This window comes from Hippopotamus amphibius, chromosome 13 (genome assembly GCF_030028045.1).
Source record: "Hippopotamus amphibius kiboko isolate mHipAmp2 chromosome 13, mHipAmp2.hap2, whole genome shotgun sequence".
Lineage (NCBI taxonomy): Eukaryota > Metazoa > Chordata > Mammalia > Artiodactyla > Hippopotamidae > Hippopotamus > Hippopotamus amphibius.
The window spans coordinates 23,280,407-24,433,839 of record NC_080198.1 but is presented as its reverse complement, the minus strand read 5'-3'; the positions used below and the strand labels follow the sequence as shown (position 1 = coordinate 24,433,839).

At 40.5% G+C, this 1,153,433-nt stretch overlaps 3 protein-coding genes and 3 pseudogenes across 19 annotated transcripts; 3 read left to right on the top strand and 3 right to left on the bottom strand.

The window, feature by feature from the left end:
* The first annotated feature begins 53,646 nt into the window (after positions 1-53,646).
* LOC130834410 (thymosin beta-4-like) lies at positions 53,647-55,076 on the top strand (annotated as a pseudogene).
* A 179,958-nt stretch (positions 55,077-235,034) lies between these two features.
* On the bottom strand, positions 235,035-236,434 carry LOC130835320 (histone-binding protein RBBP4-like). The gene has a single exon (XM_057706815.1). The coding sequence runs from the start codon at positions 236,411-236,413 to the stop codon at positions 235,136-235,138; it is 1,278 nt and encodes a 425-aa protein (XP_057562798.1). The 5' UTR covers positions 236,414-236,434; the 3' UTR covers positions 235,035-235,135.
* Positions 236,435-331,726: 95,292 nt separating this feature from the next.
* On the bottom strand, positions 331,727-332,438 carry LOC130835321 (V-type proton ATPase subunit E 1-like; annotated as a pseudogene).
* Positions 332,439-381,211: 48,773 nt separating this feature from the next.
* On the bottom strand, positions 381,212-1,003,359 carry MAGI1 (membrane associated guanylate kinase, WW and PDZ domain containing 1). 17 transcript variants are annotated; one of them, XM_057704360.1, is made up of 25 exons: positions 1,002,494-1,003,359; positions 632,764-632,880; positions 518,802-518,921; positions 504,773-504,979; positions 495,896-496,097; positions 487,076-487,158; positions 482,845-482,880; positions 476,815-476,872; positions 473,284-473,387; positions 471,111-471,203; positions 465,363-465,545; positions 464,224-464,844; positions 426,674-426,705; positions 416,875-417,091; positions 413,198-413,281; positions 410,299-410,390; positions 407,856-408,048; positions 404,808-405,083; positions 401,546-401,749; positions 392,545-392,638; positions 392,349-392,409; positions 391,235-391,378; positions 388,857-388,995; positions 386,695-386,783; positions 384,589-384,787 (listed from the first exon to the last, which is right to left on the bottom strand). In XM_057704360.1, the coding sequence occupies exons 1-25, from the start codon at positions 1,002,804-1,002,806 to the stop codon at positions 384,731-384,733; spliced, it is 3,819 nt and encodes a 1,272-aa protein (XP_057560343.1). In that variant the 5' UTR covers positions 1,002,807-1,003,359; the 3' UTR covers positions 384,589-384,730. The 17 variants fall into 17 exon arrangements, with proteins under 17 accessions (XP_057560325.1, XP_057560327.1, XP_057560328.1 ...); XM_057704342.1 differs by lacking the exon at positions 386,695-386,783 and having other exon boundaries at positions 381,212-384,787; positions 482,845-482,883; positions 1,002,494-1,003,355; XM_057704344.1 differs by lacking the exon at positions 386,695-386,783 and having other exon boundaries at positions 381,212-384,787; positions 401,546-401,746; positions 482,845-482,883; positions 1,002,494-1,003,355.
* LOC130834329 (39S ribosomal protein L9, mitochondrial-like) lies at positions 496,685-497,541 on the top strand (annotated as a pseudogene).
* LOC130834328 (developmental pluripotency-associated protein 2-like) lies at positions 678,724-679,662 on the top strand. The gene is given in 1 exon segment (XM_057704362.1): positions 678,724-679,662. A coding segment is annotated over 1 exon segment (939 nt).
* Positions 1,003,360-1,153,433: the final 150,074 nt, after the last annotated feature.

The following is a 1,153,433-nucleotide window of genomic DNA, read 5'->3' as shown; positions in this document are numbered from 1 at the left end:
TAAAAACACAAGGTGGAGCGTCACATTCTGGTCCCTAGGGTATGAGAGTCATCTTACTGCACGTAAGGTTGTATAATGAAGAACACAGGTGGAAGTCTGGAGTCTGGCCCCAATTTATACCAATGGCAGGACACATCTGAAAACTCAAGGTGCAGTCACCTAGAGCAGTAAAACCAGTCAGCAGCAAAAGAAAAGACAGAAGGAGAAAGCATCTGCAAAATCACTATTAAATGTAGCAATAGGATCATCACTCATACTTGCTTTTGCCCTGGTCCCAATAATACCTCTTCGGCACCACAACCCTCAGTGATAAATCTGGATAATTTCCACTTATTGAGAAGTTTTAAAGTTCCAGATGCCTTGATAAAAACTTCACCATTCCAAAAAGTAACCAAGAGGTAAAATTCCCATTGCACATATGGGAAAATTGAGGCTCTGGGAATTAAGTCAATTGCCCTAGAATCAGCTTCCAGTTAGAAAGTGGCAGAGCTGAGCCTACACTTCAATCTTAGATTTCTCTGCAATTTATTCTTAGGACGAATACATGATACACGTGCTACCATGCTCTTTGCGGACATTACTAGTTGATCATGGAGCGCTTTCCCTTTAAGCCTGGAAAGGACCAGAGAATCCTTCTACAACACAAATTACTTTGGGCAGCCACTACTGGTCAATAGCTGCTGGCATTCAATGTCCTAATTGCTACTCCTCTATCACCTGTTCCTGCTGAAGACCTTTATTTTAATGGCTACAGTGAAAAAAGAGTCAGCTCTGCATGCTGTGTGGTCCGTGCTACTTTGCAAAGACTGTTTGATAACTCCTAGAAATGAAATTCATCTGAGACGTGATGGTTCAGAGGCTGCAGCCCAGCTGCCACTTATAAAGAGAGGATGCCGTGTAAAGAGCCCGGGGCCCTCTGCCACCAAGCCAGTTGCAAAGCCACCATTTCCAAAGTCTTGATGCTGCCGTGATGGTCTGTTGCTTACCACAGGAGGAAAATGGCACTCTACTCCGTGCCAACAGGGAGGCCTGGAATCCCGCCTCCTCTTCAAGGGGCTAGGTTTCATTCCCAGACAGCAAGCTCCCACAGGCGTAATGACTGGTTGGAGGCTGGGAGTGTCCTCGGATCATGACATGGTACAGATTTACGAGAGCAACTGGTCATTACCCTGGCTTCCCAGTCCTTAAACCAAGCCCAGATGGTTCACCTCTTTGTGCCCCAGTTCCCCTATCATCTCCCCTCTCGAGCTGACATATAATGATGCTTTTCTTCTTTCTCTTTCTTGGGAGAAGGATTTCAGGGCTGCCTGGACACACCCAAAGCATTGTTAGTGAGAGTTCAGGAAGAGAACATGGACCCAGTTACGAATGAGCAGAATCAAAATTAGAGTAGGAAGTGGAAAGAAAAGGGAACGTTATTCTTGAAGTGTGCCAATTTCTAAGGTAATAGAACTTGCAGACCTCACGAATATGACCCCCCAAGTAGATTAAGCCCCCAAACTCTACCCATCATTGCCCAAATCAGCATAGAACCAGCTCATCAGGGTCAAAACACACCATGAGAGAAGGGAAGTGCTATTCAGATCCCACAAATAAAGCAGGGCTGTATCTAGCATGGGAAGGTGGTCAAGGGGGATCGTCACTGGAGGGAAGACACAGGAGAAGAAGGGGAAATAAGACAAGTTCTAGAGCAGACAGACAGTGTAGCAAGGCAGCAAGGTCGAAGGGGATGAGTACTGTGTACATCATAAAGAATGAGAGTTGGATTTAAATACATGGACGGGGTAGCAGCTAAGAGTTTAGACTCTGAAGTCTGACTGTGGAGACTGAATCTGAGCTCATCTCTTGTTAGCTGTGTGGCCTCAGGCAAGTCACTTACACTCACTAAGTCACAGTTTCCCCATCATAAAATGGGCACATTAATAGCACTTGTCTCACAGTGCTGTTCTGAGAATTCTGTGAGATAATTCATGTAAAGGGCTTAGCACAGAGTCTGGTACCTAAATAACTCCATACATAAAAGTCATTGCTATCATCTAAATATGTCCACAATATGTTACTCAGATTTTTTTTAAAGTTACATGGTACTATTTATAAAATGACCTCATTTGTATAAAACATTTTCTTTATACACATATACTTACTCAAAAAAAGGAAAAAATAAACATAAAAGCTTTGAAAAATAGGGACCAAAACCTCTTAACCATAAAAGACAGAATGATTTTTTTTCTGCTTTATTTATTTCTGTATCATTTGGTATTTATATGTACAGTAAGCATGCATTGCTTTTATAAGAAAATAAAGATAAAACCATTAAAAAGTCAAATGACTTCTGGCCCTAAAGCTTGGGGTATAATGTGGGTCTCAAAGGGACGAGGGTGGCCATAACATCCTTGACAAAGAAGCAGATGTTCCCTGCCAAGGCAAGCCTTAACAGCAAGAAAGAAAGATCATTTGGTAAAAAGAATGACAATGAAAATGAAAAAGAGGATGGAAGTGCTCAGTGATACAAAATGGGATAAAATGTGCAGGGTGTAAGGCAGTGATATGACACCTAGTATTTTTCATGCCAAGAGTAGATGTGACCCGCCTTCTATCATGTCTAGTGGAATAAGGTGATTTGTGTTGTATTCCATGAAGGTAAAGTTTATTTCTCTGTCCATGTCTCTCTGTGGACTACATGTCAGGTGGTTGAAGTTTGGTAAAATAGAAATGTATCTTGAAGGAAAACTTTAGAGTTGATGTGCCAAGTGAAGAAGGATGTACATGGCCTCCTTTAGCAGAAGTGTTCTGAGCATTAGAAAATAATTGTGAAAAATATAAAGATGGGCCTTGTTACTTGAATTGAGGTTTTTGAACCTGTCAATTAATCCAAAAGCTGGTTTTAATTGACTAGAGAGGGAATAAGAGATGTATTTCATTACTCCACTTGCAATGAGTATTCAAAGTATGAATTTTTCCACCAACATTTGAGGAGTAAAAATAACCTTCTTGGTTTTCTATCTTTTGAAGAGGATGCTGACAAGGTAGGAAACATTTGTGAAAGCACCTCTATCATATTCAGCTTCTGCTTGTGTCAATGAAGCCATGAGCTTAGTGTTCTCAAGTAACTCTGGGGATGTGGGATCTGCTTCCCAGGTAGCTTATCCACGTGGCTGCGAAGGATGCTAGAAGAGGCCTCCATCCCTTTCCACAGTCCCTCCCCACCCCGCACCATGGGCCTTTCCACAGGGCTGCTTGTGCACCCTCTATCATAATGGCTGGATTCGGCCAAAGCAAGCTGTCCAAAGACTAAGGCAGGAGCTATCATGCCTTTTGTGAACTAGCCTCAGACTCACACACTAGCCAAGAAGTGAGCATAGGGAAGCCCTGATTCCATGTGGGAGGCAAATACACAAAAGAGTGAAGAAGAGGAGGTGAGGATTGTTGGGGGCCATCTTGAAGGCCAGCTGCCACTGGCACCAATATATACTGAGAGTGTTTAGAACCAATTTTAGAACCCACTGGAAGCAATGTTTGACAGAGATGACACTCTTGGCAGAGTTTATCAAAGCCTGGGTTATACACTGGACGCTTTGTAATCACGAGCCCAGCTACAACCCTGTCTTGATGCAGGGATGGACAGTTGGACCTCTAACATGTGTATGGGCTCTATTTTGGATCTACTCCTCAGTTATTTCTAAGCTTGGGCCCCTCTGCCCCAGATTTAAGTGCAATATCAGTAAATGGATTGATTCCTTTAACAAAATATTTATAGAGTAGCTGCTATGGGTCAGACACAGTGCTAGGTCCTGTACTTACACTTACCTAACAGTGCCTGTCCTAATGAAGATTTACCTGATTAATAAATTATAATTTTTTCACAAGAAAAATCACAGGATGCCACAGGGATTATATCAGCCAGGAAGTGTCAGGGAAGTTATATTAAACTGGGAAATGATGAGTAGGAGAGGTCCAGAGAAAGAAGAGTGAAGAGGAGGGAGGTGGAGGTAGAGGAAACAGCATGTGCAAAGGCCATGAGGTGGGTACATGATGGAGTCCTCTGAATCCTGACCTGCCTAGCCTATACTTAGGAAGTTACTGATAACTCTGATTCACTTGTCTCAGGGCTTGATTGTTGGAAGAAAAGCCTTCACCATTTAATACCAAATTATTTCCTCTTTCTGTTCTGGAAAAAGACACTCAAGTTGTTTTCCAGACACTCAAAGCATCAAGGCAAAGTTTGGGGCATGTCTTAGGAGAAGAAAACATCTCTATATCTCATAGAGTAGGAAAAACATCTGAGTTAGAACAGAAAATATAATGGAATTTTATTGCCAAAAGCTCTGGTTCCTTTCAATGCCTAAGATTAAACTGAGCAGTTCAAGAAATATTATGATGTGGTATTGAACTCTCACAACCAGTGACATCAAAGCCATCATATTACACAGGCAAATCACTACAAAGGGACACAGCTATTCGTATGGCTGATCAACTTCATTCCTTTCCTACGCTCGGAAATAACCTCAGATATAAACATCAGAAATGAACAAAACAAAACCATGTAATGGTCCCCTTAAGATAAAACTAGCAGTGTTCAACTAGAAATTACTGACTGTTCCAGAAACGGCATTCTGTGTTCCGCAGTAAGGAGGAGAGCCTTTTGGTGTGTGTTTTCTTCCCTCCCATTTGGTTACAACAATGAGTCACCATTACCTGCAAAGCTAGACATGTAGATTTCTCTCTTGTGCCAGAAAGGCAAGACACCGGTTGGCTGGGATTTAAAATGAGAAGGGGAAAAATATTTAATTTACAGATTTAATTAAACATGAAAGCTTCCAGGGAGGAAAATGTTTCCCCCAACCACCATTCCCCACTTTTAAAAAATGTCTCCACTGAGCTTCATTCCAAAGAGGCTACATACATTAGAGAACTAATTTTTCATGATTTGTGTAAAGCATCAATTTGCTCCAAATCAGAAAAACTATGTAATGAGGACTGGTCCAGACAAAACTCTCCAAGTTCTGCCTAACCAAACCACACCTCTAAAGGGAACTTATTTAAACATTTATATAAAGGCTGTATCTTGTGCCCACCTATCTCTGGCCTCCATGGTATGGTGAAGGTGAGGTAGTGGAAACATAAGCTCAGAGGTTTCCTAAGAATATGATGATGACATAGAATATACACCAGGCCTGAGTTACCTCCTAAGACAACCCCTCTCCCCAACCTTTTTCCCTCAAACACGGTTTTCCCAGCCAAGAAACCTGACTCTTATTTTCATAATGCTTCAGGCATGCATAGCAAAGAGCAGCTCTTTCTGCCTCTATAGTTTAGACAAGACCCCTCCATCCAAGCTGAAAAGTTAGAATTTCACCTCTTTGTCTTTGTGAAACTGAGCAGTCAAAAAGCAAGCAAGAGGAGAAACTCCTACTACATCTTTGCAAAAATAAAGGAAAGAGTGAAAAATGAATGTGAGCATATACTTTTAAAAAATCTCTCTCTGAAGCTAATAGAGATGTTGATATGTATGTATTTCAGGCAATACATGGGGTTCTCCAGGCATGGATGGATTGCCTTATAACTTACTCCAAGATCTCTTTAGTATCTGCATATTCAACTCTACTTAAGTTTCCAGTCCTGGAGCCCAAATTTCTCAATTTTAATGAAATGTGTCCAAACGTGACTTCCATGACTAAGTGACAAAGGAAGGCTATGCTCGCAGATGTTGGAGGTGGTGGTATAAGATGACAATAAGCTGACAGCTTTATAGCATAAAGCTGAAAAGGAGGAGGAGGGGCTGAACCCCTCATGAAGGGGAAGAACTCTGTGTGTGTGTGTGTGTGTGTGTGTGTGTGTGTGTGTGTGTGTGTGTGTGTGTGCGCGCGCACGCGCAGTAACCAAGTCTCTTCCCTAAGAAAAATGAAGATGTTTTCAACACAAGTGCATTTTTTCAGGGACATGTCTTTCAACAGAAAATATTCCCTAAATGAGACTGTTTGTCTAGTAGACCAGAACTGTTTTTAATTCTACGTTCTGCACTGTTAGTACTCAACAAATGAGTAGTAATATTCCGACAGTGATGAGAGGTGGAGTTCATTCATTAGTCCAGTTATCGCTGCTCTCAGGGCTCCGTCTGGAATATAGATGGTCATAACAGACAATGGCAGGTACTTTTAAAGGGACATCCGTGTTTGAATCAGCTTATATATCCCTCTTAAACCACCCACAAGAGACTTTTATTCCCCTTTTAATCTTCTGTAAAACTTCTCTAATATCTCAGACCTTCAGTACTCGTTTTTTTATCTTCACTTTTACAAAGATTTTTTTTTTTTATCATTTCTCAAATTTATTTCCACGGAGAGGACAATGGCACCCAGAAAGGCCCTATGGATTTGTCTGTCTGCTCAGCATACCTCCCTTCATCAAAAAAGAATCGCCCTTTAATTTGGGAAACATTCCTTCTTTGGCTTTTGGTTCTAATAGGGGTTGCCAATCAGTTTAACTCACCCACTTGTTTACGTGGAGGAGCATGTGACCCAGCTGGGCCAGTCATCATGCACCATCTGTGACTGGCTGGAGAGATACACACGTGATCAATTTAAGCCAATGAGAGTCCTGTTTAGAGTTGAAACCGAGGCAGCCCTTTGACTCTGGTGATGAAACTAGGAAGAAGTGAGCTTGGAAGCTGCCATCAAATCTGCCTCTAGACACCAGAGGAAGCTGATGAGGAAAAGGAGCCAACACTCAGAAAGAGGTTGAAGCAAGAAAGGGAAAGAGCAGATTGTGAGTCCCATTCCTGACACTGTTCATTCAGCTCTTTCTTCATATCTGTGAGCTACCCAGGATTCTTTGAGCTAATCACCTTCTCTTATTCCTTTGGCAGTTCAGGCTGGGTTTCTGTCACTTCCTGATTAATGCAAGCTCTGATTGCATCAAGAAGCACCTTGCACAGTGGTCTGCATAGAATAGGCCCCTAATGTATGTGGGTAAATTAAAGGGCAACTTTTTTGTTTAACACATGAACTTTAGAAAACAGAAGAGGGAATTCTAAATTGGATGACTGAATTTTATTGTTATTAGTAGTGCTAATAGTGACATTATATTATGTCTACCAATATTTCAGGTCTTACTATGTGAGGTGATTAAAAGTATAGACCTAAGCTAATACAATATTGTAAGTCAACTATACTTCAATACAAAAAGTATAGACTAAGGCAGGCCAGTGGAAAAACAACTTGAGCCCCATAAATAATTTAAATCTTCTAGTAGTCACATTTTAAGAAATAAAAAGAAACAGGTGCTGGAGAGGGTGTGAAAGGGAACCCTCTTACACTGTTGGTGGGAAGGTAAACTGATACAGCCACTATGGAGAACAGTATGGAGGTTCCTTAAAAAACTAAAAATAGAACTACCATATGACCCAGCAATCCCGCTCCTGGTCATATACCTGGGGAAAACCATAATTCTAAAAGATACATGCACCCCCAACGTTCACTGCAACACTATTTACAATAGCTAGGATATGGAAGCAACCTAAATGTCCGTCAACAGATGAATGGATAAAGAAGATATGGTACATATATACAGTGGAATATTACTCAGCCATAAGAAGGAACAAAATTGGCTCATTTGCAGATACGTGGATGGACCTAGAGAGTCACACAGAGTGAAGTAAGTCAAAAAGAGAAAAATAAATATCGTATCTTAACGCATATATGTGAAATCCATAAAAATGATACAGATGAACCTGTTTTTAAGCAGAAATAGAGACACGGACGTAGAAAACAAACATATGGACGCCAAGGGAGGGAAGGGGGGTGGCATGAATTGGAAGATTGGGATTGACATATATACACTACTATGTATAAAATAGATAACTAATGAGAACCTCACTATATAGCACAGGGAACTGTACTCAGTACTCTGTGGTGACCTAAGTGGGGAGGAAATCCAAAAAGGAGGGGATATATGTATATGTATAGTTGATTCACTTTGCTATACAGCAGAAACTAACACATTGTAAAGCAACTGTACACCACTAAAAATTAAAAAAAAAAAGAAATGGGTGAAAGTAATCTTAATATTCTAATATTTGACACATTAACCCAATGTATCAAAAACTACCATTTCATCATATAATCAATATAAAACTTGTTAATGATATTTTAATATGCTTTTACTTTTTTGTACTCACTCTTCAAAATCTAGTGTGCACTTTATACCCAGGGTACGCGTCAGTTCAGACAAGCCACAATTCAAGAGCTCAATAGCCACATATGGCTTGTGGCTACTACATTGACCAGCACACTCATATATACCCTGATTTCAATTCTCATTCCACCACTAACTAGTTCTGTGCCCTCGGGAAACCCTTCTGATTTCTTCAAGCCTCAGTTTCCTCATCTGTAGGATGGAGATGAAAATAATCACCCCTGCAACATAGGTCAGATAAAGATACACAGATGAAGGGGTTGCATGAAGTTCCTGCCCACACTGAACTGGACTTCAGTGGGGAGCACGGACAGCTTACTGAGGTAAATATAGGCAAAGAGCACAATGTCAGATAGGTCTAGAAAGCAATTTAACAGGTTATTGAGTTAGCAAGTAACTTTGCAGGGGATGGAGGGAAGGGTGCTGCTTAGAGCCGGTTATCAGGGTGGGTCTCTCCAAGAAGGTGATCAGTTATCTGGGAGCTGAACAGTGAAATGAAGCCAGGCACATCAACATCCAAAGTAAGAGGCCAGGATCTGTGTGCCAAAAACCCAGAAACTGTCTTCTGGAAAGAAAACACGGTAATGAGTATCATGGCGAAGACTTCTGTATTGTAACCCACATGCCAGCAGCCAGCACGAAGCTTTTTCGAAGTTTTGGAGTGATTAAATGCTGCACCAGCTGGCTAGTGTCCTGCATACTTTTCTCAGGCAGCCCCTGCATCTGTTCCACCCCCCTCGAGAGAGAGTGAAAGAGAGAAAACCAACTGTACTGCCAGAAGGAGGAGCGGGCCTCACTGGCATGAAAAAATCAGAGCAAGGTAATTTCAGGCAACTCTGGATTTGGAATAAGCAGCTGCAGGTGCCAAGGGGCAGCCCCTCCAGATCTTTCTGATCAACATGGAGTTTCAGGACAGTCCTGAGCTTGTGAGCTCCTGCAGAGACGCACTCTCTGGGCGGTGCACCTCTAGCTGTTGAGGCTGCCAATTGCCAAATTGTCCTGGCTCGGGGCTGGGCCCGCCGCCGGCTGTCTTGTTTTTATTCCCTCTGCCTATTTCTCTTTGAAAGCAAACTGCCTCCCGAGGCTGTTTCTGACACATCTCAGGCAGCTGGCCTGGCAGCCTCTTAGAGTGGTTTTGGGTTTGCCATGCAGGTGAGAAAGCTTGAGAAGGTTAGCAGCTCCTCACATCAGCAAGGGTTTATGCAGAGACTGCCTGGTGCCCTAATTCACATCAACTCCTTTCATCCTCCTTAAAACAACCCCAAGAGGAAGGTACTCCTACTCCTATTTTGCAGTAGAGGAAACTGAGGCTCAGAAAGGTTAAGTCACCTCCTCAAAGCCACACGGCAATAAAATGGGGACTCCAAACTCTTAGAGTATTTCTCCTGCTCTGTACTGAAGGGTAACAGTTTAAGCTGGAGAGAGGGCAAGGACCTGGAGTGTCACGTGGCAGTCTATGAGTCTTTTATAGGTAAGAAACTCCAGCAAGGGAAGAACCTGAACTTGACTTTACTCAGACTCTGACTTCACACGCCCAGGTCATGTGTGTACATTTTTTCATTTTGTTCCCAAGTCTGCTCCAAAGACAACAGGCAGCACATAGAGAAGATGCACTTTAAGGGCACAGGGAGTGCATCAGTGGGAGCAGAATCCAGAGAAAGAGAAGGAAGAATTTGGATCAGCACTGGAAAGCCAGATGCTGAATTCATTAACAGATGCCTTTAGGAAAGTTTTTAGAAGCACAGGATTAAAAGATTGGGACCCAAATTTGAATGAGAAATAGAAAGCAAAAACAGACTGCATTATTCATCCTCAAAAGGTCATACTCCCTGCCTGCAGCAGTAACTGGAGTTTAAATTTGGTCACATCATATAGGATCTATACAGATGCCATGGAAGTCTTGATACCTACCCTTTCTACCCCACTCCACCCCAGCTTCCATGCATTGCTTCCTTGTCAGAGTCAAGGTTTTCTTTTTCCTTATCATCCTTGTTTATCTTTGACCTCCCTGCCACATTTGACAATGCTTATCACTCCCTCCTCTAAATACCATGTCCTCTCTTGCCTTCTGTGACATCGTGTAAGAGTGTCTCAGCTCTATGTTGCTGTGTAACAAATCAGCCCCAAACTGAGTGGCTTTAACAACACACGTTTCTCATGCTCACGGTTTCTGAGGGTCAGGAAACCAAGCACAGCTCCACAGGGTCCTCTGTTTTAGATTCTCTCACAGGCTATGGTCAAGGTGCTGGTGGGAGCCACAGTGCTTCCAGCTGGGGCTGGATCTGCTTGCAAGGTCACTCACTGGTTGTTGGCAGGCTGCAGGTCCCATGGGTGGTGGAAGAGAGGCTTCCAGGCATCACTGGCTGAGCACTGCAGACAGCCCCCAGTTCCTCTGCTATAGACGGGCTCACAAAGGAAGCCACCTCAGAGCATGCAAGGGGGAGCGCCACAGCAAGACGAAGTCACAGCCTTTTGTCACCCAGGCACGGCAGTGACATCCCATTATTTCTGGTGCATTGTATTATATTTGTTTGAAGGAAGTCACCAGGTCCAGACCATACTTCAGGGGTGGGGACTGCACAGGCGTGTGAAGACCAGGAGGCAGGGACCATTTGCGGCCATTTCAGAACCCTGTCAACCACAGAAATCATGTGCACCATCTCTTTTTAGCATCGCACCTGATACATTGAGATGCCCGGTGAAGGATGGCCATGTTTGACGTCACATCCCCCTGCTCTCCTACCTCTCCCACTGCCCTTGGGTTCACCCCAAGAAGATGGAGCAGTTACTGCAGCATTAGGCATAAAACAAAATTAGGCATCCCTCCTACACCCTACTCCACACACACACACTTTTTTCACCCATGAGGAAACCAGAGTAACTTTTCTAAAACCCAAATCTGATCATGTCACCTCCTGCTCAAAACCTTTCAATGAATTCCCAGTTTCCTTAACATGTCCTTATCATGGCTTGGAGGCCCTGCGTGGCAGATCCAGATTTACTAACTCATGTCTCTCCACATCCCCTCTTTCCTTTTATGTTTCAGCCATACTTCCTTTGTTTTAGTTCTTTAAACATGCCATCTTCTCTCTCTCCGCTGTGGGCCTTTGCCAAATATTTTCCTTTACTTCAAGTCTTTGCACCCCAAGAAAAGGGGGAGTCCCTTCTCTTATCCATTCCCTCCATGATCATGCCTATAAGTTTATCACCCCATCCTTACTACCCAGCACAGTGTATGGTGGCAGACAACAGTCACCAGGGAGAGACTGTGCCCTATGGAAGATGATAGCAAAGGTTTAGTTTGCCCTGACATCACCCATAAGCAGACGGACTGTGGGCCTTGCTGGGTACCATAACTGCTTCCCAACACTTACCTCCTACTCTTCAGAACAGAAAGATGCTCTGCTTTTATTTCCTATTGTCTTGAAGACAATTACTAAAATGTAATACAGGATGCTATTTCTCCAGCCTGGCTTCTCACTTATGTCATGAAGGTGATGGCACAGACATGAATATTCAGAATATCATGATCTTCTGCTTGTAATTTTCTACTGTCATATGTGTCACTCCTCCCCAGTACTGGGATTTGAACAAAGGCCTGCCTGATGCCCAAGCTTAGGCTATAATCACTACAGAAACCACCTACCCAGGCCACTGTACCAACCACAAAGCACAAGGAAAATTTGTCCGTCCGATGCCAAGATATTTGAAAGCTGTTGGGTGCTCATGCAAGAAAAGGCCACAAACTTTCTGGATTCCAGAAATAATTACCAGGCTCCTCTGGGTCCCTGCTGGATAACTCATTGGCAAAGTTTTCCAAGCTTTCATGGAGGCCAGCAGTTTTAAAAGCAGACTGATCATCAGCGTCAGCTGAAAGGTCTATAAGACACATACTCCCAGGGGCATCACAGACCTGCAGACTCAGAATCTCCAGGCCCAGGCCCAGGAATCTGACTCCAGAAGCTCCTCCAGAAATCTGATGACTGGCCAGAGGGGATCCAGCGCCAGTCTGCTTTCTAGAAGAACCATACCCCACATGGCCCACAAACTTGCCACCTCCCCCTTTATAAACTCTGCAGGAAGATGCTCTGTAGCCAGCTAGTGATGAAGAATAAGCAAGTTCAGCCTGAAGAATAGTGGGAGGATTTTCCATTTCTTTGGAGAGGTTTATCATTTATCCATCCTGTCACATTTTGGGTCCGGCTGCCTATTTCTCTTGATTCAACCAGAATGCACTTTTTTTCCCAGACACCATTTATAAACTCCCTTTTTAAAAAAAAATTGAAGTATACTTGATTTATCAATACGATGTTGTATCAATTTCTGCTGTATAACAAAGTGATTCAGTTATACACATAACTATATTCTTTTTCATATTCTTTTCCATTATGGTTTATCACAGGGTATTGAGTATAGTGCCGTGTGCTATATAGTAGGACCTTGTTTACCTATTTTATATATAGTAATTTGTATCTGCTAGCCCCAAACTTTTAATTTATCTCTCCCCCAGCCCCTTTGCCCTTTGGTAATAAGTTTGTTTCCTATGTTGGTAAGTTTGTTTCTGTTTTGTAAATAAGTTTATTTGTATCATAGTTTAGATTCCACATATAAGTGATATTAAATGGTATTTCTCTTTGTCTGACTTACTTCACTCAGTATGATAATCTCTAGGTCTATCCATGTTGCTGCAAATGGCATTATCTCATTCTTTATTATGGCTGAGTAGTATCCATTTTGTGTGTGTGTGTGTGTATACACACACACACACACAAACACATATATACCACATCTTCTTTATCCATTCATCTATTGTTGGACATTTAGGTTGCTTTCATGTTTGGCCTATTGTAAATAGTGCTTCTATGAACATTAGGGTGCACGAATCTTCTCAAATTACACTTCTCTCTAGATATATTCCCAGGAGTAGGATTTCAAGATTATGTGGTAACTCTATGTTTAGTTTATCAAGGAACCTCCATACTGTTTTGCATAATGGCTGCACCAATTTACATTCCCACTAACAGTGTAGGAGGGTTTCCTTTTCTCCACACCCTCTTTGGCCTTTATTATTTGTAGACTTTTTAGTGATGGCCATTCTGACAGGTGTGAGGTGATACTTCATGGTAGATAAACTCCCTTTTTGAACATTAAATATAAGATGATGATGATGGTGATATCATGGCCATTTATGGGACACTTACTGTGTGTTTTATACATGTTATCTCCAATCTCAGTAACCCTACAAGGTAAATTTTATTCTCCCCAATTTGCACATAAGGAAACTGAGGTTCACAGAGGTTAACTTGTCCAAAGATGTCCATCCAGCAAGGGGCAGAACAAGGATTTGAATCCAGATCATTTTAACTCCAGAACCCAAGTTCCTGTCATTCCCCGCCTAGCTGGGTCACCTCAGGCAAGAACTTCTCAATGCCTTAATTTTTCCACCTGTGCAAAGAAGGAAACGAAAGTACCCAACCCAGTGTTGTTGCTTAGATTAAAATAAATAATTCATGTAAAACGCTTAGCACAGTAATACTAGCTATGACAATAGTTGTTTTTTTATACCAGGGCTTCTCAAACACGTCTTAGAAAACACTCATCCCCTCTAAATAAAAAGTGGCAAATAATTTCCGCGTGGGTTGTAAGTGACGTCTACCTCTCAGTGGTTTTCAGCACTTATTTGCAGGTTGAAGAGTCTGAGAAATTCCGCAGTAAAGAACCCAGTTTCACTCTTACCTAAGCTAGAAGATATAGATATTTAAATCACTTAATTTTCACCTAATATTTTGGTCCTACCAAGAAAGAAAGGGGCCTTTTACGCCTGATTGGGAATGGAATTGCTTTGATAATCTCTCCCTCCGCCAGCGTTGGGAAAAGGCCCTACTGGAGAAACATACCATTAAGAAGGACTTGCTTTGATACTGGCTGTTAATCCCATGGCCCAGCTTGACATTGTCTCTTAGCAACGTTCTGTCCTTTTCCCCTTTTCATTCTTGTGCCTCTAATGACACTTCCTCTCCTCTGGTTTCTCTTCAGGCTTCCACGGCCCCTTTAAGCCTCGTTTACACACAGAGAAGCAGGAGCTGAAGGCCCTGCACATATTTATGTTAATAATACTGAAGGGGAGGAACAGCCTGTTCTGGGGGCTGCTTTCCAACTGTCACATACATCAGTCAGGGAAAAAAAAGGTACTATTTTCACAAAGACACTGCCAGAGTGGAGGAGCAGGTCTTGGCAAGGCATCATCCAACCCCGCTCTTTACGTGCACCCTACGTAATGTTCCCCTCAGCCGTCAGGAAGGTCCGGTGGGGGGGGGAGGGGCGGGAGGGGGGAGGATTTCATAGACGCAGAGGATTTCCAAGTCAGAAGGGACCTCTGAGATCATCTAGTGCTAAATCACATGGAAACGTCTAGTAAATACCTCTGCCTGGGTCCTTTCCCCAGAGATTCTGGTGCTGTCGTTTGGAGGTGGGGCACAGGAGAGATTCTGAAAGCTTTCCGGGGGACTCTTATGCGCATTGAGGGCTGGAGTACTGATGTCATCACAGGTCGTACAGGGACTGAGTGACACGGCAGAGCCTTGACACCCAGCCGTGTTTTCTTCCATGATGTCACGCTGTCACTGAGTTCTGAAGAACAGCAGCAGAAATACTAGACAGTGGTATGATTCAAGATGTGCGTCCAAATCACCTGGGGAGCTCTTTCAAACTAACCCTCCCTCCCCGCTCCCTTGCTCTACCTGGACCAACGGAATCAGAGTCTCTTAGTGGAACCCTAGCACACAGATTTTGAAAAAGCCCTTGGTGACAATTTTGATGTGTATCCCAGTCTAAAAAAAAACACTAGCTTGACAGACCACTGATTTTGGAGTTAGAAAAACTAGGGTTCAAATTCAGGGTCCATCAAATATTAACACGTTCTATGGACAAGTTATATGACCTCTCTGAGCCTCAATTTCTTCATCTGTAAAATGGGACTACACAGCTAACTCTCACTCATTCTTGTTGTTTGAAAGCCATCTCTCTTTGGAAGTCAGGACTGAGCTTTCCGACCAGTCCAGTCACCCACCCTCCTAGGATATGTCCTCATAAAGAGCATCAGAAACTTCTCCTTTGTAAACTGACCACAATTCACCGATGCAGTAGCGTGAGACTGAACACATGGTTTTTGAATAGATGAATAAATCACTAATAATGATTAAACACACGTGTAATGGATTATTCACTCTCAGTCTCCACCACCAGTATTTAAGTTCAGTGAGATAAGGAGTCGAACTGTCTTGTTCACGGCTGCATCCACAGCGCCTAGAGTGAGGCTAGCACTCAACACACTGAATAAAGGAATGAAAGGCTGAGTACAGGCCTGGGCAAGTGACTGATATATATGGAGCCGCTGGCTCGCAGTGAACGTGAACATGCAACAAATACCAGCATGTCCTAATGATTATCTTCAGAGAGGCCCAGTGCCTTGCCCAAAGACACACAGCAGAGCTGAGACTTGAACTCAGTCCTCTGGACTGCCAACTTCATTTTTCATCCATTACGTCAATTTGCCTTACTTCTCACATTGAGGGGAGGGCATCCAGGAAATAATGGCAGGCTGGCTTTGCCCACTAGAATGAGCTGGAAACCCATAGCTTCTTGCACACTCCCAGCCTCCACTGATGCAATCCACGCATGCACACACACACACACATTGGCAGATGATAAAGGCTACTGGCATGAAGTTCCTTGGTCCTCTCTTGAGAAAGTTTCAGATTGTAAGCTCCTTGAGGACAGTAACTGTGGTCTAGCTTCCCTCACACAACAGGTGCATAGGAACTCTACTATTTGCTAATGATGGATTGGTGGCGGAAAAACTGTTTTGATCTCAGCATCGGTCAAATCATATGCATGGTGGGGCCAAATACCTGCGATGATTTCCAGATTTCCCATTGGCCATCATGTTGTCTGGGATTTAGGGGCAGCTGGCACTTTGAGGGTCACAGAGAGGTGGTGGAATTCACATCACTGGCTGCTTAAGCACCACTGGGGAAGGGAGTTTCAGAATAAGACTAGGCGAGAGTGTTTTGGGGAATGACTCTGAATGATCCCCTGTCTGTCTGCATTAGCATGGAAATCACGCTAATGATTTTCAGATTTTCATTTGAGTATATTTCATTTTCTTAAAAGTTGCTATGACCCAGATACTACGCCAAATGCTTTACAGAAATAATTTCACTTAATTCTTTTGATTTTTTAAGCTTTTTTAAAATTAATTTTTATTGGAGTATAGTTGCTGTGCACTGCTGTGTCAGTTTCTGCCCTACAGCAAAGTGAATTAGCCATACGTATACATATATCCCCTTTTTTGGGTTTCCTTCCCATTTAGGTCACCACAGGGCACTGAGCAAAGTTCCCTGAGCTATACAGTAGGTTCTCATTAGTTATCTATTTTATATATAGTAGTGTGTATAGGTCAATCCCAATCTCCTAATTCATCCCACCCTCCCCCCTTTCCCCCTTGATATCCATATATTTGTTCTCTACATCTGTGTCTCTATTTCCGCTTTGCTCTGAGGGGTTGAAATCATCGATGTCATTATCTTACACAGGTGAAAACTGAGGCTGAGAGTAACTTGCTAAAGGTCACAAACACCAGTATAAGTCAAGACTAGCATTGGAGGTAGGCCTAACTAATGATTCCAGGGCCTTAATTCAGTCCACAAATATTTATTGAGCTCTGCTATGTGCCATGTTTTCTAGCTGCAAAGAATACACAGTTGGCATTAAATATCTGTGGGTTTCACATCAGGGGCCATGGAGAGCCAGCTGTGTATTCATTGTACTATAAGGCAGGGATCCCCAACCCCTGGGCCGTGGACCGGTACCGGTACCCTGTCCATGGAGAAATTGTCTACTACGAAATCAGCCCCTGGTGCCAAAAAGGTTGGGGATTGCTGCTAAAAGCAACTTGAGCATCCACCAATTTTGGTATCCAAGGGGACTCCTGGAACCAATCCCCTGGGGATACCGAGGCACGACCGTATTACAGACAAAGGTCTATGTCCTTGTGGGACTTAGTTTCTCTCATGAGGAGACAAACCACAAATAATAAATCTAAACACTAAGGCTATGATATGGTCTGATAGAAAGTGATAGTGCTTTAAATAACAAATGCTGGAGAGGGTATGGAGAAAAGGGAACCCCCCTACACTTTTGGTGGGAATGTAAGTTGGTCCCGCCGCTATGGAAAATAGTATGGAGGTTCCTTAAAAAAACTAAAAACAGAGTTAGCATATGATCCAGCAATCCCCTCCTGAGCATATATCTGGACAAAACTCTAATCCGAAAAGATACATGCTGCCCCTATGTTCTTAGCAGCACTATTCACGATAGCCAAGACATGGAAACAACCTAAACATCTATCGACAGATGAATGGATAAAGAAGATGTGGTCCACATAAAATGGAATATTACTCACCCATAAAAAAGAATGAAATAATGCCATTTGCAACAACATGGTTGTACCTAGAGATTATCATACTAAGTGAAGTAAGAGAGAAAGAGAATGACAAATACCATGTGATATCACTTATATGTGGAACCTAAAATACAACACAAATGAACTTCTCCATGAAACAGAAACAGACACATAGAACAGATTTGTGATTGCCAAGGGGGAAGGAGAGTGGAGGGGGGAAGGATAGGGAGTTTGGGCTTAGCAGATACAGACTATTACATATAGAATGAATATATAACAAGGTCCTACTGTATAACACAGGGAACTATAGTCAATATCCTGTGATAAAACATAATGGAAAAGAATATGAAGAAGAATGTGTATACATATATATATGTATGTATAACTGAATCACTTTGCTATACAGCAGAAACTAACACAACATTGTAAGTCAACTATACTTCAACAGAACTGGAAAAAAAAGTGATACTGCTCTAAAAACTAGGGTACTGGAGAAAGGATGGGGAGTAGGTTGGAGGTGTGTGTTTGTTGGGGGGGAGTCTATAATAGAGATTTGCAATTTGAAATAGGTTGATCAGGATAGCCCCAGTGATAAAGTCACATATTAGGAAAGACAGAAAAGGGTCTAAATTCCACTATGTTCATTCTGCCTCCCTAAAATGAATGGATGGATGAACCAGTGACTGCAACTACGACTGATGAAGCACTTGCTATGTGTCAGGGGCTGTGCTAAGTGTTTTATCCACAAGGTCTCACTGAATCCTCACAATGACGCTATAAGATGAAGATCTCTACTTTTCAGATGAGGACATTGAGGCTCAAGAGAGGATAAAAACATATTGTCCAAAATGATTCAGTTAATAAGTGATGGAGCTGGCATTTCAACTCAGCTCCTCCAGCTCCAAAGGCCCCTGCCCTTTTGACGACCCAGATGCTGATGATGAGTGTGCGGAGGCTGGGGGCTGTGAGGGAGGAGAAGCAGCACTGAGCCCATCCCTGAAACTCTGCCCTCGGGGCCGGGGCTGCTCTGAGGCTGGTTGCTCTCCTGGTGTCACAGCTGGTGTCACAGCTGCCGGTGGTGTGGGTGACCTGTGGCGTTCTCCCCATGTTGCATCTGCCCCATATGTCATGTTGTTTTCCACGTGGTTTTGAAATCCATTTCTTTGTAGTTGGCGCAGATAGATGTAGAGAAGCAGTTCCAGAAGAGCCATTTAGAAATGTCAGAAAATGCATGGTTTCTGGAAACTCCCCAGGAGGGCTGCTCTTTCACGGAGGAAGAGTGGCACCCTGGGTACTAGGGGCCAGAGGTTTAGCATCTTTTTAGGGTGCGTCAGAGGGAACCATTTATAAACTTAATAGATTCTTGTTCTCGACTTGACAAGCGTAGCTCTCCAGTGATCCCCACCCCCACATCTGACGTCATGTCCTCACCCTGCACTTTCTCTTTCCCATCGAGATGAGGAGCTCACTGGTCTAAGAGGACCTGACTTGTGGAACGAAGGTCACTGAGCCCAGAATGTACTCTGTCCCCCTCCAGCCTCACGAGGATAACAATGAAGTCATGTTAAGTGACATTCATTTCAAAATCCGTGACGGAAAGAGGTGGGTTGCTTGAGTGCCTTTGGTCACTCAGTAACAAACCTACTGAGACAGTGAAATGAGTGATGTATGAATGTTCTGAAAAGTTAGGAGTTTCACAGAAACACAGTTGGGAGATAAGGAGGAAGCAGAGATGAATGCTAGAATCCATTCTTTCTGGGAGACCCAGGTTTCCAGTCTCAGTTCACCCTTTGACCCCAAGCCAACTCAAAAGTGTAGATTCTGTCATTTACATCCACTGTACATGCGTGTATTGAGTATGTATATATAACAATGACAACTAGTATTTGTTACTTTCTTTTATGTTTTGAAAGCACTGTTGATAGGTATTGAATTGTTTAATCTCCTTCAAGTGACAAAACAACTAGGTGAATGGGATACGGTGTGATTTAAATCCCTTTGTGCAAATGAGGAAATTGAAGCAACCAAAGTTCAATGACTTGACAAGGTCAGAGCTGGCAAATGATGGGGAGTGTAGCTCAAACCCAGGTGCCCTGAGTCAGACTCTCATGCTTTCTCCCTGATAGGGGAAGGGGGTTTGGAACCAGATTCACTAGGAACAAGCACAGTTGGATCATGCTGTACCTGTCTCTCTCCCTTCTTCCTGTGTCTCTGTTTACTCAGTCTCTATTCTCTCTTCTCCTCCTCCTCTTCCTCCTCCTTCCCCTTCTTCCTTCTCCTTCTCTCCCTCCTTCTTCTTCCCCTTCTCCTCCTTCCTCTCTCTTTCTGTCTCAACTTGGATTTCAGTTTACTCCAGGGTGAAATACACAGAAAAGCATTGTTACAAGATGGTCTCACCTACAATGTGATCCTGTGGCAGAGACCCCAAGAGGGACACTGTAATGAGAGTTTTGTAAATTACCCCGGAGTCCTGAGCTGGCTGTGTGCCCTGGTACCTTACAGGTGGTAAAACTGTTATTGGGAGCAGCATTGAGGGTGGCACCCCATGACCATGCAGGCTTACACAGAGGGAGCGATGATCTTCCAGGTCACACAAGGTCAAGGCCAAACCCCAAACCCCGAGGCCCCTGGGGCCCTTCCTGGTGACTTCCTTACATTCATCACACTTCGAGGTATTTGCCTGTCCAGGGTCTGCCTCCCCACTTGATTGCTGATGTAGGGCATAAGGACCATAAGGACCATGCCTGCCTTGTTAACCACTATCCCCTTGGTCCATAGCACAGTATCAGGCACTGGGTAAATCCTCACAGATATGTGGCGAGTAAGTAAATGAATGACTAAATGAAGGATTGATGCAATAACAATAGCTTCACATTCTCCCCAGCTACACTGGCATTTTGAAAGAAGATTCTAATGAAGGATGCGTCTTAATCTCAGAATTTTCACACAGAAGGAGTTGCACATGGAAGGCCCACTGTGGAGTGAGTGTGGGAAGGAGGGCATACTTCAGCGTTTCTCAAATGGTGCCCAGCAGATGCCCTGGCATTAAACCAGTCTCATCTCCAAGACCAAGAGCGGTTGGACCTCAAAGAACAGTTGAGGAAGCTGAGAAAAAAGGCAGCTGAGGTTTGACTTTATCCCACCCAGATGTCCCCTCTGTAAGCCTCTGGTCATTCTATTCTGAACGTGAGGTCAATGTGTAGAGGTCTGGAGTCATGGCCTAGGAGGCCAAGTTCTTGTGGGACAATAAAAATCTGAACCAACTGCTGGCCCTGCTGGGTCCATCTGTTACTGGAATTAAGTTCCCCATTTCATTTCATTCAAACTGAAGAAAGTTTCTGCAGGGGTGTCACGTTTCAAACAGAAATGTCAGCCAAGGGCTCATGAGGCCAGTGTCTGATCAGAGCAAACTTGAATCAATTTATGCATTAGGTAAAAATTCATAGGGAAGTTAGTGCTCTGGTGGGCATTTCTGTTAAATATTCCTCATTTGCATGTTCTGGACTAAAAACCTGCAAGGAGCTATGTATAAAATCAACAACAGAGGCCAATGTGACTTCTTCTACCCAAAGTGAGGGTACATCTGTAGGATGAATGTGAAGGGCCCACGAGAGTGACTTTCTTCCCCAATATAAGAGCTTGAGTATGTTCCAGCTCCAACTTAAACCTTGATCTCTGACCCAATCAAAACTAGCCCTATTAATAATAATAATAATCTTTATTGAATATTTAGTAGGCTCTATGTTATATACCTCACATTTATTGATCAGTTAATTCTCTTGATGATTCTACAAAATAAGTTTTATTATTTGCTCTATTTGATAGAAAATGAAACAAAGGAGCAGAGGTTCAGAAACATGATCCAGATTACAAACCAGCAAAGACTAGGATTAAAAACTGGACAGTTCACCCCTAGAATCTCTGCCCTTAATGTTGGTCAGGCACTGAACCCAACATGCAGGAATATAAACTGGATGCTCATTGCAGGTTTAGTTGTAATTTCATATCCTGTACAGCATTTTTCAGAACTCAAACCCTATTTTGATGGCAAAGATAAGTAAGCCTACATGGTAGAACTTGGATTTTTCCTTGCAGTTGCTGGTATAAAGAGAAAGCACTAGGATAATTAACTGGAAGATCCAGTCTCCAAATGCTTTTGCTTTATACCAACACCCTAGACAGGTCAAGATTCTGCTTAACCCCTAGGATGTTGAAGAAATGTTTAAAGCACTTCTTTATACTCTTAGCATTTGGTCAGAGATATAACCAGGGATTGTCTGGGATTCCTACAGTCCTGAAGATCAGAATAAAGAACAACACGGCCAAAGAAGGTGCCCTGATGGGAGGTTGGCAGATCTCATCCACCCACTAAATTATTTCCAACCATACACTTGCTCTTCGCAGCAGACTTGAATCAAACCCTAACCTAATCAACAAATATATGGAAAGATGCCCAACTCCAGTAATAGGGATGGGAATACAAATTAAATGACATTTTTCACATATTTTGGCAAAAATGTCAGTTTGATAATATCAATCATAGCAATGTTGAGGGGAAGCAGGTAAAACATCTGCTGATGAAAGTGTAAATTGATGAAAGATTGCTGATGACAGTATGAACTGGAGGGACCATCTTGGAAGTATTCAAAATGTACACCACCTGTGAGCCAGTAAGTCCCTTTCACATACCTGCCATCAAGAAACATTTATACATATTCATAAGAATGCTCATTGCACCATCATTCATGGTAGCAAAAAATTAGTGACAGCTGAAATGTAACAATTCATACCATGGAATGTTATACAGATCATAAAAAGGTAGATTTTCTCTATATGCTGACAATAAAAAATGCTTAAGACATACTCTTAATTTTAAAAATCCACAAAACATGGTATTATCCAAGGATATTATCACACACACACACACACACACACACACACACACACACAAAACCAATGTATTAAAAGAAAAAAGAAAGGAAGGGAAAAACACATATCAAACTCAAAGACAGGATTACATCTGGGGAAGCTCCAGGGTTGGAGAGCAGTGGTCATGGGTACCATCCATCATTCATTCATTCAACAGTCTAGCACCCTCTGCGCCAGGCACTGATGCTGTTTTGTGATCAACAGAACAGACAAAATTTCTTGCAACCATGAGATTTACATTCTAGCAGTATTGTTTTGTGAGGTATATTTATAGAACAAGAACGTATTTATATATTACTTCTGTAAATAAAAATAAGTAAAAATAAAAGCAAACTAAAGAACAGATTTTTATATTAACAAAATGTCAAGTGACTATTTATTTTGGCTTTTGAGAGTCCTTGCAAACAGTCGCAACCATAAATGTTGTATTGGTGACTGCCATGTGGCTACCATATTCCTCAAATGGTCCTCTTTTGAAGACTGGCACAGACAGAGGTGCAGTGACAGTCTCTCATAGCACAAAGACTTGCACAACGTTGGTTCATTCCCCCACTTATTATTTTTTGAGAATATCATTAGGCACAAAGTATGTGTCAACCCCAATTTGATTATATATATATTCACCAAAAGATGTGTACAGAAATGGTCTTAGCAGCACTAGTCATAATAGTCCCAAATTGGAAACTACCTAAATATCTGTAAACAGTTGAGAAGATAAATAATGTACTATACTCACAGGAAAGAATGCTATATAGAAATTATAATCAATGCATTAAAACTATACACAAAATAGTGGACAAATCTCACCAATATAGTGTTGAATGAAGAAAGCCTGGTACAAGAATAACACACTACATAATTCCATTTATATGACCTTCAATAATAGGCAAAAACAAGACATGATACTAGAAGGCAGGATAATGGTTACCCTTGGGATGGAGCAGTGGCTACGATATATTACGGAGGCTTTAGGGAGTACTAGAAATGCTTAGCTTCTTGCTCTAGGTGCTAGTTACATGGGTATCTTAGTGTAAGAAAATCTTTTGAGTTTTACTGTTATGATTTGTGACTTTTTTGTAAGTATATTGTATGTCCATTAACAGTTTACCAAAACAAAACCAAAAAATCCAATCTGTGTTGTGTGTATCTCATCTTCGGCAAGTCGCATGCCTTCTCTGGTCTTCAGTGTCAGCATCTATAACATGGGAGAGGGATTTGCCAGCTGATCTGTAAGGGCCCTTCCAGCTGTATCACCTGTGTATTACCTCTTCCATTCCAACAATCAATTTCTGGAACAAGGGGCAAAAAATAGAGAATGAGCCTTGGGTCATTTGCTCTTCGAATGTGTAGAAGCTTTCAATATCACCTGTGTCCCATTTTCAAGGCATTTGTTGTAAACTGAAGACACAATCAATGAGCAAGGGCAATCCTGTCTTCCAGGAAAATACACGTAGCTGATTCTTCCCCAAGGTACTCGTGGGGTAAGTGTGCATGTGCCAAATGCTGCTCCTGTCAAGCTTCTTTGTGTGATGCCAATTCACAGACCCTGCGATGACACAGTCAGCGGTTGCAGAGGTGGGGCTGTTCCTGGTAGGAAGGAGGCAGCCACCATGCTCACGGCCTGCCGACCGCTCTTTCAATAGGCACTTCCTCTCTGAGGGGAGTTGGTGGCTAATTTTCCTCTTACCGCTACTGGAAGTCCTGAAATGGCCACATCACAGCCTGTACCCATTCACAACAGGAAAGTTTGATATCTGCAGACAATTTTGGCATGAGAGGAGGAAAAGCCCAGTCCTGTGTGTCAGCTTCTATTTTAGAACCAGAACAATCATTTCTCTGGTATAGACCATGTGGTCATCTTCACAGGAGAGGTTGGGCTCCAAGAAGGGAAACTTACCCTGGTGAAATTCAAGCCTGATGTCTGCAAGGCAGGGACCCCAGAGAAGGCAGCACTTTGAGAACGCTGAAGAGACACACTGTGGTAACTCTAAATCCAAGCAAAGGTGCTTTGATAGTGGGAGACAGTTTCTGGGGAGTGAGCTCTTTGTAGGGTTTTATCCTAACTGTCTAGGGGAGCTGGGTCTCATGTGAAGGGTGGGTTCTCACAGACATGCTTAAGTTAGCAGCTGAAAATAACCACGCACAAAATCTGATTGGAAACTTGCGTCGTCTAGATTGGTTTTTCTCAAATAATCAGAGGTAAAGCACCCATTTTGTTGTTTGATTTCATTTTGTTTGGTTATTTATTTCTAATCATTCACTGGTCAATACATTAAAAAAACAATTATAAGGAAGGATTAAAAATGGAATAAAGAGACAGGCAAAATACAAGTCCCAATATTTGCTTATTAATTTCAATAGCCACTATTCTGTCAAGTGGCTAGCAAAGTTCATAAATGCTTCTTCTCGAGCTAGGCGCTGGTCAAATAGATGTGTTTAGTTTATGAAAGTGTGTTGAGTTGTATACAATGCCTGTACAACATTGTGAACTGATGGTGGGCTGTAGATTTTAGGATGGTTGCTCCCTGGAGGCTTTCTCACTCTCCCAAGAGTACACTTCTTTGGGAATAAATAGTTAACACAATGTGCCCAAATAGAGGAAAGGACCAGGGAACAGGAAATTGTGGTCAGGATGGAGACTCAAGATAAGAGAATGGAGGAACAGGTAGCAAAGTAGATTTGCCCTAAAAATCAAGATTTTAGTGATGAAGCAATTTTGGGTGATGATAAGAGGAACCTGCTGTTTTCAGAAAAGTTAGGACCAAGAGACATCAGCAAATAACCAGAGTAGTTATGGAGAAGGAGGCACAGAGATCTCTGCTCACTGTGCTATGCCAATCCAGATGCTAATCAACAAACATGTACCACGTCCGTTATTAAAGTTCTCATTCAGGTCAACCTGGGGACACGGGGCTGGTAAAGCGTCACTTCACTCCACTCATTTCCTACTCACACATGGCAGATGGAAAACCGATTTTTACAAAAACAATTTTCCTGTTTTACCGAATAGCAAATATAAGAGCTCGTGTCGATATCATCGCCATTAATGATTCTTGAAAGCAAATTTGGAATTAGGGGCAATTACCATGAAACATGAAGAGAATAAGCCATAAAACAATGTATATAAAGTCACAGGAATAACGTTTCACTGAAGCCAGACAACCATTCTTGTACTGTTTTGGTTTGTTGGAAAAGAGAGAGATTTAAGTAGGTAAGACAAAAGACCAAAACTCTACACGCATTTTCATTTCCAGTCCAAGACAGCTGCTGGGTGATATCACCCATGGTGAGAACAGCCATGTGTGGAGGGAATGAGCAGATGAAAAGCCAGCAGACTCGATATGGGGCATGTAAACGTGCTTTCTCAGTCTCTTTCAATTCTCCTTACAGAGCTACACACCTAAAAGTGACATGACATGTCTGGATATTTATATGAAACATAAAGGACACAGAAAGGGTCTGAGACATGAAAAACGGTGGAGGAAGATAAACATTTCAAGATTCAGATCACGCTGCTGCTGCCCCAGTTCAGAGCCTCTAAGGGAATAGCTAGAAGGGCTGCTCAACGCTCAGCTTCCTCCCAAGGAATAAAGAGTTTGCTACGAGCAAAGGAAGTGCCAAGAAAATGCCAATGTGTCACACTAACATCTTTCTTAAGGCTGAGCGTGGACTTCAGAAATGTAAACTTTTGGCTCCAGTGAGCACAGCCAGCCTTGAGGGATTGATATTAGGTTCTTCTGAAGGACTGAGGGAAATTTGAGAGGCGACCAAATTAGACACCCCTAATTGGAAAATGTACTGACACCAGAGTTTTATTCGCAAGAGTGGTGGGGTCAACTTTTCCATGGCACCTGAGGTGAACTCAGGAAAATGGCAGCCCCAAAACTGTTTGGAAATGATTTCCCTGGAGACAGACAAAGACAGCAACAGCTGGAAGAAGAGGGAACAAGAGACAAGCGAAAGTAAGATTCTGTAATTGAGAAGACCTGCGGGAACCAGCAGAAAAACTTTCCTGCCTCAGACAAAACAACCTTCAAAGGCTACCTTCCTTCTCGCTGGTGGGGTAAAGTTGCTTGGAATAACCACCAATGCATTATACATATTTAAAACTCTCCTTTCTGGGTTTATAATTTTCACAGAGACAGCTTCCTGCAAACGTCAGTCACGAATGTAAGATGATGCTCCTTTGTGGGGTTGTAAAAACAATCAAAGAACAAGTGATTTCAGAGTCACAAACTTCACAGTCAGAGAGCGTTTCCATTGCCTAATGCACTTACCCTTGAAGCTTTCATTGTTTCACTCTTACCCGGTTGTGTCATTATTTGACTTACCTCATAGGGTGAATTCATTGTTTAAAAGCCGAATGTAAACGGTGAAATAGTTTTCTACTTATCTTTTCCAGGATAATAGCTTCCCTTCCCAACTTCCCGCCACAGAAGGGTTAGGCCCCTGGGGGTGATGAATTGTTCCAAAGAGTTTGACAGTCCCAGAGAGAGAAATGAGAGTCAAAATAACTAGCTGATTACCAATAGGGAGCAAACTGGCCACTTAAGAATTCAGTGGCTAGAAAGACGATGAATGAGAAAACGAAAATCCTCAAGAGACTAGGCTTTCTGATGAGGCCAAGAGCTGACGACTTCTTTCCATGCCGCTGCCTCCCTGCTGTGTGATGCTGTACAACCGATTGGACGTCATTTTGTATTGGGGGCAGTCATTTCCAAAAGGGTGTCTGGAAGACTTTGAAGTACTTAATTATAACCAGGAGGAATTTGGGGGGCTGAGCAAGTAAAATGGAAGATACTCTGTCTTGAGCTGTGGAATGTACATTTATAGAAGGAGCCCATGTCTGGTTGGTTTACTCTGGTTTTTCATTCCATCACCCCATAAGGCAGGCTTCCAAAGTTTTCCGGACTCTGGAAGAAAATAAAAGAGAGAGTATCCTTTGCCAAGGGAATCCACACTCAAGGCAGATTCAAGGATTTCAATATGTGGATGAACTGGGCTTTCTGTTAACAGTCAACTACTAAAAATAGAAATAATTTGGGAATCCCTTGAAGGGAGGCCATTTTTACTACTTCTCGTTTGAACAAATCCATAAAATGAGGGAGGGTATATAATGAACCATAGACATGCTGGCTGTCCTCAAAGAGCTTAAATTTATCACTGGTGCTAAGTCATATACGCATGAAGAGATAAAACAGGACCATCAACCATTAGCCCCTCGGTGGCCATAGCCACATGAGCTCTAGGAATTAAGAAGAGAAAGAGGGGGATTTTAAGTTAGGTAATTAGATTAGGATTCAGGGAGGAAGGGTGATATTATGTAGGCCTTGAAGGATGAATAGAACTATAGTAAATTTCTGGGTTAGAATTGCTTGAATGAATAACAGTACTTTTTTTTTTTTTAATGATTTGGTACAAAGTGAGCAGAATGGTTTATCTTGAGTAAAGGGGTCTGGAAAGATGAGTTTGGACATAGGTTTTCCATGTATGCATGAACCTTCCACACCAGGCACTGAATGGGTTTGGTGTTAGGAGCACTAGTGGTTCTGAGTAGAGTTGGGACTGTTTTAGAGGTCTGTTACCTTCACTGATGAAAAGAAAAGGCAAAAGAATATTCTCTGGAGTTTTACCAATTGGTCAGATCAAAAGATAAGACCTCTGTTTTGATTCTTCTTCAGTTTTGACACCTGTGCTATGGAAGAGAAGAATGCCAGTGCCTGGCACATAGAAGGGCTCAACCAATACTTCTGAATGGAAGAATCAGAATACTATCATTTCCAATAACAGCTGAGGAAGACCTGAGGTTATCTCAGCCCTCTCAAGAGGCAGCAATGAATGATTTGAAGAGGACCAGGTTAGGAGTTATGTGAACCTGAGTATTTCATTTGACTTTCTTCAGTCTGTATTTTCTCACTTAAAAAGACAAAGGGCTCTAATAGCAGAAAGTTTTTTGTGTATATTTTTGGGGAGAGAAATGCTCTGCGTACCTTGACTTGAATACTTGGAGGAGTACATAATCCAACTCAAGGTTAAGAAACCAGGGATTATGTCCCCTTTAAAGTACAAGGGACTGTGATTCTGAGAGTCCAAAGATGATTTTCCTCTCTAGAAGGACAAATGGGACATCTGACACCACAACTCTGCCAATTTTGTCACCTTGGAGGCCTGTGGCTGATTGGTTTGACTGAAATGAGGAAGAAAGGATTTTGTTTCTAACCATCAACCCAGCCTCAGATTCCCCAGCAATTTAAGGAATATTATCGATCTGATCAGCATGTTGGGGTGTAACTGACCATCAAAAAGAGACAAATCATTGAAAGGCGCTTGCTCTCATCAGAATGTGACACTGGCAATGTGTAACCTCTGACACAGCCCTTTTTTGGAGAATTTTTTTTCCATTTCTGCTTCCTTTCTTTAATGGCCTCTGTCATAAGGTTATTGGAAAGAACAACTAGTTAATGATGGGGGAAAAGTACTTGGGAAGATGATGTACTTATGCTCTTGAACAATAAGGCTATTGTTCAAAAACAATATGCAATAATATTTTTGTTGAATGGACATGTTCAGTAGGTGCTCTGATTTGGGGACTTGTCAATAATGATATGATGCTGACTGCCTGAATTATGAGCAGTTAAAGAAAATGTTATCTTTCCCTAGAAGCTATTTTCAGTGTAAAACTCCAGCATGGAAAGCTAGTTCTTACAATTTATAATGAGGCAGGACTCTTAATAATGATTTTTGGCTTAATGCATTAATGAATAGAGATTTGAGGGATAAAGAACTTACAATGTAATAAGGAAACTCAAGAAAAGATTAGGCTCTAATCAAAATAAATTGTTTTTAAATTGATTTTAATAAATTCAACTTTGTTCCCTTCTATTTATACCAAGAAGAAATGCACTGTGGTAAGCTGATTCATATAACTGAAAAAAAAAAAAGAATGGATATTATAACATAATATTAACAAACTGCAAATGCCAACTTACAAGAAGCAACCATACACAGGCAAGAACAGATATTCTTGGTGAGAAAAGTATTACCTATAAATGTTAGTAAATTCATTTTTACATTTTTAATAGTACCCGTTAGGTTTATTTGAAGAGCTGATTAGCTCCACAGAAAAACACATAAAATGGCAATGTTATGAATAATGGCAATAAAATTTTATTATGAGTACCTTTTCTATTGTTTCACCCTCTTAATTTCCTCCTCTTCTTTAAGTAGTAATGATGTTCCGTATTCTTCATTAGGCAACCTAAACTGCGAGGAGGCTATTTCCTCTAAGAAATTTCATTAAGAACTCCAGCTTACTTCACTAATTGTGTTCTATGGAGAATACTGTCAAATGAGTCAAGATCACTGTATTTAGTACCTAACTATTCTAGACTTATCCATATCTGAAAAGGGAACCCTCCTGCGAAGGAAATCCTTACATTCCCTCCCGTTGGTGGGAATGTAAGTTGGTGCTGCCACTATGGAAAATAGTATGGTGGTTCCTCAGAAAACTAAAAATAGAATTATCATATGATCCTGTAATCCCACTCCTGGGCATATATCCAGACAAAACTATAATTCAAAAACATACATGTACCCCTATGTTCATAGCATCACTATTCACGATAGTCAAGACAGGGAAACAACCTAAATGTCCACTGACAGACAACTGGATAAAGAAGATGTGGTACATATATACAATGGAATACTACTCAGCCACAAAAAAGAACAAAATAATGCCATTTGCAGCCACATGGATGCAACTAGAGATTATCATATTAAGTGAAGTAAGTCAGAAAGAGAAAGACAAATACCAGATGATATCACATTTTAGATGTAGAATCTAAAATATGCCACAAATGAAACTATGAAACAGAAACAGACTCACAGACATAGAGAACAGACTTGTGGTTGCCAAGAGACAGCGGGTGGTGGAGGGATGGACTGCAAGTTTGGGGTTAGTAGATGTAAACTATCACATATAGAATGGATAAACAACAAGGTCCTATTGTATAGCACAGGGAACTATATTCAAAAGTCTGGGATAAACCATAATGGGAAAGAATATTAAAAAGAATGTATATATGTGTATAACTGAGTCACTTTGCTGTACAGCAGAAATTAACACATTGTAAAACAACTATACTTTAAAAAGACTTGTTAGTATCTTAAAATCTCTTCAACATGAAGGCAGAAACTTCTACCCATCTGTAATTTTCCTTCTTCCACTTACAACAATTAGAAAAAAGGTACCCAGCACCACCCAAGTCTCTGTCTTCCACTGAACGTAGCAACCTCTTTCCAGTTGCCTGAAAATGAAACTGTGGGTTAACTCTAACTCTGGACTCCAGCACAATGCCATAACCCACTGTAGGTTCTAAGTGATATAATATTTAGCTTAATCTCCCGTGATATCAACAATAGGAAGTGCCCAATAAAAACTTCTTGAATAAAACTGAAAAATGTCTCAAAATGCAGTCACTCTGCATTTGCAAGTTGCATGAGACTCTATGGTATAACCCCAGTGGGGGTCCTGTGGTCTCCCAAACTACCTAATCTTCCCCCCATATCATTGCTCATATTCTGAGAAGAATTGGATCAATGTGTCTTTACTGTGATATTGATCTGTTATTCTAAAAGTGATACTGTATGTAATAGATTTTTTTTTAACATACTAAGCAGATTCTACTGGGGTAACACTGGGACCAGATTCCCATCATAGTGAACACTGAGGGAGACAACGTGGAGACAGTTATGAAGGATATAAATTAAGTTTATCCATATTGAACTTTCATTGACTTCCTAAGGATCTCAGGATATGATTGTAGATGGGTTATCCAAGTAAAAAAAAAACACATAAGGGTATTTATTAAGTGCCTTCAGCTATTTAGGCTATGGCATGTTAAATGCCAACAAGCACTTTAATTTTCTGGGTAGTATGGGATGACTGGTATTTTCATGTCAAGACTGTGGCTGTACCTTAGTTCTTTGGTAAATGTTAATGAATCCTGTATTACAGTTATAATTGCTGCCAGAAACTGGAAATTTTGCGGTAGCTCTTCTTTGGCATCTGAAAAACAGCATGGTGTTTTCACTGGACTCTCCAAATTTGCTGCTTTCTACCTACAGAGGTAGGTTCTCACTGCAGAAGTATTACATCTTGAATGTTTTATGATGCCCTCAAAAAGCTGGAGAGAGACCATGATTCCAAACCAATATGATTGGCTCCTGAAATATAGGCTAAGCTCTAAGGGATTCTGTGCTCCTCATTCATTCCTAATCATTATACCTGCTCGGAGCGTGATTCCCTTCATTTCACAGATGAGGAAACCAAGATTTCAGGAAGTTATCTAGTCATAAACGAAGATATAGTTAATGCCAAGTCAACCCAATTTCACTTCATTGATTTAAAATGTTCCGAACTTTCTATCAGGGTCCTAAGCAGGCTGCACTGCTGCTGTACAAATCCACCTTGGAGGCTCTCTGAACAAGATAAAGACTTAGTGAGTACAAGAGAAGAAGGAAAATTAAGACAATGCCTCTAATGCTGTAATGTAATGTAACTGTAACGTTGCTCTATGGGTGAGTGCACAAACACACACACACATACAGCTTTTAAGTTTCAGCTCTGTTACCATGTTTCTCTGACTTGGGGGACGTCACTGTTCAGTCTTTCATTTCCACATCTGTCAAATTGGGGTGGGTAAAAGAGCGAGAGGATCAGTTCAACTGCATGCTGAAGGATTCCAGTATGTGTGCTTATACCATAGCACGATCTGGAAAAGCCTGGAAAAGCATTGTAGTTTGGGGGGGTCTCCTTTTCATGATCCTTCCCTTCTCTCCTACCTCTAAATTTGAGAAACCCCAAACCCTCTGTTCTTCTCTGGCACTGCTTTCTTTTTAGGTGTGCTCACCTGTTTCCAGCTCTTGTTTTAAAATCTATCTTGTCTGCTATTGGTATAGCCACTTCACATTGCTTATGGTTGCTATTTGCATGGTGGATCTTTTACCATCCTTTTGCTTTCAAGCTATTTGTATCTTTGAACCTAAAGTTTTTCTGTACACAGCATACAGTCAGATCCTATTACATTTTTAATCTAATCTGCTAATCTGCCTTTCAACTGGACTATGTGATCGCCCATATTTTAGCACTGTCCATAACCAGTATTACTAGTATGGTTGGATTTACATCTGCCACTTTGCTTTTGATTTTCCATGTCTCAAATCTCTTTGTTCTTCTGTTCCTCTTTCACTGCCTTCATTTGTATTTAATGGATATTTCCTAGGTAGAGGAACAGACGCCCAGTTCTCTCTGAATAAAGCTCCTGCAACATGGGACTTTCGGAGAAAGATGAAAAATGCTGGGAGCCTGCCCCTTTCATGGTGATTCCAAAGACGTAGCTGGGAGGGAGGTGTCATGGCTCAAGTGTCAAAGACTCTCACTGTTCTTACTGAGATTTACTGAATTTATTTGAATGACTATTGCTCCAACTGCTGTATGCCCTTAGACAATTTTCAGAGAATATATATAATTTTCTTCACTGGGGAGAAGGTTTGCTGTGTTTCTCACGCCATCATTTCAGAAGTTAGTCTCTTATCCAACCTCTTAAATATCATCTACGAGCTAATGATGCCCATGCGCCTATTTCCAGCTCAGCCTTTCATCTGTAAACCAGACTTCCAACTCCAGCAGACTGCTTGTCATCAGGTAGATTTGGTTAGTCTTCCTCAAAAAAGTTCTTTATAGGTCTTCTTTATTTCAGTAAATAAAACTACCACTGACTTAGTCAAGTAAAAGATGAGTATCAGCCTGATGCCTCCCTCTTATCAACCACTTGTAATCCATCAGCAAATCTCATTGGTTCTTTCTGTCAGCTATATCTAGAAACTGCCCATCTCTCTCCACTTTCATGCCTATTGCCTGAATCTATATCACTCCTCCTCTCCAGGTCTATTAAAATAGATTTCTAATGGACTCCACTTTCATTCCTGCTACCCCTCCAATATGTGCCTCCCACAACTCAGGGTGATCATTTTATATGTAACACTAATATATTTCCCCTGGCACATACTCTTCACCAATGGTTTCTGCCCTGTATGGGTTGGGCTGCATTTTCTCTCTTCTTCCAAACTTATCTGGAGCCCCTTTGTTGCCTGCTTAGTTATAGTCACATTGTCCCACATAGCGTACTTTCCTCTGCTTGTACTTCTCTCTCCTTTTCCTTTTGCATGGCTGCCGTTTCTCTTTTTTCTTTTTAGATTAAATGAGAAGCTTTCTATGAAGCTTTTCCATTATTATTCTTTGTTGCTTCATCCCATTCAGTTCTTTTACAACCCTTGACATAGTTTGTAATTATTAACTTATGTAGTAATTTATTATCTGCTGCTCCCACTAGATGGTAAATTCCAGCACAGCAGGAACCATAGTTGTTTTGTTCATCACTCTGTAATAAATACCTACTACTGCTACTAAGGGCTCCCTCTTACCAAGTACTGAACATGTGCCAGAAACTGATTTAAGATACATATGATAATAAATGTGTATGTATATCTACACATACATACATATATTGTTTATGCGTACACATATATACACTCATATATATAGATACACACATGTACATACATTTATATACATAGACACACATGCACACTTATACATACATACACAAACACACACCCATATAATCCTAATAACAACCGTATGAGATGATTTTCTTCATGTTCATTTTACAGCTGGTTAAACTAAAGCACAGGGAGGTTAAGTGACTTGTCCAAAGTCCCACAGTAAGTGAGCAGTTGAACCCACTGTTCCAGGGTCTAGGCTCTTAGCCGTTTCAGCCTTTTCTCAGAGCATTGCCAGGAAAAGTAGGTGCTCAGTTAACATTGTAGGATGAATGAACAAGGAGTGAAACAAAATGAAGATGTTATCAACTCCTAAAGCAGGGCTGTCCAACAGAGCTTTCTGGGATGTGCTCTCCTATACAGCAGTCATAAGTCTCAAGTGGCAGTGTGATCAGGAACTGAATCTTTATTTTTGTTTAATTTCAAGTAATTTAAATTTATATAGCCATATGCGGCTACTGCCTACCACACTGGATAGTATAGTCCAAGACTTTTATGAGGTGGTATCACTTTTGAGGCCTTGAGGTTTGTATAGTCTTGATGAATTTAACTCCAAAGACAGAACACAAAATTCCCTTCTGCATTTCTTTTTTTCCCAGTGCTTTCCACTCCCCAGTTCTACAAACATCCTTCATCCTCCCGCTTTACTTCATTCCAGTCTGTAGAACGAAGACTCCACCCTCATGTGTGGTTCTAGGAAAGCCATTTCCCACCCCCTTACCGGTGCCCTAAACAGTCCTCCAGAAGTATTTAAGTAGTTAACAAACATCTAGAGTCTACTTGGATGGAACATTCGCCCAGGCACTGGGGAGAGGTGGAGGGAGACAGAGACACAAAGAAAATAAACAAGGTCCCTAAGAGTGAAGGGGGGATGTCAGACTGATAAACTGACACGTCATCGTCTTAAGGACTTGTTCAGGGGGATGGAGTGGGGGGAAAGGCTGAGTATCCACCTCGGCTTGTAGCTCCAGGAGCGTGCACTTCACAGAAATTGCTCTAAAAGGGCATTGATTCCATTCACACCTTGACCACAAGAGTCAATGGATGGAGCCAGGTTTGCTTTACAAACCAAGTTCATGATAGTTATAAAGAAAGTCTTACTGATGTCTAAAAAGAGATGACTGGCCCAGATAAAGAGAACTGTTGTTATTTTTCACCCTGACTGCTTGGGCTGATGGAAGTTGGATTCAGTTCTTGGAACATCACCCCAACTTTTACAGAAAGAGAAATAATCAAAGAAAGAGTTGATAAAGATTAGCCTGAGACCAAATATTAAAGAAGAAGAGGGAACTTCCCTGGTGGTCCAGTGGTTAAGAATTTGCCTTCCAATGTAGGGGATGTGGGTTTGATCCTGGTCAGGGAACTAAGACCCCAAATGCCTTGGGACAACTAAACCCTCATGCTGCAACTACTGAGCACGCAGGCCACAACTAGAGAGCCTGCATGCCGCAACTATAGAGCTTATGCACTCTGGAGTCTGCACCACAACTAGAGAGCCCTCATGCCACAGTGGAGAATTCTGCATGCTGCAATAAAGATCCTGTGTGCCACAACTAAGACCCAACGCAGCCAAAATAAAAAATTTAAAAAATAAATATTTTAAAAAAATAAAATAAAGAAGTGTAAGAAGAACAAAAGTGGTGCACATTAATCATCCAAGTCGTGGGCAATTACTACTCATATTCTACACAATATTCAATAATTGGGGTAGTGAACATGCATTTCTTTCCTCCCACCATTTGCATACTTGGAATCTCACATTGTATGTAGGTTAGGGCAAAAAGATGTTGCTTTGTTTGGATTTTGCTTCTTCTGTGGAATCCATTATAAAGCAATGTGCTTTTGCGTGTCAAAGAGCACAAAGGCTTCACTTCCTCTTTTCAAAAGGATTTGGGCAGAAGTCAACTACTGTATTTATTCCATGCAGCTCTCCTTTTGAAGACTAGATGTGTGCCGGTTGTAGATGTCACAGAAAAGCAGTGAATTTTCTCTCCACAAAGGGCTTTCTATCTTAGGATGTGTCTCACAGCATCCTCCTTCTGAAAGTGCAATTTTTAGTCAGTCCTCTAAATGTCACTCCATTGGGAGAAAGCACTTAAACATACAGAAACACCCAGATGATGCCAAAGTGCTTCATTTCTCATCCACAGATCTGTTATGAGAGCACAGGTGAAATGATCTTGTCTTTTGTTTTCCCCAAACTTCCTCCATTTTACTCTTTTTAATAAAAATAGATTATTAAATGCAAAATCAGATTTCATTGTCACGCCTCCCCAACACTTTTCTTATACACAACATCACAGATCAGAAAATCAAAATATAAACAGAAAAGAACTTGATCAACTGTCCCCGTCTATTCTACACTGATGGAAATATCACCTAAGAAATTAACTCTCTGCTTGTAAGTTAACTCCAAACTTTCTCAAAGTGTTTTCCTGAGAACACTAGTTCCATGAACTGTACCACAAAGAATTGCCCTAAGCCCATTTGGCCACACAAAATGGTTGGATTGTTTTCATAAATATTTTCAGCCTTCAGGTGTACCCTCCACCTCACATCCCTGCTGCCAAGTAAGAAGTCCTAATGCAAGCAAGCCTTAGACCAAACTCTGCCAAACACACATACGTGTAATAGCAAATAAGCACAAAAGATGGAAATGCATATTTTTCTTGTACGCTCTGGGAAGTTTCAGTCTGCCTTGAGGTTCTTGCATAAGCCCCTTGCATAAAATGTTCTCTAGCCTAAGACAGCCTGAGACCACAGTCCTCTGGTGGCTGGAGCAGCCACTATACAGCTGTGTCCAATGACAGAGCACTCCATGAAATGAGGGTATAGGACCCCGAGGACCAAAAAAATTAGGTGATTGGCTTCCCCAGTTCATATACTTTATTTGTGGAAGGGTAGTGGAGCCATGCAATTATTCTGGCCCATAACATAGCTGAACACCACTAACTTTTACAATCGAAACAGCATTTCTATTTCACTTTTGCAAATTAACAAATGCTACAGTGTAGATACAAGAGGTGCGTTCAAAAGGTCTGAGTAACTACCTCTGAGGTTAGATTCTTGCTGAGGGTGCTTCAAAATGCTAATTTTTCCTACTGGGTAGGCTGACAGTAGTTTACACATGCCTGTGTTCTCATACAAAACATGATCCTGTTTATGTTAAATGCTTACCAGAGTGAATCCTCACATTGATCCAATCATGCATGCTTGGCTGAGTTTGGAAATCCTCTTGGGAATTCACAGAACTCATAAACACGCTAAAGGTTCTCCCAAGTCCTGCAAAAAGGAAACTCTGGCTACATTTAAAAGATTTCCATGTATTTGGCCTTGGAGATGTCAAGACACATGCATCTGAAGAAAATACTGATTCTGTGTTTAAAAGCAACCTACTAACCTAAGCACCATTTCCAAACTGGATTCTGAATAAGGGCTGGTGTTAGATGTCATTTTAAGTCCAGCCAATACTTTACATGTGAAGAAATGGATACTCTGACTCACAAATCATTCTCCTGAGTCTAATGTACAAAAATCTGCCCCCTAGAGTCTAATATCCCCTGTCCAACATGGTAAAACTGAGTTTTGGGATCAGCAGAATCACAGGTCATGGGAACCCTTCATTGAGGTCACAGTATATAGTATATAGCAGGGATGTGCTATGATAAGGACATAACAGCTACCATTTAATTTACTCCTCTCAATAATATACAAAAGGGCTATTATCATCATCCTTTCATAGAAGAGGACATTGAGTTTTTGAAAGGCTAAGAAAGTTTTTATAATCATTAAGCAATTAAGCAGCAACTAAGCAATTAAGCAGCAGCATTAGGATTAGAATACAGAGCAGGCCTATTCAAAAATGTGGACTCAACCACCTTGCTGCCAGCCTTTGAGGAGCAGATCCCACAACCTCTTGAATTCAGTCTCCTCCAAGTTTAGGTTTCAGCAGCAAACCAGTTGCCCTCAGCTAGAGATAGCTTTGTAGACGTGTAATCTGTACAATTGCACAGGGCCCCATGCTTGGCTAGTACTTTGCTCTGCCATCTTGAAATTCTTAAAATTTCTGAACAAGGAACCCTAAATTTAATTTGCACTGAGCTTCACAAATTACACGGCCAGAGCTGTCCATAGCACATAATCTATAATTCACACAAGCTTTAAAAGCTGCATAGAGTTCAGCTAATTTTGGAAGCTAATTTGGGAATATACTGTCCAGTCCTAGGTTACGAAAACAATATTTTGCCTTATTACAACTCTAGTGGAAACAGATAAGCCAATCATTAGTCTATTAATTTCCCTGGGAAGAGTTTTCAAAACTCATGAGCAACAGAGCAAGAATTTCCCATCCTCCAATAGTGACCCACCCAGTTCTATATGATTAACTCCAACACATTGACCAATTAAATGATTTTAAGGTCACAAATCATTGGTCACAGTACTTGTATGGTTAGGAATGCTCCAAATATGTCACACTCACACTGTGGCAGAAACTATTGGTTAGACAACACAGAGCCATTTCTATCTCCCTTGTTAACCTTGCTCTAAAGAGGCTGGAGAAAACCTGGAGACTTGCTTCTTTCCCATTGTCCTTTGCAGTTAAGTGTCATCATGTGACTCAATTCTAGCCAATGAGACGGAAAGGGAATTTTTCTGGGAGGTTTCTGGAAAAAGTTTTTCCTTTTGTTAACAGAAGGAGAGTTCCATTACAGAAAAAGAGCTTTTTCACTACCAAAACTTTCTTTGTCCAGGGGCTTCCTAGGCGGCACAGTGGTTGGGAATCCGCCTGCCAATGCAGGGGACACGGGTTCAATCCCTGCTCCAGGAAGATCCCACATGCCGCAGAGCAACTAAGCCTATGTGCCACAACGACTGAGCCTGTGCTTTAGAGCCCATGCGCCACAACTACTGAGCCCATGTGCTGCAACTACTGAAGCCCATGCACCTAGAGCCCGTGCTCCGCAACAAGAGAAGCCATGGCAATGAGGAGCCCGCGCACCACAATGAAGAGTAGCCCCCACTCATTGCAACCAAAGAAAGCCTGCACACAGCAAAAAAAAGACCCAACACAGTCAATTTAATTAATTAATTAAAAAACAAAACAAAAACAAACAAAAAAAACTTTGTCCATGTCCTGCCTTGGTTTTGTATGGTTCTACAGCAGCCATCTTGTGACAATGAGGTAAAATCATGAATATGAAATGCCAACAACTAAGATGGTAGAGTAGACAGATGGGACACAGGTGATACCATGGAACAAGTGCGCCAATGTTCTTAATTAACTCACTATTTGTTTAAATTTCTGTCACCATTTTTTTTTCCAACCGAAAGTATTCTTAACTAAGCACACAATTTTTCAAGTCTGATCCCTTTAACTAAAGGACAAGACCTCCATTACCTCCTGGAGAAGACCAGTTCATTGGCTGTCATTGTAGCTCAGACCAAGTCCAAGCACCCTGGCCTTCCCTCTAGTTCTTCAAAACTCAACACATTTCCCTGTACTTATGTGTATACCTATCACCAAACTATGCACATTCTTATGTTGCTGCCTGTGTCTTACCATACATTCCAATGTCTACCACAGAGCCTGCCACTTGCAAACCATCTTGGGAAATTTATTGAATTGATAATAAGCATTCTGTCACTTTATTCAGTGACAAAATCTCATTCTTCAAAAATTTTGTCCTTTTGCAACTGAGTTTAAAAGTGAAATACCTGAATGAACTGGGAGATTGGTATTGCCATATATACATTACTAATAAGAAAAAAAATACCAAATTGTACACTTTAAATATACGCAGCTTATTGTCCGTTAAAAAAAAAAAGTGAAATACCTACCACTTAATGTTTTGATAGGTGATGGCCTTAAAAAATTAAAAAAAAAAAACTATTGTATAATAACTGAGGAACACTAAGTATAAAATTGATTGGGTTCTAATAGGGCATCAGTGGTCTTGGCAGTGACTGACAGGATCTGCATATGGTGCAGTGTAGAGAGGCACAGAGGTCAAAGGCAAAGGCTATGGAGCCAAAATACCTGGACTCAACTTCAGCTCTGTCACTTTCTTACTAGATGCCCTTAAGTAAATGTTTTCCCTCTGACCCTTGGTTTCCTTATTCTAAAATGAGCTGTTATCTAACTCAGGAAGGTTAATGAGAATTAAATGAATAAGAGAATGAAAACATAAAGCACTTAACACAAGGCACGGCTCTTAGTAAGTATGCAATAGGTTTCAACTATTGTTTTTCATCTTAGGTGCTATCCGGGAGTCACTTCTCAAAAATTCTCAGAGCATTGCACACATCTAGTATTAGCACTTAGAAGTCACATAATACATATTTAAAAAAAAAAATTAAAAACGGCAGGTAGCACACCTATTTGAATGGCCAAAATCTGGAACACTGACAACACCAAGTGTTGGCGAGGATGTGGAGCAACAGGAACTCTCATTCATTGTTGGGAATGAGAAAAGGTAAAGCCACTTTGGAAGACAGTTTGGTGTTTTCTTACAAAACTAAACATATCTTTACCATGCAAACCAGCAATGGTGCTACTCTGCTGCACAAGTTGAAACTTTATGGCCACATTAAATCCTACACATGGATGTTTATAGCAGTTTTACGCATAACTGCCAAAACTTGGAAGCAACCAAAATATCCTTTAGTAGGTGAATAGGGATAAATAAACTGTGCTATAACCAGACAGCAGAAATTATTCAGCACTAAAGAGAAATGAGCTATTAAGCCATGAAAAGACATGGAGGAGCCTTAAATGCATGGCACTAAATGAAAGAAGCCAATCTGAGAAGGTTACACACTGTATGGTTCCTACTCTATGACATTCTAGAAAAGGCAAAAGAAACAAAAATTTTAACAGTTGTTGGGGTAGTGAGGAGCAGGGGAGGGATGAATAGGCAGAACACAGAGGATTTCTAGGGCAATGAAAATACTCTGTACAATACCATAGTGACGAATACTTGTCATTATACATTTGTCTAAACCCATGAAATGCACAACACGAAGAGTGAGCCTTAAGGTAAACTATGGACTCTGGGTGATTATGATGTGTCAATGTAGGTTCATCACATGGAAACTTTGGTGGGGGATATTAATAATGGGGGGGGGCGCTGTGCATGTGTGGAGTATATAGGAAATTTCTGTACTTTACTCTCAATTTTGCTGTTAACCCAAAACTGTTCTAAAAAATAGAGTCTTTTAAAAACAAACAAACAGGGACTTCCCTGGCGGTACAGTGGGTAAGACTCTGAGCTCCCAATGCAGGGGGCCCAGGTCCAATACCTAGTCGGGAAACTAGATCCTGTATGCATGCTGCAAATAAGAAGTCTGCATGCAGCAACTAAGAAGTCCACATGCAGCAACTAAGAGACCACATAATGCAATGAAGATCTCATGTGCTGCAACTAAGACCCTGCACAGCCTAAATAAATAAATAAATAAATAAATAAATATTTTGTAAACAAACAAAAAAACAGTCATGGGTAATTTCTGAATAGCCAAACTGATCATGATATCAGACTTATAAACGATGTCAAAGCTTAGGGCCCAGGGTCCAATGGCCTGAAGGTCCCTCATTGTCCAACTATATCACCAAGGGCAAATCAGTTAACCTCAAGTTCCTCAGTTTCCTTAGGTATAAAATGGGACTAATAAATATCCTAATGGGTATTTGGAAGAGTGAATGGGTTCTGCCCAGTGCCTGACACTTACCAGTCAATAAATGTTAATTCTTTTTAATAAACCTATAGGAAGCTCTGATGCATTATACTGAATGAAAATATATATTTGATTTTAATATCTCTTTTTGCTGTCTGAGGTTCTTTCTAAACCTTGTGACATTAAGCTCTCTGTTGAGCACTAGTCAATCTTAGAGCTCTTTCACTGTGTGTGGAACTGTGAACCTTACTATGCTAAGTACACAACACACACTATTGTCACTTCTTGTTTAATAAAGCAAACTGCTCGCTGCCAGGGTAGCAGTCCTCAATTGAAAATTCCTGTCTATTTAGCTCTCTAAAAGCAAATTGCAAAGTGGAGCCACGCGAATCATCCCTGGAGTCCTTGTTCTGGTGAACTAAGAGGAACAAGGAGCCCATTCTACAGTTTACCAGAAATGCTGCATATGGTAGCAAAATTGCATCTACATGTTTCCCAGGAAATTTTAGAAGAAGTTCTTCCTAGCTGCCTGCAGCTACAGGCACTATCCTTCTTCCTGAAGGCAGAAAAATAAAAGGGAGGCCAAATGAAGGGAATTCGTGAGCAAGAGACAGATCCCTTGTGGGTAGATGACAATGGTGTGTAGAAGACTTTTATTCTAGGAAAACTGGGCAGAAAGAATCCTGACACACAAGCAAAGGATGTAAGGCATTTATTGCACTTCCCTGTCTGGTATCCATGCCTTCCTTTTTTGATAGCAATGCCTCAGTTTCCTTTGAAGAGTCTTCCAGTCCTTACAGTTTAAGGGACCGGTGGGTTTGGGAGGGAAAAATTACTCAGGTCCAGCTCTCTCAAACCCACAGAGAATTTTCAGAGCTTTTGCTGAAACCCTCTGGAAAGTCACTTTCTTTCTATTTGGATACCAAGCTGGCAGGATCCAAGCCCAGGGATGCTGAGGTCACTATAAGGGGCAGCCTGCTTGAGAATAAAACCCACACAGAGGAGCAAGAGTGAGAGGTAAGAGACGTGCATTTGCTGGGTCACTGGTTGAGAATCTGTATCTACTCAGCCATGAATCCTCCCGACTTTTCAGTTACAAGAGCCAGGGAATTCCCTTTTTGCCTATGCAAGTTTCAGTTAGTTTCTGTCACTTGCAACTGAAAAAAGTCTGACTCATTACTAAGGTAAAAGGGGAAGTCACACCTACTTATAATATGTCCTACTTCTTCCTCCACCACCAAGTATCTTTGATGTGATCTCTGTATTGCTCTGTGGTGGCCATATTTTCCCAACCACTTCCTCACAAATTCAGCATATCTGCTTAGACAAGTAGAATTTTACTCACAGAACAACAGAGCAGAATGTTTGAAAATCAGAGCTACTCTGAAAACCAGAGACATGTCGAGAAAACATACTTCCTAACAGTAAGAATCACACAGTCTCGTTCCCCTGGTGAACTTTGGAGGCATGCATTTCAAACTCACATTCCATCATTTAGTAATCAGTTTAAAAATATCTTTCCTACACTCTCTGGGTAAAGATTGAAACACATTGCTGAAAACCATTGCAGCCACGTATCTGCAGCAAACTCTGAGCTGGTTAGTCAATATCTGGACCCTGTGGAGAGAATCCCAGTGGGGAATTCAGTCTTCACACCCCTCTTGCCACCTTGTTCATTAGGAGTGACTCAACTCAGTAACTTGGCTCTCAGTATCTCAGTAACCACTGTGCTATGCAAGGGTAACACACCTTATGCTGCAGAAATTTTCTCCTTAGAATCTGTGCAAACTTGAGTTTGTTCACTTCAGACCTATGGTCTATACATGACACGTGATCCTTTCAGAGATGACCTGTTTCTAACTGTTACAATTGGCAGCTGGCAAGGTGTTCCAAATACAGTGACTTCCAGTGTGACTGATGCAATCATTATTTTGCTTTTGAAACCCAAAGGGCTATCAATGGATTTGGCCCTTACTATGTACCAGGCACCATGTTAAACATTTTACATACACTGACCAATTAAATATTTACAGAACTCCATGACATTAGGGTCCAGTGATATCTCCAATTTACAGATGAGGAAACTGAGGGTCAGAAAAGTTGAGCAAAATTCCCAAGATCACATATTTAGTAAATTATGGAAGTGGGGCTAAATTCTAGGGCTATCCCTTCCACTCCCCATAATCCATGTTCTTGAGTGCCCTCTACATTTAGACTCTTATGAGAACTCTGGTATTTTATGTGGGAACATCAGTACTCATTTTCATAACTTGAAAATACTTAAAAAGAGAATGTGAAGATAATTGATTAGGTGTAAGCGTAGCAGGAATATGCAACACTAACTTAGCATTCCTCACGGGCCAGAACTAGGCTTGGATACAGTAGAGGATGAGAGAGACACAGCCTCATGAAGCAGCACAGAGAAGCAATGACAAAGGAAAGCCCATGGTTTTCTGGGGGAAGCTGAGAGTTGGAATCAGATACTTCTGTTCTGGTGTCCACACTGCTCTGCTACCCACTGGCTATGGGCACCTGGCAGGACTATTTGCCCTTTGGGAGCTCAGTTTCCTAATCAATAATGGAGTAAGGCTGGGCTAGATGATCTCCAGAGCCTCTTCTAGCTGTGGCATTTGTTTAGCCTCAGGTTCTTTTCCTGGATCCCTGTAGAGAAAGATAAGTAGGCAGATACATGCTAGAGCACAGTTCTTAAATTTAGCGAACATCAGAAAAACCCGGGGAAACTGTTAAAACAAGACTTTCAGACCCACAACCAGAGGGTTCCTTCCAAAAGCTCCAGGATGGGGCCCCAAGATTGGCTTTTTTAATACGTCTCCTAGGGGATTTTGATGTATGAATTGTGATTTGAAATGCTGGTATTCAAAGCACTGGCAGTACTTGGGAGCTTGTCCCATGTGGATCTTGGATCCTATCCAAGATGCGCTGAATCAGAACCTGCATTTTTAGCAAGGTCTCCATTGTCATGCTCGTGTAAGAGACCAACCTGGTTAATCTCGATACTGTGCTCATTCTTGATACCAAAGAAACCACAGCAACCCCTTACCTATTTGTTATTAGTTTAATTTCCTTTGTGGCTGATGTTTTTAACCAGGAGAGATCTGTAATTACTACTCCTAAAAGCATCATCTGGAAGAGTGTTTTTCAAGTAAGTTCGGCAGAGCTCTCGGCTTCAGTCCTCCAGGGCCACCTGGGGGTAAGGATTGTGTGAGGCAACCTGGACTGAGCTGGCCTCCAGGCTACAAACCTTACTTCAAACAGAGCTGCCTTTGATCAGTTTTAGACATTGGGATTACAGTTTGATTTTTTCTCTGAAAAGAGGGTTTCACTGCTTTAGGTATTTCACTCATGCTCCACAGTGCCCCGCAATACCATCGGTATCTTCCCCATGTTAGCCAAGAGATGGGCTTAGGGGATGAACCTGGTTCTATTTTCCAATATGCTTCCCTTGAGGGCTGAGATGTGACCTTCAAAATGTCAAAACATGCTCCTGTTCCCAGGAGGACTGTTAAGTTACTTTCCTATCCTACTTTAATATACAATGACCACGAAAGACACTAATGTGGAAAATTCTGAAATTGGCTCACATGCCAGCCCTAGTTTGCCTTCTAATGAAAGCTCCAGCCATCTTCTCTTAAAATCCAAAATGTTCCCACCAGTCAATGGGAATTTGATTTTTAAGGTAAACATGAGCAGTCCAGATCTTTCTTTAGACCAAGTATTTAGGGAATATCTTTAGTGATGAGCATCGTTTGGTGGCTCTAGAGTCTCAGAACGCAATTAAAAAGTCACAAGAGGCTCAGGAGAAGATAACTTCAGTTTTATTAACACTTAATGAGTGGTTCTCAATCGGGATGCACATAATAATCACCCGGGGAGCTTTGAAAAATCTCGACGCCTAGGCCGCACCCTAATAAATCAGAATTTCTGGGATTGGGTCTCAGGCTTTAGTGAGGCCCTAGACGATTCTAATGTGCAGCTGAATTTGAGATCCACCAACCAGTGTACTAGGTACGGGAGCCCTGGAGATAGAGTCCTATCAGACACATGCTCACTGGCCCTCCTCCTCCCTCTCTTAGTCCCCCTTTCTCCCATCCAGATTATTCATTCACTTAGCAGTTATTTATTGGAAATCCACTATGTACTCATTTGGAACTGGGAATTAGAAATTCAGAAATTCTATTCTTGTGGAGCTAATAGTTCCACATACAAAATTAAACTTCTAAAAATTTCAGGTAGGAAGAGCTGCTACAAAGAAGATAAAATAGGGTGTTAGCATAGTATGTAGACACAGCCTTTCTGAGGTGACATTTGGGTTCTGGGTTGACATTTAAATTTGGGTAAGGACAGAACTATAAAATGATCTGAAGAAGACGCTCTTAAGCACAAGGAATAATCACCATAACCCACCTCCACCCCCACCTCATAGGAGGGAATGAGCTTGGTAAATGGAAAGGACAGATGAAAAAGTCAGGGAGGCTGAAGCAAAGTGAATGAAATGAAAGTTAAAGGAAATGAGATCAGTGTGGGCCAAGAATGATATGGTGTTGGTCTTTACAGGCCATAAAAAAAAAATAAGAGAGTGAGAGAGAGGAAGAGATAGTTTAATAAACTTAAAGCAGTGGGAAAGTGTCTATTTTGAACAAAGGTCTATACTCTAACATAAGGCCTTTGCATTTTATTTCACTTTAGTTTATGGCAAGGAGGGGGAGCAGAATTGATACCTTTCCTTGGAGACAGACACTAGATTGGCTGGGAGAAGGGTTCCCTCAAGCTGGATGGCACACTTCGTCCCTCTTCACTGTAAATGCAACTCTCTTCCACTCCCACAGGGGTGTGGCCCCTACCCTTAGTGAGCAACTACTATTAGCAAGGATAGGCCATACCCCATGGTTCAAAACACAACAACATGAACACTTGGCATTCAGGTCTATACCTTCAGTCTAGTTGATTCACCCTAAACTTCAGATACCTGTACTCTCTCAATAGCTCTCTCAGGATGTCCCACAGCACCTCAAACACACCATGACCAACACTGAACTTGTCTTTATTCATAAACAGATTGGTATCTCCTCCTATAATCTCTCTGTGGGTTGGTATCAAGAGATGGTGATTGAGGCTGGATCATCTGATGGTTTCTTCATGCAAAGGTCTGCTGCCTGGGCTGGGATGGCAAAAAGAGCTGTGTGGGAACTAACTCAGATCTGTCTGTTCTCTTGTGTCTAACTTGGACTTCCTCACAGCATGGTGGTTTCAGGACTGTTGGACTTATATGGTTGCTGGCTTCTCCCTGAATGAATGTTTCAAGAGGCAGGAAGTAGAAGCTGCTACCCTAGTAAGGCCTGGGCCTGAAAATATTCACAGCATCACTTCCTCCATATCTGCCTGCTCAAAGCAGTTTCTGAGCTCATGCAGATTCAAGGGCAAGAGTCACACACTCACCTCTCAGTGGCAGCAATGTTGATAAATTTGTGGCCACGTTTTATCTACCACAAAATATAAAGCATAATATATGTGTGTATACACACACGTACACACAGAGGCACACACACACAGAGGCCCACACACATAGTATATATACAGTGTCTGGTACATATTAAGTTATAATCTTTCAAATTTGAACCTACTGCAATAGCAACAAAAAGTTATCCTTGTTACCTGACAGTGATGTCCTCCAATCTTTGTAAACTTACTGGACCAGTAAGGGTCGGGTGAAAACAGGGAAAAGTGATCAATATAAGCATTGAAAAGAATCATTTAACTTCCCTGTCAGAGGTGTGAGTCACCCTCCATCTGTTGGGCATTGTAGGAGAGCAGGAAGTTGCTGTCATAATCCTTCCAATGCAAGCATCGTGAGGTCCCGCAGAAGAGGGGGCAGCCAGGGAGACTTATCTCATTGCAAATGCAAGGAAGTTCTGTGTGCTTTTGTGTAAAATGTGGCACCATCAACAAGGAATAGGATATGCCAGTGTGACAGTGAATCATTAAGTGAAACTATGGCTGCTCAGGTTGTGAGGCCTGTCAAAGCTGGGAGCAGAAAAACCGTCCCAGCGTCCTGTTCCCTCCAAGGAAGGATCAAAGAAGTTTCATCTCAGGACATACATGAGGAGAAGAAAGAACATGGTGCCTCAACTTTTCATATAAGAATATTATTGGATTGGATTCTTTTTAAGGTCAAGGATAGATCCACAATTTTTCTTGAAATGTATTATGAGGAAAAAGTGAAAATGAGCCAACCTAAGAAAGTAATATATTAGATTTAAAGATAACTCATCATGACCAAGTTGGGTTTATCCCAAGTATGTAAAGCTACTAGACATCAGGAAATCTAACTGATGTAATTCACCCACGAATATACTGTGGTAGTTGGTCTCTAAAGATGGCCTCTTGGCATCACGTCCTTGTGTAGTCCCTCTGGCACTGAATCTGGGCTGGCCTATGACTTACTTTAACCAACTGAACATGGCAGAAGTGATGCTGTGCTACTTTCAAGAATATGCCTTAAGAAGGCCTGGCAGCTCCTGCTCTGCACTTTGGGCCACCATGTAATACATCAGCTACACAGCTGGAGAGACCTTGTAAAGGCCACATCTAGAGGCCACAGAGAGAGTGAGGCCCTGAGACTACATGGGGAAAGCCAGGACCAGCCTTCCCAGCATCCCATCCACACTGGGACTTTTAGCCACCTGCAAGGAAGTACCAGACATATAATGAGCCACCTGGGACATTTCAACATCCAAGCTGAGCTTTCAGATGAATCCAGAGCCAGATACCATCTCACTGCAACCACACGGGACCACCCAAACAGGAATGGCAGGAGAATCACCTTGCTGAACCCTCTCAGTCCACAGATGGTAAGAGATAATAAATGGCAGTCTTTTAATCCACTAAATACTAGTATAGTTTGTTATAAAACAATAGATAAAAAAGAAAATTCACAATATCATCTCAAAGAATGCAGAAATGCAGAAAAAGCATTTGGAAACAATTCTACTATCATTTGTGATTAAAAAAAAAAAGCCCTATAGCAAATCAGGAATAGAAGAAATCTAACTTTCTCAATGTGATAATGGAAATCTAAAACAAACAAATAAAAACAACAGTCATCATACTTGAAGGCATATTCTCATTTTGAGATTAAAAAAAAAAAAAAAGACAAACTTGCCTACTATTACCTCCTCTAATCAGAATTACATTGAAGGTTTCAGTCAGTGCAGTGAGGCCAGGAAAATAAAAAACAAGAATTAGACAGGAAGCAACAAGTTTGTCACCTAAAGATGATATGATTTTATATATATAAAACCCAAAAGAAATTACAGATACATTATTTACAGATATAAAATGAGAGAATTAAACATGTTTTCTAGACATAATATCAATATGAAAAAATCAACTGTACTACTATATATACTAGCAAACACAAATGAAATTTTTTTAAAATAGCATTCATAATAGCATCAACAGTACATAAGAAAAATTCTAACAAATGAGTTAAGACTTCCACTGAATAAATTATAAAATATTATTAATGGGCATTTAAAAAGACCCAAATAATTGACATAGATTGAAAGCCTCAATATTGTAAATATATAAATTCTCCTCCAATATAATCCCAACCAAATGCCCAACTTTTTAAACAATATAATAAACTAAGTATTAAATATGTGTGGAATAGAAAAGAATGAATAAGATGAACAATAACCAAGAAGAACAATAATGTGGGAGGTGTGCCCCACCAAGGATCAAGAATTACTATGATGTGAGAATTAACTGTGGATCAGTGACAGGCAAACAGACCAGTGGGACAAAATAGCAAGCCCACAAACAGACCCAGGCATGTAATATGGGCATTTGCTGTATGACAGAGGTATCATGGTGGTTTGGTAGGCAAAGGATAAATTTCAATAAATATTGCTGGACAATTGGCTGTCCATACATTTTTTTAAAAAGAAAAAGAATACCTCTACTTTACATCATATACAAAATAATTCCAATTAAGTTATGATCCAAATAGGAGAGGATAAACTATAAAACTTGTAAAATAATACAGAAGAATATTTTCATGAGTGCAAGGTAGATAAGAATGCCTTAAACAAAATAACAAGAACCATAAGGAAAAGCTTGTCTATTTCACTACATTAAAAAAAAAAAAACCCTGCTTATCAAAAGATACCATTAAGAGATTGAAAAGAAAAACTATAGGTTGGGGAAACAAATAACCAACCAAGGGCTTATTTTCAGAACATTAAAAAAATTATCACAAGACAATAAGACAAAAGTAGACAACATATTAGAAAAACATTTGCAGAAGATTCAACTCTTATGGATGGACCTAGAGACTGTCATACAGAGTGAAGTCAGAAAGAGAAAAACAAATATCGTATATTAACGCATATATGCAGAATATGGGAAAATGGTACAGATCAACTGGTTTGCAAGGCAGAATTAGAGACACAGATGCAGAGAACAATATACAGACACCAAGCGGGGAAAGCGGGGGGAGTTGCGGTGGAATGAATTGGGAGATTGGGATTGTCAAATATGCATTAATAAAAAGAAAAAAAATCAAATTGTACACTTTAAATATATGCAGTTTATTGTATGTCAATTATGTCTCAATAAAAGTTCTTAAAAACAAAACAAACAAAAAAACCAAAACAAAAAGAAGATTCAAGTCTTGCTTTACAAAAGACAAAATTCAAATGACCAGTAAATATATGAAAAGGTATTCAATGTCATTAATTATCTGACATATACAAATAAAAACTAAAATGAAATACTACTGTACATCTACTATAAAAATATTATGCTCTGAAAATGCCAAATGCGGGGAGAGTGTAACCTACTGGGAATCCTCACACACAGGTGGTGTGAAAAATATAATCACTTATTTTGGCATTGTCTACTCAAATCAAAGATATATTTATCCCATGACTCAATGATTTCAATCTTGGGTGTAAATCTTAGAGAAAGAAGTGCCCCAGGACTATTGCAGACTGTTCGGAGTAGTGCAAATCCAGGATGAGAAGCAGTGGAGAAATGACAGTATATTCATAGAATAGTATGCCATGCCGCATTGTAAATAAACAAGCTACATGGATAAATCTTACAAACATACAGGGAGCCAAAGAAGTCAGACACAAAAATATGATTCCATTTTTATAAAAGTTCAAAAACACATATTTCAGGGCATTCTTTCATATTTAGTAAAACTAAGTAGAAAAGATGGACATCACAAGGGTCCAGAGAAGCCTCAGGAGTTGTGATGCGGAGGGGCTCATGGGCTGCTGGCCCAATGTGATAATTATATTAGTGTTCTCTTTCTTTTCTTTTTTTATTGTGGTAAAATATACATAACTTAAAATTTACCATTTTAGCCATTGTTAAGAGTATAGTTCTGTGGCCTTAGGTATATTCATATTGGTAAGCAACCACGGCTGTGCATTTTTACATTGATTCAAATGACCGTAAAAATGTTTTATGCACTTTTCTGTATGTTGATTATATCTCACAAGAAATGAAACCAAAATAGTACAAAGTCAAGGGCACATGTATTCCAAGGTTTGGTTACAGAGGTATTAACCTTAATACTGTTTGTAACAGGAAAAAACAGTCTGAAACACTGAAACACAACTTTGGATCACATGAAGGAATGAATCAAATACATCATCACACACAGAGCCACAGAACGGCACTCATGCAGCCTCCAGAGATGATATCATGGAATACATCATGGTACCTAAAGACAACTGAGGGACACTGTAAAGTGGGAAAATATATTTTTAATACATTAAGCACAAGTATTCCAATGTTTTAACATAAACTACAAATATTTATGCAAGGAAAAAGACTGGAAGAAATACATTATAAAGTTAACTATGATTCTATTTGGGTGATGGTTTTATGTGATTTTTGTTTTCTTTGTTTTGCTCATTTGTATAGTTTCAGTTTTGAGCAATGAAGATGGATTACTTTTTACGGTAATAAAAAAGGAGGCAATAAGAACACTTCCTAACACAATACACAAAAATAAACTCAAAATGGATTAAAGACCTACATGTAAGGCCAGACACTATCAAACTCCTAGAGGAAAACATAGGCAGAACACTCTATGACATACATCAAAGCAAGATCCTTTTTGACCCACCTCCTAGAATAATGGAAATAAAATCAAAAATAAACAAATGGGACCTCATGAAACTTAAAAGCTTTTGCACAGCTAAAGAAACCATAAATAAGACAAGAGGCCAACCCTCAGAATGGGAAAAAATAGTTGCCAACGAAGCAACTGACAAAGGATTAATCTCCAAAATATACAAGCAGCTCATGCAGCTTAATACCAAAAAAAAAAAGCAAATAACCCAATCCACAAATGGGCGGAAGACCTAAATAGACAGTTCTCCAAAGAAGACATGCAGATGGCTAACAAACACATGAAAAGATGCTCAACATCACTAATCATTAGAGAAATGCAAGTCAAAGCCACAGTGAGGTATCACCTCACACCAGTCAGAATGGCCATCATCACAAAATCTGGAAACAACAAATGCTGGAGAGGGTGCGGAGAAAAGGGAACCCTCTTGCACTGTTGGTGGGAATGTAAGCTGGTACAGCCACTATGGAAAACAGTTTGGAGGTTCCTTAAAAAACTGAAAACGGAACTACCATATGACCCAGCAAACCCACTACTGGGCATATACCCAGAGAAAACCATAATCCAAAAAGAAACATGTACCACAATGTTCACTGTAGCACTATTTACAATAGCCGGGACATGGAAGCAACCTAAATGCCCACCAATAGATGAATGGATAGAGAAGATGTGGCACATATATACAATGGAATATTACTCAGCCACAAAAAGGAATGAAACTGACTTATTTGTAGTGAGGTGGATGGACCTAGAGACTGTCATACAGACTGAAGCAAGGCAGAAAGAGAAAAACAAATACCGTATGCTAACTCATATATATGGAATCTAAAAAAATGGTACTGATGAACCCAGTGACAGTGCGAGAATAAAGGTGCAGATGTAGAGAAGGGACTTGAGGACATGGGGTGCGGGGGGGGGGGGTTGGCGAAGGGGAAGATGGGACGAAGTGGGAGAGCAGCATTGACATATATACACTACCAAATGTAAAACAGATAGCTAGTGGGAAGTTCCTGCCTAACACAGGGAGATCAACTCGATGATGGGTGATTACTTAGAGGGCTAGGACAGGGAGGCTGGGAGGGAGGCCGGGAGGGAGTTGTGGTAGGGAGGGGATATGGGGATATATGTATAAATACAGCTGATTCAGTTTGGTGTACCTCAAAAACTGGCACAATAGTGTAAAGCAATTATATTCCAAAAAAGAGCTTAAAAAAAAAAAGGAGACAACACATTCTATTGAAAGATAACACAACAACAATAACAGCAAAAGCCTAGAGCTCTCAAAAAGAGAATAAGAAACCTGGTATTAGAGTGAGAGGTGTATTTAGAAAATACTTGTATCCTAGCAGCTCCTATTCATCCATTTGAGTATAACTTTTCCGTGCCAGTTACCTCTTTCCTACCTGGTTACCGTTTTTCCCAGGGTCCTAGCTCTGACAGTTAAATCAACAACTAGCTGTGTGCTTTCAGTCCCCACCCATCTGGTCTGCTACCTCTTATGCCTCTTATGCCTTTTGCAAGAGAGGAAAAATACAGTGTATCTAACACAGGAAATGAGGGGAGTCATTTGGATGATATAGCACCAGCTCCCTGTACAATGTGCGAGGTGGGCTGGGCAGTGAAACAAAGGGCACCAGTTACAGGGTTCACATCTGACTTCACGCTGGGTACGTGGGTACCTGAAGACACCAAACGACGGGTGAGTCTAGAGGACTCCACACTCAGCACACAAATATTCCTGGTAGTCAGGGTCAGTTCACCCTGTGCATCCCTGTTAGCTCATCAGAATGAAATGTCCGGAGTAGTAAGCTGGGATCCCCTCAGTCCTTGGGGTTATGGCCACTCTCCCGTCTGGGCCAGTGCTTCATAAATTTACAGAAGAATTTACAGAGTAGTTTATGGCAGGTAAAGACAGTAAAAAACCGTGAAGTGGACAAAAGATGTTCATGATCCATTATGGATATGTGGGGCATGCAACTACTATAATTTTTATTACACGTGTCTATGGGTGTCATGACATATAAAAGATGGCAAAGTATTGGAGCTACTACAGGTCATCTTTGCATTAAATAAAATCTGAAAAAAGGAAGAGCTTGCGGGGTTGGGGGAGAGGAGGTGCGGATGGGCTTACGGGTTGTGGTACAATTTTTCAATGGAAGTTGAGTTACTGTTAACAGATGTGCTGTAAAATAGGGGTCAAATGAACTTAGGGAAACTTAAGTTTAGTAAGACTATACACGGTTTCAGGAATTCTTAGGGTCTTTGATGAAAACGCATTGTGACTGCCGCGCATTTCTATCTACTATGCAAGTAGAAATAAGATGGCGTTTTTGTGTAAAACCTTTGTGACCAGAGAATAGCATCTAAGGAATACACCTAGGAAATTTCTCAAGTAAAGGAATTCTTCTTGACTCGGCAGTGACCACTGCATGGACCCAACTTTGCTCGCTCGTACCTCGTTCCGCTTCCTCTGCAACCATGTCTGACAAACCCGAATGGCTGAGATTGAGAAATTCGATAAGTCGAAATTGAAGAAAACAGAAACGCAAGAGAAAAATCCACTGCCTTCAAAAGAAACGATTGAACAGGAGAAGCAAGCAGGCGAGTCGTAATGAGGCATGCACCGCCAATATGCACTGTACATTCCACAAGCATTGCCTTCTTATTTTACTTCTTTTAGCTGTTTAACTTTGTAAGACACAAAGAGGTTGGATCAAGTTTAAATGACTGTGCTGCCCCTTTTCACATCAAAGAATGGAGAACTACTGACAAGGAAGGCCGCGCCTGCCTCTCCCCATCCGCCTGTCTGGCTGGCAGGGAAGGAAAAGAACTTGCATGTTGGTGAAGGAGGAAGCTGGGTGGGACGACAGTGAAATCTAGAGTAAGAGCAAGCTGGTCCAAGATGTCCTGTAGGCTGTAAAATGCAGTTTAATCAGAGTGCCATTTTTTTTGTTCAAATGATTTTAATTATTGGAATGCACAATTTTTTTAATATGCAAATAAAAAGTTTTAAAACCTGAAAAAAAAAAAAAAGGAATTCTTCTCTGCTCTTTTATCTGCTCAGGAGAGTCAGTATGCTCTACTTTTGTAGGAACTTCACCCAGTGTGTGATAGAGAAGGGATCTGTCTCCACACAATGTTTCAGTACTTCCCTATCTAACGATATGGCTGTCCCCACACTGGCTTTTCCTTGTATTGATGGCTAGTGATAAACTGATAAAGCTCAAACTACAATACTAACATGTATCAGAAGTTTTCATCAACCGGACTAAGTCCAGAGCCTTTGCAAAATGACCTCCCAGAGCTCAGAGATAATCCATTGCTGGGACTGTTAATACTTTGCCAGAGAGTACACTTTGTCTTTGTTTTCAGTGTATTTTCTTTCCTGGAAGAAAAAACAAATGAGCTCAAAAGAAACAAATAGAGGAGTGTGTAGAAATACCTTAAAAATGGCAGCTTCGTGACTTTGCCAAAAAAAAGGAAGAATGAAGACATCATTTATCTATGTACACTGACATGTGTGACACACATAACCATCACTGTCTATGGCAGTCTTGATTTTCTTTGAAAACAATGGAATATAAATATTCAGTCAGAAGGATTGTCCTACAAATGGAGTTAAGTTGTAATAAGGACTAAATTAAGAACACGGCTAAGAATTATATGGCCTTCTTACTTTGCTTCTTCTAAGCTTCCAGGTACCCTCTTCCCCTTCCCCTCCTTTTTTTGGCAGTAACAAAAACTCTAGTCATAGGAGCAAAATTCAAATGAAGTCTGCACGCCAAAAGAAATAGAACTCAGCATTTATTCTCTGTTCCTGCTTCCACTTGGAAGGTGTCTCTTCCCCATAAGAAACACATTTAAAAGGATATAAAAGTGACTTTCTATTTTTGGCCAGAAGTAGAAAATGAAAGACAATGAAGAAAAATATTAGCTTTTCCAGACTTGAAATAATGTGTGATTTTTGCTGTTTTTCCAACTTCTGAAACCAAGTCTGGTAAAATGCTTAATTCATTCAGCTGGTGAATCACCTTTCCTTTGTGGGAATATTAATGCCAAGCTAAAATTTCTCCATATGAGGAAGGAAAAATATTTAAACGCAGCAAAGCTGGGAGTAGATTGGAAAATAAAAACATTCTGTTTCTACCTCATTAATTCTCCCTTCATTGTTTGGAGGTCCTGTGGGCTATAGCAGTGCATCACTGAAATGGTACCTTCAGGTGTTTCACTGAGACATAATTAAAATTGATGCTGTCATCTGGTGTTTCCTTGTGCAGTTTGTCTAACTCCTTGCAAATGGCAAAACAGAGTTCTTCATTACGACCTTGTTCAAGAAACTGTCCAAGATTTCCTTGAGGTGCTCTGGAAAACTGTTTGGCCAACTGGTAGAGAACTTAAGGGTCACCAAGCTCCCTAAAGGGATTTCCTTAACAATGTATCCAAGTGGTCCATCTGAATGGACCTGCTGTGATAGGCAAGCCTGTATCCAAGATATTCCATTTCAGAGTTGAACAGCACTAAGGAGTGTTTTAAATCTCCCTTATATTTATTTATTCCCTCAAAAGGTCTATCATTGGGCCCATACTATGAACTTCCCATTGGAAAGAGGGCGATGATATACAACAAGATCCCAGCCCATAGTGGAGATCACAGTCTAGCAGGAAGGCAGACATCTAGCTAGTAATTAACAATAACACATGAATACCACATCAAGAGGAAGGAACCAATGCTGTGGATTTAACCTAGGGGTCAGGAAGGCCACCCTCCCTGAGGAAGCAAATTCAAGAAACCTCCTAAAGGATGCTGAGTGAAGATGGAGCTGAGGAGGGTACCGAGCTGAGGGAGAAATATGAGCTGTAGATCACCAGAAATAAAAGAGTTATACACTTGCTTCCTGTCTTTCCTATTTCGGTCCGAGATTCATCTTTAGTTTTACATAGGCTAAGCCCACTTGCTCCTCAGAGGAGACCAGTAATAAGATTCTGTTTTCTACTATCTTCATTTCTTCTGTGTTTCTTTAAAATAGGATAATTTAAAGATAAGAGCTACTATTTGCCAAACCTTCACTTCATGCCAAGCCCACTGACTTCTCATAAAACCCTTTATTTTATCCACTTATTTTGAGGGCAACTGGGGTTCAGAAGGTTACCCAGCCAGGCTATAGCTGAGCTGGATTCAAAGTCAGATCTGAGACTTTCAAGTTCAAGATTTTCACCACTTTACTGGGGTTTCTTCGCATTCAGGTCTATAAAAAACTTCATCAGAACCATGGAGGGTAGTGTGGAGGGGTGCATATTTGTTAAAAAGACAGATTCCCAGGACTTGACCAGCTGTTTTGAGTCTGAATCTCCAAGGATGTGCTCTGGGAATCTGCATTTTCATGAATACCCCAGGTGCTTGCCTTGCATTTGAGAACCATGGAACTTCATCCCAGTTCCATGCATTTGTGAGAGAGAAGGGGCTGTTGGGGAGAGAGAAGGGAGAGGGAGGGAAAGATAGGGAGACATCAGGACAGGGAGAGAAAGGAGACAGACGGATGGCCGCTGATGCAGTTTACTGTATTCTTGCCCACGTTCTTGGAATGCTCTTCTGGTTATTTGATGAAACACTGCAATGCAGAATGGTTATGATTTTCACACTGCAACAAATTTAGCCTCATGTACTCAAGATGTCTAAGCAGGGCTCAGAGAGCTGCTTATTCAGGCTTCAGCCAAGCTGTGAAAAGTGAGGCTTTTTCAGAGGAAGTGAGATAAGACAAAAACTTACAAAAACAAACATCCTGAGGTCGGTGTTCAAAAGGCCACTGGCAAAATCTATAGTCTAATGTGAAGTGAGCTAAACAAACACATTACTGGGCCATCCAGGAAACGTGAAGCAGATGCCTGGAAGCAGGATTGTGTTTTCAACCTGGGTAGAAATATCCTGGGGAGTGATGATATGGAATCAGACACAAAGTTCAGATAAAAACAACAAGGTTGGGGGTGGGTGCTGGGGCGGTGATTCTCAACAAGCAGTGTATGCAGGATGGACAGGAGGTGCTCCAGAGCAAGTTCAGGGTAGGAGGGAGACCAATCTTATTTAAAGGTGTATGCCCTACTTTCCTCCTCATCGTGGAATGACCTGATGGCAACTAGTTCATGAAGAAGAGGTGATACAGGCCCAGTTGCCAGGGCCAAAGCTTTAGAGGTTCGGATACTGAAAAGATTAGGGTGCTGCCTCCTCCCTCCTATTGGGTACTTTAAAATAAAAACAATACCAATTCAAAGTATGAACAAAGGTAGTTTAGCAACAGTTCCAGTTTTCCTCTGAGACCAATTCAACACCTTTTTGAAAATGCAAAATATCTATGTCCAGAAAAAAAAAAAAAAAAAAAGTCCTATGTGCTTCACCGGTGCACTGTACAGAAGCTTAGGAGATAGTGCCCATGAAATGCTCATCAAACTCTCAGCACAGACGAAGTACTGACTCCATGCTAGTTATCATTATTTTTAATAATAGCAATCTATGTACCCGAGTACATTTACTGCAGCTTCCTTCCCTTTAAAGGAATGCTAGGGCTCTCCTTTCGGTGGACTCTTTTTTTTCTAGTATTTTACTATGGGGCATGGTTGGAACTTGGCTCTGCAGAAATGAGGAAGTTGATTCTTGATCCCCTCTCCTTAGAATCAGTCCAATTCTCTGATCTGGTTTCCCACTGAGCCCTTTCTTTCCTAGGCTTTGTCTGTCCCACCATGAAATTTAATTAGTTATCATTTTTTGCTTGAATTTAATTAAAGAAACACTGTTTGCACTAATCTTGGAATCATTCACTGAACGCCATCTCTAACTCTTGGCATTTATTTAGGAAACACCATTTTGCATAGTTTTTACAGCATGAACATTTGATGAATAGAGTAATTCCAGACTCTTTCCAATCACAAGTTTATTCCTCTTCTTCTGTAACAAAATACCAGTCGGGTCAACCTGAAAATTCATTATGACTCCATCACACTGAAATTTCAACTGAATTTTGCATTTATATCATCAGTAATAACTGGGAAAATTATAGTATATTTTAAGGTAACCATACATATTTTTGTTATGCCTTGAAAAATTGCGTGTATTTTCTCAACAAAAAAAAAGTTCCTTGGGAAGTGATTTATTTTGCTACCAGCAATTTTAAATATTGCAGTTGTCATGTAACATCTAGTTATTATTACAAGTAACTTTTTCCAGATCTAGATCTATGGGCAAGATACACTGTATGAAAAGGAAAAAAAAAAAGCAACAACAAAAACTCTTAGCCACTATTTCCTTTGTTAAAAAGTTGCATTCAGTTCATTTAGTTCTGCTCTTAACATCAAGGATGCCTATTTTTATGAAATGCTGGTTTTATAGCAGGAAAAGTGGCCTTTTCATTATGATGCCTAATGATTCATGGTTGTTAGAGAACTCCTTCATAGAACAAAGCAGGTTGGATTTGTTGGTGGAATTTGCATTCCACGCCATCTCTGAGGATCTCTATGGGGGTCAGGGATTTAAGTCCTGGAAATTGTGTTTGGGTTCCAAGTTGTTGGGTTCCATTTATTGCAGTCTCTGAAGGCAATTGTAAAAACTGGTAAAGAGGCAACAGTGTGAGTTGATGCAGGACATCACTGCCAGCAAGAAGACCCAGGGGCCACCAAGGATCTCAGCTCTCAGTAATAAGGCAGAGATGCTCACTAAGAATGGAAAGAAACACAGGCAACACAGAAAGGTAGCCATAATAGGGGGACCTAAATGGGTGTAAAATTGTTTAACTTTTAAAAATTACATTTGGGATTAATAGATACACATTACTATATATAAAACAGATAATGAACAAGGAACTACTGTATGGCACAGAAAACTATATTCAGTATCTTATAATAGCCTCTAACGGGAAAGGATCTGAAAAAATACTACACACACACACACACACACACACACACACACACACACACACACACACACAAAGTCCCCTACATACAAACCTTCAAGTTTCAAACTTTCAAAGATGCAGACATGCGTTTGCATGTCCAATCACATAAGTCAGTTCACATGTCTGGTATAGGTTGTCATGTGCATGCATCCTCTACAAGTGGTTGTGCTTTTGTGTACTGTACTGTACAGTACTATATAGAGTACAGTCGTACAGTGTCTTTATTTCAAGATCTGGATGTCCAGAGGCAAGCATAAAAGCAGTGGTGATGTAGCTGGTACTACTGTACTTTTCAAGGTACTATATTGTAAGATTAAAAATGTTTATTTTCTGTGTTTGTTTGTTTTTTATGCATTATTTGTGTGAAGAGTATTATAAACCTATTACAGTACAGTACTATATAGCCAATTGTGTTAGTTGGGTACCTAGGCTAACTTTGTTGGACTTACGAACAAACTGGACTTATGAATGCGCTCTCAGAGCAGAACTTGTTTGTATGTAGAGGACTTACTTGTATATATATAATTGAATCACTTTGCTGTACACCTGAAACTAATACAACATTGTAAATCAACAGTTTCAAATCAAATTTGTTTGTTTTGAAAAAAATTACATATTCTCTAAGTCTACCTTGGGAGAGCCAAGTTTTCCTAGCCTCTCACTGAGCTGTGGGAGGATTCTTTCCTTATACACACTTGCTCATCTCACCTAAGTTCCTGATTCTTTCATTTATCTCTACCTAAGTGCTAGTTACTGGTAATCTTGGAGCAGATCATTTTTTAATCAAATTTATTCTGAGCACTTACTATATCAAGAGTGATAAACACCTATCCTAAGTTCTACAAAGTCCATCCATCAAGTTAATATTGGGATATCAGGAGAACACTGTACGGATATTTCAAGGTATATCCCCAGTTCATAAACTTTATTTAAACTATGAAAGAATAGAGTTTATTTTAGGACAGTTTAGTTTAGAATAGGGAACTTGTGGAACATTCAAGGACAGAGTTATAATAAGAATATAGCTTTAAATTAGATTGACTTAGATTTAAATGCTGGCTCTGCCATGGGTGAGTGAACCTGAACAAGTTCTTTCAACTCCCTATGTTTCAGATTCTCATCTTTAAATCGGGATGATGGGCGTTATTTCACACATTTTTTTTGAGAGGCTGAAAACAGTGTTAGCAAAGCATCAATACAATTGCCACCATTATCATTCTTCTCAGGTTTGAGCTAGAGATTCAAAACGTGTTGGCTGTCAACATACAAGGATTAGGTGAGGGAGTAAGCATAATGATTAAGAATTTGAACTTGATATGTGGGTTTCTATCTCAGCTTTGCAACTTCCTAATTATTTGACCTTGGGCTTACTCACCCTCTCAGGGCCTCAACTTTCTCATCGGTAAATAAGAATAACAATAGCACTGATCTCCAAGAGTTAATGGAAGGATTAAATTAATGACCATACATAAAATGAGCAGCCCAATGCTTGGTACACAGTAAATATTCAATAAATATTAGCAATTTTTGTTATTATTTTATTATTATACCAAGCTTATTTTAAAATTTTTTCCACTGCAGTAAAATATATGTATAACACAAAATTTTACCATTTTAACCATTTTTAAGCATACAGTTCAGTGGCAATAAGTGCATTCATACTGTCGTGTAACCATCACCGCCAGCCATCTCCAGGCCTTTTCATTTATCCCAAACTGAAACTCCGTACCTACTAGGCAATCACTCCCTATTCCTCCTTTTTCCAGCCCCTGGGAACCACTCTTCTACTTTTTGTCTCTATGAATTTGACTACTCTAGGTATCTGATGTAAGTGGAATCATACAGTATTTGTCCTTTTGGGTGTGTCTTATTGCACTTAGGGTAATGTGTTCAAGGTTCATCTATGTTGTAGCATGTGTCACAATTTCTTTCCTTTTTAGGGCTGAATAATATTCCATTGTAGGTATATGCATTGGTTATTCATTCATGTGTTGATGGGTTTTTGGGAAGCTTCCTTTTGGCTATTGCAAATCATGTGAATGTTGATGTATATAAAACTTAAAAAACACAACATCAGGGAACATGAGAGAGAAAACCCTAGGGAGCCCCAACATTTAAAGGGTGGGCAAAGGAAGACTTACTCCCTTAAGAACGTTAGATTCTTTGAATGATTTCAAGTAGAGGCAGGGTTTGATCTCATTTATGGGTGTGTTGGCAAAACATGTCAAGGGTCTGACTTAGGACAGTGGCATTGAATGCAGTATGTTCAAGAGTGAACATACATGCACACCAGGGAAGTCTCACAACAGAGATCATACCAGCAAGAACAGCCTAATCAGAACTTCATGGCCCCTTCGAGAAGAATCTGCTGTCCTCGGGTGCTTGGAATGTGCCTCCCACTGTGCTAAGTCCACTGCATCACATCTTTAATCCTCTGTGCTGCCCCCAAAGAGTCCCATCCCATCCAGCAGATGAGGAAACCAAGCATCATTGTGTAATGGCTGTCATTTCAGAGACCTAGCTAGCGGTCAAGCCAGCATTTCACTCTGGGCCTGCCTCCTGCTAACATATGGATTCAAAAGCAATGTGCAGTATGTCAGTCCTGAATGAGGCAAGAACTCCTCCCACATTCAGCAAAGAATCCTCTGAGTCCTTGCTCTGGCTTGATTATCTCTTGGAACTGTGTGCCTTTAAGACATTTCCAGAATCAGAGAGGGTCCTCTGAGTGTCTAATGGACTTGACACATTCATACTCATATATTTTTAGCTTGCCAAGCAAACCCAAACAGCAGCTCAGCATCTGATTTCCTCAATCTCTTCTTCACTAAATGTTCAAGTGATGCTCTATGGATCACAGCACAGTAAAGCCATACAAAGATTAAATTTCAGGCCAGGAACTTTCTCTGATCATAACCTCCTTCTATTTCAGGTTTTATAAAAAAGGCAACTCAAGTCAGAGAATCACTTCTAATATCTTTTACTGCCTTCCAAAAAGAAGATTTTTTTATAAATTAAATGTGCAGCACAATTGAGGCATACCATACAATTTAGCACTTCCAAGGCAGTCCCTGAAGCTCTATTTTCCTTTGGGATGAGTTTACTCATGCCCAGTGAGAGAGACATGAGTAGCCCATACCCTGAGTATTTCCTTCTAGAAATACTTGGCATGATTTGTTGGTGGCTCTTCAATACTTAAAGTATTATTACAAGTTGGAAAGCCATTTCAAGAGATTCAAGAGGCAAAAATAACTCCCTTTCTATAAAATGGCGGGATACCAGCTATAACTCTTTAACAGGGTCGAAGTGATGATTGAACCTGGTGATGTATGTAAATCTATTTTGCACACTATAATCTGCCTTACATATGTAAGGGATTACTATTATTTTTATTACAAATGAATCTGTTTTATATTTGATGTTATAAACTTGAAAGCACTTTGCCTCAGAAAGCTATTGATACACCATGTTGAAATCTAAATTAAATATTTAGCTTCTTTTAGCAGGCTTACAAACCTAGGAAATTGGCATATGTGATTATGGGGTTGAAGGAATGACCTAGATCCGGGTTTCTCAAATTTACCACTATCAGTACTGTGGTCCAGATAATTCTCTATTGTGAAGGCTGCCCTGTGTGTTGTTGGGTGTTTAGAAGCATCCCTGGCCTCTGCCTACCTCCATCTCTGAGTCACAATAATCAGAAAGTATCTAGATACTGCAAAATTCCCTGGGGGGCAAAACTGCCACAGACTCAGTACCGCTGCTCTAGACAATGGAGTTGGAAAGGCTGACATATCAGCATGGATGCTCAGTTCCACATTATTTCGTATGTTTCAGTGCTGTTTCTGCTTTGGGGGACAAATTCATTTTCATCCTTCTCCTTGACAAATTTGAGAAGTGAAGTTTCTGTAGAGTGGCACTGAATTCACATGGCTAATGGCTAAGGCTTCTAGGGGATTAGCCATACTTGGCTAAATTAGCATTTGCGATTATGTCAGCATGGAGATCCAGAAATGAGCAAAAGTAAAAGAAAATGAGGCAGGGCTTTGTTTCCTCTGCTCTAAGTGTTTTACATTTCAGTGGAAAAAAAGACAAACTGCCAGCATTGCCCACACACAATTCAACATGTAACACACACACACTCACTCTCTCTCTCAAGCCCCCAAGATCCTGTGCTCTTCTCTTGTAGATGAAACAGCAAATAAACTCAAAACAAATCAGCCTGCTGAGCCATAATTCTTTTTCTTTTGTGAACAGAAAACTTCAGCAAGTTCTCAACCTCTGGGGAGAACTTTATCAAAATTACCTGCTATCACTAACTCTTAAATAAGATACAAAAATCCTTGGAGCTTATCAGTTTCAAAGAAACCTGAAATACAAAATATGTGCCATACTTGGCCCTCGAGTTTCACCTTTCTCTGAAAGCCCACCAAGGACTCTATAGTTTAATTAAGGCTTCAAATTTAGAGAGGGCAACAAAGACATAGATTAAGTGATCAGCCCAAGGTCCTGTGGATGGAAAATGACAGATGAGAACATGAACCCCACAGGAATTTTAAAGTCCATTTCCTAAGTTATTGTCTATCTCTGTCCCCTACCTTCTATCTTTCCTCTCATCCTGCTTCCCTTCGCTTGTTACTGAGGTTTCTGTCAGTACAATGCTTGGCTCATCAGAGATGCCCAAGAAATGTCTATCCCTCAATGAAAGAAAAGAATCAAACCACAGACACCAAGGGAAATAAATTAAAGCAACTTGCCATTGAAGATATTATTTGCCTTAGAAGACTGTGGTATCATGACTGTTTCAAAGCGAAAGTGTTGGTTGATGTCACTTAAAATTCATGGCAGGCCAATGGTTAAGACTCTGCACGTCCAATGCAGGGGGCGTGGGTTTGATCCCTGGTCAGGGAACTAAGATCCCACATGTGGTGCGGCACAGCCAAAACATAAAAGAATGAATGAATGAATGAATACACACATTCATAATAAACTCATGGCCACAGATCTCCATGGATGTTCACCAATGCCTGGCAATCCTGCTGTACTGGACATTCAATTCCCTACTGTCTCCAAAACCATAAATCAAGAACTCTAGAAACCCACAGATATCTTTGGTGCACAATCAAATACTAAAATAAAAACAAAATTACAGGTGGAAGTACGCCCAGCACAGCTTAAAAAGTCTGCTTTTGATGAAGGCTATCCACAAGGAGGGGAACATCTAAAGGCCAGTCAAAAATCTCCACTGGAGCTTGAGAATTCACAGCTCTTGAGCCTCCATGCATAATCATTTGAAACCAGATGTCACGCCCTCCTTTCTTTTCAGATATTCCGTGAGCATAAGCGCAGAAAAATCAGAAACTCATTACACTGGTTATTCTCTGCCTTCTTCATTCAACCTCACGTCAAGAAAACAGAAAAGAGACCAAGGGTTAGTGCATCTCCTCCTGTTCTTGCCAGAGAAGCACAGTACCATGGCAACCACACGCACATGCAGACATGTGCAGAACCTCAGAAGTTCAAGTGTTTTGCACATGACTGTAATCACAGATATAGGCGCTTCGTATACTTTTAATCTCTGGCAAATGAGAAAGTTTAAAGCAGCAGTCGTGGCCTCCCAGCTTCCCTAATTGTTATTTCCCCTGAGAATGCTTAATGGAATTCATGCAATGTAATCAGACTTACACAAACATTTCACATTCACGTCAGCTTTGACTGGGGTCCAAATGAGTACAGCCAGTGACAAGGGAACAGATAAATAAACACATCTCACTTGTGTTCCTCTGCCCTGCTGCACTTGAACTATTGTAATCGCCCACTATCTCAACCCCCTGCTTCCACTCTACTCCTTTTCCAACCCATCTCCTCCTCCAAATTGAGTGTGAACATTGCAGCTGGAGTGATAGTTCTAAAATGTATATCAGACCACGTCACCTCCCCATTTAAAACTCCCCAGTGCCATTTCATTGTCTGGGACTATCTGGCCTCTGCTTGAGTCTCTCCCCCTCCAACTCCTCCAGTATGCTCTCGCCAGAGCCTCCAATTAGCCCGAGCTCTTCCCAGGAGCAGACCTTAGCCCAAGAAACTTCATTGTAGTCTCACTATGCATGTGCCCCCACTCAGGAGGAGGTTCTTCAGACACTACTCCCCTGAGGACTTTATCTACATAGATCTCCCCCTTCATTCTGCATCAGAGGACCCTGATCGCTTTCTTCATGGCAACTGTCTCAGTTTGCAAAACCTGTTTATAAAGAGTCACGTTCACTTATTTCCTTATTTCTTCCCTCAAAGACTGTAAGAGAGTGTGTCTATCTCACTCTCTGCTGTAGAGAAAGTTTCTAACTATGCCGGACACGGAGTCAGCACAATACATGTTGCTTAAATGAACAAACATCTATCATTATACAAAGAGGATGACAGCTGTGGAGGGACACATTTGCCCCTAAGAAGAGACCAAATTTAAGCCTTCTGGCCAATGATTACAAACATCCTTCTAGCCCTCTTTGTCTTTTCTGCTCTGAGCTCTTGCCCTTTGACCAAAATTGGGATTTACAGGAACTCACGGTTTTCCAATGTGGTAAAGCCCGAGGAAGCCCTGAATCAGTCTATTGCTTATTTTTCATCCTGAGATTTTTCCCTATATATATTAAGAGAAATCTAACCTTGATTCATTTATACTTGATGCAAATGATTTCATCTAATTGTCCTCAATTTTTTAAAAAATCAAAATCTTTTTTCGCTGATCCAGGAAGTCATATTTTGTCAAGACTAGATGAACTTGAACCCAGAGAGGTTTGAATTCTACTGCAACCTCAAAAACCACAAAAATGGAAGAAATTCAGAAAGTCAGATATGTCCTTGTGCCTCCTCGATAGGGCCTAACATTTTGTTCATCTTGGGAAAATTTGTGTGTTACCAGTTTCACCCCCACTGAGGTTTCTCGGCACAGACACGTGATGCAATGTGAGGACTCCAGTGTGAGAAGGCAGTTTTCACAGCAGCCCTTTTTAGCCTTTTGAGTTTCTAATGCAACCTTTGAAAACAGCTGGTCCAAATTCCATCTTGCCCCAGACCCACACAGCCCTCCTCTGCATTGTGTTCAGTATGAGCACAAAGGAAGTGCAGGAAGGAGCAAGGAGCAAGATGTGACTTGGCCGAGAGACTACAGCTGCTTTGCAAGCAGCCACCCAGAATGCAGATTTTATTGTTGTTTTTGTTTTGCTTTCTAAACCTTTAAATGACTTATGGATCTGTACACTTTGATACTTTTTTTTCCCCAAAGCTGAGACAGAAAGCTTAACCCTACTGGGTGTTGTTCTACCCATTAAAACCCTGGACTTTCATGAAGAAATCCTCTTCATGACCTGGTTAATTCCCTGATACACAAAGGTCACCCCAGCCCTTAATTTCCTTCAGTGAGGTCCAGCAAAATTTAATTCAATGATGAATGTGACACTTTCTGACTTTGAATAAGAGCTGTTTATGCAGGCAACAGAATGTAAGAGAAAAGAGATCCAGCCTTAAGCTTGGAGTCCGACAGTCTTAGGCTTATGTCTTAGCTCTTTCACCTGTAAATGACATTATCTTGACCTCAGATTTCTCACCTGAAAAGCAAAGCTAATTCATAGACACTTATACATTAGAGGACCACTGTGAGCTTCAAATAAGTTAATGCAGGTAAAAGCCTAGCAAAGGGCCTGGCACATATTATATACTCAGTACATAAAAGCCAGTATCATTATTGTTATTTTTCTTCCTTCGGAATGAGGAATAGGTGTTCCTCAAAGCTGTCTGAAGTGGAAACTGGGCATTTGTTTGGGTCCCTCAGTAGTAAAACACACATGGGCATGCATCAGCATTCGCACATACAAGTCACATTCCTGCTACAGCAAGATGGTGATTCATGGCATGAATTTTAGGGACTGCTTTCAAAGAGACTAAACTCCAATTATCAAGTATCTATTATTTTTTATATTGTATTTACTGGGATTTCAGATATTAAATGAGTTAAAATTTAACTACATATGAAAATATTTTTCATCCAAAAAAGAAGATTTTTCCCTTAAAATCCCACATTAGAAAGATATGTGAAGGAGATATTTCTTTGCACTACTAGTGAAAATAGAACCTGGTATAACCATTTTGGAAAAGGGTACAAAAATACTTATTGAATTTTTTGAAAGCTTATGCATCTTGAGACCTAGCAATTTCACTTCCCTGCATTTAACATTAGAGAAACATCTGCTTGCAGAGACATGTACAAAATATTCAGAATAGTTTGGTTTGCTATAGAGAGAAACTGGAAACAAACATTCTTTCACTTTTAAGTAAGAGAGGCTAATTCTATACGCAATAACCCTAAATATTTCAACAAATTAACAATTTGATGTGGGGTTCACGGGCAGCCTAGGTGATGATGTCAGGACCCAGCCTTATTTCATCTGTGGCTCTGTCATCCCCTAGGACCTTGGCATCTTCTGCTAAATCCTTTGCATCTAGCTGGTACTTAAGATAAGAAAAAAGCATGGGAGACTTCATAAGATTTTAACAGATTGGGACTGTAATTATCATAAATCACTTCTTTCCACAAGCCAATGGACAGAACTAGGCAACCTAGCTATTCCTAATCACTATATGGTCTAGATAGAGGTTTAGGAAGAAAGGGAACCAGAGCTTTGACGAACAACTACTCAGTTTCTGACACAAATACTACAAGAATATTAAAAGAATACGGCAGATCTAAGTTTACTAGTAAATGAGCCTTCCAAGACACACTATTGAGTGAAAAAGTAAGCAACAGGCATGTCGTAGGATGGGCTCCCTGAGAAGCAGATTATGAGTTTACTGTTTGCTGTTAAGTATATTTATTAAGGAATATTCTTGCTATTAACATCTGAGAAGGTAGGTTTGGGCAGAGAGAGAAGTTGAGCTACAATAAGGACCCAACAGTAGCCGCAGTCACCCCATGCAGAGGTCTCAACCTTGAAAGGTCATTCTGAGTTGTCCCAAGTTGGGTCAACGTGGCAAGACATTTACAGCCTTGTAATGAACTTGCACGTTGGAACTAGATGGGTTACTGGATGCTGGCTAACTCTGGAGGAGCTGAGGCTGAGATGCCACTGTGCCACTGAGGCGATCCGTGAAGGGCCTGACAGCTAAAACTGTCTGCTGACAGCATTCCCCACTAAGGCAATGAGTCCTTCATTAAAGACGCATTTGGGCAATGCGTCACAGTGTCTACCACATAGCTAAACAGTATAGCCTATTATTACTGTAAAGCAAAACAAAGGCATGCTTGTGTTCTTTGGTTAAATTTCTATGTAAATACAAAGAAAACAATCTGGGTCGATAAAAAACTGGACAATTTAGCTAATAATAAATAGATGTCAAGATTGTAGTGTTCCTTCTCAGAAAAGGAGGCAGGTCTGAGATTGAGGTTAAAGGTCAAAAAACAAAAAACAAAACTTCAGCCATATCTGTAATGTTTAATATTTTTAAACAAAGAAAATGAATTGATGTTTTACTTATATAATAGAAACTGAATAAAACTGTACTTGAGATGTGCTTCTACAAGTATATCTGATAAGGATATCAATCAAAACAAGTCTACAAGGAGCAGGACCTTCCATTTCAGAAGCATCACATTAAAATTGCTCTTTTTTTACTCAAGGATTGATCGACTTTCCTTCTCTCTTCTTTCTCCCACAGCTTTTTGGCCATTTCATTGCTTACTAATATCTCCATCAAAGAGTGACGGGGACTGGGGGCCCTGGGTGTGGGGAGGAGAGGAAGGAAACTAGAAGCAGCAATTTCCATTACTTGCTAGCAACACTGGTAAAGAAGTTTAGTGGGGGAAATGCTGAAAATCAGGTATTTGGATCATCTGAGCCTGTCAACCGTCCATGTTACACCCTCTTCCCATTAGCACAGACTCATGAGACTTGGTCATAATTGCATTTGCAGTGATGGTGACTTAAACAAGATTGTTTTCCATGATTATGTGGTTCCGATTAAACCTTTTTTTTTTTTCTCTTTCAAGTGGCAAAGCCTAACAAGGCACTCTGAGGAAAGAGATATTTCCTATGGTATTTTCACCTGTAACACATCTACACATCTTTCAGGATGAGACAGTTTATCTAGATAGACCAGGACAGTTTCCTTGAATTTGAAAGGGCATTTTATCTTTTGTTTTGGTCTGGTAATTGAATAGTTTATGTGAGAGGTCCAGTAGTAAAAATGCATAGTGTCATCAATAAAAAGACATGATGAATATTTAAATAAGTATTTGTTGGATGTAACAGAATTAAATTATTATTTATAATGCCAATGTTATAACTCTGTCTTTAAAATCTCTGTTACGACTGTCCATACACTGGGTTTTAAACAGACAACCGAAGTCAATGCAAAAGCAGACAGTTTTCTTTTGGAATTACAATGCTGTGTTGGAAAAACCTTGTAATAAAATTCAAAAAACTAGGGTTCTGATTCAGATCACCACTTATTTAACTTAGTGATTTTGAGGCGAATTCAACAAACCCTGCCTCAATTTGTTCAGCTACAACATTAATATACAAGAACAAATCCTATGTTTAATGTTTTATACATATTTTTGTATCATGATTTCTACCCTGACACTGATATTAATGAGCTATAGAAGGGTTTCACTGGTACTGAATATCGACTTAACCATATATTGGCTGTTTGATGTTAGGGAAGCTAAGTGGCCTCTCCAAGATCCTATGTCTTCGTTTGTAAAATGAGGCTACATATAACTCATTTATCAGGGATTGCTGGGAAGGTCAAAAGGGCAAAAGCATGAAAAGCACACAGCACAATGCCTTGGACATAGCAGTCCATAATAAAAAGGAGTTATCTTCAAGTCTCAGCTATCCCTTGAACAAGACCCACTCTGTTTTTCTGCTTTTCTAAGAAAAAGCACACGTTGTAAAATAAGCATTCCTCAAAGACAACTTGAAGACATCTGGGAATTCCAAAGGCTGAAAATTCCATGAGTTCACAGAAGCTTTCACTAATTCCACTGATCTAAAGACAAAAAGGAGAGACGCAACTGTGTGCCCAAACTCATTTCTGATGATTTCTTCCATCCTACCCTTGCTGCCTCTCTGGGGGTGGTTGCGCCTGTGAAAACCATTGACATTGTCAGGAACAGAGTCAGCTTTCAAGACTGGAATGTCAGAGTAGAGTCTTCTTTTCCTCAGACCAGAAGAGGCTTGGTTGGGTAAGAATTTCCAGGTCTGAAAGGAGACAGAGCTGGGATACAGGAATTGGTACCGATAAATAGCACAAACACCTTGGGAGGGTGATATGTCAAGAGAGAGTAAAACAGGGCAGGAACAAGATCGTGAAGCAAGATGAGATAAGAAACCAAAAGACCCTGTCTACAAGCTCTAATGTGTGTTGCAACCAAAGGCTGACTATTCCCACAAAGTCCCAAATTACGTAACTGTAATGGGTAATGGGCAGTTTCTCATAAAAAGGAGAGATTTGTTTTCCCTTTTACGGCTAAAGAGAAAAGCATGAGAAGCAACCCCATTAGGAAGTACAGAATGCCATCATATGAGCTGGTGTATTTCAGGTAAGTTAGACTAAAAGGATTATGCAATTGAGTTGATTTTACACAAAGCAAAACCTTATTTCTACAGGTGTTGCGAGACAAACTGGGGACAGGTATTAAAATGTTCTGGTGCTCTCTTTTGTTGTGAATAGACCATTAAATAACACACAATTAGACACAGAGCCAAAGAAAGGGGTTCTATTCCTCACTAGAATGTAAGCTCCAAGAGAGATTATTCTGTTTGCTGTTGTATTCCCAGCTTCTAGAACATGCCCAGCCCTTGATAAGTATCAGTTGATTTAATTAACCAGCTGTGAGCCCTTGGGAAGGAATAAGTCCATCTGAGTAATGAAAGGATTGGATTAGATCATTCTAGTTTTAAACTTTTACAGTTCTATCAGAAACTATAAGTGAAAAATTGTCATTACATTTTTTATCTCCATCACATGTGTCACTTCTTCATTCAATGCCTATGTGATCTACTCCAGTATGCCCAGGTATAGAAAAGTGCCTGGTGGGATACAAGATGCTTTCAGTAGTCCAAAGATACATTTTGTTTATTTTTAAAGAGTTATTTGCTTAGATTAGAAAAATACAATTAGTTTTTCAACTCCATTCATGATAATGTTTTAGAGCTTACTTTTCAAATAAATTTAAGTTATAAGCAAATCAACTGAAAGAAAACATTTTAAATAAATTATAATACAACCTCTCCACAGCAAAAATCACAGAGTTGGAACAAAAGCAAATGCAGTTTGGGAAATATTCATCTCCATCACTACTGATGGCATGTATCCTAAAACCTAATTTTAACTAGTGCTGTCAAAGGGAATGAAATGTCTTTAAAGTAACCATAACATTTAGCTGGGTCCCCTTTAGCACTATATCCCTGTTTGTGGTACTGCCTTAATTGTACTTTTATAAAATATATCTGTTCTTCTTCTGGCCATGGTGGATTAATTACTATTGAAATGACCACCCAACATAAGCTATTAGCAAACTAGAAAAAATACATGAACCTGCTGTTTTCAGACAGTAGACAATAGGCAGCACAAGACTATGATCCCTGAGTGAAAGGAAACAAATGAGATAAGGACATAATATCCAAGAGATACTTTTCAGATTGCCACTCAGGAAAGGGAAACCCAGGTAGAACATAGGGACTCACCAAGTAGAGGAGACAGAGATGAAAGACTGAGGAAGCTGAAGTGACTGGAATTTGTAGGAAAGAGAACTAGAAAAGAAGACATACAGAAAAAAATGTTCAAAAAATATGCACAAGGGTGATGTTGAGTTTTTGGCTCATTTTTAAGCTGTATAGGGCAAGATTCCACACGACAAAGAGCAACTACTAGGGAAAGAATAAAAACTGAAGAACTGTGAACTGAATGATTACCATATCTCCCACTGCACTGAGATATACTTAAGTTCCAGTCAGCCAGGCTGCAGAAACACCACTGAATCCATTCAGAATTCAGTAAAGATCCTAGAATGTCCATGCCTCAGTCAATGAACATTATCTCGAGAATAAAGACTGATTTGCACCTTCCTTAACAAATCTTAAAAATGTTAAACTAAACCACACAAAATTTAAATGCTTGCCAGATCAAAGAGCAACACTCTTTAAAGGAACATAATAAAATGCAGACATTGAACAATGAGACATCAATGGTGCCCAGCATCCAAACAAAAATTACTTGACATGCAAATGATTAGGAAAAATTCTTTTGTCCATAACAAGGAGAAAAATTAGTCAACTGAAATAGACCCAGAAGTGACATTGATGATGGAATTAGCAGACACGAATTTTAAAGCAGTTATCATAGTTTTAGAATTTATTTTAAAAAAATGAATGTAATAGGAGGAATGGAAATTAAAAAAAAGAACCAATGAAACTTCTAAAACAGAAAAATACAGTATCTGAAGTAAAAAAAAAAAAAAAAAAAACACTAAATGGTTATAATAGCAGTTTTATGCTGCAGAAGAAAAGGTCAGTGAACTTGAACAGAACAGAGAGGGAATAGGATAGTATTTTCAAAAGTTGGTGCTGTAACAATCAGATGTCTGTATTGAAAAATATCAATATTGAACACTACTTCTTCCTACACACAAAGATAAACTAGAAACATCACAGAACTAAATGTAAAATCTAAAACTATAAAACTTTATGACTGTGTGCAAGCAAAGATTTCTTAAGACAAAAAAATGCTAACCATTAAAAAGACAAATTGATAAACTGGACTTTATCAAAAGTAAAAACTTTTGCTACTGAGAAGACACCATAAAAATAAAAAAGATGACAAGTAAAAGACTGAAAGAAAATACTCACAATACATATTGTTAACATGAAATTGTACCCAGAATATAAAAAGAACTCTTAGAACTCAATAATAAGAAGACAACCCAATTTTTTAAATGAGCAAAAGATTTGAACATATACCCCACAAAACAGAAAAATATGAATGGTTAATAAACATTAAAAGATTTTTCATATCAGAGTCACCACAGAAACAGTTTTAAACCACAATAAGATACCATTCTATACACACTAAAGTGGTTAAAATGAACAAAGGCTGATATCCTAAGTTTGGTAAGGATGTAGATTTGACAGTAATGGGATGGGAAGTTGGTGTCAACAGCTATTTTATATTCTTGGTATTGCAATCCATATTTTCCACTGTTTTAAATACATAATTCAACTTCCACGTGGAAAAACAAAAATAAAAACAAAACAAAAAGGATGTAGAGCTGGAAATGTCACACATTGGCAGTGGGAGTGTAAAATGATATAAATATCTCAGAACACAGTTTGGTAAGTTTCTTATAAAGTTAAAGACAAACTTATCAGAGAACTCATTAATTCACCTCCTAGGTAAGAACATAAGAAAAATAAAAACCTCTGTCTACACAGACTGTACATTTGTATATGAATGTTTGTTGATACATACAATGTGAAAGATTCTCAAAAACTTGAAAGCGGCTGAACATAATAGCGTACATATCACGTTATTCCATTTATATGAAGATTTAAAATAGGTAAATTTAGTCTATGTTGATAAAAATGTAATGGCACCTGAGGTTGGATTGGGAGTTGTCTGGGCCGCGGCAGAAAAGTATTTTACTATGTTGGAGATTTTCTGTTTCTTGATTTGGATGATGGTTGCATGTGTTTATGCATACATCAAAATTCATTGAACTGTAAATTTTAAATGAGTACATTTATTTTGTTATATGTAAATTATACTTCAATAAATTTGATAATATACCTATATGTACACACATCTAGGTCAAAGTTATTCAAGGTTTCTGCCTATACATATTTTGTACCATATATCTTCTTGATATTTTTTTCTGTATCAGATTTATGCTAGCCTATGTCTCTCCTTCCCTGTTCTTGGTAGGTTTTAGCCCTCCCCGCAATATGTTGCATAACCAACACAATAAGTGATAGCTGTTGTCATGTCTACAAATATCTTCAGTTGTACAAAAAGAAAACATCACAGACTATTCCCAATGAAATAGTGGCACACCCATGAAAGTTTTGCAGTATACCAATTGAGACCCAAAGACCTACAATCTTCTAGCTCACATTAATGCCATGATGCTTAAGCTAATTGTTCCTTACATAGAACCTAAACAACTCTGCTTTGTTTTCCTTCTTCTAAACACAAGCTAAGGATGTTTTCCCACATCTATGCTTCTGAACACCAAGTACTGGTGAAGGAAGGCAGAGAGAAACTTGGAGTAAGACTCAATATGCCGGACTTCCTAGGTGGTGCAGTGGTGGAGAATCCACCTGCCAATGCAGGGGACAAGGGTTCGAGTCCTGCCCTGGGAAGATTCCACATGCCACGGAGCAACTAGGCCTGTGCACCACAACTATTGAGCCTGCGCTCTGGAGCCCGTGAGCCACAAATACTGAGCCCATGTGCCGCAACTATTGAAGCCCATGCGCCTAGGGCCTGTGCTCCACAACAAGAGAAGCCACTACAATGAGGGGTCTGCGCACCACAATGAAGAGTAGCCCCTGCTCGCAGCAACTAGAGAAAGCCTGTGTGCAGCAACGAAGACCCAACACAGCCAATAAATAAATAAATAAAATAAATAAGTTTATTTAAAAAAAAAAAAGACTTAGTATGCCTTTTAATGATCTGAAAGCCTCTTTTGACCAAAGATAATACAAACCGTGGGCCTGGTTGCCAAAAACATCAGATTTTTGGTTTCAGCCCATGATTCAAAAACTGAAAGTATGTCAACTGGGTAATGGTATCCAGGAATAATTCAGTCCAATTGTCTTTGTAGAATGATGAACAAAATGAATGTCAACAACCTTAAACAGCCAGAAAACAAAAGTACAGTGTCAGCTAGCAATAATAAGAGAATCTTAACAGATGTAACTTATAGCATTAGTGTTGATTAAGTTAGTAACCTTCAACAAGGAGACAGAAAATCAATAACCGCCTGAGAGTTTGCAGCTATACATAGAAGTTGACCAGGAATTCAGGTGTAAGAGGTGCTAGCAGAATATTTAAACCAGATGGGGGAAAAAAGTTAATTATAAATAAGTGAACTGACAAAAAAATGTGGCATTAGAATAAAATTACTTCCATTTCCTAAAAAACTGGACCAATCTTTATTCAACATATAGCAGTTAAAGAATTCAACATATAGAGTTAAAGAATTGTGCACTGATGGATTTATGGAAAGAACCTTTGGATATTTAAACTGTGGCTTTGAAAGTGCAGAATGGGAATACATATTTTTAGAATCCAATGCATGCACTTCTATTTATCAGTGTACCATGTATTTCTCTACTTAGATTTTATGGTGTTATTGTTGAGATGCTTATCATACAGCCCACTCAATTGGACCATGCTATATCGATGTACAGAGTTAATCATCAGACTAGATAAGTGATGAGGCCTGAAGGAAGAAGCACATTAAAGCTCAGCTCCAACACAATGAGTTGTCAACCCCTTTGGGAAAGCGGAGCTGTTAAACAAAACCAGGAGGCCATATTGCTCAGTGAATTCAGTGAGATCTAGTGGGAATTTCAGAGTAAATTTATTTTTAAGATGTGCAGCAAGCTTAATAATTCAAAGCACTTTTCTATTCCAAAGCAATTCGTCCCACCAAATCTTTTCATTTAACACTAATCAGTTTGCTTAATGGATTAGGAAGGGAAAGGATGCACTCCAAGTAGAGTGATCCTTCTTCAAATTTTGCATTTAAAACTCTGCTCACAGCCTCCTACAAATCTCCATTATCTCTGTTGTCACAACTTAAGTGTATCTTTTGGTTTCAGGCAATTTGGGGGTGTTTAGGATGCTTGTCTTGTACAGTGGTAAAATATCTTTTCAAACAAGCCAAGGGCTCACCAGAAATAGAAGACGCCATCCAACTAACAAAATGATCAGGTAATTTTGGGTAACTTCAACGCTTAGGGCAGCAGAATGAGATATGTTTATATCTTCCAACATTCCATATTCCTGTTTTAAGGTATTTCAAAAGTAATGGTAAATAAGCCTTGACTTTTGACAACTCTTTGCTGTTTATTCCCTTATTTACCCATATATCAGCTTGACATCACAGAGTAAGTAGTATCCTGGGGATTTTAAAATTTAGTGATTATTTCATTTTAGACTCAAGGTCCAAAGAGTGTTGGACCTGCCTCTATGAGTAATTGAGTAACATTCCATTGAAGGCTTTCTCACTTTTCACTGTCTTACTCAGAAACTACCAATAAAACACTGCATTCAAACTAAATAAAATTAAGAATGACTTTTATGAAAGAGGATGAAAATTTTAACACTGCACACTTTGACTTGGGAAGATTTGATCTGTTATGCACACCAGCTCCTTCTATAAGACCAACTCTATTACTGGCTGCCTACTTTTGTCCAGTAATAATACCAATCACAACCACAACTCTTCTCTCGGTTCAAGTCACTATTCTAAGTCCTTTACATGTAACTCACTGAATTCTCTGAATAATCTGAAGCATTAGTTATCATCATCTCCATTATGCGACTGAAGAAACACAACAAACAATTAAGTTGCCCAGGATCACAGACCTTAGGAAGAGATGAAACAGGGGCTTGAGCTTTGGGCAAAATGACATCCTTAAATGCACAAGGAACACAACAGCAGTGGGTCCATGAAGCTCCACCTATAGATGTCCTTCGACTAAAAATACTAGGCCTACATATCTGGAGAAAACTCTGATTCAAAAAGATACATGCACCCCAATGTTCATCGCAGCACTACTCACAACAGCCAAGACATGGAAACAACCTAAATGTCCATACACACTATGTATATATATATGTGGTGTACATATACATATATACACACACACACACACACACACACACACACACACACACACACACACACACGTGTGGTGTGGGGGAGGGGGATGGATTGGGAGGTTGGGATTAGCAGATGAAAACTGTTATATATAGGATGGATAAACAAGGTCCTACAGTATAGCACAGGGAACTATATTCAATATCCTGTGATAAACCAGAGTGAAAAAGAATGTCTGTGTATATACATATGTACCTATGTGTAACTGAATCACTTTGCTGTACAGTAGAAGTTAAATCAACTATACTTCAATAAAATAATGTAAAAAAAAGTATATATATATACCAGCCCTGTTTAAACAGCAAAAACCTAATCAAATGATGGTCAGGTAGTGGCAACATTTTTCTACATTCAGCTAAATGACAATTAAAAAGATCTCTTAAATAGATAGTCTGCATAAATTTGGGTTAAAGAAGGAACAAATTTCAAAAGAGGGCAGGGCACCTTTTGAAATATAAGACAGAAATTTTAGTATCACTTTCCAGTTATTACTGAAAAGTGATCTCCATCAGAAAGCAACTTTAAAAAAATCACCAATAGTTTAATTGTGGCAACTGAATGGTGACCAGGTCAAAGATGATGTACTTTTCTGGTCTATTATTATGCAGTGGGGCAGAGTGAAGGCTTGCTGAGCAGGCACTGAGATTGGCACTTTATATGCGGCATGGCATGTAAGTTTAGGAATTATGTCCTTTTTACAAATTTGGAACCTAAGGCTCAAAATGCATTCAAGGTCACGTGGTTACGAGGTGGTGATGTTGGGATTCATCTCCTGCTCTATCTGATTACAAAAGCTCTCGCTCTTTCCACCATTCTAGGCTTTGACTTCCATCAAGGAAGCCCTAAATACAAAGAAGAACAGATATCATTGTCCAAAGATGAGCTTCAATTGTCAGCTTATCTATTCAGATAGACGTTTTGGCTTTGAAAAAGAAAATTACTGGTTAGTCCTTCACCCTATTTCAACTTCTTGTCTTTCAGCATACACATGAGAGGATTACCTTACAATTTTAGTGTTTGCAAACAAATCACATCTGGTGATATCAGATTAGCTATATTTTCCAAAAAAAGTAAAGGAAGGATGGGAAAGTAACCCGACCTTGTTCTTGAGAATGGAGATGCTTAAAGCCATGTGTGAAAACCCCCAGGGGGATATACTCACTATTTTTCACCAGTCCAGCTCAGTTTCTGTTGCCTCATCATTTTCTTATCGCCAAATATTGCATATTTACACAGGTGCTTCTCTGATTTAATTGTTTGGAAGCAGTCACTGGAAGCAAAGCTATGTGACTCAGCTTTGGTGATGCAGTCCAGCTGGGGTCTGACAGGTAAATAATTACCACTAATCAGAGCCTAAATGAATTCAGGTTCTTCAAAGTCAGATGGGGGAGGGGCAGGGGTTATAAATGAACTGTGAGAAATATCAGAAGAAGTAAGAGCTGGGCAGTCTAGTCTTGGACGGAAACAACAAAGAGAAGAGAGAACAGTAAGGTCTCGGCTGCCACATGTATTGTAGCCCAAAGACCTCTGGCTGGGGCTCTTATTCCCCCTTCAGCATCATCAGCTTGGGATCTTAGGAGCTTCCCTGTAAAACTGAGTCCAGTGATGAACTAAGTCCTTTTCAGGCCTCATGGAGTAAAATCTCATGATTTCATTATGCAGAATTCATATTTCTTGACAGAAAGAGGAAAAAAGTTTCTTTCTCCAGGCTCTGTATCAGTAAATATTGCTTAAGATAAAAATCAAGAATGAACGCACATTTATTCCTTAAGAGCAAACCATCATCTCTAAGTGCTTACTAACTGAACAGATTTAGGTGGAAGGCTATCCATCATCTAGGGGCCAGAGACTTCAGCGGAGATTTCCACAGAGTTTTCAGGAAGGATACCTTCCCCGAGGCCTCAGCCCCTCCATGATGTATTCACGAGCTTTGAGGACATTTGTTTAAGTCAGCCTGTACTGGCTGCAGAGAGCCTTTCAGCCTTCTTTGCTGCCTCCTGGTAATGAACAAAACAGGTCTGATCATTGTCAATAATACATTCAGGAAATGTGTGGTGCAGGACTGCAGTTTCCAAGCAGTTGATACAGAACTCTAATTCCATCAGCGTTGAGAGCCATGCCCAAAGATGCCATCTGTATTTTGGGACCAGCCAGGATGGCTGTATCAGCCACAACAAGGCCATGTTTTGACTGGTTTTCATCAATTTGACTTTGGTGGGTTTTTTTTCTTTTTCTGCCTCTTATAAAAGCATTTGGCTTCGAAGCAGAAAAAAAATAATTTTTCAGTTGTAACTCAAAGTACTTTCTTATGGTCACTCGTAAAATGTGGGCTGGAGGATTTACCTTATGGTTTGTCTCCTGGCTAGAAGTAAGCAAGAGCCTAACATCAGGGGAAGACATTAAATGGCCACTTGAGTTTCTCCTCTTAATTCTCTTCTCCATAATGGTGATACATACCCCTAAGCCCTGAGCAGAAAACCCACCACGGCCTTGAATGGGGGGGGTCTTGGAGAAACACATGCTCTCTTGTATCAGAATGAGCACCTCAAAAATCAAAACCTCAAAGAAAAATACCATCATCTTAAGGAAACGGTTCTGACTAACTAAGGTCTTCCAAGATCCAGGACTATGTGCTGACTCAGGGAAACTCAGGGCCACACACTGAAAACATTTGCAGGCCTGGAAAATAACTGGTTTAATAATTCAAGGTGCTTTTAAGTTACAAAGAAAAAAAATACATAAAAACAAATAAACCTCCCTTTCCAAAAGTAATGGTGTAGGATAAACTACTCTTGAAATGAAAAAAAACAGAGCTTGCCATCAGATGCAATTTCAGCTTTATTCAACTCCTAAACAACTGACAAAAACCTCCCCATCCCACACGCCAAGTGGATATATGGAGATATCTATTTCGTGACTTCAAAATATTTAGACGAAGAGGAAAATATTTAGTCAACACCCCAGATGTATTTTCATCTGAATGACACACACCTTAGTGCTTCCAAAGGGATTTTCCAAGTGTTCCATATTCCTGGATGATTTCAAGATTTTTGTTTTGTTTTGTTTTGTTTTGTATGGCAACACAACAGACAGTAGGATATACACCAACATTTCTTAACCTCAGCACTATTAACATTTTGGCTAGATAATTCTCTGCTAAGGGGGCTGTCTCCTCACTGTAGGATGTTTCAAATCATCCTTAGTCACTGCTCACTAGGTGCCAGTAGCAATCCCCCAGCTGTGACGACCAAAATGTCACTAGACACTGCTAAATATCTCCTGGGGGAGCAAAACTGCCACCAGTTAAGAACACACTTCACTTACTTTTACTAATTCAGTCCCAAACACACCCTATTCTGTAAGTGCTATTACTATCCTGTTTCTTCATTTATAAATAATAAGAATATAGCTTAGTGTGCTTTAAGAGATCTGTCCAATTTCGTAGTCCAGTAAGTGGCAAAGGAAAGACTTCAACCACATCTGCAAAGCTTACACTCTTCATCCTAATACTGTGAACACCCAGAATCTGAGTGCAACAACACTGTGGGTGCTTTGCCCATAGTCTAAGATTTCTAAAAATACAGAAATCAATGAAAACTTTTTTTTTTTAAAAGAGTCACAAGATGACTGTATTGAAATTTCCTCCCAATTCAAAGATGCTCACTGGAAGGCAGGGAAGGACCATACAGTTGGCCATCCTTGGAGGTGGGTAACTGAGTCAGAAGTAATTGCTTCAATGTACTCCTTAACACTTGCTAGTCATTTCAGTTACTTGAACAAATAGGTCGAAAGAGCCTGCCAGATTCACTACGAAGACGGCTGTAACACTGGCTGGCAACAGATCCATGGTGGCAATGGAGAGAGAATGGCATTTGGGAGTTAGGCACACCTATGGTTTTCAGCTCACTAGCTCTGGGAATTTAAGGAAATTGACTAACTCTCTTTAGCTTCTGACTCCTTATCTGAAAAAGGAAGACAATCTTAACTATCTTGCAAGGTGGTTATATGGAGAAGTTAATACATGCAAAGCCCACAACATAGAACTTGGTATGGAATAGGTACTCAATATATGGCAGCCATTGTCATGATTCATTTAATAGTTGTGAGTGACACAGACATAGATAACAGACTTATGGTTGCCAAGGGGGAGACGGGGGAGAGAGAGATGAATTGGGAGTCTGAGATTAGCAGATGCAAACTATTATACATAGAATAGATAAACAACAAGGTCCTACTGTAAAGCACAGGACACTATATTCAATATCCTATGATAAACTGTAATGAAAAAGCATATGAGAAAGAACGTGTATATATACATATATATACACACACATATGTATCACTGAATCACTTGCTGTACAGCAGAAATTCATACATTGTAAATCAACTATACTTCAATAAAATTTAAAAAATAGCAGTGAGTGAGACATAAATGGAAATTTTAAAAATTTTATTAGAGTATGGTGGGGGAAACAGGCTTCATAATACTTATTGGGTTTTTACTATATTCTAAGTGCTGTGCCAAATGCTTTACATGAATTATTTAATTTGATTCATGAAGTTCATTGCCTACTGAACGTTTATACTAGGCACTTCTTCTTTGGTTTGTTTACTTATCTGTTATCCGTCTCCTTCACTTACAGGAGAGCAAGGAGCATATCTATTTTACTTACTGGTATAGTTCCAGTGCCTCATACTGCAATCAATATTTGTTGAATTAATAAATTAACAAATCAGTGAAAGAAGAAAGGTCCCCTTGGGAAGGATCTTTGACTCTCTTCTTCTCTCAAGTACTCTTGATTCTTTGCCGGCAGCATTTCTGGGATTCCTTCATGTCTCATCATCCCCACAGCCACTAGGCTGCTCCTGCCCCTCACTGCCTTGAGTCTGGACTATTGTAGCCACATCATACTTCTCATGTGGTTTCTAGCTTCTTCTCGCTGCCACCCATACGCCTCACTGCTGGTGTGGGCATCTTCCTCACACCCCCTTCCCCCATCAGTTAATCATTATCAGTGACCAGGTCCAGGCTGACATCTTCAACTCAAACCAAAGCCTTTCAGGCTCAAGCTCAGCTTGCCCTAAACCGTCTTACCGTCTACAATGGACTAATATCATCCCCTATTCCAGGCAGACCATGATCTGTTTGAGCATTTTGGTATGTGAACCTCAAGATCATCCTGTCATTTATGTAGCATATAGTTTACTGACTGCTTCCTTCCAACAGGCACTATGTACTATGGTTGCTACAACACCAAACATGATTCCTATCCTTTAGAGCTTAAAATATAGTTAAGGAGAAAAGAATCATAACAATTACAATATCAATTGATTTCAAAAGGGTAGTACAGGGTACCAGGTAGGCACCACCCACACTTGAGAGGTCAGAGAAAGGCTCCCAGGAGAGGGAAGGTATAACTTGACATCTGACAACTGAAAGATGAAGATAGCTTTTCTAGAAAAAAGAGTGAAGAGAGAATACTGGCATGTGCTAACCCTCCAGAAGAAGAAATATGGCTCATGTAGTGAACTGAAAATAGGTGAGAATATCTGGAGAGTAGAATGCAAAGGAGGGAGAAGAGAGTAGAAGGGTGGAAGATATTTGGAGATGTGAGTGGTAATCACAGATATGGGCTTATCTGCCATTTGAACCCAACTCTCAAGACAATGGGGAGTCATAAAGGAATTTTAAGTAAGTTAATTGAAATCTTACTATTTGAGACTCTAAAAGAGGATGGCACTACCAGGGGCAAATAAATTAACCATTTCTTTCTTATAAAATATAGCCTTATAAAGCAATTCCACTTCCTGGCAGAAAAAGGGAATGTCACATAGTGTAGCAAAGTGATTTTTGTCCTGAGAGTCTGGAAGGTCTCTGAAAAGCCTACATTCAGGTCTCCCCTGAGCTCCGTCAATAACTTTGGGGCATCTCTGTGCCTCAATTTCCTCGTCTGTCAAATGATAGGAATTAACTGACTATATGATCTCCCAGAGCTCTCTCAGCTCCTGACTCCTCTGAATCCTGGCCTCTTGCAGATGGTCATTTTAAAGCTAAACATTTTCTGAGAAGAACTATCTGAGGAGCTTGTTAAAATCATAGAAACTCATGTCTTATCCTCTAAAATGTAGGTATTGTAAGTGTGAGGTGAGGACATTTAAAAAAAAAATTCCCCAAGTGAATCTCATGCATTGGTCCTTAGATCAAACTTCTGAGAAACCCTGTCATGGAAGGATGAGTCCCTTCATTTAAATAGAAATGAGTCCTGGGGAGACCCACTCTCTCGGGAATTGGCCCTGGAAAGTTAATCAAAAAGAGTCCCGAGTACCCAATTACACCTTTAGAATGTGGAAGTCAGATTAGGATAGATCACTTCATGGAAGTGAAATGGAGAGAATAAATATCCCTCCTTCTTATTTCGTGCTGTGTAATCTGCCCTGTGCCAGATACCTGACACCCATTAGCTGCTCCACTTGTCACAACCAGACAGCAGCATCACCAGATTCCAACATTAAGGGGCGTAAGTACGGGGAAGGATGCCTGTGGTATTTGCGGGTGAGGAGGAAGCATCACAACTGTTGACAGCTTGGTTATCTTTTCTCATTTCCCCTCATCCCGTCATTGACGTTTCAACCACGTATTCAACACACTTGCCCTTTGCTTTAGTGCTGCTTCCCTAACATTTTTTTCAGTTTAGCCAAAACAACTATCTCATCAATACATATTACCATAATATATGACTGAAAACATGCCACTCTTTGAGGCTGTGCTCAAGGGAATCAATTTCCCATCTCCTCCTTTCCTGCCAGATATGCCATGAAACAGGGAAGATTAAAATAAAATGCATCAAAGAATTCATCTATGGAGATCTTTGCAGGAAATAATCCATCAACCTTTGAGATAGTCAATCTGGCTCTTAAAATCAGGGTAACTCCCTACATACAAAACAAGAAGCTAATGTCGAACTTGAACAAACCTGACACCAGGTACTTTCAGACAATGAAAGAAATGGAACAGGAGGAGGATTTCATCTCAAAGGCAAAACATGGATGCAGAAGTAACCAAGGAAATAGATGTTCTGATACTGAGAACTATTCCTTGTTATCGCTATTAAGATGTTCTTGGCATTGAGGAAGATGACACAGTAGCCAGAATAGGCAAGATGTACAAAGCTTTAAAGAAACACTTGCTTTGATTTTTGGTTTAAGGTCACTAGGTATCTTTCTGCTGCAAAGTTCCAGAGGGAACTTGCTCATCAATGTCCAGTACTGATCACATTGCCAGTGGAGCTCCCATAGCTCCCATCTCGGATGGCAAGGTGGCCTAAGGGAGCAAAATGGTCTTCAGACACAGACAGACCTGAATTTACATCCTTGCCCCACCACTTGCTAGCTGTCTTTCTCTGGCAAGTTGTGAAACTTCTCGGAGCTTGTGCTTCCTCATCTGTAATGGGGATAATACCCAGCACTTCAGAGACATGCCATAAAAATGAGAGGTAACATGTAATATGCCTAGGACACAGCTTGGTAAAAGAAGGCATTTCACAGACAGTAACCATGATAATTGAGTGCCATTCAAGTGAATTGGTTTCCTTGAGCTGAATCATAAACACCACTCTTTGCTCAACACACGGCTGTGTTAAAAAGTGAGTTTCTGAAACTGCTGAACTGGACAATGTTCTACAGATGCCCCCAATACTCATCAAAAGCAGGTTGCCACTTTCAAGAATCTCCACGGTGGTAAAAAGCCTTCCCTTACCGTTTAGTAGCAGGCTTTGTTCTGCACAGGAATTTTCAACATTCTTACTGCCCAAATCTCCATGAAACAGTGTTTTGAGACTCTTTTATATCAAACAGATGGTACTTATTAAATGATAAACTTATTTTCCCTCTCTCATTACTCTAAGGCATAAACCATTTTCGTATATAGGTTTTGAATTCACAGCACTCATTCATCAATACGTATCTATGGAATACACTGTGTTACATGCTGGGGATACAACACTGACCAGGACTCGGCCCCTGCTCACAGTTTGATGGGACACAGACAAATAGAAGGACTGAAGGATGACTGAGAAATAACTAAGGAAGGAGATACAGGAAGAATGCTCTGGGCCAAGGGAACAACCACTGCAAGGCTTCCGGGTAAGAGAACAAGGTGGGTTCCATACAGTAAAGATGCTTGGTAGGGCTGGAGGGTGACCTCCCAACGTACGGTCCTCCAGTGCCTCGTGGTGGCCAAGTATTTGATTTCTATCAGACTTATTGCCAATTTCTTTCACATCACTGGGGCTTTCACAGACCCCTGTAGATTTACAGAATGCCAGCTGACAATAACAAAGGGCTTCAGGCCAAACAAATCCAAGATAAATTCCCAACTCCACAGCAGAGTCTCTATACAACCATGGGCTGGACGTATGCCATCGTCAAGCCTTAACATTGACATTTACAAATGAAAGAATAATACTTATCTTGTTGAATCGCTGTGACCATCAAATACAGCAATGATTCGGTTAAAGTACCTAAAATGCACCCTGACACGTGGTAGGCGCTCAATAAATCACAACCATTAGCTATCACTGACAGCTGAAATCTGTAAATTTCCAACTGGCAAACACTGATAAAGGGCTTATAATTAAAAACCAGATATATCCAATTGAGAATTTTATGCTTTGGAGCCAAAACCCCTCATTAATAACAATCATACAAGAATAATCATACAATACTCACTACTATTGAGTACTTACTCTGGGCCAGGCACCATGGGAAGCATTCATCGTAAGTTCTTATTTAATTCTTACAACAATCCCATGAGGTCATTTGCATTTCATGAAACACTGCTCCTATTTTCTACAAAAGAAAAAAAAGTTCATGAACTCAAAGATATTTTGACATTTTGGATTAAACAAAGTTAAACAGGTTTATTTCCTTCAGAACTTCTCAGGAACTTAAATCTGACAATAAGCATTATCAAATCTAAACTAGAGGAAAAGAGTCTAAAAAGTTTTTCAAATATATTTGACCATTAAATCTCTTTTTAGTTGGATGCATATTAAAATACCTTTTAAACATGTTTTGTAAAAGGCTAAAATAAGAATTACCAGCTCCATTGTACACCTGAGAAAACTGGGCTCAGAGAAGTAAAGTGCCTGATGTCACAATTAGCAGGTAGGATGGGCCGTGACTTGAAACTGCATCTTTCTAACTCCAGAAACCACACTCTTGGCCTGAAGACAATGCTTTTCAACACTGCCCCAATTCTTAGGAACTGTCTAGGCTGCAAAAACATAGGCTGCTTTGCTAAGCTCTGACGATTCTGGGTAGGATGGCTTCTTGAACAAGACCAAAGAAAACCTTAGGGTATCAAGTCAGGAGTTGGAGTCTGAGAGGATGGCCATCACCCCCCGTGCTAGGAAAAGGCAAGAAGGACCCCAGGACCAATTCTCTCCTGCTGTGGAGAGCTGCTAAGCCCTGGACACAGAGCTCAGCCGGACGTCTACTTCATTGCTTCTGACTGTACCCCAGGCTGTTTCCCTCAGGTCTCAGAGCTCAGGCCCCACCTACGTGGCCCAATTCTTCTCCATACCTCTGTACCATTCTAGTGGTACTTGGTGACAGCTCACACATGGCTGTTCCCTCAGCAAAGGCAACTGCAGCTCACCACCTAGCATATTGCTAGAGTAAATAACTCGCTGAGCCCAAACCTAATAACCCTTCCACAAAACTCAGAGACTAGGAAAAAGAATTACCCCATCCAGTTCCCTCAGCGTGATGGGAACAGGCGAGACTTTCATTTATTCCAGCAGTCCATATGTTTGAAGGTCAAACACCACCTGGGTATTTCTTTGAAATAAACTAATTGGGCCCGGATGATTTAGAGTCAGTCTTGCTGAAAGGCTCACTGGATCTCCAATGGTAAAGCAAGGCCTGTGTTGGAAAACGCTGGATCCTCCAACCCCAGCTTTGTCAAATGGCAATGAATAGTTGATGCTGTTCAAAGATTAAGGCCTGGACCAAACTGAGTAAAGAGAAGAAGGAAGGATGGCTTTCAAACTGCTCTGAGAAGGAGCCTTGGCCCCAGGTGTTCAGGAGGTAAGGAAATCAGAGCCAGCCAAAGGAAAATCAGGCAGAGGGCCTAAAAAGGAATAGTTCCCAACCACTAAGTCTGCATATAAAGCACCTGGGAAACGTGTTAACAATGCAGGCTTCCCAGCTGGCCTTTGCCTTTTGTTCCCCTTTTAGCTGGTTTTCATGGAAACCTTGTTTGTAAGAACAACACAGAATGAACACATGCAGAGAGCAGTGTGATTCAGAATGGGAGAGAAACACTGACTTCACCGACTTGGTCTGCATCACAGGCCACCACCTACACCAAATCGTGGGCCTGGTTTGTGCACAGGCAGCTTCCACCTCAGAGTCAAAGGTGGGCCTGGGATGAACATTCCCCTCCTTGTTAAGGCTTAACCTCCCGAGTTCACACACAGCTGGGACCTTGTGCTTCTCCATAGAATCTATGGCCATTGTGGTGAAATATTTCCTTGTTGGACTGTTAATACATTTTTCCCCACTAGACTGTCAGCTCTATAAGGAAAACACCCATCTTGGTCACTATCACATCTCCAGAACCCAGCTCGGTACACGTAGGTGCTCCTTAATTATTTGCCAAGGAAATAAATGAATGACATTAGAAACCAATAGCAAGGCTAATCAGAATTTCCTGGAGCAAATATTTGGGGAGATGAATAGTTTTGGGGGAAAAATAAAAACTGAGACGTTGCACAGGCATTGATTTTCATTTTATAATTAAAAAAAAATATATTCCTGTCAAGAACTATACTGTTTAGTTTTAGCTACATTCCCTCATTATGATTCAGGGAGGTTTTGGAAACTAGAACAATAATAATAACAGTGGAGTCATAATAATAATGGTGGTCAGAGCTCACCTTTATCAAGGACTTGTGTGCCTGGCCTAGTGCTAGGTTTAGTCCATTTAATTGTCTCAACAAACCCATGAGCTAGGTATCTTCATTTTAGAAAATGAGAGCAATGGGAGCTGACCATGAGAATTCCAGGCTGTCTGTGCTCTCAAACAGTATCCAGATACTGAAAGGAAATGTTCATTCATTTGTGTATTCATTCGTTCAACAAATATCTGAGCACAGGCTCTATGTTAGTACCAGACACTGCAGACAACAGCAAGCAAAAACAGATCCTATCCCAGTTCTTTTGGAGCTTACAGTCTAGTGGGGAGACAGATGTTAACCAATAACCATATAAATAAGAAAAAAAAATACAAGTGTTTTCAGCACTATAGAAGGAGTAGTATACAGTATTAGGAGGAATTATTCCTTGTCTGCCTTCTTGAGCTAAGACTTGAAGGAAGAGTAGACATTAACCAGGAAAGGAGGAGAGAAAAGCTTTCAAGAAAGAGGGAAGAGCTCTTCAAAGGTGCTGTGGTAGAAAGAAACATAGTGCAAAAGTGGGGCGTGAGAGAAAGCTGCAGAGGTTAGAATGGTGAGAGGATGAAGTCAAATAGAGTCAAAATGGTACGTAGGCTCCAGAGAAGTGGTTTTCAAACCTGAGTATACACATCAGAATCATCTGTAGGACTTGTTAAAACATAGTCTGCTGGATTCCATCCCCAGAGTTAACAATTCATGAGATTTGGGGTTGGGCCCAAGACTTTGCATTTCAAAACACACTCTGGTGTGATGCTGATGCATTCTGAGACCACAATTTGAGAATGACTACCCTGGATTATACAGCACCTGGTGGGCCAGGAGATGAATTTTTTTGATTCTGTCCTAAGGAGAGTGCAAAATTATTGAAGGATTTTAGCATGAAGGTGATATGACCCAATTCATCTTTTGAAAAATGAAAAGTCAACTAGAGTTGCAGGGTGGACTAGTCACAGGATGGAGAAAAGACTATGCAGGGAGACCAGTGTGGTTGCGAGTGGACCAGTCAGAAAGTAATGCTGCAGTCTTTCAGGAAAGAGATCATTGTGGCTTGGACTAGGTTGATGGCAGTGGAGATGGAGAGAAGTGGATGGTTTTGAGAGTGTGAAATCTATAGGACTTAGTGGTGAATAGGAGGATTATGGGAGAGAATAGCTCCTTGGCTTCTGCTTAAGCAACTAGACAGACACTGGTGCCATTCACTGAGAGACCCTGGATGAGCACCATGCCTGGAGGAGAAGGTGATGACCTCAGTCTTGGGCTTGCTGACTGTGAGGTACCTTTGAGGCATTCAAAAGATGGCAAGTAGACAGCTGATTTACGAGTCTGGAGTTAAGTGGCGAGATCAAGACTGGAGATAAAAATTGTGAGTCATCTGAGCGTACATGTGATATGAAACCATGGGAGTGGATGAAATCACCAGGGAGAGAAATTAGGATAAGAGAAGCAGAGGGCCTAGGACCTCCAACATTTAGTGGCTAGGTAGGAGGTGAGCCAAAAAAGGAGAGAGACATGAAGTAATAGGACCCAAATCAAAGAGGACTGTGCCCTAAAGTCAAGGGAAGGGAGGCAACAGTAGGCAATAATGCAAGTACTTCTCAGCAGTCAGCTAAGGAATGAGGAGTGTCTATTGGGTTTAAGAAGGTGGACCTCACTATAATGACAGCTAACATGGCAAAGGGAGAGAGGAGAGATGGGGCCCAGGCAATAGCAGAAGTTGGGAGGACAGAGTGTTTCATCCCCAGCCTTTACTGGTATTATTTTCAATCTCCTCCCACCCCAATGATGGTCCAAACCCATCACTTCCCCTCCCCATTTACTGCCAAATGAATCAGAGTTCACGTTTTCCTTTTTTACCTCTCATTTACCCTTCCTACCACTCCAATTTGCCTCCTAGTCTCATTACGTTTTTATTAAGTACCATATTTATTTCTTATTTGTTGTACCAACCCATCAAATAGTTGCAAAAATTTAGCTACTCTTTAAGAAGAAAGATCCCATATCTTATTTCTCATTAAAGGTGATCTCAAGAATGCTAGGCCCTAGATTTTGTTTTCATTTCTTTCATTGGCTAATTACTTTTAGAGAATGGACAACCTTGAGAAGATTTGCTGACTCAGCAGTGGAAGGTAAAAGCAATGGAAAGTTAAAGATCACAGAAGTCCTTTGTGTATATGAGGTGTGTATCTGAATGTCTATGGGAGGAAAAAAAAATTTTTCTGGCCCAAATCACTCCCTGTTCAACGGCAAACTTTGAATTTGGGATTCAGAGCCAACTAGATTAGGAAACAAACCTTAGCTCTACAACTTCTCAGTTGTGTAACCTTGGACAAGATGCTCAGTCTCTCTGAGACTCATTTTTTATTCATGGATAAAATAAGCAAAAGGATAGATACCCTAATATATGGTTGTAAAGGATTAACTGTTGCGCATAGTGCCTAACTCATGCTAAGCAATTAACACATTATAGTGACTGCAGTGGGCCGAGCAAACATCAGGAAGATGAAAAGCAACCCTACGAAATGGAACTGTTTGCCAAAAGTTATCCTTAAATCCTGAGTATTTATTTGGTCTTTTCTACACTAGTCCCTTTAAGGAACTTTAAAATCCATTACATTTTTAAATTCATTCACTTTGGATTGTGCCTTTTTCAATCAATATTGTACTCCTCCAAAAAAAGGAGCATGTTGAAGTTTCTTTTTAAAATAAAATACTCCCAAAGGGGGAGGTGGGGTGGAGGAGGGATGGATTGGGAGTTTGGGGTTAGGAGATGTAAACTATTATATATAGAGTGGATAAAAAACAAGGTCCTACTGTATAGCACAGAGAACTATATTCAATATCCTGTGATAAACCAAAATGGAAAAGAATATGAAAGACAATGTTTATATATATACACATATATGTATATATAAACATATATGTGTATATATACACACATATATGTGTATGTATATATATACCTGAATCACTTCGCTCTATAGCAGAAATTAACACATTGTAAATCAACTCTACTTCAATAAAATAAATTTTTAAAAAATAAAATAAAATACTCCCAAGTTTTTAGTCTTTAGCTTCTATTTAAATAAAAACAAGAGGTGTGTTTTAAAACAAGGGGAAAATACACAAATTGAACAGGTTGGTTTTGTTTAGATATGCAGATAAATCAAACATAAGGAAAAACAAAGCAAGGCCTAACACTTTTCCCTAAGGAAAAAACAAAAACAAAAACCCAGAATAGACAATATAAATGTGTATCATTCATTCATTCATTCATTCAAGAAATCATCTTTGAACACCTGCTTAGTAAAAGGCCCTGGACTAGGATCAAAACCAAAAGAATCAGACTTTGTTGTTGTTGTTAAACTCCCACCCTGCCAGGAACAGCCTTGACTCATTGTTTAAAATAGAAGTAGAATCAACAGATCAGATGCCAAAGAGAAGAGAAGAGGTGTGATACACACATGGACTGTCTGCAATTTGGTACAAGGAAACCATGAAAATATTGCATCGAGATTTCTACATCAAGTTCATTTATTCACCTATTGCCAACTTGAAGGCAACAGCACTGTTATTCAGAAAAATTTCTCCATCCAGTAGCATCACTAATCAACTCACGAGAAAAATAACAACATCATAATGATGATGGTACTGATGTAAGTTTTTACGTTTAGTCTTGTAAGGCAGTGTGCATGCATTTACCTATGTTATCTCTTTTACCCTGAAAAAAATCTCATGGAAGGAAAAATATTACCATGCCCATGTTATAGACAAGGAAACTGAAGCTAGGACAGGTTAAGAAATTTGTCCACAGTCACAAAGTTTAAGTGGCAGAACTGAGACCTAACAGTACGTGCTGTATCGTATAATTCCCCTTTTAAAATTAACTTGATGTTGGGTCCAAAATTTTAAAAAACTCTAGTTCTGAATTTTAGAATTCTATTTCTTTATTTACCCTATCCACTGACTCTTTGAAGGTCATAATGGTCCCCACAAATCAAGTATGAAACTATCCTTTCTTATTGTTATCTTTTGAGCTGCTCTGCAGAGCAGCATGGGCACTTAGCTCATTCTTCATCCCTACCACCTCTCCAAGGAGGCCAACCCCATCTAATTGACATTCGAGAGCTTTCTGCAAATTAATTCTTCTGAATCTTGAAGCTCAGCAAACAATTTCTCATTCTAACCAGAGTGCAACAACTATCTCTGGTACCAAAACAATGCTTTCACTGGCTACCATGAAGACTTTTGAGACCAGCCAAAAGGAAATGGCAGGACTGTTCTTACTCCCAGTGCTGGTGGCCCGAGACCTAAGGAAAAGGATATTTTTTCCTTGGGGTAAGATCTAGCTATAAACTTGTTTTATTCTACACATTGTTTTATCAAGGACAGTGTCATCTCCCTGAGGAACTTTTTTTTTTGTCTTTTATGAGTCATTTGGAATGTTCACTGAAACAAATCCAGTTAACTAAGTGTCAGATTCCTGCACTACTTGGGGGTTTACTTTTTAAATACAAGATCTAATCATTTCATACTAAGGGCCTGTATGTTTTGTGAAGTTCCTGAAAGCCAGTAAAAGCACAAAGATCCTACTTTCCATTCAGCATAGGTGGTTGTATATTTAAACCAAGGATATTCTTGGTTTACATTTGAATAAACTTCTGGAACATTTATTACATGCCAGCCTCTGTGCTAAAAGGTCATATATACTATTGCTTTTATAATCTTTACAAGAAGTCTTGAGCATGGGAATTACTGTTGTTCTCATTTTACTGCTGAGAACATGGTTAAATAACTTGCTCAAAAGGTTGATGATTTTGGAAGCGGGGTGATGGGTACATGCGAGTGTATTGTACCATCTTCTTTCATTTTATTTATGCTTGACATTTCTTTGTAATACAATGTCATTGCTATTGCTTTTACATTAACATCCCCAAGGCACCCAGTTCATGAACAGAGCCTGTGGTTTCAAATTCGCCTGCAAAGCCCAAGGTCTTAAACATGACCATGGTGTTGACTATTGTCAATTTGAAAATGTTAGTCAATGTCTACGTGGTGCCAGAAAAGCTTCCAAGAAAACCAAAACCAAAACCCAAACCAGTCGGCCCATTTGATATATTCAGCAGTAGGCAGCCATCCTAAAATGATTCTTGGATTGAAATTCCTGAATAGATCACATTACAAAAAAGCATTTCCTAGATGAAAATGGCTGTTTTTTCAGAACAAAGCTGAATTCTTACCATGAGTAAGCTGTATTTTTTTAAATTAATTAATTTATTTATTTAGCATCCCATTTGTGATGTAAACAGCCCCTTCTTAAAGGGTCCTGCAGACCCAAAAATAGCAAACGTGGCATCTGGCTGCAATCCCAGCATAAAATGAGCACCACATTTGCTGTTTCCTGGTTATTTATCCCTCAAGATAGATAGCCCTCATCTCAAATAATGACCAGGGGATCTTTGAGATGGGATCTAGATGATCCTTTTATTAAACACCTAACAGTAATACACAGCTCACATGTCCATAACCAATCACTATCAATCTTATGGCTTCATTCTTTTGTTTCTTAAATTGATGTACAAAAAGACATTTGTTTCCTAAGTGACAGCGCTAAGTTTATTTTCTCCTGGTAGAGTCTTATAAGCCTCTGTGATACATGCTGCCATCCTCAGACATGGGGAAACCAAGCCTAGTATTTACCCTGACACCAGTTTTCCAACAACATTTGTGAACAACTTCTAGCCCAAACTGCTAGAGACCTATCCCCGTGCTTTGTTGTTGCATTATGTCCTTAAGAAAACATGTGATTTCTCCTTCTTGCCAGAGTTTCGTTTAAGTGGACCTCAGACTTGCCTGGGGGGATAGTTTCTGGAGAAGCAAGTAGTTCTGGGAAGCATCAACCATCTGTCAGGGGATGGGGGAAGCATGGTTTAGTTTGTAAAAAGAAGAAAAAGAAGCTCTGTGGAGCTTAAGAACATAAACCCCCCCCAAAAGAAGGGGGGGGCAGCTGTTGGGTTGCGTGCTTCCCTTATCACTAAAATGGCTTATTCAGATAAATCTTCTCAGTGAAAACCTCTCTGATGCTGTGGTTTCTGAACATGAGGAAAACATTTTGAGCCACTGAAAATGCTGAGAAGGCAGTAATACAACAGCCGCTTTCATGGCCAAATCTATTATTCCATAAAGATGCGTATCAGATATACTTTACTTAAATATTGCAAAAAATAGTAAAAGGCCTATCTACCTCTTTTTAAAATAGGTGACTAAAAATTGATATATCTCGGGAAACATTATTGTGGCACTAGGGAGGTAAGATCAAAAGCTGAACAAAGGTTCACCTCTTTCCCAAACCATTCCCAGTCCCCGACCCCACCCCCACCACTGAATTTAAGCAAACATGTCTTTGTAATTCTCAGGCCTGATGTCTTAATCCAGGAGTTTTTGTGCTTATCAAACCCCATATTCCCTTTCTATTACAAAGAGTTGATAACATAACCAACCAACACACATAATTTGAAAAATATTAACACGATGACCTCACTACATTATAGAGGAGAAAGAAAGAAAATTAATGTATAATAACACATTTTAAAATATAAGTGCTCAGGCAAGATTACACTAAAAGACATACTGATGCTTCATCCCCTTATGTCAAATCACTGTGGATTTAAGAAAAGTTGGAGTACTGACAGGATGTAGCCATTCTTTCCCTTTCCATTTGACATTTTGAAATGAGAACTATATAAGTAAATTCATATATACATGCATAGAATTACCACGAGTGTGACAGCTACGAATTCAAAATGATACTCAAACCCAAATTTTCCTAAGTTGTACTGTCATGAACGATACAATTTTCTGAAATGGTGAACAATGCTTAGTAAATTTCTGAAGGTAATCAACTATAACCTACCTTCTGTAGTTGCATTCCTGGAAAAAATAATAATATTAAACCATTATCTCTCTACCTCTCTATCTACCTCTCTAAATATCATCTATCTATCATCTTTTTTCTCTCGATTCTACATAAGATACTCATAAGCACGTTTTCCAACAAAATTAAATGTCCAACAGAATATGTGTAAGTCATACAGGACTCAGGGAAATTTCCTATTTTCCATCGTACACATTATAGGATGCCTACTACCCACAGACTCGACTCACTTATAATGCTACTGGCATCCCCTCAACTGTGACAACCTAAATAGTCCTCACAAATTCCCCAAAAGCCTGCTAGTGGTCATGCTCTCTTTGAGAACCAGTGTCTAATGGAAACACCAACACTTTCCTCCACAATTTATACTGTGGTTCCTACCAGGGATGCTCTGTCCTCACCTCCTTCCAAGATATCTATTTCATCCCTTTTTGGAGCTCAGTGAACTCATTCTCTCACCTTTGACCTGGATTTCCCCACTCAGCATTCTAGCCGGCCCAGATCTCTCCTACATCTGAATCCCCATTACATGGATTATTCTGGGGGTCACATCAACAAGTAGTTATCTGCTAGCCCATGCTGATATTTGAAAGTTTCATATGAACATATCTTATCCCTTCAGATCAACTGTAAATTTCTTAAAAGCAGTCTTCTCAGTATTTCTAGTTACAAAGTTCTGTAGAGGCACTGTGGACTAAGGTTGAGTTAATAAAGCTAAAAGTCTGGGTGAGTGGATTAATACTTTTTGGACTTGGGAAAATGCAAATTTGGAGGAATCCAGATTATACCTCAAACTTCTAGGTCATTATGTCACCTGAATATTATTCTCACAGTACAAATTCACTCTGATCCCAATTCACAGTCCCTGGCACTTTTACTCATATCCATTTTGAACTTATAACTTATGACTTAGAAACCAATCCACCTACTTTCTCTAAACCAGTACATCTCCAGCTGTGGTCAGTGTATACTACCTATGTCAGAACCAACTCAAGATACTTATTAAAAACAAAACAAAAAACCAGTACTGGGTACTGTCCCCTGGCATCTACACTTTGAGAAAAAATGTTCCATATAATACACCTCCATTCAGTTAAGCTAATTCCTTCATTACGAAACCATTCATCCATGTTTCTTGAATGTGAATAGGACCTCTACGTTAAATAGGGAATCCAGTCAAAATGGTAAGGCAGCCTCTAAATCCAAGCTTAAAATCCTACAGACTGTAAGTCTCATGAAAGCCAAGGTCAAGAAATAGAATTATTTTGGCAGGTGACTTTTAGTGATGCTGTCTAATTCATTACAAGGGCTCATCATTTGGTGTTTGCATGTAATTTCACCAATATGTTGCCTAGGTGATGCATCATTTTGCTAGTCAAAATCTATATTTTATTCCCAGATAAACTCAATTATATTTATTAAAGAGCTAATTCACACCAAAAATCCTCAGGAGACAGTTTCCTAGGGGGAAAAATCAAGAATGGGTAATTTCCTGTAATTCATTTCTTCTGCTACATTTGAGACTCCATGAGGGCAATGACCTTCTATCCTGTTAATTCCTATCCCCCTTTCCTTGCCTGCACATATGGGACAATTTGTAAGAATGAATGAATGAGGGAGATTGGGATTGCCATATATACATTATTAATAAGAAAAAAATATCAAATTGTACACTTTAAATATATGCAGTTTATTGTATGTCAATTACATCTCAATAAACATTCTTAAAGAAAAAAATAAAATAAAGTAAAATAAATGACACGTTCACCTAAAAATATGTGAACTGGAACACTCAACATTAATAAGTGATAATTTTATTCATTTGATAAATATTTATATATTTCCTACTGGGTGGATTTAGCTCTGTGAAGCCACTGCCATTGTTTGAAAGTTAAACCTCCTGATAATCACAACAGCCACATTTATGGAGTTTTTAATCTCTGTTGAATGTTTCAGAGATACTATCTTGTTTAATCCCGATAGCAACACTTAAGAGACAAGTATTACTCCTCCTGTTTTGCAGATAAGAAAACTAAAACTTACAAAAATGATGTATCTTTCCACTTCTAAGCAGAAGCAGCAGAACTCCAGCCCAGATCTGTCTGCCTCTGAAGTCCGTTGGTCTTAATCACGCCACCCTTCTGTTCTGAGTTGGGGTGATAGGAGATGTGGATATAATCACACAATGATCAGAGAGCACAGAGACAAACAAGATGAAGTGTCAGGGAGCTAATAATAACTTTATGAGGGAAGCATTCAGAGCCAGAAGTGATAGAGAAGATGACAATGGAGGTGTAGGGGCTGAGGTCCCTCTAGGAAGGAGAGCAGGATGTGTCAAACAAGAGAGGGCATTCTGGGGATGGAGGCCAAAGAGGAGGCAGCTCTGCAGCCCCTAAACACACAGCTAGGGATGGAAACTGTCAGCATACATGACTCAGGAGATTCTAGGAGATGTACCTAAATGCAAACTACAGGAGAAACGTGCACACAGCAGTCTGCACCCATGCCTCTTCAGTTTCCTGCAGACAACCTGCGTGCATCTCATGCAGGCCTGTGGCCTTTGTTTTCCAGCTCAGCCCACCACACCCTGTGAATCACGGTCCCTAGCCAGCTGTCTGCAACTACCCAAAAGGAGGACAGATGAAAGATGAAATTACCTATCTGGGCTTCAGTGCAGGCTGAGCTAACTGCAATCATTGATAGAGGAACCTCTGGAATTCAGGCTTACTTTGGAGAGTCACCAAGAAGCGGATTACAGCTACAGAGAGCTTAGGTGACTCACCCCAGCACCATGGGCAAGAACAGCTGGAGCTGAGGTGATGGCTAACAGAGGACTCCCCTTAAGGTGGGCTGTGGCTGCCAGTCCCTGGCCCTTCCCTGAGTCTACAGAGCTGGTGATGCCATTTCTTCTCCCTCTTTCTTCCGCATGGAAATGTGGCCTGCAGCCTCCCTCATCAGGCTGCAGGCTTCTTTGAGGAGCAGGAGGGGAAGACTCAATGCATGTGTCACGGAGGTGTAGGAGCATGTGCTTCTCTCAAGCTCCGAGCAACAAGGGCAACCCTCACTCACCAGAAGTGATGCCTGGCCTTTAGTCAAAATCTCCAAATCAAATTTAAGGCAACACGAGATGTCAAATGCTTAGGGAAAAGGCACGGTACCTATATGTCAGGCCCAGTACTGGGCATTCTATACAGCACTATCTGGTGTAGTTAGGATCACAACACTCCTGCGAGGCAGGCAATAGGATCATCCCTGTTTACAGATGGGAGAACTGAGGCAGAGCAAGGATACACACATTCAGTTCTACTACAACACAAGGGTGTTCCAGCCTAACTGATACGTTAGGGGGCAGGTTGAGACCAATGTGAATTTATGATGTTCATGTTTGCTGATGCTCAATTCTCACTGCAAGAAACACTGAGCGAATGCAGAACATACACTTGGCTGAACTGGGCTGTGTGGAAATATGCAAAACGCACACCTGTACATCACTCAAGCATCCACCATCTGTCTCAGTTCACCACAGGTGTTATGAACCACACCATCTACATCTGGTGCTACAACTTTCCATCCCATTTCTGATAACCCTGCTTCCACCACTTTACAAGTGCTCAAAAACTGCAACCCATTCAATGCCCATTTCCACAAGCAAACGCCTGATCTTTTTCAAGGCAAAGTACGGTATTTATTGGATTTATGTATTTCCCAGTTACTTAACACATGTAAACTGTCTACTGTTTATTAGACTCCTATCTTTTTTCAATGTATCACTGAAAAGTTTTTGCCATGTGGCCCTAGCCTCAATTTTCCCCGTAAGCTCTGTGATTTTCTTTTGCCCAATTTTGCAACGTGCAGTGATTTTTAGGAACACATATGCTGTGTTACAGCATAACTATGTGAAACTTGCCCAAGGTCACATGGCTAAGTAGTGGCCCAGCAAAGATTCAAACACAATCTGCTCAGGGACCCAACCTAGCTTCTTAATGCCTATATTTTTCTGCTTTGACATTCATGATCTCTCACAGCAGCCTTTAGAGGATCTCATATGTAATACCCATTTTACAATGGAAGAAACTGAGATTCCGAAAGTAACTCGCCCAAGGAAACCTTGGAACAAGTTAACTGTAAGGTGTAACTCTGAAATTCACACTTGGGTCTCTTTCTCTAAGACTTACCCAGGTCAGGATTCCAGCAGTCTGTATACTTGGTAAGAGCTGGTGGTGAAGGGGTAATGCTACAGGTCTACCCAGGCCTTCGATGACAGTTTACTAATTCAATTCTCCTTGAGTAGGTGAAGAGCAGGTCCTTAAAATTTAGAGCCATATCTGTACTATTTATTTATTAGTTCACTTTTTGGTTATTGTTCTATCATCCCTTCATTCCTTCACCAAGTATTTATTGAGTGGTATGATGTTCCCTCTCTCTGGAATGCTCTAATTGCAATACTTAACCCTTAGGTCTTCCCCTAAACGCCACTCCCAGGGCTGACTTCCATAATTTATGCCCCACCAGACGCATCAAGAGGGTCCTTTATCAATAGCATCTTTCATTGATCCTTCCTACTACTTACTACTAGCGAAGATGGCATGATTATTTGTGAAGAGTTCTTTGTTCATCTTTCCCCATATGACCCTACGCTCAATGACAGCAGACCACATTCATCCTTCTTTTTATGTGTATCCCCAGCATCCAGGGTCATACTTGAAACATAGAAGGTGCTCAATAAATACTTGACTTTTTTACTAATAACCTTGGACCTGGCATTGATATAAAAAGAAGCCCAGAGTACGGAGAACATATTCAACCTAGACAGGCGCCTCTTGCGCAAATAAAGTTTTAAAGGTTATTGAGATTCTTGGGCTGGAAGGATATATTCCTGCGCTGTGTGCACAGAAGGGCTGTAAAGAAAAAGTAGCTGACGGACAGAAAACTGATCCACAACAGCGTCTATAAACGGACCATGAAATCATCAGGTTCCTTGGTCTTTTATTTGTTTCTGGATGGAATCCCAGGCAGGGAAGATAACCTTCACCTCAGAACAATGTGGCGCATCATATGTAAATGTAATGCGATGATGAATTATTCCAGTGTCATTATGCCCATGATTTATAGGGAGACATTATCTGCTAAAAGCCCAGACTGAAAGAATATTGATTTCACTTTTACCGAGACAGCCATTTAAAACTTCTTAAAGACAGCAAATGATTGTTTAAAAGGCCAACTTCAAAAAGGCCAGTTTCAAACTATTTGGTGGGGAGGAGTGGGAGGAAACAGAAACAGTGATGCAGCTACTTTAAGAGCCAGTTGGACCAAGTGGGTCCTCTTGTTCTGTATTCTCCTGGAATACCTTGTTCCTCTCCTTTGCAGCATTTGGCTTCACTCACAGGATTTTATATGAAATTCTGCTTTGGGACCACTTTTAGGTTTGAAGCTGAATATTATTTTTTGTGGACAAATAATTTTCTTTACCCTTCCCACTCAATTTATTTTGAAATCCAGAAGCTGTCAGCTGATGCTATTTGGTAGCAGTAGTGGTGGTGGTAGGGAGTTTTCCTTTCTCCTTTAAATTAAATAACACAATTTTCTCAATCAAATACTATCATGTTAATAGTAAGTTATGTTTCCCCCAGAAAACAGGGAGGGTGTACTGGTGAATTTTTTTAAAAGGAGGAAATGCCAATATGGAACAGGATGATAGGTTTGGGTCTATGCTAGTGAATTTGAAGAAATATTTTCCTGGATTCTGTATCATCTTACACTCTGACTGGGTTTCCTGCTGCACAAAAGAAGAAAATTAATTTGTTGAGTACCTTCAACATGCCAGGCACTTTATAACCATACTTCATTTTAATACTTCCCCCAGAAAGTGGAGAGGGTTGCGGGGGAATGAATTGGGAGATTGGGATACCAAATTGTATGCTCTAAATATATGCAGTTTATTGTATGTTAACTGTATCTCAATAAAAGTTCCTAAAAGAAAAAAAAATACTTCCCCCAAATTTTTCAGGATGGCTGTGTTGTTCTCCTTTATAGATAAGGCAACTGAGGTCTGGGAATGGTAAGTCTAAGGTTGCAGCGACAGTTGACAGAGCATGAATTTGTACCCAGGACTATTTGATTCTTAATCTCTTGCTCTTCCCAGGACCTTCTATGCATCTCAGTTCATAAGATCAGGCGTCTCTGCTAAGGAGACAATTTCAATCTTCAGACTATGTTATTTTAAGGCTGGAATTAGCAACCAACACTTTCTTCTTGTCTACCTAGTCAGTTCAGCATAACTTTTATTCCTCATTTCCTCATAATGTTGGTCAGCTTAGATAGATAGATAGATAGATAGATAGATAGATAGATAGATAGGAGATAGATATCTAATCAATCAACTCCAGTCACATGTTGGTCCTAAACTGAACATTAATTCCTTTTATTCTGGGTCAGATTTCTCTGCAATAAAATGAAAATCCCAAAGTAGAAGAGGATCTTGAAGAGATTTTAGGCACCACAAATTGGTGATGTGTGGGCTAAATATAATCCTAGACAAGTTTTGTTATTGTTGTTGCATTGATAGTTGTTCAACAATCATCCTTCTAGAGTGAGCATATTCTCTTATGTAGATATAATTCACATATAATACAATTCACCCATTTAAGATGTACAATTCAATGGTTTTCAGTATATTCAAAATCGTGTAACCATCACCACAGTCAATTTTAGAACAGTATCATCACTCCCAAAAGAAATCTGTATCAATGAAGAGTCATTCCCCACTCGCCAGAACCAAATCCTCCAACTCTCAGCAATGACTAGTCTAATTTCTGTCTCTATACGTTTGCCTGTGGTGGGCATTTCATATCAATGGAATCATACAATGCTTGGTCATTTGTGACTTGCTTCTTGCACTTAGCACAATGTTTTCAAGGTTTATCCATGCTGTAGCATATTACCATTTCTTTTTATGACTCAAGAATATTTCAGATCATGGATGGATATACGACATTTTACATATGCATTCACCAGCTAATGGACATCTGGGTTGTTTCCATTTTGGGGCTGTTATGAACATGCTGCTATGAACACTGATGTACAAATTTCTGTGTAGACATATGTTTTCATTTCTCTTGGGTATGTATCTAGGAGTGAAATTATAAGATCACATAGCATAGTAATTCTGTTTAATCTTTTGAGGAACTGCCAAACCATTTTTCAAAGTGTCTTCAAAATTTTAATTTCTTATCAAGGATTCTCCCTTCTCCATAACCTCATCAACACTTGTTATTTTCTGGCCTTTTTATTAAAGCAATCTTAATGGGTATTAAATGATACCTCATTATAGTTTTCATTTGCATTTAGCTAATGACTAAAGATCTTTGCATGTGTTCATTGGCTATTTGTGTATTTTCTTTAGAGAAATGTCTTCAGATCCTGTATTCATTATTTAATTGGGTTGTTATTTTATTTTTGAACTGTAAGAATTCTTGTTTCTATAATTCAGAGGTAAGTCCTTATCAGATATGATTTTTCTTCCAGTTTGTGGGTTATTATCTATTCTCTTTCTTGATTGTATTCTTTGAGTACAAAAGTTTTAATTATGATAAAGTCCAAGTTATCTATTTTTCCATTGTTTCTTATACTTTTGGTGTCATGCCTAAAAATCTATTACGTAACAAAGTCACGAAGATTTACTCTGATGTTTTCTTCTAACATTTCTACAGTTTTAGCTATTACATTTAAGCCTGTGATCCATTTTGAGTTAATTTTTGTATATGGTGTGAGGAATGGGTCCAACTTCACTTTTTCACAAGTGTATACCAAGTTGTCTTAGCACCATTTGTTGAAAAAACTCGTTTCACCTCCTTGAATTCTCCTCATCCCACTGTAGAAAATCAATTCACTGTAAATGTGAGGGTTTATTTCCAGATTCTCAATTCTCTCCATTGATCTCTATATTTATCCTTATGCCAGTACCACACTGTTTTGATTTGTAGTAAATTTTTAAATTGGTGTGAAGTCCTTCAACTTTGCTTTCCCTTTTTCAAGATTGCTTTGCCTACTCTAAATCCCTTGAATTTTTATATAAATATTGGGTTCATCTTGTCAATTTCTGCAAAAATAAATGGCTTCGATTTTGAATAGGATTGTACTGAGTCTGTGGATCAATTTGAGGAGTACTGTCATCTTAATAATATTAGGTCTTCCAGCCTATGAATATGGAGTGACTTTTCACTTATTTATGTCTTCTTTAATTTCTTTCAGCTTTGCAGGTTTCAGACTGTAACTTCTGTATTACTTTGATAAATTTATTCCTAAGAGATTTTTTTTGATGCTAATGTAAATGGAACTAATTTCTTAATGTCATTTTCACTTTGTCCCTTGCTACTGTAAAAAAGTACAAATGATTTTGGATATTGATTGTGTCCTTTAAACTTGAACTCAATTATTAGTTTTAATATGTTTTTTTAGTTCTTTAGAATTTTCCGCATACAAGATCATGTCATCTGCAAACAGAGAGAGTTTTACTATTTCCTTTTCAATTTGAATGACTTTTACTTTTCTTGCCTAATTTCCTGACTAAAACTCCTCGAGTATATTTTTTAATTAAAGTGGCATAAATGGATATTCTTGTCTTGTTCCTGATTTTAGGTGGAAAGTTTTCAGTCTTTCTCCTTTAAGTATAATGTTAGCTATGGCCTTAATCAGGTTGAGGAAATTCCCTTCTATTTCTAGTTCATGGAGTGTTTTTGTCATAAAGGGGTTTTGAATTTTGTCAAATGCTTTTTCTGCACGTATTAAGATGATCACATGTTTTATGTCCTTGGTTCTATTGCTATAGTATATACATTAATTAATTTTTGGATATTAAACCAAACTTGTATTACTACCATAAATCCCACTTTATCATAACCTACACTCCTCTTTTTCGTATTGCTGGATTCAATTTACCAGTACTTTGTTGAGAATTTTGTGTCTTATTCATAAGAGATATTGGCTGTGGTTTTCTTTTCTTGTAATGTTTTTGTCAAGATTTGTTATCAGGGTAATCCTGGATTCAGACTGAGCTGGGAAATGTTCTCTTTTCTCCTATTTTTTAGGGACGGTTATGAGGAACTGATATTAATTCTTTAAATTTATGCTAGAAATTATCAATGAAGTCATATGGTCAGGGGCTTTTCTTTGTGTTTTTACTTACTAATTCAATCTCTTGTTATAGGTGTAATCAGATTTCCTATTTCTTCTTGAGGCAGTTTTGGTAGTTTGTATCTTTCTAGGGATTTGTCCATTTCATTGCGTTATCTAATTTGTTGTCATCCAGTTAAGTTATGAGTAATACCCCCAATTGCATTCTTTACTTAGTACTTGGTGTTCTCTATCTCTCTTCTGCCTTTTTTCTTGGTCAGGCTTCCCAAAGTCTTATCAATTTTGTTTGTTTTCTAATAAGCTTGGGCTTGTGGATGGTCACTCTGGGATGATGGTGTTTTTAGTAGTGCGATGATAGTATTTTTAGCAGCGTCTCTTTCCCTGATCTTTCTGTTAAACTGTCTAATGGTATCATATCCAGCTGTTTGACTCTACTAACTGCTGACTAACTGCTCTATTTTTTGTTTGTCCTAGAGCATAAATTACTCCACAGTCTGAAAGAAATAAATTCAGAGCCCTTTGCATATTCCATTGGAGGAATATGGGTCCCTAATGAGTTTTCAGAGCTAGCACAGTAGCTTTGGGCTGCAACAAAACCTAAACCTAACTAATATACCATACTAGCTTCTTGATTTAGTGACTCATGGCCATCCAACCTCACCCTTTGTAGATGAGGAAATTGAGATACAGAGAAAGGAAATAACTTGTCCAAGGTCACTTCTACTATAAAGAGTTAATCCAGAAGCCAGATCTCCTAACTCCATGTCATCTTTCCTCCATTCAAGAAAGGCTCACGCATTTTAATATTTTCCTAAGCTAACCCTGAAATGCCAGTTGACCCATAGACCATTAAGTAATAATAAATGATTATTGTTCTAAGCCTTTGAGTTTTGAGGAGTTTGTTACACTGCAGTAGTTTATTCATAAAGCTGCCCAAAAGAATAGCATCAAATGTATTATACATATAAAATATAAGCATTCTGGGGATTATATGCAAATTTGAATTATCTTTACTTTTGACCTCATCTAAATGTGATATGCATAAACTAGTGGTATGCAAGATATTTAAAAATAAAGTGAATAAATCTTTAAAATTGTAGTAGATATATATGTACATTAGTGTATGTTAGAAAACACTGGTTTTCTATAAACAAAAATCATATAAAGTGTGCTTTAAATAAACTTTTAAAACAAAAAAATTATTGTGGTGATAAATTCATACTATATAAATGTTGAATCACTGTGTTGTACACTTGAAACTAATATGATATTGTGATGTTGTATGTCAACTATACATCAGCTTAAAAAAAAGAATGCCCTAGTGGCTCTTCTAAAATATAAATAAATAAATAAATAAATAAATAAAACAAAAAAAAAACTATCTCAGTTTAAATATATTAAATAAATGATGGTATAGTTGGTAAGCAGAAAGAGTAAAATTGTGAATCTGGGAAATGAATGCCTTAAATTTGGGAAATACTGCAGGAAGGCAGGTGACTGGAAGTTAGCTATAGCATTTAACGCTTCACCTAGGTGTCTTACCTAAGCATTTGGCAATCTTTGGAGAATACTGGCCTGAAGGAATTTATGTTCTAAGTGTGGAACAACAAAGCTGGTGTGAGGCACGTGGATGTGATCAAGAGAACAACTTTGCCAGAGAATTCAGTTTTGTAGAACCAGGCCTATATCTTCATATGGTGAGTACATACAGACATACGTTACTTAGTGTTTACACAGGGTCTTATCTGAGGATCTCATTACCCTTCACAGGCTTTAATTAAACCCCACAATACCCTTGATGAAACAGCTATTATTTTAGATGGATAAATTGAGATACTCTTAATCAAGGCTCCCCAGACTGATGAGGCAATTTGCCTAAGGACAAGCAGGAAATGGTTACCTAAGCTGCAAACAGAAGCTGCTAGCCATTCTCTTAGGTTCTGACTCCAACCACTTGACAGCAGAGCCTGAGGGAGGAGAAAAATACTTCTCTTTAAAGATTTCTTAGAGTAGTGTGAGACTCTCTCACCCTGGGCCTTACTCATATTAACACAGGGAAGAAGAGTTTGCTTATTGTTGTTGTTGTTTTTGTCACAAGTAACTACGTTCCTTATTCCTTCCTAGGGAGGGTATCCCAAATATTTTACAGAAGTATTCTGGAATGATCTACCTGTTGCATGAAGGCAGACATCAAGACTCTGCTTTTAGGGAGGATTTTAATCCCTTATCTTAAAATGCTTTGTCAGGGTAAACAAGCCCCAAGCTCTGCCTGTTCTCTGACAGGAGTAATGATCCATGGCCCAGCATTATCTTTGGCTCATTTAGACTTCCTGGAACCACGAGTTCAAATCCTGCCAGGTCAGCGTGGGCCTTCATCCTCCCAAATTAGATAAATAGAGAAGACAGTTTACCACACTGGATTCCTTGGCTAAGACTTTGGAAAGCAAGGGTCTAATTTAAAGGTCTTGGGATGTTGGTCTTTTAAGAAAACTTGTTGACTTTACCTTGGATCACGAGATCAAAGCTAAATGCTGCAAGTAAGCACCTCTTTACAAGGACTAATATTTTCTTTTGGAAATTTTTGCCAGATTTTTTCCTTAACAGAATCTATTCATGAAACACACACACACACCTGAATTGTTCTTCATACACATCATTAACCTACTTATATCTTTTGTCAGATGCTCCTACTGGCTTGGAACTAGTGACTCACAGAGGCTCATAGGAACCAATGGGAGTGTTAGGAGGAAGATGGGTCTGATTATGACCCTTCATCTCACTTTTGTTGATTTTGGAAAAGTCTCTTAACTAATATGTATCTTAGTTCCCTCACATAAACTGAGGATGATAATCACTGCGCATCTCATACAGCAACAGTGAACAGAATATATGTGAAAGCATTTTACAGCCCATGAAGTACAGAGCTAGAAAGGGTTCATTATTTATGTAATGATTTTTATGTAGTACATTCATTACTTCTATGTTAATGTACGCTATCCATGTTCATCTGAAAAAAAAATTGTATGCTACTCCTAAATAATTCAAACTCTTCCTCTGGTGTTGTATTCAGCATACTACTTTAGTTGAGAGTAACAGAAACTTCAACTTAAAGTTGAAGTCTTTCTATAAGGAGAATAGTCTTAAATAGGAAAGGAAATTGATTGGCTTGTGCAAGGGCCAGATTCAGTGGTCAATAGGATACAACTGAGATAACAGAATTATTCATAATTTTGCTGTGTGTGTTAATATCATTGTAGTTACATTTTTTGAAATTCCTTATCTACTGGAGATACAACTTAGAATACCTGTGGAAAAATGGTGTCTATAGTATACTGATGTGGTCTTGGGCTTGGCCAGAAAGGTAGGTGCCACCTCCAACCCTGAGCCATAACCAAGCAGTGGCCTGTAACTGACCTGGTAAAATAAAACTGTGTTTAGAGGAAGCTCATAAAATAGTTTTGGCCAGGAGGATGAGCTAACCTCATAATAAGTACTTGCAGAGAGAAACCACTCTCCACATGCATGATGTGTACCATGAACAGGACTGACTTAACTAGGGTGAAGGAATCATATAATTTTCTGTGTCTACAGATGTATAAGTAAGCCAAATGTGTGTTTCTTTTTTTGGTATCAAAACATAATTCTAGAATAAAATTCATCATCACATTCGTTTTAAAGTATATCCACACCGCCAAAAATCTAAATAACTACATTTTTCACTCTTCTCTGAAACTGGAAGGCACTAAATCATACAACACTACGTTTCAACTTGAAGATTTTCACACTCAATTCTAATTCAAAAATTTTATCTGCTGACATCCATGCTTTACAAAATAATTCCTGTGTGATAATTATGTACCTTGAGCTGAATTACCAGTGCATTTGTCTTGAATGCTTAATATATTCTATGGGAAGTGCCTTGAGAATTTTCATTTCTGTCGCTGCCAAGAGAAAGAGGCATTAACCATTCAGAATGAGACACTCAACTTAGATTTTGTGTATAAAGAAAATTACAGGGACTTCGTTTGTGGCACAGTGGTTAAGAATCCACCTGCCAATGCAGGGAACATGGGTTTGATCCCTGGTCTTGGAAGATCCCACATGCCAAGGAGCAACTAAGACCGTGTGCCACAACTACTGAGCCTGCACTCTAGAGCCCGAGAGCCACAACCATTGAGCCTGAGCGCCACAACTATTGAAGCTGGCAAGCGTAGAGCCCGTGCTCCATAACAAGAGAAGCCACTGCAATGAGAAGCCCACACACCGCAACAAAGAGTAGCCCCTGCTTGCTGCAACTAGAGAAAGCCTGTGTGCTGCAACAGAAACCCAATACAGCCAATAAATAAATAAATAAATAAATAAATTAGAACAAAAAGAAAATTACAAGTAAGGCTTTAAAACTTAAATAGAATTTTCTCCAGAGCCTACAATAGTAACTACTATGCAAAGACCACAGATTACTTGAGGACAGGGGCTGTGTCCCAGCACCTCTAATAGTGTCCTCCACATATCAGGCACTCAATACATTGCTGGTTCATGAATAAGTAACTCATAGTTAAGAGACTATGTCACTTTGTATCTAAGGGCCCAAGACTATTTATATGTCTCGTTGCTGTACCCACTGGTTATGTGTTAGGAGACCTTAACTAATTCCCTTATTTTTCTGAATTATGATTTCCTAACTGATAAGTTGAGACTAATAATGTCATATTAGATGGAGGTCTAAGTGAGAAAATCTACACAAGCCTTTTAGCATAGTGCTTGACACACAAAATCTGCTTTGTAAATGTTTGTAATTATTTTTAGAACTTATTTCCCCCACAGAGCCAAAAGGATTTTTCATTTTTTAAAGAAAATGATGGTTGTATTTCTAAAAATGATTACTTTTTATCTTTTGGAAGTCAGACTTCTCAAAACTTAGCTTGAGAATTACAACGAATTTGAGGATCTGAGAAACCATCTTTTCTAGGTACGTGTTATTTAGAAACAATTACAGTGGCTATGAGCGTACACATTTTTAGTAACAATCTCCTTGCACCCTTTAAAAAAACGATAAAAAAAGCAACCCACCTGAGAAGGTGTGGGGTATAAGTAATAAGTCTTATTAAGTACAGGAATTTAATAATCCTTTTAGGTCTTGAATTTATATCACATTGAATTTATTGACCAATTTCAGGAGGATTCATACAGGGATGAGACTGAGTCACCATCTAGGAATGTGATTTCTCATTTACTTTTCTCTTTCAGTCATTTTTAAATTACTTTCTCCTTAAAGTTCTTGAGTATTTTTGTTGGGTGTGCTTTTAAGGACCATGTAGTTTTTATGGATCTCTGGTGGAATATTATTATTTTCTAATTGATTAAATCAGGAACAGTACATATGCTTTTATATATTAATCTTGTATCTTGTAAACTTGCTGACCTCTCTGTTGCTGAGTAGTTTGCAGATTCTCTTGTATTTGCAATGTTGACAATCTTACGCAAATAAGCAATCATTTCATGTCTACCATTTTAATTTTTATACATTTTCTTTTTCTTACCTTATTTATTTGGCAAGAATGTCTACTTAACACTAAATGCAAATAACACTCAAGCGCAATATTTACTGATATTTTCCCCTGATTTTAAAAGGAATGCTTCTAATGTTTAACTATAAACTATGATGTTTGCTATAGATTTTTCATTTGCTAGGAATTCATTTTTCTAGTACAAGTGGGCTCCATCACACTGGATGCCTCCCTCAGTAAATAAATAAATGTGTACACTTCTGAGGACTTACACAAAGAACTTTCAAGCAATGAATTAGAGTTCAACTAACAGTACAAACAAAGAGAAAGCAACAGATAAAAGAGAAGAAAAAGTGCAAGAGACAGAAATGGCTCGTCATTGTGGAGTTCCAGCAGAAAGGCAAGAAAGCAATGATGCTAGTGGTGGTAGGCAAAGCACACTCTACCCTTACCTGCAATGTTTTATTTTCCTTTTTACTGAAGAGTTAGTTATATAGAGATTGCAAAATAACCATTGGTTTTTGAAACCTAGAAGAAATCAAGGAAGAAAGATTTGAAATGAAGAAGATATTCCAAAGTCAAAGAGACTTTGGTTACATAAGAGATAAGCATAGCTTCCTGGAGTGTGGCATGGTACATGTTATAGGATGAGGTTTGAGGGCATCCACATGTAACTCTGATGCACCTGAATAGGTTCTGCCCCACTTCTTTCCAGTTTTGAAATCTTAGAGAAGTCTCTGTTTTCCCTAACTCATAGGGTCATTCAAAGTTTTAATGACATTGTACCCAATAGTGCTTTATGGTGTCTGGTACATAGTGATTACTTAGTGACAGCCATTCATGCTGCTAGAACTTTACAAAACTTGCCCAGCTCTGGAGCCTTCTCATTACCATTGTCTAAAGCCCATTGCCTTCCTTTCTCTTTTTTCCCCCTCCCAACATAGAAACACTTGACTCAGTTTTGCCACCAAATTCTAACACTGCCATAGGTTTAAGGATTTAGTTTCTGAAAAAATAAATTACTATATGTGTATATATATATAGTCCTCTCTTATCCATGGCTTTGCTTTTTACAGTTTCTGTTACCTGTGGTTAACTGCAGTCCAAAAATATTATGTGGAAAATTCTGAAAGCAAACAATTCATAACTTTTAAATTGCATGTCATGATGAAATCGCAACCACCTCACTCTGTACCACCAGGCACAGAATCATTCCTTCATCCAGCACATCCCACCAATTAGTTACTTAGGAGTACTCTCAGTTAACAGATCAACTGTCCTGGTAGCAAAGTAACCTTGATTTCACTTAATATTCCAGCAACCCTTATTTTACTTAATAATGGCCCGGAAGCCTAACAGTAGTGATGCTCACAGTCTGGATGTGCCAAAGAGAAGCCTTAAAGTGTTTCCTTTAAGTGAAAAGGTGAAAGTTCTCGACTTAATAAGGAAAGGGAAAAAATTGTATGCTGAGGCTGCTAAGATCTACAGTAAGAACGAATCTCCTATCCATGAAATTATGAAGAAGAACAAAGAAATCTGTGCTAGTTTTACTGTTGCCCCTTAAATTAAAAGTTACGGCTACCTTGCATGATAAGTGCTTAGTTAAGATGCAAAAGGCATTAAATATTTATGGCAAGATATTTTGAGAGAGAAAGAGACCACATTCACACAACTTTTATTACTGTATATTTTTATAATTGTCCTATTTTATTACTGGCTATTGTTGTTAATCTCCTACTGTGCCTAATTTACAAATTAAACTTTATCATAGACATGAATGTAGGAAAGAAAACATAGTATATATAGGTTTTGGTACTATCTGTGGTTGCAGATGTCCACCTCAGATAAGGGGGGACTACTGTACCCTGTTTTATGGAAGCTTAAGGATCAAATTTCTATAAAACAGGCTTACATTTAATGAGAAGTACCTGTGCCATGAACATGTCATTGTTAGTATTTGTTTCTATGGTGAACTGCACTGAACAATAAGGTATTCAGATGAATAACCTGATAGCGTGGGGGGAAAAGCTCTCTTTTCTTATTAATTTTTGACTCCAAGTGCCCTTTGCACCGCTTAGCTCGCCATTAGATCACAGCAGTTATTATTATTACTGAAACATAAGGCTAACATTTCCATCATCACTGGGGTTAAAATTTGCATACTTCTGCATAATTCCTGTGCACAGCTGCTTGTAAGCTTTGTCTTTCATCTTGGTTTGCACAATTCATCTGGAATTTCTTAAAACTGGACTATTCATAATAACAGTCTTGAAAGAACTTGGGGGGAATATTGAGTTCAACGTTTCAGCAGCATCCTTCGCTTAAATAAAAAGCTTCAGAACCTCTCGAAGACATGAACAGTTTTGACTGAAAAGTCTAATATCAACCACATGGGCTAAAGGATTGCAGAACAAATTTTTTATTGCAATATAAATCTGCCGGAAACAACAACAAAAAAGGTCATCAATCTCTTCCTTACTTTTTGTTGGCATTTTGAAATTACCCTCTTTTACTTCCTCTCTGTTACTTCCCAAACAAAACCAGGGTATTCAACATTGTCACAAATTCTATTCGTCACTGATGTTCCTTTGATAAGCTGTTGAAACTTGTAGGCCAGATGAGAAGAAATCACATAAAATCTCAAGCCATTTGTAAAAATCAAGATTGACTAAAAGGACTAAATGACTTACACTTTATAGTGGACGCAAAAGAAATTTATCAATAGCTATTATGTGAAATGAAGGAAAGGCAGCATAATAGAAAAGCCTAAAAGGAAGGACCTCTCCATTTTAGCTTTGACTTTGCCCATAACTTGATGCATTTCCTTCAGCACAATCACTCAGCGTTGCCTTAGCCAGGCCTCCTGGTTTCAAGCGACAGAACCCAATGGAATTAGCAAAACAACAGGTAAAAGCAGGGATAGAGCAGAACCACTCACTAGCTCATATAAAAAGTCCAGGGGTATATTTGTTTCAGGTATGGCTGGATCCAGGTGCTTAAAAGATGTCATCAAGAACATGTTTCTCCCTAGCCCACATTTCCCTTTTCCTATAGGTTGGCTTTACTCTTAGGTGGGCTTTTCACATCCTGTGAAAAGATGATTATCAACAGTTCTAGCTTATGTCTATCAATTCAGCAATCCCAGTGGGAAGAGACCATCACTTTCTCCACTGTTTCCATAAAAGTCCCATGGTCTCTGGAAAGCCCCTTTGGGTCTCAGGCCCAACCTTGAACCAATGAAAAATGTAAATTATCCAGGTCTAGACTATATGTACCACATACTACATGGACTTAAATTTAAGAGGGGGTATTTGCTCAAAGGTGAATCAGGACACTGTTTCCAGAAAAAGTGGGGAATGCATGATAAATAGTGAGGAGGCAAAAACAATACACTTCCACTCCAACCTCTCTTGGATTTCAAAGTACTGAATAAAATACAGAATCTAGATCTGATGATGTAAAGCTTTTTACTCTAAGATTCAAACTATAGTATTTTTAAGAATCCTCTGAGGAAGAGATGGTTGAAACCTAATATCCATTCTCCTCCTCTACTTTTAGTAATTAACGCCCCCCCCCCCCCCCCCAATTTGTGATAGGTGCACAGCAGGCAACAAGAGTATTATTTCCCACACTTCCCTGTAGTTAAATGTGCTCATATGACTGATAGGTAGTTGCAACTACGGCCTCCTCCGAAGATATGTAGAGCCTAATCCCTGAACGTGTGAATTTTCCCTTCCGTGGTAACAGACTCTTTGCTGATGTGATTGAGTTAAGGATCTTGAGATGGAGAGATTATCCTGTATTATCCAAGTGGTTCCTAAAGGCAATCACAAGTGTCCTTTTAAAACAGAGCCAGAAGGAGATTACATACGGAAGACGAGAAGGCAATGTGACCATGTGGGCAGAGATGGGAGCGATGCAGTCACTGCCAAGGAACACCACCATCACCAGGAGCTGGAAGATGCAAGGAAATTCTCCCCTAGAGCTTCCAGAAGGAGCACGGCCATGTGGGAATCTCGATTTCAGCTCAGTGAAGCCGAGAAAGAACTGTGAGAGTATATACTTCTCTTGTTTTAAGCTACTAACATTTGTGGTAATGTGTTATAGCAACTATAGGTAACCAATCTAAGTTCTGGCAAATAAGATATGAGTGGAAAAGGAGGTGTCCAGCTTTCAGCTCATGCTCTTCAAGGGAAAGGTGCTTCTTTCCCTTTTCTCCCTCTTCTCTCCAGTTGGCTGGAATGCGGAAGTGCTGGTGAGCCATCTTGTGCTACCACTCGTGTGAATAACAGTGACATGCTAGGATGGTGGAGCAACAAGATAAAAGGGGCCTGGGTCCCCAATATTTAGCTTGAAATCCCAACTTGAGACATAAGTAAAATTCTATCTCGTTGAAGCCACTATTCTGGGGTCTCTTATTATAGCTTCTCTATATCCTAACAAAACTACCATTTTTGTCTGCCATGAGACTGCACTTCAAAGACTTCCAAGTATAGGCAGTGTAATTAACCAAGACCCAGAGGCTGCAATCTGAAATCCACCACCACACCTGCACCCAGCCCTCACTTCCCACAAGCTACTCCCACAGTGTAGGTGTGGTGGGAATGCACTCTCATTTCTGGGAGACCTGAGACTCCTCTAACAGCCAACTGTGACTCAAGGACTCTTCGGTGGCTCTGCCAAAACTTCTTAGCACAGCAATCCAAAATACTTCTACCCAATCTTCCTTCCCTTTCCCTTCACTTGGGGCAGGTGGTTTCACCATCTGATGGTGCTCCCAACCTTACCAGGTCCTGCCCCGATTTTCTCTCCCAGGTGTTTCCCCTAATTAAGCCCCTGCTCATTTAATCCCATCTTGGCATCTGCTTCTCAGACTAACACACCATGTTCTCTCAAAAGTTCAAGAACAATGAGAAGCTCTGGCAAAGTAAGAGCAAATAGGAATCTTACCAAGTAGCAAAAAATATCTTGTCACAAGCATATTTACCTAAGGTAACTCTCCTGGAAAAGATGCGGACTTGGCTATCTTACCATTTACTTTCCTTAAAGAATCTCTTGCTGACTTCAAAATTCTCTCCTGCTACTTGAAAATAAATTATGAGGGCAATAGACTTTTCTCTCAAGATTTGGCAAACAGCATATTATTGACTGCAAGTAACTGAATGAGAAGTAAAATTTCATGAATTATCTATTGCTTTGTTTAAATAGCAAACATTAGGATGGTTGATGGTAAGCAGATAAAGGATTAAGGATAAAACTAAATATTTCATCCATCTTTGGCCTGACTGAACCTAGTGTAGTTATAGTCTGTAACATGAAATTCTGCATGTTTACATGTTTTTGTCTTGGTGGGTGCTAATCATTTGGCGCAGATGTCCATACGGGGTAGAGTCTTGCCTAACTGCCCCCAGTCACTGGCACTGTTCTATCCCACTTCAGTAGTTATAACTTACTTCTTTCTGCAAGTATATTTGTCTCTGAGATTGCCATACTTTTTATTCATTTTAGTAACCCCCTCACTCTTCCTCACACTTTCCTTGTCTGTCTTCATCACATATTTGCTGAATTGAATGAAATGTGAAAGAGTTGGGAAATAGAGTGCATTAATATTGTTGAAGACCAACATTTCTCCAACAGATTGGGGGCGTCCCCCCAAGTGGCTGGGAACATCCCTCCAGGAGTGGTTACTGGAATGAGATAATATGCCATTGAGAGAACCTCGTGGGTAGAAATATCTGCTCTTCACAAAGGTTTTGAACACAAAACAGAGCAGAGAAAATTGAAAACGGTGAGTTCTAATCCTTCCACATGTGGTATACTTACAACTGTGCCAACTGCAGGAAGACTCTACAAAGCATGCTTTGTTCATTGTTGGGTCGAAAGGGTGTGTGTGTGTATGTGTGTGCATGCACCTGTGCTCTAGGGGAGAGAGGTGTGCACTGCTTTCTTGTCTATTGTCTACTGCACTTCTGAGAACATTTTAGATTTCTCCTTTTAAATGATTACACTGGAGAACTGTTACTGACATAGCTCCTAAGTGAATATTTGTTTAGGCTTCAAAGTTTGTTTGTTTGTTTGTTATATTGAAGGAAAATACAATATCTGATCATGGTAATAAGAAAATATTATTAGAAAATTAGTGAATTCTTAGTATTGTATATCAGTTATATTAAACTGGGGGCGTAGAAAGCATAGATTCCAATTTCCAGATCTGTGTCTGACATAAACTAACAATGCAATCTAGGATTAGTCACCTAAACATTCTGTGACCTGGCAACCTTATCTATACAAATGGAAGAGTTGAAGTATTTCAGAGATTGAAAACTGGTGGTTTGTGAGCCAAGTGCAGCCTAAAGATGTGTTTTCTTTGGCTAGTTGAATTAATTACTTAACTTTAACTCAAGACATTTTGCCAGAAAAAATAATACAATTTCTGGCTTCTTTTGAAAAATCAAAAGATTAAGCAACCTCATCCTGTATTCTCATACGGCAATCATTGTGTAAAGTCAATATTTTTCAGGTATACCTGACCCATTTCATTCATTTATGCCTGACTACACTTAACAGCTATTTGAATGTGTGACTCTTACACTCCATGACCTCAAAGGACCTGTCTAGTTCTAAAGGTCTGTGAGCCTAGAATATAACTGCAAGTCCAGAAGCAAACCCATATTTTCATTGTCAATTGAGTTTCAGTAAGTGTCAAAAAAATTCAGTGGGAAAGTAATATGATTACTATTCAACAAATGATGCTGAGACAACTTGATATCCCCATGCAACTAAATGAAGTCAGACCCCTTCCTCATATCATACATAAAAATTAACTCAGAATGGATCACAGACCTTGATATAAGAGATCAAACTATAGAACTGTTAGAAAAAATACATGAGAAAATCTTCATGATCTTACATTAGGCAAAGTTGTCCGAGATATGACACCAAAAGACCAAGTGATGAAAGAAAAAAAGATAAATTGGACTTCATCAAAATTAAAAAAAAGAAACAACTTTGGTCTTCAAAGGATACCTAACAAAGTAAAAAGACGCTCCAAAGAATGAAAAAATATTTGCAAATCATGTATCTGATAAAGGACCTAGATAGAGTATATAAAGAACTGTTACAATGCAATAATAAAATGATGAATAACCCACTTAGAAAATGAGTAAGGGATCTGAATAGACATTTCTCTAAAGATAAACAAGGCCAAGAAACACATGAAAAGATTCTCCACATTATCAGCCATCAGGGAAATGCAAATAAAAATCACAATGAAATATGACTTCACATCCATTAAAATGACTATAACCAAAAAAGATATTAACAAGTGTGGACAAAGATATGGAGAAATTGGAATCCTCATTCCTGTTGGTAGGAACATAAAATTCTGCACCTACTTTTGAAAACAGTCTGACAGTTCATTAAAAGATTAAGTGTAAAGCTACTATATACCCAGCAATTCCACTACTAGAAACATACCCAAGAGAAGTGACACTCTATGTCCACATGAAAACCTGTATGTGAATGTTTATAGCAGCTTTATTTGCTACAGCCAAAAAGTAGAAACAACCAAATGTCCACCCATTGATTAATAGATAAACAAAATGCAGTATGCAGTAGAATCTTACTAGGCAATAAAAAGGAATGAAATATAGAAATATGCTACAGCATGAATGAACTGTTAGAAAAATATGGTAAGTGAAAAACGCCAGACACAGAAGGCCATTTGATAGGATTCCATTTATATGAAATGTCCAGAATAGGTAAATACACAGAACAGAAAGCAGATTGATGATTGCCAGGGGTTGTCAGCAGGAGGAATAGAGAGTGACTCTTAGTGAACGTGAGGCTTCTTTTGGGGGTGATGAAAATGTGGTGAAATTAGATTGTGCTGGTTGCACAACTTTGTGAATATGCTAAAAAACACTAAATTGTACTTTAAGTGGGTGGATTTTATGGTAAAGTAAACTGTATCTCAGTTTTTAAAGTAAATGACCTTCTAGTAAGATCTAAATCTTCACCTCTATTATTCCTATTAATATGGCCAATATCATGATATTACTTTACCCAGTCATAGCTTAACCAGTATGAGCTATTCATTTTACTTCAGCATAAAACACAGCGAATTATGGCTAATGGGGGAATAAATTTTACTTATGAAAGAATAAGACTTGAGTTTCTTCTTTCACAAAAAGGAAACTTTGGGGAATTTTTTTTAAGATATATGTTTTACTCTCTTTTGAAGTTTAAGATTTTTTTGTATTTTTTCCCTCAAATAAACATGTTAACTCTACAGGACCATACAATGTATCTCTCTCCTTGTTTGCAGACTGTTTCTGGGCAGGGAAGACAAATGCTAATCAATGATAAATTGATTCACTTCAGTTTTAACATCCTTTCGTATAGTTACCCTGAAGACTTGAGCTCATGGTCTCTCCTGAACTTTAGATCAAGCTGAGGCATCTGGAAAATTGGCAGAACCTACTACAGAGGCTCATTTCAATCCAGTCCCCACCTCTCCACTCAACTACTTAACCATTAGAGGAAAATGGCCAGTTGTAACAGTTCTATAAAAGAAATTAATCTCCTAATCAGAAGGGAGGTGTGTAGGCAAATGAATTATGTCACCTCCTTAGTATTTCTCTTCTTGACCAAGCATAAAAGGCAGTAAATTATTTAACAGTATCCAACCAATTTGGGAAAAATTCAGGCATTAAAGGTAAAAACATGTTTGCCCTTAGGAAGAGGTTCCTATGGAAGGTCCATGAATAAAGATATGTGGGTATACATAATGAGAAGTGTCAAAACATACGTTATTTTCTGAGGCAGCTGTTGTTTGAATTGGTTGGACTAAAATAAGTGCAGATTCTCTTCCTTGGCAGAAAGTTTTCCTCTGTTTAGTAAAACACCCTTACAAGTCTCCTTAACTGCCTTGGCCTAAATAACTGCCATCCAGAAAGAGAAGAACAAAGATGATTTACATCATAAAATAAAAACAATTGCTTAAAAAGTAATCTTCCCAATGGTAAGAGATGCCTTGCAATCTATCCCTCCATCCTATTCTGCTCTGCTGTGTTTAACCTGTCCTCTACGGGAGGAATTAAACAGACTCCCTCACCCACTGGCTTCCAACGGAGTTGTGCCAGGAGGTAACTGCCAACGACTGGAGAGTGGAGGAGAGTGAGGTCAGGGTGTTTACTCCCCAGGCTCTCCCTATACTGGCCGGCAGAAGCTAGGCAACCCTTTCCCATAGAGGGCCCCCTCCCTTAAGGTTCCAGAGACTGCTGCTCTGCCCTTGTTCTTCAGGCCTAAGAGTTAGTAACAGCCCCCCACTGTTGTCAGCCACAGAGTTCTTAGACATACAGTCAGAGTTGCTATAAGCAACATATGTAATGCAAAACTACACAACATCTTGAAAATCATCATGTAATGCAAAACTGTACAACAAAAAAACACAGTGCTTACAGCAAAACGGGGTTAGAGGCACTCACACAAAACTATTATCTGACATTTCAAAAAGAGAGGAACCTAATAAAAAAGGTTGCCAGTGTCACACCTGTTACATGATTAAGAAATACATAAACACAGTAAATATTGCATTCCACCTTGAACAAGACCTTGGAATTTGCTTGCAGAAGTAAGCTTCAGAAGAGCTGCAGATTTTGAGCTACCGTGAAGCAACATCAGGAGGCTTCTCTGAAATGGGAACAGAAAATTGTTGCACCGGATGGGGATGGTGTGGTACATAACAACAGGGTTAGTTGAGCTGGACAGAAGGGGGAAACGTGTGGATTTAGCAGTTTCCTACAACTGCATGGTTTAGCTGGTGCAGATGTCGGTGTTCACCTTACCTTTCTCACGGATGAAATCACACAAAAGCAAGTGCAAAACTAGGCTCAAATTGTTCCCAAATACATCAATGGCACTGGCACAAATCTGAATTTTCAAAGCAAATGTTATAACAGAATGGACTGTACACAGTTTATTTTCCTACACCTGGCTTATGACCTTGTAAATAATAGCCCCTTTACTACATTCTTCTTAATGATCTCACCTAATTATGAATTATGTCCTCTGTTTCCTGTCGTAACACCAAGAGAGAGTGTGAGGGGCAGTCTGGGGACAAGGGTTCTGGCAACATGGTAGGAGTTCAGAACCTGATGAGAAATTTCTATTGGAAGTAGTTGCCAAGGAACTTTGAAAGATAGTGATGTGTCTTAATGGAATTCCAGTTGTATCATGTTCTCTAAGTATTTTATAGTCCCTGCCACAGCCTGCCCCACCTCAGCCTCTGTTACATGCAACAGCTCTGTATTGGTGGGGCTTTGGGGAATGAAAAGAGAGAGTGATGTATGGGACATGAAGATGGACAGGAAACACAGGGGTCACAATTGCCAAGAAACAAGAAGAGAAATACAAGCCCCCTTCCCCAGAATCAACCTTTGAAAGACACCAGGCAGTCCCCATTCTGCTGCTATGCATGTACCTCTACTGGGGGCTATTTGGTTGATAGAGAATTGGACTCTACACACAAGAAAAGAGAATATGTTTTTTTACTTCTACATTATCAACCCCAACCCCGCCCCACCAAAAGCTTCTCAACAATATTTTCCATTTCAAAGGCACTTGTCCAGCAAGTAACAAAAACTTAGACATGAAAATGCTCAATAATTCTCCCCTTGACATGTCCTTTTATCTTTTTTTACCTGATTCTGAACATAAGTATAACTTAGTCTTAGTCCAACAATATTACATTAGCCATAGAAGGACACTCCCATGAAGGGATTATTAATCCTCAAAAAAGTCTTGGCAGAATTTGATGAAAGCTGAAATGTATTTTCACAGATGGCTGTGCTATGGTGTATTTGATTTGAAAAATATTCAACAAAGCAATGCCCCATTTCTGTTTTATTCCCTGAAAGCAATTATTACATGAAAAGGTAGATAGGCAGGACACAGTTAACAAACAAAGACTAAAGAGTTGTCATCGGCTTAGAAATGTTCTGGAAAATAAATGAGGGCCACTTGCCAATAATATGACTATAAAATACAGAAATGAAAAATCTATATTGCGAATGTACACACACTTCTACCCCACATCACAGTTTGATGAAGTAAGAGATAAATGGTCCAACATTGATTGTTTTTACAGGAATATGACAACCCCCCCAGAGAAGAGAAACAGAACGTCTCTCCATTCACATAAAAAGCAAATTACAGATGGAGAGGAAAAAAAGTCACTACTCTCAGGGCAAGATTCAATTAAAAAAATGTGTCTGGCTTTGACAGGGCAAATTCCAGGCGTAGGGTATTTTCATAGAAGTTGGTTTTAAAGGAAAGATTTGAGTGCCACAAAAGCCTGTGGAACTTTTCACGGCTTGTCATAATTTCTCTGTAATACTAAACAAGGATTTCCTGCTCCTTAGCTCACATTTCTCCCCTAACTGATCCTGCAAGGTGGCGTTATGCTTTTGACAGTGTATCCCCTCTCTGAAAATCAGAATGAACAACAGCTGCCTGGTAAATATTAAATACTAAGTCATACTGCCTTACTGTGTTGTAAACCATAACGTATAGTGTTTTACCAAGGAGTGCGTGTGTGTATGTGTGTATGAATACACATGTCTGAATAGCAGAGGAAACTGCAGAAGGAAGACCTGTCCCATGCAGAGCTCCAAGGAAGGCACAAATGGCATTATTGAAACAGAAGGCAATTCTAACTCTGGGACGTCCATTTCTATCTTCAGAAACATGAGGCAAGAGCCCTTGTCTTTGTGCTGTTCAAAGGTTGAAGCCAACACAAAGAACCCCTGAAAGTCACAGAGTTTTTGAGCCAAAACTTCTGCACATGTTCCCCTCCGCCTTGTCACCCTTCATCTCCTTTGTACAGAGTATCATGAAGGGTTTCTAGACATCAAGTTCTGGATCTTGTTATAATGCTCAGAATTGCTGCCAGTGGACAGGAAAAGAGCTCCAATCATCAGGCTTGAACTATGCGAATAAATACACCCATTTGGGTGTTATCAAGCTGTTCCATTTGTCTTATCATTTCATTCTTCAATTGACATTGTGACCCTTGGAAAACCAAAGAAGGTGTTTCTTCAGTGCAGCACCTCAGTTTCCTCTGCTTTATTCTCTGTCCCCTTTTGCTCTTTGGAGATAATTGCCTACATTTGGGTGCCTATATTACATATGTTTCAACCTGTTCTCCAAACATTAACTGTTTGGGATTAAAATAGTTTCTAAGAAGCATTTTCAGCCTTTCCTTGAACTCCTGCCAGTCTATGGCTCTGCACAGAAAGGAAAATGCTGAGCATTAAAAACAAAATAGGGATTAGTCAGAAGGAGATAATAAATAGCACATTAGTGCATGTGACAGAACTGGAAAGAAAAAGAAAGAAAAAACAATTTATTTGTATTCTAGTGGTTTAACCATGACGACCGTTTGAGGTCTTAGTAAAGGTAACAGGAACACAGGCCTACGTCAAGAAGAAAAGACTGGAGAGAAGCTTTACCATGGCAATCATATCAGGTCATTGACACTGTTTATGCAACCAGATTAAGAGTCCATTCCAGTATTTCCACGAGGCATTATTTGCAATGCAAATATTAATCGAAGTAATAAATGATGTACTAAATCTTGATGAGGAAGATAACAAAGCTAAGAGCTGAACTGAGATCTGCAGGACCCAGTTCTCTTAATATTATGCTAATAAAAGGGTGGGGCAAACACAATCCAGAACTTTGTCCGTCTCTGCAGGTTGGGGTGGAGAGCGGCCTGGCTCCTACATGGGAATGGAGAAACAGAGTGGTAAACGAAGAAAAAATACCATCACCACCACTAATCATTAAAAAAACCCACCCTCCTATGAGGGTGATGTACTATTCATACCCACATTACAGATGAGAGAATCAAGCGACAGAGAGAGGTGAAGCAATTTGCCAAAGGTTACACGGTTGACAGATGGTGAAGCAAAGCTTCAAACCAGAACAGAGCAGCTCATAAGAATCCCCAGTCAATTCTCCACTGTCATGTCGGCATGAATGGGCTAGGAAAAGCTGTGGCCTTTACACCACGTACTACTACAGAAGGAGGCATTGGTCAAACACTCATGCATTTGCTCATATGTTCAACAAGTACATATTAAGCACCTACCATGTGCCAGGTGTTCCTGCTGGAGACGGGGGACTTAATGACAAACAAAAGGTGAGCTCCCTGTTCTTGTGGAATTTACAATCTGGTTGGGGAGACTGGTGGGAAAATCCAGGCTGCCTACCAAGCTTTGGAGGGAAGCATACTAAAGTGGGTCTGGAAGTTTAACATGATTCAGGATTGCGGAGAGAACTTACTAAAACACACGTTGATGGACCTCATCCCCACAGTTTCTGATTCAGTAGATCTGTGTTTAGGCCCAAGAATTTGCATTCTTAACAATGCTGCTAACTGCTGGGGTAGGAGGCATGCTTTGAGGCCACTGCTGTAAGGGTTATTTGGTTGGGGCAGAAATATTTCTTTATGTTGTCCTGTGCATCTGTTGAAGGTAATTCTGTGCTTAGGAAAAAGAATCATTGACCTATATAGATCTAATTTGTGTCCTGCTGGGAATCTCTCTCACCCTGCCTTAAAAGGTCAACATGTTCCCTAATATGGGTAACACATCCAGCCACCAATAGCCATTCAACATGGGATCTGATAGAATAAGACATAAATTAGGTAAGTCTGGATACCATAGAGTCAAAGTGAAAAGTAAAACATCAGGCCAGAGTGTGATGTCTTAAGTGCATTACTGAGGAATGGGAAAGTAACATTTAAGATATTGATGGGGTGCTAATGGGAAAAAGAGAGCGACTGGAGGGGAATATTCTTACCCATCAATCCAAGAAATACATTGCATTCTTACAGATAATGATACACTATCATTTAATTGACATGATGATTAAAATTGCCTCTAATCTCCTGGATCTGGTTCCAATATACATTAAAAAAAAAAAAAAGCCTGAGTATTCCTTGTCTATAAAAGGGAAATTTTCCAGATTCATGGCCTTCTTGTCTATCGGAAAGATCCATGGCAAGAGTGAAAAGAAATATTGGGAAAAGGCCAACTTCTTTGAAAACCATATGTGGATATAAAAAGCTGCATTATCTGTGAGCCGAACAATTATATATATGTAATTTTTTTTCAAAAGAGAGTGGATAGTTTAATGCTACAGGACAGGAGGGCTTCCAATGCAGAAAGGAGCAACACAAGTGTTGGCATTTGGCTGACCTCCCTTCCAGATCAAGTAGAATGAACTCCTCACATTGGGGATGCCATTTTGTTGTGCTCTGCAAATAGTCTTCTGCAAAATCCACAAAGGAAACTAACTAGTTGGGTAAATAAATATGCAATCTTAAGGACAAATGCAAGTGATCTGGAAAGTCACTTAAAAATTGGTTATCTATAACATCAGCTTTCTGGTTACCCATTCTTTGTCTTGGTCCAGGTAATTAAAAGCTAGCTAGTTTTGCCAGTAACCAAGTGTTTAAGATGACAGCCCCCAGGCCAAAATCTGCCCATTAAACACGATTTATTGACCTGCATATTTTGCTCCTGTTGCTGTGCCTTTAAATGTTGAACTTGAATGGCCGAAATGAGCACGTGATCTTCTCTGTATGAGCTTGCCCCAGCACTCTCCAGTATCTTTTGCCTAGACTGGATGACATCTTTAAGGTATCAGCCAATCCCCAGAAGAGACTTGAGGTTTTGACCCCTGCTATATAATTTACAAAATCACCCTTCAATTCCAGCATTCCTCTCTGATGAATTCTAACTACCTCATATTTTTCCTTCATTTCACTAGTGAAAGGTAGGTTTTTCCATAAGAATTTTAATTGTTCCTGGGTGAGTGATATAATACTCTATGAAACTTTGGGAGGAAATACGTTTCTCAGTAAAAGTATGAAATTACCTTGTTGTATGATTCATGGACAGTCCAGATTGTTGATCTGTTTTGCACTGGCTTGGAAATTTGGGGCTAATTAAATGAAACATCAAGACTGGGAAATGACTTGATTTTAGTGAAATGGACATATCACCACCAGACAGGAATTAGCCTAGAGAATACACTAAGTCTTAGGAGGTTCAGAGTGGGCTTTAAAAAAAAAAAAGATCACATTGAGGAGGATGAGAGAATGTGAAATGCCCCAAGGCAAGTTCATTTTTATTCTGTAATGCATAGGAAACACAGTGCAATAAAAGCCAAATTAATGATTCAAAAACAGCTACAGATACTGAAACAGAATTAATTCTACTTACCTAACTTGTGAAAACTGGTAAAAGGGAAAGCTGGGGTTGGAAGCCGGCACCTAAAGGGAAATGGAACAGTGATGTTAAGAATCTGTGACATGTTTCTTTTTGGATTATGGTTTTCTCTGGGTATGTGCCCAGTAGTGGGATTACAGAGTCATATGGTAGTTACATTTTTAGTTTTTTAAGGAACTTCCAAACTGTTTTCCATAGTGGCTGTACCAGCTTACATTCCCACCAACAGTGCAGGAGAGCTCCCCTTTTCTCCACACCCTCTCCAACGTTTATTGTTTCTAGATTTTTTGATGATGGCTATTCTGACCGGAGTGAGGTGATACCTCACTGTGGCTTTGACTTGCATTTCTCTAATCATCAGTGATGTTGAGCATTTTTTCATCTGTTTGTTAGCCATCTGCATGTCTTCTTTGGAAAAATGTCTATTTAGGTCTCCCGCCCATTTGTGGATTGGGTTATTTGCTTTTTTGGTATTAAGCTGCATGAGCTGCTTATATATTTTGGAGATTAATCCTTTGTCAGTTGCTTCATTGGCAAGTATTTTCTCCCATTCTGAGGGTTGTCTTCTTGTCTTGTTTATGGTTTCTTTCGCTGTACAAAAGCTTAAAAAAAAAAAAATCTGCAACAATCCACACATGACCACAGCAAAGCCCTTAAGTGGCAAATCTCACTAATCAGGAATAACTAGGGTGATGGCCACTTGGAATCACTATGAAATCCAAGTGTGGATACTTTTTAAGGAAATGTAGCAGTGTTGCTTTCAAGGCAAAGACCAACAACAAATGACTTTCCCAGGTTAGCAAGGTCCCAATGGAGCTGCTAAGAGGTAAAATTATTTCTGGTTAGTACACTCATTATAGGGCAGGGGCTGCTGCTCAGGGTGTACCAATCACTGTAAAATAGTTTAATCTTAAAAAGCCAAACCAACTCCTGCTATCTTGTTTGTGCTGTTTATAAGACCATTTCCTTCAAAGATGATAGAAAAGTTTATTTGAGCCCAAGCTCTTTCCTGAGGAACATATTTCACAATACTGGTGTTCAAATGTATTGAAGTTGTCCCAATGATCTTAAATGTTCTTACTGTTTCAAGCGAGGAAAGGCTGAAAATTGAAATATACACTTGTATATATGTTTGTGTGTGCGCGCATGTATGTGTAAAACTTACTTTTGCCATCTACTATATTGCTATAATCTATTTGATTGAATAGAATGGTTTCTAGGGGCAAGTCTAATCTCCAGAAGTTTTTTTTCTGCTTTTTCTCCTTGGGTGTATTGGGAAGCTCTGGCACCATGACCAGGGCCTTCCCTCACTAATGCATTTGCTGCTGACTTTTGAAATAGTAAAGAATTCATCTGGAAGCTCTGTTTTATCATCATACAGTCCCTAAACCTAGGTTGAATAGAACTGTTTTCATGTCCAAACCTATTTCAACAGCAGCTCTTAACCAAAAGGAATCTTAATAGAATTTCCAAGTCCAAAGCGCATGTTTAATTCCATGCCCAGTGACTTTCAAGAGTGAGGTGCCTATGAAAGGACACACCAACTCAGAATGGTTGCAAATGTCTTTGTGTGTTTGACTGGGGTCAATGTACAGATGGCTTGCTCAGAGATTCTGGAGGAAACGATTGCCTGGGACTCTAAGGAAGAAAGACAAGAATGGACCTCAAGCATATTCTCTATACCAGGCCCTGAATGATAGGCTTGATGTTTGTGATTTGTGAAAGGTCACCTTTTCAGTGAAACTTTGCTGACCACCCTATTTAAAATTACACCTCCCCTCTCCTTAATTTCTCTCCTTGGCATTTATCACTTTACACTATAAAATTTACATATTTCATTTATTATCTGTGTTCTTCCACTAGAATGTAAGCTTCACAAGAGTAGGAATTTTGCCTATTTCTCACTCCTCTATCTCAGGTGCCTAGAATTCTGTCTGATAGGTAGTAGATATGCAACAAACCAATGTCAAATGAGTAAATGAATGAGTGAATATAAATACATATGGATACAATCTCATATTTTGTGTGCCAATGAACTCAGCTAGGCTGGAACCCTAGCTCTGCTGTTTATGAGCTGAGCAGCCTTAGATAAGAGACGATCTCTTACAGTCTCAGCTTCTTTATCCCTGAAAGGCAGACAAGGGTAGTTCCTTCCCCATAAGGCTATTGTAATGATGAAAAAGGTACGTGCCAGGACACCCTTTGGCACAGTCTCTGGCATGCTGTAGGCACTCCAAAATCATTGGCTATGACTACTACTATTGTCTTTATTCCTAAACCATAAACTAGTACAGAATAATAATCCAGTGAATATACAGGATTCCACACCTGTATATTCTCCCCTACCCTTTCTAAGAGCAATGACATAGGGCTAGAAAGAAATTGACTGGTGAAGATGCTGCCTTACTCTCCTGTTTTGTAAAGCCCTATCTTGGGGTTGGGAAGCAGGGAGGGCCTCCTAGGTGTGACCCCACGAAGGGCAGTGTGTAGCAGCTGGCCTGTCTGCCTCTGAGTTGTATGCTCTGTAAATCAAAGGGTATTTGGGTCTCAGGCTGTCCACTGTGTTACCTTCCTGAGGTTTTAAATACACTTTAAAAGCAATTATTTTGCTTCTAGCTTTGGGAAGGAGGACATGAGGAGAGGCCTGGCTGAGGCAAAGCTCATATTTCAAGGCATGTCAGGGACAGAGATCGATGACACACAGATAACAGTGGAAATGGATGTAAAACATAACCTCAGGTACACTCACGACCAGGCCCACTCAGAGCCCTCCCCCGCTTCAGAATCGAGAGGAAATGGAGCTGCAACATTCAAAACAGGGACACAGTTTCAGAATGAAGGAAGTCTCAATAACACCTAATATCCAGGGTTCCTGGAAAAAATGGTCGTGTCTTGGCATTGTGCTGCACTGGGGTTCTGTGAGCATAAATGTTTCCAAATAATGTTTATTTTCCTACTTCCTGCTCTCTGTTTCTAATGTTTTGGTTAGAATTAACAGTAAAGACTACTTTTTAAAAGCACTTAATTCTAAGTGCTTGTTGCAACAAACCCCTGAAACAAAAAGTATTTGTGCATGTGCCCATTTCACAGATGGGGGCTTAAAGAGGTTAAATCACTTCTTTGTGGTCATAAAGCTAGTAAGTAGCAGAGTCAGAATTGGCGCCTAGGTCTGTCTGATTCCAGCTCTTCCACAACTAAACACTCTGCTCTGTATCATAATGCCACAAACTAAATTTGGTTCCCAATGGTACTGTCACAGCTCCTTTTACTTTTTCTTCATAGCATTGAACATAATTTGTAAGTTACAAATAAATTTACATAAATATGTGATTACTTGTCTAATACCTGCCTCAGTACTAGACATTTGTTGACTATGTAAATAAATATAAAGTGGATATAAACTGAGATTTCAGGTTAAAAGCAAAATTCATTGAGTTTTTAAAAATAAATTAAAAGCACCCAAACTCTTTTATTTAGTGATCTTCTCCTTCTTAAAATAAAATCACTATGTAAGATTTTCTAATAGTTCTTTGCATAGTTATTGCATAATAATGTGGGAAATTCAAACAACTGTGCACTTTATCGATTATTATTATTTATTGTTTGATTCTTCCACTAAACAGCTGCCAGTATGTATCCATCATGTATCCTCTTACCTCTTTTTATTTTCAGTTCTTGGTAGGCACTCAAGTAATATTTGTGGAACAAACCAAACAAAAATACTGCTGATAGGTTTAATAAATCAGTATCAAAATACCTGACATTTTTCACAGAACTAGAACAAATAATCCTAAAATGTATGTGGAACCACAAAAGACCCCAAATGGCAAAAACAATCTTGAGAAAAAGAACAAAGCTGGAGGTATGATGCGCTCTGACTTCAGACTATACTACAATGCTAAAATAATCAAAACAGCATGGTACTGGCACAAAAACAGACTTAAAGATCAATGAAATAGAATAGAAAGTCCAGAAATAAATCCAAGCACTTTTGTTCAATTAATCTATGACAAAAGAGGCAAGAATATACAATGAAAAAAAAACAGTGTCTTCGATAACTGGTGCTGGAGAAACTGAACAGCTAAATGTAAAAGAATGAAATTAGAACATTTCCTCACACCATATACAAAAATAAACTCAAAATGGATTAAAGACCGAAATGTAAACCTAAAACCATAAAACTCCCAGAAGAGAACACAGGCAGAACACTCTGTAACAAAAATGGTAGCAATATTTTTTTGGGTTCTGTCTCCTAATGCAAAAGAAACAAAAGCAAAAATAAACAAATGGGTCCTAATTAAACTTAAAAGCTTTGTACAGCAAAGGAAACCATCGACAAAGTGAAAAGACAACCTATGGAATGAAGAAAATATTTACAAATGATATGACTGATAATGGGTTAATATTCAAAATATATAAACTGTTCATGTAACTCATTATCAAAAAAACAATCAAATTAAAAAATGGGCAGACAACCTGAATAGACATTTGTCCAAAGAAAACATATAGATGTCCAATGAGAACATGAAAGTATGTTCAACATTGCTAATCATCCGAGAAATGCAGATCAAAATCACAATGAGATAATACCTCACATTTGTCAGAATGGCTATCATCAAAAAGTCTACAAATAAGTAACAAATGTGAGCAAGAATGTGGAGAAGGGGTAACCCTAATATTCTGTTGGTGGGCTTGTAAATTGGTGCAGCCACTATGGAAAGCAGTATGAAGGTTCCTCAAAAAACTAAAAACAGAACTACAATATGATCCAGCAATTCCACTGCTGTGTACATATTCGAAGAAAATAAAAACAGTCATTTGAAAAGATACAGGAACCCCAATGTTCGTAGATGCATTATTTACAATAGCCAAGATATGGAAGCAACCTAAGTGTCCATCCAGAGATGAATGGATAAAGAACATGTGGTATAGATATAAAATGGAGTATCACTTAGCCATAAAAAGAATGAAATACTGCCATTTGCAGCAATGTGGATGGACCTAGAGGATATTATGCTTAGTGAAATAAGTCAGACAGAGAAAGACAAATACTGTTATCACATGTGGAATCAAAAAATTAAAACAAATGAATGTATGTAACAAAACAGAAAGAGACTCACAGATATAGAAAACAAGCTAGTGGTTACCAGTGTAAAGAAGGAAGTGGGAAGGGGCAAGACTGAGGTAGAGGATTAATAAATACAAACTATTATGTATAAAATAAATAAGCAACAAGGATATATTGTACAGCACAGAGAATATAGCCATTCTTTTCTAATAACTTTAAATGGAGTATAATGTATAAAAATATTGAATCACCTTGTTTTACACCTGAAACTAATATAGTAAGTCAACTACATTTCAATTTAAAAAAAAAGAGAGAAAGAAATACTTCTGATGAGCTGTTGATATTTTAATGAAAGTAAAAATGCTGGCACTTTTATACCATATATATCTTTTCTGATCGATACGAATTTAGAGATTTTCAGAACAAGTTACTTTGTGACTTTTTAACATTCAAGACACAACAGAATAATGTCAATTGATTCAAGGAAGAAGCTCTGTGGTCATGAACCCAGGCTAAAGAGAAAAAGCCTAGCTGTTTTAGTTTGGTTTTCCCAAAGTCGGGAGGTAAACCACAGCTTCTGACAGAGTATTTAAACATTTGGAAAACTGGCTGAAGTTGCTTACATGTAAACAGCAAGAGATTAATACTGTGCTTTTGAAACTGATTTTAATGTTGTGTGAGATTTTACCACACAAAAAGCTAAAATGATTGTTCCCAGAAATAAATGAAAGGAAAGTAATATAAGAATTTATCATATCCTTCATTTATCCTTCTCTTAGGAAAAAGGAAAAAAAAAAGACAAACATGAACAAAAGAATCTGGAAGAAAGGAATGGTGATGAAGTATAGGGACGGACAAATGTTCTATGAAGCAGGGAGACAAGCATTCCAGTTGCTGTATAACAAAGGGAGATCAACTCGATGATGGGTGATACCTTAGAGGGCCAGGACAGGGAGAGCGGGAGGGAGTCACGGGAGGGAGGGGATATGGGGATATATGTGTAAGTACAGCTGATTCACTTTGGTGTACCTCAAAAGCTGGTACAAGAGTATAAAACAATTACATTCCAATAAAGAGCGTAAAAAAAAAAAAAGAATGATATCATGGAAGGAAGGGAAACAGTTAAAAAATAAATACAATAAATAAATAAATAAAAATGAAAGGGAAATACTGAATGAAAGATGGGAAGGCAGGGTGAGCATGAAGGAATGGTAAGACAATGGATGCCAAGGTAGAGGAATCAAGCTCCTGACTAGTGAGTCAAATGCTGCAATAATCCAATTTTAATTATATGTGAGTCTCATCTTTGCCATTTGTTTAACTTTCTTCTCCTCTGCAAATACAGAGACAGCTGTTTCCTTTTTGACACAATTATCTTTGTCTAGAAGCTTTTGAAACAACCCTTTGAAAGGTCCGCAGAACTTACAAGAAGCCTGAACATATTAAGTGACAGATCTTTTAGATTTTAGACAAGGAAAGCATTTCACTCAGTCCTTGAATCTAAAGCCAGAGGGGCAGGGATGATGGAACAAAACACTTTGAGACTCAAAGTAGAATGAAAAGCAGCACTTATTTGATGCTAGAAGTCAACAGCCTGACCATGAGCTTAGTTATACAATGAGGGAAAAGTGACTGAAGGTGTCAACCCAGCAACTAATCAGATTGTCATTATGGAGAGTTTGAACTAAGCTATAGTCAACTACTGATGAACACTGGATCAGAAAGTCAAATACATTTAGGACTAATGGTCACGTAGGCCATGACAGTCAAGAGATAGAAAGAGAAAACTGAGGACCTCAGTCAAGAAAAAAAAAAATTTAAAGATGCAAAAGCAGAAAAGATAAAGGAGATTAAAAGACTGAATGTATGGTCTCCATTCTTATCAACTTTCCACCTCCAGTCTCATGAAGACTCAGTATCCAAACTCACAACAAAGAAATAATGGCCAGTTTTATTGAACACATATCTAAGGCATCATACATACAATCTTTCATTTCATTCTCAAACAATCCTAGGAAGTAAGAACTATTATTATTGCCATTTTACAGATGACAAACTGAAGCTGAGAGATCAAGTGATTTGCCCATACAGTCCTCACCATGAGTGAATGGTAGCAGAGCTCAGTTCTGATTCCAAAGCTCACACTCTTAAACCCAACTATACACTGCTTGTTGTATCCTTCAATTACCTTCCTCTTTACTTGAACGAGCTTGAGAGTTTCTTTTTTTTAGAAACCAGCCATCCCTACTTAAGACAGAAATGAAAAAGTTCAAGGTGTTGGGTGAGGAGGGAGCCCTCACTAGATACTGAGGGTGTGACACGGAGTCAATTCTGTGGCTTAAAAGCCCATGACCAAGTATGGAGACAGTAAAAAAGGTCAGTGGTGACCATGGGCTGGGGATGAGAAGAAGAATAGATGGCACACAGAGGATATTTGGGTCAGTGAAACGATCCCGTACAATATGACAATGGTGGATACATATCATTATACATCTGTCTAAACCCCAAACCCATAAAACATACACCACTAAAGGTGGTTCATTTTGCCATGAACTCAAAACTGCTCTAAGAAAATAAAGCTTACTAATTAAAAACAAAAAATCTTTGGGGTTACAGATTCAGCTTTTAGTATTTTTGTCTACTTCACTTTCCTCCTTTAGAGGTTTTTATATTCAGCAAGTTGATTGGTATAAAACACACTTCTTGATAAACTTGGTGTTCTACTATTCTCTCCAAAGAGTGTTCTGACCCATGAAAGAAGATATCAAGTAATTTAATATAATTTTTTAAACCAAGTAGGAGAAAGACAGGGAGAGAGAATACCTTCAGCAATAAAGCAAACAAAGCTGAGGAAGTCAGACGCTTATATTTACTACCAAGTACGTGTCAGAGGACATTTCCACTTGACAAATTCTTTGCATGTGTATCTTTAAAGCTGTCCAGATGCATTAGGTGGACACAGCATGATGATGGTCATACTCTCTGCTCCATCTCTCACTTCTGCATGTTGGATCACCTGAATATAAATGAAGGCCAGGACATTCATTTAAATGCAGTACTGGATGTGCTTTTTGAACAAGCTGTCTAAAGAAATATTCCTTTCCACACACTGGATTTTCCACCTCTTTTCTCTGGATATGTAGGATTTCTGTTGTGAAGGAGTGAAGAGAAACGTGAAGGAAGCTCAGTAGAGGGGAGAGAATATCTGATTTGGGTCCAGAGTGGCCATTGGCTGGTGATGTGACCTTGAGCCAGACACTTGCCTGATGAAACTGAAAATCATATTATTTACATCACAGGATAAGGTAATAATAAGACTGTCACTGGGATAGAGGTATAACAGATTACCATTAGCATCTTGAAATGTTTGTGGAACGTATTGGATGTTAAGAATAGTTTCAAGGAAGAGCCTTAAACTCCACCTTAATTAAAGGAACACATGTAGGGATTTACTGTGAGTGCAGCATTTGCTTTCTCATGTAATAATCACTATCTCACAATTGCTCTTGGGTCTTTAGATTCACCAAATAAAAGAAGGTGCAGGACAAGATCTGAAGGTGACTGCAGAGCAAAGTGTTACCCACTGTCTCCCTGCCTCAGCATCTTCAGCCTCAGGCCCCCGTGCAGACATGAAACAGGTTCACCCAGCAAAGGGGAAGATGATGAGCTGTAGGTGCGTCACGGGGGTCCCAGTGGATATAAGAGCGTGGTGACTGGGACCATTTCTAGCCCCCCTTAACTGGGTCAAAATGATGGGTTCCTTGTGCCAGTCATACATTCTTTTGTTTGTAACATCATAGGCCAGTTTTTCATAACCTATTTAGGAACACATACACATTTATATGAAACACATGTTTTGCAAAAGAATAATTTTTCAACAAATAGCCTTTCAACAAAGAATAAGTAGGTATTCAATGTCCTCCTTCCTCCTAGCAGGTGAATAGCCTATTTCTAACGAGGGACACCCAGCTTGAGAACACTGGCTGTAATTTGTAGTCATCAGCTTCTCACGAAAGGAAACATAGTCATAGAGCCAAACTAGGGTGTCTCAAAACCAAAGTAGAGAATTTTCTGGAATCAGGGGGTTATGGGTACATGGAGCTGAGAAGCAAATGTCAGAAGTCATATCCAAAGGGGAGACTGAGATTACCCGCAAACTAGGAGCACTATGTGGGTGTTGAGGTGTAGCAACAGGGAGTTAAGAGGAAAAAAAGAAGCTTTCAGACTAAGTGGGGAAGAATGAAAAAACCAAAATTATTGTCAAGATTCAGCAAAGGGGGCAAGGAGCTCCATCATGAGCAGTGAGGAGCAGAAACAGCTGATGCTGTATTATCACAGAAGACAAGAGGAACTAAAGAAATTAGAAGAAAATGACGACGACATGTTTAAATTCTTCGTGGGCAGATAATACTGCTTTGAAAAGATATTTTCATGAGGTAAAAGACGTAAAGTGGAGAACAAGATGAAATTCACCAGTTGATGAATCCTTCCAAAATATTAGCTGACTTTTCTTTAGGCAAAATAACATTGCGTTGGCCAAAAAGTTCATCCAGGTTTTTCCGTAACATCTTGTGGAAAAACCTAAGCACTTTTTGGGCAACCTCAAATAAAATAACAACAACAACAACAACAACTAAAAAGGACAGCCACAACCCTCTGTGAAAGTTGTTGAAATTTCTAGTTTTCCTAGTTTTTCTTTGAGATTTTTTTTTTCAATCTTTTGGCTGCACTGGGTCTTCGTTGCTGCCCACAGGCTTTTCTCTACTTGTGGTGAGTGGGGGGCTGCTCTTCATTGCGGTGTGCAGGTTTCTCAGTGCTGTGGCTTCTCTTCTTGTGGAGCACAGGCTCTAGGCACACAGGCTTCAGTCAGTTGTGGCGTGAGGGCTCAGTAGTTGTGGCTCACAGGCTTAGTTGCTCCGCGGTATGTGGGATCTTTCTGGACCAGGGATCAAACCCGTGTCCCCTGCATTGGCAGGTGGATTCTTAACTACTGTGCCACCAGGGAAGTCTTCAGTTTGAATATTTAAAATAAAAGTTATTCAAGGTTATTCAAGTTATTCAAGCAGAGAAACCCAAAGATATCATGATGAAGGATATCACGATAAAGGGTATCACGATGAAGAAGGATGTCCACAGAATCTTCAAGAGCCTATGCAATGCAGCTGACATTTGTAACAACGTGGCGTTAAAAGCTGCCAACGCAGAGAAGTGAAGAAAGCCCAAGGCATCACATGTCACTGGGTCCCTGAGGGAGTGCTTATAAATGGAAATGTGATGCCTAATGAGAGATGAGCATAAAAACTGGCAAAAGGCTGAGCGGACCATAGAATTTATCATCCAAACAAGGCCAGGACAGTTGGGAAGCAAACACGGGCACTGTTAATAATTACACCGGCACATAAGCTGGACTGCCTCAGGCAACTCGGGACAAATGGGTTCTCTACCAAAAGCCAGCAGGGCTTTGGCTTAATGTGGGCCCTGATCAAGCCATGGAGGCTCAGAGTTAGGGCTTTGGGATCAACTGCCCTGGTTCAAACACCAACACTGCTGCTTACTGACTGTGCCCGTGCGTGGGTTGTTTAACCTCTGCTGAGTTTTCCCACTTGAAATGGTGGTACCTGCCTCGCAGAGTTGCTGGAGTGATAAAGGGAGCTCGTTTTAAAAGGCTGAGCACAGTGCCTGGCACCTAGTAGTTAGTCAGGAACAACAGCAGCACTGTCGTCACCATCACCATCATAAGTTTAGGGGCTCTCATGAGCATATACATATTTGCCCAGAATCCTGAGACGTATTTAATTCAAATGGCTGAGGGGAGCACAGTACAGAAGATGAGGAAAAGAAAGGTATTAATTTTCTGAGGAAAAAAAGTGACATGACACTTCATGGAATGTGACAAGCAAAAATCTCAACTTCAATCTCCCTAATTTTTTAAAAAAAGGGTGTGGCTATCTAAAGAAATGTGATGTAAAGTTACCGATGCAAAAGTTATGATAATCTTGTTTATAACTGTAAAAGTACCATAATCCAGATTACAGTGGGGAACATTAAACTCTAGGAGAAAGAAATTTCTCTGCCTTGTAGAATCAGCATTTCAGCTTAAGGGTTCTACCGTTTCATGAAAGCAGGAAACTCTGAATAATACTGTAATCCTTTAACCCATGAAAAACATGAAATCTCCATGTTTCATTTCAAAAGCTCAGTTTTCTCTCCTACCATTTTGATTCTTTAGCTTGTTCATTTTATGAGCATTCACTCTAACACTCGTTAAAATTCAGCCCTGATGAAGGGTTGCATTTATGAAGCAATTCTTGTGTGCCAAATGGAATGCTAAATGCTTTGTGTAAATCATTTCAATTAAGCTTTGAGTGAATCTATGATATTGCGACCATATGATCCCCAATTTACAGGGAGAGCATTGAAGCCCAAGAGAGGTTAAGTCACCCTAAGTCACTGAGCTAGGAATCAAATGTAATTCAGTCTTAAACCAAACTGAGGCTCCCAAGCCCTCCTACAGTAACTCAACTATATATTTAGCTGCAGCTTTTGTGTCTCACCTTACTCAGTATGTACAACACCAGAAAGACCTACCCAACTTTTAGCTATTGCTCTCCTTGAGCAATATTTCTTGAATCACAAACATTTATCTCTCCCCAACTTTGTAACACCCTCAAGCAATGCCTCTCCCCCACCAAATCTAACTGTGGAAGGCTTTACTTAAAATCTGCTGTTCCCTCTACCAATCATTTCCCTGCCTTACAGAATGTTCTCTTCCTGGCTACAGAAAGAAGGTATCTGATTTTAATCACTCTGCTTGCAATCCCAGCTTAAGGGGATACAGGTAAAAACAAGAAATGGAATCAGCTGAAAAGTTCTTGGCTCCAAATTAAAAACAATTCTGGATGCTCCATATCTGAAAAACGTGCGAATGATTCCTGGGAGGGACTTGGAAAAGAGCTTGCTTATTACAGTAATACATCAACTGTCAGCCTCTTAACATCGCAGGTTTAAAGATACATTCTGTTCTTGTTACGGAAGGCATGTTCTTGAGGGTACATCCACAGCAATTTATGACTACTTCAAAATCCGTTGCAAATTTCATCTATGTTTGAAATCTGGCATTTATGTGCATTTTAGGAGACATATAAAACGATCTTAAATGAGATAATATGCGTAAAAGCCAGTGAAAAGTTAAAAGCTGCTTATAAATGCAAACCTTGTTATTACTGGAAGAATATTTGTTATGTAATGCATGTCAATCTCTTATCCAGTATCCTCCTGGAGAAACGGGTTGTGCCTTTCAAACTCTTCCAGTAAATCTGACTTCAAATGAAACACAGATAGACATGATTTTCGTATCTCTTGTCTCCATTCTCTCAGTGTTGACACACTTCGAATCAGTGAGTGAATCCATAAGGCGCTCAAATGAAGCAGTGGGGTTTTCTCAGTCCACAAGACCGTCCCCAGTTTTATGTGATATAGCCGACTAGGACAAGACATGCAGAAAATCACTCTTTATTATTACTAGCAAGACCTGTTCAGTCAGCTCCCACTAATTCAAACATTTCGATTATTCAACCAAATCTGTGCTGAAGTTTTGCTCTCAGCTCTCTGATGAAACCAGTCATTAGGTAAATGAAAGTATCAATAAAATAAGAGTTCAGAGGAGAAAGTTAAAAATATATCTTTAAGTTTTGACTACATCCCCATGCGAAAGAACAAGAAAAATAATGATTACATAGAGGCAATCACATACTGCCTAAACTTTTATACCTCTTGAAAAAAATGTCAAGTGGTTGCCCACAGGTTTACAATATACATGTTTAACTCAACAATCTGCCTTCAGATTATATTATACTATGTCACATGGCAGGCAAGATTTTGCTTTCCTTACATAACAGATGGAAATGAAAACACAATTTGAGCTGGAATGCTCTACATTTCAATCTATTCTCATTCATGACAAGAGATCACTCACTTTTCCTCCCTTTAAATTCTGGGTTCTATATCTTCATTTGGGTGATGGTTCCATGGGTGAATATATATGTAAAAATTCATTGCGTACTTTATCATATGTATGTTATATTTCAATGTTTAAAATGTGTTGCACACTCTAAGTCATCATTGTTCTTCCAGAAGGCAGTACTACATTAAAGAAAATGTGGATGGAGCATATTTTGAGGGCTGTCTGGGCTTCTTGTGTCAACACTCAAAGCTGAAAGGGCTGGAGTCTTTGTTGAGCAGTTATCATCGCCCTGCTCTAATCCTAGAAGGCTTTTCTAACCCAGCCAGCCAGCTTACAGATGCTGTCTGTTGCTCAAAAAGCCAGAATCACATCAAAAAAGAGGTATCGTAACCAATGAAACAGTATCTTACAACTGACATTGCAGCTGGGGGATATTTTGTATTCCAGTCAGGTATGAAGAATACCATCTTAATAATGATGGGAAATCCCAGCAAACTGAGAATCATTCACATTCACTTATTCGTCCCGCATTTACTGCATGCTCATGATCTGTCAGACTCTGTGCAGAAGAGCAGTCATAGCACCTAGGAGCTCACTGTATTTGGGGACATACAATCAATTACAATCGAGTGGTGCAGTGAGTGTATAATAAAGGGAATTGCAGAGTGCCATCGCAGGGTGGAATTAGAGCTCTCCTCCAGTTGGAGAAGAGCAAAAGGAAATGATATAAACGTCATCTTGGAGGATATAAAACATGATCATTGAAAACTACCTATCAATCTAGCGTCAGAATTCTTCATTCCCACCTTTCCCCCTTTTAAATATATTCCTCCCTTACTGGACATAGTTACACCATTATTCCTTCATTGCTAAAGTGAAAAATCTGGGAGTCCTGGGAAGGGATGCAAGAAATTCTTTAGGGTTGGTAGAGATATTCAATATTTCAGTACTGTGGTTGTTTCACAGGTGTATACATCTGTCTACACTCATCCAGCTGAACACTTTAAAAGGGTAAAATTTAATCTATAAAGTTGATTAAAAATCTAGGCATTGTCCTTGATCAATCCTTTTCTCTCAACCCAAACTTATAAGTACATCTTATAAGATCAGCCCGATTCATCCACTCCTCTCCACTGCCACCACTTTTGGCCAAGCCATCATCCCACATGGCCTGGATGACTGCTGACCTGTCTTCTGCCTCTATTCTTGCTTCCTATAGTCTATTCTCTACATCTGTTTGTAATGTAAATCTGGGCATCTTACTCTTTTACTTAAAATTTTCAAAGAGCTTCAAATCACACTTAAAATAAAACCCAAATTTCTTATGAGAGCATTTAAGGTGCTATATCAACTGTAAAACTTTTTGGTCTAAGGATTCTTTTACACTCCTAAAAATCAGCAAAAAATGCAAAAAGCTGGGTTATACCTATCAATACTTGCCATATTAGAAATTAAAGTTGAAATATTGTTATGTCTCTCTTATTTATTTTTTGTAATTACTATGTATTTTATTTATTATTTTATTAAGGAGTTCTGCCTCTTTTAGTATAACTTTTAGTGTTTGCTTTAGAGTTTACAATATATATCTTTGATCAATCTACTTTCAGATAATATTAATACTTCACATGGTGTACAAGAAACTTAAAACAGTGGTCATTCTACTTTCTCTGTCCTCTACTTTTGCAATTATTTTGTAAATTTTGCTTAATATGTGCTATAAATACACAATATAGTACTACTTGCTTTAGACAAATACTTAGAAAAGTAAGTTATCTTTGAGGGCAATTTAAAGTGAAAAAAACAAAAAATATGAATTCTATATCTTCCTTCTTTAATGCCATTTCCAGTGCTCTTTACTTCTTCATATAGATCCAAGTTTTTATTGCATTATATTATTCTTCCTGAAGAAGTTCCTTTAACATATTTAGTAAAACAGATCTGATGGTAATGAATCTCTCAGTTTTTATTGGTCTGAAAAATCTCTCTCTCATTGTTGAAAGATATTTTTGCTGGGTGTAAAATTCTGGGTTGACTTTTTTGCAGTGCTTTAAAAATGTCACTCTATTGTCTTCTTGCTTTCAGAGCTCTAAAAAGCTTCTTATAATTTTCATCTTTGTTCTTATTTACGTAATGAACCTTTTTCTTGTACTGCCTTCAAGGTTTTAACTTTCCCTTTGCTTTTCAGAAGTTTGAGTATGTGGTGCCTAGGTTTTTGGATTTTGTTCTATTTGTTTTTGTTTTTGAATCCCAAGTAGTCTCTGTGCTTCTCAGATCTGTGATTTGGTATCTTTCATTAATTTTAGAAAATCCTCAACCATGTTTTTGAAACACAGCTTCTGTCCTATTCTTTATCTCTCCTTTTTCTAGGATTCAAATCACATGTATGTTAAATCATTTGATACTGTTCCACAACTCTTGAATGCTCAGTTTTTTTTTTTAATTATTTTTTCCATTTGTGTTTCAGACTGGGTAATTTATATTGGCCTATCTTCAATTTCCCTGATTCTTTTCCTCAGCTAGTTTAAGTCTACTTATAAGCTTGTCAATGATATTTTTTTAACTCTGTTTTTCATTTATAGCATTTCCATGTGATTGTTTCCTATAATTTCCATCTCTCTGCTGAAGTTCATCTTCTGGTATTGTGCATTGTCCTCTGTTTTAATGGAACCCTTAACATATTCATGCAGTTTATTTCAAATCCCTTGTCTGACAGTTCCAACTGAAGGACTTGGATGGGGCTTCATGCTTTTCCCACAGAGGTTGTTTTCCTCTCCTCCAGGCCTACACCACCAGTGAGATTTACTCTAGACTCTTATCCTGACTCCAGTCTTTCTCAAAAGTACCCAGCAAAGACCACAAGAAAGAGCCTGTGAGTGAGTGTCAAGCCCCTTTCAGTCTAAGGCTTCTAGGAGATCTAGACTCTCATATTACCATGCTCAGCCTTTAGCTCAGGCATTAAAATTTTTAACTGAAATTTTTCTTATCGGCTAGTATGACTCATATACCATCTCTCCTTGGAGGCATCTGTCTTACCTTAAATTTTGGTTGTCTTGAGATTTCAGAAATTTGAGGGCTGTAAGAAAAGTTGTATGTAGCCTCTGGAAAGCTCTATTATGTGCATATGAGAAAATGAAAGTGAAAAAAGACAAATAACATTTAGTATTTCCATCAAAGTCATTTTAATGTTGCAGACTCTCTGAAAGATTCTGGAGACTTCCAGTTGAGTGTTTGAGGCCTACTGTCCTTCATGATCCAATCTCCACCCACCTTTCTGATATCATCACCAAACATATCCCACTTTCCTCACTGCACTCAAAAGCTGGTCTTTTAATTCTGCCTACACACCAAGCTCTCTGATGACACAGGTTTTGGCCCTATTTCCCTGACACAGAATGCTCTTTTCTGGGTCTTTAAATGACTGACTACTTGTTATTCTCTACATTTCAGCTTAAAAATACCTCTTTGAAGAGGTCTTCCATGATCACCTTGATCTAAAGAACCCAAACACACATACCCACTCTAAGACATTAGAAAATCACATCACACTATTTGATTTCTTTTATCAAAAAGTATTTGAGTTTTCAATATATTTGTTTATTTTCTCATTTTCTTTCTCCAACTTTTAGACTTGTTTGCCGCAATGTCTAGAGTACCTAAGACAGCATCTATTGGGTTGCAGCTTTTCAAAATGTATATGAATAAAATGTCTTAGACTACTTTAATGACTGAATTGTATTAATCATTAACAAGCTAACTGTACCTTTTAAAATCCTAAAAAGTGACTCCCAAAGGGGTTGTTTCACTGGCCATGTATACTTAGTATACACTGAAAATGCTCTTTGAACTAAATTGGGTTTTAATCTAGGCCCAGTTGAACTCACTTCAGAGACAGGCTCAGCCATCAGAAACATGGAAGCATAGCTGAGAATCTAAAATGCGATTTCAACACATGATAAAGCAAGCCTGTTTCAACAGCGTGGGAGGTGCAATTCCCTAAACAGCCAACACTGGCTTTCCATATCACATTACCTGGCAAATCATTGTTTTCTTTTCAATAATCTTTGTCTTACCATCCTTAGACAATGTGAAGAACTAAAGGGGAAAGTTCTAGCCAGGAGGCTGGTGGAAATCCCCTGTTTTTCAATTCTATTCTACTTGGATCCCCAAAATGATATTTCAACAAATAAAGATGTCAGGAGTTAATGTAGACTCCAGAACTAGGTAAAAACCCATGATTAGGTGTCTCAATCTCATGGTACTTTTTCCCATTATGGAAGACTATGGAAAATTGATGGGCCGGAAACCTATGATTCTTTTTTGATTTTTGATTATTGATTTTGGCAACAAGTTAAATGCTGCTAATTTGGGGGTTATTTTTCACAAATTAAATAGGTATTTTAGAAAGAAACTTTTACTCAACTCTCCTCATATAATTCGTCACCTTCTCCTAAGGTGACTGATCTTAAATGTATGTTACCAAGTGGCTGAATCTTTTCTCTAAGGCTTTGATAATGTCACATAGGAGAAAAAAAAACAAGGGCAGTGATGCATGCCAGTTTTCAATGATCTGAAAAGTCCCTAGCTCAGTCCTAGACAAAGAGTATAATATGCTGGAGAATGGAAAATACAAAGCCAAAATCTAAGTCATATTCGTATATATGTATATATTTATTCATGTATATTCATTAATTCAACACGCATTATTGAGCCCCTACCATGTGACAGATGCTATAGTAGGTAAATAATAGTAAGCACATAGATACAGTTTCTTCCTTAATAGGTTTCAGAATCTAGGAAGAAAATGAAGATTAATTAAATATGTAAATTACTACATAATGAAAAATGGAATATGCTATAAGGAAAATGAATAATTGGATATATAAGACTGAAAACTCAGGAGGAAATTAACAATGGAGATGAAATCTGGGGCACAATCAATATATATAGGTATTTTCTTGATGCTGTGATGAAGAGATTGCTAATCTGGGGTGAGAGAATAAATACAAAACACAAGGAACCAAAGAACACTATGATTTGGAGTGTGGCTCAGAGGTTGAGAAGCCAGAAAATAAAGCTAATTAAAAGGCTGGGAGAAAAATCTGGAAAAGGTCATACCATAGAATGCAAGTCAGTGGTTCCAAGGAATGGACATTAGTGTCAAGTGATGTGGTGGGGGTCAATGAAATGAATACCCCAAAAGGATGTTGAATTAGGTAACATGGAAGTCACTAGTGCCCTAAAAACAATCACTTTTATTGGTACAATAGAACCAGAAACCAGACCAAAGCAAGTTGAAGAATACTGGGAACTGTCTGGGCCAACTTGATGGACCGAACACACATCTAATTCACCTCCTCCCGAGAGCCCAGTAAGACCATTTTAAAAAAAAAAGTATGAAGAGATCAGGAGAAAAGACGAAAGCAACAAAATTTTGAAAGCAGATGGATGCGTGGCAAATGGCTTAGCAGACTCAGGAAAGCTGAATTCCAAGCTAGTCATAAGGAAATCTGAGCACAAACCAATTTATACCACAAAATCCTCAACAGACATGGGAATTAGCAGCAGCTGGTAACTCTAGAACTAAGGGACTGGGGGAGTTTACACAAAAATGAAAGGGACTTGGTGAAAGTTGTCTGAAAAACAGATTCCTTGACTCCCTCTCCCATTTCACCTTGTTAGGTAACTGCCTCTCTTCTGCCCCATAGAAGTCTACAGGTTTTTTCTCTACAGAAAATAAAATAGAGACTCTCTGGATTAGTTGAGAAAGTGAATGCCATACTGAAAACAAGGCAGATTAAATGACCATGTGCATATTGAATGCTGAATACAGAGACCCTTTATCTCTCTTTTACTACTTGGCTCCAAGAACACATGGATTTAGAACCTACTCCTTGAGGCAGGAGATGGGAAAACACTTCCCTGGGGAACCTGATCAAATCAATGGAGAATGATCTAAAGATACTTACCTTGAGGGTCCATCCAAAAATAAGTAGAGCTCAAAGTTGGTAAGTCCACCCATGCACTCAGGTCATCCTATCAGTTCACTGCCCCTCCTCCCCCACCCCTGCACTCTTTATAGTAAGCATACGCTCAAGCATCACTAGACATATGGAAGAAAGTCTCTAACGTGAAAGACAGAGACCATTACAATATATATAGAAAAAAAGAAAAACTTGAAGGAAACACACTATACAGATGTAAACTTCAAAAAATTACTATTGTGAATATCTTCCAAACGGTAAAAGAACAATATTGCTTCCAAAGCAAAACAAGATGCTCTTGAAAATCAAGTACATGATAACAATATTGAAAAGTTATGTAGATCAAGAATTGGAAGATAAAATTAAGGAAATCACTCAAAAAGGAAAGCAAAATAACAAACCAACAGAGAGAAAACAAAAGAGGAAAAAATAAGGAGACTAGAAAAAAGTATAGAAAATCCAACTTCCAAAAAATAAAGAAAGAGGAACAGGAATCATCAATAAAATAACTCAGCATTTCCTGAAGGACATCAGTCACCAGATTGAAAAGGCCCATTGAGTGCCCAAAATAAAAGATGAAAATAAACACATCAGTGAGGATAAAGATAAGAGTCCCTCATTTTTCACAGAAAAAAAGAGAAAATAATAGGTCAGAAACAAAGGATCAGAAATCAGAATGGCTTTGAACGTTTCAGCGCAGCACTGGAAGCAAGGAGAATGATTTTCAACCTAAAATTTTGCACTCAACTAAGTTATAAGTCAAGTATGAGGGTGGGAGGATCCTATTTAAATATGCATATCCTCAAAAGTAGTACTGCCTAGTAATCTTTCTTCAAAAGCTACCAAAGGATGAGTTTCATTGAAAATGAGCAACTAAACTAAGAAAGAGGAAGAAATGAATACAGGAGACCCAATCACAGGAGAGAGGCTGTCCTAGAGTGACAGCCATGCACCAGACATAGAAGGCTGTGAGTCCAGACTGGATCAGTGTGACTATGGAAACAGGAATCCTGAGGCAGCCATCACCATGATACCTTTTGCTGGTTATCTTGACCCAAGGATAGAACACCCCAGATTCTTAACTGTCCGTGTGCTGTTGACTTCTTGCTCTTCGCTTCGTCCTTACTCTCTGGATCGTCTGAGGATGTTTTGCAATCTAGAACAATTCTGCTTTGACACACTCTTCAAAGGGAGGTTGTGGTTCACTTAAAAGCAGAATAGACGGAGCAGCCCAGGTCTTTTGACCATATTTCTGCTGATGTCAGAAGCTATTCCAAGTGCCCCAACATGGGGAACCCTATGTTTTCCTGGTCACCTCCCGACCTTGCTCACTTTCTTCTCCAGAAAAGACTGATAAACTTTCAGGAAAGCTGAAGCTAAACTCTGACCCAGAAATGCTGTTAAGCTTCTCTTCTCCTGAGCCCTTTTTCTAATAATAAAAACACTGTCTTTTCCTTGCATAGCCAAGCTTGTGTTTGCTTTTTAGTTTTTTGAAAACAAACAACAATACATATAAAGATGGGTTAGGGGAAGATTAACACAAAAGACATAACATGCTTGCTCTGGGAGTTGAGAAGAGAGGGAGCAGGGACTTGACTGAGGAAAGACACAAAAGAAGATTCAATTCGATAGTATTCTATTAAGTTGGAAGATGGGTTTACGGATGTGTATGTTAATTTTATTTGTTAAAATATAAGTGCATTTTATACACTTTTCTTATATGCAAGACACATCTGACAGTTTCAAAAATATTTTTTATCATGAAAAAGTTAAAAAGGAGAATTGAGAGCTGGAATTATTAGGGTTTGCTTATGAAGGAAAGCAAAGATATGAGGTACTAGCCATAGGAGAGGTGAACTCAAGGGAAGATTTTATTATTTGAGAGTATGGTTTTATGCTGAAGGTTATATGCAACAGAGAATTTGGAAATGTCAGGAACAGCGTGAGCACCAAAGAGCCAAACCCCATTTGTAATCTTATTGCTTTTAGCTCCACAACACAAACCCTCAACTATAGCCTTTTGTATGCAATTTACTTGAAAATATTTTGAATAGGTCATGTAACAATATATAGGTGTGCATGTGTATAAATTAAATCTAATCTAGAATCTGGGGTTGGGTGATTAAATCTGAAGAATCCTAATCAGGTTAGGTAGCATTTAAAAGACTCTAAACAGGAATCCATAATCCAGTAGTTCTATAGTAAGCATTTCAAATACCTCTACCTAAAGGTACAACAGAGGATCCATGAATCAGCAAAACAGATATTGGAAGTAATTTTCCACTGGTGAAATAAAGGTTATTCAAGATAGGTAGCTGCTTTTATTTTATTTTTTTAAAGCTTTGTTACTATTTTTTTAGTAAGAATTTATTTATTAATTTTTTTTTCTTTTTGCCCCACCGAGTGGCATGTGGGATCTTAGTTCCCTGACCAGGGGTCAAACTCGCGTCCCTGCATCGCAAGCTCGGAGTTTTAACCACTGGACTGCTAGGGAATTCCCAGTAGTTGATTTTAAATGCTATCCAGGAGCTCTCAGCCTTACAAAGATGGGGCCTAAGAATCTGGTGAGCCCAGTAGTCTAGCAATTCTACTAGGGAAGTGCCCTTCAGCCATGTGCAGGCCTACAGCATGGCTGTTTCTGCTGCCTGATAAAAGCACATTAATCCCACCATCAGAGCATGGCCACATCTGTCCTAGAGTGATCCTCTCCCTCAAGGTATTTAGAGAATTTAAAACAACAGAGAACAGAGTTAGCTACAGGTTTACAGAAGAGAACTGTTAGTAAATGTTCATACTTGGGGCAGAAATTGTTTTGAGCATTGCTTTCATTAATGACAAACCACTTGATAGAAAAATTTATATGTAGGGTAAGAGAAATCCACTTTCCACCCAGCTTTTCCTGTCAGAGGCTATCAATATTTACTGAAATGATCTTGACAAATGCGAACCAACAAAGTGAGTCCCTTTTTGACACTTGTCCAGCTTACATACTGGATAAACAATGCTCAGATTCAACTTTCTGGTTTCAAGCCTTTCTTTTACTGTCCTTCTCCCCCACCCCCTGCTCAAAATGTCCTGTCCTCTCTTCTACACCAAGCACACTCGTTACACTATCGGAACCATTCAAAAAATTGAATAGTTCATAATGTAAAACACTATTCATAGTAAAACACCTCTTGACAACTCAACTGTGAGTTCCTAAATATCAGGAATTCTGTTGCCCAATTTTCTTATTAGTAATGACAATTATAATAATAAGAATCGATCTCTCTCTCTTCCATGCTTACAACGTGCCAGGCTGCTCCATGTGTTTAATGTGAATTAACGCCTATAATCTTCACAGTTGCTCTAAGTGGCAGGTATCATCAATATCCACATTTTCCAGAAGGGGAAACTGAGTCAGAGAACAGTTAAGTAAGAGAGCCAAAGGTCACACAGCTGTCATTCAAACCAAACCATTTGGGGTCTAGAACCCAAACTCTTAACCACTATTGTGAGACTTCTAATTTGCAGAAGTGTAAGATCATATATTTGAGCTGCTTTAAGCCACTAACTTTGTCATTTGCTTGTTACATCAGCAATATAAAACAAATACAACAATACTACTTCCAATACACATTTAAACTACAAGTGCAATTCTTTGCATATAATAAATTTTTAAAAGTAAAGACAAGAACAAATACATATGTGTTGAACTTGTTACAACTGTGAGTACTAAAAAGGATTTACATATGCAGAAAACACGAAAATACAGTTGTCAAGGAAACGAATCACAGAGCCCAGAAACCTTGATTCTGGATGTGATTTTGTCCAGAAAGGCCTGCATGACTTGAGCAAGTTTCTAATTTCTCCGGATCTCAGCTTCTACACTGAAGAATAGGGAGTTGGACCAAGTCATCTTGGACTTCTTTCTGGTATTAGAATGTCTTTCTAAACATATTTTCTAGGGAAACCTCCTGCATTGTTGGTGGGAATGTATATTGGTACAGCCACTACGGACAACAGTATGGAGGTTCCTTGAAAAACTAAAAATAGAGTTTTTAATATGATCCAGTAATGCCACTCTTGGGCATATATCTGGAGAAAACCATAAATCGAAAATACACGTGCACCCCAATATTCATTGCAGCACTATTTACAATAGCCAGGACAAGAAAGCAACCTAAATGTCCATCGACAGAGGCATGGATAAAGAAAGATGTGGTACATACATACAATGGAATATTAGCCGTGAAAAAGAAAGAAATAATGCCATTTGCAGCAACATGGATGGACACAGATATTGTCATACTGAGTGAAGTAAGTCAGAGAAAGACAAGTATCATATGATATCACTCATGTGGAATCTAAAAAAATGGTACAAACTTATTTGTAAAAAAGAAATAGAGTCACAGATGTAGAAAACAAACCCATGGTTACCAGTGGGGAAAGGGGGAGAGGGATAAATTGGGAGATTGGAATTGACACATACACATTACTACATATGAAATAGACAACTAATAAGGACCTACTGTATAGCACAGGGGATTCTACTCAATACTCTGTAATGGCCTATATGGGGAAAGAATCTAAAAAAAAAGTGAATATATGTATATGTATAACTGATTCACTTTGCTGTATACCTGAAACTAACACAACATTGTAAATCAACTATACTCCAATAAAAAAGCTTTAAAAAAGAATATATATTAAAATATACGTATACACACACATTTTTTTTCTTTCTTTCCATTTATTTGGATCAAATAATAATGCACACCAACATTTCCTCTGAGATAGCCAAAACATATCGTCCTGAGCAGGGTTAATAATCAGATTCACGAGGAAATGCACAAGGAAATACCCACGTCTGAACTTAATGACCACCGTCTAATACAAACCTGAGGTTTCCTCCTTCGACTTTAACCGATCCTGCTTAGTGACTTGCCATTCATCACAGAAACAGATCACACAAACCACAAGAGCGCTGATCACATTTCTTGAGTCTATATATTTGTATAACCTCATTGTCTCTATAGAGTGCACAGATTCAGACTTTCTGACACCATCTCTTTCCTCTGCTGAAAAACAATACATGTTTACATAATATCAACGATACTGTCTTCTGATGGCCAGCTCAGTGGTTTACAGTTTCCAATAGAATATGCTTTTATGTATTGTTTTTCTAACAGTACTGTTACTATAAAATACAATGGGAGTGTGTGCTGGGGAGAAGGGAGGGGATAGAAAGGGGATGAGAGAGAGGAAGTAGAGGCTATAGTTGAGGGGGCTGGAAGATGCTTGAAGCTATTTGGCCTGCTGTCCACAATTGACAAAAACATTTAAATTTTTGTGGGTTGTGCAGCGCCAGCTAGAATACAGTTGAAATAATGAAAAAAATATGAAAACTAGATGCAGAGAACTGAGCAAAACAATCATTATGTGTAGAAGACTGGAGGCCTTAAGACCAACCTCTGTTGCAAATATTTGGGCAGAGAACATAGTTGGGCCCTGTGTATACATCCCTCACAGCTGAATAGAGTAGCCGGTGATGAGTGGGACACCTAGACAAAGGAAACCACTGCAAGTCACAAGAAATTATTTTCTCAGCAAACAATGGGATTACATCCAATATGCGTTGTGGAAAACGCAGTCAAGACAATTTTTCTTTCTTTGAGTATCTTGATATTATGAAAAGATAAGGATATGGGAGGGGGTAAAGAGGAGAAAACTTTGTTAGAGACACAAACACTGTTGGATGACTAGACAGAAGAGAGACACAGGATAATAGAGATTTCTGGAGATGAATGTTGGGTACCAGAGGAAGAAAAAGCATAGGCTAGGAAGACAAAGGAAATAAAAGAGGACAAGGAATTGGGAGAAAATAAAAAGTGATAAAGAAATTTATGGAGAGATAGGATTAAGATGGTGTAGTAGGAGGAAGTGCACTCACTCCCTCTTGCAAGAGCACGGGAATTACAACTAACTGCTGAACAATCATCGACAGAAAGACACTGGAACTCACCAAAAAAAAGACACCCCACATCCACAGGCAAAGGAGAAGCCGCAATGAGACGGTAGGAGGGGCACATAGCGTTAAAATCAAATTCCATAAATGCTGGGTGGGTGACTCACAAGCTGGAGAACAGTTATACTGCAGAAGTCCACCCACTAAAGTGAGGGTTCTGAGCCCCACGTCAGGCTTCCCAACCTGGGAGTCCAGCAACGGGAAGAGGAATCCCCAGAGAATCAGACCCTGAAAGCCAGCAGGATTTGATTGCAGGACCTCCACAGGACTGGGGGAAACAGAGACTCCACTCATAGAGGGCACACAAAAATATGTGCTCACCAGGACCCAGGGGGAAGGAGCAGCGACCCCATAGGACACTGAACCAGACCCACCTGCTGCTGTTGGAGGGTTGCCTACAGAGGTGGGGGGAAGCTGTGGCTCACCGAGGAGACAGGGGCACTGGCAGCAGGGGTTTGGGGAAGTGCTTTTTGGTGTGAGCCCTCCCAGAGTCCACCATTAGCCCCACCAAAGAGCCTGTGGGCTCCAGTGTTAGGTGGCCCCAGGCCAAACAACCAACAGGGTGTGAACACAGCCCTACCCATTAGCAGACAAGCAGATTAAAGCTTTACTGAGCTCCACCTACCCAGCCCTACCCACCATCAGTCCCTCCCATCAGGAAGCACACAGGAGGCTCCCAGATAGCTTCCTCCACAAGAGGGTAGACAGCAGTATCAAGCAGTATCAGCAGTATTTTGTCTTGCAGAACTGAAAACTACAGCCACAGAAAGAGAGAGAAAATGAAAAAGCAGAGGACTTTGTACCAGATGAAGGGACAGGATAAAGCCCCAGAAAAACAATTAAATGAAGAGGAGATAGGCACCCTTACAGAAAAAGAATTCAGAATAATGATAGTGAAGATGACCCAGGACTTTGAAAAAAGACTGGATGCAAAGATAGAAAAGTTCACCAAAGACCTAGAAGAATTAAAGAGCAAACAGACAGAGATATGCAACACAATAACTGAAATGAAAAATACACTAGAAGGAACCAATAGCAGATTAACGGAGGCAGAAGGGTGAATAAGTGACCTGGAAGACAGAATGGTGATAATCACTGATGCAGAAAAGAATAAGAAAAAAGAATGAAAAGAACTGAAGACAGCCTAAGATACCTCTGGGACAATGTTAAATGCACCAACATTCGCATTATAGGGGTCCCAGAAGGAGACGAGAGAGAGAAAGGACCTGAAAAAATACTGGAAGAGATTATAGTTGAAAACTTCCCTAACATGGGGAAGGAAATAGCTCCCCAAGTCCAGGAAGCACAGAGAGTCCCAGGCAGGAGAAACCCAAGGAGAAACACGCCAAGACATATAGTAGTCAAGCTGACAAAAACTAAAGACAGAGAAAATTATTAAAAGCAACAAGGGAAAAATGACAAATAACATACAAGGGAACTCCCATCAAGTTAACAGCTGATTTCTCAGCAGAAACTCTGCAAGCCAGAAGGGAGTGGCATGATATATTTCAAGTGATGAAAGGGAAGAACCTACAACCAAGAATACTCTACCCAGCAAGGATCTCATTCAGATTCGACGGAGAAATCAAAAGCTTTACAGACAAGCAAGAGCTAAGAGAATTCAGCACCACCAAACCAGCCCTACAACAAATGCTAAAGGAACGTCTCTAAGCGGGAAGCATAAAAGAGAAGGACCTACAAAAACAACAACAAAACAATTAAGAAAATGGTAATAGGAACATACATATCGACAATTACCTTGAATGTAAATGGACTAAATGCACCAACCAGAAGACACAGACTGGCTGAATGGATACAAAAACAAGACCCATATATATGCTGTCTTGAAGAGACCCACTTCAGACCTAGGCACACATACAGACTGAAAGTGAGGGAATGGAAAAGATATTCCATGCAAATGAAAATCAAAAGAAAGCTGGAGTAGCAATACTCATATCAGATCAAATAGACTTTAAAATAAAAAATGTTACAAGAGACAATTAAGGATATTACATAAAGATCAAGGAATCAATCCAAGAAGAGGAGATAACAATTATAAATATATATGCACGCAATATAGGAGCACCTCAATACATAAGGCAAATGCTAACAACTATGAAAGAGGAAATGCAAGGAAGAAATAGAGACACAGGTGTAGAGAACAAACACATGGACACCAAGTGGGGAAAGCAGGGAGGGTTGGGGGGGAATGAATTGGGAGATTGGGACACCAAATTGTACACTCTAAATATATGCTGTTTATTGTCTGTTAACTGTATCTCAATAAAAGTTCTTAAAACAAAAAAAAAGAAATTTATGGAGAAAAAAGAATAGAAAATAGAAAAGAAAATAAAAAGAGAAGAAAGGAAGTAGAAAAAGAGCAAGTAGAGGTCGGCTAATATGTACCCCTGTCCTAGGGGTATACATTAGCACAGTAAGCACCTGTCTTTTAATGTCTGACCCATCATTGCCTTCACTTTCTCTCCTTTCTGATTTTTTCTCACACCATAATGGAAAACAAACAAAAAGGAACTAACAGAAGATACTTCCAGGCTCCCCCTCACTTCCATGTTAAGAATGACATACAACTTGATTTTCTTTCCCACCATGACAGCAAAAAATGGGGTTGCACAAAAGGTACTGTTATAAGACAGCATACAACGGGGTCAGCCTAAAGGAAATTAGGGTGCTAATAAGCAGAGACACCAAAAAAAAAAACAATCAAAGGTCTGTAAATGATGATTTAAAAAATTTCCCTGACCTAACCTCATATATCAAGACTGTAAATAAAAGCTCAATATAGCTCTCCTATGATGTGAGTCTGTTTCTACAACAAAATCCCTAGATTTTTTTTTTGTTGTTCTTTATTTATTCTTTTAATTTATTTATTGGAATATAATTGCTTTACACTCTTGTACCAGCTTATGAGGTACACCAAAGTCAATCAGCTGTATTTATACACATATCCCCATATCCCCTCCCTCCCGTGACTCCTCCCCACCCTCCCGGTCCTGGCCCTCTAAGGCATCACCCATCATTGAGTTGATCCCCCTTTGCTATACAGCAACTTCCCACTGGCTATCTATTTTACAGTTGGCAGTATATATATGTCTATGCTATTCTCTCACTTTGTCCCAGTTTCCCTTTTGCCCCCTGCCCCCCCAACCCTGTGTCCTCCAGTCCATTCTCTGCATCTGGATCCTTATTCTTGCCCTGTCACTGGGTTCATCAGTACCTTTTTTTTTTTTTTTAGATTCCGTATATATGAGTTAACATACAATATTTGTTTTTCTCTTTCTGGCTTACTTCACTCTGTATGACAGACTCTAGGTCTATCCACCTCATTACATATAGCTCCATTTCATTCCTTTTTATAGCTGAGTAATATTCCATTGTATATATGTGCCACATCTTCTTTATCCATTCACCTGTTGAGAGGCATTTAGATTGCTTCCATGTCCTGGCTATTGTAAATAGTGCTGCAGTAAACATTATGGTGCATGTTTCTTTTTGGATTATGGTTTTCTCTGGGTATATACCCAGTAGTGGGAAAATCCCCAGATTAACTGAATTCTTACTTCTCAAAATTTCCATTAAAAATCTGAAAACATCATCCCTTGAAAATTAAAACTAGCTATACCTTCAGTCATTTTTGCTGTGTTTATATTTATGCTTCCCTGTGTTTTATAACCCCCCTCCTTTTTTTAAGAATCAGATATTTTTAAGAATCGGGTATGTAGAAATAAACTGATGCTTTTCTACATCATTTCTTAAAAGACAAGGAGTGTTGTTTGATTGTTTTTGCTTTTGGCTCATTATTCATTGCATTCTTAAATTTTTTATCTTAAAAAATTGCTTTCAATATTTTTTCTCTATAAGGATGGTTTTTAGGCCTACCAGATTATTTTTTATATATAAGATTATACATAATTACTCTAAAACACACTGACAAATGACTAAGTGACAAGGCAAACATTTACATTTGCAGACAGGTATATATTCAATATTTATCTCTAATAAATTTTGTCAGACTTTATTGGCTCTATGGTTTCATAATCTTAGGATTATAATGTCAAGGTTTCTGTCTAGAAATAAGTGACCAAAATAAGCTGCAGGTCAATATGCATAGTTTGATCTTATTGAATTGAAAGAAATCACTGTAGATGTATGTAATAGGTTATGATTGGTTTTTTGCATCTTTAAAATAAAAAGCAAGTTTCACATTTGCTATTTAATACATTATTTTAAAAATTGTTTATTATGAGTTATTCTGTTGAAATGAAACTGGTAAATAAGTGGTTAAAAAAGCAATCTACAAGTAGTTTTCATCAATGGCTCTGCGTCAAGAATGGGCATAGTTTTCAGGGATCAACCAGGGCCCTCTATGATTTAGTGGCTGTTGTTTGATCAATGGCTGAAATGATAAAGTGGTGAGCTTGCTGATTAAGTTTACGGATAAAGCTGTATTAACTAAAACTGTGGGAGCCGTGATTAAGATCCAAACCAGCCTGTCAGAAGTGAGCTACGGCCGAGGGTGGGATGTGAGTGTACTTGGGAGTGAAGAATGAATCTCTGAAGACTGCAAGGGTCAGACAAAAGTGCTTCAGCGCCTCTGGCTTCAGTGTGAATCAGACGTCAGATGAACGTCTGGAATAAATGGGGTTGCTTCAAGAAATGTGGGTACTGCTTAGGCCTTTAAAGTGTTAAGATTGAAAAAATAGGAACATTCAGGGCTCGCTGTATTGAAGATCATCAGGGAAAATATATGTATTTACTGAATATGGTAGACTACGTCAGGCCTTGTGCTGCAGTGGCACGAAAAGCATCATTAGTGTCTTCATGGGGTATTTATAGTCCATCTAGTTTACAGTCTAGCTACATTCTTTACATCCAGGCCTTCTCTCTCTTGGTACCTAGACTGACCGTTCTTAAAGGCCTTGCCATTCAGTGTGGTTCAGGAAGCAACAGCAACAGACTCTAGTGAAGCAGATTAGAAGTGCAGACTCTCAGGCCCCACCCCAGACCCACTGAATTAGAATCTGCTTTTCCAAACAGGGTTCTCCAGGTGGTTCATGTGGACATTCAAATATGGTTCTATCTGCCTCCCCTCCATCCCCCACCCCCTAACCCTATTAAGGAGAAAGGCTACTCACTTATTTTGCAGTTTCCTCACCTTTGATTTTGTCTAAAATAGAAGAATCGAAAGAGATAGGAGAAGCTAAGCAGACATTCATAATGAAGAGACAGAGAAGAAAAGCAGAGAAAGGCAAAGAGAAAGATTCAGGCAGGGTGGGTGTGGGGGTGAAGTTTAGGGAAATGTGCAGACAGGAAAGAGACATGGAGGGCAGTCACAAATAGAGAGAGAGAGAGGTGGGAAGAGTCTTGCTGTGCAATGTTAAACGGGTCTCCATCTGCCGTTTTTTAAGAGACCTCATAAAAAACTTACATTTCTTCTTCACTGTCTTTAGGTGTCATTACTGGTGATTCTTTTCCAGGAAACTGGATGAGAGGGGGCCACTAGATGAGTCACGTATTTGTGATCTTTTCTTACCTTTTTCGGCAGGACAGTGGTGAAGGCAAGAATTCAAGACAACTCCTATAAACTATAATTATGCAGTGACTATTCTATACCATTTCCAAAAAGGGAGTGTTAGTTTCTGCTCTACAACAAAGTGAATCAGCAATATGTACACTTATATCCCCACATCCCCTCTCTCTTGAGCCTCCCTCCCACCATCCACGTCCCACCCCTCTAAGTTGTCACAAAGCACCAAGCTTATCCAAAGGGAGGACTTTTTTTTTTCATTATTTCACAACGTTTTTACTGACTTTCATCCATCTTTGCACTGAATTGTTTAATAATGCTAAATTAGAGCTAAATCCCCAAGTAGCTGTAATTTAGCAGTTTATAAGAGAGGAAAAGACAAGACAGATCCTGAAAGCTGGATTTAATCCTGTATTCCTGACTAGTGTGAAGGAGAATAAACTAAAATGATCTCCAACTTGTTGGAACTAAATTATCAATATTTCAGCCTTGGTTTTTAGTTAATTGCTTGAACATCAACAGCCATTATTCTTTCGACGCACATAACAGAGTATTGATTTTGGAGCCTAAATGAGTAAAGGTGATAGTGGAAAAGGGAATTTATAAGCCACTTGGTAAAACACAATAAACCCAGCCCTTGTGACTGCTGTGTAAAATCAGTGCACATCAAAAATATGTATCTACAACTAAGAAAATCTGTCATGAAAAGTTTTTGAAGGTTACTGGAGATGAAGTGTTATTTTCCTTGGAAAACAACTCTTGTAACATTTATGTTTTAAATAATTTTTAGAGCAGGAAAAAAAATCAGAGAGAAAACCTTCCTGGTCCTTTTGCTTTTTTTGGTGCTTGTCTGATTTGAACTCAAGGTTGGGGATTTTTATAACAAAAATAAAGGATTTTGCTTTAATTTATACACAGCCTTCAATGTTCCATTACCTACACATGATGACACACCATCTTGCTTGACTTAGGTATATTACTATGTATGTAATTTTATTTTATTTATTTATTTGGGTGGTAAGAGCACAAGGCTTTCTTTTATTATGTATATAACTTATACATGCATAACAAATACTTTTTTGCATATATCGAGTATATACTAAAATATTTTTTAATGCTGAAAAACCTTTGGCAAGGTCCAGGGATTGACATCTCCATTTGAATATGTAATATATCGCTCAAACTTAGCATGTCCAAAATGTTACTCTTGCTTTCGCCCACAAAACTGTTCTTTATTCAATCTTTTCCTTCTCAGTAAATAGTACCACCTCCTATAGCCTTAGTCACTCAAAACAAAAAAATTAAGAACCGTATTTCATTGCCCTCTCCTTCCCCTTCCACATCTGAATTCTCACATTCTGTCAATTCTACCTCCTAAAATATACCCCCAAACTATCAGCTTTGCTCCATTTCTACCACTACTCTCCTAACCCAACCATCATCATATTTTGTTTTGGCTACTGCAGGAGCCTCTTAACTCGTTTCTTTCTTTCTTTCTTTCTTTCTTTTTAACATTATGTATGTAATTTTAGAATAATTTCAAAAACCATCCTAAAACTAAATGCTCTTTCTCTCCAAGGTGGCACTTAATTAGCCCATGGGAAAAGACCTGTAAAACACATACACACAAATACTAAATGGTGAGAAAAGTGCTGAATTTCATGAAACTATGGTATGAGTACTTAATTTTTATGAGTTATTATCACTAATTGCTGCTGCAGATATCACCAAAGTTCTCCAGATTTAAAAAAGAGAGAGTGAGAAAAAGGGAGGTTGCTGATCTGAATGTGCTTTCTAAAGACTTTATCAGGCTATAATATTTCAAGCGTTTAGCAGGTTATAATACAAACATGGAGAAGGCAAAAAAATTGTGTTGGGTTGACTGCTGCTCTCAAAGATCACTGTTTAAATCTCTGTGACATGGGCAGCGTGTCTCTTAGTAGACTTTTACATCCTCACCATGATGTCAGTGAGGGTTTTCTGGCTTGGGATGTCAGTATATGAACTCTAATTACAGTTAATACGCTAATCCTGGGTACTGATCTCCAATCGTTCTGCTATTAAATCCATTGCAGAAATTGGTCAAAAGTCAAGGCTGGGGAAACAAGGTAAAGTAAAATGCTGAGAAGTACAAGATCCTGTCCCTCTTCTGCTTAAATGGTTTCTATGGCTCTTGGGATTAAGGTCAAAGTCTTTAGGATGACCCGGCAGCTCCCTAGTTCTTGCTGTACCATGCTTCCCTTGGCTTACTGGTCTTCAACTCTACTGGCTTTCTTCCACCATGGGGTCTCCACCCAGATCACTGCCCCTTTCCTCTGACTTTCTAACTCTTTCTCTCCATCCTTCAATCATACTGTGAATGTCCATCCTTCAGGAGAAGTCCACTTCCCATACTCGAACTAGATGGTTTGTTCCCTCTGTTACATGGTCCCACAGGACCTTATACTTTTCCATGATAATGTATACCATAATTGTAGTTATACATGTGATTTTTTTAACTGCCTACTCTTCTAGGCTTTAAGGTCTGTCTAGCTCAATAAATATTTGTTAACTGATGCTGTATAACAAAGGGGGATCAACTTGATGATGGATGATGCCTTAGAGGACTGGGACGGGGAGGGTAGGGGGGAGTCGAGGGAGGGAGGGAATACGGGGATATGTGTATAAATACAGATGATTGACCTTGCTGTACCTCAAAAACTGGTACAAGAGTGTAAAGCAATTATATTCCAATAAAAAAAAAAAGAAATTACGTAAAAAAAAAATTTGTTAACTGAATGAATAAAATGGAGAAGAGATATGAGTCAGATATTCCCTTTAGCCATCTTAATACTTTACCCATACTTTCTCTAAGTGCCCCTTTTTCCAAAATTGCAATTTCTTGTTTCTGAATCTGTCTTACCCACTTAATCTTACGACCTTCAGGCAAAAGGTCTTTGTCTGCCTTTCTGCATAGCTCAGAGCCTGACAAATGTATAGGAGTTTAACAATAAACTGCTAGGAGAAGAAAGGGAGGAAGACATAGAGAGAGAAGATAGATGATAGGAAGGAAGGAGAAAAGGTAGAGATGTGGGAGAAAAATAAAACAATAAAGGGTAGTTTCTAAGGACTCAAAAGTTGGTCGTAATCTAGATAATTTTTAGTGAGTCCTTAAAACAAATTAGGTGAAATATAAACACAAGAGAAAATTCATGATTAAAACCTTCCTTTGGAAGAAAGGCTTATGCAAGCCTTTTGGAGTGCATGCCAAACAAACATGGAATGTGACAACATATTATAAATAATACAGATGAAAAAATTATTTTTATAAAGACAAACAGAAGGCTAAACTTCCTGCTGTTCATAGTCAAGCTATTAATAAGTTTGATTTCAGGTTAAAATGTTCTGGGGGGAAGAATAGAGGACCTCAGAGAGCATTTCACATCATTAGAAACCAATGTATTACTACTCTTATTAATGATTCTTGGGGAATTTTGTAATGCCACTTGCTTTGAACAATATGAAGACTAGCTATAAGTGGTACGGAATGAAGACTGATGACTAACCATTCACATGCAAAACTCAGACTTGTTGAAGAGGACTTCTTAGGCAGCACCAGTCTGTTAGGCTAAAATATTGGCTGATTTTAATTGAAAGTGTGAAAAGACACTACACTTTGCAAGATGGTATAAAGCCAGTCATCTGATACTTAAGTGAAAGAATCTCCCCCGAAGAGTTGCTATGACATCAGAACTTTCAACTTACATGTTGCGGATATTTTACTGTTAATATTTTGTATTTTTATAAGATGTGTTCAAAATACATTTGGCTTTACTCAATAGACGGCCCCATCAGAAAGCCTTCAATTATATAATATTTTACACTTTTTATTCATACTAATTCATCCAAGACAATATATTTATTCACTGTCAGCTTCTTATAAGAGATGTGTATTATTAACAACCCTCAACGACTTGGGTTTTTTTTTTAATCCCAGAACACATACTTTTGTTGACAATCATACACTTTTTGGAGGGAAAAAAGGAAACGATGAAATGTCTTAGTAAGTTCTTCACTCACATTTAAGAAAAGATGTTGGAGTATCTTGGTTTGACAGAATCTCTTAGGTCAAGCCCAGTGGGTTTCTGACATAATTAGTCGTATTTTTGCCAACAGCAAGCAAAATTCAACTAAACTCTGTACATAGCAGGGATGATACTGATGATGTTACCAACCATTGTGAAAGTGGTGACATTCGAGTCCCGGGTTATAGGAATGACTCTCACAGAGAAGCTTGTAACCATCAGTCAAGCAGGATCCTCCCCTTTCCTCACCCCATTCTATGCCCAGTCTAACTCTAACCCCATGAATTTTACTTCCGAAATACATTTTGTATCCACCCACTTCCCATTCCCTAAGCTACTACAATGGTCTTCTAACTAGGCTTCCCCTTATATTCTTGATCTCTTCAATCCATCTTCCGCATGGCAGCCCAAGAGCTCTTTTAAAAACAAAACTCTGATCACATCACCTTGTAGTGATTTTCCCTGCACTTACGATAAATTAAAACTCTTTATCCTTACCCTAAGAGGTCTTGCCATTTTCTGCAAATTCACCTTTTATTACTCTCCATCAATCTCCTTTATATTTATTTTCCTTTTAAAAGTTAAGGTTTATGCACACATTTACCCTGGTATCCTCACCCATCCTGGGTCATTCATCCACAGTAAATGTGGCACTTACTGGGTGAGGTCCACCTCCTGTTGGCTTTAAAGGTCAACAGAAGGAGTTGGGATGCTATTTTAAATGGGGGAGGGGGAGCCATTTGGAGGGTCTTGGTTAAGGTATGATCTCAACTGATTCATGTTTTTGAAGAGTTTACTTTGGCTCTGTGTGGAGAATGGAATGCAAGGGGGCCAAAATGGTAGCAGGGGGGAACCACTCACAGAAAGTGGGGTCTTTAAAACCCAGTGCCAAGCTCAGAACTAAAGGGAAAGTACTACTTCATTGTTTAATGAACAAATAAACAACAAAGAATTAAAACAGCAGAACCAAAGAATAAGTCAAAACCAGGGGTGACTTATAGCCCATAGAAACTTACCCCGGGTCCATTTGTGACCCTTCCCATCAGAAATCAGGACCACTGACCACTCCTGCTCTGGATGTCAGCCAGCCCTGTGCTCTCATTTCAGACAGAGTGTATTTTATGACTTATCTTCATCCTCCTACCTCTATAGAAGTAAATCACCCAAACGTTTTACTTGGGGGAGGAGAGATGGTAAATGATCTCCCCAAACATCCACTTTAAAATTCTCTTGATGAAAGCAAATTTCCAAACTCACACATTTGACTGGGAACTAATGGTGGTAAACAAATACCCTGCTTCTGCCTGTGACACCTCAGAGGTGACCCTTGTGTCTGTCATCACCGAACAAAGGTTGTAATACACAGACAAGATCTCTACCCTCATTCTCACCTCCATTTCCAACTAACTCTAAACCCATAAGACAGAAGTTGCTCAAGTTAAAATATGCGATTGCTGTGGTCTCTTAACTCAAGTCTTCACACACCTTCTTTTTCTTTTCTGAGGCTCACTTTTTCACTCACGACATGAATGCCTCTCCTCGATTTGCAAATCTCCTTCCAGGAGCTGTCTAAATGGCAAGCTTCTTTGATCTATAGCCCAGTCAAAGGTAGGATCTGTATTTCCAACATCCAGCGCAGGCTGTCTCCCTGTTGACATTAATCTTGTGACTTTGCCAGGTCTAGACAATAGGGGTTGGAGAGTGTTAATCTAAAGATTCACCAGACACCAAACCATAAATCTGCCCGGGGGAAGGTAGACTTGTGGCATTTTCTATTTGCTCCCTTAAGAAGACTCTAGACTCTGATCCACCATTGCCTTTACCCTGAAAGATTGAATTACACACAATGTCGAAACAGTACCTTCAGAGCATCTCACAAGGCAGCAAAGCTGAGAAGGAGAACAAAAGCACTTCAGGAAACCCAAGGGGAGACATTGTAGACATATGATATTTATATGTTTTGAGATTTTTTTTTTTCCTAATAGAGAAAAGTCAGGGGGATATTTCTCATCTTACAGTTACATCTCTAATAAACAATGTTGAGGTTTTTCTACGTGCAGTATCCATGGGTACTTTTTAACAAAATTTATGCTAGGGTGAAAGTTCTCAATTAGAATCCAAATTATAAGTTGTTTACAAGAGAATGCTACCAATAAGCTGGATATCTTCAGTACGTTTTCACAAAATCCAATTGTTAAACAGCAAACCTGAAAAGTTTCCTGTATCCAAAATGACAGATTAGGCAATTCTGTCTGCAAAATCAAAGGTATCATTATATCTTGCCTGCAAGCACAACTGATAAATGATTTCACTTGCAAAGTGATTCCATATTTTTGTTTTGACTTTTGTTTCCCCTGAGATTAACTGCACTGTCAATGTGTGTGGCTACAGACTTAAAGATCATTTTTCCTCTCTCTTTTTCCATCAAGGAAATCTTGGACATACTAAATAAGTTACATCTCTTAACCCTTTCTATTTGTTCTCACTTCAGAAAACCTCTATCTTAGGATGCTGGTCCTAGCAACTAGCTAACAACTCAAGATAACTTCCAGTGCTAGAGATGTACAAATAGTAGGCAATGTTCTGCATCAAATAAAGGAATTCCTTCTTGCACCTCTCCAGATGAAGTCTGGGTTCTTTTATACTTTGGAGTTGATCTACATGTTGCCATCACTTAAAAGGAATACCCCAGCTTATACAAAGAGAAATGTTTCATTTCATGTGCCAAGGATGAGCTGGTAGTGTCTTCTGTTTTTAGAAGGATTCTGAGGCTACAACCTTCCTTAACAGGAAAGAGTGCCATGATCATCAGGGCTTACATCCATAAAAATGCAAAGTTTCATAGGGACACAAGTTACCTTACACAATCTGTCCCCTAATGTGTGTTTCCTATCGACAGACATTATCTTGAACTGTCCACTTAGCCCCATCACTTCTAGAGTCTCTTAACCAAAGATGTTGTTCCCATTTTTTTTTTTTTCACTTTACCTCTACATTAGGAAATACACCCTGGACACTCACTTCAACCTCAACTTGCCTACAACACAACGCATTCTTTGTCTTTTACTTTCCAGGCTAATTTTATAAGTAATGCGTATTAGAGTTAGCCAAAGTGAGAATTTCATAATGAATTATGCTGCCCAGATAACACATTTACATTTTAACTCAAATTTGGGGCTTTAAAAAGCCTGAGGAATAGACTTGCCCCCCCTCCCCCACCAACACACCTGCACACACAGAGTTTTGCAGCTCATCACATCATACCAAAATAGCCAGTCCCATGTTATTATGTTAGCCCTGGTGTAACTCCAGTTTTTTCTTTGCTCATGAAAACAGTGCTCAAGAGGGCCTCATAACCTCAGGATTCAAGTCATTTAAGAGGTGAGCTGTAAATCCATGCACAGAACAGGACAGTACTTTGTAACCATACAGAAAAAATTGGGGTTGCAATTTTTACTACTGTGCACTTTGCTGATTAAAACTAGCTCAACATTCCACATTAAATACTCATGCAGATTTCAGCTCTTTTAAGAATTGGTAACCAAGAAACACAACTTAAGCAATAAACCTCCTATACAAAAATAATCTGAGAGGAAAGAAAAACAGTCACATGTAGTAAATACACACTTGTAGTCAGTACTTTAAATCACAAAGCAGATTAGTTAATTACCTGAAACATACAAAATTGTCCTCTAAATTATTCTTCTAACGTCCTGGCTCTCCATTGACTCATTACACTAAATTATTTGCTAATGAATGAATTTTCTTTTTTTCAGACACTTTTTGAGCAGGAAGGAGTTGTCAGTGATGAAATGCTTTCTGCAAGGAGAGAGGTTATATCCACACAACCCTGAAACAACCGGTTATAAAGCTGAAAAATTCTCCTGAACCACAGGGAAGTTTTCTCCTTTGTAAACCTGTGTTTAGCAGCCATTTATTTTGCGACACCCTCCTTCTTCAGAAATAAAATTCACAGATAACACAACAACATATTTAAATAAATAAATATCTCCCACCTGTAACCTAAAGAGGGAAAAGCTACTTATAATATGTTATGCATTTCAGTATTTGCATGTTTGGGCACTAAAAGTCATAAATAAAAGAGTCAGAAGAATCTGTGCAGAGGAGCACAAAAGCTGCAAATATTCCCAATTTCCCAACAACCAAAATTGTACCCATAGTTCCCACACAACCCCTAGAGGAAGGTGCTTTTATTGAAAGCCACCTATTTCTCCAACACTAAATGTTGGTTTGATCATCTCTTTTTGATATTACTGTTTTCTTAAGCTAGTAGCGTCATAGCCATTGAAGAGAACTTAGAACCACAAACCTTAAGCTTTTTTCATTTCTGTCTCTAAATACAATTCTTTAAAAGTACAATGCTAATGAATAAAACGTAGAAACTTGTCCCATTCCATGGCCTGCCACATGATGGTACCAACAGAGGAAAACAGCACAGAGGGAAAACAGAAAAATAGCCCAGTCCCAAGACATTCTGAGGTTTGTCTTGTAAGCAAAAGCTATAAAGTTTTCTCTATTTCCCTTAAGTTGGGTCTCTGAAACTCCAAAAGACATCTCACTTGTGACCTCTGAGTCTGGAAAGTAGCTTGCTAGTGTCAAAAAATGGACGGTATCATTCATAGGTTTCTACGCAAAACTCTATTTTTCACTAGGGGTAATGTATTTGAACTTCCCTGTATCTCACTGTGAAGTGGGGGCTGGAGGTGGAGGAAACGCTCTCACCTTATTCTGAAAGTGGGTGAGGAAGTTCCATTACATCTCACTAGGCTTAATACTGCTGAGAAAAATAAGGATAAATTATTCCCTCTGGGTTGTTCTTAAGTTACCTTGGAATAAAAATCAGTTTGAATTTCTCTTGTGGTAAATCACCAGGATAAAACAAAAAAAGACAAAGGACTCCAATATCAGTAGTATGTTTCCTGCTTAGCTGGACACCTGTGATGAGATGTCATACTTGCTAAAGGTATCAGTGATGTATATATATCATATATATGTTCTGTATCACATTATTCTATACATTATTCTATACATGGTCTAGGTATTCAAGTTACAAATACTTTATTCTTTCTATTCCACCACTAACTTACAAAAAAATACCCTCTGTGCCTTGATAATTTGTCTCCTGAAGAGAACAGATTATCTCCATGATTGCCCTAAAGCTAAGATTAGTAGCGTAACTCAAGTTCTATACTTACAACATTAGAGGAGCAGAACAGGGACATGTGTGTGACATCAGGATCCAAGTTTTATATGAAGCAGATTTCAGGAACATCACTCAGTGTGTGCATTAGAAAAATCTTATCCTCTAGTTTTTAGACTCTACCATCATCAACACAGAAGCTTCACTTCAGGTTAGGTCTCCTCATGGTCACAAAATGGCTGCAACACAGTTCCAGGCTTCATATGTGGATGAAACAAGATCTAGCAGAAAAGATACTGCATCTTCCTCAACTTGAGTGAAATATAACTTTCTTCTGGAAAAGTTTTTTCTGAAAAGTCCCCCAGCCAACCTCTCATTTTCTATTGGCCAGAACTAGGTTTCGTGCCTACAGCTAAAATAATTGATTGGGAAGAGAAATTCTTGATTGACTTAGGACTCACCTTTTAGCTAGAAAGATGGATCTGTTTCTTGGAAGAACATCTGGGGTGGAGGGGGAGTTCTACTGAAAAGGAATAAGTTTGTTTTGTTTTGTTTTTCGGTGGGGGTGGGAAAAAAGACAATACTATTACATAAGGCTTCTAGAAGCTATCGAGACATTTTCACCACTTAACTTTTCTTGCTTTAAGGATTTCTCAAGCATTTCCACACTCCACATATTCTGAATAGTGCCATTTATGCTTCTTGCCTTCACTGCATCCTATCACAGCTTTGTTGCTTGTACAGAATGTTCTCTTTAGTCTCCTCTCACTAAGACTTCCAAGCCAGATCATTCAGGGTGTTTAGAAGTGCTAATTATTATTAATTATTACTACTTATTAATAATTTAAATAAATTTAAAAGCTGCCTTTTACTGAGTATTTACTGTGCTAGGCATGGTGTTAAAAGCTTCCTAGCATGGACTTATTTAATCACCCCTATATTTTGGAAGAAGGTACTGTTTTATCGTTCTTCTGTGACAAAGAAACTGAGCTTCAGAGAGGCTGAGGAGCTTGCTGAAGGTCACACAGATAAAAGTGGCAGAGCTGGTCCTTCATCCTATACTTATCTGACTCCACAGTCCCTGCCTAACTGCTTACCCATTGCTTGATATCTTCTTTCAGATTAGAAGCCATAGTGAATGCATTGATATAATCATTGATCAACTTTCATATTCATAATTACTCAGAGTTCTGGTCTTCCTAACAGCTTTGTGACTATATGCATCGTGATACCCTATCCTCAGAGTTCCTGAGAACTGGGAGTGGGCTGGGGTCACCACCAACATGGCTAAAGGTCACCAGATGAGTCAATCAGAGGAAGAGATCAGAAATAAAACCAGAGTTTTCTGACTCCTAGGCCACTGTCCTTTCTTACAGATTAAGAATCTCCTTATGCAGGAACTTCCTATCATCATTATCCAAGTAACATTCTTATGACTCCCTAGTAAACATCAGATAATGACATTAACCTTGGTAGAAAGAGGCAAAAATGATAAGGGAGTTGAGTGGTGTTTTTTCCCATGGCAATGAGACAAGTCAGAGGTTGCGGACAGGAACCACAGTCGTAGCAGGTATCTAGACGCCCCTTCCAAACTCTGGTTACAGAAGTCCTTCTGATACTTCCTGCTATCTCAGAGAAGACAGAAGTTAAGTATTTGGTTTCACTTTGTCCATAGGACAAGATTGCTTCTGCCACATCAGTTCCGCAGCCCCTCAAAGGAGCATCTTAGTGTATCAGTCCTAGCAAATCAGACAAAGTGATGCTATGGTGCTGGGGAAAGAAGAAAACAAAGCCATGTACAGGTGACGCGTACATGCCAACTTATCTAAATGTGGCCTCTAGTCCAAGAACAAAAGTCTTAATTTCAGAGTGCTGAGGAAAGAGTATCCTCACTGGTAGGTGAAACGTAACTTCTCTGTGGAAGAGGGGACCTCACGAATCATATCTTTCTCTTCTCAAGTATCTATTAGACCCTTTCCAAAAGGTTCATCAGCTTCAACATGGGGTAACACCACTAAGCTCATCTAAAATCTAGGATTTGCAAATGGAGACTGGCAGGGTGGACCGCAAGGTCTGTCATTCAACGTAACACAAATGCACTTATCTTCCATCAATGGTTCAGACCCAGGGCACCCTGACCCTATGGCTGGGAGTGAGAACAACGCTTTGGCAACTGGTATGAGGGCAGGGGGCAGACCTAATGAGCTGATGTTCCTTTGGACTTCTGTTTGAGATATTTGTATCGTTAGAGGATAGTATTTGTGTGCTAGAGGGTATTGTGTACAGTTAAATTCAAAAATATAGGGACTGATTTTAGAAAACTACCATAAAGCATACCATTTTACCCTGTTCAAAGAGGGGGAGAATGTCTCCTCTTACAACCGATATGCCACACTTCCACCAGCAATCTTTCATAAAATCTGTCACTGCCACAGCTTAACTCACACTTCTTCCAATAATCTCAAGTAGCCATTCAATGTTTGTCTTCCCAGTGCCTCTCTCCAAATGACTTTCCCTTCCATTTGTCTCTGACCTATTTCCCTACAACAAAGTGTAAACTTCATGAGAACTGGAACCTTATCTATTGTTCCAATTAAGATGAGTTTGCTCTGCTGTTCATGGAAAATCCAAACTAACAGTGGCTTAAACTAGATAAGAACTAATTTTTCTTTCACATAGAAGTTGTCCAGAAGTAAGCCGTCCAAGGCTGATAAGGTAGCTCCAAGACCCTCAAGGGGCTCAGGCTCTTTCAAACTTTTAAATCTGTTGCTTCCAATAGACTTTCACCTCAAGGTTCAGTCATGGCTTGTTTTGCAACCAACAGGAAGGAAGACTAGGTGAAAAGAAGCAAGGCTCTCCTTCCTTTAAATACACTTCTGTTTACATCTCATTGGCCTACACCAAGTCACATGGTCATATCTCCTTCAAGGGAGGCTGGGAAATGTAGTCTTTACTTCTGAACAGGCCCAGCCAGAAAAACAAGAGATTCTGCTACTAAAGAAGACAAGGAAAACTAATATCAGAGTGCAATTAGCAGTCTCAGGCACATCTGTTTTATCTGCTGCTCCATACCTAGGACCTAGCCCATGCTAAAAAGGCTCAAAAGCTAGCTGTTGAATGAAAATGAGTGAATGAATTGCATTCCTTGGCTTATGCAATCAAAGACTTTCCATTGCTTGCAGAATGAAGACCCAAAACCTCAACAGGGCCTCCAAATACTGGGAAGATGTGAATCCTATACACCCCTCCAGCCTTCCATTCTTCCACTGTTCCCTGTCTCTTTTAGCTTCAGCTATGTTGACTTTCCTCATTCCTGGAATATTCCAGGCTCTCTTCAGGTCACTAACCATGCCATTTCCTTTGCCTGAGATGCTTTTCCCCACTCTGTTCATCTAGATATTCTCTACCCTTATCTTGGTCCTTTCCTAGTCCCAATTCCTAGAAAACTACCCAGGATGCAGGAGATATTCAATAACTATCCCTTGACTGACTGAACTTAAGCAAGCATTTCTTTCAGGGAGAGCTCTCACTCTCCAGACCAAGTTGGGGTCCCTAATATACATTCAATAGCATTCTGAACTTTTCCTTTGTGATACTGTGTACTATTAAAATTATGTACTTAATTATTTAGAAGTATTTATTAAATATCTACCATCCACCTTGGATAAAGATACTGGAGATCAAGGATTATGTCACTCTCATTCTCAGCTATATCACCGGAGCCTAGAAAAGTGTGTGGCACATAGTGTGCTTAATAAACACTTGTTGATTATGGATGAATACCTAATTTTTGTAAGCTACTATATGTATGCATGCTATATTTACATATAAGGCTTTGCTGAATCAATTAAAACAACTATTCCTTATTCTCGTGGAACTAATATTCTAAGAAAGACACGTGAGCATAAATGTACATTCAGAAGACTGTACAATAATGCTTGACTCATACCCAGACCAAATTCATCCACTGCCTGTTGATGAGTGAAGGAACAGGGGCTTCTCCCATTGTGTGTGCCTGAACTCACGTAAGTCACGTGGGCATATGATGGTCCTGCATGGAGTTGGCCTTGAGAACACAGTGCTTAGCTCTGTGTCTATGAAACAGCATGGAAGGCTTCAGAGAAGAACAGCTCAGGATTCCACATAAAAGGAAAAAAAAAATGAATCTTTTCATACCGATAATAAGACACAAGAATCAAGAAGTTTAGCTTAAAGATGGGGATATGTGTATAAAAACAGATGATTGAACCTGATGTACCCCCCCAAAAAAATTTAAAAAAAATTAAAAAAAAAAAAAGAAGAAGTTTAGCTTACTGGATTTGCTAAGGCTCCTGTCTGATCCCACCTTGGATGACTTTGTATATCCCATCACTCATGGGCTCCTCTTCAGAAGTTGTGACACATCTCAGCAACCATGGTCATGGGTGTACCTTCACTGACTAGGTCCACATATTTATGACAAATGTAACATGCTGTGACACAGGCATTGTCAGAAGAAGCAGACAGAAAATATTTCACAGTGTCTTCAATTAGCTACTTGTAAGAAGAACCTGTAAATTCCTGATTTATTAGGCAAGTTGACCTTATTTCATTCTCAGTCTTCTAACAATAATTCTTTAAAACTCTCATGAAATTCAAATTATAATTTAGATGACTATTAGATGATTATTTAGAGGACTAAAATTAATGAGCTATTTGGAAAAGCTCAGCATGACCCTGCCTTTGAAGGAAACAAAATGTCACCTGAGTGGTAGATATTTTAATTTTTTACATTAGGACATCCATTTGGCTTCTAATGAGGATTTAGTGCCAGTGAATTCTTGCCTTGCTCCAAATTTGCACAGGTGTGCATTTCATTTTAAAACAGAATCACAGTGCCTATACCTCATATTACTTTTATCCTAATAACTTGTGAAGTTGTGGTCAGGATAATATGAGCCACCTACCTCAACATCCCAATCACCTCTCCATGGTAGATGATCTGCAAAAATGGCCTCCGACAATTCCACCCACCCTGACACCCATGCCATTCCTCCCACCAGGTGGGATGTATTTCCCTTTTCCTTGAAACTGAGGTTATCTCATGACTCTCTTTGACCATAAAATGCAGTCAAAGTGATGCTGTGTGACTTCTGGGCCTGTACCATAAGGGACTTGGAAGGTACTGTGTTTGCCATCTTTTTCAAGAGGGCACCATGTTAAAAAAGCTTGGGTGAGATTGCTGGATGATGAGAGACCACAGAAAGACATAGAGAGAGGGTCAGTCAGTCCTGGGCTGTTCCATCCACCCCCATGAGGCCCCAAGAGTGTGAATGAGACCATCATGGCTCTTCCAGCTCCAGTCAAACCTCCTTCCCACCAGCCAGCACCACATGAAGCAGAGATGAGCCATCCTTGTTGAATCCTGGCCAACTTGTGAGCAACTAAGTGGTTATGATTATTTTAAGCCACTAAGTTGTGGGGTGGGTTGTTACACAGCCATAGATGATCAGAACCGATGAGGAAACTGGAGCACAAAGGGCCACCATAGCTAGTCAAGTAGCAAAGCTGAGATTTGAACCCAGGCTACCCAGCATCAGAAGCCACACCTTTAACCACTATGCTATGTTGACTGCTTCAATGTAAACAAAAGCAAAGCAGAATGAGAGGGCAGATCAAAGCCACAGTCTAAGAGGTGGGTACAAACAGAGGAAGGGAAAATGGAAATAAACAAAACCAAAAACATCAGGTCAGGGATCTGAGGTAATGGGGTCAAGAAAGTGTATAGGAAACAGCATGGTTTTAAACACGTATTTTTGCATTTTAAACTCTGCCTGAGGCAGGACATGTTTACCTTGATCTTCACGTACGTATACTATCCCTTGTGAGTCCCATAGGAAAGGCAGCAGTTAAGAGCTTCAACTTTGAGTTAACACTCAACCCCCTACCTTTGCGTTAACACTCAACCCCCTGTTCTGGTCACATCACTTAACATCTGTGAACCCTAGTCTATCCATCTGTAAAATGGACACAACAATTTGGTCTAACTCATAATTTGTTGTAAGGATTAATTCAAATAATATACTCACAGTTAAATCTCAATAAATGAGAGTTCTTATTTTGATGGAAATCTACTCTACCAGGTGGCCCGGAGATCTTCCTCCTTGCATTTTTGTCACTACACTTTGGTTTGGTTTCAAATCTTCCACATTCTATCTCCAAGTCCATGTGCAGTATCAGCCACTAGACGTTGGTCCCCCCACACCTCTGTAGGCTTATCTTTCCTTAAATACACTGCTAAACTGCCATACCTGTTTGGCCTATAGATTTGGGAAGCTCTATTTGAAGGCCCCAACTGATGGCCAAATTGGAAATCTCCCCTCTCCAACCCAGGATCTCATTTTGTTGCTCTTGTCATACTAAACAGTAAATAAATTACCACCTGATCAAGAGAAAAGCTCTTTCAAAAGCTCCTTCCCTTTTCTTTCTTCTCTTATCATCAATCTCTGTGGCTAGTCAGGTCATTTTTTTTTTAATGACATCTAAGCTCTCTGCTCTCACGGGCTTCTGATACAGTCTGCTGTCTCTTAGCCTATAATGCTCCAGTCCTCCCCCATTTTTCCCATTATCTCAAATTCTCCAACCACTAGAGTGATGCCAACAAGCTGACAACCCACTTGGCTGCCAGACCTCTTCCAAGCACTGATTAATTCAGCTCATCCAAGAGCAACACGCCTTACTACCAGATGCAATTCCTTTCCCTCCCTTTTCATCTTCCAGGCAAGGTGCCTGCACCTTGGAGTGGCCATGATGGATTAGTTTTTCCCTTAATGTATTCCAGCATGCATAAAGAAAGCATGAGGAGTCCAATTCCCTTGATGAATGTACCAATCCACTCCCCGAGAGCCTTCATTTGTGCTCCTAATCACACTTAGAAAGATGCGCCCATGATGTGCAGTGTTGGCAGCCACCACGTTCACCGGGGGCATTGTTCCCTCTCTGAGTTTCCTCAGACTCCTCATGGAGCTTCACCCTCTGGCTAGCGTGTCTTGCAAACCATCCCTCATCTTAAGTTCCACCATGAGTTTTGCATCTTTGCCTTGTTCTTGTGATATCATGAGAAACTTGACTTTTAGAAGAAACGCAGAACACACTCTCGGAGAACTTGGCCCAATCAAATGACAATGTGTCCGACTTCCAGCAGGAAACAACAATTTGAACGTATAAAGCATCAGGGGCTTCTACCAAAAAATACCGACAGCACTTCCAGAGGGTTTCCATACAGACAAAAAGGACATTTCACTCGTGAAAGAAAATAGAAACAAAGTCCAATGACATTTGCTTACTTTCTGAAAACTTGAAAAACAACAGATGAAAAGACAAATCAAGTCTCCTCACAAACCTATTTACCTTAAATACATGAGAGAAATAGAGGCCCAGATAGAGCTGACGCAACCCTGCCAGCTATCAGAGAGTAACAGGGAGATCTGATGAAAGTATCAAAAAAAATACAAAGATATTTTTGTTTCAAGACCTTTTTTCCATATTTTAATGACAAAGTGTACAAAAATTATAGAGTAGGTCTGGAGGAGTGGAGGAAAAGGCTTTCTTTGTTCATTGTATATCAGATAAACAGATCACAAAAATGTGACTATCTTCCTTTCTTTGGGATCTGGTGCACTGGAAGTGGGAGGAGCAGAGAGGGAGAGCTGGGAAGAAGCTAGGAATCAAGTGATGGAAAAGCTGTAGCATCTGTCTGGTTGAAGACAACTGTATCATCAGCCACTTAGTACTTGAGACACTCCCCTCACGAGAACCCTCGTGCCTGCCTCACCTCTTTCTCCTGGCCTCACCACATACAATTTTCCCTCTGCCACAGGTAACATTTCAATGCCTTGGGAACATCGCTTGTATTTTTGGAATTTCCCACATCCACCATTCTGACTACTTTCTGTACTACTCAAATCCTATTTGTCCTGCGTAGTCAGTTTTAGTGCATTCAGCAACCCCTGGAGACTTCTCTGGTGCATCTAGCTGCCATCTCTTCCACCTTCATAGGAACCTCATCATCATCATCACAGCCATCACTCAGTGAATGCTGGCTTCTGTTTTCTCCCTTTGTGTTGTGTTATTTGGCAACCATATTACTTAGGGTATTTATGGTGTGAATTCCTACCTGTTTGTAGGTGGGGAGGTGGGTGAGAGGGATGAAGGGAAATCAAACTTGTGCTCTTAATGAAACGTCTATCAGGATGTCATCATCATCACCACCATGACCATAAATTATGTAACCGCTGCTGTTATGCCATGCCTGATCCGTTTACTGCCCACTGAAATCCATGTGCTCACACATGTCCCCGTCCTCTAGCTTTAGAGGAGGTGATGGGACTAGTTCTGACAAATGGGCTGTGAGCAGAGGTGGCACGTGTCCCCTCCAATCTGAAGCATTTGAAAGCTGGGGAATGATGATCCCCTTTCCTCCAGCTCTCTCTCCTGTTCCTGGAAGCTGTGCGTTGAAGGGAAAATGTTATGAGACTGAGGTCACCTAGATCACTGCTGAGCCCCTGAATCAACAGTAGTTGCTCTGGGGAGCCACCTGACCCACTGCAGATTTTGTGTAAACGAGAAATCAACCTTTGTCAGATTGAGCACCTGAGTTTTAGGGGGTTTGTTAGTGTGGTACGGCCCATTAAAACCAGTGCATTACTTAAGACATAGATGCTCTTATCAAGCCCATTTCTAAATGAGAATCTGATGTACAAAGTGAAGTCACTCCCACATAATGCAAACAGAACCACAGTCCCTCACTTACAGGATCACATCAAAACAAGAACAAAATATCAAATGGAAACATTGTAAAGCTAACTGACTACTGAGAGAAAACAACCATTTTTACTAATATGGAGACCAGATTTACTATTAAGCTAAGTCTAAATGACAACCAAAAAAATTACAGTAGGTGGAAAAATGGAATCTTTCATAGCTGGATACCTTGATTCACTATGATGCTCTCGCTCAATTTTTTCTTTAATTATTCAGCCATTTGCATGCATTTCATGCACATACTAAGTAAACTCTGTACATTGTATTACCCAAGTAAAACTATTATTTTTTTATCAGAGCGTTTATTCACACATTCATGGGTTCAACATATATTTGTTAACTACCCATCATGTACTGAGCATCCCAATGGCCACAGTGGGTTTGATAAGGGAGGGAGGGAATATGGGGATACGTGTATAAAAACAGATGATTGAACTTGGTGTACCCCCCCAAAAAATAATAGATAAAAAAAAAAGTAAAAAAAAAAAAATAATAAATTCAAAATGCTTTCTACCTTCTCTCAATATAAGAACACTTGTTTTTTTAGCTGTGCACAAGCAACCTGGAACAAAATCTACATTCCCTAGACCCTTTATAACTAGTTATAACCTTGGCACTAATACGCTTACAGGATATAAGCAAAAACGGTGTGTGCAACTTTTAGGAAGTTTCCTTAAAGGAAGAGGGAGTGCCATTTGCTGCTCCTTTCTGTTTACTGTTGCTTAGAACATTGATGTAATGGCTGGAAGTGAGCAGCCATTTTGAACCATGAGATGTACATGGGGGGGAAAGTACACATAACAGAAAAAAAGGATGGAAAAAATCTTGTTCTCTGATGCTATATACCATCATGCTGTCCCTCTACCTTCTTAAGTATGAAAAGAGAAATTCACTTCAACCTTTTATAAGCCATGGCTATTTGGGGATTTTTTCTGATATTCCTACTAAAATGTAATCCAGGGCTGAATATTAAATAAACACTTATTAAATTCCTCTAAAATTTTATTGCACAATTTACAAAATTCGTATAATCATAATTGGAAGATAAATGTTCCTTTAAGAAATCTAAGCAAGGAGCAAGGTTAACATATATTTGGAACAAAATCCTTGAAAGAAAAAAAAAACATATTTTAAGAAGAAATGCTGCATGAGAAGTTAAGCAATCCATTTAAAAGAGAATCACTTTCAAAAACACATTCTTCAAATCACTGGATACTACCAAGCAAGTCAATTTCTTTAAAAACTAACTTAGAAAGGGTGGAAACAAACAGACATCTTTCAACAACTGGAGCAGGTCTGCTCAGACCATAACAGCTAATGACTAGAGCAGTGGACATTTTTAATTTCTCTCTTTTTAATACCTGAGAAATTTTGTTAAAATCAAGATTCTGTCTCTGGGTATAATTTGGGGCATAGCTAATATGGAGACAAGAATGGGTATAGTCCCAAACTTTTCTTTATTTTCCCTCTGCTGCCTGTGTTTTCCCACCTGATAAGCCACACACACGAAAAAGAGCAGTGCAAGACTTGAGTTAATGAACCCAGAAATTCTACACGGAGAAGACTGAGCCACGGAGAGTCAAAAGGAGAAAACACAACACTACTTATTGCCAGGACACTGAGTAAGAGATGTTTACAAAGAGTTACCACTAGATTTTTTAGACATGAGCAGTCCAGAGGATTTAAGGATTCGGCCTCTAAATATGCAGAGGGTGAGCAGAACACACACAACACACCTTCCTTACCTTCAGAGGAGGTACTGATGTTAAGCTGCTGAATGCGGCATGAGCAAAGGCTAAACTTCTCTACCATGCTTCCAAAGAAATATCCAAGTCTGTGAAAGGCAGAAATGACTGCGTTTAAACAAACAAGCTTTTTTAAAGACCTCACTGGTCTTTGGCTTAACTCTGCATCAATCAATACACCTAGGAGCAGAAAAAGGCTCTGTGAACAAAGAATCAAACCCTGCACTCAAGCTGGGGAAATGATTGGGATGCAGAGAGGAAGTCCGTCCCCAGTGGTCACACAGCTGGAGACGGTAGATCCCCAGCGGGCACTCCGCTGCTCAGCCTTCTCTCCACAGCGTCACAGCATGTGGCTGTGCCCCCACCCCCAATCGTTCCTTCTTTTCCACCAGGACCACCAGGACTACCCATTGTGTAATACCAAGGTGTCCTCAGGAGTCCTGACAACCAAAGTGAGTGCAAAGTCATGCTGTCTCCTGCTACCACCTTCCCTTGCCTTCACTTGAACCTGTGGGAAGGGCTATGTCCTGACACCTGGGTGGGGATGAGACAAATGGGACCAAGAGCCATCACCATTAATTGGAAGGCTCTGCTGGGGATGGGAGTGGCTTTGTGCTCTCCACACTTCCTTCACTTAGCAAGCTCTGCCAGAGTAAGAGCAGAGAAATGGAACACCAGACCACTGGTCGTGCTATGCCCATTTTCCTGATGGAAAAGCAAGGAGTGGAGGGACTGAAGCATTCCCAGGATTCAAACCCAGGTCTCCTGATTCCCAGTGTAGCACTCTTGCCATTATTATACTTTGCTCCCAGAAAAATCTCAGTCTAAAATTTATCCAGGTGTAAAGTCCCCATCTTAACAAAATAAAATAGGTTCTTGTTATGGGTTGAATTGTGTCCGCCCAAAAAAGATATGTTGAGGTCCTAACCCCTATGACCTCAGAAGGTGATCTTATTTGGAAACAGGGTCATTGCAGATGTAATTAGTTAAGATGAGGTCGCACTGGGGTAGAGTGGGTCCCTAATCCAGTATGACTGGTGTCCTCATAAGAAGGAAGCCATGTGAACGGAGACACAAAGGGAGCCTGCCATGTGATGAAGAGGGTTGGAGTCACTTATTTACAAGACAAGGTTGTCAAAGATCACCAGCAAACCACTAGACACCAGGAAGAGACAGGGAGGTATTCTCCCCTGCAGCTTTCCAAGGGAGCATGGCACTGTGGGCATTGGCCTCCAGAACTGTGAGAAAATAAATATCTGTCACCCTAAACCACCCAATTTGTGGTATTTCTTTTATCACAGCCCTAGGGAATTAATACCACTCTCATTTAGACCATCTGTAAACAAGGGAAAAGCATAAACAGTTTAGTGTCTGGAAGAGAGAGAGAGAAGCATCCTCCTGGGATCACTGGGTCTCCGGCTACAGCTCCAGTTTCCTGTGTGACCCTGGGCAAGTTACTTCTCCTGGTCTCTCTTTTAACAACAACAGGGAAGGCAGTAATAGCTCCCTTGTAGTTTGAGGCAAAGATTAAATTAGGTAACGCATGTGAAAACACAAAGCAGAGACAACACATAGCAGAGAATAAGGACTCAAAAATATTATTACCACCAATACCATTAATTTTTTGAGGCAGATTTAAACACAAGGAAAGAAAGAGCAAAAGGATAATTCACACACTTAGACGTCTCAATAATCAACATTCAGTTCACATATATTACAACTTGCCCAATAAGGAAGCTATCAGACCCATAATTATTCAAACTTAAATTAATAAAATGAAAGGAAAACTTCAGTTTCTCAGGCACACTAGCCACATTTCAAATGCTCAATGGCCACATGTGGCTTGTGGCTACCATATTGGATGGTGCAGGATAGAACATTTCTAATATTGCAGAAAGATCTGTTGGATATTCCCTCTTTTTTTCCCCCTCTTTTCCCCCCCTTTTAGCTGCACCACGCAGCGTGAAGGACTTTAGTTCCCTGACCAGGGATCAAACCCACACCCCCTGCAGTGGAAGCACAGTGTCTTAACCACTGGAGTGCTAGGAAGTCCCTATCTGTTGGACATCAATGTCACCACCCTTTAAGGAATAAGGTAGAGTCTTTGCAGACAGAGACCAAGATGTCAAGGGTGTGGTGTTTCCCTTGCAACGGCAATGCTGCATTAGTAAATGGATATTTTAAAAAATCCTTTTATCATCAGTAAACATAAAAGTCAGTTCTTATCACAACTTCAAATAGAATGCACTGCTACCAAGAACTTTTCATCTACAGTTGGAGATGTTATAAGCCATGAAATGGGGTATGTATTTACTGTGTAAATACCAGGATATGGATAGCTTCCTCAGCAGTACCCATAAAAATGAAGAGGGCTTTGAATTTTAGAAATAAGAACTGGTACAAACACATGTAAACCAAACCCCAAACTCACTCCAGATTAACAGAGGCTATTCTGGTGTAACATGCTGACCACACAAATACATTTTTAAAGTTCAGCACCTGGGATGGGTTAAAAACCACATGGGAGATTGTTAGCCAAAGCAGAGAAAACACAATACTAAGTGACAGAACAGAAATCAAAGTGACAATATAGTTTACAAGTCTCTGCTTAGATGTCACCCAAAATGCTTTGTTCACTGTAATTGCCTATCAAGAAGACATTATGCAATGAACAGCTCAAGAGACAGCCCATGATGGTTCCAATCCTGATACAATTTCTAGACAGAGAAAGAGTATAACAAGCAAATCATTCCTGTATCAATCAAGACAAGGAAATCTCAGTTCAAGAAAAAGCAAATCAAAATAAGAGAAATAAGGTTCACTTTCCTACTAATCAGAGATGACACTGAAAAGGACAATTGAACTGTTGGATGAAAGACCAAAACTCTGAAGAAATCACTTAATCCCAAGCAGAAAGGGCGATAGGGTCTTGGTGGTGTTGAGCAGAGGTGGAGATAAATCAGGGACTAGATCCTATCGATCCCTTTACACCCAGCAAAAAGTCTGACCAAGGGGAGTAAGAAGGTATAGATGTTCACTGGAAGTAACCCCAGTGGGGTCATCAGGCAAGACCAGTGGCCTCTTATTGTCTAGCCACGCCTTACCCTACAGATATAGCCCACCATCCAATGAGTTCCTGGGACAGAGAGAGGTGACCAGCTGTGGGTACCTGCCACAGCCACCCTGACTCAGGAGATGATTACATCCCTTCAGGCATCCACACCAACTTTTATGGACTCTGGGTTATCTTCTTTCTGTCTCATAAATGTCAGTGTGGGAGGTGGGAGGGTCTGCAGAGCAGCCCAGTAAATATCTTCCTGACACCACTGTCTACTAATCTTAAAAAAAAGATGAGTGAAAGAGATGATGATCCACACAAAGGAAGGGATCAGAGAAAGAACACCTGAACTCCTTTCTTAAGGAGGAGGAGCCCTCTCCATATGAATTCACCATGGCCCCTCTGACAGCTCAAACAGGAACTGCAGTGATCTCCACATCATGGCAGCAACCCACTGGAGTCTCCACATTCCTTTCCTATGACATCTGTCTGCCACCGGGAGAGGTGTGGTCATCTCCTTTTCTGGGAGGGTTTCTACACATAGCAAGGTGGCCTCAAGTGAAAGGCAAGCTATCAGTTGAGAGACACAGAGTACAGCTCTGAGATGTTTATGAGGTCAGATCTTGAACTGGTCCTATCACACTCTTGCTGTTTACACTATTAAGAAACACAAGCAATCTATCACATGATTCCCTTCTGGACACCTGCCTCTACATAAAATGAGCTTGTTCCTCTACCTGAGCAAGAGATTCCAACTTTTTCAACCAGTTAGAAAATATATGCTTTAAGGTGGTCAAAAGATATAGTCCTCCAGTTATAACATAAATACATACCAGGGATGCCAAGTACAACATGAGGCCTATAGCTAACGCTACTGCATGGTATATGCAAAAGTTGTTAACAGAGTAAATCCTAAGAGATCTCACACGAAGAGAATTTTTTCTTTCCTTTCTTCTTTTTTTTTTCTTATACCTGTATGAGAAGATGGATGTTGTTAGTTAAACCATCCATCCATCCATGTTGTGGTCATTATTTCACAATATATGTAAAATCAAATCATCATGCTATACACCTTAAACTTATGTAAGTGATGTACATCAATTATTTATCAATAAAGGTACAAAAATAATAATAAATATTTGATTAATTTTTTAATTGGAGTATAGTTGCTTTACGATGTTGTGTTAGTTTCTGCTGTACAGCAAAGTGAATCAATTATATGCCCCTCTTGTTTAGATTTCCCTGATTAACTTTTTAAAAGATGGCACATTATGTTGCAAGATAATAACCAAGATAATAAATAAATTTGATTATGAAGGTTAAGGGTAATAAAAGAGTGGTATCAGAAAATGTCTGCAAAGATATTAAAATGCCTTAGTAGACATTCTGAGAACACTGAGTAGCCCAATAACCCATCAGAGCAACAGAGGTTGTTATTTTTAATGACGTATTGGTGATAAAATCAAAAACAGGCAACAGACTCGCTTAAAAGAGGTCTCCATTTTAAATCAGCCTGGACCCCTTTCCCAGAACCTCAGAAGCCATTTCTGGTGGGTCTTGAACCCCAGGTGTATTCCTTCTCTTTTGCCAATGCCTACATAGCCTGATGACTTCCTGATCCCCCTGAAAGGATATCCAAATGAGAAGATCTGGGGATTATGTTTTGCTACTCTTAACCCTCATCTGCCTACAGGTTGTAAAGAGCAATGCATACACCCACGCTTTGTTCAGCTGTGATCCATATGAAGGACAAAATTGATGGGTAGTAAATTCAAGGATAAGCATGACTCACCAACAATACTAACAAGATAAGCCTAAAAACAGCAAAAATTACTGCGTGCTTATTAGATGCCTTGGCACTATTCTAAGCAATTTACATACAACTCAGTTAATTCTCACAATAACCCTATGAAGTAGGTACTATTATTATCTCCATTTGACACACAAAGAAACCAAGGCATGGGAAGATTAAATAACTTGCCCAAGGTGACATATCCAAGCAGAAAGCTTCCAGAGACTCTGTTCTTTTTTTTGGCACACGGGCTTAGTTGCTCCGCGGCATGTGGGATCTTCCTGGAGCTGGGATCGAACCCATGACCTCTGCATTGGCAGGCGGATTCTTAACCACTGCGCCACCTAGGAAGCCCCAGAGACTCTGTTCTTGACTACCAACTCTACTCCTACTTAAGAGACAGAAATGTAACTGCATCCTTTTCTCTCCTCTTCATAAAACACAACCAAAGGCAAAGAAACTGAGAGTTAGCATTAGAGAACTTTAAATTCACACAAAAATACTTTTAAGCAGGAAACTGTCTTCAGATATTGATATAGAGAAGCATAGATCAGTACCAAATGACTTGAGACAACACATAATTCTCTATCCTAGAGCTGTGGTCAAGTTCCCTGGAAGGGAACAGAGCAGAAGTCGCCAGTGAGAACATTTGGGCAAGTCTTGAATACCTGTTCTGCTCAGCCCATATGACATTTTTAAGTTTTTAAAAAATGTTCTGTCAAAATGTAAAGGTTGAAATTTTTGACATAAATATTCAGGTTTTAGACTTTTCTAGAAGCAGGTTTGCCAATGCTCCCTTATGCAACACTGGTGAGAGCTAAAATGTAGGCTTGTTCTTTAGATGCAGCATATGGTCTAGTTTGCATACTCACTCCCTATTGTCTTATACCTCGCGACTTCTCTTCTTTACATTTCCTATTAGGACCTCATAAAGCATTCGAGCAAGTGGGCCTTGATTTAGAGGAAAGAAGTTACTGAGGAAAGAATACGGAAACAAGAGGTGAAATTAAGAGATTCTAGTTTTAGCTATGCAACTGGTAATACTACCTTATTCCCCATATGCACATTGTTTAAATGTGAGGCCAGGCTAGATACTAAGGTTGCATGTTTTAAAACGCAGACAGAAGATTGAAGCAATAATTTTTCTATCACAGCAGTAAGAAATGAGCTTGTCACTGTTTCACATGCTGCCTAGGAAAGTTCTTCCTGCGCAAGGCATAACAAAGAAAAGCACTGACCTAAGCCAGTTAGATGAGACATTTACCCATCTGTGAGGCATGAGAGGGAGTTCCCAACAGTACTTCTCATTGATGCATTGAGTGTACTCCTCAGATAAGAGACCATAACTCTTCACTCTGCAATGGTGTTAAGCTTCTCAATTTCACTTTGGAATTCATAACTCATTAACTCATTCAATAAATGTGGATGAAGCTGTGGGCACTGTGCCAGACACTATGATATAAAACTCCAAGGTAAAATAGTGGGTAAATGGGGATCTAAAGCTTACTTCCCCAGATGGCTGCCACTGTGGGAAGGGTCCACATGCAGTGCCTGAAGGTAACAGGTAATCAGCCTTGAATGACTGGTGCAACCACGCCCTGAGGTACATGTCAACTCTTCAGGGAAATTACTAATGCTTCACAAAATACTGAGAGTGACCAACTTTTTTATGGAAAAAGAAGAGCCAGAACTTCCTATCAAGATCAAGCATAATGCTAAATCTGGAAGGCTGAGAAATTCAGGAAGCCAAAAGAGAAAAGCAGAAGCTCTAAAGCTACAAAACCATGGGGAAGGCTTAGAGCTTCCTTGAGTTGTAGAAGATTCAGCTTAAACATGATCTCATCGGAACACAGAGCAGGAGCTCTCTAATGGTTTAATGATGATGCTACATTTGCTACACAGGATGAAAGGCTGTCTGGAGGGTGCAGCTTATATTCTGATTACAATCTCACAACCCAAAACTGCCCAAGGCAAGGTCTTTCATCCAACTGGGCATAAGAGAGACATCTGCTTCATGCTTAGTCTCATTCCACACCCAGGAGGGCGTTTGCCTCCACCCCACTTCAAGTGGTCTCTTTGAACTCACAGTAGCTCTGGGAGAACTGTGGGAAGGTACAGACATGGGGCCTCAGATGGAAGCCTTGCGGCTTGGGCCAAGTGCTGTTCCTGCTGGGTAGTCACTGCTAAGGGTAACCTTTGTGTCAAGATTGGCCTGTCAATAAGCTGGAGCTCTTGGCAGAGGCCATGTGAAGTTACCAATTTTGTGGGAGTGAACTGTATGTTAATATATGTTGTGACCCAATGTGACCTCTTCTCCAGGGCCATTTCACCTGGCACTTCCTAAACAGATCCGAGGTACCACCAAACCCCTTCCTCCCAGAGTCACAGGCTTTAGGCTCCTTTCTCTGTGCTTTTCTTCCCATAGATTATCACTTAACTTCGCACCATCCCCTAAATTCTATTTTCTTTGTGTGGAACACTTGAAAACATCACTGCCCCATTTAAAGCAGAATCTAAATTCAGCAACCAAAAATTTGGTCGCCACTACCTTGAGGACAAGAAGGGCTTGGTCTTTAAAATAGAATTCTTTAATTTCAATTCAAAGAAGTGAGAGGAAATATTTACTTGCCATCCTTCAGGAAGACACCTCATTCTCAGATGGGCTAAATCACCTCTTCCAAAGTAGCAGCAACAACAATAGACTTTCCATTTTAAAACAGGTTGAACTTTTATCTACCATTGCATTTGTACTGTGTATGTAACCTCACCCTGTAGATAAGCTAATTAACAAAAAATTTTTACCTTTTTTCAAGTTCTTTATTTTGTTAGAGCCAACAAAAACTTCTTTACAGACTAACCTGAGTCCACAGGCCAGGGGACAATCATCGGAGCAAAGCAAGACCTTGAATTCTGATACACCTGAATCCCAGTTCAGACCTCAACTTAGACACTTAATTTTTTGGTGTCCTTGGGCAAGTTATTTAACTTTGATAAGCCTCTAGTTTCTAATCTAGAGAATAAGAGTAATAAAGCCTCCCTACTCTGCATGGCTCTAGAATCCTTCAGAGCTAATATATGGACAAGCACTCTGCATAGTACCCGGCACAGAGCAGGGGCAGGGCACATAAATAACAGTAATGTCTTGGCACAGAAAAGATAGCAATTAAAATAAGGAGAGATGGCTCTCACTTACTGTATTAATGTTTAACAGAACACCCAGCGAAAGACTGAAGCTTCAACTGTTGGCATAAATTATATTTAAAAGATAATTTTGAGGCAGAGTGGTCAAGACCAAAGAAATACATCAAAAAATTCACAAAGAACTAAATAAAGAGATATTCCATGTTCATGGATAGGAAGACGAAATAGTCAGGATGTCAGTTCTTCCCATTGATCTGTAGATTCAATCCAACCCCCATTAAAATCCCAGCGAGTTACTTTATGGATATCAACAGACCAACTCTAAAGTTTATGTGGAGAGGACAAAGACACAGGCTAGCTAACACCATATTGAAGGAGAAGAACAAAGTTGAAGAACTAACACTACCTGATTTCAAGGCTTACTATAAAACTACTGTAATCAAAAACAATGTGGTACTGACAAAATAATAAACAGACCAATGGAACAGAATAGAGAACCCAGAAACAGACTTCCATAAATCTAGTCAATTGATCTCTGACAAAAGATAGCAGAAAATACAATGGAGCAAGACAGTCTTTTCAACAAATGGTGCTGGAACAACTGGACAGCCACATGCAAAGAAATAAATCTAGACACTGACATTACACCCTTCAAAAAATTGCCTCAAAATGGGTCACAAACCTAAATGTAAAATACAAAACCATAAAACTCCTAGAAGACAACATAAAAGAAAACCTAGATGGCCATGGGTATGGTGATGAACTTAGATATGACTTTTTAGATACACCACCAATAGCATTATCCATAAAAGAAATACATGATAATTTGGACTTCACTGAAATTAAAAACTTCTGCTCTGCAAAAGACAATGCCAAGAGAATAGAAAACAAGCCACAGAAAGGGAGAAAATATTTTCAAGACACAACTGATAAAGGACTACTATCCAAGATATACAAAGAATTCTTAAGACTCAACAATAAGAAAACAAACAACCCAGGACTTCCCTGGTAGTGCAGTGGTCAAGAGTCTGCCAGCCAATGCAGGGGATAGAGGTTTGATCCCTGAGCTGGGAATATCCCACATGCCTTGGAGCAACTAAGCCATTGCGCCAAAATTACTGAGGCTTCATGCTGCAACTACTGAAGCCTGCATGCCTAGACCCCATGCTCCACAACAAGAGAAGCCACTGCAATGAGAAGCCTGTGAATTGCAACGAAGAGTAGCCCCCACTCACCACAACTAGAGAAAGCCTGAGCGCAACAACAAAGATGCAATACAGCCCAAAAAAAACAAAGAAAGAAAAAACAAAACAAAACAAAACCAACAACCTAATTAAAAAATGGGCCAAAGACTATAACAAACACCTCACCAAAGAAGATATGTAGATGGCGAGTTGGCAAATAGGCATATGAAAAGATGCTCCACATCACATGTCATCAGAGAAAGGCAAATTGAAACAATAATGAGAGATCATTGATTAAAATGGCCAAAATCCACAACACCAATATCACTAAGTGCTGGTGAGGATGTGAAGCAACAAGAACTCTCAATCGCTGCTGTTGAGAAAGAAAAATAGTACAGCCACTTTGGAAGACATTTTGGTAGTTTCTTAGAAAACTAAACATACCCTTAGCATACAATCTAGAAATTGTGCTCCTTGATATTTATCCACAGGAGTTGAAAATTTACATTCTCATGAAAATCTGCACAGAAATATTCAATTCATTCATAATTGTCAAAACTTGAAAGCAACAAATGTGGCCTTTGATACCTAATAGGATAAAGTGTGATATATCCAGACAATGGGATATCACTCAGTGCTATAAAGAAATGAGCTATGAAGCCATGAAAAGACATGGAGGAACCTTCAAATGCATGATACTAAGAGAAAGAATACAATCTGAAAAGCTATATACCATATGATTCCAACTACATGACATTCTGGAAAAGGCAAAACTATGGGGACAGTTATAAACATCAGTGGTTGTTGGGGGCGGGCAGAGTTGGGGGATGAGCAGATAGAACACAGAGATTTTTTTTTTAGGGCAGTGAAAATTCTCTGTATGACACAATAATGATGGTTCCTTGTCATTACACATTTGTCTGAACACCAAAAGTAAACCATAATGTAAACTATGGACTTTGGTGATTACAATGTGTCAATGTAGGTCCATCAGTTGTAACAAACATAGGCTCTGGTTGGGGATGCTGGTAATGCAGGAGGCTAAGCATGGGGCTAAGCATGTAAAAGGGATAGCTGTGTACCTTCCTCTCGATTTGACTGTGAACCTAAACTGTGTGGAAAAAAAATTAACTCAATACAAATTCAGTTGCTAAATAACATTGATTCATTCTGCCGATCTATGTTGAGTAACAACTTTATATCAGATGAGAGCTAAGTACAGTGAGGGGTGAGGGGGTGTATAATGGTGAAAAAGATTTAATTAGTGTCTATTATCATGGAGCTACCAGGAGACAGAGGTAAATAAACAAGTGACAATATTAAATCGTGGTAGTGCTCAGGAAAGTAGAGGACGTTCCAGAAGCATATGCCTAGCAAAGCCCCCGTTGAGAAAAGCAGCTTTCCTGAGAGTAGTGCCATCTCAGCTGAGATCTACAATACAAGGAGAAACTAGCAGTGTGGAGAAGGTGGGTAATAGCAGGTACAAAGGTTTGGAGGTGAAAGCAAATGAGCCCTTTCAAAGAACACAAAGAAGTCGGGGAAGTCATAAAATGCTAGGAGCCACCAGGTGTAGTGGGTGACTCAGCTCACTCTAGGTCAGGTGGAAGCAGTGGGGGAGGGGGCAGGCTGAGAAGAAGGGGTTGGAAAGCTATAGGGAGATTTTCAGAAGAGTGGCTTCTCTTTGGATAGTGGGACTATGGAAGATATTTTACTGCTTAACTTATAGATTGTTAAAAATCTCTAAAACGAGCAAGGATTAGTTATGCAATTTAAAAAACAGTTCTTAACTCACTTTAAAAAAAAAACAAATACAATAAACTGTCCATCAAAGTAGCCCTTTATGGAGAGGAGGTCAGTGATCTAAACACTGTTAACATTACCAAGAAAGCAAACTCACAATTTAGAAACAGGAAAGAGGTAAACACAGTGTCTTTGGCTCAGCGCATCAATCAAAAGATGTAGCTTAGCTGAGATGCAGACCAGGCTCTAGACCCTTCAACATGAAGTCCTCAGAGATTACTATCTTGAAGATGTCAAAGAAACAAGCTGGAAGGAAATTTAGAGAACTCCTAAGAGGTTTTCAAACATTTTTAAGAAAAAGATTTTTTATTCCTTTTTCAAATGAAATTTTCAACATAAAATAAGTAAAAGATTTCCTGCAGGTTGAACAGGATGTGAACTGTAGTAGGGAAACCCAAACTGTGATGACTTTATCTCCTTTATTTCCTAAGGTTAATTTCTCCCCCAAGGGCTCTGTAGAACAATTTGAAATTTACCAGCCTAGGTTTACTAGGGAAGAAACTCAGAGATGTCAGTGGCCATGTTGGTGAAGAGAATCCGTTTTCAATAAGAAGCAATTCAGAGGTAAGCTGAGCCAGGAGATTTCCACAGAGGGGAAATCAAAGCTTTTGGCGTAGAAAAGTAATGGTACAAGGTTATGGGTCAGTGCAGAGCAGGGGCAAGAACACAGGCACATGTTCTGCATTCACTCTGGCTTTCTCCACCCCAAAGATGGGTTTAAAAAATAATTGCCAGAAATTACGGTGTTCATGTCTGAGAAGTGGAGTGCAGCCAGAGCAGAGCATCTCTTTACGGGACCCTCCCTACCTCACTTCCCAGGACCCTGTCTAGTCTGCAGGAAGTCACACGCCACCCTGCAAAGGAGCTCCCAGGGAATGCTATATATGAGTTTGCATTCCAACTCACAGAAGAACAACAACAAAAGGGGATCTTAGTGGCTCACTTAAAAGGGAAAGCTAAGGTCAGTTGTTCCTGGCATGGCTAAATCTCCAAAGGATTCTTTCTCACCATCTGCTGGTTCAGCTTACCTCTGAATTGCTTCTTATTGAAAGTGGATTCTCTTCCCCAACATGGCCACTGGCAACTCTGAGTTTACATTTCTTAACATCTAAGACCCTGAAGACAAGGGCAACTCTTGCACTACAGTTCCAGCAAAAGTCTTCAGAAAGGCTTTGATCTGCCTCAACCAATCATTGTGATCAGGGCAAGTGTAATCTTTTGATTGGTCCAGGCTGAGTTTTGAGCCATCAAAGTAGAATCATCCCTGTATGGGGGTTGGTGAGCGGGGAAAGACTGGAAATTAGAGGTCAGTGGTTCCTCAGTGGAAACTTGGCCTGCTGTTCTCTAGAAGAGGGGCAAGAGTGCTTGGTCAGCAAATACAAGACATAACCTCGACATTGCATGTCTATACCAGGTCATTTCCGGCTTGCTGAAAGTGACTATTTATGTGCAAGGGCACCTCAGAAATATACGTGACACTAATTTTCTATTCAATCATGTAAATAGTCAAACACTGCTTACAATCCTAACTGAATCAGGCCCCACTAGAACTGAAGTGAAATCAGCTGAATTAAAAGATTTCAACGTTTTACTTGCAGTCAGATGGGTCCCAAAATACTTCCAAAAATGAAAACCCTGAACCTAATACTGGCATTTATTCCTTGTCTCTACTACAGGTACCTGTATAAAAAAAGAGTATTTGAATGCAGATTTATTATATTAACCTTTAGGATAAATAAAAGCATTTAAAAATTCTAAACATATGAACTTTTAACACCAAATTTAAAGGATTTTTACAAAGACCACAGTGGAAAAAGTTGAGTGTGTGTATATATAATTCTAATAGAATTAATGAATATATAGTATATAACAGGGACTCCCCTGGTGGTCCAGTGGTGAAGAATCCCTCCTGCAATGCAGGGAACTCGGGTTCCATCCCTGGTCGGGGAACTAAGATCCCACATGCCAGAGAGGCAAATAAGCCTATGCACCTCAACCGGAAAGCCTACATGCCACAAGCTACAGAGCCCACACACTCTGGAGCCCTCGGGCCACAACTACAGAGCCCACGCACCACAACTAGAGTAGAGAAGAGAAAGAAACCTGCATGCCTCAACTAGACAGAAGCCCAAGCGCCATAGCGAAAGATCCCACATGCTGCAATGAAGATTCCTTCTGCCGCAACTAAGACCCAACACACCCAAAAAATAAAAAATAAACAAAATAAATTTTTTAAAAAAGTATATTGTATATATAATTATAATAGACTTAACGGTTATTTTTTTTAAAGGAATATCATCTTTTCAGAGCACAGAAAAATACTTAGCATCTGCCTTATGCCTTCCGTGGACTACAGGCCTTGGGAATAAGGTCAAATGCATATTTCAGAGCTTAGACATTTCAAGTTTTCTACTCCTTGGGTTTCTAAAACAGCTCTCAAATGTCTTCAAAGGTTTACTCGCAAAACAGAACTACAATGTAATGAGAAAAGGCTGAAAGAAAAGCTCTAACCCAGAGACATCAGGTGGTTTTTGAGAAGCACTTGAATGACAAAGCTGAAATCGACATCTGTTAGCACCTTTCATCAAGCCCCCTGGAAAATGCACTAAATCCATTTAACTCTTGGCATCCAACAAGAAGGGAGTCTCCACGTCCAGAAAGTATTAGATGCTCTAAACAAAGCCATGGAGTGGCTCTGATGGGACAAAAGCAAAACAAAATGAGCCAAAATGAAAATAATTTCTCTTCTCTTTGCTTGTCCTGCCCTGAAGGGGAAGATGAGGAAATGCACATGGGCTGAATCACTGCACAAGGGAACCATGGGTAAGGGCCTCAGGTCAATCCAGGACAGGAGAATGACATCTGTTAGTGTTTGGGGATGATAACATTTCCCAGGGACCTTTACAAACAATGCCAGCTTTGAAAGAGTGCCGGTCACTTTCCCCTCCCCCCCACATAAACAGTATCCTTCAAACTCATAATAAGAACCAAACCTCATGCCACACTTCACATGGCAACACAACCATTCATGGCTTTGCTATGGAGAGTCCATTTTTTCGAGTAAAAAAGTTTCTCTACCAAGTCAGTAGAAGACAACAGTTTGAAAAATACATGTGGTATGTAAATTCAGGTATTGGAGGGCCTGAGGCTTAACATTACATTTTACCAAACTCAGCTTGGCAGAATCTTTATTCTCACTTGGATTATTCCTTCAGTACAAAGCAATCCAAGTATTCACAAGCATGTCAATATGTTTCTTTTATCCACAGAAAACACAGGCTTTTGAGCACCTCAGTAGGGAGAATAAAGTCTGGGAGAATGCTGTGCAACATTGAGGAGTTTTGTAACTTCACCTCAAATCCTCTAAGTCTTGCTCATTTAGCTTGCATTCTTGAGGGCCTATATGTCAGACATTGGAATTACAAAGATGGGCAAAAGTTCACTGGCAGGTAAGTCAGGGAAATAAACACATAAAGAAATGATTATAATCCGCGTTCCTATTGAAAGCATAAGACCAATGAAGAAAGGGAGGTTAACTTAGTCAGGCAAAGAGGGTGTTATTAGGGAAGGGTCACTGGGTGGGTAACCTTTGACCCTGAGAGTTAAGTAAGAACTCACCAGGTGGAAAGTAGTGTTGAGTGGAGGAGACAGAACAAAGAGTGGGGAGCATATTCCAGACCAGGGAAAACAAGTGACTTCATCTCAAATCCCAATACTAATTGACTGGGAGTGGCCACTCCAAGCATGGAAATGGAAAAGACGATGAAGCCATGTGGCCGACATTACTGAAGTCCCATTCTATTTCCTTATCCATTCCATCCACCCCTGAGTTCACCTGTGGACAGTTCTGTTACGTGCTGACAGCCTCCCGTTTCAACCACCTGCAGCATCCTGCTTCTCTGAGCATTTTTTCTGACTCTTTGGGAGCCCAAAGGCAAGGCTGCCTGAAAGTACTGAAGATTTCATGCCCTGACAGGTAACCCCTTGTTCAATGAGAAATGGAAGTCAGTGGAAAAATACACAAGCTTTCCTATCCCTTGGTAGCACAATTCTCAGGTATATTATAAATCATCCTCAGTGATACGCAATGGGACTGAGCCCAACTGTCCATATTAAAGCACCCTATATTCTCTCTCCCCTGACTCATTTTTCTCACTCCCTCATTTCAGCTTCCTAGGACCACCATTCAAACTTTATACATTAGTTACCTCTTGCTGCATAACAAACTGTTCCCAAACCCAGCAGCTTAAGACAATAAACACCTATTACCTCTTGTAGTTTCTACAGGTCAGGAAATCAGGGAAAGCTCAGCTGTGTGGTTCTGGCCGAAGGCCTCTCATGGGGTTTCAGTCAAGTGAAGGCATGACTGGAGCTTGAGGGTCCACTTCCAAAGCAGCTCACTCAGATGACTGGCAAGTACTACTGGCTATTAGCATGGAATTCTCCACAGCATTGCTTGAAGGTCCTCACAACATGACAGATGACTTCCCTCCCAGGAAAGGATCCAAAAGAGAGCAAGGGAGTAGTTACAACATCTTTTGTGACAGCCTCAGAAGTCAAACACTGTCACTTACACTCTATTCTATTGGTTCAAACAGCCAGCCTTATGCAATATGGGACGGAATGACACAAGGGCATGGATACAAGAGAGGCTAGGATCACTGGAAGGCACTGGCTATCATAGCCAAGTTTGTCCTGTTCCATTAGTGATGTCTGCCTTGAATGGGAGATTGGAGGGCTGTCACGCATTCATGCATGCATGCTGTGACCCTAAAATTCCTGGATTTAATCTCCAAAACTTTCAGAGAGTCAGTATATTCTGACCAAGGTGTGAAAACACACTCCCATTTTGGATGTAACCGTTCCAAAATTAAGCTAACCTTTAATTTTCCTATTAATGTAATCTTCCTAATGGATTCATGTTGCTGAGCAGATTTGGAACAACAACTTTCCACCTCATTTCGAAACATTTTCAGATCTTTCTGTTGTTTATAACAATGCTAGACCATTTCAGTCACCAATACAGATTCAAAATTCCAGAGACATTGTTCCTTCTAATTTGTAATTTATATGCATTCTTTAGCAAAAACCAGTCACTAGAAAAAAGCAACAGAAAATCTAAATTACCTTTCAAGATTACCATATTCATATCCACATGGGAATTACACAGTATAAATCAGATCTAAACAAACAAGTTCTGCCCCCAGATTCCTTAAAATGTATAAATGATATCAGATAATTCAGCTTGCAGATGACAGTTCAAAGCCTTCCTCTTTGTCCTTTTGTGACAAACCTAAGATAAATGTGTCCAAAGTAGAATAATTGCTAAATGGCTAAAGAGGTTCACCAGGAGGAAGAGGTATGCTTGAGCGATGTTTCAACTTCTCCCTTAAATATTTGTCAATCCATGAAATGAACAGTAGTCTCAGATTGCTCCCATGGAATATTTAAGTTGCAATCCAATTTCATAACTTCATTTCCTCAGGGGTATTGCTTTGGTTATACCCAAGATCATATGAGCATGTAAGACTTATGTTAGTAAACACAGAGCAAAATATAAATGTTTATGTATATGAACACCTAAAAACTAAAATCTTAAAATTCAAACTGTCTAAATTTCTTATATGCCCCTTATTTTGAAGGATGCACTTGGTTATTTCTCATGGCAATTCAAAGCATCCCAGCAGGATATTATCTACTTATGATATATTCTTGTGCATCCAAGGGGCTAGGACTAAAATATTAACATGAGAATGTTAGAATAAAATCTGAGCATTAAATACACAAAGATATTGACCTGGAAAGAAACGGACCACATCAAGAAGAAATACAAAGGAACAGTTCAGGTTTAAAGTCATCTTCATTGCCAAAAGGCTCAGCCTCTAGTTGATGATCATCATTTATCATGACACTAGGTAAAATCTGAGTTTTTTCTTTTTCAAGGAAACACCAGTCTCTTTTTAACCATTCTCCAACCTAAGGAAAAAAAAAAACTTAAATTCTGAGAGGTATAGGATTTATTTAGGATGCCAAGGAGACAGATTTTAATTAATTTAATCACAGTGAAATCTCACCATCTAAAATAATTACCAGTACCTAGCCAACAAACTATTATCTGTTGAAGATAATCAGTACAGAGAGCCAGGCTGGACAGTTAAGGATCTAACAAAAGCCTTTTTACTGTTTTTCATCAAGAGCAGAATCATCAGGCCAATGTTATTCGGCCTTTATTTCTCTTTCTTTTTTTCTCTGCCAACTCAAGCTCAGTGTAAAATGACCAGAACAACTTAGATGTATTGATGGATTAATCCCATCTCCATATGTTGTCTGTGAAGAAATCTGTTTTGTTTATCTAGTTTCTAACAGTGAGATGTGATGATTACACTTTGTTTAATATATGTTTGCTGTGTTGCAAAATAGTTTGGCTCTCTTAAAACTATAAGTTAAAAACTACTGACTTCTGCTGAGTCACTCATCCACAGACGACCTGACAACATTAATTGAGAACAGCTGGGGAATGCCTTTATCGTTTTCTTTTAATAACAGCTTTATTGAGATATATTCCACATCCCATAAAATTGATCCTTTCAAAACATACAACTCAGTGTTCTTAGTATATTCAAGAAGTTGTGCAATCATCACCACTATCTAACTCCAGAACATTTTCATCACCTCCAAAAGAATCCCCATACCCATTAAAAAGTCACTCTTCACCACTCCTCCACTCAGCTGTGCCTGCACTAATCTATTTTATGTTTCCATAAATTTGCCTGCACACAATTCATGTGAATGGAATATGACAATATGTAGCCTTTCACAAAGGACTTCTTTCTTTAGCATAATGTTTCAAGGTTCATCCATGTTGTAGCATATAGCGGTATTCACTTTTTATGGCTGAATAATATTCCACTGTGTACAAGTATATATACATATATATGTCATATACATGTATACATATATGTCAGATTCTGTTTATCCACTCATTGATACACATTTGGCTTGTTTCAAATTTTGGCTACTATGAATAATGCTGTTACAAACATTCATATAAACATTTTTGTGTGGACATGTTTTCAGTTCTCTAGGGTATATACCTAATGTTGGAATTTCTGGGCCATGATAACTCTATTTGAATTTTTGAGGATCCACTAAACTTTCTTCAAAATGGCTGCACCATTTTACATTCCTACCAGTAAGAAACTTCTAATTTCTTGGAAACATTTGTTAATTTTCCCCTATTTGATTATAGACATTCTAGTGGATGTAAAATGAGATCTCATTGTGGTTTTGATTTACATTTCCCTATTGACTAATGATACTGAGCATGTTTTCAAGTGCTTATTGACTATCCGTAGAATTTTTTGAGGAAGGTCTATTCAAATCCTTTGTTCATTTTTTAATTAGGTTGTCCTCTTATTGTTGAGCTGTAAGAATTCTTTATGTATTCTGGATACTAGATTCTTATTAGATATATAACTTGCAAATATATTGTACTATTATCTGGATTGTCTTTTTACTTTACTGACAGCGTCTTCTGAAGCACAAAAGTTTTAAATTCTGATCATGTCAGACTTATCTATACTTTCTATTTTTGCTTTTGTTGTCATTTCCAAGAAACCATGCCCAATCAAATGTCACAAAGATTTAGTTTAAATTCTTACATTTAGAGATATGATACATTTTGAGTTAATTTTTGTATATGATGGTGAGGTAGGGATACAAATTCAGTCTACTGCATGTAGATATCCAGTTGTCCCAGTAGCAATTGTTGAAAAGTCTATGCTTTCCCTATTGAATTCTCTGAGTACTCTCTTGCCAAAAACCAATTAGAATAAATTTCAGGGTTTATTTCTGGACTTTTAATTAGTTTTATTCCATTAATCTATATGTCTATCCTTACACCAGTACCACCCTGTCTTGATTACTATAGACTTTTAAGCAAGATTTGAAATCAGGAAGTGTGAATTTTCCAGCTTTGTGCTTCTTTTTCAAGCTTGCTTTTTCTATTCTGGGTCCCCTGCTTTTCCATATGAATTTCAGGATAATTTGTCCATTTTTGGAAAGAAAGGCAGCATATATTTTGAAAAAGATAGTGTTAAGTCTGTAGATTAATTAAGGAAGTTTTGTCATCTTAACAATATTAATTTCCAATCCATGGACATGAGGTATTGTTCCACTTACTTAGGTATTCTTTAGCTTCGATCAATGACATTTTTTAGTTTTCAGTGTACAGGTTTCACGCTTATTTTGTTAAATTTATTCCTAAGTATTTTATTCTTTTTGATGCTACTGTAAATAGAATTGCTTCCATAATTTCATTTTTAACTTATTCATTGCTAAAACAGGGAAATGCAATTGATTTTGTATGCTGATTTTGTGTCCTGCAACTTGCTGAACTCATTTATTCGCTCTAATCAAATTTTTTGTGGGTTCCTGAGGATTTTCTACATAGAATTTCTGTGGTTTTCCACATTCCCAGGAATACAGCAGAGACTTTCAAAACCCCCTTATGGGTCTCCCAGTCCTCAATTTTTCCTTTCAAGTTTGTTGGTCAACCTCTTGTTAGCCCTAACTGGTAATGGTACCTCAGGCCATTGTAAACAATCGCCACTGATTGTTTCCAACAAATACCCTGGGGAAAATGCTGTTTGTACAGAATAAGTTCTCAATCAGGTTACATAAGAACAAGCTCTGAGAATGGAGTTTTTCAGCAAGCTTCCAGACCAGCTAAATAGTGGAAATTATCTGGGGATTGGGCTTTAGAGGAGCTCCAAACCCATTTTTTCCCCCTCCAGTGGCTGGTAGGCTGTGACGTCTATAGCTTTCACAGTGCAAAGCTGTTGTTCGTCAAGCTTACCAGAGCTGAAGAAAAGGTGGAATTACAGCAAATTTAGAATGCCATAAATCTTGCTATTCTTACTAAGAGTCAGCCATTTTTCTTGAATAAACTATTCCCGAACTGTTACAAGCCGTTAAGTAATTTCTAGAGTTCCCAAAAAGTTGATTTTGACAGTTTTTGACAGTGTTCTCATTTCTTTTATGGTGGAGTGAATTTTTGGAGGTCTTTATTCCACAATTTCAGAAGGTAGCCCAATGCCTTTTTTTCTTGAGATTCCTACTCTGGAATTCTGAAAACAGTGATCAAGGATAAAATTTGAGCCAGTTTCCTTGGAAAATGCATCTAGTAGGAAGTGAGCATGTAGAGCAGTTCTCAATTCCAAAAACTAACAAAGAAAAATGTATGTGCCAGTTAACCAAAAGTTTTGGAAATCTTTTTTTCAGTGATGTAGCACATTCTTTGTATATATAAGCTTCACTTCCCTTTGCTTACTATTAACTCAGAACCAAGCAGAGTTCGAAATCATATTTTCACCATACCAACATTCATGTCCATATTATATATCCTCATGGTACTTGTTAGGGAGAGTGAGGAGGGGAGATTCCCTATTTCTGTTACTTTTGCCATGCCCAAAGGATATCTCAACTATTATGCTACCAAAATGAGGCATGTTGTGGCAGATACTAGAGATGAGGCGAAGTGCTGAGAAAATTAAATTCTTCCAGACTTGCCCTAAAAAGCTTAACCCTTTAGTGTGATAGCAACATCTCAAAAGCTTAACCCTTTAGTGTGATAGCAACATCTCAGGGACTTTCCCCAAATTCATTGAAAGGGAAACAAAAAAAACTCACTGGTAATAACAATACATACATTGTCTGGGATTATGTAGGGGTAAATCTTTAAAAAAAATGTTTTTAGAACAGCATGTAATATCCAACTTTCGAGGTTATAGTGAATCATATAGAATTTAAACATTTGTGGAAAGCAAAATTTCAATACAATTATTTTATTTCATAACATGTTGCAAAGCCACTGACAACCTCAGGGAATCCACCCTTATTACTTCCAAAATTAGTTGGTGATGTTAGCAGAGAGAGGGTAGCAGAAATTGTTTCCCTTCAGATAACTCCGAAGAGTGGCACTTGCTCCTTCTATATTTATAGCCCAGGCACCAACCCAACAGCTGCTTCAGTGTAACAAGAGTAAAGTAAGATTCTCAGCTTAGATATGGACAAGTTTGAGATGGAATATAGGTGTACAATGTTCCTTTTTTGATTCAGTTAATTGCTGAATGACATTTTGATAAGCATCTGAGATAGGACAAACCCCCACTATTTATATTAAAATCGGTCCCAAGCTGCAGACAAGAATTTTGACTATAGAATCCAGAAGGAAAGCCCAGATACTGAAGTTGCACAAAACAAAAACACCCTACTTGCTGCATGTCTTTGAAGTCCCAATACCAAAAGATAGGAAAACCTTCTCTCCTTCCTACAAGAAGAATCAAATTCAAAGGCTAGAGCAAGGAGAATTTTCCTTCATGTTATTAAAATCCTAATTAGAAATTTCAATTTGAAGAGTCTGATAGTTCTTTGCTCTCATTTTTTCTGAACCAACATTTTAGATGATTGGTTTGTGATCTTGCAGAAAACTTTGCTTCAAGATAAGCACTTTCATCTTTCAAATGGCTTTGGGGCATCTCTCTCAGTGCCAGGAACACAGTCATCCATTGCACAAATGAGGCCAAATGATGACATTACTTGGCCTTCCTCTGACAAACATTCTTCCTATCCACGACCAAGCAGTGAGTGTTTCCATAGCATCTGAGACCTACAAATTGTCTCTGTAAATCTCCCCACACAAGTAAATCAATAGATGTTTTCAGAAAGTCAAAGAGTCCCCCTATATAGTAATAAGCTGAACACATTTTGGGCGGGGGGTGGGGGGAGGGGGGAAGAGTGTTGAAGAATTCCACTTCTGTGATGAGTGTCTTACTATGTTTCCTTGGCCTGTTTTCCAACCCTAAATCCTGAGAGAAGACGATCTTCCTCCAAAACAGGCAAGGCAGTCCTTTGCCAATGTGACTTTGAACAAATCATGTAAGCTTTATTGGCTTCAATCTCCTTACACACAAATGGGAATAATAACAGTACCTACCCCCATGAGTTGTACTGAAGCAAAAGGCTATATAAAATGACTATCCCAGTGCCTGGCTCCCAGTAAATGTCCAACAGATTGTAGCTCTGATGATGACAAGGATGAGACTGATGGTGGTGGTGATTAATGACTGGTAAGGAAGGCGATGGTGATGATTAGGTGACGTCAGAATTTAGCTCAGAAACTCCTTATTCTTTTGATCATCTCCTTTCTATCTCCTTTACAATGTTCTTTCCTCAACATTCAAAGAGTCTATATCCCTCAGATAGAAAGAGAATATCAACAGGTTGATAAATTTAAATGTCTGCAATTGAAAGAGGACTACAAAAAATAATAATAATAACTAATAAAGTACTCAACAAGGTGAATTCAGGTGCTGGAGCATCTATCCAGAGCAACTTTTTGCAGGCAGCCAGGAAGGAGGGAATGAATGAGACAAAGGGAAAAGTAGAAGAAGCAGATTTCAATTGAGAATCCGCCTGGATAGATGGTCTTTGTGAAGTTGATTCATAGATATCACTACAATGAGCATCTTTGTTGCAAGAGCTGAGACATGGAGACTTTCCCTAGTGTTGGAAGATTAGACTATTACACAAAGCAGCCCACATGCAGTCCTCCCTTCCTCCCCTTACCCTCCTCCTCTTAATTTCACACATTGATTTGAAGACTCAATTTAACTTTTCAGTTAATTAAGATATTTCTTCCCTGCACTAGGGCTCTCCTTTCTATTAGATGATAATAAAGCTCACTTGAAAAACTGAAGAGAAGCATTAGCTCTAATTCATATAGGAAAGTACATTTATAGATGAAGATAAGTAAGATCTGAAATTTTAAAATTTAAATGCCAAGGTTTTTGTGGTGGGGGTGGTGGGTTTTAGTTCTGTTTGATTTTAAAGATGTGGATATTGATGATTACAACATTTTTTAAGTTAGTTCATATGAGGAGGGCCAATCTGATACAGGAGTAATCATACAGAAGTTGAAGTCCGAAGACCTGGGTTCAAATTCCATCTCTGGGGGCTTCCTAGGTGGTGAAGTGGTTAAGAATCCACCTGCCAATGCAGGGGACACGGGTTCGATCCCTGCTCCAGGAAGATCCCACATGCTGTGAAGCAACTAAGCCTGTGTGCCACAACTATTGAGCCTGTGCTCTAGAGCTTGTGTGCCACAACTACTGAGCCCACATGCTGCAATTACTGAAGCCCACGCACCTAGAGCCCGTGCTCCGCAACAAGAGAAGCCACGGCAATGAGGAGCCCGCACACCACAATGAAGAGTAGCCCCTGCTCACCGCAACTAAAAGAAAGCCCGCGCACAGCAAAAAAGACCCAACACAGCCAATATAATTAATTAATTAATTAATTAAAAAAACAAATTCCATATCTGACTCTAATGAGTTCTGTGAAAAAGTTACTTAATTTCTCCATTCTCAGTTCTCTCACTGGTAAGATGAGAGTGCATGATAACATATTTTCTTTTGTCCATGTGAATTTTTAAATCTTCATATGTTCTTACAAAAAAAAATTGCAGGGGTATGTCGAGGTAACAGCAACACTCCTCCCTAACTTATTACCCCCAATTCTCACTGCTCAGGGGTAACTACAGTTAATAGTTTGTATGCATTTATATATACAAGTTGAAGACATTTATCTTAAAAATGAGTCTAGTATATGGACTATTATGCAATTGCTTTTTTTATTTCCAATAATAGTTCGTGAACTTCATTTCAAGTGAGTCCAGGTAAATCAACTTCATCCTTTTTCAATGTTATCTAACATTATATTGTGGCATGGTTTATTTAACGTTTCACCTACTTGGAAATTTAGGTTGTTTCTATTTTTGTTTTTTAGCTGATACAAATAAGGCAGCAAGGAAAATTCTTGGACACATATATGGGAACACTCCCGCTCATATGCCTGTTTTGACAATAGATAGTACAGAATGTATCTAAGAAATTTATTTTTTCTTCTTTCCTAAGTCATAATTTTGTCTAGGAACATATTTCAGAGAGCCTTAGCAAATAGTTCTGAATGACCGATCTCTCTCTTTCTCAAAGAAATAAAGATACAAATATAATGACATTTTACTAAGAATCTGAGAGAAATCCTGAAGAGGGGTTTTAAGAAGGTGTCATTTAATATCGTCAATAATGGGATATAGTTCAACCTGTCAAGCTCCTCAGACTTTTAAAGAAATATTTAGAACTTGATGAATGAGAATAATAACAAAGTAATGGTGTAGCGGAGGAGGGGGAAGAGATGTTAATTATCTAAAGAAAACTGTGCAGAGCTCAGCTAAGAAGAAAAATCTCCTTTCTGACTGACAGAACTGAAGAAAGAGAATAATTCAACTTCAAAGCCAAAACCAAAAAAAAAAAAAAATCACTACTCACCGTAATTTAGGAGTAAAGATTGACAGTGTGCTACAAAAGTTAATCTCCTGATTCATGTTCAAGGCGTTGACTCAACAGAATACCGTCACTTATGGTACTGCCTAAGAACTAATGGAATTGCTACTGGAGACTTTACAACTTCCTGTATTTGAAAATAAAGGTCCCTTAAAAAAATGAGATGTCATTTTAGTTGTCCATGCCCCCTTTCAACTCAAATACTGCATATTACATTAACTCAATGACACATGGTAATTAGAACCAGTGAAATTTACTACAACGGAAATGGAGATATGATGGATGGCATGTCACCTGTTTCTGAAGGTGGACTATCGAGTTAAAGAATGCAGAGTCAGGCCAGAATGACACGACCATCTTATATTCTTCCAAGAATGAATTTATCCAGCGATACCCATTCACCTCTCCTAGGCTTTATTTTTACGTATCCATCCATCTCCCTCTCAGAAGGAGACACATTTCCTAGGTGTGAGCGAAGGTTTTTAAGTTAATGAATTATTTATGTATCAAATATTCTGAGAGAAAGGAATAATAAAAGTGCAATAAGAAAATTATCAAACCCAACTCTTTGAATAGGCACAATACATACATTTCGTTTTGCAGGAAACTTCTTTCAAGGGGGCCAAATGATTTCAAGAATCATTCTGATTGGGCCAATTAGTCACCCCAACCAATGGATTCTTTTTCTCTACAGATGTATCAATGAGAAAGTTCTGAATGTGTTGTAGTCAAAGAGCCCAAGGCTGATAGTTTCACAAAAATTAGTTTTATGGCTCTGAAATTTATATTAATATACTTTGAAGGAAATCCTGAGTTTATAATAAGGCCATATAACAAGTAACTGAAACTGAAGTCTTTATGATTTCATAATACTCAGGTCTTACTTTCTCAGTGTTATGTTGTAAACCACAAGTACTCTATAGGTTTCTAACATTTTCAGTGTTTCCAGACTATTCCTGTAAATGTGAAAATGCCAACACAGAGAAATAAGTATGTTTACTATAAATCTCATGGAAATGCTTATCTTAGGTAATAATGTTTCGCTGAGAAATATGTCATTAAAGGAGTTTGGATTCGACCCAGTGCCCACTTTAGAGACAACTCTACTATGAATGTTCTATGTTGTTACCCGCCTGACCTCCATTCACTCATCTTTCACATTCTGATTTGCCTTGTACCGCCCTTCCATCATCTCAATAGGGTGGTGTCCATCAACTCCCTAGCTCCAGGTAGACATCTAAGCCTGACCAATCACAGCATCTCATCCCTGGCACCACAGTGATTAGTTCAGGGATGAACAAAGGAGCTCAATCCAGGCTGGTTAAGGCCAATACGTTTCAATGTCAGGACCGTATTTTGGAAGAAAGACTTTCTGTTTCCACGGGGGAGTTACTTAATTAATGTATACCTTCCCAAACAAGCTTTTCCTTACTGTGCTTTTAGCCAACTTCTCAATTTACTAGGAGTGTTTGGCAAATGAAATCAACCTCAAACGTGGATATTTTACTCCTTTTTGTTTGTTTGTTTTTCTTTGTTTTGATCATTTCTACCCCCTTCTGTTTGCTGACTTTTAAAAAAAATTTTACTCCACCAACTCTCTTTGTGTCTTATTCTTTTAGAACCACAGTATCCAGAAACCATCCAGAGAATAGAAAAAAAATATTTCTTTGCTTCAGAAGGATCAGGATCTAGGCACGATGTGGAATTCAGTTGGAGTGTTTCTTACATGTTGTTTACAAAAACAATGAAATGAAAAATAAATAAAATAATGACAATAAAAAAAGCAGCCAACCCAGCACTTCTTTTCTTTTTTCTTAAAGCTTGGCTGGGCATCCTGCAAAACAAAGCAATTTACTGGCAATGTGAAGTTCATGTGTCAGTTACAACTCTCTCTCGCATGGAGCTGAAAACTCAACTTGAACTGACTTAACGTAAAAGAGAGAAGCTATTGGCCTCTTTTTCAGAAACATCCAGCTAGAGGTTGACTTTGGCTCAACTAGATTCCAGATCCAAATGATATTGTCCTGACCCATTTTCATTCCCTGTCTCCACACTGTCTTCCACTGTGTTGGCTTTATGGTCAGACTCCAAATGGTCATAATGAAAAATCATAGTTCAAGTACCCCTTATAGCTAGAAGATAAAGCATATGCAATCCATTCGTTCATTCAGTTATCTCTGTTTCTCTCCACATACTTGTTTTCTGCTTTCAAACACATAACTGAACATAGCATCCCTTGTGGCTTCAGATCACAACTCTATATGACTTTCATCTCTCCAAAGGTAACTAATTCAATCACTATGCCCAACTGCAAAAACCCTGGAGGGGGGTGCTTTCATAGGGGCCATCTGTGTCTACCTCTCGTCTCTTGTCGAATCAGAGGAACCATGAAAGCTCTTCTGAGCTATACGGGTCCCTCAAAGAGCTGAAGGGCATAAAAGGAAACAATAGACTGTGTTCAAGCAGAACACAGTTCCCTGCCCCCGACAACACACACAAACATTTCAAAGTCACTTCGGCTCTTCTTACTAAGCCAACCTACTCTCCCATCTGGTATAGGAATGGAGATGCAGCTAGAAAATTCTCTCCATTCAGGCTAGGCAGAATTCCCATTTCCGGCCTCTTTATGTGCTCCCAAAGTGCAAACTTCCTCACACACCACTGAAGTCAGGTCAGCAAATCTATCAGGATACTCTAAACACAGATGAGTCCAGTAAAACCCTTGGCCAATTCCAGCTTAATTTTTTACTAGTGCCAGATATGCCAGATACAATGAGTTCAAATCTTGGCTCCATCAGTGATTAGCCCTGTTGCCTTCTCTTTGCTACGTTTTCTTTGTAAAACGTAAACTCCATGATCTCTGTGGTGCCTTCATTCTGTGTGTCACCATTTTCCACAGTGGGCCTATTTGGTGTTATTCTTTTAGACTTATATCCCTATTAATGTTCTAAGTTTTCTACTATCAAGTACCACCTAAAGGATGATATGTCAAAAGAGCCTCAGCCTGAAAATACAAATCTGAGTTCTCGACCCAGCCCTGACCTCAGTCACTGTGTTGCTTTAAGAAGGCACTAAACTTGGGCACCCAAATTGTCACCTATAAAATGAGGGAATTGGAGTAATTGTCTCCATGTTTCCTTCCAGCTTTATTCTAATAATACCCCTTAAGTGTAACAACTATTTTAAGACTGGACTTGAGGTAACTTAAATGTTACCGTCATGGAAAAATTAAGATGCCTTTGTTCAATAAAGGAAGTACCAGGATACTGTCAAATATGGAATTCTCTTGTATACATGTGGCGGGAGAAAAACATTTTAAGAAAGCAACCTCTTAGCAAGGCTTCTGAGAGACTCTCTGAGGTAATATCCTCAGAGAACATAGCTCCTCCTTAAGATGCCCGGGGCCCAACACAGCAGAAGAAGAGAGAACACGCAGAACACTTTCCCTTGTAATCTGTCGCCGGTCTTTTGTGGGTTTGTGTTTTTTCCCCTCTCTTGATTCCATTTACTGGTTAACTACCCATAGTTTCCTTGGCCTGGTAGTAAGCCCCGTTTGTGATTTATAAGATGGATTCCAAAGGAATCTTTGTTTTGTTGCAGGCACAGAAATTGGCTTGCTAGACCTCTAGCCTTTTGGGTTGCGAAGGAGGCTTAACCCGAGCAGAGTATTACATCTGAGGAGACATGCAGTCCCTGGGCTGCCACAGCCATATATCCATAGCATGCCAGGAAATATGCTTTTGTTCAAGGATCATTTTCAAGTCACTGCCCAGGCATCTCCACAGAAGCAAATGCCATTCTGTCATTATCTTCTCTCTGACCTGAGCACAAAGATATTTCCCCACAGCATCAAACAGTCTTCTGCCGAGACTCTATCCTCAAGCCATCCTATCAAAGATATGAACGGAGGATGCCTAGCTTCACAGCGGCACTAATTTTGAGTATGTGCCCCGTTTTGTGAACCTAATCACATTTTCCATATTAAAAGCAAAAACGTCAATTAGGTAAAATTCACAGATGGGGATGAATGGGTATGATATCTGACACTCTTAAGAAATAAGAAGGGTAGAAAAATCATTTGTTGAGCACTTACTACAGGTCAAGCTTTAAATGCATTTGTCACATTAAATCCAAATAACAACATGGGTGAGGGGTGCTTTTCCTATTTCCTTTTCACAGGGTTAGGAAACAACTTGCCCTAGGCCACTTAGCTAGTAAGTAGCTGAGCCAGGACCTGAACCCAGCTCTTCAAAGCCTGTGCTTTTTTCCCCCTTACCCACCAAATACCCAAATTCTATTTGGTATAGTTGGGAGAACAGGTGCCTCATTTCCTAATTCAGACTCAACCTTGATACGTATTACGTGAAGTTTCCTATATGATGATCAGGGCTTCTTTCTATAACATTCTCATAATGCCCCAGAAAGTACAATTTCTCTCCAAAAGAAACTCTTAGAGAGAATTCTACTATCTTGCTTATTTGAAAAGGCAGATTATACTCCACATTCAAAACAAAATAGCTCCCCCTACAGCTTTTGCTCCGTGCAAGTCCTCGGCTTTGGCAAAGGAGGGTGAGAACCCTTAAGTCTGATGCAGGAAGGCGGAGCTGGGCGTTTGCCCCTTATGGATGAGAATAATTTTTAATCCTTCGGTTTAGAGAGGATTAGCAGCTGCTACTCGGGACAGTAAGATGTCCCTTTAGCATTTTCCTCACTTTCAGCTAAATCAATCTATTACCAAAAAAAGTCTTGTTCTCATTTTGACTGGCTCCAGGCTGGCGTGAGTGTGTGCTTTGTGGGGTCCAATTCCCTACTGACTTGTAGTAGCTGGCAAAGGCAGGCTCTGTCAGCCTTCCAAGTGCTAAGATTCCTCTGTGACATCACAAGTCCCAGCTTGGCCCGGTGCCCACTGCCTCCCTGGAACTGTTTGGAACACTGAGGGGCTGTGCGTCAACATCACCTTGGGACACGCCACTAATGTGCTCTCCCATGGGTCAGTGAGGAGGGAGGGCCGCTGATGATGTAAGGGCTGATGGGAACTTCTCTATGGTGTCACAGGTGCCCACGGGCATGTGAACATCCCGAGTTTGATGTGGCCCTAATGTCACTTGCTCTCATCCTTATCCCTTCCAACAACAGTGTTCACCCCTCTCCCATTTGATTCCCTATCCTAGAGCATTTCCCAGGGAATATGGAGAAAGCAGAGGAGGGGAGACTCTTCAGACATCCATGCAAAACCTACCTAAGTGAATAAACGGTGTACAATGCATAATAATCGGGCCTCCCCACCACCTTATTGATAATGTTAAGGATGATTAAATGAGAAAAGGCAGCTGAAATGTGCCCTGTAAAATTGAAAGCACATAGAAATAGTAATAGCTACCACGTAATGAGTTCTTCACATGGACTAACCGCTGCGTTAACAACTTTTCATGTAATATTTTACTTAATCCTCAAAACAGGCTTAGGAGGTCAGTTCTACTAATAGACCCATTTTGCAGAGAAGGAAACTGAGATTCAGAGAAATTAAATAATCTCATCAAGGTTATACAGCTATCAAATTGCAGAGTGTAGACTTGAACCTCTATCTATCTGACTCCCAAGTCCATGGTCTAAGTGCTCTTCAGTACTGCTTCCCCAAAACAAATGCTGGTTGATAAGCTGCTATTTGCAACAGAAAATAAAATCAGAGTCTAGAATGATACTTGGATACACAGATAACTGAAATGTTAAAATGTGAGCATCCATAAATCGTCTCTCACCTCAACCACCGGACATAATAGTTCATGTGTATAGAATGATTTGTGGCTTTTTAAGCATTTCCACATATGCCAGCAATCTATGAGAAACAGGAATCATTATTATATATTATAATAATTATCATTATTATTCCCACTTTCTAGACAAAACAACTGAGGCTTAAGGAAAGTAAGTGACACGGCAAAGATTCCATAGTTCAAAAAGAAGAGTCTCCTAGAATGTATATAAAACTGAATCACTTCGCTATAAAGTAGAAATTAACACAATATTGTAAATCAACTATACTTCGATAAAATAAATTTTAAAAATTAAATAAATAAAATAGAGAACAGACTTGCGGTTGCCAAGGAGGAGAGGGAAGTGGGAAAGGGATGGATTGGGGATTTGGGATTTGCAGATGCAAACCATTATATGTAGAATAGATAAACAACAAGGTCCTACTGTATAGCACAGGGAACTATATTCAATATCCTGTGATAAACCATAATGGAAAAGAACATGAAAAACAATGTGTACATATGTATAAGTGAACCACTTTGCTGTACAGCAGAAATTAACACAACATAAATCAACTGTAAATCAACTACACGTCAATAAAATAAATTTTTTAAAAAATAAATAAAAAGTAAGAGTCTCCCGATTCTCAGTTCACAGCTTTTTCTATTTCCCTGAGATGCCTGTCTTAGGAAAAAATAGTAAATTCAATCCTTCCACCTCCCACCAACAGCAAACCCTGTCCTTCAGACACACCTTCATCTTTCACCCAGACACCTCTATCCGAAATGGGATTTAGTCACTTATTTGCACTTATCCTCTTTCACTACCCAGATTTGATGAGTAGCTTCTTCACAAAATTCCCCAAATTTCCTTGTCCAGCTGAAAGTGGTGAGCGATGAAGAGAATTACAAGGCAGGAGGAATGAATGGGAATGTGACAGACTAAACATCTGGGGACTATATTGCCTCAGTTTGTGAATTTATTTTAATCGACTAGCTTAGTTCAAGCCGTGATTAGCTCTCCCATGTCAATGGTATCAATGGAATGACCTCCTAAATGTCCCTGCTGACCCAGTCTAGCCACTTGGATCCATTTTTCAGTGAAGCCAGTGTAATCTTATAAAAATGCAAGTCCTACTCTGGCTTTAAGCCTCTCCAATGCTTTGTAAGGCTTTTAGGATTAAGATACCAACTCCTTATAATAACACATGACCTTGGCTTACCTGTCCAAATTCTGAGGTCACTCCCTTACAAGCTGCCTTCCCCCTCTGAGTCTTCACATTGTCCTTTTACCCAGTGGATGGAAATTCTCTCTACAACAGCCCTGACCATAACCTTCAACCTAGGCTTGGGCATCTCTAGGAACAGCTCGGCAAGAGAGCCATTCCCTCAACAGGCGCATCAAATTACCATTCACTAGTTGAATCCCAATTAGCTCCTTTATAACTTAGCCTCTGGAGTCACAGAGATCTGGGTTCAAATTCTATTCCATCACACACTAGCTCTGTGAGCTGTGTCTCAGAACCTCAGTTTTCTCGTCTGAGAGATGGACAACATCATAAAATCATTGTAGCAATTACACGAAAACATGCGTAGAGTGCTTCCAGCGGTGCATTTCACACCGTAGGTGTTCAAGAAATATTAGTCTCCAGCATTACCATCATCAATTTCCCCACACCCCTTCCATTCACTTGGCTATGCACCCCAAGTTTCTTCAATCAACACATAGTTGTATTAACTATTTAAAAAATCAGGACTTCCTAGGTGGCGCAGTGGTAAAGAATCTGCCTGCCAATGCAGGAGACACAGGTTTGGGCCCTGCCTGGGAAGATTCCACATGCCACGGAGCAACTAAGCTGGTGCGCCACAACTATGGAGCCTGTGCTCTAGAGCCCATGAGCCACAACTACTGAGCCCATGTGCCGCAACTATTGAAGCCCATGTGCCTAGGGCCCGTGCTCCACAAGAGAAGCCACAGCAATGAGGAGCCTGCGCACCACAATGAGGAGTAGCCCTCACTCGCAGCAACTAGAGAAAGCCCGTGTGCAGCAACGAAGACCCAACGCAGCCAATAAATAAATATATTTATAAGAAATAAAATAAAATAAAAAATCAGCTAACATTTATGGAGTCACTATAGGACATAGAGCCCAAGACCTTTTAATCTAACCAGAAAAGGTCCTGGATTATGGTTAGAGGATCCCTAGCCCTGCTGCCAAGTTTTTATGAGGCGTTTACTGATCAGGACCACGGGCATACTGCCCACATCCTTCCACTAAGCCATGCCCACACCTCACGCCCATGCACACAGACCAAAGGGTGAACTAAATTCCCAGTTCAGTTGCATCTGGAAATGGATTTCTAATGCAACCCTAATAGGTATACAGGGAATAGAAGAGAAGGAAGACAACCAGCTAAGACCAGGGACAGCAGCACAAGATGGACAGAGGAATAAAATAAAATAAATACCAAGAAAAAAAAAACCTGATGTAGTACTCTCACTTGTGTTTCAGGTTCACAGTGAAAAATCAATATGGTCTCTGTGTTTTCTTTCAAGAACTCACATACTTCCTACTTCAAAGCATATCATCTCCTTAGTTACTGCCTTCCATGAAGAAACAAAGTGAGACATGAATTTGTGCGGGATGAACTGAATTTCTGAAAGAAATACACAGGGAATGGATGTGAGAAGAATCTATGGATGCCACTGCAGTAAAGCGTGCTGCCCTGCACTGATGATGTGAGTAATCCTGACCAGCCAGATGTGGGCAGATTCTACCACTGTTTCATCCTGCTCACATCCACAGCCTGAATACCACACCAGATGTACCTGAAAAAGCATCATATTTTCTTTGTACCCACAGCCTCTTCAAACTATAAAGATGTGCAACTGATAAAACAAGCAACTGATAAAAAGTGTGAACCTGTATTATTTTATTGTAATATACCATATATTTTTATGGTAAGATGCCATACGTGTGTTTTATGGTAACATAACATATTTTATGGTAATATACCATGACTACAGTGATAAACAGATCAGAGGAAAGAAAGATCAATTTTTAGAATGTAAATTTAGGTAACTCAAAATCAAATCACGACCCAGGGAACCCAGCTCACCTTGCCTTATCATCTCAGAAGGGTAGCCAACTCAGGGTTGAGGAGATGAAATTAGTTTTTCGATTCTCACACACTTCACGATTGCCACTCCACCCTTATACCACCAGGCTCCCATCATGTTCTGCTCTAAGCAAATAGAGCTCATGAGAAAGTTGACAGCACCTTCTCTCTCCATCTTCAAGGCCTTTCTCCTTCTTTGCTGACATCTACACCTTTCTGTCCTCAAGGCACTCAGAACATTGCTGGATAATTTCTTAGGACTCCTTTGGTTACAAGCAACAGCAACTAAAATTAATTGAGCCAGATTGGGATAACTGGCCCAAATAACGGGGGTGTCAGGGGTAAGCCGGCCACAGGGAACCCAGTAATTTAGACACTGTGATTACATTTTACAATCTCCCTCTATCTCCCAACTTAGATTCTGCTGATGTCCTCCTTCTTTTCTATAGACTGGCTTCTTCCTAGGGGCCAGCTTGAGGGATGGGATGGTAATAGGAGTGTGAATGCAGACAACTCCAGGTTTCCATCATCCCTGCTTAATCCCATCACAGCTTCTCTAGTCCACCATCTCGCTATATAAACTTGCAGGGAAGCATTCTGATTGGCCTGGATTGGGCCACATGCTCATCCCTGCAGTCATGGAAATGGGTAACTGATTGGCCAGGCCTCCTCTGTGTGCCCATTCTTGTGGCCACAGGTCTACGTCCTGTAATTGGCAGCTCCTCAGTACCACATGGAGTGGAAGAAGAACAGTTCCTAAGGGAAGGAGAGTGTTTATTGTTATGATAATGTGGGTGGGAAAACAAAAGTAACAGATATTCACCAAATCATTCCATTAAGCCTTTATTTCCAGGATGCTCATATACTCTGACCCTCTTTCACCTTAACCCACAAGCTCTGTTTCCAATTAAATAGTCCCTGTAATAAGCCTTATAAATACAGGCCTTTTGGATCCCACCTTAAAGCCTCACTTCAACCCATTTTTATATTTAAAGAAATTCATCCTAGTAACCAGTAAATAAAAAGCAATTTAAATGTTTACTGCAGTTTGATAAGGAAAAAAGCCAACTTAAGAATTACCCTTGTAACATCTACAGAAATAGTCTCTTACCAAACATTCCCTCTTTTTCAAACTCCAAGATGCATGAAGGCTGACACCAACAACTGCTCTTTAAACCTGTCCCACTTTTCATCTCCCCTTTACTATTTCTATCATTTTCCTCCTACCATTTGCTCTTTGACCTTTTTAGGGTAATAAACTAGTGTCTCCAGACCTCACTATGTACAGTGATGTATAATAAAGACCAAGAAGCTGCTGATCAAGACAGGAACCTATATGAGTGGTGGAACCAAGCTAGCAGAGTCAGGTTTTTCTTTAGCAAGTGAAGAAGAGAGGGGTCAGTCTGTGAATATTCACATGATGATGTACTTTCCCTGCTATACTCCATTCATTGAAAGTCAAGCTGACAACAGCCTCTCATTTCACAAACTCATTGATAACCAAGCAGGGATGAACAAAGCAGGTAGCCTAGATCATGTTCTCATGAGATGTTACACGACTTGCAAAATGTTTCATATTATATCCCTCATTTGAGATGTACGATGTATTTTTTAAAAATTTTTTAAAACTTTTTGGCTGTGTCGGTCTTAGATGCATGATGCAGGATCTTCACTGAGGCATGTGGGATGTTTCATTGCCATGCAGGCTTTTCTCTAGTTGTGGCGTGTGGGTTTTCTCTTATCTAGTTGTGGCATGCAGGCTCCATGGCATGTGGGCTCTGTAGTTGTGGTGCACGGGTTCCAGGGCACGTGGGCTCTGTAGCTTGCAGCACGCAGGCTTTCTATTTGAGGTGCGCAGGCTTAGCTGCCTCACAGTATGTGGGATCTTAGTTCCCTGACCAGGGATCGAACCCGCATGCCCTTCATTGGAAGGCAGGTTCTTTACCACTGGACCACCAGGGAGGTTCCGAGATGCATGATGTATCTTAACAGCTCTGACAAGTTGTGCAGTAAACAAACGTATTTAATTTTTTAACTAGCATTTCAAAAACAAATTTGTTGATTAAACTCTTCAAGGTAACACCTATTAACAATCTTGGAAAACACTTTGAGAATTTTAATACCATGAGATTTGTGGATAATAACATCATCCTCTGGGAGAATTTTCTTTTTTTTTTTTTGGAAGGCTCACCCAAACAATAAAGCTTTAACAGTGGAGATGGTGAGTATGTGGCTGGTCAGTGGGAGGTACTTGGTATGCTCTGAAGGCTACTCTTCCGTTGCCTGTAATCAGCTTGAATTGCTCTCCATATACGAGTCCTGAGTAACTGGGCACCATGAGGAATAGAAGAGTAATTCTGGTCCCACTGGGTAGGCCTCCCTCCCATCGGTTTAGTGTTCTTACAATTCCTGTTATACCTTGGGTATGTTAGCAGACTGCTACAAAAGGGACCAAGTGCTATTTAGCAGTGTTTCAGGAACCTTCTCCAGATTCCTCTCATCTCTGGTCTCAAGTACGCTTCCTCCATCTTGTCATTTCTGGCTGAGCACCCACACCAAGGCTTCAGACTGGGTTTCCGTCTTTCTGCCTGGTCCCACTGATTTGATGTTTTATTTCAGAGATCTAATTCCAATTCCAAGTCTACTCTCATACCCCAAACTGTAGGTCAACCTCACCCTATTAAATTCAGATCCCAGAATAACAGCTCAGGAATGAACTTCTCATTTACCACTGGTCTGCAAAAGGAAAATAAATGTTTCCCTACTTTAAGACATTTCATAAATTTTACCTCTTTCTTTTGTCAAATTTAATGCTTCCTACTTGCATTATAGTTATGCGTATTCATGACCTAAATCCCTACTTCACCTCCTCTAAGATCTCAAGCTTGTTAAGGACAAAAATCTACAACGTGTTTTTTTTTTTCCTGTTATCTTTTACAATGCCTAGGTAGAGTCGACTGCATGCAGTAGGCACTCAATGCATGTTTACTAGCTCAATGAATAAAAGAATGAATTATCTTGTATACAGCATATGGAACTTTGCTTTTGTAGACCAAGAGAAAAGACAATATATTCATAAATGCAAGAGGTAAAAGTAAGATAAAAGTACCTCTTGTTAATTTAGAATGTTAATTATAAAGCTGTGTTAATTCCCATAGTGTGGTGATTCTGCCTCTCTCCCTCAACCCCAGGTACCTCTCAGGATGGCTGGAAATATATTTCATTGTCACAACTGGGATGCAGGGAGCAAAGCTATTGGCGTCTAGTGTGTAGAAGCCAGGAATCCTGTTCAACGTCTTACAATGCACAGGACAGCACCCCCCACCCCACCCCTCCCGCAACAAAGAATTATGTGACTCAAAATGTCAGTAGTGCCGCTACTAAGAAACACTGCCATAGAGGTCAAGTAAAAGGCCTCCTTCTCACTGCCCAATAACAAAGGCTTGCGAAAGAAATTAATAGCCTAAAGAGACTGCAAATAGAATTCGAGCTTTTTCAAGTGCTTCAAGTCACCTGATTGGCTCTCATCAAAGAGTAGTCATTATTGTTATTATTATTCCACTCTGTAATCAACCAGAATGCTTTGCTTATGCTATGTGTTTGACCAATTGGCGAAATGAATTGCTGAAAAGCTTTCACTTAGTGATGCTTTTGTCTATATTACAGGGTAGGAAACAAATTTCATTCCCTGGTCATAGGACAAATATTTACCACAAACAATAGCATTCCAACAGTTTGAATCCCTTGCTGCTAGAATGGCTTCTAGAAAAGAAATGGTAAGCACAAATGCTCACTTAGTATTTAAAGACCCAATTGCTCATAAGCGAGACAGCACAGGCACAAATTACTGCTTTCTTCACTTGACAACTGCTGTTTTTATCTTGACATATCCACTTAAAAATTATTTCTGAGAAGAATCTTAACAGCTTTAAATCAGTCTAATTAAAGGTAATACTTTTTTTGCTAGAAAAGTGTTTGAAATTACATAGTATTGCACAGTTCACTTTTCAAATCAAGTTTCTGAGTGCCTTAATAAACGCCAAAAACACCTCCACTTGACATATGGCCTTCTAGCAAAAGAAGACATTTCTAATGTTCTTCTGGAAATTCCTAACTGCAAAGTAAGAGGTGGCCAAAAATGCTTAGAGAGTTTTTCTGTAGTGTATCAGCACCCTGTCCTCCAATTTTACTTTATATAGATGTGGTAGGCAAATCCTGGCAGGGTTTCCAATGATCCTTGCCTCCTGGGACCCAACCTTTCTGTAATCCCCTTTCCATGAGTACGTACAGGACCTAGTGACTCCCTTCTAACAAACAGAATGTAATACAGGTGCTGGGATGTCATTTCCATGATGAAGTTACAAAGGAGTCTGACTTCCATCTTGCTAGCTTTCTCTCTCTGTTGCTGGCACTCTCTCTTACTGTCTTGCTCCCTTGTTACCATGTTGTCTGTTGCCCTGTGGAGAGGCCCACGTGGCAGCCAATCGAGAATGGTCAAGTGTCATGAGGAACCGAAACTCAGTCCAACAACCCACAAAGAAGTGAATCCTGCCAACAAACACATAAGTGAGCTTGGAAGCAAATCCTTCCCAGTTAAGCCTTGAGATGACTGCAGTCCCAAGAGAAACCCAGTTAAGTTGCCGCTGGATTTCTGACTCACAGAATCTGTGAAGTAAGAATATATTGTCTTTTTCAGCTGATAACTCTTGAGGTAACTTGTTATGCAACAACAGATAATTAACACATGATATGACCTTCAGATCTTTATCCCTCTTTTTAAAATCTCTTCAAATATAAAAGGCCCTTATCTCCTATTCCTTGATGGATTTTTTTTATGGTGCTAACATACTCTTAAACTGAACACTGCATCTCATTACCCCCACACATGGTTTTTTTTCCAAAACCATGCTCCTTTACCCTCTTTTTCCAAAGCTCAAATGAATGGAATGAGAAATGTAATCCCAGACATCTGGATTCAGAGAATGGGTGTCATCAACTTCTCCATTTTTCTGCATTGACAAACGTACACATAGCCTCAATGCCCTCAAGCTGGGCCTCCATCCTTCACAAAGGTTCTCCTTTCCCTCCCTCCCTTCTCATTGTTTCCTTATGTCAGAATTCTTGTAATTGTCTGAAACATTTCTTCTCATTTCACCTGGACATGTAAAGCCAGATGACTCCTCCTACAACACCGCTTTTCTCATTTTACGGGAAGCTTTTGTCTAAAAATCTAGAGAATTCTCATTAGTGTTTGGAAAATTACTTTTGGCCATGACATTCAATCTGACACTGCACCTGGCATGCCAGGTTCTGTCCCTTTTGGGAGCAGGGCCTAATGAAAACTTGACTTCTAAGGTTCAGCATTTCCAAATCTTAGAGCAAAATAAAACAGCACAGCCAATGTGACATAACACATCCCTCAAGGCTGTCGTTGCAGGTAAGGTTTTCAGGAAGTGGACTGTGAGATGGAGATTATTACCATGAGAAAAGATTATTAAGGAGTCCTTCAAAATTGATGGTGGGGTAGAGAGGGAAGGGAGCAGGACTGAGCAGAGGTTGGGCAACGATACAATCACTACAAAGGTCTCAGCCTTATTCAAAATAGCATCTGTATTCATCGAAGCCTAAAACTAGAAACAGTCCAAAATTGTTCATCAGGACTTCCCTGGTGGCGCAGTGGTTAAGAATCTGCCTGCCAATGCAGGGGACACAGGTTCAATCCCTGGCCCGGGAAGATTCCACACGGCTGTGGAGCAACTAAACCTGTGATCCACAACTACTGAGCCTGTGCTCTAGAGCCCACGAGGCACAACTACTGAACCCACATGCCACAACTATTGAAGCCTGTGTGCCTAAAGCCTGTGCTCCTCAACAAGAGAAGCCACAGCAGTGAGAACTTGCGCACCTCAAATAAATAAATAAATTTATAAAAAAAAAATTGTTCATCAACAAAATCAACTGTGGTGTATTCAGACAAGGAATACTATGCAGCTATTTTTTTAAAAAGAACAAACTACTGTGAGGTGGATGGACCTAGAGTCTGTCATGCAGAGTGACGTAAGCCAGAAAGAAAAACAAATATCATATGCTAACTCATATATATTGAATCTAAAAAAATGGTACTGATGAACCCAGTGACAGGGCAAGAATAAAGATGCACATGTAGAGAACGGACTTGAGGACATGGGGTGGGGGGTGAAGGGGAAGCTGGGACAAAGTGAGAGAGTAGCATTGACATATATACACTACCAAATGTAAAACAGATAGCTAGTGGGAAGCTGCTGCATAACACAGAGAGATCAACCTGATGATGGGTGATGACTTAGAGGGGTAGGATAGGGAGAGTGGGAAGGAGTCATAGGAGGGAGGGGATATGGGGATATATATAAATACAGCTGATTCACTTTGTTGTACAGCAGAAACTGGCATAACAGTATAAAGCAATTATACTCCAATAAAGAGCATTAAAAAAAAAGGAACAAACTACTGTTAATGCAATAACATGGATGACTTTCACAGACATAATATTAATCAAAAGAAATCAAACACTGAAGTGAGATTACTGGATGATTCCACTTATATAACGTTCAAGAAGTGACAAAACTAATCTATGGTGAGAGAGGTCAGAATAGTCCTCTTAGGGAAAAGGGGTTATTGACTTGGAAGGGCTACGAGGGAATCCTCTGGGGTGTTGGGTGCTGAAAACATTGTCTTAATCTTGGGAGCTGTTACATGCTATATACATATGTAAGACTTAGACTATACACTGAATATTTGTGCAGTATAATGGATGCATGTTTTTTTAAAGGGGAAAAATAAGAAGTAGCCTAAACAAAACAACAATTATCTCAAACAAATATGTCCATCTTCCTTGACAAACCAGCTGAAGTTGCAGTCAATATTTATAATAAATTTTTATTGCTGTACAGCTTATATGCACACCTCTACCTGTTAAATACAGGACACAGGTAACAATACAAAGGGATGACACTTGTACAATGATAACAGTAATCTCTGGGCACTTTAATTGCACGTAATTTTTATTTTCTCTTTTTCACCTCTTTGTAGAATGAACACTGACTTTTTTTTTGGGGGGGGGGTACACCAGGTTCAATCATCTGTTTTTATACACATATCCCATATTCCCTCCCCTCCTTGACTCCCCCCACCTCGAGTCCCCCCCACCCTCCCCGTCCCAGTCCTCTAAGGCATCTTCCATCCTCGAGTTGGACTCCCTTTGTTATACAACAACTTCCCACTGACTATTTTACAGTTGGTCGTATATATATGTCTGTACTACTCTCTCGCTTCGTCTCATTTTCCCCTTCATCCCCTGCCCCCTCCCGTACCTCGAGTTCTCCAGTCCATTCTCTGCACATGCGTCCTTGTTCTTGTCACTGAGTTCATCAGTACCATTTTTAGATTCCGTATATGTGAGTTAGCATACAATATTTGTCCTTCTCTTTCTGACTTACTTCACTCTGTATGACAGATTGTAGTTCTATCCACCTCATTACATATAGCTCCATCTCATCCCTTTTTAGAGCTGAGTAATATTCCATTGTATATATATGCCACATCTTCTGTATCCATTCATTTGTTGATGGGCATTTAGGTTGCTTCCATGTCCTGGCTATTGTAAAGAGTGCTGCAATAAACATTATGGTACAAGTTTCTTTTGGGATGATGGTTTTCTTTGGGTATATGCCCAGGAGTGGGATTACTGGATCATATGGTAATTCTATTTGTAGTTTTTTAAGGAACCTCCAAATTGTTTTCCATAGTGGCTGTACCAACTTACAGTCCCACCAACAGTGCAGGAGACTTCCCTTTTCTCCACACCCTCTCTAACATTTGTGGTTTCCAGATTTTGTGATGATGGCCATTCTGATTGGTGTGAGGTGATACCTCATTATGGCTTTGACTTGCATTTCTCTGATGATGAGTGATGTTGAGCATCTTTTCATGTGTGTGTTGGCCATCTGTATGTCTTCTTTGGAGAAATGTCTATCTAGGTCTTCTGCCCATTTGTGGATTGGGTTCTTTGCTTTTTTGGTATTAAGCTGCATGAGCTGCTTGTATATTTTGGAGGTTAATTCTTTGTCCGATGTTTCATAGGCAATTATTTTTTCCCATTCTGAGGGTTGCCTTCCAGTCTTGTTTATGGTTTCTTTCACTGTGCAAAAGCTTTTAAGTTTCATGAGGTCCCATTTGTTTATTCTTGATTTTATTTCCATGATTCTAGGAGGTGGGTCAAAAAGGATCTTGCTTTGATGGATGTCACAGAGTGTTCTGCCTATGTTTTCCTCTAGGAGTTTTATAGTGTCTGGCCTTACATTGAGGTCTTTAATCCATTTGGAGTTTATTTTTGTGTATGGTGTTAGGAAGGGTTCTAATTTCATTCTTTTACATGTTGCTGTCCAATTTTCCCAGCACCACTTATTGAAGAGGCTGTCTTTTTTCCATTGTATATTCGTGCCTCCTTTGTCAAAGATAAGGTGCTCATATGTGTTTGGGCTTACTTCTGAGTTCTCTATTCTATTCCATTGATCTTCCTTTCTGTTTTTGTGCCAGTACCATACTGTCTTGATCACTATGGCCTTGTAGTATAGTTTGAAGTCAGGAAGCCTGATTCCACCAACTCCATTTTTCCTTCTCAAGATTGCTTTGGCTATTTGGGGTCTTTTGCGTTTCCATACAAAGCGTAAGATTTCTTGCTCTAGTTCTGTGAAAAATGCCATTGGTAATTTGATTGGGATTGCATTGAATCTGTAAATTGCTTTGGGTAGTACAGTCATTTTCACGATGTTGATTCTTCCAATCCAGGAACATGGTATGTCCCTCCATCTGTTTGTGTCGTCTTTGATTTCTTTCATCAGTGTCTTAAAGTTTTCTGCATACAGATCTTTTGCCTCCTTAGGCAGGTTTATTCCTAGGTATTTGATTCTTTTGGTTGCAATGGTGAATGGGAGAGTTTCCTTAATTTCTCTTTCTGCTCTTCCGTTGTTAGTGTATAGGAATGCAAGAGATTTCTGTGCATTAATTTTGTATCCTGCTACTTTACTAAACTCATCAATTAATGCTAGCAGTTTTGGCTCCCCTGGCTGTAGCTAATGAGTCGTGGGCAAGACGTTGAGGACTGGAAGTGGGGAATGGAGAGTCTGACCTGGTGGCCCCTGGAGCTGAGTTCCCATAATGGCAGCACTCTGACTGAATATTCGTCTAATCCAATACTTGGACATTAGTCTGAGGCTTGGACAGTCTTCTATAAACACCTCTATCACCAGGACAAGCAACCCCAAAAGCTTGGACAACCATGAGGAAACAAAGAAACACCATGCAGGCAAAGGAGCAAGAAAAAAACCCACAAGACCAAATAAATGAGGAGGAAATAGGAAAAATGCCTGAAAAAGAATTTAGAGTAATGATAGTAAAAATGATACAAAATCTCGATAACAAATTAGAGAAAGTACAAGAAACAGTTCATAAGAACTCAGAAAAACAAACAGCAATGGATAACAAAATAACTGAAATTAAAAATACTCTAGATGCTCTAACCAGCAGAATGACTGAGGCAGAAGAACGAATAAGTGAGTTGGAAGATAGAATGGGGGAATAAACGCCACAGAGCAGGAAAAAGATAAAAAAATAAAAAGACTAGAAGACAGCCTCAGAGACCTCAGTGATAACCTTAAACGTACCAACATTCGAATTATAGGCATCCCAGAAGAAGAAGAAAACAAGAAAGGGTCTGTGAAAATATTTGAAGAGGTTATAGTGGAAAACTTCCCCAACATGGGAAAGGAAATAATGAACCAAGTCCAAGAAGCACAGAGAGTCCCATACAGAATAAACCCAAGGAGAAATACACCAAGACACATATTAATCAAACTAACGACAATTCAACACAAAGAAAAAATATTAAAAGCAGCAAGAGAAAAGCAACAAACAACATATAAGGGAAAACCCATCAGGATAACAGCTGACCTTTCTACAGAAACTCTGCAGGCCAGAAGGGAATGGCAGGATATACTGAAAGTCCTGAAAGAGAGAAACCTACAGCCAAGAATACTTTACCCAGCAAGAATCTCATTCAGATTTGAGGGAGAAATCAAAAGCTTTCCAGACAAGCAAAAGTTAAGAGAATTCAGCACCACCAAACCAGCCTTACAACAAGTGCTAAAGGAACTTCTCTAAGTAGGAAACACAAGAAAAGGAAAACACCTACAAATACAAACCCAAAACAATTAAGAAAATGGTAATTGGAACACACATGTCAATAATCACTTTAAATGTAAATGGATTAAATGCTCCAACCAAAAGACACAGACTGGCTGAATGGATACAAAAACAAGACCCTTCTATATGCTGCCTACAAGAAACCCACTTCAGACCAAGGGATACATATAGACTGAAAGTGAAGGGATGGAAAAAGATATTCCATGCAAATGGAAGTCAAAAGAAAGCTGGAGTAGCAATACTCATATCAGACAAATTAGACTTGAAAGTAAAGACTATTAAAAGAGACAAGGAAGGGCACTACATAATGATCAAGGGATCCATTCAAGAAGAACATATCACAATGGTAAATATCTATGCCCCCAATATAGGAGCACCTCAATACATAAGGCAAATGCTAACAGCTATAAAAGGGGACATCGACAGGAACACAATTATAGTGGGAGACTTGAACACCCCACTTACATCAATGGACAGATCATCCAAACAGAAAATAAATAAAGACACACAAGCTTTAAATGACACATTAGACCATCTCGACTTAATTGATATTTATAGGACATTCCATCCAAAAACGACAGACTACACGTTCTTCTCAAGTGCACACGGAACATTTTCCAGGATAGATCACATCTTGGGTCACAAATCAAACCTCAGCAAATTCAAGAAAATTGAAATCATATCAAGCATCTTCTCAGACCACAACGCCATGAGACTAGATATCAATTACAGGAAAAAAACTGCAAAAAATACAAACACATGGAGGCTAAACAATTCACTATTAAACAACCAAGGAATCACTACAGAAATCAAAGAGGAAATCAGAAAGTATCTAGAAACAAATGACAACGAAAACACAACAACCCAAAACCTATGGGATGCAGCAAAAGCAGTTCTAAGAGGGAAGTTTATAGCAATACAGTCCTACCTTAAGAAACAAGAAAATGATCGAATAAACAACCTAACCTTACACCTCAAACAACTAGAGAAAGAAGAACAAAGAAACCCCAAAGTGAGCAGAAGGAAAGAAATCGTAAAGATCAGAGCAGAAATAAATGAAAAAGAAAGGAAAGAAACCATAAGAAAAATAAATAAAACTAAAAGCTGGTTCTTTGAGAAGATTAACAAAATTGATAAACCATTAGCCAGACTCATCAAGAAAAAAAGGGAGAAGATGCAAATCAACAGAATTAGAAATGAAAAAGGAGAAGTCACAACGGACACCTCAGAAATACAAAACATCATGAGAGACTACTACAAGCAACTATATGCCAATCAATTGGATAACCTGGAAGAAATGGATACATTCTTAGAAAAATACAATCTTCCAAGACTGAACCAGGAAGAAATAGAAACCATGAACAGACCAATCACAAGTACAGAAATTGAGGCAGTGATTAAAAATCTCCCAACACACAAAAGCCCAGGACCAGATGGATTCACAGGCGAATTCTATCAAACATTTCGAGAAGAGTTAACACCTATCCTTCTCAAACTCTTCCAAAATATTGCAGAAGGCGGAGCACTCCCAAACTCATTCTATGAGGCTACCATCACCCTGATACCAAAACCAGGCAAAGATGTCACAAAAAAAGAAAACTACAGACCAATATCACTGATGAATATAGATGCAAAAATCCTCAACAAAATACTAGCTAACAGACTGCAACAGCACATTAAAAAAATCATACACCACGATCAAGTGGGGTTTATCCCTGGGATGCAAGGATTCTTCAATATACGCAAATCAATCAACGTGATACATCATATCAACAAATTGAAGGATAAAAACCATATGATCATTTCAATAGATGCAGAAAAAGCTTTTGACAAAGTTCAACATCCATTTATGATAAAAGCTCTCCAGAAAATGGGCATAGAAGGAAATTACCTGAACATCATAAAAGCCATATATGACAAACCAAAAGCCAACATTGTTCTCAATGGAGAAAAACTGGAAGAATTCCCTCTAAGAACAGGAACAAGACAAGGGTGTCCACTCTCACCACTGTTATTCAACATAGTTTTGGAAGTGTTAGCCACAGCAATCAGAGAAGAAAAAGAAATTAAAGGAATCCAAATTGGAAAAGAAGAAGTAAAATTATCACTCTTTGCAGATGACATGATACTATATATAGAAAACCCTAAAGACTCTACCAGAAAACTGCTAGCACTCATTGATGAGTTTAGTAAAGTAGCAGGATACAAAATTAATGCACAGAAATCTCTTGCATTCCTATACACTAACAACGGAAGAGCAGAAAGAGAAATTAAGGAAACTCTCCCATTCACCATTGCAACCAAAAGAATAAAATACCTAGGAATAAACCTGCCTAAGGAGGCAAAAGATCTGTATGCAGAAAACTTTAAGACATTGATGAAAGAAATCAAAGATGACATAAACAGATGGAGGGATATACCATGTTCCTGGATTGGAAGAATCAACATCGTGAAAATGACTGTACTACCCAAAGCAATTTACAGATTTAATGCAATCCCGATCAGATTACCAATGGCATTTTTCACAGAACTAGAGCAAGAAATCTTACGATTTGTATGGAAACGCAAAAGACCCCGAATAGCCAAAGCAATCTTGAGAAGGAAAAATGGAGTTGGTGGAATCAGGCTTCCTGACTTCAAACTATACTACAAGGCCATAGTGATCAAGACAGTATGGTACTGGCACAAAAATAGAAAGGAAGATCAATGGAACAGAATAGAGAACTCAGAAGTAAGCCCAAACACATATGGGCACCTTATCTTTGACAAAGGAGGCACGAGTATACAATGGAAAAAAGACAGCCTCTTCAATAAGTGGTGCTGGGAAAATTGGACAGCAACATGTAAAAGAATGAAATTAGAACACTTCCTAACACCATACACAAAAATAAACTCCAAATGGATTAAAGACCTACATATAAGGCCAGACACTATCAAACTCCTAGAGGAAAACATAGGCAGAACACTCTTTGACATACATCAAAGCAACATCCTTTTTGACCCACCTCCTAGAATCATGGAAATAAAATCAAGAATAAATGAATGGGACCTCATGAAACTTAAAAGCTTTTGCACAGCAAAAGAAACCATAAACAAGACTAAAAGGCAACCCTCAGAATGGGAAAAAATAATTGCCTATGAAACAACGGACAAAGGATTAACCTCCAAAATATACAAGCAGCTCATGCAGCTTCATACCAAAAAAGCAAATAACCCAATCCACAAATGGGCAGAAGACCTAAATAGACATTTCTCCAAAGAAGACATACAGATGGCCAACACACACATGAAAAGATGCTCAACATCACTCATCATCAGAGAAATGCAAGTCAAAGCCACAATGAGGTATCACCTCACACCAATCAGAATGGCCATCATCACAAAGTCTGGAAACAACAAATGTTGGAGAGGGTGTGGAGAAAAGGGAACTCTCCTGCACTGTTGGTGGGACTGTAAGTTGGTACAGCCACTATGGAAAACAATTTGGAGGTTCCTTAAAAAACTACAAATAGAACTACCATATGATCCAGTAATCCCACTCCTGGGCATATACCCAAAGAAAACCATAATCCCAAAAGAAACTTGTACCATCATGTTTATTGCAGCACTATTTACAATAGCCAGGACATGGAAGCAACCGAAATGCCCATCAACAAATGAATGGCTACAGAAGATGTGGCATATATATACAATGGAATATTACTCAGCTATAAAAAGGGATGAGATGGAGCTATATGTAATGAGGTGGATAGAACTACAATCTGTCATACAGAGTGAAGTAAGTCAGAAAGAGAAAGACAAATATTGTATGCTAACTCACATATACGGAATCTAAAAATGGTACTGATGAACTCAGTGACAAGAACAGGGAAGCAGATACAGGGAATGGACTGGAGAACTCGAGGTATGGGAGGGGGCGGGGGGTGAAGGGGAAACTGAGAAGAAGCGGGAGAGTAGTACAGACATATATATACTACCAACTGTAAAATAGTCAGTGGGAAGTTGTTGTATAACAAAGGGAGTCCAACTCGAGGATGGAAGATGCCTTAGAGGACTGGGGCGGGGAGGGTGGGGGGGAATCGAGGGGGGGGCGTCGGGGAGGGGAGGGAATATGGGGATGTGTGTATAAAAACAGTTGATTGAACCTGGTGTACCCCCAAAAAAAAAAAAAAATAAAAATAAAAAAAATAAATGCTAGCAGTTTTCTGGTAGAGTCTTTAGGGTTTTCTATATATGATATCATGTCATCTGCAAAGAGTGACAATTTTACTTCTTCTTTTCCAATTTGGATTCCTTTTATTTCTTTTTCTTCTCTGATTGCTGTGGCTAAAACTTCCAAAACTATGTTGAATAATAATGGTGAGAGTGGACACCCTTGTCTTGTTCCTGTCCTTAGAGGGAATTCTTCCAATTTTTCCCCATTGAGAACGATGTTGGCTTTTGGTTTTTCATATATGGCTTTTATTATGTTGAGGTAATTTCCTTCTATGCCCATTTTCTGGAGAGCTTTTATCATAAATGGATGTTGAACTTTGTCAAAAGCTTTTTCTGCATCTATTGAAATGATCATATGGTTTTTATCCTTCAATTTGTTGATATGATGTATCACGTTGATTGATTTGCATATATTGAAGAATCCTTGCATCCCAGGGATAAACCCCACTTGATCATGGTGAATGATTTTTTTAATGTGCTGTTGGAGTCTGTTAGCTAGTATTTTGTTGAGGATTTTTGCATCTATATTCATCAGTGATATTGGTCTGTAGTTTTCTTTTTTTGTGACATCTTTGCCTGGTTTTGGTATCAGGGTGATGGTAGCCTCGTAGAATGAGTTTGGGAGTGTTCCGCCTTCTGCAATATTTTGGAAGAGTTTGAGAAGGATAGGTGTTAACTCTTCTTGAAATGTTTGATAGAATTCGCCCGTGAACCCATCTGGTCCTGGGCTTTTGTGTGCTGGGAGATTTTTAATCACTGCCTCAATTTCCGTACTTGTGATTGGTCTGTTCATGGTTTCTATTTCTTCCTGGTTCAGTCTTGGAAGATTGTATTTTTCTAAGAATGTATCCATTTCTTCCAGGTTATCCAATTGATTGGCATATAGTTGCTTGTAGTAGTCTCTCATGATCTTTTGTATTTCTGAGGTGTCCGTTGTTACTTCTCCTTTGTCATTTCTAATTCTGTTGATTTGCATCTTCTCCCTTTTTTTCTTGATGAGTCTGGCTAATGGTTTATCAATTTTGTTAATCTTCTCAAAGAACCAGCTTTTAGTTTTATTTATTTTTCTTATGGTTTCTTTCCTTTCTTTTTCATTTATTTCTGCTCTGATCTTTATGATTTCTCTCCTTCTGCTCACTTTGGGGTTTCTTTGTTCTTCTTTCTCTAGTTGTTTGAGGTGTAAGGTTAGGTTGTTTATTCAATCATTTTCTTGTTTCTTAAGGTAGGACTGTATTGCTATAAACTTCCCTCTTAGAACTGCTTTTGCTGCGTCCCATAGGTTTTGGGTTGTTGTGTTTTCATTGTCATTTGTTTCTAGATATTTTTTGATTTCCTCTTTGATTTCTGTAGTGATTCCTTGGTTGTTTAGGAGTGAATTGTTTAGCCTCCATGTGTTTGTATTTTTTGCAGTTTTTTTCCTGTAATTGATATCTAGTCTCATGGCGTTGTGGTCTGAGAAGATGCTTGATATGATTTCGATTTTCCTGAATTTGCCGAGGTTTGATTTGTGACCCAAGATGTGATCTATCCTGGAAAATGTTCCATGTGCACTTGAGAAGAAAGTGTAGTCTGTCGTTTTTGGATGGAATGTCCTATAAATATCAATTAAGTCGAGATGGTCTAATGTGTCATTTAAAGCTTGTGTGTCTTTATTTATTTTCTGTTTGGATGATCTGTCCATTGATGTAAGTGGGTTGTTCAAGTCTCCCACTATTATTGTGTTACTGTCGATGTCCCCTTTTAGGGCTGTTAGCATTTGCCTTATGTATTGAGGTGCTCCTATATTGGGGGCATAGATATTTACCATTGTGATATGTTCTTCTTGAATGGATCCCTTGATCATTAGGTAGTGTCCTTCCTTGTCTCTTTTAATAGTCTTTACTTTCAAGTCTAATTTGTCTGATATGAGTATTGCTACTCCAGCTTTCTTTTGACTTCCATTTGCATGGAATATCTTTTTCCATCCCTTTACTTTCAGTCTATATGTATCCCTTGGTCTGAAGTGGGTTTCTTGTAGGCAGCATATAGAAGGGTCTTGTTTTTGTATCCATTCAGCCAGTCTGTATCTTTTGGTTGGAGCATTTAATCCATTTACATTTAAAGTGATTATTGACATGTGTGTTCCAATGACCATTTTCTTAAGTGTTTGGGGTTTGTATTTGTAGGTGTTTTCCTTTTCTTGTGTTTCCTACTTAGAGAAGTTCCTTTAGCACTTGTTGTAAGGCTGGTTTGGTGGTGCTGAATTCTCTTACCTTTTGCTTGTCTGGAAAGCTTTTGATTTCTCCCTCGAATCTGAATGAGATTCTTGCTGGGTAGAGTATTCTTGGCTGTAGGTTTCTCTCTTTCAGGACTTTCAGGATATCCTGCCAGTCCCTTCTGGCCTGCAGAGTTTCTGTAGAAAGGTCAGCTGTTATCCTGATGGGTTTTCCCTTAGATGTTGTTTGTTGCTTTTCTCTTGCTGCTTTTAATATTTTTTCTTTGTGTTGAATTGTCGTTAGTTTGATTAATATGTGTCTTGGTGTATTTCTCCTTGGGGTTATTCTGTATGGGACTCTCTGTGCTTCTTGGACTTGGTGAATTATTTCCTTTCCCATGTTGGGGAAGTTTTCCACTAGAACCTCTTCAAATATTTTCTCAGACCCTTTCTTGTTTTCTTCTTCTTCTGGGATGCCTATAATTTGAATGTTGGTACACTTAATGTTATCACTGAGGTCTCTGAGACTGTCTTCTAATCTTTTTATTCTTTTTTCTTTTTCCTGCTCTGTGGCGTTTATTCCCCCATTCTATCTTCCAACTCACTTATTCGTTCTTCTGCCTCAGTCATTCTGCTGGTTATAGCATCTAGAGTATTTTTAATTTCAGTTATTTTGTTATCCATTGCTCTTTGTTTTTCTGAGTTCTTATGAACTGTTTCTTGTACTTTCTCTATTTTGTTATTGAGATTTTGTATCATTTTTACTATCATTACTCTGAATTCTTTTTCAGGCATTTTTCCTATTTCCTCCTCATTTATTTGGTCTTGTGGGTTTTTTTCCTGCTCCTTCGCCTGCATGGTGTTTCTTTGTTTCCTCATGGCTGTCCAAACTTTTGGGGTTGCTTGTCCTGGCAATAGAGGTGTTTATAGAAGACTGTCCACACCTCAGACTAATGTCCAAGTATTGGATTAAACGAATATTAAGTCTAGGAAACACATACATGTATAAGACACACAATTACTGAATCCGTTAGGACATAAGGCTCTAGAAAGACCTGACAGAACCCCAGTGTGCTATCAGATATTCAAAGAGAAACCCAGCAGAAATTGACAACTGAAACAGAACAAATCAGAGACAAAAGCAAAAGCAAACAAACAAATAACACCTTACACATACAAACATTAATCCAGGGAGATTTGGTAAGCTAGGGTCAAATATAGAAAAGAGCCAGAGTACCACCAGAGAGAATGGAGATTCTCAGAATGTAATTAGACAACTGTACTAAGAACTAAGATAAAGACAAAAGCCTAATATTAAATACCAAGGCAGTGCGTCATCTGGAGAATAGAGCAAGGAGTCTGAGCAGACCGATAGTGTTGCTTATAAGTATGTTAAGAGAAAATAAACTTAAAAAGGCTGGAAGAAAGGGGAACAGAAGAGCATACTGTGGTTGGAAATATGCAAATAAAAAGAAAGGAATAGAAATGTATAAAAGATAGGGATGAAAGGAAAGTATGAGAGATATATTGTCCGTACTACCAAAAACTTAGCTAGATATAGAAGTATATAAAAAGGCAAAAAAAAAAAAAAAAAAAAGAATAAAAAAAAGAATAAAAAATATCATTAAAAAATTATGTTATAAAACTTGTAGATCCCTTAGGGCTAAGATCGTATTTAATAAAGAAAAAAAAAAAAAAGAGAGAGAGAGAAAAAGAGAAAAAAAAAAAATCCAGAACTGATCCCAGAATGGACCAGTTCAATAGGTATTGATACTACTATTTCTGTTTCCTTAGCGTCTCAGCTGTAAGTGTCCTTCTCCTTGCCTTGGGTTTTTTTGCATTATCCTGTGACCAGCAGAGGTTCCTTTATTGTTCGTCTGTAAGCGTCGGTGTGTGGGGAGGGAGAGGGTACAATAGTGGCTCCTTCTCCTGGGAGTGAGTGAGCAGTGGCGCACTGTTGTTTCAGTCAGGCTTGGAGGTGCCTGTTGCAGAGGGACGCTGGTGGCTCAGGCGTAAACAGAAAGTCTTAGAGTTGGGCCTCTCTCGGGTTTTTTTTGTTGTTGCTGTTGTTGTTGTTTTTTTTTTCTCTGCGGCCTCCCTGCTGCTGGCATTGCAAGGGGTTTTAATCTAGCCCCGCCCGAGCACCTGAGGGTGCTTGTTATCCCTGAGTGCCTTAGGTGGCCTGCAGGGCGTCTCTCCACTGCCTGTTGCAGAGGCTCCGAAAGAGAGGGAGAGGCTACGAGTGCGGCTCCTCCCCCCCGCCCGTGAGCCAGCAGCCTCCAGCCGCCATCATGGCCGGGCAGCTCTCAGGGATCGGCACTCCTCTCCGCGGACCTCCTCCCTCCTGTCCTCTCGGTCCGTCACCCTACCGGCAACAATGTTTCTCACCCTGAACCAGCTCTCCAGTTCCCACACTCCCGCTCCTGGACCCTCCGTTCAGCCGCGGATCGACGTCTCGGTCCGGGAATGCTGAGCCGCGCTGCGGACCCTCCGTATGTTTCTCATTCCCTCCCACCTGCCACAGCTCCGCCGCTTCACCCTCTTTGAGCCCTCGTAGATGCCTCCCTACCGGCTATGTCGGGCTCCCCGCAGCCCTCTCTGGTGTCCGAGGCCGTCTGCTGGTGTTCAGCTGGTTCTCTGTGGGAATGACTGCGTCCTTCCGTGCATTCCCAATGCATCTGTGGAGAGGGATGCACTCCACGTCTCTCTACTTCGCCGCCATCTTTTCTCTCTCTGATTGTTTTTTGTGTTGTGGGGAAGAGTGATTATCCTTTAAAAATGCATTATAATTCATTGAAGAATGGGCTAAAAGAGAAAGGCAATACCAAAACCGAGGTTATAAGCACTGTAACACTTTGTGCTAAACAGTAAGGTGAAAGGAAGTATGTTCTTCAGAACAGGAGAGCGTCAGTACAAAATGCCAATGGGGGAAAGGTGCCACATTTAAAACTACTTGAAAACAAGCCACGCTGGAGTGATGATACATTCAAATGGGAATGTCCAATTTGAAGGACCAGAGCATAAGTGTTGACAACCAGTTAGGGATTTCTGGCGAGCAGCTGGCAGAGACAGGATGGGTAGCCCCGAAACATGGCTCTGATCTCCCAGTTGGCCAAGAGAGAGCCCAGTCCCTTGATAATGACAGGCTCTTCCAGGGGCAGCGTCAGATGCTGTACAGAGGACAGGCTAGACAGATGCAAAGGCAAAAAAGCCTTTCAGTCACATTCAGATGCCAGAGTAACAGGGCTGTCAGCCCTTTTGCCCAGGAAAACCCAGAGTAAGCCACAGTGACAGGTAAATAAAGAACAGTGTGAATTTGTCAGATTCCAAAGGCTTCCAGCCATCCTGACTCAGTGCCTACTGAAATCATTTCACAATGACCAGACCATTCTCAGAGCCCCATATCGTGAAGCATCACGTTCTCTACCGGAGGAACTCAGGATCATGAGTCCCTAGGAACAGCTGAAGGAACACAGACATTTCAAAGAAGAGTCTTTATAATAGGATGGAAAAGATTCTCTCACAAAGAACACTGAAAGCCCACAAAAAGAAAAACTTTCAATTCTTTATCACTTAAAAGTAAAACAATCATAAAAATAATAATTTAAGGATTTCTACTTGAGGAAGGAAGAGAGATGCAGGGTGTTGGCTGTGAAAGATGCCATTTGCTTTTGTGGAAGCAAAAATAGCCTTGTGATGGAAAACACTAGTGCTCACTGCATGGCCTCGGGCAATTTACCTCTCCCAGCATCAGTGGGGAGAATGATGACACCCATCTCATAGACTGTTGTGAGGAGTAATGGGAATTACATGTATTATGTGCACTTAGCAAGCACTTATTAATAATATCTGTTACGTGAAACAGACTCACAGACATAGAAAACAAACTTATTGTTACCAAAGGGGAAAGGCAGGGGTGGGGAACAAATTAGGAATATGGGATTAACAGATACACACTACTACATATAAAATAGATAAACAACAAGGACTTCGTGTATAGCACAGGGAATTATATTCAACACCTCATAATAAACTATAATGGAAAATAACCTGGAAAAGACTATACATATATACATATATATCTGAGTTACAGTGCTGTACACCTGAAACTAACACAATATTGCAAACCAACTATATTTCAATAAATAATAATAATAATGTTACATGATACATGCTATTGGCATGGTTATGGGCATGGTTATTGGAATATAGTTGATTTACAATGCTGTGTTAGTTTCAGGTGTACAGCAAAGTGAATCAGACCACAGCCTCTTTTGACATCTTATTCCAATTTCATTCCTAGTGTAAAGTCTTATTTTTCTCATCTCTTAGTGTGTTCTTCTTATAAAAGGGATACATGACAAGGGCCAGACCAAGCCATCTGACACACAGCCACAGTAAGAGGAAGTGGGGTAGCACACTCCAGCCCCAGTGAGACAGAAGCCTAGTTAAGACAATTACACAAAATCAGCTTACCTGGTTTTTCCTGTTGGAGACACACAAGAATCTCGACTCGTAAAGTCTGGTACGAGCCTCTTGTCTAAGTACCTACATAAGAGAATACGCAGATGTGTTTACTCACAAAACCTGAGAGGATCATAGAAAATGATGGAATTTTTGTTCTATGAAAAAAATCCACATTCTATAAAATTGGTAATTGAAGACATGTAGTCTGGAACCACTCCTCACTGAGGAACTGGTGATAAGCTCTTAGCGATGAAGTTGAGGAAGTAGTTCTCATTCTGTGCCTGGTAACAGACAAACTTTTTACTTGCTGTTTAGGTATTTGTTAGAAGCACAGTACCCTAATTAAAAGGGTGGACTTCGGCATCAGAATGCCTGGGATTCTAAACTCAGTATCAATGTTTGCTAGATGTGTGATTTGGGTATATTGTTAACATCTCTGTGCCTCAATTTTGTCACAGTAAATGGATTACCTGTCTCAAAAAATGATTGTAAGTATTAAATAAACTTATTTATGATAAGGTAAAGCACTTAGTGCCTGGCAAACATCAGGTAAATCTACAGCTATTTTTATTAGTTCTTGATTAATGGACTTCTTTTGTTATTTTTACTTATATTCACTTTAGAAATCTCAGAAAATAAACTAAAAGGAAGAAAAATAAAAGGGAGAACATTTAAAATCTTCTGTTACCCAGTCTCTCAGAGATAACCACTGTTAACATTTTGGAAAAGTTTTATTCCCTTTTTTTTTAATATACAATCTCAGAACTAAGAATAAAGTATACATGGTATTTTGTAACCTTATTTGTTCCCACTTAACAATCGATAATTGGGGACAAGATCAGAGTTTTCACTTGACCATACTTCATGGAAAAAAATTCTTGTCATTAAGTATTCTCCTACAATATTATTATGCCTAATGCAGAATATTACATTGCCTAGGAGTATTTATTTAACCATTCCCCTATTACTGAATATTTAGAAAGTTTCCAAATTTTTACTATTTTTTTAAAATGCTTGAACATACTTGCTGGTAATTGTGCAGATCTGTGATATTTTCCTCATGAGAAACTCCTAGGAATAAAGTTTTCCAATATCCAAAATGAATAAACAGTATTAAAGCTTTTGGTGTGTTCAGTAGACGTCTATTGGAATGCATTATTCCTTCCAAAATGCTCTTTACAATTCTGGCTGAGAATGTGATGCTACAGTTCTTTGTCTCTCTAACCAGTCAAATCTATTTTCAGTTCCATTACGAGATCCACACTCTCTTCTGTGTGACAACGAGAATGACTTTTAAAACGCTTTCTGATAGAAAAGAATCCTTTTCTCTGGCATTTAAGCGAAATTGGATTATGCAAAAATATGAAGCTCACAATACTTATTGTGCAACCTCTGGTAATAGCATCTCTAGATGTTGTCCTTTACCACCTAAAGCTCAGTATTTTGTTAGTTGCATTGTTTACCAGTTTGACACTTAGCTAGAATGAGTTCCAATTCCTCCCAATCATCTCTCCACTTCCCTTTTTCACTTTCTGGACTGGAATGTTACCTTTCCATAGACCAAAACAAGTTTTAAACACAATATCCCTAAACTTCAACAAATTTAGAAACTGGTACACACGTCAAATTTCCTCTAGTGGTTACTCCTTGGAATTAGAATAAATCTCAACTCCTTCCAGGGACATGCAAAACCACAAAAAATCTAGCCCCTGGCTAGTTCTTCAACTGCACTGCTGCCTCCTTCTCTCCTTTGCCCACCAAACTCACCACACAATACATTCTTCAGGTCCTTTAACACTCCAAGGACCTTTTGACACTGCAGCCCACTCATGAGCTTTTCCCTCTGCCTGGATGCTTTTTTGCTCCTTTTTGTCATTCAGATCACAGCTCAAGTCACATCTCCTCATAGACATTCCCTGGCCATTCAATCTTAAGATGTTTCGCACTCACTCTTCTCTTTCTCCCATTACTCAAGTCGTCTCTGCAGTACCCTTGTCATTTTCTGATCCTGAATAATGTCAAAGACCATAACAGTCTTGATCCCTGCTGTATCCCTAAGAACTGATATCTGGCACATAGTAGGTGCTTAATAAGTATTTATTGGGAAATTTTGTTGATTGGATTATTTTTAAAATTGTTTATTATATTCTGCTTGAAACTTCCAGCCAAAGCTGAGTTCTAGAAGGAGGGGGATGTTATAACGAGAATAAGGTGAAACTCTGTACAAGGAATGTCTATTATACAAGTCTCAGGAAGCCAACTGTAAGCAGATCTACAGATATCAAATAGGAGAAGGGAGATTTAGGGGCTTTAAAGTGGCAGAGAAACTTCCTTCTGATCGTCAAAAAGGGATGGAAGGAGAGATGGTACAGGAGCTGGAGCAGAAGAAAGGAAGGAAAGGAAGGAGAGAAGAGAAGAAGTGAGGGAGGGAGAGATAAAGTGAATTCAAAATGGGTCTTGACAACACATTGTCAAAGAGAGGTTCTTATGGGTTTGTTGTCACTTGAGATGCCAACTTGATACGTATCAGAAGACCCAAATGAGTGGGAGACTAATCCCCCTGCATGAAGAACATGCAATGGGCATAAAGGAAAATGTGTTTCTCAACTCCTGTTTTCATAATTTGGAGAGTAATAGGAAAGAGTCTTGAGAGAAGAGAGTGAAAGGATTTATAAAGAGACTTTCTTCTCCAATAGTTGTTATCCTAGAGTGAGTCCCATTCCATCATGCCCCTGATGCCCCCTTCACCTGAGAAGACACAGCCTTGGGCCTGCTGTCACTTTCATCCAGGGGTAGAGAAAAAATACCCCCGCTGAATAAAGTTTAAAGAGATGGTACTTAACAAAAAATAAACTTACCTTTTGATTATGTCACACACACACACACAAAAATAGGTCTTGAAATGCTACATGGCTGAGATCTTATGAGGCACAATCCACATGTAATGAACCCACAGAAAAGAAGGATGATGTATCATGCTAGGTAACCAAGGAGAGTTTCAAGAAGGAATTTGAACTGAGCTTGTAGAATTTGTATATATTTTTTTTCTAAAAGAAAGAGAAGGAAAAGAAAAACACAGCAGAGCCTAAATACAGGTAAGCAGAAACAAAAGTGCAGGGCTGGTTCAGAGAAATGGAGGTTGTTTTGCGGGGCTGGTATATGAATACAGAGGGCGATCACAGGGAATTCTGACAGCTAGTATGTATGTCTCTGGCACATTCACTTCCCAAGTGCACTGGCGCTGTGACCTGTGGCAAGAACAAAGGCCACTCTCACAATCCATGTTCTTACTGGTTTCCTCTCTCATTTTTCTATTTCTTTTTTTTCTTTTCCTTGATATCCTTACTGAGATACAATACACATATTATCCAATTCACCCATGTAAGTGTACAATTCAATGGTTTTCAGTACAGTCACTGAGTTGTGCAAGTATCATCACTATCTAATTCCAGAACATTTTGAACACCCCAAAAAAGAAACCTCATACCCACTAAGTCAGCCTTCATCTGCAGCCTCCACCCCTGGGCCAACACTATTCCACTCCCAGTCTCTATGGATTTGCCAGTTCATCTAAAAGGAATCCTACAATATCTGGTCTTTTCTGACTGACTTCTTTTATGTAGCATGTTTTCTGGGGTCATCCCTGTTGTAGTATGTGTCTGTATTTCACTCATTTTCATGACTGAATAATATTGCACTGTATGGATATAGCACATTTTTTTTTTTATGTAGAAAAGCAATTTATTCCATTATAAGCACTTACACAGTTAGTCAAGGAGAGTAACAGGCCTGCTGGTGAAACAGGTCACCCAAAATAGAGATGGTATCAAACTAGTGGTCAAGGACTAATTCCTTTAAAAAAAAAAAAAAAAAAAAAAAAAAAAAAAAAAAAGCAACTCTTATCCAGGATTAATTTAATTTTAAAAACAAATACAAGCTACCGATTCACTCTTCTCAACTTAAGTGGACAGTCTACCTGTGGTATAACTGTCAGGTAAAAACATACATCTTTACAACTTGGTGGTCCCAAGTTTTTTTTTTTTTTTTTTTTTTTAAACCATTTCACAGAAAGGAAAGAAATAATAATGACAACAGCTCAAGAAATACACTAACAAGCAAAAATATATGGGGAGAGAGGAACATGTTTTGACTTAACTAAAGAAACTGAGAGGAGACTGGTCTATGTAAGAAAATGTGTATCCTGGAAAGTTCGGTGTGAACATTTTAGAGTAGGAATTTATGACTTGAAGCTCCCGTTTCCTGAATAAAAACGACATCTTGTAGTATTTATACTTCATGGCTCAGACACCTACCTCACTTGCCTCTATTTCTTACTCTAGCCTTTACTTTACTTAAATGAGTCTGAAAAACTTGGGGATACAGCATAAGAAGAAAAACAACCACACACAATATTCCCCTTCTTGTGGCTACTTTAGACCTCTGTTACTAGAAAATTCCTGAAGAAAATTTAAATATAAGTCTGTGGCTTTGCTGAATCAAGAAGCCCCCAGTTACTATTTAGAAAACACCTTCTGTTTGGACTAATAACATTGTTGACAGAACTTATTACAAAGGGATAACCAAACAAAGTCTGTGTCTCAAAACCAGTGTTAAATCAATCTGAGGGTTGAAGGGAAGAAAAGGGGCGTCTAAAATCACGAGAAGTGCAGACATTATCTAGGATCCTTGTCCTTCTGGATCCACGCTTCCTTCAGGGTCTTCGTCATTATAAATGTTCTCTGCCATTTGCCAAACCTGCATGATATTGTCTTCTGATACAGAACAAATCACCCAAGGCTCATTGGGGTTCCAGGAGAAATCAGATATCTTGGCAGTGTGACCACCATGAATAAACAACAACTCTGGTGGCCCATCCTCTGCATCTTCTGGGGATTGTTCCTCTCCAATTTTACTTAAATCCCAGACATTCAGTCTGCGATCAGTACCACTGGAAGCCAAAATAGTCTCATTGTGAGGCGACCACTGAACCTGGAATATTTCATCCTTATGTGATTCAAAGGAATGCAACTTAAGTTTCAGATTTCTCAGATCCCACAAGGCAACAGTCTTGTCAGCTGATCCTGTGGCAAGAATGAACTCACTATAAGGATTGAAAGAAAGGCAGTTCACTTCAGCAGTGTGTGCATCAACCGAGTGGCCTGGTTTGGAAGTATTGTTTGAACGAGTATCCCAGATCATAAGTTTCTGATCATCAGCAACTGACCCAAACAGAGACTCATGGAGCAGATGCCAGGAGACGTCTTCTACTACTGCTGTATGCCCTGTAAAGATGGTCTTCGCATCCACGACTTTCCCCTCCTTTGGAACAGCACTGATGTCCCATAGGCAGATGGTGTGGTCATCTGAAGCACTAAGTAAGTGCCCACTGAGATTTGGGTTCCAAGAAAGCCCACAGCCTTCCTTCTGATGTCCACGGAGACGCAAGTCTGGGTTGCACTCTCCAGAAGGGTCTGGTTTAGAAGGATGTTTCGTATAGTCAAAAACAAGAACATCACTGGATGGAGTCTTTGTTGCAATGATGCAAGGGTTCTGGGGCATATAGCGTGCCCTGTTCACTTCTCCTTCATGATTGATCTTGATTTCTATTTCAATTTTTCCACTAACCGAGCCAAAACCTCCAAATTCTCCTTTTTCACTGTCGTAGTGTGAAGCATCAAACTGAGCATCATCGTTAGGGAGCTGCACACTGGCTATCACAAGGTGGTTTTGTTCATCTGATGTGTGTGTCCCCAGGACAAGTCGATGAATACTGAAATCTTTCCCTTCTGGTCTGGTTACATCTGGAAGCCACTGTGCAGTTAGGCTGGGCCACTCCAGAGCATGGGTCATCACCAAATCGTAAAGAAAAGGGGTGTTCTTTTTCCATATTTTATATTCTTCGTTGATTACATGTTCTTCTACTGCGTCATCAAAGGCTGCTTCCTTGTCGGCCATGGCGAGCAGGCAAGCCGGGGGGGGGGGGGGGGGGGGGGCGGGGATCCCGGGGTTGAACGTTGCGGGAGGGGCGGGGAGGCTGCGGGCGCTCGCTCTGCGCGCGCGGCCTCTATTGTTTGATATAGCACATTTTATACATCCATTCATCCATTGATGGACATTTGGATTATTTCCACCTTTTGGCTATGAGGAATAATGCTCTTCTTAACATTCACATACAAGTATTTCTATGAGCATATATTATTTGTCCCGGGTATATACCTGGGAGTAGAATTGTTGGGTCATATGGTTCACGCTGTCTTTAATACTTTGAGAAATGGCCTATTTTTCAAAGTGGCTGTACTACTTATACTCTCACCCACAAAATCTGAGGTGCCAGTCCCTCTACATTCTTGCCAACACTTACTACATCTGTCATTCTGATTATAGTCTTCCCAGTCTTCCTAGTGGATGTAAAGTGATATCTCATTGTAGCATCTCATCATAGTTTGATCTGCCTTTCCCTAATGACTAATTATGTTGAGCATCTTTCGTTATGCATATTGGCTACTCTATTTCTGCTCAATCTACTCTTTACACAGAAGCAAAATTATAGTCTTTAACCTACACCAGGTCTCAATACTCCCTTGCCTAAAATTTTACAAGGCTACCCCACTACACTTAGACTAAAATCCAAATCCCTCCCACAATATACTAGGCCCTGCATAGTATTACAACTTGAAATTACTAATTTGCAATTATTTTACTGATTTTAATTTACTAAAATAATGAACAATTCATTATCCTTATTCAACATAATTATATATTCATTTATTATATTATTCACTGTAATATATTCAATATTATTCAATATTCAATATTTCATTTCAGGTTATGTGTCAATCTTCCCCACTCAGAAGAGCAGAAATAATGTCAGCGTGTCCTCTGGGAATCCCCATGCCTAAAACAATGCCTAGCATGGGGTAAACACATGCTCACCAAATGCATGAATAATTTAAAAATTAAAAAATAAATGGGGACTTCCTTGGTGATCCAGTGGTTAAGACTCCACGCTCCCATTGCACGGGGCCCGGGTTCGATCCCTGGTCAGGCAACTAGATCCTGCACGCTGCAAATAAGAGTCCACATGCCACACTTAAAAAACAAACAAAAAAAAACAACAATTACACAGGCTGCAACTAAGACACGGCACAGTCAAATAAACATATATTTAAAAAAAAAGATTTCCCCTAAATATAACTAGATAATGCACAATATTATGGGAATGAAAAATCATGTAAATGTGTGTCCTTCATTTATTTAGATGGAATAATAATGGTGTGTTCCCATAAAACACGTGCACTAGCCTATCTAGAAGTAGAGAATGCAATGAACATAGACATACTTACTGTAGTTGATTCAATCACAGCCTCTAAAGACTGTTGTCTGCTATTGTGATGTTTTCAACCACAGAACTCCTATCCATGTGCTGTATGTGTGTCACTCAGCAATGTAAAGAGAAGAGAATACGTAAGTCTGGCAACAGGCTGATTACCATTATGCAGATTTGCAGAGCAGGCTTTATTGCACACACTGGCACTGATGTATTCATTCTGATTCTGTGAACAATGACTGTGTAACAGCCAAATAAAAGTGTCAGCAGCTCTGCTGTGAGTCTGTGTCTTAACACATTCCACAGATATTGTGATTCTCCCACAAGTCAGCCTTTGTTCAATAAAACATAAAATTCATTCTGAACCATGCTACAAAGTTTAAGTTTCTTTGGGGTTTTGAGGTTGCTATTGACACACCCTGAGAAATTAGTTTAAAGTAAATTGGAAGTTAAAAAAGAAATTATTCATACCATATGTTATATAAAATGAAAAACCATCAATTTGATGGCTTATGATTTTTTTACATGGAAAGCAACTTTCTTCCTTTTCCTTTCTAAATATATGACTTTGAGGATTAAAAACAAAACAAAACAGCAAATAGTTCCCACCTAAGCCTCACTGACCTCTTCCTTCTCAGGGCACGCTTTTCTACGTATTTGTACCTAAGAACTCATCTTGTACTTCAGTTATTTAAGCTTAAGTTTTATTTCCTCCAAAAAGATTTTGATCAGTGCACTCTATCATAACTTGAATCATCTACTTCTTTCCACCTTCTCAGCCCCCACTGTGTCTGGAACACTTGCATTTTCTTCCTGGATGACTGCAGCCACCCAACTGTTTCCCCACCTCCACTCACACTCCCCTCCAGCCCACCCTCCAGCCAGCAAGTCACATCACATCACTCCCCATCATTACTGAATGGATGAACCAGTGAATGAATGATTAACCACAGGAGAGGCAGCAATTCTAATAATAATGTTCTCATACATAAAAAGCATTTGTCCATATTATCAAGACAGCATTTTGCTGAGGACAGGTGGGAATTATTATTATTTACATTTTCAGATGATAAAACTGAGGTCAGGGGAGTGGGATGATGTGCCCAGGGTTATACAACTTAGTCTGGGAACAGATGGAACCGAGACCCTGATTTGGAATTCCAAATCCCTTGTCCTGTGTTCTTTCTATTGCACTGCGTTTTCTCTTCCTTCCTCCCCCGCCCCCCCCCCCACACTCATATCCATGCAGGTACAGGCACACACACACCAATTCAAGTGAAATCTAGGATGTTTAATCTGTTTTGAAACAAATCTAAAAGCTATTTATGCTTTTCTGTCCTCAGGCAGAGAGAAGCTATTGCTTGAATATCTGTGATAGCAGAAATGTACAAGTGGGAGATGATTTCATTTCCCACACAGAAGTGATCATGCCATCCTCAGGACTGCCCCAGAAGAAACTCCCAATCTCAGAACATGCACACAACTCAAATTATCAGGAAAGCCATGGAGATAAGAAAGCCACGATCTCCTTTCAAAGGAAGTACCTCAAATTAATGTTCAGCTGAGTGTATCTAGAAAGCGGGAAAGATTAAAATGCTCCTTGACACTCTTCTTTCTTTCAACCAAGTTATTAAACAGAGACAGAGCTCCTTGTGAGGCCTGTATTTCTGGTAGCTCACAGAGGAAACTTACAACACAATGAAAGGCAGGGTAAAGGAGACTAAAACTGAGCAAGGAGACTGGGGAAAATTTCAGAAAAAAAACAAGGAGAGAATCGTAGGGTATCTTCATACCAAAATACATGTTAGAACAGAAAGCAGGCAGGAGACACTATGCTACAAGACTACCTCACTGGGGATCTTATTTCTTTATGAACCATGTTAATCTCCTCTCTCATCCTGGACAAAAATGACACCCACATCCTCTGGAGAAGGCTGTTAGGTAAGTACCAAGGAGAAAACACTTCTGTGAGTGACTTGATGACATTGGTTACCAGATGGTACATTTTCCATAACTCTGGGCACAAAGTGAGCTCAGGAACTAATGGGATCTAAAGGGTAATCAAATAAAATTATCCCAGACCAAGAAGTCAAGTGCAAAAAGAAAGAAAAGTGATGAATCCAAGCTTGAGTCTGAAATACACAAAGACTCAAAAAGTCTTCCTCTATCTAGCCCAGCCTCCTTGTTTCTACTGCTATGTAGTCCCTCTTTATCCTCTCCTTTACGATTTCTACTTTGTGAGTACCATACCCTTCTCAGTTGAGTCTTTTCTTTTTTCTCTTGAGTTCTCCAAGTGGGAAGTTGTGAAAAAACAACTTTCAGATGCCTGGGTCAGTGAAAGCAGTGACACACTGATCTGCCAGGACCATGTCTACACCCTATTTCTATTTACATCCTTGTAACCCTGTACCCCCCAATTTCACCATGTAGAAGGATATCTGTCTCTCAGTTCTTTAAATACTCCATACTTTAGATTCCTTGGGAACTTCAAAAATGTTTATTCCCTCGTCTGGAATCATTTCTTTTTCTTTTCATCCTTCCTTGACAGCCTGCCTTGACCTTGCCCCCTCTCTCCCTCCCAACCAGACATGATTAGTTCACTTTGTCTTACACTCATGGTCTTTACCACATAAGCAAAAACAGTTAATGAAGTAATTATACACTGTTTGTCTCCTCTGTTAGACTGGACATTCCAAGAGGGCACAAACATGATTTAGTTTTCCCTACTACTAGAATCTCAAAGATTAACTCATTGCTTGGCACATAGTAAGTGCTCAATAAGAAATTGTTCCTTTTGCTACCCATCACCTTTCAAACTCTCCTCCACTGCATCATCTTTCTCAAGTTGTATCTCAGTGTATACTGACTTGGAGGTAAAACACAGGTGACCAGAGGGAGGCTGTTAAATGCCAATGACCAAGATGCAGTAGGGTTGCCCCTCCTCTATAATAAACTGTCTTTCTGACATAAAATGATATCTCACCATCCCTCCTGTTGCAGAGCCAGAAATCTAGGGGTCATTCTTGATAACTGTCTCTCCCTCACCCTCACATTTAACCCATCACCTGGGACAGTTGATATTATCACCTATCTAATGGCTCTGCCAATCACTCTCCAAGTCCTCTTGACCATACTAGTCCAAGCCACCATTCTCTTTCAGCAACAGCATTCTCCTAGTTGGTCTCACTGCTTCCCTCCCCCTCCTTTCCCTTCCATTCTCCATTTAGCAGCCAGAATGTCCCTGGTGAAACACCTACCATGCTATATCACCGCCTTCAGTGACTTCCCATTGTTCTCAGGATGAGAAACAAAAGTCTATGAGGCCCTTGTAGAGATGACCACTGGGCCCCTCATGCACCTCAACTGGAGCCATTTCCCCACGTGCTCAGCCACTCTGGCCATCTTACTGACGCATGGTCACACCAAGCCCTTGGTGTCACAGGACCTTGTGCAAAGGCTTCCTCAGCCTCTAGTGCTCTCTCCCCCATCAACCCTGCTCATTCTTCAGATTCCTGCTCGACTGTCCTACTGGGGAGAGCCTTTTATGACCACATATCCTCCCCAAGTCTACAGCCAGTTCTTTCCCTTTACAGGGTTCAGATGTATTTATAAACGCTTCTAATTACATGTTCATTCAGTTGGATTGCTTGAGTGATGCTTGTCTTTCGTACCAGACTAAATTCCTGGAGAGCAGAGACTTGGTATTTTAATGTTCACCATTACATTGTCAACATGTAACACAGTACCTAGCACATAGAGGCACTAAATAAACTTGGATGGATGGATGGACGGATGGATGGATGGATGGATGGATGGATGGATTATAGATGGGTGGGTGAATGGGTGAATGGATAGTCTGAGGTGCCATTTGTCTATCATCTAAGCCAGGCATTACAAAATCCCCACAGGAGCCAAGCACATAGCATACATGTGTGAATTATGCTGGGTATTAGTAAAAAGGAGTAGTGGAGAAGGCACTGAAATTTAAAATTTTCTTGAGACCCTAGGTTGACCAAACAAAATGTCCACTTTTAATTTAGGCCTTGGAGGAGACCGTTCCAAGGAGCACCTCCTTCAAGTCTCACCTGCTTAGCCCTCAGAGAGAAGGAGGGCTTCAGAGGCCCGAGGCCACCAGCACAGTCCCTCCCCTAAGACCTCTGCTTTCGGAAGGCAAGTTCCATTCACAGGGAGCAAAGGCTATCCACACAAATCCAAGCCCAATGAAGAAGCCTATCCTATAACCTGAAAGCCAGAGACTAGAATTCCCATATCTACTTATTCTGACTCATTTCATGAAGTGTAAATGACAAAAAGGGGTTAAAACTTAAATATGTGGTAAAACCCCAGTAATTCATTTGTTCAATTAAAAAAAAAAAGAAAAAAAGTTAAACTTTGTAACAATAGTATGAATACAAAAACATTTCCTGGGAGCAAAAGGAGAATTGTGGCTTTGAAATTCTGCCTTTTATCTTCATGAGAAAAGCAAAAGCTGACAAGCTGAAAAACATAAGTTCCCTTTTGGTAAACTCATAGGACCTTGACTGTTGCTTCCCCACAACCTCAAATGTTTTTTACTGATCTATGCCATGATTGTAGAAATGTTCAAATGAAAAATCAAGATCATTTTCACTTATCTTTCTTATGCTTTCCTGCAAAGAGAATACAATATTCTCTAGATTTACATGTGATTTTGCTAAATTTTTGCCATTACAAATCTGTTTTTCTTTAACTGCAAACCACCTGATTCTGATTTTCCTTTGCCATAAATCTGAATTTTTACTACATTTTATCTGAGATTTGCAACAGATGGGCTATGAATCAAGAAAAGTAAAATGGGAGGAAAGAAAAGATAAAATTATTGGGCAAAAACCACAGAGAAGATGAAACAGCTCTCAGAACGGATAGAATAGGGATGGAAGAAGCAGTTCCAACAAAACAAAACAAAAGATCTGACAACTACCTTTAAATGATGAAAAACATTTTCTTAATAAAACTGTAGAAACAGCTGCATTCACCTTACGTGTTACTGCAACCCAGAAAGACAGAAGATACCTTGGCATGATATCAACCATATTTTTATGTCCTGACATCAAGGATTTCTTTCCATAGCTCTCTGTATACTTACTGGTCATAAAAGAGAGCAACCATGTTCAACAATGTTAAATCCACCAACTTCCATATTCCTGACTCAACACTGCATTCTCCCTGAAACAAAACTCACCAGACATTTTTAACCAGCACTGCAGAAAGACATTATGGAAACCACTGCCCACTCAAATTAAAATCTAGCCCATCCAAACACTGGGAGCAGAGTCAATTGACTGAAGAAGTGCCGGCAATCTTAAAAGTTATGTTAAAATTCATGATTATAGGCAGAAGGGCAATTTATACAAAATATTTCAACAGGAAAAATTCAATTCATCACATATATACTATGCGTATCTGATGCCAAAAAGTTTACTTGAAAGTCGTACATTAAAACAGTTGTCTTTACATCTTCGGGACTTGCTATCGAATTTCTATAGGGTCCTTGTCCTGCAAAACTTTTCTGATGTATACTTTTGTCTCTTTTTCTTAAATCTCTCAGTAGAAATTCAGCAACTGCCTTCCTCTGATAAAAGAACTCCATCTCTCATGAGAAAAGATGCAGATGAAACTTACCTTTCAATCCAAAACTTCATTTCTAAAAATTTCTAGAATATGGCTTCCGGCAAACCTAGAAAAACACTCAGATTGTTTGCTGTTGTTGTCAATTTTTAGAAGGATTTATCCCTTTTGTGATAAAAGCTCACTTGGTTACGAGTAACAGAAATTCTTTGAACCCTGCTTTGGGGTAGGAGATGAACAGAATATATGGTGGAACTCAAGGGCAGGTAACAGTTCTTGGCTGGAAACCAAGACCCAGACAGCCAGTCTCTGGATCTCAATCTCTCCACATGATATCCTGTCATCTCTGTCTCCCTGTAGCATCAAGTTCAGTCTTCTCTCTGTAAAACAGCCTTCTCTGCCACTCCAGGCATGCATGACAGAAACTGGCCATTCCTACATCTCACAAGACTGCAGATCCCTGATTTAAATGATTAGACAGACTATCTTTCCAGACTCTGAATTTCCACATGGACTCCAACTGCCAATCAGTTTTCAGCACAGAAGCAAGTTCTCATAGAAGAGCAAACTTCTACTAGAAGAACTACTCAGGCAAATTACGTATTTGCATTTCCTGTGACCTAGAAATTCCATTCCAAGGGAAGTTTCACAGAAGTTCATAAAGGGACATGAATAAGGATGTTCTTTGCACACTGTGTTGGCAAGAAGTTGAGTGTCCATAACTGCGAGAGATTAGGTAAAATTTGGTGGACACACATGGCAAAGTATTATGCAGCAATTAGAAGCAAGGACTACACACAGCCACATGGGAGATCTTTGTTGAGTGTGGGGCTTTGTCACACACTGTGTAAGCCACCTAGAGGCAGACCAGGAGTCCCAGAGAGAAGGGCTACATCAGGAAGCTGGACACACAGTTGCTGTTTACCACAGCATCCCTTGGAGAGAAATTCTTAGGTCAGAGTGTAGCCAGATGTATTGTGGGTTGCGCACGAGGAGGGAGACCCACCCCTTTTCATGAGGTTTGTGAGAGCTGGCCTGCATGCAGCAAAACAGGGCCAAACCAGGCGGTGAGAATATGTTGGCTATTGAGGGCAGTTGCAAGCCCATGCTGATAGTATCTGCAGAAACTTTTCGGAAACTGAGGCTGGCTGCAGCCCTTCCTTCTGGAGAGAGGGGAGGAGCCCCCAACCCCAGCCAACTCATTTCCAATTAATGGGAAGAGAAGCCTGGATTCTGCCATTGACATCCTACTGGTCACCACAAATCTGAAATGCCCAGTGCTTAGTGAAAAACTTAGGAAATAGAAAAATATCCATAAAATAATAAAGAGTACCATTTACATCAATGGGAGTGGGGCATGTGCGAATGAAATGGAGTGAATGACAAATAGAACAAAACAGGATCTTTCACGAAAAAATGATGGTAACATGGCAGCAGCTGATGCATACAACCAACTGAAGCCTTTCTACTGGACGTCCGAAAACACCCACAATGAACAATTTTTCTTTTTTTAATTAAAATATAGGTGATTTACAACACTGTGTTAGCTTCCGGTGTATGACACAGTGATTCAGCGCTTTTTTAAAATTATTACGAGATAGTGGGTGTAATTCCCTGTGCTTACAGTAAATCCTTGTTGATTATCTATTTTATGCATAGTAGTTTGTATCTGTTAATCCCATACTCCTAATTTGTCCCTTTCCCTTTCCCTCTCTTCCCCTTTGGTAACCACAAGTTCGTTTTCTATATCTGTGAGTGTATTTCTGTTTTGCATATACATTCATTTGTATTATTTTCTAGATTCCACATACTAGGGATCTCATATAGTATTTGGCTTTCTTTATCTGACTTATTTCACTGAGCATAATATTCTCTAGGTCCATCCACGTTGCTGCAAATGGTATTATTTCATTCTTTTTTATGGCTGAGTAGTATTCCATTGTATATCACATCTTCTTAAGCCAACAGTCTGTTGATGGGCACTTGGGTTGCTTTCTTGTTTTTTTGTTTGTTTGTTTGGTTTTTGCTTTCATGTTTTGGCTACTGTAAATAGTGCTGCTATGAACACTGGGGTGCATGTATCTTTCTGAATTAGTGTTTTGGGATTTTTTTGGATATATACCCATGAGTGGAATTGCTGGGTCATACGGTAGTTCTATTTTTAGCTTTCTGAGAAACCTCCATACTGTTTTCCACAGTAGTGGCACCCATCTACATTCCCACTAACAGTGTAGGAGGATTCCCTTTTCTCCACATCCTGGCCAATATTTGTTATTTGTGTTCTTTATGACCACAGCCTTTCTAACCAGTGTGAGGTGATACCTCATTGTGATTTTGATTTGCATTTCTCTAATAATTAGCTTCCTTAAGAATCTTTTCATGTGCCTATTAGCCATCCACATGTCTTCCCATTTTTTGATGGGATGGTTTGTTGTTTTGATATTGACTTGTATGAGCTGTTTATACATTTTGCACATCGACCCTTTGTTGGTCACATCATTTGCAAATATTTTCTCCCATTCTGTAGGTTGTCCACAAATTTTTTTAAATAAATAAAACAATTTTATGACTGCAGTTTCAGAAGGGCTGGGGGGTGGGGTCTCAGGCTGAGAAGACAGCCTCTAAGCTGCATATGAAGACCTGTCACTAATCACTTGTACAGACATTAAATACTAATTCTGAACCAGAAATGAAGGTTGTTATACAGTGGAACTGAATTGACCTTTAAATAACAGCCTATCTTTGCCACCGGCATATTTTTCACTTACCAGGAGATGCTAGGAAATGAGATTAACTCTTCTTTTCTTTGAAGGTGGGAGTGATGGAAAGATCAAATATCCTCCTGACAGCAAAAATCACATAAATAACAGCTCAGCAATGCAATGCTTCACTGTTGGCAAGGAAAATCTTGACTATGAACAGTTAAGCATTTGTAGACAAAGAGGAAAAAAAATAGTGTCTGGCAAATGTTTTAATAAGTCACCACAGCTTGGAAATTGTCTGAAAGGCCCATGGCATGATTGATTTTTAGATTTCTGAGCTTAAAGGTTTGAACATGTTTGATATCTGCAAAAACAGATCTACTTTAATGCACGTCATTTTACAAATCAACGTGAACTGAGTCAAAGGTGGGCCAAAGTGATAGAGCATCTCTGACTAATGTGGAAAAGGCAAATTTCCCAGGTCAGAGGACAATTACACACTGGATTTTTAACTATGAACTCTTAATTCTACACCAACTTAAATTTCCAGCTCTTGCCTTGTATCAATAGAACAGGTACTGCCAGAGGGAAGGTTTCAGTGGGGAAAAATGCTGATTTAAAGCCAAGCTGGGGTTGGAGGGGCAGTTGAAAGCAGGACTGCTCTTTTCCCTGGAACTTCTTAGACTCGCAAAGAACACAGATGATTGAACCGGCAGGAGACAGGCCCTTGGCCACCAACAGGCAAGCAGAGGGTCACTAGCTTAATGATGTATACGATGTCACGGTAACCCCTTGCTTGGGTCTCAGGCTCTACATTTTATGTTTTGGGTGTTCTGTGACCTGAGGGAGTTTATTGAGAACCATTAGTTCTCATTAGAAGACTTTTTTTTAAGCTCCAAGTTTTTTATAGTTCATCTCTAGAATTCTTACAAAGGGCATTATGCTCATAAAACATCTCAACACCCAAGAACAAGGCTGAATGAAGGCAACCCTGGGTGGTAGGTAACATCTGTTTCTGTATCTCAAACCTCTCAGCCTTCTGTCCATGCTGCTTTATTATTAAACCCTTCTCTCCCTGACTAGATAGCCAGTCACACACCCTGCATCCTTAGTTCCCCAATATGCTCAACTTCTTCTCCCCTCCCCTGACTTGGATTTTTGCTAGAAGATTGCTGATGATAGGATGAATTCACAATGTGAAAGAGTCAGGAGCTGGCAGTATCCTAATACCAAGATTCTGAAAGTTAGGCTAGGTACATCAACCAGCAGACCTGGTATTAAGGAGAACCTGCGCTGATAGCTCAGGGACATGGCACATTGTTAAATACTTTAATATCACCCTGTACGTGGAATGTGTTCAAGCTATATACGCCACTCCTTCTCTTCCCTCCAGTTTCTCTGCTCCCTTACCCCAACCCAAGATTCTATCTCATGAGTCAATGCCAAAGGGAGTCACTGATCAATGAAGGTGTGTACTCATCTGTAGGTGCATCAATTCAGAAAAAAAAAAATTCCAAGGACCAGAGCTTAAGTTGCTACTGCAATGGTTTTCAAGACTGGTTAGAAAATTATGTGAGAGTTTTAAAAAAAAAAACAAAAAACAAAAAACAGTGCCCAGTTCTACTCTATGCCAATTAAGTTACCTTTTCCTGTAGATACTGAATAGCATCAATAATTCTTAAAAGACTCTCCAGCTGATTCTAATATGCAGCCAAGCTTGATAACTAGTGGGTTGTCATTTCCAAGACAGAATACCCTATCTGAGCTTTAGGGTCTATAAGGCTTTAACTCAAAGGAGAAATTTCAGACACTCTAGCTGAGTAGAGCAAATATTTTGGATCTGTTTGTATATCACATGATATAATCAGTTTCTTCTTCCATCTCGGCACAGGATGCCAGGATTGTGTCTGAAATTCTCATCTTATTTAACCAATGGGGAAATCAGACTGACTGAAGACTCTAGTGAGAAGGGCTCTAGTACCCGCTGGGGTGTGTCTGATGAAAGCCTTCTCCTGACGGCTATATTCATGCATGGAAAGGCAAACTCCATGGTCCTGTGCAGTTGAGCATTGAAATTAAAAAAAAAAAGAAAAGCAAAATCTATACCCTTAAGACACTCTACTTCTTCATGCTTGATTTACTCTACTTAAGTTTAGTCCATGCTGGCATTTCTATATTGTTTTTCTTCCTGCCTTATATTTTAAAGCCCTTTGAGAAGTCCGACATTAAATTGGCCACACAATAGAAAAACTGGGAGAAGCAGACTCCCTCCCACCCTCTTTTGTTGGCATGATTGTTTTTGATTAAGTGAAGTCCAAAATGAAAACCACAGGGGCCTTCCATCACAGACATCCATCATAAGCCATGTTGAAGGAATTCTCCGAATCCTATTAGAACCCCTACTCATGTGAATGCAGAGAAACTTGCTTGGAAATTCTGCTTAACTCAGAAACGTTTCTGGGGAGTCAGGGTTAGGGAGGGAGGTACAGGCAAGAATCATTAAGCTAAGTGGCTCAAGATTAGAGAAATGTTCCCTAAAAATAGCATTTTTTTTCCAAATAGAGTTTTTCCAGAATAATATCACCACAAAATCCAAGTTCTTGTTTAATTTTTTATGGGTTCAATGTTTCTTCTCTCCTCAGTTACTTTTGCTTGTAGTTGTGAATACTTTCTATTTCACTACTGATGCCAGAGATTATACACCATACATAAAGCAGCATTTTTCCAAAAAGGGGATGGTGGTCAGGGAATCTTTATTTGACACAGAAACCGCCATATATTTTCCTAAGCACAGACAATTAAAATAATAAATGCAGCAATCATGCATTCAGCTTAACACATGCTTAGGTGGTGCTTTACAAATTCAACTCATGGAGTCTTGTTCTGTCTTCTTCACAGAACTACCATGTACTAAGTCTCACTACAGACCAGGCCTCGTGTTCTGTGCTTTAATTTTTCTAGTTTAATCCTCACCATGGATATTGTCCCCCTCATTTTAAAAATGAAGAAACTGAGTTCCAAGTAGTTAAGTTGACTTGTTCAAGGCCACACAGAGAGCACATAGCAGACCCAAAGAAGGGAACCCCAGTTTGTCTCACTCCAAAGCCTATTAGCTCTTAATAGCAACTTTGAGGGATATAGATGATTAACTGTAATAGAGACTTTTAAACAACATCTGAAGGCAAAAACAAATGCAGGCCTGTCTTCTGTGCTGAATCCTCCTAAGGGCCACACTGAAGGACACGGGGTGGGGGGGGGAGGGTGGGGAGGGCAGAGATCATTCATGTTGAGCAGGGTTTCTCACAGACTCACAGACATAGAGAACAGACTGGTGGGTGCCAGTGGGGAGGGGCTGTAGCTGGGGGACGGATTGAGAGTTTGGAGTCAGCAGATGCGAACGATCATACATACCATGGATAAACAACAAGGTCCTACTGTATAGCACAGGGAACTATATTCAATATTCTTTGATAAATCATAATTTAAAAGAATATTAAAAAAGAATGTGTGTATATACATGTATAACGGAATCACTTTGCTGTACAGCAGAGATTACCACAACGTTGTAAATCAACTACACTTCAATAAAATTTAAGAAAAGGAATAACACCAAAGAGTTTCTCCACCGTCCACTCTAGACATTTGGGGCCAGATAATTCCTTGTTGAGGTGGTCTGTTCAGTGCACTGGAGGATGTTTAGCATCCCTGTCCTCTACACACTAAATGCCAGAAGCACCCCTCTCCCAGTAGTGACAACCTAAAATGACTCCAGACATTGGAGAATGCCTTCCAGGGGCACAATCATCCCCAGCTGAGAACCAGTGACATAGATGACAATGAGAATGGGGAGCCCTTGAGCGGTGCCAGGGCAGCAGCCCTGCTCCGTCCATCCATGACTAAAAGGCTCCAGATAGAATGAGTCAAATCAAAGGTGAGTGGCTGCCACTAGGAGAACAAAGGGCTTTGAGATGCCCCTGAAGCATTTATGTGCCCATCAGATGGACTACTTTGGAGTCTGCACCACACCCGAAGTCAGTGAATCACTGCTTTACAGAGAGCCCCTGTTCACAATTTTCTAAGAGTGTCCAGTTGACGCCACCTTTCAGTGTCTGGTTTAAGTCACACACTAGCAGATCTATTGTCTGCCTTGTCCTGGGGTCTCCGTTTCCCATCTCTCAAAAGGAGAGCAGAAAACGGAGGCGGTCATAGAGTTGACAAAGATAAAGTCTTGAGGTCAGTGTGTAAAGTCTTGCTGCTAGTCTGGTTTCCTTCACAGCATAAAGATTACTCCTGCTCTACAAAATGTCTTTCTATCATATATTCCAAGGACTTTTGACCTAACATAACACAAATCACTGATGCCCCCTCCGCCAAAGAGACTAAGCAAAATACACCACAAGAGAGAGTTCTTTCAATCTTGGGATGTCTGCGGATGTTAGAATGAAGACGCTGAGGGGCTCCATGTAAGAAGTTTTTACCTGAGCACTAGGTTGTGTTAGCAAAACAGAGTGACCGTGACACTGATTTAACGTATGTGTTGGCCTTGGTGTGCTGATCTTTTCGTTTCCCCAAGTGTTGGTCCTGGTAAAATTGCAAACATTTTCAATTCCAGTTCAAGGTGATAACTAGGATGAATGCAACCCATCTCATTAATAGTTGATAACAGGTAAAAAGGGAGGGGGGACAGGAATGTTCTAAGATTCTTAAGAATGTTCTAAGATTCTAGAACTACTCTCTCACAAGTTCACCTCCAACCCATTTTCTATTTCAAACAGGCTCAAAACAGTGGGCTCTGCAGCATAACACACAATGTTGAAAAGCTTTATAGCTTGGTCTTTTCAGGGTCCTTTTGCCTCCTGCCTCCCATGGATGTCATTGGAAGTGTGATACTTTTGTTGTCATGGCAACAGGATGCTACCAGTTTGCCTGCCAGCCACTGGAGCCTGGAAGTGATATTCACACCACATGGACACTTCTCTCATGGCACTCTGGGGCCTCAAATTGAACCAATAGCATTGTATTCCTGCTAGAAATAATTTTGGGGGTTTCCCTCAAGTGAACTGGATCCTGGACCCAAGCTTGACCTTGAAAGCTTTTCCTGCCACTGAACTGAGCAGACAGAATGAGCTATTTAAGGCAGGAGGCCCTCTTTTGAGCTCAGAACCTCTCTGCCCCTGCCAGATGACTCAGAAGATGAATCTGATTTTTCCTCCTTCTTGCTAATCTTCCTTCTGAAGTTCAGGCCATGTGTGTGTCTCACAAACATTTTTACAAGTAGAAGAGCAAGGGAAAAAAAAGCAACAAAGCAGCTCATTTTCCCACCCCAATCCTTGAAACATTCTTCTGTTAGATAAGAAAAAACGAAAAAGAAAAAAAAAAAGAAAAAGAAAGAAAAACAAAAAACAAACAAATAAAAAACATTAGCTGAAAGAGCCACATCTGAAGATTTTTCCCTACTTAGGATCATGCCATCCTTTGGTTTTATCAATAACTGTGGGTTGGTAAGTTCTTACCCTGGTGCTTGGCATTGAGGCCGGTACATTGGGAGCACTTCACATACATGTAAACCAGATAAATCTCATGGCCCAGGACAGCCAGTCTTATGAGAGTTTAGAGAATGGCAGTCAATGGAACACGGTTCAGAAATCAAAAGGGAATTCAAATACATAGACTCTTTACTTAGTCACCCAAAGAAATGCCAAACCAGGATCGCCTTAACTGGTCTCTCTGTGTCTCCCCTCAATCTACGACAGTCTATTTTCCATAAAGTAACCGAATGACTAAATGGAAATTGGGCTAGGTTACCCCTCTGCTTAGAACCATAAAGTCCAAAGTTTTATCCTAGCCTCTGTGATCTGCTACTTCACGGATCTCACCTCCTACCTCTGCCTTTCAGGGACCCCAGTCCAGACCTTTCTGGCTTGCTTTCTTTTCTTTGAATGTACAGAGCAAGTTCCTTCATTACCTGGCTCAAATGTCCACTCATCAGCAAGGCCTTGGCTGACTAACCAATAAAGCCCCTTCCTCATACCCAGGTTATTCTTTAGCTCCCTTACCCTTTGTTGGTTTTGTATCATATTAAACATAAAACATTAATTGTTTATCTGTCATCCCTGGAAAGGTCAGCTCTATGAAAGCAGAGACTCTGTCAGTAGGGTGAACACGGAAGACTTCTCTGAGGAGGTGACATTTGAGCAGAGACCTCAGGGACCCCTGAATGACAGGAGGGGTCAAGCTGAGGAAAGAGAGCTCCTGTCAGGACACAAAGACTCTGAAATAGGACTCGGCCTGGCAAAACTGAGAAACAAGGGAAATTTTTTTCAATTATTTTATAATAATTTCTTAACGTTGGCATCTTTTCTTTTTGGAAAAAAACTTTCTTCCAAAGCTGTTTATTATATTTGATAGAATTAGATGAAGTCTTTGTGTTCTTATAGAGGGACAAATTCTCTCCTCTGAGCATAAGCATTCTCTGTAATAAGATATGAGGGGCCAATGTGTGTTTTCAGCAAGACGATGTGTCTGGGGAAAAGAAAGCCGGACTGCTAATCCATCCCTCTCCTAGCCCCCAGGGAGGTTCTTATCTGGACTTTTTAAATGCTTTCTCCCAAACTAAGACTATCTCTGACCCTTTTAGAAAATAGGGATTAAGCAATAGGTCTTCTTGACCAACACCAAAAAACACTGATTTACAGAGCAAACAGGCTAAGGCCTAATTCTCTAGAAGAATTTAAAAAGACAGCCCAGTGGCCTTTCCATTCAGAGGCTAAGGGCTAATTCATGGTTACTCCAGGTCTCTGCATTACTGGATGTGTTTTCTTTTATTAGAGAGTGATAATATGTGAGATGTTGTGAATGCTTAAAATGTGTACACAAGATAAACACATGCCAAAGTTTCCTTTAGAGCAAGGAATTACCTGCCAGGTAATACCTTTGGGGTAGATGGGCGAATTGAGGCCGGGCATTTGTAATACCACTCTACCAAAAGCTCTGGGTTGGTCATATTTTTAAGGCACTTTGACCCCTTTATATGCTTCTGAATGAGGAGCCACCAGGGATACCAGGCCCATCCATCACCCAGCAGAGAGCAAAAAGACCTTATAAGCTATTTCACCCCAAGGCGATGGCAACTTAATCTGCTACCTCCCCCACAGATGTTTGCATTATAACTTCATTTTGCTGAAAAACTTATTAAGCGTCTGTATGAACCAAGCTTTCTGGTCCCTGATTAAACCTGTCTTATTTCAGTGGCTCTTCATAGAATGAGGCTATTAGATTTAGGTTAGGGAGGGGGGAGGGAAGAGCGCATAAGTAGTTTGAAAAAAATATGTGTAATAACTCTGTTATTTTCATGATATAAACTATATGCATTAAAGTTCAACTAAAATCTACTTGGCTAGAAGCCTCACGCCAGCTGAGTCTAGACCTTGAGCTTCAGTGATCCTGCCTCTCCTCTTTGTCCCTCACCCCTCGGGGTGATACAAGCTTCGTGTAGTTGCTGTCTGGTTGTCAACTCCCACTGGCTACTCAGCCCATCTTTCATGACCCATGTAACCAATTCTCTGCAATATATCCCCTCAATTTTAAATACAGTTAAAAGAAGTTGACCTGGGGATGAAATTCAAGTTTGTGTGCATCGAACAGCCATAGTTTTCCCACTGCTCCTTGCTGCTTAGATAAATTCATTCATTCAATGAGGATTTATTGAGCTCCCACTGTCTGCTAGGCAATGTACTAGTAGTTGAGGGAATAAGGTTCTGAAAGCAAAGACTTAACGGCTGACAAAGACCTCAGATGTGGCCTGAGCTTGGCCCCCGTGTTTATGGATGAAAGTGTTAAGAGGATTTCCTTTCCCAAGAGTCAGCCTGGCTCACGATTCTCCCTGCACTATGGCCACAGGCTCCAAAGGTCAACTCAGGCAATGAGGGGATGCTTCACAGGCTTCACTAACCAAGAAATGAATCCGAAGAATCTCCTAATTTAAGAAAAGTACAATGTTTATTCACTAGAACTCAGGAAAGGAAACTGTACTCAGAGATGGTCAGAGGAGTCCCTGAACTCCACAACTCCCACCACCCCAATTCACAGATACATCCCGCCTGAGCTCACTGATGTGTTCTCCTTTTTGGTTGAGTTCCCCAAACCATCCCCGCCTCCCCGTGGAGATACACTGACAGGGGGACTGGACTGAATACCACAATGTTGTCACAAAATTCATATTTCATTGTATCCTGCTCCCATACCAAGTAACCCCCAAATGATCTCATGAAATCCATCTTGCTTTTTCTCCTCTTCCTGAATCTTACCAGTAGAGGTACAGGGAAATCATAAAATCCACCTTGCATGTCCCATCTCTTCCTGTACCTAATCAGCAAGAGAAGAGTAGAAGCATGCGGCAGTGACACAGAGGCAGTGGGGAATTACTGAGAGGCTGAACTTGTCCATTTTAAGGTGTGTGGGGTTCAAGCACATCCAGAAGGGCTTGTTAAGATATGTATATAGAAGGGCTTTTGTTTTATGTGTGTGAGGCTGAGAACCTCAGGATTAAAGGTTTACGAGTTTTAGATACGAGCTCCTGAATACAGTATACTTCATTCCCAAGGTAGCCCAACAGAGAAACTGAAGCACAGAAAGATGACACAATCCGTTTGTGTCAGAGAGTTGGTAAGGCCAGCCATTCAAGTGTTTCTCAGACAGAAAAGGATGGCTGCTTCACTTTGGTTTTACTCATAACATTTTTAAACCATTTATTTACACACACAGAAACACAAGCACAACTGTAAACTTAGAAATCCTTGGGAAATACACTACAAATAATGGCATGAAACAGGATTAGCCAATTTTAGAGAGCAAAAAGCAATTCTACCACTCAGAATATCTTTCCTCAATAAAAAATTATGCTGTACACAAGAAAGCAAGCCCCTGAAGATACCCAGGACTCTCTGTACACAGGGGAAACACAATGGTCATAACTGAGCAAGCACAATATCCTCCCTTCACTTGGAGGATTGCTCAAGTCAACAAATAAAAAAGCAAACACACAGCAGTGTGTATAAATTCTCAGTATTAAATCACACATTTTTGGGGATTTGGAGTACTGATTAAGAAAATAAATGTAATTGTTTTTCTAGTCCAAAAATTAGAAACCTCAGTCCTTGAATTTAGTGATTTCATTGCCTTCCTCGGTCAAATACACATGGGTCTCAGTCAAATCTTGGTCTCATCTGGGAATAATTCACAATTAAGTGCTGGCTCAGAGAGACAAAAAAGAATTCTTTTAATCCACCAGTGATGGCTTAAAAATGTATTCTTTGGTGCCCTTCTCATCAAGAGTGGACTTCCATTCTACTCCCATTGAATACGGCTCCCTTCTAAGAAAGAGAAGGCCCCAGATTTCTAGGCGACTTCTCAGGCTAGATCCATAGAAGGCACCTAACTCTCTCACCTCTTGGGATGTAGACGGCACCTAACTCTCTCACCTCTTGGGACGTAGACGGCACCTAACTCTCTCACCTCTTGGGACATAGACCTCTGGTGCCCTGAGCCACCGTGTAGGCCTGGCTATCTTACATCCGCTATACTGGCAAGACAACAAGGAGAGAGATGAGCCAGGAATTCCAGCTGTTTGCATCTTCCCAGCTCAGGTGCCAAATATATGAGTGATGACACCTTTAAGATGACTCCAGGTTTGCCACCATCTGACTGCAACTGTTCTAACGAGTGGGAACCATATAGCTAAGCCTGTCAGCCCACAGGACTGTGGGAGATAATAATGAATGATTATTACTGTTTTATGCCACGAAGTTGGAATGATTTGTCATGTGGCAATAAAGAATCATAACATCCTCAGAAATAAATTGTTACCTTCCTACTTAGTGGACCTCTAGTACTTTTTACCGACCCAGAATTTTTTTTCCTTGTAGCAACTTTTCTCCTCTCCAATTCTACATGATTTTTCTGGACTTGTCCACCAGGTAATTATCGTGGGGCAGATACATGGCCCAACCTGGCCAATCAGATGAGTATTTCACCCTACAGATAGTGATTGGTCCAAAACAGGGGCCACATAATGCAGAGGAGCCAATCAGAGAGCCTTGGGGGGAATCAATGCAAACTCTAGAAAAAGATGTTGCCCTTGTCTCTGGATTCTCCAACTTTGGGGCGGCATCTTTGATGACAGAAGGAAAAGAGTTGGTCTGGAAACAAAGGTAGGACAAGAGAATACAGAGTACAGAGATAGAGGTGTGGAAAGCAGAGAGTGAGGGGAACAGAGAGACAGAAAGTGGTTGAGTCATGGTGACTGTTTTGAACCCATACATCTAGTCATGAAGAAGCCAGGATCCACCTTCTTGGACTTTTCACACACATGAGTTAATAAAGCCTCATTTTTGCTTATGCTAGTTTGAATTTGGTTTCCAACACTTGCAAAACGAGTTGTATCTAATTCAATATTCTTTTAGAAAAAGGGGTCAGGAAAGAGCTAGAGAGATAATACAATTTTAGCCAGAAACAAACTGCAGTGATAATTATTCACACAAATGCTACATGTTCACGATGGAAAACAAAATATGTAATTCAGTTTTTAATACACATAACATACTTAATCCGACTGAAAACAAAGGAATAAAAATACCAAATTAAGGGGTTGGGATAAAGATTAGCATTTGACTTAATAATTATTTTACTTAGGATGCAAATATTACTTTATGACCCAAACTCAGTGATTTAAAACATTTAGCATCTCACAGTTTCTATGGATCAGGTATCCAGGAGAAACTTAGCTGGGTCCTATGTCTTGGGATCTCTCATGGATCCAATCAAAGTACCACCCAGAGCTAGGGTCTCATCTGAAGGTTCAACTGGGGAAGGATCCACTTCCAAGCTCATTATGTAACTATTGGCAGGTTTCACATCCACATGGGCTATGTACTGAGGGTCTCAGTTCCTCACTGGGTGTTGGCAAGAGGATGCCCTCAGTTCCCAACAACACAAACTTCTTTGAAGGCAGCTCACAACATGGTAGCAAGCTACCATCAGGACAAGCAAATAGAACAACTGAGCGAGTGAGAGCAACACAGAAGTCACAGTCTCTCATAACCCTATCCCAGAAGTGACATCCCCCACTCTTGCCCTATTCTAAGCAAGTCACGAGGTCCAGCCCACTCTTACACAAGGACACAAATACTGCAAGGCAGGGGTCAAGGAGCACCATTTTAGATGCTGAGTATTTCTCCAGGGATATTCTTACTTCACCAAAGGCTTCTACAACCTCTGAAGCCAAACTTAAAGCCACAAGTGTCTTGTGATAGACTTCTTGGTACAGAAACTAGTGATGGCAGAAAAATCCTTTTCAGAAATTGAAGGATGGGGTTCCCCAAATTCAGGCTGCTTCAGAATTATTGTTACTGTATACTAGGGGACTACGGTCAACAGTCTTGTTGGAAGGTGAAAATTAGATTTGTCTCATTTCCTTTTAGCTTGTCAGTGAGTGGTTGAGGAGTGAGACTAATGGATGGAGTAGACCTTCTCCAAGCCTCAGGTGTGCCAGCATCAGAAACTCTTGAATCATAACAAAAAAGCCACAACTTTCTTGGTCTAAAGGAAGACTGGTCTTGGACCAAGGCCTCTGCATCCAAGCCACTGAGGTCACTCTCACCTGGCACCACTGCTTAGGGACACAGGTAAATCTGGTTCTGGAGGAACATAGCTGGAGATCAGAGTAAATGACTTTGGTGGAATAGAAAGAACATCACAAGCTATCTGCTTATCAGTAGCACTTGGGCCCCTTTCATTTCAAAAAAATGTTAATTCCTCCTTCTTTCTAACCATTAATTACTCCATAAAATCCTATTTGCTTTTGTAAACATGTTCCTCCAGCAAAATCAATCTGTAAAACCAAACTGACACCATTAAACAGCTCTCTGTTAAGTTTGAAAAAAGAGCTATCATTATTCGGATTTGGCACAAGAAAAAGGATGAAATCATCTGCATAAAAATTATTGAATATATAATTTTAGAAGAAGTTTTAGACTCCAGGGTGCTTTATTCGAAACATAGTTTCACTTCTTTTTTAGAGAAGCATCTATAGAAGGAGTTACTTACAGTTTTTACTTTTTTCTCCACATAGAGTGGTACATTCTAAATTTTGCATGTTTGCTACTTATTCTTGAATAAGTGCCTCCATTTTCCCACCTATGTAAAAGATTGCCCCTGGAGAACAACAGGCACTACCCAAAGCCTGAATATCTCTCTTGTAAGTGTGTTTCCCATGTGGGAAGGCCAAGGTTGAGGCAGAAAGTAAAACAGCAACAGAGAATTTGTTCACCTTGATTCAACTTGTGCATGGGTCAAGTTCATTGAAGAAAACAAAAAATAACCTGCCATCTAGTTTCTAAACCAACATATGTGATCTACAGAAAAATACTGTACGTCAGCAGAGAGCTATGCTACACAACTGCTTCCCATCACCAAAATACCCTTATAATAATTGATACTTTATAGTTGGTTCTGACCTTCAAAATTGTTATCAACCCTCCTTGACGTTCCTTCCCAAACTAGCTACGAACAATCAGGGCACAAACTCTAAGACTCAGAGATTTCTGTGAGAAATGGCTTGGATGTTCCTCTCTCTTCCTATGCCCTTCAATTCAAAACATTAGAAATGAGGTAGGAAAGAACAAGCATCTCCTCTTTGTGGTCTCACTCAGTGTGGTCCATGACAGGCATCTCACATGGGTAGGTTAGAATCGCTCTCAGGACTTGTGGCTAAAGGAGAGATACCATAGGTATACACCTCCAGGAACTCCAAGGTGGAAATGGTCCTTGAAGCTATTTTGAAGTGGTTTGCTTGTGTATATAATTCCACTGGATGCAAGTGTAGCAGGGGACATGATAGCCAAAAACTTGGTTTATTAGTCTACATTCTCAGACCCTCCAACTCAGATGGGAGAGTCCTGTCCTACCCATCTGCCCATGGGAACATCACATTTGTCTTTTCTGTCATCTCAACCCCCTTCTTTGACAGGTGATACACAGTTACGAACTACTGATGACTTCGTATCTGGACATAAGTTATTTTTAGCAATTTTATCTAAAGCCTCAGATTAGACATTGTAGTTGCCTCCAAAGGTTCATTTTATTCATCCCCCCACTGGAAAAAAGACACCCAGTTTGGGAAGATGGACCTCACACCCAGGACCCCCACTCTTGATGAGTTGTGCTGAGGTTTCCCAGTCCTTCACTTTTCCTTGCGGCTAGAAGCACAGATTCAGGTGTTGGAGAGCCTGAGTTCTAATCGTAGTTCTCCTCTTACTCTCTCTGGTCTTTACTTTCTTTACCCTATCACATCGGGGGTAATAACAGTATCCACTTTACAGGCGTGTTACAAAGGTTAAATGAGATGATCTAAGGACAGTGTTTTTAACAGGGCAGATAGTGAATGTTTGAAACATGGCAGAACAGTAGAATATAGCAGGGCTCAATAGAAGGCTGCGAGTGCCATCACTATATTGATGGTGCCAAGGTTGTGGGAAGAGTGAGTCCTTTGTTTCAGAAACCAAAAAAAAAACTCAGTGGGTAACAAGACACAAGGTTTCAAGTTGGCTGGGAAAGAGACACCTTGGATGGGCCAGTAGCAGGGCAATTGGCTTATGTGTCCTGTGGCTACAGTGATAGTGGGACAAGGAAAACACAAGCTTGTGGGCCTTTCCAATTAACTCCCAACCTCTAATGGTCTGATGAGGCCACAAAAAGTCGAAAGGTCACAGAAACTTAGAAGTATCGAGTACAACCCTTTAACTTCACAGATAGAAAAATGAAAGTCCAGCAAAATGAAATGTCTTGCCGAAAGTCATGGTACTTGTTTTGGTAGATGCAGTGATGCAATAAGATCTCATGACTGTTGAGGCAGTATTTTCCACACACCAACCACGAATCTAATTAGCTTTGACTGTGATGCTATCATGAATGTGTTCAAGGTGTCATAACCTGCAGGTAAATTTTACACACAAATGCTAGTTAAAGTTTTTACTATTGAGGAGGCCAATGTGGCCCCACAAATTCCTTTTCAACAGGGAGAAGAACAGAAAGCCAACATTATTATGCTACAATCACCAAACTTGAATCAGCAAATAGCATGTACTTACATTAGGGCATCAACCTATAGATAAAACAGAGCGAAGCATGGAACACAAAATGGTCACAGGTTGGGGAAGTGGGGAAGATGATAAACAAAAATGGTACGAGCTAAACCAGAGGAACTAAAGGTGCTCTCACTGCTCCAAATTTACCATTTCTACCCTTATAATTGTCGCAAGCCCTGGGACAAAAAAGTACATTTCAACTCTCTTCCCGTTATGAGCTATGTGACTGGAACTTAAACTCTCAAGGCTCCAGATTCCGCTTCTATAAACAATAGATAAAAACCTCTGACTCACAGAGTTGTTTTCACGAAGCATTGCAGAGACACTGTTGACGATGTCCAGGAGAGTGGCGGGCCTGTGGCCTTTGGCACTGCCTCTCCCAGTCCAGGTATATCCAAAGATACTCATTTTCTGAAAAAGCAGTAATTATCTGTTATGCAGCAGGTCCTTCCTAATTGGGCTCATTTTGTTTTGTTTTAATGATTTTCCAAATTAAATACAGAGCAAGGAGCTGGTTTAGATTACCGAGTCACCGCAAAATAGCCGAGGCTGTAGATGTGACCTATTTTTAAGCTGCCACAGCATAATTGGGAATATTTTCTTTGTCTTGGGAATGAGCCAGAGCTGGAAGCTTCCTCTCCTCTGCTTTGTGGGTCAGACCAACCAAGGCAGGCTCCTGGACAGTTCGGAGGCCATGGCCCAAGCCTGGGAGCTTCCTCTGACGTTCCTGGACCCCTCCCCAGAAAGCTTGCTTAGCACCCTGGCAGCATCATTGAAATGTCCTCTACTTACAATTAAAGTTCCAACCAAGGTGATCATCAGTGCATGCATAATGCCATTGCTACAACCTCTAATGCCATCTGTTGGTAGTGTATAGAGTTGATATGCTCCTTGTCCAGTGCATGGCTTTGTTGAATTCTACAATTTATGGTAGATTATCTCCTAAAATGGTCACTAATCCACCTTACAAGAAGTACTAAAGGAAGTTCATTAGGCTGAAAAAAAGTATTCCTAGGTGGTAATTCAAATCCACACCAAAAAATAAAGTACACACCAGTAAAGGTAATTATATAATTATAAAATATGGTATGAATTCTTATATCTTTTACTTTCTTTTCTTAACTAATTTAAAAAGCAACTGTACCAAAAATACATGCATAGTTGTATTGTTAGGCCTATAATGTACAGAAGTATACAGGGTTTGAAAGTAAAAGTAAAGAAAATCAGTGAATTCAAAGGCAAGTCACTAGTAAATCCTCCTTTCCTAGATACACACGCCATTCCTCCAATCAGGAGGCAGGGGTCTATTTCTCTTCCCTCTGAATCTGGACTGTCGTACCTTGCACTAAACAAACAAATATGGCAGAAATGGCCATTAAAGAGGCTGTCATGCTACATACGTCCAGGCTGGCCTATTGTGAGAGAGACCTCAAGGAAAGGCACTGGAGGAAGAGAGCACACAAGGTGAAGAACCAGAGCTTCCCAACCATCAGTCAGAGCTGAGACCTCAGACATGTGAGACAGGACGCTGGAGCCTTAGAGCCCAGCCCAGCCACCAGCTGAACGGAACTTCATGAGGTCTCCCAGACAATACCATGTGGAGCAAAAGAAACACTCAGCCCACTGACAGAATTGTAAGAAATAACACAGGGTTGTGTTAAGCCACTAAGTGATATATAACTGAAAACAGTTTTGAGGTTTAAGGCTCCTAAGCAGAGAAACTTCTAGTATAGTAAATGTTAGCTGAACCTCAATCTCATTCCTCTATAACGTTAAAGACAGAAGGCACCTGACCTTCTGGTCCAGAGGTCTTTACCTCCCATACATGAAACTGGATGAAAGTTGTTTCTCTGCTTGAAGTAGAGCTGGTGGTAGTGAGACACCCAGAAACCCACCTGGTTCAGCCTCTCTAATTACCTCTTACAGGTTTCTCACTGCCAGACCTTTGAATAATCAAACATGATTAACACCATTTGAAGACCCATAATATAAGTCAATACTGTGATTTTACAGACAACACACAGAAGAAAGGGGGTTACTCAAATCATATAAAAGTTACTGGCTGACTTGTCATCAGAGTCAGGTCTCCTGAGGCTTACTTAGTACGTCATCCTCAACACCAGGATTTTCCTGAAAACTGCCTCATCATGTGCTTATTTTGGGGACCATTTCTCACTGCGATGGAACAGTTAGAGTTGTAGCAGTTATGACATAGATGCTGGAGCCACATTCCCTTCCTAGCTGTGTGACCTTGACCTCTCCCAGCAGCAGAGACCAACACTGAGTCCCCAATATAGCACCATTCCCTGGGGTGCATGTTGATTACACTGGACCACTTCCATCATGGAAGGGGAAGCATTTTGTTCTTACTGGAACAGACACTTAATCTGGATGTGAATTTGCCTTCCCTGCACTCAAAGCTTCTGCCAACACTACCATCGGCGGACTGAGAGGATGCCTCATCCACATTCATGCTATTCCACACAACGTTGCTTCTGACCAAGGAACTTGCTTCACAGCAAATGAAGCGTGGCTATGGGCCCAGGCTTGTGGAATTTACTTGTCCTGCCACGTTCCTCACCTTCCTGAGGTGGGGAATAGACTGGTGGAACAATCTTTTGAAGATTCAGTCACAGTGGCAGGTAGGCGGCAACTCCTTGCAGGGCTAGGGCAAGGTTTTCCAGGAGGCTAACATATGTTCTGATTCAGCATCCCATAGCCAGGATTCCTCCCACAGCCAAGACTGATGGGTCCAGGAATCAAAAAGGGATTCACTGGCAAATACCCCTAGTGATCCACTGCAAACTTTGCTTCCTGTTCCTGGAACTTTATCTTCTGCAGATCTATAGGTCTTAGTTCCAAAGGAATGCTTCCACCAGAAGACACAACTATTCCACTGAACTGAAAGTTAAGACTGTCACCCAACTGCTTTGGGCTCCCCATGACTCTGAATTAACAGGCAAAGGAGAGAGTTACTGTGCTGGCTGGGATGACTGATCCTGATTACCAAGGGGAAACTGAACTGCTACTCCACACCAGTGGTAAGGAAGAGTACATATGGAACACAGGAGACCCCTTAGGGCATCTCTTAATATGTACTCATTCGTTTTGTAATTTAAGTGAATAGAAAACTACAACAACTCAATTCAGGCAGGACTACTTAGGGCCAAGACTCTTCAGGAATGAAGGTTTGGGTCAACCCACCAGGTATAGAACCACAGCCAGATGAAGTGTTTACTGAGGACACAGGGCATAAAGAACAGGTAGTAGAGGAAAGTAGTTGTAAATACTAGCTATGACCATGAGACCAGTTACAGAAACAGGGACTGGAATTGTCACAAGTATTTTCTCATTTTGTTACAATGGTGGGTTTGCATTAAGCAAATATCCTTTCCCTTCCCTCTCTTATTCACTTATCATATAACATAACAATACTTAAATACTATTATGTAAAGTTTATACATAATAGTATTTAAGTATTGTTAATTTTACCTCATAGTATTTAAGTTACAGGATACTGAAGAGACATCACCCAATGACTTTGTACCTTCTTCTGGGGAGATTGTGTGTTTTTGGTTGTAAGCAAGATACTTGCATCAAGGTAGGCAGAAGTAAGACCTTTTTATTCTCTTTATTTGGAAATTAAGTGTGGTTTAAAGGGACGTGTACAGGTGCCAAGTCGAAAAGGGTGAACAATGATAACTAATTTTATGTGTCAACTTGGCCAGGCCATAGACCCAATTTTGGGTCAAACACCAGCCTAGATGTTGCTGTGAAGTTATTTTTTAGACATGATTAATATCTAAATCAGTAGACTCTGACTAAAGCAGATTACCCTCCGTAATCTGGGTTGGTCACATCCAATGAGTTGAAGGACTTAAGAGAAAAAGACTGAAGTCCTCTGAGGAAGAAGGAATTCTGCCTCCACACCACCTGTGGACTTGAACTGCAACATCACCTCTTCCCTGGGTCTCCAGCCTGCCCTGCAGATTTTGGACTTGCCAGTCTCCAAGTTTTGTGAGCTAATTCAATAAAACAAATCCCTTTCTTTCCCTTTACCTCTTCCTAACAGGAAAAATATTTATTGATTTGTTTATTTCCTATTGGTTCTGTTTCTCTGGAGAACTGTGACTGATAGGAACACGTAATAAGCATGTACTATTATATCATGACAATGTACTTCATTATTTTAGGTATCTTTGTATGCCATCTCAATTTTTCTTTGGACTATGATATCAATTTCTATTCATGTAACACTGCAAATCATTTTATCGGTATCACTCTCCCTTTACCAAAATGTAAGACCTTAAAGACAAAAAACTGTTTTTATTCATCCTTATATTCCCTTAACAAATTGCAGATGACCAATAAATATTTCTGAATGAATATATGAATGGATGAAAAATTTCTGCCTCACAGCAGGCAAAAACGTCCACTTGTTCTTAGCTCATGTCACATTAGTCTGATCAATTCTGTCAATATCACTGACGGCTAACCTGTGGTCATGCTAAAAGAGAGAGTGGAAGTAACCATTTCGGGGATGAGATACTTATCACAGAATTCATAACGGCCTTGTCATTCTTAAGCTAACAATGATCAACTCAAATTTCCCCAAAGTTCTTAATCATAATACAGAAAGAATCTATTCCAGTTTGCAAAAGTCAGTTACTACAGCCTCAATCGTCTTCAGGCTGAAGTTGCTTAAGAACTAGGAGGGCATGCTTGGAAGAAATGTGAACAGCTTTCAAGACTTCATGATTTCTCAACACCAAAGAGCCAGAAAGAAGCCAGAGCCCAATACCCCTCAGTCCATCATCCTTCTTTAACTTGACAGTGTAGAATTCACACGGTGAGCACTTAACTTACTGCAACTGGGGTACCTATTCTTAGTAGCACGTTCTGTCTTCCAATTTTAGCATATTTGCTAAATCGGAACAAACCAGAAGACAAGCAGTATGTCCAGAATGATCAATGCATACTTCCATAGGCTAATGAGAGCAATTGCTGGAATGTCAACAGAAATAGTCTTTAATTGTCATTATAATTAATAATGATAAGTAATTTTCTAACCAGCAAGGATGAAATCACTCAACACTGAAACTGACACATAGTCTCGGCCAGAATTACAGGCTCAACTTTTAGTTGTTTGGGAATCTAACAGTTTTCTTATCACTTTGAGGAAATGAGCTTGAGCATTTGGGAAATTTGGTTCATAATGAGTCATAGAATTCCAGAGTCTCAGAAGGTCAAAGCTAAGAAAATCATCTACATTCAATTTCTTCATAAGAGGTTGATATGCATAAACATGGAAATAAGTTCAAAATATACTGTCAAGATGAAAACAATAAATATGTGTAATATCAATTTTTATAAACATAAGCAGAAAACTAAAAACAAGTAAAAAATACATTTTCTGGAAAAAATATATTCCAAAAAATAAAAATAAACAGAAGATAACTATTCTGGATAAATCCAGAAGAATATTAAAATATTAATAGTGATTATTTTCAAGGGAATAAAGTTATATAGTGATTACAATAAAAGCTCACATTATTTCCCCTTTCTGTACATATGCTTCTTAAAATGTGACCTGGCAATTCCTGCCACCAAAATATGGAGTCAACTTCTCCTCTCCTGAATCCTGGCTGACCATAACACTGCTCTGGCTTATAGAAGCAGCAGGAATAAAGGAGTGCCAGTTACAAACCCAGGCCTCAAAAGGCTACCACTTGCTCTCGAAGGCCCCGCTCAGCCACCATAAGAGCAAGCCCCAGACCAGCTCGCTCTGTGACAACACAGACACAGCCCGGACACCTCCACAGCCCCACCTGACAGCCAGCTCCACCAGATCTGCAAAGGAGGCCACCCTGAACCAGTTGGCCCCAGCCAATATACCAGCTGACCACAGACACATAAGCAAGTTCAAGTGTGATCCACTAAGCTTGGACCACATCAGCAGAGCCACCCAACAAATATTTAGAGTCATGAGTGATAATAAACACTTATTTCAAGCCACTGGGTTCAGGTGTGCTTTGTTATGTAGCAATAGTTAACTGATATCACCTAATAATGGTTATGTGAACACAATCCAATAATCCTTCCCTACAGTGTTATAGTTTTGCAATGGTGAGAACTCTGGCTGCAAGTGACAAAAGTCTAATTCAAAATTTAAGCAAATCAGCTAATTTACTGATTCACAGGGCTCTGAGACCTTAGATGGAGTATTTCCAGTTTCCGGAATAGTCGAATCTTAGGTGATCAAATCATATTTGTCTGGAATATGTTTTTCTCTTTTTTATATTTCATTTCTTCTAGTTTGGCTTCACTCCCAAACAGGTAATTCTAACAGTGAGAAGATGGGAGGTTTAGCAGCCTCCCAGGTAAAAAAGAATTCTCGTTTCCTAGAAATTCTAGCAGTTTCAAGATTCATTTTAATTGGCCCAGTTCAGGTCACATGTCCATCTCTCATTCAATTACTGCTGTTCCGATCAGCCAAGCCTGTTCACATCCCCTCCCTCATTCAGGGGTTTGCATGTAATGGAGAAAGGGCAGTTACTCAAAGGAAAATTGGGGCACTATACCCTAAGAAGAGGAAAGTGGGAGTTTGGCAGGGAAAATCAAAAACAGAGGCTCAAATCACCTAAGGACATATGACGAGTAAGTGACCAAGTTGGGACTAACTCCCAGGTCTTATGACTCCCAGCACAGCATCAGAAAACACTATTGCACATCCTGGCATAATACGGTCTATTCATCTCTACCCTTGTACTCTTCCTCTATCTGATAAGCAGTGTAAAAAAAAATATGAAACGTTCTGCTGTTGTGAAAACTCATGACAAAATACTGTTTTCACAAATTAAAGTGAAGTAGCCATTACCCATTATAGGGAAGCAACAAAACTTGCATTCCTTCCTTCCATAACTATCTTGTGGCCACCACCACAAGCCTTAATTTGTTCTATGACTCAATCAGTATTGAAATGAAAAGCAATACAGACATCCTAAAAGGGGGTTAAGTTTAATTATCATCTTACAACCCATCAGTTTTGCAAACCTTCCCAAGCAGAGTGGATAAGATGCCTTATCACAGCAGAAACGTAGGGAAGCCATTGCTTGCTACATGGGATAAACTGGGTCTGTGAAAATAAAAGCTTGAAAGAGGCTTTTACTATAGTTAAGCAACCTCATGTTTTTCTGCTATAGTTTCAAAACATTGACATATTATCACATTTGCTACAACCTCTGATGGCAAAGCCTCTCAACTCACTGTAAAGAAAAAGAAAATTAAGACCCAGAGGGAGAAACCAACATGTTCAGGTTCACTGTTTGACTAGATACATCTCAGCTCTGATCACCCAGGAGTGGAAAGGATTCTGACCTGCAAAGTGGGAGGCAGACATTTTTCTTCCACATATTCTGACATCACAAAGACATACATAGTGGAAAATATTTCATATTCTCACCATCCCCAAATAAAATGTCCTCCTTCTCCAATTCATTTTGTAATTAATCATGACTGCCTTGCGACACTTCTTTCTCTGGTTATTTTGAACTGGGAATTTAATCTTTATACTTGACTTCTTTTATGTTTGCTTTGTCACTCAATTAGATGCAGTGATTTGGGGACAGGGACTCTATGATAAGCCAGCAAAGACCAGCTCCCTTTGTGTCATTTCCAACCAACTGCTGGTCATTGCTGGGATGTTGGGAAGGCAGGGAAAGAGAGCTGAAGTTGTTGGTCATGCCTGCCATGGGTCTCATAGGGTGGGGAGATGGCCAGGCACTTGCCACTTGTCAGTGATACCTAGTCCTCAGCTCCCTTCTCATTTGACACCGAGAGCTTCATGTTGTTCATGAAACACTAATCTCTTTTCTTTATTCAGGCTTCTAATCTTTGTATGGGTGTAGATCATTAAAAGTTAGATCGGTACTCATGTATATGCAGGTAATCTTTAAAAAATCAATATATTTTGTTTTCTGATCAGAAAGTTATGTGCTTTGTGTAGTAACTCTAGAAAATAAAGGGAAAATCATAATAATTATAATAAGATAAAGAAAAATGACTGTAATTATGTCATCCAAAGATAACCACTGATAGTATTTCTGGAGTGTTCCTTACCAGCCAGTTTATTTTTCTATTTGGGCTCCCCCCAAATTTGGTTTATGCAAGTATATATCTTTTAATTGTATTTATCACTTAACATTGTATTTTAAACATTTTAAAGTCATCATTCTTTCCCCAAAATGTGTTTACTGTAAATAATATTCCTTTACATGGATTTCCATGTTGATCTTCAATTGAGGCTTTATTTGTATTAAATTATATTGGTTTTGATAATTTACACAGAATTTTCTTAGCAATGGAGCTTCTTACTGCATCATTACAGTAAATAAAACTTTCTCAGGGGTTCTGCTTCCAAAGTGGAAAAATATTCTGGATTCAAACCCAGCCAAGCTAAGAGTCTACCTAGCTTATACAGTGTTGGAAACACAAATGATCTTAAAAGGAGAGGAGAATAATAGTTATGTGTATCTATTAGGATATAATCTGAAAGCAAATTATATCTTTTTTGTTTCCTTTCTGAATTAAGAATTTACATTAACGCCATCTGGTTATCCTTCCCCACCCCCCATTGTTTCTAGAGTCTGCACATCCTTCAAGCCAGAGAGGAAAGAGTCATATTATCAGCAGAGAATCTCATTAACCTCACAGCAAGTAACACAGTCTTTGCATCTCATTCAGGGAACATTCTACAGAAGCTCTCCTCAGGGATAAGATCAGGGAGAAGAGTCAGCAAGAGCTAGAACATTCTAGCCATCACCAAAGGTAGGTGACTTATAGGCATCCTTACTGTTTTATAGGCTTAAAAAGAAACTTTAAAACTATTTAGTTTTTATAAGTTACTTAATGTTGATCTACATTAGACGTTCTTAAACTTGAATGTGCATAGTAAGTACACACACTAAAATATGAATTTTTAACACGTGGAGGGTAGTTAAAAATTCAGATTCCCAGGCTTTAGCCCAAACCTACTAAATCAGAATCTTGGAATACAGCAAAGAAGGAAACCAGAGTCTCTGCAGTGTCGAAAGTTCCCCAGGTCATTCTGATGTAACTTGTGGGAAACAGCCTCAAAACAAGCAAGTGAAACTGAAAATCTCAGTCAATAACCTGTTATTTGGTCTGCCTGATTCAATGTCAAATAAATTGAACAACTTATCTTGATCAAATAAAGGCCCCCCCACCCAAGCCAACTAATATATATTTAGCATTAATATTGTGTTCATCTATGTCCCCAGCCAATGGTTTGCAATTCTTTCATAGTCAAACCATAGGACTCTGATAACTAGTCCTCCACACCCATCCCAGAAATTTCTATAATGTCCTCAGCAGCCAACTGGCACATCAAGCAAACAAAAAATAACTAGGATTATCGCCCTGTTGATATAGTTCCAGCAAAGAGAGAAGACAATTGACATTTTAGTTGGCTTAAATGTCTTTAGGGTGGGAAAATATACCATGTCTGGTTGACATTTTGAAATACTAAAAATAGTCAAGGATTCTCACCCACTACTCCCTGCTCATGAATCCCTAGCTGGGTTTCGGTTTGCTGGGAAACTATAAGGCATCTCTTAGGAAACTCACAGTGTGATGAGGAGAACAGAATTTATTCCAGATAACAAGGGAAGAATAAAAGCCACTGCTTAATCAAGGGCTAGATTGTAAAGAAAAGATCCTGAGTACTAGAGGAATTTGATGAAGAGAAAAACTATATGAGATTTGGTCTCTGTAATTACATTAGCCTTGCAGATGGCAACTTGCCTGCTATTGAGTAGTTTCTCATGATCTTTATTTTAAACGTCTCATTATATTACCATCTCTGAAGCCTGGATGGGTTAACCATTTCTGTCAGGTGATATATTTGGGGACCTTTTTTGATAGTCTGATTTTTACCATAAATCAATCAGTTAAAACTCTCACCATAAAATCCATTTAAAGAAGCAATTATAATTCACTCTCTCCTTCTGCCTGTACTAAGATAAGTTTTCACCCCAGCGATCCAACTGTGAATTGCACAAAAGACGTCACTTTCAGAAAGTTTGTCACATATAATAAAAAAGGAAACTCTGATCACTTGTAGCTAGCTTCATTTTACTACGTTACTGTAAAAGAGAATTTTTGTCTTAATGGAAACATTAGCATTTAGAAAACAAACCCTACTGAATACAGCTTTGGATATAAACATATTTTAAAATTAAATATAACTCCAGAATATTTTTGTTACAAAAAAAGAATTTTTATAATTCCACCAACCAGAGAGAAGCACTGTTAACACCTTGGTATATAACCTTCCAAATCTTTTCCTAAGTATATCTCTTACGCACAGAGAGAGACAGAGAAAGATTTGCATAACACATATGAGAAGAATTTTAAAGAAATATTATAAAATTACACATACTTTTATAAATAAGGCATCATGTTATACATACATTTTGTAATCTGCTCCTCATTCTACATGTGAACATTTTTTCTTGTATCAAAAATGTTCATCTACAATGTTAGTTTTAATCAATAACTTGAATTCTATTATACACATTTACAAAAATATATTCAAGCAATTCCACATTGGTAGACATTATGATTTTTTTAATAAACTGCTTTTACATAAAATGCAATCATGAACAACAATAAAATAACTTCACCAGTGATGAGTACATTTTCAGGATGAATTTCTTGATGTGGAATTTGGTGGCCAAGTGTATGCTAGTGATACACATAATACCAAGTGTTCCTGGCCCCAGCCTAGTCCAGAACCACTTGCCCAAGCTCTTGGCATGAGAGCGGAGTAACTTTAAGGCAAACCAACCTTCTCTAAATAATACGGATCTACTGTCCTAACCTACAATGTAGTGCTGAACACATCACTGAGCTGAAAAGTCTCCTCCCCATCACAGGGGAAGGTCAGGTGGGGGAAGGTCAAGAAGGTGAAGAGGGGCAGAGCCCCCATCAGGCACATTCCACTCACTCATTATAGAAGCATGTATTAAACATGCACTTCACGCCAGGTCCTGTGACTTGTGCTGGCAATTCAAAATTTACCAACCAGCATTTTGAAGAGAGAGAGAATCACAGATTCATAGATTATCCTGGAAGGATGTGATACATGCTATGTGAATCATGTGCAGGGTGCCCTGAAAATACAAAGGACAAGGTAACAGGCTCTACCTGAGAGGGCAGAATCACAGATCAACATTTCTGAGCCTAAAAAAACACTGAAGTTTTTCAGGTAAACCAGCCGACAAGAGAAGGACTTCACCATCAGAGGAAACAGTTACGCAAAGGCTCAGAGGCCTATGTGTGAATGCCTTGCTCTGGGAAATAGCGAGAAAATTACAGCTACAGTAAGAAAGCACACATCCCAGCAATACCAGGACGTGAGGATGGGAATGTGGCCTGGGTTGGCCCTCAAAGGCCTCTAAATGCCATGTTACGGATTCAGAAAGATATTTAAGAAATTTAAGAAAATATATTTAGGAAATCTTCAGAGGAAAAAAAGATTTTTCACCTTTAAAGACACGACCTCATTTGAGCAGTGAGTGGTTAAACCTATGGTTTTGGAGTCACCTGGAGCTGAAGATAATATCTATTTCACATTTACCAGGTGCTAGGTACCACACTTTGATGCATTATACCATGTAACAAAGCCCCAAATTAAGTACTATTCCACAGACAGACAAACTGAGGATCAGAGAGGTTCAACAACTTGCCCAAAGCTACAAAACAGTAAGTGGTACAGTCAAACACAAGCCACATCATTCATCATTCTTAAGCCAGTACTTTTATCCTCTGTAAACATTTTGTCCAAGCAATCTACATGGCCCACCTCTTCAACAACAACAACAAATTCTACATCTTGACAGAAGCCATCATCAGCTTTGACACAGGCTTTTTCCAGAGCTGATGCTTCTGTATTGGTCCCAGGGATGACTGGCTTCTTAGGCCACAGAGTGGCCCTGGCATGTTGCCATTCTGTGTCTTGCAGAAGGACAATCTCCCATTTGAAAGGCTGCATTGGGAAAAGGCTCTTCGCTTCTGTAACAGGCTGATAGGAACACCTGCAACTGAATATCACCGCCTGGCAGTGTGTCTGAGGCTGGTGATGGATGAAAGGGGAGAGTGACATTTACTAAATCAGGTTGTATCTTCCATGCAGAGGAACGAGGTGCGCCAGTAAGGGGGAGTGATTCACTGAATCCGCTTCCGCAACCTGCGAAGACTTTATTCCAGGCTCACAGCAGGGAAAAACAGACTTAAATCTTGCCCAAAGAGTTCTCCGGGAATGAAATCCATCATATCACTGGTGGGGGAGAGAGAGAAATCAGCTCTGCAATTGTGGGCTGCGTCCAGCGACGAGTCACTGCTGTCAATATTCGAACTTCCCCTGGATGCTTAATAAGATGCAACCAACAACCTCCACGTATGCACACAGTACTGGTCAACGGGGAGGGGAGACTCCGCTGGGCTGCGAATGGTTTTGATGTAGGAGGAAACAGGCTCAGTGCACAGAATATGAGAGGTGGGCTTGGTTGAAAGGTTAGAAACTGTCAGGAGGAATAAAAGCAGGATTCTAAGAGGCAGAACACACTGCATCCATCTTCCCTCATGGTCAGCCACTGTCTTCCCAAACTGAGTGTGAACTTGCTGGGAGCCCCCTGTGCAGGGGAGATGTAAAATGAGTAGAGGTATCATAGGTAGAGGGAGGCAGGAAAGCTTTAGCAACTAGTTACCATCCCATCCTCCTCTCTAACTAAGGTTAAGACTAAGAGTCTTAATCTTTGCTGAGGCTTCACTATGTGCCAGGCACTGTGACAAGTTCTTTAGGTCTATTAATTAATTTACTTTGTAAAACAACCCTCCAAAGTGGTAACTATTATTATCCCTAAAGAATAGATGAGGCTTTCAGTAACTTCCCTGGGGTCACCCATGTCATGAGTAGCTTTGCCAGGATTTATGTAGCACCTTATGCCCTAACTTCTAGGCTTTACTGCCTCAAGTGTTTACACTGGGTTCTGCTCTCCAAAGTCACTGCTAAATTACTATTTCTCCAGAAGGGGTGACACCAAACCATTCCTGATTTCCCACTTCACTTCCTTCATAAATACTTATCACAGTGTGGACATTTATTTCCTCTTTGTTTACTTATTATTCTGTTCTCCCTGATAGACTATAAGCTCCAACAGAGCAAGGATCTTATGTCATGTAAACCAATGACTCAACATACTAAAACCAGCACACGCAAAGCTTCCACTACATATCAATATTTGTTGAATGAACACTTTGCCATTAATACTCTTGGTTTAAGTAGGTATATAGGGCACGAGCTTCTCAGAGGTAGGGCCCATGTTTCATTCATTTCTGTGCCCCACTGTCTCATTCAGGGCCTTGGCCCAAAGTGAGTATTCAATTAATGCTCATTGCCATGTGGTATAGTTTTAGGAACAGGCATTTACCTGCCTTCGGGAGCAGAAAGACCTGAGCTTAATCACACATTAATTGTGTGACTTTGAGAAAGTTACTTAAAAAATTTGTGTCACCATGGTTGCAACATCTATAAAATGACAGGATTGTGCAGAGGATTAAATGATAAAAATCTTGGCACCTAGTCCTATCCTAAGATTACTTGTTAAGTTCTTTATCCTTTGTGTCTGAGGTAATGCCAAGCATATAGCAGAGGCTCAAAAACGTTTGTTGAACGACTGAAAGGAAAATCAGTGTCCTAGGAGATGGGGGCTCCTGGGAGCTTCCAGTCCATGTAGCCAAAAGCCTGCAGTACAGGGTTGTGGGTAGGCTGAGCCCATTACAGTTGGCTGAATAGTGGTCTCATTTCTCCCAAATCCATGTCCACCCAGAACCTCAGAATGTGACGTATCTGGAAATAGGGTCTGTGCAGATGTCATTAGTTAAGAATCTAAAATAAAGATACAAATCATATGGAATCTAGGGTGGCCCTTCTTCCTTTTAACAAAAGGAGAGGACACAGAGAGCAAGGCCATGTACAGACACAGAGGCAGAGACTGGATTGATTGATTGACTGATTATGTTGGGTCTTTTTTGTTGCACACGGGCTTTCTCTAGTTGTGGTGCGCGGGCTTTCTCTAGTTGTGGCGAGCAGGGGCTACTCTTCTTTGCAGTGTGTGGGCTTCTCATTGCGATGCCTTCTCTTGTGGAGCACAGGCTCTCGGCGCACAGGCTTCAGTAGTTGTGGCTGTGGGCTTTAGAGCATAGGCCCCGTAGTTGTGGTGCATGCGCTTAGCTGCTCCGTGGCATGTGGGATCTTCCCCGCCCACGGTTTGAACTCGTGTCCCCTGCATTTGTAGGCAGATTCTTAACCACTGTGCCACCAAGGAAGCTCTAGAGACTGGATTTATGATGTCGCAAGCCAAGTTATGCCAGGAGCCACCAGAACTTGGAAGAGACAGGGATTCTCTTCCAAAGCCTTGTAAGGCATGTAGCCCTGCTGACACCTCTATTTCAGACTTCCAGCCTCCAGAACTATGAGAGAGCACATTTCTGTTGTTTTAAGCTATCCAATTTGTCATAATTTACTGGCAGCCCTAAGAATCAAATAGAGTAATGTACATGCTATTTCAGAATACATCTTAACTTAAAAAAGAGAACTGCAAATGACCCATATTTGAAGCATTACAGGTGCACCTCTCTGGGGGCAAGCTTAATGAATAAAAGTCTTAATTCGTAGACAAGATGAATTAGAGGGCAAGGACCTTTTCAAAATGATTCAGCACAAGATCTCCTTAAAGAACAAGATTCAATTTAGCAAAATGCGTTTACCCACAAATTTTCATCCCACACTTAGTGAGCAGAATAAGACAATTATAAAAACCATTGTCCTTGAATCAATCACAGTCCTTTTCTTCACCTGATAAAAAGAGCTGGCCTGCTTATTTATTAGACATCTCCCTCTGTGATCTTGTTTTAAAGTAAATTGGTTCATTGAAGTATAATCTACAGACAGAAAAGTCTCCTACATACATAACTGTGTGGCTCAGTGAATTTTTCCAAATTGTTCATATCCATGGAAACAAGATAGTAACGGAATGTGATCAGCATTCTAGAAGTCTCTGTCTCCTGCCTCCCTACCAATCACTACCCCTCCACCATGAGCAACTGCCACCATCTTGACCTACATCTCTGATCAGTTTGGTCTGTATTGAATATTATATAATGGAATCACACAGTATTTATTCCTTGTCAGCTTGTTTTGCCCAGCATCTCTGAGATTTACCCATGTTACTGCATGTACGGTAGCTTGTATTTCATATTTCTGTATAAATATAACACAATTTATTTAATCATTCCATTGCTGATAAATAAAATTTGGGTTGATTCCAATTTTGTGGCCATTAAAGCAACGCCTCTGTGAACATTCTTATATGTGCCTCTTCGTATGCATATGAACCCATTTCCTTTGGGATATTCAACACACATGTGTTGAATTATGAAAGCACTAGATATCCATACATACTTTCGGCTTTCTGACACAGAGTCAATTTTAGCCATTTTGGTGGATTTGTGGTGGTACTTCACAGTGGGTTTACTTTGCATTTCTCTGGTAATTAGTGATGTTGGATGCCTTTCAGATACTTTCAGACACTGACTGTCCGTTTGGTGAGCCTCTTTGGTGACATGCCTGTGCACATCTTCCCATTTAACAACAACAACAACAAAAGATGGACCGTGAACTCTAGAGCATTTTTAGCTTCAAGTTTTCCACGTAAGTACTTTACAAAGATCACATGATACACATTTCAGCTAGCCGAGTACTATAAGCAAGAGGCTGAGAAGAACAGGAATTTCTGTCTTGCCATGTGGTTAGATCACCTCCCTTTTTTGTTGGACAGACGAAAGCCTTGAAAAAAGACATCGGAGCTAGGTCTTGGGGCCACAAAACAGGAGATATGGCTGCAAACATGCTGTGGAATTCCCCCTGGAAGACAGTTGGAGAATATTTTAAATCGTTAATGTCCATGTCAGCAGCCACGTCTCTTTCCCTCTCTATCCCTTCTCATAAGTAATTTGAACGCAGCACAAATGATTCAGGGTCCTTTTTCTCAGCTTGTGGGGAACTCATCCATCAGTGACTGCGTTGTCTTGATACACAGAGGTAGGGTTTTTTCAGCATGAATCCCTGTAATGTTCTTCTATATCCTTTCTTTTCCTAGTGAAAAGAAATTATTTTTGTTTCTAATTTTTACTTTGCTTGTAGAGAAAGTATTTTGTTCTAATAAGTATGACTGGTCGGCTTAGATCTGGTTTCTGTCCATAATGATGCTTTGTTCATCAGTGGAATGACCAATTTATACTAGTTTGTCTTTGTTGATGGTAAAATGATGCAATTTTCCAGAATTCAGGCTGTGTAAAAAGTACCTAAAATAGTAGTTTGAGTTCTCTTGAAGAGTAAAGAAACTTTTATACTCAATGGAGAGATCACTGTTCCTACTGGCATTTCAGACCTTGAGTTTAGAGGCAGCTATGTAGGAAACCCTGGGGGAAAGATTTGCAGAATTGAAAATGCAGTCCTCAGGCATTTTTATTAGGTAAGTTTCCCAAATATTATTTTGAAATGTTATTTCTGAGACACCCCAGAGCAGGCTTGGTCTCAGGGGAAATAACATGTAAATCAGGAAGGGCAAATTTTCACTACTTAGCAAGCCTCTCCCCCAATGACAGACCTAAGTTTCTACCTGGGGCTTATAACCCTGAATCTAGGGCTAGATATTGCAACCAAAGCTGGTAACAAAAAACTTTGTTGATTCTGCTTGCAAAATATATCCTAATTAAATAATACAAGATATGCACAAAGATTTGCAGACAAGGATGATCATATCAGCATTATTTATAATAGTAAGGTATTGCCAATGACCTAAATATTAAACAACAAAAGATTAGAGTTATATGTTTTTCTTATTTTTGCTTATGTGTATTTTATTTCTACTTTTCCACAAAAAAATCAATTTCTTATTTAAGATTTTTTTTTAATTAAGTGATGTTAAAAATCAAGTTAGGTTACTAAAGAAAAGAATACAGGAGAGAAACTGCTAAGAAGTATTTTGTAATCTTTGAAAAAGACCTTTAGGATGGAGCTGCGTGGGGCTGGGATTTCCAGTTGGAAGTAACTTCCTTTAGAAAAGGAGGATAATGAAATAGTAGCTGAGGCAGCTGGGTGCGCAGAGACTTTGGTTTGACAGAAAACAGTAACAACAGATTTGTTCTTAGGCTTAGTAATAGTTACCATTTAAGTGCTAATAGATGTCAGGCCATGTGCCAGATATAATCCTTATGTGTATCACTTCATTTGGGCAAAGATGTGATGCAGGCATATTTTATAATCAACACCTCCATCCCCTCTGCAACTCCATCCTTCCTATCCGCACTGTTGCCCATCCCCCACTCCCAACCCTCTGAGTTAGGGGTTGAGGGCTACCATGCTGCCCTCCTGTTCACCAGAATTATTTCACAGTATTTGGCACAGTATTTGAAAGAAGGACCCTCTGAGATGATCCCTCCTGTTGCTCCTCAACCTTCAATGTGCACACAAATCACCTGGGGTTCAGATTAAATCAAATTAAATCAAATCATCTTTGATAGTCATATGGAGGGTTCTGGACATTCTTCCCTGCCCCACAGTCACCTTATACAGAGAAGTCACTCATTCATTCATTATTTCATTCAACAGTGGGTCAAGACCCAAACCCCAGCAGGCCAACTCCAGAATCAAGCACTTCCCTTCGCTGCCTTCCTAGCCTTGGCACACACACAAGCGCTGATCTACATAGACATGGGTTCAAATCCCTGTGCTAGCAACTTCTAGGTGGATGGGACCTTGGGCAAATCACCAAGCATTCTAAGCCACATTGCCCTTCTTTGTAAAATGGGTTTACTAATGGTAATGGTTTCATAGGCTTAATGTGAGAGTTAAATGGTTACTGGGGGGTAAAGGGGGGAGGGATAAATTGGAAGATTGGGATTGACATAAACACACTACTATATATAAAATAGATAACTAATAAGGACCTATTGTATAGCACGGGGAGCTCTACTCAATTCTCTGTAATGACCTATATGGGATAAGAATCTAAAAAAGAGTGGATAGTTAGGGAGTTTGGCACTGATATGTACACACTGCTATAATTAAAATGGATAACCAACAAGGACCTACTGTATAGCACAGGGAACTCTGCTCAATATTCTGTAACATCTTAATTGAAAAAGAATAGGTACATGTATATGTATAACTGAATCACTTTGTTGTACACCTGAAACTAACACAACATTGTTAATCAACTATACTCCAATATAAAATAAAAAGTTAAAGAAAAAAATTTTTTAAAAAGAGTGGATATATGTATTTGTATAAGAGTTACTTTGCTGTACACCTGAAACTAACACAACCATTGTAAATCAATTATAGCCCAGTAAAAATTTTTAAAAATAAAATAAGACACTTCAGCCAAAGCTCTTACACAAAACCCAGCATACAGACAATTTAGTTCAATTGATTACAATCAAATTGAAATAGTGGCCCATCAAATCAGGTTCCTGAAAGAAAAAATTTGTGTTAACTGCAACATTTGGAAAGTGTCTGAAAATGAACTATGTAATTGGAGCCATTTGGTAAGTATATAAATACTGAGTTTCTGTTGAGGTCAGTTTGTCCCCAGTCATCCCAAATTATCATTTTATAAAGGGCTAATGGAGAGCCTTCTGTTCTGGGAAGTAAGCACCTCCTCTAGCAAATGGTTTCTCTGACCTGCCTTTCTCTCTGAGGTATAAGCTTCTGGTCTCCTTGATTCCTCCCAACAAGATTTAAAATGAGGTATTATGCTACATCATACTCAAAAAATTTGGCACAGTATTTGAAAGAAGGACCCTCTGAGATGATCCCTCCTGTTGCTCCTCAATCTTCAATGTGCACACAAATCACCTGGGGTTCGGATTAAATCAAACGCAGCTTCTGATTCAGCAGATCTGGGTTGGACCTGAGTTGCTTCATTTCTAAGAAACTCCCATGTGATGTGATGCTGCTGGTCTGGGGTCACATCTTGAGGAGCACAGCCTCTTTCTTTAATATCCCCACATATCTGAGTCACTTCAGAGCTATTAAAATGCTGCCTGGTTCTTACCCGTAGAGATTCTAATTTCGCAAATGTAGGATGCACCCTGGGCAGTGGGCATTTTTGTTGTTAGTAGCTCTACACACAGGGAAATGGTAGCACCTTTTTATTGATGTATTCACAGCTCATAAGTGCAGGGAATATTCTATGATCTCCAGAAAGAAGAAAATATTTACATAAACATACAGCCCAGACTGCTTTCCTCTCAGGTAAAATTCTATCCTTGGACAACTGCTGCTTACTGGGTATTTACTAAGTACCAAGTACTTTGCTAGAAGGCACATATATTTCACTTGACTCTAAGACAACCTCCTGGGGTAGGTATCATTATACCCATTTCACCTATGACACTCAAAAAATTAAGCAATTGCCCAAGCTAACACTAATAGCAAGACGCAAAGGTGGGATCAAAACCAAGTCGGTCTAATGGCAAGATTCGGCAGTGTGTGTTTTTTATTTTTTTAACAGCTTTATTGAGGTATAATTGACATACAATAAATTGTGCATAAAGGGGATGACCTGATGAGTTTTGAAATATGTCTACAAGTAGGAAATCATCATCACAATCCAAAACAATGATTCTCTCCATCTCCCCTGAAAGCTTTCTCATACCCCTGTGCCCTCCCTCTCTCCCTGTCACCACCCCACCCCTAGGCAACCATTGGTCTTTCTGTCACTATACCTTGGTTTGCATTTTCTAGAGTTATATTTAAATGAAATTATAGACTAAGTATCTTCTCAGCTGCTTTCTTTTACTCAGCATATAAATTTTGAGATTCATCCACATTTGGGGATACCAATAGTTTCCTCTTTTTTCTTGTGGAGTAATATTCCATTTTATGAATATTCCACAATTTGTTTATCCATTCACCTGTTGATGAACATATGGATTGTTTCCAGTTTGAGACAACTGCAAATAACACTGCTAAGTGCATTCATGTAATATCTTTGTGGGAATATATGTTTTCATATCTCTTGGATAAACACGCAGGAGTGGAATGGCCGAGTAATATATTAACTGCATTTAACTTTTTGAGGAACTGCCAGATTGCTTTCCAAAGTAGCTGCACCATTTTACATTCTTACCAGCAGTGTTACAGGGTTCCTGTGGCTACACATTCTCATCAGTACTTGGTATGTATGGGTTAGTCTTTTTAATTTTAACAATTGTAATGGACACGTGGTAATACCTTGTTGTGGTTTTAACTTGCATTTTCCAAGTGACTAATGATGTTGAGCATCCTTTCATGTGCTTATTTTAAATGTAAGCTTTTATATTCAACATTGCTGTTTCCCAAATACAATATGATTCTTTTTAAATGAAAAAAATAAGATGATACCAATCCATAAACTTTACTTAAATAACTTTTATGGTGTATTTATTTTTACTATGATATTAATAAAATGCCAATATAAAATCAGACAAACATTTCTTTTACTTATAAATTTTATATGCCTATAAAAATTGAAAACTAAATCCAAACAAAACTAAAAATTCACACTAATATAAATAATAATCAGAGAGATATTGCTGTTTGCTGACCCTAAATCCCCCCTTGCAAATTTACTTGAGTTGTTCATATGGTGCACCGTGATATTATGTGGCCTTCCCTTGGCAGGAATTCAGAATTTATCCATAAGGTCTGCCTTTACTCTTTAGCCTGTGACAATCAAAGCAGTTCTTCTTGGCTCCAACAGAGTCGTAAACACCAATGCAAATGTGAGCCCTGGCATTGCGTGGCAATACTTGGTTATAAGGAGAAACAGATGATTCAGAACATGCTTGTATTGTTTTGTTAGATTTTCATCAAAACAAAAAATACAATATTGAAATACCCTCATAGAAAACAAGTCATTCCCTACTACTCAGCCATAAAAAAGAACAAAATAATGCCATTTGCAGCAACACGGATGGACCTAGAGATTATCATACTAAGTGAAGTAAGACAGAGAAAGACAAATATCATATGATATCACATGTGGATTCTAAAATATGACACAAATGAACCTATCTATGAAACAGAATCACAGACATAGAGAATAGACTTGTGGTTGCCAAGGGGGAGGGGCTTGGGGGAGGGATGGAGTGGAAAGTTGGGGTTAGCAGATGTGAGCTTTTATGTATAGAATGGATAAACAACAAGGTCCTACTGTATAGCACGGGGAACTATATTCAATATCCTATGATAAACTATAATGGAAAAGAATTTAAAGAAAAAAAATATATATGTATAAATGAATCACTTTGCTGTACAACAGTAATTAACACAACACTGTAAATCAACTGTACTTCAATTTAAAAAAAAATTTTTTTTAATATGAATTAAAAAACGAAAACAGGTCATTCCCTAAAGACAAGGCTGTGGATTCCAGGCTTCGTAAAACAGCCTACGTAGAAAAGCTCCACACTACGATAGGGAATCCTGAGCTGCCTTGACTTGACCAGACACGTCCTCGAACCCTGAGTCCAATATTCCTTGCACTGCCCCACAGTGCTAATGACTCATAGTTTGTTGTGTCACTTGATTCTCCCCATCACCACCTTGCAAGGAAGGCAGAGCATCACCCTGAATTGCAGGTGGGGAAATGGAGGCGGACAACTCTAAGTGGGCTTGCCATATTCTCATAACAGAACCTGATGGCGTCAACACTAAAACCAGTTCTTCTGAGTCCAATCTACATCTTCTTTCCTACATCACATGACTCCCCTGGCATTACTATTAGAAGAAGCATTCTGGAGCACATATAAACCTGGGACTTTTTAATTAGCTCTTATGATCAAACAACCAAATGTTTTCCACCCATTTCATTGCCACTAATCCAAAACAGACTCAGTTCCCTTTCCCCTAGAATTCATGTCTATTTTTCTTTAGTTGTCTCTTTATCCTCTTCAATAGGAAACACAAAGTCCCAGGCACACAACTGGGTATGACACACAATCTAGCTGCCACCCACCATGAGGCTACTGCCCATTATGTAAAAACACAGACCCCCTTCCTCCTTCATTTCCACAGAACAAACCCTGGTGTTTTTATAATCACAGCTTTCCTTATCCTTAGCACATTCACAAATGTCATGAAGGATGCCACATTTCTTTTTCAGGTGGAACTTTCAAACAAAGCTCTAAAGAAAATTACAATAAAACGATGACATCTGCCACTCATTGAGCTTTTCCTTCCTGCTAGGCGTTACACTAAACACACTCACATGCCTCTTCTCCAGGCCATGTCTCTAGCAAGCAGATACTATTTTACTCCCATCTTGGAGAGAGTGAAGTGAGTTTAGAGAGTCCCAGTGTTACACAGCTGATAACTAGTAGAGCCAAGAATCAAACTGTAGTCTTTTACGTGCCAGTAGCACGTGCATTTCATCATCAAGCTAATATTACTTCTGAAAAGTCATTGCCAATTTCCTCTGGCTGTAGGGCATAGTTCCTTCCTCTGAAAATGTGTAGCCCTTCAACTATCTCTCTCTTACCGCACTTAAGCACTTCTGACCTTGCACTATCCTGATTTGGGAACTGCACTCAACAATCCTTGAGGGTCTCGTACAGGGATTAGGGCACTGCTGTACCTATAATACAGTTTTAGTAAATGTCTATCCTATTTTTTTTTTTTTTTTTTTTTTTTGCTAGCTGGCTGGAGGGATAGGTGGGTAGATGGAGAAGACGCAGGTGCTTTCCTCTGCCCAGTATTCTTATTTCTGGAACCAGCATTCACAACCACCACCACCTACTCTATGAGTGGTCAACCGTGCTGTCCACTCCCTTCTTTGGTCTCATGAACAAAAGTATTTCTGAATTTCCCTGCATTAGCAGTTGATCCAGAAAGGGCAGCTGATCCAAGCAAACTCCTTCCCTATAGACATTTTCATTATAAAAGCTTTGTAGAAAAAAAAGAAGATATGGAGGTCATTAGTGCTATTCACCAAGTATGTTTAGCTCTCTGTCTTCAAGGCACATGGTGAGTTTATACTTCCCAGCTTCCTTGAATTTAGATGTAGACAAGTGACTTGCTTTGGCCTAGAGGTGTAAGCTAGTGTCACTTTTAGAAGAACCTGTGTAGCCCTATTTGTGATTCTCCAGGTTCCCATCCCACTGCTGCAGGGATCAAGCAAGCACACGCTCAGATGAAACCTCCCTCAACTAGGTCTCTGAGAGACTGTATAAGAACAAGTGCCAGACAAAGCACAGTGGACATGTTACTAAGTCCAAGCTCTCTCTGCTCACCGCACAACAGGCCAATGAATTGGAGACGAGGTGTTGAAGCAAGGAATACAACTTTATTCAGAAAGCTGGCAGACCAAGAAGATGGCAGACTAGTGTTTCCGAAAAACCATCTTCTTGGGGTCTGGGTGCCAGTTTCTTTTATAGAATCAGAGAGGGAGAGGTGGTGAGGAAGTAAAGTAAAAAGGCAAAATAGAGAGGGAGAGGCAGTGGGGAAGTAAAGTAAAAAGGGCTATCAGTCTTGCAAAACATCTCCTTAAATGACCAGCTTTAGTGAGGGGATGTGTTAATTTCTTCTTTTCTGCAGCCATATACAGGTGAGCAGGGTCAGACTGTCTGCCTGTGAGCTGAACAGAGGCACTTCAGTTTAATATTCAGGCAGAGGGGCAGGGTTCCCTGAGGCAGGCCATCATGTATGATTATAATAACAAAAGCAACAAAAAGCAAAGGTTAAAGTCAAAGAAACAGATTGAACATGGAGTCCAATTTAGCTCTTGCCTGTTGCAGACATGCAGCTAAGCATGAAGTAAGATTGGGGTGTTTTTTTGTTATAGCAGCAACACCTCGCTCATCCTGAGGGATAGAGAAAACATCCTGCACAGGAAAAACAATGCTTCATCCTCTAAATAACAGGAAGCTTTAACCATAAAATTTAAACTCCTAGACCCTTCCTAAATAGGAGCTTTCAAGCACACAGAGCAGGCTAAAAATACTGATTTTGTTATTGTTTCAAAGGATCAATTCAATTGTGGCCCTATACCAAACACAGTGTGCCCATTCTTTTAAGATATCTGTGCTGTTAAATAATATTAAAGAAATGATTCCAACTGCTCTATTTCCTTCTTTGCTACCTTCCAAGAACATATCCCAGAACCGTGTCAGAGCAGCTGGCAAGAACCTTTGCAAAAAGCTAGAATCTGCCCTATTAGCTGGTTGCTTGTGACTCAGCAAGGGGGATGCAAGCAGCCAGCACATTGGAAGGCAGATCACTGACCATGAAATCTAACAGTGAGACAAAGGAAAGGGGCAAATGTACCCGGCCTTGAGGAAGTTTCCAAGGAAAGTTTGTAATAGGCAACTGGAATTAGAGTGAATTTCCCAGCAATACCGACCAGAGAAGTAAACGGTTTCTCTTCACCATTTAGAGGAAATCTTTCTTAACTACTAAAAAACCATTGCACCAACTCCACTAGCATTACCCGTTGTGGCAAGTGGTACTTGAAAGGTCAGTATTGGATTTTTTTTTAAGTAGTTCAAGTGACCTCTCCAAAGAGGAATCACTTAAAAGTGGAGAAGTCACCTGGAATCCAAACTCACAGAAACAAATATTCTCCGAGAGCAGGAAGAAGAGGTAAAGGGCATGATGGATGGGTCTGTATTAGAAGGGAAGGATCACAGAGTTTTTGGTTAATGATGGCTCCCTGTCCAGCACAGCATGGGAACGGGTCTCATCCACCTTTGAGAGCCCACACCTTGTGCTACCCCTCTGCGATTCCTTCAGCAGCTGTGTCTGAAACCTTTGCCTTTGTCTAAATTGACAGCTGTCATATGATCTCAGGCTAGTTACCTAAAATCTCTTGAGCCTCAGTTTCTCCATCTATGTATAAATCAGGACTAAGCCTGTTGTAAAGATTAAATGAAATCAAAACGTAAAGAGCTTAGCAAGGCCTGGAACCTAGTAAGAGCTCAATAGATGTTTACTTACTATCATTATATTTTTTATGTCTTCTTTGGAAGGATCTTGTGCATCTACCTGTGTTGCATAGCCCTTTCCTTTTTAACTTTTTAAGGGCTCAAGCCTTTATTTTCTTTCCCTCTTTAATTTAAGGACATTGCATTATGTGCCAGGCACTGTCCTCACAGATAGTTGACAATGATGAATGAGACAGATTTCCTTGTTCCCAACAGACAGTACACAGAAAGTAATGCAATCAGAATGTAATGCAAAAAAGCAGGCTGTGGCACCAGGGAAGAGGGTTCCAGTGGTCTTACCCTGAGTAGGTGGTATGTATATGGCACCCTTTTCCCAGGGCCAGCTCCATCCCCAACAGGACCTGCAAACATCACTCTACAGATATTAGGAAACTGAAGCAAAACTCCCCACCCAGCTTTCAGTGCTATGAAAACTGCCCTGAAGAAAAGCACTCCAGGAGGCATGGGTAAATTCAAAGGCATTGGAACTGAGGACTTGAGATAGGCATGGTTTTCTTGGTTGTGTACTGGAGATACTCATACTAAAAACCATAAATTGGGGAAATGATTCCACTAGCTGTATTTCCCTCTTTCTACAATTCCTACAATAGTTTCTCACTGCATGCTCGTGTCATAAAGCTTCATTTGACAGTCTCCCTTAATTTCGAATCTGAATTTAATGCTTCAACAAAACTTGCACATTAATACTAATACAGCGTGACCATACATTCTGATTTGGTTAAGATAGTCCAGCTTTATTCCTATTGTCCTAGTGTAATTATTAATAGCATTACTTTTCACTTGGAAAGGTATCCCAGCTTGAAAAGTAAGTGCAATTATACAGTCAGCCTATATTTTTTAAAATTTTTATTCACATATAGTTGATTTACAATGTTGTGTTAGTTTCAGGTGTACAGTCAACCTAGTTTTAGTAAATCTCTCTAAAATTTGGGGGAAAAAAGCTTAAGGGTATTTTCATGCTGAAGTTACCTTAAAATTATAAGAGGAGTTGGACTCATTTTCAATATCATTCATCACATAGGTAGACAGAAGCATAGTGATAATAAACTTACTATTTATTAAAAAGCAAATATGCTAGTCATTATGGTAAGGACTTTGCTCATTTTATTTCATATATAAGCTTTATGGTTTCATTTTTAACCAGTTTCTACATGGAAATGAGGAACAAGACAGAACAATGGCTTGTTGAGGAATCAGCCACGGGTAGGTGGAACGACATCGTGGAAGGAAGACACAGTCACGGTATCCAGAGGGAATGGAGAAGTTACTATAAGAAAAAGAGGCTGGCAAACAGAGACAACACAGAGACAATGAAGTCTGCTTTGTTCAATGCCAAGCATACTCCCTGGCCAGCACCTTGCAGAAGGTGAAACACTAATGCTTCTTGGCTTTGGAGATTGAGTCAAATATTCAACTACCCAGATGGTTACGTGAAGCCCTGAAGATCACTGAGCCTAGAACACTGGGATACAAGCCTTTGCAGTAATAGCGTTTCTTCTCCTCTCAACTATCCACCTTCCCTGTTCTCACCCCCAGCTTTTCCTTGGCTATACATCACATTTTTAGAGCTCTCTAGAGCAATATCAAATTATAAAGATAAGTATGACTTTTAAAAATCCAAGGGTCATTAAAAATGGATTCAAGGGTTATCATGACCTGCAAAATCCCTGATATGGCTCAGTTGCAGAGGACTAATTTCTCACGTCCTCTCACATTAGTCTACTGGCTAATACCATGAAGCATGGTCAGTGGATCTGAGCACTGGGAGATGGGTTCCGATCTCTCCTCTTGCATCATTCACACTCTCACTGCCACGAGAACCAGAGTCTCATTTCCAACATCATGATTCATCCAATCCCTCCAGGTTTCCACAACTAATCACATCTTCATCAAATTTAATTTAATGTAATTTAACGTAACACTGCCCTCTTGTGCCTCACCACATGAGGGGCCTTTTTGGGCAAAGATTATTTTTAATTAAAAACAAAATTTATAATTTCAGCACCTTACTGAACATTATGCTGGAGAGGGGAGGGTGTATTTTTTTTATCTCCCTTCATCATTTATCCCAGTCTTTTGTTATACTGGTTTCCATCATTGATAACTGCTGGCCAAGGAAATCAACTCTAAAGGCAGATTTTAACATAAATCCACATGTGATTATTTTAAAGTAGCATATGGACGGAAATAACAAACAATGAATCCAGGCTGCCCAGGAATGAGGAGTGCAGGAGAAACTGAGTAAGAAATCAGGAAATGAAAAGAAAGTTATTAAATAGACTCGCCACAGCTGGCTTGGTGATTTCAATAGACTTGGTTAATGGGAAAAACAATCAGAGAGAGTCCTTTAATTGCTTTTCTGCTGAGTTCCTTTCCACATCTCCATGTTTGCAGAGATTAATTAGGAGTTCCAATCACAAACTAAACACAATAAGACAGATCAGAGAATTTTTCTTTTTAATGGTGGTGTGCTCTGGAGACTTCTGAGTAGTGTGCCTCAGTGGTTCCAGTTTGCAAAAGATTATTTGCAAAAAAAAAAAGTAATGTAAGGGCAGAATCTAACATCAAATAACACACAAATTGCCACTTTCTGAGTCATATTCCTAGCTCAGAAATTGAGTCTTAGTATTTTTCTCTTGATTAGTCATCACTCAGCACTCTGGGCAAGAAATGATGGGTAAGAAAATGATCCAGAAAACCTTGGATGCTCTATAAATCACACAAGCAAAAAGGATGCAACCAAGCTGACCTCTAAGATAAGGTGAAACAAAAAAGGACTGCATAAATGCCTCTGGAGGTGAGCTCTTCACTCTTCCAGGGACAGAACTTCTGAGAATTGTTCTACTATTTCCATTTGGTTTTCTAACTTCAGAACCCATCTCTGTGATTATCTTAGAAAATGGACACTGGCTAGGACAGATGTCTGAGGATGTCATATGCAGCAGGGATGCCTAAAAAATCCAGTCTATGTGTTTCTCTTCCACTCCCTTACTTATCCCCTACTGAACTCTTTTTATCAAGTCCAGAAGTTTCAGCTTTGCCCAAGGCTTGGTACATTCCCAATGTCTTAAATGACCAGGAAGCCCCCTTTCTGTTATCTTCTATTCCCACTTTTTAGTTTTTGTATTAAGTATTGCTCCCCCTACTGGTCTCTTTCACACAGAACCAGGAGAGACAAGCAAAAGTATTCTGAGAGGTAAAAACAGGGTCATCTTACCTAGTTAAGCAGTTAGTTTCCCTGAGGGACTTTCACTCTCTCTGAGAAAGGGTACCTGATAGTGGGTAGGGAAGAGGAAGATCATTTTCAAAGAGAGGCACAACAAAGGTGAAAATCATAATAAAAGAAGGGGCTCAATGGGTTAAGATAATTTAAAAACAGAGTTAAAATCAGATAAGCAGAAAGGAAAGAATGTCACAAAATGAGACTAGGAAGGTCAATTTTGGAAGGCCATTTTTCAGGAGGGAATAACTCTTACCATAACTATACTATCAGGCTCCTCTGTCTTGATTCTTAGTACCTCTGTTTTCAGGGCACACAGAATTCTGTACCCAGTAATCCCCTCCACCCATCAAAACCTACAATTCAATCACACAGCTGATAAAACTCAGTCACATGGAGAAGTGATTACAAAAGTCTGGGGAGTCACAGTAGTTTCTGAAGTCTCAGTAGACTACAGAACCCATAGAATCTGTAGGTGGCCTGAGTCTGAATCCAATGCTTCACTCTGGCCTTCAGTTTCCTTATCTGTAAAATGCAAGTATTAATAGTATCTTTCTCACATGGCTTTTGCGAGGATTACCAAGATGCTAAAGTGCTTAATACAGTGCCCAGAGTGTCATAGCAAAATAATCTTAGCCATTATTGCATTTCAATTATGGACAGAGCTGTAGGCAGAAAGAACAAATCCTGGTAGCATTTTAGGTAAGAGCGAGCTAGAAAAAGGATACGTCTTTTGTTCACCTGGGATTCATGTGCAGATCTCCAACTTGGCACACTGAAAGATCAGGTTTATCACCTCATGAAGAAAAATACACTTCATAAACCTGTAGCAGTTGAGGTTCAACCTGGAGCCAGCTGGCCTGGCAGCCAACCCCACCCACCAGTGTCCCTACAGCAATCATGACCAAACCACAATGCAGAGGCAAACACAGGGGATACCCCTGGAGCACCTGGCTCTGGTGATGAAGGGGTATTGTGCCACTGGGCCCCACCGGACACCTTGTATATAAGGCCACTCTTTCAAGACTGGGAAATTGTAGGTAATATACCTAATACATAGAAACAAACACAGAGAGTTAGGCAAAATGAGGAGACAAAGGCAAATCTTGCAAAAGAAAGGACAAGACAAAAACATCAGAAAAAGAATTAAACAAAATGGAGATAAGCAATTTACCAATTAAAGAATGCAAAGTAAGAGTCACAAAGATGCTCACTGAACTCAGTTGAGAACTTTAACAGACAGAAAAATATTTTTTTAAAAATCTGATCTAAAGAATACAAGCGAAAGGAAAAATACTCTATAAGGAATCAACAGAGGATGCAGAAAAACAGATGAGCGATGTGGAAGACTAGACAGTTAAAATCACCCAAATTGGAATAGCAAAAAAGAAAAAAAGAATTTTAAAAAATGAGGATAGTTTAAGGGACCTCTGGGATAACATCAACCATACCAACATTCACATTATAGGAGTCCCAGAAGGAGGAGATAGAGAAAGGGGAAGAAAACCTATTTGAAGAAATAATAGCTGAAACTTTCCTAACCTGAGGAAGAAAACAGACATCCAAGTTCAGGAAACACAGAGAGTCTCAAACAAGATGAACCCAAAGAGACTCACACCAAGACACATTATAATTAAACTGTCAAAATTTAAAGATGGAGAATCATAAAAGCAGTAAGAGAAAAATGACTAGTAAGGCACGAGAGAACCCACACAAGACTGTCAGCTGATAATTCAGCAGAAATTTATAGGCCAGAAGAGAATGGCATGATAGATTCAAAGTGCTTCAAGAAAAAGACTAACAACCAAGAAAACTCTACCCAGCAAGGTTATCATCCAGAATTGAAAAAGAGATAAAGTTTCCCAGACACGCTAAAGGAGTTCATCACCACCAAACCAGCCTTACAAGAAATGCTGAAGGGACTTCTATAAATGAAAAAGGAATGGCAATAATTAGACAGAAGAACATTATGAAAGGAAAAAAAATCTCACTGGTAAAGCAGAGATATAGTAAAGGTCATGGGTCAACCACCTTTAAAGCTAGGATGAAGTTTAAAAGACAAAAGTAATTAAATCATCTATATCTATAATAATTAGTTAAGTAATACACAAAATGAAAAGATGAAAAATATGATGTTACAAACATGAAACATTGAGGGGGGGGGCACTAAAAATGTAGTGCTTTTAGAATAAGCTCAAACTTAAATGAACATCAACTTAAAATAGACTACTATATACATAGGTTGTTATATATGAACCTCATGGTAACCACAAACCAAAAAACCTATGAAAGATATACAAAATATAAAGAGAAAGGGCTACAAATATAACAGTAAAGAAACTCATTGGACTTCCCTGGTGGCACAGTAGTTAAGAATCTGTCTGTCAATTCAGGGAAGACAGATTTGATCCCTGGTCTGGGAAGGTCCCAGATGCAACAAAGCAACTAAGCCCGTGAGCCACAACTACTGAGCCTGCGCTCTAGAGCCTGCAAGCCACAACTACTGAGCCTGTGCACCACAACTACTAAGCCTGCGTGCTGCAACTACTGAAGCCCACATGCCTAGAGCCCATGCTCCTCAACAAGAGAAGCCACCACAATGAAGAGCAGTCCTTGCTCTCTGCAACTAGAGAAAGCCCACACGCAGCAATGAAGACCCAAAGCAGCCAAAAGAAACCCGAAAAACAACAAAAATCAAATCCTCAGGGAAGACATAAGAACAAGAGAAGAGAACAACTACCAAAAAAAGAAAAAGAAAACAATGAACAAAATGGCAATGAGTACATACCTATGCATAATTACTTTCAGTGTAAATGAACTAAAAGCTCTCCAATCAAAAGACATAGGATGACTAAATGGATGAAAAAACAAGACCCATCCATATGCTGCCTATAAGACATTCACTTCAGATCTAAAGACACACACAGACTGAAAGTGAAAGAATGGAAAAAGATATTCCAAACAAAAGGAAATAAAAAGAAAGCTGAGGTAGCAGTACTTGTATCACACAAAATACACTTAAAAAAAAAAAAAAACTGTACCAAGAGACAAAGAAGGCATTACATAATGATAAAGGGATCAATCCAAGAAGACAATACAACCCTTATAAGTATCTACAGGCCCAACATAGAAGCACTTAAATAAATAAAGCAAATATTAACAGACATAAAGGGAAAAATAGACAGAAATACAATAAAAGTAGGGAACTTCAACACCTCAGTTACATCAATGAATAGATCATCCAGACAGAAAATCAGTAAGTAAACATGGGACTTAAATGACATATTAGATCAGATGAACTTACTAGATATATAAAGAACATTCCATCTAAAAGCAGCAGAACGCACATTTTTTTTTAAAGTGCACATGGAACATTCTCCAGAAAAGATCACATGTTAGGCCACAACAAGTCTCAATAAATTTAAAAAGACTGAAATCATATCAAGCATCTTTTCCAACTATAACATATGAAACTAGAAGTCAATTACAAGAAGAAAAGTGGAAAAAAACACGAATACATGGAGGCTAAACAAGATACTTCTAAACAACCAATGGGTCAATGAAGAAATCAAAAAATACCTGGAGATATAAATAGAGCAATCCAAAATCTATAGGCAGATAATCAACAAGGACGTAATTAATGTATAGCGCTGGGAACTCTACTCAAGATTTTGTAATAACCTATATGGGGAAATAATCTGGAAAAGAATGCATATATATGTATGTATAACTGAATCACTTTGCTGTACAGCTGAAACGAACACAACATGAGAAATCAACTATACTCTGATTTAAAATAAAAATCAAATTAAAAAAAATCTATGGGCAGCAAGAAAAGCAGTTCTAAGAGGGAAGTTTATAGTGATACCTCAGGAAACAAGAAAAATCTCAAGTAAACAATCTAAACTTACACATAAATGAACTCCAAAAGGAACAAATAAAGCCCAAGTTAGCAGAGGAAGGAAACAATAAAGATCACACCAGAAATAAATGAAACAGACTGAAAAAATAATAGAAAAGATCAAGAGCTGATTCTTTAAAAAGATAAACAAAAGTTACAACAAACACCACAGAAATACAAAGGATCATAAGAGATCACTACAAAAAATTATATGCCAACAAACTGGACAATCTATAAGAAAAGGATAAATTCTTAGAAACATACAATCTTCCAAGACTGAATGGGGAAGAAATAGAAAATGTGAACAAATCAATCACTAGTAATGAAACTGAATTAGCAATCAAAAAGCTCCCAACAAACAAAAGTGCATGACTAGATGCCTTCACAGTGAATTCTACCAAACATTTAAAGAAGAGTTAATACCTATCCTTCTCAAAATATTCCAAAAAAATGCAGAAAGGAACACTTCCAAATTCATCCTACATGGCCAGAATTACTGTGATACCAAAACCAGATAAAGACACTACAAAAAAGGAAAATTACAGGCCAATATCACTGATGAACACAGATGCAAAAATCCTCAACAAAATATTGACAAACCAAATCCAACAATACATTAAAAGGATCATACACAAGGATCAGTGGGATTTATTCCAGGGGTGCAAAGATGGTTCAATACATGAAAATCAATCAATGTGATACACCACATTAACAAAACAAAAGATAAAAATCACATGATCATCTCAATAAACAGAAAATTTTTTTGACAAAACTTAACATCCATTTATGATAAAAACTCTCAACAAAGTGGGTATAGAGGGAATATACTTCACCATAATAAAGGCCATACATGAGAAAACCACAACTAATATCATACTCAATAGTGAAAAGCTGAAAGATTTTTCTCTAAGGTCAGGAACAAGACAAAGATACGCATTATTGCCACTCCTATTTAACATAGTATTGGTAGTCCTAGCCAAAGCAATCGTACAAGAAAAAGAGATAAAACACATCCAAAATTGGAAAGGAAGAAGTAAAACCATCACTATTTGCAGATGACATAATATATACAGAAAACCCTAAAGATTCCACCAAAAAAAAAGAAAAACTATTAGAATGAATATATAAATTCAGTAAAGTTGCAGGATATGAAATCAATATAGAGAAATGTCTTGCGTATCTACACACTAATGAAAAACTATCATAAAGAGAAATGAAGAAAACAATTCTAATTACAGTTGCATCATAAAGAATAAAATACCTAGAAATAAACTTAATCAAGGAGGTAGAAGAGCTATACTCTGAAAACTGTAAGACACTGATGAAAGAAACTGAAGGCAACACAAATAAATGGAAAGATATACTGTGCCTCATGGATTGGAAGAATTAAAATTGTTAAAAATGTCCGTACTACCCAGAGCTATCTATAGATTCAAGGCAATCCCTATCAAAACACTAACAGTATTTTTAACAGAACTAGAGCAAATAATTCTAAAATTTGTATGGAACCACAACAGACCCTAAATAATCAAAGCAATCTTAAGAAGAACAAAGCTAGAAGTATCATGCTTCCTGATTTCAAACTATACTACAAAGATATAGTAATCAAAACTGTATGGTATTGGCACCAAAACAGACACATATCATTGGAACAGAATAGAAAACCCAGAAATAAACCCACATTTATATGATCAATTAATTTATGACAAAGTGCCAAAAAAAATAGAGTGGGGAAAAGACAGTCTCTTTAATAAACAGTGTTGGGAAAACTGGACAGATGCAAAAGACTGAAACTGGATCTCTTTTTTGCATCATATACAAAAATAAACTCAAAACACATTAAAGACTTAAATGTAAGATGAAACTGTAAAACTCCTAGAAGAAAACATAGGCAGCATGCTCTTTGACGTTGGTCTTAGCAATATTTTTGATATGTCTCCCGATGTAAGGACAACAAAATCAAAACTTAACAAATGGGATCAATTCAAACTAAAAAGTTTTGCACAGTGAAAGAAGCCATTAACAAAACAAAAAGGCAACATATTGAATGGAAGTTACCTGCAAATGATAAATTCAATAATGGACTAATATCCAAAATATATAAAGAATTCATATAACAATATCAAAAAACAAAAAATTTTATTAAAAAGGAGGCAGAGGACCTGAATAGACATTTTTCCAAAGACATACAGATGGTCAACAGACACCTGAAAAGATGTTCAACATCACTAATCATCAGGAAAGTGCACATCAAAACCACAATGAGATACTAATCAATACCTCACATCTATCAGAATGGCTATTATCAAAAGACAACATACAAGTGTTAGCAAGTACATGGAGAAAAGTCACCAACATGTGCACTGTTGGTGGGAATGTAAATATATGTAGAATATAAATACATGCAGCCACTATGCAAAACAGTGTGGAGATTTCTCAAAAAATTAAAAATAGAACTACCATACTAGACAGCAATTTCACTTCTGGGTATTTATCTGAAGAAAAAAAAAAAACACTTATTTGAAAAGAAGAGTCACCTCTGTGTTTACTGCAGCATTATTTACAACTGCCAAGATATGGAAGCAACCTACATGTCCACTGATAAATGAATGGATAAAGGTGTGGTATATACAATGGAATATTTTTCAGCCATATAAAAGAATAAAATCTTGCCATTTGTGACAACATGGATGGACCTAGAGTACACTATGCTAAGAGAAATAAGTCGGACAGAGAAAGACAAATACTATATGGTTTCATTTATATGTAGAATCTAAAAAACAAAACAAAACAAACCAACCAACAAAACAAAACAGACCCACAGATATAAAGAACACAATGGTGGTCACCAGAGGGAGGGCATGAGAGATTGGTGAAAAAGCTGAGGGAGATTAAGAGGTACAAACTTCATGTTCTAAAGTGAGGATGTCACAAGAGTGTAATGTGCAGCATAGGAAGTCAATAATATTGTGATAACTTTGTATGGTGACAGATGGTTACGAGACTTACTGTGATCAATGTGTAATGTATATAAATGTCAAATCACTATGTTGTACACCTGATACTAACGTATGTCAACTATACCTCAATTAAAAAAGAAAGAAAAAGAAATATGTTAAATGCTAACATGTAAAATAAATAATGATAATAAAACAAAGAACAAAGCTGACCACATCACCTCCCTAAACAACATCTTTTCAGTGGCATGCCATTCTCTATTAGATAAAGGGTCTAACCATTGCTGACAGGCCATTTACAGTGTTATCCCTGACCAATAACTCCACAGAAATCCTTTACAAACTTTAACAGGCATCACATTGCTTGAGGGTCTTGTCAAAATACAGATTCTGATTAGGAAGGTCAAGAGTGGGGTTTAAGATTTTGCATTTCTTACAAGCTCCCAGGTGATGCTGAGGCTCTGACTTCAAGGACTTCTCTCATGATCATGCCAAGCCTTCTTGGCACACTGCCAATCTGCAATGAGTACCCTTCTGTGCCACTTTCAAGCATCCCATAAATACTTTAATACTAATGTTTAGTATACTTGCATTTCTCTGTCACAGCTTGTAAGCTACTTTAGAACAGGAAATTCTTTATCATTTTTAAACCATGGACATTACCCAGTGCCAGGAATGGATAAATGGATGGATGGTCAGAGATAGATTAGATAGATAGATAGATAGATAGATAGATAATGAATGAATGAATCAGGGGCATATCAGTCTTTTCATCTAGATATATACTGTTTTACTTGAATGAAATTCTTAGGAGTCTAAAATACATTTATCTAAATGCATTGATGACACAATCGCCATGTGTGCTCATTAAAATCTCACCAAAAAATGTCAAGCATCTTTAAAGCAGAGCTCCTCATCTCAAGAAGGGCACTCTGCCCTCTATTTTGGCTTCCAACCATGCTAGAGAGGTAATGATATAGTCTGTTCTTAAAAAGCGGTTTGAGAGAGTCTTCTTCCACAGTGCTGTGTGTGAACTTTTACTCACCCTTATGTAATCTACAAAGCACATCTCAGTTCCTACCACCATAGCTGCTATGTTATAAACTAAATCATAGTAACAAGATCAGCTAGACTTTATTAAGCACTTTTTTTTTTTTTTTTACCATCCAGGAATTCTATCAAGCACTTTACTTTAAATACCTCTTAGAAACTGCATAATGACCTTAATATATGATACAATTGAAGAACTGAGATTAAAGAAGTTCAATTAGCCACCCAAGGTCAAACAGGTGGAAGTAGAATGGAACTTGGAACCCAGGACTCTCTGACCTCAGAAGCCATACTTTTAACCTCTACATCACAGTACCTCCCAAGGAACATGCTTTGCTCACCCATGGGCGCATCAAAGCCTCTGGGACACTCCTTTGGCTAGAACTTTGGATTTGTTACCACTTCACTGGATGACCACTGGGAATGTTCATCATTGGCAATTCTTTGATAGAAGAAAATCTTTGCATTACTTCCTAGTGGGTAAATCACACTCAACTTAGCCCCAGCTCCCATCCAGACCTCTGGAACCTCACCCTCCTGAAAAGTCTTGCATTTCTTTACTTCCATGTTTTACTTTACTAAAGCAGTGGGGGAGAATCAACATGTATCTGGTAGTTAGTAAATGGCACATGAAACTACCCAAAGAATTCCACAAATCCTGTCACCCCCAGATTAAAGGTGTTTTTCTTGGTGTTACTTAAACAATTTCTGGAATGATGATGCTTTCAGGTAAAAATCCCCAAATCTGCAGCTATCCTCTCGTTACCTGTGTGGCTGCTGCTGAGACCTCTCTTCATCTGACATTTAGACTAACTCGGTTTTAACCCACAATCACATTGCCCTCCCAACCTTTTCTGCCACTTCCCCACCTCTCCTATACTCCTGGCTTCTACATGTGTTCTCTTTTCCTCTGTCAACCCAGATGAGAAATTTGGTCCCTTGCCAGTTTCTGCAAAAGCAGCGCTGAGAGCAAGGAAGAATTTATTAGAGGACAGGAGAGCAAGAGAACAGTCACATCAGAGCTCCTGCCATATCACCAACCTTTCTCCTTACTGTCCTTCTCACTCATCACCCAGAGAAGCTGACCTAGTCCCTCTCGAGTATGCAGAATAAACACACCAGATGCTGATGTTTATATAATCAGCGACATTTCCCTCTTTTGCATTCTAATAGAACCCTGGAATTTTTAGGAATCCAACCTGTACAAGGAACTCTGTGCTTCAGAGGACATTCCCCCCCACCTCCCCGCCAGCTCCAGCAACATGCTTGGCTTGTCAAAGAGAAATTCCATTCCCCTTCCACTGATATGTGCAGGTAGGGGGAGCAATTGATGGCCAATGAGAAGTGAGGGAAGGTTTGCTGGGGGGCTTCCAGGAAAAGTGTCCTCATTCAAAGGAGACAGCCCAAAAAAGACAGTTTATTTTCTTCCCTCAGCCATGGTGATCAGATGTGACACCTGGAACTGCTGCAGCCATATTGCTATCAGAGGAGAAGGAAGGTGACTGAGAATGACAAAGCAGAAAAATGGAAAGAACTCATGAGATAGAGGTAATATAGTAAGCTCACCAAACTCATTCTATTTTCCTCCTGGGCACCCAGCAAACCACAGTTAATAGCCTCCCCTGAAGTTAGGCAGTGCCACAAAATTGAGTCCTGACAAGTGGATTATGCATGGAAATGATATTTACAGCTTCCGGGCCTGGCTTTGAAAACATCCTGCTTGATCCTCTACATCCTTGCTCTTTCTCCATCTGCATGCTGGACTGTGCCAGGGTGATTCTGAAGCCATGTTCAAAATGGTAGGGCTACAGCATAAAAGAGGGCAAGGTCTTTGGATGTAGTAGAAGCCTCCACTTCCATAGAATGATTACATAAATGAGCAGTACTGCTGTATTTTGTGAAGCCACTGAGATCTCAGGACTAGTTTGTTGCAGCATATTATAGACTGAATGTTTGTATCTTCCCCAAATTCATAAGTTGAGGGTGAAGCCCTCATGAATGGGATCAGAGTCCTCATCAAAGGAGGCCAGAGAGCTAGTTCCTTCTCTTTCAGTCTCGTGAAAATATAACAAGAAGTTGGCAGTCTCTTGTCCTCTCAAAAGAGAGCCCTCAACAGGATGTGGCCATGCTGGCACCCTCATCTTGGACTTCTAATCTCCAGATTTCTGTTGATTTTAAGCCACTCATTTTATGGTATTTTATTACAGCAGCGCAAGCTAAGACACAGCACATGGCATTTCTTACACTGATTAATACAGCCAAATTCCTTGAACACTGAATCAACCAACCCTGAAGTCCTTCTGCCACTAGACTTCCTCTTATGAGCCAAACTTTCTTTAATCTTTAAGCCCATTTGGGGCAAGATCTTGTTCTTCCTTTGATGCAAAGCATCTTAACAGAGAAATTCATATCTCTACAGTTCCTACATTCATACTTGTATAAACAAACCCATCTAGATGTTCACAGAACCAAGGCCAGGATCCACTCTGTTAAAGAAGATTATCAGTGTATATAAGAACTTTTTTAACACTCTCCAGGCATAGTTTGCTTTCTAATTCTCACCATGTGATTTTCTGCCCCCATTGGCAAGATCTTTTTCTGTGCTTATTTCTGCTTACAAGTCCTGTAAATTCTAACCAGCATCCTCTTACAGCCAGCCAGGGCACCTATAGCAGTGTGGGTTGTAACAGTAGGCATTCTGGAATATCTCTCAATAAATATATTGATCAGAATTCCTTGAGAAGTTCTGTCAGATCTCACAATAAGTTAGATTTTCTCCTGAGTTTCATCTTCTCAGTTCTTGGTTCAGTGGCCTCCCCTTAAGAGAAGGACCTTGAAGTGATGGTACCCTCCTTCCTTTGTGCACACTTTTATCTGCCCTTAGTCAAAAGGTGCCTTTCTCCCACTGCAGGTGTTCCATCCTTCGCAGCCTGGGGACTCCACTGTCCCACCTGGGACTGATGCATCAATAGATCCACCCACACTCTGCTGGCTAGCAGACTAACTCAGTTGGTCTTCTTGCAGCTCCCATGGGCTATGCAGACATAGGAGACACAGAGAGGAAATAAAATATTCCCAACAAACAGCACTACGGATATGTATGGCAAGTATCTACATATCCTCCCTCCTTATGGTATTTTCCCTTATAAAATGAAATAACTTGTCTGACTCCAAAGCGTTTTCTGACACTCCTGCTCCTTACTCCTCACGTTAGAGTTCATCACTTCCTCCTTTATGAACCTTAGTATGGTAACTACTGTCCTTTGGTAGTACTGGATGTAGCAGGGAACAGAGGCTAGGAGCATGGACTCTGAAGCCTTGGCTATATAACCTTGGACAAAGTAACTTCTCTAGTCCTCAGTTTCCTCATCTGTAGAAGGGGGTAATAATACTACTCACTTCATCAGGTAGTGGTGAACATTAATTGAGGAAACTGACAACATGACTAGAAGAGTACCTGGAACAGAGTACGTGCTCAATAAATATGCAGGTAAATATTTGTATATCTGTCTCAGCTGTTCTTAGATTATAAGCTCCTTGAGTTGAAGAACAAAATCTTATCCATCTTTTTATCTCTAGTAGTAGACCCTAAGTAGTATTCTGTATGTATTGACTGAAAGAATGAATGAATGAATGAGAAGTAAGTAACTGAAAGAACTTCCAGTTGTCTATGGCTAAGAAGCAATTATTTAGAGATTGTAGCACTGAAATCCATAGCTTTATACCAGAGAATTCCAGTCTTTGTTTCACCTGTCATAACCCAAACCAAGCTTGCTTCAGTTTTCCCGACACCGGTGAGCTTGTGATGCTTTTTCTTCTTCCATCCCCACCCTCATTCCCCACCCCTGCTCTGTCCCTTGGCCTAGATGAAAGCATCCTGCCTATCCAACCACAAGAGAATGATTGTTAAGTAGGTTACATCATACCATGAGGTCACTGAAAAGATGGATTAGATAACTCACCCTTCTATGGAAAGATGTTTATAATAAACTGTCAAATGATAAAATCAGGTTATAAAACTATATTACAGAATGCCCATTTTGGTAAAATATATATTTTATATACTAAATGCCCAACCTATGGTTTTTACCTATACATTGGATGTTAAAAAATGATCCCTACCCAGGTCCAGTCTAGACCACTGGAATCACAGTCTCTGGCAGAGAAATACAGGCATCGGTATTCCTTAAAGCTCCCCAAGTGACTCTAAAGATATAAACTGAAATGTTATCAGAGACTGTCTCTGCCTGGTAGGATTGTTGGTGTTATTTTTTTCTCTTTGCTAATCTTTCTTTTTCCTCCTATATACCTGTATTGCTTTTGTGATAAGAAAAAAAAGTGCACGTGATCAAAGTGGCGGTGGGAAGGAGGGTAGAGTGGAGGCAATTCTTTAACATCAGCTAGCTCCTTCCTGGAACAGGAAGACCTTCCTTTCTAGAAACACTTGCACACTGCACTGTTTAAATTGTGATTCCACAGGAACTCTCAAGGAGCCAGTGGCATGAACACATCATTGTGCTATAGATCAACACCAATCCGTGAAGAGATAATTAAACGATAAGCTGGGCAACTCTAATACACTAGATGCATTTTTGAAGTTTATTAACCTTCTTGTTAGTTAAAGCCCAGCTTTGTCAACCACCATCAGACCTTAACCAAAAGAGGACACTGCACATAGGAGTCCCCTGATAGTCCACAAGGCCGTGGGACGATGAAGCAGATGCCGATGGCTGCTATACAGACAAATATACCCAATCCTCGCCAATGCACAGAATTTGAAAATAATCTCTGAGTTGTCTCTGGAGTTCAAGATAACCAAAAATTTAGGGAGTTACATAAGCAGTGGGGTAGATAGGGAGATCTGAGAAAGCCCCACCAGTAACATTTGCAGGGCCTGAGGCAAGAGTACAAATGGAGGTCTACATACTGTACGGACCTGTTTTATAAGTCAAGCTAACAAACTTATTTAGTTAAATAAAAGGAGACTAAAGAGACATGACAACCAAATGTCACATATGATCGAAGGTTAGATCCATTTACTATAAAGGACATAAATGGAACAACTGACAAAACTTGAATGGGGCCTGTGGATTAAATGACAGTCATCTATTAATGTTTCTTGATGTTGGTGGTTGTATTCTAGTTATACAAGAGAATGTCTTCATTTAGGTCAAGTATATTCTAAAGTGTTGGGGGATGAATGGGCATTATGTTTGCAACTTACTCTCAAGTGGTTGTGGGGAAAAAAAGTTCTTTGTGTGGTTTCTTCAACTTCTCCTTAAGATTGAAATTTAAATTTTGTTTTTAAATAAACCCTCACCCTGAAATTTCACTATTGTTGACATTACTAGTTGTCTCCACTAAAAGAAAGTATTATCTTCTCTTGGCTCCTCTTTTTAAACTACTAATATTCCTGAAGGAGAATAACATATTCATTCATTTATTCAACAAAATTTTACCCATCTATTCAATGATTTTTTTAAATTAATTAATTAATTTATTTTATTGGTTGTGTTGGGTCTTTTTTGCTGTGCACCGGCTTTCTTTAGTTGCGGTGAGTGGGGGCTACTCTTCATTTGCGATGCGCGGGCTCCTCATTGCCATGGCTTCTCTTGTTGCGGAGCACGGGCTCTAGGTGCGTGGGCTTCAGTAGTTGCAGCACATGGGCTCAGTAGTTGTGGCTCACGGGCTCTAAAGCGCAGGCTCAATAGTTGTGGCGCACGGGCTTAGTTGCTCCGCGGCATGTGGGAATCTTCCTGGACCAGGGCTCGAACCCGTGTCCCCTGCATTGGCAGGCGGATTCTTAACCACTGTGCCACCTAGGAAGCCCTCAATGATTATTTTTTGGCACCTATTATGTGTCAGGGGCTGTGTTAGGCAGGAGGGATACACTGGTAAGATTAGTCATGATCCTGGCCCTTTTAGGCTTCCGATCTAGTAAAGAAGAAACACATTAATTCAAAAGTCACACAAACAACTATAAAATTCCAATGGTGACAAATATTGTCAAGAAATATGGGATGCCACAACAGAATATAATGGAGGAATTGACCTAGTTAGTTTCTTTGGAGCACTGAAGATAAAAGGGTAAAAGAGATATATACTCATAGCATAATAAAGGGAAAAAACACAAATTAAGTTTATTATGATGTGATAAGTCTAATAAGAGGAATGTTAAAAATTACATTCAGAGCTTAAAGGAAGGGGTTTGATCTTAATATGAACATCAAGTCATGGAATAAGTGCCCCCTGATCCATATGTTGAAAAATGAGTAAGCAAAGAAGTGCATCTATACCCAAGCGATTCGTGTGAGCAAAGGTAACGGTGCTCATAGGGGTGGGGGGCCCAAGGCCTGTTAAGGGTCAGCATCACAGAATGCCTGTCACAGATTCTCTGAGGAACTACGGTGGGAGCTATGGCTTCAAAGGCAGGTTAGAATAGGATTGAGAAGGACCAAATATCCGACTTTTTTCTAGGCAACGTGGAGCATTACAGTTTGTAAACAGTGGTGTTATACAGCCACTCCTTCATTTAAAGTTAACTACTTATCCACAGACTGAGATTCCAAAATGCTGAGTGCATACATGAGTCTTACACCTAAAAAGGTCACTGTTAAAAAGACTCCTGAGAAAAGAACAAGATACAGTCAACATTCATTGCTGATGTGGTCACCACAGTTTTAAATGACACAACCTCATCCACCCAATGTCCACTCCACAAAGGGCTGAAGTGACCAGACTCCCACCTACAAGGAGCTCCAATGTGTGCCTGAAGTGAGCCTCTCAGAACCCCTGCCACAATGAAATGTGGATTTCTGTGAGAGACAAGATGCTACAATCTGATCATTTTCACACACGAAAAGATGGTTTCTAGCTATAAATTCAGGAGGGGGAGCATCAATCACGTTAAGTTACATAATTATGAGCCAGAACTATATACTGCAAGTGACAGAAACCCAACTGAAACTGGTATAAGCAAAAGGAAATCTATAGGACCATGAAACTGAGGAATCAAAAGGTTAACGGATTTATGCATAGTTTGACCCAGAGGTCCAAGCAAAGTCAAAAGAATTCTATGTCTGTCTTCCATTTCTTATATCTCCCTGAATCTATTTGGCTTCATTTTCAGATAGGTCCTCTCTTCATGGTGGCAAACCATCACAAGAGGCGCCCCCATTCATATCCTACATGCTTAGGGTTTCTGGTAGTAAAAACGAGCCTTTTTTCAAAGCTTTGGCAGAAGAGCCTTGGCAGGTGGGGAAAGAAGACTCTTATGGAACTAAAATAGATCAAGGGCACATCTCTAAAGAGGTTCATCTAATCGGCAGATCTGAGTCAGTCCAACTTAGATTATGAAGAGACTCAACTGAAAATTAGAAACCTGTACAGAATGTTCCACTCTTCTAACCTACGTGGTAGAAATTCAGCCTGGGTACACTTAAGGGATGAACCAACCATTCTGAGGAAGTTAACGGCCAAGAACGTTTGTCTTCCCTCCAACAAATCAAAGAGTGACTGCAAACTCTTTTGTCAAGGAGCACTCCTTTTATGCTAACAGGCAGGTCTCACACGGGAGGCAGCTGCTAGAATGACTTCATTACCAACAACTGCCCTGCTTTCCTCTCACTACTAACAAGCTGAGAGGTTCTGGAATAGTTCTCCCATGAAGATTTTTTTGGTCATATGTCTTTTTTAGTTGGCAGTTTAGGAAAGATATGTTGTGGGTAAAAACAATTTCCTCTCAGTGAGTAAAAACAGAAGTAAGGAAGGGGCTTGACTCAAACATGTTTCACAAAGAATTTAAATTTGAAAGATATGAGACTTTATCATCTTTTGTATGTCTTGCTTTGGCATTTGTAAGAAACACTCTTCTAAAGGAATGTATGCCTACCTTAATACTTATCAAAAATCTGAACTGGTCTAAGCCTAGATCACTTAACAGTCACTTGAGAAATTATTTGCATCTGTCCTGATGCAGAAGGATAACCATCACAGAGCTTAAAGCCATTGGAGCGGTGACAAATCATGAAATAGCACCGAGGGAAGCCCCAGATTTTCTGGTTTTATTTTACAGGCAAAATTTTTCATTCCATTCTACAAGAAATAGTGTTCCTCCAGGCTGTTCCTCTGGTAGACAGATTCATTATTGCTGAGAAATCAAAGAGCGGTTCTCACGAAACACGACGGGCTGTGGTGTTGATTGTATTTATTAAGCAACCAAGGATAAAATATTGGTTGCGATGTTTCAGAAATCACACAAAATGATGCATGGAAGGCAATAACTTTTAACATGGCGGGGGGGGGCGGGCGGGGAGGGGAGGAGCGGGTGGCGCTAGAGAGCCTGGTCATCAGAGTTGCCCAGAAAAAAGAGTTATTATTTGTTGTTAATGAGAGGCCTTGTAAATTACTGACTTAGAGGTGATATACAGAGCAATGAGACATCGCTGAAGGACTAAGAAATTAAAAGCCATATAAAATGAATGTCAGAGAGCATAAAATCTAGCCCTTTGAAGGTTACTTTTTCCATATGTCTGTACATAATAGAAAAAAAATGCCTACAAAAGTGTAATAAAAGTGAGCTCAATGACCCAGGTTGGTCACTTACTAGTTGTATGAGTTTGGACACATTTCACAGTCTTCCTACACCTCAGTTTGCTCATCTCTAAAATGGGGTTAATAATGGTTGCCATCCTCACAGGCCAGCTGTATACAAAGAGCTTAGAACAATCTCTGGTGTGCAGTAAGTGATCAATATTGTTATTATTGATGATACCACATTATTATTAAGTTAGTTTGCCATGAAACCAAAAGTACAAATGTCAAAATGAAGTGGTCTCCAGATAAACTTATATTAGCCAAGGAGGAAAAGAATACAGTGTTTGAAGGCATTATGATACAACATCTTTAAATCAAAATCCACTTCTTCAGATCCAGTAGTGTTAAGGAAAATGCCTTACTGGAATTTCCCTCCGAACTGCTGATTTTTAAAAAGTGTTTTTAAAACAAATAAAACAATGGAAAGCAGATTATATGGACTGCATATGACCAACTTCAACAGAAAAAGGAGGTTATGTGCCTGGTCAGCATGCAAAGGTGACTCTGCTCCCAGAATTACTTAAGAGAATAAACTATACTTGCCTTGGCAGACAGAGCTCTTTGAACAAGCAACTGTGTGGGTTCTCCTCCCACTTCTCTGACATTTCCATTTTTACATCCTTGGCAAAGTCCTCTATGTCCACTTGCCTCTTAATTTGTATCAGTCCCAAGAGTCCCAGTGGCTTACTCTGCTGGATAAGATGTACTGGTCAGATCTCTTCACTTACACGTGGCAGGACCTTACCTTGATTAAGTTAAACTGAAAGGGGTATTATTACCAACATAACTAAAAAAGCCAAGAAGGGACTTCCTAGGTGGCGCAGTGGGTAAGAATCCGCCTGCCGACGCAGGGGACGTAGGTTTGATCCCTGTCCCAGGAAGATACCACATGTCGTTGGAGCAACTAAGCCCGTGCGCCACAACTATTGAGCCTGCGCTCTAGAGCCTGTGAGCCACAACTATTGAGCCCATGTGCCACAACTACTGAAGCCCACGTGCCTAGAGCCTGTGCTCTGCAACAAGAGAGGCCACTGCAATGAGAAGCCTGCGCACCACAACGAAGAGTAGCCCCCGCTCACAGCAACTAGAGAAAGCCCATGTGCAGCAACGGAGACCCAACACAGCCAATTAAATAAATAAATAAATAAATAAATAAATTTATAAAAGAAAAAAAAAAGCCAAGGAGCCTATGGGCATCAGCATGGCAGAATCCAGATACTTGGATGGTATCCATTAGGAATTTTTTTTTTTTTCATAGCTCAACTCTGTTTTCCAAGATGATGGCTAGCTCTCCTCACAGAGCAAGTTGTCCATCAAATGCTGATCTACTGAGAAACACCCACAGAAAGAGAGAAACCTCCTTTTTCTAACACATCCATCATATATCTTGGGACTGGCACTTACTGGACTGAACCTGGTCCCACACCTATCACTGACCCAATCACTGTGCCAAGGGGAAAGAACACACATTTAGCCAGACCTCGATTACGTTCCCATTCCACACAAACGATATTCACAATAGTTAATCTGTAAATTCATGACCAACCAGAAAGGACACTGGCTGCAGGACTGGGACAGGGGCCTAGAAGCCTGGGGCCTCCAAGGGCCAAGTTTTGCCACTTCAGACGCTGGATCATGGGGAGACCGGGGGTTATGGGGTTGGCAAGAGGAGCAAATGAAGGCAGCAGCTTACCAAGTGCTATGGAGCTATTTCAGCACTTCATCAGCTAGTATAATTGCACTGGTACATATTCGGTGATTACCAGCTGTATGTGTGTTTGTGTGTGTTTATATGTATAATATAGTTTACATACAGGTGTACATATGAAAAATAAGATTTCCATCAGTTTGCATTTTACACATTCTCTTTTCCAAAAACTTCCAATGGTATCCATGCAGGTATCCGGATTTCTGAGAAATGTACCTTTGCCCGGAAAGATAAAATAACTCTCTTTCCCATTATTCTTTCCATCAAAGAAGCATCTGCTTTGACTTCAGTTCCCAAAGAAACAGTCCCTGAAAGATCCTCTGGAGATGGCTCCAAGGTGACACTAGTCTCAGTGTCTCCTGGTCCTCTCATAAGCAATCTTGTCATACTCACAGCCTGCCCCTGAACTCACATTCATTTCCCAAGAGGTTTCAAAACTCTCCTCTTAAAAGATGGAACAAACACTACGAATCTTACGTGATCTAAAGGCAACCAGGGTTAGAAAAACCTTCAGGGAAGCTAATTTTGCATTCACCAAGGAGGCAGCAGTGGTCAGGTCCTGCCAGTGGGTGAATTTATAACATATAATTCTTTCATAATGAGATATGCAAATTAAATCAATTAAATCCTGGCTATTGCTTAGCCATTCTAATGCGCACACTCATCGCCACATTAATTGAAACAGCGCTGAAGGAGTCTTAAATTCAGGGTAATACGTTGTGTCTGAGAGAAACAACAGGCAATGCATTCATAAGAGGGCTGAGCAGGAAGAGGTGATTCTAAATCATTCAGGAACCCAGCACTGCATGCCAGTCATGTGGGGCTGAGGACCCAAACGCAGCTCCATTTTTCAATTCTATTGGCAAGAGGCACAACTCGCTCAGGAGAGAAGCTGTTTTAGCCTCTGGACACTGAGCAGGCATAAGAGTAAGGAAGAACAATGACGGAGACCTTGACTTAGCAAGAGCTTACGGGAATAAAATGTCAGAATAAAACTGGGCCAATAGCTAGAAATCAAGCCACAAAATGGCTCCACCACATACCATCAGTAAGTAGCTCAAGACAGAAACCTGGGTATTATGCTGTCTTCCTCCCATGAGCCGATCCATCACCAGATCCTCATTTTTTTTGCCACCTAATCATACCCTTAATCCATCAGTCTCTCTCGACCTCTACTGGCACCACCTAGACCAAACCATTACCTTGTCTTCTCCAGACTCTTGTAATTGCTCCCATACTGTAACTGCCTGGTTCCACTTATTTTCCCCCAATCCGTTCTCCCCGTAGAAGCCATAGTGGCTTTTATAAATAGAAATCTGATCCTGTTACACTTTTAAACCCCACCCCCCCGCATAGCTTCCTATTGCACTTTGAGTAAAACTCCAATATTTTTATTGAGGTATATTTGAGGTACAATATTAAATAAATTTCAGGTGTACAACACAGTGACTCGCGGTTTTAAAGGTTATATTCCATTTGTAGTTATCATACAATATTGACTATATTCCCTGTGCTGTACAATATATCCTTGTAGCTTATTTATTTTATACATAGTAGTTTGTACTTCTTAATCCCTACCCTTATCTCGCCCCTGCCCCTTTTCTCTCTCCCGCTAGCTTGTTCTTTGCACCTGTGAGTTTGTTTCTTTTTTGTTATATTCGCTAGTTCATTTTATTTTTTTAGATGCCACAAATATCCAAACTTTGTATCACGGTCCAGCTGGCCGAGCATAGTGCTCCCCTTCCTGCCTCTCTAACCAACCTTCCCCTCCCCATCCACCATCCTCCCGCACTCACTAATTTCAGCCACTGGCCACCTCTCAGTTGCTCAGATATACCAAGCTCTTCCCCCCCAGTGCTGTTCCCTCTGCCCAGAACATTCTTCCCTACCACCCCCAGCCTCATCCCCAACCTTTCCACATGGCTGCTCCTTCTGATCTTACTGGTCTCAATGAACCCTTCTTTGACTAATCTACCAAAGAACATTCTTTCCTACTCCAAGTCCAACACCATCTCCCCAAAAAGAAAGTTTGATATCTTCTTCGAGGGTTTTCACATCATCCCCTTTAGCTTGTCTCAAGAGACTGAGAAACAGAAATCTCAATTTTTATCCTGACTCTTTCAAGGCCGTCAACACTGCTGCAGCAGCACTAAGAAGTTAAACACTTCGAGATCTGCTCCTGCTGGGATCCATTTCCTCTATCAGCAGGCACACTCCAAAAGGGACAGCATCCAGATGGTGGGAGACCCACTTGAGCGTCTTTGCTTTCAATCCAGTCAACAAGGCAAGACAATTCAGCCTCCCATTTAGTACCACTTGCTTTGCTAAGTACATTCTAACAGAGTTTTAATAACCTAACTTAGGGAGCATTCTATCTACATATAAGTTGATTGGTTGAGAACTTTGATTTCCCCACTGGAGACTTCACTATTAATCCATGATTTATTAAGCCATTAGTCGAAGATTTCAACACCCCAAACATGCTGTCATTAATACTTAAGCTACCCTATCTCTTACCTTTCTTTTCTACTTCTTGGAAAGACTTCTGGGGGGGCTGCTGCCTCTGGGTATCTGCCCCAAGAACCAACGGCATCCCCATCTCACTGATTTAGCCAAAGAGGACTTAATAGAATTGCCACCAAAGTCTTAACCAACTTCTGCACTTCTTAATCTGACTTCACCTATCTTAGCCCTTAGAAGTTTTTAATATGTCCAGTGGCAGCTTCCCATTTTTTCTCAACTGATTAACCTAACCCACTTAACCAGATCCATCTTCTGAAAACTCACTCATTTTTGCAAATGTGCTTGAGAACATAATGCAAGAGGGGCATATAAAATGTTGCCACCCCTGACACAGTCCATCAAATTGCTCATTTTATATAGTTGTTTTTAAAGGTATTTTTCAAAAACAGGATCTTATCTCTTTTTTTACCCTTTTCTAGGGTTAAAGAAGTGAAGCAGGGTGAGGGGTAATAATCAACTTATTATTACCACTGTCATATCCTGTTAAAAAGATATTTTCCTCCTACAAATACTAGTATAGATAATAAGCATTAGTCGAGAACTTAGCTTTCCTTCTTTCCTCTTTCTGTTTTGGCATTTATTGCCTTTATTAATCGGAATTCCTACCTCCAAGAAACCAGAGTGAACTCTCAATGTCTGGAGATAAAATGGAATTTACTGGAAGGAAAAGAGAAACGCAGTATCAACCAGAGATTCAAGAGTCAGGACTGGGAAATGTTCAGGAACCCTGAGACACTGGAAAGCTGGGTATCAGGCACATTTTGGCTAATTACTGCCCCCACAAACCTCAGAAGACAACATGCCTACAGCTGCTGCCGCTGCCCTAAGTGAATGCTGATGGACCCTTCTTTGTGTTCTTTGCTCAAGATTTAAAAGTCCTCAGGGGGACTTCCCTGGTGGCGCAGTGGTTAAGACTCTGCCTGCCGATGCAGGGCACACAAGTTCGAGCCCTGGTCTGGAAAGATCCCATGTGCCATGGAGCACACAACTACTGAGCCTGCAGTCTAGAGCCCGAGAGCCACAACTACTGAAGCCCGTGCACTCTAGGGCCTGTGCTCCACAACAAGAGAAGCCACCACAATGAGAAGCCTGTGCACCGCAACAAAGAGTAGCCCCCCACTCGCCTGTGCTCCACAACAAGAGAAGCCACCGCAATGAAAGCCCATGCGCAGCAACAGAGACCCAAAGCAGCCATGAATAAAATTATTTATTTATTTATTTATTTATTTATTTATTTATTTATTTAAATAAAAGTCCTTGGTGGGAGAACATGACGGGCTGAGCTCACACATGTGCATGTGACACAGCAACCAGGCAACATGGAGACAGGGAAACGGGCCCCAGGAGTGGATGCTGTGGTACCTCGCCAGCTCCTCCCATCAAGGCCCAGGCCCTCATCCCCCAGCTGCTGGGGATGTCACCTACTGATGCCTCACAGGTGAGTCCCTCCAACGAATCATCCTCCACCGGTAGGAGTTGTCTTACCCAAGGGCACACCCTCTACTAGGGGCAGCCTGTATCCAATGCTGGTGGATACAGGGACACAAAAGTCTGGCCCCTGTGCCTCAGTTTGGGACATCTCTGAAGGACCATCCCAGACTCAGAGCTCTTTGTGGGGTTGGCTGACATGTCTATGTGAATGACAACACAGTTCAACATCATCCTGTTTTCCTCTCTCCCTTATAGGTGTTGTTCCTAACAGTGCACCTCAGTGAACCACACACAGGCAAATGTCTGTCTCAGGATCTGTCTTCAACCCGTGATGGCCCCCCAGGTTCCCAAAAAGAGCTACCCTGAATAGAAAAGTCTGTTGTAAATATGACAGGCCTTGGAAACTGGGTAACCAAAGAAAATGGCATACATCCACTATGTCCCAATACTTTTCTATGCCATTAGCAAATAGTTCTCAATTTATAGTCCTATTCTTAAAATCCTAGGAAATTCCCATGAAGTCAGGTGAGTTTCCTTTCCTCCACTCATCCCCCCTCTTCTCCATTCTCCCTCCTATATCTCACTCCTTCGTATACCTATATCTATTTATTTCTAAATCTCCATATACAGCTATCTCTATCTCTAGAGATGATAGCAATGGAGATGGAGAGAGACAGCAACAGAGACAGAGATAAGAGAGAGATACAGGGATAAGAGACAGACACAGAGAGAGCATGTGCAGATACAATTTTACTTCCATCTGTCCTCATGATTTTCTCCCTTCCTGGAATTCCTTCTCCTCTTCTCTATCTGCCAGTATAAATCCTACCTATTCTTACTTATAAAACCAATCCCTTAGTTAAGGAGTTTGGGACTGACATGTACACGCTGGTATATTTTAAATGGATAACCAACAGGAACCTACTGCATAGCCCAGAGAATTCTGCTCAGTATTATGTACCAATCTAAATGGAAAAAGAATTTAAAAAGAATAGATACCTGTGTATGTATAACTGAATCATTTTGTTGAACACCAGAAACTAACACAACATTGTTATACTCCAATGTAAAATAAAAAGTTTTAAAGAATCAATTGTATAAGAAAACAATTTTATTTACAATAGTATAACCCCAAATAAATTATTTGTGAATAAATGTTTTAAATAAATAAATAAAACAAATCCCTCTCATTTGAACAGCACTTGGAGAGTTCAAAGTGCTTTAATACAATTTAACTGATTTGATTTCATAAAATCATCATGAAGGAAGCAGAGCATTCTTATTTCCATTTTACCCATGAGGAGACCTGTCTTGGAGATGTGAGATAATCCATCCAGATTCATTCCTCCATCATGTCCTTTGAGAATTTTCCATCCCAGTTTGGCCCTTCACTAAGCTACTGTAGTGATTATAGTTGGTACACCAAACTTGATTCACAGCGTGAGGTATCATTCTCCTGGTAGGTTACTAAATAGTCATTAAAAATGTATTTGGTGTTTACTACGTGCAAACCCAAATGTATATTTCAGTCACATCACCTTTTATAAAACACCAACTAAGCCCTCTGCCTTTCCACCAACCATGCATCCCAAATACAGCAGCCATTTACCCTTGTTATACACCACCACATTTCTATTAACATATACTGCATTACACACAGTACCAAAACACAGTATTTTATAAAGCAGGAGCAATTCTCATTTGGAGATTGTAGTAACTTCAGCCCAGAGAAAAAGAGATTGTCCAAAGTCACACAGTCAAAAAGTAGCAGAATGGGGGATAAAATGGAGTTCAGAACCAATATCCCTTCCTCCAGTCCACAAACAGGGTTATTTCTCATCAGGTGAGCTTACTCTCCGCCTCATGATGAAAACTCTGGGTTGTGCATTGGAAAAGAAGAGATTAACATTAGTTTCATTTTAACAAAGATTCAGAGTTACTTGGTTGCCAGAAATGGAAACATACCCAGACTACTTTAACTACTTTAAGAATCAAGGAGTATCTCTTGGAATTTTAAGGCTGTTGAGAAACTGAAACTAGAAAAGCTTGTTCAGACCAAGGAAGCTATTCTCTGTCTTGCTTTTCTCCACTCTTCACTGCCACGTGGTCTCCCGGTCTCTCGCTTCTGCTCCTCCCCAACGTGTGCACATTCTTCTCAAGCCCAGCTTTCTCTGCTTCTTCTTAACCATGAATGAAACACAGCTGCCTGAATGCCTTATATTGCTTCCCAGTGCCAATGCCACCAACCAGCTCCCTGTCATCTGTGTCCCAATTCCAAACTCCCAGGTGAGAATGTCTGATTAGCTGAGCCCAACCAACGAAAAGATTCATGTTACTCAGGTGTCTATCCTCATCCAAGCTGCTGGAGTTGTGGAGGAGTATACTTACATAATGTAATCATGATTGCAGAGGGTCATTTCCTTGTGTGCACAGAGGGACAATCTCAGAGAAGGAGCAGCCCAAAAGAAGCTACTAGAACAACCTTGGATATTAAAATAACAGCCTTGTGTCAATCATCTGGCTTCTCCCAAACATCTCAGTGATGGGCATCTCCATTAATGCATTATGACAATCCATCCAAAAAGAGATGTGGGACTTCTTAGGTGGCGCAGTGGGTAAGAATCTGCCTGCCAAAGCAGGGGACACAGGTTCGAGCCCTGCCCCAGGAGGATACCACATGCCTTGGAGCAGCTGGGCCCGTGTGCCACAACTATTCAGCCTGTGCTCTAGAGCCCGTGAGTCACAACTATTGAGCCCATGTGCCACAACTGCTGAAGCCCACGTGCCTAGATCCTGTGCTCTGCAGCGAGAGAGGCCACTGCAGTGAGGAGCCCACTCACCACAACGAAGAGTAGCCCCCACTCGCCGCAACTAGAGAAAGCCCGTGTGCAGCAACAAAGACCCAACACAGCCAAAAAAATAAATAAATAAAACAAAAACAAACAAACAAACAAACAAAAAAGAGATGTGAACTCTAACAATGCCAAAGTCAGGGGGGGTATACCACTCAGATCTTCCTTCAAGACAAACGCTGGCATCTCGAAGAGATATTTTCACACCTACATTCATCACAACAGTATTCACAGTAGCCAACAGGTAGAATCAACCTAAGTCACCATGAATAAAAAACATGATATATACCTACAAGGGAATACTATTGCCTGAGAAAAGAATGAAATTCTGACACATGCTACAACATGGATAAACCTTGAGGATAGTATGCTTAGTGAAATGTCAGTCACAGAAAGCCAGATACTGCATGATGCCACTTCTATGTGGTATTTAATACAGTCAAACTCTTAACAACAGAAAATAGAGTGGTGGTTGCCAGGGTACTATGAGAGGCGGGAAAGGGAAGTTACTGAAGGGATATCAAGTTTCTGCTGTGCAAGATGAAAAAGCTCTAGAGATAACTGTATAGCAATGTATACATAGTTAACATTACTGTACACTTACAAGTGGTTAAAATGGTAAGATTTATGTTACGTGTTTTTGACCACAATAGGGGGTGGAGGGAAGGAAGGAGAAAGAAAAAGAAATGGACAGAGACAGAGGGTGCAGTTAGCTGTCCGTCTTCCCTCTATGTGTCTTCAGAATTGGCTTCAATTCTTAGCAGAGGCCACCCAGTTTCCAGGCACAGCCCAGCCAGTGATGAAGCCCCATGATGGCACACGGGTCACCAGCACGGGATGCCTCTACAGGTAACTTCTGTACCAGGGCTCCCTTTGGGCTGGCCAAGACTCTCTCAGATCTGTGCCACATTGTGTGGCTCTTCTTCCTTGCTTTCCCCTTACATTTCATAGGTGTCAGCCCTACTTCATGGTCTGAAGTCTCTCCCTGCTTACTCTTCCTCCCTTCCTCTTACCCTTCAGAGGTATCATCCCCAATAACCCTCTTCCATGCCTACCTCTATCTTGGCATCTGCTTCCCAAGGAAACTATCTGTCATAAATCACTAAAACCACCCACAAACAAGTTCTCCCAGACACCCATGGGAGAAAGGGCATGCATGTGCATGCGTACCCATGGCTAAGGATGCTGCATGAGGAAGCCCCTCTGAGCACAAACCTGACATCCCCAGAAAGCACTAGCTCTTCTCTATTTCCACTGTATCTTTTGTACCTCCATCATCACACTTAGCACCTTGCCACAGTTGTTTACAAGTTCATGATGCCACTAAGAATATGCTCCTTGAAGGCTAAGGGCGTACGCTTACTTATTTCTGTATCCCCAGCACCTGCCAGCACTTGGCAGATAGGACATGCTCAGGAAATGTTTCGGGAAAGAAAGAAGGTCAGGCAGGAGGGAAAGAATGAAGGAAGAAGGGTTAAAGAACAGGAACCCTTTCTGATATATCTCTGCACACATCCAGAAAAGCTCATCCACAGGCTGCATGTATACAGTAGTCTGCCCCTTCCTGTCATCCACCCAAATGTTACCAAATATATATTGAGTGCTCACCATGTACCAGACGGACAGAGAACATCTCCTCACGACTCATGCATGTGGTCTCTGTCCTAAGCATCACAAGGCAGGGGCATTTCATTCTACTGTGGTCACTGTTTCCCAGCATTATTCGGTCAACAAAGTATCCTCTGCACACTGTGAATTTTGTGAGGACGGCTGTCATCACTTAGGAAAATGGACACTGATGTCACTGACAGTGCCCCTAAGATGGTACAGGGTGACATTCCACTCAATGACTCATTAGTCCTTTTCAGGTACAGCCTGAGCTTTCTCTTCACTAATTACATTGACCTTTCTCAAGGCAAAGATTGACACTGTGAATATATTACCTGTTTCAAAAATCATCTGTTTGTAAATGAAATGGTGGCGTGGTGCCTGCAGAGGTTTGCAGACGTGACCAGATGAATATGCTTCCCATTGGGACGATTCTACCACATTTAAGTCATCTTAAATGATTTTTAAGATGACTGCCCCAACCGTTACCAAACCTTGTGACTTTCTTCAAGAACAAATACTACTAAATATAGCCAGATTTTAGCTCCATCTTTAAAAATTTGCTTTGCTGAGTCATCCCAGCTTTGGGTGGATTTCTGAATTCCAGAGTGGAATGACCAGTAAGTGATGGAGATTGCTTCCGTTCAGTGTCCCTTAGCAACCATCATTTCACTTTCCTGTTGCCATAACAACTATAGCATGAACATCAAGGTCATCAAGCCCACTGAGCCTCTCTTAGGAAGCTGAATCTCTCACACTCTCCAGTACTCTCTGTTTGCTCTCACAGAAGATGTTTTCTGGAAAATGACATTTGCTTCTCCCTTCCTCCACTCCATACTACTTTAGAAACAATCTATCTAAAAGGAACAAGATAATGCCTAAGAAAGGGGATGCAAAGACCTGACCTCTTACATTGATAGAGCCACCATAACCTGATATTTAAACTGTGCTATATCTTCAAATGGTTCTGTTTCTCAAAAATGGAGAGATAACATGGCTGGGGGAAGGATTTTGAAATTCTCAGTCTTCAATTCCAGTATGACATCTGTCACCCTCTTAGGACTCACTTAGGTCCCCTAGCTTATAGTTTCTGGAGAAAAAGGGAGTGGGGTGCTGTATGTGATGATCTCCAAGGTCCCTTTCAGCTCCCACATTTTGTGAATCCACATTCCAATGTGTCACCTCTTGCAAAGGCTTGCTTTTAAGTGCTAAACGGAAGCCAGTGCCAGCAGAGGGAGGCTTGTCCACCTCTCACGAAAACAATCAGCTTCATGGAACAAAGGCAAAATGCCCCTCTCAACACGAGACTTTGTGCTCACTCTCATGTGCCACTGGTAGAGTTGGCGCTCGAGAAATATTGAATCACTGTGAATAACTAGGCAGCAGCGTAACTTTCCCTTCTTTGTGTTCTCTAAAGAATTATAAATAATCCACATAAACAATGGTTCTTCATCTCAGCTCTCACCCACAGAATCAGAAGAATGAGCTCGATAGTAGCACTTAGAGAGAGCATAATTTTGTAGCTCTATTAAGGCAGACAAGTAAATCTCCCAGAAAAACTGATTCTACTTTAGGGCAAAGAAGGGTCTACTTAGGTTCCTACAAGAATGAGTGATCCTTAGCCCGTTAAAGATAAACCCCACTTGCCAATCTTTCCAAGTCATCACTGTTAACTGTCACCATCATTTGAAATTCTACCCTGCTGATCACACAATGTAGCTTTCAATGTATAGCAAATAAATTTAATTTCAAGACTTGTGCATTGTACTCATTTATTGAACTGAAGACCTCACCTTTTTTTCTTTACTTTTTGATGATTTTTTGTCGGAAAAAAAAAATGTTTCATTAGTTGAGAATAGTTCTTATGGCACTGTGCCTTTTTCTATTTGCCAAAGTGTTTATGATACTGTTATATTATTTTTCCTTTCTTTTTCTTCCAAAAAGCAGTGCTAGCTGAGGTTGATGTTCTAAATTATCTGCCCCCTTGCTTGTTCTGCCAATCCTTACTGACATCAAAGACTTTTTTTAAGCTTTATTATTTATTTTTTATTTTTGGCTGCATTGGGTCTTCACTGCTGTGCACAGGCTTTCACTAGTTGTGGCGAGTGGGGGCTACTCTTTGTTGTGGTGTGTGGGTTTCTCATTGCGGTGGCTTCTCTTGTGGAGATGGGCTTTAGGCACACAGGCTTCAGCAGTTGTGGCATGTGGGCTCAGTAGTTTTGGCTTAGGGGCTCTAGGGCACAGGCTCAGTAGTTGTGGCACACGGGCTTAGTTGCTCCGTGGCATACAGGTTCTTCCTGGCTCAGGGATTGAACCCATGTCCCCTGAACTGGCAGGTGGATTCTTAACCACTGTGCCACCAGAGAAGCCCTGACATCAAAGTCTTAATGCTTGCTAATAAGGGTCTTATCCCCCTGCCAGCATGGACACTTTGAGAAACTGCTGGGGGTAGGAGGGGATGGGAATATGGCACCAAGACTTACATAGCTGAAATTTTTTTTGTTGGGGAAAGTAAAGACATTGCAGAAAAGAAATGCTGCTTCCTGGCTGCCCTTGTTTCATCAGTGTTTTCTCAGGAGGAAAAAGATGACTTGGCAAAGGAGGCAGAACACCTGGAAACTAGTCAATGATTTCCTCCGGCAGGCATGGAGATCTGAACAGTGTATTTCGTAGAAGTGGAAGACAGACATGCAGCAAATGATAAATTCCTTATAAACATGCTAATTAGAAACTGGTGCTTGGCACATAGTGGGCACTTAATAAAAGTCTCTGGAATGAATACATGAATTCCAATGTCAGTAATTAGCATGTGCTGAGTAGAGATAGAATAAAGTTGCAGCCCTGAAGAATTAAATTCATCCACTCATGGACAATCCACGTAATTCTATCTCACATTTATAGTTTATATGGTAGTTTCCCTTCTCAGTGCTCTGCGACACACTCTCACTGACCCTCACAACATCCCTGTGAGCATAAAATTTTCCTACTCCCATTTTACAGGTGAAAAAGCTGAGATGGACATTAAATGATTCGCTGAAATCCTAAAGCTGAATGGCTATAGCACCAGGGGTTATATTTAGTGCTCCTGACTCCCAGCCCAGTGACTTTACCCTAAGGTAGAATCTTTTCTATAAAGTGGATGAATTTGGAATTAGAATTTCTTACCTATAAAATACAGTCAAAAGCAATTTTTTTTTTTAAGACAAAGGCATCAGTTAGGATCCCTGTCTGCAAGGAAGATAAACCAACTGTGATGACCTTTATCAAGAAGGATTTGTTGGAAGGATGTAAATGGCTCAGTTCCAATGGGCAGCTGGAAAGTGGGGTTCAGGGATGGCAAGGGCTCTGGGAACTGATTTGCTAGAAACAGGAAGCACAGCAACTCTCTTCAGAAATAGTCTAGTCAGAATACTGCAGGAGACACCATTCTTATCTCTGCCATTGCCACCAATGACCATGAAATTCCTCCAAACGCTTTCTTTATGCTTATATCACTACCTTAAGATTTAAGTCTCAGGAGACAGCATCTGATTGGCTGAACTCAAGTCACACGCAGAGCTCCTGGCTCTTTCAGAGAACAGGTAGAGGAGGAATCTGCTTTCCTCTCCTCACCCCTTGGTTTCTGTAGCAGGAGAGAGAGACATGGAAGCCCACATCCAATGGAGGAGGGACAATTCTCCAGAGGAAAAAAAAAAGCCGATGGCATTAAGAAGATAAATGAGGGACTTCCCTGGTGGTTCAATGGTTAAGAATCTATCTGCCAAGGCAGGGGACATGGATTCAATCCCTGGTCCGGGAAGATCCCACATGCTGCAGAGCAACTAAGTGCATGTGCCACAACTACTGAGCCCAAGTGCTACAACTACTAAAGCCTAGATAGAGCCCATGCTCCACAAGAGAAGCCACCGCAATGAGAAGCCTGAGCACCACAACGAAGAGTAGCCCCCACTCACGGCAACTAGAGAGAAAGCCTACACACAGCAATGAAGACCCAATGCAACCCAAAATAAATAAATAAATTTATATTAAAAAAAGAAGATAAATTATTTCTGAGCCAAAAATGGAAGTCAATTTCTTATCATTCCAGGTTATAGACAAATATATTATCCCAGAGAATTTCACTAGGAAGTTAAAGCCTAAATGTAGAGAGTTGGGCCACCTCCCATCACTTGGACCCTTCTTGGGGTCCCAGGAGTAACATAGTAAAAACAGAAGCTAGTAGGATACACAGAATCCTAGAAAACCTGATTGACTTGGTGAAATGCGCGTGGAAGGAGGCATCTTAATTTCCACTTAGGGAAGAATAGGTATACAAATCCTTGTGTTGGTTAAGCCCTGTTCCATCCTGCACTGTCTTTCATAAACACTGTACTCCTTTTGGTTCAATGTACTGCTCTTCACCATAATACATCACAGCTCATAATCACAGTGAGGTTCTTATTAGAAAAGAAGTGAAGAGTAAGCTGGTACAGGTAATTTTTGTCCTTACTTTGGAATTTGCCACTGAGGTCCTCATCTGGTGATCTAGTGAGTTCTTTCAGTCAATGAGCTCTTCTTTCTAAGACCTTTTCTACTTCTTAACTTCAGGGACACTCCTCAGACTTAGAAGTAGGTTGGCACCACAGTGAATAACCTTTAGTTTTGTCTGTCCAGCATCCCATCTTCTTCCTTCCAGAAATAACATCTGGGTCCTAGCAAGGGGGAAAACAACCTCCCCGACTCTCAGAATACAAACTGCTGGTGGGGCTGAGCACATCCTCTCTCAACGCTGGGATGGACATGACCAAAGCCTGGACAACTCACATGATCCTCCCTCCAGGCAACAGTGATTGGTTCAGGATACAAGTATGTTATCCAAGTTGGGCCAATAACATTCAATTCTAGGACTTCTGATGGAAGAATCAAGAAAAAGGAGACTTTTTACATAGAGATGACAAAATAATGAGGATACTCTCCTGCAGCTGGTGGCCGTCTGTCCACCTTAAGGTAATGGACTGTCTAAGCATGAGGATAACACAGAGACAGAGCTGAAAGATGGAGACTTTGATCCTCATTGTTTGCGCATTTGTCTCCTGCCTCCATTCCAGAATCTACACCTGAATTTTCAATCATATGAGCCAATAATTCCTTTTTTGTGATTGGGTCCATTTGAGTTGTATTTTTCTCCATGCTTGTTTTTCACAAATATAAGAATAATAAATCCATCTATTCATTCAGCAAATATTTTTTGAGTGCCAGGCACTCTGATGGGTACTGCGGATATTGTCCTGTGCAAAAGAGACACAGGCACTGCAGTCTGGGGTGGAGACATGAGTCAAGACAGATAAATATGCTTGGAAAAATGGTGAGGAAAATACAGAGCACTACGTGGCTATATGGAAGGCCTATCTGACTACTCCCTGACACAAAAGAGATTATGAAATGTCTGCAGGTAAAGAGGATTCTGACGCGAGACAGCAATAAAGGGTCATCTTCAGAAGAGACCAACGCAAGTGAGAGGCAGACCAAACCAGGCAGGTAAGGCAGTTTCACTCCCATTTTATGTGAGTAGCCCTCTTTTTTTAAATTGTGGTAAGAACATGCAATATGAGATCAACTTTCTTAAATTTTTAAGTGCATACCACAGTATCGGTAACTATAGGCACAAGGTTATACAGCAGATCTCCAGAACGTTATTCACCTTGCATAACTGTAATCTTATACATGTTGAACTGTAACTCCCCATTTTGCTTTCCCTCAGCCCCTGGCAACCACCATTCTACTCTCTGCTTCTATGCATGTGACTAGTTCACATCCCTCATATAAGTAGAATCGCACAGTATTTGCCCTTCTGTGACTGACTTATTTCACTTAGCGCAATGTGCTCCAGGTTCATCTGTCACATGTGGCAGGACTGCCTTCTTTTCAAGGCTGAGTCATAGTCCATTGTATGTATAGACCACATTTTCATCATTTGTTCACCTGTGATAGGCATTTAGGTTGTGTCCACTTTTGGCCATTATGAATAATCCTCCCATGAATATGGGAGTACAGATATCTCTTCAAGGTCTTGATTTCAATTCTTTTGGATCTTTTTAAGGCTCCCCAACATAGACTGTGGATATATAGCTGAAAATAAGAAAACTTAAGTGTTCCAGAGCAGGGAATACAGTCTTAGCCTCCAATGGAGAAATTTCAGAGAGAAAATTCCTAAATGAACCTAAACTTGGTCAGCTTGATTTCACTGAAGGACTCCTTGAGCATCTGCCTACGATATCTTATTTCAACAGCACTGGTCTAGACCCTGAGGCAGGTGAAAGAAGGACCACAAACACCCTCGTTGTCCTTAAGATGCTCACGGTGTTTGTACAGGAGAAACAATAAGACAGTTTATTCAAGAGCATGGTTGTGTGAAGCAGACAAACCATGTGCAAGGACAGTGATTCTCAGCAGAGAGGAAGAAGGTGTTTGATATTTGAAAAAGCATTCAATACCCTAAAAACATAAGGTTTTATCAAACAAGTTTGTGGCTGGTACAACACACAGAAGACAGCAAAAAGTACTGAGGGAACATAGGTTTTTTAAAGTTCTAGAATTTTCTCATCTGAAGGAGAGGTTCATGGCAGGTACAGCGGCAGCAGAAGGTAGCACTTATTAGGTTTGAGGGCTTTGGGGTCAGATGGTCCAGGGTTCAAAGACCAGCACTGCCACTCACTAGCTGTAAGGAATGGGACTCTGGGCACAGGCCCTCACTTTTCTGTGTATCAGATACCTCTTTTAAACAAGAGATATTAATACTGCCTACTTTAGAGAGCAGTTGTGATAACGAGGCTGAATAATTACTGGAAAGATCCTTGTGCTTTCTGGCACACAGTAAATACTCAATAACCCTTAGCTCTTATCATGACTCTCATTGTTCTGGTCTTTGATGCATGGGGCAGGTGTGAATAGATTTGGCTCTGAAGGACTGCCATTGTCCTAATAGCTAATAATAATAGTTAATTTATAGAGAGTATCGATTGCGTGCCAGACATTATGCTGAGTGCTTCCCACACTAATCCTTACTCACGCAGTGGGGAGGTGCTATTATTACCCCCATCCAACAGGTGACAGCACTGAAGTACAAAGAAGCTATCAGCCTAGGCTCACAGTGGAGAAGCAGCGATACAGGGATTAACCCTCTCTAGAATAGGCAATGCTGTATCTCAAAGTCTCCACACTTTGATGCAACATGGCTCAAGTCAGTTCTCAAGTCTCTCCAATCCTCAAAACCTCCTGCAGATTTTTTTTTTCAAAGATTTTGTCTCAGGGCCCACGCTGAAGTCTCCCATTCAGTAAGTTGACGTGGACCTAGGAATCAGTATGCTGAAAGCTCTCTGGGGGATTCTAAAGATCAAAAGAATTTAGAAATGCCAGCTTTAGAGGACCATGACCCTGATGACCCTGATGACCCTGACGGGGTTAACGGTAGCTGCCCCCCCTCCCCTCAACACCATGCTCTCTAGAGTAGGCAATGCTGTATCTTCTACCAACATTAAAGAATTGTTTTCCTGCAGAGCTTAACTCATTTGGGACCAAGGATAACTCAGCAGTCAGGGACTCATTCCAGGTGTCAGTTTCCTGCATCAAAGTCAAGAGCTTTCTTTGCCCAGACTTAAGAGCCACTCAAATATTAATTTCAGTTCCATTATAAATCAGGAGTTGTAGCCCGTGCCCACAGTCCTTTAAAATATTTTGAGCTCTCTAGACTGATGAAGTCTGTGTTCCACTCTTCCTTGACTTATCCTACTCCCTCCCAGAATGTTACACTGTCTGTTAATGACCATCCCAGTCCCCGACATCACAGTCAGGCACCAGCCCCTCAGTCACCACAAAGAGATATCAAACATTCTCCATCTGATTCCAAGCTAAAATGTCCCACCAAGAGTCTCTACGCAGGCTCAGAGCAGAGGACTTAACCACTTAAGTGGTCTTGTTATATACTTGGCACAGACCCACCACAACAAGGAAAAGCTCTATCTGATTTTCTGGGAACATTTAGAATGAATGTTGCTCTCAGCAGGCCACCTAACCAAGACCAGAAGCTGTTCCCTAAAGTCTGTAAAAGCCACTGGAGCTGAGGGCTGTATACCTGTGGCTGTCAGCTCAGTCCAAACTAAGCTATCATTTTCACCATGTGATCCCGGCAAGTCATTAAAGACGTGTGGTACCCATACCCACAGATCAATATCCCAGGCAAATGTATCCAACAGCAGCCAGAGTCAGGGGATCAAGTTCGTGTTTAATCCAGGCCAGGCATTTGCATGTGGTGGAAACATGCAACTGCTAAAGTACTGCCCCACCCCCTTTTCTAGTATGATATCCCAGCAGTCACTGCTGCCACCTGCAGCAGCAATAAACCTTGTTTAGACAAGTGTTTGAAGCACATTGTTCACACACAATGGAAAGAGAGACACTGAGTAAAAGCTCTGTGCTCTGACTGATGTGTGACACAGCCTAAGGTGACATATTATAAAATATTTAGTTGAAACAATGCATATAGCCAGAGCTCTTATGCAAATGTAAACACAAGGACCTTCACAGCAATTTCCTCATTATCTGCTGGTGGTTTTTCTCCACTATTGCTTTTGCTCCATCCTCCTTGACAGCATACTTTGGGGGACTTCTGCTGCTGACTTTCATGTATTTTTAATACAGATTTTCAACTCAAAGATAACTCAATTTTTAACTGTATTCAAAAAGTCTAGGCGCAATGTCTTTTGAAATCCAAAAAATCTTATTTTTTGCACAAGGGAAATTATAAGGGTAAACAATGCTACTTGGTGGCAACTGACTTCAATCTGTGAAATGGATCTCTTCAAGATGTATGTGGACAAGCAGAAAAGTGAACTGCCTTCCAGCTCGCCCCATCCCTGTTCCCCTTCCCTGGAATACACATTGAAAATAAATTCTCAGCATGTTAAATACTAAATCCTCACCCATGAATTTCCAGATGAACAAGAAAACCTTGAAATTAAATGTAAGCAGGTAAACCTGGGGAATGTCTAAGATTTTTCTCTTCCTATTTCTGTTTCCTCTCCATAAGTGTGCTAAACATAACTATTTGCTATTATTCATGTATCCTAAAACTTACTCTTTTGTGCCTTTGGGGAAATTTATTCTCCTTTAGTAAGAAGTATTTCCATATTTTTACAATCTATTTCTTACGCCTATTTTTCTTGGTTAATGGCACATTCAGGATCCACTTTGGAGAGCCTATTTAATTCTCAGTGCTGCAATGATTAAACACATTCAAGTGACAAACAAGTACTGAGCATATCCTTCGTTCTGAAGGCACAGCCTCTACTCACAAAATAATTAAAATCAAAGGAAGGCATGCATCTCAATCTTCCCTCATCCTTCCAAAGGAGTAGCATCTCTTCATGGCAGTCACCAAACCATCATTTGAGTATCACCGTTTTCTAAGATGTGGCAACCTCCTGGTTTTGTTGTTTACTTATCTGTTTGGGCTGCTTAAAGCCAACAACAATCCCTGAGTTGCAAGCAAATTAGTCATGAGAGCTAAAGCCAGAATAAATAGAGATAAAGGAAATTGAAGCTTATTGGACAATTGGTGGTAGTTTCCCATGCTTCCTCCCTCTCCTTTCTGAACAGCCTTCCATTTGCATTTGGAGATACACGTAGTGTATCTGACTGACTCCACCCCAAACTGCAGCAGGAGCATGTGATCTCAGCTGGACCAATCCATGCATTCCACCCTTGGGGTCAGTGATTGATTCAGGAATAAGCAGGTGTTTTTAAAAGGACGCGGCTGTGAATGGGACAGAGACTCAAAGTTAAGTGACTTAAACACGATCAAAGTTTATTTCTCTATCAGGTAAAACACAAGCTGGTGTGATGACTCTGCTCTGTAGAAGCAGCAGGGGCCCAAGCTCCCTCTATCTTGTTGCTCTTCTGTTCCTAAAGTTCTGCTCTTATCTGCATATTTCCAAGACTGCTTACACCTAGAAAGCTCTTATGCTTCCTCTTCTTTACTTTAGGGGAAAAACACCAAAGCTGTACACAATACTTTTGGTTACATCTCATTGGCTAGAACTCAATCACATAGTTACACTAGCAGCAAAAGAAGGTGGAAAACACGGGTATTTTTCATGCATATATATGCCCAGCTAAAGTTATGTTACTAGGAAAGAAGAGGAGAATAGATATTAGAGGTCAACCAGTAGCCTCTTTCTGGAATGTGAACTAAACTATTTCAGATCTTCATGTTGTAGTTTGGAACCCTAGAAAAGGGTGAAGGTGAATATTCTCTTTCTGGATGTATGGTTTGCTGAAGTAAAAACTTGAGTGACAGTAGCAATTTTTACAACCATAAGGAAACCAATAATAGGGTGAAGCTGACACACAGAAGAGGACAGAATCTAGCAAATCCCAGAGAAAAGTATCAAGATATCTAGTAACATAAAATTCTGAATCAAACCACATCAGAAGCTCTATCTTCAGACTTTTCATTTATGTTAGCCCATAAATTCTCCATATTTTCTGAAAGAGCTTGAATTGAGATGTTCTTATTTTCAATCAAAACACTCTAAGATATAGAATGAGAAAGGGACAGAGAAAGAGATGAGGAGAAAGACTGAGATAAATACTGAAAGATGACAGATAGCGATTAACACAAAATCTTGACCAAAGTTACTTTGAGAAATGTGACATGTATAAACTAAAACAGAAGTGCTAAATATTAACAAGAGCAGAGAATGACCCAAATATTCCCAAAACTCCTTAGAACAAAGAATAGATGACAAAGAATAGCTGGTATTGAGCAGCCAATAAGTGCATTCTGAATAATTCTTTCCCAAACTGCTAGGAGGGATTAAACTCTGCTGTCCTATCACACTTTACTCCACCCTCTTCCATAGAAAAGACTTTGTTGGGTGAGATAATGCCTTCAACCTAAAAGCCTCATTAAGTTGGCAATTATTCTAGATCAAAGCCTTGGGTAGATGCCCCTGGCCTTAACTCTTCAACAAATTCCATAATAGTGGTCAGCGGGAGCCCTTGAACGCAGCCTTGTAACTTTCCAAGTACTTTGTCTAAAGTTCCTTTAACTATCAAAGGAGAATGTTTTTTCTCTAAGATAACAAAACTGAATAAGACGACATGTTTGAATAAAAAGGAAATTGAGGAGATGAGAAAAAATAAGTTGGAAGAAACTGTGTTCTTCATAGCCACAAATAAATGAGAGGTAGAGATGGAATTAGAATTTGGATCTACTTGTTCTAATAGACATCCTACCTAAAATTCCTCCCGTTTTATTGGTTTCCAGATTGAGAAGACTTATAGTAGGAATAAGTACTGTCAGAAATATGGCTTAAAATTGGTAGTTTCTTACTACAAAAGGTCATTTCAGTTTGTAAACAAAAACAGAAATTCCAGTAGGTATTTTCACATATTACTTTGCATATGAGACAGGAAGGGGACAAAACAAGACTGCTAAGAGTGGAGACTGTGAAGCAGGACATTGGTTCATTTCACAAATGCTGACTGCCCTTACTATAGGTCATGAACCACTCTGGGTGCTAAGGATATAGCGTTAAGTGAAACAGACAAGAAACCCCTGTTTTCAAAAGCTTTAGGTGGTGATAAGGGCTAAAAAGAAAGAAATGTAAGGAGGCTGGGGAGTTCTGTGATAGTGAGGGAGGGAGTCAGTTTTAAGTAGGAGAGTCAGGGAAAGACTCCCTGAGAAGGTGACTGTATTGGTTGTCCATTGCTCCATAGAAAATTACCCCTTAACTTTGCATCTTAAAACAGTAAACATTTATTATCTCATAGTTTCTGTGGCTCAGGAAATCAACAGCAGCTGAGTTGTATGGTTCTGACTCAGGTCTCCCATAAAGTTCCTGTCAGCTGGGGCTGCAGGCATCTGAGGCTGGGCTGGGGCTGAAGAATCTACAGTTTGGCAAGCCTCAGTTCCTTTCTAGGTTGATGTTTCTATGTGTTTCTGAGAGCACCCACAACCCGGCAGTTAGCTCTCCCCAGGGCAAGTGATGAGAGAGAGAACCTCATCCCAGAAGTGACAAACCACCCCTTCTGCTGTATGCTCTTGGTCACACAGATGAAACCTGGGACATGTGGAGACGACCAGAGTATGACTATTAGGAGGCTAGGGTCACTGGGGGCCTCCTTGGAGGCTGGCTAACACTGACATTGAGTAAATACCTGAAAGAGAGGAGTTCAATGTCACAAAACTTCAGACGAACAACTTAACTTCTATAACTTCTAGTTTTCTTATCAATACACTGGAAAGTTTTTAAATATCCATACCATCATCATGTTGAGAAGCCTTAGATAACATCAAAAATTTACTTGGCTCGATGCCTGGCATTTCACCAATGAGCAACACATGTCAGCTATTATCATGATCGCTGATGTGGTTGTCATCAGCATCCTCATGGTACAGATGAGAAAACTGAGCCTTCAAGATTTAAATCCTCACTGACGGTCATGCCCCTGAGATGGTGATCATATTCAAGCTTTATAAATCCAGTAGCTTCTTTCTTTATCTTACTGTGTTGCCTCATAATACCATGGGAGTGATGGATAAAAGAGTTGAAGATTATTCCAGGCAAAAGACTCAAAACCTATTCCACTTGCAATTACTAAACAGGGCTATCAGGAGTGCTTTCTGGCTTAAAGTAATAGAAAACCCAGCTCTCCATGGCTCACACAAGAAGTATGAAGGTCTATAATTGCTAGCTTTCATTCTGACAGTTACCTTTTGGTCTTCTGTCCTCATGCTTGTTGCTTCATAGTTACAAGATGACTGTTGTAGCTTCTGGCATCACACTGACAATTCCGGAAGAGAGAAGGGTTGTAGGCACAAGCTCTGCTTTCCAAGATGCCTCAGCTGACTTTCATTTACACCTAATTAGCAGGAACTGTATCAATGACTCCCCTAGTACAGGGGTAAGCAGCAAAGGCATGGCTTCAACCAACCACAATTCATCCCTAAGCCTATACGCATTACTGCTCAAGTAAAATCTGGGTTCCGTTTCTGGAAAAAAGGAAAGTCTTTGTCTATATAGGTTCATCCACAGTCAGGCGGACTCCCCAAGAGAAAAGCACCCACCAAAGTCTGTTCCCACTTTTCAGGCGAAATCTACGTACATACTTTCATGTTAACTGAGAAGAGTTACCGTAACTCTGTAGCTTCTATGTCAGAGATATAAAATACTGCAGAAGAGTCGCTGGGCAAATGGCTCCTTGGAAGCACCTAACCTTGTTTATAGCGTCTTTCAGAGGCAGGTGAAACAAATCTGGCTTCAACTTACTGAAGGCTCTTAAAGGGCCCCAAATAATAAAGTCCCTTGGCAATTCAGCTAGACTACACTGTCACTGCTGCACACACTTCTACCCCTCCTTCCTTCAGCACAGTTCTGTGCTGCCCAGTGTTTCCTTCCACGGTAATCCAGGGTACTACTTCTTGCTCCTGGTGGGTAGCAACAAATGTGCTCACAATTCCAAATCACAGACATTATGCAGGTCAACCTTTAGCATTAAACGAATCTTTTTTCATTATTTTTCGTGTTTGATTATTTTTGCCACCCTTCTCCATTCTTTGTGGGGCCAGAGAGCCCACAAAGGTCTAATCTACAATGGAAAAGTTTCCGAAAGCTCACCAAAGTACAAGACAAACTGGAAAAACAATGAAACTTCCTCTCAGATAATCAAATCAAAAGCACAATGCAACAGATTTTTTTAAGTTAATTCCGGGAAAGCAGATGCTTTGTAAAAATCTCCATACCATTGAAATCATGAGTTGGTGCATTGTATCAGAAGGAACAGAAAGCATCAGAATTCCTAAGGTCTAAGCCCTGTGTGTCTAGCTAGAAGTCCTGAGGTATGAAGCAAGTCCTCTATGCTGAGGCTGAAATATTTTCAGCCAACAGCACAGGTTGGGGTGGTGGATCTGGGGTTGACCCCCAAAAATGGCATATTGTGGAAGTGCTTTCTAAACAGCTACATTTTATTATGCAACAAGTTCGTGGCAGATCTTATGCAAACTCTACCCTCATCTCGAGCCCAATCTACATGGCAGATGCTGTTGTTACTACTTTAGAGTTGAGAAAATCGGGGATCAGAAGAGCTAAAGTGACTTAGTCTTGATGACACAGAGAATCATAGAGCATGGATTCAAATTTGGATCTATATGGCTCTTTCCACCACAGGATTATTATGTTTATTTCGAGTTTCATTGCCTATAGTTGTGTTCTCTAGTGTTGTCTGCTTTCTAAAACATCTCAACTGTCTTTCAGATCTGCCCAAGGTTATATTTTAGAATTTTTAAACAAAACAACTTACTCTAGCACTTGTCTTCTCCTGACATATCTGTTAATTTTGGAACACACACACACACACACACACATATATATATAACACAAGCCATTTTAGATCTTACAGTTTGGGGTTAATTATCGGAAGAGGAGTAAAATGACTGATACAGACTAAATCGAAAAAAAATGAAAGGAATAAAACTGCTGAAGCCACAAAACTTTCAGAAGCCAATAATCTTCGAACAGAGAGGCTTATTGACATTTTGGCTAGATATGGAAAATCAAAGAGATGGGAATCATGAGGAGAAAATTATTCTGCCTTTTATAAATGAGAGGAAGGAGGGGGGAAAAGAATAGCATAAGCTAGGGAAGTAATTATAGTAGAATACATTTAGTTTCAGAAAAAGTTCTTTGATAACCAGAAAACACCACATTATAAAGTTAAGGATTTAATACTCCTAAGTCCATTACAGATAGAATCTTTACCATGCTGCAAATAATTGAAAAGCACAGGCATGCAATTGACCACTTTATGGCTTCTTTGATTTCTCTAGGCTGTTTGAAGAGTTGAATTCTGGAAAGGATTTGAAAACTGGGCATACCAACCCTGACCAGCTAATTGCCAATGAAGAAGAATGAATTACTCTGCAATTATATTAAAGGTGAAAGAGGTCCCAGGGAAAAATTCTAACCAAAAAAATGGACTGACTTGGGATAAAAGCTTGATTGGTAACAGCCATGACTATTAAGATGTTGAGGCTGAGTTCAAAGGAAGGACAAGATCAACTTTATGTCTGACAGTCTTAAGACAAGGTCACCACCTTCTACCACGTCTATGCCAACTTATTCAGATATGTCAAAGCTTTTTAAAATGCTATCAGATTTGTTTACCATGACTTATACTTGGATTTGTCTTTAAGGTTTTGCATCCAAGTTATTAGTTTGGCCATTGTCAAGTTACAGACAAATTTATCACAGAGGAGCACAGATAGACTCATTCTTCTGGACTTATAGGTGGTTAGTCACCTTATGGAACTCATTAATCCCAAAAGCTGATAGAGTTTGCAAATAGAGATAGATTACAAGCAGGTTTTGATAATTCTTGGATGACAGATCATAATGGGTCCTAAAGAAAAAAGAGACCCAACAATTATCTTCTGAGCATCTAACTGGGTTACCCTAATAGGGTTACCACATAAAATACAAGACACCCAATTAAACTTATTTTAGAGAAACAATGAACAATATTTTAGTGTAAGTATATCCCATGCAGTATTTGAGACACATTTATACTTTAAAAGGTACTGTTTATCTGAAATTCAAATGTAACCGATCACCCTAGTTTGGTTTGGATTGTTTTTGTTTTTCTTTTGCTTGTTCGCCTGCTTGCTCACTTGTTTGTCTTTGCTAAGTCTGGCAACCTTAGTCTCTATTAGTGTAGGGTCCCATCTCACATGGTGAGTAAGGAAAAATTGCCTGTCTTAAGAATTATCACGAAAAATCATTTAAATCACTCAAAGTTTGTCTATTTGACTTTGTACCACTGTACTATCTCTCAGTGCCTCCAAAGCAGATCATTTTCTCCCAATGTTGAAAAGTTCTCAGCTGAACAGTAAATGAAGTCTTTGGGTTGTGTTTATGGGCCGTGTTGTATAAAATATATATATACTGTCTGACTTTTAAAGTTAATGTTTATTAAAAATATATATATAGGTGCATGGTTGTTGTTTTAATTTTTTTTTCCACGTATGTGTTGTGTTTTAATAAATAAAGCATATTGATGACTTAGACCTTAAATCACATCTACAAACACTTCTAGGTCCAAACAGGTAACAGGGAAGCTGCTGGAAGGAATGAGGCCCCACATGCACTTGAAGTCCAAAGAGCAGAGACCTGGCCCCAGAGCCCACCACCACCCCAGGCTGGATGCTGGACCCCAGGAGAGCAAGAAGTGCGGGGACCCTCATGCACTCACCACCTGACCCCTCACCTTCGTGCTGCAGAACAGCAGGAAGTTGTGTCACTTTGACACAATCTAGAGGAAAGTTTCCTGATCATATTAAATGAGACTCTCCCATCATTACCCATCAGCCAGGGCATTAGCTACAGAAGGGCATCCACTGACAGATACAGGACAGGAGGACAGCCAAGAGGAAGTGACACAGGCCATCTTGTTTCTTCAAATGTCAGGAATGTCCACATCACACAGCAGGTGGACGCCACCTCCTGCAGGCTTAGTCCAAAAACTTCCTGTTGGCATTTGCACCAAACAAGGCTCCGTGCACTTCGGGCATCATCTGCTGGGCTATGAGGTCCAGCCGGCTTTCTAGAGTATTTGAAATCTTGATTTTGCGATCCCCATTATAGATCTCAACCCCGCCAGCTATTTCCTCAGGCAGGTAGGCCTCCTGATCAATCTGGACATCAGCGTCTCTTTTGGTAGCTATTTTGTACATGGGGATTGCTTTTTGCACTGCAGCCTTCACCAGAGGGAAATCCTGTTTCCTGAAATGAACGATCATTCGGGGCTCCAACAACTGGTACAAACCCTGGAGGACCAGTCCATCAGGCAGGACTTGGTACCTGGCCGTATCTTTTGCCACTTTGCTGAGTCTCTGTTTTGCTTCATTTAGTAGGTCTGTGATAAGGTCATCTCTTGCTCTGAGGACTTTGAGCCTCGCCTCTTTCATCAAACTGGGCATCTGAATTTTCTTCTGCTGCTCAATCTGCTTTTCTTTCTTCTCGTAGTATTCTATAATCTTCAGTCTTTGGGTTTGCACAAGATGACCTTTCTCAATGTTGAACTCTTCTTCTGCCTTTACATCTATTTCTCCTGCTTTTTTATTGGCTTCTTGTTCAATAAAAGCCATCATATGCTAAATCTGCTTCTGCACGTCAGCATCGCTGAGGGCCATGGTGCAAGCGACAGGAGGCGACACGCGACTGGCCGGAGCTCAAGCCTGATGCGGGAGATGGGCGAACGGGAGCCGAAAGGTGCATGGTTTTAAATGCCAAATAATACACTTATTTTTAACGACATAATGAAAATTTACATTCCTCTGCCTAACTCTCTGAATACTTCAGACAAACTCCCTATAGGCAACAAACACTCAACTCTTCTAATTGCTTTCCTTAATATTTATTTCCATATTTATAAATAATAGGTCTATACTATTCTTTTTTTAACTTACCCATTTTAGACATTATCTGCACATTCTATGATACTTCTGAGCCAATCTGTATTTTACGACCATGTCTTCTTCTTTGGACAGTGCTTCACAGTTCTTGGAGTCAATCACTGCCTTGGATTCGTTTATCTGTTTCCTTGTTTTTGCCTGATTTTCTAAGTACAATTTGTTAATATTTTTCAAATCCTTCAACATTTCTGCCACACACCTGTGAAGAATATTTTCCATTTACCCAAACCCATCAGTTCTCTTTGCTTTCTTCACCAAAGATCTCCCAGAGCGTTCCACCCACTTTGCTCCATTCTGGACCTTCATTTCTAGGCCTGATACTCAACTGTCATTCTAGGTCTTTCCTATGCAAGTCTCCTTTGTTGGAGTGCCCATTCCTGAATTCCATGTTTGCTTTTCTGCTGTTTTTTACCCAATTGTTTATAAGAGCACACCCTCAAGAATCTTCCTAGAGAAGGCTGCCATGAAAGTAAATATTTTGAGTCCTTGCAAGTAGGACAGTGTCATTTCACCAGAAAATAAATATCCTGTCTCCTGTCAAGGGTGCATAGGGAAAGGTAGCTGGGCAGAGTGGAACAGGGAATCTGGGCGCTAATGGCTCCATATTATTTTCTTTTTTAACCAATCTCTGTTTCTTCAGCCCCATTCATTATCCTGCTGTTGCTAATAGCTTTTTTGAATACCAAGGAAGAAAAAAAGAAGTTACTAATTTTAGGGCCCAGTGTGTACCAGATACTTTAACTAATTTTAACAAGTTCTATTTCTAACATACGAGGTTGCCTTCAAGCGAATCACCTCCTCAAAAATTGCTTTCTTAATAAGAAGAATGACTCCAAAAGGGCCTACCTTACATGTATGAAAAGGAAGAGATGGCATTTGATAATAGTCTATCAAAGCTATATTGGAGAAATTGAGGACAGGTATGAGGTGAGGATACAATAATAAATGGAGTTAAGAAATTCCTAAATGACTAGGGATGCTATACTGGTTGGGAACTAACATTGGTACTGGCCTATAGCTAAAGGCAATAAGGGCTAGTATGTGGGAAGGACAGAGACTACCACACTCAGGACTCCAGGGGTTAAGAACAGGGATCCAAGTTTGAGTCCCAGCTTACATATCTTCTCACCAACTCTGGCTTCACTTTCTATCTCATGCTGAATTCTCCATCGCTGCTCTGAATCTCTCCCTTCTTGTGCTTTTCTGAACAGTATGAGGCCATGCTGAACACCACCCCAGTGCTTTCACTCCACAAAGTACCCCAGACAAAAGATAACATATGAACTCCTCTATAGATGGTTTAGAAAAGATGGGGCAGAGGCAGGGAAGTGGGGATTCATAACACGTTTGCAGCAACTAAGGATTGGATTTTTGCCATCACTTTTTAAATCCCTCTATAACTGCCACTGGCTTTTAGTTTGCCTCTAAGTAATTTGCTGGCTAGCTCTCTTTCCTACAGAGCCGCTCTGCCTCTTTCCACGGTGGCTCCTGAGTGCTCTCACATTCATTTTTTTTTTTTTTTTTTTTATGAACGGAATTCAGTTCTCTTTGTTTTAATTTTCTACCTTCAGGACTTGTACAGAGACCATCATTTTGCTGATAAATAGCCTATTAAAGTATTTTGCTAAGCAAAAGGCTATCTGATCCAGAAAGAAATTTTGCCACCCCTTAAACAGACAGACGTGGCTATACATGTATTATTAGTAAAGAACAGTTTTGTTTTTCTCACACCTTCTTATACCTGTGTAGTGTGGTTGCATTTTTTATAAATACATGTGTTTATGCACATACACACTTCATATACACACATACATGTATATATTATACACAAAAATTTAGATACATGTATAAGAGAGAAAGAGAAATTTGGAATTATATTTACCAAAACTCTTACCAGAGAAATTACCTCTGGAGAGTGCTATTACAGAAGAGCTTTGGGCAGTGTCTCTTGCTTCAGCAGTATTTGGACAGAACAGACCCAAGGACACCCCTTGCTCCAGCCTCTGACCACCCTCCAACCTTTTTCCCAGTCACAACCTTTGGAATCAGCCACTCAGCTGTCCGTGGCCAGTGGGGCCAGCCAACACCATTTTCTGAGCTTGACTCCTTATTACCCATCAACCACGAGCTCCCAGATTCGTCAGAATTATTCCACCAAGGTGAAGGCCACGGACAATCGCCTGGTCAACATGCATCTGCGGGCCTCCTACACCTACCTCTTTCTGGCTTCTATTTCTACCTGAAGCTGTGGCTTCCACCAGGGTGTGCGCCACATTTTCAGTGAATTGGCCAAGGAGAAGCGGGAAGGCACCCCAGCATCTCTTGAAAACGCAAAACCAGCACAGAGGTCTCCTCTTCTTTCAAGATGTGCGGAACCATCTCAAGTTGAGTGTGGTAAATCCCAGGAGGTTGTGGGAGCCTCGGTGCTCATGGAGAAGAACCCGAACCAGGCCCTTGTGGACCTGGATGCCCTGGGTTCTGTCCAAGCAGACCCCCATCTCTGACTTCCAGGGAGCGCCGCTTCTGGGAGGAGCATGTGAAACACATCAAGAAGATGGGTAACCACATGACTAACCTCCACCGGCCCGCTGGTCCGCAGGCTGGGCTGGGCGAGTATCTCTTTGAGAGGCTCACCCTCAAGCACAGCTAGGAGCCTCTGAAGCCCAGAGGCTTTTAAGGGCCTCAGCCTGTCTCTGCAGCCACAAGGCAACTTTTTAACCACCCTGAAGCCCTCTCCCAAGACGTGGACCCAATGAAAACAATAAAGCTTTTTTGCATTTAAAAAAAAAAAAAAAGCTTTGGTTTTCTGCATTTTTACAGAGATGTATTATTCAAATAATGAGAAAGTGAAAGTGAAACTATCTCCATTTAGAAAAGTAAATTGAGCATGTGTCAGATGAGTAATAAACATAAAAAGTCTAAATAGAACCACACAGAGTGTTTTTTAAAAAGAAAGAAAAAAAGACATTTATAATAGAGCGGGAAGGAGGAAGTCATAATCTGAAAAAAACTCATTAAACAGATGATACATCTTACGTCACATTCCCGTAATAACAAAACGGAGGTCCTAAGTGCATTTCATGAAGCATGGGGAAAAAATTAAAATAAAATAAAATAAAAAACCCTAAAGGTCAGTGAAAAGCCAAAGTGAAGGAAGTTAGTTACAAGACCTGCAAAATACATACAATCTGGAATTGCATTCATGTTAAGGAACTGGGTGGTTCATACTTCCCCTCCCAATTTACCTCTTCATGGATAACTCTGGTTTTTCTACCAGATTAATTCAGCTCAGATCACTTTATGGAAACATGTTAAATAAATTAAGGAAATTAGCCAATTTGGTCGATTTTGTAAAGAAACGGTGATTATGGATGCAACCCCACATCCGGTAGAGACGTGAGTAGAGGACCAAATTTCATTGCAGTAGTTACCATATGCTCATTTCATTTCCCTTTAGCACTGTGAAGTTGATGGTACCATTGGAAAAAATAAAGAATCCCAGAAAGTTAGAAATAATTCCAAAATTAAAAAAAAAAAAGGAAAAGAACAGAACATAAGTCACATAAAAGCAAAGAAAAATTCCTGAATTTCTTAGCTTTTTTCCCGATTATAAAAGGAAAAAAGTTATTACAGATGATTCTTTAAAAGGTTGATGAGGTGACAGTGACAGACCAGGTTATTTGGACTAGCTCTCCCACTGAAAACAGCTAAAACTGCTGCATTAAACATTTGTAATCCTTTTAACAGCATCAAAGAGCTGACAAAATAGAAAGGAAATACCAAATAAGTACTAAAATAAGAAAAGTAAATGGAAAACTTACGAGTTGTTTTAGCTCTGAAGGCATTTGCCAGTCTGGAAGAAAACGGAGCTGTGTTTTTGATGGCCTTGTGGGACAAGGAAACTAAAGTTAAAGCAGGGGGCCCACTCAGTGTTGTGTATCTGGTAAACCACCTCGCATTTATGCATAAAGCTGAGATCTCAAAGGGCTACAGCATCAGAGAAAGGATCATCCACCCCACTCCTTCCACCCCAGTAGTTTTTTGGGAGAAGTACCTTGGCAGCACTGAGCAGAGAGCAGAAAAGAAAGGAAGGAGAAAACAAAGAGAATTGTCCTTGAGAGGGTATAAGCTATGAATAAGGTCTCTTGAGAGTTTACCATCTCAATTTTGCAGCACCTTAGTGATCAAAAAATATATACCATGGTTTTAACTTAAAATAATTCTCTGGTCATCAGGAAGTTCCCCCCCCCCCCCACATACACATGCACACACATACACAAAGAGTTGTTTAAGGGCAGATAACTGCACAAAGATAACAACTATATAAGGAAATAATATACCATGAGTGAGAACCAGCAGAAACAGCACACACATAAATACTTCAGATATTGCAATTATCAGACATGGAGTATTAAATAAAAATATGCTTCTTTGTTTAAGGAAATAAGATAAATTTGAAAATGAATGAAGGGTACAGGAAATTCTAAAAAGTGTTACGCAGATTTGAAAAAGAACCAAATTGAACTTTCATAAATTAAAAATGCAATAACTGAAATTTAAAACAATATACAGATTGGCAGGAGATCACATAAAAAGAAAATAAGTGGACTGGAAGAAAAAAGACACTTATCTGGAACACAGCACACAGAACAAATAACTGGAAAAATAGGAGAGGCTTAGGAGAGGCCTGGTTCAGAATAGGTATTCAACAAACAATTGCTGAATGCTCTGTAAACCAATGACACTCTAATTTTACTGATGAGAGTATTTTCTGGCTTCAGATGTGAGCTGGCTCTTCTAGATTGGGACTTAGAGAAGATCCTGTAAAAGGAGTATCAATTTCAATGAATGAAACGGAAAAAACTGATATGATCAACAGACACTTACTGAGAGCTTACTGACTGCAAAACACTGTGCTAAGCATCAGAGTTAAAAACACATGCATTATTATATATAATATATATGTTCTTGCTTATAAGAAAAAGAGTTTCATAAGGGTTTTATACAGGCATGATGGTCCTGATTCTAACCTGATTCTTCAACTTACTCACTGTGCAATTTTAGACAACTTACGTAGACTCTCTGAGGCTCATTTTCTCTATTTTTAAGATGAGGACAATGGAAACAAAAAAGATAACAGAAAAAAAGGCCTTGCTCCTGCCATACAGTAGTTGCTCAGTAAATATAAGTACCTTCCCTTATTAACTAAAAACGTTTTTTGGTGCACTGGGCTTGAAGAAACTTATATATAATATTTAATTTCAAATGGATTGTAAATCCACATAATCTTCAAAGCCAATAAACGACTGAAATCTCCTTTTGATTACATCATGGTTATCTAACGATATGTGGAGACTATTGCTGGTGACCTATCCAATACACATCCCCCTTTCTTCCTAACAGAACCCCAAATTTATTTGTAGCAGTAACACGGTGACCTCACGTTTTATCTCCCAGACACTTGGAAGGCAAGGGTCTCCATGTGACACCTGTAAGTCTGGCCAAGGAGGTATTAGCTGTGCTGTCACATAAGGCTCCCCACGAGCCCCTCTAGCCTTTGTCCCTCCATTTCCTTCCTGCCTGGAAGGCAGGCACAACTCTTAGGTGTGCAACGCTGCCTTGTGAGCATGAGAAAAAAGCCACACAGAAAGACGAAGAGAGAGAGCTTGGGTCCTTGACCAGTGGGCTGCCGTGTTGACTCAGCACTGCCTACTCCCAAACACTTCTCCTGTAAGATAGTTAGACCTCTTTTTCATTTAAGTTTTACAGGCTTTTTCATTACAAGCTGTATTAGTTCTCCAGAGAAACAGAACCAACAGGATAGATATAGACAGATACAGATATAGATTAGATATAGATATAAAGATTTTTTTATAGGGAATTGAATCGTGATTATGGAGGTTGCAAAGTCGCAAGATTGGCAGTTAGCAAGCTGGAGACTCAGCAGTGCCAATGGTATAAGACCAGGCCAAATTCAAAGCCCTGAGAAACAGGAGAGCCCATGGTACAAATTCCAGTCTAAAAGCCAACAGACTTGAGACCTAAGAAGAGCCAATGTTTCCATTCGAGTTCAAAGCCAGGAAAAAAGCAATGTCACAGTTCAGCAGTCAAGCAGGAGGAGTCTGTCCCTGAATCATGGGCAAGTCAGCTCTTTTGTTCTATTCAATTGATTAGAGGAGGGCCACCCGCATTAGACAGAGCAATCTGCTTTTCTCAGTCTACCAATTCAAATATTAATCTCATCCAAAAACACACTCACAGATACACCCAAAAGAATGTTTGACCAAATATCTGAACACCCTGTGACCCAGTCAAGTGGACACACAAATTGAGCCATCACACAAGCAGTCAGATACAATCCTGATACACCAGTCTGGACCACCTCATGGGCACCTGAGGTGAGAAGAAAGAAAACCCAAGCCTTTCTTTAGGCATAAGTTTTTTAATGAGGTATCCCAACTCCCTACAATTTGACATTAGAAAAATCCACAGGAAGGGTAGTAGAACATGAACACAAAGATTAAGGGAGTTGAGGATCGTGAAGAAAATTAGCTATTGTGGCTTAAAATGTTAACTAGCCCTCAAAGAATAGCTTCAGTAAAAATCTCGGGAATATGTGGAGAAAATGGGCCAGCCCCTTCCCCATGGAGTTCTTCATAATTGTTCCCAAAGTAACTTTGAGATCGCCAGTGCTCGACCTGGAAAATGAGACATGAGTTGCCGGTCCCACCTCTGGCCCCACAAGAGAGAACAGAACCATGTACCTCATCAGCATTACAAAAGCTTTCCTGATGTGAAATTCAACATTCTTTTTGATCATTTTCCCTGATACTTTGGAATTTGTGTATAATGAGCATGTAAAGCACAAACTTATTTATACATTAAAAGTGGTTTCATGAGCCCAAAGGAAAGGTCCTAATTTACGTGTGACACTTGCTCACTCATTCATTGACTTGTTGGATAAACTACTGAGTGCATTCTAAGTGTCCGGCTCTGGCAACACAATGCCAAGCACTTTGTGAAGAGGTATAAGGAGCCAGCTCTGTCCTCTAAGAGTTAATAATCTAATATTAACACTGAGAGACAGGCACAGACCTTATGGCACAGAATAAAAGAATTAGTCTGGGACATTCTCAGACAGTGAAGTATTTATGTCACAGACAAAAGAGCTTAGCACTGAAGTTAATGTTTGCAAATAAGAGTAACTGGACATGTAATGAAAGTGTTTTTGCATAAACTCTATTCCCCATCTAGCTGAGCAAACTTGGGCAAATTGTAGCACCTCTGTGAACCTCATTCTCCTTGTGAGGAAACAAAGATAATATGTAACATTGCAGATTCTTTGATGATTAAATAATAGCATATAAAACATATAGCACAATGCCCAGCACAGAGTAAATGGAAAATACTTTTAATAGCTGCTCCTACAATATGACAATTGCCTGAACAATAGTAATCTCACTAGAAAAGTAAAGGGTTTACATACTACATGTATGTGTGAATTTCACAGAATTACCTTTTTTCAACCAAAGAGCCAGCATCTCTGATATGTCCCTAGTGACTCAGTTCACATCAAGGCAAAATATTTTATTCAAACAAAGAGTACGGGAGCTGAAAGTATAGGAAGAAACCAAATTAAGTGATTCTTTAAATGCTTTTGCCAGTCGTAGGATTAGCTATGTCTGTTTTGCATTATCGACCACTGGTCTTCTGAAATTCCTGTCACTCCATCTTCTCTTTAAAATGAACCATTCTATATTGCTAAACAATATTTTCTATGTCCTTCTTTTAACATATTCATATTTCTGATTAACATAACAGCACTTTTATTCACTTTTTTACTTAATTCATTAAAAATATGATTTGAGCACCTACTAAGAGCCAGGCATTGTTCTGAATGTAACATGTTAAATAATATCAAGATAGACACAGTTCCTAATCCCAGCCAGTTTAGTCAAGGCTGCTGTTCCAAAATGCCTTCCTTTCACATCACTCACTTCCCTGGTCACTCACTGTAAAATGTCATCCTTTAAAGACAGTCCATAATATAAGTACCCACTAAACTCCCATCTTTATTTATAGACTATAATTCATCAGGATGATTTTGATTTCCACTTCTATTCTCTCATCCACAGTTTCTCAAGTTAATGGGTCCCAGGATGGACAGAAGTATTGATGCTTAATTTTGGTGGTTGGAAAACTGCTCGTGTCAAGGTTTGATTGAACAATAAGTTATTCCTCTGACACAAATGAGGTCCTAATGCAATGTGATGATGACACATGAAAAGGAGGCATTCTGGTAAATTCTCCAGAGTTTTCATCAACTCAGCAGGTAGGAGAGACTGAATACCTGCTCAAAGCATATGTTTATCAGGGACATATGCACTAAGACATGAGCTATCATTTTTCCAAGCAAGATTTTAAACTCCAAGTACTTTCATGTTACAAGACATTAAAGGCACTGAACAGTCACGGCATGAATTACAGCCGTTTACTGTGTGGGGAACCAGTGGGTAATTCTCTGCACATCAAAAGATGTTGCCACCAAATTTTCCATCTCTCTCTGGACATTAATGCTGGCCCTGACTGATCCCCTTGAAAGACTAGTATAATGTCTTTTTAAATAATTCTTTTTTTGCCTAATGTAACATTCACAGACCAGGTATTCAGGAAAAAACTTAGCAAATTTCTGGGAAGAGTTGAAAGCGTGTTTTGTTTCAGATGTTCACCCTAGCATTCATGGAGAGATAAGATAAACATTTCCAGAAGTTCAGCAAAACTTTTTCAGAAATTCAACAAAAAACTCCTGGAAGGCTAAAGGCATCGATCAGTTCCTTGCAGCCCAACAGCACAGTCCCAGACAAGGGCTTAACAAATGGTAGTACAAGGTCTGTACTGATGTCCTTCCTCAATTGCCTAATTCATACCCAGGAAGTAACTCACCCAGCGGGGCCTTGCCTCTTTGTTTAATCATCACGAGCACCTTCACAGCCCAGTTGTGGTGATAAAGCACATCACTGGTACCCTGCTGCTGGTCAGCAGAGAGGAACACCCCTTGGTGTTCACAGGCTGGGAAATTCTCTGCCTCATATTCAGCCTGTGTCATGCTTGTCTGCTGGTCTCCACAGCAATCTGACTAACTAACTCTCTCCCTGGGTCTATCTCTACCTCTAATTCTTCCTCCCTCCTAACTCCATTTCTGTCTCCATGTGAATCTTTCTATCTCTGCCTCTCTCTGTTTGCTTATCTCTCTCTCTATGTTCCTCTCTACGTGCATCTCTCTCAGTCTCTCTGTCTTTCTCTCTCTCTCTCTTTTCCTCTCTCCCTCATCTCTCCCTTCCTGGCTCTCTCTGTATCTCTGAGTGTCTTTGTTTCTCTAAGTCTCTCTGCCTCTGTATATGTGTATCTATGTGTGCCTTTTTCCATCTCTCTCTTTCTCTGTTTCTCTGTCTCTATCTCTGTCTGTCATACACAAAGAGCCAATGGCATACTGTTTTATATTCGCTATTAACCCCAATAAACCGTTACATGTCTCCCACACTATCACGATGAAAAACAAAGTTTCCCTGCAGAGAAATGTCACACATTATTAGAACACAAATCCCAATACAAACACAAGGCAGGGTCTTAATTATCCTCTGCATCTGAGATTTGACACAAGGACCCAAACATGTACTGAAGGCTCTTTCTTGTCACTTAGATCAGTACATTCCTAGAGAGATCCTCAAATCCATAACTATGTCTATCATTGGCTACAGACTGAGTTATATATTTCATATCTGAATTTAATATTTTTCCAAATATATGCAACTCACAGTTTCCCTTTTTTTTTTTTTTTTGTCCATGCCATGCAACATGTGGGATCTTAGTTCCCCGAGCAGGGGTCAAACCTGTGCCCCCTGCAGTGCAAGCACAGAGTCTTAACCATTGGACCGCCAGGGAAGTCCCAAGGTTTCTTAATGTAGAATCCACAGATGTCCACAATAGGTGGTTTCAGGTTGGGGGGGGGGGGTCCATCAACATTCTGAAACTGTATGTCATTTTCTGCCTAAAGCATTTTCTGCCATAGCTTTCCACAAGATTCCAAAAAAAAGTCCTTATCAAACAGACAAAAAAATTAGTCACCAATGGGGTTGTCATTTTCAAAAAATTATAAATTCATTATAAAAATTTTACTTTTGGTCAATATACATCCTACCAAACAAGGGAAGCTAATAGATTCACACCCACCATCATATGGAAGTTCACAAAACATTCTGACAATTAAAACAGTGCAGATCACTATTTGAGAGCCTTATAAATTCCACCTACTGGGAAATTTTTCATTTGGCACTGCTGTTATTTTTCTATCCTTTCTATAATACTTGAGAACTATTTATGACATAGTCCAAACTCCATCTCCATAAATTTTTACTTTCCTGAACACTTCCAAAGAATCTTTTCTAACAGAGCTCCTTAAACAGAGACTCATAGGAGAGGATAAAGACACGAAGCACTAAGTAAATAGCACATTCTATTCTCTACAATTAGTCCCACAGAGGAGTCAAGGTAGAGAAAAGGTTGAAAAGGTTATCTATTGTCTTCCTTCTCAATGGAGGATGAGTTTGTGTATTTGACTTCAACAACTGCCCAGATAATGAAACCACTGAAAATGGTCAAGGTTAATTCAATGTAGATATTTCATTTCTATAACAGTTCTAAAAAGAAATGATTGCTTGGGAAATGAGTATCTAAGCAGAGAATTGAAATAAAAAATGGGTTGTTTAGCAAGGATGCTGCTTCAGGAAGCACCATGAGGCCAAGAATGGAAAGGTCCTTTAAGAATTCCACAATGCAGAAATGGCAAATCTCTCAAACTGGCCTACAAGGCTCCTTAAGATGTAGTGTGAAACTTCAGATCCATCCTTATCTCCAATAGTCGTCAACAGCCATTTTTCCCTTCTTTCTTTTTTTTTTTTTTTTTAATACATCTTTATCTGAGTATAATTGCTTTACAATTTTGTGTTACTTTCTGTTGTACAACATAGTGGATCAGCTATATTTATACATATATCTCCATATCCCCTCCCTCTTGAGCCTCCCTCCCACCCTCCCCACCCCACCCATCTAGGTCATCACAGAGCATCAAGCTGATCTCCCTGTGCTCTGCAGCAGCTTCCCACTAGCTATCTATTTTACATTTGGTAGTGTATATATGTCAGTGCTACTCTCTCACTACGTCCCAGCCTCCCCTTCCCTCCCTGTGTCCTCAAGTCTGTTCTCTACATCTGCATCTTTATTCCTACCCTGTCCCTAGGCTCATCAGTACCATTTTTCTAGATTCCATATATATGCGTTAGCATAAAGGAAAGAAATCATAAAGATCAGATCAGAAATAAATGAAAAAGAAATGAAGGAAATAATAGCAAAGATTAATAAAACTAAAAGCTGGTTCTTTGAGAAAATAAACAAAATTGATAAACCATTAGCCAGACTCATCAGGAAAAAAAGGGAGAAGACTCATCAACAGAATCAGAAATGAAAAAGAAGTAACAACTGACACCACAGAAATACAAAGGATCATGAGAGACTACTACAAGCAACTATATGCCAATAAAACGGACAACCTGGGAGAAATGCACAAATTCCCTTCTTTCTTGAAGCCATTATTCTAATAACCTTCCATGTCTTTGCTACTGTGGCAGGCAGAACACAAGGGAGCCATCATCGTCGCCAGTGTGTCTGGTGTGTTCACATCTTTGTATCATCCAATCCCCTTGAGTGTGTGCTTCCAACCAACAGAATATGGCAAGGGGGATGGGATTTTACCCCCATGATTATGTTGTATAAGATTCTCTATTGCTAGCAGATTCATTCTGGAATCAATCTCTCTCTTCCTCTCTCTCCCTCTCTCTCTCTTTCTCTGTTGCTCACTTTAAAGAAGCAAGCTGCCCTGAACTCTACAGCTTCAAGAAAATTAATTCTGCCACCAACTGAATAAAACTTGGAGGTGGACACTACCCCAGTTAAGCCTCTGATGAGAACCAGCCCTAGTTAACACCTTGGCTGCAGCCTTGTGACATCCTGCACAGACAACTCAGCCAAGCTTTGCCCAAATGCCTGAACCTCAGAAACTGTGAGGTAATAAATGTGTACTATTTTAAGCTGCTAAGCTTGTTACACAGCACAGAAAACTAATAAGTACTGTGCTGTCTTTCTAGAATGCTCTCCCTTGTCTTTGAAATCCTGTCCATTTGTAAACTATCAGATCCAAAATTTCTCCTCTGTCGTTTTCTCTACCTAAAACCTAACAATTTGTCCCAGGGCCTTCCTAGCAGTTTGGTTTTCGGCCTCTTTCCAATACCTCTTTCCCACAGGCATGACTCTGGGCATGTTTTCTTGCAGGGATTTCTCTGCCTATGTCGACATAGATCATATGGACATACAGACTTCAAACATATCTACACAATCCACTCTGTCTGGTAAGATCTTCATGGTTTTGCGGTTCTGTTTCCCTGGGCCTATCACTTCTTTCCTTGCCACTCAACTCCCTTCTTCTCCCTACAACAAAGGCAACCCTTAGCATCTTCCTGAACTTCAGTGAGACCCCCACCTTTAGACTTGTGGCCTGGTTTCTTCTTGGCTCTGAGCCGAGGCTGATTTCCCCAGCCAACCAAGCTCTCTCATGAGCTTGAGAAGGGCTCAGTTATGAATCATCCCATCAGTGGACAGAGCTCTCTAATCAACTCAATGAGGCCCTCACCACTGGTACACTGGAGTAAAGAGCTGTGGGACCAGCCTCTCATCAGTCACCTGGCCAGTTTTTTAAATACTTAGCACTCAGATTCAGGAAAAGATGAGCCTGTGTTTGAGCCCACATCCAGGTCACAATAGATCTACCTCACTTTACTTCACCTGCACCTACTAAACATCAGGTGAGTGTAGAGTTAGCCTTCAATGTCCATAAAATAGTACCCAGCACAGATTAGCATGGGAGGGAATATAAACTGGGAAAGTGTTTTTGCAGAACAATTTGGAGTAAATATAAATATATAATTTTATAGCATTTTACACATGGCAAATCATAACGCTGTACAGCTGAAACTTACATGATAACAAAAACAACAAAACAGTTTATACCCTTTGATCATGCAATTCTACTCTGGTTACTATTATAGAAAAACATCTTCACAGGAGCACAAAAAGACACGTACAGGGCCATTCTATGGAGCTTGGTTTTTTGAGTAAAAATGTGGGAAAATGTTGAAGATGGATGACATGCTATTATATATCCATATACTTATAGGGTGATACCCACCAGTTAAAAAGAATGCTGGGACATCTGCTTCTGGGAAACGGAAATAGACATAATTTTCCCCAGACGTCCCACTAAGTATAACTAAAAACCCTGGACATTATATATAAAACAAACACAAGGGAACTCTAACAGGAGTGAAGAAGGCAGTTCAGCTAGGGATCTGAAATCGAAGGAATGACGTAGTAGTAAACACCCTGGCTTTTCTTTTTGCCTTATGTATCCCTCAATTGGAGCTGAGGAAGTCAAAATCCAACCCGTAAACAAATGTTTATAACATTCCTAATGGCCCCAGACTGGAAACAACCAAGATGACCATCAATGGGTGAAAAAATTAAACAGGTGTGGTACATCCATACCATGAAATATGATTCAGCAAAAAAAAAAAAAAAGAAAAAAAAAGAAAGAACTGTGAATATACGTGATAACCCGAACAAACCTCCAGAGAAATATACCAGTGAAAAGAGTCGATCCCAAAGGGTTACACACTGTAATATGCCATTTATATAACATTCTTGAAATCACAGAATACTAGAAATGAAGGAGAAATTAGTAGTTGCAGGTTTAAGTAGGGGGTGGGGCAGGAGAGAAGTAGTTATGGCTGTAGAAGGGCAACCTGAGGGGTCTTTGTGATGGAAATGTTCTGTATCTTGACTGTATCAATGTCAACATTTTGGTTGTGATATTTTACTGTAGTTTTGCAAGATATTGCTGCTGAGTGAGACTTGTGAAAGGGTACCCAGGATATCTGTATTTTTTCCGCATGTGAATCTACAATTATCTCACAATAAAAAGTCCAATTTAAAAAAAGAAAATACTGTCTCTAAGCTCTCCAAGATGTATTGTTTTTAAAAAAAAAAAAAAGTATGTTGTACAACATTACCTAAGGTTTGACCCCATTTGTGCTAAAAATAATAACTAAACTTTATACAGACTTACCGGAAGGCAGGCACTGTTTCAAGCCCTTTGCAAATATTCACTCATTCAAGCGTCACTATAAATCTATGAGATAAGTACTGTTATTATCTGCATTCTAGAGAGAAGGAAACTGAGGCTCAGAGGGGTTCGATAGTCCAGCCAAGGTCAACCAACCTAGACTCAGAATAGACTAGGTCACCTAGGATAAACTCAGAATTTGAACTCATGCTGCCTGACTCCAAGGTTTATGCTCTAAACCCACGTACTGCATGTTTCCAGCTATCAGCCTGAAAGGATTTTTTCCATGTAAATAAGCAGAAAAGGGTCTTAATAGATACATACAACTGGTGGTGTCCTTGTAAACAAGCTTTGCAAGGGGGCGGTCTGATCTGTAGTCTTTGCCAGTTTCCATGGCACCGATACGTCCAATTTCAAGCTCCTAATGTGATATTCCTAAACACAAGGGTTATCAGACAGCTCTGGCACATCACTGCTTGTTGTGTCCCTGTGTGTGATAGAACAAGTGAAAACTATGATGCCCTTGGGGAGGGGAAAATGGGGGCTGAAAAATGAAAAGGGTGGTTTTTACTCCGTAATAATGAACTGTTACAATGAGAATATATGTATTTTTCACACATTCTAAAAATGCAAAAGAGAAACAAGTTAGGAGCTGATCTTAAGGAACAAGTTAGTTGAGAAAACTTAAACTCTTGTAGGGCCAAAGCCCCTTCCAACATATTCCAGAGCTCAAATTACTTCATTGCACCCATTCCCCACAAGACACTCACCCAGGTCCCTTCTCAGGACAGACAAGTCCTCTCAAGAGTTTGGCCTAGGCCTGGTTCCAGCCTCACCTCCTGCTTCCACAAATTCTTGTGCTGCAGACTTACGTGCCATACCACGAGCTGTCAAGTTACCACACCTTTGTTCATGGAGTTTCCTACTCTGGGAATGCCTTTCCCATCTCATATCTGTACTCACACCCCACAGCTGACATAAAATCTCCCTGCAGACTGTACTCTCCTTGATAGGAAGGATCATTTCTTACTCAATGTTTTCTCATTTAATCCTCACAGCAATCCTATGCGAAAGGGTCATTGTGATCCACATTTTAAAGGGAAGGAAAACAATGATTAAAAACTCATTCAAAATGTATTAGTTATCTATTGCTGCATAACAAATTACCCTCAAAGGTTAGCAACTTAAAACAATAATATTTATCTTTCATGGTTTCTATGGGTCAGAAATCTGGGTACTAAGGAATCTCTGGCCCACATTCTCTCATAGGCTATAATAAGAGGTTGCATGGGCTGCAGTCTCATCTCAGAGCTTGACTGGAGAAGGGTCCACTTCCAAGCCACTCGTGGTGGTTGGCAGGACTAGGTTCCTTGTGGGCTGTTGGACAGAGGGCCTCAGTTCTTCCCTGACTCTTGGCTGGAAGTTGTGCTTTGCTGCTTGCCACATGGGTTTCTATACAGGGCAGCTCAGAGCATGACATCTTGTTTTATCGGGGGAGCAAGCAAAGGGAGTCAGAGGAAGAACATGCAAGCAAGACGGAGCCACGGTCTTTTAAAACATAATCTCGGGATGCTATCCCATCACTTTTGCCTAATTTGGTTTGTTAATGTGTCACTAGGGCCCACCTTCATTCATCGATCACACAAGGAGATAAACACCAGGAGACGGATCATGGTGAGCCATTTTTGAAGCCGCCTATACACAAAGTTATACAGTGGCCGAGGGGCAGATCATAGATGTGCAGAACACTTCCAGTATCTCCATACTGATACAGCATCTTTTATCTGTCTGTGTTCATGGCTAGTGTTCTCTATCTTGCAATAGGCATCCTTTTAACAAATATGTACTGGACACCTATGACATGCCAGGTACTGTCCTGGGTGCTGAGGGACTACAGGGAACAAATAAATAAACTGAAAAATTATACCAGATGATAAATTGTATCAGATGAAAAATGCTGGAGAGGAGAAAAAGGGACCCTCCGACACTGTTGGTAAGAATGTAAATTGGTGCAGCCACTATGGGGAATGGTATGAAGATTCCTTAAAAAACTAAAAATAGAATTACCATATTACCCAGCAATCCCACTATTGGGTGTATGTCCAGACAAAACACTAATGCAAAAAGATACATGCACCCCATGTTCATAATTTAAAATAGCCAAGACATGGAAACAACCTAAATGTCCATCAACAGATGAATGGATAAAGAAGGTGTTGTATATATAGACAACAATGGAATATTGCTCACCCATAAAAAAGAGTGAAATAATGCCATTTGTAGCAGCACAGATGGACCTAAAGATTATCATACTAAGTGAAGTAAACCAGACAAAGACAAATATCATATGATATTGCTTATATGTGGAATCTAAAAGAAAAAAAAAGATACAAATGAAATTCTTTACATAACAGAAATAGACCCACAGACACAGAAAACAAACTTATGGTTACCAAAGGGGAAAGAGACGGAGGGATAAATTAGCAGTTTGGGATTAACAGATACATGTCACTCTAGGTAAAATAGATAAACAACAAGGACATTCTGTATAGCACAGGGAACTCTACTCAATATTTTGTAATAACCTGTGTGTGTCTGTTTGTATAACTGAATCACTTTGTTGTACACCTGAAACTAAGACAATATAAATCAACTATACTTTGATTTAAAACAATTTTATCAGATGATAAACAAGTTAAGATAATAAAGAGAGATGTCGAGGGAGGTAATGGTCAAAGAAAGCCACTCTGAGTAGAGACATGAAGGAAGCGGGGGAGATGCAGGGGAAGAGAGTTCCAAGTAGAGGGAACAGCAAATGCAAAGGCCCTGAGGTAGGATCATGCCTGGTGTACTAAAGGCACAGAAAGAAAGTCAGTGAGGTACCAGCGAAGTCAACAAGACAGAGAAAAGGTCAGAGAGGTTGGCAAGGCCTTGCAAACCATGGTAAGAACTTTGGTACTTTACTTGAAAGGTGTCAGGAAGCCAGTGGAGGGTTAAAATTTTCTTTTCAAAACCAGGTTATGTAGTAAGAGAACAAAGTTTTTTGGGGCCACTTTCTGACACTTACCATTGTCCTGACTTTGACAGTTTTTCTTTCACCTGTTTCAAATGAAGGAGAGTTTTCAAATCGTCAGCATATGATATATCCACATGCCAGGGATCGCCATCGTGAACCTAGTCTCCTTACATCAGAGCCTTTGCCCCTTTTCTCTTCTTTGCCTCATTGGAAAGATCAACAGCAAGTTGCCAAAAAAAACAGCAGAGATATTTTTTACTCCTGTCTTTTTCTAAGCAATCCTCCTGCTTTTTCTCTGAACAAACACCATCCAATTTGACTGCGAACACACAAACACTAGCCAAAATGAAGTCCAGAGCCCCATCAGATGAAGACAAAGCTGAGCCATCCAGAGCACCTGTGTAAACAAACACTCCCACGCCATCCAGTGCACACACAGGGGGACTTACAGTTTAAAGAGTCTCTGTGCTGTATATATGCTTCTAAAACTATACTTCTTACTTTATCCTCTCCTTCAGATTTGAGGCAAGTAGACCCAAAGCTCTGATGCTCTATAGTGTGGACATAAAGGTTTCTGAGCCTTGGCATTGTTAACATTTTGACCTGTACAACTTTGCTATGGGGCTGTCCTGTGCACTGTTGTATGTTTAACAGCATCCCCGGCCTCTACTCACTGGATGCCAGTAACATCTTCTCAATAAGACAGCCAAAAATCTCTCCAGACATTGCTAAATGTCCTTTAGAAGGCAAAATGCCCTAGTTGAGAACAGCTGAACAGTTTCCATAAAGGCTCTGGTGTGAGCCCTTCAAAAGGCTTCTAATTCTCTCTGTTATTTACGCCAACAATGTGGATGATATTATTCTATGTGCCTCAGGATAGGAAGTTGGATGATATGGTTCTCTGAGATCTCCATGCAAGATCTATGCTTATGTGAATCTGTGATCTTTAATGAATCCATTACATTAGATTGAGAGCATCCTTATGAAACTCTGAGCTACTTGAACGCCAGATGGAATCAAGCCCAGTGTGCGACATGCAGTAGGTTCTCAATAAATATTGGCTGAATTATAATTACATATAATTCACACTGTTCTTCTCATGATTGGCACTATTAGACCACTCGTACCCAGCACAAGGTAGGTACTTAATAAATGCTTAATAGTGTTACATAATATGGTGAGGTCACTTTAAAATCAGGCCCTGTGCTAATTCAAAAATATTCAAGGCAACCAACTTTATTGATCATTTGTAATGATCCAGGTACTAGACAGATGGAAATGAATGGAACATGGCTCCTGCTCTTCAAAGAATCATGCTGTACTGGCATGAATCATCCCCATATCATATGAGATTCCACTCTACAATGAAAGATGTTACAGTCAGGACGGCAGAGGGTTCCAAGGATAATTCTGCATACTTTGGCCAATCTTTTCCTTACATGGATTCCCATGGTAAGGAATTGCAAAGAATTGAAGCATATTAATCAACTAAATTTTATAGAAATTAAGTCATTTCTTGGCTAGAACTCTTCACTAAGTGGGTCACATATTTTCCCACCTTCCTGAGTCATAGGCATAATTGAATCCAGTGATGGTTTCATCTTCAGCGCCAACTTGGGCACATACTGGCTTCCAGGAGAACAAGGTTAAGAATGAGTCTGAAGTCACATTCAAGCCCAGGCTCAATGTCCACCACGGATCCAATGTGAAGAAACAGTGGCTGACCATCTCATCCAGATTACATTGTAAATATGGTCCACCATGTCAGCAGATAGCAACTCCACCATTTGATTTGCTTGGGCCAACATCCTTGGAATCATCCTGGACTCCCCTTTCACTCCTACAGGCCACATCCAAACTGTCAGTAAATGCTCATGGCTCTACCAACAATGTGTAACCACCTCCACTCCTTTCACCCTGTTTCCATCTCTTACTACTCTCCTTTGCACCATACACATCCCACTGTTGTTCCTTGAATCTACCAGGAACCCTCCCAACTCAGGACTTTCGAGTTTCTATTTCTGTCTAGCTGGCATGCTCTGTCACCAGGTAACGACAGCCTGACCCTCCTCCTTTACCTTCTCAATGAGACCTTCTCCCTTTTCCTATTTACACTTGCAGCTCCCACATCCTCTCCTTATATCACCTCTTTTCCCTCACTTGTACATATCACTCATCATCAACTGGCATCCTATATATTTTTGCTACTTATTTATTTAGTGGATATATCCCTCCACTAAAATATACACTGCCTGAGGACAAAGATTTCTCTCCTGTCTGTTCACTGTTTTATCCCAAGCACAGTGAAAGCACATGGTAGCTGCTTAATAAATATTTATCAAGTGAAGAGTAGATTAAAAGAATAGATGACCAGGGCTGTAATTCAATAAACCTCAGCAATTGTTGGTATTTTAGGAGCCTCTTTGTCTTTACACTAAATGGTCTTGTTCTATAATGCTTTGGTTACTTCACTATAGCCAATGAGTCTGTTTAGAGCTGCACTGCCTAATATTGCAGTTACCAGCCACATGTGGCTTTTTAGATTTAAATTTACACTAATGAAAATTAAGTAAAATGGAAACTTCAGCTTTTTACTCACATTAGCCATATTTCACGTCCTCAGCCACCACGTAGGGTTGGCAGCTACCATGCTGAACAGCACAGGTACAGAACATTTCCATAATTGCAGAAAGTTCTATTGGCCAGCACTGGTTCAGAACATCCACTCTGGCTACACCAAAGTAATTACTGTAATTAATCTGCTGATTTGAGAGACCAACTAATCAACCTGTTAAAACTATATCCAATAAGAACAAACTGAATATTGATCCAGGCCTGAAGAATTCTCCTATGGGATTGTGTGCCTAGGCTTTTAGACTTCATCCCACAGGGTCTCTTCTTCTTTCATGCTGGCTTTTCACTGTTGTTCAAAGTGATGAGTTTTCTGGGTAGAGGGCTTATAGATAGATGAGTTGATACAGTAGTACCTCTACTGCATAAAAATTGCCTCCTGAACTCAGAATCCTATTTTGCCAATCTTTGAAGATAAAGGACACATGACAATTGTCAGAAATAAAGATAGAAATGGGATAAGATTCTCTTTGTGGCTTGGGGTCAGAAGAAGAGTAAGCAGATAAGAAAACAGGAAGTGGACCAATTATGAAGATAAATGAACAGACCATTACAAGGTTAACAGTAGCTGACATTCATAATCTGGGATTAAACACACGTGTTTTTAGTAGAGGAACACGGTTTACATTACTTACTTACAGCTTGAGGATTTTGGTAACCCAGGGAGAAATGCCATTACCAGTTGTTTTGTTTGTTTGTGTCTGTGGGTTTTTTTAAATTTATGTATGTATGTATGTATGTATGTATGTATTTAGACTGCACGTGGGCTTTCTCTAGTTGCTGCAATCAGGGACTACTCTTCGTTGCAGTGCACAGGCTTCTCATTGACGTGGCTTCTCTTGTTGCAGAGCACAGGCTCTAGGCTCATGGGCTTCAGCAGCTGTGGTATGCAGGCTCAGTAGTTGTGGCTCACAGGCTCTAGAGCACAGGCTAGTAGTTGTGGCACATGGGCTTAGTTGTTCCGAGGCATGTGGGATCGTTCTGGACCAGGGATCAAACTTGTGTCCCCTGCTTTGGCAGGCAGATTCTTAACCACTGCGCCACCAGGGACGTCCCCATTACCAGGTTTTTTTTTCTTCATTTTTATTTTTATTTTTTTAAGTGTACAATTTGATTTTTTTTTCTTATTAGTAATGTATACATGGCAATCCCAATCTCCCAATTCATCCCACCCTAAGCCCCCCACCCCCCAACCATCACCAGTTTTTGTTTCAGTAGGTCATGGGACCCACGTGCTTCATCGATACCTCCCACAGGCATTACCCTCAATGCTCTTTAAATAATCCAGCAAGCCACCTGCAGAAGTCAGGATGGGCAAACACCCTTCAGAATGAAGTATTTTCCCCTACCTGCCTTCAGCTCTCTCCTCTCCCGAGGACAAACAGATCTGTCACTACTAAGGGAAGTCCACACTTGAGCACCTGTCACTGTCACCTTCAGGAACAACCACAGTCTCTCTCCCTCTTCCTGCTTAATTACAAACTGCTTTCACGTCCACCTAAGGAACAGTGCCTATCCCTGGTGGACAATAAGCCTTCAGAGTCCTCAAGGCTAAGATCGGAAGTTAAGTTCAAATGAGATGCCAGCACAATCTGGCCTAACTTTAACCCTGCTAAATAACTAAAAGAAAGAAAAAATTAAGCAGGCTTCTAAAAAAGTGCTCAACATCTTATAATTTGCAATTTAAATTAATTTATTTTGAAAGCATGCCATGTTTTATCCCCTTCTTTTTTTCCTAGTCTGAGGAATACTTCTGTTATTTCACAGCCAAAATATTCCTATCGTTTTCTGAAGCCCAAATACTTAATGTGGTGATTTTCACTATTTAACATTTGTTTCATGATAGTGTCCTAATTTCATTCCATGATTAATTGCTTCTTCCCTTATCTATGCCTCAATTCCATATTTTAGAGAGCTGGCCAGTGGATTTTTGAGGATTCTGAATGTCTTGTTCACCTGTTGTGTTCCCTAACATGCCTCATAGAGAATCTGACCATGAATTGGTGTGAAATTCTTGAATGAACATACAAATGAATGGAGTCACTAGGTAAAGAAGTCATCACACGTTCAACATTGCTAACATTAGGGAAGTACAAATCAAAACCACAATGAGATACCACCTCACACCTGTCAGAATGGCCATTATCAAAAAAACCACAAATAAATGCAGTCGAGGTTGTGGAGAAAAGGGAACCCTCATACACTGTTGGTGGGAATGTAAATTGGTGCAGCCACTGTGGAAAATAATATGGAAAAACTAAAAACTAAAAATAAAACAATCATATGACCCAGCAATTTCACTCCTGGGTATGTATTCAAAAAAACAAAAACACTAATTCAAAAAGATACATGCAACCCAATATTCATAGCAGCATTATGTACAAAAGCAAAGATATGGAAGCAACCTAAGTGTCCATCAACAGATGAATGGATAAAGAGGATGTGGCATATATATATATATATATATATACATACATACACATATATACACACACACAATAGAATACTACTCAGTCATAAAAAAATTAAATTTGCAGCAACATGGATGGACTTGGAGAGCATTAAGCTAAGTGAAATAAATCAGAGAAAACAGTGCATGATATCACTTATATGGGGAATCTAAAAAATACAACAAATTAGTGAATAAAACAAAAAAGCAGCAGACTCACAGATACAGGGAACAAACTAGTGGTTACCAGGGGAAAGGGAAGAGGGGAGGAAACTACAGGAGTTGGAAGGGGAAAGGTTATTATTTGAAATCATGTTTAGAATTTAAAGAATCTTTCATTCAATAAAAGAAAAAAAAAGTCATGCAAGACTGCATAGCCAGTCTTGGCTTATGTCTCTTCACTTGGAGAATGTTCTCAGATCCTATATCCGGAAGCACTTTTACCAGTGGGACTTGTTTATGCAGAATAACCTTGCTTACTCCAGCTCAAGGGTAACCGGGCGCAGATGGAGAGATACTATGAGAATACTGGAGCGCAACACAGCTTTTAAACAATAACAAGGACCCAGAGAGATGCCACATTTCTAAATAGGGTTTAAAAACAAAAAGTCTCTTTGGACTTTACCCACTTCTTTCAGGCAAGAAGCATTTGCAATACGTAAAATGTACCAGGGGACAAAGACAACATGGAAGTAAGTGTTCCCTTTCCAGCCACATACTGGCACCTGAATCATCTTGGCTGAAATGACTCTCAGTCACTCCTCTGTCGGTGTCTAGGTGGCATCGGGAAATGCAGTCTGAGCTCTAACTTAGCAGGACACCATCAAAATGCAAATGCCAGTGCGGTAAGTACCAGAGACTCTGGAAAGGCAAACTGGTGGTGGAGGAATGAATATGGGCTCTAAGTCAAACTCCTTGCTCTGCCCCTTACTCAGTCATACGTGGCTGTGAAACCCAGCCATGTTACTCAACATCTCTGGGCTTCAGTTTTCCCATATCTGAAACAGGAATAATAATGGTACCTACTTCATAGGATTGTTGTACAGTTTGAGCAAGTTGACAAATGTAAAGCACCAAGAGTACCAGGAAAGTAGCCAGTCATCAAAAAATGACTGACCCTATGATGAGAACGACAATGATAACGATGTTGGGAAAACTGTACTTTCGGTAGAGATTCCTATCCTAGGACACAGCTCATATTATGAATAGATCTAGGTTGCATCCATAATCCATAAGTCCTATAATACTACAGAGGAAGGGATGCCACTGTATTTCCACAGATGCACCCACATGAGAGGATTCTATAGCACAGATGTTCTGGGCCAGCACCACAAAAGTGGGAGGCAGCAGAATATAGCAATTATGGGTCATGAGATCAAACCTCAGCTCTATCACTTATTACCTATGCAGCAAGGATAAATTAGACAACCTTGCTCTGTTTCCTCTTCTACAAAATAGAGGTAAAAGCAGTTCCTGTTTCCTCATACTGCCACGAAGCTGAAATAAAATACTGCATGTAAACGTTCTAGTCTCTCTCTGCAGAGGAAGTGTTCAATAGAGAGTACCTCTCATGATTTAATCTCTGGTTACAGTGCTGATGGGGAACATCAACCTGTTCCTTTGAGTCCATCATGGGACTTTGATCCAAGGAACCACTGACTCTCTAAGCTGCAAGGGGCCTTCAGGATCATTTACCCCACACTCCTTTCTTCACAGGTGAGAAAATCTGAGGCCCAGAGAGGGGAAGTCACTTGCCCAAGCTTACCCATTTAGGTAGAGGCAGAGGATTTGAAACTGGTTCTTATTTCCTGGTTGGAGGCTCCTTTAGCAACACCAAACTGAGCCTCTACAGGAACACGGCCATCCTGGTTCTCAGATGCCGTTTCTTCACCTTCTCCTACTATCTCAGATGCTATTAGTGCCCTAGCCATCATCTCTCAGCATCTATTGCTAGGCTTATGTCCTAGCTTTTGGTGGAACATCTCTGAGGATGCTACACACTGTTTCCCAGGGATTTGCTCCTGGGACTAAGCCCCAGCTGCCCCCAGAGGTGGCCCACTCACTAAGCTACCTTGTGTGGACTAAACTTTTCCACGTCTCACTTCCCCATCACCTTCCCAGAGCTTCCCAGGATCACCATCCAAATCAACTATTTGCATTCAGTGGTTTACCTTGTGGCCAGCTTCTGGGGAAGCACAACCTAAGACACTCACATATGGGATGATTGTTTGAAGAGGGGGAAAAAAAAAAGGAATAACATAGGAAAAAATCAGTATAAAACGAAACACACTGCTTGCCGAGTGCACAGATATAATCTGGGCACTATGGAGAGTTGAATAAGAAAGTACAAACTGGTCACTGGGAGTTACACAGACTAGAAAACCTCAAGTTCAAGTACCCTGGCATGTCTCTGGGTCAGCCTGTCAGCCAATGGCAAAGTCACCAGACTCCTTCTATGCGTGGTCCCACAGCACAACACAGCTTCTCATACCCAAAGCTCTACCAACCCATAAAATACCCTGTTCTCTTTCTCCCCTAAAACCTCCCCTCTCTACATATTCTTTGAATGTACATTCCCAACCTCAGAAAACTCAGTCCTGCAATTGCCTTCCCCCACACGAGACACGAGGGTCATCAGACTGTCTCTCGATGGAAACAAGGATACTGTCTCTCAACGGAAACAAATCTTCCCTAGTTAAGATTTTCAGTAAAAATACAAATAAGCCCCACTACATGTCAGTCACTGGATTAGGCACTATACATACTCTATTCTTAATCTTCTCCCAAACTCTAAAATGGTAGGTATACGAAATCCCATTTTGTGGGGCAATTAAAGCCCAGAGAGGGTCAATGATTTAGCTGGGTCACACAGCTTGTGCACAGTGGAATCAAATGTGAACCTGTACCTCCCCCCAAAGCTTGAATTCCTTCCACCCTGTGACACTCTGCCTCATGTTCAAGATATATTGCCTCCTTGAAACATGAATTGCCTTAGTCACTTTCTCCTGAGCTTCGCTAATTTAAATTTTGCAGCCAACACAACAGCTGCTCAACTGTGATTCAAAGAGCTTCAGGGCCCCCTCTCAAGTTGCAGACCTCAGAGGGATTATGAAGGGGGAACAAATGCATCTTGTCTCCTAAAAAAGAGGTAATTCAGATAAGTGAGACTAGAATCAGGTTAGTCTGCAGGCTACTTTCCCAACCAGAGCCAGGGGAGGTCAAGGTCAACAGGAAATCCCAAATGAGAAAATGAAGTGTTCAGCTGTACACTAAGAGGTCTGCCAAGAAATTAATTCATTAAAGAACAGGCTCCAGTGCCATGAAAAGCACACAGCTTTCGATAAGGGCAGAAAGGCAAGCCCACAGACAAAAGTCTGGGAACCTCCTTGCAAGGAGGAAGTAGCTTCCTCCATTTTGCAGCCCTGGTGGTGTCCAGCTGGGGGCTCCCTTTAACAACAGGTTCTCTGGGTCAAGATCACTTCCATGGTTACAATGGGTATTTATACGTCATTAAAAATGACATGTTGGCGGGTGAGGGAGGCTGGGGAAGCAGAGGTGGGATGGAAGAAAATCTAGAAACATGGGCCAAACCCAAAGTGAAAATGTCCAGCGTTAAAATATAGAAATGCCAAGTCTTTCAGAAGTAAAATGTGAAGCCATTTTAAGGCACAGAAAAGTCAAGAAGGAACAGTAAATGACTTTTCTTTAAAAGCTCCTCACTTTTGCAAGAACAAAGGACACTCACTATTTTATGTTCATAAAAAAGAGCCAGGAATTCACAGTATCTTTATTTTTTTTTTTTTTTGAGTGTAAATAAATCATTTTATTTAAATAAAGATTTAGTGGTAGAACCATTCTTAAGCACTGGATTTCAGCCTGAAGCTCCATGCACTATTTATTACATCATGTACCCTCCTAGCTCTTTTTTTTTTTTTAAGCTCTTTATTGGAATATAATTGCTTTACACTCACACTATCTTTAAGTGAGGATAATCATTTCAAATCTTCCTCTGTTAGTGCCAAGCTGGTGCTGAAGGAGACTGGTCATTTTTGTCTGGGAGGGAAAAGCTACACAGAACTCAAGGTTAATCAAGCAATTAATGCAATATTGACAATGGGGCTTGCTGACAGACTCATCTGGCTCCTGGCTGCCTGGCATTTCCACCTCACTTGCATTAGCCATTTTTGGATTAGGAAGAGAAGGTACAAGAAGTAACCATTTGCCAAGGGGTCAGAGGATCTGAGTTTTAATGGATCTAGAATTTCTACACAGGAGGGACTTGCAATAGGGCAAGGAGAGAGTGCAGAAAATTGGAAGGGGTAGTTGAGAAAACTATCTTAAAGATGCATTTGCATGACCAGCATAAAGCTACTCCTTGGAGTGTATGTGTTTGTGCAGGGCCTTAAAGGGGCTGATAGACACATGGGCGGCTTTGTTTCCTACTAGCCATGTGTGATCTGAGGTAAGTTATTAACCTCTCCAAACCTCAGAGATCTATCAACATGCACTGAAGGCTTACTATGTGCCAGGCATTGCCCCAGACACTGAAGAACCAGTGGTTAAGCACCTCAGGGAGCTGACATTTAAGGGATGAGAGATGCAAAACCTAAATGGGTACTCTGATTCCAGGATGGTGTTAAAACTGAATAAGAGAATAAAAAAGTTAGTGGGGTCAGAAAAAGGGAAAAGCTGTTTTGGAAAGAAGGCATCCAAGAAGTTTTTTGTTTTCCAGAGGAGAAAACAACTGGGCAGAGAACTGAGCAGGGCAGGGTTCCTCATCCTTTGCGGCACTACTGATGTTTGGGACAGGTAACTCCTGGTCATGGGGACCTACCTGTATATGTAGGAAGCCTAGCAGCACCCCTAGCTTCTACCCACTAGATGCCAGTAGCACCCTCCACAGTGTGACCATCAAATATGTCTCCAGACAGCTGCCAGATGCCCTCTGTGGGGCAGAAGTGCCCCAGTTGAGAACCACTGGCGGAGAGTAAGGGAGAGAACGATGTGGTTGTTCAAGGGCAGAATTTCTAGCCTGAAGGAAGGGCAAGTGCAAAGGCACTGACAGGGTGGGAATAAGCCAGTGCTTTGGAAGAACAGGAAAGAGTCTAGATGGTTACATGCTGACATCAGGGAAGAAGAAAGAGGTTGATGGTGAAGCTGGAGCAGCAGTGAGGGGTGAGATCATGCAGGACATTAGAGATGGTGGTAAGAAGTTTGGTATGTGAGTAGCAAGAGAAGCTACTGGAAAGTTTGGACAAAAAAAGGATCTGACTTCATTTTCATCTTGAAGAGATCAGTGGTTGTCGTGGAGAAAACTGACCCTGGAGGGTAGAACAGAACCAATGAGACCACTTATGGAGGCTCGCTCAGGCATCCAAGGAGAGATGCTGGTGCAGAGACTGTGATGATGGCAATGGGCATATGGAGAAGCGGTCAGAAAAGGATTATATTTTGATGGAAGAACTGCCAGAACTGGGTGATGTGTTGGGTGGGGGAAATGAAGGGGACAGAAGCCAAAGCAATGCCTAGTTTGGGGTGTGAACCTCTGGGTGGGGCTGCTGGCTTTCCCCGAGGCTGGGCAAGGCTGGGTGGAGGAACCAGTGGTACCAACTTGGATGTGCTGCCCTCGGCATGCTTCTCCAGCATTCTGGGGGGCCCGTCTGTACAACGCTTCGCACATGGCAAGAGTTCCATCAATGGGGCAGGAAAAAGAAAAGGGAAAGCAGACATGGCTGAATAATCATAGCATAGAATTCTTTACGAAGGCTTACAAACTGTTACATAAATTACAGGTTTCCCTCACGCATTTCCATTAAGACAAATTTGGGAAGAAACTTTTATCCATGTCACTTACCCATACTTTTCATTCCCAATATTTTCTTGCTAAAATAAGATAGTTGATAGGAAGAAATATTTGAGTATCTGGGATCTATCATCTGTGAGAAGCTGGGTTAATCTTCACGACTCTCCCTCCATTTATTTATTAGACAGTAAATCAGTGGCAGAGTTCTTTGGAACTAATCTTAACAATATTTTTCTCTATGGTTTCTTATATTCGACAACAAAAAAAAGTTGCACTCCAGAGAGGATTATAGCCTCAGATGTTGACTACAGAGAAAAGTGATTTTCAAGGAGTCTAAGGGTAACGTTTATATTTAGAACAAGCTGGGCTTTCTGTTGTTGAATAGAGAACTGCTATTGGTCATTAATTAAACAAACCCCTGCTGCTTCTCCCCAGCGAGCGTGCTGCATGCCTGTGTCCGTGTGAAAAGCACCAGTGGGTGGCTGCCATTTGGAGCCTCTATCTCTGCAACTTCAGGGCTCTGCTTCTTAGCTGTCATTGCTGTTTTCTCTGCCCTTGTAGTCTTAACCCATGTGGCACATCCTTCCCATTATTAGGACATGGAACCTCAGTTTTAGATTCTCTAGAGCAAGGATCAGCAAATTTTTTCCTATAAAGGCCAGAAAATATATATTTTAGACTTTGCAGGCCATATAGTGCCTGTCAGAAGTATACAACTCTATCATTGTGGCCCAAAAGCAACCACAGATAACATGTAAAAAGCTGAATATGACTGTATCTCAGTAAAACTTGACAGAAACTGGCCGCAGGTGGGATTTGGCCCATGGGCTGCAGTTTGCCCAGCTCTGCTCTGTAAGATTAATCTCTTTCAGATGACGTCCAAGTCATCTGTAGGGTGACTTTGATGTAGACAATGGAGCCCATATTAAGACAATCATTTAGAATATAGCCTCCCAATCTGTTGAAAAGTTATAATAACACGTGAACAGAATTATCATTTTCTTTCAAGTTTCAAGTTAGGGGCTTAAGCATGTGTAATTCCAATGGAAGAAAGATTTGGTAGCCTACCAGCTATATCTACCTATTACCACCATGAGGCTATATAACAAGTCATCCCAAAACTCATTAACTTAAAACAATACCAATCTATCATTTCTCCAACATCTAGTGATCCCCTGGATGGTTCTGCTGATCTGGGCCTGGTTTGCTGATCCTGGCTGGACTTGCATATGTGTTTGCATTCAGCTGGTGGTTTGGCTAGGGGTGGTTAGTCTTGTTTGGTCTTGACTGGGATGACTTTGTTCTTCTCCACGGGGTCTTCATTCTCCAGAACACTAGCCAGGGCCAGTTCTCATGACATGGCTAGAGTCCAAGTGTGAGCAAGACCAATTATGCAAGAGAATGAGTGAAATATGCAAGCTCTCATAAGATCTAGGCTTCAAAATGTTGTACCATCATTTCCACTATATTCTTTTGACTAAAGCAAGTCACAAAACTGGCCCAGAATCATACTGAAATGGAATTATAAAGTTTCAGGGCAAAAGGAAAAAATCCAGAGAGACCATGTATTGGAGTCATCAACGCAGCTGGTGTACCCCTGTGGCCACTCCAACACCAGCTCCTTACAGGCATGTGTTCTTTGGATTGGAACACCTCATGCTATCACTTAAGCAGGGGAAAAGTAGGAGAAATCAAATGATTATGATTCTTTGAAAATCTATGTTCCAAAGATAGCAAATTTCTAGAATAGTTGAAAGATGGAATTGCTTATTTTACTCTACTTAACCATGCTTAAGAGAAATATTTTATAATTTCAGTGGTGATTACCTTAAGATATACTTTCTCTCCCAAAGTTAAGACTTAACAGAGACAAGAAGTCTTGAGAAGTAAAATAGCACCAAAATACTCTGGTTAGAGGGACAAACTAAAGCAAAAAAAAAAAAAAAAAAATCCAAAAAAAACCAAAAAGCCTGTCAGGAAACAAAAAAACAGAGCACGGTGCTCCCTACCTTCAACCAGACCCTCCTCCTGTGGACACAGGATGCTTTTTGTTCAGCCACCTGAATGATTTGGACAAAAAATCTTCTACCAGGAAAGTACATCAAAGATGTTTCTCTTCTTCTGTAGCAAGCTTCATGGAAACTATATTCATTTGAATCCTTTGGTTGCAAGTAACAGAGACCAACTTGAGCTGGCTAAGGCATTTAAAAAAAAAAAGGCTTATAAGCATACAGGTTGTCTCTCAGAACTGATGATGGACATAGATTCAGCTGAGCTTCAGGAAGAGGTTGGAAAACAGCCAGGAACCCAAACAGTCCTGTCTTCTATCTCTGCTGACTTTATTTTCTTCTCTCTGCAGACTAGCTTTTTCTGTTGCTTAGCCTACATAGTAGAAAATATGGAGTGGAAAATGGCTGTCCCACTGTTGCTATGATTTATTTTTCTCAGCTCAGACTGAACTAGAAAGTCTAAGTCCTAACTTCACATTCCTGAGAAGGTGGATTTTATTGGTCCAGCTTGGGTCAGAGGGCTATGCTTGTCCAATCATGTATGACCAGGGTTACAAGCTATAAACATGGTTCCCACGGCCCCTTGCTTTGTGGGTAGAGGCACTTAAGAGGTTATTGGTTTTCACAGAACTAGAGCAAGAAATCTTACAATTTGTATGGAAACGCAAAAGACCCCGAATAGCCAAAGCAATCTTGAGAAGGAAAAATGGAGCTGGTGGAACCAGGCTTCCTGACTTCAAACTATACTACAAGGCCATAGTGATCAAGACAGTATGGTACTGGCACAAAAAGAGAAAGGAAGATCAATGGAATAGAATAGAGAACTCAGAAGTAAACCCAAACACATATGGGCACCTTATCTTTGACAAAGGGGGCACGAATATACAATGGAAAAAAGACAGCCTCTTCAATAAGTGGTGCTGGGAAAATTGGACAGCAACATGTAAAAGAATGAAATTAGAACACTTCCTAACACCATACACAAAAATAAACTCCAAATGGATTAAAGACCTACATGGAAGGCCAGACACTATCAAACTCCTAGAGCAAAACATAGGCAGAACACTCTATGACATCCATCAAAGCAAGATCCTTTTGCACCCACCTCCTAGAATCATGGAAATAAAATCAAGAATAAACAAATGGGACCTCATGAAACTTAAAAGCTTTTGCACAGCGAAAGAAACCATAAACAAGACTAAAAGGCAACCCTCAGAATGGGAAAAAATAGTTGCCTATGAAACAATGGACAAAGGATTAACCTCCAAATTATACAAGCATCTCATGCAGCTTAATACCAAAATAGCAAATAACCCAATCCACAAATGGGCGGAAGACCTAAATAGACATTTCTCCAAAGAAGACATACAGATGGCCAACACACACATGAAAAGATGCTCAACATCACTACTCATCAGAGAAATGCAAGTCAAAGCCACAATGAGGTATCACCTCACACTGATCAGAATGGCCATCATCACAAAATCTGGAAACAACAAATGTTGGAGAGGGTGTGGAGAAAAGGGAACTCTTTTGCACTGTTGGTGGGAATGTAAGTTGGTACAGCCACTATGGAAAACAGTTTGGAGGGTCCTTAAAAAACTAAAAATAGAACTACCATATGATCCAGTAATCTCACTCCTGGGCATATACCCAAAGAAAACCATAATCCCCAAAGAAACATGTACCATAATGTTTACTGCAGCACTATTTACAATAGCCAGGACATGGAAGCAACTGAAATGCCCATCAACAAATGAATGGATACAGAAGATGTGGCATATATATACAATGGAATATTACTCAGCTATAAAAAGGGATGAGATGGAGCTATATGTCATGAGGTGGATAGACCTAGAGTCTGTCATACAGAGTGAAGTAAGTCAGAAAGAGAAATACAAATATTGTATGCTAACTCACATATACGGAATCTAAAAATGGTACTGATGAACTCAGTGACAAGAACAAGGACGCAGGTGCAGAGAATGGACTGGAGAACTTGAGGTTTGGGAGGTGGCGGGGGGTGAAGGGGAAGCTGAGACAAAGCGAGAGAGTAGCACAGACATATATACTACCAACTGTAAAATAGATAGCCAGTGGGAAGTTGTTGTATAACAAAGGGAGTTCAACTCGAGGATGGAAGATGCCTTAGAGGACTGTGACGGGGAGGGTGGGGGGGACTCGAGGGAGGGCGGGGGGGGGGAGTCAAGGGGGTGGGAGTCAAGGGAGGGAGGGAATATGGTGATATGTGTATAAAAACAGATGATTGAACTTGGTGTACCCCCAAAAAAATAATAAATAAAATTAAAAAAAAAAAAAGAGGTTGTTGGGACTTGCATAAGCACACCCCAGAAGTACTTATGATAGAATTCTCCCAGCTTTAGGAATGAGTTTCAATAAGAAGGAGCAAAAGAAGTCAATCTTGTGATATCATAAAAAGGCATTCATTCACCTGATTCTGAAAATCTGTGTTCTGATATATCAAATTTTCAAAATAGCTGGAAGATGGCATTGCTTATTTTCCTTTATATAACCAAGCTTAAGAGAAGTATTTTAGTCTTAATTTGGGGGCCCCCAGCAGCAGACCCTGAGTCAAAGATTCAAGAGCAATTAGTTTATTTGGGAGGTAATCCCAGGAAAAGTCCATACAGGAGTGAGAAAACCAGACAGAAACCAGAAGGAATGAATGAATGGTGAATTGCCACTGTGGGCAACTGACATTCAATCCTCCTGAGGAACTCTGAGAAACAGTGTTGGCCTGTAACCCGTAAAGCTTCTCAAGGATTGGTTGAGGGCTGATGGAATAGGACTGTTTAATCCCTGGTGCCCTGTCGGCCTTCTGCTTACATGGTAAGAATGGTTCCCTTGGCCAGAGATAGCTCACGGGCTTCAAAATATGGGTTCTGACTATTGGAAGTTCAGCTGGTATGCACTGACCATAACGAGCCAGGGGAGAGGATGTGATGAAGCAGGGAGGGGCCCCCCAGACAGAGAGGGACAAGATCTGGCCTACTTCTAAAAAGGCCCAGATTAGAAGGGGGCAAGTGAGACCTTGTAAATTATTCCATTAGTCCAGGCTCAAGATGCTTGTATCTTGAAAGAGCATGAATGGTGGGTGAGGCTGGGGAGAAGTGGTTGACAGCTGGTAAGAGTTAGAAGGAAGAGTCTACAGGAATTACTCATGGGTTAGAAAGTGACAAGGGTGACTTCAGGGTGAGTTTTTTGTTTGTCTTTATTTTGATAGGAAGGGGAAGGCACTCCAGGCCAAGCAGCAGCCAAAGCGTAGGCAAGTGCCAGGCTATGATGTTTTCTAAGACTGGATGCCTGGGGGGCTTAAGTGAGGGTGGGGCTGGGAGAGCTGCTCCAAAGTTAGAATGCGGTCCGATTCTGTGGGGCACACACTGCCTTGTCTTTGGCGCTGAGTGACCCTGGGAAGATTTTTACAGGGAAGAGGGACATGATTAGATCTGTGTTTTATAAAGTTATTTTGGCAAATCAAGTAGATCGCATTATCTGAGGAAAGAGTAAAGATGCAAAGGGGTCCAGCTACAAAACTGACATAATCCTGAAAGAACAAGGGGAAGAAGGCAGGCTTGAGGCAGAAGCACTGGCAAAGAAGTGAGAAGGAGAGATTTGGGAAGCATTTCAGGACCGCAGAGGAAGAGTCAAAAGAGCTGGAGATTGGATGTGGGATTGGAAGAACTGGGTCAGAGATGGCTCTGAGGTTTACTTCGGGTTAATAGGGAGGATGGGGAAGCTCCTTCCCAGGCTGAGGGAATTCAAATAGAGAAATCATTTTCTCTTAGGTGGGTTGCCAGATAAAATGCAGGAGGCCTAGTTACATATGAATTTCAGATAAACAATAATTAATGTTTTAAGCATAAGTATGTCCCATGCAATACTTGGAACATATTTCTACTAAAAAGTTATTCATTGTTTATCTGAAATATACATGTAATGGAGCCTTCTATATATATATATATATATATTTTTTTTTTTTTTTTGCTAAATTTAGCAACCTTACTCTTTGGCTATGCTGAGTTTGAGGTCACTGTGGGACACAGGGAACAGGTGGAGACATAGTTCTCACTTTGGGGGAGAGGTCACGGCTAGAAGTACATACCTGAGAGTCACTTATGAAGGATGATTCATGCTTCTGTCTCAAACTTGGCTGCATTTGGGAATCACCCAGAGACATTTTTTTAAAACACTGATGATCAGAGACTCTGTTTTAATTGTCTATAGGGCAATCTGGGCACTGGGATGTTTAAAAGCATCCTCAGGTGATTCTAAAATGCAGCAAAATTTAGGAAGCACTGATTATGGACATAGGTGGAATTACCAAAGTAGAAAAGAAGGCCCAAGATGGGGAGCCATTGGCATCTAAAAAGTACATAGGGTCAGGGAGACAACAAAGAGGCGTGGACAGTACAGGTCAGAGGGGGAGGAAGGAAACAGCAAAGCTGGAGAATCAAGGAGGGAGTGGTCAGCTGTGTTCAGGGCTGCAGGAAGGGAAGAGAAGCAAAGCAGGAAAGCGGCACTGAACTTGTCTCTTAGGAGTGTCTATTGGAAGGGAAAGCAGGAAAGCAGCATTGAACTTGTCTCTTAGCCTTTAAGGGCTCTGGGTCACAAGGGGTCAATGTGGAAGCCAAATTGCAGGGACTGAGGAGTGTATGTGAGGTGAGCAGATAAACTCACCAACATTTGGTGGCATTTGTAGGCAAACCCTTTATCTCCTGTCTCTTTATCTAAAGAACAAAGAAAATACCACCTTTCCTACTAGCCACCCAGGGGGACAAAAGCCAGATTGGAAAAGAAAAAGTGTAATGAAAATTCTTCTGTGTTAAGTTCTGGAAAGAACACTGACTTTAAAACCCCCTCAGCACCACTGCTTCCCAGCTGTGACCATGGTCGTGAGAGCAGCCTCTGTAAGCCTCAGTTATGGCGTCTGTAAACTGGGAACAATGGTACCCATCTTAATAGGTGTTGTGAGGATTAGATGGGGTATGCAGCCCCCAGGAGAGGGCCTGGCACATTCTGACTTCAACTTTTTTCCAGACGGCAAAAGGTTATTCACATATTACATAAGATGACGATGACAATGACAGTGGTGATGGTTGTAAAGGAAGAAAGAAGCAAACACCAAAGGGGTTAAAAAAATAGAGTCTGCACAGAACAGAACGATTCCTGAATATAGGTTGTGGTTTACTTGAGAGATTTTTAGCAGAATCTCATAATCATACTTTCCTCTTTATGGGGGGCAGGGGGTAGGGAGGCGGGGACACAGAGTGAATGGATAAATATGAATGAGGGAACACACACCATTTCGCTAATTTACTTATTGGTGTTTCACAAGTACTACCTTTAATTCTCCCATCACTACTAAGGGATTTTAATTTCCCTTGGGGATGTTTTTTCTCCTCATCTTACCACTAAAAGAGAATGTGAAAATAGCCATCACAAATGAGGTTTGCATTTTTCCACTGCGGGTCACTACTGCTTACTCCAATATACCTTCTCACAGCAAACTAACTGCTCAGGCAAGGAACAAGGCAGACAGGATCAAAGCTACTTGTAATGGCTAAAAAGTGCCTAATTTGCCTAATTATAAAAGTGAGAACTCAAAGCGGGTTTTTTTTCATCTTTAAAGTGCCTTACAAAAGTTAACTGATTAATCCCCATAACACCTTCTGACACATGCATTATTATTTAACTCAAGGTGAAGCTTCAGTTGGTGGCTGCAATTTAAATCAAAGCCACTTGATAGCGAGAAATAATCCAACTGAATACGTAACCAAACTTAGGAGGGTGGTAGATATCACAAACTGTCCTCCAAGAAGCCTCTGTGTTACAACTAAGAAATTTAACATGCTGCCAAAGTAGCTATCTGAAAAAATTAAAAGGAAATTGTTCACTGAGATGTCTATCATTTCAAAGAAACATTCAAATCAGCAATTTTGGAGGCTTGTCTAAAAAGTACATCTTCTGCAAAATTAAGATGTCAATATTTTTTACAATTATTTCCCCCATTCTACCAAACATACAAAGAAGAAATTATACATACCCTTCTCAAACTCTTTCAAAAGGTTAAAAAGGAGGGAGTACTCACAAAGTCATTTTATGAAGCCACCATCACTCTGATACCAAAATTAGACAAAGATAATATCAAAAAAGAAAATCATAGGCCAATATCTTCATGAATACAGATGCAAAAAAAAATCCTCAACAAAATATAAGCACGCTGACTCCAACAACACATAAAAAGGATCATACACCATGATCAGGTTGGATTCATTCCAGGGTCATAAAGATGATTCAACATATGCAAATCAATCAGTGTGATACAACACATGAATAAATGACAAAAACCACACAAACATCTCAATAGGCACAGGAAAAGCACTGGACAAAATTCAACATCCATAAGAACCCTCATCAAAGTAGGTATAAAGGGAACATATCTCAACATAATAAAGGCCAGTTATGACAAACCCACAGCAAACATAATACTAAATGGTGAAAAGCTGAAAGTCTTCCCACTCAATTACGGAACAAGACAAGGAGGCCCACTCTCTCCATTTCTATTCAACATAGTAATGGAAGTCCAATCAGAAAAGAAAAAGAAATATAAGTTATCCAAATCAGAAGGGAAGAGGTTCAATTGTCATTATATGCAGATGACATGATACTCTATAGAAAACCCTAAAGACGCCACACAAAAACTATTAGAACTGATAAATGAATTCAGCATGGTAGCAGGATACAAGATTAATATGCAGAAACCTGTTGTGTTTCTTTACACTAATGATGAAATATCAGAAAGTTAAAAACAAAACATTTAAAATTGCATAAAAAAAAAAAACACCTAAGAATAAATCTGACCAACAAGGTGAAAGACTTATATGCTAAGACGTATAAAACACTGATAAAGGAAATTGAAGATGATTCGAGGAAATGCAAAGATATGCAATGTCCTTGGACTGAAAGAATTAACATAGTTAAAATGGCCGGCAATATGACCCAAAGTAATCTACAGATTTAGTGAGCTCTCTATCAAATTACCTATGACATATTTCACAGAACTAGAACAAATAATCCTAAAAGTTATAATGAACCACAAAAGACCCAGAATGGCCAAAGCAATCCTGAGGAAAAAGAATAAAGCTGGAGACATAACCTTTCCTGACTTCAGACAATACTACAAAGCTACAGTAACCAAAACAGTGTGGTATTGGCACAAAAAAGACATATAGACCAGTGGAACAGAATAGAGAGCCCAGAAATAGACCCACACACCTATGGTCAATTAATCATTGACAAAGGAGTCAAGAATACACAATGGAGGAAGGAGAGTCTCTTCAGCAAGTGGTTTGGGGAAAGCTGGACAGCCACATATAAAAAAATTAAAACACTCCTTCACACCATACAAAAAAAAAACTTAAAATGGCTTAAAGACTTAAATATAAGACATGACACCATAAAATTCCTAGAAGAGAACATAAGCAAAACATTCTCTAACATAAATTGTACTAATATTCTCTTAGGTCAGTTTCCCAAAGCAATAGAAATGAGAGCAAAAATGTATAAATGGGACCTAATCAAACTTATAATCTTTTGCACAGCAAAGGAAACCATAAACAAAATGAAAAAAGAACCTATGGACTGGGAGAAAATATTTGCAAATGATGCAGCTGACAAAGGTTTAATTTCCAAAATGCAACTGACAAAGGCTTAATTTCCAAAATGCAACTGAAAAAGGCTTAATTTCCAAAATGCACAAACAGCTCATACAGCTCAATATAAAAAAAAAAAAAACAACAAACCAAAAACCAAACAACCCAATCAAAAAATGGGCAGAAGGCTTAAATAGACATTTCTCCAAAGAAGACATCCAGATGATCAACAGGCACATGAAAAGATGCTCAACGTTGCTAATTATTGCAGAAATGCAAATCAAAACTACAATGAGGGGACTTCCCTAGTGGCACAGTAGTTAAGAATCTGCCTGCCAATGCATGGGACGCATGTTCGAGGCCTGGTCTGGGAAGATCCCATAAGCTGCCTGTGCGCCACAACTACTGAGTGTGCACTCTACAGCCCATGAGCCACAACTACTGATGCTCGTGTGCCTAGAGCCTGTGCCCCACAACAAAAGAAGCCACCATAATGAGAAGCCTGCGCACCACAATGAAGAGTAGCCCCCACTCACTGCAACTAGAGAAAGTCTGCACACAGCAATGAAGACCCAATGCAGCCAAAAAATAAATTAATTAAAAAAAAAACAAAACTACAATGAGGTATCACCTCATACCAGGTCAGACTGGCCATAATCAAAAATTCTACACATAATAAATCTGGAGAGGGTGTGGAGAAAAGGGAACCCTCCTACACTGTTTGTGGGAATGTAAATTGGTGCAGCCACTACGGAAAACAGTATGGAGGTTCCTTAAAAACTAAAAATAGAATTACCATATGATCCTGTAATCCCACTCTTGGGCATATATCCAGAAAAGATGAAAACTCTAATTAGAAAAGATACATGTACCCCAATGTTCACAGCAGGACTTTTCACAATAGCCAAGACATGGAAGCAACCTAAGTGTCCATCAACAGATGAATGGATATAGAAGATATGGTATATATACACAATAGAATATTACTCAGCCATTAAAAAAAAGAATGAAATACTGCCATTTGCAGCAATATGGATGGAATGAGAGACTATCATACTAACTGAAGTTACGTTAGACTAAGACAAATATTATATGACATCACTTATATGTGGAATCTAACAGTTAGTATAAATGAATTTACTTAGAAAATAGAAACAGACTCACAGACATAGAAAACAAACTTATGGTTACCAAAGTGGAAGAGGGAGGAATAAATTAGGAGTATGGAATTAATGGATACACACTTCTATATATAAAATAGATAAACAACAAGGACCTACTGTATAGCACGGGGAACTATATTCAGTATCTTGTAATATCCTATAATGCAACATAATCAAAAAAAAGAACATGTGTGTGTGTGTATATAAAACAGAATCACTTTGCTGTACACCTGAAAATAACACATTGTACATCAACTATACTTCAACATAAATAAATAATTTACCCAGCTGCAAGTCCCTAGCAAATTTATATCATTTGGCTTAGAGTAGTTTTTCTCAACCCTGGCACTATTGACATTTGGGGCTAGATAATTCGTTGTTGCTATCCCGCGAATTGGAGAATGTTCAGCAGTATCCCTGGCCTCTACCCACTAAAGGCATTTGCCCAGCATCCCTCTCCCTCCCCTAGTTATGACAATGAAAGTGTCTCCAGGGGTTGCTAACTGTGCTGTAGGGGACAAAATTGAGAACCACTGGCTTAGTCATGAGGTCAAAGTATTTCTCTCCAGTAGTGCTCACCTCCAGAGGGCCCTGATAGATTTACCAGGAAAAAGAATTTTTCTTTATCTTCCCTGAGCAAAGAATTCCAGATTTTCCCACGGCATCAAGGAACTTGGGTGTGCATGCACACCGAGTTATTGCACGGAATAGTGAATGATGCACAGAAATAGTGAATGCGGCATTTTGTAACTGGATGCAAATCTCCCTGAACAACTGTGTCTGGATAGTGGCTGGAAACTGAGCTGGGGGTGTCAGCCCATGGCCTAGAGCTTTTTTGGTCCTCCCAGGTTTCCCACTGGCAATGCTAATTTTTAAGGAAGGCTTGCAGCCCACACAGGACGTTTCTGGCCTTGACTACCTCCTCCAACTTTGCATCCTCAAATGCCAGATTCTCCCACTTTCTTAGCAGGGAGAGAAGCAGCTGAAAACTCTGTAGGCTAGTGAGAATGAGTAATTGGGTATCAGCCTTTTAGAAATCAATCTCTTGCTTCCCTATCCCTCCCCATCTCCATTCCCTCTCCCTTGACTTCCCACATTTCCAGAGGTGAAGGAAATCTTGGTCTCTTTTAGACCAAGGGGACAAAATCACGCTGTGTTAAACTCAAATAAAAATTGTGAAGGAATTTCTCCCATGGCAGATAAAGAGGTTAAAGAAAGTGTAGTATATCCATACTAAATGCTATGGGCTGAACTGTGTTTCCCCAAAATGTTTATGTTGAAGCCCCAATCCCCAGTGTGACTGTATTTCGAGATAAGGTCTTTAAGGAAGTAATTAAGCTTAAATGAGGTCATAAGGGTGGGCCCTAATCAGAAACGATTAGTGTCCTTACAAGAGGAGGAACAAACCACAGAAGAGCCCATGCACAGAGAAAAGGCCACAAGAGGACACAGTGAGAAGAGAGCCGTCTGCAAGCCAGAAGGAACCCTCACCAGGAACCAATCCTGGGACCTTGATCTTGGACTTCTATCCTCCAAAAAAAACGAGAAAATAAATTGCTATTGTTTAAGCCACTGAATCTATGGTGTTCTGTTACAGCAGTGTGAGCAGGCTAATATGGTACAGAATACTGTTCAGCAGTTTAAAAAAACAAGAAAAAAAAAAAGCATGATAACACTCACTGAACTGGTAAGATCTACAAATATTAAGTGAGAAAAAACAAATAACACTGCCAAGCAATATGTACATTATTGTGCACTTGTCATTTTAGAATCCCACAGACAAAAACTATCTATGTATATGTATTTTTATGCATTTGCACATGTACAGTGATGTGTCTGAATGGAGAGAGCCAATATGACAACAGTGGCTAGCTCTGGGGTAAGACTGGAATTTGGGGCCATGTCATCATGAAGGTCTTTTATTTTACACTATTTGGATTTTTTTAAACAAAGCTAATGTAGTATCTATTACTTGTGTCATAAAACAAATAAAAAGTTAAGGTTTTTGTTCCACCTGTCCTTCCAGTATTTTCAAAGCCTGGGTCATGTTCTCAGTGATGCCCACATCTGGCTTCTTCTAAAAATATTATAAAATAGTAGAGAAAAGGAAATCCTTTTTGGTCTAAATTCTATGCATGGGCCAGATCACTTCCCAACCTTTGGATATCACTGTCCATGATGTCATGGGGGAGGGGCACAAAGAAACAAAACCTTCCTCAAAATCCAAATTAAAGTTCATTAACAAGGGGGACAATTAAGATATTTTTATTCTCTAGGCATGCACCTTTGGGATTTCTCATTCAATTCATTTCAATGGAAGTCAGAAAGAGAGAGAAAACAAATTTTTAGTAAGAATGAAGACTGAACCAAAATCCATCCAAACAAAATACACCCAAGTAATAAAAATAACCCCCCATGAAATAGCTTTCTAAAATAAAAGTGAAACAGGTTGAAGGGAAAATATATCATAAACCAGACTAGGTGATTTCATGGAGTTTGTAACCTTGCTCAATAATTTTGCCCATCTATCTGCAGGAAATGTTTCCCTGTGTTACAAGTTTCCAATAAGACCTGCCCGGTGTGTGTGTGTGTGTGGGGGGGGGGGGGGGGAATGACTGACAGCAAAGGTGTTCCCAACCTAAGTGCACTTTCTATAAGCCAAAGGTTGGCTCTTGCAGGAAGAATAAATAAAAGATTTGCTTCTTTGTAAAAAGGAAACTAACATATGATTTTTCTTTCAAATTTTTATGGTTATTCTAGTAGGTTTCAGGATTATAGGTTTGTCAAATGTGGTCCATTTTCACTGCTTTTTTATTGTGTGGGAGATATTTTAGCCATGGGGGGTGGATCACTTGGTCCCCTGTCAATTGCTCCTTTGGGCTCTCTTTTCTTTCCCAATGGGAACCGGCAGTAGGTCTCTCTCCTGAAGGCTCACAGACACATTCCAAGCCCTGCTTCCCCCTCTTCCTCCCTTGCTGGGCTAGATCTCTGGTCCCATGGGTCTTTGATTCACTCCTGGAACAAGCTGCTTTCCCTGTGCTACGAGGCCTCTGCCAGGTTTCCTTTCTCCTTGGCAAGCCCTTCCTTCTCTTTGCCTCCTTTCTTTGCACTATCCAGAGTAAGTCGCCCTCTTATAGACAGTCATGGGCACCACATCCACAGCTCTTATCATAAGTTAACTCAATCATTTAATGTCCATCCTGCCAGACTCTATATTTTGGGAATGTTGGGATTCTGACTGCCTCTGTTAGACAATAAGCACTGTGCCTGGAAGACAGTCGTTACTACACATTTGCTAACAAACTGCTTTGAACTAAACTCTATTTTCAGGAGATAATGGAAGGAGTTCAAGTCAACTAAGTTATTTCCAAGGATACATGGAGAATCTGCCTCATAAAATTCCTTCCACAAGGGGTGACTATAGGGAGGGCTATCAAATTGATGGGTTGGACAGATGAAAGTTTCACTGGTCTTGCCATATTCAGCAGCCAGTGGAAGGATACTGCCTCATTCTAGACTTCATGACTATTTCAAATATATCTCCCTTTGGTTCAGAGGGCTGGTCATATCAATGGTGGATCCCATACCACTGGCCTGGATCAATGTTAGAGTCTCTTATGTTAATCCAGGAACTTCTAGGTAAATGGCATTTATTCCCAGCACTATTTTCCCAAGAATTTTGTTTCCCTTAAATTTTAAGGCATGTATGTTGTTTCGGTCATGTCACATTCCCCTTATTCAGCCATGGCATAATTACTCTTCAGCCCCAAAGTAGTCTGCTAAAAGTAGCCACCTGGGGGGTGGGGGGAAGCAGAATCATAAATACTTTGGAAGAACTTGCTAGAAAACAATTGTTCATCCTCACGACGGCTAATTGCTAATTATTCAGTATTCTCCCTCTCTCTGTCTCATTAGGTTTTAACATACCACATGTCCCATTTCATTAGACCATTAAAATATTTCTCAAATTAATTTAAGTGAAAGTACTCTGGCTAAATCTTGGTTTAAATGATGGTGCTCAGATCTCTTCTTGTTGAGAAAGCAGCAGTCTCTCCATTATCCTTATTAATGAATAAGTTTAGCAGTGACAGGAATGTTAAGCAGAATTCACAATTGAAACATATAGACTTTTCTTTATAATAACTCCCTGGATTTGAAAGGCTATTTACTTTACTTTGGGAAAATAATCTCTAACCACCTTTCCTTTGAGCTACTGCTGTATTGCAAACCACAAAAGACAACAGTAGATACTCTAAAGTACAACAGACCCATTCAATCCCCCAGTCTATGAGGCTGACTGCAACAGCAGCGAATTAGAATCACCTGGGACCTTTAAAAAAGCCAGGCCACGCCCCAGGCAAATTATGTCAGGATCCCTGTGGGTGGGCCCAGGGATGGGCATTTTTTAAGCTCCTGGGTGATTTCCACGTGTAAGCCAAGGCTATGAACTGTTGGTTTAGGGGCTATATTGTGCTTGGTAACTCTTTCTGATGAGATATTGGTCTGTAGCTGGCAAGCACTTTGCTAAAGACAGCTGTTCCCAATGAAAGCAGGCAACATCTCAACAATACCAGTATCACCAGAAATAGAAAAGAACTAGCAGCACAATGTATTCCTTCAAAAGTATTTAAACCAAACCACTCAAGGGTACCAAGGTTTGGTATAAGGTTGTTCTCTGCAGCATGCTTTTGTAATTCCGAAGGGACTAGTTACGTAAATATTCAACTTCAGAATATGAAACTACTAACAGAATACTGAGCGCATGTTACGCAGCATCTACTATAAATATGATCATGTTCTGGGAACCTGAAATTCATCAGAGTTAAGGACCAAGATTCTTGTTCTTGTGATGCTCGAATTCTAGACAAAGCAAGCTACATCATTTGCGGGGCCCAGTGGAAACTGCAAATGTGCTCCTCCTTCCAGAATTACAAAAATTATGAGATGGTGATGATGGTAGAACATTAAGTCAAGTGCGGCGTCCTTCGAAGTGCAGGGATGCACGTCCAAAAGCCAACCCAGTTTCTAGAGGAGGGAGACAGGTGATAAACAATAAAGACAATAAGTAGGTACATACAGTGTACAGCATGTTAGAAGCTGGTAAGTGCCATGCAGGAGAAAAGAGTAGAACCAAGAAAGGAAATCAGGTTGTAAATTGAAGTAGTGGGCCCCATTGGAAGGGTGAGATTTGAGCAGATTTGAATAAAGCGAGGGAGTCAGCTGTGAATATTTGGGGAATGAGCTTTCCAGGCCAGGGACCAGCTAGAGCAAAGGCCCTAAGTGAGGCTGGGAGCATGCCTGGAGTGCGGATGAAGCAGAACTGGTGAGGGAGGGTCAGAGGAAAAGGAAATGCTGGATTACACGGGGCCATAGAGTCTGCTGTAAGGACTCTGACCTTTCACTTGACATTTTAAAAGATTTGCTTTGGTTGCTGCGTGGAGATGAGTCTGTAGGTGGGCAGAGAGAACAGGAAGCAAGTTATTGCATGACCCAGGAGGAAGGAAAGCTAGAGAATGAGAATATATATATGATATGTGTATACATTATATATGTACATGATATATGTATATATTATATACAAGTGAAAAATTGTCCTCAGTATATAAGGAACACTACATGAAATAGTATGTACTTAATAGCCAATTTTTTTTTGCATAAAAACCCCCATTTGTATATAAATAGAAAAAGATCATAAATGTCATGAACCATGCTGTTAACAATAGTTATTTCTCTGGTTTGGGGTTGACAGGCAGTAAGGAACAATGCCACCTTTTATTCTATACTTTCCTGGCACACTTGAATATTTTATTGTAAGAATTAATTACTTTTGTAAATTAAAAAAAAACAAAAGAAAACACTGATGGGAATTCCCTAGTGGTCCAGGGGTTAGGAGTCTGAGCTTCCACTGCAGGGGGCACGGGTTCAATCCCTGGTCAGGAAACTAACATCCCACATGCCTTGCAGCGTGGCCGGAAAACAAACAAACAAACAAACAAACCACAAAACCACATTGCTTTTCAAAGTATAATATTCTAGAGGTGGTTCCTATCTCAATACAAATATGGGGATGTTTAACAAAGATGGGATAATACTTAACTGGGCTTCCATAGCTTGAGAAAGATGTAGTTAATCTCAAAAAATAAAAAAGAAGGGAAAACAAGATTACAAGGTTTGAAACCAGAATCTGGGGGAAAAAAAGGTAGTGAGTGAAAATTTGTAAACTTGGAGAAAATCACATAGAATAGTAAATGACTGACTTTAACGCAAGAAACCGGGCACAGAGTGTTTTCCACGTATTAACAAAGGTCTAGCGAAGGGGAGGTAGGAAGATTGGGTCGGAAAGAAAATGAATTCTCCTAGCAAGAGGATGATAAAGATGGGCCTGGGGATTTCTCCGTTCTGAGAAATTCTGCCTTATCCAGGATGCCATTACATGATAAGGCATTGGTCTCTGGACTCACACTAGTGCTTTATTGGATTCTCCCCCAGCACACATACAGCTCACCGGGGGCTGTTACACTCTCCAATGGTCTCCTAGTACACTTAAGTCTAAAATTCAGAATAACACCCACCTCTGCCAATGGCCCTTCAAGGCACCATCCCTTCCATTTTGGACCACATTCGCTCCCTCTTTCACCAGTTAACTCCTCTTCCTTCTGGAATTATAACCTGCCTCAGTCTGGCTGAATTCTTGATTATTTTCTCTTGTAACCCCCTGTGCTCCTGCTTGAAATGGGGTTTCTATGTATTTGACTATTCACCTTCCCCCACCAAACTTTAAGCTTTCAAGACCAGGAAGCAGGTGTTTCTAGTCCCACAATGTACCTGGCCCAGTGTGGTCCTCAATGTGTTGAAAGAATAAATGAGTCACAGCCTTGCCTACTACACATGTAGGAATCAATTCAGCAGCCTTTCCGAGCTCTTTTCCCTTCACCTCTAGGATCCTAGGAGATCAAAGAGAATTTCTTCCCTGAGAGATAAATATACTTCAAAGGACAGTGCTTACCGGTGTGGTGTGGCATTTAGAGGGCCAGGCTGTGCTGAGCAAGTTATTTCCTCCACGTGACAATGAAGACTTATCAGACGGAAAGGTGACAGAATACAAGGTAGCAGTCACATGCAAAACTTGAGTATTTACTGTTAATACCACTGAAACTGGAGGGAAGGAGGGCAGGGCACGACATAGCCAGAGAACACGAAGAACTGGTTACAACCAACTAGGTCCAAGAGGGCGGAGGGTTCTACTTCCGGTGGACCTCAGGCCTTATTCTACGCTCATTATAATACGTCAGCTAAACGACACGCCCACCAGCGCCATGACCGGCCTGAGGCTAACCATAAAAGGCTAAAAAGCGGGCAGTGGCACAATTCCTGGAAATCCCCGCCCCCCCAGTGGTGGGTATAATCCTCCCACTCATGAACCTATGAAATGACCCACCCCAGGGAATTCCCTGGAGGTCCAGTAGTTAGGACTCGGCACTTTCACTGCCGTGGCTTGGGTTTAATCCCTGGCCCGGGAACTAAGATCCCACAAGCCACAGGGCATGGCCAAAAAAAAAAAAAAAAAATTACCCAGCCCATAAAAACTAACCACCCCTTATTTCAGGGTCTCTCGCCTTCTGAAACAGCTTACACTCTGCGGAGTGTTTCTCCGTTGGCAGCTCTCACTTTCCGAGATGACCCCACGCCCTGGGGCTGCTCTCGCCTTTTGAGACAGGTCGCCTTCTGTTTATGGAATGTGGATCTCTTTAAATCCACTTCTTGGCTATCACTTTGTCTCTCACTGAATTCCTTCTATGATGAGACATAAAGTTAAGTCCTGAGACCAGTTCTGAGATCTCAGTTAAAAGACAGTGGGTTCAAGTCCCAATCTGGATTTTGACTGGGTTCCAGTCCCAGCCTGTGGGTTCACGTCGCAACAGGAGTTGTGCAGTTTCATCACCTTGCTTAAATCTATGTACTTTCAAAAAGACCTTGAAGCGCTTTGGCTCTAGTAATCACCTAGTGCCTGCGCTAGAGAAGTAAAATCATACCACTCCTGGCCCTGACAATAAGCACAGTGATTAAAGACATCGCTGGGTGGAACTAGTCAAAACATTTTCACAGAAGGCCCACTCCTGCAAAAAGAAAAAGAAAAACAAATAAGTGTGTTGGAAAGGGCCAGCTTTGTCATTTTTCTTCTTAGACATCTGCAATGACACATATTCCAAGAGCACTAGCATCTTACTGTGCTGAACATCCACATGCTGATGATGTTGAGGGATGATAAGAAAAATCACCTGGAGGAACTTGGAAGAGCGCTTCCTTTCATGATTGATGCAGACCACCTGAGGTGGTCTTGCACTGCCCACCAGCAGGAAAAATCCTGAGAGCTCTAATTGAGTCTCAGCATCTTCTTTTTGGTGTGACTATTTATGGCAGGCAAAGAACTTGTGCGATGTAAGGGTTTTACAAATAGTTTCAATTGTCAGTTAAGCCAGGGACCATTTTAGATACCAAAAGAGATATTTGGGAAGCGAGCAGTATCCACAGTCACCATGCTGGTGACAAAATAAAGCCACATACTATCACACACAATGCCCTTTCAAGTGTCCGGGAACTCAGGTTTTGTAGGAAAATCCTAACTACTAAGCCATACAAAGGAACAATCCAAAAACTGCAAGGAAATTGGAAAGGAGTCCAAACTACACAATCAACCAAAATACATGTTGAATCACTCATTGATTAGCCTTTTGAGACTATTTTCACCTCAACTTTCAAAGCAAGGCATTTTGGATTCCTATTTCGAAACATTGATCAGTGTAATTTTTATACTTGTGAAGCAGTATGAACCTCATTGTTAACTTTATAATTAAAACAGAAGTCCTTCCCCATTTTAATAGAGTGAGAAAATATTTCGTTTTGATTGGAAAATAAACCAGGACAATGAAAAGGAGTAGAATATAGACTGCCATAACGAAAATCCTCCTCCTCAAAAAAGTTTAGTCTTATTTACTGAAGTTTTTTCTGATTGTCAGAGGTGTGCTAACTACTCTGCATTTCCTTTTACCACCTCTTGTGAGGTCTGCCCCTTCAAAGGGGAGGAAACTGATTCTTAAGAAAGAGGTTAAGGAACTGGCCCATTATCACACAGGAGGTGATGAAGCTCTTGGCTTGGCAGGTTTTGCTTTATCACCAGGATTCCACGCAATACCATGCAGCTCAAACTTTCACGCACATTCATATTAGCTGGGGATCTTGTTAAAAGCACATTCTGACTCAGCTGGTCAAGAGGGGGACCTGAGACTCCATTTCTAACATGCTCTCCAGTGATGAGGCGGCAGCTGGTCCACGGACCACACTTTGAGTAGCAAGACACTATACTACTGCAAGATCATCATTCCTTCCCTTTCAACAGAATGGTATGACATTTCATCGCATTGGGAGACAGACATTCTCACTTGGTTACGTGACCCTGATATATTTGGGACAACACGGAGACAAGAAAGATATCAATCCAGAAGCAATCGTGGTTATGGAATGCATACATTTCCATGTATTTTTACAGTAAAAATGCATTAAAAAATCTTTCACAAAAGAAACTTAAAAAATACAAGTAGGGTGTTAAGTTCTCCCCACAACATTCTTTCAGGCATCGACTGTGTCATGGGTGGGAGGGGAGTTCCTATAGGGTTTGATTTAATCATACAAAATACTCATCCATATCATCTCTCATCAAGACATTTACATGAAGTGGGGAACTAGGGAAAGTAGGCTCAAAAGAATCAGTCTCCAATTTAAGGTTACAGTAGTTCAGAGAAAACTCTTTCTGCGTAATGCATAGTCCCTGTACAGTACGACATTTCCAAAGCAAATCTGATGTATGGAACTCAGATGACACTGCCACACCAAAAGTCTTCATGGACGGAGCCAAGCCCAGGTGGGCAGCACATAGATTTTAACATGTCAAGTATCATCTTTGACAACAAGAAAGACATTAAGGTGTTAACTTCACAATGTACTCCAAAAATTCACCTCTTGTTTTCATTTATTTAAATCTCTGGACCACAATTAAGAGCACTGATCATTTAACATCATGGATTTGGCTAGAAAGAGTGAGAGAATTCCTAGCAGTGGAGCCCTAGGAATAAAATCCCCAAGTTGGTTCTTAGGAAATTGATGAAAAAAGAACATCATTATTCAGTTGTATTCTCCCTCCGCCTTACTACTGTAGCTCAATGTATGCCGTATGGAAATCTCTGAAGATAAAATTAGCAGTCACAGACTTCTTCCTCTTTTTTAGCTATAGAATGTACATTGTGTCTGTTCCAGGAAAGGAACTTGGTTTGTGCATGTCCACACAACAACAGCTACTCATTCTAACATTACATATAAACCCATAAGTCAAATAAAGCTATGAACAATGTAATATTTATATATGCATAGTATTTTATAAAAAGATTGGCCCACATACTGCTTTTCACCAATACAGAAAGAGCATTAAGTCCATAGCACACGGCAAGAAATGAATGAAGAACAGAAATGCAAACAAGTGCTTAATAATTCACAAGCAGGCTCACCATGGAGGAAATGATGATATTCAAACCAACTAAAGCTTTAGAGAATTACTTATATAGTCTCCCATTTTAAAACAGCTTTACATACCTGATTTAGTTTACAGTAAAATATATCCCAATGAATCAATTTGTTCCATAGTTGGAAATATAAACACATATCACATTCCTCACAGCTAAATTTTTTTGTCATAAATTCTCTTTTATACAAGAAAAAAAGGCAACAGTTGTTTGTTTTAAAACAGGCTCTATTAATTACAATTTTTAACCCTGTACACATGATAGTTGGCTGGTTTTCTCTTTTTTTTCTTTTTCCTTTTTTTTAAAACAGTACCATGAGAACAACAGTGACTGACTTGCAAAGTTTTGTGTCTGTATGGAAAATGCAAAACAGTACTACAGAAATACACAATGCATCATAAGCAGCAGTTTGCTGTAGTGGTCCAACAGGTACAAGCAAAGATTTTGGCTCAGCTAGGCAGTAATCCATTTCAACCACATCTCGGGGCTACAGCCGACCCAACCAAACCTCCTGTGAGATAGCAAAAGAATAGGTCTTTTATCAAAGAAGAATCACTATGTTTTGTTCTGTCCAAAGACTCAAAGGACAGGGTCATAAGGGCAGAGGTTTGCCAACTAGATCTAGAACCACTGATATCGCACCCTTCTATCCCTTTCAATCATCCTGGAGACTTTTATTATGGTTCCAAAGGGAAACTGGCATTTCTGCGAATGAGCATGCCCAAGCCTCACTTCTTTTAAATATCAACAGAGAGATTCCTTCCTCAAGGCTTACTCCATCCTCTCCAATTTGGCAAAGGGCAACTGCGGGCTTACGCTAAAAAGAGGGAACATACTTTCCATACTGGCAATTCTTAGGGCTCCTCACACCGGGCACACTGTTCCCCATTCTACTTAGCCTCAAATCAGGCAAGACAACACAGAAGCTGTTTGCTACCCATTCCTTCTAATAGTTGAGCAAAGGTGTGATGGCACTGCCTTAATGAGATCTTATTAGATATTGGTGATGAAAATGAACCTGACCATCTGCGCTTGGGCTGCATTTGGGTAATGCCGGCCAACCTTCTCCTCTCTGCAGCTTTCTACGGCCAGGGAGAGTACAAACTGTTTTCTGAACCAACTATAGCTTGAGAACTTAACATTCCTTTGTGCTGTGTCATTTAGCTATAAATATCCTTCATTTGCAATAGTAGTCTCTTCATACAGTTTGCTTAATTTTAGGATCATCAGGAATCCTAATCCATTTCAAAGAGTCCTCAGCTTTTACAAATATAACTTTTGCCTGTTTGCGCTTTCTTTTTCCAAGAAAAACTAACTACAATAGCACTATATCACTACATAACAGTCTCTATCAATTTAATTAAACTTGATCAATAATCTTCCTTACTTAGAGAAGATGATCAACAGCCCCATTTAACCAGGAGAGAAAAAGATTGCTCCCCCCAAAAGGGAACAATTCTTGCCAATTCTATAGTGTATGTAGAAACAAAATTTACATCCCTCGGGGGCAGCATTTGGCAAATAATTTCCAAAAAAGTATGCATTTAAAAATACTTTCTTTAATATGATACATCAGGCACAACACTTTTCGTATATATATTTTTTTCTTATAAGATTTCAAATGCATCAAATGTTTGTCGCTAGTCAGAGCATCATCAGGCTGACGTCAGATGCTTCATTAGATAAGAAACTAAATGATTTCAGGTCTGTGAGCTTCCTCTTAGAACCTTTGACACGGTAAAGGTTGGAATGTGACTCAGGGTCTCAGATACTGAGGTCGGTGCTACATTCTTTGTAAGGTCGCCTTTTCTGCTCCGGGGGATGTCTGGAACTTCGGCTGGCATCCTGTTTCAGACTCGTCTCATCCCTCTCTCGGTGGCTGCCTTTGTCCTCTTTATTCCTTTTCTCAAGGGACCGCTCTCTTCTCCGCTCGGGGGACCTGGTCCGCCTCCGGTCGGTGGATTTGGCTCTCCTTTCGGGCGAGCTTCCTCTCTTGCGCTCGGGAGATCTTCTCTGATCCAAGAGTCTCTCGAGAGACCTCCGCCGCCGGCCAGGGGAGCCGTCCCTCCGGCGGGTTGGGGACCGCTCTCGCCTCCTCTCAGGGGAAACCTCCCTCCTCTTCTCCTGCTTCTCCCTCCTCTCCAAAGTGTTGTCGGCGCTCCGCGTGCCTTCCCTCCGCTTCTCCGGAGACCTCCTCTTGGGGCCATTGGTCACCATCCGCTCGGGTTGGGCATCTCTTCGTCCCTCGGGTGCCCGGTCCTTGGGTCGGCAAGCCCCACTGTCGGGTTTTCTAGAAGTTCCGTTCCATGTGTGATGTTCATTGGGTTGTCTGCTATACTCTCTGCTGCCTTTGGGATCTCTCACGTGTGCCCGCTTTTCCCCATGTGGTGATGATTTGTGAAGATCGGGTGGATAACTGGACTCCAATGATGGATGTTGTCGGCGGTCGGCGGGCCCAGCCCTCATTTCCGGAACACCTTGTGGACCGGTGGAGGGGCCGTTGCCGTCGCTGCTGGGGTCTGTGAGGAAGAGAAGCGAAAGCAACAGTTTGGTACCAAAGACCTGGGCTCCTGTCCCCACCCGCACACTTGAGATCCCATTAGTCACAACAAACACACAACTGTTAAAGCAGTCAGAATCAAAGCCAACTGACTCTTGGTTAATTTAAGTATAACTGCAACTAGGCAGGGTTAAAAACTGGTACTTGTGGCTTTCCACAGCTAGCCTACTGTTCTTTATACTCGTCCATCATTAAAGAACTTGTAACATCAGTCATGAGTTTAGTCTTTAAAGGCACAACCCAAATAGTCTGTCTAGAAGTATCAAAATGTCCCCACCTTAACTATCTCCTGCTCTTCCCCCCCCCCACCCCCCTTCCTCCCTGATTCACTCCTCCCAACCCCCATGACAGAAAATATTCCTTTCTTTAAAGATTACTTGTTTCAATTTGCTTAAAAATAACCTGGGCTATTGACCTAGAGGGACAGGAGGGAACTTTCCTGGGTAATGGAAAGAGTCTATGTTTCGATCTGGGTGGGGATTAAATGGGTGCATAGAGAGGTAAAAATTCACTGCACTGGACCCTCAGCCTTTATGCATTTTACAGTAAGCAAAGTATACTTCTATTTAAAAAAATCACCCGGGCTGGCGATTACAGAGGCAACACAGCCCGATGCTGCTGATGGGTAATTGTGACATTATGGGAGGGTCCATTAAACATTCTCTCTACCTTTAGGAATGCTGTTCAACTATTTTCTTTATTTTTGTGTAAGTTTAAGGAACTGTTTTTAAAATGTGGAGTCTTCTGACACATAAAAGGGAGTGGAAGAGAGGTTGTCAGGTACACATCTGACATTAGATGGGGTTCAGATAGAGGCGCTTTTCTTGATGCTATAGAAGCAGCCATAATTACATCTACGAGCCGTGCAGTCACTGGACAGCTTCTTACAACGTCAAGATGTCTATAGATTAAAAAGCAGGGCAACCCATAGGGCTCCTATTTATTGTTAAACTATCTGAAATGACACTGCAAATGTTTTAGGTAGCATCCTGGATTTATGAGAGCTCTTTTCAAAACAGGGATGCTTTGTCACAGCTAAACCCAGTAAGTCATATACACTATTGCATTCTAGGCAAAGCACTGAAATGATGGTGTGGCAGCCTGGAGGGCAAACCAGGGCCACAGTCACAGAGACGAAGGAATCATGGGTGCCCTTTAAGGAAATTTCACAGGCCAACAAGGTCAACATTCAGCAGTTAATCTCTTTCATGAATGATCTCCAAAACCTAGGGTGGGTTTTAACAAAAGCAGGAATACAGCCTAGAGCAGGAGTCAGTGAACTTTTTTGTAAAGGGCCAAAGAGTAAAATATTTCTGGTTCTTCAGGCTGCACAGTTTGTCACAACTGTTCATCTGCCACTATAGCACAAAAGCAGCCATGGACAATGCGTAAAAGAAATGGGCCTGGAGACGTGCCACTAAAACTTTACTTACAAAAACAGGCTGTGGACAAGATTTGGCCCATGGGCTGTCATTTGCCAAGAGATAACTAAGTAGGAAATCTCATCTTCCTGTCTAGCAAAGTCCTATCCCGCTAGGCGAGAGCTTTGTGATGTGAGAACTGTTCTTTCTGAATGCTGGGTAGGCTTCTAGAGTTAACACGCAGAGAAGCTCATGAAGTCATTTTAAGATCTAGGTGAGGGAAGGGGCTTCAATGACTATCATAAATCTAACCTTGGGATTTCTTACACCTACTTTTAAGAGAAGGGAGAGTAAGACTTCCATAGGGTCAGCGGTGTACTTACAATTCAAAGAACGCAGGGTGCTCAGAATGAATTGCCAAACATATCAAAATAGAGCTAAAGCAGAAGCAATGAGGAAATTAGGCCACAGCACAGAAACACCTAGTATTGATTGAGCTACAAACCGTAGTTTGATTATGGCCCATAAGGTAGAAGCAAGCCTCCCCGAGCTTTTCATTTCTCATACATGCAGCGATATTAGGAGGTATCATCGCTGTAGAAGGGAGAGCCCAGCACCAAGAACAGTCAGAGAGAAAGAGAAAGAGAGAAAGAGAAAAAGTTGAACGTTTAGATTCCCTATAATAAAGAGGAAAGAAAAAAAAATCTGCATTTGTTAACATAGGGCAAAGAGAGTTTATTTGTCCAGTCAGACAGTCTAAGGCAACACTCAAATAAGGCTGCAGAGACCAAACTCAGAACAGTGACGTTTGCAGACAGCCAGATAAGGTGACTCGAGAACCCAGACAATGGATGCATCTTTTCTTTCTTTCTTTCTTTCTTTTTTTCAAACAACTGGAACAATGACAGGCTGGCATAGGAGAGCATTAACAATAAACAATAAAAGAACAAGGTTCCCTCCCTCCCTCCCTCCCTCCCCACCCTCCTCCCAAGACCGCGGCAGTTAAATTAAGTACAAAAAACTCATTACAAAAATAGCCTCACAGAGAAGCAGGTTCCAATCAAGTCAGAAAAATATTGGAACTTAACATATTACAACCCATTTGTGACTCTAATCAATAGAATTAGAGAGATTTAGTCCCAGTGACACACAGAGACATTACAGTAGCACAACCCTGGCACGTTCAACCCTTTTTGGAAAAGAACGGTGTATTTCAATTATCTTTATTTTCAGCCCAAAGAACATTTGTTAGTGTTGGATTTTCATCCTCAGTGCAACAGACATAGGTTTTGAGAAGGTACACAGGTTACTGACGATGACTCGCAAATGAAAGATCACATCCAACAGAAGCATAGGGAAGACAGAAAAGGGAGACAATGTTACACAGTTTCAGTGGCATTGATACACCTACGGTCAAGGTTTAGTACAGTGCACAGCTGTGGCATCTTAATGTGGTAAAAATACCTCCCCCGTGGTTGGCCGTGTCTAAAGGGACCTCATCTGATACCCACCCCTCCCCCCACCTTGGGCCCCTCGTATTGTGCACCTGTATGAATGTCCAACACCTGGGAAGGCTGTCCTTCAAAGGAGTTATTGTTCTCCTTGAGCTGCATCTGAATTAAGGATCTCATCAAGTCCAAGATGCAACTGGGAATTGTGCCGAATGACTTTCAGAAAAGAGGGTGATAACAGATAATCCCTAATAAAGGGGACCAACGTATATGGGGACCATTCAATCACAGTTTCTATAGAAACTTTTGTAGACCTTTGGTTGGGAAGAAAAGCCCTACATCTAGGGCATACCTTTTTTTTCTTTCTTTTTTAAAATTTTAAACAAGAATTGCAAATAAATAGGACATAATTATTATAATATACAATATTTTGCCATCAGAACACTAAGCTAGGTAAAGATCATTGCTGTTTAGTCAAATCATGTCTACAGGTATGACAAAGGAACTCTATGTATAAGCTGGCTTTCCTCATAGGAAAGGTATAGTAACGTGTTTCCCTCATGATGGGCACTGGAAATTGGTTTTATCCTTCATCATCTAAAAACATATGGCTAATAATATATCTACAGTTTTGTTAGTTTTGTAGTAGTGGGCTCAGGTGGTCTCATTTGGGGTAGGGACCAGTGGGGGGGATGCAGAAGTGCTGCATACAGAGCATCCAGGAGGTGAGCAAGGCCCCCAAATCATCTCCAAATTTCACGCCTCTTAAATAAAGACATCGAGTAACCAAAAGAGAGAGAGAGAGGGAAAAAAAAAAAGAATTGTGCCTCTACATATCACTCAGGAAACCTGCTTTCCTGCTTCTTAAAAGGAGTAGAGTCATTTTGTGCTAACAATCGGATCTGAGAAACAGTTTGGCACAGTTCAAACAAACATTCCTTCGCTCTTGGTCGGACTAGACAAAATGTTCTCTCTGATTATCAGAAAGGGGGCTATAAAGATCTCGTCTTAGGCCATGCCCCAGTCCACGTAAGCAAGCAAAAAGATGAAATGTGTAGAGATTTCAGAACAAGCGAGGCAAATAATCACATGGTGCGAGAGGCTGGTAAGACACTGGTGAACAGGGGAAACAAAAAGACTTTCCTGCTGCAGTTCTGGAGACAAATTCATGGAGTCATGCCAGGGAAGGAAGGAATGTTTTCATAGTTTGACCCACCATATTCTGGTACCGAGCCGTCTCCCCGCTTCAGAAACAGACGCACTCTGCGGCCACCATTCTTAATCAGTTCTATAGCCCGAGAATGCTTCATGTTTTTGGTGGTCTCGCCATTGATCTCTAAAATTTCATCACCAACCTGCCAAAGCAAGACAGACCCAAGTAAGATCACAAAAGGGTTTCAGCAGCTATCGAGGTGCTGTGTAATTTTCAATTCTTTCATTTGTTGATTCATTATTTATTGAATATGTTCCAGAAAAATCTTCTACTGGTTAGGACACAGCAGTGGAAAAACCTCCAAATCCCTGTCCTTATGAAGATGATATTCTAGTGGAGGAAAGATAATAAGAAAATTATAAAAATACATGTATGGTAGACAGTATAAGTGCTAAGGAAAAAAATTAAGTAGTAAAGGGAATATTAATTGTTGAGGTGGTTGTGGCAGACAGTTTCTAGGATGGCGCTCAATAATCCCCGCCTCCTTGAATTCACATCCTGTGTAATCCCCTTTCCTTTGGATGTGGGCTGGAATTAGTCACTTGCTTCTAACAAACAATATGGCAAATGTGATGGAAGATCAATTCAAAGACACAGTTACAAAATAATTTTGGCTTCTTTTTTTTTTCAATATTTTACTTTATTTATTTATTTAAAAAAATATTTTGGCCACACCATATGGCATCTGAGTTTCCCAAGCAGGGATCGAACCCTCACCCCCCACCCACCAGGGAAGTCCCTTGGCTTCGTCTTACTTGCCCTCTTTTGTTCTCTCACCTGCTCACTCTGATGCATGCTGTGAGATGCCCTACAGAGTCTATGATAGGAAATGAGGGAGGGCTCGGGCCAACAGCCCAAGATGCACTAATGCTGCCAACAGCCCTGTGAATGAGCTTTAGAGGCAGATCCTTCCCCAGCTGAGCCTTCAGATGAGACCACAATCCTGGCTGATACACTGACTGCAGCATTTACTGAGTCAGCTACTATTCCAGGCACTGGGGGTAAAGGAGTGAACAAGACAGGCCAGATCCTTGCTCTCATGGAGCACATATTCTAAGAGGTATTAGAGGAAAAGACTGGCTTTGGAGTCTAAAGCATTGAATTTGAGTCCTATCACTTGTTAGCTAAGTGATCTTGGCTAAGTCCTCTACTTTTCTGGAGTTCACATATAAGGGGAGGATAACGGCCCATGCCTACCATGCTGAGGGGGTTCAGTCGAATATTACAATGTCTTGTGAACTATACAACATTATACAAAATATCATGATGGTTATATTTCTTTCATTCAGAAACCTTTTTAAGTGAGTAAAGACATGGAAAAGCATATCCCATGTATTTGAAATACAAACAAAAGGAATATATACCACTGCATATGCATAAATTATGCATGTGCATGCATAGAGGAAGGATATGCAAGAAACTGGTATACAGTTTGACCCTGGAAACTGTATTTTTTACTATGCACCATTTTCCTCTACTTTTTAAAATCACATTCATGGTCTACTTTCTCAATTAAAAAAAAAGCTCATTAAAAAATTCAGTTGGAAGAAACATAAAATTTAAGGTTCTGTCTTAAGTTACAAGTATTAAGTTCCCCACCTTTGGTCACTTTTTTCCTTCTTTCTGCTCAGGACTAATTTTATTCACTTTTTGGATTTCCTGACCTGACTCTCAATTTCTTTCAATTCGCTGCAAATTGCTCCCTATGTATGTCTCAATCTATATCCCCTATCTCTAATTAGCAGATGATTTTTCTTTTTTTAATCATCAGATCTACCCAGAAGAGCAACATACTCATACATGGTAAGAGATATTAGATATCTAAACAGAACAGAGTGGACTTTTGGCATGTGTGCATTTAAAGTTTGCAGCTTTGGCTACTACTGAGTGACCTTGAATATTCACGCCATGAACTCCTTGGCCCTCTGCTGAGGCAGAGAGTTAACTCATTCCTGAGGCCAGGGGAAGGTGGCAGTAACCAGCGAGGGACTGAATGGAGCTCAGCACCCAGAACCTACAGAACCACACAGCTTCCTGCTCTCAAAGCATGCTGGGATACCCAGGCATTCCAGGGAAGTGATGTGCCTGCCCCATGAGATTAAGTATAAGAACTATGGAAATGGGATTCACACAATATTCATAAGTGATTTTAATCCTTCATCCAACCTCAGAGTTGGAAGAGCTCACCTAACTTTAGCAGCTACAGCTAACTATGCATGAGGGAGAGATTTATGCCAGGGTGGGCGGTTCTGCATTTACAATATCCTGAAAGCTTGAGAAACATGTAATTCTCGTGAACATGCAGGTTCTAACCATAAGATGTCAAGAAGTCACTGCAGATGACTTATTTACATCTACTCCAGACGCCTCTTCCTACTTACCCTCATCTTTCCACACCTTTCTGCAGGACCATCCTCTGCTAAGCGCAGGACGTATAGGTCCATGTTATACTCTCGGCCCCCTCGAAGACTAAAGCCAAATCCCTTGGCTCCTCTTTCCAGTTCCACAGTGTAAAAATCTTGCTCCTATTCAAAGAGGTTAAGTGCAGTCATTCTGGGAGGACTTAAATCCACACACATCTCTCTCTCTCTCTTCTCCAACATTTTCCATTATGCTCATTTGACACAAAGGCACAGTTTCTATCCCCTTATTGGTGGTTCTTGATTGTTTGCTCATATCAATTAACCTCAGGAGTTTGGAGATCCGGAATGGGAAAACATTCATGAGTGTGCATACAGATTGCACGCCAACGCGCACATATTAAAATTCAATCAGTGAGGCTGCGACTTGTATTTGTGGCAGGAACATCCTTCATTAAATAATACCATCCTGCACACTGCTGGGTGTTCAGCCTCCTTGCCCAACACCCCCAAACACCTCATCATTAGGATTCCAACAGCAACCTCCACCCATCTGGACAGTGGTTCCCGCACTGGTTAAGGAGAATCAGAAACGGATTAGGGAAGGCTCTGAGAAGCCCAGTGGCGGGGGGAGGAGAACATCCTGTTTAACTCTGTATCAACCCATGTTTCCCAAATTTGCTTCACCTGCTATCACTTGTGTACCCTCCAATACCACCTTGTGGGATAGGCAGTTAGCCTTAGGGGGAGGTCTCACCTGAAATTCACAAGTCTGAGAAACACCTTAATAAAAAGACGTTTTCTTGACATAAATGCCTTTATGAATACCATGAGCAGATATCAACTGTTTTGCTCTGATCACCAATCCTTGAGATAATTATAGCTTTTTCTATTTTAATTAATTAATTTTTCTCCCTCCTAGAAAAGGATGTCTAGGAATATTTACCAAAGGTAGTAAAACAAAATGTCATTTCCTTGACAACCCAATATGAGTACATACTTAGTACATTCCCCTCACAGAAGGTTATTTATTTTAATTGAGGGTACTTTATAGAAGATACCTGGTAAAAATAGCTTCAGAAAGCTGGAAGGAAATATACAAAGCCAACAAGAGAAAGAGAGAAATGGCCCTCACCTGTGTTGCCTGGGGTGCTCTGAACTCAAACTGAGATTCTGGCTTTGGTTTGGTGGTATTCCTGCCAAAGCGAGAGAAAAAAATATAAGAGCAACCCGTGGGGAGACAGAGAAAGAATCAAGAAGGAGCATCCTCACATCAGGAGTAAACTTTTTTCCCCTTAAAAGTAACAAAAGAAACCAAAGCCATGTCTGACCTGGTCTCCTGGGCCCCCTGCTGTGAAGGGGTGTGTGTGGTGGTGATGGTGGCGATCTTCTCCGCGTTGGTCAGCAAAGTAGCATTCGAAGACTCTGCAGCGTAAGACAGAGCATCATGAAATGAAGGCCCCAGAGAAGACACTGTCAAACCAGGAGGTACGCAGAAGCCCCACCTCTGAATTACGTCTGGCTTCTCTGTCATCACTTCAGTTTTGACTTGCATTTCTCAACAAGAGTTTTAAAGGACCAATCTAAGGTCGGCTATGATGTGAACCACGTACACCCACATTACCCTCCTCCCAATCAGACATCTCCACAAATGAAAGAGAGTTGTGCCCAAGAAAATGTGACTTTAAAACTGTAGCCAAAGTAGGTGCCTCTCACTCTTCTCCCATCACTTATAAAGGGCAGTCCCATCAAAGCACAGCACTGCACCAGAATTATTTCCCAGAATTTTACAGGCTGACAATAAATGTCTCTGCTGATGTTTCCTGCAATTTATCAGCAATCTTTAGTGAGTCTGCTTGGTTTTCTCATGTGAATATTAAAATCAAAATTGTGCTAACATCTTGTTAAATACATACACGCATAACATCTCCTTTCTTCCCCAAAGCTTTTAATGAAGCACAAGGAAAAATGTGGAATTCTTGTGAGATCTTGCCTAGTATCACTCATGAAGAGTTAATTTTAAAACTTGCATTAGTTAGACCCAAAGTTTGCAAATCTAAGTTGTACAAATCAGGAAGCGACACTAAGGTAACGGATATGATTATATTCTTATGTAAATCGCCTTTCTTCTAAACACATTCATAAGCAACTTCATGAATCTCTGAGAGTTTGGAAAGCCAGAATTTGAAAACACTCATGAACATGCCTATGGATTGCAAACCAACATGCCTATATGAAAATATAACCATTCACAGAGTAATAGTTATAAGTTCTTTTACTAATTATTTCTCCATTAAAGATCAAGGCAGATAGTAAGCAACTATGAGGAAGTTACACTATTAATATTTATTTTTAGGTTGACTGTTTGGAACTTGGCACACATTTTCTAATCAAGAAAATGCTAAATGTGGTGGTGAAGTTCTTAGATTAGCCTATAAATGCCCATTTAAATCACAGTGCGCCATGAAGTCTAGATGTTTCTACGAGTCCTGAGGTTCACACTAGGTATTCCAATGTTTGTGGAATATATGTACCCACCCATCATGAATAATCAAGTTTCTATGGACACCTCACTAATCCCAATTATTTGTGCTCTATCTTCCATTTTACTGTCCTAAAACTATTATTCAGCTTAGGTCTGACTTCCTGTTATTTTATTTTCATTACACAGTCGTTAAAAAGCAAGGGCTGGAGATCAGCCCCAGGTTCAAAGCCCTTTGCCCTCCACTTGTTATCTGAGTGCCTTATTTTCCTCCTCTGACAGAAGGCAATGATGACAAAAACTCCCTTTTCTTGGATGAAAGTATATGAAATGTTTAGCACAGCACCTGACATACAGTAAGCACTTGACACACACTGATTGTAGCTGTGGCCCTTGCTACAACTTCGACTTTGTATTTACTACTGTGGAAATGTGTATAAATTATCTAAACTCTCTGCAAAATGAGAAAGTTGAAATATGACTTTAACAGCTTCTATTCCAGCCCTAAAGCTCATGAGCTGGAGAGTGAAGGCGCAAGATTAGTAAGAAAATGTAACTTGATCAGGTGAACTAAAATGTGAATCCGGTTCATGCTTTAAGATGATGTCTCCCACAGAATCTCTTTTACCAAATGTTGTTGCAGTTCTGAGGCAACAGTAATCTGTGGTCAAATAAGGGTGAAAAATAGTGGGTGAAACAGAGAGAAATGATTTTGTGTGTCTGTGTTTTGTTTCTCCTGTGGACCCTTAAGTGTGTCAAAACACCCGGTGACCCTCGAAGGTGGCAACGTGGTGCTTCTTAAGCTTGTTGGGCGTAATGGTTACAAGGTCAGATTCTAGAGACAGACTACCTGGCTTTGCAACCCAAACTCCGCAATTTACTAGCTGGGACTTGAAGCAAAGTTATTTAAACTTTCTATGCCTCAGTTTCCTTATCTACACATACAGCATGACAGAAATATCTAAGAACACTGCTGCAAATATTACCTGGAAAGAAAAGTGTTTGGGCTTGTGCCTGGCACGTAAAAGCTGCTCAAAACATGATGAGCATCTTTTTTATGGGTGGCATGTATTTATTACTGTTATCACAATATTAAAAGCATATTATTAGTCCATTTTTATGACTGCAGTTAACCGGCACAACCAAGGTGATAAATCTAAGTGGTATTTCATAAAGTTCGCCCGCTGTGTCCATACAAAGGACTAGAAGACTGCCAGTCTGTCAATGTGATTTGCCCGAAGTTTCATAAACATGTGTATTTTAAAAAACTTCATATTGCTCCCTGTAATTAATTTCATGGAGACTCTTTGGGAAATCAAAAGATTGCTCAGTCCATGGGGAAAGCATTATCAGGATACCAAAAAGAACGTTTCCTTGTGATTAAAGTGGTTATAATTACTGAATTGTGCAGCGGTTCCCCTTTAGAGTTCTTGGCTAGTTTTTTGGGGTTTTGTAATGCTTAAAATCAGTAAGATTTACTTTTTTATTTGTTTGTTTGGCTGCACTGGGTCTCAGGTGCGGCATGTGGGATCTTCGTTGCAGCATGTGGGATCTAGTTCCCTGACCAGGGATCGAACCCGGGCCCCCTGCACTGGGGGCCCAGAGCCTTAGCCACTGGGCCACCAGGGAAGTCCTTCTTGGGTGTTTTTGGTAGCCAGAGTTTTCTAGGCAGATCAGATCCCATTCTCAAACCATTTTAATACTTACGCCATTGTCAAGGTTTCATGAGATAATAACAGATAATCACTCAACATACGTATAAATAGAATTCTTTTATTAATTTTCCTCCCATCATTCCTTTGCTATTTTTCACATATTTATATGCAAATCTGTTTTGGACTGAAGCTTAACTTTAAGCATTTCAAAAATTAACATTTAATATGCAAATGCCTATTTGAGCCCACTGAATTTTTCTCCTTTCGTTCGTTTTTCTTAATCTATGAACAACCACCATATCTTGATTGTTTCCAATGTGCCAAGCACCGTGTTAGGTGCATTATCACATGTACTATTTCATTTAATCCTCACAACTCAATGAAATAGGTGCAATTAATTACCCCCATTTTATAGATGGAGACACTGAGGCTTAGAAAAAATAGGCAACACGTCCAAGGTCATCCAGAGAGCAGGAGAGCAGGCAGAGGCACTGGGAATCAAACCAAAGGCCTGTCTGACAGATAACTTTCAGTTTCATTCTATTTACAAGGTAATTATGCATTGGTACTACCAAGGAAATTGTATCTTATTGGTACATTCCCTTCAAATAAGCAAGCACTTGTACCTTCCTGTATAAATACCACCAACTTCACTAAGCAGTATCACAGATTAATTAAAATACAAAATACCCTGGTTTTGACTTCTCGATTTCCTAGGCCATCTTCTGAGCACTAACTTTCAGCATACCCTAGATTTCCAGGATGCTTTTTTAATATCTATAAAGTTATATGTTTTTAAATGAGCTTTTAAGTCTTCATTGAGAATTAAACCAAGACAGTATGTGCTGAAATTCTCTCCAGCTTTTTAAAATACAGAGATGAAGCCCATTCTCACAAATTTATATCTTCATCCCAAAGCAAATTTTGCCCCATATAAGAGAACAAATACAAAAGAAGGGCCTGACATAGAGTATACCCTAGCAGCAGTTTTATAAAGCGGTGTCAATGTATTTGACTTTTAAAACTCCAAGGCAGATGGACAGATTGGCTGTTTTCATGATAAATTCCAGAAAGTGCCCTCTATCCTTTCTTAAACAGTGTTTACACCTGCTTTAGCTCTCCCAGAGGAATGAAAATGGATATTATTACACTTTCCACAGCAATCGTGTATAAAGAGGAGCATATCCTACCTCTCAAGGCACTGTCACGGTGCTGTGCTAAATCAGGGCACTAACTTCTGACAGGAGCGTCTATCTTGGGTTTCAGCTTATCTCCATGACGAATGATTACAATTCCAATCTTGCTCCCATGTTAATATCCTTAGCCACCCTTAGGGAATCCACATTACAAGGCCAAGCAAATTGGCAATGGATACAATCATTCCTTTCATAAATATTTTAATGCATAAACACATGCACAATAAATATCTGAAGGAAGCATTTGAAAATTTAAATCCTATAAATATTTGAAAAGTTTTGGGAGACTTTTAAAATGTATATGATGGAAACCCTGTTCTTCTTGCCTGAGTATATGCTAGCTATCATATCTACAGAGCTTTCTATTAAGATAAGTAAACTCTTTTAGGCCTTTGCCAAGGAAACAGCACTATTTGTGTCGCCAAGCCCTACTTCCTATACAAGTAAATACTTTAAATCAGAGAGATGTGAAGTATAAAAATAGATACATGTATATGTATAACTAAATCACTTTGCTGTACACCTACAACCAACACAGCATTGTTAATCAAATACACTCCAATAAAAAATAAAAATTAAAAAATTTTTAAAAGACTTCAGGAAAAAAAAGACTATTTAAATAATATATTTTTATTTTATTTTATTATTTATTATCTTTTTTTGGTCATGTCATGAGGCATGTGGGATCTTAGTTCCCCAACCAGGGATTGAATCTGAGCCCCCTGTAGTGGAAGCACAGAATCCTAACCACTATACCACCAGGGAAGTCCCTAAATAATATATTTTCAAGCTCACAAATATTTTCATTACCTTGGACTTCCCTGGTGGCACAGTGGTTAAGAATCTGCCTGCCAACGCAGGGGACACAGGTTTATCCCACATGCCGGGGAGTAACTAAGCTCATGTGGCACAACTACTGAGCCCATGTACCACAACTACTGAAGCCTGAGTGCCTAGAGCCCGTGTTTTGCAACAAGAGAAGCCATAGCAATGAGAAGCCCACACACAGCAACAAAGAGTAGCTCCTGCTCGCCACAACTAGAGAAAGCCAGTGCACAGCAATGAAAACCCAACGCAGCCAATAAATAAATAAATAAATTTAAAAAATTTTTCATTACCTTGAACTTGATTCAGTCTTATGATTCCATGATAGCCTGGCTCAGTAAAGGTCTGCCATGTCTGATTATAGGCTCCCACCCAGACCTCATAGGGTATTTCTATACAACACAAGCAGTAGGAAGCATGTGCAGTGTGATTTGTCAAAATTCAAGTTCAAATTCATGATGTCCAGCCATTCTGTGGGTCTTTCTGTGTTGCCACGATCAATTGCCTATCCCTTGTCCATCTCTCATAGGAGAAGAGGCTCTGCCCTCACTCTACCTCCCAAAGGCAGTAAAAGTAGAGGTGGTAAGGGATCCCCTGAACCAGGCCTGTCCAAGAACTGTGACAATAGCACCAAATCAAGGGGGTCATGTTTCAAAGCTTTTGTTGGAGGGGGCAGGCAGAGACAGAAAGGTAAGTGGGAAACAGGAGAAGGAGAGTGAGGGAAACTACAGACGGAGAGAAGTGAAGCTGCAGAATCAGGTGACTGATGACAAGAAAAAAGAACACGAGCGTGGGATTTCTCTGGTGGTCCAGTGGTTAGGACTTGTGCTTCCACTGTAGGGAGCATGGGTTCCATCCCTCATTAGGGAACTAAGAAGCCGTACGCCACAGGGCATGGCCAAAAAAGAAAAAAAAAAAAAAAAAAAAAGAGCAGCATGAGCTAGATAAAGCAGTGGATTCTTTATTTAGAAAACTAAAACAATTTGTAGTCAGAAATCAAAAAACTGGTTACAATGCCTTATGTAAAACAGAGGGAAAGTATACATAATAAAGTCACTTGGGGACTAATGCTGGGTATAGTTTAATCCTTTAGACCATATATTAATATTTTGGTTGTGAATTTCATTTGGGAACATTCTCAGTCATTCAGTATATATGATCTCTCCTTAATTCATGACTCTGTTAATGGTAGATGGGATATCTCTTAGAGGCATCTTTGGATACACATTTTGCAAATATTTATTCTGAACCGAAATATGATTCACATGACAGGATGAAGTCAGAGAACACAAATATTCAGTGACAGTCTGAAAATGATGACTTCCATTCAAACCTTGTCACACACCTTGGACTTGAATATCTGGTAAAAATCAACCTCAAGAACTGTTAAAATTGCTCAACAACATGGTGACATTTCAAGACTACCTTGCTTTGTAAGTTTCTCTTTGAGGAACTGCGCAAAGAAAGGATGAGTTAGTCTTCTTCAACTCAGTAATGGACAAGTAACTGTAATGGACAAGTAGCCCAGAAGCTAATATAAAGTGTTTAGCCTGATCTCCTTCGAGTCTGGTCAGCTTATCTCCTTCTCTCTGACTCATAAGAGAGCCTCTTCCTGAAGTGCCTCCTTGGGTTTCTGAGAACAGTACTCTGGACAAGATGGATTTCTAAGGGCTCCAAAGCCACTCTAATGAAGAAATTCAGTCTCTCTGCGGGGATTATGCAACAAAATGTCTCTGGGCTACTTGATCAATTAAATACTAGAGTGAGAGACTGAAGGAGGTCAGAGGTCCCCAACATGGAGAGAACACCTTCCTTTCACCTTACAATCCACCATGTCCAACACACTTGCATGGAGAGAAAGTGGATCCAGCATGATTTTCTCCTCATCAAATTGTAATGGTTACTCTCTGTCCTCTACGTTTTTGCAAAATCCTTCCAACTGCTTCAGCTTCTCTCCAGAAATCTAACTCCACTACCTTCACTCTAATTTCCAAGACGGCAATTTTCGGCCCCCCTTAAGAGATGAGCATTACAAATCTACCCTCTGCCAGACCTGAGTCCCTTTACCTGGACTTTGAAAATTACAAAGTAATTGGTGAAGCGTTTAATTATCGTGGCAACAAATTCCAGAAATATCATGGGATGAAATCACAACCTTAATAAGCACATAATCCTTAACTACACTGTATCTACTTTGTTCACTTTCTTCTAACCAAGATGTCCTGTGATATAGCTGTCTGAATTTCACACTTTTGAAGGATTGCAGTTTTAAGAAATGTCTTTTCATTGACAACTATTATTGGATAATCCCTCTTCCTTTCTATTTTTTGGTGTTCAGGTTCTCCAAAAATATTTTCCCTTGCATGACATTAAATTAAGTCAACAAGTATGCACACAGGAGTATAAGTTGCTTCTGCATATTTATGTCTTTCCTGCTTGTGAACTCTTTTTCTAAGCCCTTCTCTCAATGGGCACTCTCTTTCCTTCCTTCTTTTTTGGAAATTCTCATTCCCACATTAAGACTAACCAACACAGACCCAGCAAGTCAATTCCTATGTCCCTTTCTTTTGGGTTAATTTTTTGAAATCTCTCTGCAGCAAAGAGATAAATAAATCTAAATTTATATACTACATTAGGCTCTCTCAATCATTTGTCACCAAATTTTTCTGGCCTTTCCATTAGGAATCTATGTCCTATCATCTTGTGATCACTTTCCTAAATTGTAATAGCTTTCCAGAGTGGCGAATTGGTAGAATGGACTCCAGACCAGATGGTAAATTACTAACCATACATTTGAGGCAGGCTGAAATAGACCATTATTCAAGGAGCTATTTTTTCCTCCACATTTGGTATGAAGTATTTTTGGTACAGAGAAACTTCTCTGTTCTTAGAACCAAAAATGTTCAAATATTTATTGTTTTGTTTTAGAGCTAACGTCTTCTGAAAGGCACAGTCTACAGCACTCGAGTTCTAAACTAACATGGCTCACTTCCTAACAATTAGTACATAAAAATGTTGATCTGGTGAATTACTTTCAGATAAAAATCTCTGATTTTCTTATTTTACAGATCAGTGGCATAGAGTTTTATCACCCTACCTCCATAAACCACAGTTTCCTCTTGAGAAATACTCACTGACTTTTAGAATATATTTTATTTTATAACATATATAGCAAGAATGAAAAAAAAAAAAAGACACTAAAACATTCTGGGACAAGTATCACCTTTTACCGAAGGGCAAAGTCTGCTTAGAAGGAAGTCAATATACAGGACTTAATCTCTGATGGATCTATGCTTAGTGACATTAGTGTATAAACTTCATTTTTGTTAAATATGAATAATAAAACGAGTATTGCTATTTTTTTGCTGGATAACTTTTGACAGTGGGGGCTGTCCCATGTACCACAGGATATTTAGAAGCATCCCTGGTCTCTACCCACTAGATGCCATTAACGGCCACTCCAGACAATGTCAAATGCCCCCTGAGGGGCAGAATCACCACTGCTATAGAAGAACCAAAGATTTGAATTGAACCAATCAGACAAATAAATAAGAAGAGGCCTACTTTAATGAGGGCCTGTCAAAATATCAAAAATACAGAGATTTTATTCTCTTTTCTTCCACATGCAAAAATCAGGGACAAACCACATAGGCACAAGTCCTAATAACTTTCCATTAAATAAAAAACTTCGATACATTCACTTATTCTGATCAAAAACAAAAAAACAAAAAATCCCCCACACAACAGCACTGGCTCTGCATTGTCCTTACATAGGTTTTGTGATGTCACCATACTACACATTCAGATTTTAGTCATCGTTTAAAAATAATCATTAATAATTTCCAGGTAGACTATCAGGCGAGCTTCACCACCTGTACTCAAACTATTCTGTCATTTCAAAGGTAAGGGCACTGAAGCTGAAATAAAATGGAGAAAGTTAAAGATCTTTCTGACATGTTTATCTCTGCAGCAAGACAGGGTCCCAGAGCTAGAGGATGAAGTCAAGACGGTGAGGTAAGATTTAGTAAGAGTGGCTCACATGTGCTTGATGGGTATGTTCAGTTAGAGATGGATACGGCTGCCTCTAAGTCAACACTATTCAATTACATGAACACTAACTAACGATAGAGGCAGAGCGAGAGAGAGAGACACACACACAATAGGTATACTTTACCATCCCCGGGAATGATACGGAGGGTAACTGTGTTTCCCGCTTCCTTGATGAGGTTGACGATGTCGGAATGGGACTTGTTGGTGATGGAACATCCATTTACTGCCAAGATCCGGTCTCCTACTTTCAGCTTGCCACATCGGTCAGCAGGGCTCCCCTCAATAATCCGACCTATTTTGTGAGGCATGGCCACACATGCATTGCCTGCTTTGATAGTCAGTTTTAATTTTTTTTTTTTTAAGTTACAGGGGAATAGAGTGAAGGGAGGAGAAAAGGGGTTGAGAAGGGAAAGAGAAGGTTAAGTGTTAATTAATTTAAGCATTAAGCAAATGTTATTAAAGGAGAACTCTGTGCCGAGGGTCAAAACATTGGCAAAGTTCCGGGCATTTGTGTAAGAAGTTACAGCCCTGAAACGATAGTTCACCGCTGCAGTCCTATCCCGATTCAAAACGAGGGAGAACCCCAAGCTTCCCTCCTTCTATCAGTGGCAAAATTTGGGATCTTTAGCAACTTCTGATGATTCTCAAGGGCCCCAAAAATAACTTGCCATGGGCTTATTTGGGGACTGCAAACGTGAAACCCAGAGCTGGGAGGGAGGCTTTTGCGCATTCTGTGTTCATGTCACGTCATTTTTGCCAGGTGTTGCTTAAGCGTCTGCCAATGTTTTGTTCTTTCTTCATTTAGAAAAAATAATCACCGGGTGTCTGGTGAGGCCTAAGAGTCTGCTAGCGCCAAAAATGCAATCTGAAAACACCTAATAGACAAACACTTAGACTTTCTGCCTTCCATCCAGAATGATGAAAGGTTTAGCAAAAGGGCATAATTACAAAATGAGCTAAGAAAGCACCCAACCTTGACACGTATTTTTCCTTCTATGACCTTTGCTCAATCAGCCTCTCTCGTGTGCTTTCAGAGAAGGGCCCAAATGGCTCATTAGCTCTGAAATCCTTCTTCTTCCTTATAAAAATCCCCTCAAAGGAATAAAAAAATCTAGTACATACTCAGGCTGAGGACAGTGATTCAAAGCTAGGTTCAAATTATTCCTCAACCCTTTTCCTTTAATCATTTCTTTTGTCTTGATCAGTTACTACACAGCTATGATAGGAAAAAGCCAGGAAAAGTGCATTTGAAGAAGGCTTATTGTGTGCTCTGAGGCATTTCATGTCACAACCAAAAGCGGTGGTAACTTTTAAGAGAGGTAGAAAATTGGCTTTGATGGACGCCTAACAGGGTTTCTGGACAATCGCATACTGAGTTTCTAACTTTCTTGGGCATATTCACTGATTTTGAGAGTTTGTCTTTCTGGGGACTGTAAAGATAGTTATATAGTTGAGCCACTGTGGGAAAAGGTGACAAAATTAACATGAAAGACATTGAAACTAACTGAGAGGGCTCTTCCATCCTAATTTTGAGCTTAAGGATAAAATGTGTGGTGAAATGAGCTACAATTCCTTTGAATTTCAGCATATTTGCCTGAGTCTGTATATAAGGATATATACAGACTGGATATAAGGTCAAGTTTAAAGAATTTTTCAAAAGGAAGTTAGTCTTCTGGAACAAGCAACAAGCAAGTGTGGTGGAAAGCCGCCATACTCAAATTTAAGGTCTTGATTAAATTCAGCCCATCTCCAAGGACAAGTTCCATGGGAAAGGTATCATACAGCAGGTGGGAGGAAAGCTCTGCATAGCTCAGAACAGAAGTCTCATGCAAGGTATTAGGGAAAGTTTAATATGTTCATTGTAAGAGCTGGAGGGAAGCAATCAAAGACCAAACTGTGAGTGAAGACATTCAATTTTTGTTAAATAACACTGGGCCTCCCACCAGACATATCTGTTATTTCACTCTAAAAAGGGAAACTGAGAACTTTGAAATACTGAGAACATCACCGGGTGCATGGGGACAAATTGTAGATCTAAAGAAAATAATTTGAGATTTCTTTTCCCCTCTGCCTTTCTTTTTAGTCTGAAATTAAGCAGGAAAGTCTACAAAAGTAATTGAAAAAAAAACACAGGAACAAAAAACAACTTTGCCTTGAGGTCAAGTCACCCACCACCTGTGACATGCTGTGATAATGTTATTAACGGAGCTCACAGAAGCACTGTTAGTAATGGGTGTTTGTTACCACAGCCACACATGCATGGACCTGGCTTAACTCACTGTCTCCTAATGAACGCACCTTAGGGGGAAATAGCTTTAGCAGGATGCAGTGTACCAAGACTAAACGGAAGCAAATGGAATTGTACCAGAGCAGAAAGCTAACAGCATGAAGTACCTAGCTGATGTCAGCCAACAAACGATCTAGGCCACTGGTCCTCAGACTCCTTGTTGGGTAAGTCGTTTGCAGACAGAGGTGAAGTACATTTCAAAGTCTGCACAGCCCTTCCCTGTCTCCCATCACATTTCAGATTAAGTAACAAATGTGCTTCGGGAAAATAACAAGTGATGTTTTATTTAATGAAGAAGGTGATCATTTTTGGAGTACCTACTTATAATCCATTCTAATAGGAAACAGATTCATAGAGTCCTAGTTCCTGGAATCACCTGGTTTCCTATTTGTTTCAGCTAGTGCACCCAGCAGAGAGTTAACCTTCTGAGAGGGTGACAATTGTATTTCTCCATACTCGGCTGAAACCCCCAACATGTGGATGAGACAGGACGATCACCCCTGCTAGAATTCAAGGGCAGTGAAGACAAATGGCTCTGAACTCAAATTTTAATTAGATTCTTAACCAGGCAACAGTAAACATATTATTTCAAATTAAAATTTAAAAATTTCATATGGGGATAGAGTAGAGAAAGGACAAGATGGAAGGGGCATTTCATGTATATTTCTACTCCTTACACCTCTATTTTTCCCCCAGGCATTTATTTCTACAACCATATGCTTCTTTTAAAAACTCTTAAACCTTCTGAGGCAACTGCTATGATTGATACCCTCCTCAGGACCTTGCAAACGGCTTTCTCTGGGAAGAATTTCTCACACTCTATCCTGTCAAGGGGCTGCTTTGCAAATTTCACCTACGGGTGATGTTATCTCCCTGTGAACACGCCATCGGAATGGAAGCTGACGGGTTAAAAAAAAATTTCCTAACCTTCAGGAGGGGAAAAGCCACCCAATTAACTCCATCCCCGATGAAGACTTTCATTACCTGAAGCGCAAAGCATGAAAAGCATCTCCGTTCATGAGATTCGGGCCGTCTTTCACTTGCCACAGAAGAGCCCCGGGCCTCCCGGGAAACACGGGGGAGGAGGGACGGCACTCACCGAAAGTCGTGCCTGCCTCGGGCCTGCTCACCGACGACACGATGACGAAGCCGAAGCCCTCGCTCTCGCCGCGCCGGATCTCCACGTCGTAGGGCTGGACCACGGTGCTCACCACGCCGCTGCCGATGCCGCTCGTGCTGCCGCTGCCCGAGCTCACCGTGTTCAGGGAGTTCTGGCTGCCCTGCGGGGTGCGCTTCTCCTCCGTCAGCGAGGCCGGCTGGTTGCTACTGTGATGGGAGGAGGCTGGCGAGGGCACCTCGTTCTCTGTTTTGGGGGCTGTGCGGAGAGAGGCACCCCTCGGTTACCCGCCTTGGCGAGAACCGTGCCCGGCCACCCCTTCTTCCTTCCCCCGTTGACACGGCAACGAAATCAAGAGACTGACAGCTATGACAGCACCTGGCCTCACGGATCTGAGATACAGGAATTGAAAACAGTTTCTCTTGATAAGTATTTACCATTCACTATCCGCTGACATCAATCCCATGGAACAACACCAAAAGGACACCCGCATTCTGTTATCATGTACAGCATACTGTTTATTGACATCTGTATACGGACTCAAATCTGCAGCAAGATCGGCCCACTCTGAAATATTTCCTGGTTCACGAATCAGAAAACAACCCCTGGACATTATGCTGAGTGAAATAAGTCAGATAGAGAAATGCAAATACTCTGTGGTATCACTTATAAGTGGAATCCAAAAAATACAACCAGCTAGTGAATGTAACAAAAAAGAAGCAGACTCACAGATATAGAGAACACACTAGTTGTTACCAGTGGGGAGAAGATAGGGGTAGGGGCTTAAGAGGTACAAACTATTAGGTATAAAATAAGCTATAAGGATAAACTGTACAACACTGGAATATAGCCAATATGTTATAATAACTATAAATGGAGTATAACATTTAAAAAATTGTGCATCACTGCATTGTACACCTATAACTTACACAATATTGTACAGCACCCAGACTTCAATGAAACAACCAAACAAAAACAACCCACTGAAGGAAGTGTAGGTGTGGCCCACAGCAAGGATGACTATGCCTCAGGGACGCCTTCAATGCATTCAACTGTCATTACCCTCAAGTCACATTTCTGCTCAGCTTTGCAAACAGTTTTGCGTCTTTTTCCACCAGGGGAGAGACGGTAAGCTGACAGTACCATTAAGACTTCCCTATTGTGGGATTTCTGACAACACCTGTCAGAGGTATACTCAGCGTCTCTTCCTAGCTTGCAGATGTCAATGATTTACTCTGATCACACAACTGGATACATTAGCCTCCCTCAGAATTCATTTTATCAAATTCCAGTTCTATTGCTTTATCAAGTGACAGGGTAAAGCATTCTTAAATAGCCACAGTAGTAGGAGGGACTGACATTTTTCATGCCAAAAGCAAAATATGTGTTCAGGTTTTGGATAGGACTACTAAATTTATTCCCGAAAGCATCTCCTTTCATAGATTTTGTTTTTATTGTAGTAAAATACACAGAACATAAAACTTATTATTTTAACCATTTTAGGTGTATAGTTCAGTGGCATTAAGTACAGAAACACTATCGTGCAACCATCCTCATCACTGATCTCCAGAACTTTTTCCTCTTCCAGAACTGAAATTCTGTACCCATCAAACACTAACTAATCACTTTCCCCTCCCCAGTGCCTGGCAACCACAATTCTACTTCCTGTCTATAAATTTGACTACTCTAGGTACCTCATGGAAGTGACTGGCTTATTTTACTTGGCCTTATGTCTCTTCAGAGATTTAACATGCCTTTGACCTAGAACTTAGAAACCCCAACACTTTAGATTTAAAAAATAAACTTGAAACAAACAAAAAAATCACATTGCTCTACTATTTTTATTTGGACCAGTGAAGTCAAAAAGTTTTGATCTCAGCTAAAAAGCCATTTCTGATGCTAAGTTGCATGAGATACTACATTAAGATCCTGAGACCATAAATGAGCTCTAGAGACATAAGTGATTAACACTGTTTTCCACGGCTGCAGTAGGTAGGGCTCTTCTCACACTGGAACCTGTTTTGTAATTAATTATATACCATTTAAATGAGTTCTACCAGCTTTTTTTTTTTTTTTTTCTAGAGAAAGAAAAAGAAAACAAAGTGCCAGTTGCTTTTATCTGGTAAGTAGTTGTTTCACTAGTATTGGGTTGACCAAAATGTTCATTTGGGTTTTCCTGTAAAAGTGTACAAAAACCCAAACAAACTTTTTGGCCAACCCAATATCATCACTCTGGAGAACTCCTAATATTTCACATCACGCTTCTTCAGTAATTCAACTGATATAACACTGCCGACAAAGATGGTGAATGAATGGGAAGGGCAGACACTTACCCAGGGACCTGTCTCAAAATGGCAGATTCTGATACAGAGGTAAACCCTGATTCCCAAGGATGCCAAGAAGGGAAGGCTAAAATCAGCAGGCAGCTGGAGGAAAGGAGGGAATTTCTGAGGGTTTTACAGAGAAGGTTATATTTGAGTTGGGCCTGGAAGGATGTGTAGGATTTTGAGTTGCAGATAGAAGGAATCAAACATGACCTAGAACTGGCCAGCTCTACAACTTTCTTACAGAGAAAAATTTTTTAATGAAAATAGATTAATACATATGACTGTCAACCCACAGAATAACTTTTTCATGAGCTTATCTGGCAGCACAAACCTAATTCTTGCTTTCTTAATTTGAAGCTACAATTCTCCTGGCGGGCACATTAACCTCTTTTGTTGAGAATTCTCATCAGAAGAGGATGACTAAGTTCTGGTCAGCAAGGGGATGGAGGGAGGTAACATATATATTCAACCAGCCTTCTTCTAAAGGCCTTTGCTCAACATGCACGGCTGGTGCATAAAAGTACTTTTGAGTGACAGTAGTTTTGCAGGGTTTGAGAGAAGCAAACCATCTGGAAATTCTGAGCTTAATCACATCTGCAAACATTTGCTAAAATAGATGCTTGAGGAGGCAGACACAGGAAGGGGGCCTCTTCTGTGCAGAAAGTGACAAGGCACTGTCTAAAGCGATGAATGAAAAACATACCGGCAAACACCACTTTACGCCGCACTGTGAGATTGACGTGGCCTTGCTTGGCGGCTTGTTGCATAAGCTGGACCACAAGCTGGTGTGATTTTCCAATGACTGGTGTCCCATCCACACAGATTAATTCATCCCCAGACCTCAGGCGGCCGTCCGTATCAGCAGCACCCAGTGGTACGATGTGACCGATATAAATCTGTTGAGTAATTGGATGATGGATGAAACATTGACCTTTTGGTTTACTGTTACAGGCACACCTCGGGGATATTGCAGGTTCAGTTCCAGACCACCACAATAAAGTGAATATTGCCAGAAAGCGAATCACGTGAATTTTTTGGTTTCTCAGTTCACATAGAAGTTATGTTCACACTACGCGGTAGTCTGTTAAGCATGCAATAGCATTATGTCTAAAAAAAGTACATAACTCAATTTAAGAAATACTTTATTGTAAAAAAATGCTAACCGTCGTTTGACAATGTAGGGTTGCCCAAACTTCAATCTGTAAAAAAACGAAATATCTGCAAAGCACAATAAAACAAGGTTTGCTTGTATAATGGCAGCCTTCACAATCTCTGAGAACAATTCATTTAATCACGTCTACATCCATGCCACAAACACTGAATGCCCACTGGGTACCAGGTGCTGTGCTAGGTGGTACAATTATTCTTAAATGGTGGAAAAAATAACTTTTCCTTGTTTGGTTCCTTGACATTTATCTGTGGTTTGCTGATGACTCATTCTTTTCTCCCCTTTGCAGAAATAGATTTTACTCCCTTCATTGGTAAAACTTTTTCTCCTTTTCTATACACCTAAGAGGCCTCTGTTGAGAAAACTCTGCTAATTATAATTATTTTTTAAAATTTATGTATTTGTTTACTGGCTGCATTGAGTCTTCGTTGCTGCACACGGGTTTTCTCTAGTTGCAGGGAGCGGGGGCTACTCTTTGTTGTGGTGCACGGGCTTTTCATTGCGGTGGCTTCTCTTGTTGGGGAGCACGGGCTCTAGGTTCTTGGGCTTCAGCAGGTGTGGCACATGGGCTCCTTAGCTGTGGATCACAGGCTCAAGAGCGCAGACTCAGTAGTTGTGGCGCACGGGCTTAGTTGCTCCGTGGCAATGTGGGATCTTCCCAGCCCAGGGATCAAACCTGTGTCCCCTGCATTGGCAGACAGATTCTTTACCACTGCGCCACCAGGGAAGCCCCTCTGCTAATTATAATAGTAATACAATTTTGCTTTAAAGGTCCACATGTGCCTGGCATTAGGGGATGCATGATCAATGCTGTTAAATGAAGGGCTGAGTCCAGGCAAGTCTGGTTGGGCATCTCCATTTCCATAGTCTATAGCACCTGTACGCAGAGCAGCTCTCTATATTTAGTGTCTTTATATTAACTATTGACTAAACTTTAGCCAAAATATGTGTGCTTTCCTTGCCTTCTCACTAGATAATGATGCTACAATGATCTTTACATGGCATTTATCGTTTACCCAGAACTTTGACAAAAGAGTGGTTAAGAATAGGGACTCTGGAATCACACCCTTTCCAGTCCCTCTGTTTACTAACTCTGTGATCCCAGGCAAGTTCATTAACCTTTCTGTATCTTTATTTCATGACGGGAAAAATGGGGATAGATTCACAGATGTGATGGATACACAAGAAGAATGGATGTTAGAAGCCTTCAGCATAGCACCTGGCACATCACAAGCACTCAGGAAATAATAACTATTTTTATTGTGATGAGGAAATGAACAATCCTTATCTTTAGTTCTCTTTTCCCCTTTCCAAAGAATCCTGTGATTTCTCCTCAATTTATTCTAAAGATGAGCCCTGGGGAGGTTAAATGTCTCCTGATCCATGTTCAGAGTTCTTTCTCTAATTTTGCAAAGAGCGTGGTCCTCCTTTCTCTAATCTTTCATAATGCCTTGTCAAGTGCTCTCTATGTCCTAGCTACTCAATATACAAAGCCAACTACCTGCTGGCAGAGTTAACAGAACTGGCCAGAAGGATCAGGCCATTGTATTCTCAGTTGATGTCTATTCCTATTTTGCTTTTGGTTCCTTTTTCTTTGATGAGGAGCTCCAGAGGCTGTAGCTGCCGCTCCCCACAAACACGAAACACACACTTAGAAAGGATCTAGTCCCTTCTTCCTCAAGACAGAAAGAGTTCCACAAAATTCAAAGAATAACCCCCACTGCTTAAGATGAAACAGTGAGAAAAACCGTTTTATATATATATAAAACCGAATCACTTCGCTGTACAGTAGAAATTAACACAACATTGTAAATCAACTATACTCCAATACAATTTTTTTTAAAAAGATGAAACAGGGGTGTACCTAGCAGGACACAAATCTTGGTGATTTGTCACTGCTGCCAATTTGCTTTGAAGTTTTAGAAAACTGCACGGGGTGGGGGGGGGAGGGCGGGGGGCAGGGAGACCAAAGACTCACAGGTTCCCCTGGTTCATTGCCACCGAGAATCCTAAATCCAAATCCAGTCTCTTTTCTCCAGAGGAAGATGTCCTGTTCTTGATAATCTGGAACTGTAGAGAGGGAAGAGGAAGAGAGAGATTATTTCTCTGATAAAAGAAATCAGAGTCCTAAGGCGAACACAGTTACAGGACCAATACTGATAGTGTTTGAGCAGATGACAGCTTTCCAACACACACAAGCAAACAAAATAATCTGGACAGGTGTAATAACAGAGGACGTTGGGTGAAAGGAAACGAAACGGTAGGAATAGTCACTGAGCCTTAAGATTTTTTTCAAAGGACTAATCACTGTTTGATAATTCCTAATCAAGCCATTATCCCTGACAAAGGCTGCAGTCAGCACTCCCCACTCTCCTGGGTATTGTTGCAAGGGGAATTAAGTAAATTAAAATCATCATGCTTTATACCACAAAGAGGGTGCCCATGTCCAAGGAAGGAACTTATGCTAAGTCAGAGTGACCTCTGAAATGGAGGTTGGCTCTGAGGATTTAGAAGACCTGCTAAGTGCCTGATGTTATCAACTAGAAGATGAAAGAAAACAGCCTGAGGCAAAAAGTGTTCTCAATTAAGAAAAAAAAAAAAAAAACACTTCTTTTTTCCCTTAAAGTAATCAAGTCTAGCAATGCCAATAATATGATCTTTCAGATCACTTTTGCCAAAAGAGTTACTCTCAAACATTCTAATATTTCCAAATTTACACAATTTACTATCATTTCACTACTATTACGAAAAAGTAGCCAGCCCTGTATCCTTAAGATTGATGGTGTGATGACAAAATCGTCCTATATCAATGAACCATATCTCATCACTAAAGTAAGTGCTTTATTCTAGCATTTGCCTATAATATTTCAACATTATAAGTACTCATTTACTATCCAACAGCTTGATATTTTACTTTTAAAACCTAGTAACAGTCAAGGCTTTCAAATGAAAATCTCATTTTTTTTAAAAAGAAAAGTAATTTCCATAAGAACATGCTTACTGTACATGAGATTGTCCTATACACTACTGTTATTTAAGTAATAAAAAAGGGTTATTTCTATTTAATTCTTACTTAATATTTTAGTGTTTAAGTAGTGTGTTTTACAGTCTGTAAAAAGAGAAATCCTTTAAAGAGAAAATAACATAATTTAGTGGCCACGAATCCTAAAGGAGATTTTCAAATACCATTCTGCAGAATTTCTACTTTCTTTAATTCCTTGGCTTTGGGGCTGAAGGAGTGTTTAGGTACTGAGAATTTAATTCCCATCCTCTCTGATTTTGTACAATGGGATAGGGAAGAAGGTGGTTGTTTAGACTCCAAGCTGGTGAGAGATGTCCCTTTTTCGGGACTTGCCCATGAGTTTAAAATGTATGCTGAGAGAGAAGAAACTAAATGAACAGGTAAGTACAAGTCAGAGAAGTCTGAACCCAATATTCATGCTTGAGCTACCTTAATGCTGTGCTTTCAAAAGAACTTCTTATCAAATGCTTTTTTATTATAATTTCTGAGGCTAAGCTGTAAGACGTCATGGTACATGGAGTTAAGTACATCACAGGACTTCCAGAAATACAATTCAAGAATGGTATTTTCTTGTGTGCGCTAAGGTAACAATATTTTCTTTCTGTTTGAGTAGCTGGCTAAAGGGTATTTGCTGTAATAGTCTCATTGAAACAACAAATTAAATCAAGTTGAGTCTCCGTCTTCGGTTCACTCAAGCAGGAGGATTATTACCAAAATAGATCACGGGTGCCTTCCAGTCAGCACTAGGTTCTTGGCAGAGTCTGGTTGAAATCTGCTGAGCCTTTCTGTGAACAGAGACCTCCAACCCAGACCAATGTTTTTTGCAGCATCATTTAACACAGGAACACTTGCCTATGTCACAGTGATACCAAATGTAGCAAGTTTCTGCCTTTTATTGCTTATTAAGGGGCAAGCCACCCTGGAGTGGGCAGTTGTGGCCAAGAGACTTAGGCTTATCATACAGTTTAGTCCATTGGAAAAAAATTTGTTCCTCTGAGAATAAACAAATGGCAAATTTATTTAAAGAGCTTCCTATTGAAAATGAAGATGCCCAATGACAGACACCAAGGATGTACAAGATGCCAATGATGAGGCTTTCGGGAAAACACACACAAACACAGATATGTTACAGAGAAAGTCTTTTGGCCCTTGAACTTGGGCATTTTGACAATTACGTTCTTCTATCAACCAAATGCCTTGTACCAAATACTTAACTTTGGTGATCAATCAGTACTGAAACATACCACAGAATTATAGAATTATTTTTCTGTTCTTTGTCCTCCGCTGCCACTTCTTCCCAAGAGCACTGAAGTTTCTCAACTACTCCCCCCAAACATTTTTTGTTCTCTTCTTTATTTCAGTCAGAGTTTATTAGAATTAAGTTTTTAGGAGGCAGCAGGGTAGAACCATCTTTCTGATATTACTATCACTTTTTTTTGAGACTAAACCAAAAGAGAACTAAGAAAATCTCATCCAGCTCTCCTCACTTCAAGGGGACAATCAAAGCAGCTCATTTTCTTTGGTAATTCCACCAACAACCCAATAAAACAGTCAAAAGACTTCCTTTGATAATTAGAAAAAATGGAATCACCAGGTTTGCAGAGAACCCTCCTGGTGTCTCCATTATTACAGACACAATACATTTGCAGACTGGGTTAAAACACGCCCACCATTTTTTATTTCATCTTGGCTTTGCTCTAGGCTTGGTCAATAAGAATGCCCCCAAACACTTCTGTTCATGGCATGCCTCTTTCTTCCCTCCTTTTTCTGAGTTTCTTCCCAGCCCCCAGACCAATGGGAACATCAAACAGGATGAACAATAATGGAGAAATGAAAGTTTTCAGTGGATTCTTACTCTGACATTCTCCAAAATTCGTGGAATTGATTTCTCTCTCTCTTTCACCCTTGCTCAATCCCGATGCAGGCGAAGGTGACATAGCTGGAATATTAATGTCACAATTTTGCAAAGCTTAATGTATGTGCTTTCTCTTAGTTCATTTTAATTTAGTTTTGATTGATAAGGAACATGCAGTCAAGCTTTCACAGTAAAGGTCAAGGCTGCTGTGGATTTTAAAAGACTATGGTTTGATTCTTTTTTTTTTTTTCATGGTACTTTTCTTGTCAAAAAGCTAGAATTTACAACTGTACCGTTGAGAATTTCATAGAACTACCATTACCATAGACTCTTCCTACTTAATTATACCCCGAAGTACCCATTCTCGTATGACCTTGTCTGAATCATGTCATGAACTTCAGATTTGTCTAACCCCTTATTTCCTTTTGAAAAAATTTAAGCATACCTTTGTCACTGCCCCTGATGGGATTAATTCTTGGACTAATACCTGTTCAGACGAATTCTAGGGCAGTTAAACCAAAATCATCTTTTGTTTAGTGATACAAATCATCAGATTTGGCCAAGAGCTGAACAAATACACAAATAAGAGCTGTCATAATAGTCTTAAAATCTAGACCTATACCCAAGCTCCTTAAACTATGATAAAGGAGCTGTATACCAATTCCAGATCAGTAAGCATGTCTCCCTCGAGGGACAGGTGTATGCTGGTTACCATGACAGCTTTGTCATTTTTTTCTTTCCCAACTCTTTTGTGAACAGGCAAAGTTTCAACTGCAAGCTTTAGATTTTGTTTCATAGTAAACACCAGTGCACACTAGCTGCTCTTCCTGAACATTTACAAATAAGATTGCATGGATGCCATTTTTAAAAGACGTGCACAACTAGCACGTTATCCAGAGAAAATACAAAACAGGCAACGTGGCTTTTACAGAACTTCCATGTGTGTTCTTAATTGAACACTTAAGCTCTTCAGAGGGATTTATGAACACATCTGTAACTCCGACTGATTCATTTGCACACTGCTGTTTTGAGAGGTGGCCATGTCAAGAACACGGTATTTTGCACGGCATTCAGACCATGTGAAGGAATTGGATCAGGGATTTTGTTAAGAATCTCCACATTGCCCTTCACAATAAAATGAAATATAAGGACAATACATCCTGCCCGCCCCCCCGCCCCCCAAAAGAAGGGGATCAGTTAAGGTGTTACTGCTGACTTGACTTTTCTTGTTTTTTCCTGGAGTACTTTGCTCACTTTAATATGCCTTGAGGGGAGGGGCTGGGAATCACATCTAATGAGGCCACATGCTGTATTTTTTCTTTTTTTTCAAAAGACAAGATAAATAGCCTAAGGGAATGGCAGAAACTGGGATAAAGCAAAATACTGATTAAGGACAAGCCTGATGTAGGTTCATTCATAGGTACCGTGAAAAAAAAGAAAATCTGTGACAGATACAGAATAATTATCATGGAGGGAAAAGTCTCACCATTATCCTCATTTAGTGGGGAGGAAGAAATCTATGTGAATTTTAACATCCATTAGGTTGCTACAATCACTCAATTATGGGGTCTCTAATCACCAAAAAAACGGATTCTCATTTGTGCTGCTAGATCCTATTCCTTAGGTGTTCAAGAAAGTTAAGGTCCAAAGTGGCACCATTCCAAATATTTCAGTCTGCCTCTCATTCAATGCTTAGAGCAGCTGGCTGTGGCAGAATTACATATTTTTCTTATTTTTTTTCTGGTGAAAATTTTCTTAAAAAATGGATTAAATACCAAATTCTGAAGAAATACTGCTTCCATCAAGGTAGAAATGGCATCTGAGCTAGACCTTCCTATTCACTGGGTGCATTAGAACTGTCTGTCAATCCACGAGGCCCCTGCCAGCACTTCAGGACACGATTTATTTTATTGCATAAAGATTCCTACATGGGAAACTAGGTCATAAATGTGTACTCTACTGAGAAAAGCAGGGGCACAGTCAATAAAGCAATATCTGCACATCAACTGAAGGTGGGCCACTGATTGGAGGACCTGCACGGTTAGAGAGAAATGTGAAGGGAATGCGAAAATATTCCCCTTCGGAAAACATTTCTTCAATGGAATCATTACAGTTAGTGAGAAGACACAGTGAGAACAGACGCCAGCTTCATGCTTAGCAACTACTGCTTTACAAGGGATGTTCCAAATGAAACTTCATTTGCTCTGGCCCGGAGTCAGGCATACTCCAAGGGTTTTTCTAGTCCAGGGACTAAATAAATCCCCTCTCAAATTATCGGGCTTTTGACAGCATCATGAAGCCTTAGCCAAAACAGCCTACTTAATTCCATGCACTATTGTAGTAAGAAGGCAATGATCTCTCTTCCTTGAAGCGGAAAAGGACAGAGGGACCCTTGGGTGACTTCTACAACCTGACCATCAACAAGACTCCAGTCGTGCCTTGTGCCTCCTAGGTACTGACTTTCAGCCAGCAGTGTGGGCCACTTTCCTTCTCAGACAGGGATGCTGGTCTCACTCCCCTGTTGGGTTTGGGTCACAGAGAAGTTGTTGCAGCCAGCAAGGGAAATGCTTCATGGCCAAGTCCAAGGGGGTGGGTGGAGGGCTGAACACCTCCCACAGCCCCCACCACCTCTGTGCCTTGGCTCTCCAAGGGGCTTTGCTGAGAGAACCACAGCTGTGGCTCCAAGTGAAACCTGTACTGAGGGGGGTGGGGACCAAGAAGAGAGGCAGAACGAATCTCCTCTCTCTTCCAGTTTTAATCTGACCTTTCAGTAAACCCAGCCTCCTGCCTCACTAAACATTCTCTCCTATCCTACCACAAAGAGGGAAAATGAAGTGCATGTACTTCATAGTTGCTTCATCCCAACCAATCATACTCATAAGAAAAGGTCAGTAAGAGCAAAAGCCAAAAAAAAAAAAATACAAAAACAAAAACCAACAGCAACAACAACAAAAACCCCCTAAAATGGCCTATTTGTATCCCAAGATAAAAGCATTTTAGGAACTTTGATTGGTAATAGTAAGATAAATGAATACTATTTATGGTGAATAGTTTTTGGAAATCATTTCATAATAAAAAAGTAAAACATTAAATGTGAAGGGACTATTTGGTTTATAAAAGCCCAAAAGGTACTATGTATGACATCACTAGTTCATATTTATCGAAAAGGTGAAGCTAAAGGAACACACTTAACCACAGCATAAATAATTAAAGCACAAACCACTCACTGCTTTCTTTTTTCCTTTTTAAGGGGAATGTTTAGAAAGACCGATAACAGTTAAAAAAAAATTACCAGTATTCTTAAAAACCAAGAGACAAGAAAGCATTTAATTTCTTCTCACTACTCCTGCAATCCAAACCAATCGTATTTATGTTCTACTGTATACCAGAGCTGTTTCACAAGACAGAAGCTCAAAAGAAGCCACCGTCTCCACATAGGGAAGAATTAATGAGGGAGCAGCTCTTATCGGCCACTTCTTTTAATGGAGAGGAAAAATAAATCCATTTTTACCCAGGCCCTTCATCTGATGGCCATCCATGACTACCCCACCCTGCCCCTCTGAGATGCTGTCACCTCTCACCTGGATTTACCTCTCTCCTGTTCACACACTGACAACCTATTCTCAATAAGCCCCGAGGTGGGGTCCAGGGAAGAGAGGAGCCAGGGTGCTACTCACGTCGGTTTTCATACATGCTCCTGGACTGGGCCCAGATTTTAAAAGGATCTGGTTTTTTCTGCCCAGAGCTGTCGGTCTGATCTGGAGCCGGAGCCTCGGCGGGTGGGAACTCGGGCAGCACCTGTGTGCCGTGGCTGGGGGAGGCCGTGTGCAGGCTTCGGTGGCTGGCAACACTGTGCTGGGAGCTATTCTGGCTGTCTTTTCTTTCCAGTGGTTGCTGAAAGAAAGTAAGTGAGAGGGGCAAGAAGAGATTATTATTGGTTCCCTGAGTGGGTGTTTTCTACCCGTTTGTTTTTGTTCAAGCACTTCTGCACACACGTACATAAATTTATCAACAACATTTTGGCTTCCACCTTTGTCCGGCTGATGCTGAATGCAGATAAATCCCCAGGTGACTGGCAGACAGTTAGAGAGGTGGGGCAGATAGAAGGACATCATTGCAAACCATACCGCTTTCAGGGCTGGAGCAGAAAACAAATCCAATTTTCATCACAGGTTCTCAGCTAAGTCACTGGGCTTGTTTATTACGAGATGTATCCATTTTAACATCTTCATTTTTAAACCAAACATGTGACACAAAATATCATGTGTGGTTTAAACAGAAGGCTGTAATATCCAGAAGATACACAATCACAGCTAAAAACGCTCCTTGGGACTCCACATTTTCCACCTTTCAATAATAAAATACCCAACTTCTATGTAAGGATTTACCATCAGTCCCGCTAGCCTGTAAGAAACAGGGATCAGATCTTAAAAAAATCACGCCTAGCATTACGTATGCACTTGTACTTACAAGTATATAAATAACTATTATCTGAAGACCTTTCATAATTCCTAGTGAATCAATTTTGCAGGCATCACATTTCACCTCTTGATCCCCTGATATAACTGTTGGTTGAAAACCAAGATCTAACTTTATATATGAGTTGACCTCCAGAGGTCAGCCTTCTTAGATCTGCAACTTGTCCAAACTCCAAATAGTAGTCAAAGGCAAAGAGTTTCATTTAAATTTCAGTACAATAAGCAGGTTCCTACTCAAAATTTGCTCAGCAAAAGACCCATCCCACTTTACAAGATGCTCTTTGTTGGAAGGGCCACTGAATGGACAGCAAAACCTAGTGGAGGAAAAATACCAGATGGGAAATAAAATAATTTCAGCTTTTATTTTCTCCAGTGAAAGATGTCATAAGCCCAGGTGTTCAGCGCCTCCCATTCAAAAGAAAAATCCTCCAGTCCTGTCTCACACAACAGATGCCATGTCACTATCCTTCTCTGCTTCAGAACATGGTAAAGGGGCATCTCCAGCCTCTCTTACAGATCTTGTATAGCTTATGATTTTTAAGTAGTTTATAACATCTTTTGACCTAGACGTTCCAGTTCCCTAAAGTTCTTCACAGTGTCAACATCTTGCCCTCCGTCTTACAATCAGTCCTACCACACCTGTTCTTCCTTGCTCCTCGCCCCCAGGGAGCCTCCACCTTTCATTCGCATCTCAATGGCCATTTCCGAGGTCCCTTTCATTTAAGTCCCTCTACTCCTTCCCCTTCCAGTTCTTGCTTTGAAATAAAGCATTGAAGTGAGGCCAAGGAGGACAAAAAGTTCATTTTCCCTTGACTGTTCCAAGTTACAGATCTGAAGATAGGTTTTAGTGAGGATTCCAAGTTGAGGAAAATTGGGCATGTATTTAATGAAGTTAAGATAGACCCTTTAAAATAATACTTGTTGTGCCTGTGGGAGAAACGTGAGGACCATATTCTAAACCAGCAAAGAGGTCTTGGTAACCAACTGTATGAGGGGCTCAATTCAATCAGACTCAAGGGGACCACATACTCCAGTGGAGATGGCAGAAAAACACACTGACACTTGGGCAGAGACAAGCATCGCCACCACCACCATCATTCCCTTCTGAGGATCAAGGGCTCAGCTTAGACCTGGATGGATCAGCACTCTGAAGACTTGGGACAGAACCTGGTTCTGCCACCTTCCAACAGGGTCCTCCGCAAAGGGAATTCAGCTCTCAGGGCCGGCTATCCCCTTTCCATTCCCCAAGAAGGTCAATACGTGCCTTCTTGCTTCCCTTGGAGGCATGCTGAAGATTTTCAAAGTCAGAAAAACATCAATGCCTCATTACATACATACATATAATTGCCATTCCCTTCTGCATGTGCATGGAAATTGCTTTTCTCTTCACTGTGGCCTTTACAAGGGTCCCCATTATGAAGAAGCAGGTGCAGTGTCAGCCCATTTTGGGTGTGTACACATTCCAGCATAAATCGAAAAAAGTTGGACTGGAGGTGTTTTCCCTACCGCTTATACTTTCCTGTACTACCTACTTCTTATTTTTTATAATGTACAGAGAATGATTTTTATAATCAAGACCAAATGTAAAACTGTTTTCATTTAGAAATGAACCTCAGTAAGGAGAATTAATAGGACTGTTACTTTCTACTTTTTACATTTTGGTAGTGTTTTGTGTCCGCTCTCCTCTTGGAAGGGAAGGGAAAAGATGTTTTAAAAGTGAAAGCAAATAATTCAGTAGATCAAGGACCTCTGGGTTTACTGTCAGAGTTGTATCCCTCTCTTCAAACGCCCACCCTCTCCTGGTTTTTCAAATGAGTAGCATATGCCAGATGTGGGGTTGGTCCACTGACACTAAGTTCATTTCATGGTTAGAATCACCCTGGAAGCTCCAGTCTCCTCCATGTAGAGGCTCCTCTTCACAAAGCCACACCGGGACTCCGTGAGCTGCACTGCTGGGTTACCTAAGGGAAACCCCCCACTCTTCTTCTTCCTTTCCTGGGGTTACTCGATAACCTCTCGAAATGTAACCTCTTCCAATCACTGCCTTTTCTTGAACAGGAGAAAGTACGGACCTTTCTCCAGCAGAGAATGCACATGTGCTTTTACACACACGCCCACAAATGCAGGCACACAGGTTCTGTACGGCGCCTCAGGGGTTTCCAAGACCCTTCGATGGTTGTCCCAGTGTAACAAATCTGTCACGGAGGACCTGGAAATCTCGAGTTTAACTGAAGAGACAGCTTCACCTTAACCAGAGGGTGCAAATGAAGTTTACCGGAAATGCCTTGGGCCATTCAAAAAGTTTTATCACCTTTTCTCACCTTCCCCATAAAGGATACATTTAGGCCCAATTTATCACAAAATGACAGATACAATCCGGATGGAGTTTGCAAAACTGCCTCTCCCTCAAACTGCACCTCTGCATCTCCTTTGAATGCCATCTAAACTTTGTTCCTACACTTGCAAAATGAAAGTAAAGCAGCATCCTGAGAACATGTTCGAAAAACTATGCCACCACTAACCTATCACTAAAATGGCACATCCTAACCCACCGTCGTGGGCTAAACACATGAGCATCTGGAAGCTTTTCGGATTTTTCCCTAAGATTTAACCTCGCTTTATGCTTCTTCTCAAGTTCAATTATGAAAATGACTTAATTTGAAGATGCATTCTGTATTTAATATCTTGGCACCTAAGCTTTTTGAAGCTATGTTCTGTGCGTGTGGAAAAGTTCAAAATATGCCTTTTTATTTTCTGAGAGCATGTTAATTAGCCATGACATTGTCCTTTATTTGGTTAGGGTCCAGAACTGTCCAGGAGAAAAGCCATGTTTATATAGCTCTCAAATTAAAGTCACCTTGTATGCCTTTTCAGCAGTCTGGATTACCTCCCAGAAGACTAGGGACGTGAGAACAAATCCACTTCCAAACTAGTTATAACACTGGATCTGACTTGCATCAAATGTGACTGTCTTTTCACCACATTTTTCTAGGTGAGAAACTGGCCACCAAATAAGTATTAATAGTTAAAAATATACTTTCAAGCCTGTTAAAGTAATTCTATGCATGCTAAGAACATGGATGGCACAAGCACCTAGAACATCAATGACAGAACATCCGGAATAGCCACTCTTAATTACCTGCAGTACATTTATTCCCTTATCCAATAAATACATACTGATCACCTGCTGTGAGACAGATTCTGAAAGAAACAATGTGTAAATAAGAAAGAGAGGATACCTCAGAATTTATACCTATGTATCTAGGGGTGTGTGTGTGTGTGTGTGTGTGTGTGTGTGTAGATGGGTATTAATCAAAGCAGGCTGAAGCCAACATACTGCAATGTCCTTTAGGTAAGTAGTAAGGAGAGGCCTCTGGAAGAACATTCCATTAATGGAAGCAGCATGTGCTAAGTCTGCAAAACAAAGCTGAGCCTGGACTGTTAGAACAGAGAGGTAGCTAGTGTGGCAAAGCAGCGGGGTGGGGTGGCTTGAGATGAACTTGGAGACTACATAATGCAAGGGCCTTGGGGGCTACTTTAAGGAGTCTGGGTTTCACTCTGAGTTCTGGGGAGGAGGACTCCATTCATGAATTTAAAGCAGGGATGTTCCAGGAGTCAATTTATTTCCAGAAAGTTTGGTCTGACTACTGGCTGGAGAATAGGCTGATGGGGAAGGGAGTAAACCCAGAGCGCCAGTCAGGAGGCTACTGTGCACACCAGGTGAGGGACCCGGGGTGGTTTACGCTAGGGCAAAAGCAGTGACAAAGGGGAGGGACAAGCCAAGTCAAAAGACATTTCAGGGCCAGTTTGACAAGGCACTGCTGAAAGGTTGAGTGGGGGGGCAGGGAGGGGGGAGGGAGGGGGAGGGGGAGGAAGAGATCTTAGAAACATGGATATCCACCCCCCCAGGTCTCCAGCTTGAACAGATGGTTGGAAAGGAGGACCACATATTGAGTTGAATTTCTCCAGCACTAGCTCTTGTCACCACGTGGATATGTCTGAAGCAAGATTTTTATTTCTGAGTATCAAGTCAGGGCCAACTAGGAAGAAAGAAATGGGTTCAATTTTGAAAACTCCATAGGAGTCCTTGGCCACACACTAGCCGTGAATTTGTGTCATAAGACCTTTTAAAATAAAACTGTACCAACCTCGGGAATTCCCTGGCGGTCCAGTGGTTAGGACTCTGCGCTTTCACTGCTGGCGGCCTGGGTTCAATCCCTGGTTGGGGAAGTAAGAGCCCGCAAGCCGTGCGGTACGGCCAAAAAACCCAAACAAACTGTACCAACCTCCCTAAAACAAATGATTTCCTTATTACTGACAGGCCAGGGAAACTGCGAAGATACAATGGACTTTATAAATGGAAATGGGGAAAAAAGTCAGCTCATTAGTATTTCACAGAATGATTTCAAAATGGAGGTACTTATAAAGTGAGCTGAAAATATCTGCTCAGAAGAGCAAATGAATGCAGACAGCACTTAGGAGCTTAAATGATGAAAAGAATTCATGTGGCTTAAAAATGACAAATCGATCCATTTTTAAAGCAAAATTATTTACAGTTCACATATCTGCCAAGACTGAAGGCCACTGCAGCGATTTACGTGGACAACAGGAAAAACTCCAAGTGCTGATGAGGTATTAGGCCAATGTCATTAAAGGTTGCCCGAAAATCAGCTTCAAATACAAGCCAAAGCAAAGGATGGTCCTCCTTTTTGTCTCTTTCTTTTATCCTTTATGGGTCTAAGTCAAACGATTTCTTCCAAAAGGCAAGAAAAAAGAGTTAATGGAGAAGCAAAGGAAAGCATTGATTGGATATGAAAATAAATTTTACTTCATCTGACTGTTTTAATGGAGTCTAATAGGACAGCAAAGTCTGTTTTTTAGGGCTCCAAAGGGCTGAGGGTATGAGCTACTGTAAGTAAGAAGAGGCAAGGAGACTTACTTAAGTAACCCTAGGCCTTCTACTACACTCACTGCTTCTCCTTGGAGCTTGGAGTTCTGGTGGGTTGTGCTATTGTTCTGGATCTGAGACAAGTGGCACTGGGGTGCCAAGGCCACCAGGACAGTCTGAGAAAGAGGCAACATTCAGGATTCAGGCCAGGGTCAGTTACTGTGCACGTTATCCAAGATCTCTCCCTCATACTTCTTCATGTCTAGCTGTCAGCTATGTCCTTAGCATCCCTTCCAGGGGAAAGGGCCAGAGGACCATGGAACAGAAACCTGTCACTGCTGCTACCTTTCAGCTTGCTGCGTTTAGTGAGCACACGTCCTTGCCCATCACGTGGTGTCCCCTATATGAAAACTTTGTGTGAGAGCTTTTTTAGGAACTAGGAAAATATTGTCCCCTTGGTGAACACATTATGCTTTTTTTTTTTTTTAATCTGAAAACTAAAGCTAAGTAAATAAAGTGTTTACCTATGTTGCGTAGACTGCTGGGGAACTTGGAGAATTCCATAGCTCCATCACAGTATCTAACTCCATCTTTTGATGGCTTCTTATGGCTTTGGATGACTACCTCACTCAGGTTATTATCATTAAGAGCTGAATGAGTGTTATTATGTGTGTACTTGTTCTATGTTATATATCCGCTTTGTAACCTTTTGAAAGTATACGCTCATCAGACCTTAGGCCTCATGAGGAGGGTCTGTATACATCTGCCTGTTTATCTCTCCTCAGTTGTATGAGGACATGAATGCTTTCTGTTTTAGTTCCTGTTGTATACTAGCACTGGGTCTGGCATGCAGGAGATACCCAATAAATATCTGTTGATGGAACAAATGCATAAAAAATTTTCGTGATATGTGGCAGTGAATCTTTTTGAAAGGAGCTATCAATAAATCACTTGTAAGCGCCAAGAAGAAAGACACCACCTATTTTATTATATCATTTCCAGTGGCTCAACACCAAACCTGACACTTGGTAGTTTCTCAACACCAACGTGTTGAATGGATGGACGGATGGATGAGTGGGTAAAAGAGAAATGTATGGACAGATGAATGGATATATGATGGATGGACAGATGGAAAAATGGACAGATGGACAGATGAAAGAAGGGAGAAAAGGAAGCAACAGTTGGGAAATGAACTAGTGAAAAAACTAGGTGAATACTGACCTAAAATTCAGGGTTTGGTGTGATATTTACAGTTTTCAATTCTCACACACAAAAATCTTTGTGTGTGATTTCCACCAAGAGTCTTCGTTAAACAAGTTTCCAGTCAGGATGATTAAATTGGGCCACCGAACCAGTTTTCCAGTGAGGCCTAAAACCTGACAGCAAATATGTCTTATTTTTGTCTCTGCCATTTGGCGGAAAAATCCCTGATGCTATAGATGTCCAGGTATTAAATTAGTAAAATTTTATTAGGACACTGCCATTGTCCCCTGTGAGTATATAAACCATAAATTTAACACTTACTCTAAATCTAGTAGGTGAAATTGCTGATTGAGAGTAAGTTATAAAGGCTCTCCAGGAGGGGAAACGAGATCAAAAAGAGAAGTCCTTCTAGTCTAATAAAAACCCAACTACTTAATTATTGAAAACCTTTATAAAAAAAAAAAGGTATGAGGGCAAAGGAAGCTGTCAGTCACATGAGCAAGCCAACAATGTCAGAAGCCTCTAAGAATACAGAACAGACGTGGTCCTGGGTTCAGACACTGTATCTCAGAGCTAATGGCAACTGCCAGCGCATCTCAACCCAGGCACGATCCGTGTGCATTTCATTCTGTAGCCTAACTGACCCTGTCTGTCATTATGGGTACGGCTTTCTGGACCCCCGACATCCAGCTTCCCCACGGATTCCCTCCCACCCTCCCCAAAAAATCCCATCGTCATCTGTCTCTCCGGCAGGACTTCATCAAAATTCAAACTGGGAAAGGGAAACAGCTTTCAACCCACCTGTACAGAACTCCCACCGATCACAGACGTTAGCAAGGCTCCACTGGCAACAGCAGACCTTGGCTGATATCCTCCCAGTTTTGTACAGCAGCTGCCAGCGTGTGCCAGCAGTGCTGTGAAAACCATCATCCCTTCCCTGGCAGAGAAACCAGGGAAGGACAAGCCCCAAGCTGGGGGCTGGTTCTTTTCTAACCCAGCAACACACCAGTCTCTTAGCTTGTGGTAATTAAGAGCCAGCAGACTGTGGGCAAAGCAGTTAAGAGAGCTTTTTTTTCCCCCAGGAATGCAGCCTGAGTAATTGGCTTGCTGCTTGCTAATGACACGGCTTCCACAAAAATAAACGGTCATGGGGAATTCTCTTAACTGACTTGGTGAACGCTGGCTCTACACCTGTTTGATACCCTTTGAGTTCAGCAGGGAATTCCAAAACACTTTGGAGGAGAAGAGATGCAAACGAATCTACACAAATCCTTTTGCACAGCAAGTTTAAATGGAATGCAAAACAAAACAGAACACCTTACTACCTGATGTCATGCTGCCTGTGCCAAACTGCTCTCTGTCCCCCATTACGCTCCTTGTCAAGACTCTGTTCCACATGGACTGTGTAAAATAAGTCTATGCATCACGTAGCATGCTTGGGGGTGGGGGAGAAAAAAGGACGACTCCTGCTAACTCAAGCTCATGTGACATCTCTCAGATATGCTTCTATTTTTCTGAGAGCTGAATAGGTTTCTGACTATTTGTGACCCAGGGAGGGGGAGACACATATGCGTGCATGTACACACATATGCGTGCATGTACACACACACACACACACACACACACACACACACACACACACAGGTTTTGGCATCTCTGTGGTTCCAACGTAGATACCTACCAGCACTTCCCAGCCTGGACATTAACACAAATGACAAGGGAAGCAGCCCCGAAGTCACATGTTCCCATCACCATGGCACCATGCCATTGGAATCACATCAATTATTGCAGATTTTTCTCTTTGGAGAACTTAGGAGTAGGGCTTATGAATGCAGGAAGCTCCCGCTCTCATCTCCTGAATAAACTTCTGCCTCTCACGGCCAGGCTTGGAGACAGGTGGAAAGAATTCAGCTGCAGCACTGTAAGCTGCAAAGTTTTAAAGGTTCTCTGTTCCCGGATGGCAAAAGGTTGTCAATTTCTCCTCCCCCCAAAATTCTAAGCCATAAGGAAGTACACCCCTCTTAATGGTAATGATTTGGGAAGCGTCTTTCACCCAGATCAATTTCACAGACATCGGAGTTCCAGATTTTGAGTTTTTAAGCAGCATTTTAATTTGTCAGTGCCCCGGGAGCAGACGCTCACCACCACCAAGCAAAACACTAGAGCCTCTAAGCTATTAGCTAACATGTCAACTAGGTAATGCATCTTCAGGGAAACCAGATTAGAAAGGACAGCATAACATTGATTTTTTTTTTTTTTAAAGAATCCTATACCTGCAGCATAATGCTGCTAAAGCTGGCAAAACAACAAAGCACGATTCCACAGCAAGGAAATGTCTTATTCTCAGGGCTGGGGCATTTTCCATGTGAGCATGGGCATATACACAGGGCAGAGCAATTCTTCCGTAAACCTACAGGCTTTAAAATTCTTAAATAATTCATCATCCAGTGCATAAGAAAGCTGAGGGAGGGAATCTACCCATGTGAACGGCTGGAAACACCAGTTGAGAGCAACGCTCCTCAGGAAGGAGGTGGAGTTTTTTTTTTTTTTTTCTATTCCTCCTCCCAAAAGAAACAATAGCATTTGTATCAAGTGAAAACATCTAAGAAACTCATCCATTGGCATGAGAGTCCTGATGCATTTATACATAGAAGATTCCAAACATGCATTCTTTATCCAGGCTCCTGCAGCCTGCCTACAAATCACTAGACAGTTTTAAAGACAACCCCCAACACCTTCTATACCAAACGGACATCCAGAACTTAATAAAATGAGCTCTGGTTCTTGTCTCCTCCACCCACTCGACAACACATTTAGTGAAGTCCAGCCAGATAGCGTCCCCTCCCACCACCAGCCCCCCAACCCCCACCTCCCAAAACGGGCACCAAGTAACTGACAAGTCCTTACCGACTTTGGGCTCTTCTTGGGAACTGGCAGCCCTGGAAAAAAATGCAACAAGGAGGGAAGAGGGAAAGAAATCATTAGCATATAAATGTTACCTTTTCCTTAAAGAACAATCCCCAGGTGTTTCATGGCAACCTAGCCATCTGCAGAGTTATGTCAGATTTCTCCCCAGCATCGGAGTTACCAGGCTGTTCATATCAAATCAAAGCAGAGGGAGGAGGAGAGCGAGAGGCAGGAGATCTATCTGCATTAGCTATGCTGACTTGTACTGCAGCAGCCTGGAGGCTGGGAAAAGAAATTCACAGACCTCAGCGGCCTGGGAAATTGAACACTTGGATGGAATCTCAAATGCTCTTCTGGATTAAGAGAGACTTAACTTACAATTAAGTCCAGGATATTTCCTTTCCACTCGATCCACTTGTCAATTGAAGCGGACCAATCAGGACAGAGGAAGGGGGTGTATATTTAGTTTCAGAGGAGTACATGGTTAAAATTAAATTTTTTATTTTTTTGTGTGTCTGTCTTTTTTTTTTTTCCCCTCTGCCTTTTAGGAGAGGAAATGCCTTCTTTATTTGGATGAGCTGAACACCAAAACAAAGACGGATGCTCTTGTGCCAGAACAGAACACAAATCCAAGCTGGTCTAGGACCCCCTCTGGATCCTAGAGGCTCACCTCTCCACACGTCACTCATCCAAGCAAACTCCTATTCAGTTTGCTGGAACTAGCCCCTCAAAAGCAGGTCATTGGGGAGTGAAAAAGAGAAATTTTATAGAGCTGAGAGCAAAAGAGAATACTGCAGAAAGAGAAAGGCAGAGGAGAAAAAGGTGCTCACTGAACCTAGCTGGCTCTTCAAAAACCCTGTCTTTAGTGGGATGGTGAGAGCTGAAAGGGACCACTGATCTCACTTCTGGGAAAGTCAACATCCATCAGGAGCACACTTATGGGAAATCTGTCACCAAGGGATTGTGGCAAAGGAAGGCTGGAAAGGAAAATAAAAGCATTTATCAGTGTTTTGAAAGTAATCATTTCTGTAGGCGATCCTCTTACTTTGCTTGATAATTTTTGGTCTGAGCCAAGGTGAGAATGCAGAATGCAGGTTCCACCCCTGTTAGGCACAATACAGGACCTGATATGTTGGGAGCTGATGATTTTGCACCGGAAATGTCCACCTTTTTTAGAACATGATCCCCAGGTAGCGTGATGATTTCAACTCTCTTGGAAGTGACTTGTCAAACCAGGAGCCGTGCTAAGTTCAGCGCAACTAACATGAGGCAGCGGGGAGTGGGTGAGCAGGAGGAAGCCACCCAGAGGAGCACTGTTAACGGGCCCCCTGCAGGAGAGGCAGGACAGGGACTGCTCATCCCCACGGCAGTGGGGGCACTCTCTGGCAGGGTCATCACATCACCAAAGGGAGGTGACCACAGTCTGGTACGGTGGCTCTGGGACGTCAGAGTGCACGTGGAGGACGTGGCACCTTCTTATCAACGCAGAAGCCCAGGACCCACCCTCAGGGGCCAAGGAATCTGCAGTATGAACAAACATCCAGAAAGCTGGAGGACCCCACTGAAAGAAACTATGATACAGTATAATGAGGATCTTTCAAGTCCGGCAAACTCCGACAGGATACCTTCAGTGAGTTGCCTTCAAGTCCCCTGTGCCTCAGTTTCTCAATATGTGAAATGGAGAGAATAAGACTCAGCGTACTCGTTTGTGATAATTAAATAGACAAGACATTTAAAAGCCTCATACCTGGCACAGAGCGGGCCCTCCAATGTCAACCCCTCTTACCTTCCTTTGCTAATTTACACCATTCAGGAGGGAAAAAAAAGTGGTTATGGTTATGTTACTTTAATTAGGAAAAGCCATTTGTGTAGCATGCTAAAATGCAAAAAATATTGTAGGGGAAATATTTTGCCTATGGATGAGAATAACTGTCTTGAGCAATTTAGATGTCATTTTCTTAAAAATAATTATTAGGTGCTTTAATTCGTTCATTGGATTCCCTTAAGGAATTCTATCAAGTTATATTAGTTTGGGTCACTGTGCACAGTTTGAAATGGTTGAATATCACATCTCTAAATACAGATTTTTCCCTAACTGAAATTGACCTTCTTAAATGGAATAAGCAACACTTCAGTGGGGTGAGCTTTTACTAGACTCGACGTCACCAAGGTTCCCAATGACCCTCTAAAAAACTTTGTAAAGAATCTCCAACTAGTTAGGAGGATTCAGGGAAAATGACTTCGAACCACACTTTGCTCATCATTTCTACAATTCTGATCATCTGAAATTCCCAATCTCTTAAGATTTTCATATATAAAATAAAGGGCACTTTGGATTCTCTATCAGAGAGTAATACTTGCATGCACATTCAAAGGTTACCCAGGTACTAGGATGCTCAGTGCAGCCTTGTTGGTATAAAGGGAACCTGGAAACGACTGGAAGTTCTAGATAAACTCAGGGACAGCCAACCTACGAAGCTGTCTGCAGAGGTTAAAAGGCACAAGCTATCCCTATGGGTAACAGCATGGATGGTCTCCAAACTATAATATTGAATGAGAACAGCACGAGGTAGAAAGGCAGACACAGGGGATGGGTGTTAAACGTACTCAGACACACCCGCCCTCCTTGACTGTCACACCCGAAAATTGGTCACTGAAGTATTTCTGGTAGGGAAAGAAGGGACAGAGATAAGACAGACTAGTTTAAGAAGACTTCAGCCTTAATCTAGAATTCTTTCCACAACACCATATTCACATCAGATTTCAGCCTTAATCTAGAATTCTTTCCACAACACCATATTCACATCTTGGCAGTAAAATACGAATTTAAAAATAAACACTAATTAATTAATGCCCCTTCCATTAATTGTTCAAAATCAACCAGCCTAAAGCATACTGGGGTAATCAGTTAGTCTGTTTGCTCTGAAGAACTAGTCCATGGACCCTTTCAAAAGGTCCCAGGCTCAAGCGACCCAACAAGTTGTATTTTACAACAAATAAGAAAAATTTCTTTTAATTTAAAGAGGAATTTGTTCCTCTTTGCTGGCTGGTTGCCAAAACCCTTCTTTTTAAAAAAGCTACACCATTGACAGGAGCCAAAAGTGGCCACAAATCAGTATTTAAAAAGTCAAAAATCAAGTGACTCCACTTGACCGTTTAAAAAGAAAAGAAATCAAAGATTTGTTTTAGGTCCATATAGTCATTAAATCTTAAAATCTAATGAATATGAATGTTGGAACCAAGCTCCTGATGACAATTTATAATTTATTTCAGCCAAAGCTATTCAGAGGGACTGAAAATAGCTGCGAAGATCTAATGGAAAGCACTAAAAGAGACCACCGTTTGGCAGATTTCTCCAAGACCGAGAAATCCTGGTGTGTGGCTCTTGTCTAGCTGGAGGTGACTGCAGGTCATCCCACACTGGATGGCCGACAGAAAGCAGCACGATCCCACACCTGATGACACGTCAGGAGTTTTCCTTAGGACAAAGGCACACTTTGTGTTCCCACTGGAAGCAGGAAGCTTGTGTTGTAGAAATCGTGTCACATATTACATGGGAGGCATATGGGCAGAAACAGCACCCGTCTTAATGGACTCATCAGCTCCCAGGGAAAGGAAGGGGAATTTTGAGAAGAGGCGGAAGAAAGAATCCACGGATAGCACCATTTGCTCTCAGGGCCTGGAAGGCAGCAAATGCTACTTCAAAGGGATCCCAGAAAATTTCACGGGAGGGTCTACCTTCAAAGTGTGAGTCTAAGTGTGATCTACAGAAGTGAGAAAAGCTTGGGGCCTGAATTTCTCAAGTTTCCAATGAAAAAGGTGTCTCTTTGGAGATAACAAATGGCAAACTCTCTGCTAGCGACTGAGATCTGACCAATCAACATGAAGAGGAGGAATATTCTCTTTCCTTTAAATATCAAGGTCATAAACTATGCTACTGAACATGTTCTCATATAACTAAATGGCAAATGTTATTCTTAGTGGAACTTTAAAATGGTTGTATGCAAAAGTTTATACAAAAAAAGTAAAAAATATAACAGAATACATAAGCATTTGGAAACAAAGAAGAGAAGGTTATATACTGAAACTGTGTGTTCTTGGGCTCATGAGATCATGAATGGCCTTACCCCCCCCCCCCATTTTATTTATTTTTTAATTTTTATTTTTTTAATAAATTTATTTATTTATTTTATTTATTTGTTTGCTGCGTTGGGTCTTCATTGCTGCACACGGGCTTTCTCTAGTTGCTGCGAGCGGGGGCTATCCTTCATTGTGGTGCACAGGCTCCCCATTGTAGTGGCTTCTCTTGCTGTGGAGCTCGGGCCCCAGGCCATGGGCTTCAATAGCTGCGGCACATGGGCTCAATAGCTGTGGCTCACGGGCTCAAGAGCACAGGTTCAATAGTTGTCACACACGGGTTTAGTTGCTCTGTGGCATGCGGAATCTTCCCAGAGCAGGGCTCGAACCTGTGTCCTCTGCCTTGGCAGGCAGATTTTTAACCACTGAGCCACCTAGGAAGTCCTACTGCCCATTTTAGAATCTTCTACAACAAGAAAAGCTTTATTTACTTAAGCACATATACATACCCATGGATACCACAATAAACAAAAGTCTACATTGCCTCTGGAAGTAAGACAAATGCAGCAAATTTCAGAACATTTTACGGCACTTTTAAATCTCTAGAGCCATCACTGACCTCTATATCTTCCAAGAGTTGCTTACTTTTCCCCAAAATGAATATACACATTATTGAGTTTCTTTAGGCAACCTCTTGACATTAAGACTTGTGTTTGTCCTACAGACTAAATGGAAATAGGGAAGACATCGGATAGCTCAGCTGGGCTAACAGAGGAAGCCAAAGAGAAGCCAATCACTGGGAAAGAGACTGGATTTCCCTGGACCTAATTTCCTCAAAGATTAAAGGAAGTGAGAATGTCAACCAACCTATCTGAAAGAATGAAGAAAAATTGTGCAAAGGGCTTGGAAGGGGTGAATCCTAAAGTCATTGTCAAAGGCAAAGGGGATCTTCTTTCATTGTGATCTTCATCCCCTTTGCACTTGGTCTCTAGATTTGAGCATTTTAATGGAAACATTTGGTTTCCTCCTCAGCATCCCGACAAACACTATGTCACTAATCCACGTGTCATCAAACACATGGATTCTTTAGAGGTTTGCATAGCAAAAGGCTACATTAACAACTGTACTGGTGCTGAATACGGTAATGCCGTGTGTAAGGAGCAAGTCCTTATATGTATTTAGAAAGAGAGATAGTTCATGGAGCTCACAGAAAGCCACAGAAAGGAGAACACTGGGAACCTAGCCCAGGGGCTAGTCTTAGATCCCAAGGGGATAAGACTACTTCTGAGCACATTTTCCTTTCAGACCCCACTAGCCTTCTCTCTTATTCTAAAACCTATCAGTGTGTAATCCTAAATGCAGCACTCAAAGATTAGAGCTGACTTTAACTCAGTAAACTTATCGTTAGGAATTTGTATTAAGGGAACAAGCAGAGAGTCTCACACAGATTTACATTAAAAAGATGTTCAACACAGTGTTATTTAAGGAAGATAGAAAATGGAAACAATCTGAACTACCAAGAACAGAGGAATGAGCAAATTGTTTTATCAATGAGATGAAAGTTTATGAATTCATTAAAATGGACAGACTGTAAAAGTGAAGAGTATTTAGTGACATGGGAAAATGGTAATGACATAAGACAAAAAGCAGATTAAAAACTTTCAGAGAATACAAATTCATTGTTAAAAAATAGATATATGTATATATCACACACATACATTGTACACCAAAAGACTAGAGGAAGATGTATTAAATTATTGTTTCAGAATGCTAAGATGAATAGGTGACTCATATTTTTATTTTCAGTATTTTCCAAGATCTTACATACAATACAGCTTTAATCATAAACAGCTAACTGTTACTGAATGTTGCAGCCATACTGAGAGTGCTTGGACAATGGGATATACCTATTGGCTTTAGTGCAGTGCTAGATTAAAAAAATAATTGGAGTTTGTTCTAGCTCTCTCTTGGCTCAATGACTGCCATTTCTACTCAAGTGTCTGTGCTACTAAATTACTGGGCCATGGCCTTGATTGAAAATGGGATAAAAAGCTATTAGAGCCTCTCTGAAGCAAAGCTGCACAGAAGTACACAATTTTGCATACAAATTCAAGGAGCCTCTGAAACCTTGACCAGGGACCCTGAGAAACGCATTCTATTGGGGTCTATGATCCTCAGGTTAAATCATCTCCTCCAAGCACATGGCTATGGTGTTAGAAGCAATTCCTAGGGTGAGGTTCACTTTAGCTGAGTTTGTGCCACTAAGAAGAAAAGCGTATGTAAAATACTTCATCTGCAAATAAAGGGGACAATGAGAAGGATCAAACAGAAAGAGAAAAGTTCCACTGCGTGCTTCTCCTTCTTTCTTGGGAAGATCTAAAGGGCACAGCTAAAAAAATTTTGAGGAGAAATACTGCATTAAAGAACACACCAGAACACTAATATTTATCAGCAAAAATTCTGCTGCATGAAAAATTATGAACCTAGTAGGTAAGGCTTTTATTGAAGAGGAGGAAGGAGCACGATGATGGATCAAAACACTAAGAGATCAGTGAGGTACAGATGGGAAAGGGTGCAGGAAAAACAGAGTGAGAAAATCTGCGATTTTCCTGGCAAGGCAGAATTGATGACTATTTGACTGCAAACCCGTGGCTCTAAACAATTAACATTAATGGCCAGTAACCTTTCTAAAAAAAAAAAGCCATCTGCACTATTCTCCGCCAATTAGTATTTTATTTGTTCTATTTAATGCATAATATATAAACCATGAAATAAATTTAAATTGCCCTTACCTTACTTGTGAAATGCTAATAAGGACAGCTCAGAAACCTGAAAAGGTCTGTATAGTCAGCCCTAGCTTTTTCCACTAAGGGTAGGAAGGAAATTAGGGAAAATGCACTCACTTATTTAAGCAAACTGGGCTAAGGGCCTACTGTGTGCCAAGAGCTGGCATGAGATAAAGCAATGAACTAAACTTATAAGGTCCTGTTTTCACAGTGCTCACATTCTGTGGGGAAACAGAAAAGAAAAAAATTCACCAATAATTTCAGAGTGATAACTTCGATGATGAAAATGAAGCAGGATAATGGAACAGGCAATGCCTGGGATGCACGGCTACTTTATACTCGGTGGCCAAGCATGTCTTCCTTGAAGAGAGAGTATTTGAGCTAAGACCTGAATCATGAGAAGGGACCATCCACATACCTATTCATCCATGCAAGATTTACTGAGCTCTACCATATGCCTAGCGAAGCATGACTCAAGAGATAAAGGTAAATCAGACATGGCCCTGACCTGGATGAGTTGACAGTCTGTCTTAAAAGAAAAAAAAGGAGCAAAGCAACAGTTACGATGCAGGTGGGCAGTGCTAAGTGCTGTGATAAAAAGGAGCACCATTGCTCTTGGAGCTAATCCAAAGTGAAGAAGAGGGGCAGAGAGGACAATGAACACTGAAGGAGGGCCAGCATTTAAACATGGGGTCAAGGGGTTGGGAGCAACATGCAATAATTGATGCTTGATTGAATAATGATGATGACCTTTTTTAAAGGTTTTTTTCTCACCCTTAAACTAAATTAGTGTGCCAGCATAAACTCAAGGCCAAGTTTAAAACTGGAGTACATTTCCACTGAAGGACCTTACCAGCACGATATATCACAAAATTGAATCCATAAAACAAAATGAGAAATGGTTCTAATTTTTTTTTCTCCTTCCTCTAGCCAAATACCATCATCAGCCCTGCAGTGTAATTTTTCAATGCAAATATGATACCAACTGCCAAGAACAAGAGCATCAGACTCAATGTCTTCAAAAAGATGAAGATATTCTTTCCTCTGAGGGCCTCATAATGGTCATTATAAAATATTACGGCCAACATAATTTAAAGAGATGGTCGGACTTCCGATGTATGGACTAAGTAGCTCCCAATGCTGTGTCAGGTGGCATTTTGTTAAGAAGATTAAGAAAACAGTTGCAACAGCTTTTCAGCTACGGAGAAGTCTGCTCCAATTACACAGCACATATAGCCTAGTAAATATCTCCCAAAGAGAAATAAATGGCTTGCAAAGCTGGTGATTGCTAATGGTTTACAGAGCCTTTCACCTCAAAGTCATAAGCCTTGAACTGGCACAGGTAAGGAGAGACCTGGAGTCATTAATACTTTGGGCTGCTCCAAAACCTAGGTAAGATGGATGAATTGTGTTCATGCAATTCCTGGAAGATAAATGGTCACTTCAGAAAAGGTATCATTGAAATAACATGGATAGTCCCTCTGTTGGCTTTTGAAAACCTGAAAAACACCTTGAAGGGTCACCAACTCAGCTGCTCTTCTCATTTGTTAAAATATAAATAAATAAAACGGGGGTCTTCAAAAGCAAGGGCTGAGTGCAAAAATAACAAGAAATCAGAATTTGCCTTTGACACACATTTATTCTTCATAACTGCTGTCTAAGCAGTAATATCATCCCTATTATTACAGATGAGAACATTGAGACACTGATGGTTAAATACCATGACCAAGGTCACACAGTCAGGTGAGCAGCTGACTAGAGACTTGGTCTAATGCCAAGTTTGTGCTTTTAAACACTGAACTGTACAGTCTCACTCAAAGGTGCTTCATCTATTTTGGATCACAGCCCATTATGAAGGGATTAAAATAGGGTTTGTGCATACAAAGTGTGTTCATAACAAATTCTGCATATAGCTCCATGGAATATATGGCTATCAACCTATAGATCAATGAGTCAAGGTATTGTGGACCCACAATTGTATTGTGAATCTAGGAAGAGCGTTTCCTTTCTACAAATAGCATGGGAATCAATCAAGTTCGTAGATGTTTGTGATACTGTACTCCAAGTCACAGTATGGAAATCATCGATCATCTAAAGCTACACAGGCTAAAATATAACAAGATCGATCTCTGATTTGAAGGCAATGAAGCCAGTCTTTAAAGCTACATAATTAACAGCTTGGCTGGACACGAAATCCTATGGAATACTTTTGAGAGCTTCTACTTTTTTCAAGCTTGAAAATGTGTTCTGATACTATCGGATAATAGGATTTTTTAAAAAAATTGGGGATAGGGAAAAGATGGAGAGTTCGAGGGAGAGTGAGTTATGGCATCTTCTCTTCAGGAGGGAAAAGAAAAGAACTAAAACGTCGACTTAAAAAGTCCACTCATTTGTCATGATGTAGTATGAAGCCAGTCTTTCTTCTCCAGGGAATATTCCTATCAAGATCTACTTAAAAGGGTGGAATTAAGTCAGTTTTTCAAATGGTTCCAGGAAAGCTCTCTAACTCTCTGTGGGTTGGAAATGTTTGTAATTTGGGTATTTGGGATAAGATCTTACCTTCAGTCTATAAATGCTTCTACCTCCTAGCATCTTATTCCCCAGCTAGCTTTCCTACCACCTATACTTCAAATTTGAATTGCTTTTTGTGCAAATGCTTAAGGGTTGGCCCTGTTATACCCATTCTCCTTACCAGTAGTTCACTGTGGTCCCCCTGGGAGAGGAGAGACGACTTGTCTCCAGGGCAGTGCCTCCAAAGTTAAAAGTTTGACTTTTAGTTGCATAGGATGTATTGGGGTGGGGGTGGGGGTATGAAACTCTAGCTCAAAATAGCTCATTGAAAGAAAAAACCGATAAGGATTCCTTTCCTGGGGTGAAAAAACAGGATGTTGTGTGAGCCCTTATTTTAAGGCCACTGGCCCCAAAGGGAAACCTATCACTGTAATTGGCCTGAGACATTTCTAGGTTAAAAAAAAATACATGCCAGGATCCTTTTCTTCAGGATTACTGACTTTTACATTGATTCTTATCCTGGCTGCTTATTTTTAGCAATGTAAGTTAGGCACAGGACCAAGTAAGAGGTCCAGGAGGGTGTCCCGAGTTTTATCCTTCCAGGACACCAAACCCCTAAAATCTAAGGCCCTTCTTGAGGTTTCTTTCTCTTTCTTACCAGATTCATCTCCAAATGTCTGTCTATCTCCACTGCCACCACCTTTTCTTGCTTATGTGACTGCAAGGGCCAAAAACCTGGCCTCTCTGTTTTATTCTTCACTCCCTTTAATGCAGTATCCACACAGAGGCCAGAGACATCTTTCCACAGCGTAAATCAGATTATACGCACTCCTGATAACATGTCCCTGTGGCTTCGCAGCAAAGTTTCAACGAAACACAAAATCCATGTCCCAGAAAGCCCTCCTCGCTCCAAGCCTGCCTTCATCTTTAAATCCCACCACTCTTCCCCTTGCCTGTGTGCCCCAGCCAGGCTGGCACTCTCTCCACTTGCGGGCTCATTCCTTTCATTCCTGTGGGCATTTTCACTGGCTGTTCCCTCTGTCTGGAACACTGTTCCTACACATCTATGTGGGGGCAGCTTCTCCTCATCACTCAGGGCTCTCCTCACATGTCACTTCTTCTGGGAAGCCACCCAGGGATCCAGGCCACCAGCAGATCAGAGACGACCCTTCTTGTCCCAATGCACTCACAAAGCTCAATCTGTTTTCACAGACCCTGTGGCTCTCTAAAATTAAGGTACTGGTTTACCTGTTTATCGTTTATGTTGTTTATTGCTATCATTTACTTATTTATGGTCTCCATTTCAGGAACCTTGCATCGCATGCTAGGACGAGTCTCCCAGCCCTTGCATGGTATCTGGTCCCCAGTTCCGTAAAGATCTTTGGAATGAGTGCACGACTGTTGGGAGCTTATGAAGTGAGTTTGTGTCTCGAGGGCTGCAGGAAGAGCTGATGAGGCAAAGGGGAGGGCGGCTTGGCCTTTCTTTTGATCACCACCATCGCTGCTGTGACTGCTGAACAGCTCTTGATCCTTGGGCTGCTCCTTGATTTATTGGTGAGCTGCCAGGCTCAGCTGCACTCACCGCTGCCTCCCTGCACGTGGAGAGCGAGGTTCCACTGTGCCACCTTGTGTTCTAAATTCCTTAGCACAACGGATAGGAATCGCTGAAGTCTCAGAATTAACTGGAGGATCACGAAGCAACCCCAAGCCCGACAGCTATTGGTCCCAGCAATTGAATGTGTTCTCAGGGACTCTTGGAGAATCTAAATACATTTTCAGTTAAGGATACCTTCAGGTCTTTCCTTAGAAAAGCAACTTTTAGGACAACACTGAGTTGAAAAAGCTCCAAATGCCTCACCCTTCCCCACAAAAGGCAAACACACACTGATGAAAACCATTCCAGGTTCTCTTCTTCAGCCAAATCCATGAATCTCTGGAGCAGTTTTAATGGCCTTATTGAGTGTGACAATCACTTTTCTGTCACAACGTACTTTTGCCAAAATAGGAGGGCAATTTTCCCGTCTGCTCCGTAAGGGCGTCTATTATTCAGCCATTTCAATTAACTTCATTACCGAACTGCTTAATTGCGACGGAAGCCACCTCTGGCAGCGAATCAAACTTGACTCCAATCTCTTAAATTTAGAAAATCATATTAGCTTTGGAAAGCACGGGTCATGGTTAACAACGGCAAGGGGATCTGACTCGTAAGTCCAGCAGCACTGCATTATTCAAAGTGTCTGGCAGTCAGACCTAAAGAGCCATTTACAAAGGGTCATGTTTTTCCAAAGAGCAAAGGACATACGATGAGCAGCCCCATTCATCTCCCATGGAGATATTAAATGTCTTCAAAATCCTTTTGCTGAAACAGTGTCTGCCCTGGTCTAAGTGATTATGTGAATCACAGAAGAAAAAAAGCTGTTTCCTTGACTTTGTCAATTTCTAATGATTGCTGCCCCACACAGCTATGGGAAGCAGTAGAAGCTTATGCTTTGTTCAACTATTAGATATCAGGTTTCAGTGAGTCAATACTCATTTCACCAGCTGGATTTGCTTAAAGGCAGACTATGGGAATCAGTTTCACCGGCACATACCCCGCCTTGCACTATCCCACTCAGGATGAATCTCAATTAGAAAGAACTTTTATAGGTCAAGTACATTTAAGATGCAGGGAAAATTCAAGGACTGCAAGGCCATTTAATGAAATATTTTAGCTGGGAACGAGATGTACAACAGGGCACTGCCTTGAAGAAGTACACTGCATTTATGGCAGGGAAGAGTAAGGAACAGAAATTCACATTGCAAACGACACAGATGATCCTCCAGGAAGCATTTATAATGAAGATACTCAACACACTGCTAGCAGAGATCAAATGCCAGAATCCTTTTGCTCCCTCTCCTGTTTGATTTTGGCAGGGTGTTTGTTTGTTTGTTTGTAAGGAAATGAGGCTCTAATCAGGTTTAGAACTTAATGCAAACAAACACACTGGAAATGGATTTTTAAAAGCTGTCATAAAGTTTTTGAGACTGCTTTTTATATGCAAGAAATTAGCCATGGATATTTTGGGGTGCCCCATGCACAGTGAATATGTACAGTTCACCCAGTTTTTCTCTTGCTTTTAGACTGAATATTCTCTGGGTTAACCCCAAAACTTATAAATGACAAAAGAATTTCTGAGTCTAACCAATAAAAATAGTATTTTGTAAGGGCAACACACAGGAAAGTGATGTACCCAGCCCCGGCCTTGAACTCACACTCAGCTTCTCCCTAAATAGAGACTGTGGAAGTACCTGGTAAGACAAAGGTGGAGGTTCCCATTGCTGTTCCCATGATCTGGATTCTAGATCCCCACTCACACATTACTTCCAAGCATCCTCCCTCCTTTCCTCTTCTCTCCCTAACCTCCTGACAGCCTCCTTCCCTACAGCACTGATTCCTGCATTTTATATTTCAGGGACCAGCAAATTTTCACTAAACAGATTTGAGTGACTGGTCACAAGATGCCAGTTCCTTATTTCGCAAACCAGGAACATTAAAAAGGGGGAGGTAAATAACAACCAACTACCATTCTGTAAGTAAGAGAATAATTCAGCAGGAAAAAAAAAACAGGAAGGATGTAGTTTCTGAAAGAGAGTCTTACACCTTAGAAAAGCTTCACTTCATGAATAACCTACTACTCTACCCTGCTTTTTCTCATTTCACTGTTTACTTAAAATTATTGTCATCACAGACCAGAAGAAGGAACATCTTCAGCCATGTTTTTTTCTTGAGGCATCTCCTTTTTGCCTTCTCTTTTCTCTACCTCAGAAAACTATCCTTAAAGTATTGAAAATGGTAGAACCACCTGAGATTCTCATCCACCTCCTATCTGCTAAGCCCATTCAATCCTACAAAGCAATCAACCCTCCATTATGACAGGGCGGCAGTACAGGTAGGACGAGCCCTCGTCTCATTCCATCCTCACTGCAGCACTGGGGAAAGTACAGGTCCACTAATGTTTCAGATGACAATGCAGAGGCTCAGGACGATGCCCGCAGCTGGCCCAGGCTGCACTGCTAGCGAGGGGCACACAGGAGGACTGAAGGGAGATCTGATGTGGCCAAGGGGCTACTTCCATCACTGGGCTGATGCGGGAGCAACGATTAAGGAACAGGGACTTCTCCCATGAAATCTCTTCCATCCAATTCAATGTACAAGAAGCCATAAACGATTTCATTTTCATCTTAAAAAAAAAATCACAGCATTTCCAAGAAGTAAAAACAAAGGGTGTCAAATGGGTTAAAGCCATGGCTCTCAGTCTAGGTTGCTGCTGCCCTTCAGGGGACATTGGCCATGCCTGAAGACACTATTGGGTATCATCGCTGGGGAGGAGGAGAGTGCGGCTGGCATCTAGTGCGTACCGGCCAGGGGTGCTGTGACACATCCCATGATGCACAGGACAGCCCCCCACGAAAGAGAATTATCCAGTCCATGGCCAGTTTGAGAAACTCTGTGATAAAGAAACAATTGTCTCTTCTTCCTTCAATCATCAAAAGTCAAAGTGAAAGTTGCTTTGCAGGGGCAAACTACATAAACAAAGAATCCCATGAATTCATGGGCACTGGTATACTTTTCCAAAGCAAGCATTTCCCACTTTGGTCAATGGTATCTATGGCAAAAGTAACCACGGAGAATGTTTTTTGATTTAGAAACAACATAAACGTCTCAGGAAGCATAGACCTAATTCCAACTATCTTCAAATGATTAAAATAAGCCAGTCAGTGTTTATGCAACTACAAGAAAGCTTTTTAAAATGCAACGTTTTCTATGGGTTCTTCATGCCATGGCCCCTGAATATACCAACTGTCAAAATAAATGTCTAATAAAAACACAGGTTGCTCAATGAGGTGAGCTGATACTCGACACCAGCGACAGACAGGAATTCCCTCTGTTACAGAATCTTAAAATTGCTCCACGTTGCAGTTTCCTAGCTATTATGACTGCTACTCTAAGATACAGTGCAAAAGAATCCTTTGAATAACTCTGCCTCAACTGTTAGAATCACAAGAACAGTAAACGAGAACTTTTCATGGCAAAGGTAAAATATGCCAAATAGAATTTCTAGAAAAAGAATTAAGTATGAGGAAATGGAGAGGATGTGACTAACCATGCTGTATTTTACGTGTTTACTTGTGCATCATTCATCTATAATAAGAGATTAGCACAGTGCTGAAGTTCCACTGATGGAAATAAACAATGAATAGTGTTTGCTGTATGTGGTGAGAAACAAAAAACACTCAGAACATTAGAAACACAAAAAGGAACAGGAGTATAAAATAAACCCAGGTATCAACTTGGCATCAAAAAGGCAAGTTCCATTTTGCCAGTGGAAACAACACTCCTAAGGACCCAGTGCTGTTTTCAAAGACATTAAGGTTCTACCGACAAGATTTCAGAACCAAAAAGGATTATGTTCATAAATAAGGGACATGACTAATCTCTGAGCAGGAATACAAACAGGGAAAATAACAGGCAAGGTACAAGTTGGGGAATGTTTTGAAATTTGCAGGTGGCAATGCAAAGACTCAATAAAAACCCTAGCAGGGGGCTTCCTAGGTGGCGCAGTGGTTGAGAATTTGCCTGCCAATGCAGGGGACACAGGTTCGATCCCTGCTCCAGGAAGATCCCACATGCCGCGGAGCAACTAAGCCTGTGTGCCACAACTATTGAGCCCACGTGCTGCAACTACTGAAGCCTACGCGCCTAGAGCCCGTGCTCCGCAACAAGAGAAGCCACGGCAATGAGGAGCCCGAGCACCGCAACGAAGAGGAGCCCCCGCTCACTGCAACTAAAAAGAAAGCCCGCACACAGCAAAAAAAGACCCAAAGCAGCCAATAAAATAATAAATAAATAAATAAATTACTTAATTAAAAAAAAAAACCAAAAACCCTAGTAGGCACTTCACTCCAGATGGTGGTAAAGAATGTGTGATTTAATTTGAGGAAAATGAAGGAAGGTGGAAAACTATTACCCTGAGTAAACTCTCTGCCTCAGATAACAGTTTTGAAAATGTTCAGAACTGCAAGATGCTTACAGCAGAGGCTAGGAAGATACGTCTTCCCATAAACAGAAGCTCCATGAAGTGAGGTCGCAAAACTAGTATCACAGAAGACAGAATAATATAATAAGGAAGCGAATAATGTTCCTCAAAGCAGATGCTTTCCACATCGGAGCCCCCATCCCAAGGAGGTAATCATTAATTAATTTTTATATGGAACCAAAGTAAAGGTAGAAAATAAACTCCAATGTCAAGGAAAAAAAGGCTGAGGATAAATTTTTTCTTTGTTAAAAAAAAAAAGTATAAACTGAACCAAAAAGAAAGGAAAGTCAGCCAGTTCCTGAAATTTTGAGATGATAATGGTAAAAAGAAACTTCTAGGTAATGGCTTTACAGCAGGTCCACGCCCCCGTCAGTACCTGCACACACATGCTGTCTCTGGGTCTCCAACTCTGCTGTCTGTGAGCGATACGCTGGTAATGCACAAGAGTGTGTGAGGCCAGATGGAAGATAAAAGAAAATGGTAGACCTGTGGCATACTGAAATTGCTGGTGCCAACTAAAGGCATGAAAATTTTAAAATATTTTTTAAAGAGACTACTGAAAAATACATAAATGGCGTCAATGCCAAATCGCGGGAGGGGTGTGGAGGCAGGTACGCTACTGGGCAGAGATCAGGGATGCTGTTACACATCCTACAATGCCCAGGATGAACCCCTGTAACAAAGAATTACCTGGCCTAAGGTGGAGTGGATAAACTGGGAGATTGGGATTGACATAAACACACTACTATATATAAAATAGATAACTAATAAGAACCTACTGTATAGCACAGGTAACTCTACTCAATATTTTGTAATGGCCTACATGGGAAAAGAATCTGAAAGAGAGTGGATGTATGTATAGTACAACTGATTCACTTTGCTGTACACCTGAAACTAACACAACATTGTAAATAAAAAATTAAAAAAAAAAAAAAAGAATGATCTGGCCCCAAATGTCAACAGTACTGAGGTTGAGACACTCTGCTCTGGCCTTATGTCATTCAAAAAGGGTCCGTTGTCACCCCCTTACTCTCTGAAGCACCTCTTACCCAAATCTGTACAGTATAGATTCAGACTACATGTTACTGCTGGTAACATTCACGCGTTAGTCTTGTCTCCATATCTGGGTTATGAGTACCTTGTTTCCTCTCCCCTTATCCTAGAGCTGTGCACAAGGAATGTACTCAATCCAGGACCAGGAATGGGTCAACTGGAAAGAGGCTCATCACCAATTCAGAACTAGGACATGATATGCAGAAGGACAGCTATAAAATAAGCTCAACTGATTCTACCAACAGGAAACCTCAAACACACAGAAATTTCAATAGCTGCACTTTAGGAGAAAATTGCATCATCATACCTAGTCCTGGTTTCTGCAACTTACAAATACTGTTCCAAAGGCCAACTCCTCCTCTCTTACACTGGGTCTTGTTTCCTTCCCTTTCTTAAAGCCCTCCCTCCTACAATCATTCCCCTTTCTCCTCTGCAGCCTCAGTTTCTTTGCCTTCTGGTTGTTTCTGTAGACACAGCAGAATGCCACAGTAGCTGCCATCTTAAAAAACCAAAGCAAATGGCACAGCCTTCTCTAGCTAGTACCTTTTTTTCTCTGTTCCATTTTACAGGAAAAATTCTTTGTTATTTATTTATCATTTTATTTATTTATTTATTTTTGGCTGTGTTGGGTCTTCGTTACTGTACGTGGGCCTTCTCTAGTTGTGGTGAGCGGGGGCTACTCTTTGTTGTGCTGCATGGGCTTCTCAGTGCAGTGGCTTCTCTTGCTGTGGAGCACTGGCTCTAGGCACGCAGGCTTCAGTAGTTGCAGCGCACGGGCTCAGTAGTTGTGGCACACAGGCATAGTTGCTCTGCAGCATGTGGGATCTTCCCAGACCAGGGATTGAACCTGTGTCCCCTGCATTGGCAGGTGGATTCTTAACCACTGCACCACCAGGGAAGTCCCTACAGGGAAAATTCTTGAACAACCTGTTCAAATCCCCATCCCACCCCTGCCTTCCACCCCCACCTCAGGCTCCTGCATTTACACACATCAGGGACTCTGCTCTCAGAGGTGACCAGTGCCAGGTGCAATGTGTCCATCCTCATGTGTCTCTACTTCTTGATGCCATCCATGCAGAGGGAATACCCTTGAGTCACTTTCTTCTCTGGGATTCGTATTACTGTACTGCATTTCTTGTTTGCACTGGCTACCTCATTATAATCTTCTTCACTGGTCCCTATTCCTCAGCTTCACCCCTAAAACATGATATGCCCTAGGGTTCTGTCCTGGCTCCTTCTCTTCTTTCTACTCTTTCCCAAAGTAATTTCATTCACCCTCATGGCTCTATATACTGTCTACATGTGTGTTTTACAAACTGTAGTGAACATGGTCCACAATGTGAAATACACTTTGTAATACCTTCACACACATATACATACATGTGTTCATACGTGTGTATATGTGTATGCACACATCCAAGTCAGTGTTTCATGAATATATACGTGTTTATCTACTGAGGACGACACACTCTCATTGTTTCTAATTCATTTCAATTTTGAAAAAAACTCTGGTTACAGCCCAATACAATGGCTTCAGGACCTGGTAATGGGTCCAGCCCACAGTATGTAGCAAACTCACTGAAAGATAGTGGCTCATAAATGTTTATCTCCTCTGCCTTAACCTTGCCAGCAACGAACCCCAGACCTCAGGCAACTGCCTACATTTCTGCTCCACTTGGATGTCGAATGGGCATTTCACAATTACCACGTCTAAGAAGGAATCCTTGATGCCAGAGATCAAATCTCAACAAATGGCCCCTCTGTCTATCCAACTGCCCTGGTCAGAAACCTGGGGGTCATTTTTGGCTACTCCCTCTTCCTTTCCTTCTGCAGCAGGGTTCGTAAACTGTAGCCCGAGGACCAAATAATGTTTTCTTGGAACACAACTAATCCATTTGCTTCCATATCATCTGCTACAAGGGCAGAGGAGAGTGGAGGTGACGAAGACCGTATGGCCCACAAAGCAAAAATACTGACCATCTGGCCCTTCCCAGAAAGACTTTGCCAACCCTGATTCTGAGTCAACCTGCCAAGTCCTATCAACTTTCCCAACACATCCCCAATGCCCCACGTCCCCCATCTCCACTGCCATCACTCGAGTCTACGCTGCCAACACCCTTCTCTAACCACCACAATAGCCCCAGTGGGTTTCCCACTTCCACACCAGCTCCTCTAAAATCTATTCTTCACACATACACCAGAGGGACTGTCTAAAAAGGTTAACGAGATCTTATCCCTTCACTGCTTAAAACTGAACATCACTCAGAAAATAAAATCCGAATTCCTGACCCTGATTGCTGGTCTCTGAAACTCATCACGATTCCCCTTGCTCACCTTTCTTCAGTCAAATTGTCTTATACTGTAGTTCTTTCCCATGGCCTTTGCACCAACTGTCCCTTGTTCATGGAATGCTGCTTCCTTCCCTGTGGTCACTTAAATCTCACCACCTAATCAAAAGCAGCTCTCTGGACCCTACCCCTACTTCATCCAGTTTTATTTTCTTCACAGCACTTCTCTCCAGATGATATTTTCCTGTTCATCTGATTATTTCTGCCCTTTCTCTCCTTCCTCTAGTATAAGAGATTCATGAAATCAAGAGCACACTTGTTTGTTTTGTTTGTGGATGATCTGTTCCATTCCCAATGCCTAGACAATGCCTGGCCCACAATGTTCATGAATTTGTCCCTGAAAAAGTGAAAACAGAAGAATCTCTTTACATTTAAATGTAGCCCTGTAGGTAGAAACACAGAATGATTATTCTACAGCTTGCCAACCAATGCGATAATTCTTTTTTTTTTAAATAATTTTATTTATTTATTTATTTTATTGGCTATGTTAGGTCTGTTTTGCTGTGCGTGGGCTTTCTTTTAGTTGCGGTGAGTGGGGGCTACTCTTCGTTGTGGTGCGCAGGCTCCTCTTTGCCGTGGCTTCTCTTGTTGCAGAGCACGGGGTCTAGGTGCATGGGCTTCAGTAGTTGCAGCGCATGGGCTCAACAGTTGTGGCTCACGGGCTCTAAAGCGCAGGTTCAATAGTTGTGGTGCATGGGCTTAGTTGCTCCGCGGCATGTGGGATCTTCCTGGAGCAGGGATTGAACCCATGTCCCCTGCATTGGCAGGCGGATTCTTAACCACTGCACCACCTAGGAAGCCCCAATGCAACAATTCTAACTTGAAATTCCTACACTCTTCCAGAAAGAGGAGATGATGTCATCACTCCTTAATGAGAATTATAAATCACACACATTTATAATAAGTAATGCACAAAAGCAAATAACTCAGTGCATTAAGTTTACTTTCAAGGAGGATGAGACATTCACTTACAGGAAAAAAACAAAAACAAAGCCAAAAACAGTAACAGGGGTTTTAGGTGTGCTGACTGCTTCGCATTATGAATATAACAAGATTACAACTCAAACCATCCAACCAAGTCAAAAGCTGTATATAAATGTTAGAACAAACAAGTGCAGTCTGCTTAGGTTTAAAAATTAGGACCAAAATCAACCTAAAAATTGTAAGACCAAAAATCAGAGTTTCCCACTTAGGATGCTAAAAATGATGGGTAATTTTTATCCATTATATAATGAAAGCACTAAAATAGAGACATTTTTATATTTATCTCATCTTTTGCTATAGGTCATCTCAAATGTAAATGTGGGGACTTCCCCAGTGGCACAGTGGTGAAGAATCTGCCTGCCAATGCAGGGGACACAGGTTTGAACCCTGGTCTGGGAAGATCCCACAGGCCATGGAGCAACTAAGCCTGTGAGCCACAACTACTGAGCCCACGTGCCACAGCTACTGAAGCCTGTGTGCCTAAAGCCCATGCTCTGCAACATGAGAAGCCACTGCAAAGAGAAGCCCAAGCACCACAATGAAGAGCAGCCCCCGCAATCTGCAACTAAAGAAAGCCCATGCACAGCAACAAAGACCCAATGCAGCCAATAAATAAATACATAAATACATAAAAATTTGTTTTAAAAAAATGTAAATGTGGCCTGCCCTTCTATAAAGAATTCTCAAGTAAAATCCTTGATAACTTTCAATCATGGCAATAAATCAAAATAACAATTTAAAACTGCATTAGAAATAAAGGCAGCTCCTTAATAGTAAATATGAATGGCAAGAGAAGAAAGATGGAGGCTAAGTAGAAGGACATGGAATGCATCCCTCTCCACAGTTGCATCAGGAATACACCAAAAGGCACAATAATTCCAACAGAGAACCAGCTGCACACCAGCAAACGACCTCGGACACCAGAAAGGACTGCAAAAATCCCGACGTAACTGGGTAGGACAGAGGAAAAAAAAAAAAAGGGAGAAAGAGGAGGAGAAGAAAGGAAAGGAACAGGTCCCACACCCTGGGGTGGGGGGATCTGAAACAGGGGAGATTGCCGAATTTGGGGAAATGTCCCTCATCTGAAAGGGAAACCCCTTCCCCAATGGCGAATTTCCCTGGGTCAGAGGGAAGCCTTTGGGACTGTTCAAAGAGGGTGAAGTGGCTGAGGTGCAGCAGGCGGGAAAGAGTGAGAAACACACGGAGGGTCTGCACCACCGCTCAGTATGTCCGGACTGAGACGTCGGTTCACAGCTGAACAGGGGGTCTGGGAGCTGAAGTGTGGGAACTAGAGAACTGGTTCAGGGTGAGAAACATTGTTGGCAGTGGGAAGACAGACTGAGAGGACAGGAGGGAAGAAATCCACAGCAGAGAGTGCCTACCACGGAAAGCTGGGCGGCCACAGTGGCGGCTGACTCACAAGCAGGAGGGAGGAGCAGTGGGTGTAGCCTCTCTCTTGGTGCCTGCTATAGACAAAGGAAGGACCCCTCTGGGCCTGGCTAACACACTGAGGGATAACAAAGGCCCCCAGGTGGGGCTGGTCTAGAGTGCCTGCAGCCAAGAGCCAAAAGACCACAGAGTAGCCCAGCTCTGGAGACATTCTGTTTACACCTGAACTGCCGGCATGCCTCTGCAACAGGCACCACATGGCTAACTGAGGCGCCATGATACAGGCAGAGTGCCCTGGCAGAGTCACAGCAGGGGGGAGGAGCTGCGGTTGGAGTCACTCTCTTGGCCTGAGGCGCCCAAGCCGCCGTGACCCAGGCAGGGCACCACTGCTCACTCGCTTCCCGGGGAAGGAGCCACTATTGTACCCTCTCTATCCCCACACACCGACCGCTTACAGATGAACAATAAAGGAAGCTCTGCTGGTCGCAGAGTAATACAAAAAACCCAAGGTGGGTAGGAGGACACTTACAGCTGAGACCCCAAGGAAACAGAAATATTAGTATTAATTCTATTGATCTGGTCAATTCTGGGGTCAGTTCTGGTTTTGTTTTGTTTTTTTTAATTTTATTAATTACGATCTTAGTCCTGAGGGATCTACATGTTTTATAACATTTTTTACTCTATTTTTATTTTTAGGCTTTTTATATATTTCTATTTCTAGCTAAGTTTTTTGTACTGCTGACTGTATCTCTCCTACCTTCTTTTCATCTCTATCTTTTATATGTTTCTATTTCTTTTTCTTTTTATATTTCCAGTCACACTACACTCTTCTGTTGCCCTGTCTTCTATCCTTTTTTAGTTTAATTTATCTTAATATACTTATAAGCAGTATTATTGGTCTGCTCTGTTTCCTTGCTTTATTCCCCAGATGACACACTGCTTTGGTTTTTATTATTAGGTTTTGTCTTTATCTTAGTTCTAAGTATAACTGTCCGATTTTGTTCTGAGAATCTTCAGTCTGTCTGGTGGTACTCTTGCTCTTTATTATTTTTGATCCTAGCTTTGAAAATCTCTCTGGATTTGTGTCTGTGTGTTTTTTGTTTTGTTTTGTTTCATTTTGGTTTTGAATTTCTGTTCATTTTCTCTTTGATTGTCTGATGGCATACTGGCGTTCTTCTGTCAGGTCTTTCTACTGCCTTATGTTCTAATGGATTCGGTATTTGCATGTCTTATACGTGTATGTGTTTCCTTGACTTAGTATTTGTTTGACTCAACACTTTGCCATTAGTCTGGGGCTGGGACAGTCTTCTTTAAACCCCTTTATTGCTGGGACAAGCAACCTCTGAAGTCTGGACTACTCCATCAGAAGTCAAGTAGGAGGCTCTGGGGAGGGATCACTAAATGCAGGATGCTAGACTACTAGGGAGTCCTCACACACAGGGAAGATTAACTGCAGAAAAATCTCATGGAGCCCTGTGTCAGAGTCTAAGACTTGGCTTCATCTGACTGTCTGCAACTGCCAAGGCTGGACACCTCATACCAAACTACAAACAAGACAGGAACACAAACCCACCCATCAGCACACAGACAACCTAAAGCCATATTAACCTCACAGATACCCTAAAACACACCTCCTGACACAGCCCTGCTCATCAGAGAGAAAAGACACAGAGCCACACACTGGAAAGCAGACACCAGACCTCCCCCACCAGGAAGCCTACTCAAGACACTGGACAAATCCCACCACAGGGGGCAGAGGGCGGAAACAAGAGGAATTACCACTAGGCAGTATAGGGAAAGGAGACAGCAAATCCTATAAATTAGACAAAATGAGAAAACAAAGAAACACCGTGAAGGCAAAGGCGCAGGAAAAAACCCACAAGACCAAATAAATGAAGAGGAAATAGGAAAATTGCCTGAAAAAGAATTCAGAGCAATGACAGTAAAGATGATCCAAAATCTCGATAACAAAATACACAAAATACAAGAAACAGTTAATAAGTACTCAGAAGCACTAAAGAGCAAACAAACAGTGATGCACAACAAAATAACCAAAATTAAAAATACTCTAGATGGTATAAACAGCAGAATAACTGAGGCAGAGGAACGAATAAGTGAGTTGGAAGATAGATGGTAGAAATAACTGCCACAGAGCAGGAAAAAGACAAAAGAATAAAAAGAATGGAAGACAGTCTCAGAGACCTTGGTGACAACATTAAGCCCACCAACATTCAAATCATAGGCATCCCAGAAGAAGAAAAAAAGAAAGCCTCTGAGAAAATATTTGGAGATAGTGGAAAACTTCCCCAACATGGGAAAGGAAATAATTCATCAAGTCCAAGAAACACAGAGAGTCCCATACAGAATAAGCCCAAGGAGAAATACACTGATGCACATATTAATCAAACTAATTAAAATTAAACACAAAGAAAAAATATTAAAAGCAGCAAGAGAAAAGCAACAAACAACATCTAAGGGAAAACCCTTAAGGATAACAGCTGATCTTTCTACAGAAACTCTGCAGGCCAGAAGGGAATGGCAGGATATACTGAAAGTCCTGAAAGAGAAAAACCTACAGCCAAGAATACTCTACCCAGCAAGAATCTCATTCAGATTTGAGGGAGAAATCAAAAGCTTTACAGACAAGCAAAAGGTAAGAGAATTCAGCACCACCAAACCAGCCTTACAACAATTGCTTAAGGAACTTTTCTAAGTAGGAAACACAAGAGAAGGAAAAGACCTATAAAACAAACCCCAAACAATTAAGAAAATGGTAATAGGAACACACATGTCAATAATCACCTTAAATGTAAATGGATTAAATGCTCCAACCAAAAAACACAGACTGGCTGAATGGATACAAAAACAAGACCCTTCTATATGCTGCCTACAAGAAACCCACTTCAGACCAAGGGATACATATAGACTGAAAGTAAAGGGATGGAAAAAGATATTCCACGCAAATGGAAGTCAAAAGAAAGCTGGAGAAGCAATACTCATATCAGACAAATTAGACTTGAAAGTAAAGACTATTACAAGAGACAAGGAAGGACACTACATGATGATCAAGGGATCCATCCAAGAAGAACATATCACAATGGTAAATATCTATGCACCCAACAAAGGAGCACCTCAATACATAAGGTAAATGCTAACAGCCATAAAAGGGGACATCGACAGTAACACAATAATAGTGGGAGATTTGAACACCCCACTTACATCAATGGACAGATCATCCAAACAGAAAATAAATAAGGACACATAAGCTTTAAATGACACATTAGACCATTTTGACTTAATTGATATTTACAGGACATTCCATCCAAACACTACAGAATAACTTTCTTCTCAACTGCACATGGAACATTTTCCAGGATAGATCACATCTTGGGTGACAAATCAAGCCTCGGTAAATTCAAGAAAATTGAAATCATATCAAGCATCTTCTCTGACCACAATGCCATGAGTCTAGATATCAATTATAGGAAAAAAACTGTAAAAAATACAAACACATGGAGGCTAAACAATACGCTATTAAACAGCCAAGAAATCACTGAAGAAATCAAAGAGGAAATCAAAAAATATCTAGAAACAAATGACAATGAAAACACAGCAACCCAAAACCTATGGGACACAGCAAAAGCAGTTCTAAGAAGGAAGTTTATAGCAATACAGTCCTAACTCAAGAAACAAGAAAAATATCGAATAAACAACCTAACCTTACACCTAAAACAATTAGAGAAAGAAGAACAAAGAAACCCCAAAGGGAGCAGAAGGAAAGAAATCATAAATATCAGAGCAGAAATAAATGAAAAAGAAAGGAAGGAAACAATAGCAAAGATCAATGAAACTAAAAGCTGGTTCTTTGAGAAGATTAACAAAATTGATAAACCATTAGCCAGACTCATCAGGAGAAAAAGGGAGAAGATGCAAATCAACAGAATTAGAAATGAAAAAGAAGTAACAACGGACACCGCAGAAATATGAAAGATCATGAGAGACTACTACAAGCAACTATATGCCAATAAATTGGATAACCTGGAAGAAATGGACAAAGCCTTAGAAAAATACAATCTCCAAGACTGAACCAGGAAGAAACAGAAACTATGAACAGACCAATCACAAGTACGGAAACTGAGGCAGTGATTAAAAATCTCCCAACAAACAAAAGCCCAGGGCCAGATGGATTCACAGGAGCATTCTATCAAACATTTAGAGAAGAGCTAACACCTATCCTTCTCAAACTCTTCCAAAATATAGCAGAAGGAGGAACACTCCCAAACTCACTGTATGAGGCCACCATCACCCTGATACCAAAACCAGGCAAAGATGTCACAAAAAAAGAAAATTACAGACCAATATCACTGATGAATATAGATGCAAAAATCCTCAACAAAATACTAGCTAACAGAATCCAACAGCACATGAAAAAGATCATACACCATGATCAAGTGGGGTTTATCCCTGGGATGCAAGAATTCTTCAATATATGGAAACCAATCAATGTGATACAGCATATCAACAAATTGAAGGATAAAAACCATATGATCATCTCAATAGATGCAGAAAAAGCTTTTGACAAAATTCAACATCCATTTATGATAAAAACTTTTCAGAAAATGGGCATAGGAGGAAATTACCTCAATATAATCAAAGCCATATATGACAAACCAAAAGCCAACATCCTTCTAAATGGTGAAAAACGGAAAGCATTCCCTCTAAGGACAGGAACAAGACAAGGGTGTCCACTCTCACCACTATTATTCAACATAGTTTTGGAATTTTTAGCCACAGCAATCAGAGAAGAAAAAGAAATCAAAGGAATCCAAATTGGAAAAGAAGAAGTAAAACTGTCACTCTTTGCAGATGACATGATATTATACACAGAAAACCCTAAAGACTACCAGAAAACTGCTAGCACTAATCACTGAATTTAGTAAAGTAGCAGGATACAAAATTAACGTGCAGAAACCTCTTGCATTCCTATACACTAACAACAAAAAAGCAGAAAGAGAAGGAAACTCTTCCATTTACCACTGCAACAAAAAGAATCAAATACCTAGGAATAAACCTGCCTAAGGAGGCAAAAGATCTGTATGCAGAAAACCCTAAGACATTGATGAAAGAAATCAAAGATGATACAAACAGATGCAGGGACATACCATGTTCCTGGAATGGAAGAATCAACATAGTGAAAATGACTGTACTACCCAAAGCAATTTACAGATTCAATGCAATCCATATCAAATTACCAATGGCATTTTTCACAGAACTAGAACAAGAAATCTTACGATTTGTATGGAAATGCAAAAGACCCCGAATAGCCAAAGCAATCTTGAGAAGGAAAGATGGAGTTGGTGGAATTAGGTTTCCTGACTTCAAACTATACTACAAGGCCATAGTGATCAAGACAGTATGGTACTGGCACAAAAACAGAAAGGAAGATCAATGGAACAGAATAGAGAACTCAGAGGGAAACCCAAGCACATATGGGCACCTTATCTTTGACAAAGCAAGGAAGAATACACAATGGAAAAAAAGACAGCCTCTTCAATAAGTGGTGCTGGGAAAATTGGACAGCAACATGTAAAAGAATGAAATTAGAACACTTCCTAACACCATACACAAAAATAAACTCCAAATGGATTCAAGACCTACATGTAAGGCCAGACACTATCAAACTCCTAGAGGAAAACATAGGCAGAACACTCTATGACATCCATCAAAGCAAGATCCTTTTTGACCCACCTGCTAGAAAAATGGAAAAAATCAAGAATAAACAAATGGGACCTCATGAAACTTAAAAGCTTTTGTACAGCGTAAGAAACCATAAACAAGACAAGAAGACAACACTCAGAATGGGAGAAAATACTTGCCCATGAAGCAACAGACAAAGGATTAATCTCCAAATTATATAAGCAGCTCATGCAGCTTAATACCAAAATAGCAAATAACCTAATCCACAAATGGGCAGAAGACCTAAATAGACATTTCTCCAAAGAAGACATACAGATGGCCAACAAACACATGAAAGGATGCTCAACATCACTAATCATCAGAGAAATGCAACTCAAAGCCACAATGAGGTATCACCTCATACTGGTCAGACTGGCCATCATCAAAACATCTAGAAACAACAAATGTTGGAGAGCATGTGGAGAAAAGGGAACTCCCTTGCACTGTTGGTGGGAATGTAAGTTGGTGCAGCCACTACGGAAAACAGTTTGGAGGTTCCTTAAAAAACTACAAATAGAACTACCATATGATCCAGTAATCCCACTCCTGGGCATATACCCAGAGAAAACCATAATCCAAAAAGAAACATGTACCATAATGTTCACTGCAGCACTATTTACAGTAGCCAGGACATGGAAGCAACCTAAATGCCCATCAACAGGTGAATGGATAAAGAAGATGTGGCATATATATACAATGGAATATTACTCAGCCATAAAAAGGAATGAAATGGAGCTATATGTAATGAGGTGGATAGACCTAGATTCTGTCATACAGAGTGAAGTAAGCCAGAAAGAGAAAAACAAATACTGTATGCTAACTCACATATACGGAATCTAAAAAGAAAAAAAAAATGGTACTGATGAACCCAGTGACAGGACAAGAATAAGGATGCAGATGAAGAGAATGGACTGGAGGACATGGGGTTAGGGGGGCAGGGGGCAAAGGGGAAGCTGGGACGAAGTGAGAGAGTAGCACAGACATATTTACACTACCAACTGTAAAATAGATAGCTAGTGGGAAGTTGCTGTATAACAAAGGGAGATCAACTCGATGATGGGTGATGCCTTAGAGGGCCAGGACAGGGAGGGTGGGAGGGAGTCGCAGGAGGGAGGGTATGGGGATATATGTATAAATACAGCTGATTCACTTTGGTGTACCTCAAAAGCTGGTACAAGAGTGTAAAGCAATTATATTCCAATAAAGAGCTTAAAAAAATATGAATGGCAACTGTTAAGCACTATTGAAGCGATATGAAGTTTGCTAATTTTAACGTGAAAAGCATTTAATAGCTAGGAAGATGTTAGCTAGCACACTAGATTTGACAAGAGGACTTGACTTCCAAAATTACTAGAAAAACCAAGCACCGCAGGTAAGCAGGGAGGTCAATTAGTCTGAGATATCAAATCAGATAAATACACAAAGAAACCTTCAACATCTTCGTTCTTAAACAGAGGTCTGACAAACTGCAGCAGATTATATATTATTTTATATTTATGAATTTAAGGTGAATTTTTCTAGTGTTGAAGTTTCTTCTTCTTTTTAAGAGTAAAGATACTTTACATAATAAAACAATTTAAATTGAGCTCCTTAAATGACATCAGTCTAGTATAAAAGATGAGACGCTTCCTGGCCAGGTGGAAGCTGTATAATCCCTGTTAAAAGTTTGTGAGCTGTCTCAGTATTAGGACACAGCAGATCGCCCAGGTGCTAACACTTTACAAATGTTTTATATTCTCTCAGTCTCAATTCCTTGTGACCCTCTAACATGCAGTTAACACATGTAAAGAGCTTAGAGCAGTACCCACACATGGAAAGAATTTAATAAATAGGACCTATTATTATTATTATTATCTGTATAAAAAGAAATCCATTAACCACGAAGTTGCCTTCAATTTCTATTTTTCTTCTATCAAAGGCATAAAAATAAGAGAAAGGGTAAAATAAGGACTAGTCAACATATCACTTTAGAGGGCAAAATAATCAAAACCTCTAGAGTAGCACTGTCCCACAGCATTTTCTACAAGGATGGAAAGGTTCTATAACTGCACTGTCCAATATTGTGGCCATTGGCCACATGTGGCTATTTGGTTCTTGAAATGTGGCCAGTTGGACTAAATTTTACATCGTATTTAACTTTAATTGATTAAATAGCCACATGTGGCTAGTGACTACTGCACTGGACTTGGAGAACAGGCTTAACTGCACCAACATGATCCATTGCCATGAAATGCATTTCCTTGTCATTTATGCAGTTATTTTTATTGAAACCGAGTTGATTTACTATGTTGTCTTAGTTTCAGGTGTACAGCACAGTGATTCCGTTATACACGTGTGTGTGAGAGTGTGTGTGTGTGTGTACACATTCTTTTTCAGACTCTTTTCCCTTATAGGTTATAACAAAATATTGAGTATAGTTCCCCATGCTATACAGTAGAACCTTGCTGTTTATCGATTTTATATATAATAGTGTATATCTGTTAATCCCAAACTCCTCATTTATCCCTCCCGCCCTTCCCCTTCGGTAACCATGAGCCTGTGGGTCTACTTCTGTTTTGTATATACGTTCATCCGTATCTTGTTTTCCCTGTCCTTTAGAACAGCCTGTGACAGAGGGCGTGGGCTTCTGCAGCCCAACAAACCTAGGCTGGGAGTCAGGCTGTGCCACGTTCTCACTGTGTGAGTGCGGGGTGGTCCATCTCCTGCTGCCTGCTGCCTCCGCTCTAACGATAAGCACTCACTCCAGAAAGTTCTCTCAAGGATGATGAGCGTTTATGAAAACAAAGGGCCTGGCATTAATTCATAGTTTTCCTTCAATACAGATGATTTTTCTTAAGACTTACAACGTGCCAGGCACGATGTGAGGTGGTGGGGACCAAGTAATGATGGAGACTCAGGCCCTGCTCTCACGGAGGGAGACCTATTGGAAGGGTCCATGGCCCGCAGGAGAAGGACAGAGCAGAGCGTGATGGTGGTGGATGCTGTTTTCTTTTCTGCAGAGCAGTCAGAGCAGGCTTCTCGAAGGAAAGGACCTTTGAGCAGAAGCCTGAAGGACAGGAGTGAGAGAGCCCGGTGGCTCACCGTGACAGGAAATACACAGACAGAAGAAAGAGCAAGCACTAGGCTGTGACACAGGACTTTGGCGTTTACTCTGAATGACGGGACGTCATCCTGACACGAACGGTGACTAGATCCAATTGACTTTAAATCACTCCAGCCGGGGAATGGACTAGAGCAAACGCCAAGACCTGTGGCAAGGCCACAGCAAGGCCAGATGCCACGTGATGAATGGCAGAGGCCGGGGAACAGGTGGAGGATGACATGACAGAGAAGGCGGAGTGGAGGGGATGTGTTCGCGTGAATACACAGGACTCCACCGCTACTAGGATATCACTCTGCCGGCAACCTGAATTCTCCTTTCCGAGGCCCTGCAGCTCAATTGAAGAGATTCGGGCAGTCAAACATGTAAGTGGTGCAATTTACAATTCATTCCCCAGTCCATGACCAGAGGGCAAAGAGAAAAGAGGCTCCTGATCACCCGGGTTTGACTCTCTGGCAGTGCACAGCTCACTGCGGTTCTAATTATGATGGTTTTGCATCATTTCAGACGGCGGGGGGGGGGGGGGGGGGGGGGGGGGGGGGCGAAAAACACACACAAAGAAGAGCTAATGCTAATTATGTGCCTGGATCATGAGATTAGATATTGCTTTGCCTATGTGGATCGATGACAGTTTAATGAACTAAGTATCATCAGTAAATCTGGATGAAAATTAAGTGGCATTAATTTGCCATGGACTTCAGACCTTACTCGTTCCTTTATGTATAATATGTACTCCTCAACAGTTACATTATTGGAGCTTCTCATCTACAAGCCAGGAGGCTGCTTAGCATAGTGGGTAAGAGATCGGTCTCTGGAACTAGAATTCCTGGGTCCAAATCCTAGCTTGTACTAATTAGCTGTGTGATTCTGGGTAAATCACTGAGCTTCTCTGGGCCTCAGCATCTTCTCTAAAGTGGAGGTAAGGTTTTAGTCATCTCAGAGGGCTCCTGAATTATGATATGGAAAAGGTGTAGAACCAACTACACCTGGCACACTGCGGAAGCATTCAGTGTTTTTATTACAAACGCTTTCAGCAAGGAAGAGTCTTATACATGCTTCCCAACTAAACCAGAAATTCCGCTTTTACTTTATACTAAGCAAATTCAGCTGTGGAGTCTCAACACCTACAACAAAAGCAATTCCTTCATTTTTTTTTTCCCCTACTAATCACTGACTTCATTTCCCACAGGGTCGTATTCAGAATCACACTGCAAATGGACAGTTCCGAGATGGTCACAACAATGGGATGTTGTGAGGTTTTATTTCCGCGTGTATGTATGTGTGTATATTGCTTGTACCATGGTCACAATCCTGGCACATAGTAAGTAATCAATGATTACTGTAACATTATCATTACTATCACTACCATGATTTTCATATTTAATTTTTGCCTTTTAACATCTCTTTTTTTATCTTTCTGAAGTTATGAAGAGTGACTATAAAGCTATATAATTAGTTTTCTATTGTGACTTGTAGAGGAAGTTCAATTTATCCAGCTAGTATTTACTAACACATACCACACGCCACGTTCCCCATGACGTGCCAGGGATACAAAAGCACAAGTTGGATATAGTCCTCTCCTCCAGAAATCCTCACATTTCATTACTTTATATGCAGATCCTAAAATTCCTTAGTGCCCTGACAAGAGCACTCAGTATACAAACCATAACTTCTAATTGTTGTGATCAGTAAAAGCCACTGGGAATTGTGCTCAAAAGAAGCATCTCTGAGACCAAGTCCTCCTTTCTATCCTCCTTTTCTATCCTGAAGTACAAAAATGTCAAATTCGGGAGCTGCAATGGATCTTACGGAAGATGGAGAAATCTGTTGCTTAGAAATCGCACTTTAAAAGAAGACATTACTTAGAAATGAAAACTGTTAAGTTTTATAAACTTATTTCACTCCCAAGTTATATGTCACAGAATCAAAACAAGAAGGGACTATGAGGGCAGGAGCCTAAAACTGATTGTAATTCTGATTCTATGTCAGATTGCCAGTGCAGCTTCTGAAAAAAATACAGGTACATGTGTATCATTCACTGAAATTAAAATTCTGCAGGTATAGTCTAGAGCTTTTTTTTTTTTTTAAAGAAAGCCACCACACCCAGTGGCTTCTGATACTAGGGGATATGAGTATAACACCACTGATTTATCATGTGACTGCTTCTAGGTCAGGAATCAGCACAAAAGCTACCTTTTTTTCAGATGACTTGCCTAAGGTCAAAAAGGGAATAAAGGCAGGAGTTGGAGTTTAAACTTGCATCTTCTGACTCTTGAATCTTATGATCTTTCCTCTACACATCAATCAAGTCATTCTTTGCATAAAGTTAGAGTTAGAAGGGGTCACCTTAAAGATGATCTAGTTCACAATATATTTTGGATAAAGGAATGAGTCTCAGTGCAGGAGTCAACCCAGTCAGAGGTAAAGAGGAGCTATGGGCAGAGTTTGAACTAGAGATGGGCTCCTGGAACCCCCGGTTCAGCTTTTTCTTCAATACACATTTTCTCTCAAAAGTAAAACACACATTCTCCACCTTCATAAAGTATCCCAAATCGTCTCTTAGAACAGAGTATTCTGACTCCACCCGAAATGAGATCCTCAAGAGTGCTGTACCTCCTACTAGGTATAAATTACCAAATATACAAAATATTTTACACAGGGAGCACAAGTAGTTATGCTAGACATAATATAATCCCTTTAAATTTTTTTTTTTAATTTTTACTTTTTGGCCATGCCGCAGCATGTGGTATCTTAGTTCCCCATCCAGGGATGGAACCCTCGGCCCCTGCAGTGGAAGCATGGAATCTTAACCACTGACTGCCAGTGAAGTTCCTATAATCCCTTTTTTTTAAAAGCAAAAAACCTTTATGGAACAAATTTTACATCTTTTGTAAATTAAAAAAAATTATTCAAAACAATAATAATCACCTTCTAGCATGATTTTCCAAACACTTAAAAAAGCCTCTAGACTCACACTGGTGCCAGGTGACGGGTTGTCTCAATGCAAATACTACGTAAAAAATTAAGAAAAACAAAAGGCATTCTCCTGACTGGACAGCAGAGGGAGAAGGAGGAACGGACTCACCACGGGAAGATGGGGAGCCAGGCACAGGAAGAAGGCGCTGCCCTTTAAAAACCTGAGTGACATACACAGGCATGGACATGTTTACAGAGAAGACACTTGTAAACAAATGAGTAATGGTCCCAGCTGCCAGGGCTATGAACAGACACCCCTAGCAAGCCCAAGCCTGGCCTAAGAAGCTGTCTCCAGAAATTTATGAATGGTATTTCAACCTCTGCTTACTTTCAGGTTGGTGAGAGGAAGGTGAAGAAAAAAAAATGCTAAAAAACAAAATGCACCTGATCTCGACCAGAACAAAAATCAAAAATGAGTTTGGGAGATTAAGAGTGAAAACCAAAATACAAAATATAGCGAAGTTCTGCCCCAAAGTAGAAAAGACTAATTCTTTAAAGCATCCCACCCTTGATATATGAATTCCTGAGAGTCAACAAAGGTGTAGACTTAACAAGTTTATCAATCTGCTTACCAGGAGTTATGACAGAAATGAGATTCATTAGAGACAATCAGGGAAGTGGCCATTTACTTTCTCATTTAACCTAGCTGCTATCCTTACTGATTATCAAACCTTCTCATTTACACCTCCATCATACAAGAGGAACGATTAAAATGCCAGCCCCGATTCAAATAACTGATATATGGCAGAAAAAATATATTTATATGCTTTCTAGAAAGATTAATAGTAGCTGGTGCTAGCTTGCCAAGTGCAGATGTACAAACTTTCTATCTGATACATAAATCAAACATAAGGCATATGGCATATTTTAAAGACTGCTGATATTACAGTGATTTTAAATCACTCAGGTCCTGGAATAAACTATGTAGATGTTGACTAATGTGGCTATATATTCTGGATCTTCCCTCATTAATTTAATGTTATAAAATATAACGGCATTAACCAAAAGAAGGTCTTAGGAATTAAGAGAGAATGTAAACATCTGAAATCAAGGGGTACATTTTTATAATGAATTGTTTGCTAATTTGGGCAAATTCATTACAATATGGTTCCAGTAACCATTGTAAGTTAGTAAATTACAATGAGACTTTATTTTTTGGTCCCCTAAAAGTGAACTGAGTGGAAAAGAAAAACTGAACAAAATGACAAAAGAAACAAAGAAGCAAATAAATGAGGAAGGAGAGCAGGGTGTTTTGTGATGTCAAATGAGCAGTGACTGAATCAGAGATGCCCTGATGTACCAAGAACTATTTAAAAGTTTCCAAGTTGCTGGTCACTGAAACCAGCAATTATGCGAAAATCAGCGGTATTCAGAGTTAAGGAGGGCAAAGTACTGGACTGGAAACCAAAGAAGTCAGGTGAACTTCTCAATCCTACTGTTGGCTGGTACCTCTCTAGTTTTCAGGGACGTGGTAAAAATGGCATGAGAGGCGTGTGTAGGTTTGAAAAGTGCTTTATAAACTACTCACTTGTTTGCAAGTGCCAGGTACCATCATCCCCCTCCCCCTCACTCCTAACCTCAAGTCACTTCCTACTACATCTTGGTCACTGTTTAAAAGAAAATTAACTGTACAGTCTAGTGATCTAGGTATAAGAAGAGACTTCAAAATTGTATTGGTAAAAATAACTTTTAAAAAATAAAATCTGCTAATGGCTTTTACACCTGTGCAAGAAGCGTGGACTGAGCACTGGGATTCACACAGACGGTTCTGAATTTTGGATCTCCTTCCAACAACCGCAATCATTTTGACCACAGAACACACAGCTGCATGAGAGCATGAGGACGTGGTTGTTGCAACATAAACAAGCTTTTCTGTCTCAATGAAACTGAGAGGAAATAAAAGTCTGGTTCCTGATCTCTTTTCAGAGGCGCAGAAAATTCTGTGCATGAAACATGTCATATTTGCAAGGGTCAGGGGAACGACCAATCTCAGCCCCATTGTGGGAGATGGTCAATCAAGATTAGTCACAAAAACAGACCCAGGAGCAAGACATTTCAACATGAGGAAAATATTTCTCAGTGTGAGGTCCTGGGAGCTCTGGTGGGGCAGGGGTGGGGGGTGCTGGAAGGAGAAAGAAAGCCAACTGTCTCAAGATATAGAATACCGCGCTTCTCTGAGATCTTTAACCACTTCATTAAAATGTGGGTGTGTTGAGATGTTTTTAATATGATTGGTAGAGCTGTGGTTCCTACCAAGTATAAATAATCACATATCCATTCATTCATTCATTCCCTATGTATTCATGAACACCTAGCAGGGGCCAGGTATTGTGTTAAATACTGGGGATACAGCTGTCAACATGCAGACGTGGGCTCTGGCTTTATGGAGCTTATATTCTAATGAAAAAGAGAGACTAAAGGGAACCGTCCTACGTTGTTGGTGGGAATGTAAATTGGTACAGAACAGTATGGAGATTCCTAAAAAAACTAAAAATAGAGCTACCATATGACCCAGCAATCCCACTCCTGGGCATATATCTGGAGAACACCATAATTCAAAAAGATACATGCACCCCAATATTCTTTGCAGCACTAATTACAATAGCCAGGACATGGAAGCAACCTAAATGCCCATCAACAGATGAATGGATAAAGAAGATGTGGTACACGCATACCATGGAATATTACTCAGCTATAAAAAAGAATGAAATAATGTCATTTGCAGCAACATGGATGGACCTAGAGATTGTCACACTGAGTGAAGTCAGAGAAAGACAAATATCATATATCACTTATATGCAGAATCTGAAAAAAAGGATACAAATGAACTTACCTACAAAACAGAAATAGAGTCACAGATGTAGAAAATAAACTTATGGTTACCAGGGGGTAAGGTGGGAGGAGGGATAAATTGGAAGATTGGGATTGACATATACACGCTACTGTATATAAAACAGACAACCAATAAGGACCTCCTGTACAGCACAGGGAACTCTACTCAATACCTGTGATGACCTATATGGGAAAAGAATCTAAAAAAGAGTGGATATATGTATATGTATAACAGATACACTTTGTGGTACACCTGAAATTAACATAACATTGTAAATCAACTACACTCCAATAAAAATTTTTAAAAAAAGAGAGAGAGGAGAACAAAGAAAAATACGTAAATATAGAAAACAATGCCTTGTGATAATAATGACGGTGATAACAGCTATTAAGAAATGGGGTGACGCAGCAGAGATTGCATAGGAGTGCTGGGGGCTACCTTAGATAAGTAATCAGGGAAGCCCTCCCTCAGGAGGAGTCCTGAATGAGACGAAGGCAGCCAACTGAAGAGCAGGGGAAAGCAGGCTTCCAAACAGTGGAAACAAAAAGTGCAAAGGTCCTAAGACAGAAAGGCTTAGAGCACTGAAGGCACTACAGGGAAGAAACCAGGTGGCCAAGCACAGTGAGGAGGGGAGAAGAGTGGGAGATGAGGTTGGAAGCGTGCCTGAGAGCCCTATTTTGCATACACGCTGTGCAGACCAGGTTCAGGAGACTTAAAGGATGAAGGTTTTCAAATTTTAATGGGTTTTAAAAGGCACACTCTGGTTTACGTTTAAAGGTACTGAAACAGAGCAGGACCCTATGGTCCTTTCCCCCCATGTCCTCCTCCTGCCTTCTGTCTGTAGAAAAACTTTAGTCAAAGAATAAGTTTAATCAGAGAAGTGAGAAGATGCAGAAGCAAAGGAAAACAGTCAAACAGAACCAAATAATAACAGTTCAGTCATTAAGGAACGTCAGGGACCTTTAGTTGCTCCTCAAGGGCTATAGATAATATTCACAGCCATGTCCTTTGAGCTGTTTTGCAGATACTGAAACCCCCACCAGGGGGAAGACGCTAACTACATGATGACCAGACGGTAGCCAGAACACAAGGTGCCACAATTCTGAGAACTGGTCTCAAAGAAATGGGAACAAACTGACCCTGGAACTGAAAACTAACTGTACTTGAAACAATCAAGATGACGCTGATCAGACCACCACATGACCAATTTCAAGATGACTGTCAGAGCTGACTGTGCTGTTTCTGCATGCAACCCCCTCCCTCCGCCTCAGAAGCTCTTGCCCACTGATTGTCAGCGGTGGGAAATTGGCCTTTGGACTTGAGTCTGCCCTCCCGCCAGGTTGCCCGCCTCCGAAATAAAGCAAACTTTCCTTTCCACCAACCTTGCCTTTTTATTGGCTTTTGAGCGCCGAGCAGCCAGTCCCCACTTTCATGAACAGTAGGACTCTAGCTGCACATCCCTTTGTACACACACATTATATATAAACACAACCTTTATTCTGAAGAGGCTAGCATTTGGAGAAATCAGAAGGCATTTTGAATGCATTTCCCAATATTTAAATAAAAATGATCTTAAAGGAGTCGACATTCGGAAAGCCCCCAAGAGCTACCTGATAACCAGTAAGTACAACAACGGATTTAGGGTTAAAAAAAAAAATGAAAGAAAATAAATCTACATACCTCCTCGTTGCACCAACAGTGTGACCTCACTTCCCTTTGGACATTCGATCAGCATGTCCACGACTTGGTTGTGAGTCAGAGCCTGAACGTTCTTCTTATTAACCTCCACTATAAGATCCCCTTCTTTCAGGCCTCGGCACCTTGGACTGTCGACAATCTGTTTCACTCTTTGGCCGCCACCCCCAGGACTGTCTGCGATAGTAAAACCAAAGCCCATTGGCCCTTTGACTATGTGAACAGTTATGAGTTCTGGCTGAGTGGCTATGGAGGAAGCCAAAGAGACAGTATCATTGGGGTAACCATGGGAACCGTTTGAAGCCACGTCTGCGGGGCTGCTTGGCCTGGCGTCCTTCATGCCGTTGACTTTGCCTGTTTTACTACTGTGACTAGCTGGCGAGTCGTAGGTCTCTTGCCCATTCACAATAATTGGTTCTTTATCCAAAATGGCCACCGAGGTCACTAAACTTGTATTGGGGTCATCTGGGTCAAAAGGCAATGGATAACCTCGGCAGAGTTCAAGGTCCACGCTGGCACCGATGGGAATGGACTGGAAGATTTTCACAACTTGCGCATGCGTGTGTCCCAAAACACAGGTGTCATTTACACTCACAATTACATCTCCTGCAAGAGAGTTGGGGGTTAAAAAAAGTGCCCAGGAAAAGTTGTATCAATTTTATCCTATCATATCATACCAATATGAAGCTGAACTGAAACTGGATTTGGAGGTGGTACTGTAAAGCACAAAGAGACTGCTTCTATTACTTATTTTATGCTAATCAGGCATACTTGTAGCATCTACTCTCTTCCCTGCTAATGAGAATATAATGGTCACTGAAAGAACATTGGAGCTTTCTTCTAAAAAAAATTCTCACTGCAGAAAACCAAGTTGAGAATTCATTTATTCAAATGGATTTACATTTTTTGTAAATTACCGCTTTACTATGCTCAACAGCACCCTAACAGTTCCCCCAAATGAAGAAATGTTAAAACGCTTCAAAGCTTTTCATTTATACCAGGGAATGCATTTACTTAGTGAAGGAACCTTGTTCATTCACCAAGTTTCTAAAGGACAATTACAAACTCATGAAATCATGGTGTTGTCTGGTCTTGACCACACAGAACCATGTGACATCTCATACCTGTTTCCATCTTGCCATCCAACGCGGCAGGACCATCTAGGACCAAGCTCTTGATCTGCAGAAACTCGTCAGGTTCATCCCCTCCAACGACCGTGAAGCCAAAGCCACGACTGCTTTTCCGCAGCTTCGTGTGAATGAATTTGCCTTTCAACTCTGAAGGGTTTCGTGTAAAAAAGGGTTTGCCTGGATTAAAACAAGAAATGTATAAGGACCATCACCAGGAGTGAAAAGGTGAATTAAACAAGAAATGATACAACTTAGAGATAACCCTCCAAGCTCCTGCACTTGGGCACGTGGGTGCAAAGTCTTCTCTTGATTTCAATACTAAGGGAGTTAATAGGCCCCGTTGTGTAAGGAGGGGCTAGGGTACATGGCGTGTCAGTATAAAGATCCAAAAGAAAATGTAAGAGAAGGATGACACTGGTGTCTATCATCTGACACAGATCCTTGGTTTTGTTTCATGTAGTTTGACAGCACTGAGCTGCCATGAAGTCCTTCAGAGAACATGCAGCAGGTCTTTGCTTTGTGTCTTTTGTTTTGTCATGGTTTACATTTTCCAGTATGCTTCCAGTATGTTGCCTTGGGCTTGGCTTCCACTTGTACAACCAATTAAGCAAAAGCTTTAGTTTTCAGTCAAACAGAAAACTCATTCTGAAATTAAATAGATAATACTAGGAGACACAGACAAAGAATAACTCGATAAAAATGAAGAATCACTATTCTAAAAATTAGTCATAATTTTACTTTGAACTGAATTCTAAATTCACCTGATTTTTCCTGTTCATTTGCAACTCAACTATTTGTGAAATCGCCTAGACATGTCTGCTGCGAAAACTTTCTGTTTAAAAAAAGTTTAGGACATGTGGCTTAGAACATTTAAGGAAAAAGAAAAAAACCTAAACTAAACAAAACAGTGACTAACAAGAGCCATATAGCTCCAAATTCAGTTGTCTCACTTAAAATAAACTAATAGATACACAGCTAAATAGCTTCCAAACATGCTACCTAAGGTTCTACTGAGTTTTCTTGATAACATTCACAAACACTTTGTACACAAATCCAAAGGTTCTGGGCATTTCTCTGTAATTGAGAAGCTCATGCAATTTCCCTGATTATCCCCGTTAGTGAACATCATTCTATGCTCAGACTCCTTTCAACTCTCCTAATTATACTTCCTATCTCCTGCCTTTGCCACAGTTTCCCCATCTGCCCCATTTCTTTTCTATCAAAAATGTTTTACAAAACAAAAACGTAACAGGAGAAAGAGCCTCCACATCTCCATATACCTCTGCACCCAGGAAGCAAAGTTATTTTTGGTTAGCTATATCTAAAAGGTCTTTTTTAAAAGGTCTCTGGGCACATATACAATTTTTAACTGCACATTTTGAAAGTTTCTGGCTCTTCAGAAGGCCCTTTAAAATTGCCTGGAGCCACAGGTCTGTTCACTAACCTCCTCCTCTCTAGAGCAGTCCCAAGGCTGGCTGGAAACGTGACAAACTACAGCTCACCATGGCTAAAGAAAGGCAAGACCTAGCAGGATTCACCATGTGAAGTCGGCTGCCAGAGCACCAGGGAGTTGATGTCAAGTGCAGCCAGGGCTTGTATTGAGACAGTTGCCATGGCAATTACTAGATGGAAAATTGAGGACCGTTGAGATAACCCCCCAATTTTTCTTTTCAGGGTGTGTGAATAGCAGACATTCTTGAGGCAGAGACTACTAGGGAGAGCTCAGATGGAAACATGTATTTCACTTATGCAAAGACATCAATAGCCATCATCGTCTCAGTGAGGCTTTCTCTGTCCACCTTATTAAAAACTGCAATACCTCCTCCAACAGTCACAGTCCACCTTATCTGCTTTATTTTTACCCTTACCATTTATCACCATCCCACACAATATACATCTTACTTATTGGTTGGGGATTTTGTCTCCCTCTCCCACCCCCTTGCAGAAGGGGCACTGCACATGCCCCCACACACAACACTAGAAACCCCATGAGGATTTTAGCTTGTATATCTAGAGTGTAGAACATAGCCTGTTTCACTGTATGTGCTCCAAAAATGTGTAGTGAATGAATCAATGAACAACAGCAAAGAAATGAGATTTAACGTGTCTTTGAGGAGGCGGAAAGAGGTGGATGGGTGTGTCAGTCTTTCACCCTGATTATAGGCAAAGTTAGAAAATGTTAAAATGTTCCTGGCAGTAATTTTTTAAAAGCCATTAGCGTATTTTGAGTGTAGAATGTTTTCACCTTAAAAGACACATGAAGGGATCTTTGAAATTACACCACTGACTTTCTATTTCAACACTTAACTAGGGAGGGATGATTAGAAGGTTTCACATTTATACACGTTTTATTACATTTTATGTATGGGTAGATCACCAGGTAACGTAGCTTTGGAGAGGAAGCTTTTCCACCCACAAGCAGTGGAATGTGGAGCTCTCTGCTGCAGCCCTGTAGCACGTGTAGTTTTCTAAGAGATCCTAGTCTGTTGACTAGTCACCAGTTGTAAGATCCGGTTATGTGTGAGGATTACCTGGGTAGCTTTAAAAAATGTACTTGTCAGTTGTCTATTTTATACATAGTACACTACTGATACTAAGTATAAAATAGACAACTGATGGGAACATACTGTATAGGACAGGGAACTATACTTAATGTGCCGTAGTGTCCTAAATGGGAGGGAAATCCAAACGAGATATATGTGTATGTATGGCTGATTCATTTTGCTGTGCAGTAGAAGCTAACACAACATTGTAAAGCAACTATACTCCAATAAAAATTAATTTTAAAAGATGTACTCATTTCTAGGGCCTACCCTGGACTCACTGAATCAAGACCTTCTACTCTTGAACAACCTGTAGATGCTTGCTTTTCTGCCAAGGTGGCACGATTCTTGGTACTAGCGTTTGAATACCCTAGACCAGTGTTGTCCAAAAGCACTCTCTGTGATACAGGAAATGCTCTATATCTGCCCTGTCCAATACAGCAGCTGCGAGTCACACGCAGCTCTTGAGTCCTTGAAACGTGGCTAGTGGAACCTAGGAACTGAATTTTTGATTTTTCAATTGTAATCAACTTGAATTTAAATGATAACATGTAGCCAGTAGCATCCAAACTGGATCCCACACATAGAGACTATGCAATGAGGTATCCCACAAAAAAACAAAACAACAACAAAAAGCTTTAAGTCAGAAGTTAAACTGTTCTAATAACAACCAGGGTTCAAATCTGTGCTCTACTACCTCCTGCCTGTGAGGCTGTGTGGCTGTGGGCAAGTTACTAAACCTCTCTCTGCCTGAGTGTTGGATATACAAGTGGAGGTAATGACGGTACCAACCTCACCTTTCACATAACAGCTGTAAGGAAGAACTGTGACAGATAACATATGTAAAATGCTTAGGGAGGTGCCTGGTGCATAAGAAGAGCTCAGTAAATGCAGGCTATTATTTTGATGATGGTGGTGGTGAAGTGGGTGGGGTAAACACGTGGCTCCAAAAATCTCTCTCTGAGCATAAGCTGGAAGCTGGAGAGACTTCCTAAGAGCAAATCTCTTTAAAATTATAATTCGCTGGAATGAGAAGTACACTTTTGATCAGAGAAAAGTTTAATTGAGCAGTGAATTGAGCAACATTAATACCAAACAATCTAATCCACTTAGCCATATAGCCTCTTCTCGAGAGTACTATCAAGGAGGTAGACCAGGATGCTTAACCAGCAGGCAGGGAACCTGGAATTGTAACCCATGATGATAAAGTTCAATTCAATGTTTCTTACAATTGCAGCTTGGAGTCAAAGGGTATAGATTTAAACTGGCTTCTTTGGTATTGATTATATTCCAAAGATGATGACCACGTTTAAAAGATAAGAATCAATAACGGAGACTATAGAGTAGAAGGGTTTTAAGAATAATGACTAGTTTCATAGGGAGTTCAGGGAGCCTCTCCCAAACCCCAACCACTACAGGATCCAAGAAGACTAAAGAAAAAATGAAAAAAGAAAAGAAAGAAAGGCCTTAACAAGGAGAAGAATCTGAGATATAGTTCCTAATATGGATCAACACCCTCTGGACTCTCAACTCAGTTGCTGCACTAAGCATTTGGCACCCAGAACCTGAAATTTTAAACCTTTCATTTATTTAATCTCTAAGACAATTCTTTGAAGAAGCTAGGCTGGTTATCACGTATGTACATACATTGTTTCACACAACAATGAATTTGGCAGAGGGGATTGGCCTAGTTCAGGGTATCCCACAGTGGAAAAAACAGTCTCCTGCCTCCTCCATGGGATTTAAAGTCTGAAGAAAGTGCTGGTAAACAACTGAACACAGATGAACGCTAATTATCAACTGTTAAATTCTACAAATGAGAAGTTTAAGATGGGAAGAGGGAACGAGACAGGGAGTCCAGCAAAAACCTTAGGGAAGTGTGAGCAAAGTATAAAGAGGGGGATGAAAAGACTGCTGCAAACAGGAAACAGCATATGCAAAGGCCCTGATGTGGTCCATAGTTTCGTGGATTCAAGGAAGTGAAAAGAGGTTCATGGAACTGAAAAGTTAGCGTAGCTAACTTATCATGAGAAGGGGAAATAAGACAACATGAGGCTGCAGAGGAATTTCATATTTAAAAAACACAGAGGACCCCCACATTCATGTCGATATTAATTTTTATATATATATATATTTTGGCCATGTGGCAGTACGGCATGTGGGATCTAGTTCCCCAACCAGGGGTTGAACTTGCGCCCCCTGCATTGGAAGCGCGGAGGCTTAAGCACTGGAATGCCAGGGAGGTCCTAATTAACATGTTATTGTCTTCCATGTTCCATCTGTTTTAAAATCATCATCATAAAAAAAGCGTCAAGTTACTTTACATAAGTTGATATTAACACCAATCTCATGACAATACCGGCTAAAAGGGAAACAATTTTCTTAGGAAAAATAATGAGGGAATGAAAATTAGGTAAAAGAGTTATTCTACCTATCTTTTAATATCTAACACAATTATTTATTTCTTTTAAAAAGAGAGAAGACAAATTTTACAGTTTTAATGATTCTGTAACACAAACTCCCCAGCTCTATCAAATACGATGCTTGTTCTATTTTTTTAATTTAAAAGAAAAAAAACTTAACAATAAAACCCCAAACCTTTTCTATCCCTTAAGAGTAATGAGGCCTGAAAGTAGCAAGATTCTAAAGCTTACACTTTTCAAAAACGAATCTCGGTAGGTGATGCATACTATTTGTGAATGTAAATAAGTGAGACCCAACGAAATGTTGTAAAACATGCATAAATGCCAAAACTACAGCAAGAAGAGAGGTTACAGTTTAAAACACAATAATATCAAACCATGTTACATTTATAAGAAAATCTTAGTCAAAAGCAAATATGTTGACTAGAATCTTGAAATATCTAGTGCTGAATTTTCAACATATCTTATTTCAGACAATATTAAATGTCTGTGGTCTCTGAAACAGGGGTTCACAATTCTAAGCTGGCTTTGCCCCCCAGCAGGATTTGGCAATATCTGGGGACACTTTTGTTTGCCACACAGGGGAAGGGGTTCTCCTGGCACCTAGTGTGTAGAGGCCCAGAACACTGCTCCATGTCCTACAATCAGCCCTCCAACAAAGAGCTGTCTGGAACAATTCTATGGAATGACTTGGGAGTTACAAGATTCCACTTTCTAAACCTTCAAAAAAATTAAAATTTTGAGCCAATCTAGGGTGCAATTATAAAACACTTTACCCTGAAGTGGAGCTTCTCTGGCCGGCTCCGGGTTGCTTGGGGGGTGGTTTGGAATAACAGGAGGCACGAGCGATGAATGCTCTTCTGTCCATTCTACAGGGAAGACAAGAAACAGTTCACTGCTTTTCCTTCCAATCACTGGTCGAGTTACTGAGGCGTCACCTTCTTCCCCATTATAAAACTTAATTATAAAACTACCCAAACCAATAAAACCAGAAGCAGAGAGCTTCGATTGAAAAGAAATTGGTATCTGATCTCACTCTATGTTAAGGATACCAAGGTCCCTCCGTGCGTGTGTGTGTGTGTGTGTGTGTGTCTGTGTGTCTCTTTCTCCTAAGACCTTTGAGGACAGAAATACAACCAATAAAAACACAACCAATGAAATAGCCACTTCTCTCTGGCTGGAGAGTCCAAAGTGAGACCAAGTAAAAAATATCAGGAAAGATAGAGTCAACTAAAGCTGGCCCAATATGGGAGAAAACCTTCTCTAACGCAACTGAGACCTAGGCTGGGCTGCTAAAGCCTGCTTGGCTGGGGTAGTGAAGGTAGATTTCCGCAGTTTGCTAAGGTGCTCTTCTCTATCATCTCTCAAACCTAAATGGGACCCATTACTAAACTCCCTCAGTTCTAACTGTAGTCTTGTTCACTTTGGAGGCCCAGAAATAACTCACTGTGAGTACCCCTTGAGATTACCCCAAAGTCACTTTTCCAGTTAAGCTAACATAGTCAATGTATGTGTATACTCAATTTTACACTCGTGTTTCAATTGTACACCCCCAATCCCCACACTCATAAAACTATTAAATTTTTTTTAATAGCAAGAGATTAAGGTAGAAAGGAGAAACTTTTTGATAGATGAGTACACTCACACACACACATAGACACATACAAACATACTCTCTCTAAAATAAAGCCTATGGCAGTCGTTGGCAAACTATGGATACAGGTCAAATTGGCCCCCATGCCCATTTTTATAAAACTTGCAAGTTCAGAATGCTTTTCACATTTTTAAATGACTGGAAAAGTTTTAAAAGAAGAATATTTTCTAACACATGAAAATTACATGAGGTTCAGATTTCAGTGTTCACTGAAACACAGCAACATCCATTTGTTTACAAAGTCTGTAGCTGTTTAGCTGTTTTCATATCATAAGGGCGGAGATGAGTAGTTGTAATAGAGATCGTATGAAAGCAAAGCCTAAAGTACTGATTATCTGACCATTTACAGAAAAAGTTTGCCAACTTCCACACTACGGTCTAGATTTATTATATTCAATACTATAGTAAGTGTTATATTTTATATTCTTACACTTAATACTCACATATTATATTGAAGGGGTACTAATGCTACCATTTTTAAAGATTGCCAGGAAATACCTAAGAGTCTATTAATAAACAGATGGCTAAATGAAGTGAAGAGATTCATAAAAGGGAATATTATGCAGTTGTTAAAAATTACAAGGTAAATCTATATTAAGCAGCCTTGAAATATGTGCAAGACATATACTTAAGTGAGAAAAACACATGGGAAAACTAATATATATAAGTGCATATTAATATATATAAATTATGATCTGGTTTGTGTCTAAATGTGCATATTTGTACATCCCCAGAAAATCTCTGCACAGTGTTTACTGCTAAGAACAGGACGGGAGCCAGCAGAGGAGACTTAAGTGTTTTCAACTCCTGAATTGTTCATATTTTTGTGAAGAGCATGGATTAATGTGTAATTTTTAAAAAGCACTGGAAATCAGCTATTTCTGATTCTTACATGTCATGCTCCTAAAATTAAAAGTTACTTTCATACCCAGCACCTCCTCTTAAAATGCTAAAAGTGGTCTGGATTTAGACATCAAGTGCTGTGCAAAAGCTCCTGGGGACAAGGGAATTAATTCTTTAACATCGAAACTGTTCCCCAATCTAACAGCAGCCCCTTTCTAAATCAGAGTGGAGGCTGGGTGCTTTTAAACCGGACTTCCCACGTCAGCTGTCCGGGTTCAGGGTGTGGACTCGAACCGAGGCTCCTCTGCATCACTCCCCATGCTTCCAGGACGGCACGTCCTCAGCACCACAAAGGACGTGATCCTCGCGGCAAGTTCTGACCACACGGGGGTGTCGGTGCCCAGGCTTTGCCTGGAGCTCCTGGCCCACAGATGGAGGGAGAGAGCGCCAACCTTCTGGCGGCGGCGGCTGCTGCTGCTGCTGCTGCTGCTCCAGCTGCTTCTTCCGTTTGGCTTCCAGAACCGGGTTCTCATATTGTGTCTTCCTGTTGATGTGGCTGGAGCAGAAGGCAGATTGCATTCAGTTAGGAAACATTTTGTGCCATAAGCAAAATGCCGATCAGGCCAAGTCCCTTAATTAGACCTGAGCAAAGCAGGTGGTCTGAGATGTTGAGCATCCTGGGTCAAAAAGCACAGTTAGGACGATATAATAAAATAAAAATAAAAATGAATGGTTTCATATCCTGACTGCTTATCAAGTGCTGTGCTACCAGTTTTTTTTTTTTTAATTGGAGTATAATTGCTTTACAATGTTGTGTTAGTTTCTGCTGTACAATGAAGTGAATCAGCTATATATATAGATATACCCTGTCCCTCTTGGACCTTCCTTCTACCACCACCCCATCCCACCTATCTAGGTCATCACAGAGCACCGAGCTAAGCTGCCTGTGCTATATAGCAGGTTCCCACTAGCTATCTATTTTACACATGGTAGTGTATTTGTGTCAAACCTAATCCCCCAGTTCATCTCACCCTCCCCTTTCCCCAATGACCGCATGTCCGTTCCCTACATCTGCGTCTCTGTTCCTGTCATGTGGTACATATGTACGATGGAATATTACTCAGCCATTAAAAAGGAACGAAATTGGATTATTTGTCAGAAATGTGGATGGACCTAGAGTCTGTCATACAGCATGAAATCAGAAAGAGAAAAACAAATATCATATATTAACACATACATGTGGACTCTAGAAGAATGGGACAGATGAACCTATTTGTGCTACCAATTTTACATGCATTTAATTTTATAAATCTTTAGTAAATGCCAGGATGGAAGTCCAATTTTCATTCATATTTTACGGATAAGGAAATTAAGTTTCTGAGCAGTTAAGTACTAGCTCACCTAACAAAACAGAGCTAGTCAACACTACAGAGGCTTCAAGCTCAGATTGGTCTCCTTTCAAGTCCCAGGATTATAACCACCGACTCTCTCAATTGACCAAGGAATCACGTGACGGGTGGGGGTTCTTTAATTTAACAAGAAGTTGATTATAGAATTATTTTAAAATGAAATTAAAGTGGAGATGTGGTGTTGTCTGTAACATGTAATGCCGGAAATTCTGTGTAACTTTCTACAATAGAGTTCATGGAAGCATAAGCATTTCCTCACATGATCAAGTTAAAAGAAGGACTCTACCAACATCTGTCAACTATTTTGATCAATAGGCATGGAGTCAGGATTCAAAGTATAAGCCTTAGGCAAAAAGACTCCAAATGCAGCTAACCTAAGCAAATGTGATGTGTTCAAAGTGACAAAGACCCAGGTATTTTGGATGGTTCCAAAACTAATAAGGCCAAGGCAAGATAAAAATACACACACACACGTACAAACATACGTATGAATCCAAATGCATATTTTTTGCCATCCTTATTTAGTGTATGTATATGTACATACACACATATTACACGAACACATACACACACAAGCATACACATACTCCTATCTTTTTTCCTTCATCAAAATCACACTTCATAAGAAGTTTGGCAATATTCCTCCATTATGTGATTATTTAGAACTCAAAATATTTTTTCAAGCCAGGCTTTATATTTTAAAGGCAGGCTTGTCAAGTAGGGTGGATAAATCAATTACCCTTAATTTCTATTATATGACTACTTCTTTATTTCCTAATTCCGGTAGGCAATTTCATGCCAAGAAATAGTCTAGTATTCACAGGCATGTGGATCTAAAAAGACATAGGGAGGAGAAATGTGTAGTAAAGTAACACCTCGCCCCTAACACCAAGTCTCTTCATCCATCTAAAGCTGTAGTCATCTATTCTTTTCCTCTCTTGATGCAAAAATTAGTTGGGGGAGAACTCAAAATGAGCCCCAAAGAGACAGGAGCCCCACTGTACATCTGTGAAAAAGATGATCTGCAGGGTACATAAAGGAATTTTATTTTATGAGGGTCAGGGAAATAATCAAGTTCGCCTTTTTTTAAAAATCTTTTAAGTTTTTAAATCTTTTTATTGAAGTTGATTTACGTGTTAATTACTGCCATACAGCAAAGTGATTCACTTACACATATATATACATTCTTTTTTAAAAAAATATTCTTTTCCATCATGGTTTATCATAGGATACGGAACATAGCTCTCTGTGCCATACAGTAGGACCTTGCTGCTTATCCATTCCGTATATAAAAGCCTGTATCTGCTAAGCCCAACCCCCCACTCCATCCCTCCCCCAACCCCCTTGGCAACCACAAGTCTACTCTATGTCCATGATTCTGTTTCATAGATAGGTTCATTTGTGTTATATTTTAGATCCACATATAAGTGATATCATATGGTAGTTGCTTTTCTCTTTCTGACTTACTTCACTTAGTATGATAATCTCTAGTTGCATCCATGTTGCTGCAAATGGCATTGGAGCTTGCCTCTCTAATGCCCCCAAGCCCCAGTTTTTCTTGTTAGGTAAAGAGGTGGCAATGTGACTACTGACCAAGAACACTTGGTATATTGAACTTGTCATTTTTTACAATAAGATGCTGAGCATTTTATGGCTGGCATTGTTGCATCACATGTCCTTATCACCAGGGCATTATACAAATAACTTTTCATTGCCAGCAGCATAAGGAATAGAAAGCTTTCTATGTTATCTTCATTGTGGCAGGTAAGATTTTGAGGATAGAACATTTATATAGCATTTGTTTCCTTCAAAGGACCTTTTATCATTTATTACTGATCTTTCTTAGAGGAAATGAAGTAAAACATATTTTTTTCAATGTATACTCACTTAGGTTTCTTTTATTTTCTTCGAGCATCATCCTACCAATATACGGTTTTGATGAAAGGACCAAGGGTGTGCCTCTTGCTAGAATAAGGTAGTCGTGATGAGGGTTTGAGACTCTTAGAAATGGAACACAGGAGCCACAGGTATGGTAAAGGCAAAGAGGCTTACACGGTTTTGCCACTTAGGCTAGTTCTCAATTTCCTTCGTATTTGTGGCAGCATTTCATACATTATTTAGATTTGTCTGACTCTTTTAGAAAGTCTGAATGAATAAATAATTACTGAGAACTTCAGATCTCTCAGCAGGGCAAAAAATAGGCAAAAGTGATCCTCTTCCTGAAGATAAACAACTCATATTCAAACCCTCTACTGATTCCTTGCTATTCTCATTCATTCAAGTAACACTTTATTAAGCACCTGCCACAGACCAGGACTATGTTGGGCTTTGCTAATACAGTGGTAAACAGAAGACATGAATCCTGCCCTCATGAATTTTATAATACAATTTATCATTATCATATTTGCTAAATATTTTCTTATTCATTAATATACATATTTTTCATTACAAAATTAACCTTATGTTACTATTATTATTCTGTTTGTACCTTATCACAATGACAAACTCTATTCAGCATAAGCGTACCTAATTACAGAAGGGTGCAAACTCAAATGTGTTTTAATAGGCACTTACTCTACATAGTAGATACCATAGACAGGGTCTTCAATCTTTTCCCAACCAGCAGGCAGTTCTGAAAAATAAAAGAACATTTAGAGCAAGGAGAGCTTATTCTTGAAGACCCTAGGGGATTTTCAACAACTGGGTTAGGCAAAAAAAAAAAAACAGACATAAAAATAATGCCTTAAATTCAATTAAAACTGTGTACCCTAACCAAAAAAAAAAAGAGTGAGCATTATTTTATCGGTGTATTTTCCTACACGAAGAGCACTTCTTTACTGATATTTTGCACAAGCAAATGAAACGTAATAAAATGCAATCTCAGTCACCTCCATTCTAAAACAACTATTAAATTAGATTTTAATGGAAATATAGTTAAATTTTGCCTTGAACGCCTAGTTCCTATCTTAAATATTTGCAATTTTCTCATTTTACTGCTAGACTACCTCACCACACAAGCAAAAATGGATGAAAACAAATGTCTCTTTTCATTTTCAATACAATAGTGCCGTTTTTGCTCTCCCAGGAATAAATTAAAATTTGTATCTTATTTTCTCCTGTTCCTAATTAAAATGCAACTGAGTAAATAAAAATGCCCACCTGGAGTTGGGTTTTTGAATTGCACACATCTATCACTCAATTGCTATATCTGGACAGGCCCATCTTCACTGGGGCTGTGCCTATGAAAGCAGAAACACAGGTCCTGCTCTCTAAGAACTTAATACCCGAGGGGGTAGACTTCATTCCTTTAAATGTGGTGGTAAAATGGCATTGGGAGATATGCGTGCCTTCCTGAAAACTCAACTGTGCTCTATCGAACTTCATGTCGTAAGGTTTCACATAAAAGGTTGCAGCTTCATTAACGAGGCAATAGTGAGTTCCGTCATAACAAGAATTTATTTTGAAAAAGCCCACTGCACCAGGTAATTTGGTGAAAGAAGCAGCTACGTTGTATTTTGTGTCATTAAACAATTCTTCAGGCAGAGCAGCAATTCTCAACCTAATTTCAAAGCCACCTTGATCTATATGTAGATAAAGCAAGCTTGTATAAAACACCGTCCTACAAAAGCAAATCATTATTCCTTAGAAGGAGCTATTAAGACCGACTTGAATGGAATATTAAAAACACTTGAAATATCACTTTCTTTGAAAAACCAGATTTTTAAAAAAAAAAATCAGTGAATCGTGGTCACCATTGGAAAATAGTGACCATTTCATCAGGGCATAGGGCTTTCATAAGCCATAAACAGTTTCACGCTGAAATGGAGTCATGTGCATGCATGTGCATGTGTGCACACACACGTTCACACACACATTCACACACACTCACTCACACTCACAAACACACTCACACACACTCACATACACACTAACACACACTCACATTCACACACACATATACACACACTCACACCCACATTCACACTCACACATATACACACATACACAAAGCATTCACACTCACACACACTCTCACACACATATACACACACACGCATTCACATTCACACACACACACACAGGCTAATTAGTCAAAGTTTACATTTTGCTCAGATTTCGCTGCACATCAAGAGACATTAATTTCATGGTTTTTGCTCCACATGTTATTTGTTTGCAAACAAAGAAACAGGTTCCCCCCCACCCCCCATCCTCCACTTTTTTAAAAACACTTAGCAGGTTTTAAAGAAGTCTTTGAATTCTGGGAGACATAAGCTACTAAAATGCAAGGCAGGTCCAACCTGCAGATGTTGATACAACTTGGCATTTTTATACGCAGCATCTTGCAGACTGATGCAAATCAAATGCCTGGGAAACAGTTTCCCCTTACAATGCTGGAAATTACCATTTAAATGAAAATGAACCAGGAAAATATTTCCAAAGAGTTGGGAAATCAGATTAGAAAAGTGCAAATTGGTGCCCAGGCATATGCTTGTGCTGGCATGGGGCAGAAGAGTGAGTGGGTGTGAGGGGAACCAAACCTCTTTCTGAAATTTGCAACCTTAATATATGGCCTGATTATCTTTAGATAAAATACGAAAAAAGTTAAGAATTCAACTTGGGACTTCGCTGGTGGCGCAGTGGTTAAGAATCTATGTGCCAATGCAGGGGATATGGGTTCAATCCTTGGTCTGGAAAGATCCCACATGCTGCAGACCAACTAAGCCTGTGCACCATAACTACTGAGTCTGTGCCTGTGAGCCACAACTACTGAAGCCCACGTGCCACAACTACTGAAGCCCACATGCCTAGAGCCTGTGCTCCACAACAAGAGAAGCCACAATGAGAAGCCCATGCACTGCAATGAAGAGTAGCCCCTGCTCGCCACAACTAGAGAAAGTCCACACAGAGCAATGCAGCCAAAAATAAAAATTAAAATAAAAAAATAAATCTTAGAAAAAAAAGAATTCAATTTATTCCATTATTTGTCAAACATTTATTGAGTGCCTACTGTCTGCCTGAGGGTGTACTAGGCGTCAGGGATACAAAGATAATTACAAGTGCACTCTCTGGGCAGACAATTCAAACATCACATGGAAAGTGCTTTGATGGAGGTCCAAGGAGGCTACAAGAAAAGAAGCCACCTCTGACTCTGCCCTGTCACCTACTCAACAACTTACATAAAGATATGAGAGCTGAGACACAAGGTCAGTCAACTGGTATTTCTGGACGTTTGTAAATTTAAACACATCTTTTGGGACAGATTAGCAAACTCCAGAAATGTTCCAGTTTTTCATGCTAAAACTCATTTAAAATTGAAAAGATAGATTTCTCACTTCCAATGTGGTGATTAACTTAATAATAGGTATTAGCCTCCGCAAGCTTAAAATAGAAATGGGTCATCAATTTAAAAATGGAAGATGTTTGTCTTCCAATGTGCCATTTGGTTCTAAAAAGTTGAAAATGGCAGAAAATAATGAAGCCCAGAAAATGATGACGTTACAATTTTTTTTCTTAAATACTCTAAAGATACTCAGAAAGCCACATGCCTCCCCTTCCATGTCTAACAACTGTCAGATATCAGACTAGTCTGGACGAGATGTCGCTGAGATCTCAGGTGTCTCAGACCCTTTTTGGGCTGTCCAGATCTTGGTCTGAACGTTAGCCCTACTGTTTTATCAATCTAGTGTTGGGCTAGTTACTTCGCATCTCGAAACCACATCTTTCTCCTGGGTCAACTGTAGGCTAAATAAGGATACTTGTAAAACCTTTTACACAGCACCTGGCACCTAAGCTCTGCTAATGGCAACTGTTCTAGGAAAGCACAAAAGAAACAGGACAGATCCACATGGCCTGTGTGCTTGCTGTTCCTACCACTAAAAATCTCATGCTGTACTAATCGTCACCATGGAAGTGAATGTGCAGCAGACAAATGTTCCAAGAGTTTTGTCAGCACACAGATTGCAAGTCATGTTCACAATCAGAGATACATTTCTAAACTGTGACTCAGTGTTGGTTGGGAGGGGACCTCATTTCCCTGTCTCTGCCTCTCCTAGTTGGTTGCAGCACATGAATATGCTGTAATGCGAAAAGAAGTTTCTTCAAGTGCTTTTTGATTCTGGGGAGATTACTGCAGAAGATGTGATAAATTCTGCAAACCCAAAGTGCATAATGGAGCTACTGACATAGCCTAAACCACAGAGTTCAGAAATGACAATTCTGTAATCAAATGATCTGTGTCCAACACCCAAGCCTACCGGCCCTGCCTCTCAAAGGCAGATTATAGAGAGGCTTTCCTTGTCACATCTGCAATCAGATTGCTCACCAAAAACCTATAGTTGCTGTTGTTTGAAAGTAGGACTCTCTTATTAAGAAAATGGGCAGTAAGCTTGTCAAAAGAATGTGATGTGAAGGCAGGGAAAACTCTGTGTGTGTGTGTGTGTGTGTGTGTGTGTGTGTGTGTACACCACTCTACACAGAGGACACGTGCAGGCAAAAATCAGGAGTCCTATCTCTACCTACAACTATACATTTGGGCCATTTCTACAGTACATATGTTGCTCTCCTGTCTCATATTAAACACAAGAAGTATCATAAAGAAGTACTGAAAAGTCCAACAAGAGAGAATTAGTTAATAAGTCAGAAAACTGGCAAAAACAACAGTATGTGCTGATCACAGGGACAAATATGAAGACACATTATCATTAAGTCTCCTCTTAAGCCCCATGGGAGCCCCTCTTTCAGAATCTCTTTACAGGTAAGGAACTTATGAAGCTACAAGAAGGTGAATGACTTGCCCAAGGTCACAGAGCCAGTAAGTGGGGAAGCCCGAGTATGAAGCCAGGCCACCTGCTCTGACCCCAGAGGCAGCTTGCACTTCACCAAACCATCTCCCAGAACTGTGGCTCTGACCATGAGCAAGGGATACTATGCAGTCAGCAAAACGTACTTTGTAGAGTCTTTAACAGCACAGGAGAGTTTCCACAGTGTTACACAAGAAAATAGGACAGCTGAGCCTTACCTAAAATTTTCAACATTCAAACTTCCACAGAAGCAAATAAGGCTATGCCCTTAGGCATAGAGGAATCATCTCAGCAACCGCCCACACGTAGCATTGGGCACTCATACCCATTAATCAGGTGCCCAGAGAGGTTTAAATTGGTTCCACAAAGGATTGAGGCACTCATTTTTCATCTGGAAGACCTAGTTCTGCCTTTTCAATGATTTTATCTAATATCATTGGATTGATACTTTTTTTAATTTACAAAATGCGTTTCAAATAGTTCTATTACACAGGCTGAATGTCAAGTCATTCCTACCACAATGACCACAAGGACAACTTATTATACATCTTTAGAAATGGATCTTTCAATAGTTATCGACCACTGCTGGCATATCCACCAATTACAACAGGATATGTTCCAAACATTAAGAAAAACAGAGCCAAATGCTATTATATCCTAACTTGAGTTAACCGTGATAAATCATCTTTATCTAGATAATAAAGACAAATCAAATTGAACTAAAACAATAATCTGTATTAACTACTTGTATTTTCAGTCCTTAAGGCCATCTCAAAAATGTTATTCTGATTCAATAATCTCAGGACAGTTCCATTCATATTGATATTAAACAATCCTCTGTTTTAAAAATATACTATTGTCAATTTTCAATCAGCCAAGGCCTTCATGTGCAACTTAGCCAAAACCTGTGCTTTCCCAACTATCCTTCCGAAGATGCGGCAGATAAAAAGCAAACTAATTTTAATATTGTTCAAAGCTGAACATAAAACATTTAACTTAGCAGGGAACATACTTTAATATATTCTAGTAGCAAAGATAAAAGAGTTTCATTGGCATTACCTACAAATGTAAATTATTTCTAAACGGCAAGAGCTTGGAGTAAGTAAGACTTGATTTCCGCTGACATACACACTCTAAGGAAAGCGACACACAGAAACCCAGCATCTGGTTTTCAAGCCATTCAGTACAGTTACAAAGTCAACATGTAGCCTGTGACTGTGTAACAATATAACATTAGGTTGGAGGAAAAGTTTGTTGGGGTTTTTCTGTAAGATGTTATGGCAAAACCCAAACGAACTTTTTGACTAACCCAATACTAGGATTTAACAACCTTTCAGTTAACCAGTGGAATGGTTGTACTGCTATTACTCCCACTAAGATCTTTCAATTAGTCTGGTAGATTTTTGTCTGTTTTGCTTTTCTGTATTCCCTATGGAGAAAGCCACCCACACCAAATAAATAAAGAAATGAGACCAAGATAGATTATAGAAGAGTTCAAGGGACGTGGCAAGGATCTATCCCTCAGTTTCTTCCTAATCCTCAATTTACGAAAGTACCTAGCACTGATTTGCTAACTCTCATTCTAGTCCCAATTCCCTCAGACTTTTTCTTTGTAGACACAATTTATTACAACTCTGCATGATGCCTGCAGTCAGACACATGGGTTGTATATGATTGACCTTTCGTGGCTAAGCCGGAATGAAAATCATAATTGGAGAAGTGCAAACTAAAGAAACAGAGGGATTAAGCAAGTCACTGGGGGCCAAAGCATCCAGGGTAAGTCATGCAGGCTGGGAGGGTTTACCTAGTTCACTGTCCAGCTCCTCCGTATGGATCCCTTCTTCTCCAAAGGAATAGCAGGAATGAGACAGAAAAGAGAGAAAGAAAAATTCAGACACCAGCACCAAGAAAAGAAACTCCCCTCAAGAAAAACAGCAGCAAACACATCACTTTACTTTGTCCTTACCTGCGTTGTGGCTTATTTCATTGGCTTGGCTACTCAACTCCAGACCTCAGTGTAAATCACAAAACGGGAAGAGCTGATATTGGCAACATAATTACACGGCTCATTTCCTTGCATGTCAAAATACGGTTTGATTGGTTGTAAAAGATGACAAATACCTTTGCGGTTTCAATGTTCTTACGTGGGAAGTCACTTATTACAGACCTTATTTTGAGCAAACAAAGCTGTTAGATGTTTCAATATTAGTCCTTTTAATCCTTCAGTAAATCCTCTAATCAGTGAGGCAATTACACTCACAATTAAAAAATTATTTAACTTATAGGTAATACCGCTGCCTGAAAAACAGAAGGTGAGGTCGAATTGAGAATACAGATTCTCAGATGAGCTACATTTCATCGTCTTTCAAAAGGAGTTAGAAAAATGAACTATGTCACGATGATATACATGGGGGAAGTGAGGCTTGAAGGCTGACGTGCAAGGATTATTAGGAGGCAGAGTTTCCTTTGTATAGGATTTCTAAGTCAAACAGCTCAGAAATATTAGAATGAAAATGTTTTTTGTAATTTCAGTGAGCAAAACAAGCCAAGATCATTTCCATTCTTGACCGTCTCTTGCTGTCAGTAAAACATTTCATTATGACTGCGAAGAGAACACAGGACAGCACACAACAAATCATTTCAGACACAGTCACTCCAGCTACACAGCAGGCGGCTGTACCCTCCACTGTAAGCCCCACAAACACAGGGATCAAGCCTGTGGTCCCTACTCCAATATGCCCAGTGCCCACTGGAGTTTTGGTACATAATAGGTACCGAATATTTCGCAAATGGATGAATGAATGAACAAATGAATCGATTACTGACTTCAGTAACCAACATCGTCCTACACACCTTGTAAACTCCTGATTTAAAAACTATCCAACTGCCAACAATAAGGTTGACCCTGCTATTGTTTCCTAAGCAGAGAATCTTATTTACATAAAACCTTTCATGAAAATGCCCATTTGGATATTATGTAAAGTATCTTTGGGGGCACTCATGCATTTCCTCAAAAATTCTTTAATGAGACCTACTATGTGCCAGTCCCCACGCCAGGTGAGAGACATCGAAATGAGCACAACCAGGCACATGTCTATGCCTTTGGGAAAGGAGACACGGCCAAAGCTCACAAAAATAAAAATTAAGTTAAAACTGCGGTAAGTTCTCTGGAGTTGAGATACATAATAGACTGACCTAATCATATCTGGGGGCAAAGTCAGGAGAAAAGTCCTTGAGCTGTAATCTGAAGGTTATGCAAAATTTAATGGAAAGACTTAGAGTGAAAAATGACTAGAATTTAAGCTCTGCAAGAACAGGGCTCCTTGTTTATTGTGTTCAATGATACATATGAAATTCCCAGAATACGCTTGACACAGAGAAGGCATTCAATAATTATTTGTGGAATACAAGAGTATTCTAAAGAAGGAGATGCTCTGGTTTCTCTTCAGATCGCATAAATCTTTCGCCTTTTTAAAGAAGGGAGAACTGCACATCTGACTAGCACGGAGCAGGAACTCAATGAGGACTAGTGGGGGATGAAGGACAGAGTATAGCATGAAACAAGAGTCAGACAAGCTTAGAGGCTGAACCACAGAGAGCTTGGAAAGACAAGCTATGGACTTGGCAATTACTGAACACATGAGAGAGCCATTAAACAGAGCTTGAGGCGACGGTGATAACACAAACACATTTTAACAAACTGCTCTGAGTATGGTGCAAGAAGAAGTGCGCAAGAGTCTGGGTGGAAGATGAGCACGATCTTGACTAGGATGGTAGAGACGACGAAGAAAACGGATTCCAGAGACATCTGGGAGGCGAGTTGAACTCAGCTGGTGGTACATGGGTTAGAAATGGGCGTTAAGAAAAGTAAAAAGTCAAGGGGCACTCTTACGGATGCATGAATTAACCCTCCACTGAGACAGGGAACACTTACAGAAGACTAGAATTGGAGAGGGGGTGAAAGATCATTAGTTGGGTTTTAATCAGAATGAGTTTAAAGTCTCTTTGAGACAACAATGTTACTAAAGATACTGGCTTGGAGCTCAAAGGCAAGGTAGAAGGCTTCCAATTGAACTACTAAAACATAGAAATGAAAATAGGAGTTATACGCTGAAGATCAAAATCCCAAACTAGTTTCTGACTTTTTAGAGATAGGAAAAAGAAAACAGAATATTTTTGCAATAAGTATGATGCTACACTGTTACATTCTGTGTGCATATAACCTACAGAGAATAGAAAGAAATACAGGAAAAATATGGGCCAACAATGTAATTCTTCTTTGTGTCATTTTATAAACAACTACACAAGACAGCTTTGTGGTAACTGGCAAGAGAAAAGGCAGATATGGGAACTGATACTTGCCACTGCGGTATAATCTGGTTATATACTTATACCATTTGTATATACAGGCACACATACATACATATAGTTTTCACCAGAAAAAGAATATATGAATTTTAATGGTGAAGGGATAATTACTAAGTGAACTGCATTTGGTGTGAATACATACTTGTTCCAAAGGGAATAACATTAACACCAATGACATGAAATTCTAAGGATTAAAAATTACTAAAAGTGTTAACAAAAACATTCAGTAATTCTACTCAATACTTTCACTCCATTTTCCTCAGTAAAAGCGACTGGAGTCTTCTATTATCTATAAAATTATATTAACAGTCATTTTCATACATTCTCAGTATAATTATAATGGATACTGACATTGAAGAGCTGATGGCAATAAGAGGGCCTAAAATGGCTTCAAAATCATCAGGCATCAAATAAAGATTAAATTTTGTTCTGAGAAATTTTATGGTTGGATGTATCTTATGTTCCGATCTTTGAAAACTGGTCACCTCTGTATTATATATTAAACAGAATACGTGAATAGTCAGGATGGCCCATTATCCTTAAGCATGCAAAATAACGCAGCTGCCCACACCTGTTCCGTTTTTCTCAGGACTAAGCAACCAAGATGAAACGAGCCTCTCACTTAGGCCTCCTCAGTCAGACGGATTTGTATTTCCCATTGAAGTCACTCAGATAAACATGAACACGCAATTCTATGTTCATTTCATGTAATCTGCAATCCACATATATCCTGGAGTACAAGGTTCTGACAGGATCATACTTTACTGGCTTACATTTTCAAGCAAACCTCAAATTCATAGACAACAATTCTGCCGAATAGGATACATGAATAAAATTTCACTATCTTACAGTAAAATGTGTATTCAATAATTACACCACTAATTCAAATGCCAGAAATTAATAATGAGTAGCAAAGCAAGCCATTTCCCTTTTAATTCGTCCACGTCAGAAAACAATTTTGGTAGAACTTGGGACAGACTGAAGGGGAGCACATTTGTTCTGTCTTTATTTTTTTTTTCCTTGTGCAAAAGTAATTAGAAATTCCAAAGCCTTGAAATAAACTTTTTTTTTATAATAGTAACTCTTATAGACAACTGATTCTTTTTTCTTTTAATTAACAGGGAGTGGGGGACTCGGTCTCTTTTGTGGAAGAACAGGCTGTCTCATATTTAGGATACACTCTGAGTCCCACACAGATTCCCAAACACAACATCTGCTTTCTTTCTTCATGCTAAACCTGGAGAAATAATCAAATTATGAAGCATGAAGAGTTCAAGAAAAGTTCTTGATTTTTTTTTCTGTAAGACTGTCACAATACATGATTAGGGTAAGTGACCAGAGCACCTTTGGTTTCTAAATTCCTAGAGACTTTCTAGAGTTTTCTCCAAGTTCCTGAAGGCAGAGGTTGCATCTTCATTTGAATAGTTTCTGTGCTGAAATTCTGTTTCTAACAGAGAATTAAGGATGCCTTTATGTTTAAACAAATTGTTCTTTTAGAACAATTTTGCTGATTTTTCTCCTGCTTTTGGAAACCACACTGCACTTACTAGAAACTGGATTACCTTTCAAAAACTCACTGCTAGAAACCTGTCTGACCTTGCTACAACTTATTAAAATTTGCCTGTGTGAACAAGCCCCCTTTCACCCAGACCGTCCTAGCTCCTTACCATCATCTTCACACTCTTCCAGAGGCTTCTGCTGCTTGTTCAGGCACCGAGGGTCTAACCAAGATGTTGTTTTTGTGTTATGGCTGAAATTCAGAAACGAAAACAAGAAATATGTTTGAAAAGAAAAAAAAAGTTAAAAGCTCAATGACAAAAGTCTTGAATATTTATTCTTCAACCAAAGCAAACATACTGTCTAACAACAAACAGGCCAGTAGTGAGCCCCGGTTTAGAATTATGAAATTGCTTGAAAAGAGTCTTGGGGAGGCTGTTTCCTTACCTAAGACATCACCATTCCATTATTGGAAAGCTTAAAATGTAATACCAGCTTTATTTTTGAAAAATGAGCTCCAAATCACACCACTTGTCTATACCGTCTACTCCTGTCTAGGCTTATTTTAGTCTTCACATGTGTCAAAGAGCAAATTCCAATTTATTTTCAATTTGTCTATGACTTAAATGTTGGATGCCGGAATTCACAAAGAAGGCTGCTATTTCACTCGTTATATTACATAAGAATTCCCATGACTGTGTGAAACTACCTCAATTCACGGAAGTGGCTCAAAGTTGTTCAGATATCATTCATCACAGTATCTTAAATTATGCTTCAGATATAGTGAAGGCAACCCCAAATTATCTATTACAAATCAAACCGGGACCAAGGAAAAGCTTGGAAAAGCTGAACATGTTACCCCACTTCCTTCTGGAGGGTCTACCCAGCTGGAGATGAAGTGTTTATCAATAGACACTGTTGCCCTTCAGTCATGTTAGAAATGCTAGGAGAACAACTGGGAGAACTGACCCGAAGCAGATCTGGGGCTAAGTTCTGCTTTGGCAACCAGCTCACTCTATGCAAACTAATTAAGAGGAGCAAAGAACCACAGGTCCAGTAGTTCAAGCTGCAAACCACAAATGAAACACAGAAAATTAAAAAAAAAAATTTTTTTTCCCCGCAAAGTTTAGGTAGTAATCTAAAGCCTGAAGTTTCAGTTGTAAATATGTTGAAAAGATAGTCACAGTTTTTAGTTTTAGATTCAAATCTTATTAATTGTTTGGAAAAAAATTAAGGCTTAAGTGAAAAACAGAATGTGCAAATGTCTACAGACATTATCTCAACTATGCTAGAAGAAAAAAAACAAATGAAAGGTAATACAGTTACAACTAACACCGCCACCAATACTTATTTGTCCACTTAGACATATCATAATCTGTTTTGTCATTTACATATAAATTACAATTTACTTAATCCTTACAAGGACCCTATGAGAGGAGTATTATTAGCATTAAAATGATTACTCCCCATTTTCCACATGAGAAAACTGAGGACAATGATGTGAAGAAATCTGCCCAAGGACACCCTGTTGATACATGGAATCAAACTCAGGGAGTCCCGCACTAGACTCCACGGTTTGCGCTATTCCTTTTACATGGTTAAGAGTGTAAACATGATCACTGGTGGGAGGAAAGATTATACGTGATATTTTAAGAAACACTTTTTTACCTCAAGACAATTGTAGATTCACATGCAGTTATAAGAATGAACAAAGAGAGATCCCACACCGCCCCTTACCCAGATGCCACCAAGCGTAACATCTTGCAAAACTATAGTACAAAGTCACAACCATGATACTGACAACCAAACAGTCAATACAGAGAACATTTCCATCAGCACAGGATCCCTCATGTTGCCCTTTGATAGCCACACCTGGTTCCCTTCCAATCCCTCCTTTCAAAACCCATTTTTAATCCCCGGCAACCACTAATCTGTTCTCCACGTCCATATTTTTGTCATTTCAAAAATGTTATATAAATGAAATCATGTGGTATGTAATCTTCTGGGATTTGCATTTTTCTTTTTTTAAAAAAAATATATATTGATTGATTGATTGCTTGTGCTGCGTCTTCACTGCTGCATGCGGGCTTTTCTCTAGTTACGACGAGTGGGGGCTACTCTTTGTTGCAGTGCGCAGGCTTCTCACTGCGGTGGCTTCTCTTCTTGCGAAGCACAGGCTCTAGGCACATGGGCTTCAATCGCTGCAGCATGTGGGCTCAGTAGTTGTGGCTTGCGGGCTCTAGAGCACAGGCTCAGTGGTTGCAGCGCACAGGCTTAGCTGCTCCACGGCATGTGGGATAGAACCTGTGTCCCCTGCACTGGCAGGCGGATTCTTAACCACTATACCACAGGGAAGTCCGGGATTTGCATTTTTCATTCAGCATAATTCCCCTCGAGATTGTTGCAAACAGCAATAATTAATTCTTTTCATTGCTGAGTAGTATTCCATGGCATGAATGTACTACAGTTTAACCACTAAAGGACATCTGGGTGGCTTGGAGTTTTTGGCTATTTGGAATAAATCTACTACAAACATTTATGCACAAGCTTTTGTGTGAATGTAAGTGTTCACTTTTCTGGACAAATGTGCAATGGCTGGGTCTTATGGTAATTGCAATGTTTAGTTTAAGAAACTGCCAAACTGTTTTCTGGAATACCACACATTTTACCTACCCACCAGCAATGTGTGAGTGATATAGTTTCTCTGCATCTTCACCATCCACTTAGTGTTATTACTATTTTTTTTTTTAATTTTAGCGATCCTAATAGGCTATATACCTATGATATCTTTGTGGTTTTAATTGCATTTCCCTAATGGCTAATGATGTTGAACATCTCTTCAGGTTCTTATTTGCCACCTGTATCTCTTCTTCAGTGAAATGTCTGTTCATGTCTTTAATTCATTTTCCAACTGGATTTTTTGTTTTAACTTGAGTTTTGAGATTTCTTTATATATTCTAGATACCAGTCCATTTTGAGATATGGGGCTTATAAATATTTTCTCCCTGTCTGTAGTTTGTCTTTTCATTTTATCAGTCTTCTGCAATGCAAGTTTTTCATTTTGATGATGGTGAATTGATCAATTATTCCTTTTAGAATCATGTTTTTGATGTCAAGTCTAAGAACCCCTGCCTATTACCAGGTCTCAAAGACTTTCTATCAATGTGTTTTTTTTCCCCTATAAGTTCTATTACTTTACATTTTACAGTTTATGATGATCTATTTTGAGTTGTGTTTTTGTTTGTTTTGTTTTGGTCTAAGATGTGAGGCTTAGGTTGAGGTTAATTTATTTGCCTCTGGCTATGCACTTGCTCCAGCACCATTTTATTGAAAAGGCTATCTTCTTTGCATTGAATTGTTTTTGCATGCTTTGTTGAAAATCAGTTGGACACATTTGTGGGTCTGTTTCTGGGTTCCACTGATCTATGTGTCTATTTCTTCATCAATACCACACAGCCTTTATTACCGTGGCTATATAATAAGCCTCGCTATCGGGTAGATTATTGTGACATATATTGTTCTTTTTCAAAACTGTATTACCTATTCTAGTTCCTTTGCCTTTCCATATACATTTTAGAATAAACTTGTCTATACTAACAAAAAGCCTCACTGAGATTTTGACAGGATTTATATTAAACCTGGACACACGTTTGGGGAAAACTGACATCTTTACTATACCAATTCTGAGTCTTTCAATCCACGAATACAGTAGGTCTCTCCATTTATTTAGACTTTCTTTGATTTCTTTCATCAGCATTTTGTAGTTTACAGCCTACAAAATCCAGTACATGTTTCCTTAGATTTATACCTAAGTGAGGTTTTTTTTTAAGTGAATGTGAATTATATTCTATTTTGAATTTTGTTGTCTGCTTGTTCATTTTTAGTATGTAGATATACAAATGATATTTGTATGCTCATCTTTTTATCTTACTGAACTCATTTATTCTAGAACCATCTTGTACATTTCTAGTGATTTTCTAGATAGATAATCAATCTGTGTGTCTTTTACTTCCTTTTATTGATTTATTATCCTGGCTAGAACTTACAGTACGATGTTGAATAAGAGTGGCAAGAAATAATATCCTTGGCTTATTCTCCATTTTGCAGGGAAAGTTTTTTGTCTTTCACCATTAAGTATAATGTTAGCTGTAGGCTTCTTGTAGATGTTCTTTATGAAGTCAAGAAATTCCCCTATATTCTTACTTTTTCTGAGAAATTTTATCATGAATGAGTGAATTCTGTCAAATACTTTGACTGTACTGATGAATATGATCCTGTGATTTTCTTCCTTTAGTGGGGTCTTAATATGGTAAATGATATTGATTAATTTTTCAAATACTGAACCAGTCTTCTATCCCTGGAATAATTCCCAGTTGGGCATGGTGTATAATTCTTTTCCTGTATTATTGAATACTATTTGCTAATATTTTGTTATAGCTTTTGCATCTATATTCAAGAGGAGATTGCTCTGCAGTTTTCTTATTCTTTTTTTTTTTTCCATGGACTGTCCTTGTTTGATTTTGGTAACAAGGTAACACAATTCTTAATTGGGAAGTGTCCCTCCTCTTCCATTGTCAGAAAAAAGATTGTGCAGAAATTTTATTCTTCTTTGAATGGTTCTCCAGTTAAACCATCTGGTTTCTAGAATTTTCTTCTTCAAGAGTTTTTAAATTATAAATTCATTTCCCTTAATAGTTATAGGGCTATTTAGTATATGTGCTGCCGAAGCGAGCACTATAGGGCTATTTAAATTACCTATTCCATACTGGATGAGTTGTGGTACTTCATGTTTCTCAAAGAATTTGGTCCATTTCATCTAAGTTGTCAAATTTATACGTCCAGACTTTTTGACAGAACTTTCTCATCTTTCTAATGTCTTCAGGGACTGCAAGGATTCTGTGTTTAAATTTTAATACTGGTAATCCACATCTCTAATTTTTTGTCATTCTTGTTAGAGGTTCTTCAATTTTGCTTATCTTTTTGAAGAATCAGCTGGTTGTTTTATTGATTATCTCTGTTGTTTTTGTTTCTGATGTCATTAATTTCTGCTCTTAATTACTTCCTTCCACTTATTTCACATTTAATTTGCTTTTCTAGGCTCTTAAGTTGGAGCTCAGATTATTGATTAGAGAATTCTCCCCTTTTCTAATATATATGTGTAGTGCTATAAATTTACCTCTCATCACTGCTCTAGCTGTATCCCACCTAAGAGGATGAGAAATTCCTTGTTACTCTTGGGTAGGGATGGGCGTTCCAGCTCTACACTAGACCTCTGCTGACACCAGCCTGGCTGGGAGGGGCAGGAGTGCCTCATTACTGCTCCCAACTTGGCTTCCACTAACTTCCTGAGGAGGTGGGGGCCTCTTTACCACTGCATGGATGGTGGTAAAAATCCTGACTCTTCACTCTGTCACTACCCCAGTGCAGAGAGAGGCTGCCTTGTTACTGCCAGGTCAGGATGGGCATCCAGGCTCGCCCCATGTGGTCTCCATTGAACTTAGATGAAGAAAGGGGGGACGCTCATATTGCCCAGCTACAAAGTCCCAGCTCTCCTCTGAGCCTTTTTGGATACCATCCTTACACGGAAGTTTGAGATTCTAGTTACAACCTGTGAAGGCTAGAGGACTAGGCTCCTCACCTGACCTTTGCTGGCAGGGGTAGGAGCACAGGCTTTTCTGTCTTGTTGGCTGGAGCCCAGCAGTTATTGAATAAAAGCCTCCTGCCTTGCAAGATGCCCCTTCCTGGTCCTCTGGCTAGAGAGAGCAGGCTTGTATGGGGGTTTTGTTTTTTGGTCTCCACTTGCTGGTGTTTCTGAGTTACTGGCTTCTTCAGCTCCAAGTCTGGGATATACGAGGTAAAAAGAAAACTCAGGGAACTCACTACCTGTCATTTCTGTGATCCCAAGTTCCTTAGCCAGTCTGCCTTATTTTTATCTCCTTTCAAAGTCTTCTTATGTCTGCTTTCTGTATAATGTATAGAGCTTGTAAGACTATGCTTAATTTTTTAATGTTTTTAAATTCCAGTATTTCTTAGATTTCCAATAAACTGTAAAGCTAACATAGACAAATATACATAAAACAAGGTAGGTCTGATTGTATAGAAATTTAACTTGCTGTTGAATGTAAGATATTCTAAGACAAAGTTTTTCAGAATGAAGGACACCTGAAAACTCATTAACCAGCATATATAATTTAGGCTAAAATATAACTGCTGTGTATTAAATTAAGTATAATTTAATATCTACAGACCAAATCACACAGTTGTTATAATAAGCCATACTTTTGCATAAATTTTCTATTAAACATTAGGCCAATGAAGACTGGCCTAGTACTGATTAAAAGCTAAATTAGGTTACGAGAAGTAAGAGATCACTAAACCGTCTTGTAAGTCATCCATAGTCTTGGGTCTTCACTAACCATTTTTACTAACCACAGTCCTCACTAAACATCAACATAACCAACTTTCTTTTCTCAAATTCATCAAGTCAGTCTTTTTGTAAATTAATTAATTAATTAATTAATTTTATTGGCTGTGTTGGGTCTTTTTTGCTGTGCTGGGCTTTCTTTTCAGTTGCGGTGAGTGGGGGCTACTCTTCATTGTGGTGCGCGCGCTCCTCATTGCCGTGGCTTCTCTTATTGCGGAGCACGGGCTCTAGGCGCGTGGGCTTCAGTAGTTGCAGCACGTGGGCTCAATAGCTGTGAATCACGGGCTCTAAAGCGCAGGCTCAGTAGTTGTGGTGCACGGGCTTAGTTGCTCCACGGCATGTGGGATCTTCCTGGAGCAGGGATTGAACCCGTGTCCCCTGCATTGGCAGGCGGATTCTCAACCACTGCACCACCTAGGAAGCCCCATCAAGTCAGTCTTGAGCAAAACTATCGATATATTCTTTTCCAAAAGTTTCATGTATTACTCTGTATTAGGAATTCCTCTGTTACATTTTCCTTTGCTCAACACAGTTCTTCCTTACTGATGGACATAACTTGAAAGGCAATTTAAAGCAAAAGCAAAGTACAAAATTCTAAGCTTATAATTGACATCCACTTCTCCAACGTTTAAATTCCTCGGTAATAATCAAATGATGATGATAAAATGGTAACAGTGACAATAATGCTCACTAATTAGTACTAGCCCAAGTTTCACATCCATTATCTCATCTAACTCTCATGAAAATCTGACAGGGTAGGCATGATCTACAATATTCATGTCCTCCTACAGACAGAGAAAACTGAGAGGCAGAGAGGCAAACTCAAATTCCCAAGGTCACACAAATACTAAGTGGTAGAAACAACATGAGTTTTTAGGGGAGCTCTTAACCACTATATTTCCCTAACTCCCAGGAAAAGACTTCATCATCCACTCCTGTCTGCAATAAGCATTTGTTATTAACATGAAGACAGAAATGTGGACTGCCCCCTCCTTCTGGATGGAAAATAACCCAGGAGGTATAGTTTACTCACCTCCGATTTCCTAGCTTAGTTCTTAAAGAGGGTGTTCCGAGACCCAAGCCTTTTCCCTCACTCCCATGTCTTTAGGAAAATTATACTTTCTTGCCCTTGCTGATTTTTCTAATTACAAAATATATGCTGAAATATCTATGTGAGTGGAAATATATATTCAAACCCCACAAATATGTATAATGTAGTTAAGAAAATAAGCTCTTTAAATTCCTTACTTAACTCAAACTCAAGTGTTAACAGATATTTCCAGAATTTTTCTACACATAGAACTGTATCTACATATTCACAGAAAACAAATACACACATATAATAACATAGTACATATGTGTATACACCCATATATTTTACAAAGGTGAGATACTTCATATATTGTTCAGAAATGCCCTCCTTTGTTAATGTTCCCTGAACAGCAGACCTTCAACATTAATCTGTTGGGTTAGCCAAAAAGTTTGTTCGGGTTTTTCTGTAACATTGTATGGGAAAACCTGAAGGAACTTTTTGGCCAACCCACAGTATTTGAGAGTATTACCTATGTTTTTAATTATTTTATAGTTCAAATGGCCATTTTGTTTTTCTTTTTTAGTGGTACATAAATTTATGGTGAATCTTAATAGGGAATCTCAACAATAGAGCCAAAGTACAACATTTAAAACATTGACTAGTGTTGGTTAAAAAATTGCATTATCTTAGATTTTCTAGAATGGTTTCAATGTTATGTATTTTTTTGTTCCTTTCCAGCACAGGTTATTTCTCCGATGTTCAACTACATAATATTGAGTTTTTAATTTTGAAAGACTTTTCACATCTTTATATTCTCAAACGTCAATCCATTTGCCTTGCACCATGTAAAAAAAATTAACTTAAAGTTAATTTTTTAGAACATAGACCTAAATGTACAATGTAAACTACAAAACTTCCAAAAGAGATATATAGCAGGAAAAGGCTGCATTTTGACTTTGAGTTAGGCTAAGATTTCTTTGCTTCTACACTAAAAACATAATCCACAAAGGGAAAAAAAAGTGATAAATTAGACTTCACAAAGAACTTCTGGGTCTTGAAAAGACACAGTTAAGACAATGAAAAGAAAAGCCAAACTTGGACAAAATGTTTGCAAACCACAAATATAATACAGGAATTGTATCCAGGATATATGAAGAACTCTTAAAACTCAAAAAAAAAAAAAGGAAACTGCATCCCAATTAAGAAAAAATAAGCAAAGGATTTATATATTCTAAGTGGCTAGATATATTCTTCATATATAATGCCATAACTTATATATACACCATAAGTGAGTTGTCTAACTCTTTAGGGAAATTATCAATCTTATGCTTCCTCTAGCTCTTCAGATTCCATGATTAGGATGTTACGCTAATTGCTTTTTTGTGCAAGGGTTGTTACATTGCAGGAGAGAAGACCATCAGCACATGATCAAACCTTTTAGAATTAATTTACATCTGTAGCTGCTACAGAAAGAGAAAGAAGGAAAATGGGGGAAAAAAGGGAGAGATTCAGATAGAAATAATGATACTTTACTCTATAAAATAGACTTCTCCATTTTCGGTATAGGCCATCTCCCAGTTTTCAGGTAGAGGACCTAAATTATCCTCTGCAGAAAGAGGTAGGTATTGAGGGAACTTCTGAGAAGGGTCCGTGATGGGAGTGGCGATGATGCTACTATTCACAGATGGGAGCGCTGCTTCTTGGAGACTGTGCTCTTCTTGGTCACCAGAATCGGCTGTTTAATCATGGGGAGAGAACGAGAGAGAAAAAAATCATCAATCATACCCCAAACCAGGGTGTTCACTACACTGTGTGCATCTATATTCTTAAAAGCCGTCCTCCTTTCTTAATTTCTGGACATCGACTTTACTCTGTTTTATTTAGATGAAAGTTCTTTTAATAGCAAACATCAAAATGATGAACCAAATTTATTGACCGAAAAAGAAAGAAGGGAAAAACATGCTCAAATAACACATTGCTCACAATCTTGGAAATGTCAAAGAAGACACATACTCATGACTCAAACCTTCGAGTCTCTTAAACTAAGAAGGCCATCAAATCACCGACTGAGCTGCACTCTCATCCCGTAGGTATCATCTGGTTTCATGACTCAAGAGGACTTTTGGGGGCAAGAAAAAAATCAATTCTAAAAAGTTTAGAATATACAGACAGCTCTACCACTGAGTCAGAGTCTAGCCTCTTTTGGAAAAGTGAGGAGAATGTTCCTGTGGAAACCAAGACAGTCACGGCCAGAACAGTCTCCTGCGGGTGGACTGATCTGATTTGGGTCTTGAAGGCTCTAAATACCTGAGTCTCCTTGCCTTCTCATGAACTAGAAACATCAAGAGGTGATGTCTGCGTCCGAGAACACGGCGGCGGCCGCCTGCGCGGCCCCCCCGGGCAGAGCCCTGCTGCGGGCGGGCACTGAGCGGCTGCTGCGCGGAGGGGCTCGGGGGCTCCTCCGGCCGCGACTGGAAGGGGCCACCCCCGGCTCGGGGCGCGACGTCAGCCTGTCTCACAGCCGGGGCACCGTCATTGTGGAGCGCTGGGGGAAGGTGCCGCTAGCGGGAGAGGGCCGGAAGCCGCGCCTGCACCCGCGACACCGCGTCTACAGGCGGGTGGAGGACGCGAAGCACCGGACCAAAGACAACCTGGAGCTCATCCTCACGCAGTCGGTGCAGGAACTTGGAGTCCGAGGTGACCTGGTCTCGGTGAAAAAAATCTGTGGGCCGTAATCGACTACTTCCTCAGGGACTGGCTGTATATGCCTGCCCTGAAAACAAGAAGCTGTTTGAAAAGGAGAAAGTGCTGAGACAAGAAGGAAAATTAGAGAAGACCCAGACCAAGGCTGGCGAGACGACAGTGAAATTTCTAAGAAGTTGTCCCCTGGAGGTAGGGATGAAGAACAATGTCAGATGGGAGCTAAACCCTGAAATAGTCGCTCGCCACGTCCTCAGAAATCTTGGTGTTGTGGTTGCCCCACAGGCATTAAAGTTACCAGAAGAGCCCATCACACAGTGGGCGAGTGCTGGTGTGCGGTGACGGTAAATGGGCTTGACACTGTGAGGGTACCTCTGTCTGTGGTGAACTTTGAGAGGCCCAAGACCAAAAGATGTAAGTACTGGTTAGCCCAGCAAGCTGCCAAGGGAATGGCCCCCACCAGCTCCCAGACCGTCTGAACCTATTCTACCTGGAAAGCAGCAAAGCAGAATCAGAGGAGCAGTGGAGCGAAGATGGGCCGGCACTGTGATATCACTCCCAACTCTGACCGAATGTTGAATTTTAGAGCGCGTGTGGAGACAGCAACAGTGGACCAGACTGCATAGACAGGTTGAATTGTCCATATGTGGCACCTTCAGCAGCACATCTGGCCTTATTGGGGCTGGCCTACTCCAGAAGTACCAGGCTGTAGATTTGATAAGCTAAATGTTAATAGACCAAAAGAGTTTAGATCCTACGTAGTCTCTTCCTACATGGGAATTCATTGGAATAAATGATAGAGCTAGCTCATTCTCATCATCCAAACTGAACATTTGTATCTGAAGAAAAAATAAAGAGGTTATGTTCTTTTTAGATGTCATTCACTGGACTTTCGAATGGGGACAGGACCTCTAAATGGGATGTCCTCTAGGGATTTGCTGCTAAAAAGGAACAAAGAGAATACATTTGCAGGCTGCAGCCCACAGCTGCTATCAACAAATTACTCAACAAGCTGATAGGTCTTATGGTCTTAAAACTTATTCTCATTAGGTATGCCAATAAAGCCCTCAATACAAAAAAAAAAAAAAAAAAAAAGAGAGAGGTGATGTCATCAAAGTCCCCACAAATGGCATTGTTGACATTCTGGTTGAATTTTTATAGAGGCTGATGATATTAAACGTCAGTCTCCTTGGGGCTTTAAAACATATTCATCAGGGGATGTAGTCATTTTCTATCTCCCACAGTAATTCTCCTGCAGACATTTCTGATTTACTCAAAGCAGACTGAGGAATAATATAAGACTGTTTTCAAATCGTTCTCCAATCAGTAGCTTCCAATGACACACACGAGAATAAAGGTAATGCAAAAGTCGGATGCAGGGCATGTCAAGCCTATTAAACAACCACCTCCACCAAAAATCCACTGCCATTGAGGAGGCTGCCTGTGGTCTTTCCCTGCCTTGCATCTATCCCCTCTTCTTTTGGTACCACTGCTCAGATCTCCATTTGGAAATCATCCCCTCCATTCAAGGTCCATGTGGTCCAGGTGGGACTGACTTATACCCACTCCAAGCTCATGCAGTGGGCCCAAGACACACCCATATCACTCTTGCCTTTATGACTGGATCAAGGACATGATCCAAGGCAAAATAATGAATGTTAGGCATGGAAGTGCTGCCTGGAACTATCAAGCAGGAGGTGGCCTCTTCACCCTGAAGTTATTTAAGCTGAGAGATTCTCATGTTGTAGGTGCTGGTGGCCATCTTGACAAAGCTTGGCAAGACTTGTCTGAAAATTAAACCCATAGAAAGGAAAGCAGAGATGAAACACAGAGAAAGGCACCCAATACCCTTGATGAAGCCTCTCTGATTTCATGTACTCCTGGACTCTTCAATTGCTTGATGCCCTAAATTCCCTTTCCTGCTTAAACCAATGTGAGTTGCTTTTATAATCTGTACCCCTGAGTGCAGATTAATAAAACAACTATAAATTTGAAGGAAAAAAGAGGAAATTAGGCCAGCAAGGAAGAAACGTTTTGAAATTACTAATCAATAACAAAAATTCAAAACTTGGCAAGAATTCAAAGATTCACCTTTAATTCTCTAGGAGCCAAAATGTATTCATTTCTGATGCATCATCAGAACGTACATTTCTCACACTTAAGTGTATGTAAAAATCACCTGGAGAGATTGTTAAAATGCAGACATGGGTCCCTACTTCAGAGAACAGATTTGGAATGTATATTTTGGGTTCAAAAATGTATATTTTAAGAGCATCCAGGTGACAGAGATTCAAGTACAAGCATTACACTTTGAAGACAGAGATATAAAAAAGTGCTCAACAACAATAAAAAAATCACTAGAAAAAAAAAAACCCTTTAGCTAGAACTAGAACCTTTAGCTAGAACTAGAACCTTTAGCTTCTAGGAGGGGTTCTGCCCAACTGGCAATGCACCAGCGTATGGTGCAGCCTCTGGGTACAAATTCCTATGACCACTGGTGCCAGGTCAGACACACAAATGAGGTATGTTAGAACACTGGAGAGGGTGCAACCTGTCTGAAGGGAGCAGAGAACTCAGTGCCAGGCAATTAGCATCCTGGGGAAAAGTGGACTCAGGGTTTCCAGATTTCTGATTTTTCAAAGAGAAGGTGGGAATCTCTATTTTTATGCAAAGATTTCTAATTTCCAATCCTAATTCCTTTAAAAAATAAAGCAATGTGGCACAAGCAAAAAAATGAAAGGTAGTGACTATAAGCGCTGACCGTGAAGCCAGACTGCTTGAGTTTGAATCCTGGCTTTACTGTTTACTAACTTGGGAAACACACTCAACCTCTATGTGCCTTAGTTTCCTTAGTAGTAAAGTGGGGATAATAACAGCACCTACCTCATAAGACTGTGGGCAGATTAGTTTATGTAAAGCACTTAATATAGTTTTTAGCACACAGTAAAAATCATCTCCTTCATTAAAGTTATTACTAATTTTTGTTTGCAAGTCAGAGCTGGCCCTCAGGCTACCAATTCATTACAAATAGGCAGAAAAAGGATGGATTCAACATCAGACCACAGATCAAATCATAGTGTACCTGTTTCTAGCTGTGTGGCTTTGGAAGAGACTTTACCTTTCTGAGCATCTGTTTCCTCATCTGTAAAATGGGCATAACACACACACCACAGGAATGGAATGATTCAATACATACAAAGTACCTGAAAAAGTGCCTGGCACTCAGTGAGTGCTCAGCAGAGCTCAGGGCTGGGACCTGCTACTGGAAATACCAGGGGCCAAGGTCAGGGACCATCTCTTAATATGATATTTAACAGTCACAGAAACTCTGGGACAACAGTAGACATTCATTAAGTTTAGCGAAAAATTTTGATTAACCCATTTTAATAGAAACTGGATGTAACAGGAAAAGGGTGGTGGCCAGAGGTGGGCCACTACACATAAAAGAGAAACAACTTGGTTTAATAATGAATGTAAACAATTCATGTTGGGGAGGGTGGAGGAGGGGAGGAAAAAGCCCTGCCAGCATGCTAAAACCTTGACGACAGGAAGAGAATGTTAGCTTACCAGAAAAATATATAAGTAATTTTAACTTTCCAGAGAAAACAGAAATCCCTCCAGCAACTAGACCTTATTTTAAATTATCCAAATATTTATTTTTATTTTATATGTTTTCAGTGTCTTCTTTTTTAAAAAACCACTTTATTTACCTATGACTGATATACAAAAAGCTATAGATATTAATTTTTCAGTTTTATTCAGGTATAACTGACAAATAAAATTGTAAGATACTTAAAATGCGCATTGTGATGATCTGACACACATGTACACTGTCAAAGAACTCCTTCTGTCTGATTAATTTTTTTTAAGGTGATAGATACTTAACGTATACAACTTGATATGTCTGGTTTGCAGTTTCTTCTTTCCAGTTTAATAGAACCTTAAACAATCTCATTCTCTGAAAGAGAATCAGAAGCCCTAAAATGGGGCAGATGTAGGGCAGATTTAAAATATCTGTAGTCCTAATCACGGCTTTGACTTTGACACATGCTCTCATTTCAAAAACTCTTAATTTACCAAACATCTAAAAGCACTGCTATCACTCTCTTACTAAAGATTGCCAATGCACCCAAAGAGGACAGGTAGAATGGATTACTGGAACACAGACTGGGTGAGCAGACAGGAGGCTGGATCCTCACATTTTCTAGTGAGGTTAACACACACTATTCCTCAGTGTTCTTATCTGCAAAATGGGGACAATAATAGTTAGGCTGCCTCTCGAGATTTCTAGGTTTACAGGATACATGTGAAAATGATTCATAACTGTAAATAAACACATAAAACATTTTCATTCATGGTAAATCAGAAGATTCCCAGCATTCACATACATAGACACACTTGGGAGCATTTGAAGGTGACTTTGACAACATAAGCTCATGTCAAACATACACTCTGGAGCTTATTTTAAATTACACATGCATTTAGATTTATGTGCATCCCTGACTGTGTACACAACAGTCAAAACTTTTGAGGCTCCAAAGGGCTAATAAACTTGACTTAAAACACAGTGGATGAGCCACGTAGATTCTGGAGTCAGACTTTTTGGGTTGAAATGACAGCTTTGACCCTCACTGGCTTTGTGATACTGGACAATCGATTAGACCTCCCTGGAATATGCATGACAGCTTAGCAGAGTGCCTGCCACAGAGCACTGGGGAAATATTAGCTCTTTTGGTAATATCATTACTCTTGATATTTCAAAGCAATATTTTATCATTAACCGCTAATGAAAAAGAAGCATCGGCAGTCTAATGTTCAATAATAGGGAGACTGTTGGGAAAACAAGCTTAGGAACACAATTAAATAATATTTTTGGTGTCTCTTAGAGGTGGTTAATGGAAGGATCAGCAACTTTTTAATTGTGGTTGTTTGTTATATATTTTCTAAGTTGTCTATAATGAACAAAATACTTCTACAAATGTTTTCATTTATTTGTATAAATAACACTGTGCTTTGCCCAACAGTGCAAGTCTATCTTCATGAAGCACACATAAACAGTATTCTCTCTCCAGGGCCTCCTTCAGGTCTATAATTTGGGTATAATTTGTGGAAGATTGTCCTACTGCCTTGTGTTCAACAGTCAAGTTCTACAGTGAGAATCTGGGATGACTGCTCATTACTCAGCTCTTGCCTCCATCTCTGGTTGCAGAAAAGGAAGGAAGGAACAAGCGACCTCCCCAGGATGCTCCTGGCCTTGAGTTCCCTGCTCTTTTGCCAGCAGATAGTGCTAATATTTTTTAGGCATGTTATTTAGACATTTTGTGTCCCCTTCAACAGACCCAAGCAGAAGTCAGCTGAGATCACACCAGCAGACTGTTATTAAAAATATCCTGGTAAATATCATTTTAAATAGCTCCACAGTGTTTCTACCTTTGAACCTGATGCTCAAGCCTCTATCACAATTGGCTCAACCAGGAGCCAAGACCTCATTATGCTACTGCCATTCAGTGCTCGAAGTGGCTGGTGGATTGCTGCTTAAAGAGGTTCAGAGTGCAAGATGCTTTGACACAGCTGACTTGATACACATATCACAGACTGGGTAGTGTCAATTATTTGAAAGAATTCACATGAATTAGGGTATTATAGGTTGTCAGCTGTCCTATTTGTAGTTTAGTAAGTGAGGAGGTGTTTAATCAAGATACCCCTTCCATACGGAAGATGCCCCATCACTTGTATATCTCAAGACCAATTCTCTTTCTGTGCACCCCATCAGGTGCCACTTGGCTTTCATCTTTTGTGCAGAAACTAATGATCAGACTGCCGTGAGCAATGATGACCTGAGCCCAGATTTTTTTTTTTTAAACACCAGGATTCCAAGTAGGGATGTTATGAGGTCAGATTTGTCTCAGGCCTGGCTTCTAGAGACAGAGGTTTATAGTGGTTAGAAATTGGAAAAGCATCAAGACCTACAGTCAACTACCCCTACTCTGTTCCTGCCATGTACCAATAAATCTGCTTAGTTAATGGAGGACAAATAAAGGCACTCAAGCTTCTTGGGGACTATCCAGTCGGCTTGGCAGAACTGTTTCAATGCATGTTACCCCCAAGGTCTTTCTATTTCTGTGCCCACATCTATATTTTCAGGTTATATCATGATTTGCTATTCTTATTTGTTGAAAGATCAAGATATTAAAACATTGGCTATTTTTTAAAGGAAATATTGACTTTTCCCCCACAATCTTCTTTTGTTTCAGTGAGGACTACTATAGATGGATAAAATATTTTGAAGTGGATGAAATTAGCTGATTTTAATAAACGAATATGTAAAAATAGGTAAATTTATTCCAGATATTGCAACTATAGGTCAGCCACTAGCCTAATCCATTCTAATCGAGAAAATGGAAATTTTCACCGACTCGAATTCTTAGAGTGATTTAATCCTAACCAGTCATTTTATAGATAAGAGCTATGTTTATGATAAGACAACTACCAAGAACCAAGCTAGGGTAACAGACCAGGACTCCTCCTTTCTCTAGTGCTTCTTGTGGAAGGGTTGTGCTACTGTTACAAGATAAGCCATAATTTTTTTTTTTTTTAATTATCACCTTGAAAAATTTTAGGCTTCTGAGTTCAATGAATGAGAAAGCTTCAGAAAGGTCCATACAGACAGTTTTAGAAAGCATTCAACTAACACAAACTTTTTTGTAAATATTCTGTTAGACTTGGTAGCACAAGGAGGAAAATACAGAGCTATAACTCTAAACTATTAAAGAAAGAAGATGGTCTTCAAAGTCATAACATTATAGACTGGAGTAACTCATGCCTTATGCAGCCATTACATTTTGAGTTACTATGTAAGGTCAAACCCCCACATAGTCAAAAATATTATTAAACAGTTCTGGGTCACTGCATTAACACAAGGAACATATATCATAGCCTCTGTGAATGGTGCCTCCCGGGAATGTGCAAATCCTAATCTGTACAGCCTTATCCAAAGGCCTTGTCCTTGAAGATGTTTTCATCAAATACAGCCTACCTAAGCTTGAGCACAGATAGCCCTGAACATATATATAAAAATATAATGCAGTGAGTAATAAACGCTATATAATACAAAATACATATATGTAATATATAATCAGAGTATTTATTATTTTCCATCTTTTTCTCTCTTAGGGAATACTGTAAAATTTGCATAAGTTAGTTGAACACATGTTTTATTTCCACTGTATCTCTACTTACAAAGGTATGAGATAAAAGGATGCTGCCATCAAATGATATTATACAGCATACAGCATCAAATGATATTAAAGTATTACACAAATTCTCCTATTTGTCTTTATAAGCAATCGGCCATAATTATGGAGCAGTGTCAAGGCCAAGTACTAAGTGAAGAAAATACAGAGATTCTTACACGTATCATTTTGAAGAGAAAGAAAAGATGCTGATCGTTCTTGATTTCCTTCTACAAACATTTCCCTCCTGCCCCTTTAAGATAGATGGATGAAGTTAAAATACTCTTGCCAAGAAGCATGAAAAACAGACCAGGGAAAAGACCATCTCTTCCCCAAGCACTATGTGGTCAGAGTTCGAATTTGGGCGATCCTTCCAAATTTCTCCTGAGAATAGAAAGCTTCTCGTAACTCTTTGCAAAAGCCTGCCCCAGCCGTCTTTCCCCAAGTGCACTGAGGGGGAATATCATCCGGTCCTTACCTGTAAAGCTACTGTTCATTTCAGGAGCGTCATCCCCTTCCTCATTCTCCGCGTGGACTATGCCAGCATTTTGCATATCATTGTAGGACTTGGTTCGCTTTGGGGTCGACTGCTTGGAGCCAGAATGAAAGCTTTGCAAGGCATCCGTCGTGATCACTTTCCCACTGACTGGCTGGCTAGGAGGTTTGGGTGTCCCATAATAGTTTCCTAGGTGATGGAGAGACACATTTGCATGTTTCAGAAAGAATACTTTGTTTTCCTCAAGACCGCAAATCCAAATCTCTTAGCCCATTAAAACAAATTTTTTTTTTAAACTAGAAAACACGAACAAACTGTATTTCATTTCTGGAATGGGTTAGAAAACATGTCAGTCCTACCCAGTTAGACATGGTGGTTTCGGAAGCCAGGAGGAACGCTGCATTGCGGTGGGCAAAGAACCTACTAGGGCTAAAAACAAAGGCGGCTGTGCTGAATGCCAGAGCTTCACCCTCGTCACATTTGAATTTCAATTGGTCACCTTTTTACATATATGCACCAGCATAATGCGGAATCCAATTTAGAGAGAGTGGCACACAAAATAACAAAGTCATGACTGCCAGCACCCTTGCGGGCCAACAAAGTTGAGGTCACCCTCCATGAATAAGGGGACTCCTCAAGAGGGAACCCGGGCAATATTTTTTTAAAAAGGAGAGTGAACACCACGTGGCGCCTCTTTAACTGAATGGCAGGCCTGACTCTCAAGGTCATGTGCGGTTGGAACAAACCCTTGCCCAGTGTTAATAGGAAACTCTGTGTTGACGGTGGCACAGTGGCACCCCTCACAGGTCACTCGTTTAGTAAGTGCCCGTTTTCACTTCTAGCCACTTTCTCCCAGAGTTTGCCTTAGGTCTGCCTGTCGTGTGCTAAGTGAGCCTGAGCGGTACCTGCATGGGTTTTTACATTCTAATTTGTATTTTAATATGTGTATACTTTTAATGTGATGGTAGTAATATATAACGTTTACTTCTCAAATTTAAGTGATAAAGCCATACGTCATAAAATTGACCTTTTTAAATGAAGTTTAAACCTGAAGTTTAAAAAAGCAGCTATATTTAATAAGAAATTGAGTAAATAATAGCAACGGTAGCGATGAGTTTCCTTTTGAATACTTAAGTTAAAAAACTGAGTTCTTTTAAAGAAAACTTCAAGTAAATAATAGACACTATGTCAAGATACAGACAAAATCGTGAAGGTGAGTCATGAATGGGCAAAGTTTGAAAAATACAGCTTAATAATCAATAATATTCAGTGACTACATGATAAAAAACATCAGCATCAGAATGCCACTGATCCATTCACCATCTCACATCTTTCAGAGTAAGGCCAGGAAGATAGATTATATTGAGCCCTTCAAAAAATGCCAAGTAGGGACCTTCCCTGGTGGTCCAGTGGTTAAGAATTCGCCTTCCAATGCAGGGGACGCGGGTTTGATCCCTGGTTGGGGAACTGAGATCCCACATGCCACAGGGCAACTAAACCCATGAGCCACAACTAGAGAGAAGCCCATGCACCAAAACTGCTGAGCCCACGTACTGCACAGCCTGCGTGCTGCAACTAGAGAGAATCCTGCACGTCGCAATGAAGACCCAACGCAGCTGAAATCAAAAAAACACAAAACAAAACAATGAAACAGGACTTCCCTGGTGGCGCAGTGGTTAAGAAGCCACCTGCAATGCAGGGAACTTGGGTTTGATCCCTGGGCCAGGAGGATTCCACATGCTGTGGAGCAACTAGGCCCATGTGCCACAACTACTGAGCCTGCACTCTAGAGCCCACGAGCCACAACTATTGAGCCTGTGCGCCACAGCTGCTGAGGCCCGTTCACCTGGAGACGTGCTCTGCAATAGGAGATGCCACTGCAATGAGAAAACCGCTCATCACAACGAAGAGTAGCCTCTGCCTGCCACAACTGGAGAAAGCCCGTGCACAGCAATGAGGCCCCAACACAGCCAATAAGTAAATAAATAAATAAATAAATAAATAAATTTTTATACATATATAAAATATATATATATATAAAACCGAACCAAAAAAACCCTAAGTAACGTTTGTAATTCTATGCTTAGTAAAGTACTGTTTCTTCCCAAGAATCTTACCCCATTGTCTAACCTCAGCACATAACCATATAAAATACACAAGCACGAACAAAAAGGGAAACAGTAATGCGCTGCTCAGCATGAGACACTCAGGTGATAAAAAATCTATATCCATTAAATTTACCTTCATAATTAAAATTTCTTTTGTAACATTACTTCTCTAAAATCTTTTTGAATCATCAAATTTCTGAATAGACGCGCCCACTTTCTTTGAGAGTGGTGTAAACGGCATGTTTCAGCAGGGCAATCCTGAAAACGCATATTAAAAAGCGCAGCAGACTAACGGGCACCACATTTGAATCTGAAGGAAACCAGACAGAAACCTGAGAAGTGCATTCTGGTGGTTTGCACTGAACCTGATCATTACACTTCTTTCCCAGAAGGTGATGGTTCAACCTCTTCAAAAAACTTCTTTCAGGTTTCCAACTTAAAAGTATAGGGATTGAACACAACCAGCTTGAAGAAAAGGCAACCATGTGTGTTTTTAGGGACCAACACAAGCATAGGGAAGGATGAACACCTGTATGAGCCAAGACTCAACCGCATTTCTAAAGAGGGTACACCAAAGGATGTCCCCTGCCTTGATGAAGTTGGAATGCAGCTGCAGTGTTGACTATTTTCATGAACTGAAGAATGATAATGGGGTTTAGTAAAGTAAAACAGCTAACTATTTACAAAGTAATCTTCACCGTGGACAAAAAAAATAGAGACAAAGCTCTAACTATTCTGATTCTAATTCCTTATGATCACTATCATACCAAAACATCATGTACGTTTTTGAGTTAGAGGTTAAAGTAAGACCCATGTCTACAAATAAGAATCTTCCACTGAAAGACGTGACTAAAAGATAGGGCCCTTTATTCATAATTTTATAATTATAATTCTGCAATCATTACCACTTATTTTCAGTGCCATTAAGCTAAGGCAATGTTCATGAAACTGCTGTCATTTAAAAATCAATTAAAACTCAGGTACCCTCAGCTTATGACAGAAATAAATGTTTGAAAAAGAAAAGTTCTACCTAAATTTCATAAATATGTGTGGATTTTCCTCAGTTGTCAAGTTCAGAGTCTTTTTTAAAATTAATTAATTAATTAATTATTAATTAATTTATTTATTTGCTTCACTGAGTCTTCGTTGCTGCACACAGGCTTTCTCTAGTTGCGGAGCATGGGCTCTAGAAGCATGGGCTTCAGTAGTTGCGGCACACAGCCTCAACAGTTTTGGCTCATGGGCTCTAGAGCACGGGCTCAATAGTTGTGGCACATGGGCTTAGTTTGCTCCGCGGCATGTGGGATCTTCCTGGCCCAGTGATCGAACCCGTGTCCCCTGCATTGGCAGGCGGATTCTTAACCACTGCACCACCTAGGAAGTTCCAGAGTTTTCTTTTTTTTTTTTCTTTTCCTTTAATTTTTTCAATTAATTTTATTTATTTACTTATTTGCTGTGTTGGGTCTTCGCTGCTGCACAGGCTTTCTCTAGTTGCGGTGAGTGGGGGCTACTCTTCATTGTGGTGTGCAGGCTTCTCATTGAGGTGGCCTCTCTTGTTGTGGAGCACGGGCTCTAGGCACACAGGCTTCACTAGGTGTGGCGCACAGGCTTAATTTGCTCCACAGCATGTGGGATCTTCCCAGCCCAGGGATCGAACCCGTGTCCCCTGTATTGGCAGGCAGATTCTTAACCACTGTGCCATCCCAGAGTCTTTCTTAAGTTAATAAATGATTAGCAGATTTCTCAACACAATTACAAACTCCCCCAAACAACCTGCTTATTTATCACTGTTTCCTGTCTCTGGAAATTAGCTTAAGATCGATTGGAGACAGATAAAGTACGTATTATTAAGTTGAACCGTAGACAATTGCTGTTGTAAAAGACAAACTGCCTAATTCAGCAATTTCATTTGGGCTAATCTAATGTATAGGCATTGGCAGTGCTTGGCACGTGGCAGGGACAAAGAACTTGGACGAGGACAGCCTGGGATTCAAATCTCAGCTTCACCACTAACTGGTTATATAATCCTGGACAAGTCATTTCACCATTTTTTAAAAAGTCTTCATCCTCCTCTGTAAAATTGGGAATTTTAAGAATACCGGGATTCTACCTAGAGCACCTATTATGAGGATTCGAGACAGTCCGTTTAATACCTTTAGCACCAAATGCTTCACTACAGGGAGGCTTGATGAATGCTACATAATGTTAATAGTGTATGTTTCTAATCTTTAAAATGAGGTTCCCTGCACCTTGTTAGAAGGATTTATGAGACAATGTGTCTGAAGTGCTTGCCACATGGTAACTGAGTACCAAGCGATGCCAATGACCAAATAACCTTGGGCATGTTATTTACTCTCAGTCTCATCCTTTCTCTGTGAAATGGGAGTGGCAGCACGAGCTCTAACAACATCACAGAATTATCATGAAAATCAAAGGATGTAACTCTCTTGAAGGTATCCTGTCAACTATAAGGTGTTATAAACATGAGACGGTGTAATTATTCAAACTTCTCCAGCATTTCGAATTTCTCATATCGCCTACAACCTTTACAGAAAAGCTTCTCTCTAGTAGTTTTCTAAGGGCAGAGGGTTTAACTTTCCTTTGCAGATATATTTTAAAAAATCATCTGAATAGTGACCCACATTTAAAAATGGAATATTTCTGATCAAAATCTGGATGTAGTGGGAAGTGTTCTTGACAAACTGTAAGGTCTGGTTCCTTGGACTTGTCTTATAGGCAGTGTTGGTGACAAGTATGTGACCAAATTGACCAGGAATACACTGAACTGAATTAAGGATTTCTGCACAGAGTTTTTGGCTCCTACCCTTGGTCTGCCCAGCCCTTGCCAGACAAACACCTGGGCTTCAGTCTAGAAGAGTGCCTTAAGTCTGTTGCAATGCAAAGGTCTGGGCAGATAAAGGGCGTGCACACAGGAGGGATAGAAGAAAACCTTAAACTTCAAAAAATCCTCTATAATTCACAGACTGAGTGAATTAATTTGGGGTGAATCTGGTTTCGGACCCTACGCTTTTGGCTGATGAGGTCATGCCATGATCCCAAATTGTCTTTCCACGCAACCAAGGCAAGATGGCTCATGCAGTCCCCTGTTTGCCATAGTTACCAAAAGCACTGCCTCTACCCGCCCTATATACTCTCTCATTCCACCCCCAGGCATTTAAATTCAACCCCCTCATCTCCAGGAAACTCTCCACCTCATCAATCATTTCCACTCTGATCACCATCAGGCTAAGCCTGGCCATGGCAGAAACACAAACCTTACCGAGAGTGTGCACAAGAGACTCCCTGTGAAGCATATGCAGATCACTTAATGGTATCACTTAATGGTATTACATAAAAATCATTTGAAGAATTACAAATGAATAAAAGATTAATTTGGGTTATCACTTGGCAAGCTGCATGGTTTCTAAGAGACACAAGCCTGACCATCCCACAGTCCCCATGTTAGCCAACATACACTTCCTGAGGTGGCTGGGCTCCCTCCCAAGTGACAAGGCGTGTGTCCCTGCTGCTATTTTCAGAACTGGCTCCACAATACAACTCAGCAGGGATGGTGGCTGGGGAGGGAGGGGAGGGCAGGGAAGACACAAGAGGAAGCCACTGCTGGCCGTAATTAACAGGCACACTCTTTGGTCATGACCAAGCCAAAGAAAACATTTTCTGACACGCATTTAAAAATTAATGGGAACTGCAAATCAATTTTTAGAGCTTGATAAAATATTGAAGAAGGGCCGTAACCCTGAGTTTTAAGCCAGAATGAATCAAATCCGTACAGCCTCTCACTTTGTACAGATTTAGTACTCATTCATTCATTTCCTTACCGTGCACCTCTTGTTATGCCTGGCACTATGCTGGAAAGGTAAAAAAAAATGGGACTAAAACATCATCTTCACAAATGCTCTGCGTGGTATACACTGGTTTTTTAAACTTTGTGCAAGTAATAGTTACATTAAATGGAGATTCTCTTTCAGTAGGTCAAGGTGGGGCCTGAAAATGTGAATGTTGCTGAATTTATCACATTGCTTAATGAATTAATACCTGTCTTTAACTCTAGACTGTAAGCTCCATGAAGGCAGGAACCACATGTGTTCTGTGCACCACTGCATTCCCAAACCAAACATGGTGCCAGGCGCACAGTGTCACTCAGTGATTCTTTGCAGAATGAGTAACCAAAGAAGTGGACACAGAATACAGGAATCCCAACTGAGGATGCTGCTCAGTACCTATATTGCGGATCCAGTTTTTAATCACATGACTCATGGCAGTTTCTCTCCAGTCCATCAATTCGACCTGAATGATCTCAGATCCACATCACTTCACTCTGCCAGTTGCTGGCTCAACACATGATGGTATCATTCATAAAACTCCCATCGCTTTCTTTTTACTCTTCCTTTAGCAACCCGCTCCACCCTACAAATTTATGATTTGCATGCACAGAAGGACAATAAGCCCATGTCCTATAATTAGAGATTTGTTCTTGCCAGTGCTGTTTGGCTTTGAATTTAAGACCAAGAAGGGCAACATGAGTTAATAGCGTTGTGACCCTGAGCAAAGTAAGGGACCTTTCTCTTCCCAGCCTCAGTTCTCATGGTATAAAGACTAGTACCCACCTAGCAGAGTTTTTATGCAGATTAAATTAGATCATATGTATAAAGCACCCAGCATTGTGCTTGGCACAATATTAGCACATAATAAACCTAGTAGTCTCAAATTGTGCCTGATGCTGTGAGCAGATAACAGCTCTAAGATGTAAAAGGAGGTATTGTTATCACAGTATATATTTAAAAAACATTAACAAAAAGTTACATTTACCGTGCTTCTATCATATGTCACTACCTACACGTTCACTTATTCTAATCATTACTAACAATCCTACAGAAAAAAAACCCCATCAATATTCCCATTTTCAGATGAAGAAACTGAGATTCACACAATGCACAAGTGATGACTGCCCTTTAAACACGGATCTGTCTCCATCATTAATGCTCTCAACTCCAGGAGTCGCTGGGGATCTCTGAGCAGAAAATTAAGTAAAAACGTCCCTGGCCTCAGCCTCCTCGTCTTCGCAGGCAGAGGAACAGACAATTGTCGAACAGATTTTCTTTGGTTCTTTCATTATCAACAGAGAACACTCGGTGGCGGAGTTTGCCAACAGAGCTTATCGCAACAGACGGCTGCTGAGGCCTGCCAAAGAACAGGACTCCAGACGGTCTCGTCTTCCTCAATGACAAACAAGAACTCTCTTCACCCCTGCTTTATCTCCATGTCCCCCCAAAGTAGACCCTTGGCAGCTGCCTTTTTGCAGACCTTCTAGGAAGCGGAACAGTACCATTATTGAAGGCTGACACCCCCCTTCCTAATTAACATGCAGAGATATGCAACCCATAACTCCAACTGGAAATGTCACACTGGCACCGCACTTCCATGCTGAGGGAAAACCTTTGCAAGGCTCAAAGTGTATAATCAGCCTCTTCTACCCAGAGGCATTTGTAAAACAGGCATGTTTGGAATCACCCCCACTGAATAGTTCAGCCCTTGTAAACTCTCTCCCAGAGAAGTCCCAAAGGCTGGCTGAGGCAGCAACCTGTCTTGTTGAGCGAAAAGGTCAACAGGAATTAAAAAAAAACAAAACAAAAAACAGGAAAGCAAGGCTAAGAGGAGATGGTGCCACTGATATATTTCAAGAACCCTATCAAATTAAGTTAGCTCAGTGTCACAATTAGAAGTTGGGCAAAGGAAGAAGAAAGACACGTTTACTCTTGTCTTCTTTGCCTTGCCTTGCCTTGCCTTGCCAATTCCACCCAGTGACAGAATGAGGAGTTGGCTCAAACTGCAGAGCCAAGACCAATTATGAGCTCCACTAATAACTTCTATGCCTTATGAGGGGCAATAGTTAGGTTCCTTATACAGTCAGAAAGGGCCTCTACTCTGCTGCAGGATATGCATTATGTACCAGGCATTACAGATGGTGAGGGTGGAAAATTTGATCATGGAGCCCCTGACCTCACTCCCTCCCCAAACCTGGCCCTTTCTAGTGCTGCTGCTTTTTCTTCTTCTTCTTAATATTTATTTATTTATTTATTTATTTATTTATTTATTTATTTAATTTTTGGCTGCATTGGGACTTAGTTGCAGCACATGGGATCTTTGTTGTGGCATGTGGGCTCTTTGTTGCAGGGCACAGGCTTCTCTCTAGTTGTGGCATGTGGGCTCCAGAGTGTGTGGGCTCTGTAGTTCTGGCACGTGGGCTTAGTTGCCCCGTGGCATTTGGGATCTTAGTTCCCTGACCAGGGATCAAACCCACGTCCCCTGCATTGGAAGGTGGATTCTTAACCACTGGACCACGAGGCAAGTCCCTCCAGTGCATCTTACCGCAGCAAATAGTGCCAGCATCTACCCAGTTTTCTAAGACAGAAACTAGGACTCATCCTAGGAGGAACAGCATCACCTGAATCTTCTACTTCCTTCTTATGATAACCAATACATTACAAAGTCCACATAAATATCTCATATGCTGGATAAAATAATGTGGAACTCCTCTAAAAACTGTAATATTTTCTAAGATACCTACACTAATAAAAGAGCATGTCTCCCCCACCCCAATCACATATATAATATATCTCAAGAGTCAGTCAACTTACCACCACTACCAATGTAGTCTAAAGCTAACTCCATGTAGGTCTGCCAGATAAAATGCAAGACTGGTATTCTGTATTTTTACTTGCTAAATCTAGCAACCTAACTCCAGCTCAACCACCAGAGCTCTCCTCAATACTACTTCTACATGGGAAGCATTTCCCAACTCCAGAGACATCAAATCTCCCCATCCTATGGTCTGCTTTACACATCTTGACAACTGTAACACAGCTACCAATGTATATTTATTTCTGAGATTATTTACATAATGTGTCTCACGAACTAGACTGTAAGACCCGTAAGGAAAACAGTCGTGTCTGGTTTTGCTCAGCATTTTACCTTCAATGAATAAATGAATGAATGTACAAACTAGCAAGAGAATCTACAAGAAAAGTATCCATTTCCAGGCAGCAGACTCGGGGAAGACTGGCATCCTAGTCCTGCCTGGGAAATGACCCGAGTGATGGGTATTTGGCCATGTTGGGTCCCCAATTCCCTTTCGTGTCTTAGACCACACTCTCTCTGGATCTCAGTTCTGTCTTCTGAAGAGATGAGCTCTACTGCCTTTCCAGCTTTAAAATTTTACAACCCTGCAATTCTACACCCCAAACAAATATTGGACCTGAAAGAATATTCGGACTGTTATCAGGCCTTGAGGGTTTTATTGGTTCACTCTACTTGCCTGCCCTATCATACATCACAGAATATACATAAAGAAGATCACCTCTCCTCTGTAGTAATATCCTCTTTGGGAGGATTCAAATTATGCTTCCCTAAAGGAGCTTAACTCTTAAAGATGCGCTCAGCTCTCTGAAGTCAGATTAGTAAGAAGGGAAAGATCTTCTTGAACAGGTCTTCACCCATCCTTGTAGGTTCTTTCATTCTAGAACTGCCCTGGAAAATACAGCAGCCATCAGACACACGGGACTATTTAAGGCTAAATTAGTTTAAATTAAATTTAAAATCCAGTTTCTCAGCCACGAAAACCACATGTGGCCAGTGGCTGCCATGTTGTACAGCTCAGAATACTAAACATTTCCATCCCTGAAGAAAGTCCTACTGGATGGCATTGGTTCTACGGGAAGCAAGAAATGGTTCCCTGCTTCTCCATCTCTGGGACCAACGTTCTGACCTTCTCTTGGCTCACTGCATTTGCTCTCTCTGAATTCACGCTTTGTGGCTGGTGATGAAATACATGAACTCATGAGATCCTCTGACAAGCTTCAGGTCAAAGGTACTTCCTTCAGGAGATCGACTCTGATGTGAGATTCGATGTAGCACCCTTGCTAGATGCTTCTGGGGCACCCTTGTAGTTTCCTTCTCAGAATACTCATCATATCTCATGAAATTGTTCAAATTTCATTTGTCTCCTAAGACTGAGGGGCTATAGAGACCCCAGAGCCAGATAAACCTGGGTTAGATTCCCAGCTCTATCTCGGGCTCATCCCATGAACTTAGAAAAGACAGTGGGCGTCTCTGGGCCCTCATACTCTTCTTCTGTGAAATGGTGATAAACTCTACCCAGCTCATAGGATTACTGGGTCATTAAGTGAGTTGGTACACATAATGCGCTTTGAAAAGCACCCAGCACATAGTACACACTGGACAAACACTGGCAGAAATAAATCACTAAAAAGCATAAGCACCTTCAAAGGCACAGCTGCTGTGGTCTTCTGCCCTGTGCATCACACCCTGTGCCTGGGACAACGCTGAAATGAACTGTGTGAGCACAGAAGGGCTGGCTTTAAAACTGTACTGCCAAGAACTTGCTCGATAGATCTATTCAAAACAGTGTAGCGAGACATTTGTACAGGGATGTCCATGGCGGCACAGTTTACAAAACACCAAAAAAAGTGAGGGAGGGGAGAGGCACCCTAAATGTCCATCTGCAGGGGACAAGTTAAGTAAACTACATATATCCATACAAAGGGATATATTGCAGCATTTATAAAGAATGAGGTGGAATTGTGTGGGGTAATGAAAGATCTCCAAGATGCGTTAAGTGCAATGGACAAGAATGCAATGAAATAAACAAGAATGCATATGTTTATGCGTGTATATCTACGTTTTCTGAATTTTTGCACTAGACCCTTTAACAGTGGTTTCCTGTGAGGAGAGGGAGAATCAACTTACACTTAAACGTGGTTAAGTTCTTTACTCTAGAAAGAATTCCATCATGTACATTCATGACTTTTACTGAAAACTGTTTAAAAGTGTTGCTTTGAAGAGTGATTTGTATTGTAGTATTTTCCTCTTTGGAACTAGGAGAGGCCGAGAGGGAAAAAATATGAGCAGGGGAAACAGAGAGTGAGAACCTGGGAAGTAAATAAAGATATTTTACTGGTAAATCCACTGGTTTACTGACTAGGAGGAGGGGGAGGGAATTCATCTACCAGGGTGGCAATTTCAGACCAGTCGTGTGTGTAAAATACAAGAGCTAGTGCTGACGGAGAGCTTACATGTGTCAGACACTGTGCTCAGCCCTTTCCAATTATTGTCTCATTGAATCCTACCTATGAGAAAGCACTATTATTATCCTCATTTTACCGAAGGGAGACATATAGCATTAAGCAACTTGCCGGAGGGCACGCAGCTCAACAGCAGAGGGGCTGAGACTCAAACTCTGGCAGGGACGCAGCCCAGCCTGCAGGCTCCTTAGTGTCCAACAGACAGAGCTGCTCTCAAGGGGCTGGGGCGGGGGGCAAAGACAGAGAAAGCGCTCAAAGATCTATCCTGCCCTATTCCTGTGAAAATATCTAGCATTTCACAAAAATTCCATTTAGCTTTCAGCTTACAAGAGTCAACATAATATATTCCGGTTGCTTCCAAAAACTTATGAGCCGTCTCGTATGGTAGGGAATCATACAGCTAAAAGGTCAAAAGGCTGAAGAACACAGTCAAATGGCTAAAAAATGGAGTGGGTTTATACGGGGTGTAAGAGAATTTCAGCTCCAAAATAACTGAATGACATCCACAGAAAGACGGTTTTATGGAAGGATGATTAGACATTTTCTGAAAAACTTTTTCCTGTTGCTACCCACCAAGGAGTCGGGGGAAAGTACTAATGGGCTATTTTTACAACTTTTTAGTTACATCCAGGATCATCTTCTTGGGGTTTTCAGGAAAGTGGTGCGTGAGATATGAGAGTCCAACAGCTGGGTTTGTTTCCTGGCTCTTGCCTTCTAGAACCTGCTGCACAACCTTGAGAACGTTCCTAAATGCTACCTGGCCTCGGCATTCCCATCTAAAAGGTCAGGGATAATAGCTACCTCTGTCAAAGCGATCACATTAATGGGAAAACAAAGCGACTCCACCCATGTATCACCTGTAACATAAACACCTCAATAAAATGAGTTGATTTTCTCCTGTGTCCCAGACAAGCTGTTGTCTGACCACATGGTTTTCTTTTTCAACCCAATACTCTTTGGCTTTGCACAACCACTCCCACCCTTAACCTCTCCAAAAATGCAAATGGACTTTTTTTTAATATTAGGGACGCAAGCTCCCCTGATGGGTATAATAACTGATTTCAGACAGGACAGTTCAACTTCTTAAAGCAAAGAGGATCCATACGTGCTCTGTTCTCAACCACTTGAATTTTTAACCGGATTCACAGTTAAAAGACATCATGTTGAGAAAGCTCTTGGTACATCCGCTCAGCCCCCATCGCTTCCCTCACCTCCCTCCTAGACCTTAATAAATCACTCTTGCTTCAGGCATTCTCAGATCCCCTCCTAGCCCACCATCCACCAGTCACATCCCAACACCCCAAGGGAACGATGACAACTGATAATCAGCAAATCTTCCTGAGTTCACAATCAGGAATTTGATTAATACCTAAACAATGTTAAACATATACTCACAATTTGAAAATGAACAACAGGTACAAAGATAATGCTCTTCCCTGTCCCCCCTCCAAAAAATATCAAACCAGAATCGACACGCCTAAAATTCATGGTCATTACTCAACTGCTAGCCACTGCCTGGAACAGGGGCGATTATCATATCAAAGTTATAAAACCCCAATAAAATAGTAGTCTATTTCGTATTTAAACTTTGTTTTTAAGTTTCATCTTGAAAACGCCACTGTGATTGTCCAATGAGTCTGAATTTTGAGAGTTTATAAAAAGTACACATAACACAATAACTTGCCCTAGTTATTAGGAATAGCATCATAGTATGCCAGTCTGTCTCAAATAATAACACTCAAAAGAGCAATCAAGCTATAATATTGTTTTCGGAAAATATAAGTTTAATTTTCCCCCTATGTTTGGCTTTGAGCTTGCAATCCCATGTGCAGGATCTCATCCTACAGATTTCCTTTCACCTGTGTGAAATGACATATTCACGTTATTCAACGTAGTTGTGTTTTGAAATATTTAAAACTTTATCCAAAGGGACCTAGTTAAATAAGTTATGGTTCACCTATTTGAAGAGATCACACAGCCTCTTAGAAATGAGAACAAGAAGTGCTTTATTACTGAACTGCAAAGGCCTGTAAGACATACTGTTATGTAAAAGAGCCAAGCGCCAAACAGCATGTAGTGTATACAACCTTCTGTATAAAACAGGGAAGAAATGAGAACACATATATGAAATACATACACGTATGAGTACACTTGCATGTGCTGTGTGTATTTACATTAAAAAAAATTTCAGATGGGTAATCAGAAACGAGTAACACTGGCTGTAATAACTGGGGAAAGGATAAGTGGAAATTAGGCAGGTGGAAGGCAGATCTAGGAAAGAGCTTACTCATTGAATACTTCTGAAATATTCTGCTTTATGAACCATGTAAATGTATCATCTACTCAAAAAATACATTAAATATCAACTGGTGGTTAAAAAAAAAAAAAAAGACATTCCAGTCCTTTGAGATTAAAACAACACTACCTATAAGGTCACATTTTATGACTGACTATGATTCTTCTTCCTCTTCTTTCTAATACCATACATGCCCATATTACACACACACACACACACACACACACACACACACACACACGTTTAAATCAATAAATTAAGGCAGAAAACTCCTGGAGAAAAAAAAAACCCAAATTATTTTAAAAGAGCTCCACAAAGCCTTATTCCATGTATTTTATTATTATAATCCCCTAAACTTCAACTGCAATGTCCTATAGATGTTTAGACTTCCTGAGTCCACAGAACATCTTTGCCTGGATGGCCCTGAATCCTCTGCAGTGCCCAGTAGAGAGGCATCCTCACTGCAGCCACACAGGTCAGCTCACCTTCATAGGTGCCAACTTCTAGAAGAGTCCCACTCTGCTCGAGGTCCAAGAACTCCTTCACAGTCAGAAAGTTATAGTCCACGCCAGGCACCTCTCCTTCTCTGGGAGACCGGGTTGTGCCTGCAACAGACAAGACAAAGGCATAGGAAATCATCAGTCCATTGAAACAGGAAGTGCCCCGTCCAGGTGTAATTAAAATAACCTGTTCAGTAAGCCGGAGTACCTAAGCTGACAGAACCACCTACTGAGACAGGGACCTGGCAAAGGCACCTTTTTTCTAGCAGAAAAGCATCCTCACTTCCATCCGCTGGTGTCTGGGCCCCTCAAATATGAGAAAGAGAAATCCACGCACGGCTAGGCAACCCGGGGAGATTTTTATCATGTAAAAAAATGCACAGAGTGAAAGGGGTGAACTGGATTTCATACAGACAACATTCACAATCAGCAGCTTTTAGGGCTCCAGGAAATTCTAAAAAAGTTATCCACCTTAAGCTCAGAGCCTAAGGGCTTTATATTTTTATCACAGGCCTCAAAATTCTTGCGTTCATCAATATATCCGGCAACTTCCAATGTAATAAGCCCTTTGAAGAAAATGACACCCACTGCATAAACACATCACTAGAGAAACTCAATTGCCCAAGATCTGCGGCTGGATACCTCCCAGGGATTAAAATGTTGCCACTCTCTATGTAATTAATATGTTTGGCAAAAAGAGGCCACCCATAAGTTCTGACAGGAGAAAAAGGACACTGCATTTGCTAGAAAATTCTTCCCCTGAATTAATCTCATCATTCCCTCAAAGACTAATAAATATAACAATTCTTCTTATGAAATAACACAGAGCCTCTAGAATATTTAAACCACCCAGCTCAGGTGCTGGGCGGGAGACCTATCATTTAGGCCAACCTCACCCAAAAGTGTGGAAGGAATGTGGTTCACACACAAAACAAAAAAAGAAAGTAAACCAAGAAGCAATTACAGAGTGTGTACTAGGAACCTATGTTCAATGTTAGGGGAGACCAAAAAAGAGCAAAAGGCATGACTTCTGCTCTTACATTCAAGTTAGGGGATGTGATCAACACGGGTTCATTTTGCAAGTCACCATTACCTATGGTGCTTTCAGGTCAATTTTTTTATATATATATATAAAAGCAGAGATTTTTCCGTTTTCCTAGGAACTTAATAAGCAGGGGTTTTCCCCAAGTCCTAATTCTCCCTAAACCAATTAATTAACCAGCTGTATGTTGGCACCAGTGTTCGTGGCAGAGCAGTCTCTGACTACTTGCCTGTGTGAATGGCCACGCACTTACAGCAGATATCCAGAATTCTCTTAAGTCAAAAAACTCAACACATGTTGCATATTTTACACGGGCTGAATGCATTTTTAAACAAGCCCAATTTTTCTAATAACTGAAATGTGAGTGTTATAAATAGCTGCAAATTGTCCATAGAACAATGATATTACAAACATTTGTGTATGTCCAGCACGCTGGGACTTCCTGGTAAAGAAGCCTGCTTGTGTAGTGTCCAGAAGTCTACTCCTGTACTCTTTCCTAATTTGTTCCCATTTCTGGATCCCTTGGCAGATGATGACAAGTCCCTTGAGGTACGGTCCAGCGTTTAAATTTATATCTCCAGTGTCAGGCGCACAGTGGGTGTTCCAGAAGGAGAGGGAGTGCCATGCACTGGTGTGGTGCAGGCGTGTAGAACGGGGAGGATGAGTTCACAGTCTGTCTGGCTCCCCAGCCTGGGGTCCTGGGCATGATCCTGAGCGTCTGCTGTTTCTCAGCTTCCTCATCTGTGAAATAAGGATACTACCTACACTATAGATTTGCTGTGTGTCTTGAATGAGATAAGGCTTTTAAAAGGCTAAGTTCAATAATTACTACCAGATATATAGTTTATGTTATTTTTAGAATGAAATGAGTTGGTAGACTATTATAGTTCAAATTATAAATATATATATACACACACACACATAATTACATATATTAATACATTACATATATTATTACGTTTCATTTTTTCAAGAATTATATACCTGATGGCAGCAACTTAGGCAATGGAGAAGAAGCCAAAGCTTCTACCCTAATGGAATTTATATTTTACTGTGAAAGACAGACTATAAACATGTATATGAATATAGTATAGAATTTCAAGTGTCTGAAAGTGTCCTGGAGGGAGGAAGCAAGGTGAGGAGTAGAAAAGTGAATTTAGACAGATGATCAGGAAAAACCCGGCTAAGGAGGTGTCATCTAAACTGAGAGCTGCACAAAGGTGATGGGAAAAGCATCCCAGGCTGAGGAAAGGCCAAGGGCTTAGAAGTAGGAATGGGTTTAGCATGTTGAGGGAAGAGCAAAAACTCCAGAGTTAACTGTAGCAGAGCAATGGAAAAGAGGTTAGAAATGAAAGCAAGTGGCCAGATGATGCAGGCCAAGGCAAACATTTCATATTTTATTTGAAGGATGATGGGAAGCCACTAGAGGATTCTGAGCAGGAGAGTACCATGATTTATTTTTAAAAGATCACTGAGCTATGGGCAGAAAACAGGCAGAGAAGAAGGGCGAGGTAGACAAAAATAGACACAAGAAGACAAGTTAGTTGGTTATTACAGTGTCCAGGTGAGAAAAAAATCAGGGCATGGACAAGAGCAGTGGACAGAGGTGACAAGAAGCAGTGAGATTTCCATTATGAATTGTAAACATTTTAAACAGCTATAAGGCAGTCCACAGGATGGATGTATTAAAAGTACATCAACTCATCAGCCCATACTAGGTCTATATTTTAAACACAGAACTTGAGGATGGAATAGATGGCGTGTTTAAGAAAAACAGAAGAATAAGGACTGCCATCTTATTCTCTAACTTGGGCAAATGGGTTCTGTCAGTTACAGAGATCAAGAAGATGGGGAAATGGTTTTTAGGGGGAAAAACTGAGAGTTCACTTCTGAACATGTAAAAAGTCTGAGATGCCTGTCAGACACCTGGGTGTAGACAGCTGTCGACAGCTGACTATGTAACTGAAGATCAGTGTGGTGGTTGGCCCTAAAATTGGGAATCATCAGTAACCCACTGGCATCTGAAGGCAAGAGACAGAGATAATCTGGGGGGAGAGGAAGTATAGAAAAAGTAGCCAAGAAGTTTGACTTAAACACAAAAACCTTATAATTTCTAGAAATTGGGAAGAGGAGAAAGATCCTCAGAGGAGACTGAGAGACAGCAGTCAGCAAGGCAGGAGCAGAAGAGGAGGGTGTGATGTCTCAGAGCCAAGTGCAAAAGCTGTTCAGCCGGCTACTTGGAAAACACAAACAGTCTACATCATATTGGGAAATTCCAGAGCAGGGCAAGAACAGGATCTCTGTGAAAGCTGCTGTGAAAGAATCTGCCCTAAATATGTTCTATATGGCAGCTCTCATACTCGGCCTCCACAGTAAAATTCTATTAACTTAATCTATCCCCCTGCCCCCTCTTCCAAATGAGGATACATAAGACCAAACGAAAGATCTGTTGGCTTTTTAAAGTCTTCTACGCCAAACAATAGTTTTTTTTCCTCCTAGAAGCATCTTATCGTTCCCATTTCTTCCCACGTTTTCTGAACCACTTTGTCAAAGTAACTGTAAAGGCGACAATAACCTCCGGGTCTTAATTTCCTGAAAGAATTCAAGCTCCTCAAGAACTTCAAGAATGGTACATTTTACAGGAAAAAATGAAAACGAGCAGACACCATTTTCCCCTGGAAATAAATACACTTAGAAGGGCCTCTGAGCAGCAGGGAAAGGGGGTGGGGGCGGGTTCCTCTCCACCCACAAAACCTTCAGGGTTTATTACCCAGACAAAACCTTTCCACTCCGCAGGCTAGCAGGAGGTTTACTCCCAGTTCTCCCCTGAGCAACCCGCCCTGGGTCTGGGCCCACATGACCAGGCTCCACTCGGTGACGCTAGGGAGAAAGGGCCTGGGAGGGGACTCCGCCCCCTCTTTTCTTCCAGCAGAATGACAGGCTGCCTGCTGGACACACGCCTGGCAGATGGCATTTCAAAGGTTTTTCAGGAGCCATCTGGGGTGGGTACAATTATTACAAACTACGCTTCTAACAAAGCCAGAAGGGTTACTTCCTGGCAGAAGAGAAGTAAAACAAATTCTATCATGTTTCTCAGGGACAGCATATTTAAGGAAAAACAAACAAACAAACAAAAAAAACAACACCAGTCTGACAGAGGTTGCTACAGCCTACCAACGTTGCCTTTTGCTGCTTTAGCTAGAAATCAGGCCAACAATATCTTGCAGTTATTATGTTTGAATAAGTAAACACAGCGCCCACCTCCTCGCTTTCCAAAAGAAAAAAGAGAGAGAGAGAGGGAGAAGACAAAGATTATCAAACACCAGGAAAAAAATAATAGCTTCCATTTACTAGATGTCTTAGGCAAGGTGTTTAGCACTTAATACTGCTGTGTCTAATCTTTCTAAGAAAACACAGAAGGATTGCTATTATACTCATTTTACTGATGAGGAAGCTGATACGCAGAGAAGTAAAGTAACCTTCTCAAGGTCACATAACAAGTAAGCTGTGCAGAGCTATGATTTGAAAGCAGACAATCTGACTTTAGTGTCCCTCATCCGAAACCACTGTTGTCCAAGAGAATTTTCTGCCATAATGGAAATGAGCCATAGATGTGAGTCTAACGTAGGAGCCACTAGCCACACCTGGTTATTATTATTTTGATTATAAACATTTCAGGTGTACAGCATTATAGTTCAACATCTGTACACATGTGGTTACTGATACATGGCTAACGTGACAGAGGAGCTGAACTGAAATTTTATCTAATTTTAATTACCCTAGATTTAAACAGCCACATGCGGCTAGTGGCGACTGGATTGGCCAGGGCAGTTCTAAACCAGGAGGGCAATTCCAGTACAATGTTCACTACCATGCCCCCAAAGCACTTCCAGCTCTCAAAATAAAAACGAGAAACATATCAAACTGCAGAATCTTGTACTTATACAGGAAATCCAACCTGTTAAAAACTCTTATATGCTCTTAAAAACATTCTAGTCAAACTGTATGTTTTGTACTGAAAATTCCGTTTGTTTCCTGTTGGCTATTGTCTCTTAGGGAAAAAAAAATCTCCTTAGATATTTGTGGCATCATTGTTTATAGCCAAAACAAAACCCAAAAACAAGACCAAAACAAAAGCAGCCCCCCAAAATAAACAAACAAACAAACCTGAGTGCCTAAAGGATATGGGAATGACTGAATGAAGTATGGTAGAGTCACTCTTAGGAAAAAAAATTTTTTTTGCTATGTAATATTCTTTACATAGTTAGATGTACATGCAGTTACTAGAAAGAATATCTATAATGTACAGTTGAGACATAAATTGCAAAAAAAAAAAAAAAAAGCACTGCATTTTATTGAAAAAGAGAAAAGAAAGCCCTATGGGTGCTGCATGTTTTATGAGTTAATAAATAGTTAAATGGATGGAATAAACCTTTCACAGTGGTAACGATAGGAGGGTAAGTTAAGAAATGGGAAGAGAAAAAAATGATTGTTTCTTTAAATCTCTCTGAATTGTACCACCGTGCATGTAGTTGTTTTGGCACTTTTTAAATTGAATAAAATAATTATTTAAGAAATCTTAAAAGTCCTGATTCTTGAGCCTCCTAATCAAACAACTTCAGTATTAGCTTAGTCCTTGCAAAAACGTGCCAAAGAACAGAGGCTTCAAATGAATCAAACACACAAGATGTCCCAAGGTTTCCCACCTCATAGGAAGCCAGCATCAATGTCCCCAACACTTGCCTTTAGCTTTGACTAGGAATACAGGACAAGTAAAGTTGAGGAGAAGGTGGCACTATTTTTCTGTCTGATTTTGGTTTTTAAACCTCAAACCGTTCATCCCTTAGAGTCCTTTTAAAGTGTCAATAGTTAACAAGATTTGCACCAGAATAGTGAATACTATCAGCCTTCTCTGCAACCAGATCATAAGTTAATGTGAGCTATGCCCTCTTGACTGTCTCCGTATGAATCAGCAATGCCCCCAAAAGTTTCCCCCGAAAGCTTGAGTGGCTGCTTGCTTCTCGGGAACATTTTATGGTTCATAAACGTTCGCTGTACCTGGCATGAGTGACCCCTGCTGAGGAAATCAGAAAATGACCTTCCTCAGCATCAAACTCCATAAACTACGGCTACAGAAAGGAAACCAGATTCAGAGCTCATTTGCCCTCTCATTCTTCCAGTAATTCTCTTGAAATACCCAGTTAAGGCAGCAAAAAAATCCTAGAAATGAGACACTAAGACGCTATTTCCTATTGCTATGTGTTCCCAGTACAATTAGGTTTTGAGGAAAGCAGTCACTCAGCACCTATCCAACTGGTCTCAAGGCCAGACTGCTAATAGAGTGATTACTACTCTACTAAGATTAAACTGTTAATACTCAGTGATATCACCTGATGTTAAATTCACCTGGGTCTTGCTTATCGGAACCTAACAATAAGACTTCCAACAATTATAGTCACCCCAACTGCTTCCATGTTAAGGAAAGAGCATCATTTTCTACAAGAAAACAAGTGTTTACATTGCTTGAAATTGGTTATATATCCAGGACAGCCTCATACTATTTATTCTTTAGTTGATGGGGATGAAGCAGAGTAGAACATGTTGTTTCCCCAAATTCACTCGGTTACCTACCACTCACACAATTTTTCCCCTATCTCAGAACCAGCAGTACTACGGACTCAATACTTTCCCTTTACGTCACAGCTGTTTAAAAACTTAAATATATTCATGTGAAAAGGAAGTGCTTAACTGCTATGTACATATTACAATTGATTAAAAAAAAAATCTTCTGATTCCAGATACTGACAAAAACGTGGAGCAACTGAAACTCTCATACGTTGTTGGCCAGGATGCAAAATGGTACAGCTACCGGGAAAAGAGTCTGGCAGCTTGCTAAAAAGTTAAACATAAATCTACCATATGACCCCCCAAATCACACTCCTAAATACTTACCACAGAGAAATGAAAAGTTACATTCACACACAAGCCTATATACAAATGTTTATAGCAGCTCCACCCGTAATCATCCCCAAATAGGAAAACAACCTGAATGTCCTTCAATTGGTGAATGGATACGCTGTGGTAAATCCCTACAAGGAACTCAGCAAAAGTATAGATGTGCACAATAACATGGATTAATCTCAAATACATTCTGGTAAGTGTAAGAAAAGCCAGACTCAAAAGGCTACATAATGTATGATTCCATTTCAATGATACTGTATAAAAGGCAAAACTGTAGTAGGGATGGAGAAGAATCCAGTTGTTGCCAGGTGTGTGGCTGGGGTTGACTACAAGGGCACAGTAGAAGGGGATTGGGGGAGGGGCAGGGGTTGAGGAGGCAGGACTCTTCTGTATCCTGATTGTGGTGGAGGGTGAAGGACGATGCATTTCTCAAAACCTATAGAACTGTACACCACAAAGAGTGAATTTTACTGCTTATAAACTTTAGGAAAGGAAACATTTAGCATTACCTCCAGTGAGCAATCAGTTTCAGCCTGCCATAAACAATAGCTAAAAATAAACACACCCAAAATAAAATCATTTCATTTTATCTAGAGCCTGAGGTTCTGAGCCTGAGGTCTGCATTCTCTTATTACAAGGGGAGATTAACACACACTAGAAAGTTGTTAGAGACCTATTAGCACCAAATTGAGACTTCCTCCTTAACACAATTATAAGGATTTTTTAAAAATTATAAAGAAAATCATCTGCTCAGTATTGGATTACATCTTCCTGGATAAAAAGCACTCACTTTTACTGAAGCTTTTGTATCACTTGCTGACCCTGCCAGTGAACACGAAGTATGCACAGAGGACTGAGGACAAAAGACCAACAGACTTCTCCTCAAAGAAAGTGCTTATGTTTAAAACCAGTCCGCATGCAGATGAATGGATAAAGAAGATGTACATATATACCATGGAATATTAGCCATAAAAAAGAATAAAATACTGCCATTTACAGCAACATGGATGGACCTAGAGATTATCATATCCAGTGAAGTAAGTCAAAAACAAATATCATATGATATCTCTTGTATGTGGAATCTAAAAAAAGTATACAAATGAACTTATTTGCAAAACAGAAATAGACTCACAGACATAGAAACTTATGGTTACCAAAGGGGACAGCGGGGAGCGGGGGGGGGGTGGGGAGATAAATTAGGAGTTTGGGATTAACATATACACACTGCTATATATAAAACAGGTAAACAAGGACCTACTGTATAGCACAGGGAACTCTACTCAATATCTCGTAACAACCTATAACGAAACAGAATCTGAAAAAGAATATATATATATATAATACTGAATCACTTTGCTGTACACCTGAAACGAACACAACATTGTACATCAACCACACTGTACTACAATTAAAAAAAAAGTTGTAAAAAACATAAAACAAGTCCCCCACTTGTGTCCTTTCAAATCCACCCAATAGTTATTACTATCCCCACTTCACAGCTGAGAAAACGTGCACAGAGATTAGGTGACTTGCCAAAAATTACACAGCTGGGAAACGGCAGAGCCAGGTTTTGAACCCAAGATTCTATTGCCACAGAGCAGCCAACACCCCGGTATACAAAGAAGACACTGGGTATAGAAACAAACGAGGAGGGGGAGGGGGAGAGGCACAGCTGAGTCTTCACAGCTCTTCATCACCTGTCCTCATCAAAGAAAGTTTGAGCTGATGGAGTGAAGCCTGGGGGAAGAATGCTTGCCCTCCCCCAGTGACTTCCTTAATCCAAAACCAGAGCTCCCAGGAAATATTTCTTACTACCTTTTAATCAGAATAATGAGGTAATTCAGGCCAGAATCCATTGAATAAGAAAGTCAAGTAATGACTTGAACATGCATATTAACCATTCTTCCTCTTTGATGCGGGGGAGGGAAGCTTGGCACATATAAACTCACGGAAATCCTGCGTTCATTAAAAACAGGAAAGGGAAAATTCTCAAGCTGCCATTGATTCACTGCAAACATGCAGCGTTCAGGCAAGAAAGGCTACGGATCTCCAACATTCGATACATGCTTATCAAAAACCAACTTTGGAGCATTATCTTGAGGCACTTTTGTTCAGAAAGGAATTCTGAAAATCAGTAATGCCACAGTCTAGCACCAAAGACGGCCTATGATAAAAAGGGATTAGATCAGATAGACTTTCTCTGTTATGACAGGTTATACTTTTTACTTTCTCTGAATTAATGACAGTAATTGTTTGTACAAAATGGAATGAACTAACGCCAACAATTTCAACCAGGTAATTTCAGAAGCAAGTGAAAGAAAACGATTATTTTGATGAAAAGCTATAATTAATGAAGAATATCAAGTTCCCACAAATTAGGTGACTTAGCAAGCCCAATGATAAACGTTTCTAATCTTTGGCAGCTTTCTTTCTTCAGTTTAAAAAAAAAAAATTTATCAAGAGTGACTGCCAATGGGTAGATGGTTTCTTCTGGGGGTAAAAAGAATGTCCCAAAATCAGACAGCTGGAATGGTTGCATACTACTAGGACTGTAATAAAAATGCTGAGTTTTGTGGAGTGTATGTCTATGAATAAAGCTCTTAAAAATATTATTACACGACAGAGATGCAGAGATAAACAGCAAGTAGTGTCTGTCTTCAAGGATATTACAATTCAGTAGAGGAGTTGATACATTTCTGCGAATAACACGCGCACAGCATGATTTGTTCTTCAACAGCAACCTGCTTTCATTCGTCCTTCCAACATATGAATCACATGCAAGCGTGAGATCAGACATTACAGACCATGTTATGTTATTTTCCTAAAAACTGGACGGGGTCTGGAGTTCTCCCAGAATGGCCATATAGAGAAACTGTTATGAAATCTCAAGTCAGACTTGGTGAGTTCAAATTCCAGCTCTGATATTGATAAACTGTGCAACCATAGCCAAGGTAAACATTTTGGGCTGTGGTTTCCTCATCTCTAAAGTGAGGATAATAATAATACTGGCCTTGAAGGTTGTGTAAGGATTATGTAAGACAATGTATTCAACCTGCTAGGCTCGATCATAACCTGCATTCAATAAACACTGGCCATAACAACAAAAGCATCATCACCATCACCACCACAACTCCCTCCTCATTTTTTCCAACCATTTCCCTTCCAAAGTAAAGAACCTAACTACTGACCCTTCATTATACTGCTACCATGGAACACAGGTTTTCTGTACTTAATGCCTAATTTAATTCTCCCAAGGGGGCATTTTTTCCTCCACAAAATTTTCACGGTTCACAAAATTTTCTACCCTTAATTATCATTTTTCAAAGCGTCTCACATGAAGGCATATAACTCCCAACCACAACTCTTTGGATTATCTTTTGCTAAGAAATCATAAAGTCAATTTGTTCTGTAAATACCATAATTTTAGTTAATCATTTGTCATTAAGCACTGGCATCTATCTATAAGGATAGATAGATGCCTATTTACTGGAATACAGTGTCTGAATTTGAGGCCCTCAAGTCCTTTAATTTCATGTTAACATGTTATTCTTTACATGATTAACTCTTCATTGAAAGGATGTAATACTTACTTGTTGAAGAAATACTATACACCCGATATAAAGAGAGAAATCAATTAATATCTAGTATCGAGAGAGCAGTTATAAGAGCAAGTCAAGGGACTTCCCTGGTGGCACAGTGGTTAAGAATCCTCCTGCCAATGCAGGGGACACGGGTTTGATCCCTGGTCTGGGAAGATCCCACATGCCGTGGAGGAGCAACTAGCCTGTGCGCCACAACTACTGAGCCCGCCCTCTAGAGCCTGCGAGCCACAACTACTGAAGCCCGTGTGCCTAGAGCCTGTGCTCTGCAACAAGAGAAGACACCACAATGAGAAGCCCTCGCACTGCAACGAACAGCAGCCCCCATCTGCCGCAACTAGAGAAAGCCCATGTGCATCAATGAAGACCCAACGCAGCCAAAAATAAAATAAAAATAAACAAATTAATTTTAAAAAGAGCAAGTCAAGATGGATATAAGAAAAAAAGAGTTTGCACTGATTTAATAAATACACTGGTTCTCAGCTGACCTAGTCATGACAGTTCTTAAAGCCTTCTCAAGTGTACAGAGCAATTGTCATCACTATGTAAATTTTACTTTGGCTCTCATCAAATATATACACTGCTATGTCACAGTAAACAAAAGGAAACAGTGTGACGGAGGATACGAGATGTTAAACAAATAAAGAGGAGTTTGGTACAACATTAAGCATATACCAAGGACATACGGTACTACTTATGTGAAACACACAAGAGTAGTGTATACGACCTTTGCAGTATAAAGGAAATCATAGTGTGAACAGTAAAATGTCTAGGATTATGTTTCAGAAACTGAGCAAAAAGCATAAAAACTGAGTATTTCTATTTTTTAACATGTCCTTCCCCTTCGCCTTTTCAATCTTCCTTAATACCACCATTCACTTTGAAAAGGGTTCATTGGCACCCAAAATTCTAACATTCAAAAAGTGTCTTATGAGTCAAGTCTGAGAAATTTGAGCATGTGGATATCACTTAAGGTTGGGTTCCCAGGCAGCTGAATTCACTCCTGGGACACTGCTATTGTTCATAAGCCACTTATGCTTTCCCCCCATAAATAATGACATCGGCAGATTCCCAGAAAACTGAATTACCGCCTCGACTTCTCCTACCCTAGGACCATCCATTATCGTATCTAATGCTTGCCAATTATCTAACTATAAGTCACATTCCAAAAAAATATGGACTGGGAACAACTGCAAAATGATGTAGACCCAGCTGATGAACCATTATTGCCCTCCTTTTGCTTAGTTCATTTCTCAGTGAGCAATTACAGTCTCACATTAAGTAGTTCTCTTGTCACAACTCTGGGTCGTTTTATGTTACAGACTACACTTCCTAAATGGATGAGTCCTATAAATTATTATTTTTCACTCTGCCTGGTAAGCCAAATGCAGTAGCTTTCAGAGGTGAAATTAAACACAAATTATTAATGCTTCTAAACATCTGCCTGGAAAAATGTAGACAGTGATAAACTGAAGCCTGTGCTCATGCGATATCACCCACACTGATTTTTAAAAAAGAATGATTTCATTAGAATACTACATGAGGTATCAAAGATAATATTAGAAAGTGAGTGGCCAGTTTTGAAAAAGTAAAATCAAGTAGAAACATTTATTACTATAAGTTACTTAGAATAATTACTACATTAAAATTATAAATTATTCTATGCTTTCTAATACAAACTGGCCCTTTCAAACAAGCCTTATTTCAGAGATGTCAGGTGAGTGAAAGTGCTGCCTTCCAAAATGGCCACATCATTTTTAGCCCACAGGATTTTCCTTAACCCAAGAATGCAAATTACGCCCCTGTCATCTACACAAACTGGACCTAATATGAGTCCGGATAAAATCGGGTCAAGGATCAAATCAATGGCTCTTTATTAAAGGCAGAAATTCTAAAATCAATTCATTAAAAGGTAATGCCATCTTAGTTCTGACATGAACAATCCATCCTTAGGAAAAAAAAAAAATCGAGTGGTTTCATTTGTTTTTGTTTTGCTTTATTTCACACCTACTAATGAAACATCATATCACACAAGGCTTACTCGTCCTCACTCTTGAGTTTCATCTAATTCATCATCCCTGTCAACAGCACCTGCTGACCACAGGCAAGGAGAGGAGAGAAGCAATCTTTACTTCCTTGATCTGGCAGCACGGGTACCCCTGCCATTAGCTTCCTGTCAGCAGGTGAAGACCTGGGGATGTGATGGATGATCCTGGAGCTCTCACAAGGAGTTTTCACCAGATCCCTGCCTCTTAACCTATTTACCCAACACTTACACTCTCATCTTCTAGGAAACCCACATCTTTGCCCAGAGGGAGCAGAGAGTCAAGGTCTTCAATAAATCCAGAAGCTACCACCATGGCCTTACACTGGTCTGGCTTCTCAAAACAAAATTAAAAAAACAAAAACCACAAGCACACAAACAAAAAACGGCATAGGTATTTGACTGAGCCAGCAGGGAAATCCAGAAAGCTGCTTCTACTCTCAACATGTAATACATGTTACATCTGAAAAGGGTAATAAGAGATTAAAGCTATTCATTTTTTAAAAGTTTTTTTTAAGATTAATTTATTTGGTTGCACCGGGTCTTAGTTGCGGCAGGTATGCTTCGTAGCTGTGGCCAGTGGGCTCCTTAGTTGCAGCTGTGGGCTCCTTAGTTGCAGCTGGCAGGCTCCTTAGTTGTGGCATGCAAACTCTTAGTTGAAACATGCATGTTGGATCTAGTTCCCTGACCAGGGATCAAACCCGGGCTGCCTGCATTGGGAGCATGGGGTCTTAATCGCTGCGCCACCAGGGAAGTCCATTAAAGCTATTCATTTTTAAAGTTACTGACTTTACAAAAGTGTGTACAAGAAAATTTTTGTTTACATACATAAAACAGGAAACGAGACATTTAAGAGGAAAGAGTGCTTTTCTAAACCTTTAGATGAACACCAACTAATGTCAATGAATGCCATTTACAGCAAAATAAACGGAAAATATGACATTCACAAAATAGGGCTCGATCAAATTTGAGGTAGAAGTGACTAACTTAAAAATTAATAAACTTTACTCTCTTCTCTCTTCAAGATATAAAAAGTACATGCTCTAGAAAATTTAGAACCCACAAAAGAGCACAAAGAAAACAAGCATTGCCACCATCTAAAAAGAAGCACTATCAATATATCAAAAGTTTGAAGTCCCCAATAACCACTCCAGGCCCAGGGATGAAGTTCTCGCATCTTTAGGTAAATTCTCAGCCATGAGAATTGTCCCTAACCACTATGGGCTCCATTACAGTCAACACTCAACACCATGGCCAATACTTAAAGAGAAAGTACTGCTATTTTCCACAACCACATTAGCACACCTGCCACTATAATGCTTAAATTACTCAAAGACTAAAAATGACAGTGAGGACACGTCACAAAGTTTACTGGAGGAAGTAGTACTGACTGATGCACAATTCAGAAATCTTTCCATGGAGTCGAGGGACTGGAATCATAAACATTCCGAATTTCATCAAAAGCAATTTCTTGCCTCAGGCTTCAAGCTCTGGGTCATGAAATAAGTTTAACAGTGATAGTTGTAACAATAAAGAGGAGGAAGAGGATGAGGAGGGGAAGGGGTGGGGGGGGGAGGAGAGGCCGCAGCAGCAGTCATAGCAGGTGTTAAATTCATACTACAGGTCTACCATTATCACCACCACAACCAAGTACTTATTAAGCACTTACTATACGTCAGCCGCTGTGCAAAGTACATTCTTTTTCCCCTGAAACTTTATCAGGTCCCCTGCTTCTCAAATGGGGAAACTAAACATTGGAAAGAATATATTACTTGCCTACGATAGTCACACAGTAGGGCTGAACTGGGATTAAAACTCAGGATTTTCTGACTTTGGAGCCTAAACTCTAAAGTCTGATATCAAATGACTTCATGTCTCCCTTTGGCCAGCCCTGTTGGTCTCCTTGTTCCTAGAATACTCCATGCCTCAGGACCTTTGCACTTGCTATATATAACTCACCCTAACACACTCTTGTTTCAGGTGGCCACTCTTTCTCCAGATAACTGCAGGGCTGCTCCCAAAACTCCTTCAAGTATTTGCTCAAATGTCACTGCTACAGACTGATTTGTGTCCCCCTAAAATTCATAGGTTGAAACCCCAAGCCCCAATGTGATGGTATTTAGAGGTGGAGTCTCTGGGAGGGTTTATATGAGGTCATAAGGGTGGGGCCCTCATGATGGGATTAGTGCCCATATAAAAAGAGCCACCAGAGAGAGCTTTCACCCAAACTTCTCATGCTCTCTATCTGCTAATTGAGGACACAGCGAGAAAGCGGCCATCCGTAAGCCAAGAAGAGGGCTATCACCTGAACCCAATCTCACTGGTACTTCAGCTTGGATTTCCACCCTCTAGATTGCAAAAAAATAATAAATTTCTGTTGTTTAAGCCACTGGTTTACAGTGTTTTGCTATGGCAGCCTGAAGAGACTAGTCATCTTCTCCATAAGGTATTGCTTAACTTTAACTGCCTTATTTAAAATGCAACCTCCTTCTCCACCCCTGCCCCCCTCTCCCACCCTGCACTACTGATGCTGCTTTGTCTTTCTTCAAAGCACACATCACCATCTGCACAGGTTATTAAAGTGGTCTCTCAGCTCCAAACCCACTCCTCCATACTCTGCTCTGTGATGCTGGGGGAGGAGTCTGCAAGCTGTATTTCGCAGGATTCTTGTGTAACAGAGGCTAATTGAGGGAGATTGAGAGGCCAGAGGAGTGGAGAAGGGACTTGCTTCTTCCCATTTGTTTGCTGTTCCTGTCAGTGTCCTCAGCAGAGGCTCTTCACCTGGTAGTAGCACTTGGTACCAGGCCACAAATTCCTTAGAACCAGGGCCATCCCATCTGAGAAGTACCTGCACCTGATGGGTGGTGCTGCCTCCTCAGAGGTCTGAGCTCTCAGCCATGGGGCTCCTCCCCTAACAACCCCATCTTCCATTGGTCCCTTCCTCCCGAAGAGTGTGAGCTGCTTCATGATGTTATTATCTTTACTTTGTGTCACTCAGAGCCCCCCTTCTGCTTTCTCAGACCTCCAGTACCAACAGCCTACATTACTACAGATTCCCCTCTGTTGAAATACCGAGCATTGCTTCTGTTTTCCTGACTTAACCCTGCCCAATATATTATAAAATAGTACAATATATTTTAATTTTAGATTACAAATAACATTTAACATAAATTAAATAAAATATCTTCTCACAGTGGAATGTAAGATTCATGAGAACAGAGGGGTTTCTCTGTCCTATTAAAGCTGAATCCTTAGCACCAGGAAAAGCATCTGGCACGTGGTAGGTGCTGAATACACATTAGGTGAAGGAACGTATCCCTTAGTGAGTAGTTTAAAAGTAACCAGAAGCCACTGCTTAGGTTTCAGCCTAAAGACCCCTTGTACCTGAAGCCTCCCCTGACTCTATCTAAAGCCAATCCTCTCTAATTCTCCTCCAAAGACAACTGTTAACACTGTAAGGACTAGGGTTATGCCTGTCCTACTATAACCTCAGTGACTAGCAGAGACTGGGCATGCAATAGTTGCACAATTATTTGTTGAAAGAAAGGTGTGGGGACTTGCCTGGTGGCACAGTGATTAAAACTCCACGCTCCCAATGCAGGGGTCTGGGTTCATCCCTGGTCAGGGAACTAGATCCCACATGCATGCCGCAACTAAGAGTTTGCATGCCACAATTAAGGAGCCTTTGAGCCACAACTAAGGAGCCTAAGTGCCATAACTAAGGAGGGCACCTGCCACAACTAAGACCTGGTGCAGTCAAATAAATAAATAAATATATATTTTAAAAAGGTGCTTTGGGGCTTAGATACTTCACAAGACAATACTCCCCATGAATGTTTACAAAAAGAAAAGGCAGGAGGAGACAGGAATTAGTAGTGATCTCATACTGGAACTCCTCAATAAGACTTAGAATTCCAAATGGCTGTTGCTAAACTAGACTTAATCCCACACCATTACGAGACATGAAGTGATATTCATAAATTAAAATATTTCATAAACATCAATGCCATGAAACATTTAAATGTGTCTTGAAATCAAGTTCCTCTGTACATTTGACAAATATTTACTAAACACCTACTATGTGCCAGGTATTGTGCAAGGTACTGGAATACAGCAACAAAATAAACCAAAGTCTCTGTCCTTATGGAGTTTATATTGTAATGGATGGAGATACACAATGTAATATGACACTCAGTGTAAGGCAGGAAAAGCAGAATAACAGGGTTAGGAAATCCTGGATGGCGGAAGTGGAATTACAATTATCTCTGGTCAGCGGATGCCTCATTGAGAAAGTAAAATATCTAAAGAGAGAGATCTAAAGGAAGGAAAGATGGGAATGATACAAAAACCCGGAAAAGTATTCTAGGCACACAGCATGTAACACCAAATGCAAATGCCCTGAGGCAGGAAGAGGCTTCATGTTTGAATGAGAACATGGAGCAGAGACAGTCAAACATTAGAGCAGAGAGATGATGGAGATGTGATAACACAGGGAGATGTAGGCCACCACAAGGATTTTGGTTCTTACTCCAAATAAGAAGGGAAGCAATCAGAGGGTTTTTGCCAGAGCAGAGTCAAGAGGCTTTACAGACTGTGATTTTAAATAGGTTACTCTGTCTATTGGGTTGAGAATAAACCCCATGATGGACTTGAATAGGAAGAGGAAAAATAGTTAAGAGGATATTATAGTAACTGAAGTAATAGATTGTGATAAGGAAAAAGAGCTAGTAATCCCTCCCATTAAAACATGGTGTCCAATTCTCCTCCCCCTGAATTTGAATCCGCTTAGCAACTTGCTTGGCCAAGAGAACATGGAGGAAGTGATGCTATGTTATTCCCGAGGCTAAAAAGAAGAATTCTTGCAGCTTCTGATATGGTCTGTTAGACTTGCTGACTGGCTCTTTGAACACAGCCAGCATGCCAGGAGAGAGCTGGAGAGACCCACGTAGAGGAACTGAAGTTCTCACACCACATTCCCAGCTGGGCTCCCAGTCAACAGCCTGCACAACTTCTCATCTATAAGAAGTAAATCCTCTAACTCCACTTGAACCACCCCGCCTACTCTCAGTGGAACAGACACAAAACACCCCATTGAGCCCGAGTCTAACTGCAGATTCATATACAAAGTAAATGCCTGTTATTGCTTTTAAGCCACCAAGTTTTGGAATGAATGATGACACAGCAAAACAGAATTCACTGGGGATTGGATCAGCCATAAGGGAAAAACTAAGTTCCTAAGTACTTATTTGGGAGATATTACATTAACACGATTAAGAACTTGAGCTTTGGAGTCAGAAAGATTCGTATTTAAACCACTTAACAGGTGACCCTAGGCAAATTCATTGATTTTTCTGAACTTCAGCTTCCCCATCTGAAAATGAGATTAATAATACAGGCTAGTTCCTAGAGATGTTGTTAGGTTACATTGAGATAATGTACATAAAATACTTTGCTAGTGCCTGACACATAATGAGTGCTCGTTAGAGAAAGAAAAAAAAAAAAGTAAGCTAACAAAAAGAATTGATTTTTCACCTTTAAAAAAATGGCATTATACCACGGAACATTTTCAAAATGGAAACTTCTGTGGCATGACTCCCTGATTTCCATTACATTAAGAGCTGAAATGCAAAAAGAATTAGTCCCATGGGAATCAGCCACCACAGTCGACTACACATCTTCTAAGCCTGAACAGTGTTTATTAAGACTTCTTATTATTATCGGCCAAACTTCCTTTCAGAAGCCTCTTGTGACTGGTGAAGCATGATGGTAATAGAAGGAGCTAATCACTAAATACCTCAGCATAATACCTTTCCCCAATTTTAAGACCACCAAAGCTATTTTGGCAAAGATTTTAGCCAACTTAGTAGAAAGCAAACCACTATGACAGCAACTTATGAGACTCCATAAATTCATAAAAGAAAGATTTTATCATCCCATCCAGAATCTTGCTGCTGATAATTAGTGCAAACTCCATTATAAAACCCAAGACTTGCGATGTAACATCTACCACGGAGAGTGGAAGACTTCAAACAGAAGGATCACTTTGCCACTTTATTAACCTGGGCTGGATAACAGATCACTGTTTGAGAGACTTACATCCCATTTCCACCTTATTACAGAGATTACACTGAAGAGAGAGCTGATTTTAACAGTAAAAGTCTTTCTGTGGCATTTAGCCAGAAGCAATAAAATTCTGACCTAACAACTAAAGCAAAACAGAAAAATCTACTGCCATATATCTCTATATTAAACAACCAGTCTTCAAGATACATCGCTGGAAGGACATTAGGAAGGAATGTTGCTTAAAAAATATCAATAGCCCACGATTTAGGAGCAAGTACAACAGATGTTTAGAACTGGTTTAATAAATATTTAAATATGTATGCTGACACGCCATTTGTTTGTGAAATATCGATTTCAGAAAATATTGACTTGAGGCCTGTACTACGTACTGAGTAAATACAAAGTACAATGAATATTCATGAATGATGAAAATTCACTGTTTTAATGTAAATATGCATACCTGAGCTCCTGAGTGATTTAGCTTCCTATTTGGTGGTTGTTAGATTATAAGTACTATACCTCTTTACCATATGTTAAAGAATAATTTAAGGCACAAGAGCTTTATGAAGAGTCTATTATCATTTTAAACTACAAAATGCATTAGAAAGTCATTACAGACAAGTAGTTTTAAAACTTCTGGTTTCTACAGAGAAATCACAGTTATCTGCTAAAGCGTAAGCCAAAGTTTTGTTATTTAAAAAAACTTGCAATGGCTATTAACCTCATTGCTGAGTTCAATAGGAGTAAATGTGTCTGAGATGTGTTCCTCTATCATTTCCATTGTTTTTCTTTATAGCTACGTTAGCATAAGGCAGCAACAGGTTCCTGAACCTCTTTATTGCTAGAGAGAGGTACCAATCAAGAGTACATACTATCACAGAGAAAGGAAAAACTAGAGTCTAATGCCTCCTTCAATGTTTTCATTAAGAACGATGCTTTCTCCCACAGCATGGCCTGCAAATGTTAATGGATTTTCAGCAATAAAGAGATCTAAGTCCAATGATTTTGGAAAGCACCAGGTTTAATCCAATTTAATAGAATCCTCTACGGCAAGACTTCTTCAAAGGCTTTAAGATACTCACTGAGAGTTTGCAAAACGGACACATTTCACTCTGTTTACCCAACTCTTTCTTCACTGGGCATTTCACAGGACTAGTATTCCTTGGCACACACTTTGAGAAATACCAATACAGGCTGGCAAAGTTTGAGTATCACTGTCCCTAATCCCCTAGACAGCTTACTCATGGTTTTAGAGGAACTCAGGATGAAGAAATAATCCCTATTCTACCCCCTCTCCCACCACGTAAAGCTAAGTTTAGGATGAAATCTCACAATGATTTCTGAGATAGATCATACCTTCTAGACTCAGAAGACAACCACAGCCAATTCAAATCTAATTACATTATTTGCCTGTTTGAAGTCCTCCAATGGCTTCTCAAAGCCTACAAAATAAAACTCAATTTTTTTAGAGTTCTTGGAAGTTTTTCCATGACCTGCTCGTGCTTTCTTCTCAGGTCCTATCTGTCAGCACTCAGGATCTCAGTTTCGGCACTCCTGGTGCCCCACAATCCCCTCCCAAGCAAATGCTCCAGAGGCAGAGCAGTCTTTGCTAATTTCTGAATGTGGCGCCTACCATGATTATCTACACTTGGCAGCCTTAGGCCTGCTGTTCCTCTCACACACAACACTTACGCCACCAATTCCTATTGGACCCCCATGTGTTCTTTTGGGGTAAGGGTCAGTGCAGACATCACTCGTTCCAGGAAACCTTGCCCGATAAACAAAGACTGGGCTGGGTATCATTACTGTGGATTCTTATAGCAGCCAGTCCTTGCCCACACCACAGGACTTACCATGCTCTAGAGAAAGGACCTGTTTACCTGTTTCCTCAACTAGCATGTCCATGCCCTGGGTGCTAACTATAGGGTCTGATCACACATATCATGTCTACTAAGGAGTCTTTTACACCGCAATCAGTCAATAAAGCATAGGTAGTTGCTCAGAATGTATGGTAGTCCATAAGAGTCACTAAACAAATTGCTGAACCATTGTATGTCCGCCATTTCATCTCAAGAGTAGAAAATTCTGCTTCAGAGGCTAGGAATGTTGAATGAGACAATGCTCTGGTCTACACACTGTGAAGGTCCAAGAGCGCATTTGAGGGCAATCACTATAAATGTCATTCGATGTGGGCAAACTTAATGAGTGACGTCAGAAAAAATGGGAGGGAGGGAGAGAAAAACACAAGAGAGAAAAGCAAGGTAGAGGGCTCTTGCTACTCCATTTACATGAACTGCTGTCTTCAAGTGACCAGGAGATGAAAGGCTGCTCTCCCAATGATCCTCTGCTCCGTGATCATCTCAAAGGAAGCATCTTGCCCCATGACGCGTTAGATACTTCACAAAGTAAGAGAATTTTAAGGGAAATCTTGATTTTAAGCTATCTGTTTGCCTTATGTGCTTGAAAATGAATTCCTTTATAAGTTAAAACTCAACTGCTTAAGCATTCTAAGAAAGAATTCTTCTTTCAGTGCCGGCAAGAACTGGAAATAGTGGCGAGAACTAATACACAAACACAAATTAGCCACAGGGGTGAAAATATCCCTTTCATAATTTTCTGTCATTTGGACAACCATAAGTATTTCCAGAGTGCACATCCTGGGATATCTCACTGCAGAAGAGTCAATGACCCTCTTACTCCTGACACCAGCAGAAATTCAAATTTATAGATCACATAGAACACAGCCTTCAATTTACTCCAATAGCTGTTACAAAGCAAATGCTCAATGAAAGAAGGAGGGCGGGAGGGAGGGAGGGAGGGAGGGAGGGAGGGAAGGGCAAAGAGGTGAGAAGGAAGGATAAGGGGAAGCATGGAAAGAATGAGGAAGAAAAGGAAAGAGGGAGGGAAAGCAGAAAGGAAAGTTGCTTTTGGCCTTTAGGATAGTTCTGTAATTCCACAGCAGTCTGTTACAACTAAAATTGTAATCTATACTCTCAAACCATGAGCCTTGCTATACAGTAAAAATAGATACCACCCAATGGAAAAATTCTGACAGGTTCTATCCAGAAACAATGGAGTCTCTTATACACTCCATAAGAAGATAAACAAAGGGCCACAGTAAGGCAGAAGTGCTCATTTCTCATCCATGGCTCATAGAATGGCTGTGAAAATTCTAAGATAACAGGCAGAACATTTCAAATGCACAGGGATTGGCATTTCACAGGATTTAATGAATATGGGCCTCTAGAGTTCTATCATTCTGTTCTTGCTTATAGAAAAGGAACAGGCATGTAGCTGTTTTTTGTCCAACCTCCAGAGCAAATGTTGAGGTGTTCCAGGGCATCATTCAGTTCCAGACCGACCATGCTAGAATGAGCAGGACCGGGTAAAATGGGAAAACGGAGCAAATGCAGCAGGCTCCACACGGTGTCGACACATCCCACTCCCCTGGCCTGCTGTGCGAGTGTGAAGATGAGCGAGCAACAAGCAGGTGTGCAGTCCTTACTGCAGAACCAAGATGAGCCAGAAACCAGATCACACCAGGTGGATATCTGGGCGGTGAGGCCAGGCAGAATTCCTTACGGTCACTCACATTCTAACTCTCTCAGTTCCATGGGGCCCTCCCTGGAGGTCGGAGGTTGGCTGTGATCCAGAAAAATGTAAAAGGAAAACTGGCAAAGCTCCCAGCCCATTAATAATCTGCAATCAGTGCCCTTCAGATCAAGCACTCAAGACCACAGGGCTTGGAGGTGCAGCCTCGCATATGTCTTCCAGAAACAATCACTTTAAAACAGAGGTTCTTTTGTGTTGTTGGGTAGAAATGATGCTCCGCTCCCTTCTGCTCCACCTGCTTTAGCCAGAATTTTAAACACCTACTTAGAGCTGCATTTCTAGACTCAAATTTTAAACATCCTCATCTCCGTAGAACGAGTCTGTGGTCCCTTTCCAGCTCACAGCTATCAATCAGCATGTTCCCCAGATGTAGCCATCCCTCCACCCTGACGGCAAAGCTGCCTCATTTGTAGACAAGCTTCCTGGGAAAGTTCCAACGTGTGCTGAACACAGCACCTTCTTCAAATTGGTGGCTCCAACTGACAGCCTCACAAACCTCATCAATGCTCAGCACTTTTCTTTCCCTTCTTCTCCTTAGTTTTTTTATTTGTTTCTTCTCCCTTCTCCCTGGGTTTTTATAACCAAGCGTATTATCTGATATACTGATGTAATCTGCAGAGAAATAACTGGCTAATGTTTAGAATGCTTTTAAAATGTAGAGAACTAGGATAACTTCATGATACAAAGATTTCATTTTCACTAAAGGATCAGCAGTAATCTGAGAAATGTAAATACTAAGTTTAAGAATGCTGAGTTTTCAAGCCCACTAGAGTAGCTTGGCGAAAGGTACAATAAAATGGTATCTTTGTTTTCATGTAACTAGAGTTGATTTACAATATTGTGTTGGTTTCAGGTGCACAGCAAAGTGATTAAGTTTAATATATATATACACACATATTCACTCACATATATATTCTTTTTCAGATTCTTTTCCTTTGTAGATTATTATAAGATAGTGAATATAGTTCCCTGTGCTATATAGTAAATCCTTTGTTGTTTATTTTATATATTAAAATGATAAAACATGTACTATTGTCTGGAATAAGCTTATGTGCTCCACGGTATTATCTTTTGACATTAATATCACAGAGTTTTCCAATCACACATACAAAGAACCTATGATTTGTGAAAATTTACAAAAACCAAAATGAGAACCAAAACATTATCTTATCACTAATATAGTAGAATGTGCCGAACTCTTAACATCCTCAGGTTCAATGATGAAAATCCAATTTTTTTTTTTTATTGAAGTATAGTTGGTTGACAATATTAGGTTACTTTCAGGTGTACAGCATAGTTACTCAGTATTTTCGCAGACTATACTCCATAGGTTATTACAAGATAATAGGTATAATTCCCTGTGGTATGCAGTATACCCCTGTTGCTCATCTATTTATCTACTATTACATACAGTAGTTTGTACCTGTTAATCCCATACCCCTAATTTGTCCCTCTCCCTTCCCTTCTCCCGTTTGGTAATCACAAATTTGTTTTCTATACCTGTGAGTCTGTTTCTGTTTCGCATATACATTCATGTTATTTTTTAGATTACACATATGAGTGATATCATTCAGTGTCTGTCTTTGTCTGACATTTCACTAAGCACTACTGCTCTAGGTCCATTCAAATTGCTGCAAATGGCGTATCTCATTCTCTTTTTATGGCTGAGTAATATTCCACTGTATATATATACCACACGTCTTAAGCCAATTACCTGCTGATGAGCACTTCCATGTCTTGGCTACTATAAATAGTGCTGCTGTGAACACTGGGGTATATGTATCTTTTTGAATTGATGTCTTCTTTTTTCCGGATATATATGCAGGAGTAGAACTGCTGTATCTTATGGTGGCTCTATTTTCAGTTTTTTGAGGAATCTCCATTCGGTTTTCCATAGCAGCTGCACCAATTTACATTCCCAATAACAGTGTATGAGGGTACTCATGAGACCTTCAAGTTACTAATAACAGACCTTCAAGTTAGTAATAACTATTGTGCTTTTTCTCTCCAATGACAGGATGGGATATTTGATTTTTTTCCCCCTGCCCTCCTGAGATTCAGTTCACCGTGAAGGCGTTGTTGACACCGCTACCATATTATGCCAAAAAGGCTGTTCAAATTAGGGTAACTTTGGAGGCTATTGCCTGTAAAACAAATGGGGCATCACTGAAACGGCTGCCTCTTGCTCGTCTATCGTTTGAAACTTAACAAAGTCAGGCAGATAGGTCCCAGGAGCATACCTCTGGTAAAAGCCCTAGCTCTTACTAACAACGTATGTTATGCAGTAATTACGCTACCAAGCTGTCCAGAATTCCTTATCTGCATGCAAATTAGGTCATATGTACTACAGCTGCTATTATGACAGTATTCAAGTAAGAATATGATAATGAAACTCTTCTCTTTATAGAAAGACAGTTCAATTAGTCTAATAACTCACTGCATATACCCACAACAGCTCACCAGCTGAAGAGCCTCACTCCCCCCTTGCATGCAGGAGTCTGCAGTTAACCCACCTCAACATCCCTTTAAATAACTAAAACAGCCAAGAGGGGACCGTCCAGGCTACCTTTTGCAGACCCGATTTTTTTCAGCGCTGTGATGGGAGTGCTCCCTCAACTGACAATGTGAGCAATCGGGTGATTAAACAGTCCCACAATCCTCTACAGTTTAACAAATTAAATGGCCATCAAACCCACAGGTGTTCAGCCTTAGCTTTTCCTGGGAAGTATAAAGGCCACCAGCAGGCAGAAGTGAGAAAGGAAAAAAAGAATATCCAGTCCTTAATTCCAGGCCTGAAACACATGCATAAAGGCAAGAATGCAGGCTTAACCCATTGACAGTGGCCATTATAGTTCAGGAAGGCTAACAGTCACACATTCTCTCTTCCTCTGGCATTTTCTTGCTTTCTCAAACAGCCGTCTGAATCATTTTTGCTTTTAGTCTGAACCTACAGAGACAAAATAACCACACCTTGGTCACTGCAGCTGTCACCTTCCAAGGAAGCCAAGTCCCAGCCAGTAGTCCCAGCATCTCCACAGCCGACTGAGTTTGAGATGTTACCATGAAGACACTCAGCAGCATCTCACATCTAGACGTTTGCAACATTGTTTTCAAAGTCAATTATATTTCAGTGAGATTATAAATTCCAACTGGCAAGTTCACAAAAAGTGCAGATTATTGAGCTTTACCTAAAGTTCATTTTATAGACTGCCTTTTTCCATTGACTGAAAAGAATACCCACACTTGAATAGGACAATAAATTAATTCTAAACTGCTAATTAATTCCTTCTTGCTCCACTTCTATCATTTACATCAGGAAGAACTGAAACACCTTCAAAAGGGTGACTTGAAACTCAGACTGTTTTAAACTATCAGAAAAACACCATGTTTTGCACTTCACTTTTATTCCATGTCAGTCAACAGAGATTCATCTAATGGTGCAAAATTCATCTGTTTCCTCAGGACTGATTTTTTCCCAAGTGGTGCAAGTGTCATCAAACACGAACCTGCTTTATATAGCTGAAGTCCTATGTCCATTCACTGACTAGACTCGACACATATGCCCCTGCAGAGTCAGGGACCAGGGCCTGAGGTCACCGTGGATGAATAAGGAGAGAGGGGTGCCTGTCCCCATGGAGTGAACATTCAAGGACCCTGGCACTCACAGAGACTGCACCTCCAGTGAGACACTGGACAGTTTATGGAACACCTGCACCTCAATTTCTCAATCTGTAACATGGAGAAAATGCCCCCCACCACCAAGAGCTATTGAAATTTGATCACCTAGTTAAACATTTCACACAGGGCCTAAAAAGAGAGCATACGCATAGGAAATGTCAACTCACATTTCTTTCCCTTCTTCCCAAGGTAAAAACTCACCACTGTGTCAATACATTACTTTCAGCTATCCAAAATATTGCCATTAATTAATGTCTAATCAGAATGTTTTCTGTTCTAAAAATAAAAAAGAAATCCTGGAATTTCTGTTCCCATTTTAAAAGTGAAAGGTTTTGAATACTTATTTTTAGAGAGGTAAGGCAGAAAAAAACATGCAGTTCACCATTTGAACCATTTTACACTGTATAAATTCAGTGGCATTTAGTACATTCACAATGCTATGCAACCATCATCATTATCTGGTTCCAAAACATTTTCGTCACCTCAATGGAAACCCCATACCCATTGAGCATTCACTCCTATTCCCTCCACGCCAGGTCCCAGTAACTACCACGTCTGTGCCTGTTCTGGACATTTCATATAAGTGGAACCACACAATATGAGGCCTTTTGCGTCTGGTTTCCTGCACTGAGCATGAAGTTTTCAAGGTTCATTTATACTGTAGCATGTGTCAGGACTTCCTTCCTTTTCATGCCTGAGTCATATTCTGCTGTATGGATGTACCACATCGTGTTTATCTACCAGGTGATGGACATCTAGGTTGCTTCCACCTTTTCCTATCGTGAATAGCGTGCTGCCACGAACATTTACCTACATTTTTGTTTGAACATCTATTTTCAACCATTTTGAGTATACACTAAGGAGTAGAATAGGTTTTAAATATTTTAAACATATACACACACATATGAAACATACATACATACATAAAACATATACACATACGTATACACACATATACATAGATACAATTGATAGGTAGTTACACTAAACACGCAGATACACACAGCAGGTAACTTCTGTAGTAATCCTTTGCTATGCTTGTTCAGTTAATAAGGCCTTTCCTGTTCCCTTCTCCACCATTAACTGATTTTGACCAAATCCTATCTTTATGTTTGTAATCTCCTGAATGACTTTATGTCCTCTCCATACCCACCTGTTTACGTATTACCCTTAGATCTAGGAGAGTTCCTAGCTCGTATTAGTTGTTCCATAAATGTGTGCTGAGTGAATGAATGAATGAAGCAGTTCCTTGTATAGACCAAAGATAAAGGGAACACCTGAAGGAAAATTAGCCCCATAATCAACATGCAAGGTTAAAATACAGAAGGACATCCTTCAGTGCTCAGAGTGCTACCTTGAATTTCACTTTCTGAATACCTGTGACCAATTCACCCATGTTGTGGAATTAGGCAAGTGCTAGGACTGACCTTGATTTCTCCCTTCATCATAAAACTCCTCCAAATGGTACAGCACAGAGGTTAAAAGCATAGGTTTGGAGACAGACAGCCCACTGCTGGAATCTCTACTGGCCATGTTACTGCCTGCAGTTCCCATAAGCTTCTACTTGCCCATCTGAAAATCAAGGACAATAATCCCTGTGCCTTTGAGGTGCTGAGAGAGTGAATGACATAATCCATGTGAAGTACTTAACTAAGTGCCTGACACACACACAGTACAAGCCAGGGTACCTCTTACCATTAATTAAGCAGGTTCCAAGTCTAAGCTAAATCTCTACTCTTACACTAAAGTCTTCGGGCACACCAAAACATCTGGGAAAATCAACTCTTAACTGTTCCAATCCAGACCCATGGTTCTCCATCTACATACTGATGAATCTCAAATTTACAGCTAGAACTGCCGTTTGAGCTGCAGACTTGTCTATTATCCAAATGTCTATGTGAAATCTCCACTTAGATCACTGAGATGTCTTAGAATTAATATAGCACATGCCTAAGAAAATACTACTGGAGGAAGCTGGGGAAGGATACACAGAAACTCTCCGTACTATGTTTGCAACTTTATGTGAGTCTTAAACTATTTCCAAAGGTAAAGTTTTTAATGATTATTAAGCTACTAATGTTTACTAAAATTAACATGGCCCGAACTAAACTACTATAGATTTGTTCTCCAGCCCCAAGTCCCCCACTCGTCTCAATAAAGGAACCACAGTGCACCCCACAGATGGGGGAAGCACTCAGGCATCACCCTCAGGTGGTGGAGGGCAACATTGAGAGCAGGTACCCTGGGACCCGACTGCCAGGTTTGAATCCTGGCTGCTCCAGTTTCCAGTCAACTGACCCTGGGCAAGTTACATGACCATCCCATACTCCAGGGTTCTTAGCTATAAAATGAGAATAATAGCATCTATAGCAGAGTGACTATGAGGATTACATGATTGAGTCGATATAATAAAGGGTTTCAAACAGTGAGAGTTTTCAGTAAATAATTAGCTATTACTGTTTTCCTTTTGCTTTACACCCACATCCAACGTGTATTCTAAATCCAACCTCTCCTGGCTCTTTCAACTGCTAACAGCTCTGGTATAACCCACCACCACCACTAATTGCCCCAAATCTGCATATCCTCCTATCATGTCTCTGTTCCCACTCTCACCCTCCTACAGTTCATTTTCCATAGTCAAAGTACACTTTCTAGAACCTAAATCCAAGCATCTCACTTTCTACTCCAATGCTTTTCCCACTAAGAACAAAAAAAAAATTTTAAGATCTTAACAATGGCCTAATAGTCCTATATGATCTCACTCCTGCTTTCCTCTCTAACCTCATCTGCCTCCACTCTCTTCTCACTAATTCCCAGCCACAATGGCTTTGAACACGGCAAAGCTTTTGCACTTGCTGTTTGTGGCAGGGGGATCACTACCGGACCTCAAACATCCATCTTCCATTCTTCCTTAGTAACAGAACTCCCCATTTCTCATGGCCCCATGGGGTCTTAGAATAAAGACTTCATTTCCAGACTGCCTTGTGGCTAGATTCAGATAGGGAACTATATTCTAGCCAATGACATCTAAACAGAAATATTAAATACTAGGTGCAACTCTCAGGAAAGGACCTAAAATCAAGAAGGCACATCTCCCTCTAGTGCTTCCTTGGGCAGACCAGCTGTAGTACAACTATGGCGGGGCTCATGCTGGACAGCCATTTTGGAGGATGAGGCTGAAAAAAATGCAAAGCAACAAGACAGAAGAAGCCAAAAGCTGAGAAGGGCAAATCAAGAACACAGAAGGAATGTGAACCCAGGTATTCACCAAGCTGCATTACCAGCTGTAGGTTACTCACCTCTGCATTGCTAATGTGAGGGAGAAACCCAACGCACTCCTATCCTGTTTAAGTTCCTTGGAGTTCTCTCCCCATCTCCCTGCAGAATGATTTTCCCACCTATCCCTGCATGGCTGCCTCCTTCTCACTGGTCAAGTCTTCCCTCAAATGGCACCTCCTTAGGGAGCCTTCCTTGACCTCCCAGGTTCAGCGAAGACCCTTCTCTCTCTCCCAGCGTCTCCACCACATGCTCCATGCTTTCTTCTTTGTAGTACTTGATAGCACAAAGATTTATTTATTAACTTTTAAAATTTCTGGGCTTCCTAGGTGGCGCAGTGGGTAAGAATCTGCCTGCCAATGCAGGGGACACAGGTTCGATCCCTGCCCCAGGAAGATACCACATGCCGTGGAGCAACGAAGCCCGTGAGCCACAACTATTCAGCCCATGTGCTGCAACTACTGAAGCCCACGCGCCTAGAGCCCATGCTCTGCAACAAGAGAGGCCACCACAATGAGAAGCCCATGCACCACAATGAAGAGTAGCCCCCGCTCGCCACAACTAGAGAGAGCCCATGTGCAGCAACGAAAGACCCAACACAGCCAATAAAAATAAATAAACAAATTTATTAAAAAAATTTTTTTTAAATTTCTGTCTCATTTCGCCAAAAGTAAGCTTTTGGGCGTGGGGGTGGGGTGTCTTCTGTAACACCCACCCCAATCCCGGCATTTAGAACAGCTCCTCATCACAAAAGGAATGACATACTTCTCTTTTGACTGACTGACTTATGGCGTGTGGGAATGGCCTGGTTTTGTAGTTCCTTCAAATACTGGGGGGGGGGTTTCCATCTCAAATGAGTGGATTTAATTCAGTTGAACAGTTATTAAGCACCTATGGGGTGGAGACACTGGAGAAACAAAGATAGATGACGCATGATCACTGTCCCCAGGGACTTCATGGTGTAACAATAATGTTTTCCCCATTTCTTAGCACACCATTAAATATTCCAGGAGTAAATGGTAAGTTGATGGTAACTTTTGCTCTGTGTATACTTAGAAAGAAGCTTAGACTTTAGCCATTATTTTCATTTTTGGATCTAGTTTTGAAAAACACTGCAGTCATTACGCTAAGTTTTGACTTTCACAAAATATGGACACCTTCCAAAACATAGCTTCAAAATGTCACAAAACACCCAACTATTGAAAAATTCTGTCATTGCTCCATCCTCCCTTCAAAATCACTTTCTAGAATTCAAAGACTTTGATTACCCCCGAGAAGAGTAACAAGCAGGATTTTACCAAATCCTTTTAATGAGACCAAATATTCCCACAAGAGGCAACTCCAAATAGATCACCCCCATCAAAACATTTTCTATGCATCTGAACAAGGAATTCTCCTCGTGGTTAAGATGGTTTCTTGATCTAATTCAATGCAAAGTGGAAGCCCTAAAAATTAAGTCTACGAAGTCTTGGGAAATTATCCCACGTATAACATCCATTCAATCTCAGATTTTCCACTATTATCTAAGATTGCTTCTTGTAAATGCTTTTTTTAACTACCTGTGTAAATGCTGACCGGATATTTTTTCAAAAAATCATCACTAATGGTCCTATTTCCAGATAATGCTATAACACGGAATACAGGATAAAAGCACAATTTAATATTAGATAATATTTTAGCCTTAAAGGGGACTGTTGGTTAAGGATATGGGATTTGGAAAGAGAAAGACCAGAGCCTGAAACCGGCCCAAACCATGAGACATGGGCAAGTGTCTCAATAACCATTCCAAGCCTCAGTTCCACAAGAGCTAAAGTGACAAGTAAATGAGATCAGGAAATGAGACCACAGTGCCTGCCATAAATGTTCACTGTGACGTCAGTGAGGACGTTGAAAATGACAGCAAGAGTGAGCCAGAATTGGAACCCAAGTCTGATTGCCTCTCAAACTCAACCTCATTTCACTATTTCTTGTACTGTTTTTTTTCATTGCTGGTCACCAATCCACACCATCGAAATGAGCATTCAGCTCTGATTTTTAAGGTGCAGAAGCTGCAAAGCCTCTGGAGGGTGAGTTTGTTCAACCCCATCACCATGGCAGGTAATTTGTGCAGCAGGAAGGACAGAGATTGAAGGGGAAGTGCCAACTCTCCACATGGGGGACACGGCACCATATGGCCCTTCAATTAGGGAGGAATTAAACTGCCAAGGGCAAAAATAACCCTGGCAAAATCCAATACGGCTGGTAGGAGACGTCAGCCCAGGTCAGCTCCTCCTCAGGGCTGTTCTTGTTCCCCAAGAGATTTTACTGTCATTCCTGACCATGAATTTGAAAAGAATTGAGAGATGAAAAGGAAGACTGATGATAGCAGATATTTCTAAGGCCAGGTCATTAAAACAATTTTCCCTTTTCCTAAAAGCATGGTGCATGAACAACTCCTCAAAGGGAAGATGTGCTTCAAGAGATGATCATTGTTAACTCGGAGGAAGCTTAACAACCTCCCTCTCCTGTCCTGTTTTTTGTTTGTTTGTTTGTTTTTTTAAAAAAAGGGCAGGTGAACTAGATGAGATGCATCCTCTCCTGCAGCTCTGACATAAGCTTCTGGGTGTAGGCAATGCACCAGAGATGGCAAAGGGAAGAGGAGGAAAGAAGCTATAGAAATTGATCCCACCAGTCCCTAGGAGAGAAGTTCATGTTCAAAGGAAAAGGGCAAGGAACACTGAAACACCATCCATAAGAATGTAAGACCTCAAGTGTATTTCTATGAGTATACAGGTATGTTTCACACCAGGAAAATGAACATGGTAATCTTTTAAACCCAGAAAGTAACCCAAATATTCATTTCTTTCTCTTTTAGTGGAATGAAACTATCAATGACATGCAAAGACCATCATTCATTCAGCTGAAAGCTATTTTATGCATTTGATTATGAGGGATGATTCGCAGAAAAATGGCAAAGGGTTGTATTTGGCAAAGTGAAAATTAATATTTCTTAAAATAGAGACCAGTTAGGTAATCTCTTTCTTAATTGTGACATCTCAGCTTTCTTTTTCTTGACAGCTTACAGCCAAAATCACCCTTCACTGCTGCTTCTTTGGTTAAATAGCAGCTGAGGAAGCTAGCTTGGATTCAAGGACCATGTAGAAAGAAAGAAAGAAAGGAAGGAAGGAAGGAAGGAAGGAAGGAAGGAAGGAAGGAAGAGAGAGAGAGAAAGAAAAGGAAAGAAAGAAAGAAAGAAAGAAAGAAAGAAAGAAAGAAAGGAAGGAAGGAAGGAAGGAAGGAAGGAAGGAAGAAAGAAAGAAAAAGAAAGGAAGGAAGGAAGGAGGGAAGAAAGGAAGGAAGAAAGGAAGGAAGGAGGGAAGAAAGAAAGGAAGGAAGAAAGAAAGGAAGGAAGAAAGGAAGGAAGGAAGGAAGGGAGAGAGAGAGAGAAAGAAAGAAAAGGAAAGAAAGAAAGAGAAAGGAAGGAAGGAAGGAAGAAAGAAGAAAGAAAGAAAGGAAGGAAGGAAGGAAGGAAGAAAGAAAGAAAGGAAGGAAGGGAGAGAGAAAGAAAAGGAAAGAAAGAAAGGAAGGAAGAAAGAAAGGAAGGAAGGAAGGAAGGAAGGGAGGGAGAGAGAGAGAGAAAGAAAGAAAAGAAAAGAAAGAAAGAGAGAGGGAGAGAGAGAGAGAAAGAAGGAAGGAGAGGAAAGGAAGAAAGAAAGAAACCTAAAAGCACTAGATTCACACCCACTTGGTGAGATGCTCACACCATAAAGGGCACATGGAAACTGAAAACAAATGAAAAAGGCTGATTCAGGCCTCAATTTCTGCTCACTCTGTGGCTCTTTTACCCACAGTTTTGAAAGGCAGCTGACATGGAATGTGTTATTTATATGTTTTTCCTTATAGATTTTGATTTTGATTTTTATATAGACTCACATTTCACTATTATTATTTTTGTTCTAATCTTATCTTCCCTAACAAGCTATAAGTTTTGTAAAAGTAGAATTCATCTTTGTGTAATAACTCCTAGCACATTGTAGGTTCCTAGCTTCTACTACCTCCCACATAGAAGGTTCTCAGGAACCCTATACTAGGTAATATGAGTGGGGAAAAAGTTATCTGTTAATAAAATATGATTTTTTTAAAGGAGACTGTGAAAATGTTGCTACATCTTATCCTTCCTAGGAATTTTTACAAAAAGGATGATGAGCCTTCTGACTGGCCCCCTTACAACAGTTATGAAGGTAAAACACATCAGAAAGAATTCCGGGGTCTTTCCAAAGGAGACAATCCTTTTAATCAGCAGAGTAGAATTTGTACTGGAAATGTACTGTTTTGGTCTATCCAATCTCCATTCCGCATTTTACTGCGGTCAGGTGTATGACCCTGACCTAGCTATCAGTGTGGTCTATTGTCTAGCCAAAGTATTCAGCAGTGGTCATATGATCTAAGTCAATCCACTGGACTCAGTCTCAAAACTTTGATTGCAACCATTAAGAAAAAGAAACTCGCTTTTCAGGGACGTTGCTAAGTTGCAAGGATAAGGATCTACAGCTGTGAGGAACAATATCATTCCCACCAGAGATGAGCCTGTGAATTCAACCAACACAGCACAGAGCAGAGCTGACATAGAAGGACAGATTCATGACAACTTTTGGCTACCTGGAACCAGCCATGCCTGAAGGTGGATATATCTTTGTATTTTTCATTGGATAAGCCAATAAATTCTCTTTTCCATTTGTCAGCATTAACTTCAGAGTCTGTGTTACTGAGGATTAGCACAGGTTTGCAACACTCAGATCCTTCACAATATATCCCAACCAACTTTCTTTAACCTCACCTGCCATCATCCACCATTCATTCCATGCATTTAAATATTAGATGCCCTCCACTACTGACTGCCCATGAAAAGACCATGCACATTTATGCCAACATGCCTTTGCTCATGATATTACCCTCCCCCTCCCCGTATGAGATCCTTCCTCTTTTCTTTGCCTGGAAAACTCCTATTGATACTACAAAGCCCATTTTTCTGTGGTAACCATCTCCAAGACTCACAAGCAGAAACAATCACTCCCTTCTCTGTGCTCCCTTTGAATTTTCCCTATGATATGGCATCTGACAGCATTTGCCACACTGGACTACTGTTATGTGTTCCTTTGTCTCCCCTCCTGCTCAACAGTCCATATTCAAGAAAGTAAACTTACATACTTTTGTCTCCTCACAGTTTAATGTTCAATAAACGATTGTGAGAAGGAGAAAGGAATGAAAGGAGGGCAGAGGGAAAGGGTGTTTTCTAAAACAAGAGTCTCAAGGACCTGAATATACCTTGTAATAAAAGCAAAAGTCAGGCGGTTAGTATTAGATTCAAATATTTCCAAAATAACCTTCCCAGGGACTTCTCTGGTGGTGCAGCAGTTAAGAATCTGCCTGCCAATGCAGGGGACACAGGTTCTATCCCCGGTCTGGGAAGATCCCACATGCTGCGGATCTACTAGGCTCGTGCACCACTACTAAGCCTGCCCTCTAGAGCCCGTGAGCCACAACTACTGAAGCCTGTGCACCTAGAATGAAGAGTAGCCCCCGCTAGCTGCAACTAGAAAAGCCCGCGTGCAGCAACGAAGACCCAACCCCGCCAAAATTAATTAAATAATTAATTTTTAAAAATAAATTAAAGCTTTAAAAAAATAATAACCATGCCATCTTTCTCTTTACAGTGAAGAATCACTAGAAACGATCACTGTGAGACTAGCAGTCAAATTAGGATTCTACGTTCTCCCCAAAGCTCCTGAAAAGCATACATTTAAAGGGCCAGAGAATGAAGTTAATCATAATCACAATTGTGAATCTGCCTCTGTCATTTTCCATACCGCACAGGTTGGAGCGTAAGAATGAAACCAGAGGGCAGAATTACAGGTTTCAGGAAAGCAATGGCCTCAAGGCGACCAAACTCTCAGTATAGTCAACAAACTGCCTCAACTAAGAATAATCCTTTAACCAGGACAGACTCAATGGGAAATTGCTTGGCCACACTGAAAAGTACACATCACACTTTTAGTGCAGTGCAACACTGATCTCTCTCCCATCCAAAAATATCTGTCTTGTGTTAAGCATTTTCTGAAAGAAATACGCATACCCAGAAACCTCCTACAAGTAGATTCACCCCAAATTAGGCTGAGTTTAACTGTAAAATTACCAAAGCTCTTTGAAATCTGGAAAAGAAAATATCAGGGCTATCAAGAGAAGTATGTAACTGAGCGGAAAAATTAATTACAGTCTCAATGTAATTGTCTTCAGTTGGTGAGATCCACTATACACTGCACTATCATCTAAGTCTCATTGAGCAAGATTCACGTCAGAACCAGATGGATGTGAAGGGCATCAGCCAGACCCAGAGCAGCCACTTTCTCTCCATTTGGTCCTCGGTGTTTTTCTTTTGTGAAACAAGACACACACACCAACCACCATCAAACAGAAAACTCTCTTTCTCTCACTATTGCCAAGGGACCATCTGAAATGGATATCCCCATTCTTCGGGGAACAAGAACAACAACTAAAAAAGACGCCTGCATCCTTTTAACCTGTACCCTCATTTGTGATCTTGGGCCAAAGCATATGTGCTCAATAACGGGGGTGTAAGGAAACATATGTGAAATAACCCACTTACAGCACAACTCGGATCAAAAGCACAGCCAACCTTGCCATGCTATTCCTAGACACAAAGGGAGCTGGCTTCCTTAGTACTTCAGCAGCTTGTGTACGACTAGTTAGCATATGAACAGAGGCCCGTGCCTGTACCCACTTTCTGGAAACAAAAGCAGTCTGTCGTCAATATAAATAGTTTACATACCAATGGTTTCTAATTAACCTTTCACCAGCGGTTTTGACCACAAGGGCCCTTTCCTTCTGAGCCTCAGGAACCAGAGAAGGACTAACCCTAGACTCTTAGCCTTGGACTTTACAGGGCTTTCAAATCTGAATTTGAGTATCGGCTCTGCAACTTAGGAGCTGTGTGACCTTGGACCAGTAACTTAACCTCTCTTGCTCCACCATATAGTTAGAAAAGGCATAATAGCTCTCTCAAGAGCAGTGGGAAATATGAGATTAAATAACACATGGAAAGTGCTTGTCACCAAGATGTGCTCAAAGGGAGAGTCACAAACACACACCAGTGACAACTAGTACTTAGACGTTCCGTAACATCTAAGGTATGACAAATATCCTAGATCAATTATCACAGCCAAAAAATAGGAGAGCCTTCTTAATTTATATTTGCCTTCCTACACCTACCCCCCCAAAAACTACAAAGCCCTTTACAGCAGTCCCTCCTTATCCAAGGAGGATACCTTTCAACACCCTCAATGGATGCCTAAAACTGCAGAGGACGGAACCTTACACACGCTATGTTTTTTTTTATCATACTTACCTATGATAAAGTTTAATTTATAAATTAGACATAGTAAGAGATTAACAATAATAACTAGTTAAAAAGTAGAACTATAATAATAAACTGTAATAAGAGTTATGTGAATGTGATCTCTCTCTCAAAATATCTTACTGTACAAATTTTATGCCTTTTCCATCTTAACTAAGCACTTATAAGCTGTGGCCATAACTTTTACAGTATGAGGTGTGACAGTAAAACTAGCATGAATTTCTTTTTCTTTCTTCACAATTTCACGGATAGAAGATTTGTTCTTCCAATAGATCTTAGCAACCTCAGCATATTATTTTTTCTTTCCTTATTAAAGTCGAGAACTTTCACCTACTCCCTTAAAGGAAGAACTTGTTGGCTTCTCTTGGGCAGATCCAAACTGCCAGCATCACTCTTCTTGTGCTTTGGGGCCATTATTGAGTAAAATATGGGTCACTTGAACACAAGCACTGTGATACCAGGACAGCCAATCTGATAACTGAGATGGCTACTAAGTGACCAATGGGCAGGGTACACTGGACAAAGAGATGATTCATATCCAGGTGGGACAGAGCAGGATGGCCTGAGATTTCATCATGCAACGCACAATGGTGCGCAATTTTAAACTTTTGATATGTTTACTTCTGGAATTTTCCATTTGACATTTCTGGACCACAGTTGACCTCGGGTAACTGAAACCAAGGGAAGTGCAGCTGTGGATAAGGGAAGGACTACTATGTTTGTCTCCTCACCCTACTTTATTATATCACATCAAAACATATATCACTCCCTAGCATTTCTGTATTTACTGGGAGTTTATTTTCTGTATCTACACCCCATAATGTAAGGCTGGTTGAGCTTACTGCTATACCCCAAGTGCCCGTAACATTGCCTGGCAAATAACAGGTCTTAAATAAATATTTGCAGAATGTTAGAATGAATAGAAGGCAAAAAATGTAAGAGTTATAAGTTTTAGGTATTTGTTCTGGGGAGAAGGCTCTATTTGATTAAAAGGATTCTTCACATTGCAGGTTGCTTTAAGTCCGAAACAGGATTATCATCTACTTAGGCAACAAACATTTACTGCACAGCACATTTTACAGGGCTGCCTGCTAGGTACCAGATCCTGACCTTAAAGAGATTTTAGAAGAATACACTGGGGTGCATCAGTGTACAATAATTCCTCCTTCGCTGAGAAGTGCCCCTCTCCCTCCTCCCACGTGGTGAAAGCAAATGCAGCCATGTTGGTAAAATGTAATAACCAGTTTGCAGGGAGAGGGATGGAAGAAGCAGATGCACAGAGCATCAGCGGGGCTGGAAGAGGACTTCACAGCTCCCTACGGTGCCAGCAGCCCTGATTCCCAACTGTTACCAAATCTCTGGGCAGTACCAGAACCAATAATTCTGGGGGGAAAATAATTAAGCAATAGATATGAAGAACTTCTTTAAAGTATATACTTTCCTAGGGAAAACCATCCTAAAGAAATAAACAGAAATCTGAACATACATTAAAACATGAAGATGTCTCTCACAGCTAGTTAAAAAAAGAAAAACTGATGATTTTACCTAGGACAATGAACGCGCAACTGTCTAGTGTCATATGGCAAGATACTATTTAACAATAAAAAATATGTACTTGGTGAAAAGCAGAGTCACACAAGGAAATTTTCATGATATCATGTTAAATGAAAAACAGCAGGATACAAAGCTACATATATAGGATAACCCCAATTATCCAAGTTGTGTGTGTACGTGCACATAAATGTATGTATATACACACATATACGTATATACGTGTGTGTGTATATGTGTAGTGTGTATGTGTATATATATATATAGAGAGAGAGAGAGAGAGAAAGCATACATATGGAGAGAAAGAAGTAGAAGCAGATGTAGAAATACACAGAGGAAATACAGCTGAGTGTTCACAATGATTATTCCTGGCTTATGAAATTAATAAGAATCTTTCCTTTAACCTTGATACCTTTTTGTACTTTTCAGATTCTCTGTAATGGGTAATTACTGTTTTACAGACAAAATGCTGCACCTTACTTCCAAATATTACTCAAACATTTCTGAAATGTTCTTCTGTTCGTGAACAACTCAACGGCAAACGCTTCCAAGATCACTAGGAACACACTTAGAGTTGAACCAGTGGGTTTATTACTCCTTGCAACAAGAGGAATGCACACTATGGGGACTGAATGGAGAGCAGGGTGGGGGAAAGGTGGGGTTCCAGAACAGGGTACAGCAGAGGGCTTTGACTCATGAGTCACCTGGGTCTGAGTCAGGTGACTTCAGAAGATTTGAGGGAAAGTTCAAGGAAGCAAGGCTTCCTTCCAAACTGATGCTACTGAGAAGTGAAGGCAATTCTCTGCTTGTAGATTCCAATGAATACTATCTATCTAGAACGTTACAAGAGTAATGGCACAAATCAAGAAGCAGCAGTGAGTCATATTAACCAGGAGGAGAGGTTGTGTGGTCATTTTTGTGGTCTGGACAATTTTTACGTTTTTGTCTGTGCCAAGACATGATTATGAGTGGTCTCGTCCTGATCCATCATGAAGGCCTCACTTCGTAGTGCCAGCTCCAGAATGTCAAGGAACAGATATGCTGTTAAAAATACCGGGGAAAAGGCAGAGTGATGGGTGTTATCCTGGATAACAAGCACAATGCACACTTGATGGGGTTATTTTGTAAATTAAGTGATACATGTGGTATATTAACACATGTATTAATATACATAGTAATACGCTGCTAACATCGTCACCTTCATTGTCATCTGTATCAATCCCTTCTAAGACATAAGAATCAGTACTCTTTTAGAAGACAGCAACAGAAACTTGCGCATCAGTTACAGTCTACCAAGATGGTTAAGGATGGTAGAAATGAAGACCCAAATCTCTGAAATGGATACATACTAAAAATTCAGACACAACTTTTAAAATATCTATTTCTTCCTAACTCTCATGTCTCTCTTTAAAAATCCATAAGAAAGAAAAAAGTGTTAACACCTATCCCCAAATACAGCAAACAACTTAAGGACTGAAGAAAAAAGTGGGCAAAGGTGAAACAGCATACTGTCGGCAACAAACTTCCAATGGTTCAGCCAGAACAAAACAAAACAGAACAAAACAATGAGAGAAAGCAAGTACCACACACTGTTAATACTTGGGGCTATGAGTGATATTAAAAATAAAGAACTCTTGATAGTTTCTCCCTGTATTCTCACGGGTCATTTCGCACTTTGGAGATCACCTCCCTAAAGAGCTATATAAGTGGTCAGGGACTTCCCTGGTAGCGCAGTGGTTAAGAATCCACCTGCCAATGCAGCGGACATGGGTTCGAGCCTGCACTCTAGAGCCCATGCTCCACAACAAGAGAAGCCACCACAACGAGAAGCTCGCGCACTGCAACAAAGAGCAGCCCCCGCTCTCTGCAACTAGACAAAGCCTGTGCGCACAAGCAAAGACCCCAGGCAGCCAAAATAATAATAATAATAAATAATAATAATAATAAAAATAAGTGGTTACAATCCTGAAAGTATATGTAAGATGCTTCTCAAAGACTAGGAATTACCTGTCTTGAAGCAAAAATTGCTTAATTTGAGACTTGCTCTTATTGCTATGAAATTATAAATTCTTACACGACTCATACTTGAGATACCTATTCATTAGAAAATAATCTATGGAGCTCCTGAGAGGGACCATGCCCTGTATAAGGCATGGAGGTCCACGAAGCCTGCTCTAACGGACAAAAGTAGGGTCTTTCCCATGAGCAACCTCACAGGTGGGACGATGCACCACTTACTATACAGGGATTCCATCCAGGAGACACCCCTCAAAAACAACCCGCGCTTATCATCTCATCAAAGGGTTGCAGGTACTTCAACAAGGTAAAGAAATTAAACTTCTTTAGTAAAGGGTAACGGGAAGGGCGAGTTACACAGAATAAAAATTAACACCAAACTCAGGGAAATTAGCTTCTCTTAGCTTTTTTGTTTTTAACTAGTACATGGATATAATGGGGTAGGGTTAAAAAAACAAAAAAACAACCAACCAGCAAACACGAAAACTCCCTCCTACCCCCCCAGCCCTCCAGTTCCTCCCCAGAGACAACTGTTGTTTTCTATACACATGCACGTGAACCTACACTCACTCATTTAAAAACACACATGGCAATGAACTATAATACTGTTCAATACCTCGCTTTGTCTCACTGAACAATATTCACTCACTCACTCAATGATTTACTGAGCAACCATTATTCAGCAAGCACTGTTCTAGGAGGCGCTAGAGAGTAGATAAAAATTGACAAAATTTTTGAACTCATGGAGTTGATACTGCAGTGGTCCATTCTATATTAGCATATAACCACACTTCATTCTTTCAATGGGGCATATTCACCCACTGTAAGTATATGCTACAATTTCTTTAACCAGTTCCTTATTGATGGGCTTTTAGGTCATTTTCCAGTTAACACATTCTTTTTTATAAATACTGATCTTACAGCATCCTCTTCATTTATAAACAAATATTTGGGCCAAACGCTAAACAGCTGTTTAAAACATGTTAATCCATGTCAACATTGTATTTTAAAAATGTTTCATTCATTGAGTTCTTTTCATTTAACCAACATCTGTAAAATCACACGGGAGAAGATATTCTTCCAGAATTGCTTAACTAAGTTAAGATTTCAGTTGATTATTTGTAACAGTTTAGCAGAATATGTTACAGTTTTCCAGAGTCTAGGAAGAAAGCAAATGTCACCATCCATCCATTTTCCCCCCCCATGTAACTGTTAGGTGTGGTGCTAATTCTTCCAGCTGGTTTTCAGACAGCTTTCAAATTAACTTTGAAGCTTCCCTAACCCTTAAAAGTCAGAGTGACTACTTTGCCAAGAGAAACAGAGCTCTTACTAAACAAGGCAGAATTCACTTAGTTCTTGTAATTTCAAACGTAAATGTTCTAGCCTGTGTTGTGTGTGTGTATATGTGTGTGTGTGCAACATTTGTAGAGGGTCTATGATGCACTGCAGCCCAAGGAGTAATTGCTGAACCACACTAATCTAGGAACGACAAAACAAAAACAAACCCAATACAGGAACCTGTACTGATTTACAAACAACAACCACAACCAAACCAAGAAACAAACCCCAAGAGCAACATTTCTTGAGCACTACGTATGCCAGGCCTGTGCTAACAGTTTTAAGTACTGCTCTCATTCGGCTGCAGAACAACCCATTTTACACATGTGAAAACTGAGGCTTAGAGAGGATTAAGTATTTTGCCTAGTTTATTCACCCCTAAGTGACAGGGCTGAACATAAACACAGACAACCTCAGCTTTAAGATCTGTAACTGGTTATGACACTGCTCTTGCAACTATGAAATACACCTAATAACTGTTTATAAATTATGTGCTAGGCATTTTAAATTGTTGTACAACATACCATGCAGTCTTGATAAACGTTAACTCACAAATTCTGTAAATGTTGAATCTAAGATTCAACCCTAATCTATCTGATTCCACAGTTAGTCTTCTTTTATCCACCTCGTGGTACCTCAGAATGATCATGCCATGGAGAGGTTATACTGCCCACCTTCTGCAAAGAAGCAGAGTGAAGGGCATGCGCTCTGGACTACTCCTGCCTAGATTCAACCCCCAGCATGGCCATGTGGTTGCTGTGGACACAGGACAAATTAATGTCTCCCCGTTTCTGTTTATCTCTTAACTAGAGATTCTTGGTAGCTGTATGTATCAAAGAGGATAATATATGCAAAGAGCTGAGAACAGTGTCTGGCCAATGCTTACACTCTCTAGCCAGCTCACGCTGTGGTTACGCTGCCTATACTCATCCTATAATAGATCTACAATCCATATGTTCTATCCCACATACAAACTACCACAAGACTACCTCAGGATGCAGCCTGGGGTTGAAACACACCACATGCTGCTGAAAAGGCCAGCTTTGAAGCTCCATTATTAGGAGAAAATTAAGGACAGCATTCAGCCAAGATGTCACTGGAGTCACTGAGGAACTCCCAAACTCCCATCCAAGAGCTCCTCAAGCAAAAGTCTCTAATAACCACCCAACCTCGCTGAGAATTCACAGGGCTCGTTGATGTGGATCTGCTTTGGGGCTGGAGGAAGAAACTCTGTCTTTGGCAGACAGGCATGATTGCCAAGAGTTGCATTTCCTGTGAGTGGGCAGCGAAGCCATGGAAACTAGAGCCGGTGGGGTGTCTGGGGGCATCCCAGGTGACATGGAGCCCTCACAGCTTCAGAGCGACCTCTTATCCACAGATGAAGAATCGCAATAGAGGAGGAGAGGGGCAGTTGACAGACAGCAAGCTAAAGAGGTCTGGGGTGCCGCAGCATCCCTCTTTCTGTGTTGGGGACCTCCGGCGGCTCAGGGTGGGGGGAGAAAGACGGCTCCACAATGGGGCTCTGCACAAAAGGACCTCCTCCTTTTCAGTACCTCTCCATTTTCTCCAGCTGAGCCCAGTTTTATGCAAACAACACTCTAAAAGAAGCTCAAAATACAGGCTACTGGAGAGGTTGGGGAAGGAGAACAGGGCGGGGGAGCCAACAGTTCATTAAGTGGCAGCAGGCCAGTGAAGTGGGGACGGCGGGAACGGGAGGCAGCTTGGGGGGCGGGGAACCCCGGCTTTTACCCCATTGGAGGCAAAGTAAAGGATCCTCCAGCGGGCCCCCTGCCCTAAGCAGTCGCTCTCGTCCCCTTCCACCTGCCCCCACGCCGCAGCCAAGGCTGTCCCCGCTTGCGGGCCTTGCCGCTCAGCTGTGCGGGCAGAGATGCTCGCCCAGAAAACATGGCTGAGCATCCACGATGCGCGCGCGACGCGGGAGCTTTTCTGGGAGGGATGCGCCGGCCCGGCCCGGAGGCTGGGAGAGGTCGAAGGTGGGGAACTTGAACGCCTGGGCTGGAGGCAAGTGCGGCGCGTTCCAGCCGCTCCCTGGCGCGGCTCCTTCCTCCCCCCTCCCCTTTCCCTTCCTTCCTTTTCCTCCTCCTTTCCGTCTTCCTGGCTTCCCCTCTTCCTCATCCCTGCCCAGCCTCCTTCCTGCCACCCTGACCCCCGCCCCTCCCTTCCTCCTGCTGTCACTTCCAAGCCCTAGGACAAAATCCGCCCGCCCGCGGTTACCTGCGGGCCCCCGGAGCGGCCCCGAGGTCCACCTCGGTCACTGCCGGAGCCCAGGCGCGCACTCAGCCGCCGCCCGCCTCATCCCCGCGCGTCTGAGCCGCCCCGGCGGCGGCAGCTGCTCCTTTTATGGGGCCCGCAAGCAGAGGCACTGCCCGGGCGTCCCCAACCCGCTCGCTTGGGCGGCAGCGGCGTCAATGCGCGCTATTCACACTCAGGGGCCGCTGCTGGGTCCCCCGGGAGTGGCGGCCTCCCGCCCGCTCCCATCTATAGGGACCGGGTGGGGGTGGGGGTGCGGGATAAACAGGGCTTTCACGGTACCCAGCGTGGGAGGGGAGGTCACGTGGTCCTGTCCCAGGGTGGCCAAGGAAATATGGGCCCACTAAGAGTTGCAACCTTGGAAATGGATGTGGAGATGTGAGCCAAACAGGAGAGTTGGATTTACTTTAAAATATAGCAGGACGATAGCACAGGTGACACTCACAGTCATCATCACCTTCATCATCATTATTTTATTTATAATAACAATTATTAAATAGCACCTGCCCTTTTACTAATGACTATCATGTCAAAATATTCATTACTGGTGCGGACCATTTTTAAAGCGCTGTGCTGGTGGTTCCATTCCATCACTGTGACACTTTGGTTAATACAAATCATCTCTTCACTCTTCTGGAAACCTGGATTGGCCCCAATCCAAAGAACAAAAGCTAATAAACATCTTAGATTAGCATTGGAGGGCCCTTAAAAAACAAAACAAAACAAAAAAAAAACACCTGTCCTAAAAGTGGGCCCTACTCTCCAGCCCCATCTGGTCAGCTGATCCATCTCACCAGCCTACAACCCTAGAAAGGGGCAACTATTTGTCTTCCCTCCGAAAGATGAAAAGGATGAGGCTCAGAGAGGTTAAGTAACAGCCAAAGGTTGCTCAGCTAAGTGCTCAGAGCAATGTCTCAGGTCAGTCCAAGTTCAAAGTCCTGGATCTTGGTCTCCCAATGCTACTGCCTTTTGCAAACTTTTAAGGTCAAGAGGCATGCCTTTTGAACTTTGTAAGATACTTCACCTCTTCTCTGGCAAGGATAAAAACCAAAAAAGGTGAACTCCCTGGGCCAAGGGGAAAAAAAAATCCCAGAGAGCCCCCTTTGAACCTGTCACCCCAGCTCAGCTCTTCCTTTTGATTCATATAGAATTTTATGGTGGAGTGTGGCAGTGGTGAGTGGGGCATTCGTGGGAAATAATCAATTTGACGACATCGGGCTTTGCCCCCAGTGTGTGCACATCACTGCCTGGGACAGCAAATCATCTCCCAAAGAAGAAGCCCAAAAGCAATTATTTGAAACACTTTACATAATGTTAAAATGATGTTTCCCTATGAATTACAGAAGCAGAGGACCATAAAATCCACATCCAGGGTCTGAAGCAGGCCTCCCCTCAAAGGTGTGGAAATGCATTTTTTTTCCAGCAGCCACAGAGAAGGATTTGACATGAGGGGTTTCCCAGAGCATAGCTAGCACAGTTTCTCTAGTGGAGCTCATCAGAAGACTAGATAAGCCTGATTGTGATAAGATGCAGTAAAGGAATGTCTAAGTTAATAACTCCAAAAAGGGGTGGGGGGTGGGGGGAGATGGGGGGGGGAGATGGAGGTGGTTGAGATCCTCCTGTTGAGTGAAAGTGGTTTTCAGTTTCAAATAATTATATTAGGTCATTCAGTGTGTGGAATGGAGTGTCTGTAGTACATGGCGTTCCTGCTGAGAAGGTTCTTGAAGGCTGAGTGTAAGGAGGCAGAAAGCCTTTAATTAGAAACCCTGAAGCACCCACCTCTGCATGAAGAAGGCTGGAGGACAGCCTGCCCAGGTAATAGGGCTCTGAGTAAGTGTGTGTGTGTGTCTGTGTGTGTGTGTCCTCTGTCTGTATTTCCCAGCATCACCATCTAATTACCACATAATGCCAAGGCTTATAAGTTTCCAGGGGGTGGGAAAAGAAGAATTAAAAGCAAAGGGAAACAAAAAAGCCACTTGACAGGATAAAAAAAAAAATGTGATTTAGAGAGAGAGATATTTGAACCCACATCCAAAAGCAGCTCATCTCACACGGGGGTGGGACAGTGGCTTAGCCTCTGAAGCAGCCAGCAAAATTCCTACCCACTCTCAGATTCTCAGCTACACGATTTCTCATTTCATCTGCACTCATGGTGAACCTTCTTAGAAGCCCTCTCAATTCTGCCGGTAAATGCCACTGGGAACAAGAAAATGAGGACTTGGTGGTGATGTCACCATCCTTTTGTCTTTCTCCACTCATATATATGAAAATGGGCTTCTTTAGAGCCAATCTAGCCTGTCTTGGGCCCTGATCCTCTGAATCACTTACTTTAGGAAGGGTCTGTGAAAACAAATTTGCATTTGTCTGTAGAGGGTAGTTTGGCAAACCCAACTTAATTCTGTAGCTACTCCTGAACCTTTCGTATGTCTCAAGGAAATGCCCGTGCTATGCCTTGGTAAGGCGTATGAGATGAATTTTAGGTTTTGTGTGATATACTAATTTATGTTTCCTGTTCACAGATGATAAATGTAAAATTTCTAAGGGGGAGGAAACTACATCCCATAAATGTGGGGTTTTTGTTCATCTGTCCAGGGCTGTAATACATCGCAGGTAGGTTTAGTCCCCACTTCAAACAGAAATAGCTGTGCTCGATACTCAACTGAAAAAGAAAAGATGACACCATATATGTCACTCAGTTGTATTATCAGCATTCTGTCTCAAACGGTAATATTGGTTCGGTTTTTTTTTTTTTTTTTGGAACCCCTCAAAATGGATGGAAAAATTAAGTCTGATTTAATCTTTCTCAGCTTTGTATGGTATAAAAATATTAAGTCATATGTTTGGAGTTTGAGAAGCTGGAGGCAGTTTCTACATCAAACTCAAAGGGCCACCCAGAACTTATTTTCTCTGTGGTAGGTATGCGACGTGTCCTACATTTTGGTGGTTGTATTCATTTTTTTAAGTGCAAACATCACGGCCCTAACATCAAACAGAAGTAATTCAATTTGGCTTTGATTTTTTTTTTTCTTAAAATATAATATCTTTTCCCTTTTATTTATTCAACACATATTTTTTGAGCACTTACTATGTGTTGCATTGTTCTGGGCACTGGAGATGCAGTGGTGAACAGACATAAAGCCCTGCCTTCATGTGATTATATTCCTGTACCTGACTAGACTCCTAACATCAATAATGCAAGTGTATGCAGAGCTGACCCACAATCATTAACCCTCATCACGGGGTAATAATACAACAGGAAATTCTAATTAGTAAGTAAGCCTAGAAAGCTTTTCCTTGGTTTTAGAATATGCTATGTATTTTTCTACCGAATTTCTAACTGGTTTTTAATATGAATAAGGCTACAAATTGATAGGTATGATCACTGTTTAGACCTTGACCTTTGGAGCCTACCCGTCCTGGGTGGATATCCCCAGTCTACAGCTGGCTCTGTGACCTTGAGCAAGGTACTCAATTCTGCTAATTCTCAGTTTCCCCATTTGTATTTTTTAATGGGGATAATAAGGATACATCCCCCAGGGTAATCTTGTGAACTTAAGTGAGATAGTATAGGGAGGTCATTTGGCCTAAATCAACGGTTCTCAACCTATTTTTTAACCCCATTACTGATCCTACCAGTGAGCTTTTTTAGATTTCTTTTCCCCTAATGAACCCCCCTTTCCAATGAAATTTTAATGCCACAGATATCCTGCATGACTATTTAGGTATTGTAGGCATATCTGTACTTACACATAAAAAGAATAAGGTTTTTTCATCCCCCAAAGAACCAGTGTTTTTCTCCCTTAGGGGTGATATTGCTCCCCACCGAGAAGACCTGGCCTAGAGTCTGGCACAGTGCTTCCTAAATCTTAGCCAATATATAGTCATAACAAAAATAAATAAAATAAATATAAAACTCTATGTCCCCAGACTAGAGAAGAGCATAAAGTCTGATAAAAAGCTAACAAGAGGCCTATTGGCTCTGATACCCAGGAAGCCAAAGCCCAAATCCAATAGTACAGCAGACAGCACCTGGAGGTTGGGTTGAGCCCAAATCAAGAAGATCTTCTTGCTGATGGGAAAAAAGGCAAGACGCAAAGCAGCAGGGCCACTGGACAAGGAGTGATTACAACTCTTAACCAATCAGCTCAGGCTACCCATCACTTACGCGTGCAGAGAAGAACCAAGACAACACCAAAGTGCTCCAGGATAGATATATTTGCACAGAGTTTTTTTTCTTGCCTGAAAACTCCTTTCTGTCCATCCAAGTCTCACTCCTCCATCAAGTCCACCAAAAGCCCCACTTCCTTCATGATGTCTTCTCCAGTACAAAGTCTTTTCTAGCCCTCAGTCATCATATACATCTAAGCTGAAGGACACTCTACAGAATAACTGACCACAGCTTTTTTTCAAACATGTCAAGGTCATGAAGGACAAGGAATAGCTGAGGAGCTGCCCCAGGTGGAGAGGACATGACAACTAAATACAATGTGGGATCCTAGATTGGATCCTGAAACAGAAGAAAGGCTTTAGTGGAAAAAAATAGTGAAATCCAAATAGCCCTTAGTTAGCAGTACTGTGCCAATGTTAATTTCCTGGTTTTGATCGTCGTACATGGTTACGTATGATGTTAACATTAGGGAAGCTGGTTAGAGGTACATGGGAACTCTTCATACTATTTCTGCAACTTCTTCCCCAAGTCTAAATGATTGTGAAATAATACGTTTAAAAAATAGGGTGATTTGTTTCATTCATGCTTGCAACAAGTATGTCAAGAGGCTTGGGAATCAGCAACGAACCAAACAAGACAAAAATCCCTAACATCATGGATATTGTAGGGATTTCACTCTTCCTGAGAATAGCAATGGGGCAGTACCTATGGGCCTAATCTTGTCTACTATTGCCATTCATGTGCTCTTGTCATGTCCCCATGGCGGGAGGATAAATCGCACATGGGCAGGGTATGACTCTTACCCTCTGCCTTTCCCCAGGGGAGCAGATAGGAGAGGAGAGCTCTTAAGTCCATTGCATGGCATATAATATGTGCCTAGAACAGTGCTTGATACAGACTAGATCTTTGATAGGCAAGAGATGGTGCCATTTTTAAAAATATGAAAGCTTTGACACAGAGCCTGGCACCAAGTAGGTGTTCAACTAACATATATCTTGCCTAGAACTTAAGAATGATCATCTGTTGGTCTCCTCAGACTTAAATGCTAAGATTTTATGACATGTCATACTTAATTCTTTGACAAGTAAGAATGTATGTGTGTTAGAGAAATTGTGTGAGAGAGCACACAATTAGTTAGTGAATTTGTTTTAGAGATAGTGGGAAAGAGGAACAGAGATCTGAACTAATATGTCCTAATGGACCCTAACACTTCAAAAAATAAATTAAGCTGGGATTTAAAAGATTTCAACAATGTGCTTTAAAAGACAAGGATGATAATCAAAACAGAAACACCAAGAATTCCCCATCATACTTACCAGACTTTAGCTACTTACACATAAATTAAAACAAAAAACAAACCCTGTCAGGTGGTTCTAAAAATGCAGTGTGCTTTTGTGAATCAGAGTGGAATGACATTTTTCTTGGCAAAGACCTCCCTGCTAGTCCCATACCTGAACCACATGACACACTTACTCACTGCATGTAATGATGTCTGTAAGTTCAGGGTCAGGTATATCAGGTAATCCACACACCCAGTCCTCTTCTAGAGTTTACTCTATTAGTGAAGGTCACCTCCATCTACTCCATTCTAGAAGTCAGAACCTCAGTAATCATCCTGGATAACCCCTGCAGGTGCATCTCTAAGTGCTGACAAATTTTCCTCCTAAATATATTTCATGTCCATCCACTACTATCTCTGCTATGAATGTTCTCATCCACCATGATCTTAGCCTGGACAATTATGATAGCTTCCAAACTGGCTTCCCTACCTACAATCCATCCTGCTTACAGCAGGCAGAGAGATCTTAAAAAAAAAAAAATAGAAAAAAAATTTTTGAGTAAATCTGATTATTTCATTCACCAGCTTAAGTCTCCAAAGAACAAAATCCTTCATTTGACCTAAAAGGACATGTTTGGTCTTATCTCTGCCAACGTCTTCAGCGTTACCTCTCAGCACATGATTCCTGGCTCTTTCTGCTCTTTCCTCAGTAGCCTTCATTCATTGTTTCAAAACACACTAAACTGTGACCACCTGGGAAAGGCTCTCCACCAAATCACACCCATTCCACCTACTCAACCTTTGTGTCTCACTTGAACAGCACCTTCTCATAAAAGACCTTCAACAATACCACAGACTCAATGAGTTGGTGACCTCAAAGATACCCTTTAATGATGCCCATTTCTCAGTATTCAGACTTTTGAGGATTCTCCCCTCACAGGGTACCATGGTTGGTCTACATGACCAATAGGATGTAGGAAAAGTGATGATCTGTCACCTCCAAGTTTAGATTATAAGAAACTACCACTTCCAACTCGGTCAAACGTGCACACTCTCTGTCTCCTCTTGGATTATTTGCTCTAGGGGATGGTAGCTGTCATGTTGTAAGTATCTGAGAGCTAAAGCCTCCTGCTGAGGGCCACATAAATGATCTTCCAAGTACATTCTTCAGCCCGGGTCAAGCTTTCAGATGTAGACCCAGCCAACAGCTTGACTGCAATCTCATGAAAATCCTTGAAGTAGGTCCACCCAGCTACACCACTCCTAGATTTCTGACCCTCAGAATCTGAGATTACACATTTGTTGTTTCAAATTGCTAAGTTTTAGGATATCCTAAGTTTTAGGATAATTTGGGGGGGGGGGGTGATTTCTTACATGTCAATGAATACACTTGGTTAGATACCACTGTCATACCCTCTCAGAGAACCTTATTCCTCTCCTTCCTCGTGCACATCCCATTTGGTAATTATGTATTTATGGAAGTTGGTCTCCTCACCAGTTTTGTCTCTCCAGCTCACCATGGTATTTCCAGAACATTGCACCAGGCATGAAGTGGACCCTCAAAAACAATAGGTGATTCGATATTCACAGTCTGATACCTGGAAGCTTTTCCTTCAAGAATGTAATCACCTCGCTAAATCTGCTTTTGGTAGGGAGTCACCATACACAATATGAGCCCTAAATGTAGTCAGTAATTAACGTGAGAGATCCACGTAAACAAGTCCCCCAAACACAGCCTCATCCACCATTAATGCCACTCTGCAGCATGCCTTCAACAGGAGGCACCTGTTGTCAAACCCAAGAGTCTAATAATAACAACAAAATAGCATCTGATCCAGGTCTGGCCAGATTGGACTCTCCCTCCTGTCACTGTCTTGCAGATCTATGGATGTCCAGGGCACTAACAGGCTTTCTCATTCTTGAAAGATAATTATCACCGTTCTCCATGTTAAGTATGTCTTCCTAAGAACTAGAGGTAATTGCTATCAACACCCAACCAGGGGACTAAGTGCCCAGATTTGTTTCTAGTTTTAATTGGTTGATTTTCATTCAGCTACAGAGGACAACCACTTTATTGGTCTCCCCTCAGTAACATTAAGACTGTTGGTTATAAGTGGAATCATCTTAGAAATAAAATATAGCCAGTAGTGCCCCAAAGAGATTTGACAGGCCATCAACGCACAACGTTAACTGAAAGCTGGTGGTAGATTTTATTTTCTTCTTGCACAATTCCCCTTCAGCCACTTCCCCAATTCAGGTCTTGTGGTTAGACAAGGCCCACAATTCACTTCCAAGAAATACAGGGCTTCAGCCATCACTTCCAGTGGGTTGACTGTGGAAGCTAGGATTGTCCAGCCTTGTTTGAATATACATTTTCAACAGGGGTGTTTGCTTAAAAAAAGAAAAGATTTTGGACCCCAGCCTGATACAGTCAGAATTCCCAGAGGAAGAGGCTGGGAATCTGCATTTTAACAAATAACTCAAGAAATGGCCTTTACTGCCAGGCATAAAAGCCCATATGTAATCTAAAATCACTACCACTATAATGGGCTATGATTTCACAAATGCACATATTTGCTCTAATACAAATGACAGAAAACTGAGGAGAACAATGGACCTTCTAACTTTAGAAACTTCGTTCTCAAGGACAACTACTTAGCTAGATTAGGGTTCTCACAAAGGAACCAAAAGGATCAAATTATACACACACTGTGCAACAGACAGCTCAATTCCTTTTCATAATAGGTGGGGGTAAAAAAAAAAGTCATAGAACAATGAAAATAACAGTACTCTTCTTGGAGCTCACTTGCCTTAGTGACTCACAAATAAGAAACCAACTTTAATGTTGACAAAGACTATCTCCTTCAGAAGGTGAGCTTTTGGGGTAAATTAACAGAATATCAGAAGGTATTTTTATGGCACTTATCTCTATAGAAAGCAAAGCCACCAAGAAAACCCATCTCGTACAAAGCCACAGTGAAGAGGTTTGCTTACGTGGCATAGTTTGCTGATACGGTGCCCATCAAAGACAAGAAAAGCCAAGTAGCAAATTTCCAAACACTTGGGAAATCTAGGCTGAAGACTGCTTGGTTATGACTCCAGGTGGGAAATGCTCAAGTCACAGATTTGAGCATCAAAGAAGGTGATCAGTGGAGATAAATTTTTGCAGCAGTACAGATGAAGCCCACTTTTTGAAGACGTTCCAGCCAAAACATCCTTCACTAAGTCTTACCTGTTTGATCTATGGGATACAGCAAAAGCACTTCTTAGAGGGCCGTTCATAGTAATAAAAGGCTTTTCTCACAAAAACAAGAAAAATCCCAAATAAACAACCTAACTCATCATCTAAAAGAATGAGAAAAAGAACAAATAAAACCTAAAGTCAGCAGAAGAAAGGAAAAAATAAAGATCAGAAAGGAAATAAAGAAAAACAAGCTGTTTAAGGCACTTTGGTGTCAAAGCTGGTGCTTTCCCTATTTCTGTAATGGGCTCTATACCTGAGGGTTTTATTGAGTCTTTGTACCTACAGGTAGAAAAAGCTTTCACAGATCTTCAAACATCACTAAGAAAACTCAGAATATATAACAATAATTTCTTTTCTATCAATAACCCTTTCCTACTTGGCAGAGCTTTGAGTTATAAAGAAGAGATCATTTTATTAAAGTATTTTGAGAACTTTTCCCCCCTCCATACATGTATCCACTCCCTCATCCTCAGTACCAGGGTCCCAGTCAGAATATCTATGGCTGGGGCAACGGAAAAGTAAGGACTCTAGCCAGATTAAAGTGGAGGATACCAGCAAAGGATAAACTAAGAATTCAAAAAAGTTCTACTTCACATATTTTTACAAAGGAAAACAGCACCACACAGAAAAATCCAAACTCAAGAAGCAAAATTCAAGGACCTGCTTGGCTTGAGGCCAAAGAACTCTTGAGATGTTCAGGTAAGAGCTCTGAGGCAGAGGTCCAGGAACCCCCTGAGATCATAGACAAACTTTGAGATTATGCCCTCACAAGCACTGTTTTTTGGAGAGGGTTGACGGATTTCATCCTATTATAAAAAACATCTGACTCCCCCTCACCCACCCAGGTTAAGAATTAAGTTCTGCTTTCTTCTAGAAAACACCCAGAATCTTAGGATATTCAAGCTGACAGAGGCTTTAGACATAATTTACAGTCATTCTTATTTTACACATGAAAAAACCGAAACACACAGATGTGATGTTTACTACTTTTATTTAAAGAAGATGAAATATGAGTTTCTCACTTTTTAAATCAAGCCACTGCTTTATAAACGTTATTAATACATTTGAACAGACTCAGCTGAACCACAGCTGGGCAGATATGCCCACCTCAACTATAATGAGCATTTCACAAGTATTTAACATATTTTCTAGAAAATAAAATCATAAAACATGCCGTGTTTCACCAAATCTAAGATAACAATTGTAATTTATGAAGCAATAAGGGAAAAAATAGTGCCAATTAAAAAACAACATGGTAGAATGCATTTCCATTTCTAAAATGCTAAAATACTATGCATCTCAGATTTGATGAAACATGATAATACAAAAAACTAATGCCTTGATTTATATGGCTCTTGGAAGAACAAAATGTGGTAAACTTCCTTTTGTAATAAGTAAAATGTAAGAAAATGCCTGTGGAACATTACATACATTAAAAGTCCTCTCTCCAACATGGTTGAAACCAGCGCATACTGAGTTAATCACAAGAGAGGAAATCATACAAAATTATTCATACATACTTCAAGTATCTTATTTTAACACACAGGACGTTCATTCTTTCATCCATCTTTTAAAGTAGACTGAGAACTTTTTTTGGACCTGTGTTGCCAGTTTAGGATGTTATAGGCTCTTTCTTGATATAAACACTTATAATTTAGAGTCTGTGATTTCCAATTTGGGTTCAATTAAAATGGAGTGATAATGTAAAGACAGTTGCAAAGCAACTTGAGTGTTTTAGATTTTTTTATGACCTCTCTTTACATTCTGCAATCCTTCCTATACCCAATTTAACAACCTGCCTACAACCAGCACAAACTAACCAGGCATGCAAGTGAGACACTTACGAAATGGAACATCCGGCCCCAGCTAAGACTCTGGAAGACTCAACAACCTAGGCTGACATCCACTGAAATGAACCTGGCTCGGAGCCACCCAGCGAAGCCACTCCTAGTTCCCCCTTCTACAGAAACTGTATGAAATCAAGCATCATTTGAAGCCTCTAAGTTTGGGGACAGTTTGTCACATAGAAGTGATAACAAATTCAGCAGCCGTCTAGCCAATGTGGGAGGTCAGGGGGCTGAAGGCACCTTTCAGAATGAAGAGCAAATTGGTTAATGGGACTTCCCTGGTGGTCCAGTGGTTAAGACTCCACTCTCCCAATGCAGGGGGCCCAGGTGCAATCCCTGGTCAGGGAACTAGATCCCGCATGCCACAACCAAGACCCCACATGCCGCAACTAAAGATCCCACATGCTGCAACAAAGATCCCGCATGCCACAACTAAGACCCGCCACAGCCAAAGAGATAAATATTTAAAAAAAAAAAAAAAAAAAAAAGAGCCAGTTGGTTAAGTGAAGCTTCCTTAAGAGAGGTTCCCTGAATTTCTGTACTACTGAAGGCTACCAAATATCCCTTTATATGCAAGGCTCTTGTCTCCTTTTCTAATTCCCCAGTAAGGTACTGACTCAAAGATGAGGGATAAATTAAGAGAAGGTAACAATGGCACCAGTAAGCAACAGGGTTGGAATAAAGACGACTGAGCCCTGCACACAAACGGAAGTTGGGAAGGAAAGAGGATCTGGGAAAACCCAACCCACCTGTGCTTGCTGCTTTCATGATGGCAAGCCAGTGCCCATAGCCAGGTATCCCCCCTTAATACCTACAAGTGGTTTCCAGCCAAGAATCTCAATCCTGTCTGCTTTCCTCTCTTGCACTGCATTGCACTTCCAAAGGTCTACACTGGGAAGTGATCAGCCCTTGGAATTGTCAGGCTTGAAAAAATGTGTTTCTGAAGCCCATATACAAATCTTTTTCATAACAAAACAAAATCAGGTGCAGAAGAAGCAAGGGGAAAAGGATCTGGAAAATAGCTACCTTTCAGTATAGCCAATCCAGTACGTCTTTGTATGCAAAAAAATCAATTAGCAGAAACTACTGACGTTTTATTCAAATCCTCATGGTCAAGGCTTAACTAAATAAATCCGTTTTGTGAAATACAAAAGAGGCTAACACATGAGCATGTGTTAGGTGAAGCAGGCTCTTATGAACCTCACAATTCAGAGAAGGGCAGGGCGGGTTCTGATTGGCAAAAATAGAAATAGATCCATGGTTCTCATGTGTCCTGAATATACTTTATATCTTATAATTACCCTATAAAGGAGATACTGCCATCATAATTTTGCAGACAAGGAAACAGGACATGGAGATTAAGAATTTACCCCAAATCAGACAGTCAGCCTGACTCTGGGGCACCCATTTTCCCTGCTCCACACTGAGAAGGGGAGGTTGATGCACAAATGCTTCTCTCCTGGTCTTTCCTCCCATTGGCACTGGTCAGAGCAGGGGCATTCTAGCTGCTCACTCTCTAGGATGGTGGTGGATTCCCTCTAACTACTGTCAGCTTCATCAGGTATAAGGAGGGTAGAGAGGTTGTAGGAAGAGGTGAAGAGGAAAATCAGAGCTGAACTCCAGCTCAAAAGTAGGAGCATAATTTTAGTAAAAACACAGATAATTCACCCTGTAGCTCCTCAGTCTCAAAGACTGAAATCACTGTGACAGCACAGAAGATAGAGTCAAGAACTGAATTCACCACTCCACCCCACCTCTTGTAAGCTGTGCGATCTTGGGTGAGTCAAGTCAGACCAACAACACCAGGTTTCATAAAGATTACGAGAGAATGGCTACAAAATAGTTGCCAGCAGCAAGCACCCATGACACAAATGGTACTGATCGCTCATAAACATCAGTGCTTAGGAGCATAAGTTTTGTAACCATTCCAACCTGACCTGGAACCCAGAGGCAGTCACTGATGAGCTGGGGAAGTGGAGTAACTCCACTTTCCTAAGACTCAATATTCTCATCAGTAAAATGGGCTTGACAATCACGTGACCTCACTGGGTTGTCATGAGGAGTTGCTATAAATTCAGTACAAATGTTGCTAACAACTGACAGTTACTGAATGCGTACTTATATCAGACCAAGACTTTGTAGTCATTCTCGTGGTTACAAGCCTTCTTCACCCTTCTCTTCTCACCACCTCAGGTAGGTACTGGTGTGTGGCACTGGGAAAGTACTTTATAGGTGCAGCTTCCAGCGAAAGCACAGATGATAAAGAAGCACTCCAGCAACGAGAGGCTGGGCCCCAGGGAAACAAGACACAGGTCCCCACTGGCCAAATGGACCACCCGAGCTCCTGCATTTACTGTTTTCCTTTCCTTCCCTCCTCTTAAAGCAGCCCTCCTCACTAGGTCATTAAAAACCCATCAGAAGGGAGAGCAGGGCTGGCAGGTGACCTCATGAATCCTGGACCAGTGCCCCTGCCTTAGACAAGGTTACAAAAATAGATAACAAATCTTTTAAGGGGGGAAAAAAAAGGCAGAACAAATCTATTTTAAAGATTCTTTCCTTCCTTTTACCCTCACAATGTGCTTCACCAGTGCCCTGATTTTGATATTTCCACTGCCATCTTCTGCCCCTGATTTTGGCCTCCTTCCACCTCTAATTCTGATTTTTCTTATTCGCTGAATAGATCCAGCCAAGGCAAAGAGACAATTAGATGGTGTAAGAATGAATGAGATTTATTTTAAAGCATCCCTTATAAATAACTCCCTGCAGAAATCTTGAAATAACTGTGGACAAGAGCTGTCATCCAATTTACAATACTAACAACAAGAAGACCTCAAAAAAAAAAAAAAAAAAAAAGTGGGCCATGTAATAGCTAATCCCGAATCCCTCAGGAAATTAAAAATAGGCACAGCCTCATCTCACGTTCATATAGCAAACTCAAGATTTATTTGCTTAACATTTTGATGGCTTAACAGTATTCTAACCTGCAGCCAGGGTCTTCAGCAGAGAGACTACTTGTCAAAACTGCTCTTAAATGGCATCACCAACGTTTTAACGTCATTAACTTCCTGTGAGAGAACAAGTTTCTCTGCCAACCAACTCATCCATGGCAGAAACACAACATGCTTCCAAAGGCTTCAGACCAAGTGGAAGAACGACTTAAAAACAGAGATGAGCCAGTAGGGCTATATATTCAGACTACAGGTTCCCCAGAGAAGATACAAGCAGTAGACCTTCAGTCAAGGCCAGCTGAACTGCCGAGATACTATGGACACTAAGTTCTGCCCAAACCTAGATACTCACCAGCAAGTACCAACACAAGCCCACATGTGCACACACAGCCACGCACGTGTGCACCAGCAACTCATGAAAGGGTGAAACACAGCTCTAGTGACCAACGAGCAGGAGGGAAAAAAAGGTGCATGATTTAAGACACCTTTTCCCTTCATTTCTCATTATCAAATGCTGCGGTCTATACCAGATACAGGTTAACTCTAATAGAAAATAGTCTTATCAATGGCCTATCATATTCCTTGCTGCAAATTCACAATATGTAGCCAAATCTAGCATGTCAGTACTAATTAGAAAATACGTAGGCACATTCACAGACAACAAAGATTTCACAAGACTTTAGGAGGAGTTTAAAAAGAACAACAACAAGGGCTTCCTAGGTGGCGCAGTGGTTGAGAATCTGCCTGTCAATGCAGGGGATACGGGTTCGAGCCCTGCTCCAGGAAGATCCCACATGCCATGGGGCAACTAAGCCCGTGTGCCACAACTATTGAGGCTGTGCTCTAGAACCACAACTATTGAGCCTATGTGCTGCAACTACTGAAGCCCATGCACCTAGAGCCCGTGCTCCGCAACAAGAGAAGCCACAGCAATGAGGAGCCCGCGCACCACAACAAAGAGCAGCCCCCACTCACCGCAACTAGAAAGGAAGCCCATGCACAGCAAAAAAAAGACCCAACACAGCCAATTAAATAAATACATAAATAAATTTAAAATAAAAAAATAAATAAAAAAATAAAATAAAAAGAACAACAACAAAAAAACATCCAGGGACCATCTGCATTCATGATTGTTAAGTCAGTGTTTTGAATGATTTAGTATCTTAGATCCTCACCTTCATTGGCTAGACAAGGTGGTTCAGTCTGGGTAAAACTACTCCCATTAAGAAACATTCGGGACTTCCCTGGTGGTACAGCAGTAAAGAATCCATCCTGCAATGCAGGGGATGCGGGTTCAATCCCTGGTTGGGAAACTAAGACCCCCACATGTGTTGGGGCAACTAAGCCTGCGTGCCACAACTACAGAGCCTGCTTGCCTCAACTAAAGAGTCTGTGTGCCACAAACTACAGAATCCACGCACCTTGGAGCCCACACACCACAACTAGAGAAGAGAAAACCCGCACGCCACAACTAGAGAGAAGCCCACACGCTGCAGCAAGGAGCCCGTGCGCCGCAACGAAGATCCAAGGCAGTCAAAAATAAAAATAAAAAAATAAAATAAATAAATAAAATTAAGGGGGGAAAAAAAGAAATATTTATGCAGCAACCTACATGCCCGTAAGCGGGCCATGTAACAGCTGAAGGAAAATGCATCAAATAATGGATTCAGAGCAAGTCCTTACCAGTTATGTGGCAGGTATAGGAACTGAAAGAGAAAAATGGCACAACATTCTAAGTGGGAAAAAAGGATAAAAAGCAATTCTGGTTAACACAGGTATACATCACATATCTACACACTTCATCTATACACTCACAGGAAAAAAAACCAGGAAGGAAATCAACATGAGAACATTAAAACTAAGTAGTGGGATTCGGGTGACTTTTATTCCCCCCTTTTGCTTATCTATGTTTTCTTTCCACAATTAACACAAATGATCTGTTATAGTTACATGAACTGCAAGTGGTAGCAAAGACAGAAATACACACTTCATACTCATAACCTGGGAACATTTGTTTTCAGAGTTTCTTAAGGCTTTGGCTAACACGACATGTTAACGCAAAGGTCAGTTTTCCCAAGTCAGTGTTACTGGGGTTTTGTTTGGTTGCTTGCTTTGGAATGTGGAGCATATGCTTGTGCTCAAGAGTTTAGGCAGTTAGCAAAAAGCAATCCAAGGTACAATACAGTTTTAATTAGCAGTACTTCTCTAAAAGCAGGCAAAATCAACATGGCCTCTGCAGTGTCAGAAGAGGTCTAGGAAGCTTCCAATTTTTGTGGCCTATTAGTACAAAACATCCAGAAATGCTTATAAAAATTGTGATTTATCTTTAGATATATTAGTTAAAATCCTGTGAATCTATCTACGTGGCTCTATGTCAACCTTCATTTGGAGACAACGTCAAAAGTCTAAATTTGGGGCCATTCTTCCTCCCTCTATAACTACTCTGACCCTGTGAAGGATGAAAAGAAATGCCCTGCCCCTCCCCAAAAATGACTCTACAGAAGGACAGCTACTAATACTTTTTTTTAAAAAATCAACGTCCTACTACTAAAAGCATTTGGTGGAAAGCCCTATTAACTGTGTCCATAACCGTTTCGTCAAAACCAACTAATGAGAAAGAAAAGAAAAAAGATGAGAGTAAACAGCAGGTGCTCCTATGCTGCTGTCATGTACCCCACTGGTGTGTGATAGTTACACTTCACTGAGGCAGAACAGGACTCTCGCGAAGCTCTTTTAGCAGCTCAGTGTTTCCTTCAAAGGGATGTTAGAACATAAATCCTCTTATCAGCACCCATGTCAACACCAACACAGAAACCTTTAAATCACGGTCCTAAGGAAACCGATTTACCAGAGAAAGGACCCAACCAGAGGGGCACCTGACTTGGAAGATGGCAAAAGAGCCAAGCCTCCACCTCAAGACTGACTCTTCCTAAATTCTTCACACCTCTGGGAAAGTTGCAGGCAGTGTTTACATTGGTAGTGAGGCAGGAAATGTTTTCCCATCCCATTCCCTCCTCTTCTCCAGTTTAGATCCCAAGCTTTGGGCAATAAAAGCAAAATAAGTTTTGACCGGGAAACATGCATTTTGAGATTTTTTTTGGGGGGGGGGGGGGGGCGGTGGCGGTTGTTCACAGGAGCTTAGAGAGGGCTTGTTACATCCATCCAAGCAATCCAGGTGATGTCTTGTTACGGTCTGTCGTCAGTCCTTCACCATAATCAAATCAGGATGTAGAATGGAGTCATCTCTGTGAACCTCCTGAGTCAGGCAGCCACTGCACATGAGCGGGAAGCTTTGACTTGATTACCTCCCGGGCTCCGCTCAGGTTGGCGGCTTTGGAAACAGATTTAATTTCTCCAGCAGCATGCTGGATAACAGGGGCTGGGTGCAACTCGGGTCTGAAATTTATTCATTCATTCTGCACCTGTTAGTGTCTGCTCTGGGCGAAGCCCTGTGCAAGGTGCTATATGCCGGTTCCCGAAGAAGAACTGCTGCCAAGTTTGCTTTAGGACTTTAAGCACATTAAGTATTAAATATAAGTGCAGGGCATCCTTAAAAGTCTCTGATAATGCGCCACAAATTTCACTTATAGAATGAGTCAAGCCTCTAAGTAGATGGAGGCATGACCCATTAGTGTAATTTCCAGGGTTACTTTATCCTCTGCGCTTCCAAGGTTTCTGTGACTGAGTGCAATGAGTTAATAAAAACGTCCACATGTAATTTTATTAGCCGTGAAGGGCAGCTGACACAAAATGACAGCCCATGTGCTAAATCCAGCCAGCTGAGAAATCTTCTGTCACACACTGCTTCCAATTCTTTTGGAAAATTAGTTGCCTAGCAACCCAAGTATCCACCAGTGGATAAATGGATAAATAAAACATGGTCTATACATACAAAGGAATATTATTCAGCCTTAAAAAGGAAGGAAATTCTGACACATGCTGCAACATGGATGAGCCTTGAGGACATTATGCCAAGTGAAAGAAGTCCATCACAAAAAGACAAACGTATGATTCCATTTGTATGAGGTGCCTCACGTAGTCAAATTCATAGAGATGGAAAGTAGAAGGGTGGTTGCCCAGAGCTGGGGGAGGGGCAATGGGGAGTTGTTTAATGGGCAGAGTTTCAGTTTCACAAGGTAAAGAAAGTTCTGGAGACTGGCTGCATGACAGTGTACATATAATGCGATCGAATTGTGCACTTAAAAATAAGTGAGATGGTAAGTTTTATGCTATATGTATTTTAGCACAATTAAAAGTATTGCTAATATTTAAAAATTGGGAGAAGTCACAGAAAAAAAAAATCCTGATTTCCAGCTTGCCTGAAAAAATGGAGAAGATGTGATAGGACGGGGCCTGCACGCTGCCTGGCATGGAGAGCTGGAGCAGGGTGAATGTGCCCTTTATGTGCCCAGTTCCTCCAAGTCCCTACTCTCCCTGTCGTTACCCTGCACAGCATGTTTCGTTTAGTTATAGCAGGAGTTCCCAACAAGGGCATGCAGAGTGCTTGTGTGTATGAATGGTGATGTTTAGTCCCAGTTCCAGCCACAGCACCCTTAAGATACCCATAAGATTCTGGGTGTATCCAGAGAACGATACCATATCTTATCAAGTCCAGTATATTAGGGTTGCTTGATTTATGAAACTTAAACCAGATGGATGAGAATAAGAGAGTCAGTATGTGCAAGAGCTATAACTAAGACAAATATACTGGTTCTCACTAAGGACGAAAAGCCCTGAGCAGCTCAATGTCATTCGATCTCCCTGCAGGGGTGAATGCAGGCTTTCACTCTCCCACCACTGGAAGGTCCAGCCTCTGAGCAAAGGTTCTGGACCTTGCTCTGTCGAGACCCACAAATCAGAGTCAACTCATAGTGACGTTCTCAGTGGTCACCGGCAACACAAAGATCCTTCTCCTTCTCCACGGTGACGAACAGCCCACTGCAGATGCTCACTTAGACATATGCCCTTCGGCCTGCCACTCTACCCAAAAGAATGCAAGTATGATGTGTATTCAAAGGAAGATCTCATTTAGGCAGATTCACTTGATGTTGGGCAACATTTTGTTGTACTGAATAATTCTATAACAATAGAAATCACTTGAAAAATTTACTTCTGAGTGGTGTCCATATTATTTTATGTCTAATCATGGGGAATGAATGTACAGTGGTTTGCAGGTCTCAGACTATAGATTTGACAAAGGGTAATTCCTACCACCACCACCACCTCCTCACCAGGAAGCTTGCAGAAAATGCATGGAGACAACCCTCAGAATGGGAGAAAACATTTGCAAATGAATCAATAGACAAAGGATTAACCTCCAAAATATATAGACAGTTCATGCAGCTCAATATCAAAAAAACAAACAACCCAATCAAAAAACGGGCAAAAGACCTAAATAGGCATTCCTCCAAAGAAGACATATGGATGGGCAAGAGGCACATGAAAAGCTGCTCAACATCACTAATTATTAGAGAAATGCAAATCAAAACTACGAGATATCACCTCACACTGGTTAGAATGGGCGTCATCAGAAAATCTGCAAACAGTAAATGCTAGAGAGGGTGTGGAGCAAAGGGAACGCTCTTGCACTGTTGGTGGGAATGTAAATTGATACAGCCACTATGGAGAACAGTATAGAGGTTCCTTGAAAAACTAAAAGTAGAGTTACCATATGACCCAGCAATCCCACTACTGGGCATATATCCAGAGAACAACATAATTCAAAAAGACATATACATCCCAATGTTAACTGCAGCACTATTTACAATAGCCAGGACATGAAAGCAACCTAAATGTCCATCGACAGATGAATGGATAAAGAAGATGTGGTACATATATACAATGGAATATTACTCAGCTGTAAAAAAGGAATGAAATTGGGACATTTGTAAAGACATGGATGGACCTAGAGACTGTCATACAGAGTGAAGTGAGTCAGAAAGAGAAAAACAAATATCATATATTAACACATATATGCGGAATATAGAAAAATGGCACAAATCAACCTTTCGCAAGGCAGAAATAGAGACACAGATGTAGAGAACAACCATATGGACACCAAATGGTGAAAGCAGAGGGGATTGGGGGGGAGTAAATTGGGAGATTGGGATTGTCATATATACATTACTAATAAGAAAAAAATATCAAATTGTACACTTTAAATATATGCAGTTTATTGTATGTCAACTGTATCTCAATAAAAGTTCTTTAAAAAGAAAGAGAGAAAGAAAGAAATGAAAGAAAGAAAGAAAGAAAGAAAGAAAGAAAGAAAGAAAGAAAGAAAGAAAGAAAGGAAGAAAGAGAAGGAAGGAAGGAAGGAAGGAAGGAAGGAAGGAAGGAAGGAAGGAAGGAAGGAAGGAAGGAAGGAAGGAAGAAAGAGAAAAAGAAAGAAGGAAGGAAGAAAGGAACAAAGAAAGAAAGAAAGGAAGAAAGGAAGAAAGAAAGAAAGGAAGAAAGGAAGAAAGAAAGAAAGAAAGAAAGAAAGAAAGAAAGAAAGAAAGAAAGAAAGAAAGAAAGAAAGAAAGAGAAAGAAAGAAAGAAAAAGAAAGAAGACGCATGGATATGATTTTGGTTGTCATATGATGAGGGGTAGCTGCTACCAGCAATTAACATGCAGAGATGTGAAATGGTCTCTGATACCTTAGACAATGTGACACAGTGGAACTGTCTCACCCACAGGGCCAATAAAGCCCTTAAAGAAGATGACCACACTGATTTACGTTAACTACTTGGCACCTAAAGGCCTTTCAGTGTGTAAACCAGGATACAGAATGAGTGCACCAGTGTCAGAATACCAGAGGGGCAGTCCCAAGTTCTGGCCGTGAATATGAATACCTTGTGCTCCCTTGCAAGCTTAAAGCCTTTCTGAATCTCAGTTTCTCCATCTGCAGAAAAAGGTCTGTGACCTCTGCTCACCTTCGAAGTTTTCCGGAGGTTCAGCTAAAACATGGATATCAGAGAGGTTTTGCAACAGTAAAACAAAGGGCACAAGTAAAGGGTGACTTAAACAAAAAAAAAGCTGTGGAAACAGCCCAAAAATCAATGGATGAATATTTTTTAATTAAAGAATTTTAAATGTGATATATATATATATATCAAAGGATGAAGCCTGAAGACATGCTGAGTAAAATAAGCCAGATACAAAAGACAAATATTATATACTTTCACTTAAAAGAGATACCTGGAATAGTCAAATTCATAAGACAGAAAGGAGAAACATCATTACCATCATCTGGGGAGAGGAAGGAATACGGAATTATTGTTTAATGAGCACATAGTTTTAGTTTGGGAAGATGAAAAAGTTCTGGAGACGCGTGAAATAAGCGGCTGCATAAGAGTGTAAATATACTTCATAAAAATGAATTGTCCACTTTTAACCAGTTAAAATGATAAATTTTGTTACGTATATTTAAGGACAATCTTAAATGTTTTTTTTATTATTAATTAATTTATTATTTTGGCTGCATTGGGTCTTTGTTGCTGCACACGGGCTTTTTCTAGTTGTAGCGAGTGGGGGCTACTCCTCATTGCAGTGTGTGAGCTTCTCAGTGAGGTGGCTTCTCTTGTTGTGGAACATAGGCTCTAGACACACGAGCTTCAGTAGTTGCAGCACGTGGGCTCAGCAGTTGTGGCTCACATGATCTAGAGTGCAGGCTCTGTAGTTGTGGCACAAGGGCTTAGTTGCTCCGGGGCATGTGGGATCTTCCCGGACCAGACAGGGATGGAACCCGTGTCCCCTGCATTGGCAGGCGGACTCCCAGCTGCTGTGCCACCAGGGACGTCCCTTAAATATTTTAAAATAAAAAATAAAAAATTCCTCACTTATAAAAGTGAATATATGTGCATTGAAGAATCAGAAAATGCTGATAAGTAAGAAATATACATATAACTCCTTACACAATTCAGAAATAACCACACTCAATATTTTGGATTAAATCCTCCCAGGAATTTTTCTTTTAATGATCCTTTAAGATTGAAAAGGTTCAAGAAAACATTTTCTGGTGAATGTTGACTCTTACACTATTTTTACTGAAATATCCATGACACTAAACTACAAACACATGGAGGCTAAACAATATGCTATTAAACAACTAAGAGATCACTGAAGAAACCAAAGAGGAAAATCAAAAAATACCTAGAAACAAATGACAATGAAAATACAACGACCCAAAACCTATGGGATGCAGCAAAAGCAATTCTAAGAGGGAAGTTTATAGCAATACAATCCTACCTCAAGAAACCTGAAATACTCATTTGGGACAAGGCAAGGAAAAATTCACAGCATTAGAAGGAAAGTGAAAGGCAATACTCTCCCTCAACACCTAAGTGAGCTCTTTTCATTTCTACAAAACTTTTAAAGGAATGGATGTTTAACCAGATCAGATTAAAAATGTAACAGTGAAAGAAAAAATTGTAAGTTAATTAGAAATTTTAAATTGTTCTAAAAAATAAAGAACATCAAACATCAAGAAAAGTCCTTTATCCATAAGGCCTATAAACACCGGATCAAACACATTGCAATGTTTATAAACGAAATTATTCCAGGATTGCGTCCAGGATTTGCTCCAAAATAATCCAGTGTCAGGGGGATATGGATGTACAGAGGAAACAAGATTGGTTAAGATTTGATAATTGTTAAAACAAGGTGATGGGTGTATCTAGATTTATTACAACATTCTTTCTACTTTTATAGGGGAAAAAACAAGTTAAAAATAGAAAACAGAATAAATAATTAATAGAGACGAAACTACTATTTTTTCCCTCTACAACACTCGACTTCTAGCTGTCGAGTTGTTTTGGGTCTCTTTTAAACTTAATGGTTCAAAAGAACTACTAAAAAGAAGAAAGAAAGCAAACCAAACTGTCAACTACTGAATAGCAAATGCAGTTTTGTCACTGTATCCGTAGAAAAATGGGTTTAAGTGTTTTTTAAAATCACATACATTTACTAATTTTGTTCCCTTGAAGAGGGCGGACAGAAAGATCATCTCTTTTTCCAGAAACCTATAAACCAGTTTGCTTTTTATTGCTTTTCATTACAATTTTAAACATGAAATATTTTTCAGCAAATGAAAAACCCAAATGCACCTGCCCACATTAGGGATTAATTGCTTGGAAAATTCCATTTTAAAAATAGCAGTGGTTGAATCTAAGGGGTATTTTCCCCCCATCACTCAACTGTATGTGAATTGTTTCGTGTAACTTTCTATCAAGGCAATACAAATATATAATAGGAACTGTTCCTCAAATTTTGTACTTTGGAAAACACAGAAGAAAATAAGTGTTCTTTAAATGGTTCTTAAACATCATGAATATAGTGAGGGTCTATCACACAAAGAAAATGGTATAGTGTTATTCATAAAAGTATCCCAATGATCTTCAAATGAATCCTTGGATAAAATTTTCACAAGACTTTATTTAACAGACCTCTCTACTTCATAAATTTATTAAATGTACCCTTCAAAAGTACGTAATGATTAACAGGATATTCCATGGGATTAGCAAGAAAAAACCATAACCAACCAGCTTCTTTCAATAATTCTTAGGGTTCTTCACTACAGATCATAGGTCACCGAATATAGCAAAGGGTATCTGGCTTTCAAAAGCCTTTTGCTAGGGTTTCCTATGACATCCTTGATAAGGGAGGAGCCAAGAGTAACTGCACAAAGAGTACTGATAGATGGTTCAATTTTGAGAGATGTCAATGATGTCCATATACGACTCTGTCCCATTCAGTGATGTGTGTTTATCTTCAGTGGAAACATGAATGACAGGCTGATCAAAAACAGCTCGAAGACAGTGCTAATAATTTGCTGCATAAAAGATTTAAAATCATATTGTCAGTTAGACAAATATACCCAACCTCTCCTAAATGCCCTGCTCCCACTGGTGTATATGTGCTCATATATATATGTATATATACCAGTGGGGGCAGGGCATTTAGGAAAAATGGACAGGAAGAATTTATCCTTTAACCGAGAAGTCATGTGAAAAACACAGGAGGAAGTAATCCTATTAAATTGCAGCTAACAAGAATGAGGCAGATCAGACTGAGCATTTAGTATGTGTCAAGCACCATTAGTTCACAATACTTTACAAGTAATATCTCATCAATACCACTCAAAAAGGAGAGCACCACTATTATCCCATTTGTAAGGATAATTAAATTAAGACACAAAGAAGTTAAAGGATGATCCAAGGTCACATGACTTTAAGTGAGGTGATCTAGATTTGTAATCCAGACTAAGAGAGCAGGTAATGGAAACATAACAAGCTAAGGACAAACTAAAGGTGTTACAGCAACAGAGAGAAAGCCAGTGTTAGTAGCACATGATGTGTGGCACAAAATGTGGGGATACTGGATAACCAGCCAGGGAGCCACTGCTGACCACTGCAGTGGAAGAGTGAAACGACTACAAGGTCATGAACATCTATCCTTCAAAGTGGTTAAGCAGAGGCAAGAGACCACCTCTCACATGGGAAGACAACTTAGGCATTGAGTGCAAAATTAAACTAGAGACCTTGAGCTTCTTTGATCCTATTAGTAGACCAGCAGCAATAGTGGTCGTAGGGATTACCATTGATTACCATTTACTAAAAATGTTTTCTGTGCTAGTTTCCTTATTGTACCCTTTATCCTTATAACAATATTGTCTAGTAGATCTTATTATGCCCATTTTGAACACAGAAAAATTTAAAGCCGACAGGCAAGTCAGTCAACAGGACCAAGATTCAAGGTCAGATCTGTCTAGTTACAAAAACCCATGCTTATTACACTACTCTCCTTCCAAAAGGAGAAACCAGATCATAGGAACACTTGATTTGTTCAACAGTTTTAGAAAGGATCTCTTACCTAAACCCAGATAATTTCTCTCCAACTTATACAGTCTCCAGAGAATTTCCCAGAAGTTATCATGAATTTCATTTTGGGTTTATACATTTTATTCACAAATAAAAAGAAAAAGCAGGGACTTCCCTGGTGGTGCAGTGGCTAAGAATCCGCCTGCCAATGCAGGGGACACAGTTTCGATCCCTGGCCTGGGAGGATCCCACGTGCCGTGGAGCAACTAAGTCCATGTGCCACAACTATTGAGCCCATGTGCCACAACTACTGAAGACTGTGAGCCTAGAGCCCGTGCTCCAAAACAAAAGAAGCCACTACAATGAGAAGCCCGCGCACTACAACGAAGAGTAGCCCCTGCTCGCTGCAACTAGAGAAAGCCCGTGTGTATCAAGGAAGACCCAATGCAGCCAATAAATAAATTACTTAATTAGTTTAAAAAAAGAAAAAAGAAAAAGCAAACATGTTACAGATACATGAAGACAAAATTAAACTATGCTATCCCTATTCCCCAATCATATGTCCCAAATAAGCAATGTAAATATCCTGGCATTAATATTCACTTTTTTCATACAAAACTAAACACACACACACACACATGTAGTTTGTTACTTTTCGTCAAACTAGTAGCAAACTATACATATTGCAGAGCAATATCTCATATGAACATCGCTATAAAAATTCTAAATAAAATATCAATAAATCAAGTCCAGCAAGAACTAAACAGGATAATAAAGTATGACAAAGTGGGGTTTATCCTAGTACATGCAGGATCAGTTTAACATCAGAAAAATCTATCAATATAATCTGCCATACTTAATAAACTTAAGAAAAACATGATCATCTCAACAGACAGAAAAAGAGCATTTAACAAACTCCAACACTGATTCCCGATAAAAACCCCTGACACATTACAGGTAACAGGAAACTTCCACAACCTGAGAAAGGGAATCTATCAGAAACCTACAGCTAACACCCTACTTAATGATGAAAGAGCAGTCAAGACAAGAATATCTGTTCTTTTCATTTCTAGTCAACATTTTACTAGAAATACTAGCCAATACAATAAAGCAAAGAAAGGAAATAAAAGGCATCCAGATTGGAAAAGGAAGATATAAAACCATTTTTCTTCTCAGATGGCATGATATTTATGTCAGGAGATGGTAAACCACAACAGTTTTTGTAAATAAGTTTTACTGGAACACAATCACACACGTTCATTTACGTATGATTTATGCTGCTTTCCCCATGCAATGGGGAAAAGTTGAGAAGTTGCCACAAAGATTAAAGCCTAAATATGTACTCTCTAGCTTTTTAAGGAAAAGTTTGCTGACTTCTTATCTACATAGAGAATTTTATAAAATATACCATAAAACTATGACTACTGACAAAAGCAAATTTAGCAACTGCAGAATACAAGGTTACTATACAAAAATCAATTACATTTCTATATACAGGCATACTTCATTTCATTGTGCTTTGCTTTACTGCAGTCGGAAAACACGGTATTTTTTACAAACTGAAACTATGCGGCAACCCTACATCAAGTAAGTCTATCAGCATCATTTTTCTAACAGCATTTGATCAGTTCATGTCTCTGAGTCACATTTTGGTATTTCTCACAGTATTTCAAAATTTTTCATTATAATTTTATTTGTTATGGTGATCTATGATCAGATATCTTTGATGATTGTCATTTTTTAATTAAGGTATGTACTTTTTTTTTACACATAATACTATTACACACTTAAAAGACTACAGGATAGTGTAAACATAGCTTTTACATGTAGTGAGAAACCAAAAAATTCATGTGACTCACTTTATTGCAGTATTTGCCTTACTGAAGTAGTCTGGAACTGAACCCACAATATCTCCAAGGTATACCTGTACTTATAATTTGTAATCAGAAATTGAATATTTAAAATAATATATATAATAGCATTAAAACCAAAAAACACTCAGGGATAAATCTGACTAGGAATGTGAATGACCTATATAAACACTATAAAAATTTACTGTGAAAATATTTTAAAAGATGTACTCTGTTCATGTTCAATACTTTCAGTGTCAATTCTCAAAGTGTCAAACTGATCTATATCTCCATATTTAATGCAATCACAATCAAAATCCCACCATACTTTTTTGTAGAAATGGACAAACTCTCCCATCAAGTAACAATGATGAATAACCCATTCAACAATATTTTCTACACATCCTAACACTGGAAATTCAGCTTAGGGCACTAGGACAAGCAACATAGTGATAACAATATCATAATGTGTGTATCATACTAGCATGAAACTAGTGTGATCCATGGCAGTCCCATGCAGACATTACTAATCAATCACTATACTCTTCCTCTCTAAGCCTGGATAAAGGATTCCAGTTCTAACAGCTTGGAGCTGGTATAAAAGGTGAACCCTCATTGCTATTCTAGACGTCTAGTGGTTGCTGATGACTGAAGTAGATAAATACTTTTCTATCTTCATTTTTTTGCCTGGCTTTCTCTGTGCCATTTTATTGCTTTGCCAAAATCAAGGAAAGGGGTTTTGCACTGTTGCCTACATTCAGCCTTGCATTTAAATATGTTTCCATAATATTCTTTAAGAACCAACATAGGACTCATATTCCAGGAAGCTTCCAATTGACTAAGTCCATGTCATAGCAAGTGTGGCTTTCTCTGAGTTCTTTCAACACAAGAGTCTGTGCTAGACAATGCCATACTTAGTTATCTGCGGCTACAGTTATTCTTTGAGCCTCACTTTTCTCACCTATAAAATGGTGAAACTGATACCTATATTGTAGAGTTGTTGTGAAAACTAGAGATAATGTATGGTTACCAATGGGATGTGAGTTCTGTGAATACTGAGATTTTGTCTAATTGGTGCATCACTGTAACCCCAGCACTTAAAATAACGTCAAGCACACAGTAAGTATTGAATAAATAACCATTAAATAAAAGAATATGTAAGCAGTCTTTCCCATATCATGGCATATAAAAAGGAGTTCAGTTCATGAACATAGATGATATTCTATAAGAATTGAGTTTCTTGAAGTCAGTCACCCTGAATGCTCCATTTGTCCCCTGGAATCATTTTTTACTCAGGGCTTCTAAAGTTAAAAATTAAGGCAAACATCACGAACAAAGCCAGACTAGATTGAAACAAACAAGGCACAACTCTTGGGTGCAAATTTTACAAAAGTGCCCCCAAGACTCAGTAACTAAGAGAAATAGTTATTTTCAAGCAATATTTTTTAAAGTAAAAGTTAATGCAAAAAGAAAATCCCTGATGAACCAAATATCAGTTTTAAATAAAGACAAAATCAGTTAACAGTGCCATGCTGAGCCGTGTGGAAGCCTGAGGCAAAGGGAAAAAAAATAGTACCATTGATCCTACCTTTATTGAAAATAATTTTGACTTAAAAAAAATAGTGCATTAAAATATTATTTCCCTTGCATATGAAGTTTTTGAGCACCTCCTTAAATTTTGTGCTGAAGGTGAGCTCCTCATTGGCCTCACCTAACCCCAGCCCGGCACAACAGTCAAAACTGCCCTTGAAAAATCTCTTAGACCACCTATGAAATGTAATATTCTACTCTCAACACATTCAACTCAGCCAGTTTGTCTCCAGTGTTGGAGCACCTCACTGTTTCTCCAGCGGAGCCCAGCATGAAGAAGTCGGTTTACATTTAGAGGAGCCTCACCATAGGCAACATGTGTCTTTAACCAGCACGGCCACACTTAGCTGGAGAGGTGCAGATGCTGTGGACAGCTCCTGGGAACTGAGAGCAACAGAATCACGTCTTCCATGTCACCCCAACTCCAGGCACAGCTTCCCAGGCTACACTATTTTATTGCTATTTGTCTGTGTTTGTTCTTGTTTGTGTTCTTCCGCTTCCTTTGTGCCTCACTCTCTCTCTCTTCTGTCTCTGCCTGTCTCACATGCACGCGCACACACACACTTGTGCAATCTGAATGCATAAACAATGTGGCTCTACTGCCTGCTCCTTGGCTTTACCCGGCTTGCCTGCTTGTCGACTGACTCTATCCTCAAGAGCCTCAGCTCCTACAAATCGTGAGTGATTTCCTCCAGCCACCAAGACAAAGGCGACCAGCAGCCAGGCTCTGTATTCCTTTTGCTTTCCCTAAGTACCCGTACCATATTGCTTCCCACAAATTCACAGTTTTATCCTGAGATGAAATCGCACCATTTCTGCCAGGAATCACACACGGAAACATGGTTCTGTTTTGTTTCTGGACATACTGTATTTGATAAAATTAGAAGAAAGTCACCATATCAACATTTTCACACAAGAAGCGAGAAAAAAAGGAGGAAAGCAAAACTCAACCAGCTACAGATCCAGTACAGAGAAGATACGAGACAATGTTTCTTGCAGGTTGCAAATCTCCAGGTACAAAATAACCCCTCCTATTCCTCTTGGTTCCCATGTGTGGCACCTAGCCAGTCACCAATGAATATAAGAGCTGGATGCCCATCCCATTAAACATATTTCAACCTAAATGGAGCGACAGTCATGGGGGGAAATGAAATCTCCCTGGTCCAGGTCTCTCAGTGAGAACGGCTATTCTTTGCAAGCTCTCTGAAATCAGCTCCATTTTGGGGGTCACTGAAACAAAACATGGACTTGGCACAGGACATATCTTAACAGAAGGGAGGTTGGATAAATGTGTTCATGTAACTACCCATGAGGTGAACATTCTTGAAGTCCAAATCAGGCATTATCCAGCATGACCACTGTGCAAATTCTGGAGTCATAGAGGATCAGATTTGACTAGTTCCAGGTATTTTCAGATGAGGTAGCAGGGGATTGCTTAGCAAGCTTGGGTAACTCATCTTACGTCAGATTGACAGCAGGTGTGACCCTCCCCCAAAGCTTCTGCCAAGGAACCGTGATCTCTTCAGCTGGCTGTTGTAGGATCATTTAAGCCCAAGGCTGGCACACGTCAGGCTTTATGCAGTCCTTATCCTGGTAAGGGGGGAGAGACCCCTTGCCCCACTACTACAAGATATGCCCTCTCATATGAGTGGCTGCAGAAATACAGCCAGGAGTCACAAAGTCACACAGGCTCACTCCTCTGAGACCATCACAGGGAAAAATGTGGATAGAGAGTGATTCATAAAAAAACTCGCTCAGTTCGTGTGCATGAGAAAGCCAATGAAACCAGACAAGTTCACTTGCATTCTTTCTTCGTTAATTAGTGTAGCTTTCTTCTAATTATAAAACTAGAATATCACAAGGCTATTAGCTCCCTGAAGTTGCAAAGCCTTTTCCTGTCTTATTCACTGATCTACCCCCATCCAGGTCTGAATCTAATGTTGAATAAACATTTCCTGAATACATTTTTTAAAAAGAACGAAAAATATATCCATTTATTGAAATTCCCAAAAATGTGGGAAAATATTTTAAATGAAGCATAAATCTCCCATCATTTCACAACATGGTGACAGTGGCTGTTATATTTTTAGGATATTCTGTTCAGAATGTATTCTGTACATGTACATACAAGTTTTCAATCTAATTTGAGGTTAGACCATATATAGAATTTTGCATCCTACTTTTCTTTGCCAACTAACATCATATCTTGTTTTTATTTTTAGCCTTCCCTTTGGTTCTCTCTTCTTCAACTCAGGTGCACTGGCAGCTAAAGGCACCAGAAATGAGTCAATCGATACACAGTGACCCAAAGTCAAACACCAGACGTTCTTCTTGGGGTTAAACATCTTTGGTAGTATAAAGAGTCCTTCGGAACTACCTCCTCCTGATTCCTAACACGGGTCACTTTTTTAATTAACAAGTCAAGCAAAAGAGCAGGACCACTATCGCTGTATTGAACTTTGTGCTATTCTCTGCATAGAAAGGATATATATCTATCTACCAAAGAACCAAAAGAAAGATGTACAGGCAAAAATCCAAGCATCTCTGAATCCTAAAGACTCACAAGTGGTTCCTATAAGTATCGCACATTTTTCCCCCCAACTATATTACGATGTGAAAATTGGTTTCTAAACATCTGTGCATTTCAATTCAGCTGACCTCCCCACTGATACCCCTGTTTGGATATCTAATAGTTAATGAGACCAAAGATGTCCAAGGTTGAACGATATTCTTCCCCTTTGAACCTGCAACCTGTCCCATCTCAGCAAATGATGGCACCAGCTTTTCTTTTAGCTCAGGGCAAAAATCATGACGTCATCATTTTCTCCTCCCTTTTGCTCATACCTCCCATCAAACCTTTACCTTCAGAAAAGAACCAGAAACTGACCACTCCCTACTCACCCTGAGCAAGCCTCCATCACTGCTCACCTTCATAGCTGCCTAAGCCTCCCAACTGGTTTTCTTGCATCCCAGATGCCTCCCGATAGTCTACCATCCACAGAGCATCCAGAATTGTCCTTAAAAGTGTTAAGTCAACAAAGAGGCAGCACGAGGGAGGTTTCTGGAATGATGGAAGGACTGACTCTGTACATTGATAGTAACAGTGGTTACATGACTGTGTGCATTTATTAAATTTCAGAGAACTGTACACCAATAAAAGAAGAATCTTACTGCATGTTAAAAAAAAATTAAACGAAAAATTTAAGTCAGACCACAGAAGTTCTCTGCTAAAAATCCTGTGTTGGAAAAGTGAAGTTCCCCCATGAGCCGATTCCCAATCACCTCTTTGACTTCATCTTCCAATACTCTTTCTCCTCTGCGCACATTGTGGTCCAGCCACATTGGCCCCCCTGACTGCTCCTCAAACAGGTTAGGTAGGCTCCTGCCTTGGTGACTTCGTACTGGTTTGTTCCCTTTACCTGGAACGTATCCCCACTCCACCCACCCCAACTGCCCTCACCCCTCTACCGCAGATATTCACATGCTTAATATCCTCCACTCCAACTCCTGCACAAAAGTCACCTCTCACATTAGGCTCTACTGAAAGTTGCCACCCACCAGCATTCCCAATATCCCCTACCTTGCTCTACTTGTCCTTTTCCTTTCATAGATTTTTTAAAAATCAATTTCAGATGTACCACATAACGTACTCATATTTCATGGCCACTGTCTACCCTAACCCTACTACCCACACCCAGATGGAAATGAAGCTCCTTGAGAACAATACTCTTTCTTCTGTTCACCAATATATTCCCAATGCTTCAAAAAGCACCTAGAATGTAGTAGGTATTTAAATAAATACCTGTTGAATAAATGAACGTACACAATTGGGGCCGGCCATATGTGAAGCACTGCACTAGCCCCTACGATAGATTCAACATGTAACATGACAGTTATTCTGTTAAATAAATGGGTTGGGCTACATAATCCCCAAGCCCCCTTCCCCAGCTCACAAATTTATTCCAAATGAGTGCTTTACTCATACTACAGGCACCAACAGAAAGTAACACCTCTAAAGGTAGAGATTTTAGTCTGCTTTCTGGCTGCTGTATCCTCAGTCCTAGAATAATGCGTGGCATGTGGTAAGCTCCCTTATGGACAAGAAATTCAGCTCCTGGTGGTTCTGAGTGTCTGATTCTACCTAGCACACGGAAGTAACAACAGGCACAGAGGCTCAGCTCTGGGTAAAGTCAATCTCGTCTCCTAATGGCCAGATCAAAAAAATCCCGGGTGGTAGCACTACACACAGAGAACTCCCTCAATATTTTCAGGAATATTAGCAAAAGGGATGATTTTACACATGGCACAGAAGCATGTCACTTCAGGTGGCAGCCCTCCGGAACTGCTATTAGTCTCATCCCATCAGAGAGAGCCTCACCAATGCTGACACGCGTGAGGATGCCGAGCACGAAAACGAGGTCAAGTAAGACGCCAGTGGAAAGCAAGCTTCTCCAGAGAAACTGCTGGGGTTTCCCTTCACATTCTAACCTTGTGACCTCACTTCTATCTTGAACTTCACACCAAGGCTGCCATGAGCCCACCCATCCAGGGAAGAAACCTCAGCCATCACCTACCCCCAGGGCCTCCGATCTACCACACCTCTCACAGGCTTTGCTTCACGAATGTGAACGTTCCAAAGATGGACAGGCCTCTTCAGCATGTGAACGCTGCCATGAGACAGGACTATAACGTCCACAGCCTTTGGAATGAAGGGTACCACTGTCATACTCAGCTGTTCGACACTGTCTAATAAAGACATAATGTGAACCATATATTTTAAATTACATACATAACATTAAAAAGAAGTTTGGGATTAACAGATACACACTACTGTATATAAAACAGGTAAACAACAGGACCTCCTGTATAGCACAGGGAACTATATTCAGTATCTTGTAATAACCTATAATGGAAAAGAATCTGAAATATATATATATATACATTTTATGTGTGTTTGTGTGTATATATATAAATATATAACTTTGCTTTACACCTGAAACTAACACAACATTGTAAATTAACTACAATTAAAAGATAGTTTAAAAAAGTAAAAAGAAACAAGTGAAATGAATCTAACATTGTTTACATTTTTACCCTAACCTGATATATCCAAAATACTGTAATTCCAACATGAAATCAACAAAGAATGATTAATAAGATATTTTACCTTCTTTTTTCATACTAAGGCTTCAAAATCTAGTATATATTTTACAGGGACAGCTTATCTGAATGCAGTCTGGTCACATACAAAATGCTTCCACAGTCACAAATGGCTAGTGGCTCCCACAGTGGACAGCCCAAGTCTGCATGTTAAGTTCTTTCTCTCTCAGGATGCTGCTGTGACTCTCAGACTACCACCATTTAAAGATCTTACAACTGATTTTAAAATGTCTTCTAACTCAAAATGACATCATTTTCACTATTCCCAGGTTCAAAAACATGCTTCTTGTAAGGCAGCTGAAGCAGCATCACAGTGTGAAAGGACAGCTGACTAAGACAGAGTTAACCTGTCTCTGTTATTCAAAAATAATATGTTTCTCTGACCACTAACTGGAACCCATTTCACTGAATTCCATCAGCTTCCTTAAGTTTCTTATAGTGGGGTTTCTTATTGATGGTAAGGGCAACCGTGTACTGACAGCAAGGTTTTCTGAAACAGCTATGCCAACATCAACAACAACAAATGATAAACAAATGAACAGCAACAGAAAAGAGGCTAGGGCAGGACAAAATTCAAGTGCATTTACCTTCTCATTATAATTGCACCCCGTTAGGTCAGCTGTTTGTGGTCTATTAGGTACAACCAAGATGAGGCTTAAGAAGAACAGGACTCTGTAAGAACTCAAAGTAATGTTCTAACCAACTTTTTAATGAAGAACTGAAAACACACTCAGGTTAGGTGGGAATTCACCAGGGAGAGTGTTGCCCTGAAAATCTATGCCAAGAAGAGCTCTGTTATTTTCTCTTTAAATATGACATTACTGCCTCTACTAGCCTCTCAAAGGCAAAATGGATTACCAGAATATAAAAGGCAGTTCAATTTGGAGAACTTTCCACAGCGACAGTGGTGTGAAGTTCATACCTGGATGGAACATAAAATAATTAACACATCACAGAGCATCCAGACTCAGACATTCTCCACCCTTATTTCCATTTCCCACGACCTAGAAAAGCTACTTCTGCAAAAGAGAGCAAACTGGCTTACTTCCTTTGCTTTAGGGCGGAAGGTTGGTTTCCAGTATTGCTCAGCCTACAGAATGAGCTATTCTGGTCCAGTTCTAACAGCTGACTCAGCAGCGACCAGCTGGAACAATGGTTTTTCAGACCAATTCTGGAATTGGTGAAGCTCTGAGAGCACCCTGCCAAAGTCAGCGATTTCTTCAAAATGGGGTCAGGTTATAGGAACTTGGATGCTCTTTCTGCAGGCCCTCTTTCCTGGAGAAGGCAAAGACCAGCCTACACACACCCACGATCCAAAAAACAGCCAAGGCATAACTAGCAGCGACCTCCAGCAGAAGTGAGTGATAAGCAACGCTTAACAAAGAAGGGAAGCCACTGATTTATCTGCAATTACTTGCAAGTATCCCATTCCAGTGGGACAGAAACTTAAGAATGAGTCGTGGGTCACGGTTCTCTAACCTTTGAAAAAGCATATAAAAGCAGAGGGAAGAAGAAGGAAATCATGTGGCATCCCAAATCCTTATACCCTCAACCTCCCTAAAAATAAGTTTGAAGTGTGTGGGTAAAAAGATATAAATAACTACAGCACTAAAATAAATGGAAAATGTAATAGAGCTACAAGTCAACAAATACTTCTAGATTCAGGACACTGAATTGTATGCGTGATATTCTTGGTGAGTTGAGCATAAATAGTAGGCATGCTTCCCTTGACTCATTTATTCATTCAGCCACTTCGTTCACGCCTCTCATGTACTGGGTACCATGCCAGACACTGGCGCTACAATGATTAACAAGGACCTGCCTACGTAAGTTCACCTGAGTCAAGGATACTGATATTTATAAGAACTGTTCTTTGGTGAATGTCTGCTATGTGTTAGGTTCTATGCAAGGTGTTCATTTAATCCTAACAACCACCAGCAATTAGGCATTAAGACCATTTTACAGATGATGTAACTGAATCTTACAGAGGTCAAATAACTTCCCAAGGTCAGGAGATAGACAATGACGGAGCCAAGATGTAACTCCAGACTTGTCCGATTCCTGTCATAAGCTTAATGTTTGAAAATAAGATGTTTATAATGTATAGCACAGGGGGCTATATTTAATATCTTATAATAACCTATAACGGAAAAGAATCTGAAAAAGAACATGTATATTCTTACATATATAGATTCTTTTCCATATACATGCACATACATATCTTAATCACTTTGCTGTATACCTAAAACTAATACAATATTGTAAACCAACTCTACCTTAATTTATAAAAAAGAAAATAACATGTTTATAAATAATGTTTGAAAGTATCATTTTGGTATTTTAAAAAAATTAAGCAAGCCAAACGTGAGCAGGATTGAGTGATAGTTTGTGCACAGCCTTAAAATTTGTGACTGAAAAAACCTCCACTTTAAAAAAAAGGATAAAAGACACTTTACTAAAGACATATGGATGGTAAATACACACATGAAAACATGTTCAACATCTTAATTATTTGGAAAATGTAAGGTAAAATCCCAAAGAAATACCCCCACACTATGTATTAGAAAGTCTAGGGGGAAAAAACATTTTTTAAATTTGACAATACCAAGTGCTGGTGAAGACGCAGAGAAACTGGAACTCTTAAACATTGCTAAGGGAGAATGTAAAATGGTTCAGTTTTTTGGAAAAGACTTTGGCAATTTCTTATAAAGTTGCACATACTTACTACACAACCCACTGATCTCACTCCTAGGTACTTACCCATGTAAAATGAAAACCTATGTTTACATGAAACCTTTCTAGTACACCTTTGATTCTTTCCCTGGGCTCTTAGCCTGTTCTCTTGCTTTCTTTGGAAGCTCGTTTACTGACTTGATTCATAATCCCCCCAAACTGGAAACAATCACTGTCCTTCAACTAGTGAATGGATAAACACACTGTGGTACATCCATACAATGGAATACTACACAGCAAGAAAAAAGGGACAAATGTGATACAAGCAACAATATGGATGAACCTGAAATCCCTTTTGTTAAGTGAAAGAAGCTAAATCTAAAAGCTTCATACTAAATGATTCCATTTATATGACATTAGGAAAAAGGCAAAATTATTAAGAACAGAAAATAGATGTGGTTGCCTAAGGGCAGGGGAAGAGACTGACAACGAAAGGCTAAGAGGAGGGACTAAGAGAAGGGACTTCCCTGGTGGTCCAGAGGTTAACACTCCACTGCAGGGGGTGTGGGTTCGATCCCTGGTCCAGGAACTAAGATCCCACATGCTGTGCAGTACAGCCAAAAAAAGGTGGGGAGATAAGAGGAAAGAATCTGGGGTGGGGGGGGGGGGGGTGACAGAACTATTCTATATCTTAAATGGAGTGGTGGTTACAAGACTATGCATTTGCCAAAACTCAGAGAACTGTATAGCAAAAAGAGCAAATGTTATTGTAAGTAAATTCTAAAAGGTGAATAAAATTCACTTCAAAAAATTGTGATTTTTAACATGAGAAATTAAACACAGATGCATTAAAATACTTAAAACTCATCCAGATTACAGCCATCTCAAACTACAAGTAGTTTTCTTAAAGACAAAATGTTGGAACATACGTATTTTCCAAATGACAAGTAACAGACTTTTTTTCTTTAACACTTTCTCTCTGGCTGGCAAGCAGAACCGTTCCCTCCAGCACCTTCACTCTGGATGCTAGAAAATAGAGAAATGTGGTGCAGAGGAGCTTCTGGGATGGGGGGAGGCAGGTTTCTCCTCAGTCTGTAATGTCACAAAATCTGCTGTAGCTAATGTATGTCTTTATAGGGGAGAAGCTGTCATGAAGCTGTAATTTTCCAAAGGCTTGCTGGTTTCCCATTAGGGAAGATGCACCATAAGAATAACCTGGTCAATTGCCCTGGGAGTTTCCATCCTCATCCACTGCTGGGTAAGTGCTTTGCTATCAAAGTCATGGTTAGTTCCTTTTGACATCTTCTGCCATTCCCCAATAAGATATCTTTGGGCCCCAAAGTGTCTCCTTACCTTGATGCTTTTTTACTGTCGTTGGAATATTAGCTACACCCTCCATCCCACTTCTTTGCATGACATATCATAACACAAAGAAACCAAGCAAAAGTACTCAAGCAGCAAGTACTCTTATGAAGTGTCTGGCAAGCCAGAGCAGCTCACCTTGGCAGTGTTGGGAGAGCAATGCTCTCAGATCTCAATTCCCCAGCACACATATGGTTCCCTCCTTGGGGCTTGAGAGCCTATTCTCTTGCTTTCCTTAGAGGCTCCTTTCGTGAACAGCCCCAGAGCTCTGGCTCATCTGCCTACCAAAGACTCACTAAAAACCTATATTACAAGCAATTCAAAGCATGAAATGAAAATTGATGCTTTCAACTCCTGTAATGATGAAAACGGGAAGCTGCCAGAGACTCCGTGTTCCTTCATTTTCCATGTCAGTTTCCAAGAATACAGATATTAGTATGTTATATGAAAATAAAATGGGAACCGGGGCAAAGCATTCCTCCCTAAATTTGACCCCATTAAGGCAGAGCTTTTGCAGTAAAACACAAGTCTGGTAGGGTTGTATTCATAGCAGGAAGAGAAAAAAACAATCCACTTTACAATGGACACTCACCAGAATAAAGATGACAAGCGACTCCCTATAAACAAAAGTGCATTAAAACAATGAATTACTATGCTCTTGAATGGAAACCACACCACATTGTTCAACCTGAACAACACAGATGACAGCCTCACCACTCTACTGATGAGATGGGCAGTTCAAGTTCTATCTCTATACAGTTTAAACATACACAAAATAAGAGGGCTGAGGAGGAATACAATCTCAGCGTTCTCTTGCAATATTATACTCTACAGTTTTATGAATTAGAAAAACAGATGGTAACATCTTTTCTATCTTCTATTAAAATATAAGTTCCATGAGGGCAATCATTATATATCTGATACCTGGCAGAGTGCCTGCCATATACAATGTGCTCAATTAATTTTTGTTGAATGACTGAATGAATGATAGTAGAGGTAGCATAAGTTTGCTTTGTCCCATCATTTGACTATCAGGTTCTGTAAATAAGAAATAAACATTTACACACCTAATCTGGGACGTCATAGTAGATGTGGTAGACACACGAAAACGCATGAGATGTGGAACTTGAACTTATGATCTAGATAGGGAAACAAGAAATGCTTACTTGAGAAAATAACCATGTGGGCTGTAAAGGATTTCCACCAGTACTATAAAAGGGTTCAGAGCAGGGATAGGTCAGCATGGACAGCTTGTAGTCTGCAGAGAAGGCTTCCTAAAGGGCAAAGACATGAAGTCAAGTCTTAACTGGGCTAGAAAGATTAAAAACGGCAGAGAAGGGACTCATTTCCAGAACAGGATATTAGATGGGACAGCAGGATAAGATGCTTCTGGACTTTTATGTATCAACAAGATACTATGAAAACAGGCCCAAACTTGCCATTTAGAACACCCACTTATACCATACTCAGGCTCATTTATCCCACTCTTTGCTGGACATTTCCACTGAGAGCTCCCTTATGACCTTCCAGTCTGCCTGGTCATTCTTCCCAGGACCCTGAATGCCATCTTGGACTCCTCCCTTTTTCTAAATCTCCTGTTGCATCACTTACTAAGTTCTCTCTCCTGAATACCTCTTGCATTTCCCCTCCTCCTTTGCCTTAACTTTTCATTTGGCCATAGCTTCCCTGTTGCCCCCCCCGCCCCCGCATTAATTTCATCCTCTAAATCAAGGGTTGACAAACTTTTTCTGTAAAGGGTCAGATAGTAAATAGTCCAGGCTTTGGAGGCCATACAGTTTCTAACTCAACCACTCAACATTGCCACTGTAGCACAAAAGCAGCCATAAACAGTACATAAACATAGGACAGTGTTCCAGTAAAATGTCTTTAACAGAAACAGGCAGTGGCCTGAGGATCATAGCTTTGACAAACCCTGTCTTAGATGTCTGCCAGAGTGGTTTTCAAAAGATACAAACATGACCATGTTATTCCCCACCCTAAACTCTTCTAAGACTCCTACTGCTCTCAGGATAAGTTCCAGGCTCCTTGGCAGGACATACAAGGGCCTCTCTGTCTCTCGCCTCGCCGGTCCCTCACAATTCTCATCACTGCACATTCAATGATCAATGACTTGCTGCTTCCCAGAAATACCAGCCTCTCGTGCCATGATTTGCACATGCTTGAGTCCTCTTCCTGGAATGTCTCCTCTTACGCATCTGGCAAACTCATGTCTGTCCTTCAAACCCATAACCAATATTTTTTCCATGAAATCGTCTCTGACCTGAATTCTGGAAAAAATTCAGGCCAGGGTCTTTGTTCACCAAGCACCTTTATGTACTTCTTTTATAGCCCACGGGACATTGGAATTTATTGGCTGTATATGCCTCTCCCACCACCACCAACTCCAATGGACCCTCTATGAGGATAAAGGCTGTGTTTTGTATATTTTTGTACCCTCTGGACCTAATATAATATCTAGAACATAGCTGTGTCATAGCAACTATTTGTTTGATTAATTAGTAAAAAGAAATCACAAAAATTCCAACTTGGTGCTTATTTGACCTGGCACAACTTTAGAGAGATCAGAATTCACTCATTGCTCTAACTACCTTGGTAATGCCAATGATTTGAATTCAACACTCTTTATTAAAAGTTGTCGAAATATCAGAATGAACTACTCGTTCTCAGGAGGATATAATTCAAAATTTCCCCTTGTAAAAGAGACGTACTTTAAAACTGCTACTTAGCTGTCTCCCCATTAGTCTTTAATTAGCTGCTTGAACAATGCTGAGTATGTTACATCCTCTTGCAGAGAGCTAAGTCCTCAAGCAATTAGTCTGTCCTACCAAGTATGACTTGCATCACCATTGTGCAAACCGTCACAAAGCAGGGAAAATTTCTATGTCTTCCAGGAGTTGGATAGAGATTCTAAGACCAGAGGACACACGAGCTTGCAGTAAAAGGCTATAAAAAGTCTTTGACCTATCAAAGTGGCACAACTTTAAAAGCCTGTATCAGGTTTTGGCAAAGAGGAAGGGAAATAAAGACTCTTGTACACATTGATGGGAAAATAAATCATACAATTCTTCTGGTAGGGTAATTTGGAAGTACTTTCGACTCCTAAAATGCACACACTCTTAAACTCAGTGAAGCCAGCTTCAGTTTAGCCTATGTTAAGATTCACAGTTGGGCACCCAGGTATGTGCACAAGGATGCTCCTTTTCAGCACTGTTTCTAGCATCCCATAACTGGGGAATGATGATGGAAACCACGGAACAGTGATGGTCTCCATGAATTCCATACACCACACCCACTGCATTCCTGACAGCCCTCTCCCACATCTAACAAATCTCTCAAACTCGGTAAGTCCAAAATAAAACTCTGGATCTTAAACCAAGAGATGACACAGCCCCAGCTCTTCCCATCCAGCAAACAGCAGCTCTATCCTTTAAGGTGTTCAGTTGAAAAAAAAACAAAGACAAAACCAAAAAACTTTGTTGTTCTTTCTTACACCCCTCATCTAACCCACCAGGCAATTGTTTTGGGTACACTTTCAAAATATATTCAACCACTTCTTACATGACCTCTACTACTATGACGACTCTGGGCTAACCACCACCATCTTGCACCAGGATTTTGATAACAGTTTCCTAGCTGTGCTATCTGCTTCCACTCCTCCATATATACTCAACACATGACCTAAAGCAAGACCTGCCCAATGTTAATTGAGGTGTGTCATTATCCCAATCAAGACCTTGAAATGACTATCATTTCACTCCGAGTAAAGTAATTAAAATTACTGGACATGACCTGTCTGCTCTTCCTTACGCTATGACCTCTCCTTCCATACTTCTAGCCACTGCTCTCTCTATTCCAGCCACGCTTCCCACAATGCAGGCACCACTTCTGCCACAGGGGCTTTGCTCAGGGCTTTGTACTTCTGCCACAGGGCATCTGTACTTCACCCAGATACACACAAGCCTCCTTCCTTCACTCCACTCAAGTTTCTACTGAAACGCTACTTTCCCAGTGAGGTCTACCCTGACAACCCTATTTAAAATTGCAACACGCCCCATCTCTACAGTCTTGACCGTCTTACTCTGCTCTGCTCCCCGCCTCCATACCACTTTCTAATATACAAAATAACTTACTCACTTGAGTACATCTACTGTTTATTGTCTGTCTCCCTGACTAGAACATAAACCCCATCAGGGATCTTTATTTCTTTTGGTCAATAATACTGCAAACACCTTGAAGAGTTCCTAGCGTGTAAAGGTTGCTAAATGAATATTTGCTGAATGAATACCTTAGAGGTTTTGTGAGAACAAAATGAACCAGCCCTAGCAAATAGTCATCTAATAAACGTAGGTTGCAATTATCAGAGAGAATGAAGTAAGCATACATGTACTAATGTGGAAAGTCAGTTACTTGTAATGGCAATAAGAAAAAGCAAGCTCCTGGTGTGCAAAGATAGTTATTACAGCATTGTTAGCAAAACTGAAAACACAGAAACAATCTGAAATTGCTCTGTCTAAGTAAGAGTTAAATAGATTATGTCACCCCTCCAGCTCATGCTTTGGATACCAGGTAGTTGTTACCAAGAATTAGGTATGAATATTTGTTTTATCATATTAAGATGTCGATTTCAGGTAGGGAAAAAATGTTGTTATTGACCGAACAGGATGTAGAGTGTGATACCATTTACTTTGAAAGAAATAAAGAGGAAAAAAAGTTGTGTGTGTAGATACCAATGCAAAAAGGGAGGGAAACCAAATTTGTGTGTGTGTGTGCATAAATTTTATATTTAAAAACATATTTTAGAAATATGTTATTTTTGAGGAGGGAGGGCTGAGGAGAGAATGAAGGCTCGTGTGTAATTTTATACCACATTATTTCATTGTGCAAGCAATCAAGCAAACCTCACTTTTACCAGCCACAGCAATTTTTAGGAACAGACTTCTCACAGCTAAAAGATTTTATTTTAACTAATCATCTCCACCATATTCCCTATTCCCTGATCTTATTAGGACTAAATTAACACAGATTCTAATAGAAGCTCCAGGAGGACAGGGGGATTTTGTCTGTTTTGGTCACTGTGCTATCCCTAATATCTAAAAAGTGCCTGGCACATAGTAGGTGCTCAAATATTTATAAAGTCAGTTAGTTCTAAGATGAGACCACCTCCAGGTAAAAATATAAGTAATGAATAAAAGGGTTCAAAAAGAAATAGCAAAGGCCTCCGTAGAGTATTAAGCCTCAAAATAAGGAGTTAAACGTTTCAGACTTTTCTGCTTCCCTTTCAGGTGTGTATGACAATCACTATGTATTTTTAAAGCAACTCTCTCTGGCATTGCTCCACAATTGATTAAAAAATTATGGCACTTATGGTCTCATAGGCAAGTCAGTTCATATGGTTGTTCTCAAATTTGTCGATTCCCACTGATCTAATCTTCATGTGGCAAAGAAGTATACCCAGAGCGATAATTCAGTACCAAGGTCAACTATAGTGGGATAGGTCGTGGGAAAAGGAGATTCTCTAATCAAGAGAACAGCTCAGCATTTAAGATCAATTAAACAGTGAGTAGAAATCTAAATGCTTTTTAAATTTCCAACAGAGCTACAGGAAAAATGAACTGCGTTGTGGGAGAGAATGTATATTATTAAAAGTGAGGGAAAATGGTGTTTCCATTTTCTATTTTTAGAACAATTTTTCATGGAGTTGTGCTTTTTGCTCTGTTTTGCTAAGAGTAGCTCCACTCCAAGAAATAACTCAAACTTCTTAACAATGACTGGTGTAAGCCCTCGATGCATCCACTCATTCAGCTAATGTTTGTTATACACATGTGACGAGCTGGTCAGTGTTGGGCTTAGAACTGGGATAGAGAAAGAGAAATAAATTGCAAAGCCTCACAAAATAAGCATACGTGAGCTATGCCTTTTCGCTGCCCTTTCAGGTTAGGTAACAACAAACATCAACACGTTCAAAGTTTTCATTCAAGAACTTCCAGCCCAATTCATTTTCAGGACCTCCTCTTTACTCTCGTGTTTACAATTTTCTCAAACATTTTAGTAAAAATTAGGTGATATCTTCCCCCATTCTATTTTTAAATCTGAAACTTTAAGGGATGCCAACCTCATTGAAAGAATAAAAAGAAAGAATAAAAAAATCAGCAACAGCAGCTCTGGACCTGTATCAGGAAAAAACAAAAACAAGTATGCAAATAGTATTCAGTCACCAACTCAATAGACTATTGGGGAATGAATGGGTTTAGTGCCATTTTTATCAATATGGAACCTCATATGAAATAGGTTTAGCAGTGAAAACAGCATATCACACTCTTTCAGAGGCACTGTTTGGGCATAATTTTCCTGGCTGTGGGCATCCTAAATTGATCACGTAGTTGTGCTAGAGATCCCCAAGGGCAGAAACCTGTCATCAAGACCCAGTAAGCCAGCAAGATCTTTGCACTTAGTGTTTATAATACTCCAAAAGCCTAAAAGTCACCCAGAGCCGACCGGCTGTCAGACACTGCCATCAGAAGAGTTACTGAATTAATGGTTGGCATTGCTGTCTTTTCTTCCCACCAGACTTCTCAGAAATGCTCTGACAGTTTCTCTGGTGCCAGACGGTGTCAGTATGACTGCAAGGGATGTGCTTACAGTCAAATATTTGGGGTCTGATTATCAACATAAAAACATTTTTAAAAAGAAGACGCAACAAACATGCTGAGAAAATGGTGATCACCAAACTAACTTGATTTTGCCATGAAAATATAGCTGCGAGGAAAAAAATACTTGGGGTGGATTGATGGGGGTGGGGGAGTCTTGTGATTTAGCTTTTTCTAGTACTATCATCTCTATGTTTACTTTTTCCTTTAGAAATCCTTTTACCTTTAGTTATAGGTGTCTTCCAAATGGTTTTCCCTACAACAACTCTAATAAGCCCACATCACTGATCTATATACTTCTGTGGATCATTAAATCAGCAATCTCTACTGGTATCACATCACCTGCTTTATGTGACACAACAGAGGGTCAAACAGAAATTACAATTTAATTTTTCAAACACTGGTATCACAATCACAGTGATTGGCTCCTTTGTGAATATGGGAGTCTCACTCTCTCTCTCTTCTTCCCACATCCATATGCTAAGAGAGAATAGAAAACAAGAGGGAGAGAAGGAGTGCCTCTGCTACATGTAATACCAGCTATTGTCATGGCTTCTGTGGTGCCTTTAATGCACAGACATAGTTTCTCTTCTTCTTACACGTAAGAATGTCAAAGAGCTACTGCTGTTGATCATAAAAACAGTCCTTAGGTATCGGAAAAAACACACTGGTTCGAGGTGATCCTTTCTGTTAATGAAACTGTAACACCTGAAAGTTTTCAGAGAACCTGGGTTCAATGGTTGGTAGCTCCAGGAGACACACCATGGGCCACATAACCACATCACAAACTGCTTCTTCTGACCACAGTTAACTTAAAAGGCAGTAGGGCTCTGGTCTCCCTGGGGGGAGGTCTCATGATAAACAGAACTGCCCGTGTCTTTGCTCAGCACAGACCAGCAGGTAAGACTCAAGTCTAAAGGTAATAATAGAGCCATTCAGGAGCTATAATTAAGTGAAAAGAACAACAAACTCATCCCACATCTCTTTATTACAAGCACAACAAATCCAAATACCAAAAGCCAAACATGTTTTTTAATGCTGCCACAGGAATACAGCCTAAGAAAGAAACTACATAGGGATGCAAATGAGTAAGCTTCAGTATTTAACTTGGTGGGGCCAGGGTGGGGTGGGGGTGGGGGGGCTCAGGGTTAGAGACCAGTATCCCCAGCAGGGAATCTTTCCCTCTGGCCCATCCCCTTTTCCCAAAATAGAAGAGGCAAGATATTGGGAGGGGAGAGCAGACTGCTTCTGTTTGCTCAGTTGAGAAATGAAGGAATCAAGTCTCTGTTGATACCATTAATCTGCTAAAGCTTTCAACAGCACTAAAATTCATTGGCAAGTGATGAGCTGCGTCTTGTTGACAAGTTCCAGAGCAAGTTAAATCACAAAAAGAACCTAAGAGCATATCCAATTAATGCTTGAGGGCTTCCAAAGTTATCAAAAAAAAAAAAAAAACCCACCAATTTTTAGAAGGTAATAGCCTTACAGGTCATAAAAGACAAGCTTTTCTCAACTAAGAAATGCATTTATAGTCCCAGAACCAGAAAGACAATATGTTATTCTTGAGGTTGCCTAGTGCATATACATGGCTTTATGTGCGTCGTACATAAATCCACACTCAAATATTTTTAATACTAAAAAGTCATAATGACCTCATACAAAAGCTTCCAGTTTTATCGGAACCCCCAACAAACATGTCTGAACCTTTTGAAAGCACTGAATACTTATTCAAGAGGAGTAGTAAAGCAAATAAACAAACAGACAACAAAAACCAGCAAGGCTTTTTTGGTCAGCACACGGTCATGAGTGGTCTCCTAAATGCTTCTCAATTGACAAAGCGCGAGCGTACTAAAGTCTAGGAAAGAGAAAAGGACACTACATACCTCCTAATCCTTATGAATATGCTACACATACCCTCAAATAATTTGGCTCGGACACAAATCCATTCCCTTTGTGTTCGAGGCAAAGTCTGTGTTCCAACACCATGGACATGACAGCTTCCTTGCACACTCCACTGCTGCCTGGTACTCAGGTCAGATAGACTGAGGACTTGGGGAGGGGAAGGCCAGCCTTCCTGCCTCTTTAAGCAACACCCCCCACCCTCTGCCCGCCCTCCCTAGCTTGGTCCACTCACTTACAAGAACCAGAAATGACAGAAGAGCCTTTCAGCTCCCAAGCACTCAGCAAGCCCGAGCCTCTAGATCCTGCTGTCTTCTGGTTGCCCACAGACACGCATATCTTACCTAGATGAGACAGTGCTCTGACACACACGTTAATTTCCAGGAAACTTAAAAAAGCCTTCTGCACGTACTCTCTTTCTTTTAAAAACGGGGAAAACGGGAGGAGGGGATGGCAGCTCTTCACCCCCTTTCATTTCCCCGGGAGCTCGGGAAGCCCTCCGAAGTGCAAAGGCATTTGCCCACCGCGCCCGGGAGAAGGAGCTCACCCTCTCCTCCCGCCTTCCCCAGCCTGGGCGCCGGAACAATGCAGCAACATACATTTCCCAACACCTGCTGGAGCCTATTAATATGCACGGGGACGTATTGATTTTTCCCCCGTCCCTTCCCCTGCCCTCCACACTGAGCAGGCTTTCATCTCCTCCTTTGCCATCCATCAGGAACTCATTTCGGCGGCCCCCTCCCCCTCCCACCGCCGGTCCCCATTCAGCCGAGCCCCTCGCTCGAAAGCCCAGGCTGACGAGCACACTTTGGAATGCACTTCATTAAAATTTAGCTGCCCAATTCCAACCTGCAATGCGGAGGAGGCAATACAAAGCGCGCGCCACACTTCCTCCAGCATCCCCTTCAAAAGCCCCATTGTTCGCCTGGCATCTGCTCCAGAGCCCGGCCTCTCCCTACCCACTGACCCCTGATTTTTCTTTCTCCCCCCGCCTCCCCCGCCCGCTCTGCCCGGCCAAACGGGCCTGCCCGCTGAATTAGAACGCAGCCGCAGCCATCTGGCCCTCCCAAGCTGGCCCGGTTTCTCCCCGCCCCTCCTCCCTGGTCCACACACCACACACGGCATCTTCACCTCCATGGATGTTCCCACAACCTAAGCGCAAACCTCGGGCGGCGGGGCGCCTCTGCCGCCGCCTGCCTGTGCCCAGGCTTCCTCCAATGGCTGAGCGTTCGAATCCAGAGGTGGGCAGGGGGTCGCGGGGTCGGCGAGGGGGAGATCTTGGACCACTTGTACTTGCCTGCAAACCCAAGCCCAATCGCCAAGATTAATCCTTCCCTTTGTGAGCCTGAAAGAGCCTCCCACCACGCTGGTCCTCAGCTCTGCAGCGACTGTAAAGAGAGGCGGGGGGGTTGGGGGGTGGGATCCGAACCCCTTCCTAGGCGAGCTGGGGGCGCCTTGGCCACCTGACCACGGAGAGGTTTTGCGAGGGAAGAAGGCTCTGGCGGCAGGAGCAGCTGACGGTGCGAGAAGGGAGAGAAGATGCCCAAGCTTGCGCCTTTTATATTACTGGCGACATTTCTAACACATGACAACAATTTCCATCTGTATTTAAGCCGGGAGTGTGAAAAAAGAGCATTACATCACAGAGCCCGGGTTCCTAGAGGCTGCCGGATATCTAGGCCAGGGGGATTAGGGCCGCACCTGCGGAGCGGGCGGGAGCCGAGCCAGGCGGGCACTGCCTCTCCCGCCAGGCATGTCAGGTCCCATCGCCTGCGAGGTCCTGGGGGTGTCCCTGGCCAAGGAAAGGCGGGAAATGAGGCTGCTCCATTTGCAAGACGCAGGAGGCTGGGTGGATGGATGGGGGAAGGCGGGAGAAGGTGGTGATTTTCTGGGTTAGGGATGCAACCCTGACTTCCCAAGAGGGAGGGGCAGCAGGCTTCAAAGCGCCTTCTGCTGGGACTCACCTCTGCCTTTCTGCCTCTTCCCCAACTCAGGAGGGAATTTCAAAATAGGAACTGTGATGTTTGAAATAATAATTTTCTTAGGAGTTAAAGGTGGATGGAGAAGCTTAGCACATTAATTTGAGAAATCTACTTTCAAGGAACAGCCACTTCAAGAATTCAGGGTAGAAACTGCTTCAGAATCGAGCTGTTTCTTTACTGCTTATCTCTATGTCATTCAAATCCACTCTTTAAAACAATCTGTTAAGAGCCCAGTGATATTATCTCCTCTCTGTTTCTGATGAAGCATCCCCTCCCGTAGCCACCATCCTCCATAGCTAGAAAACTTTATTGAAAGCCCGCTGGCTCTGAAGAGGTGCGTTTTTTTCTCTGTTGTCAAACGGCCAGTCCTTAGAAACTGCTGAAGCCACTCGTTGTAAGGCAGAGAACGCCCACAGACTGTCAAAAGAGGGAGACAGTCCACTGCCTGTCTTTCCCCAACCCAGGTGTGACAGAGCCACATGCAACCATCCTCCAAGAATTCATGACTCACTTCGGACAGGAGGAGATAAGGGGGCCGGAGGAATGTCCTGGGGGGATGAATGACAAGAAAAGAAGAAAAGGGAGAGAAGAAGCAAGGGACATGTCTCTTCCTGGGGGTTAGGGAGGACAAGGACAATGCAGAACCTAGATTCAACACAGGTAAGAAGACCAGATTTCATGTGACGGTAAAGCGGGATAAGGGAGGAAAAGGTGAGAGGGCAGCAGAGCCTTTCAAATCACAAGGTAACAGAGATCTTTCCCTCAAATGCAGTATCAGCTGGGTTTTCCAGCAGATGAGAAAACAAAATGTGTTCCTTCAACATTTGCTACTCAGTAAACAGTCACTATGTGCACATCTGTCTTCCTGTCTGGTCCCTGAACAAACCAGGATACGGAGGGATGGCATTTCTAAAGCTCCCTGTCCTTCTGGTCACTCATGATGGTCAAAAGACTCGACTCTAGAGTCAGACTCACTGGGTTCTAGCCCATCTCTCCACTTTCCTGCCATGGGACTGGGGGTAACTTACTTGCTAGGTCTGCACCTGTTTCTCCACGTGAAAGGTACCAAAACTACCTACCTTGTGAGGATAATATATACCAAGTGCCTGGCACAGTTCACCATACATGAAAGGTGCTGACTAAATGTCACCTGTCATTGTTATTATGACTTTATCTCTATGTAAAGAGTCCTCACAAAATGAAAGCCCCCATTTTCTACTTCTGTGGACACCTGCAAACAGGAACAGCTCCCATGGCTTAGCAAAATGCACACACCAGCACCCTGGATGTCACTTGGCCTGTCAGAAACAGTGAACGAGACACCAGTTTTGTTTGCTTCATTCTTATCTCACACCTACTTTCAGGAAGATGGAAAAGCCTTAAGAGCTGAACGCAAAGTATTAGCTTACGTTTTTGGTTTGCAAGAAACAATCACTTAAGGGGATGGTTACTTTACCAACCATGTACATAATACATGTGAACATTTACCTCATTTCCCCTCTCGATCATCATCAAAAGAGAAGAAAGAAAAAGGAAAACGGATTCTACATAAAACTTTCAAAAGCCTTTAGCTACAACCTAATGCTGAAAAGTGGAATGTGTGTTATTAGTTTTCCACAAGAAAATGATTGTGCAGAACAAATTAAATTGCTCTTTTGCAAGGAATCTGCTTAGAGACCACCCCACCCCCCACCATGGGAACAAAAATACAAAAGCCATTCTCTTTATGAAAGAAAGAAGGGAACTTTTATTCAATAAGTATTCAAGGATGTAGCTTTCCAATCTTCAATACAGGGAGAAAAATAGCCCTCATTTGGTTTGAAAATATCCCTAACAATAACAAATCATTTTCCATCAGAGCTCCAAAGACCAGGTTTCTCTATGTATAAGTGAGGCGCAAGGAAAAGATTCCATGAACTTGGTTTTTATCAGTGTAGACACTTGATCTCAAAAATTGAGGCTCCCTGAGCTTATATGGTCTCCGGCATAAGCCAGAAGAGATTTTTAATTGCATTTCTTCTGAATTTTCTTTTGTCACACACAAAAAATGAAAACCAATAGGTCCTGAGCTAGCCTTCCTTCCTGGGTGTCTGACTTCTAAACCTCAAGGTTGAGCTATGCAGTGTCTTGAGGGCACAGTTTAGAGTGACAGCAAAATGTAGATACTTTTCACAACACTATTTAACAAACAATTGAAAGGGCCAAGAATTTCCTTCACTGATTGTGTTCAAAGCAATTACAGAAATAATTAGGAATCAGACCAATTAAATGCTGTGGAAAAGTAACCACTTGGGAGGCAACAGAATGTAGTAGTTATCAGAGGGGCATTTGGGGCCAGACTAGCTGCATTCAGAACCCACCCCTCTGGCTCTCTTTTGGTGTGAATCATTGGGTAAGAGACTCCACCTTGCTACACCTCCACTTTCTCACCTGTAAAATGGGAAGAAAGAGTTCTTGCCTCATAGGATTGTTATGAAGGCTAAGTAAGTAAATACTGGGCACAGTACTTACATGAGTGCCTGGCACAGAGAAAAGTACTCAGTAAGTGTTAGTTATTACTGTCACATCAATCATTTCTAATATTTAGGTGTGGGTTTCCTCTAAAAGTTTGCTCTGCATATGTCTTCCCTTAAATATATATTAGCACATACCAAGTCCAGAGCACTGCTGGGTGTAGAAAGAAGTATAATACATCTATAGGGTTGAAAAAAAAAAAAAAGACTTTATTGTTATTTTTTTAACAGAAATGTCCTTTGGATAAAATTATATTGAATTTTATTATAGGACATAATACAGGCCACCTTCATGGAGTAAAATGCAATAAAAACAAATTAACAAAAAAGAAGGAAAAATATCAATAATAATAACAATAAAATCTGTGGGATGTACCTAGATTCCTACACAAAAGGAAATTATAGCCTTAAATGCATTTATTAGAGAACAGGAGAGATAGGAAATTAATGACTTATGCTTTCTACTAATGAAGCTATAAAAATTAAAATGAAATTAATTTTTTAAAAAATGAAAGAAAATTCAACAAATAGTTCTGAGACAATTGGATATGCAAATACAAATGAATCAAGTTAGAAACCTACCTCATGCCATTTTTAAAAAGTAACTCAAAATGGATCATAGACCTAAATGTAAGACCTTAAACTATAGAACTCTTAGAAGAAAACAAAGGAGTAAATTTAGGTTAGACAATGACACCAAAAGCACAAGCAACAAAAGGAAAAATAGGTATACTATACTACCTCAAAATCAAAAAGTTTTGTGCTGAAAACAACACTACCAATAATGTGAAATGACAGTCCACAGAATGGGAGAGAATATTTATTAATCATATACCTGATAAGGAACTTACATCTAGACTATATAAAAAGCCCCTACAACTCAACGATAAAAAGACAAATAACCCAGTTTAAAAAATGGGCAAAGTACTTAGACAGACATTTCTCCAAAAACAATACGCAGGCAGCCAATAAGCAAATGAGAAGTGCAACATCATTAGTCATTAGGGAAATGCCAATCAAAACCAAGATCAGATAGCACTTCATACTCACTAGGACGGCTATCATTAAAAAGTATCAGTGAGGGCCCAGCAACTCTACTCCTAGATCTATAGCCAAGAGAAATGAAAACATACGTTTACACAAAAACTTGCACACAAATGTTGCTAGCAACATTATTCATAATAGCCCAACGTGAAAGCAAATCAAATGTCCATCAACTAACAAATGAATTAATAAATATGGTATATCCATCCAATAGAATATTACTCAGCCATAAAAAGGACTGAAATACTGACACATGCTGCAACTTGGATGAGCCTTGAAAACATTATGCTAAGTTAAAGAAACAGACACAAAATGCTACATACTGTATGATTTCATTGACATGAAATGTCCAGAACAGGCAAATTTATAGACAGAGAATAGATTAGCAGTTACCTAAAGCTATGGGATTTGGGAGAAAACGGGGCATAACTATTAATGAGTCTAAGATTCTTTTGGGGGGAGATAAAAAACGTTCTAAAATTAGATTGTAGTGACAGCTGCACAACCTTGTGAATATACGAGTACTAAAAAAACACTAAATTTTTGAAAAACGGGTAAATTGTATAGTACGTGAATTACATTTCCATAAAGTTGTTTTTTTTTAATACATCTTTATTGGAGTATAATTGCTTTACAACGTTGTGTTAGTTTCTGCTCTACAACAAAGTGAATCAGCTATATGTATACCTATATCCCCATATCCCCTCCCTATCCCACCCCTTTAGGTCATCACAAAGCACAAAGCTGATCTCCCTGTGCTATGCAGCAGCTTCCTATGAGCTATCTATTTTATATTCGGTAGTGTGTGCATGCGTGTGTGTGTATGTGTGCGTGTGTGTATGTATCAGTGCTACTCTCTCACTATGTCCCACAGCCTCCCCTTTCCCCCTGCTCCCATGTCCTCAGGTCCATTCTCTACATCTGTGTCTTTATTCCTGTCTTGTCACTAGGTTCATCAGTACCATTTTTCTAGATTCCATATATATGAGTTGGCATATGGTATTTGTTTTTCTCTTTCTGATTTACTTCACCCTGTATGACAGACTCTAGATGCATTCACCTCACTACAAATAACTCAATTTCATTCCTTTTTATGGCTGAGTAATATTCCATTGTATATATGTGCCACATCTTCTTTATCCATTCATCTGTCAGTGGGCATTTAGGTGGCTTCCATGTCCTGGTTATTATAAACAGTGCTTTAATGAACATTGTGGTACCTGTATCTTTTTGAATTATGGTTTTCTCAGGGTATATGCCCAGTAGTGGGATTGCTGGGTCATATGGTAGCTCTATTTTTAGTTTTAAGGAACCTCCATACTGTTCTCCATCGCGGCTGTATCAATTTACATTCCCACCAACAGTACAGGAGGGTTTCCTTTTTCTCCATACCCTCTCCAGACTTATTACTTACAGAATTTTTGATGATGGCCAATCTGACTCAAAGTTGTTTTTAAAATGTAGAAAAAAGGGAATAATGAGATTAAGGTAGAAATATAGATACATAATTGTAAGCAATAAAGAAAAAGATCAAGAGAAAAGGCTATTTTTATGACAGGACTAATAAAATTGAGGAGCCTTTGGTAAATATGACCATGGGTTGGGTGTGGGGGGAGAGAAATCACACAGACAAAAAATCAATTTTAGAGCAAAAAAGATGGTATTAAAAATATACAAGATTTATAGTCATGTGTAAAAGAATACCATGTATAGGCTTATACCAGTTAATTTCAAAATCTAGTAAGAACAGATTGTTTTTGAGGGCAATAAATTAATGGAACTCCTTGTCCCCTTTTTCTAGCTTTTATATGGAAAAAATCATGCCCCAGGCCAGGATGCTTTACAGACAGATTTTACCAAGACTTTCAAAGAAGAATGTGGTACCCTTTATGTTAATCCAAACACACTCTCTCTACTACATATTACCCATTTTCTGTGGATTATATATATTTATGAGTGATTAGAAAAACATCCCAGAGGAATAGTTTTAAATGGCAATCTATGGTTACCTTTGGGGAAGACAAAAGGAAACAGTATGAAGGTGGGATGATTAAATAGGATATATTTTTTTAATTGTGACACTTGTTTTTAATGAAAAAAATGGGTATACAATGCTTATATAATAGAAAAATTAATTTGGGATGAAAAAAATTAAGGTGTTCATTGGAGGCTTGGACTAAATTTTCTGTGCCATTGACTGAATCATGGAGGGTAGATAAGAGGGAAATGTTATTGCCACCCAAAGCCAATTTATTCTAATTGCAGGCAAAATCCCTAAGGAACTAAAGTCTCCTGAATGCTGGACTTGCAAGCTTGAATATAAAATGAAAGCAGTAGCCTGGTAATTTTTATAATACCAAAATTTTCTTAGTTCTAAGATGTCATTGATTTTAAGATACATCTTTGAATTAACAGCTCTTCAGGAAAAAAGAAAACTGCCACATTAAACATCTACATCTATGTTCAACAACAACCAAATGCAAAAAAAAAAAAAAAAAAAGTATTGATTTCTTAGTTTCTGAGAATCAAGAAATAACGGTGCTCTGTCTGACCATGGAAGATATGGATAAAAATGAAAAACACTCTTCAAATGATAATAATTTAATCTGTGTTGCTTAAATTCTGCAGCCAAATTCTGTCTGGAAAATGATGTTTAGTTAGATATGGACATAAGTTTATAACGATTATAAGAAATAACAAATATTTCGGTTATTAAGGAAAACAGTGTTGGTTAGGAAGGAAAACAGAAGTATCCCATTATATCTGATGCTTTTTAAAGTTATCAAGGGGCCTGAACATAAGATCAACATATAAGAGGAGAGTGATATTGGAGTTCCTATTGTTCATGTTTTTTCATAACTTATGGAAGGCAACAAGTTTAATATGTCAAAGACAAATGATATCTCACCTAGCTTTGGGTATTTATATACCCAAAGAGATGGGTATTTTCCTTATAATAACCTTTGATTTCCACCATTAAAAAATATATATATCAACTTGAGATGGTATTTTACAGCTGCATGTTAACTTGAATTGCCATGGAAGTGTGAGGAAGAGACCCCTTTACGAAGAAACAACTCCCCTGACAATTCTCTGGCTTTTGTTAGTCAACAGGGGAACCAAACAGCAAATGGGAAATAAACAGAATTCCCACGGCTGTAAATTTCAACAAGAAACGGAAATAGGACAGACATGGAACATTTGCTTTGAAGTGCCACAATTCTAGCATTACTTCTCTTCAAGGTAAGAAAGATGACCATCTTCTTGGATGGAACAAAAATGAGCTTTTTTACAGGTCTTCCAAGAAAATGAAGAAGAAAAAGCAAGCTTCCAGCTATTACACCCCAAAATGGCTCATGCAATGCAAATAAGCAATTTAAGGTGGCTAATGGGAGAAGAATGATTCTGCAATGGCACTATCAAAGATCAAAGTTCCAGGAACCTCAGACTTTGATTACAAAAGGGATATTATCAAAATTGACTCTTTACATTTGTATGACCAGATCTTTCTACAAATGACCTGTTTTACAAGACCACATCCCTCCCTCCTTTAAACTGTGCAACTTACATTGAACCTACAGTATCATCTTTGTGTCTTTTGACTCCTGCTGCCTTCAGGACACAAATTAGGACTCCCAACAGTATATTCACCATGTGCGTGTTAGAACTTGTCACTACACTCATATACCAGCCAAATGAACTTCTGAATAAATCTGTCACAATGAATAAGTAAAGGGGGCACGAAATACAGATTTGATACATGCCAGGGAGTGTGATGTGAAAGGCAACTTGTGCTTCTTGGGGGCCAGGCACCACTGCAGGGAGTGCTTAGCTGCTTACAGATATGCAAAGACTCAGGAATAGAGAGCCCAAGAGCTGGCAATGAAAGAAAAACTAGCCCGTGGAGGCCAACTAGTCCTCTCCCGGGTGCCTAGCCTACCTTTAGAGTGTGCTGCAGGGCTTTCAGCAGATCAGAGTTAATGAGGAGGAGAAAATGAGTTAAGTCTACAATATGCACCATTTGAATGTGCCTATCAGTGGGCCTTATGTTAGTAAAGTATAAATTATCCAACTTGGCCTTGATGGTGGGTGAGTTATACAGCACACTTATCTCAACTGTAACTGCTCTAATTAACACTAAACGTTGTAGTGGAAGAATTACAGAGACCAAACTCTGCACGAAAGCCCATTTTTATCCACAACCCAGAGATGATGAGGTCTAGCAAATGCTCCTGTGCAGCAGGGCAGTTACATCGAAAGACCCTTTCCTCCTCCTCTGTATCACTCCACTCTGCTCACTAAACAAGTGTCATGGAAATGGAGTGTGCACAGCTACTCATCAGATACATGGGTATGTTTCTGCAGTTTGAGCACCTGTTACATGCCAAGGCCTCTCCTGGTGCTTCTTATGTATTATGTCACTTAATTCTCACCACAATTCTATTGGGACAATACTACTGTCCTGTTTTATAAATTAGGAAACCTCAGGGAAGTAATTTATCCGAGATCACAGAGCCAGAGAGTGGAGGTGCTATGAGTCAAACCCAATTCTGTCCACATCCAAAGCCTATGTTTACTCAGCAGTCACAACCCTATGCCTCTCAGCATTCTGAAAGTCTGAAGGAGGGTGCTTCTCCAGGAAGTTCCCTTGAAACCAGGTTCTGGTCAATGCTGTTATGGGTGTTCAAGGAGAGTCTCAGTAACTGCCTGTGTCACTTGATGTGTTTCCTATTCTGATTTCTATACATTTTAGGAATAAATAATCCATTACAGTAATGTGGGTGTGGGATGTCATGTTTGGGATACCCGGGTCACCTCCAACATACACGAGTCTGGTGTACAAATAGGCATCCTATGCTGGTTCCTGCCAGAGCAGAGGATTCTTTGCCCCTTTCTGGCCTTCCCACCTCCTGCTGCAAGTCACACTACTCCCTGAAACTGCTATCGCCTCTGTCCCTGAAACAGCTTTTCACTTGCGCTGGCAGCAAGTCTGCTAATGGAAGTGGTCCACTCAGCATCTTCAACACCATCACCACCAACCAATCATGGCTAGCACTATCACCATGACTATGACCCATCCCAGCATCCTCCAGAGGTGAAGTGCTTACAGAAGACCAAGATTGTGCCAGGCCTCCTGACAACCTTTTAAAGGAGGTATTATTATTCCTATTTTGCAAATGAGGAAACCTAAATCTTTAGAAGCTGTCTGACAAAGAAGAAAGAGGAAATAAAAGACATGCCTCCCACCACTACCCAAGGCAGGCAGATTTCTTTAATTGGGTCCTATGTCTGCATTTTATCTTATTCTCTTCTTGTCAGAAACTCTGTTCTGGTTCTCATTTGTCCCAATTGCAAGCATAAAATTCTTAGGAGAACAGATACAACTTAGAGCGATCCTTTGTAAGAGATCAGTCACTTTGGCCCATTGTGTATTATGCATGTGGTCACTGTCTTTCCTTTTGTACTACTAATATAAAAAAGAAAAAAGCACATTGGGAAAGAGAAAGATATTAAAATATCTTAATGTGCTGTTTATCTGATACTAGATTTTTTTTCCCCTCAATTTAGATACTAGTCACCTATGCCTTCTCTGTGCTTGGAACAACAGCTAGTCATTAACATACACTTCTTCAAGTCATCCTCACCACAACCTATAAAACAGGTATTACTGGACCTATCCAATAGATGAAGCTCAAAAAGGTGAGGCAACCTGTCCAAGCACACCTAATAAGCAACAGAGTCAGGATTACAACCCAGTTTTTTCTACAAATCAGCAAGAAAAAGACAAACTACCCAATTAAAAAGAAAAATGGGAAAAGATTTCAATAGGTATTTCACAAAAAAAGATGTCCAAAAAGATAATAAGCATTTGAAAAGATGCTCGATATTCTACATCAGAAAAAATACAAATCCAAATCATAATGAGATACCACCGCACATCCACCAGCATGATGAAAAATCAGAAAGACTGACAATAGCAAATGTTGGTGAGGATGAGGAGCAACTGGAACTCTCACACATGTAGGTACTAGTGCAAATTTGTACAATCACTTCAGAAACTGTTTGGCATTATCTGTTGTAGCTGAGCTGCTTATGCCTACATATGCCTACACTGGGATCCAAAAATCCTATGTGGGAAATAAGTACATACATCCACTTATGTAAGAATGTTCCTAGCAGTAGCTAAAACTGGAGATAGTTTAAATCAACAGAAGAATAGATAAAGATGGAGGTGTATTCACACAATACAAGACTAGACAGCACAACAACAACAACAAAATCAAACTGCTATACATGCAAACAATATTGATGAAAAAGACGTTAGAACAAAATAATACATACTGTATGGTCCCATTTATGAAATTCAAGACGAGGCAAAATAATCTAGGTGGTAAGTCAGAATCATGGTTACCTCTGGGAGAGAGGAGAAGTGTTCAATGGGAGGAGACACAAGGGAACCTGCTGGAATACTCAGTGTTCTATATACTGGTCTGGGTAATGGTTACACAGATGAATATGGGGAGGGGGGTACATGTTGGTGTGCACATGGGTGTGAAAATTCATCAAGCTATGCACTTAAGATTTTTGTAACTTATTATATGTGTTTTATTTATTTTCTACCTTAACGTTTTCTTTTTTTTTTTTTCTGTGTTCATAATTTCCTTGCTTTTCTTCTTTTTTTTTTTTTTTGTTTTCATTTGCTCTTTTTTTCTTTTTCTTTTTCTTTTTTTTTTTTTTACAAAAAACTGCATATATTTAGAGTGTACAATTTGGTATCCCAATCTCCCAATTGGAAAGGGAGGGAGGGAAGGACAGCGGGAGGGAGGAAAGAATAAATGAAAGAAGAAAGAATGCTGATGTGCTATGCCAGGCTAGGCCCTTAAAGCATACAACATGAATTTAGAACAAAACAGCAAGAAGTATATCAACAAGTTATTTTTTTCAGTTGCTCCATGTTCCCTAAAGATACCATAATTCTTAGTTGTATCTGACAGTTTGCTTCTCAGTTTGTAAATCATCCACATCTGCAGTGAGAAGGTACAAAATTCCCCCAAAGGATCCCAGACAGCGGTAGATTTGCATGGGATGTCTGATTCTAGCGTAATGAAGGATGCCGAATGCCCACCTTTTAGCAGGTGGCCTATGGGAGGACTAGATTAAGCAGCAAACCTGAAATTAAACAGAACCTATGTTAGCCACAAACTTCTATCCACTGGAACAAAAACATGTAGATTCTCTGACATTTACAGTCATGCACCAAACCATCAGAACTCAGGCCAAACTTCAGTTCATCTGATGGTTGAATAGGATGTCTCATTTTCGAGTCATATCATATATATCTAGAGAATATTTTATCTACAACTTAGGCAACATTTTTTTCAGAATTTCATTGAAATAGATGTGACTCCCCCCCTGCAAGTCGCTAATTAAATGCTATTGAGCCTTTGCAAAACCATTTAGAGATGGAAATAAGGAACATGCATCCCTCAAACCTGTTAATGATGAAAACTAAGGATACAGAAGTTGTAACTCCTGACAATCCTGTAAGGTCTGTTTGTAATGACCTTATCTTACGAAACAGGAAAGGAGAAAAATGTCAAGTTCATTTATATACAATTACAATTAGAAAGCCAAAGAAATAAATCTTTCAAGCTCGCTGACTTTGAAATGACTTCATTTCTAGAATAACCAAATTCTGTCTTGGTTTTCAAAGCAAAGCACTTAAGAGGATAGTATGGCCTCACTTCTAACAGGAAGGTCAAGAAAGGAGAGAAGTCCCATCTAGAAATGTGGCAACCTCAGAAGCTGTGGTCCAAGGAATAAAGAGTTTTCCTTATGATAACAGGAGTGTGAAAAATACAACAAGAAGGCTGAGCTCTGCTACCACTGGGGTTCTGGTAGGGCCCATCTTGCTGCTTAGAGAGTCCTTCAATCACCGTTACTTACCCTACTTTGGCTTCTTCCATTAGCAAGCAACGGAACCTGCATCTGAAAGAGCCAAGCCTTGGTCCTGAGTCATCTCATAGCATCCCATACCTATTGAGGTTGCCGAGGAGGGGAAGGGGCAAGAAGATCTTTGACCCAGGTCTCCCATTTATGAAGGGTCTTAAATTTAGAATTTTGTTATGATCAAATAAAGTTATGTCTACAGTTACAAAGACACAGTAAAAAGAATGATAAATATTTGAACTTGGGGTCTATTACCAGACTATAATGCCTTTAGTGTGCCTTGAGTTAATGTTTTTTGCTATGTGTATGTTAAAAGTATTAAGTGCAAACATTAAAACTATGTCCTATCTTTTGCTGTAGCACTGGTTTTTGTTGTTGTTATTGTTTTTAAGTACATCAGAAGACTCAAAAACATAATTGGTCTATTCTTGAGGGGTCCTAAGGAGAGAGCACTGTGCAAAGGAACACTATCTTGGGACTGGGCCTGGGATATTAAGATGCTTAACAAGTCTATTATATTGCTAATTAACAGACTCCTTTTTAAAGAGGAATTAAGCCTAGAGATATTAAATAGAGTCATTTGCCCACATGAGTAGATGTTTCCTGATTCTCCCTCGGAAAGAGGTTCTGCTGCTTTTCCTCTTGTCTCTCTTTTGGTATTTATTTCAGTTCCCAGTCACACTGATTCTCAAGAGTGAGCTTGGTGCCTGTCCTTGTATGTCATATAGTCCTGGGCTTACCCTACCACAGGACTTACCTTACTCTCTTATAGCAGCCTCTTGTTTGTTACAGTGCTTGCCCACTATACTATAAACTCCCTGAGAGCAGCAAAGGTAACCAGTTTACCCCTAAACGTTGAACCACTATCACTGTGACCTGCTCATAGAGGTATTCAATACATGTTTGCTGAATGGACAGATGAACGGAATAAATGGAGAATGGCTGGGTAAGTAGATGGATCAACTGACTGAAGAAAGGATAAACGAAAGAAACCACAGTTACTACCCCAAAAGATCCAATACTAGTATTGTCTCAAATCTTTAATTAGCTGAATTAAGAATGGAGAAATCTTGTAATTGCATTGGATTAGGCTTTCTGATGTTCAAGTATCAGGTGGCTATTATCCTCTCTGGAGTAAGGTACTGCTTCATCATGATTGAGACACATACCTCCCAAATGAATGGCAATTTGGTTCTATCTTTCAGGCTAGCTGAGTATCTACTACTGGAACTCAGTCACTGCATAAAGCCAGGCAGTCAGGGTGCTCTCCATCACCAAGGGCACCATTCACATAGATTACAAACTGAATAGTGCTCCCTGGAACTATATAATGTGGTGGCTTTGACGGGATCTAAGACCAGGATGAAATTATCTTCAAAAGAATAACAAAAGGTATCTCCTCCCCTCCCCAGAAAATGAATAAGTTTAATTACTGATTCTTTTTTCTTTTTTTCCCTAATGTTCTCTAGTGCTATAAATAATAGCCAATATGAGCCACTGGCTAAAGGGAAATTTCTAGAACAAGACAACACAGCTCTACCACTTATTCGCTGTGACATCTTGAGCAAGTTATTTAATCTTTTTGTTCCTCAGTTTCCCTGAATGCGTAGAGTAATAGCATATACATACAGGACCACTGTGAGGATTAAATGAGTTATTATACTAATATAGAATACAACTAGCACATGGCAAGTGCTCAATATATGTCAATAATTCTAATGATGATTATTATACTCTTGTATTCATCTAGAATCCCATAAGCAGATATTTAGGATGCATTTAAAATCATTGTTCCTGATTTATTTGCTAAATATATTCAGTATGTGTATACGTATCTATACACACAGATGTACACATACATAGTCTGAGCAAAGAAAATGTGGTAGTTACTAGAGGGAGCTTTAGTATCCATGTAGAGCACCTGAGCTCCAGTCACATTCCACAACTGTAAGACAAGTCATTAACCTCACTAAGCCTCAGTTTCCTCATCTGTAAATGACAATAATAACAGTTACTTTCAGCATAGGATTTCCACAAGGATTAAATGAGAAACTAGAATTAAAACACTTAGCATGTACTTGGTGTTCCATAAATGTTAGATCTTTGTTTTAATATATGCACCATGTCTTTCAGGCTAGTCCCCGCTGTAGTTGAGTAGGCAAGATCTATTTACTAACAAAATCTCAATTCTAGGCTAAAAATATTAATATTAATAAGGAGGAAAAGAAAACCATAACATTCACATACACTACCCCTTTCCAAAAACATCAGTATATTGGTTGCTTTTTTAAGAAAATTTTTGGTATGGGTTTATTTTTAAAACACTTTATTTGGAAATAATTCCAAATTTACAGAAAGTTGCAGGAATAAGAATAGTACAAAATTTTAACCATTTTTAATGTTTTATAGCCATTTGAGAGTAAGCTGCATTTACCATGGCCCTTAATTCCTAAATACATTAGCGTGTATTTGCTCTAGAGATGTACAATTGGTTAATTTTAAATGCAATAGGAGGGCTTCCTAGGTGGCGCAGTGGTTAAGAATCCACCTGACAATGCAGAGGTCACGGGTTTGATCCCAGCTCCAGGAAGATCCCACATGCCATGGAGCAACTAAGCCCGTGTGCCAAAAATAAATAAATAAATAAATGCAATAGGAAAATATGTCATTGAGTGGTTAATAAGTCTACTTTATTCGTATTATGGTTGAGCTAACACAAGTGACATTTTCTTGTTGTTTAAATTTAAGGTAATCATTTTGGGTAGCTCATTTCATATGGACTTTAGGTAAGCCCATTTGAGCATAACTGGTAAAGTGTTCTTACTTGGATCTTAGCATAAATGCACATTATCCATTAGAGAAGCCAGAAATTTTATTTGTACATAGTTTTATTAAATACATGTGATACAAGATTTCTTTAAAAATATATTATATTTCATCCTCTTGACTTGATTCTTGCTAAATCTAAAATTACTAAAATTTGGTCAAATCTTTCCTTAAAATAAATAATAGATGGTAAGGATACTCTGAAACTTCCCTGTCCCTACACAAATTGCTGTGGAAATTGCTTTATAATTGCAACAAATCTTGATGAAAAATGTCAGCTAAAATTATAAAGCAATTAAATAAATTAACATGGCTGCCAAATAGATATATTAGTACCCTACACCCAGCCAAGGACTAATCCATATGTTGTTAAGAGAAGACTCTTTTTTAAATTCACTACATTAATTTAAAAAGTGGTCTTTACGGTGACTGAATACAGAGATATAAACTAAGAGCATGGACTCTTGGGGGAGGTTAGAACTGGGTTTGAATCTGGGTTCCATCATTACAAAACTGCTCATCTTGAACAACCCATTCATAAGCTCTCACACCTCAACTGCCACACTCCTAATATAGGGATGATAACATTATGCCTCTCAGAGTCTGGTGAAGGTTAAAAGAGACAAAACTTGTAAATCACTGAGCACAGTACCTGCTACATATAGTAAGCACTCGATGAACGATAGATGTTATTATTAAGCAATAAGGCTGGTCTAACATGTTTTCATAAGAGGGTTATAAATTATATCAACTCTAATTAAACTTAAATCTAAACTCCTATGGCTTTCCCTTGTTCTACACCCCTGAGAACCTTAGAATAAAGAACACCAGCCAAACCATGTTTATGAGTCTATTAACAGACATATAAATTAAGTCCAGTGTAATAAGCTTTTAAGTCTGTAGTTTTTCTTTCTTTTTTTTTTCCAATATGACTCCATCCACTCAGCAAACAGACAATGGCAATTAGGATTAACAACATATAATAAGAAATACAAAGAAAAAAGAACATTGGGGAATTAGCTGATGCTGGGCATATGCAGAGAATGTGCGTTTTCAAGCATGCCTGTTATTGGCTAAATGAGCCAATTATTAATCTTCACTATGTTCTCACCTAGCATCCAGTGTTGGGCTGTTACTCAACAAATGCTAGAAAATCATTTTTTTAACTTAGCTTGTTCGTCCCCCCTAAAGAATTATATAAATCATAAAAATCATAAAAAGGAGAATCATATACATAAGGCCAACAGTTTAATAAGAACTTGAAAATAAAAAAGGGAGAATGCTGGACCTGAGAAGTCATGTTAGAAAGGGAAGGGAAAGGGGGTATGAAGAAAAAAGATTGATCTACGCAGAGGACCTTTGGGACTTCCGTAGTTGTCTAGTGATTAGAATTCCGGGCTTTCACTGCTGTGGCGTGGGTTCAATCCCTGATCAGGGAACTGAGAGCCCTCAAGCCACACGGCATGGTCAACAACAACACAAACACAAAACATATACACAGAGGACCTCTAAATAGAGGACCTGTGGCGTGCCATGACGACTGCTGGGGGCTTAGGTACCTCAGAAGCATCAACACAGGTAAAGAGAAAACGGATTCCCAGAAAACTCAAGTCAACAACACTGGTAAGGGGTAGAGCCTGCCAGCCGCTTCAGTCCGCCACACCAGAAAGCCCAGCACGTCTGATGCTCCAGCCCCAAGGAGAAGAGAAAATGTTCAAATCAGGACTATCCAAGCCTTTCTCACGAACTCACTGATGGGATAACTCTCTCCTTCCTTGGTGAGAAGAACAGATTCAACACTAATGGCTTCAATGTTCCCTAAGGGGCACTGCAGAAATGAGAAGCCGTGTGCTCCTGGCATTTATCAGATGGGCGTTATCAGAAAAACAAAGGATCGTCCTGTTTCCCTCCTGGTTTTTCCATGCCCCAGCAGACATTCACATGGATGAATATTTGCTTATAGTTTTCTGAGCCCAAACTCTAACTCCAGACTACATGTAAACAAAAAGGTTTTTTCTCCGAATCCCATTAATTTTAAATTTGGCACAAAACTCCTTGCCTAGACCGTTGCATTACTTTCTCAGCTTATACTCGGTGGAACAGAAAACTATGTCTGAGAAGTGAAACACCAAGCAAATGCGAAAATCCCTTTGACACAGAAAATCTTGTGTTTAAAATGTTTTTTATGTATACCATATTGTGCTAAGCACTAGAAGAAGTATAAAAACAAATCAAAACCATAAGAATCCATCCCTACCTATGCATCTGCCTTGTTGCCAGAACATCCCATTTCATAGGGTGTTTCTAGCAGCATCACATCTGTTAAAATATATGAATTATGTAGGACAGAGAACCCTATACCGTAATATGAACCATTCACTTCCTCATTCTAGTTCTTGGCTTCTTAGAGGACAGTCCAATTGGAAACCAATGTAGAACAAGTAAGATCCGATAGAGAAGGAAGGAAAGGTCAGGTGTAGGCATTAACTGTGGATAGGAGGAGTCTCCAGACGGCAGACTCACTAGGGGCACATGGGAAAATACAATACTGATGGGTAAAAGGGATGGGGGGAGAGAGTTGAGAACTGATGGAGAAGGGATGAGGACATACACTGATCTTCTTTATGGGCAACAAACACTTGCGATTGAATAGAAAAGGGGGAGGGGGTTTAAGAGTCCAGTGAGCTTGAGTTCAGATCCTTAATAGTCTGTGTGTTCGCCATGAGGCCAGCGTGAGAGATGACCTATGTGCAAGCATCATGGCAGGGTACGTGGTTCAGCAGGAGTCCAAAACCTGGAGAGCTGTTATTATTGCTACTAATCAGAGTTCTGCAACAAGGCTAGATTCGGTAAAGACTAAAGTGATCCTTTAATATTAGGCAGCACTTACTCTGCTGAGAGGACAAGGGAAATAGCCACAAGAGAAAGTTTCCGGTGACTTTTATCTGATCAGTCCTGGGCATGCTTACAGAACTGTCTGCTTCATGTGTGACAATCTACAGCCCTCCACTCAGGTCAAACACAACCTGAACACAGAGATGCACGTTCTAGGAAAGAAGCAATATTCCAACACCAGTTCTTTATCCTGGCCTCTTGCTGACATACTGGTTTAGCTCCTATCATCAGCTCTAATTGCAGAATGAGTTGGTTCTAGGCAAGCACTACTGGAAACAACTATACTTAAGAAAAACTAACACATTCAAATAATATCAAAGGTTATGTATGGTTCTAACATCACAGTCACATTCAAAATAATAAACAATGCCAACTGTTGGTTAGCAGGTGCTAATATGCACCTCTACAAATAAAAACCAGGATCACCTACATCTATCACATCAGATTTAAATAGTCTTAGAGATCAAACACATTTAATTCATCTGTAAACCCCTTTAAATTAATGATCAATGCCTCTTCCACAGGTTATAATGGTATCAGTATCAGGGAGAGCCTTGATCAACAACGTGTTAAGCTACAGAACAAAACTGACCTATCCTTTCCTCTTTCAGTTGACCTCTGCTTGAAAAGAAAGATGCATTCCATCACTGTTAAGCCCAAGGAAGGGAGAAGGGAGGGGTGTGGTTCAGCATTCCAGAGCCCTGGGACTCCTGGATGAGTTGCATCTCGTTTTGACAGCAGTAGTAGAGTAAATGACAAGGCCTGTCAGGTAATGCATTTATCTTCATGGGCAAAGCAGCCGTTCCAAAGCAAGAATCTCGGATGTTGTCACATCAGCTAGGACAAGAAGTCATAAAGAAGGATGGCTATCAGTGCAGGAGGTACAGCGATATCTAGACTGTAATTAGGAGGAGCTGTGAATGGGCACTCCAAGCTCACCGGGAGCCTTGACTTTATTCCTCTGGGTTTGGATTCCCAAGTAATCAGTGGTGTCCTCATCAGCCGTCTTAGAGCTCAAGATACTGAGCTGCCCTTTGTTCTGAAAGCTTTATGGCAAGAGCAGCTCTGTTGTTTCTCCCAAATGTTAAGTAATCAAGAAAAAAATAATAAAACAAGAAAAACAAAGACTGTCTTTACCCATTTCTCCATTTATTCATTCATTCAACAGATATTTATCATGTAGTCTAGGCAATAAGCGAGGTGTGGGCTGGTCACTGAGGTAGATTGAATCCCTGACCCCACAAGAGTTAGATTCTAACAGGACAGACAGACATGCAGTAGGCACAGTATATGGTCAAAGGGGGTCAAAGAGGGGAGCTGTGGGAGCAGTGAAGAGGGCAATGGGCCCAACTTATGGAGGCCTTCCTGGAGGAAGTGGCCTATAGGTTAAAGCTTACCAGAAGGCTATGAACTAGTTAGATGGAAAGATGGGGAGATAAGAGGTAATAATTTATACCCAGTTACAAGAAGATACCACCTTCGAGAAATGGACGAAGTTTGTATGACTAAAGAATAGAGGGGGGGGGGTTAGGAATGTAAGCAGAATTTGAGGGGTGAGAGATAGGAATAGTATCCAGATGATTCTGAGTAATGAGAGAAGTAAGCAACACCGATGACGTTTACATGCATTTTAAATACTTTTCTCTTAAGGTAGTTTTCCATGCGTATCCTAAAAAGATCTAATGAAAACTAAGATAAACTGAGATATCCCAAGAGAATCCTATAGTGATTTCTTAAAAGCTGAATAATCGTTAGGCAGTTATTAAACTTCTATTGTATACACCAGTGAAATACGTGAAAATCAGAAAGATACTTATTTTTAAGATATGGTGCCTCACTTAGCCCCCAAGACGTCAAACCCCATGACTTTAAACAGCTGAAGTGATAAAATTCAGCAATGAGAATTTCTTTTTCTTTTTTCTTTCACTCTCAATGGTCCATGATGTACTGCTCTAATCACGTTATTGTCCAGTATAGCCAGTATAGGAGCTACAGAGAGAACTGGTTAAACCCGGACCATGCTATTTGCTAGTGTGTGATACTAAGAAAGCCATATACCTCTCTGAGCCTCTGTTTTCTCCAACAGACCCGTCTCTTGCGGCTGCTGTCAGTATGTGGTGAGACAATGCTGGAGGTGGGTGTTTCTAGTTCCATGTTACTGAAGAGGAAAAAAAGACTCAGAGAGGTTACATGACTCGCACCAGGCCGACCAGCTACAGAACAGCCCTCAGATTTCACACCAGGGCTTCTGACTCAGTCTGCATCTAGTTCTCGCTCTCTCTTTTTATTTACTTATTTATTTATTTTTGCCTTAAGTTTTTTTTGGTGGTGATTTTCAATGATAAAACAATTAAATTTTAACTATGATGACCTTTTTCATACTACAGAAATAATAAAAGTTTTTGAACCCAAGCAAAATAAAGGAGAAGTGGAGAATAACAATAACTATAGCAAAAATAGCACTGGATGACCACTTTAAGTGGGTGAATTGTATCATATATGAATTATATCTCAATAAAGCCAATTAAAATAAATAGCACTGGGTGAGAAGTGAGTAGTGTGGCACTTAGAACTGGTACAATTTTGAGGAAGTTACATTTGTTGCTTTACTTTCTTACTTGTAAAAGAGGGATGCTATGACCTGCATTGTCTTTGCCAAAGAATTAGGGTAAAATGGAATCCTGAGTGGCAAAAGCCATCATGGTGCCCAGAAGGCCCTACTACCCTATGATGACACTGAAACGAACTTGAGAACAAACAGGTTTTACTTGTTAATTTCTAATGACATGTGAGCCTCCTAAAACGTACAGGAAAAGAAGTCTACTCCAACTCACAAGCACCTGTTCATGAGATCATCCCTTCTCAAGAGACTGAAGTCCCTGAAATATCGGCAGCAGGAAGTTCTGCAATATATAGATTACAGGAGCTCATTTCCCTGTGGCACAATTAGAACGTTACCAGGAAGATCCATGCTCCAATCAAGGGCTTCCTAATCCATGAGCACAACAGCTTGGTACAGAGTTCTGCTCTACCAGCCACATGGGCCAAAGAATCAAAATAAACACAAATGTGGCCCCCGTTATCCAAGCCCATAACTGAATCCCAAGTCACCCCTGGTCTACTCATGTTCAAAGGCACACACACTGCACCAGACTCAGAAACAGACCTCTTCCAAATATCCTTCCTGTTTTATGCAGGAAATATAAAATGAAATGTTACTTGTTTTCTCTTTAGTAGGACGACCCTTTCCACCTGCCCAATTCCTGATTTACTGGTTTCATAGAAATGAAACATCAATACCGATGGCATTATACAAACAAAGACAAAACATCATTTTCCACTGTTTTTAAAAGGCTGAGGTCATTTTTGCCCCCAATTCCTACATAGTGGTAAGCTTAAAATCAAGCCATTTAGCTCACAGGTCCAATAAATCAGTGGAAAAAATAAATGGAAAAGCTTGCCAAAATGTAACCATAGTAACACCACAGATGCGTCAAGAAATGGTGTGCTCATTTGCTTCATTCCCCATTTCTTAAATTGGAATCTGAGTAGGGGAAAAATTACACAGAGAACAATCATGATTCTGCAATTACTGAATCCTGCAAAATTGCATCCAACCTGCTGTACTAGAACTTCAGAGGCAGCTATGGTCGAGCTACAAAAATAGCCTTGGATGGCTTATGAGTCCCAAAGCCCTGGATCTGCCATTTAACAGTTACTTGATCGCCCTGTGACTCTTGTTTCCTCATCTGTAAAATGGGTGGGTATTAAAAACCACAACCTCAAAGGAATACTCTAAGAATAAAACTAGACAGTATATCAGAGGTAGGGCAATGACCTGAAGCCCTGGTCACCTTTAGCCTTGTTTTTATTGGGTTATCTTCATGTCTTGATTTTTTTCTTTATTTCTATAAAAACAGAAAGGTAATCCCTGCCTCTCCCATGTGACTAACATTAGGAATTATTATTATTAATCCTAGAGTAAGGAATTATTAGGATATTATTAGGATTATCATTTTCAATTCTAATGATGCAAAATTAAAAGAACTGAGGGTCAGAGATTCACAGTAATATATTATCATATTTTCTCTGTCAAATGCAGCTCTGCCACTCAGCAGAAAGAGGCAACTTTGGGGCACTGACCCAAGTTACTTGCAGTCAACCTCTTTTCCTCTTGGAGCTTCAGTTTTATTGATAGGTGAAAAGGAAGGCAGAGGCTGTTCTAAAAGCTGATCTCTGAAGTTTCCCATCTAGGCTTCTGGTCTAAGTCCTTGCAAGCATGGCATGCCTGAAATCAGTTCTGTTCATTATTTTGCAGTAGTATGAGGAAACATTAGCAGTTTAGCACATCATTAGCAAAATATTATTTTTTTAAAGAAAATCATTCGTAGCAAACAAATCATAGCAATAAACAGGGTACCTTGAATTTCAAATTATTCCTCTTTTTTTTTCTTGCTGATTAAAAGAAATATTTCTAAAAAAATGTCAAATTCTGAAGGACTAGCTAATAGAGAGGAGAAAAGAAAACTCCCGAGCAATAAAATCAGAATCATTCTTTCTTCTTATTTTGAATGAAAGTAAATAACTGTATGTCTTCCCAGGATTCCTACCTCATAATGAGTCGTACAGCATCGTAGTTTGGTAGAGCATAGTAATACCTCATGACCGCTAAGCTGCCGATTTATCTACCCCATAGGCTGATTCCCTCTTCCCTTCCTTCCTTCTTTCCTTTCCTCCTTCCTCCCCTTAGCACAAAATCCCTGATTTCATAGTCCCTATGTTTTATGCCTTACTTTCTCAGATTTGGTCTGATCTAATGGGTCTGGTGCTTTGGGTTTTTTAATCTGTGGAAACTTTTTCTTCAAAGAAAATCATCTATGAAATCATGATTTATGAATCTGATAAAAGTGGAGAGGAAGAGAGAGTCACTCCCTTTGCCGAGGGGCTGAGACTCACTAATCTCCTCGGAGGTCAGTGTGAAGACCTCCGGCCTGGTCCACTCCATTAATGACAATGATGGTTAAGGTTCACAAGGCTTTACACCGCACCCACACTGTACATATGGACTGATGAGCACTTGACTTTGACTTTGACTTCCTAACAGTTCTGTGAAGTTGGTAAGAGTGAGATGTCCTTTTCACCGTTGTGAAAACTGCACCTTATAAAAGATAAGTACTTTGCCTGGCATTATCAAGCCAGAACTCGAAAACCATGTAATTCACCTGGTGCAGTGCTGTAGGTCCCATTGTCAACTACGATTCCCTGGACTTAGCGAGTCACTATGTGAGCAAACTGCCAAGTGTCCCAGAACCAGCTATTGAGCTCTTCTTTCTCGCAACTTTTTACACACCCTCCCAGCAGGAAGACGCCCCACAGTAGCTACTTACAAGGCACAGCATGGCGGTAAAGGTTATCCCTTATGGTCTGCTGGAGCTCATGATCAGGAGACCCTTTCTGGAACCGCTGATTGAGAAAATGTCGCAGGTCCTTGTTCAGCTTTCCTCCTGCAGGAAATATATAAAAGAGGATGCGTCAACAATCAGGCTTCCTAGAGACTGAGCAGCCAGAGAGCTGTGTGCGAGAAAGCCACGAGAAGCCATTCTAGTCTGCCACCCTCGGTCACCAGGAAGACTTACTTTAAGTTTTTCTCTGTAAGGGAAAAAGCAAGCAGGAATGTAATAAAGATAAATCAGCTTTGAAACAGCATTAATTTGGAGGTCCCAGTTCACATAATACCAGCAGGCTCAAATAACAAAGAACTTAAATGAGGCTATTACATTTAAAATATGTGTCACAGACACTTGGAGACACTATTAGATGGAGAGTGGATGGCTGAAACCTTACAGAGGACAACCTGGCCACAGCTGACAAATTACAAACTGTTCTTTGACCAGGGATCCAATTGGAATAAATTTACCCTATGGGTATATTGGCAAAAGTCTGCCCAAATCTCCAGTATTGTTTATTGCAGCATTTTTATAACAGCAAATAAATAAAAATAAACACAAAAAACCTGGAAACCACCACCAGGGACCAACTAAGTAAAGCACAGTTCCTTCAAATAATAACTACTCTGTGAAAGCTAGATCTTCATGTGTTGCTACTGCAAGAAAAGTTGTGGAATAATACCTACTGACTACTTCTGTGCGAGAAGAATAAAGAAAAGGTGAGACCATGTATTAATGGCAGGCATCGTCAAAAAGTTTTAACAATGGTTTCCTTTAAGGAGAAGGACTTGAGTTTGGGAAATAAAAGAGCAGACATCACTCTTCATTATATAGACAGAGATATATAGATCTTACTATTCTATGTTGATTTATAAACACTAGACACATAATTTTTAAAAATTCTGTTGTCCTTTAAGCAGAAGTGACCTGGGCTGTTCTATGTGTTTATTTCTTTTTAATTCTCTACAGTTAACAGAACAAAACAAAAGCTAAAAAATATACATATTGTTACAAAAATGTATCATAGAAAGAAGGTAACCAAACTTTAAAAAAAAAATCATAAACACAAATTATAGTCTACAGGATCAGCAGAAGGCTTGTAGATCAACCTAACTAACATTCGTTCTTAATGGAGGAAACTGCTTCGGTGACAGCTAAAAATAACAAGGCTAATATTGTCCTTCCTTTTTTAGACAAGATAAAAATTAGGTAAGAGCTTTTCTAGCACTAGAGAAACAATGCAGCCATGCAGTATCCATGTGAACCACAAAACTCATGTCTTCAGATGATAATTTTCCCATGGTCAAAAAGAGCAAGTTGTGAGGATGACAGTGATGGTTGAGAAGATGCTATGACTTACCTAGAGGAGGAAACTACTGGTCTTTATTTTAATATTAGGTTCAAAACCAGATTCTCTGCTTTACGTGATCATTTTAGAATAGACTAATGACACCCAATTTGACTAGTTTATTTGAGTTGTACTACACGTAAGGCTTCAAGTGGCCAAAAGGAAAATACATAGGTCAATCTCAGGTCATTCAATAAATGTTCAATTATTCATCAAATATTTATTAAATGAAGAAGACACACACACACACACCCCATTTCCCACCCCCACCTTGAAAATGGGCACAAGGTTTGAATAGACAGTTCATAAAAGAATAGATATGGTTGTCTGTTAAGCATTTAGAACGAAAATGAAAAGACATTCAATTTCACTAATTATCAGAAAAAGGCAAATTAAAACCACAATGAGATCCCAGTACATATCTGCCAGAATGGCAAAATCAGTACCAAGTGGTAGCAAGACTGTGGAGCAACAAGAACTCTTATACAAGGCTAGTGGGTGTATAAAACAGTTCATCCCCTTGGGAAAACAATTTGACAACATCTTATGAAGTTAAACCTTCACTAACCAAATGACCCAACAATTCCACTACTGTTTATGCAAGAGAAATAAAAACAAGTACACACACACACACACCTTATAGATGAATCATCACAGCACCTTTATTCATTATATAATAGCCCCAAATTAGAAACAACCAAATGTCCATCAACAGGTGAATGGATAAGCAAAGTACATTATATTTAAATCGGATGCAGCACAAAGAACAAACCACTAGCATACAATAATACTGAGGAATCTCAAATACATAATGCTGAGCAAAAGAAGCTAGATAAAGAGAACATACTATATGAATCCACTTACATATACTGTAATGAGTCCACTTACATATACTTTAAAGATTTCTACTTGCTTATATATACTATATGTAAGTATACTTACATGTACTGTATGATTTCCACTTACTTCAGAACAGACTAAACTAGAGTGATAGAAAGCAGTTCATCAGTTACCTGGGGCTGAGGGTAGGCAGAGACAAATGCACAAGGGAATAAGATCTATGGAGTATACCTATGTCAGTTTCCTGGCTTTGCAACTGTACATAGTTATGGAACAACGTTACCACTGGAAGAAACAAGGTGAAGGGTACATGGGAAGTCTGTACTATATTTTTTACAACTTCCTGAGAATCAACAGTGATTTCAAGACAAAAACTTCTTTAAAAAGTGGAATCACAAGGAAACTTTGGCAGGTGATACCAATACAGTAAATCTCAATTGTGGTAGTGATAACATGGGTTTATACACTTATGAAAACTTATGGAACTGTATATATAAATGGGTGCATTTTATAGTATGTAAATTACACTATCATAATATCAATTTCAAAAGTATAAAATATACATAATTAATTGAGTGACTATGTGGTAGGCACTCTTCTAAATGCTTAGTTTTCAATTTCCCATTAAAGAGATAAACTGAAAGAAGAATGGAGTAAATCTTGGTGGTTAAGACAGACAAGCTTGGATGTAAATCCTGGTTCCACTATTTATTAGCTGGTGAACCCAAGTGCCTTGCTTAATCTCTGAACCTCACTTTTCTCATCTATAAAAATAGAGCACTGATGCAATAGTAGCTCTGTTACAAGGCTGTTATGAGGAGTAAATGAAACTCAGATAGTGCTTGGCAAAGAGAAAGCATTTAATGAAAGATGGAGATTATCACTATAGAGTGGACAACCATTGAAGCTAGTGGAGAAAAAGCTGAGATCAGTCCAAAGATGGACTGTTACTCTTTTTAAAAATGCACATAAACATAAAACCTATTGGATTACATGGCCAGAAACAAAGCAGAGGCACAGAGAAATTTGGATTAAAGGATACTTTCAGACTTGCCAGAAGGGAATAAAACTCTACTTGCATTAAAATTGTCCGGACACGTGTAAACGGGTCAACATTTAGTGTGTATTTAATATATTCCTGGCACTGTGCTGGAATTGTAGTTCAGAAAATAAAACCAACTGGTAGATCGCAGACATGTAATAGTCACACCTGCCAACTCTACTTCCAGGTCTAACACATTCTTGAATTTGACCACAAGGACAAGAATGTTTACCAGCAAAATCTCCATTGCCTAGAACCTAGGATTTATATTTCCTTTAGGAGATCAGAGTTCTAGACAATAAAAACACACTAAAAGTTATCATTTGAACTGTGAGTAGTAAAGATGCAATGGGATCCAAATGTACTGCCACCTAAGTCGAAAGCGATTCCAAAGACTCAGGATTCGGTATCTTCCTATCCCATACAGGTCTTTATGAGTCAGATGCAAAATTCCAAAGAAGACTCATGATACAGTATCTATTTATTCCACATAGATCCTTAAGGATCATATTCAGTACCTATTAAGATGAACCAGGGACACATAGATTGGAAGCATTCTTAAGACATAGACACTCTTTGTTTACACTTGAGCTTTACATTCAAACTAGCCAAGCTAGCTAAAGTTTACGATCATCAAACTAAAACTCCTCTTTACTGCGGATGTGCAAAAGGGCAGGGTTAACTATGCTGCCGGTTAACATTTACTCTGCGTTCCGTGACATTTGTAAGTGAAAAGCCTCAACCTTCGCATTACATTAAAAATACTGTACTTTTTGGCATCTAATCTCAAATTAATTGCCAATTATTCAGGGGACATGTCTATAAATCTTCTCCTAATTGTCAAGGGCAGTGAGCCAATGAAATAATAAATTGCTAGAGAAAGAGCTTGTCATAGCAACTTCACTCTCTATAAAATTCAAGATTTGTTTTGCAAATGCGAAAGAGAACACAGGTCAGTAACACATGGAACTTTCCCTAAGAAAAGGGTTCAGAGCTTCTTTTAAGACAATTTTATCACTGAAATAGGAAAAGGGGGCCTTAAACCCTGCCCTGGATTAGCCATTATTTTATACTGTCATATGTATATATCTGGAATTCTGTGGGTTTTAAATTTACAACAAGATAGCTCTGCTTTTTTGATTCACATTAGTTTACAGAAATTTAACCATGTCAATCAATGTAATTCTGAACTATTTTATTTTTTTTAAGAACTTTTATTGAGATACAGTTAACAGACAATAAACAGCATATATTTAGAGTGTACAATTTGGTATTCCAATCTCCCAATTAATTCCCCTCCAACCCTCCCCGCTTTCCCCACTTGGTGTCCATGTGTTTGTTCTCTACATCTGTGTCTCTTTTTCTGCCTTGCATTTCCTCTTTCATAGTTGTTAGCATTTGCCTTATGTATTGAGGTGCTCCTATATTGGGGGCATGTATATTTATAATTGTTATCTCCTCTTCTTGGATGGATCCCTTGATCTTTAGGTAATGTCTTTTCTTGTCTCTTGTAACATTTTTTATTTTAAAGTCTATTTGATCTGATGTGACTATTGCTACTCCAGCTTTCTTCTGATTTTCATTTGCATGGAATATCTTTTTCCATCCCCTCACTTTCCGTCTGTATGTGTCCCTAGGTCTGAAGTGGGTCTCTTGTAGACAGCATATATATGGGTCTTGTTTTTGTATCCATTCAGCCAGTCTGTGTCTTCTGGTTGGTGCATTTAGTCCATTTACATTCAAGGTAATTATTGATATGTATGTTCCTATTACCATTTTCTTAATTGTTTTGTTGTTGTTTTTGTAGGTCCTTCTCTTCTCTTATGTTTCCCACTTAGAGAAGTTCCTTTAGCATTTGTTGTAGGGCTGGTTTGGTGGTGCTGAATTCTCTTAGCTGTTGCTTGTCTGTAAAGCTTTTGAATTCTCTGTCGAATCTGAATGAGATCCTTGCTGGGAAGAGTATTCTTGGTTGTAGGTTCTTCCCTGTCATCACTTGAAATATATCATGCCACTCCCTTCTGGCTTGCAGAGTTTCTGCTGAGAAATCAGCTATTACCCTTATGGGAGTTCCCTTGTATGTTATTTGTCGTTTTTCCCTTGTTGCTTTTAATAATTTTCTCTGTCTTTAGTTTTTGTCAGCTTGACTACTATATGTCTTGGCGTGTTTCTCCTTGGGTTTATCCTGCCTGGGACTCTCTGTGCTTCCTGGACTTGGGGAGCTATTTCCTTCCCCATGTTAAGGAAGTTTTCAACTATAATCTCTTCCAGTATTTTCTCAGGTCCTTTCTCTCTCTCGTCTCCTTCTGGGACCCCTATAATGCGAATGTTGGCGCGTTTAACATTGTCCCAGAGGTATTCGCCCTTCTGCCTCCGTTAATCTGCTATTGGTTCCTTCTAGTGTATTTTTCATTTCAGTTATTGTGTTGCATATCTCTGTTTGCTCTTTAATTCTTCTAGGTCTCTGGTAAACTTTTCTATCTTTGCATCCAGTCTTTTTTCAAAGTCCTGGATCATCTTCACTATCATTATTCTGAATTCTTTTTCTGTAAGGGTGCCTATCTCCTCTTCACTTAGTTGTTTTTCTGGGGCTTTATCCTGTCCCTTCATCTGGTACAAAGTCCTCTGCTTTTTCATTTTCTCTATCTTTCTGTGGCTGTGGTTTTCAGTTCTGCAAGGCGAAATACTGCTGATACTGCTTGATACTGCTGTCTGCCCTCTTGTGGAGGAGGCTATCTAGGAGGCTGGTACCTGCTTCCTGATGGGGGGGGCTGATGGCGGGTAGGGCTGGGTGGGCGGAGCTCAGTAAAGCTTTAATCCAATTTGGTGGGCAGAGCTCAGTCAAACTTTAATCTGCTTGTCTGCTAATGGGTAGGGCTGTGTTCACACCTTGTTGGTTGTTTGCCCTGAGGCCACCTAGCGCTGGAGCCCACAGGCTCTTTGGTGGGGCTAATGGCGGACTCTGGGAGGGCTCATGCCAATAAGCACTTCCCAAAACCCCCGCTGCCAGTGCCCCTGCCTCCTCGGTGAGCCACAGCTGCTCCCCACCTCAGCAGGCAACCCTCCAACACCAGCAGGTAGGTCTGGTTCAGTCTCCTATGGGGTCACTGCTCCTTCCCCCTGGGTCCTGGTGAGCACACTTTTTTGTGTGCCCTCCAAGAATGGAGTCTCTGCTTCCACCAGTCCTGTGGAGGTCCTGCAATCAAATCCCGCTGGCTTTCAGGGTCTGATTCTCTGGGGATTCCTCCTCCCGTTGCTGGACTCCCAGGTTGGGAAGCCTGACGTGGGGCTCAGAGCACTCACTTTAGTGGGTGGACTTCTGCAGTATAACTGTTCTCCAGTTTGTGAGTCACCCACCCAGCATTTATGGGATTTGATTGTAACGCGATTGCGCCCCTCCTACCATCTCATTGCGGCTTCTCCTTTGTCTCTGGATGTGGGGGTGTCTTTTTTGGTGAGCTCCAGTGTCTTTCTGTCGATGATTGTTCAGCAGTTAGTTGTAATTCTGGTGCTCTTACAAGAGGGAGTCTCTGAACTATTTTAAATGTTGTATAATATTCCATTTTAAAAATACAGCAATTTTATTTCTCCTTCAGAGAGAATTAGGTTATTTCCAATGTTGCTGACAATACAACAATGCTGCAGTCAGGGTCATTATAATGCTTTTTTTTTTAAACAAATGTGTGAATTTTCTTTTCCTCTATCTAAACATGGAAATAGACATAGCCATCTTCAACTTACGTAAGTATGGCTAAATTCTCCAAAATGGTAGTGCCAGCTTATTTTTCTACCAAAAGTCTTGGAGGCCTCATTTCTCCACACTTAGGCCAACATTTGCTACTATTAGTGTACTGGGGTCCTGAGACCATTCCCCGATTAGAAGATTCACTAGGAGGATTCACAGGACTCAGGATATAGTTCTACTCAAAGCTACAGCTCATTACAGTAAAAGGGGAAAGGCTCAAGGGGCAACAAAGTCCAAAGGAAATCAGGTGTAAGCTTCCAAGAGTCCCCTCCCCAGTGGAGTCACTCTAATTCCCAGGGCAATGTGCGAAATGTGCCCATTAGACACTCAAGGCAGCTCATTACACATAAGGGCCCAGAGTTTTTATTAGGAACTGGCCATGTAGGCAGCTTCTGCCTGGCATGAAACCAAGCTCCAGACTCTCAGACGGAAAGCATAAAGCATCTCTTCTGCATGAACAGTTAAAGCACAGTGAGCCACTATTAGTTCTGGGAATGGAAGGAACCCTCCTGAAATCCAAGCTCCCAGATCCCAGCCAAGAGCCAACTTGGTAAGCCTGCCTTCAAACTAACAATAATTAACCCTTTTGTGTATTGTCCATCTTTTAAAAATCTTCCTGGGACTTTCCTGGTGGCCCAGTGGTAAGAATCCACCTGCCAATGCAGGGGACACGAGTCTGATCCCTGGTCTGGGAAGATACCACATGCCACAGAGCAACTAAGCCCATTGCCATAACTGCTGAGCCTGCACTCTAGAGCCTGTGAGCCACAACTACTGAGCCCATGCGCTACAACTACTGAAGCCTGAGAGCATAGAGCCCATGCTCCACAACAAGAGAAACCACTGCACTGAGAAGCTGGCACACCACAACAAAGAGTAGCCACTGCTCTCCACAACCAGAGAAAGCCCATGAGCAGCAACAAAGACCCAATGCAGCCAAAAAATAAACAAATTTATAAAAACAAAAACAAACTAGAAATAGAGTTACTATACGATCTAGCAATCCCACTCCTGGGTGTATATCTGGAAAAGACGAAACCTCTAATTTGAAAGGTACATGGACCCCAATGCTCACAGCAGCATTATTTACAATAGCCAAGACATGGAAGTAACCTAAATGTCCATCAATAGATCAACGGATAAAGAAGACATGGCATATATATATATATATATATATATTACTCTGCTATAAAAAAGAACAAAATAATGCCATTTGCAGCAAAATGGATGGACTAGAGATTATCATACTAAGTCAGTCAGACAGAAAGACAAATATTACATATCACTTATATGTGGAATCTAAAAAAATGATACAAATGAACTTACTTACAAAACAGACATAGGCTCACAGACATAGAAAACAAACTTATGGTTACCAAAGGGAAACAGGGCTGGGGGGGCGGGGGGGTAATAAATTAGGAATAGATACACACTACTATAAAGAAAATAGTAGATAAACAGCAAAGACCTACTGTGCAGCACAAAGAACTATATTCAATATCTTGTAATAAACTATAATAAAGAATCTGAAAAGAATATATATGTATATACATATATGTGTGTGTGTGTATATATCTGAATTACTTTGCTGTACACCTGAAACTAACACAACATTGTACATCAACTATATTTCAATTAAAAAAAAAAAAAGAAATCAGGTTTCCAGAGAGAATATTTTTGAGTTCTCTTCATGCATTCACTTCTGACTGAGAAGACAAACCACAACTCTCCTTTTGTCATATGAGCTCCAAAACATCTAGAAAGTCAGAGAACAGCGTTTCATTACAACAAGAATCTGGACTGTAATACATTTCAAATTTTCAAGGCTAGGGAGAAAAATACGCGTCAGGATGTTAAGCTAATCACATTGCCAGGTGACGCTGCTTTAGCACAATGCTTTTTTAAGGAATGACTATAGTTGTAGTAAAGGTATATTTATTAAGGCAACACAAACGGTTTATACTGCAGTGAAGCTATTACAGCAAAAACAGAAACAAAAAACTGTCAGTTCAACAGTTTGGATTTATAAAGGATAGAGTTTTTTTTAATACAAAATTATAAAGTGAAGTACAAATTTACTAGTTTTATAGTCACTCAGCCTTTACAATCTGACATACATTTAAATAACCTTTGTCTGAAAAATATGTTTGCTATTTGTTTCTAACACATTTTCCCTAACATTTTTCTTATTGTAAAAATAAGATAAATGACTGGGGAAGTAGTGTTTACTGGGTATAGAGCTTCAGCTGGGAAAGATGAAAAAAAATTCCTGGAAATGCATGGTGGTTATGGTTGCACAGCAATGTGAATGCCACAGACCTGTACACTTAAAAATGGTTAAACTGATGCAGTTTATGTTATGCAGATTTTACCACAATAAAGAAGTAATATACATTAATTACAAGATCTGAAAAAATTCAAAAGTACAACAAAGTTAAAAATCACCTGTTAATTTGTGTCACCATTAACATTTAGCACTATATGTCCTATGCATGCATACACATCTATACATACATATACGCTTATAAAAAGTTTAGACACTGGAGGACATTTATTCACTCATTCAACAAATCTTCCTTAAGTGCCTTCAGCCAGATACTCTGGACTCGGAAGACACAGCATGACAACACTGAGTTCCTGAGTCAGGACTGACACACCTGTTTTGGGAAGGATGAACAGTGCTGGCCTCTGGGCAGAGGTAAATACAAAGATGAGAAGGAAGACAAGAAGCTGGTGAGCTCTGCCAAGTGTGTGTGTGGTGGGGGGAACATTCTACGCAGAGGGACAGCACTTGCAAAAGTTTCTGAAGCAGAAAAGAGGTTGGCATGTTATAGAAAAAACAGGAAGCTCAGATTGAGGTTACAAAGAGGAGCAGGGACCAGATAATTTTGTACCTCGCAGACCATGAATAAAAGTCTATATTTTATTCTAAGCTCAGCAGAAATCCACTCAAGGGATTTTAGTCAGGGAGGTAGGAAGGTCTGGTCTAAATTTTGAGATGACTCTTGCATTGGGTCAAGTGCACAGGCAGGTAATGGCATGAAATCAGTGAAGGTGACCCAACAAGACCTGAGGTGACCTGGATTAAGGAAATGGCCCAGAAGAGGGGCAGGAAGGGACAGAGGAGATGTAATTTAAAGCTAAGATTGATAGGGTTTGCCCACGAGATGGAGGAAGATACCAAATGCAAGGGAGGAGTCAAAAATGACTCCAAGGGACTTCTCTGGTGGTCCAGTGGTTAAGACTCTACACTTCCAATGCAGGGGGCGTGGGTTCAATCCCCTGTTGGGGAACTGGAATCCCGCATGCCACAGGGCACGGTGAAAAAAAAGAAAAATTACTTCAGTGTCTGAGCGTAACTGGTGATGAACAGGTTTGAGTGGAATTCAGAGTTCCATGAGGCATCTATTTAACATGAGATGTATAGGATCATGTGATATATCTGATTTATATCCAAACGTTCTAACAAATAACTCATAAGCATTTCCAATATACGATTAGTGCTCAAAAATATACTTTTAATAGTTACATAGTATTTTAGCTTATCAGCGTATCACAACCCGTGTAATCGTTACCAGTTATTAAGCATATGAATTGTTTCCACTGGGCTTATCCTCCTTATACAAAATCTATCTGTATTTCTGATTATTTTCTCATGATCCTTAAAGTGGAAATATGGGGATAAAAAGCATAAAAATGTTTAAGGCTCTTGATTAAAAATTCCCTCCAAAAAGATTGTATCAGCTTCCCTTCATCAGCTTGATTTTAAATGGCTCCAAAATAGCAGTGTGGATTCACCATAACTTTATTAGCTTTATATTAATAGATATTTAGATGTCTTTCCTTTAAAAAAATGATTATAAACAATGCTGTAATGGAAAACCTTGAATATGAATTTTTGCTGAAATTTCCTGAAAGTAGAATGAAGAAAGCAATGAGTATGAACATTACTTTTAAAGATTCTTGATGCATATTGACAAATTACATTCCATACAGCAATTTCTGGAAGAAAAATAATATCACTTATCTGACAATTACAGGGTCCAAATGAGAATGATTTTCTTTTAATTATGTGGTTTTAAAAATGTTTCCACCAATAATTCAAACAGATGTCAGCCTTGAGTTAGAGAGGAAGCACAAATGGTAAAACTATGTTTCTTTTCATTCTGAGAAACTGTTGGTTCCGATGAGAAAATTAATCTGGAGAATGGCTTGTTGAGAAATAATGAATGAATTCCATTATCATATTATTTAAGTAAAAAAATAAAAACAAACAAAAGAACCCTTGTGTCTAAAAAACACACCACTTGGAGACACTCAGTGTGCCAGTTCCTTACAGAATTACTCCCAAGGCCCCCTCCCCCAAATGACACGCAAGCATTGGTCTAGGTCAGGAGTCAGCAAAATTTTTCCGTCAAGGGCCAACAGCCAGATAGCACATATTTTCCGGCTTTGAGAGCATATATGGACTCTGTCCAACTAGTCACCTCTGCCTTTGTAGTATCAAAGTAGCCATAGATTACATGTAAACAAGGTTGTTTTCCAATAAAACTTTATTTACAAACGTGGGCAACAGATTTGGCCCAAGGGCTGTAGCTAACTAATGCCTGGTCCAGATGTTGGTCCTGCATCTCCAGATGAGCAATTCTCCTTGTGTAATTCTTGGGGTAGAAGATATTCATTGTCTCCAAAATAAGCCTAAGCAGTATTACCCAAAAACGTGTTGAAACACAAATTACTTGACTCTAAGACTTACTGAATTAGAATTTCTGAAGGTCAGGTTCAGCAATCTATGACTTAACAAGCCTTCCAGGTGATTCTAAATACATGCTAAAGTTTTCAAACCAATGATCTAAGTGCACTAAAGTCCCTTAACAAAATGTGGGGAGCTAGGCTCTGAGGATGAGCATATTTTCCTATGGCCCTCATCTCTTGCAAACCTCAAGAGATGCTGCCACTCCACTAGTAGGCTACTAACCACATCTTATAATAAGAGGCACAGCACACATGACTCCAGGCAGGTGGTACCTCATCAGACCTGCAGAGATTGAATCCTTTCCCCTAGTGGTATAAAGGCTGTTGTTCTTTCAATCTTGTTTCTGTAGAACTTTAAAAAAGAAAAGAAGAGAAGAGAGAAAAGAAAAGAAAAAAAGAAAAGAAAAATGAGCAGTGAGTCTGTAATGTGAAATAGAGGCTGCAGGACAGATTTATGTATGCTGATGAAGTTCTAGAAACTACCATTTACATTTAACTCCCCACGTGAACAAGCATGAAACATTTTGCCAGCACTTCGGGATATCCGCTTTATTATTATTTCCCGCCTGCCTTCTCTGTTCTTTTTCTCCTGGTCAATCTTTTGATAACAAATTTTATCCCACAGTGAGAAGAAACTTGCATTAAACACAGAAAGAAAAACAAGATTTAAATTCCATCATCTCTATTTTTCTCATTATTTCCAGCCTTTTGTGCTTCTTATATTTATTTCAGTTAAACCAGTGTAGTAGAATAACACCTGCTCAGAAAAAAATAAAAGATTTACTAATAGAGAGAAGACAATGTCCCCCTGCTGGCAACATTACATAGCTGATATGAGCTTAAGCCCAGCCCCAATCAACAAACAGCTTCATGACCTCACCAAAAGCTGAAGTCAGATGTCTCTACACTCAGAATCTTCAATGGAATCTGAAGACATGTGTGTGTCCTTCAAGAAGACACTAAATTCCTTAAAAGACATTAGGATCTAAAAGAACTGTGCTCGGGTGACCTGCTGGACTCAAGTACTGACACTGGACACTGATGGAGCACTTCTGACACGCCCGCCACAGTGTTAAGTAACAACTCCATAATCCTCACTCCAACCCAGTGAGGTTGGTTCTATTTCCAATCCCATTTTACGGAAGAACAAACTGAGGCTCAGAGATTGCCCCATCACCCAAGTAATCTTGCAAAGTGAAAATATGTGTAAATAGAGAGAGCCGGCAAGGGCATGGCAAGATGTTAGCAGATCAATGATACTATGCAGTCTTTTCACTGGCCGAACGGGTTTGAAATGTTTCAAAATAAGAAAGTAAAATAAAACAATTATTTTGCTTGAGCAGTTACACTTACCATGCCATCTAGAAAACATCTATGTGAATCTCAATATAAAAACCAAGACTGACTTCCCATGAAACTGCCAGATTGTGCAGTTGTCCCAATATCCTCTTGAGGCTCAACATATGTAGCAACCAAGAAAGTGGCATCTGAACAGCATGACTTTTCAGAGACCACTCAGCCAAGAAGTGTAAGCAAGATTCCTGCCCAAGAACCCCAGACTGAAGCCCTGTACTCTTGGGTCTTAGGACACTGCTGACAAGTAAGAAGTTTTAAATGTGTTTATGCAAATGCAAGCTGAGATCCCATTGGCATTCCATAGCCTTGAACATCCATAGTAATTAATACAGCTATTCCCTTACCCTCCCAACTTCACTCTAACTTATTCTCAGACAAGAATGGATAATCCAGGTCGCAAACTATACTTTAACATGCTCTGATATCATTCACATGACAGGAGGCTGTGGCCAGAGTTCCAGGTCCTCTGACCTACACTGGGAAATCTCATACAAGCAGGGTTACACTAGCACACGCCACTCCAATTTCTGCTGGATTTTGAGAATATATATCATTTACATATCATTTGATGGGTCTGAAAAAGGTGAGACCATTGTCCCTGAGCAAAGCATCCTTATGAGTCTCTGTTTTGCACAGTGCCCCTCTTTAAAAATCTTTCAGACACTTCACTGGTGGTCCAGTGCGTAAGACTGCGTTCCCAATGTGGGGGGTGGGGCGGTGGGACGGGTTCGATCCCTGGTTGGGGAAATAGATCCCGCATGCCGCAACTAAGAAGTCTGGATGCTGCAACTAAGAGTCCACATGCCACAAGTAATAAGTCCGCATGACACAACTAAAGAATCCTGCGTGCTGCAATGAAGATCCCGCATGCTGCAATGAAGACCCAGCGCACCCAAAATAAATTTTTTTAAAATAATAATAATAAAAATCTTTAAAAGCTGGAAACAAATGAGAGAATCACAAGTATATTGTTCCACACAGGCAAGAATGGAAAGAAAAACATCTTGCATCAGTAACATTCTAGAGCGGAAGCAGGCAAAATTTTTCTGAAAGGTCAGATAGTAAATATTGTAGGCTTTGCAGGCTGTAAGGTCTATGTTCCAACTATTACAAAAACAGGCAGTGGGCCAGGTTTGGCCCACAAGCTGGAGTTTGCCATCACCCCCATTTCATAGGATTCTGTCTCTCTCAAAAACATGCTGTGTTCTCCTAAGCTTGCCAGGGTCTTCATGATTGTGCATCTGTGTGTATGCAGGTAGCTCTGGTGTGTAAACTATTCCCTTAGAAAAAAAGTAGGAGAGTGAGCCATGGGTCTGCACCAAGGGCGCTTTCATAAAAAGACTCAATGGCTTTAAAATATCACATCCCCATGACCTCTAGAAAGTAGAATAATTTCACAGATTTAAAGACTTGGAGAGCTTTCTGAGAAATTTATTAAATGATTCCTGGAATAAAATCTGTTATTGGTGTCAATCTCTAGTTTATACAAATCTGCAGGATAGAAAAACTCATGCATTATAAATTTCCCTTTGATGATCATATGTTTGATGCTTTAATCATAAAGCTCTTTCATGAACATTATCTCATTTAAACCTTATAAAACCCAGTGAGAAAGGTGGCTCTATTCCCACTTTACAACAGATGAAGAAAGTAAAACTCCCAGTGCTGAGGGGATCAGATGCAGGATTAGAACCCAGATGTCCTAACTCCAAAGCTCTACGCTTTCCCCCTTCCCTCTCTGTGACCCCAAATCAGGTGTTTATCCAGCAGTGAGGAGTGACACTTTCTGTTAAAACCATATACTGATATATTTCAAAACTATCAAGGTCATGGAAAAACAAAGATTAAGAACGCGGTACAGACTAGAGGAGTTTAAGAAGACATGACAACCGAATACAACACAGCATCCTGCACTGGATCTTGGGACAGAAGAAGGATGCTAGTGAAAGCAACTTACGACAGAGGTATTGTGGTTACGCAACATATTAGCATTAGGGAAAACCAGGCGAAGGAGATTCCAGGACTCTCTGTACTGTCTTTGCAATTTTTTTTCCATCTACAATATTCCAAAATAGAATTTACTTATTTAAAAAATGTACATAATGCACCTATGTGAATGTGCCTATATGCAGGGTTCTCAGGTTGTTTTACTATTACACATCTAGTAGATAAGAATTCTTACAGAGAGTCATCTCTCTGGATTGACTGAAGTTCTCATTTATAGAGAGTATGGTATGTAGTATGCCCAGCGAAGAAATATTTGGGAGAGAGAGTTCTTAATTCATAGGCTGATCATCAGATATTTCTCATCCCTGTAATTCCATAAGTGATTACCATTTTCACACTCTACTATTTTGACTCCATCTCACTGTCTTTCAGCTGCTATTCAAAAGTGATGATAAATAATGGGGCTATAAAAGCCATTCAATAATTAGGACACTCACTGGCCATATGCCCACCCCGACGACGGAAGGTGATTTATATAAGGCAACCCTGTCACATCTGCCAGCCTGGTTTCCCTGTGACGGGCTCTCCAATTGCAGATGAAAACATGGCTCTTAATAGCCATCTTCTTCTCAACTAGAGCACAGACCTGAGAGCCAAAGTGCTACAGCTTTTAAAAAAAATTTTAAATACAAGGAAAGAAAATCAAACTCAAAAAACCATTTTCTGTCTTGCCATTTCACGTATCCAGATAACAGGAGGGAAAGCACAGGACATCACCAGCTGGATCTGGTCAAAATCCTGGCCTCTGTCACAGAATGGGAATGACCTAAGTGAAATTCAAGGACACAAGAACTCAGACCTAACCGGTCAAATCTCATCCCCTCTATACACAAGACTTCAACAGACATAAGCTTAAGCCCACTGCACCATCACCAAGTGTTTCTTACAGGAGTACCAGTGGCATCTTGGGCAGGAAAATTCTTTGTTGTGGTGGGTTTACCCTCTGGACTTGGTAGCTCCCAATCAAGTACCTGAAGTGCTCCCCAGTCACTGCAACAGCCCTAGTGAGGCAGTCCCAACCTCACTGGAGATGGGTAAACGAATAGCAATCAGGAACAGTTATACCTTAACTGTTGAATTTTCTTTCTTTTTCCATTTAGATCCAAAAGCATATTAGAAAAGAATATTGTCCTCCCCCTCAAAAGAACATATAGGGGATGATTCCAAACACTAAGATCTGCTCTGCACACACGTACATAAACACACCTGTCTTCTAGTATAGGGGTGCTGACGGAGAGGAAGCAGAGCTTAGTGCTGAGACCAGAGGTTTGCGCTAATCTTCACACTGGTCCAGCAGACACCCTTTCTGGCAAGTCTCTCAATAGGAAGCCTCTGCATCACTGTCTAGCCCACTGCTCTGGTTTACTGTGTTCACAGCCTCTATCATTCTTTGAAATGATTTATTTTCCTTTTTCTTGTTTAATACCTGTCCTCCCTCACCATGAGAGTTTCGCATGAGAGCTGAGACTCTCTCAGCTTACAGGAGAAACTGGCACAGACCTAGTGATGACTAAATGAATGGATGAAGGATGAAAACACTAATTAAAATAATATACACAACAGCTAAACCAGGATCAGGTAGATCTACGTTCCCATCCTGACTTTACCATTTGCTACCTCTGTGTTCTTGGACAAGTTCCTTAATCACTCTGGGTCTCTGTTTCCTTATTAGGAAAATGGGGATAATGACAGTACCTACAACAGGGCTGTCGAGAGTAACAAATGAACATGTAATGCAATGCTCAATAAATGTTAGTTACCCTCCCCCTGACTTAAAAGTAACGTATTTCAAAAAAACCTTTCGTGGAATTCTGTTTGTTCTCAAGGAGAGAAATTTTTTAAAGATTCATGCTTATGACTAAATGTATAAAACAACTTAAACAAGCTGGCCTTTCCATATCACTAGGCTGACAACTAATTAAAACACGTGCTATCACCAGATTGTTCCTGCACACTGAACACTCATGAACAGAAGTGTTCGTAGTACACTCTATGGCCAAAGGTGAGTGAGCAAAGAGAAAGGACTTCTAGGTTGTGTGGACTGTGATGACACTGCAGAGGATCAAACAATTGCCTTCCACCCTTCAGTCAAGCATCAGTTATTAGGAAATCTGGCATTCATTTTTTATTTCACTATTTATTTCAGTGTTCTTCATACATGTGTTATATTGTTTCTTCATTGCTTTACTTTGCATTGCCCTGATGACTAATGATATTAAGCATCTTGTCAGGTGCTAATGGAATGTCTATTCATGTGTGAAGCTTCCATTCAAATTGTTTGTTGACTTTTTTTTTTATTAGTTTGTCTTCTTAATATTGACTTTAAGAGTTCCTTATACAAACAACTGGTTCCTGGATACCAGTTCTTTGTCAGAAATATATTTTGTAAATACCTTCTCCTAGTCTGTGGCTTGTCTATTCACTTTCTTGGAGATGTCTTTTGAGTGGAAGTTTTGATGGTTGATGAAGTCTCATTTATCAATTTTCATGGTTATTTTTGTCTTTATTATTCATTTGTTACAGATGAGCCAGACAACAGGAACATGAAGCAGACAGAAGAACTCTAGGTAATGGTCAGGAGACCTGAATTTGAGATCTACATCTGTGTCATTTGTGTTTGGAAAAGTCATTGGTGAGGGTTAATTTTATGTGTCAACCTGACTGGGCCAGAAGGTGTCCAGATATTTGGTTACATATTATTCTGCATATTTCTGTGAGAATGCTTCTGGATGACTTTCACATTTAAACCAACATACTGAATAAAGCAGATTTCCCTCTCCAATTTGGGTGGGCCTTTGCCTAATCAGTTGAAGGCAAGCCGGACCAACAGGGCTTACTCTCCCACGAATAAGAGGAAACTCTTCCTGCCTCAGCCTTTGAGCTAGGACATCGGCTTTTTCCTGCTTTCAGACTCAAACCAAAACTCAACTCTTCTTGTCTCAAGGCTGCCAGCCTTCATACTGGAACTTACACCATCAGCTCCCCCTGTTGTCAGGCCTCCAGACTCTAAAACCACACCATCATCTCTTCTGGGCCTCCAGTGCACCAACTGTAGATCTTAGGGCTTGTCAGCCTTCATAATTCCAGAAGCCAATCTCTTATACTAAATTATCCATAAATAGATAAAATCTCATGTTGGTTCCATTTCTCTGGAGAACCCTAATACATCATCTACCTCTTCTAGCTCCAACGCAGCATGTAGCATTCTAATAGGTGCTTAATGAATGTTGCTGAAATCCTTAATAAATCAGCCTGGTTCACATATCTGTAAATGAATAGGCTGGATTTGACAATCCCAGAGGTCGCTCCCATTCTAAAAATCTGATGTTTATCTTGGTCCCACCTTTCTATTCCAGCAAGGGCTCCTCCCTTGGGTGTCTTCTTGTGAAATTAATTCAGCTGTGCCTCTCAGAAAAAGTGACAAAGCATCCTCCTGGCTCATCAACTCAGCAGTCAACCCTGCTACATATAAACCTGTTCTGGCTTGCTTCATCCCACTTTGTGGAAGCACAGTGCTAAGGAGTTCAGACAGTTCAAAGTTGTTGGAGTGTTTACACACCATAGGAGTTGTAGCACCTAAATTCTTAATAGCACAGCTAACTATATTCAATATCTTGTAAAAACCAATAATGGAAAAGAATCTAAAAGAGAAAAAAATATATACATATAACAATCATAAGAAAAAAACATATCTATGTAACTGAATCATATATATACATAGAACTGAATCACATACACATGTATAACTGAATCACTTTGCTGTATACCTGAAACTAACACAATACTGTAAATCAACTATGTTTCAACAACAACAAAAACCCCCAGGATGCTAAAAACAAACCAAAAAACCATGGATAAATAAATAAATTGCTTATATGCAGACATACCCCATTTCTAAAATGGCATTTTAAAAATTGCAACAAACACCAAATGAAACGGTAAATCTAATTACTGACTGCTGTTATTAGGCAAGCAAGTCACAGCTGACACTGCAGGGTTACCAAGACACAGAAGGGGATCCAACATTTGTCAGAGGAACAAACAGAAGCACCATAACACCTCAGCCTTTGGGAACCTCTAACATCCTCTTTCCCATTGCTTGATTTCAGGCCAGTCCTTAGGAGAGAGAAAATCTTTAGAAATTAAGATGACTTTAAATAAATTTTGCAATGCCTTTTGAGACCAGCCTACACCCTAGGGAGAGGTCAAGCCACATTTGAGAATTCTTGCTGTAGAATAAGCCTATATTAAACAAGAAAATTAGGTGATGTTGATTTAGAGTTGCTGTGAGAACCTGAAGGAACTGAATTCACCTGGCTACCCTCAACATGCCTCTAACAGCAAAAGCAGAGAGCTGCTCTCTCCTTGGGACTTGGAATGTTCTAATAACAGGAAACAAGCCAGGCTTACTCAGAATTTAAGAAGTAACTGGACATTACCTGGAAGGGAGGGCTGTGAACCTTGCTGAACATTAGAATCACCTGGGGCACAGCTAAAATAATACCAGTGCCTAATCCCCCATCTCAGAGCAAGAATCTATGGGGAGGGAGACATCCCTGGTGGAGCAGTGGCTAAGAATCCGCCTGCCAATGCAGGGGACACGGGTTTGATCCCTGGTCTGGGAAGATCCTACATGCCACGGAGCAACTAAGCCTGTGTGCCACAACTACTGAACCTGCACTCTAGAGCCTGAGGGCCACAACTACTGAGTATTACTCAGCTCGTGTGCTGCAACTACTGAAACCCACACGCCAAGAGCCCATGCTCTGCAACGAGAAGCCTGCGCACTGCAACAAAGAGTAGCCTCCCACCGCTCACCGCAACTAGAGAGAAAGCCCACGCAGATCCAATGCAGCCAAAAAACAATAAAGTTCTCTTAAAAAAAAAAAATAAATCTATGAGGAGGGACTGGGCATTGGTGGGTTTTCTGGGGTTTTTTTGTTTTGTTTTGTTTTTCCATCTTCCCTAGTGATTTCAGTGTGCAGCCAGCGTTCTAAACTCAGCCTACTTCTCTGATCCTGAATTCTCCATGGACTCACTAACTTTGAGAACATCTAGGCAGAACCATCGGTGTACAGAGAATCCTGTAGGATCTCCTAAGATGAAGTGCCCTGAGCTTCAACATAGAAATAAGACTCTGAACCAGGAGCAGGGTGGGATGGGTGGCAGTCGAGAACATCAAGGGGAAAGGGGGCTTAAAAAAAAAAAAAAAGTTCTAACATCCTCTTAGAGTCACAGCCCTGGGAATTTAAATTGGGTTTCTGCCTGCCCTAACTAGGGAAGAAAACTCAAATTAACTGGGTAGAAAATTCACCTCAAAGGATCAGGGGATGGCTGGTGACCTGGACTTTGATGTTTCTCACTGTGGCTCAGCCATCCTCTTGGCTTTCACAGCAATTCCTGGGAAAGGTAATAAGTTACATATATTTAGTTTGAAGAACACACATCAAATGTAAAAGGTGGGAAAGGGGCTATAATCAATGACAAAGAACAAGGTGAGAAAGGACAGGCTGGAAGTACAAGTGCAGGGCTTTCCCACATTGAAATAATAATGCTGATCTCGCAAAAGTGGTACAAACTGATTTTTGGAGCTGAATAAAGCACCGGCACATTTAGAAAGAACTAGAGAAGATGAAAGAACACATAGAAGGCTCCCCCAAATTAAACACAACTCAAATGTGACCGCTGTGAATTGGGTAATTATTCTGTTGATGGATTCTACACGCAAGCTAACACTGAACCATGCACTGCCTCATTTCTTCAAGTACCAACACCAAGTGATGCTTTCAGCCACCCCCAGATCCTGATCAAGCTGTTCAGCGCTGGCAGGAATGATCAATTTCCTTTAATGAGATATTATTCTGCCACTAGTCAGAAATATAGGAGCTATCAATCTTGCCTCTCTCCAAGACTCCCGGGGAATAAGCGAAAAGGCTTTAAAATTTTTTTCATGAGAAACTACAAATACTTAACCCCAGCAGAAAACCCCTTCCCATCCAGATACCAAAATTTCCCTTGAAATGTTTCTGTACTGTCTTACCTCGACATCTACCATCCGTATAACCTTGATATGTAGGCTTTCTTTACTTTTATACTAAAATCACACTGGTATCTTAACAGTCCAAGCAAAATCAAATTATGAAAGTAAAGCGGTTACACTTGCATGGCTTTTTCTTGTTAAAAGAAGGCTAGCTTAACATTTGCTTTTCTCCCCATAATTAGAAAGATTATGGAAAGATTATGGAAAACAGACTTGAGCAGAAAAGAGCTAAAACAGAAGTCCCACGTATAAAAGAATAACAATTAAAGAATAAAAGCTCCATCTCTCATTTGATAGATATTATCTGCCTGGAAATTAAAACACACTTCGTGCTATCTCTAGAGAAGAATTCTGTTCCAAAACGAGGGTCTAATGTTTGAATTGTGCAAGCCAAATCAGCTTGAAGAAACAGAAGGCTCTGCTAAGCTTTAGCAGAACAAGCCCTAACATAATATGCCAAGGAACGCGTTTGACAAAACAGAAGTAGAAAAATATTTTCAAAATCAGTTCTTGGCTTAAATCTAGCATTTGGCATCTCAAATAAACACAGAGAAGAACTAACTTGGCTGTGCCACGTGACTTTCTGAACTGCAGCAGGCCAGATGGTGGGGTAGGTTATTCATTTCTCAGCTTCTCATCGACTTTGCCCTTTCATTAGCGCCTCTCTGGTTCAGGGCCCTTTAGAAGGGCTGGAAAGAAAAGAAATGGATAAAGGTATATAACCAGTTTTCTGAGTAATTGTTATCTCCTTTAATACCATGCTGATAGCAAACATCTCATGCCAATTCAACAGCTCTCATTAATAAATGATCTGCATGATAGAGCCAAGTCAGTGTCCCACCTGCTAGTCTATAAAAAGGAAAGGAGTAACACCTCCCCTTCCGGGAAGATGCGGCAGATGCACATATCCCTAATCCTCCCACTAAGTACAACAATAGACCTTGGATGCCATCTATGAAACAAACAAGAAGTCTCTGAAACATAAACAGAAGAAGGCAGACCAGCTAGGAACCTCGGGAAAGATCTCAGCAAGCAGGTGAGTTCCGTGGGTTTTCTTTACACCCCATATAATCCAGCACCTGAGCTGAAGAAGCTGACAACAGGTAAAATATCAATTGGTACAGATGACAAGAGTCCAGCAAAAGCCTACTCTCTCTTCCTAAAGAACCAGGTAATAGGTAGACTAGTAAGACAGAAGTTGTGGGGTTTTTTGTTTTTTGTTTTTTCCCCTGGGAAAGACCTTTAAGACAATGAAAAAACTGGGAGAAAATATTTGCAAAGCACATATCTGACAAAGGCCTAGTATCTAGAACAGAGAAAGAACTCCCACTACTCAACAGAAATAACACATAATTCAAGTAGAAAACAGGCAAAAGATACGAACAAACATCAAATATGAAAATTTTACCAAAGAAGATATACAGGTGGCAAATAAGCATATGAAAAGATATTCAAGGGACTTCCCTGGTGGCGCAGTGGTTAAGAATCCACCTGCCAATGCAGGGGACACAGTTTCGATTCCTCATCTGGAAGCATCCCACACGCCACAGAGCAACAAAGCCCGTGCGCCACAACTACTGAGCCTGCGCTCTAGAGCCCAAGTGACACAACTACTGAGCTGGTGAGCCACAACTACTGAGCCCATGTACCACAACTACTAAAGCCCATGCACCTAGAGCCCGTGCTCCACCAAGAGAAGCCCCTGCTCGCCACAACTAGAGAAAGCCTGTGCGCAGCAACAAAGACCCAATGCAGCCAAAAAATAAAAAAGATACTCAACATTATTAGTGACTAGGGAAATGCAAATTAAAATCATTAGAGATCACTATACACCTATTAGAATGGCTAAAATAATGACAATACCTAATGGTGGCTAGGACACAGAGAAAGTGGATGACATACTCTGCTAGTGGGAACGCAAACTGATACAGCTATCCTAGAAAAGTTCGACAGTTCCTTAAATACCTAAACATGCAACTATCCTGTGACTCAGCCGTATACTCCTGGATGTTTATTCCAGAAAAATGAAAAATCATGCTCACACAAAAACCTGTACCTGAATGTTTATGTACAAAAATTCATGTACATAATACGTACATGTAATATACAGAAAATGGCAACAACCCAGATGTCCCTCAGTCGCTGAATGGTTAAACAAAGGTGGTAAATCCATACCATGGACTACCACTCAGCAATAAAAAGGAAGGAACTACTGATGCATGCAACACTCGGGCTGAATCTCCAGAGAATTACAGTGAATGAAAAATGCCAGTCTCTAATGGCTACTCTCTGTATGATCCCATTTACATAACACTCTCAAAATGACAAAAGGCAGCAAGAGGCAAGGAAGAGATTCTCCCATAGATTCTCTAGAGCAGGGGTCCCAGCCCCCCCGACGGTGGCCTGTTAGCAACCCGGCCACACAGCAGGAGGTGAGCAGCAGGTGAGGCAGCGAAGCTTCACCTGCCGCTCCCCATCGCTCCCCCTCACTCGCACTACCGCCTGAACCACCCCCACCACCGCCAGTCCATCCAAAAATCGTCTTCCACAAAACCGGTCCCTGGTGCCCAAAAGCTTGGGGACCACTGCTCTAGAGGGAACACATCCCTGCTGACATCCTGATTTCCAACTTCCGGCCCCCAGAACTATGAGAGGATATAGTTCTGTAATTTTAAGCCACAGAAAACTAATACACTGGCCATATCAGCCACCCACGGAAACCTGTTGGGAATCTAGAGCCTCAGGTCCTGACCAGAACAAACTGAGTCAGAATCAGCATTTGAACAACACTGCCAGGTGATGAGGATGCAAATAAAGTTTGAGGGGCACTGATATGAACTACTACACGATTCTTTTTTATTAGTCACGCCTCACAGCTTGTGGGATCTTAGCTCCCCCACCAGGGATCGAACCTGGGCCCTCGGCAGTGAAAACACGGAGCCCTAACCACTGGACAACCGGGGTATTCCCTACTAAGCAATTCCTTTTTTTAAAAAATTTATTTATTTATTTATTTATTTTATTGGCTGTGTTGGGTCTTTTTTGTTGTGCATGGGCTTTCTTTAGTTGTGGTGAGTGGGGGCTACTCTTCGTTGTGGTGCGCAGGCTCCTCATTGCCGTGTCTTCTCTTGTTGCGGAGCCTGGGCTCTAGGCGCGTGGGTTTCAGTAGCTGCAGCACATGGGCTCAATAGTTGTGGCCCACAGGCTCTAGAGCGCAGGCTCAATAGTTATAGTAAATGGGCTTAGTTGCTCCACAGCATGTGGGACCTTCCTAGAGCAGGGATCGAACCCGTGTCCCCTGCGGATTGGCAGGCGGATTCTTAACCACTGCACCACCTAGGAAGCCCCCTACTATGCAATTCTTAACTCACCACAGTGGTGACTCTGTATCAACATGGAAAGCATTTATGATAACCCCCTATGTAAAAGAAGCAGGGTAGACATTTGAAATTCCATATTGCTAGTGTGATGTGTGTGTGTGTGTGTGTGTGTGTGTGTGTGTGTGTGTGTGCGTGCGCGTGCATTACAAGTCAAGGCCTGGCAGGAAATAACCAAACATAAAAAGAGCTGTCTGGGGGCAGAAGGATTATGACTCCTTCCCACCCTCCCCCCCACAAGACCACCCCCTCCCTCTTTTTCTTAAGACGTCTTATAATTCTGCTAATATGTTATATGATAATTTTCCAAGGCCAATACATGAGGATCAACATTTGATTTCTTTGCTTACTGCTTTCCTAGGATCATGACGACCTGGTGGAATGAAATCCCACACACTGGGCTCAGCCAGGCTCATGAACAACCAGGTCTACAAGGGGCCTACTAGCTTGGTTTTAGCCAGTTCAACTATCTGCAAAAAGAACAAAACAGAATAGTGCTTCAGACGATTCTCATTTGAAAGAACACCCAAAGCAGCTCAAACATATCTGGAGGTAAGGACCAAGTTGCCAGTAGAGTCATACTCCGTGCATGTCCAAAGTCTTTGGGTCTACACTTGCTCTGGGATACAGATCTGGTAGCAAGAGCTCAGTACTCACTGGAAATGCTCCATGCCCTCACTGTGGTGGTGCGTAGCTGTGTGCCAGGACATTATGGTCTATGTGCTTGCACGTTAAGCCCACTCTTCCAGCCACATGCCATCAGCAACAGCAGACAAAGAAATCAACTGACTGCTCATCAGTGAGTCAACTTTTAAATTCTTTGCTTCCTTCTTTTTCGCACTGCAGGCAGACATCCCAAGCATGTCATCCTTGTAAATGGCACCAAGAAAACACCACCAGATTTTCAGAGGATCCAAGAGATAATCCTTGTCCCATAGTTGAAAGCGACTATATGCTTCACTTAACCCCAAAGTTAATTTTTCAAATGATTTTTTACTACAAGACAACTCCACCCCCATCTTAAAATGACTACATTTCAGATAAACTCTTCGGCTCATCTTTAGAGTATGTAGTGCCCCAGTTCAAACATGTTCTGGGAATATTTATATGTAAACATCTAAAAACCTATCTTCTTTAACTATTACACTGTAGGGAAAAGAAAAAAAAAAACACTTTAATTAAAGGGATAATGCTAAGTTGGCTGAACAAAACAATATCTACTTCCAAACTTCAACAATTATTTATACACATGCCACCCAAAATGAAAACTAAATGAGCTTTATTATTGTTTCTATACTAGCCACACTCATGCTATGAAGTCATTACTTAGATATTTTTAAACTCTGATTATCAAAGGGTAAATAAACACTCTTCTAAGAAAATTCGTTTTCACTTCTAAATATGAAGTCACTTGCCATTACGTAAACATTTCAAGAAAAAAGTGAGATTCATAGTCATTCGAAGCGAGAGAGGGGAAAAATAACACCATAACACTTGGAAAAAATAAGATTTTACTTTAATTGAGGGCTTTCAACCTTATATGGGGCCAGATAATCCTTTGTTGTGGGGGCTGTGCTGTGTGCACTGTGGCAAGTTTAGCAGCATCCCAGGTGTCTACCCACTAGATGCCAGATGCCAATACTCATTTGGTGTCAGTTGTGAAAGCCAAAACCATCTCCAGACATTGCCAAACGTCTCCTCGGCTGAGAACCGCTGCTTTAACTTAAGCAAAGGGCAGCCTAGTTGAATCCTGAGATGTAACCGGAATCTCCCTAGGCCTCTGTGGTTTAATGGTTTGCCAACGCAGTAGAATGACTGTCACCATTCAACCTCCTATGACTGCATTTTAGCAATCATCCGAGTATTAGTAGATTTCATGCACCGCCAATCCATGCATGAAGAGGCCTCAGCTTTACAGGGATTGAAATAGCAGTGGTGTTAACTGGTCACTGGTTTTCTAGAGACTGAACAAATGTATAATTCTGAAGGCTGAAGCCAGTGACCAGAGTTACTATGATGTATACCTAAAAAACTCACTATGCCTAAAACTGTGGGCAAGCAGACTGCAGTCCGAGCCAAAGCTATCATCAAAATATGACCCCCTATTAGCCTAAATTTCTGGAGTCCAGGAACTCTGAGTAGTTACAAGAAGTCCACCAGGTAAGCTAATTCATCCACAGAGGTCACCTGTGGTTACACAATAAAATCAAAGGGGTAAGGCACCCTGTGTGTTATTTTTCTATTTCTTTCCCAGTGAAAATCTGCACTGAACTCACAACTGGGGGAATAGGAAAGAGCACCTTCTAGTACCTGAATGTCACCTTTGACTCCCTGCATTTTGCACGCACCCCATGTCACATCAGTTGCCCAGTTCTCCCAATTCCACCTCCCGTCTCTCTCTTGAACAGGCTCACTTCTTCCCATCACACATATCACTGATGAATTACAACAGAAGCCTCCTAACCAAACACCTAGCTTCTAGTTTCAGCCCCTTCCATGAGACATAGAGCAATTTTTCAAAAGCATAAATTTGATCGCCTTTTTCCAGCTTGTATTTCTTCATGCGCATCCCACTGTTCTTAAACAAAATCCAAATGCCTTCAAGCTTCTGTGTTATCTGGACCATCATTTAATGTAATGTGGGGGGTCGGAAAGGACACAGAAAATAACATCATGTGCCATGGAATCAGATCTTATGCAAAGCTTGGTACTAAAGGTTTAAGAAGCCAGAATCACTGATAATGCAAATTCCACCTAAAAATCCCACGAAACTGGGCTTCTGGAAGCTCTAAGGCCAAGTATCGATCTTAGTTTCTCTTTGAATTTCTGTTGTGCCTTTCCTTTCCTTGAAATACTGAGGGAGCCAGGCCAAGATTAGTTTAAATCTGGCAAGAGTGGAGTTACACTGGTGATCAACATTATTTAGGATGCAATTCCGGCATATAAAACACAATTCCGGCTATGTTCAAAATATACGTACACATACTCAGTATATTTCCATGAGGTAGGAGAAGCAGGGGGCGGGGGGGCGGGGCTCTTACCAAGAGAGTTATATGCAAGGCAAATGAACTAGAAAGAAATACAGCCAAATGTTAACAGCAATATCTCCGGATGGTGAGATTAGAGATGATTAATTTGATTCTCCATACTTTCATGTAGTTTCCACTATCAATAACGGAATAAGAAAAATAAATAAAAACTCTAAAGGTTACTTTAAAAATAAGTCTTTATATATCGGCCTAGATACAGAACAGATGGCAAAGGTAGCATCAAATTGTTCTGGAATGAAAAGATTTATCACTTGCCCTTATTCTGCGAAGCTGTAGCTCTTTGTGCCCAAATAACGCGGCACAGCATAGAAACTGTTGTCGTGTGGTGTGTTCACAAGTTATCCCCCCAAATCAAACATTCCCTAACGTTTTCAACAAACACACAGCAAGATGCACAAAACTGAGGACAGAGAAATTTCCAGTAAAATTGTTAAATGGTGGTAGTACAACACGAGCGTATGCGTTAAAGGTTTAGAGAAAGCTGTGGAATGCTGACCCATCTGGAATATAAACAAAAGGAAAAGTACAGTTTTGAAGTACGAGCTCCTGATAATAATCAGTGATTATTCTGCCACTTTCAAATTAAAGGTTTCACGAATAACCTAGGTCAGGGCATGAAATGCACCTCTGTGGAGGAACCACCAACCACTCTGCCTCCTCCTGCCCACTGCATTTTTTTTTCATAAATTTCTGACTGTTGGGTGTCAACTCTAAGAATATAAGCCACATTGACGTCATTGTCCAATGGTCTGAGAAACGTAAAATTTTAAGCATAAAGTACTCATGGAGTTATATACGTATTTTGTAACTGTCAAGTAACAAATTTCAACATGAAAATGCCTCTATTACCCCATTTCTTTCATATCAATTTCAACAAGTGAAAATTGCCTCCTGCCATAGAACAGCAAGCCCAGTTGCAATCATTACAGGAGCCTTTATAAGCTCCCTTTATTACACACGATGCATTTTCCTACCAGTGTGAAGGCCAGCAGGGGGGTCTCATTCAACTCCCTGGCATTCTAACAGTACGATGACTGGGAATACAGACCCAGAGGAGAGAGGGGAAAAAACAGCATCTCACCACCTGTAGTCCCAGATGGCACTGGAAGACATTTCACTGAAAACCCATAAAGGCTTTAGAAAATGTAAAGCAATACACGGATTCAAAGGAAAAATCTACATCCAGCCCCACAGAGTTATGGTACAGATTATTACATACAGTCAACTGTGACTCTCGAAACAGAATCCAAATGCCAGCAAAACACAAGTGAGAAAATGAAGAGCTTTTCTGTTCTTCTTTCCACTGATGGTACAATGCCTACATTTTTGTTAACTCAAAGAGTTTTTCCATTTGGCTCACTCTGACACGTCCTCATCCATCACCACGATGACTGCAATTTATTGCAGGACTGTGCGAAGTGCTTACATAAATTATTCAATTCAATCCTCACCACTCTTTGAAATGGGAACTATCACTACCTCTGTTTTAGGAAAGAGAAATTGAAGCACAGACATGTTGAGAAAGCTGCCCAAGTTCACACAGCTTAGTAAGAGGTAGAAATCAGATTTGAACTTAAGCAATTCAATTCCAGCGACCAGGCTCTTTCACACTCTTGTGAAAAGTCATGTTATTTAGCAAAGAAATAATCTTCCTAAGTATTTTGGTTTTGCTTTTTTTTCAGTTTCTTCTCAAAGGCTGGCTGAACCTTGAGTTCACTGACAACCTGGAAAGCACTGTGTCAAAGACACTGGAACTGTCTGAGCATAAAGGCGGGGGTCTTCTGGCTAACCATTCCAGATTTCAGTTTTGTAATAAAAACAGAATCTAATGTCATCAAGTCTCCATCAGGGAAAGAGAAATGAAGTTTCAGAGGTGCTAAATTAAAAAAAAAAAGTTTTCTTCACTATCACCACAGAAATTTCAGACCATATATTGAGAAAATTCATTCTTTTTAATCAAAAGTTAGAAAACTTGCATAGATCTCAAAGCCCCTTTGCCTCTGATGCATTTTACTGTCTCTCAAACTACATGTGACGTTTGACACTGATACGACGTTAGCTCTGTTTGTGTTTTCCAGTTGGTCTCCCAGAAGGTTTAATATTGGAAATGAGGTGAAGCCTGGAATCAGTTTTCAAACTAGATCTCAGATTCAAAGGGAGTCAAATTCTATGTGCCAAACCATCATTAAACACAGAACAATGTACACCTTTTAAGCAATGTTCAATTCTAAATCTTATGTGTGTAAAATATTATGGAATATAAAAAAGGCTAATGGAATTACGATAACCATCATAGGTAAAAGGACAAAGGAATCTTTTAGTACAAACCTCTGATTCTGAGGGGAAACAAAGAAGGGCTATCTAACAAAAAATGGGAATAAGTTAAAGAACATCTGTGTTCCACACCAAAGAAAGGCTATATCTGGAGGCATCAAAAAAGAGATACAATAGCAAACATGATGATGAAGAGGCTGAAAATAATGATATCAATAGCTAATATTTACAGAATGCCTACCACCTGCCCAGTATTGGGCTAAGAACCTTATATGCAGCCCTCCCTTCAAAGCCTATAACATCCCTAGGAGGTAAATACTACTGTTAGCCCAAATTTAAAGAGAAGGAAGCAGAAACAGAGGCGGGCTAAGTATCTTGCCCAAGGGGTACAGTAAATGTGGAGCTGGGATTCACCCCCCAGAGCCTGTGCTGACAATGCCTCCCAGGTAAAACAAACAGAAAATATGCCTTTGAATTAAGAGGGGTGGGGGAAAATGATCTTTATTTGGTATGCACGAGAGGCATATGTAGCTAGTTACTGAGGAAGAAAGCTGCATGTATTTCCTAAATGAACCCGCTGTTAAAGGAACACAAAGCAGGATCCCCAAGCAATTGGGAAATGACATTGCAGTGAACTCCCTTTTCCACCCCACCCCCCACCCCCCTGCTTCAACAGCCTGGTAAAACTTTGGTTTCTATAAAAATCTCTACTTGGCTGCATCCTAATTAGCCTGAGCTTTGCACAGCCAAAATCCAGTAGCAATGACTCTTGCTCCCAAGTCTGGAGCAAAGCCCAATAAAAGTCAAACTAACTTGCATAAAAACCTCCAAAAGAAGCAATAGCACTAAGATCTTGGTTTGAATCTTGACTCTGCCATTGAATGCTACATGCTACCGGGAAGATCACCAATACTCTGGGTGAAATTTCCTCATCTATCAAACTAGCACAGCAACACCTTCCTTAGAGGGTCACTGCTGATTGAGACAGTGCATGTAAAACGCATTGTTGATTGAGACAAAGCATGTAAAACGCTTACACCACATCTGATATATTTATCAGTAAATCACTAAGTATGTACACAGAAAATAATTTGGGGTTTAACATTAATTCAGGGGGACTTCCCTGGTGGCACAGTGGTTAAGAATCCGCCTGCCAATGCAGGGGACACGGGTTCGATCTCCGGTCCGGGAAGATCCCACATGTCGTGGAGCAACTAAATCCATGCGCCACTACTGAGCCTGTACTCTAGAGCCCGCAAGCCACAACTACTGAGCCCACGTGCTGCAACTAGTGAAGCCCACGCATCTAGAATACTTAGTGCTCTGCAATAAGAGAAGCCACCGCAATGAGAAGCCCATGCACCGCAACAAAGAAAAAGCCCGTGCACAGTAACGAAAACCCAATGCAGCCAAAAACTTAAAAAGGAAGACAGAAAGAAAGAGAAAGTAAACTAAAAAAAATGCTTAAAAAACCATTAATTTAGTATTTAGGACTTTAAATGATGTGGCAGCCACACCAAGGAAAATTAGTGACAATCCTATGTTCCCTGGGGAAAGAGATTCAATGCTAAAAAGAACAATCTGTATTGCAAAGGCAGAATGAGGTGAGGGTTTCTTAACATTAACCGATTCTGGTTTTTTGGCTCAAAATCAGCTATAAAATCTTTCTTTGGGGCTCCAGAGAACTATATATAGTTCTCTTTATAAATATCACTGTTGACTTTTCATAAGGATACAATGAACCAAGTATCAATATGTCAGTGCAGGAATGAAAGCTCCAGTTTGCTATTCAGTCAAAATCCAGTGGTCAAGTAAAATGTTGCTATTTTAACAATCAAGTTTAATTTAAAAATGATTTTTTACCTTTTCTGTCTTCCAATACCATCTATAAGCACCAAGATTCCCAAATTAAGGTAAAGAGCAAATGAATTCTATAGGATATCTCTTCTCAAATATTAATGTGCCTTTCTTTAAATTACCTAGGAATTTGGTTTAAATGCTGATTCTGGTTCCTTAGGACTGAGGTGAGCCCTGAAATTCTGCATTTCTAACAAGCCCCAGGTGATGCCAATGCTGCTGATCCATGGTCCACACTTTGAGTAGCAAGGATATGGGATACAAGTCATCTATCACGTGTGTTCACTCTCTCTGAAATCCAGCCTGGAATTTTTTTTTATCAATTCATAAGCCACTTTTTATCCTCCTATCTGAGTTTCTGTCCAATGCCAAAACCAAATTAAATAACTTCAAAGCACAAAACTGTGTTGGGTCCAGATTTGAAGGTTTTCTATAACAGTACCTTGATATAACTACATCAGGATGAAGACACAATAAATACTAGAAATGAACCAGAACTTATATCCACAACTCCTTCTTTTAAGGATCAATGATAGTGGCTCCCTCTTTATGTGTTTCATGCCAGTCCTGTATACTTATCTAATCCCAACAACCACCAGGTAGGTCCTATATTTATCTCTGTTTTGTAGGAGAGGAAAGTGAGGTTCAGCCAGATTTTGTAACTTGCCCAATGTCACCCAGACAGGAAGTACAGAGTATGTGTGACTCCCAAGTCCATGCTCACAGCCACTATGTTGTGATGTACAACTCTCTCAGAACTGCCAGTTCTGCTTCTGGAGGAAATCAGCACCAAACTATACTCCCTGTGTCATAGTGATGTCAGCCCCAGGTTCTACTTTTCCCATCGCTCAAATTTCCGAATGAGTAGATGGTGAAGAAAGCAGGTTCCCAGCATCTGGGTGGGTCTCTCCAAGCGATGGATTGAACCCATGGTTTACAGCCTGCCCAGAACAATACTAAAAAGACACAGATTATAAATTGACCACATAGAAAGCACTCCGTTATCCCATTTAACGGCTATTTAGAAAATGACTCCTCTGTACTTTGTTGCGGGGTACATACAAGAAAGAGGAAGCATGGTTTCAGCCTCCAAGGGAACCCAATATTTTTGGTGAGGCAAAAGCTCATTGATTTGATTCATTCACTCCACAAATATTCACTAAGTGACTATCCCATGTCACCCACTGTGCAGGGCCCTAGGGCCATGAGAGTAAAGACATCAGACAAGGGTTTCGCCCTCTCTGAGCTCATAGTCAAGCAGCAGAAATACACATTAAATGCACGATTACACAAATAATCACAATTGTGCTGAGTGCAACAAGGGTCAAGTGCAAAATGCTGGGGGAGATGTGGCCTTGTCTAGGGCCACAGACAATACATCCTAGAAAACTCAGACAAGGTTACGATAGACACTCAAACACCCATACGTCTTCACCTTTTGGGGGAAGGGGGCATCTAGCTATACAAAGTGACTGTCCCTTGACAACGCTAACATCTACACGTTCACTGGGAACGAAGAACATTACCGTCTTTTGAGAAAGTCTCCAGATCTCATTAGGGGAAAAGTGGCCCAGATTTCTGCTCTTATTATATGATTGCTTCAAAATATGCTTAAAATCACAGAAAGCGGGAGTGTCAAAAAGTTTTCTGACATCTGTCTCCTAATTATTCTTTTCACTTTCAGATTAGATAAACATTGCTATAATGAAACAAGATTCACAAGGAACATCATCTCCATGGCAGGCCACCATGTCTAGTCTTCCGTAACAAGCTATTACAACACGATGGAATCATCTATATGATGCCAAAGGACCAATTATTACTAGAATTTAATTCTGGGAATAAGAATGGTAGGGGGAAACGCATCAAGTTCAAACAAACACTCTTATCAAACTGGCACCTCACAGGCACATCAAACAAAACCCTAAACGACACTCCAGGATTCCAGCAGGAATACTCATTTTCTGAAGCAAATTAGGCACCCTTCAGGACACAGAACCATCTTTCCTGACATCATTTTAGAGCTCCAGGAAAATAAGAAACAAATTGAAAAGCCCAAATGTCTATCTTCTACACATTTGCTCACCGGATGGTTTACAACTAGATTAACTGTGGGTATATATCCCCCCAGGGGGCAGAACTAGCCTTTTCCAATCCCCAGTCTCACTCTAGAATGAGTGGGGGGAAAGCAAATGTCAAAGCATACCTCCATTATCCTATGTAAATTACAGAATAAATGATTTCCTTTCCACAAAATGAATTCTGTATGTTGTTTTGGAATTGGCATCTTATTAAACACACAAGTCGTTTTCATAATTAAACACGGACAGATTCAGCGGAAAACAGCCATTTAAAATGACATCTTGGTTTTTCAGAAAAAGAGATGGAAAATTAACACTCTAAAATATACGGGGGAACAGAATCCACAGCAACACATTAATAATCAAAAGGCTCTGCTGCATAAGGGTTACGACTGGACTCAGGTCAGAATGTTTGAGTTGGAATCCCTGCCCTGCTCCTTCCAAGATGGCAGACCTCTGTGCCTCAGTTTCCCCATCTGAAAACAGGGGATGACAGACTTGCTATGATGTGAAGCATATGAAGTATATACCTGGTACTTGGTACTAGTAATCATTACCTGTTATTTCTAGTCTTGTAATCATCTTTGTATTTCTTTATGATTGCCATCAAGAGAGCTGGTCATGGACATACGGAAAAAACAGGAATTACCAAGAACTCCACTAACGAATTCAGGATAGACGCTCAATCAGAACAAACCAAAAGGTGAATCAGAGGAGAAAAAAATAAAAATCATCATTAGATTGGATCCACTCTCCCTCCCCCAACCTCCCCACCTCCACCATAACAAGTAGGACCTATTCAGTCCAAGGAGAAATCGAATTGTTTAGACTGGATATGCAAATGAGCACCCTAGCCTGGTTTCTACATGAAAAAGTACTTGTCTAAATTAGGGATCAACAAACGATTTCTATAAAAGGCCACAGTGATTATTTTAGACTCTGCCGACCATATGGACTCTGTAACAACCACTCAATTCAGCCATTTAGCATGAAAGCAGCCCCAGGCAACGTGTGGATGCACAGGCATGGCTGTGTTCCAACAAACCTTGACTGAAATGGGGGCAGTTTACCAATCTCTGATCTAAACGGAAGGTTGAGAGGTCAGTATGGTAGGTATGTGTGTGTCTGTTGTTCTTCTAGCAGCTGGTTCTGTCAGCTTGCTGTGACTGGGGGTGGGGCGGGGGCAGGGGAGGGAATGGGTAGAGCGGAGATGTGGGGTGCTGGGCAGAGCACCAAAACACCTGCTCCAGAGAAGGGCACCGACCTGTGCCAAGCACAGATCGGGAGTCCAATAAATACATCTGCCATGTTTTACCTCTTTAACAAGTGGTGAAAAGCTGACACAGTGAGACTGCAAGGGAGATACCAATATGGACTCAAAAGAGCAAAATGTCAGGAATTCCCTGGTGGTCCAGTGGTGAGGACTCCATGCTTACACTGCAGGGGGCATGGGTTTGATCAGGTAACTAACATCCCACAAGCTGCAAGCTGCTGCCAATTTAAAAAAAAAAAAAAAAAGATGGCAAACTGTCAACATCTGTGAAATCTACAGCCAATTAAAAAAAAAAAAGATAGCAAAATGTCAATGTCTGTGAAATCTGGAAAGTCAGAATCTGAGCAATGGTTATACTTCTCAAACTACCAGAGGTGAAGGATCAGGGTTTTAAATTTCCATCCTGCTGCAGCCTGAAACTTCTGTATATGCAACAGAAACATCACAGCATTGGCCAATTGCTGTCAAAATGCCTAAACTCTTACTCCCACGTTCTCTACTGGCCTCCTTCTGGACTGATAACAGTTTGCAGACTGGCACCAGTCCACAGACCACACTGTGAGCACTGTTTATACTATTTTCTGTTTTTTTCCTTATGTTTAAAATATGGCAGAATTGAAACTTCTAAAATAATAAAATCAGAAGGGAGGAGAAAAGTCAGATTGACTCTTCAGATTTGGAGATCATGAAGCCAATTTGAGGACATGCCAAACCAAAGGGCTGCAAGTTTGCAGATTCTTAATTATCAGGGTATTTCTTGAAGGCCTACTGAGTGCCAGGATTCAGGAGGGTGAGCAAGTCATAGTGTCTGAGCTCAGGAAGCTTTCAGTTTAGTTCAGGGTTTTTCATCCATGGCACTACTGACATTTTGAACAAACAGTTCTTTGCTGTGGGCAGCTGTCACGTGTGTGTAAGAAGCCTAGCAACATCCCTGGCCTTTACCCACTGCTTCTGGTAGCATCTCCCCCAGTTATGACAACCAACGAAGGTCTCCAGACACTGCCAAATGCCCCCTGATGATCAAAATCACTTCCGTTGTGAACCACTGGTCCAAAGCAAAGGAATGATAATTACAGTTAACAAGAACTAGAATATGCCAGGTGGTGAGGCAAGGGCTTTAACCCCAAGGGATTTAAAACCCAAACCCCAAACTCCTCATGCAAAAATATTACAAATACGGACTAAATGATATTTATGGTTATTAGGAAAACGGCAGACTGCATTCATACTGCTCCGCAGCACTGCAACTCTTCCCAACTGTGCTGACCTTCAGCACTCACCAAATTCTCTCACCTACTGTGTGTCATGGAATGCTTACCGCAGCACTGTTAAACACAGCTGAACCGTGAACAACACAAGTTTGAACTGGGTGGATCCACTTACATGCAGGTTTTTTTAAATAACTACATCACTATACGTTCTGCAGTAATGTAGTAAGTGAACCTGCGGATGTGGAACCACAAATACTATATTGTTATACATGGATTTTCAACTGCAAAGAAGGTTGATCCCCCCAACCTCGGTATTGTACAAGGGTCAACTGTAATTATTATGGTATGCGTTGCAAGGAAGAGAAAACAGATCCAGAGAAATTAAGCCATTTGCATGAAGTAGTTCTATACCCCAGGTTACTCCAAGTCTAATATCACCACCAATAACACAAAAGGTAGCATTTACTGAGTACCCATGTATGTAAACTACTGTTCTAAGACTATCTCACGACAACTCTGTAAGGGAGCATCTCATGTTGCCACATTTTACAGAAGAAAAACTGAGGCTAAGAGAAACTAAACAACGTGTCTAAGGTCACACTACTCTCAGACAAGCTGATGGAAGAGGGATTTGAATTCTGCCACACCAATGGTTCCCCAATCCAGCTTCACATGGAGAAATATAGTTGCTCGTGATTATTCATGGAGTAGGTACTTGCAAATTCACCTATTTGTAACCCCCAAAACCACCACTTGCACCACTTTCCTGGTGATTCACAGACACATAAGGACCATTAAAAAATTTCAGTTGACCAACATGCACATTACAGAAGATCAAATAAGGTGATGCTCTACCTTCTTGTTTCAGCTCTCAATGTATAAACAATTTAATTTTTTTTTAAAAAAGCACAGTAGACAGCATTGCGAGACTGAAAGTCAAAGAAATTTACAGTCACATTATCCAGGGTCAGAAAAATATTAAATCTTTCTTGTTTCCCACTTTATTATAAAGAAAAACCACATACATGACTTTTAGAACTGTATGTTACATAATGTGTCTTTAAACAGAAATACAAATAAAACAAGGACACATACTGAGCAACTAATGAAAATGTGACCAAAAGCTTGCAGGAACCTAACCCTGTTATTTTCCTTAGGAGCAATGGCTCAGTATTTGCAAATTCAGCACTCTGGCTACTCTACAGAATATAACCACTGCAAATAACAAGCATCAATTCCTTTCAGGCTACTCTTAGAAATCACACATTTCTAAGCTTCACCACAGTGCTCTGAATTAAAATTTTCAGCACTGGGGTCCATAAATCTGAATGTTTTAAAAGCTCTTCATCCAGACCTGGGTTAATGAAAAACTGGGATACAAGATGCTCTCTAACACAATTTAACTATTCATCCTAGCTTTTGGTGTCACCCTGAATTCAATTGCATGGCATAGAGAGTTGCCTACAGTCATACAAGCTGATGTTGTGAAACTATTTGGATTATATCTTTGCTTCCAGGCAACAATTTACCTAAACCATTAGGAAAAAAATTCTGTCACCTTCCATATGGTCATTCAAAAAGTTACCCCACCCAAAATCCCAGCCAGAAGTCTACTTGCTAAGGCAAAAGGCTTCCTGTACTAACCATAGTTACACTGACTCGTGTTGATCAATATATAACACGAGTTCATCATCAACTCCTGGAACTCCTGGTCACTATCAGCAAGTTTAAATTTCCCACCTCTTGTAAACTTTCCATTTGTTTATGTGTTTACCATGTACTATTACAATAGTAGTCAGAGAAATACACAAATGATAAGCCTATGAATAATGACTTGGAAATGTATTTTCTTTCTTTCTCTCTTCTTTTTGTTTTTTTTTGGCCAAGCCATGTGGCTTGTGGGATTTTAGCTCCCCAACCAGGGATTGAACCCCGGCCCTCGGCAGTGAGAGCACGAAATCCTAACTACTGGACCACCAGGGAATTCCCAGAAATGTATTTTCTTAAGAGAATGATGACTGATTCTTGTTCAGTGTGGATCTCAGGGTCATCTCCAAATGTCCAACAATTGTTATCTTCAATACAGAATTCCACAGAGGCTGTTATCCTGAACACAAGTCCCATAAAATTCTTTGAGAAGAACGAATTCTATGGCAGGTGAGACTAGGAAAACTGCTAGGTAAAACCTTGCAGACATTCTGTCACATATTAGCGTAATAAAAGCTCAGAGAATCCCTAAAGGGAAGATAGGAATGAAACATGTCTACAATATGGTTCAATAAGCAGTTCCAGACTTAGTTGACGATGGCTTTCTTTTAAATACCTATAAACTCCAGGGAACAATGCTGAGAAATGTTGTTTGAACATCTTGGTGGCAGAGGCTGCAGAGAAAGATAAAACCACCCACCACTTGTGGGTCCTTCGATGCTCTCACGGATCCTCTATGACCCCTCACTCTCCTTTCCTCAATGTAAGTATTCATCACAGATTAATCACTACCCAGCTTTGAATCCCTTCAGAAGGTCCACAGCTGCCCCATTTGCTGCATGACCACAGTTAAGGGTCCTTAGGGGCACATAAGCACTGGCCTTCACTTCTCTTTTCTCCATGACAATATCCACCTGGAACCAGACAAAAACGATCCAGGTTAAGTCTTTTAGAAATACCTACAACTATCCCACTGGGAGAGCCAAGCATGACAAAGGAACGTTCTTACGCAAGAAAAATGGCAGTGTCTTGTTTGTCCACATGGAGTAAAAACGGCCTTCCTTCTGCCTAGAGTCAGAACAGAGGGAGACGTCTTCAAATTAAGATACTGTCATTTTCAAAAGGCCTTTATTTAAATAATCTGGTGACATTAGGAGAGAGTCCATAAAGAAGGAAGCAATGGGCTAGGCCTTGAGGGGACACTTCGAAATGGACAAGTGGAACTAGAGTCCTTCGGGGATGTGGGAGGGGGTGGTTTCAACATGGTTTAAATAGGATGAACAAATGTAACGCAGAGAAAAGTTTGGTTCTTCAGAATTCCACAGTGGCCAGCTCCTGTGAGAAAAGCAGCCAGAAGGTAAAACTTAATTATGCTTTCTGAAGCCATCGGAGACCTGCCTGCATGAGGAGCGTGATGTGCGCCTGGCATCCGCGAGGGAAGGAAGGGCTGCACGTGTGGGAGAAAAGAGAGAGTCAGGAGCAATGTGTGTCTTTCAGAAGGAATTCTGGACTCCTTCGAGCTTTCTGAGAGACAACAGTATAATGCGGAGGTGCAGGGCATGCCCTCTGACCCCAGGCTGCCTGGGTCCCCAACCCGGCTCTGCCATTTACCGGCTGTGTGACCTCAGGCTAGTTGCTTAAATTCTCTGTGCTCGGTTTTCTCACCTGAAAAATGGGGATGATAGTAGTACATCTACCTCAAAAGGGCTGACATGAGGTTTAAATGAGCTAATACACTTATCACACTTAGCACAGTACCTGGCACACACAAGGGCTATTAAACAGCTGTGTACTAGAGCTGACTTGTACTGGCTCCCGGGAGCCAAATCTTTTCCCAGCTCCATATTCAGCAACATCAGTCATCCTCTGACAAAGCTAGAATCAGTGTTAAACATTTACCAGCACATCATATTTACACACGTGCACATATACACACACACACATACATACAGCTTCCTATATGCATGCATGTTTGCCATCACTATAATTATCATTACTGAGATTTTTTTTTTTAATGTGACTCAAGCAGAGACTGGGTCACTTGAATTCCTGTCTTTTATACCGGTTACATGGAAATTTTGAGGTTGCTCCCAATTCATCAACCTAACAACAAATGCTTATGGAAGCACGCACATGTCTGGCACAGGCCTAGTCACTATGGGCTACAGAAGAGGCATCAAAGGTCTTTGCACAAAGGTCTTAGCTAGGAGTTTACAACCTAGCTAAAACTGTCTGCAAAGAAAATGCCAGAAGTAAAACCCAAACTCACCTCACCTTCCCTGCCCCATCACTCCTTATTCTCCTCTCACAGGATTAAAGGAAGAGTAAGCAGGAATCTGGCCCCAGGTAGTCAGGGAGCACTGCCTTCCCTGGGACCACTGTGAGCACCGCTGGAGCTTATCTGTTTTCACTCCTTCCCCCAGGGACCTCAGCTCTCTCCATGGCTGATATGGATCAATACAGCCCGAGACTGTGCATATTTACGATTCATCCTTCCTATTAGATATGTACAGAAAAGCTGCCATGGTACACATAAACACACACACACACACTTATATTTTTCAACTTAATAAAAATCAGCAAGCATGTATTAAGCCTCCAGAATATGCCACAGTGCTTTTCCTAACTTTCAACCTTTGGAGGCTATTCACTCACTGTTTTTAGCGATGTCTTATGATGTTGAATCAAAACTAAAAATCATGCATTGTAATGATAATTAATCATTACACTGAACGTTTATTGAGAATTTACTATCAGGAATGAATTCTTCTAAGCGTTTTACATTATCCTGTGAAGTGTCCTGTTAATATCCCCATTTTACAGATGAGAAAACTGAGCTTCAAGGCATTAAATAACTTGCCTGGAGTCACAGAGCTGGTAAGAACTAAAATTCAATCTGGAGTTTGGCAGACTCTAGATCCTGTGCTATAAATCCCTGTAAATCAGGTGCTTCTCAATTCTAGCACTAATGGCACTTAGGGCTGAATAATTCCTTGCTGTGCATCGCTGTGCATTGTAGGTGTTTAGCAGCATCTCTGGTCTCTACCGACTAGATACCAGGAGCCATTCCCATTTGTGACAATTAAAAGTGTCTCTGGTAAGAACCAAACTCACCCAAATGAGTTTTCTGTATGACCCCTGTGAGTCAAAGTCGCCCCTGGTTGAAAAGCACTGCTGTAAATTTGAAGAAACAGAGTAGAAGAATTCCCAAATCTGGCTATAAATTAGAAATACCTATGAGATACTTTTTAAAATAAGATTAAAATTGTAGGCACCAAGCCATACCATAATTTATAATTTCTAGGGGTCTAGCATAACGGTTCACAAAAAATTACAAGAGGTGATCGGCCCCCCCATTACTTGTGTCACGTTGGGAGATTACTTGCGTCATGTTGGGAGATTACTTGCCTTCTCAAAGCCTCAGATCCCTTATCTATAAATTGAGAGGACACAGCTAGACTGTATGGGAGATCCCTCCATAGCTAACCATCCACGCTGTGAAACCACATGATACAGCCATCGCTTTACTCCTTCCCAGATTTCCATCCCATGTGTACACAGTGGGTCAAATCCCCAAAGGAGAAAAGTTCGTACAACTCCAATCTTTATAGAACTATGAGACAATCTGGCCAAAGCCAGATTCCTTGACAGAATGCAATCTATACACCACAGACACAAAGCCGGGACGAAATCACTGCTGGAAAAAGGCTAGCTTCCACTTCATATCTGAGGCAGGTGAAAATTTAATCCCAAATTAGACATGCAGCTTTCCATTATGCAAAGTATCTGCTGCATCCCTGAGAAAAACAATCCCCCAAACCCGTATTACCGTCAACTGTATTTAATAGAAATCTTTGACTTGAAGAGACACCAGGAAATGTGCTCACGCTTTGGGATTCACGAAATGTGCCCATGTCATTTACGTTAATAAAATGCAAAAGAAAAAAGTGGATGTTATCTACACTATAGACATGTAGGCTTTGGTCTGAAAATCCCAGATCCTACCCCCAACCTGACAAAATTCATTCTGTGACCAAAAAAAGTACTTTAGAGAATCAAATTGTCATTGCTCTATCTGTATATAGTAGTTAGGTACACAAGAAGAAAACTGCTGAGGGATTATACAAATAGCTTTAAAAGAAGCCGTGTTTCTTTGCTTATACCAATTTGTGTATAATCTGCATGTTACATCAGTGTGGGTCACTTTTACCTTCTGTGCCCACCTGTATAAATGGAATAAAAATGGTTACATTTGAAAGTGTCTGGAGTTGTTATAGTAAAAAAGAAAATAACCATTCTTCCATTCTTCAAGTAGGAGGGGAAAAAAGAATCCCTGCAAGAATGTTGAATAGAAGGGAATCTACGGGAAGTAGAGAGGAAGGGGGAGATTTCCTGGATTATAACACCATGATACAGTCTTCTCCCAAGAAATTAATTGCATGTTATCAATTAATTAAGAGATGATCAGATACCGCTAAATCAATGTACGAGAAACTGATCTCACAGGAAACAGACTTGTAGTTGTAATTTCAAATCCCTTCCTTTAAATACATGCTACCAAGGACACTCTACCAAGGCAGGTCTTATTTAGTATTGAAGTGTGAAAGAAACTCTTTCAACTTTCTTGGCGAGTATGGAATTACAGAAGAAGGGAATCAATTGATCTTAAGTGGCATGCCACCAGGCCATAAATGAGTATGAAAAATTGCTTTCTTCTATCCCAGCTTCTCAACTGATGTGTTAGATAGGTTCTAAAGAGCTGAGTGCTAAAAAATACTTGTGCCCAAGCCCAAAAGGGCATCAACCAAACAACCACTACCGCCATCTGTTGGTGGTTGGTAGAGTTGCACTTTTACTCTGGCTCAGTTTCTTTGCTCACATTTGGTCAAGGTTCCTTAATTGAAGTTTTATGTGTGAAGAAGCACCTTTATATTATTCTTAATGGTGTAGTACAGAAGTCCTTAACCATTCTCCTAATGTCTGTACCCCTTAACATCTCTGGACGCTGAATGAATTCCCTTAGTGATGTAGAGGTAAAGCTGCCTCAAATTTCCTGATGTCTCATATTTTATCTTAAAATGTCATACGAATTTTATGTTCAACACCAGATAATCCACTCTCAGTTCTATGTTAAAATACCCAAGATTATTTACAATTCAACTTCTTATGTTTTATCACCACATATTCAGGTCAAATCGATGATTCACTTGGGTGTACCATATTTAGCTCCTGGGTGCATGTAACCCTGAACACTTACAACCTCCAGAAACACTTTTGCCCCCGTTTGGGAAGCAGCAGCATGAACTCAAGCTCAGCTCTCCCACAGTCTGCTGTGTGCCTGCAGCCTGCACTGAGCCTCAGCTTCCTTACCTGTAACCTAAAAGTCTCAAACAGGATCTCCAAGGGTGTTTCCACCTCAGAAACAATGACCACCAGATCCCCGGACATAAGCCTCACTCCTCTCCCTCTGCTGGTGAGACAAAGGTACACACTCTTATAAAATGTGGGCACAGAAAAATGTAATAATACTGTTATTTTATAGAATATATAACTAAGTCAATGAATATCATAGAGACACTTCCCATTTCCATCTATATTAATAAAGCGTTTGTATTCAAGTTGGCAAAATAAAAGCCCCCTGCATTCTTCTCATTACCAAAATGGGCATATGCCTTATATGTGGGGTCTCCTCATACTTATATACACACGAAGTCAGTAAGTCTAGACTTGGAGTTCAAGGCTGAGACAAAAGACGCTAAAGACACAAGGGAAGATCCAAAATATACAAAGAACTCTTAAAGCTAAACAATAAGAAAATAATGCAATTAAAAATGAGCCAAAGGTCTTAAGAGACACCTCACCAAAGAATATATACTGATAGCAAATAAGTACATGGAAAGATGCTCCACATCTTATGTTGTCAGGGACATGCACATCAAAACAACACAAGACTATTATACATCTATCAGTATAGTCAGAATCAGGAACACTGACAACACCCAATGCTACCAAGGATGTAGAGCAACAGGAACTCTCATTCATTGCTGACAAGAATTTAAAAAATGGTACTCTCTCTCTTTGGAAGACAGTTTGGCAGTTTCTTACTCAACCAAACATACCCTTAGCATATGATCCAGCAACTGTGTTCCTTGGCATTTATCCAAAGGAATTTAAAAATTAGGGCCCCACAAAATCCTGCACATGGATGTTTATGGCAGCTTTATTCATAATTGCCAAATCATGACTGCAATTGAGATGTCCTTTAATAAGAAAATGGATAAACTGTGACACAATCGGACAATGGAATATTATTCATCACTAATATAAAATGAGCTATCAAGCCATGAAAAGACATGGAGGAAGCTTAAGTGTGTATTACTAGGAAAGAAGCCAATCTGAAAAGCTATCTACAGTATGATTCCAACTCTATGACATCCTGGAAAAGGCAAAACTAGGGACACAGTAAAAGATCAGTAGTAGCCAGGGGCTAAGGGAGGGGGACAGATGAACAGGCAGAGCACAGAGGATTTTTAGGGCAGTGAAAATACTCTATATGATACTATAGTGACGGGTAGATACATGTAATTATATATTAATTCAAATGCATAGAATGTACAACACCAAAAGTGAACCCTAATGTAAACTGTGGACTTTGGGTAATTACAACTTGTCAATGTAAGTTCATAAATTATAACAGATGTACCACTCTGGTAGGAGATGGTGGTAATACAGGAGGCTATGAATGTGTAAAAGCAGAGGGTATATATAGGAATTCTGTATCCTCCTCTCAATTTTGCTACAGACCTGACACTGTCCTTAAAAAAAAAACTCTTCAAATATACCTAAATAAAAGATGTTAAGTAGCTTAGAATTCCCCACTTGGCGGCCTGTGGATTTTTCACATCCTGACAAGCCCAACAAGATAATGCACCAGCACAGAGAAGCCAGTCACAGCTCGATCAGCGTGAGGTCTTCAGGGCAGATTCTTGCAAACACTAAAGAATGCAAGCCCTCAAATGTATTTCCAAGAACAAAAACCAGGTGTTTTATTTCTTCCCTATGATCACAGACATTTCCAATCCCACAAGGTGCCTGTGAAACTCCACATATGGGAAGTATATTTTCAGGGGAAAGGCCAAAGTGTCACAGACAGCAATCACAAGAATAACCCCTTCTCTCTCTCTTTCTACTGACACAATTCAGCTTTCCCTCGTTTCTACAGCAGCTATTTCCCGGATTTTATGTTCTCACACAAGTTGCAACACTACCTTTTCCCTAGAGTCATCACCAAAAAAAAAAAAAATTCCAGTGTACCCCTTCACCTTGTCACTATGTCCACGCCAGTCCACCTCCAAGTGTTCTGTTGTTTGAGGGCTGCCCACCACACAACCTGCTGTCTAATTCAAAATCTGGTATACTTCCCAGTCACATCAGTAGTCTACATTTGTATGACAGTGAAGGTGTCAAGCGATTAATCAGTTGCAAATCAAATATTAAAAATGAGGATTAATCTCATCAACGCAGCCCGACAGATGCATTTAGTGTTAATAGATAAACTTCAAACTTCCTGCAGACACTGTAAAGTGCATTCCCAATTTGCTTTTGCGCCGGGTGCCTGATAGAGTGGAGGGGAGAATGCCATGGATATTCTAAGGCTGCACCACCCAAGGATGCAAGCACCCGGCTCTGCTGTATCTCACAAGAAAAGATTCAGAAATTAGGGAGGAACATTCTGACCTGATGCTCTCTGATCTTCCTAACCCACCTTCAACCATACTATCAGTCTCAATCACATCATGTGGGCACTGAGATTCATGAAGCCAAATAAAAACAAAATTACGACACTCATTAATGTGTATGATAGAAGGGTAGGTACGGAGGATTAAACTGCAGCTATCCTTAACATTGCCGGCTCTGCCTTTCTCTGAGAATTCCTAGAAATGGCACACCCGAGTTATGAGAAAAATTTCTTTGAAGAGCCTTTAGATGAAGAAGATGTGATTCTTACATTGGTTCCAGTTAATGAGGAAATTGTTGAAGACCATCAAATGGAACCAGGTGTTTCTTCAACTTCATAAGTCAAAGCGGAGCCACTAAGTCCAAATGATCAAGTTCATACTCCTCAAACAAATGGACAATTGAAAGCTTGCCAAAAATCCAGTTGTAGTAAACCAATTTATCCCTTGCCGACCATGCTGCCTCCAATTAACAATGTGAGCCGGAACACTTTGCGGAAATGGTGCCAGCAACTTAATTTGAGTACCGATGGTCAGAAAATAGATGTTTATCTAAGACTCCAGAAACATGCTTATCCTGAAAAAGATCAGTACATTCCTGAATCATCACAGGAGGCCAGATTGCAGTCATGTTCAAGGAAACTCAAGGGAGCAAGCGTTCGGAAAAGGAAGATGAGTGAGAGCAAGGAAAAGACTAACATGGTTGAAGTGATAACTTCAGCTCACGAAGCCATGTTGGCAGCATGGTCAAGAATTGCTGCAAGAGCTGTTCAACCTAAGGCTGTGAATTCACGGCCCCTTCCTACCTCTGTTGAGTCCTTTCTGCCCCAAGCCTCTGGTGTCCGGTGGTGTGTGGTCCATGGCAGACCACTCTTGACAGACACAGAAGGCTGGGTTCGCCTGCACTTCCATGCAGGTCAGACCTGGGTGCCTGACACTCCCAGGAGGATGATCTCTCTCTTCATGTTACCTGCCTGCACTTTCCCATCCCCAGACCTAGAAGATAACATGTTATGCCCTGAATGTGCTAAGAGGAACAAGAAAATTATGAAAAGATTACTTGCAATGGGGAAAAGGAAGAAACCTGGTTTGGACACACCAGCCTCATTGCTTTTAGATGGGCCATGTCTTAATACAAAATAAATGGTTGCCAGAGGTGAAGAGGTGGGGGGTGGGTGAAATCAGTGAAGGAGGGTAATTGTATGGTAATAATAGTAAATAGACTTATCATGGTCTATTAATTTTGCAGTGTACACAAATATGGAATTACTATGTTGTACATCTGTGACATAATATTATATACCAATTTTACCGCAATTAAAAAAAATGTTTGTTAGAATTCACCTGTGAAGCCATCTAGTCCTGGACCTTTTGTTTGCTGGGAAATTTCTGATTATGATTCAACCTCCTTACTAGTAATTAGGAAAAGAAAAATAATAAACGGTGGAGAGCCCACAGCTAAAAATAAAAAAAAAAAAAAAAGAAGAAGGGTAGATGAAAAGCTCCATATGTTTAGAGTTTTTGGTATAATTTAAAACAGCAATATATCGGTCTTAAAAGTGGAACCCCCATGGCCTCCAAACTTCAAGGATAATGGAAGATGCTTGCTTTCAATAAATCACTTTGGAAAGCAGCAGTCATCAGTCTCAAAGTAATTTCTGCCAAAGCATAAATGGCAATTTAAACACAGGAAAAAAACGGTGCCAGAAAAATACTACTTGAAATAGTTTACTAACAGTACATTATAGAGGGCTTCCCTGGTGGCGCAGTGGTTAAGAATCCGCCCCCCAACGCAGGGGACACAGGTTAGAGCCCTGGTCCAGGAAGATCCCACATGCTGTGGAGCTACTAAGCCCATGCGCCACAACTACTGAGCCTATGCTCTAGAGCCTGCGAGCCACAACTATTGAGCCCATGTGCCACAACTACTGAAGCCCATGCGCCTAGAACCTGTGCTCCGCCACAAGAGAAGTCACCGCAACGAAGCGTAGCCCTCGCTCTCTGCAACTGGAGAAAGCCTGCACGCAGCAAGGAAGACCCAATGCAGCCAATAAATTAATTACTTAATTAATCAATTATTTTTTAAAAAGCAGTACATTATAGAACATGTATAAAGGTTACCTATTAGGGAAACTGTGAAAAACAAAAAGAGATAAACGCATACGAACTCATACAAAATGGAGCACGGTGAATTCAAAAGCATATTAAAAACAAAAGCAAACCCATCATGAACCAAGTAGGGCTAGATCCAAAAGTTCAAGAGAAGTACAATACAAAGATCTTTGCGGTAGTTCATGACAGTGGGAGAGCCCCATACCCACATGTGACTTGGAAATTTTGAGCTCAGAACTGTATAACTGAGCCCAAAACAATCATGACAAAAACAAGAACAACTGTCTTTGATAAAAGATGATTCTTTAACAGAAGCCAACCAGTTCATGAGATTCCTTCAAAGAATACAATGATCTAAAGTTTTAAAAAAAAAAAGAAAAGAAAAGAAAAAGAAAACAAAAGAAACTATGATCTATTTCAATACCGGAGGGAAATTCAGCTGAGCTGTTCTCACTGAGAACTACCAGAGCAGAAGTGGGGATGATCTGATGGATTTTCAAAAGCAATTATGGCAGTACAAAACTTCCTTAACTTACAAGGGGATTATGTCCTGATACACCCATTCTAAGTGGACAGTATCATTAAGTCTAAATGAACTCAATATACCTAACCTAACACACACCGTAGCTTAGCCCTGCACACCTTAAATGTGCTCAGAACACTTACACTAGCCTGTGGCTGGGCAAAATCATCTAGCACCAAGCCTGTTTTATAACATAGTGTTGATATCCCATGTAACTTGTCTACTGTACTGAAAGTGAGAACAGAATGACTGTAATTATACTGGTCGTTTACCCCTGTGATCACATGGCTGACCGGGAGCTGCAGTGGCTGTCACTGCCCAGCATTGCGAGAGAGGACCACACTGTATGTCACTAGCCCAGGAAAAGATCAAAATTCAACGTGTGGTTTCTACTGAATACATATCACTTCTGCCAAAACATCATAAGCCAAACCATAAGTCAGGGACCTTCTATACAATTTTCACCTTGTTTGATGACTTTCAACATAATACCCTCTACATATCAATAATTTAGAGGAGAAAAACCATATGGTTACCTGAGCATATAATGTAAAGAAAGCATTTGATAAAATTGAGCACATATTCTTGACACACTTTTAGTAAAGCACAAGGTATTTTCAGCATTACAGTCAATAGTAAATTTTGGAAACAACTCCAATATACATCTATTTGAGAGCAGTTACAAAATTATGGCATATCTATACAAAGACATTCTGCATAATCATTAAAGAGAAGGAAACATACACAAACACAATGAGAGGAAAGACGCAAACTAAAGGACAGAATAAAAACTATAATTGCCTTTTTATAGAAGTCATGACACGTACATACATATGTTTTTATATTTAAAGTAAAAAGCAGGAGAAGACACACATTAAACCATTACAGTGGTTAGCTCTGGGGAAAAGTGGAGCAGAGGCTTTCATTTTTTACTTTATAAGTTTCTGAAACCTAAGATTTTTTTTTAAACAAACATATTTCTCTTGTAATTAAAATATATATAAATCTGGAAAATAAGGGGGAGGAAAGCTTGAATTAAAACCCACAGAACTGGAACCAGCCCAGAGAGGTCATCTGGAAAAACTACGCCCATCATCTCCATCAAAGAAGACACTCCTTTTCATGAAGACTCTAGGGAAGAAGATGGCAGAGTTCCTGGATAATCCAGTCAATGGTTATATAACCTGAACAGTGAAAAAATTCCTTTCTTTTATCTACCCCCTTCTCCTCATTCTCAGCCCAGAGCCCAATGCTTTTGTTCTTTCCTCAGGAGCTACAGAAAACAGATGGTCGCACATCCTTTGAATTTCTCAACGAACCACACAAAACCAACAATGTTTTTCTGGAGGGACAATATTGTGTTCGATAACACAGAATGACATGTCCCAGTTTGCTGCTCACACAGAAACTTACCAGACTTCATTACTAATGAGCTATTCAAAGGGATTTCACCAGATGTATTTAATTCAATTCAACAAATATTAACTCTGTGTCTCCCACGGACTTGGTATTTTATTATGAGCTTTGGAGGGCCCTTTACAAATTTAAAACTTCATGGTAGGGAAGGAGATAAACAATTCCGGACAGTTTAACTAGGAGAATGCATTCCATCATCATCATTAATATTATTATTATTATAGCATAAATAAGATCTTTAGAGTTGAGACTAGGCTAAATAAAGTGAGGGGAGAACTTTTTATCACTTTTTAAAATTTTACTATTTTATTTTGTCTTCCTTAAGTTTTTTGTTTTGTTTTGTTTTGTTTTGTGTTTGATATTTACTATTTGCCAGCAAGATCAGATAAGCTTTGGAAAGAAGAGCACAGGAGTTCTGGTCAGGGCATACAGCAAGGTGGAGGTAGAAAGAGCAAGAAAGAGGCTTCCACAGTCATCAGGCAGCCAGTGGTGACAGCTGGGTTAAGGGTAGTGATCCAGACACATCAAAGAAGACTTGGCCTGGCTTGACGACAGACTAGCAAGGTTTGGTAGTCTCAATAACAGCAACAGAGGATGTTCCAATAAATGACACAAACAGGGAAGAAAAATGTTGGATTCAAGAGGAGTGCTTAAAGTAATGGAGAAGAAACCATGTCCGTACATGGAAACAGGAAGGCAGTTTAAAAAGTCAAAACCGGACCCAGACTTATCCTTTAGGAAAGGGAATCATCACTTGCTGTCTCCGTACTTTCTACACCTTACAGCTTTCTTCAGCTGGCATGAAAGCTCGGTGGCAACTTCCCCCAACTTGATCTTAACCTTTTGTATCCACGTCAAAAGGTAAAACTCTTCATATACCAAGTGACCTACCTTTGCCTAGCCCAAATCCACAAAGGAATGTACTAAAGAATAGACATATGCCACACACGAGGACAAAACTTCAACACGTCTTTGGACTAACAAAGCAATTTTCCCCTAGACTGTGTCATTTTCGCAGGGAAGGTTTTCTGTTTATCTGCCTACATCCTTTAGGTGAAAAACGTGAATGTGCTATATACTCAACCGTCTCAAATATTCTGCGCTTGTGTTTGATACATGAATTACACAAAGTGAGACAGTGATTACTTCATCTTAGGACCATCCCTGTATAGGCATCCATGGTGATAAGAACTGTGATTGACATTTCCCTGGGGATTCTTTGATAAGCCTTAACCATTTTCTTAACAGCATTCCCACAGCCTAATGAAAGCCTTCCCTGGACTAGTCAGAACACCTATCCAAAAGAAGGGAGAACAAATACAAACAACAAGACCATACAGAGGGCGCTCCCTTCAGAGGGCCCCGCATGTCACCTGTACAGATGACTCAAGGTCCACAGCTGGGTGATGTATCCACTTCTGGTCAGCAGTCCCCAAACCCCAGTATCTTCCCACAAGGGTAGAAAGAATGTCACAAGAAACTTAACAATCAAGTGTTCAGGTTTACAAATTTTTTTTTATTTTCCACATAAACTAGAATGAACTAGGGGCATGTTCACACACACAAAAAAAAGGTAGTCCTCTCAGCTCCACATTCTACTATGCCTTCTTGAGTTCAATGAGAAATGTGTGAATTTTATAACTCAAATGTCAAATATTGCATAGTCCTTATTTACACTGGGACCAATAGTAACAAACACTTCTTAATATAATTCTTAAGATCTCAATTTCACAGACTTCCTAGGTGGCGCAATGGTTAAGAATCCACCTGTCAATGCAGGGGACACGGGTTCGAGCCCTACTCCGGGAAGATCCCACATGCCGCAGAGCAACTAAGCCCGTGTGCCACAACTATTGAGCCTGTGCTCTAGAGCCCATGAACCACAACTGTTGAGCCCATGTGCCGCAACTATTGAAGCCCACATGCCTGGAGCCTGTACAAGAGAAGCCACCCCCATGAGGAGCCGGCACACGGCAATGAAGAGTGGCCCCTGTCTGCTGCAACTAGAGAAAGCCCGTGTGCAGCAATGAAGACCCAACACAGCCAATAAATAAAATAAATTAATTTTTAAAAAAATTTTAAAAAAATCTCAATTTCATTTCCACGCTAAAATGAAACTTTTTGAGATATATAAATTACTGATATCAGTACTTATGTGTTTAAAATATACCACGAAAAATGCTATACCTAAAAAGAGTAGAGGCACTGACACAACCCCTAATCTCATGGAAAAGTATCATCATATTACCTATTCCTTAGAGGCAGAAGAATGACCAGACCCCAGGGCTATTCATTAAGAATGGAGATAAGCGTGGCTGTGAAAAAACCCTTCGTATCTCCCACCTTCATTCCACTCTCCAGAAAGAAGAAGACTGCAATGATTGGAGAGGGTAAAGGTCATTTTAGTGGTCTCCGAGACCGGGGAGGGTTGCATTCTGCCTGTCAGAAGTCTGAGTGCATGGGGTTGCAGAATCTTTCCCATCTCCCTAGTTTCCACCAGGCTCTTGGGTAGCAGCAGGGTTCAGGCAGCTATAGGAAAGAGTATGCCCAGACGATGCTCATATTCTGGCATTCTCTCTTCTCTTGATAAAGTGGGATGAAGACAGACAGAGTCTAATTCTCCCTTAATCTCAAAGATTTCTCACTTCAAAATATGGATTAGAAAGCTGGAAAGGCATCCTATAGGAAAAGCCCTTACATTTCATACTTTTTTCTTTGTATGCCTTCTATTCTCTCATGAAAAAAGGTAGAACAGGTCTGCAAGTATCTCCCTTGGATTCCATGCCCTATCCCAAACTCACTTAGACCAAAACACATCAGTGGACAGCAGCCTAGGGTAGCCTCCACCAAGCAGCAAGTCTAGTGCTGTCACTAACACCTTTCTTTAGACTTGCCTATGATTTAAGCGTGCTAAGACAACAGGGACCATGTAATTTATCATGCAAAGAGAAACACTCTTGAGAGTGAAAGGGGGTACTTTCAGTAATTATACTGGGACGACCAGGGATATATACTAGAATTGTCGCAGGAAAACCCGGACAGTATGGTACGAGTTTTTCCCATGAAGGAGTGGAAAAATTGGATATTTGAGTTTGAGCTTTCGGAAGGATGAAGGATTGATTTCGGCCTATGTTAGTTTTTAAGCCGCTCTGGCTCACTGACAGGGCTCAGGAAAGGTGTTCCCCACAAGTTCATGGGTCCAGACGTGCTTAATCAAGATCTGCAGAGGGAGTTGGGGACAAAGCACCTCTGTGCTTGCACTCTGATTCATCTTCTGTGCACAAGCTCTCTTTGCGAAGAGAGCTTAAGTACTCCTTGGTTTACTGGCTAAAGCATGATCATAGACACTTGAGAGCATCTATTCCATTATTTACAAACTAATAATTCTAAATCATATCTCTCCCTGAATGTATCCCTTCTCTTTTCCAAAGATCTGGGTCTTACTCACAGACCACAATCTAAAAACATCTGCCCCAAACAAGCTATTCCCTCCAACTCCCTGCAAAGTAACAAAGGACCTATATGACTCTCAAAGATAAAAGTCATTATTTCATCTTGCCATTATTTTTGAACATGAGTTATATCATTTTCATTCTGAATGAACAACCCAAACATTTTTCAGAAGAAGACTCTTCCTATGTTTATAAATCTAACTGAGACAGACATTACAATTTACACTATCATTTTGCTGTCACATTGTTTGGAAACATTTTCAAAAGAAGGTAACTCCAAAAAACTTTCTGTTTAAATAAACACTGGCAGACCCTGTGCACTTATATTTATGCTCAAGTTCACTGAGATTCCAACGCAAAGCCCTCTTGCTTTTGAACACAACACTGTTAGATGATCGGGGGTAATATCCACTCTTCATCCCCATTCCCAATCATGTAGATAAACCTGAACAAAATCAAAAGAAGTTAAAAATTAGATACTGGAGTGAGCAGATGATGTTTAAAAAAAAAAAAAGGCAGAATAAGTCCATGGCAAGGTGTTAAAGAGGTTTAGGTGGACGTAAATAAAATCATTCACATCCACAATTTTAATTGTGAAAGTTGAAGGGGAAAAAAGACAGGATTCCCAGGGAAGAGGAAATGCTCCCTTTGTAAAACAAAATCATCTCTGGAGGGAAAACTGGAAAATGAGTCCAGGGTTGAAAATGAACATCACGGACAGGCACGCAAAACCAGAAACGAGGACCCACCCACAACACGCAGCCCAGCCCTAGAAAAGCTGCAACAATCCCAACAAAGAATAAAGTGGAAGGAATCACTCTACCCAATATTAAGGTTGGTTACAGAGCTACAATAATCAAGATGGAGGGAGACACACATAAATCAGTGGAACATAATCTAGAACCCAGAAACAGATGTACACAAAAATGGCTACCTGATTGACAAAGGTGCAAAAAGCATTCAATAGAGGAAGGATTCGTCTTTTCAACAAATGGTGCTAGAACTAGTGGATATCCATGGGCAAAAATAAATAAATAAATATTGACCGAAACTTCATACCTCACACAAAAATGTACTCAGGATGAATCATGGGCTTAAATGTAAATTTGTAAAAGAAAAAATCGATCATTTGAATCTTATCAAAATAAAAAACTTTTGCTCTGTGAAAGCCTATGTGAAGTAAAAAAAAAAGACAACCTACTGACTGGGAGAAAATATTTCACATCGCATTTGTGACCAAGGACTAATACCTAGAACATATAAAGAACTCTCAAACCTCAACATTAAAAAAATAGTCCAATTAAACAATGAGCAAAAGACCTGAACAAACATCTGGCTGAAGAAGCTCTGCAGATGGCAAGTGCATGAAAAGATGCTAAACATTATTAGGCATTCGGGAAATGCAAATTTAAACTACAATGAGATCATGTCACACCTATCAGAATGGATAAAATGAAAACAATGACAACACCATAAGCTGGTGAGGATGTGAAAAAAAAAAAACGAATTACACTCATATACTGCTGGTGAGAATGGAAAATGGTACAACCACTCTGGGAAATGGTTTGTCAGCTTCTTATAAAACTAAACGTTTGACCAACAATTGCACTCTTGTGCGTTTATCCCAGGAAAAAAATGAAATTTTTTTTTCAAAAGAAGCAACCAACCAAACAAACAAAAAAACTGTACATGAGTGTTCACAGCAGCTATACTTGTCACAGCTAAAAACTGGACCCAGCCAAAGTGTTTTTCAATAGTTGAGTGGTTAAGCAAATTGTGGTATACACAGAATATATATGTGTATAGTATACATCTAAACATACATATATAATCATATACTGATATACACTGACATACACATATATATGTGGTATCTGTGTGAATCATGATATACCACTCAGCAATTAAAAAAGCAACAGAGGGACTTCCCTGGTGGTGCAGTGCTTAAGAATCCACCTGCCAATGCAGGGGACACGGGTTCAATTCCTGGCCTGGGAAGATCCCACATGCCTTGGAGCTACTAAGCCCGTGAACCACACCTACTGAGCCTGCGCTCTACAGCCTGCGAGCCACAACTACTGAAGCCCATGCACCTAGAGCTTGTGCTCTGCAACAAGAGAAGCCACCACAATGAGAAGCCCATGCACCACAACAAAAAATAGCCCCTGCTCGCCACAACTAGAGAAAGCCCGCGCACAGTAACGAAGCCCCAGTGCAGCCAATCAATCAGTTTTTTTTTTTTTTTTTTTTTTTGAAAAAAAAGGGCAACAGACTATTGATATTTGCAACAATGTGGGTGAATCTCCAGAGAATTAGAATTAGGCTGGGTGAAAAAAGCCCACCCCAAAAAAGGTTAACATGTATTACTGCATTAACATAAAATTTTGAAATGACAACATTTTAGAAATTAAAGCCAGAGGAGTGGTTATTGGGGTTAGAAGTGGAGTCAGGAAGCAGATGGGTGTGGTTGTAAAAGGCAACAGGAGGTACCAGCTGTGATGTTGTAACTGTTCATATCTGACTGTGGAGGTGGACACACAAACTTACACAGGTGATTGCACTTTATAAAACTAAGTACAGCCACAAAAATGAGTATAAGTACGACAGAAGAAACCTGAACAAGACTGGTAGATTGTATCAATGTCAGTATCTGGGATGCAATATTATACTAGAGGTTTTTGGGTTGTTTGTTTGTTTGTTGTTTACTTACTGCTACTGGTTTAATAGAAAGGGATACAATTCAGGAACAGCCAAATGGAAGAGATACAGAGTGTGTGTGTGTGTGTGTGTGTGTAACCTCCATGCCCTCTCCAGAGGGTGACCTAAGTGTCACCCTCTCAGCACTTGGATGTGTTCACTAACTCAGAAGCTCCCCAAATCCTGTGGTTTGAGTTTTCATAGAGCTAATCTCCACCCACTCCTCTCTCCATGAAGGTCAGTGGCAGGGGCTGAAATTTCCAACCCTCTAATCACTTGATCTTCCTTTTTTTTTTAATTAATTAATTTATTTATTTTATTTATTTATTGGCTGTGCTGGGTCTTCGTTGCTGCACACGGGCTTTCTCTAGTTGCTGTGAGCGGGGGCTACTCTTCATTGCAGTGCTCAGGCTCCTCATTGTAGTGGCTTCTCTTGTTGTGGAGCACGGGCCCTAGGTGCATGGGCTTCAATAGTTGCAGCACATGGGCTCAGTAGTTGTGGCTCACGGGTTCTAGAGCACAGGCTCAATAGTTGTGGCGCACGGGCTTAGTTGCTCCGTGGCATGTGGAATCTTCCCAGGGCAGGACTCGAACCCATGTCCCCTGCGGATTGGCAGGTGGATTCTTTACCACTGCGCCACCTAGGAAGTCCTCTTTCTTTTTTTAAATTGAAGTATAGTTGATTTACAATATTGTGTTAATTTGTGCTGTACAGCAAAGTGATTCAATTATACACGTGTGTGTGTGTTTGTGTTTTTATATTCTTTTCCATTTTGGTGTATCACGGGATATTGAATATAGATCCCTGTGCTATATGATAGGACCTTGCTGCTTATCCATTCTATATATAATAGTTTGCATCTGCTAAGCCAAACCTCCCACTCCATCCCTCCCCCCCCACTGCATCCCTCCCCCACATCTCCTCTCCTTGGCAACCTCAGGTCTGTTCTCTATGTCTATGAGTCTCTTCCTGTTTCTATACCAGAGTTTTGCAAAATGTTACCACTGGAGGAAACTGGGCCAACTGTTCAAGGGACCTCATGAAATTGCATGTGAATCTACAATTATCTCAAGATCTTCTATTAATAAAAAATAAGTGCTAAAAAATGAAGCATTATTAACACGTTTACTTTAGAACACTAAATAAAAATCCTAGCCTATAAAATTAGTGGAACTATACTAATTTTGTTAAGATGTGAGCACGTGCCTATGTATTTCTGCATTAAAAAAAAGAAAGATTAGGAGGAAATACCTGTCAGTGGTTATCATTTCTGGGTGGTGAGATTATGCATACTGTTATTTGCTTTTTAATTTTTTCTCAAATTTTTAATTTATTTTTCGAATGGTCTGAAATGAATACATTGTTCTTATACTCCAATAGTATTAAAAATGCTTGACATCCAAAGAAGAAATAAAATCATCCTAATTGTAAGTAGGATTCAGAAGTGGTAGTCCCTTGGATATAAATATCTCTTGAGATACAACTATTAAAACCTATTCTATATATTCCTATTTTCATTCTGTCAATCCCATCTTTGCTATTTGAGAAATAAGGCTTTCACCAGAACTATATGGTGCAAAGGTAGAACTTCAGAGGATTATGTCGCCCTGAATAACTGCACCCTCCTCTCTAGTGTTGGGAGAACACCAATGGTCTCCGACACTGGAAATACAGGGTCCCTGGGAGAGGAGAAAACTAAGCTAGAAAGACAATTCAGTCTGTGGTTACCAGGAAGTAACACTGGCTTATTTTTCCCCCCCAAATTATCTCCATTTGCTTCAGATTCTTCACAGGCCTGCATTTAACACCCTCTTGCAACACAATGCAAAACAAATCTGTCACTGGCAAATATGGCCGTAGCAACTTCCCCCAATTACCAGGGTAACAAAGTGAACAGCAGAGAAAACACCTCCAAAAAGAATGTGCCCCTCAGCTGTCATGTGCTGGGCAAGGACTGTGATCTCTCTGTTTTCTTATGGGCCCCGGCTTACCGGACCATTTGCCTAAATAAACTACAGGCAGTGACATCACACCTGTGAAAGTCCCTGTGGCCTATTCCCATTTATTGGTTTTTGGGTTCAGAAGTCCTCAACAGACAGCACCTCCTCCTAGGGGGCATCGTGGAAATCTGTGGGGTGTTTTCTGAATACAGAGGAAACAGGAGCTATCGCAGCAATTGAGAGGCAAGACTGGGATTTGGTGGGAACGGTGTCTCACAGAATTTTGCAGGACTCAGGACTGCCCCAGTGGGCAGGAAACAAAGCGCCGAGCCTCTGAGCCTAGAAACTTCCGTTGGTTCACATAAATGCAAAGCATGGGGGTGGGGGTGGGGGAAGCGGTGTTGTTTGTTGTTTTATATAGTTTTAATATACACTGCATGCAGAACTGTGTAAAATGACAAGAAACTGCTATTCTGCTTCGTTGGGAACTTTACCAAGGACTGTTTACCATTTCAAAAATGGCATCGCCCACAGCAATGGTAGGCCATTCGGTGCATCTGTAGCGGCGGGTTTTATAGCTGAAACATTTATAGGAATTCTATGTAGAAGCACAAGCATCAAGCATCTTATTATGTCCTTCAGAGCCTTCCTATCCAATGTGGGACTCAAAACCAGGGGAGTGGCATCACCTGGCAGTTTGTTAAAAATGCAGAACCTTGGGCCCCCACCCCAGAGCTGCTGAATCAGAATCTGCATTTTCACAAGATTCTCAAGAGAAGCACTGCTCTAGTAAATCTGTGCCGAAGCATCAACTACTTACTGCAATACGCACCATTTGTTATCAATTACTTTCCTTTTATTTTTATTTTCTATGGTTAGTTAGATCACTACATGGTTTTAAGAATTAGGTATATTAGAGTTAAATTAGGAGTTTGGGATTCACAGATACACACGACTATATCAAAAATAAACAACAAGGACCTACTGTATAGCACAGGGAACTATATTCAATATCTTGTAATAACCTATAACAGAAAATAATCTGAAAAAAATATACACATACACACACACAAATAACTGAATTACTTTTCTGTACACCTGAAACTAACACAACATTGTAAATCAACAATTCAACAACAACAAAAACAATTTAAAAAAAAAGAGAGAAAAAAGAGAATTAGATACATTAAAAATATATCATCTACTAATTTCATTTTTGGATAATAAAGGGAATACTAAAAATATTATAAAACAGGGAGTCTCAGAGTTGAGAACTACTGAGTAAGAAACTATTTACCCGTTGCCAGCTCTGTTTGTAGTTTTATTTTTCTACATTATCCTCAGTGCTGGGAAAACAGTTGAACTTCGGCTGACTACAACAGAAACAAATGTGAATTTTCCTCGACTGTGATTTTTGTGCCCCAAATTGTCCTCATTGAGGCAAAGTGATGTTATGTCACTAAAATGTGGCATGAACACAATTTGCCACTCACAAATGGAAACATTTGGAAACACATAATCCCTCTGAGACCCTGACATCAGTGAGTTTCAGAGAAAACAAATACTCCATAAACACTTCTCCTGAATAGTCTTATTCCTTGATAAAGCATCCCACCTCCTGCTTCCCATGAGGAAATATGCTTACACTTCTACCAGAGCAAGTTTTGTTCTGAACTGAATTACAGCTAACACTGGACTTTCCCCAGGATACAATCAAATGGACCTGAGTTCCATGTCCTCAACTGCCAAACTGGCAGGTCAAACGCATTTCACTTTCAAGTTCACACTTAGCATTTTCTCTCTTAAATCTGCTTTTTCTCCTATGCTCCCTTGTTTCAGTTAATGACCTCCACCAAAAAAAAAAAAAAATCATCCCAATCTCCTAATTTTACAACAGTGAAAAAAGTCACTGAAAATTAACTATGTGCCAGGCTACAGTGACACCAAGATGGAAAAGACACAGCACCCCAGATGGGGAAACCCACAAACAGGAAATCCTCATAATCTGCTCACAACATCTGGAATATGTAACATCATCCTTGAACCCTCCCTCTCACTTGCTTTCCACACAGAATCAATTGTCAGGACGTATTGATTTTATTTCTGTGACATCTCTTCTATCTGTTTATTCCATCAGCACCTAGTTATCTAACAAACTTAATTAGCTGCAACTTAACTAACTAGAAGCTCAATTAACTGAAATCTTTTTCATTGGATTTACAGGAAAAGAGATATTCCTAAGCCTGAAGGCAGGCGAATGGGATACCCGTTATTTTCACCTGCCAGGCACACAGTTCTGCTTCTCTGGGCCACAGTACCTCCACTTTCTCCTAGGGATCCACATCCCATGTCCCTTCCCTGGCTCCATGCACGAAGTTTCAATGGGGTGGCCCCCACACCTCGGTGCAAGAGAGGACACATTATCCAGCTTTGCCTACACAGGGGTAGGAGGTGGTGGGAGGCAGGGAGTCACAGGACCCAAACCAGGCCAATGAGGTTTAAATCTGGGACTTCGTTGGAAGAAAGGCAAAGAAAAATTCAATTTCCACCGCAAATGCTAAGTGAGCAGAGCTACTGGAGTCCATTTCCTTAGACAGGCAAAGATCTTTCTTGAGAATCAAGTGACTATGGAGGGAGAGAAAATCCAGCAGACAGAGCGGAGCTGAATCCCGATGACACACTCTTTTCTCAGTTAACAAATCCCTGTCCAGACTCCACATGATTTTTGCTAAAGCCAGTTGGAGTTGGTTTTCTGACATTTGCAACAAAAAACACAGAAACGTTGAAGGTTATTTTCTTTTAATTGCTGAATTTAGTTTTAACACTTATACTCAGATCTATAAAACTTTAACCACTGTCACAGTCTGCATTAAAAATTGACATTTGGAATGATGCCTGTGAAATACCAACATATAATACTATGATACCTGAATGGTAAAAGACGAAATTCTGATAAATATCCCCAAACAAGCAAAATGTGTGAACTAACTTTAGACTGTCTTGAGACACCACCTAAGCATGTTTGTCAGGACACCAGTCCCTTAGGAAAAAAGAGTGTGTGGGGAGATGTGTGTGCGTCTACACACTGTATTCCCCACTTGGAAAGTCACAATGGACATAAGCAATATGAAGGACGCTGTGAACTTCTGAATGTAAGGAAGTTACTTCCCAGTGCTCTTAGACCACATAACTTTCTTTTATTATGATGACTTTCATTTATCTATTATTAGCAATACTCAGTAACATTTCATTAGGGAAACACTGAACTCAAGAACCCACCAATTCTCTCTGGTGGTACTCCAGCTCATTTCTATATTTGATCCTAGCTTACAAAATCTCCCTGGATTGATGTTTGTATGTGTAGGGAGTTATTTGTTGTTTGTTTGCTTTTGCTTTTGTCTCTGATTTGTTCTGTTTCAGTTGTCAATTTCTGCTGGGTTTCTCTCTGAATATCTGATAGCACACTGGGGTTCTGTCAGGTCTTTCTAGAGCCTTATGTCCTAACGGATTCAATAATTGTGTGTCTTATACATGTATGTGTTTCCTAGACTGAATATTCGTCTAATCCAATACTTGGACATTAGTCTGAGGCTTGGACAGTCTTCTATAAACACCTCTATCACCAGGACAAGCAACCCCAAAAGCTTGGACAACCATGAGGAAACAAAGAAACACCATGCAGGCAAAGGAGCAGGAAAAAAACCCACAAGACCAAATAAATGAGGAGGAAATAGGAAAAATGCCTGAAAAGGAATTTAGAGTAATGATAGTAAAAATGATACAAAATCTCGATAACAAATTAGAGAAAGTACAAGAAACAGTTCATAAGAACTCAGAAAAACAAACAGCAATGGATAACAAAATAACTGAAATTAAAAATACTCTAGATGCTCTAACCAGCAGAATGACTGAGGCAGAAGAACGAATAAGTGAGTTGGAAGATAGAATGGAAGAAATAAACGCCACAGAGCAGGAAAAAGATAAAAAAATAAAAAGACTAGAAGACAGCCTCAGAGACCTCAGTGATAACCTTAAACGTACCAACATTCGAATTATAGGCATCCCAGAAGAAGAAGAAAACAAGAAAGGGTCTGTGAAAATATTTGAAGAGGTTCTAGTGGAAAACTTCCCCAACATGGGAAAGGAAATAATTCACCAAGTCCAAGAAGCACAGAGAGTCCCATACAGAATAAACCCAAGGAGAAATACACCAAGACACATATTAATCAAACTAACGACAATTCAACACAAAGAAAAAATATTAAAAGCAGCAAGAGAAAAGCAACAAACAACATATAAGGGAAAACCCATCAGGATAACAGCTGACCTTTCTACAGAAACTCTGCAGGCCAGAAGGGAATGGCAGGATATACTGAAAGTCCTGAAAGAGAGAGACCTACAGCCAAGAATACTTTACCCAGCAAGAATCTCATTCAGATTTGAGGGAGACATCAAAAGCTTCCCAGACAAGCAAAAGTTAAGAGAATTCAGCACCACCAAACCAGCCTTACAACAAGTGCTAAAGGAACTTCTCTAAGTAGGAAACACAAGAAAAGGAAAACACCTACAAATACAAACCCAAAACAATTAAGAAAATGGTAATTGGAACACACATGTCAATAATCACTTTAAATGTAAATGGATTAAATGCTCCAACCAAAAGACACAGACTGGCTGAATGGATACAAAAACAAGACCCTTCTATATGCTGCCTACAAGAAACCCACTTCAGACCAAGGGATACATATAGACTGAAAGTGAAGGGATGGAAAAAGATATTCCATGCAAATGGAAGTCAAAAGAAAGCTGGAGTAGCAATACTCATATCAGACAAATTAGACTTGAAAGTAAAGACTATTAAAAGAGACAAGGAAGGGCACTACATAATGATCAAGGGATCCATCCAAGAAGAACATATCACAATGGTAAATATCTATGCCCCCAATATAGGAGCACCTCAATACATAAGGCAAATGCTAACAGCTCTAAAAGGGGACATCGACAGTAACACAATTATAGTGGGAGACTTGAACACCCCACTTACATCAATGGACAGATCATCCAAACAGAAAATAAATAAAAACACACAAGCTTTAAATGACACATTAGACCATCTCGACTTAATTGATATTTATAGGACATTCCATCCAAAAACGACAGACTACACTTTCTTCTCAAGTGCACATGGAACATTTTCCAGGATAGATCACATCTTGGGTCACAAATCAAACCTCAGCAAATTCAAGAAAATTGAAATCATATCAAGCATCTTCTCAGATCACAACGCCATGAGACTAGATATCAATTACAGGAAAAAAACTGCAAAAAAGACAAACACATGGAGGCTAAACAATTCACTCTTAAACAACCAAGGAATCACTACAGAAATCAAAGAGGAAATCAAAAAGTATCTAGAAACAAATGACAACGAAAACACAACAACCCAAAACCTATGGGACGCAGCAAAAGCAGTTCTAAGAGGGAAGTTTATAGCAATACAGTCCTACCTTAAGAAACAAGAAAATGATCGAATAAACAACCTAACCTTACACCTCAAACAACTAGAGAAAGAAGAACAAAGAAACCCCAAAGTGAGCAGAAGGAAAGAAATCGTAAAGATCAGAGCAGAAATAAATGAAAAAGAAAGGAAAGAAACCATAAGAAAAATAAATAAAACTAAAAGCTGGTTCTTTGAGAAGATTAACAAAATTGATAAACCATTAGCCAGACTCATCAAGAAAAAAAGGGAGAAGATGCAAATCAACAGAATTAGAAATGAAAAAGGAGAAGTCACAACGGACACCTCAGAAATACAAAACATCATGAGAGACTACTACAAGCAACTATATGCCAATCAATTGGATAACCTGGAAGAAATGGATACATTCTTAGAAAAATACAATCTTCCAAGACTGAACCAGGAAGAAATAGAAACCATGAACAGACCAATCACAAGTACAGAAATTGAGGCAGTGATTAAAAATCTCCCAACACACAAAAGCCCAGGACCAGATGGATTCACAGGCGAATTCTATCAAACATTTCGAGAAGAGTTAACACCTATCCTTCTCAAACTCTTCCAAAATATTGCAGAAGGCGGAGCACTCCCAAACTCATTCTATGAGGCTACCATCACCCTGATACCAAAACCAGGCAAAGATGTCACAAAAAAAGAAAACTACAGACCAATATCACTGCTGAATATAGATGCAAAAATCCTCAACAAAATACTAGCTAACAGACTGCAACAGCACATTAAAAAAATCATACACCATGATCAAGTGGGGTTTATCCCTGGGATGCAAGGATTCTTCAATATACGCAAATCAATCAACGTGATACATCATATCAACAAATTGAAGGATAAAAACCATATGATCATTTCAATAGATGCAGAAAAAGCTTTTGACAAAGTTCAACATCCATTTATGATAAAAGCTCTCCAGAAAATGGGCATAGAAGGAAATTACCTCAACATCATAAAAGCCATATATGCAAAACCAAAAGCCAACATTGTTCTCAATGGAGAAAAACTGGAAGAATTCCCTCTAAGAACAGGAACAAGACAAGGGTGTCCACTCTCACCACTGTTATTCAACATAGTTTTGGAAGTGTTAGCCACAGCAATCAGAGAAGAAAAAGAAATTAAAGGAATCCAAATTGGAAAAGAAGAAGTAAAATTATCACTCTTTGCAGATGACATGATACTATATATAGAAAACCCTAAAGACTCTACCAGAAAACTGCTAGCACTCATTGATGAGTTTAGTAAAGTAGCAGGATACAAAATTAATACACAGAAATCTCTTGCATTCCTATACACTAACAACGGAAGAGCAGAAAGAGAAATTAAGGAAACTCTCCCATTCACCATTGCAACCAAAAGAATAAAATACCTAGGAATAAACCTGCCTAAGGAGGCAAAAGATCTGTATGCAGAAAACTTTAAGACATTGATGAAAGAAATCAAAGATGACATAAACAGATGGAGGGATATACCATGTTCCTGGATTGGAAGAATCAACATCGTGAAAATGACTGTACTACCCAAAGCAATTTACAGATTTAATGCAATCCCGATCAGATTACCAATGGCATTTTTCACAGAACTAGAGCAAGAAATCTTACGATTTGTATGGAAACGCAAAAGACCCCGAATAGCCAAAGCAATCTTGAGAAGGAAAAATGGAGTTGGTGGAATCAGGCTTCCTGACTTCAAACTATACTACAAGGCCATAGTGATCAAGACAGTATGGTACTGGCATAAAAATAGAAAGGAAGATCAATGGAACAGAATAGAGAACTCAGAAGTAAGCCCAAACACATATGGGCACCTTATCTTTGACAAAGGAGGCACGAGTATACAATGGAAAAAAGACAGCCTCTTCAATAAGTGGTGCTGGGAAAATTGGACAGCAACATGTAAAAGAATGAAATTAGAACACTTCCTAACACCATACACAAAAATAAACTCCAAATGGATTAAAGACCTACATATAAGGCCAGACACTATCAAACTCCTAGAGGAAAACATAGGCAGAACACTCTTTGACATACATCAAAGCAACATCCTTTTTGACCCACCTCCTAGAATCATGGAAATCAAATCAAGAATAAACGAATGGGACCTCATGAAACTTAAAAGCTTTTGCACAGCAAAAGAAACCATAAACAAGACTAAAAGGCAACCCTCAGAATGGGAAAAAATAATTGCCTATGAAACAACGGACAAAGGATTAACCTCCAAAATATACAAGCAGCTCATGCAGCTTCATACCAAAAAAGCAAATAACCCAATCCTCAAATGGGCAGAAGACCTAAATAGACATTTCTCCAAAGAAGACATACAGATGGCCAACAAACACATGAAAAGATGCTCAACATCACTCATCACCAGAGAAATGCAAGTCAAAGCCACAATGAGGTATCACCTCACACCAATCAGAATGGCCATCATCACAAAGTCTGGAAACAACAAATGTTGGAGAGGGTGTGGAGAAAAGGGAACTCTCCTGCACTGTTGGTGGGACTGTAAGTTGGTACAGCCACTATGGAAAACAATTTGGAGGTTCCTTAAAAAACTACAAATAGAACTACCATATGATCCAGTCATCCCACTCCTGGGCATATACCCAAAGAAAACCATAATCCCAAAAGAAACTTGTACCATAATGTTTATTGCAGCACTCTTTACAATAGCCAGGACATGGAAGCAACCTAAATGCCCATCAACAAATGAATGGATACAGAAGATGTGGCATATATATACAATGGAATATTACTCAGCTATAAAAAGGGATGAGATGGAGCTATATGTAATGAGGTGGATAGAACTACAATCTGTCATACATAGTGAAGTAAGTCAGAAAGAGAAGGACAAATATTGTATGCTAACTCACATATACGGAATCTAAAAATGGTACTGATGAACTCAGTGACAAGAACAGGGAAGCAGATACAGGGAATGGACTGGAGAACTCGAGGTATGGGAGGGGGCGGGGGGTGAAGGGGAAACTGAGAAGAAGCGGGAGAGTAGTACAGACATATATATACTACCAACTGTAAAATAGTCAGTGGGAAGTTGTTGTATAACAAAGGGAGTCCAACTCGAGGATGGAAGATGCCTTAGAGGACTGGGGCAGGGAGGGTGGGGGGGACTCGAGGGGGGGCGTCAAGGAAGGGAGGGAATATGGGGATATGTGTATAAAAACAGTTGATTGAACCTGGTGTACCCCCCAAAAAAATAAAATAAAATAATAATTAAAAAAAAAAAAAAAAAAAAAAGAACCCACCACCTCCATCTCAAGTACATCCCTCGTCTTGCTCTTCCCAGTTTGCTACTATATTGATAAAAATGGTAAGAACGTTGATTTTTCTAAATCTAACAGAATTTGAATTCCACCATCACAGCCTATCACACAATAATATACTTCCAGAAGTTATACTGTCAGCACTGTGCTACATTTTTCAATTTTGTATTTGAGACTGCTGTGGCCACTTGTGCTTACATGTGAGCAAAAAGAAAAGGTGTGCGTAAAGGAGCTGCAATCATCCCAGAAAATAGCTGCTTCAACCAATTCCAACCTAATTAGTTTCTCACAGAAGCTAAAACCCTGCCTTCTACAACCAAACAGCAATTTGATTTAACAATCAAAGTCAATGTGCTGCATGTCAGAACGGACTAAAATTCAGGTTGTAACTAATCACTCCAGAATTGAAATTTAAATATTCTGAGTCTGTGATTTAATTACATGACTAACACTACTTGAGCTGAATCAAGTAGACACGTATAGGCACACGAGATTTTTCGTTTAATGTGATTTGGACATTCCTAGATCAGATGTACTCAGTTTGGAACCATGAAAAATAGAATTCAAAGAATAAGCTCAATGTCAGAACATGCGATACAAAGGCATGCTTTTGATGTTTCAATGGTCACAAAGTATATTTCATTCATTCACACTAGCATGCATATTCATTCCATAGATATCTACTGACGGTTAACTCTCGGCTAAGTGCTAGATGCTAGATGATGGGCCTTCCTCCCTTCCCTCGTGTGATTGGCCGAATTGTGGCCCCACCTCCAAGCTGGCCAAATTCATTTAAAAGTCCTAACCCCTAGAATCTCAGAATGTGACTGTATTTGGAGACAGGCTCATTAAAGAGGTGATTAAATTAAACTCAGGTCATCACAGTGGCCCTAGTCCAATACAGCAGGTATCCTTATAAGAAGAGGAAATTAGGACACAGACATGCACAGAGCAAGACCATGTGAAAACACAGAAGGAAGGTGGCCATCTACAAGGCAAGGAATGAAGCCTCAGAAGAAACCAACCCTGCTGGAAACCAACGTCTAGCTTTCAGAATTGTGAGAAAATAAAATCTCCATTGCTTAAGCCACCTACTGCGATACTTGGTGATGACAGCCCTAGCAAACCAATACATTCATAAAGCTGAAACTCTATTTAAAGATTCAGACTTTGATCAAATAATCACATGAATAAACCCAGATTGTAGCTCTGACTGGGAGCACGGAGATCCAACAAGAGGTGCTATGAGAGAGTGACCTGGAGAGGAATCTAAGGAGGTCTTCCCTGGAAAAGTGACACTTGAACTGAGGTGGGTAGAAGAGGAGTTAACAGTGAGAAGGCAGGGGATGTACATTCCAGGTAGGGGACCCAGTATGTGCAAAGGTCCTGGGGAGAGGAATATGAGGGACCAAAGGTAAGCAGTGTGGCCAGGGAGCAGAAAGCAAGGGGATGTGGGAGGAGATATGTGGCTAGCAAGGCAATCAGAGGCCAAGCCGTAGGGCACAAGACAAGGAAGGACATTAATAACATTATATTCCAAGGGTCTGAGAACTTGAATGGGTAAAAATTACATTCCTATCTTTACTAACCTTTAACTAAAATTCAGCATTTCCCTCTATTATGAAGATAGCCAAGAAATCATGATGGTATCATAGCAATATCTGCCACTTTTTCACCAACAGAAATTAGAAGTACTTTCCTATCTGGTTAGGGTTTTTGCAGACACCATGAAATCCATACGTGTTCATCACTACTTAAAAATTATGGCATTATTGTGCCTGGCTCTGGATCTTATAACTTAATGCATTTAAAGAAGCTCATATACTCCAAGTTTATTTAAAATAGTTTGCTAACTGTATTTAAAGGTAATTGTTTCCTCTGCAATATTATGTTATTTTATGCTGAGATAGTTTCCATAGGTTTTATCAGGGTGCCAGAAGGGCCCAGGCACAAAAAGTTTAGGAACCCCGAAGATTATTGTTTTGTCTCCTAAGGTTAACTGCTAGCTGCATCACTTGGGCAAGCTTTTTAACATTTCTGAGACTTGGTTCCCTCGTTTGTAAAATGGGGATTTAGAAGACTGTCTTTCTAGTACAAAGGATCCAATGAGTCAATACACAGAAAATGTTCAGAATGGACTTAGTAAGGCTGAATAAACAGTAGATATTGTTTTTATTATTAATGAGAATCCACTGTGGTATTCTGAGGGAATGACACGGTGGTCAGGCTTATACTTTGAAAGATCACTCTGATGTGGAGAATGTCTGAAGGCAGTCAGAGAGTGGCCAAAATAGAACACTGCCAGAGCAGTGCTGCATTTGAAGAATTTTCTAATCTAAAATGAAACTTTTCAGTAGGAGAAACCATTCTTCAAATCAGATCTTAAGTAGAGGCCAGATACATAAATCAGAGAAAGACAGACCCACTCTCACTGAAGTTGGGTGTGGGAACCCAGAGTCACATCAGCTCAGCATTTTTCTCTTCTCCCAGAAAATCAACTGCGACACACTTAAAAGAAACTCCTGGATCTACAGGGGCCATCATTTGCAAACTGTTCACAGTTATCTTCTGCTATAACAATTCTGAAACTGCCAAAACTGTTAAAAAAAAAAAAAACAGGTCCTTATAAAATGCAGGGTCATCCATTTCTCAACTTGCCTGCATGTTAAGTTTCAGTAAGGATTCATTCGTTTATTCAAAAGCATCTGTTGAGCGTTCGCTCTGTGCCAGATACTTTTTTAGACACTGGGGATACAGCTGCACTTGTAGTATTAACTGAAAAATCTAGGGCACAGGGCAGGGGGGATACAAAATAAACACAATAAAATAAGAAAACATATATCTAGATGATCATGGTACAGATTAACATCTACGTGGCCATGACACTGTAACTGGCAACACGTTGTTCACTGCTCCAGGCCTAGGGTGCAAAAGGGCACTTGGTAAAATTGGTACCCGAAGTTGAAGAGGTGGATGGATGGATGGATGGACAGACAGACGGACAGGTGTATGGAAGGAAGAATGGGAGGATGGTTGCGTGGATGGACTGTTACACAGACGGAAAGCTGGAAAGAATGGAAGAAGGAAGAATGGGGAAGGCAGGAAGAAACATTGCAAGGGAAGCTAGATATTGAAGCAAAAATAAACACATACAAAATGAAGCATATTATTTGACAGTGGCCTTAACCTACAAAGTTGTATTTAATTCATATACCCCTACGAGATGGATAGTTTCATTAGCGTCATCATCGTATCATCAACCCCACTGGCCCCGTTCTATAGTCATGGGGGCTGAGACGCTAAAACATTGACGGACTCTCCTAAGATCACGCAACTTTGACAATCAGAGCTAAGACCTGGACCACTGTCTTCCCCGCCCCACACTCTTGGATTCCAACATACCTGGAACATGAAAAATAAAAAATAGCACACAAATTGGTCACGTTTCTAAGAAAGCCAAGTGAGATTCTGAAGACGCTAAAAATTAGAAGTGGAAGGAATGCCCACAATCATAATTTCCTGGAGAATCTTTAGTGACTTACTTGAAATACCTGCTCCTCTATCCCAGAGGGGGAGTCAAGGAGTCTTCCTGGACGGCCCAAAGAAAGCCCGATCTAAGAAGATCAGCAGATATTGTCCTTTGCTAAGATACTCACACTCAGAGCATTTACAGGAGGGGAAAAAAAAGGGTACAAATAAAAAATTTAAACTGACTTTTTTTCATCAGCAGGAAAACAGTAAAGATGGAAATTAGTGCTGTGAAATCGAGCCAGATAACTAAACAAACAGAAAACAACACGCATCCTATATCCTGTAAGAGTCAAGCTATTTTTTTAAGTTATATCTAAACAATGGCAATAGCAGTTATTTCCCTCCCAGAGATACTTTGTGTATGTCAGGCATGGCACTAAGCTGTGCGTCCTTGAGCAGCTCACCTACCTTTCCATGCCATGGTTTCCTCGACAGGAACATGGGACAGCAGTGTTGACCTCAACAGCTATTGTGAGGATTAACTGAAACGGTGAAAGTGAAGTGCTTTGGGATGTGCTTGGTGGGTATTAAGTGCTCCAAATGTGGACTGTTCTCATCACCAGCCCCTGGGTTCATCCTCACAGAAACCCAATAAGGCGGAGTCAATCAACCCCATCTCACAGATGAGTAAACCAAAGCGTGGTGAGCCACCCTCAAGGCTGGAGAGCAAAAACGACTCACTGTAAAGTCCCTTAATCAAGACAGATGCTGACAGCACTGACAGCTGATTATGGCTGGGCCTCTGCTTTTGACCGGCCACACCTGGAAACTCTCATGCAGCAAAGAACAGCTGCCCCAATACTTCTCACTAACTCACACTCCTGTGACTAAGCCCTCAGCTGCACTTCTCAAAGCAAGGCCCTCCAATGGGTAATAAATCAAACGTATGCCAAAAAAGCAGAAATCTATTATTCACAACCAAAGACTTCCATGACAAAATACTGCAATTACGACTCACTACTCTGGCTGGATGCCTCTCTGAACAGATGAAACAATTGGTTTCCTTTTTGTTTGATTTTTCCTGCTGAATGAGTTTTTCCCGTGCGTGTATTTTAGCAAACACTATATCAGGATACAAGATGAAAAACTTCTTTTGTGTATAAGGTCACTTGCGCTCAAGGGAAAATTTAGAAAATGAAATGGGCATTTATTACAAAAAATAATCATGGAGGGAAAGAAGGAAGGAATGAAGTCCCCAAACTAATAATTGCTTATTAACACATACATGCCATGTGAAACCCATCCTGACATAGGTAATGGCGAAATGAAAAAAGAGGATAAGAAACAAACAAATTAGAGAAAGGAAGACAAAATGGAAATGAATGCAGGAGAAGAAAGGTATTTTGGGTGGGAGAGTATTAAGGGAAAGCCCAGAACTGACTCAGGCATCACACCCATCAAAGGATGCAGACACTTGCCAATCATGTCTCAGGGAGAGCACTGCAGGGCTCACAGTCTGCATGGACCAGAAATGTACGTGTGAACTAGGAGAAAACAGGATCTGTGCCCTAGACACCCTCCCCTCCAGTCTGTCTTGTCATGGGACCCTATACCTGCTGCCCCTCTGTTTCCCCTGTTACATAAATGGCCAACCTTCATTTTTCAGGTCTCAATCATGTCATTTTTCTTCAAAGTACTTATGATCTGAAATTATCAAATCCATTTACTCATGGAATTCTTTTTATTGTCTGCCTCACCATGTTCAGTACATGGTGTTGATGCATGAACGCCGCTGGAGCAGATGTCCAGACCTCTTCTAAGGATAGATAAGGCACAGGAAAGCCATTTGATATATGAACTGTTGGGACAGATAAAAAGAGATTTCATTTCATATGCTGACACCAAGAGCTCAGTTCTGGCTGCAAGCTGGGAAGTCATCCCAATCCACATCCAGACCACTGGGAAAGGGCTCTGTGATTGATTTGTAATGTCTGCCACGAGTGTCGCAACAAGTACGCCAGTGTCTTACTCACCTTTTTCTCATCCTACATCACCTAGGATGCTTTCCTTGTCTCTGCTCTCCACAAACAGCCAGACTCTCCTCCTTCTCAAGGTGAGGCAGATTCCATCACTGCACTCCTCGAAACCCTCCAGGGATACCCCTTCTCACTCAGAATACAATCCAGTGGCCATTCACTGTTCACCTCCCCTCTTATCCAATGGGTTTCAACTGCACTGGCCTCCTTGCTGTTCCCCAAATATATCCTGACTCCCTGTCCTGGAAGCATTCTCCTTCATCAGAAACATCCTCCTCCCCCAAACACCCCCAGGCACAGATCTCCTACTCCCTGCAGGTTCAACCCGCACTTACCTGAACAGCCCACCTGCCTCACCCCAGGTAAAATTGCCCTCCCTCACCATCACTTTCTGTAATCCCATCCAGCTTTATTCTTCTTTAGGATTTGTCCTACTTGACATGATTTATGTATTGTCTGTTTCCTCCCATCACCCCTTCTCGGGCCCCACCTAATACCTAAACCCCATTAGAAAAGGAATTTTATCTGCTTTATTCAGGGAATATCCAGAACACTTAGAACAATACTTGGTACATAAGGAGTCCCCAATAAATACGTGTTGAATGAATTAATAAATTCCAACTGATAATTAAAAATGATTAAAGCCTATTTTCATCTAAAGAACAGCTTATCCAGGGATACCAAATTGTATACTCTAAATATATGCAGTTTATTGTAAAAAATAAAAAAATTAAAAGTTAAAAAAAAAAAGTAATCCACTCAAGTCAGGATATCTGATACCCTATGGACTTGTAAAGAATACAGTGATGCTCCCGTGGAGGGATTCATATCATACACTGCACCACCTTCTTGCCATCTGCTTTCTCAGTTGGCTTTTCCTTTTCTCTTCCTCTTCCTCTTTCTCTTTCTATTCTCTATCTCTCACAACCAAGAGTCTTGATATACAGAGTCATTGCCAGAATCAGTTTCTTCTCCCTTAACATTCTAGCTTTCATTCTAATCTGGATACTCAAAGCATGCCTTCTAATCAAATAGGATGATATTTCTGAAATAAAATGTTCCAGAAAAAAAAAAAAAAAAAGAACAGCTTATCCACCCGTTAAAACATGTCTTTATGTTAGGGAACCATTGACTGAATATTGTGCCTTGGCCAGGCACAATAATAACTGCTTGCATGAGTTGTCTCACAACAGAAGGTCCCAACAAGGAACATGGTGCTGCCACCGAAAACTAACTGGGAGAACTGCGAGGGGCCAAAAGGAGGGAGGAGACGCCAGCCTACAATATATCTTACCAACTCCCCAGAATCTTTAGCACTGGAATCCATCTTGGCTGAGAGATGCATGCACCACCAGGTAGGATGTGAGTCAGACCAAATACGGACCAAGCAAGATGACTGGCCAGAGACAATCCGGAAACCAACCTCATTGTTGTGACCGTGAGCCACAAGGCAGAGCAATTCTCCAGGGTTCCCTTACCCTGCTGCTCGCTGCCTAGATGCCCCTACCCAATAAAGTCTTTTGCTTATGTCCGTAGGTATGTCTCCTTGGACAATTCATTTCCAAGTGTCAGACAAGAGCTCAGGCCCTGGAAGGGATCCCCATTCCTGCAACATATATGAGCTTCATATCTAGCTACCCTCCTACCAAATACCATAAGCCGAATTTCCCCATTTGAAATAATTACAGTAAAAAGCCAAAGAGAAATACACATTTGGATTCTCAGCAAAAAGCAATGTACCCCACCACGAAACACATGTAATAAAGAAACAAGATGGGGAAAAGTTCTCCTGTGTAACCCCTCATAGATTTTCCCTAAAGCAGTGGTTCTCAAAATATGGTCCCTGGACTCAGCATCAGATCCCCTCCCTTGAGCAACAAATGCAAAGTCTTGGGCCCTACCCTACATCCCCTGAATCAAAAACTGTAGGTGGAAGCTCAGAAATCTGAGCCCTTTTACAAGCCCTCCTAAAGATTCTGATGTACACTCCCGTTTGAGAACTACTGCCCTGACGGAAGATGGGAGGTTTTCAAAATTTACTTTAGGCAAAATTTTATTCTTTTGGCTTATAAATTAAAAACACTATTCCTTATAAGGTTAGTGAGATACCTCTTAAGCAATAAATAGCAAATTTTATCCTATCACCTTAATGGGGTTCTCATTTTGACTAACAGTTGTACAAAATGGATCTAATGTTTTAAATATTTTATAAAGCAGGCTTCGTATTCCACAGCTGCCCCGGATCTACTTATAAATAAAACAGAACAAGCACATATAATTTCATCCCAATGTTGTGACTGTTTCAGGTAGCAGTTCTGATAATTTGCGGAAATCGGCAAATTAAAAATGACAGTAAAACGTCCTATAAGAAGTCCTGGAAGGACTGAAAATGTGTCTAACAGCCCCACATCCAGAAGAAATTTCACAAAATGTCTTTACCTGAAGCTGTTTCTCTAACTGCTTCTAACGAAGTCAATGCATGTGTTAATTAAATATGAAGTGCAAATGTGAGTACTGATAAGATGCACACAGCTCTTCAGAAAACCAAAGCACTCCAGTCGCTCCCCAACTCTAGAGAACACACAGAGTTGGGGTCCCCAAATCACTTAGTCAATGCACTGCAGCCACCACCATGGCACTCTTTGTCAAATTTCGGAGACAAAAACCATGCCCACCATATGGCTTGAGGACAGGTTATATTAACAAGTTAGCAATATGAATTGCTGGACTTGTGCTAAGTGCTATATTCATAATACATATTGTTTCATTTTTACAATAGCCCTCTGAAGTTTGTATTTATCCTCAGTTACAAATGAAGGAACTGAGGTCCCAACAGACAAAGTAACTTACTTAAAATTGTACAATACAAAGACCAAAGCCTGAACTTGAATCCAAGAAGCTTTCCACACAAGATTCACTTTTTTTTTTTCTTTCTATCACACATATGGCTTCCTTGAGCTTCCAAGACAGACCCTCAAATAAAGGCACTCTTACTATAGGACTGAGAAAGATGTGACTAGGCTTGAAACTCTTGAATACAAACTTCATTTGCCAAGAAATGGTCTCTGGCAGACTCAGATTTTCCCTCTTTTTTCCTTCTTTGATGCTCTGATTCACAGCTGCACATTTCTAACAAAAAGATATATGCATCGCAGGCAGTCAATTTGAGCAAAAGAATAAAATAGAGAGGGACATATTAAGAAATAGCTGCACTGGTAGCCATGATAAAATTTTAATTTGAATATTTTCTGAGACCAGATTTCAGCTTATCAAGCACTATGCAAATCACATGCAAATCCCACACAATGCCTGCATATATTCCCATGCCCGTCATTTTTTTTCTTCCCGCTCTCCCTAGGATGTGGCCCTTGGGAAATCCAAGTAGAAACAACAGAACTCTGATTGCCCTCTTGGCTCAGTGCTCTGGATGGAACATTTGCTGTAGTGGAGATGACAAATCTGAGGGAAGTTTCTGATCGGTATTCGGTACATATGTTCACTGATCTCCTACAATGGCAGCATTAAATCCAAACGTCAAGAAGACTTTGTATACACATATTTTTTAAGTGTCAGTTTCAAAGGCCTCAGCTCAGTTACAGGCAGACTTTTTCACCCTGCTTCCTTAACAATCAATGCACACACACAGCAAACCACCTCTTGGATGGACCCATTAGGCAAAAAAGTTTTCACAGTTGAACCCAATGCCTTTGGAATGAGGATTATAATGGAAACCATGGAAAGCTCAATGCCACCACAGCCCCCTGGGTCACTGCTGTAATTCGTCATAGGGTAACTTGTAGGCTACCCGGGAGACATCTCACACATGGCATACACTGCCCACTTCCTAGATTTACCAAAAGCTCTCTGGCTTGGCTGGTAATTGTTTTACTGGTCTTGATTCTCCTAAATCCTTCCCCTTTGCATCCTTCAGGACTCAGCTTAATTGTCCCTCTTAGGAGAGGCCATCCCTAGCTAAAGAAGACTACCTAATTACCCACACATATACATTACTGATACTATGTATAAAATAGACAACTGATGGGAACATACTATATAGCACAGGGAACTCTACCTAACGCACTGTGGTGTCCTAAATGGGAGGGAAGTCTAAAAGGGAGGGGATGGATATCTGTATGTGCATGGCTGATTCATTTTGTTGTGCAGTGACGGCTAACACAACATTGTAAAGCAACCATACTCCAGTAAGACAATTTTTAAAAAAGGAAGACTACCCAATTATTTTCTATCAGAGTACTTCAACCACCTGTAATTATTTAATTTATTTTATCTATAGTATATCTCCTCCAGAATCTCAGCTTCTTGAAGCAGAGACCTTGTTGGTACTGGCAACAGAATATGTCTAAAGCCTTGGCCTTGACTGCATGCTTGTCAAGGAAATGAATAAATAAGCAGCTCCCTTTTAAAATTTCCACTCCTAAAAGCTTGAGTTCTACATATGGTGGTGAGAAACTTTCTTCCTTAGATCTCTGAGATGCAGGGCTGCCCCCCTGCTAAGGATGCTGGAAGGTACTTGTCTTCATAGAATACTTTCAAGCAGAATCTGGAGCAGAGACACTGAGAGGAGGGGCCGAGGGAGGCAGGCCACCCTCCAAGTTCAGGAGATCGCCGCTGCACTTGCCAACCTGCTTCATTTGGGCTTCAAGGCATGATGTGCTTCTCCCTGCTGTTAGGGCAGAGGGTGGCTGGCTTTTCAGTCTTTGCTGCTGTATGTGCTGTATGGCTCCTGAACCAGAAGATGAGCAAATCTGACGGCTGCTCCAACGCTGAGTGAGCTTACCTAGAGTAATCAACATCAGGAATGCGTACACTGAACCCAGGAGTGGGGTGCCAGTGAGGACCCAAGACTGGTGAGTCAATTATCTATTCAAATGCCGGCAAGACTGCCCTGGACAACTTTTCTCACTGATTAGTATAAAGACCCAATAAACACTTGTCTCCTGGTACCCTTTCCCATCCCACTACACACACTGCCCTCAGGCGATTCTATCTGAGCCCAAGACTTCAATTACTCTCTCTATGCTAATGAGTCTTCCTGGCTGGACCTTTCTCCTGAGCTTCTCCCATACTGCCAACTGTCCCCTGGACACTGCTACCTGGATATCTTGCAGACATCTCAAACTCAGAATGTGCAAAACTTGCCTAAGGTCATGCTGATAAGAGAGTGGCAGGTTCATTTCAGGTTTAGATGACACCAAAGCCTAAACACAGTCTTTCCTTCTGGTGAATGGCGATGCCTGTAGGTAGGTGAGAGTGAGGACACAACTGGACTGATTTGCTTGGGTAAATGAACCTCAAGGAAATGAGTCCTACATCACAAACAGCAGTGAACACTGTCAATAAAATGCTACCACAACCTCCCATTAACCTGGGAATTGTTAACTTCGGTGTTAGCGGCGGATTTCTTAGATGTTGATGGCCTTAAAGTTGCTGCAAGAAATTCGCTTGCCTAGGACTTCCTAGGTGGCACAGTGGTGAAGAATCCGCCTGCCAATGCAGCGGACATGGGTTTGAGCCCTGCTCCGGGAAGATTCCACATGCCACGGAGCAACTAAGCCCGTGCGCCACAACTATTGAGCCTGTGCTTTAGAGCCCGTGAGCCACAACTACTGAGCCCATGTGCTGCAACTACTGAAGCCCACGCACCTAGGGCCCGTGCTCCACAACAAGAGAGGCCACTACAATGAGGAGCCTGAGCACCGCAATGAAGAGTAGCTCCCGCTCGCAGCAACTAGAGAAAGCCCATGTGCAGCAACAAAGACCCAATGCAGCCAAAAATAAATTAAATAAACTAATTTAAAAAAGAAAAAAAAAGAAATTCGCTTGCCTAGAATTTAATGGGTTTACAGCAAAGCCGGTACAACCTAACAGCCCTGTATTGCTTACTTAGCTTTTGAAGTGTCTCAGTTAATGAAGGCTCTCCCAGGGTGGGGGATGAGGAGGAGTGGAAGAAGGGAGGGAGTCACCAATCCACCGTTCTCTCTTAACAATCCTCTTAGGAAAATACCGTTTCTTGAGCAACGTGTCCAGCCGGCCGTGTGTCCTGCCTCGTTCCTTTCATGTTTTCCTTCATCAACATGAACAGTTAGCCCCATCCTTGAATGGAGCTCTGTCATTCTTAGAAGACACAATTCATTTGCAGTTTGTTTCCAAGCTTCAACTCTTTCCAATTTTCTTAGACACAGCTGTTACCAAACATGCACCAGCCCCAGGTATCAACTGAGCCAACTGGTCCAGGGATGACTATCCATCCTTACTAGTGGGAGGCTCAAGTCAGACTGGCTGTACTACACTGCCTCATTTCCACACGCTTCCCTGGGATGGAATTTTTTGGACATTACCACTTGCCAAGTTCCTCTTGCCCTTGATCTTCTCTGTTTCCAATTATCTTCGTCCAGACATTATTATGAATTGGATATGGGTTTTCTTTGTTTTGTTTTTTTTGTTTGTTTGTTTTTTTCTCATCTGACTTGGCACCAAGAACTTGCACACTTGACAAGAGAGTCATTGGGGCTTAAGCAGTTTTTAAATTTAGGGATGCTACTGTAGGTTAGTTTCTTTTTCAACACTTATTTTCATCAATTCCTGAGAACTGAATGAACCTTGTAAAGACTGAGTGAATCTTGTAAAGATTTGTTTTTTTGTTTTTTTAGATTCTTTTTTTTTAATGGCACAGGTAACATCAGCATGTAGAAATGTATCCTGTGTAAAATGCACCTATCTAATGAGCTAAGTATTTCTCCTCCCTTGTAGTCATGCACTAGACCCCATTTCATTCCATTCTGCAGCAGATGTGCCCGGTGAGGTATGTTTCATATTTACCTCCTCTTCCTATTAATCCCTACTTTCCTTCTAGACTCAAAATATGGCTTTCTACTGCTGCACAAACTCCTCAGTGGCTTTCCCAAATCCCCAATCAATTAAAAATAGCTCTGCCTGGCTGAATTTTGGAGAACTTTGCTGATGTGAAGGGTCAGTCACAATCCATCTCATATTGCTTTCATACAAATACTAGGTAGGACACTGATATGGAGAATTTCGGGAGATTTTACACAAACTCTCATTTTCACGGTAAGCCAAGCTATGTTCTTATCAAGGTCCATTTGAAGTAAGAGAAAATAATTTCTAAGCTTACATTTGGATAATAAAGTGTTATTCCAAGTAATTTAAAATGTTTTTGAGTGTGTTAGCTTAACTGAATATTTTTTCTGCCCTATGAAGTTTCACACAGTGGTTAGCATTCAGTGGCAGACCAAGGCCAGCTATGAACTGCTCTTGGAATTTACTGAAATTCTAACTAGAGAGAGTATCCTGGTAAACCCCTAAGAGGAGCAAGACTAATTGTACACACAATCCTTAAAAAGCAATTGTGCGCATATACTACACTGAAAGAAAATGGTTAATTTCACATTACATGACATTTAGCTCAATTTAAAAAAAAAAACACTGTGTCAAGTGCAAAGTCAGTCTAAACAATCTCTTCTGATGATGTTTCATCATACACACTGGGGATCACCCTATGACTACCACAGTCAATCGAAGAACCTCCGATTTACAGCTATCATTCTCCAAATCATAACAGATCTTGGACATCTTCATGCTTTCCTAGACGATTAGACCTTCATTCACCCCACTTCAAAGATTACTTGCATGTGGAAAAGTAATTTTAAAATCAAATGACTACTGGTCTTTGAGCACAAGGACATGGAACCAAAACTTCAAGTTTCTTCTTCAGGTTTGGGACCATCTGTCCTCAAAATACAGAATCGCATGAGGTGTTAGCACTGATATTCTTATTAACAAAGGCAAATTCTTATGGTAGAAAGATTATTTCCTTACCTGCAGTATATTTCTATGGATGAATTGGAGCTTTAGCATAAACTCATCCTAAGCCCACAAGTTAACAAATTCTTCTGTAAAGGTACAAACTCTGTGTTTGTAAAGATACGCCTTTCAGTACTTTCTATTCAATAGTTCAAAAGGCCCAAAGTAAGTTCCCCAATCAATTTTTTTTCTAATAGATAGAATAAAAATATTAACACTTCTGCTACATTTTGTCAGGAAAACCATTAGATGGTACACAGGCAAGTTTAAATTTCACCTTGCTTTGCAAATGAGATATAAAATAATATAATTTTAACTTTCTCAAAATGAGACCTGCATCTGAAAGAACCAAAATCTATGACTTTTTAAAAAATGCTCTGAAATAGCAAACCATGGCAACTCTTGACCTGAATGAGAAAAATCTGAGCAACATTTTTTAAAAGCCTCATTGGCATACTTAGCCAGTGTTCCAGAAGGAACAAGGAGCCACACTAAAGCCTCTGTCTTCCATGAAATTACCCAGGCTCTGTTACCCTAAAACTGGGTTCATCTCTTGTTGGGTATTGAGCCAAAACACATAACCAAGCCAAAGACTGGGAGAAGGAAGGATTTATTATTTGCATCAAGTAAGGAGAACACTGGGGATCTTTCACAAAGCATTGCCTTCCCAAATATCAAAACTGGGAAAGTTCTACGCTAAGGCTACAGGCATATTCATGAAGGGGCTTGGGCAGAAGAGAATTCAACACAGGATTGGGGCAAAGGCTGACAGAGTCCAAGCTTTAATTGACTGAAGTCACGAGGGTCATCATGCTTTATGTTCCAACCAGTGTGGGGTCTTGGTAAAAAGTTACCATCCTGTACTATTGTTTCTTGAGCACTTTTCCCTTGTTCTTGCATTCCCTCACTTCCCTTAAGGTCCGTAATTACTGAAATTTATTTAAGGGTAAGCACCATGGTCAGGCTTAGATCACAAAATGGCGTAGGCCAAAAATGGTTTCTCTAATGTCAAGGAAGCTATGCCTGGTTCTCTTCCTCCAGGAATTCCCTCCCCCACCATCCTATCTGTTTATAACTCCATTCACTGACTCAACAAGTGTGGACTAAGCACCTTTCAGGTGCCAAACACAGTGTGGCACATAGGGAAACTGTCAAAAATGAGCCAAGGTACCCTGTTTCAATGAGCTGGAAAACAGACACATGAGAATAGAATCTGCCAAGTGAAAAGGGCAGAGGGAAGCTTGGGATGTTGGGAGGGAACCTAGGATACCCAGACTGGCGTAAAAGATGAGGAGGACCCAGGCATGGGAGGAGAAGGGAGAGATTCAGGAAGGAATATGTGGAAATGCAAAGATTCTAAGACAAAGTAAGTCTGACAGCACCATGGCCTTTCTGCCATGAATGGAAAGGAGGGTGGGTAGCATGGGATGGAAGTGAAAAAGCACGGAGGGGCCAGACACCAACAGGGCCCTGTTGGCCATGGTAAAAAGCTTCTGCATCTTATCTTCATTTCAACAGGAATACACTGAAGCCATGTATTCAGGACGCTCAGTTTGCTTTAAACCCAGTCCCATAATTCCATCTTCAGGAGGCATAAACAAAAAATTTCCATACCAAAACCACCTGTGGGTTTCATTCATCATTTCCAGTGAACCACTGTCTCAGCATGGCAGCAGGAGAAACGACAGACGCGGCAAAGAATTTAGGGAGATGACAGCTCACTGATCAAACATGAATGTGTATGCCATGGTTATTGTAGATAGTGTAGGAACTTCTAACCCCAAAGTCTGACCGAACCTTAAATGTAGGAAACTTTCCTTCAGTGCTGATTGCCAGGGCTTCTAAAGTATAACTTTCAAGCTAAACCTGACATTTCACACTTCCAAATTAAGTATTTCATGACTCCTATGCTTCAGGGTTGATGTTATGCCACATGGAAGCACTTCATAAATAATAAAAATATGCAATCAAGAGGGCAAAAGCATCCCTGGAGAAGAAAGAGTTATTAAGCCACAAAGACAAAAGATGTCTCACCAGTTACAGGTTTCAAAACGTCCCTCTCAAGCTTCCTTCTCAGTAGAGCCTTTAAACTACATCGACAGCTGAATCAAAGAAAAGCACATCAATAAAATATTGACAATTAGAGGACCTGTAAAAACCCAAAGTTATGGACTCCCCTGGTGGCGCAGTGGTTAAGAATCTGTCTGCCAATTCAGGGGACATGGGTTCGATCCCTGGTCCCTGAAGATCCCACATGCCGCGGAGCAATGAAGCCTGTGCACCACAACTAGTGAACCTGCGCTGTAGAGCCCATGCTCTGCAGCAAGAGAAGCCACCACAATGAGAAGCCCATGCACCTCAATGAAGAATAGCCCCCACTCGCCACAACTAGAGAAAGCCCACAAGCAGCAACAAAGATCCAATGCAGCAAAAAAAAACAAAACAAAACTCCAAAGTTATGACCATACCAATCCAACCTGGGGCTATGACTGTGTGAAGAATATACAACTGAATAGATACAAAGAGTTAAGCATCATTTGATAGAGCATCAATGTATATATATTTAAAAAAAAAAGGCATTTCATCATCAAGGAGCATGGAGTTGGACATAGTTCTACATGTGACCCTATTTACCAAAGTAATCAACCCAACAAATGCAACCCACTTTCTATAAGTTAAAAAATAATCTTCAGAATCAGCCTAACAAAACTGATGCCTCTCCCACAACTAAACCTTCTCCAATTTGAGCTTCAAGATTGTTCCAACCATTTACAGATGAGACTCAACCTGGTTCCCCAACCCCCCTTTTTTTTTCCTTTTTTTCTTTTTCTTGGCCGCACCACACAGCATGTGGGATCTTAGCTCCTCAAGCAGGGATCAAACCTGCATCCCCTGTACTAGAAGCTCAGAGTCTTAACCACTGGACCACCAGGGAAGTCTCACCTTTAAAAAAGAATTAATCCCATTTATATATGGAGACTTTTTTTTTAAGCCAATTAAGAGAAGCCAGAGAGGGCCAGGAGAGGAGGAAGGCCAGCTTTCATTGGGATAAGTATCCTCTGGCCACTTGAAATGAAGACAGGAGCCTGGGCAGAGCTCTCTATCCCCACAGAAACAGAGGGACTTCGGTTAGAAGACAGCCACGGTGTTAGTGATGGGGAATAGAGCCATATCATTGATGGAGGAGAAAAAGAGAATGGCTGAGAGACACCATTTTCTCATTAATCCAGAAAAGCTTCATCTTCTTAAAAATAAATTTGGGAAGAAGGGTTCAATCATTCATTTCTTCTAATGAGGGCTTAACTAAACAGTAAGATGGGCAAGTGTGTTACTGGTAGTGGGGGGGAAGACGGAAAAAAAGGCAGGTACATTGAGAAAAGAGGAAAGAAGGAGAGAAATGTTGGAGGATGGGCAAAGAGGAGAAGGCAAAAGAAGAAAGGAGAGAAAAGACAGAAAGAAACGAAGAGGAAAGAAAGAGAAAGAATAGACAGAAGATAGCATTCCACGTCTTCTGACAGCTTCCAAACAGACCTTGCATTCATCTCAATGAGCACTGCCCTTATTTTCTCTTTTTTTCTCCACCAACTGCCAAGGTACCTAAAAGAAGGGGAAATCCAGCCAAGAAGCAAATAGTAATTTCCCACTCTCTCACCCTCTCTCTCAATTCTCTATTGGTTCTGTGGCTTTAGAGGGGGAAATTTGAGGTTTCATAAGCGTTAACCAATTGTTCTAATTTAACTCTACCCCAGAAGATGGGGTAGAACCCCCACACCCCAGCTTCGGCAGGGAAGAAATTAAGTTTAAAACCAGTCAGTCATTTTCCAATAAAGATGGATGGACACATATATATGTTACATATATAATAGATCTCTGTTCCCTTTTATGTGACAGAAATGTGCTTTGCATTCATATCACTATCTTTCAGTTTTTCCCAAGAATAAAAATGGATGAGGGAGAAAAAAAAAATGCAACCTGACACATTTCTTAAACCAATCTCCAAGACAGAGGCAGCTAGTGATACACCAGAAATGAAAACCCTCTATCTCGCTGTTTCCAGTCCACCACTTAGCACATTGGATTACAGGGTCCTCTAAAGTTTTAAGAATGCTTATCCTTGAAGCTGTGTCTTTTGCCAAGTCTCTGCCTTTAAACATGAGTTGATTCATCCACCTCTATTAATACTTCTGGGGCTTCCCTCCATTTTTATGAGCTACTGAAAGAACCAGATTGGAAGAGAAAATATGTAAATCTTTTTTAGAAACATTACAGTTGAATTTTGGGAAAACGAAGATGTGAAATTACAAAGCAAAAACATCAGCATTTCGTTGCCAACATGAGCTTCTAGCGAGACAAAATGCATTTAGTATCTTCCTTTTCATTTCTTATCCATTAGAGGCGTGTTTAAGCATGCTGATGTCCAATTTCGTCGCCTCAATCAGCACATAAGAGTGCTCACCTTATGTGTCAGGTTAAAAATTCAAGACATACTTTTGTCAAGCAATTTGAAAAGCTCTTGAGTAGCTTTTAATTTATTGACGATGCTAGCCTCTGTATTAACTGACATTCAAACTGGTGTAAGTCAGGCCACGGTTGATATACTCTTGCCTAGAAGTATCTGGTGTGCTTTAAGTTACGAGGAATAAACATCTCCAAAATCAGGGACCTTATGGTCAAAACTCCTCCCAAAGCCTACTTGATGAGAAAGAGTGAACTGTGGAACACTGAAGTTTATTAAGGTCTTGACTTTTGAAAGTTCTCCTTTGGAGATGACCTCCTCATTAAAGAAAGTACATTAACAAGTTATTCTCCAAGATTTCACAAGCCTTTGAACCTTGATTTAGAAAAACAAAATACTACAGGAGGGAGACAGTTCAGGCATAACTGAAAAGACATAGGCTTAAACTGGGTACGTTTAGAAGATCCTTGATTTTGAGTATCATTTTCCCCCTTACATTTCAAGAGCACACAGTAGTTTCTAGATTTGTCTATAAACTCCAGGAGGACAGCAAGAGGATAGAGTTGGCACTTGTGGTAGTTTGAAAGGACAACCTAAAAGTCTTTTCATCCTCCTTCCATTGACAAGTAGGGTCTACCTCCTCTCCCCTTCAATGTGAGCTTTCGGACAACATGACCATTCAGAATATGGTAGAAGCAATGTTGTGCCAGTTTTTGGGCTGAGGGCTTAAGAGACTTCCAGTTCCTCTCTCCTGGACACCCATGCTTGGGCCCCAGTCACCACTGTGTGACAAAACCAGGACAGGTGGAGAAGCCACGAGTATGCGTGCAGGCTGACGGTCCAAGGTGAGCTCCCAACTACAAGCCAGTGTCACATGAGTGAGGAACCCCCAGGTGAAACCAGCTGCAGTCTCCATCTGAACTGTAACCACACAAGAGACCAGAGCAAGAACCAGCCCCTCAATCCAGGAGAGATAATAATAAAGCTGTAACATTAAACCACCTTGTTTCGGAATGGTCATATAGCAAGAGATTACCTGAACAGCACTCCATAAATATGTTCTCAGTGACATTCTTTCTGACATATTTCCACAAATTTTGCCCATAAGTGCTTTGGGATGTGTCTGGGAATCTTAGCAGGTGAGTACCATTCTACCTTTATTCTCTCACAGGTACAATCTCCAACTTAATATGCATTTAGGCAAGTCATAGTTAGAGAAAGAATCCTACGGTTAAGTCTTGACCCCAAATACAGGCAAATTTCTCTTTCACAAACAAAAACAGCTCTTCAGAACCCATTCCTCGCACATTATGAGCCAGTTACTGTCCACTGTCAGGGGTTACAGACCCTACTATTGTGGTCATAAGGATTTTGGTTACCTCATGATGCAATATCACCCTGTCTGCTGCTTCCTCTCCCAGCCGCCCCAGCCCTACGAAAGCTGCAACCATCACCATGGAAACGAGCCTGGGAAGAAGCTCAACCTTCTTGGTCAAACCCTCGATGCGATCACTCACAGGAAGCTCTGGAAAGAGAGGCTGGTATTTAAGTAAAAAATGGTTATTTCTGATTCTGAGAGGCACCCGTTGCTCTCCGCCACTGTTTACGCCCTATCAAGCTGCAAGAGAGATTCCAAAAATTAAAACACATGAAACTCGTTTCTAACTGACTTCCAACATAATACTTACTGCCTACCTTGCGGGAACTACTAAAACAAATGATACAGAACCCTAAGTCCCAAGGATTTTTGTGCACTGGGCTGAATCCACCGCTCACTGAGAAGAAGAGAGATGAATAATAAAGTACAAGGTTTTAAAGCCAGAAAGAACTCACTTCCGGTCCTGACTTCATTACTAGGTAGCTGGGGAAGTCCATTCACCCATTAATATATTCATTCAACAAATATTTTTAAGTGCTTGAGAAAACCCTTGGGATACAAAACAGACATAGTCCAGAAAGATTTATCCCACACCTAACACACTACCAGGCACATAATTTAGCTGCAGGGAAAATAAAGGTGAACAAGATGAAGTCCTTGACTTTAAGAAGCTTTCATTCTAGCAAGTGGAGACAGAGAAAAAAAAAAACCTTAACAAAATGACATACTGTGATAAGAGCCAGGAAACAGACATATAAGGAGCTAAAACAAAATAACAGTCTCACCTTAGAGAGGGTAACCCTGTTTCAACTCTTTCAGTGTAAGTTTGCCTATCTGTAAACAGCTATACTACTGCACCGCATTGTTGCAAGGCTGCAAATTAAACCATACTGAGCACGTGCACTCTGCTTGGAGCACAGTGATGCCCAGTAAATAGCAGCTAGTTTTATGATGAATATGTCAAAGTATCTTACGTGACTCTAGGGAGGGGCAATCTACCACGGGCCCTGATCCCCCAGTGTCCCAGCAAAGAATGCTCTTTGCCCAGGCCACAGCTCAGGGCTGTGTCTGCGGCGGGCGATCTTGAGGGAAAAAGTCTTGTCTCCCTCCAGGGCAAAAAGCAAGTTTGCATAGAAGAGGCAGGTTCCCCAAGCTCAGGGGTCCTTTGCTTTGAAGCAAACCCACTGTGCCCAATATTCACCTAGGCCTTTTCATACCGCCCGCTGGGGATTTGGGGAGCTGACATACACATAATGCTCTTGTTGTTGTGCTGTAACTGTTTAAGCCCTTTACCTGACCCAAGAGTCTCCTGTTTTCTGGAAGCATGCGTGAAATCATAACAGGCGATACTAGCTCATAGGCAGAGTAGAATCTCAGATTCTGATAGCATCCTTCCAGAATCACCAGTGACCCTTAACTTAGTTTTCTACAGACAAGTCAAGTCCTCAGTCACTTCTTCCCTGATATAGCAGGCTCTGTTAATGATGGTTTTTAGGTACCATTATCATGAAATACACACACACTCCCCACACAACACCAGTCTAAATCATCCCCAATTTCTGTTTCCCATCACCACCAAGCTGGGCAGTTTGTTCTCTTCTTCACCACTGCAGAACTATTATAGATATGAATGATGGTGTTTTGTTCTCCCAGCAAGTCAGAAAGAGCAGTGACCCTGTACAGACACAGCTTTAGAATCAGCGTACAGTATGGTGACAAAGTTACAAGATAACAAAAGAGGGGGGGGAGCACCAAAGAATCATTAAAAACAAAGAAGGTGGCAAATTTGCAAATATGGGAAAGCATATAGATTTGCTCTCATAATAGAGACCTATCTAGGAAGAAAAATAAACTCAGACAACTAAGTTTTAATCAGCAACGCTTTGCAAAAAGGCATTTTTGTCAAGGGCATATCTCTTTTATCAGATGGTAAAAATGGTGTGTAGCCATCTCCTGTACCCCAAGTAAAAATAAAAAATGGACAGGCAGCAGTTACAATTTTTGCAGGGTCAGAAAGCTCTCCTTGGTCCTCTTATATTTTCTTTCTTCTCTCCAGGCCAATTTTTTTTTTTTAGGTGCAAAGGTGCAAGTTGAGTTCACTAAGTCTTATTATATATGGCAAAAGCTCAGAACCTGAAATGCATTTTTAATTAAGGATACTGCTGGGAATTTACAAATTGCAATCAGACCAGCCCTTGTCTATTTCATCTTGACTGCCAAAAAAACAAAACAAACAAACAAAAAACCCCCAACTGCTTTCCTTTCTCATTACCACTTACTCCTGGAAGTCACATGCACATTCCAGGGAAGGAAATGGCAGGTACAAAGAGATGTACACACATGAACCACAGTTTCAGACACACATTTTGTTTATTTAAAAAAGAAACCACTTGGGGGGAGGAAGTAGATTGATCACTTCTCCCAGGCACTAGCCAGGCTGTGGAATTATTTCACGTCAAAGATAATTGCATCAATGAAATATTTATGCGCACTCATTACAGGAAAACACTCCCATCTTACAACCAAGATTTTGCGCTGCTGAAGTGAAAAAGCAGGAGGAGTTTAGGTTGTCAAATTCATTCCGTTTGGGATTTGTAAACTGAGTAAAGTAAAGCCAGGGCAGCTCCCGTATCAGCTGTCCTTTGTGCAAACAGAGGTGCTGGTAGCAGTTTGTGAGAATCGCGCTTTCAAAAAGTTCCCTGTTACGAGTCAAGGTATGTGAGATTCAGCTCTCTCTGTTCCCTAAGGCCTTTGAAAACAAAAAATTGGCCTCCAAGAGAGTATCTGCTCAACTAAAGCAGTCAGGCTCCCTTGGATTGCTTTAAGTGAAAGGCATCCCCTGGCCTTCACCTTGGGGGCTGAAGCATCACACACCATGTCTTGTGGAGTGAGGCACTGCAGAGGCGGGATCAACCTGAGAACCTAGGAGAGTCTCTGAGGACACAGAAGGCACTGAAGGGAGCACTGGATGTGCTCCAGACCAGGGAATTGTAATTCCAAAGGGATTTGTGTAATCTCCCCGTCAGAAAACTCACCGACTCCAGAACACACAGGCTGAGAACATAAATATATTTCATCCTGAAAAGTTACTCTGAGAAGGAAAATAAAAGTAATAAATTCCCCTCCACCCAGGGTTGATGTATCAGTCACTTACCTCGATGCGCGAGGCACAAAAAAACAGGCAGGGAAGGAAAAACAGCAATCAGGCCAACACAAAGACTATCTTATTTCACAGAGCCGTAGGAACAGTGGGGAACTGCAATTCGTTCTTTGCTACCTGACTCTGAAACCCCAGCTCCTTAAAATCACTTTAATTGCTTCTCTTTGCAGGGAATGTTTACTTCCTTTCTCTGCATTTTGTCTCCCAGAGTCCTACCTAACAATTCATGTGGTAAAGTTTCTAATAACTCTTCTTCATGGCACCCAAGACAAAAGGAAAGAATAAACCCACATTTACTGGGTCCAAAGGGAGGGCCCGCTGTGTATCAGGCTTTGTGTCAGCTGCTGGGGGTTAAAAAAAAAATCTGATTCTATAAACTACAGCATGATTTAAAAAGAGGTTCCAAATACTGGGTCTCAAACATGTTACTGTTAACTCTTGGCTGCAGTCACTGAAAGTCAAGTCAATCTAGTTCAAGCAAAAAAAAAAGAATTTTATCAGGGCACGGGGTAGGAGGAATAATGCCCCCCTCCAAGATGTCTGTGTCCTACTCCCCGAACCTGTGACTATGTCACCTTACATGGCAAAAGGACTTTGCAGATGTGATTAAGTGAAGGACCAGGATGGGGGAGACTATTCTGGATTATGTGAATGGGCCAGTCTAATCACATGACTCCTTAAAAAGAAGAATCTTTCCTGGCTTTAGTCAAAGACATGCAGGGTCATACAGACAGCAGCAACAGAAAACTAATACAGTATAAATGAGTAAAAAAGTCCAAGAGTTCCCATCAAACCCAGTTAAACCCAGTTGCTTCAACCAGCAGTTTTCAGTTAGAGACAATTCTGTCCCTTAGAGGACATCCGACAAAGCCTGGAAACATGCCCAATTATCACAACTGGGAGTTCGGGAGTTGTGCTATTGGCATTTGGTGGGTAGAGGTCAAGGATGCTGCTAAACATCCTATCATGTATAACACAGCCCTCTATAACAAAGAATCGCCCAGCCCAAAATGTCAATAGTGCTCTGTCTTAAACAACACAATGCGGACACATTTCTCTATAGGTCTTGGCTTCGTTTAGTTTTATTCTCAGGTAAGGTCTCCCAACGTGGTAGCAATGTGGCTGCATACAGCTTCAAGCCCAGGTCTTTCAATCTCAGAGATCCCTTCTTTGATAGGTTTGGCAAAGTCCTTGGCTTGACTCTGATTGGCCCATCTTGGTTCATCCCCTGACTGCTAAACTAATCACAGTAGCTGTGAGGATGGAGCGCCATCCTGATTGGCCAGGCTTAGTCACATGCCATCCCACAGAGCCAAAAGGGCTGAGTCAGCTCCAGCTCTACATAAACCGTTAGGCAACAGCAGAAGATGGCCATCAAAAGAAGTAATGTAAGAAAGATTTTTAGGTGTCTGCTGCTGTAGTAGATTCTGTCTAATCAAGTGGACAAAGAGTGATTCTGGAGGGTTTTATAAACACGGCCTAACAACATCTTCCATGAACAGGTATCTTTTACCTCCACACCTCTCCCTGGGCCTCGGCATTGACTAGTCTATGACTCTAGCTCCCCATCAAGGTGTTTCTCAAAGGGTCACAATGACATACAACTGATAGGCTGTGTTGTCTGAGGTTAACGTGACACAACTTTGGTCAAGAAGACTTTCTTTTTAAGAATGCAGTGACCGGGCACTCTCACAGCAGAAGCAAGCTCTACAGAATTGTCAGAAGCACTGTGGCTGGATTTAAAAGATAACTTCCTAAGATGATGAGAAAAGGATTAGTCTGAGAATTTGATGCAATTCTCTTCACAATGCATGTTTCTAGATCAAGACAAAGAGGAACCAATCTTTGATCAGTCATAGAAATACAGAGGAGAAAGAGAAATGACCTCAGTGGCCCAGCCAAACCCTGTAATGGTCAGTCTTTGCTTTATCTTTTCAAACTGACTCCTCCTCTCACACTTTTCTCTGCAAAAGCATAGGTGACTCACTTTAGTTAAGCATTAGTCATGTGCCCTGCCTTCAAATTTCTTCACCTTTTCATAACTCTCGTATAAACAGTCAAAAGTAGTCCATGATCAAGAATGATGTAGATTTCTGAGCACATACTTAAGTCAAATTATTATAAGATTCACACACAAACAGGAGAGTTGAACCTAGAAGTTGATATAACACTAAGGAAGGCAACATAAAAAGTAAGATGAATGAAATCCTCTCTTTTTCATATGAATCTCCCAGAAACAATATATTTGCCATGTTTGGATTCATGCTTCCCAAGTCAGGCATCACTAGGCATCCTTTACAGATGTGCATCTTTCCTTGCAAACTAGAACACAGTATTTTTCCTTCCTTTGTTTCCCCTCCCTTCCACCCTTCCCCCTTCCTTCCAAAGCCCACTAAGAGACATTGTCAACTCCACCCTGCCCTCTCTCTGCTCCTCACCCCATCCTACGAGCTGCCTTTCAGAATTTCCAACTAGCAGCACACAGCCCTACAAACGAAATGACACAAATGCCCTAAATTGCTAGATACTAAAAATGATTTTTTTTAAATCATTTGAAAAAGAGCATTTAATCCAAAGTATTATATATTCATAGCAAAACACCACAAGACACAAATACAAAGAAATCTACTAGTGGGACTTCCCTGGTGGTGCAGTGGTTAAGAATCCACCTGCCAATGCAGGGGACATGGGTTCGATCTCTGGGCCAGGAAGATCCCACATGCCAAGGAACAACTAAGCCCGTGGGCCACAACTACTGAGCCCACATGGCACAATTACTGAAGCCTGTGCACCTAGAGCCCATGCTCCGCAACAAGAGAAGCCACCTCTCTGAGGAGCCCGGGCACCGCAACAAAGAGTAGCCCCTGCTCACCGCAACTAAAGAAAGCCTGTGTGCAGCAATGAAGACCCAGCGTAGCCAATAAATTAATTTAAAAAAATTTTTTAAGTTCATATTAAAAAAAAGAGAGAGAGAAATCTACTAGCAGCAGTCCATCTACACAAAGATAACCAATATATTAACACACTGCTCTAGGTTTGTTCAAACTGTGCTTGCATGTGTGCGTATACACACACACACATAAAATATATAGAACATGTACGTATGTATACAATACATATATATTACTATATACAATTTCGTTTTTGTAAAACAGAGATATTATACTACATTTACTGTATAGATTACTATATAGATACTGTATAGATTATTTTTAATTAAAAATGGAATATTATGTGCTATTTTGTAACTTTCTACCACCTACACTACACATTGTGAACACTATTCTGCACCAATTCATATTCACCTATGACATCATTTTTAATACATGAGTGAGTGCAGGATGGCCCTGAGAGGAGGGACAGGGTATGGCTAGCAGTGAAATCCCTTGCGACACTGTGGATACACCACACGGAGGAAATGTGTGGGTGTGTGGGAGTAAAAAAGAGCTACCTCACTAAAAGCTTTAATACTGAACTTTTCATGCACAATGTCCAGCATCTGACATCTCCCCGCGCCAAGGTGTCTCCAGAAGGAAGCTGAGAACCTCCAGGTGGTAGACACAAGAGCAGGGAGCCTTATCTTGGCACCTCTGGCTGTGGAAACTCCTGGAGCAGCAGTTCTCAAAGTTTCAAGACCCCTTTACACTTTTCAAAACCACTCTACCAACCCCTTTCCCCTGCTCACAGGGTTCCCCAGGAAAGGGACTGGTTTCTGGAGATGCTACACTTATAACATGCCAGTAACTTCCACCACCATCCAAAACAAGCTGGCATCTATGTCTCTTTAACACACAACTCCTCTCTAAGCAGTGCTCCCTCATTAATGTTAGGAAGTCAGCAACAACAACAACAAAAGAAGACAAAGTAATTCTGACATGCAAAAGGCACATCATAATCACAGTTTTGGTGGAGAACTTATGCTAAAGTGAGAGTAATGAAATCTTAATCACAGAGGAGGGCCTCATTAGAGCCTCAAGTATTTCATCTTCCCTGAGATGCCCCGTGAGCCTCAGAGAGCTGAGTGTGAAAATTAGCGTGTTTTTTGGATTAGAAAAAGTGAGAATCGGCTAGGTGTACCTGTGAACATATATATTTTTAAAAGCCCATCACTTGCAGACACACCATGATTACAAACAAAGCAATCTGATACTCCAAGCGAGGCAGTGACAATTAGAAACCTGCACAGACAGGTTTAATTAGCCTGAACGCTGTGGATCTTTAAAAAGACAACACAGGTATTAGAGCTTTCTTCCACTCCAACCAGGCCTTGTAAATAGCACATGTGTGTGTACATAGACTCACTCACATTGTCCTGTCAAAATTATGATGTAGCAGTGGAGAGGGATGCTAAGAGAAGTAGTTTCCATAGCAACAAAAAATCACCACCACACTGGAGATGTCTCAGTGATTCTGTCTCATCTCTCAATTCTTACCAGAATGACTTGCTCAAGTTATCCTTCAGCCATCCAGAGGGAAGTCCTTTAAGCACAGGACTCTGACTGTTCTGAATCACCTGAGTATGGCCATAACTACAAGGTCTTTAGAAAGGAAATTTTACTGCACACCTGGCTCAAGATTACCAGCACTGCCCACGAGAATGTATGCTACTTGAGAGTAGGGTTTTTCCCCTCTTCTGCTCTTTGCTGAATCCCCATTACCTAGGATAATGCCTGGCACATACTAAGTGCTCAATAAATATCTGTTAAATGAATGATCACAATGAAAAACACAGCACTAATGAGAACCACAGAATACAACTCCATACTTTGTTTTAAAATCACAAGGCCTAGGATTAGGATCAAAAGAACTCAATTTTTCAATCTGCTCAGAACTCCAAATAAAACTCCTAAGTTTTACTCTTTATCCCTTCCATTTATCATGAAGTCATTCAACTGAGACAGGAGTACAATGGTGAAGTGGGTGGACTCTGTACCAAAATGCTGGGGTTTGAATCCTGACTCTTATCACTGTGTGACCTTAAAGGGATCGGTTAACCTATGTGTGTCCCAGTATCTCCGTGTGAGAAAGACAGTGAGTAACAGGACCTACCTCAAATGTTGGCTATGATCACTGAGCACACACTATAGATAAAAAGATGACTAAAACATCCCCAAGTTCTTATGACAGCACCACCACATGATATCCTATATCTTGTTATATGTCTAACTCTCCCCACCAGGAGGCAGAATGACAATCATCAGATAGCCTTCTGTTGTCTCAACTATGCAAAATCTAGTGGACATTTTCCTACAGTTGGGAAGTGGACTTAGAAACTCTACCAAATCTCTGAAGATCACACCACAGAGAACAGATGCACATTTCCATCAGCTGCTCAGAAACTAAGACTAGAAAGCAAGCATGTGGGCTTGCTTTTTGATCCACAGCACACACACAAAAAAAGAAGAATGCAAGGGACTTCAGTGAGACCAAGCCAAGGGGGCTGAAAGACAGGAACTGTGAATTTCCTCCATCAGTCTCTGCCCAGGTCCCATAATAGGTGGCAACACATTTCATTCCAGCCAACTAAAAAAGTGGAAGCAGCCAGCCTTAGCTGATCACACACAAAAAAAATCTGGAGGTTAGGATTCCGAGACGCTCCAAGCTGGATGCTCCAATATTAGAAAAATCTGTGCATAACAAGAAAAATGTGGATACAACCTCTCAAAAAAGTTGATTCCAGATCATTTAATTAGAGGGGGAAAAAAAGCAATGTAAAAGGGAAAAGAAACAATTATTTAAAGGGGTAATAGTCTAGTTGCTTTTCAAATATTTTCTGAAGCCAGTTCAGCAGGGGAAAAGTGATTTATATGAACAAATTCTTGGCAGGGAGAATATAGTAGAGAAATATGAAATTATGCAAAGACTGGTTCAGATTAAATGAATCACTGCTGCATATGAATCAGTCTTTTTTCAAGAAGCTATATAGTATAAAATAGACATGGTCTTATAGTTGATTAGATTTACACTTTCATCTTATTTAAACTATGCCACCTGGAGAATAAAATAATTCAATGCTTTTTATATAAAACACCTTGGCTTAATATTTCACAATGAGGAACCTTGCTTTTGAATTAAATTACGCCAAAATGAGAGTCTAGAAGAAAAGAAAATTCAGTGTGTGGGATGCTAGCCATTCAATCTGGTAAAGACACTGAGTCTCTGACGTTGGATAACTGTTGCAATGTACATTTTCCTACGATTGGGAAGTGGATTTAGAAACTCTACCAAATCTTTGATAATCATAAGGCGGGCATATACTGCCATGTTTTCTTGTTGGGGCACCAAGTTTCTGCAGCACAGAAAACCCCAAAATCTCTGAATGATGCCATTCTTGGTTCACAGATGATACCTAGGAAATAGCCAGAAAGGATGATGGTCTTCTATACACACTGATTTGAAAGAAGGCCATACTCTACATTCTCTAGGCCACCGTCCATAAATGTGCTAAAAAGCACAGCTTGTCAACCAGAGTTCCTAGGAAGAAAGACGTCCTCAGCCCTGGAGGCTTGGGTGGGGATTTGGGGAGCTGAGAGCCTCAGGATGGTCTCACCCTATGTACATTTTATTAGAGCTCTAAATTCCCTCTGAAATCTCATGCAAATATCACCACTGTCTGTTTAATCCATGATATGCCAAAGGTTGGAGGCAGAAGGACAGGATATAGCTCCATACAATGTTAACAGGAGTTTAGAATAAAACAAAATACATGTGGATGGGGATTCTGTGGCCAAATAAGTATAGTAAATAGTGAGACAAAGTAATAAGAGATCTCTTCACTACAGGACCTTGAAAATTCCCTTAATATGCTAATAGAATATGCTAAAGGAATATGATACTGCTGTATCTCACCAACTTATTTGACAGTCGTCGAATTTTAATGGTGTTTCATCAGGATTAAGAATGCACAGGGCACAGTTTGGTAACGGCTGCTCTAAGTATTTAACCTGTGACCTGATGAAGGGCTTCAATAAGCATTTGAGTTACATCTGAATTATTTTTTTCTTAATAAATAGAAAAGAAATTATTCCAGATGGAGTTCCCAGTGACGTGGACATTTTATGATACAATGGACAGAATATGATCTGGGAGAAGAGAGCAAGAATATACCTGTATGGCCTCAATTAATTCTGCCATTTTACTTCTAAAATATTCCAGGTGTATTTGTACATTGTTTGTTTGTTTCCTTTTGCTTCATTCAAGGAATATTTATGAGTGCCTACTATGTGCCCTAGACACTGGGGAATCCCATCATCCTTAGCGATAAACAAAGTGGGCCACATGTAACTTCCATCCTCAGAAAGGGAGACAGATGATAGAAATGTTGATATATAAAATAAATTCAGACACGAAATGATGTTATGCTTTTAAGTGTGACCCATCAACCTGGGTGACGTGACATGGAAGGAAAGACTGGGGTGACACAGGAGTGGAGTCTGTAACTATGAGACTAAGTCAGCCAAGCAAAGATCTGGGTAAAGAGATTTCCCTTACCAGACAAACAACATGTGCAAATGCTTTGAGAGAGAAATTAGTTTGGGAGGAGGAAAAACAGAACAACTACAGTTGGAGCACCTCCTAAGAGGGAGAAGGTGGCAAAAGATGACCCTGGAGACCCAGGGAAGGAACGGATCACGTGGGACCCTTGGTAAGGAATATGAATGTTCACCTAAGGAAAGTGACTCAGCACTTTTTAGCAGGAAAAGGCACTGACATGATTTCTATTGTTAAAAACGGGTGCTGCTAGCACTATTTACAATAGCCAGGACATGGAAGCAACCTAAATGCCCATCAACAAACAAATGGATAAAGAAGATGTGGCATATATATACAATGGAATATTACTCAGCTATAAAAAAAGGATGAGATGGAGCTATATGTCATGAGGTGGATAGACCTAGAGTCTGTCATACAGAGTGAAGTAAGTCAGAAAGAGAAAGACAAATATTGTATGCTAACTCACATGTACGGAATCTAAAAATGGTACTGATGAACTCAGTGACAAGAACAAGGACGCAGATGCAGAGAATGGACTGGAGAACTTGAGGTTGGGGGGGTGCGGGGGGTGAAGGGGAAGCTGAGAGGAAGCTGAGAGGAAGTGAGAGAGTAGCACAGACATATATATACTACCAACTGTAAAATAGATAACCAGTGGGAAGTTGTTATATAACAAAGGGAGTTCAACTCGAGGATAGAAGATGCCTTAGAGGACTGAGATGGGGAGGGTGGGGGGGACTCGAGGGAGGGTGGGGGGAGAGTCGAGGGAGGGAGGGAATACGGGGATATGTGTATAAAAACAGATGATTGAAGTTGGTGTACCCCCCAAAAAATAATAAATAAATAAATAAATAAAATAAAAAAAAGAAAGTATCCATTAATCTGTTTAATAATAATCTAAGAGTAGTAATAATATAATAAAGATAATCGGCATCCTTAAAAAAAAAAAAAACCGAGTGCTGCTATGTGGGAAACAGCAGTAGGAAAAGCTAAGGAAATGAAGCGGAGTAATTCACACCTAAATATGGTAGGTTACCTCCTCAAATCTCAGGGCCTCAAAGTCCAAATCCTGGAGGCATAAGTCAAATGTGATATTCACCCAGCTAAGAAGGACCAAGTGTTCTGTCACACAGGGATACTGCACTATTGTCAGAGGAGATATAGTCATCCCAAAGAAGTGATGCAAAGAAAACAAAAACAAACAAACAAACAAAAACCACCTTTGCTATCACATTATTTTGTCTAGGGCATTGTTTATTCTTAACAACCTTCTTTTGACTCTTAACTGAAAGAAAAAGAAAAAACTTGAGGATAAAACTTTTTTTAACTACGTAAGCATTATTCCTCTAGCAGAACCCAAGTGTGTATTGAAGCCAATTATTTTTTGAAATGGTAAGGCTTTACCTTGATTCTTAATCAATACCCATATGACACTGCCTCACAAAAAGATAACTTACCATGTTTAATAACTCCTGAGATTTAAAAAAGAAAAACACAGCATACAGCAAAACCTGATTAATTCTGACCCTATTAAATGGGATTTTATAAAAATTTAGACCCAGGTAATCTGAATCTGTATTCGGCTTTATCTAATTTTTTCAAATTCCATTCTACAAATTAGTGATTAACAAACAATGGCAGGGAGGGCAGTATTCAATCTGAAGAGAAAAAGCTATACAGAAATACATTTATCCAGACCCAACACACTCATTACAAACTGCTCATCCACTCCTCCGTGCGAGCCACCTAAAGATTTCTATTACACTCCTAGCCTACACTGAGGTTGCTTACATCTATATATTAGAATACAAATGTATTCATTTAAAAATATTTCCTAGTTGAAAATTTTCAGTAATTCTAGCTAGCCTTTGAGGTTGGTTCAAATCACATGCAATCGGTGCGTTTTAACATTCTAGGTCTAACATTATGCACAAGAGATAATAAAAAACAGACATATTCTATCCAGTCACTTGCAGGCTTGCTTTTACCTGAATTTCGAAGTGCAGTAACCTCCAGCTCTTCAGATTTAGAAAGTATGCTAAATCTAACCCAGAGGAGATTCCTTGAGTAGACCTTGGCCTGCCCTCTCTAGGAACCCACCTTTGAGGCTCCCATCACTAACAAAAGTAAACTCCACCTCTTGACCTTTTCAGCAGTTCCAGGAATGCAGCCATAACCAGAGTCTCCTGAGACAACCTCTGAGTCAAGTCTACTGTAAATACAGTACTGCAGTCTAAGCGGCAGACTGAACTAGATTTTAAAACAAGTGGTTCGCGATAAAAGACAGCAACACGAAAATCACCATGTAATGCAATCCTGCTAGTCTGATCTTCAGTTATACAGTAGTACAGGATGACTTAATTAAATAAGAAATGCTGGATTATTTTCTTTCTGTTGCCAAACACTTTAGGACTTCATGTTCAATTAAAAATTAAAACTTGGCCACATAGACTGAGAGTCTAATTACATTTCTCAACATCTGTCTTTCATTCCAGGCCAAAAGAAAACAATATTTACAGAAGAGCTGATTGAGACAAAATATACTGCTGTCTTTTCATCTAGTTGAATGGTGAACATCTCCAATGCATAAGTTGTCATTTAGGTGGTCTATCAGTTAGGAATGCTTTTGGCTGCAAATAAGAGAACCCTTAAATAATAGTGGCTTCAGTAATTAGCAGTCTATTTTTTGGCTAGAAATCTGGAGGGAGGTGGTCCCTGAGGGTGATTCGGCTATTCAAACAATGCTGACAAAGACACAGCTCTCTCCTACTTTACCATCCTCAGCATGTGAGTTGTGTTTTCCAAGCCTGTCCCCCTCACTGTTACAAGATGGCTGCTACATTTCCAAGCAACATAACCTCATTCAAGGCAGGAAGCAAGAGAGACAGAGGCAAAAGGATTTATTTCCAGGGGTGTCTGTCATTTTTATTCAGGAAGGAAATCCCTCCCACTTCCCCTTAATCCTCATTGGCCAGAGTTAGGTCACATGCACATCTCTACACCAATCACTGATGAAGCTGAATGGGATGACCAGACTGGCTTAGACCAATCCTGATTCATCAAGGATGACTGGGTCATGCCTGTTTTGCCTGAGACCAAGTAACTTTGCTGACTAAAGACAAAACCGGGGTTCTCTTAGCAGGAACAAGGGGCAGATAGGTGCTGGGTAGGCAAAGACAGTTGTCTATGCCATGAGTGTTTCATAGAGTGGCAGGATCTATGAAAAACCCCATAAACACATGGCTATTAAAGAAGAAAAATAACAATATATCTTCTGTTTCCTGTAGAGCCTGAATCTTGTGGAAAGCTGAAATGGGTCAGAGCCGTAAAAGAGAATGTTATTATCTAACTCTCTTCCTTGGATTTTCTGGGGTTTGTTCTTAATAAGAGAGATGGTCATCTCTATGCCAAGTTTTACCATATCCTCTGCAAAGAAGCGGGATGAAATCAAATCACCTCTGGAAATATCTTCCTGACCCCAAATGCATTGACTGGATAACTCAAAGGGTAACCAAAGTACAACAGCGTATTTCATCCACTTCCCCAGAAGGTGATTTAAATGTCCTTTTTAAATGTACAACACATACCCCAGTGATATAACAAGTAGTATATAAAGAAAAGGTGAAATTTCTAAATACTCTTGGAGGAAATCTGTCCGCAGAATGTTGGCGCTCCAAAAGAAACAGAAGGATGTTTGTTTGCCAAGTCAGACACACATACAAGTAATTTCCATGTTATAGCTAAAAACACCATCACACAGCCAACCTTAACATTTGGCTGCAGTCTGGCTAAAACTGAATTCTAGCAGCATATAAAGAAATTTACATTATCATGCATAAATTAGCAATTTTTAGTGCTTTAAATAGTAAATGGTACTTCTTAAAACAGCCAATAAGCAAACTGTGCATATTTATCCCCAGGAATCAAGGACTAAGATGAACATTGAATGTTGATAGTCGCCAAAATTGGAACGTTAGGTGCAATCTCTATTCTTGCTAACTTTATAAGCACAGGGCAGAATGAGTCTTCAAATTTTAGAAATTGCCAAATATAATAGTGTTTGCAGTGATTATCTGGTGTTCAGGTACTATATTCAGAGGATAATAAAATGTCACAATTAAACAATTCTATTATAAGTCTTGCGGAAATTTTTCCCCTTTAAATTACTTTGCTTCCTAGTAGAAAATAACCACGTAAATCAATTAAGCAAAATATCTCTTGCCAACCTGTTCAGGAATAAAATGAATTCAGTCTTGGCCTAAAGATAGAGGCCAGAAATCTGAGACAACAGAATCTAGAGAGGAAAAGCTCCTGCCTTTCTTTTCATTGTCTCTATGCTAGGATTACAGTCCAGTTCTTTGGCACTTAGCAGTCAAACAAAACACACACGCAGGCAGTATTTGGCCACTCTGATTTAAAAGACACAAAAACTTGCAAATATTTTGTTCATACACACTTCGTATGTGATTGAGTCCTAGGGATGCTACTAAACAACATCTAGCAGAGAATCTAACTTTCATCCTTCTTCTCACATCTCCAAGAACTCCCCGCATTCCCAGAATTTGCCAAGCAAGAAAGACCGGGAGAAGAAAAGTTTTCTGAATTATTCCAAGCCAGTATCATGCCTGACTCTAACATTAAGCTGCTCTCTACTGCCTTCTAAAGGAGCTCAATATTACAGCAAGAAAAGAAGACCTGACTGCTAAAGCTTTCACATCATCTATCACACACTTATTATTCACTCATTTTTGATGACTTAAAAAACAAGGATGTGGAGTTGATTTAAAATTAGAATTTCTTCAATAACATTCTTTATAACATTCAAAACTCTTCTGAGACTCAGGTTTTTCCATTTTGACTATCATGAGGAAATCATGCAAAAATCTTGCCACAGATTGTACATCACTTTTAAGCATAATTAATCCATTACCCTATTCCCTCAGGTCTGATCCATTTCCTGGAGTTTATGCATCCACTAAATGAAGGTGCTAGACAGTATATGCTCTCTAAGAAGTGTCTCTAAGTTCTAAAAAAAACTAGGACTCAGTGATGTTTTAAATTTAATTTTATTTTATTGAAGTCTAGTTTATTTACAGTACCATGTTAGTTTCAGGTATACAGCACAGTGATTCAGTTGTGTGTGTATGTGTGTGTTTTCTTTTCCCTTATAGGTTATTATAAAATATTTAGTACAGTCCCCTGTGCTATACAGTAGGTCCTTGTTGGTTATCTATTTTATATATAGTAGTGTGTACGCGTTAATCCCAATCTCCAAATTTATACTCCCCCCCTTTCTCCCCTTTGGGAATTATAAGTTTGTTTTCTATGTTTGTGGGTCTATTTCTGTTCTGTAAATAAGTTCATCTGTATCATTTTTTTAGATTCCCCATACAAGCATTACCATATGATATCTGGCATTCTCTGTCGGCTTACTTAGTATGATAATCTCTAGGTCCATCCATGCTGCTGCAAATGACATTATTTCATTCTTTTCTTATGGTGACTCAGTCGTTCTTGAATTCATTGATTAGAAGAAACTCAAATGAGAGAAATAAGCTGGGTATAAACTATGAGGGGAGGGTGAGGACTGTGACAAACGGGAGCATTCGTGGCCCTGAAAGGGGTGAGGATCTACTTGTTCTTGCTGATTATGGGGGCCCAAGGCTGCAAAAGCACCTCATTTTTTTCTTAAAGAAAAGCCCCCAAAACGTATATAAAATCTCCATAATTTTGACGTTTAAGTGACCACAAAACACTATATTGGGGGAAGGAAATCATGACCATGGATGGGATTTAGCCCACCAGAGCAGACATCTCTGCGGTAAGATCATCTGTCGATGGCAACTGCAAACCTAGAGACACACCAGACAAGGAAAACTCATCCATCTCTCCTACAATGAGATTCATCCTATCAAAAAACCATCTGGTTAATAGGGACAGCTGGAGCAGATGTGGTAATTTGAAGACTGCTTACATCTTCAGCCAGTCCCTTCCTTGGGTGTTTCATCTTAATTTGGAAACAAAGTAGCTTTATATGGCATATTAAAGCATAAATAAATCACTCCCATAGTCTGGACTATTTCTACCCCTGATGGCTCAGTCCAAAAGCTCAGAGGACAGATAGTCAGATGGACACCCCCAAGAAAGAAGTGGAGGCAAAGGAACTGCCTCAACATTTGCAGGAGGCCATGTCACCACTGCTGCTAGGAACCCTCTCGCAGGGAAGGGCAGTGCAGGTCTGCTGAAATAGAACAGTTCCAGTCTGAACTCCTAGTGTTACTTTTCCCCATCTTGGGTCTGATTTAAACTCCAGTCTACCCTACCTATCAGCATTACGCCGATTATGGCCCGTCCGCACTTCCATTTATCCTTTTCAAAAATGAGTACAGACTCCCAGTCCATTTTCTCCAGGGCTGACAGACCAAGACATGGAGAATAGATTTAGCAAATGAGGATGAGCTGGCAAGATGCCGACTCGTTTTCCTCTGCAGGTTAAATACACTGCCTTATCTATGTAACCTTAACTATCATTAGTCAAATCTCTATTTCAGCAAGCAGCACTGAAATCTCCTTAGTGACTGTTCCCAACTCAAATACATGACCTTTGAAGATGCCTGAAGGAAGCAGAGTTGCTAAAATTTAATAAAAAGACCCAATCTCTCTGAATATATTTATGCATTTACCAGAAATTCCTAGGGGGCCTAAATCCACTATCATATCTGGATTAACAGCTATGGAAAAAAGAGTAAGCAAGAGAGAAAGAGATAAGACAGAGAATGAGTGAGAGAACAAACCCTAAAATTATCCTACTGACCATTGTATAATCATTCACATGAGAGTTTCTCTCTATATATAAAGAACGTATGAACCTGTACATAGAGTTAAGTTACTTGAAAAGCTAGCCAAATCTTTATCAATCATTTAAAAATAAATAATTCCTGAAGGAGACACAAAGTTAAATTTAAAGACCGATGGATGTCATTTAACCTCCAAAGATTTCTTCAGATCCCTATTAGAATTGTGTAACATTCCTAGCGTTTAATTTTTCCCTTGAAAATGAATGTGAGAGAATGATGCAGACTGCTTCCTTTACAATTTTCCTGTATCGACTGCTGTCTGCAAGTGTTCTAATAACAGGCAAACGAAATCAGAATTTATGTATTGTTTTGGCCTCTCATTTTAGAAGTGGATAAGGCCCATTTTTTTAAGTTTTTTTTTTTTTTAAAGACAGGAGGTCAATACAAAATATAAATGTTGGAAGTGACACCTAAGGTTATGTAAGACAGGAACCCAGGGGCCAATAAGTGGAATCGGTGGGATTCCGTAGACTTGCTGCATCATGTGGAGATTATAAATCAGAATAATCAGTCACGTCGTCCAAGGGTCAGGGGCAACCTGAAGACTCCACTAATGCTCAGACAGCACTGAATTCGGTCTCCATAGCTCTTGCTGCGGAATCATTGCAAGTCATCGGAAACTCTCTAAGCTGGTGTAAAAATACAACCCCCAAGCCCCAGCGCAGCAAATCAATAGTGATTATCATCAACAGCCCACTAAAGACCAGAAGAAAGGCAACACGTGGTGACCAAGGAGTTCCACAATTAAAGATCTCTCCTCTGCTAATTCCCATTTACAACTAAAGAAATTACACATTTCACTACAGTTTAACAATGATAACTGCCACCATCCATTAGATGTATAGACCATGCCAGGCACCACGCCAAGCACTTTACAGGCACTGTGTCAGTAAATCCTGAGGATGTCTTTGTGAGGCTGTCATTTTTATCCACACAGTCAGGGTTCATGGACATCCGTGGAGATTAGACGGTCCAGTCAGGGTCACCCCACCAGTGAGTACCCAAGCTGTAGCCCAAACCCAAGACTCCACCTCCAAAGCCACACATCTTACCTAGTTGCTCCAACAATTAAAACTCCTAGACACAGAGTTTTCAGGAATAACAGATATTTGTTAACATGAATTCAGAGAGGAAATGGTTGGCTATCCACTCCTCATTCTCTGTTCCCATCATTTGACCCTCCAATGGTTTCATATGGGTCTCACTGCAAAAGGACTTTCATTTCTATCACTGGATCTCAAACCCATAAGAAAACTTTCCAGAGACAGCAGCAGACTCAACTATCTGGGATTTGCCAGTGGTCATTTCTAGATGAATAAAGCTCCAAGGGCTAAGAACAGAGCGCCTGTTTAACAGAATACTTTTAATTTCAAAGACAACATCGTTCACCAAATATTACAAATACCTGTATTCCTACCAGCCAGAACTGACTGTTAATATTGTCTACTTCAAGCCTTTAAGATGGATGGATGGATGGATGGATGGATGGATGGATGGATGGGCAAATATCTAGAGAGAAAGACAGACTGGCTTCAAAATTAATGATAAAATCAACTTCTTCAGGTAAAGGACAAGTCAATCTTTAAACTAATTTATTCATTCAACAAGTATGCCTTGGATTAGAACTCAATAATATGGTAGTCACTAAGAATCCAGTGGGGCACAAGACAATGGTATAATATTGCTCCAATTGTGTAAGGGTTCCAATAGGGGTAGGCAGAGAGTATTATGGGAACGCAGCAAGGGGAAGCGAAATCCCTGTGCTACAGACACCAGGGGTGCCTTCCTTCACAGGTGTCAAATGTCTACAGCACCAGGTAAGTGACATCAATGAGCTATGGGGCCTGACAACCTGGTATAAGGGCTTCAGCCACTGCTCACTCACAACCAATCGCCCCCACCTACTGCCAGCCCTTCCAATCCTACTGAAAGCAGGAAATAAAGGCTTTCAATGAGTAGGTGGCCAGGGCCAGGTCACAAAGGCCCAGGTAAGTCATGTCAAATTAGAACCAGTGAAAGGTTGCAAATAAGGAAGTGAGGTCATCAGACTCCACTTCATCAGCATCACCCCAGCTACCTGTGGCAAATGGGGCAGGAGGGGGTGATGGGGAAAGTCTAAAGTTTCACTTCACCAATTACTAAAAACACATTACCTACCCCCATATACCATTAGCCTATGAAACCAGCCTCATTAGGCCTCCTGAAATTAGATTCTGTATTCATTTACAATTTTCTAACTTAAAAAGAAAGACTCTAGGCAGGCAGGAGTGCTTTCAAAAGTTCTCCAGTTTCTTTCCACTTTGTGCCAACGGCTTCAGGCCACATCTTCTCACTACAGTTCCAAAGTGTTTAAATCATAGGTTTGCAATGTAATGAGCACTCATCCTCCTGCACGGCCTCCAAGAAGACTTATAATGGTTTTCTTGTGCTAGTTTATCCAAAGCCTCGGATAGGAAGGTATACTCAGTACACACAGGTACGTACCTCTACGTGTACACACACACACAGACACACACACCAAACCAGCAACCCATATTCACACTTCTGCCAGGAAATACCATGGATCACCTTCCACCAGGGGTGCCTTTTAGGTTTTTATGATGGTGAACTGACAACTACACTAATGACGGATAATAACACTAATAATATTTTCTGAGTGCCCGACACTGTACAAGGTACATTTCATACATGACCCTAATATTTAACACTCACTTGAATCCTAGGATGTTAGGGCACTTACTATCCCCACTGTACAGGGACAGAGAGTAATGCTATTAATGCCGACAGGTTACCCACCCAGTAAATTAAGATGCTGAGATCTGAACCTGGAGAGCCTGACTCCAACCCCTGTGTTTCTCAAAGCCACACCCACCATATCGAGTGCAAGAACAACAGAGGCTGATCTACAAAGGCTTCTGTCGTTATGAATCAATTACAAAAACCATAGCAACAGCAGGCATGACTCAGGGGGCATTGGGACCACGTCAAATATTTTACATCATCTCATTTAATTTGAAGAGATGATTCTCAGAATCCCTATGTTCATGTTTTGAAACAATGCATGCATTTTTTTTTTCCTTTTACAAAAATCCAACACACTCCAGAACACGCTTCTCATTCAATAATTCCTTTTTCATAGACAGCAAGTAAGGGCCTTGGACCCTAACGCATCAGAATGTGACTTGGGATTTGTCCAAACTTTGGCAAATTCTATGGTCTCTGAGCCACTCTGTCCTCATCCATGAAATGAAGCTTCCAGTCTCTTTTCCAGAACTCTTCAGAGGATGACATAAGATACCACACATGAGTGAATGTGTATGTGCACTGCCCAGGGCCTGGCAGGATAAGTGCACAGCAACGGGCCATGTTCTTATTCAAGCCAAGGCCTGCAACCAAACTGCTTCCTGTGCTCTCACCCTTTTAATGAATTACATTCTATATAAATTGTCCTTAGACTCATTACCAGACTTCCCCTGCATTCTGCTGAGTCGCTGAATTTCTCTGTCCCTGCATCTACGAAACCCTATAGCATTTGTCATACAAGCAGAAAACAGACTTAAGAAGCTGCTGTTAACTGAGGAAACCTGCTGATCGACAGTATGTCTGGGAAATGTTTGTAAACAAACTCTGAAACATCTGCCCACATACAAGGCTGAAAACAGACATGAAATTTAGCTTTTGAAGGAGGTAAATAGGAGGTAGGGTAAAATAAGCCCTATCTTATCAATCTCTGGGAAAAACAATGCTATCTGTTTTCTATCTACAAAGGTATCCGCACAGATTCCTGAATGCTAGACGCTCCTAAGAATACAAACAGGAGTCGTATCATCCCATGATTACTGCTCCAATTTTCCTGAGATCACGTATTAAAATAAATATCTTTGTTCTCATGGTGATAATATTCATTGCCTAGTGTAAAAAAGTTCCATCCTTTCAAAATCCATTCATTTATTCAACTGCATGTCAAGTTCCTACTATATGCCTGGTACCATTCATTATACACAATCAGGAGACAGTCAAGAAAGATGTTTCTGAAGCAAACCTAGTTTCTGCCAGTATTTAAAAATGCTAAAAAAAAAAAAACATTTTCATTAGTTTGATTAAGGCTTTTGTGAAAAATGAGTGTTTTTCCCCTGTCCCTAGGGTATATTTAGAATATATTCATTTTCTTGTGTTGGTTCTCTACTCTTGAGTGGGATCATTTTAACAGTAGAAAAGAAAGTCTGGGGAGAATTCATTTACACGTAAGAAAGATACATATTCACCAAGACTCTGTTATTGTGCGCGAGCTTTGTCCTTCTGCTTCTTAAAAAATGACACTTCATCCTCCTTCATTAGAATTCTACTAAGGGGATACACTTGAGTTTTGTGCGTTTCTTTTTTTTAAACAACGCTTTCAAATTGTTCATTATATTACAAATCAGTTTTGAGGAGAGGCCAAAGCGTCTTGAGTATCCACTGACAGAGAAAAGAAGGAGAGCTACTTTGTTGTGTTTTGTTCGTTTGTTTGTTTTTTGGCCACGCCACACAGCTTGTGAGATTTTAGTTCCCGGACCAGGGATTGAACACCAGCCCTGGGCAGTGAGAGCACGAATCCTAACCACTGGACCACCAGGGAAGTCCCAGGAGAGCTAACTTTGGAAAATGCTTACGATAGTTTGTTCACGGCCAGGTTACCTGCACTTAGTTTTCCAGTGTTAGCATTAAACACCCTACATCAGAGAATTTCCAACCAGTGGAAGGGGATAGAATCACAGACCATCCAGCCCAGCACCTCCCAAAACACACCCCTCAGAACTAGTTTGCATGGGTCAGATGATGGGACTCTACTGGTCAAACTTCACTGGCCAAACCCTCTGGACTCAGAGGACCCACAGCAAGTGCTCAAGAACTACATGCTGAATGAATGAAATGGACGGGTCAGTGTAACCAGGAATAGGATGAATGGCACTTGGTCTTGAATGAATGTGAATGATTAGGATGAAATTTCATGTAGTTGACAGTATGAATGCAAAGACTCCAAAGGTATGGAAAAAATACTTATGAAAGAACAATGAAGCGAAGAAAATAGGTGTAGAATGTATTGTACTACAGGAGTTTAACTTCAATAATAAGAAAGACTATCACGAAACATGTTAAAAATATAAAAAGTAAGAAAAATGTGCCCAAGTATTAACAGTGAAATCTCTGAGGGGTAGGATTATGGCTGATTTATTTCTTAACGTCTTATAAATTGGGATGAAAGATACGTGTGTGTGTGTGTGTGTGTGTGTGTATGTGTAAAAACCATTACAATAGCCATTTTAGCCATTCTTAAGTATATAATTGAGTGACATTAATTATACTCAAAATGTTGTGCCACCATCACTACTATCTGTTTCCAAAACTTATTCAATTATATTTCAATAAGACCAGGGGGGAAAAGCCTTCGTCATCACCTCAAACAAAAATTCTGTAATTATTAAGCAATAATTCCACTTCCCTCCCTCCTTCCATCCCTGGTAACCTCTACTCTATTTTCTGTCTCTACGAATTTGTCTATTCTAAAGAATTCATATAAGTGGAATCATATAATGTGGGTCCCTTTGTGTCTGGCTTATTTCAATTAGCATAATGTTTTCAAGGTTCCTCTTCGACTGATATTTTGTAAGCATTTATATTTGTATATTTTAATTTTTTTTTTACAGTGGAAATGTTATACACAGGAAATCATCAGGCTTTGTGTTTTAATAATAAGTGATAAACAGTGAAGCAGAAGAGAAAAAGGAAGTCATCCCAAACAGAAAGTGTAGAGCCAGCAAGGTGCAGAGGGTAGACAGTCTCCATAGCGGTGTGCGGAGTGGTGCTCCTGGTCAGTGGTCAGTAACCAGACTGCCACTCAGAAATCAGCCTAACAGAGAGCACATACAACCCAGAGTGCCTTGCAGAGCTCTTACCTCCAGATCCACTCCACTGACAAAAGCACAGAGCATATTACTTACAAGTGAAGCCCTAATTTTGCAGGCGAGCACATTTCGCATGATTTGGCAGGTTACAAATGAACACAAGAAGACAGCATCTGTCAAGTTCCTTAGGAAACCAGGCAGAACCAAATATAGTTTCTTACCTGAAAAACATAAACACATAACACATATTAAAATTCAATTGGCATAACTTTACGTCCTTCTTAGTCGTTTAAGCCACATGCTTAATCAATTATTTTTTCTTCTCATGGAAGGCTGGCAATGGCAAGTGAATATTGAAATCTTAATTCAAAGCAAATTGTTCCCGCTAATTCAAGACTGTTTTGATGCAAAAGTTCCCATCTAGGTCGCATATTTGATAAGTGCTCCTAACACAAATACATGAAACCACTGCATCAAACAGAACTCAGAATTGGCAGCAATTATTAACAGGGCAATTACTCATTTCCAGGACACGACAATCACATCATCAAATGAACTTCCAATCCCACTTGAAATCCCATCTAACCCCTGAATTCACCCATTCACTAGGTGAACATCCATCCATTCACTCAGAACATTTACTGAACACAAACTATGTCCGCTGATGATCCAGAGAGGAAAAGCATGATTCTAGCCATCAAGGACTTTAGATACTAATATAGAAATAAATGATGTTCAAGCCTCTTTCCTCTTTAGCAGTAAATTCCTAAAAACTGTATTCGTTTCTACTTCTTCTGCCTAGACAATCATTGGTGCAGTAAGTATAATCAGAACAGGTATGCTAGGAACGAATACACAATACAACAGGAATAAAGCCCCAGTCTTCGCCCTCAGGGACCTTACAGTCTAGTAGCAAATACAAATGTTCTAATATAAGTGTGTGATGAGATGGTAGAATGGGCAGATGTAGTATGAGGTGAGAGAGGCATCTTTGATGACACACATCTAAACTGAGACCTAAAGGATTAACAGAACTTAAAGGAAGCAGCATTTAGACAGATGGAAGTGGTTCTCAAAGTGTGATCAGGGAACCCATGAGAATTCCTAAGACCCCCTTCAAAGGGTCTATATGCTCAAACCCATTTCCTAATAATACTAACACATTTATGCCCTTAACACTCTCACTTTTTTCACAAGTATACAGTGGTGTTTTCCAGAGACTATGTGACTAGTGGCATCACGACAGAATGAAGGCAGGAGCAATTATGAGACACCAACTGTCTTCTATTAAATCAGACCAGAAAGAGACTGCCAAAAATATAAAGGAATGCCATTATTATTATTTTTTTTAATTTCTCAGTTTCAACTTCTAAAAAGGTGAATACATAAGAAACAAGGCCTTTTTGCATTCTCAAATCTATTTATGAGTTGAAAAGGGTAAACTATGGACTTAATACATAGATATTGGTTCATCAATGGTAACAAAATATACACTAACACAATAAGTTATTAACAAGAGAAACTACAGGCAAAGGGAGAATGGATATTGGGAACTCTATATATTTTCTGTGAAATTTTTCTGTAAACCCAAAGCTCCTCTAAAAACTAAAGTCTATTGAAAAGAGAGAGATTCTCACACCATATACAAAAATAAACTCAAAATGGATAAAAGACCTAAATGTGATACCGAAAGTCGTAAAATTCCTAGAAGAAAAACACAGGCAGAACAAACACTCTTTGACATAAATTGTAGTAATTTTTTTTGATCTGTCTCCTAAGGCAAAGGAAACAAAAACAAAAATAAACAAATGGGACCTAATTAAACTTAAAAGCTTTGGCACAGCAAAGGATGTCACAGACAAAACAAAAAGACAACCTAATGAACGGGAGAAAACATTTGCAAATGATATGACCAACAAGGAGTTAATATTCAAAATATATAAACAGCTCACATAACTGAATATCAAAAAAGACAAACAACCTGATTAAAAAATGGACAGAAGACCTAAATAGACATTTTTCCAAAGTCAAACAGATGGCCAAAAGGCATATGAAAAGATGCTCAACACCGTTAATCATCAGAAAAATGCAAATCAAAGCTACAGTGAGATATCACCTCACACCTGTCAGAATGACTATCATCAAAAGAACACAAATAACAAATGGTGGTGAGGATGTGGAGAAAAGGGAACCCTTGTAGACTGTTGTAAGAATTGTAAACTGGTGCAACCACTGTGGAAAAAAATGTGGAGGTTCTTCAAAAAATTAAAAATAGAAATACCATATGATCCAGTAATTCCACTGCTGGGTATATATCTGAAGAAAACAAAAACACTAATTTGGAAAGATACAGCACCCTGATGTTCACAGCAGCATTATTTACAACAGCCAAGATATAGAAATAACCTAAGTTTTCATCAACAGACGAATAGATAAAAATGTTACACACACACACACACACATACACACACATACACACATTCTATGGACTATTACTCAGCCATTAAAAAAAAACGAAATGTTGCCATTCGCAACAACATGGATGGACCTAAAGGGTATTATGCTTAGTGAAGTAAGTCTAAGAAAGACAATTACTGTATGTTGTCACTCAAATGGGGAATCTTAAAAATAAACTAGTGGATATAACAAAAAAGAAACAGACTCACAGATACAGAGACCAACCCAGAGGTTACTAGTGGGGAGAGGAAATGCAGAAGGGGCAAGATAGAGGTAGAGGAATAATAGGCAGATAGGCAACAAGGACACATTGTACAGCACAGGGAAGGAAGCCAATATTTTACAATAACTATAAATGGAGTATAATCTATAAACATTTTGAATCACTATGTTGTACCCCTGAAACTAATTAAACTTAAAAGATCAATTATACCTTAAAATTATACCTTAAAAAAGAAAGGGGGGGGGATAAAGAGTGCCGAGATCAAAAGGTTTGAGAACCACTGACCTATAAAAAAGCAGAATTGGAGCTACTGAGAGAGGAGGGCAGAGAAACCTGTGAGCAGAGTGTCAAGCAACCAGGATGAGAGATGATGGTAACTAGAACTAAGGTGTGGCTCTAAAGAAAGCTGTTGACAAGATAAATGCTTCCCAGCATGACTGCCAGAAGCAGGATGCCTCCTCTCTCCTAAAATAATGACAGCTACAGGGACAAGGAAAACGAAAAGTCTCAGAGACAATCAAGCTACAAGCAAGGGCTGTAGGCACCTTAGTAGCAGAACTTAGACATTAAGACTTTTCAGGTCTGCTCTTACAAGATTAGGAGAATTAAGATTTTGTTGTTTTAATATATACCAGGTAACTTGAAAATGTCCTCAAAGAGCCCACTAAAGTTACTTTCTCCTGTGGCAAAGAGAAGGAAACTAGAGCCATGACTGTAGAGACATTCCGATTCTCAAGTTCAAGTCTTCTGGACATGATTAACGCAAAGCCCGGGGCAGGGTATGAGCCTTTAGATCTTTTGGCTCTCTTCTGGGTTAAGGTTTTCAAAAACTGAGCAGTAACCCCCAGAGAGTGCAGGATGCAAAGGAAATGCAATTAGGGAAATGCAATTTTCAGACACAGGATGATGTAAATTTGTAGCTATTGCTTTGTACTGCTACACAGTACAGGGCTGGCCAGGTTCATCTCTCCATTCATTCTTTAAACTGACATTTATTAAACACCAACTTGGCGCCAGACCTGACATCCAGGACCTAGTGATTGAGTTGGAGGAACTGATTTTTTTAAAAAAAAGAGAGACCACAATCACAGAGTTTGATATATGTTATGAGAGAGATAAAGAAAGGATGCTACAGGCGCCCAAAGGAAGGACAATAAGAGGAACACATCTTATTGTCAAAACTGAGGAGATGTCAAAACTGCGGCCTGGTTGACAAGTGTATTTGGCCAGGTTAGGAGTAACGGATGACAGGCACAACAGTGTTGAGACTATGGGGGGAACACATGTGCAAAAGGGCAGAAGCAACACGGGATCCCAAAGCAGCCCTGGGAAAGGGGACTAAACCAGAGGCTGGAGAAGACAGAGGAGTGATGACGGTGGTTGTGATGGCATCCTCAACTAGGCTGGGCAGCAGCAGCTTGAGAGGAGACGGATCCAGAGGTATTTTGGAATAGCATGGATGGGACTCTGGGAATGACAGGATGCATGGAATTAAAGAGTGGAACGCAGCACAAATAGCCAATTCTCTATATTTGAAGAGCTAATGGGCATCTAAGACTTGGTCACACGAGGGTGGAAGGCACTCGGAGGCAGTCAGCAAACTCTAGCAAAGGTGGTGATGAAGATGAAATGAAAGAAAACCCAATGCCTGGAAGCACCTGATAAATGTGATTCGTAACGGCTGCTGTTATTGGAGCTCTCCTTAGAAGTTAGCATCAGGACAAACAAAGACGAATTTGATTCTGTTCTGTGTAAAACATGACCAAAACCAGCTGTTACACTGTGCTGTGGGCTAATCATCTATTATGTGAGTGAGGTTGAAAGTTATATTCACTAAGAGCTGATATTACAGAATCAAATGGTGGCCAAGCAAACAAAGGGAGGCCTCCAGCTATTTTATTTTAAAATACACGTTTTGTTTGAGCCTCCTCGGGCAACGTCCAGGTGATACAGACAGAGCATCCTCTTTCCACCTGCTCCATAACCTTGGGGGGAGGATTTAAAGTCAAAATAATGATGCAATGGAAGACAGGTCAGGAAGGCTGCAGCACAAATGAGGAAAATCCAGCCTCCTGGAGGGCAAGGCTCAGGCAGAGCAGAATGGAGTCCAGTCGTTGCTGAAGCTTAGATACATGCCACAAATTAAAATCAGAAGGGTGAAGCCCGCAGGCAAACACAACAAGATGAGTGGGTAATCAGTAAAATGATGGTCAGGGACCATAAAGCAAGCATCCTGTAATTCTGCAAAGCATGCTGAGGGAGACAAGGACAGAAATCTGGGGAACCTATTGATAAAAAGAGTTCATAAGGGAGGTACACATGTCACAGAGGGGTTGGGAAAATAGGCTTTTATAAAAGTGATGAGGAACTGGGATTTCTAAACAGAGAGGTAAGAAAGGGATCTTTAACACTGTTTCTCATGTAGAGATGCATCTCCCTCTAAGACAAAAATCTCGCATTAACAATCAAATTAACAAATGAGATGAATGAAGAGGATGAACTCATACATTTTATAAAAGATCTCACAGCACAGGTCCTCTAAATTGTGATTTATTTAACAAATACTGCTTTATACACATTTGGGAAACCTATTCAATGTCATTAGTGACTCTGAGAATCAGACTTAAGTTCAAAATTTGCTATGCAGATTAGAATTTCCCCAAATGTGGCCAATGGACAGCCTAGCTCTCTGTCACTTGAGATATTTGTGGAAAAGGCACACCTTAAGGCCCCAATTCAGATCCATTTCACTGGAATCTTTGGGTCACAGGAATGTGAAATTTCCACAAGCTCCCTTAAGGACTTTTACAAACACCGAAATTCAAAAGCCACCAGGGGAAAGCAAGCAGATCTTGAAGGAAGGGCTATTACACACTCAACTATTCTCAATCAACACAAGAAATAAAGTACTACTTGGAATTTCTGTAGCCAAAGAAAGAATTTTACAACAGGAGGTGTCTTTGGATACTGAAACGAGTTATCAAAGAAGAAACAGCTTATAAAAAATCTCTGAACCTTCCATTATATCAGATGCAGTCGGAACAAAATAGAGACTATAGCAAAAAAGAAAAAGACTCACAGATACAGAGATCAACTAGTGGTTACCAGTGGGGAGAGGGAAGGAGGGAGGGACAAGACAGGGGTAGAGGATTAAGAGGTAGAAACTACTATGTATACAATAAGTAGATAAGCTACCAGGATATATTGTACAGCACAGGGAATATAGCCAATATTTTATAATCACTACAAATGCAGTATAACTTTTAAAAATTGTAAATCACTATGTGGTACATCTGAAACACGTAATATCGTAAATCAACTATACCTCCCCAAAACATGACTCATTGCCAGCTTAAAAATAAATAAATAAATAAATAAATAAGATGCAGTGGTCAAATTATTTAACCTCTCAGAGCCTCACTTTCTTCATCTTTAAAACGGGGATGAGGGACTTCCCTGGTGGTCCAGTGGGTAAGACTCCGAGCTCCCAATGTGGGGGTTCCGGGTTCGATCCCTCGTCAGGGAACTAGATCTTGCATGCCACAATGAAGAGTCCACATGCCACAACTAAGAAGCCCACATGCCACAAGGAAGATCCCGTGTGCCGCAACTAAGACCCAGCACATAAATAAATAAATAAATAAATAAATAAATAAATAAATAAATAAACAAATATTAAAAAATAATGTCATAAATCTGTTACGAGGACTGACCCAGCTAACACATGTACTATGCGTACAGTGCCTGGCACAGAGCAAGTGCTTGATAGGTATAAGCTATAATTATTTGGATAAAATATCTGATTAAAATGGTACAACTAGTCCCACATTCAGACGAGGAGAAGAGTGTCAATTACAGTTGTGCCCTTAGCCCTGAGACTCTCTGAAGTCCAAGTAAGGATCCTTCAGCTGGCAGCAGCTACTCCCAAAGAAACAAACTGTCCTGCCCCCTGCTGGGCAACGGGGTATTAACAGAGAGAGAAAGAGAAATGAGAGATGCCTGCAGCATCCGTCAGGCCCGAGCTGTTTCATTGTGTGGCAGGGGCAGCTTCAAAGAGCAAACAGTGTCTCTCTTTGTCTGCTTTGATGTCTCTTTTCAATCTCAGATTATGATGCCATGCTGACCTTCGGAGAAAAGGGCACTGTTCTACACGGTTCTGATAAGCTCCTTTCTAAAAAACACTTCCTAGACACTAGTGGTACTTCTTACCAAGAGGACAAGATGACAATTGTGTCATTTAATAGTGGCCTTAGGAAAGAGACACCGATGACAAAGACGATTTCCAAATGTCACTGAAAAATGGTCTTTGTAAGAAGCATCACCGAGTCAAGTGTGGGCAGTATGTGGGTGCACGTGAATGTGCGTACTACATACATGTTTCTCTCTCACTGAAGTACATACGAATTCTACAATTAAGTTCATGTAACATTTTTATAGCTTAGAAAAAGATATACGATCAAAAGACTTGATCGCTAATTTTTTTAAATTTCCTTTTTTGTTCTACTCAGTCTTTTACAAATATACAATTCCTTATGGAAGAAATTTTAAAGGTATTTATCTTTAAAGCTGCTTTTTTAAAGGAATCTTAAAGATCTGGATTCAAAACTTGGGTTTTGTCGTTAAATATGATGTCATCAGGCAAGTCATTTAAACTCTTTAAGCTTCAATTTTTGTGTCTAAGATGAGGAAATGCCTACTTAGGTTTCTTCTGAGGCATAAATGAAATAATGTACTGGAAACTGCTTTACAAATGGTAACCAATCACATAAACGTAATTTAAAGTTAAAATGAATCACATAACTAATCCAAAATGATTGCTCTCCACCAAATTTTAGAAATGATCTTGCAAAGGTACAACTGCAATCCCAGGTATGATTCTTAAGCACCTAGAACAGCCAAGCTACTAAGGGGATGGTAACATGAAGGCACCTATTTTTGGTTGAGGACAAGGCTTTGATGTGTCCCTGTGTGTTGACAAAGACTCTCTCCCTGCCCAAACTTTAGTTAGACTCCTCTGAGTCTTCTTCTTGGCCTTGGTCTTCACCTTGTCTTTGGCCTGCCTAGCCCCATTGTAGCAAAGAATCATACTAAGTCGTCTTCTCCACCCTCAATATCTGATCACCTCGACCTGCCTTCAGCCACAATCTGGTTGGCTGACCACATAGATGCAGGCAATTTTTGAATGGATACAGTATCTAACAGAGTAAGTTAAGTTAGTTTGCCCCCAACATTAGCTATTATGGCACAAAATCTTTCTCACTATTTTCCAAAAATTCCTCCAAGAGAACTTTCTTCTCTTTCCTAACCCATCTGCTGTTCCTTTGAAATCTAACGTATGATGGCTCCTGCTAGAAAACTAACTTTTTACCAATTATTTAAAGTGTAAAAGCAAAACACACATTTCCTACTTATCAACGAGAGACAGAATTTTGATCATTACCATAAAGAGTAAATCAAGCATATATGCCAGGATCCGATGTAAAAACAATGGTGCATAAAAATTAATTTCTATCCTTAGTGACAGCTGCAAGAAGGAAAAAAATAAAGAGCTAATTAGTGACGAAATGAGAAAAATTAACTATTTAAAACATCTATCAAAGACTTATTAACACTCAGGGCAAATGAAAACATATTCACCCAATTTGATGCTCACTCACTTGTTTTAATCCTCAGATTTTTACCCTCATCATCATTTTTCAAGAATAAGGAAGTTATTTCACAAGCTTCCAAAACAAACATTTTATTAGCTGTATTTCATGACGTACTTTTTTTTATTGTTGAGTCTATCTTTTTAGCAGCGCCATTATGAAAGGAAATACCTTGAGGAAAACAGTTCTATATAAACCAGTTTTTCCCCCTACAGGCAGTGTTAGTTCCAGGCAGCTAAAAGAAATAACAAAACTTTGGAGAAGCCCCACTAGGTTTCAAATTCTTTGCTCTCATTATTTGAAACCAAATATGGCAGGTTTACAGATAAACACATGGCAAATTCCTAGTCAAATAATTTGAACGTTATCTTGGAGGCTAAACCCATTTGGAGTATATATCAGTTGATCGCTATTTACCATGTTTAAAAGAGAGTATCTTTCATGTGAAGGGGGGTACGGGGAAAGACCAGCTAAACATCTAGTATACGTCCCAAAACACAATGTATTTACATTATCCCAATTTTTTCACCCATTTCCTGCACCCCACCCCCAGCCTCTGGCAAACACCAATTGGTACTCTGCTTCTATGAGTTCTCATACATAAGTGAGATCATACAACATTTGTCTTTCTCTGTAGCATCAAGGCCCATCTCTGTTGTCACAAATCACAGAATTTCCTTCCTTTTTATGGCTGAAGAGTATTTCATTGTATATACATACACCACATTTTCTTCTTCCACTCGTCCACTGATTGAAACTTGGGTTGCTTGTGTCTTGGCTATGATACATAACACTGCTATGAACATGGAGGGATGCAGACATCTCTTTGAGATAGTGATTGCATTTCCCTCAGATATGTTCGAATTACTGGATCCTATGGTAGTTCTGGTTTTACTTTTTTGAGGGACCTCTGTGATGTTTTCCATAGTAGCTGTACTGATTAACACATTCTCTCAATGAATGTTTACGACAATTCACCCAGAAGGCAGTTATCTCCTTTTGACAATTAAGTAAAAGACTTAGAAAGGTTAATTGACTTGTCTCGGTTCGTGGTCATTTCTGACCAGATGCAGCCCAAACTCTTTGCCCTATACCTGTGGTCTCTGAGAGTGGCACATTTGCACAAGCACGTGGGAGTTTATTTGAAATAAAAATCACTATTTTGTGCAGAGTTGTAGAGGAGGCAGGGAAGGAGTGGGCGGTATTAGAATTAATTTCTTCCACACAGTCCGTGATGGGATGCAGCATGAGGTAATAGAAATTTACATACGGGCACATAAAATGAATATCTTCTAAAAAATGTAAATGATACCCACGGATATGACTATATACATTGATAGCATACAGGAAGGTTAGCGTAATGCTTTAATATTTTCTCATGTGAATAATGAAATTCACTCACCACAAGCAAGCGAGTCTAGAAGAAAATTTAAGGTAACAGCTATTCTTCAAAGTTACCATAATTATTAAAATAAAATCTCATTAACCTTGTGCCAACTTATTTCTGATAGTGCCAATTCAAGGAAACTGTTACCCCGGAGGCAACTTTATGCACCATTATGTTGTAATACAAACAATGAAAAATCTTTGAACCTGGATAATTCAAAATCTATCATTCCTGATCTCTTACATGTGAGATTCATATAGTGTTACCATTATCCCTTCTCCCCTTGTGAATAAGCTCTCCCCTTAAATCTTGAAAATACTTTCAATTTTCGAAATGAAAGATTCCCAAGATACTCTAAATCTGGTAACAACTACACTATATGCAGGTGATGAGAACATTAATATGAGAGAATTCACAGATTTCTTCCTCTCTCTTCCCCAACTGAGTGTCCTCCCTGACCCCCACTGGTTGAAAAGATAAGGGGCAATCTGATGGAGCTTTCCACATCAGAGTGAGAATGGAGGCTGCCTTGCACTGGGGGAACAGGACCTGTTGGGGAGACACTGTACACATTTCTGTGCAGCACAGCTAAGGAACTGAGTGGTGGTACATCATGGTATAAATGACAGCAAAGTTCTCAAGCACTGAGGAGCTAGAGAAAAGAGAAGCCAGAACATTTCAGTAAGAGCTGTCGTATACTCAGTAATTTTGGACCACCTTCGATAACTCATAAAAGCATGAGCGAAGATCAAAATTCTTGTTGGAACCATGCTTTTTAAATACAACACTGCTCTAGGACTGGACAGCATGAGTACAGTGTTACAAACATGACGTGTGTGTGTCAGCCTCTGGCACCGGCTATCCACAGAGGTCTCTACAGCAACACGCCTTTCATAAGTATCTGGACGTCCTGAGATATGCCCTTTGCCCACTGTGTGTGCTCCAAAGTGAATTATGCTGGCAGTCTCTTCCCGTAAACTACATGTATGAAAAATTATGGTCATATTCCCAAGTGACACATTCTGAGGTCAGCGGCAGACATTCTTTTATCATCAATGCAGAGTACTCAACTCAGAGAACAGAGCTAAAGTGAAAGCTATACAGTATTTACACTTCAGTCTTAACTAAAACAAAATATGCCCACAAATACACCATCATAACAAATACTTAACTACTATATCTACTTAACTGTTACCTACCCTTGATGAAAAACAGAATTCCTTTGGAACTTATACCTGAACCTGTACATAGAAGGCCAAATTTGAAAGCTTTTCAGTGCAAGAAAATAACTCTAAAACCATAAAGAAATAATTCTATTTCAGACACTCAAGAAGATATACTTTCGAATCTCGTAATGTATCATAGCTTTGGGTTGTTAGAGTTTTGAATGCAAAGTTTATAAAATCATTTAAAAGCCCTTCTCAAATTATGTAGATTCGCTATTTTTCACCAGAAACTTGGAGAAAAAAATATATTTGATTGTCTATGTGGACTCTTTTCATCTTCCCTGAGTTTGAGCTCATAATAAGTGTTGATTTATAACCATTTTAGAGGACCAAAGCTGGGGGTGAGGGAGAGGGCGTTTACAGAAAAGAGATTTTTCTAAAACATGAAAACAAAGAGACTCCACTCTGGCTATATAACCAGTTGATTTTTTTTAATATAGTGTAAATTAAATTTCTATAAATAAAACCATACCCTCTTAGTGACATAAACCATCTTCTCAGAAGTGTCTCACATTATGCAGGGGCAAATAACAACATCAGTTTTAGGTTTCTCTGCCAGCTTCTCTGCCATTTGATCCATTAAAATGGAACTCTAAAACGAATTCATTTAAAAATTAAAAAGGAAAGAAAAGAAAAAATATTTATTTCTGCCTTCTCTGGTTTAAAAGTTGAGATTTTCATCTTTTGATATAGAAAGTAAGACACTTGAATTTTAACTAAATGAATCACCTAATTTCCTCTGAAAAATAGAGATACACATTTTGCTCCAGGGAGATACTTAAGAGCATTTTTTTCTTGCCAGAAACTTCTCTCAGGAAGAGCTAACATGAGAGGCCCATTTCTGTGATGTCTCAGCACCTTACGTACATACACACAGCTTGATGGCAGCTGAAATCCTGGAGCCTAATTAAGTGGTTCTAACCCAAAAAAAAGGTCACTTGCTAACTTCAAGAGCATACTGATTCTCCAGGAGATAAATCTCCCAGTCCTAGTTGAGTCTCTCAGAGAGGCACAGAGAGGATCACCAAAAGACAAACAAACAAAGCAACAACAACAACAAACATTGTTAAACTAATCACCTTCCCATGTCAAGGAAAGAAAGAAAGCAGACCAAGGGCGGGGAAAGAAGGGTAGGGGCCTATTAGGGCAGAATAAGACTAACAAAACCAAGGAAAGAGAGGGAAAGAAAGGTTATTCGTCATCTTTAAAGATGCTCCCTGTGACTGATTTTATTATATTCAAAACTTTCCAAATATTGGACAGCCAGTCTGTCTCACTGCTTTTTTTCTTTTATTTGTTTTTTTTTTAATTTTATTTATTTATTTTTTGGGGGGGGTACACCAAGTTCAATCATCTGTTTTTATACACATATCCCCATATTCCCTCCCTCCCTTGACTCCCCCCCTACTCTCCCTCGAGTCCCCCCCACCCTCCCCGTCCCAGTCCTCTAAGGCATCTTCCATCCTCGAGTTGGGCTCCCTTTGTTATACAACAGCTTCCCACTGGCTATCTATTTTACAGTTGGTAGTATATATATGTCTGTGCTACTCTCTCGCTTCGTCTCAGCGTCCCCTTTTTTCTTTTAAACACATGGAGCTCATACCCAAGAAAGGCACTCTTGAAATACCTGGAAAAAAAATCCCCTTTTGTCCACCGTGGGCCAGATTTTGCAAACTGTCCACGGGGACCCACTGTGACACTTTACCCAGCCTGTAGTATATTCATTTTAAGTGAATTTGTTGTCAATATATAATTCCAGAGCAATGGTTCTCATCTGGGGGGTGACATCACCCCCTGCCCCAAGAGATGTTTGGCAATGTCTGAAGACATTTTTTGTTTTCACAACTAGAGGAATGCTATTAGCATGGAAGGGGGAGAGGCAAAGGATATCACTAAATATCCTACAACGCACAGACCTCCCACCACCAGAAGTATCAAGCTTAGAACGTCTATGGTGTCAAGGTCGGGAAACCCTGTCCTAGAGAAAGCGGTAGCACTTTTGTTGCCTTCACTCATCGAGAACATTGTTTCTCAAAACGGTAAACTTTACGACTCAAAACTCTTCCTGAAATCCCAAGTCTCCCTCCAGGAAGTCCAAAAAATAGGTAAATATTTATTGCCCGCTTTTAAAAATAAGGTGTTCAATGAACACATATGCTTGTGAATTAGCAGAACTCATATTTTAAATCCATCTAACACTTGTGAGCTTTCTTATACATTCACTCCCTCGAAGCTATATATGCCTCACTGCAGGCCCAGAAAGGAGACGCATCACGCGGTGGGAAGGGAAGGAAACTGAGCTTGCAGGAAAGAAAGCAATTTGTCTGGATTCTCCCAGTGGGTGCACAGGAGAGCAGAGAACTGAATCCCGTCCCCAACTGTGCTGTTGTTCCTCCTACTACAATGATGCTCTCTTCTGGGATAGTTTTGTAAATACGGAACTGAGCTGCTAACACTGTAACCATCTTCATCAACCTCAAACATTTACAGATATTGTAAACCTATCCAAGTCTCGGCTTCCTTGCCCGCAAAATGGGCTTACGGTGTAAGAAGTAAATGAAATAACTCTCCTTAGTCTGTACTTGGCACAAAACGAGCTCTCAGAAGAACAAGCAGCTGCTGTTGTTGTTTGTGTTAAGTGGGACCCCAGGCCAAGTGCGTAATCATAGCAGAATAACATCTGAGCAAGCAACCCAACCCTGGGAGAAGAAAGCCACCGCAAGCAGAATCTGTTGTAAATATCTCTGTCCAGTAAAAGTGATTGGAGTCAACTCTTCTTGTTGAAAGGGATAGGGAAGAGGTCAAAGAGACTCGAAACAGAGCTCATTTTTACGTGACTGATGTGGTGCTGAAATTAAAACTCAAGCCTGCATTCACATCAGACTGCCTGGATTCAGATCCCGGCCCTACCATTTTCTGGCTCTAACTAGCGAAAAGTTACGTAACACTGGTAACATTCAGTGTTCTTGACAAAACTGGACATTACAACAATACCTCCCTCATAGACTTGTTCTAAGATTCAAATGATGCAGTGCAGGTCCAACTCAACGCAAGGTCTGGCACATTGTACACGCAGAGTAAATGTTTAACCATCACTGCTGATGTTGCTTTTTGTTTTCATCGCCATGACTGTCATCAATACCATGGTCATCCATAACGCCAAGCTCACAGCAGCCTCGCAATCATTAATAATAAGTGCTAACACTTAATGATTATTTACAATGTGCCAGACACTGTAATATAAGATAGTCATATGATTATCTCCTTTGAAAAAGAAAGAAACTGGCCACCAGAGAGGTTAAGAAACTTGCCAAGGTCACAGAGCTGGGAAGTAGCAGAACTGATATTTGAGCCCAGGCTGTCAGGCTTCAAAGCCTAAGTCCTTAGCTACCTGACAACCCTGTCTTATAATAGAGGAACACTGAAAGAGAGGGAGGGTGAGAACTTTCTCATAAACCTAAAAATCTTAACATCTGAACTTCACCTCAAAACTGGGAAAAGAAAATTTATGCCTGAGCTGGTCTGTCAGAGAGCGGCTTCTTGGAAAGACTTCTTTGAAATAAGGGATGGAGGTAGGTGGGAAACTGCCTTTGAGTGCAGTGAGAGTGAGCTTGTTTGTCATTTTAAACATATTTAGTGTATAGCGTATTTAGTATAGACAGATGACCTAAAGACAGAATCGAAGATCCCTGACAAAGGCAGAAATTGAAGAAGGAAAGGATGGAGCCTTACCACATGACAGATGCAGTAAAATAACAAATGTTATTTTAAACCCTCAATCTTGACTCTTACCAGCCAAGTCCAATTTCCAGAGTGGCCCTGAGATGTAGAAGACAAAAGATGAGATGTTTCGGGAAAAACAGCTTTTAGGCATCGTAGAGCTATACAGCTTCATCTGATCACCAACTAAATTCAGAGGAATAATTATTCAATGCAAGATTGTAACTGGAGACAATGACACAGCCAGAGAAGGCAAATGGAGTCAATTTAAGAACACCATTAGACATTTCTATGAAGAATAAATCATTTCCAATAGTCCTAGGAGTAGTCTTGTCAAGTAAGGACTCTATAGAACTACAGCAAAATACCAAATCCCAACATTGTTAAGCCATTTCCTGTAGTAATTACATGAGGTTTCATTCCTAACCTCTCCAAATGCTTTTATGTGTGTCTCTTTTCTATAGGGGCAAAGGCAGAGAGGTTAAAAGGAGAGAACCGTTTGTTTCAAACAAGCCACAAACTGCATGCACAATGCCGCAAAAGAAGTCTTTATTCCGTCGGCCAGCCTGCTCCTCATTAACCAGCCAAGAATGAGCCTGGAATGCACAGTTTCATGGCAATCACGGAAAACAGATGCCTGTGATGGCTGCAGGTAAAACTGATGGCTCTCGCCTCTCAGGACCACTTGGTAGGGAATGTGATCGGTTTTACCTCCCCTCCAAGGAGAGGATTTCTGGGCTTCCAAGTGTTTGTGAAAACAAGTCAGGTGCTGCAAGAAATGAAAAATGGTCTTGACAGGACAAAGAGCTGCATTTTCCATCTTGTTTGTATATGGGACTCGATGGACACAAAGCAAAGACTGTTAACCCTTCAGGACCCAAACCTCACTACAGCAGGTGGTGATATGAACCCAGGAAGTTTCAGGAGGCCAATGGGGCAATGCTGGAAACTGCTTCACTTTTCCGTTCCAGTAACTCACCCTCCTGTATCCAGCACTCATAATACTCCAGAACAATTGCATTTCAACAGGTAAAAACCACTTCAAATGCCCAGGTCCTTTCAGGCAAGCAATCCATGAATAATCACAGCTCAAGTGGCTCTACTTTTTCCCTTCCAACAAAAACCACGAACACGTCCTGGGAAGGGGTGTCCTTCGGCACCTCCTTGAAAATCCATTTCGCATGTCTCCAAATCAGAAATTCTGTACCCTTGTTTGCAGACCTCTGTGCTGATGGAAGAGATCTTTTCTGCAGAGATGACTCGGAGCACCTATTCATTCTCCAAAAACTAGCCTCTCATAGGAATCTCATTACCACACAGCAGATGGACAGTGAGTTACAGACAGCAGGAGGGGAGAGAAAACAAAAAAACAAAAACAAAAAAAACAAGACAGAAAAATGCACAGCTCTCAGAAAGATGCCATCATTATTCTACTTCATAATTATCCCAAGAAAGTAGCGAACCACTCCTTGTTCATTTATTCATCTATTGGAGAATCATGAACAGGGCTCTGGGGAAGCAAGAATGCTATCAGTAACAGTAACCATCCTGTTTCCATTTGTTCCTCTGGTTACATCATGTCTGCTGTGTTTATGGTAAGCCATTCATTTCCCTAAGTGCTTTACATGCTTTTCTCATGTAATCCGTATAACCACCATTGAAGTAGATACTATTGGTTCCACCAGTTTTACAAAGAGGAAACTGAGGTCCTGAGAGGCTAAGTATCTCACCTACAGTCACATGACTAGTAAGTGGCTTTAGACAGGATTTAAAGTCTTGTCTGCACTTAGAAAAAGATATAGAGCAGCATTCTTTATATGGTATTCATGTATGCATCCCTCTACCACCTCCAGGATGGGATCTAAATGCAGGCATAAGTGTACATACAAGGATATTCACTGCAACACAATTTGGAACCAAAAAATGAAAACAACCTCTATTCCCCAGAGTAGGGCTGGTTCAAAAAATTATGGTAAAGCCATACAATGTAACATATGCAGTCATTACAAAGGAAAACACAGAGCTAAGTGAGGGGGATGACTGGCAACATTTATATAGTACTCACTGCCTGTAAGGCACTTTTCATTTATTAGCTCATTTAATCCTCACAACCACCTCAGAAAACTGAGGCACAGAAACACAAAACTCACCCAATCACATGACTACTAAGTGCAAGAGCTACGGGTCCAATTTAAGCTGTGTAACTTCCGAGCCTGTCTTCTTAAGCCATACCCTACACTAATGGTTACGAAACAACACACTCTCCTCGTTGAGAATGTGTGCATTTTCCATATTTTACTATATATACACACACGCTTTTTAAAAAAGAAAAAAAAAACTGATTATTAACAAAGTTTATAGTTGCGTATTAAAATAGTTCTCTCTTTCCTTTTATAATGAACATGAAATACTTAATACAGTTAGTGGAATTTCTAGCCCCCTACCTTGCCCGCACCAAAAAAAAAAAAAATAGACGTAGATGTCAAAATGGTGTAATACTGAATTATCAAGAGGCTGTCAGGTAAACATTCAGTTTTACATGCAAGTATAGCATTACTTCCTGTTGTGACTCATTCTTTTTCTGCTTCTGCCCCTCCCTCAAAATGGAAAGGAAAATGTTGGAAAGGAAAATGTGAATGTCTAGCTCTGCCTTTGCAATAGTTGCTGATATTCTGTTTTACTACCTTTACTAAGTTTTCAACAACAATCATTTTCAAAGAAAGGAAATGTCAGTTTTATTTACTCTAAATCAAAGCTCGATTCCACCCTAAAGTTTTAAAGAAACCCTGACAACTGAGGCCTTGTGGAAAGATCACCTAACCCGAAAAAATGCTTAGAGGAAAAAGTCATCAAAAGCAGATATCTAACATCTAACATCAATCAGTTTCCTTTTTTTAAAAAGCATACTCTTTAAGATCTGGTGAGAAAAAAACAGTATCAATTAACCTGACTTTTTGAATGGAATTTCAGAAATTCATTTGTTTCTAGGATAATCATAGCTGTGCATACACACATTCAGTGCATGCCTGGGGCCTGCTGACTTCTTCCAGACATTTGAAAACAGTACTTTCGGGACCTCCCTGGAGGTACAGTGGTTAAAATGCTGCGCTTCCACTGCAGGGGGCACGGGTTCAATCCCTGATCCAATCCCTGAGAGGGGAACTAAGATCCCACATGCCACATGGTGCGGCCAAATGAAATAAATAATAAATAAGTAAATAATACAAAATAAAAACAGCACCTCCTATTTTGTTCATTTTCACGTCTTTCTCACTTAGCTCAAAGTGCCATGGCAACAGACTATGTACTGTTTCCTTGAGGTTTCAACACTGAGCCAAGGATATGGCAGCAAAATGGACACACAGTCATCAAAGAAACTACAGGAACTAAATTAAGTCAACCAAACGATAAGGTTGGTTTTCATCAGGGGCTGTGTCCCTTGAGTCACACTGCATACCTTCCAACACGGAGGTCAATGAACGGCCCTCATCGTGCTGTCCTCAGTCCTACAGAACTTAAAAATTAACATTATCTGACTAACATCATCTGACTTGTCTTTTCTTTTTTAAAAGCATAATACATGAAATCAACTCTTGCAGAGTGAAAATCTCTGGCAAACACAACGAATCCCATTTACAGCTCTGGTGTTAGGAATGAGCTGGTACCAAAAGGAAAGGCCGCCCAACCTATGACAAGGTTGCCATTAGGGGCCTTGGTTTTTATTTAGTGCCAAGTATTTGGTCCTCTCTCAACAACTGATCGTGGTGGTGACAGCTATACATGTAGTAATATTTGAGTGCCATTAAGCACAACAGTCTCATTAGTGCTCTTAACAACCTTAGAACGTATATATTAGGGACTTTCCTGGTGGCGCAGCAGTTAAGAATCCACCTGCCAATGCAGGGGACACGGGTTCGATCCCTGGTCCGGGAAGATCCCACACGCGGTGGAGCAGCTATGCCTGTGCACCACAACTACTGAGCCTGCACTCTACAGCCCACGAGCCACAACTACTGAGCTCACGTGCTACAACTACTGAAGCCCACATGCCTAGAGTCCATGCTCTGCAACAAGAGAAGCCACTGCTAGGAAGAGTAGCCCCCGCTCGCCACAACTAGAGAAAGCCCGTGCCCAGCACCGAAGACCCAACGCAGCCAATTAATTAATTAAATTTATTTTAAAAAAGAAAGTGTATATTATTAACTCTATTTTACATAATGGATTTTGTAAAAGAAGGAAACTGAATTTTAAAATATTTCAGTAATTTACCCAAAGTCATTCCAGAACTAGAGCGTTGGAAGAGTTAGGAATCAAGCTCAGGACAGCCTAACCCCAAGTCCACTAACTTACAGTACCTTTCCTCCATCTTTACATTGCCTTGAAAAGTTGCCTGGAAAAGCTGTGAGACTGGCCTCTAGAAACACTCAACCAGAGTCTGCACAGCCTTTCAGAATTAATTCTGTAGAGAATTTAATCACTGACTGGGGGAATGCCAGTGGTTCCTTCCCTGTGGAACCAATTTTTTTTCATAAGCAAGTCAATGGACAATCTTCAACATGGGTTGACATTTTCGTATTTTCTGTCCTTCTCGAACTTGTTTCTAAGCAAGGAAATGATGTTTCCTATACAACATTCACATTTCTGCAAAATCTGCCAAACCTCTTAATATATACATGACCCTGCTTAATATAATCAAAATATTTCCTGGCCTTAGCTAAATAATTTGATCTGACCATCCCAACATTCAGTCCCATCTGTGCCTTTATTCTTGCTATTTATTAAACTGAGATAAAGAGGTAGAAATGAACTATGCCTAACATTTCCTTGCTTGTTTAATTAACAACTACGGCTATTTGCATTTGCCTTCCTAACATATTTAGTACTAATTAAACTTCACATATTTAGCACAGCTCTTTCTACAAGGCACAGCACAAGTTAAACTAATCCTCAGAAAATGTCATTTGGGTAAGTGGGAAGTACCTGCTTCTACTCAGAAGTAGAGATTTTCATGAGCTTTGGAGGTATTCAATGTAGTATATGATCTAGAAGAAGAGAGACGTCCTCACTGACATCTGTGGTTGCTGAGGGGTAAGGGGTTGGGGAGGAACGGAGTGGGAGTTTGGCATGAGCAGATGCAAACCAGTATATATACAATGGATGAACAACAAGGTCCTACTGTAGAGCACAGGGAACTATATATACTCAGTATCCTGTGATAAACCATGATGAGAAAGAATATAAAAAAGAATATATGTATATATACAACTGAATCACTTTGCTGTACAGCAGAAATTAACACAACATTGCAAATCAACTATATGTCAACAAAAAATAAAAAAGAAGGGAGAAGTCCTGCTCTAGTGGGCCCGCCAGGGATATGCTCTAAGACCCACCCCAGTGGAAGCCTGAAACTGCAGATAGTACCAAACCCTATATATACTGTTTTTCCCAAGACATACACATACATGATAAAGTTTAATATATAAATTAGGCACAGTAAGAGATTAACAACAGTAACTAATAAGAAAATGGAACAATTATAACAATATACTATAAGGAAGTTATGTGAATATTGACTCTCTCAAAATATCTTATTGCACAAATTTAATGCCTTTTCCATCTTAACTAAGTGCTTATCACGCACTGTGGCCATAACTTTTACAGTTTGAGGTGTGACAACAAAACTAGCAAATTTCTTTTTCCTTCTTTACAATTTCACAGATAGAAGATTTGTTCTTACTGGAGATCTTAGCAACCTCTGCACACAATTTTTTTTTCTTTCCTCATTAAGTCAAGAACTTTCACCTCCTCACTTCAAGGAAGCACTTTACATCTTCTCTTTGGCAAACCTGAACTGCCAGCATCAGTAGTAGTCTTGCACTTTGAGGTCATTATTAAGGAAAATAAAGGTCATTTGAACACAAGCAGTGTGAATACAGTCAATCTGATAATGAGACAGTGACAACAGGGCAGATATGATGGAGAAAGGGATGATGTATGTCAGGGACAGGGCTGCAGATTCCATCATGCTGCTCAGAAGGGCACACAATGTAAAACTTATGAACTCTTTATTTCCGGAATTTCCCGTTTAATATTTTCAGACCATGATCGACGCGGTAAATGAAACCACAGAAAGTAGAACCACAGGTAAGGGGGGACCTACAGTAGTGACAAAACACCCAAGTTACTGCAATCACATCTTAAGAGGGACACAAACTGAACTGTGACCAAAGGAGATGTAAACAAAAGGGATTTGAAACCAAGTTAAAAGGGATTCTACGGTTACATATATGTCTAAAACAATGTTCCCTAAATTAGCTCAAAACATGAACTTAATGGGATACACCAAAAAAAGCGGGGCGGGGGCGGAAGTCTTATAGTCAAAGAGTTGGAAATGGTATGATACACATCATATCTTCCTATTGGAGTTTTAAAAAATACTATATGCAATATACGCAATATATGCAAATTAATCAACGTGATACATCATATCAACAAATTGAAGGATAAAAACCACATGATCATCTCAATAGATGCAGAAAAAGCTTTTGACAAAGTTCAACATCCATTTATGATAAAAGCTCTCCAGAAAATGGGCATAGAAGGAAATTACCTCAACATAATAAAAGCCATATATGAGAAACCAAAAGCCAACATCATTCTAAATGGGGAAAAACTGAAAGATTCCCTCTAAGAATAGGAACAAGACAAGGGTGTCCACTCTCACCATTATTATTCAACAGAGTTTTGGAAGTTTTAGCCACAGCAATCAGAGAAGAAAAAAAAAATAAAAGGAATCCAAATTAGAAAAGAAGAAGTAAAATTGTCAGTCTTTGCAGATGACATGATATTATATATAGAAAACCCTAAAGACTCTACCAGAAAACTGCTAGCACTCATTGATGAGTTTAGTAAAGTAGCAAGATACAAAATTAATGCACAGAAATCTCTTGCATTCCTATACACTTAACAACGGAAGAGCAGAAAGAGAAATTAAGGAAACTCTTCCATTCACCATTGCAACAAAAAGAATCAAATACCTAGGAATAAACCTGCCTAAGGAGGCAAAAGATCTGTATGCAGAAAACTTTAAGACATTGATGAAAGAAATCAAAGACGACACAAACAGATGGAGGGACATATCATGTTCCTGGATTGGAAGAATCAACATCGTGAAAATGACTATACTACCCAAAGCAATTTACAGATTCAATGCAATCCCGATCAAATTACCAATGGCATTTTTCACAGAACTAGAGCAAGAAATCTTATGCTTTGTATGGAAACGCAAAAGACCCTGAATAGCCAAAGCAATCTTGAGAAGGAAAAATGGACTTGGTGGAATCAGGCTTCCTGACTTCAAACTATACTACAAGGCCATAGTGATCAAGACAGTATGGTACTGACACAAAAACAGAAAGGAAGATCAATGGAACAGAATAGAGAACTCAGAGGTAAGACCAAACACATATGGGCACCTTATCTTTGACAAAGGAGGCACGAATATACAATGGAAAAAAGACAGCCTCTTCAATAAGTGGTGCTGGGAAAATTGGACAGCAACATGTAAAAGAATGAAATTAGAACACTTCCTAACACCATACACAAAAATAAACTCCAAATGGATTCAAGACCTACATGTAAGGCCAGACACTATCAAACTCCTAGAGGAAAACATAGGCAGAACACTCTATGACATCCATCAAAGCAAGATCCTTTTGGACCCACCTCCTAGAATCATGGAAATAAAATCAAGAATAAACAAATGGGACCTCATGAAACTTAAAAGCTTTTGCACAGTGAAAGAAACCACAAACAAGACTAAAAGGCAACCCTCAGAATGGGAAAAAATAATTGCCTATGAAACAACGGACAAAGGATTAACCTCCAAAATATACAAGCAGCTCATGCAGCTTAATATCAAAAAAGCAAATAACCCAATCCACAAATGGGCAGAAGACCTAAATAGACACTTCTCCAAAGAAGACATACAGATGGCCAACAAACACATGAAAAGATGCTCAACATCACTCATCATCAGAGAAATGCAAGTCAAAGCCACAATGAGGTATCACCTCACACCGGTCAGAATGGCCATCATCACAAAATCTGGAAACCACAAATGTTGGAGAGGGTGTGGAGAAAAGGGAACTCTCCTGCACTGTTGGTGGGACTGTAAGTTGGTACAGCCACTATGGAAAACAATTTGGAGGTTCCTTAAAAAACTACACATAGAACTACCATATGATCCAGTCATCCCACTCCTGGGCGTGTACCCAAAGAAAACCATCATCCCAAAAGAAACCTGTACCATAATGTTTATTGCAGCACTATTTACAATAGCCAGGACATGGAAGCAACCTAAATGCCCATCAACAAATGAATGGATACAGAAGATGTGGCATATATATACAATGGAATATTACTCAGCTCTAAAAAGGGATGAGATGGAGCTATATGTAATGAGGTGGATAGACCTAGAGTCTGTCATACAGAGTGAAGTAAGTCAAAAAGACAAATATTGTATGCTAACTCATATATAAGGAATCTAAAAATGGTACTGATCAACTCAGCGACAAGACAAGAACAAGGACGCAGATGCAGAGAATGGACTGGAGAACTCGAGGTTTGGGGGGGCGGGGGGTGAAGGAGAAGCTGAGACGAAGTGAGAGAGTAGCATAGACATATATATACTACCAACTGTAAAATAGATAACCAGTGGGAAGTTGCTGTATAACAAAGGGAGTTCAACTCGAGGATGGATGATGCCTTAGAGGACTGGGACGGGGAAGGTGGGGGGGAGTCGAGGGAGGGAGGGAATACGGGGATATGTGTATAAAAACAGATGATTGAAGTTGGTGTACCCCCCAAAAAATAATAAATAAATAGAATAAAATAAAAATACTAATGTTCTAATGAACACATTTAGAGAATAGATGCTAAAGAATTTTTTTTTTAAACGTGGTCTAGACATCTATGGTCTAACCCCAGTGACACCACAGTTGGCAATTACCAACTACCGGCAAAAGCTTCAAGACACCCGAAAAGGGACTTCCCTGGTGGTCCAGTGATTAAGACTCTGTGCTCCAAATGCAGGGGGCCCGGGTTCAATCCCTAGTCAGGGAACTAGACCCCACATGCTGCAACTAAGCACCCTCATATGGCAACAAAGATCCCAAGTGCTGTAACTAAGACCCAGTGCAGCCAAAATTAATTAATTAATTAAATAATTTTGAAAAAGAAGCCCTGCTACTAGCAACTAACTTAAGAAAAAAAAAAAAAAAAAAAAAAAAAAGACAGCTGAAAAGACAAACTGGAGTCCTCCTGATAAAATGGCAAGTGTGGGGAACGTGATCTTCTTCTAAAGTGAAAGGAAAACCTTCACCAAAGCCATTACTGTGATGAAGTGACAGAAAACACAGTAAGCTGGGGTTAAAAAGTGCCTGGGTTCTGGTCTGAAGTCAGATGGTAGCAGACCACCAACTTGGGCAAGTCATACCCTCCTCTATGAATTTCAGTTTCTCTTTTTTCTCTTCTATTTGTTTGGTCCCCATTATCTAGCAGAAATGGCAGAACCATGGCACACAAAATCAACCGGCACACAGGTTCTGTTTAGCCAGCATGAACTCCTCAGATCCCCACACTTGCTTCTCTCCATCTTACCAGTAATCACCTATTCAAACTTTTAACTTTCCTTCCTGATCCCTGTGTGATCCCTAAGTTCTGTAATATTTCTTCCAGATCCAAAAATACATATGCTTTCTCTTTCTGAGTCACCCATAATTTTGTTTGTTTGTTTTCAATTAAGACTTTCCCCAAAGCATTTTCAAAATCCCCATCATCCTAAATTGGAGAATATTTTTATAGCATTTAAAAAGCACAAAGCCATCCACTTCTTCTGCCAAGGCAAGGACATCTCAGAATGAAGCTCTGACAACACAGCTTCCTAATTAGGCAAGCATCCTCTTCCTAATGGAAACCCTCTAAACAAACTGCATAAAAAATTATTTAAGGACATTGGTTCCACCATATCAAATTCAAGACTTGGTAAAACAAAGGTCACTTGCTTCAATTAAGTGTTTAAACCATTTCTGCTTTACTAAAGCACACACACATACTTACAAAAACTATTGAAATCAAAGAGCAGAAAATTAGAATGCTTTCTGAAAAACTAATCGCTCCTGCAGGGTTCACATAATAGAGCCAGCTGTGGGGTAGAATGACTTTATTCACATCTATTAAATACATGACAAAGATGAAGTGCAGTAGTGGAGGCCCATTTTTTCCAGTTAAGGTAGAGCACACATGAGTGTGGGTTTGAACTTTCCCAGAATTTAATTTTTAATATCTCTGCTTTAGACAACTCTATAGTGGCATTACTTTAAAGAAATCATTATCTTTTAGAAAATGTGAGAAACATGTTTTTAAAAGATAAAAACTGCACCGCATAGAGAATAATATTTTCCCCTTTCAAATCCAGGGACAAGGCACATTTGTCCAGTGCCATCTTACTGCAGTCCACTGGGATTCTGAGAAAGCCTGCCTATCCAAACAGTGCTAAGAACTCATGAAATGCAAAAACAGCAAACAGTCTCTTGGTAACTTCAACTGAAGTATTTCAGTTTTAAAGCCAACAGCTTTGAAGCAGAGCCTTGAACAAAAATTTGCAACATCTGAATTTAACATTTGCTTTATCATCAAAGAAAAGAAATAGGAAAATATTCTTTAAAAATCATCACTCTTTTGGACTTCCTAGGTGGCGCAGTGGTTGAGAGTCCGCCTGCCAATGCAGGGGACATGGGTTCGATCCCTGCTCCAGGAAGATCCCACATGCCATGGCGCAACTAAGCCCGTGCACAACTACCGAGCCTTCGCTCTAGAGCCCACGAGCCACAACTATTGAGCCTGTGTGCTGCAACTACTGAAGCCCACACGCCTAGAGCTTGTGCCCTGCAACAAGAGAAGCCACCACAATGAGGAGCCGACAATGAGGAGAATGAAGAGTGGTCCCCACTAGCTGCAACTAGAGAAAGCCCGTGTGCAGCAACCAAGACCCAACACAATAAATAAATAAATAAATAAATAAATAAATTTATTTATTTTAAAAAAAAAGATTTCCAAAAAAAAAATCATCAATCTTTTTTTTCTGATAACAAAAGGAATACAAGTTAGCAAGGTAAAATGATTAATGTATATGATCCTAAGAAATGTGTGTACTTAGAGGTTGTTTCATGATCTTTTTACAACTATGGGCTCACATCGCACTCGCCCTTGGTTTTGCTGCTCAGAGGGTATTAGCATCACAGGGAGCTTATCTGAAATACAGGGTGGCAGGCACCACCCCAGTGACAGCTGCATTTTAAGGATGTTCAAGGGGACTCATATGCAAATGAAAACTGAAGACGCCCTGGGCTGCAAGATGATTATAAAGCACCACTCTCTATTCTTCTGTGGTGAGAAGATACAGATCCAGGTACTGATAACACATACCTCTGGACACCAAGGAAATAAATATGCACCTTGTTTCAAATGTGTAGTTACTACCTCTCTATAACAGTGCCTTTTTAAAAACCACATGGGCTGATTTTTGTAGAGTGGATCCATAGATGTTAATAATGTGTCTTATTTGCCTCTGAATTGTTGTGAAACCAAAAGAACAATTTAAAAAACCATTTCAGACCCGTTACCAGCAATGATCTTATCTCATGATCCATCTCATTTGATCTTGGTGTAATAAATTTCATATCCTTGTTTGACACATACAGAAGTGAAGCAGAAAGATGTTAAAAGGCCCCTTCAAGTTCAGATTTTAGTGGGTGGAGGGCATTTGCCAACAGCTTCCCCAGATTGCATCACTTCTCTAATAAAGTAGCTCGAACACCACAGACTAGACGGCCTCTCTTGTCACGACTTCTAATGAAACTCACTGCATCCAACAGGGTCCTTGGGCAAAGATGTTCACGTCCAAAATTCACCATTGAAAATCTCAACTGGCAGATCTATGTGCCACCTGGGAGACTGCTATCTTGGGCCCTTGACATCATTATAGCTCTCATGCACCTTATTACTGAAGATGCAGGGCAGGTGAGGGACACAGAAGAAAATATATCACAGTGCAAACTGCTCTCGGCTTACCACAGGCTTCTTCGAATTTTCTGCCTACGGAAATGCATCCACTGAGACAAAAGCTTTGAGCCCATTCAACTGTTTCCAGGGATTCTATACCTGCTCCTAGTTCTAAAGAAGATGCCTCCTGGGAAACTGTCATCAGGATTCCCATCCTTATATCAAAATTGGCCAAGCACCTTTAGTAGTGTGTAAAATGCATTCGACTCTGCCCTTTTCATTACATAGGACATCACTTAATAAAGTTCATCTCCAATCCATCTTGCCAGGTATAAAAAGAAACAAAGCTGGGAGAAAGCCTGCTGGTCAGTCCTTGTTCTGACTATGCGCACTAGCCCTTCACAGAGGTAAGTCACTCTACGTGTTTTGGTTCAAACAGGTAAAAGATACCTGTAACAGCTGCCTGGAGTGCTTCTCAAAGTGTGGTTCATTTTGCATGGAGGGTTGGGAAAGGGTTATGAAAGATGCTTTTAATAGGTAGTGAGTATTCAAAAAATATCAATGGTTTGTATGTAGATGTGTTTAATTTTTAAGGAAGTTGATATAAAGAATATTATTAAGCAAATATCAGCACAGATGGTATGTGAACGTGGAAAAATAAATCCTGAAGGTAGTTCTCGGTATTTTCAGGTGGCAGAGCGGAGATTTCATCAGAAATCGCACAGAAATTTTTATAGCTATGTAATATAAAATCACAACTGTCACATTACATAGCTGCAGGTTTTGAAAAAACTGGCTATCAAAATGAGGTATGACCAGCCTTCTTCAAATATGGTGGTTAATAATTATTTGCTGTCAGCTTATTTTATTTTCTGCTAGCGTTCCACAGGAAATAAGGTAGAGTAAGCACCAAAATTTTAAGAAACTCTGATAAAAGGAGAAGCTTAGTGGATTTAACTTTTTGTTCAATAAGACCATCATTATCTTACTATACACTTCAGCCTAAATCATGAATCCTCAGTGCTGCCTGGAGCACACTATGAGAGCCAGGGGCCGGATGGCGTCTGAAGTCCATTTTACGACTCTACATCATGTAAGATCTTAATTTCTGGTTGTAAATATTTTAATGAAAAAAAAAGAAATATGTGCGTTTTTTTAAAAAGTATAAATAAATAAATAAATAAATGTGATCCACTAGGCCTGTCAATTTCTTCTTTCCTTATCAAAATAGAGACTTGGTGATTCTATATGCAAAGGTCTACCCATTAGTACTGTCAGACTTTGGGGAAAACCCATTCCCTCCTTGTCTCTTCTGCCCAGGCTCCAGGGGACTCAGCGCTGTCCGTCACAGGACCCTGCCATTCCTGCCACACGGGTAGATCCAGGGAGGGAAAATCGACCCTGATGTAAGGATGGGACCCAGCTGAGCCAACTGGGTTCCATTCAGAGAATGATAATGGCACTAGAAGAAAGGGGTGCCTCCTTCCTCAAGATCACTGGGTGTGGGAAAGAAGTAAGCCTGGGGCTGTCGTGCACAGAGTCCCTTCCTGGAATTGAAGCAACCATAGAGAACATGACCAGGGAGCAGACAAAAGAATTACGCTGAGTCCAGGATAAAGCCTCACAAACCAGAAAGCTCACAAACTTCAGAGGAACTAGGGGTGGCATTTGTAAATCAGTGAGTGTTTGGGACAAGACATGTTTTCAGGGACTCAATTTTGTGGCCCAACTCCTGATTACTGAACAGGCCAGTGAGGATTTCCCGTCTGCAAGGATGATGAGAAAAGATGCACAGAAAGCAGCAGACAGCATGAGAAACGAGGAAAAGGGAACAAGGTGAGGGGTGGGAATTGGGAGCTTATAAGCACTGGAGAACTGGGTTAAGATGCAGACTGCCTCAGACCAGCGACTTTCTCCTCACTTTAAAAAAGTTATTTTACCTTTCAGGGCTTAGTTTCTTCATCTGTTAAATGGAGAAACTCTACCTGCCTGGCAGGGCTGTTACAAGAAATAAATGAAATCATATGTATGAAGTTTTCTGAAAAGCACGTGGCACAAAACAGTTGTCCATTAATGTTAGCTATTACTTACTTTTACCTCCACAAAATGCAAAGTTAAAGAAAACACATGAACTCTCAAGCTCCCACTGACCCTGAATCACTATGACCACGGACTGATACATGAAAACCGCAGCCAACATGTCCAAAACACAAATGAACTAAAGGGAAGAGGTGGGGGGATCATCGTCAGATAAACTCGGAATATTCCAGCACCAGGTCAAAGCAACACCATTCTAATTGTCCAAAGTCAGCCACTGGTCTTGAACGTTCCAAAGGGTGTCGGTGCTGGTGGACAGGCTTGGTAGGTAATTTTAAGCTACAATCACCTTTGAATTTGCTCTGTGATCAAGAAAGGCAGGAGACTGCCTTCTGGAGGATACAGTTAATTCAGAAGGAAACTGTAACTGTTCTAATTTGCTTCTCTCAGGCCTCAGATCGCCCTGACTAGGCTGGTTATGCCTTAATTATACTTAAGTCCTTAATTTTAATGACATTTTTGTAATTAGATACAAAGATTAGAATTTTTATATCCCATTGTATTTTCCATTTAATACGAATTACTTGTGGTTGCTGAACAAGTTACAAATTAGAATAATGCCTTAGGAAGAACAAAGAGGAAGAAGAATTCACAGGAATAGAGAAAATTCCAAAAGATACATAGCTCCGCTGCAGCAATTACACACTACAGAATCCCACAATGCAACCAACCCAATAATTAAGTGGCATAGGGTACTTGTTTTCAGAGCCTCAGATTCTCTAGCTAATAAACAAAAGTTAAAAACTAATCTATAGTAACATTTTATTCTAACATTGGATGGAACTTTTCATTATTATGAATTTCTGTTTATGATACATAATTCTGGGTAAACTAAAATTCTGTTTTTGTCAAGCACAGAAGTCCTGAGCAGGGGAAATGGAGGTTATCCCTTCCGCTATTGCTCTCAAAGGCACAGAAGATATTTATCCGTGCTGTTACCAAGATAATATTATTATTGCCTCTATGAGCTCCCTGTGGTTTCACCCATAAATTTATCGGAAATGTGTTTGAAATGAGCACAATTTTTGTCCTGCCACTCCTTCTGGAATAATTCGTTTCTGAAGTCCAAATCTGTCCTACGTTTTAAATCTTCTTAGGGCAAAGAGTTCCTTCTTATTTTGAATACACCCAGGTTTTGGTAGAAAAGGCCTTATGGTAAGTCCTCATATACATTCCCTAGAACTCCACTGGCAAGTGTCCCCTAAAAAGTCAGAGTCCATCAAGCTACTGTCACACAGCCTATGGAAGCGCCCTGTACCCATTCTCTCCCCTGACATTCATCTGCTCCACTAAGAGAAATAACACACTCAAAATACTTTCCCCTTCAGCGATGAACAACTATACGGAACTTAAAGATCACAACTGATTTTAAGTAAGAACCAGTCAAGAAATTCAAACAAAGAGCAACTAGAAGTGAGCATGTGTTCTGTGCCTAACAAGGGGTCCCCCGATATGCTCTCGGCCTTGGGCAATGGGGAGACCACATTAAGAGGTTAGAACTAGATAGGCCTGGGTTTGATTTCTGCCTCTGCTGTTGGTTAGCTACAGGAGTCAATTATTCAGCCTTTCTAAGCTTCCGTTTCCTCATCTACAAATTTGGGATAAAAATATTACCATCATCACAGGGTAGTAGTGAAAATGGTATGGAACAATATACATCACTTTCATAGCATCCAGCACTGAGTAAGAGTTCAGTAATATTATCTATAACTTTTATTATCTTCATCATAGATATTATCATACAAAAGACCCACTTCAATATACTTGAGATACATTAATCTCAAATGCATTTTTCTCATTCTAAGTTTTCTGAAATCATGTTACATAATAAAGTTTCACCTTTTCCCCTCTACCCTGCAAAAATACTGCTGCTAACTTTGGGGAACAATAACAGGCATTACAACAGGCAGCATCTTATGATAAAGAAAGCATAGCCTATATGAGAATGGATATGCACAGAACACATCTGCAATAATCTACATCGAAGTGTTAACTGTGGTTACAAGGAATGGTAAGACCATAGGCTCTTTTAAACAGCATTTTCTAATTGTTGTTTGATGAACATATATTACTTCTGAAATAAACAAAATGTGTTTCCATAAAAGAAATAAAACATAAACCACCAACTTACAGTGTGTCTAATATCTAGTTGAATATATTACATGAATGCATTTTTTTTGGTCACCCTTGCTACCCAGTTGGTAATTTTTACCAGCTCCTTGAAATATAATTACTCACTGCCCTGTCTTCTCCATAGGTGGTACCAAAAGAATAAATGAAATCCGTGCAACATTTTTTACTACTTTTTGCATGAAACACTGTTGGCATTAGACAGCTGGGGGTTTTTATGGCTTCTAAATGTTTTACCTTCCAATAATTAAATCCTCCTTTCAATTTTTTTTAAAAGCCACACAAACATTAATGTCAAAAAAAGTGATGAGGTGAAAGGATGGAAGATGTATTTCCAAAAAATTTTTAAGGTCTCCGAGTCCCAGAAAACACAATTTTTGTTAATGGTAATGCTTTTTTAAAACACAGACACACACACACACACACACACACACACACACACACACACACAAAGACCTCCTTGTCAAACACATTAAATTATAAATTGGACATCAGTTTTGTAAAGGCTGATTTTTAAATTACATAGAACACATCTGGGGTGATTTTGACTCTGCGAATATTTGGTTTTCTTGGCAGCTGGAAGAAATCTCTGGGCAGACACACCGCTACAATAATTAATGCCAGCTTTCAGGCATCATAATGAAAAAAAAAAAAAAAATCCTGACAGCAACAAAAAACGGTATGCCCTCTCCCCCCAAATAACCACAGATTTAATGTAAAACATGAATCCACAGGGCTTCTAGCCTAGAGCAGCTGAAAGACATTTGTGTGATTCATGAACAAAGAGTGATCTGATCTCTTCCATCAGACCTTTTCTGCTTTTCAGCTACTCTTGTTGACACCCACCGTGGGCTGCATCATTCATACCCGGGTTTCGTCTGTGCTGAACAGTGCTCCTGGCTTCCACCACTGCTTTCAACAAGGCCTTTACTTTCTCCTTGCTTTTCATCCTCCCACAGTCCCTGAAGGGAATCCAGGGCTAGCACAGTGCCTGGAACAGAGCAGATGCTCAACAAGAGGCTGCGGGTTGAGAGCCTGATTGGTAACCTCAGAAAACTAAAAATAGAGTTGCCATATGATCCAGCAATCCCATTCCTGGGCATATACCCGAACAAAACTATCATTCAAAAAAATACATGCATCACTATGTTCATAACAGCACTATTTACAATAGCCAAGACAAAGAAACAACCTAACTGTCCATCGACAGATGAGTAGATAAGATGTGGTACATGTATATAACAGAATACTACTCAGCCATAAAAAAGAACAAAATAATGCCATTTGCAGCAACATGGATAGACCTAGAGATTATCATACTAATAAGTGAAGTAAGTCACAAAGAGAAAGACAAATACCATAGGATATCACTTATATGTGGAATCTAAAATATGGCACAAATGAACTCATCTACAAAACAGAAACAGACTCACAGACATAGAGAACAGATCTGTGATTGCCAAGGCAGAGGGATGGATTGGGAGTTTGGGATTAGCAGGTGCAAACTATTATATAGAGAATGATAAACAACAAGGTCCTACTGTATCACACAGAGAACTATATTCAGTATGCTGTGATAAACCATAATGCAAAAGAATACGAAAAAGAATGTATATATATATGTATAACAATCACTTTAATGTACAGTAGAAATTAACACAACACACTGTAAATCAACTATACTTCAATAAAATAAATTTAAACAAAGAATGTGCACCTAACGCTATCACTGAAAACTAAGACTTTCTTGATTCTAAAACTATTCATAAATGCAAATTTTTAAATAAAAATATAAAAAGTTTATTATAACTGACAAATTTATAAACACAAGATTCTCTATTGTTTAAAGTTTTTTCCAGTTTTCTTGAGATTATAAAACAAAGATTGTTGCCCGCCCTCCAGTGCTACTCTGATTACGTCATTACCCACTGCAGCTGCTGACCTACTGGCTACCCTGAAAGGAATTCAGGGTAAAGAACACGGCGAGGCACTCTGTGCTCTGCAAAAACAGTCAAAACGGGTCCTTAGACAGTTACACTTCAGGGGAAAATTTTTTTTAATGAATCTGGATTCTTGCGCCTTCCTCAAATTCTCCCTCCTCCCACCTCAACCTCTGGCAACCACAAATGTAATCTCTTTTTCTATGAGTTGGGCGGCGGGGCGGGGAGGGGGTAGTTATTGGTTGGTTGGTTTTTCTAGATTCCGCGTACAACTGAGATCATACAGTATTTGTCTGTCTCTGACATTTCACTTAACACCATGCCCTCAAGCTTCACCCATGTTGTTGCAAATGGTAGGATTTCCTCATTTTTTACAGATGAATAATATTCCATTGTATGTATATATCACAACGTCTTCACCCATCAATCTTTCAGTGGACACTTAGGTTGTTTCCATGTCTAGGCTATTGTGAATAATGTTGCTATGAACCTAGGGGTGCAGATATCTTTTCAAGTTAATGTTTTTGTTTCCTTTGGCTATATTTCCAGAAGTGGAATTGCTGGTTCACATGGCAGTTCTATTTTTAAATTCTTGAGGATCCTTATTCTAACTTTTAGAAGCAAACATACAGATAATGTGCTTGGTAGCTGTGTGACCTTAGGTAAATTCCTTAGCCTCAGTGCTTCAGTCTCCTCATCTATAAAACAAAGAGTAACAGTACCTGCCTTGGAGGAGTGTTTTAAGTGTTAAATCAGTTACTCTTTGTAACCAGAACAGGATGAATGCTACAGAATAAAAGTCAAGGGGGAAAAGTAAGTAAAAGCAAATAAACATCAAGTTCATTATCATTCTTTTGTTAAAACACAGGCACCATCCTTAGCATAAATACCAAATAAATGTGAAAAAATATGTTCAGTCTCCTAAGAAAATGAGGAACAAACACACACAGCTGGCTTCAAATCCTGCCTATTTGATTGGGGTGTTGTAGAATCTCTGGGCCTTTGTGTAAACAATGGAGAAAACGATAATAACAGCTCCCATCTCATAGGGTTTTTGTGCAGATTAAATTAATAATATGTGTAAAGCATTTAGCAAGATGCTTGGCACTAATATGTTTTAGCTAACACCACCAGCGTGCTATTTGAAGATCTGGTAACATCATGATTAGATAGATATTGTATAATAATTTATATGTTGTGCATCACTTACTCACGCATCTCCTACTTATTGAGCACTCACATCATACGAAGCAATTTTAGCTCCATATTCTGCAAAGCCCCGCAACAGCCATGTGAGAGACAGTTTACAGCACTAACTTCATTAAAAACAGAACATTAAATTAAAGAGAAAAACTCTGTACTGATGAACCTAGTGGTAGGGCAAGAATAAAGACGCAGACGTCGAGAATGGACTTGAGGACACAAGGGCGGATGGGGAAGCTGGGACAAAGTGAGAGAGTAGCACTGACACATATATACTACCAAATGTAAAATAGATGGCTAGTGGGAAGCTGCTGCATAGCGCAGGGAGATAAAGTCGATGCTTGGTGATGACCTAGAGGGGTGGCATAGGGAGGGTGAGAGGGAGGCTCAAGAGGGAGGGGATATGGGGCTATATGTATGCATACAGTTGATTCACTTTGCTGTACAGCAGAAACTAACAAAACATTGAAAGCAATTATACTCCATTAAGGATGTATTAAAAAAAAAAAACAGATGGCAACGTATTTCAAAAGGTCCCTACAGGGGGTGATGACGCTCCCAGGGACACTGTCACTGTCCAGCGACATTAATGGCTGTCACAACAAGTAAGGTGCTAATGGTCCCTAGAGGTAGAGGCCAGGGATGTGGATAAATATCCTACAATGCACAGAACAGCCCTGCACAAAACATGGGATTATCCACTCCAAACAACAATAGGGCCGAGGTTAAGAAATCCCGTATTAACCAATTAAGTGAAAATCTTTGACTTTCCAAACAGTTGTTCTGTGCTCGTGCTGGGTCATGCTCCAGGATTCCACAGGAATAACCACTTAACATACTCATTTTTTTTCTCCACCATTAAGTTTATGCTTCAGCAAACATTACTGGCAATATGACCTCTTTCATCACATCCTGGGCTCGACCAGCATTCACGTTCATGGCCCTCTTCTCCGTGTAGAGGGGAACAAATGGACCGAGGCTGGTTTCCAGTTGACACAGAAGTTCCCCAATTAGCTTCTGGGAGGACTCAGCCCAAAGTAAGGAAGGTCGGGGGAGGCTCGTCCAGGTGCCATTCATCACTACACTCAACACTTTTTCCAGATACAATAACACATCTTCACCCCAGCAACGCGGTCCTCTCTGCCTGTGTTTTCTGGCATAAGAAACTGTGAAACTATTTAAAATTAAACTTTGCAAGGGCAATGTTAAATCTGCTTCCTAACAGCAGGAACTGCACGGTCCCTTGAGAGATTTATCCCCTAATTTGATAGCCTCTGCCCCTTGCCAGAAAAATTCAACTTAAGATTTATAGGTCTAGTTGGATGGATAGTTCTCCTGTGGGAACACGAGCCTTTTTTTTAAAGTCACAGTCTAATGAATTTTTCTCACACCATGAAGGAAAAGATCTTGATTCCTTAAGGTCTCCAAAAAAGATCCATCTTTTGAAAATGACAAGAATGTTATTAAGCCAAGGCAGTAGCAAGTAACTCTAATCGTTTTCTTACTAGCTAGTCCTGTTATCCATTACTTGTGAAGGGAGCCTGAATTGTCACGCAAATCGCACCATTTAAGAAAGGGGGAAATGACAACTGTAACACGTTTGACAACCTGAAAAAGAGGTGGCCCCTCTTGAGACGATGCTGTCAACTTAACGTGTCACAAGAAGAGGCAGGAAGAAGGAAAGGAGATTTACTTAAGGCTTTGGCCCCCAAACACACAAGCAGGAAGGCAAAAACACTCTATCAAACTTTTACAGAGTACTTTTTTTATTTTTATTTTTTGTCTATTTTATACATACTAGTGTATGTGTGTCAATCTCAATATCCCAATTCATTCCCCCACCCCACTCTTCCCTCTTGGTGTCCATATGTTTGTTCTCTACATCTGTATCCCTAATTCTGACTTACAGAGTACTTTAAATCAACACTTATAATTACTAACTTGTCCTCAAGACTTTCAGAAACACTGAAGAAGGCTTAAAGTAGAAGTTCTATATCCACACTACTAAGGTGATCCAAAGGCTGAACAACCAGATCTGAAACCATTAAAAGAAGAGACTCGGGGGATTCATTTGCACATTTATTCATGGATAGTTTTAATACTCATATTCAAGATTACACAGGTCAGAAAGTGTTAACAGCTGAACTAAAGTTCCTCTTTGAGGAAAGAATCCATTTTTCTAAAAATAAAGATCCTAACATTAAAGTAAGTCATTACTGTGATCAATTGGATGAATACCCACTGTATATTTTAAGGGCACGTGTGGACTTGTTTATAAAAACTTAGAAAAATTAAGGAAGGATGGGTATCAAATTATCAACAGTGGTTCACAGAGGGAGGCTGATGAGAGAAGAGGAAAAGAATCTAGCCCACCTGGGGCAGAAGGTGGTATTAGCACTGCTTATTTTATATTTTTTAAGGGCTCTGACTACAGATGAATTTTACCTTTTCAGTGCTTTCTAGCTTTTATGTTTCAGTGCTTCTGTATTTATTTTTAAAGGTTTGGAAGGAAAACAGAATAGTGCCTGCCAATAGCATCCTCAAAAACAAATATTGGTACATCATAAGATACTTCATAGCACTCACTGAGCACTTCAATGTGCCAGGCGCTAGGCTAAGGGTTTCCTTTGATCATCTGAGTATTTGATTGTTTCATCTTCCAAACTCCCTTATCTACCATGATCAGGGAATGGAGTCATTTTTTTTTAACTAAATAGTTTCATACAAATAGGTTCATTAAAAGAATTATGATACAAATGATATAGCAATTGCAGCTTTTCAAAGACCAAGGATATAATGAAATTGACTTGACATTACACTCATATTACAGATAATTCAGTTTCATCTCATGACTGAGACGCTGTCACAGGATCGTAACAGCTTCGAGGGCCATACTGGCAATATCCATTAATGAAAACAACCACCCTGAAAGGGACTTGGTAACGGTCTGAGCTCAATTCCGATTCATCTCCATCAGCCTGCCCGTCCTTCTGAGGCCACAAAACCACACTTCAGGTAGCTTTCCTTAAGTCACAGGGTCAGTGGGAGGCTGAATCATCTGACGGGAGAACCCCTCACAGCAAACGGTTCTGTAAAAACAGAGACACATGAGAAGGGCACCCTCCTGGGCAGACTGGCAGATGTCACTGCCTCACAGAGTTTGGGATGGGATGCCTTTCATGTCAGTTTCTCACATGTCCCAAGTCTCGAACCCATGACTGTCAAAGGGAAATACTCTGCATCCCAGCTGGCAGACATTATCATTAGGAAGCATGAAAGGCAGAATAACGGCCCCCAGAGATATCCACGACCCAACATCCGGAACATATAAATACGATACATGGCCAGGGAAAATTAAGATTGCTGATTGTAAAGCACCTTAAAATAGGGAGGTGACCCTAGACTACCCACGTGGCCCAGATCTAATCACAAGGGTCCTTAGTAGTGGACCAGGAAGCACAAAAGAAGCATCAGAGCCAGCTGTGATAACTGTGATAACTGTTTACAGCAGTAAAAAGAAAATTAATACAGGGAGTAACTAATGAGTTTTTTCTAAACCTCTTAAAACAAGGAATAAGATAAACTCTTTTTAAAGTCAAAGAACTTGACTCTTTTTAAAAGAATTACATGGGTTATTTTTTAGCAAAAAAAAAAACACAAGTTAGATGAACAGTTCACATTATTATTATGATTGTTTTCCTCAAAATATCTGCCTTCCAGAGTAATTAAAGTTTGTTTTTATTATAGTTTGAGATACAATCTTAATAGTTTGAAGGACCCTGTTTTAAGTAAAGTAGATCTGTTTTCAGGTTCAATAATGACAAGTCACATCTGCTGCATGTTTACTCTGTTCCAGGTATAAGTATTGTCTCATTAAGTCCTCCCAAACTGTGAGGCAAGTATAATTACTAATGGGCCACGGGCAGAAACTGATTTACTGGATCATAAGCCTAAATGTAAGGGCTAAAACTGTAAAACTCTTAACAGAGGTAAATTTCATGACCTTTAATTAAACAATTTTTTCTTGGATACAACCAAAAGCATAAGCAACTAAAGAGAAACACATATAAAATGGACTACATTAAAATTAAAAATGTGCTATAAATGATGCTGTTAAGAAAGTGAAAAGACAACCCACAGAATGGGGAAGATATTTGCAAATCACATAGTGATTAGGATCCATTATCTGTAAGATGTTAAAAAAAAAATCTTAAACTCAACAGTAAAAAGACAGCCCAATGAAAAAAATGGTTTAAGAATTTAAATATTCATTTCTTCAAAGAAGATACACTGTGGCTAATAAGCACATAAGAAGATGCTCAAAATCGTTACTCACTAAGGAAATGTGAATCAAAGCTACAATTAAATACCACTTCACATCCACTAGAATGGCTTAAATCGAAAAGGCATAATAGCAAGTATTGGTGAGGATGTGGAGAAACTGGAAACCTCATGCGTCAGCCACTCTGAAAAACAATGTGATAGTTCTTCAAAAAGTTAAACGTGGAACTACCCTAAGACCCAGCAATTCCATTCCTAGGTATACACACAAGAGAAATGAAAACATATAGAGTACAGAAGTTAAATCACATTATAAACAGCCTTACTGCAATATATACTTAATACACCATTCTGTACTCCATATGTGTTCATGAACTATTCTGTAGTTTTAAAAAAGGAAGCAGATATTTGAAAAATAATTTAAAACCACAGGCAACCACAAGAGGGCGCTTTCTTCATTGCTACGGAACAAGTAGAGTCTATCAATACAGTACCTGGGTAATGTTTACCAGTTTGATCTCATTCCCCCCCTTTATGTGGGAGTTGGGGGTGGAGTATTAGTATGTTTCACCCAATATATTTAAGCCAAAAGTGTGTCCAGAGTTGGTGACAGGTTTAGAAAATCATGACTTAAACACAGATAAAAAGTAAGTGTTTAAATTCAACCCCAATCACAGGAACTATGGATAACATTGTATTGCATTATCTCTTTCCCTTCTAGTTATATAACACATTATACAAAGTTATTTATTTAGCATAAAATTCACTGAGACAATAAAAATCATTACAAGAAATGAAACGTTATAAATACTTGGTCTCTGGTTCTTTGCTCTCTGTTTCCATTGGAACAATGCCTGGTATAAGTGGCACTCAATAAATATTCATCAAATGAATCAGAGAAATGAGTTGACTGAGTGAAATACACAGCTATTAAATTTAAGGGGAAAAAAAGTTTTATCTACTATGCCTTGGAAGCCAGATCAAAATATTTCCCTTGATCCATACCACAAATGAATAAAACATTAGTGACTTCAGTGAATAAGTATCTCCCAAACAAGTTCAGAGAGACATTCTGTGGTATTAAATACAATTTCTTCGGCCAAGGAATCCTTTAATATTGACTGACACACCTCTCTCAATGTGTTAAACTCTGGTGCTCCTATTTAAAGTTCTTCAATCAAAGCACCTCTCACTAAACCACAAGCACAGAACATTTCATTAGAAGAAGCCACATTCCTTTCCATCCATCTCATATTTCAAATGATCTGACATCAGAATAGTATCTTCAGCAATAATAATACTGGCCCTATTCCCTTCCAAGAAGTCATGTTTAGTTGCAAAAATTCTCTTTCCCTCTAAGCTCAGTCACAATAAAAATCAGACATGATTTTTTTAGACTCATTTTTCATTTAGGATTAGCAAATGGGTGGAGAATGAGCTGTTGCAGACACAAACCCCAGTCATCTTTAAGGTACCTTGAGTTTATCAGGCACTGGTGCACTTTCATAGCAATACACTCTGCAAGAAACTAGATCACCAAATGATAAACTCAACTTGAAAAGTCTTCCTCTGCCATTTTTTAGTGAAGAGTCTACTGTCAAAACAAAGATGCTATGTTTGGCTGGTTCTAGGCAGCCCAGAAACTTTAAATAGGATGCCAAAACACGTTGTACTTGAGCAACAAGGAAAATAACTCTCACACATCACTCATTTATGTACCTAGAAATTATTCCATATAACTAGGGGCTATATTAGGTGCTTGGAGATATGACAACAAAAAGGGCACATTCCCTGCCCTCTGGGAGCACACAGCCTGGTAGACCAGATGCACAAATATCAATGGGTGCTAATAAAAGAGACTGGAATGTCAGGGGTAGGCAGGTGGTATTGTAGGAATCCAGGGGTTAAACACCTAATTTACCCTTGGGTGGTTACTAATAACTATAAGTGGATGTGATAATACAGATGAAATTTAAGAGCAGGATTTAACCACTGACATAAGTAGAAAAAATATCCTAGGCAGAAGGAAAAAAAAAAAGCCTGTACAAAAGCTTGGGAGTGGGATAGCTTAGCAAGCTCAAGAAATAACAGTTTAATATAGTTGAAACCAAGTATGGAACAGAGGCTGACAAAGGTGAAGGAGGTAAAGAGAAGTCAATCACCCCCCCAAAAAAAAAGTTTATTTAGGTTAGATCCTGCGGGAGGCATGCCTACAATGGCCTGCAAGTCTGGAAGCTGCATCTTTCCTTTCCCCCACATTCAAACCAGAAACTTCAGAAAGTAATTAACACACAATGTCACTCAACTGTGCAAGAAAGTCTCCAAAGGCCCATGTGGGCAGGACTCACAGGTATATTAAAAGCACTTTAAAGTTTTACAAAGAGTTTTCACATGCAGTTTGTCCTAGCAATCCCACAACCATCCCACGAGGTAGGGGCTCTCATTCCAATTCTACAAATAGTACTACTGAGGTTCAAAAAGGAGACTGGACTAGCCAAGGTCATGAACTCAGTAATAATACTTGGACCCCAAACCTGGCCTCTCTAATTCCAATCGTCATTTCTTTGCTTCTACAACAGCTGCTTCCCTCTGGAAACAAGCTGCTAGTACATACATAAGTTATGACCACTTTTCCCTAAGCATTTCAGATAATTCATTTCACTGTATTTCAGGAAGCCGCTTTTTCAGTTTGTTCTACCTAAATTCACTCCTCACAGGCCCTACTGCCAGCTGTATCACAGAGGTCTGCGGAATGCTAAGAAAAATTCCCAACTCTGGCTTGCACTCAAGAGACCCTGCTGTAATAAAATCAACTATACAGTAGCTCCCTCCAAATTACTTCCAGTTTGTATTTTTCTCTGTATTGCTACTCACACCAAACTGAAGCGTCTCAGAAAGTAAATCAATATTCAGAGAAATGGGGAATCCTCAAAGGAAAATAACATTAGCATAAGACGCCTTCTCCAATCATGTGTGGGGTTTGCTCAGTGAGACTAAAAGGAAAATTTAGAAAAGTTTATTGACTCTCCAAGCACCAAACTCACAAAACAAACAAAAAAGAAAAAAAAAGGACACAAAGGGGGGGAAAAAAAAAAGACCAAAAACTTCCAGTCATTAGGGAAGGAAGAAAAGCAAACGTATGGGCTAGTAAGGCTGCCCTCGCACAATGAGATTCCTCCCTCCTCAACATTCTCAAAGGATGCTTTATCCTCCTCCATCATGAACTCCTGCAGGCAATAACAAAGGCCTTGGGAAGTCCTATTGGGAGAGACAAGAGATTGATCCAGATGCTGCAATCCTGACTACAGCCTACAGTCACAAGTCACAGAACACTCTGCTTAGCTCTAAGACCCCTAAATTCTGCAAATTATTGAGTATCATTTAATCCTTCAACCAATCCTGAGAGGTTTAATTAAGACCCATTTTACACTTGAGGCAGGTGATTATCAGAAGGGCTGGGAAATTTAAAGTCAACTAGCCAGTCTGAGGAAACTTCAGAAATCAGACTCAAATCTCTGAGCCCTAACTTAGGAAGCCACTTCTGTCATTTTGCATAAAAGGTACCTCCATGCTCAAACCTCTCAGGCCACAATAGAAAACCTTTCTCGTGTATGGTCCAAGAAAGTACCCTCTGGGCTCATTAAACATTACATGATGGGATAGAAACACCTCAAGAGGCTGATCTGGGGAACATCTCACTTCCTCAGGGTCCTAATGCTGTGACTGAGGACCCAAAATTGGCGAGGGTTATGTAAGATTTACAGAGTACTTTCCAAATTGGAGGGGGGGGGGGGGAGTCACAAGGCTCGCTTTTATAAAGTCCTTGAACAGTATACAACCTCAATAATTCCATCAAATGTTCCTGTCTTTGTTCTATTTTTCACAAAAAGGAAGCATCTTGCACACAAACAAAAATCTTCAATTCCTCAAAATGATGTCCTGCCCAGAGCACTCAGAACAAGAAGCATTATTATTAAAAGCATAATCATATATCATCATTATTAATGTAATAAATACACTGCATCCCTTTCATTTCAAAACTTGCAAGACTAATGATGACCAAGAGAAAGATTATTCTTTTTAAAAATCAAACAATTAGGGGGCGGGGGGTGAAGGGGAAGATGAGACGAAGTGAGAGAGTAGCACAGACATATATATACTACCAACTGTAAAATAGATAGCCAGTGGGAAGTTGTATAACAAAGGGAGTTCAACTCGAGGATGGAAGATGCCTTAGAGGACTGGGATGGGGAGGATGGGGGGGACTCGAGGGAGGGTGGGGGGGACTCGAGGGAGGGAGGGAATACGGGGATATGTGTACAAAAACAGATGATTGAACTTGGTGTACCCCCCCCAAAAAAAATCAAAATTATTTAGGGAAAAAACCAGTTCTAACCTTCCTAAGAGCCAAAGCAAGTTCATGCTTACCCTAATTTCGCCAAACAAACCCAACATTTAAAATTCAAGTACAATATTAAAAAATTAGGAATAACTATAAGACCACTGGACCACAATTTTAAAAAAAGAAAAACAAATGATAAAATGCTTTGTTTGACCTTTTGATCTTACTGTCTTCTTAATTATAGCAGTTCACATAACTGGGGAAGAAGAAAGAAAAAGAACAAGGAAGTCTATTGAGGCCTTCTTGCAAAGGATTTGCCCAGTACAGTTCTGCCTAAATCACTCTTATTAGCCCAGACTCAGTGAGTTTTTAATCCCACCCTTTTGAAGTCTAGTAATGGCCCTCCTTTGGACTAACAGCCAAATTGGGTAGCCACATTACTGGTTACATGGAGGACAAAAACACGGCCTATTTTTCCCAAAACACTAAGAATTAGAACTTGATAGGATAACATTTTACTAGTTCTGTTAAATCGACTACGAAATACAAAATGTTAAGCTTAAGCTAATAAAGCAGGGAAATGGTAGCCTCATGACTCTTCAACCTGATAATCTCAGCCTCCTGGGGGAACACGGGGGTGGGGAGCAGGGGAATCTTTCACCCCACAGTAGTCGGAGACTGGTGTCATAAAAGAATGTTCAAATCCGTGTGCTTTATACATGCAGTCCTTTAGCCGGGGACACCCCTCACAGCGCCTGCTGTTCACTCCTCCATTAACTGTCAGCTTCTCACCCCAAGCCCCTGACGATCGACCCACCTTCGTGTAAGGAACACGTGCTCTCCCCCATCAGAGCTGGCTGACGCACGCTGGGTCCATCAGAGACTCTTTCTCAGTATTCAGAACTGTGACACAAATTCTAGGTGTTTGGTTGTGGCCCTGTTACTGAAACACCCCATAAAGTCAGGGCTGCAATGGCCATCTTTCCAGATGTACATGTGAAAACAGAGAAAGCTAGTTGGCAGGGGAAGGAAAATGGAATAGATGCAAAAAAGAGATGGAAGGAAATAAGAAAATCAAGGAAAGACACATTGGGACTCTGCTTACTGAGTTTCTACCAACCAGGTCAAGTTCCCCGAGAGGCCCAGCTCTGTTCCTGGCTCTTGGGTTCTAGGAGCTGTCCTTGTGTCTTTCAATAAATTTCTTTCTGTGCTTCAGTGAAGTAGAATAGGTTTATTTTCTCATCAAAACACCCTTTGGTTTGATATTTCCACTTCAATATAGAATTCCACCTTGATATCTAATTTTCTCAAGACAGTGGCTAGATAGAGAAACTAATACATATATGTATGTATGTGTGTTCCCTGGTGTGTTACAACAACAAAATTGGGGTGGAAACTTAAATGACACGCCATACTGGATTAGTTAAATAAATTATGATTCACAAGTTCAGATACCACTCAACTCATATTTACCACTTCTTATGAGCGCTGTAGCGGCACTGGGCTCAGCTGTGAACAAAATAATATCGCTGCCTCCATAAGCCTACAATCTGGTGACAGACTGATGGGCAGCAATTAATTAAGAAGCACATGGGTGAAAAAATATCAATGTTTGAAAATATTTAAGGGACGTTAGGTGGAAGAGGCTTACAAATGAGAATTTCGAAAAATCATCAGTGGATATATAATTACATTATTTTAAACACAGAAGGGATGGAGGGAGGACACAAAAGGGAGAAGGAAAAGGGCAAGGGAAGGGGAAGAAATGGTTTCACCATCCTTCCCCCTAAATGAAATTCACAATGAGGTAAACGTTTTTATTGATAGGATATGGTCAGTGTTTACTCTCCTTTCATGTGTGTGTGTGTGTGTGTGTGTATATATATATGTATCCCCATCCCTTGATGTTTCTTTAAGAACTTTGTAATAGTGAGGCTTGTAGAATCACAAGCAGCCCAACTGCCTGTGGGTACTTTTTCAAAACAGCATTCTTAGCGCCACTCCATCCTTTTAAGGCAGAACCTCTGAGGTGAGGCCCTAGAATTCGTATTTTAAGTCTGTCTCAGTGATTCATTCTCAAGCACATGAAAGTAGGGGAACTAATGCTTTTGAGTTTAAAAAACTGGTTGATTATAAGGCTAAATTCTGATCCTAATGATTTATTCAGGCAACCAGCTAAGTTGAATGGCTTTCTTTTCTTGATGAGAAACCCTCTGAAGGCTGTCTCTGGGGAAGCCAAGCTTAGGAAAACAGGGACTTTGGAAAGCAGAGCCATGGACTCAAGGTGGCAATTATGGTCAGGGCTTGGTCACATTCAGTTGGATTCGTACCACTTAGGCGCTCTGGGCTCTGCTGAAAGGAAGAAGCCAGTTTAGCTAGGATAGATGGTATATGGGATGAATCTATCTGTGACCACCTTTAACTGCTCAGGCCCTGGCAAAGGATAAAATGATTGATATATAAGTTCGTTGATTATACACAAGGATACTAATGAAAAGAGCTCTCACCAGCAGAGCCTGAGGTAATTAAACCAACTGCCTTCCACTGTGGATCCCACAATGGTAGAGGTGAGATGGAACTGAGGAATTATCCAAACCCCTACCTCTGATCAATCAGAGAAAGAATATTACTGAGGCATGAGCTGTGAGCACCACCGTTCAAAGTATTTATCCAAGAAGAGACTATGGGTAAGTTAGAGAATTAAAATAACCACTGAGCTGACTCCAAGAGGTTAGCTAAGAATCTGGGGTGGTATCTGGAAGAGATAATAACTTAGGAGAAAACAACTGAAGCAAATATCTGACCACCCACCCACCTGGGAGAAGGAGCTAGAGAGCTGTATTGTCCGGGAGAACTGCCTTTCGAGGGCACTCTGTCCCTGGTTCCTGCCCTTGGTTTGTCTTCTCTACACTCTAAAGGAGATTCCAGCTATGGAAACAATAAAGAAAATTGATTACACAGATATATTTCTGCACCTATACCACACAGACAAAAACAAGTCTATTTTCTGCTATGTGATGCTAGTGCCTTGTGGGTACTGAAATCTCCTGCTGGCTGAGAAGTTATCCAACCTTCTCAGACTGCACTCCAGTGAGCCTGCAGACTCCGGGCACACTCATCCCCTTCCTTTCTCCTGGGACAAAATGACCAGGGTTTCTGGGATTTTTTGCACATCCACAGTACAAAACATGGCTTGTGTCCCAAGTTTTTCCCTTCCTGGACCACATCCTAAAGCAATAAGGTACAATAGCAGTACAAGGATGAAAGGAAAGCCATAGCCAGAAGATCTGAAAGGGCCAACAGCACCATCCCCAGAAGGAAAAACTGTGAATGAGACCTAACCAAAATTTAAAACTTTTGCTCTTTGAAAGAACAAGCTACAGACTAGGAGGGAATATCTGCAAATCACCTATCTGACACAGGACTAGGACCTAGACTATGTAAGGAACTCTCAAAACTCAACACTTCCTTTTCCTCAGTTGCCATCACAGTCCTTGTGGGGGAGCTAAGGTCCCCTTGGGGTAAGGTCCCTCACAGCCTCCCCATGACCTCTGTCCCCAGGCTTGCCTGAGTCAACCTGGCCCTCAACCTGCACTTGTCTGTTGGATGTTCAGTCACTAAACAGAGAACATGGAGGGAGCGGGGTACCCTGGCTCCCACAGGCACTGGCTCTGAGTGCCGTGAAATCTAAGTGGGGCAAGCCTGCGATCCGTAAGTTAAGCTTTGCCATGAAATAGGATTAAGGTATATTTATTCACTCAATTTGAATACTTTATAAAACTCAAACCTTATGAATAACAGTTATACTGATTCTGATGCTCTAACCAAGGGGTTGGCGTATCTTATCTATAATAAACTGTCAGACAGTACATATTTTAGGCACTGCAGGCTATACACTCTCTACCCGAACCTCTCGATTCCACTGTCTAGTGGGCGAGCAGCCTGAGACTACACAGAAACAAATGAGAATGACTGTGCACCATTCAAACTTTACTTATAAAACAGATCACCGGCCAGATCTGGCCTGAGAGCTATAGTTTGAGGATCCTTGCCCTAGCTGTTGCCAGAAATTTCAAGGATTTTTCATTCTCCCTTTGTTTTTTATGGGTGTGATCTTGAAGTAAAACATGATCATCCTTCTGGGTTTTTTGTTTTTGTTTTTTCTTTTTAACAGCACTTGCTGCTTATCTAGAAAACTCTGGCTAGGCCTCTGGAGCCATGATTATTTGTTACATACTGAAGTTTAAGTGATTATTTGCCAGGCAGTTTTTAACTTTAGGGAAAAAAATTAAAACCCTCAGTCTCTGAGATAGAAGTGAAGCCTAATTAGTGTGGACAATACAAGCCATTATCCAGCTTCAATGATCTCTCAAGTTTTCAAAAGACTGAGTGGAGACAGATAAACACTGCAGTGCAGTCAACACTGAGGAAGCTTCTAAAGAAGCTTTAATAGGGCTAAGGTGCCTTGAGACAGTCTAGCACTAACTGCATTATTCTAGAAAAGCATTTCAATTACTCTAAGTATGGCAATTGCTGCTTCTGACAAAACAGATTTAAAATGAAAAACAAAGAAAACAGAAACCCAGCTTCTACAAATATTAACATTTTAACCAATATTAACATTCAGGAACTTTGAAGAGTTCCAGAATAGAGACAGGGAAAATAACAGAACTGATTCAGCATGCTGGAAAAGTATGTTATGATTGCAGTGTTATGAGCAAGTACATCCTTGGATTAGATAAACCTGGAATGTTAGTATATGGGCAAGTATATGGGCAGTAAAGCTCTTGAGATACAGCTCTTGACAAGGATATAACATGACTGAACTGATAGAACACACCTTTAATTCTTCCTTTTAAAAACACTGCCACAGGGGACTTCCCTGGTGGTCCAGTGGTAAAGAATGCGCCTTACAATGCAGGAGGTGCAGGTTCAATCCCTGGTCAGGGAACTAAGATCCGACATCCCTCGGGGCAGCTCGCGCACCTCAACTATAGCCCATATACAGCAAGCTACAGAGCCCATGCGCCCTGGAGCCTGTGTACCACAACGAAGGCCCGACTCGGCCAAAAATAAACAAATAATAAATCTTTAAAAAAACAAAAACAAAAACTACCACAGTCACAGATGCTTTGAACCTCCCCACCCTGCCAAGTTCTTCTTCCTCACAGGAAATGTGAAGTCCTCAAAACCCAGAGAGTAGACATCGTTCGGAAACGTATATCAAAGATGCCACCTTAAGTTTCAAAGAAAGTCTTCAGTGGTAGGACTCCCATCAAGATGGATGTAGAGCTGCTACAGTTCTTGCCTCTTTTACAGTGGCTTCGGAAGAATGCCTTAGTTTCATGAAACTACATTCAGGAAGATTTAAGTCAAAAGATCTAAGGCAACTCTCATTGTGAACTGAGTTTGCTTTTAATTAAAACACTTTTCAGAAATGATACAGCTATACTAAAAAGTTGATTCATGAATCTTTCAACTACAGTTTTAAATGCATATTAAAATTCATGTGTAAATCTTTGGAAATGCTGTAGCATATTTGTACATTTTTTCTCCAGATTAATAAGTGGACCCACTGCTTTACATTTCAATGTTCTTCAGTTGAAAAAATATCTAGTAGTTAAAAAAAAAAGTGAATGTATTATTTGAACAAAAAACTAACATACTGCTCAAAAATAATTTTAAAATGTGTTTGCAGATTTTTTTGACACCCTGAATGAAGATGCAGGCTATATAATTTCAGGTTGACCACTTACTAGTTGAACCATCTTTAAGTATGTTACTGCATTTCCCAATACTTCTGTTTTCTTATTTGTAAATGGAGATCCTAATAATGCTGCCCCCATACTGGGTTCTAGGGAAGAGAGATGACTCAATGCATGTAAAGCATATAGAAAAATACCTGGCAGATAGTAAGCCCTAGTAAGTGCTAATCATCACCTTCATCACCTTCACCACCATCATCACCATCATCTTTTTCTTCTTCATCGATTTTTGGTCCTCGCATTTAAAGGTACCATAAAAGTTCAATGTATAAGTAGGTAAAATTTGGGTGGTAAAGCATAAACTGTTAAATACAATCAGCTCTTCATTACTTCAGAGTATTTTATTTAAAACTGAAGAGCGCCCTTTAGTAATTTAGAATTACACTCTTCTCCCCAGGAGGAGATAGAGGGTTCTTCAGAGAAGGCCAGACTTGAGGTGTCAAGTGGACCAATTCAACACTATCACAGTCTCTTGATCGCCGAGCAAACAGTCAAGCAAACAGGAGCTCAGTGGGCAAATCAGCAACTGCTTCAAATGATGCGAAATGCATCCACCGCAACAGGTACTCCGACCATGGGAGATAATTTTAAAACAGGGAGAAAAAAATGCCATACAAGAAACTGGCAAAATTGTCATTTCTGGGAAGGAGAAATAATAAAAACTGAAATAAATAAAAATGTGTCCATTCCTATGGTTTCCAAGCATTTGAATATTCTTATATTCTACCAGAGACTCCTTGGCATATTTACTTCCTTTGTCTTAGAATGAATCTATTTGTTACATAGTTTTTTTTATTTTTCTTGGAGGCAAGAGGGTGGGATGAATCAGGTGAGTCCAGACAAATTTCTCTGCAAGTTCTTATTTAGCTCTCCTTCTCAGTCACCTTACATTTATTTGCAAACCACCAAGCAACACTAGTTTCAATTTAAATGTTTATGAAAATGAGAAATAAAGAACTCTGGGTAACGTTCTTCAGGCCTAACACCACAAAGCTAAAATTTCCAGTGGAATATTCATTTTTGAAATGGCAAGGAACCACCATAGACAGTGGGGGAGAGAAAAATAGATTTTAAAAACAGCAGGTGCTTAGCTTCCGGTTACACAAAAACACTGATGTAGTCAATACCAATGGCTTGAGTGTTTCCAGATCCAATACTACACATTCAACGGACGGGTTTTAAAAAAAAATCTGAATCTTTGAACTGGTAAAAGTAACAAGGTCTTGATATAAGATGCAAACTCATAACATTTGAGAAAAATGACAGGCTGCTTAGATTTTAGATTCCATCAAGATGACTGTAAAATTTGGAGAAAAGTCTTTGCACGTGGATCACTTTGCTGAAGTAGCATCTTAGGCAAACTTGGCTGGAAAAAAGCTCTACATTAGCCTTACATTATCAAGGTCTGAGGAAGAGCTCTACAAATTTGGACAACCATCTCCCTGGCAGCCTGCCTCACTTTCCAGCAAGTTCTCCACCCACCGCTTGTCCAACACTCCAACCCGGTGGCTCCCAACTTTTCCAAATATGCTGATAGGTTTTAAAGTTTAGTGGAATGACAGTACTTATATTTTTAATATTTGTTGGTTAACAAAACACACATAAACAAAAACTATTAAGAAATTCACCAAGGGGGGAGGGATAAATTAGAAGACTGGGATTGACAGATACACACTACTATATATAAAATCTATAACTAATAAGGACCTACTGTATAGCACAGGGAACTCTACTCAATACTCTGCAATGACCTATATGGGAAAAGAATCTAAAAAAGAGTGGATATATGTATACGCATAACAGATTCACTTTGCTGTACACCTGAAACACAACATTGTAAATCAACTATACCCCAATAAAAATTTTTTTAAAAAAGAAATTCACCAAGAGAGTTTCTATTTTATTAATCCCCAAAGTATCTGCATTCATTTTAAAAAGTCATTCCATTAAAATTTATTTGAGCTCCTCCTATGTGCCAGATGCTGTTTGTAGAACTTGAGATACAAATTCTGCGATTCTGCCCCTGAAAACTTTCTCTTCTTCCTTCTCTCCCTCCCTCCCCAACCCCTCTCTCTCAGAAGAGGTATGAACAAGACAGCTATTGCTGATAGGGGAATTCTGAATTATATCTGGTTGAGGGAAGAAGGGAAGGGAAACAAATGGAGGCAATTTTTCCTTTAACCTTGGGGTTTTAATTTTTGACCATATGGATGCATTCATGAATTAAGTCATGAAACTAAACATAAAGGGAGTGGGTAAAAGAACTGTGTAAAAGATGTCTAGAAAAATTTTAAAGTCCTTGGCAGCTACTTTAAGCCCCACTCACCCCCGCCACCCCCAGAATACAAGACACGACCCAACTCCACACTGCATGCTGGGATTAGAAACCAGTGGCTCTACCCAGTTATTCACATCAATGAGAATTAGTAACCTGGTGGCAACACTCAAGCAACAACCATCATTCTTTTGCTCATCCCTGTAAACCTCATCAAGTACACAATGGCTGGCATACAACCAACACTCAATTATGCAATTATCGAATGGCTAGCCGAAAGAATGAATGACTGAAAAAACCTTAATCTCATGCCTCAAGGACTTAATGCTGACCATTTTTCCTTCCTTAGTGACTCCAACACACTGTCCAAGACTCTCCACAAAGGATCACTCCTGTGTGTCTATCTTTTGTTGACATCTAGCTTACCCACAGTGAGGAACACAAATTTTGAGCCTACATCTAGATGTCTTCTACTGATGGGTACATCCATGAAGCCATCATGCAGATGAAGGCAGAGACAGTTTCAGCACTCCCAACAGACTCCCTCAGTATGGCCTCCTTTATCTTTTTAAGAACATCGTCCTCTACTTTATTTCTTTGTTTTCTGCTCCTTGCAAAGTGAAAGAGGTTTTGAATAAGATAATGGCTAAATTAGCTGATTCTTTTTTTAATTAGAGCAAACATCTCTAATGTAGTAGTGACAGAGATTAAAAATAGTATGAGGAATCTAACAGTATGCTGTCAGGAGATGAAATCGTAACACTACTGAGACTAAAATTACCAAAGTGATATTTATTGCAAAGAGCATTCTGCAAATGAAAGTGCATTAAATGTTTCTATTTGTAATACTTTTATTCTCAATAGTGCTTAAATAATTTTTATTTACATGCTTATTGAATATAAATAAAAGATATACTAAGGAAATATTCAGATGTGACACAATGTGCCCCCTCAAAATTCTCATCTTGAATTTGTTCCCTTTGTGAAACCTTGTTCCATCCATCACTTGAAAATTTCAGAAGGTAAAATAATTTGTTAAATCAATTTTGCTAAGGACAAAATACCTCATACCCTCTCTTAAACAGGAATGATAACATCGGGGCCTCAAACATTTTTTAACGAAGGTCCATAAAGACTATTTAAACCTTTAAGATAATAAAGATAACAAGAATCTAGCACAAACCGTTTAAGGAATCTCTAAAATCCACTCTCCATCTCTCCCTGGGACAACTCCAAGGACATTCAAGTCCCATTTGCAACCTTCAAGAAGTTCGAAAAACAAACATTTGTCTTAGCAATGCAGCAACCCAGAGCAGCATCCCATCATTTGCTCCTCGACACAACCTGGCACAGACTCTGCTTGGCACAGAACACAAGAAAGGCAGAACGTTCCGAAGAATTCATCATTCTGCAAAACAGAGCATTTTTCAGATGGCTTAGTTAAAAGGGACACAGTAATTCTAGAACATCAAAACAGAGGAAAGGTTTCCAGATGACGTCACTGACTGCTGCGGACAATTTATTTATATCATGATTTCTTAACCTCAACACTACAAATACTTGGAACCAGATAGTTCTTTTTTTATAGGAGACTGTCCTGTGCATTGCAGGATACTTAACAGCATCCCAGGTCTCTGCCCACTAGATGCGAGTAGTACACCCACAAGCTGTGACAAAATGCATCTCCAGATATTCCCCGTGTCCCCTGGGGGATGAAAGAGCCGTTGGATGAGAACCACTGATTTATAACAATGACGACGATGACAATCACGGTGGTGGTCGTAACAACAGCAGTAATACTAATCAATCAAAACAATTTCCACTTATTCAGTATTCCACATCAGATATTGTACTGAGGACTTTATATACGCTTTATTCTGTAAAAAAACCCTATGAGATACACACTATCATCTTCCACATTTTATAGATAAAGGAATTAAAGTTTAGAAAAGTTAAACGCCTTATTCGAGGTCACACAATTAGTAAGAGGGTGACAAGGGATTCCACTTTTATTTCAGAAGTTTAACCACCATGCTAGATATTGTCATCTGCGCAGGGGGAATTATGAGAGTGCTCTTTGAATGCAACATCAAACAGGCTATTGCAAATAGAGGTGAATGTAGAATGTGGTACCCAAAGGGTACACCAGACGATGTCTAGAGGCAGGTGAAACAGGCCACCACTGGACAGGAAACTCTTGCGTGGCTTTTTTTAATAAAATATGCTTTACATACAATCTCCATCATCCTCAAAGCAACCCCTCAAGATAGACACCAGCATCCCCATGTTACAGGTGAAAAAACCAAACAAAAACAAACTGCATCCAGAGAGATGTGAATAAATCATTCAAGGTCACATAACCGGCTTTCCGGTTGGAGCCAAGACTTAAAATGAGATTGGTCTGACAACTGAGCTTCAATTGCTAGGGATACAATGATTTTATGGGTTGAGGAACAATAATAGCGTACACAGCCAACATCCTATCAGTGGTAACTGATGTGGGTGAAATACCCTTGGGTCCCACTTCATGGTGAGACCTCGGGAAAACCAAGAGAACTCACTCATGCTCCCCTCACAAATTGGGGACTATTCCAGTCTCCTGTCCCTCTGGACTTAGGTGCCATATAGGTCTTGCCTTTTTAGACCTCATTTTAAGTAAAACCAGATATGTTTTTTCTAAATGAATTCTCCCTTTACCGGAATATTAACTTCACAGCTGAAGATAAGCTGGGACCTATGAGGTCCATGAACAATGGGTCTCATGGATAATCCAAACAGGGGAGGAAAGAAACAACAGGAGATTTATGGTGGGAAAATGAGAGCAACCTCCAAGGAAGGAATAAAGTAGAGAGATTTAATCTGAGAAATATTTGGATATTCGGAATTCCACAGGAGAACTGAGGCCATGATTATGGTCCAGAAGGGCCCAGGGGTTGTTATTAAAATGTGTCTACACTGAGAGACTATTCTACACACACACATACATACACACATCAGTGTAAAAACACTGTTTCAGGTTTCAGAGAGCACTCCCATCACAGACAGTGATGAGATGCTCTAATAGCTGGGATAACTGACCACACTGGGACCCTATGCTTATTTCCAGATGCTTCAGCAGCCCACATGTAGAAGATAAATTTAAATTTAAGGCCATTAGGACACAGTAACAATTGTTACCAAATTGTCCAAAGGGAAGTTAAATACATAGGGGAGAGAATTTTCCATAAACCTTTACCAGGATCACAGCAATTCAATTCTCAGATGTCATCCATCTGAAGCTCCTTTGCAATACGGAAACAGTGCAGCTTACACAAGCCAGAGAACCGGAGGCAATAAAGGTGGCAGAGAAGAGACATCACTGGGGTGGGAAAGGAATTTAAATTAGGGGTCTTTGAGGAACACTTTGCACTGGGCTGTTCACTTCGTTCTGCTCAGTCCCACTATCCTGCAGAAATCCTGAACAATCTGGGGCGGGGGATGGGGACCTTTCAGTTACGATGGAAAACCCAACTCATCCTGAAGATGACCTGCTGACCCAGGTCTGGAGCCCAGAAGCCCAGGAAGAGGCTAGCAAACAAGAAGAGGGTGGGATGCCCAGAGGGAGGTGGTACCCAGTTACCAAGGTAAGGGATATGGGTGTGATGCAGGCAAAAACATATACTGCACATTCCGATCTTTTGTCATGTACATACAATGGTGAATACTGCACAGTTCTTCTTTCTAGAAAAACAGTCTTTCAAACTCACCTGTGTTCCTCTCCTCTCTACTGCCCTACGACACATCCCCATTTTGAATGCCCATTCCCTCATCCCCTCCCACTTCTCCTTTGTGCTTATCTGAGTCCCCCTCCTGAACACACACGTGCGCGCACACACACACACACACACACCCCTGCATCATCTGTCATTTTCCTTTCTTTCGGGATCTCCTCTTTTCCCAAGTATCTCATCACTTCATCTATGGCAGGAACATGAGCCAGTACAAGAATACATTCACCAAAAGGTGCTGAATCTTCGTCTTTGCCTGTAATGTCCCATTAAGTAAAGTTATTTTAACTTGAAGGCATGCGTGCTAATGGTGGAATTTCAGATACTGCGGCACTTTGGGGGAGACCAAGCAGACCTTTCTTCCTAATGGGCTTCATATCATGCCACGGAGATAGACTGCCTCCAAAGTCTAGCCCGCAGGAGCCCTCTCTCTTTATCCTATCTCTACCTCATCCACCTAAAAGGCTGATTCTTGTTTCCAGTAATGCCTCTACCCCGAAAAGGAATACTTCCAAAAGGTTATTTCAAGACAGACTGTTAAATGAAACATGAGTAATTCCATTAGAGTGTTGATTAGGAACACAAGTCAGAAACTGCTCCAGACAAGAAACTAGTAACCACAACAACAAATGGAAAATGAACTCCAACTTGACTCCCTGGAGAGAATCGAATCAACGGATGGGTGTTTTCCTTCTCTCATTTCCAAGCATCCAGCAAAAGTTCCCTGTCTGTCAGTGACGTTAAGAGGTCACTGACAGGGAAAGATGATGGCAGCCCTCTGCTGGATAACTGGCGTTCCTCAATCAGTCAAACAAAAGGGGCACAGCCCAGTCTCTACATATGACAAGGGTAGGTTCCTCCATTTCCACAAAATATGGGCAATACAAGCTCAGCTCCTGTTCTTCTGCTACTTACACAACATACACACATATATCCACATGTACAATTACACACAATGATGCAGTTAATCAAACTGCAGAATAACTCACAAATAATACATCCTACCACTGGAAGGACATATTTGCCTTCTTAGTAAGTTCACTAAATAATGGCTAAAGGTATTTAATTTTGGCACACAGATTTCTTTTTCATGTCAACCTTGAGATCTATCTTCCAGTTTCAGTGGTCTCCCTTGTTCCACGACTTCCTCAATGCACACCTCAGAATGAGGGGATAAGACACCCATGTGCCTAGATGCTTTAGATGAAATAAAAATATCTAACATCCAGACCTTACATTGACACACCTCAGCCAGGGCTGGTCAGAAGTTTTCCCTACTTTGTTTCCTCCCTCCTGAGAAACTTTGATGCTGACTGTGACCCCGCAGTCCTCTGTACCTCTCATGCCCAGATGTATTTGCTTCTTGCCACAGCCATCATGCATTCCATAAACAGGACTATGAACCATGCAGACTTGTTAAAAAAAAAACAAAAACTCACCATCTACCAGGTCCTCATGACCCAGGCTCACACACATCCCAACCTGCCTTGCTCAATATGACCCAGCCATGAGACTGCCTTTCCCTCTATCTGGAAAGGTCTTTGCTCAATTCTTCCCGTTCTTGCTGTCTCAATCCGAAGCATCTTTTTCATGACCTGGAAACAGTGGTATGGAAAACAGCCCTATTCCCTCCCCAGGTCCGCAGACTCTCAATTTCAGCAACCTATTTACGTCCTTCATAGCACCTACACACCTTGAAATTGCACTTGTTTTGTGATTTGTGTACATGTTCAGTCTCTCTCCCCTTTCTCCCATACAAGACTATGTTTTCCCAGGAGGGCTCCAGGCAGTATCCTCATTACCATGTAAGTTCCTGGCATAGCATAGGCACTTAACACATATTTCTTGGGATAATTACTCCATTGGTTTTAAACAAAGGACGGATGAATAATTTAATGAATAGCTACATACTGCTTTAGTCAGCTAGAAATGTCATAACAACATACTGGGTGGCTTAAACATCAGAAATTTCGTTCTCACAGTTGCGGAGACTGGGAAGTGGAAGATTCAGGTGCCAACTGAGTTTTGGCTCCTGGGTAGAGCTCTTTTCCCGGCTTCCAGACAGGCCATCTTCTTGCTCTGTCCTCACATGGTCAAGAAAGGGAGAGTTCTGGTCTATTTCTCTTCTTAAAAGGACATTAATCCCATCAAGGGGGCCCCAAGCTCATGATCTCATCGAAACCTAATTACTTCCCAAAGGCCCCACCTCCAAATATCGTGTTAGGGAGTAGGGTGTCAACATATGAATTTGCTGAGGATGCAAACACTCAGTCCATAACACATATGGACAAAGGAAAGAATGATTTTCTTCTCAATGCGTCACAGATTTCTAGCTTCTGTAAGCTAACTGTAGAAAATAGTCTACAATACCAAAGTATGTATACAAGGAAGCAAAAAGTTGCCATACATACTTCATTATTTATCTCCATGCAGTTTCACAAAATACTCTTCCACCTTGGCCCCTCAATATTTATAGACCATCGTGTTGCTATGATAACTTTCTCCTCAGTCCTGTAATCCAGCCCCTACTGACATGAACAAACAATGAAGACAACATTTGCTAACATTTCCTGGTAAGAGTCTAGGAGATTAGTATCTAAATCCTGGGTAGCTTTTTTCTTATTACATTGCACATCTTTTGGACTGTCTGCCAAACCCAGAAGCCAACCCTCTTCTTGGGAAGCTTCCTGCCAGATCTCCAAGGGGAGCCCTAGGCAGCCATGTTTGGACAGGGAATCCAAGCTCCACTCATTGGCCAAGAGCAGTCACATGACCCAGCCCTGGCAAAGCAGAACCTAACTTTCCAGGGAATGTAGAACTGTGAATGAGAGCCAGCCGGCCAGTCTCCGTGGGTGGCTGGAACTGAGAAGCAGCTAGGGGTTATTCATGTTTTCTTCCACACGAAAGCTGCTCTGAAGAAAAATACTGAACGTAGCAAAAACTAAAAAGCAGAGGCAACAGGGAGAGAGAAAGTCCCAGCGGTTTGCCAGGCCCAGATTACAGCCCATTCCCAAGTACCAGTTCACTCCTGACCGTGAACAGCATGAGACATCCCTGTATAACAGACTCGCTCTTTTTCTTCTTTTACTTAAGCTACTTTCATTGCTAGCTAATTCACTGATTGGAACCTAATATGTATGTTCTCATATCCTCAGAGTATTAAAATCTTTTGTATATTTACACACATATGCGTGGGTACATGCCTACACAGGGCTATAAACATGAAACTTTTTCTTTTTGTGCAAACTCCCACAAAAACTCCAAGGGAGAGGGGGTAATCGCGTGATCTCGGAATTAATTCAGCATGAAACTGATTTGTATATCTCTGTAATTCAAAGCCAAGCCATCTAAAGAGTTTTCAGAAAACATATTTTCCTAGACAAATGATAAATATTTTTTTAAGTGTAGGGGGTGAAAAATAATGACCCACCAAACTGGAGACTCTTATGGCATTTCTGACTCAGCGTAGGTGCAATATGAAAGTTGCCACAAAGTAGGTGTTCTATAGATATGTTAATTGCTGTTATTGTTGCTATTATTCTTATCATTTACCTGTTTCTGACTCAGTGCTCCCCAGTAGGGAGTGAGGTGGGGGCACACATTGCTGTGACCCTAAATCCATTAAAAATATCTTCTCTGAGCAAGGATTGCATAAAATTGCAGGATAATTATGAGTTAGCAATGACACTTGGCACATTATGTTTTAAAGGAATTCTAGAGGACCTAAAATGAATGACACAAAGTGACTAGTTAAAATTGGTTTACATTTTTTTAAAAGAAAAAAATGTAAATGTATATTTATTAAAGGGAAACAATACAAAAAAAATACACAGTCACAATGGCATGTAAGGAAATAAAAGCATCTTCACTCTTCTGAAGGAATCCAGAAGGAGTGAGAGGTCAACAGAGCATTTGCTTTTCAAGCTTTCCTCTAGATCTCACCAAGCCTCACACCCTCCATTCCTCCCAGCTGGTCTATGGGATCGAGCACCAGCTGGGTGAGATCTGTAACAGCCTAGAGTCCTTCTATTGTTCACTGTCAACCTGCTCCAAGAAATCCTACAGCGAAACATGACTATTCTCAAACAAAAGCTGATTTGGGGACACAAAAGAAAGTAGGCAGGTGAGAAGACTTCCTGACCACCTTCACTAACAATCAAATGTATCAAATGGAAACAACAAGATTCTATTCTAATTTGGGACCTATCAAATTGGCAGTTAATCAGGAAAAAATATATCCACAAAGTGATAGTGCACATGGGGAAACAAAGCAGACTCAGACTTGACTGGTGGGAGGCTAATGTGTTTCAGTCTTTTGGAGGGAGTCTTGGAAATAAGCATGTCATTAAAATATGCATCCACTTTGACCCAGCAATTTCAACTTCTAGAAATTAATCCTACGGCGATAATCAGAAAGATGACAGGTGCTGAGGGTACATAGGTGTTCAGAACAATGAAGACCCCACAATGGTCTTATAAGAGGGAGCAATGGGCCCCCTAATAGTGGCGTGGTTCCTTGAAGTACAGCACATATACTTATGTTCAGGGTTCTTCAAACTTTGTTCTGAAAAGCTCAAGGAGTTGCTGATGCGATTAGAAGTCCCCTGCAGCAGTGACTGGGTCTCCTTCCCATTCATCCCAGAGTTAACATGCATTACCTATTAGGCAACCTCCTAAAATTATTCATAATGAAATGGTTCTACGGCTTAAGAAACAAAAATTATTGGACTTTAAGACTATTACGTAACTGTTATAAATCATGTTATATGAAGGTATACACAGACTTAAATGGGTGGTTTGCTCCCCACATATCTAGTAGCCTTCGGTGAAGGGTTGACCTTTAGTATCTACTAGTTAAAAACACAGGTCTTCCTGCCATATCCCAGGGTTCTCATCCCTCATATATTCATAATATGCTCTTTAACCTCATTTACATAATGCGATTATGGTAAAATCTCACTCTTAAGATGGTGATGAAACTTAACTGAGATGATGTAAACATTTTTACCTCAATGTCCAGTACGCAAGACTCCAAAATGGAAGCTCTTTTGCTGTACATCAGCCTAAAGCTGAAACATTCACATTTAGACAATACTTCTCCTTCACTTTCCATCGATGCAGCAATTGAAATCATCATCAGCTCAGACACCCTAGAAGCCATCCATGAAACCAAGTCTTTTCCATAGTCAAATATTACTTACCTCGCCCAAAGGACTCCAATCTTTGAACTGTACAGGCGTTGGCGGGGGGGGGTATGGGGGGGGGGGTTCCGGCTAAAGAAGCAAGCACTTCATTTTCTTAAACAACTACATATCCTCACTAACAATCCCAACATGTTCACCTTTTCCCACAGCCAAAGGACGACTCAAAGAACACTCAGAGTATCACAGAACATTACTGAAGCCTTTTATGGAGAAAAGGATGGCTGTCATGCTTTTATGTCTTGGAGAAATGGCGATAATTCAGGTTTCACTTCTATAGTAATTTGATTTGATCATTTTAAAACACAGACATAAAATGGTTCATTTATATAACCGGTTGCTAAGAGTCTTGGCATTTTAATAGGTGGCTTATGAAAACATACCTTTTGAAAGAAAATACTACTGTCTACAGAGAGGAAAAGGATGGATGAAGCTCATAAAATTTAACTGCATTTAGTTTTGACTTGGGAAAGCTGCAAGATCATCCACTTGGGAAACTCAATCCACAAATCCACGGATATATTGCCAAGTCCTACCTGGTACCATTCCCAGCCTGGTGCTGCCATGACAGCCCCTTGTCTAAAGGGTTCCAGAAGCCAACAGTGAACAGCAGAGTTGATATCTGCCCCTCCATCACCACTTCTACGTCAACCGCATGGAAGTCTCAATGACGCAAGGAACTAGAAGGCAGTTTCTTTCCTCCAAGTCTGACAAGTCTGGGCCTGTTGTCTGGGAATAAGATGGTCCAGCCTAATCCAAACCAGGGCCGACAACTGGTTGTTGATGACTCTAAGCATGGAGGCAATACCAAGCCCAGTCAACTCTCAGGAGAGAACACTGCTAAGAGCATTTACATTCAATCCTGCTCAGCAATTTTACATTGTGAACCAAGAAAGCTGAGCAAGCAACTTCTGGTAAGTACAGCAGACTCTACAGAAACCTTCCTGTTCCAAAGTATTTCCCTACTCATTTGACAGGGGTGCCTAAATTTTTACCTTGAGTTGCCATGAGATATACTAAGGAAATACTTAAAATTTCCCTGACAAGGAGGGCAAAATCCATGAAGACAAATCCCGTAGTATTATCATAGCAAGAATTTTATATTCTATTTTAAAATCATGAAATATATTTTATGTTTTAAAATATATTCTATTATAAAGTATATTAATATTTATTAAGGGCTTATGTGCCAGGGACTGTCACAAGTGTTTTATATACCTTATCTTAATTAATCCTCATATGCTTCAAGGCACATTCTGCTATTATCTACATGTTCCTCAGGAAGTAACGAAAGCTTGGCTTGGTTGAGTAACTGGCCAAACATCACTCACAAGCAAGGAAGCAGAGGACCCAGGTTCACTTAATTCCCAATGTTGAACTCTAAGATTATACTTTACATTCCTCTCTAACCAAGTTCCGAAGGAGGCTGGTCAATGACAGACAGAGGCAGCAAGTACAAAGGACACTGATTTGCCCCGTTAAAAGACAGAATGTTATTGTCTAGAATGGTGGTGCCAAATGGTAGCAGCTGACTAGAATGGCTCAGGGGATGTCTGTAAATGCAGGTGCCAGGGCCCCAGTCCCCTGCCCCCATTCTGATTCCAACTGGCTTGTGCATCAGAAGTTTTATACGCTCCCCCAGGTGATTTTCATGGAAAATCAACATTAGAAACCACCATCTGGAAGGATGGGAAGTAGAAATTAAACGTTAAAAGAAGAAGCTACGTGACCAAATGAGGTTTTAGAAAACTCTAGAGCCGTGCTGTCCAATAAAGCTTTCTTCTGTGCTAGAAATGTTCTATAATCTGCCTTGTTCAATATGGTAGCCACTAGCTACAATGGCCAGTGTGACTGAGCAAGTGAATTTTAAATTTAATTTCAATTATTTTTCATTTAAGTAGAGGATGGAGGCTACTATATTGGACAGCACAGCTCCAGACGCCCCTCAATGTGCCTCAGCTTCATTGGTCTGCAATGGCTAAAGAGGGATATGTACCGTAAGCAAAGAGGCAAAGTAGATAAGGTCTTACTGTTCATGTCCATTATTTGACAGGACCAATTTTCCAAAATGGAGCTTTGTTAACGATTCAGATGTTCTGAGTAACTTACAGGGGAAAAAAATGATCAACATCATTGAAAATATATCCAATATGTTCCGCCAAACATGCTTTGAGGACACAACTCTTCAGGACCGTTCTTCATTTGCTCTATATAAAGCAAGTACCAACTGCTAGCCATGGCCATCACATATACCATATCATAATGATAGTGCAAAGAAATGAAGACAATTAAGGATGTGAGAAATTGTGCATCTTCACATCTTTGGCACTTATTGAAGTGTGTGTGTGTGTGTGTGTGTATTTAATGGATGAATTAGTAATTTAATGATAGAGCAATTATAAACACATTTATCCAATATCTTCAATACTGTAGCTAATCATACTTGAGAAATATAAGGGCATGGACACAAGTTACAGTCTTAAAAAACATATACTCTACCAAAAAAGCCTCACTTTTATTTTAATAATAATTTTTAAAATTCTATGGTGTGTAACATGCCTGTGTGTCAAGCTATTGACCATTCCTTACTTTGGGCTACAAGACTACATGTCAGTAGTCACTCCAGAGTTGTGTATATTTCCCTAAATTTTGCCATAAAGTGAGGTGCTTTTTGAAAAGCCTCAGAGTATTTGAATTTTGCATATCAAATGTTGACACATTTTGTATCTGAATTTAATTTAGAATTTAACTTAATGCTTTGCAGTAAATTATGCTTAACTAATTGTATATGTGAATGCCTCCACGATTTAAGATGATTTACTATATTCCGACTGGCACTTTCAAAAAGGAAACATCATCTATGGCTCTGAGTTTACTTTTACACTGCAGTCATCCAAAAGCTGGGCATAACACCAATCTAAAAGAAGACAAGAGCTTCGTCTGATAAAGTAAATTATTGTCTGGAGATAAAAACCAAACACTTGTTGATATACTTCTCATTAACTCAATAATATACTGGAACTTCCTCCCATCTTCCAAAACGAAGACAGATTAACAACTGAGCAGTGGCTAGAAAAGAGAGAGGAAGAGGCATCGAAAACGTCTCGAATATACTCAAGGTCATTAGTTGCTTTGAGGATACAGCTCTTTTGGACCATTCCTATCCAACTCTATATCATCTAAGTAACAACTACTGCTTTGGCCTTAAGAAAAATACTCCTTTTACGACAGCAATGAAGTGGAAGAGTTTGCCTTTGTTTTCAAGATAATGACATAGCAGATGTAATCGAACAAGACACAATGGTCCAATAAAAGGGAAAAGCAAATCCTAAAAGAAATGTGGACTATGATAATGGCCTAAAACAGTCATTTCCAAAAGCAAGAGACCATAATGTCTACTAATTGTTCCTTTCCAGTTACATAGTGAAAGCCAAAGACATAACACATTAACTGCAGCAAAGAACAACAGAGTGAAAATTATGAGTCTCTCTCTCTCTCCGACTTTATTTTTTTTCACAGATTTTTTTTAAGCCTGCAGTCTTTTTTTTTTTTAAAGCACAACGTCCCATATTATTCAAACACTTCCCTGGCCTAAAAAACATGCTGGTTAATTGATCCTCCATGGATTATCTTAAACATTTTTCTACCAAAGCATTCATTTGCACTATTTTTAGTTAGTCTGCAGGTCTATCTCCAATATTTAATTCAACAAATATTTATTGAGGCTCCGTATGCCCAGTGCCGTACCAGATGCTGGTGAGCTAATAACCAGCACACTAAGTTTTGTGGTCTGGTGGAACAATACACAGATTTATGGCTGAATAAGGTCTGATAAGTGCTCTAACAGGAGTACAAACAGTGCCCTCAGAACACTGAGGAGGGTGGATCCAGCCCCAATGTGGGAGTGAGAAAAAGCCTTCCAGGACATGTGATCCAAAGAGTGACTCTAAGTTGGCCAACAGAAGCAGCAAAGGGGCAGGGGATAAGGGAAGTTAAGAGCATCACTGGCCCAAGAAGTAACATGTACAACAGCTCAAAGGTGGGCACGCCACTGAATGAAGGAGAAGGCAATGTTCACTAAGCTCCAGGGGAAGGGAGGGGGTTCAAGATGAAGCCAGAGAATGATCAGAGCCAATTCTTGAAGGACTTGTACATCTTCTTAGGAGTCTCGACTTCTATCCTGATAGCATGGAGGAGCCAGACTTGAGTTTTATAGGACAATTGTTCTGGCAGCCTTGGAGAGAGGAGATTAGAGCGTGGAAGATGCCAGAAAGTAGAAGACTCCTGCAGACTGCCTCCCAGAATGCAGTTTAACGGGGTCTGATGTAAGATCGATGACACCGATTCAACTTAATTCATGCCGGAAAACATATCCATTTACCTATTCACTCCAAAAATACACATTTCTATCATCCTTTACTAACAACGCACATGCCCTCCACCACAGAACATGGGATTTGAGCTGTTTTATAATTACTAAACTAGCTTCCGCTAAATTTTTGCACTCTATCTCCTTCTCACCATCCCTCACATCAGTCATCCTCGTGATCAATGGATACAATTGCATAACAGCAGGGCAGAATTAGAGATAGATCTTCCCCTGAACTGAGGTAACTCTTTTTTTAACAATGTTGATTCCACCAATGTGATAGAGTCCACCCCAGCATTAAAAGAATAAAAAGTAAAGTTGAGGGATAAAGGGATCTATCCAGAAATTGTTGAGCAGAATTATGTACCTATACGAGAAGCAAATACACTGCATTCACACAGGGATATAACTCAAGAAGCATCCCACTGGACCACTCTAGGCATCATCCCAGCAATTTATAACTTAGTTAACTGACCTTTAGGTAGACTTGCTAGAATATCCAAAAATCAGCACCCAAAGAGAAACAAGTCTTTACTGCTGCACAAGTAAGTATTTCAAAGTGAGGAGGAAAAAAAAAAAAAAAAAAAAAATCACCGCACTTGAATAGTGTTATTTATCATAGGAATTTTTTTTTCTGCCTTTCAGCTTGCACTGCATAAAATTACCATTTTCTGGGAGATCCTCGGAGATGAGTCTCTGGTGCTCTTGACACAAATGGGAACAGTTTTACAAGGCTGCTCATTAACATTTGCAATTTCTCTATGATTTTCTTGCTATTTACAGTCAATCTCCAGTTACATCAGTGACATCATCCTCCATTTCAAGGGGCCAATGGGTAGAAGCAATCTCTTTTGTTTAAGTCAAGGAGTACACCTTCCACTTTAATTTAGACACATCTTCATCAGGGGTTCTTAAGCTTTTTGGGCTACACCCAATTGAGCCTATAAGGGCCATGCCTCCCTAGAATCACAAAATCTTAAATGCAATTTCTGAAGCCCATGCATGGACTGGCAAATGCCTCTAGGCTAGTTAGGATTCTTCAGGTTCTAAGAAACAGGAAATCTAAGTCAAGCTAACTCAAGTCACCCCACCCACAGGGACTATCTTGTTTTATACAAATAACGATGAACGTATCATGTAATAACACAGCACAACTTGAGTCTGGAGGCACAGCTTGCACCCTCAAGACTGTCCCTTTTTCATCTCTGTGAGCTTCATTCTCAGGATCCATGTGGTGGTAACATAGATCCAGCTGCTCTAGGTCCATGCCATCCCAGGTTCAAGTCTGAAGGAAAGGTGACAGTACCCTTTTCCTACTGTACACAACTCACAGTATTAGCTCTGATTGTTCCTGCTTGTGTTGCAGGCCCATCTCTGACTCAATCACTGTAGCCAAGGAGGCGTGATTCCCTATCCAGTCTTGTGCCTTATGCCCGCTCCAGGAGCTGCGGGCCAAAGCAGCAGCAGCAGAAGGGGTGGTAGTGCTTCAATGAAAACTGAAGAGTCTTCTGCGGGAAGACAGGAAGTGAGTACTGCTTACAAACTCCCAATCGACACATGGGATTGCAGGAGTCTAAGCGTTTGCATTAGAATACTAAAATCACAGACTCTGAGAACCCAGGGAAACAAACATATTGATCTGGACCAGTGATTCTCAAGGTCTGGACTTGGGCCCCTGGGGGATCCTGAGCCCTTCTGTGGACTCACCAGGATGGAGTCATTCCCCAGCGCTGTTTCAGGCACGGAGGACACCTGTACTTTGGCCACAGTGAAGACATTTATATGATTGGTGCCTTCTACCCCTAGACTGTAACTCCACGGAGGCAACAGCCATGTTGGTCCCACCTCTCACTGTGTACCCCACACCTGGCACACTTCTTGGAAGTCAAGAAGTGTTTCTTGAATGAGACATTCAATAAATCGCAACACAACGATTATACTTAAGTATGTCCTAAATATGTCATCTGCAAATCTTCCTTCTTACCAAGTGAACCACTAAGGATTTTCTCAATCCAACCCCTTCAAAGGTCAAAGATGTTATATAATAAGAGGTCTGATTTTTATCCACCAACTTGGAACTCAAGCAGACATCACAACATATGGAAATCATTCACAACCTACAGTAAATGCCAAAACCAAAAGAAGCAACATAGTCTAATACAATCAGTCACTAATTTATTTGGGCAAAGGGCTTTCTTGGTGCCCCTGTGACTTAACATATTCATACTGAGGCAAAATTTAAGACAAGCAGCGAAGACCTAACAGAGGGGCAAAGAGATAGATGGTACATGATGGTGAGGAAACAAAAACAAACAAACAAGAAACAAATAAACAAAAAACCCTAACAAGGTATGCTCCAGCAGAATAATGGTTTAGATAAGCTAATCCACCATGAGACAAATATTCTTTTCAGAATGTCTTTTCTGCATATCAAGGTGACCATCTTCACGTGACCAAATCACTCCATTTTCCATTCACACAAAGAAGGAAGACATCAAGGGTCCATAGGCACCTCCCAACTTAAAGGAGAGCAGAGGAACATGTAAACTGCTGCCACAGGGAGTTTGGTTCACGTTACTCACTCCACTAGTCCTAAAATCAGTGACAGCAAGGGGAGCCCCATATAAATCTAAATATTGAGTTTGCTGAAAAGCTTGTACCGGCTTTTCCACATGGGAAAACCCGAACAAACTTTTTGGCCAACCCAATAAAAATCTTCCTCAGCCTGCTTCTACGAATGTAGAGACTGCATACACCACTGTTATCAATAGCATCACCTCCTCTCTGCCACTACTGCTATGCTTCTAGGTGGCTTCTCCTTCAGTACTCACAGCTTAGTACATCATTTCCATGATTGTGGGAATGCAACGAAAGTGAGAAAAATCCAACCCAAAGCGATCTTTTTGGTTTTTGGAACAATGGTATTTATTGCACCTTACTATGTGCCAGAACTGATCTAGATCCTAAACATGCTAAGCCTTTCATGGCACTTACATTTTTAAGGATGGACACATGGCTGGCACGCCCCTTCCCCAATGTCACCATGAGAGGCAGCAATGCACAGGGGGCTCTAGAATTTGAGACTGGGTATGAATCCTGGTGTCGCCCCTTACCAGGTGGTGGGACACTGGATGAATTCTTTAACTCTCTCCGCCTCCTTGTCCTCACTGGTAAAACGGAGAACATTTTTTAAAATCGACTTCCCAGAGTTGTTGGAATTAAACACAAAATGCTTATCACAGTTCCCAGTCAAAACAAGCAATTTTTTTCCTAGGAAAAATGTTAAAGATTAATTTGTTTTAATTAAAAGAGGATTAAAGTCTGTTTGGCAAAGTTACCTACATCTACCCACCATCCATACTAACTTGGAATTGGAAGTGATTTTGAGAATCCCCAACCTGCTCTTTCCCTAAGCCCTTGGGAGATCTCAGATGAGAGGTCTAACAACTGCTAGAGCTGCAGATGTGCAAACAGTAGGACTTGTTTGCACATCACATCTGGACTTCTTTCCAACTCCTTGGTGGCCAAGAACCCTTCACAAGTTCCAAAGCATTATGCCTTGCCTGCTGCACAAGGCAAATGAACATACCCCACCGCATGGATGGAAGCAAACAAGAGGTTCAGCAGGTCTTAAAGGCCCAACGTTAATTCCCCAACTTAGGGCTGTTAAAAAAACATACAAATGGTGATGGAGGCCCTTGGAAAGCAGCATGAACAAGCCAAACGGTTTGTTGAAAGGATTTTGCATAAGGTTCATTATCTTCAAAAATAAATTCATCCACTGCTCTCAGACGACTCAACCTCTTTCCATCATTAATGGATTCATGAACAAAGGAAAAAGACACAATAGCCTCCACTTCCTCCTGAAAGTGGCCACCTAAATACCTTTCGAATCTAATGCAGCATGTAGGGCTTGGGTTTTTAGTTAAGAAGGCAATATTGCTAGAAGCCATGGTTTTCTGCTTGCCTATCAATAATTTAACCTCTCAGTGAAGTTACAGGAAGTATCTGCTTGCTGAAAAGAGCCATGTTATTTTCCATCTTAATCTCTTCTGCTCCTACACACCAACGAGTTCATGGGAATACTGTATTCAAAAATATTTTAAGATTACCTGGATACTTAAAATTTACAGATGCTCCCTGAGAGAAGCATACTCTGCAACCCCTACCCCAAACCACCAACCACCCACACACAAGCAGCCTAAGGGAAGCTATCCTTGAGGTAAGGAAGAGAAGAGAGAAACATCTTCAAAAAGCGCAGAGACACAGACAATGCATGAATCATTTGTAAAGAGCATCTCGGTTGAAGACACTTTAATAGATTACCTTTGAAAATCAAAGCCTGAGGTTAGTTTTCGGAAATCTAAAGAAGCAATGAAAAGTGCTTTATAGCTTGTCGATTAAACATTTTGGCCAGTGGCACATTCTCCTCGCCCCCTTGCTGAGAGGATCTCTTATGTTTAGAATCTGTCTAGCATCTAAACAATACTTCTCTTAAAGAACTATCCTTAACATCAATTGTTTAAAACTGGGGTGGCAGCACTGGGGTACTGAAGCTAGCCTGCAGTATTTCTTTTCAACTGCATGTTCAGTGACGTCATATTGGTAGCTTGAAATCAGCCATGGTGGGTATGTTTACACCATGGAAATCAACAAGTGCTACAAATCAGAGCTCTTTTTCCCAGAGAGCCAGTTGTTAGACACTTACCAGCACAATATGCTGGAGCTAAATAGCCATCAAAAAGAGCCTGGTTTATAAATTATGGCACACTTATACCATGGACTTCTAAAACACCCTGAAAAGTAATACAGAAAACTATATACTGATCAAGGAAGAAAGATGTCCTCAGGATTTTTAAGTTACAATTATGTATTATATTTAACTTAAAAACCATAGACACACATGTATTTTTATACGTGATCCCATTTTAGTAAGATACATATGTATATCTACACACACAAACACAGAAAAAAATCTGGAAAAATATACCAAAATAGTAAAAACACATTCTCAATGGCCGGTAGGAGTAGGAGTAAATTCTAGCTTATTCATTTTACTTTTCTGAATTTTCCAAAATTTTTAGAATGAATGGCTATGATTTAAAAATGGGTAGGGGACTACAATGAAACTTAAATGAAAAGAAATTAGTGTTATTACACTGACCCAACTGTATGCATTTCAAACTAGGATGACGAGCCACTTATGATGATTGGGGTAAAAAGCAGAGGAGAGTGTTATTTTTAAAACATACTGAAATGAATTAGGTATCATTTTTAAAAGTTGTTTTGGCCTAAATGAGCCTTCATGTGCTTCTGGACTAATTAAGGATGGGTACTCAGTCTGATGAAACTTTGAAAAAAAATATAATATATTGAGAAAAACATTTTTCTTAGTGACCTTTCCTATCACCTCATATACTGGTCCATAGCATTCAACACTTGGTACATTTTATGCCCAAATCAGAAGACCAGGCCAACATGACATTTATCATATATATATATATGTGATATGTATATATATGTACATATATATACATAGTCTCTCATTACAGCAAAGGCATTGCATTAAGACATCAACAGTTTTGCCATTCAGATGCTCTAAAAATCTCAGATCCTCCAGAAACCCTTCGCAGTAGGTTTTAAAGATGGAAACATGACCCACTTCACATTTCAAATATGAGATTTTCCCCAACACCTTTAAACATTTTATCTAACATAATATGAACAATAACATTAGTGAGAGAAATAAAGGAGTCTTTAAAAATGAATAAGAGGAAATTAATCCATTCTATTAGCATTGTCCTTAGCAACATTCTCCAGCTTCTCCTCACACTACCTGACTTGCTAGAACCTAATATGAATTTGTACCATCACCCCTTACACCCTACTCTGCAATGAGATTCCTACATCTCAAGGAGATTTAGCATCTCCTGTGGGGGTTCACTTTCCATATTCCAGGGTAATGAGATGATGAAAAGGCTTTTAAAATAAGGATTTCCTTATTTTTATTCAAGTTTCTCAGAATTGCCTTGTTTTTTCATGACTTTGACAGCTTTGAAGAATACTGATGGGGTATTTTGTAGAACGACCCTCACTTTCACTTTGATGTATTTCTCATGATTAGAATAGGATTATAAATTTCTGAAAAGCATACCAATGGGTGAGGTGTGCTTTTCATCGCACCACATTAGGGGTACAGGATGTTAACACGACTTATCACTGGTGATGGGTACCATAATCACTCAGGAAAGTTGAGTCTACCAGTTTCCTCCATGGTAAAGTCACTATTCTTCACTCCTATGTTGTATTCTTTGGAAGCGAGTCACCAAGTCCACGCCACACTTCAGAGGAGGCAAATTAAGCTTCCCCGTCTGAAAGTGAAAGTATCAACACTGAGTATTTGAAATTCTTCTGTAAGGAAGATTTATCTTTTCTTCCCCATTTATTTATATATTCCATCATTCACTGTTATCAACGTGGACTCATGAATAATCATTTTATTCTTCGGGCTATAGTCCAATACTATCATTATTTATTTTGTCGCTATTTATATTTTTAGCCTGCACAATTTTTTGAGAAATTGAGATCTGGGATTTTCTCATCAGTTATGTTAGACAGAAATATTTCATTTAACTTACAGTTATATCTTCACAGCTTCAATGGTTCTCCCATAGTCCTAGGAATCTGAGATTTGCTCTACAAATGTACCCCATCTTCAGGGCCATCACACTGCACAGCCCCAGGGGGTATTGATCACAAATATATATATAAATAAAGATTTCCTTTATCCAGTCCCAAGAAACCCGATGCTGGTTATAAACTTAAATCTTCCCCACTAAGTTATTGGGTAGCTCTCCTTGTTTTCCTCTCTATATTCCACTCTTTTCCCTGATACGAAGGCAAAACAGTAGTAACTATGACCAAGAGCCTAAAAGATTTGCAGAACTTTAGAAAGTTAATGCTGAATTGGGAGGTAAGACAGCAAGTGGGGATGAGATGGAAGAAGAAAGCAATTATTTCCACTTATTGATCACTTCACTACATGCCAGGCACAGTACCAATATATTGTTTAAAAAAAAAAAGAAGAAGAAGAGAAGTCTCTCAGTGTTCAAAAATCCCTTCAGGAGACTACCATCTGGGTCATACTCAGCAAAATGAGATAACACCAGTCATACACAGCAAAGTTAGTTAACTATAAAGTCAGATCACCCTTGCTCCAAAGACCTTTGTCTGAAGCACTATAATCTTCCACCTCCAAGCAAGCCAGGGTCTAAACCTTAAAATTTGACCCAGGGTGCCTGAGTCAAGGGGGCCAACCACAGACGTATCAGGTACATCTTCACCTCAAGCCCTACTCACCTACATTCCCTCACCACACACTAAATTTCTAGTTCCCAGGCTATGCACTCCTGACACGGAGGAAGTTGTATAAGATTGCTGAGATAATTATTACAGAGAGGGATAAGCTTTCTCCTATCCCATTTCAGTACTGAGAAGTACAGTTCTCATATTTATGTAACATGTAAGTTATTTTCCCATCAAATCCTTCCAACTGCCTGCAGCACAATTAAAAAAGTTATGTGTAAAAATAAAGTGTCTTTACATCTATCATGACGACGCCAAGACTTACATCCATCCAAAAAATTCCCTGAGCACTTCCTTCCAGTAACCATTCATTCATACAAAGTACATGTTCAACTAGAGTCATTTTCATAATATATTAATTAACATAGCTTCAATCTGCAGTGACAAGAGCCCATCTGCTTTCTTGGCAGCGTAGAGGAGATGGATTTCAAGTTAAGTTTAAGGGAGACCTGAGCGTGGAATGTTTCTACCTGAACTTGAAACTGTAAGTTCTCATCTAGTTCTACTTTTCCCTGTTAACTCAGCACATTCTAACAGATTTCACGGCCAGAGGAGGACCATTTCTTCATAAAGTTTCATCACAAGCTGGGTGAACATCACGTATCAGCATCACAGGCTACCTCTGGAGCTAAACTTCCACAGGAGGCAGGGGAAAAGGGCCATCCCACAAACTTCTCTATGTTTCTACAGCTAAATCTACCTTCTGCATTGTTGTTGTTCTCTGGGATAGTGTCATCTTAAATCTATGGCTGGATTTCTTCGAATGGTTCTTTAAGATGGGGCACTAGAGGAAAGGGAGAAAGGACGACCATGTTACCCCTGTGGTTAATGATTAACGCTCTGGTCTCCACATTGCGAGGGTAGAAACCTAAGCAAATTAGCACGGTTTCAAGTTTTAAAGTCATGTTAGGCTGTGGTTGGCAGGATAATGGCCTCCTGGATGTCCACATCCTAATCCCCAGTGAATATGTTACCTTACATTAAAGGACTTGGCAGATACTATAAAGGGTGTGGTCCTTGAGATGTGGAGGTGATTTTGGATTATCCAATAGGCCCAATCTAAATCACATGAGTCCTTAAGAGCTGAGAACCCTTCCTGGTCAGAGAGATGGGACAGAAGGAGGAGAAGAGAGTTCAAAAGCAAAAGAAACTCAACCCACTGTTGCTAGCTTTAAAGAAAGATAATATGGCCACTAGCTAAGGAAAATGGGGGGCCCCTGAAGCTGAGGACAGCTTTCAGTTGACAGCCTTCAAGGAAATGGGGATCTCATTATTGCAATGACAACGAAATAAATTTAGCCAACAACCCAAACAATTAAGGAAACAGATCTCCCCCTAGAGCCTCCAGAAAGGAATGCAGCCCTGCCAAAACCTTGATATTAGCCCAGTGAGTCCTGTGTCAGAAATAGAAAATAAATGTGTGGTGTCGTAAGACACTAAGTTCATGACAATTTGTTATGGCAGCAACAGAAAACTAACACATGGGCTCATGCAATATGGGCCCATCTTCTTAGGCTCTGTCTTTAAAATCACAAGGAACCAGTTACATAGTATATTGTTTACAAATGGTCTTTAGTAAGTGAGAGCTGCTGTAGAACCACATTTGCAATGCCAAAGACAGCTGCTGGTGTTGGGCAAAGTCTCTGAAAGATTATTACCAAAAATATTAAATCATCCCAGATTATTCTCAAAGGCAAAGATAATTAACTTTGACCAGTAATTCCAAGTTTTTTCAAGTATAATGAGCTTTTGTAACAGCAAAATATGGCAGGGACTTCTACATGAATAGTTTTGCTTTCAGTACGGTGTGGATTGATTGACATAATCCCCCAAATCTAGTCTGGATTCATTAATGCTTATAAATGACTTTGCATGTTGTTAATCACAACATCATCTACATACAGGTGAAACATTGTGCTACATACACAAGGGAGAAAATGATTTATGCAGACAATGCTTGGTACACATACGGATGCAGATTCTTCTGGGTCCTGGCCACCACCACTGCCCAGAGCCATAACACGGAAACCAGTATCATGGACTGAATACCACCATTAGGGTCTTGGCACATACTGTGTCAGAGGGTACCTCTATTTGGGGCATCACACTTTTTCCAATTTCCATCTTAAGGATGAGTCTTAAGATATTTTTAATATCTTAGCACTTTTAATCCTCTTAATATTTTAAGGAATTTTTTAATAATCACAAATCCACCTGAAGCTATTTTGTGTACTGCTACAGCCCCACCTGGAAAAGATACTATACATGGAACTATACAATACAAAAAAAAAAAAAAAGTCACTCCCCCAAAAAATACATGAGCTAGCTGTACTCGGCATGATTCAGTTTATCACCATCCCATAACTGGTTCAACTAGGACTCCGGTGAAAGTTCTCAAGGCAAGTATAAAATAAGTTTTAAAAGAGAAATTTGATTCAAGTAGTTTTCTGAATATTAAATCACACAAAACCAATACTTGGAGCATATGGTGCTATACTCATTTTCTACCAGTAGACATTACTTCCACCAGACTCCCATAGGCAGACTTTATATCAATATGGGATCCTGCAACCAATGCCAAATAATTCAACAAGGCTGACTTACATAAGCAATCAATTTCCCATACGGTTTATAGTTAACAGTACGATATTGCACAATCCATTAAAAATAATCAGATGTGCCTATGTGATTAAATACTGGAACACCTGCCAAAAGTTTATCAACGTTACAATATAATCTTACTTCAATACTATGGGTAAGTAAAACATAAAGAGAAGACAGAACCTCCATGGTTTACCATGAATCCCAAATGTGACATCTTGTGATAACCAACGAAAAGGTTTATAGTATTACATTGAAGCAAATAAGCATGTAAAACCATAGAGAAGGTAGCATTTATTGGTTTTAAGACGGTTATATGGAATTTTTGAAAAGTGACAACAAGGCTGGCATTTAGACTCTGTCAATAATCAGCTGCACATCTTTAGGCAAGTAATTGGACCTCTCTGAGCTTAAGTCATTTTCCCACTCGTGTAAAATGATGAGGCTGGTCTGCATTTGATTCTGCATTGTAAATTCATGAAAACAGCAGGCAAAAGCAGTGTCCCTAACTACTGCCCTCAGGTCCTGACGATGTTCCTCACTTCTAAGACTGAGCTGTCGGTCAGCCCACTACTCTGAGCCCCAATGGACAACCTCAAGCAAGTATGGATAAACCAGCAAGCCTCAGCTTTTCCTTTGCTAAAAGCTTCCTCTTCAACTTGTGAGGAAGAATAGAGCTAATTGGGGAGAAACTCCTATACGATCCAAGTAGCATCCCTGTTTACAAAAACTAAAACATGCTCAGACTAAAACTCCAGCTAGTGAGTTCCACTTCCTTCATACTTTTAAGAATGGGGTATGTGGAGGAGAGAAATAGGAGAAAGCATCTCACTGTACCAAGTACACTGTTGGACTTGGCCATTCTTCCTCCAAAGTACACAAAACAGAACACTTAAGCCATAAAATAGATTTGAAGATTGGCCTCTAACTCTTGACAGTTGGCATGCAACCACAATAAAGTATGCCAGGTTTCTGAACAAAAAAAAAAAGCAAAGAACTAAATGACTCCTGGTCTTAAGATTTGGGCAGGAAAGCAAAAACGAAGAAAACAAAATTCCACAAAGATTTTTGGCAAGCGAGAATTTGAAAAGCACCTACTGGAGAAAACCTACATGCAGGAATGGAACTTTTAGATAAAATGCCCACTTGAACCACAAGGACTTTAAAGAAAGGGAGGGATCGGGGAAGGGGAGGGGAGGGGAGGGGAGGGGAGTGGAAGGAGGGAAGTAGGTAATCAGTCTTTACCGCAAATTTGAAATTGAAAAAGGCAGATCTGAATCCCGCCACCCTCTGTGTGAAACACAAGGTTACAGTGAGGAAAACACCCTCAGTATTCTAATTTACATCGTTTCTCCACTCCTGGACTTACTGAATGTGGCTAATAATTGTGGGGGCCTTGCTTTCAGTAATAGTGCCAATGCTCTCCTGAGAGACTTCATACAGTTATTTATCAAGAGGTCTTTACTGTTTTCTTGTCATCACTCCCGAGTGCCTTTTGGTCTCCGTTGTTCCCAACCATCCCTCTTTTTGAGAGCACCTCTCTCTTGTCTGCCCACAGAGGAATGTTTAATCGTGTCTGGAAAGGGAACAACCACGCACCATCAGTATAAATCACACTGTGGATCCACGAACCGCCACATTTAATTGGCAGAATTGATGTCTCCCAAATCAGTGCCTGCAAATGCAGCTGGTTCTGTGGAGTCCTCGTGCCTTATAATTTGGTTAAGCCCTTAAAAAACTGTGCCAAGGGAGGAGCGGACAGAGATGCTTCAAAACAATGGGGAAAGACTTTCAGGGTGTTTTTACTGCATATAATAAAACTAAACCCATTGAAAATAAAAATTCCTAAGGAATGGGAAATCACAAAACTAAAAAGTTTACGGGCAATTCCTCATAACCGGTCTGCTGGCAAATCTCTGAATGAGTGTTCCTCCGTGCCTCTCTGCTCTGCAAGTATACTCTGCCTGATTCCTCCACCTTTATCAGGCAAAGAGTCATTCATCCTTGGAGACTCCTAGGTGAAGCTGGATGTTCCTCTCTCTACCCACAGCTTCAGTTCCAGCAATTGCCATGTGTTCTGTAGCTGTTCCTTTTTCTGACCACGTATCTCCCAAGACCTGGGTTTCTTGTTCCTTTCTGTACCTCAACAGCCTAGCCCCACCCAAGACATGCAAGTGGTACTTGGTATTTACTGCAATCAAGCAAAGCATCTGCCTCAAATATAACCATCTAGGTATCCACCTACTTTGATGAAAATGGCACACCATCAACGATGTTGAGTTTGCAAGTCTGATTATTTTTACGCAATTGGGGGGATGGGGGCCGCTTGACCCCCTACTCACTACTTTCACCCAGCATGTGATTGTGTCAAGGGAACAGATTAAACATGCGTTATTATTAATTTTTTGTTAAAAGCCTTACAGCAACTCTATAGTGGTGCTTTTGTCGTTCCCCTTCTTATCAATGAGGTAACTAGGGCTTGAAAGAGTAAATGACTTTTCAAATGTCTCCCCACAAGAAAATCAGTGACAGAGCAAGGACTGGGTCCTAAATCTATCAAACTTCCAACACCCATGCCTTATAACCTTTCCAACTTGCCCAACAGCACACATCCAACTCCAATTCAAAACAGAAGGAACAAAAATCTTAACAGTGACCTTTCACTTAATGTGCATGTATATATTCAAATATCTATTTAATAGGGTAACCACTGTTCGGTAATCACTGACCTATTTGCAAGTCTTGGCAATGCTATATAAAATAGAGAATATTCATTTTTAAATTTCAGGTTTATTTCATTATTACAACCATCTTTGGGGAACTACCAGCCTTCTTCCACAAGCTAAGTTCTCAGGCTTCTGAATGCTTTTAAGCATTCATCCTATTTCACTCCAAGCTCCCCTAAGAGTTTCCTTAGTTGGGAAAACAAATATATGAAACCAAAGGTTAGCTAAACAGAGAGAGGCTAATTCTCTTCGTCTCATTTGCAAAATGAGGAAAGAGTTTATTTACTAACTTTCCCTAGTGGCTCTCTGTGGCAGAGAGAATATCTTTAGATAACTAGTACATGTACCTACCTACATGATCGAGATCTACAGTCCATTCAATAAATTCTTACTTAGCACCTACTGCTCTAGGTGCTAGGGATGCTACAGTGAACACAGCACATGTAACTCCTACTTTTCTGAAGCTACTATTCTTGTGTAAGTACTAAGAAGAAAATGACAGTAAAATAAAAGTTGGTGGAGGATGATGAAGTCAGGAAGACAGTAGCCAGACAGCGCTGTGCAAAGCGTTTTTAGATAGGCTAACTACAGAAGGTTCCGAGGTGGTGAATTTAGAGTTCAGATGAGTAAACCAGCAGAAAATCTGAGGACAGATTTGAGACAGAGACCTCAAATGGCGTGAATGGGTTTAGTATGTCCAAGAAACAATGCAGGAAACCCAAGTAGCTGGAGCTATCTGTCCCTTACTGATTTCTACTTTGATTCCACTGTGGTCAAAGGACATATCCTTTATGATCTCAATTCTTTTAAATTCAGTGAGGCTTGTTTTATGGCCCAGGATATGGCCTATCTTGATATATGATCTGCAGGTACCTGGAAAGAATTCTATAAATGCCAACTTGAGGGTTGATGGTGCTGCTGAGTTCTTCAATACATTTGCTGATCTCCCTGGTTGTTCTAACAACTGGTGGGACAGAGGTGTTGAAGTCTCCACCATAATTGTGGATTTGCCTATTTCTCCTTTCATCTCTATCACTTTTTGCTTCACATAGTTGGCAGCTCTGTTGTTTGGTGCATACACATGTAGAATTGCTATATCAACTTGGTAGAATGACCCTTTAATCATTATAAAATGTTCTTCTCTATCTCCAGTTATTTTATTTGCTCTGAAGTCTACTTTATCTGATATTAATTTAGCCACCTTCACTTTCTGTTGATTACTGTTTCCATGATATACTTTTTCCATCCTTTTACATTGAACCTATTTCGTATTATTTGAAGTGACTCTCTCGAAGACAGAATATAATTGGGTCATGTTTTCAATTCACCCTGACAGTCTCTGTTCTTAAATTGATGCAGTTATATCATTTGCATTTAATGAAATTACTGATGTGTTAGGGCTTAGGTCTACCATTTTATTTTTTGCTCTCTGCTTTTTCTGTTTCCTTTTCTCTCTTTTCTTTTTTCTGCCTACCTGTGGGTTGCTTGAACATTTCTTTAGAATTCCATTTTGATTCATCTATAGTATTTTCGAGTATATATCTTGCTGGTACAATATTTATTTTATTTTATCCAGGGACTTACGTGCTAGATACTGTGTAACTATTTTACACACATCAAGGAAACAAGAGACTACAGTTATAAGAATATTTAAAAGTTCACTGGTTCAGATTTGTCTGGCAGGAAGAGAAAAGTGTCAGGAGGGCCTCTTAATAGCAATGACAAATGTACTAGCAAGCTAATTTATATCAAGCAATTGGAGAAAAGGTTCACCTTCAACCCAAAGCCAATGCATTTTCTACTTTCATGAATCTGCATTTCCTGAGTATCTGATTCTAGACACTTTAACAAAAAGGACTCATAAGCATGATAAAGCCTTTCATGGTAAGCCAATATTTGAAAATAGATGACTGTGTATAAGAAGTTAATAACTCTATCTGGTGTATTTACTTCCATTGCCAAACAATATTTGCATTAATATGACATTTTTAAGTGAAATCCAAGATATCTAAACTATTTAAATGTAAATGAGAACATTCTTGTTTTACACGAAGTATTTATAGACCATTATTTGGCATATTTAATGATTTATATTTACAATTTTAGCACCCACTGCACCATATACAGCCTCTCCCACCCTGTGCTTGAAACCAGAATGCAGCCCTTCTGTTCAATGGCCCTGTTTCTTCCCTTGTAGATTCTATTAGGCTTCTTGTTTATTCCTGCTTTAATAATGAAATTGGTATCATGGAGAACAGATGAAAGGCAAACTGAAGTCCACACCCCTGCACACAAACAGGGTGCTCCCTGCACAATGTGAGGACCCAGTATCAGGACACTCCAGTTTGGTGGCTTCTGCCACATCACCCACACAGCCTCAGGTACATACTCTGTGGTCTACCAGCTCTATGCTACCTGAAGCAGGCTGTGTGACCCAGGATCAAAGTGTGGCATACCCAGGTAAAAGGAACTACACACAACATCACAAAGTCAAAGAAGGATGACGTTTTCATTGGAAAATCTTAAAGTTTGTTCCACGAATACATGAGAGATTACAATCTGGAGAGTAAACAGCCCTACTTACCGATAGGCTAGATGGTAACCAAGACACTAACCTAATTCTGCAGGCATAGCTCAATGCTCCTGCAGTTCTTCTGGTTCCTTAAAGGACCTCTGAAGTGCACAGGGGTTAAGGATGTCAACCCAGAAAAAATGAAGATTGCTAAGACAAAGAGCATTACTCACCACCCAGTTCTGCAAGGGTTAGGTGATAACCCACTGCAGTTGATGATCAGAAATGCAGCCTGAATGGAATTCAGGATAAGAAAAACAGGGTGAGGCACTCTGTGCTTTGGACAAGCAGGCCCTTAGTTGGATGCATATCTTAGGAATATTTCATTGACCCCAGATTCTTGCTTCGTCCTATATATAGAAAAGCACTAAAATCATTACCTTGAGATATCTGTTCTTTGTGATTAACAGTAATCCTTTAGCATGATGTATGCTTGACTGCGTGTATTTCCTAGCCAAAAATCATATATAAACTGGCTTCTCCCCTATCTCTTCAGAGCAGTTTCCTTAGAACTACTGAGCGGCTGTGTCCCTGGCTATTGTCCTCAGGAAGACCCTGAATAAAATTTAAAGTCACAACTCATCTGTTGTGTGTTTTTAAGTTGCCAAGAAGCACTGGCTTGGTGACAGGGATGGTGAAGAAAAGACAAAGAGAAGGAAGTTCAAGATGAAGATGGAGTATAAAATAAATAAGCTATAAGAATATATTGTACAGCATGGGAAATATGCTAATATTTTATAACTATAAATGGAATAGAACCATTAAAAATTCTGAATCATTATGTTGTACACTGGAAACTTACATAATATTGTATATCAACTCTACCTCAATAAAATAAAATTTTTTAAAAATCATGTACACACACAAAAATGTAAATGGAATCGGATTGGTTTCTGGAATCAGGCTGTGAAACACCATGACATCTCAGCTCCAAGGACATCTCAGCTCCAAGGAGACACAGATGGGAGATGGGAGCTACCTCCTGCTAGAAATAATCCCAGGCAAAATGTGGTTTCCAAGGCAGATGTGTGCCTCCCTGGCCCTGCCACCTCCATCCTGGGCCCTGTCTGGTGTCTCTGCAGCAGCTGGCTGAACAACCCTTCAGGTCAACACCAGCTGCAGTGCCTGCTAAGGGAAGACAGAGCACAATATTGAAACTGGATCAGGAGGGAAAACGCAACCACCACCCAGGGCTAAGGCCAGGCCCCTGATTTCTCCCAGCCACATTCTCCAACGCCACACACCTGCAAAGTCAGATCCCCATTGTAACGATTCCCCCAGCTCACCACAAGGGAATACCACAACCAGCAGGGATCTTCATCCTTTGCTTGTTTGAAATACGCAGCCTCTGCAACCAGCTGCTCACCCAAGCGCCAGCCAAGCTCCTGCTGCTTGGTAACAATCAGTACTTTACCTGTGGCCTAAAAACCACATATGACTGTAAAGCACAAAGTAGCTCTTTATGCTATACTTTTTTCTCCCTTAGACTCACAAGCGTGGTCTCTGTGAGCCTTCTAGCCTATGTTGGTCTGTGCTAATCTGCGAGGTCCTGTCTGATATTGTTATCTGGTTCCTCAAAGGCATAACCCCAACTCTCACACTTCCTTAGGGTTTCCCAGACTCACACTGTTGACATTTGGGGCTGGATAATTCTCTATTGCGGTGGCCGTGCTGTGTGCTGTAGGATGTTTAGTAGCATCCCTGGCCTCTGCCAGGAACATCCCCTACACCCCCCGGTTTCAACAATCAAAAAATTTCTCCAGACATTACCAAAATATGCCCGGGGCGGGGGGCGGGGTGGGGAGGGGGTTCTCACATTTGGAGAACAAATGATCCGTATTACAACTGGCCCGAAGGGAGGCAACTCAAAACGCCTGAGTGACACCAGGACTCATTTCAAAAACAGGATCCTTATCTAGGGTGATCCTACAGACACAAAGGGAGCCAATGCTGGTAATGAAACATTTAAATAACTAAATATTTAAACATCAGGGGGAGCATTTTTATCATTATTTCTGCCTTTCCAGTGCCTGCTCCAGACCTCCCCCCACAGAAATGTTTTGCCTCAATCAAATTTTTATTGCCATCTTTCTACCATCAAAACAGATGTCACAGCCCTGAGTTATGGAGCTGTTTCCTAGAGAGGAGGAAGCAGTTGATTTTTCCCTCCTGGGTGTCTTAAGAGATAGCAAATAAACAATACCAGCATTTGTAAGGCCACAATTTATACTCTACTAAGGGAGGAAGTACAAAACGTTATTTAATCAAGAAAACAAATTCACACCTGTTTTCTCCTCGTTTTTTTTCCTAGTTCTGTCTCCCTAGAATTTTATAAATGCATACTTTTAACCTAATGTTGTTTCCGGCTGAAAGGAATATTTGGACTACAGCAAAATGCTTCTCTAAAATTCCTTCCTTCCTTCCTTCTAGCAGAATTCAGAGCCCACAGGGTTCTGCCCACCCCATCCCGGGGGGCGGGGTGCAAAATCATGGTGACCAACTGTTCCTGACTTAGTTCCATCTATACCTTACTTTTTCTCTGCTTCCTCTTGGGCCAGAAATATGACATCACAATGGGAGACAGTAGCTTTCTTGTTAAACTCTTCTCTGTCTTCTCACCACAAATGAAAATTGAAACATGTCTTCTCCATCAAGAAAACCCTGTCCCCTCTTTACATGGCTGTGGTAAGTGGCCGTTACAATAGTTCCCGCAATCCTCACCTCCTCCTGGGGTGCAGGTCCTTGAATAATCTGCTCCCCCTGAGTATGGGGTAGACTCATTGACTTACTCCTACCTGAAAGAACTGGGCAGAACTAGTAAGATGTCTTTTCAAGATAAGGTTATAAAAAAATTGTGTCTTCTGTCTTAGATTCTCCCTCTGCCTCTCTGAGAGAAGCCAAGTCCCATATTACGTAGCCACTGTGTGGAGAGGTCCATGTGGTGAGAGACCAAGGCCTGCCAACCACAAGAGTGAACTTGCAAGGAGAGTCCCCCCCGCCCACCCCAGTCAAGCCTTGGATGAGACTGCAGCCCCAGCTGACAATCTGATTGCAACCTCATCAGAAATCTTAAGCCCAAGGTACCACGTGAAGCCATGCTCAGATGACTGACCCATAAAAACTCTTAAATACAAAATGTTGACTATTGTAAGCTGATAAATTAGGGGTAACGTGTTACACAGCAATCAATAGTTAATACACCTTCCCAGCTGGAGCCCTCTACAGCCAAGATAAGACTTAGACATCTATCACTTAACTTGCCCTTTACCAAAGAGCCTCTGATTTCAGAGGACCCTCTCCATATTACGTTCCTGGTGTAGGAAATAAGTCATCATCCTTAGCTTCAACTGTGTGGAATGTTTTTCATACTGAAGTGACCAAAATACAAAAGAAGTAAAAGACAGTAAGTTTCCAATTTTAGCTCAGTTTTCAGCACTAGTCCCAGAGAAGCACTGAGAAAAGAGAATCTGGGGGTTAAAAAAAAATGTGTGGGGAACAGAAGCCATGCCCTCTTGGAGAACTCTAAGGTTCCTTAGTATATTGAAAGCTCTGAGAAATCCTACAAAGGCACTCTGCTTAACTTCAATTTTTATTAAGATCCTACTTAAGCAACAATCTGAATGACAAACTTTGGAGAACAGGGATCCAAGGCAGCAGTTCTCAAAGTGAAGTGAAAACCCAATTCACATAAGTCTTGGATCTTATTTTATGGTATGTTTCCCAGTGCAGATGAGACCCTACTCTAAAAGCAAGAAAATGCAATTTTGAATGAAGTGATACTGATTCTCATTTACCAATCTTCCTCCAAAGGACAGGCCAGTGGGCATGAGTCCAGTCTCACTCCAGATTTAAAGGTTAGGGAGACATCAGCACTCCACATGTTCATTCATAAATTTGCTCAACCCTTTCTTTTTTCTGCCAATTCAAATCCCTGGGAACATATAATCTAATAGTTAAGAAGTTAGGCCCTAAAGTAACTCTGAACTTGACTTCTGGTTCCCATCACTTACTACATGTATCAATTAACCTTGATGAGCTTCACCATTTTTAATTTGTAAAATAAATACAATAATAAGTAGCTTGGGACTTCCTTGGTGGTCCAGTGGTTAAGAATCCACCTTCCAGTGCAGTGGGCACGGGTTCAATCCCTGGCCGGGGAACTAAGATTCCACATGCTGCAGGGCAACTAAGCCCACACGCCACAACTAGGGAACCCACGTGCTCTGGAGCCCACATGCCACAACTACAGAGCCCATGAGCCACAACTACTGAGCCCACGTGCCACAAGTAGAAAGAGAAGCCCACACATCTCAATGAAGAGCCCGTGCACCGCAACAAAAGATCCCGCGTGCTGCAACTAAGACCCAACGCAGCCCAAAATTTAAATAAATAAATAAATATTTTTAAAAAGCAAGCAAGAAAGAATGACTACTATTTAACATAATAATAATAAGTAGCTTGTTGGATTATATTAAATAATTTATGTTTAGTTTTGGCACAGTGCCTGGCACAGAGCACTAAATGCCACCTACTGCTACAGTTATCACCATCCCCTGCATCAAATCTGAAATTAACCCGTGTAAGTTTCTGAGTCCCAACATCTCAAGCTGTTTCAACCACATCATTCACAACTGCACAGGTTTCGGGTCTTTGCTATGCTTTTGCACTGCCACGCTGGAGAATCTGATGTTTTTCACCTGACTCCCATGGGGCAGCTCGTAGCTCTTTACCTCCACGTGTTCCAGCCTCACCTGCCTTCACCTTCTCTAGTTTCAAACTGCAGACAGGGCTATAACCACCACCTCCATTTTAGACGTTTCACAATCTTTTACAAAAGGTAAGCTTTGCTATCTTACTTCCAATATCACTCATGATGCCACCCAACCTTTTACTGACCTTATGGTCTAGCAGAGAGATTAACCTACAAAACCCATCCAATCCTTTTGTCCCCCTTATCGAGCTCAAAAATGAAAAGTAAGTAGACAGTTGTACTAAAAAAAACCATAAATCTTCCTTTCATAAAATCTGAGCATCAGAGCTACAAATCAGTAGTAGCAACGGCACCCTTGGCCCTTCATTTGGCCATTTTGGAACCCATGGAAAGTGACCTGGGGTATGGGCACACACACAGAGCAAGGGAACGGGAGATTCGGCAGCTATAAATGCAGCAACCACCAGCCCCATCCTAACACAAACAGAAGGCAGTGCTTATGTAAAAGTGTTATTTTCAAGATGCTCACAAGAATCTCTACAGTTGAGTAGGGGCTGACAAAAAACTAGTGTCATTCTAGGATGCAAGCCCTGATGTAATGTGGTCTCAAGTGAATAATAGCTGAAAAGAGAAATTTCACCCGACTCTACAACACTGCACATCTATAGCGACATTGAGACGCTGGATGCAGCTTGGCCTAACAAGTTACTTAACCACTCTAAGCAGCATTTCCTCATTTGCAAAATGGGGGTCATAGTCGAGATGTTCTGGGTTGTTAGAGTTAAATGATGCTCTACCACCAATGGCACAGTAGGGCAGTGAATCTGGGATGAGGTCTCCCGCTCCATGAGGGTCCTTGTAATAATCCCAAGTAACAACATTCACGGTCACCAATATGTTTTGAGCACTTACTCTGTAAAAGAAGTATTTCAGAGACCTCCTTGGTGGCACAGTGGTTAAGAATCCGCCTGCCAATGCAGGGGACATGGGTTCGATTCCAGGTCCAGGAAGATCCCACGTGCCGTGAAGCAACTAAGCCCGTGCACCACAACTACTGAGCCTGTGCTCTAGAGCTTGTGTGCCACAACTACTGAGCCCACATGCTGCAACTACTGAAGCCCACGCACCCAGAGCCTGTGCTCCGCAACAAGAGAAGCCACCACGATGAGAAGCCAGCCCACTGCAACTGAGAGTGGCCCCCAGTTGCCACAACTAGAGAAAGCCCACGCACAGCAAAGAAGACCCAACACAGCCCAAAAAATGAATAAATGAATAATTTTTTTTAAAAAAGAAAGAAAAATAAGTATTTCCTATTTTTAGCGCATAACAACCCCAAAGTAGGTTATCTTATCCCCACAACAGATGGAATAACTGTAGGCCTAGAGGTTAAAGAACTTGATCCAAGGCAGCCAGGAAATGCTGGAGCTAAGATTCAAACACAGGCAGTCTAACTGCAGGGTCTAAAGTCCTAGCCGAGGCACCGCACTGCCTCCCCAAGAAAGCATTTAATACATATTTGTGAAAGGATGAATGGGTTGGTAAATATAAAGAGCAAATCTTTTCATCTTCTATGGCTTTTTTTCCCCTCCCAAACAAAAGGGGGAAACGTTGATTTGTTCTCCCTGCAGTCTACAAGAGTAGCATCATCTTACTAAAAACCAAGCATATTTATTTTTACTGATTTTAACACAATTATTTCCTGAACCAAATTTTTACTACCCTGAGGGTAGGTGCTTACACACTGCCACATAATGAAATGATTATGCAAAAAGCAACAGCTGATCACTACAGGCAATCTTTTTTTCTTTATAAATACAAAAATCCAATCAGCTAAAAGAGAGTAGCATGACAGATCACAAATCAGAGACAGACTCTTCCACAGGAGGATTTAAAGCTCAAGAATTTCAAGGTACTTAATAACATTAAATCCGAGGCAGATAGCTGAATGCTTTAAGAGATCCCAAACTGTTAAGGGTTTCATGGATGGAGATTCCTTAGCAGGGTTTATATTTCTTCTCTCTGGATCAGAAAATGGCTGGCACCACCTGGTGGCTCTCTTTTCCTCTAAAATCAAAGTCCCCTTGAACCGTAAACCTAAGACCTGGAAGATGTTCTCGCTGTCAGAGTTATCCATGTAAGAAAGGAGGTAATCTTTAATTTACATTTCACTCACATAATTCTAACTAAAGTGTTGAACAAATTTAGTTTTTAATCCACGTGGAAATACTCCCACCTCTAGAGCATTCTCTTAAATATAGAACTTACATCAAAATACATGTGTTGAAAATCCCCAAGACTCACGCCCAGCTCAGCTGGAGCACTTCTGAACTTACAACAGCATGGGGAACCACCCACATCATTCACTCACTCTTGCTGATAGAGAGATGACTTCCTGTAAGTTAAATGTGCTTTTGATGATACAACGCCACTGGGTACTGGCCTCATCATCGTTCTACAGGTGAGGACAATGAGGCTCAACCTGAATTAGAAACCTGTCCTCGAACCAGTAAGCAGCAGAGCTGGGATTTAAATGCAGTTTTACCTGTTCTTAGAGTCCTCGCTGCTATGCTATGATTTGCTTCGTCACAATGACCACAGTGCTGATTAATCCAAATACATTTGCATGACAGTGGAAGAGTTCCACTTTTAAATCCTACTAACTAACTGCAGTCTAGCTGAAATTCTCCTTGGCTGGCAACCTACCAAGTCAAGGTGCACTTGTACTGCACACACAGGTGCTCAAACATTTGCTGACTAGTTAAAAGTTCAGTTAACCTTGGGTAGCGCTGAAGTCCTAAATGCCTCTCCTCAGTAGAAGCACAAAAGAGATAACCAGAGGATAAGAATTACCCAAACAACAGGAAGGATGTTTGTCAAAGTTATACCAAGCATTAACAAGGAGAAACAAGTCAGAAGAAATCCACTTTGGGCGAAGCAGAGCCAAGTGACCTAGAATGTTTCACCCCCTGTGCTGAGCTCAAACAATCTTAATAAAACGCTCAGACTGACGTCCTATGGAATGGGAATCCACTTCAGCACTTAAGTACATTTACCCCTGGCCCCACGGACCCATTACTGCTCAGCTCACAGAAATACAACACTTACAAAGAGCTGATAGACAATTTTTAATTAAAATGGATTGAAAATAACTTGAGGCACAGTTTGCACAAAGAAAACGACTGTTTTTTTGGTAGAGTTATCCAACTTCTGTTGTATCTAATTTTGTGTGTGTGTGTGCATGTGTATGTGTGTGTGTATGTGTTCTTTCTATGTTGAGAGTTTTCAATGAAGGGAAGAAAATGATCTTATAATTTATAAAGACATCAAAAAAGGAAAAATCTGCAGTGGGGAAGGGAGGAAGGGCAGCACTGTAGCTTAGTGTTGAAATGCTTGGGTGCTGGTCCCTGACGGTCCTGAGTTTGAGCCCTGCCACCTGCAAGCGGCATGCTCTAGGCCAAGTTACTTAAACTCTCTTAGTCTGATGTTCCTCATCTTCAAAAGGAGAAGACTTCTGGATGTGGTGGACATCAGAGCAGCACGCCAACTATTTCTGGCCCTCTCCCAGAATATGTCTGCCAATGGAGACATGAAGGGGTTAACCACTTGGTCTCTTCTTTGGATGGGTGGGTAGGGGGGCATGTGTTTAGTTCTGGCCCATCAGCTGTGTATTGAAACGGAATGTATCGCATCCGTTCCAAACACTCAACTGCAGATTCAAGACCATCCAGAGCCTTCTTTCCCCTTTTGCACAGCAACCAGCAATCATGGGAGGATGGGCTCTCTGCAATCTAGGAGACTACGGTGGACCGGCCCCTCTCCCCACCCACCCACCCACTTGATGCACAAGTATCCTGAGCTAAAAAAAACCAAAACCAAAACCAAAACCCTCCCTTTTTGGCGGGGCAACACTGTTATTTGGGGATGGGCTGTGTCTGTTACTGCAGACAATACTGACTGACAGACCACTTTATAAGTTGGTTATAAGGGGTACATGTTAAGATGTCCATAAGTTTTCAATGAATGACTGCTTGCTTTTTTTTTTTTTTTTGTAAGAAATAAGCATTTCTACCAGATACAAATGGTGCTCCCAGGGTACACTGGAGGTATATTTTATCTTCACACCTAGTAGAGAAGGAATTTAACTTAACTGAAATATAAATCAATAAATATTTTATTCTTTTCTTCTTTCCAGGTTCCACTAAAGATTTGATGTTGGCATTTGGAAAATTACAGAAATTTAATCCCAAAGCAACCAGCTCTTCTCTCCAGAGTCAGCATCTAAAAGAGCTGAAGTAACTCAATCAAGAGTATCCCACTTACAGGTGGCAGAGCTCAAACTCAGGACTGTCAGGGTCCAGCACCCAAGCTTTTCAAGACTAAGCTACACTGCTGCCATTCCTCTCCTCCCTACTACAAACTGCATTTATCTCTTCATAAATTATAAGGTCATTTTCTTCCCTTCACTGAAAATTCTCAGTGTAGAAGGAACACACACACACACACGCAGAATTTCTCTGCAATGCAGATAAATAAGCTACTTGACTAATAGGGTACAAAGCAAGAATATGTACCTAAAATCAATTTATCAATCATGCACTATTATGCTTCAGGGCCATATCACATTTTTCTCCAAAATAACTGATATCAGAAGTGAAATAAAATACCACTAGCCAAACTTACTTGGATACCATGTTTCTTTATAAATAATAATAATAATAATGCCAATTTAAACGTAACTATCTGGGGAATGTTCTAAGAGTTTGTACTGGTATGTTTCTGAAGTGCTCTAAATCGTGGTAAATATAGCCCCCTCCTGCTCCCAGTATGCAATCTAGGACGACCAACTAGTCCCATTTTGCCTGAGACTTACCCAGTTTTAGTGCTGAAAGTCCTACAAACCCAGAAAACCACTCGGTCCCAGGCAAACCAGGAGGACGGTCCAACACTGTCTCTATTTTAAGAAAATCCCACACCCCAGCAGCCCTTCAATCCCAGACAAACCAGGATGGCTGGTTACCCTAATAATGCAAAGATATCCTTAAAGTGTCAAATAAGCAAGAAACATCTTCCTGGAGTATAAAGATAAAGGGAGGGACATTACATCACCTAAAAGGGTTTTACATTAAAACAAAGATACGTAATAGAATACTACATAAACTCTGGATGAACTTTTAGGAAAAAAAAACTCAAGCAAAGCAATGTTGAGTTTTTCATGCTCTGTTTTTACAGAGGTACACGGGTGGAAAAAATGGATAAACATGACAGCAGAAGAAAAGCCACTGACAGAAACACCTAGGCCAGGCACTGAACTCCTCAAAGGCACAATCACACTTCCTTTCTTTTCAAGTACTCCTCACTAGATGGCTGGGACTTTGCTTTGTTCATAATGTACTATGTGCCTGCTACCTAGAACTAGGCCTGGCATGAGGAGGGGCTCACTCTACAATGTTTTACTAAATAAGTGGCTAAATCTCCAGGCAGGGATAATACTACTAGCCATAATCATATTTATGGAAGCGATCTGCATATCAATAAAAGCTGTATGAAAGGGATTTCTATTATTTTTACAAATCTCTTTGTCTTATTTTCTCCCATTCAGTGACTTATGGATATCATGTTATTGCCTGATTTGTATTTTGTTGGTTAGTGGTGATGGGGCGTATATTTGTAAACAAGTTGGGGAAAGTCTGTTAGGCTAAGTTATACATATCTATACTGACATGGCCACATATGTTTGGGACTATTTTCTAAAATACATTATGTTGGCAGAAATCGAGTGTTTATACTCACTAATATAAAACAAAGTTTCATCGAAAAAGTTTGAAGACATAAGCATCAAAAGAAAGAGGAGAGTGCACAGTTTTGATCTGCAAGAGAAAAAGGAAAACGAGAAGAATTTGAGAGCAATGTGGACGAAGGCCAAAAGCTGAGATCATATAGAGAAGGTTTCTATGGTTTTAAAAGAGAATAAGTTAAGCTGGGGTGTGAGGCTTAAGAGCACATGGGCTAAAGCCAAGCAGTCAATTCTTCCACCAGGTGGGGTTACGACTGGCCTAAATACCAAGTATTCATGGACCCACACGACCTACAACTGCCCTCCTTTTGGACCTCAGCACAAGGAAGAGAACCTGACCTTGAGGCCATCTCCTGGTGGCCTCCAGGAGGTGATACAGCACTTAGTCGCAGGAACAGCAGGCTGGCAGGGATGGGCTTCCTGCCCCTGGTCCGCACCAGATTTAAGCCTGCCCAGAAGAGGAAGAGAAGGATAGTGATCAAATACATTGGACTTTTTACCACTCACCCAAGCTTGTGTTTAGGATGGAGGATCAAAATGTGACACTCATACCTAATAGGTAAAAGCAAACAAACACTAAACGTGTGTATGTACACATGGTCCATTACAAAAAAAAAAAAATTAGAAGACACACCTGACAATCATATTTTAAATAACTGGCAAAGTATGAAAAAATATTTGTGGTCTCTACTCTGAAGCACACACCAGATCCTTTGCTGATTCGTAACCCACGATTCAAAAAGAAGTGTCTTGAGATTGATGACAATCTCTAGCTAGCCCAACCCAACACAGATGTAGTGAACAGCTCAATGGAAACTGTGAGCACTACCTTGCTTCTGTGATATGAATCATCCTACAAATACATGTTTAAGATACTGATAAGTGAGTTCCTGGCAGGGTCAAGATCTTAGCTCATTCTTCTATGCATACCCTGTGCTGATAATATTTTTAACACACGTTCCATTCCGTTCCTCAAATGCATCAATATCAAAAGTCTAACACACCACATTTTCTCGGTTGCTGGGAAGTTCTGATACATCTAACCCTTACTCATTTCTCTGCTCTGCCCACACTGTCCTCCCCAACAACTTAATATCAGAGAAATTACACAGTGAATTTCTGGGTCAATAAATAAACCTTAAGATGTCTCCAAAAGGGCAACTGGATGACAAGGAAAGAAAAGCAGTCTCTGCCTACACCATATTTTATTGAATTGCAATACAATGCTTTGGCGTATCTTGTAGATAATGCTAAAAGCGGAAAACTTTGTAGAAGAAAATAGTCTTCTGAACCAAGACCCCTCAGAAATGCCCCTAACAAAAATAAATTAGTTGTATGAAAATTCTAACCTTTTATTTAAGAAAAAAAAAGTTAAGCAGACAGAAAGAAACAAACAAACAATGTGGTATACTTTCCTGCACTCAAGGATTTTCCCAACCCAGTAACTTAGAGCATGCTTTGTACATACAAAATACCTGATTTTTGGCCAGCTGGATGGATGAATGAATGAAGTGAATCATGGGTATCCATCTCTTCACTCTCAAAAAGCTCAGGAATTCCTACACCAACAGGAATCACCATTTCCATATGATTTATACAAAGAGCCCACCAGAAAATTAAAGTGGTTTCAAAGGCCAGGCTTTCCTGCAACATGGGTAGCTTTCAAACATATTCACAGAAAAGCTCAAAGCTAGTCTTACAAATATCACTCCAGGAAGTCCTGTTCGGGGAATTTGCGTCCTACCAGAGGGGGCTGAGCCCAATAGGTTTCACAAATGAAGCACAAACCTACAAACCAAGCTGGTCTCTGCCACTAAACAGGCTGCTATGTCACCTGGTTCTTCTGGTCTTACTACAAAGTGCAATTCCCACACATCTCCTGAGCGACAAGCCCTCAGAGATGGTCACACCCCTGAAGAGAGCTTTTAATTATTAAAAGCCCACACCAAGGGAGAAGTGTGGCACCTGGAAGATGGGAATAGCATCCTCCAATCAGGGGCTGAAGACACAAATGTCTGCAGGGACCAGGAAGGTGGCATAAACAAGCACATGGGCTGGGCAGTATACAAGAGGGGAGAGCGCTGATTGCAGCTGGGGAGGGTATGCCAGACCTCAAGGGTAAAAATTAATAAAGTCTGGGATGAGAAAATAGAACTTGCCCACATTCATGGGGTGTGAGTTCACAATCTCTAACATGGAAATAAAAAGATGAGGTTGGGCCAGGCTGCAGGGTGCCTACCCAACACTCAGTCTTCTCTTAGTGCTTGTGGGTAGAAGGGCCACTGTCACTGAAGGCAGGGTGTCCAGATGAAAGACGGTATGTCCCAGTCTCCCCTGCAGTGAGGGGAAACCAAGGAGGTATGAGCAGAGCCACTGGGTTGAAATTATTAAAAACCTCCTTAAAAGAGGACAGACAATTATCTGTTCTTAGCCCCCTTCTCATCCTTCTTGCATCTTCCTGCCTTGAACTTGATCCAGGAGTCTAATTTGAGGTGAGGAGAAGAGCCTGACCCAGGGACAGCAGAACAGAGAACAAAACTGGTGATACTGTAACGGACCACCTTTGCCTGGGTTTTTCATTTTCTGGGAAAAAAATTACTATTTTAGGGTCTCTGAATTATCATCACAATACAATTAACCCTAAATGGTACAGAGCCCTCGGTACTTCCAAGATCAATCAAAATATTGACAGAAATGAAAGCAATGGGGGTACAGTGAAAGAAGGTCCAGCCTGGTGGCTTTGGATTCTTTGATATGAATGTGACCACTAGCTCTGCCATGTTCTAGGGAGCTGGCTCACCTTGGGCAACCTTTTTATCCTGACTGACCTCAGCTTTCCCACAGGGACCCCAGTAGAACCTACCTACCTCCCAGAAGGATTGCATTAAATTGTTTACCTGAAGCACTTAGCACCCTAGCCAGCATACAGGATGTGTTCGATAAAAGATGCCATTAGGAGCAGGACCCTGTATGAGTCCCAAAGACAGAAAATGGCCTGTGAAATGTTTGCTTGGAGACATGCAGGCAAGAGATCAAATAGCACCAAGAAACTGGGAGGAAATGTAATTAAATAAATGAAGTCAGAAGGGGGCAGATGGCACATGTATACTTATATGAACCACGCCTGGAGAGCATTACCCCCACTGGGGACATCAGCTGGAGTGAGAAAAAGGGCACTGTTAAACCAAGCACACGCAGAACTAAACTCCTTCATTCATTCACTCATATATAACCTCTCACTCATTCTTTCACTCACTCGTGCAGCAGACAGTTCCTGGGAGCTTCTCATGGCTCAGGCACCCCTGGTTTAGCAATAAAGACTTGCTGATAAGTACATGTACACACACACACACACAAACACACACACACACACACACAAAGGACCTCTGCTCTTCTAGAGTTTACTGTCTGATAGTGCTGGCCAACAGAATCTTCTGTAATGATGGAAATACTTGAGATCTGCACTGTCCTACATGGTAGCCACGTGATTAAAGACCACTTGAAACATGGCTGTGTTGGAGGGATTGAGGGTTTTTAAAATATATTTCATTTTCATTAATTTATAGCTCAAGGTAAATAGCCCCTGTGGCTAATGGCAACCACTGGATAGCACAGGTGTAGGGAGAGCATCTAGAGAAGCAGTCCTCAGGTTGGGGAGAAGAAAAGCAAAAGCAAGAAGAACTGAAGACCCCAGAGGAATGGAATGCAGGATCTACCCCAACACCTCTCTATACACTCAAATTTCTGTACCAATTAAATAGCTCATATGTTAAGCTTTTCCATGCCTACTTTCTCCAACTCTGTAACAAGCCATCCCAGGTGACAGAAGTTAAAAACAAATGGCAGATGGTGGCAAACACTCAAGGTCCAATCCAATAAAGTGTCTACGAGAGCACTGAGTCAATGAACTCAGGTGCCCAATCCAATTTAGTCCAAACTGCATGCTGTCTGATGCTCTTTCCTTACCACACATCCTTGCATGCAGAATGACAAGGTCACCTTCACATAGAGTGACAGAAATGCTGCAGTGCTACAGAAAATAAAGAGTCTAAGAGAACACACCAAGCTTTGCTCCTCTCCATTCTAACATGTTTCAGACGAATAAGGGAGAATATCATGTGCTAAACCTTCATGTCAACAGTACTTTTTCAAGAGGTCAGCTTGCCTCCATTATATGATGCCTGGGACATATCAGTGAGGGGCTGATAGTCTCAACCTGCTCTGCAAGCTGGAAATATCTCCCAACTGTGTTAAGGAATCAAACTTGGGTCCCCTCACCCAGTGACTTACACTGGGTTGTGCTGAAGGTAAGTATAGCGTTTATTGCAGGGCGCCAAACAAGGAGAACTGGCAGTTTATGCTCAAAAGAACTAGACTCTCCAGGGAAGGGTTTCTAAAGGCAACATTTCAGGTGAGCATTGCAGTTTGTAGATTTTCTTCTGATTGGTTCGTGGTGAGGTAATAAGGTGATGTTGCAGGAATCATCAACGTTCTGGTTCCAACCAGTCTGGGTTCTATGTGCTGTGATCAGCATGTAGTTGCCATCCTCCACCTGGGTAGGGGTCTTACTTTCTGTAGAACAACTCTGCATGTGACAGATTGTTACGTATATCCATCCCTTCAGGAGAAACTACGGCTCTGTTTTATTGCTGAACTATTGTTTAAGCTATCAGTACTTTTCTTGCCACACTGCTTTTCCTTAGTTTCTGCCTCACTTCCCTAATGAGTAACTGCTTCAGTCTGCTCTTTGGAACTCAGGGAAGGCCTAGGAGAAATGGTGGACACGGGAGGGCCCCACAGGGTCCTAATGGGTTTCAACCCCCGTTTTCTTTAATACGCCTCGATCCCAAGGGGAATAGGGCTGGGACAAGAAAGGGAATGGTTTTGGATAGAGAGAGGTTAATTATCAACCTGGCAGGGCAACTTGGTTTCGACTGCAGCCAGCAGCATGGAACAACAGGACCTCCTCTTCCCTGGGAGGCTTGATGCGTGCTGGAGCCTACAGGACGCCTAATGGAAGGGGACCTCAAACTGCCCCTGGAGCCAGACTTCCTTTTCTCTAATGGAGTGACATATGAAAAATTGTCAACCAGTCTCCCCAAAATGCAGGAACCACATGGAAGCCAATATAACCTGACGGCCCTGTTCACTCAACAGGAATGAGCTAGCCCAAACAGAGGTAATGGGGCTTGGCGGGGTTCACGGCCACCGCACACACACAAGCACACCTGGCAGAAAGGCAGCCCTTATTTCTCCATGGGAGTTGGCCTTTGTTCCTAGGGTCAGTTGCTAGAGTCATGGTCAGCGGTGTTTAGAACAGAAATAGAGCTGGTCTTTATGACGGCTGGCAGGCGGTTTCCTGGAAGGAGGAAACACGAGAGGACTGCCCAAAGTCTGAGACTGTTTTAGATTTCACAAACCATCAAAACACAAAAATGAAGCCAAGTCAACTATGATTTCAGCAATGTCATATTTTTCGCATTTTAACAACTTTAAAAAATGATGAAATTGTGTAATTATCACCCAAGGACCGTTTGCAAAGCAGGATGCTTTCATGGCTATTTTCTGATTTGCACAGGTTAAGCCTCACACTCCAGCCAAAGCAGAGATCTTGGAAGCCAATTCATGGAGGAGAAAACAAGAGTTGAGGGTTCTGCCAGATCACACAGTTCAGAGCCCAGCATCTCTGACTTCCCCACAGGGATGTGCTGCAGGAAGTTGATCAGCAAGGCCATGATTTTTGGCTCTTTTATCCAGCGTTTCCCTGAAGGAAGAACCTGAAGGGGAGCAGAATTTACCACCCCACAATATGCCTCTTAGGCAAAAATATTATTTTAGGCTGATCATTTTTAAGAGGCAGCAGACACGGATGAAGCTCTGAAAAGTGAGTGGGAGTTACCTTTTGTAAGAGACCTTTACACTGATAAGGGAAACCTCCACTGATAAGGGTGTCTTCCCATCTGTACCAGAAAGAGAAAGATGAATGAAACTCAAGAAATTCTTATCAATGGAGAATCAAGGACTTAAATATGCACAACAGGACTTCCCTGGTGGTCCAGTGGTTAAGACTCTGCTCTTCCAATGCAGACAGCCAGGGTTCAATCCCTGGTCAGGGAACTAGATCCTGCATGCTGCAACTAAAAAAAGATCCCACACACTGCAAGAATGATCCCACCCACAGCAAAAAAGATCCTGCATGCCACAAGTAAGAGACCCAGTGCAGCCAAATAAGTAAATAAATAAATATTTTTTTAAAACATCTGCATAACAGCCATACCCTTGTTTACTATGGTTTTCTGGTAATCTCAGAAATCCCATAACTGACTCTCCTCCCTCCCAAACATCTTCTTTTGTCTTTAGCTGGAGATGGTATTCAAAGGATGGTTTGGGTTATTTCAGGAAATTTTATTCCATTTTTCTGAGTATCTCCCATATCTACAGGAGGTATAGATGTTATTAAACTTCTGTTTGTTTTTCTCCTGTTGACCTGTCATTTATTACTGGGGGTAAGGGGAAGTGTCTCAGCTAAAACCTACAAGGGTAGAGGTAACATTATTTTCTCTTTCCAAAAAAGCTAAAAAGGTATACCCCTGAGATGCTGCCTTTCTTGAAATCCTGAAAAGTGCTATGCCCTAGGAAGCTGGTTAGGTGGTGCTATGGTCTGCCAGACTAGAGATGGGACAGCCACAGGTGGGTCCTGCTTTACCTGCATTCCATTCTTTTCTGAAGGAACACACTGAAAACATCCCTTAGGCATTTAAAAGGAGATAAGACAGGAAGGAGGCAGGGAACAAATTGACCAAGCTATACAACATTTCTGCTATTAGGTAAAGATTCATAAAAACCAAGCATTTTCAACTGTGTGAACTGTAAAATGGTGATAGCAAGTATAACACTTTAATAATGGCATACGCTTAAATGCAATCATTGCCACCAGACAAAAATTCATGACAAACTGAAGCTTCCAGATGACTTCAGAAAGAACTCACTGCTCTGTGTGACATAATATGAAGGGATGTTTTGAAAACAGCATGATTACATCCATGACACAAGCCAGTTTGTTATGGAGACAATACATTGGTGGGTCCCTGCCACGCTCAAAGATTTTTTAATCTTGTAGATTTGTGCAGATTTGTGACTCTGCTTGGCAGGGTAATGCTATTAATAAATCTGAAAAGATGAGAAATGGGATTTCACTAAATCATTGCTTCTTCCCAGCGGAAACTGAAAATTCCTTTATCTTTATTCTACTCTTTACCTCTTCATGGGATATAATCGTGATTATCTCTGTCTTTTGGGAAGAAGAAAGGGACAGTGGGTAGCATTTTGACCCTAAAACTTTTCTTTGTTAAAAACACCAAAGGCCTGCTTTTCTTCTCTCTGCGAGAAACTCCTCCTGTGGGATGACAGGAGGAAACAACACTGCAATTTTCAAGGATTATTTTACGCAAATATATAACCTCCAACTGCATGTAAATTGCAATAGTAATAAATCAAATCCTGTTTTCTCATTGACTTTATTACTAACTCAAAGTTAACTCATCTTCACTTCCGAATAAGCTAACACCAAGTTTCTCTGCATCTGCTATAAATACAAGTGGAATCTTCAAGCTTAAAGAGCAAGAAATTCTTACCTTGGGCAGGAAAGGGGAAGAAAAGATATGTTGAATGCATGCTAGGTGCCACCTGTTGTGGTATGGGCTTTAAATGTGTGATTTTAGTTAGTCCTTATACCAGAACTGTAAACAATCCTGCTGACAGAGCCATCTTTACAGATGGACACAAACACTGGATCAGGGATGCGCGAGAAGCCACAGAGCTGGGCAGTGAGAGTGCCGGTCTCTGCAGCCCATATGCTTCCTATGCTTCCCCTCCCTCCCACCACACTAACTCTAAAGAAGTCCTCACGGGAGGCCACAGGGACCTCTGGGTACATTTCTAACGGGAGCTGTGGGGATTCGCCATGGTGATGGCATCCTTAGTCAGGTGCCACAGGGAAGGTCCCTTTGGAACGGTGTTTCGAGCTGCCCTCCACGAAGGCAGCTGGTGCCACTGAAGGGCATCCTCGAGGGAGAAGAGCAGGATGTGTGTACGGTAGACTCACAGAGAGTAATTTTCCCTCTTCTTTCATTTCCGTCAGCTCCTCTGAGAAGGGAGACTGTCCTTCATAGACTTCAACTGGGTTCGACATGACAAATTACGTCTTTGAGCCATTTCGAAGTAACAAACACCACTCATTACTTTTCCCTTGTTTTCTCATTACTTCCAAAGCAATAGACAGAATTCAAATAAGAGGCACATAGCTTATGCCTTAACGAAGGTCCTGATTTCAGCAGCATTTCAGACGAGGTGAGAGGGTCAGCCGACAGCAGGCCCTGTGACCATGGGACCAGGGTCACCCCCAAACTGAAGAGTGACAGAAAGCAAGCTCTCCTCGCTCTAGTTTGCAGCTGAGGGGGCGTGGGGGTGGGGGTGGGGGGGAGGTGGGCAGGCTATATCCTCTTGATGTTGATCTTCGTTTTCCAAGATTTCTTCAAAGAGCTATACTCCAAAAGGAGAAACCAAAGGGCTGAACGTAGAATGCTTTGTTTGCCAAAACAATGGGTTGTTGTTGTTTTTTTTTATTTTAAGCTCTGTTAGCAGGCTTACAGACCAGGTGTGAACTCCCTCATCCAGCTACCACCTCACCAATTCTGACTGTCCCAGACAGGCCAAGGTCACTCTTATGTCACCTCGCTGGCCTCTAAACACTGTGTGGCAACCCCCATTTAATATAGTCAGAGGGGAAAAAGAACAAAACTCACCTGCACAAAAATTATGCCCCTCTCTCAATCCCTCTTGTAAATAAACCCCAGAAACTGAGGGTGTTAATATCCTCACAGAAGAAACAGAGTCCAGAATAGATTATTATAAATATCAATAAATAAGAGAGTAAACTGCACAGCGTGAACAGAGGAGTGAAAACCGCCCCTGCCCATGGAAAGCCGGAGAATGTTTCCCAGGGAGGGGCATTTGACCTTGGTCTTCAAGGTGAGTGGAAGCTTGCAGAGGGGAGGGGCACCCTGAGACTAAGACATTCACACAATGAAGGGTAAGATGACTCAGAGGCTGATTCACAGGGACTGCGCCTTCACTGTCCCATCTCAAAAGTGCATCGAACTTTAACACAGAGCAACCAATAAAATCGCTTAGAAAGCAACTTGTCAACATGCGAACAGGCGTGTGCAGTCCCTGTGCTAAATCAGGGCCAGGCGCTGTGAGGTGGCAGATCTGGAACAACTGGCAAGGCCTCTTGCACAAAGAGTCACACAGAGCACGCCCTGTCTCTCTAATTGGCACCCCTGGGCTCTCAAGCTTGACATCTTGTTCAGCTAGGATTCCTTTCTTTTCCTTCCATCTCATGAGGCACTGGCCACCTCACTGCAGACTCAGGGCTCTTTCTCAGCTTCCCCTCCCTCCCGCATTCCCAGAAGACAGCACTGCCCAGCGAGAGACAGTCAGTCGTGGCTAAAAGCTCAGGTGCTAGACTAAGACCTGTCTGGGTCTGAACCCTGGTTCTTCTCGTTCTCAACACGTCATCCCCAGGCTCTAGCTCTAGATTAAATTTTTCTTCCGTAAAATGGGGAGAAAACAGTACCTACCTCATAGGGTCGATGCTTATGAAATAACTTAGCTCCTGCCACAGCACAAGCACCAAATAAATGTTAGCCTTAATTATTCATGCCTTCATGCTGAGCCCTTTTCCCTCCCTGACTCTGGGCTTCCTCTCCTCTAGACCACCCTCAATCCCACCGCCACAACTAAAACAGCAATGCAGAGGGTCTGCTATCCTACTCCTCTTCATCCTGGGTGGGACACCTAGACTCCACTCCTAGCCCCCTATGCAGCGTGGAGGGGCCTTGAAACTGACTTCTAGCCAATGAAAATGTGCACAGAAGTGACGAGACCATTTCTAAACTTGGCATATAAAAACTTCACGCTCCTCTGTGCTTTTTGCTTCTTCACCAGCTTGTTGCAGGTATGCATCGTGACGTGGAAGTCACAGGCTGAAGATGGCAAAGCCTCAGAAACGGAAAAGCCTCAGACCCTGAATCACCACTTGAAAGAGAGCTTCCTGTCAATTTACATCCACCCCTTTTGGCCGTTACGTGAAGGGGAAATTAATTTCTATGATGTGAAGTCACAGAGGCTCTGGAGTTAATTTATTACATCAGCTAACATTCCCCTAACATAACCTGATGAAAAGACTCTCTCCTCACTACCTACAGAATGAGACCTAGCCTTCCTAGAATGGCATTCAAGGTCTCTCCCAATCCAGCCCGAACTACCCTCCAAGCCCATTTCCCACCATGAAGCCAATAACGTATACCAGATATCACCAGGCCTCTGTAATCCTTGAAATCTTTGCTCTTAAGAGCTCCTTCTATCAGAAGGCCTCAAGTCCCTTAATATTTGACCAAATTCTGATCAGCCCTCAAGGATCCGTTCATTCACTACCTCCTCTGAGAAGCCCCTGTGGAGCTGGTCATCATCTCCTCGGGCTTCCAGAACAGATGGAACAGACTAGGTTCACTCCTTTACTACAGGAGAACAGCTCATGATACTATAGAGCCAAATGCCTCTGAATCTTCACATCTACTGTGTGTAGTTGGAAGGCAGAGGCTAAGAGCTCTTCAACTTCACATTCTCAATCCCTAACATTCTAGCTGGCATGAGTAGGGACTTGGTAAATGTTACATGAGTAAATTTATAAATGCACAAAGGGAGAAGGGCAGATTCCAGCTACCAGGAGGTAGTATGTCTGGTGTGAGTATTTAGCCTCAACATCCCCCAAGCGAGGCCACTTCCTTCGTGCGATTCCTTGGCACGTCCATCACCTTTGTCTACAGCCCAGTCTGAGGTTTGGAAACTTGGGCCATTAAATACCAGGAGCCAGATGAGGATGTGGTAAATGCAGGCGAATACACTCCACCGCCAGACCAAGGGCTCGAAGCTCTAACTCATCCATACAAACAAACAAAACGAATGAAAAATCAGCAATAATCTAAATGCCCCCATATACCCTAAAGCTGAGAAAAAAGTCTACCAGTTTGTTACATAACATGACGTGTCTATAAATGGAATTTTTACACAGCTATAAAGATGGATACGGGCCCCTCTTTTCTCATTCTAAGTTCACACTTTAGTCCTCAGGTGGCAACTGTAGTGACAGTTCCTCAGTGATCAGGTCCCCTCTGCGTAATGTACGCCCACCACTTAACTTTCCTTCAGATTCCTTCACGTTCATCGCTACAATTATTTGACAATTATCTGTCTCTCCCACTGATATTAAATGAATGATGGTGGAAAGAATGTTCTTTTGTTTAACTTTTAAATGTTAGTGAATGAATGAATAAATGAATTGAATGTTCAACAGAATACTGACATGAAAAAAACAATATACTTGTAAATTTAAAAAATTAGGTTACATAAGAGCATATTCAACATAACCCTATTTTGCAAAGGAAAAAATGTTACACCCACCTACCAACACACACACACACACACACACACACACACACACACAATGAGGAACCTCTGGAAGATTCTTTACCAAAATATCAACATTGGGTTTTTCTAGCCAAGATGAAAAGATCTGTGTAGGGTGATCATGACCCCCATTCAGAAGATTCCAGGCTCTTCTTTTTCACTGGTCTCGTCCAGGGGAGTTTTCCCGAGTGATGGATGGAACGGACCACTTCCGTGAGCAGGTGGAGGAGAGGGCCTGCTTCCTTGCTTTGCTCGCCAACTGAGAAAACAGCAGCTGTGATGGGAAAGTATGGACAGTCCAGGCCATCCATCAGCCACGGCACAACAGTGAGGGCCACGGCACACGCCGAGGGGCTAGACCACCGCGCCCGGCGCTGCACAGCCAGCTACACGTCAAACTGGAAAAAAAAAACCCAACACCTTTCGTTCCAGTTACCCAGCTTGACCCAGCTCACTACAGACAAGAGATGAGCAAGGGAAGGGGCGGAAGGGCTGGTGCCCTCTCCCTGCTGCTTGCCTCCAGGCTGTGGGGGAGAACCAGGTGGCTTTTTGAGGCCATTCACTGGAAATACTTTACTAATGGGAAAGCCGTGCCTACTCACCCTGCCGCTGTTCAAATCCAAGCCTCGGTCACAAAATGGAGATTTTACTGAGGCTGCAGAGGAAGGGAAATGCAGACTTTCATAGGGAAGGCGAGCAGGGATAAAGGAATATATGTAAATGTGCACCGTTATCATAATAATACACAAAAGCAGCTGTGCCCTTCAATACTTCAGATGAGAACATCTGTAATTTTGCCACACACACATACACCCATAGATGCACATATATACACACATATATATACCTACATACAATACGTGCAGGCAGACATACACATACATACAAAACCACTTCTTAATAAGGAGAAGCTGAAAATCCAGATATCCGGGAAATCTGATGTTTTCAGTGTCCATTTACCTATGGGTGCGCGCTTGGTTGTGTTACCTGACCCCTCTCCAGTATAGTTTCCTCGTCTGTAAGTTGGAAATTCTCAGAGTATCCATCTCCCAGGGTTGCTGTGATGTACAAATGACTTAATACACACAAAGTGCTTAGAACATTACCTGGCCCAAGATAAACACTCAGTACTTATCGTCATCCAATCACCACCCCTGAAGGTCCACTAAGGCTAGAGGAAGCCCCCTGAGAGCAGGGCCTGTACCTCCACTAGCTTTGGTTACCCAACTCATAACGCTGTAGCTGACACACCGTTGGCAGCAGTGCTTTCTGAATACATGAATCAATCGTGGAATATTTCCTCAAAAACTAAGGTCCACAAATTCCATCACCAGCCCAGAAGCCACCTAATCTCAAAGGGTGTGGGTGAACAGCCACCATGTAAAGCTGCCCTCAGCCTGGTCGTCCCAAGAACCTTGGCCCTTTACTTGTGCTTTTGGAATCCCAGTCTGGGTTGGAGGTGGGCTGTGGCAAGTCTGGGGAGGACGGGAACAGATGGCAGTCCCAGGGGTGACTCCTTGTAACTGCTGATCTATCAGGACTCCACAAGCTACTTCTCTCTACCCTGTCATGTGTTTACGAGTCTACCTGCTGAGAAAAATCCCCATGAGTTCTTTTGGTCCATATGCTGTTCTGGAACGTTGGCCCTGTGTCGGGAAGAAGAAGTGAGAAGTGCCAGGGCCTCCCTACTCTGGGCCTCTCACCTGGCCTAGGCGAGGGGCCTTGGTGAGACTGTTATCTCAGCCACCTTGCCAGTGAGTCCTATCTTGGAACAAAACCTCAGATGATCCTACAGATAAGGATAGATAAAAATAATCATTGTTGTGACTATGTGTCAGACCCTACACTAAACACTGTCAACAAACCTTACATCAGCTTTACAACAACGCTGTAAGTATTAATTTTCCCATTTTACAGAGGAAGCAAGCAAATCTCCAAAGAGGTGAAGGAACACACTAAAAGGAACACACTAATCACCATCAAATGGTGGAGCGCAGATTCAAAAGGTAGTTTGACTTCAAAGACAAGGCTTCACCACTTAAGCTCCCATAGACTCCCAGCGCTCTGGAAAAATGTCTCAGAATCTCTGAGTCGGTCACAGGGCCTCCACATAACGTGTGCTGAGCATTCATCTCTCGGAGGTGCTTACCAACATCCAGTCCTGCCTCCTCTGAACTCCACTGGAAATCCGTGTCCCCTATTCCCTGGCACACCCAGTCATTTCCCGGGGGCTAACGGATGTCCCTAGAGAAACCACAAGCCCTTAGGGGGCATGGGTGACAGGATGAACGATTCCTGCATCACCCAGCTGAACAAAGACTTGTTAAATGAGATCTTCAATCCCTTTAGCACAATGATAGGACAGAGTGGTCTTTTTTTAATATTTTGCATATTTTTTTAACTTCGCTAGGAAGTCTACCTTGACTATTTTGTTTAATACTATAACCTGCTAAATCCTGATCACTTTCAATCCGCTCACCTTGCTCTACTGTTTCTTTTTTCCACAGTCCTTATCAACCTCTACTGTACTCTATTATCTTCTAATTGATTATGTTTATAACATATTATCCATCCAACCCTACCTACCCATCCTCGTTAGAATGTACACTGCCCAAGGGCAAGACTCTTTATTATTTTTTTTAAATAAATAAATTTATTTATTTATTTACTTATTTATTTTATTGGCTGTGTTGGGTCTTCGTTGTTGCACATGGGCTTTCTCTAGTTGCAGCAAGCGGGGGTTACACTTCATTGTAGTACACGGGCTTCTCACTGCGGTGGCCTCTCTTGTTGCGGAGCACGGGCTCTAGGTGCGTGGGCTTCAGTAGTTGTGGCACATGGGCTCAGTAGTTGTGGCTCACGGGCTCTAAAGCGCAGGCTCAATAGCTGTGGCGCACGAGCTTAGTTGCTCCGCAGCATGTGGAATCTTCCCGGACCATGGATCAAACCCGTGTCCCCTGCATTGGCAGGCAGATTCTTATCCACTGCGCCGCCTAGGAAGTCCCAAGACTCTTTGTTTTTTAATAATGTATTCCAAGTGTCTACAACAGAGCCTGGCACACAGTAGACACCCAATGAATACTTCTATGTGAACTAAACTGAAATGAAGATTATTATTGCTTGGCATCTCACGTTCCCTGTCTGCAACTAGACAGTTCTAGTGCTGCCTATTTCGTGCCTGGGTGTGAGAATGAGAGAGCGAGAGACACACGTGGACCGTGCAGTATAAGGCTGGACACAGACTAAGTGTCAATATATCTTCCCTATTCTTCAACCCAGAAAATGAAATCTGCATTGTGTTCTGTACCTGGCTTTATAGATTAAGCCACTGATTGCTACCTTTACAATGCATCAAGTTGCTTCTAAGGTTGGGAAAGACATTCTTCATTAAATGCAGTTCCTCTTAGGAAGAGCAATTTATTCTATCAAGGATGCTGAGAGTTTATTTCTACTGTAGACAGAAGCCTATAATGTTGACAAATGTCTGGAATGACTGGTAAACAAACATGGCAAGGGTAGGAATGGACTTAATTTAATAGGCTGCCTGAACATTTGGATACTTTTTTTTTTAATTCTCAGGACCCACAGTCAACTCAATATCGGAGTAGCAGCACTGGGCCTCCAATGGTTCTTCGATTTCATTCTAAGTAAATGAAAAGGATGGTCCAAATGACAGAGAAAACTTTCATAACAATAAGCTATTCATATTCTGATCTCCTCACAAGACCTTGATCTCCTAGAGGGCAAGGGCCTTGTCTCAACGCATCTTTATATCCCCTGGTCCCTGCATGATGACTGGACTAAGGAAACAACTCACTGAAATTAGGAAAAAGGAGGGGAGAAAGGAGGGAGGAAAGGAGGAATGGTCAGAGGAAGGAGGAAAGCTGAGGAGTGAAGGGGAAAATTGGACTGTGCACATAGCAAGAGCCTACCATTTTAGTAAAGAAATGAGGACAGACTATGGTCTTTACACTTTTATATGTTTCTATAGGTGTGAAAAACTAGTCCATCTGGCAACGCTGGATGCCTGGGGTGGGGCTGAGGGAAGGGTGAGCTCTGATGGGGAAGGAGGATGGGTTAAAGTTTCCTTCCTGCACCTCTGTAACGTGTGACTTGCTCCAGTACTGGGATGTGTGACTACAGCAAAGCCATCCCGCTGAGGGCAGAGCATCCAGAGAAGACAATGTGGGAACAATGTGGGAACTGCCAAGGCGGAAAGCAAAAGAGTAATTATGGAATCTAGATGCTTCCCAGGAGGCAAATGCTGGATCTCAGAGGCAGCAGAAAGGTGGTGTAAGGCCAACGGGGTGCAAAACATGGCAGGCAGAATGAGGAAGAGAGAAAGGAATACGATGGCACTTTTACCTGGGACCAGACTGAGGGATCAAACTTCAGAAAGAGCTAGAGGACTTCAGGAAGAAGCGGGGGGAAGGGGTCATCTGGACCACTTAGCATCACCTCGATGCAAAGTTTCCACTGAATGCTGGGAAAGAAACTCGAAAACTTGCCCTGGAGATGGGGCTAAGCATTATGGAAAGAGATTTGGCAACTTTCCTTTGTCCTTCACCTCACTGTCCCTTCTTGGACTACTCCAGAAAACCCTCGATGTTTTGTCCTGCCTATGTGGATAGTAGCTCTCTACTTGTTGATGTCTACAAGCAAGAGAATTGTCTTTCATGTCTGCCTCCCACAGTCTCTGCAATCCACACATTGGTGTCGCTCTATCAGAGTTCTCACTCTACTAATTTACCAACAATGTGACCTGGGGGCATGTTACTGTACCTCTCAGACTCTCGGCTTCCTAATGGGTAAAATAACAGTACATCACTCACAGGGTTGTTGGAGAGATTATATCAGAGAATTACATCAGCACAGTGACTAGCACATAGGAAGCTGTCAAATATAAGCTGTGCTGTTACTTTTAGGCAGTGCCTCATATACTGCTCACAGTCACTCTATAATACAAGGGTTTATTACTAGTTCCACTTCACATGTGAGAAAAAATGTGCCTCAGAGTGACATACGTTTCCTAACATTAAAGAGGTAGTCAATGGCAGAGCTAGATTTTGATCCGGATTGAAAGCTCGAGCTCCCAACACATGATCATTCTGTCTCCAAGTTCTTCTCTCCATTTTCTTCACGCTTTTCCTTTAATAGACATTTCCCCCTCCCCCTCCCCCTTTCTTCCATCATCACTTTCTCTTCCTCTTTCCTGTCCCCAATCTACCTATACTTGAGGCCACAAACACATACTCTGAGCCACAGAGCTCAGAGAGAGATGTAAACAGGATCAAAAATCAGAATCCATTTGGCAGTGTCTTCTAAAGCCAAATACAAACCTACCATCCGCCCAAGCTCTTCTCACATCTAGTGAAACATCCTGCCAGACAAGAATAAAACCAGTGCTGTTATTGAAAATAGCCCCAAGCTACAAGCTACCCAGACGCCTATGAACAGAAGAATGAATAAATCTACTATGGTATGTTCATATTACAGAAGCAGTAATAAATGAACTATTGATACAACAAAATGAATGTATCTCACAAACATACTGAACAAGTTAAACCAGGCATAAAAAAGCACATACTACAGGTTTTGTTTACTCAAAATTCAAGAGCAGGCAAAACAAATGTATAGTAAGAGAAGCCAGAACAACAGTGACCTCTCTGAGAAAACAACACTGAATGGGCAGAGGCAGGAGGGAACCTTCGGGGATGCTATGAGTGTTCTATATCTTGATCTGGGTGATGGCTACACAACAACACACAGCTTAAAAGGTCATCAAGCTGTATTTAACATTAGTGCACTTCAGGTACTTTATGTATTTTAAACTTCAACAAAAAAGAACAAAGACAATAAAAATATCTAAATCCATTTCACTGCAGAGGTCTCCAGGGTTCTAGGGCAGCGGCCAAGATGGTGGACTTTGGTACTGTCCACAGGCAAAGTGCTGATTTGTCTCTTGGCTGAGACCTGAGAAAACACTTTGTGCAGGACTACGAATGGTGTACATCAGGGCACATCCAATGGAGTCACAGCCAAGTGCATCTGCTGCTCTCTGCATCTTTTGGCCCCAGAGCAAGCTCTCAGGCCTGCAGAGATCTGCAGCAAAAGCTGGAGCACAGCTCATCCACAGCTGGGCTGCTTGTGCTGACTCTGTGTTCTTTTCTAACCCTCAAAAGTAATTCTTATTTCATATTTTCTGGCACATTTGACAGTTTTTAGCTGGTACATTATGATACTCCCTTATCAGACCGGGAATGCATTCCTCCAAAACATTTATTCCCTCTAGTCACAAAGGTTTCAGACAAAGGGGATTATTGAGAATCCATTCATTTTATTATCATGTACATAATCACATTAGTCGCCCACACTTTGTGGGAGAGCAGGATAGCCTGACACTACATCAAAACTCCTGTAGATTTGACTTTTGAAAAGGGTTCCAAAACAACTCAATGAGGACAGTCTTTTCAACAAATGGTACAGGGACAGTTTCATATATCTATGCAAAATAATGAAGTTGGGACCCTTTCCTCACACCATACACGAAAATTAACTCCAAATGGACCAGAAACCTAAATATAAGAACTAAAACTATAAAACTCTTAGAAGAAGATACAGGAGCAAATCTTCACAACCCTGAGGCAGGCAAAAGCCTTTTTAGATATGAACCAAAAACACAAACACAAAAGGAAAAAAATAAATAAGACTTTTGTGCTGAAAATGACACCATCAAGAAAGCCAAAACATGTCCCACAGAATGGGAGAAGATATTTGCAAATCATACAACCAGTAAGGGAATTGTGTCCATAACCTACAAAGAACTGTACAACTCAATAACAGAAATACAGTGTAAAAGGGGAAAAGGCAACTGAATAGATATTTCTCCAAAGAAGATAAACAAAGGGCAGTAAGTGCAGGAAAAGATTCTCAATATCATTAGCCACCAGGGAAATATTCACCAAAACACAATGAGATACCACCTCATACACTCACGGTTGGTGTACTTCACACACTTGAGATAATAACACATACTGGTGATGAGGTGAAGAAATTGGATCCTTCATACACTGCTAGTGGGTATATAAAATAGTGCAGCTGCTTTGGAAAACAGTCTGGCTAGTCCTCAAAAAGTTAAAAATAATTTCCATGTGAACCAGCAATCCCAGTCGTAGGTATGTCCCAAAGAGAATGAAAACACATGTTCACACGAAAACTTGTACATGAATATTCAGGGCAGCAAGACTCATAGTAGCCAAAAATTATAAACAAAATGACCATCAACTGATGAAAGGATAAACAAAATGTCTATCTGTATGATGGAATATTAATTAGCCATAAAAAAGGAATAAAATGCTGATACTTGCTACAACATGGATAAATCTTGCAAACATTGTGTTAATTAAATAAAGCTAGTCACGAAAGACCTCATATTGTAGGCTCTGTTTATATGAAATGTCCAGAACAGGCAAATCTATAGATATAGAAAGTAAACTAGTAGTTACTGAGGGTTGAGAGTGAGAGGAGTAATAGCAAAACGGTACAGAATTTCTTTCTGAGATGCTGAAAAGGTTGTTAATTCAGATTTTGGTGACAATTCCACAATTCTGCGATTATATTAAAACTACTGAATTACAAACTTTAAATGGGTGATTGATACTTGTATCTCAGTAAGCTGCTACATATTTTTTTTAATTAAGAACTCATTCTACGAGGCTACCATCACCCTGATACCAAAACCAGGCAAAGATGTCACAAAAAAAGAAAACTATAGACCAATATCACTGATGAATATAGATGCAAAAATCCTCAACAAAATACTAGCTAACAGACTGCAACAGCGCATTAAAAAAATCATACACCACGATCAAGTGGGGTTTATCCCTGGGATGCAAGGATTCTTCAATATACGCAAATCAATCAATGTGATACATCATATCAACAAATTGAAGGATAAAAACCATATGATCATTTCAATAGATGCAGAAAAAGCTTTTGACAAAGTTCAACATCCATTTATGATAAAAGCTCTCCAGAAAATGGGCATAGAAGGAAATTACCTCAACATAATAAAAGCCATATATGCAAAACCAAGAGCCAACATTGTTCTCAATGGAGAAAAACTGGAAGAATTCCCCCTAAAAACAGGAACAAGACAAGGGTGTCCACTCTCACCACTATTATTCAACATAGTTTTGGAAGTTTTAGCCACAGCAATCAGAGAAGAAAAAGAAATAAAAGGAATCCAAATTGGAAAAGAAGAAGTAAAATTGTCACTCTTTGCAGATGACATGATACTATATATAGAAAACCCTAAAGACTCTACCAGAAAACTGCTAGCACTCATTGATGAGTTTAGTAAAGTAGCAGGATACAAAATTAATGCACAGAAATCTCTTGCATTCCTATACACTAACAACGGAAGAGCAGAAAGAGAAATTAAGGAAACTCTCCCATTCACCATTGCAATCAAAAGAATAAAATACCTAGGAATAAACCTGCCTAAGGAGGCAAAAGATCTGTATGCAGAAAACTTTAAGACATTGATGAAAGAAATCAAAAACGACACAAACAGATGGAGGGACATACCATGTTCCTGGATTGGAAGAATCAACATCGTGAAAATGTCTGTACTACCCAAAGCAATTTACAGAGTCAATGCAATCCCGATCAAATTACCAATGGCATTTTTCACAGAACTAGAGCAAGAAATCTTACGATTTGTATGGAAACGCAAAAGACCCCGAATAGCCAAAGCAATCTTGAGAAGGAAAAATGGAGTTGGTGGAAACAGGCTTCCTGACTTCAAACTATACTACAAGGCCATAGTGATCAAGACAGTATGGTACTGGCACAAAAATAGAAAGGAAGATCAATGGAATAGAATAGAGAACTCAGAAGTAAGCCCAAACACATATGGGCACCTTATCTTTGACAAAGGAGGCACGACTATACAATGGAAAAAAGACAGCCTCTTCCATAAGTGGTGCTGGGAGAACTGGGCAGCAACATGCAAAAGAATGAAATTAGAACACTTCCTAACACCATACACAAAAGTAAACTCCAAATGGATTCAAGACCTACATGTAAGGCCAGACACTATCAAACTCCTAGAGGAAAACATAGGCAGAACACTATATGACATCCATCAAAGCGCCATCCTTTTTGACCCACCTCCTAGAATCATGGAAATAAAATCAAGAATAAATGAATGGGACCTCATGAAACTTAAAAGCTTTTGCACAGTGAAAGAAACCATAAACAAGACTAAAAGGCAACCCTCAGAATGGGAAAAAATAATTGCCTATGAAACAACGGACAAAGGATTAACCTCCAAAATATACAAGCAGCTCATGAAGCTTAATACCAAAAAAGCAAATAACCCAATCCACAAATGGGCAGAAGACCTAAATAGACATTTCTCCAAAGAAGACATACAGATGGCCAACAAACACATGAAAAGATGCTCAACATCACTCATCATCAGAGAAATGTAAGTCAAAGCCACAATGAGGTATCACCTCACACCAGTCAGAATGGCCATCATCACAAAGTCTGGAAACAACAAATGTTGGAGAGGGTGTGGAGAAAAAGGAACTCTCCTGCACTGTTGGTGGGACTGTAAATTGGTACAGCCACTATGGAAAACAATTTGGAGGTTCCTTAAAAAACTACAAATAGAACTACCATATGATCCAGTAATCCCACTACTGGGCATATACCCAAAGAAAACCATAATTCCAAAAGAAACTTGTACCATAATGTTTATTGCAGCGCTATTTGCAATAGCCAGGACATGGAAGCAACCTAAATGCCCATCAACAAATGAATGGATACAGAAGATGTGGCATATATATACCATGGAATATTACTCAGCTATAAAAAGGGATGAGATGGAGCTATATGTAATGAGGTGGATAGAACTACAGTCAGTCATACAGAGTGAAGTAAGTCAGAAAGAGAAGGACAAATATTGTATGCTAACTCACATATACGGAATCTAAAAATGGTACTGTTGGACTCAGTGACCAGAACAAGGATGCAGATACAGAGAATGGACTGGAGAACTCGAGGTATGGGAGGGGGCGGGGGGTGAAGGGGAAACTGAGACGAAGCGAGAGAGTAACACAGACATATATATACTACCAACTGTAAAATAGTCAGTGGGAAGTTGTTGTATAACAAAGGGAGTCCAACTCGAGGATGGAAGATGCCTTTGAGGACTGGGGCGGGGAGGGTGGGGGGGGCTTGGGGGGGGCGTCAAGGAAGGAAGGGAAGATGGGGATATGTGTATAAAAACGGATGATTGAACCTGGTGTACCCCCCCCCCAAAAAAATAAATAAATAAATAAATAAATAAATAAATAAATAAATAAATAAAAAGAAATTAAGCAGGGGACATCCCTGGTGGCGCAGTGGTTAAGAATCTGCCTGTCATTGCATGGGAGATGGGTTTGAGCCCTGGTTGGGGAAGATCCCGCGTGCCGCGGAGCAACTAAGCCCATGAGCCACAACTACTGAGCCCACATGCTGCAACTACTGAAGCCCTCGTGCCTAGAGCCCTTGCTCCACAACAAAGCAAAGCCACTGCAATGAGAAGCCTGCACACCGCAACTAAGAATAGCCCCCACTCACCACAACTAGAGAAAGTCCATGCGCAGAAATGGAGACCCAACACAGCCATTAAATAAATAAATAAATACATACATTTATTTTAAAAAAAAAAGAAGAAGAAATTACACAAATGGAGAAGAAATGGCTAAGACATTACACAATAAAAACAAAACAAAAAAACCCTGCAGGCTACTGAGGCTGCATGAGAAAATGGAAAGAACACATGATTATAATCTAAGTTAGAGGTGCAGTTATCTGCTTTCAGCTCCACCTCTATGTACTGACTAGACTCATGACTTGGTAAAGACACACATCTACTCTGGGTCTCATTGTAAAATGAAGGGTTATGTCTCAGTTCTTTTCCAGCTATAAAAATACACCTGACTGTTAAAGATGCACTGCAGATTAGTGATCATAGTTTAACATGATAAAGAGAAGAAAGATTTTTTTAACAAGAACAACTAACTAGTACTGATTAAGTTCTTATTTCATGTCATGTCTATTAGCTCATTAAATTCTCACAATAACTCCCTGAGATAGATAATATTATTCCCATTCCACAGATGAAGAACCATGGCTGAGAAGGGTTAAAATGCTTTCCGTTTCAAGGACTTTATGAAAGAAAATTCCAGGATGACAACTATGGCATGGACACAGACAGCACGCAGTCCAGATGTGAGCCAGAGGACACTAAGCAACATGAGACAGGACTCTTAAAAAAAATTTTTTTAAGGAACTAGTGAGTTCTTTGATTTGACAATGTTGGCAGGATTTTTCAGTTCTGCTGTAGAGTCTGGAGAAGAATTAGAGATGGGCACAAAGAAATAAGCAACAGAAAAAGCAAAGCACTTAGTGCCATAAAAAGCAATGTAATTATAGTACACTATGTGACTCAGCTATGAATATACAAACAAAAATGCTGATATACTGATACTGATATGTAGGTTTTAGGAGAGTGGAGGAAGGGAAAGGCAAACGTGGTTTTAGGTGAAGTGAGAAAACAATCCTCAAGGTCCTTTCAAGAGATAATAATAGTTAACAATGGATGATACCCGCATTTGACACTGAAAGAAACAGAAACACAAACATATGATTTCTAAATATAAAGGGAAACACCAGAAGAAAAAGCTTAGAGTTAAAAATGGTACCCTCTGGGGGATCCCACTGAACTGTAGGGAGGGACAATGCAGGGGACACTAACATTTTTATAATAAATCTTAAAGTACTTTTTGAACTTCTTAAAATTATCTACGGGTACTGCTTTGATTTTTTTTTCAATAAAAATTAAGTTAAAACAAAACCAAAAACCCTATTCAAGTTTGAGCTGAGATTCAAATGCAGGTCTCAGTCCAAAATCCATGCTGGGATCAACACACTCTGTGGCCCAATCTACAGGGCCTTTTTCCCTCTGAAATTTATATAAAATGATCTTGGAGATGTCATTCTAAGGAAAACACATTAAGACGTTTTGACATAATCACCAATACGAGTTCATTTGTTCCACAGAAGAAATGAAACCCTCCATGGTTCAACTCCCTCTCTTCCAACATTGAACTGAGATGAGGAACACTAGTTATTAGGCAGGGCCATAAACACCAGCAGCCTCCCTATAAGCATGAGCAGCTCTCAAAAGCCCACAGATACCTGAATGTGTTTTTCTCCACTTCCACCCATGGGGACAGGTTCCCTAGAGATGACCTCGGCTTGCATCCAAGGGCAGAGAACAGGCCTCATCCATAGAGAGTGTCTTAGCTCTCAGGAACGGAATCAGTAAGGTAAGAAAAAGACAGAGAGGGCTTCCTAGGTGGCGCAGTGGTTGAGAATCCGCCTGCCAATGCAGGGAACACAGGTTCGATCCCTGCTCCAGGGAGGTCCCACATGCCACGGAGCAGCTGGGCCTGTGCGCCACAACTACTGAGCCCATGCTCTTAAAAAAAAAAGAAAAAAAAAAAAAAAAACACAGAGAAATATGTTCCCACCAACTACAGTTGCCTGAATTTTCAGTCACCTCATGTGCTGAAGCTTTCTGGTCATAAGAAAAGAACCTGATCACCTGCAAGAATAGAACAGCCCATGACAAAACAGGGCCATGGCACATCCCACAACCAGGCAGGCTCTGCATGAAAGCCTCCTGTAACAATATTTGGGCTTCGAATCAAAAGTCTGCATGTGAGAAGGTATGTCCATTCTTTAATTGCCCAAATAAAGAGAACATGAATTATCATTCTCTCCAGTCCTCAAATGAGTGTTTCTTATACCCCAGGATGAGAAGGAAGAAATAAAAGTAAAAGACAAATCACAACAGAGACGGGATAGGTTTCCCACCATAATTGCATGTTACGCGTGTGACAGTTTAAACATTACACTTTGCTGTCAACCTGTTTACAGGTAGCCCAGAACCCTGCTCCTGATCAGAGCCCAAAGGAAAGCGGCCTGGACTGACTTAAGTGACCAGCTCTGACCAGAAGGTGCCTCCAACTGATCTATGCAACAGGTTGGGAGTGGACAGAGGGACTGAGGTGGGAACTGTTTTTTGCACTGGAGAGTCTCTTCCCCCCAGTTCTCATCATTGACCCCATCTGAGCAGCTTTCACCTGCTTCTGGGGCCAGAGCTCCTCCAGGTGGGCACTGGAACAATCAAAGGCAATACAGATCTCGCTTTGGAATGCCTTCCATGCCATCAATCCACCTTAAAAAAAAGAAATGCTCCTCAGTAAACAAGAGTATCCCCACCAGGCAGGTCTGCAGCCTAATTGTGGGTGAGTCAGCTCATGAATGCACCAGAGACTCCAGCAGCAAAGCTCCTTTAACATTTCTCAACGTGTTGTTGCCAAACCAGAAATTAAAGTGGAAGCAGAGAGTGAATAGAAGCAATTTAGGTTCACTGGAAGTTCCAGGATGGACAGTTAAAAACAGTCAGTAAGTAATCATTCTTCCTTTGCATTAAGGAATTTGGAATACCAGATCTACCTCCACCTGCGGCGGCAGAACCCCAAATGGGAGTAAAGGTTTTGGGCAGAGAGCAGTCAGGGCCACCTCCATGAAGGAAGAAGCAGGTCTCTTGAAAGCCCAGTCTGTGATCATGATATTACACTTTGAATAAATGTGACAACGTACTAAGCGACGTGACGCTTGAAGCTTCACATATTACAACACCCTAGGCCAACCAGACCATCTGTTTCCCAATCTCAGCCCCGCTTCACGTTGGCTGTGTGTTCACGGACAAAGCTCTTAACCTCTCTGTGCTGAGAATCATCTGTAAATTGGGAAAAATAATTATTCCTACAACTCAAAGAGGAGTTAAAAGGTTCAAAGCAGACAATTTGGGTAAAATCCCTGGTTCATAATAAGGAATCAACATCATTTTATGGGTATTATTATTATTATTCCTGTTTTCCTTACAGATAAGAAAACCAGCTTAGAAGGAATCACAAACCTGTCTAAAGTTACACAGCTGATAAATGACAGAAGTGGGTCTGATGGGCTCCAGAGCTCACACTGTTATCACAGTCTCTCCTCTCCGCTATACTCTTCTCCTTATCGTCCCTAGTAGATACATGAGATCAGCTACTGGCTTGTCTATATGCTAAAAAAATCTTGGAAGAAAAAATAAAATTCCCTAAAAAGCCCATATAGTAGTAATACTAGTAGTAATGGTGGTAGAGGTAGTGGTGGTTGACATCATCATAGCAGTAGTCAGTGCCCCTTGACGTGCCACTGCGGGCTAAGGTGTGTATATACAACATCACCTGCCCTGTCAGGAGAGACTCCATGGGTCACAAATCAGCTAAAATATCAGGGATTTGGAAGTTATATCACAGAAAGGGAGCCATGCAATTGCAGCACAATTATGGACAAGAAATATTGCTGAATGGTCCCAAAACAAGGATCTTGATGACAGATGGGGTGGGAGGATCAACATATCAAATGCTCGTGCCATAGACGTGAGCATTACACACATCACATACGAGAAGCTGATGAACAGCTGACAACCACAGATCACAGGGAGGCGTCCTTGCTAAACCATCTCAGCAGGGTAGGCAGAGAGGAAATGGCCTTGATTTTTCTCCACTAGAGAAAAATCAAAGACAAGTCACTGCTCTGAGAAACCACTGTAACCTCTTAAATTAACACTTATGATAGTACTCTTGGTCGGGGACACATCTCAACAATGCCACGTCATCACTTTCAATCCTTTTCTACATTTTCTACATTTTCTTCATTTTCACAGACAATGAAACATCCCTGGGTTTGATTTTAATTCCTCTTCTTCACCCTAATCTCTGTAAGGTCAGGGATTGAGTTGTGTTCACTGCTATACAACCAATACCTACAACAGTACCTGGCACATACTAAGTAGATAATAAATATTTGCTGAATGCATAAGTGATGTATTTAAATATCTTAACAGGCAAACACTAAGGATTCAGTAAATAAGTGGTATCTGATTATCATTATTTTCTCTTTTTCTCTACAGCAGGATCAATCTATTTCTTTGGATCCTCACAATTTGCAAGCCTTACATGCAAAGTTCATTAGTGCATCAGGAATAAACGAAGAAAAAAGACGAACATTTGCAACTCACCATTTCACAAAACAGATCCCTGCCACCATAAATGAGGGCTTAAATCAAACCCGAATCATATACACACAGACACACACACAACCCCTGCAATTTACTGTGTATATATTGAACATTTCCTTCCTAGAGAAGACAGAAGAAATCCATGCAGCAGAAAAGGTAATTAACCAGATGGCACTATTATTTTCACAACCTGGAAGCTCATCATTATTGATTCCTCTCTTCTAACCAAAAAGCAAACTCCTTGAGGGCAAAAAGTGAAGAAGAGAGAAATCCAAGATTGCTACTTCCAGCTGACCAAAAAGAACAGATGAATACTAAAAACGAGACTTTAAAGTTTATTACAGACTTCTTTTGAGGGGACAGGTAATACTGTTTGAACAAAGAGGAGATGCTTCCCCTATCCCAATTTTTCTGTTACCTACTCACCCCATGCCTACCTTCATTAAAAAATCCATAACATGTTATAACTAAAAGAAATACCAAAGATATCTAATGACCAAACTTCTCTATTTACCCATGGAGGGAGAGCAGAAATGTGGCAATTTCATGTGAAAACAGAATCACACTCAGGAAGTTTAATGTTCTCAATACATAGCACAATTAACATAAAATCATTTTAGATCTGCAAAGGCCAAAGACACCCTCATAAATATTTGCAGTTTTGACTCAATTCCAGCCTTGCTCCTTTCTTCTTCAGAGTCCCAACTTCCACTTGACTCACAGTCTGACATCTCTCCTAGGAACTCATGTGCAAGAAGGAGTATCAGCAGCTGCTGGTCAAAAGGCCCTGTGATCCACGTGTAGGAAGTGAGAATGACCAAGTCTACATCAACGGGGTTGCTCGCCATCCGTATCCCACCCAAATCAAGTGAGCCCAACGCAGCCTGACAAAGCCCTGCCCTCTGTGCCTAGAGCAATGCAACCAGAAAGAGTCCTTCAAATTCATGTGTAACACCTTTCTGTGAACACATAAACTGAAACCTGGAGCAGTAAGTGAAAGTCCCACGGATAGGCAGTAGCAAACTCAGATCCGCTGATTCCCAACCCTAGGATTTTTTCTCCTACCCTGACTGGGGAGATATCATACAAGAGGTCCAGAGATGCAGAAACACAACCTTAAATTGTCATGCTTTGGTGCCTTCCCTGTCCTCCTAAATCAGTTTATCTTTCAAGGGCAAATTAAATGTCATCTCCTCTGTGAGGTCCACCTTGTCTTTTCCCAGCCCAGTGGGGACCAATCACTCCTTATTCTCTGTCATCAACTCAGCCCTTTCCTTGATCTGCCAATTAACCCTCAGTTCAACTGATCCTGTAAGTGAATTCTATCGTTCACCACTTGTCTTTTCCTCTGGACTGGAAGCTCCTTGATGCCTGGGTTCATCTTTCTACCCTCGCATTCCCCCCCAGCCTCCCACATACCACCCATGTACACGTATTCATTAACGTGTTCACTTATCCAACAAAAATTGACTAAGCTCTGCCTTTGTGCCATACATTGCCTTGGGGAGGCGATAATAACCAAGAAAGGAACTGGAGTTGCCAGTCTTCACTCTTAAAAGGGAAGAATCACATCACAAAGCTAATTATTCAAATAATACAGATGGGTGGTACTGATCAGGAGAAAAGTGTACTGAATTTACATGGGTAGGAATGGTTGGAGTAAGTGATAAGTAACAAAAATGATCCTTGTGAGAGGTTCTCCACGTGAATGAACATGCTCATTTGCAAACACTGTGTATGCTTTGTAGCCAGTAGTAGAATGTGGAGAGTCAATGAAGACTCTGATGACCATGATTATATGTTTGGGGCAGGAGAGTCAATAGGAATGATTCAAAGTCAAGTTTGACATGTTGGCGACCAAAAGAGGGAGGGAGAAATTGGAATGGGATTTGGGGGAAATTTTTAAAGAACAGAACTGAGGTCAAATGAGGAAGAATCAGGGTAATGTATAAAGGACAGGTTCCTGGAGAAAGAGTTTTAAGCTGAGACCTAAACTGTGACTAAGACTAAGATAGGTAAGTTGAGGAGGATGAAAGCCAGAAAAGGTGTGGATCCTCCCAAGTGGAAAAAAACAGCAGATTTATATCAAGCCTGAAGTCGAGATTACAAATAACCAGCACACTACAGACATCCCATCACTGTAAAAGTAACCAGTTTTAGGCACCTTCATCTCTTCTTCCTCCATCACTAAAATCCACACATAGCAGCCCGATGCCGCCTGGCAGATGTGTCAATTCCTCCCAAATACCATTTTGAACAGATTTAGTTTCCCAGGAAGCATCACATATAAATTTTAAATCACTCTCTTGTCTTAAAGGACAAGATGGTCTCAGGGTAGAAACTGCACAGAAGGAACTGGAAAACTTGGATTTTAATGCCAGTTTTGTTGTTAATTTACCAGGTGGCCTTTGGCAAGTCAATAAACAACCTTCTGTCTTCAATTCTCTGTCTATAAAATGATTGTCCAGAATGACCCTCTTTTCTAAAAACAATGAATTTTTATGAGAACTGTCAAGATGTAACACTGAATCTGCTTTAAAAATGATTCAGTAATAGAGTCAACTTAAAAAATTATTTTAAAGTATTTGGGAATTCCCTGGTGGTCCAGTGGTTAGGACTCCACACTCTCACTGCCGAGCACCCGGGTTCAATTCCTGGTTGGGGAACTAAGATCCCGCAAGCCACACGGCCAAAAAAACTCAGATAGATAGATAGATAGATAGATAGATAGATAGATAGATAGATAGATAGATAGATAGATAGATAGATAGATAGTTTAAAAAAATATTTAAAAGTATTTAAAAGTCGTTTGATCTTTTGATGTGGAGGAATTCTATTCCAAGAGATTGTCCTTTTTTTTCTTTCCTAAGTAGCTTAAAAATCTCTGTTAGAGTGTTTACATTGATTAGAAAAACAATGTATGGCTTTGGACTTCCCAGGTGGCACAGTGGTTAAGAATCCATCTGCCAATACAGGTTCGATCTCTGGTCCAGGAAGATTCCACATGCCGCAGAACAACAAAGCCCATGTGCCACAACTACTGAGACTGCATTCTAGAGCCCGAGAGCCACAACTACTGAGCCTGTGTGCCACAGCTACTGAAGCCTGCGCACCTAGAGCCCATGCTCCGCAACAAGAAACCACGGCACTGAGAAGCCTGTGCACCACAACGAAGAGTAGCCCCTGCTCTCCGCAACTAGAGAAAGCTTGTGTGCAGCAATAAAGACCCAACGCAGCCAAAAATAAAATGTAAATAAATAAATCTATTTTTTTAAATCTAAAAAAAAAAGGAAAGATAATGCATGGCCCGATTCTTAAGCCTTGCAGCACTGAAAACTTGACAGTAGACATACAACATGGCCACATGTGTTAGAACTTCATACGATGCAGAGGTATCAAGAGGAACAGAGAGCCACAGCATGGAGATGGCAGATCTTGGTTTCAATTTTTCTTCTACCACCTCACCAGCTGAGTAACCTGACTTCGGGCCTTAACCTTTCCAAGTCTCATTTTCCCACATGAAAAATGGAGCTGAAGACTGCCTTAGCTGACAGCTATGGCAGAAAGTCTACTTCACAACATATTAAAAAAACTCAGCACAGTACATAGCACATACCAGTGCTTAAGAAGTGGTAATCAAACTTGGCCTGAGAAATTAGAACAAAGAAGGGCATTCTGATAACCTATGACTACTGATTAAATACCAAACACATGCATGGTTCTCACTGTGCCAGACACAACAATTAAGACCGAATAATATTCAAAACCCTCAACATGTATTAACTTATTTAATCCTCCCAATAGCCATATAAGTACTATTATTATCCCCCATTTTACAGATGAAGAAATCATGGCATTGAAAGCGGAAATAATTTACCCAAGGGAAGAACTGGTCAATCCAAGCACTTGAACTCCAGAGCCTGTGCTCTAGACCCATGTGCTATACGGCTCCTCTACAGAAAGAGGGAACCACTTTCTACGCTTGAGCATGGGAACAGAATGATCAAAGTAATTTCTTGGGGAAATTATTCTCACCATATCGACAAAATGAAGTGAAAGCATGAGACTAAGGTCAGGGAAACCAAATAAATGTATTATAGTAATCCAGAGGGAAGAGAAGGTAACAGCAAAGAAGAGAAACATCAGTGGTACCAGCTCTCCGAAGACCTGCTAGGCTCGGACACATGATTGGAAACATCTGGGGAACTCAAGCCGGACTATCTTTCTGGCAAGGCCGGGTCCTTTTACCAACCTCTAATCCAGGGTTGTTACCATCAGGTTTCCGCCAAGATCTTGGGAGGAAAATAAGCTAAAGGGAAGGGGGTAGGGGATAAAGCTGTTCCTCTTGGCCAGCAACTGAGAATAGCCATTTTCCAGTGTGAACATGAGGTTTTCTCTAATGTATACTGAAGAATTCAGAAGCATCCAAAGTCCTATCCAGGTGGTCTGGTTGAAGTCCTAGGAAGTCAGGACCATTGTGGGGGTATAATAAGCTCATCTCACATTTGGAATACATTTATCAAATGACTGGACTTAGCCTTAAGAAAGTCTAGGTTTAAAGGAGAATGTGTTCTCAAGTTTATGGTGAAGGGCCTTAGCCTCTAGCATCTTTCTAAATTCGCCCAGGTACTTTTCCTAGCAGGTGAGCTAGGCTAGGAGAGGAAGCTCAAAGCTCTCTTCCTCACCTAAGGAGGAGGCGGTTGAAAAGGCACGGGAGGGACTTCCCTGGTGGTCCAGTAGTTAAGATTCCACGTTCCCAATGCAGGGGGCCCGGGTTCGATCCCCGGTCAGGGAACTAGATCCCACACACTACAACCAACAATGAAGATCCTGCATGCGGCAACAAAAATCCCATGTGCCGCAACTAAAACCTGGGACAGCTAAATAAATAAATATCCAAAACAAAAAAAGAAAAGGCATGGGAGCCTCTGGAAATCTAGCAGAGGAAAGGGCTGTAGGTTGGCAGAGCCCATCCAAGCACTATCAAGAGGAGATCAGGTTTCTATCTTGGATCATACAACTAGCTCACCCTATTCACCAAGCAGCCTTCCATTTGGAAAACTCCTGACTTCCACGTGGCTTGCCAACAGAGAACAAATGCATTAAAATGCTACAATAAGCATTCCATATTGACAGCTGCTTTTCTTTTTATAAATTTATATGTGATCATTCTAATTCATTATTCTGTGAGATGAATTAACGTGAGTTTGCTTCTGGCAGCTGGGTAAATACCCTCCTTGGAAGCCTCCTGGCTGCGTTCCCTTGAACGATTGTGAAACGTATGTTTCAGATAGGCTTCTTTGGTTAGCAACAGAAACCAACTCTGGCTAATGTAAAAGACAAAAGAAAAAGCGGTTTATTATGTGGCCACAAAAATAAAAGAAAAGGCTGAAGAAGCAGCCTTAGGAAGAACAGGAAACAAAATAAAGATCTAGGCAGCTGGAGCTACAGTCTCTTCTCACCTCTGGGTTAATAGTTTTCACATCATTCAGTTTCATATTTAACTTCTGGAAGAGTGTGTCTTATTGGCTTAGCTTAAGTCACATGTTCTTCCATCAGAAGGCAGAGAACCTTGGTTGACCATCCCATTAAGATCAAATGAGGGACTTCCCTGGTGGTCCAGTGGTTAAGAATCTGCCTTCCAATGCAGGGGACACAGGTTCAATCCCTGGTCAGGGAACTAAGATCCCACATGCTGCAGGGCAACTAAGCCCGTGTGCCCAAACTACTGAGCTTGTGCTCTAGAGTCTGTGCGCCACAACTAGAGAGCCCATGTGCCACAATTAGAGAGACGCCCATGCACTGCAACGAAGAGCCCACTCACCGCAACCAAAAATCCCGAGTGCGGCAACTAAGATCTGATGCAACCAATTAAATAAATTAATTTAAAAAAGAAAAGAAAAAAAAAGACTAAATGAGACGTTTCCCCAGGGGGAGAGAGGAGGAAGGAGAAAGGAAGTAAATAAAGAATGAGAAGAAATGATTAGAGAAAATGTGCACCAAACCCCTCCATGAAGAAAATGCACAAGGTCATCTCAAGTGCAGTTAGGAAACCCACAGTAGTAACCTACACAACTGCTTATCTCCCCAGTTTCTTTAAAATCCCAATCATTTTGTGGGTCCAGCTACACTAAAAAAGTGGAAGTCCAGGTCTAAAATTAACAATGGACTCTCATGAGAAGAGCATAGTTAAAACACATATATTAAAAATGAGCCCAAAAGTCAGTGAAATTCATAAAAAAAATTCAGGTATTTCATTACACAATCTTTATTGAAATTGGATTTCGTGTTACCCAAACAAGTTGGAAATAGTGTTTCAAAAACACACGCATAAAAAAAAAAAAAAAAAAACACACGCATGCAGAAGTTGCCTAAAAGAAATACAATCAAATAATTCTGAAATGTGACCCTCAAGAATGAACAAGAGTATCTCTCTCACAAGCCGGATGGGTCACAGCAAAGAGGAACTTAATATTTGTTAGATAAATAATTCTTTGCAACAATTATAACAAAGACTTATTTCTGGAATTCCACAGAAATTGGGAATTTGCTCTAAGATTCTACTACTGGAAGACCACCAAGTTTAGATGGAATGTATCAATTACTGAATTACTAATAGTCATGCTGTTCAAAAGACACTCTTTGACAGCAATTGTTGCTCTAAACACTGGCATCAGAATATCCAGTTGTGAGACAAATGATACATTCCAGGACTGACAGTTCTAACCCTCCCTAGGGTCTTATTTTCCCTGTCTCTCACCCTCAGCCAGGAGAAAGGAAACTGCAAAAATTACAATGGTTTATCTTGGGTTTTATGTATATGTGAATTGCCTATGGGCATTCAATAAAATGTGACTCCCCGCAAATAAACTACTGGGCTAGTACGTTTCCTGTTCATCACTTAGAAATAAGCTTTTCAGTCTTAATTCCCCAGTCTACCAAAAAGAAAGAAGAAAGGAATTCTTTGAGAACCATTCCCCCAATAAGTGAAAAACAACAGTAAGAAAGAAACTGAGATTCTAGTAGAAACGCAAGATAAGGAAAAGAACAAGAATGAAAAAAGAGGGAATTCGCCAAGCAATGGTTACATTAAAAGGATCTAAAGTGAGGGTCAACTAACATGATTTCCGAATTCACAATATGATAAGAAATGCAGGCCCAAACAAAGCCTACCAACCTCCTCTCCCCACGGCCTGCCATTTGCTGCATATCCCTAGATACAACAGGGAGCTAATGACAGAACACACAGAACATGAGGTATCCAAGTGCAGACTCATTACCAATATGAAAGGATAAATTGTACCACATGGAGTGGAAGAATAAAGGGAGAACTTGACTACACCCATCTAGAAACACACAAAATGGGCAAACAATTAACGAACATACTTCCCTCAAATACAAAAGGACATAGTTTCCAAGTGTGGAATAAAATTAAGGAAGAAAAAATGTGAGATACCTGGAATCAGTTTCCCGACTACTAAAATAATGAACTAAACAACTAATTGTTAATCTGATAAGATTAACAAAGATTTAAGTGAAAGAAAAAACTCCAGGGTTGAGCAGAATATAAGGAAACTTGTACTAACATGATGTGTATCAAAAACTTAAAAAAGAAAAGTCTAAATCCCATCACCAAGCAATTCTGTACGTAATACTTGTCTCAAGGAAATATTCAGACAAATACGTAACATTATGTAAACAAAGATTCATCACAGTATTATTTAAGACAGCAGAAGCGCAGAGACAGCCTAAATGTTCAACAATAGAGCTTATTAAATAAACTGTAAAATCCATAAAATGAGTGTCTGGATAATGATGCAAAATGGTTTTTACATGTAGAGAGAACATCATTCCCTATCAAATATAGATCAGGTGGGGAAAATTCTGGCTATGAAATAGTTAAGATCTATGGGTCAAATGTTTATATAATTGTAGGTGGTATATGTATATATCCATACATACACATTCACATATATATATATGATGCAATTTAAAAACCAAGTGTTGTATGGTAGTTATCTCTGAGAAGAGGTATTACAGTTCTGTTAGTCCCTATTTTCTAACTATAGCAAACAAGTTTGATAAATTCCAGCAAAACTAACTCTATAAGGATAACATGGTATATCTTCATAAAAGTTAGAAGTGTATGTATGTAATGAGCCAATCTTTCATTAGACTGAAATATGAATTATTATATTCCAAATCTCTCTGTTTCACATAGTTTCATTACCGAATAAAGTCTAGATTTACACCTACTCTGCAGAGACTATGCATACGTAAAGGTTTCATGAACAGCAAAATTATATGTAGACTTATTTATTTATTTATTTACTTACTTACTTATTTAGGCTGCGCTGGCTCTTAGTTGCAGCATGCATACGGGATCTAGTTCCCCGACCAGGGACTGAATCCAGCTCCCTGCATTGGAAGCGTGGAGTCTTACCCACTGGACCACCAGGGAAGTCCCAATATGTAATATTTTTTGACAGTCAAACCACATAAATGAATAACAACAAGGAAAAAACTTAAACAGAGAACTATTTTTTTAACTTACATTTGGTACATCAAGGGGATTTTTCACTTAATCTCAAATAAATGTTTATATTTCAAGATTCCTTTTAAATGAAATACAAAGTCATACGCTTCAGCAAAGACTGTGTGTTACCTCCTAACATGCCTGTTGCCCCTTCCTCCAAATTCTCAGCTGAGCATAGGGCTGCCCTGATTAAAGTCCTCCATTGCATCTGGTTATGGCCACATGAACAAGGTCTGGCTAATGAGATGTGAGCAGAAGTGGAGCATGTAATTTCCAAGATATGTCTGTGAAGAGAAGAGCTCTGCCCTCCCCTTGTCCCTTGCCCACTAGCAGGAACGCCACGGAGAACAAAATGCTGCGAACGGCAGAGTAATCAATGAGATGGAACCCAAGCTACCATCCCCACAGACCCACCACATTAGCCCTGGACTATTACAGGGCTGGACCGTTACCTAAGACAGAAATGAGCTTCTAAGATTTGGGAGCATCTGCTAATGCAGCTAAACCTAAGTCTTGGCTGATAACACAAAAAACTTGAATCCAGTGGAAGCAGTGAGCTGGCTATTTGATTTCTCCAACCAGATCTTACACATCTCTTCCTCAAAAAACTGAGAATGGGGACATAACACTTGTCACTTCTTAATCATTTAAGAAAATAGAGTACCTCACTAATGCCCAAGGCTTCTGTGCCAATTTATGAAATACTAGGTGTAGTTATAATAAAATATTGATTAAGGACAGTCTATGTTGAAAGCTAGATTTTTGGACAAGAGTAAAATAAGTATATCTGCCATCAAGATTTTTAAAATTCTAAAGATCATTTGCATATTTTATATAAGTAGAAAAAATTGAAAAATATAGAACTCCAACTGGTTTACCTCTGTAGGCCTAGAATTTCGGGTTGGGGAAAGAGGGAGGTAACAGGAAAAATGTACTTTTCTTCTTAATATATGTATGTTTTATTAGAATCTTTGCAATAAACATGTATTGCTTTCATAATATACCAAAGCTTCAAAAATAAAGCATACGTTAAAACTATGTAAGTTACACTGGTTAAAAAGAAAAGCAAAGGCAGGAGAAGGCAATGAAATTTCCATCTACAAATAAAACCACAGCCTTGTGAAGTCAATGAAGTAAATCCGTACACTCGTAACTTCTACTGTACATAAAAAACTATAGCACACTATAAAGCTTAAATCTATTTCTTTAACTTCCTTTCCTTTAATGGATACAAAAATCTCTCAGACTCAGACAGTAAACAGAAAAAAAAAAAAAAAGAATGAAAGAAAACTCATAAAAGTTAAAGGAATAGAAATATACACATTCTATATCTGGTTAAGATGTCAATAAACTCACAATTACGGGACATTCCTGGATCTAAGGCACAGTACTTTCCATTTGGATGTGAAGTCAGTTCATCTTTGAGCCTCAATCAGTGTCTGAAGGCTATCAAGACCTGGTGAGGGTGTGGCAGGCTGCCTGTTATCAAACTTGGGCATTGACACATTATCCATTGCCAAGTACTTATTCTCACATAACAACAGCACAGCTATACTACACTGAATAATAGGGCACATCAAACATACATTAACATCATATACACTGAATATTAGCAAATATTAAAGCCTAAGTAATACGGTATTAATAACTGGCTATCTCATTCAGGCTGCCATTGGTTCAATATAGAATACTTATTTCATGAAGAACATACCATCAATTTAAAAACTCTTCCAATTGGAAACACCCAATCTCTATAAAAGGTGCCTGGTTGATTGGCTAAATCACATTCTCATTACTGTAAAACAATCCCCACTACCCCACTTCATGATAGGAGAGCAGCCACATAACAGTGTATGAAACCATCAACTTTGAGTACTCCTAAAAAAAAAGTGCTCCTAATCTTTATAGGACTTAAAATCTGTGGAGACATACTAAGCATCTAGAATCCATCTCAACAACTTTATAAAAGCCCAACAGTATTCAGAGAAGTGGAGAAAAGAAGGACTTTATCTTCCATCTCCAGGGACAGAACCAAGGAAAAGTGTTGGGTACATACCAAGGACTTAGTATACATCTAATGCAGGTAACCAAAGTTTTAAAGGACTCATTATAACTCTCAAGGTCCAAATGAACTATTATGAGGCTAAGCCGAGAAGAAAAAAACGTTGGTGTTCATTGCAAGTTATTACTGGCAGAGGTTAAGAAAATAAAAGCATTCAAGTAGTAAATGGGATAAAATTTCTAATACCAATGAACGCAGATTTAGAAACTACCAAAACTGGAAAATTAATTCACAATAGTCTTGTACACACACACACACACAGATATTAAATTTTAAAATGCTAAAACAATATTCTTTACAATTAAAAAAACTCAAAAACAAAATACTGATTATAAAAAACTACAGGAAAGAAGCAAAGCATAAAGACTGCTCAGATGATCGAGATATTCCAATCCAATGCTCCCATGAACTTTGGGTCACAAGATCTGATAGATGGAAAACAGTTATTCCAAGGGGCTTCATATTCTATATGTACACCTAGAATTAACTGTATAATAAATAATGTAATTTAAATATAAGTATTTTCCATTACACACCACATGCGCAACAGATGTAACAATATAGAGATGTAATTTCCAATAAATAGGCACTAGTGGTTTTCCAAAACTAACAGATCCTAAAAGTATACCTAATATTGAGTGTGTAAAATTTTTTTTGAAATATAGACTGTAAAAGATTAGAAACTACCACCCTTATCCAGAGTGATCTTTTCAATTGACCTGGATAATATACTATCTGATCGCTCGCGATAGTAACTAAATCAGCCCAGGGTCAGAGTGAAATGGCTGCACTAACTAAGCAAAGAGAACAGTGGAAAACACGTGAAAGGAGAAGAGAAAGATCTATCAGCTGAAAAAGGCAAGAATTCCCTTTTGTTCCCAGGAGTCTTTACAGAGGTCCCATTGCTTCTGTGGATTTTAGATCAGCACAGATCCTTCTTTTCTGGGCTTGGCGATGCACTCAACATTTTCAGTCCAGAGTCATAATTCTCTGTCTTCTCAGCTATACAGCTACATAGTGAGGCATAGTGATGGCTATTCTTGAATATCATTAGTTGAACACCATTAGTGACTTTCAACAAATTCCTCTTTCCCCAAAACACAACAGAAAAGGACAGCAACAAACAATTTCAGGCACAGCAAAGATTTAGTAAGATTCTTTTCTCATTATCTGCCTCAGAGTATCTATGAAAATGACACTGATAAAAGCCTGTAGCACAGCTCCCAGCTGCAATACGAATAAAATAAGATTTCCTTCCTATCCCCTGTTCTTCATCTGTTCTTCTATTGACTTCCTATAAGACAGAGTACTTATGCCTCCTTCTACCAAGTGAAACCAAGCGTTCTTAGATATGTACAATTTTAGCAAAATATGTAAAATAAATGTTTGGCAGATACTAGTAACCGATTTATTTTTAATTTTTCTTTTTTTTTTTTTCATTTCACGAAAATGACATTCAAACTTTGATATCCAAAATCCCCTCTGGTTTCTTACCTACAGAAAGGCACTTAACATTTGCATAGCTCCATTAAAAATCATAATACAGTGAACACAAATCTCTCCACACAAACCCCAACAACATAGTTTAATAGAAAATAACAACCACTAGCATTTATTTGACACCTCATAGGTATCAAACCACTAATTATCATGATACGTCTAGAGGGAGCCCCATTTATAGTGAAGCAAACAAACACAAAGAAGTTAAATATCTTGCCCAAGGTCACACAGCTATTAAGTGGTGGAGACAGTATTCCAACCTAGAAGGAGAAAGACTGTTTCATTTAAATCTCACAATGAACTTGTTCTGATTATTTACTGCTACATAACAAATCACCCCAAAACATCACAGCTTCAGCCAGCAACCAGACGTTTATTCTCTTTTACAATTTTGGTGTGTCAGGCTTTTATACAGAGCACAGTGGAAATGTATTGTCTCTCCTTGATGCCTGGAGCTTCCAATGGGAAGACGGAGGGTGACTCAACAGCGAGGGATAGACTCTTGTAGGATGCACCTAGCTCAGCTGGCGCCATCCACCAGAACACCGAGAGCGTCTTCACCTGGTTGCCTGAGCGTCCTTACAGCCTGCTGGCTGGATTCCAAAGTCAAATGTCCCAAAACACTCAGCTAGGAAGCTCTTCCACTTTTTATGACCCTATCTCGAAATTCTCATAGCAACACTTCCACCATCATGACAAATCCCCCTGATTCAAAGAGAAGTAACACAGACACCACCATCCCCTACCTCCCCACGAAAGCAGGGTCCAACTCACCCTGTAAGAAAAGTACGTGGAACGGGAGCTATCACTGCAGTCAATTGCTGGCATATTCCCTAAAAGACAACGAGTGTCGCGGTTCCTAAGAGTGAAGAACTACGTTTCCGAAAGTCTATGTGACCTGCCCAAGTGGACATAATTAATAAATGATACTAAGACCCTAAAACAGGCCTTGGAGATTTCAAATCCTATGCAATTTACCTTACACCATACTTGTAAAACATGCCATTGAAACAGCAAAAGCTAGTACATGTGTATTTTTTTTTTTTAAATAAAGAAAGGTAAAGCATCCCATAAACATTACACTAAGAGAACATCCAAATATGAATTATCAGATTTTGGAAAGGTGGCAAGTGGAAATTCTATTATATTCTTAAGCCTGGTCAATCATGTTAAATACGAGAGTTTGTTTTTAACTGAGGATTAGCGTAAGAAAAGAGAATTAAAATTCCAAGAGTATTCTGCAAAGACGGTCCTTGAGAAGAACAGAAGCCACCTAGGACAGTGGTGCAACCATCCAATGAAGCCTATTGAGGACAGACCCATGCAACACAGGGAACCCAATGAACTACCATCTCCACCTAATGTCAAGCCCAAAAAGAGAGTTCTCAGTCATCACCACCAACAGCCTTGAAAGTGCCAATCCCAGCGATGGCTGTCTCCTCTGGCATGGGAAATTTCACAAACATCCTTACTGCAGGCCGAGGCTGCTTGCATCATCCACGATTACTGCCCTATGAAAACCTGTAATGTGAATGTCTGCTGTTGTCATGACACCTTCACATGAGGTCAAGATAACACACACCCATCGCAGTGACATTTCTGAAGACATCTAACAATATAATGAGGATCAGAAATGGAGACACTTAATAATGTTATTTATTAAAACAAATCAAGACGTCTCTTTTTTCAGGGATGTGTGATGTTTACAGGAGACTTTGCAATATGCACATGGTCTTGCATAACTTGACAATAAATCCACCAGTCTTACTGCACCACTGTATTGAGGAAAATGCAAGGCATGGAAGTGACTGCACCTCTTGAACAAATGTGTCTTTTCAGTGGGCAACGTCTGCACTTGCTCCCAAGATGGCTTCATATCAAGTACAATAAGCAGAACGCCTTATTTTAAAATTCAGAACCTCTTTTCCAATCCCTTTTCTCTCCACCCAAAACCTTGACCAAGACACTAAAGAACACGTCATGTGAAGTACACACAGCATTTCCTGGTCTGGGTTTAACAACTGACATCTTAAGAGTTCAGAAATCAAACTGACGCCTCAGAGTCAGAGGCCAGAATTCTCAAAATTACTGTCCTTCATTCCAGAAGGCAAGGCACAGCAGACACTACCTTTGTGTTCAAACAATAATCACAATTTTTCTTTCCAAACCCCCACCAAGAATTATGAAATGATTCATGACTATCTACCTATCCTGCAGCCTTCTTTATCAAAGACAGTGACATAAATTATAGTACTGAAGTGCCAACTGCATAGTTAATGGCTAAAATCAAAACAAATGCATCTAGATAGTGAAGGCTCATCCAAAATTATAGAGTCACCCTCCATATTCATGCTGCAAAACAATGCCTATCTACATCATCAATACATTTACTTCTAAATGCTTTTCTCCTGTGAATGAATTCTTTAGTAAGCAAACTATGATTGGCATTCAGCCCTAAAGAATATTCAACCACAGAAATGAAGATCTCCCTGGTAACCAATTAATTATTCAGCATTCCTTAGCCTCCTAGAAGCCCAGAGGTACCCTGATGATTCTGCAGTGGAAACACTTGTCTAGCACTCCAGCAAGGAGAGGACTACAGACACTCCCACTGCATCCCTGCCACATTGGTGAAGGGATGCTCAAAGAGGAGCCTATCAATAACACCCAACAGCCTGGCTGAGAAAGTCCCAGACAGATCACATCTCTACCAGCTACGGTATTTTTCTCCCTTACAGGCAATGGCCAAAAGGCAAATGGTACAAGACCTCAAATTCAGGCACGAGTAAACAGACTTGCACAAGGAAGAAAACTGAAGCCCCGGTAAAAACAGAAACCACCAGGATGTTAAATCTTCATCATCCTGATAATAACGACGGCAGCAGCAGCCACAACAGTAAGAGCACAGCCATGCCCAGTGCTGGTGGGAAGGTGATCAGTAAAGGAGAATCTGGTTACACGTGACTCCAAAAAAAAGAAAAGGCTTTGAAACATCAAACAACAAACATCTTGGACTCAGCCATTCTACATCTGGGAAGCCCTTCCAGGAAAATCATTCACCTGTCGGACAAAGATTGAGGTAAAAGGATGCTCACCACAGAGTTGTTTCAAATGTGAAAAATGGGACACAACCAAGATACCTGACAATAAGGAAACAGTTACATGTATATAATATGTCCATACAGTGGCATACTACACAAACGCTACAAGTGACAGTGTAAAGTCACATGGGATGTTTTTGACAGAACAAAATATTCACAATTTACAAGGAAGTGAAAATTCAAGTAGCAACATGTACACACTTCAGTACAAATTTGAATTTTATTTAAAAATATATATCTAGAGGGGCTTCCTAGGTGGCGCAGTGGTTGAGAGTCTGCCTGCCAATGCAGGGGACGCGGGTTCGATCCCTGCTCCAGGAAGATCCCATATGCCACAGAGCGGCTAAGCCCGTGTGCCATGGCTATTGAGCCTGCGCTTTAGGGCCCGTGAGCCACAACTATTGAGCCCATGTGCTGCAACTGCTGAAGCCCACGTGCCTACAGCCCGTGCTCCGCAACAGGGGAGGCCACGGCAATGAGGAATCCGCGCACTGCAGTGCAGAGTAGCCCCACTCACCGCAACTGAAAAAAAAAAAAAGCCCGTGCAGCAAAAAAGACCCAACATGGCTAATAAAATAAATAAATTCATAAAAAATTTAAAAATAAAAAAAAAATATATATATATATCTCTAGAGTAACATATCCCAAAAGGATAATACTGGTGGAATTAAAGGTGATTTTTTTTGGATCTGTTTTTTCTAATATCTATAATAAACACGTACCACTTTTTTGCATCAGAAAATTAATGGAAAGCATGCAAGTATTTCACCCACATTCTATGCCTTTAAAAGGAGCATTTTAAAAGGCACACTTTTCAGAAAAGACAGATACTTGCTCCCTAAAATTAACTTGTAGCCCAAATACAAACATTTAACTCAAGATAATTCCATAATTAGCTCTTTTTCTCTGTAGAATTCTTAACAATAAATACTTGAGATAACACGGACCACCAGCCAGAGAGCTTGATATGCCAATAAGTTTAATGATTCTTTCAACAGAATCACTGCTCAAAACGACTGTTCTCAACTTATCTATTTTTGCTAGATATTTTCACCCAGAAGTCCATTTCTATGACATAAAGGATCCAATTCTTATTCTCCCCAAATGATAGTCCACTGAAAACTTTAAATACAAAGTGGGGCTGGGGGAAGGGGTGGGAGGAAAATACTATTTTAAAAACACCTTAAGAAAAAACAGTAACACAGAAGAATTTAGTGGGCAACATACAATGCACGAATTTGTTCCTAAAAATAAATACACATCTGTCTGTATTATGTATCCACGTACGTGGGTGTGTATAATTATGTACACATGCACACAAACACACACCAAACAAAAGCAGAAAGATAATCCGAAATTCAAATTTTGTCAAGTACAAAAAATAGGAGCAAGTTAATGGCTCATTCGTTTTTGTGACTCATTTCAGCAAAAGTTCCTACTACTCTCAAAATACACTGACCTAGAGCAACAAATAAAAACAGCAGCAGCCAATGACAAAGCAATACATTGTAAAAGCATGTCTTTCCGAAACAGAAAAGGTATTCACCCTGTGAAATCCACACCCGATAGGAGATTCAGCTCCATGAAAACAGCCATCAGAGGCAGGAAGTTTCCAATTACTTGGGTCTATTTTCTCCCTACAATTCTCACGAATAACATGTACCTTTATGATCATTTATCTGAAAAAAGTCAGGCTTATCATGAAATGAAAACAGATCACAGGAAGGCAGAGGAGGAATGTCAACTTCATAAAAAAATGAGAACCTTTCAGAGGTGCTGACAGATAATGGAAATATCACCCATGCCAAAAACTACCAGCCCTTTTGACATGGCTGGATTACAATCCTTTGTAGACAACAATACCAGAGGAATAAAATGAAGAGGGCTGGAAACAGAACAATTATAAGCTGTCCTCATTTTTTATGCTGGAAAATTAATTTATAGCAAGGACCTTGGCATCAGTGTTAATTTTCCATACATGCATGAAAGACCCACAGAGATTTTTAATACATTTTATAATACACTTCAGGTAACTTGCTTACATTTTGAATTAGACGTGCAAAGGGGGATTAAAGTTAAAACTGGATTAAGGAATGCAAATTAAACTTCCCCTGATGCATTACTTTCCCAGAAACCATACAAGTCTTGGTCAAGTCCAAAGTGGGAGTACTAAAATGGCCTTCAGTCCACGGAAATCCACATCTTGCCTCCAAAGAAAGAGGGAAAGGAATGTTTTCACATACCTGCAGTTAATCACTTGTGTGCTTAGATCAAAGAGAATAATTAAAGTTTCAAAAGAATTTCAGATCAGGTTTCACATGATCATGTGTTCCATGATTACAATTACCTGGACCCAAAATGTAATGAGCTTTCTAGCCTACCGGTAAATTATGCTTCTTTGCGTATCTTTGGGACAAGTGATTGGCAGTAGATACCCAATCGTCATGCCTTTATTCCTTCAAGGACACATGCAGTTTCTTACAGATCTTATCCTTCCTATGTCAGGCCTCTCTGAATTCATTAACTACCTAAAGTCACACCCACCACCCAGGACATAAAAGGAATAAAGCAAACATCACTAACTGAACTTCAAAATAACTTCTGCTCATTATAATGAACATGATGGGTGACAGGTGGGCAGAAAACATAGGGTTAAAATTGGGACTAGGTAGTAAAGGTATGGACAAAAATAAAATGAGTCATGTAACCGATGTCTAGCACGAGACTTGAAACAGGGCTTAGCATACAGTAGGCACTCAATAAATGCTCACTAAGGATAGTATCCTAGACACAATTACTCTGCCACATCTGCCTGTCCAACACCACGCATATAAATACTCACCACTGTCTGACTAGGTTCTGATAAAGCTGAAGTTAGGATGGGGAGGGAATTAGCAAGAGGTCCAACAAACAAGCAGAAAATCCAACTGTGTGAACACTACTGGGTGGCCTGGCAGATACTTGGCTGCACCCACCCTGCTCCAATTTTCCAGCCATTCTCATACCCCTGTCTACTGCTTTCATTAGACACACTTCCAGCTACCACATCTGCATGGAACTCCACTGCACTGGCCACTGTTTACAGATCCAAGCCCTTACAGACCCATTAGGCCCCGTCTCCCTGGAATTCACAACAAGGATTAAGAGTCCAGCCCTCCGTCTGGCTGAGCTGCTGAGAGTCAGAAATGTATGCTGGGAACTGTGGGCAGCCAGCCTCTGGTATGGAAGGCAGACGAGTCTACTTGTAAGAATCAGAAGGATGAAACAAGTGCATACTAAGAAGGAAAGGACAGATACCTATAGGAAAATCAGAGAAGGTTCACAGCCCTGAATCCTGGGTGTTCGGAAGGTTTGACTACATCCCCTTACCTTGAGCATCCCTCAGGCACCTTATACCCTAAAAATAAACACCCTCTTTTTGCTTTTGCACAAGAGCATTATACTACTTGTAACTCTGTAGCCATACATGAAAGATTAACAAAAATAATCAAGAGATAAGAAAGATGAGAAAGGGAAGGGCAAACGATGCAGGGTGGCCCTTGAACAGATGAGGAATCTGCCAGGCGGGGCCGGGACGGAGCCGGGAGAGCTGAGAAACAGTGGCTGAATTGCAGTTCTCTTCCTCATCGGTGGAAGCGTGCGGGGAACACAGTGCCTGCCCTGGCTACAGACATCACAGTGGTTTTCACAATGTTTTAGTATCTATGAATACCACATTCTTTTCCTTTCTTGTACAGTCCTGTTTGAAACTCTGGCAAAATGCTGCACAGGGGAAGCAACTGAAAGTTGGCTGACATGAAGTTCTCTGATTTCAACTAAAAACACTCTCTCACTTGCCACTGCAGTGACAAGGGGGTTTTTTAAATGAAAAATATTTCTCTTAAGCTTCAGAATGGTGAAAATCATTTATCTACATACACAAATAACTTCTGTTCAAGCTATATCAGGGCTCTGGTCTGATCCCCAGATCCTGGGAAAATGGCAAATTTTGTATAGAGTAATTCTACTGTTCTCATTTCCTAAGTGACCGCCACGCATTTGCATTGTTATATCCAAGAACAGCTAAAAAAACTCTCCCAAGTGCCGGCTATCCCACAGAGCTCCAATAATTATCGCTTTTATGAGTACATGCTCACTCTGCTTCAGAAGATACCTGCCAGGTTGAAAAATTCATTACTATTTAAAAACACTCTTTTCACCACACAAACAGAACTACCAAGACTGTTCTCCCCAAATGGACAAACACACCTCTTAATTTTTCCCCATGATACTAAACGTTAAAGAATACAATAAAACCTCTTTGTGAGCGTCCTCTGCTATGAATTAATGATATCTTCTAAAACAGCAAGAGGAGGGAATAAATCTCCTTCTTCTGGATCTGCTTCTGCTTCCTGAACAATTGTACAGGTTGGGATGCTAGCATTACACAAATAGAAGGGAGGCAAACAAGCCAAGTGGAAGGCGAGAGGACTTTCCACATCTCTGAGCTCTGTCTTCCCAAAGAACTGTTCTCAGGAATACTGCCTCTCCCTCCATGAGGGAGGCCACAGATTGGCAGCCCTCTACATAAAGCCCAGCTTCCAAGAGTGGAATGAAAATTAAAAGGGCCAAGATGGCTCCTTCACACTGAAATTCCAGCAATGCAGAAAGACAGCCACCCTCCAACACTCACATCAGAGGCAGGGAGAGCCCCAGCCCCTTGAACATGTAAAAATAACCCCCCATATGGAGTCATTCATTCCTGCAGGAAGCACCCACAGCCCTGCTGGAGTCACAAGCAGAACGGCTGAGTTTTAGCTGTAAAACAACAGACCGAGCTCGGGCTCTCTTACCTGTACCAGCCTGCAGCTCCCTCCCCCTTATTCCAATTTGGGACAGGCCGCCAGGGCTCTTTCTGCAACTCTGCGAAAGGGGCGGGGCCGCTGGAGTTACTGCTTGCACCTGCGTGCAGGAAACTGAGCATGCTCCCTCACTAGGGAGATGCCAGGGCAAGGATGCAGCCCTTGTCTCAAGCTTCATAGAAAAAAAAAAGCAGGCCATCAGCACTGACCTTCCAACATTACTATTAACCTCAGGAAACTACAAGTACCCTAAGGAGTTTTAACAGAATCAGAAATTAAAGATCAAAGGAAGAGAACAAAAGAGGTCATGGCTGCCACTCAAATGGCTGGAATAAGGCACAGGGCCAATGGTTAAAAAGGAGCCATGGAATTAGTCCACATGGAGCCAGGGGTTCTGAGTTTAAAGTCTTAATGTAGAGCAGGAACAGCAGATAAGAGCTCGGGCTGTGGGACCTGGGTTTATGCCCTGACTCTCCAGTTCCTAGTTGGGTGTTACCTTGGACAAGTCACTCCTCTCTGGGGTAAAGTTTCCTCTTCTACAAAACAGGGATAATAGCACTGCCTACACCTCATAGGGTGGGGTGAGAATTAAATTCCCAGCACACAGAAAGCACTCATAAAATGTCATTATCAAGAGTAATACAACCCAGGAGAATCTACACTCACCCACACACCCACATACCCACACCTTCCCCAGAGACTAAGTTTCCTGAAGAGAGAGGAAAGAAGATACTTCCTGAAAGGTTTTTGTTTTTATTCCTTGCCAATTGGTTTGCTTTAATCAAAGTTCCTAAGTGCCTTTTACAAACGGCCTGGTTTTCTGAAGTCTGGCACAGAAAATAATTTAAAATTCCTTGAAACCACAGAAACCTAGCAAATTAGAAAGGAGAATGCATCATCTTTGGGGAAGTCATCTAGATTGTGCAATAACATTTTGATTCAGCTCTCACCTTTCCAACTAATTCCAGACAGTGCAGAAACACCATCACATTGTTGGTTGATAGTTCTACAAACTACCAAGTGAAGAGAGCTGGTGAAGGCCAGAGTGACCTACACTGACCAACCCCAATTTGTTTTCTATCTTCCCTGCTTGACCTGAAATCCGCGTCTCAGGATTAGAAGGGGCAATAAAGCCACCCACTCTCAAGGCCCTTCTCACCTACCACATCTCCAAAGGGTTATTCAGCCTCTGAGATGTCGACCCGGTGACAGGAAGCTCACTGCCTGCTTTAAACCTCCCAAAGGCTGGCCACTGCCTTTAGAACAAAACCTAAACCCCTTACCATGGCCTTCAGGGCCCCGTGACCTGACCTCTGCTCCCCATCACCCCCACCTACTTTCTACCACTCTCCCTGGACCCACGATCGTCCAACGCTCCAAGCTCCACCCACTTCTGAGAGTGGTGCTTCCACCATCCCTCAGTCCAGAATGTTCTTTCTCTGTCTTTCTCATTCTCCAGGTCTTAGACCACCCTACATAATACTGACCCCCTACCATTTCATTCTGTCAAAGAAGAAGAAATTTTTCTCGGCCCTTCTAGGTTCATCTGGCTGGTCTAAGAATGAAATTGACATGAGACAGATTAACAAGAGAAAAACAAAAGTTTAATGACATGTATACATGGGAGAGACTCAGGAAAACTGAGAAACTTGCCAAAAATGACTGCCTTAAATACCATCTGTAGCTACAACCAAAAGATGATGTGGAAGGTACATGTTGGGGACTTCAAAGGGGTGGAAGGCAATTCACATGGAGATGGAAAAGCAGGTGCTTGGGACTTCCCTGGTGGTGCAGCGGTTAAGAATCTGCCTGCCAATGCAGGGGACGTGGGTTGGAGCCCTGGTCCAAGAAGATCCCACGAGCCACGGAGCAACTAAGCCCATGTACCACAATTACTGAGCCTGTGCTCTAGAGCCCATAAGCCAGAACTACTGAGCCCTCGCGCTACAACTACTGAAGCCTGTGCACCTACAGCCCGTGCTCGGCAACAAGAGAAGCCACCACAATGAGAAGCCCACGCTCCGCAACGAAGAGTAGCCCCCGCTCACCACAACTAGAGAAAGCCTGTGCACAGCAATGAAGACCCAACGCAGCCAATAAATAAATTAATTAAATAAATAAATTCTTAAAAAAGGAAGAAAAGCAGATGCTTGGTAAACAAACATTTGTGGGACACAAGAGGCCATAAGACACAGAGCAGACTCTAATCTCTAGGCCTTGCCCAGTTTCCCCCACCACATAGCCCATATTCTTTGTAGATAGGTCTGGTGACAGCTCTATCCCAGGAAGAGGCCCTTTATCTAAATAAATTTAGGCACTTAAAGGGAAAATAACAAGAAAAACTTCTTGAGTCTTCTGTTAAAGATAATCAGCCTAAATTTATTCTCATGCCAAAGAGGCACATTTTGAGGTGGCAGATTCTGTTCCCCTACAGATTCACAGCCTGTTTTACAGCCTGTCTCCCGCCCCTTCCCCCCACTAGACTGGAAGCTCCCCGAGGGCAGGGCCACAAGCTGATTCCCAAGCCTGTCTAGCTCCTCTCTGCACAGCATTTTGAGACAAAGCTTAATCGGGTAACAGGCAAACAAAAGGCCTCAACTTGAAGACTTTCCACCCTTTATGAAGATCAACAAGTATTCACAAACACCTCAGCAGAATTTAGGGTCTCCAACACAGGGGAACTCAACCTTGACCGCACATTACAATAAAGGGAGCTTTAAAAATTACTTTAAAAGGAAAAAAAAAATAACAGTGTCTGGGTTATCTCACCAAGATTTTGATTTAAGTGATATATGGTATAACCCCTGGCATGGGGATTTCATTAAAAGCTCCCCCACATGAGGCTACTGTGCAGCCAGGGTTTTAACCACCGCTTCTGACAACTGCTTCTCAAACATTCTGTGGGGAAGGACCAGTAATTTCTTGTTTCCCAAAGCATCCAAACCCAATAAAAGTGAATTATCAGAAAAATAAAAAGAAAATGCATACAAAATACAAGCCTCAAGTTTTCTTAATTATTAAACTCAAGTGATGTATGGTTGCTCCGTGCCATTATTATTAAATTTCTAAATGCTTACTCTCAATTTCTGTATTTCTACCTTTACACATCAGTAACTAAAACACAGTCTGCACCCTGACATGGGTCTACAAAGCCCATGTTCAGAGGAGCACTATCCAGAGGGAACAGAAAAGGAACAAAATAAAGTCTAACAACTTAGTTGAGAACTGCACATCATTCAACTTACACTAGATAGCACTAAACAGTTGCATATCTAAACGGGACAGCAAAGCCACAAAGGTCAGGACAGACTTGTCCTCTAACAGATTTTTTCTGCTGCTTCTGGGTACAAGGAAGCATTCTCAGGGTGTTTTTAGAAGGCTGAAAAAATGGAATTTCTGGGATGGTTTATACACGATTAAAGTATTCCCTTTTTAAAAAAACAACCTTGCATTTGTTCACTTGGTTTTTTTTTTTTTAAACATCTCTGTATTGGAACATGTGTTTTGCATTACCTACTAACGGTGAGGTGTGTCATCCTTCCCCCTGAAAATATGCTGTTAACATGAAAATACATGTTGAAAATGACAGCATCTAACCATAAAGAGAAGGCATGACTTGAACCAGGACTAAATGAGGAACGGGAGACCCATGGTCTAAAATCAATGAAAGGATGGGAGAGACCAGGGAGGCTCAGAAGAGCAATGAAGGCTACAAGGAGAAAGAAGCACTAGGGGTGGGGCTTAAAGAGGGCTAGGGTCACACAGAAGCAAGGAAGGATTTCAGCCCAGTATGAAGGACAGCAAGATGGCTGCTACTTGTAGCACAAGGGCTGTGCCATGGGGAGGGAGGGAGGGAGGGGTGTGGTGAGTGCACATGTTTTCCTGGAGGGGACCAGTCTCCGAGGCTCCAGGCCCATTCCTGCCCTCCTCGGTATCCACAAAAGTCAATGTGTTTCTCTCAAGGGAAAGACCAAGAAAAGTTTAGATATGATCTAAACCAAAGTCCATGGTCTTCCCAGGAAGTTTTAAAGAGGAGAACTTAAGAATGTACTTCTGCATCAGAGCCGTGGTGAAAAAAAGGAGATTTCCCTATCGTCTCTAGCATTGATCCACAGATTCAGTGAGAAAAATCTTGCTTCTTGCTTGCTTAAAACAAAAACCACCGGAACAAGCTCAGCTTGGTGAAGGTTAAGGATTTTTCTAAAATAAAGAGCTAACTTACAAAAATAACATCAGTTTTAGGTACTCTACTGCCTAATTATATTTTTAAATTTCTAAGAATATTACTGCTTACCTCCCTCTGGTTTCAAATATGATGTGATACATATTATTATTAGAAACACTTTATGTATGTTATTCCCATTGATCCTTCAGAAAACCCTAGTGAGTGAATATCACTTTCTTTTTACAGATTGAGGCCTAGTCAGATGAAGTTACTTGTCCAAAGCTTTATAGATTGTCAGTGACAGAAATAAGACTCAAACTCATGCCTCTGGTGCCAAATCCTTTGAAGGTCACCACCTGCAAAATGCTTTCACTCCCACCCCCATCCTAGATCTTGTAACAGCTCAGCCAGTCAAGCTTTGGCTACTGAAACATAAGCAATTATGAAACAAAAAAGCCATATGAATAGGAAAAACACAAATCATTCTGACATCTGGAATACGCTGCTCCAGAAGTGGCCAACCAAACGCTTGACATTTTTCAGGTTGAAGTCTTCCGTAGACCTGGTTTTTCATGTTGCCCAACCCTGAATCCTCAGTTACAGTCATCACTCATCCTTCTGGGTAACTTCACTGTCATGTCCTTGGAACCTGTTTCAGAGTATTCCTTCTCCACCCCAACTTCCTTCCTCAAACACCCAATGGTTTTTTTCAGAATCGCTCCTGCCTCAGGCCCTTGACACTTGCCATTCTCTCCGCAGGGACTTCTTAGGTGGCGCAGTGGTTAAGAACCTGCCTGCCAATGCAGGGGACACAGGTTCAATCCCTGTCCAGGAAGATCCCACATGCCACAGAGCAGCTAAGCCCATGCGCCACAACTATTGAGCCTGAGCCCTAGAGCCCGTGAGCCACAACTACTGAGCCCATGTGCCGCAACCACTGAAGGCCGCACGCCTAGAGCCCGTGCTCTGCAAGAAGAGAAGCCACCACAATGAGGAGCCCAAGCACCACAAAGAAGAGTAGCTCCCACTCTCTGCAAATAGAGAAAGCCCGCAGGCAGCAACAAAGACCCAATGCAGCCAATAAATTAATTAATTTAAAAAAAAAATCCAACTCAAAAATCACCTCCTCCAAGAGGCCTACACTGTCTCATGCCACCCCCACCCTACCACCAGTTTTATTTTCTCTCTAGCGTTTATCACCATCAGAGATGCTTAATTCATAGGACAAGTAAACTCTGCACAATTTAAAAAGAGAGAGAAAGAATCAAAGTTAACACAGAATAAATGAACCAGATGCCACATTTCATAAACAAAGACACCTAAAGGAAAAGGTCTTGTGAGAAAATTCAAAATAACAGAAGACACCAAATATTGACTATTTTGCTAGCTCATGTAGAGAGACACTCAAAGGTTGTATACACAGAAGATTTCTACCAAACAGCAAAATACCAACCTCTTTTTCCTGCTGTTTAACACTTTTCCCTCTGCCAATATTGTCCTCCACAATCATTAATGTTTCTAAAATAACTTTTTAACTGTGGCTACAAATTATTTGCTGTACTGCTCCCTCTATGAAATAGGTTAGGTTGCAAAAATCAGCTAAGAAAAAAACCTGATAACTAAGCTGTCCAACGTAAAGCATATCAGGATTCTCTGGCCATCTTCCACTCCCAAAAACTTTGATCAGTCTTTCCAACATCTGTCCTCAGGGCAACTTTCCAGTGTGCCTTGTCATTAGAGGCTTCTCTTGATCATTAGCCAGAAAGACCATTCACAGGCCCTTCATTTCCCTCTGCAACACAGTGGAGCTGAAACTCAGAAGTCTGTTCATGCCCTAGCATGTTATGCTAATGTAGATCAATTTTTTAATACAAATAGTAAGTTTATGGTTTGAAAATATAAAAGGATGACTCTCAGCTATGAGAAAATAATCCATTTTATAATGCCAACCCTGTACACAGCTGGGAATCAAGTTAAACTGAAACTGTTTCCAAGGAGAGTATGTGAATTCTTAACAGAGGATGTTTTCTGCTCAAAGTACCTCCCCTCCCCATGGGGCCACCCTCAAACTGTATTCGCATGTATAAAATGCCTCTTCCTGCACTGACACCATCAGTGAAGTGCTAGTGTCAAAATTATATTTTACAGCCCACCTCTTCCCAAAGTAGCCGCTGTCAGCTTTATTTCAGAGAAATGCAGATAATATGAACACAATGCTAGTTCATGACCATATGTCTGTGTTTGGCAAAAATTATACTGAATAACTGAATATAAAACAATAGATAGTTTAAGTAGTTGGGCTATTAATTTAAAGACTTAAGGAGTATCTTTGTTAAGAGCTAGATATAAATGGGAATGTCAAATATGGGAGAAGACTTTTTATCTCCATGAAAAGAATGCACAGTGATCTCTCCGTATCTGCTGGGGAAACTGGTTCCAAGACCCCCTGTGGATATCATAATTCACAGGTGCTTAAGTCTCTTATATAAAATTCTGCACTATTTGCATTTAGCCTGTGCACATCCTCCCATATATTTTAAATCATCTCAAAATGACATATAATACCTAATACAATGTAAGTGCTATGCAAGTAGCTGTAAGCATATTATAAATGCTATGAAGTAGTTGCCAATGTGCTGCAAATTCAAGTTTTGCCTTTTGGAACTTCCTGGAATTTTCAAATATTTTTGACCCATGGTTGATTGAATCCATGGATCTAGAACCCATGGATACAGAGAGCTGACTGTACCAGTTACTTCAAAGCAAATATGACAATAAATACTGTGCTGACAATATACAAGTCTATCAAAAGGCACATTCTGAAAATAAGTCAGTGAAAAACAACCACAAAAGCATGTCACCATTTGTGTCTTTCTCATTTATATGTTAAAGTGGTTGCTGGGCCAGCACCACGCCAAAAACTTATATCATGGGGGACATGGAGGTCTCAGGTAGCTAGGAAAAATAATAAACCAATCTAAGGAAAGAGTCAGTGTTGCTTTTTAAAGAACTATTTATTTATGCTATCTTGCTGTAAAAACAAGACATGACCCTCAACCTCCACCAAAATCCTATAAAGGCTTCCCGATACCCTCAGGACATAATCCCAAACTTGCTCTCCAACTTTCCTTCCCAACATTCGCCTGATGCAAAGGTCTTGGTTTTGTCAAATCTCTGCTCGTCATCTAACCAACATCATGGATGCATTTCCACCTTCAGATCTCCTTCATATATGGTGGATTTTTGCTACCCAGCATCCATTTTCCCTGCTCCTGGTGCAAGCAATCCAATTTTGCTGAAGGACAAAATCCTTTCTCCACTGCATCCGGCTGAGTGGGACCACCAGTCAAGGTGTTCTATATGGGCATTTTACCCGAGCTAGACCATTTGACTCTCCAGCAGAAAAAGACTGAAAATGGTCAGAGATGGTTCATCCTCCAGGTGGCACTTGACAAAGATAGTGTATTACCTCCTCCATCTAGCAGCCCTGGAGGCGCCCAGTTCCGAATCTTTCTGATCCCATTTTTCAGGTGTCACTCAGACTCCACAGGCAACTCCATATCTCTGTTGTTTGTTTTTAATAAATGTATTTTCTGCTTAAAGTGGATTCAGGGCAGATTTTCTGCTTGCTTGCAACCAAAATATACCAACTCACATGCTTGCCAAGATCATTCTTGTACCTTGGTACCAAAACCCAGTCCCTGATAATTCTCAAGTCCCGCAAAACTACCACCCCAACACCATGACCCTTCCTCATCAAAGCTTTTATGAGTTCTATCACGTACTCCTATTTTTTATTTACTCTGTTTTTCCAAATAAAGTAAAAAGGCAAAATATTATAGCCCACTGACTTATTTTCCAGCATTGAATTTGTTACCTAGAAGGTGACAAAGTTTTTTATCCACCATTACTAAGTGCTTACTTCCACCATTCATTATTGCATATAATCCACACAAGATGGGTAGTGTTATTCCATTTAACAGACAGCATACTAAGGCTGAAAAGAGATTACCTTGCTCAAGAACATACCTACCCAGCTACAGAATGAATAAAGCAGGATTTAAACCCAAGTGTACCTTCAGAAACCTAAACTCTGAACCACTGACGATAAAATTTGATGGGGGGGGGGGGGCATGAGGAGACGATGGTTATGAAAATAGTTGTATCTTAGGAGTACACATATCTTCTCTTGAGTCTGATTTAAAAACTCTGCCAATATGAATGTCCACCAGCCCTGCCTTGAAAACTAGAGTTAAATGGAACAATCCATTATTTCAGGTAAACAGAAAAAATAAAATCCTGTCCTCTTAAGAAAGATATCTGCATCCTAAATCACATAAAAGGTCCTCGCACTTTAGGGTTGGTTTATAAGCTGCTCTAACAAAGCCAAGGCAGGGGCAGGGAGGCAGAATAGCAGAGAAGCTGGAAAGAACTCACCAGGTGATTAAAAATTAGCTACAGCCTGCGTGCCTCAATGAAGATCCCACATGCCAAAACTAAGACCCGACACAGGCAAAATAAATAAATAAAAGAAAATAAATAAATAAAATAATAAATATTTTTTAAAAATAAAAAAGTCTCAAAAAAACCTTAAATGTTTAAAAAATTAGCTAAAAGTGGATAATTCACATACAGATCATTAGGATTTGGGCATGGTTAAAAACAGCTCACATCTGGTTTTATTTGGACTCCCTGTTTTGTCTAATAAATAAGCACCAAAAAGTAAGAAATTCTGACTTGGGGCATTAAAAAATTAGGTAACACAAAGGTATTTTTCAACATATATACAAAGTAGGGTTAGTTTTGGGAAAATAGACATACAGCTAGAAAGGCTAGTTCACTGAACTAACTCACTACGAGACCGTGCGCAACTGACAATCTCCTAGGACAAGTTTCTTTAATAAAATTGGGAAATTATGTTTCTTGTAGTTATCTCACAGGATTATTGTAAGAATCAAAGGAAAGCATTTTATGCAGGAAAGATTTACCACCATGACAAGATATTAACAAATATGCCCAGAAGAGGCAAAGTAGGTCCAACTGAGTCGACATTTAGACAAGTTTGTTTAGACAAGTGCTATAAATTGCAAGATCAGATTAGTTGTGAGTCACCAAAACAGAAAGAAACCCAGTCCCCATGCCATCAAGCAATCCACCCACCAGACATCACGAAGAATGACATAGCCTTTATTTAGCAGAATCATTTTAAATACTACCAAGCCATGAAGTTCAATTCTTCATTAATAATTATTCATATTTGACAAACTTGCATGTCACAAAATAAATCCATTGAAATGGAATCGGGATTACAGTTCCTCCCCCACCCCCACCGCCCCCCAAAAAAACATGGTTCCATGCTTTTTTAGGCAATTTCTACTAAGGGGCAATCTCAAAGTATGTTCTGTACAAAGTGGACAGGTACATCTAGTTTTGGAGGACAGGGAGGTGATATACAGAAAGGACAGGTTCCAGAGACGTTTCTCCGGTCAGCTAAGTTTGGGAAATGCTGTGTCAGACAAAACAAAGTATGTTCCTTGAATATGGTACTTACTGCTCAGAGCCTCTAACACGGTATACATTTCAAATCCCTGAGTAGGTGTTGAAATAAAAAAGCATTTCCCAAACTTATTTGTACGGAGCATCCTATGGGGACGTATTTCATGGGAAACACATTGAAAATGTAGCAGAAAATATTTACAGATGGAAATACATGGAACAGACCTTTTATCAAAACACACAGCAATATACATAAATAGCAGCATGGGGGAGGCGAGTTCTATCACTGGCCCAGTATCCCAGGTTCCCTTCGTCCTATTCGAGGAGTGCTAAAGCTCCTGAATGTTACTGATAACTTAGAAGACACTCACATGGGGGCAGAATGCAGTTCATCTAAAACTGGAGAGTCAACTAGGAAGGAAGGAAAGCTGGAAGAAAGGGAGAGGGGAGAAAAGAAAAAAGAACCACAGACTCTCCTTTCTCTCCTAATGCTTATGTACAACCAACTTGCTTTCATTTGTTCTTCAAGAGATTTAGATGTGTGAAAAAAATCACCTCAGGGCATATTATTCTAATCAACCAAATATCAGCCTTCAGGACATGCACCATATGAGGCTATCCACACGTCAGCAGACAAACGAGGAGGGAAATTCTACCAAGGGCCTTCTGTGAAACATGTTAACAGTGAATTGGCAAATAAAGTCGACCCACTGTTTTATAGAGAGTAACGTAAAATACCAGCAACATTTATTTCAGGGCAACAATCAATTTGTTGATGTTAATTAATCTGAACCCACAAACGAACACATCCTAACTGGCTTACTTCCTGGTCTAATGGTTTCTGCAATCACAAATCCGGAGGCCATCCCGACCATGCAGGTAACCTCAATGAGTAAAGCAGGCAGGGCCTAAGGAAACAGGGAGTTATGGGGACTAAGGAGGAACTAGAGAGCACATATAAGCCTCAGGCTTTCACGCTTAATTCAATTACAACACAGCACTGGCTTCCCCTCCCCCTCCCCTCTCCTAAACAAAACAGAACAGGTGCAGTCCACATTCAGCCCGCAGGCTGCTGGCTTGAGACCTCTGGCAGACCCACCATCCTTAAGAGGACTTGAACCTACTCTTCTACACATGCCTGATGAGCACATTAAATTCACAAATTGCCAAGCTGAGAACAGAGTATCAACCCAGATGCATCAAATAAATTGGCTTATGGTGGATGAATTTTTGCAAGGTGCATGTACAAATATAATAGGTTTTCAACACTGGACAACTGAGTTAAACACCTTACAATCACCAGCTGAGTGACCTGGGGCACGGTATGTCATTTCTCTGAGCCTCAGTCTCCCCATCTATAAAATAAAGATGGTAATACCAGCCCCTCTGGATAGTAATGTAGGTTGCACAAGAATACTTTTGTAACACTCTTAGCAGATAGCAGGCATTTGTGAGAAAATTAATAAAGAGAAACCCCGATTAAATACAGTTGGGTCAATGCCCTGCTACAATAGCAGAGCCCAGTGGGAGGAAGAAAGACTCTTCTTTCCTGGCAGGGACCCAACCAATGAAAAGCCACAGACTCTTTGTTTACTATAGCCCTCCCCCAACTTCCTTTTCCGCTCTATGAAAGTGGTCTCCTTCCCTTGCGGCAGGAGGAACTTGCAGGAGGCTTGCCAAGGTTGCAGACTCTCAAACTGCAATTCTCTGCTGATCCCAAATAAACCCATTTTTGCTGGAGAAGTATCTGGCAATTATTTATTTCAGGTCAACACGTTCAATTTAATGATAGTTAATAATTTTTATTACCAATTATATTTCAGTTTCTACTACAAGTGATGTTTAGAACAATTCATGGAGGGATAGAGTAACTCTCATAGGTAAACTGTTAGGTAAATGATTCAGAAGTCATGGAAAGATGCCAGTGCCACGTCATGGAAATGCTCAGATCCCAGAGGAGATTAAAAAATTCTAGTGCCATTCAAATGTGAACAACAGCTTGTACACAGTTAGCATTAATTCTGTTAAATATTTTTAAACACAAATCAGAAGTGCAAATCCAAACACACACAGGATGCTAATATATAGCTCCCTGCCAAACACCCTGCAACATGCACAGTCATTTGCCCTCCATAATTCACGTGCATTAATGTTACTATTCTCACCTTGTCTTCCAGCAGATGATCTGTATACTTGCCCTTTTTTAGAACTGAACACTCTCCCCTACAAAAAATTTAAATTCCAACTTGTTGGGTTTTTTCTTTTTTTAATCCCTGAAGAAACTGGACTGGGAAGAGGAAAAATGATGAAGTAATAACACCCAGGTGCTTCCTACCCAATTAAAAGAAGTTTACAGCTGCACTGGTAGTGAATCATCCCTGTGGGTTATCCATGTGTATCCTTCAAGTGGCACGTAGCTCCATCAAGAGCCATATTCCATATGCTTTCCTGAAAACTGCCTTCTCTTAGCTTTGGTAAAATGATGACTACCAGGTAAGTAATGGTATTTTCTGCTTCCTGGCTTTCCTCCCTATGGACATCCCCAGTTCCTCTGTGTTTCCTTAATTCTAAAAATAATTAACTAACCTTGAGAAAGAGGCTCAGAGCTTATTAGTAAATCAAGCTTTAATTTGTTTTAAATTGAAGTGTCCTGTCGGTGTAAAAAAGGCTAGATGCAAAAAAAAAAAAAAGGCTAGATGCAAAATTAAGTATAAAGTTACCATTTATGTCATATATATATATATTTCACACACACACACACACACACACACACACACACCTTGTTATTACCTCAACGAAAGCCCACTGGCAGAGGTGAGGGGAACCCAGCTGAACAAAGGAGGAATTTACTCTTCATTGTATACCCTTTTTATCTTTTGAAAATGTACACCTGATGAATATATCAATGGTCCCAAAAATTAACCTTTGACTTTTAAAAATTTTATCTGGACTTCTAGGTATTTTCTTACATCTCAAATTACTAATACTAAAATTTTTTACATTAATCTGTTTTTAATTCAAACTTACCCGTGGATATTTCTCTTTTGCATATATAAACAAAATATCTAAAAAGCTATATACATCAGACCACTAACTCTAAGGACAAGGAGTTACCTGGGACTAAAGGTTTTGCTTTTTTCTCTTTCTGCAACAGTATCACCTTTACAATTTGAAAAATTAAATTAAAAGCTACACAGAGCAAAAACAATGAGTTACCACTCCACATCTATTAGAATGGCCACAGTCCAGAACACTGACAACACCAAGTGCTAGCAAGGATGTAGAAGCAGCAGGAACTCTCATTCATTCTGGGGGAATGAAAAACAGTACAGCCGCTCTGGAAGACATTTTGGTGGTTTCTTACAAAACTAAACACATATGTTACCACACAATCAAGCTCCTTGGTATTTGCCCACAAAAGGTGAAAAACTTACATCCACAGAAACGCCTACACACAGATGTTTATAGCTCTTTATGCACAACTGTAAAAGCTTGAAACCAGGATGTCCTTCAGTAGGGGAATGGATGAACAAGCTGTGGTACATCTGGACAATGGAGTATTATTCAGCACTAAAAAGAAATGAGCCATCAAGCCATACAAGGGCATGGAGGATCCTTAAGTGCATATGACTAAGTGAGAAAGCCAATCTGAAAAGGCTACATACCCCAACTATGTAACATTGTGAAAAATGCAAAACTATGGAGAGAGGGAAAAGGTAAGTGGTTGAGGAGGGAGGGATGAATAGGAGGAACATATCATTTTTAGGGCAGTGAAAATACTCTGTATACCATAATGGAGGATACATGTCTTTATACATTTGTCCAAACCCGCAGACTATATAAAACATCAAGAGTGAACCCTAATGTAAGCTGAAGACTTTGAGTGATAAGGATGTATCAGTGTAGGTACATCAATTATAACAAATGTCTCACTCTGGTGTTGATAACACAGGAGGTTAGGCATACCTGGGGACAGAAAACACAGAGGAAAACTCTGTACCTTCCTCTCACTTTTGCTGTGAACTTAAAACTGCTCTAAAAAATAAAATCTACTTAAAAAAAAAAGCCACACAGAAAAATAGCAGAATGAGACTGAATTAATTTTATGGTTACTAAGAGAATGGCTATATAGTGAGGTAAGGTCAGAATCATTACAAATAAATTTTTATTCTTAAGCATTTTTCTTAAATGCCCAGGACAACTATAATTTAAACATGGACTTAAATAATTCTATCAGGTTAATTTCTCCACTCCTTTTTTTTTTTTTAATGTTCCAGATTCAATTTATTGTCCAGGAATGTTCTTATTTCTTGATTACTAATTTTGTGCACTTACAAATAAAAAGTACATAAAATTAAGATGTCTCTGCCCCTCAAACAGTGAATTCATTGTTTGACTACTGACACCAACTAGGCTTCCAATATATTTTGTAATTATTGTGAGTCTAATCACAGTGTGATATTCAATACAAAATTCTAAATCTTTCCTTTTTTATGCATTTCTCTACTGAATGAAAGATTCTTTAAATTCTACAGAGCTTTACCATTTTCAAAAGTTTCACACACATGATTTCACATAACCTCCCCCCCTTTTCCCCTATGCACTCTTTACTTTTGCTTATCCTGATTAAAAATCTGGAGTAGGAAACTTTCACCTGCACAGTGAACTCTTTTGAGAATCTATACAAGTATCTAGCTCCACAACATTCTTCAACTGATTTTTTTGCAACAGTTTTCATCCTATTGCTTGGTAGCTAGACATGTGAACTGAAAATTAATGTTTGCTTAAAATCAGAATATTTCAAATAGTTTTCTTCTCTTCAAATTAGTCCCCCCAATAAATAAACGCCACATAAGGAGAATGCTTATAAAAGGTGCTGAAGAGTTAAACTATATCCCAGAGAGATCTGTTTTTCTGAAGGAAGGATTATAATCCTCATTTTCCAAAAAATAAAAATAAAGAAATCAACCAACACAAAATGAACACTAGCTGAAAGGGCATAAAAGTTGAGTCCCATATTATTCTGGCAGACAGCAATAGCAGGTCTACTGGGGATTCAATGAACATGAAATCAGGTAATATGGTAAATACTGATTTGAAAAGATGAACAGTTTTCATGACCCTTGCTCAACAGAATTTCACCATCATTTATTTCTTCTGGAGAGGAGTGAATTAATATCATTGATGCTGGAGATTTTTTTATTTCCCACCCAGGAGATAAAATGCTGACTTCTCAACCTGAAACTATATATTTAATAACAACATGACTTTCCATTTTCTTTTCTTTTTTTTTAATTGAGGTAAAACCGATATATATCATTATCTTAATTTCAGATGTATAACATAAGAATTCAAAACTTTTATACAAATTTTCCATTTAACCCCCAAAACACTTACACAAGAGAAGGAATATAGAAGGAAACTTGGATATAGTCTCATTCACACTCACTCTCCCTCTCCCTCTCTCTCTCTCTCTCTCTCCATAGTCCACATCCCTCTCATTTTGCCAAGTTAAAAAAAAAAAAAGGCAATTTTCCCCCATTTGAGGCTTTGCTAATGATGACCACTGAATACTACCGGAGTAATTTTCCTCATACATACCCTCAGCCTCCTCCCTAATATCTAGCTACTTGTTTGTATACCAAAACTCTACTTTTGGGACTTCCCTGGTGGCACAGTGGTTAATCCTCCTGCCAATGCAGGGGACACGGGTTCGATCCCTGGCCAGAAAGATCCCACATGTAGCAGAGCAACTAAGCCCATAAGCCACACCAACTGAGCCCATATGCCGCAACTACAGAAGCCTGTGAGCCCAGAGCCCACACTCTGCAACAAGAGAAGCCACCGCAATGAGAAGCCTGAACACCACAATGAAGAGTAGCCTCCACTCGCCACAACTAGAGAAAGCCCGCCTATAGCAATGAAGACCCAACACAGCCAAAAATAAACAAAACTGGGGGAAAAAGAAACAACTCTACTTTTTAGCAAAATATCCTAGACCTTCAACCGTATTGCCCCCTTTAAATTTTTCAACTGTATCCAATGGTCACCTGCTTAAAATTCCTGGAAACTCAGGAATGACTAGGATCTAATGGTCACCTGGTCCAATTTCTCATCTAATGTTTAAGTACATTCACAACTTCTGCTTGGAATGACCCAGGCTGGGCTTGCAGAGCTCAGATGCCAATGAACAACCCACCTTTTTAGGCAGCCATATCTCATTTCAGAGAGCTTCACAAGTCACCAATTACTGCCATAGTCCTGTTCATATCTCTTAGGTCCACAGAAAACAAACTGAAGTTCATTTACAAACATCAGCCATCCACCCATGCAAAGTGTTGATCTCCACCTCCTTTCTACCGCATTATTTTCTTCCAATTAAATAAATACCTCAGGCTCTGCCCTCATTTTCTCTAAGACCTCTGTGATAGTCATTAAAGACCCAGTGCTATTCAAGAACAAGTGGTTCTAAAATTATCTTCCTTTTAGTTTTAAGCCGTGTGGAACAAAACATATTGCATCTTCAGTCGAATTCTGACAGCCACATACAAATACCACATGAATTTCTAATCCTGCACCATCTCTTTTTAAGCTATAATACATGGGGCAGGTGAAAACCTAATCCCTCTTATCTTAGATTCAATCCCCTCAAGGCACTCCATATTTATAAACTTCATTTTCTCCTGGGACTTACATATTTTGTAAACAATACAGTACAATTAAATTCAGTCCATTTTGCCCCATCTTAAAAAAGATTCTTAACATTTATTCAATTTGACATTTCACAAGAAAATGAACATTAATGTTAAATTGAATTATCCCTCATGATTATTTATACATGGGTTTTAATTTATATTACAACATTTACATTCACTAAGTACAAAATGGAATTAGGCTGCAATTTTATACTTATAATCTACCCCACTGCCAAAATAAGTTCAGTTCAAATTATAATTGCACTAAAAATGCAAACATATGATTTTGACTCATTACCACTTCAACCCACTGCAGAAATTATTTAACATGGTTTTGCCAAGCTGGAAGAATCCTACTACATGATATTTGCTCAAGCCAACGTGCAATCAGAAAAACTTGACTTGAAAAGACATTTTTTTAAAATCTGTGTTTGGGCCTTGAGTTACAACTTTCTTAAAAACTTTACCACTAGATTGGAATAATCTCCAATTAATGCACATACTATTACCTTTCTTGTAATACATCCCAACCCCTCCCAAGGAGTAATCATTTTGCCCAATCATAGAAGAATCAATTAAAAAGACTAATAACTGGATGCAACCTACTAATAAAAATTAAAGAAACACTGAAGAAAATCAGAATTCATTTTGAAAAAAAGTAAAAAGAAACTTTTTTTTTAAGAAAATACCTTTAGGTTCACGTTAGATATGAAAGAAAAGAATAACAACAAGAGTGTAGTAGGGCTTCCCTGGTGGTGCAGTGATTAAGAATCCACCTGCCAATGCACAGGTTTGACTCCTGGTCCGGGAAGATCCCACATGCCTTGGAGCAACTAAACCCGTGCGCCACAACTGAGCCTGAACTCTAGAGCCCAAGAGCCACAACTGCTGAGCCCACACACTGCAACTACTGAAGCCTGCGCGCCTATAGCCCATGTTCCACAGCAAGAGAAGCCCCTGCAATAAGAAGTCCAAGAACCGCAATGAAGCGTAGCCCCACCTCTCCGAAACTACAGAAAGCGTGCGTGCAGCAACAGAGACCCAACACAGCCAATAAATAAAAATAAATAAAATTATTTAAAAAAAAAAAGAGTGCAGTAAATGCTTTATCCTGTGCTGGCTTTGTATTATGTTTCTCTGCACCATTTCATTTAATGCTGAAAACTTCCTAAGATACAAGTACTATTACTAGTGCCCTTTCTACAGAACCTGAGCCTCTAAAATATGACATGACACACACAAGGTTACACAAAGAACAGTGGAGCCTAGACTTAAACTCGTAGACTAGCAGCCAAGGAAAGAGTTGAATAGTGGGTTGAATAGTGTCTGCAAGTCCCCCAAATTCATGTCCACCTAGAACCTCAGGTAACTTATTTAGAAATAGAATGTGTGCAGGTATTATTATTTAAGATGAAGTCATACTGGATTAGGGTAGACCCCAAACAACAGGTGTCCTGGTAAGAAGAGAGAGGACACTCAGATACACAGAGGAAAGACAGCCATGTGAAGATGGAGGCAGAAATGGGAATGATACACCCACAAACCAAGAAATGGCCAAGGACAGCCGGCAACCAACAGAGGCTAGGAAGAGGCAAGAAACAATTCTTCCCTAGAGCCTTCAAAGGAAGCGTAGCCCGATCCCAGACTTCTAGCTTCCAGAACTGTGAAAGAATACGTTTCTATTGTTTTAAGCCACCCAGTTTGTGATACTTTGTTATGGTAGCCCTAGGAAACCAGTACATCTGGGAAGAGAATGTGATGATTCAAAACAGCATTGCATCTCAAAGAAAATCTGTGAAAGGTAGAGAGAGCAACAGGAACCAGTCAGAAGATCACCAGGTTAGTGTCAAATATCAACCACTGGTGTATTAATAGCCCCTTCCAACAGTCACTGAAAGCCCCAGCTTGCAACTACATACCTCCACGATGAGCTCTGGTAGCACAACACAATGAGAAAACATAAGATTTTTTCTTGACAGCAGGAACATCTGGTTATGTCGAATATAAGAGATTCACAACAGAAGAGATGTGCAAAATATAGCCTCCCTAAGGGCTGAGGAGTGCCTAGATAAAACTTGATTCTTCTATACCAGCCTGCAGGTTTGATTCTAAGATCCCAGGTTCGAACACCCCAGGCAAAAGACTTCTAATCCTTCCACGTAAGACCTACTACACTTGCTCCATCCATTACATATGTATCCATGTGCCCACCCACGGATGCAACTGTCAAGCCTACTTTCAACAAACATCATAAACAATAAACATCATAAACAGCCTACTGGGTACCTGGCATTTTGCTTGTTCTCAGAGCTACGGTAGTAAAGATGACAAATACAGGGCCAGCTCGTAGGGAGTTTACCCTCTAGCAAGAAGCAGAAACATTCAACCTAGTCATTTTAAGTGCGATGAGAATTACCAAGGAAACATAAAAGATGCTATGGGGGATATGAGACGAGATGGTCAGTCGGGCAGCTATATAGGCTATGCACTGCACAAGGGCACCTGGCCAAGGAACATGTGGGAGCTAAAGTGCAACCCTGTCCATAAGTACAGCATGACCACAAGAGCATTAATAATTTTCTCATTACTGCAAAGAAACAATTCAAACTGGCATCAGCCCTGAAGCTGTAGAGGACAGGGGCCAGATCTTGCAGGCAGCATTAATAAATTTGGATTTTACATTATAAGAGATGGGAAACAATGGAAGAGTTTTTTACATACTACACTCAACTGTTAGGGGAGCAGAGGCAGTAATTTAGCCAACATGATTTCATCACTTGTGTAATACTGAAATAATTCAAGGAAATGTATAAATAATTGAAACAAAGACCATCTGTCAAAATGCCATTCTGGCTCTTTACCAATTGATGTTCATTTAAAACCACAATGAAAAATAGAGGTTTTTCATTCTCTTAACTTCAAGAGGATTTAAACACTTTATTAATCAGATGCCCTTACAGGCCCTATTCAAAACTGTCTTCCATTTCCACATAGCAAGTTCTTGCCTTCAAGAGAAGCTACTAAAATGCTCAAATGAAGAAGGTTCGGTCTGCAGAAATGCAATCTGTTCTCCCCATCCAGGAGACTGTAAAGTTGGAAAACTAAACCAATCACTTTAAGATTTATGAGTCCACACTTTCAGAATTTCTAGCATCAAATCAAGCAAGAATATCAATGGTAAACAAATCTATATAACATGGGGATTCTAAGAGAAGCCATCATTTCCTGGGCAGAAACCAGAAGGCCTAGTAACATGAGGTCAGCGAGAGGCCATCCTACATCCAAAATTATCTACATGCGAGTCAGTGTGCTTAAAGCATTAGACCAGGCTTCCCACGGCTCTCATCACACGAGGTACATCACAAGACCTGTCTCTCTGATCAGATGACATTTAAGAAATCCCACATCCTACACTCCAGGCTTCAGTTTCCTCATATATCAAATGAGCATAAATAGACCTGCTTATTACCTCCTGGAGCCACTGTGAGCATTTACAAGTTAATACATGTAAAGTGCTCAGAACCATGTCTGGCACATATTACGTGCTAAATAAAAGTTAACTGTTATTGTTATTTTCATTTTTAAAGCATCATGATGGATTTCCATACATAAAGCCCTCTGAATGGAAGTGTAAATAGATAAATCTGTTGAGCTTTATGTGTTCCAGTTTCTCCCAAACTTGTCTGGCCACCACATCCTTTTCTCTCCCCATTAAACACTTTCTATCACTAGGGGAGCTCAAGTTCTACAGAGCTCACCGTGCGACACACAGCTTCAAGCTTTGTCTCTCTGCCGTGTTTACTGCCCACTGCTCATCCAGGAATCCAGAAGGAGATTTTATTTATAACGTAAGTCACAAGATGGCAGAAGAAGAAAAAGTGGACCCACATTTAGCCTATCTTTAAATTTCCAGTTCCTCATCTACTGAATTGTCCTTGATATTTCCTTTGAAATTTAATTCCAAAGTAATAAAAGGCCTCAGTCCAGGTGGTGTTTTTACGTGTTATTTATACATAAGAAATTGGCTGAAAGGTCACATGAAATGACAATAAAGGGCATCGTGCCCAGACTTAGTGTAAAAAAGCCCACCTTGACTCAACGAGGACAATTATAAACAACTCAGGGCCAGTGAAAACATAATTCCCCAAAGCAGAGCTAGGAGGAAAATAATAGCAACTTTTGTTCATAATATTAACACAATATGGCTTATTCTTTTTTCTATTTACATAACCTAGAACACTAAGTAACACTCCTTTAAGAACTAGACCATGTTGGTTAGACTGATAAAAATGAATAACCTTCCCCCTCCGATAAAGAACCTCACACCATTAAAAAAATAATTAAAAAATAATAATTCACCCATATAGCCATAACTATCCTTAATGTATAACTCATTTAATCCTCACAACTACCCTTTGATGTAAGGACTTTTATCTCCATTTTTAATATGAGCAAACTGAGGAGGCACCAAGCATTGAGAACCTTACCCAAGGTCATACAACTAGTAAAAGAGGGATTCAAACCAAAAGACTTTCGTTTCACATTCTTGACCACTATTTACACCCACAGTTATGATGAGATATTTTTAGGTTCTAAAATGTTGTTACTTATTTTACAACCTGGGCTCTTAAAGGGATTTGTATTCACTTCTGATCCTGCAGCATTATTCAGACAAACATTAACCAAACTTCAGACCTTGAAGACTTACCTTCATAATGTGTGATGCCTGAAAAACACCTGTTATTCATATCTCTTTAAATAAACACATTTTTAACATGAATAGATTTGACTTGAAAGGAAATTTTATTTCATTACTGTGAGAGGAAAATCAGTATCATCTGCTCTAAGTAAAAGCAGCCCTAAAGATAAATAAACACAACTAAAGGAATATTAATTTCTAGCTAAAAACTGTCATCTGCTGAGACTCCAAGACTGAAGTTCATCTCTCTCTCTCTCTGTCTCTCTCTCTCTGTGCCCTCGACCCTTTCTCTTTTGTGAGAAGGTACATCAGCAACTGCTACAAGATATTAAAGACTCGTTGGCAGCAAAATGACACTGTCTGCTCAACTAAATCACACCCACTGACAGTGAACTTCAAGGGGGAGCGACCCTCTCACTTTAAGATTCAATGTCATTCAATGCCAATCAATCCCCTCATGTTTCGTGGGTGATTCCACACTTTGGAAAACACTGCTTCAATGAGCATTAAGACCTAGAGATGTCACAAATGCAGATTTAGCTGCCAATAAATCAAGTTGTTCCTGTAGGTATTTTACATAATGAGAAACTACAGAGATAAATATAAAGTATTGCCTCTAGGTTCAATCACTCAATGGTAAAATGATCTGATGAGGGACACCTGGCTTGGCTGGTGAGCACTCCCGAGGCAAGGGACCTGTGGTTTGCACTGACCACAGGATCAACAGCAGCCAAGAATGGGACATGGGTCCGTGGAGAGAGAAGGGCCTCTGAGGCTGCATTCCTAACCTGTTAGGGACCAAATCAAGGGAAGGAGGGGAGCCCAGTTTGCACTGTGAGCCTGGTGGACCACACCTGGTGCTCAGGGCACACAACTACTTAACACAGCGTGTCCTTTTCAGAAAAGGCAATCAGAGATGGTGAAAGGACTGAAAATTAAGCCAGGTGAGGAATATTATCACCCTATTTAAAATAGCAACCCAAGTCCCTCCAGTATACATAATCCCCTTTACTCCGTTCTATTTTTGTTTCATAGCATTTTCACCTCCTAACATGCAACATTCCTTGCTTTTACCTGAGTCTGTTGTCTATCTCCCTCCATGAGGACGAGGATACTTACTGTTTTGTTCATGGCTGCACCAGGGGTGCACAGAACAATGTCTGGCACATTGCAGATGCTCGGTAAACTGAATTAACGAATGAACAACTCGATTAGAATTACGGATGCTTCCAACCAGAAAGCAGACAGCTTAGAGAAATGCAATCAGCTTTTAATTTTATGCTTTTTTTACTTTGTACGTTATAGTGAGGATAAGTGCAGATTCTGCAATCTGAAAGACACAAATTTGAATCTGACATCTGCCACTGACAAGCAACTACACTCTAAATATTGGGTAATCTCAAGTTTCACAGAGATAACCATAAAGAGATTGAGAAGCCAAGTATTCGGGGATAGAGGCTGTATTAAAATGGGGAGAGTAATAACAGTTATTTCCCAGTTATCATGGCGCTCGAATGGGATAATGTATGTAAAAGAGCTTTTAAAATGCTTGTTCTCAATGAACACTGTCCATCCTCATTTATGGTTATCACATTATCAGTCATGAGAATTTACTGTGTGTGGAGCTCAGTGGTGGCAGGAGCCACCTGCATTAACACCAAAGAGCCAACTGTATGTAACTACCCAACCCTGTGTTCAGCATCTTTACATTAGTCACTTAACACTGGCCAAGGTGGGAGTATTTACATAATGGAAATTGGCAAACACTACAAATCAGTGTTCCCTGCCCAGAGCAGGATGACAACCATTAACCAGCACAACACTGATTACACTTGAGAAGAGAATTCAGGGCAAGAGCAACATAAGGACAAACTTAAAAGTGAGAGGGTTCTCCAGATTGGCCCCAGCAGCATGTTTAAACAGAAACTGGACATCATTTGTCAGGAGTACATGAAATGCAATCAATGCATCGTTTTCCTACTGACTCAGCGAGCCCAGGAATCTCCACTGTCCACGTATCTGCATCTCCCAACACTGCCACAGGGGCAAGCGTGCTGTGTATTGTAGCTGTACTCAATTGGTTCCTTCTCCCTCAAAATTCTAAAATTCTGTAATACATGTCAAATTACATTAGGTCTAATTTCCATGCTTCTGATCTCTAGAGAAAATCGGCCAGTGCCTTCTTTTAAATATAAAAGGTGCAGTTTCACCTTTTAAAACCTATCTTTCAAATAAGAAAGTAACAATGGGAGCTGTTATATAAGGAAAACCACACCTTGCAGTGCTATCATTCCAGCCTCCAGGCAAAACAATGAAATCACGTCTGTTCTTCAAAAGGACCCTGAAAATGATGCAATTAGCAGGAGTTTTCAGAGATGCGATGATAATGAGTGGCCGGGGCATTCAGTGAAATAACTCTCTGACAATGAACCTGTTTGTAGAGCATCTGTCCTGAAACCTACCTATGCTTCATTCATCCTTTCTCCTCAGTCTGACTCAAAATTCATTTCACACAACATCCTCTCCCAAACTGACAAAAACCCCCGCCATCACACAAGAATGGCATTAAAAGATTTATATCAAGATTTCAATGCAATCTGCATAAGATACTGGACAATTTTACCTCTTTAACTGAGACCATTTCATGCTGTACAAACTATAAAAGTGAAAAACGAAAACAAATCCTCACAAACAAGGTACCGTAAACCACAAACCACAAACCACGGGGACTCAGAGCAAACCAACACGGGAAAAATTCAGGCACAAAGGGCTGTAACATGGGAGGGTGTGTGCTCAGTCAAAAATCCGGGGTTCTAGTTCACTCTCTGACGTACTAACAGCTACGTGGCTTTGGGCAAAGAAATTCAATGAAGTTACAGTTTTCTTCATCAGCGAAAGGAAAAATACTCCCCTGTAGACCTCACACCTTTCCTAGAGGGTAAATCACTTAAAAGTATGTCGATGTAAGTCCATTCAAAGCAAACTTTGAATAACAAAAATGTATATGGTACTGTATCTAAAGTAAGCATCAGGTTCTTCCAATTACGTTTTGGCCTTTAACTAGCTTATTTATCATAAAGCCCACCTGCATTCTTGTGTCTGCTCAACTTCTTTTCAAGTTATAGTTCAGGGTAAATGACAGGTTATGCATTATTCTCCAGAGCACAAAAAACACTACCATTAAGAGCAGATTTGAACCCAGTTATGTGTATGGCACAGCCAAAGTCCCCACCTCTGTTTTCTTACAATTGACTTTTCATGGCCAGGCGCAATGATAACGACTTGCCTGAGTTATGGCATAACAGGAGGTCCTGATAAGGAACACGGCGCTGCCACTGAAAACTAATCAGGAGAATTCGGGAGGAGCCAAAAGAGAGAGGAGACCATAACCTCCTAGAGTCCTTCTTGCTGGAATCCATCTTGGCTGAGAGATGCACGCACCACCCGGAAGGACACTGAGTCAGACTACGGGCCAAGCAAGATGATTGGCCAGAGGACAACTCGGAAACCAACCCTATTACCATAAAACCTGAGACTGTGAGCCATAGGGCAAGGCAGTTCTCCTGGGTTCCTTTACCCTGCTGCTCTCCACCCAGGCGCCCCTTCCCAATAAAGTCTTTTGCTTTGTCAGTACGTGTGTCTCCTCGGACAACTCACTCCCCTGACTATTAGACAAGAGCCCACTCTCAGGCCCTGGAAGAGGTCCCCCTTCCTGCAACAGTACTATAACTAGAGTACATATATACGTATACTTACAGAAAAGCCTTATGACACTAAACTATGTGTTTAAAATACCCCCTCTCATGTGGCTAGACCTAGAGACTGTCATACAGAGTAGTCAGGAAGAGAAAATCAAATACTGTATAACATCACTTATACGCGAAATCTAGAAAAATGGTACAGATAAACTTATTCATGAAGCAGAAACAGAGACACAGATGTAGAGAACAAACTTATGGATACCAAGGGGGAAAGAGGGAGTGGGATGAACTGGGAGACTGGGATATATACACTACTATATATAAAATAGATAACTAAGGGAACTTACTATATAGCACAGGGAACTCTACTCAATGCTCTGTGGTGACCTAAATGGGAAGGAAATCTAAAAAAGAGGGAATATATGTATACGTACAACTGATTCACTTTGCTATTCAGCAGAATACAACACACCAGTGTAAAGCAATGGTACTCCAATAAAAATTAATTAAAAAAATAGAACAAAATAAAATAAAATGCCCCCTCTCCATTGGAATACTATCACATATAAAAATACTTCACCGAAACGGGGAGTTACCAAATATTCCAGAAAGTAAGCCATAGATAAATCAAGAGGTTGAGAATGCAAACATTTTGGAATAGAAAGAAACCTCATTATGTAACCTTGTGTGGACACAAATGATTAGAAGCATTTCAAAAGATCTCAATGAACTATTTTTTTCAGCAAGGAATGCCCCAAACTTGCACTTTTTAATCTGACTGGTACGTCATTTTCTTGTTCATTTTCTCTTCCGTCTGTTTACAAAAATGCAAAGAAAGCCTTGTTGGAGACCAGTGCTCTATCCTAATTACTTTATTATATTGTTCAAGGAGGAAGCATTTCAGACAGCCTGACTCTAACTGTATATGGCAAATAAGAACATCAGAACTGCCACGTGTATTCTGCCCAAATTCCCAGACAATGCTTGAGTTTACACTGACCAGAAGAAGGATATTTCTTCTCACTCCCCCCGCTCTTTCAAATGCATATTTACAAGTGATGATTTGGAAAAGCCAAGAACACTGACTTTCCTCACAGGTGTCATAAAAGTACATTATTAATATAGTCTCCGATTTTGACTTTCGGCATGGGGGACAAGCTATTATCACATTAAAGCTCTTGGTAGTAACATTTATCACCCAGGATCTAAGTGGGAATACGTTGGAGATGGGAAATTACATTTTGGGTTTTATCACTGATTGCCATTTTGAGAACAACAGGCTGAGAATCTGATGCCTCATAAAGCTGAGATAATACATCATGTTCTCTAAAACTGGTTCTCTCCTATTTGGGCAAATACCTTTGAAATCCCCGTCTGTCCCACAGGCTCCTTTAGAACCTAATCCCCCGCTACAGCAACCCCACCCCCCAACCCGCAGCACAGCCCCACATACCTATACCATTAACAGGAAAATGCTCCTGGCAGTCCCATAGTCCCGCCTCCTCCCCCCACCTTCAACTCCTCCCCAGGGCAATGGCTGATTGGCTCAGGAATGGACATCTGACTGAGACGCTACCAATCAAATTCTCTCTTTGGGGGAAACTAGAAGAGAGTCTCTGTGTGACTAAAGCTGTCACATAATAAATTAGGGAGCTGTAGGACTTCCACATTCCACCTTGTAAATGGAAAATCAGAGAAAGACCATCTGGAGAAAAAGATTCAGAGCAAAGAAGAGCTGAAGTAAGAGTCCTTATAATTTTCTATTCCAGATCCAGACCCTTTATGAGACCCTGCTCCATCCTTAACCTGGGGTTCCATGAGACATTCCTCTTTCTATATAATAAATTTCCTTGCTGCTTATGCTGTTACTTGAAACCAAAGCTGATTCATAACTTTAAATAAAGCACTGTGCTATGCTACCCTATACCAGACTTCATTTACCTAACATTTCTATCTTTTCAAAGTTTTAATCTTATGAGGTATGAATGATATGAAAGATGACATGATCCCACTTGCCTCTAAGTAGCATCTAACCCAATGTTCCACTGAAAATTGGGCATCCAGGAAAGGTTACAGTCATGCTTCTCTCAATAACTAGATGTATTGTGTAAATACGTATGGCTGGGGGGATCTTTTCCAGGGCTAAGCTCCGTCAATCCTGTTGCAGACAAAGGCCATGTTCATTTCCTGAAGTCCAGAGAGAATGCAAAATGGCCAATATATTAGTTCTCTATTTCTGTGTAACACACTACTCCAAAGTGTAACAGCCTAAAACAACAATAAACATTTATTATCTTAATACTTATTATTTCTGCAGGTCAGGATTTGGAAGCACTTTCGCTAGGTGGTTCTGGTTCAGTCTGTCATGCAGTTACAGTCAAGGTGTTGGCTAGGGCTACAGTTATCTGACGGCTTGATGGAAACTGGAGGATCTGCTTCTAAGATGCTTACTCATAAGGCTGTTGGCAAGAGCCCTGGGTTCCTCACCATGTGGACAATTCTCAAAGGCTGCTTGCATATCCTAATGTGGCAGCTGGCTTACTTCAGAGCAAGTGATCCAAAAAAAAGCACAGCAGAAGCCACAGTGTCTTTTATGACCTAGCCTTGGGGGTGACACACTGCCACCCCACCATACTGTACTGGCTCAAATGTCGGTCCTATTTGGTGTGGGAAGAGACTACAGACAGGCATGGATACAAGGGCATGAATACAAGAAGGTAAGAATTGTTGAGGTGGGGGAAGGGTATCTTGGAGGCTGGCTACCACAACTGGCTAGATTAGAATATATATTCATTGGGACTTCCCTGGTGGTCTAGTAGTTAACACTCCACACTTCCAATCAAGAGGACGCAGCTTTGATCCCTGATTGGGGAACTAAGATCCCACATGCCATGCAGCACAGCCAAAAAAAAAGAATATATATGCACTGAAACTCTTAACACTAAATCTAATGCTTGGAGTAGAAGAAGAAAGAAGGAAGATGTCTTGGCTGAGCCAGGGTTTATTAATTATTTATGACAGTATGCACTGTGGAAAAAATAAATGGGGTATGAAACACGCTCCTATTCCTTCAAAGAGTTGACTCCAGGTGAGAAGCTGAGGCTTGCATATGGCATAATTAGAGAGCAATTAGGCTGACAAACTGATTCTAAGTGCAATACAAGTTCAGAAAAGGAAGAACTAATAGGGTGGCTGAGCTAGGGGAAAGCCTTCCTCCATCCTTTACAAACAAAAGTTTAGCTTAAGTTCACATTTGCAACCACCTATTTTTTTGGAGTACAGGTAGGACTTCTCCAAACATTCATTTGAGGTTAGCAAGTGATTTAACACTCTAATCACTCAGTAAGTCTAAGAAAAAAGCTTCCACCCTAATTATACAATCAAGTCCCTCTTCTACCAGGCTATTTCCTTGATGCAAGATTGCTGGGCTGAGCAGAGGGAAAACAAAAAAAATTTTTTAGGGGTGTGGGGACAGTATTACAAGGGGAACTTCAAAATCATCTTGAGAGCAAACACCAATAAGGATTCTCCACCAATCTGATCTTGTGATTCCACAAATATGTACCTAACAGCAGCTTTTATAAGCCAGTTACTGTGCTGGATACTAGACACACAGTAAGAACAAGACAGACACCACTCCTGCCCTCTGACAGTTTCCAGTTTCTCAGGAAAGGCCAAAAACAAAAAATTTTTTTTAAATTCTAATAAGGGAATGATGAGTGCTACTATAATAAGGAAAGCCAAGGGCACTAGTAGATCATAGAAGAGGGATTATATTTTCCAAAATCTAGGATACTGTCAAGGAAGGGAATGATGATTAAATGATAAATGAAGTTTAAAAGTATATGTTTGAGTTAACTGGAAGGAAAGAAAGGAATATTCCAGGTGGAGAGAAATACATGTTTTCAGTCTGAAAGCTGGAAAACAAGGTGAGTTTAAGGAACTGAAAAGTGAGAGACTAGAATGTACAGTGAATGGGGGCAAGCGGGAAAGGAGAGAGGAATGGTTTGGCAGAGGGAACTCTCTGCAGCAAATGCCAGCAACAGGTGGAGTCTATTTTCTCACCCTTTAAATTCCAGCCAGCCTGGGATGTGCTCTGACCAATAAATGCGGTGAAAGTGACACTGTGCAACCTCTATAGCGTGGGCCTCAAGGGCCCTTGCCACATCCACCTTTACACTTTTGGAATGCTGTCCCAAAACCACCAGGGAAGGAAGCCAGTCTCGCCTAATGGAGGCAAAGGGACCACGTGGAAGAGAACCAAGGTGCCCCAGTGGACCACCAGAACCAAAGACCAAACACATGATGGAGACCACCTTGGACTTTCTAGAGCTCAGTCACACTTCCAGCTGAGCACATCAGATGAGTGAACCCAGGTGAAACTAGCCCAAGTACTATCTGGCCAACTCGAAATATCATGAGACATAACAAATTATTGTTTTGTTTTGTTTTGAAGTCACTAAGCTTTGGAGATTTTGTTAGCAAACAGAAAGAAGCCTGATCGCACAGGACCAGGTAAAAGACTTTGACCTTCATCCTGAAATCAATGGCAAGCCGTGGAAGGGTTTTAAGAATGGAGCAACATAATCCACCAGTACCGTAGACACAGTGCCTAGGCCAACAAGATTTTCAAGAGCCTAAAAATCTTGTAAAGGTGGTAGGAGAAAGGGGATGGATTATGAAATTCCAAAAAAAAAAAGGCAGGATCAGTACTCATTAGTGTTTCATTAGATGTCTGCAATCCACAGGAGGTTGACTGTGAATCAGTTCTTATGTAGTTATATAAATGTTTCATCTGGGAGATGGGTACATTTTAACTTGGATTAGTCACAGAGAGGAGGTTCTCCAAAATGCCCTGTTCTTTGACTGTCTTTAAATGGCAAATATGGGAACAGAGAGAAGGACTCAGAAGTGAGACTAGTAAGCAGAGACTAAAAGGCTTACTGCACCAAAGTGCAACCCATCAATACAGCAAAGAAGAAATTATATTTTCCTTGCAAGCCAAGAATAAAATAAATTCAGCAAAATTTGAGTCCAGAACTGCTGAAAACAAAACAAAACAAAAAACTCCACCTAATTTTTTCTATAGATGGTATCTTTCATCCCAATCCTGAGCCAGTCTGTACAGATAACAAAAAGCAAACCAACACCCGTGTGCTTATACCAGAGAGAGAATCTCATCAGGAAAGTGAACCAGTAAAAGAGAGGAAGGCCTATTTTTGGAAATCTAAATTCCAATAGCAAGTTATGACTGCTGGAGATAACAAAAAGCTGTGAGAAGAATGGCAGCCAAATACCTTGAAAATGCTTTCAATCCATTTGCAGACCTCGGCCCGCCCCTCCCTCACATTTCCCGGGCTCACCAGCTTTGTCTGTTTTGAATGGCAGTGCACAGTGTTCAGCTAAGGAAATCCCCTCCTTCCCCAGCTGGCTCACCAGGAAATTGTTTGGAAGTCAGCTTTTTCCTGGAGGTGGCCTGACTGCCCACAGGGAGACAGGGAGGTTGTCTCTGGAGTTGAGAGCGTTCCCCTGGTTGGCCAATTTGTGCGTGATGGGCTGACCACCTGGCCTCGGGCAACCTCTGCAGTGAGTTACCTGTCCACCTGTGTGTCTGCTGTATGCACTGCTTTGGACAAGCGCCACCCAGGACTCACCTCGCCTGCTACATAGAATTTTGAAGTCATACTTATTTTATTTTTTTTACTTCCAACTTAACTTCTGACAAACAGGAGAGCTATTGCAAAGAGTGATGTTTCATTCAAAGGAGGGCAAAAGAGAGGGAGAATGAAATTACATCAAAACTAAATAAGATTTTTCCCTAGGATATTTTTTTCTATTTGATGATTAGTCCAAAAGAGTTACAAATAGGTGAAGTAGGGTCTCAGTCAATTTAATGAAAAACAAAATATGACAATTCTTTTATTCTTTTACCTTTAATTTTATTTATGTATTTGGGTTTTTTTAAAAGAGCAGTTGCCAATCAAAAGAATATGAAAATAATAATCTTTTTAAAAAAAATTTATTTTTTTTAAATTTATTTAGCTGCATTGGGTCTTCGCTGCTGCGCACGGGCTTTCTCTAGTTGTGGTAAGCAGGGGCTACTCTTCGCTGCGGTGTGCGGGCTTTTCGGTGAGGTGGCTTCTCTTGTTGAGGAGCACAGGCTCTAGGCGTGTGGGCTTCAGCAGCTGCAGAACTCAGGCTCTAGAGTGCAGACTCAGTAGTTGCAGCGCACAGGCTTAGTTGCTCCGCAGCAGGTGGGATCTTCCCAGACCAGGGCTCAAACCCGTGTCCCTGCATTGGCAGGCAGATTCTCAACACTGTGCCACCAGGGAAGTCCCAATAATAATCTTATAAGGATGAACTATTTAACCACACACCTTGACCTTAAGAGGTATATTCCATATTAAATGTCAATATGATCATCCTTGCTCTCAAGTCCAAACACATACAAGGAAGACAATCTTCAAGCTACTGTGAATTGTTTTTTCAATTATCCAGGTTACAAATAAAAACAGAGTTGCCATGAGAAATAAAGAACTTGATCCAAGCTTTCAATTTAGCTTAGGTAACTAACATGTTACTCAGGGAAAATTGTGCGACATGCTTCTTTAAGGACCTTTAACAAAGGCTCTGCTCTCACTTACCTGCTGAAGGTGATTCAAGTACTACATAGAGGCTGGGAGAGGATGGCCAACCTCTGAATGTCTCCTTCAGTCTTAAGATGACATTGTTCAAAATGAAAACCTCCCCAGGAGCCACATTCACTGAGACGTGATACTGTTCCCCTTTCAGCATTAAGACAAAACAATTTTAAAACCCTGAATAGAATAAATTAAAACAGAGTGTCAAATACACACCCCTTGGAACACAGACTGCTTGTAATGAACGTAGGTGGGACATCCTAATTATCTAAGGCCTCGAGACGTCCTTGTTCTTTGGTGTAACAGTGACATAAGATTTATTTATAGTTTTCCTGAGACTCATTAAACATTTCCTGAAATGAGACCACATCGCTGAAATCATTTTCTTGCGGTAGGCTGGCAGAGCACAGCCTTTGGAGCAGAGGGTGGGGCTTTTTTTTTTCTTTTTTTTTTTTTTTTTTTTACAGAGGATGCAGCCATGGGAGGTAAACAGCAAGAACTCTCTCTGGCTGTTGCATCCTGTTCTGTTTAACTCATTAATTTAGGGGAACCTAAGCTGACAGTGATCGCTGGCATTAGTAATTCCTTTCTGACAGACTACGCAGCTGAAGTGAAAAACATAAACCAGTTTATTTATATTTCAAATTAACACAGATCAGGCAGAGAATGGGACACTCAGATCAATGAAATACACCCTTTGAACGTATTGTGGCCCCAACAGTTGGACATGAAGTCTTTTTGTTTATTGCTGAAAAAGACTTATTTTTGTTGTTGTCATTGAAAAGACTATTTCTTAGAACAGTTTTTTTAGATTTGCAGAAAAATTGTGCAGAGAGTACCAAGCATTATCATATATCCCAAATCCAGTTTCCCCTATTCACATTTTATATTAGTATGGTATATATGTTAGACTTAACCAGTACTGATAAATTATTATTAACTAAAGTCCATAATTTATTGGATTTCCTTAGTTTTTCCTTAATATACTTTTTCTGAGCCAATGTAGTTTTTCTGTACTCCCTTATTTTAATTGCCTTTTTCAAGTCCTGCAGGTTTCCACATTTCTACTACTGTACGCAAAGAAGACCAATATAAGAGCAAAATGTGTAATCTTCATTATTTAAAAACATAAAAAGTACATTGTAGCACCAAGATCATTATTTCATAGTTTTTCATGTTTACACGTGGGGAGTGGGGATCAATAACCACACAGGCCACCAACGCCAATTCTACACAAATTACAAACAGCTACATGTACGCAATTATAGTTGATCTTGAATTACTCACAGACAGACTGAATAATGTAAGAGTATCCCAAGCAACACTGTCAAGTGGTCTTAAAGATGGCTCATTTTCTAACTTCAGAGACAATATTTCAATGGTGGATATGAAATGATGAGCCCATCTGAATTATTAAGTAGGAGTGACCAGGGCCATATAAAATACCAACTCCTACTTCTCCATCACTCAGAGCAGCCCCTCTGATCTTCCCTGGAATGTATCATCTGCATCTAAGCCCCTACAAGAAAGGAAAGGGTGATTGATTGATCTGGGGAGTAAAAACACTTAAGCAGTCACGGTATCAAGTAGTTTGGGGCTAAGGAGGATTTGGAAGCAAAGCTGACATTCCTCATATTCTTTGAACATTAGTAAGTACCCTGTGGCCGTTCAAATATTACTGTGTTTCTGGATCATTTTATACTCTCTAGAGATAAAGGAAGAATAAAATGAGAAAGGAGAATTTTAAGTGAAATAAAAAACAAAGAAGAATTTTGAAATATCAGTGTAGGATAAGCTGTAATTTGCCTGTTGACAATCCTACCCCTTTGTCCCTTAGTAACAGAACTTCCACATCACTGGCAACCAAGTACCAAGAGCCGGGCTAGGAGACCATCAGGGAGGGAAGGTTTCTAAGCACCAGAGTCACACTCAGGAAGGTGCTCTCCAGAACACTTCTCTTTATCCCAAGCAAAGCAGAGCTCACAAGGAAAGCAACAGTTAGCAGTGCCCACTCAAAGACCTTCCTCTTTGCGTTGTGCTCCAACAAAGAATTAAGAGGTCCAGTTATTTTACTACTGACATTCTTTTTTCATCTTTAAAATGGGTAACATTTTGAATTTTACTGGATATTATGCGTAAGCAAAATAATATGTGCAAAGCACTTATCACAGTGCTCAACTCAGGGACAACCCAAAATTTTTAACCATGATTTGATTTGTTCAAAGCATGTGTTTCAGTGAAAGATTCCCACCACCTCACAAATTCCAAACCAAAAACAGCTCCCTCTTATTCCAGAGTTCAACAATGAGAGACGCTCTAAGATGTACCACAATCTTCCCGGCAACTTACACCATCTTTCACTTCTTCTCTCCACTGTAGCATCCCTCCTGCCTCCAAATTCATAATTGGATATGAAACTGTAGCTGAGAAAGAAAAAACTTAATAGAATCAAGGTGCAAAGGAGTTGGAACTCTATGGCTCCTAGTTCAAACCAAAATGGTTCACTGACACAGAATGGCATTGAATTGCTCCAAAGCAGGCTTTCTCAACTGTAGCACTATTTGCTTTTGTGGCTAGAAAACTCTTTGCTCTGAGGAACTGTACCATGCATTGCAGGATATTTAAGCAGCATTCCTGGCCTCTGCCCTCTAGATGCCAACAGCACCCTTCCAGCTGCGACAATCAAAACTGTTTCCACATATTGCCAAATGTCTCCTGGGAGACACCACCAACCCTGTGGAAAACCACTGCTAGTGTAACATCACTGAAATGAGAGCCACAACTCTAGTATAAAGTCAGAAGCTCATGGGTTTATTAGCTTCTCTCATAAGTGCATCAAATAAACTCTTCAGAAATAAAAAGTGTTTCCCAATGGCTCTGCAGCAGTTGAGGAAAAAACATTACCTTTCTTAGAGAATGCCACTTTCCTTTGTAGAAGAGGGAAAAAAATATTTTTCTTCTGTCCTGCTCAGTTTTAGGCTAGGGCACTGTATCAAAAGACAGATTAACAAGAGGAAGGTACAGATTTATTTAATATAAGTTTTACATGACACAAAAGCCTTCATAAGGAAATGAAGACTCAACAAAGCAGTAAAACCTGAGCATTTTTTATATTAGGTTTGATGAAGGGCACAAAGTCACGGAGAAAGGTGACAGGAAGGAAGGATATGAGCAAAGGGTATAGTGCACCGGGGAAACCTAGCAAGACTTGTTAATTCAGATTCCTCTTGGTGTCTTAGGAAACACAGATGCTCCTTTCCTCCAGGTACAGGCAGGGCACATAAGGGTCATAAGCCTGCTTCAGGGGAAGGTCAGAGAGTCCTTGCTGCCAATGCCACATCTCAGATTCCTTCACCTTAAAACAGCCAACATGCCAACAACAGGATCCTACGGTATAGCACAGGGAACGATATTCAATGTCCTGTGATAAACCATAATGGAAAAGAATGTGAAAAAGAATATAGATAGACAGATATCCATATAGATAGATAGATATCCATATATATATATGGATAACAGAGTCACTTCGCTGTACAGCAGAAATTAACACAACATTGTAAATCAACTATATTCCAAAAAGAAAAAAAATATTCAACACGCCATTTTGGGGTAGTGTGTCCTGAACCCTGTCCCCTTCCTCAGCTGTGGCCAACTCAACATGTCCCTATACACACAGTTCAGTTTGTGAGAAGTGTTACTTTTATGAATGCTTTATGCTATCTGCAGGAAAGACAGATACAAAACCAACAAAAGGAGTAATCCTGACACTAGTGAAATACTCCATCATAAAACAAAAATATTCCTCATTGGGGGTGCCTGGCAAGCAATATTTTAAGAAGTTTTATCCATGTTTTGGAGAACTGCCATATTTTAAGTGCCCTCAAACAGACAGTTGATCATTCTAGGGTCTGAGCATAATTTGCTACATGTCCCCCAACCCCATTACTATGGGGCCAGAAAAAACATCTGGTATGATCCCAACTCTAATATAATATGGCTTGCTTCACTCTTTGGTTTTTAATGACCATTATTAAATATGAGGTCAAAGTTATACATACGAGAGTAATTATTACTGCCACTTTCTGATTTTACAGTTAATTGTATCAGCAGAATGCTAGCAAGTTCCTCACTTTTCTCATCCATAAAATGGGGATAATAATTGCACAAGGTTGTTATGAGGAGCAAATTACTTAATATTTGTCCAAGGTTCACAGTAGTGTTGGCACACAGTGACTACTACAAAAGTGCTTGTTAGATAAATAAAGTTGGGGAGGAGGGGAAGGAGAAGCTGGGACAAAGTGAGACAGAAGCATTGACATATATACACTACCAAATGTAAAATAGATGCCTCGTAGGAAGCAACTGGGTAACACAGGAAGATCAACTCGATGACCTATAGGACAGGGAGGGTGGGAGGGAGGCTCGAGAGGGAGGGGATATGGAGATATATGTATAAATAACCTGATTCACTTTATTGTACAGCAGCGGAAACTAGCACAACAGTGTAAAGCAATTACACTCCAATAAAGATCTAGAAAAAAACAAGTAAATACACTAAATAAAGTTAATATGGCCCTGTTATTTGAAGATGAAATTTTAATGTTTACGCTGGCATTCGTCACGTCAAATTGGCTGTATTTTTGTGTTGCTCTGTTCTTCTTTTGGTGGGAGGAGGTGCAGATACACTGTTTTAAAATGTCCCTTTCTGTGTCTGAACTTTCAGGACACACTCACACCTTGGGGAAAAAATTTTTTTTCAGAAAAAAATACCCCACTATATGTGATGCACTAATCTTTTGTGTATGTGATATAAATTCTGGTTGAAACCTGCTACATAGATTTCCCTACCATCATTCATGAATCTTGTCTTACCATTTGAAAAACCAGCACTTCAGACAAGTATTCCCCAGAGTGTTCTAGAGGAAAGTGAGATCAGCAGTATTAAAGAAGGGGTTCTACTGAACTATATGTAATGAGGTAGATAGACCTAGAGACTGTCATACAGAGCAAAGTAAGCCAGAAAGAGAAAAACAAATACCGTATGCTAACCCATATATATGGAACCTAAAAAAATGATACTGATGAACCCAGTGACAGGGCAAGAATAAAGATGCAGATGTAGAGAATGGACTTGAGGACAAGGGGCTGAGGGGTGGGGGGAAAAGGGGAAGCTGGGACGAAGTGAGAGAGTAGCATAGACATAGACACACTACCAACTGTAAAATAGATAGCTAGTGGGAAGTTGCTGTATAACAAAGGGAGATCAACTCAATGACGGGTGATGCTTTACAGCACCAGGACAGGGAGGGTGGGAGAGAGTCTCGGGAGGGAGGAGATATGGGGATATATGTATAAATACAACTGATTCACTTTGGTGTACCTCAAAAACTGGTACAGGAGTGTAAAGCAATCATATTCCAATAAAGAGCTTAAAAAAAAAGAAGAAGAAGAAGGGATTCTGTGGTCAAATAAGTTTGGGAAACAGTTTATTTCGTATACCCCAACCACAGTACAAGTCAAAAAATTCTGCAATTAAAAAATGGATTAATTTTATAGAACTCAAAGGCCTCAAATTTATTTATGGACTGGGAACATTTTTTCTTCCATGGTAACAGGGTAGCATCACAAAGCATGAAGACTGTCGTAGCTAGTTTTTACATTTCTCAAATGGAAGGGGGAAAAAAAAGTCTCAGAGAGAAGCATGCTTCGTGACTCAGCCTACAAGTGCCTTAAACCTGGGCCTAACTCAAGGAAGGTGCTTAGGAATTTTCACTCAAATCCATTAAGCATTTTGCAGTTTCTTAATATCATTTAATGAAAAGTGATCCCAAACTGTTTTTCCCTTAAAAAGGAATATACTAGTTGAGTAAGATAGCTGAGATTAAAAGTGCTATATAAATGCTAATACCGTTCAAAAGTTTTTTTTTTTTGGCTCATTTGTCCATTTATACAGTATTCTATGCAACAAATATATATATATGGGGGGGACTTGGCATTTCTTTTTTTCCCCTATTTTAATTGACATGTAATTGATATATAATGTTGTATTAGTTTATGATATACGACAATAATTTGATATATGTGTATACTGTGAATAATTACCGTAATAAGTTTAGTTAACATCCATCACTTCACAGAGTTAGAAATGTTTTTAATACAGTCTTTTAAATAAATAGAAATGTTAAAACCATGAAGGCAGCCATTTGTTTGTTTGTTTGTTTATAAAGCTAACCATATTCTCTTTTTTAATTATTCCTTATTTTTCTATTTATCTATTTTTGGCTGCACCAGGTCTTCTGTTGGGGCACGCAGGATCTTCGTTGCGGCACGCAGGATCTTCGTTGCGGCATGCAGACTTCTTAGTTGTGGCATGCATGTGGGATCTAATTCCCTGATCAGGGATTCAACATGGACCCCTGCATTAGGAGTGTGTAGTCTCACCCAATGGACCACCAGGAAGTCCCGAAGGGAGCCCTTTGGATGATCTATCTCCCTTCTGCAAGATACTTCTAGAAAGAACCACCAGCTCACAAAATGAAAATGCCTATATGCCTAAATTACTTACTCTGTGTAGCATAGGGAAATGATTAGGTTATACAGAGAGTGCCAGTTTTGTTGGATAACATCAAAATGTGTAACAACTGGGTAAATATTAATTATACAATACTGGTAGTCATTTGTTATACTGGGGATATTCATTATATGATATTGCTGTGGCAAGGCAGGAAGCATAGACTGGAGGAACTAAAATTGTCATGTTACAACAAAACTGAAGATAACTGGTATGTTAGGGCAGCAGTTCTCAAATTTGAGTGCCTACACAAATATGCTGGGGCATATTTAAATGCAGATCTTAAAATGCAGGTTCTCTGGCCTCTCTCCCAGACATTCTGATTCTTAAGGCCTAGCGTTGTGTTCCCAGGAGCTTCTTTCAGTGAAAACTTACTGGGTACCTTGTATGTGCCAATTCCTGCTCTAGGTGCTAAAACAGAGCAGAGAATAAAGTGCACTTGCGAAACAAGCATTAGGGTGGTAATAACTTTTTTTAATTCTTTCAAAGTAAAATAGTATTTCCCAATAAATTTTTTTAAAGAAGAACTCAAGAGCCAAAATTTCCCTGCTGTGATTTATTTTTTTACAATAGAGGAAAAACCCATAAGGCAGCTCTCCGGGACTGACCTTAAGGTTGGTCTGCAGCATGGACACTGGCAGGGAGTAGAATGAGGTGACCACAGGGTCTAGCAGCCACCTGGAGAGGGCTCTACAAAGAAGGCCCCAGCATTTCCTGCCAGTCCCCTGTGCCCTCTCCCAGGGACCTATGTATGATCACTGGAGATCAGAAAGGGTGCTAATAGAGAGGAAACAAAAAATATGTTAGCTCACTTCCCAAGAAGCCCCAGTTAAGGAACTTTCAGAAACTGCAAGTCCTCCTCTGCCTCTTTCTGGTTGCAGACACTGACCTCTGAACTCTGTGCAGGCAGAATTTGCTCCTTCCCTTTTCTGGGTTTTATCATTCATTTCCTGATTTAGAACAGTAAAACTTCACTACGTCCTATTTCTGGTCCTCGCCCCACACACTTTGGGTCCAAATTTCAGCAAGCATCTCCAGGTTAGAAAAAGGCAGAGCCAAGGGTGGGATGAAATTCAGTTTGGGCAGAGCCAGCCACCAATGGGGACAACTCAATCCTATTTGTCTTGGCAAGGCATTCAGTAAGTTGTTGGTTATGTCATTTGCTCACAAGTAGGCAGGCCTGGCTGTTTTGCAGTCATCCATTTCCCAAAAATGGTATCATGCCCCACCCCCCACCGTATACTACCTCCCCCAGGGCCCTCCAAAAGAAGCAGGGCCAGGCAAAAAGGAACAAAAACAAAAAAGATACAATCCACATGGAACAAAACATATAAAAAATTTTAATATTTTCTTTACCTACAGAGAAAGTACAGGATAAAACGTGGATAGCTGGCAATTTTTATCCAGCTAATGATGTGATATACTTCTGAAGTTAAATCTAAAATGACAAAACCATGAAAACCAAGCAGTACCCAAAACTCCACTGCTAAAGTGTTTCATCTCAGGTATTTTATATGAATTAATTTCAATTTACAGCTAAATGTCAAGGAAAACTGGTTCATTTCTATATCGCATTATGCTTGGTGCCCTAAGGCCTTCAGGCCCTGAGTAGCTTATAAATAAATAACATTTTCTCTTGATTGTTACCTAAAATAATTCCCCAGCTTGTGCTTTCTGCAGTCCCTAAAGGAAACAGAATTCAAAAGTTACAAAAGAATGAGGTCTATATAAACCATAGTAAACAGTTCCTGAAAGCAGACCAACAAAAATGCTAAGAGAGGTGGCCTCTGTCCTTTTATATTTACGGTTGTATGCATACCAAGGCTGGGATTAGAATTTGTAAAACCCCCAAACTGAACCACAAGGTAGAACTGTCCCCCACACAGAATGAAGAACCTAGAAAAATCATATTATTAACCTAAGATGGGGGGATGGGCAGAACAAACAACAGCATTTCCCTAAATTCTGGCTTAAGAGAAACTGTAAGGATTTAAAAATCCTGTATTTATATCTTAAAATCATCAAATGAGTACGTGGAGACAAGCTATCATGAAATTATTACGCTCAAATAACACTGATTATAACTTGCACATCGCTGATTAACAACTGAAAGCTTTAATCAGCCGTACCTTTTTAAAAATACTGTGTGCTTTTGAGAGTGTTGAACTTTAAGCCCAAGGAAAGGAGACAAGTTCAACATACACCCCCTCTTTCTGGTGACCCTTTTGTTTCAAAGAGAGAGCTAACAGCAAAAGACCACTCAGCCCTGGAATATTCTGAGATGAGACCCACCTCCAGCCTCCCTCAGGGTGATTGTCTTGTTTCATAAAACCCAGAGTTTTCTCTCTCTACCTTGAGGCCTTCCTCATGAATGAAAGTTTTCCCTACCGTAACAGCCTGAATAAAATGCCTAGTACATTTGCCCTTTTATTATAATAAAATCCAAACTGTTCAAGTAGAGCTATGGTAAACTTTGAAATGGGATTCAAAGTCACCTGGCCAGCCTCATTAAACTACAATTTGTCTTAGACCCAAGAGCCTGAAAATCCTTAGAAAAGTTCAGTTGGACTCACTCAAAAACTCAAACACCATGTCTGAATTTTGGAAGTCTTTCCTTTAAAAGATTCACATTGGCTCAACATATTCAATAGATTTGTAAAACAAATCACTATATGTCACAAGCAAATACACTTCTCTTCGACTCACAGATTTCGAAAGCCATCTATGCCCAGGAATAATGTCTAAGCAACAATTTAAATTACCTAAAATTTAAGCTACTTGAAATTGTTTGAACAATTTAAAATCGGTTTTGATTTTAGCATCATAAAATCTCTTGAGAGATTTATTAACAAACAAATTCTACGAGGCATGAAGATGCTGTGAACCGTACAGCTAAATTTTATGTCCCAAAGCAAAAGGACCGAAGTGACTCACCCACGGTCTCCTTCAACTGCCCAGTAACCAACCTTAGAAGATGACAAGAGCAGAGCGAAGGAAGCACAGGAAAAAAAGGCAAATGTTGCTCTTTCAAGTGTTCTCACCAGACTTACCGCTATATATTCTTCCAAGCATTTGTCACTTCCTGAGCACACTTCCATGGCAGTGGAACATTCAGCTATAAATTTTTACTCACTCAACTCGTTAAAATGCAAGTGTGCCTATGTCACAGTAGATACGTTCCCAACACCTGCACAATAAACCCAAGCAAACTCTGCGTCCACTGTGTGGGTTGCTATATTCTAGACCAGTGCTTGACACGTAAGGAAGCACCCACTAAACATTTGTTGAATGAACCAATAAATGCCCACTGCTTTTTCTGTCCTGATTACTACTGCTTGGGCTGGAAATTGTTACCTTTCTGTTAGGTGCAGGATTAAATAAACAAAACAGAATCCACTGAGAAAGGTACCTTCTGTCTCAATCATCATTTAGACTTGTCCAAATTCACAGCTTCATTTTACCAAGACTAACGACTCCCCAAGAGCAGGAAACATGCCTTTGGTTCACTCTCAGAAGCTCTAGCACAGTATAATATTCAATATACAGGCCCAGCATTCAGCTGAGGTATGAGACATGTTTCCAGGATTCTAAGGTCCCTAAGAGTTCAACATTCTCTCCAAAGGGCAAAATACACCCAGGATTTATTCACGGGTAGAATTCACTTACTGATGACATCCGACTGCCCTCCACATCTACCTAAATCCCAAATGTTTAAACTTTTATATCTAGGAAACACTACACTGGATCAGGACTAGCTACTCTATTGGTTCATAATGTTTTCACAGCTTGTCAATTGTAAGCAAAAGAAATGAAAAAGCCACATCCAGGATCAAAAATTAGACACACACATTAGAATATGAAAGTAGAGTTAGACCGCCCAAGTGGAGAGCTTAGCATTGGCTGAAATTACCTAGCTTAACTTCAGAGATCCATTCCTGGAAGGGAAAAGACATGGAACAACTTTAGTCTGTTGTGGGAAATCTGGAGCCTCACTTAACCTTCCTGGGAAAGGACCTCCATGTGGATTTACATCTCCTCTCAGCCCCCAAAAGACTAAAAACTCTAGGCTTGCGTACTACTCAGCCATAAAAAAGAATGAAATTTTGCCATTTGCAACAACATGGATGGACCTGGAGGATATCATGCTTAGTGAAATGAGTAAGTCACAGACAAATACTGTATGTTATCCTTTATAGGTGGAATCTAAAAAAATAAACTAGTGAATATAACAAAAAAGAAACAGACTCACAGATATGGGGAACTGGTGGTTACCAGTGGGAAAAGGGAAGTGGGGAGGGGCAAGACAGAGGTAGGGGATTAAGAGATACAAACTACTATATATATAATAAATAAGCTACAAAGATATATTATACAGCACAGGGAATATAACCAGTATTTTACAATAACTATAAATGGAGTATAATCTTTCAGAATTGTGAATCACCATGTTGGTCACCTGAAACATATAACAATGTACATCAGCTATACCTCAGTACGGGCACACGCACACACACACAAACAAAACACTAGGCTTGCACCTGCCGTATCTGATGAAGGACAGTCAAAAAAGATAGGCTTTGAATCTAAAAAAGTAAGGACTAAGGGAAAAGTTTAAATTATTAAATTGAGTCCTGCAAGACACAAATACAACTGCTATAAATTCATATGTAAATTAAATTCCCTTATTATGCCAAAGGATTGTGCGAGGAAAATAAGTAGAATCTCTCTTTTCCAAGAATATGTAAATCCTTCTCTACCAGTTGGAATGGAAATTACAAAATGCCACCCCCCACTGATCTGCAAAAGCCACCGCTTAAATGGAAATGCCTGCCTTGCATCACACAAAGCTCCAGCCAGAGTTCTGTTTTCTGTGTGGGACTACTGGGGGACAGGCAGAGTGCTGGGGAGACTTTAATAAGGAGAGGACCAAAACAAGTATTTGGTTAACTAAACAGAGTAACAAAAGAGCATGTGTTGTCTTACTGAAATCTCCCCAATGCACTATTCCTGCTTCTCTGCGCCGAGGGCTTTGTGTCTAGTCAGGTGCCCTGAGCTAGGCTAACAAGATGACCACAGGCCACACACGGGCCTGAGTACTTGCAAGGTGCTGAGTGTGACAGAGAAACTGAATTTTAAATTTTATTTCTTCTTCACTGATTTAAATTAAAATGACAGTGCAGTTAATGGAAAACTTTTCATTATATTGAAAACTACCTGAATCTAATTTTCCAACTAAAGTCTTTTAAATGTGTATACAAATCAAGTATTTCCAATGAAACTGTAGCATCCAAACTGAGATGTACTCTAAATGTTAAAGATACACTTGATTTAAAAGACGTCGTATAAAAAAAATGTTAACTATCTCATTAGTAACTTAACATTGACTACCTGTTGAAATGACAATATCCTGAATCGATTCAGTCAACTTGAATATATCATTAAAATTAACTTAATTATAATTAATTCATCAATTAAAACTAATTTTATTTATACAGTAATAAAATTGTGTTATTAAGATTAATTAAACCTACTTCATTTTTTTATTTTAAAGTAGCTATTAGAAAAAATTTAATTACCTTTGGTTCACATTATATTTATATTGGATAACACCACTCTTCAGATTCAAATCAGCTTAAACTTTCAGCTGTAAAACTTCCTCTTAATCTTTCTTGTGCCTGGACTTTGGCAGTCAGATAAAACCTATGGGCCCTTCTCAGAATGATGTTTATAAATGAATAAAATAAAATACGTGAGAGTAGAAATGAAACCAATTATACTGAAATACAGTTGCCCAAATACTTTAAAAATAATTTTATAATTGTGCTTTTTTTTAATTAAGGCACTGAAAAACCATAAATAAATAGTGATGAATCTAATAACTAGCACAATTTCTAACTAGAAACAAGCATAAATGAAACTGTCACACCATATTAAAATATCTGAGATTTCTGTTGAGGCAAACTCGTGGGTATTGTTTACGCTGCTGTGGTCTGTTGCCTACGTTCATAATTGAAGGAAATGCTCAAGTTCAGTTCGGGGTGAGGGAAAATGCAGATGTAATTTTTATCCCACCCCAATGTATGAATCCCCTAATTTCTACCACAGACCCCCCTGGGGATCCATGGACTCTAGGTTAAGAGGGCTGTTTCAATATCTGGTGAATTCCTGAATCTGTTTGTCAAAGATGACCCCAATCCTTAGGATGTCATTTTACCTTGGCCCATTCCTGTTCATCTGGAGTTCATGACTCACAATTCCTGTTTTTGACCACGACCAAACCAATATTACAAGGAAACGCTTGCACTTGTTTTTTTCCGATACTTTTGCTCTCCAAAGGGAACAGGAAGAGCAGTAAGGAATATATACATTTTGTTTTTTTATTTTAATGAAGTATAGTTGATTTACAATGTTGTGCGAATTTCTGCTGTACAGCAAAGTGACTCAGCTATACGTGTATATATATTCTTCTTCACATTCTTTTCTATTATGATTTATCACAGGATATTGAATATAGTTCCCTGTGCTATACAGTAGGGCCTTGTTGTTCAGGAATGTGTATTTAAAAGGGAAAAAAAAAATCTTAACTACGTAGTACCAAAAAACTATTCTTTTGATTTAATGATTAATTTCTGTGAGTCACAATATTCAGCAACCAGAAAGACCACATAAATTTCAGTGGCATTTAATATAATTGCACAAAGTATCGCCGGGTTTATTTTCCTTTACAAACACACCTACAGTACTATTGTGTGTGAGGTATTGTTCTAAGGACTCCAAGTATTAACACCTTAATCTTTAACCCAATCCTATGACTTGAGTACTATTAGTATTAACCCCTTATGACAAGTGAGAAAATTGAGGCTCAGAGAGAGGTTAAGTAACTTTCTCAAGATCACACAGCTGGGCTTCCAACAGAGACCAGCCACCCATTGTATTTCCAAGGTGAGGATAATACCAAACAACAGAACCTCAAGACTACTCATTACAAGTGAGCTAAGGGTTTTGTTTTGCTTTGTTTTGTTTTGTTTTGCTTTGTTTTGTTTTGTTTTGTTTTGTTTTGTTTTGTTTTGTTTTGTTTTGTTTTACCACCTTCATTCCCTGCTTCTAAATCACTCGCTGAAAAAGTAAAGCTAGATGAGGTAAGAAAGGCCACCTTTATACCTTCTGGCCTATTCACAAACAGGTTTCAGAATTACACCAAATGCCTTTCTTTGTCTGTGACAAAAAATAAGCTCCTGTGTATCTCAGGGCAGAGCGTGCTGGGCCTGGCATTTCTTCCACTCTTATCTAAAATACATTCCAGGAGAACTGAGGCCTGTGATAAGCCAAGTTTCAGCTTCACCACCCCAGTTTAGGAGAGATTACACACACACTGAACCAGCAGGAGAATGACACAGAAACCTCCGTTCTTAGGGGTCCAGTCACTGTTGACACTGTTGCCTGGGCCCAGTAAACTCCGCCTGTGTCAGGCGCTCAGCCATGAGTTTTCGTCAGAGAAACCAGCCCTGCAGGTGTATCCAGGGAGGCAGGTGTACAAGGGCCGCATTCTTCCCTCCTGTGAACAAACGCAGTATTGTCTCCAGGCTGCGCTGGGCTCCCAGGGCCAGATACAGCTCCTTCACAGTAATCTCAGTACAGAAACATTTTAGCAGGCTGCACTCTCACACCCAAAGCAAAAACGCTCTGAGTGCCAACCGCTAAAAGACAGAGGCAGATAATGTTACAGCAACATTTATATAGAAAGACAATGGTCCTTAGGTAAAATTTTAACTCCAGCAAGAATCTTTAGGGCAGATACAATCAATGAATATTCTGTGGCTCTAAAACCAACAAGCTACCTTTTAAAAGATCTCCTGGACTAATTTAAAAGCTTCTTCTTGGCTGTGTGAACTGCCATACCCTTGCTGAAATGACAGCCACAGTGGTAACTCTAATATGAAATAAAATGACTTCATTTCCTCCAGAGAAATATTTTTACCTCGACCCCCACACTCCGGCAACTCAAATACACAGGACTCCAATATCAGGGGGCAAAAAGTCAGGCCTAACAGGCCTGGCTCGTTCGCAGATTAACAACCTTGGGGGAATAATCCTATAAGAAAATATTTTCAAGATTTGGGGTAATAACATTTTGGGGCCAGATGAAATTTGTTAGAGTTTGCACTTTTGTTTCTAAAAACCTCTGAAGTCATTTGTTTCCCACAGTTTTTCTCAGAAGCTACTTTGTGGGAAAGAAAGCCAGTTCCTAGGCAGCGAGCCAGCCAGAACTGGGTTGCTCTGAAAGCCAGCCAGCCCCCGCGAAGGCTGGGCTAAATGGCCAGCTCTTGCCAAGGTGGTTAATTTTTGACCCAGGTAGAGCTGTAAGGTACTGATCTGGAAAAATGTTTGTGACAGTGTGGCAGGGAACAAGCAAGATACACAGAGAGTGAACCAGGCTTCTTGCTTCAAATTACACATGAGTTATGCCAACCTGTGAAATGCTTATCTCTAGATAAGAGTGAAAGATGGAGGGACAGTGGGAAAATGGCAATATTGTGACGAAAAACATAGATTCTAGAACCAAACTGCCTCCCGTGCACATTCCAGCTCTGCTATTTCTTCCCTGAGTAATGCTGAGTCAAGTTAGTTAAACACGCTCTGCCTCAGTATCCTCCTCCGTAGATGAGAACCCACAACCCACAGGGCTGTTGTGAGGATTAATGAATGCATATATACCAAGTACTGTAGGTAAGCGCAGTTCTCACATGTTACTTCATAACATTTGTCACGTTTGCCACAACCATCATAACAAAGGGTAGGACCTCTGTCTCCATGGAGAGATGAAAGCATGGAGGAGGTTTACAGAAATGACAGAACGTGCCCCACATCATGCAGTTAATAAGAGACAGCATGCAGGGATGCACCACTCTGAGTGGTGTCAACTCAGAGCCCAGCAGGGTTAGCCTCTCTTGTCTCTTGCCTGGCTTTTCTTACTTGACTTATTTTCTCTTAAAGAAGAAAGAGATGGGGGAATTTAAAATTTTTAAAAAAAGGCACATTAGGGTATATTATTATATTTTTTTAACTAATAAAAATGTTCTTAATTAATGACAAATGAAAGTCCACCAAGTCAAACTCTCAGAGACTACAAAATGAGGGGTTACTCCTCTCCTGCCCTCCCAGCCTGGCCTGCACCTCAATTCTAGCTGATCCTCCCGAGCCAGGCAAATAGAACAGAGGAAGTCTGCGCTCACAGGGAAGGGACCCAATAAACCACAGCTCAACTAACTGTCTTAGAAAAATCTCTCCTAAGGCTCAAGAGAAGTAGCACACGATAAATCTGGGTGCTCAGAGAAGGGAATGCAGACAACCCACAGAGCTCTCCTCTGCTTCTTCCTCCTTGAGACGTCTCCCAATTTCCCTCAAAAGAAATATTTACCTTGAGGCTTCTATCTTTCTTTACATCACTTTTTCATTGCTGGAATTGCTACCCTTGGTTGTCCTTCGAAGATCAGCATGACAATGACTGATCTTTCAAAATGCCACCGTCGGTCACGGTGTGATGGCAGGAAAGGAAAAAAACAACCACACGGGGCTGCCCGGCACAATATTTACCAGGACTGGAGTGCTTTGTTTGTTTTCAGTGGAGGATGCAGAGAGTTGACAAGGGAAAAACAAAACTCCTCTGTGTCAAAACACAAGCTGAAGATGATTTCCTTCTCCGCTGCCCTTGTGTCAACCGCACACAAATCCAGGGCTGCCCCGGGGCTCAAGGAGTGTTTACAGTCCTGCAGAGCCATAAACACGCCATCCTTCAAAACAACACACAGAGCCACCCAACATCAAACAAACGAGGTCGTTCCAGAAAGGATATATTGGGTTTTGACGTCTAAAGTGCTGGGTGAAATAACTTTGTTTCCCCTAAAAATAGATATACTAAAACAAATATAGGAGTGTTCCAAAGCAGTGTAGCCAGCCACTTCTTCCTGTGACTCACAACGATCTCATAGCTTCTTTTTCATAATGACCATGGGCCGGGAACAACATGCTCTTTGGCGAATTGACTCATATACTCTTCATACTGATGCTGTGATGAATTTGAAATTATTCCCATTTTGCAGATGAGAACACTGAGGCTCACAGAGGTGAAGTCACGGTGTAGGTTCACTTAGTTTGCCACTGGCTTTTGGACCCTGGTCTGTTAGGTTGTGGGGGTTGAACTTTAAGAAGACTGGCTCACAGAGTCACCCAGTGGCCCTTCAACCAGGGTTTAAGTGGAATTCATTCAAGCTTTCTGGGCTCCAAACCTCAGCCTCATCTCTTTTCAACAAAACCCCAGACTCCATAATGATCAATTTAAAAAATTTAAACTAGGCGTACTTTTCAATATCTAAAATGAAAAGACTGGCAATACCAAGTGCTGGTGAGAATGTTAAATGACAAACATATACTGCTGGTGGGAATGTTAACTGCGACCGCCACCTCGGAACACTCTGGAATTATCTACTGGAATTAGATAAACACATACTCTGTGCCCCAATCCTGCAATTCCAATCTCCACCCCAGAGAAATGCAAGTACATTTCATGTGCACCAAAAGACACAGATGGTCATAATAACAGTAACATTTTTCATAACAGCCCCAAACTGCAATCAACACAAATGTCATCCAAAGTAAAGCAACCAAGTAAACATTGCTATCTCTATACTATAATACCAGACAAAAATGAAAATGAATGAACTATAGCTATCCGCAACACGGACAAACCTCAGCGTAACAGTGAGGAAATGAAAGCAAAAAAATACAATACTGAATGCATCCATTTAATACCAATTATATAAAGTTCCAAAACAAGCACAACTCATCAGTGGGGAGAAACATCAGGATAGTGGTTACTTTTGGAGAGGAGGAAGCAAGTTCAAGAGGGAGCTTCTTGGTTATTGTCGAGTTCTAGTTCCAGACTGAGCCAGTGGTATACCCAGGTAGGTTAACTCATCCACTCTCCACTTAAGATTTCTGTGACTCTCTTTTAGATGACTTTTCTGTCCCTCCCCTCCAAAAAAACAAGTAAGGAAATTCATAAAACCTTGAAATCTAAATCAAGTTTTTAAGATTTGTACAGGAGGGGGAAAAAAAGAGGTAAGAGATTCTAAACCGTGTTCAGTAATCTTAACATGCAGGGAAAGCTCTACAGAGAAATCACCTCAGCAGTATTTCAAACTGTTTGCATTCAATAAAGACCTGCTTATTGTGGCATCAAAGAGACACACAAGTAATCCATCTCAAGAAGAGGCAGACTCACACAGTGCCTGGGGTTTAAAAGGATAACTCTTGCTGCAATGATGAAGTCATTTAGTATTTTGGCACAAAATACCCTAAGTGAGGGTAAAAACTGAGCATTCTTAGCATCAGCTACTGAGAGAAACAAGAGCCAGCCTGTCTCAAATGTTGTCTTTAGCGTGGCAAACTCACTTCTAAAAATCCTAGAGATGACAACAGGGCTCTACATAATTATGATATGGCCCATGTATTTGAGGTTAAAAAAAAAATGTCCATGGTTCTAATGAAAAAAAATACTCACTTTGTCCCTTGGCCAGTACAGAAAGAATTCCACTGCTTCTCACACCTGCCAAATAAGGTTTCAAACTCTCCAGAAGCCCCTGAGGGCATAGTAGCTCCAAAAGATAGAGACTCTGAGACTCTGGGACTCTAAACCGGCTTGTTTGTCTGGCGCCTTCATTTGGTTAACTTCCTGAAATATTTCAGTTCCCAAACTCTTCCAGTGTTGGTCCCTTCATCTTCTAGACCCGTAGAATGTTGTTCCTTTCCAATCAGCCCTTTACTCAAATTGTCATTTTATCCTTATCTACACAATTATCTGATTCACTGCAAAGAACATCACTTCTCTGCCCATCTATGATTCCCTAAGGCAAAATATCTGTGCATAGTGGGTGCTTGATAAAGTCTCAACGGACAAATGAAAAAGATCTCTCTTAACATCAATAATAACAACAAAGGCAAATATCTTCCTGTTCTAGTCAAAGCAACAACCACAGCCTGGTAAGTTTCAGGAGTGATCTAAAAGTCAGAAGCATTTTTAGACAGTCAAGTTCATTTTCCTTTCTGCCTAGATTCCCCATGTGGAAAAGCTCCCAGAAAGGCTTGCCGAGATAAGGAGAAAGTGATGTCTAGACGATTCTGCTTTAGCCTTCTGCTGGGAAAACCTCCAGCTAGTTCACTGAATCTCGTATAACCAAGTCATAGTTCACATTTCACAGATTCCTCACGAGGGTTTTGACATCTTTGGAGAAGAGAGCTGGGGGATGGGTGGGCAGACATCTGTCTTTAGAGTGGTTTCTAACAAACCGATAAGTACAAACAATTCTAAGAAGGCTAGGATGTCACTGGTCCCTGTGGCTGTAAAACAAAAAAGGAAGTCTGTCCTACAGAGCGACTCCAAAAGAGTGAAAAAGTGCTTAATCATGATTTAATTATAATATTTTATGCTGAAATCATGGAGGAGAAAATCACAGAGGAGGAAAATCTTCCAGGTTTCAAGCTGGAATTGTGGATCTCATTGTCCATACAAATATATGGAAGATTGCCCTGGAGCAGAATTGTGCAGGGAAGTGGGTTCTTGGTACCCTTCACCCATTTCAATTCTCCCACTTCTCCCCTAAAATTTCCCTACCTCAGTTTACACATAATTTCCCTATCTTTCCTCCTATGTGGCCACAAGGAAAAAAACCCTGAGAAATGAGTGTCAGTGCTCTAGTTACATGCATTCCCTCCTTGTCTATTAATAACCCATAACTGTTACTGACTTTCTGTACCTTGTATCTAAGCTATAAGCTCTTCGTGGGCAGGGATTCATCTGTCTCATCCATGGTCTAGGCAGCACAGAGCCTAGCCTATATGTTGACATGGCAGGCATGCAAATGCTGATAGGCTAGATGGGTGAATTAGGTTCCTTTTCTGCTTTGCAATAACATGAAATGCCAGAATAACCTTTTGAACTTCCATGACACCAAGCTTCTAGGGACAAAGAGGGATAAGATTATTGACGTTTGCTGTCTCGTATACCCCTACATCACGCTATTCCCGTGAGCTGAAATGTATCAGGAGGACAGACAAGAAACTACTTTCGATCAAGTCAAAAAGTTACTCAACACACATGTATAGAAGCAACAGTCACCTTGAGCTTAGTGCTACTTACCCAGCATGCATTTCCCCTTACCTCTTTGAATTCATTCAGTGACTCAGCGTAGCCCTTCCTGGGTGGTAGTTGCTTAAAGCAACACTGAGCGTGTGTAAATGAACTGTACGCTGTCAGCACTGAATAAATTACTAGAGACTTGAAGATTCCTAAGTAAATTAAGATAAAATATAAAACAAAAAAATCCACTGGAAAATAACATGCATATTGCATGGCTGACTTTAACAGCAGAAATACCTTTGTATATGTGTTATGCTGGGTATCTGGGGAAATAATGTTAAAAAGGAGCCCTTTTGGGGACACCAACGAGATAAGGAAGGTCTGGTACCTAGATCGTGCCTTAAAAGGCACTTTATGAAGAACAGGTATCCTCGTTTTCAATACGGTCAGGAGCTGAGCAGATAATCCAGAATGACATCCGTTCATGTCATTTTACATGTTTTAAAAAACAAGCTTTCCAATGAAGACTGACTCCACTCCTCTTCCCCCTGACCTTCCTGTCAGGCTTCCCCTTAATGAAGTTTCTGCCTGATAAAGGTCATGAATGTTCCATTGTGCTGTCAAGTTGCTTGGTTTAAGCTAAGCACTTGGGAGCCACCTGAGCAAAACAGCTAAGTTCTTTGGAAAAGGTTATTTCTCCAATTGGGACAGTTTTCATGATTTGACTTGGCATAACATCCAATACCAGGTTCTTTTTCTTCTACTATCTTTCTCATAATCAGTAGTTTCAAGATAAGAAGGCATCATGTTTGGCTTGTTTTTTCTCATAGACACTACTCAACTATACTATTCAAGTGTATTCAAGTTTTTCTAGGAGTTATACACATGCGTGTGCGTGCACACACACAAAACAAATGTACTTTCCAACTCAGTTGTTTAAGAAGGTGGACTTTGTTACACCAACATAGTGATTAAAAAGTCACGACACAATGGGCAGAGAAATTAGGTTTCCTCTCATAAGCAGGCAAAAAAAGGAAAAAGAACATTAAAAGAATATCCTTTTTTTTTTTCAAATATTGTGTTTAAAATAATGAAGTCATTTGTTCCAAGAGTTATTGAATAATGACATCCCAAGGTAGAATGGGCAGCTCGTAACTTTTCCATAATAGATATTTTCTAATTTCTAGAAGCGTCCTATACCCTTTTACAGACACTAATTTATTTAAATTTCACAATAATCTTAAACGAGAAGGAAAAAAATTTTGTGAGGGCAGAGAGCTTTGCTTGCTTTTCCACTCGTTTATCTTAAGGTCTGGCATGGTGCCAGGCACACAGTAGGTATATAATAAAGCCTCTTGACTGATAGTCATATGTTAGACAATTGTACCTCATAACTCTCAAGCAGCTTTTCTGAAACCACAAAACTAGCAAGTGGCTAAGCAGCCTCCCAGTGAAAGGTGGTGAGATTCCTGAGTCCTGGCAGGACTGTGAGTCTGGTCCCTCTACCACCACTTATAAGATCACGTCACATCTCTGCAAGGCAGCTACGAGACACCATCCTGCAGACTGAGGAACAAACACAATTTTAACCCAGTAACTGCCTTGCCCACGACCTTCACTCTCCTTCCACTGTCTCTTGCACAGTTAGCTTGGTCCCTAAGAACTACCTTAGAGTTATAGCTCCATGGGACTCAGGAGAAGCCAAGCCATGGACCCGTGGATACCACAGCCCCTGTTGGAGGAAGTCACTTCCCTACTGATGTCAAAATCAGTCCCAAGGAGAAGGAAAAAGGAAAGGGTAGAGGGGGCTTATCTGAAATCACCCTGACATTTCAAATGGGCCTCATATCCCTGGGTCAGCAACTGAATCAAAGGGAAAGAACTCTTCACAGAGCAGGGGGCATGTGAATGCTTCACTGGCTCCCCTTTTACCAAGAGATGCAAAGAAAAGGAGTTTCTTTTTATACACCTAAAAGTCTCTCAGTCTCTCCCAATCAATAATCAATCAATCAATCTCTCTTTCTCTTTTTCATTTGCTCCCCTTCTCAAGGATCCATGAACTGGAACAAGCGCTTACCAGTGAGCATCTGCTTCTCCTTCCCGGGTTAAATCTTGCCCTGACCTTCCCTCCTTTCCAAACTTCAGGTGATTCAGCACTAACCCAGCTCAGAGAGATTTTGTGAGCAGCTGCACACCTTTATCTTTCTGAAAAGAATCACTAAGAAGTATACCAATCCTCAGGCTTATCCTGGATTCACTTTCAGGGCACTCTCTGAGGATGCCCCTTTTTGATGTTTCTCTGCCTTATGAAGTCACCCCAAGACTAACTGACATATAGTACCCATTTCCTGGATGTCCAGACACATAAGAAATGCAAAGATTTCAAGGAGAAGTTAAAAACATCAGCATCCAACTCACCTACTCCGGGTGCCAATGATACCCAGGGCTGTCTCATGAGAGTAAGCATGCTTGCCCAAAGTCCCAAGGCATAATTATAATTAGCCTTGCTCTGAAACCTTCCAGAGAGGCTGAAACCTACTGCATATACCTTTTTAGCCAAGAAACAGGTGTAGGGTGTAAAGGATTTTCCACTGAGCATCTTCAAAACAGATGCAACTTTCTGATATGCTCCCGCTGCCCAGAGCATCTACTGCCAAAGGAGACAGGAGAGACAACCTTGAGGATCGGTTACTGTTTTTAAAAAATGCCACCATTTGCATCCCCATCCTCACAACTTTTGCCACAACTAAGTACCATTTTATTATTCCATCTTAGCTTTCTTTAAAAAAAGCTTATTTTTATGTAATTAAATGTATTTTAAGTGGAAACTTTATATTACTTCTATAAGCAGCCATACAGAATCAGTTGCCAATAAAAAAAAAAAGGTAACTTCAAATGCAAATACAAACAAGGCAAAATGACGGCATTAAAAACTATAGCCTCTCAACTAGAAAGGGAGCTTAGCAAATGTTAAACAGTATTAAAGACATATTAGCACCTAGACTTAAGGGGAAAGGGGGAAAGGATTGAATCTGAATGGAGGCAGGAACTCCAGTAAGAAGGCAAAAGCAGAGGGCTTTATTTCAATCTCCTCTTTACTGCCTGAGGTATGCACATAACATAGCTCACTGCAGACTTCCTTTCCATGACAGAGATGCTATCAAGGCCACAACTTTCACCCTCAAATGACCAACTAGGGCAAAGCTTCTTCTCCAAACATCCAGGTCTGTTAGAAAGTCAACAGTCACATTTATTTCTATTTTCTACCCTTCTTTCCACAAAAGGTTTTGGACAGCAAACTGGAGTTATGCCTAGCACGTGAGATATTAAACAAGTGACAAATGATGGCAGGCCAAAACACCCCAAGGTAATTCCTACCCAGCGAGGTCAGCCAGCAGACCAGACAGCAGGAGGACCCAGAATTGGAAATGCTAATGGGAAAGAAAGAATTTTAACAAGACACAAAAAAAATAGCAAGTTCTTTCTTCTGCAAGACTGGCCTTCAACAGCTCAAGGTCACACCAAAGTGGTAAAACCTTGGGTGCTGGTACCTGTTTCCCAGAGTTCAGAGGAAGGTTTTTTTCCACCAAGCAAAGAAATCTCTGCCACTTTATTCAATCCAGCAATTTCTCCATTTTGTGATTACAAGAGAAAGGGCAAAGCCTGGAGATTATGACCATTAAAGAAGGATAGATTTGTGATTAAATCCCATTCCTGCCACTTACTGGCCTCAGCTTGCTCATCCGCAAATGGGATAATCTGTTTAAGGTCATTCTGAGGATCAAATACAATATCTGGCCCAGTACCAGACACATAGGTGCTTCTCCCTAAAATCCAGGAAATCTACTAGTCTGTTTTTCTAATCCAGGAAATTAATATTAATTTAGCACGTACTTTATGGCATGTGCTAAATGACTGATACACTGTATCCTCTCTTTTAAATGCTGGAGGTGTACTGATACATTTTATTTCACGAACCCCCTTAAGAGGGCACTACTATTATTTCCATTTTGCAGATGAGAACACTGAGGCAACAAAGAGGTCTAGTGACCTGCCCAAGGTCACGGGGTTCAAGCAGCTGAGCTGGGACTCAACCCCAGGCTCCACAGCTCACCCTCCAAACCACCCGCATGCCGTGATGCCTCTGATATGCCAGACATATCACTAAAAGAGCCCCAAATGACGAATGGGGAGATAGCAGTGCAATAAAACAAATAGTCAAATGTTTATGGCAGAATCTATTTGCAGACATAGGAGTGATTGTGATAAAATTTTTATAACTTTGCTGTCTATTTAAAATTTTTCATAATAAAATATTTGAAGGAGAGTGAGGGAAGGCCCAGTATGCTGTTTCCTGCTCAAAAAATGGAAGAACACTGCAAGCGGACTTGCCAATAATGTCGTGGTGAAAGGATTCTTTTTTTTAAGTGTCCCCGTTGGGGCACAGAATCAAGTTACAGGTAGCCCCAACTGGGGCAGAAGGCTGGGAAAGAAGGAGGAGCTGGGGGTTGCAAACCTTGGTCCTCTGCCAGTTTAGCTGAGAAACCATCTCCCCACTGCAAGCGTTAATGGAGATGCCAGGCCAAAGCAGTCATCTGGAAATCGTTTCTTGACACTGTACATGCAAACAGACACAGCTTCTTCTGAAATGGCAAAGAATGCACTGGTCCAACCATGCCTATCTTTAAGTACTGGCAAGCATCCAAGACGAGGGAACAGATTTCGACTTTTCGGGCGCTAGAGATGAGTACCAGCTCTTAAAAGCCTCCCAAACGAATGAAGAGTGGGAAGAGTGAGGAAAGGGATTTCACCCAGATGAGACTGAGCCAACAAATAAAGGGGGAGGGGGACGGGTGTCCAGCAGCATTGCCTACCCTGGCCAGGGAGGAGATTCAGGCAGTGCTCACAAAGGGGACAGGTTTGTGTCTTTCAAGAAATTTCCTGTGATTTGTGTCCCACACAGTTCAATGAGATAAACCTTTCAACTGAAGGCTTCCCAACTTCTAGACTGGGTCTGAGGGCAGGAAGGGGGTTTGGAGAGAGACACGGAGTGGAAAAGATCGTAAGGAAATATGAGCATCAAATTTTGGGCATGTCCATAAATAGCAGGTCAAGGTAGAAAATGGTGCGTCTTTTTAAAACAGCAATTGGGCAATATGTCATAGAAACATAAAATGTACCTACCTTTTGAACCAGAAAGTCCACTATTGGGATTTTATTTTACAAATACAATTATATATGCATAAAGATCAAGATACAAGCGTATATTCCTCATTACAGCATTATTTGTAAAAACAAAAGGTTGGAAAGGACTGTAATGCACATCAGGAGCAGGCTGGTTCAATGAATTATGTATGGAACACCGACACGGAGGCCAACTCCAAGTCATCGAAAAGAACGAAGCCAATCTTAGCAGTGATGGTAAAACAGCTCCAAGATAGAGCTGTAAATATTAACTGAAAATAATAAGGAACAGAAACGGATACATACAGACCATCAGGAAAAAAAAAAAATACAGAGTGTGTGTGTGTGTAGCACACATACACATATACATACTCTCGTTCCTATTTTTTTTTCTATGTATTCTTATTAAAGGAGGGAAGGAAAGGGAGAAGGAAAAAGAATATCCTTATATAGTACAAACAGTTTCTAGAATAAGAAACCATTAAGGGTGGTTCCATCTGGGAGAGAACTGGAGAAGATAGGAGGTCAGAGACTTTTCACTCTCTATACCTTTTTGCACTGTTTGAATTTTTTACTCCACATCTACAGTCCTCTTTCACTTTAAATAAAAGTAAATACATATACAGATATTCTAAATCAGACCATTAAAAGGATCTTTTTATATAGGCTCACAATATATTTACTATTTTTTTGTTTGTGACTTTGTACTAAATTATTTTCCCTAGAGGGCTGTGACAATTAGTGGCATACCATAAAATACTTTAAATTTGTATAAGACTTTGGTCACTTTCATATGAATTAACTGCTTTTTTTTTTTTTCTTGGTTTGAAATTTTGTGACTGGTTTTGTGTACTCTTTTTTTTAAATTGAAGTACAGCTGATTTACAATGTTGTATTAATTTATGCTGTATAGCAAAGTGATAAATGGAAAAGAATACAAAAAAGAATGTTTGTATATGTACAACTAACTGTTCTTGATTGAAATCTCCAGCACAAAAATGTGTCACTCTCATTGACATTCTGCCAAGGATTTCTTCAGTGATAAAATCAACGTCGTGGGCTGTTGATTTCGGGAAATCGTGTTAACTCATACAGTTTCCAAGTGATTACAACTCAAGTCTTCTTTAAAAATCAAATACGTCCCCCTTTAAGTATATACAGGTCTTTCAGTCCATACAGGTGATGTAAGACAGAAAATCCTCAGGTGCTGCCTCTGCCTGCTGAGTTGAGAAGCTTCTGAAAAAGCATTTTACTGATACCCTTTGGTCTCCAGCAAAAACAAGTAGGGCTAAGATCATCACCAGCCCAGAGGCCACTAGTAAAGTATGATGAGGCCCCGTTGTTTGTTTATGTAAAATAATACTTGATTCATAGGGAATGAGATAGTCCATCTGGAATGCAGTTAAAATGTCTCCATGAGCTTACTGCACTGAATGCCTACTCTGTGCAGACATTTCATAGGACAGCCTTAAACGAAATACCCGATTTACACAGGGTGCAACTAAAACAAGGAACTGCTAAATAACTTGCCGTATTAGGAACAGGTAGCAGAAGGCTAAGAACTCAACTCAACATAATTCATGTGACAGAGGAAAGTTTTATAATACTGAGGTCCTTCACAGAACCCCAATGAAGGACAAGCCTGGTCTCGGAACAAGGAAACTGGAGGCTGGACCCTGGTCAGGAGTATCCATCTCTGTGACTGCATTCTCTCTCACAGACACCAGCTTCTTCCACATGCCGGGAAACACGGCTCTCAGATCCCAGTTCTTATCTGTAAACAATTCACCAGGAGCAGGAACATATCTCTAGTTCGGAATTATTAGCTACATAGCTTTGTGGTGCAGGGACTGCCCTGTGTGTGGTAGGAGGTTTACCAGCACCCCTGGCCTCCACCCGCTAGAAGAGATGCCAGCAGCACCTCCCTCTCCCCGCAGCTGTGACAATCAGAACTGTTTCCAGACAATGCCAGATGCCTCCTAGGGGTAAAATTATCGCTGACCTAGAGAAGTCTAAATTCCCTGTTCCATTTACCTTCCAAAGTGCTGAGGAAGGGCTCTGATGGGCTAGCTTGTTGCCCAGACTTGGACAAATAAATCATGGCCATCTTGCACTCACGAGGTGACCTTGACAGGCTTGTGCTTTAAGAAGTTTCCAGAAGGAGAGAGTTGTTGCTCCACCATTGCTATATGGCTTCCCCTAAACCCCGTTAAGTCGGTTCTGTCCAGTAGAACTTTCTGCCATGACAGCCACGTTTTATATCTGCACCATGCGACACAGTCGTCACTAGCCACGTGTCTATCAATCATTTGAAACGCAGCTACTGCAAATGAAGAAGTAAATTTTAAAATTTTGTTTCGGGAATTCCCTGGTGGTCCAGTGGTTAAGACTCTGCACTCTCACTACCAAGGACCCAGGTTTGATCCCTGGGCGGGGCACTAAGATCCCACAAGCCACAAGGCATGGCCAAAAAATAAATAAATTTTGTTTCACTTTGATTTATACTTACATAGCCGTGTGTAACTACTGGCTACCAAACAGGAAAGCACAACTCTATGTTTTGAGAAATTTCAGGGTCCTTTAGGAAAGCTGCTAGCACATACTAGGTACTTAATAGGTATTTGCTGAATTAATGAATAAATAAATGGACAAGATTGAACACAAGGTCTGGCGTGAAAAGGATTATTAGGCAAAGTCAGATGGCTCCAGCCATAGGGAAAATGGAAAATCCATGACAAACAATCAGGAAAATGGAAGTAACCCAAATGTCCACTGAAATATGACTGGATAAACAAAATATGGTGTATATCTACTATTCAGCCCTAAAAAGAAAGGAACATTAGACACATGCTACAACGTGGATGACTCCTGAAGACATTATGCTGAGTAAAATAAGCCAGTCACAAAATAATAAATATTATATGATTCTACTTTTATAAGACTCCTAGAATAGTCAAATTCATAAAGACATAATGTGGAAGGGAAGTTGCCACGGGCTGGGAGAAAGAAGAAATGGGGTGTTTGTATTTAATGGCTACAGACTTTCAGTTGGGGAAGATGAAAAGTTCTGAGGATGGATGACGGTGATGGTTGCACAGCAATGTGACTACAGTTAATGCTACAGAAAGAACTGTAGACTTTTGTGTATTTTACCACAAAAGAAAGAAAAGGAGGGAGGATGGGTGGGTGGATGGATGGATGGAGGGATGGATGGAGGGATGGATGGATGGAGGGATGGAGGGATGGAGGGATGGATGGACCTACAAAGCTTAATACAGTATGGTGGACTGAACCATGCCTCATGATATTTCCCTGCACCACTAATGTCAGGTTTGACCATGCAATCTGCTTTAGCCAATGGGGTGTTCGCAGGATGACTTTACACAAACAGAGGCTTCCAACGTGCTTTTGCAGTCTGGCTTGCCTTCTCACACTCTGGTGAGGTACCATAAGAAGAAAATGCCAGGGTGGCTGCTAGTCAGAGAAGAAAGAGAAAATAAACACAACAGACCCAAACTCAAACCCATACTCTGGAGCCAAGACCAGCCAACCCACAGCCTGACATAAAGCCACTCCACCAACCTGTGGCTGAGAGACAGACGTGCTGTTGTTGTGAGCTATGGGGTGTGGGGGCAGCTAGTTACACGGCATGTTTATGGCAAGAGCTATAAACAGTGGGTTTCAACGGTCATGGCTTTCCCACCAAGAGAATCATCAAAGAGTACTGAGTACTTGCCAAAAGGGTGCTTAAGGAGGAACTGCATTACAGAACTATATGTACATCAGTTCTTTTAAATATAATGCCCTGAACTATAAATTTTTATGAATTATTATTCAGGAGGCCCACCAGGCCTCAGAGCCTTGAAGAAGGTGAGTCCAATGTAGAATTGTGCTTCATTCCTTAAGGGCCTGTGGCTTATGGTCTTAAGTGGTGTTAAACCTGAAGAAAACAAATCCTGGCACCTCTCACAATGCATTATCATCCCAGGAGACCATCTGATTCGAAAAGGATCTGATCTGAAATGCTCCCTGAAGCACCAAGCCTCACTCAGCATTCTGCTTTTAAAATTTCTCCTTTCAGCAGTCCCTGGCAGTCACTCCAAGCTGGCAGCCAACAGACTCTACAATCTGAGACCCTTCTTTCAGGGAGGAAATAAAATTCGCATCCAAACAAGCACATGTTTTGACGCAAGTCAAAGAAACCAAACCACGAACAATCGGAGGGCTCACAGGAGCCGTGTCATCATCCACAAAGATGAGTGAAGCCAATTCCAGCGCTCGATCACTTCCACACCACAGATGCCTTCCTGCGTCCTGCTGGGAGGAAGTCTCCTGGTTTCTTCCTGATGTGCTTCCCTGGGCTTTCAAGAGCTCCACACCCTACCCCAGCCTCGCTTCACTTCTGCACCAAGTAAGCAAAGGAGGAGGAATGGCTTGCCTTTTTTTTTTCTGCAAGGAGCAAACTTCTTAGCCTGCTATGCCCCAAGCCCTCTCTTGGGCACACTCAATAATCATGCTACACCGAGCAAGAAGAAGAAAAATCCAAGGGCAAATGGAAAAAGATTCTATCCAGCGGACGAGAGGAGCGGCACCTAGGAAAAGACTGATCCTAGGGCACGAGAGAAGGTAGTAAAATCAAGGTTTTCTCACACCCACCCCTCTCCATCCATGCAGCCTCTAGCAGGTCCCATATTCTGCCACATCACATGGCAGAGCTGTACCCATTTCTCATTCGGAAAACTGATAGGGACATAAGATAGCAGGTAGGAGAAACACACTAGCAGCAGAGAAAGAAGAGGAAAGGAGAAAACGATTAAAAGAGGGTATTGTGACATAAAGCCATTGTTTTAGATTCAAAATGTTAACTAATGTAAAAAGGAGCACAGAATATAAATACTCGAGCAAGATGTTCACCAAAAGATGAGATTTTGCTGGCAATTCTATTTTTTTTTTATTTTTACTTTTGGGGGGTTTGGGGGGTTTTTTGCTGGCAATTTTAAACATTTCCTGATGCAGTAACATTCTACTGCCCTATATGTAATGTCATGTGAATATATGTTTCTTTTATTTAAATTGTAAATTAACTAAGTAGACATTCCTTTTAACTTAGTTTCTATTATGTAACCTCCTGGGTAGTCAGCACCATCTGACCTTCACTTGGCTGGAACCATTTCATAACCTAATCTTTATCTTGAAGTTTCTATCCAGCCTAAAATCTCATGTATTTCTGCTGAAATCATCAGGATGCCTCTGAAGGCTGCTAATAATGAGGATGAGGATGAAGAGGGGGGAGAAAGCGAAAAAAAACTAAGAAAAATAACCCTATAATCAACTATTAACAGTCAACATTTATTAAGCACATATATGCATTTTCTCAATCCTCAGAACAACATAAAAGTATGCTAATATTATTCTAATTTTATATATGGGAAAATATGCTCAAAAATGCTTAGGCATCCTACTGAAGTCATACACCTGGTAAACAGTGCCGCCTGGATTATAGCCAGGGCCAAGTAATTCAAATTCTGATCTCTAAATCACTTCCCTAGTGCACTGCCCTCCAGGTGGGTGACAAACATAGCTTTCTGAAGACAAAAGGTAAAGGGACTTGTTCTCCAGGAGACGAGTCGACTCGTCTCAGCCCCCTCTCTTAACAGTGACCAAAATTTAATGAGATAAAGTAAGTTTTCATGAGACCGCTAATCTGGTATTCTTTCTCTCTTTTCCCAACTTCAGCACCTTTACAAAGGAAGTACCAAAGAGTTCCTTTGGGTTGACAGGATTTGATAAGAAACCTCCATTTAAAGTTCTGACCACTGCAGCCACCATGATATTCTGATACAAATTTGGCCAAATCATGCTTTAAGGGCTCTGTTTACATACAGCAAACAGGACAACTGAGAGTATCCTGCCAAAACTATAAACTCCTGAAACATGTCACATGGCACTGTGCACCAGAACACAAGCATATACATCTATGTAAAGCAGGGTAGCTAAGATCTTGAAACCTGGGTTTGAAAGTCACCCCCCAATCCTTACTGATTTCTGGACTTTATGCTAATTAATTGTTCTCAATCTTAGTTTCCTTATCCATAAAATAGGGATAATAATTATAATACCTTGTGAGGATTAATAGAAGCTATGTATATAAATTGTTTAGCACAGAATCTGGCATAGAGAAAGCCCTCCAGTCAATATTAGTATTGACTATTATCTATTAATTTGGCTAAAATTCGATTTTTTTCCTGAAATTCCTTAGTAACTTTTTATATTTGGTAGAATTCATATAATCAGGGGAAAATTATAAACAACAAATATCAGGAATTCAATTAAAGCATTATATACATTTATAAATACTAATGCCATATAATATATTTTGCATTAACTTCATCTAAAATTCATTTTTAGGGACTTCCCTGGTGGTGCAGTGGATAAGACTCCACGCTCCCAATGCAGGGGGCCTGGGTTCGATCCTTGGTCAGGGAACTAAATTCCACATGCATGTCACAACTAAGGAGCCTGAATGCCACACCACAACTAAGACCCAGTGTGACCAAATAAATAAATAAATATTTTTAAAAAATAAAATAAAATTCATTTTTATAATGTAAACCAAATATAATTTAAATTAATGTTTATTGTTATCTGTTTTGAAGTCACATAACCAACATAAAAAAGGAAAGAGAAAAACAAGAATTTTCTTTAAATATTTATTCACTTTTTAAAGGCAAATTTAATCCTAGTAAAGTGGAAAGGTAGAAATCAAATATGGTTTTAATGGGAAAAAACTAGATATTTTACTCCTTGAGAACATGGATTGTGGCATTCATTTTAGCTTTCTAATCACCAAGCACAGTTCCTAGGACAGAGTATGTCCTCAAATATTTGTTGAAAGCATGGAGAGTGGGACGAATGGATGGATGGATGCAGTGGGTGAGTGGGTAGGTGGATGAATGGATGGGTAGATGGGTGGGTGAATACATTAACCAATCTTATATTTTCAGACTGTATTTGTTATCTATTGCTGTGTAACAAATTACCCCAAATATATTGGCTACAAACAATAAACTTTTACCATCTCACAATTTCTGGGGGTCAGAAAACCAAGCAATGGCTTAGCTGGGTGGTTCTGGGTCAGGATTGTGGTCAAAGCATCAGTGGGACTGCAGTCATCTGCAGCTTGACTAGGTCTGGAGATGCTCTTCCAAGTTCACTCCTATAGCTATCTGCATGGTCTTCACCACATGGGTCTCCCCACAGGGCTGCTCACAACATGGATTTCCCCAAGAGAGAGGGAAATAGAAAGAATGCTCAGGAAAGAAGGCAGACTTTTATAAAGACGTACCATCACTTCTGCTAGTGGTCACACAGACCAGTCCTGCACAAGGGTGTAAAAACCAGGAATCATTGGGGGACATCTTGGAGGCTGTAAAGTTTGAAACCATCAAATCTTTTAAATCCTGAAGCCAAGCTCAGACATTGACAAATTAACACAATATCAGAGGTAGATTTATTTTTGCACAGTTGCAAAAGCTTATACAAATCATTCATGTTATGTTGCAAAGATAAAAAAAGAAATATCTATAAAGAAAAAAAAAGTAACTATGAGAAATGTCAACTTCGATTTTCTTCCTGATCCAAAAAATGACTGAAATATTCCTACTGTCTAACTTCCAACTCATGGCGACACTGGTTTTCACTCTAAAAATTCAGAACTTAACTCAGCAAACACATCAGTGCCGAGAAGGCAAATTTCCAAAATCACATCTCGCTCTTTCTGGAGCACAGGTTAGATCTAAATGAAAAAAACAGTTAAGACCACAAAATGGGCTGTCATTTCTAGCCCTTGTATAAACACATTACATTTTATGTAAGGCATAAAATATAAGGAGACACTTTTCTAGAATGCCTTATTACCCAAGACTGAATTGGAAGATGGTTTTTACGTCACCAAGAGCTTTGCACCCGGTTTCGCACTGTTTCTTTGCCTGTAATCAAATGTCACTCAGACTTGAACTAAAATTAAGTCATAACTGACAGATGCTGACTCTTGTTGAGCTCTTCCGTGACTGGATCAAGCCCCTTGACTATACTTATGTGGCACATTCTTCCTCTTTTTAAATGTTTCCAGAAGATGGTGGCAGCGGCCAGCATATATTAATACAAAGTACTTTAAATCCTTTTTTTTTTTTTAATCTGGAATTAAGAAGAAACAAATGCCAGGCTGAACTCAATTGCTGCTGAATGACGGAGAGGGTCTCCCTCTCTCAAAGGGCAGTCTTTACGGCTGCTTCCTATCCGGGTACCTTCAAAACTGCCCTTTGCAAATGTTTCATCAAAGTTGTACTCCAAGTGCTAAAAAAGCCCGAAGCATCTGGTAACCTCACTCGTGCTTCTTTCTGTGGGTTGTCACCCCTTTCTGCCCCTTCCTAGCCAGCCCATATGTGACACTAGATACTCACAGTTAAAGCAAATCACGCAACTAAGAAGCCTGCCTGCCTCAACTAAAACCCAGTGCAACCAAATAAATATTTTTTTAAAAATTAAAGCAAATCATCACCAACACCTTCAAATGATGGAAATTATGACTATTTTTTAAACAAAGTGAGGTGGGGAAGGTTAAAATATAGGCCATGCAAAATTTATAAGACTTTTCTCAGGCCTCTCAGAGAGAGAAAGACAAATATCATATATCACTTATACATGGAAATGAAAAAAATGATGCAAATGAACTTGTTTACAAAAAGGAAACAGACTCCCAGACATAGAAAACAAACTTATGGTCACCAAAGGGGAAAGGTGGGGGAGGCATACATTAGAAGTATGGGATTAACAGATACACACGACCATATACAAAATAGACAACAAGGACCTACTGCTGTTGTGTAGCACAGGGAACTATAGTCAATATCTTGTAATAACCTATAATGGAAAAGAGTCTGAAAAAGTATATACATACATATACGTACACACACATACATATGTATGTATGTATAACTAAATCACTTTGCTGTACACCTGAAACTAACATAAAAATCATCCATACACTTCAATTCTTTAAAAAAAGATATAAAAGACCTTTCTCATCATTGATTGTATTGATGGTAAAACATTTTTTATCACGTTCTAAGAGTTAATGACTCTTGCATGTGACTCGTTTGTCTATTGAACTAAACTCAATTACATACAAGAATCAATCAAAAGGCACTTAGCTTAAAGGACAGGTAAATCAAGAAAAGGCTTTAGAAGCTGTGACACTAAATGAGTAGAAGCTTTATTACCTTCCCTAATTCAAATCACACACTTTCACACTTGCTTTTATTGAGAAGCAACAACAAGCAGAAGGTATCTTCAAACAACACCTTCATTTTCGGCAGCATCTCTTACAGGTATTTTCAAGCAGAAATCGTTTGAATATTTCAAGTTAATAAGAAAAGGAAACCACTCCAGCAGTCCATCATTCAAATTCTAATTTCAGAAAACCACAATGTCAGTTAAAGCACTTAACACTGGGCTTTTTAGTGATGCTCGATACCTATTTATAAAAGATGGTGGTGTTATGGGGTTTCCCTCCATTTAATTTATGCTTTAACCATCTCAGCGTTGGAAAGGAGACAAGGGATCATCATAGAATCTAACCTTGTGGTCCCCTTCCCCACCCAATGGCATGCTCGGAAGGGTGTCAACATCACTGCCAGTGTTATCATCACCTTCAACCTGTGGGCACTCCACTCGACTTCATCCTGAGCGCACACTCAAGTACGGGTTCCAGGGTAGCTTTTCTTGTCACTGCTCACTTGAACACCCACCTTACAATATCCTTACAATAAAATCCAAGTTCACCTCCAAGGTCTACAAAGCTCTCCGTGAAATGGCCACTACCTCGTCTTTGAGTCATCGTTCGTTTGAATGTCACTGGAGCCACAGTGGTCATTTAGCTCTTCCTCAAGCTCACTAAGTTATTTTCTGTTTCAAGGCCTTTCTTGGTGCTGCTCCCTCTGCCCCCAGATCATCATGAGGCCGACTCCTTAGAATCCAGGTCCTGTCTCAAATATCGACTTCTCAGAGAAGCCTTCCCCAACTAGCCAACCTAGTATTGCTTCTCCCATGAAGTCTTATCTTTAGCTGTTATTTTTGTCTGCATTTCTCATTAACATGCCTATTACCTGTCATATAGGTACACAGAAAGTGGCAAGCTGTATAAGGGCACTTGATCAAAAACTAAGGCTGATGTAAGACTCACTAGGTGCCAGGCATAGTTTTAAGTACCTTAGTTCTCTCAACAAGCAGATAAGGCAGCGAATACTTTTATCCTCATCTCACAAATGGGAACACCAAGCACACAGAGGTTAAATAATTTGCCCAGGACACACAGCGACTCAGTGGTAAAGCTGGGATTCCAATCCAGAAGCATGTGGCTCTAGAACCCATACTCTTGACCATCACATCCTACCCCTTCCTATCAGAGCAGAGACCTTCTCTGTTCTGCTCACTGCAGGATGCTGGGAAGAAAGGATTATATGAAGGGATCTAACACATCTCCTACCCCAGGTCCATTTCCTTTCCTATCACCACAAAACTACCAACCTCCACCACGCCACTCAGCTTCTTAGTTGCCAGGTACAATCTGAAATCATATAACATGGGGACTCAGTTCCACATTTCTTCAGTCACAGGGCAATGATTTTAAGGATCCAGGAAGCAAAGAGCCCAAATAACCACTCTAGTCACTCGTTTTTTGTTTTGTTTTTTTTTTTTCCAGAAAAAGGAGTCAAGTTAGAGAGAACAGTCAGGTTTTTTTGTTTGTTTTGGTTCTGGTTTGTTTTTGCCACAGCCAACTCACACAGATCTCAAGACTTCTGGAACAATACTTAAGAACTGAACATGAAAGCCCAGTCCAATTTTTTTTACAGTAATTTATCAAACACGGCACAACCTCAGCCTATAAGCCCTTGCTGCTCCTCCAGCTTCTATGTGGGCCATAATATTTCTATCTTCAAGAGATCACATTCCCAGGGCTGGGAAGTAGCCTGCTGCTTAATCAAAATACCATCCAACAAAAACCTTCCTAGCAGTTAAGTTCGGTTTCCTTCAGGAGCAGTTGGCTGAAAGCTCACTGGGACGTGTGGTTTCAGCTATTCTCAATCTTCAGGGTTGTGCTATTTTACCTCAAAGCAACATAACCCAGCAACCCCAAGGAACCTTGATTAGCTTCCTTGGGGACATGCTTGTAAAGCTCTTAGCTCTCTTCACTTCGGGGAACTGAATGGCAGCATCTCTGTTTTACTACAGCCATAAAATACCCAGGGAACGATGAGCAAAAACTGATGCCTCTTCTGGAATCTTCTTTCTCCCTCCCTGTTCCTCATTTTGTTTGCAGAACACAGGTCAGCAGTAGGACCTGGGACCTATACCTCATCTCTCTAAAGAACAGCTCCATTGATACACTTGATGATATGGGGTCCAAAGGAACTCATTAAGAGTGAATAGCTTCTGTGATAACAGGACATGCCAATTACTCTAGTGTCTGTGGCAGCATCGCTCAGACGGTTCCAGCACCAGGCTATGAGACCAAGGATACAAAGTGAGTCTCCTTATAAACTATGAGCTCAGGAATATTCCAGGATTCAGCTGCATCCCTGGCTTTAGAGAGTCATCTTGAAAATATGTGCTGATGACTCAAGAAGAACTGGCCTGAAAAGTGGGTCAGTACAATGGATCACTATTTCTGAAAGAGCTGCCGAGCCCTTGGCCCTGGGTGAGAGCACCCCTGAACAACTGTCAGGGCCAGATGCAGGTGAGAAGAGTGAGGCTGGGGCATCCAAGTGCAGGGTCAGATCCTGAATTTATCTTAAATTTTAATAATTTGTCCATTATGAAATTTTTCATTAATTTTGATTTTAGAAGTATTGCATTCACTATTATTTACCTTGCTTATTGAGGTTGTGGCATCCCTTAAATTTTATGGCCAAGGTGAGTACCTCATTCGAGTCCCTGCCCTGGCAGCCCATCTCTACAGAATAATTGCTTACATCTTAAGCTTCACGTGCCAGCTGATTTATTCATCTGTTATATCATTTGATTTAATCCTCCTAACAACTCTATGAGGTAGGTACTGTATTATGTCCCTTTCACTCAAGACAGGTTGCATAACTTGCCCAAGGTTGCAGGGAGTCCAAAGGCTTCCCTTCCACAGCAGTCAGCAGAGAATTTTTCAGCTGTACTGAACTGCACCCTTGACAGGTAAGCTTAAAACCCCTTCCTTAATTGTACTGCCTACCTTCACTTAAAAGAAAGGGTGACCGAGGAATACAACGTAATTCTCAACATATTAGCCCAAAAATAGCTTGAAAGAAGACTGCTGGACTAACACAAGCTAAATACAATCAATGTTAAGACTTATCCTTTAAAGAATATTTAGACAAACAAGCTTCTCAGGTTCCAACTGACGTTTCAAATATGATTAATGAACCACAGGAGAAAACAATCTAAGTTTCCCAGTCAGAGCCAAAACCAAACTTGCAGCAACCCTGGTAAGGCATGCACATGCCTTACGAAACAAGATCATGTGCATCAAGGGTGAAAGGAACAGGGATGTGTGCATTTGCACCTGGGGGACATCAAAGGAAGAGCTAATTTTAGGACTGGCTGGCCTGTTCAAATCCCTTTACCTTAATTACACACTTCTACTAGTAGAGCATAGAGGTTGGCCCTGATTCAGATGCAAGAGACAAATTTAGCTGCACACCTCGATTCATCCACAGATAAAATTAGTATAGGTTGTAAGTGTATTTATAGAACGTATTTCTTCAACTGAACCCAAGGATCTCTGCAAATATTAACTCTTCTAAGATAAGCCAATCTTTTTTTCTTTTTTAAGTTACTTTAATATGGGTAAAATCTGGGACACAAACATCAATAGAAAAAAATCATGTCATATTATTATGATTAACACAGAAGTTTCATTTCATGTGCCAATTCTAATAACTTGAGAATAACTGCAAACACAAGTACGTTTGGTGGGAGAAGGTGCCAAGATCGATCAGCTGTGTCTGCCATGCGCTTGGGGACACAATGACCACACAGACCTAACCTATTTGCTACCCCTAATTCTAAACCCCGGTCCTTGAGTTGATTATCCAAAAGCCAGTGAAGCACAGGGATCTATCAACTAGTCTGTGGCATATAACACATCCTTCTTGACTAATGGTTCTAAATTGAGTCATGTAGGTTCAAAATGGACACTATTTTGTTTTAGTTTTCCACTTCCAGTCCTCTTGGATTTTCTGCAATGCCACTAGCCTTTTCACCTGAACTCGCAGATGCAAAAAACTTGAGCCAAATTGGGTCTATCCCAAATCACTGTCTGAAATCACAGCTCCATTGTTCTGAGACAATATGACATTTCCTCCAAAAAGGTGGTTAGTAAATAAACAATCAAATACTGGAAATGAAGTTTATTTTAGCCTCTCAAAGTACCAGGGGGAAAAAGACAAGGGATTCATCCTTTACCCAGACTGTTAGCCTTGTACGCACTTCCATAACCTTCAATCCCATTGAACTTTTCAGAATGTGATATGTAAAGAATTCTCAATGAGACCGAGGCAGGCATTTCCAACTTTTCCCAATTGTTTATCCCATACGTTTCCAACAAGGAAGAGCTTGGATACCAACTAGCTCCAACTAACCATTGACAATATCCCTGCACATGACCAAGATGATCAGGCTACCAAATAGGCCACTGTGATCATTTTGGCCCTTCTTAGAAGAGACTAAATTCATGAACAGGGTCTCAACTTAAATGCTATCTCCTGCAAGTCCTTGACCTGCCACCCCCTATTCAGACGATGTTAAGAATAACCTCTCTTGTGGGGTGTGGAGAAAAGGGAACGCTCTTGCACTGTTGGTGGGAATGTAAATTGCTACAGCCACTATGGACAACAGTATGGAGGTTCCTTGCAAAACTAAAAATAGAACTACTATATGACCCAGCAGTCCCGCTCCTGGTCATATACCTGGAGAAAACCATAATTCTAAAAGATACATGAACCCCCAATGTTCACTGCAACACTATTTACAATAGCCAGGACATGGAAGCAACCTAAATGTCCATCGACAGATGAATGCATAAAGAAGATGCGGTACATATATACAATGGAATATTACTCAGCTGTAAAAAGCAACAAAACTGGGACATTTGTAGAGACATGGACGGACCCAAAGACTGTCATACAGAGTGAAGTGAGTCAGAAAAAGAAAAACAAATATCGTATATTAACACATATATGTGGACTACAGAAAAATGGTACAAATCAACCGGTTTGCAAGGCAGAAATAGAGACACAGATGTAGAGAACAAACAGATGGACACCAAGTGGGCAAAGCGGGGAGGGTTGGGGGGGAATGAATTGTGAGATTGGGTTACCAAACTGTACGCTCTAAACATAAGCAGTTTATTGTCTGTTAACTGTATCTCAAAAGTTCTTTAAAAAAAAAAAAAAAGAATAACCTCTCTCGTGTTCTTGAAACACTGTGAACTCCATCAATACTCAGCATGCTTCTAGTTACATGCTCGGGGCAAGAGAATGGATAACTTATCACGAAACTCAAGAGGCTAACAGCATTTCAAAAAGCTCACACACATGGTCAATAAGTGAGGAAACGGGGTTGCCATCAGCCCTTGGGATGCAAGGGCTACTACTACAAAGAACTGGGCTTGGGTAGAACTTCAATTTGCTTCATGTGCAAAAACGAAGGTAAACGCTCCCCTCCTCTCCAAAGCACAACGTTACTATTTAAGGGGGGTTAGATATAAACATGCAGATTGGCCATCACAATTCCATTAAGCACTTCGATCCCAGTATAAATGGAATTTTTTTTAATAAATATCAAATTCAAGGATTCATGAATGCAAAACCAGATCTTTACATTAACCACTAGATTCTCAGTTACCTACCACAGTGCATTTGAAGAAGGCATCCAATTAATACTGGATGAACAAAGGAGCAAGTGAATGAAAGTATGGTGGTGGTGGTGGTGGTGGTGGTGGTGGTAATGATAAAAACATCAATGAAATAACCATAATAAAAATGACAAGGTACTGAGTACTTCCTGGGTGCCAGTTACTACTCAAAGTACTTTATATGCATTAACTCATTTAAACCTCCTACCAATTTATAAATTGTACCTATAGTACTTACCTTCTGGGACTAGTAATATCACTATTCCCATTTTACAAATCTGGAAAACTGACACAGAGAGGTTAAGTAATCTGGTAAAGTTAAACAAGAAATTAGCTGCTCCCAACTAATGCTTCCATCCATGCTATGAGTGCTGAGTGCTGGGATGAGTGAGGGTCTGCATGAATGGTGAGAGGACAACTGGGAGGAAGAGGGGGATAAGGAGGGGCAGAGAGCTGATGTATTTAAAAGACTGGCCACACCAAAGCCTTCAATTTGATTTTTTTTTTTCAAGTTTGGTATTTATATTTTTTAATATGTAAGGGTAAGGAACCTCTGATGTTACAATAAGATAGGAAAGAAACAAAAGCATCTCATGAAAGAGGTATAATTATAGCCAAATACAAAAACAAGAAACATAGCCTCTTGATACAGCCAAATTATTCTATTAAAAACATTTAAACTACAGTTCTAGGGGTGGCGCTAGGGAAGGCATTTAAAAGCTTCCTTTAAATTCACCATGAGGATGAATTTTGAAAGGAGAAAAGTGATTTATGAATCTATGGACATATCACTAGGGAAGAAAAACTAGCAATAAATTCTAAAAGTTAAATCTAATTGGAAAAAATCTAACTTGGAAAAAAAAATTCTGGTTTCAACTAAGTTTTTTTTTCTTTTCCTGATTCATTTTATATAATAGCTTATTTAATCTTCTGCCAAATGGGTATTTATTATTTGTACAGATACACAAAATTAATTCCCATTTTTCTTAAAAGATACTAAAAATATACCTTAACCACAAAAAGTACTCACTGTGACTGGAAAGACGATAAGCATGGCTATTTTCAAAACAGCAGTAAACACAAGAAGCCAACATACATAAATTATGACAAATGTACATCTCATTTTTGACAAAAATAAGTTCTATTTGTACATTAATGCTTTATTATCAGCTTCTATATGATATCCTCCAACCTTATTTACATTTACTATGAGATTTCTAATAGCATGTGTAACTCAAAGGTACTCAATTCAGAGGTTATAAAGTCCTGAGCTTAAGTAGGAAATAGGATTCCCAACCAAAAACTGAACATAAATAATTATAAAGATCACAGAATATGAAAACGTTTAAAGTGTAATATTTGGTACATAAATAATCTGTGACCTAATAATAAAGTTGTACAGAACGTCAAAGAAAAGACCATGTAAGGCAAAGGAATATCCTCAGAATCAAACTGATTTTTTTTAAACACAACATTTATTTTAAAAGAAAATGTACTTAGAGAAAAGCATTCAAATTTGGAATCATGCTATCTAAATCTCATTGTCAGTTCCAATTCTCTTAATCCCAATTATGTGAGCAAAGTTTAAAAGAAAAGCCCAGTTGCCATGCTCACCAGTTGTTTTAAAGTCACTTCACAGAGACCTCAGAGAACCACACTGCACTCTGCATTATTTGGATAGAAGAACTTCGTTTAATTTTCACAACTTCAAAGGGGAACACAAGTAAACAATGGTCCATAAATCAGGAACTATTGAAGCAGAAAGCAAGATGAGAGAAATAAATAGTCCACATAATAGAGAAAAGAGAAGCAAATATTTATGTCAGAAAGCAAACAAGTTCTCCTTTATGAGGTAGCCTGGATTTTTCCTCTTCTCTAAGTAACCCCATGCATTAAAATATCCATGTTCCTTACTGTTAAAAAAAATTTTTTTTTTAATTTTTATAGGCTAGACTGTGCCCTCCCAGGGCCATCATGAGGCTTTTGAGAGCTTTTAGTCCCGGAGTCTCAGTCACAGAGGGCTTCAAATTCAGTCTTCCAGCATTGTTTCATAGTGAGCTTAGATATACATGACTATAATCTACTGGTTGGAATGAAATTACACCACTGTCATTACAACTTTACACATGAGCCCCATTACCAGACCACACGTCCTCCAAGACCTCGGTAATTAATATTTTTTATAAAACCATAATCATCTAATAATGGCAGTCACTCCACACAGCATAGTATGTATGCATTAAGAGCAGGAATTTATTAGGCATAAATATTTAAAATATAACGTCATTTTTATAGCTGTGTTTGGCATTTATTCCCTTTATGAAAGCACGGTGGAAAGTACCTGAGCGTCTCTCGACCTCTGCCCAGGATTGGGACTAAAGCATGTCGATGGTGAGGAAAAGGATAACAGAATAGGATCTGCCTTTACTCTGGAAGCTGCACCTTGCGTAGGAAGATCTAGCACAAGAAAGGGAGCACACAGCCTGCCCAAGTGTAGCCCCAGAGCAAAGGAGAGGCTGGGAATTGAACCTCAAGCCGGTCTCAGGCTGAAGTGGTTATGGAAACCCTCTCTCTAAATCAAGAGCTCTTCCCAGAGCCACTAGGAAAGGGCCAGATGCCCAGGGGCCTGGGCCAAGAGGTGCAGGCACTTGTCTTCAGATTAAACCCAGCTGCAGCCAAAAAGGCACTGCAGGGAAAATATCCCTCCACTATTTTAAGTTACATAATTAAGAGGTCCACTCCTACAAAGTCAGAAGGTGCTGCACTGCAGTGGTGTTTAAAGAGCTTGAGCTCTGAAGGCAGCCAGAGGTCCCCACTTACAAGACTGGAGGCAAGTGCTGAGGTACATGTAAAATACGTATATGCCATCTCTTGAGCTCTTAGCATATGCAACATTTCATATGATATTTACAACAAGTCTGTAAGGGAGCTATGATGATCCACGTTACAGATGATCACTCTGAAGCTCTAAGAGGATAAGCTGTTTGTCCACACTGCCAGATAACTGACAAGAAGAAGCCAGGATGAGAGCCAGAAGACAGTACAACTCCAAAGATCTACTCTTGATGGCTACATTTTACCAAATCCCCAAAAAGGCAAAGTGGGGACCATAACGGTTACTACCTGCTGGAGCAACACTGTCCAACAGCACTTACAGTGATGACCAAAATGGTCTACAGCTAAGCTATCCAATTACAGGAGCCACCAGCCACATATGGCTACTGAGCTCTTGAAATGAGGCTAGTGCAACCATAGAATTAAATGTACAATTTTTTTAAATTATTTGTTTATTTATTTACTGGTGTTGGGTCTTCATTGCTGTGCACACGCTTTCTCTAGTTGCTGCGAGTGAGGGCTACTCTTTCATTGCAGTTGGGAGCTTCTCATTGTGGTGGCTTCTCTTGTTGCAGAGCATGGGCTCTAGGCGCACAGCCTTCAGTAGTTGTGGTGCACAGGCTTAGTTGCTCCGCGGCATGTGGGATCTTCCCAGACCAGGGATCAAACCCATGTCCCCTGCACTGGCAGGCAGATTCTTAACTGCTGCACCACCAGGGAAGTCCCTGATTTTATTTATTTGCTGTTCATTTAAGTGTAATTATTTAAATGTAAATAGTACAGTTTTAGGACAGGGTAAGCTCTAGAGCACATGGATGATCAGTGGCCCAGTCGGCACTATAAATAAACTTTCAAACTCTCAGGCCAACGTTCTTTCCACTGTACCGCACATCAGGAGACCTGTGTACAAACTAGTTCGCTGACCTACATCCATCATTTAACCAGTGTGAAACTTAGCTATTAATTAGCAATTCTGTGCTAAGGCACAAGGATTTCCACATGTTATTCTTTAATTCTTCATATATCTACAGTCCATATGTGGCTCAGAGAGGCTAAGTAATTTGCCCAGTGTCACACAGCTAGCATGTGGCAGAAGCCAGAATTCAAAACACTTACCTTTGGACTCCAGCTTATTTAAAGCCAGATTTTAACTGCCACCACCATCTACTTCTGTCAAATGAGGATGATGCCTTTCCTGAATACCTCATGGCTGTTATAAGGCTAAAATGAGGACAGGGATCTGAAAATGCACTGAAAATATAAGACAAGTGTAAGTAATTACCTGAATATTTTTTAAAGTTTGAAAAACAAAAATCCTCTCAACTTTTTTGAGTTTATTAGTGGGGACTTATGACATTCCAATCAAAAAAGAAACCTATAGGGACTTCCCTGGTGGCACAGTGGTTAAGAATCAACCTGCCAATGCAGGGGACATAGGTTCAATCCCTGGTCCGGGAAGATCCCACATGCCGCGGAGCAACTAAGCCTGTGCACCACAACTACTGAGCCTGTGCTCTAGAGCCCACGAGCCACAACTGCTGAGCCCACATGCTGCAACTACTGAAGCCCGTGCACCTAGAGCCCCTGCTTGGCAACAAGAGAAGCCACCGCAATAAGAAGCTCACGCACCACAACTAGAGAAAACCCACACGCAGCAACAAAGACCCAACGCAGCCAAAAATTAATTAAAAAATAAAATTAAAATTAAAAAATAATAAGATTTTTTTTTTTTAAAGAAATAAACCTACATCAGCAAGTAATGGAAATATTCAGGAGCCTCTCCAAAGTCACTCAACTCTCCACTTGTCCTGAAATGCAAGGTATTCATTTGTCTGTGAGATCCAATTTTTTTTCAGCCTGTGGTTCCCAGAAGCCAGGGAGGCCATCTATTTTCAAATGAAAGATTAAACCAGGCATAACTGTGTTCTTGACAATGTTAGGGCCTGTCCATAGTAAAAGGGGGATGCACACAGCACCCCCGAGTCCCCTGGGAGATGGGAAGGGTAGGTGTTTCTCTTAACCCACATCCCTCCATCTGAGCCATGATCTGGAGCAAAGCAAGATTTCTACCACCAATGTGGAAACACGCAACTTCTAAGACTCCACTGCAAATGAGGGCAAATCTAGAGCTAACCCACCGCAGCAAAAACAAAATAAACACAATGAGATACAGGGAAAGGGAGTCTAACTTCGAGACACCATAATCAGACCAGGCTATATATTTTATTCTAGTGGTAATTAGCAGCCACTGTTCATTTCAAGCATTAAGATGAGCCCAGCTGTTCCATTTTGAAGACTATGAGTAATCCAAGAGCAAAAATAAAGGGTAGCTTCTATAATTATAATTAGCAAGAAGTCATTTTTTAAAATCACCACCACTAATGTGAAATATTTTCTCCTCATACTTTTCCTCTCCTATTTTTTATCTTCCCCCAGACTTGTTAATTAATAATAGTTATACACCATGATACCCTTAAGACAGTTGATGGCGCTCTTTAAAAATACATTTTCTCATTTGACCCTTACTGAGCTGGGAGATATACATGGGATGAGTCTCTCCATGTGACCACTGATTTAACCAAAGCTCAGAAAGATGTAGCCATTTGCCTGCAACCCCCAAATTAAAAAGTGGCAGAACTGAGCCTAGAACCCAGGTTTGATCACTTTCACTCCAGTATCACAAAATTATATATCTAAAATGTTCCCTCGGGGACTTCCCTGGTGGTCTAGTGGTTAAGACTTTGCCTTCCAATGCAGAAGGTGTGTGTTCGATCACTGGTTGGGGAGCTAAGATTCCATAGGCCTCGCGGCCAAAAAACCAAAACATAAAACAGAAGAACTATTTTAACAAAGTTCAATATAGACTTTAAAAATGGTTCACATCAAAAAAAATCTTTAAATAAATAAAATAAAATAAAATAAAATATTCCCTCTGCAGATACTATTCAGAGCACTGTAATTATTTCTGTACAACCAGTAAGTCTTGAAAACCACAGTTTTAAGAAGTTTAACATAGAAATAATGTAAAACATGGGTTAAAACAGGTAGATACTAAAGACAGTAAGACTATGTGACCCTATTCTAGGCTCAGTAGTTTTCATTTTCAGCTGGACACTAGACTCACCAGGGAAACTTTTTAGAAACATTCTCTATACCTGTATGCCATTCCCAGATATTCTGACTTAACTGATGAAGCATGGGACATTAGGTTTTTTTGTTGTTGTTTTGTTCTGTTTTGTTTTGGCTGTGTGGCACGGCATATAGGATCTAAGTTCCCTGACCAGGGATCAAACCCATTACCCCTGCAGTGGAAGCATGGTGTCTCAACCACTGGACCGCCAGGGAAGTCCCTCAGGGTTTTGTTTGTTTGTTTGTTTTAATATCTTCCCACATGAATCTAATGAATACTTCAGATGAAAACCACTGCTACAGGTCAGAGCTCGGTATCCGAAGTACATGGGCAAGGATAGTAGGTGAAATGATTTTGTCATACCAGGCACAATTTTTTTTTAATGTTAACAGTTGTGTGTTCATTTTAATGAATATTTGGAAAACATTAGTAGTCATATAAAGCCAATCATTTTACAGATTTTTTCAGACTATCATTTAAAAAGTTTCTGACTGAAAGAAAAATGTAAGTGAAAAATAGTACAGGTGGAAGGCAGATATGAAGAAATTATGGAGGTGGTTCAAGCATGACTGAAGTCTATATCTTTGATGATAAAAGCTGGAGGGGGTAGGGGGCAGTTCTTGAGAGAAAGGAGAGAGGGGAAATCAGACGAAGGAGAAGGAACTCACAGGAGGCAGGGAAGAGGCAGAAGGAATGAACAAGAGTGAACCATGACACGGGACTTCCCTGGCGGTCCAGTGATTAAGACATTGCCTTCCAATGTAGCGGGTGCAGGTTCGATCCGAGGTGGGGGAGCTAAGATCCCACATGCCTCCCAGCCAAAAAATCAAAACACATAACAGAAGCAATGTTGTAACAAATTCAATAAAGACTTAAAAAAAAAAAAGTGAACTATGACAAAGTGCAGGAAGATGAAGTCAAGTTTAGTTCTCTCTCTTGCTCCAAGTACTATAAATAACTGGTAGGGTTTCAGTAAGCATTTCACCACGGGCAGAAATGTAAAAGCTAAAGATTAAGGAGGTTGTTGATGGAAGACCAACATCTAAATCAACTGCTCAGGCTAGTTCCTTTAGATCTTTCTACAAGTCCCTTGAGGAAGGTGCCACCTACTATGGCAGCCTGCCAGAGAACGGCCCCAGGGTAAGGGAGACTCTCCTTATTTAGCTGAAGCTTCTAAAACCATCTGAGCATAGCTGACAAGCCATTCTTGGGCAAATGCATGCTTCAAGTTTCATTCTTCAAATTCAGTTTCTGCCATGGCACTATGTTCCTTTAAGGCAGTCTGCCTCCTCACACAGGATAAATGGTGAACAGGAACTCAGTATAATATAATGTTCCCAAAGTCAACGTGTTATAAACTGAACCACTCGCTCAGGGATGGCTCTAGAAAGAGAATTCCAACCACGGAAACTTATTTATCTTCAGTCATATCTGCAAATGGGCAAGAGAAGAATTTCAATGGTATACAGACACAGAAATAAGTAAGGGTAAACCATATTTTGAGAAAATTATTTCCTATCTAATTCTCTTTCAGTCCTTCAGATTTTGAATCTCAGAAGGCCATAGTCTGGAACTATAGGTGTTTTTCCGACCTAACACTGGCTAATTGCACTCTTAAATGAATGGACAACAGGACTCAGGCTCAGAAGCTTGTATTTATGGTGGGTTATATTCATGGCAAATAGTGCAGGTTTCCACTTACGACTATGATATACAGCTTGCTCCTAAAATACATTTAATTCTTTAAAAGCGAATCCATTACTGGACTTTCTAGGTGGTGTGGTGGTTAAGAATCCGCCTGCCAATGCAGGGGACATGGGTTCAATCCCTGGACTGGGAAGATTCCACATGCCTCAGAGAAGCTAAGCCCGTGAGCCACAACTACTGAGCCTGTGTGCCACAACTACTGAAGCCCACACGCCTAGAGCCCATGCTGCTCAACAAGAGAATCCACCACAATGAGAAGCCTGCATATCGCAATGAAGAGTAGCCCCCACTCTCTGCAACCAGACAAAGCCCATGTGCAGCAACAAAGACCCAACGCAGCCAAAAATAAAAATATATAAATAAAATTTTTTTAAAAAAGAGATCTTTAAAAAAAAATAAAAGTGAATCAGTTACAGAAAAACAGGTCAATAGTACAATAAGACGATGTGAATAGGGGGAAAATCATGAAGGTGGTTTCCAAGTGACTCATTGTTGAGGACTTCTGCTTCAGATCTGTGTTTTACTGTTCCTCTTCAGTGGCATTATAAGAGCTTCTCTACAGTTTCAGTGTATTTATGAAACGTAGGTGTTGGAAATGCAGAACTAGACATCACTTTTTCTTGTTCCCAGGAAACTGAAAAAATAGCTCACATGAGCTCATCCTAGCAGACTGTCTCCTGGCCTGCTTCTGATGCAATGAAATTCAAATATTTACCAACCACTACTACACTGAAGACTTTGCCCTGATCAACAAAATATGTGTTTTGACTTACACTCTTTTCTTGCTTAGATTCTTGCTAAATCTCATGTTGATATTATTTTTAAAAATAAACCCCAATGCCATGAGAAGTGTGCAGTATGATGGCACAGAATGGTTTCTGTGCCAGAGAAGATGTGGAGTTTGATCATGGGCAAGTGAATTAATCTCCTAAAACCTCCACATCCTTCCAAAGTTGTAAGAGGATTAAATGAAATAATGCACAGAAGGTGGCTCATATACTAACTGACGTATAATAGGCACTTCAATAAATATCAGCTGGCTCTCCCTTTCTTGAAAAGACAGCTAGTTACACAGTTAAGGAAACAGTACTTCACCAATGTCCTGACACAGACATTCAGTCCATAAATAATTCTGGACAAGTATCTGCTCTCCTTCCCTAGGTCCTTGAGTGACATCCTTCATTCTCTGTAATAAAATACACAGACTGCATGTAGTTTGTATTGAGCCAAAAACAGTGAACAGTTTTTGATCAAACTTAACTGCATGGTAATAGTGTATCTTATTTGCCTATACGTAGCACTTTTACTTTAATAGTCATCACTTTGCTTTCCCTTCAATGCCAGGCCCATCTAACCAAAATTTTCCAATTCTCCTCCTAGCACAGGTTCAGCAGGCCAAGATATCACCTGAGGATCTTGTTCAAATGCAGAGTATCATCTCACAGGCCTAGGAAGGGGACTGACAGTCCACATTTAATAAGCTCTCCGGAGATGCTGAAGCCACTAGTCAGCCCATGGATCACATTGTAAGTAGCAAAACCCTAGACAACACCATCACCTTCCAGATGCAGCACAAAGAACAAGGGAAGGAAGGGCCCAGGCCTTATCAGTTCCTCACAAATTCCCTTCTCTTTCCAAGAGTCTGACTGTCATTTCAGCTTTATTTTCAGATGTTCCAGGCAGGGAATAAAATGTCTAACAGAACTTCCCATTTAATGAAGAACCATTGCACAGGGCCTTACGGAGTTGGTTATAATGACACAGCACGAATTTGCTTACTTTGCATGATTTTACCAGCAACTCATTTGATGTCAGTTTCCTCACTGACGCTTCAAACTGACAGCTCTGTGGCCTATTATTCCGCAGGGTGTGGCCCTGCATTGGTGGAACAAGAGCCCATGTAGCTAGAGGCTGTTGAGTCGCTGTAGGAATCCACAGGCAACTAGAAGAACCAGCAAGCCCTTACTGAACACCTATTGACCAAGAATAACTTACACCCAAACAGACTTCACACATTAGTCATTCATTCGACAAATCCCGGCGAGGCACTCAATATGTGCCAAGCCTGTTCTAGTTGCATAGACTGAACCCAGAAATCTGTTCAGTACTGTAGCATTCACATCCTTGGTAGACACCCTTTTTTTTTTTAGTAAAATGGAATGAAATTTGATCACAACAAGCCTGTGAGTTGGCAGTTCAAATAGTATCTCATCAGACCGTTTGCTACATCATCTTGCATAGTTTTCAAACTCCATGAGGTTAACATTATCTGTAGTTAAGAGATCACAGGGAATTCCCTGACAGTCCAGTGGTTAGGACTACAAGCTTCCACTGCAGGGGGCAAGGGTTCGATCCCTGGTGGGGCAAGGGTTCAATCCCTGGTGGGGCAAGGGTTCAATCCCTGGTAGGGCAACTAAGATCCTGTATGCTGTGTGGCACAGCCAAAAAAAAAGAGAGAGAGAGAGAGAGTGATCTCCTACACACACCCCTCTCCTGGGGTGGTTAAGTAAACTTTTCCCAAGCAACACAGCTAATATATACCAAGGAACAAACTCCCACCTGATTGCAAGATCTGTGCTCTTAATCTCTAGTCTCAGCTCCCTCCTCAGAAGAGAGAAGCAATTCCCTGCCTGCCCTCAAGAAGTTTACCATCTCATGAAAGAGAGAACAACCCACAGCTTGGAGGCAGTTCAACAAACACAGAAAATGGTAAACAGTAAGCCAAAGTGAACACTTCCAACACAAAATGCTCTCTAGAACTCAGTTCCTATGAGCAACCCACTGCCCTTTTCAAAATACTTTTTAATTTGGAAAACTGTAACAAATCTCTTTCTTCCCACCTATACACTAAGCTCCCAGAGGTAGAAAGACCAGCCCAGTGATGGACCTACACTTAGTGCTGACTAAATATCTCCTGAATGCATGTTTCGATTATCTTTTTCATACCAAACTACTCAAAACTTAGTGGCTTAGAACAAACAAAAAACATTTCATTATTTCGCACCATTCTGGCCACTCAGAATTCAGACAGCAAACAGTGGGATGTCCTGTCTCGGCTCCCAATGGTATCTGCTGGGGCTGGGGCCTCCTAGACACCTTCTATACTCTCAAGTCTGGGGTCCCAGCAAGAACGGCTGAAACAGCCAAGGCTGGTTAGAAATGCTTACAAAGGGTTAAGAAGTCAGGTGCCAAATGTGAGGGGCACGGAGTCTTGGACGGGAAGCTCCTCCACCAACGTACAAGCTTCCAGGGGTGAGAACACTGCAGGCCCCAGACAAACACAGAAGGCACTGTGACCCTCTGATGAGTCACCCAGCTTTGTCTTCTCCCTGGTGCAGACAAGAAACATTTCCATAAAGGCGCTGAGATAAGCAGCAGCATAAATATTACATGCAATCGGGTCTCGGGATGGATTTGCTACCTGACGGTGCCTGTCCAGAGGGTTTGGCAATGGCCAATAACGACAATGAGTCATTAGGAGGTAAGTGGCTTGAGCTGTCCCAAGCCACGGGGGAGCTAAGAAATAATAACAGACAGACAGATTTGGTCCCCCTGAAAGCTCAAGTTAATTAGAAATTGAAAATATTTTTTAAACAGTACAGCTGATCGAAACAAGAAGACATGTTCTTTTCTCCCATTTTCCCTGTAGGGAACGATGGCTTCCTTAAAGGTTTTTTGGAGATAGGGGTCAGATCCAAAGTGTGTCTCCAGGCCCCAAACAATGAATTCAAATCCTACTCCAGCTATAGTCAGGGGAGGAAGGGAAATGAAGGAACCAGCAAGCACATTCCTAAGACACCAATTTAACAACCTCCCATAATCTCTTGCAGCTGAGAGCGCACTGCTCTGCTGGGCCCTTCTAGTCCCATTTGTAATTATTCAGGTGCGTTCGTTTCCATAGTACTCAATGTCTACCAAGTTCATGCTGTGGGAACCCGGGGAATAGACTCTTTGCAACAAAAGTTTGTACACCAGTTCAAAGGGCTCTTTTTCTGCTTTCCAAATAAATAAATAAATATCAATAACCAGAGTTCTAAGAATTTGGGCCCCACACTTACAGGACTGGATCTAAATCTAGGACCCTCCACTCATAAGCTCAGTAACCTTGAGTAACTACTGAACTTCACTGAGCCTCAGTTTCCTTGTCTATAATAAAGGAATAATTTTAACACCCACCTCATAAGGATGTTAGGAGGATTAAAAAAAAAAAATGATCTCATGTCTGTCAAGTGCTTCACCCAAGACATGGCACCCAATAAACTCCCAATAATTGCTAGTTACTATTATAACTTGTCTTTTTATACTGCACCTAACCCTACATTAGCAGTGAGACACTTCATTCTTTTTAAGTCTCCTAATTCCATCCCATTCAAGTCTAACTGAATTTCAAATGTACACCAAAAACTAAAAAAGAGATACAGGCACAGCTGCCAAATGGCAAGTAAAAAGCTGTAATTTTCCATCACTGGAATATATTTAGTGATAACTATAAATGAAAAACTAAGGGAAAAAAAAAAATCCCAACGTCAAGTCACCCTCCCAGTCTGAAGGTCTGAAAACCAAGTTAGACTTCCGCTAGCTTTGCTCCTTTCCACTCCTGTCTGTCAAGGATGGGTGGAGAACTCCCACATTTCCTGTTCTGAGCCAGGAGCTCTCTGCCAGGTAAAGCAAAAGACACTCTAGTTCATGTTGACAGCTGGGACAGTCAGCGGACAGGCTGGGAATTCGGGAAGCTTTCTACCATTCTTTATGGGGTATTCCCGATGGTATCAGCGCTCTGAACTGTGAGATGGCCCTAGCCAGCCAGGGTAAAAGGTTCAATCACCAAAGGACTAGCATGCCTGCCTCTTAAGCAACTCGTGTGTGGCCATACGCAGTATCAAATGACGTCATCTCAGGACACACCATGTTGTGTGTTCAACTTCCAACTTCTCACACCTGGAAAGGAACGAGCTGGCTGGCTCCTCATGTGCTTAGTGGAGGCAATTTAATCGGGATCTAGATTTTATCCTGCAGATGATGTTGCCTCCAGCCCTTGACACTCCCTAGAGAATACTTTCTGCTCCAGGGGGTACTTAAAAACATGTATGAGGTGCACACCTCGGCCTTGATGGACGTGGTCCGGCAGCAGACTCCCTCACTTCCGCTGACCAGCACGTGTGAAACTTCATACAAGATCCAAACCATGAAAACCTCCACCAACTTGTTCACAGACCAAAGTTCAGATTTGCCAAGACCTATAAAACTATAGCAATGTCATACTAGCAAGAAAAGAATATCAGCCCTAAAGAACTCAATACAAATGACCAAGTTTAATATACATACATCACATTTCCAGTATGTTCTGCCTCATCACCCTACCCGCTGTCTACATTATCTTGTTCAAGTATTTGCTATTGTGTTTACCATCTTTTCCCTCCACCCCTGGCTCCCAGCTCCCCACCACCCACCCCCCAGCCCCCAGGCAAAAACAAGAATAAAAGATCCTTGAGAGCAAGGCCTTTATCAATCTTGTTCACCATTTTGACCTCACAAGGTATAACAAATAATAGTTGTGGTGGGTTCGATTATTTTCTGGCAAATATCTCTCCCTCCTTATCCTCTAACAAATGTGGGAGGAATATACTTCATTAACATGCTTTGACTATGTGTCTAAACAGTGTCATTGTCATGTCAGTTTCAAGACCAGACTGACTCGTCTATGCATACTCCTGCTTGTTCCTCTGGGAGCTTGGGTTCTTGCCATAAGGAGAACCTGCCCCAGATTACCAATGCCCCCACCAGCCGAGGCCCCAGAATGAGACACACAGACCAGAGCTCCCCTGCCAACCTGCAGACCTGAGAAGAAATACTTACTATTGAATATCATGGAGTTTGGGGTGATTTGTTACACACCACTTTTGTGCCAATAGATGACTAATACAGCAAGCTCTCAATATTTTTTTTTCATTTTTTTCAATATATATTTGTTTAATTAACTAATGAAAAAACTTCACTCTGCTTAGTACTTCCAAAACTCCATTCATTGTAGCAATTCTGCAACACATCAAGTTTTAAGCCTGGTTTTTGCTTTCAAATATACCTCTTTGTGTAATAAAGAATACATATTCAGAAACTGGGACCAAAGAGACCAACACTGTTCTGTTTGGTCTTCCTTATTTAACCAGAGCCAAAATATAATGACTACTTCTTCCATTTATGGATTATACTCTGAAACCATTGATAGTTGTTTTTTTTTACCCTCTTCCTTCCTAAAATGCTGGTGAAAGCTTAAAGCTCATAAGATATCAATTTTTTATGGGGTAGTATCCCTTTCATCTAGTGCAAAAAGCCTTGAAGCTCATAAAATTGAGGCTGTTAACTTTTAAGGCATCTAGCTTTGTAGGGTTACTGTTGATATATTTCCATTACTTGAAACATTTAATGGAAGTAGTTTTACAGTTCACTTACATACTGTATTTACAATTACTTCATTTCTTAGCAGAGAACAGAATCACATCTAAATGGGGATAAAACCACATTACATTCTCTAAGTACCTTTTCATTCTGACCCTTTATCACTCAAGGCAACGGCTATGAAAGAATCTCTTTTTAATAAAATTACAGTTTCAGGGTGGTGGAGGATAGACAGAGAGACAGAAAGGGGAAAGGACCAATAAAATCTGAGACCAATATGTTTCCCAGCTATGGTACTGATATGTTTAATTTGAATGTGCCAAGCATATGAAACACCAAAATTTCATATGTGCAGATGGTTATAATCCATCAAGGCCTTCTCCAAGTGTGAAAAAATATGGGAGAAGCACCTAACAGAATACTGAGGCCTTATGGTGAATATATGGCGAAATATTCAGTGATTTTGATGACCTAAAATCCAGATTAACTGAAAATGCTTTCCAGGACATCTTGGAAGTCTATCATTTTCCCTACATTGGAGAGCTCAAATCGCTTTTTGAGACATGGTAATAATGTTGGTTTATTCCCTTCTTTATTATCAAGTTTCTAAGTTCCCTTTTACGCCACAAAAGGATATACCTGTGGTCCACAATCTTTTTGCCATCCAGAACTAACTGCATCATGTTTTGTAAATACAGCCTGGTCATGAGAAGTCTGTACTCCCCCACTGCACTTATGAACTAATGAGTAACTTACCTGCTCCCAAGATAGCCAATGAAACCAATAGAGTTGAGATAATTCCAACTAAAAGTAAAGAAACTTGACATTTTAGTTAACCTAGGTAACCGTATCCTTAGAAAACGTATTTTTGTCCAGTAGGTTTTGTTCTTGTTTAATAACAAAAAAAACTTGAGATTCCCTCCCCAAAGGTTTTTTAAGGACTCCAAAGAGACTCAAGAAACCAGGTTGAGAGCCCATGTGCAGTTTTAATCTTTAATTTCCCTTCTCCTTCCTATCCCAATTAAATTTTCTTACTGAAAAAAACAGTATGCTTAAAAGAAAAAAAAAAAACTTCATATGACTAAGGCAAAAATACTCCTTACACATACACTCTGATGCTTCAACCCTGGTGATTTACCAAGAGTGACTAATGGTACATGACGAGTCTGTAGGGAATGAAAACGAAGACCATGCAAAAGCAGCAGGCAAGATGAAAGGTGTTGCAAACTGCAGTCTCTCAAAAAGGAAGCAGGTGGGCTGAGAACTTGGCTTAGCCCCCATGCCTGGGGGGGGGGAGGGGGGAGGGAAGGGATGGAGAGGGGCAGCACTTAGCACAAGGGGCTGGGCCTGCGGTGTGCACTTCACGAATGCTGATTCCCTACTGGCCACCGGGCAATCTCCTGGATCACAGGCTCAATCTTCTCTATCAGGCTTTTCTGAAAGGGCAACAATTATTTATTCTCTCAGTCCACCGACCTCAGTGACAACCCATGGCAGGCTAAGCCCTGTCTAAAGTGTTTCCCATCCACTGTTTAACCCCGATGTTCCAGTGAGGAAAAAGGAAACTGAGAGGGGCTTCCTAGGTGGCGCAGTGGTTGAGAATCCGCCTGCCAATGCAGGGGACACGGGTTCCATCCCTGCTCCGGGAAGATCCCACATGCTGCGGAGCAACTAAGCCCGTGCACCACAACTATTGAGCCTGCGCTTTAGAGCCCGTGAGCCACAACTATTGAGCCCATGTGCTGCAACTACTGAAGCCCACGCGCCTAGAGCCCGTGCTCCACAACAAGAGAAGCCATGGCAATGAGGAGCCCGTGCACCACAACGAAGAGTAGCCCCCACTCACCGCAACTAAAAAGAAAGCCCACGCACAGCAAAAAAGACTCAACACAGCCAATTAAATAAATAAACAAATATTTAAAAAAAAAAAAAAAGAAGAAGAAGAAGGAAACTGAGGCTCCAAGAGGTGCAGTCAGCACGTAGTAAGACATTATGAAGATAACCGTGTCCTGGTGTTGGAGGTGGTGAAACAAACAGGAGACAGAAAGGTTTTCACACAGTCACTGAATATAGTAAGAACTAGAAGCAAACACAAGTGGTCCAGAAGAGGCCCCTACACTGGTATTCGGGCTGGAGGTTCCCAAGGCCCTGGTATTTAAGCTCAGTCTTGAAGGACAATGAGGGGTTGGTTTGACTGGGATGGAGCGGGGGATAAGAGAGTGAAGACTTTCCAGGGAGAAAGAAATCACCTCCATGGGGCTTTCAAAAGGAAAATTTTGAAATAAATGTTGAATATGCAAAAAGAAAAGATGTATAACATCAACAATCAGTGTGATTTATTATGCACGAGGCATAATCTCTCTCTCTCCTCACAACCACTGAAGGAGGTAGGTCCTATAATTAGCCCTATTTTACAGTAGGGAAAACTGAGGCTCAAGGTGGGGATTAAGTGACATAGCAAATAAGTGATTAGACTCCATTCCTATATAATGCAGACATGTACATGATTTCTGCCTTAAAGACTGTTCCTACCTGCCCTTCAGATTTTGCTTCCTGTGTGTCTGCCTAATCAAAAACAAGTAGTCTAATGAACAATGGAAAATTTTGGACATCTGTGCCAATTTTAATGAAATAATTGCTTGCCCATAGGCCAAGCTGCAAAGCCCTTAGAAAAAGATAGACGTTAAAAACTCTCATGTATATAAAACAAAAAGCTACACTCTATGATGACTGTCAAGATCCAAATCTTCCCCCAGCCTCTGTGCTTGTTCCCAACAGAAAGCTCAGGGTCGACAAATCACTTTCTGCCTTAAGACTTCAGACCCTCTTAAGCCAGCTGACATGCTTGCTGCCTCACTCTCATGGAGTGAGTCTCATAAACAAAAACAAATGGTCAGGACTTCCCTGGTGGCACAGTGGCTAAGAATTCGCCTGCCAAAGCGGGAACATGGGTTTGATCCCAAGTCCGGGAAGACCCCACATGCCTCGGAGCAACTAAGCCCGTGCGCCACAACTACTGAGCCTGCACTCTAGAGTCTGCGAACCACAACTACTGAGCCCACATGCCACAACTACTGAAGCCTGTGCATCTAGAGCCCCTGCTCCACAGCAAGAGAAGCCACCGCAATAAGAAGCCAGCACACCACAACACACAGTAGCCCGCACTCGCTGCAACTAGAGAAAGTCCATGCACAGTAATGAAGACCCAACACAGCCAATAAATAAATAAATAAATAAATATGGGGAAAAAAGAAGAAATGTCTATAAAAAAAATGGTCAGCACAGAAATCTCTTGCCAGTAAAGGCACTAGCATTCGTTGTCCTCAGACAAAACTTAAACTTCCATAATCGTGCCTAGAATCACACTTAGAATCAACTTCTAACCAATGCTTAGAAATAAAGCATTTTAATTAGCATTTTTAGAAACAAAGGACAAATTTGCAGAAAAGAAAAAATATGTTTGCACAGGGAAGTGAGATCTCGCTATTTTAAAATGTCTCTATAATAAAGAATTCCCTACCTACCCACTTAAATCACTTGACATTTTGTTTCCTTTTGATGCAAATACAAAGCAGACAACAGGACAGCCCAATTTTATTTGTAAGGATATAGGTCTTAGGCAAGAATCACAGCCTATTTTTAAGACATGTTGGAGGGGGAAAGATGATGTGTGTCTTCACCAAAACAAGTGGGTACTACTTAAGACTTGCTTGTCCCAACATAGACTAATAATAATAACAATAATAAATAAAAATTTAAAAAAACAATAATAAATAATAAATCAATCAAAAGCAGTGCTTCTGATTCACTACATTTCAGAGCTGGCATCTAATATTTTCAGGTACAATTGGCATGAGAAGGACCATTTGCTTAGGCAGGTAAATTAAGGACTGACCCAACAGGAGAATAAGTACAGGGGTGGACTTAACAATAAACACACACACACAGAGGCATCATCCAAGCAATATTAGGTTTGTATTCATATATTAGGCAAAATTCCCCTTGAACTACTCAGACCTGTTTGCCATGAACATATGAAAGAAGTGATAATTTTGATACCTAATAAAATAGCGATGAAGAACAAGACAGGTGGTGCCAAACTATAAAGCCCTTTTCCCTTGAACAGCAGCATCACAGGAGGGCCATAAACTCTCACCCAAACTCTCCCTTCCCTCCCTTCCTCCCTCCCCTCCCCTATCTCACCAATATCCACACTGTGCACTGGCAATCTGGCCACAGTATAATGGAAAGAAAACTGGCTTACTGACTCCTAAGGTTAAAATGGGGTAGACATAGGAGAAAACTACTACACGACAGAAAAGGGAAAAATCTACTGCCATGTTGTTTCTATCACTCATGGACAGATAAAATTTTTTAAATGTATTTACCTTTTTATGTACCAGGAAAGAAAGGAATGTAGTAGTCCCCAGGGCTCTCTTGTTAATGCAAAGAGCTTTTATTGACACTAAAACCACCTTTAGGCAACTTCTGTCTGAAAACAGTGTGGTGTCCCAGGAAAAGTGCTAGCGAGGGCCAGAAGGCCAGAACCCCAGTCTAAGCTGTACCACATCCTGGCTGTGGGACCCCAGCCAAGTCTTCTCTCTCTGGGCACTGACTTCTGTAAGATAAAGATAACAGATGCAGTGACTGCCAAGGTCCCTCCTAGTCCCGAGACACTTTACCAGAAAGTGCTTCTACCAAATATATGTCAAAACTGGTTTAGAAAAATCATCATGGGTAGCGAGCTATAAAGGAAGATCTGTATCAAAACCAAGAATACAGTAGGCCCAATGGTACTGATAAACCCAGTGACAGGGCAAGAATAAAGATGCAGATGTAGAGAACGGACCTGAGGACACGGAGTGGGGGGCAAAGGGGAAGCTGGGACGAAATGAGAGGGTAGCATTGACATATATACACTACCAAATGTAAAAGAGATAGCTAATGGAAAGCTGCTGCATAACACAGGGAGATCAACTTGATGATGGGTGATGACTTAGAGGGCTGGGATAGGGAGGGTAGGAGGTAGTCGTGGGAGGGAGGGGATATGGGGATGTATGTATAAATACAGCTGATTCACTTTGTTGTACAGCAAAAACTGGCACAACAGTGTAAAGCAATTATATTCCAATAAAGAGCTTAAAAAAAAAAAAGAATACAGTAGGCCCTATGGGATGTCAGGAAACCAAAAGCTTTCAAACATTCCAAGTTAAGGAGAAGCTTTAACTGCTTTTAAGGTTAACCTGGTAATTTAAGGCTAACCTGGTAACTGCTTGGAGCAAATTCTCGCCTTTTTGCTTATTTAATAATAGAACAGTACCAAGAAAAGGTGAATACATCACAATCATCTACCTGTATCCTTTTTTAAAGCTGACAATACTACTTCCTTTATACCTGGGAGGCAAGCTATTCATAAGGTGATACTTTATGTTACAAATAAAATATATGTGGGGGAAACAAATCCCACTCAGAATGCACTTGAATGGAATGCCGTTGTTTAGTCTCTCTCTCTAGTTACGAATGCTCCAAAACAAATCACCCCCAAACGCGGTGGTATGAAACATCCATTTTATTATGTTCACTGGTTCTTAGAGTTCAGGAATTCAGATGGAGGAAAATGGAGACAATTGGACTCCATAGTGTCTGGGGCCTAGGCTGGAGATGACTTGACAGCTGGCGGCTGGAATATCTGGAGACATCTTCACTCACCTCTAGGGGCTGACACTGGCCACAGCTGGAACACCTACACATGGCCTCTGCATGTGGTCACTCTACATGGGCTTCCTCACAGCATGGTGGCTGGGTTCCAAGAGTAAGGCAAAAAACATGGCATTTTTATGGTTTTGCCTCAAAAGTCACAGTATGACTTCTATCATACTCTTGGTCAAGACAGTCACAAAGGTCTTCCCAGGTACAAGAGTAGAGGATATAAACACCCTTTCCCTACTCTATGGAAGAAGAGTCACGGTCATGTTATAAGATGAGCATGTGGAATAGGACATAGTTTTGCCTCCATCTTTGGAAAATGCAGTCTGCTGTACCAACAGACTCCTGACAGAAGAATGCCAGGAACAAGATAAGTACAAAAGTCCGGGTCTCAGGCATCTTTGACTATTGTAGATTTAAAGCAAACACTTTGATAGGCAAAGGATCACAGCCAAGAACTGGAGGAATGGCATTTTAGCCACAGAAGCCCACCGAGCTGCCTTTGAAGCCATGATTAAAAAACACTGGTCCTGGTAACAATTAGAGGGGTCCTCGACAGACAATGTATACCTTTGCTGTTTTATTACAGCTTTGTTCCTTCTGTATCCCATTGAAAGATGATTTAAATGTACAAGAGTGATAAAACATCTGCTAAATTACAATTCCAAAGTTCAGATGACACTGAGATGAAATCTATGAAACTATGAATTCACCATGTTGAATAGATTTTTTTTTTTTAATGGAATACAGAGAGCAGCTGTTTATAAAGCAGCCTCATGTGCAAAGACGTGGGTTAGGTTTAATTTGGAGCTGATGTGACCTACAGGTCTTTGGATGTTACTGCAAGGGAGACCTCAGTCTTCAGTAATGCAGCATCTCATAGCAGTCCAGCTCTCCAGGAGGGCAGGGGAGGAGAGGCAGAGCAGATGATCAACACTGAGCATCCCATGATTTTCAGCATTTTTCCCCTTCATAAACCTAAGATCCTTAATCCCTGTCTTCTGTCTTAGGATGTAACAGACATCTTTCAGGAATCTAGTGCCATCACTAACCAGGACCACCATCGCTATCAGATATTAAGCTGAGATCCTTATTTTTGTAAGTAACAGTCCCACCCCACGTGTTCAATAATCAATATTCACCACCTCTTTGCCTCCCCTCACCTGCTAAGGAAATCTTTGGCATCTGCCACTTAGCACTAACCCCATTCCTAAAGCTCCTTGCGTCTTACTCTACGTATTGTCTGACTCTACCTATTGAGGCAATCAGTGTGTGTGGCTGGAGGGGGGGAAAGTAAAGGGAGATAAGAAAATAGCAGCTGAAGGATAAAGAAAAAGAGAGGGAGGAAGAGACCAAGAGGAAAGGCAGCAGATGTCAGGGAGAGACTTGGTAGAGAATAAGGAACGTACAATGAGGAGACAGTCAAGGCATCTACCAGATACCAAGAATGGGACTGAAGACAAATTGTCAGAGAAGGAAACTGTTGCCTGAGTTCCTCTAAGTGTTCTTCAAGAGACAGAAGATGGGAATCACTTCTACTGTTGTCTCCTGGACTTTCTTTGTTTGAATGAGACACTGCTCCACGAGTTGGCCCCTTAGGATCTCTGGATTGCCTTGGGGTCCACACAGCTGATGAAAATGAGGCTTAGAGGGAATTCCCTGGCTGTCCAGTGGTTAGGGCTCAGCGCATCCACTGCAGGGGGCCTAGGTTTGATCCCTGGTTGGGGACTAAGATCCTGCAAGCCACGCAGAGCAGCCAAAAAAAAAAAGAGGCTTAGAAAGGTCAGTAACTGGAAAAGTGACAACTCAGTTCTGCCTGTCACTAAAGTGATTTACCACTGCATTATACTACCAGGCAAATAGAAATCCATAAGGAAAGCAGGCATATGTGTTGTTACTAAGCAAATAACATCAGCAAAGGAGAATTAACTTGTGAGAGACTAAAAAATTACTGCCAGTGGTGGATGTGAAACAAAAGGAATTCCCACCTTCTAAGAGAGAAAACTACCAAGGATTTTATTTGGAGTTTTAAAGTCTTAGAAACTTCTCATAATGTCAAGCAAGTAATCTTTTACTTGCAACACAAATATACACACACATATGTATATAGGGGTTTATATATAGCTACTCTTATGTATATATTTGGGTATATGTGTGAGAGTGTGTGTGTGTGTGTGTGTGCGCGCGCGCGCGCGCGTGTGCGCCTAAGTCAAGCTAAAATGATTTATTTTCAGCAAATGCCAAACCCTAAGCAAATGCCAAATAAAGCTTTTTTATTTGCTTAATGCTAACCATCCTACGGTACCAGGACTTAAGGAAGTTTCCAATGATGTCACATATTATACTGTTTAAAGTATATGACATAAAAACATCTGAACACAACAGATACATAAATATTAGCAGAGAATAGGATTATAAATTTTTAAATTTTGGTTTGGTTTGTTTTTAGCTCAGCAGTTTTCTCTTTAAAAAGCATAAACTTCCTGTAAACTGGATTGAGTTCTACAAAGCTCATGGCACAGTGCAGAGGCCGGATTCCGGGGTCAGGGGAGGACAGTGAGTCAGTCCCTGGTCCCTTCCAGGTAAACCTTTATCACTTCTATCCGATTATCTCCTCTAAGCCCCAGGTCACAGTCGCATTACCACCTTCTCAATGAGTCACTGCCTCTTTTCCCATATTATTACTTCACAGGCAAGAATTAAGTTGCAAACAAGAGGATAAGGACAAGAAGAAGCAGAAAAGCTGGGCCATACACTCAAAACCTAATGGATGCCAGAGACACCAAGAGTTGTCTCCAAGCCCTCTGATGCGGCACATCAGCAACACAGTCCAAACCCAATGGGGAGGAGGACAGAGGACAAAGAAACTTGGCTGCATAAACGTACAAGGATGAGAACAACGGTGCAACGCCGAGGAGAAATCCCTTAATTGCATCCCAAGCATCCCATGGTCGGTAAGGCCCGTTGCTGCCGTGTTGTTTTGGAGGAAACATTTCAGAACTATTCATCATGGGTGTTGGGACATGATGTGGATGAGCTTTACACAAAAGAGAAAATATACTGCAGGCCAGAAGGAAACCAGAGAACAACTAAATGTGACAAGCCACAGAGTAGAGGTAACCACGTCAGTGTATTTGCCACACTTTCCTCGGGAGCAGGAGAGAATGAAAGGTACAAAATGGGGGTGAGGGGTACGCACACCAGCCACACCTATTCTGTGGATCTTGTCTGACTGCACAGACTCCTATTATTCAAAGTGTGGTCCCAGGACCAGCTTTAGCGTCATCTGGGACCTTGTTTGAGCTGCCCGACCTGGGCCCTCTGAGTCAGAATCTGCATCCCCAGGCGAATCACATCCACGTTCAAATCGTGTGTGGATTTACTCTGCTGGGCCCTACACCATGTGGTGAGTGAGCCCAGAGGGTTCCCTTTTCTTGTCACCTCTTCCTTCAGTTAGTCTCCAAAAAGTGAGCACCCACGGCATGTAGGCACCATCCGTGGCAGGGACTGTGGATACAGTGGTGATGTAAGAAACAGAGCATTACCAGCCCTCATGCAGCGTACAGTTGAGTGGGGGGCGGGGACACGACACGACTCATACAACCACAAATATACATAAAAATACAACGTAAAAAGTGTGAGGAGTGCTGTCAGAGGGAAATGCGTGGGCTTTTTTTTTTTTTTTTAAGATTGATTTTTGGCTGTGTTGGGTATTTATTTATTTCTGGCTGTGTTGGGTCTTCATTGCTGGCTGCAGGCTTTCTCTAGCTGTGGCAAGCAGGGGCTTCTCTTCATTGCAGTACGCGGGCTTTGCGCGGGCTTCAGTAGTTGTGGTGCATGGGCTCAGTAGTCGTGGCTTGCGGGCTCTAGAGCACAGGCTCAGTAGTTGTGGTGCAAGGGCTTAGGTGCTCCAAGGCATGTGGGATCTTCCCGGACCAGGGATCGAACCCGTGCCCCCTTGCATTGGCAGGTGGATTCTTAACCACAGCACCACCAGGGAAGTCCCGGAAACACGTGGTCTTACAAGAGCATAAAACAAGATCGGATTCTGACAGGCTTGGCTCCCTGAAGAAACTGATGATAGAACTGAGATCTGCAGGAGGATTTGACATTAAGTAGGTAAGGGGCAGGGGAGGGTACAGTATCCAGGTAGAGAGGAAAAGTATATGCAAAGGCCCTGTGGCCTGAAGGAATACCATACATTAAAGGAACTATAGGGGTACAGAATGTGCAAAATGAGACTGGCAAGAGAGGCAGGGGGCAGACCATGCAGGCTCCTGTAGATCCATGAAGAATTTGATTCCAAGAACAGAGCGAAGCCCTGACAGGTTTTAAGCAGGTTACCCAAGGTGAGGAGAAGAAAAGAGAGTAAAGAAAAGTGGATAGATTCCAGAGATTTTACTCTGGAAGCAAGACTCAGACCCCAGACAATCCTGTTTGTACAATTTACCTTCCCTCCTTTTGACCCTGGGCTCTATACTGCCTGCCACCAACCCCACAAGACAAAGTGAGCCCCTTTTCTGCTGAAGAGTAGGCAAGAAGCGCCCCAATGCTAAAGCAAGAGAAACATACATTTAGGCTACTGAATAAACCTAACCGGCTTCCCAGAATGTTAGAGGGATGCTAAGTAGTACTTAAGACTCTAAGAAATACGGAATATCTGAATTCAGACCTGGTTCTACTGCTGACTACCTGAACATCCCTGAGTCTTCATTTACTCAAAGGGCATAATAATCTCTGCATCACAAGGGTCAGATTGGATTGAACAAGGCAACGGAGTCTGCAAGCCCTGAGCAAGGCACTTGGCACACAGTAGGTGTTCAATGAAAGATGTATTATCTTTATGCATCACTGTGGTTCTCGGCCTACCTCCATAAACACAGTAACTCTTGAAGCTAAAAGTTTCTTTATTAAAAGATAATAAGCATTAGTACAGAGCAAATGCTCACACACAATGCTAAGCCCTCACCTCATGTTCATTATTTCATTAAGTCACCACAATAGCTATACCAAGTGGATGCTGCTATTAACCCCATTCTACAGCAAAGCACAGAGAGGACAAGCAGCTTGCTCACACACCAAGTGTGAGTCCAGGCTCTAAGGAGGCTCAGGGCTCCCAGTGGGCACACCCATCGTGGTAAGGTGGCAATTCCCACAAAGGGCCGTCCCACTCACCCCTGAGCTCCCTGAAGCATAGCACTCTCAATCAACATGAAATTCACCGATGCCCAGCAAGGCCTGGTGCACCCAAAGCCTTGCTGAATGAAAGCTGGGATGGAGGAAGCTGCCCCTAAAAGAATCTGACCCTGTGAGTGTGGTGAACAGCAAGAAAGGCTGAAGACAAGTGTACCTCCTAGGAGCACCTCACTATACCTTTCTGGCTTGGCTGGGCTACAGTGTCCTTAGCAGCCCAGTGACCTGAAAATCCCTCAGGACCGAGTTTTGGTAAAATGTAACTTTCTCTTTGGAATTTCCTGTTTGGAGTATTTAAAGGAATTGCTACATCTCTGTTTTCTTTCAACCATGAACTGAACTACCTTTATTTCCCAATTTTTTGCACACCATGGCCACCACCAACTTGCTCTTTACAAAACACCTTTGCCCTCAGGATTTCCAGGCAGTGATAAAAGCATAGAGGAATTCTTTTACAGCCGGTCCTGTTCTAGTGCTGTCAGGGGTGTGCAGGATGCCAGCCAGCTGTAAGCAAAGGACGAGGACTTGAGAGCTTTCTCAGGGGAAGCCAAGTGTTCCCTGTGGGATTTTAATGGTAAAGGGGCCTGGTGAGTCAAGTGCTTCCCCAGGGAACTGCAGGGACACCAGTTTGTTAGAAGTCACCCCTGGCTGAGGAACATAATAGAGGGCTAGAGTTCAGACTTTTTTTCCAACTGATGATTCGTTTAGGACAAATGATTTACCTTTTCTTTCACCCCCTGTGACAAAAGGTATGTTGGAGAAAGCCAGTTCAGCAAACTTCAAGGGTGTCCCCCTAATGCAACAGATGTAAAGCCACACGGAAAACGAAAGGGGCTGCCCTGGGTATTCTTCCCAGTGGCAACTAACATCACGAGCAGTAAAAGTATAGGTCTGGGGACTAGTGAAATGTGAGTTCAAATCCAGACACATCTACTTTCCAGATGTGTGTTCTCGGTCAAGTTACTCAAGAAAATGACACTTAGTAAATTAATACACACACACAAACACACCCGCATTACGCAATCACATGCAGCGAATACAGTCTACGCCTCCCTCCAGGATCCCACATCAGGACCTGTCTTGACTGTCGGGAGCTGCCATCCCATTGGTCACATCCTCTCCCAAGAATCAGCCCACTTCCCATGGCTAGCTGACAGGGCCACCCTAACCCTCTCATCCCAACTCAGGACAATGCTGAAGAGCCATCTCAAGTTCAGAGCTTCCTGTAGGTCAGCTGGGGCCTTTGCTGAGATTACCCTGCCATGTAACTTCTCCTCCAGCCCCACCCCTCCACAGGGGGTGATCCCTAGAGCATTCCCCAACAAATGTCCCATTTATGGTAATCCCCACCTCTGAGCTTGCTTTCCAGGGAGCCAAACAATATACTCCCAAGAAATTGGAAGGAAAGAGAGTGAACTATGATCCGTTCACAGTACTTTACTATGTACTGTGTCATTTTTCCAAGGTTAAGTAAATGCAAATGGGGGGGGAGGAACTGAGGTAACTTTTTTTTTTTTTAATAACTATTTATTTATTTATTTAGACTGCATTGGGTCTTCACTGCTGTGCGCAGGCTTTAGTTGCAGCAAGCAGGGACTACTCTCCCTCATGGTGTGTGGGCTTCTCAGTGCAGTGGTTTCTCTTGTTGCGGAGCACAGGCTCTAGGCCCACGGGCTTCAGTAGTTGTGGCACCCAGGTTCAGTAGTTGTGGCTCAAGGGCACAGGCTTAGTTGCTCTGCGGCATGGGGGAATCTTCCCAGACCAAGGCTCGAACCCATGTCCCCTGCACTGGCAGGTGGATTCTTAACCACTATGCCACCAGGGAAGTCCTGAGGTAACATTTTTATGGGGCTAATATGGTAACCAACAGACACTCAGCATTTCCCTCTTCCTTAGCTCCAACTCTTCCTATAGCACATAAACTTGTCTATATCAGCTTTGCTTGTGTTTGTTTTAACTGGAATGAACAGAAAAGTGGATATTTGAAAGTTATATCCTTTAAATTAAAAAGAATGACCAGGACTGAAGCTATTTATAGTCAGCTAACCTGAAACACCCAACTTTAAATTTTAAAATGGATACAGGCATTGGTCTGTTAAACACTTAAAACTTTTCTTGGACAAGTAATCAAGTAACATCTTATTTTGTAGCAAAGGATTAAAGAAAAGAAATTATACCATGATCTGCTAAATTTGAATAATACAAATGATACTTTATCTAGCAAACATTCATTCCCAGTTTTTCTTAGGCACAGAAATATAAGATGAGATGTCTTAAAACTTTCCTGTCACCAGCCTTGCCTTGAAACACAAAGCAAAGATATTAACGTTCAGTAATAACCAGCTAATTACAAAAAGCAGAGATGGAAATGGATGAGAGAGAAAAGCAGATGGTGAGACTCTGTTAACTCACTTAGAGGGGATTTTCCAGGAATGAGCCATTAACTGGCTGAGCAACAGACTTGTACAGTCTTTAAGGAGAAAAGCACAGCATAAAGGCCAAATATCACTGAATAATTTCACCAAAGCCTCTGGCTATAGCTCTGAACAGAGGCACACAGAATTCGTAACGTGAACCTTCACGGTTATAGCACATCCCGATGGGCCGGAGGATGAGCGAGATTAATCAGCTAAGAGATGTCTTCTTAGTTCAATATTTTCAACCTTTGCAACATTTTGACCAGAGCGAAGGTTAATTAATACGATTTTCAACTGCTTCTTCCTAGTTCCTAGGTCATAAAAACGACATGCAAAGAACATTAGACCTAGAAGAATACACGAGCCAGCCAAGTGCAATAGTCTCTACCTTTGCTTGCCTGTTCTTAACACTCGATTTGTCTGGATTCTATGATGGTCTTCGGTTTTGGTGTCATCTAGTCATTCTCAGCCAGGGACTATCCTGCACAGCCCATGCCTCACCTGGGGACTGTGAGCAACGTCTAAAGACATTTTTTGGTTAACACTAGGGAGTGAGAGGATTTACTGGCATCTGATGAGTAGAGACCAAGGATGCAAGGATGTAGCCAAACAGCAACACTCACCACAGCCCCCAACACAAAGAATTATCCAGCACAAAATGTCAATACTGCTGAAGTGGAGAAATCATAGTGGAGTGGAGTGAGCACTAAAACACCCAATCAAAGGAGCCCAAATGGAATCCCAAAGACCTAGAGCAGGTACTTAGCTCTTCCGAGCCTCGGTTTCCAAAGGTACGAAACGGGGCTAATAACACTCTTAAAGAGTTATGGTAAAGAACACACGAGATGGCATGTGAGAAATGGCCTAGCACCGCGTCCAGCACATCAAAGGTGCCCATGATGTCTGGGCAATCTGAATCACTGCTATTTTTTCTTAACTGCAGCTACTTCCCACCCAGCCCCATTTCCTCTAGGATTTTACTGGGAAGCAGAGAAAAGAGGACCCTAGCCAACTCTGAAGCCCACTCTAGGTCAAGAGTTTGCATGTAGCTCATTTAATAATTCTGACTCCTATTGTGTCTAAATTTATGCTTGAGGAACCCAGGGGTGGGGAAGGCCACAGTTTTCACATTTTTTTTAAAGGTGTGTTGTTTTTCCAAAGGAGAATTTCAATTCAATGGCCTAGCAGCCAAATGAAAGAAGGAAATGCAAAAATCCCCACTAGGTCAATGAGAAAGCCTATTAGTGGGAAGGCTAACAAGCTCTTTTCTCAGACAAGGAAATATCTTCAATGAGTTGACTGAAGACTTATTTAAGCAGAACAAAGTAGACGCTCAGATATCAGACAAAAACAAAAAAGTAACTTCTCCCTTCGTAATGACCACACGTGGTGGCTCAGCGGAGAACCACTGCATACTGTATTAGGGGCATAGTCCTCGATGTACCTCATAAAAATAACACTTGCCTGCTGTAAACTACACCACGTCACATGTGTGACAGCCAGCTTCCCATTCCTCTTGCCCCAATTCTAATCCTCAGAGGAAGGTAGGGTAACCATACAACTCATCGTCCAAACTAGCCACGAAAGACCAAAAGGGAGCACAAGGAGTAATTACACTGAGATAACAGGTATAGACCAGGTATTTCTCCAACAAACTGGAACAGACGGCCACCCAGCTCAGAGTGAGCCACGGCTAACAGTTCCCCGTCATTTACATTTTTAAGGCACACACAAACACACCCATGAGGTCAACTGTGAGCGACTTACACCAACGGGATGTGCCTACAGATGCTGCTCTGCCTCCTTCACTTTTATTTATTTATTTTTTATTTTTATTTATTTATTTATTTACTTTATTTTCGGCTGTGTTGGGTCTTCGTTGCTGTGCGCGGGCTTTCTCTAGTTGTGGCGAGCGGGAGCTACTCTCTGTTGCGGTGCATGGGCTTCTCATTGCCGTGGCTTCTCTTCTACAGCACGGGCTCTAGGCCCGCGGACTTCAGCAGTTGTGGCTCGTGGGCTCTAGAGCACAGGCTCAGCAGTTGTGGCGCACGGGCTTAGCTGCTCCGAGGCACGTGGGATCTTCCCGGACCAGGGATCGAACCGATGTCCCCCTGCACTGGCAGGATTCTTAACAACTGCGCCACGAGGGAAGCCCCCCTGCTTTTTTAACTTAATATATCATGATGCGTCTACGTGTCAGGGCACAGAGATCCATCTCATTATTTTAGTTAACTGCAGAATATGCTACTGTAGGGAAGGGCCATAATTTTTCAATCACCTACAACACACATAAATCAACTTCAAATTTTTGTCATTACAAGCAATGCTACAGGGAACATAACCTCAAACACATCTTTTAAGGGCTTGAGTATTTCCAGAGACTAGGCTTCTAGTGGTGGAAAGGTTAAATCAAAGGTTACTATTTTTGAAGGGTTCTTCCCAAATGCCCTCCACAAAGGCTTTCTCAGGTCATATCAAGACTAACAGCTACTCAACAGTTTTGAATTTCTGCCAAGCTGATAAAGGAAGCTTGCTATGCACCCCAATGTTCACAGCAGCACTATTTAGAACTGCTGAGGTACAGAAGCAACCTAAAGGCCCAACAACAGACAAATGGATAAAGAAGATGTGGTATACATACACAACGGAATATTACTCAGAAGAATAAAATTTTGTCATTTGCAGCAACATGGATGGACTTGGAGGGCATTGTGCCAAGTGAAATAAGCCAGAGAGAAAAAGATAAATACTGTATGATATCACTTATATGCAGAACATAAAAAATAAAACAGACCAGCAAATAAAGAAGACTCACAGATATAGAGAACAAACTAGTGGTTACCAGTGGGGAGAAAGCTGGGAGGGACATTACAGGGGTAAGGGGGATAAAAAGGGTTATTATGGGATCATATGATATCATGTGTGTGAAACTTTTAAAAATTGTAAAGTAACATGGAATTTAAATAACCTTTTATTCAATTTTTTTTTAAAGTAAATGTATACAAAAGTAGGAAAAAAAAAATAGGCAGTAAAGTGGCCTTTTGTGTAGGGGGTAGAGACCACGCTCCAGATTTGACCAAATGATCTCAGATGAGATGTCAAAGGCATTTCCATCCTCATACCCTGATAAACTGTGCCAAAATGGAAAAAGAAAAAGGATGTTATCTCATCCCATGATTTCCTTACACGTTGCCTCAACTCCAGACAGTCTGGGCCGTAGGTGTGCATGGAATTTTCCTGCCGCTAGGCCTTTGCTCTGCTGTTCCCTCCACTTAGAATAATATTCCACCCATCTCTATAAATAACCTACCAACCACAACTATAACGTCCTCCATAAGGCCTGTCCTGAGCCTGAATGACTACAGGCTGTCTTCACATCACCTCTTCCTCCAGGGAAAGCCCACAGCGCTACTAATTCCCCCACTGTACCCCTTCCCCATAACCTGAATCAGAGTCCACAGTCACCCCTAAATCATGGGGACTCAGAGACAAGTGGCTATGGGCACCCACAGGCACAAAGGCCTGCCCTGCCTCAATTTCCAGGCCTCGGTTTCTACATCTGTAAAATGGGGGTTTTATATAGTATCTACTCTAAGGTTTATTTTGAAAATTAAATGAGCAAATGTATAGAAAATAACTAACATATGAGATAAAGAAATGCTAACAATTTATTACTATTTAATAGTGGAACTGATCCCTTGAGGACATGTTTCCTTCAACTGTGAGTCCTTGGGACTCTTGTACATTCATTTGCACATAGAAACCATACAATATATGTGTCTGTTGAATAAAGACTTTAATCCCATTGCTCATTGGGTCAAATAATAATAATAATAATATTAATGGCATCTCACATGAATTGAGCACTTACAATGTACAAGGCACGCTGATGAGTATTTCTCATCCATTATCGTATTTAATCCTCACCAACAATTCTACGAGGCAGGTACTTTACAGACAAGAAAACTGAGACTTGAAGAGATTATAAATCTCGCCCAGGGCCACAGGTGGATCAGGGATTCAGACCCACAGCTACCTGACCCCAGAGTCTACACCTAACACCCTCCTCAGTCTGTGCCCCTCACACTGCACCCCACGCTGCAGCTAAAATCACGTTAGGGAGTGAAGTCAACAGAATCCCCAGACCTCCTCATCTTACCCACAGATGAGTTCTTCCCTGGAATATAAAATAAATACCTTCATACGCATGGGGCCTGAATTTTCAGAGGGGAGAAAACCTGCTGCTTACTGCAATCACAGCTCAGGTGTCCCTGTCCTTGACTCACCCACCCCTCACCAGCTATCCCCTCCAATGAAACCAAATATTTACTATAAAAATAAAAGGAGCCCAGAGGGCACGGACAGATGAAACAACGCTATGGAGGGAGAGTGCCAGGGCTCTGAAGCCAGGCTCAGCCGAGGCTCCCTGCAGTGCCACGTGTCCTGGAGCTGCCTCACACTGCAGCCTGAGGCCCAAAGACAGAAAACCGGACTGGGCATTGCAGCAGTCTGGGGAACAAATCCAAAGTGGGCCTTGCAAATTCTAGCCCCACGAGGGATGACTGCACAAGCAAAGCCGTTGCTGGCATTTAAGGTGCAGAGAGACCACGTCCTTGTGACAGATGCTCAGCCTTGGTAGACATACAAGTAATAACTTCATTGAATTCCAGTAATTTGCCTTGACGTCTATAAATACGGCACAGTACTCTGTCTACAGAAGAAGAAACTGAGGTACCAGCATTATAAAGTAGCAGAGTCCTGGATCACTTGAAAGTAGGAATAAAATGGAAGAGTTGGGAAGTACAACATTTTTCCTTCAACAGCCTCGCTGATCTGTTATATCATTTGCAGGGCTTATCCAAACTGCCCCTGTCATATATTGATGGTCTTTCTGGATTTGGAAAAATGGAAAACATAACGTACATGTACTAACTGATAAGTAGAGGTTGCTGTGGTAAATCAAAACCAGCTCAGAATACGGCCTCAAAGACCTGGATGGGCGGAATTATACTCGATATCTTGGGATAAACCATGATGGAAAAGAATATGAAAAAGAATGTATATATATGTATATAGCTGAGTCACTTTGCTGTACAGCAGTAATTAACACAACACTGTAAATCAACTATACTTCAATTAAAAGAAAAAAAAAAGAAAAAAGAAAGAAACTGGATGGGTTCTGCTGACCTAAGAGAGGTCCCTCTCCTCATCAATAAGTAAAGATGCCTCCAACTACCTCCCAGTGCTCAGAAGGGCATCCATCATTCATTCCAGGACCTGAGAACCCACTTTGTATCCCAGCTCTGCCATTAACACCAGTGGCAGACAATACTTTAACTTCTCTGAGCCTCAATTTCTTCTTCTGTAAAATGGGAATGATTATACTACCTATACTCCATAGAGTTGTTTGAGGAGTAAATGAAACAATAAACAGCACTGACAGGAAAGCATAACACACAGTCAAGGCTCTATCTAGTACTTTGAAGGATTAAATGAGAAAAACGTATACAAAATTTTTAATAAGCAATAAATGTCTAGTGGTTCGCTTGTGATCCGATTCACAGTTGGAACAATCAATTACAAGGAAAACTGACCAAACCAGGTAACCTTCCTGGCATCAAGTTTATTGGAAAATGCCTGTCTCTATACCAATCATTCTAGAATTCTAAAGACTCAGGAATCATTTAATTGCTCTATAATCATTTGTAGTTTCCCACAGGGTGGTGACTAAATTCAGGCTTCGAGAGAGAGAGAGAGAGATCTAAGAAAAATAACATAAAGACATAAAGATAGTATATTCAGAATGTGTCTCTATCAAATCTGCTCCATACGGTTTGGTCCAACAAATTCAGCTCCATAAAAATCTATGAGGAGGTGTCAGTGCCAGGAAAGAAGATAAAAACCAGAGTGTTAAACAGAAGTGTTTTGAGTCAATTATGCGGTAAATTCAGCGCCTCCACAAACCTAAAATCAAAAGTGATCAGATTCAAGAGGGAAACTGACAAATGTAATGTAATAATAATTATCATTCATTCAACGTTGCCTTTGCTCTGTGTTCCATGCTGAGAGATTCCCTGTAACATTTCCTTTAATCCCTGCAGCAACCGTACAAAGTGTGTGTTCTTATCATCACTACATCACAGAAGTAAAATCACGCACACAAGGTCCTACAGCAAGTAGAGTAGTGGGACTGGATATGAACCCCCACTATCTGAAATGCAAGGCCTGTATCACTACTAAGCACATGGCTTCTAACCCAGAAAGGTGAAATGTTGGCCAAGTCAAAGCTGATGATGGGATTGTAGCCTCCAAGACCAGATGCCCAGGGGCAGCATAAAAAAAAAAAAAAGATCTGGTGACCAATACGCATACTTTTCACAAACTGCTCCAAGTGTCAAAGAGATGACAAGGTCACACTGCCGCCAAAGCTCTACTCGAGCAACAAATTCCCCACCTTGGGAGCCAGAGATATTAGGCAAATGGCAATCCTGACAGACCTGGGAAGGTTAGGCAAAGCTATGAGAAAGCACAAAAAGCAGAAGAGAGAAGGTCAAGACATCAAGAAAATCTAACTGCACCTGCTTCTGAGGGGCGTCGGAAGATGAAAGTCCATTAGAACAAGGTAGGAATCCAAATGCCTATTGGTAGATGAATGGATAAACAAAGGTGGTATATCCATACAATGGAATATTACTCAGCCATTAAAAGGAAGGGAATTCTGACACATGCTGCAACATGGATGAGCCCTGAGGACAGTACACTAAAGTGAAAGGAGCCAGACACAAATGGATAAACAGTGTATAATCCACTCACGTGAGGAACCTGGAGTAGAGACTAGAGACTAGAAGAGTAGCTGCCAGGGACTAGGGGAGTTAGTGTTTAATGGATACAGAGTTTGGGAAGATGAAAGGGTTCTGGGGATGGATGGTGGTGGTGGATGGCTGCACAACAATGTGAATGTACTTAATACCACCCAACTCTACATTTTAAAAAGTTAAAATGATCAAAATTTTATGTTATGTATATTTCACCACCATTTTTCAAAAAGTCAAACAGAACCTTGCTATGGCCATAACGTGCAAGCTCCGATGCCTAGAACCGTGTGTGAGGAGAAAGCTGTGTGTCAGTGCTGGGAGAGGCAGCCACTTGCGTCCGGATCTGCGCAGGGCATGGCTGCAGACTGGCAAACAGAAGCTGTGACGGGCCAAGCAGACTCACCCTAAACCACCCCCAGGGCACTGACGTTTCCTTCCCCGTGGAAGACACAAGGACTGAAGACACAAGCCTCACGGAGCACAAGAAAGGGTGCCTGGCTTCTGGCCTTCCCCAGGCCACATGCCAGAAGCGTCCATACCCTGAATTCGCACACGGTGCCGTCTGAAGTAGATCCCACCACATGGCATGAGGCAATAATACAGCACCCTGGTGGAAGCCTGGAGGAAACCCATCACTGTCATTTAATCCGAGAAGCAACCTGGGATAAGTTATGACCCCTCAAGCCTCAGTGTTCTGACCTCTAAAATGGGAGGATGGTATACACACTTGACAGCTCATGCTGAGGATTAAAGATCAGGCTCAGGCAGCCCTCAGAGCAAAGCCTGACCTGCCCAGCTCTGAACCTCATTCTGCTCTTGTCGGCATCATCAGTACTAACCTTCCCTGCTCGGTTTTCACTCCCATACTTGAAGTCCAATGGACAGACGTTAGGACAAAGTATGAGGAGGTAAGAAGAGCTGGAAGGCTTCCCGAGTCTGACAAGAAAGACAGACTTTTAGGCTCACATGATAAAGCAGGAGAAAGGCATTAGAGTCCAACCATGAGAATGCCACAAACCAACATGATAAAAGGAAAAGCAAACATCCTTACTCTTCTTTGGAAGTTAATATCTGTCAATTGCTTTATTATCTGGGATTCATTTATCTTCCCCCTTTTATCTTGGTCAGAAATAGGGTCCCTAATTACTGCTGGCTGTACTTTTCATACACACATACACACACAAGCAACCCATGCATATTCTCACATTTGTAACTTTCTGCTACCACAACTCAGGAGATGTAAAAGAAGACTATTTTCCTCCAAAGACCATTTGCCTGGGTAACAGCATTTGGCCATGCTCTCTTTCCCTAAAGATGGCGCACACACACCCCTCCACCCACCTACTAGGGTATTCAGAGCCAGGAGTTGAATCCAATCTGCAATTTCAATCTGCAATTAAGCATGGAGCTGTGTAGCCTCCAGCCAGGAACTAGTATTATCATTGCTCTTTACAGATGAGGACACTGAGGCACAGAGAGGCTGAGTCATATGCGGAAGGCCACACAGCTGGTAAGGAGTGGGCTGGAACTGAAATCAGGGCACCCCACTGTAACCACTTAGCTCTCTTGATGCACAGCGATCAAGGTTCCCTATGGCCGGGGTTCTAGATGTACCTGCTACAGCTGCTGGGGCTGGTGACCTTCCGCACTCTGGGTGCTCAGGGTCTTAATCAGCCACCCGAGCTCAGGCTCTTACCTCACTCAGCACAACACGGGCTTGTCCTGCTTACTTATCTCCCATTTTCCTCTTCAAGTCAGTGCTTGTCAAGATCTGCCAGCAGACTGCGACTGGTTGGCTCGTCTCTCACTCTGCCCTTTGGGTATCCGCAGTGTGTCTCCGAGCTCTCCAGCACTGCTCAGAGCTCCTGGTTAATTTTCATCTCCTCCCCAAGTCATGTCCACATCTGAAGGCACCCACCCACCACAAGAAGGCAGCCATCTGGGTTGTTTCATTCACTCATGTAACAAATGTCTGTGCTGCTCAGCTGTCAGGGGCCAGGTACAGCTTGGCCATAAGAATAATAAAGTATATGATTCAGGTTCCTGCCCCTAAGATAATTATACTACAGTAAGACAATAAACAAAGGGGCTGATTTCAGATGGTGATGAGGGTGAGGACAAAAGCAGAGCGATGAAATGGTGAGTGACTGGAGGAGAGGAAGGTTCTATGAGAAGGTAACACTTGAGTCTGGACCAGGGTTTCTAAATCTTGGTTCTGTTGGCCCAGATGACTGACCTCAGCCCCGATGCAAGTGGCCAATAATTTGCTTAAGCCTCAAGGACTGGTTTACAAATTACAGACCTCAGCCACTCAGCACACAGCACGTGGCATTCCTCTCAGTCTCTCTCCTCCTGGCTGTAAATAAGCAGGCATGTCACCCCCTTTGCCATGGCCATCTGCAAACAAGAGAAGCCATCCTAAGGCCAAACAAGCACTGTGATGAGAGCAACACTGAGAGAATCAAGGCTATCCCTTACAGCATCTAGGCTGTATCCTTACAGCTGGTAAGTATAGGCTGAAATCCAGCCCATCCTCTGCTCTCCAGGCCATGCAGAGATGTGTTTGCCCAGAAGAGATATATTTTCAGCTTTGAACAAAGACATCATATGGGCTAGTGGCAGCTCTGAAGCAAATCAGAAAAAAACATGACCCATGCCCCGATCAAACCCTACCTGAAGCTCCCTCCTTGTTCTGAAATTCTTGGTTACATGCATCAGTTACTCTCCCTTGTTTAAGCCATCTGAGTTGACTTTTATAACTTGTAACCAAAAGCATCAAGGTGATAAAATGGTTTATACAACTCCAAGATAACTTAGAGTCTCCCACTCTGTATAAAATACTCAAATTGAAATAATTTATTCAACCATCTGTTATATTAGGTGCTGGAGACAGAGCAGTCCACAGGAAAAACATCATCCCTAGCTTCATGGAACATATCTGTTCCACATAAACCACTCCATTTGTGAGAATCAGCACACTGCCATACACTGAGCTTCTTTAAGAAAACTGTCACCAGTAAACATATTGATAAAATGGTCAAAAGGACACTTAAAAACTACCTATCCCAGGCTTTCACATTTACAAACATCAACACAAAGAGTCACTCCATCCTCTTTTTCTTGGAGCAGCTGGATGTATCACCAAAGAAATATGACTGTCCTCACCATTTGTAATGGCAATGTCTCCCATACTGTTCAATCTGGTAGGCACTAGCCATGTGTAGCTACTTAGAGTTAAGTTTAAATTAATTCTATGTAAATAAAATGAAAAAAATTCATTTTCATAGTATGGATGTTGAAAGGTAGCCACACTGGCCACATGACAAGTACACAATCTCCGTATGTGGCTAGTGGATAAAATATCAGACAGTACAGGTAAAGAACATTTCCATCATTGCAGAAAGTTCTATTAGATTGTACTTTCCTTCCTCCAGAGTTCCTTTTCTATCTTAGAAAGGCAAGTATGGTGATGAAGAAGACGTCTCTTAAATTACCAGGCTAATGCTAGGCTCCTGAAGCAAGAAAATGACCTTCCACACGTACATCTGCACACAGCCAGTACCTGCCACCCTAGAGCAACTAGCACCTCAAATAACTCAATTAGTCCTTCTATTCTTGACTTCCTTCCCCAATCAACGTTCATTCGAGTGTAGAGTGGGGTCCGCTACCATTATTTATTAGGGAACGGGATTTGAAGCAGCCAGCATGCTAGAGCCTGGAATCTCAAGCTTTAAACTTCCCACCAGCAGCCAGAACTTTTTTTAAACAGTGTGGATTCACGGGGCCAACCCCCTAGGATTCTTGATTCCACAGGTCTGAGATAGAGCCTAGTAATCCCCATATTTCATTAACACGCGATGATTCGGAATCAGTGGGCGTTCTGTGGACATTCTTTGGAGTTGGGGTTATCAGGACTCCCCTGGGCAGGGAGACACAAGTCAGCATCACTAACGAACTCGCCCCCAGATGCCCAGAGCATGCAGACTCTCCCAGGTAATTATGATGCACTTCCCATTTACCTAAAACCCAATGTGTGGGCCAGTGGTTCTGAAGTTGATCATTTTTTCCAAACAGCTCTGCCTGCAAGCTACTGGCAGCCATCAGGGGAATACAAGTGCCTGGTAACAGGTGCCCAGGGCTGCAAACTTCTCTCACAGCCTTTTCAGGATGTCTCTCTTCCCTCAGGAATTCAGGCAATACAGTGATTCATCATGTTTTATTAAACCCCAAGGATGGGCTTCTTCCACCAAAACAAAGACTCCAGCAGTGACAACCAGCTATCATCTTCCTATTAGTGCCGTCTTCTCACAACTGTCTTCCTTGGAGATCATTATTTCACGCAGAATAGCCTGAGCTTACATTTTTAGCTAAAATGTCTCCGAAACAGATTCACATTGCTCAAGAAAGGCTGGGCCTTTCTTCCTTATGGCAGTTTTTTCCCGCAGACTTAGAGAGACAGAAATAGGCAAGAGCTACATCAATTTTTCCTTTGCTGGGCATCCTATCTCTCTGACATTTCTCTTACAAATCATGATGTGTGTAAAATATATCAATACTGACACAACACTTTGTGCTTTCTAAAGGGTCTTCCTAGCCCTGGGCAGGTACTAAACTGTGACTTTGCATGTGGCACGATTCACTACAGCTAGACTCTTCTCTTTACCTAAGACCAAAGCTCAGGAACTTCACCAATGACTGTCCAGCCTCAAACACTGCGGAATATAAGCTTTTCCTGCTACATTTTATCCTTGGGCATTTTATTATTTTTTTAATATGTATGTATGTATGTATGTATGTGTGTATGTATGTACTTTTGCCTGCACCAGGTCTTCGTTGCAGCATGCAGGATTTTAGTTGCAGCATGCAGACTTCTTAGTTGCGACATGCATGTGCGATCTAGTTCCCTGACCAGGGATTGATCCGGGGCCCCCTGCATTGGGAGCACGGAGTCTTACCCACTGGACCACCAGGGAAGTCCCCCTTGGGCATTTTAAAGTAGAACAGAAGCCAAATTTCATGCCAACTTGGGGGAATCCTGGGTGCCCCAAAAGTGTAGGTCATAATGAAGGAGGGGTTTCAGGGCATATAGTCGTCTCAACTTGAAAAGGATCCTTAGTTTTGTCTCACATCCAAAGTCCTGGATTACATATAGAATATCCTATCTAAAATCTGAATTCCTAGACAGTCTCTTGGAATGTTCTTACTCTGATACAGATATGGAGAGAGGGAAGGCAACAACAGAAGGAGAGAAGAGAAACAGTCCCAATCCACACCTGGCAAAATCTGAACTCCATGTTGGGCTTTTGCCGCCAATGCCACAGTTTTCATTTTATAGACACCTTTCTTTGCTTGGCTCTTCAACAGAAAAACCGCATGGCCTAAACTTCTAATCTGAATTACCTAAGTCCCCTTCCCCATCCTAGTAGAGCAAACCGGGTGCCCGCCACAAACTGCAATGTAGAACAATCCATTTCGCAGGCAGGAAAGAAGGGCTGCACTGGTTTTCAAAAAGCAGAATTCTACCAGATAACGCTGGCCTGGAGAACAGATGCTCACCAGTCTCAGAGGTTGTGTTCTGAAAGCATCTGCTCTTGAAATAAAAGTCAAGGTGCTGATTTACCTATAGAATGTCCAAACAAGTCATGTAATGAGGGATTTTCCTGCTAGATTTAATATCTCCCTAAGAAGTATACATAAAACTCATGCATCCTTTTATTTGTAAGGCCACACATTTCACAGTAAAATCACCTTAGAGCAGAGAATATATACTATTCCCAGTACATATTCATATAAATGTCATCATCAAGACACTATTTTGCACCCAGTTCTAAGATTCAGCAGACCAGGACCCTGCAATAAAACAGTCAAACAGTCACCATCAGCTGTCAGAATATATCCTCTCCCCAGCTCCTCGCAATCCGAATGGGAGAGTTGTCACCAGCTGAGCCTCCAATAATCTTACATGCGCTACAGGGACAAATTGGACCACTTCTGGAACTTATTTTTCACTTTAACACACATTTGTGGACCCTCACTGAGTTGGTTGCTATCCTGGGCTCTGAGAACACAGACAAGAGCAAGAAATGTGATGACTGCTCTTGAAGAGATGAAGTGTGAGAGACATCAAGAGAGAAAGACAAATACATCAAACAGAGGCTGCAAGCTTGTTGCCTGAGGACCAGATGTGTTTTGTTTGGTTTATCCATGCTTTTGCAAAACTTTGAACCAACACTTTTACATTTTACAAAGTTCATTGTTTTTTAACAATTCAAGCTTCTGCATTCTCTTGAAAGCCTGAAAAATCTGGCAACAGTAGGTGATGTCCCCACATGTCGACAACAGTCTGAAGCTGAGAGGCTCCCTTTTACCCTAGTCCCCACCACTCCCTAATGCCCTTTAAAAGACCCACTCAGTGTTTGCAATTGTGATGACTATTATAGAGGAACAATTCCAGTGCTAGGTAGGATCTGTTCTAACTGAGATAAGTAAAGAAACAACAGGACTCTCACATCCAGGCAGCAAGGATTTAAGTTGATAAGCAGTCTAAAGAACAAGATGATGGCAGGTACTAAGTCTTAAAAAGATAAAATTCATGTAAGCCAAGAAGTTCTAGATATCTAGCCAAAGAAAATAGAGGAAGAAGGTCACTCAAATGTATGTATAAGGATATGCATCAGTGTGTTGTGTAAAACAGGAACTGAAAACAACCTAAATGTTCACTCTGAAAGCACAATTTAACATACTACAGCACAACCAAAAACTGATTTCAGTCATCAGAATGGTAAAGTGGACCTACATGTAGCGTAGAAAAAAAGTCTGTCACATATTGTTAGGCACAAAGAAAAATCTCACCAAAACAGCATGTGTAGGATTATCCAATTTTCATAAGAAAAAGACCCTCCCAAAAAAATCTACCAAAAAACCATGTATGTGTATTTATATATGTTTATATATATAAATGTCTCGATAAAAATAGAGTAACACATGTATTTCTCTTGAGATGGGATTATAGGCAATGTGGATATATTTTCCTTTCATATATTCATATATTTCTCTATCATACACATTGTTTAAATGAGGGAAAAAAATTAATTTCACCTTGAAAAAACAATAAGCTGTGGAAGCACTGACTAGCAATGGAGAGTGACTGACAGTCATCCAAGATTATAACGTTATTTGAGTTTTTTAAAGGTAAGAAATCAAAAAACCTAGATGTCTGTGCTTTCTTAAAAAAAAAAAAAAAAACCAACAATAAACCTACATGCTCCAATACCAAAGAAAGTCCTTTTTTAACAACTTGATCTTGAGTTTTGAATTCTTAACCAAGTCACACAGACTTAAACAGGCTGATAGTTGGAGGAGGAAATGAACAGGCTCTCCCTATCAGATGTAAATTCCAACGCTTCGCCAAGAATCCAGGTGGTAAAATACTGACTCTATTTAAATCAAGCCAAAGTGATGCCTTCCGTGGCTGCATTACATAAGCAACAGGCTCCATTGCTGCACACATCTGGTCAGAATAAAGGCCCTCTAAGACCTTCAACACAATTAATTCAATATTTTCCCGACAGTTCAAAATGCTACAACAACTGGCAGACAACCATCTTAAATCATCACGGAAAAGTCAGACATATGGCTAAGTATATTTAATATGCTTTAAAAATAAGCCACAGATCTTCGAGCCAACAAGATCTTAGGCAAGAATTCTTCTTATTTATTTAAAAGTTATGCCTCCTCATTACCTCAAAAGAATTCAATTCAAAAGTGATTGCTTGAGTACCTGGAGAGGGCAGGGATTACAAAGAGACAGAAAACAGGGATGCTGCCTTCAAGAATTCAAGAAACACATAAGCCAGTGCAGGAGACAGACAAGCAAACCTACGCTGCAAGATACTATTGTGACTCTTGAACTCATGATGTGCGTGGGGAAAAGGAAAGAGAGAGAGAGCACACAAGGAGGAAAGAATCAACACTGCTGTTGAGGGAGATCGGGCAAAACAGAAGGAGAAGGCAACAAGCAGAATTGCTTGAAACTGTGAAGCGGCACCCTCCGTGTTCTGGCCAACAAACACTCTGGGAATCCATTTTTTTTTTTTTCTGGGACCCTCTTTGGTGGGGTCACCAGGCATGGTATGCTGACTCAGGCAGCAAGGGTACAGCCCAATAGAGGTCAACACACCTCTAGTGCAGAAACTAGGATAAGAATTTTGGAACCGGGCAGATCTGAGCTTGAATCTCACCTGTGTCGGCTGCCTGGGGGCCAGCATACATTACTTGATCTCGCCTGCTAATTTTCTCATAGCTAAAATAAAAATGACATCATCTACCCAGGCAAAACCCTAACCAGGGTCTCCGAGACATCTCAGAAGATCAATATATAATACTTAGGATGATTAATTTACCGCTCCTATTTCAGATTCCCAGTCTCAACCATGAAGTTATACCTTCAAGCAGAATTTCTCAACCTCAGCCTTAGTGCCACTTGGGGCTGGATACTCTCTGCTGTGGGGGGCTGTATTGTGCACTGTCGGATGTCTCGCAGCATGCCTGGCTTCTTCTCCCTCAGTGCCACTAGCACTCCCCCTTCCTGAGCTGTAACAACCAAAAAATGTCTCCAGACATTGCCCAATGTCCCTTGGGGATCAAAATCACCCCCAGGTGAAAATCACTGCTTTAGAGGAACTCACTGATGGGTCTTCATTTCTCAACTGAAAATTACCATGGCTGCAGGACTTCCCTAGTGGTGCAGTGGTTAAGAATCCACCTGCCAATGCAGGGGACACAGTTCAAGCCTGTTCCGGGAAGATCCCACATGCTGCAGAACAACTAAGCCCGTGCGCCACAACTGCTGAGTCTGTGCGCCACAACTACTGAAGCCCACGTGCTTAGAGCCTGTGCTTGGCAACAAGAGAAGCCACCACACTGAGAAGGCTGTGCATCGTAACAAAGGGTAGCCCCTGCCCTCTGCAACTAGAGAAAGCCCGCATGCAGCAATGAAGACCCAATGCAGCCATAAATAAATAAATAAATAAATATTCAAAAGAAAAAAAATTACCACAGCTGCTATTAGGTAGGTATTGTGGTAAGCACTACTTACACGCCAAGCAGAGAACAAAGCGTTTCGCAAACGTTTTTCTCATTTACTCCTCACACCCACCCTATGAGGTAGGTATTATTCTCATTTTCAACTGAAACAACGGAGGTTCTGGGAGGTTAACAGGCCCGTAGTTCTTCAGCTAGAGTAAGAACCAACCAGTTGGACTCCAAACCCTTCTAACACCAAGCCCCACTGCCTCTCCAGCCTTTCCTGATTTGGGAGCCCAGATATGCTGCCAGGAAGATCAGAGGACCTCAGCGTCAAGTTCTCAAGGATGACCCTTGCTGGTACTGCCCTTCCCAGGACCCCCAGGAAAAAAGGAGAGAACCTGTCCTCCCTCTTCTCCTTACTGAACCTGGGTCCCAATGACAATCATTAGAATCAATTTGTCCCCAGTGACAACACAGAAGTTCAGGCAGCTCAGACCTCCACCCACGCACCCTGAGATCTAGAGGTTTCCTTCTTACTTGCGGGAATGAATCCCATCTCAGCCTTTTTAAAAAGTGGCACATGAATCAGGCAGAAAAATAAGGGCTTCTTCTAGACTTGAAAAGCTCTCGAGGGAACTGTGTACCACAATCTCTCTCTCTCAAGAGATTCTTCTCTTCCAAGTGCTTTCCAATGGGGAACATTCAAACAATAAAAGAAGCCAATATTTTGTGAGTGCTCACCATGTGCCAGGCCCTGTGCCGTGTGGTTTACCTCCGTCTCCTCATTTTATCCCTCCATCAGCCTCAGGTAGTAGGTATCATTATCCCCATGTGCAAGAAAGAGGTGAAGTATCTTGCCCTGAGTCACCCAGCTAGTAAACTGAAAAGCCTGGCTTCTAACTCAGACCAGCCCGAGTCCAAAACCTGCCAATCTACAACACATCGATAAATGGACACTTGTAGATTATCTTACGAGCAGCCCTGAAGTCCTGTTAGCACTGTATATGGCAATAACTGTGAAGCATGGCTTATAATCAGGGCATAATGGCCTTTTAATTGCACCATCACGCCACTGTCCATAAAGAGAGCTTCAAGTCTCACCTCACAATGGGCTGAAAGATTAACCTTATTGCGGAAAACATAACTGCATCCCATTAAAGGCGTACACTAATGCCTCCGTTGGCAATAAGAATGGGGCTGACACGTTAGCTGCCAGAATGTAATTCTCTTACGTAACTCATTCTCACCATACTGCAGATGGTAACAGGAAAGGTCTATACACACAGCTGACAGTGCCCAGAAGAACATCTCATGGTCCACTGGAGGGTGAGAGAGTGTGCAAAGTTCCCTGACACACTCAGCACGATGCTGCTTTAAATCCCTAAAATAAAGACCATTTGAGCCAGGCCAGCAATGCTCAACGTCTTCAAGAATATTCCTAGATCAATCAGTGGAGCTCTATTTAGCCCAAGTCATGGACTGCAACTGTTAAACCCGTATCAAGTTTAATGCAATCCATCACAAAGTACCCACATTTTCAGCGACTGTCAAATGTCAGAATTTTCAGAGGCAACCGAGCTCAGGAGAGAGTTATTCTAGTTCTAAGTGACAGTGGATGTTCAAGAAATACTTGAGTAATTACTATGTATCAGGCACTATTCTCGGTCCTGGGGATGCAGCAGGGAACAGATCAACAGCAGCCCTGCCCTCTGAGAGCTTATATTTGAGAGACAAAATAAGGAACTTAGTTATTTTGAAATGATCGATATATTATAAAGTAATATAAAGCAGAGGAGGGGAATAGGGAATGACAAGACAAGTGGGAAAGACCTGAAGTTCATGAGTAAGTAAGCCTCCCGGGTGTCCAGGTGGGGACCAGCAGGCCACGGCCGGGAGAGAGAAGACAAGTCATAGGCCAGATCATAGGGGGCCTTGTGAGTCACTGGGAAGACTTCCATTTTCACTCAGAGAGAGGGACTAGAGAAATGATTATAAGTAATGGATTACTCCATTCTTTAATGACTTGGCTATAAAAAGAGAGGATTACAATTTAATTATAAAAGACACTGTTCAGAATTCCCTGGTGGCACAGTGGTTAGGACTCAGCACTCTCACTGCCCACTGCCGGGGGCCTGGGTTCCATCCCTGGTCAGGGAACAAAGATCCCGCAAGCCTCGCAGCACGGCTAAAAATAAAATAAAATAAAAGACATTGTTCATATTACATCTTCTTGTTTGGCTACATGCCTTTAGAAAGGATGACATCCAGAACACACTGGCCCCTCCATGGGCCACTATACTATACAGCAAAAGTCAGCACCACTTGCTCGTCCTTGACATCCATGGGGGTTCAGCTGTGAAAAACACCAAAACAAACTGACCAGACATACTCTATGGATGTCGACATCCATAGGGGTGCAGTAGAGCAAATCTCCAGTGTTTACCAGGGATTTTTCAAGGTTATAGATCTCATATATGAGCTGCATAAAGACAGGCAGGAAGGCAGTAACCTACTTTTTTAGAATACGAATGTCAGCCCTTAACGAATTTGACAGCCTTTATTCTCAGTGTATACAAAATCAGTATATCCTGTTACACATATATACAAACTCAAGGAAGGGACCACTAACATCAGAGACTGGTGTTTTGCATTAAATAACCATCGTTTATAAAGCAACATCCTTCATGGAAACCCTTGTGGTAAGGAGATGTCAGGATGTTTTCTCTTATAAACCACTTAATTCCCCCTGGTGGATATCATCAATTCCGCCATCCGAAACTAGCTGGGTAATGAATGCCAACAAATGCAGTGAGCCAACTGTATGCCACTGCATCATAAGGTCAAGCTAAGCTATTTTTAAATAACACAGCCATTGGCAGAGGGTGGCCACCAGAAACAGTGGACGTACTGGGTTGCCTGTCCTTGCATTATTTTTTGTAAAAGCTGTAGAATGTTCCACAGTGCAACCTAAAAATATCCTTCAGAGAGTGGTCTTTTGGCAGCAAGAATAAAAACTGATTGATTTTTGAAAGTTTAAGGTAAAAAAAAAAAAAACAAAAACAGACAAACACCACGCACAGTTTAAGAGCAAGAGAGGACAAAAATCAGACTATTTTCTGTAGCAAAGATCCGATTTGCTGTTGGCTGGAAAAACTGTACACAGGGACAATGCTACAAGAAAACGGAGGTAAAGTGTCATTCTTCTGGGTGCTGACACAGACCAGGTCCCACAGGAACAGAAAACAAAAAAGCTCCTCATCATCCTGCCTGCTGAATGAACATCTGAAATTTCACGTCTTAAACTCCACCTAGAGTCAACAGGCAGAAATACTTAAATACAATTCATTGTCTTGTCTGTCTTTTATTCATAGCTCCGTATAAATTATTAGACACAGAGAATCAGCTGATCGGGATATCTGGTGACAAGAAAGGGAACATATTAGGACCCTAAACAACAAGACATCGAGGATGAACAGGAAGGAAGAAAAGATGTGGAGGGCCTAGTCTGCACTTACTATCTGAATAAGAAGCAACAAGAGAAAATTCCTTCATGCAGCCAACAAATTTTAGCAAGCACAGATGACTTGCCAGGTACTATTTTAAGTGCTGGGAAATAGAGGGGTGAACAAGTGAGAGAAACGTATTGTTTTCATGGACCCTACATCCCAGAGGCAAGAGAGACAGACAATTAAGGAGCAGCAGAAGAAAATAATGTGAAATTAAGTCAAGGCTATGATGACACAAACCAGGATGAGGAGATGGCACGTGATCCAGGGAGCTATCTTACATAGGGTCAGTGGAATGCTGGGGCCAGCTCATACTGGCTCTGGAGAACTAATTACATGCATCTCTTCCCATCTCCAGTGATGCTACAGATCAGGGTCTCCCCTTCACCGGAGCCAGCTGTTAAGCCTTCAGCAGCACACCACCACATGAGAAGGTCTTTCTGAAGAGACACGAAGGAGAGGAGTCAATCTTGTGACCATCTAGGGGGGACGAAAAAGCACACCCAGAGACCCTGCAGCAGAGTCCACGGGAAACCAAGCAAGACAAGGCGCTGTGTTTTAAAAAGAGAACAGAATTATTTTGTTACAGAGCTGCTGTAATATATTCCAACTGGTCAAAATAAACACGCAAGGTTAAAACAAAACCCAAAAGGGCACAAAGAACTATATTCAATTGTATGTGGTCCTAAGATCCTCATTACGGTAAGGGGAAGGCTCTGGCGGCAGTGTTGTGGTTTTTAAATTGTCTTATTTATTGTCTCCATTCTGTCTATAAAAAAAGTGGAGGGACAGTTTTGGTTCCTGGGTAATTTGCAAAACCACAAAATTCACTTACAAAAATATGTAAGCGTGACCTATAATATTACCAGTTTGGGAAGCTACAATCACACCCTTTTAAACTTCTGGAGTCTGGGTTATTCAGGGAATCTTAGCATTTGGGGAGCGCAAAGGACCTGAAGGGACACATCCACTTATTTTAGGTATGAAGAAAGGCCCAGAGAGGTGACGCGCCAGAGATGACAGCACTAGTGGCCCACCTTGTTCTAGAACCCAGATCACCTGCCCCACGTGATGCCGTACTCTCAATGGCACTCTATACCCTAGGACAGTGGTGCTCAAAATTGAGCATGCATCAGTCACCTGAGGGCTGTTACAAACACGGCAGAAGCTCTACCCTCCTGAGTTTAGGTATTGGTAGGGCTAGGGTGAGGCCTGGGAATCTGCATGTCTAACCAGTTCCCAGGTGATGTCAATGCCACTGGTCTGGGGACCTGACGTTGAGACCCACTCACCCAGGAACCAGGAGCATGGGTTTTGCAACCCAACACTGCTGAGGTGCAGCTCTACTTCAGCCACTTGTACAGCCCTTGTAAGAAATAAAGAACAAAACGCCCATAAAGCACTAGCTCGACCAAGGGCCTGGCACTTCCTGAAGCAAGCACTCAACAAACACTAGCCTCATCCTACAGCAAAGTTTCCTTAATTATCATAGTTCGCCCTTATCTCCTGTTTCACTTTCTGCGAATTCAGTTACACACAGTCAACCACAGTCTGAAAATACTAAATAGAAAATTCTAGAAATACACGATTCATACGTTTTAAATTGTGCACCAAGTGGCATGATGAAATTTCCCACCTTCCCACTCAGTCCTGCCCAGGACATGAATCACCCTTTGTCCAGGGTATCCTGCCTGTTAGTCACTTAGTAACTCGGTTATCAAATCAGCTGTCCAGGTATCACAGTGCTTGTGTTCAAGTGACCTTTATTTTACTCAATAATGGTCCCAAAGCACAAGAATAGTGATGCTGGCAGTTCAGATCTGCCCAAGAGAAGCCATAAAGTGCTTCCTTGAAGTGAAAAGGTGAACGTTTCCGACTTAACAAGGAAAGAAAAAAATCACATGCTGTGGATGCTAAGATCTACAGTAAGAATTTTCTATGCGTGAAATCGTGAAGGAGGAAAAAGAAATCTGTGCTAGTTTTGCTGTTGCACTTAAAACTGCAAAAGTTACAGCCACAGTGCATGATAAGTGATTAAATTAAAAAAATATTTAAAAAAAAGAAAAGGCATTAAATGTGTACAGTAAGATATTCTAAAAGAGAGACCACATTTACATAACTTTAATTATAGTATATAGTTATAATTTGTTCTATTTTCTCATGCTGTTGTTAATCTCTTACTGTGCCTAATTTGGAATGTATCACTTGCAGACAACAGGGAACTACTATACTTTTCCCTTTTTTCCATACACGCTAGAATGGCTAAAGTTCAAAAGACAGACAAGGTCAGAGATTTGGCAAAGATGTGGCAGAACTGAAACATTTATAGCAGTTTTATTCATAATAGCTGAAAAAATAAACAGTCCAAATGTCCACTGACAAGCAAAAATATAAACAATCTGGCATATGTACACAATGGAATACTACTCAACAATACAAAACAAGCATGATACACGTAATATGAAATCTCCAAAATATTTTGTTGCATGAAAAAAACTAGACACAAGAGTACTTATTGCATTATTTCATTTATATGAATTTCAATAATAGACAAGACTAATCCATGGTGAGAGAAATCAAACAGCCAATGCCTCTGGAAGAGGTGGGGGAAACTGACTAGGAAAGGGATAGGAGGGAAATTTCTTGGGTGAGGGAAATGTTCTGTATGTTGATTTGGATGACGCTAACATGAGCATATACATCTATCAAAACCCATCAAACTATATACCTAAGATCTGTGCATATATACTACAGGTAAATATATACCTATAGTATATATAGTAGATATATATGCTTTATTATATGTATATATAAAGTAACAAATATTTTATATAACACATATACATACATGTAAAATTTTTTTAGGCACTTTTGTGACAAAAGACTATCCTCTCCATTTAAAATGAACCAACTCCAACCTGGTAGATCCATTTAGCTTGATTCCTTCACAATCCAGGCCTGCTTCATATAAAACCATTTGCTACAGACTATTTTGGTCTGTGCATCTTTCCAGAGAGTTGCCATGAAATAGAAACAGCAGAATTTTCTCCCACAAGAAGACTGTGACATTTTCATACAGACAGTACCCAGAGTGACCCATGTCCCGGGCACTGGCTAATTCAAGGTGCAGACAACAAAAAAGTAACATTTTCCTGTACCATGTACCAAGCAGGAGCCTATCTAATATGATTAAAACACAGTAATGAAAGCACAGGAAGGGCAATTTCATAGTATAATTTAAATCTTATTCTCAATATGAAAGAGAAGGCTGGTGAAATGCTTTCTAGTGCTGTCTCTCTGTAATGAAGCCATTAGAAGAGCTACCTGTGCCTGTGTAATCATTAGAGGAAACAGTAGCTTTCACATTGTGGTGGATTCCAGGCCATTCAGGTGTCCCCATCCATATCTTTATTCTATCCCATTACAAGAAGAATACACACACACACACACACACACACACACACACACACACACAAACATTCTATGAGCATTCCTATCTAGCACACAAAATAGTTCTGGCCGAAAGGAAATAAGGTGTGAAGACACTACAGCTTCCCTCGAATCCAGAGCTGCCTGAATCCAAACACACTTTGTTACGTGACCGAAGTGCCTCGATGAGGTAGCCCTAGGACAATGCCTCCTGATCTTCGGTAACTAGTGGAGGGAGGCTTAGCCACAAGCAGTATCTTACACACTGAGAACACACCCCCACTGGACCCACTAGATACCAGCAGACCCCCCAGAGGATATGCAGGAACTCCTGTCTGTCCTTCCATCAGCCCCTTCTCCAAAATGCCCCTACAAGGCGACCCACAGCTGATCCCATCAAATGCTACAGTATTTTCTCTACAGTTCTATCAAGTCGTAATAATCCAGGTACTGATATGAACTTCATAATTCAGGTTCCTGACACTAAAAGCTAGACTTAGAAATAAATAACTGCCCCAATTCACTTTAAACATAACAATAACAGCTAATCTTTATTGAGCACTTCCTATGTGCCAGGCACTCTTCTGCACCCTTTGTACTTATTAGTTTATGTGATACAAGAAAGCCACTTTACAGATAAGGGAGGACACGTTCTTAGGTGAGGCAAGGTGCTGCACCTCAAGCAAAGCTGGGGAGATGTGTGATGAACGAGGCACAGTCTCTCCCCTCAATGAGCTTACCACCTTGTATGGAAATGAAAGAAGGGAACTCACTCATAGTTCAGAGTAAGTAAAAAACTACAAGATACACCTTTAGGGGAGTCCAGAGGAAGAAGGATTTGTTCATCCGGGCAAGATGCCTGAGGGCTTCTTGGAGGAGTGTGCAAGAGGAAGATGAGGACATAAATGGAAAGAGCTTTCCATAACTGTCAGTCCCTCAGCTCCCAAAACTACCAAAAGGCCCAACTCTTCTCCCTGTCCCCCTCCTCCATTTCACCTGGAACGGGCCTGTTTCCAAAAGAGGACTAGCTCAGCCCAACCCTTCTTTCCTCTAACACACTCCTCCAGCTGCTGCTTGCCCTTCCAAGCCAGCAGGCATATATGGGAACTGTTCACCAGGGCTCAATCTGGTGCTTTCACAGGGAAGAACCCGTGGCACAGGTGCCTGGCCATACAAGGGATCCCTTTAAGGGAATCCTGTCCTTTTCTATCGGACTATATCTGGGACTGCCCTGTGCCTGCACCAAACTAAGATGTAAGGAAACCCATCCCACCCCCACCCCAACCAGCAGCCATCAAAAAGGTCATCACTCCTCTCCAGGCTTCTGAGAGATGAATTTGCTTCCGCTCCCTCATCTCAACTGTGCCCCTCCCATGATCAATCTGTCTCCCATGGTCTGTCCCCCATGGTCAGTCCCCCACCTCTTCCTCCTCAGTGCTTAAGGCTCTGCAACAAAGGCTCAAACCCTCACTCTTGGCATCTGCGTGACCTTGGGCAAGTAACAGAACCAATGTCAGTCCCAGTTTCCTTATCTGTAACATGGGGTTTATAAGAACAACTCGCTCTCAGAATTGTTGTGAATCAGAACAAAATAGTGCAAGGACAGCATTTTACACAGAGCCTGGCACTAGTAAGAAGAAACAGCAGCTATCATCCTCATCACCGTCATGATGATGGTCCCAGTGATGGTGATGGTGGTGATGTTGGTGGCAGTATAAACTTGAGTTTGAGTGGCGCTGCAATATCGTCTCTATTCTTTCTCTCCCCCCACCGCGACCCACAAGCCTGCGGCCGGGCCACACGATGGAGACACATGCGTCATCCAGCTATGGGGTGAATGCAGAACTTCAGGCGGCGGGCTTTGGAACTGCCAGGCGGTGATGCCCTAACCCACCTGGACGGACGCGGGGTGACGCTGGTTTTCTGATGGAGGAGGTCCAATAACAAAAGACCTTCACCTCCTTCATACCCATTCTCCAGGTCTGGAAACAGACAAGTGACCAAAGAACGCAATAACTGCGCCTGCTGCAACGCTCGCCCAGGGAGTCAGGAGAGCGTCCACTTTGCCCCTGCCTCAGTTCCCCAACTCTCCTCCAGGTGCAGTCAAGCTGCGCTGCACTTGATGGTGGAGATAACAGGTTGGCAAACCAGGCCTGGGAAAATAAATCTCCGCGCTTCCCCGCGCAAACCCAAGCCCCTCTTTCCAAAGCAGGTGAGCAAACAACCCACAACCTCTCAACAACTTTGTGTATCTCACCATCCCAGGACGCACGGCCTCAACTTCCCCTCCAAGCGGTGTTTGCACGAGAAAAGCGGGAAAATCGGGCGGGGGGCGGGGGGAACCTCCGCAGGTCGATCCCCTTTTGTGGGGGCGCCTCCGGGAGGCGCGTCCCGTCTTACCTTGTCTGACGGCTTTGAAGGTGACGGCCTCCTTGCAGCTGTCGATGACTCCCAGTACGTCATAGCGGGGCAAGCCGGACACCCGGATCCCCTGCACCTCCAGAAGCAGCTCCCCCTCGCCCAGCCGAGGGCCCTCGCCGCCACCGGGAAGCCCCGCCGCCTCGGCCGCTGCCACCGCTCCGACATAGGGAAACTCTCCGTTCTCCGCGCCCCCCAGCACCGTCACCCCCAGCTCGCCCTGGGGTCCTCGCTTCACGGTGCACTCGTGAACCCTGCTAGTCCAGTGGTTCTTCTTCTGGATCACTTTCGACATGATGAGTTATACCCCTCCTCCCCCCCAAAAAAAATAATAAGAAGAAACAGGTGCCCCCCCACAGCACAAGCCCCCAAGCCCCCGCTGGTTCATGGGAGAGACATCTCTTCCCAAATAACGCAACGGGAGAGAGAAACTTGGCAGCCTCGCTCCCTGCACACACTCGCGCACTCAAGCCATCATAAAACAAACTTTCTGGGCTTCCCCGCGAGCCCTGCACAGGCGCCCGCGAGCTTTGTTTGCATTCCGGTGCTTCTCGGTCCACGTTCCGGCGCCTGACCGTGCTCTCTGGGACCAGAGTCCACTCTGCGCCGCCTGGGTTATTTTTTTCCTTCCTTCCTTCCTTTCTTGCCTCTCAGAAATGCGGTGTCTCCTCTTTGCCTCCCGCCTGGTTCGCTTTCCCTCGCGGGCGGGCTGTTCCTGAGGGTAAGGGAAGCCCTTCCAGCCAGTTGCTGGGAGCCCTGGAGACGCGGCTGCGTAGCGGGGGTGGGGGGGGACAGGAGGGAAGTGCCTGCGTCCCCTTTAAGCAGATACAAAGGCTCGGCTTGTTTTGTTACAGTTCATTCTATTCCGCGCTGCCGAGCGCTGCGGCCGGCGAGAGGAGACGCGCGCGCATGCGCCCCGCGGCCGCCGGCCGGCCGGCCCGCCCCACCCCGCCTTCCCGCAGGGAGAGATTCCAATGTGCTTCCCGTCGGGTCCTAAAACCGACCTTCCGTGAACAGGCAACTTACGCACCCCCTTCACACACGGCTTTTATTCCTCCTTTTCTATCAGTGCCCTCGACTCAGCAAAACCCTTCGAGCATTTGGGGGATGCGCTCGTATTTAACGCCAACTGCTTGCAACTTTTGAAAACGTGGGAAATCTGGCTTTGGCATTTTAAAACCCTTTCAAACAGGTTGGGGTTGGGGAAGCTCACACACTCACCCTCGCGCTCACACTCACGCACACGCGCACGCACGCCGGCCTAAAGCTTCCTCACCGCCTTTGGTCAGTGGCCGGCCACGCTGTCGGTCACCCAGCCCGCCGTGCCCACCGCCCCCCGCCCCCGGCCGCATTCCTCTCCGATACCCAGAATCCGACCCTGAAGCCTCTGTCCCCCGCCTGCATAGCCCCCGCGGCTTTGGAGCGGGGTCTGCCCGTGTGTCTGCTATCCTGTGGAGGGGGGCCCATGAGGGTCCCCTGGGTCCCCCAACTGGAATCCCTGTGAGCGTCCCACGCACATGCACACACATGCACACACATATCTGCCCCCTTCAACTTTGGGGCCAACTTTTCTGGACACGGGAAAACTGTAGGCGAGGGAAAGAAGCCAAAAGCCAAGAGGGGCTTCGGGTCTTCAACCTAAAAGGGATCTATCTAGCTCTTTAACTCCCTTGCCGGCAGAGACTTCTGGAGCCAAGCATCTGTCCCGAGCTCAAGTTCCTGAGCTGGGCAGCCTTTGGACCCGCCCCGGGGCCGGGAGATAAGGATCTCTCCTGGGTCTGGGATCTGCACCCGCGTCCTGGCGCCCGCGGGGGCGTGGGCGCGGCAGCCACCTCTCGGAATTGGAAGCCCCAGGGTCCGTGCCTCCTCCGGCGCCGCCCTGGGGCGGGAGTAGAGCCGGCTTCTGTCCCTGCTAAGTTTCGGAACGTGCTCGGGGGCTGCGGACAGAAAGAATACCCTGCACCGGCAAGGCTGCCCTCCCCAGATACTCCCCATTTGGCCTGGGCGATAGTCACCCAAGCATTTTCTTTCCGTCAGTGATTTATAACTTGTTTATTCATCTTCGGTCATAGGAGAAATTTCAAGTGCTAAATAAGGGAGGTGAGTGTAAAGAACTCAGAAAGAATGGAACGCTGCAGAGGTCACCTCTGAGAGCTGGGCTCAGGGGGTTAGCTTCCTACTGGTCCAATGTCTGTGTGACCTTGACCGAGCTCCGGGACCCCTCAGAGCCTTCCTTCCTCCCTTGTTAAGTGAGTGTAACAATACCTCACAAGATTCTTGGGAGTATTACAGGGAGAACACTTGTAAAGTGGTGTATAGTAGTAGTAGTGGTGGTGGTGGTGGTGGTGGTGGTGGTGGTGGTGGTGGTGGTGGTGGTGGTGGTGGTGGTAGCGGCAGCAGCAGCAGTAGTAGTAGTAGTAGTAGTTGGAAAAATTAGGAATCATTTGGGGTGTCACATTAGATGATAATTCCTCCTCTCCTTTCTAAAGCTTAATATATATAAGCATATTTAAATATTTTAAAGCACTGTTTGTAGGGTGCTATGCTAAGCTAGTAAAAACAAGAGAAGAATGTTGCTGTTTCTGTCTTGAGAGAGCCAGAACTGAAAAATCCTATTGCCTTGCAGTATTTGTAAAAGAAGGAAGTGGCCAGTTTTCCATGGCTCTTCTTGGTGAGGGAAACTTCATCCTTAGCCTCTTTTCTTGGAAGATATCCATTTGTCTCCAACGTGACTGGATCAAGATGAATGAGAAATTCAAAAGGTTCATTCCCACACCCAAACACAGATCCAGCCAGTTAGAATCTTAGGCATGGGTTCTACTATCTGGACTTTTAAGGCTCCCCTTAAGTGGCGCTGGTACACAACATTGAGGACCACAAGTCTAACATCTTGATTGCTGAGCATTTTTTACATCACAGACCCTTTTAGGAGAAGAAATCTGTGGTCCACATCTTCCTGTAGAACGCAAGCTCCAGGAGAGAAGTGAAGTTTGGTTTACTGATGCATTCCCAGTTGCGAAAACAGTGCCTGGTACCTGGTTAATGCTCAAGTATTTGGTGAGCGAATCCTTCCTCCAAAATGCACATTTTTGCATAACACCTTAGAGTGAAATCATAGATTCCCCTACAAATCGCCTGTAAGCTTGACCTTGTATGTTCACCACCTCCTCAGTCTATGTTCTAAGATTGCTTGCCAAGAATTCCCCCACCTGCCTCAAATCAGTGGTCCCCTACCTCCTACTTCACTCCCACCTGGAGGAATCCAAAAGATCACCACGACCAAGTGGCTTGCTGTTCCTCCCACTGGCATCAGCACCACCTTCCCTCTCCAGGATTCCACGTGTTTTTGAGGCTGAGAAGAGGGGAGGACTTGGAATTTGTCCCACTTCAGATTTTAGATGTGGAATATCCACCTGCCCCACCCCCTGCCCCCCAAAAAAGGGTACCTAAAGGTACAGACAGCAAGGTGGAGAGAGGTATAGAGAGACATATTATAATCCAGGAACATAAAAAGAAGTAATTTGAACCTCCAGTGCAGCTAAGACTGTCAATTTTTCCAGACATTAGGTTTATGATGTTCCCAAGCTCTCAGCTCCTCCTCTGACCCTTTCTGTCTACTGTTTCTCTTGGTCCAGTTCCTGTCCAGTTCCTGTGTCCCACCTTGGAAGCAACTTCAAGGCAGAAATAATCTTACCTATCCTATTTCAACCATTGAATCCTCAGGACCTAAATCCATGCCTTGAAGGGAGTGTGCACCATACACACTTGATGAATGAATACATGAATGCATGGATAAAGTGTGATCTTAAACTGTATAATATATGGCCTTTGACATGAAGCCCATTTAGATTTGGTGGCTAGAACCAATTTATAGATTTTTTTTTTTAAGAGTTTATCGTTATCTTGCCATAGATTTTTCTCAAATGGTTGTAAAGTGGGATCCTAGTCATCACTTACATTATGACTTTGACGATACATTCCAGTGGGCAAAATAATGCCATAAGATAGCTAACTTGGAGATTTACCATGTGTACCAGGATAATTATGTGCATTATTTTATTTAACACTACAACAATCGTGTGAGGTAGGTATGACCTTGATTTTCATGAATGACCTTGATTTTACAATTGAGGGAAGTGAAGCTAGCAAGTAAAGAAACTTACTCAAGAGACTGCAAGTGATAAAGCTCGATGTGAACCCAGAGGCTCTAACCAAAGCCAATTCTCAGAACCACCGCACTGTGAAGGTGTAGGATGTGGCTATCCACCATCTAGCATATTTGGGTACCAGCATTTTTTGGCTCCTGAATCTGCCACATAGTGTGTGCATATCAATTAAGTCACCCTTCTATCTCTTCTCTTTAAACTGAAGGAATATAAGTTTCCACTCCACAATCCAATCTCCAGTTCCCATTCTGTAGGTTCTGAAGATCGAATAATTTACTAGAATGTAAAGAGGATTAATTTGCAAACATTTCTAAAGTGTTTGGAGATCTGTGGGCTCTGGTACAGGTGACGTGCCAAATGTCCTTATACTGTTATTGCAGAAGCATTTCAACAATGAACTCTTTTTTTTTTTTTTTTTTTTTTTTTTTTTGATTGTTTAATATTTTATTGTAGAAAATTTCAAATATACACAAGGGTAGATAGAATATTATAATGAACTCCATACAGCCATCATCTAGCTTCAATATCAACATTTGCCAATACTATTTCAACTGCTTATAGCTCCTTTTTTCTTTTTTCTAGAAAATTTGAGAGCAAATTCCAAATGTTGTGCAAGTATAGTGTTGTGTAAGTTGTGTAAGTACTTGTTGCACGTGCAATGACAAATGATCCTTGAACAACATGGGTTTGAACTGCACAGGTCCACTTATATGCAGGTTTTTTTCAATAGTAAATACTATAGCAGTACAAGATTTGCATTTGATTGAATCCATGGATAGGGAATCTCATATGTACAGAGGAACCATGTATACAGAAGACCAACTTGAAGTATATATATGTCCAGTCCATTCCCTGTATCTGCTTCCCTGTTCTTGTCACTGAGTTCATCAGTACCATTTTTAGATTCCGTATATGTGAGTTAGCATACAATATTTGTCTTTCTCTTTCTGACTTACTTCACTCTGTATGACAGATTGTAGTTCTATCCACCTCATTACATATAGCTCCATCTCATCCCTTTTTATAGCTGAGTAATATTCCATTGTATATATATGCCACACCTTCTGTATCCATTCATTTCAACAATGAACTCTTAATAAACACAGTGGACTGAGATAAGTAAACTGACACGATAAACTCTGCACAAATTATAATCTTATTTTTCGTATAGCTAGTTCCACTAAAAGGAAAAGAATCCACAAATATAAATTGTGCATTGCTTTTCTTTCTCACAAATACATTTCTTTTCGAAGTTTTCTAGTTGTGAGTAAAGAGATCATTATTGCAGTCTAAAGTGGTAGTTTACCTCCTTTTTCTGAAAATGTGAAGATGGGAGATAAGTTGGTTGGCTGTGGGGCAAAAGAGGACATCTTTTAGTTTCTGAAGAATGCCATCAAGAGGCGCATATTATAGATATCAAGGTAAATATTTTGTATTCAGTAAGGTAACTGACTCCAAACTGGTAATTTAGAGCAGAAGATCAACAAGGGAGATTAAAGTCCTTAGTTCAGATAGAAGGAAACTGGCAGTGAGGACCATTTTCCAAGTCATCTCCTGGAGGCACTTTAATGATTCACTTGATAACTTGCTCTTTTCCTCACAGGGAGACAGATGGTTTTTTTCTAACCATGGTACCCCTCCCCTTAGTCATTTCAGTTAGGCAAGAATAAATAAAAAGTTGTGACCTTTCAAGAAATCTCAAGTGAACTATTATTTTAATGCTTCAGAGGAGGAACTCCAGGAAGAGAGTTTAATTCTGGCTGATGTTCTGGTTCACTTCCATGGGAAAAAAATGAATATTGGTAACTGGAAGATTTGAAATTCACTGTTGGGTCTGAGGAAGCAAGAGAAACCCAAGAATTTGTCATGGAATCTGTCCTAAAATTTCCCAAATGTTGAGCTATAAGGTAACGTCTCATCCTGCATAATTCCACTGAAAATGTACCTCATGATGTTGGTAATTTCCTTGAGAACAGGGTATTTGCATTTTCTTCATAATAGATATTTGTATCCCTTTTATTTCATCTCCCACCAACGCTATGAGACTGTAGTAATTGGAACATGGTAGATACTTTTAAATAATACAGGATTTTATTATTGAAGGTGTTCATTCACTATATGTCTTCTTTATTGTATGTTTTTAACAATTTATTGCACTGAAACTGAACTGAATGAGAGAGAGGGAAATTACACACTGAAATCAAAGATGGAATGCCCAGGAAAAATAAAAAATTGTATTACCACAAAGTAAGCACTTTTGGTGTACCTCCTCCTGGACTTTGGCCAATATGAATATACACACACTCACGCAATCTACTTTCTTAAGTTGTCTCTCTCTCTCTCTCCCTCTCTCCCTCTCTCCCCATTTGGGATTTATATAGTTAATTTATGGAATAAAATAATCTTTTATACCTTTTATTACTCATCAATATATATTCAATTTTCTATTTGTTAAATATAAACCTATATTGATCACTTTCATTAGCTCAATTAATATTTCATTCTTTGAATGTTCCAAAATGTATTAAACCAATAACCTATCAATAATAATGATCATTTAGGATTCTGAATGGGGCTAACGTAATTATTTGTATTAGAATGTTTTGGTTGCCAGTGACAGAAACCTAGCTGAACTAGCTTAAGCAAAAAAGGAAATGTATTACTCCATATAACTGACAAAACCAGAGATGAAACTTGTTTTCAGCAAGACTGGATGAAGAGGCTCAAGCGATGCCCTCAGCTTTCTCTTTCCACTTCTCAGTTCTTTTTCCCTGTGTTGCCCTCATCCCTTCCTACTACATACAGATTGGCCTTCTCCTGACAGCCAGGAAAGATAGCCACCTGCAATTTACATCATCCAGGTTTAGCAATCCCAAAATAAAGGAGATTTTCACTAACAGATGGGAAAAGCCATGAGAGAAATTTCAGTCTGTATTAAAGCTTTCAGTTTCAATTGTGGTTAGTAGACAGAGTCTGCCTACTTTTCGGTAGCTTTGAGAATAAACACAAGTGAGTCACAAACATGACTGGCTGCCTGATCAAGCTTGGCAGACTGTGTGTGAACTTGAGACGACTCAGGGAAACCTCATTAAAGTGGGTTCCTCTACAAGTTCCTATCGTGGTTGCCTCTTCCACAGTTAACTAAGAGTTCCAAGAATTCAAATGTAGTGGGAGTTTGATTTCAATCAAAGCTGCAGTGGTTGGCCCACAAGTTGGTAGCTATTTTGAAGATATTCTGAAGTTGGCAACAGTGCAGGAGTGTACCCTTCACAAGGAAGCCAGTAAAGTGTTATACTTGTTTAATACAGATGGTTTGTTAAACAACATAACATCAATTTCAAATATTCTGAAATGAGTCAAGTTTTTCTGAGGATAAACTAGAAAAGAAAATTAAATATTCTAAGATGGCCCATGACAGTTGGTAGATTGTTTTCATTCATTTGTTTATTCAACAGATGTTATTTGTTTGTTTGTTTGTTTTGTTTGTTTTTTCCTTTTAAAAAGAATTTTATTGAGATATAAGTGACATACAATAAACTGAATATATTTAAAGTGTACGATTTGATTTTTTTTCTTATTAGTCATCTATTTTATACATATTAATGTCATTTAACAGATGTCGATAAATACTTTTGTCAATTCCTACTAGGCACTGATGGTATAGAACTAAAAGACACGCTATTTCCATGCATTCCCTGCCCCCGACGCCCCTTGCTTGGAGGAATGTTATCTCCTAATTAGATACTCGTTGGATACTCAGACAAGAAAATATACCAGTTCAACAGTGTTGAGTAAGTTCAATGACAGGGAGCCTGGGGTGATCCTGGAGAACATCTCTTCAGGGAGGATTGTAATTTGCAAATATGGCTTCAGCAGTTAAAGGTGCCATTGTTAGAAGAACTTCTTGTCTCCTCCACCTGTAATTTATTTTAAGTGAAAGACAATGTCCAGTTTTATGATCACATTATGATACTTAAAGGTGTGTTTTATAGAACCATGCACTGAGTTTCCAGATGGTTACAGCTGCCCATGGTGTGACTGTGTGGTTCCATAAAGGACAACTCTGTCTTGCTACAAAGCTGATCTGGCAAACACTAGGTGCAGTTTTGGAAAATGACTCAGCAATCTGGAATCTGAGCAACTTTACTCCTTGAACTGTACCATCTTTGGAAAACTGTTCCCCATAAAATCTTATAGCCAGATGAATGAAGACCCCCAAAGAATGTGTTACTCACTTTCCAGATTTAGCACATTCCTAGAATTTTAAACTCATTGTTATGGACTGTTGCCCAGGTGAGGGGAGGCTTAGCTAAACCAGGAGTGGTTATGAGCAACATCCCCCAGGAAGTCAGTGCCCAAGTTTGGAGTGCTTGTATCCTGAACATTCGTGACACTCCTGGCTGAGAAATTCAGCTTGCCTAAGTTTGAGTACCTCAAGGATTTTACATGCAGCAGAGAACTGCTGAATTAAGCTAAGTGTTGGAAGACATTGCAGTTTTAATTATTAAGTTAACCCCCTGCTTTAGTGAACTGCACAAACTGGCATATGCTTGGGAATGTTTCTGCTTCCAAACTCATAGCATCTGCATTTTTCAGATGTTTGACCTTGATCTTGTGACCTTTCCTCTAGAATCCTGAGAATGCTGGGAACACTCACAGCTGAGTGATGGGAGCAAAACTAGACAGATAACAATTCTTTTTTTCTTCTCTCTCTTTTTTTTTTGTTTGTTTTTTTGTTTGTTTTTTTGTTTTGCCTAATCTTAGGTTATTCTGTTTTAGACTAGACCCAACTTCCCCTTCAGTTATTAATTTCATTTTAACCTATGATCTTGGTATGACTTTCCATTTTGAATTGATACCACTAAAGCCTAAAATTAGTAAAGCTATGTGATCCACCTGCTAAGGCAAGCTGGCATTTATGACACTGCTCTCCAGAGAGCTGAGACCCTTCTCTAGGTTAGTGTTTTCAAATTTTTTGATTGCCGTTCAGAATAAGAAATGCATTTTGTTGTACCAGCACATATACACACATAAACATGTATATATATAATTGTAACAAAAGTTTCAAGAAACCTTATTTATCCTTTCTGCATATGATGCCTCGGGTTATGGCCCACAGCCAAATTTATTTCTTAACCTTTCCATGTATTACCTACAAGCTAAGAATGGTTTTATGTTTCTCAGTCATTAAAAAACAAACGAAATATATTGAGACGTTTACAATATGTCATGTGTTCTTCTAAATCTTTGCATTTATTGACTTGTTAAAACTTTGGTGGTTAACATATTTTTGAGTGAGTGCTCAGTGTGCAGGATGCTTTGGTAAATGATTTCAATGATGCACTTATTTAATCCTCTCTACTCTATGAGGCAGGGAGTATTAGTAGTCCCACTTAATAGATGAGGAAAGAGAGGCGATGTCACTTGCACAGGATTACACACCTAGGAAGTGGCAGTTGGGATTTAATCGTAGGTTTACCTGCTTCCAGACTTTTGATTCTTAATACTATTGATGTTTGCAGCTTTTGACCACAACTTGACACATAATATGGGCCCAATGCATATTTGAGGAATGAATGAATACATGTATGAATGAATGAAGAACGCAGAGATAAAATGGTGATATCCCACAGATCCTGACCAACTATAGGAACACAGATAAATTAGGTGATTGCTTGGTGCTTTAAAAAGCAAACAAGCAAGGAAACAAAGTAAATCCCTCATTTATTGAATGCATGTAAGTGCTTTCAATACATTTTCTCAATTGACTCTCATAATGACACTATGAGGTAGGTGCTATCCCTATTTTGCAGAAAAAGAGACTGAGGTTCAGAGAGGTTAAGTACTTTGCCTAATATGACCCACCCAGTATATTTAGACCTGGTGTGACTAAGACGATATTTTTAATTACTGAGCTATGTACCACCACTTATTAATTTCTAATGAGAACTGTAATAATATCTACCCCCATGATTTTGTAAGCAAAGTAGACACTGTATCAGAACCTTCATTAAAAACTATAACATTTTCCAATGACATATTTCTCTATCAAAAAGTTAAAAACTGAAGGTGGAAGAAGTAGAGGAGTCAGAGAAATGCCCTCCAGTATATTTGATATGGAGATTGTGTTATTAAAATGTCATTATATAATTTTAGCAAATGTTCTGTAAATCTAAAATTATTCTAGAATTTAAAATCTTTTAAAGAATACTATAAAGCACATAAAAAAAGTTTAACTGCATTAGTCATTAGAGAAATGCAAACCAAAACTCCAGTGAGATACTACTATACCTCCACTAGGATGCGCACAATTTTTTTTAATGGAAGATGACAAATGTTGGTGCAGATGCAAAGAAATTAGAACATTTATGCATTGCTGCTGAAACTGTAAAATGATGCAGACACTGTGCAAAACAGTTTGATGGTTGTTCAATAACTTGAACATAGAATTACTATACCAGCCAGCAATTTAATTTCCAGGTATATATATATATTCGAAAGAACTGAACACACATGTACAAACAAAAACTTGTGTGTGAATGTTAATAGTGGCATTTTTCACAATAGCCAAAGATGGAAATAATGCAGAAGTCCATCAAAAAATTAGCATATAAAGGAAATGTGGCTATGCATACAGTGGAATATTATTCAGCTATAAAAAGGAACAAAGGACTGATATATGCTATAAAGTAGAAAAAGCTTGAAAACATGATGCCAAGTGAAAGAAGCCGAATACAAAAAATCACAAAGCGTGTGATTCCATTTATATGAAATGTCCAGAACAGGCAAATCCATAGCGATAAGAGATATACTGGTGGTTATTAGGAATTGTGGGGAGGCAGGAGGAGGAGTGCTGGTTAATGGTTATGAGATTTCCTTTTGGGGTGATGAAAGTGTTCTGAAACTAAATACTGGTGATGCTTGCACAATTCATAAATGCTAATGAATTACTGAATTATATACTTTAAAATGGTTAAAATAGGGAATTCCCTGGCAGTCCAGTGGCTAGGACTTGGTGCTTTAACTGTGGTGGCTTGGGTTCAATCCCTGGTCCTGCAAGCCACAGAGCCAAAAAAAAAAAACGGTTAAAATAACAAACTTTATGTTATGTGAATTTTACCTAAATTTAAAAACTCACCTTGACACCATTAAGAAAAGGTGGTATACTAAAATAATATTGAATGTACTGGGGTAGACATATAAACAAAGGAAAAAATTTAAATATTACACGAAATACCAGTGCTCAGTACAATACCTTGATTTAGAGCATGGACTTTCAAAACTGGCAGCTCTAGAATCAAAGCCCTGTGCTGTTACATAATGACTAGTTATCCTTAGGCAAGTTTTATAACCTGTCTGAGACTCACTGTCCTCATTCATCAACTGTGTGTTATTGCTATTAGTTATAATGTAATACTTTTTGTATAAGTTGTCACTTAGCCTAAAAATGATGATGATGGTTAATATATACTTTGTTCTTTTTTCCCTTTGTATATACATGAATTGAGTGTTGCTAGTCTTCCTAATGACCATTTCATTAAAAGCAAAGTGATCTGGGTTTGGGACGATAACAAGCACGTTTTTATCACCATATGTGGCTTTCTACATCCTAGGAAAATATCCTGTGAACAGATCTTCAAGGTAGCTTCCAGGGACTTCCCTGGCAGTCCAGTGGTTAAGACTCTGTGCTTCCACTGCAGGGGCGTGGGTTCAATCTCTGGTGGGGGAACTAAGATCCCGCATGCTGCGTGGTGCAGCCAAAAAAAACAAAACAAAAACAGAACATAGCTTCCGAAGGAGTCTAGCAATTCACTATAACTATTATGTGAGCTTGTACTGAAATTTAGGCTAAATTGCTTTACTAAAATTTCTAGGCTGCTCCCAAAGAAGAACAGTCGTGGAATCTGGGAGTTGATAGGAAAGACTTTATTAAGAAAAAAGATACCTACTTTTCCTTCTCTTCCCCTTAAGGATAACTAAGCTGTCCCCATGAATATCAAGACTGCTACTTCTTCTTGAATTTGCATATGGCATCCTCCCAGGTAATTTATGGAGCAAATCCTGACACAGCTCCAGAAGAAACCGTATAGCTCCTTTAGTATCATCACTAACCAAAAGGCCAAAACTTTTAGAGAGGCAGAGGAAATCCATCTCCCAAAGGTTCAGACACAGCACTCTCTGCTCTATACCCTATGCAATTCCTCCACCCACACAAGTCAGCCTTTCGAAAGTAAGAGAAAGAAACTTCTAGAACCCTGCCCTCTAACCTCTGTTCCTCATCCTCTGGAGCTCTCCTGGGAGTTGAGGAATGCGGGAAAATAGCTGCAGGGTTTGGCTTCCAGTTGGTCACCCCTGACGCTAATTGCTCTATGGGAGATTTTCAATCTTCCTCCTTGGCAAGAAACTGTGGGACAACAAAAGCTGCCAGCTGAGTGACTGTATGAAGAGCAGGGAGGTGGGTCTGATAGGTATCTGGGGAGGGAAGGGTTTAACAGTTTCCATTCCTGCTCAAACATTCTAGTCTTACCAACGACTGTAACAAAGTTTACCCGACGTTGGACCTACAGGCATACCTCATTTTCTTGCACTTCAAAGATATTGTATTTTTATAAATTGAAGGTTTATGGCAACTGTGCCTTAAGCAAATCTATTGGCACCCTTTTTCCATCAGCATTTGCTCACTCCAGGACTCTGTGTCACATTTGGTAATTCTCACAATATTTCAAACTTTTTCCTGATGGTTTTATTTGTTATGGTGATCTGTGATCAGTGATCTTTGCTGTTACTATTATACATGTTTTGCAGCACCACAAACCATGCCCACGTAAGATGGTTAACTTATCTGATAAATGATGTGCGTGTGTTCCAACTGCTCCACCAACCAGCCGTTCCCCCCCTCTCCCCCTCCCCCTCTCCTCCTGCCTCCCTCTTCCCTGAGACACAGTGATAATGAAATTAGGCCAATTAATAATCCTACAATGGCCTCTAAGTGTTCAAGTGAAAGGAAGAGTCTCATGTCTCTAGTTTTAAGTCAAAAGCTAGAAATGATGAAGCTTAGTGAGGAATGCATGTTGAAAGCCTAGATAGGCCAAAAGTCAGGCCTCTTGTACCAAACAGTTAGCCAAGTTGTGAATACAGAGGAAAAGTTCTTGAAGAAAATTACAAGTGCTGCTCCAGTGAACCCGTAAATGATAAGAAAGTGAAACAGACTTTATTGCTGATATGGGGAAAGTATTAGTGGTCTGGATAGAAGATCAACCCAGCCACAACATTCCCTTTAGCCAAAGCCTAATCCAGAGCCAGGTCCTAACTCTATTCTATTCTATTAAGGCTGAGAGAGGTGAGGAAGCTGCAGAATAAGAGTTTGAAGCCATCAGAGGTTGATTCATGAGACTTAAGAAGCAATCTCTGTAACATAAAAGTGTAGGGTGAAGCAGCAAGTGCTGTTGTAGAAGCTACAGCAAAGTGTCCAGAAAATCTAGCTAAGATAATTCATGTTCTATACTGAACAAGAGATTTTCAATGTAGATAAAACAACTTTCTATTGGAAGAAGATGCCATCTAGGACTTTCATAGCTAGAGAGGAGAAGTCAGTGTCTGGCTTCAAAGCTTCAAAGGACAGGGTGACTCTCTTGTCATGGGCTAAAGCAGCTGGTGATCTGCAGTTGAAACCAATGCTCATTCACCATTCTGAGAACCCTAGGGCTCTTAAGCATTATGCTAAATCTACTCTGCCTGTACTCCATCAATGGAAAAACAAAGCCTGGATGACAGAAAGCACATCTATTTACAACATGGTTAACTGACTATTTTAAGTCCACTGTTCAGATCTACTCCTCAGGAAAAAAAAAAAAAAAGATTCCTTTGAAAATATTACTGCTTATTGACAGTGCACCTGGTCACCCAAGAGCTCTGATGGAGATGTACAATGAGATTAATGTCTTTTTCATGCCTGCTAACACAGCATCCATCCTGTAGCTCATGGATCAAGGAGTCGTTTTTACTTTTCAAGTCTTACTATTTAAGGAATATATTTCATAAGGCTACAGCTGCCATAGACAGTGATTCCTCTGATGGATCTGGGCAAAATAAATCAAAAAATCTTCTGGAAAGTATTCATCATTCTAGAGGCATTAAGAATATTCAATATTCACGGAAAGAGGTCAATATTAATAGAGGTCAAATATCAATATAAAAAGGAGTTTGGAAGAAGTCGATTCCAACCCTCATGTATGACTTTGAGAGGTTCAAGACGTCAGTGAAGGAAGTAACCACAGCTCTGGTAGAAGTAGCAAGAGAACTAGAATTAGAAGTGGAGCCTGAAGATGTGAGTGAATTGCTACAATCTCAGGATAAAACGTGAATGGATGATGAGTTATTTCTATGGATAATCAAAGAAAATGGTTTCTTGAGATGGAATCTACTCCTGGAGGAGATGCTGTGAAGATTATTGAAATGGCAACAAAGGATTTAGAATATGGCATAAACTCAGTTGATAAAGCTACAGCAGGGTTTGAGAAGTTGGCTCCAGTTTGAAAGAAGTTCTCCTGTGGGTAAAACGCTATCAAACAGCATTGCATGCTAAAGAGAAATCATTTGGTAAAGGAAGAGTCAATTGGTGTGGCAAACATCATTGTTGCCTTATTTTACGATATTGCCATAGCCGGGACTTCCCTGGTGGCGCAGTGGTTAAGAATCCACCTGCAGGGGACACGGGTGCAAGCCCTGTTCTGGGAAGATCCCACATGACACAGAGCAACTAAGCCCGTGCACCACAACTACAGAGACTGTGTGCCACAACTACTGAAGCCCAAGTGCCTAGAAGCCCATGCTCCACAACAAGAGAGGCCACCACAATGAGAAGCCCATACACTGCAATGAAGAATAGCCCCTGCTCTCAACTAGAGAAAGCACATGCACAGCAAGAGACCCAAAGCAGCCAATAAATAAATTAATTAATTTTTAAAAAAGACATTGCCACAGCCATCCCAACCTTCAGCAATCATCACCCTGATCAGTCCGCAGCCATCGACATGAAGGCAAGTCCCTCCACCAGCAAAAAAGCTCAGATGATGGTTAGCATTTTTTAGCAATAAAGTATTTTTAAATTAAGTACATTGTTCTTTTAGACATAATGCTATTGGACATTTAATGGACTATGGTATGGTATAAACATAACTTTTATACATGTTGGGAAGCCAAAAATTCTGTGCAACTTGCTTTATCACAATATTCACTTTATTGTGATGGTCTGGAACCAAACTCGCAGTGTCTCTGAGGTATGCCTGTACTGGCTTAACGCAATCAAAATGGCTGCAACCCCCTTTTTATTCTATATACCTTATATGACTCTTACAACAAGGTTAAATGTTCTGCCTTTGTTTTAGCAGCACGTATACTTCTTCATTCAGGTGCTCATTCACTCAAAAATATTTACTGAGTGCCTACTGTGTGAAAACAATTTGCCAAGCACTAGGTACTGATTCAGCCATTCATGCAATAGATTGTTTATTGAGCACCTAATAGCTACCAGGCAGGTGATCTTCTAAGGAAAAGGTAGTCAACTAAATGCACAAAGGCTCTGTTCTCATAGAGCTTCCATTTTAGTGGAGCAATATAAAATTAAAGAAAATAGAGTCTTTGAAAAGTAGAGGTGCTCTGCAGGGCAAGATAAAGGGAATTGCGATGCCTCCAGTTGGAAATGCTATTTTGTATAAAGGGGTCGGGGAAGGTCTCGTGGCTAAGTTCATATCCGAGCAGAAACCTGAAGGAAGTGAGAGAGTGGACCGGGTGGCCACTCGGAAGAGTTCCAGGCAGAGGGAACAGCACAGGCAGAGGCCCTGGGGTGGAGCATGCTTGGTATGGCACGGAAATACAAAGGCGAAAATACTAGACACAGCTTTTACCTTCTTGGAACTTAGAGTCTGGTTGTGGAGACAGATAGTAATCACATATCTCCCAAGTGGATGTCTAATGCTGAAAAGCCCATGTGCCAAGAGGGAAACACAGATGAGACTGGAAGGTCCTATAAAGATACCTGATCGACTCCCAGGGAAGGATTCCCTAAGGAAATGTAGTTTAAACTGGAATCCATGGACTTCCACAGCAGTCCAGTGGTTAAGACTCCACACTTCCAATGCAGGGGGCGCAGGTTTGATCCCTGGTTGGGCAACTAAAATCCCACATGCTGTGTGGCGCAGTAAAAAATAAATAAGTAAATAAATAAACAAACAAGCTGAAATCCAAATTAGAAAGAGTGAAGGGAAAGGAGGTAATGGAGTATTGGGAGGCTATTTCCTGTAAAGGAAACAGTGCGTGTTCAAAGTGTGTGTGTTCAGATGGGTAGATGGGAACAGGGCTGGTTCTAAGACATAAAAGATCCAGGCATCTGCCTTGCAGAGGATGAGGGGGAAAGCATCCTTGATAAGCTGCATGGTGTGAGCAGGAGACAAATCGCATAGGGTCTCTGCAGTCTGTAATTACTTAACTGTTTAAATAGATACTTAACTGTAAACACTTAACTGTTTAAAAAGCTGTTTACTGTCTGCCTCCCCTGCTGGAGCAAGTTCCAGGGGGCTGGGACCCTATCTCCTTCACTACTGTATCCCCAGCTCCTACCTGGTGTGTTGCCCCCAGTATGGGCATGGTTTGTATTTATGGACTGACTGGCTGGCTAACATCTCCAGCAATCTCACAACCGGCTGAAAGCCTCAGTGGTAACAGGCAGCTCAAGTTTTGGGGGTACTTGGCTCTGCCAGATTCTAGGTTTAGAAAAGTCCAGCAAACTCAGCAGTATTCAAAGCTGTGATCGATGTTTCAAAATCATAGATAGGACTTCCCTGGTGGCAAGTGGTTAAGAATCCGCCTGCCAATGCAGAGGACAGGGGTTCGAACCCTGGGCCAGGAATATCCCACATGCCACAGAGGAGCTAAGCCCATGCACCACAACTATTGAGCCCATGTGCCATAACTACTGAAGCCCATGAGCCTAAAGCCTGTGCTCTGCAAGAAGAGAAGCCACCTCCATGAGAAAGCCCATGCGTAGCAACGAAGACCCAACACAGCCAAGAAATAAATTTATTTTTTAAAAAATCATAGATAAAAGCTGACTGTGACCATGGCGATCTCCTCCTACGGAGAAGCAGAGTCCTTTTCTCCCTTCGTCATACTAAGATGACGTGCTCATCTTGACTTGGCAGCAGTGCACTTCTAGGGTGGGTGCTCATCACACAGTATTAAAGAGTCAAACTGTCAGATGAGAAAAGAGTATTGTTCTTTCATTTCAAGAACGTGTGGTGTTATCCAACTCAGACACTGGTTACCCAGACAATAGATCTTTACTGTGAGAAAAGAGAAAGGGGGTAGGGGGTGTAGCGTAACTCTCAGACAACATGCAGAGATTTAGCCAAGTCCTCATTTTTGCAAACCTGAAGATCAACTCTTGGGGGACAATTCCTGATGTTTCCTATCAGCCTCCACTCCCCGGTTCCTCCTTCCCAACAGTGCTCATCTTGCATTTGAGGCCACTTGTGGTGCCAGGGCAGTGAATTCTATCCTCCCCGGGGTAGGAGCCAGAAACCCAGGTGCAGCCCATTCAGTTCAGCTGGCCACAGTCACGGATGCCGGCCTGCACAAGCAAGGCTGGTGCGTGGAGCAAAACTTGGGAGCAGCACTTGGAGCCGTGCCTGAGGTTCGCTCCGCTTGGAATGCTGGGACAGAAGCTCCCTTCGTACCGGGCTGTGTGGTGGTGCTGGCAGCACCGGGAACAGCAGTGGCGATTTTTGCCACCAGTAGGGCGTGCCAGCCTGGAGCCACTGCTAATTCAGAGGAGGCCAGAGTTGAGAGAATTGAATGGAGAGAACAGTGGAGCCCCCAGAGCATGGTGAACCTCAGAATCAAATCGCCCCTGAATCCTGCCCTCTTTCTGGACTCTTCCACGAAGTAAGTCCATATATTCTGTTTATTATCAAAACTGAGACTTCTGGGTTCGGTGGCCAAAACATCCTAGATAGTAAGGGCGATAGAAATTCAGAAACAATTTTCTGTCCTCTGAAAATATAGTAGCATGTACAAGAAATCAGAATGTAGGTGTAATCGCTGCAAGATCCATTTTCTCTTAATTTTTTTAAAGATAATCTTCTAAGAGTAAACGCCTTCAATATGTTAATGACATTTTGAATAAGTAAAAATACACGTTTTCTTAAAAATGGCAAAAATATGAAGACGGGTAGACAGTGAGAAGGGTATCTCCAACCCATTCTTCTCAGTTCTCCTCCCCAAAGGCAACATTTTAATTCCTTTACAGGCTTCTTATGTATACTTCTTAAGATATTCTGTACATAGATCTCCCTTTTAATTTACACGAATGGTGCTATATGCTGTCAGCATCTTGCTTTTTTTGCTCACAAATATATCTCAGAGGTTATTCCATATCAGAAAAGATTTAAGCTGCTTCCTTATTTTTTATTTCAATTGAAATATAGTTGATGGGCAATATTATATTTCAGTTTGTTTTTTAATGAAAAAGTTGCTTCTTAAATACGGCAACGTGGCTAAGAATTTTTCATTCTTCATTCCACTGCTACCTTCAAACAAGGGTGAGTAAAGCAGTTTGTTTAATCAGTGAAATGAAGCAACGATAGCAAACACCGTTCACATATTTCTGAGGAAATTCATTTAAAGTTATGAAACAGCTCCAAACTATTTTGTTTTTTGGTTCTGTAATTTATTTAACCCAGCTCCCATAGAGAGTCATTTAGGCTGTAACCTTTAGCTATTTTACACAAAGCTGCAACAAATGTTGTTGTGTATGCTCCTTTGAAATGTATAAATGTATTTGTATAAAATGTTCTCAACAGTATATAAATATAGGCTGTTGAATCAAAAGTTTTAAATTTGAGACCATACAAGAATTCAAAAATTGTTTCTTGTTGCCTTTGTGTGTGTGTGTGTGTGAACCCTTCCCCCACCCCTCCACAAATAGATGGATTCCTTTTTTTTTCTCATTTAATGTTTATTGGAATATAGTTGCTTTACAATGTTGTATTCGTGTCTACTGTACAACAAAGTGAATCAGCTATACGTATACATATATCCCTCTTTCCTTGAATTCCCTTCCTTCTCAATGTACCATAGAGCACTGAGTAGAGTTCCCTGTGCTATGCAGTAGCTTCTCATGAGTTATCTATTTTATACATAGTATCAATAGTGTATATATGTCAATCCAAATCTCCCAATTCATCCCACCCCCAGCCCTGGATTCCTTTTTTTAAAAAATTGAGGTATAGTTGATTTCCAATATTATGATAATTTCAGGTGTATGGCAAAGTGATTCAGATAAATATGTATATATATATATATTTGATTCTTTTCCATTGTAAGTTATTATAAGATATTGAATATAGTTCCCTGTGCTATACAGTTAATCTTTGTTGTTTATTTTATGTATAGCAATGTGCACCTGCTAATCCCATACTCCCAGTTGCTTTCCCCTTTGGTTGTTTGCTATGTCTGTGACTTTGTTTCTGTTTTGTAAATAAGTTCATTTGTGTTATTTTTTAGATTCCACGTATAAGTGATATATGATATTTGTTTTTCTCTCTCTGGCTTACTTCACTTGGTATGATAATCTCTATGTCCAGAAGGATTCCTTTTTCTCACTCATCCATCCATCCATTTATTCAACAAGTCGTTATTGAGCACTCACTATGTGCCAGGGAATATTTTGGGTGCTGATCCTTACCTCAAGGGCCTAACGTGACATGTTCTTTGGAGAAGAAGGTAATAGGGCCAATGGACATCCAATCATCTATGGTTATTTAGACACATTAATATTTAAGGGACTTTAGTTGTAACAGCTTCGCAGTTATTTCAGTACAAACCAACTCAGTCTTGGACCTGTATCAGAAGAGGTCATGTCTATGCTGGGTCATTCAATATTTCTAGGTGATAAAAGCAAGGGGCCGATAGTCCCTTTCCAGGGAGAGCCTTCCCTACAATGTCTTACTGCAGGAAACAGCTCCAAGCCGTTCATGAAACATCAATGCCCATGCAGCTTCCCTGTAGCCCCAGCTCTCTGGCCTTGGCTGATTGGACCAGGGGTGGGCATGGGACCTCAGGGCAGCGAGTTTACAGGTTGGCTGGTGACCTGACTTTAGAGTCAGTCAAAGTATATGAGCTGGCCTGACTCCAAAGCTTTGTCCAATAGGAATGTTGGTAACAACATTGCACCAATCAGATCCTTTTGATTCAGGATACAGAGAAAATAAAATAAATGTTAGCGAAGGAAGCAAAAACCAAAGGAGAGGAGAGCCCAAGACATGTAACTGTTGAAGTCCTGTAGTCAAGGTTTTCAAACCCAGTGACTATCCAGAGTTAACCAGACCAGGTCTGGTCTAGGGCAGTGGTTCTCAATCTTGAGCAGACAGTCCCTGCTTCTGGACTCTTCCATTAAGTCAGTCCATATGTTTCATTTATTGTTCATATTGAGATGTCTATGTAATTGGTAATTGATGTCCAAATCATCCTAGATGTTTAGGGTGATGGAAATCCAGAAGCCATCTTCTGTCGTTGCCTGGAGGACCTATTAAAATAGAAATGCTTGTTCCACCATCAGAATTTCTGATTCAGTGAGCCTGGGGGGTGGTGCTGAGAATTTGCATTGCTAACAAATTACTAGTTGATGCTCGTGCTGATGATCCAAGGACCATACTTTGAGAACAACTGCTCTAGAGAAAGCATCCATCCATTCAAGTCTCTGTGAAGTAAGATGGGTCCTCTTCTTACTGTTAGGCTAGAGCATTCCATTTTCTGGGCCTCTGTGTGGTCATTCTACCACAGAACTGAAATTCCTGATGGCCTTTTCTTTTCAGGTCCTTTTAACACCTCCACATTATTTGAGCTAATCTGAGTGAGTCCTTACCACAATATGAGCCCCCCAGATAGAACATAGTAACAGGTATCATTTATTGAGCCCTTACTCTGTACAAATAGAAAGCATTCAATAAAGGATAACTAGATGTTCACTAGGGAATTGCAATGACTCATAAGTATTTTTTCCCTAAATTCATTACTGCAATATTGTTTATTTTGTATTTTTCTTTTTAGAAATGTTTAATTTCCTCTTGATTCTTACCATCAATTATATAAGAACCAGTTTTGGCTCAGCATTTGCAATTTTTTCTACAGTTGTAATGTTCCATCATATCCTTGAAAATATTAAAACTCAGAGAAAATCAAAAGCAGTGCTAACAAATGAGACTGAACTCTTCCTTTGACCTAGATACACTTTTCCTGACAAATTAGTGTGTTATTAAAATGTTTTACCTCTGAGGACATCTGTGATCACATTTATTACAAACAGAACTAGGAAGATCTGTTAGAAGTTTATTTATATCAGGCTCCATCCTAATAATCTCAGGTCTCTGGTTATGTCTTTTGTCAAACTTTAAAATGGAATATTTATTTTACAATTATTTCTTGTGTTTCTGCTCCACTGGACTCCGAGCTTCATGAGCTCTGCAAGTGGGTCTGTTTGTCCACCAGTTTTCTCTCAGTGCCTAATACATGACAGGTGTTCAATAAATATTGGGTGGGTGTTTGTGTCCTCCCCTCCCCCCCACCCCCAAATTCTAAATTCCCAATTGATGGAATTCAGAGGTGGAGCTAATTAGGTCATGGGGTGAAGCCCTCATGAATGGAATTAGTGCCCTTATAAGAAGAGGTCAGGGGGGCTTCCCTGGTGACACAGTGGTTAAGAATCCATTTCCCAATGCAGGGGACACAGGTTTGATCCCTGGTCCGGGAAGATCCCACATGCCGCAGAGCAACTAAGCCTGCGAGCCACAACTAAAGAGCCACACTCCACAACTGCTGAAGCCCATGCGCCTAGTGCACATGCTCTGCTAGAAGAGAAGCCCCTGCAATGAGAAGCCCATGCCCCGCAACAAAGAGTAACCCCCATTCTCTGCAACTACAGAAAGCCTGTGCACAGCAATGAAGACCCAAAGTAGCCAAGAAATAAATAAATTTATTTTAAAAAAGAAGAAGAAGTCAGGGAGCTCCCTTGCCCACCTTCCTTCATGTGAAGTTAGAAGAAAAAGGAGACAGTCTACAAGCAGGAAGAGGATCCTCACCAGAATCCAACCATGCCGCCGCCCTCATCTCAGACTTCCAGCCTCCAAGACTGTGAGAAATAAATTTCTGTTGTTTATAAGCCATGTAATCTATGGCACTTTGTTATAGCAGCCCAAATAGACTAAGACAGTGAAATTGAATTTCCCTGGCTGAACACTTACCATCAAAATGTGCTAAGGCAAGCATCATTTGTATAATATTAAACTAAAATAATAACGTGAAAATAGAGTAGAATAATAAATTGAAAATAAAGTAGCTCATTTAGTAAGCAAGTGAAAAAGGGGAAGCAACAAGGCTAGGAATTTCTTTATTCTTCATTCCATTGATAAGAACTCTGCCTGTGGCCAAGGGCAAGTAGATTGTTTCGTTTAACCTGCGAAGGCAACCACCTTCAATTCATTTAAAATGATTTTGCTCCATATTCTGTAAAAGAAATATAAGAGAGCACATAATAAAAATGACAGCCTGATACACAAAAATGACCCCTTTTATCTTAAGACCTTGAGGCATTTTGCAGATGATAATTATCTCTTACATCATCCCCTCTGAGGTAAGAATTATTTTCCCCATTTATAACTGAGCCTTCATAAAATTATTCCCTCGCAAAGTCCCAAGTCATGGCTAGTCTTTGAATCCCTCACCTCCTGAGACATGTCTAAGTTAGTACATAAATCACATTGTTAAAGAAAACTTTAAATCAGGGCAAAAAGTTATGTTTGAACTATCCAGAGAATAAGCTACTTAGGGATTTCAGATTTCAAGTAAAACTTCCCCAGTGATGGGTGGAAATGGGAATGGATGGGAAGAACTTTAACACAAAAATCTGTTCAGTTCTACTTCATATTTTAATGACATTTTCAATATTTGGATGGCCTTAGAGATGAATTGACTTCAAAACACATTCTGAAGTTGTAGGTGATCTGGAGCCAAAATAAAGAATATCTGACCAAGTGTACATTCTCAGAGAAATGATAATAAAATCCTGGACTGGGAGAATGTTCATTTTATTGCCCAAATCCATAGAAATTCACCATGGCAGATCAGACTTTTAATATCTGGTCACAACAGGACATCAGTCTTAATGATCCCCAGCTGCAGAGAGTATGTACTTGGAATTTTCATCTCTACCTTTGTGATATTAAGGATCCTACATTTTAGATTTACAGAATTTTTAAACTTCTATTCACAAAGAATTATAAGCATCAAGAAAAAAATTACCAGGATAGTAAATACAAAAAGCTCCACAATGCCCTTCACCTAGATTCACCAGTTGTTAATGTCTTGCCCCATTTACTTTGTCATTTGTCATATATAAAATATTTTCCCCAAACTATTTCCAGTTATGTTGCATTCATTATCGCACCTTACCCTTAAGTTCTTTAGTGTGTATTCCTAAGAACAAGAACATTCTCTTACACAACCGCACGACGGTTACCCACTTCAGGTAATGAAACATTGATCAATACTTTTATTTAAGCTACTGTCTACATTCCAATTTTGTTGACGGATCCAATAAAGACCTTTATTGTATTCTTCTTCTACAGTATAGGATTCAGACCAAGATTGCATATTACATTTTGTTATTATGGCTCCTTTAATTTTAATCAATTCTTCAGCTCTTTTTTACCCCATGACAGTGACATTTTTGAAGCACACTGGTCCCTCTTTAAATAAATTACGTAGAAAAAACATTTTGGAGAAATGTAGATTTAATGGTGGTGGTTATTGTTTTTTCAGTTAACAAATTTTTTTTAAAAATCTAAGTAAAGTTGATTTACAATGTTGTATTAATTTCAGGTATACAGTACAGTGATTCAGTTTATATATATATTATTATATATATATATATATTCTTTTTCAGATTCTTTTCCCTTATAGGTTATTACAAAATATTGAGTATAGTTCCCTGTGCTATACAGCAGGCCTTTGTTGGTTATCTGTTAGATAGATAGATGGATAGATAGATGATAGATAGATAGATAGATAGATAGATAGATAGATAGATAGTAGTGTGCATATGTTAATCCCAACCTTTAATTTATCCCTCCTCAGTTAACAACTTTTGATGGTAACTGCAAGAAAAGAAGAGATGGGAATTGCATAACTTCTAATTCGGTACTGTCAGTGAAATTCATAACAAATCCATTCATGTGTAACGTGCTAAAGCAGTGCCTGGCACACAATTACTGGAAAATAAATGTCCTCAAGAGCACCTTTCTTCCCCCTTCCAAACATGTATGTTCCATGTGACAAGGGCCATATATAAGTCTTGTTGGTAATTTCATCCTAGTTACCTAACACAATGGGTTGATGTTGAGTAGACTCAGTAAAAAGTTTGCTAAATGAATGACTCCTGCAGAAATGAGGTGTATTCAGATGCATTAACTGGTACCATCTCCTTTTTCTTTAAAATTTCAGTCACCTAATGTAGGAGGAATGAAGTAATTGAGCAGGTATTGGAAGCCTTCACCTTTTCAGGAAAGTGAGTTTCCCAGCAGGTGTCAAGCATACTCCTGCAAAGAACATTTTGTTTACTCCCCAAATGCTAAAATCCGCTGACAATATCGTGTTCTGTTATCTTTAGTGGTCATTATACATAATTTCCTTGTCTTCTTTGTTCATTCCTTTTCTCCATATGTTAGGATACCAAAAACTCATTAACTTAAATTCTGATAAATTGAAACCTGTGGGGTTTTTTAAATATTCTCTGTCTTCTGAACATGCTAAGCAAATTTTAAGAATAAATAAACTGTCAGGGTGCCCATTTAGTTTATTTAAGGCAATCAATAGCGCTTTGCTGAGGCACTATTTATATACAAGTAATGGGTTAATTGCAAAGAGCTCTATCTAATTATTTAGTTAGCAAATTGAGGGGACAGATTTAGGGGACTGTATTCTGTTTACTTGTTCTTATCCCTACACAACCACGTTCCAACCACAGACAAGATGACTGATGCTCAGAGAGAAGGAACTAGCCCAGGGTCACACAGGTAGTAAGTGGCTCAGCTGGGATTTGGATCCAAATCTTCAAGTTTCACCTTTGCTAGACCACTGTGTGCCAAACTAATTTGAGTCGTGTGAGTCCTTACAGTGCTGAGTCCTTGGTAGGCAAATTAAACCAGCCAAGCAACTTCACCAAGAAAAATTTTTTGAGAAAGAATTAAAATGTATGCTGTTTCAAGGAAATCAACAATGTAGTCCTTGTGGGGAAAGTAAAACATTGGCCTTTTTTCCCACTTATTTTAGGGTTGTTTTTATTTTGAAATACAAGGTGGGGTGTGGGAAGTAGCCACTGTAATGTCTTCGGTCCTTAGAGCCTCTTAAAGTATTAACTGCAGCCCTGAGTCCTTTAAAAGGAATAAAATGGCATTTCATTTAAAAATATTCTTTTCATCATTTTAGAGAAAGCTTCCTTCACATTGAGATAATGAGCTTTTCCAGTAAAGTACGGTGGTGAGAAACTTTGCTTTTGAATTACCCAACTCAGAGCACATTTTGAGCAATTAGAACAGCTCCTGAGATGAAAGGATTCACCTGATAGAAAACACATATTTGTGTCTAGAGAGAGTTACAATGAAAATTTCAGAGTAGCATTACTTTCTGATTTTTCATTGTTTATCTCTGGTCAGCTAAGAATTAAATTCTTTCTTCATGTTCTGATAACGTACCCTTCTGAATACTTAATGGCCCACTCTACTTATAGGTGATTTTTTTATTTCTTTAAACATGTTTTTGTTTTTTACTGGGGGCCATAAGGGATAAGTTGTGGGAAGAGTCTGTTAGGAGTGCAAAAGGAATTGTATTAACTTTAAAGGAAGAATTATGAAATGGTCCACCTACTCCTATTTTAAATGTCTCTTTTATATCTGTGACTTAGACCGTTCCTAAGTGTGATTGGTTTAATTTAAGTTATATGCATTTTCTCCTAATTGTACACCTCAAAAATCATGAGAAAGAAAACAAGACGTAAACCTCCTTTTGCACTTGACCTATATAAACCAATAATGAGTGTTGTAGAATACATGTGCTTGTTTGTAATAACTGGGATGAGATTGTTCTAACTGGCTGACTGGTGGACAGGCCAAGTGGTCATTATGGAAACTAATATTTACTGAGCAGTTGTTATTTGCAGGCACCAAGGAAAGCACTTCACTTTCATTTCATTTAGATCATTTCAGGTCATTTAATCCTCACCTGAAGCTTCAGAGGCAGTGACTATCATCAGTCTTGTAGATGAACACGGTGATGCCCAGAAAGGCTATGGATGAGCAAAAGCCCCACAGCTAATGATCCCATGCAGTCTGACTCTAGAGGCTACACTTTATTTTGGATAGATCTCACTGGCACTTGTCAGAAAGGGGAATCAGAAGGGCATTGAGTAGATCCAAAAACTAGAGGAAGAACTCTTGCAGTAGTCCAGGTAGGAGGTGATGGGAGCTGGGACTAGAATTTATTTTTTATTAATTTTTTTTTAACCCATTCCTCTCCTCCTTCACCGCGTACTTCTGGCAACCACCAACCTTCTGTTCTCTGTATCTATGATCTTGGTTTTTTTTTTTTGGGGGGGGGGGTTGTTTTTGTTTTTAGAGTCCCCATATAAGTAAGATCATTTAGTATTAGTCTCTTTGACTTATTTCACTTAGCATAATACCCTTAAGGTCCATTTATGTTGCTGCAAATGGCAAGATTTAGTTCTTTTTTATGGCTGAATAATGTTCCACTGTACATATATATGTGTGTGTATCTGTATGTGTATAAAAGCATGGGGGTGCATATATCTTTTCGAATTAGTGTTTTTGTTTCCTTCTGATGAATACCCAGAAGTAGAATTTCTGGATCATATGGTGGTTGTATTTTTAAATTTTTGAAGAACCACTGTCCTGTTTTCCATAGTGGCTATACCAGTTTACATTCCCACCAACACTGCTCCACATCCTCATCAACACTTGCTATTTATTGTCTTTTTTTAATATAAATTTATTTATTTATTTATTTACTGGCTGTTAGGTCTTTGTTGCTGCTCACAGGCTTTCTCTAGTTGTGGCGAGTGGGGGCTACACTTCACTATGGTACGCGGGCTTCTCATTGCTGTGGCTTCTCTTGTTTCGGAGCACAGGCTCTAGGCGTGTGGGCTTCAGTAGTTGCGGCACATGTGCTCAATAGTTGTGGCTCACAGGCTCTAAAGCACAGGCTCAATAGGTGTGGCACACAGGCTTAGTGACTCCATGGCTTGTGGGATCTTCCTGGGGCAGGGATTGAACCCGTGTCCCCTGCATTGGCAGGCAGATTCTTATCCACTGCACCACCTAGGATGTCCTCATTGTGGTTTTGATTTGATTTCCCTGATGATTAGTGACACTGAGCATCTTTTCATGTACCTGTTGTTCATCTGTATATCTTCTTTGGAAAAATATCTATTCATCATATCTGCCCATGTTTAATTAAATTTTTTTTTAGGTTTTTGCCATTGAGTTTATGAGTTCTTTATATATTTTGGATATTAGCTCCTTTTCAGATATAAGATTTGCAAATATTTTCTCCCATTCAGTAGGTTGTCTTTTCATTTTGGTGATGATTTCCTTTGCTTTACAGAAGCTTTATCATTTAATGTAATCCCACTTATTTATTTTTGCTTTTGTTTCTTTTGCTTCTGGTGTCAGATTAAAAAAATCATCATCAAGACCTAAGCCAAGGAGTTTATCACCTATGTTTTCTTCTAGGAGTTATGTGGTTTCAGGTTTTATCTTCAATTCTTTACCTTTTTGAGTTAATTTTTGTGCCTGGTATAAGACAGTGGTCAATTCCTTTGCATATGGTTGTCCAGTTGTCCCAGCATGATTTATTGAAGAGACTGTCCTTTTCCCACTGGATATTTCTGACTCCTTTGTTGTAAATTAATTGACCATATATTTGTGGGTTTATTTCTGGGCTCTCTGTTCTATTACATTGATGTATATGTCTAGTTTTATGCCAATACCATACTGTTTTGATTACTATAGCTTTGTAATATAGTTTGAAATCAAGACACATGATGTCCCCAGCTTTGTTCTTCTTACTAAATATTACTTTGGCTATTTGTGGTCTTTCATGGTTCCATATGAACTTTAGGATTAGTATGGACATTTTATCAATATTGATTCTTTTATCCCATGAACATGGAATATCTTTCCATTAATTTGTGTCTTTTTCAATTTCTTTCATTAATGTCTCATAGTTTTCCATATATGGGTTTCACCTTCCTGGTTAAATTTATTCCTAGGTATTTTATTCTTTTTGATGCAATTATAAATGGGATTATTTTCTTAATTTCTCTTCCTGATAGTTCATTCTTAGGATAAAGGAACACAACAGAGTTCCTGTGTATTGACTTTATATCCTACAATTTTACTGAATTTATTTGTTCTAACAGTTTTTTGATGGAGTCTTTAGGGTTTTCTACATATGATATACGGTGTATATGATATCATGTTATTTGCAATTATTGATAGTTTTACTTCTTCCTTTCCAATTTGGATGCCTTTTATTTCTCTTTCTTGCCTAATTGCTCTGGCTGGGACTGCCAATACTATGTTGAATAAAAGTGGTGAAGGTGGGCATCCTTGTCTTGTTCCTGATCTTAGAGGAAAGGTTTTCAGCTTCTCACTGTTATGTATGATGTTAGCCTTGGGCTTGTCATATACGGCCTTTATTATGTTGAGCTACATTTCCTCTACACCCCTTTGTTGAGGGGTTTTATCATAAATAGATGTTAGGGACTAGAATTTTGAGGGTAAAAATAAAAGAAAGTGTACAGAGATGGTCAGGTCTTGGTGATGGATTTGATAGAGACATGCAAGAGTACTGAGGATCAGCCCTAGGTTTTTTCCTGACTTGTGAAATATGTATTTGGTCTTCGTCCAATTTCTGGCACAGAGTTCCTAAAACCCTTGGAATTCCCCAAGTTATGAAAGTGACAATTTTTTTTTTTTTGTATTAGTGAGGGATTTTTGGATCACAGTTAAGGGTGGGGGGCTGGTTGCCAGGAGAACCAATCACGTGATTAGAGGGTTGGAACTTTCAGTCCCTCCGTCTTGACCACTGGGGAGGAGAGAAGGGAAAGGAAACAAAGGTTAGATCAATAGCCAACTGCCAATGATTAAATCAATCATTCCTATGTAATAAAAACCTCCATAAAAATTCAGAAGGATGAGGTTTGGAGAGCTTCCAGATCGGTGAATATGTGTGGATGCAGAGAGAGTGTGGAAGCTCTGCACCCTTTCCTCATGCCTTGCCCTATGCATCTCGTCCATCTAGCTATTCCTGAGTTATATCTCTTTATAATGAACTGGTAATCAAGTGAAAAAATGTTTCTCTGAGTTCTGTGAGCTGCTCTAGCAAATTAATGGGACAAGGCTATGGGAACCTCCCATCTGTAGCTATTTGGTCAGAAGCACAGATGACAACCTGGTCTTGTGATTGCATCCTAGGTTGGAGGGAATCATTGGACCCTCCAATCTCTAGGCAGTTGGTCACAAGCACAGGAGACAACTGAAGTCGGGCAGTGGGGAGCAGGAAGCACTCTTGTGGGACTGAACACTGACCTGTGAAACCTGAGCTATCTCTGGGTGGACAGTATCGGAATTGAGTTGAATCATAGGACACCCAGCTGGTGTCCTGAGAATTTCTTAGTGGTATGGGGGAACCGCACCCCTATACACCAACCCATACATTGGAATTGAGTCCAAGAACCCCCAAAATACATGGCTAGGATAGGTGGTGGAGGAGGAACTCTGGAGGAAAAGGCATATGAAACCCTTATTTGTCTGACTCCTTGATAGTCAGAATGAGTGGAAGTTCAGAATGGTGAAATATTTTAAAGGAAACAGTTTCACTATTTCCAGGAAATAGAACCAGGCTATAAAATTATTCCTTGGTCTGCCCCAAGCACTTATTTAATAAAAATTTAAAAGTAGTTTGCCCTTCATAAATTGGTTGGACTGCCAATGGTGCTTCTCAAGTGTTTGAAGGTAATTAAACGCAGTTTGTATTTCTAAGGCGTTTAAATATTCCCTCTGGAAATCTTGTTAAACTCTTCATTTGCTTCCCAAACTCTTTCTCTTTAAAAAGGAGAAAATGTAAACTTTGGTCGAGGCTCTCTGTGTCCCAATTAATGAGGCTTTACTCAATTAAGAAATATTGACCTGGCTGCATTAGCCTGCATCTCCCTCTGGGGTCAATAGAGGCACTTTGCACCAGTCACTTAAACCTTAGCTGGTGTCAATGACTATTTTAATGACTGCTCCAGTTAGCATTTTACATTCTGCCAAATGGACTGATGGAGTGAAAGTGGGGATAAAGGGCAGAGTCTCATAGCCCTCTTTGCTTGGAAATATACTCCAGATCATGGGACCATGTCGTGGTGGAGGTATTTCCTTTGACATCTGTTGACTACCTACACATGCCAGGCTTCCACACACACTGTCTCCTTTAGTCCTCACAACCACCAGACGTGGAATATGTCATCCTTCACTTTTGAAAATGATAGAACCCAAAGCTTACACCTATATATCCAACTGCCTCTGACCATCTTTACCTGTACATCCCCTGAGCGAAAGCCCAAACAGCTTTTTTTTTTTTAACCTCCTCTATTATTTGGGGTGAGCAACCAATTAATCTATCAACAATTAGAAATCTAGACTCATTCTTGATTCTTCTCTCTCTTTTTTTTAAGTGTCGTATTTATATCCTACCAATTGCCAAATCAATGGTTTCACACCTACGTGTTTCTGTACAGCTCACCCTTGAACAACACAGGTTTGAACTGCATGGCTCAGATTATATGTGGATATTTTTCAGTAGTATATACTACAGCACTACATGGTTCAATGTTGGTTGAACCACAGTCACGGAGGCCTGACTGTAACTCATGTGTGGATTAACACCCACGTTGTTCAAGGTCAATGCTATTAGTTTTGTTTTATATTTTTTAATCCTCTGTATTAGTTTCTTATGGCTGCTGTAACAAATAACCATAAACATAGTAGCTTAAAAAGATTCCAATTTATTCTCTTAGGATTCTCGCCAGACATCTGAAATGAGCCTTGCATGTCTGAAATCAAGGTGTCAGTAGGGCTGACTCCCTCTGAAGGCTCTAGGGCAGAATCCATTTCCTCATCTTTTCTCGTTTCTGGAAGCCACCGGCATTTCTTGGCTTATGGCTGCTTCCTTCAAGCATGTCACCTTTTCTCCCTGCATAAGGTCTTCTTCCTCTTCTGCAGCTGAATCTCCCTCTCCTTCCTTCTTATATGGATACTGTGATTACACTAAGAGCTCACCAGATAGTAGATAGATAGATAATTCAGATAATCTTCCTCTCTCAGGATCCCTAATCACATCTGCAAAGTCCTTTATGCCATGGCAGGTAATATTCACAGGTTCAAGGGATGGGGACATGGACATCTTGGAGGGCTAAGCCCACCACATCCTCCTTGCCTGGCTCACACAGTCCTCACCTCTCACCTCCTCACTGCTGTCCCTGTCTTTAGTTTAATCCATCCTCCCTTCCTGCCGTCTGTGACATAGAGCAGTGGTTCCCCAAAGCAGATCCACTAACTGAGCCCCGAGAAGGTTGTTAACAGTACAGATGCCTGGGTTCTGAGCCAGAAATTCTAGTGAATCTGTATTTTGTAAATCCACCAGCATACTGACTTAAATAATAAATGAACAAACAAAGCTTTATACTTTGATGACAGCTCCAAAATTTCAATATAGGGGAAACTCAGGAGTTTGTTTTGGGGAGTGACCTCCTAGCGGACTTACCTGAGACTGTGTTTGCATAGCAAGCATGCTGTGTTTACACGGATTGCTTGTTACAGATCAATGAAAATAGGTTTTCGGCAGATATTACATTTGTTTTCAAAAGATTGTTTTTACTTTGAAATAACTTTACGAGGTGGATGGAGGTGATAGGGTGGGGGAGTGATGCTTAAACCTTCCTTCCGCATGCCAGACCTTATCACCCTCCTGTTTCTTTAGGTCACTGATTCCTAGGGAGTTTGGGAACCTCTGATTCTGATCGCAAACTTCTTGAGGATAAGGATTATATTAATATCTCGTTCTGTGTTTGTTTAGTCCCCACCTCCTAGGACTGGCACTCAGTCAGCTTTCAATTACTGTATGCTAAACACATGATTCAATGAATTAATGGAATTTGCTGGTACAAAACGCGAGTACAAAAGCGTTTGTTGAGTTTTCACTAAAAGATAACCTACTTTTATGAGAAACTGAGGCGAAGGGTTAAAGAATCTGTTGGGAAAAAACAAAACACCCACATTGTTCAGAGAGGTGAGCATTTGCTGTTGAAGAGTGTTACCAATGCTGGTTGGTAGTGATGCATGTCCAGAGTGGACTCAAACACTCCTGGAAAGTAAAAAGCCAAGCTGATGTATGTTATTTGTACCTGTCCAGATCTGGGGTATACAGATCATAGCTAACACATAGCACTTCCTAAGGGCCAGGCACTGTTCTAAGCACTGTATATGTATCAGCATGTATCGGCTCATTTAATTTTCAAAAGAACCTTAATAACTCACAAAAAAAACCAGATGAAACAGTGTGGTTAAATACCTTGGTCATGGTCACACCGCTAGGGAGTGGGTTCAAACCCAACCGCTCTGGTTGCAGAGGTTTTACCCACCAGACTGCACTGCCCAGAGATCTGTGCTGTGTCACAGGGCATGGTACAAGAGATACGGAAGAACAAGCCCTGAGTGCATGGTCCAATTAGGTAGAAAGGACACAAACAAAGACAACATTTTGAGACTATGGCAAATAATTTAATAAAAATGTACCTCTCCCCCAGAGTCGTAACTTAAGGAGGGCAAGTGACTTGTCCAAGTTCATGCCAACAAATGGCACAGCTGAGACTAGAATCCACGTGTGTCTGAGACCAAATCCAAGTATTTTCAAGTGGGATGAGGCTTTCTAAAGTACGGGCCAAGGGGAGGTATAGCAAGGGCATTTTACTTAACCTCAGACTAAGAAAGGCCTGGACTTTATTATTGTTATTTAAAATTTTTTGTTGTATAATTCAATGCTTTTCATTGAATTGACTGTTATATAACTATCATGAAAATCCAATTTTTAGAACTTTCTCATCACCCCTATAAGCTCCCCCATTCCCATGTACAGTTAATTTCTGTTTCCATCTCCAGCCACAGGTCACCACTCACCTACTTTCTCTCTCTCTAGATTTGCTTTTGCTAGACATTTCATACAAGTGGAATCATACAATATGTTATCTTTTGTATTGACTTCTTTCACTTAGCTTAACCTTTTTTAGGTTCATCCGTGTTGTAGCATATATCAGTGCTTCTTTCCTTTTTGCAGCTGAGTAATATTTCCATCTATAGCTATATCACATTTTGTTGATCCATTTGCCAGTTGACACATCTTTGGATGTTTTCCACTTTTGGGCTTTTAAGCATAATGTTGCTATGAACATTCATGCACAAGGTTTTGTGTGGACGTTATGTTTTCATTGCTCTTGGGCACATGCCTAGAAATGGAACTGCTTGGTTGTTGTGGTGATTTGGTTTACTTTTGTATATGCTTAATTTTTAAGAAACTAAGGCCTGACATTTAAGCAAAGATATGAAGGCTGAAAAAAGAAAGAGCCAGGTGAGAGGGAAGGGACAATGCAGGCACTAGGAAAAGTACCAGTTTCTTTGTTCCTGATGTGGTACCTATAAAGTAATAACGATAGTATTTTGCATTTTAAACCCAAGGCAAAATAGTGTTATCAAAGGAAAACTGTCAATTTCTTGAAGGTGATTAATGTGCCTGAATCACAGCAAGGTTAGGTTGCCTTTTCTCAGTTTAGTTTGAACTATTCTATGAGAAATCATTAAAAAAAAAAAAAAAAAAAGGAACAACAAACACCCAAACTAAAGCAAGGAAAAAACACCCAAACCAAGCAAGCAAACAAAAAACCAAAACCCTGGCCCGGATGGTCTGGTATGAGAAGGGCACAAGCCAAAAGAAAGAATCTAGACTATTCCATACAGTCTGCCTTTTTCTATATTTCAGAGAGTTCATCTCCTCACATGCATAGCAGTAATATTTGCAGAGTCTGTAAGCCCCAGCTGTTCGCACTGCTTCCCGGAAGATAAATGGTGTTTAGCAAAATGCAGGGAAATAATCATACCTGAGCCATCTTTCTCCAATATGCTTTCTTCCTTTTTGTCAGATTTAGTCAAAGTTGTTTTGTGTGTCTGTGTGTTTTCCCTCTTCATGTGTTTTTCAGTGCAAGACAGAGCACGTATTCAAGGCCTCAGCAGTTGTGCACACAATACATTCGTTAATCCAAGGTGACCTGCAGGTTTCAACTTTGTTTGCGAAGGCAGATGCAGTACAACATGGAGGCAATTACGACATTACAAACCATGGACATAAAGTTGGAGAGCTGATTTCTAAAAGGCCCAAAGAGAGTTTTTACTTCTTAGCTTATGACCAGAAGTTCATGGCACATTAAGTTTTCCATTTGAAAGCTACAGCTTCTAACTTCTCAAAGTGATTGGAGAGAGAAAATGTCAGGATTTCTCTTGGTGAAAAAAGTACTCTCCAAGTGTAGTGATAGAATGCCAGCTTTGTCTCTGTACTTTAAGACTGAGTAGGAGGCAGGTATTGGTGCTCTATCTGGACAGAGGTTAGTAATAATGGCCTTTTTTTTTTTCACTGTCTACTTAAAATTCATGTTCCTGACTTCTGGATATGGCCCCTTGAATTTCCTTTCCTGAAATTCTCGAGTTCATGTAGCTTGGTTGTTCTGACACCATTACTATACCCCAGGGGTAGGCACGTGGTCCAGATGTGACCATTTAGAACAATGTGTATCCCTGGTTGCAGTGATAGATTCAGGAATGGGCATGTGACCCAGGCTGGGATAATGAGAGGTTTAGAGCTTTTGCTTAAACAGCCAGGAAAGGGGAGCTCTCTCTCTTTTGGGTTGTTAGGCTGGTAGAATTTAAGTCTAGAGGTGCTGATGAATATCTTCTCTGACTTCAAGAAGGGATCCTATCTATAATAGGAGAGAACAAAGCCAATAGGGAGGAAAGTAGAACCCAGAGATGGGGGAAGACAGGTTACCATGGCATCATTTCAGCATCCAAAGCCAGCTGTGCTAAAACCTATACAGCCCCTAGATTAGTCCACTATTTGAGCCAAGGATTTCTTTTGTGTGTGTTCAGATGGAGGGGAGGGTTTTGTTACCAGCAATCAAAAACAAAAACAAAAACAAAAACTGACTGATTTAGGGGTCACCCAAAGCTGTATTTAGTACTAAAGGAAAATGGACTTTGTCCATACCTTAAACCCCAACTCTGAATCAACATTAGAATTTGAAAATAGTCTCAGCACATGAATCTGGGTTTAGCATATTTTGCTCTATCTATACACAAGTGCTTTACAGCTTTACATAAAAATTTCAGCAAGTTAAACCTGGAAGAATCCCAGTAGGTTTGTGACCTAAAAAGGTGAAGTGACTGTCCCAGGGCCATATGTTATGGTATAATTGAAGTGTCCTGGTGTCAGAGTCTTCCACTGTCTTTCACTATTTTTAGTGAGACGAATTTCAAAATGTAAGATCCTAAACATAAGTGGATTGTAGTATCAACTTATAGTCAGCTTTTATAAATAAATGAAATAGGGACTTCCCAGGTAGCACAGTGGTTAAGAATCTGGCTGCCAATGCAGGGGACAGGAGTTCGACCCCTGGTCCGGGGAAGATCCCACATGCCGAGGAGCAACTAAGCCCGTGGGTCACCACAACTACTGAGCCTGTGCTCTAGAGCCCAAGAGCCACAACTACTGAGCCCGTGTACTACAGTTACTGAAGCCCGCGTGCGCCTAGAGCCCATGCTCCACAACAAGAGAAGCCACCGCAACGAGAAGCCTGTGCACCACCCAGAAGAGTAGCCCCCAATGCCGCAACTAGAGAAAGCCCGCACAGTAACGAAGACCAAATGCAGCCAATGAATAAATTAATTAATTAAAAAAATTTTTTTAAAATAAAATAAGTGAAATAGAATAGATAACATCAAGACTACGTCACATATAAGAAGAGCAAGTAGTATTTTATTTTAATTTCAGTTGTGTATAAAAAATATGTATATATCCATGTATACATAGAAATCAATGTAGTGAATCATTGAATCTGACATAAACTGTGTGCTTCTTACTGTGATTCTTGGTCAAAGTTTGGAAGCCTCTTGAGTGCATGCTTGGGTTTCTTTTATGAGCACGTTTATACTGTTTTTCATAACAGGAAAGGGTCCCTGGGCTCCCAAGCTAGGCTATTCTGGAGGGCACGGATTCTAATGGAGGTTCCGAGCCTGAGTTGTGAACACATCAATTTCCCTGTTTGTCTTCCCCATCACTGAGCTACCAGTAACCAGAGCATTCTTTTGGAACGCTCTTGGAATTCTTTGGGGGATGAAAGTGCTGTATAAAATCAAGCTTGGTCTGTTTATGGATGTAATTCCCTGCGCCCAGAGATCAAGACAAGCGCTGCGGTCTGAATTACACTGCATCTGATTCTCATTAAGTGCGGTGATTTCCCCCCCGGATCCGGCCGCTCTGCCCTCCCTCAATTATGCGCACATGGCTGGCTTCCGCAGGTTGCTCGGCCCCGGTCATCTGCCATCCAGTCCGCCGCTCTGTTAGAACCCACAATGCAATTTGAGTGGACTCGTATCAGGAGTGCTTTCGACACGAAAATTCTGTCTAATGATTAAAGAAACTTCTGAGCTCAACGCTGCTGACTTTACAGAGTTTATTACCAAACACCACGGGGAAGAGGTAGATTCGATTTCTTCAGCCTGGAGAAAGAAAACTGGACAATACATGTTTATTACCAAAGCTTGGACGGCAAGCAAGGCCTATCTCAATCACCTTTTTAGTATGAAAAGAATGTTGCATACTTTTTCTTCACTTAATAATTACTTACATAGTGCCTACTATTTACCAGTCATGCTCTCAAAGTTGAACAGCTATTAAGTCATGCATTCTTCATAGCAACTCTCAGCTGGAGTGGACTCGGTGATGTTAAGTAAGGAGCAACTCATATTTCAGTGTCTAAAACTACAGGTGTTTACAAAACTACAATGAGGTACCACCTCACACCGGTCAGAATGACCATCATTAAAAAGTCTATAAGTAACAGATGTGGGGGAGGGTGTGGAGAAAAGGGAACCCTCCTACACTGTTGGTAGGAAGGTAAATTGGTACAACCACTGTGGAGAACAGTATGGAGGTTCCTCAAAAACTAAACATAGACTTTCAAATTGATTCAGCAATCCCACTCCTGGGCATATATCCGGACAAAACTGTAATTCAAAAAGATACATGCCCCGCCATGTTCATAGCAGCACTGTTCACAATAGCCAAGACATAGAAGCAACCAAAACGTCCATCAACAAATGAGTGGATAAAGAAGATATGATATCTCACACACACACACACACACACACACACACATGAATGCTACTCAGCCATAAAAAAGAATGAAATAATGCCATTTGCAGCAACATGGAGGAACCTGGAGATTATCATACCGAGTGAAGTAAGTCAGAGAAAGACAAATACCATATGATATCACTTATATATGGAATCTAAAAAACGACACAAATAAACTTACCTATGAAACAGAAACAGACTCACAGACATAGAGAACAGACTTGTGGTTGCCAAGGGGGAGGAATGGATTGGGAATTTGGGATTAGCAGATTCAAACTAGTATATATAGACTGGATAAACAACATCCTACTATGTAGCACAGGGAACTATATTCAACATCCTGTGATAAAACATAATGGAAAAGGATATGGAAAACAATGTACTAGGGTGAGTCAAAAAGTATCTGCACTCTGGGTATATTAAAACTGCTGTAAATTCTACAGCCAGAGTGCAGATACTTTTTGACTCACCCTTGTACACATGTGTGTAACTGAATCACTTTGCTGTACAGCAGAACAATACAACATTGTAAATAAACTATACTTAAATAACAAAAAAAAAACCCTACAGGTATTTAGTTCTCTCTTACACTTAATTCTTCCTTGTGTTGGTGTGTGTATAGACGGGGGGGCTCCTCCATGTCATCCACTCTCTACCTTGATTGCACCTGGCAAACTGCAAGCCACTGTGACAAAGGAATGGAGGTGGCAAATTGTGCAGGAGAACTTACAGACTTCTACCTGGAAGTGACACCTTCCTTCTGCCCACTTTTAATTGGCCGAAGCAAGAAATAGGCCTCACCTAACTTGAGGAGGACAAGAAAGTGCTGTCCTACCATGTGTCTGGAAGGAAGAGAAGCAGACATATTTATTGAACAAGAAAAATGACTACTGCAACCATTCTATGAAGAACGTGCTTTTACTATGCCCATTTTACAGATGAGAAAACCGAAACACAGAGAGTTTATGGAACTTGCCCCAGGTCACAAAAGCAGTAAATAGAGTAGGATGGTCAGGTTCAGCAAATGAAAATATAGGATGCTCAGTTACATTTGAATTTCAGACAACAAATAATTTTTTAATATAAATACGAATATCTCATAAGTGAACTTGGGACATATTTTTGCTAAAAATGTATTTGTTTTTTATCTGAAAATTAAATTTAACTGGGTGCCCTGTATTTTATCTGGCAGCCCTAAAATGGAATGGCTAGGATTTGAACACAAGAATTCTGGCTCCAGAGATGAACAGTCTGTTTCATACTGTTGTCTTGCTTCTGTGACTTTGTTCCTCTTCCAATATTAAATTAGTATTTGTTCCTTAATCATATGGATCAGCCCATAAGCAAATCTGAAGACTTCTCTATCAAAGAAAAAAAAAAAAAACATTCTGGAAATGTGTTCTCACTGATAGTTTCATGTAGTGTCCTAGGAGGTGGGGGTGGGACTGAGGAAGGCACAGGAGGTGGAGGAGGTGAGTATATTGGGGGAGTGAGAATCTGTCTAATTTCAGACCCATCTCATGATCTGCCCCCTAACGTTCTTAGCTAATGGGAGGGGAAATGTAGGGCAAATAATCAAAATGATGATCAATCCCCCAATTTTCCTCTGTGACTTTGAAATGTGGCATATTTGCCTTTTTAATTGTGAAGCACTTCGTTTTTATTCTTGGTTCACAACAATTGAGGATATAGACGTGAGGAGTTGGCACCTCAGTGGCAGACAGTGAGCATGTGATGTTTTTATGTGAGTCGGTGTAAGTTTGGGGGTGGGTGGGTTATGAAGCCAGTCTAAGCCTCCAAACGTTTCAGGTACTTTCCCACCCTGTGGATAGACGGTATGCAAATAATTGTTAATAATAATTAAGCCAGCCTAAGACTCCAAATTTTTCAGATTCTTTCCCACCAAGTGGATAGTTGGTATGCAAATAATTTTAAAATAGTTAAGCTATTAAACAATAGCTGACACATGATTAGCATTTGATAAATACTTATTAATATCCTGAAGCAGAGCCTAGCATACAATGGAAATTAAATATTTCTTGACTCAGTGAATGATTGATACTCATAAAGTTGATGCCGTTGTTTGCCCTATTTTACAAATGAGGAATCAGAAATTTAGAGGGGCTAAGTGACCATTGATTAAAGTCAGACCAACCTCTGAAGAGCTTTTTGTATAGGCAAGAACTTTGATTTGCTGAAAGGCTGGTGTTACAGAGCTTGTTGTTAATATTCCCTTTGACTTGACTTGGCCTTCTAAAGCCTTGCAGCAAAAGTAGCTGAACCTGGTGACTCATCGCCCCTATTAGGACTAATGACAAGCAAACAATTAGGAAGAGCTGATTGGTATGCCTGAGCCCTTGGATAAAAAGATAACCCCATGCAGAAGATTAGCATTTCCTTGCTGCTAAGTGGCCTGAGTTTCAAATCTTAATCCCTGCAAAGGGAGACAAAAATCTTTCCCTAGGCTAGGTCTTAAAGCAAAGTATTTGTTGTGGTTTGATGATCCCACCAACTGAACTACCTTTCTTTAAATCATGTTCTGCAAAGGCACAATCTGAGTGGTTTTGTTCTAGAAACAGATGCTGTATGCAAAAGCACCGTGGTGCTTTATTTTAATCTTGCTGGCTTGCTTGTAGTTCAAAGAAACTACTTTCTCACTCAGGCTTATACGGACTACCTTCAGATCTGAGCAGTGGAGATTCAGTGCCTTGGTGCAGAGACCAAGGAAAAGGAAAGTAAATGTAAGTCTGAAGTTGTTTCTGATCAGAAAACTACACAACACAGATGTATTTCTTGGGCTATGTAATACATTTTGGCTTGGCACTAGGGGTACATCAATAAGCTGGACATACACATCTCGAAGACAGTAATAGTGTAACAGAAAATAACACTTGGCATTAATTAATTTCTATTGGAAATACTATCATTTAGTCATTACTGTATCCCAGGACCTGTTCTGTGTTATCATGATCATATTTTACATCCTTCGAAACAGGCTTATGGAATATTCTAACACTGTTGGTGGGTATACAGCTTGGTAAAGCCACTTTGGAAAACTGGCACTATCTCCCAAGCTGAACATATGCATACTCTATGACCCAGCAATTCCTTTCCTCAGTGTATATATGCCCAACATAGATGTGTACAAGTGCTTACCAAAAGACATCTTCTAGAGTGTTCATGGGAGCACTGTTAGTAATAGCCCCCCAAAAGGAACTACCCAAATGCCCATAAACTTTTAAATGAGTAAGTACACTGTGGTATAGTCACACTCGCAGCAATGCAAATGAACCATCTGCAATTACATACAGAAGAATTAGTGTATTTCACAAACATAATGTTGAATAAAGGAAGCCAGCACAAGGAGCATACTGTATGATTCTATTTTTATACAGTTCAAAAATAGGTAGAACTCCTGTGTTAGACTTCAGAGAGTAGTTAAGCTTAGAGGACGGTGTGGTAGAAGAATTCCAAGGCGGCCAAGTGATCCCTGCCAGTAGCCTTACTCCCTTGTATAATCTCTGCCACTTGAATACAGTGGAACCTGTGATTTGATGGGATATTACTCCTGTAATTAAGATCCCTAATTGCCTAGGAGATTGGCCTGGGTAGGCTTGAACTAATCAGGTGAGCTCTTAAAAGAACATGTAGAGGTCAGAGATAGAAGTCAGAGAGACGAGGTACTGCTGGCCTGGAAGAAAGTAACGGTGTGAACTGGGTGAAAGCCACATAGCAAGAACCGTGAGCAGCCTGTAGGAGCTGAAAGTGGTACCTGGCCAACACCTAACAAGAAAGAGGGGACCTCCGTTATTCAGCCATAAAGAAATGAGTTTGGGGACTTCCCTGGTGGCACAGTGGTTAAGAATCTGTCTGCCAATGCAGGATACATGGGTTCTATCCCTGGTCCAGGAAGATTACACGTGCCACAGAGCAGCTAAGCCCGTGTGACACAACTACTGAGCCTGTGCACCACAACTACTGAGCCCACACGCCACACCTACTGAAGCCCAAGTGCCTAGAGCGTGGGCTCCGCAACAAGAGAAGCCACTGCAATGAGAAGCCCGAGCATCTCAACGAAGAGTAGCCCCTGCTCACCACAACTAGAGAAAGCCCAAGTGCAGCAACAAAAACACAGTGCAGCCAAAAAAAGAAAAACAAAAAGAAATGAGTTCCACCAACATGAATGAGCTCAAGCCACAAATGAGACCCAAGTCTTGGCTGATACCTTGATTCTCACTTGTGACCTGAGTGCAGGATCTTGCTGGGGCATGCCCCGACTCCCAACCTATGGAAACTGAGATAATTAGTGTGTGTTGCTTTAAACCACTAAATTGGTTTGTTACATAGCAATGGAAAATTAATATACATAGATCGTAGGGACTGGAAAGGAGCTACTGTGGCACTGAGAGAATTCTGTTTCTTGGTCCAGGTGATGGTGACACCTGTGTGTGTGTGTGTGTAAAAAATTTTTTTGGCTACATCACGTGGCTTGCAGGATCTTAATTCCCCAACCAGGGATTGAACCCTAGCCTTGGCAGTGAAAGCACCGAGTCCTAACCACTGGACCGCCAGTGAATTCCCTACACAAGTATATTTTTAATTTGTGACAATTCATTGTGCTTTACACTTAGGATATGTGCAATTTGCTACCTATATTTTGTATATTGATACAGAATATCAATACAATATTATGAAAGATTCATCAAATTATGACACAGTCTTATGAAGTAAGTTGTATATTATGACCTCCACGTTACAGTTGAGGAAATGAAAGCCCGGAGACACACAAACCCGGGCCCACCTGGTTACACTGCAGCCTGTCCTTCTCGCTCATGGTCGGGCAATAAAAATATCCCCTTGGGGTTGGTGCTACTGCAAAAAAAAAAGGGGGCGGCGGGGAGGAGTTATTCTTTAGAAGGAATCAGACCTTTGTGCTATGTCATTTCAGTTATTCAGAGAAGCTTGATGATAATTCCAGCCATTCTCTCATGATGCAGTGAGTGATCTCTGCTAAGTGAGGCCTTTTATTGCTGTCTCCCTGCCTCTCCTTCCTCCAGGGGCCAGCAGAAATTGTAGCTACCGAAGATTCTGACTTTTGATCCCTCCTGTCAACAATGGAGAATGAAAGTAGAGATGAGTATGAGAGGTAGGGCCTCACCCAAGCTGTGTTGGTGCAGGGAAAGGCATCCCTTACAGCAGCAGTTTCTTTAAACAAACCACCCAACACCAACTGTCTTTTAAAGATTGCTGATATGTAACTATACTCCAGGAAAAATTTTTTTAAAATCTTTTCTATTTAAATAAATAAAGATTACAATATAATTTTAACATTTAATAATTATATTTTAATAATATAATTTTAACAGAATCAAAGAACCTTAGAAATTAAAAACCTGTAAATTTAAAGACTCTCCTTCTAACAATAACCACTGTTCACTCTTGAGCAGGTCTTTGCTTTTTGTTTGATTTTGATTTTTAATGATCTGTTTGAATTTAAAAAGCAAGTGGAAAGTTATCAAAAAGCAGAATTGGCTACCCTATTGTTATGCAGAATAATGGCACCTGCCTATCTAAAACCACTCTGTCCAATACAGCAACCTTTAGCCTCATGGAGTTGTGCTATGTAAAATACAGAAGATTTCAAAGACTTAGGGAAACAAAGAACGTACATATATCAATAGTATTACATGATTATATGTTAAAACGATGATCTTTTGGATATAATGGATTAAGTAAAATATTTTATTAGTAGAATAAAATTTTATCTGTGGCTCACATTATATTTCCATTGGGAAGGCTAATCTAACGTGTTGCAGAGTCTCACAAAAGATACCTGCAAAGGAAAAACACTGGAGATTTAGTTCCATGGCATCATTATTTGTTTCTTAATAATCTGCTTTTTTCTGATTGTAAATGTATTATAGTACAGTGGAAAAAAAAGTCAGAAATACAGAAAAGAATAAATTAGAAAGCAAAAGCTCTCCCATAATCGGAATCATTTTTGTTAACATGATGACTTGTACCCTTACAAACTATATTTACATATACATACCGTGTATAGTCTGTTCTATAAACATTTTTTTCACTAAATCTGTCATAGATGTCCTTGCATAGTAATATATAGGTAGATATTTAACTATATGAATATACCATAAGATTAAGCTTCTATACAATCCATTTTTCATGGGGAGAAAAAATTTTAATGTCACCTCCTAGAATTCTAATAGTACTTTTATCATTAATTCATAGCAATTTTAGGGTTTTAAGTCTTCAAGGAGTGCCTGGAAATTAGTAGGTGCTCAATTGCTATAATTAACGGAATTAGAAGAAATATTCAATGTCATCTAGTCAACCTTTATGCTAGTAGAATTAGCAGCATTTTATTAGACATATAAAACCACTCTGTATTCAGAAACATCCTTCAGTCTACTAACATACACCTCTAGGGATTTAAGGTCCATAGATTATCATTCTATACTGCACAGTCATTATGAGTTAAAAAAAGAAAAAAAAAAAAAAAGGCAAATGTCAGCTACTGGAGCACAATGGAAATGTTCACAGAAGGGCTTGACTAGTTTCTCCTGGAGTTTGGAGAGCCCAGAACCTGACTCACATGGAATAGCCTAAAGATGAGTAGCTGAGGGATAGTCCCTCCTGGCAGAGCACATAGAGTGGAATATAAACCAAGAGCATGGACACCCCATTGGCTTTGGTAACCTCGTTTGATTCTCTGAAAATTCCCCGACTCTGAAGAGGAGAGAATCCGAATGTGGCGTTATGGGTAGTACCAGCACAGTAGGCTGGGAGGGGACACATAAATTGTTGGTGAAAGAGTGCATTAACTAAGGACATAGGGCAGTGTCAGAAGTCCCCAGTTCTGGTGTTCAGTAAGACTGTATTGTCTGCTTCCATAAGCACCTCCCGGTCTCCCGGTCTCCTGGCCCCAGTTCTGTGTGGTCCAGAAGTAGCCAAAAGAGGCTAAAATTTGAGGGAGAACATGGAGAAAAGCATCAAATCATTCTGCTTTCCTTTCTGGGGTTAGGTCTGAGCTACTAGGGGAAAAACATCTGAAATAGATGAGAAACTGAAGTTTTGATATTAAAACTATATTGGACATTCTAATACCTGAAATGAGATTGTTAGTACTGGAATGTTCCTGAACCAGCCACGGAATCGACTGTAGATATTGACCTAGGGTAGAGGAGAAAAACACAATAGAGAAGATCTGAAGATGGCATTAGGGGAAATGAATTTGCTTCCTTCTGTCTCTTATCAAGTTCAATTCATTTAATTAGCCAGTTTCTCCTGTAAACGTTCATTACTATGTAAACTGTACAACCTGAGATGACCTGATTGACCCAATAATCATGTGTGACTTCTTAGTTTGGGATCAAGTGAAGATTCTCTGCCAGAACCAGATGACGCTCTTTGACTAAACCGAGGACTGGTCCAGGGATCAGCAGTATCACGTCCCCTGGGAGCTGTCAGAAATGCAGAATTGCAGGCTCCATCCCAGACTTACATAAGAGGAATCTATAGTCTCACAAGAGCCCCAGGTGATTTATACACACATTACAATTTGAGAAGCATTGATCAGAGAACTCAGTATGTTTTGGATTATCTGCTGCATAGGGAATTGCTCATTTTGATCTCAGGATCATGAAATGCTGAGTTAGAGGGAGCTTGGAATTATGAGACCTGGGCCCAAGCTGTGTTACCCTGGGCGAGTCATTTCTAGGACTCTCCTGCTTTCTCACGGTTGGTTCATCAGATGAATTGTAAGGTCCCATCTGGCTCTGACATTCTGTAATTCTAAGAAATTTCAGGGAAATTCCTGGCAGTGGTTAAGACTATGCTTCCACTGCAGGGGGCACAGGTTCAATCCCTGGTTGGGAACTTAGATCCCTCAAGGTGCATGGCACGGCCAAAACAACAACAACAAAAAACCAAACAAACAAACAAAAAAGAAATTTCAGTGAAGCAAAAGAAAAAAATAAAACCCAGTTGAGATTTAATAAACTCTGTAATAAGTTGATTAAAGAGCCACTGCAGTTTTACCATTTCCTTGTGTAACTGGGATGGAGGGTATTGTCCGAGCATCTGAGCACATTGCATAGTCATTTGTGTTAGCCCAAATGAAAAGTAATTTCCTGTTTAATAACAATTATCTCTTCTTCATTGGGAAGGAAGCATATTTGATGGGAAAAGAAGATTATTGCTGAAACAAAATAATACGTAGAGCAGCAGTCTGCCTGGAGCTTGTGAATCATTTGTATTCGAATGATTAGTAAATTCTTCATTTGAAAAACATGGCTAGTTGGGATCAGTTTGGTATGTAAGGATTTCTTTTGAAGAAAGCTCCGTTGAAAAATAAAACACTCCCCTCCAGCCCCGCCCCTCACACCCCAAACTCATACTTGAGTTCTGAATGCAAGTCATGTGTTGGTGTAGATGGACAAAACTGGGGTTCAGGTACGCAGGAATATGTCTCAGGTGCATCATTGATTCACTGTGTGACCATAGCAAAGTCTCTTTCCTCTTCTGTGGTTCGGTTCTATTATCTTATAAGTAATCAGAATGGACTATTCAACCTGCATGTTAATTGCTGCTTCCTAATAGAGGTTGCCTGGAATTTGGGGCCTGAGAAGGACAGCAGGACTTCTAAGCCAGCTCAGCAGGAGGGGGTTGATCGATTAGTAATGTCTGCTACGGGCAAGGGAACAGGAAGTGACAAAGTAAGTTCCATTGTTTGCAAGTTCCTGGATTCTCTGGGCTCTCTGAGGATGTTGATTTTTTTTTTAGTTTTATTTATTTATTTTATTGGCTGTGTTGGGTCTTTTTTGCTGTGTGCGGGCTTTCTTTTAGTTGTGGTGAGTGAGGGCTACTCTTTGTTGTGGTGCACAGGCTCCTCATTGCCGTGGCTTCTCTTGTTGCGGGGCATGGGCTCTAGGTGCGTGGGCTTCAGTAGTTGCAGCACATGGGCTCAATAGTTGTGGCTCACAGGCTCTAAAGCGCAGGCTCAATAGTTGTGGCGCACGGGCTTAGTTGCTCCGCAGCATGTGGGATCTTCCTGGAGCAAGGCTTGAACCCGTGTCCCCTGCATTGGTAGGCGAATTCTTAACCACTACACCACCTAGGAAGCCCCCAGAACGTTGATTTTTAAAGATATTTCCTCCTGAAAACATTTATAAAAGGTTCTTCTTATAGGATAAAACAAAAGAAATAGACTGATTACTAAGTTTGCTATTGCTCATCTGGAGTCTTTTCAAAATTTCAAGAGCATGTGTGTTTCTGTGTTCTCGATAGCAACATGCAGGGCAAGCTCTGAGGAGAAGAAAAATGTGCCTGGATTTAAAAGAAATTCAGTGTGAGATATCTGATAGGTTGAAAGTGATTTATGAAATGAGTTCTCTGTTTTGTTAGAACATGGAGTGTTGTTCCATTCGGGGGCCCTTGATATGAAACAGATGCCCCATCTATAAATCAGGCACCCTGCAGTAAGGAGATGGCATTTTTGTATAAATTATTGTGGATCCAGGAAGAAAAAGCATGGATGAACAAATTTTTATTGGCTTCTTGGCATAGAAGTCATTTTATCGGTCATCTGTCTGGGGTGATCTTCCCCCCCACTCTTCCTAAGGGATTGATGAGAAGGAAAGAGTTGAAAGTTCTGTAGAGAAATGTCCTCTTTGACCTAACAAGTCCCTCTCCACGTTTAACATGACCGAGTAGGTAAATGCATCTTTCCTGGCCTGTAGAGAGAGCACCACTGTTGCATTGGGGTTTCAATTTCAAATATAAATCCCTGAAAGGAAGCTGGATTAGAGAAGGAGTATTTATAGTTTTCTTTTTTCCCTTTTAGGTCATTCAGTTCTTCCTTCAGTGGTCTACTTTCTAATTCCCATTTTAAAAAGGAAAACGTCACTGTTTTCATGCCATTCCTTGGTTCTTTGTTAGTTTTTGACAGTCAGCTAATAATCATTCTCTCCACACTTGAAAGCAGTAAACTCATTCGTTTATCCATTGGTTCAGGATAAAGTATGCATTGAACTCCTTAATTGAGTGTAAGACACAAGCCTGGACAGTCAGTTATAGGGCTGCCTACAGCCTTGCACAGGGCCATCAGTATTTTCAAAATGACAGAGAACTCAAATAAGGATTCTAAGTTGGGAAGCCTGTATTCATTTTAGAAAATGTTAAGATTATTTTCTTTATTTTGATTGTATTATTGGACTTGGTCATATATTCACAGGACCTCAGAAATAAATTGCAATCAGAAGTCTTATTCTCATTCCTGACTTCACCTATCCAATTTCCCACCTTCAGCCTCCTACATGTAATCATTCATTAATTTCTTGTATAGCCTTCTAGTGTTTGTGCTTGTGCAGATATAAACAAATATAAATACATTCTTATTTGCCCCCTTTTTACATAGAAATTAGGAGACTATATGTACTGTTTTGCATCCTCTTTCACTTAATAGTTTTCCTGAGATATTTCCACAGGGCATGGAAAATTGCATTCTCCTCTTTGCAGCTGTGTGATACTGTGTGGAAGTCTCCTGGTTTATTTATCCTCTCCTCTTTAGATGGACACTTGGGTATTTCCAGCCACTTGCTCACACATGCACACAACCCTGCAATCAATAACAGGGTTTATCTGTCGCTTTACTTCATGCTGGTTTAAGTAGAGCTGTAAAAAAAAAAAAAAAAAAATCTCAAGAGTGAAATTGCTGAGTAAAAAAGTGAACGCATTCATAATTTTGATAGGGATGGCCAATGAGCTCCCCAAAGAGTTGTGGACCATTTTGCACTCTTGCCAGCAATGTGTGAGAGCGCCTAATTCTGTTATTTATTACAGAACGTGTTGGGTAAAATTTTTGAATTGAATTTTTGCCAACTTGATAGGTGAAAAATGATATCCTTGTGTAGTTTTGACTTGTAGTTTTCTTATTATAAGTGAGGTGGCCAAACATCTTTTCAAATGGGTAAGAGTCATTTATATTTATTTTTCTGTGACTGTTCAGTGTTCTAGTCACATTTCTATTGCTTTGCTGATATTTTCTCCTTCACAGTTTCTATGTGGATTTACTCTTATTCGTGAACATTTATTTTAAGGATCTGAGCTAAGTCCTCTTTATACGTGCCCTCGTTTAATCCTCATAACAAGCTTGGGAGTTAGGTATTGCCATCCCATTTTAAAATGAGAAAACTGAGGTCAGAACAGTGAAGCCACTGATTGCAGGCCACACAGCCAGGAAGCAGCAAAACTGACGCTCGGATCCAAGTTTGTCTTACCCAAAAGCCTTTCCTCTTAATCCTCCAGTAGTACTGTTTCTCTTAGGCAGAGACCAGAATGAACCAATGCAAACTGACTTTCGTTTCCCGAGCACGCAAGATGACAGAGGAGGGTTTTGCTGATATCATGCTGGGTGGCATGTGGAAGCCTAGCTGGGATTAGAAACATGCCTCACGTAATCCACCCAGTGAATAATCCGCAGAAAGATTGATGGTACCCCCCCCACCCCCGCCCCCAGGAAAGCATTGCCACAATGCATCTGAAGCCAAGGGGAAACAGAAATGACAAGTGGCTGAAATTATACAGGAAAAGGATCACACCGAGTCAGGCATCAAAGCGTGCGTGTGGCCGCTGTGAAGGGAGCACAGAAACCAGATTTTACCAAGAGAGCCTTCCCGTTAGAAGCCCAGGCAACGTTTAAATATTGCAGCTCCTTCTGCCTCTGCTGTCTTAAAGGAGCCTTCAGAAAAACCCCCGTGATGCGGCGGGGTCGGCCGCCCCTCACCTAGTTCTTCTCACACAGCTGGGGCCAGCACATGACGCTCAGGCGTTTTCAGGAAGGATGATTTCCCTTCCAGCTGTCCTGTCTGCTTAAAGTTGCCTGTGCTGTGATTGAAAAAAATAGAGCTGGCCCCCAGAGACGAAAAGAGAGAAAAATGTGGTTCATTTACAGCATTTGACAAATCTGCAAGACGCGAAGGAAGTGCATTACTAACGGATTAAAACGCCAGGTTCTCCCCTCCGAGAATAAGTGTGTGAGAACATTTCATTGCTTGCTGAATAATGTAATCCCTGCAGTTTTCTGCCAGTTCAAAAAGACAGCCAAGATGCCCATTTTCCCTCGATTTCACAGCTTCGTTCTAAAAGCCATCTTCCCTAAGGCGACTTTCCTCATTTTCTTTCACTTTCATTTATCGTGACTCAATAAAACATGAATCCAGTGGATTTAAACTTAATTAAGGCTACCGTCGCGTGTTTCAACAAGGTAGCAGGTGTGCACAAGGGTGTGCTCACAGGATTCAGGGGGTGTCTCCTTCCTGGTGTACAGACTGATTACACACACACGAGGGGGAGTCTGAACTGGTTGGTTTTGCCAAGCTTTTAATTAAAGTTTTCGTTAAGATAGAGGTCCAGCATTTCCCCTGAAAGTGGTGTTCAGCAGTGGAAAAATCCCTGGAAACAGATTTTTAGTGTTGGTCCCAAGGCTTCAGCTTGATGTTAGAGGGGAGCTGGTAGAGTGTAACTAGGAAGACCTTTGAACTGTAACCACATCAGAGAGGAAAGGTTGATAAACTTTTCTGTAAAGAGTGTTGACCTGATATAGACTGCTGGATATTTCTCCAGGAAAAAAAAAAAAAAAAAAAAGGTTTATTTGGGATCAGCAGAGAATTGCAATTTGGGGTCTGCACAAGTCCCCTGCTCAGTGAAGGAGACTGCTTTTATAGAGGGGAAAGGGAAGTTGGGAGGGCTAGAGTAAACAAAGGGTCCATGGCTTTTCATTGGCTGAGTCTTTGCCAGGAGAGAAGAAAAGTCTTTCTTCATAGAGCATGAGGGCTCCCCCTTCTGGTCTCTTGACTCTCTTTAACTGAGGGTTTCTGTTTGTTTATTTATTTTATTTTATTTTAAAGGACAGATTGTCAATATCTAAGGCTTTTTTAAAAATTAAATTTTATTGGAGTATAGTTGATTTACAATGTTGTGTTAGTTTCTGCTGTGCTGCAAAGTGAATCAGTTATACATATACATATATCCACTCTGTTTTAGATTCTTTTCCCATATCTGTCATTACAGAGTACTGAGTAAAGAATATTTAAGGCTTTTAATGGCTCTGTCACAACCCATCACCTCTGCCACTGTAGTACAAAAGTAACCACAGCCAGCACATGAACAAGAATGGCTCTGTGCCAATAAAACTTTATTTAAAATAAAAAAAAAAGCAGGCAATGGGCAGGGCCGTGCCCAAGAGCCATACCTAAGCTTGCCGGATAGCAGAATATGAGTGCTCTCTTCCCCTAGCTGGGGAACCCTGCTCTGGGCAGTACCTTCAAGTTATAAAAAATTTGTAAATGTGATTGCCTCCAGCCACAAAATTACAACTGAACCACCACCAAGGTGGTGTGGAGGTGGGTCTGAAACCAATTATTTATTTTCACCCTTCTGTCATGGGCTTCTGTCTTTTCAGTTTAGTTTCTCTCCTTTCCTGGATGACCACGGAGATGGTATGGCAGAGGGGCTAAAATTTTGGCCTTGACGCTAGTTCACATCTGGCTCAGCCACACATTTAAGTGCCTGACTACTGGAATTGTATTTGATCTTTCAAATGAGCTTGAGGTAGATCATCAAAAGTTACTGTGATGGGGGCTTCCCTGGTGGCACAGTGGTTAAGAATCCGCCTGCCAATGCAGGGGACACGGATTCGAGCCCTGGTCTGGGAAGATCCCACATGCTGCGGAGCAACTAAGCCCGTGTGCCACAACTACTGAGCCTGTGCTCTAGAGCCCGTGAGCCACAACTGCCACAACTACTGAAGCCCAAGCGCCTAGAGCCTGTGCTCTGCAGCAAGAGAAGACACCGCACGGAGAAGCCCGTGCACGCAACAAAGAGTAGACCCTGCTGCCGCAACTAGAGAAAGGCTGTGTGCAGCAGCCAAGACCCAATGCAGCCAAAAAATAAATAAAATTAGAAAAAAAAGTTACTGTGATGTTCATCCATGAGTTTGAATGAAGTTTCACAAATTAGTGCTCAATAAGTACTAAAAAAGTGTACAAAATAAGTCTAAATGTTACTGGTTTGTAGTCTCTGGAGAGAACTCTACTTTTATGAATCAAATTCTGAATTTCTTCCAGACTTCCATATTTAATAAAGTGGGAAGCAGAAATGTCCTCAGCAGAGCGTATGTCATTGTTTTGACTGGGAGTGACAAAAATGCAGACTAATAGTGGCTCAGAGAAGAGCAGCTGTGGCAGCCTGGCACCCAGGATGGAGGCTCCTTCCCTGGGGTCCCCCACGTCCACGTTATCGTCCAGTGGGGCTGCTCTGGCTCTGTGGGCAGTTAAGCGATCAGAAAGATCAGGGCAGAGAGGGCTAGGAGCTGGAGGCTTTGCAAAGTCACCTGGTGACTCCCTCAGGTACTCTCTGTCCCATGAACCTGCAAGCCATAATCATCTTGTGTCTTTCTTGTTCATTGCCTGTTTATTCCCAGTAGAATATAAGCTTTAGAAGTTTGGAGACGTTGTTTTATTTGCACTGTTTCTCCCGTACCTGATACAATGGCTGGTGTGTTGTCGATGCCCATTCCATATCTTTAGAATGAATTCCAAAGTTAAATTGTTTCACTTTGACATACTAAAAGAATTCATCTTTGTGTCCCTCAGAGTGCTATGCGCATAGTAAGTCCTCAATGCATATACCAGGAGTGAACGCTTGAACCATGAACAGAATATCTGTCAGCTTGGGTTCGTGCCAGAAAATAATAATAGTTAACAATGATTACTTGCCGAAGGATATGCTAAGTGTTTTACATCCTTGACATCCTCTGCCTGACCCAAATCCAAGGGCTGCATGTAGTAGCAGCAGTCACCTCATTTTAATGATCAGGAAAGTGGACTTCAGGAAAGTTCAACAACTTTCCCAAGGTCATACCAGTGAAAAACGAAAAAGCCAGGACGTGACCTGGGTGTCTCAGATTTGAGGGGCTGTAGTCTCAAACACCAGATTCTGTTACCCACAGAGGGGACTGCTGAACTCTGTAGATAGATGGAGATGATTTCGTATTCGTGGACTCATGGGAATACGAGATATTTGAGGTGCACTATATCCGTCTTTAATACATGTGGCAAAGAGATACAAAGAAGCACTTTGAGAAGGAAGTACTGTACTTAGTCATTGTCCATTGACTTGACAATGAGTCTGTATGTACTTGTTCTTTTATTTTATTATAATTAGTGATAGGCGTTCAACTTAAATTCAAGGGAAAGTTAATGAAGTGAAGTCTGAAAGTTAGCAAAAGGAGAAAAATAAATCACGTTGATGAAAAGCTAAACTGAAAGATTTTTCCCAAACATTTGAAGTCACATTTCTTTATCAAGGGTCAAGTGTCCAAACCCTTATTAAATTAGGTATTTCGGGGGATAGAGTGCAGTTACAATCATGACCATATCCAGGTGCTAAGAACTATAACTATAAAATGACTTGAAATTCATTCTTTTAAAATACAAATCAAAATCTTCCTGTTTAAGGTGGTGTGCGATGGCAGGAAATATCCGTGACTTAGACACAGACACGTCTGGCTTTAAAAGTCTGGCTTTGCCAGTTTCTGCCTGAGTGGTCAATGTCCTCCTGCTTTTCTGAGACCTGGTTTCCTCATCTTAAAAAAAAAAGGGGGCGGAGGGGGAGTATGCACTAAAATCTCCTTCAATATTTTGTCCTGAAAAATCAGTGAAATAAAAATCAGTTCACATAGTGTCTGCCAATTATAAGCATCCTTGAAATGCTGAATTGGGCTGTGAATTTAACATCTGATGTCTCTCCTGGGGACTTACTATAATCATTGAGAGCACCATGATGATACATAGTACATGTATGGAATTTTATTAGGAGCTTAGCCCAATGCAAATCCCTGAGCTTGCTCAAATCTTTTACTTAAAGCTGATTTGATTCTTTTTTTTTTAAACACTTAAGAAATTGAGGAATAAAAAAAATTTTTAATTGAGGAATAACATACCTACAGAAAAAGGCATAAATCTTAAGCATAGTGCACAAGGAAATTTAAATATGTATGCAGTCGTGAATCCCCAAACAGGATCAAGGCAGAGAATTTCTAGTACCCCAGGTTTCCTCATATCCCTCCCAGTCCGTACTTCCCCCGAGGGGAACAAATATTCTTTCATATTTTTTGTAACTTTGCATTATGAAATAATCTCATCTTTACAAAAAAAAAATTGCAAAAGTGGGACAAAGAAATCCTATCTACCCATCACCCACTTTTCCCAAGCTATAACATATTTCTTAATCATGGACAATTATCAAAACCCGGAAATTAACATTGATACAATACTGTTCACTCTTCTACAGACCTTATCCCAATTATTCCGCTAATGTTCTTTTTCTGGTCCAGGATCCAAGCCAGGTTCACACATTGTATCCTGCTGTCATCCCTCTTTACTCGACCCCAGTCTGAGACAGTTCTTCAGTCTTTCCTGTCTTTCATGACATTTTAAGAGGCATTATTTTGTAGAATGTCCCTCAATTTAGGTCTGTGTGTTGTTTCCTCAGATTAAATTCAGGTTACACATTTTTTGGCAAGAATGCCCCAGAAATGATGTTGTGTCCTGCTTAGTCCTTTCTAAGTGGAGATACATGATTGATAATGTCTCATGATTATTGACATTAGCCTTGATCACACGATGAAGGTAATACCTCCCAGAGTTCTCAAATGTAAAGATATTTTTTCCCTTTTCTAATTAATAATTATCTTCTTGGGAGATGTGTTGAGACCATGCACATATTTTATTACTCATCAAACATTTACCAACTAATTTTAGCATCCATTATTTGCCAAACGGTGGTTTTCTATTTTTATCATTCCTTCCCCATTTATGAATTGAAATTCTCCTGTAAGGCAGAGCTGTCCCTTCTCCTCTATTTATTTCTTCACTTAATTATTTATTTACACCAGTCTGTGCCCATGGAGATTTATTTTATTCTATGTGTTATAATTCATTACTATCAGTATTTATTTTCTTGCTGAAATTGTCCGTTGGGCAGCTTAGGCCATTGGAAGTGCCTTCGTGTTGGCTCTCGTGTCCTTTAAACATGCCCCATTATCTTTTTTTTTTTTTTAATTTTATTGGAGTATAGTTGACCTGCAATATTGTGTTAGTTTCAGGTGTACAGCAAAGTGATTCAGTTATACATGTACATATATTCATTCTTTTTCAGATTCTTTTCTTATATAGATTATCACAGAATATTAAGTAGAATTCCCTGTGCTATACAGTAGGTCCTTGTTGGCTATTTATCTTATATGTGTATGTTAATCCCAAACTCCTAATTTATCCCTTTCCTCACCAGATTTCACCTTTGGTAACCATAAGTTTTTTTTTGAAGTCTTTGAGTCTGTTTCTGTTTTGTAAATAAGTTCATTTATATCATTCATATCGCAGCAAATGACATTATTTCATTCTTTTTTTAAATTTTTTTTTTATTTTATTCGCAGCGTTGGGTCTTCATTGCTGCACACGGGCTTTCTCTAGTTGCGGCGAGTGGGGGCTACTCTTCCCTGTAGGGCGTGGGCTTCCCCTTGCGGTGGCCCCTCTCATTGCAGAGCATGGGCTCCAGGCGCGTGTGCTTCGGTAGTTGCAGCACATGGGCTCAATAGTTGTGGCTCACAGGCTCTAGAGCGCAGGCTCAACAGTTGTGGCGCACAGGCTTAGTCGCTCCACAGCATGTGGTATCCTCCCGGGGCAGGGATCAATCCTGTGTCCCCTGCATTGGCAGGCAGATTCTTAACCACTGTGCCACCTAGGAAGTCCTATTTCATTCTTTTTTATGGCTGAGTAATATTCCATTGTATACATGTACCACATCTTTATCCACTCCTCTGTCAATGGACATTTAGGTTGCTTCCATGTCTTGGCTACTGTAAATAGTGCTGCAGTGAACATTGGGGGATAATAGTGCCCCATTATCTTTTTTAGCAGTTTCCTATTTTCTAAAACCATGAGAAATTCAAAGCTCATCTAGTGTTTTCCCTGCCCCAGCCCTGAAATCAACAATTTCTTTAAGAAGTCGTGATTACTTTTATTGGTGAATGGTATAGAAACCGCGATCTGGGAATTACAGACTCTCATTGCCACTGAATATCATTATTTTCATTACTTCTGGATCCTCTCAGCAGCATCCAGAAATATATATATTTATACTTGTATATAAATATTTATATTTATATGTGTGTATAGACACACACAATCTACATGTTTCTCCATCTATCTATGTATATAACTGTGTATGTTTGTGTGTGTATTTATATACACTGTGGTTTCACACTGATAACTCTAATGCCAACCCAACACCATAGAGTTTAGATATTCTAGTCTTCCTTCTTTTCTCATTTGTAACTTTTCTCTGACAGTGAGAAACCCATATCTCACCTGTAATATATTCACGAACTTGCTCCATCCTTGAATACATATAAGATAGCTTCAGAATTGCTAACCATCCCCCCCCTCCCCGCCCCCGTTTAAGACAGTTCTTTAGTGCTACAACATAGAGTGGAAACACTGTTTTCCAAAGTTACTTTTAAAAAAAGTCCACAGCACCCCTCAACCCCAGTCACTCTGTTATTTGGTTGTAACACAGGTTCATTTGTTACTGTTTGGGTTCCCCCCACATCCTGGTTGATTTCAATTATGTATTTATTTTTGAGAATGCAAAATATTAGCATGGTTCTTAAAACCAGAATGGTACTCAGAAGTGTTGCTCCCATTGCGTTTTTCTACCCCATTCCCATTTCCCCATTCTTTCAACCCCATTGCCACCCAGCTCCTATAGGCAGCTGTTTTCATTAGTTTCCATTTTACCTTTCCTGTGTTTCTTTTGTACACCTGAGCAGACACATGTATATTTTCATAAGAAAATGTTTTCTTTCTTACACGAAAGGGGGTCTACTACAGATACTCTTTTGCACTTTGCTTTGTTTCACTGAAAATGTACTCTGGAAATCACTTTATATTAGTTTATTGAGACCCTGCTCATTCTTTTCCTTCACAGCAACACAGCACTGCACAGGGTGTTTGAGTGCACCCCGGCTATTCAGCCAGTCTCCTGGGGGGTGGGGTGGGGGTGGTGTGTAGATTGTTTCCAGCATTTTGCAGTTCCAATCAGGGCTGTAAAAAATAACTTGTGTGTATGTATTTTTGGATTGTTAGAGATGTAGCTTCAATATAAATTCCTGGAAAGGGGATTGCTGGATCACAACACCACTTGCTGAAGCGACTGTCTTTTCCCCATTGTATATTCTTGCCTGCTTTGTCTAAAATTAATTGTCCATAGGTGTGTGGGTTTATTTCTGGGCTTTCTATTCTGCATTGGCCCATAAATCTGTTTTTAATGCCAATACCACACTGTTTTGATTACTGTAGCTTTGTAGTATTGTCTGATGTCTGGGAGAGTTATGCCTCCTGCTTTGTTCTTTTTCTGCAGTATTGTTTTGGCAATTCTGCATCTTTTATGATTCCATATAAATTTTAGGATTATTTGTTCTAGTTTTATAAAAAATGTCATGGGTAATTTGATAAGGATCACATTAAATCTGTAGATTGCTTTGGGCAGTATGGAGATTTCCCCCCCCATTTTGGCTATGCTGCACGGCATGTGGGATGGTTCCCCAACAAGGGGTCAAACCCAGGCTTCCTCAGTTAAAGAGCCATATCCTAACCTCTAGGCTACCAGGGAACTACCAGTATGGAGATTTTTAACAGTACTGATTCTTCCAATCCAAGAGCATGAGATATCTTTCCATTGCTTTAAATCATCTTCAATTTCCTTTATTAATGTTTGGTTTTTCTCAGCATGTAGGTCTTTCACCTCCTTGGTGAGGTTTACTCCTAAATTTTTGCTTTTGTTTTTGTTTTGCTGCAACTTTAAAAGGATTGTTTGTTTGCATTCCCTTTCTGATATTTCATTGTTAAGTGTTTTTTATATTTTAGAAGTTTTAGTCTGTATGATGTATGTTGCATACATTTTCTCCCAGTTTGTCCGTTGTTCTTTCATTTTGTTTATGGTGTTTTTCAGTCATGAAAAATTTTAAATGTTTATGCAGTCAATTTTATCAATCTTTTATTGCCTCTGAATTTTGGAGTCATTAGAAAGCTTTTCCTATGCTAAAGTTAATGAGGATTTCTCCCATGTTTTCTTCTAACATTTGTATAATTTCTTTTTTATTTTGATTTTCATTTTTCCATTTGGCTCCCTAATCTTTTTGTAGCTTATTCTTGTGTATGGTGCAAAGTATGCATTAAATTTTATCTTTTACGACTGACTACCCTGTTATCTACCCACCATTTATTAAAAATCTGTCTTTTGCCCTAGTGATTTGAGATGCCACCTTTATCATATGCTAAAATTTCATATATCCTTGAGTCTATTTTTGGGCACTCTATTCTATTCCACAGACCTATGTGTCTTTTCCTTTGCAAGTACAACGCTTTTATTTTTATTTATTTTTTGGCTGTATTGGGTCTTCATTGCTGTGCACAGGCTTTCTCTAGTTGCAGTAAGCAGGGGCTACTCTTTGTTGCGGTGTACGGGCTTCTCACTGTGGTGGCTTCTCTTGTTGCAGAGCACAGGCTCTAGCATGCACAGGCTTCAATAGTTGTGACTCGTGAGCTCAGTGGTTGTGGCTTGCAGGCTCTAGAGGGCAGGCTTAGCTGTGGTGCACAGGCTTCGTTGCTTTGCGGCATGTGGAATCTTCCTGGCCCAGGGATTGAACCCATGCCCCCTGCGCTGGCAGGCGGATTCTTAACCACTGCACCACCAGGGAAGTCCCAACACTGTTTTAATTATAAAGGCTATTTATCTGAGAGGGCAAGACTACACATGAAGTTTTCTTTCCACACATTGATAGAATAACAACTATTCTAACTACCATCACTTTAGATTAATTTTGCCTGCTTTTGATCTTCATATAAATGAACTATACAGTGTGCATTATTTTGTGTCTGACTTCCTTCACTTAATTTTTTTTCACTTAATCTTATATCTGTGAGATGCATCCATATTGTTGGAAGTACCCGTAGCTTGTTTATTTTCATTGTTGTGTAGTATTCCTTTACATGCCTGTGCCACAACTGCCTTAGCCATTCTTCTTCATAGGCATGTGGGTTGCTTCCAGCTTGAAAGGTGCTATGGAGATTCTTATGCCTGTCCACCCACACATCTCTTTGGAATTCCAAGAAGTGAAATTGCTGTGTCATGGAGTGAGATATTTTTAGCTATAGTTGATCTTACCAAATAGTTTCTCAAAGTGTTTGTACCAATTTAGATTCCTACCAGCAACGCACGAAATTTTCAGTTGCTCCACAGCCTTGTGAGTACTTGATATTGTCAGTCTTTTAAGTTGCTTTAAAGAAAAGAAAGAAAAAGAAAACAGTTTGCATGACACACATCCCTCTTATGGAGACTCAGGAGCCATTTCCAAAGCAAGGAACACCCTAGAAAAACAAAACAAAATGAAACCCGCAGCAGGCCCCATTTTTCATCACATCTGACAAGCTGACTAATAGCAATGATGAATAATTCAGTTTTATAGAAAAAGCATAAAAAGCAATTATCAGCCTAGTTTTTTCCCCTACTCAACAGTTATTTCTTCTCTTCTTCCTTACTAGCAGGACCTCAGTTTTGTTCAGTGGCCATTCTTCAGGGGAGGTGAATCCTGATTAAGCTAATCATGGTTTTCCTATTACTTTCACCAGTAATTAGTTAAAGAACAAGTATGTAACACATGTCCAGTCAATGAGAAAGGAATAAAGGTCTGCTCAGGGCGACAGGGGCTCCTAGGAAAGGTTTCCTTACTATTAAGAGGAGCTTCCAGAAGGAATAGTCCCTTTTTGCCTCTGGGTGTGGTATGTGATGCATGAAACTGCAACAGCCATCTGACTGCCAGGCTGAAAATGAGGCACATACATGAAAGAATCACAAGAAATGGAGATGGAACCTTAAATAGTGGGTCCTGGAGCCTGCCCTATTCAAGTTCATGTGAAGTAATAAATTTACATATTGTTTAATGTAACAACATTAAACCATTTGGGCTGAGTTGTTTTTATTGCTGGCCACTGTAATGAATAACCCTGGTATTAGGCTGTGTTAAAATAACAAAGGAATGCTCTTATTAATCCCTTATAAGTGCGTATAGCAACCTCTTCTTTGTCTAGATCAGTGGTTCTCAATCTTTAGCATGCATTAGAATCACCTGCAAGGCTTATTAAAACAGCTTGCTGGAATCCATTAAAGAGTTTCTGATTCAATGGGTCTGAAACAGGGCATTTTCCCAAGTGATGCTGAAGCTTCTGGTCCAGGGACCACTCTTTGAAGTGCTGTTCTAGAATATACAACCATCTTACCATATTTAGCAATATGCTTTTAAAACTCAAATCTTTCATGGACTTCTTTTTCATGTCAATGAATACTACAAATCTTTATCACCATTTTGAGTGACTACCTAGTATTATATTGTGTGGCTGTATCAGAACTTGCAAAATCATGTTACTAATAATAGATACATCTATTATTTTGGGGTTTCCTATTATTATATCAACATGAAGAGTCCTGCCATGAATATCATTTTATAGTAATCCTGACTAACTGTTTAGTAATTGCCTTAAGGTAAATTCCTAGAAGTAGAATTGCTGATCAAAGGGAGATGTTTGGGTTTTTTTCCCTTCTTGTTTCATTTTCACAATCCCTGTAATCTACTTCCAGATACATTGTCCTTAGGTTTAGGTATTTTATTAGAGGACTCTTGGTTGATCTTGACTCAGCAGCCCAAGACCGTGGCTATTTGCCTTGCAGTGATCCTTCTTTCATTGCCGACACCAGCTCGGCGACTCGAGGTGAGTGACGGGTGCCGCAAGCTTGAAGAAGACACAGACACAGACTGAAGAGAAAGATGGGACCGGGGGACTCAAGACCTCTAGGATCAAGAGCCCTGCTGACTCATCCCAGGTTGCTTTTATTGAGTTCGTGGGCTAACATTCTCAGGTTACACTCATAAACAATCAAAGGCCTCACATGACTGAGGCAATTATCTTTGTTTACTTCCTGGGTCTGAGTTGAGCAGGTGTGGATTTGAGCTGGGGGTGGAGAGCAAAACAGCCCTGGGGGCAGGACACCTCTCTCAAAAGGATTAAGGGTCTGTGCCCCACCCGTGTTGGCCCCTTTGCGACTGTGCCTGTCTTAGGTTGTTCCTCCCTTGAGGAATCTTACCCGTCTCTGGCTAACCAGTCATCCTCCAGGGCCAAACACGGTGATATAAGGAAGGTTCTATGCACCATCCCTGTTGGCCCCTCTGCAGCTGTGCCTGTCTTAGGTTGTTCCTCCTCTGAGGAATCTTACCCGTCTTTGGCTAACCAGCCATCCCTCAGGACCAAACAGGGTGATATTAGTCTTCACGCCCCGCACCCTCAGCTCCTCCACTGCTCAAGCAGGACATTCTGAATCCCATTGCTCGGCCCACATACTTCAACATTTTCAAGGTTACAAAAAGGTTCCCGAATGTCTTCCCACATTTCATGTTAAAAGACTTGAGCACTAAAGATCATGGCTTGGACTATTTTATTGCTGAGAGTTAATTTAGTGATTTTACTAGGGAAAGTGAATGAAAATCTGGGAGCTTCTTGAGTCTTTCTGTCTTTGTCTACATCATGAGAATTTGAGCATCCTTTCTATCTTTGTCATAATTTTATTTAAGAAGAAAGGAAACCAACTGCTCAGTGGTCCAGAGGTCAGTGCTTGCATTTGGATGTCATCTGTCAATCATTTCAGGAGTAAAAGAAGGTCACCCTGCAGGAGAAAAGCTGGGTCCAAGTTACGGCTGTGATGTTTGAGCATGGAAGCATTTCTTTTCAAAGGTATCAGCCCTCCTAAGTCAGAGTTGCACCTTTGGTTCAGCTAGGATGTTTAGTATAATTCAGGGGAATAGTATTTACCAGAAGAAAGCTGCCAAAAGAAGGCAGATGTTACTGATTATTACTGATTTTAGCTTGAGTTCTTTAGAAAGTCGAGCCCGAGGCAAAGATTGAGGTGCCTAATACATTTTCATTTTTAATACTGAAATTTCTTTCTCTCACATACAGACCCAGTGATGAATGGTCCAGTACTGGCATGGCAGCTCAGCCATCATTGATTTGTAGCCTCCAGAATTGTTCAAATCATTGCTACCTCCCAGCCAGTGGGGAGTGGGGTGATGCAGAGAGAGAAGGAGAGAGGATGGGAAGGAGGTGTATATTCAGTTATTTTTAAGGGCAAAACCTAGAATTTGTATATACCACTTCTCCTCATATTCCATTGGCAAGAACTTAGTCAAATAGTCACACCCAGATCCAAGGGTTTGGTCTCTCGCTGTGAAGCCATGGGTAAGGCACTAAAACTTCAAGTTGGGAGGTTCAAACCCAGGGAGGTAATGCTGACAGAAAAAGTGTATCCAGGCAAGGAAAGATGGGAAGCAACGTGATGCTTTTCATTATGAACCAGTGACGAAGAGACATCCATATGTCTCTTGGACCACTTATCAGGCTTGTCGGCTTTGCACACAATGCTTTTCTGCAGGTTTCCAAGAGGCATTGTGCCTGAGAGTAGTCCATGGAAGGAGAAAAGGAAGAGGATTTATTTGTTCCTCTCCTTCCCAGTTCCCATTTCCCATTGTCAAAGTTTACCCTCATGGGGAGATAATTCTCCTCTCTTCCTGTTGTATCACCCAACCCCTTGGCAACTTCTCAGGAAACAGATGCCCTGGAAGTAGAAGAATGAGCCCACGTGAATGAGGCACTAAACAGGAGAGAAAAGGGGCAGTTAGAATCTGAGAAAATGTATGAAGTGTGTGTTTTAGTACATTATTTACTGTCATTTTGAATGGACGATAAAAGGGACTTCGTTGACTACTTGTTCTAACTGAATTCTACCCTTGGAGTTCTGAGCCTGCTGATCACAGGCTGGTAGGGAGAAGGGAGTCTCCCTTCATCTTTGGCCAAGAACTCTCCTGACAGAGGGATGGCTTGTTTTTTTGTTTTTGTTTTTATTTTGTTTTTTGTTTTTGTTTTAACTTTTTATTGGAATATAGTTGATTTACAATATTGTGTTAGTTTCAGGTGTACAACAAAGTGAATCAGTTATACATATACATACATCCACTCTTTTTCAGATTCTTTTCCTATATAGGCCATTATAGAGTATTGAGTAGAGTTCCTAGTGCTATACAGCAGGTTCTTATTAGTTATCTATTTTATATATGGTAGCGTATATATATGAATCTCAGTCTCCCAATTTATCCCTCCCCATCTTATCTCCTGGTAACCATAAGTTTGTTCTCTACATCTGTGACTCTACTTCTGTTTTGTAAATTAGTTCATTTGTACCCTTTTTTTAAATTCCACATATAACCGATATCATACGATATTTGCCTTTTTGTGTCTGACATACTTCACTCAGTATGACAAACTCTACATCCATCCATGTTGCTGCAAATGGCATTCTTTTGTTCCTTTTTATGGCTAAGTAATATTCTATTGTATATACGTACCACAGCTTCTTTATGTATTCCTCTGTTGATGGATGTTTAGGTCGCTTCCATGTCCTGGCTATTGTAGATAGTGTTGCAATGAACATTGGGGTGCATGTATCTTTTTGAATTATGATTTTCTCTGGATATATGCTGAGGGATGATTTTGTTGGGCAACTCAGGAACCTAAAAGATGACTTTCTCTCTTTGGTAGGGAGGATCCTCCATTGATGTCAATTAGAATGCAATGAGAGGTCATCCTTCCCCCTTTCCCTCCTTCCTTCCTTCATTCCAAAGGGAGATTTATGTGTGATTACCTTTGTTTTGTTAAGGTTAAACTCCTTCATGGAATTTTTCCTGGAAGACAAGTAGTGTACAAACCAACCATTTCAAATGACATAGAACATGGATGGCTAGCCAACCAAATCAGTGCATACTTTAGGTCATCTTTGACTGAGCTTGACATGTTTGTTTACTGTGAATCTGTGGATTTAGAAATACAGCCAAATCAAAACATAACTAAAAGTCCCCTCTCCAATGAGAAACAGGATCAGCGGGTTATGAAACACCTGTTTTCAAAGGATCTTTAAAAACAGAAATCTGACCTTATTGGCACAAATGCTATTTAAGGGGCAGAATGCTTAGTGGTTAAATTCACTTCCTGTAGAATCAGAAGACTGAGAATTAGGCATCTCAGTGTCCTTGGGCATGTTACCAAATTCTCAGGCTCTTGGTTTTATTTTCTGTTTAATGGGGATTATAACAGCATGTAGTATTATAATAGTATTTGTCATTATACTAGTATCTACCTCTCAGGGATGTTGTAAGAACTAAATGGGATAAAACATGTCAAGCTCCTGGCATGTAACATGCTCTTAACAAATGGCAGCCATTATCCTTGTATCATCGTGGCCATCATCGTCATCATTTTATTGTATGCTTCACTTTTGTTCCATTCGTTGATATATTGTTCTATGTTGTTAACATTTGAGGGGTTTTAGTGACCAATAATGGCCATCGTCGTAAGGCATGAGGGCACACAAAGGTGGTGCTTGTAGCATCAGTCCTCCAGTCATTGGTTGGTTACAGATTATACTACCATTATGTTAAATTTCCTTTAAAAGTCATTTTCGCTCTCATGTCAGAGGGCAAGTGTAGTTACCTCAAGTTTATTTCCCATTGTCTTGTTAGGAAACCTTATAAATAGTACGTGGGGATTGTTGAAAGCCCTGTGGAAATTCCAGGTCTCCCCTGCATAGTGAAAGATTCTCCTTGTCCGCTGAAGCTTCTTGATGCTCTGACTCAAAAGGATCACACCCAACATTCAAATTCCTCCCTTGTCTTACTTAAAAACAACAACAAGAAAACAAAACTCCTACCTCATGTTAACAGAGTTTGTTAGGGCAATAATCCTGCAGAACTGTTCATTGCTGGCAGGCATCATTAATCAATTTGTTTACACTTGGTCTAGGGTAATTTGGCAGTTATAAGGTCTGTTCGTTGGTTTCTAGCAGAAACCAAGAGCTTATCCCAACAATTCTGCAGCTGTGGAACTAAGGACATTAGGGCTGTCCCTTTATATGTTGGAGCATATGTCACCATAGTGACTCCCCTTCCCTGCACCTCAGCAGAGGTGTATTACAGATGGAGTGTGTGTCCCATAAAGCACAGCGTTATCTTTTCTTGACTTAGCAATTCTTAGCTGCAAAGACCATGATTCATCTGGTCAATGCCGGCTTCCACGTGAGAAGGGAAAAAAAAAAAAGAAAGAGCATTAGGAAAATTCATCCATAGGCTCTCTCTTACCATTTCTCCTCCAAGCCTACTATTATAAAGCCACTGGGTTCCAGAATCAGCATCAGTGGATCTGACCTTTCTAGCTCTTGACACTCAAGGAAGACAAAAGTGAAACCAGAGTGAGTGCTGTGAAGAGAATGATGGGGAAGGTGAGGTTTGGGCCTTACGAAGTTGTGGCTCAATCAATAGGCTGGTTTCCCTCGGACTACTCCTCTCGACTCAGTGCCTCTTCCACATTCCACTCCAACCACACTGATCTGACAACTCCTCAAATATGCGAGTCCTTCCATGATGACCTGGAGCTCTTCCCCCCAGATCTTCTCATGCCTGGCACCTTCTCAGCTCAAGAATCACTTCTTCAGAGAGGCTTCCCCAGTCACCCTGCTGAAAGGAGCCCCCCAGCTCACCCCAGCAATATTCTTTTAACACTTCATCCTATTTTGTTGTTTTCTTAATCCATTAGCGTCTCTGTAATTATTGCTTATTCACTTACTGGTTCGCCTTTTCTATTTTTTTCGGCCATGCTGTGCGGCTTGTGGGATCTTAGTTCCTCAAGTAGGTTTTGAACCCGTGCCCCCTGCAGTGGAAACTCAGAGTCCTAACCACTAGACTGCCAGGGAAGTCCCTACCAATCTGCTTGTTTTATGTCTTTCCCATTTACCACATAAGGCATATGAGAGCAGGACCCTCACTTGCTCTGTTCACCACTCCACCCCCAGCTCCTGGAAGAGACCATGGTCCTTAGTACCGAAGAGCACTTGACAAGGGATCAGATGATTTGGGTGGCATTTCCAGCACTGACCAACCTTGGCTCGTTCCCCCATCTTCTCGAGCCTCCTTCCCTCACCTGTAAAATGAAATAATATTTAATACCTACCTCACAGAATATCCATGAAAATCATTGGAAAAATGATCCTGAAAAATTTTTTTAACCTATTTTTATTACATGTGGGAGAGATACTGGGATTTCCCAAAGGAGCTTGCATAATGAATGGATGAATAGAATCTCACGGGAAGAGGGGAGTCTTACTCTTTGAGACAGATAAAGTATAAGATGATTATCCCACTCAGAAAAAAAGAAAAAACATGGAAGTTACTACCTCAAGAAATTACATAAGTTGACTGTACAGATTCTAGAGAGTTAAAGCAGAAAGAAGCTATAGTCAAGTGCGTTTTAGGCTTGGATTTCTGGAGTCCTGGGGTCTTCTTGGAAGCCCCCTTGGAGTCTGACTGTGGTAGAGAGGAAATTGTAATAAAGGGGACACTGAGATGACAGGAATCCATGCTCCTTCTTCCCTAATTCTGTCCGATCGACTCCATTTTCATGCTTTTTGCCTTGTTTCAGAGGCTAGTTATTTACTGCTCAATCCTCCTCTGCCTCTTCCTTCCTAGGCTCTGATTTTGTGTGCAGTGGCAATGGGCCCAACTTCAAGCTGTGGGGTCTGATCACACTCATTCATGACAATCCTACCCCTCAGTTCCTCGTCTTGCTGGCAGATATAGATTGGCATATGACCCAGCTTTGGCGCAGGAAACGTGAGAAGTCCGTGATGCTAGAGCTCTGGGGAAACTTTGGTTTCCTTACTAGTAAGGGACATGTGTGGCTGGTTCTGACCTTGACTTTCTTCCTTCCCCTCCCTTCATGGCCAGCAGCATGTCTGCCACTCCATCGTCAATCTTGTCACCATGTGTCTGTAAGCATGATGGGAATGCCTGGAATCACAGAGACATGGAATTTGATCAATGAGCCACTGAACCAACGCCAGCTAGCATCTGGCTTCAGAATTCTTGCCACATGAGGAAAGGAACCCCCTATTCTCTAGGCTACTTCGTTTGGGTTTTTGTCACTTGCATCCAAAAAAGCATTCCTGACAGATACACACACATGGTGCTTCCAGATAAGGTTTTGTTTAGATCAAGGAGTCTGAGGCAAAAAAGAATTTGAGACATCATGATCTTGTCTCCTCTTCTCATCTTAAAGATAAGGAAAGAGTTGCAACTGTCTATTACTGCAGAACAAAGCAATTTCAAACATAGAGGCTTCCAACAACAGCCTTTTTGGTGTCTCTTAACAGTTCTGTGAGCTGCCTGGGCTCAGCCAGTCAGTTCTGCTCATAGTGACATCTGCTGGGCTACAGGCTGGGGGCTCAACAGGCTTGCTTGTCTACCTTGACAGGAACAGCTGGAAGTTTGGGCTCAGCTGGGACACTGGGCCTCTCCCTCCCCATGTGGCCTCTCCATTTGGTCTCTCTGGTCAGGTAACTGGATTTCTTACATGGAACCTCAGGGCTCCCCAAAGCACAAAGGGAAAAGCCACTGGGCCTTCCCAAGGCTTAGGCTGAGATCGGGAATAGAGTCACATTTGCCACATTCTACGGCGGACAGTGAGTTATGGGGCTACATTTTAACTTTTTATTTTATATTGGAGTATAGTTGATTAACAATGTTGTAATTGTTTCAGATGTACAGCAAAGTGATTCAGTTATACATGTATCTGTTCTTTTTCAAATTCTTTTCCCATTTAGGTTGTTACATAATATTAAGCAAAGTTCCCTGTGCTATACTGTAGGTCCTTGTTGGTTATCCGTTTTAAATACAGCAGTGTGTACATGTCAATCCCAAACTCCCTAACTAGTCCTTCCCCCACCCTTCCCCCTCTGGTAACCATAAGTTTGTTCTCTAAGTCTGTGAGTCTGTTTCTGTTTTGTAAATAAGTTAACTTTTATCATTTCTTTTTAGATTCCACATATAAGTGATATCATACGATATTTCTCTTTCTCTGTCCGACTTACTTCACTTAGTATGACAGTCTCTAGGTCTGTCCGTGTTGCTACAAACGGCGTTATTTCATTCTTCAAGGGGCCATTTAGATTCGAGAGTAGAGGACTATACAGGGGCGTGGGTATCAGCAGGTCTGTTTTATTGGGGGCAATCTTTGCATATTAGCTACTACTCAAAAACTGAGACCCAGACTGTGGAGGCTAGGGGTCTATGCTGCTAGAATCGTAACTATTGAATTTAGGAGATCATTTAAGGGCTGAGAGATGCCTAGTGGGATGGGGCGGGGCGGGGCGGGGTGGGGAGGAGGGAGGGAAGGTACTTATCTCTAGCTCAGGATTTTCCAACCTCAGCACTCCTGAGATTTGGGGTCGGTTCATTCTTTGCTGCAGGGGCTGCCCTGTACCATGTAGGATGACTACCAGACCTGTACCTACTAAATGCCACTAGTACCTCCCCTCTAGCTGTAACAACAACAAAAATATCTTCAGATGTTGCCAGATGTCCCCTGGGGACACAACCGTCCTGGTTGAGAACAGTGGCCCTCACCTGAGTGGCATTTAAAGGTTTTGTTACTTGGCAGAAGCCCAGCTGGGCTGGAAAGGCTGATTTTACATGTGGGCTAGCGGAGCACATATTTATTCTTAAATTCTTCCAGTGGGAAATGTCTGTATGTAATAGAAAAAAGATAGGACCCTCCGTTTCACACACTGGGCTGCTTGTTTTTTGTAGAGGCTTTGCTTTAGATAAAGGCTTTTCAATTTCTGCTCCAAGTTCACCAAGCGGTACTTTTAAGATTGTGCCCCTGTGGGAAGACATTCGGGAACCTTTCTGAAACCTTGAAAATGTTAAAGTATGTGGGCCGAGCGATGGGATTCAGAATGTCCTGCTTGAGCAGTGGAGGAGCTGAGGGTGCGGGGCGTGGAGACTCATATCACCCTGTTTGGCCCTGAAGGATGGCTGGTTAGCCAAAGACGGGTAAGATTCCTCAAGGGAGGAACAACCTAAGACAAGCACAGCCGCAGAGGGGCCAACAGGGGTGGGGCATAGAGCCTTCCTTATATCACCGTGTTTGGCCCTGGAGGATGACTGGTTAGCCAGAGACGGGTAAGATTTCTCAAGGGAGGAACAACCTAAGACAGGCACAGTCGCAGAGGGGCCAACAGGGGTGGGGCACAGACCCCCAATATCTGAGAGAGGTCTCCTGCCCCCAGGGCTGTTTTGCTCTCCACCCCCAGCTCAGATCCACACCTGCTCAACTCGGACCCAGGAAGCAAACAAAGATAATTGCCTCAGTCATGTGAGGCCTTTGATTGTTTATGGGTGTAACCTGAGAATGTTAGCCCACGAACTCAATAAAAGCAACCTGGGATGAGTCAGCAGGGCTCTAGATCCGAGAGGTCTTGAGCCCCCCGGTCCCACTTTTCTCTTCAGTCTGTGTCTGTGTCTTCTTCAAGCTTGCGGCACCCGTCACTCCCCTCGAGTCGCCGAGCTGGTCTCGGCATGCCCCCAAGTGAAATCTGAGCTGGTGATCTCCTTCACTGCCAGTACATAGTACTAAGCAATTCCCTTTCTGAGTTTCCTTTTTTCTTTTACAAGAGTGGTCCACAGATAAGTAGGTGGATTTTAAAGTCATGGGACTGGGTGACATCAGCAGACGAAGTACGAAGAAAAGACGTAAGAAGAAAAGTAGGCAGATGAACGAAGACGTAGAGATGGTGGCTTAGGCCAAGATCCGCCCTGAGTCCCTTCAACATTTCAAGGTGGGAAGAAAAGGAAGAAAACCGGGAGAACGTTTACATGCACATGTGCGTGCACACACACACATACATATATACATACACGTATATACATATTTATATATGTATGTATCTGAAATTTTCCATTCATTGGAGACCAATTGAATACATAAAGTAAGAAGGAAGACTCTAAAATAATTCTCAGTCACACTTAGATAAGGCAAGTGAATCAATCTGATCACTGCCAAGTCCAGGCTTGTTACTGGCCCCTCTAGAATATTAGGGGGGACGTTTATGAGCTCCACAAAACTTGCCTGCCTTGCTCACCTCTGTGACCACAGTGCCTGGAAAAGTGCATGGCATGGAGTAGGTGCTCATGATATGTTTGTTGAATGAATATGGGTCTGTGCTGGAAAGCCAAGCGCTCTAACACGGAAAGCCAGATGACTTGGGTCATGGGTGCAGCTCTGCGAGATGTCACTGCAATCAGTGCTGTTGGTGCCCTGCCCAAATCACCTCTATCCGTCCTCCAGCGGCTGCAAGTGTTGGCTTAATCCAGGTGAGGAGAGGATGACCTGGGCCAGGGTAGGGCCAGTAAAAATGTTAGAAGGGATCAGATTCTGGATTGTTTATATTTTTGAATTTCCTATATGTTATGATGTTTTGGTATCTTTAACAAACCATCCTGGGGACTTCCCTAGCAATCTAGTGGTTAAGATTCTGTGCTTGGACTTCCTTGGTTGCGCAGTGGGTAAGAATCCGCCTGCCAATGCAAGGGACATGGGTTTGAGCCCTGCCCCAGGAAGATACCACATGCCGCAACTATTGAGTCCATGTGCCACAACTACTGAAGCCCACGCGCCTAGAGCCTCTGCTCTGCAACGAGAAAGGCCACCGCAATGAGAAGCCCACGCATTACAACAAAGAGTTGCCCCTGCTTGCCACAACTAGAGAAAGCCCGTGTGCAGCAACGAAGACCAAACACAGCCAATAAAATAAATCAATAAATAAATTTATAAAATAAAAATAAAAAAGACTCTGCGCTTCCATTGCAGGAAGTACGGGTCCGATCCCTGGTCAGGGAACTAAGATCCTACCCCACAAGCAGTTTGGCTCAACCTAAACAAACAAACAAACAAACAAATAAAACAAGAAAAACTTTTTGCCTGGGGAGAGACTGATTCTTAGAGATCGTAAAGGGCTCAGCATGCCTTTGATATGCAAACTAACCAATCCAGAGCCAGACCTCCTCTCTGCAGCCCCTGCTTCCCAGCAGGCAATATTCCTCTGCCTTAATTATCCCAAAGCCAGGGACAAGGCAACTAGAGACCACCTTAGTAGCTTAATGTCTGGAGAATTGTTCCAAGTAGCCAATCCTGAACTGTTTACCCTGCCCTGCCTTGCCTGGCCGTTCCTGCAGAAACCCCAATAAAAGCTCTGACCTAGATTTTCCCCTGCTTCCTGTCCTCCTTCCCCTGACTCAAACCTGGTGTTCCTCACATGGCCCTGGGGGGCGTGCCCTACCTCCTGTTTCTAGGGCCTGTGAGGATATTAAAACCTTGTTTGCCTGAGCCCCTCCTCTGTCTGTTCTTGTGGCCACGCCTGACTGACCGTCTCATAAAAGAACACAGAGCGTGGATACAATTTGATGGTAGAGCCAACAGGATTTCCTGGTGGATAGGATATGGAAAGTGAGACAAAGATTGCAGACGAGGATGAATCCCAGGTTTTTGGCCAGAGCAACTGGAAAGAGGAAGTGGAAATTTGCTGAGATATGGAAGACTGCAAAGGGAGCAAGTCAGTGGCGAGTGGAGTTTGGCTATGTTAATTTCCACATGTCTATCAGACAGCAGTCCAAGAAGAGCAACTAAGTAGGTGGTTGAAAAAGCGAGTCAGAACTTTAGGAGAAAAATCTGAGCTAGAGATACCATTGGGGAGTTATTGGCATATAGGTAGTGTTTAAAGCCATGGGACTGAAAGAAATCGCCTAGCGAGTGAGAATTTAGAGAAGACCAGAAGACAGAGGACTGAGCTTCAAGACCACAGAAACTTAAAGTTTTGTCCCAATGGTTCTCTAAGGTTAATTTCCATGATCTTATTCTGTTATCCTCATGGGGCTAATCAGTTTCTCAGTCTTTTCCCCAATTTAATATATTTCCTTTAAATCGTTCATCATCTGAATCCAGTTGTTACTGTTCCAGTTATCTCTTGCTGTGTACCGAGCTTCACCAAAACAGTGACATAAAACACCAACATTTAGAGTTACAGATGTAGCAAATAATTTTATGGTTACTGGGGGGAGGGGGATATATTGGGAGATTGGGATTGACATACACACACTACTATATATAAAATAGATAACTAATAAGGACCTACTGTACCACTGTATAGCACAGGAAACTCTACTCAATACTCTGCAATGAACTATATGGGAAAAGACTCCAAAGAAGAGTGGATGTACATATGTGTATAACCGACTCACTTTGCTGTGCACCTGAAACTAACACAACATTGTAGATTAACTATACTCTGATAAAATTTTTGTTTTTAAAAGCCAATATTTTATTATATCTCATGATTTTGTGGGTGCAGGTTACAGGCTGGGTAGTTATTCTGATCCATGTGCCATGTGGGGTAGCTGGAGACCTATCAATGGTATTCGGCTGGGGGATAAACTAATATGTTCATTGAGGAGAAATGTAAATTGAATCTTGCAGCCAAGCATGTAAGAGCCGATGAAAATTAGTTATGCTGTATCGTGCAGGAAGAGAGGGTAGGAATTCTTGGAGAGAAGGCTGGAGTCTTCTCAGGTCCTAGGGCTGTTAAGAGAAGTTGGGGGAAATGACCAGACGTTTGGTAAATTGCAGCATGAATAAGAAGAGACAACTATATTTGTGTACAGAGGAAGCGAAATCCCATCTGAGAGTATGCCTTCCTCTAGCTCATCACTCTCGTTTCATCTAATAATTGAGCCTTGACCTCATGATCTACGGACCCTGTGCAGAAGCCTCTGTTGCGCATACTTCTCGGGGAATGCGTTCCAGATTCCTGCCGGCAGAAGTGGTTGTTTGCTGTGCTGTGTCCCTGCTGTGTTTTGCACCCATGGGAGGTCCTCTGTATGTGAGAAAAACTGGCACTGGATAAAAACTTCAAATGAGGTGCAAACTTCAGTGCTTAGTGTGGTTGTGTACTTGGTGTGAGGGCAGGCTTAGTGGGACTTGACCTTGAAAGAAATTATGAAAAGAAATTATTTCGTACTCGATAAAATATTATTTCTGATGGCAAAGACATGAAAGAGGCAAAGAATGAATCAAGTGTTTATTGTTTTGCTTGGCATGAAGTTCTCACACATAAAATTTTATGATAAAGGGCACAAGTCATCCTTTACTCAAGTACCATTGTTTCAGCCTAATACAAAAAAGATCAGTTTTCCATTTATATATGCACACCTGTGTATGTGTGTATATAGCATTCCAGGGCTTCAATATTTTAAACTTTTCTGGTCTGTAATATACTCACAGAAAAGTGCACAATTCCTAAGTGTATAGCTCAGTGAATTTTCATTTTCATATACTCTGCTCACCCAGGTAGTCAGCACCTCCTTCAGAAACAGAAATTTACTAGCACCCTGAATGCCGCTTTCATGCTTAAATCCAGTTATCCACTGCCCCATCCTCCCCTCAAGAAATAACTCTCTTGTCTTCTGATAGCATAGGCGAGGTTTGCTTGTTCTTGAACTTGACAAAAACAAAATTATACTTTGTATCTGCCTTCTTTTTCTCCACCTTATGTCTGTGAGATTTATATTTGTCATTGCTGATGGTGGTTTATTCACTCTTATTGATTGCTATGTATTTTATAATATGCACATATTGAAATCTATCCATCCCACGATTGATGGATATTTGCAAGCTTTCCAGGTTGAGGTTCTTAGGAAGAGGGTTACTGTGAACATTTTAGTACAAGAGTTTTGGTGCACACCCGTATGCATTTCTTTTGCATCATGATGTAGGTGTTCTTACTTGTGAGTCTGTTAACTTCGTCGTATCTATTCAACATTGTGTCTTCAACGACATTTTTAACAACATTTTGTGCATTGTTGGAACTACATATGTTGTGTTTGATTGATGTTTGATAAACTTTACAAAAGAGTGCATAATGATTCAGCAATAGAATGGAAAATTATTTATTTTATTTTATTTTACTTTATTTTATGATTGATAAACTTTACAAAAGAGCACATAAAGATTCAGCAACAGAATGGAAAATTATTTTATTTTATTTTATTTTTATTTTTATTTTCATTTTTGGCCATGCCATGCAGCATGTGGGATCTTAGTTCCCTGACCAGGGATCGAACCCATGCCACCTGCAGTGGAAGCCAGGAGTTTTAACCAATAGACTGCCAGGGAAGTCCCAGAATGGAAAGTTACAATATCCACAGGTTTTGTGGATACAGAAACAGAGTAGCAAGGTGCAAATGATGTGATTGAAACAAATATTCCTCAAGGGAGGATTACATCGATTCTTCTAAATATTTGTGGAAGTAACCTAAGAACACAGCGCCCCTTGAGGAGATGAAGCTGCCAATCATACTTGAGTTCATGCTCTTTTTCAGATATGTGTGAAAGCATTTCCCACCCCTGTCAAGTCATGCAGCCGCAGCCGAAGGAAGGAGAAATGGCCAAATTCCTTGAAATAAATTAATTTTAAAGCAGCGAGAAGCTGCTGTTATCTTGTCCAGGAATCATGCAGTACTGTCATTAAGGCCTCGTGTCCTCGTTTGATTAGCAGCATTTTTACTCTTCCTTGGAGGTAGATAGACAACAATGCATTTGCTAACCATGGTGTGTTGTATTTTGATGAAATCTGGTAATTAGAATGATAATATTAAGGTTGTAATTTATTGGTCCAAGGATGTGCACTCAGCAATTTTCAAACATTCTCTCATTTAATTCGATCTTCGCAGCAGCCGTATGTAGTAGGTAATATCTTTAGCCCTGGAGGAATTAGGTACCTTGTGCAAAGACACAGTGGTAGTGAGGGATGGAGCCGGGACTGAAACCCAGGGGTGTATAGCTTACTGAATGCTGACTCTGCCCAGTGCTGGGAGGTCTGCGGTTTTCCAGCTGCTCTACTTCAGGGATAAATTCATCCAAGGTGAGGAGGGACAGGAAGATTATTTTGGCTCTGTGTCTAGGCAGTATTTGTCCCACCAGCTTTAACGGCCATAGAGCTTCCAACCCTGGTCCAAGCTCTCATCATGTATTACCTGTATTAGTTGTAATAATTTCCTGCTAAGTCTCCCTGCTTCCAATATGATCTCTTCCTACAATCTGTTCTCCACACAGCAGCTCAAGCGAACATTTAAAACGTAAGTCAGAACATATCACCCCAGGAATTCCCTGGTGGTCCAGTGGTTAAGACTCTGTGCTTTCACTGCCGAGGGTGTGGGTTCAATTCCTGGTAGTGGAATTGATCCTGCAAGCTGTGCGGAGAGGCCAAAAAAATAAAATAAAATAAAAATAAGTTAAAAAAAAAACCATGCCACCGCTCTACCTCAAACCCTCCAATGGCTTCCCAACTCACTTGGTGTAAAATCTGCGCATCCACCGAGCCTTGTGCCACGTGACCTTACGTCTTACGTTGTAGCTGCGCTTCCTCCTTTGTCATTCCCTTCCCTCAGCAACCCAAGCCTCCTTACCTGCTGACACCTGGGGCCTTTCTGGTTGTGTCCCTCCCAGCAGCAGACTTACAGACAAGGATTTGACTATAAATTATTTATTTGGGGAAGCAGAGGAAATACCTGTGGGACATTGGGAAGGGAGATAGGAAAGGGAAGGCTCCTAATATAGGATGTTACTAAGCCAGCCACCACTGTGGGTGACTGATCTCAGTGCCACTGGCAAAGTCTGGGAGCCAGTGTAGAACAGACACCTCAGGGTTAGCCCTCCTGAGAGGTAAAGGGCCTGGGGAGTTAATAACCCAACTCTCTCCTGTCTCTGGCAGGCGTTGATCTCACCACTGCCAGCCAGCCGTGTGTGTGTGTGTGTGTGTGTGTGTGTGTGTGTGTGTGTGTGTGTGTGTGTGTGTCTGTGGGCATAGCAGGCTCCACTGCCCAGAGAAAGGCTACAGGCAAAAAGGATGCAAATGTTGGTAATTTGACATCAGGCTGGCCCTCAAGTCCTAAAGCCTGAGGAGTACAGGCAAGACCCTGGAAGTGTCCACTACAGGCCCATGCATTTGCTGTTCCCTTTGCCTAAAACACGCTTCCCTCTCATGTTTGCATTTTAGCCTTCAGGGTCTACATTCAAATGATTCCTCAGGGAGGCCCTTCCTGATCACCTTCCAATACACACATGTATCTTCTTCATTGTCTTTCTCGCCTCACTAAACAGAGGCACCACAAGGGCAGGACATTCCTCTGTTACACTTGTAGCTTTATCTCTAGTGCTTAGCATGGTGGTTGGTACATAGTAGGCCTTCAATAAATATTAAATCAATGAATGAAAATTCATTTTAAAAAGTCTCTATTTGTCTCCTGTGTCTATTTGTCAATTGACTTATAATCCCCATGAGATGAAATATATGATTAATTGACATCTACAAACACCAACATATACCTATTAGGACCTGAATATGAGTGACCTTTGATGCACCTCATGCTCTCTCAAAAATCTTGACCATCTACCACGTGCCAGGCACTGTTTAAATTCTAGGAATACCACTCTACATCAGCTAGCAATGACTTTGGCAGGAAGCGGCAGAAACACCAAAAGCAATGACTTAAACCAAGTCGGGGTTTTATTTTTCTCATATAATTAGAAGTCTAGACATAGGTGGTCCAGGGCTCATACAGTGGCTCCAAGGAGGCATCAGAGAACCCCGTCAGCTTCTACCTTCTCCATGTGGTCCCAAGTTTGCTGCTCCGGCAGGGTTTGCATTCCAGGCAGGAAGAGGGGAATGGCCAAAGGAAAATGTGTGTTCCAGAGGATTCCTCAGCCTACGATCAATCCCTTCCTGAAAAGTTCCACTGGGCAATCCCTGTTTACCTCTTCTTACCCATCTCTTGGCCACCGAGCAGCAAGGGAGCTAAGAAACAGCATTTTTTGGTTTTCTTTGGTGGGCTGCGTAATTCTGTAAACAAAATTGGGGAAAAGGGTACAATTAAATGCATCCTTGAGTAAGCAGCTAGCAATACCTGCTGCCCTGAGACTAGTACGTACCATACTCTGTTGAACCTGTCAGTGTCGTGCAGGCAGACAGAAAACCAGAAAGCAAACACACACCCGCTAATACATACATAACCACTTGCTACAAAAAAAAAAAAAATTGTCATGAGTGCTGTTAAAGTAGTAAAATAAAGGGAGGCATCAGAGTGACTCAGATGCTACATTGTACCTAGAAGTCAGGGAAGCAGTTCTCTGAAGAGGTGACATTGCACCTGAATTCTGAATTCTGAATGAGGAAACAGAGGCAACCTTGCCAAGATCAAATGCAATTTCAATGATCCTTTGTTGGTTACAATTTAATCCAGGACAAAAAAGCAGCATAACCATGTCTGCCTAGTTGTATAAAACCCAGCTTTCAAGATGTGGGATAAATCATCCTTATTTTTCCTAAATATTCTCTCCAAGCTGTGATAAGTCCTTTTCTCCTTCTTGGTGCTTTTTTTTAGGAGAGATCTCTCCTCTCTTCTCCCTGACACATAGAGTAAAAATGATGTTGTTCCTGGCAATAATGGTAAACGTGAGGTGGAGGGGTCAAAGGGCGATTTTTTTTTAAGCCTGGTAAAGGCAAATGCCAGAAAAAAAAAAATTTCCAGAAAATAAGCCAGATGGGGGCAATTTACAAGAGAAGGAGTAATTTTAGAGAAATTCCGTTCAACCCATAAGCCAGTCTGGTGAATGTAGGCAATATTAAAGAAGATGCATTTTGAGAGCCTCATGTTTTAGTGTCAAGAGGCTGTGATGTTGGGTGAAACTCTATTTGTGTTACGTTCTAATTCACATACAGCCTTAGAAATGTTCTCAATTGCTCAGGTGTTGTCAGACAGTTGTGACATAGAAATGTGATTTTTACATCTAGAAGTTTTGCTGATCATAATAACGGATTCAAATGCTATTGGACTTATTTCTTCTTGAGACTCTGATGTGTGGTCTGTTGCTGCCACTTCTTTTTTCCCAATCCTTTTATGCTATAATTGCGCCTTTGCACAAGTTGACCGTTATGGCTCCTAAAACTCCTGCCCAGACCCAATCCACAGGTGTATTCAAGTCCACTTTCAAGAGAATCAACAAGGAGAAGGGTGAGAATATGTCAGTGAGCAATGAAGCTGTAACATGGATATAACATACTACCTTCCGTTACATTCACCAGTGACTTTTGATGCTTCATATAGAAATGTGTAAAACGCTTTCCATCGCATTTCACCTTTAGGTTGCAGTGCTGTGCTATGTGTTGCACTCTTTTAGCCCTGATATTGTCAAGATTGCCCAGGTGATTCAGCATTGCTACAAAACTGCCGCAGCCAAATGATTTTTCATTCTTTATCTGGATGTTTTGGTACTGCATAAATGCTGTCTAAGTGAAAAGTTTTTCTTTTTAATTGTGAGAAATCTGAGTTATAATGGATTCAGACCTGTTCATGTTTTTCGCACCTATAACTTTTTTGGTAATGATCTTGTCTTTAGAGGGAGTCCCTGCTGCTTACTCAGTTGTATTTGAAACTGCTGACAACAGAATCCTGTGCTCTTCATTTCCAAATTCTGTAGCTTGTTCATATAATAATTCTACTTACAGGATGAAGATCTAAGAGGAAAGATTTTGATAATCAAAATGGTTTTTAAATGTTTCTTGAATGGTTTTAATAAACTGGTCCATGAATACAAAGTAATTATTTGCAGTTATTAGCAACCACGTTCTTAAAATATTAATATGGTGTTAGTATCATGTTGAATAAAAATATAAAGGATATAGAACAATGCAATTACCAGATGATTCCAACTTTGTAAGATAAAAAACCTGGAATACAATATATTTATGTATTAACCATTCTAGGGTGGGAGTTGGGTAATGTTTACTTCCTTATTTTGTCTTTTCCTGCATAGTTTCAATTATTTTTACAAGGAACGGGTAAAAGCAATTTTAAAAGGAATACAAATTTAGCAAGGAGGGAGTACACGAGGGAGGAAGAACACCAGTTTAGGAACTGAATAAATATGGATTCAAGTCCAATTGACCATTGATTGCATATGCAACCTAAACTTCTAAGCTTCAATGTCTTTCCTTGATAAGCCCAAGGGGAGGGATGAGTGGTTCTCCAAAGCCATGCCTTTTTCAATAACAATAAAGATGAAGGGTTGAAATGACAGTTAAGATTCTGGTGAGAAGACGGTAGAGGAATCTGTGAGAAAGCACAAGAGAGAAGGTGGTCAAAGTGAAGGACTGGTAATGTCCATGCTCCCAAACTACCATCAGTGCAGGTTCACTGTCACTGTTTCCAGACTGCTTCTAGAACCTACCTACCCTCCTTCTATAAGATGGGAATGAAAACACATACTCCTTACAGATCATGAGAAGATGCCAGTAAAATTGTTTGCATTGCAGGCACTCAATGAGAATCGGCGTATTCTAGTTTTGGCTTCTGTCACCCCTAACTGGAAGGAAAGAATGGCTAGAACATTAAAATTACCATTGGTGCTGAGATGGCAGCTGTAGGTATTTAGAAGTCTATTTTAGCAGACTTCCCTCCAGTTTGAAAACAAAACTGGGATAACTAGCTTGACTTTGTCTGTTTATCTCTTTCCATTTAAACACAGATATCCTGTTGTGATAACCTTTGACACTTTATTACACAGCAATGGTAAATAACAACTGCTCCCATTTTGTAATGTCATTCTGGTTAAACAGTGCCATTAATTACTGAACATAAAAGTTGAAGTTTTTGTGAATAGAAGGAAATGTCACTTGGACTCCTTTGCTTTGTTCACTAAATTTATTTGAGCGTTGGGCGGTTTAAATGGCTAAGAGAGAATTATTGAATTGTTGATCTGTCACTGGCAACTGCCCCTGCACTGACCATAAGAACAAGCCTTTTTGGGGGCAGTGGCTAAATGTTAAGAGACTTACAGAGCTTCCTGGGAAATCTGAGTTAACAGTAAAATTAAGAAATTAATGAAATTAAGAAATCAACTTCCAAATGCTCACAAGCTACCTTAATTGCTTAGAAAATGCAACTTGAGTTACCTTTTTTACTGTATAAAATGATACTCTTTGCTGTTGAAACAGTGCTTAAGAACTTGCAAAGGAATGAGTTAAAAATCATTATGTAGGTCACTTTGAAGAAAGTCTTGGAAATTGTTTTACCATAAATTTCTTTATTGATCAGGACATTGAGTTAGAGCTTTTGTCATCTTTCATCTTTGATCATGTCATTCTTTGTCAGTATTTCTTACGTAAGGAAAAGCCTGGTTTTATATAACTCAAATGTTACTGAAAGTTGTTGTAATTTTGTTTTTCTACTATCAACTCATCTTTTTTCTTAACTTACATTTTAACTTCAGCAATTATTTTTGTTCAAGTTGATTTTTTTTAAAGGTGAATTTGGTGACATAATACACTTAAGTGTTTGTCTTTTTTTAACACCATTTTAAAAGCTACACTCCATTTACAGTTATTACAAGATATTGGCTATATTCCCTGTGTTGTACAGGACATCCTTATAGCCTTGGACCCAGTAGTTTGTACCTCCCACTCCTCTACCCTTGTCTTGGCCCTCCCTCCCTCTCCCACTGGTAACCACTAGTTTGTTCTCTATAGCTGTCGGTCTGCTTCTTTTTTGTTATATTAACTAGTAATAATTATTGTATTTTTTAGATTCCACATATAAGTAATACCATATAGTATTTGTCTTTCTCTGTCTGACTTATTTCACTTAACATAATGCCCTCCAAGTCCATTCATGTTGCTGCACGTGGCAAAATTTCTTTTTATGTCTGAGTAGTATTCCATTGTATACATATACCACATCTTCTTTAATCCATTCATCCATCTGTTAATGGACACTTAGGTTGCTTCCATATCTTGGCAACTGTAAATAATGCTTCTATGAACATCGGTGTGCATGTATCTTTTTATTTTATTTTATTTTATTTTATTTTATTTTATTTTTTATTCTTGTTGTTATTTATTTATTTATTTTATTGGCTGTGTTGGGTCTTTTTTGCTGTGCGCGGGCTTCCTTTTTAGTTGCGGTGAGTGGGGGCTACTCTTTATCGTGATGTGCAGGCTCCTCATTGCCGTGCCTTCTCTTGTTGCGGAGCATGGGCTCTAGGCGCGTGGGCTTCAGTAGTTGCAGCACATGGGCTCAATAGTTGTGGCTCATGGGCTCTAAAGCGCAGGCTCAATAGTTGTGGCGCACGGGTTTAGTTGCTCCGTGGCATGTGGGATCTTCCCGGAGCAGGGATCGAACCTGTGTCCCCTGTATTGGCAGGTGGATTCTCAACCACTGTGCCACCTAGGAAGCCCCCATGTATCTTTTTAAATTAGTGTCTTTTTGGGGGGGTTGTATTGTTTTGAGGTTTGGGTTTTTTTGGTTTTGTTTTTTTTTGTATATTTCAGGAGTGGAATTGCTGGGTCATATGGTGGTTCTATTTTTAGTTTTTGGAGAACCCTCCATACTGTTTTCCACAGTGGCTGTATCAGGTTGATTTTCAATTTACTAACCTTTTCAAAACAGTTTTGTAGAAGGTAAATAAACATTGTAAACTGCTAGACGATGAGACCCTAAAATTTTAGATCTGGAAAGGGCCTTTTTCTGTTCCATCTTTCCCTTCAGTTAGAGGATGACTACAGAATCACTAACATTGGTGATATTTTAAAGGGGAACAATATTTTTTCCCCTACTTCATCCATTTTGTATTGTAAATCTGCTATTTTCAAAAGCGGTGTTAATTTCTGCAGATCAGGTCTTAACATAATTGTAAGGAAAAATTTAAGGCTTTGGAATAAAAAAAAAGGGATGATTGGATAGTCTTTCAGCAGAATACTGATGTCTCTGGGGTCATGTACCCCCTACAGGAATAGATATCTTTGACTGTGACTAAGCTATTTTACAAGTCTGTTGAAACAAAAGTCAACTTGAAAACTGTTTTAACTGACCAGAACAATTCAGAAGTTGAATGATGAGAAAATTGTAGTAATGGAAATAATTCTTGTCCATAGACAAGCAAAAGAAATTCTGTCCTGCAGATGGTCAATTGATTTTCCTCTCCCGGTGTGGAAGAGAACAGCTTTGTGTCCATTTGCAAATTTATTTTAGCATTCACATCTATACATGTCTCCTCTCTTTGACTTGTCCTTTGCATAGGTTGTCACATTGCCATATTTCACTGATAATGAGGTAAATAAAATATTTATGAGGCATTCATTTTATATCTATATGAGAATCATGATTTTACCTTTTTGGGAAAATTATCCTTTAACCTAAGATATTATACAAATGGTCATTACATCATAGAAAAGCACTTATCCCTCTCCCTAGGCTTATAGATGAAGACAGTATATAATACTTGTATTATATACAGGTAACACATCACTGAGCTGGATTTGAATCCACGTCCATTTGGTTCCTAAACTGTTGTTTTGTTCTAACTCTTAGCACTGCCTTCTCACTGAGAAATAGATTTTTGTTCTTTAAAAGATTGCTTTTAGTTCCATGTTCCAGTTGATGCTGATATTCAAAGTAATTACTTGTTATCCAAAAAAAAAAAAAAAAGGCTACTCCTATAATCTTGAGATTCATGGTAGTTACATTTGAATTACATAGTCTTAGACCTCAGCTTTGTCTTTCTAACCGCTAGGTTTCTCTGTTCTGCTTTGGTGGGGATATTTTTCTTGGCTTTGCCTCAAATAATACCATATTTCTCAAAGCCCTCGGTTGGTCTCATTTAAGGTATGCATTAAATTGCATACATAGCTACTCCCACTCAGTGCTTGCTTAGCCTTCTGATTATGTGAAAAAGAAAGCCTCACTGAGGTGGTCTTGTGCCTTTAACATCTCTCTCATTCTTGCTTCGCTCCTTCTTACAACAAAAAGAGAGATTCAGAGCTTCCCCGGGGTCACTACATAATTCTATTTGTTTTTATTGTGCTTTTTTAATGACTATCTTGTATTTATGGAAAATCATTGTTTTGCATTTACATTAGTAGTAGAAAGCTTCTTTTAAAGTAGATTGCTGTTGGGCTTCCCTGATGGCTCAGTGGTTAAGAATCCGCCTGCCAATGCAGGGGACACGGGTTCGAGGCCTGGGCCAGGAAGATCGCACACCCACGAGGAGCAATTAAGCCCGTGCGCCACAACTATTGAGCCTGCACTCTAGAGCCTTTGAGCGACAACTATTGAGCCCATGTGCCAGAACTACTGAAGCCCACATGCCTAGAGCCAGTGCTCCGCAACAAGAGAAACCACAGCAATGAGAAGCCTGCACTGCAACAAACAGTAGCCCCCGCTCACTGCAACTAGAGAAAGCCCGCAGGCAGCAACGAAGACCCAACGTACTATTATAATAATAATAATAAAGTAGATTGCTGTTAAAAATCGGTCAAGATAATAATTATGAGATAGGAGATGGCAAAAACTATGACTCTTCTGAGGCCTCAAATTTAGGATGGAGGAGAGTCTTTGGAGGTGAAAATCCAGGACTATTACAGTCAGCTGTGTGTTAGTTAAGTGGCCTTGAGTCACTTTACCTATAGGAATCTATGTATCAAGTTGCAAATACTACTACTGCCTCACAAAGCCTAAGTGACAAGGAAATAAGATGATACAGGCGACTCCAAGCTCCCCAAGGTCACAGAGTATACCAAGTTTATCTTTTCTATCCTTCAGCTTCTCACACAGTCATTAGCACATAAGACTCAATTAGAGCTCATTTTCTTCTCCCCTTCTGTGATGCTACTTAGTATGGTCACACGATTTCCAATGTTATTATAAAGCAGAGAGTGTTCCGTATGAACACATGAAATATACACAATCATTTCCAATCTTTCACTTCCCCCCCACAATTATCAAAGCTGTATAAGGTCAATGTACTATACGTTGTATATGTTGCACACAGAACATACATTTGAAATATAGGAAAACATAATAAAGCAAGAAAAAGAGTCCTCTCTCAAATCCCACCTCCCTATACACGCATACCACACCTCAAAGTCAACCACTCTTAACTTGTGAAACTTACATTTGTATCTATGATTTATTTTTTTTGAAATGTAAAAAAATTTTTTATTTATTTATTTTTATTTTTGGCTGCATGGGTCTTAGTTGCAGCATGCAGGATCTTCGTTGTGGCATACAGGATCTTTCCTTGTGGCATGCGGGCTTCTCTCTAGTTGTGGTGTGAGGGTTTTCTCTTCTCTAGTTGTGGCGAGTGGGCTCTGTAGTTTGCAGCATGTGTGCTCTCTAGTTGAGGCGCACAGGCTTAGTTGCCCTGTGGCATGTGGGGTCTTAGTTCCCCAACCAAGGATCAAACCAGCGTCCCCTGCATCGCAGGAAAGATTCTTTATCACTGGACCACCAGGGAAGTTCCAGTATCTATAGTTAAACAAACAAACAAACAAAAACAACAAAAAAATTTATATATTTGAGGTACTACTATATACACAGTTTTGTGGCTTGTTATTTTCACTTAACATTAGATCATCAGCCTTTTACTTGGGATTCAAAATTCTTTCACTCAGCATGATTTTTAATGTTTGCCCCACAGTGGGGCCTTCCTTTCTCACCCATTGTGGGATCTAACGGCAGAATGTCAACCTGTGAACTCTTGGGTAGAATGTTCCCAGAGGAGGAATCAGACAGTTTGGGTGGGAGGGCACGACTGTTTGGGGGGCAGGGTAGGGAAAGAGAAGGAGATGGAGGGATGGATAGAGGGAGGAAAGGAGGCATGGGAGACAGAGCTTCACCGGCACAAACTGGATTGGGAGGTCCCAAATGAGGGAGACGGTCGCCTTTATGACGCTTGGAACCCACCCGTTAATCTTGCGCTCCCTCTGCTGGCCTCGTCGGACACATTCACCGCGTGATGAACGTGAGCAGTGACTGCAGGGGAGCCCAGTCCTTTGAAATCACCTGTGATGGGCAGACGAGAAACAGCCACCTTATATGCAATTTTTATAAGATCAAAGTTTACATCAACATTGATGGATGGATTGATTGTGCTTATTCGGTTGAAACAAATGAGAATTCGCCACCCCCCTCTTCCCTCCTCCCCGGGTAATGAAATTCTGAAGGTCTCCCCTTTTCTTTTCAAGATTCTTATTATTCTTCTGCCAGGCCTCCGGTGATCTCTTTGGTTGTTTCTCTTAACTGTATTTTGCTCTCGCTTTTCTCGGCTTTTCCACGGCCTTGCCCCGCCCCGCCCTCTCGCTGGTGCCATTTGTGAATAAGAAAGTAGTGGTAAAACCCTGCCTTTGCCTTGCAAAGCAGAACTCCAGTCAGCTGCTCTAATTTTGCAGCCTCTTATTTCTCCATTTGGGCTTAATTCAAAGCTGTAAAAAGCTTTTCAAAATAGGTGTATGCTCTCCTTGACAGTTGTGATAAAACAATGCCTCCAATAAAGAGAAAGCAAGACACATTTGCAATTTCCTTTTCCATAATTTATAGTGATTTAGCTCCCCCCATCAGGAGATAAGAATTTCTTCGGGAACAATTTTGTTTTAACAGCACCATCTGAAGCAGCTAACATTTCTTTTGCACTCATTAGAGCTCTCAGCCTACAAAACAGTGACTGAAGATTGAATTAGGATTTAGAGAGTGGCTGCCTGCATCACATAAATAAACAATGAGGGCCCGGACCATTTCATTACAGAACTTAAATAATCAGTACAGATGGTCAGCTGCAGCGTTACACACACGCATAGCCTATTTAAAAGAAGACACTGCGGGGCAGAAGCATTAATGTACTCACAGCGCCATTCATTTACTCTACTTGAGTTACTTCTTTTACACTGAGCACCAAAGCCTGGGTCAGGCAAATTATTCCAGGCCCTAATGCAGACAGATGAGAAGATAAGGGAATTGTTGAGTGATGAGAGGACAAATACTAAATTAGCTTAAGGATTTATGTCCCCAACCTTAGCCTAATAAGTCTTATTTGCTTTGATCCTTCTCACTGAGTTGCAAGTGACCAAAAAAAAACAAAAGACAAAAAAATTTAAGTACACACAAAAAGGTAGTTTATTTTCTTATTAGTTCATGCAACTAAGAAGTTCAGAGCTTCAGGTATTGCTGGTTCTAGACTCTCAGGTAGGGTTGTCAATTCTGCTCCCTTCCATGTTGGCTTCATTTCCAGCATGACACCACTGCGGGTGTCCACTGTTTCTCCATGCCTGTGTATTAACACCTTCAAACCCAGTGGAAAGAGATTCTTTGCCCTAATCATTCTAGGAAAGGATCTTGAATTATATCTCTTTGACCAGTTCTGGATACGTGCATTTTATGAAACAATCATCGCGTCCAGTAGAGTAGAATGTTTTGATGGAGTCCTTCTACTGAGCCATGAGTGGAGGCGGAGGTGGCAGGGGGAGGGGAGAGAAAAGGGGGTTTGTGCGTAGGACCACCAAAACAACTAGACTTGGGGAGGAGGTGAATGGACCCTCCAGGGGAAATCTACACGTATTAGCACATGATGGTGGGAGGGACGTGGACTAGGATGTCGAATCCTTTAACCAGCGCAATGCAGAAAGAAACGTTCACTGGAACCTTCACATAAATTCACTTAAAACACAGAACGGACCCTACAGTCAACACTGGAACATGTCTTCAAGTCTGTTCATTTGCCTGAGATTCCAGTTCCAAGATACATTTATTAGCAGGCTGAGCTACCAAGCGTTCTTCATAAGTAAAAGCAATCTTCCTGGCATCTTTTCTATGCTACCACTCAAGGTTTGCCAGCTTCTACGTTTCCCAATTTCTCAGATGAAAGAAGAACATCTTACGGTACCCTATCCCTCAGTCTGTTGAATTAACCAAAATGTGCAGCAGCCCTTCTGAGAGTTATGGTACGGAAAGGGTCAAATGAATGTAAATAAGGCATGGTTGAACTAACAGGTTCCAGACTGCTAAGCCCCTGTTACTACTTTAGAAATGTTTCTTTCTTTTATCTTGTACTTGGGGCCATTTACTTGTGGTTATTCTGGTGGTGCCACAATCTCCCTGGAATGTCTTACTCATCGACAGGCTATAATAATACTAAAAGGAACTATTGTTACACTTCAGTATAGAAACAGGACACACACACACACAAATGAGTACATATAAAACCACTGAATCTGAATGAGATCGATGGATTGTATAAATGTCAATTTCCTGGTTGTACTCTTATCCTGTAGTTTTGCAAGATGTTGCCATTGGGGGAAACTGAAGGGAAGGAACACAGGATCTCTATACATAATTTTTTTACAACTGCATATGCATCTACAATTATCTTTTTAAATTCTTTTATAAAAATTTTTAAAAATAAAAATAACGTAAGACCAACAAACAGAAACAACCACGAAAAAAGTAATAAACGGTTGGCATTATGATGGTAACAATATCCGATGTCATCCTGATGGAAGCAAATATTTGAAATGTTTTTGCAAATAATGGTGTGAATGTGTCCTTATCTTCATGCAGACTCAAAAGCTTTGGACTGAAATTGTTGAAGCCCTAAACTAGTTTAAGAATACTCTGTACTTAGCTGTGGAAAGAGTTCTGACATAGTTCTATAAACATGTATGCATTCAACAAATACTTATTCTTTTCAGTTTTCTTTTTTTAAAAATTGAGGTAAGGACTTCCCTGGTGGTCCAGTGGTTAAGACTCCATGCTCCCAATGCAGGGGGCATGGGTTCAATCCCTGGTTGGGGAAATAAGATCCTGTATGCGGCACAACACAGCCTAAATAAATAAATAAATAAATAAATCGTTTTGAAACAAAATCAACCATTTAAAAATGAACAATTCTGCAGCATTTAGTACATTCATATTGTTGTGCAACCACCATCTCTATCCAGTTCCACCCATTTTTATTACACCAAAATAAAATCCCATAATCATTAAGCACTTTCCATCTCCTCTCCCTCCCCTGCCCCCTCTAGCCTCTGGAAGCCACTAATCTGCTTCCTATCTCTACCTATTTACTGTTTCTGGATATTTCATAAGATGGACTTGTAAATATGTGACACTTTGTATCTGATTTCTTTAATCTAGCATAATGTTTTGCTAAGAAAAACATTCATCTGTGTTGTAGGACGTATCTGGACTTCATTCTTTTTCCTGGCTGAATCATACTCTGTTGTATGGATATAGCACATTTTGTTTATCCACTCAACAGCTGATGGACATTTGGCTTGTTTCCACCTTTTGGTTTCTGTGAATAGTGCCACTATAGCATCAGTATACACGTATTTGCTTGAACATCTGTTTTCAGTTCTTTGGGGTATATACCTAGGAGTGAAATTTCTGGGTCACATAATAATCCTCTGTTTAACTTAATAAATATTTATTGAGCAGCTGTCAGTACAATCCTCCCTGTAGTGTTAAGTGCTGACAACACAATGTCGAACCTAAGAGATAAAGTCCCTGCTCTCCTGGGGCTTCTACCCTACTAGCAAATAGACAATAAACAGTAAGCTGGAGAGGTACGTAACTTGTGGTATAAAATGTAAATGAGGATCTCCTTGGAAGAAAATTATTAAGAATTTCAAGACGGCAACAGCAGAGCATTAAATCACATGGACGACCCTTCTAAACACGGGACTCTGAGAGATTTTATGTGTCACTCACCCTGCAGTCAACCCTGACAACAAAAACATAAATATGATAATTTCAGCTGCTGAGCACCGGCCCGTACCCAGAATGGGGTCACACGATGGAGAATAACTAGGAATGCGTGACCTACTTTGGATAGGTGGTGGGGAAAGGCCTCCTGAGAAGATCATGTTCATGCTGAGACCTGGATGATGAAAAGGAAGCAGCTTATCAAGATCTAGGAGCAGAGCAGCCAAGCAGAGGGAACAGATTGAACAAAGCCCCCAAGGCGTGAATGCTCTTGGTATAGTTAAGGAACCAAAACAACGAAACAAGGCCACTGTGACTGGAGCCTGGTGACTTCAGCCTGTGTTGAAGTATGATTTCTAACAGTACACTCCTTGAAAAAGGCCCCCAAGTTTTTGCAATGCTAATCAATAAAAAGTGGGGCATGTTGTTTGGTTTTGGTTTTTGTTTTTGTCTTAAGGATTTTATTTTATTTTATTTTTATATTTTTGGCTGTATTGTGTCTTTGTTGCTGTGGTTGAGCTTTGTCTAGTTGCAGCGAGTGGGGGCTACTCTTTGTTGCAGTGGGCAGGCTTCTCAGTGCGGTGGCATCTCTTGTTGTGGAGCACAGGCTCTGGGCACTCGGGCTTCAGTAGTTGCAGTACGTGGGCTCAGTAGTTGTGGCTCACTGGCTCTAGAGTGCAGGCTCAGTAGTTGTGGCGCATGGACTTAATTGCTCCGTGGCATGTGGAACCTTCCCGAACCAGGGATCGAACCCATGTCCCCACTGGCAGGCGGATTCTTAACCACTGCGTCACCAGGGAAGTCCTGGGGGATGTTCTTTGGAATGAATCCAGTGAAGCGGTCTTGGTAACTTCAGGCTCTGGACCTGTGGTTCTCAGTGAGCAGGAAATGGACACTGGTGTTCCCCAGGTCCTTCCTGGGGGCCCAGATTTTGCTGAATGTGTAAAATGTATTCTGCTACACTGAGAATGAATAGTATTTGCAGGAGTGCTGAGCTGAGGGGTGGCAGGATGTGGTGTGTGTGGAGAACAGTTTGATGCAAATAAATAATAAGAAGCTACTGTAATGCCTACCAGGGCCGAAGACTGTCTCCTGGGATGGACTAAGACTGTGGGTTTCTGAGAGCAGAGTCCTGGAAGTAAACGAGGCTGAATTGAGGCCAAGATCACCAAGTGATTTTTGTGCACGCTTTCCTACACACCACCAGACACAGTGAAACAGGCTGAGACACTGTGTTGCTGCCACTGCTGAGGGCTTCATCTCTCTTCACCTCTCTCAGCATGCCTTCAAGAGCTCAATACTCATAAAGTTCTGGGAACTGGAAAAAATATAGAGAACATGACTCCAGACAACATTTACAAGGACTGTATAGGTGAAAGAGTCAGTTCTTTCTGCAACTGGGGAAGCCCCAGCCCCCCCCAAGGAGCAGGGTTTACACCCAAGCCAAGAATTTTCTGGAGCCATGAGAGCAGGAATGGGTGAGTCAGAGAGGTGATGCAATCCAGAAGGAATCTTTTAGGAATTAGTGTAAAATCAGTGGTTTAAAAAACTGAGTTAATGGAGCTGGAGACTGGGGGGGAGAGATCTATATTTGCCATGTCTTCCTTAAGCAGTTTTAGGAACTCTGAGAGAGCAATGAATATCATCTAAGAGGAGAAAATGAAGATATCAAATCACAGGAATGATTGAGTGGGAGTATAGATGCTTTACAAGGTTTGCGGGAGTAAATGTTTATCCCCCAGTTCTTTTTGGTGGATAAACACTTTGTTGTTTTAGATCACTCTGAATAATTTGGACCAATAAATGTGGTCATATTCATTTTAAAGGACACTGTCTTGGTCATTTGAAGCTGCTATAACAAATTACCATAGACTGGGAGGCTTAAACAACAAACATTTATTTCTCATAGTTCTGGCGCCTGGGAGGCTGGGATCAGGGTGCCAGCATAATTGGGTTTTGGTGAGAGCCCTCTTTCTGGGTTGCAAATTGGACTTTCACTGTATCCTCACAGGGTGGAAAGAGGGTAAGAGAGCTGCCTTGGGTCCCTTTCATAAGAGCACGAATCGCATTCATGAGGGCTCCCTCTTTAGGAACTAATTACCTTCCCAAAGCCCTCCGTGCCACCCCCACTAATACCATGACATTGAGGATTAGGATTTCGACATATGAATTTGGGAGGGGGGAACAAATAAATCAGTTTATTGCTGACCATATCAGGTCCCAAAGTGAACTTCATACTCATTATGTTTGTGGAATTACCAACTGGTGAGAACATTTTGAATGGTTTCAGCCATGCCCGGGCATCCAGTTATAAGACAATTCTTGGCAAGATACAAAGTTCCAAATTCTTTTGCCTTGTTTGACAGGCATTGCTGAATCAGCACTCCATTCAGATTGTGCAACACATACCTTTTTTGGTTTTTTCGATACTCATCATCATTTGGCAATTTTTTTTTTTATTCTTTGAAAGTGAGTTACCTAGGGAAAATGTTATATCCTCATTTTGAGCTAAATATAACCCCATCCAGATGGAAATCGAAACTAGAAAATGTGCCATCTCTTTCTTTCCTTCTCCTCTATGATCGTAGAGGAAATTCACTGAAAACCAGATGAGTAAAAAAATATTCCCCACATTTGTTTTCCCCAGCCTGAGGAAAATTTGAAAATTAAGTCACTTTATAAGTGAAAATAATTATATTGTAACTGTTTTGGAAAAAAAGTGAAGTTTAATAATTGTAATAATAATGTTCTACAACTATGAAGTTATTTTTTGTATGATTGAAATTTAACCTGAGAACATTAGCTTCGATGATCTTTTTTAATAGGAAAGGTAGAATTGTTCTTAGCCCTTTTCACTTTTGAGAACTTTCTATTAAAAATTTATTCATCATTCCACTTTAGTTAAAAAAATGTGTATGTAGGTATTTACATGCAAAAAACAAATTATGGAAGGAATATCCCAAAATATATATAATCATCACATCTAGGGGCAAGATAAGGTATGTTTTTTTTTTTTTTTTGTATTTTCCCTTTTTTTTAAACAATGATATGTATTATTTGTTTAATATTGAGGGAAAAGAGAAAACTAATGTAGGTGAACTAGGGGTCAAGGTCTTGGCCACAAACAGATGGTGTAATCGAGTTTCAGCAAAGAGAGTTGAATTGAGTTTAATCACTTTGTGGAGAGGAGTGGGCAGGGTTAAGAAGTCAATCGTTCATTATGACACACCCAAGGACACAACACAGCCTTTGCAAAAGGCCACAGAGAAGGAATGTGATTACAGAGCCTGAAGAAAGCTTGAGTCTGGCAGGACCTTGGCAAGGCAGAGACAGTTGGGGGAAACAATTACACCAGCCCCCATTTCTTCCCCCCATGCCCCACCCCCGCCCCAGTGGAACTTGGCTTAGGCCCTCCTAAAGAGGCAGGTCTCAAGAACACAGAGCAGGGGAGAAATCTGAGGATAATGGATGTGCCTGAGCAAGTGGAGAGGCAGCAGTACAGGCAACCATGTTATAAAGATACGTTATCTGCTATGGGCTATGTCGCTTGTATCTTCCTGCCATTTTGAAATGTTATTTTTTTCTTTTATTATCCATTGTTTTCTTCTTTTTGACTCTTCATGGAATTGAACTAAATTCTGTGCATCTATATCAGAGACCATTCTCTCAACATGAGAGCACTGAGAACTGAGTGTAGTTTAATAATCATTTCATAAGGCTATATGTGAAAGACATCTGTTATTTTTTTATCTATCCTCCATTGCTTCTGGGCAACTTTTTCTGCCCAACTCTACTTGATGGCGCCATTAATCAAGAGTACCCGTGTCCTCTGCCATGGGGGAGCATGTGACCCGGCCTGGCCAATCAGCGTGCTCCATCTCCTTGGATGTGGGGATAAGTGGATACAGGACCTCATTGGGGCCACTCAGAGTCCTTTTCCAAGGACTGGTACGGATGCTGAGAAATAAAGGATCTTTCTCCTTCTGAAATGAGGAACTCTAAAGCCTAAATCTGAAGCGCTCAGCGGCTGCCTTTGCCACCTTTTGGTGAGTGCTGCCAACACAGAGGAGAAGAGAACTGAAAGATGGAAGAACAACATAGATTCCTGATGACACCACTGAAGCACCTGAAGCTAGGAAAATCCCTTGGACACTGAAGTTTTATGTTTAAATTTTCTTTTCTGCTTCTGTTAATTTGAGGTGTATTTCTCACACTTGAAGCTGAAGGATCCTAAGTAAGAGAATCCCCAATGAGAAAGATGAGGGTGGTCTCGGCTACTGTTCATGGCACTCTTTCCTATATTGTTTTCATTTATTCTTATAATAACCATCGAGGGAAATAATATTCTTATTGCCATCTTCCAGGTAGATAAACTGAGGTACAGAGAGGTTAAGTAACTTGCTAACGGCACTAAGGGACTAAATTGTCATTCAAATCCTGGTTGGTTCAACTGCAGAGCCTATGCTTTTAATAAAATAACTTTGCGAGTTGTCAGCTGGGCCAGGACACTTTTATAATGCCACTGGAATAATTAAACACAAACCAGGACTGTCCCAGGCCAACTGGAGTTCACCTAGCTCTTCACCATTCTACCATGATTCTGCGGTGCCCTGCTTTACTGTTGAGGAAACTGAGACATGGACAAGCAATTTATCCAAGGTCACGTGTCAGAGCTCCATGGCTGGGAGGTAAAAGATGAGGGAAGGGAACAATGGGTGACAAGTGTCTAGTCTATGACCCAATATGAGGCTTTTCAAGACTCAGAGCCTCCTCATTCACATATCAGCACAACAGCCCAGGAGATCAAAGTTTAAGCTATGACAAAGGCTTGTCTCCATGTCTCCAAACCAGAGGAACTTGACACACAAAGGTGACTTTATTAAAAGGTAGTTTTGTGTTGAGAGAACAACAAAAGGATGAACTTAAAAAAATGCATAACATGAAAAAATATATAATATAGGGGGACCTAGAAAAATAGTAATTAACAGGATGAAATTGAGACAGTATCAGAAACTATGAGATAGTAGTAAATGAGGACATTTCCTTCTCTCCATCCACTTGCAAAACCATCTGGATTATTTAGGAGTTATTTGGACAGTATTTGACAGACCCTATGTGATTGTAGTAGCTGGTGGTGGAAACCAGCAGCTCATACTCTTTCCTTTGGGACCCCTTGCGTGTGTGTGTGTGTGTGTGTGTGTTGAGGGAGTGTATGCCATGTGCCTAGCACTGTGCTAAGTAACTATATGGTCACATCTCTAACACAACACTAGGAAGCAGGTACTATTATTATTCTATTTTACAGACAAGGAAACTGAGGCTCTCTGAGGTTAAGGAACCTGGGCTAGGCCATTCATCCAACAGTTATTTAGTCTGTCCTTCTTTGGGCATGGGTGTGTGGTGGAGTGCTGAGCATGCTGTGATGACGATGTCACCTGTAGTCACTGTCATTGTGGCCCTCGCAGCAAAGAAGATGTAGAAATAGATTCAATTCAAGTCAGCCTGACGCACAGCTCCGTTCAGTCTGTCAGCCCCAAATAGTGTGGTGTGAACACGCTAAGCTATGCTGGTCTACTCTGCTGGGTGATAAGGAAAGAAGGGGGAAAGACAAGGACAAAAGGTGTTGGGACAGGGCTCAGATTGTGTACCTTCTCAGCTGATAAACTGTGCTATGCAGGAAAGCACTATGTTTCAAATGTGTCAATGACTTCCTGCTCAGCAAAGGAAACAATCAACAGAATGACTCTATCCTATGGGATGGGAGAAAATGTTTGCAAATCTGATAGGGGATTTATCTCCAAAACATATAAGACACTCCTACAAGTGAATAGCAAAAAAACTAGAAACCTGATTAAATGAGCTAAGGACTTGATGAGACATTTTTCCAAAGAAGACATACAAATGGCCAATAGGTATATGAATAAATGCTCAATGGCACTAACCATTAGGGAAACGCAAATCAAAACCACAGCGAGATATCACTTCACACCTGTCGGGATGGCTATTATCACAAGAGACAGCAAGTGTTGGCAAGGACATGGTGAGGATAGGAAGGCTTGCACACTGCTGGTGGGAATGCAAACTGATGCACCCACTATGGAAAACAGTGTGGCGTTTCCTCAAAAAATTTAAAAAATAGAGCTACTGTGTGATCCAGCAATCCCAACTCTGGGTATTTTACCCAAAGAATTGCAAAGAGAAATTAACATTCCCCTGTTCAAGACAGCAGTATTCACAATAGCCAAGGTGTGGAAACAACCTAAATTGACGGATGAATGGATAAAGAAAATGTGATATATACACACAGTGGAAAACTATTCAACCTTATGATAAAAAGAAACTCTGCAATATGCAACAGCATGGATGAACCTTGAGGACGTTACACTAAGTGAAATAAGCCAGTTACAGAAACAGAAAGACAAATACTACATGATTCTGCTAATCTGAGATTTCTAAAATAGTCAAATTTATAAAATCAGAGAGTGAAAGTGTGGTTGCCAGGGGTTGGGAGTGGGGGGGAATGGGGAGTTACTACTCCGTGGGCATTAAGTTTCAGTTAAGGAGGACAAATAAGCTCTAGAGATGTGCTGAACAACATTGTCAGCCTAGACTCAACAATAATGTACACATAAAAATGTGTTAAGGGGGTAGATCTCATGTTAAGTATTCTTACCAAAATGAAATAAATATTAAAATAAACTAAAATGCATTAGTGGCTTTCTGTTACTTTGAGGATTAAGGGGGAAAACCTCCTTAACGTGGGTTTTAAAGTGTTCGAGAGGCTGACCCTTGGTTACCTGTCTGAGCTGGTTTTGACCCTTTCCGTTCCCAGCTCAGCTCTCTGCATCCCTCATTCCCTGTCTCCTGGCAACTTGTTGAGTTCACCAGCTTCTTTCTGCTTGCAAGTGCTTATGCGTTGTCCTTTCCTTCTGCCTCGAGCATTCTCCTCTTTACCTGTCCTTCTCTACTTGCCCTTCATATCTACTCGGGGCACCCTTGCCTGACCACCGTGATCAGAGCAAACATCCCCCATGGGAGGAAACCCCACGGTACCTCTCCAGGGTGGCACTTACATAATTGGCACCTTAACATTTATCTGTGTGATTACGATATCTGTTTTCTCAAATATACAGGAAGCTCCTTAAAGGGCAGAGTTTGCCCCTTCTCTCTTCTTTGCTTGCTTTTTAATATTTTTGCTAATGTTGTTAAACTCATAAATGTAGTGTTAGATATGTGCTTGTCAAATGAGTGAAAATGAATGAACTGATGATGCTGAGGTGTTGGCAACTGTAAAACAAGGCACCTAACCCAGTTAGAGAAGCCAAGTAACCAAGTCTGTTTTTCGCTTATCCTTGTCTCCTTATCATCTAGCCCAGTGCTTGAGAGAGCAGTTCTCTAAGCCTGTGCTTCTAAAGCTTTAATGTTCATACGAGTCCCTCAGGGATCTTATTACAAAGCAGTTTCTGATTCAGTAGATCTGGAGAAGAGCCTGAGATTCTGCATTTCTAACAAGTTCCTAGGTGATGTTCAGGCTGCTGGTTCAAGGACTGCTCTTTGTGTAGCAAGGCTTGTCAATGAAAATTAATCAATAGTCAATCTAAGAAAGAAAAGGAAAATTTTATGCAGGCCAGCCTGAGGATTATAACCTGGGAGGCAGTCGGTCAGAAATCTCCGAGGACTGTTCTACCCATTAGAGGTCAAAGCACAGTTATATAAGTTTTAGAAAGAAAGGGTTATACATCCAAGTAACATATTGACAGTTTACACAGTTCAACAAGGTGAGTAATGGATCATCACAACCCCTTATAAGATTGAGAAAGGAGGGGCTTCCCTGGTGGCCCAGTGGCTAGGAATCCTCCTGCCAACGCAGGGGACACAGGTTCCATCCCTGGTCCAGGAAGATCCCACATGCCATGGAGCAACTAAGCCCATGGGTCACACTACTGAGGCTGCACTCTAGAGCCCACAAGCCACCACTACTGAGCCCACATGCCACAACAGCTGAAGCCTGAGCACCTAGAGCCCATGCTCTGCAAGAAGAGAAGCCACTGCAATGAGAAGCCCGCACACCACAATGAAGAGTAGCCCCTGCTCACTACAACTAGAGAAAGCCTGAGCACAGCAATGAAGACCCAACACAGCCAAAAAAATAAAAATAAATAAAATAAATAAATTTTTTAGAAAAAGGTTCAAAGGAGGACGTGCACTCACTCCCTCTTGCAAGAGCACCGGAATTACAACTAAATGCTGAACAATCATCAACAGAAAGACACTGGAACTCACCAAAAAAGACACCCCACATCCAGAGACAAAGGAGAAGCTGCAATGAGATGATAGGAGGGGCACAATCAAGTTAAAATCAAATCCCATAAATGCTGGGTGGGTGTCTCACAAACTGGAGAACAGTTATACGGCAGAAGTCCACCCATTAAAGTGAGGGTTCTGAGCCCCATGTCAGGCTTCCCAACCTGGGAGTCCAGCAACGGGAGGAGGAATCCCCAGAGAATCAGACTTTGAAAGCCAGCAGGATTTGATTGCAGGACCTCCACAGGACTGGGGGCAACAGAGACTCCACTCTTGGAGGGCACACAAAACAGTGTGCTCACTGGGACCCAGGGGGAAGGAGCAGTGACCCCGCAGGAGACTGAACCAAACCTACCTGCTGGTGTTGGAGGGTTGCCTGCAGAGGTGGGGGGCAACTGTGGCTCACTGAGGAGGCAGGGGCACTAGCAGCAGGGGTTCTGGAAGTGTTCGTTGGCATGAACCCTCCCAGAGTCCACCATTAGCCCCACCAAAGAGCCTGTAAGCTCCAGTGCTAAGTAGCCTCAGGCCAAACAACCAATAAGGTGTGAACACAGCCCCATCCATTAGCAGACAAGCAGATTAAAGTTTTACTTAGCTCTGCCCACCAAATCGGATTAAAGTCTTGCTGAGCTCTGCCCACCCAGCCCTACCCACCATCAGTCCCTCCCATCAGGAAGCACCCACAAGCCTCCTAGGTAGCTTCCTCCACAAGAGGGCAGACAGCAGTATCAAGCAGTATCAGCAGTGTTTCATCTTGTGGAACTGAAAACCACAGCCACAGAAAGATAGAGAAAATGAAAAAGCAGAGGACTTTGTACCAGATGAAGGGACAGGATAAAACTCCAGAAAAACAACTAAATGAAGAGGAGATAGGCACCCTTCCAGAAAAAGAATTCAGAATAATGATGGTGAAGATGATCCAGGACTTTGAAAAAAGACTGGATGCAAAGATCAAAAAGTTTACCAAAGACCTAGAAGAATTAAAGAGCAAACAAACAAAGATATGCAACACAATAACTGAAATGAAAAATACACTAGAAGGAACCAATAGCAGATTAACTGAGGCAGAAGGGCGCATAAGTGACCTGGAAGACAGAATGGTGAAAATCACTGATGCAGAAAAGAATTAGGAAAAAAAAAATGAAAAGAACTGAAGACAACCTAAGATACTTCTGGGACAATGTTAAATGCACCAACATTCGCATTATAGGGGTCCCAGAAGGAGAAGAGAGAGAGAAAGGACCTGAGAAAATACTGGAAGAGATTATAGTTGAAAACTTCCCTAACATGGGAAAGGAAATAGATCCCCAAGTCCAGGAAGCGCAGAGAGTCCCAGGCAGGATAAACCCAAGGAGAAACACGCCAAAACATATAGTAGTCAAATTGACAAAAATTAAACACAGAGAAATGTTATTAAAAGCAACAAGGGAAAAACGACAAATAACATACAAGGGAACTCCCATAAGGGTAACAGATGATTTCTCAGCAGAAACTCTGCAAGCCAGAAGGGAGTGGCACGATATATTTCAAGTGATGAAAGGGAAGAACCTACAACCAAGAATACTCTACCCAGCAAGGATCTCATTCAGATTTGATGGAGAAATCAAAAGCTTTACAGACAAGCAACAGCTAAGAGAATTCAGCACCACCAAACCAGCCCTACAACAAATGCTAAAGGAACTTCTCTAAGCTAGAAACATAAGAGAAGAAAAGGACCCACAAAAACAAAAACAAAACAATTAAGAAAATGGTAATAGGAACATACATATCGATAATTACCTTGAATGTAAATGGACTAAAGGCACCAACCAAAAGACACAGACTGGCTGAATGGATACAAAAACAAGACCCATATATATGCTGTCTACAAGAGACCCACTTCAGACCTAGGGACACATACAGACTGAAAGTGAGGGGATGGAAAAAGATATTCCATGCAAATGAAAATCAGAAGAAAGCTGGAGTAGCAATAGTCATATCAGATAAAATAGACTTTAAAATAAAAAATGTTACAAGAGACAAGAAGAACATTACCTAAAGATCAAGGGATCCATCCAAGAAGAGGAGATAACAATTATAAATATATATGCCCCCAATATAGGAGCACCTCAATACATAAGGCAAATGCTAACAACTATGAAAGAGGAAATGCAAGGCAGAAATAGAGACAAAGCTGTAGAGAACAAACACATGGACACCACGTGGGGAAAGTGGGGAGGGTTGGGGGGGGATGAATTGGGAGATTGGGATACCAAATTGTACACTCTAAATATACGCTGTTTTATTGTCTGTTAACTATATCTCAATAACAGTTCTTTAAAAAAAAAAAATGGTTCAGAAAGGAATGTAATCTCTTAAGGAGCTATCTTGCTGGTGCCAGGAGGAAATTGCTTTTTTTTTTTTTTGGCCAGTAGGCATCCCTGTGTCTTCTAAGGGGATCTAGTTTAATGTACAACACAGACGCACAATGCACACTAAAGGAGAAGAGCCAGGAGCTCAAAAGACAGAGAAAATTTTATCTTACATTTTTTTCTTGTTCTGCCTTAAAAATAATTTCGTTTCATCAGCTCTAAGCAATATACTATACAGGTCTTCCTTGACTTACAATGAGATTGCATTTGATAAACCCATCATAACTGGAAAATATCGTATGTTGGAAATGCATTTAATACATCTAATCTTCTGAACATCATAGCTTAGCCTAGCCTACCTTAAAGTGCTCAGTACACTTATATTACCCTACTGCTGGGCAAAATTATCTAACACAAAGCCTAATTTATAATAAAGTGTTGACCATCTCATGTAATTGATTGAATTGTAATTTACTGAACATGGAAAAACAGAATGGTTCAGGGTACAGAATGGTACAGAATGGTTATAAGTGTATCAGTTGTTCACCTGTGATCACATGGCTGACTGGGAGCTACACTCGCTGCCCTGTCCAGCATCATGAGACAGTATCACATTGCTAGCCTGGAAAAGATAAAAATTCAAAATTTAATGTGCAGTTTCTACTGAATGTGTATTTTTTTTACACTATTGTAAAGTTGAAAATCATAAGTCAGACCATTGTAATTTGGGGACCATTTATAGTTACAAGAAGATATTGCCTTGGAGTGGTACATCAGTTAGAATGCTTTTGATTGTAGGTAACAGAAAACCCACCTCAAGCTGACTTACTTAAAAAATAAAGATTATTTATCTTGTCATGTAACTGAGTATAACTTGGCAGGGTGGAATTCAGGTACAATTTGATCAAGGCTACAGCTCTGTTTCTCTGCGATTCTTTTGGTGCTGCCCTCCTCTGAGTGCCTTTTCCATTTTTGGTTGACTTTGATGGTGGCAGAATGACTGCAGCTTTTTCAGCTGTCATATCTCTATATCTTTACTATCCAGTAGAAAAGAAATTATCTGTTTTCCTAGCCATCAAGAAAAGTTCTATTTTAAACTCTGACTTAGGTTATATATAGGGTGAGGTGGGAGGAATTTATAATGCATTTGGCGGTAGTTGTCTGTTTGTTAGTTTCACAAGAGGTGGCTCATGTTGTCCTGTCTGGATGCCTGGTCCTGAGGATACATAGGTGTTCAAATAATCCCATCTGTGTGACTTGAGTGTTTATACCTTCCATGAAGTCACAAACATATGTGGGGATCCTTGCCTCCAAGTGTCTACCTAGAGTAGCAGTTTGCAACTCTGCCACATTAAAATTATTTGGGAAAGCTTAAAAACATAGGTGCCTAACTTCCACCCCAGATCAAACAAATAAGACTTTCTTGGGATAAAGTCCAATAATTCAAGTTTTACAAAGATCCTTGAGTGACTCCAATGTGCAGCCAGGGTTGAAAACCACTTACCTAGAGCAGTGCTACTCAGTAGAGGGTAAGAGGAAAGATTCTGTCCCCAGGGGATGTTTGTCATTTGTCACTGACATTCTATTGCCATTTGGAGCCATTTTTGGTTGTCACAACTGGAGGGGAGTTACTATTGGTATCATGTAGGATGGTGCTAAACATCTTTTAATTCACAAGACCACCCCCTCCCTCAGACAAAAACTACCTGGCCCAAATGTTGACAGTGTGGAGGTTGACCTAGAGGGACAAGATGTTAGAACTGATGATTTATTTGCAGTATCTTCCGACACACTGGTAGGGAAACATATAGTATAGAATGGTCATTTATTTTCAAGCTTTATTGTACTTAAGAATTAGCAGGAGTGCTTGTTTAAAAAGAAGGTTCCTGGGCCCCCTGCTCTGAAGTAGTGATTCATCCAGTCTGGAACAGGGGTCCAGTCAACTGAACGCTTATTCCGATAAATTGATTTGAATGCAGGTGTTCCATAGAGCACACCTTAAGAGACAGTAGTCAAATGTGCCTTGATCTTGCAAAGTCAAATGAAAACCCCAGCTAATTTATGAACTTGTCTTCCTCGGAGGAAAGATTGTCTGAATACAGGGTTCCAAAGCACTGAGAAAGCTCTGGGGGTTTTACTGACATTCAGGGGTTTTTTTTGACATTTGTTTTCATAGCTCTGAGGAGGTAATTTCTATCCTTTCTGTGAGTGCTAGGAGATGAGTTGGGAGGAAAACAAGATTCCCCAGGAGTTTCAGTTTATTCGAGTTCTTTCATGTAGTTGTGATGAGCCTGGTCTGAGCCTCCTGGAAGATCTGTGGCCAGATTGTGTTTATAGTTTCACTGTGGTACCTGAATATGAAACCCCCGGGTACCAGACCCTGGCTGCCTGGGAGATTTGAGGAAGAGACAGGAGGCCTTACAAACTTCAGCCATCTGCCCTGCCTCCTGGGGGGACCCTGGGCCTCCATCAGAGATCCAGCACTGGAGATAGACCAGTGCTTCAGCAGAGACAGCTGACTAGATGCCTCTTCCCTTTGCTGCCTGCATTGTTTTGGCAGAGTTATCCTAAAAGTAGCACAGCTGAGTCCTGCCTAGATGCATTCTGCCTGTATTTTCCGCAGGATTGTGCAGTGTGTATCCTTCTTCCACACTTGCCATCTCACGGAAGAGGCAACATTTTGTAAGATGAGGGGAAAAAAAAACCCACTGAGCTTTGGAGAGAGACGACAGCAGCTAGGTCCTGGCTCTGCCTCTGACCAGCCTCAATGACTTTGGATAAGTCACTTAACCCTTGTGGGTGGGGCTCAGTTTTACAAACATGTCTATAAAATGGGCATCTTCTAAGACCAATCACGTGGAATCAGTCTGAGGGTCAAATCAGATAAAATGTGTATTAGCTCTTTGGTAAAGACCCATATGTGGGTCCCCATTCTGAGCAGATGGTGGTCCCCTTCATACCGATGATGACATAAGCCCAGCACCATTCCTGGCACATACCAGGCAGTGTATGATGCATAGTTAAATTTAAATTCACTATTTTTCTTCTTGTCTTTATTTGATTAATGCTATCTCCCTGCCAGAATTCCACCAAAGCAGGGGCTGTATCTAACTTTTTACATAGCTGTTCTCCTCTAACTTCCTAGCCCAGTGCCTTGCTCCATAAATATTTGTTGAATAAATGAACAAATGAATGAATGAATAAATGAAAAACGAAGTCAAGTCAACAAAGGTTTTGAGGATGCTTCCCATGTGCTAGGGTTTGGTCGTCAGGAATTATCTGTGGGCAAGAAGAAGAAACCCAACCAATAACATGAACTGAAAAAGATAAGTAAGGTTGGAAGTACAACCAGGTCTTGAGGGACAAGATGAAAATCTGGAAATTAGCATTCTCCACACTTGCCTGCACTGTCTCTCCCTCCCTCTCCCCCTCTCCTCTCTCATCTCACTTCCTCTCTGCAGTGTATTTTATTATCTTTACCTTCGCACTGGCTCCTTCTGCTTTGAACATATTTAAGACCAGACGACTTCAGTCTCTCATTTTAAGCAACACTTTTTTAAAAAAATAAAGTTGAATTGATTGATTGATTGATTGATTTAGGCTGCGCTGTCTTAATTGTGGCACATGGGATCTTTAGTTGCGGCATGTAGACTTCTTAGTTGTGGCTTGCGAACTTTTAGTTGCAGCCTGCATGCAGGATCTAGCTCCCTGACCAGGGATCAAACCTGGGCCCCCTGCATTGGGAGCATGGAGACCTACCCACTGGACCACCAGGGAAGTCCCACGCACCAACTCTTATTAATCAGAATCTCTGAGTGCCAAACCCAAATTTCCCAGAACATAATTAGGAGTGTCTCAGTTTAGGGAAGGAGTCCTCCCCAGGTCCAACCAGCAGTGATGGCACAAGCAGCGTATGTGATGGGGGAGGTCCTCTGATACACACCTCCCTCCCCCAAACTGTGGAGGGGCCACAGAAGCAGAGGTGCAAACGGGAGACACTGATCGATTCTCTCAGAGGCGGAATGGAGGCAGGCTGAGCGGTGATAATCGGTAGAGATTGTTGTGCCTGGAACACAGACACCGTGTGAGCTCTGGGGCAAGTACCATTCATTCATTCCAGAAATATTCACTGGATGCCTACTATGTTTTGGTCACTGTTCCAGGTGCTGGGGACCCAACAGTGCCAAGGAAGACAGTCAAGAACTTTGCCCTCTTGGAACCCTCATTCTGCAAGACAAACAATTGTACATTACAGCAAACGTGAACACGAGCAGGATAACTTCAGATAGTGGTGAGTGCACGGAGGAACTGGCAATATGATATGAGGTGATAGGGCCCGGGGTGGGAGGTGATTTTTAATTGCCATTTAGAATGTTCTCTTCTGTCGTACTGACCCAAAATACCCCCAATAGTACCAGCATCTGGTTGTTCTACTTACAAAGAAGGATGTAAGAGTAGAGTCCAGAGTGTTCCTTGCAATTCTCCCTGTGCTTGTCATGCTATAAGGAACAATCAGGGGCAAAGCATGGAGCTTGGGCTGGATTAGGGACAACCAGGCCCAGGAGTCACCCTCACGGACCCTCTTTTGGGACATATTAACACAGCTCTGAGTGACTCGGGACAAATCACATTCCAAGAGCCACCTGCCTTTGCTTGCTTTGGGGGCCTGCCTAGTGCAGGCTTCAGGGGAAGTAGAAGGGTGCAGTGGGAGAGCTGTTCATCTGTTTATCTCTATTTCAAGCCTCTTGGACTTTTCCCAAGGATGCAGCTGAGGGCAAGTCTATTCTCTCTCCATCCTCAGAAATAACAACAGCTAAGGTTTACTGAACGCTTAACATATGCGAGACAAATAACTATTCTGGTCACCAATTTCAGTGTGAGAGAAGGTTACCCACACCACCAAGCAATACGGACACCAGCTGCATGTCCTACAATTCAACTCAATTCTGACACTTTCTACCGATTCCACAGGTGAAGGGCTCAGTCTCACACCTCATTAACATAAAAAAAGACACCTTTGTCACTCTTATCACTTGGGAAGTTCCAAGGGTTTTAGAAGCTCTCTTCCAGAAATGGGCATGCAGATCAAATATATATTTCTTATTATAAATTACATTATCACAACTATGCTCTAAAAGCTCTACCTGTATTAACAATGTCTACAATTATACTATGAGATATAAATATACCATCCCCATTTTACAGCTGAGGAAATCAAGGCACAAAAAGCTTATATAACTTGCTCAAAGTCTTGTGGTAGGGACTTCCCTGGCGGTCCAGTAGTTGGAACTCTACTCTTCCACTGCAGGGGGCATGGGTTTGATCCCTGGTTAGAGAACTTGGATCTCTCACACCGTGCAGCATGGCCAAAAAAAAAAAAAAAAAAGAAAGAAAGAAACAAAAAGAAAAAAGTCCTGTGGTAGAACTAGACTTTAAATCCAGACATTGTAGCTCCCAAATCCATGATTCTTAAGAATAATATCTGGTCCCAGCTGACTCAGACCCCTGTCTCTGGGTTACCTCAAAGTAAGTATTGAATAACTAAGTGACTACATCAAGCTTACTATTTCCTTTGAATTTTCTACTAAATAAGTGCCATATGCATGTCCAATATCTTTCAGAGCTCCTATTCAAGTACAGAAAGGGAGAGTGAAAAACCATGGATATCAGCTCAAATGCAGAATGATTTTTTTTTCCCCAACTTTCCATCAAACCATATAGCCTGAAACCCATTGAGGAAAGAAAGAATTATATTGTATTTGTTTTCATTTAGAGGCAAGATTGGACTCAGAGATTGTTCCACAGATGTGAAAAGTAAGAGCAAATATTAAAATACTTTGACTAGAATGTAACCACAGTAGAGTTTCAGGCACCAGTAAGTAAGCAGCAAAGCTTTTGGCGGCAGACAAACTTTTGGTGTTTCTAACCTAACTGCAGTCCTTGGTAAGTGTAGTGCAATCTATCAGCTGAGCCTATGTGTGATTTTGCTAGAAAGAACTGGAGAGATGGTGATTCTTTCGTTTCCCCTGCTTCTCACTTAAAAATCTTTTTAAGGATTGAAATCTAATTCACATACCATAAAATTAACCTCTAAAGTCTAGCATATTCATAGAGTTGTACAACCATCACCACTAATTCCAGAACATTCTCTTCACTCAAAAATGACCTCCAAAAAGATACCCATTAGCAGTCACTACCCATTTCCCCCTTCCCTTAGCCCCTTGCAACTACCAGCTGACTTTTTGTCTCTCTGGCTTTACCTATTCTGGACACTTCATACAAATGGAATCAGAAAATGTGTGGTCTTTGTGTGTGGCTTCTTTTACTTAGTGTAAGTTTAAGGTTCATCCATGTTGCAGCATGTATCTGCATTTTGTTCCTTTTTATAGCTTAATAATATTCTATTATATACATGTACCATATTTTATTTATCTATTCATCAATCGACGGGCATTTGGGTTGCTTTCATTTTGTGGCTATGATGAATAATATTGCAACCAACATGTAACTCTAAGTTTTTGTGTGGACGCTTATTTTTAATTCCCTTAAGTACAAATCTAGGTGGTATTGTTCTTTCTGGTTATATGCTGCGGATTCTTACAGGTATTTCATTCACAAATTGGTACATCCAGTCGCTTTTGTTTTATTGGTTAAAGGAAAGTGAGGATTTGTTTATCTCTTTATATGTGAAGAGGCAGGGGGAGAAGGGACAGAAGGGAGCAGGTTCAACATGGTGAGGACCTTCTCCCCATGTTCATGCTGGAATGCGGGACAGTGGGGAGGGGGCTGAGGGACGTGAGCTGGTGGGCAGTCCACAAGGAGGCCAGGATACAAGTACGTGCTGTGACACGAAGAGGCTCAGGTCCTGCTTTAGGGGGTGAGACTCAAATGATCTGGGAGTGAATCTTTGACCCACAGGCTGGCAACCGCCGAGACCACGTCCATGTGGCCCTACCTCGAAGGCCCTGTGCGAATGTGAGTCGTTACTTTTTGCCTTTTAGGGAATTCTAGGCCTGACAAGTATAAGTAGCTTTGACCCTAATGACGAAAGGAAAGATGGAAGCATCTGTGACCTTTTAAATCCTCATTTTTCGACGAAGCCTGGTGTTTCTCATGAGTGTTTTACAGACTGGAAGAAAAGAGATTTTGTACCGTGTAAATTACTTTGAGTTTCTGGTCTCCGGCAGGAAAGCCAAGGATGAGTCCTCAGAGCATGTTTTATGCCAGTCTATTAGAACGCATGCCTTATTGATGAACCAATAAAGCGCGCCCTGCCTGAGCCTTGTAATGGAATCTCCTAATTCATAATTAATATTCAGATAAAGCACCACCCCATTAATCTGATTTCCCTCCTGTGGTAATTGGTGTGTAATTTCTATTTTATTAGCCAAGATTGGTAAGTCTTGGGAGCTTCTGGTTCCGGGCATTTGCTCTGAGTCGGCTGTGTCCTTCAGTGTTTGGAAGTGAAGGATACCTCTCCGTGAACGAGGAAGCCTGTAACGTCTTCATTTTCCGTGTGCTCTAACCTTTAAGAAGCCCTTCCACAAGCTGACGTGGACCCTGTGCCCACTCGGGAAGGCAGGATGAGGCAGGTGCCACGAAGCCCCATTTTTTTTTTTTTAAACCTTTTATTTATTTATTTATTTTTGGCACACGGGCTTAGTTGCTCCGTGGCATGTGGAATCTTCCTGGAGCAGGGATCGAACCGTGTCCCCTGCATTGGCAGGCAGATTCTTAACCACTGCGCCACCTAGGAAGTCCACGAAGCCCCATTTTTAACTCATGAAGAAACTGAGGCTTGAAAAGGGTCTTCAGTGGCAAAAAATGAGTCTTGACCCTGATTCTCTCAATTCTGCACAAGTCCTGGGCTGCCTTTATAAGATGTTAATAATGAAGGTTGTAAGGTGGTTTTATGGACTTAATTTGTCAAATCAGTTCTGTCTCCCATTTCTCTCCCCCTGCCCCCAGGCTCCCCCCACCAAAGCCAATGAGTAAATAGAGTGCTTCAGAAGCTAATGCTGGCAGCAAAAGCACTGGCAAGATGACGGATCCATTCAGTTGAAAGAAAATAAAGTTCTGCCCAAGCAAAACAATTTTTAAAAAGTGGGCACTAATGTATAAGGGGGATGGATTTATTTCCATTACACTTGGCTTCCCCTCCCTTCCAAGACCGCAGAATGAATTATTCTACCTGCACAGCAGTCTGTGACAAACTTGAATAGATGTATTGGGTTAATAAACTATTAGAAAAATCAATAGTAATTAAAGGGAACACTTCGCCGACAGAGTTGACAGAACAGAATGTATTGGCAAGTTCTTAATTTTCTTTTTCTCCCTGATTGCTCCCTCTGGCTGTCGTGGCTTCCAATTGTTCATTATCCAAATATCAAGAAAGCGGATCTAGCCTGGGTATTATTGGGTGATTTCAATTACTGAAAGCGCAAATTGGGATTTTATTTCCTAAAGAACTTCTCTAATCTTGGGTTTATTTCCTTAAACTCATCATTTTGCGCTGTGATTGGGGTTACATAGAAAGTGGAGGCCGGTTGCTTTCCTATGGAATCACTACAAATGGATTTGAGGTGCCGCAGGAGGCATCAAGGTGAGATACTCGACTGTTTCCGGATTGTGGATTCCGAAATGCGCCAACAATCTATTTTCTCTTCCATCCTCTCCTCCCACCATCACTGACCCTGACTCCTATGGGGAATGTGAGTGAAACAGAGATGGTGCGACACAGAACCTAGATAAATAATGGAAAATCCACCAGAAAATTTTTTTGACTATTAATGATTCTACGACCAAACTTGGGGAACATTTGGAATGAGTAACTTCGTAGGTGTAGTGAGATATAGATACTTTGATGAAAAGTTAGTGAATTTAGGCAAACTGACTAGGAAAATGCTGCTCCAAGTTCATGTCTTTTCTTCAGAGAGAGTTTTTGGTTACCTAAATTATCTGGATAACTGACATGATTTTTTTTCACTCTTATCCATCCATCCATCCATCTATGGAAAACATACTGCATGCCTCCTATATGCCTGCAGACATTCAGGTAGGTCTTTTTTTAAAAATATTTTATTGATTGATTGATTGATTGATTGGCTGTGTTGGGTCTTAGCTGCAGCACGCGGGATCTTTGTTGAGGCACGCGGGATCTTTCGTTGTGGTGTACAGGCTACTCTCTAGTTGTGGTGTGCGGGTTTTCTCTTCTCTAGTTTTGGCGCTCAGGCTCCAGACCGAATGGGCTCTGTAGTTTGCAGCACTCAGGTTCTCTAGTTGAGGCTCGAAAGCTCAGTCGTTGTGGTGTGCGGGCTTAGTTGGTCAGAGGCATGTGGGATCTAGTTCCCTGACCAGGGATCAAACCTGTGTCCCCTGCATTGGAAGGCAGATTCTTTACCACTGGATCACTAGGAAAGTCCCCCAAGGTAGGTTTTGATGATACAGAGACACACAATCCCTGACCTCAAGAGCTTCAGTTATCCACCCCACAATCCAAGCCATCAACCCACACACTCACACACTAAGGAGCAGGAAGTACAAAGGAGACAATTCATTGTGATAGTGTTTGGAAAAGGAAAATAAAGGATGGTGACAGAAGGTCATGGCTGGTCTCCTGGAGTTCATGGAAGGCTTGCTAGGGTGTATTAGTTTGCTAAGGCTGCTATAATGAAGTACCATAGACTGGGTGGCTTAAACAACAGAAATTTATTTCCTCACAGTTCTAGAGGCTGAAAGTCCAAGATCAAGGTGTCAGCAGGGTTGATTTCTCCTTGGCTTGCGGACAACCACCTTCATGTGGTCTTCCCTCTGTACATGTCTGTGTCCTAATCTCTTCTTATAAGGACACCAGTCATGTTGGATCAGAGTCCATGCATTGACCTCATTTCACGCTAATGACCACTGTAAAAGCTCTATCTCTGAACACTCACATTCTGAGTACTGGGGGTTAGGGCTTCAACACATGAGTTTGAGGGCTGACACAGTTCAGCCCATAACACAGGGGAAGTGACTTTTAAACTGGAACTTGAAGAAAAAGTAGCATTCAGTCAGGTGAAAAGCTGGGTAAGAAGGAGACCATGGTGCCAAAGGTACCCATGTATCTATCTATGAAGAAAGTGACACATTCAGCAAATTGCATGTCCTTTGGGGTGGCTAAACCCTAGATGTGACATGGAAAGCAATAAGATTTGAGGCTGGAGCATGAGAAGGGCTGGACTCTGGGGGTCCTTGCCGTCTAAGGTCAGGTAGGGACAGTGGGGTACACGGAAGGATTTTAAGCAAAATATCTAGAGGCCCCTGATGGGTGCAAGAGCACATAGTGCAAGGCTTGCACAAGCAACCGAGAGGCTGTTCGCCTTTCTTAGAAGGACACAAGTCATGGAGGTGATGAGAGCAATAATCCTCCTTGCACATGTAGGTGCAGTTAAGGCAGCTCTCATGCAGATGTTTTCATTCCATCCTCCAAATTTACCGCTGAGAAAACCACGTCTCAGAGAGACGGGTGGACTTGCCCGATGAAGGTCACAAAGCTAGCACGTGGGGTGAGGATGGGGCCTGGATTGGAGCTCAGGCCTCTCACCTCCCTGCCCCAGGCTCTTTCTAGGAAATCAACTTCCTTTCTGAGCGGTGAACTGCATTCTCTAGTCTCCCTTCCAAAAAGCCCTGCAGCACATATTTCTTTGTGGTCTACTCCACAGTCTTGTTAAAAATGTTCACCCTTTTAAGGAAGAAAGGAAGCTGTCATTTGAGAAGCATTTACTGCCATAATTATAGCCGCCATTTGGTGACGTTGAGTGAGAAAACCCCAATGACTTAAAAGACAAACCACACTCCATATGCCACCATCTGTCAGGGGCCAGCATGTGACAGAAAACAGTCTGATGGAAACTTTCCTGTTGTATTTTCAAAAGATATAGGCATGTTGCAGGGAACCAATCTGATACAGCGATTTTTTTTTTTCTGACATATGATAAACTGCATATACTTAAAGTGTACAATTTGATGTCCATATGTTTGTTCTCTACATCTGTGTCTCTATTTTTGCCTTGCAAACTGGTTGATTTGTACCATTTTTCTATATTCCGTATATATGCGTTAATATAAGGTATTTGTTTTTCTCTTTCTTACTTACTTCACTCTGTATGACAGTCTCTAGGTCCATCCATATCTCTACAGATGTCCCAGTTTCATTCCTTTTTACGGCTGAGTAATATTCCATTGCACATATGTACCACATTTTCTTTATCCATTCATCTGTCGATGGACATTTAGGTTGCTTCCATGACCTGGCTATTGTAAATAGTGCTGCAATGAACATTGGGGTGCGTGTGTCTTTTTGAACCATGGTTTTCTCTGAGTATATGTCCAGTAGTGTGATTGCTGGGTCATATGGTAGTTCTATTTTTAATTTTTCAAGGAACCTCCATACTGTTGTCCATAGTGGCTGTATCAATTTACATTCCCACCAACAATGCAAGAGGGTTCCCTTTTCTCCACACTTTCTCCAGGATTTACTGCTTGTAGATTTTCTGATGATGCCCATTCTAACCGGTGTGAGGTGATACCCCATTGTAGTTTTGATTTGCATTTCTTTAATAATTAGTGATGTTGAGCAGCTTTTTATGTGCCTCTTGGCCATCTGTGTGTCTTCTTTGAATAAATGACTATTTAGGTCTTCTGCCCATTTTTTGATTGGGTTGTTTGTTTTTTTAATATGGAGCTGCATGAACTATTTATATATTTTGGAGATTAATCCTTTGTTAATTCGTTTGCAAATATTTTCTCCCATTCTGAGAGTTGTCTTTTCATCTTGCTTATAGTTTCCTTTGCTGTGCAAAAGCTTTTAAGTTTCATTGGTCTCACTTGTTTACTTTTGTTTTTATTTCCATTACTCTAGGAGGTGGGTCACAGCAATTTTTTTGTCATTATTGGGTTGTGTTTTTTCAACCACTTTTATGTGCTACCTTCTAATCCCTCCCCACCCCACCCCACCCCATCCTTTATCAAAACCTTTGCCCCAAAGAGCTACAACCTCCCTGAACTCTGGGTACCATTAGCAAGATCACACTTCTTTCTTTTCATCTTTGTTGTCAGACTGTTTGTGGTCCCCAGGACTGTTTTGTCCAAGACCCAGACCAAGAAACATGCTCATATATGTGCCAATAAATTCCACCCAACAAAAAGGATCAGAAGAGGAGATGGGAGTGATTATCTCCGTGCCCCAACAGCCTGAGACACAGCCAAGGTTTCTACCATGCCCACCTCCCTCCTCTTCCTTTATCTTTATGGTTCCATCTCGCTCTCTCCATGTACCCATTGTCTCCAAGGCCTCTCTGCCTTCACCAGAGTCTGACTGAACCCCATGCTGAATCTAAAGTTTTGCATAATAAATCATTTACGCTAGAAATGAACAACCTAAAAATCATTCCATAAGACCAGTGGTTCTCAACCAGAAGTGATTTTTGTTCCCAAGGGGCCATGTGGAAATGTCTGGAAACATTTTCGTTTGTCACAACTTAAGGGGAGGGGTGTTAGTAGCATCTAGTGGGTGGAGGCCAGTGTTGCTGCTAAACAACCTACAATCCACAGGAGAACCCCACAACAAAGAATTGTCTGGCCGCAAATGTCAATAGTGCTAAGGTCGAGAAATCATGATTTAGACAACTTATAGTTAAGACTTTATTCTATGCCAGGCCTTATTGTATAAATAAAGGATTTGTGATAAACATGCATTTTTGCCCTCTAAAAGTTCACTGTCTTAAGGGGAGTATAAATAATTTAGAGTGTTTTTAGCTTCAAGGAACAAGATTCCCAAAGATTGGGAATATAATTTTAGGGGGCTTCCCTGGTGGCGCAGTGGCTGGCAGTCTGCCTGCCAATGCAGGGGACATGGGTTCGATCCCTGCTCCAGGAAGATCCCACATGCCGCAGAGCAACGAAGCCTGTGCGCCACAACTATTGAGCCTGTGCTCTGGAGCCCACGAGCCACAACTATTGAGCCCACACACAGTGAGTACTGAAGCCCACGCGCCTAGAGCCTGTGCTCTGCACAAGAGAAGCCACCGCAATAAGAAGCCCAAGCACTGCAATGAAGAGTAGCCCCAGCACTACAACTACAGAAAGCCCGTGTACAGCAACAAAGACCCAATGCAGCCAATAAAGAAAAAACAAAAAACAAACAAAATGCATAAAGGAAGCTGTGGCCATTAGCCAGCCCCCAAGACGGCCCCCAGTGAGGCATGCCTCGTAGTACTTATCTGCTGGTATTAGGTTGGTTTGTTGGACTAGGAAGTGACAGTATGTGACTTTAGAGGCTAAGTCATAAAAGACACAGCCGCTTCTACCTCATTTTCTTGGAGTGTCCATTCTGGGGGAAGCCAGCTGCTTTGTCGTGAGGATAATGTAAGTAAACTGTTGAGAGGCCCACATATGAGGAGCTGGGACTTCCCACCCACAACCAGCTCCAGCCTGTCAGCCATGTGAATGCACCTCTTAGGAAGCAGTTCCTCCAGCTCCAGACGAGCTGTAAGTCGACGGCGGCTGATATCTTGACTGCAACCTCGTGGGAGACAACGTGCCAGAACTCAGCTCAGCTTCTTCTGAACTCCTGACACACAAGAACTGTGAGATGATACATAATGATTGTTTTAACTCCCTTGGTGTTGGGGTTGGTTAGTTACATAGCCATAGATAACACAGGCCTTAGTCTTAAGACTCTTGGCATGGAGTTTTCAAATATTAGTTACACGGTAAGGTGTGGGGCAGCAGGGAGGAAACCCAGTAGACTAGGATTCAGGAAACCTGGGACCTCTAGTTCATTTGTGAACTTTGGACAAATTGAACCACTTCTTTGGATGGCATAAGCACATCCTGGGAAGGAGAGAGTGATAATGGTCAGAAAAATGAGAGAACTATCAAACGTTCGTAGAATAACCTATATTCTGTGATACGAGTCTCAGTTCTTTTCTCTGAGGTAGGTTATCTTTTTTCCACCATCCATCTTGTTTTTTTGTTTGTTTGTTTTTTGTTTTTGTTTTTGGCCGCGTTGGGTCTTTGTTGCTGTGCGTGGGCTTTCTCTAGTTGCAGCGAGTGGGGGCTACTCTTTGTTGTGGTGCGTGGGCTTCTCACTGCAGTGGCTTCTCTTGTTGTGGAGCACGGGCTCTAGGTGCACGGGCTTCAGTAGTTATGGCATACGAGCTTAGTTGCTCTGTGGCACATGGAATCTTCCCAGACCAGGAATCAAACCTGTGTCCTCTGTAATGGCAGGCGGATTCTCAACCACTGTGCCACCAGGGAAGCCTCCCACCCATCTTGAAAACAAAAATACAGAACCGCCCATAGGACCGGGAGAGGTTGGATAGGAATACAAGGGTCCACTGTTAGGAAAAGCAAGTTGGTGTGGAGGGATGGTTCAGAACCAAGGACAGTAGCCTAAGTACCTCTGTCACTTCCCCCCACAGAGAATTTGGGGCTTGATATGCATTTTCTGGCATCCATTCTCTGATATGCAAAATTAGAGGAGTTGCATCATATGCTATTTAAAACTCAGCTCTAATCTGTAAATTCATGATTCCAGCTTACTTGCACTGCTCACAGATCCCTGTCAAACACCTTCAGCTTCTGCTAATGTAGAAGGTCAGCCTTGTCTGTCAGATGGACATAGCACTGTGGGTGATATACTGAACTCGCATCAATTTACCAAGGAAAAGAGGACAAGCAAAAGGTGCTAATTTATTTCTCTTTATTCAGCCCACATTTACTGCTGTTTGCGATCATTTGCCAAGCCCTGCAGGGGATAAAGGAGGAAAGTCACAGATTCTGTCCTCAAAAATCTGCAGTCTAGAGGGGAAGTGACAAGGGCTCACATAACGCTCTTTACTGCGTTTCTTCTTCCTCCTTCACGTATACACTGTCTGCGCCTCTCTACCTAAGACTGACTCTCAGAGAAGGAGCTCAGAATTTTTTCTTTCATGTACGTTTAATTTACTGAGTTACTGTGCACTTTAAACCTCATCTGTCTTGTGGAATGAAGGTTAATGAGGCCATGAAAAACACAGTTTTTTTTTTAATTTGGGCAAGTCCACCGTTAAAATTTGTTCATTGGCAAAATGGAACTAACGATATTGGCTCTGCCTATTTGTAGCTTTTGTCAGCTTAGCACTCCTCTTTCCATTGCAGAAATAGTACCCCCAGCCCTAATTCCATGTGACTCTGGCTGCACTGTCAATCACACCTACTGTCTGGTCACTGTAGTGGCCATAGTCTTGAACCCAGCCAATGATGGTAAACGGCTCCATTGGTCATAGCGGTTGGCTCAAGGGATGAGTACATGGCCAAAGCAGGGCCACTTAGACTCTCTCCATGTGACCTGATTTCTGCTTCCTCTGGAATTGCAATCTACGAGGAAGACGAAGACGTAAGCTTTAGCTGCCTGTACGAAGCCATCCACAATAGGAGGAGATTACACTAATGTGTTAAAGAAAAATGAAGCCAAGATACAGAGAAGGAAGGAGTAAGAGAGAATTAAAGAGAAGAATGAGAGAGAGAGAGAGAGAGGTTTTTTGCCCTCTGGATCCAGCCAGACCTGAATGTAGCACATTTTATGTTTTCCAATACATTCCCTCTTATGCTTATGCATGCTTAAGATATGTAACTTTCCATTGCACCCTAAAAGAATCCTAACATGCTAACTCTAAGAGTTATTATGAGGACCAAGTAAAATATTTGAAAGCCTTTTGTCAAACACAAAATGTGAAAACTGCCGTAATGTTCTCTGGAGCTAATCCTTTAGTCTCTCCATGTGTCCTTAAGTGCACAATAGATATTATTCCTTCAATTCAGTCCTGCAGCCTTGATGCCCTGATCACGGGGAAAATGTTCAATCTTCCTTCCTTTGATATTAAGCTAATATGTTTCATTTAATAACTTTCTCCATGAACTAAATAATAACCTGAAAGATCTCTGTGTTCTTTCTGTATGGGTTAAAAATGCATAGCTACCCAGAGTTAAGTGCAAACAGCTTTTTGCATTACTTTATACCAAGAATCTTAAGGAAACCATTGCTCTCTTCATGTTTTACTTAAATTGCAGAGAAACGGCTGCCATTTTGGATGATCAAACACTCTACCGTTCACTGCCCTTGATTTTCTCTGCACTAAGATGAATCTATTACAGTGACATTCCTGAAATTCTGACGCAGGGCAAAAACTCTTGCAGATGCTTTCTCAAATTAACTTCTCTCTTTCTCTTTTGGATGGGGGGAGCTCTTTAGAAAAACTTGCATTTCTAAAGCATTTTTAGGAAGTCCTTTTGGAGCCTTAACTTATAGTCAGAACTGTAATTAGTCTTATTTTTCCTCCAAACTTGAAATATCTCTACTGGAAACATGGGACTTTGTCTTTTCTCTAAAAGTAGGACATTTTAGAGTATAATTTAGAGATGTTGAAGATTTGGTAACTGAAGTGAAAAGCAGAGGCTGCAGTGGGGTCTAAACTTTTGGTAGATCTGAGGTGATTTTGAGCCCTTAAGAAGCCATCTAGCTCAGTAATTTCTAAAAATTGATCTGTAACCCATAGGTTTTCCTGATACGGTACTTAATAATTGAAAAAGTGCTGGTCGTTTCTTGAATTTTTACAAGGACTTTTAATTTCCTAGATTTTCATTATTACACAGGAAGTCTATTCCTAAAAACCTATTAAATCATTATTAAGGGCTCATTAATACTTATTCAAATTTGATATCCAGAAACTAAGTTTTTGGCACTATTGGGTTACTGAGGACTCAAATTCAGTGTTAATTTACTATATGCCACCTATGATGGTCCCATCTCTATTCCTCAGTAAGGCCACATTCTTTACCTATGCAGGGCCTTTGCACTTGGTATTTCCTCTGCCTGGGAACGCAGCTTCTCAGTTCTTTAAACATTTAGCTTCACTTTGCCACTTAGGTATCAACTTAAATGACCCCTAAGGACCTTCCCTGCCCACCCCATTAAAACAGCCACCTACCAGTCACTCTTGGTTACTGTATCCCATGTTGTTCTCTATGTTGCTTTTTATGTTTATTGTCGATCTTGCCCTTGGAATTTCAGCTCCCTGAGGACAAGGGCCTTGTTCATCTCATTCACATCTGAGTGAATGAGTATCACCAGCTTCTAGAAACTATGCCAGATGCATGGTAGACACTTAATAAATATTAGCTGGATGAAAAAAAAAATCTGGCTTCCATGCAATTTTACACGCTGGTGTGCAGATGTTAGATTCCTACTGGACTTTGGGAGCAGGTGGCCTAGGTGGACCATGGTGTTTTGGCCTGCTCTAAAAAATGATTGCAGGCTTTTAAAAAGCTTTAGAGTCACTAATCAAGAAGAAGGGTTCTTCACCTGGAATTCATAGATGGGTTCGAGAGGAACATGAACCTTCTGAAATTTTATGCACCTTTTTGCGGGGAGGACAGTGATGTTCTCCGTGTTCCCAGTGGCCTGGACAGCATTGACTGAGGCCAACTTGCCACTCATCTAGGCCAGTTCAACCCAATTCTGCAGCGCCAAGCACGCACTGGGGCTTCCAGCATCTCTGCCTTTCCAGCTTGGGCGTTCAGCCTCAAGCTCTGAGCAAGCTGCCAATCAAGTCCTTCTATTTGCTTTTTTTTTTTTTTTTTTTTGTATCAATCATATATGAGAGAGATATTTGAAATGATTGAAGTACATCAGAAGTTTGTATAAGGATGTGCCAACATGGAGCAGAAAATAAACTTTGAAAACTTGGATCATTTCTTTGTTGCCCAAAACCCTCCATGGTTTTGCACCTCAGGCATGACTGAAGCACTTCAACGCAGTTTGCTTCTACTGTCAGCCTTGAGGATGTCTAAGATTTTAGACTCTGGAGTCGGAGGGATTTCTGTGCAAATTCAGGTCCAACGGCTTTGTGTCACCAAACACAGGCTCCCCTCACTGGACCTCAGTTTCAGCATCACAAAATGATACCCTCGCCTAGTAGGATTGTGATGAGGAGCATGTACTATATGACAAGCACTGTCTTAGCTGCTTTATGTGTAATAACTCAGATATAATATAATATAATATAATATAATATAATATAATCCTCATAAGAATCTATGAGGTAGGTCATTTAAAAATCATTGCCATTGTACAGAATGGAAAATTGAGGCACAGAGGAGTTTAGTAACCTGATCAAGAATACAAAGCTATTAAATGTCCCTGCTGAATTCAAACTGCCTCTCCATACATGCACAATTCCATGGTGCCTGACACACAGCAGGCATATCACATGGTCTTTGGAGCTGAATAACTAAACGGGAAGATGAACACAGTACATGGGAACCTAGCACAGAGCAAGCATTTATTCAGTGTTATTCTTTCACTGAAGCAGTCATTCATGTTGGAATACCTGGCAGCAGAGCCACCCCAAAAGTAGCCCAATCCCTGAAGACACTGTGAATATTTTACCTTTGTGGACCAGAATGGAGTGCAGGTAAACCAAGCTTGGACTGCAGACTGTTCGTGAAACATTTCTCTCCATCCTCAGTGACAGTGACAAATGCAGCCCAAACTGTGATGTGGCACCTTCAAGGTCAGCAGCGGCGGCATCCTCACGTCTGGTTTTGTGGCAAGATTTTGATTACAGTCCTGCCTGCTTGCTCTGGACAGATTCTCTAGTCATCCCAGCAATTATTTGGTTTATTCAATATCCCTTTATTACTTTTTTATTTTTTAAAATATTTATTGATTTATTTTGGCTGCACTGGGTCTTAGTGGCAGTGTGTGGGATCTTCACTGAGGCAAGTAGGATCTTGGTTTTAGTTGCAGCATGCAGACTTCTTAGTTGCGGCATGAGGAGTCAGTTGTGGCATGAGGATTCTTAGCTGTGGTATGTGAACTCTTAGTTGCAGCATGCACATGGGACCTAGTTCCCTGACCGGAAATAGAACCCAGGTTCCCTGCATTGGAAGTGTGTAGTCTTACCCACTGGACCACCAGGGAAGTCCCCCCAATGTCCTTTTAATAAGTCCTCTTCCGCCCTATGTTTGTTAAACACATGCTATTGCTTGCAACTAAGGCCTCTGAGATTTTCATGTCATTTTTCATCACATGTTTATAAAGCAACTCCCATGTGGCCGGCCCTGGGGATGCGGCAGGGAACCACACAAAAAATGGTCCCACTTGCATGGAACTTATGTGAAATAGCCTTGCTCCTCCTTTACTTCCTTACAGTAAATTGTCATTCTGCTTGTTAAATATCCCCAGCTCCTTCAAACTTTCCTAGTTGACACAGTTTTAGTCCCATCACCGTCCTGGTTCCCATCAACCAAGGCCCTAAGAGGCTGATGGAGTATGTGTGAAGAATCTTAAGTAGCAAGTGATAGAAACTCAATCATATTGTATTAAGTAAAATAAATATATTGGTTCAGGAAACTGAAAATTCTAGGGCGAGTCAAGTTCAGGCAAGACAGGTCAGTGGCTTTGTATGCATGTGCTAAGGCTGCCATAACAAAGTACTCCATGCTGGGTGACTTTAAACAACAGAGATAGAGATAGAGAAAGAGACATATAGATATAGGCGTATGTATACAGATATATTTAATTTACTTTACTGAAGTACAGTTGATTTACAGTATTGTGTTAATTTCTGCTATACAGCAAAGTAATTCAGTTATACATATTCTTTTTCATATTTCTTTTCCATTATGGTTTATCATAGGATATTGAATATAGTTCCCTGTGCAGTTTTATACAGTAGGACTTTGTTGTTTATTGATTCTATATGTAATAGTTTGCATCTGCTAACCCCCAAATCCCAATGCATCCCTTCCCCTTGGCAACCACAAGTCTGTTCTCTATGTCTGTGAGTCTGTTTCTGTTTCATAGATATGTTCATTTGTGTCATATTTTAGATTCTACATATAAGTAATATCATATGGTATTTGTCTTTCTCTGTCTGACTTACTTCACTTAGTATGATAATCTCTAAGTCCAGCCATGTTGCTGCAAATGGCATTATTTCATTCTTTTTTAATGGCTGGGTAATATTCCATTGTATATATGTACCACCTCTTCTTTATCCATTCATCTGTCTGTGAACATTTTCATTGCTACCATGTCTTGGCTATTGTAAATACTGCTGCAAGGGACATTGGGGTGCGTTCGAATACTGGTTCTCTCTGGATCTACCCCTGTGAGAGGGATTACTGGATCACCTGGTGGCTTTCTTTTTAGTTTTTTAAGGAACCTCCATATTGTTCTTTGTAGTGGCTAGTATCGGTTTCCGTTCCCATCAGCAGCTTCAGAGGGTTCCCTTTTGTCCCCGCCCTACACAGCTACCATTGTTGGTAGATTTTTGATAATGGCCATTGTGACTGGTGCAAGGTGATACCTCCTTGTAGTTCTGATTTGCGTCTCTCTAATAGTTAGGGATGTGGACCATCTTCTTGTGTGTGTTTTTTTTTAAACAGTGTGAGTAAAATTTACCTCTTGAAATTGGCTTTTTCATGGTCTGCTGTGTTCTGCATTCTTTTCTAATTCCCTACCACAGGACATTTGAGGGCAAGTGTCATTTACTGGCCCCAAGAATATAAAGTGCCCATAAGCACCAGTTTTAAAGTTGTTGTCATGGAAAATGGCCACAAGGCAGCAGGCTTTCTTCATACCCAACTCTGTTTACTCAGGCAACAAGAGCCTTACGGAAAGCTGTGTTCTCGAGTTACAAATTCCAGTGGTGTGTGCCGGAACAAACACCCAAGGGGGCTTCCCAGGTGGGCAAGTTGTGAAGACTCTGCAGTTCCAGTGCAGGGGGCGGGAGTTCCATCACTGGTTGGAGAAATAGGATACCATGTGCCAGGCTGCTGAAAAACAAAGCAAAACAAAACAGAAACAAACAGAACCCAAGGGGTTGTGTCTCATTACTTCCTCACCCTTACCTTTCACACCCGAGGTAAATCCCAACTACTGGAAAACTACTCAGCTAAGGCTATCCTCCAGAAGAGGTGTGATGTAGGGAAAAGGCTTCAGGTGGAACGGTTACAACCAGGAGACATGTAGACTTTTCAAACTATTCCAGCCCAGAGTGTCCACCATCTTTTTGCTGCACAGGGCTTCCCTCAGGTGTAGGAGGGCCTGCCTGGATCTGGAGATTGTGGTCCTGTCCAGAGCAAAACAGACACTACAGTCCAAGGGGGGGCTCATTTGCGGGCACAGTGTCCTGAGCCCCCTGCACCCCACCACAGTCCAGCCATAGGACCAAGCCTGCTCAGGCTCCGGGGATGTGATACCAACCAAGTCAAGGAGGCACCAAGGGAGTACAGAAAGCATGTCTTTTCGTTTTTTAATTTCATTTTCATGGTATCCTGGAGTATAGTTGATTTACAATGTTGTGTTGGTTTTTGGTGTACAATCAGCAGATTCAGTTACTATACATACACATACAGTATATTGATTCTTTTTTGGATTCTTTTGCCATAGAGATTATTGCCGAAGGTAAAGTACCTGTATTAAACATCAGGTACTTGTGGATTACATATTATAAATGTATATGTATATATGTCTGTGTATAGGTTGATACCCACCTCCTAATTTATTCCTCACTCTTCACCGGTCCTTAAGGTAACCCTCGCTTTGTGTCTGAGGTCCGTGAGTCTCTTTCTATTCTGTAAATTACTTCATTTGTGTCTATTTTTGATTTCACGTATAAGTGATATCATATACTCTATGTCTTCCTCTTTCTGAGGCCCTCTACTTGGTGGGTGATGCTCTCAGGTGCATGCATGCTGCTGCAAATGGCATTATTTCATTCCTTTTTTTAAGGCAGCGTAATAGACTATTGTACATATGTACCACCTCTCTTTTATCCATTCATCTCTCAGTGGATATTTTGTTGCTTTATGTGTCTTTGTATTGTAAATACTGTTGCATTGAATATTGCAGTGCATGTGTCTTGTGAAATTATACTTTACTCTGGATATATGAACCAGGAGTGGGAATGCTGGATCATAGGGTAGGTCTCCCTTTGGTTTTTTTCCAGAACTTTGAACTGTCCTTCATAGCGTCTGGGACTGGTGAGCATTCCCCTCAACAGTGTAGGAGGGTTACCTTTTCTATATGCACACTCCAGCATTTATTATTGATAAATTTCTGGTGACTGGCATTCTAATTGGTGCAAGGTGATACCTCGTTGCAGTTTGGATGAGCAGTTCTCTAATAATAAGTGATATCCACCATCTTGGATGTGTGTGTTATTTTTCTTTTTCCTTCTTTTTATGAAACAGTTTGACTAAAATCGATCTCTTGAATTTGCCTTCTTGAGTGTCTGCGTTTCAGGAATTCTTTTTGTGTTACCACCCAGGACATATCTGGAGGGCAGCAAAGTGTCATTCACAGCCCCCCCAAGACCTTGCGGATAGGACGTTCCCCTAAGCGCCTGTTCCGAAGCTGTTGTTACGGGAAGTGTCCACAAGGCAGCAGCACGTCTTCATGCCCCACAGGGGTTCCTCGGGCAACCGCAGCCTTAGGGAAAGTCGTCTTCCTGGGTTGTGGTTTAGAATCCAATGTGCCGGAGCAAACAGCCAAGGACTTGCGTGTGACGACTTCTTTCCCCCGACGCTTCACCCTCCCCTCCCCCAGACAAATCGCCAGCCCTGCAGTCTCGCCCTGCCGAGGGTGCTGTGGTGCTTAGGAGGGCCGACTCCCAGAAAGGACGCTGGAGGTGGGAGCCCCAGCACCAGGAGACAAGGAGGTTAGGTGACTTTCGGCAGCTCCTCGAGGCCCGAGGGTCCACCATCCTCCGCGTGCACTAGCTTGGTTTAGCTGTAGGGGGGCCCGCCTGGATGTGCAGATTGTGTTCCCATGCAGAGCACAACAGGCACTACAGCCCAGGCGGGGCTCCTTTGCGGGCACATCGTCGCCAGCCCTGCGGACCCCAGCACAGTGCAGTCATGGGACCAAGCCCAGCTCAGGCAGCAGGGATGTGATACCAGCCCAAGTCACGGAGGCCGGCGAGGTATCAGGTATTTCATTGCTGTTTTAAATCATAATATGCCATGTTGGAGTGTAATTGATTTACAGGGTGGTGTTTGTTTTCAGTGTACAGCCATCGGATTCTTTTATTATAGGCATATATTCCGAATAGGGATTCCCTTTCGGATTCTTTTGCCATGGAGGTTATCGCCGAAGGTTGATTTGGGGTTCCTGAGCTGATCCTCGCGCGGGTTCCTTATTTTATATATATATATATATATATATATATATATATATATATATATATATATATATATACACTTATTTCTCGGTATATGTTACTCGAGCTCCAAATTTTTCCCTTCCCCTTCACCTAAGGTGCACGTAACCCTACGTTTGTGTTTTCAGTCGTTGAGTGTCTTTTGGTTTGGAAAGTAGTTCATTTGTACCCATTCCCAGCTTGCATTCAATTCCACATGTATGTAACATCATATAGCAGTTGTCTTCCTCTGAAAGCCTCCACTTGTTGCATGATCCTCCCAGGTGCATGCATGTTGCTGCTAGTGTTATCATTTCATTCTGTTTCATAGCTAAGAATCCATTGTATATTTGTGCCACATCTTTTTTTTTTATCCATTCCTCTGTTGTTCATTTAGGTCAAACAACAGATATTTATTGCCATAATTTTTTAGACTAGAAGTTCACGAACAAGGTTGGTCGTAGTTGGTTCCTTCTGAGACTGCCTCTCTCCTAGCTGGTGGTGTTTTCCTGGCAGTCTTTGGCATTGTTTGGAATGAAGCTGCTTAAAATATCAAGTAACAGGGACATCTCTGGTGGTGCAGTGGTTAAGAATCCTCCTGCCAATGCAGGGGACACAGGTTTGAGACCTGGTCCGGGAAGACCCCACATGCCATAGAGCAGCTATGCCCGTGTGCCACAATACTGAGCCTGGGCTCTAGAGCCCATGAGCCACAAGTATTGAGCCCGTGTGCCACAACTACTGAAGGTCTTGTGCCTGGAGCCCATGCTATGCAAAAAGAGAAGCCACCGCAATGAGAATCCCGTGCACCGCAATGAAGAGTAGCTCCCGCTCTCTGGAACTAGAGAAAGTCTGCATGCAGCAACGAAGACCCAACACATTCAAAGATAAATAAATAAATAATAAATATTTAAAAATATATCAAGTAGCAGAGAACAGAAATGACACTGGTGTTCATTATTGTACAAAATGAGACATTTCTTTCTTTGAGAAAGTTCTTTGCTGATAAAGGGCGCTCCCCAGACAATTCAGGGTTTCCCCAGACTCCTCATCAGCGAAAAGGAATAGTTCAGGATGTTGCATTTAAGTTATGGCGCCCAGAGCACCCACGTCTCTGCACTTCAGCATTTATATCCACATTTCCATTTTGAACCAAACTTTCTAGAAACTCTCTCACTCATATGACAAGCTTCTCATAAGAAAAGACACTGTGCCTTATGCACTTATTAATATTCATTATTATTTCTAAATGAAAACCAAATGAAATGATGTTGTCAGGCTTATGAAAATGCATTATGAACAGTCACCAAATATTGCTATGCCGAGCACACCACTCAGAACTTTAAAGATATTGTCAGTATATTTCATTTTACCTAGCACCTTAGTTAATCCAGAATGTAAGTTGAATTGTGCATGGATTTCTATGTTAAAGGAAACACGATTGATACAATGAGCATAAAGCATATGTGCAAACCTGCCTTTTGTTTCATAACAGACCTGGTTCTACTCCAAGCCACCAGCCTTTTACTTTCTGGGCAAGTAACTGAGCAAGTATTCCAAGCATCAGTTTCTTCATCTATAATAATGGAAATAAGTATACCTGGCTCTTATAGTCATTCTGAGGATTAAATAAGTTAACCTCCAAGATCACAGAGCACAGCATCCCGTTGAAGGAAAGCACTCAGGAAAATAGCAACCATTGTGAAGTTGAAAACAAAAAAAGCAACTTTTCCCTTTGGTAATTAGAAAACCATATGTGCAGGAACTTCCCTGGTGGTCCAGTGGTTAAGAATCCGCCTGCCAATGCAGGGGACAAGGGTTCAATCCCTGGTCTGGGAAGATCCCACATACCACGGAGCAACTAAGCCCGTGAACCACAACTGTTGGACCCGCATGATGCAACTATTGAAGCCTGCACGCCTAGAGCCCATGTTCCACAACAAGAGAAACAATTGCACTGAAGAGCCCGCACACCACAGCGAAGAATAGCCCCCACTCGCTGCAACTGGAGAATGCCTGGGCTCAGCAATGTAGACCCAATGCAGCCAAAAAAAAAAAAGTAAAAAATAAATAAATAAATAAATAAATAAAACTATAAGTGCACTTGATCCTTTGGCTTGAGCATGATGTTTATATAAATGGAATCTTTGAAAAGCCACATCTGGATAATTTTTTTTCCATCTTGAAAGAAGTACCCTATCAAATTGCAAAGGGAGTGTCTCATTGTGTATTTAGTCTGTGGTATAAAATAAGTTACACCTCCAAGTAATGGTTTTGAAAAGCCATCTATGCTTACATAGAGTACAGAGTTCTTTAAGAAAAAAAAAAGCTGGAGCCAATATTCTGGCGTCTTCCATCAAAACTGAGAGAAGTGTTGAGGTGTTATATAAGCATAAAAAACCAGGAATGATGAACACTGTTACAGCCGGAAGGGGAAACACAGAGGGAACTGGTGGATGATGGCATCCTTTACAAGTGACAGTCCTTGTGCCTGTAATATGCTGCTCTAATGTAAATTCAGAGGATGCCTTGGAGCTTGGTAAATCAAAAATAGATTTGAACCTTATTGATTAAGTAAAAAAAAAAAACTAAATCAGTCTTCTCCTGAAATGTATTTGCAGTTACAGGATATTGTCTGAAATTTGAGATTATTAAGGGAAAAATATCAGCCAAAAACAGAAGGTTAGAGTTTAGAAGGTCTCAGACTTTTGTGTTTACTTAAACTCTCCATTTCCAAGTCTAACATCACATTATACCTAACCAACAGAATAAATGGTATCACTGAGGACAGGAATCAAAGGACACCATATACTTTCTTTTTTCTTTTTAAAATTGAATTATAATTGACACACAGTTTCAGGTGTACAACATAGTGATTTTATATTTTTATAAAATATATAACAGTTCCAGGTGTACAGTTTCAGGTGTACAACATAGTGATTTTATATTTTTATACATTGCGAAATGTCACTATGTCTGGTTACTGTCTGTCACCATGCAGAGTTATAACAGTGTTATTAAATTTGTCCCCTATGTTGTCCATCCATCCCTATGATATTTATTTTATAGCTGGATATTGGTACCTCTTAATTCTTTCAACTATTTTGCCCATCCCCCACCCATATTATCCTTTTTTCTTAAGGGACCCTTCATAATTTGTAGGATGTGATGAGGACTTCATTTTTGGTTGCTTTACCTGGGGAAGGAGTGAAAGGTGGTGAGATGAAGTGAGGGTGAAGATGCTGAGGTCTACTCCCCATCCACAAAGCATGAAAAGGAAGAGGTGTCTGAGATCTTTTTGTACCAGATAATTGAGCGTATTATCCTGGTGATTAATGACCTTCTTAGATCTCTTTCTAGCCCTATAATTTTGTAATTCCAAGAATAAAGTCTCCCTCTAGCTATCAAGGCAATTAAGGTAAGAATCACACTTAGGCAAAAGTGAGATTATGGTGGGAGTTGTCCAGATAATTACTATAATCCTCTGCTTCCCTGTGGCACTGGAAGCCTGGCATGTTTAATCAAAAGACAGGCCCTCTTGGCTGAGTGAACGGACGGTTAACTGGGTTCACTGAGAAGTGCAAACACAGGGAGTGGTACCCTGCGGTACCTGCCCTGCGGAATTTTGGAAGTGCTGACATAGCTGGACTGAACACAGTAGATTATCTTACAGGGTTGGGCACTCCTAGCGATAATGACAAGGAACAAGAAGGCTCTGAACAAAGGATTTATTCCAGAAACCACTAGAATAAATCGCCTTTGACAAAAGGAGAATCACAGTGGATCCCCAGCAAAACTGTGAAGATACAGAAACTTCTTTTCAGTAACAGTTCACGACACTTGGTAGTGAGTAGCTCTCACCCTTTGAGCTACTCCCCTTCCTGTCCAGCTTCTTCTCTCCCCTCCACCTCATATTGAATCCCCACTGATGCCTGTTGCCCTACAGAGAATCAGTGCAGTGGGCCCCTTTGTTTCTCCGATGTACCCATCCTCTGTCCTGTGGTTGCCCAGAGAATAGGAATGAATGAGGTCATTGGGTGACCTGGATGGTATATGAAACCCTCAGATTATGGACTTATCGCCTGAAGAGTCATGCTCAGTAAGGTTGGCATTTTAGGCAGAAAGGGGGGGGGGGTCAGGGATTCACAATACATTTACTGAGCATCTACTATGTGCTGGAGTTTTAGAAGCAACTGTGGCGCATCCACTTTAACTTTAGTCAACTACAGGCCCACAGGGAAGAAAGATATTGTTAACTTTCTTACGCTGTTGGGCAGCCGCTCTTTCATTCTACTTCTGGGAAAGAAAGGGGTAAGGTGAATAGACTAAACAGAGTAGATTTTTTTTTTTTGGTTGGCTTTTGGGCTGTAAGAGATGGGTGCCTTCAAAGATGATGACCCCTTGTTTGGAATTTTCTGACTGAGATAGCTCTCGAGACTTGGAAAACTTGCTTTTCGCAACATTTGTTGAATTTGAGGAAGCAGCCTCCTGTCGCAAAGTAGGCTCACCTCAAAGTAATTGAGGTGTCTCTCAATTATTTTGACTTACTAAGGTTATGAAGTGTCGTATCCTGCTAATTAAATTTTAAAATGTAAATTGTTAAAAATTAATAAATATTTTTGGGGACTTCCCTGGTAGTCCAGTGGTTAAGACTCCATGCTTCCACTGCAGGGGGCCTGGGTTCGATCCTTGGTCAGGGAACTAATATCCTTCTTTGCTGCATGGTGCAGCCAAAAAAAAAAAAAAAAATTAGTATATATTTTAAAAATGCCAGCAAGTAACATAGAAGGGAAGCCTTCAAGAAAGCATAATGAAGGTGAAGAAAGTTGCAGTAAGAGGTTTATACAATTGTTTAAGGATGTACAAGTGATATCCTATGTAACTGATGGACTACATATGCTATGGCTGAAGGATGCATTACAAATTCACCGTGGTGGCTACCTCTGGGGAGGTAAACAGAAAAATGAGGCTTGCAAGGGCTATAGAAAGGATTTCAACTCAATCTGTAACTTTTGTCATGTATTTTAAAGAAAAGATTTAAAGAAAAGTAGACAAAATCTTAACATTAGTTTATTTTGATTGGAATGTATGCAGACATTTATTATATTTTCCCATAATAAGTATTTTTAAATGTTCCCCAATTAGAAAGTTAAAGCAGTTTTAAATGTTTTCTAAGTCAGTGAATTCAAAGCTTTAAAAAAGAATTGAGATGACCTACATAAACTCAGCTCGAAGCAACAACCCACGTTGCCAATTTGATATAATTTCCTCCCGATTTTTTTCTAACTTACAATTTGTTGACTTGAAGTGCAACTATTAGTCTAGCTTTCTTTAGAAGCCCAGAACTTCTATTGTTGACTATGGTAACCAGGGTGAAGCATCGGTAACAGAGAAATTTTACAAATGTGTTAATTTCTTCTCCAGAAAATGTGAGACTAGCACTACGAAAGTAAAGGTGGGGTGTGACTGATTTCTCGGTCACATAGACACGGTTCTCAAAGTGAAGAACATTTGTTCTTGCCCCAGGTGGCTAAACACCCAACCCAGAATTTTTATTGGGAATAAACCAAGTTCAACCATATTTCTACCCTTCCTCTACCATCCATCTGTAAAAACTGTAACATACAAGCTTCATTCTATCTTCCATAAGTACTTCTGGCTACTGGGCTACTTTTTTTTCTTCTTATGATTACAAATAACCTTCATTAAATGTGCAGACTGAACTTACAGTTTAGAATCGCGTGCATGGCTGCCACTTGGAATTATTCAGTATTATTTTTTATTAATATACGTGTTGGGAGACAAGAGAACATTTTGATAAATACTCGTGAAATGTGCCAGATCGATGCATATTTAGAGTATCTATTTGCACAAAGCAATGACGTGAACATATGGCTCACAAGTTCTGAATCCTGATCCTGTTCGGTAGATGGATGCTGGTAATTCATCAAGTGCCACCCAGAGTAGGAAGATGAATTGTAAGACCCTTTAATGGCTTCTGGCATCCAGGCAACAAACCTTTCTGGCCTTTCTCTTTCTGCCCTCGGACTCATCAGCATCTCTGCAAAGCAGGATTCAAGGATGAAGTGCACATGAAACTTTTTGTCTAAGTTTTAAGAAACAGGCTGACCATCATGGCTTGGTTATGTGCAGACCTAAACAGAAAACACTCCAGGGATAAAACCACAGTGTTTTTTCCTCTGAGGGTTTTTTGTTGTTGTTGTTTGTTTTTATTTGTTTTTATTTTTTATTTTTTTTATCTTTTGCTTTTTGAAAAGGACTTGCAGCTTCACATACTGTGAACCCTGCTTTCTGTGTCCCTTCTCCCCTCACCCCCCACCCCATGAGAACCAGGAATAATAATTTCTAGCGGCCTGGGAGACAGGGGTGGGAAGGCATGCTGCAAAGCCACAGAAGTGACTTGAAAACTCTTGACTCCTTCAGACTCGCCAGCACCAGAAACTATAAATAGGAACACTTCGCAAGAGGGGAACAAGGGACAGACCTTTCACTTCTTCAGAATGCTCTTGAGCAGGAGGGAGGGAGGCAGAGCTGCTTGGCTTTATGGGAGAGCAGTTATCTGGGCAGGACTCAGAGCTCAAGAATTTTGCTGCCGTGGCTGCTGTTGATCGGACGGGATTTTAAAAAATTCCTCCTTGGGGAGAAAAAGTCGACAGAGTATTTATTTTTTGGAGCATGTGTCTATTACATGCCTGTTATGGAGTGAATTCTGTCCTCCCCACATTCATATGTTGAAATGCTGACACCCGCCAATATGACAGTATTTGGAGATAGGGCCTTTAGGGAGGTAACTGATATTGAATTAGGGGTGGGTCCCTAATCTTAGGGGACTGGTGTCCTTATAAGGAGAGGAAGAGACACCAGAGATCCCACTCTCTCTCCACACTTACAGAGAAAAGACCACGTGAAAACTCAGACACAAGGCAGCCATCTGCAAGCCAGGAAGAGAGCTGCTGAGAAACCAACCTTACCAGCACCTTGATCTTGGACTTCCAACCCCAGAACTGTGAGAGAATGCATTTCTGTCGTTTAAACCACCTAGTCTATGGTATTCTGCTGTGGCAGCCCAAGCCGACTCACACAACGTCAGTTAACACTGGGAGGCAGATTTCATCTCACTTGGGTGTGTTAAATGGCTCTGGATACATACTAAGGCCCGAGAGGTGGCGATGTGGTTAAGGGAATTGCCTGCTGGACTCGGACAAGTCCTATTCAGATCTCAGTTAACTGCTTCCTAGGTGCGTGATCTCTAGCAAATTACCACCCCTCTGTATGTTTCCTCATCTATAGAAGAGGAATAATAATAGTTTATACCTGCAAGATGGTGGTGAGGTTAAATGCTTTAATATATGCACCAGCATGTCACAGTGGCTGGCAAATAACTCTACAAAATGCCAGCTCTGTCGAGGAGGCTCGCAGCCTCGTGTGTTGATAGTATTTTCACTCTACAAAGAACTTCCATAACCATGATTACATTTGATTTTTATAGCCATCTTATGAGATTAGTTGGAGAGGAAATGTTACACCCACTTGAGGGAAGAGGAAACCCAAATTCAGAGAAGCCAAGAAACTTTCCCAAGCTCGAATTTCTAACAAATCGAACAAATTAAGTAGAGCCAGGCTTCAAGTGAAAGTCCCCTGACTCCAAGTTCCGTGCTTTCTGAACTAAATTTGCTCTCTCTGAATGCCTCCCTTCCCCCCTCATTCCCTCTTTTCTGGTCTTTTCATCAAACATGCATCTAGAGTCTATTATGTCCCTGGCATTTCCCCTCTTTCCCTGCCCTGTGTTTCTTTTCTTTTTATTCATTTTGACCTGGAGGCTAAGTGTGTGCTGCGTGTGTGTGGACGCCTGCCTGGGGATGTGCCTGCGTGCCCACGCTGGTTCATCCTGGGCTGTCATCTCCCTGGGGACGACCCTCTGCCTTGAGTCACTCCTCCTAATCTGCCACTTTTTTAGCTCTAAGAAGTCAGCACTCAGCTTTCAAGGACATATTATAAATAGAGCTTTAACAGCACTCTCTTTTCTTATCTGAAAACTGACACCAAACACAGGCAACCAGGACAGAAAGAGGGAGAACAGGGTAGTGGTAGAACAGATAATCGAATCTTTAAATGATAGGAGCGCAGAGACTCCCAAAAGGGAGGTGAAAAGAGACCTGAAAATGACAGCCTGAGAAAGCTTGCTGGGCTCTTCTAAGGGAGTGAGAGATAGAGTATTGTTTGAAAAAGCAGATTTCATATTACAATTTTCATATTTGGGAAGATGTCAAAAATATCTCATCCTCCTAGCACAAACTATAGACATTAAAGCTCTGCAGAATTTCCTTGACCCCTGAAGCTGTGTAGGAGGTGGATTCTGAATTGTGAGGTGAGATCGTTACCCTGCGTTTTGGGCCATTTGGGACATGAATTTTAAAAGCTGGGAAATATTATTCTGCAGAGTCTTCAGAAGAGAAGCAGGGGGGCTTCCTAGGTGGCTCAGTGGTTGGGAGTCCACCTGCCAATGCAGGGGACACAGGTTCGATCCCTGCTCCAGGAAGATCCCACATGCCGCGGAGCAACTAAGCCCGTGTGCCCAAAAAAAAAAAAAAAAAAAGAAGAGAAGCAGGACCTGAAAGTTAGGAGTCAGTGCCTGAAACGTTCCCATGGAGTTTGAAAAGACCATCAAATCTGAATCCCCTATTTTACAGAGGAGGCAACTAAGATCCAGAGAGAAGGCTCTGGCTAGAGGGCTAGTGGTTACAGTGCCTCACCGCGCACTTGCTTCGTCCTGCAGGTGGGGGGACGTCCATGAAAGGCCAGGGAACTTCCAAGCAGCCATCCTCTAATTCTGAGATAGAGAATTAAAATGTGCCTAGAGGAGGCTGGGACACATCCCGCTCAATGGGCTTGAAGGAACGCATTGCAATGGAGATCTGCAGGTTACTCCTACTGTGCTAGATAGGTCCTAAGAGTCCACAGCTTTCCAGGTAGGTCTTACAAAAGAGCTGAAGGAGTGGATTGGGTAGTAAAGATGTGGAGGATCACGAAGTAGCTATTGATTATCTGTGCATACGTAATGTCCCTCTAAGGAATAAGGTTTTTATCTTGTACAACGAACCACCCCCAAAGCGATGGTGACCCCCACCCTCACTCTTACCTTGATCCTGACCCACACCCTGACCTTTACCTGACCTTTAGCTTGAAACTGAACCGAATCCTTTCCCTGACCCTTCCTCTAAACCTGCCTCTGATCTTCACCATGTCCCTGAGCTTGATACATTGACCCAGACTCTGACCCTGATCCCGACCGTGACACTGAATGATTTTCACCTTCACCTGTCACATTGAACTTGTCAGAGTCACCATGTGCCTGATCCTGACCATGACTTGCACACTAAGCCTGATTTTTCACCCTCTTCAAGGCCCTAACATTCAGGCTGACCCTCACCATCATGTTGATAGTACCTTGACCCTGACTCTAAACTGGACTCTGAATCTGACCCTCAGTTTGTCCCTGGCCGTTATCTAATCCTCTCCATTGTCCTTCAAACTAAATCTGACCTTGAAACAGATTCTACTACTAATTAACCCTACTCCCAAACTTGACCTTCAATCTGACCCTGATTTTGAACTTGACCTTCAACCTGACCCTGGTTTTCACCCTGATTATCATCCTCAACATGACCAACACCCTGACATTAATCCTGAACCTTACCTGACCTTGACCATCACCCTGACATTGACCTACAACGTGATCCTTACCCTAAACCTGACCACCAGTTTGAACTTCATCATCACCCGACCCTGACACAGATATGAAACCAACTGGACCTTCAACATGACTCTGAACTTGACACTGACTGAACTTGATACTGACCGTAACCCTGATCCATATATTCACTGTGACTAATCTTTCCTCTGAAAACCGCACAATGAATCTCCCCCTAATTCTGACCCTAAATGTAACAATGACGTTGTCACTGACCCTCAACTTTGCATATAAACTTGACCCTGACCACAACCCTCACACTCACACATACTCTGAATCTGACCTTTACCCTGTTTCTTACACTCACATTCCTGGTATCCTGACCCTCACCCTTATCTTTTGCTGAACTTGTACTGAACTTTACTATTACCCTGATCCTAATCCCGAGCCTCACAATCACCTTGTCCCCAAATCTGCCCTGACACTGATCTTCAACCTGACCCTCACTGTGGCCCTCATTCTCCGTGACCATCTTCCCAAATTGACTCTGAGGTTATCCTAACTCTGGCTATGACTTTCCCACCCTCAAGCCTTACTTGACTTTGATTCTCAACTTGTCCCTATCTTTAACTGGACCCTGATTATCGCTCTGCCTTGAAAACCTTCATCCTGATCCTGAAGGAGACCCTGACACAGACACTGCTCTCACACTGACCCAGAAACTGAATGTGACTCTGAACTGTACCTGATCCCAAACTTTACCCTGGCTTTCACCACGTCCCTCAAGCTGACACCCACTGTGACCATCACCAAACCCTTACTTAGACCATCTCTCCCTCTCTGAATGTGACTTGACCTTAACCCTTACTCTGACTCTCACGCTGACTCTGACCTTCACTCTGAATCTCACCCTGATCCTCTCCCTGAACTTCATCTTTGTTTTCACCATGTCTGTAACCTTGACCCCTACCCACATAGGTACACAGAACCTCACCTTCATCAACCTGACCTTCACTCTGATCCTAATGCTCACATTTACCCTCTTCATGACTCTTATCCTCAAAGCGACTCTGACCTTGATGTCACCCTGACACTGTATCTGACTTCCTTATTCCTCAGATACCACTGACTTTGATGATTAACCTGACCTTGACCCTGTTCATCATTCTGCACCTGACCAACACCCTGACCCTGACCCTTCTATTACTCTCACCTTGAACCCTACCCTCACTTTTTGTCACCTTGATCCTCCACATGACCCTAATCCTGATCATACCTTGATTTTTACCTCACACTGACAGTGAACCTGATTGGAATCCTCAGTGTGACCCAGATCTTCACCCTGTCCCTTGCCTGAATAACGACGATTACGCCGAGCCTCATCTTCACTTTCACCTTGACCCTGATCCTAACCCTCACCTGACCCTGGAATTCATTCATATGTTTACCCTAACCCTTACCCTGACCCTGACAGTGACCTTTCTCCTTAACCTGACCCTAATCCTGACACTGACTCTGAGATGTACACCCACCCTCACTTTGAAGTTGTACCAGACCTTCTCTTCTCTCACCCCTACACTAACTCCTTCACTGACCCTGACCCCCAACTTGACCCCAACATACACTCTGACCCAGATCCTGACATCAATCCTGACCCTCACCATGATCTCAAAGCTCACTGTCATCATGACCTTTACCCTCAACCTCACCCTATCTGACCCTCAGTGTGACTCTGACTCTCATAATGCCTTTCAGAATGGATGTGACCCTAAAACTGACCTACCATCACCAAGTTGGGTTTGAACATGAAATCTTGTAAACTTACATGCTAGTTTCATCTAGATTCCTTATAACTGGCAATAAGAACATACTTTTGAAAACTATGTATAATTCTGAACTTGCTTACACTTATACTGTGTGTTTTCAAATGTGCTGCTTTGGTTTATGTTAATATGGTCTGCTTTTGAGAACACGTGGTTCTCATTGGGTTGCCTCAGAAAAACCATGGGTTAATTCTAGCAGTCAATAAGAATTTTCTTTAGAGACCAACATCTGATTTCTTCTTTACTGCTAGTCTGTTCATACAAATATAATTTTCAATAGTTGCTTTAACTCACAAACAGAAGTTACTGTGCAGAACAGTGTGTAAATATGAACTCATTTTTACATATATGGCTTAGACTCCTTATCTTGTTCTAACTCACAGGCAGAAAATGCAATGGAGATAACTGTGAGTTTCTGAGGGTTTTTTGCTTATATAAATCTTTTATAGATCTCAGCGTAGGCAAACAGAAAGTAGAACTGAAAAAAATTTGTATTAATAGAAATAAGCTCAGTCTCAGACATTTCTCGCAGAAGGAACTCCTTAGTGATTCTCTGAGTAAACTAAGATGAACACAAGTGTGGGTGTTCTCAAACGCACATCCTGACAGCTAATGAGGAAGAGTCTAGGTAGTAGTAATGAAAAGAATCCGTATTTGTATAAACAAGCCCAGTCTCAGACATTCTTTTCAAAAATAACTCTGTATTGCTTTTCAGAGTAAAGCAAGATAAACACAAGGACAGCACGACACTTTAAAAGGCACATTCTTATTAAAAAGAAAAAATAAAAATATACTGTTTACTAAATAATTTTTAATTGACTTTTTGTTCTTAAAGTGTCCATGGATTTAAAAATATGCAAATATTTTTGATGGGTAATACATATATGTTTGTACTTGCCTTCTCAAAGCTTTTAATATGAGAAAATGCTCATAAAAAATTACCTACACATTTTTTAACTTTCTGTCCTTTATGTGTCTCCTGTGTCTAGAGAAAAAAGGAATGATTAATTAAAGAAAGTACTTGATGTAGACAGGTGATTGTCTTGGGTCCAAGCACTGCAGAGATACAGGTATATGCATAAGAGGTGATTTTCTGTTTATTTTTAAAACTCAGGCAATAAATTTAAGATGATATGTTATTTTATTTAGTATACTGGCAATGATATTTTATAGTCTAAAACTTTAAATTATTACCTATTTGTATGTTTTCTATCTATGTATGTCTTGATGCATATAAAAAAGGTACATATCCTTTACTACAATTTGTTACACAAGTACTGTGCCAAAAGAATAAGATTAAAATTTGTGCCTTTTGTATAAAACGACTCATTATTTTATGCCCAGATCAATGGACGTTCCTTTTTGTCACCAGCTGTTAACTATTGGTTAACTATTAATGCTCATGCTTTTTGCATGCTCTTCAAACATTTTCTTAGCAAGTCCCTTGGATAGCCTTGACCTAATTTGTTCAAAGTTATAAATGCTATCACAGAGTTAAAGTCATCCTTTAGACAGACAACTTCCAGAAATTAAATCAATTCAGATGACTTGCGTAATTGTCCTCACTCGGGGTTGCCTGCTCACAGAAAAATAAAAGTGCAAATATTTATACAAATGTGCTCTCCAGGTAGCTCACAAGTTCATAGTCACTTAGAAACAAAGAGGTTTCTAACCTTGGAAAACCTAAATAAATTGGATAACACATTAAATAACTTTTAGATGCTTTGTTAGTACCTAGGAAAATAGCTATAATAAAAAAAGAAAGTTCAAAGACAAAGACTTAGAATCTCACAGCAATATGGGGATATGTGTGTACATACAGCTGATTCACTTTGTTGTACAGCAAAAACTTGCATAACAATGTAAAGCAATTATATTCCAATAAAGAGCTTTAAAAAAAAAAAAGAATCTTACGGCAATGCTTCAGCTGACCACTATTATGTTAAAAAAAAATTTTAACCTAGATAAACACTCTTATAATCATACAGATAAGAAAAGTCTCGGAGAAATTCAAAGAATGTCAGAAACAAGTGCCTAATTCAACTTAGGATGTTCATTACATTTCCAGCAGGCTGGCTGTGCCAATACACTTGCAAAGGGAGCTTAACAACCCTTCTTCATGACATGGCCCATGAAGCAAAGATAATCAGCGACAATATCAGACTAACACCAGGGGCCTAATTTTACATGTAGACTCCAGGGATGTTTCCAAAGCAAGTCTTACCTGTCAATCACACCGTCCTTACAAGGTGCGTCCTGGACAGGAACCAAGGGCCCTAGGGCCCTTTAAACACCTCCAATTGGACTTACAAATACTTTTTGCAGTGAATTAGAACTATGGTCCTTCCGTTGCGTATTTATTGTAAGGGTGCATCTAAGTTTGTCCTTGCTAGAGAGTTATGTCCATGCTTGAGGGCGGGAGGTGGCTTGGTTTTATCTTCCCACCAGGGGAATTCCCACTTGCTCCTTCAATGACTGAGATACTCATTTTACTATCACTGCCATTAAGCAGTTTTACACAGAAGCTCCGCTGTCCTTAACACCTACAAGTCCTCAAGAGCAACCCAGAGAACTAATGGAATTTTAAAATTAAAATTAACAAAGCTCCCCCAAACCCTTCACGGTTCGCGAAGTCCAAGCGCGAGGGAGTCCTCAGCGGCCCCAGGCGTGCCTGCTACGGAGGCCCAGCGAAGATAAGGGTTAGCAGGGAGATCTGTTGCATCTTCCTCTTTCCTCAAAAGGAAGGACGGCACAGAAAGCAGAGTCGGGGCTCAGATAAACATCATATGGCGACTATACTTTCCTTCAAGAAAGTGCGGTTGCGCTGGGCGGCCAGCGGGCTCGCAACTCAAAGGGTGATGCTTCGGTGTCAGGAGAGCCTGCGCTCGGTGTCTCCACGTGCTGGTACTGCGGTCCACATTTTAGGGGTGAATTGAAGTGGGAGATGGCATTTTATTTTTATTTTTTAAAAACATTAACAACTAGGGAATTCCTTGGGAGTCCAGTGGTTAGGACTCTGCTCTCACTGCCAAGGATCTGGGTTCCATCCCGCATCAGGGAACTAAGATCCCACAAGCTGCATGGAGTGGCCAAAAAACCCCACACAACAAACCAAAACAAAAAAACACTAACAGGTAAAATTGTCAGGGGTATCCAGGGGAATCTCAGAGGAATAGTTGAAGAGTATGCATAAAACTTTGAGAATTAACAATAATTTGGTGACAAAAGGAACCTCTGTTGATCTGGGCGTAAAATAATAATTTTTACATGAAAGATCTAAATTCTATTTTGTATTTTTGAAACATCGTTTATGTAACAAATTTTAGTAAAGTATCTATTTATATACATTTATTTGTATGAATTCAAGCATACCTATATATGCAAACATATAAATAGCTGGTAAAGCTTCTGATAATAGCTTTAAAATACAATTGTCCTGTATATAGAACTGTATATCTGTGAAATCGTTTTACCTAGTATAATCAACATTTATATTAATTAGCATCTTTAATTAAAATAAGCAACTTTATTTTTCTTTAGGCAGAAAAGATACCCGGAGGACAGAAAGTTTAAAACCACCCAGCTTTTGTTTTTAATAATAAATATTTATATCATATTATTTTAACATTTTGAAATGGCAAAAATACAAAGTACTCTGACTGTAGCCAAGCTGACTCCTCATGGCCTGTGCCTATGTGTGCATTTGATTTGTCAGTGCCTTTGAGTCAGTGACTCCCAGGAACATACCTGTGATGGAATAGACTGGGCTTATTACTGGTTGCCTTGAGGGAGAACACGCCAACAGCTGTGGTGTGCCAGAGGGTGTCTCAGTAAGAGACTGTTAGAAAGTAACTATTATAGAATTTGGTCTTTTTGTTGGCTGATTTGGAGAAGGTCTATGGAAGTGAAGGGTTTGCTCTAAGCTGGGTGTTGTTAGAAAGCGATATTCTATAATTGGATATTTTTGTGGATACACAAACACATAATTAGGTAGTAATACATATAGCTCTAAAATGTAACTTAATTGCCAATTTATTAAAGAAAACAATATATAGATCATATTACATTTATTATGTGAATGAACTGCAACAACTTTTTAAAATAAACACATAGAAAATCAAGTAGACTCTCTGTAATTCTTGTACTCACTATAAACTGTCTACATTAATTATTATCTTTAATTGAAGTAATCATTCTTTTCTTTCTTTTTCTGTAGACATAAGTGACACCTAGAGGACAGAAAGTTAAAAACCATCCAGGCAATTTTTGTGTGTGAGCATTTCTCACATTCATTGAAAATTTTGAGAAGACAAATACAAATATATATGTATTACCATCCAAAGGCATTTGCGTATTTTAAATCACTGATAATTTAAGAAATAAGGGGTCAGTTAAAATTATGGTTTGTAAACAGTGTTTTATATCTTCTTTTTTTTTCTTTCTTTAAGATTGTGCCTTTGAAATGAATGTGTTTTGCTGTCCTTATGTTTATCTCAGTTTACTCTAAAGAGACATAAGGACTTTCTTATGAAAGGAATGTCTGAGGCTGAGCTGCTTTGTACCAATATGAATCGTTTTCAATACTACTTCTTGTTTGCCTAAACTGAGACATATGTAAGATTTATGTGAGGGAAAACACAAAAACAAAAACAAAAGTGAAATGCACTTCATCTCAATTGTTCTTTCTTTCTATGAGTTTGACTGGGGTTAGAACAGGTCAAGCTGCAGTATTTAAAAACAAGCTCATATTCACACATTGTTTCCAACAGTAACTTATTGCAAATTAAAGCAAACACAGTTGAAAACTGTATATATGTGTATACACCAACTGTAAAGAAGAAATCAAGCTCAGAATCAAACATTTGTCTCTGAAGAAAATTCTTTATGACTGTTAGAATTAACAGAGTTGAACCCATGATCTGAGGTAAATCAATGAGAACCACACATTCTTCTCAACTGTACTTTCTTACTTTGAGGTAGACCATGTTAGCACAACTCAAAGCAGCATATGTGAAAGCATGCAGTGCAACTGTAAGCAAATTCAAAAGTATACAGAGTTCTCAAAAGTACATTCTTATCATGAGTTACAAGGAATCTAGATAAAACCAGAGTGTAATGTAGAAGATTTCATATTCAAACTCATCTTGATGATGGCAAGGCTAACATCAGGGCCAGGGTCGTAACTGGGATCAGAGTCAGTATCAGGTTCAGGGTGTTGATCAGGTATTTCATGATGATAGAGGGTCAGGCTCAGGATGAGGGTTGGGTTCAGTTCAGGGCGAGGTTAGTCATGAGGATCAGGAGCACCCTTTGTGTCAAGAAGAGGATCACAGACAGGCCAAGGGTGGGGTTCAGGGTCACTGCCATGGTGAGTGTGAGCTTTGGGTCACAGAAAGGGTCAGGATCAGTTTCAGGTTCAGAATCAGGGTCAAAGTGTGTGTCAGGGTCAACATAAGGGTAGTGGTCGGTGTTTATTGTCAGAGTGAAAGTAGAGGTCAGAATCAGGATGAAGATGAGTGAACTATTAGGTCAGTGTTGGGGTGATAAGGTCAGGTTGAGAATCAAGGTTACTCTTGGGGTCATTGTGAGAATCAGGGGCAGAGAGAGACCAAATAAGGGTCAGATTTGGAGTGAAGTTTAGTGTCAGTTTCAGAAACAAGGTGAGTATTAAGATCAAGGACAAGGTGAGAATGTAGGGTCATTGGTTAGGGGAGAGTGAGTCAGGTTTGGTATCAGCGTGATGTAAGAGTGAAGGTGTGTAGGATCAGAGTGAGGGTCATGACCAGAGTCATGGCAGGGTAAGGGTCAGGTCCAGGGAGAAGGTAGTATAATGGTTAGGGTGAGCATCAGAGTTGAGATCTGGGTATTGGTCAGGGTCAGGGTCAGGATGAGTGTCAAATAAAGTACAAGGGTGAGGAGGTCAGAGACGTGTCAGGATATCTCATCCGTGTCCCCTATTACACTGTGAACATTACAATGGCAGAGAATGAAACTTAATCATCTTTGTATCCCCACACCTAGCTTAGTATCTGGCACATAGTAGTCATGCAACGTGTCGGAAAGAAGTAAAATCAGGGATACTCTACCCAGTTTATGTAGCTCCTTTCCCTGTGTCTGAATTTTTAATCAACAATGAGATAATTGACCTAATGATACAGTGCTGGAATTGCTTGTCTTATAGCTGGAGGCTTTAATGAAAATGTCAGAACTAGTTATTTGATGGAATATGCAGCCAAAAGCACCCATACCATTTCCTCCTGCAGATTCATTATTCTGGATGTTCAGAGTTTTCTCTTTTCAAAAGCACTTATTAAAATGATGATGCTCCAGGAGCATATTGTCTATTTTGTTTACCACTATGTCATGGGATCAAGGATATTGCTTTTTCATTGCTATATTCCTTGAGTGAGAACAGTGTTTGGAGCATAGTTGGAGTGCAGTAAAGATTAGTTAAAGGCATGACTTTCTTGTACCAATTCTTATTGATTACTGCTGTCTGCTGGCCGCAGTTTGTTGAGGAGTGTGAAGCTGTTTCAGCAATAGATTGGCAATGTCTGCCACATGCACAATAAGATAAAGTGGGGCTTTTGTAATATGTTTGCCATGAATGTATTAAACCAGTCTGCTTGCCTTAGCTATCAGCTAACATTTTGGACCGTTAGTTGACTGCAAAGAGGAAGACTGTGGTACTAGGAGGTGGGGAAGGGTATTGACCAGGAGGACTAAAGGGGCTCTGAGATGGAAATGAGAATTCTGGAAAAGAGAGTGTGCTACTTCTATGGTTGGCTGAGTACTTTGGTGGAAACAGGAGAATTTCAAGCTTTTTTATCCACTACCTTTTTTGCTTGTTTTATTTAGCTTTCCCACAAATTAAAAGGTTAGGTTGTGCAATGCAGCAGTGTTTTAACATTTCCCTAATTGAATGAAGCTAGCAATGTGCAACGAAAAGATTTTCATGTTTATTTATTGAGATTGTGCATGCACTCTGTTAATTTCACACTCTTTGCACATGTATTCCTCCCTGAATTAGAGAGAAAAAAGCATTGTTGAGGCTCAGAGATAAAGGAGTGATTTTAAAGAACAGAGAAATGGATTTATAATTCCGCATCCCCAGAGTCTTATATCTTTCTCTGGTTAGGAAGCAGATGCACTCATCATTTTTCCAAAGCTAGATTATCTCAAGGCTTTGTGTCCAAGATCAGAATGGGGGTGCCTGCAGGTATTTTATTAAGAGCTTGAAGAGAATTTGAGGGGTGAAGAGAGACCTTTTATAGCATAAATACAAAGGGTCTTATCCTTCTCCCTGCTCAGAAATAGGGTGAACTATGTTAGTGCCAGATAAAGCAGCAGTCATTTGCATCTGGAATGGAGCACACTTTGTTGCATTTGTGAGGGGCAGTTGAGTTTTCCGTCATGTTGTCACAGATGCAGTTTGAGGGATGAGAACTCACTGTCTATCTCGTTCTTCTCGCTTCCCACCTTCCTGATTAGTGGAGGCAGACCATTGCCCTGTACGAGAATTATTCATTTGTTCATCTGATAGCCCTGGACCAGCACTCAGGTTACAGAACCAACTAAGATTACTTGTTCCTCAGGGCATCTATTCTAATTTGAGTTTCTTCTAAAATAGACCCTGAGACAAAGACTTGGGTGCAGGTAGTTTTTTTGGGGGGAGACAATTCCTGGAAAGCGCAAATGAGAAAGTGGAAAAAGGGAGACAGGAAAGGGGAAAAGGGCAATAAAATGTGCATAAAACAGCAGGAGGGAGGCAACTAGGGCTCAGTTCTCCTGGGGAGTCTCTGAGAAACAATGTGGAACATGTACAAAATCTCCCTGTTAGAGTGAAGGCAGGGGCATTGATTTACCCACATATCTTGATGGTGCCGGCAAAGCTCCCAGTGTAGGAGACAGCACTCAGGTGGAGGATGAGAAACACTGATTCCTGAGTTGAGATGTTGTCAGCATGCCAGGGACTGTTTACCAGAGCTACGGGTGAACCAAGGAGATATGGGGCAGTGCATCAGTAGCACTTACTACAAAATACTCCCTTTCTCTGCTCCAAGGCAGGGTCCATTGTGGAGCCAACAAACTTCAGACTGAGGTAGAACAAGGGCCGCCATGTAAGGCTGTGTAGGTTGTGCACTGTAAAGCATTAGACTGAGGACATTTCAGAAAAAAGGGACTTCAGTTAGTTTGTTTATATCAGCCCAGTGATAGTTATGGATTCTGAATGGCTATCAGACTTGAGATCCAGAAGGCTTTGCCTAACAGCATCTTTTCTTAACTTTTTAGATGGATACAGACCACACGCACCGCATCTGCACCTCATTGGGAGGCCCAACTGTTACCCAAATTCACAGCCCTCTGGCCTTCCTCACCTACACAGGACAGATATAGCTGCCAAGCATACAAGGTATAGATGTGTCACATTATCTCAGAGAATTTGAAGCTTCAGTTTCCTACCATTTCTTTACACCATTCTAATCCAGTGTGGTCCCTACAATTAGAGGTTTTACAGTAAAGGAGGCATGTACAACCTTCCACCTGTATCTTAATTTGCCATTTCCAGTGAGACAGAACTACAAGAAGACAGACTGAATTGTTTCCAAGGCAGATCTTGGTTGAGCCCAGAGCCTGATGCAGTATTCTACATGATTTACTTGCAGTATTCTGCATGATTCTTTGATGAGTAAGAACACAATGCATATAAAACAATGGCCCCCAACTCCAAACTCCTGACCAAAGCAATTGACAAATGATATAAACTTTATTATAAACAAATGCATAGTTAAAACCAAGTTTTTTTCTTAATTACAAATGTCTCGTTGTTAATTGTGAAATATTTGGGAAAGAAGATAGGCACACAACCTACATTTTAGAAATATATTTCTTGGCTCAATTTTAAATCTTGATCATAAGTTCTGTCCCAATTTTCTTGTCCACGTAAGCTTTCTTTTAGAGGACTGTTTTAGAAGTTGAGGAAAAATACAGGTGGAAAAGAAAGGCAGCATAATAGATGATCTACTGTTGTTATTGATCAATTTTGAAACAGTTTATCAACATGACAGAAGTAGTTCTGTCTATTTTTCATGAATTAAAAATTCATTATAGGGACTTCCCTGGTGGTCCAGTGGTTAGGACTCTATGCGCCCAATGCAGGGGGCTGGGGTTCAATCCCTGATCAGGGAACTAGATCCTGCATGCTGCAACTAAGACCTGGCACAGCCAAATAACTAACTAACTAACTAAATATTTTTTAAAATATTCATTATATACAAGCATAAAGTAAAAGCATACTGTGAGTACTTGTGTAAGCAGAGTACTCTCTGAGTACTTACCGAGGGTAAATTATATATTGCAGAGAAAATGACTTTATAATTAAAACTGTCGACTTAAAAAAAATGCACAACATGCGAGTTGTGAGTTGAGTTTATTTGGGGCAAAATTAGGACTGCAGCCTGGGAGACAGCATCCCAGATAGCCCTGAGAAACTGTTCCAAAGAGGCAGGGGGGAAGATTAGTATATATATATTCTTGGTAAAGGAAGAGTACATGCAATCAAACACTCTTTTTTTTGTAGTGGGTTTCTGCTAGTCACTAGGAGCAGACGTCACCATGTAGGGATTTAGTGCTTTTCTAGATATGAGGAGATGCAAGGGTTGGGCTCATAAAAATCAGCTCCTGAAAACATCTAACTATCTAAAGACCTGTCCCACCCATCTTGCAAAGCACAGAGTGCCTCATTCCTGGTCTCCACCCTGAATGCCCTTCAGGGAATGTGGAAGCTCAGTAGCTACGGCAGCACACAAAGTGATTTAAGTCTTGTACAGGCAGATGGCAAGTTCCAATTTAGAGCTGACACAAAGCACGTCAGCTTTGCTACAGAAGTGAAGATGCAGCTGTGTCTCATGGTTCCCTTCATTCCCTTCCTCCCTTCCTCTCTTCTCTCTCTCCTTTTCTTCAGTGCAACAATTGAACTCCTCCTATGTGCCTGGCTCAGAGTACAGTGGTGAACTTGATAGACATTGACCTTGTCTTCATGGATTTTATAATCTAGTGGTGGAGAGAGATGAGCGCGCACAGATAATTACAAATTATAAGTGCTGGGGAAAAAATATGATGCTACAGGAGGAATATGGGAGGAGTAGGGCCATGTGAGGGAGAAGACAACCAATGAGGAAACCACGTTAAGCTGAGCTATCAGTAAAGTTCAAGGAAGAAGAAGTGTCGAAGTGGGGGTTGGGCCTGTGCATAAGCCCCGAGGCAGAAGGTATGGAGAAGGTCAACTCCCCTGGGGGATCTAGAGCTGAGAAAGCTGACCAGCAGGGCAAGAGGTGGAAGCAATAGTCTCAGGCCCAATGGCAAAGGTAAAAATATAAAATGTCTGTAGAGAAAACCTGCGAGAGGAACGAAAAATTAACAGAGGATGTGGGACTGCACCTGAGTGACACGTTACCCTACAGGGGGCAACATGTGCCCTTGTAATTATTTGCGGGAATGGTGGCCATTTTGCAGTGTCAGTAGCATTGGACCTGAGAAATGACACCTTTCTAATGACACCTTGCTTAGCTCACCTTTTTCAAGTGATTCTTTGAGCTCTTAAGGGGATCACCTGGGGACGGATGGAGAAGATTAATGTTGAGCCTGTAGCACGTAGCCTAAAGTGTTCATTTAGGACCCATGCTGGTAGCTCGGAGGAGTAAACGGTCGTGCCATTTTGAATGAAGGGCTACTGTTTGTTTGACAGAAGGTAATAAACAAAAAGACCACAGTGCCAGAGAGCTCTGGGGAAGGTTTGCAATGAGGAAGCTATAAAATGGCAGAGTGAGCTGGGAAAGGCACAAGATGATGAGGCAGTTGGTGAACGGAAATTCGAAGTCATATCTTTCATTCTTGAAACATTTTCCTTATCAGTGAATTAGCTGGGGCCTTGCGGTGCGTAATGGAGCTCTTCACTTACGGCCGCCCCTCCCCACCTCTCCACCCCCACCCCCACTTCCCTCCAGCCACTCAGACTGCGATGCAAAATGGCATCAAGAGGGTGGGGAGAAATTTGTTTACTGGTTGATTAAAGAATGTTGTGCATCAGCTTTTTTGTGAGACTGAGAAACATTTCATCTTTGAAATGAAATGCGTTAAATGCGTTTCAACTCCTATGAAGAAAAACGTCTTGTAGTAAAATATACATTACATAAAAATGACCACTTTAACCACGTTAACTGTATTGTCCAGGGGCATTAAGTACATTCACATTGTGCAACCATTTCTATCATCCATTCCCAGAACTTTTTCATTTTCCCCAACTGTAATTCTGTACCCATTAAACACAAAGCATTTCCCCTCCCTCCAGCTGCTGGCAGCCAACTTTCTACTCTCTGTCTTGGTGAATTTGACTGCTCTGGGTACCTCTGTAAGCAGAATCCTACAGTATTTGTCCTTTTGTGAATGGCTTATCTCATTTAACACAATGTCTTCAAGTTCTGTCCATGTTGTAGCATGTATCAGAATTTCTTTCCTTTTTAAGGCTGAATAAGCTTCCGTTGCATGTATACACCACATTTTGTTTATCCATTCATCTGTCAGTGAACATTTGGGTTGGAGGAAAAGTCTCTCCAACCCTTGGAGCAGAGACAAAATATATTTCTTTCATATATTGTCTTATTTTTTCTCTTTTCTTTGCATACTTCCTTCCTTCCTCCCTCCCTCCTGTCCTCCCTTCCTCCCTCTCTCCCTCTCTCTCTCCTTCCTTCTCTCTCTCCCTTCTCCTTTTCCTCTCCAACCCCAGCCCCTGTAGAAGAAGGATAGAATTTGACTGAAGTTTGTTATCATTGGGAATCTCAGGGTACATTACAATGACTTCCTTTTTTAAAATTGTTGTAATAGAATTTATCTTTTAGAGCAGTTTTAGATTCACAGCAAAACTGAGTAGAAAGTGCTCCATTTGGAGTACTCAATGGAGAGTTCCCATATACGCCCTGGTTCCCTTCCACCCACACCCCACAGCCTCTCCCACTATCAACATCCCTCACCAGGGGGGCATGTTTGTTACGATTGATAAATCTGCATTGAAACATTATTGTTGTCCAAAATCCATACTTTACATCAGGTCAATCACTCAGTATTTGTAGGTTCTATTGGTTTTGACAAGTCTGTAATGACATGTAACCACTGTTTTAGCATCACATAGAATAGTTTCACTACCCTAAGAATTCTCCGTGCTCCACCTACTCATCCCTCCCTCTCCTTAACGCCTGGCAACCACTGATCTTTTTGTGGTCTCCATAGTTTTGCCTTTTCCAGAATGTTGGAATCATACAGTATATAACATTTTCAAACTGGCTTCTCTCACTTAATGCTATGCATTTAAGGTTCCAACATGTCTTTCCATGCCTTGAAAGCTCTTTTTTTTTTTTTTAACACTGAATACCATTCCATTGTCTGGATAGACCACAGTTTATCTATCCATTCACTTGCTAAATAACATCTTGGTTGCTTCCAAGTTTTTGGCAATTATAAATAAAGCTGCTACAAACATCCATTTGCAGAGTTTTGTGTGGACATAAGTTTTCAACTAATTTGAGTAAATACCGTGGAGCACAATTCCCAGATCATATGTTAAGACTACATTTCGCTTTTTTTTTTTAAATTAATTTCTTTACTTATTGGCCGCATTGGGTCTTCTTTGCTGCACACGGGCTTTTTCTAGTTGCTGCGAGCGGGGGCTACTCTTCATTGTGGTGCGCAGGCTCCTCATTGCAGTGGTTTCTCTTGTTGCGGAGCACGGGCTCTAGGCACGTGGGCTTCAATAGTTGCTACACATGGGCTCAATAGCTGTGGCTCACGGGCTCTAGAGCACAGGCTCAATAGTTGTGGCGCACGGGCTTAGTTGCTCCACTGCATGTGGGATCTTCCTGGAGTAGAGTTTGAACCTGTGTCCCCTGCATTGGCAGGCGGATTCTTTACCACTGCGCCACCTAGGAAGTCCAAGACTATGTTTAGCTCTGTAGGAAACTGCCAAACTGTCTTCCAAAGTGTCAGTGACTCCCTTTTGGGTTTTATTGTTTTCCTTTCAGAAACCAGGAGTCCAGGCTTGTTTATAATACCTAAGTCACAGGTTAGCAGTTTGGATTAAGTGAGAAAATAAATAGGGAAATGGTCAGTCATCTACGTAGGGCCTGATATAAGATGGTTCCTCTTTTTTTTTTTTTAACTCTTGCAGATGAACTAGAAATGGGGATATGGAATTAGGAGAAGGTTTTTATGACTGGTTCAGTCATTAAGTTATGATTTTTGAAGGCTTAAACCAAGTTGTTTTGCAAAAGGCGAGGAGGAAGGCCTTTGAGGGACTGGGCGATGGTTTCAGCATCAAGAATAAATAAGAAATTGGACAAGAGGAAGCCTTCTTAACCTAGAAGATTGTGAGAATTGTGGACCACCATGATAAAAAAATGAAGTTGAGAGTGTCAGATGTGTAGAAAAAAAAAAGGCTGTTATGGACACACAATAAGTGGTTAGCGCTTGCTGATGGAATTAATTTGAAGAATAATAAAGGTTCTTATTTGTGATTAGCCAGAAGACTGTGGTTTAATGGTACATATTTTTGTTTTAAATTCCTATAATGGGAAGATCAGGAACCCCATTTCTGTTTTCCCATTATTTCTTCTACTGCAGAGAAAAAAATAGCTTGATTTGCCCTTGAATATAACAGTAGTCAGTGGCTGAGAAAAATCATTCGTTGTAGTCATCTGTCAGGTAAGTGTCACAAGGGTGACCTATGATTATCAGTTGCCACTTCAACAGAGGGGAGCAATTAGAGCAAGGGCCTTTCTGTGTTATATTTCAGTGTGACAGGCTTACCAAACTGATAGGCAGTAAATGCATAAGGCACAAGGTTTTAGGATAATTTCTGCGTCCATAGAGTGGAGATCTTTGTCAGAGAATGTAAAAATTAGCTGAGCAAATTTTATCCTGATTATTTTTATATATGTTTTGGAAACCTAGCCAGAACTTCATTTTGGGTCAAATATCAAACAAAACCCAATTATGGGAGATAATTGATTCACGCTTTGTAAAATCTAGGCAGGTTTATATCAACTTGCTCATGGAAAAGGCAAAGAAATTAGGCAATCTTATGTGAGTAGCTGTCAGCTGGAGGTAGGTCAGCAACAATATATGATGGTAGTAGTTGCAGCAGGACTATTTATTTGTTAGAAATGGCAGGTAACGCAAGACGAAAACAGAGATCATTTTTAATGGCCCCAAAGATAACGTCATCATACAGGTTTTTTCCTGTGCATTTGTTAGTAATGCATGTGTTGCCTCTAAGATTGTCCCCATTGACTGTTGCTGCCTTATATTCATGCTCTTGTATAATCCCCTCCCCTTGAGTGTGATTTGATTACAAAAGATTGTGGCTTCTATCTTGGGTGCTCTCTCTCTTGCTCTGATGGAAGCCAGGGGCTATGTTGCAACCTCCCCTGTGGTGAGGCCCACGTGGCAAGCAACTGAGGGAGGCCTCCAGGCAACAGACGTTGAGGAATTGAGCCCCTCACTCCAACATCCCACGTGGAACTGAATCCTGCCAACAACCATGTGAGTGAGCTTGGAAGTGGATCTCCATTCAAGCCATCAGATGGGACTGCAGCCCTGACTGCAGGATCATGAGAAACTTTGAGCCAGCCAGGTCTAGCGAGGCTGATTCCAGATTTCAGGCCCTCAGAACCTCTGAGATGGTACATGTTTTTTTGTCTCAAGCTGCTAAGTGTTGGGGTAGTGTGTTATGCAGCAATAGGTAATTAATATGTAAATGTTTACAAAAATTGGATTAGAGTGTCTTTAGTCAGAGTTCTAGCAGCAAATAGAAGGTGCCCACTTGGGAATCTGAAGAGACGCTTGGGCAGTGTTAGGAAAATCAGTAAGGTACGAAGAAGCAGCCAGGGCTTACAACAGTGGGAAGCCATTATCCTCCCTAGACCTGAAGGAGAAGGGGAGCCAAAGAGAGGAGGCTGTTTCATAGGAGCAGAATTGAAGAGGGGCATAACACCTGCCAGAACCAGGTGGAGGCAGGGAGGGAGCAGAGAAGGAATACCCTGACCACTTTCTCTAGCCATACCCAGATCTGCCCATGACTTTCATTGGCCAAACCCTACTGGAAACCAGGGGGCAGTTACTACTGGTCAGCTTCCTAGGACAGAAGAAGAGAAAATAGAGAGTGGATCTGCTGGGGCATAAAGAGACAAACCAACATATGCAAATACTCTTGTGCAACTGTTTTTATGTTAATCATCCTTCTATATCATTAAAGATTCTTCTACATCATGGTTTTAAATAGCTACATATGGATACTATAACCAAATTATATCAATCATGCAATGATAAACATTTTTGGTTGTACAAAAATTCTTGTTTTGCTATGGAACAGTGAAATGAATATCCTTACAGCCATATTTCTATGGATTTAAAAAACTTAGTTCCTTCAAGTACAATGCAATAGGTAGACTAATTGAGGTCAAAGAGCATTTTTTAGGGTTTTGATATATCTTGCTGTATCACTCACCAGAAAAGTTGCTTTGATGCTCCCCCTAGAAAAATCTTTCTCTATTTGATAAGTTTAAAAAATGCTATATTGTTGTTTTAATTTTCATTTCAATGTTACTGAAGAATTTAAAATATTTTCACATGTTCATTAGCAACTTATTTTTCTTCCTTTGTGATTTTCCCCATTTTATTCCATTGGTATTGGTCTTTTTCTTATTAATTTATAGAAACTACTTAGTATTAAGAATTCATTCTTGTCGTATGAGCTGCAAATAGTTTTCCTAGTTAAAAAAAAATCTCATGCATAAACCTGTTTACCTCAAGAATATTAAAATATTTACCTTTTCCTTCTAGTATTTTAATAGTTAAAGTATGCAAGTGAGAATTTTAATCCATTTGGAACTGTTTTTGGAGGTAAAGTGTGAGACAGATGAAACATAATTTTCTTCTAAATGGTTATCTAACCATCCCAAAGCCATTTATTGAAAGGACAGTCTTTTTTTTTCCCCCTGATTCAAAATGGAAACACAAACCCACATGGAAAGTATAACTTTGATTTTATTACTTAAAGGAAGACTGTGCTTTAAAACAGGATTTTTACATTTTGCATTTGACTTCCTTTCCATTATATATATTTGCTATCCTTTGTATATAGTTTAAGATACGTGAATATTTTTATTGAAAATGATTCTATTAATTTTTCATTTTTTAAAAATTTATTATTTATTTTTATTTATTGGCTGTGTTGGGTCTTTGTTGCTGTGTGTGGGCTTTCTGTAGTTGCAGAGAGATGGGGCTACTCTTTGTTGTGGTGTGCAGGCTTCTCATTGCAGTGGCTTCTCTTGTTGCAGAGCACAGGCTCTAGGCAGGCAGGCTTCAGTAGTTGTGGCACGTGGGCTCATTAGTTGTGGTTCGCAGGGTCTAGAGCACACGATCAGTATTTGTGGAGCATGGGTTTAGTTGCTCCACAGCATGGGGATCTTCCCTGCCCAGGGATTGGACCCATGGCCCCTGCCTCCTCAGGCAGATTCTTAACCACTGTGCTACCAGGGAAGCCCTACTTTATTTTTCAATAAAGATCAGTAACAGGAACTTGGAGCTTGGGTCTAGTTCTGGCTAAAGATTATGTCCTTTGTTTCTGCTAAGTTGGACCTAATTTGTTTTTTGATGTATTGTTTTTGACCTCCTGCTAATTTTTATAAATACTACGAATATTTCAGAACTTGTTTAAAAGTGAACTTGGCTTCCAGTGGTAGATTTAATTGAGGAAGACAATATTACTAGTATAATTTCACACGTTTAGTGCAAACCAGTACTTATCTCTTTCGTATATTTTTTAAAATAGAAGATTTGAGGACATACTTTACCTGCAATGTGGTGAGAATGACAATGCATTGTAATATCCCATTCGAAAGGCACGCACATGTGGTACTGGATCTTTCTGTAAGCATTTCATGAAAAGGA

Coding starts and splice junctions, on each gene's coding strand:
- LOC130835320 (XM_057706815.1), bottom strand. CDS start 236,413: ATGGCCGACAAGGAAGCAGCCTTTGATGACGCAGTAGAAGAACATGTA.
- MAGI1 (XM_057704342.1), bottom strand. CDS start 1,002,806: ATGTCGAAAGTGATCCAGAAGAAGAACCACTGGACTAGCAGGGTTCAC. Junction 496,098..504,772: donor AATGAACAGTAGCTTTACAG/GTAAGGACCGGA, acceptor ATGATTAAACAG/CCGATTCTGGTGACCAAGAA. Junction 410,391..413,197: donor GAATTTTGGAGAATGTCAGA/GTAAGAATCCAC, acceptor CCCTCTCTACAG/TTCCAGATTATCAAGAACAG.